General features: G+C 44.0%; 1 protein-coding gene across 5 annotated transcripts; it reads left to right on the top strand.

Annotated features, from left to right (window-relative positions):
* The first annotated feature begins 451,302 nt into the window (after positions 1-451,302).
* EPHB2 (EPH receptor B2) lies at positions 451,303-1,145,058 on the top strand. Of its 5 annotated transcripts, none has more exons than XM_069240325.1 (16): positions 451,303-451,675; positions 711,082-711,146; positions 759,629-760,313; positions 940,399-940,554; positions 972,045-972,380; positions 1,042,094-1,042,218; positions 1,066,350-1,066,512; positions 1,067,621-1,067,729; positions 1,069,233-1,069,300; positions 1,075,584-1,075,706; positions 1,078,867-1,079,114; positions 1,079,850-1,080,065; positions 1,082,414-1,082,563; positions 1,102,389-1,102,582; positions 1,111,705-1,111,860; positions 1,140,204-1,145,058. In XM_069240325.1, exons 1-16 carry the CDS (start codon positions 451,612-451,614, stop codon positions 1,140,310-1,140,312), a joined length of 2,967 nt encoding a protein of 988 aa, XP_069096426.1. In that variant the 5' UTR covers positions 451,303-451,611; the 3' UTR covers positions 1,140,313-1,145,058. The 5 variants fall into 5 exon arrangements, with proteins under 5 accessions (XP_069096426.1, XP_069096423.1, XP_069096427.1 ...); XM_069240322.1 differs by having other exon boundaries at positions 451,443-451,675; positions 1,069,233-1,069,348; XM_069240326.1 differs by having other exon boundaries at positions 451,474-451,675; positions 1,069,236-1,069,300.
* Positions 1,145,059-1,153,433: the final 8,375 nt, after the last annotated feature.

Raw genomic sequence — 1,153,433 nt, 5'->3', positions numbered from 1 at the left:
ATGTTGACGGCACCGCCAATGAACTAAAGAGCAATATTCTTTAACATATGTGGGCCATAAAGAATGGGGAAAGAGCTACCCTTGGCCTGCTATTGTGAGCAATTTCATAATCCGTCATAGGAGGGATTTACATTTTATGGCCATAAGCTTGTTAAGAATCACCCACGAGAGGGTGACAGAGAGAAGGAGAGAAGAAACAAGACTGATCATTATGATGTGCACAGAAACCCCATGGGACATAACACTGATGCTGAACTCCATGTACATCTATAATACCACTGTGAACAATGGAAGACTCATTTTTGTCACACAGGTTTATATATGGTCCTTGATTTTCCCTTCCACTTGTTGCCGCCTTTACTTATGATTGTATTAGAGGATGTCTTGAAGATGCTATTTTTAGAAGAAGCACACATCACTTGTTAGTGTGGGATGAATAAGGTGTGGATGAAAGTGAAATGCGTTTTTTTTTCATCTTCATGCTGCTAATCCTTTCCTCCTTCTTCCCTTTGTCTCTGGTCATCAATACTCCTAGATCTCCTGGGGGGAATTAATTCCTCACATGGGATGATCAGCTTGTATGCTGTAGATTACAAAGAGTAGTTGTGTATAGTATATTGACTGGTTCTCTCTAGGAAGAGGCATCATGCACTTTTTTAGCACGTGTACCTTTATAACAGCAGCCCTAGATGCATCTGTGGATATCTCCATCTACAGATGCATATATGCACTTTATAATAATGGCCCTAGATGTTTATTTGGACATACCCATCAATAAAATGCATGTATGGACTTTTTCTGTATGTGTCCCCCTGGAACAAGTATCATGCACCTTTTAATCATGTGTCGCTTTATTGATTAACAGTCTGAGATGTGTCACCAAACATGTAACAACAGCCCTAGATGCATCTGTGGACATATCCATCTATTTAAAACAATGGCCCTTGATGTACCTGGACATACCCATCTACAAATGCAGGTATGCACTTCTTCTGTATGGGTGTCCCAGGAATATGTATCCTGCATCCTTTAAGCATATGTCGCTTTATTGACAAACTGCCTGAGATGAGTCCCCAGAAATATCTACCTAGCAATGCACACTATGTAGTTTTTGAGAGAGGCTTACTGCAGACTGTTCCCTAAAGAACACGTGTCATGCACTTCTCAAGTACATGTTATATTATTAAAAGCCTGAGATGTATCCCCAGACATATCCATCTGGTAACATGCACTATGCACTTTCTAAGAAAGGCTGACTGCAGACTGTCTGACTAACATCTTCATCTATACACTTTCTCTAAGAATATGTATCATGCACTTTTTAAGCATGTGTCACTTTAATTATTAAGAGCCTGAGATGTGTTCCTAGACATACCCAATTGGCAATATGCACTATGCACTTTCTAAAAAAGGGTCAATGTAGACTGGGAGTACGTACGCTGTACTTTTCAAGTATGTGTCACTTTACCGACTGACCACCTGAGATGAGTCGGCAGACATTCATGTGTGACACAAAGCACTATGCACTTTCTAGGAATTCTGATTGCAGACTGTCCCTTTTTGGTAATAAGCACTATGGTTGTTCTAAGAAGGTTTACTGTCTTTATTTGACAGTATGCACTTTTTGAGAACCTGCTATGTTGTTAGTGGACAGCTATTATGATTTGAGGGAAAGTTGCACTATAAGTTACAGGTGAACATCATAAATGAAAGCTTTAGCTGTTATAAAGATTGAATTTTGTATGTGACAAATGAAAAGTATATAATTTACATGGGTTCAATACTGTGAATATATGTCTGTAGTTTGAATTTTGTATGTGATATTTGATTCATCGGCCCAAATTTAAAAAAAGTTAGCCATGCCTTTGCACCATTTTTTGTGACGCTAAACGGTGCTAACCAGTGCCATATTTAGAAAGTGTTGCTAGAGTAGTCTAGCACCACTTTTCAGGAGTTAGTGTCATTTGTTTAGGAGCGTTGTTTCATCTCGGGTCATTTAACAACAATTATTTGGAAATTTACAAGCCAACAGAAAAAAAGATGCACGCCTAGGATTGGCCTGAAAACATGGCACTAACTCTGATTGCATCGAAAATGTAATCCCTGGTCAGACCAGGTTTTAAAAAGAGGCGCAGCCACAACTACATAAGGTAAACACATAGAAGGAACCCTGCCAAACAACTGGGCAACATGGACCTGTTTCTGCTACAGTTTGGCAGCCGGAGAATACGACAGCGACGACATCAAGTGCCACCAGCACTACCGCAGCATCCTCAACCACCATCACGGCAGCCAAAAAGGCAGCGCAAAAGGAGGGAGAGAATATGTCACTAACGTGCACCCATCCCTGGCCTCGGGGAAGAAGAGGCCACCAGACTCTGTTGTTGCAGATAGGAGTCCATCGTACAGCTGCTCCACCACATTGCTAATGACATCACGCAAGAGTGGAAAGTCCTAAACCATACCACCAATGACCAAACTCCTGGCTGTCCTCCACATGCTGGCCTCTGGATCATTTCAGACCATTGCAGCACGAGTGGGTGGTATCTCACAATCATCCTTTTCTGCCGTCCTCCCTATGATCCAGGACGCCATCATCCGCCTCACACCCCACCACATCTGGTTCCCCAACACCCAGCATCTGCAGATTGAGACCAATCAAGGATTCTACCAATTTACTGGGTTCAGGCATGTACTGGGTGCATTGGACTGCGCATATGTCCATCTTGTTGGAATATTTACCAACATCCTTGGCACCATGCATGATGCCTACATCTTTGGACACTTAATAATAAATCAACATTTCCAGGACGGACAATATGGCAATGACCTACTTGTAGTTGAGCCAGCATACACTACATAACACAGACAACACACTAAACATGTGGGACAAACAATACATACACCACACTACACACAAATGGACAGAGAAGCACAGATGTTTGGAGAACAACACATATGCCACATGCATCACTCCACTGCATGCAATGCACATCAGCCTCACATATGTCCACATGAACAAGTTCCTTGCACCACCTGACTAATACTGTTAATGATGCTCTGGTGAAGCAATGTCCCCTCTGTATTCAAAAGCTGGAATCAAGCCACATGTGTCGACATGTTGTATTTTAAATATGGATCCTTCACAGATAACACTTAGCATGGAATAGGTCAGCAATGTGTATTCCATTGGCCAAGCCACCGTCAAACAACTCACCTATTGGCACTGCCTCATTTACCACCATGTAGAAACCTGAGGCTGCACAAACAATTAATGCCACCCTAGTGGTGGCTTCACCATTTACATAGCATCAAAAATACCTGGTACTCTCATACTGTTTGCTTTTACATTGTGTGATGATATTGAAGCACACATTGAAATAGGACTTCCCCATCATTCATAGATCATGTGTAGGAATGGACACCACACAGCACAGCAACAATCATACCCATAAATTCCACATCTCCCTACCATGGTACAAGGTGCCTACAGTGGATTGTGGCAGCTGAACTATTGCCAGCACACTGGTAGAGGTTAGAAACGCACAATATCAAGGAAACATGGCACTTTGCTGGGCTGAACTGGTGATGCAGGGCAGTGCAGAAAAGCACCTCATGCCCTGTCCCGTCCCACAGGTGTCTGTAAATGTGTTGCATAGATTGCAATCTGTAAATGTGTTGCATACATCGCAATAGATCCCATGCAACTGTGTCACACTGTGAACATGCAATCCATACAAATATGCATGCTAGCCAGCAATTTTCTACAACTCTTTGTGCAAGGGACGTATTCCAAATCCAAGGGGGTGGGATTCACATGCAACACACAGGGCGCAAGACCAGTCTCATGGCACACAACACACAAAATAAGTACACATTTAGCCAACATCACTCTTCTGCAGGTCTAAAGTAAGAGGACTAAGGGACAAATATACACAGCACCCCACATATTCTGCATGGGTGAACTGACTGTCATGCCTGAAAACATTCTATAATCACCAGGCGCCTGAGGCACAACCCATGACTAGAAAGTACACTACTACACACCAATACAACCATGCATTCAAACAGGAACATACACAATACCAAATGCAAGTCACATTCACCACTACACAAAACAGTGCCATGGCATTTAGCAGTAAACACAAATCCACGTCTGACACTGTTTATCACATTCTATTACAAAGGAGCTAGGTTGCGGCATCCAGGCATGGGTCATGATCCCATATGGAAACCCACATACTGATTTTGAGGGGGCTCACAATGAAGCACTCATGGGTACCAGGAATGTGGTGGAGAGGACATTTGGTATGCTGAAATCCATGTACCGGTACCTAGGTCTAACTGGAAGAAGTCTATTATATGCCCCAACCCTTGTGTGCAAAATAATACTAGAATGTGCTATTTTGCCCTACACCTGTGTTTGCACCAATGTGCCCTGGGAAGAACAGGTGGATGTCCCCAGTGAGGAGGATGAGGACAATGATGCACAACAGGAGGATGGGGAATAACAAAACTCTGCTGCTGGAGCACGCCGAAGAGACACCATTGAGCACAACTTCTTCGCTTAGAGACTTTACTTAAATAATCAATGAGGAAAATGTTGTCAATAAATCACATGAACTAAGATTTGTCATGGAGTACTTCTTTTCACCATCACATACCTAATCATCTCACCCACACCTCGGAGAGCATGACTAGACCATAAAAGATGTAAGTAAGCTAGGAACATAGTTAGCAACAAGAAACAACTACACACAATGTACTACTACATGAATGTGTGGGTGAAATGAAGGCATAGTCACTTGCACTGTCACACACATATCACACAAGTGTGTTGGGTTGGCATTTGCCAGCAGCAACCCAGGAAAAACCTGTGAAGACTGCTGTACAGATGTCTGACCTAGGTAGGAAAAGAGTAGTCAGTACCTACAACGTAGATTTGTGTCTGCCATGTAATCAAGCAATGTCTGAATGTCACAATAATAGGTGACAACTCAAAACATATTTGACCAAGAGAGAGTTAAATACAGAGATCAAAACACCTAAATGTCTAGGTCTGTCAGACACAATCCATTTTGTAATGTGCATGCATGTCAAGCAATGTCAAAACAAGTCACAAACCCTTGCCAAAATGTATGAGTGATGAAGGGCACAATCATGTTGAAATTTGCATGTCCTACTCATAGCTGTCTGGAGTAAGCACACACTCTAAATAACAGCCATAGTGCATGTGACAACAGTTGTAGAATGCAGATGTGCGTGAGTGCTCATGTCAAACAAAGAAATGGGGAAGGACAGTTGAGAGACTTCCTTACTTTACTTTGACATCCAATATGTGCATGTGACTCAGACACTACACTAGCCCTGTGGCTGGTGTTCAGTGATGTGTGGGGGTCAGTCATGTTATCTTGCAAACCCTAGAATTGCTAGGGCAAATATTCCTTAGCCTGTAGAAGAAGCCATGTCTATCAATAAAGTTGACAAGTATGACTTACTATGATGTGCATAAATGAAGGGACAGTGAGGACCGCGAAGATGTGTACCAAGAGTAATCTGTAGAAAGTGCGCCAGCAATGTGGAACTAGAAGCATACCTCACAAAATTTGCCTTCAGTGTGTGTGAAGGAACACATATTGACAAACACACAACAATTTTGCCATGTAACACCAGTCACATATTCACAGAGATTGTGTAGGGCAGTACATATTGCAGTCATATTGACAACAACTACAACAGTGTGCTTGGCCAGCACAAACAAGTGTAACAGAAGCAAGTGACAACTGTATCCTGTACCATGTATCTGTACCCTGGGTCAGCAGATTTGAGCTGGTTCCACAATTTATCAATGAGCTAACAATGCAACAGAGGAATAATCTCATTTATGCATGCTTAGTCATGTCAAACCGTAGCAATCATGAGGCATTTTCAACACAAACAAGCTGTAAGTCTCTAGTAAATAATAGGGCAAGCTTGACATCTACACCGTAAAAGTCACCAAAACATAGTTGGGCATGGGATCACAATTGTGCAATGCATGTCTGCAGTTGAGTGTGCATTGCAGTGCTGATGATAAACCTGAGGTTGCCACACCCCAATCTGCAGAGGGGGTTACATCCACCCTTGAGATAGTCAGGGGCCTAATGCTTGTGCACAGTGAAGTGTGCTGAGGGGACCACAGTCAACTTGTGCCAACACCAGTAACAATGGGGCTGTGTGGGCCTACAAAGTGCCACTGGAGCACTGATGAGTAGGCTGCCATCACAGTCTGAAAGCAGCCCTGTCATACATATTGTGTGCTAAAATGGAAGTCTGGCAAAACAAAAGGGAGAGTCATTGCTCAGTCAAAGTGTATGTGCTAACACAACATTGCATTCCAAATGTCCCACTTAATTGGACCAGGCTTGGTGTGGTGTATTTGCGTATGGACTAAAGCGGACATTCTACCTATGGCATGCTTGCTGTATAAAAAAAGATAAAATTTCAAACGTTTAACTACAGTACATAAGTTTCTACGTAGCGGAACATAGTGAACACAGATATGAGTACACAGCTTTGCTATAATGATGGACAAATATCCATTCTGGAATTGAGAATGAGTAGTTGTCATATCCCTAAATACACCGCTGTAGTATGCATTACTGAACAATTACATACATGAAAAAAACATTTGACACACTAACATGTCACATACATAATAACACATGTCAGCACACCATCATCATTAATTTCATGCATTGGGAAGTGTACATTACGTATGTTGCATTTCATCATGAAGTCTGGCCCTTAGAACACACCAGGGTGTCACACACTTGCACTCACATTGTTAAGGGTTACAAGATCATCAACCAGGCCAAATCATCACCATGCTTAGCTAAACATTTGTCAGGGTATCATGTGAGTGAGTATGTTTCTCACATGGGCCAGCTATCCTATGCTGTGTGGTGAAACAAACAGTGGAAATTCTAACATGACATTGTGTTAGACCAACAATATGAGTTCCTTCACATATGTACACTCACAGTTCACACATTGTACACGTGTGGAAACATGTTTGTGGAAAAGGGTGTCATACGTATGCACATTTGCAAACAATAACAGTCCAACCATGCATCCCACACACCTACATACATATGGAAACTCATTCCTGTGTTTGCAGTACAAAGTGTAACACACATGCAATTATACTTTCTCCTAGCATTAAAAAATAAAGATGCATTGCACCTGTTTGTGAAATATGATTCAGGGTGCCCTGGCAGCCTTCCCTCTACAATTCAAGCATGCCTGTCATGCATAAAAAAATATGACACATATGGTCATTTTTACTCACAAATATTCAAACTGACCCATCGCTCCTGCACGTCTAAACTAAATCCTTCAAAAACGGATGCATGGCTGTCATGCGTAAAAAAGAAATGACGCTTATCAGAAAACGTGGCACATATATGCCCAGGAAGTGATGTAATAGGACTTCCTTGCTGCACACATGGAAAAGTGTACGTACTTTCATTTTTACTTTACAGTCTCAGAGTCTATGCTTGGAACAGGTTCTGTGGTGCTTGTGCTGGTGTGAAGAGTGGTGAATTTGGAGTATTTTGTGCTGTGCAATGCTTTTTGTTCCCAAAGTCCATTTTGTCATTGTATTTGTCATTTTGTGCTGTTATGTGTAGGAGGCTGGCCTGGCTTGTAGTGGGTACCAAGGGGTACTTACACTCTGTACCAGGTCCAGTTATCCCTTATTAGTGTAGAAGAGGTGTTTCTAGCAGCTTAGGCTGATAGAAGGTAGCTATAGCAGAGCAGCTTAGGCTGAACTAGGAGACATGCAAAGATCCTACTATACCACTGGTGTCATATGCACAATATCATAAGAAAACACAATACACAGATATACTAAAAATAAAGGTACTTTATTTTTATGACAATATGCCAAAAGTATCTCAGTGAGTACCCTCAGTATGAGGATGCCAAATATACACGAGATATATGTACACAATACCAAAAATATGCAGTAATAGCAAAAGGAAGTAATGCAAGCAGTGTAAAGTTACAATAGATTGCAATAGGAGCACATAGGTATAGGGGCACCACAAACCATATACTCCAAAAGTGGAATGCGAACCACGAATGGACCCCAAACCTATGTGAGCTTGTAGAGGGTCGTTGGGACTGTAAGAAAACAGTGAGGGTTAGAAAAATAGCCCACCCCAAGACCCGGTAAGGTAGGTGTAAAGTGCACCTACAACCCCCAGAGAGCACAGAATTCGTGATAGGGGGATTCTGCAAGGAAAACAAACACCAGCAATGCAACAACAGTGGATTTCTGGACCTGAGTACCTGTAAGACAAGGGGACCAAGTCCAAGAGTTGCGACAGTGTCGAGAGTGGGCAGATGCCCAGGAAATGCCAGCTGAGGATGTAAAGAAGCTGCCACCGGATGGAAGAAGCTTGCTGTTCTGCAAGAACGAAGAGGACTAGGAACCTCCCCTTTGGAGGATGGATGTCCCACATCGTGAAGAAGCTCGCAGAGGTGTTCCCACGCAGAAAGACCGCAAACAAGCATTGCTAGCTGCAAGGGTTGTGGTTAGGGTTTTTGGATGCTGCTGTGGTCCAGGAGGGACCAGGATGTCGCCCCTTGGATGAGAAGACAGAGGGGGCACCCAGCAAGTCAGGGATCCCTCACAGAAGCAGGCAGCACCCGCAGAAGTACCGGAACAGGCACTTAGAAGAGGAGTGAACCGGAGTCCACCCGAAGTCAGAAAAGGGAGTCCCACGACGCCGGAAGACAACTCAGAAGGTTGTGCACTGCAGGTTAGAGTGTTGGGGACCCAGGCTTGGGTGTGCATGAAGGAAATCCTGTAAGAGTGCACAGGAGCCGGAGCAGCTGCAAATCACGTGGTACCCAGCAATGCAGTCTAGCGTGGGGAGGCAGGGACTTACCTCCACCAAACTTGGACTGAAGAGTCACTGGACTGTGGGAGTCACTTGGACAGAGTTGCTGAGTTCCAGGGACCACGCTCGTCGTGCTGAGAGGGGACCCAGAGAACCGGTGATGCAGTCTTTTGTTGCCTTCTGTTGCAGGGGGAAGATTCCGTCGACCCACGGGAGATTTCTTCAGAGCTCCTTGTGCAGAAAGGAGGCAGGCTACCCCCAGAGCATGCCCCACCAGGAAACAGTCGAGAAAGCCAGCAGCATGAAGCGATACAAGGTTGCAGTAGTCGTCTTTGCTACTTTGTTGCGGTTTTGCAGGCGTCCTGAGCAGTCAGCGGTCAATCCTTTGGCAGAAAGTGAAGAGGGAGATGCAGAGGAACTCTGATGAGCTCTTGCATTCGGTATCTGAAGAATTCCCCAAAGCAGAGACCCTAAATAGCCAGAAAAGGAGGATTGGCTACCTAGGAAGAAGGATAGGCTAGTAAGAAAGGTAAGAGCCTATCAGAAGGAGTCTCTGACGTCACCTGCTGGCACTGGCCACTCAGAGCAGTCCAGTGTGCCAGCAACACCTCTGTTTCCAAGATGGCAGAGGTCTGGGGCACACTGGAGGAGCTCTGGGCACCTCCCCTCGGAGGGGCAAGTCAGGGGAGTGGTCACTCCACTTTCCTTTGTCCAGTTTCACGCCAGAGCAGGGCTGGGGGATCCCTGAACCGGTGTAGACTGGCTTATGCAGAGATGGGCAGCATCTGTGCCCATCAAAGCATTTCCAGAGGCTGGGGGAGGCTACTCCTCCCCAGCCTTCACACCTATTTCCAAAGGGAGAGGGTGTCACACCCTCTCTCAGAGGAAATCCTTTGTTCTGCCTTCCTGGGCCAGGGCTGCCTGGACCCCAGGGGGGCAGAAACCTGTCTGAGAGGTTGGCAGCAGCAGCAGCTGCAGTGCAAACCCTGAAAAGGCAGTTTGGCAGTACCCGGGTTCTGTGCTAGAGACCCGGGGGATCATGGAATTGTCTCCCCAATGCCAGAATGGCATTAGGACGACAATTCCATGATCTTAGACATGTTACATGGCCATGTTCGGAGTTACCATTGTGACGCTATACATAGGTAGTGACCTATGTATAGTGCATGCGTGTAATGGTGTCCCCGCACTCACAAAGTCCGGGGAATTTGCCCTGAACGATGTGGGGGCACCTTGGCTAGTGCCAGGGTTCCCACACACTAAGTAACTTTGCACCTAACCTTCACCAGGTGAAGGTTAGACATATAGGTGACTTATAAGTTACTTAAGTGCAGTGGTAAGTGGCTGTGAAACAACGTGGACGTTATTTCACTCAGGCTGCACTGGCAGGCCTGTGTAAGATTTGTCAGATCTCCCTATGGGTGGCAAAAGAAATGCTGCAGCCCATAGGGATCTCCTGGAACCCCAATACCCTGGGTACCTCAGTACCATATACTAGGGAATTATAAGGGTGTTCTAGTATGCCAATGTGAATTGGTGAAATTGGTCACTAGCCTGTTAGTGACAATTTGGAAAGCAGAGAGAGCATAACCACTGAGGTTCTGGTTAGCAGAGCCTCAGTGAGACAGTTAGGCATAACACAGGGAACACATACATATAGGCCACAAACTTATGAGCACTGGGGTCCTGGCTAGCAGGGTCCCAGTGACACATAACAAACATACTGACAACATAGGGTTTTCACTATGAGCACTGGGCCCTGGCTAGCAGGATCCCGGTGAGACAGTGAAAACACCCTGACATATACTCACAAACAGGCCAAAAGTGGGGGTAACAAGGCTAGAAAGAGGCTACTTTCTCACATTATGGTCTTAGTATTGTCGGGTGTTTGTCTTTGGGGTAGATCATTTTTTCTAGGTTAGTTGGGGTTAGTTGGGGATTAGTATTTTATTTTATTGGGTTTTAAGTTTGCAGTGGAGGTTTTGTGGAACATGCCAGGGAAGGGAAGGGCCAAGAGGATGACTGGTGAGGAACTGGGAGGGTTTATATGGTTGGTCTGCCACTACCTCCAAAACATGGTGGCCATGGGTGGCTGTGTCATCATGGGCTACAGGACGAAGTCACTGAAGCTGTGCTGGGGCAAGGTGCTGTTCCAGCTTACCCAACCCTGTCGGCCATAGGGATTACGTCATCATGTCATGACAAAGGTGAGGATAGAAAGTAGTGTATCTCTGCCAACCTGCATTCATGAGAAGGTCAGCAATGCACTGGGAAGCTGACAATTAGCACATTCCTGTCTTTCTTCCTTGTGTATCGCATGTATATTTTGAGGTGCACAAAAGTAAACACACATATGTCATGGTGCAAGGGTACATGTTTTTCAGGCACAGCTGTCCATGTCCATCCGGGGCTTGACAACTGTGGTATTTTGCATAGTCATCTTTATGTGATGCCAAAAATGATTCAAGGATGTGTGTTCCTTGAGTAATGTATGTGCAGAGTGACACAACAAGGGACCAAATGTAAGAAGGGCCTAGCGGCTCCTAGTGCAACATTAAAGTCATTTTTTCTAACGCTAATGTCGCAGATGGAGGCAAGTATTGCAGCCCCATATTTACAAAGTAGCACAATGCAAGCACTGTGCCGATTTTTCAACCCTGTGCCAGTCGAAATTAAAGCAAGGGATGCGTTCTGGCAGTATGAGGCCCACAAAAATAGAGAGGTAAATCTATTAAATTTCACTGTGTCATTTTAAGTGTCATATTGAACCCCTGCCTAAGGCAGGCTGTAAAATGACACTCCCGTTATTTACAAAGTGCCTCAATTCACTTTGCATGTTTGCACCTTCATGTATGGTACAAATCATGCAAAGAACCACATACATTGGACATTGTAGCACAAGTAGCTCTGGACATGTTACAATTAATGACCATGTGAAGAGGTCTCCAAAGGGCTTCTCAATGAGCCACTTACACCGCCTGTGCTTTACTTCTCTTTGGTAAAAAAAGTGATGCACTGGCCACGCAAGGAGCTTTTTGAGAAGCCCCATAGTTAGTTGAGTCCACATAAAAATGTCAGCTTTTGTTCTGATGAGTGTGGAACATGTCTGTGGATTAAAGCAAATAGATGTGTGCAGACGGACCTACATGATCTACCCATCATGATGTGAGCGACCGAGCATGGTGATGTCACTGGTGTATGGGATATGCAATTGTGAGTGTTTATCTGGTACTCAGGAGATGTTACAAACTTGTGCACTGATATTGTGCAAGACTGGTTAGCCTTTATCTCTGCAACATGAATAATATATTGTAGATGTTTGGGATGCAGAATTATATTGATTTTGGCCTTGATGTTGTTTTGTGAGTTGTGGTGGACAACATGTGTTATCTGAAGATGCTGTTTCCACTGCATGCATGTTCTTCCTCTGCCCAATGCAGATTTTGACAACATGTTCCCTTCATGTTTTAGCGGCCACAATTACTCCAGCACAGAAGAGTGCTTTTGAAAAAAAGGCAGAACGATACAGGCACATCCGTGCTGTTGAGAAAGGGTACCAAGGGATATCCAGGAGATATAGAAAAAGCATTAAGGCCATGGTGACCATTTCCTCATGGAGGACCGACCAAACAGGCTGCAACCAGCACCCACACAAGTGCAAACTCAAAGCAGAGAGTCGGGGGTGGCTCTGCATGTTCCGCACCCTCAACATCTACAGGCCCTATCCCAGCACCATCACATTCCTGGCCAAAACCAGCATGGCTCAAAACTTTGAGGAAGAAATTTGGAAGGACATGGCAGACATAAAGTTGAGGTTGGCCAAATTGGAGGAACAGAAATATAAGAATTACAAAAATCTTAAGTACCTCAAGAAAAAGATGAAGAGGCGCTGACTTTGGACCATTTTCTCTTCCCAGTGCCTTCCCTTTCCCTAATTTTAATAGTTTATAGTTATAGTGGATTTTAGATAGGTAGGCATAGGTCAGTTAGCATGTTGTAAGTTAGTTTTAGGACATAGTTTGTATAGTTAGGGGGATTTTGTCTGTTTTGGGGGTGTTTGAGTGGGTGGGTTTGGTTTTTGGGTATATGTGAATAAAAAACAAAGACATTTGAAAAAAAATACCAGAAAGTATATATTTGTTTAGCCAATGGGTTTCTTTACTCAATGTTTAGCTTTAATGTTGTCCTTGTCGTCTGATGTCTTTTAAGGAGGTTGGGAGGTCAATGTTTATCGTGTGGCGTTACCTGTATAAGATAATTTTAGATTCAATCCGTTAGCTGTAGGAACAAATTAGGATTAGTCAATATCGGTTAGGTTAGTGCAGGTTAGTGTATAGTTTAGGTATTTGATGAGTAGAAATTTTATAGTCTCAATAAATCTTGTTAGTTTCCTACAATATGCTCTCCAGGATGATTAACTCTCTGGGTGTTGTCATGTCTACACAGGTCACGTTGGACAAATGCCTTTAGGTGTGTATTGAGTAGTGATTTACATATGTGACTATGTGTATCCCCTATGGCCAAGTACCTGTCTGATTGGCATCAGTATTACATCAGCTACTCAATACATTATTCAGCACTGTACCTGACACTATGACTGTTCATGGATACAAATTCCAAAACAGGCAATCAGACACCAACTCTTTGTGTTGGTAAGTAGTGTAACATTCACTGGTCAAATGTTTGGAACATTGCACTTCACCTCAATTGGGAAATAGATACTGGCACATCAATGACTTCCCCTCACAGTCTTACATATGTCTAATTTGGTTGTCACATCAGTGTAGTACGGGTGCAAACATCTGAAATATTTCCACACACTTGTGTTCAGTTTCACACAAGCCATAAGTAAACTTGCATCATACCTGTTTATTTCTTACTTGGAAGACTCAGAAATCTTGTGGCAGTCCACAATGCTATCAGTCACCTTTATCATGTTTGAGTCAATGTATGTGGCTTAGTGTCTGACAGAAAGCCACATATGTCCTTTTGTTCAGTATTTTGTGTAATAGCTTCACAAAATGCACAGAGTTCAAACAATTCAGCAGATCATTTGTTAATATAGTAATTTATTTACATGTGAAAGTTTGTTTCAGATGATGTAAAATGTACAGTATATTGTCTCAATAAGAGATCCCAAGCCATTGAATGTCCAAGGGGTAAGGACATGTCTTGAGACTGAGTGCATCAGTGAAGAGGTGTTTAAATTGACAATAGGTAGGAATTGAGACTATGACAGTCCATGCGTGATGAGTCAACATTGGTAGAGTAAAGAGGACACATTGCCAGCTGTTACTACACTGGCTTGATGTTAAGCACATAACTAGAGAGATACTATCCATGTGCCACAGATGTAGCTATTGGGTGCTTTTTCTGGTGAATTATGTTCCTTCCACATCTTCAGCTTCTGATATGTGTGGAGACTCCTGTGCCATGGGTGGTGCTGGTGTTGAAGCTGAGGGGGGGCACACACACACATCAGGGGATAGAGATGTGGAATCAGAGGTCCTGGCAGCTGTCCTTTGTGAGAAAATGTAAGGCTTCACTGCAGCAAGGAAGAACGGCTGGTTTCACAACACAGCAGCTACATCATGGTGGTAGACAGCCAGGTTTTCAATGAGGGAGGCCAGATTCCGCTGCATGGAGTCCAGGGAATATTGGATTACCTCCAGTATGTTGTCAATCATGCTGGAGCCACTTTAGGAGGGCAATTGATCCAGCCTCTGCCCCAGGACACCAGCTATGTCGGCCAGGGACTGCTGGAGTCCAGGTAGCAGAGAGTGGGTGCCTCTGATGGCAGAAGAGTTGTCCTTATTAGGACTGAGGCACCTCTGCATGCCATCTAGGCTAGCCACCATGGTTTCCATCCCCACCTGCACTTGCTGTGCCAGCTCCCGCTGGACTCCTACCACTGTATTCTGAAAGATAATGCCTGGGTCCTCAGAGTCCAGGTCTGTGGCTGTACTGGTCGGTGCTGTGTGTTGGTTGTTGGGTGGCTCATGTGGAGACCTCACAATGTTGTGTGTCCTCCCTGTGACTGGAGATGGTGTATGGAAGGAACCCAGAACACCCTGGAGAGAGTCAGCATTGATGGCCGGCAGCTGGTCATCCAAATCATCAGAAAAAGCCAGGACAGGTAGCTCCCCAGGAGGTAGGGCATCATCCTCTGTAAAGGGATAGTGAAATGTCAATCTTGGACTGTAGTGGCTGTTGACATAAGTCATCGTGTACTTGAGACTGGGGGCTTAGTGACATGGTACGGACCCACACATTAAGGCACACAGTTATGGGCCTCTAGTGTCACACTGTGCCACCTGAGCATTATTTCTATGGAGTCACCATTTGCACAATCTGCCAGTCCCCATTTCCCAGTGTGTTACACCCACCTTGAATGACTTATCATGGTCTTCTGCATATGTACCCCTTTGAATGATTTGACTGTATTACATATGCATGCCAAGGCTTTGTTAAGGATCAGCGCACACACCACAAATGGAGATATATACAGAATATGTTGCATTAAAATGTAGTGAATTTTGAGTAAGTGACTGATTCCTCTGCCACCCCAGGTGGGTTGTAAGAGTGATGTAAGGGTGTGAGCTGTCCACACGCACCCGCCTTGCCACTTTGAGTTAAATGTTCAGCATCCTGCACTACCCATTGTTAGATTCAACCACCTCGTGTGTATGTGTGCAAGCAGGAAGTTCTCCTTTCCTGCACAACAACACTCATTTGTGCATCACAGTGTTCCTTGTAGCATGGGTGTACGGATGCCTGCATTTCTAGACTGGGTATTGTTGTGCAGGAAGAGAGACCTTCCTGTTTGCACAGATACACACGAGGTGGTTGATCGTTACACTATGTGGTGCAGGATGCTGAACATGACTCATAATGGCAAGGAGGATGCAGGTGTAATGCCCACCCCCTTCCATCACTCTTACAACACACATGGGGTGGCCTGAGGACCCAGCACATTTTGAGGCTTATTGATCTGAGAATTAGTCAGGTTGGGACACCACTTCAAGGGTGGCATTGTAGTAGTGGTACTAAGGGCTGAAATTGTTGTAGTTCTAATGTTGTCTTCTTTAAATGTGTGTTGCAATCAACATCAGTCATTGGAAGTAGCAGACAGCATTCCTTTTAGTTGATGTAACAAGATGTGTCCCTTCCTGCACATGTGCATTTGGACAGGCAACGGGGGTACCTCTACACCATGCTGATTGTGTGGGGATGTTGGTAATGGCTGTCCTTATTTGGCCATCACCAAGGTTAATAGAAGGATGCATTGACAATCTGTGACATATCCCTGCACATTTCAAATGATGCAGCACAGCAAGCTGGGCTGATGCACTGCATCTTTCATCATAAATGGGTAAATATGTGCATAATACCCAGACACTAAAATCATAGTGCTCTACCAGTGCATATAGTATTACCTTCCACTCCAGTGGTGGAGAGTAGTAGCTCATAATTACAATGCCAAGGTAAGGCACCTTGCATTCCTCATCATGGCCTAGTACGTATGTGCCCCTCTCACACCTCACACTGCATGTAGTTGGCATTACATGTGTATTGTTGAGATCGTCCCATGCAACACATGCATGACCCTCCCAGCTTCTGATGCCTTCCCAATTTTTCACATCTGGGTTTGCTTCACTGTAGTCCACTAACTTAAGGGTGGTGTGGGCGTGACAAGTAGATGTGTGAAAACTTGGTCTTTCACGTGAATTTAGTTGTTCAATGTGTGTTGCATTGTGCATCACATATAGGGCAACCGTTATATATGCATATGGTGCATTGATCCCAAGGCACCACTTTCCTTCCAGCTCTCGTGCCCCAGCCAATGACACCATTGAAACAACTTATTTACATTACTGGTCACCTTGCTGGACATTTCCACAGTAGCCTCATGAGTTATGGCACTATTGTGGTGCTTTGCTGCCGTGGCCCCATAAATGGTGGGACTAGTGTCGCAAAGCACAGAGAGGTCCATTGATTACAATGGTTGTGCCACTTTCACATCTGCCTTTGGCAAGTCTCACAATTAAGAATAACAGATAGCACAGTGCAATCTGTTTGAATTGTCTGCCTCATTTGTTCTTCCCTCCCTGCGTAGGTATGTCCCCCTTGGATACATCATATCTGGCAAAGGCATATTGTGGTTCAGACTTACAAAGTAGATCTGTGCATGCATTGTGTAACTTTGTTACCATAGCAAAAAGGGACTGAGCAGATTGAGTCCACTTTGCCATCAATCGATATGAGGATAATGTTGCACTAAGGCCTTGTAAATATGGCTTTAGTGAGATGGTGAGACCACTTGTAGCTGATGTTATGCATGAAGGTGTCCCTTTGTGCATTACACCAACCATCCCCACTACAGAGGCAACCTTGCAGCATGGTGACATGGAAGATACTTGTACAACTGCATAGATGATAATCACAGACACACCCCTTATGTTGTGTATGCTCACTTTTGTGACGATTTCTAGTAGTACATAGAGGCGTAACCCAGTTCTTGCTGGCCCCCCCTATGCAACCCTGTGTAGTACATGTTGCCCAATGAGTGTTGCACATGGGCAGGTGGTTCAGTAGCAAGAGTGAAGGGAGTAATGTGAGATTTGAGAAATCTCTGTGCATATAGCACGGAAGGTGAGAGGCCATTATTGTGCACCCAAGCAACCATTTCACATGCATTCAGTGTGTCCCATGTGCCTCTCCCTTCTGCCATTTGTTAGTTACAAGATTGCCCCCCACTGCAACTTACCCTGCATTGGTGGTAGTTTTTGAAAGTCTGCACTGTCCTCTCCTGAGATTCCAGTGACTACCTCCTCCAGGATGACCACTGCCACCATCTCCTCCAGTTCATCTAGCTGCTCCTGGGATGCCAGACTTCCACCTGCAGTCTGCAGCGCTTTCTTTCGGGTCTTGGTTAGTTTCTCTTTTGTTCTGTGCTTGCACTCGTGCCAGCGCTTCTTACAGTCAGTGACAGTGCTCTTCACTTCTGCCACACTGTTGACTTTATTGACTATTCACTGCCATATGGCCTCCTTCCTATCTATTAGCAAGTTAGAGGTGACAAAGAGCTGGTATTGGTGCTCTGTCACCTCTCTGACCAAGATGATATTCTCCTCCTCACTGAAACAACACTTCCTCTTCCATTTCCCCTTCTCCTGTGAGTCTGCCTGTCTATCCTGGCTTGTACTGGGCTGATTGTGGTCTCTCTGGGGTCTTTCCTGTCCTACATTCTCCATCTGGGGTCCTCGTGGCTTGTTTTGGCGTTTTCACAGGTTTTTGTTTTTACGCTTTTAACGCAAAATGGTGCAAGCACGTTTAGCGTCAAATAACGTGCTGCAAATCACGCTAACAACACTTTTGCAGCATTAGCGTCATTTTCATTTATGACCTGTTGCAATGGTTAGCGCCATTTGTTTTTTATGCTAATCTTTCCTTAGCGCTGTGGTGTGCCGTTTTATAAATATGGCGCACGGATGGCGCAAAGGAATGTCGTTATGCGGCATTACATTTTTGATGCACAGCTGTGCTAGCATTAATGTGGCAGTATATGGAATTAGGCCTTCTTAACTCAGGGCCTAATTTTATGAAATGGGCCTGCCATAGTACTGAGTTAGGCCCAGGTGACGGTGTAGAGCCGAAATGTGTTGCCCGTGTTACTTTATTTGCACCGTATGCACTTGGTGAATACTAATGGCTTACAAATAAATTTGCTGTAAATGAGCATTGTTGTTTGCATGATGGAGCACTATAAGGAAACTTTGGGCCTCATTACAACATTGGCAGGCGGCACTCCCGCTGTGCCCATTATGACATCCCGCTAGGCCGGCCGGCGGAAACAGAGTTTCCGCCCGCCGGCCCAGCGGGGATGTGGGCCTCAACATGGGAGCCGGCTCCAAATGGAACCGGCGGTGTTGCGGCTGTGCGACGGGTGCAGCTGCACCTGTTGTGCTTTTGCAGACAGTGAAAAGCAGTGTGGGGCTGTGCCTGGGGGCCCCTGCACTGCCCATGCCAAGTGCATGGTTCCTATCGCCATGGAAAGGCTGGCGGGAAGGGGACTTGTAATCCCCTGGGCAGCGCTAGATTAAAACCGCCAGGACCACCGTGGTGAAAAACCGACGGTCCCGGCGGTGCGACCGCGGCAGAGGCAGAATTGCACCGCCAGCGTGTTCGCCGTGCAATTGCCAAAACAGCCCTGGCGGTCTTTGACCGCCAGGGTTGTAATGAGGGCCTTTGTCATTTTAGCAGATTCATTTTACATTTCCCATTGAATTTATTAAATAGTTAATTTCTCTAGAATTCAATTGTGTGCTTAATTTTCTTTAATAATATTTGAACCATTCATCTGGTATTCTTCAACTTTGTGGTATTTATTGAGTAACGTTTTACGTCCTTTCTTACTCTTTATTTTTTTGACTGCTTCACCAATCGATGTCTTGTTATACCACAGACCCACTCATAAATCTATGAATGCAGTCTTTGTGCTACCAGCCAACCGTGAGCCTAGGAATGACCCTGAAGCAAAAGCTAGTTTACCCTTCTGGATACCTCTAATCAGAGAGTTGAGCCCAATCACTGCTCAGATCAATACTGGATCTCTCACCTTGTAACATGCCTGATAGATTCCCTTAACTATGGCCCTCATTATGATTTTGGTGGTCTTTTTGAAAGACCACCAAAGCCGCAGGTGCCAGAAGATCGCCAGTGCTGGCACCAGTCTTCCACCCACTATATTACGAATACTGCAGGTTTTCTGTCACATTTTGGGTGGAAATCCTGCAATAGTCGTGCTGGTGGGTGGAGGCGCATGGGCGGTTTCACCGCCGGCCCCGCCCCACCAGAAGCACTCCACCAGCCATATGACGACCTGACATGCGGCCTGGTAGTGTCCTGATGGCGGGGTGCTGCCGGCGGTGGCAGCGCACTTTCCCTGCCGGACGACCTCCTCACCGGATAAGGTAAGTCGATCGTCCAACAGAGGAGTGGGTGGGAGGGTGTTGTAAGTGCATGTTTGAGTGGGTGTATGTCTCCGTGTGTGAATTGAAGTGTGTATGCATGTATGTATGGGTGTGTGTAGGCATGTCTGTATACGTGTGGGTGTGGGTGTGTATATGCATGTGTGCATGTGTGTGTGTATGTGTGTGTGCATGGGTGTGTGTATGCGTGGTTGAATGCGTGTATAAATGTTGAAGGGAATGCATGTATGAATGTTGAAGTGAATGTTTGTATGAATATTGAAGTGAATGCGTGTATGAATGTTGAAATGAATGCGTGTATGAATGTTGAAGTCAATGTGTGTATGGATGCATGTGAGTGAATGCATGTATGTCAGTGTTGGTGAATGGGTGTATGCTGGGTGCGTGTGAGTGTCTGTGTGCGTGTGCATGTATGCGGAGAGGGGGCGCTGTTCCAGAAGGGGGGGTGGAGGTTCTGGTATGGAGGGGGTCAGGGGTATTGTGCTTGCTGGGGCGGTGGGTGAGTCGTCTGCTGGTGACAGGGAAGAAATTCCCTGTCACTGGTAGCCTTTCTGCCATGGTTTTCATAGCAGTGTTACAGCTGTGAATTCTCTGGTAAAAGGCCGGCTCATAATACCACCAGCGGTCTTCATTGGACCGCCGGGTCGGAGATGCTCATCTCCAGTCCAGCGGGTCCAACCGCCCTGGCGGTCTGAGTGGCAAAGGCCACCCCGCCACACTCATTATGTGGCCGTCCTCACCGCCAGCCTGTCAGCGGTGAAACAGCCACTGTGGCCCAGTGGGGGGCCTCTGTCTCTCTTTGTTTTTATCAGTCCACTTTTATGCTATTGAATTGATACGCATTACATCTAGGGCTGGGCAATGTTTCATAGTTCTTCCTCTTCAAACAGTGATTTTTTTCACTTTTCATTAAGTTCAGCTAAGAGTGTGAAATTGTTTACAAAGAATACTGGAAAAATAATCAAAGGAACGTTCAACAGAAAAAAAAACATTAGCAAAACATTTGTATCGAACACTGCTTTGCAACAATTATTTTGTGGGGTCATTCTTCAACAAATTTGATTTTGCATTAATTTATGCCAGCAGCCAAAGTGTTGAAAAGTGCCTGACTTCGAAAGCATGAACCAGTCTTCAGTGGCGGCTGGCAGCTTTAGGAGGGAGGGGGGCGGCGGGATACACACACACACACACACACTCATTCTTTCACACACAGACACGCATGCACACACATCCATTAACAACACTTATACCATTCAAACGTGCACGCATGCACCAAACATTCATTTTAAAAGATCGCACACACTCATTCCTTCACACACACACATGCACGCATGCACGCACATCCATTAACAACACTCATAACACTCAAACATGCACTTGCGCACCAAACATTCAATTTAAAACATCACACACATACACACACACTTACCTTCACCCTCCAGGTCCCAGGAGGGTTGGGACTGCTGCCTTACCTCATTGGCTGACCTCAGGTCAGCCAATGAGGGAAGGCAGCAGTCCCAGCCTCGTCACAGAGTGGGATGGGGTCAGTGAGACTGCTCACCCCACCCCACTCTGTGATGAAGTGTCACTGATTGACACTCACCCTGGGCACTTCAGTGCTTAAACCTGAAGCGCCCAGGGAGAATATCACTTGGTGACACTTTCCTTGTCACCCAGGGGAGGGCCTCGAGGCACCTTTGCTGAGCCGAGGAGGTCACGCCCATAGGAGCTGTGACCTCCTCAGCCCAGCAAAGTTCAGCTCAGGCAGCCAGGAGTGTGCGCAAATCGCGCATGTCTCACTCCTGGCTGCCTGAGCTGAACATGGAGAGTGTCTGTCAGGCTGACCTTTGTTCAGCCTGACAGACACTCTTCATGAAGGGCAAAAGGTGGGGGGCGTGGCCCCTCCGCCCTAAATGATGGGCCACCACTGCCAGTCTTTCACTTAGATCTGCGAACAGATTCGAATTTGTCATCCCAAAGTATAAACTTGAAAAATGGAAGGGCAGAGCCATTTCCATCTCAGCCCCACAATTCTTGAGCTCTGCACCACTCCCTTTGAGAGCAGAAGCTAATCTTTCGAAATTTGGGAAAAAGTCAGCCTTGTTAGGGCCGGTTGTTGGAATCAACTGGAATGCGCCTAGAGACTCTACCCAATGAGTGATGGGCCACACTGTTGGCACTTAAAAATAAAAAAGATAAATACATAATTTTACAAAGCTGCAAAATCTGTCATCTGTGCAAAAGATTCCCAACGAAATTATGACTTTGTACACATATACTGCATATGAATGTGACATTAGGCAAAGCTATCTTGCTAATATTACAGAGTTCTGAATTAAAATGTGGTACAGGTTAAGGGGCAGTGTTATCATTGAGTTGCATCGTCCTTGCGCCACACCAGGAGGCCAAGGGAGGCGCAACTACTAAATATGATTTATCAAGCCATGCAAGGCCACCTTGCGTGGGCCTGCAGGACTTAATAAATTTAGAGTAACGCAGCACAAATCGCTGCATAGCATTAATCTGCCCCAGGGCTGCGTTCCATGGGTTGAGCTTAGGTGTTCCCACGCATACACCCATGGATTTTGGAGCCTTCCCAGATTTACCACTACTGGTAGACCTGGGATTGCATCAAAATGCTGCTCATTAATAAAAAATGCTGCTCTTTCCCAGCTGAGGGGAGGAGAACTATCTTTATTTCTTCATTCCTGCCATTTCCACAGCACAGCAAGGTGGCTTGCTGCAGTGCAAGAAAGTTTGATAAATATGGTCCTAAATTTTCTTCTAAAATATATTAGGCACGCTATGTTTTTTTAAAAAGGAATAAGAGCCAGCCTTTGTTGTTTAAGTTAGAAAACGTGCAGCTGAAAAGTATGTAACGCTTACATTTTTTTTTTTTTAAACATAAGTTCTGTTATCTATGCTCACATCAAACCAGAATATAAAAAGGCAATATCTAGTTCTCTTGTCTCATTTTCGTGGTCTCACCTTTTCAGTCCTGGCATTTCAGCGGGATGAAACTGCAGGCTACGAAGCAGAACAGATGGAGCAGAGGAGGCGCAGTATATTTCTGCTGCTCCAAAACTGATGCTGGCACTTGTTAAAATGTTAGTAGACTCATTTTGAAGTAAGGTGGGGGCAAAAAGGCCACCTCCTACTGTCCACCTCCCACCCGTGGCATTTTATAAATATCCTTTGTGTGGAGCGGGAAGGATGAGAAGGGATACCAGAGAAGGAGGAACTCCGAACGCGATCCATTCACTGTTAAATGGATGCGGTGCACAATACATTACAAAAATGGCACCCTTGGTACCACAAACTTCTCAAACGCTATTTAGCGGTACACATATATTTTTTTCTTTCGCCCTTCGCCAGGGTCTATGGAAAAGTTTGTAACTTTATGTAGTTTGCAAAGTTTGTGTTCTTTGGCTTGTATGTGCAAAGTGTATTTTCTTTGGGACTTCTGCGCGACCATCGTGTATTTTTGACTATATCATATGCATCGTTATTTAACAATAAACATTATTTCTGCAAAACAGTTAATTAACCCCTTCTCTGCCAGACCTTTTCCCTTCAGGTGGCAAGTCTTTTTTTCGCTATTTGGGTCAGTTCGCACTTAGGCCCTCATAACTTTTTGTCCACATAAGCTACCCACACCAAATTTGCATCATTTTTTCACAACATCCTAGGGATTCTAGAGGTACCCAGAGTTTGTGGTTTCCCCTGGAGGAGACCAAGAAATTAGCCAAAATACAGCTAAAATGTCATTTAAAAAAAAATGGGAAAAAAGGGCTGCAGAAGAAAACGAGTTTTTTTCCCTGAAAATGGCATCAACCAAGGGTTTGCAGTGCCAAAATCACCATCTTCCCAGCTTTTAGGAACGGGCAGACTTGAATCAGAAAACCATATTTTTCCACACCATTGTGGCATTTTACTTTGACATACCCCATTTTTACTATTTTGTGTGCTTTCATCCTCCTTCCAGTTAGTGACAGAAATGGGTGTGAAATCAATGCTGGATCCCAGACAACTAAACATTTCTGAAAAGTAGACAACATTCTGAATTCAGCAAGGGGTCATTTGTGCAGATCCTTCAAGGTTTTCCTACAGAAAGTAACAGCTAAGGGGGCGTGGCCGGGCCACGAAACAAGATGGCCGCTTAGAGCGCGACGATCCTGGAGGGGTGACGGGGGCGAGAAGACAGCCGAACAACACACCGGGTCCGGAGCCCCACCACCTCCATAACAGCGGCGACGCAGAACCATGCCCGGGGACTCCGAAACAGCGGGGCGTAAGGCAGAAAACCCGCGACTCGCCCCAGGCCGATACGGCCCGGCAAGAGGGGCGAAGTCGCGTCTTCGGAAGACTGAGATCGAAGCACCTGCAGCGGCAAGGAGTCAACTGAGCAGACCTCAGGGACTGCGGGAGCCGTGACGACCAGCTCCCACCTCCCGACACTGCTAACAAATACCCACGGACCTTCGTACCCTCAAAGGGAGACAGCGAAGGGGTGCGGTCTCTTCGACGACCCGGCCAGAGAGGTAGGATCGAACCTCTTCAAAACGGAACGGCAACACCGGAGGCAGAGGTTCGGCTCCCCCTCTCCCCTCTTTTCCACCACAGAGGGATTATAAAACCCTCCTACTGAGACATCATAATAAACCCTCGCCCCTCGGCTAATACTGAGGGGGGCGGAGGGGACAGGAGGAGAGGGGTACGACAGGAGGAATGGAGGGAGAGTAGAGAGACCCGAGGAGAACGGACACGCGGAGATGGAGAGGAACGGAGGGGGATCGACCGGAGGAATCGCAGAGATAAGGGAAGTCAGAGGGAGCTAAGGGAGCAGAGACACAGGAGAGGGGATTGGTGAGGAGAAGAGACAGATGTATCCCCCCCCTCCCTTCGGGTCATCCTGGCACCAGTGTAAGATACCAAAGCCCTCACCGCCCACCACACCTACTGGGGGATACTGGCGAGGATAGAAGAATCACGTATACCCCTGCCAGATCAGACGGACGGCACAAGACTCGGAGGAAGGTAAATCAGCCCCTTACCCCCCCCCCCTACTACTACTCAACGCAAACAATATCAACCACTGAAGAACCAACCTCAGCAGATACCGGAACTTGCTGAGGGAGATCAGGGCCTCACGAGGCCATACTCTGCAAACAGTTGAGGCGATGCCCGGCAACAAACCGAACCATAAACCCGTCAGCAAGCCTGCACGACAACTATTGTTCTCAGAAGCACTACAACACAAACGCCTAACCCCCACAAAGATCGTCACCTTTAAACGAGCCTACACAATGTCTGATAAAGACCAATCCACGACTATGGACAGGATACTACAGGAGATCACCGCTGTTAGTCGTCGCATAGAGGGGATGGACGCCTCTATAACTTCATTGACACTAGAAACTAAATCCATGTGATCTGACATTGCAGGCTTTCAATCTAGAGTGACAGGGCTAGAGCAACGCATGGGATCACTAGAGACACAGATCAACATGTCTCAGGAACGAGAACAAGACCTCCTCCACCTCAGGAGCAATTTAACGGACATGGAGGATAGGAGTCGGAGAGACAATATCCACGTACTTGGGATCCCGGAAAATTAAGAAGGCTCGGATATGCAGGCCTTTCTGACCTCCACCCTTCCAAAAATGACTTCGTTGGACTTTGACCCTCGCTGCTAGAATTCCAACAGGCACACAGGATAGGCCTGAGACGTTCTGACGATTCTTCAAAGCCCCGTCCAATCATCGCATGCTTGCTGCGGCATAATCAAACCCGTCAAATACTCCAAGCAGCACGCAACCACGGCCCTTTCCGAATAGATCAGCACGAGATCCGAATAACAGCTCCAAGGAAACTAATGAACGTAGAAAGGCTTTCCTAGCTCTACGACCTCGGCTCCGTAAACTAGAGATGAAATATGGCCTCTTTGACCCTGCAAGAATGTGGGTTACCAAAAATGGAGTATCCAAGGACTTCTATAACCCCGACAAACTGAGACTCTTCCTTGACTCTTTTCAATCCCAGCCTATGGACTCCCTCAGCACGGCCTGCGAGTAGGACATTGCAGGTGGCAGTGACAGGGCCAAAAAACCCCACTTAGGAATGGAAAAGACGAAGGCGGTTCTATACGATGCCGGAGCCAGTCACAGAGGCAGAGACATGGAGAGACTAACCAGATCATATGACGAGAGAGGTCAGATTTTACATGCTGTAGTAACCCACACTCAACTATCGGAGAGAGACAAATCCCGCTCCCCTTTAAAGCCAACAACTGGATCTCCTTGAGAAGGCAACGTGACAAGACGACATGTGGGACTATCGCTAGAGAGTCGGAAACAACAGCTGTAGACCCAGAGGACGGATGAGTACCTTTCCAGATCATTTGTGTATTACTATTGTAAGTGTCCAAGACTGTTAGTATCAATATTAACACTAGATGCTTGTAAAGTCCATGTTCTTCACGACTAGAGCCGAGGCCCTATAAGGGGAGACTAACAGTAAATGGCTATTTGTCCTCAGTACACGACAGGTGATGATTACTAGCATAGAGTCCAGAACCTATTGTCTCCCTGTACGTCGAATAAGGACCTAGTCCCGACCCTACAACCCTATAACAAGGTAACAGGGGCATTAAATAGATAACAAATAACAAACAATAATCATATATTACGGAACCTGCCCTGTATCTCACACACTATAAAATACCTTACAGCGATAAACAACATGGTATGCGAAACCTCCCTAATATACACCATACTCGACCAGCGTCGACAACAGAACCATCTAGCCCCCATTATCACCCCCAGGGATGGGACTAGACCACGTAAAGATAAATTAATCTCAACACAGGGATACACAATACGATATAACCTGAGACACATTAACGCCCCCATTACTTAACTTTACTTGACTTTACTTGGCTTTACTTAATTTTACTATAAGAAAACGGAAAACAAAAAACAGGACACAAGGACATAATACAACACAGCGCCGCATAACAAAGCGAAACAATATGATATCTTACACTGTCACACCACATCACATTATAACATCATAATGTAAATTATTAGCTATTCCCCCTCTCAAACGATCGTACTACTCCCCAACCTAATCATTGCTATTAGCCTAAATTACCATCTAAAACAGAACGACCATGATGGTAGCATTTGTCAAGTAAGACCTTAGCAGGTCAGTCAGTATTATGATGTAATAATACACGGCAAGAAATTTGTAACGGGGTGAGATACGCACTATCCTCGTGTAATCCGGGGTTTAGTAACACCCATTACCTATCCTATGATAAATAGCGAGACGCCTGGCATAATGGTTCTTAACATGATAACATGATAATGCGATAAGATACTAGGATGTACTATGTTGATCAACTCACAATATCACTGAAACGTTGTGTAGCGAGATGAAGCAGTGTTATAGTTGAAAAGAAATGTTCAGGACGTATTATTATTATATTGTATATTGGTATCTTCATGTACCTTTCCCTGCACGAGGACTGTAATACTCTGTCTGAGCTCCTCCCCCCCTTCTTCGCCCTGCTCCCCCCCCTCGCCCTTCTATCAGCCGCGTCTTTACCCCAATTTACTCCAATTTATGTCCCTATCTTAAGAGTCCACAACCACCCTACGATACCATACAACACCAACTATTCTAAATACCATTCCCTATCAACACTCCACACCTTCTCCCTCCTTTCCATTTCAAATGCCGCCCAGGTATCATAGTTATCAACCGATCATTATTTTCATTGATATACACTTTAGTCATATAAACACTATACTAGCCATTAACCATCGACGAACTGACCCGTTTCTCGTTACATATACATAAACATAAACACAGCTGTGTATTCCCCACCCCGCCTTACCACCGACATATTGATAACTGGCTGTCTGCTACCTCCCCCCTCGCCCCCCCAGACCGAGATTGCCCGACGGCACGTGAGCTCCGAGAGAAATCAGACCCGCCGTTTACAGACCTAACGAACGAAGGAGGTTGGGCTCCTAACCTCCCTCATCCCAGACCCCATCCATTCTCCCCCCCCCCAATTGCATGCCTTTTATCCTAGCATTTTCCCTTGTCTTCTTCCCCCCGTATCCCCCCTCCCCCTAGCTTTCACTCTACCTATATTGTCCCTCTTCATTCACCCCATCTTCTCTTTCCTCTTCCTTTTCCAGAGGACACCCTTGGCCCTCCACCAGCTGCTATCCTCCGTATAAAACACCGTACCATACCAAAGCACAACTCCAACTCTAACAACTAAGTCAATATCCCCCAGCATCCCTCCCTTCCCACCAACATCAACCCCGGAACGAGGGTGTTTACTCACAATTATCCAAGATGTCGAAGAAACACCCTCAAGCGACGCGACCACTACGGATACTCTCTTGGAATGTACACGGCATGACGAGCTATGTTAAATGGAAAAAGATACTGTCCTATCTCCAATCCAAAAAAACAGATATAGCTCTGATCCAAGAGACTCACCTTGACACTCTGGAATCCAGTAAACTCAAACGGGATTGGGTAGGGAGGGTTGCCTTCAGCTGCCGTCCAGCGGGCCAGGAGCCCGGAAGTAGCGGGTCCCGCAAATGTGGAGTGGCGATACTAGTGCGAAAATCACTTCTGGTCACTATCATTAAAACTTGGAATGACACGGAAGGAAGGTATATATTTGCTAAACTAAAACTAGGGGACACCTTTTTATGCGTGGGATCCATCTACGCACCAATCGGCCCAAAACGCCCATTCCTCCTACAGCTAAATCGCCTTCTGACAGAAATCGGAACAACTCGATACATAATTGGGGGAGACTGGAATCTCGTCCAAGATGCCATAATGGATAGGACAGGCCCTGTTGATATATGTAACAATCACGATAGAGCACTCCTGACGGACCTGACCACCGACGTCGGTCTAGTGGACTGCTGGAGAATACAACATCCGAAAGAGAAGGAATATACTTTCCTATCCACCGTCCATGGCACCCAATCGCGCCTGGATTATTTCCTAGTATCACATACTGTAATCCCTCATATGCAAGACACCTGCATCCTAGATAGCGGGCTCTCAGATCACTCCCCAATACTAATCCAGATCCAGGTGGGACTATCCTTCTCTGGTCGAAAACCATGGCGCCTGGCGGTACGTAGATACCGCTCTCCCCAAGGGAAGGAACAACTAAAAGCTCATATATCTACATACATGGCCGAGAATACAGGCACTGTGTCCTCAAAAAGGATCCTATGGGAGGTGGCAAAAGCGACCCTGAGGGGGAAAATGATGCGAGACGCAGCACTGGCCAATAAAGATAGAATAGCCCGCCAAACCACCTTAGAGACCACGATCCAGGACCTCACTAAACAATACATCGCCCAACCATCCCCCAGGCTGCGACACGCTTTAGAACAGGCCCGCATGGCACATAACGAACTCTACACATCTCAGGCGGAATACGCACTGCAAAAATTGCGAGACCGCCATTACGAACAAGGAGAAAAAGCAGGACACCTCCTAGCGGCACAGCTCCGACAAAGAGAGGCAGCCTCCGCCATTGCGGCCATAACATCTTCATCAGGAGCAGTGCTAACTCGTCCACAAGACATTGTAAACGAGATCGCCAAGTACTACCGACATCTGTAAACTCCTAAAACAATGACAGATCAAACACAAATGGAGACATTCCTCACCGCGGCCAATCTACCTCGCCTGTCTGAGGCAGGCAGGACCCTCTTGGACAGTAATATAAGCAAAGAAGAGATAACTCAAGTTATAACAAGCCTCCCCTACCATAAATCTCCAGGAGAAGACGGATTCCCTGCGGAGGCAACCACCGCAGTACATGAAGCACTGACGGAAGCATGTAAGGAAGGCTCCCTGGGCGCTCTATCCAATAAAGCCACGATTGTCGTCCTGCCTAAGCCAGGGAGGGACCCCCTTCTCTGCGGCAGTTACCGTCCTATCTCCCTTTTGAATGGGGATGTCAAACTCTTAGCCAGCGTCCTAGCAGCGCGGCTCCGTATGGTTATACCATCATTGATTCACAATACCCAAGTATGGTTCGTGCCGGGCCGTACCTCCAGAAATCATATGCAAACTCTCTGCCATACACTGTTAGAATCCCTACAATTACCTGACGAAGCCCTAGCCCTGTCCCTAGATGCGGAGAAAGCATTTGACCGCATCGAGTGGCCCTACCTATTCACAACCATGAAGCATTTTGGCCTGGGGGAACAATTTATCTCTAAAGTACGTTTATTATATGACCACCCCACAGCACAGGTTAACTGTGGGGGCATCTTGTCAGACCCATTCCCTATTGGAAGGGGCATACGCCAGGGATGCCCCCTGTCACCACTTCTCTTCCTATTGGCCATGGAACCCTTAGCTGCCACCATACGAAATTCTCACCAGATAAAAGGGATCCACATACCCGGGGGCATATCCAAAATCTATCTCTACGCAGACGACATTCTGCTAACAATGTCCGATCTAGAAACCTCCCTCCCAGCACTACTTTCCACTATAGAAGACTTTGCATCCCTATCCGGATATCGGGTAAACTGGGATAAAAGCGAAGCACTACCAATATCCCGCATAACGACGAGGGCAGCGATACATGGCCTCCAATTCAAATGGACCCCGACCCGCCTTAAATATTTAGGAACGTTCATTAACCTAGGTCTGGAACATATGGTCAGGGACAACATAGACCCCCTTATATCTAAAATGAAACAAGACTTTGCCAAATGGTCTCTACTAGGCCTATCCATGTGGGGTAGGACACAGGCAGTCAGAATGGTCACCGTACCACGTTTCACATACGTGCTAGGCATGCTCCCCCTACAGATACCTCTTTCCTCACTTATGATGCATCCATAAGGGCCTTTGTCTGTGGCTCCACACGCCCAAGACTGAAACCTGCAACAATACTGGCACGACGGCCCTACGGAGGATTAGGACTGCCTTCGGTAGAACAATACTCACCGGCCCTACAACTCTCACAGCTAATATACACACTTCCAGGTATACCCGATCCACCGCAATGGGTGACCCCAGAGAAACTCCTATATGGACAACACACGGAGATGGGAGGAATATACGCTGACCATGTTCCCCCAGCTAACCCCATCCTCAAGGCTACAAACACAGCGTGGTGCAGAGCCCATCGACTACTAGGAGTACACCCCTCCCTGCACACGCAGGCTCCCATAGTAGGGAACAAAAAGCATTAAAATAGGAGGAAATGGAGATAGCTTCCGCACCTTTGCCTCCCTCCAGGAAGAGTTCGGTATCCACAGTAACCAGGAGTGGCGATACCTACAGCTTAAACACTGTATGCGTAGAACATTAGGAACCCCCCCGGGGACGCTCAAAACCTCACCCATCGTCACCTATGTCCAGAAATGGGGCCGGCAAAAAGGCGTCATGGCTGGACTCTATGCTGAATTAACAAACCACCTCTACTCGCAGCCTCTTCTTGAACGACTATGCTTAAAATGGCAGGACAAACTAGAGATAACCTATACGGACGAAGAATGGCCAGACATACTAGAAGCCCTCGATAGGGGCGTACGTGAAGCACGCCTGAAATTTTGCCTGTTCAAAATCCTTCAGGATTGGTACTGGACCCCCGTTAAACTTCTCAGGGCAGGGTTGATACCGCATGCTAAAAGTTGGAGATGTACAGAGTCCTGTTGTGACCAACTCCATCTCCTATGCCATTGTCCAACGGTACAGCCCTTATGGGACGCGGTACACCTTGCCCTATCGGACTTCATACAGATACCAAAACCGACCCCGCCAGCACTTATCATTCTACAAGATACTCGCCCCTATCCCTCCCTATCACGGGCACACAAACGATTACTCCATACGGCGCTCGCCACGGCCAAAATATGCATACTCCGGCACTGGAGATCGAGTATTGCCCCCACACCGATAGAATGGATGACGGCCATGTATCAAACGGCCACCCATGAGCGGGTAATTTATAACCTACAGGACCAAGCAGAACTATTTGTGGAGGTCTGGCGCCCATTCCTGACGAGACCATGAAGCGGCTGGTGGATGTCCAACGGAGGAACAATGGCCAACAACCAATGATTAGGGAACATCAACTACCAATTACCCCCTGAGAATCCTAGACCTTGGAAATTTATCTAATCTCCTACTGTCCCATCGCTTTCTCTATAGCTACTCTCCCCTCCCCCCTCCTCCCTTTCTTCTTTCTTTACACCAACGTGTAGGCCTCTTATTTTGACATACGCCCGGGACCCTGAACTAATCAATATGATAAATACACGTCACCTCCTAACATAAACAATGACGGAGAAATCAACCCATATAAGACGTAGTCAGTCTTTAACCGACCCCACCATATCTAACATACATACTACCAACTCCCCAGATAGTAATTACAATAGACGGAGAACTACAGAACGATTAACTCTCTGGTCTGATAAAACTAGCTTTAGGATACAAAGATATCCTGCCCACCCCTAGTCTTTTCATCTTACATCCCCCTCTGATTACCCTTCCTCTCTTTACTTCTCCCCCGCCCTTATCCCTCACTTCATATGACACTTTCATTTCTCCCCTACCCCAAGATCAACACCCTCCCCACACTACCCTATCCTTGCTTCTCTCCCCTTTACCCTCCCCCACCTGTCTTCCTCTCTCCTTCAAGATAAGGGTAAAAAACTTTACTATGCAACTAGGAATTTTTTGATTACTTGACAATACATGTATATATGTACACAATGGAAATAATTGTGGTAAAAGAACGAAAACAATGTTCTGAAAGCTAAACAGTTTATTAATATACTGTATGTACCGCCTTATATAGATTCTTAATAAAACTTTTGAAATTAAAAAAAAGAAAAAAAAAAAGAAAGTAACAGCTAAAATAAAAGATATTGAAATTGAGTTGAAAAAAGAGCCATTTCTGTCCACCTTTTCTTCTATAACTTTTTCCACCTATGGCAGATTTTTGAAAGCAATATGCCATTACGTCTACTAGACTCTTCTGGTTGTGGGGATATGCAGGGCTTGTAGGTTCATCAAGAACCCAAGGTACCCAAAGCCTATAAAAGAGCTGCACCTTGCAATGGGTTTTCATTGTATACCGGGTATACAGCAATTCATTTGGTGAAATATAAAGAGTGAAAAATAGGTATCAAGAAAACCGTTGCATTTTCAAAATGGGCACAAAATAAGGTGTTGAGAAGCAGAGGTTATTTGCACATCTCTGAATTCTGGGGTCCCCATACCAGCATGTGAATTACAGGGCATTTCTCAAATAGACTTCTTTTTTACACACTGTCTTACATTTGGAAGGAACAAATTTAGAGAAAGACAAGGTGCAATAACACTTGTTCTTCTATTCTGTGTTCCCCCAAGTCTCTCAATAAAAATGGTACCTCACTTGTGCGGGTAGGCCAAATGCCCGCAACAGGAAACGCAACATGGACACATCACATTTTTACATTGAAATCTGACATGTTTTTTGGAAAGTGCCTCGCTGGGGATTTTGGCCTCTAGCTGAGCCGGCACCTAGGGAAAAATACCAAACCTGTGCATTTTTGAAAAAATAATTATTTATTTAAAAAAACCTCCCTGGTGTCTAGTGGGCATTTCTGCAGCCAGATCGCTTCACGATCGGGCTACAGAAATGCTCAGGAAGACATGAAAGGAAAGGAAAAGCCTTTCCTTTCCTTTCATGTCTCTCCGCTTGCCCCCACTTCCCGATCGGAAGAGAAATGAAAGCATTTTTCTTCCAATTGTGCTGGAAGCTGAGCTCAGGGGATGGGGGTGGGAGGACCCCATGAGCCAGGTGCAGGACGAGCTGGTCTCTCCCTCGGCACACGGCAACGATGGCCGAGCGTGAGACCGGCTCATCCGAGGCACCCAACAGGTTAAACGAAAACATTCAGGCCTCGATTACTTGTGGCCCGATGATGGATGCAATAATTAGAGTAACTGTCAAAGCCCGCGTGTTTTTAAATTTATCAGATACAACAACTATCACACATTCCAAGTAGTTCCTTCAAAATGGGCAAAACATCAGGATATTGTTTTTTACTACTCTGAAATCCGCACATCTTGGTATTTATCAGGCATTTTTCCTCTGGTAAACCGGTTTCACCTCCCATTTATTTGTAGTAGTGGATATTATTGTATCTTATCTCTATTGTGTGGAGTGGTAAAATCCACACAACATATTTTTCTGATCCATGTGCAAACTTGGGTTAGAGCAGGAATTGTAATTTAACACCCCACATGCAGTCAAGTCTGAGATCCTGATTGATAGTGAAGAGGTAATGGGACATCCTCCAACAATAGGCAGAAGTTCTATCTACACCACCCTCCATATTTAATGTAGTGTTCCTTATGCAAAAGCTGTTGAAGGCACTGCCATCAGGAATACCCTTCTACACTTATGGCATATGATGGGCAGACAAAATTAGAATTCATGTTTTCTGCTTGTCCTTTCTGTGCAGACCACCTTTGAAAGTATGATAGTATTACACATAAACACATAACATCAAGCATATTTGTTATGTAAGTCCTGGAAGATGTACCCAAAGCCACAAATATGGCCAGCAACTGCAAGCGCACGTGGTTATGGGAAAATTGATGAATGGTGACATGCTGTTTCAACAGCATTGGCCTTTTAATCAGTACAAGCCTGCCAACCATCTCTCTTTAAAATGTGCTTGGTCTGTAACCTAGTTACTTTACTTCCCATTGAATTCACAGGGTAAGCTGGACTGGAGTCCAACTTACCCTTGTACACATAGAGTAAATGATCTGTGTATCTCATGTTGGGTTCTGTACTGTGAAATTTAGACCATGAGCAGCATGAAATTCAGTGGATCTACTTGAAGCAATACATTTATGGATTTATTCATTATGCACTCACAGTGATCAACTCTTGAAGGCCACTCTTCTCTAATATTACTTCTACAAAATCAAAAAAAGATTTTGACAAGTAGTCAAAATGATGCAAAGCCACATAATCCCCAGTAGCAAAAAAGAGCTCATCCACTTTTTGTAGATCAAAAACTATTTCTGTGATTGTTTTATAGCATACGATGAAACTAATAAGACTATGCAGGGGCGGCTACTTCATTAGGGCCGAGGAGCATTGCCTGCCTGCCAACAGCGGCAGCTGCAAAACCATTATAAGGAAATGATAATGAATTGCGTTTATTATCATTTTCTTGTAAAGGGGCAGGGCCACAGGGGTGACGAGCAGCAAGGGGGAGTGCACAGTACTCCACGTCAGAACGTGTATGTGTTTGGCCGGCCGCCTTGAACCGGCCAAACACACATCATGTGCAGTAGGCTCTCTCCAGCCCAGCAACACAGTTGCCAGGCTGGAGAGAGCATGCACAGGCTCCCAGTCTGCCTGGGAGTGCCCTGGCTGTGCACTCAGCCAATCTTGGTACTGCTCTGAGCAGCATCAGAATGGGCCACAGGGCATGCTGGGAGCCTGCCCCTGCAGCGGTGAAGCAGAGGAGACGTTGGAACAGAGCAGCGCGGTGGGGTTCAGATAAGTGTTTTAAAAAAAATAATGTAATGTTTATTCCCCTCCCCCGTGCACCACTCTGCCTCTTCCGCGTCCCGCAAGCCGACACTGAATGGAAACGGTGTCTCAAAGTTTCTTCAAGGCTTCTTCAAGAGGCCACAGTACTGGTGTCATAAAATTTCTTGTCTTGTCCCTGTGGCACTGCTTCACGCTACCCCAAACCAAATCTCTGAAAATAAATCTCCAGTGGATAATACGTGGGATAGTTTTCTTGCACCACACTCAACAATAATATGCAAATTCAGTGCCACTCTGTTAATTGTAAATTCAGCTGAGGACCACACGGAGTTGGGCTCCGAGTCTGTGTCCAAACCGCACAGATGCCCATTCCCCCCACAGACACAAAAAACACATTTCATCTTTTATTTATTTTTTTGTAAAAATTTTATGGGTGGGCACAAGTTATAGTTACTTTAGGGAACGAGTTACAGATGCTTGAGATAAATGTACCTTGTGAAAATCTGTGTTTTTTTAGTTTAAAACATGGCACTGTCACTGAAATATCTACCTAACTATCCTGTTACTTTAACCTTTGTTTTTGCCAGTGGATTTCTAGCCTTTTGCCATGCATGGGGGTATTGAAGGCTGCCAGGCCTTGCTCCCAAATCTCAGAGGAAGCCAACCACTCCCTGCACATGGCCATGTGGGAGAGACAATGAGGCAGGCTGGAGAAAGAAAGCCACTCTTCTAGTGCAGGTGTGAATTTGGAGAGTTCACACCTGTGCTGGGGAGACTGAAACAGTGAAAAGTGAAGTGGCAAATTCAAACTGCTGCACCATCCCTCACTGCATGTGGACTGACCTCACTTTTGAGAGAAAGCAGCAACCTCCTTCACTACCATAGGAGAGTGCAGTCTTTGACTGCATTACCCAGAGAAGTGCCTGGGGCATACCTAGACACTATGGTGGTCATTATGACATTGGCAGTGAGTGATAAAGTGGCGGAAATACCGCCAACAGGCTGGCGGTAATTACTGCCAAATTATGACTTTGGAGGTGAGAACTCCCATAGACAGCCAATGTACCACACCATCCGCCAGGGCGTTAACACCACGCACGCCGGCGGTCACCATCAACAACCAGGCGGGAGCCATAGTACCGCCCACCATATCACAACACAGTACACCGCCACAATTTCCAGGGTGGAACCAACACCATCAAAAGCATGGCAGAAACACTGCACAGAAGATGAAAGACTCATCATCAGAGACACAGAGAAGGACAGAGCCGCCATGGAACTGGAACTGCAAGTCTTCCCGATGCTCTTCTATGTCATGCTCCACCTGGAACACCAACGCCGACGAAGACGACGACGGTGAGTACAGCTGCCTAGCACATAGGGAGGGAGGGAGGAAAAGAAGAGTGACACACACACGCACAATACACACCATTCACACACACAACCAGCTGCAGACAAAATACAATGGTACGTGACACATGGCATAATAATGCAACGTCAACAAGAAGGCAGGAATGAGAATGTATTGAATGGGAAGAGCCACCAAATGAACCAATTGTATAAAAAAGAGACATATACAAATGTCCACAAAGGGCTAATGCCCAGTCCAAAGTACAGAGGGCCCACATGGCCACAGGGCACAGTCCAAGGCCCAACTTGTTCCCTAACATCATCTGCACAGGACTCTACAGGGGCATCATTTTGCAAGTGGGCAGGCATCTCAGGAGTATGGGGGATGGGGGACACCTCAGCCAAAGTCGGGAACTTGCCTACTGGTTTTGGAGGGGTCTCCATGCCTATTTCTCTGTGCTGGGGAGTGCAAGGTCACAGTCTCTCAGGTGGGTGACTTGCCCACTGGTTCTGTAGGGGGCTCCATGCCCCTTTCTTTGTGCTGAGGAGTGCAAGGTCACAGTCTCTCAGGTGGGTGACTTGCTCACTGGTTCTGGAGGGGGCTCTTTGTACAGTGGTCCCAGGAGGGTGGCCTACATGCCCTCTGCTTGAGGTGAGGGCTGCATTGTCTCATCTGGAGGTGAGGGCTGCACTGTGTCAGCAGGTGAAGGTGCCTCCTGGGCAGCCTCTGCTGGAGGTGAGGGCTGCACTGTCTCAGCCGGTGAAGGTGCAGCCTTTGCAGGAGGAGTGGGCTGCAGTGCCTCAGCTGGACGTGAGGGCTCAGTGACCACTGGTGATGTTGGTGGTGGTGGGGTCCCCCTGCCAGCATCTGCTGGAGTCGAGGGCTCCTTCCCCTTCATGGCAGGAGTCGAGGGCTTCTTCACCTTCATGGCAGGAGGTTAGGGCTCCTTCCCCTTCATGACAGGAGTCGAGGGCTTCTTCCCCTTCATGACAGAAGGTGCGAGCTCCTTCCCCTTCATGGCAGGATTCGAGGGCTTCTTCCCCTTCATGGCAGGATGTGCGGGCTCCTTCCCCTTCATGGCAGGAGTCAAGGGCTTCTTCCCCATCATGGCAGGAGTTGAGGGCTTCTTCCCCTTCATAGCAGGGGGTGTGGGATCCTTACCCTTCCTGGCTGGTGGAGTGGGATCCATCACTGTCTTGCCTCCACGACTAGGAGGTGCCTCCACTGTCCGCGTGGACTGTTTTGCTGAGGTACTGGGCTGGGTCTTTGGGACCCTGCTCTTATGGGCAAGACTGGGGGAGGGGGCGGAAGAGGTCAAGTTGGGCAAGGAAAAGCTTCTTTGGGACAGTGGGACGGGAAGAGGGATGAGGGATGGGAGTGGAGGTTGAGGGAGTGGTTGTTGGAGGTGTATGTCTGCTGGCAGTCTAGTGTAGCTTGCTCCGCCACACCCGCCACGTCACCACTACACCGTCCGCCGTATTACAGCATTGTAAATGGCGTGGCAGTGTTGTGTTGGCGGGGTGCTGGAGGCAGAGCTAGCGCCATGAACCTTGTTCCCTCCCGGACGACCACCGTGAACACCAGATAAGGTGATCGTCCAACAGGGGATGTTTAGTGTTGTGTGTGTGAATGGGTGTGTGTGTGTGTGTGTGTATGAATGGAGGGAAGTGAGGGTGTTGTGTGTGTTTGTGTGTGTGTGTCTGTGTGTGTGTGCAAGAGTCTGTGTGCTTGTGTGAATGCAGGAATTGCAGGGGTGGGGGTATGTGTGAATGTATGTGTGGGTGCATGTGTGTGCGAGTGAGTGAGCGTAGATGTGAGTGTATATGTGTGGAAGTGTGGTGTGTTCGTGCGTGGCTCAGTGGGCAGGTGCCAGTACGGGGATTGGGGGAGGGGGGTGTCGCTGCTTGGGGGGAGGGGAGCTTCTGTTGGGGTCAGGGGGCCTCCTACATGGAGGGGGTGGCTGGGGAGTCCTGTTGTGGCAACAGGAATTAGCATTCCTGTCGCCAGTATCCTTACCGTCAGGGATTTCGTGGAAGAGCTGCTGCCACAGAATCCGTGGTAGTAAGGATACTCATTATACCGCAGACGGTGGACCACTGGTCCCACCCCCTAGCGGTACAGGTGGTGAATTGGCTGCGATGCTTCTCTGGACACATACTCTAGCTGGACTTTGGAGGCAATGCACGGTGTTGGGCCTGTTGTGGAGGTCTCAATCTGCAAATAACATGGCTCCGGTGCAGGCGGTGGCGCAGAGTCAGGGTACGTCTCAAGGCTTGAAGTCATTCTGGGCCTTGGTGTACTGGTTTCTTCTTTGTTTCACCAGAACTCACTCCCAAGGGCCCATGAATTGGGTTTGGCACCACTTGACAAGTCAGGACTCTCAGCAAGAGAGCCCAGGTAGTGGCAGATCAAATCTTTGATTTCCCTGAGACATCTCAGCGGGAGGCAAGCTAGGTCCAAGTCCTTCCAGCAGAGTCAGGGAGAAGAAGGGCAGCAAGCAGAAGAGCAGTCCTCCCAGAAAAGCAGTCCAGATGGGTCCTTTGGGGAGCACTGCAGAACCCAGCTTCAGGTCCAGAAATGTCTGATTTGATGGGGTCACAGACTGAGTATAGATACCCAAATGTGCCTCTGAAGTGGAGAAGACTTCAAAGAGTGTTTTTTTGAAGTACACCTGTTTCCCTTTCAACCAAGCCCCATCTCCCAGGAGATCTGTAGGGGGTTATCAGTCCTTTGTGTGGGGTCAGGCCATTAGCCTTTGCAGTGTAAGTGAGAGCCCCTCCACCCTTCCTGCCCAGGAAAACCCATCAGTATACAGATGAATGCAGGTGTAGCTGAGTGTCCTGTGTTTATGGCTTTCTGGATGGAATTCACAAGGGGATCTGTAAACCAGCACAGACCAGACGTGAATTGAAGACAGGCTGTACGTCAAAAAGAGCATTAAGTGCAGAGAAATACCTACTTCCTAAAAGTGGCATTTCTAAAATAGTAATGTTCACCACTAAGCAGGATTTCTCACTACCATTCCAAATATACCAAACATGACAATGTCACTCCTTTCAGATCAGAAATTACCACACAAAAGTATGTAAGGGAATTTTCAGTGTTGGCATATGAGAGGAGCAGGCTTCACAATAGTGAAAACCACTTAGGGAGTTTTTCACTGTCAGGACATAGAAAGCATACAAGTATATTTCCTGCTTTTTATTTACATAGCACCATGCCCTATTGGCTACCTAGGGAATATCTTGGGGGTGCTGTTTATGTAACCAAAGAGGAGTTTAAGACTTGGCAAGTTGTTTTAAATGGCAAGTCAAAGTGGCAGTGAAAAGGCACACACAGACCTTACGAAGACATGTCTTGGACATGGTTAAGGGCCTGCTTATGTGGGTGGCACAATCACTGCTGCAGGCCCACTAGTAGCATTTCATTTGCATGCCCTAGAAACATATAGTGCACTTCACTAGGGACTTATAGGTAAATTAAACATGCCATTTGGGTAGGAGCCAATGTTACCATGTTTAGGGGAGAGAGCAAACACACTTTAGCACTGGTCAGCAGTGGTAAAGTGTGCTGAGTCCTAAAACCAGCAAAAACAAGATCAGAAAAATGGAGGGAGGAAGGCAAGAAGTTGGGGGAAGACCACCCTAAGGCTGTTGGGTCTGACAACCACAGTCTACAAGATCTTTCAAAGGCGCCCCAGGTCAAACATTTAGGCAACTTCCATCCCACTGCATCCCTGAACCCGGTCAGATATTATATACAACCTGCTGTTCACTTGCACACTATCTCCTGTGTCTGTGTCAACACAGACACAGGTGTGAACCCAGGAGTCAATGAAAAACAGTTGGCAAACCATCCCGACAGTCCTTCTGCTGCTTAGATGTTAATCCAGGGGCTAGCTGATCCAATTCAACAATGCCATCCTTCGTGTCACTATGTAGCAAGTCAGGAAGAGGCTCACTGTCTACCTCTGCATAAGCCATGACCTTTACTATGTACTTTTTCTGAAGGCAAGGCTGCAGTCTGTTAACATGGTACCCCCTCTTGGGTTCTCTTGTGACACCTGTGCCCACAAAGTAGTTAACCCTCAGAATGTCTGAACTACCTTGTATGGCCTACACCATTTGTCCTCCAAAGCCGCAGGACAAATAGGCTTTTGCGCCAGCACCTGACCTTCCTGACTTATACCCATTCAGTTTAGCTTTCTGCACATATCACTCCTTCATGAGTGCTTCAGTGGCCTGGAGGTTTTCCTTTGACTGACTCATGTATTGCTCCATCAGCTTTCTGAGACCCCTCACATAGTCCACCTCATCCTTCTGTGGAGACTCTGAGGTACCTTCCCACCCTTCTCTGACCAAGGTTAGTGGATCCTGAAGAAGCTCAAAAAGACTGAACTGTACCCACATCTGTGGAATCTCATGGAAGGCAAACATAAGACATGGCAAGAGAAGATCCCACTTTCTCCTGAGATTCTCTATCAGAATTACCATGATGCTCTCTAGTGTCATGTTAAACTACTCCACCGAACCTTGTAGCATGATCCACCACGGCCAAGATATACTTGTTGCCTGACTATGAGGAGGAAGGTCAAACAGATAAATCATGTCTATTTCCACCTGCACAAGAGAAACACCTACAACTGGTAGAGGCACTAATGGTGCCTTTGTCCTCCCTTTTATCTTACTACTAATCTGGCAATCGGGCCAGATTCTACAGAACTTATGCTGTGTGTTTCTAATTCTCAAGTGTCCTTCTTAGGGCACTTCATGGGCAAGTGACAGAAGGAAATTCCTGTACACTAATGGAAGCACCAACCTCTTTGTTATTTCTTGGTTCAGAATTGAATGGCTCACTATAAAGCTTACCATCCTCCAAGCCAACATCATGTTTCCTGACCATTCCATTACTGACCTAGACTTCTTTCCAAAGTCCCTGAGGCATAGGGCACTCTTCCTGTGCATTGCAAAGATCTTCCTGGGTAGGCAATTAAGCAGCTAGCAAACCCTGCAGCACTGGAAGCCCCCCAGAGTCCAGCACCTGCTCTGTTTCAGGAACATCATCCTCCCTTCCTTCTAGAGCAGAAGCAATGACCTCCATGACCATTGCCTTTCCGAAGTCTACCATTTTCTGCAAACTACCTTGTCATTGTCCCTGAAAATCAGGAATGATGCTAGTCCTACTATATAACTGATGTGTATCCTGTGGTCTGGTCAATACAGATGTCATGGTCCAAGCCATAACATAATTGGTTCAGGCAGAAGCCAGGGGCAATCAACCAAGAGACATCCAGCACCTTGCTTTTACCTTTCCCCAACATCATTCATGGCCACCTCACCACTGAGCTCAATATCAACAGTAGCAAGTGGATGCTCCATGCCCTCTCTGCTGGCTGCCAAACCTATACCCTTGGACCCAGGAAGTATCTCCTCAGGTGTAAGGTACTTCCTGTCAGCCATAGTACAGAAGGCTCCAGTATCCTTTAAGGCAGACACTTTTCTCCCACTGATACTATCTTCCCGCACAAACTCCATCGAGTTAGGATGAATATACTTGAGAACTCCATAGCTACAAGGATGAGTGCAACCGGGCCCTCTCGGTAGGTCTGGGCAGAACTCGCAGAGTTTCACTCAGTGGGATTCTGTGGCGATACATAAAAACTCTGTGAGATTTTGCGGAGTTCCGAGAGCTGGCGGAATTCGGGCACATTGCACTGATTGCACTGAATGTAGCGCCAAAAGCTGGTTCCGCACTGTAAAATCAGCATGAACACCACTACACAGTGCGCTAAAGGGCGCTGCTCCTTTCTACCACTCAAGTAGATTTCCTACTCGAAAGGCACCATTCTGAATGCGAACTGTTGTGACCTGCCATGACTGCCCACGTTGAGAAATCTTGCCAGGAGGTGTTCTAGTTCCTGAAAATCAGGCAAGGGGATAAAAATTCTTACTCGCCAACCTAACGTTTGCAAGCCACACAAGAGAAAAAACTCCACCATGAGTTGTTTGGACTAGTTTTGCCAAATGTTGCTCTCCAAGAGGAGCACGGAGTGGGCAAAACTCTGCAAACTCGGTCAGTGGAGCAGAATTTTTCACCCACCCCTACTCTTGGGTCCTGCCACCTGTATGTAACATGCTTGCTATCACTGATGTTGCTAGGTCTGGTCTTTCACAATCCCCATGTGGTGGCATTTGTAGCACGTCACCCCCTTGAACTTGGAAAAACTTCCCCGTCCTCCCTTCTCATAATGCTTCTTCCCAAACACACCATTATCATTCGCGTTTTTCCTGGGTGCTCCTCGAGCCCAGAATTACCTTGGCCCTTACCCTTCAGTTTGGAACCAGCCTGTGGAGAGTTTATCTTCCCCTTTTCTTAGAACCATGCTGTTCTAGCCCCTTTTGAACTCTGTTAGCTAATCACGCCATCCAATGCTGCAAGGTTCTCTCTATCGCTCTCTGACAGATCAGACAGGAATTGCCAAAGTGGGTTTAGCACTCTTCCTTGGGTCGCTGAGTCATCATCAACTGGTTAAAGGACTGAAAGCCTTGGCCTCAAACCCTTTCACTCACTCAGTCAAACCACACAATATACCATGAGTCCAAGTTTCAAACAGAACACCATCAGCTCTCTTGCAGACCGAGAATCTCTGAAGGTAGTGACCTGGCTTCAGCCCAAACCATTTATTCAGAGCCTCCTTGTTAGAAATGGGGGTTTTGGTTGGCAGTCAGGTTACCCTCTGTCCAAGCAAGAACCCCACTCTAGTCAGGGTAAGTCACAGACAATTATCCTGTGCCCACCCTCTGGTAGCTTGGCACGAGCAGTCAGGCTTAACTTAGAAGGCAATGTGTAAAGTATTTGTGCAATAAATCATACAATAACACAATATAGCACCACAAAAATACACCACACAGTGTTTAGAAAAATATATAATATTTAACTGGATATTTGCAGGTCAAAACGAATAAAGATGCAATATGAAATTGTAGAGATATCACTGAAAAGTGATATAAAGGCCCTCATTACAACATTGGCGGTAAAAGCCGCTTACCACGCGCAGAAGACCGCCAACACACCGCCGCGGCCGCGGAATTCCGCCACAGCTATTATGACCCACATTTCGGAATCTGCCAAAAATCAGACACCCACACAAGTCCGCCACACCAAAGGTCAGTGATAAACTGGCAAAAACAAAACCTCCACCGTCACGCCAACAGAAATACGCCCACACTATCACGACACACGAATCCACGTGGCGGTCTTTCAACCGCCGTATTTCATTGGCGGTACACACCGCCCCGCTCAAAATACACACACTCTTACAAAACACAGCCACATTGGACAATTCGAAATACACACACCTGATACACATACACACACCACTCCAGAACACCCATTACAATATAAAACACACACCCATATCACCCACAAACCCCTACGACAAAAAATTCCAAAAGAAGGCCAGAGAGAGACAGCAGCAGCAAGAACAACAGCATCTACAGGCACACAACACCATCACCCACAGAACTTCCACGCACCTCACACAACACACCACTACATATCAGCACACTTATCACCACACACTCCACCCCACACATCACCTACACCACCCCATGGCACGGCAAAGACACCCCAGGTTCTCGGAGGAGGAGCTCAGGGTCATGGTGGAGGAAATCGTCCGGGTAGAGCCACAGCTATTCCGATCACCGGTGCAGCACACCTCAATAGCAAGGAAGATGGAGCTATGACGAAGAATAGTGGACAGGGTCAATGCAGTGGGACAGCACCCAAGAAATCGGGATGACATCAGGAAGAGGTGGAACGAACTACGGGGGAAGGTGCGTTCCGTGGTCTCAAGACACCACCTGGCGGTTCAGCGGACTGGCGGCGGACCCCCACCTCCTCCCCCACAACTAACAACATGGGAGGAGCAGGTCTTGGCAATTCTGCATCCTGAGGGCCTCGCAGGAGCAGCTGGAGGAATGGGCTCTGGTAAGACAAATCTTAATTATTACATCCCCCACCCTACCTGCATGCCAGCACATACCCCCACCATCACCCTCACCCCCAGCACCCCAACTCCTCACATATGTCCCAACATCACAAACCACCCATCCCAACATCAAGACCTGCATGCAACAACAAAGCATGGACACACATCACTAAAGCATGCCCACTGCACATACCCATACAACCCCCTAAACCATCATCACACAAGGTGCCACACAGGAATGCAAGCACTGGGGTACACTGTCACCCACCCATTGCACACCATGACACACACCGATGTAATAACCATCCTTTTATACCCCTGCAGGACCCCTACCCAATGTCACTGGACAGGAGGGTACACACATGTCCACACCACCAACAGAAGAGGCCCACAGTGATGACAGCAGCTCTGTTCAACTGGATCTAGATGACCAGCCCGGCCCATCGGGGACCTCGGGACAGTCGGTTCCCCTCAACCAGTCACAGGCTACCACAGACCTTCCCCCCTCTGGAAACACCAGCACAGCACCCACCCAGCGGGCCCATACCTCCGTCCCCAGGACACGATAATCAGCTGTGTGTCCACCACTACATGGAACCCAGGATAACCCACCACCCCAACAACAACAGGGACCTGGGGGCAGTGGCAGTGGACACACGGTCCAGGGGACGGAGGCCCAGGAACACAGGGGAACTGGGAGGGCTGCTGTGCGACAGGGGGCAGACAGGCCAAGGGAACCCACTCTCCACGAGGCCCTCTCCTCCATCATGGGAGCCTACCACCACTCCCAGGAGACGATGGCAATGGTACTGGCCAAGTTTCAGGAGACCAAGCGCCTGCAGGAGGAACAGTATATGGGCTTCAGGGAGAAACTCAGAACCATTAGCTCCACCCTGGGCACCATAGTAGGGGTGCTGAAGGAAGTATTCAACACCAGGAGGGACACTGTGGCACTACAAGGGGCCCCTGACACTAGCATGGACGATGAACTGCCCATCACCTCCGCCGGCGCTAGTGGACAGGACGCCCCGCCACATGACCACCACACCAGCACCCCACCCCCTGCAGAGGGAGAACCAACCCGCAAACGGTCCCTGAGATCCAGGACAAAGACAGAGCACGATGCCAAGACCCCCGCCAAGAAATGAGACCACCCTGATTGTCATCCTACTGTCCCACTTTGTCACCCTGTCCATACTTAAACTGCCCCAGCTCCACTTCCTATGCCCATATGGGCAATGCACCTGTGAGACTAATAGACTGGACTCTGCCATGGACATTCCTCCGCCATCACCCCCTCACCATTTCAGTACCCCCTCCAATATTGAGCACTTAAATAAACACCCTTGAAGAACAAAACAATCTGGAGTCTGTCTGTGATTTCGAAATAGTGTGTTAGCAATTACAGTGACAAAATGCACTTTCAATTGTAATGTCAACATACCTATGTCACACAGCTCTAGTCCATGAGGAATCTAAGCAGATGTCACACAGTGGGACCCACATCTGTGAAATTGTAAGGGAAAGTGACAACTCAGTGACCATACACTGGGTGAAAAGGACAGACAGTAGAGAGGTATTAGTGGTGAAGTACATGTAGTAGGCAGGTCTGTACTCTTACCTGTGTCTCACTGGAAATATTGCTGGATCACTGAGTCCCTTTTGTTCATGTCTTCTTCCTCTGCTTCCTCGTCTTCACTGTCCACAGGCTCCACAGCTGCCACAACACCGCTATCTGGACCATCCTCCTGCAGAAAAGGCACCTGTCGTCGCAAAGCCAAGTTGTGAAACATACAGAAGGCCACGATGACTGGCACACCTTCTTTGGTGAGTAGAATAGGGACCCACCTGTCATATGGAGGCACCTGAACCTGGCCTTTAGGAGGCCCAAGGTCCGCTCAATCACCCTCCTAGTTCGCCTATGGGCCTCATTGTAGCGTTCCTCTACCCTTGTCCTGGGATTCCTCACTGGGGTCAGTAGCCATGACAGGTTGGGGTAACCAGAGTCACCTGCAAATGGTGAGGGACAACTGTTAGACATGCACTAACCTGGAGGGATATCCCCAGACCCAGACAACCATTCCCACTGACTTGCTTCCAGGTGCTCACCTAATAGCCACACACAGTGTCTCTGGAGTTGACCCATCACATAAGGGATGCTGCTATTCCACAGGATGTAGGCGTCATGCACTGAGCCAGGGAACATGGCATTCACATGGGAGATGTACTGGTCTGCCAAACATACCATCTGTACATTAATCGAATGATAACTCTTCCGGTTTCTGTACACCTGTTCACTCCTGTGGGGGGGGAACCAAAGCCACATGGGTCCCATCAATGGCACCAATGATGTTGGGGATGTGTCCCAGGGCATAGAAATCACCTTTCACTGTAGGCAAATCCTCCACCTGAGGAAAAATGATGTAGCTCCGCATGTGTTTCAGAAGGGCAGACAGCACTCTGGACAATACGTTGGAAAACATAGGCTGGGACATCCCTGATGCTATGGCCACTGTTGTTTGAAAAAACCCACTTGCAAGGAAGTGGAGCACTGACAGCACCTGCACTTGATGGGGGATTCCTGTGGGATGGCGGATTGCTGACATCAGGTCTGGCTCCAACTGGGTACACAGTTCCTGGATTGTGGCACGGTCAAGCCTGTATGTGATAATCATATGTCGCTCCTCCATTGTCGACAGGTCCACCAACGGTCGATACACCGGAGGATGCCGCCATCTCCTCACATGTCCCAGCAGACGTTGCCTATGAAGGACAACAGCGAGCACAGAGTCAAACAACTCAGAGGTACGTACCCCCAGTTTACACAGAACACCATTCATACACAAAAGATGGCCTGTATGTGTGTAGAGTCTAGGCCTAGGTATGTGTGACGCAGCTGAAAATGAAGCCATGTGGGCCCCTGAAATGGCGGCTCCCTGACCTGTAAAGTGGGACAATGGGATGTGAGGTAACTGTGCTGGCGTTGTACACCGTTGCGGTAGGCGGTCGAAGACCGCGGCGCAATGCTGCATTGGTTAACATTGGACCCTATGGGTCCCAAGAGCCAATGACGATGTACGCCGGCGGTGACGGTACGCACCGCCACGGACGTGACCGCCATTTTCTATCTGTTCAATCACTCGATACCTGATCTTCGACAGGAGAGGACCTACATTGCAAGTGCTGCTGTGACCTCGGTCTGGAAGAGACAATGGCTCGAGTGTCTGGGGAAAGGGCCCCTGCCTTCAAATCGGAGGAGTTGGAGAAGCTTGTGGATGGGGTCCTCCCCCAGTACACGCTACTCTACGGTCCTCCAGACAAACAGGTAAGTACACAGGGAGCATGTTGTATGGGCTATGCCTGTGTGGAGAGGGCTGGATGTAAGAAGGAAGGGGGGAGAGTGCTGCGTGCATGAAAGACTGTGAATGCATGTGCCACATGGCAAGGGTAGGGGTGGGGGCCAATCACTTTGACGGTGCGGTTGGTAATCACTTCTCTTTTTCCCCTGTACATTTCATGTAGGTCAGCGCCCACCAGAAGAAAGATATTTGGCGTGCCATCGCCAAGGACGTCTGGACCCTGGGGGTCTACCACAGACGGAGCACCCACTGCCGGAAAAGAGATTGGCCGCTGGAGCAAGAAGACGGCGGAAGCTCAGTTGGTGATGGCCTCCCAACGTGGGAGGGGTGCCCGTCGCACCATGACCCCCCTGATGTTCAGGATCCTGGCGGTGGCCTACCCGGAGTTGGATGGGCGCTTGAGGGCATCACAGCAGCCACAAGGGGGTGAGTACACTCTCATTCTGCTGACTTAGCGCGCAGTGGAGGTGTCTGGGTGGGGGAGGTGGGCTGTGGGTTTCCCTAGGCCAGGGTGAGTTCTGTAGGCAAGGCCCCTCCGTAAGGCAGGCCATGTGGCACCCCACGCCACGTCTGTAGAGTGCCAAGTACACCTAGTCATGCCCCTGTGTCATCTATGTGTGCAGTTGTCGTCCATAGCCTTGTAGGCCATTACCCAGGAATCGAACAGTGGACCCCAAGAGCGCGGCGTAGTGCAGGGGGCTTCTGTGTCTGTCGTGTCCGCCAACGGTAGCGGTAATGCATGATCTCAACATGTCTTTCTTCGGTCTTCCCCCCCCCTTTTTGTGGTCTCCCTGCTCTTGTGTGCATTAGCATCATCAGGTGGAGGAGCAGTGGCACCGGAGCACAAGGGAGCTGCATCCCACATGGCCCTGGAGGGCGAGACTACAGACTCAGAGTTCACCAGTGGGACGGAGGGCGAGGGGAGCTCCACGGCGGGGACAGGAGCTGACACCAGCGACACGGACTCGTCCTCTGATGGGAGCTCCCTTGTGGTGGCGGCAACATCTGTGCCCCCCGCATCTACAGGTACAGTCGCCACCCCCCTACCAGCACCACCCTCCCAGCAGCCCTCAACCTTTGCCCCGTTCCCGCTCATCCAGGAGGGTGGCCATCACCTTCGCCCCAGGAACCTCAGGCCCTGTCTCAGTCACCCCTGCTGCCCTCAGTGAGGAGGTCATTGACCTCCTCAGGTCCCTCACTGTTGGGCAGTCTACCATTTTAAATGCCAGCCATGGTGTAGAGAGGCAGTTGCAACAAACAAATGCATTCCTGGAGGGCATTCATTCTGGTCAGGCTGCCCTTCAGCGAGCATTTCAGACTCTGGCCTCAGCACTGATGACAGCCATTGTCTCCGTCTCTAGCCTCCCCCTTCCAACTTCCTCCACCCAGACCCAATCCCCTGTACCTCAGCCTATCCCAAGCACACCTACAGACCAGCATGCAGACACGTCAACACACAAAGGAAGCTCTGGCAAACATAGGCACCACACATCCCACAGGCACTCACACAAGCATCACACACATGCAGACACACCAACATCCACTGCCTCCACTGTGTCCTCCTCCTCCTCGTCTCCCTCCTCCCTCCCAGTCTCGTCTACACTCACAGCTGCATGCACTACATCCTCAGCCACTACGTCCCTCTCCAGCACACCCACCACCATACCCCACTCACGTGCAGTCACCACCCCCACTACCATTCACACGTACCCTGTGTCCTCTCCCAGTGTGTCTGTGACGCCCCCTCCCAAGATACACAAACGCAGGCACACACCCACCCAACAACCATCCACCTCACGACAGCCTCCAGTGCATGCACCTTCACCCAAAGTCACCAAACGTACATCTCCTACAACCAACACCTCTTCCTCAACTCCCAAACCCCCTCCAGCTACCCGCCAACTCAAGCACCGGTAAACCGGGCACTGCCGTGTCAAGCACCGCTGCACAGGGCACCGCCATCTCAAGCACCGCTGAACAGGGCACCGCCGTCTCAAGCACCGCTGAACAGGGCACCGCCGTCTCAAGCACCGCTGAACAGGGCACCGCCGTCTCGGGCACCGCTGTCTCAAGCACCGCTGCACAGGGCCCCGCCAACTCAAGCACCGCTGAACAGGGCACCGGGCACCACTGTCTCAAGCACCGCTGAACAGGGCCCCGCCAACTCAAGCACCGCTGAACAGGGCACCGCCGTCTCAAGCACCGCTGCACAGGGCACCACCAACTCAAGCACCGCTGAACAGGGCACCGCCATCTCAAGCACCGCTGAACAGGGCACCGCCATCTCAAGCACCGCTGGCCCATGAGCGGCAAGGGCACTGACGCAACTGAGTCCTTCACGGGGTGAATGATGCACTCTGGGCACCATGCCCCCTCCAGAACCAGTGGAGACTGGCATCCATTACCTCTGTCTTTAGCAGGATGAAGCACTCTGGGCACCATGCCCCCTCCAGAACCAGTGGAGACTGTCATCCACCACCTCTGTCCTTAGCAGGATGAAGCACTCTGGGCACCATGCCCCCTCCTGAACCAGTGGAGACTGTCATCCACTACCTCTGTCCTTAGCAGGATGAAGCACTCTGGGTATCATGCCCCCTCCAGAACCAGTGGAGACTGTTATCCACTTGTGAGACTGTGGCTTTGCACTCCCCAGGATTGAACAGTGGGCAAACCACCCACTGTAGAGACTTGAGAGACTGTGGCTTTGCACTCCCCAGGATTGAACAGTGGGCAAGCCACCCACTGTAGAGACTTGAGAGACTGTGGCTTTGCACTCCCCAGGATTGAACAGTGGGCTAACCACCCACTGTAGACACTTGAGAGACTGTGGCTTTGCACTCCCCAGGATTGAACAGTGGGCAAACCACCCACTGTAGAGACTTGAGAGATTGTGGCTTTGCACTCCCCAGGATGGAACAGTGGGCATGTGGCCCCCTCGTGGATTTGGCGTCGTGCACTCAAGCGGCTGAGGTGCCCCTCCTTTCCTTCCCCCTGAGGTGCCTGTTTAGTTGCTCTCTGATGCCCCTGCAGTGTTCTCTCCGTCATGGTCGGGGATCTTGTGTGGGCCTCACCCATACCGTGTGGTCCCAGTGTTCCACAGACTTTCTTAGAGCACTACCTGGACTACTATGCTTGGTATATATTATGTACATGGTGTACATATATATTTCTGCCTACTTGCTTTTAATATATTACAATGGTTACACTCATTTTCTATTGTCTTTGCATTCTTCCGGGGGTTTAGGGGGTGTAACTGTGATGTATTGATATGCATTAGTGTGTGTGTTGTAGTGGGTGAGGGTGGGGGTATTGCGTGTGTGTGTCCCTGTTTTTTCCCTCCCCCTCCCCTGTGTCATAGGTGCAGTACTCACCGTGGTCTTCGCCGCCGAAGAGGCCCTGCTTTATACCCAAATGTGCCTTTGAAGTGGGGGAGACTTCAAAGAAGTGCACCAGGTCCCCTTTCAGTTCAATCCTGTCTGCCAGGGTCCCAGTAGGGGGTGTGGCAGTCCTTTGTGTGAGAGCAGGCCCTCCACCCTCCCAGCCCAGGAAGACCCATTCAAAATGCAGATGTATGCAAGTGAGGCTGAGTACCCTGTGTTTGGGGTGTGTCTGAGTGAATGCACAAGGAGCTGTCAACTAAACCCAGCCAGACGTGGATTGTAAGGCACAGAAAGATTTAAGTGCAAAGAAATGCTCACTTTCTAAAAGTGGCATTTCTAGAATAGTAATATTAAATCCAACTTCACCAGTCAGCAGGATTTTGTATTACCATTCTGGCCATACTAAATATGACCTTCCTACTCCTTTCAGATCAGCAGCTACCACTTCAATAATGTATGAGGGCAGCCCCAATGTTAGCCTATGAAGGGAGCAGGCCTCACAGTAGTATAAAAACAAATTTAGGAGTTTTACACTCCCACAACATGTAAACTACACAGGTACATGTCCTGCCTTTCACCAACACAGCACCCTGCTCTAGGGGTTACCTAGGGCACACATTAGAGGTGACTTATATGTAGAGAAACAGGAGGTTTCGGCTTGGCAAGTACTTTTAAGTGCCAAGTCGATATGACAGTGAAACTGCACACACAAGCCTTGCAATGGCAGGCCTGAGACAAGGTACATATAGTGCACATTACTAGGGACTTAGAAGTAAATTAAATAGTCCAATCAGGTATGATCCAAGGTTATCATGTTTAAAGGGAGAGAGCATATGCACTTTAGCACTGGTTAGCAGTGGTTAAGTGCGCAGAGTCTAAAAGCCAGGAAAAACAGTGTCCAAAAAGTGGAGGGAGGCAGGCAAAAATTTAGGGGTGACCACCCCAAGGCTGTCAGGTCTAACACTCCTTTATTCACTTGTCGACTATCTGGTCTTCCACAGTTATCCTTCCAATGATGGGTGTCCCTTCCAGTGGCATGCTCCCCATTAAAGCAGCAGCCTAAACACCGCACTCAAGCTTGTGCCTTACAAGGGACCTCGAAGCTCACAAACCATTCCAAGTTGTCCTGACATTCCAAATACTAAAGAACAAGATCTCTTCGAACCTTGTCCACAAATTGGCCTTAACTGTTTGTAGAGTCATGTATCCCAGATGGAGTTGTCCTTGCTGCCACCCTAGGTTTCTTCTCTAAAGGACTATCCTTTCCCTCATCAGCTCTCTTTCCTTTTTTGCCTGTTTCTCAGCCCACTCTCTCTGTTTCTCCTACCTTTCAATCTCTTTCTCTTCCCTCTCTGGCAATTTCTAAACCCAGACCCATTTCTCCTGCTTCTCCTGCCTCTTCTGCTCTTGTTTTTAATGAGAAAGTCTTAGTTTCCCTGTCTCATACTCTCTGGTCTTCTCTTCTTCCTCAGCCTTAGCTTTCTGAAGAGCCAGCTGCAAGCTCAGAGTCTCTGCTAGACTCAACACACCTAAGGAATTTACCCCTGGAATTGTTGACAGTGGTACCCTAGAATTTCGAGGTGGTATACACAACTGGGGTATTCTAGAAGCTAAAGATAGTGAGTGTCTTGGTGAAACTCTGGAAAATGTTTTAGGGAGAACACTCTGTGTTTGCCTAGGATATGCCTGTCCTGAGGAGATCCTAGAGCCTGAATCTACAATGCTGCATCCTAGGTTCCTACCATGGTTCTCTCCCCAGAGTCAACTACGACTTAGACTATAAACAGATTTAAAATGTGGTGGCTTCCTCCTTCCTTTGAAAACCCCTTTGTTCAATTTGTGTCGGTTACATCTTGGAAGTTCAATGAAAGATAGGCATGATGCTGCAAATCACCAATAGAGACGGTATCACGCAAAAGAAGCAACTTGCTTTAGGACGAACTGTGCATGGTTGCATCGAGGTGTGTAATATGTCGACATCTCAACCCTGCAGAAAACAGGGTTCAAGGTTCTATACCTGACTTCAATCCTTGATATATTAGTCTACTCTCTAATTGTGATGGCTAATAAAGTAATTTTTAGCACCAGCCTAGAGCGTGGATTTCATTTACAGAGTTGAATCAAGCATATTTACTGACATACATTATCCTTTGCTCATACGCCTTTCATTAATCCATTTTTAATCTATAAGTAATGTCCTAAATTATTTTTATTTATATGATTAAGGTTTTTAGAATGTGCTAAGTCAACAAAAGGGCGCAACATAGTGCAGGTACATCAACTAAGTAGGAGCATAGGCGATGAAATCATCTGTAAAGTATAATTATGGCAAGTTTGCCTGATGCTGAAAGTAATTATTGTTAGACTGCACACAGACAAAATAGTTGATAGAAAACTTTAGTTGCATTACTTTTTTAATCAAGGCTAGCTACCCTCCAGTACAAATATATTCATGCTGACTCGAATATCAACACGTAATACACAACAGTTTCCTTTGACTCTATCATTAGCCAAAGTACTGCTTCTTGCTGCCTTGACTTTGGTTGTTATGAGCTTGTGTTGAATCATTTCCATTGAATTTCTAAAGTTTTACCCTCCTATCAAGTTGAAACTCGCCTCCCTCCCAAATATCTATCTTTCCATGTTACCAGGTCTGGGCAGCTGTTAACTTGACTCGGCACCAATATTAAATCAATATTAAATAAACAGTCAAGTCTTTATTTAAAGGTTAATTGAAGTCAAAGGACATACCTAGCTTGTCCTGCGCCACTTAACTTTAGGAACACCTTTATTTTCAAAGCCATCTTGCAGAAAAAGTGTAAACATAGGATAAGATGTCTTCAAAGTTCAAAAAATGTATCTCATTAATATGCGGACCCATTTTATCTTAGTACATCAGATTATATCAGTTTATTTGTAAGTATTTTTTTTAAAAGCTTGTTTTTAGACATGGACTTAGATACATTCATTCTTCCCCACACACTGACGACATTACCAACAGTTAACTAAGAGGCAGGTCAGTTGTTATGTGCACTCTTAGGGTAGACTAGGTTCCTATTATACCTGAACAACATTTTAAGTTATTAAATCAAACTCATTAGAACATTTTGCACAGTTTGCTTCCTGAAGTCATGTATTTTCAAGGTCCTCTTATATGTGATAATAGAGGGGAAAAAAAGGGAAAGTGAAATAAAACAATCGCCTACGTTCACACAATTTAGTAAAGTGAGGAAGCTGGGACTGATCCCATGTGTTGTGGTTTCATATGGTGCAATTCACTCAGTAGCTGTGCATGCTTTTCTTCCCCTGTACCCACCTTACTGTTTTGCATAGCCCTCCCCCCCCTACACACGCCACCACCCTGATGGCATCTATGCAGCCCTCAGTCACATCACAGACCAAACTTTGTGGCTCCTGACAAAATGTTTGTGAGTACCCATGGTCTAATTTAACCGTTTCATCTACACACATGATGACTTTGCTGGGTATGGGTCTTAGTTTTGGTGGGAATGAGCCATCCTTACGTAAAGAATTTATGAGGCTACCAGTGCACATAGAATAGATATTATGGCAGCATACTTGCAGCACCTGGAGATTTACTTCCCTCAGGGAGTGCTGATACTAAGTTACTTTAGACTTTTGAAGAGTTGAAGGACTCAGAATCAGAAGAGACTGGACACATATTCTCTACTGTAATTTCACAGATAACCAGCCCTGACGAAGTCAGTGGGATATTACCTAGGACAAAGCATGTGTTGGCTGATCTGAGGCTGATTTGAAACTGATTAAAATCGACTGAACTGCACTGAGGGACTGGAGTTTCAATCTGTGATAGGCCGAATTGAATAAAGCCAATTGGAGTTTGGACCTGGAGCTTAAGTGTCATCTGATGAATGAGCATTACTTTGTATATGGACTATCAACAACATAAGTGAATAATGTCTTGGGATTGCTTATAGGTGTGTGCCTTAAATGTAGACTACCAGTGTACATATGTTTCTGTGTACAATGGAAGAATTATTCCATTATCAGTGACTGAGCATCTATTTCCCAGGAAGCAAGCTTAGCCCAAAGCAAGTTTAAGTCTACACGGTCATCTCTACTTCATCCTAACTGGCACTATGTCCGTACTCTATCGTTTCAAGCAAGATATTTTATGTTTGTATTTGTTTTTGGTTTAGTGCATATGACCATAGCTTTTAAACAATTTGTGTTTTATTCATGTGTAAAAATGTTACAGTTTTCATTAACCACGTCAAATAAAAATTGACCACTTCAGTTCAATCAGGTTTTCACTCTCATATCTGTCTCGAAGGGCAAAAAAGCACTGGCAATGCTGATGGATATGGCTTTGAGCCAATGGTGGATGGTAATGTGAATCATTACCAGGAAGTAGCATGGGAATGGATATGTATTTCTTGGTGTGGAAGCAAAGAACTGCAGAATAGTATTTGTATAGTTTAAAAGATTAAATGACAGTTGTGCTGCCAAATCAGACCTAAACATCCATGTAGGTCAATGACTGCCCTCCTCCTACCTGTGCTGCTGCCAGGGAAATCCAACTTGTCTGGGCGTTCCCTTAAAAGAAAAGTCTAAGACCTAATTCATTGCAGGGTAGGAGGGCAGTCCATATTTTACATTTCCTAATAATAGTCAAATAAAGTGTCTGTTGTGACCAGCCATAGAAAACAATATTTCATATACGGCGAAGGGTACTATACATCTGCTCAGCTATGTTTTTCAGTGTCAGGGAATTAGCTAAGGTGACCAGGTGTTCTGGGTTTGCCCGCACAGTCGTGGTTTTTCAAGGACTATCCCGACACATTTGTCAAAAATAAATATTTGTCCCAGTTTTGAGAGAAAGTCTGGTGAGCATTAATGTTTATTACCACTATGCTGTGAATAGTCATGTTAACATTGGCCAACTCACCACATCTGGAACAGAGCTCCCTTGAAAGGAGCTTCTTGCTGTGCTGCCGCAGCAGTATTTAATGAGGGGTGAATCAGTCCCGGTAGCGCCCATCACACAAGGCCCAGCACTACGGTGCCCATACCAGCCTGCAGCCCCAGATGCCGCCACCAGAGTATGGTCAGACAAAAGGTTAAAACAACTGTCCTGGCAAGGTGAATGCCTGGCAGGTAAGCAGTCATTTTTTCTAAAGTACCAATGTGTGTAAAATCAGTGTGTGGCCTAAATGGAGAAAGCATATTTGAAGGCCTGTCAAAAGTGTTCGCTGGGCGTGGGTCAAAAAGAAATTATGAAGGGGGGCCCTACAGAGTACTTCTTCCATTTATTCCAGGTATCCTGAGCACGTGGTTCAAAGTCTAAAAAAACATGAAACATCCATGACCTTGGAATAAAGCTTGAATGCTCCTTATGTGCCCTTGTGTAATGTAACTAGTGCTTATGTAAATGCTCCAACTGCCCCAAAACATATAAAGCTTCGAGAAGGTGGTGGGGGGTGGGGGGGTTCTGCGTGCGTACCCGCTGGTCGCAGCATTGCCAACGTTTAGTTCTATTTCTATGTCAATGGCCATCCTGTTTTCTTGGACTGAAAATCCGGTCACCCTAGTATTAGCACGTGACACCGCCAATTACGGAAAGATTACTAGAAATTATAAAATATCCATCTGAAAGGGTGTATGTACCCGCTTCGACTGATTTATATCCACAGCAACTATAGACAGAAGGCAGTAGTAGCGGTTCATAGTATGACCAGAAGATGGCAGCACAGAGTGGAACAGGAAACTCGTTGCCTTTTGAAGAGGCATCGACGCTCTAAATTAAACTGAGCCATTGTGTTTTACAGCGTTACATGTTGTGAGATCTCTAGTGACCAGACGCATGTCTGAATTGAGAATATATATTACCAATACTAGTCTGCCCTTTCTTATTAGCACGTTATCTCCCGGCTGTAGTGAAAGGCTTCCCATATGTGCTCCAAATCGCCATCTCGTGTTTCCACACTTTGGGGCTTGTATTATTTGAGGAAGGGCCAAAAATGTGTAACATGGCACATTTGTGAACTGGATAACAATATCACCAAAGCTTGCCTAACGACACTCGGGGAACTTTAGCAAGGATTTCAGGCAATGCTAAAGGAGTTTGCACCAGTGTGGGCGTTTATGAAGGACCACCTTAGCCTGTGTGCTTATTGAGGGTGGGTGCAGTAAAAACACTGCACCTTTAGGGATGAGGGTGCTACGGCATGAAAAGGCTCAAGCGCGGTACACTGCTAGCCCTGACATAATGGTGGTATTTCTTGCCATATTGTGGGAATCCATAGCTTGATGGTGCACATCCGTCATACAAATTTGGTCACGGCATAATGGAATCCACCCTTTCCTGGTGTCGCTTTTAGTGCAAAATATACCAAAATAAAGTCCCCTTATAATTATCCTTCATAGATTTAAAATCTGCATTTCAGCTACTGAGGAGAAGCAGACTATGTTTTGGACTAGACAACATGGGAATTCGCAAGGCACTGTGCTGCCAATGAAAGGCCTGCACACCTGGTTGTGTTCGTTTAGGTGCACTTGAGGAGGGCAACAACAGTTTTCCAATCCCATCAGGTGTAAGTCAAGAGTGCCTTCTAGCCCCTGCTCATAGTTAGACTTTTCCTGAAAGGCGTCAAACAGTATCTGGACAAAACCAACTCTGATGTAATTAATTTGCACAATAACAATATTTCTATACTATACTCCTTTTCGGAGATGGCGCCAGTTTTCACTCTATGACATAAACTGCTATGCATAAGCTGATGCAAGAATTCGAGAGAGATCAGATCATCAACACTGCTAAAACTGAGCTAATGGTACTAAGCCAGGTCTCAGTTTGAGAAGGCTTCCCATAGTAAGTGAGCTGCAACTGAAATGTGTAAACAAATTTTACTATCGTGGCCTATGCTTTAATCACAAATTAGTCTGGTATGCACACCTAGAAAAGCCTGTAATTACTCCTTAAAGATCAACGAATGTTGTACTGCGACTCAAACGTAAGACTAGAAGCCAACCTCTTCGTCTAATCTTGCAAGTATACAAGCAAAAAAGAGTGCCTGCAGCATTTTGTGGTGCTGAACTTTGGGGTTACGTCAGAACCAGGGATCTGTAAATAATCAAGAACGATTTCCTCAGAACGTTACCTAATCTGGGACATGGCACCCGGCACCCCTTTAATACCTTTGTTTATGGAGACTGGCACCAAAAGCATTTCCAATGTCAATGCTTTATCCCCTGTACAGTATTGGTTTCTTCTGAACAGAAAACCCTGGGCTGCACTTGTTATAAACACTCTCAGTTCTTGAGCAGGCGTTAAAAGTGCCAGAAAAAACGTCGCAAGGAAATCTTATAGATTTCCCTGCGCCATTTTTCTGGCTCCCCTAATGGGGGAATGGCCCCTTTACATACATTATACCTGGTGTAGGCATAATTTAGCGCAAAGGGTTACAGAGTGGCCCAATGTATGCATTGCGCCACTCTGTACATACAGAGCGGGGATTTCGGCCTTGTTGGGCCACATTGACATAAAAAATAATGACGTTAATGTGGCGCAAGGTGGCACTAGGGTATTATAAATATGCCCCAAAGTTACGCAAAGACAAACACAGGCACTACAAATCACATCACAAGCATGCACACAGTCAACACACAAAAGCAGACATGATATCAGCCACTATATCCGCAATCTCCCCCAGTACCTCCTCCATTGCTGTCACAACACCACTCACACCTGCCAGCACTGCATCCTCACTCCCAGTCCCTGTCACCACTTTGCCCTCAGTAGCCACAACAGCAGCCACTCATTCATGCACCCCATGCACCTCATCCGCACTCACCATAACCACCATTACTCACACATGCAGCACACCAACCTTACATGCAGACACCACCCCTAAAAACATCCACACACACTGTCTGTCCACTCCCACCCTCTCTTCCACCCCTCCTCAAAGGACACAAAAACACCTGCACTCAGACACTCAACATTCCTCCACCTCACACATACATACTCTGCATACATCTTCACCCATATCCAGCACACCTACGTCCTACGAACAGGACCACCCCCTCCCCACAGAACCTTTCCTTTGTGGGCTCTACCAGCAGTGCCTGTATACAGTTAGCTTTAAAGTACTCAGCCACATGCTTCAATTCTTATCTTCTTCTAGAAGTTTCATAGAATAGATTAGTGAAACCTTGAAAGAAAAATAATTGCCCACTTTTACAGATTTTAACTGGATGGCACTTTTAAGGACCTCGTCCTGAACTCTAAAGTCCCCAAAGTAAACCAGAATAGTCTGAGGCACTTCACCAGCTGTAGGAGTACTGAAAGGGACTCTATGAGCCTGGCAATAGAAAGATCTGATTGGGAACTTAACAAAACATGGTCAGACAAAAGCTTAGTGGTAGTAGTGATTAAATCTGGATTTTGACTGAAATTTTCTGGAATCCCCGTAAGCCTCATATTTGCATGCCTGGATCTACTCTTCAAGTCTTCAATTTTATTTTACATTTGTTGCATATCCTTAAAAAGCTGGGATGTAGTTTTCTAGTAGGTTTGCTGTTCATCATCCAAATCAGAAATCCTTTTTTCAGCTTCCACACATCTAGTGTTTAGCCTTTGCAGCCCATTGCCAATTAAATCTAAATTAATCTCTATTTTTTCTGCCATCTCTTTATGTTCCATTTTCATTTCTTGAATCTCCACCAGTAGCTGTTTAAGCAAAACATATAAAAAAGCATTAGACTCCTCCAATACACTCTGATGATCTTCTTTTTGGCTCTAGCTCAGATATGGTGACTTTGCTCTGTGGCTGCTTTGTGCTTATCTCTCCGCCAAAGGTCAGAGCTCTTTGCTGGCCTGTAATCAGAGCCATTGCGCATTTGGGACCATATTCCACTCCCATGAGTACTTGCAGCCATTACAGATCTGAAAGGTATAGTTGAGGTGGACTCAGGAGAATGAATAATAGTTATTCACATACTCTCACATTGTGAGTCTCTGAGGTAATGTGATTGGATGCTGTGGCAAATTTCTTAAGCTGCAATTTGGGAGAACACTGGGCACAACAGAGCTTACTTGAACACTAGAACAAGTTGGGGCCTTTGACATTGAATCACCAGTAACAACTTTGTGCACACTTTCTGAAGTTTTGCCCGGATTGTGGGGGGCGACCCCATCTACACCCAGATCCTCAAGATGCTCAGTGCACTCCGTTTGCAAGGTGTGTGGTATGCATAATATGAGTAATTTGGGGCTGTTCTTTCCGAGTTATTTTCAGCATATTGGGGGTGAGGTTCAAAGTCAAATAGCTCTTCATTTTGACATTTACTGTCCTTACAATGGCTTCCTTGCCCCATTTTTACTTTACTAGTGAGGAATTGGCTTCCTCCCAAACTGATCTAGTGAATAGGTCCATTGAGGATTTCAAGCCACGCAATCCTCTGGCTTTCCTCAAAAGATATAGCTTCATAATTATAAACAGTCTTTTTTCCAAAAGGTACAAAGTCCTCCGCTTTTATCAAATAGAGCACAAAGTGTAGAAAATAAATGGAATTCTATCAGAATCCGAGTTACATTTGACACAACCTGCGTTTTATGGCCAAATTCATTTGTGCACATGTTGTTATAACATCACTGGAAATACCAGGCTGTACTGGAAGTGGTAGCTGCTGCAAACCTATCCACCCTGTTGGCAGAATACCTCAGCACCAGCCTCCTGCTCACCTCATTCTCCTCAGCATCCGTTGTCTGGTAACAAGTTTCCGAATCACAAATTGGATTTGATACATACCAAAATGCAGCTTTTGCGACCACAGACGGCCCTGTTGGGCAAAACTGTTTGATACATCTGGCCCGTAGTCACTTAAGCCGTTTAGCGAATAATCCTGATGTGTTGCTTCCTTTTAGTGACCCCTTGGGATAAAAAGCTATGTTAGGATGGTTTCTTCCATGCCTTTCAACTGCTGACTACAGTTGAGGAATTATTACTCCAAAGGTTCTCTTTATATTGCTGCCATTGAGCCTTTTTATGTTTTCTAGATTGTGAGAATATTATTCCTCCAAGGGCTTGTTAGAAATGGGGTGTTTAGTTGGCTGTCAGGTTACCCCCTGTCCAAGCAAGGACCCTCGCTCTAGTCAGGGTAAAGAAGGATCATCCTCAGCTAATGCCCGCTAACCCCTTCGGTAGCTTGGCACATGCAGGCATGCTTAGCTTCAGAGTTCTAGGTGTAAAGTATTTCTACCAACACACACAGTAATTTAGTGAAAACACTACAAAATGACAACAACACATGTTTAGAAAAATAGAAAATATTTATCTAAACAAAACAAGACCAAAACGACAAAAATCCAACATACACAAGTCAAGTTATTAATTTTAAAAGCAAAAGAGTCTTAAATCCTTTTGTAAACAGGTAAAACACTGTTAGCATTGAAAAGTACCTCGGTAGCGTCAAAATAACACGCATGGGAGAGTGTGTCTCAAAAAAGATAAGCGGTGCGTCGACAATCAAGATCGTGTGTCATTTCTCCTTCTCCGGTTGGGTCAGCGTGTGCCGGTTTTCCTCTTCGCAGGAGAGCGATACGTTGATCAGGGCAGTACTCGGGTCCAGGCAGGCGTTGCATCGTTTTTCCACGCCCAGCAAGGTTTGGGCCGAAAATCCTGCCGCACGGTGATAGCAAAACCACGTGCAGTGGGTTGCAATGTACAGCCTCCCTTATCGATGCAGCGCATCGTTTCTCCAGCCACGAGCGTCGATCTTCCAGCCGCGCTGCAAGTAGTGCGTCAATTTCAATTGCGGAGCCTGCGGCGTATCCTTTCTTCAGCCGTGTCTTGGAGGTTGCAGCGGAAATTTCCCTGCACGGCGGTCTGTGCTTGGATTTTCAACCATGGTCTGCCAGCTTCACCTGTCAAGGCCCCAGGAACTGGATAGGGCACCACTTGGCAGGGCAGGAGTCTCAGCAAAGAGTCCAAGTGCTGGCAGGGGAAGTGTTGGAAGGCCCTGAGACTTCAACAACAGGAGGCAAGCTCAGGACAAGCCCTTGGAGATTTCCTCACAAGCAGGAATGCTCAACAAAGTCCAGTCCTTGTCCCCTTTCACCAGGTAGAAGCAGCAATTGCAAGATAGCTCCACAAAGCACAGTCACAGGCAGGGCAGCACTTCTCTTTGAGTCTTCAGCTCTTCTCCAGGCAGGGGTTACTCTTGGTGTCCAGAAGTGATCTAAAGTCAGTGGTTTTGGGTGCTCTTCTTATACCCATTTTGGCCTTTGAAGTTGGCTTACTTCAAAGGAAAGTCTTGCTGATTTGTGAAATCCTGCCTTGCCCAGGCCAGGCCCCAGACACACACCAGGGGGTTGGAGACTGTATTGTGTGAGAGCGGGCACAGCCCTTTCAGGTGTAAGTGACCATTACTCCCCTCCCTCCTAGCACATATGGCTCATCAGGATTTGCAGGCTACACCCCAGCTCCCTTTGTGTCACTGTCTGCAGAGAGGTGCAAACAGCCCAACTGTCAAACCGACCCAGACAGGGAATCCACAAACAGAGTCCCAGACTCTATGAGCCTGGCAATAGAAAGATCTGATTGGGAACTTAACAAAACATGGTCAGACAAAAGCTTAGTGGTAGTAGTGATTAAATCTGGATTTTGACTGAAATTTTCTGGAATCCCCGTAAGCCTCATATTTGCATGCCTGGATCTACTCTTCAAGTCTTCAATTTTATTTTACATTTGTTGCATATCCTTAAAAAGCTGGGATGTAGTTTTCTAGTAGGTTTGCTGTTCATCATCCAAATCAGAAATCCTTTTTTCAGCTTCCACACATCTAGTGTTTAGCCTTTGCAGCCCATTGCCAATTAAATCTAAATTAATCTCTATTTTTTCTGCCATCTCTTTATGTTCCATTTTCATTTCTTGAATCTCCACCAGTAGCTGTTTAAGCAAAACATATAAAAAAGCATTAGACTCCTCCAATACACTCTGATGATCTTCTTTTTGGCTCTAGCTCAGATATGGTGACTTTGCTCTGTGGCTGCTTTGTGCTTATCTCTCCGCCAAAGGTCAGAGCTCTTTGCTGGCCTGTAATCAGAGCCATTGCGCATTTGGGACCATATTCCACTCCCATGAGTACTTGCAGCCATTACAGATCTGAAAGGTATAGTTGAGGTGGACTCAGGAGAATGAATAATAGTTATTCACATACTCTCACATTGTGAGTCTCTGAGGTAATGTGATTGGATGCTGTGGCAAATTTCTTAAGCTGCAATTTGGGAGAACACTGGGCACAACAGAGCTTACTTGAACACTAGAACAAGTTGGGGCCTTTGACATTGAATCACCAGTAACAACTTTGTGCACACTTTCTGAAGTTTTGCCCGGATTGTGGGGGGCGACCCCATCTACACCCAGATCCTCAAGATGCTCAGTGCACTCCGTTTGCAAGGTGTGTGGTATGCATAATATGAGTAATTTGGGGCTGTTCTTTCCGAGTTATTTTCAGCATATTGGGGGTGAGGTTCAAAGTCAAATAGCTCTTCATTTTGACATTTACTGTCCTTACAATGGCTTCCTTGCCCCATTTTTACTTTACTAGTGAGGAATTGGCTTCCTCCCAAACTGATCTAGTGAATAGGTCCATTGAGGATTTCAAGCCACGCAATCCTCTGGCTTTCCTCAAAAGATATAGCTTCATAATTATAAACAGTCTTTTTTCCAAAAGGTACAAAGTCCTCCGCTTTTATCAAATAGAGCACAAAGTGTAGAAAATAAATGGAATTCTATCAGAATCCGAGTTACATTTGACACAACCTGCGTTTTATGGCCAAATTCATTTGTGCACATGTTGTTATAACATCACTGGAAATACCAGGCTGTACTGGAAGTGGTAGCTGCTGCAAACCTATCCACCCTGTTGGCAGAATACCTCAGCACCAGCCTCCTGCTCACCTCATTCTCCTCAGCATCCGTTGTCTGGTAACAAGTTTCCGAATCACAAATTGGATTTGATACATACCAAAATGCAGCTTTTGCGACCACAGACGGCCCTGTTGGGCAAAACTGTTTGATACATCTGGCCCGTAGTCACTTAAGCCGTTTAGCGAATAATCCTGATGTGTTGCTTCCTTTTAGTGACCCCTTGGGATAAAAAGCTATGTTAGGATGGTTTCTTCCATGCCTTTCAACTGCTGACTACAGTTGAGGAATTATTACTCCAAAGGTTCTCTTTATATTGCTGCCATTGAGCCTTTTTATGTTTTCTAGATTGTGAGAATATTATTCCTCCAAGGGCTTGTTAGAAATGGGGTGTTTAGTTGGCTGTCAGGTTACCCCCTGTCCAAGCAAGGACCCTCGCTCTAGTCAGGGTAAAGAAGGATCATCCTCAGCTAATGCCCGCTAACCCCTTCGGTAGCTTGGCACATGCAGGCATGCTTAGCTTCAGAGTTCTAGGTGTAAAGTATTTCTACCAACACACACAGTAATTTAGTGAAAACACTACAAAATGACAACAACACATGTTTAGAAAAATAGAAAATATTTATCTAAACAAAACAAGACCAAAACGACAAAAATCCAACATACACAAGTCAAGTTATTAATTTTAAAAGCAAAAGTGTCTTAAATCCTTTTGTAAACAGGTAAAACACTGTTAGCATTGAAAAGTACCTCGGTAGCGTCAAAATAACACGCATGGGAGAGTGTGTCTCAAAAAAGATAAGCGGTGCGTCGACAATCAAGATCGTGTGTCATTTCTCCTTCTCCGGTTGGGTCAGCGTGTGCCGGTTTTCCTCTTCGCAGGAGAGCGATACGTTGATCAGGGCAGTACTCGGGTCCAGGCAGGCGTTGCATCGTTTTTCCACGCCCAGCAAGGTTTGGGCCGAAAATCCTGCCGCACGGTGATAGCAAAACCACGTGCAGTGGGTTGCAATGTACAGCCTCCCTTATCGATGCAGCGCATCGTTTCTCCAGCCACGAGCGTCGATCTTCCAGCCGCGCTGCAAGTAGTGCGTCAATTTCAATTGCGGAGCCTGCGGCGTATCCTTTCTTCAGCCGTGTCTTGGAGGTTGCAGCGGAAATTTCCCTGCACGGCGGTCTGTGCTTGGATTTTCAACCATGGTCTGCCAGCTTCACCTGTCAAGGCCCCAGGAACTGGATAGGGCACCACTTGGCAGGGCAGGAGTCTCAGCAAAGAGTCCAAGTGCTGGCAGGGGAAGTGTTGGAAGGCCCTGAGACTTCAACAACAGGAGGCAAGCTCAGGACAAGCCCTTGGAGATTTCCTCACAAGCAGGAATGCTCAACAAAGTCCAGTCCTTGTCCCCTTTCACCAGGTAGAAGCAGCAATTGCAAGATAGCTCCACAAAGCACAGTCACAGGCAGGGCAGCACTTCTCTTTGAGTCTTCAGCTCTTCTCCAGGCAGGGGTTACTCTTGGTGTCCAGAAGTGATCTAAAGTCAGTGGTTTTGGGTGCTCTTCTTATACCCATTTTGGCCTTTGAAGTTGGCTTACTTCAAAGGAAAGTCTTGCTGATTTGTGAAATCCTGCCTTGCCCAGGCCAGGCCCCAGACACACACCAGGGGGTTGGAGACTGTATTGTGTGAGAGCGGGCACAGCCCTTTCAGGTGTAAGTGACCATTACTCCCCTCCCTCCTAGCACATATGGCTCATCAGGATTTGCAGGCTACACCCCAGCTCCCTTTGTGTCACTGTCTGCAGAGAGGTGCAAACAGCCCAACTGTCAAACCGACCCAGACAGGGAATCCACAAACAGAGTCCCAGACTCTATGAGCCTGGCAATAGAAAGATCTGATTGGGAACTTAACAAAACATGGTCAGACAAAAGCTTAGTGGTAGTAGTGATTAAATCTGGATTTTGACTGAAATTTTCTGGAATCCCCGTAAGCCTCATATTTGCATGCCTGGATCTACTCTTCAAGTCTTCAATTTTATTTTACATTTGTTGCATATCCTTAAAAAGCTGGGATGTAGTTTTCTGGTAGGTTTGCTGTTCATCATCCAAATCAGAATCCTTTTTTCAGCTTCCACACATCTAGTGTTTAGCCTTTGCAGCCCATTGCCAATGAAATCTAAATTATTCTCTATTTTTTCTGCCATCTATTTATGTGCCATTTTCATTTCTTGGATCTCCACCAGTAGCTGGTTAAGCAAAACATATAAAAAAGCATTAGACTCCTCCAATACACTCTGATGATCTTCTTTTTGGCTCTAGCTCAGATATGGTGACTTTGCTCTGTGGCTGCTTTGTGCTTATCTCTCCGCCAAAGGTCAGAGCTCTTTGCTGGCCTGTAATCAGAGCCATTGCGCATTTGGGACCATATTCCACTCCCATGAGTACTTGCAGCCATTACAGATCTAAAAGGTATAGTTGAGGTGGACTCAGGAGAATGAATAATAGTTATTCACATACTCTCACATTGTGAGTCTCTGAGGTAATGTGATTGGATGCTGTGGCAAATTTCTTAAGCTGCAATTTGGGAGAACACTGGGCACAACAGAGCTTACTTGAACACTAGAACAAGTTGGGGCCTTTGACATTGAATCACCAGTAACAACTTTATGCACACTTTCTGAAGTTTTGCCCAGATTGTGGGGGGCGACCCCATCTACACCCAGATCCTCAAGATGCTCAGTGCACTCCGTTTGCAAGGTGTGTGGTATGCATAATATGAGTAATTTGGGGCTGTTCTTTCTGAGTTATTTTCAGCATATTGGGGGTGAGGTTCAAAGTCAAATAGCTCTTCATTTTGACATTTACTGTCCTTACAATGGCATCCTTGCCCCATTTTTACTTTACTAGTGAGGAATTGGCTTCCTCCCAAACTGATCTAGTGAATAGGTCCATTGAGGATTTCGAGCCACGCAATCCTCTGGCTTTCCTCAAAAGATATAGCTTCATAATTATAAACAGTCTTTTTTCCAAAAGGTACAAAGTCCTCCGCTTTTATCAAATAGAGCACAAAGTGTAGAAAATAAATGTAATTCAATCAGAATCCGAGTTACATTTGACACAACCTGCGTTTTATGGCCAAATTCATTTGTGCACATGTTGTTATAACATCACTGGCAATACCAGGCTGTACTGGAAGTGGTAGCTGCTGCAAACCTATCCACCCTGTTGGCAGAATACCTCAGCACCAGCCTCCTGCTCACCTCATTCTCCTCAGTAGCCGTTGTCTGGTAACAAGTTACCGAATCACAAATTGGATTTGATACATACCAAAATGCAGCTTTTGCGACCACAGGCGGCCCTGTTGGGCAAAACTGTTTGATACATCTGGTCCGTAGTCACTTAAGCCGTTTAGCGAATAATCCTGATGTGTTGCTTCCTTTTAGTGACCCCTTGGGATAAAAAGCTATGTTAGGATGGTTTCTTCCATGCCTTTCAACTGCTGACTACAGTTGAGGAATTATTACTCCAAAGGTTCTCTTTATATTGCTGCCATTGAGCCTTTTTATGTTTTCTAGATTGTGAGAATATTAATCCTCCAAGGGCTTGTTAGAAATGGGGTCTTTAGTTGGCAGTCAGGTTACCCCCTGTCCAAGCAAGGACCCTCGCTCTAGTCAGGGTAAAGAAGGATCATCCTCAGCTAAGGCCCGCTAACCCCTTCGGTAGCTTGGCAAAAGCAGGCAGGCTTAGCTTCAGAGTTCTAGGTGTAAAGTATTTGTACCAACACACACAGTAACTTAGTGAAAACACTACAAAATGACAACAACACATGTTTAGAAAAATAGAAAATATTTATCTAAACAAAACAAGACCAAAACGACAAAAATCCAACATACACAAGTCAAGTTATTAATTTTAAAAGCAAAAGAGTCTTAAATCCTTTTGTAAACAGGTAAAACACTGTTAGCATTGAAAAGCACCTGGGTAGCGTCAAAATAACACGCATGGGAGAGTGTGTGTCGAAAAAGATAAGCGGTGCGTCGACAATCAAGATCGTGTGTCATTTCTCCTTCTCCGGTTGGGTCGGCGTGCGCCGGTTTTCCTCTTCGCAGGAGAGCGATACGTCGATCAGGGCAGTACTCGGGTCCAGGCAGGCGTTGCATCGTTTTTCCACGCCCAGCAAGGTTTGGGCCAAAAATCCTGCCGCACGGTGATAGCAAAACCACGTGCAGTGGGTTGCAATGTACAGCCTCCCTTATCGATGCAGCGCATCGTTTCTCCAGCCACGAGCGTCGATCTTCCAGCCGCGCTGCAAGCAGTGCGTCGATTTCAATTGCGGAGCCTGCGGCGTATCCTTTCTTCAGCCGTGTCTTGGAGGTTGCAGCGGAAATTTCCCTGCACGGCGGTCTGTGCTTGGATTTTCAACCATGGTCTGCCAGCTTCACATGTCAAGGCCCCAGGAACTGGATAGGGCACCACTTGGCAGGGCAGGAGTCTCAGCAAAGAGTCCAAGTGCTGGAGGGGAAGTGTTTGAAGGCCCTGAGACTTCAACAACAGGAGGCAAGCTCAGGACAAGCCCTTGGAGATTTCTTCACAAGCAGGAATGCTCAACAAAGTCCAGTCCTTGTCCCCTTTCACCAGGTAGAAGCAGCAATTGCAAGATAGCTCCACAAAGCACAGTCACAGGCAGGGCAGCACTTCTCTTCGAGTCTTCAGCTCTTCTCCAGGCAGAGGTTACTCTTGGTGTCCAGAAGTGATCTAAAGTCAGTGGTTTTGGGTGCTGTTCTTATACCAATTTTGGCCTTTGAAGTTGGCTTACTTTAAAGGAAAGTCTCGCTTATTTGTGAAATCCTGCCTTGCCCAGGCCAGGCCCCAGACACACACCAGGGGGTTGGAGACTGTATTGTGTGAGAGCGGGCACAGCCCTTTCAGGTGTAAGTGACCATTACTCCCCTCCCTCCTAGCACATATGGCTCATCAGGATTTGCAGGCTACACCCCAGCTCCCTTTGTGTCACTGTCTAGAGAGAGGTGCAAACAGCCCAACTGTCAAACCGACCCAGACAGGGAATCCACAAACAGAGTCCCAGAATGGTTTAAGCAAGAAAAATGCCCACTTTCTAAAAGTGACACTTTCAAACACACAATCTCAAAAACAACTTCACTAAAAGATGTATTTTTAAATTGTTAGTTCAGAGACCCCAAACTCCACATGTGTAAACGCTCCCAAAGGGAATCTACGGTTTAATCATACTTAAAGGCAGCCCCCCAGGTAATCGATGAGAGCGATAGGCCTTGCAACAGTGAAAACCGAATTTGGCAGTATTTCACTGTTAGGACATGTAAAACACATTAGTATATGTCCTACCTTAAACATACACTGCACCCTGCCCATGGGGCTACCTAGGGCCTATCACAGGGGTAAGAAAAAGGGAAGATTTAGGCCTGGCAAGTGGGTACACTTGCCAAGTCGAATTGACAGTTAGAATCTGCACACACAGATACTGCAGTGGAAGGTCTGAGTCATGTTTACAGGGCTACTAATGAGTGTGGCACAACCAGTGCTGCAGGCCCACTAGTAGCATTTGATTTACAGGCCCTGGCACCTCTAGTGTACTGTACTAGGGACTTACCAGTAAATCAAAAATGCCAATCATGGAAATCCAATTACACATACATTTTACATAGGAGCACTTGCACTTTAGCACTGGATAGCAGTGGTAAAGTGCCCAGAGTAATAGCAAAAACAGAGTCCAGCAGACATCAACAACCTGGGAAACAGAGGCAAAAAGTTAGGGGAGACCACGCCAAGGATGCCAAGTCTAACAGGGCTAATAACGTCCATTTTGCTTTATCCTGTTTTATTAAATGTACACTGGCTCTTTGCAATAAAGCAGGTTTGGGCCTTTAACTTATCATTTGTTTGCATTGTTTTGTAACCCTCTGACCCACTTGTGCACAACCTCAGCAGTGCTGATTGTAGAAAGAGTAAAAAAATGTCTAGCTTACGCGTCAAGAATTTTCAATTCTTTTAAGGACACATATGCGAGGATTATGCTATCTCTCTCTTTACTGTCCAAAACACTGCAGCCATTCAGTTAACAGTAAAAGAAAAAACTACACATCCCATGATGCTTGATACATAATAACATGGTCCAATCACCATCCACAATCTCTGTCCATAAATACCATGACTCCCAATGTCGCTTCCTCTTTCTTTGCAAAAGTCAGATAATTCTTAAAACTTCCGAACTGAAACTTCTTACATAGGTGTCGATTCATTGATTTTCCAACCAGACCAGGATACATTAAAGGAACTCAACAGGAGCCATAAGCAACAAACTTCCAAATGAATAGATCCCCCTGTAGGTGATGTAATCAACTGACAAACGTAAAGAAACTTCAAGTAGTCTTCTGTTCAGATCCTATGAAAATAATAAAAGGTAATATCTCATGCCAGTCAAAAAAGACCACAATACCTCTAACATATTTGAAAAGTGGGAGGGTAAAAAAAAAAAAAAATTCTCCAGATGACATAAATATATATCATATGCACATAACATAAGCATATATCAAAGGGAGGGATAATCCTCGCCTCTGTGTCCTTAATAGAATTGAAAATTCTTGACCCGTAAGCTAGACGTTTTTTAATTCTATTCCAGGACCGGAGACTAAGATTATGAATGTTTAAAGCTGTCCAATTACAAGTGAAGCAATGTCTACCACAGGTTTATGATAACATTTACGAAACGTTGATTCAGAAGACCAGTCAGCTGCCTTCATAATGTCCTCCAAACGAGAACTTAAAGCATAAGTTTTTGAGGCCATAGCCTCTCGAACAGAGTGAGCACCAAATTGACTGGTATCTATACCTCCTTCATTCATTAACCATTTCACGCATCTTGAAAGAGTGGCAGAAGATACAGGTTTAAAAGGTTTTTGTAAGGAAATTAGTAACTGACCGTTAGCAACTTGTCTAAATTCGTCAGTGGCCACTTCACAATCCTTCAAACATTGAACCACAAATAGTTTTGAATTATCCAGATACATTGGATAAGTTACTAACCTGCAATTAGTTTTTGTTCTTCGGGTAATAGTAAAGGTAACACCTTCAGGGGAATACACCCTACCAGCCAAGTCCAAAGCCTTAATATCCAAAACTCTCTTACAGGAAATCAGACACAATAACGTAGTCAGTTTTGCTGAGATCTGTTTACGAGATAAATATTTATTGGAAGGCCATGCATCTAAAAACCTCAAAACAAAGTTCACATCCCATAATACAGAATATCTGGTTTGAGGAGGATTAGATAATTGAATACCCCTCAATAATTTACAGAACTTACAGACCAGAGGATGTTCACCTACCGATTTACCATCCAGATGAACATGACCAGCGGAAATGGCTGACCTGAAATTAGTAACAGTACTATACGCCAAACCTGAACCAGCCAATTCTGCTAGGAAATTAACAATCAGCTCAATGTCTGACTCCACTGGATTAATACCCCTTCCATCACACCAACTATGCCATCTGCGCCATGCTGATGAATATCGCTTATGCGTGCCTGACGCCCAATCTTGTTTGATGTAATCTGCAGCCTGTGTCAAAAGACCTGGGGAATTCCATCTCGACCTGAAAACAACCAGGCCATCAACGTTAGTTTTCCTGAAATGATCAGAGGATGTTGATGACCTTCCGGGCTCAGGAGAAGATCCTGACAAGGAGGAATGAAAATCGGGCGAGCACATGCTAATTGCAGAACATTGGGGAACCAAGGTTGAGCCCTCCAAAATGGAGTCACCAATATAAGGTCTGCTTTCTGTCTCTGCACTTGAGACAGGACCCTGGAAATCATCAGAGAAGGAGGAAAGGCATAACCCCGAAACTGAGACCAATCCTGAAGGAAAGCATCCGTCGCCAGTGCCAGAGGGTCTGGGTGCCAGCTGAAGAATTTTGCTAACTGTGAGTTGAGGTGAGATGCAAATAGATCCACTTGGCAAGGACCCCACTCCCTGATTATCTGAAAGAAGATCATAGGATCCAGCTTCCAGTCGCTGTAATCTGTGGGAAACCTGGAGTTCCAGTCCGGCATTGTATTCTGATCTCCTGAGAGATATTCTGCTTTGACAATCAGACAGTGTTTGAGACAATAGTGCCAGAAATCCTTAGCAATCTCTGCCAGGATCCTGGACTTCGTACCCCCTAGCTTGTTGACATACCGAACCGCTGAGATGTTGTCCATCCTCAGCAGTATGCAACAGTCCGTCTTCTGAGGAGAAAGACTCTTTATGGCAAATGAGCCTGCCAGGAGTTCCAGACAATTGATGTGAAGAGTCTGTTCCCATTCTGACCAATGACCCCCGGTCACGAGGGGACCACAACGGGCTCCCCAACGGCTGGCATCAGACTCGATCACCACCTCTGGGTGAGAACCGAAAATTGCTCTGCCATTCCAGGCTTCCATGTGCTGGAGCCACCAAAGAATCTCCGATCTGACCCCTGCAGTTAAAGGAATCAGTTCTGAGTAACTCAGACCCTGTTGCAGATATCTGATTTTGAGTCTCTGTAAGGCACGGTAATGAAGTGGGGCTGGGAAGATTGCCAGAATAGATGAGGCCAGAAGTCCCACTATTCTGGCAATATTCCTCAGAGAAATTGTCGGGCAGACTAACGCAGACCTCAGCTCCCTCTTGAAATTGTGAACCTTCTGCGAGGGGAGAACTAGCTGAGCACGGACTGAGTCTATCTTGAAACCCAGAAACTCTATCACTTGGGTCGGAATCAATAACGACTTCTGCACATTGATAAGGAAACCCAAGTCCTGCAAAAGACTGATGGTCCAGTCTAAGTGAGTCAGAAGACATTGAGGGTCCTGCGCCATCAGTAAAATATCATCCAGGTAAATAATCAATCGAACTCCCTTGGTCCTCAACCATTCCATCACTGGTCTCAACAGTTTTGTGAAACACCGAGAGGATGACGACAGGCCGAACGGGAGTGCATTGAACTCCAGACATTGACCCTTCCGAAGGAATTGATGAACTCTCCTGTGGGGGGGAAGACAGGAATCGAAAGGTAAGCATCCTTTAGGTCCAAATGGACCAATGCAATCCCCTTACAAGAGAACGTCCTTTAACATGTGAATCCCCTCCATTTTGAAATGTCTGTACAAGATCCAGTAATTGAAATCCCTTAGATTCAATACTAAGCGATGACCCCCTCTGTGGCATTCTGTATGTAGAATCTTCACAGGAACCTAGTTACGGAACCTAGTGACAGAAACTAAGGGGATCTGACAGTTGGAAAGGAAGAGCGGAGAGAAGAGAGAAGACTTGTGTTGGCTGGGGTGTTTTCATATAACTCTTATCTTGAATAAACCTCAACGGATTTGATCTTAAAGAAGGTGTCACTCGCCATCATTTCATTGGCGACGAGGAAGAAGAACCCATCGAGATTTACTTCACAAGTGAAGTGTGAACACCCCAACACCACTACTAGATACTCTGTAAAAACTGACCTGGTTTCGATGAAACCTGGCAGCAAGCTTCGGTCGGGACGCCGCAAGTTGCGAGATTGAGGTTCGAGGCAAGGAGCACCGTCTTGCCACGGAGCCGATCCGGCTTGTTCGGGTGCTCCACTTTCAGAGCGGGGAGCACTGTCTGACTCAACGTGTCGGCAAGGACTAGAATCAGCTGCTCCGCACCTCCGAGGTGTAGCGGAGCCGTGGAGCAATAGTGTGTGGCGGCGTCAGCTTTCAGAGGCTGAGCTCCTCCGCAGTGCAGCGAAGCTGCGGAAAGCCGATTCAGCTGTCAGTGAGGTGGCGCGGAGCCGTGGAAGAGGCTGCGCTCCTCCGCAGTGCAGCAAAGCTGTGGAGAGCCGATTCAACCGTCAGTGAGCTGGCAATTTGGTTTTTCAGCCGCTCCGTTCCTCCGTGGTGCAGCGGAGCCGCGGAGCCACAGTGTCCGACGACGTCTCTTTCTTCAACTCTCCAGGAAGTTGTTCTGGGTGCCAGATGGTGGCGCTAGAGTGCAAAGGAAGATCTGGAGTCGTGGGAAAATGCTTCCTAGAGCTAGGGCTATAATTTTTAAAGCTGAAACTGTTCTGTACAAGCAGTAGTGTACTTTATGAATGAAACTGTCGTAAGCAAAGGAAGGCTTTTGAACTTGATATTTGAAAGTTTTAATGTTCTTCAATCTCACACTTTCCTATAGTATATATATGAGTTTTTTTTTTGTGTTGAAGGACGAAATTCTTTAGTTTTAGATTGCTGTATACTGCATTATTTTGAGTAGACATATGTATAAAAAGAGAGTAAAACAGTAGCTACGGATTCTATAATTAATGGTATTTTGCATGATATAGAGTGGTACAAATTTTAAAGGAGATATTAGTACCTTATTTAAAATTTTCATTCACCATGCAGAATGTAACCTGTCCCCCATTTTTCTTACCTTCTCCTGGAGATCCAAGGATTCCGTGGAAAAAATGGAAATGTGTATTTGCACATTATGCAAGGGTTTGTGGCACTTCGTTGAGTGCCGAGCGCAAGATGTCACTTTTATTACACTGCCTAGGGGCTGAAGGTCAGGAGGTTTTTGAAAATCTTCCTGAACTTTCTGTTGAAGATGCGAGTGAGCTCAATGATTTTGAGATTTGTATCAAAAAACTTGATTTGCATTATTTACCTAAAGTATCCACAGTTTTAGAAAGGTATCAGTTCGGGAAAAGGGTTCAACACCCAGGTGAATCTATAGAAAAATACATCACAGTCCTAAGGAAATTAGCCTCATCATGTAGTTTCGGGAGTAATAAAGAAGAAAGGTTAAGAGACCAGTTCATGTTGGGCTGTAGCATTGAGAAAGCAAGAGAATCCTTTTGGAACAAAGATAATCCTTCTCTTAGTGAAGTAATTGTAATTCCTAAAATGCATGAACATAGTTCAGCTTGTGTTGAAGAAATTAAGAAGACAAATTTTACTGAAAGAGAATGTGATGTACATCTTGTTAGTCATAGGAAGAACCCACAAGACAGGGTGAAACCTCAGAAAATAGTGAAGGAGAATTCGAAAGTCAATAAGGAGAAGGAACATTTCCAGGGAAGGTGTTATAGGTGTGGAGAGTTTGGTCATTATGCTAACTTCAAAGGCTGCATTGGATGGAAAGTGTCTTGCAAGAAGTGTGGTAAGAAAGGACATGTTACTTCTTGTTGCAGGAGTGCAGACATTAAAAAAAAAGGGTTCAGGAAATAAGTTTAGAGGATGAAGATTTTCCTGAAGAATTTATCTTACAGGTCAAAAATGGTAACGGTGGTCCAATAGAGACTGTACAGATTGAGGGAGTACATATTCCCATGATGTTTGATTCAGGAGCAAAAATTACACTTACCCCTAGGGTTCTATTTGAAAAACATCTCAGAACTTCTGTAAAACTTTTCAAACCAGACATTTCACCCAAAGGGTATGGTGGAAAACCAATTAAGTTATTAGGTTACTTTATTGGCTCAATTCAATTCAAAAATGGGTTTACAGCTGGTAAGGTCTATGTTTCTTTGAGAGGTGATTCCCTTATTAGCTGGTTTCACCAGAGAGATTTAAAAGTGTATCTTGACCCTAATGAATGTCCATCTGTAAGACTGAAAAATGATGTGTGTATTGATACTGTGAAAGATGATGAGTATGTCAATGTTAACATTCCGAGACCATCATATGAACAAGAATTTCCAAACCTTTTTCAAAACAAACTTGGATGTATGAAAGGTTATGTACATAAAATTAAGATGAAGAAAGATGTCACACCTGTGGCCAGCAAAGTAAGAAGTGTACCTTTAATGGTCAAAGAAAAAATGAAGGCAGAATTAGATAAACTAAAACTGAATGGCATTATCAAAGAAGTGGAAGCCACTGAATGGTTGGCCCCAGTGGTTATGGCTGTAAAGGCCAATGGCGAACTAAGGCTTTGCATTGACTTAAGAGAACTAAATAAGTGTATAGTAGTGGATCATTATCCCTTGCCCAACATTAATGAAATGCTATCTTTATTAGGAAATGCAAATTGTTTCTCTTCTATAGATTTAACATCTGCCTACCACCAGATTACTTTACATAAGGACTCTCAAGATTTAACAGCATTCATCACTCCTTTTGGCATCTACAAGTTTATTCGTATGCCCTTTGGCCTGGCTACAGCTGCAGCTGTATTTCAACGTGCCATGGAAAGACTGCTAGAAGGACTGCAAGGAATCAAGATATATCAAGATGATATTCTTGTATATGGTAGAGATGGGAAAGAACACAATGAAAGAGTACGTCAAGTCTTTCAAAGACTAGAAGAGAGCGGTTTGACGTTAAAAGCAGGAAAATGCAAATTTAATCTTCATGAAATTGACTATCTTGGTCACAAAATTTCTTCCAAGGGTATTGAACCCAAGAAAGAGTTGGTTGATACTATTGTAAATTTTTCCAGTCCTTCCTCAAAAGATGAGGTGGTAAAATTTCTTGGCATGGCAGAGTTTTACAGTAAATTCGTGGATCATTTTGCTGACAAAACTATATCTATGAGGGAATTAGTGAGGAAGGGTGTCACCTTTGACTGGAGTAATGAGTGTGAAAAGGAGTTTGTTTCAATGAAACAAAGTTTGAAATTTGCTTCTAGTTTACATAGTTTTGAACCTGGACATGATACAGTAATAATGTTGGATGCTAGCGCCAAGGGTCTTGGGGCTGTCTTAATACAAACACATAGGGGGTCATTACAACCCTGGCGGAAGGCGGAGAACCGGCGGCAAGACCGCCAACAGGCTGGCGGTCTCACTCTGTGGAATTATGACCATGGCGGTTACTGCCATGGTCATCCGCCGGTTCTCCGTTCTGCCCGCCAGGGCGGAGACGACGGCCGGGCTGGAGACCTGGGTCTCCAGCCCGGCGGCCGTCACTATACCGCCGGCGGTATTTGGACCCGGCTTACCTCTGTGGATTTCCAGCGGTTTGAACCGCCATGAAATCCATGGCGGTAAGCACTATCAGTGCCAGGGAATACCTTCCCTGGCACTGATAGGGGTCTCCCCTACCCCCACCCCCACCCTGACTCCCTCCCCTACACCCCCCCACCACCCCTGCCACCCCCCAAAGGTGGCAGGGCCCCCCTCTCCCCCGACCCCCAACATCACTTCACCCATACCCACACAACACGCACGCAGTCACCACCTACATACTTACATGCACACACGCCGACATACACGCCTACATCCACACACACAGTCATACACGCACACCCACATTCAAACATACACGTACACATCCATACAGACATACCCACAGACATACACGCACTCATTCCCATGCACACAACACCGCTGCAGGCATACACGCACTCACACACCCCCTCTACATACACACACGCACACCCCCACGCACCCACACAACACACAACACCCCCCCACCCTCCTCCCCTCACGGACGATCGACTTACCTGGTCCGACGATCCTCCGGGAGGGGACAGGAGCCATGGGGGCAGCTCCGCCGACACCACACTGCCAACAGAACACCGCCACGGCGAATCACAGGATGTGATTCGCTGGGTGGTGTTCTGTTGGCGTGGCGGTGGAGGTGGAGCAACCTCCACTTCCCCCGCCTCCCGCCAGTATGGCTGTTGGCAGCTCTCCATCCGTAAAAGGACGGTGAGCTGCCAACGGTCATAATAGGCCGAGTGGCAAACCGCCACCACTGGCGGTCTTCCGCATGGCGGTCCCTCGGCGGTCTTCAAAAAAGACCGCCGAGGTCAAAATGACCCCCTTAGTGGTGTTGAAAGAACAATACTCTTTTTATCGAGGTCCTTGAAGGGGGCAGAATTAAACTATTCTGTTATCGAAAAGGAAGCGTTGGCTGTGTTCTGGGCGGTGAATAAGCTAAGGAAGTTTTATGGGGTAGCAAATTCTTGGTAAGAACGGACCATAAACCGTTGAAAGAAATCTTTGAAAAAAAGGGTTTGGATGCTGTATCTGGTAGAATCAGAAAGTGGGTAGTAGCCTTGCAGGAATTCACATTTGGTGTTCAGTACATACCCGGAGTTGAAAACAACCTTGCAGACTGTTGTTCAAGGTTAGTAAATGACAATGTGGAGTCTGAAGATGTTTCCATGTATGGTAGTGACGATTTTGATGTGTGTATGATCAGGGATGGTATAATTAAGGAGAGTGAGTGGATGTTGGAGTTATTCGGTGACAAAGTTTTACAGAAAGTTCTTTAAAAAATCAGAGGTGGTTGGGATGGTACTGAGAAGAAGGATCAACAATTATGCGGATTCTGGAGAGTCAGAGATGAATTGTCAACTCATGGTGATTTCATATTGAGGGGAACTAGGGTTGTTCCTCCAGGGAAGTTGAGGGATGAGCTAATCTCTATAGCTCATGAGAGCCATACTGGCATTTCCTAAACAAAAGAAAGGTTGAGACTCATGTATTGGTAGCCAGGTATGGATGTGTTAATCGAAAGATGTGTTAGGGAGTGTGCAGAATGTTCCAAGGCTGACAAGACTTTAACTTGTAGAACCCAACCCATGAAAGTGAGGGAGCTACCAAAAGAACCTTGGCAAGAAATTTCGTTAGACATTTTGGGTCCGATTAGACATTCCGGCTATGATAAATATGTAATCGTGTTAATGGATATGTATTCAAGGTGGCCCGAATTCAAAATCACTACCTCCGTAGAAACACGTGATGTAATAGGTTTTCTCAATTATATTTTTGACAGAGAAGGATTTCCTTCCTCTATACTGACAGATAATGGTGTACAATTGGTCCCACAGGACATAGAACGCTTCTTGAGTGAAAGAGGCATTAAACACAAGAAAACGTCTCTTTACCATCCTGAGACCAATGGAATGGTGGAGAGGTTAAATAGAGTATTAAAAGAAACTATTCAAATGGCTTTAGCAAATAATAAATGTTGGAAGGAGGAAGTGTCATGTAAGATTAGGATTTATCGGTTGACCCCTCATTCTGTTATGGGTTTTTCACCTTTTGAGTTGTTCAGAAGGAGAAAACCTAACACGTTGGTGTGTCCTTCATGGGTAAATGACAAGGTTGGTTCAAAATCTGAAACTTTATGTAATGATAAGCAGAAATGTTTGAAAGGATTTAAAAAAGTTTCTGAAAGAAAGATCAGATTTGATAAGCGAAGAGCAGTCAAGAAAGTAGTGATTTGAGTAGGTGATTTTGTCAGGGTAAAGAATCCCCGCTTTGGTCTTTCAAAAGAACATTCAAAATTCTCTATGCCTCTCAGTTAAGAAAGTTCTGGGAAATGCTGTAAGAACTGAAGACCACAAAGTGTGGAATATTGGGAGAGTGGTCAAAGTGAAATCTCCTTGTGGGAAAAATAAATCTGTGGGAGATGATGTAGAGGGAAAACATGGTAACGTTGATGATCATACTTTACCAAGGAAGCCTTCAAGAATTATCAAACGCCCAAAACTTTTAGATGATTTTGTTTAGTATTTATGTCTTTTTATTCTATGTTTTCTCTTATTATAAGTTGTCATTTTACTTAGATACCCTTGACTGTTGTTAGAGTTACATTTCTTCTTTTGTTGATGAAGAGAGGGGGATGTGTGGCGTTCTGTAGGTAGAATCTTCACAGGAACCTGGTTACGGAAGCTGGTGACAGTAACTAAGGGGATCTGACAGTTGTTAAGGAAGAGCGGAGAGAAGAGAGAAGACTTGTGTTGGCTTGGGTGTTTTCACATAACTCTTATCTTGAATAAACCTTAACGGATTTGATCTTAAAGAAGGTGTCACTCGCCATCATTTCACCCTCCTTTTATGTCTACTACAAAAATGGGACTGAGAATTCCTGAGGGGTGATGGGCTGAAAAGCTTACTGCTCCTTTGGTTAGCAGGGCTTGAACCTCTGCATCTCTAAAAGTCTGATCTGCCAGGGAAAAAGTCATTTGAATAGGGGGGGTAATTTGCGTCGGAGAGCCAATAAACTCTAGATGAAACCCCAACACTGTCTGAAGAATCCAGGGATCTCCAGAAATCTTTTTCCAGTTTTCTATAAACAATCCCACTCTGCCCCCAAGAATCACCTGAGAATATGGAATAATGCTCACCTAAGTAACCAGCTTCTTGGATTGCTCCTTTTTGTTCTCTACGGGGTCCGCTACGGAATCTGGAGCGACCTCCTCTGGAGCGAGTGGGATAGAAGGTGGGGTTTGATTGGTCTCCATACCAACCCCCTCTCCCTCTGGGATAGTATTTCTGAGGACCTGAGAAGGTACCTCTGCCGGGCATTCGTCCTCCATAACGACCGCCCCTGACAAAAAGGCCTCGTCTGAAGGCCTTTTTAAAAGACATTTGTGCCTTATCCAGTGAAGAAAAGGTAGAACAAAACTTGGCCAGCTGCTTGATAAAAGCAGTGCCAAAAAGAAGTCCATCTGCTGCTGGGCCTGCCTCAGAAGAGGATAAGTCAGCTAACTTCGGGTCAATCCTCATGAGCAGATTTTCTGCACTCAGAGGAAATAGCGCAATTAGTATTGCCCAGTTGGCAAATGGCTCGCTGAGCCCATCCGATAAGAACGTCCGTGTCCAAGGGGGAATGGACTCCTTGGCCAGGAAGGCCATGTCCAGGATCTTAGTTAGGGACCCAACAGATCCAAAAGTTTATCTTGGCATAATCGCCAAGACCTGTCCAATCCCTTCTTAGGGTCTTTAGCAAATATTTTTCATAAAAGTGACCAATAAAGTGTGGAGGGAGCAGCCTTTTGGGTACTCTAGGCAAAGCCTTTTTAATTTATACAACCCACATGCTTAAAACGCTGTGGGCGTCAGGGAGCACCGAAGGAAGACGAAAAAACGGGGATTCCCTTCTAGCACGCAGCAATCACGAGCCGATCTCTTTCAAAAACGAAACTGAAAGGACCGGCTCGTAAAACAGCATGCGCACAAGGAGGACAAAGGGGCATAAAGAAAAGACTCTGCGGGATGTGCGTAGCACGCTCCACTCCACATAAAAGGGGCAATGAAAGATGGCACAAAGCCGATAATAAAACAAGCGCGCGAAGCGCTAAAACAAACAATAAAGTGAGCAAAATTGCATCGCTAGAGTCAATAAACAATCACCATATATCACAGTGAAAATATAAGCATAATAAGGAGAAGAAATAAAATAGTACTTATCTGCTGCAGAGCAGCAAAGAAAGAGGAAGTGACACTGGGGGTCATGGTATTTATGGACAGAGGTCGTGGATGGTGATTGGACCATGTGATCATGTATCACGCATCCTGGGATGTGTAGATTTATCTTTTACTGTTGACTGATTGCCTGATGTGTTTTGGACAGTAAAGAGAGAGATAGCATAATCTGAGCCTCCGGTCCTGAAATAGAATTCCTCTTGCCAGTTCAAGAACAAATCTGGGCTCTTAACGCCAGGGTACCTTCAAGGTTAAAACTTTTGTATTTTGTGAAACGTCACAACAAACTCGCTAAGTGAAAGCAGGTGCTTTTTCAAACAATGAACAAGCGAGATACACAACGGATTCCCCTGCATTGTAGCACTATGATTCCCATCAGATGGAAGAACGTTTTGTCCTCTAAGGACAGGGCTTCTGGCAGCTCCTGAATGGATGCTGAATATTTGTTGCCTCTTGAGCCTTAGGGGAGCTGCAGCTGGCTACATCTCCTCAGTGTGTGGCTCTGGTGACACATTGATTAATTTCCTGCCAGGCCTCGCTGAGCAGAAAGTCCAGTTGTGAAGACATTTCTGGTATATTTCTTTAAAAGCACACAAACTAAAACTGAAGCGGACTGGCTGTGGAAAATTCTTCTTGCAATGAACTCTGCCAAACTCAGGACACTTCACCTGCCTTGGTGAACGTTGTGGTGCTATGGGCCCTGTGGGACAGGCAATTACTGCACGGACTCTGTGCTGGTTTGGAACATACGGGCCCCAAACCTCAGAGTCCTGACCTGATCCATTCCCCTGTTCTTCACAAAGGTAACCTGGTCTCCACTGCTCTCATTGGTATTTCCTTGTGGGAGTTATAGTCAAATGCTACAAATATTAATGGTTCTTCCCTCTCCTAGCACAGTAAATATTTAACTCTTGCAAGAAAATTATGGGGCTGATGCAAACCCCGTAAAGACTAGTTCCCGCACCAAGGTATTTACTAAGTGTGCGAGTAGTTATTCTGAAATACTTTGTAATGTATCACCATATACAGAGTAGTGGCTGAGTTGCAGTACATCCTGAGGTCTACATGGACGAGGGTAGGTTGTCCACTATACAGTGAATACTTGTAACCCAGATGAAAAGAAAAGTGCAGGACTAGTTGAAGTCAAAAAAAGAATGTTTACTTATGATTTCTCATGATATACACATTTTAATAGTATCAACTTCACTTCTTCTACTTCTTGTTGAGAAAAATATCTCCTCAACATGGGATGGAGTATTGCCGAGCACTCAGAGCCAAAGTGATTATTGTACAGGGAGTAAAAAGTATTTTTTTGGTCAGTTATCAAAGTAATTTATGCCATTTCTTTATTGGGAGTTATTGCTCATTTTTCTTCACTGACAATTGGATTTTATAGGGTTAATTCCTAGTTGAGTTAATAGTCTTGCATCGCTGAGGTAGGTCTAGGCAAGAAATGACTGGATGAGAGAATTGGTCTTGAAAGATAAGGTTCTGGAACTGAAACAGAGAGGCATTAGGTGCAGAAGACGGGTACCCCTGTTGATTCTGACTTGTACATACTAAAGATGCTTGATGCAGCAGTATGGAATAGCCTGGTATGGAACATTAACTAAGTCTGCACAAATGATCATGTTTTTCAAGCTGACCTTTGGGGCCTCGCAGAATAAACATCAGCATAATCACATTTACATGCTGGGATTGTAAGAATTCAAGAATTATCTGGAAAACATCCAACATACATTTTAAATTTCAGCCTAGGTAACACCCATATGAGCTTGCCCATGCCCAATACCGGGCTTTTCACAATGAAAAAAGTTTACCAACCTACAGAAATGCAAAACTTAGAGCTCAAGGAAGAAAAGAACCCAGCATTGTGCTGCTAACTGCAGAGCCCTGGACGGAGCATATTCTAGTGCAGGAGTCACCACATCCCAGCGGCTAACCACGAACATAGTATAGCTCTCAGCCCAACTCCAAGCTCCTTACAGATCATCTACCGGAGCCTGTAAAAAACTTTGCACTTGTATAGCACACTACTCACCCGTTAGGGTATCAAGGCACTGTACACATACCGCTGTGGAACCCCTCCTGGCTTTTCCCTGTGAGACACCCACTCGTGGACAGCCAGGCATCCAAGTGCTGTGAGGGCTGTGATGGAGATTAAGCAAGCTATTGCCCAGAGTTACAGAGTGGGACCCATCAATTAGATTAGACACCAAGGCAAGAATTATCTGGTCCAAGGGAATTGAGCCCAAGACCCACTGAGGTGGGAATTTAACCCTTGTCCTGCACCAGATCTCTGCATTAGGGTCTGCCACTCTAACTACTGTGCCACACTTCTCCACCCTGGCCTTGGCCCACTCAGAGACATATCCAGCCCAGAGATCCCTTCAGAGTATATCAGTCGGTCCATGGTCCACCCCAGGACCCAGCTCTGCCTAAAGGCAAGCCATGAACCAAGCCCAGAACTTGAAAAAACTAGATAAAAAAGCATTGTTGCAGGTGGCCTGTTTGCCCCCCTCACGACAACTGCTCCTTTGGAGAGAATGCTACAGTAAAGGTAAGCAGTAGAGCTGGTATTATAGCTCTCAAATAGCATGACTTAGAGTGGGTTTATTTAATGTCAGGAACAGAGCTCAGACCCTGGGACTAATTTGGAGTTTAGTGGATACGGGACATCCGCCAAGAAATATCGGCTATTTATGCCCCATCACCTTCCGAGTTCAGCTGCTTTCCCTGTTTTCGTCATGCCATTCATGCCCTGCCAATTTGAAAGTTCACTAGACACCACTGGACATATTGTCCCTTGACCGCTACATGCCTCAGGGTATAACAGAGATATCTGCTCCAACAAAAGCCCACCAAAAGCCCTTCTTGCTGAGCGTGCACTGTGAGCAACCAGCACCTATCAAACGAGTCCACGATACACTGTTTAATGATTGCAGCCAAGCATGCCTGCCAATCATATTCCTATTTTCTTGTTTTCCCTATAGATGTCTTTTGTTCGGAATACCTGGATCTTGTGTCTACTTCTGTCATGGTCTTCCTTGGGGATATACACACTAGAACTTGGCCTGAGCTCAAGCTCTAGCGTTAACCCTGATGACGCAGAAATGAAGGTTTTACATTTATTAGCGCATAAACGTAGTACTGCAATAATCGAGTGTGACTTTAATCGAACTAAATAAAGATTGTACGGGGACAAATGTGCCCTTAGAGTAGTTTGCCAACATTTATAAGCGTGCTTCATATAACGGGTTGTATTAGAATTGTACTAGTTTGACATAATCGTAAACGTGTGCCATGATTTGCTTGTTAGAAATGCTTTAGCTTAGCATAACTTTAGTGGAGGCTTTGGCCTAGCTGCCATGTCTCACGATTTAGATGCTCGTATTTTTCCAATGTGCTAATGAAACGTGTATTCTTGCTTGAAGCTGTACTTTTCCAGTGAGACCGTTCACATGCTTATCTTAAGGTTTCGTGCCAGCCTGGCATCTTTTTTTCTTCACTCCAAGGTCAATCTGCAGGTGCAGACAATGGACGCTCTGAAAGTGAGTTAATTGGTAAAATATGTTGCAACTTACATTCCCGACTCCAAGGATAATGTATGCTTAAGTAAAAGCTTGAGAACTGTTGTTTTTGATTGGACAATTTGAAGCTAACCTATGAACCCTCCAATGGAAGACCCTACTGGATTTGAACTGTTGTCTATTTAAACCAGGTGCACAAGAAGAAAGCAGCCATTACCCGGACATTACCCATCGGACATTAGCCATTACCTATTGCACCCATTGAGACATTGCAGACGTTATGGCCCATCTTGCTGTGACGCCATTTTGAGAGACTTTGATGCTTTCTCTAATCGAGAGAAAGAGACTTTAAGTAATTCTCGCCCTAGAGACTTTAACTTTGATACGTCCCTTTGCATGAAGTATTAGTCTTATCTTGCCGCTGTGAGGCAATTGCCCCGTCCACCTTGCCCCTTTGCCCCCGTCCCATGCTGATCGAATCCGGTACCTGTGAGACGAAGACTTCTTTGAATGCTGATTGGATTTGGTAAATATGAAAGACAAATGTACAATTGCATTGTGTTTTCTTTTTAGGTAACCAACTGCTGATTTTTGATAAGAGCCCTAGTTAGGAGTTTTCCAAATTAATGTTGTTAAATTGTTTTGCATGAAGACCCACATGCTGATGCTAATTTGAGGTTAGATGAGGATTCATTTGATGCACGATGCAATTTGAGACCTTGTTATGCTGACTAAATGTATGTAATTAGCCCATTACAGATTGTAGTTTTAGTGGTTTGCGTTGCCATCATAGAAGGCATTGTTATTCAAATGCTGCATAGATTGCATCTGTTTCGCCGTTATGGACAGCTATTAATGTTCATTTACATATATCATTTGGTGTTGAGACACATCTACATTGTGCTAGCTTTGTTAATATAGGGAAATAAATTCATTAACTTTGCATAAACTGGTGTGGTTATTCATGATCGAAAGGTCATGGTTTCGCCGAAATGTATTCTGGATTAATTGTGAAGTGTTATGTTGATCAGGGCATTGCTTATGTTCGTTATTGATTATCGATTATTGATTTTGATTGATTGCTTCTGGGTAAAGAGGGTCCCACTTGGTCAAAAGATTCATCGACCCAAGAGCGTCCAACTACAGGTAAATTGTTAGGCTGGCAACGCTCTATCAGTAGATGGTAGCAGAGGACGGTTACGCCCTTTGGGACCCCGTACTTTAAAGTACATGGTGTTAAATTAACGGTTACGCCTTTTGAGACCCCACTCGAGAAGTTGAATTAGATTTTTCTTGGATAAAACAGATTGAGAGAATGATGATGGGCTAAGTCCCTCGCGACTTTCCCGGGATCTCGGAGCTTGCGAATGGAAAGAATGGAGGTGTGGAATCGGCGTTGGTGGTACTAGTGACGGTATGAGTGAAGTTAGGATTTTGCGCTTGCACAGCTTATTGCCGCAGATTGTGTGAAAAGGTTGCGAGGATTTTAGAGAATAGCGGAGGTGCGACTCCGAGTGTAGAAGTAGGGAAGTCGTCGAACTTCATAGAGAATAGCGGAGGTGCGACTCCGAGTGTGAGAGTAGGGAAGTCGTCGAACTTCACGTGTATGTGGCGCTTTGTGCAGAAAAAGGTCCACGTGGTTGTTGTTGTTGAGACGGGCCCTGCGAGGTCAAGAGACTCCGGAGTATGTTGAAAAGTGTATGAGACACTTGTTTTATGTTGTGGTCTGGTCGGTTTAGTAGGTTGATCGGGCGTGGTCAACAAGTCGGTACGTGTGTTAAGGGAGTGAAAGAAACTTCGACTTCGGGCTTTGACAAATTCTAAGTGCACTAGAATAGATCATTGACAAGTTGAGAGCAGAGTCTGCGGGTCAGATTTGCTTGCGAAAGTGGGGACCGAGAAAGATGGAATAACTGCTGAGGCTAGTGAAAAATCCCTAAGGTCCTGAAGCGATTGTGTTACCCTTCCTGTAGTAAACCGACAGATCTGTTTTATATTTTTGGTTGCTCACGATACATGCTAGAAGTTGTTACGAGAGGAGCTGAGTGAAGGAGGACGAGCCGCGAGGCTTTGTCAGCCGCAGTGTGTGTGAGTGTGACGTCACTAGGAGCCGCGCTGGGATAGGTTGGTTGCAGAGAAGGGTCGCGCACGGATTGGACGCAGTCCGTGGGGCTCGATTGGAAGGGGAAAGGCAAGCGAAGAGTATTCCGGGAATTAAAGTCACCTATTGATTACAAATTTTGCGAAATAAAAGACGAAAAAATGAAATTTTTTAAAGCATTAAAGAGTGCGATGAAGGGAGAGTCTTACATTAAAGCGAGCGTAGGAGAGGAGACGCCACCCGAAGGTACACCAGCTTACATTGTAATGGAGGAAAAAGGGGTAGCTCCGTGTCTTTGGCTGAAGCAATGGCACAAGCTGACAGAGAAACATGGGAGCGTAGCGTTCCCGATTCATGGGACATTCAATATAAGGATCCTAGAGAATTTGAGATTTGCGATGTACGACATGAAGGTACCTCCAAGACCAGCACAGTTTGAGGCTCTAGTGATTTGGGAACTAATGGCTAGACAGCAACAGCAAAAGAAGTTCGAGACCAGGATAAGAAAGGTAGAAAAGACACTAGCGGACGCTAGGTGGGATAATTCACAAAAAGTGTGGAGGTCAGATATATTGCAGGGGATAAAATTGTTTCCCGCAGTTACTAAGGAAGAAGAGGCGACAGGCAAGAAAGCTACCTGTAAGACAAACAGGAGGTGTTCCAAAGATAGAGAAGACGAGTCAGATGATGAGGAGTTCATCATGCAATTGCTGAACGACCGTCCACCACCTTATGCAGAGAGTGGACAAGGTCCAAGTACCAGTTCTGCCCCTCCGGCACCGGTACAGAATAATGAAATTCCGAATTCAGAAACGCCATCGGGATCTAAGGACCCGAGTTTACTGTTCACCCCGCAGATACCGCAGGTTAGGAGAATATATCCAGATGTGCCTATATTGAAACCAGCAGAAAATTATCAGCCGCAGGTCCCAAGGTACTACAGCAGTGACAACAGTGCAGGAATGATTCTAGATCCAACCGTAATGGGAGTACAGAATGGTCACAACCCAACATTGGTACAAGCTGAATCAACTCAGTTTTTGATGCCTCAAAAGCAGATGCAGGGGGGAACAGCACATGCTCAGATGACGGGGAGTCAGATGGGCATGCCGGCAATGATGACCCATGGTGTGGGAATGAACATGCCTCAGAACCTGGGGAATGGACAGAACCCAGATGCGATAACCCTACCCATTACTGTAGGTCCACCGGTACCTTTGTATACCCAGCCTAACTTAGGTATGAGCGGTCAAGGATCAATGCTGCAGAATGGGACGGAGAGGAGGTGCATAGAAAACACTCCAGAGGTAACTCCGATAGCGGCTCAGCCAACTGGATCTGGGTCCTTGATGGAGTTTAGTCCCATATGTGCTCAGTCAACAGTGGTGAGGTCGAGTCCCCCACTGATAATACCTCTAACATCGAACACTGAAAAGTTGCCGCAACCATCAATGGCAGTCGATGTGAATGCTACACTGATGGGGTTGAATGCGCAACAGCTAACACAGTGGTTCAACAGTCTGAATTCCACACAAAGCTCAACAAGTGGGAAGGGGGAAGACTACCTGAATAGGGTAAGGTTGAGCATGGAAGCAGAAGAGTTGGTGGAAGGGACTATGGGTGTGAATAGGCTAGAGTCCTACTCGGAAGAAGAGCTGAGGTATCTATGTCCCAGGATTACGAGAGAAGTGAACAAGGTACACAGAAGGTTGCAAGAAATAGCTGACAAAAACGGGATTGAGATAGACAAGACAAAACACTTGAGCAGGAGCTATAGATTGGATTTCGGGACCACAGACTTTGAGCACATGAGGTCAGCGGGCATGAAGACGCACCTTAGAGAATTGCTGCAGAGTGCACAAGTGTGGAGGTGCTTAGACAAATGGGAAAGCAGGTGGGCAAAGAAAAAGGAAAAGAAGAAAGACAGTGTCCCAGAGCACAAGGAGAAAAGACCACAGAGTAGTGATGCAGTAACCATGTTACCAATGAGGGAGACAGCAGGGGGGAAATTAATACATGTACCGTGGCACAGGAGTGACATTCAGTCTTTTACGGACGATTTTCCCAAACTGAGAGAGAAACCGATTGAATGGTATCAACAGACTGATAGGTTTGTGAAGCTTGCAAAATGTCTTTGGGAAGACCTGAACACCCTCTTTGAGATTGTGGTTCCGGCAGATTTGTGGGAGGAATGCAAAAGGGCTGTAGGTTGGCCGACAAGTGAACCAGAGAGAGACAGGGATACGGGTGCACCATCACCTATGGTGATGAGCTTGTACCACCAGGTGATCGAGCATTTGAAGACGAAGGTTGCCGCAAAAAATGTGGATTGGCAGAAGATTGATCGAACTGCCCAAGAGGCTAAAGAGTCGATTCATGGTTACTATGAGAGGTTGTTGAAGGCGTTCAAGAACTACAGTGGCACGGAAACAATAGAGGCGAAGGACATGCTTCATTTTGTGTTTAGATTTGTGGAAGGGCTGAGACCAGAGATAAGTCAGATGATAAAGACGCATTTGATTTGTTGGCAGTCGAAACCGATTGATGAAGTGTTGACTTATGCGAAATACTGTAGTGACGAGATTGAGGTGAATCAGAAAAGGTTGAAAGAGAAAGTGATGATGATGCAGCTTAAAGCAGCTCAGACAGGTTTGCAAGGGTTGCAAGGGTTCCAACAGCAGATACCGCAACTGCAGCCGCAGCCGCAGGGAAATATGGTGTTCCAGCCACAGGCGAGAGGCAGAGGCAGAGGAGGTTTTGTGAATAATGGTCCGGATTTGAATACTGTTGTGACTCCGAATGGTATGCAGGCAATGAAAAGGGTGATGCCGTGTCACGCGTGCGGAATCGTCGGACATTGGAAACGCGAGTGCCCAATGATGGTGCAGGAAGGTGCAGGTGCAGGTGTTGGTCAGCAAAACAATGATGTCAATGCATTTCCGACAATGAGGGGACCGAAAATGAGAGGTCCAAACCCAAATTTTCAGACCATAAATCAGCTGCAGGGATTACAGCCTATGCAGCCGCAGCAGATGCAGATGCCTCGTATGCAGATGACGCAAATGCAGCCGATGCAACAGCAGTTTCCCATGGTACCTAATCAGCAAATGCAAATACCTTTGGCACCAATGAATCAGCAGCAAGTGATGGTTCCTCCACAGGTCTCGAGTCAGGTGATGAATACAAATGGCACAGTACAACAGTTTCCATTACACAGTGAGAGTGGAATAAACAATGTATGGGAGAGTGAAAGTTCAGATGAGGAGGGAAATTGTGTGCTTGCAGCATCCTTGGAAGTTGATCAAAAGGGTCCATATGTAGAGGGAAAAGTTATGGGTCATCGTGTTTCATTCTTGGTGGACACAGGAGCCACACGTTCAACTGTTAGGAGCATTGAAGTCCCAAATTTGCCCCTCTCAGGGAGAACAGTTCAAGTGGTGGGAGTAGCAAACAGGTACCTGACAAACCCAATAACAGATCCAGTACCAATCAGCATTGGTAACTACCAAGGGTTACATAATTTTGTGGTATGTGACTCAAGCCCGATAGCACTGTTAGGGAGAGACCTATTATGCAAATTGGGATGTTCGATTATGTGTTCGTACGATGGAATAAGAATTCAGACGAGCAGTGATGGGGAAGAGGAGGACAGTGTAGAAGGGGACGAGATGGAAGTTGTCGATGAAAATTACCCTCTGATTACCCTTCTTCCGATGTTAACTGAAGAAGATATTCCAGCTGAATTACGGGAAACGGTCGGAAAAGAAGTGTGGGATATGACAGGAAAGGAGGTGGGATTGGTGAAAGGAGTGGAACCAGTGAAAGTGACAGTAAAACCCAATGTAACCTTTCCCCAGACCCCACAATACCACATGGCACAAGACACCCTCATGAAAGTTGCCCAACTCATTGACGAGTTTGTAAAACAGGGAGTACTGAAAGAAGTGCTAAGCAGTCCATGTAATTCACCAATCATGGGACTAATAAAGCCGAGTGGAAAGGTCCGAATAGTGCAGGACTTGAGGAAAATAAATGACATTATAGTCAAATGCTGCCCCGTAGTACCGAATCCAGCTGTGATAATGTTTCAAATCCCTTGCGATGCCGAGTGGTTCTCAGTCATCGATTTGTCACAAGCTTTCTTTTCGGTGCCTCTTCATGAGGACAGCCAATTTCTCTTTTGTTTCAAATTCTTAGACAGAGTCTACAGTTGGTGTCGAATTCCTAAAGGGTTTTCTGAGTCACCGTCAATTTTCAATCAGATTCTAAAGAAAGACTTGGAAGCGTTAGAATTGCCATTCGAGTCAGTCCTAGTACAGTACATTGATGACTTACTGATTGCAGCTAAGACAGAAAGTGGCTGCACAGCCGATACCATTGCCCTACTGAACCATTTGGGAAGGAATGGACACAAGGTGTCTCCTTCAAAGTTGCAGTTCTGTCAGAAGAAAGTGAAGTACTTGGGTCACCAGATAGAGAAAGGGTCACGGAGAATAATGAAGGAAAGAATAACAAGTGTACTTCAAATGAGTCCACCAAAGACAAGGAGGGAGGTGAGGAAGTTCTTGGGGATGGTGAGCTACTGTCGCCAGTGGATTCCCAACTTCTCGACTCTAGCAAAGCCTTTACTGAAACTGACCCAGAAGGATGCGTTGGATGAAATTGAGCTGAAAGGAGATGAAATGGATGCTTTTATTGAATTGAAAGAATGCATGTGCAGGGCTCCAGCTTTAGGTATGCCTGATTACACAAAGCCTTTCACATTGTTTTGTCATGAACGTGATGCATGTTCTTTGTCTGTCTTGACCCAAGCCCATGGTGGCGTAAACAGACCAGTAGCGTATTTTTCAGCTACTTTGGATCCGGTCGCAGCAGCACTTCCAGGGTGTTTGCGCGCTGTAGCAGCAGTTGGTATCAGCCTCCCTCAGAGTGAAGGAATAGTGATGGGACATCCATTAACAGTCATGGTCCCTCACTCAGTTGAGATACTTTTGACCCGCTCCCGAACTCAACACATGACTGGAGCAAGAGTCACAAGGTATGAAACAATAATTCTGGGCTCACCGAATGTGCAGCTGAAAAGGTGCACTACGTTGAATCCAGCAACCTTACTTCCCGGAGAAAATGTGGAAATTGAGAACGCTGAAGACGTCGAGCATGACTGCCTTCAGGTGACTGAATTTTGCACAAAACCCCGACCTGACATCAAGGATACTAAGCTTGATGAAAATGACCAAATTATTTTTGTTGATGGGTCATGTTTAAGAGATGCAATGGGAATTCTGAAAGCAGGATATGCTGTATGTACTGTAACAGGTGTCTTGGAAGCGTCCTGGCTTCAAGGGGTCTATTCTGCACAAGTAGCAGAGCTTGTAGCCCTTACAAGAGCATGTCAACTGTCCACATTGATGAAGGTTACCATTTACACTGATAGTCAGTACGGGTTTGGAATTGTGCACGACTTTGGGCAATTATGGTCACAGAGAGGTTTCCTGACTTCTTCAGGGTCCCCAGTGAAAAACGGGGAGAGAATAAGGGAATTGTTACACGCCATTCAAATGCCAGCCGAAATTGCAGTGGTAAAGTGTAGTGCTCATACAAAAGGACAGGACTATGTTTCTCTGGGAAATGCATATGCGGATCAAGTCGCAAGATTTTGTGCCTTGAACTGTATACTGCTCAGGGATGAATGGAATTCGATAAGTGAGCCAGAGCTTGAACCAGCTGAAGCATTTGCTTTGAAGGTCGTGGATACAATGGATGAACTAAAAGCATTACAGAATAGTGTCAGGGAGGATGAAAGAGTTTCCTGGATTAAATCACAATGTACACAGAGACCAGATGAGTTATGGGTTTCAAATGAGGGAAAATATGTTTTACCAAATTGTCTTTTATCGCAGCTAGCGCGGTTCTATCATGGGCAGGCTCACCTAGGGAGAGATGCCATGATAAGATTGTTCAAAACTGATTGGTTTAACCCCAGATTTCGTCAAGCTGCAGAAGCAGTTTGCCATCGTTGTGTCATTTGTCAGCAGATGAACCCAGGAAAGGGAACAGTTGTGAACGCGAGCCACATTGGCAGGGCCAGTGGCCCGTTCAGCAGAATGCAGATGGACTTTATTGAGATGCCTGTGCATGGAGGTCTGAAGTATGTGTTGGTGATTGTGTGCATTTTTAGTCACTGGATTGAGGCATACCCCACACGTAGAAATGACAGCCTTACAGTTGCAAAACTATTGTTGAGGGAGTTAATACCACGTTTCGGATTCCCGATCTCTTTAGAATCAGATAGGGGAAGTCACTTCAATAACGAGGTGATAAAGTTACTTTGCGCAGCGCTGAACATGAGCAAAAACTGCATTGTAGCTATCGCCCTGAAGCATCAGGACTGGTGGAGCAAATGAATGGTACACTGAAATCAAGAATGGCGAAAATATGTGCATCGACAAATTTGAAATGGCCTGACGCATTGCCTTTGGTGTTAATGTCAATGAGAAACACCCCCGACAGAAAGACTGGATTGTCTCCGCACGAAATTCTCATGGGCAGGGCCATGAGACTTCCTGCAGTTCCCGCAAACGCGCTTTTGAATATTACAGATGATATGGTGTTAGACTACTGCAAAGGTCTGGCTGACGTGGTTCGCTCTTTCTCTCACCAGGTGGAAGCAACCACCTTGCCACCGATCCAAGGTCCAGGACACACACTGAAAGCAGATGACTGGGTCGTGATAAAGAAGCACGTGAGGAAGTCGTGTCTGGAACCCCGTTGGAAAGGCCCTTTCCAAGTGATCCTGACAACAACTACCGCTGTGAAGTGTGCGGGGGTTCCCAACTGGATTCACGCCAGTCACACAAAGAAAGTGTTGTGTCCCACAGATGAGGAAGTTGAAGCGCTGAAACTGCCAGTAGCTGATAATAAAGTGTCGAGCGCTGAGACCGAGCAAAACAGAACTGGAAGCGAACCGGCAGACATAGAGGAGAGAGAAATATTCTCTGAGGACGAAGCAACAGACTCACTTGGGGAAGACCAAGGAGAAACCTCAGACAGCGACGAAGAAGCTGAGGGCGACAAAGAACCTGAAGCAGCTGAAGGTAACAAAGAACCTGAAGCAGCTGAAGGTAACAAAGAGCCTGAAGCAGCTGAAGGTAACAAAGAGCCTGAAGCAGCTGAAGGTGACAAAGAGCCTGAAGCAGCTGAAAGTGACACAGAGCCTGAAGAAAGTAACGGTGACAAAGGGCTCGAAAGAGGTGAAAGGGCAGGAGAGCCTGATCAGAGGAGGGCTTTCCCAGAAGCAGACGGTACAGAAAAAGAAAAGCAAAACCTGATTGTCTCCCCAGAAGGAGGGGACAAGGCAGAACAGAACGGAGCTGTTCAAACTTCTTCAGAAGAGATAGCAGGTCCATCAAATGGACATGGTGCAAAGAAAAGACAAAGTAGATCTCCAGTAAAAGTAGGAACTAGAGAAAAATTGAATGACGAAGGGCCGAAAGTGAAAGAGAAAAGAAAAGAAGTGTCTGTCGTGGTACCAACCTCAAGTGAAGGAAAAGACTTGACCAAAGAGGAAAGTACCAGTGAGGCAGAGTCAAAGAGAGATGCAAAATTGAAAAGGAAAAGGATACCGAACAGGAGATATTCCGGTCCTGAATGGGCATATGTAGTTCATGACGAATGGACTGACGAGTTTGTATCTCTTAGCCTCGAGAACGAAGAAGAAGAAATACCAATAGAAAAGAAAAGTTTTATGGACACTGTTGATTGAAAAGCTGATAAATGACATTGCTTGCTATAATATAACGTGATACAACCAGCTGAGACATTGCTAAACCGGATGAGGCATTTGCTAACCTGATAAGACTTTGAAAACTTGATTGACTCTTAAACACGATTTGAGACAACATTGCCAGCTGAAAAAAAAATAAAAAATAAAAAAATAAAGAGAGACAGTGAGTTATTGAACTTTGAAAAGAAAAAAAAAAAAAAAAAAAAAAAAACTGAGTTATTGCCGAATTGAGACTGAGTTATTGCCGAATTGAGACAAATGCTGCTAACCGATAAGTGACTTGGCTCCTGAAGAAAACTGTGTGAACATTGCGCTCGTTCAGCTTTGTAACTGAATTGCTAAATCGTTTCTTTTACAGGTGCTTCTAGCTCTCTGATTCTATACAGATCATGACGCAAAACAGTAGAAAGAAATATTGTAAATATGTGTGTATAGGCTTGGTAATTGCATGTGTACTAATAATAATAATGATAATGGTGCTTGCAATGCATGGTAAGAGTGAGAATGAGAAAATTGATGCTTCTACTTTTGCTCCTGTTACTGTCACTGAACTAACCACACTGAAAAGACTAGAATTAGATGAGAGACACTTGCATGATAAGAAAGAACTTTCTTCTAATGTTTTCTATCGCTTGCTAACAGAATATGTTGAGACTATGGATGCGAAAGATTGTTATGTGTGTACACAGATACCGACATCGGTAACGGAAGGGGTGACTTATCATCACATGCCTCTTACATATGGGATTACATGTAGTATAGTAACTTCTAGATTTTATGGTCAAACCAACATACAGTATTTTTACTCAAATTATGATGTTACCTTTGCATATGTTCCTATAATCACGCAGCTTAGCCAGATTGCTAAAGATTGGGATGCTAAAATAATGAGGGAATTTTTCGAGCCAATGCAACCTTTTGAAACAGCTCACGCTCATAGGGAGAATCTTACCTGCTCCCTCTCTGCAGTAGAAATAAGCTTTTTGGATCGCACAGATGATAGAAGGGCACAAATGAATGCGAAATTAGAAAAGGAACTACATAAGAGGACTTCAGTAGATAATTATGCTTTTGCTGCAATAAAGACACAAGGGAGAATAGCTTTAGATGCTTGGCATGTAGGGAAATTTTGTATATATCGAGGTGAATCTTATTATGACAACATTTTTGTAGGAGCGAGTGAGTGTAAACATACGTTTATCTTTAAGGCCAAATGGACATTCATGCTGAACGGACTTGACCCTGTCATACCAGGTGTATATTACATTTGTGGGCATAATGCCTATTATCGTCTTCCAAAAGGATGGTGGGGGAGATGTTATTTGGGTATAGTGTTCCCAAAGGTTTATCAACTGGATGACCTATCGATGATTCCAAAGACATCTGGATCCCATCGTATCCAGAAAAGAGAGACCGTAGCTGCTGTGGTAGGTGATATATTTGGAGCCATGATTCCTTCATTGGGAGTTGTGTTGAATTCCATCAAAATAAGAAAGTTGTCTACTATAGTGGATAACATGTTGACAAAGTTTTCAGGTGCTATAATCCTGATAGATGCTGAACTTGCAGCGGAAAGAGCTATGACTCTTCAAAACAGGCTTGCCTTAGACATTCTTTTAGCAAAGGATGGCGGCGTTTGCAAAATGCTTGGTGCACGACACTGTTGCACGTATATTCCAGATAATAGTGTGAAGATTAAAACAATGCTTGCTAATCTAACAAAAGAGAGTGCAGATTTGAAGGAACTGAAAGAACCAGGAGTGTGGGAGAAAGTTGGAAAGGGACTTGCTTCAGTGGGAAATTGGCTTGGTGGCATTTGGAATGGAATATTGCTAAAAATAATACAGGGAATTCTAATAGTTCTAATTTGCATCTTTGGAATTTGGGGAATAAAAAGAGGAATATTAATGATCATGGAAAGAATTAAGAGAAGGAAGGAAGAGAAAATGATGAAAAGAATGGCAGAAGAATACAAAGCAAGGACAAGGGGAACTAAAAGGCAGAGAGAACTGACAGAATTTTAATGGAATAAAATTTGTGGGAATAGTTTTGTGTGATGACAAGTAGTGATCAGAGGAGGGATTGATGACGCAGAAATGAAGGTTTTACATTTATTAGCGCATAAACGTAGTACTGCAATAATCAAGTGTGACTTTAATCGAACTAAATAAAGATTGTACGGGGACAAATGTGCCCTTAGAGTAGTTTGCCAACATTTATAAGCGTGCTTCATATAACGTGATGTATTAGAATTGTACTAGTTCGACATAATCGTAAACGTGTGCCATGATTTGCTTGTTAGAAATGCTTTAGCTTAGCATAACTTTAGTGGAGGCTTTGGCCTAGCTGCCATGTCTCACGATTTAGATGCTCGTATTTTTCCAATGTGCTAATGAAACGTGTATTCTTGCTTGAAGCTGTACTTTTCCAGTGAGACCGTTCACATGCTTATCTTAAGGTTTCGTGCCAGCCTGGCATCTTTTTTTCTTCACTCCAAGGTCAATCTGCAGGTGCAGACAATGGACGCTCTGAAAGTGAGTTAATTGGTAAAATATGTTGCAACTTACGTTCCCGACTCCAAGGATAATGTATGCTTAAGTAAAAGCTTGAGAACTGTTGTTTTTGATTGGACAATTTGAAGCTAACCTATGAACCCTCCAATGGAAGACCCTACTGGATTTGAACTGTTGTCTATTTAAACCAGGTGCACAAGAAGAAAGCAGCCATTACCCGGACATTACCCATCGGACATTAGCCATTACCTATTGCACCCATTGAGACATTGCAGACGTTATGGCCCATCTTGCTGTGACGCCATTTTGAGAGACTTTGATGCTTTCTCTAATCGAGAGAAAGAGACTTTAAGTAATTCTCGCCCTAGAGACTTTAACTTTGATACGTCCCTTTGCATGAAGTATTAGTCTTATCTTGCCGGTGTGAGGCAATTGCCCCGTCCACCTTGCCCCTTTGCCCCCGTCCCATGCTGATCGAATCCGGTACCTGTGAGACGAAGACTTCTTTGAATGCTGATTGAATTTGGTAAATATGAAAGACAAATGTACAATTGCATTGTGTTTTCTTTTTAGGTAACCAACTGCTGATTTTTGATAAGAGCCCTAGTTAGGAGTTTTCCAAATTAATGTTGTTAAATTGTTTTGCATGAAGACCCACATGCTGATGCTAATTTGAGGTTAGATGAGGATTCATTTGATGCACGATGCAATTTGAGACCTTGTTATGCTGACTAAATGTATGTAATTAGCCCATTACAGATTGTAGTTTTAGTGGTTTGCGTTGCCATCATAGAAGGCATTGTTATTCAAATGCTGCATAGATTGCATCTGTTTCGCCGTTATGGACAGCTATTAATGTTCATTTACATATATCATTTGGTGTTGAGACACATCTACATTGTGCTAGCTTTGTTAATATAGGGAAATAAATTCATTAACTTTGCATAAACTGGTGTGGTTATTCATGATCGAAAGGTCATGGTTTCGCTGAAATGTATTCTGGATTAATTGTGAAGTGTTATGTTGATCAGGGCATTGCTTATGTTCGTTATTGATTATCGATTATTGATTTTGATTGATTGCTTCTGGGTAAAGAGGGTCCCACTTGGTCAAAAGATTCATTGACCCAAGAGCGTCCAACTACAGGTAAATTGTTAGGCTGGCAACGCTCTATCAACCCTAACCTAATTACTTACCGTGAGTAAACAGAATATTAGCACTCTGAGCGTCCATATCTCTAATGAATGGGTAGTGTCCTCCACTGGCCCTCGTAAGTGTTTTTATCAATTTTGCCTTGAATGATTGTGACTATTGAACACAGTTGCACATTTGTATGATCTCACTGTCTAACAAAAGATTACCTTTTGTCTCAGCCGTGCTGACTTTAGGCAATTCACATTTGTAATGTGAGTATACCACTTTTTCCAGGGCAAGCCTCACGATAATAGGAATGAAATAATGTGGTGGCTTGTAAAAGCTCATAAGTTATCTAAAAGTGTGACTTTCATTTTTAGTGAATTTTGTTAATAAGTTCTTTTTTGAATGCTTGACACAATTTTGTCATATATCTGAGTAATAAATTATAAAATTAGAATTGTACAATGTAAAATGAAAATTAATTTCACCAACTTCCTCTACTTGCTTTTTTGATTTTACTTTAAATTATTCTTAAAACATCCATTTGCACTTTTCCAGCTTGACCAAGTTGGCAATTTCAACTTGCCACTATTTTTAAGATCATTTTTTGCTCCTAGATGAATTTTGTTCCCCTGTTCAGGCCCTGGTTATGTTCAGGCCAGACATAGCAATGATATGCTGCCCTTTATCATCCCTCCCAGGCTCCTCTCGAGGCCATTCTACGACGTCATGTGCTGCTGGCAGTCAGCCTTACATTTGCACAAACGTAGTAATCACTCTTATTAGTGCAGTGGATTCAGAGGCACCAGGACCCATGTGTGTGAGCGACGCAAGCACTAGCGTTATGGTGATCACTGAGTAGCCAATTTTGGTTTGGATGCCCCTGTAGAATTTGGATCAGTGTGCAAAGCCACTGCATGTTGGTGACCCCCAAGGAAGGAACTGCTCAAACCAGTCCCCATGATGAGGCCTATCTCCTGACTTAGACGAAGACACAAAGCGCTGTCTTTTATGTCAGGGATTGCTAGCAGCCGTGTCCTCTGTGACATCCATATCGCTAGCCTTGTTTTCATGGGCCCCCACACCCAATAGGCCAGCCCATGCAAGTCCTTTGGGTCAGACAGGACAAGGCCTGCCTCTCTGGAGGGCAGAGCTAGAACCATGGAGAGGCAACGATCTGTTCACATTCTGTTTTTAGGGTCGAGACAGCGAGTGCATGAGCTTACGCATGCGTCTCCTATGCGAAACACTTTTGTGTTCAGGAAAGGGCTTGGAGCCCGCATATCGCTCACCATTTGTTGGTTTGTGGGGCACACTTCTTTACAGCTTCATAATTCGTCAAGGCATGTCTAGCATGATTTCCGTTGCCCTGTGTGGAGCAGGAATCAAGCACTAATTGATTTCAACTTAATTAGCGCCTCTCCGCTGCTCGATGTGATTGAGGTACTATTTTGTTCTAACCTCCAGTGCCCCCAAACAAAAGGCTTGTGACTGGCAAAAAGGTGCCAGCAGGACAAACAAAAATGCAAAGTTATATTTTTTAAAGCTAACTTTATTTTATTTTGTTAAGTCGTCTTTTCTCAGTTTTCATTTTTTTCTGTTTTTGCTCGTGGGCGCTGTTGCCAAAAGATGACAACTTTTTCAAAATATGGGAGACGCATTTCATTGAAAATGCTTTTTTTGGATGGCGAGGCTGAGAGCAGAGGGGGTGTCTCTCATTTAATCATCCTGCAGGCGGCATGCTGGGTAGTCAGCGTGGACTGCAGAAGGAAAGAGCATTTTAGAGACAGGATGAAAGTGTCACGCTTTGTTGGTCAATTATTTTCATCCTCCCTCCATTTCCGTTTCAGTTATTGTTTTACAGGATCAAAGTGGACAATGATTGAATCAGGTAGAAGCGATCTCCAGACACGAAGGTTGTGCCTTACTGTCAGTCTCTTAATTTTAATTAACAGTTTATCTCTTTGCACTTGTTTGCACTTAAATTCAGCAAATGGGTCCCAGTTTCATTTGAAACACACGTTTTTTGACATTTAACCTGCTCTGAGTGAGGAAGGGAGGCAGACAAACACATTACACAACACTTAAGTGTGATTTCCACTTTTTAAACAGGAATGCAGCATAAGAAACGTAATGGGGTAGCGGCTCTGCTGCTGTTCTGTGTCACCAGAGGGACAGTGCTCCTCTCAGCCCTGAATCCGTACATTTTACATAATGTGCGAGATAACAAAGTTGTATAGACTCAAGGCCTTAAGTTGAGTCTCGGTTGCTGGAAAGTACTGCTACCTAAAGCCAATGTATGTGAGATTTATATAGCATGCGGGATATCATTGCTGTCCAAAGCCAGTCAGGTCAATCTCTGGCATAGGTCTGCTGTGTGAGGGGTGAGATTTATGTTCTGTCACCTGCGATGGATCACTACATACCATGATATGAAAATGTGACACATACGTCCACCAAGAGGTTTATTGGCATCTTATAACAGATGGTTATCAGTAAAGTCTTAGTAGGTCCCCTGGGGTTCAAGATTTTGCCTGTGGATGCCTTTGTCCACTGAACCAACAGACCCATCTCATCTGTGCTGTGTAAATAAAACTATGTGACTTGAGAAATAATTAAGTCTAATGATTACCGAACTGATAAACCCCATTGGCTATGCCCCAGCACTAGGTATTATTAACTAGTCACGGGACAGCACCCCAATTTTTATTTTGGAAGTGGACCACTTAGATGTTTTAATTTTGAAATTGATTCTTGACCTCTTAGATCCCAGCAGATAATTTACTCCATCAAAATGGTGATAAATACCCCATCTGACGAAATATAAATCCCATAGGATTTAATGGGATTTATATTTCGGCAGGAGAAAATTCCATCACCGCTGTGACGGAGTAACTCGTCTTCTGGGATCTAACTCAGGCCCTAAGTTTTATTCAGTTGGTGCATGATTCTTGAGAAAGAATGATTCGTTTTGGCTTTGGCTGCACCTCTGAGCCTCATCACATGCCCGAAAGATAACCATTTGTAGAAGTTAAGACTTTACGGGCAATAATAATGTTTGGGGTAAGATACCAAACTAGGAATGTGATAAAGATTTCTCCTTTTCATTGTATATTCAACTTTTGTATGTGGTATGTTTTGCTTGTGTGTATCAGATTCTTTCTATTTTTACAGCAAATAAATCTGAACACTGACCATATTGACTGTTACTATTTTGGAAACTGCATTCTCAGCATCTAAGCTCATATCTTCAAGCCTTGTCTGCCATGTGCGCATCAGGTATAGAGGAGGAGTACGTGGTCATACAGTTAGAGAACATTAGCATTGTGGGTGCAGTACCACAATTATCACAATAAATCTCACCTCTGACTCCCTGGACCCCAAGAAAAGGTCTTACAATAGGGATCTTTTCAAACCTTTATGTACTTGGTTCTATTTCCAGTTTGCCTTGGGAAAGCCATGTGGGTCAGTCGAGAGATATACACAGCCTTTGGTATATCTGATTCGGCTGACAACAAGAGTTATTTGCCAAATTAACATTACAAGATCCACGGTAACTCTGTGGATCTGTATGTTTCACTTGGAGACGCCACCTGCACATGCAGAGGAAATATTTGGATGAATTACTGGGATCATAATGAATTATTAGGGGAATTGGGACATGCATTTGATGACGCAGAAATGAAGGTTTTACATTTATTAGCGTATAAACGTAGTGCTGCAATAATCAAGTGTGACTTTAACCGAACTAATAAAGATTGTACGGGGACAAATGTGCCCTCAGAGTAGTTCGCCAACATTTATAAGCGTGCTTTATATAACGTGATGTATTAGAATTGTACTAATCTGACATAACCGTAAACGTGTGCCATGATTTGCTTGTTTGAAATGTTTTAACTTAGCATAACTTTAGTGGAGGCTTCGGCCTAGTTGCCTTGTCTCACGGTTTAGATGCTCGTGTTTTTCTAATGTGCTAATAAACGTGTATTCTTGCTTGAAGCTGTACTTTTCCAGTGAGATCGGTTCACATGCTTATCTTTAAGGTTTCGTGCCAGCCTGGCATCTTCTTCTTTGCTCCAAGGTCAATCTGCAGGTGCAGACAATGGAAGCTCTGAAAGTGAGTTAATTGGTAAAATATGTTGCAACTTACGTTCCCGACTCCAAGGATAATGTATGCCTAGGTAGAAGCTTGTGAATTGTTGTTTTTGATTGGACAATTTGAAGCCAACCTATGAACCCTCCAATGGAAGACCCTACTGGATTTGAACTGTTGACTATTTAAACCTGGTGCACAAGAAGAAAGCAGCCATTACCCATTAGTCAGTAGCCATTAGCCATTACCCGCCATTTGCAGGACATTGCAGCCATTATGGCCCATCTTGCAGACCTCGTCATTTTGCCATCTTCTACGATGCCAATTGATGTTCGACGCCATTTTGAATGAGACTTTGATGCTTTCTCTAATCGAGAGAAAGAGACTTTAAGTAATTCTCGCCCTAGAGACTTTAACTTTGATTCGTCCCTATGCATAAAGTAGTAGTTTTGTCCTTTTATCTTGCCGCTGTGAGGCAATTGCCCCGTCCACCTTGCCCCTTTGCCCCCGTCCCATGCTGATCGAAACCGGTACCTGTGAGACGAAGACTTCCTTGAATGCTGATTGAATTTGGTAAATATGAAAGGAAAATGTACAATTGCATTGTGTTTCTTTTTAGGTAACCAACTGCTGATTTTTTATAAGAGCCCTAGTTAGGAGTTTTCCAAATCAATGTTGCTAAATTGTTTTTGCATGAAGTCCCACATGCAGATGCTAATTTGAGGTTAGATGAGGATTCATTTGTTGCACAATGCAATTTGAGACCTTGTTATGCTGACTAATGTATGCAATTAGCCCATTACAGATTATAGTTTTAGTGGTTTGCGTTGCTATTATCGAATGCATTGTTATTCAAATGCTGCATAGATTGCATCTTTTCCGCCGTTATGGACAGCTATTAATGTTCATTTACATATATCATTTGGTGTTGAGACACATTTATATCGTGCTAGCTTTGTTAATATAGGGAAATAAATTCATTAACTTTGAATGAACTGGTGTGGTTATTCATGGCCGAAAGGTCATGGTTCGCCGAAATGTTTTCTGGATTAATTGTGAAGTGTTATGTTGATCAGGGCATTGCTTATGTTCGTTATTGATTATTGATTTGATTAAATTGACTAATCTCGGGTGAAGAGAGCCCCACTTGGTCAAAAGATTCATCGACCCAAGAGCGTCCAAATACAGGTAATTTATTAGGACGGAACGCTCTATCAGTAGATGGTAGCAGAGGACGGTTTCACCCTTTGGGACCCCGCTCGAGAGGTAACGGTTTCGCCCTTTGGGACCCCACTCGAGAGGTAACGGTTTCGCCCTTTGGGACCCCACTCGAGAGGTATATGGTGTTGAATTGAAGGTTACGCTCTTTGAGACCCCACTCGAGAAGTATATGGTGTTGAATTAGATTTTTCTTGGGCAAAACAGATTGAGAGAATGATGATGCCCTAAGTCCCCCGCGACTTTCCCGGGATCTCGGAGCTTGCGAATGGAGAGAATGGAGGTGTGAAATCGGCGTTGGCGGTACTAGTGACGGTATGAGTGAAGTCAGGATTTTGCGCTTGCACAGCTTATTGCCGCAGATTGTTTGAAAAGGTTGCGAGGATTTTAGAGAATAGCGGAGGTGCAACTCCGAGTGTGAGAGTAGGGAAGTCGTCGAACTTCATGTGCATGTGGCGCTTTGTGCAGAAAACGGTCCACGTGGTTTTTGTTGTTGAGACGGGCCCTGCGAGGTCAAGAGACTCCGGAGTATGTTGAAAAGTGTATGAGACACTTGTTTTATGTTGTGGTCTGGTCGGTTTAATAGGTTGACCGGGCGTGGTCAACGAGTCGGTACGTGTGTTAAGGGAGTGAAAGAAAACTTCGACTTCGGGCTTTGAGAAATTCTAAGTGCACTAGAATAGATCACTGACAAGTTGAGAGCAGAGTCTGCGGGTCAGAATTTGCTTGCGAAAGTGGGGACCGAGAAAGATGGAATAACTGCCGAGGCTAGTGAAAAATCCCTAAGGTCCTGAAGCGATTGTGTTACCCTTCCTGTAGTAAACCGACAGATCTGTTTTATTATTATTTGGTTGCTCGCGATACATGCCAGAAGTTGTTACGAGAGGAGCGGAGTGAAGGAGGACAAGCCGCGAGGCTTTGTCAGCCGCAGTGTGTGTGAGTGTGACGTCACTAGGAGCCGCGCTGGGATAGGTTGGTTGCAGAGAAGGGCCGCGCACGGATTGGACGCAGTCCGTGGGGCTCGATTGGAAGGGGAAAGGCAAGCGAAGAGTATTCCGGGAATTAAAGTCACTTATTGATTACAAACTTTGTGAAATAAAAGACGAGAAAATGAAATTTTTTAAAGCATTAAAGAGTGCGATGAAGGGGAGTCTTACATTAAAGCGAGCGTAGGAGAGGAGACGCCACCCGAAGGTACACCAGCTTCCATTGTAATGGAGGAAAGGGGGGTAGCTCCGTGCCTTTGGCTAAAGCAATGGCACAAGCTGACAGAGAGACATGGGAGCGTAGCGTTCCCAATCCATGGGACATTCAATATAAGGATCCTAGAGAATTTGAGATTCGCGATGTACGACATGAAGGTACCTCCAAGGCCAGCACAGTTTGAGGCTCTAGCGATTTGGGAACTAATGGCTAGACAGCAACAGCAAAAGAAGTTCGAGACCAGGATAAGGAAGGTAGAAAAAACACTAGCGGACGCTAGGTGGGATAATGCACAGAAGGTGTGGAGGTCAGATATATTGCAGGGGATAAAATTGTTTCCCGCAATTGCTAAGGAAGAAGAGGCGACAGGCAAGAAAGCTACCTGTAAGACAAACAGGAGGTGTTCCAAAGATAGAGAGGACGAGGAAAAGTTAAGGAGAGAAGAGGAGTCAGAGGATGAGGAGTTCATCATGCAATTGCTGAACGACCGTCCACCACCTTATGCAGAGAGTGAACAAGGTCCAAGTACCAGTTCTGCCCCTCCGGCACCGGTACAGAATAATGAAACTCCGAATTCAGAAACGCCATCGGGATCTAAGGACCCGAGTTTACTGTTCACCCCGCAGATACCGCAGGTTAGGAGAATATATCCAGATGTGCCTATATTGAAAGCAGCAGAAAATTATCAGCCGCAGGTCCCAAGGTACTACAGCAGTGACAACAGTACGGGAATGATTCTAGATCCAACCGTAATGGGAGTACAGAATGGTCGCAACCCAACATTGGCACAAGCTGAATCAACCCAGTTTTTGATGCCTCAAAAGCAGATGCAGGGGGGAACCGCACATGCTCAGATGACGGGGAGTCAGACGGGCATGCCGGCAATGATGACCCATAGTGTGGGAATGAACATGCCTCAGAACCTGGGGAATGGACAGAACCCAGATGCGATATCCCTACCCATTACTGTAGGTCCACCGGTACCTTTGTACATTCAGCCTAACTCAGGTATGAGCGGTCAAGGATCAGTGGTGCAGAGTGGGACGGAAAGGAGGTGCATAGAAAACACTCCAGAGACAACTCCGATAGCGGCTCTGCCAACTGGATCTGGGTCCTTGATGGAGTTTAGTCCCATATGTGCTCAGTCAACAGTGGTGAGGTCGAGTCCCCCACTGATGATACCGCTAGCATCGAACACTGAAAAGTTGCCGCAACCATCAATGGCAGTCGATGTGAATGCTACACTGATGGGGTTGAATGCGCAACAGCTGACACAATGGTTCAACAGTCTGAATTCCACACAAAGCTCAGCCAGTGGGAAGGGAGAAGACTATCTGAATAAGGTCAGGTTGAACATGGAAGCAGAAGAATTGGTGGAAGGGACTATGGGTTTGAATAGGTTAGAGTCCTACTCGGAAGAAGAGATGAGGTATCTATGTCCTAGGATTACGAGAGAAGTGAACAAGGTACATAGAAGGTTGCAAGAAATAGCTGACAAAAATGGGGTTGAGATAGACAAGACAAAACACTTGAGCAGGAGCTATAGATTGGATTTCGGGACCACAGACTTTGAACACATGAGGTCAGCAGGCATGAAAACGCACCTTAGAGAATTGCTGCAGAGTGCACAAGTGTGGAGGTGCTTAGACAAATGGGAAAGCAGATGGGCAAAGAAAAAGGAAAAGAGGAAAGACAGTGTCCCAGAGCACAACGAGAAAAGATCACAGAGTAGTGATGCAATAACTATGTTACCAATGAGGGAGACAGCAGGGGGGAAATTAATGCATGTACCGTGGCACAGAAGCGACATTCAGTCTTTTACGGATGATTTTCCCAAACTGAGAGAGAAACCGATTGAATGGTATCAACAGACTGATAGGTTTGTGAAGCTTGCAAAATGTCTTTGGGAAGACCTGAACACCCTCTTTGAGATTGTGGTTCCGGCAGATTTGTGGGAAGACTGCAGAAGGGCTGTAGGTTGGCCGACAAGTGAACCAGAGAGAGACAGGGATATGGGTGCACCATCACTTATGGTAATGAGCTTGTACTATAAGGTGATTGAGCATTTGAAGACGAAGGTTGCCGCAAAAAATGTGGATTGGCAGAAGATTGATCGAACTGCCCAAGAGGCTAAAGAGTCGATTCATGGTTACTATGAGAGGTTGTTGAAGGCGTTCAAGAACTACAGTGGCACGGAAACAATAGAGGCGAAGGACATGCTTCATTTTGTGTTTAGATTTGTGGAAGGGCTGAGACCAGAGATAAGTCAGATGATAAAGACGCATTTGATTTGTTGGCAGTCGAAACCTATTGATGAGGTGTTGAATTATGCGAAATACTGTAGCGACGAAATTGAAGTGAAACAGAAAAGGTTGAAAGAGAAAGTGATGGTGATGCAACTTAAAGCAGCTCAGACAGGTTTGCAAGGGTTGCAAGGGTTCCAACAGCAGATACCGCAGCCGCAGCCGCAGGGAAACATGGTGTTTCAGCCACAGGCGAGAGGCAGAGGCAGAGGAGGCTTTGGGAGTAATGGTCCGGATTTGAACACTGTTGCGATTCCGAATGGTGTGCAGGCAATGAAAAGGGTGATGCTGTGTCACGTGTGCGGAATCGTCGGGCATTGGAAACGCGAGTGCCCGATGGTGGTGCAGGAAGGTGCAGGTGTTGGTCAGCAAAACAATGATGTCAATGCATTCCAGACAATGAGGGGACCGAAAATGAGAGGTCCAAACCCAAATTTTCAGACCATAAATCAGCTGCAGGGATTACAGCCCATGCAGCCGCAGCAGATGCAGATGCCCCGTATGCAGATGACGCAAATGCAGCCAATGCAACAGCAGTTTCCCATGGTACCTAATCAGCAAATGCAAATACCTTTGGCACCAGTGAGTCAGCAGCAAGTGATGGTTCCTCCACAGGTCTCGGGTCAGGTGATGAATACAAATGGCACAGTACAACAGTTCCCATTACACAGTGAGAATGGAATAAACAATGTATGGGAGAGTGAAAGTTCAGATGAGGAGGGAAATTGTGTGCTTGCAGCATCCTTGGAAGTTGATCAAAAGGGTCCATATGTGGAGGGAAGAGTTATGGGTCATCGTGTTTCATTCTTGGTTGACACAGGAGCCACACGTTCAACTGTTAGGAGCATTGAAGTACCAAATTTGTCACTCTCAGGGAGAACAGTTCAAGTAGTGGGAGTAGCAAACAGGCACCTGACGAACCCAATCACAGATCCAGTACAAGTCAGAATTGGTAACTATCAAGGGTCACATAATTTTGTGGTATGTGACTCAAGCCCGATAGCACTGTTAGGGAGAGACCTATTGTGCAAATTGGGATGTTCGATTATGTGTTCGAACGATGGAATTAGAATTCAGACGAGCAGTGATGGGGAAGAAGAGGACAGTGTAGAAGGGGATGAGATGGAAACTGTCGATGAAGAATATCCTCTGATTAACCTTTTTCCGATGATAACTGAAGAAGATATTCCAGCTGAATTACGGGAAACAGTCGGAAAGGAAGTGTGGGATATGACAGGAAAAGAGGTGGGATTGGTGAAAGGAGTGGAACCAGTGAAAGTGACCGTAAAACCCAATGTAACATTTCCCCAGACCCCACAATACCACATGGCACAAGACACCCTCATGAAAGTCGCCCAACTCATTGACGAGTTTGTAAAGCAGGGAATACTGAAAGAAGTGTTAAGCAGTCCATGTAATTCACCAATCATGGGACTAATAAAGCCGAGTGGAAAGGTCCGAATCGTGCAGGACTTGAGGAAAATAAATGACATCATAATTAAATGCTGCCCTGTAGTACCGAATCCAGCTGTGATAATGTTTCAAGTCCCTTGCAATGCCGAGTGGTTCTCAGTCATCGACTTGTCACAAGCATTCTTTTCGGTGCCTCTTCATGAGGACAGCCAATTTCTCTTTTGTTTCAAATTCTTAGACAGAGTTTACAGTTGGTGTCGAATTCCTCAAGGGTTTTCTGAGTCACCGTCAATTTTCAATCAGATTCTAAAGAAATACTTGGAAGCGTTAGAATTGCCATTCAAGTCAACCCTAGTACAGTACATTGATGACTTACTGATTGCATCTAAGACAGAAAGTGGCTGCACAGCCGACACCATTGCTCTACTGAACCATTTGGGAAGGAATGGACACACGGTGTCTCCTTCAAAGTTGCAGTTCTGTCAGAAGAAAGTGAAATACTTGGGTCATCAAATAGAGAAAGGGTCACGGAGAATAATGAAGGAAAGAATAACAAGTGTACTTCAAATGAGTCCACCAAAGACAAGGAGGGAGGTGAGGAAGTTTTTGGGGATGGTGAGCTACTGTCGCCAGTGGATTCCCAACTTCTCAACTCTAGCAAAGCCTTTACTGAAACTGACCCAGAAGGATGCCTTGGATGAAATTGAGCTGAAAGGAGATGAGATGGATGCTTTTATTGAATTGAAAGAATGCATGTGCAGGGCTCCAGCTTTAGGTATGCCTGATTACACAAAGCCTTTCACATTGTTTTGTCATGAACGTGATGCATGTTCTTTGTCTGTCTTGACCCAAGCCCATGGTGGCATAAACAGACCAGTAGCGTATTTTTCAGCTACTTTGGATCCGGTCGCAGCAGCACTGCCAGGGTGTTTGCGCGCCGTAGCAGCAGTTGGTATCAGCCTCACTCAGAGTGAAGGAATAGTGATGGCACACCCATTAACAGTCATGGTCCCTCACTCAGTTGAGATACTTTTGACCCGCTCCCGAACACAACACATGACTGGAGCAAGACTCACAAGGTATGAAACAATAATTCTGGGCTCACCGAATGTGCAGCTGAAAAGGTGCACTACGTTGAATCCAGCAACCTTGCTTCCCAGTGAAAATGCTGAAATTGAGAACGCTGAAGACGTCGAGCACGACTGCCTTCAGGTGACTGAATTTTTCACAAAACCCCGACCTGATATTAGGGATACTAAGCTTGATGAAAATGACCATATTATTTTTGTTGATGGTTCATGTCTAAGAGATGCATTGGGAATATTGAAAGCAGGATATGCTGTATGTACTGTAACAGGTGTCTTGGAAGCGTCCTGGCTTCAAGGAGTCTATTCCGCACAAGTAGCAGAGCTTGTAGCCCTTACAAGAGCATGCCAATTGTCTACATTGATGAAGGTTACCATTTACACTGACAGTCAGTACGGGTTTGGAATTGTGCACGACTTTGGCAATTATGGTCACAGAGAGGTTTCCTGACCTCTTCAGGGTCCCCAGTGAAAAACGGGGAGAGAATAAGGGAATTGTTACACGCCATTCAGATGCCAGCCGAAATTGCAGTGGTAAAGTGTAGTGCTCATACAAAAGGACAGGACTATGTTTCCCTGGGAAATGCATATGCGGATCAGGTCGCAAGATTTTGTGCCTTGAACTGTATATTGCTCAGGGATGAATGGAATTTGATAAGTGAGCCAGAGCTCGAACCAGCTGAAGCATTTGCCTTGAAGGTCGTGGATACAATGGATGAACTAAAAGCATTACAGAATAGCGTCAGGGAGGATGAAAGAGCTTCCTGGATTAAGTCACAATGTACAAGGAGACCAGATGAGTTATGGGTTTCAAATGAAGGAAAATTTGTTTTACCAAATAGTCTCTTATCGCAGCTAGCGCGGTTCTATCATGGGCAGGCTCACCTGGGGAGAGATGCCATGATAAGATTGTTCAAAACTGATTGGTTTAACCCCAGATTCCGTCAAGTTGCAGAAGCAGTTTGCCATCGTTGTGTCATTTGTCAGCAGATGAACCCAGGAAAGGGAACGGTTGTGAACGTGAGCCACATTGGCAGGGCGGGTGGCCCGTTCAGCAGAATGCAGATGGACTTTATTGAGATGCCTGTGCATGGAGGTCTGAAGTATGTGTTGGTGATTGTGTGCATTTTTAGTCACTGGATTGAAGCATACCCCACACGTAGAAATGACAGCCTTACAGTTGCAAAACTATTGTTGAGGGAGTTGATACCACGTTTCGGATTCCCGATCTCTTTAGAATCAGATAGAGGAAGTCACTTCAATAACGAGGTGATAAAGTTACTTTGCGCAGCGCTGAACATTGAGCAAAAACTGCATTGTAGCTATCGCCCTGAAGCCTCAGGACTGGTGGAACAAATGAATGGTACACTGAAATCAAGAATGGCGAAAATATGTGCATCAACAAATTTGAAATGGCCTGACGCATTGCCTTTGGTGTTAATGTCAATGAGAAACACCCCTGACAGAAAGACTGGATTGTCCCCGCACGAAATTCTCATGGGCAGGGCCATGAGACTTCCTGCAGTTCCCGCAAACGCGCTTTTGAATATTACAGATGATATGGTGTTAGACTACTGCAAAGGTCTGGCTGACGTGGTTCGCTCTTTCTCTCACCAGGTGGAAGCAACCACCTTGCCACCGATCCAAGGTCCAGGACACACACTGAAAGCAGGTGACTGGGTCGTGATAAAGAAGCACGTGAGGAAGTCGTGTCTGGAACCCCGTTGGAAAGGCCCTTTCCAAGTGATCCTGACGACCACTCCCGCTGTGAAGTGTGCGGGAGTTCCCAACTGGATTCACGCCAGTCATACAAAGAAAGTGTTGTGTCCCACAGATGAGGAAGTTGAAGCGCTGAAACTGCCAGTACCTGATAACAAAGTGCCGAGCGCTGAGACAGAGCAAAACAGAACTAGAAGCGAACAGGCAGAAATAGAGGAGAGAGAAATATTCTCTGAGGACGAAACAACCGATTCACTTGGGGAAGACCAAGGAGAAACCTCAGACAGCGACGAAGCAGCTGAAGGTAACAAAGAGCCTGAAGCAGCTGAAAGTGACAAAGAGCCTGAAGGAAGTAACGGTGACAAAGGGCTCGAAAAAGGTGAAGAAGCAGGAGAGCCTGATCAGAGGAGGGCTTTCCCAGAAGCAGACGGTACAGAAAAAGAAAAGGAAAACCTGATTGACTCCCCAGAAGGAGGGGATAAGGCAGAACAGAACGAAACTGTTCAAACTTCCTCAGAAGAGATCGCAGGTCCATCAAGTGGACACAGTGCAAAGAGAAGACCAAGTATATCACCAGTAAAACTAAGAACTAGAGAAACGTTGAATGACAGTGAAGGGCCAAGAGTGAAAGAGAAAAGAAAGGAAGTGTCTGTCGTGGTACCAACATCAAGTGAAGAAAAAGACTTGGCCAAAGAGGAAAGTACCAGTGAGGCAGAATCAAAGAGAGATGCAAAATTGAAAAGGAAAAGGATACCAAACAGGAGATATTCCGGTCCAGAATGGGCATATGTAGTCAATGACGATTGGACCGACGAATTTGTATCTCTTAGCCTCGAGAACGAAGAAGAAGAGATACCAATAGAAAAGAAAAGTTTTATGGACACTATTGACAGAAAAAAACAAACTGATAAATGACATTGCTTGCTATAATCTAACGTGATACAACCAGCTGAGACATTGCTAAACCGGATGAGACATTTGCTAACTTGATAACACTTTGATAACCTGATTGACTCTTGAACCCGATTTGAGACAACGTTGCTAACTGATAAAAGACTGAGTTATTGCCGAATTGAGACAAATGCTGCTAATGGATAAGTGACTGGGCTCCTGAAGAAAACTGTGTGAACATTGCGCTCGTTCAGCTTTGTAACTAATTGCTAAATCGTTTCTTTATAAGTGCTTCTAGCTCTCTGATTCTATACAGATCATGACTAGGTACGCTACACAAAACAGTAGAGTGAAATATTGTAAATATGCGTGTATAGGCTTGATAACTGCATGTGTACTAATAATAATGGCAATAGTGCTTGCAACGCGTGGTAAGGGTGAGAATGAGAAAATTGATGCTTCTACTTCTGCTCCTGTTACTGTCACTGAACTAACCGCATTGAAAAGACTAGAATTAGATGAGAGACACTTGCATGATAAGAAGGAACTTTCGTATAATGTTTTCTATCGCCTACTAACAGAATATGTTGAGACTATGGATGCGAAAGATTGTTATGTGTGTACACAGATACCGACATCGGTAACGGAAGGGGTGACTTATCACCACATGCCTCTTACATATGGGATTACATGTAGTTTAGTAACTTCTAGATTTTATGGTCAAACTAACATACAGTATTTTTATTCAAATTATGATGTTACCTTTGCATATGTTCCTATAATAACGCAACTAAGCCAGATTGCTAAAGATTGGGATGCTAAAATAATGAGGGAATTTTTCGAGCCAATGCAACCTTTTGAAACAGCTCACGCTCATAGGGAAAACCTTACCTGCTCTCTCTCTGCAGTAGAAATAAGCTTTTTAGATCGCACAGATGATAGAAGGGCACAAATGAATGCGAAATTAGAAAAGGAGCTAAGTAAGAGGACTTCAGTAGATAATTATGCTTTTGCCGCAATAAAAACACAAGGAAAAATAGCTTTAGACGCTTGGCATGTATGGAAATTATGTATATATCGTGGTGAATATTATTATGATAACATTTTCTTGGGAGCGAGTGAATGTAAACATACGTTTATCTTTAAGGCCAAATGGACATTCATGCTGAACGGACTTGACCCTGTCATACCTGGTGTATATTACATTTGTGGGCATAATGCCTATTAACGTCTTCCAAAGGGATGGTGGGGGAGATGTTATTTGGGTATAGTGTTCCCAAAGGTTTATCAACTGGATGACCTATCGGTGATTCCAAAGACGTCTGGATCTCATCGTATCCAGAAAAGAGAGACCGCAGATGCTGTGGTACGAGATATATTTGGAGCCATGATTCCTTCATTGGGAGTTGTGTTGAATTCCATCAAAATAAGAAAGTTGTCTACTATAGTGGATAACATGTTGACAAAGTTTTCAGGTGCTATAATCCTGATGGATGCTGAACTTGCAGCAGAAAGAGCTATGACTCTTCAAAACAGGCTTGCCCTAGACATTCTTTTAGCAAAGGATGGCAGCGTTTGCAAAATGCTTGGTGCGCGTCACTGTTGCACGTATATACCAGACAACAGTGTGAAGATTAAAACAATGCTTGCAAATCTAACAAAAGAGAGTGCAGACTTGAAGGAATTGAAAGAACCAGGAGTTTGGGAGAAGGTTGGAAAGGGAGTTGCTTCAGTGGGAAATTGGCTTGGTGGCATTTGGAATGGAATATTACTAAAAATAATACAGGGAATACTAATAGTACTAATTTGCATCTTTGGGATTTGGGGAATAAAGAGGGGAATACTAATGATCATGGCAAGAATTAAGAGAAGGAAGGAAGAGAAAATGATGAAAAGAATGGCAGATGAATATAAGGCAAGAACAAGGGGAACTAAAAGGCAAAGAGAACTGACAGAATTTTAATGGAATAAAATTTGTGGGAATAGTTTTGTGTGATGACAAATAGTCATCAGAGGAGGGATTGATGACGCAGAAAGGAAGGTTTTACATTTATTAGCGTATAAACGTAGTGCTGCAATAATCAAGTGTGACTTTAACCGAACTAATAAAGATTGTACGGGGACAAATGTGCCCTCAGATTAGTTCGCCAACATTTATAAGCGTGCTTTATATAACGTGATGTATTAGAATTGTACTAATCTGACATAACCGTAAACGTGTGCCATGATTTGCTTGTTTGAAATGTTTTAACTTAGCATAACTTTAGTGGAGGCTTCGGCCTAGTTGCCTTGTCTCACGGTTTAGATGCTCGTGTTTTTCTAATGTGCTAATAAACGTGTATTCTTGCTTGAAGCTGTACTTTTCCAGTGAGATCGGTTCACATGCTTATCTTTAAGGTTTCGTGCCAGCCTGGCATCTTCTTCTTTGCTCCAAGGTCAATCTGCAGGTGCAGACAATGGAAGCTCTGAAAGTGAGTTAATTGGTAAAATATGTTGCAACTTACGTTCCCGACTCCAAGGATAATGTATGCCTAGGTAGAAGCTTGTGAATTGTTGTTTTTGATTGGACAATTTGAAGCCAACCTATGAACCCTCCAATGGAAGACCCTACTGGATTTGAACTGTTGACTATTTAAACCTGGTGCACAAGAAGAAAGCAGCCATTACCCATTAGTCAGTAGCCATTAGCCATTACCCGCCATTTGCAGGACATTGCAGCCATTATGGCCCATCTTGCAGACCTCGTCATTTTGCCATCTTCTACGATGCCAATTGATGTTCGACGCCATTTTGAATGAGACTTTGATGCTTTCTCTAATCGAGAGAAAGAGACTTTAAGTAATTCTCGCCCTAGAGACTTTAACTTTGATTCGTCCCTTTGCATAAAGTAGTAGTTTTGTCCTTTTATCTTGCCGCTGTGAGGCAATTGCCCCGTCCACCTTGCCCCTTTGCCCCCGTCCCATGCTGATCGAAACCGGTACCTGTGAGACGAAGACTTCCTTGAATGCTGATTGAATTTGGTAAATATGAAAGGAAAATGTACAATTGCATTGTGTTTCTTTTTAGGTAACCAACTGCTGATTTTTTATAAGAGCCCTAGTTACGAGTTTTCCAAATCAATGTTGCTAAATTGTTTTTGCATGAAGTCCCACATGCAGATGCTAATTTGAGGTTAGATGAGGATTCATTTGTTGCACGATGCAATTTGAGACCTTGTTATGCTGACTAATGTATGCAATTAGCCCATTACAGATTATAGTTTTAGTGGTTTGCGTTGCTATTATCGAATGCATTGTTATTCAAATGCTGCATAGATTGCATCTTTTCCGCCGTTATGGACAGCTATTAATGTTCATTTACATATATCATTTGGTGTTGAGACACATTTATATCGTGCTAGCTTTGTTAATATAGGGAAATAAATTCATTAACTTTGAATGAACTGGTGTGGTTATTCATGGCCGAAAGGTCATGGTTCGCCGAAATGTTTTCTGGATTAATTGTGAAGTGTTATGTTGATCAGGGCATTGCTTATGTTCGTTATTGATTATTGATTTGATTAAATTGACTAATCTCGGGTGAAGAGAGCCCCACTTGGTCAAAAGATTCATCGACCCAAGAGCGTCCAAATACAGGTAATTTATTAGGACGGAACGCTCTATCACATTGCAGGTTGTTAGACCTGACAGCCTTAGGGTGGTCACCCCTAACGTTTTGCCTGCCTCCCTCCACTTTGTAGATACTGTTTTTACTGGTTTTAAGACTCTGCAAACTTTACCACTGCTAACCAGTGCTAAAGTGCATATGCTCTCTCCCTTTTTAAACATGGTAACATTGGATCATCACAAAACAAAATAAAGTGATGATGGAGTGTTGAAACTTTTCAAACACTCACCCCCAGTCACAGATCTGGGTTTAATCCATCGTTATTTTGCTCACCATGTCACCCCAGTTTGTGTTGCTAAAGTAGTCCTAAGTGGGAAGGGTATGCCCAGACGTGGTCCCTTGCTCACTGAGCCACTGGATTCAAGCTATCCTGGCTGATGAAGGGTGATACCCTGAAACCAGTCCCAGGATGCTTGTTTCCAGTCCATGGAGGACCTGGCCTGGCAGTTTGGGCTGGACTTTTTCCATGAGGAACAGAGTCAAGACTGATTTTCATATGGCTGGTTCCAAACTGGGGTGACATGGTGAGCAAAAGAACGATGGATTAAACCCAGATCTGTGACTGGGGATGAGTGTTTGCATTGTTCAGCACTCCGTCCATCATCCTTTTGTGTTGCTAAAGTTGCCCTAAGTGGGAAGAGTATGCCCAGACGTGGGTCCCTTGCTCACTGTGCCACTGGATTCAAGCTAGCCCGGCTGATGAAGGGTGATACCCTGAAACCGGTCCCAGGATGCTTGTTTTCGTGCCAGGGAGGACCTGGTCTGGCAGTTTGGGCTGGACTGTTCCCATGTGGAACAGGGCCACGACTGATTTGCATATGGCTGGGTCCAAACTGGGATGGCATGGTGAGCAAAAGAACGATGGGTTAAACCCAGATCTGTGACTGGGGGTGAGTGTTTGCACTGTTCAGCACTCCGTCTATCATCCTTTTGTGTTGCTAACATTGGATCATACTCAATTGGACTATTTAATTTACTTATAAGTCCCTAGTAGAGTGCACTATGTGCCAAGGGCCTGTAGATTAAATGCTACTAGTGGGCCTGCAGCACTGATTGTGCCACCCACGTAAGTAGCTCCTTCACCTTTTCTCAGGCCTGCCATTGCAAGACCTGTGTGTGCGGTTCCACTGCCAAATTCGACTTGGCATTTAAAAGTACTTGCCAAGCCTAAAGCTCCCCTTTTTCTACATGTAAGTCACCCCTAATGTATGTCCTAGGTAACCCATAGGGCAGGGTGCTGTGTAGGCAAAAGGCAGGACATGTACCTGTGTAGTTTACATGTCCTGGTAATGTAAAACTCCTAAATTCGTTTTTACACTGCTGTGAGGCCTGCTCCCTTCATAGGCTAACATTGGGGCTACCCTCATATAATGTTTGAGTAGTAGCTGCTGATCTGAAAGGAGTAGGAAGGTCATATTTAGTATGGCCAGAATGGTGATATAAAATCGTGCTGACTGGTGACATTGGATTTAATATTACTAGTTTAGAAATGCCACTTTTAGAAAGTGAGCATTTCTCTGCACTTAAATCCTTCTGCGTCTTACAATCCACATCTGGCTGGGTTTAGTTGACAGCTCCCTTGTGCATTCACTCAGACACACCCAACACAGGATACTCAGCCTCACTTCCATTCATCTGCATTTTGAATGGGTCTTTCTGGGCTGGGAGGGTGGAGGGCCTGACACTTGCATGTCAAAGGACAGTAGCCTGCCCTCACACAAAGGACTGCCACACCCCCTACTGGGGCCCTGGCAGACAGGATTGAACTGAAAGGGGACCTTGTGCACTTCGAAGCCACTCTTTGAAGTCTCCCCCACTTCAAAGGCACATTTGGGAATTTAAACAGGGCCTCTGCCCCTACCAACTCAGACACTTTCTGGAGAAGAGAACCTGAACCAGAACTTGCATCCTGCCAAGAAGAACTGCCTGGCTGCCCAAAGGACTCACCTGACTGCTTTCTGTGAAGCACTGCTGACCTGCTGTTGCCCTGCTGCCTTGCTGCTCTCTGGCAGTGGTGAGAAGTGCTCTCCAAGGGCTTGGATAGAGCTTGCCTCCTGTTCCCTGAAGTCTCTGGACTAAATAGACTTCATCTCTACGAGAAGAACTCCTTGTGTGGCAAAAATCGACGCACAGCCTGCCAGAAACGATGCACAGCCTGCACCGCGGTGAAAAATTCAATGCATGCTGAACCGGAACAATGCAGCCCGACTTCGCAATGACAAGATCGACGCAGCGCCACCGTAGCAACTGGAAATTCGACGCATGGCCCACTGGATCGACGCACAGCAGAGCCAGAATGACGCAGCCCAACTTCCAGAGAGGAATCAACGCAGCGCCTGCCGTGCAGTAGAATTTTTCACACAACACCCACTGGATCGACGCAGCCCCTGTGACTTCGTCCTGTCCGCGCCGAAAATCCACGTAACCCCCCCCGGGGCATCTGAAAACCCTGCAACCCGAAGTGGATCCACGACCGAGCTCCGGAAATCGAACCGACACAGCTGTCCCTGTCCTGAAAACTAAACAACGCATTGCCGTGTGCGGCATGAGAAATCAACGCACACCCTCTTTGTTTCCACGCATCTCCTCCTCTGCGGTTCTTTGCGGAGATTTTGCACATGAACCAGGTACTTTGTGCTTGAAAGAGACGTTTATTGCTTTTTAAAGACTAAAGATACTTTATATCACTTTTACAGTGATATCTCAACATATACTTATTTCATTTTAATAGTTTTGCCCTGCACCTTATCAGATAAATATTATTTATTTTTCTAAACACTGTGTGGTGTATGTTTGTGTTGCTAAACTGTGTTATTGCATGATTTATTGCACAAATACTTTACACATTGCCTTCTAAGTAAAGCCTGAATGCTCAGTGCCAAGCTACCAGAGGGTAGGCATAGGATAATTTGGATTGTGTGTAACTTACCCTGACTAGAGTGCAGGTCCTTGCTAAAACAGGGGCTAACCTGACTGCCAACAAAATACTCCATTTCTAACACAGGTTCACTCTGTAATTCCTAATTTATCAAGGGATCCAGAGTCCCTGTTGTAATCTCTGTTAACTGTGCACTTTGGAGTGACTGAAGCCCTTAATAACAGTAAATCCACTGGGTGGAATTAACTGTGAGGTAATGGGGGCCTCATAAACATTAACAGAATATTGCACTTACCCAGTGACGTGTATTGAATTGAGGGGAAATTTGAGAGGAATAATGTAATAGAAAGTTGACTTTTTTTTAATTGAGGAACTCCTAGAGTTCCTTTTGATATATATGTCCTATAGACATGTGGGCTACAGTATATACTCAGACAATACTTTTCCATCCAGTGTTACAGTGCTTTAGGGGAGAGTGTATAAGGAGTCAAAAAATGATGACGGACAGGGCCAGTGTAAATTCAGATCCAGAGCTGTTGGTCTTATAAAGCTAATATTGCCAGTGTCTTTAAGATTATGTAAGCAATCACAAATTAAGGGATATGGGGCCTGATTTAGAACTCAGCGGATGGGTTACTTCATCACAACAGTGACGGATATTCCATCCGCCGCCGACATCTAAATCCCATTGTATTCTATGGGATTTAGATGTTGGTGGGTGGGATATCCGTCACCATTGTGACAGAGTAACCCGTCTGCCCAGTTCTAAATCAGGCTCATAGTTTTTCTGCAACAATGGAATTTCGAAAAACTAATTGAGGCACCGGTAAATAAAGGCTACTTTTAAATAATATCACATTTCAATAAGTGATAAGACACACTGCAAACTGGCTGGCTCTTCACTGAAAGTATATTTGCGGAGTGTAATACATCAGGATATTGCTTTTGGTGGTTGGAGGCATGCAGTGCAGTTTACAGTACAAGCCAGGAAATGTATCTGAGACTGCACGAGAGCAGGATATCATGCTGCTGCCTTTAAAGCAACTAGACAACCCATACTGAATATATCATAAACAATGTTGGATGAGTAATTTCACCACTACTGAAGAATCTACAGAGACCACTTTTAGAAGGAACTCAATTGCATACACTAAGTCCCTCGTTTTGAGTTACGCTATAGTTGCAATGGGACTGGTTACTAGCTCCATCAGAATTATAAGTTTCACAAAAACTATTTGGATACATTTTATTCTTCCTAAGACTATGGCTGCTGACAGCAGCTATCGTCTTCAGTTAAAAATCCAGAGAAAATGTGAGATAATCCACTGAACTGAGTGTAGATTTTCCAAGCTGTTTATTCCGCATTTCAGAAGTGGACCCTCAGGATCCACTTTGCAATCCCTTAGTGACCCCACCTCCCAGAGTTACCAAAAACCCCAATATCAGTAACTCCAGGTGTAGTCACCACATCTAAACACCTACACCTCTGGGCTTCCAAATGAGGCCTTAAAGCTGTAAAATTATAATATTAAATTGGGACACTGTACTATAGCTCTGAATCATAAGTGAATTGGTAATCCGCAACCAGAATTATTGCTACTGTGCAGTGTCACCCCGCCATTTTTGTGATCTTCCAATCCAAATGATCTTCTAATGTGTCACTCAAGATGATTTTATGTGTCTCTGCATGTTTTCAATATTCCTAGACATTTCCCATGCATTAATGTAACTGCCCAAGTTTTATCGCATCTGGGAATGGTGCTTTAAAATCTAGAATCTTGTAATCCCATTTTGCCAAGAGACAGGAGTTTACTGATAGGATGTGACTACCTTTCATTTGTGATTAGACCCTGGAGGTATTAATATGATGACTTCCTATGAAGGACAGGTTGAATTGGTTTTAACTGCTTTTCTCAGTAGAAGAAAATCCTGTGACTAGTGTAAAAGTGTTAAATCAGGAAGAAAACTCTCCAGCCCAATTTCCTGCTTTGCCAGAATGGTACAGTCGGCGGAAGACAACAAGCGAAATTAGGGCCTGATTTAAGGAATTGGCACTGCACCCACTTTCCTAGCGCCCCTCCTAATGCCACCATGTGTGCGCCGTATTTATTACACGGCGCACCATGGCAGTAGTTAGGGTAACTAGCGTCAACACTTTTGACGTTAGTTCAGAAAACAATGGCATGCCTCCTTTTAACACCTGCCTTGGGCAGGCATTAATAGTGCAGAAAAAAATTACCGGTCCCCCTAATGGGAGAACACCCCCTTTGCATACAATATGCCTGGTGCAGGCATACTGTAGTGCAAAGGGTTATAAAGTGGCGCACTGCATGTATTGTGCTACTTTGTAAATTTGGTGTGGTTATTTTGGCCTCGTTGGGCCACATTAGACAAAAAAATGCTGATGGGTTAGGGGCTCTTAAATCAGCCTCTTAGTGTTTACCCAGCAATTGGGGAACTCTTCATTGTCATATATACACATTAGGAGAGTCAGTGAGTTAAGCCAATGTATGTTCTCCCTAACACATAATTTCCCAAACTGTGGTCCGAGACCCACTGGTGGGTCATGAGCCTATTTCGGGTGGGTCGCAGAAGTCCAAGATATAAATAAAGATGCTTTATGTTCTTTGCGCGACACACTGGTGGGTCATGAGCCTATTTGTGGTAAGTCGCAAAAGTCCAAACAATAAATAAAAATGCATTTGAGTTCTGCTTTCATCTTGTCACATTTGAAGCACTTCAAAGACAGGGGACGAATGTCAGGCTCTGTCTTCTGACAAATTGTTGTTTATTTTTTTAACCTGGATTGGTGTTAACAAAGCCCTCTTTTTTGGTCAGGAAGAAAAGTAATGTGAATTATGTGACAATCTTGCCTGGGTTTTTTAAGGTAGCCACCCCTCCTCCAAATGAATTCACTTACCACACCATCTTTATCTGTATTGCTCAGCTATGGATAAACGTAAGAGGGATTAGATATATGGGAGCAAGGGGGAGGAAGAAAGGACAAAGGAAACAGAGCCAGCATAGAATGTTCTTGTTCTCTCTCCAGCAGACAAGATGTCTCATGAATATAAAATAGTGCAGCTAAGCACTACCAGCAATGACTATGCTGGATAATTTGTACTGGTACGCATCATCAAAATCTCAAAAGTGTTTCAATGTGACTTGTTGATTGGGGAGGCAAACAAATACAATAAATGTACCCAAAAGAGCATGCACCTGACATGCTCACCATCCAGAACTTTACATGTCATGTATTGATAAAAGAAAAAATAAGTACGTCATTTGCTTTCACAGGTTACGCATATCACCACATTTATTGTCGTAGTTCATCCACTTTATCTACTTTTTCTTACAAACTTCTTCGTTGACTCTTGGACCGGATTATATGTTGGTGGAGAGGTAACTCCCTCACAAGGGTGTAGGAGTTCCTTCCCTGCCAAAATATTAGTCCTCCTGCATGATTTAAATTCAGGCGGGCCAGAATCTGACGATGGTGGAGACTACTCCGTCTCCTCCGTGATCAAACTTGTCCGATGGAGGAAGTGTTGTCAGAGGTTTTGCCGTATGTCTGCCCACCTAATTTAGAAGGGCAAGTTAGAGCTGTTTTTTCAATGCCTGTCACTATAAGGAAAAACCTGGTGGCAAGGGGCACCTAACAGTCTGCAATGCCCTCCCTCACCATTCGAAGGAGATGTCTATCAAGTTTACAATGCATTGTGGTGGCAGTTTCTGTCAATGCTTGAAATGTCCGTTGTGCCAGCCGACATTTTCAATATTTGGCTAGCAGCACCTCTGTCAGGGTGACAGAATAATTTACATCGCCACCCTGGCAGAGGACGTGCTTTCTTTGATATATATATAAATCAGGCCCTCAGTCATCTATAACTAATGTACAGTTCACTTTCATTCTTTACTGATAACTAATAGTTACTTTTTCTTCCATTTTTCAATCCGCTGTCAGTTGAGAAACTCAACAATATTTGCAAGAAATAGTCAGTTGGGTGGCTTCTGCCAATATTTCCAGCTCTTGTGATCTATGAAGACCACAACAGGAAGAAGGACAGCAAATTAAAAAATCCACACCTGCTCAACCCTGACAGTGATTTTGCAAAGCAAAACGCGGACTCTTCAGAAAAACCATCTGCATTTCAAAGCACTGATTCAACAAATGTGAACCACACAATTGAAGGGTATGTCCCAAAATTTACAGAAGAGTGTAAAGTAGCACAACGAAGGTCATGTGTGGATTATGTCAAGAGAAAACATCTTCAAAATCTTCATAGCAATGGACAATAGGATTTTTATGTACCATTATGGCCAGTCAATGCAATAAACCTGATATCTGCTAACAAATGTGCCAAGCCACAAAACAGAAAACAATGATCAGAAATGTAAAAATATTATTGGAAAAATAATTAAAAATTATAAATGCAGCACAAACATGATAGAAGAAGTTTTGTTTGAGCTCATCAAAAGAATAATCACTGTTTTGGGACATTGGCCTTTTTCACTCCGTTATTTTGTTTCTGGTTATACGCATTTTTTTCAGTAATGCACCTTGCTCAAGAAATTAGAAATTGAATCATGTTAAAATCTTAAGCCATGATTTAAAATCAGAAATCATATGCATTGCATGAATAACTGGTAAAAATATTCTACAAAAAGTGTAGTCCTCGATGGTGTTAGAAATACAAGAGAAAACATTTGTTACAGGACCTCTTGAAAGTAATAGTGAACTACTTGTAAGTTAATCGTGCTACAGGGCAAATGTCTCTGCAGAATTGACTTGCCTCTCTTCCAGGGCAAAAATGTGCATGCAATTTCAGCAGCAGGGCAACTACTTCAACAGTTTCCTGGTAAATTCAAGGTGTTTGTAACCTCAGGTTTAGAACTAATAGCATCATCAAAGCCTAAGTAAACTGGCATCTCCAGGTAAGAATATGACGCTTCTGCCCTTCATACCAACATGTCTGAAAAAGAAGACCTATTATCATTTGGCATAAGCCAAGAACAAACAGGTTCCACTCCACCCGAGTAAGAAAAAATAGCATTCAAAATAAACAGCAGTAACCCTTTACTAGTTTTAACTAATTCTGTTTGAAGCAAAAAATTTAGAAAAAAACAGGTGTAACATAACTATGTTTCCATATTGGTTCTAGAGTTGTATTCACCATATGTGTTAAATCATACCTCAAGGTGATTGAGAGAGAACTCCAGACAGATTTTGATCCAGCACCAAAACCCCTTCAGCAAATGAAATAATTTGCTCCCTTTTAGAGGGCTTGCATTATGAAAACAGAAGTGGCTTGTGTTCTAAACAAAATTCGAAACCAATAGATCTGGTTAATTTATCCGGATTTAGGGGGTCCTTACAACATTGGTGGTAAAAGCCGCTTACTGTCGTGCAGAAGACCGCCAACACACCGCCGCGGCCGCGGTAAACCGCCAGGGTCATTATGACCCACAACTCGGAAACCGCCAAAATACAGACACCCACAGAAGTCCGCCACACCAAAGGCCAGCGATAAACTGGCGATAACCAAACCGACACCGTCACGCAAACAGAAATACACCCACACTATCACGACACACGAATCCACGCAGCGGTCTTTCAACCGCGGTATCCCATTGGCGGTACACACCGCTGCGCTCAAAATACACACACTCCTACAAAACACAGCCACATTGGACAAATCCAAATACACACACCTGATACATATACAAACACCACTCCCACACACCCAATACAATATAAAACACACACCCACATCACCCACAAACCCCCACCACAAAAAAATCGGGACGACGCACAGAGAGAGAGACCATATAGAAGAATCGAGCACCCAGATGCACATATTACCATCACCCACACAAATACCACGCACTTCACACAACACACCAATACACATCACCACACTTATCACCACACATTCCACCCCACACATCACCAACACCACCCCATGGCACCGCAAAGACACCCCAGGTTTTCGGAGGAGGAACTCAGGGTCATGGTGGAGGAAATCATCCGGGTAGAGCCACAGTCACCGCACAGGAGGGTCCACAAATGTCCACCCCCCCCCCAGAAGAGGCCCACAGTGATGACTGCAGCTCTGTCGACCTGGATCTAGATGACCAGCCCGGGCCCATCGGGGACCTCGGTACAGTCGGTTCCCCTCACACAGCCACAGGCCACTGCAGACCTACCCCCCTCTGGAAACACCAGCACAGCACCCACCCAGCGGGCCCACACCTCTGTCTCCAGGACACATCAAGCAGCAGTGTGTTCACCACTACAGGGCACCCAGGTTAACCCACCACCCCAACAACAACAGGGACCTGGGGGCAGTGGCAGTGGGCACACGGTCCAGGGGACAGAGGCCCAGGGAAACAGGGGAACTGGGAGGGCTGCTGTGCGACAGGGTGGGGACAGGCCCGGGGAACCCACTCTCCACGAGGCCCTCTCCTCCATCATGGGAGCATACCACCACTCCCAGGAGACGATGGCTAAAGTACTAGCCAAGTTTCAGGAGACCCAGCGTATGCAGGAGGAACAGTATTTGGGCTTCAGGGAGGAACTCAGAACCATCAGCAAAGCCCTGGGCACCATCATAGGGGTGCTGAATCTGGTAGTGACCACTTTGAGGGACACTGTGGCACCACAAAGGGCCCCTGACACTAGCATGGACCAAGAACTGCACACCACCTCCACCGGTGCTAGTGGACAGGAGGCACCGACACAGGACCAACAGGCCACCAGCACCCCACCCCCTGCAGAAGGAGAACTACCCCGCAAGCGGTCCCAGAGATCCAGGAAGAGGACAGAGTAAGATGCCAAGACCCCCGCCAAGAAAGGATACCACCTTGATAGTCATCCCACTGTCCCACTTTGTCACCCTGTCCATCCTTAAACTGCCCCAGCTCCACTTCCCAGGCCCATTTGGACAATGCACCTGTGAGACTAATAGACTGGACTCTGCCATGGACATTCCTCCACCATCACCCCTCACCAATTTACAACCCCCCTCCAATAATTTGCACCTTAATAAACACCGTTATTGCACAAAACAATCAGGAGTCTGTCTGTGAATGTGAATATAGTTATCTGTAATTACAGTGCCAAAATGCTTATTTACATTGTGATGCCAACATACCAATGTCACACAGCTGTAGTCCATGGGGAAACAAAGCAGATGTCACACTGTGGGACCCAGATCTCTGAAATCGTAAGGGAAAGTGACAACTCAGTTACCATACACTGGGTGAAAAGGACAGACAGTACAGAGGTAGTAGTGTTTAAGTACATGTAGTAGGCCGGTTTGTATTCTTACCTCTGTTCATTGGAAATATTGCAGTATCACCGTGATCCTGTTGTCTATGTCGTCTTCTTCGTCTTCCTCCTCTTCACTCTCCACAGGCTCCACAGCTGCTACAACACCACCATCTGGACCATCCTCCTGCAGAAAAGGCACCTGGTGACGCAAAGCCAGGTTGTGAAGCATACAGAAGGCAACGATGATCTGGCACACCTTCTTTGGTGAGTAGAATAGGGATCCACCTGTCATATGGAGGCACCTGAACCTGGCCTTCAGGAGGCCGAAGGTCCGCTCAATCACCCTCCTAGTTCGCCCATGGTCCTCATTGTAGCGTTCCTCTGCCCTAGTCCTGGGATTCCTCACTGGGGTCAGTAGCCATGACAGGTTGGGGTAACCAGAGTCACCAATTAGCCACACACAGTGCCTCTGGAGCTGACCCATCACATAAGGGATGCTGCTATTCCGCAGGATGTAGGCGTCATGCACTGAGCCAGGGAACATGGCATTCACATGGCAGATGTACTGGTCTGCCAAACATACCATCTGGACATTCATGGAATGATAATTTTTCCAGTTTCTGTACACCTGTTCACTCCTGTGGGGGGGGGGACCAGAGCCACATGGGTCCCATCAATGGCACCTATGATGTTCGGGATATGTCCAAGGGCATAGAAGTCACCTTTCACTGTAGCCAAATCCTCCACCTCAGGGAAAACGATGTAGCTCCGCATGTGTTTCAGCAGGGCAGACAACACTCTGGACAACACGTTGGAAAACATAGGCTGGGACATCCCTGATGCTATGGCCACTGTTGTTTGAAATGACCCACTTGCTAGGAAATGGAGTACTGACAGCACTTGCACTTGAGGGGGGATTCCTGTGGGATGGCGGATAGGTGACATCAGGTCTGGCTCCAGCTGGGCACACAGTTCCAGAATAGTGGCACGGTCAAGCCTGTATGTCAGGATGAGATGTCTCTCCTCCATTGTCGACAGGTCCACCAGCGGTCTGTACACCGGAGGATGCTGCCATCTCCTCACATGTCCCAGCGGACGGTGCCTATGAAGGACAACAGCGAGCACAGAGTCAAACATCCCAGAGGTACGTAACCCCAGCTTTAAAAAAACACGGATCTTAACCCATCGAATGGCTTGTATGAGTGTGGATGCAAGGCCCAGGTATGTGTGACGCAGTACAAAAAGTAAGGCATGTGGGCCCCTGAAATGGCTGCTGCCTGACCTGTAAAGTGTGACAATGGGATGTGAGGTAACTGCGCTGGCGTTGCACACCGTGGCGTAGGCGGCCGAAGACCGCGGCACAATGCTGCATTGGTTAACATTGGACCCTTTGGGTCTCAGGAGCCAATGACGATGTGCGCCGGCGGTCGCGGTACGCACCGCCGCGGACGTGACCGCCATTTTCTCTCTGTTAATTCACTCAATACCTGATCTTCGACAGGAGAGGACCTACACTGCAAGTTCTGCTGTGACCTCGGTTTGGAAGGGACAATGGCTCATGAGACTGGGGAAAGGGCCCCTGCCTTCACATCAGAGGAGTTGGAGAAGCTTGTGGATGGGGTCTTCTCCCAGTACGCGCTACTCTATGGTCCTCCAGACAAACAGGTAAATACTCTGGGAGCATGCTGTATGGGCTATGCCTGTGTTGAGTGGGGTGGATGAAAGATTGGGGGGGGGAGAGATTTAGGCATGCTTGAAACGAAAGTGAGTGCATGTGCCACATGGCAAGGGTAGGGATGGAGGGCCACTCACATTGATGGTGCAGAAGGTAATTACTTTTCTTCTCCCCCTGTACATTTCATATAGGTCAGCGCCCACCAGAAGACGGATATATGGCGTGCCATCGCCAAGAACGTCCGGACCCTGGGGGGTCCACCACAGATTGGGCACCCCCTGCCGGAAGAGATGGGAGGACATTTGCCGCTGGAGCAGGAAGACGGCGGAGGCTCAGCTGGGGATGGCCTCCCAACGTGGGAGGGGTGCCCGTCGGACATTGACCCCCCACCCCCCTACCCCGAGTTGGATGGGCGCGTGAGGGCATCACAGCAGACACAAGGGGGTGAGTACACTCACATTCTGCTAACTTTGCGCGCTGTGGAGGTGTCTGGGTGGGGGAGGAGGGCTGTGGGTATCCCTAGGCCAGGGCGAGTTCCGTAGGCTAGGCCCCTCCGTAAGGCACGGCCCTGTGCCCCCGCTCCCCACCTCTGTAGGGTGCCAAGTACAGCTATTTATGGGCCTGTGTCACCTATGTGTGCAGATGGGAATGCATGCACTCAACATGTCTTTCTTCTGTTTCCTCCCCCCCCCTTTTGTGGTATTCCTGTTCATGTGTGCATTAGCATCATCAGGCGGAGGAGCAGTGGCACCGGAGCACGAGGGAGCTCCATCCCACATGGCCATGGATGGCCACACTACCGACTATGAATTCGCCAGTGGGACGGAGGGCGAGGGGAGCTCCACGGCGGGGACACGAGCGGACATTAGTGGATCGGACTCGTCCTCTGATGGGAGCTCCCTTGTGGTGGCGGCAACATCTCTGCCCCCGCAACAACAGGTACAGCCGCCACCCCCGCACCAGCACCGCCCTCCCAGCAGCCCCTCAGCGTTTGCCCCGTGCCCGCTCACCCAGGAAGGTGGGCATCTCCTTTGCCCCAGGCACCTCAGGCCCTGCCCCAGTCACCCCTGCTGCCCTCAGTGAGGAGGTCATTGACCTCCTCAGGTCGCTCACTGTTGGGCAGTCTACCATTTTGAATGCCATCCAGGGTGTAGAAAGGGAAGTGCACCAAAGTAATGCATACCTGGAGGGCATTCATTCTGGTCAGGCTGCCCTTCATCGAACCCTGCAAGATCTGGCCTCAGCACTGATGGCAGCCATTGTCCCTGTGTCTAGCCTCCCCCCTCCAACTTCCTACACCCAGACCCAATCCCCTGTATATCTGCCTATCCCAAGCACACCATCAGACCAGCCTGCACACACCTCAACACCCAAGGGCAGCTCACGCGGACAAAAGCACCACACATCCCACAGGCAGTCACACAAGCAACATCCACATACAGACATACCAACATCCACTGCCTCCACTGTGTCCCCCTCCTCCACGTCTCCCTCCTCCCTGCCAGTCTTGTCTCCACTCGCACCTGCATGCACAGCATCTTCAGTCACTACGTCCCTCAGCAGCACACACACCAGAACACCCCGCACACGTGCACTCACCACCCCGACTGCCATTTACACGTCCCCTGTGTCCTCTCCCAGTGTGTCTTGCCGCCCCCTCCCAAGATACACAAACGCAGGCAGCCTCCCACCCAACAGCCATCCACCTCACGACAGCCTACAGCCCAGGCACCTGCACCCAAAGCCACCCCACTTACACCTCCTACAACCACAACCTCTTCCTCCACTCCCATACCACTACACCTACCCGTCCCACTGCTCCCAAAAAATGTTTCCTCTCCAAATGTTTCTCTCTCCCTCAACTCGGGCCCGGTGGTGCATGTCGTACATGGTCACTGGAGTGCACCGCCCACCAGGGCAGCCAGTCTGGTACGGAGCCACAGCACAGCCAGCCCCCCTCCCCCCCCTCCTCAGAAACATCCAAAAATTGACAGTGCACGGCGGCAGAGGGTCAAGACACCAGGGACAAAAACCCCTACCAGGGCTCCCGGCGGGAGTGCCGAGGCAGCTGGGACACCGGCCAAGGTGGGGAAGGGCCACAGGAGAGCAGGAAAGGCTGGGAAGGCAAGCACGCCCGACAACACCGCCATCAACCCAGCTGGCCAGGAGGGCCCCGCAAGCCCCATCCCAGCTGGCCAGGAGGCCACCAAAAGCCCCAGCACAGCTGCTCAGGAGGCCACCAAAAGCCCTAGCACAGCTGCCCAGGAGGGCCCCGGCACCCACAGGACAGGTGGGCAGGAGGGCCCGCCAGGCCCAGGCCAAATGGCACATGAGCACCCCAGCATGGGCAGCAACGCTGAACAGGGGACCGCCATCTGAAGCACCGCTGAACAGGGCACGGCTATCTCAAGCACCGCTGAATAGGGGACCGCCATCTGAAGCACCGCTGAACAGGGCACGGCTATCCCAAGCACCGCTGAACAGGGGACCGCCATCTGAAGCACCGCTGAACAGGGCACGGCTATCTCAAGCACCGCTGAACAGGGGACCGCCATCTGAAGCACCGCTGAACAGGGCACGACTATCCCAAGCACCGCTGAACAGGGGACCGCCATCTGAAGCACCGCTGAACAGGGCACGGCTATCTCAAGCACCGCTGAACAGGGGACCGCCATCTCACGCAGCGCTGGCCCACGAGCGGCAGGGGCAGTGCTGCATCAGTGTCGGACAGGGCTGCACGATACACTCTGGGCACCAGGCCCCCTCCAGAACCAGTGGAGACATGCATCCACTACCTCATTCCTGCACAGGAAGAAGCACTCTGGCCAACAGGCACCCTCCAGAACCAGTGGAGACTGTTATCCACTTGAGAGACTGTGGCTTTGCACTCCCCAGGATAGAACAGTGGGAAACCCACCCACTGTAGAGACTTGTGAGACTGTGGCTTTGGACTCCCCAGGATGGAACAGTGGGAAACCTACCCACTGTAGAGACTTGTGAGACTGTGGCTTTGCACTCCCCCAGGATGGAACAGTGGGAAACCCACCCACTGTAGAGACTTGTGAGACTGTAGCTTTGCAGTCCCCAGGATGGAACAGTGGGCAACCCACCCACTGTAGAGACTTGTGAGACTGTTGCTTTGCACTCCCCAGGATGGAACAGTGGGAAACCCACCCACTGTAGAGACTTGAGAGACTGTGGCTTTGCACTCCCCAGGATGGAACAGTGGGCATGGAGCCCCCTCGTGGATCTGGCGTCGTGCACTCATCCGGATGAGGTGCCCCCACTTCCCTTCCCCCTGAGGTGCCTGTAGTTTTGCTATCTGATGCCCCTGCAGTGTTCTCTCCGTTTTGGTCAGGTATCCGGTGTGGGCTTTGCCCATGTTTTTTGGGCCCAGTGGTCCACGGACAATGCCTGGTACAATGCCTGGACTTGTAAATTTGGTGTATATAATAGTTTTTAGTGTGTATATATTTTTGATTGCTGTATTTCAATATATTTCAATGGTTATAGCCATTTCCTTTTGTCTTTGCATTCTTCCAGGGGGTCTGGGTGGTGTAACTGTGATGTATAGATATGTATTAGTGTGTGTGTTGTAGTGGGTGAGGGTGGGGTGGGGGTGTTGCGTGTGTGTGTCACAGTTTTTTCCCTCCCCCCTTCCCTGTGTCGTAGGTGCAGTACTCACCGTTGTCTTCTGCGCCGGCGTACGTGCTCCTGGTAGAGGAGCAGGAAGACTGTGGCTGGGAAGATTTGGAGTTCCGGGTCCATGGTGTCCTCGTTCCTCGTGGGGTGTGTAGAGGTGAGCGTTTTCCCTTCGAAATGCCTGTTTCCGCCATGTTTTTATCAGTGGTGAATCCGCCCCGGAAAAGGTGGCGGATTGGACTGTTGTGATACTGTGGGCGGTACTTTGACTCCCGCCTGTCTGTTGGCGGTGACCTCAGGGCTGTTTGTTTGTACCGCCGTAGCGGTCGGAGTGTTAAAGTGGCTGTCTTTGTTGGCGGTTTCCACCACGGTCGTGATTCCATTTTTTTTCCCGCCGGCCTGTTGGCGGTTTTACCGCCGCTTTAGCACCGACCGCCAGGGTTGTAATGACCACCTTAATTCTTTATGTGCAACATTGAGTTCCCCAGCATCGAAAATGAAGACTTACACAAACGTACATCCCAAAAATCTGAAATTAGATAAGCTGAGTAATCCTTTTTTCACATAGACACACTGAGATATTCCAGCATTTATAAAGATTATTCAAGAGATGAACTGGATATTCATCACAAATCTGCAACCCTTTGGTCCAGTTGAAGTACTACAGCAGGGCATTCCCTTCTACAAAAAATACTGTGAATATTTGCAATGCCGATATAGAGTATACTACATGGGGAACTGACAACCTTATTGAAAGCAAAAAAGAAATCTTTGGTAAGTATTTTGAGTCAAAACCTGAAGTATTTTGTCAGAAGGCAGCTGATGATAAACAAATACCTATGAAAGCAATGACTCTAATAGAGTTGGTACATCTCAAACTATCAGTACACCTGGCATGGGAAACTAAATAAAAGATATCAATGAGAGAGAAGAAAAAACTATAATTCAGATGCCTTCTGAGGCAAGTAAGCATATGGAAGCCTGAGATGCATTAAGTATATGGAATAGAAGCTCAGGGGATACATCAACACTCGAACCAATGTTTGTTTTTTCAAAAGAAAACAGTATATGAAGTGTCTCATAAAAGACATCAATGGTAGAATTACATTGTTTAAAAAACACCAAAGTATGCACATCATTTCTAGCCATTATATTAGCCATCCAAGTACTTTTTCAAAGGACGAAAGTAGAGTGGTGGAAGCCATCACTGACTCCATACCGAGGGGCTTTGACCTTCCTCAGTGGACTGTAAAGCAGCAGACAGCACAAGCCTAAACATTTACATGGCTAATTAGTACAGATTTATAGAACATGCAGTAAATATGTTTGTGAACATTGTACATCACCATCCAGAGATTTCTGTTACTGATGAAATACTGAAGGAATTGAAAGAGAAACAGTACAAACAGGTCACTCAGAGAGAAACTGTTACAAATACTGAATATTCCCAGAGAAACATTTGCCCTATTCCTCCACATCTCTTACAAGAAAAATAAAAATGAATTAAAAGAGTTCAGCTTGTGTTCCTTGGCCAGTTCCTAAAAATTGGCCAACTTGGAATTAGCTACCAAACCGGTGCTACATTTCAAAGACTCAGTTGAAAGCCAATCTCCGAATACCTCTATGTCTAATGAGGGACCCTCTTTTAGCAATGTTATGAATTCAGTTTCTGATGAGAACGGCATTGATGGTTCCAAAAAACATTGCTAATGACTTGATTAGACAGAAATTTGACATTATGGGGGTTATTACAACTTTGGATGAGGTGTTAAACCGTCCCAAAAGTGACGGTAAAGTGACGGTAAAGTGACGAGGATATAATGGACTTGTAATACGGCTGGTGGTATATCCGTCACTTTACCGTCACTTTTGGGACGGATTACCACCTCGTCCAAAGTTGTAATAACCCCCTATGTCTGGAAATGTAGGTAGATCAGAAAATTATGTAATGTATTCAATGAAGCCTGAAAGATTGCCTGTGCACTGCAGTCCCACCACCTCATCTGAGTAAGAAACAGTGCCTCTAGGACTAACTTGCAATAATGCCTTAGGACATTATTTTGGACTATCTGTGTTCTCTAAGAATCTGGTAACTGAAGTTTCAAAATGTTTAGTAACATAACTTTAAGCGCAATTGCTATCAAACATAGGCAAGTTTCCTGAAAACATTTCCAGTCATGCAAGGCAGAGAAAGGATTACATAGACAAAGACCTCCTAAATAAAGACGTTTTTCATAATTCTGATTGCAAGCACATCAGCGTGTCACAAAAGAAATCACTAGAAGTGGAGTCTTCACTCACATCCTCTCCAACGCAGCCTATTCTAATCCATCGTAGAGTGCCAAATAAGAGATAATCCTTAATTGAAGACCTTCTAGGCTACTGATAACTTCAGTGGAGCATGTGATATGTATTTGCCCGGCATGAAAAGTGGACAAAACCAACTACATCTGCTTATATAAACAATTCTTTGGATTTAACATCCTTGGACAAATCAGTCCCGGAGTGTTTTGCTTCATCCATTTTGACAAATAAAATCAATACTAAGAAGAAACAGCATTTATGTAAACCACCAAGGAAACACTCATAGAACATCACTTGGCAGAAAGCAGCACACATGTGGAAATACAAAAGAGGAATGTTACAGCTTAACCTTAACAGGAAATAATATAGCATTAAAGCCCACCGTAGCGGGCTATACCGGCTATTAAAGGCCAGTGGGGACCATTAACAAGGGAGCGGGACTTTAATGCTGGTTTAGCCTAGCTACGGAGGGCTATAAGGCTATTAGAACATTCTGCCTCTAGAAAGCAGAATGGTCCAATAAATAAAACAAAGGTCTAACAGAGCCCGAGTGGATTGAAATCCCCTCGGGCTCTGTGAGGCCTTTGTTCACAGCAACAACTGTGAACAAAAACATTGGAATGTTTGCACACAAGGCTTCTACCGGCCAATAGAAGCCCGGAGCATTCCATTGTTTTTAATAGAGCTCCCAATATTCTAATGTTCTAATATAGGCTATATAAATTGGTGCCTCACTAAAACAAATAAGGGAAAAACGCCTGCCCCAATAGCAGCAATTAATTCTATCACCCACAATAACAATCAAGAGGCTTCTATTGATAGTGTCATAGTTGAGTCAAGCTGTGAGGCTGATACTACTAACAGATCAACTAGTAAGAAACAGACACCATTACTTGAATGTCTAATAAATGAAGGTGCAAATTCCATATTTCGTTCATCTCTTAACACTACTAAACATGAAGGTGGACTGATGATGAAGAGAAATGCAACGTTACTGGCAAAATTAGAAAAAAAAGAAAAAGAAATAAAAGAACAAATATGGGATGAAGTAGATAGCTTACATAAACCCTTACTAAATTTTAAAAATACAAATGTCCAGAAATCTGTGCTACCTTTTTACTGGAAATATATGTTTGACTTTGGAAATCTGGCTACCTTTCAGATTGGATGTAAGAAAAACAATTAAAGTAATGTGCGTAACCTTGCCAACTCCATTATATTACAAATGAGTTATATGCCACCAGAGTCCTATGATTGTTTATCCTCTGTGATGTTAGTCTAAAGTTTAAAGACTCTCCTGATGGAGAAATAGAACAGTAGGTACTTTTTAGAAATTATTCATCAAATAGGTTTTCCTTTGCTTTTTTATCATGAATGTTTCCTTGGTCCCTTCCTGATTTTCCTAATCCATTATAATTTGTATAATGTGATGTTTGATACAATTTTCCAGTCCTATTCTTTTGCTACATAAGGGCTTCAGACTGGTTAAAGGGCATGTTGCAACGAGGCTTGTTTCAGCATTCCCTTACGTGGCTGATCCAGACTCTTCACACCAGAAGATTTCCACTGTAGGATTCCTGATTCTTGGTTTGCGTCAATCTTTTAAAGTCTTTACCCAGCAAGCATGTTTTTATACCTTTGTCTTTTTCCTCCTGACAAGGTGGCAGCTTCTTTAGAGCAACTGGCTACTATATTCCCGTGTGTGCTGACCTCTGCCTAGGGAAATGTTCACCCTTATTTCGAACAGTAGAAGACCCAGATCTGGATCGCTGGTAAGCATCCTGCCAGAACAGGTTGTGATGCAAAAAGTACACATCTGTTTCCAATATAGATCTTGGTTCTGACTTGGTGACTGCAACAAACACAGGAGTTGGACCAGTTAAGGACAGAGCATGCTTCCCTTCATCAAGCAATCAACTTCAAGTCTTGCAACCTTCTTGTCATCGGTTCCTCAACACCTAAATATTCTGGAGATCCTTTTAGGTTAAAGGACTTGGATGGCTCTGTGGTTTCTTTTGCCTTTCAAACTGGTCTGTTTTACTTTGACAAATCCAAGCTGGGGTATATGATTGGTTCCCTGACTGGTGCAGCTCTGGCCTGGACAACACCTCTGGTTGTTGCTGAAGATCATTGTCTGGACAATTATGCCAATTTTTTGGCAAGCTTTAAGAAGATGTTTGGGAGACCTGATCGAGAAACTTCAGCAGAGGATGCCTTGTGTGAAATGTCTCAGGGAAATTCTGACATACTATCCTATTGAGCTCAGTTTTGTGACTTTGCTGCTGAAACCACATGGGTGGAATGCACCCAGACACACAAAATCTGACCCCTCCTCAAATAATGTCAAAAACATGGTGTGCCCATTAGTGATGAATTCAAGCCTCACTGAGAACAAGAGCACAGAACAGAGTTTGGACTTCTACAGGCTATATGAACAATGGTCACTTCTGTTGTACCGCCATTGTATAGTCTGGAGGAATTGCAACAAAGGTATTTTTCACATGCATTTACCCTAATGTATGGACCTTCTGAAGTATTAGATGAAGGTCACAAAATTGGAGAAGTGCCTCCACTGAGTTGGGTTGTGCTGCCCTGTGAGCTCCTTACAAGGCATAAACTTTAGAGAGTCCTTCTGGAGCTATTTCTTCTGAGAACAACCTCTGCTGTTAGGCCATGATGCCTCTACCTTCAATGTTCCCATGGGAGGTCCCCCGCCTAGATATTGTTTCTTCTACTACATACCCCTGCACCAACAATTCTCTGTCCACTTGATCAACCTTTTTGTGTAGGTTGTCACTTGTTTGTGTAAATGTGAGATGGAAAGCCATTCTTCCCCCAGCATTACCTTGCTCCAGTTGACTCTATCTGGTAGTTTTCATTGGTTCACCACAGGAGGCCTATATCTACTGTCACCATGTCAATTTAATTTTCAAGTGCTTCCCTGGATACATTAATGGTCCCCAGGATTTGGTCTACTTTGTTGCTAGCGCCCTCGTCATGTGGTAGAGTGGCAGGAGTCTTGGTCAGGGACTCAGTGTCCATTGATTGTGGGTGGGTGTCCGCTAGGCTTCACCTTTGACCCCAAGCCTGCCCTTTACCACTCTACTGCCGCCATGGTCTTGCTATCATCTTGCAATAGGCTGCATATTAGAAACATAATTTTGAGTACCCTACTAAAAAAAGGGGGGAGTAAACAAGTCCTTTGTCTTTGTTCAATCCCTACTTCCAATCAGAGGCAAAAGGGGAAAAGATGAGAAAAGGTCTGCCTATTAGAAAGAACAGTAGTTAGATATATTGTGCTCCAATTTTAGTTGATTACAGGAGTTGCTGCATTGTGTCCTCCTGCTATATTGACCAAGAGTAAAGTTTGTATCATACGTCTTGCTTCTCCCAGACAGTAATTTGTCATCGGCCTCCAGAGGATAGTCTCAGGCAAGGATGCGTTATTGCAGAGGGGTTCTTCACTGTAGTAGTGGACCCATGTGTCAATCTCCTGAGCCCCCTTAGTCCACGCCTGAGGCTCCTGACGTTCCATGTCTCAAAGCCTTATTATACTGCACAGTTCTATATCTTCTCTGTAATCGTTGCTGTGTGTGGCCCGGGGATAATAGTAGCCTTCATGGGCTCCCTGTGTACATAGTGCACAGGCTCAGCTGCACCTAGCCTCCTCTTCAACCCTCCTCAGGACTTCCGGTTTCCAACGCGTCCCCTCTGGTGCCGCAATCCCATCTCTCAATGGGGGCAGCATTCAGTGGAGTGGACCGATCCGTCACCAGAGTCCAAGAGCCTCAATTGTAGCCCCATGTTCTCACTCGATTAAAACTTCCCTGCAGCTGTCAATCAGGCCACCTTTATGATCCTGCCTTCTGCAGTCCAACACAAAGTTCAAAGGCGCAGGCTCTGGAGCGTCCATGTCTCTCACCACACTTGCCCACCTTTGCATGTGGCTTCACTAGTCCTCCACTCTGCAGTGGTCTTCCATTAAGTGGCCATGGCCTTTCTCGATCATGCCAGTCTGCTTAACCTCCTCCTCACCTTGGTGCAAGGCAAATTGTTCAGCGGGATAGACCAGACTCCTGCAGCATCAGCCTCCGGGACACTATTTCATTATCTAATAACAGCGGGCCATTTGCCAGGTAGCTGTTATCTTAGGTTGCCACTGCCTTCTCTGCTTTTCCTGTCTCAGTGCACCTTCCCTATGTGCCAGGTGGCTTGGACTGTGAATGATTTCCACTCCCCAAGCTTTAGGACGGCAGGGGGCCATTGCAGGGGCTGTAGAGCTGAAAATTCCAGAAGATAATCTGGGATAACGGGTCTGCAGTGCAGCAGCTCAGCACATTGTAGCCAATTCAGCGTACAGATCCCCTGACACATTTCCTCCTAAGTTACCTATAATGTGTCATGTATGGGTCCAGAGATGACCATGTGGCCAGATTGCAATTATCTACAATGGAAGCACCGTTAAATAAGTCCCATCAGGCTGCAGTCCCTCTTGACCCTGGGCGCACCTCCTCTACTAGCAATGCCTTATCCAGAAGGCATATGCAAAAAGAATTAAATGTTGTATACATTTACTCAATGTAGACTCTGAAGGTTTCAATCCCCGGCCTACCACACAGAAAGTGACAGAGTCTCCACCATCCTAAAAGGCCTTACTTTATTGAGGTGAATCATCAGTCTTCTTTTCACATCCAAATAACTAAACAAGCCTCTTCCACTGAAGTTAAACAAGGAATTTCTTATAACACCTTGGGAAAAAATTGTGTATCAAGGCACAAAACCAAATAATCCTGCTACACCTTATAAAATGCTTTGGTACTTTACGAAGCACCCAGCTCCCCTAGCCACCTGACGTAGAAGATGGTCACCAAAAAGATAACCATAATGGTCAAAGATGTAAGATCCACCTAATCTAGGGGCCTAAAGTGGTTCTTGTAAAGCCTGTAAGACCAGTGGTACATCAATGATAACTCCCAACTAGATGTAAAACAACTGATTGGCCTTTTTTAGAGAAAACATCTTAGGAATCTCAAGGCCAATAATTCCTCTACCTCATCTGCAGATTCCTCTATGCTCCTATTGTGGCCTATTAAGCCGTAGAGCAGATGTTACTAACCCATTCACAAAACGTTTTTTCTGCTGACATTTCAACAATAGTTTCCAGCTTACAATCAATCTGATTAGTCCATGAAAAGGTTTTTTTTTATTAAGAGACTTTTAGTGATTCATCAACTTTTCCTGACCTCAACCAGATTTGGCACTTTGCTGCTATTGAGGGACCAGCTACTGTTGGGGAACTCAGTATATCATAGGAGATATATGACAGTAAGTTCACCTGCTCCAGCATCAAAGCCAGGGTTGGAGTAAATTCTGCTCCATGATCCAACAGTTCTGTCAGCTGCTGAAAATCTTTGATCAGGGACTGGATAGTGTAGCTTGTAGAGGTTGTCACTGTAATAGGAAAATGTGCTGCAGCACAGACTTGTTTGATGTACCCACTTATCCACTGGATTAGATGGCACAGCGTATGATAGTTTCTGAACCAAAACAAAATTGAATATATGCCCCTTTTTCTCTGTTGCAATGGGACTGCGGTCATTACCTTTTAATCAGAGGTATTTGATACTCTCTTACAATACCTCTCTTTTCACTGGATGGACTGGGAAGGCTGGGAAGGAGTACTGCAAGAAATTCAAAGAGATGCATTTGAATATTATCAGATACGCCTGATGAATTATTTGCAAAACCAACTGATCTGATGGTGAATGCCAAAAGAAAAACATTGCACCTATCCTCCACGTTGCTCTAGAGGGCAAAATTGCCCAACTCAAGGGATCTAAAAATTCCCTCTTGAGGAAAATAGGTTTATCTTTGGAAACCCAAACATCTCCACCAATTGTTAGACTACCCCTTGCATCAATGATAGAGTTCATTGGAGGGAAATCCTGCTCAGATGATTCTTGTTTCAATGGAGATAAAAATTGCCTTCGAAGATTGCACATTCAACTCTGTCCACGCTTAAATCCCCTTCACTAGAAGATTTAGGGCCATATTTATACTTTTTCACGCAAACCAGCGCTGGCGCTGGTTTGCGTCAACAAATTTACTGCCGGCTAACGCCATTCCTATGCGCCAGGCGGGTGCCTTATTTATGGATTGATGATAGCCGGCGCTGCAGGCTGGTTAGTGTAAAAAAAATTACTCTAACCGGCCAGCGCAGGCGTAGGGAAGAATGGGGGTTATGCGTCAAAAAATGGTGCAAGCCAGGTTAGAGTAAAAAATCATGGCTCTAACCGGACTTGCACCATTTTTTGACACACAACTCCCATTTAAATGACTCCTGTCTTAGAAAAGACAGGAGACATGCCCCCCTGCCCAATGGGCATGGTCATTGGGCCCAGTGGCGTGTAGGGGGGCCCAAGCTAGGCCCCCCTATGCCACTTAAAAAAAAAAGAAATGACCTCAATTTACCTGTACTTACCTGTGATGGGTCTCCCCATCCCTGGGTGTCCTCCAGGGGTGGGCGAAGGTGGCAGGGGGTGTCCCTGGGGGCAGGGAAGGGCACCTGTGGACTGCTTCCATGGTCAGAGACCATGGAAATGATCCCACAGGTCCCTTAACGCCTGCCCTCACCCAGGCTTTAAAAAATGGCACAAATCAGGCTGTGAGCCAGTTTTTAAGGCCCTCCCCCTCCTGTGCGTCAAAATGACTCTGGAGTATAAATAAGGCGCACATACCTTAAAGTCATTTTTTGGACGGGAACGCCTACCTTGCATGTCATTAACGCAAGGCGGTTTCCCGCATCCAGAAAATGATGCACACTGCTGAATTTTGACGTTCGCGGGGTCAGGTGTCAAAGTATAAATATGGTGTTAGGTTTGCGGCAAATTTGCGTTAAAACATTTGACACAAATTTGGCGCAAACAGAATATAAATATGCCCCTTAGAGTTTGAGCATTGCAAACCCCCAACGATTCTGGTAACTCATAATCCCCTGGAAAGTCATGTTTACTCTTTCTTATATGCTGAATAACGTATTTTACCTCAGCACCTTGAAGAACCTTTCCCTTTACCCTTTCATTTATTACATTTGTCAATGTTTGTGGGCCACCACACTAGCTTAGGCAAGTTATCGTCTACTTGCTTTGGCCGCACATTTGTTGCTACCTTCCAGTGCCCTGTCCTGCATGTCCTCAGTCTTTTTAAATCGCTCTTCATTGAGAATAACAGGTAAGATTTTAGTAGATCCCAAAAGTTACTTGGTGTGGCAGCAGGGTGCAGTGTGCTTGAATACATCTCCATCTCATTGCGGTATATCAAGTCTTGAATCCACTCTACGCATGGCCAATGTACTCCTCAGCCAGTGCATGCCCACTTTTCTCTAAGCCAGTACGAAGAACATTAACAAATTGTTGGTACTTGTGCCACATAGACATTTAAGGTTAATAATGGCGTGTCTGGTAGATTCTCGCTGATTATCACTTTCAATATCCCCATAACCTGCTCCCAATAGCTATCCCCCAATAGCTATCCCCAAGCAATGTCACACCTGGTGGAAAAAAACTACTTCCTGTCTACTGCATGTGTGGCAGTCATTCAAGATTGTGTTATCATATTTAGCCATTAGTTATGGAGTAATATATGTTCTGTCTAGGTCTTTAAAGTGTATCAGTTTATGTTGGCTGGTAAATGGCATGTCTAACCTCTCTGAAGCAACATTTGCAGATCTTATCTGTTAAGTTGTGCTCAATATGGTATATCCACTATTGCGTAGCCTATGATACCTCGGTTTCGTGTGTGTGTCTTTAATGCAGTGTGGAATGTGATTGCATCGGGAAGTTCTCTCTTCCTGATGCAGTCCCGTTCCACATTCTGTTGGAATGTTTGCTTTTGTTTTCCTGGTGAGAGGCAGTTATTCTGAATATTCTGAACCTCTCATCGGGTGACTACTGTAGCCCTGGCTCTTGTTGTTTGCTCAACTTAAAAGGAAGAAATAAACCTCACTTTCAGTAACCGGCGCTTGGAGACGCTCATTTACTTATTGCGCCGGTACTACACTCTGTATTGCGCATATTGTTAATTATTGCAGACAAGTAATCTACTATTCACTTCAGAATTTCCCTTTCTATTACTTTAGTAAGGATTTGACATTCTGGTGGATGCCAAAGGGATGTTTCTTATCTCGCATGTACTCAATACCTTGGCCTGAATATATGTATTTTGGGAGTGGTGAGTTTCCACCTTTGGGCCTGATTTAGATTTCCATGGAGGGGTTATTCAGTCATAAAGGTGACAGATAGCCCGGCCACCAAACTCTAAATCCCATAGGAAATAATGGATGGAATTACTTCATTCTGACAGAGTAACCCCTCCACAGAAATCTAAATCAGGCCCTTTGTTCTCAAAGGCTTATAAAGTAATAAACATGCAACCCGGTTAACAGGTCTCCCGATTTAGTCAGGCTCAATACTCCCATTATAAGTTGTGCCCATGTTTCTTGCATCTTGCGTGAGGCATGGATTGTCGAGTGCTGAGATTAATAAGGAGCAGACTGGAGCTATTGTTAACAAGTGATTGATATTATCCTTGCCTCTATCCTGCAATTTACTGTGTGGATTTCTTCACGCTGCTGCTGAGGTCTGGTGCATACTACTGTTTCAATTCAACCTGAATCGATGAGCCACTGTTCTAGCATTACATGTTTAAAGTGCTGGGGTGGTACCCATAAAATGTAGGCCCATATTTATACTTTTTGCACCAAAACTGCGCTTATGCAGTTTTGCGGCGAAAAGGTTTGCGCTGGCTTGCGTCATTTCACAACGCCAGCCGGGTGCTGTATATATTGAATGGCGCAAGCAGGCGCTAAACTTGGGCTAGCGTCTTAATAAAAGATGATAGCCAGGTGGGGGTGGCAGTAGGGAAGGAGAGGGTTGTGCATCAGAAAATGACGCTAGCCTGGTTAGAGGCAAAAAAAATGCCTTTAACCAGACTAGCGCCATTTCCTGGCACACAACCACCAAAAACATGACTCCTGTCCTAGGAAAATAGGAGTCATGCCCACCACCCCAATGGCCAGCACAGGGGACAAGTGTCCTCTGGGCATGGCCACTGCACCCTGTGCCATGCAGGGGGCTCCAGGTTAGGGTCCCCGATGGCATGATGGCAAAAACATTTTTTTTTTAAATACTTACCTGGACTTACCTGGGATGTGGTCCCCCGTCCTCAGGTCTCATTCTGTTGGGGGTGTTCCTGTGGCTTGGGGAGGGCACTTGTGGACCCATTTCAATGGTGTTTAACCATGGCAATGGGTCCACAGGCCCCCTAAGCAAGCTTAGCACCATTATTTAACCTCTCCACCCACCCGTGCATCATTTTAGCATGGGGGATAAATATTGGGCTATGGAGATAGCACCATTTTTTGGATGGGAATGCCTACCTTGCATCTCATTGTCGCAAGGTAGGTTCACTTGTTCAAAAAATGGTGCAAACTCCTATATTTTGACATTAGATATGTCTAACGTCAAAATATAAATATGGCGTTAGGTTTGTGCCAAATTTGCATTAAAAAATAACATATATGCAGCGCACAAAATGTATATCTATGCCCTGTAGTGTGCTTGGGCCTCCAAGGAGTACATACTTTTTCCGATATCCAACAGTTCACCGTCCATTAATATGGTTAGAGTAATCCACGCTTCTACTTGTGTCTCCAGTTTGGAAACTGCTCTGCATTAGTTTAATTAGTTTTCCTCACCTTTTCACCAGGGTCTGGGCTTGGCTGTGTATACCCAGGTATCTGATGGATACGGATGGGGTAGTCAACTGCTAATTGGGTAGTGGCATTAGTGAAGAGCAGAAGCTTTCTCTTACCCCAGTTTACTTTTAAGCCTATAGAAACCACCAAAATGGATGATCTCTCGGGCTATGTGGTTGACATGGTCAACTAGGAGCTGAAGGAATGTCAGAACATCATTCACATAAAGAGAGACAATGACAGATCAACCTTTTATGCATTGCCCCAATCTGGTTGTAGCTCCCTTAGCATGCAAGCTACAGGCTCCACAATGAACGCGAATAGCAAGGGGTGTCATGGGGCACTTGTTCTTTGTGCCTCTGGCAATCACTATGATTCCTGAGGTCCATTCATATGTAGACAATTTAGTAACTTTGTTCTTGCAGAGCATTATAATTAGGTGTATCAAGTATTTCCCAGCACCATTCTGCTCATACTTTCAGCATAAATAGCGACTCCATGGCATCAAATCCACTTTTGGTGTCGAGAAACATCAGCCGCTAGAGGTTTCGGATCTATGTGATGTAGTATTGTCGTAAGTGTACATAGTTTTAGCAGTGTGGATCTGCCAGGTACATTGCCTGGCTGATCAGGGGGTACCAGGTAAGATATCAAGGAAAGCAGTCTATTTACTAGCAATTTAGCAGGTATTTATTAATGATGGGGTTCTATATGAAGAGCAATGTTCTGGAAGTCTGTTGGGTCTGAGTAGGGCTATGACTGGTGCCTCATACATCGTTAGGGGCAGCTTATCATTCCCTTTTCTTCCTCTAAACACACACAGGAATGTATGATGGAACAACACATGCGACAGCAACGCATGCCTGAAAAAAGCGGATAGAACAGCGACTGCGTTGTTTCCACAAATGCTTTTACCACACATGCCTTGACAACAATTTTTCTATGGAAAGGCATGCCTAGTAAAGGCATGTGTGGAACGGCATGCATGGTTTTCGCATGCCATCCCCCCATCTGCCCTAAAAATACAACTACCCTGATACCCTCCACCCACCCTGAGCCCTAAAACCTATCCCAACCCCCCAAACATCCTAAAACAACCAACCCCACCCCCAAAAATAAAACTACCCGCCCCTAAAATCAAAATTACCCCGACCCTCAACCCCCAAAAACCAACGACCCCCCACCCCCAGAAACCAAACTACCCCACCCCAAAATCAAACTTCCCCACCCCAAAAAACAAACTCCCCCGATCCCCCTACCCCCAAAAAACAAACTACCATGAACTCCCCACCCCCAAAAACACTAACTTCCCAACCCCCCACCCCAAAAACCAAACTACCCCGATCCCCCACCCCCAAAAACCAAACTACTCCGACTCCCCACCCCAAAAAACAAACTACCTGACCCCCACCCCCAAAAACAGTAACTACCCCACCCGTGCCCAAAACACTAACTATCCTGACCCCTCTACCCCCAAAAACGGAACTACCCTGATCCCCCTGCCCCAAAAACCCAACTACCTGATCCCCCACCCCCTAAAACCAAACTACTCTGCCCCAAACCCAAAACCAAACTACCCCGCCCCCACCCCACCCCCAAAAACCAACGAACCCCCACCCCCAAAAACCAAACTACCCCGACTCCCACTCCCAAAAACAAACTACCCCGATCCCCCACCCCTAAAAACAAAAGTACCCCGACCCCCCATCCCCAAAAACAAAACTACCCCAATCCCCCCACACAGCCCTTAAAAACTGAACTGCCCCGATCGCCACATCCCTAAAAACCAGAACTATCCCGATCCCCCCACCCGCCCCTAAAAACCAAACTACCCTGACCTCCCCCCTCCCCAAGGCCTTAATCCACCCCTCACCCCTAAAAACTACCCCAACCCTGCCCCAACCAAACTTACATGACCGCCTACTCTCCCGATGCACTGTCCCTTTTTCTCTGCCTTAACCACGCATGTGCGTTGTGCAGCACATGCGTGGTTAAGACAGGGGAAAAGGGAGTTGTTGTTAATGCAAGCGTGGTTCACCTTGCGTTAACAACGACATTGTGGTTTCGAAGTCGTTGTTCTGGGTGTTCCCTGACACACAGCAAATTGGGATGAGGAGCATCAGTAGAGACTTTGCAAGTGCTGCTGGTGAGTCCATCAGGGCCTAGGGTTTTATTTCTTGATGGACTGCCTCAGCACATTTATTTCTATCACCCTATTGATTAGCTCCTTTGTACTGCCTTCTCGCCACACTGTGGGATATTTATTAAGTGTTCTATGATAAGCTGTGGTGGTGGGGTACATCTCGATGTGTATAGTTTGGAATAATATGTCGCAAATATGCGCAGGATGTTTGTCTAAGGTGATCAGTCCTCCTGTGTTTGAATATGGGACATGTTATTGTGCTTGCATTGTCCTTGAATATTTGTGATAGCGATTTCCCAGGTCTATCCCCTTTTTCAAACATTCTTGCCTTAGCTGATCTTTGCCATATTTGCAACTCTAGCTCCACTTTTTTCTGAACTCACACAAGGTGACACTAATCTCTGCCAGCACCCTGTGTTTGCTTTTTGAAGTTCTCTGGCCCGATTTTGAGAAGGGCCTAGCTCCATATATCACCATATTAGTGTATTTTTTTACGCTAATGTGGCGATATTATGGCAAAAACGCAGCGCATATTTACAAAGTGGTACAATCCATGCATTGCGCCACTTTGTAACCCCTTGTGCCACATTATGCCTGCGCCAGGCATAATGTATACAAGGGGGGGGAGGGGGAAATGGTGCAATGAAATCTAAAAGATTTTTTTGTGCCATTTTAGCAGCATTTTTGATGCCTGCACAGAGTGGGCGTTGAAAGGAGGAATACATTTTTTTTTAATGGGGCACAAGGTGCTTTGCAGGATTAGCTTGAACGTCTTTGCCACTAATCCTGCATAGCGCCAAACTAGCGTCAAAAATGTTGATGCTAGTTCCCTAACTACTGCCATGGTGCGCACAAAATTTAGTGCACACATGGTGGCGTTAAGGGGGCACTAAGGGGCGCAAGAAAAGTGGCGCTGCATTGGATGCAGTGCCTATCTTCTTAACCCCTTGGGTGCGGGCGTCGGCCACTGGACGACGCCCGCACTACCTCCCTAGTGCAGGTCACGACCAGTGGGCGACACCAGGGAGGGGGTTAATAAATCCTTGTGTGCATCGCACCCGAGGATTTTTTTTTTTGTTGCTGTCCCCAGGAGACACAGAAGCTTTTCCGTGTCTCCCCCGCCCCCACGGCGTGCTGACGTAACCATGTTGATTTCGCTTCCTGCTCCAATGGGGAAAACGGCCTCAAACGGCCTTCCCCACGTTCGGGAAGGCCTCGTAAGAAAGGGGAGACTCTCCCCTTTCTCACAAGGCCTTCCAGAAAGTGTTTCCTGGCCCCCGATCGCAGCACAGCTGCGATCGGGGGCCAGGAAACACCATTAGACACCAGGGATTTCACTTGGGGGGGTAGGCCCCCTCGGAAAACGGGCCGGTCCCCCCCGGGGGCATATTTTTTTTAAAAAGGTAGGTGCCCCCGGGGGGGGGGGACGCGATCACTTTCGATTGCGCCCCCCCCCAGGGCTAAAGTTTATAAAAAAAAAGAATAGACAGGGGGTCACCCATGGGCAGGGTGACCCCCTGCGGGGGCAATATTTTCTTTTTAGTAGTTGTAGGGTTTCCCTGGGGACATTTTGGCCCCCAAGGAAACCACACAACTACTAAAAAAATATATAAATATATATATATAGATCTATATACTGTATAGATATATCTATGTAGATAGATTTCTATATAGAGATAGATCTATATATATGTATATATGTATATATATATATATATATATATATAGATCACTTTTGTCAATACATGTGTGGTTTCCCTGGGGGCTGCGATCGGCCCCCAGGAACACCAGACCACATATAAAAGTGATATATATATCTATATATATATATATATATATATATATATATATATATATATAGATATATATATAGATATATATATATATATATGCCACCAGTTGTCTTGCAGTTGCAGCTTGTGTCTTCAAAGCGATGCACATACTTCAACTGAAGCATTTCAACTGTAGCTTTTAGGCAGCAATAAAAAAGTCAAGTAAGTATTGTGATTATGTTTCTGCTACAAAAGGATCAGACTTTTGTCTAGTGGCAGTTTTAGTGCCATAAAGAAGCGCAGAAGGTTTATATGCCTACTTCAAAGAGCAAATCTGTATTTTATGTCAATAGCTGAGTACATTAGTAAAGTCAGCCATTACCTGCGCTATAATACAAATGAAATGTATGTGCGGGGCAGCTATGGATAGATGAAGGGCACTTTTGCTGGGTGGTAATGAGGGAATCCGAGGAGGAGGGAGTGGGAGCACCAATAATGATTGTTGGACTGGGCGCAGGAGGTGCTAAAGACTGTGACGAATGGTATGTACCAAGGTGTTTTTTGAGTGTCTTGAAAGAACGTGCTGATTGAGGGAAGAAGCGCAGGTAAGGTGGCCTCTACTGTTGCACGTATCTCACATACACCATCGATTTTGGGACTGTCTACGTAGGCTAGTGTTTTAGAGCAACAGTTTAGCCAATAGCAGAGATGGCATCTTGATGGATGACTGCTGCCGTCACTCGGGTTATAGAGGACAGCTCTGACATAGGATCAGAGACTGAGACATCAGATACTGAGACAGCATCTGAGGGATAGGAGAATGGCGCAGACTCTGGGAGTGATTTTTCAGTCGTAGGAGTCCCATTCGATAACTCCTCTTCCAGTAAATTATGAGGGAGGTGATGAGGACAGTCCTGCTGTCCCTTCGCAAGCACAGTCTGTGCAACGGGGTAATAGTGGGTTAGCCCAACCAAGAGCGCAGGTGAATGCGGCGGCAAGCAGAGAGAGAGAGTGCTCTCTTGGGAGCTCCCCAATTTAGTTCAGCCCCAAATTCCACTGCCCAAATCGTATTGTGGAGACATCAATATTATCTATCACAAAACAAACTGGTTTTGTAAGGCAGGCACCTGTGTTTTTGGTCCTGGGTTCGGCAGCCATATAGAGAAACATACTAAACCCAAACATTTCTGGAAACTAGACATTCGGGGGAGTCCACAGAGGTGTGACTTGTGTGGATTCCCCAAGGTTTTCTTACCGAGAATACCCTGCAAAACTGAAATGTTGAATAAAAACTCTATTTTTCTTGCATTTCTGTCACACAAACTACAGGAATATGCTGGGATCCACAAAATTCCTACCACCCAGTGATTCCTCACCTGTCCTGATAAAAACACTACCCCACTTGAGTGCCTATACCTAGTGCCTGCGTCAGGAATGGATCACCCCAGAGTCAACAGCTGCCTCATGTAAGGACCAACATTGACCGTTGTGTGATCTATTCCTGTCGTGGGCACCAGGCCTCCCCACACAAGTGAGGTACCATTTTTATCGGGAGACTTGGGGGAACGCTGGGTGGAAGGAAATTTGTGGCTCCTCTCAGATTCCAGAACTTTCTGTCACCAAAATGTGAGGAAAAAGTGTTTTTTGGGCCAACTTTTGAGGTTTGCAAAGGATTCTGGGTAACAGAACCTGGTCAGAGCCCCACAAGTCACCCCATCCTGAATTCCCCTAGATCTCTAGTTTTCAAAAATGCACAGGTTTGGTAGGTTTCCCTAGGTGCCGGCTGAGCTAGAGGCCAAAATCTACAGGTAGGCACTTTGCAAAAAACACCTCTGTTTTCTGTCAAAAAATGGGATGTGTCCACGTTGTGTTTTGGGGCATTTCCTGTCGCGGGCGCTAGGCCTACCCACACAAGTGAGGTATCAGTTTTATCGGGAGACTTGGAGGAACGCTGGGTGGAAGGAAATTTGTGGCTCCTCTCAGATTCCAGAGGTTTCTGTCACCGAAATGTGAGGAAAATGTCTTTTTTTAGCCAAATTTTGAGGTTTGCAAAGGATTCTGGGTAACAGAACTTGGTCAGAGCCCCACAAGTCACACCATCTTGGATTCCCCTAGGTCTCTAGTTTTCAAAAATGCCAAGGTTTGCTAGGTTTCCCTATGTGCCGGCTGAGCTAGAGGCCAAAATTCACAGCTAGGCACTTTGCAAAAAACAGGTCTGATTTCTTTGGGAAAATGTGATGTGTCCACGTTGTGTTTTGGGGCATAACCTGTTGCGGGCGCTAGGCCTCCCCACACAAGTGAGGTACCATTTTTATCGGGAGACTTGGGGGAACGCTGGGTGGAAGGAAATTTGTGGCTCCTCTCAGATTCCAGAACTTTCTGTCACCAAAATGTGAGGAAAAAGTGTTTTTTTGGCCAAATTTTGAGGTTTGCAAAGGATTCTGGGTAACAGAACCTGGTCAGAGCCCCACAAGTCACTCCATCCTGAATTTCCCTAGGTCTCTAGTTTTCAAAAATGCACAGGTTTGGTAGGTTTCCCTAGGTGCCGGCTGAGCTAGAGGCCAAAATCTACAGGTAGGCACTTTGCAAAAAACACCTCTGTTTTCTGTCAAAAAATGGGATGTGTCCACATTGTGTTTTGGGGCATTTCCTGTCGCGGGCGCTAGGCCTACCCACACAAGTGAGGTATCAGTTTTGTCGGGAGACTTGGAGGAACGCTGGGTGGAAGGAAATTTGTGGCTCCTCTCAGATTCCAGAGGTTTCTGTCACCGAAATGTGAGGAAAATGTGTTTTTTTAGCCAACTTTTGAGGTTTGCAAAGGATTCTGGGTAACAGAACTTGGTCAGAGCCCCACAAGTCACACCATCTTGTATTCCCCTAGGTCTCTAGTTTTAAAAAATGCCAAGGTTTGCTAGGTTTCCCTAGGTGCCGGCTGAGCTAGAGGCCAAAATCCACAGCTAGGCACTTTGCAAAAAACACGTCTGATTTCTTTGGGAAAATGTGATGTGTCCACGTTGTGTTTTGGGGCAAAACCTGTCACGGCCGCTAGGCCTCCCCACACAAGTGAGGTACCATTTTTATCGGGAGACTTGGGGGAACGCTGGGTGGAAGGAAATTCGTGGCTCCTCTCAGATTCCAGAACTTTCTGTCACCAAAATGTGAGGAAAAAGTGCTTTTTTGGCCAAATTTTGAGGTTTGCAAAGGATTCTGGGTAACAGAACCTTGTGAGAGCCCCACAAGTCACCCCATCCTGGATTCCCCTAGGTATCTAGTTTAAAAAAATGCACAGGATTGGTAGGCTTCCCTAGGTGCCGGCTGAGCTAGAGGCCAAAATCTACAGCTAGGCACTTTGCAAAAAACACGTCAGATTTCAATGTAAAAATGTGATGTGGCCATGTTGTGTGTCCTGTCGCGAGCATTAGGCCTACCCACGCAAGTGAGGTAACTTTTTTATCGGGAGACTTGAGGGAACACAGAATAGCAAAACAAGTGTTATTGTCCCTTGTCTTTCTCTACATTTTTTCCTTCCAAATGTAAGACAGTGTGTAAAAAAGACGTCTATTTGAGAAATGGCCTGTAATTCACATGTTAGTATGGGCACCCCGGAATTCAGAGATGTGCAAATAACCACTGCTTCTCAACACCTTATCTTATGCCCATTTCGGAAATACAAAGGTTTTCTTGATACCTATTTTTCACTCTTTATATTTCTGCAAATGAATAGCTGTATACCCGGTATAGAATGAAAACACATTGCAAGGTGCACCTCATTTATTGGCTCTAGGTACCTAGGGATGTTGATGAACCTACAACCCCTATATATCCTCGCATCCGGAAGAGTGCAGCACACGTAACGGTATATTGCTTTAAAAAATCTGACATTGCAGGAAAAAGTTACAGATTAAACCGTGGAGAAAAATGGCTGTTTTTTTCAGCTCACTTTCAATATCTTTTTATTTCAGCTGTTATTTTCTGTAGGAAAACCTTGTAGGATCTACACAAATGACCCCTTGCTGAATTGAGAATTTTGTCTACTTTTCAGAAATGTTTAGCTTTCCGGGATCCAGCATTGGTTTCACACCCATTCCTGTCACTAACTGGAAGGAGGCTGAAAGCACCAAAAATAGTAAAAATGGGGTATGTCCCAGTAAAATGCCAAAATTGTGTTGAAAAATGTGGTTTTCAGATTCAAGTCTGCCCCTTCCTGAAAGGTGGGAAGATGGTGATTTTTGCACCAGAAACCCTTTGTTAATGCCATTTTCAGGGAAAAAACCACAAGCCTTCTTCGGCCGCCCTTTTTTCCCATTTAAAAAAAAAAAAAAAAAAATGTCACTGTATTTTGGCGAATTTCTTTGTCTCCTCCAGGGAAAACCACAAACTCTGGGAACCGTTAGAATCCCTAGGATATTGGGAAAAAAAGGACGCAAATTTGGCATGGATAGCTTATGTGGACAAAAAGTTATGAAGGCCTAAGCGCGTACTACCCCAAATAGCCAAAAAAGGGCTCAGCACAGGGGGGAGAAGGGGGGGAGGGCCAACAGCTAAGAGGTTAAATTCGGCCCTCTGTCTCCAGCTGTGTGAGTTTGTCCTTGAGGTGGGTCAGGCGATCCACAGAGCACCAGCAAAGTTCCAGCTCCCTAGGCAATGGGGATGCCCCTGATGTACACTGTGAAGTTTTCATCGACACTGACCACATTGCGTCCACACTGAATTCAATGAACGTAGTTATGGCCCTGCGTATTTTTATTTTGAATGAAATCTCTTGTAGCAACTCCGATCTGAATCTCCATATTCTGCTGCGTTGGCTGGAAGTGGGATAACACATCTGTAGCGGTACCAGAGAATGGTCTAATGAGGTTCTGATGAGGATCTCGGTGTTCTCTACCCACGGGTTCGATTTTGTGAAATTGCACATCTTTGGGGGTTTTAAGGCTATGCACATTCCAGTTTAAAGACTTTGAACTGATGACTAGATTAGATATTATTAGTGGGTGTAATGTATCCATTGTCTTTCGCTGTTGTGCTATTTATCATGTGTGACGTCGTTCATAGTTTCATTTATATGAGCGTATTTGATTGCCAGATATGAGGTATAGTACTTGGTACAAAACTTCCACCTGCTCTTTATGAGCCCTAACATAACACTGGCACCCATTCTTCCTCCTAACTGGAAGGTTCAGAACTGATGCCACAATTAGTACTTTCCCATGGCTAGCCCCTTCTCAAACCTTTCTAGCCTTAGCTGATCTCTGCCATATTTTTCCTCTAGCTCCCATTTTTTTCTGAAGTCACACATGGTGTGGCTAATCTCTATCAGCATCCTTTGGTCCTGACTTACTGAAAAGTGGCGCAGCGCGGTGCTGCACCAAAAATAGCAGCACCTCGCTGTGCCACTTTTGAAACGCAGTGATGCGCTGTATTTACAGGAATATGACACCACACAGGCATCCTTGCACCATAGTGCAAGGGTGTCTGCGTTGAGTGGATAGATTGTTTATGTGCAGGAACGTGTCCCTTCCTGCACATAAACAATCTATAATGGCGATTTTGCACTTCTATGTATGCTGCAAAATGCAGCACACATAGAAGTACCAAAGTGTCATTTAGAATGATTGTTTGTGCACAGGAAGGAAAATCTTCCTGCACATAAACAATCACCCATGGCATTTTGTTCTTTCTATGTGTGCGTCAGAATGCAGCACACATGCAAAAAACAAAAAACGAGGAGGAATAAAGGCATTCCTCCTCATTTTGTCATGCTAACGCCACCCCTGAGGTGGCATTAGTTTTTGACACTGCCAAAGATTTACGCTTACTCGTAAATCTGGGGCAGCGTCAAAAGCAATGGGTGTTGCAGTGGAATGCCCACTGCAACACCCATTGCATGCCCCTCTGACGTAGAAAACGGCGTCGGAGGGGCCCATATTTACAAGGGGGCGTAACACCACAGAAAGTGGCATTACACCTCCTTGTAAATATGGAGCAGTGGTTAGCGCCACTGGAAAAGTGATGCTCTGATGGCGCCAGAGGCTCTTAAATCTGTCCCTTTGTTTGTTCTTTGGACTACTCTGTCTCCATGTGAATTCATGTAAGGTTGAGAACTGATGCCACAACTAATATTTTCCCATGGCTGTGCACTCCACACATGGGAACATGGGTAGGACAGAGGCGTGCAACAGCAGGTAAGTGCAGGGTACTTTCTGCTTATTACGATTTTGAGAGCTAAGGCAAAGTGATATGTACCTTGAAAAGAAGTTATGTACAACAAGAATATCTGCATGAATTGTGATTGGCTCAAGACCTGTATATCATGAATACACATGTTGCGGGCATATGCCTGACCGATCCAAGAAGTTTTCAAGGACTTCATCGTGCTTTCAGGGTTGACGAAGAAGTGAATTTTGCCTTTGTGCACTATGCACAATATTGCTGGGCAGAGTATCACATACTTGATTTCTGTTTTGCATAGGCACCTTTTTACCTCAGTGAAGGATTTCCTGTCTTCTTGAACAGCAATTGTGAAGTTTGGGTAAAAGGAGATGTTGGCCTTATCATAATGTCAAGTTCCTCTTTCTCTAGCAAGGTATGGGATAGACTCACTTGATAGTTCAACACTTGCTAATGCTGGTCTAGGTGCGTGACCAGGTATTGGTCTGGGAGCAGGAACGTAGGGAACCCACAACTTAGACAGCTTAAATTGGGTTTGCCACTGGGTACCATGGGCTGGTGAATTAGGTCCCACTAAACATTAATTAGTTGTTTACAGGCCTCCTATGCAGCCCTGGCAACAAAGTGTTACTAAATAATACAGTTAGGCAACAAATGAGAGAGAGAGGTGTGAGAGGTGGGCAGATATGCACATCAAAGAAAAGACAGAAAGAAAAAGGATACAACCATATAATAGGGGAATCCCAGAGGGACAACTAGAAAATGTGTGAAAGGCAAGAAAGTAAAAGTAATGAAGATGGGTGAACAGAAAGAGCAAAGTAAGAATGGGAGGGGAAATTAAGGATGAAAGGAAGGATAGATTAAAGTAAATAAGGAATACATTGTGAAAGGTAGGCTAGAAGGGTAAAAAGAAGGATAGATGGAATGATGAATAGATAGATGAGAGCTGAAGGATCGATATGTTACAGGGTGAATGAGTGAAGACGAGGAATGGGGTGAAGTTAAAGTATGAATGGTTGAAAGCATGAATGGATGGGTATGTGGACATATTAATGAGTGGATGCTTGAAACGATGGATGTATATACGTATGGATGGGTGATAAAAAGGGTAAAGGTAACTTCTTAAGGGTGGTATGGATTCCTTGCCTTGTGTGCTTGGTGTGAGTAGAGGTATGTTTCAAGTGTGGGGTATTTTTATGTCTGGATCCCAGCCTTTTTATCAAGTTAAGATTTATTAAGAACTCCCCTTTGCTCAAACATGCAAGACAGTCGAGTCCGCCCTAGTGGTACCAACCCTACCAAGGTGGGGGTAGAAGCCAAGGAGGAAGCATGACACTATGAGGTGAGTGAGGCTTCTATTTCCATAAGGAGAAATCACCTTAGTGAGGTCTTGTGAGTCCAGTAAATGACCCTAAGAGGTGCTAAGGAGTATGAGCAGTCATTTTGTTGTGTTTTGTGGTTTTGCTAATTGCACAGCTAACCTTTGAGTCCCGTGTAGAGCGCTCCCTTCCTTCATCAAACACTGGAACAATAAGGGGGTGAGAAGCTCTCAGTTTCCTGGTGAAAGCAGATAGGGGAAGTGTATTGTCTGTCTGCATGCATCTTTGGGGAAAGGGTGAATTCTTAGTGCTTTTCATGTGTGTTGTATGTATTTACCTGAGTCCGAGCATTTTTTGCACCTTTTGTCGTTTGGTGCACGGTTTGGCACTGATCAGCGCTACAGTGAGTGATGCAAGTTAAGTAGGGGTGTGTGTTAATGCCTTGTGGTGTTTGTGTTGTATACATCCCGTAATGTCCACTCATCAAGCATTATCAGGGACTTGGTGAAATACTGAGAAGCATTTCTTGACGTTAAACTCCTTTTGTGCCCAACAGTTAATGGTCGTTACGTTTATCATCTCTTTGCACTGCCCTAGCACAGACAGAACTGTTTGTGCCCTTTAATAAAAATGCATTTCAGTGGTTTTTATCTTGGCTATTAACGACTTTGATCATAGCCTGGGTGGCAACGATACTTTAATCTGTGCACTGTTTATCGGTGGCAATGAGTGCTCTGTATTATATAGAAATATTACAACCCACTTTCAGCACAACTTGCACCTTGAAACCTCAGGTAACCGACTGGTCTAAAGTCTCTGTTTCTTCGATTCTTTATTGAAGGACAAACACTTTGGCAGGGCGAAATGTCATCAATCACAGTGCTTAATTTGTAATTAAAAAGGTGCCGGTGCCCAAAGTCGTCCTCTTAAACATGCGGCTGCTGCAATTAAATGTGCGAGCATGGAATACTGAGGCAGCGTAATCCTGAAGCCATCTCGGACCTTTTCAATCCATTTAAAGCCATTTCCTGCCCCTTCTACTCACACCTGCAGCTTTCTCGCATTGTGACCTTTTTTGTTTTTCTCTTCCTCCGTCTTTCCCAAGCGTGTCTTTTGCTCACAGCAAATGCTTGAGGCAGAAGACTAAGCCCCGGCCCTCAAAAATAAGTCCCGGTGCTCAGCACTGGAAATTACAAGCACAAATTAAGCACTGATAAATCATCATGTCACAATTTGGTGTAATAAAGATAAAATACACTTGAATGTTCTACACCAAAGCACTAGACAATTCAGCAGGAAAAATACTCTCAATAGGTTTTACATAAGCCCTTTTACTCCGATGGGGAGCTCCTATTCTCTCCCAATTCTACTATTTTAATAAAAATGTTCCTACCACCGTACATATATCTGTTTTGGAGTACAACCTCTTTTTCAAAAAATGGCCTCTCCAAGCCTGCCTTGTCATGTGGGAGAAACACTAGAACACTGCAGTGTCCCAATTTGCTATGTCTGCCCCCAAATGTAACAAAGCCTTCAGGTAATGAATGGCATTCACTGTATATGAAGTAGAACCTATTTAGGGGAAAGTGTTAGCGTACAGCTCTTCAGTACTTTGGAAAAGGTTCTTGACACTCGCCACACAATCTAAATGCTTGGACAGCCTCAGATAGTGTGGGAAAAGGTGGTTACTTCTGAAAGACACCACAAACAGAGGGAGAGGAATCACATCCAACTTTCCACAACTGGTCATGTTTTATAGTAAATTGTGTGAAAGAATTTGAACTAAATCAGCGGGTACTGATGGGAGATGCCCACCTTTCGGGGAACTACAGACAGGGATTTGGAATTCTTATAGCCCAATGTCCAGGACATATTGTTTGTGGTCAAGGACAACAAGTTTTCATATTTAATTTGTCCTTGGGACATGTAGGCCCAACCCCCTGCAGCAGGTCAAGGACACAAGGTTTCATACTTATTTTGTCCTTGGGACAAGTAGGCCCAACCCCCTGCAGCACAAACGCTTTGGTTGCCAGTTTATAATACCACACTATGGATTAGGGAAGGGCATTGTCGACAGTAAAGGTAACATCTGTGTCCATATGTAAATGCTATTCAAACTTGTATTTATGGTTCATTAATGCAAAGCCTTTATTATTAGAGTGAGCAAGCGCTAACAAAATGTAAGCTCGGAAAGCACTACAGATAGTAGTTCTAGTATAAAAACGTGTACAAACATTTGCAAAGTTGAACAATATGAGGCTATGTATAATGCTCTCAGAATGCACTCTGATTAGATGCAAATATTTGCAGAAGCTTGAAAGCAATATTGAGGATTCTTTGAATTCAAAATCAACATGTCCATTAAAAATGCAATGAGGAAAAAAAACGTTTTGCTAAGCTGCTGTGAAATTTTAGATATAATTTCTTTGAAGCATCATTTAGTAAAATGTGTTTTTTGTATGCTAGTATTTCTTAAAAATATATCCATAATGGAAAAATCAGTGTAACCAGTTTCAACAAGAAAACATGGAAACATAAAAATAAACAAGCATTGTCAAAGTCAGTGGGTTCAACATTGGTCGTAAGCCTTTTGATTTTGTCCGTGCGTGTCTTGTTTTGACATGGTTTTTGTAAAACTTTATTGTGGAGCTGCAGGGTCCTCACTATTATAACAAACATTGGCAAAAGCAAAAATATGTTTTGGTCTCAAAAAGCACATATTGCCACAGTAGTTCCTGGAATTGAACAAAACTACTTTGCCTGCTGATATGCTCCTTGTAAAATAACACAATGCTGTCACTCATAGTGAAGCCAGCCAATAGACAGAGAGAGAGAGTGACAGAACTGTAATAAAAACAAAAGGTCTTGGTTAACACCAGACCTAATTAGAGGCCCAATTCATAAAGGAAGTCATAGAAGTGCACCCATGGTGTATGTCCTTGCATTGGTGCAGATTTACAATTCATGAATTACCGAGACATTAGAGAAGTAGGCCAGAAAATTGTATTATTAGAAAATATTGGTGAACTACATTTTAGCTCAAGCAAATATGTAAGTCTAGATTTGCTCATGCAAAAATCTATTGAGCATTTACAAGTTCACTTTTCCTCCAATTCAGTGGCAGCCGGCAGCTTTAGAAGGGAGGGGGGCGGGCGGGACACACACACACACACACACTCATTCTTTCACACACAGACACGCACGCACGCACATACATTAACAACACTCATACCATTCAAACATGCATGCACGCACCAAACATTCATTTTAAAAGATCGCACACACTCATTCTTTCACACACACATGCACGCACGCACGCACGCACATCCATAAACAACACTCATAACACTCAAACATGCACGCACACACCAAACATTCAATTTAAAACATCACACACATACACACACACACACTTACCTTCAGCCTCCAGGTCCCAGGAGGGTTGGGACTGCTGCCTTCCCTCATTGGCTGACCTTAGGTCAGCCAATGAGGGAAGGCAGCAGTCCCTGCCTCGTCACAGAGTGGGATGGGGTCAGTGAGACTGGTAACCCCACCGCACTCTGTGACGAAGTGTCACTGATTGACACTCGCCCTGGGCACTTCAGGACTTAAACTGAAGCGTCCAGGGAGAGTGTCAATTGGTGACGCTTTCCTCGTCACCCAGGGGAGGGCCTCGAGGTACCTTTGCTGAGCTAAGGAGGTCAAGCCCATAGGAGCTGTGACCTCCTCAGCCCAGCAAAGTTCAGCTCAGGCAGCCAGGAGTGTGCGCAAATCGCGCATGTCTGCTCCTGGCTGCCTGAGCTGAACATGGAGAGTGTCTGTCAGGCTGACCTTTGTTCAGCCTGACAGACGCTCTTCATGAGGGGCAAAAGGTGGGGGGGCGTGGCCCCTCCGCCCTAAAGGACGGGCCGCCACTGTTCCAATTACTTTTGTCCCTGATTGTCAGGAATACATTTTCAAGCTTTCTCAGTATGGAAAACAATTAGAGAAGTACTGGTAAAACCCCTAAACCATGCAGGTTTGCACAGACTGAAAAGGGCATTCCAAACCTGGATCTACTGATTACTGCTACCTACACCCTCAGTATGTACATTTGTATAAAGGTAGCATAATAAGGGATTTGCTAGTATTCAAACACTATTATAGTATGGGCCCTGTCATAATCAGACAGGCTATTATCAGAGTCCTTATATAATGAGATTGCAGCCATAATTTGTCACCGCATTATATGGCACCAAAGGGATGAGTCGATTCTGTTACAGGACAAATAGATTTATGAAGCAACCTGTCCCATGGACAAGTAGATATTTTATTAATTTCCACACCCCTGTGCAGGTATGTCCTATTGCTTTATGTTATCCATGTAATGACCTGGAGCACACATCTAGTCTTTCTGCCTCCATATGGGAGGACATGTGCCAGCTGCAAGTGCTTCAGCACTCTGGTCCAGGACTTGGAAGCAGTTGAAAAGGCCACCACCCGGAGTCTATGCTGGCGGGCATTTTCTGGCATCATGATGGGCTACGGCTGGATTCAGGGCTATTTCTGGGCTTTGGGGAATCTTAAAACCTACCGTGCCCTGTCCTAAAAAGTACCCTGACTCCCGCCCTAAACCCTAAAACCTACCCCACCCTATCCTAAAAACTACCTCAACCCTCCACCTCAACCTCCGCCCTGAACCCTAAAACCTACCCTGTACTAAAAACTACCCTGTGCTGTCCCAAAAACTACCCTGCCCCACCCTGAACCCCAAAACCTACCCCGACCGGTCCTAAAGACTACCATGATCCCCTGTCCTAACCACTAAAACCTACCCTGTCTTAAAACTAATACATCCTGTCCTAAAAACTACCCCTGCCCTATACCCTAAAACCTACCCAGACCTGTCCTAAAACCTATCCTGATGCCCCTGCCCATAAAACCTACCCACCCTGTCCTAAAAACTACCCAATCCTGTCCTAAAAACTACCCCAGCCACCGCCCCGCCCTGAACCCTAAAACCTACCCCACCCTGTCCTAAAAACTACCCCGCCCTCTGCCCTGAACTCTCAAATCTACCCCACCCTGTCCTTAAAAATTCCCCCACCCGCTCTAGCCCCATGTACCCAGTCTCTGGGTTCCTCTCCTTGCTGTTCCTGCTATGTGCCTGAACCACGCATATGCATGGTTGGTGTCTTAACCACGCATTTGCATGGTTCAGGCACATGTATGGTTCAGGCAAGCGTGGTAACGCTTCTGTGGCTACACTAGATGTAGAAAAGGCCTTTTCCCGTTTAGCCCATATGACATACAGTAGAATAGAATTCTGGGGATTGTGAAGATTCATAAAGTGAGTTTCGAAGCATGCATCTTCCCTCTTAAGCGTGTTCGTTATATATTCCCTACACACTTCTAAGTCTCGACTGATGGTACAGTGGCTGAAAATGTACACATCTTGTGTTTTCCCTTGGCTTTGTATAATATATTAGTAAAGTAGGAGTCAGCATCACGGACTGCCTTCACCTTATGGAGTGGATAGGATTCCTGTAAATGTATACTATTTCAACAGGTTGTACAAATGTGACGTGTACAGTACGACACATAGGAAGTATGGGAAGCTGGCAATTGCCTTGAACCTTTGTCTTCACTTCTTGATGTTGGCACCTGGTTTCGGGCACCCTGCATGCTGTGGTGAAATGGACAGTATTCCTCCGAAATACGTGCAGGAAGGACATTTCCAAGGACCCCTATGTATTGCTGCACGTTCTCTGAAAGGAGCCCGGTGCCAGGAAACGAGAGTGCGGCACTTAAATTTACAAGTGCTGACACTGCATACAACTGACAAGTTTTAGCTAAAAGAAGGGCACAGTTTTCTCTAAGATTTCAACAATCTATCACTGTTTAGTTTATAAGTTTGATCTATTTCTCAAGTTTTCCAAACAGTGTCACCCTCACTTTGAAGATATTGTCCCTGCATAGCCTTCTGACAAACTGTAGCAGTCCGTTTGGACGTGTTAAATGTTACAACTTACATTTAGCCTTTTTTTTAAGGAAGGGAGGATTTTGGGTGATTTTTATATGCAATGTACATTTTTTACCTGATTCTGAGCATTCTTTGCATCTGTTGTTGGTTGGTGCGCAGTTTGGCACCGATTAGCGCTAGATTGTGTGATGTAAGTTAAATAGGAGTTAATGTAATGCCTTTTGGGGTTCACGCTGTATACACCCTGTAATGGGCGTCACATAAGTTTTGACTTATAGCTACTTTTGATCCCAATGCTTAATTGTTCTCACCCTTTTCATCTCTTTGCACTGCCCTAGCACAGACAAACCCGTTTGTGTCCTTTAATAAATATGCACCACATTGGTTTTTATCTTGTCTATTATTGACATTGTCATAGCCTGAGTGCTAACGTTACTGTAATCTGTGCACTGGTGACTGTTGGTAATGAGTGCTTTGTATGATATTACAATATTACAACCCCTTTTCAGCATAATTTGCACCTAGAAACTTCAGGTAATCGACTGGTTTAAAGTCCTCTTTTTTTGTACAAAAAATGGTATCACCATTTTTCAGTTAAGTTCAAACACTTTTGAAAGGCAAAAAGTTATCAATCATCACGTGACAATTTGGTGTAATAAAGATAAAATACAATGACCATTCTGCACGAAAACACTATGCAATTCAGCAGGAAAAGAAATAAGACTCTCTCAGTAGGATTTCTTTAAGCCCTCTTTACACCATTGAGGATCTCCCATTCTCTCCAAAGTATACTATTTTGCTAATAGAAATGTTCCATCACAACACCCATATCTGTTGTGGACTGTAATCCCTTTCCTACATAAAGGCCTCTCCAAGCAGTCCCTGTAATGAGAAAGGATCACTAGTTTTCCAGTAACCTGCAATGTCCGTATCACCACTATTCCCAAACGTAAACAAGCAGTGGCAAAGCCAATGTGTCTCACCTATTCCAGAGCTATTGGCTTTGGCAATGTGGTTTTGCCATGTTGCACACCAGTGTGGTTGATTGGGTTGGAATTGGGTGGATTAGATTGGATTTGGGGTGGACTGGATTGGACTGGAGTGGGGTGCAGGGGTGGACTGGTATGGGGTGGAGTGGACCGGAGTGGAGTGGGGTTGATGCAATAGGAGTGGGTTGGTTTGGACTAAGTGGGGTGGACTTAAGTAGAGTGGATTGGGGTGGATTGGATGGGGTGGGTTGGATTGGGGTACAGGTGGGGGGATTGGAGTAGACTGGATTAGAGTGGAGTGGATTGGAGTGGAGTCGGTGGACAGGATTGGATGGGGTGAATTGGAGTGGGGTGGATTGAAATGGTGTGGGGTGGGGTGGGGTGGATTGGATTAGGGTGGGGTGGATTGGGTAGGTTGAGCTGGGGTGGGGTGGCTTGGATTGGTATGGGGTAGGATGGGTGCTGTATATGGGAGTGGCAGTGGATTGGAGTGGGGTAGACTGGAGTGGGGTCGATCGCATTGAGGTGGGGTGAATTGGAGGGGGTGAATTTGAGTGGGGTAGTTTTGAATGGATGAATGAGACTGAAGTGGGTATGACTGTAGTGGGATAGACTGGATTGGGGTGAAATGGAGGGGGTGAGGAGGACTGGAGTAAAGTGGGGTGAACTGGAGTGGGGTGGAATGGAATGGTGTGGGTTAGATTGTAGTGGGGTGGGGAGGACAGACATTTTGTGGATTGGATTGCAGCGGGTGGATTGAATTGGAGTGAAGTGGATTGGTTTGAATGGGGTGGATTGGATTGGGGTAGGGTGGGGTGGGATGGATTGGGGTGTGGTGATTCGATTGGATGGGGTGGACTGGTTTGAGTAGGGTGGGTGGTTATTTATCGAGGTGGATGGGATAGGAGTCAGGTGGATTGGATTGGATTGGATTGGAATGAGGTGGTTTTGATTGGTGTGAGGTGGACTGGATTGAGATGGATTAGATTGGAGTGGGGCATGGGTGATTGAAGTCAGTGGATTGGATTGAAGTGGGGTGGTTTTCTTAGAGTGGGTGGATTTGTTGGAGCGGGGTGGAAAGGGATGGATTGGAGTGAGGTGAAGTTGATTCGTGTGGATTGGAATGTAATGAAGTGCAAAGAATTTAAGTGAACTGGATTTGAGTGGGGTGGATTGTGATTGCTTGGACTGGAGTGGAGTGGTGTGGATTGGAGTATGTGAATTGGACTGGATGTGGGGTGGATTGGATTGGAGTGGGTGAATTGGTTCAGTGTGGGGTAGATTGGATTGGAGTGTGGTAGATTGGACTGGAGTAGATGGGATTGGAGTGGGGTGGATTAAGGTGGTTTGGAGTGTGGTGGATTGGACTGGACTGGAGTGGGGTGGGTTAAAGTGGACTAGATTGGGCTGGAATAGGATGGATTAAGGTGTATCAGATTGGCGTGGGATGGGTGGACTAGATTGGATATAGGGTGGGTTGGGTTGCTGCTGATTGGCTTGGAGTTGATTGGATTGGAGTGGGTGGGGTTGAATTGGATTGGGGTGGGTTGGATCGGAGTGGGGAGAATTAGACTGGACTGGGTTGGATTCAAGTAGGATGGATTGGATTGGGGTGAGATGGATTGTTGTGGATTTGAGTGGGGTGGTATGGACTGGACTTCAATTGGGTGGATTGGATTGGAGTGGTGTAGATTGGATTGTGGTGGATTAGAGTGGAGTGGATTGGAATGGGGTGAACTGGAAGGGAGTGGGGTGGATTGGATTTCATTGGGTGAGGTGAATTGGATTGTAGTGGGGTGAATTGGAGTGGGGTAGACTGATTTGGATTGGAGTGGGGCTGATTGGAATGGGGCAGATTGGAGTGGGGCAGATTGTTTTCAATTAGAGTTGGACAGATTGGATTGGGCAGATTGGTTTAGAACAGAGTGGGGCAGATTGTTTTGGATTAGAGTGAGACAGATTGGTCTGGATTGCAGCGGGACAGATTGGAGTGGGGTAGATTTTTTTGGATTGGAGCGGGCAGAGTTTTTGGGATTGGAGCATGGCAGATTTGTTTGGATTGGAGTGAGGCACAATGGAGTAGGGCAGATTGCTTTGGAGTGGGTGGAGAGTTCTGGATTGGAGTGGTTTCCTTTGAATTGGAGTGAGGCAAATTTGTTTGGATTGGAGTGGGTCAGATTCTTTTGTATTGAAGTGGGGCAGATTGGAATGGGGCAGATTGTTTTCGATTGGAGTGGGGCAGATTGTTTTCGATTGGAGTGTGGTAGACGGAGTGGGCCAAATTGTAGCAGGGCAGATTGTTTTGAAATGGATTGGGTGGATTGTGGTGGATTGGAGTCATGTGTACTGGATTGCAGTGGGGTGGATTGGATTGGAATGGGGTGGATTGTAGTGGACTGAGTTGGATTGGTGTGGAGTGAATTAGACTGGAGTGGGTTGGACTGGACTGCAGCGGGGTGGTTTGGAGGGCAGTAGATTGAATTGGGGTGGGTTGGATTGGTGTGAGGTAGGATGACTCAATTGGATTGGGATGGATTGTGGTGGATTGGAGTGGGTGGATTGGAGGGTGGTGGATTATAGTGTGGTTGATTGGAGTGGAGCAGATTGTTTTGTATTGGAGTGGAGCAGACTGGAGTGGGGATAATTGGAGTGAGGCAGATTGTTTTTGAATGGAGTGGAGCAGAATGGAGTGGGCAGACTTGTTGAGTGGGGAGGATTGTTTTTGATTGGAGTAGGGCAGATTCTTTTGGATTGGAGTGTGGTAGATGGAGTGGGACATATTGTAGCAGCAGGGCAGATTGTTTTGAATTGGATTGGCTGGATTGTGGTGAATTGGAGTTGTGTGTACTGGATTGCAGTGTATTGGATTGTAGTGGGGTGTATTGGATTGTAGTGGGCTGAGTTGGATTGGAATGGGGTGGATTGCAGTGGACAGAGCTGGATTGGTGTGGAGTGAATTGAACTGGTGGGGGTTGGACTGGGGTGGGGTGGGTTGGATTGGAGTGGGATAGATTGCGGTTGATTGGAGTGGAGTGGATTGGAGTGAGGTGGTTTGGATGGCAGTAGATTGAATTGGGATGGATTGGATTGGTGTGGAATATGGTGGACTGGATTGGAGTGGGGTGGATTGGATTGGCATTGGTGGATTGGATTGGGGGGATTATTGTGGGGTGGATTATAGTGGGATGGATTGGGGTGGGGCAGATTTGGATGGAGCAGATTGTTGTATATTGTAGTGGAGTAGACTGGAGTGGGGCTAATTGGATTGAGGCAGATTGTTTTGGAATGGAGTGAGGCATATTGGGTAGATTGTTTTGGATTGGATTGAGGCAGATTATTTTCGATTGGATTGGAGCAGATTGTTTTGGAATGGAGTTGAGCAGAATGGAGTGGGCAGACTGTTGTTGAGTGGGGAGGATTATTTTCAATTGGAGGAGGGTAGATTCTTTTTGATTGGAATGGGGCAGAATGTTTTGGATTGGAGTGGGGTGGTTAGGGTGGAGTAAGGTGATTGGATTGGGCTGAGGTGGATTGGAGTGTGATAGATTAGATTGCGCTGGAATTGACTTGAAAGGGATTGGTGTCAGTTGGATTGGATTGGTGTGTGGTGGATTGGATTGGAGTCGGGTTGATTGTGGTGGATTATAGTGAGCGAATTTGGATGGAGGGGGTGGATTGGAGTGAGGTGGACCAGAATGGAGTGAGGCTGATTGGAATGGGGCAGATCAAAGTGGGGCGAACTGGAGTGGGGCAGATTGGAGTGGGGCAGATTGGTTTGGAATGGAATGGGGCAGATTGGAGTGGCTGCAGATTGTTTTAGATTGAAGTGGGGCAGATTGGTTTGGATTGGTATGGGGGCAGATTGGAGTGAGGCAGTTTGTTTTGGATTGGAGTGGGGCAGATTGTTTTTGATTGATTTTGGGCAAGTTGGAGTGGGGCAGATTGTTTTGGATTGGAGTGGGTCCGATTTTGTTTGATTGAAATAGGACAAGTTGGAGTGAGGCAGATTGGTTTGGATTGGAGTGGGGCATATTGGAGTGGAGAAGATTATTTTGTATTTAAGTGGGGCAGATTGGTGTGAGGCAGACTGGAGTGGGTGAATTGTTTTGGACTGAAAAGGGGCAGAATGGAGTGTGGCAGATGGATAAGCAAGCCCCTATACCATGCTGCTCCCTGCTGATGACGGGCTAAACCGAGAAACACGTGTACAGGGATATACAGCATTTGCTGCCTCTACAGAGGTGAAAGACTTTATTACTTTCTGGACGGACTACGAATTCGACTGCATTTACCATGATGCATTGTAGTTGGACTTTGTTGCTGGAGTGTAGGCAGTGTGCTACCTTTCTTTGTAATTTTGACTTTAGACGGCTCCCTTGAGCCACGGCTGATGAGCCTTGGGAGGTACCTGTGCGCCATGAGTGGTACATAAACCTGAGAAGTCATTTGGCGGCATTTCAAACAAGCCCCTATACCATACTACTCCCTGCTGATGACGGGCTAAACCCAGAAACACATGTACAGGGATACACAGTACTTGCTGCGCCTGCGGAGGTGAAAGACGGTATTACTTTCTGAACGGACTACGAATTCGACTGCATTTACCATGATGCTTTGGGGTTGGACTTTGTTGCTGGAGTGTACGCAGTGTGCTCCCTTTCTTTGTAATTTTGCCTTTAAACGGTTCTCTTGAGCAACGGCTGACGAGTTTTGGGAGGCACCTGTGCGCCATGAGTAGTACATAAACCTGAGAAGACATTTGGCGGCATTTCAAGCAAGCCCCTATACCATACTACTCCCTGCTGATGACGGGCTAAACCCAGAAACACATGTACAGGGATATACAGCACTTTGTGCGCCTATGGAGGTGAAAGACTTTATTACTTTCTGAACGGACTACGAATTCAACTGCATTCACCATGATGCATTGTAGTTGGACTTTGTTGCTGGAGTGTAGGCAGTGTGCTCCCTTTCTTTGTAATTTTGTCTTTAGACGGCTCCCTTGAGCCACGGCTGACGAGCCTTGGGAGGCACCTATGCGCCATGAGTGGTACATAAACCAGAGAAGACATTTGGCGGCATTTCAAGCAAGCCCCAATACCATGCTGCTCTCTGATGATGACGGGCTAAACCCAGAAACACGTGTACAGGGATATACAGCACTTGCTGCACCTACGGAGGTGAAAGACTGTATTACTTTATGAATGGACTACGAATTCAAATGCATTTACCATGATGCATTGGGGTTGGACTTTGTTGCTGGAGTGTAGGCAGTGTGCTCCCTATCTTTGTAATTTCGTCTTTAGACAGCTCCTTTGAGCCACGTCTGACGAGCCTTGGGAGGCACCTGTGCGCATGAGTGGTACATAAACCTGAGAAGACATTTGACGGCATTTCAAGCAAGCCCCTATACCATGCTGCTACCTGCTGATGATGGGCCAAACCCAGAAACGCGTGTACAGGGATATACAGCAGTGGCTGCGCCTTGTTATGACATTAATTGTGTTTGACCAATGACTTTGTGTTTCACCACTGTGCATATTAGTTGTCCATTGTTTATCAGGAGCACATTACATTTGGTATTTAGGTTAGCTGCCTATTGGCTTTAACATGGCATTTGACATTACATTCTGTATTTAGATTAGCTGCCTATTGGCTTTAACATGGCATTAGGCATTACATTTGGTATTTAGGTTAGCTGCCTATTGGCTTTAACGTGGAGTTAGATATTGCAGTTGAGACAGTGCAGATGAGCTGTGTTTTTCCACATGGCAGACCAAGCTGTGTTTTTCAAATTGAATTCACACGAACCCTAACGTGATAAGAGAGCGTATATTTGGTGTTTTCCTTTCTGCTCAGCCTTGGGAAGAGGAGAGGCTTAGGAGATCTGGCCAATCTCCAATGGCTTGTTTTATTTCCCAGGTCTGAGAGGAAGGGGACAGGCTTTTTTACGGTGGCCCTGGGCGGCAGCGAGGGGAGATTCTCCAGGAATTCAGTCAGGAGCGGACGTCAGCTGCCTGGCCTCCCGTTTGGGTGGAAAATCTCCTTCTCGGAGTGGAACAGGAGTCATCAACTTGCAGGCATGAGAAGGATGACGAGCAGTGATAGGCCCTACAGTGATGCAATTTTGACTTTCATTCTTTGCTTTGAAGTTATGCTATAATATAATCACATGTATTTGCTGTGTACATTGCAATTGAGAAGTATTTTGATATATTTTGCTTCATTGATGTGACTACTTTTAAACGTGTGCTTCCAACCTACTAATCTCGTCTTTCAGGAACCTCGTGGTGAAGTAATGATAATAAAGGTCTTCTTAAGACGAAGAAGTGCATTCCAGAGAAGTTTTGCAAGCTCGGTCATAAGATAAGAGAAGGAAAGCAAAACACGCCTACAGAGGTGAAAGACTTTATTACTTTCTGAAGGGACTACGAATTCGACTGCATTTACCATGATGCATTGGGGTTGGACTTTGTTGCTGGAGTGTAGGAAGTGTGCTCCCTTTCTTTGTAATTTTGTCTTTAGACGGCTCCCTTGAGCCACGGCTGACGAGCCTTGGGAGGCAACTGTGCGCCATAAGTGGTGCATAAACCTGAGAAGAAATTTGGAGGCATTTCAAGCCAGCCCCTATACCATGCTGCTCCCTGCTGATGATGGGCTAAACCCAGAAATGCGTGTACAGGGATATACAGCACTTGCATCGCCTACAGAGGTGAAAGACTTTATTACTTTCAAAAATGGACTATGAATTCGACTGCATTTACCATGATGCATTGGGGTTGGACTTTGTTGCTGGAGTGTAGGCAGTGTGCTCCCTTTCTTTGTAATTTTGCCTTTAAACGGCTCCCTTGAGCCACGGCTGACTAGCCTTGGGAGGCACCTGTGCGCCATGAGTGGTACTTAAACCCGAGAAGACATTTGGCGGCATTTCAAGCAAGCCCCTATACCATGCTGCTCCCTGCTGAGGACGGGCTAAACCCAGAAACAGGGTGTGGCAGATTGTTTTGTATTGGAGTGGGGCGGATTGTTTAGGACTGGAGTGGACAGATTGGAGTGGGGCGGATTGGAGTGGGGCAAATTGGAGTTGGAGCAGATATGGGTGGATTAGAGTGGGACAGGTTGGAGTGGGGCAGCTTGGAGTGGGGCAGATTGGAGTAGAGCAGATTGTTTTGAATTGGAGTGAGGCAGATTTGAGTAGGGCAGATTGTTTTTTATTAGAGTGGGGAAAGACTGGAGTGACGCAGATTGTTTTGGATTGGAGTGGGACAGATTGTTTTGGATTGGAGTTAGGCAGATTGGTTTGGACTGTAGTGGGGCAGATTGTTTTGGACTAGAGTGGGTAGATTGGAGTGTGGTGGTTTGGAGTCAGGCAGCTTGAAGTGGGGCAGATCGGAGTGGGGCAGGTGGTTTTGAGTCGGAGTGGGCAGATTGTTTTTTATTGATGTTTGACAGATTGGAGTGAGGCACCCTATTTTGGTATGGAGTGGGGCAGGAATTGGGAAGATTGTTTTTGATTCAATTAGACATTTTGAATTGGATTGGAGTGGGACAGAAATGAATGGGGAAGTTTGGAGTGGGGCAGATTGTTGTGGATTGGTGTGGGGAAGATTGTTTTGGAATGCAGCTGATTGGAGAGGGGTGATTTGAGAGGCTTACCACAATCTACCAGGAGGGTAGTAGCACAGTGTTTAACAAACTCACATTTAGACTATGGCAACTTCCTTTCCTTAGGGAGTTCAAAATAAGTGAAAAAAAGACTCCAAGTCACAAAATACCCAACCATCAATCAGCCAGGCCTGCCCTGGCAGAGAAACACTGGCTTCCAGCTCAAAATGGAATCTACTTTGAGGTTCTGTCATGGAACAGGTCTTCCAAGGAAAAGGCACTCTTATCATCCAGAACCTACTTACTTTGTATGTCCCGAAGAGGTAACTTTGCTCAGACAGTCTAAAAATCCTATTAGTCCCCAAGGCCAAGAGAGCAAGACGAGGTGGTCACTCCTCTGCTTATCTGGTTCCTAAGCTATGGAATAGCTTTCCCCTCTCTCCCTCAGAAGTCACGAGTCAGAAGGATGTTTTAGAAACTTTATAAAACTCAACTTTTCTGAACTCTGGGCGGAACTTATAGGTTCACTAGGGAAGACGTAGAGGTTGTTACAGTAAGCGCTGGAAGTCCGGGTTGTGTAGCTAGGAGCTATATAAAATCTACTAAATAGAATAGAATAGAATAGAATAGAATAGAATAGAATAGAATAGGATAGAGGATTGGATTTGGTTGAGTGGTTTGGGCTGGAGTGATTTGGTTTGGAGGGGGTGGATTGGATTGGTCTGGGGTGATTGAATTGGTCTGGGGTGGATTGAATGGGTGGATTAGATTGAGTGGTGTGTATTAGTGTGGTGTGAGATGAAGTGGGTTGGATTCACATGGATTGGAGTGGGGCAAATTGCATTGAAGTGGGGTGGACTGGGGTGTACTGCATGATTGTGTGAAGAAAGAAACAAGGCTGCTCTGCAATATTTAGAACAAGATAATCGTCATCTTTTGAGAACAGCACCCACAATCAAATAAAGAAAACATGAGTCCACCATGAGAAAAGAACACTTGGCAAACTAAAAGAACGGAATTAACAAAAGAAAATATAATTTTCCAATTTTGTTTGTCCTGCTGTGCACGGTTTTGCGAGTCGCACGCCTTCTGTTGGCAGGGCACTCGAAGTTAAAAAGAACAAAATAGTACCCCAATAACGTCAGCAGTAGCAGACGGGCACTCATGACATTGAATCAATCAGTGCTTGGTCGGTGCTCCACAGAAACTAGTGGAAATTATGATATGCCCACTCACCAAAGACACAGATAGGTGGAAACAATGCACCAGGTCACTTTTCAAGGCTTCCAATGTGAGATGGAGGATTGGAGGAGGAACCCTGATGGCCCGGCATTGTGGTGGCGTTTGCGACCTGTTGTTCCACCGATATCAAAACCCAGACTGCTCAACCCGTAGCACAGGGGAATATTGTCACATTGTCACTTTGTTAGAACTCTCCTTTGGATGGACAATCCATTTAGTCCAATTAAGCCTCATGCCTGAAATCCTCCCAAAACTCTTGACAACCGCCATCACTCTGGGGTCAGAAGTGCTTGGTTGTCCTAAGAAGACAGTGCACACAGGGCCCTCTTTTCACTGACAACCGGCGGTCACAAACATTGCCTTCCTAGCTCGGCCATTGGCGAAGAGGCTCAGTACTCAAGAAGAAAAAGAGGAGATAAAATTACACTCTAAGGCCTGGGCAGAGTTCACAGAGTTCCACTCTGCAGAATTCCACTGAGTTGATTAAAACCTCAGTGGAATTCCACAGAGGCAGAGTTCCATGACCCACAGAGTCCTGAATGCACCCGATCTGGGAAGCGCTAAGCAGAGTCAGGTCTGGGTAGCCAGGCCCAACCCTTCTTAGCTCTTCTGAGATCAGACGCATTCAGGAGAGGGCTGTAGGCAGTAACAAAATAGAAAGTTGTGTGCACTGCGCACTGGGCGGTCCGGTACACAAGAGGCTTAAAAGGGCAGCTTTCTTTTGCTGCCTATGGCCTGGCATGAATTCAGGCCAGGGCCATAAGCAGTGAGAGCTGCCAGGCCTCTTGAGCACCGGCCTGCCCTGTGTGCACAGCACATGGGACAGGGTGGTGAACAAGATGCCTGAAACGGCAGCTTTCACTACCTGACGCCTTGGCCTGAATTCAGGCCAGGGCCATAGGCAGTGAAAGCTGCAGTTTCAGTCCTTGTTTGTGCACCAGTGTGCAAACACAAGGGAAAAAAAGAAAAGAGATGAGGACTTACCTGGGTCCTCGAAGAGGTCATCATCGTCCTTCCTAGCGGCCTGGCTCTCTGCCTCCCTCTGCCTACTGCTCCTGGGCTGCTGTCAGAGGGAGACCTGGCCCTGAGTCAGTCGCCGGTACGCACTGCAGCCCAGTTATAGACTACACAGCGCACACGCAAACTGTCTGCTCTTGGGCTGTGTAGCCCATAACTTAGCTGCAGTGCACACCGGGTGAGCTCCACTCCACTGAAGGGGCCAGTGGAGTTTTCGGTGAACTCCATGCTCCAAGTGGAGTGCAGAGTGCCAAAAACTCTGTTGGGTCCGCCAGCGAAGATGAGCTCCCTGCCCACTCATACTCTTAACAAGTCCTCTATTTGTCATATATAATGGATTCTCCAATTCCATAGGACTGCAAAAGAGAAAAGATGAATGTTTCCACACTTCATAGAGTCACACAATTCCCAATCTTCTACTGGAACTGTGTCAGAACTAAAGAGGGGAAAGGGATTTGTAAAAGAAAAGTTGAACCACTAGTGAGGCACTGGCTGTTAAAGCAAGTTTTTGATTAGCTCAAGCCCTATCACCTTTCCTTTCAGGTTGTCCCAGCGCAAAGAAACCCTTGGGTGTACAAGTTTTCCCAAAGTAACATAACTGATGCAAACTAGTCAGTGTGTGTGAAACTGCCTCTCAAGAGGATGAATTGTATCTTTTGGAAATAAACGAATGATATGATAACTATCGCAAAGACAAACACACGCACAATCTCACACACACATATTTATATAGAGATGGAAATAGAGAGAGATCAAATAGGTATCATATTCTATAATAAGGTGGTCTGTCTAAGTCAATTCCTCCCATTATGGGGTTCTGTTTTCAGTATCGGTCCTCAGCACTCCTTGTCTAGAACTATTCTCTGCAATGTAACTAAACAATAATTAATCGAATGATTGCTTGATTTGCATTTCAAACTATAAATCAAATGTACATTATTCAGCAATCCGAAACATAGTGTATTCTCCCAAAGGACAAGATTTTGTTGAACTCACAAGATTACAAGGAGGCTTGAAAAAGTATTTCACGAGTTCCCAATTTGAGTGAATGTTACTTCACACTATTTAATACAGTTTGTGAACTTGTATCTCTCAGTTACAAAGTGCACGGTCATACTTCACAATGGTTAACCCAAGTATCACATCCATCAAATAACAAATGAAAATCAAATTTCTAGACAAAGTCTCAACATGTGATTATCTGGCAAGAATGTTTTAGTAATACTCATCCTGCCACTGGATCCTTTCGCTAATGTCTGCACTGTCAGTAATTAAGATACATACCTCAGTAAAGATTCAGGCTCCATAATATCTCCAACCCAGGACTGGGAAGCTCTGTTTCATTCCTGGCATTTCCTTTCACTGTTCCCTGAATACAGTTTCTTTCCAATTATATTTTATCCTGGAAACTTCATGTTAAATTAAGTAATGTTATATTACTCTAATGGTGACAATCTCTTGACCGGGAACTTTGTGGGCAAGCATTCATTCACTCAGACTATTGCCACAGGCTGTATGCATTGTAAAGGGGCGTATTACCTAAAGTTAGGGCCAAATCCTAATTTAATGAGGACCTCAAATATGTAGGCTCACCCAACTGAATCAAAGGCATTTTTCAAGTCTTCCAATAAAATGGATCATGGCCCCTCCATTACTGGAGTCTACGAGAGAGCATCACGTGGTCGCCTGAGATTGTGTCTGGTGGTTCTGCCAAGCCTAAAGCCATTCTGATGTAGCTGCACAAGAGAATGCATGCACAGGAGCAATTAGTTAGCCATCACTTTTGCTACGACCTTCCTATAAACATTAATTACAGAGATAGGCCTATATGACATGAATTGGTTGTCTTGTGTGCCCAGATTCAGAAGGACAGAGATCACTGCATCCCTCAAGTCTTTTGGAAGTATGCCACCTTTGATAGACCACCATAACAGATTAGATTTGTACAGAGTTAACTTAGAAGAGAGTCAATAACACAACTTCACTGGTAGGGCATTGGGCCCTGGGGTTTTACCAGTTGATGTTTGAGAATCTTTGCTGTCATAATTCCTTGTTCAAGATCTCAAGATCCAATAGGTCTCTTTTTTATTTTAGATAAAGGAGGAAAGGAATGTCATTTAGAAACTCTATAGGGTCATTGCACTCAAAGATAGAACTGGGGCTATAAAGATCAGCATAAAAAGAAGGAAAAACATCAGCCACATCTTTTCGGTCTGTCCTAAGCTTTCTTATCAAGTCATTCGGCCTAGTAGGGTTTTCACTCTTAGTCAACCAGTGGAGCGACTTCCACACTTTATTGCACTGTTCATAAACCGTGCTCCAGGTCCATAGGAGGGTCCAAATTTAGAGTTTGGCAGACAGGGTACTCAAACACAACAGACTACTGCGTCTGTCAAACCCTCGGACTCCCACCCATATTTAGAGAGGGCAGACTTTAAGTTTTCTGTCAACAGAGCTCCCATTGGCTCAGTCGATGAAAAACTTCCTAGTTAGAGTGTAGGATGTAAATTCTTTTTTCTCTTTTCCTGTCCCTCACCATCAGGAAAAGCCTGGCAGGGAGGAACAGAAAAGAGTGCTCCCCACACCCTGGAAAAAGGCTTGAAGGTGTAGGGGTCATTAGTTTTTTGTTGTGTCTGAAACAAACTTCTGCTTGCAAAGTCTGGTGATCAGCCATCAAAACCAACAGCCGCTGTCCATCAAACATTTTCCACATTGAAAGTAACTACTGTGACATTGGTTCTTTTTAATGTAGAAAGATGACTGCGGGCTGGCAGTCATCTCAAGTTACATATGACAAAATACCAGAATGCCCTCTGAAGTTTATCAGTATTTGACAATACTTTCTTTAGATGCTCAAAGACAAAATTGTAGCGTGCACCCTCGGACGTGCGTTGCCTCAACAGCACAAATATTTACCAAAGCAGGCTGGTATGCAGACACCAAGGTGCACAGCTGAAATTGGAAAGAATCAATGAAAAATCCCACCAGGTAATACAAACTTTTGTTCTTTATTCAACGTTCACATATTAATGCGAAGGCGGAGTGTATCCAATTTTCAAGTATATATCAAAGCTTTTTTCCAAACATGTCAGAATCCACTTATCATTCCGCAAAACCCAGCTGATATGAACCCAATGTATTTCGGGCTGAAAGCCCTTCGTCTGGCTTAACTACAAAAAAGGCCATAAGCAACCAATAAACTCCCCATCTCATTGAAAGTGATATTACATTTAAATAATGTCGACTTGTACCGCATTAAAAACACAACATAAAATTGCACTCATATAATGCCTGCCCCTACTTATAAGTAAAAAAGTCACTTCCTGACGTGTAACTAAATATGTCTAAAACATAAACCAGGGCCTGAAGAAATCAATGTGAATAACCCATAAAGAGTAGAACAAACGTACACTAAGGGCCTCATTCGGACCCTGGCCGGCGGCGGTAGCCGCCGGCCTGGCGGGGCCCCCCAGAATACCGCTGCGCGGTCAAAAGACCGCCACGGGTATTCTGGGTTTCCCGCTGGGCTGGCGGGCGACCGCCAGAAGGCCGCCCGCCAGCCCAGCGGGAAACACCCTTCCATGAGGATGCCGGCTCCGAATGGAGCCGGCTGAGTGGAAGGGGTGCGACGGGTGCAGTTGCACCCGTCGCGATTTTCAGTGTCTGCATGGCAGACACTGAAAATCTTTGTGGGGCCCCCAGGGGCCCCATGACACCCCATACCGCCATTCTCTTCCTGGCGGCCAAAACCGCCAGGAACAGGATGGCGGTATGGGGCTCGGAATCCCCATGGCGGCGCAGCAAGCTGCGCCACCATGGAGGAATCCCCAGGGCAGCGGGAAACCGGCGGTACACCGCCGGTTTTCCGTTTCTGACCGCGGCTGTACCGCCGCGGTCAGAATGCCCATGGGAGCACCGCCAGCCTGTTGGCGGTGCTCCCGCGGTCGCTGGCCCTGGCGGTTTTTACCGCCAGGGTCAGAATGACCCTCTAAATGTTTCGAAAAAGACATAGGGGGTCATTTTGACCCTGGCGGTCACTGACCGCCAGGGCCAACGACCGCGGAAGCACCGCCAACAGGCTGGCGGTGCTTCCATGGGCATTCTGACCGCGGCGGTACAGCCGCGGTCAGAAACGGGAAACCGGCGGTGTCCCGCCGGTTTCCCGCTGCCCCAGGGAATCCTCCACGGTGGGGCTGCTTGCAGCGCCGCCATGGGGATTCCGACCCCCTTACCGCCATCCTGTTCCTGTCGGTTTTCACCGCCAGGAACAGGATGGTGGTAACGGGTGTCGTGGGGCCCCCTAACAGGGCCCCACATTGATTTTCAGTGTCTGCCAAGCAGACACTGAAAATCGCGACGGGTGCCACTGCACCCGTCGCACGCCTTCAACTCCGCCGGCTCCATTCGGAGCTGGCTTCCTCGTTGAAGGCGCTTTCCCGCTGGGCCGGCGGGGGGCCTTCTGGTGGTCGCCCGCCAGCCCAGCGGGAAAGCCAGAATGGCCGCTGCGGTCATTTGACCGCGGTGCGGTCATTCGGCGGCTCCCGCCGGGTGTGCGGTTACCTCCGCCGGCGGGAGTCGGAATGACCCCCATAGTGTACATCTGAAATAAAAGAGTAGTCTCTAGAAGTGGGGTGAAGGGGTCTGCCATTCAACAACCCAAGAGATATTACAGACAGGGTGGGGTGTTGCCCATGTGATTCAAATGCCTGGTCAAGTATCTATCAAGACCCAACTGAGCTTCCAGTAGCACCACGCCTTAGACCGAGGGTAAGGAGGCAATATTTAGCAGTGGATTGTATACATTTAAGCAAGCAATGACTGTCCCTCAACTGCGCCTGTCGCTATAATGTATCTGCAATAGGAGTGATGAAGAGGAAATTCTTATGAAACACGATGGCGTTCACAGGAACCCGAGTAAAAATCTGAGACTAGGGCATTAGAAAGCTAAACCTACAAAGGAACATGCCAGGTGATCCCAACGAATGGGTTTCTTGCAAGAGAAGTACGTCAGAAGAATGATGACTGGCAGTGTTAAGTATCTCCCCTTGAACATTCCCCCACCCTCACCATTCAACCAAAACTACATTCAACCAGTGAATCTGAGCTACCTACGATAGTTGTCCCTTTGCCCCCATTTTCTCTGACTCCTCAGGCACCAAGCAAGTAGAGCCCCCGAGGGTGGGCGATTTTGCCAATTTCTTTCTTTCTATCAGATGTCTTTTCTCTTTTCAGCCCACTCGCGGGCTCCTTCTGGTGCCTCGCCGAAACATAATATTGACTAGAAAAGAAATCTTAGTGTGTCTAGACGAAGCAACATATATCAAAAGCTCATAGAGCCTCCGATTGTCTTCTTCAAAGGATTTCCATTGGACTTGTATAAGCCTTGCATAAACCAGGAACGTTTTTACATATTGAGGTTTGCATTCAGAATTTCAGTTTTGTCTTTTGTAATTTACGATTTTCGCCATAAGTAGCCACGGTGGTGCACCTTGTAGCACTTGAAGGGCTTTGCTGCAATTCCCGATCTGCTCTGTATGGCTAAACAGGAGAGATGGCCAGCATGAATGCAACCTCTAAACCAACGTTGCAAGAATTCTTCAGGAGTAGTTACTTTGGCCCCCTATGGAAAGCCAACAAAATGCACATTTCTATATCTCATGAGGCCACCCAACTCTTTGACCTGATCTTCAAGCTTTCATGGATGAGAAATAGATGACTGTATCTGTTTTACTGTGTGTTCCAGTTCAGAGATATGGCCGTCTGCTTCGGTAATTCCGTCCACTGCGTTCCTGAGTCCTGTGACAGCAGAGTCATATATCGAGGCCTACTTTGCCAATCTTTATTCTAGGGCTCCACATGAAGACTGAATTGCTTAAAGATTAACATTTGTTAAGAAGGGGGACGTTTTTTGCACCACCCCATTCTCCACAGGGATCTGGATGTATTCTCTGATGGCGTGAGTCGTCACGTTGGTTCTCAGATGCTCATATAATTGTATAGCTTTCTTTGACTAGGAATGTGTTCAGATTTGTCCTTCTCTAAGATAATGACAATATTTCAGATGCAGGTGCAGCCCTGGCTCCTATGCTGCAATTGAGGTATTTTATCAGTCTTAGTACTTGATGGGAGCCAGGATGCGATGTTTGGATATTTTAGACTGGTCTCATCTTTATTTAGCAGATACATCCTCACAGCACAGCATCATTCAGCCTTTTAGAAGTTACATGTGTCAGGAAGTGAGGAGTAGGTGGTGGTGGCACACTATCTGACCAACCACCAAATCTGTTGGTCTCACATAAGAAGAGTCCTCCAAATGCAGTCACCAGGTACCGCTTGTGACAACACATCCTTGGACCAAAGGGCTTCTATCCCTAAACCAGGAGGATGTGTCCTGGCTCAGTGTCCTCAGGACAGCACACTTCAATTGCCAGTAGGAGTCAATAGCATGAGCCCATAAGCTCCTCACTAAAGCGTCTCTTTAGCCTCTTGAGGGTTAAGGGTATATCATATCCATTCATCTAAGCCATGGATCACATTGTATATTTCACAGGAGCCAATGATGCCCACTTCATGGTGCTGTCTAAAGGACAAACTGCAAAAAATAGGAGGTAAAAGACTGACAATGAGTAAATATCACTTCCTATTAGAAATTCCATAACAAGTTCTTTTCTTGCTTACTCCTCAGACTGTAGAACAAGAACATGGCAAATACACGAGAAACACATCAGTGGCTCCAGAAAACTCAATGAGCAATAGGGAGCAGGGCATCATAACCTCAAGGATTAAGTTGGAATTACCTAACCTGCTCCCTTCATGGCAAAACAGTGATTTGGGCACTAACTTGTGAGGAGGATAGGCTGCCTGTCGGAGTCTGCTCCTTCTTGCCTGATGAGCAACATGCTTCTCAAAGTGTGGGCACACCATCCACATTACAGGTCTTCTCATCAGCAGAGGTGCTCTGCTGTGGGCTCACCATCCAATGCTGTCATGCTGCCATCTCTGTCCACAATATTGCACCCGGAGCCATCACAATGCTCTCCACACTGTCCTGTCCTGCTGCTGCCCTTTGGCAGCTATGTGCAAGTGGGGGGAAGGCAGTGGCGGCTTATGGCAGGTAAAAGGGGTGGGGCGGCATGACACGGGGAGAAATAAAATAAAAAATTAAAATTTACCTTAATTCCGCGGCACTGCTCTGCTCCTCCGTCGTTGCTCTAGGCTGCAGGCACAGGCTCCCAGCCAGGGCACTCCCAGTCAGACTGGGAGCCTGTGCAGGCTCTCTCCAGCCTGGCTACACAGTGCTGGACTGGAGAGAGCCCTGTGCGTATGTGTGCGTATGTGCCCGAGACAGCCGGCCAAATATACATGCGCACTGAGGGGAGTGCTCTGTGCACCCCCCTGAGGGCTCATCATCCCCAATGCCCCACCACTTTTAATACAAACATTAATAAACTGAGTTTATTATCATTTTGTATTAAAAGGTTTGCAGCTGCCGCTGCTGGCGGAGGAGCAACGATCTTCCGCCCTAGCAGAGGAGCCGAACCTTGGAGAAGGGCGAGACAGCTCCATCTTCCAGCCTGCTCAATGCAGTGAAACCCAGTAACAACATCCTGCAGCAATTTCAATCTAAGAGCCTTCTCCATGTATGTCAGGCCTTGGGGGTTTAAAGTATTGATTCCTAACTCTTCCTGGTCCTCTTAAACCTCATCCCCGTGACCTGGATCTTCCAATCCTCCCCACCTTGTTCTTCTGATTTCCGCTACACCAGCTCCTAGTCCTGCTGGTCCCCTTGATCCACCTAGCCTATCCTCGCACAACTCTCTACTAATCTGGGCCCTCCTAATCATGATTTCTTTTGTTTGGGTCGCTCTTAGCCTGGTCATGTTGGTCCTGGTCCTTTGGGCCTCTCAAGTTTCCTTGGTCTTCCTGGCTCTGGCTAGTTTGGTCCTCCTAATCTTTCTCACTCTGGTCCTGATTGTTCTGTTCTACTTGGTACTCTGGTCTCCTGATTTTGATCCACGTATCCTTGGTACTGCCTGCTCATCTTCTTGTTTATTCTGGCCCTGTTGGGACGGCAAATATGTGCCCCAACTGTAGTACTCCAACTGTAGCAATGTCTGGATCCCAACTGCTAGTTTTTGTTGTCAGAGGCAACATAGTTCATGCATGTGTGCCATGATATAGCCCTGTCTTGTGGATTGCAGTCTTGTTGCAGTGAGGTACATTCAAAACGTTATCTTCATAATGGTGAAAAGACTTAAGCAGCACTAGTGTGGAGGTGGCAGCATACAGTGTAGTGATAAGGAGTGAACATACTTTTTTAACCTGTGCTGTTTGCTTAACTCACTCTTGGCCTATCTCGGTTTAGTGTGTAGTGCTGCGCAGTGCATGAGCTCTGTACCTGTGCTGGGTGTATGTGTGCCTGTGAATGGTACAATACAGGAATGATGGAGTACTTTGGAGTGCCTGCATGCAAATGCATGTGCAGGGTCTATGTGTGCCTGTGAGCACTACAATACACGAATGGTGTATTGCTATGCAGTGCTTGCATGTTGAAATGTTTGTGCTGGTTGTATCTGTGCCTATGAGCAGTACAATGCATGAAGGGTATAGTGCTGTACAGTACATGCAGGTTAACACATGTGCTGGGTGTATGTGTGTCTATGAGTGGTGCAGTACAGGGGTGGTGCAGTGCTGTGCTATGTGTGTTTGCTGTATACATGCACTGCATGTATTTGTGCCTGTGAATGGTACAGTACATGGAGGACCTGGGGGTTCAATTTGGAAGAGCCATTTCTGTTTGGTAAAACATGAGGAGAGGAGGCAGAGGTATCCCCCCAGACACTGACCCCAGGTAGTGTATTGCTGCCATCCTGTAAGCTGGGTGGGACACACTGGAGACGGGGAGAGCCAGGCTTCTTCTGTAAACTTCAAAGGGCGCTCTTTGACTCAGAGAGAGGTCATAAGAAAGGTGCCTGGGCTCATCTCAGAAAGAAGATAGGGCTGATGAGAGAAACATAAAGAGTAGGGCGGAGGTTCTGGGTTATCCTTTTGCACTTAACTGTGGCTGACATCCAGGTGTGAACTCTAGTCACCCCCATGGCCTGTGTTGTAGGGCTATCAGCTTTGGAGTCACTCGTGCTGTGACAGACTGCTTTCAAGAGAAAGGGATGGCAGAGGAGTGGGCACTTCAAAAGAAGCAGACCCCCAATATAAGCTTCAAAGACTCAAACTCTAAATCACATTTGGAAATTGACTATAAGAAGGAAATTGAGACCACAAAAATTGACATCTGCCAAGCAGTCAGATGGGCTGTGTGAGAAGAGGAAGCTCTGCAAGACATCTGTCTGTGAACAGGACTGCAGGCCAAGGCCTGCAAAGTCTCCCTGCTAGATGAGGGGACATTACCCAGGGAATCCAAGGCCACCTGTCCTGGAGCTTGGAGCACCAGCACCTGCCTGCTTGCTGAGACCATTGTGTCCTATGGAGAAGAGGAGAGATTTAGAGGGAGTGAGGTCCAGTGTGGAGCCCACTTGAGTATACTCCCTTTGTAAGGTATGAGGAAATGGTTGCTTCTCTGATTAGGTTGTTGCCAATATGCAGGTTAAAGTCAGCAACCTCATATGCCATAGGAGGGCCACCGTGAAGTAAGCCATGGCCATGCTGGACCAAACGGGTCATGGCTCTTGTGCACTATGAAGGCTGCAACCCTTGTATGCCAGAGGAAAGCCACTGTGAAGTGAGCCTGTGCATCACTATGCCGATCAGGCCAGAGACCGTGGTAGTAAGGAACCAGCCATTCCGTATGCTACAAGGGGCTGCAATTTCCATGTTGTAAGGGCAGTAGTCCTTGTGCAGTAGGAAGCCGCAACCCTCTACGCTGGAGGGGCGTCCGCCGAGGACTTGCAGTCAGAGCCTATGTACAGTAAGGAAGTGGTGACCTAGTATGCCAGAATGCCAGAGGGGGTTACTAGGACCAACAAGACATGTAACCTGGTTGAAGTCGTCGCTGTTGGAGGGAAGCCTCTGTGGGAGCCTGCACACTAGCCCCGAGATGAAGGATTCACACAAGGATCTTTGCATCACCACCCATCTTTTGTGAGATAAACCTGACACTTACCCTACAAGGAGGAGTTGCAGAGCACATCCTGTTGCAGCAGAGATGTGACAGCATGTGAGGAACTCTACAACCACTGGGTGGAGCCCACATGGGCTGCATGCAATAAAGTCTCCTGAATTAACTGCTGCCGCTTCGTCGCCCATGGAAGGGGCGCACTCAGGAACTTCAATCGCTCTGATCCTGCAAGACTGTTTTCAGTCCAGTCGGCTACATGGAATTGCATGCTAGATAGAACTGCAGCGCAGGAACACTGTTGACTTTAATATAGAGTCAGAGTGAACTACTGAGACATGACTACTAATGGGGCGTACACTTGATGTTGCCTATAGCAAGCAGGGAATAACCACTGTCGCTAGGAGTTAGTAGGGAGTAGGGACACAGGGAACCACCAAAAGAAATACTAGAGTTATGACCTCAGGGAGACTGTGTAGTTGTTTGCAAATGTTGTATTTTCCATTTGTGTAATAATAAGTAAAATCAAATATTTCTTCAATCACAAAAGTAAGTATTTGGCTGGACAGTTATTTAATGCTACTGCTGTGCACATGTTGAATTGTGAGCCCATGTGCACTCCCCACCCTCTCACTCCCTGCTCCCAATATCCCAGTTGATCAGGATTCATAGTAGAGTAGGCCCCTGGGTGTAAGGAGTAAAAGGTCTCAACCCTCATGGAAGTACCAGTAATCCCTGTATAACCTGTGACCGTTTGGGATACTGACATCTGACGGCACGTAATGGCGTGCCTAAAGTTTAGGAACCTGGATACAGGAGCGGCATTGGTCATTTCCAGTTTGTATCAGTGGTACGGTCAGTTCAGTTTCAAAGCTTTATTTCAGCACTATCAACATTGGCCATAAAAGCACATGATAGAACAGTAAAAACCATATTTTTAAAATGCTCATAAATAAAATAAATATATAATAGGTCCAACAATGTAGGAATCTAGATAGACACTGGTGCTCCAAAAAGACCCCACCAACCATGACTTCTTCAGGACAGCCCTCAAAGCATACCACCTTTGACTCAGCGAAACCAAGAAAAAAAGCACTCACCACCCACATCAAAGCCAGCACCGACCACTTCAGAGAACTCTTCACATCGTCAGGGAGTTCTCCTGCCCCTCTACCACAGCAAACACAATCCACCCCTCCCAAACCCTCTCCCACAAGCTTTTAGACCACTTCCATCACAATATCTCAGACATCTACAGCAACTTCGAGACTCAGCCCACCAGCCTCTACCCCCATGCACCTGAACCCAAAGGGCCATTCCCCAAATCTCCAAATTGAAGCAGCTAGCCACGAAAGATACAATAACCATCATGACCTCCATCCACTGGGGACCCCTGCTCACACCACCTCTACAATCTGGGAAAAGAAGTAATTGGAGCAGCCCTCATGGAAATAATCAACACCTCCATCACCACAGCCAACGCCTGCAATGTCTGGAAACACGCTGAGGTCAAACCACTAATGAAGAAAGCCTCAGCCGACCCCAATGAACTCAAGAATTACCGCCTGATCTCGCTCCTCACTTTTCTTGCCAAAGTCCTGGAAAAAGCCATCAACCGCCAACTCATGCACCACCTCAAGCACAGCAACCTACTCGACCCATCCCAATCTGGCTTCCGGCCCTGCCACAGTATTGAGACCACCCTGATCACAGCAACCGACAACATCAGAAGAATCCTTGACCTCAGTGGTACAGCGGCCCCCATCCTCCTTGACCTTTCCCCAGCTTTCGATACCGTCTCCCATCACACTCTGATCACCAGACTCCACACCTTCGACATCCAAGACAAAGCTCTCAACTGGATCTCCTCCTTCTTCTCTGGCCAAACACAGAAGATCCTCCACCCTCCCTCCATCTCTGTCCCCAAAGACATCATCTGCGGCATCCCCCAGGGCTCCTCCCTTAGCCCCACCCTCTTTAACTTCTATATGACTCTGCTAACAGAGGGACGGGTAGTCCCTAAGGTCAAAGCAGCACAGCAGCTCCCACCCTACGCTGCAGGGCACAGAATCCGCTTAAGTAGAGCTTTGCAGCCCAGGTGTTTCTCGTTGCAGGTCGCCTCCTCAGTCCTGATAGTTTCTGGCAAAGGTAGTCCCTCAGGTCAGCACAGCACAGCAGCTCCCCAAGTGGTACAGTCGGTGCAGTTTTGCAAAAACAATGGAAAACACAGGGTTTAGCACCGATCTCAGCCCCATTGTCATAGATCACATAAATGATTTATGTAGGGAGAGATGTGAAGGATTCCCATGAGTAGGGGCAGAGAGATTCTTGCTAATTTCATTTGGGACCAGTTTGAGACACTTGGAGAAAGAGATGAGGTTGTAGTTGTCTGGCGAGGAAACCATGGTAGGAATCGAGGAAGTGAGTGCTATTGATTCAGGCTCTAGGAACCCCTTAGGACAGATCTATCCCTGACACACATAGAGTTTGTCCCCTAATGCATTTTCCAGAGTTTCACCAAGACACTTAAGTTGATATATTACAAACCTTCATATGCCTGTGCATAGTTTGTCTTAAAGCAAGATGCTTCCTTTGCATGACACTGTGTCTATTGATGGTTTCCATGATCACTCCTATCTTTCATAGAACTTTCAAGGGCTAATTGACACCAATTCACCAAAGGGTTTTACAAAGGAAGAGAAAGTCACCACATTTTAATGTGTTTATTGTCTGTTTCTATAGCTCTGTAACTATAAAAGTATGAGGTATGGCCACCTCAGAGTGCGTTTGTACATGCTACATTAATATGAAAGTCCAAATCTTTAGGCATGTCTAATTTGGCTAGATGAATGAGATGGGCAATGGCAGGTAGATGTCGAGGGGGCAGAAATAGGAGGAGCAGCATGTTATGTGAGTGGTCTGTAGTTGGAGTCATCTTCTCCCCACATCACAAGATGAAGTTCAGTTGAGCATCTCTGTAAAACTTAGGTTTTCCGTAACTTCCAGATGTGTAGGCATTGGTTGCTTTATCAAGATTGTATGGAGGTAGTTCAATCTCTTTGGGCTCTATATTTCCAGTGTTCTCCTCCACTATATTTGGCTTGTGTGCTTGTGTTGGGGACAGACATCTTAATTCCAGTAACTAAATGTGAATTAGAAAGATCGAGAAACATAGATTTGTGCTTGGAAAGTTAACTGCATCAACCTATATGCAAACAATGTCACATTATGCAGAGCACTAGAGTGTAAACAGAACATCAAAGTTCACCCTCAACCGATTGGGCATTTATATTCTACTTATTTATTTATGGTATTTATAGGGCGGGACAGTAACCACAAGGGCAGTGAGGTGGTTTACACATAGAACGTCTTCATAAATTCATGTCATGTTCTGTTATTCAACATGACTGGGACCTATCTACAAGAGAGGAGAATATTACAGGAGAAAGAGCATAAAAAAGGTGTTTTTGAAGATTTGAAGATTTTATTGGAGGCTAAGGAGGTTTAGAATTGTTGTTAAAGGGTTCTGGCACCTGCTTCTATTGTCTGGGGGCCAAGCAAGAATAAACCTCTTCCCTCATTTGGTTTTCTTCATTTACAGGATCTCAAATATTAGTCCTGCTTCGTGTTTCTATCTCTCTGTGGTCTGGAATTTTTCTTGCAAGTAGCATGGAAACCCCAAATGAAAGGATCTTGCATGTGATACTGGCTCTATAAGTAGCCAGTGGAGTTGCTTTATGATTAGAGTTCTGTGATCTGACTTCCTTGTTTCTGCTACCAAAAGCATATAGGGGGTCATTCTGACCCTGGCGGTCACCGACCGCCAGGGCCAACGACCGCGGAAGCACCCCCAACAGGCTGGCGGTGCTTCCTGGGCCATTCTGACCGCGGCGGTAAAGCCGCGGTCAGAAAAGGGAAACCAGCGGTTTCCCGCCGGTTTTACCCTGTCCCAGGGAATCCGCCATGGTGGCGCTGCTTGCAGCGCCGCCATGGGGATTCCGACCCCCTTCCCGCCATCCCTTTCCTGGCGGTTTCTACCGCCAGGAACAGGATGGCGGGAACGGGTGTCGTGGGGCCCCTGGGGGCCCCTGCACTGCCCATGCCACTGGCATGGGCAGTGCAGGGGCCCCCTAACAGGCCCCCATAATGATTTTCAGTGTCTGCTTTGCAGACACTGAAAATTGCGACGGGTGCCACTGCACCCGTCGCACCCCAGCAACTCCGCCGGCTCCATTCGGAGCCGGATTCATCGTTGCTGGGTCTTTCCCGCTGGGCCGGCGGGCGGCCTTTTGGCGGTCGCCCGCCGGCCCAGCGGGAAAGTCAGAATGACCGCCGTGGTCATTTGACCGCGGTGCGGTCTTTTGGTGGTCTCCGCCCGGCGAGCGCCGCCCGCCGCCCGCCGGGGTCGGAATGACCCCCATAATGCGGTATAAAGGAAAACGTGGATTTAGGTATAGACGATAAAAGCAAGGTGCCCTCTGAACGGGATTCTTACAGTTGACAGCAAGAGATGGGGTGCTTAATGTTTTGGAATCCTGGATACAGGTGTATCATTAGCCATTTCCAATTTACACTACTAGTACAATATTTCAGTTTAAGCACAAAGGGCAGATTCACAAGGCCCTAGCACCTCCTTGTGCCACATTAGCATCATTTTTTTGCCACTAATGTGGCTCAACAAGGCAAAAGCACAGGGCCATATTTACAAAGTGGTGCAATGTATGCATCGTGTCACTTTGCGACCCTTTGCGCCACATTATACCTGTACCAGGCATAATGTATGCAAGGGGATGTTCCAGTGTTAGAAGGCCCGCAAAATGGCCCAATTAAATCTACAAGATTTCATTGCGCCATTTTTGGTGTCATTTTTACCGCATGCTCAAAGCAGGTGCTAAAAGGATGCACCCATTGAAATCAGTGGGCCTCCTTGCACTTTGCTCCACTAGCGTCAAAATTTTTTACGCTACTGGACAAAGCACTACAACAGTGTAAAAAATGTTGATGCTATTGGCCTAACGTGCGCCATGATGCAACGTATTGTAAATACGGCACACCCATGGTGTCATTAGATGGTGGTGGGGTGGGAGGGTGCAAGAAATCTGGCGCATCAGTACTGATAAGCCAGATTCTTGTAAATCTGGGCCAAAGTCTGCACACATAAATAATTGAAAACTCAGGGAGCCAGATTTACAAGAAGCAGGCGCAGTGCATTGCTATGCCAAAATCAGAAGCGCTGCACTACTACAGGTTTGAAACACAGTGCTGCACCGTATTCACAAGAATGTGGCGCAGCCCTGCGTTTCTCCCTGCGCTGGCGCTAAATTAAGCCACCTGCGCCAACGCAGGCATCCTTGCACCAAAGTGCAAGGGTCTGCATTGAGGGGAGTGATTGTTTATGTGCAGGAAGGTGTCCTTTACTGCACATATACAATCCACAATGGTGATTTGGCTCTTCTATGTTTCACTAATTACACACAACTCTAGATTTCTTACACTCTAATCCACCACACATATTACCTCTTCCAGTGATCAAATCTAACTCAGTCATAACTCTTCTTCATCCTATCTTACTCACAACATACACTCTTCTCCAAAACTCATTACCGCCCCCTATACTTTTCAAACACCACTCACCAGCAGTAACTCACATTCAAATCCTTCACAAAAAAACACTAGATCCATATCTCCTCTCACTACTTCGCAAAAGCAAAACAACACACACACTTGCACAAATTAAAAACACACACACTTTCTAAATCTTTCCATCACACCCACTCCCACCCTCCTGACTAAACAAATAATACAAATCCAAAACCAACTTTACTCCAAAATTCACATTCTTCACCAACATCTACCACAAATACCCCAGACAGCAACATTCATTTACCCGCCTCTCATCCATTGCACAATTTAGAGCCTTACAATATGACCCACATGCTCCACCACCACCCCAACCAATACTCCTTCCACCCTAAACAGACACAAGCAAAATTTACAACATGCCACTCTTCACAATTTTGCGTCCACAGGTCTATTGCACAGTAAGGCTATTCTACAAAAACAGCACAATTCCCCATATCACTCTCAACCCCCATCTCGACCACCAACACACACAACCCCAACAAAACACTTTCTAAGCTTGTTGGATGAGGAACACAATATAGAAAAACAACATTATTGTGACCCTCATACAGTTAATACCAACACTAATGACACATCTGCTACAACACAATCACACCACCACCAACATACATTCGCTAAACTGCCTACTCATAAATGCTTGATCACTCTCTAAAAACAATTACCACATCTACGACCTACTCACTGACACACAACCTGACTTACTCTTCATAATGGAATCATGGTTGGGAGATGACATGGCCCCATTGCTGCATGAAGCCATTCCTCCAGGCTATGAAACCATCACACAAAAACGTATAGGCAAAAACTGACAACATCTCCATACAAGGTTGTGAGGCCCTCCTCACCAGATGCAACCTTACAACAACTTCCTCCACACACCACCACTTAGCACATCCACATTCCCAGACACATTTCTAGATGCAGTTTCAAACCTTCTAACACTATACTCCAACCTATGCTTTCTAGAGGACCTGAACATTTTGTTTGACAAACTCAATATGCCCCATCTAAAAGCTACCATCACTTGCCTACTCACATTGAACCGACCTCAGATTGTACACAATCTGACACACCTTAGATATTGTTTTTGCAAACCCAGAACTATTTACCCTTCAAAGCATCACACCAATCACATGGTCAGACCATCATTTGGTAACTTTGCAACATAATCACTCCACATCAACACACCCAAGACCACCTTACATACAGTACATCCACCTATTTACAATGGAACAAACTCAATTTTTAACACTTAGAAACACAACTAACACCCAACATAGATCTAGAAACAATTAATTATGTTAATTTACAAGTGGCTACAGTGGCTACAAGTGGCTACAGGAAGCTTTCGATATCCTAATACCACTAAGAAAACCAAAACATGACAAAAGAAAACAAGCACCTTGGAGAAATACAGAATTAAAAAGATAAAACAACAATTCAGAAGGTTGCAACGAACCTTGCTCAAATCAAACAACATTCAAGACGAACTTCAGCTAGGCAAACTAAACAGAATATACAAATCAACAATCAAAAAAGCTAAAGAAAAGGTACGACAGAATTGAAAATGCTATATCTGCAAATAAAGAATTTAATAGAATTCGCAATGAATTTAAAAAAAAACTAAATGCATGGAAGGAACTCATCTAATTACTCAGGAATTCGCAGACAAACTGGCAAATCATTACACAATGAAGGCAGACACATTGGACTCCTATTTAAAACAAGGTATACCACCAGCACCAACCCGTTTCCCAAAATCCCCTCCAAGAGTAAGCCAACCCAACCCCTGCACTCCTTCAAACAAATATCACAAAGTGAATTTATGGGTCTTGTCAAAGCGAGCAGGCCTTCCGTCTGCCCTTCGGACCCATGCCCACCACACATCTTCAAGAATATTATTTTATCTACCTCTGCTGCCACATTAATAAGAAGAATCATCAATAATTCTTTAACTAGGGGAATCTTTCATGAAGATCTTAAAAAGGCATACATACGCCTGTTATTAAAGAAAACAAACCTGGACCCGCATGACCCCAACAACTACAGACCAGTTACAAATGGTCCTTTCCTTGGCAAACTGATAGAAAGAGCAGCTTTTGCACAGATGTTACAATTCATTGAAGATAACTTCATACTTTCAGACTACCAAACTGGATTCTGCCATGAAAGAGGTTCTGAATCTGCCCTCATTGCCATCTGGATGATCTTAAAAAACAATAGACCACAATGGAGTTGCTGCACTACTCCTGGACCTCTCAGTTGCCTTTGACACAGTTGACCATCACACTTTAATACAAAGACTGTTCGAAGCCAGCATAGAGGGGACTGCTCTCGACTGGATCACATCCTACCTTCAAAACAGATGTCATCCACACTCCCTGTTTCTCACACTTCACAAAAGAAGGGGTCCCTCAAGGCTCAATCATCTCACCCACGCTTTTCAACATCTACTTGATGTCATTACCAGCAATGATCAATGAATTCCAACTCACATGCTACAACTATGAAGATGACACACAAATACTCCTTAGACTGGAATGTCCCAAAGACATTGCAAACTCACAGATCTTATGTTGCCTCAGAGCTGTTGATCAGTGGATGACATGGAGTCATCTCAAACTGAATGCTTCCCAAACAGTAATACTCCCATGTGGCGAATGTAAAAATCATGAACCACTCTGCTGCCTGCCTGATGATCTGGGGCCACTACTAAGTTATCTAAGGAAGTAAGAAAGTTTGGAATTGTTATGGACTCCAAGTTAATAATGAATGCCTATTTGGACAAAGTAGCAAGATCAAGCGTCATAACCATGAAAACTCACCAATGCATCGTCCACCACCTCGGATTTCCTCACAAGGTGCAGGTTACTATCTCTCTTGTACGTTCTAAACTGGATTATGCCAATTGCCTCTACCATGGTTCATCTCTATCTACTATGACAAAACGACAACACATTCAGAACTCGGCTGCCAGACTACTCCTACATGTTAAGCCATTAGCCCACATCTCCCCTGCCTTGAGGGTCCTACATTGCTTACTGAGTGGCAGAAGATCCACCTTGAAGCTGCTTTGTATCATCCACAAAGCAATACATTGAACAGGACCGCTTTTCATTAGAAAAAAATCACAAAATACATTCAATAAAGAAACCTCCGCTCAACATTGGCACCTGGCCTCAAAATACCATCATACAAGAAAAAGACAATAAGTGGTACATGTTTCTCTGTTCATGCAAACAAACTATGGAATTCTTGACCCCCAAATATAAGATCCATGGATAACTATCTTATCTTCAGAAGACTACCCAAGAGTTGGCTTTTTCCTACATAGTCACTATACCCAAGCAGCAAAGACTGCATATCCCTGTATATGTAAACATGCTATAACTTGACTATGTGAATGAATCTAGATATGTGTATTTCTTTCCGCAAATACGTATGATAACTATTTTATCTTAAAATATATACATACTCTTTCAGCCTGTATAACAAATGTATATTGTACTTCAATTAAATGTGTACATGTATGTATTTGTATGTGTAGATGTATGTGTGTGTATATGTATTATGTATATGGGTGTGTTTCTATGTGTATATGTATATATATGTGTGTGCAAATTATTCTACCCTTGACATGTTCATAGGTCATTGCATAGTTTCTATATAAGTTGTCTTGATTAGATGCTTATGAGTCTCTGTAATCATGTATCTATATATTTACTACTCTAATCCTACTGTACAAGAGAAAAAAGAAGAACCCCAAATATGCTGTTACAAATAGTTGTCCCTCTATTTCATGTGCAGCTTAGCAGCTTAGGGAGTGAAGAGGTGAGTCTCCTGCGAGTAAACTATATTTGCTTTCCAACGGTCTAATTGCACCAGAACTCTATGCCATTAAAGAAGGGACCTCAGTCCCCTGGCATTCCAGGTCAGCATCTCGTAATGTTGTTTGGTTGTTGACATGGCACTATCAGATTAGAATCTGTAGCAATGTGGACACTCCCTGCATAGGAAAGGATATGTCAGGCATAGGGGCCTATCTGATGTGAAAAAAAACATTTCCTCAATACTCGGTCCAACAAGGAACAACGTTCGACCAAATTTGAAGAAACAAACAAAACCTAAGAATAAAATAAACCATTGTGCAATTCCTTGAGAAGGGGACAAAGTGTGGAATAGATTAAGACCTTCTCTTAAAAAGTGCCATACTGGCATTAGAGTTGGAGATCTCACTTGCTGAAGAGCTTGAGGGAGGAGTTGTTGATGTTGCTATCTGAGAGATGGCATTGTGTTCAACACTGCCACCCTGCCCTCTAAGGCCTGTTGCGGGAAAGGCACCACCTTCAAGACTGTCCATCCGGCAGCTGCAAGATGAGCCCACACTCTACCCTCTTTGTGCACTCTAATGGAGGTGGGCGACGTGTGTTCGGGTAATGAGCTCTAACCAGTCCCAGGTGACGTCAGCATAGTCAAAGAACAATGAACATTTGTCATGTATGACCTTCAAGTGGGCTGGAACCATTAAGGCATACATAAGTCCCTTGGAGCGCAGCTGCCGCTTGACTACCTAGAAGGATGGGCGGCATTTCTGTACTGCCAACTTATAGTCCTGGAAACAGGGCACCATGACATTATCTACTGTGACAGGGGATGCCTCTCTGGCCTTCTGGAGGAGATGATCATGATCTCTGTAAGTATCCGGGCTACCATAAGTTGAGGCAGAGTTATGGGGGGACCCTGTGTGCTTGTTCCACAGTAAACAGGGGCGGTAGGCCCTGGGCGTCAACTGGTTGACTTTGATGGGAAAGCCCAAAGCTCTTACGGATCAACAAACAAGCAGGCTGAGGGGCATTTTAACAATAAAGTGGCGCATCAGTCCCGATGCGCCACTTTTCTTGCATCACCCCTTCCCCACCTAACGACACCATGGTTGTGCTGTATTTTCAATCCTGTGCACCATGGCAGTCGTTAGGACAATAGCGTAATTGTTTTTTTACGCTATTATGGTTCTTTGCTGCACCAGAGTCACAAATGTTGACACTAGTGAAGTAAAGCACAGGGAGGCCCATTGATTAAAGTAGGTGTGTCATTTTAACGCCTGCTCTGAGCAAGTGTTAAAAATATCGGAAAAAATGGCGCAGTGAAATGTTGTAAATTTTTGCCTGGAATGTGGTTCACGGGTTTCTATTCCACACTTGCAAAGTGCAAATAATATGGCGCAGGAGAAAGGGCTCCTTAACGCCACCTTGGTGTAAAAAAAATGGCACTAGGGCAGAGCAAGGTTGCGCTAGGGGATTGTAAATATGCCCCTTAGTGTGCCCCATCGTAATGCCTTGATGAGTGATGTGGGTATCACCCTGCGGGGGAATAATGGAATAAGGCACAAGTTGCCCACTAAAAGTATGACAGAGGTCTCAGGACGTCGCAATGGTGCCAGTTTGTGTTGGATGTGCTCCCCCCAATTAAGCATCAGAGGTTTGGGCAGCCCACCATCAAAGTCCCACATAGATCCACAGGTGTGATGTGCCCTGGCCCAACAGTAGAGAACAGAAGATTCAAGAAAACAGGGCAAGCCACAGTACAATAACATGGGCGGCACTGTCCAGCCAACAGCACCTGCCAATGAGAAGATCTCGTACCACTAAGTCCAACAACAAAGACTCCCCAGGGGAACATGCATATTGAAGTATGTGAGGCCATGATCTGGGATGAGGCCTACTGCAGAGCACCCCGCATGCCACTCCAACTCACCAGAGCAGCGTCCACTCGGCATAGGACCCTATTGCTGCGTATGTTGCACATGACTGCCTGCTGGGGGCCCTAAGCAACCAGGCTCTAGCTGTTCCAACATCTTCCAATTTAGCAGTGGGATGAGAAAGGTGACTCAAGCAGTGTAAGTGTTCAGGGGGTTATACAGCATCTGCTTAGGCCTTGTGCCCCATTAACGAGGGGCTTGTCACACCCGGGTCTGTTCCCTCAATAACCCTGAGGCACGTGCCTCCCGCACATGGCTTTTGCTCCAACTCATTCCAGAAGCACATTCCCACCACTACCCACAAGGCCCAGGGTAAAAGGAGGTAGGCAGCTCATTCTGCTCCTACAGGCTGCCGACACTCACGGTTTAGGGCAATGAGGCTCAGTTCAGTCCAATTCATCAGGGCACACCGGACATATTCAATCTTTCAGGGCCCGTCCGCCCTGGACGTCCTCAGTGATTCGTCACCCTGAGTTTCAGAGTGTCGGGCAGAGGGGAGCAGAATCATACCACACCAGGCCCTGAGGAAGGTCACGTAGGTTAGCATCACCAGGGCAGCCGTGACAGAGCAGGAACAGCAACATCAAGCCTCCAGGGGTGTGGGACGGTGGAGGGTCCCCAACTGCTGGCTGCTCTCAAATGTGCCCTGTATCGCAGACAGGGCAGAGTAAATCAGAGCAGGCGATGGGGCAGGCGAGGTGCAGCTGAGCACTCCACACAGGGAATACCTCCGGGAAAGCAAACAGCACCTTGGGTGTCAGGTCAAGCAAGTTCCATTCTGAAGGTATCCGCAGGGACCCAGCTATCATGCAGCAAGGTGTGGTGTCTCGGGCTCTAAGGATGAGTGGCGAATAATAAGGCATTCCTGGGTGCTTGCCGGAAGCCCTAGGAAAACACATCCACCATCTCCAGGGGTTGGCCACGCCTCCCTCCTGAAGAAAGCAATAATGACCTAGTGGGCATTGAATTAGAATGGCTGAAACATGTAGACCCAGGATGTTGGAGAGCATCACTATCTCACAGCACATTCACCACTATTTTTAGAACTTGCCCAAGGTCACAATTATTAAAATACACCTTGAATGGCTGGTAACCTGGAGGCAATTATAAAATCACCTTTTCTGTATTTGAGATCCACAAACAAATCCTGCTCCATTGTAATTAGGCACTGTAGCACACTGGATACACTAGGGACCCCGATGATGAAGCATGCCACTAACTAGCATTAGTGGGAAAGGGTTCTCTTAAAACACCAAAAGGGTTTTCCCTACTCAGATGAGTGAAGGACGTTAGGTATTATATTGTGGTAGCAAGCTCGTTTTTCATTGTTTGCTGCATTAGAAAAGGGAAGATGATCGAACTCTAATCTCATTCTCTATTTTTTTTGTATTTCTGTGAATGGTACAGTACATGAAGGATATAGTGCTGTACAGTGCGTGAAGGTTAAATGTATGTGCTGTGTGCATGTGTGCCTTTGAGTGGTACAGTACATGGAGAATACAGTGCTATGCAGTATGTGTATGCTGTATGCATGCACTGGGTGTATGTGTGCCTGTGATTAGTACAGTGTATTGAGAACCGTGGTTTCCATTTTAAAACACCCAGTCGTCCACTGTGAAACATGGGGGAGAGGAGGTAAAAGAATCCCAGATTTGCTCATTGCTGCATACCTGTAAGCTGGGTGGAACCAATTGGAAAGGGCAGAGCCAAGCCACCCCAGTACACTTCAAGAGTGCTCTTTGGTTCAGAGAGAGGTCACAAGGAAGGGGCCTGGGCACATCTTAGGAAGAAGAAGGGGATGATAGGAGAACCATAAAAAGCATGGCTGAAGCCCTAACCTATTGATGCATATAACACTGTGGCTGAAACCAGGTGTGAACTCTAGTCACTCCTGTGGCCTGTGTTGTGGGGCTATCAGCTTTGAAGTCGCTCCTGCTGTGACAGACTGCATTCAAGAGCACAGAGGAGTTGGCTCTTAAAAACCACAGAACCTTTACAATACATTTCAAAGACCCAGACTCATAGGGCCAGATGTACAAGGATTAGGAATACCGATTTCAAAAGGTTTTATCTGAATCCTGCTATTTGGAAATCCCTATTCCTTATGTATGAAACTTTTTGTTTCATACTTATGATTCCTAGTAGGTCACCAATCGACCTACCACATGAATATTAATGAGGTAGGTCACAGTTTGTAACTATTAGGAATGTCTGGCTTCATGGGGATGGTGGCCTGCAAGGTCATCAGACCACCATGTCTGTGATTGCCTTTGAATAAAGGGTTTTTTTGGGGGGTGAAAGCAACCCATTTTCCTTAAAGGAAAACTGGAAACGTTTCAACAAAAAAAATAAACATTTTGTTTTCATTTTTTAAGAGCAGGCAGTAGTCCAACATTCACAAAGAGACCCCTTCAAATTTGCGAATGCATTACCACCAACTTTGAGTTGGTGGTAAAGCCTTAAGGTTCCGTGTTTTGGTTGCAAAAGCTTGACACGACACATAACATTGGAAAATGCTATTTGGAAAGGACACCCTGGACTCGCCCCTTCCAAGTAGCGATTTGTACACCCATACTGTAGTTCTGGAGTTTTGATTGTTTGTACATTTGAAAAGGCATTTTTGATATTGCAAACGGCCTGATACTGTGAATAAGGTTTCATTAAAAAACACAAGTATATCTTTAAGTTTTGTTTTTCAGCCTTCAAAGTGCAGCCATAAAAACAACCACAAGATGGCCCGGCACTCCAGCTGAACTGCATAAAGCTCCAGCTAGGAGTACTTTGAAAAAATGTGGTATGTTGTCCTGGGATCATGCATCTAATGATCCAGGTGGCTTACTGTTTTTTTAGTGTTATTTGGGTGGTTACTGCACTTTCACCCTCCATGATCAGCTTGCTGCCCTTGCTTCCCTCATTCTTGCCCTCTGTTCTCCATCTGCATACTCCTTTCCCCACCTGCTGCCGTCTGTGGTCAGCTTGCTGCCCTGCCTTCCATCCACATGCCCTCTGCTCTCCACCTGCATGGCATAGGCCCTTCCAGTGTACGCTTTGTGGGCATCTTGCTGCCTCTATTCTCAAACTGCCTGCCTTCTGTTCTCCACCCGTGTGCCCCTGGTCCCCCCCACCTTCCCTTCGTGGTCAGCTTGCTATCCCTGCCCCTTCCCTTCCCTCTGTTCTCCAGGTGCACACCCCTATTCTCCCTCCTGCCCTCCATGGTCTATTGTACTTGTCCTCTGTGTTTAGCTTGTTGCCCTTACTCTTCTTTCACATGTCCTTGATGTCCCTATGCATGACCCTGCCCCCTCCCTCTTGCCTCCCATGTGCTATTGGGCGGCCATTGCCCCTCCTCCGTACTCTGCATGGTCCGTTAGGTTGTCACGGCCCTCCCACTTACCCAGCATTTGGGCTGTTTTTTCTCTGTTGGCCATATTTCTCATAGTCTGACTCTTGCTCTAGGCAAGACTGCTGGTTGAAGGATGACAGTACTTATGCTTGTAGGTGACTAGGCCAATCCTACAACAAGTTGCAACTGTTGTCCCAACCCTCCCGACTCACAAGCAGTACCTCGCCAAAAGCCCAAACAGTAAAAAGTGATTTGTGGCAGCCTTTACGCATGGACCCAAGATTGCGACATCTCAGGGAGGCTGTGGTTAAACGGAGATTACCCCTTTCTCACATGAACAACATGTTTCAGTCAAACACAGGCAATGAAGGAGATGCAGTAATGTTTCAATAGGTTTTTATTACCAAGCCTGCAACCTACGGTAAGTTGAATGGGCTGCAATGATTAGGATAAAAAATAATGCAAGGAACAGGATTGTAAAACAAGAGTCATGAATACAAAGACCCCCACCATCTTGCAATAACATAAGATGTGAAATATAAGTGATATAGGCCTTACTATCCTAGCTTGATGAACCTAATCTCTAACTTAAAGAGAGCTAGGTATGTTAAACTTAATCTGCCAGTACCATGTCCATGAGAAGAGCCCCCAACTCTTGTTACCTTGGAATGGGGTTTCTAAATCAGACTCCGTGGGGACACAAAGACTTTATCAGCAGCAAGGCGACGTGTAGCATAGATAGCGTCAATGTCATCTGGTAGGAATCCCTATGATTAACTTGTCCGTGTGAGATGTATTTATACAGATCTGGTAAGTCCCCTGACGCAGGTATGTTCCCAAACAATAGATAAGAAAGCATGCTTGGGGTGGCAAATTTATAAACAATTCCCTGAAAAGGTACATTATGTTACTGGCACATGAAAGTGGTAAAGTACATAATGTGACAACCAATGTATCTCTTTTATCTTTGATGCTGATAGTGACGCCTTTACAAAATGATACTGATAACGTTAAACTAAAACATCTTCCTAACTATAAACATGGCAGCCATCTTGGAAGAATTAATTAAATAATTGGGCTATGTTAGACCAGACAGCCTTAGGGTCGTCACCCCTAACTTTTTGCCTGCCTGCCTCCCTCCACTTTTTGGACACTGTTTTTGCTGGCTTTTAGACTCTGCGCACTTTACCACTGCTAACCAGTGCTAAAGTGCATATGCTCTCTCTCTTAAAACATAGTAACCTTGAATCATACCTGATTGGACTATTTAATTTACTTATAAGTCCCTAGTAATGTGCACTCTATGTGCCTAGGGCCTGTAGATTAAATACTACTAGTGGGCCTGCAGCACTGGTTGTGCACCCACTTAAGTAGCCCCTTTACTTTGTCTCAGGCCTGCCATTGCAAGGCCTGTGTGTGCAGTTTCACTGTCACCTCGACTTGGCATTTAAAAGTACTTGCCAAGCCTAAACCTCCCCTTTCTCCACATATAAGTCACCTCTAATGTGTGCCCTAGGTAACCACTAGAGCGGGGTGCTGTGTGGGTGAAAGGCAGGACATGTACCTGTGTAGTTTGCATGTCCTGGTAGTGTAAAACTCCTAAATTTGTTTTTGCACTACTGTGAAGCCTGCTCCCTTCATAGGCTAACATTGGGGCTGCCCTCATACAGTATTGAAGTGGTAGCTGCTGATCTGAAAGGAGTAGGAAGGTAATATTTAGTATGGCCAGAATGGTAATATAAAATCCTGCTGACTGGTGAAGTTGGATTTAATATTACTATTCTAGAAATGCCACTTTTAGAAAGTGAGCATTTCTTTGCACTTAAATCTTTCTGTGCCTTACAATCCACGTCTGGCTGGGCTTAGTTGACAGCTCCTTGTGCATTCACTCAGACACACCCCAAACACAGGGTACTCAGCCTCACTTGCATACATCTGCCTTTTGAATGGGTCTTCCTGGGCTGGGAGGGTGGAGGGCCTGCTCTCACACAAAGGACTGCCACACCCCCTACTGGGACCCTGGCAGACAGGATTGAACTGAAAGGGGACTTGGGGCACTTCTTAGCCACTATTTGAAGTCCCCCCACTTCAAAGGCACATTTGGGTATAAAACAGGGCCTCTGCCCTACCTCATCAGACACTTGCTGGAGAAGAAACCTGAACCAGAAACTACATCCTGCTAAGAAGAACTGCCTGGCTGCTGAAAGGACTCACCTGTCTGCTTTCCACTAAGGACTGCTGCGTTGCTGTTGGCCTGCTGCCTTGCTGAACTCTTGTCTGGCTGTGAAAGTGCTCTCCAAGGGTTTGGATAGAGCTTGCCTCCTGTTCCCTGAAGTCTCAGGACCAAAAAGACTTCTCTTTTTCACTTGGACGCTCCTTGCGCCAAAATTTTCGACGCACAGCTTGTTCTGCGGCGAGAAAAACGCCGCACACCGACGCTGATTGACGTGACGCCTTCGGGACGACCGGAACTTCGACGCGCGGCCTCGCAAGGACAACGCCGCCTGACCTCCAGAGGAGAAATCGGCGCGACGCCTGCCGTGAGAGCGAAACTTCGACACGCAGCCCCGCAGAACGACGCGCAGCCGGAAAACAAGCAGGAGAATCCACGCACAGACCCGGGACATCTGGTAATCCCCGCGATCCACAGAAAGAGACTGTCTGCGCGCCGGAAAACGACGCACGACTTCCCCGTGTGAAAAATAACGACGCAATTCCATGTGTGCTGGGGAGAAATCGACGCACACACCATTTTTCCACGTATCGCATCTTCTGTGGCCCTCTGAGGAGATTTTCCACTCCAAACCAGGTACTTTGTGCTTGAAAGAGACTTTGTTTGCTTTTCAAAGACTTAAGACACTTTGGGCCTCATTATGACCCTGGCGGTAGAGAACCGCCAGGGCCAACGGGGGCGGGAGCACCGCCGACAGGCAGGCGGTGCTCCCTTGGGCATTCTGACCACGGCGCTTTGGCCGCGGTCAGAACGGGAAAACCGGCGGTCTCCCGCCGGTTTTCCACTGCCCCTAAGAATCCTCCAAGGCGGCGCAGCTCGCTGCGCCGCCGAGGGGATTCTGACAATCCTTACCGCCATCCTGTTCCTGGCGGCTCGCCCGCCAGGAACAGGATGGCGGTAAGGATTGTCGTGGGGCCCCTGGGGGCCCCTGCAGTGCCCATGCCAATGGCATGGGCACTGCAGGGGCCCCCGTAAGAGGGCCCCGCTAGTATTTCACTGTCTGCATAGCAGACAGTGAAATACGCGACGGGTGCAGTAGCACCCGTCGCACCTTCCCACTCCGCCGGCTCGATTACGAGCCGGCATTCTCGTGGGAAGGGAGTTTTTCCCTGGGCTGGCGGGCGGTCTTTTGGAGACCGCCCGCCAGCCCAGGGAAAAACTCATAATACCCTCCGCGGTCTTCTGACCGCGGAGCGGTATTATGGAGGGCGGCATCCTGGCGGGCGGCCTCCGCCGCCCGCCAGGGTCATAATGAGGTCCTTTATATCACTTTTCAGTGATATCTCTACAAATTCACATTGCAACTTTATTCGTTTTGACCTACAATTATCCTGATAAATATTATATATTTTTCTAAACACTGTGTGGGGTATTTTTGTGGTGCTATATGGTGGTATTGTATGATTTATTGCACAAATACTTTACACATTGCCTTCTAAGTTAAGCCTGACTGCTCGTGCCAAGCTACCAGAGGGTGGGCACAGGATAATCTTGGATTGTGTGTGACTTACCCTGAATAGAGTGAGGGTTTTTGCTTGGAGAGGGGGTAACCTGACTGCCAACCAAAAAACCCATTTCTAACAGGCTAAAACAGAGAAAGCTAAGTAGGTTAAAAGTTACTCGGTGAAGGGGGCACAGGCCTGCAAGCCAGAAGGCTAAGCTAACTCCTGATTTCCATTAAAACTAAATACGATCCACTGCATCTTTTAGTATTAAGCTCTCTCATTTCCTCATTTACTACAGTATCCTCTAAAGGAAATACTTTCAGTTTTACAACTTTGATTCCATTAAGATAGCATTCTGATATGCCTCAATTCTGTCATAAATTGAGAATGTTAGCACTGCAGTGGCTCATTTGAACACTGTGGCAAAGTTACAGTTGATTACCTGGGAGTTAACTGACAGGGTGGTGCTGGTGTTGAAAGTGCATGTTTCAGTCTGCATGTCAGAATGTTTTATTGAAATGAATAAGAAAGATAGTTGACAACTCATAGAAAATGTTTCTGAATTTTGCTTTCTACAAAACTAACAATAAATTTTGAGGCAAAATGAGCACTCTCATTGTATTCAATCATAAAGGAACGGCTTTAAGTTTTACAGCTTTAATTCAATCAAAATGTCTTTCGGTTTGCTACACTTTTGTCATAAGGAAAAAAGTTAGTGCTCTAGTTGTTCACCAGAACATTTCTGGGACACTGCAGCAGAACTTTGGGGAATTAACTGATAGGCTGCAACAGATGTTGGAAGTACATTTGTACTAAGTACAGAAAATATGCTCTCAATTTATATTCTGTCAGGGGTTGCTTTTCCTCCTTGCAGGTTGGCTTGGATGGTATTTTACCAATTCAAAGCTGTAATACTGTGCCTGCAGTACATAAAGGCTTTTGTCATTTACAGCTTGGCAAGGATAGCACTCTGCTAATCCTGTGCTTAAAGGCTTTGCTGTATAAATGGCAAAAGACTCTGTCATTTTCTAGCTTGACGTGGATGGCACTGTGCTAATCCTATGCCTAAAAACCTTGCTAGAAAAACAGACATTTGGGATGAGCAAATCTAGAGTGTCACTGGTGTTGCAGGGTGCTCTATACTGAACCTGCTTTCTACTTAAACATGGGTACTACCCAGAGTTCTCTCTTCTCTTTTGCATTATTAATGCATCACTCTAACTGAAAGGGATTTGTTTTGACTTTTACTGGGTGCTGCCTTGTGTCTGGACAAAGCTAAACCTCTCTGAAGAGATATAATGATCGTGAAACACGTGTCAGGGGTTGCTTTTGCTTTTTCCAGATTGGTTTGGGTGGTATTTTACCAATTCAAAGCTGTAACAGTGTGCCTCTTGTGGTGAAAGGCTTTTGTCATTTACAGCTCAGCAAGGACAGCACTCTGCTAATTCTATGCTCTAAGACTTTGCTGTTTAAATGGCAATAGAATTTAAAGCAGATTTACAAATCTTTCACCCAGCGTAGCAATGTAAAACGCTGTGCTGTGTTATGCTGCACAGCATGACAGGGAAGTGGAGAGGCCATTTCTACAAAGATATTGTGCTCTCCTCCCCTCTCTATAGCGCAGGTGATGATTTTATCTCTGGTGCCCTTTGCACACACCTTTGCTCGAAAGTGCAAGGGTGTGCGTGTGAGTCTAGCATAGGTTTTATATTGGAAGGGTATCCTTCCAGTACAAAATTCTATGCTGAGACACACTTTAAAACTTTTCCTACTTTGTATGCATGTTGCACAGTGCAAACCGCATGCAAAAACAGGAAAGATAGCAGAAATGAAAACATTTCTCCTTTTAACGCCTGCTTTCAAATAGCATTAACGTTTGGTGCAAAACCCTGTCTACTATTATTTGTAGATACTGTTTTGCATCAAAAGACATGGGTGGTTCATAAGAATGTCCATGTACTACCCATGTAATGCCCCCTCAGTGCAAAGTAATGCAAAGCAGTGCTTCGTGCTCCTTTGCAATACGTTTAGGGTACTTTCCAGAGCAAAACAAGCTTTGCGCTGGAAAGTAAATTAGGAAAATACCATATTGTGCTGGTCAGCGTCACTTTTGTGATGCTAACCCAGTGCAAACTTTTGTAAATCCCCACCTCCGTCATTTTCTAGCTCAGCATTGATGGCACTTTGCTCATCCCATGTTTAAAACCTTGCTAGAAAAACAGACATTTGAGGTGAGCAAATCTAGATTGTCGCTGGTGTTGTAGGGTGCTTTATACTGGAGCTGCTATCCACCTAAACTTGGGAACTACCTAGAGTTCTCTCTTCTCTTTTGCATAACTTATGAGTCACTCTAACTCTGAAAGGGTTTTGTTTTGACTTATACTGAGTGCTCCTTTGTCTGGACAAAGCTAGATCTCTCTGAAGAGCTATAATGATAGCGAAACACGTGTCAGGGGTTGCTTGGGGTTGCTATTACTCATTTCTGGGTGGCTTGGATGGTATTTTACCAATTCAAAGCTTTAAACTGTGCCTGGAGTGGTGAAAGGCTTTCGTCATTTATGGCTCTCCAAGGATAGCTGTCTGCTAATCCTATGCTTAACGACTTTGCTGTATAAATGGCAAAAGACTTTGGTGGTCATTATGACATTGGCGGTGAGTGATGAAGTGGTGGTAATTACAGCCAAATTATGACCATGGCGGTGAGAACTCCCGTAGACAGCCAATGTACCACACCAACTGCCAGGGCGTTAACACCACTCACCACAACAGTAGCCATCAACAGCCAGGCGGAAGACAAGGTACCGCCCACCATAATATGACCTTGTAATCCACCAGGATTTCTGGGGCAGAACCAACACCATCTAAAGCCTGGCGGAAACACTGCACAGAAGAGCAAAGACTCACCATCCGATACTCAGGGAAGAACAACGCCGCCATGAAACCGGAACTGCAAGTCTTCTCAATGCTTTTCTACGCCATGCTTCACCTGGAACACCAACGCTGACGAAGACGATGACAGTGAGTACAGCCGCCTAGCACACAAGTGAGGGAGGGAGGAAAAGGAGAGTGACACACACACGCACAACACACACCATTCACCCACACACCATACACACAACCAGCTGCAGATGTAAACCAATGGCACACGACATACGGCAGAATAAAACAAGGACTAGATCCCGGAAGTACTGAAAATGTATTAGCGAGGGAAAAGCCACCACATGAACCAGATATGTACAATTGTCCACAAAGGACCAATTCCCAGTCCAAAGTACTAAGGCCTGACATGACCATAGGTCACAGTCCAAGGCCCAACTCATTTCCCGATGACATCCTCTCAGAACTTTGCAGGGCATCATGATTGAAGTGGCAGGCACCTCAGGGGGGAGGGGGTGGGGGTCACCTCAGCCGAAGTCGGTAACTCATCCACTGGTTCTGTAGGGGGCTCCATGCCCATTTTCCTGTGCTGGGTAGTGCAAGGTCACAGTCTCTCAGGTGGGGACCTCACCCACTGCTTCTGGAGGGGTGTCCATGCCCACTTTCCTTTGCTGGGGAGTGCAAGGTCACAGCCTCTCAGGTGGGGAACTCGCCCACTGCACCTGGAGGGGGCTCCATGCCCATTTTCCTTTGCTGGTGAGTGCAAGGTCACAGTCTCTAAGGTGGGGTCTCGCCCACTGCTTCTGGGGGGGGCTCCATGCACAGCAGTCCCTGGAGGGTAGCCTACATGTCCGCTGTTGGTAGAGAGGGCTGCACCAACTCAGCTGGAGGAGAGGGCTCCGTCACCATTGGTGGTGGTGGTGATACCTTGCCAGCCTCTGCAGGAGGTGAGGGCTGCTGTGTCTCAGCTGTGGAAGGTACCTCCTGGGCAGCCTCCGTTGGATTTCATGGCAGGAGGTGAGGGCTTCTTTCCTGTCCTGGCTTTTGGAGTGGGATCCTTCCCCTTCCTGGCTGTTGGTGTGGGATCCTTCCCCTTCTTGGCTGTTGGAATGGGATCCTTCCCCTTCCTGGCTGTTGGTGTGGGATCCTTCCCCTTTCTGGCTGTTGGTGTGGGAACCTTCTCCTTCCTGGCTGTTGGTGTGGGTTCCTTTCCCTTCCTGGCTGTTGGAGTGGGATCCTTCACTGTCTTGCCTCCAGGGCTAGGATGTGCCTCCACTGTCCTCGTGGACTGTTTGGCTGGGTCGTTGGGACCCTGCTCTTACGGGCAGGATGGGGGAGGAGGGGCAAGGAAGAGGTCAAGTTGGGCAAGGAAAAGCTTCTTAGGGTTGGTGGGGCGGGATGAGGGAGGAGGGATGGGAGTAGAGGTTGACGAAGTGGTTGTTGGAGGAGTATGTCTGCTGGACTTGGGTGCCGGTGCATAAGGAGTGTGCTGATGTGAGGTGGATGGCTGTTTGTGTCCTTTAGGAGAGGACAGACAGGGTGGGAAAGGACACAGGGGACGTGTGGATGGATGTTGTGGAGGGGTCTGCTAGTGAGGTGTGTGTGCTGCTTGGTGTGGTGATGCTGGTGGTGGATGTTGAAGCAGTGCATGCAGGTGTGAGTGTGGACATGACTGTGAGGGAGGTGGATGAGGAGGAGGAGACAGTGGAGGCAGAAGGTGTGATTGTGTTTGCAACTGTCTGGTGTTTGCGTGAGTGCTTGTGGGCTGAAGTGTGGTGCCTGTGTTTGACTGTGCCACTCTTGTGTGATGTCTTGTGTGCATGCTCATCCGTATGTGTGCATGGGATGGGTTGGGGTTGAGGAGATTGGGACTGGGAAGTGGTAGTTGAAGGGGTACGGTAGGAACAGGGACAATGGCTGCCATCAGAGAGGAGGCCAGAGCCTGAATCGATCTCTGTTGGGCTGCCAATCCACAGTGGATACCCTCCAGGAATGCATTGCATTGCTGCATCTGGGATGACAGCCTCTGGATGGCATTCACAATGGTTGACTGCCCTACAAAGATGGATCTTGGGAGGCCAATAGCCTCCTCACTCAGGGCAGGAGGGCTCACTGTGGCAGGGCCTGAGGTGCCTGGGGCAAAGGATATGCCCACCCTCCTGGGTGAGCGAGTAAGGGCAACTCGCTGAGGGGATACTGGGAGGGTGGTGCTGGTACGGGGGCGGCTGTACCTGCAGCTTGGGTGGTCACAGAGGTGTACACCACCACCAGGTAGCTTCCATCGGAGGAGGTATCTGAGTCTGTGTTGTCACCTCCTGTCTCCCCTGTGGTGCTCCCCTCGCCCTCTGTCCCACTGGTTCCCTCGGCATCGGTGGACTCTGCCTCCTGGGTCCTGTGGGATGCAGCTCCCTCTGTCCCCGGTGCCACTGCTCCTCTGCCAGATGATGCTAATTCACTCATGGACAGGATGACAGAAGAAAAAAAATGAGGGGAGAGAGAAAGGGAACACTGAGTCAATTACAGCACCAACATCACAGTTGGCATACACAGCACCGGCACACACAGGGATCAGGATTGAGCACTATGCATTGCACTGCCATTGATTTGGCTAGATGCCACAGCAAGATGAGGGCCAAACACCGCAACCCTGCTGGAACCCACTAAGACCTGACTGACATGGAATGCAAACAAGCTAGGTTACTTGCATTTACCATACACCCATTACCCTTGAGCTGGATCACGCTGCAGTGTCTGGCCTGGCATTAAGGGGCACCCACTAACTCACACACACCACCTGGATCCCATGCCACCTACCAATTATTGTAGTAATGCCCACTGTACACACCCCCTTGTGGCTGCTGTGATGCCTTCAAGAGCCCATCTAGCTCTGGGTAGGCCACCGCCAGTATGCTGGCTATCAGGGGGGTCAGGTTCCGACGGGCACCCCTTCCTCATTGGGAGGCCATACCCAGCTGGGCCTACACAGTCTTCTGTGCCCAGAGTCTCAGGTCCTCCCACCGTTTCCTGCAAAAGGTGCTCCACCTGCTGTAGACCCCCAGGGTCCGCACGTCTTTGGTGATGGCATGCCACAATCCCTTCTTTTGATGGGCACTGACCTGCAGAGGAAACACAGACAGGCGAACACCATTACACATACAATCCAGCCTGTCACACATATGGCCCGCCAATCCCGTTTCCATCACCATTGGCACACACATCGCCCGTCACCCAACATGTACACTACCAAGAGACTTCCCCCCTGGTGATATAATGCTTGCACACACATTCTCATGCATCCTTCCCTCATGCATCGTGCCCATGGTGTACTCACCTGTTGGTCTGGAGGCCCATTCAGCAGTCCATACTGAGGTAGGACCCCGTCCACCAGTCACTCCAACTCATCGGAAGTGAAGGCAGGAGCCCTTTCCCCGGTCACACGGGCCATGGTAGGTTCCAGGCACAGGCCACAGCAGCACACGCAGTGTAGGTGTCGTCCTGTGAAAAGTCAGGAAACAAATGAGGATTTGGATATAAAATGGCAGTCACGTCCACTGCGGTGTATACAGTCACCGTCGGCGCAGCTCCCCATTGGCCACTGTACTCCATAGAGCCCCATATTATCCAATGGGGAATTGCACAGCAGTGCAAGACCGCCTTTTGCCATGACACCTAATGTCGGCAGAGTTACCTCACTTCAACCTGTCCCAAGATACAGGACAGGCGGTCACCATTTCATGGTGGTGGACAATAATCAGATTATCCATAACTGCGTCATTGCCTAAAATAGCACATACATTGCCATTCCCACTGTCCCATCACATTGATTCTGTATGTACACTGAGGTGGTGGTTCTATTGTTCAAATTGTGACAACCTACTCACTCTTGTGTTCCTTAGATAGCTATCGCTGCGGATGAATAGGAGGGGACAACCCCCGTGTACAGACCCCTTGTGGACTTGGCTAATCTGGAGGACAGGTACATTATACTCACCTATAGACTGAACAGGGCCACAATCACAGAGCTGTGTGCCTAATTGGAACCTGACCTGATGTCAGCTATCCATCATCCCACTGGGATGCCCCCTCTTGTGCAAGTGCTATCAGTGCTCCATTTCCTGGCAACTGGTTGTTTACAAGTGACAGTGGACTTGGCAGCAGGAATGTCACAGCCAATGTTCTCAATCGTGCTGGCAAGGGATCTGTCTGCCCTAGTGAAACACATGTGCAGCTACATTGTTTTCCCCCACGTGGAAGATTTGGCCACTGTGAAGGCAGGATTCTATGCAGAGGGCCATATCCCCAATATTATTGGGGGGATTGACTGTACACATATTGTGTTAGTCCCTCCTCCCCACCAGAATGATCAGGTGTTCAGGAATCAGAAGAGTTTCCACTCACTGAATGTGCAAATGGTGCGCCTGGCTGACCAGTACTTCTCCCGGTGCATGACGCCTTTGTCTTGAGGAATAGCAGCATCCCAAATGTGATGGGCCAACTACAGAGGAAGAGGGTGTGGCTAATACATGAGCCAGAGTCCCCACCCACTGTATGTCAGTGTATGCCATGAGGTGTTATCCCCCATAGGATTGTGTAAGGCTAAAGTTTGTCCCTCACTATTTGCAGGTGACTCTGGATACCCAAACCTTTTGTAGATCCTGACCCCTGTGAGGAATGCCCGGACAGGGGCTTTGAACCATTATAATGAGGCACATTGGTGAACCAGAAGAATAATTGAAAGGACCTTCGACCTCCTGAAGGCCTGGTTCAGGTGCCTCCATCTGGTGGATCCTTGTGCTACTCACCCGGGAAGGTCTGCCAGATAGCAGTGGCATGCTGCATGTTGCACAACCTAGCCCTCAGATGGCATGTGCCTTTGCTGCAGGAGGAGGAGACTGGAGATGCCCCTGTGGCAGCAGTGGACCATGAGGACAGTGAGGATGAGGAGGCAGAGGATGAGGATGTGGAGAACAGAACTTCAGTTATACATCAATACTTCCAATGACACACATTTGAGACAGTGGAAATGATCATTGCTCTAAATATTGATTTCATCTGTGTGACTGTGGCAGGATGGCATTCACTTCCTTTGCATTTAAACTTACTGTCACCTATGGTTTGTAATGTTACAGATATTGGTGATATGACAACAGTGTCCTGATGTGATTACCACAGACAGATACAGGTCATTAATTGTATGCTGTCACATTGTCCATATCATTTGCACCAGATGTGACTGTTCCCCTAAATGCACATTTTCAACACATAAAAGACAATCACTCAAGTTGTGTTCAAGGGTGTTTATTGTGGTGATAACATATTTGGGGTAAAGTGCAATGGAATGGGGTGATGGTAGAGGAAAGTCCAGGGTATTGTTCCAGCCTGATAGTAGCACAGGTGCAGTATCCAAGGGGCCATAGGAAGGGGAGCAATGGCAGTTCTAAATGGACAAGGTGCCAGGGTGGGACACAAGGGGGACAATCAGGAGAGTCTCATTTCCTGGTGGTGGTCGTGGTCTTCGCAAGTGTCTCTGGCTGCTGCCTAGGTTGCAGGAAATGTTTGCGGGGTGGTTCACCCTCTGCAGGGGGAGGGGTGATGGTGGCCTGTGGGTCCTGTGGCGGGGCCTCCTGCACACTAGCTGCAGCGCAGGTGGTGGGATGGTCAATAGACTGGCTAGTGGTACGTGCCCGTTGCTGTGCTGTCCATTCTCTCATGATGTTAGCCATGTCTGCCAGCACTCCTGCTATGGAGATCATGATGGTGATGAGAGTCTGCAAGTCCTCCCTGATCTTCTGATGGTGTTCCTCTTGCAGCCGCTTGTTCTCCTGCATGTTGTCAATGATCTGGCCCATCGTGTCCTGAGATTTTTGGTAGGCCCCCAGGATTTTGGTGAGTGCCTCCTGGAGAGTCGGTTCCCTGGGCCTGTCCTCCCCCTGGTGCGCAGCAGTCCTCCCAGTTTCCCTGTTGCCCTGTACCCCTGTCCCCTGAACGATGTGCCCACTGCCACTGACCCCAGGTCCCTGATTGTCTTGGGTGTGAGGTGTGGACTGGGGTCCCTGTACAGGTGGGCGCACTTCTGATTGACGTGTCCTGGGGACAGAGATGTGGGGACACTGGGTGGGTGCTGTGGTGTTGGATACTGATGGGGGAGGTTCTGTGGTGGACTGTGAGTGGGCTGGGGTGACCAACTGTCCTGTGGTTCCTGATGGGCCAGGTTGTTGATCCAGATCCTGAAGTCCAGAGTTACTGTCATCATTGGGGGGCATCTTCTGTTGGGGGACTGGTTCCTCATGGCACCTCCTCTCCGATGACATTGGCTGGGGCACCTGCGGCGATGTAAGTGATGTATTATACTTCATGGCTGTGAGATAATGTACATCCCGAGCTTCCCCTCTATCTTGCTGTTTCCCGGCCACCTTTGTTTGTGTATGGTGATGTATTGTGGGATTGTTTGTTCCCCTATGCTGTGCATGCTTTTGTGATGGGTGTCCATGCAGGGCTGGGAGGGCTGTCCATGCATTGGTATAGCATGCAGGGCTGGGCATTGTGGTTGGTCATATGTGTAGGTGCAGTGTGTGGGATGTAGTGGAGTGATGGGAGTGAGGGTGAGGGCGGTGTGATGGCTTGCAGGTATGGGGGATGATAAGTAGTAAATATTGACTCACCACTGTCCAGTCCTCCGGCAACTCCAGAGAGTCCCTTAGGATGCAGTAATGCCAAGAATTGCTCCTCCCATGCTGTGGGGGGGGAGGTGGGGGTCCACCGCGAGTCCTCTGTATGGTGAGCTGGTGCCTTGCTGCTATGTAACGTACCTTCCCCTGTAGGTCGTTCCAACTCTTCCTGATGTCGTCCCTTGTTCTTGGATGCTGTCCCACGGCATTCACCCTGTCCACGATTCTCCGCCATAGCTCCTGGCAATGGATATCTGCTGTACCTGTGCTCCAAAAAGCTCTGTCTCTACCCTGTCTATTTCCTCCACCATGACCCTCAACTCCTCATCTGTGAAACGGGGGTGCCTTTGTGGGGACATGGGTGTTGTGTGGTGTGTGTAAGTGTGTGGGTGTTGTGTAGTGTGGTTGGGTTGGGTGTGTGTAGTGGCGTGAGTGTTGGATTCCAGGGTGTATGTGGTGTGTGTCTAGTTGTCGCAGTGGTCTTGGGGTAAGTCTGGTGGCAATAATTTGTATTCATAAAGGGTTGTGGGTAATGTGGCTCTGTGTTTTATAGTGCTGTGGGTGGGCGTGGTATGTGTAGGGGTGTCAGGTGTGTGTTTTTGGTATTGACCAATGTTGTGCAGTTTAGTATTTGGGTGTCCATTCTAAGCACACCTGTGTGTAACACCAATGGTTTACTGCTGTTGAATGTCTGCCGTGATGATTTGTGGGTCATGATGTAGTGGGTGTTAGTGGGTGTTGTTTGGTTGGTGTAATCGTGTTGGTGTTGGTACCGACAGTTTACCACTGACCTTTGGGCTTGCAGATTTGTGTATTTGGCAGTATTCTGTCAGTTTGGTGTGTGTGTGTCATAATATGGTGAACGGATATTCGCCACCGTGGCGGTATGTTGGCATCAGTCACCGTGGTGGTAATCGGGATTTACCAACAATGTCATAATGAGGGCCGTTGTCATTTTATGCGCGACATGGATGGCACTGTACTAATCCTGTACTTAAAAACATTGCTAGAAAAACAGCATTTGAGGTGAGCAAATCTAGAGTGTTGCTGGTGTTGTAGTGTGCTCAATACTGGACCTGCTCTCCACCTAAACTTGGGAACTACCCAATCTTATATATATATATATGTATGTATATATATATATATATATATATATATATATATATATATATATATATATATATATATATATATATATTTATAATCACTGACATAATATCAGATTTGACAATATAGTGGAACAAAATATTGTGTCAAACATATTGAGTATAAAAATATTGTTTTCCTATACTTATGGTACATACAAAAATATTTTTTTAAATATCATTTTACACTAATATCACTGAAAACATACATAAATATATTTTTTTAAATACATATATTTTAAAATAGTAAATCTTAAATATTTTAATGTATAACATTCATATAATGTAAATTAAATAATATACAACATAATATACTTATATAAAGACACACACATATATGTGTCTGTGTGTGTGTAACTTTATATACACATATATGTGAAGTAACACTATCATTAAAACATATTTTACATGATATGAGCATTTTTAAGTTAGATTTTAAATGTACTATTATAAAAACACAGATATATATATATATGTGTGTGTATATATATATATATATATATATATATATATATATAATATAAAATATTAACAAATAAATTGCAAAACATCAAATAAATTATCAAAATAATGAAATATAAAGAATGTAAAATCCAGTAAAACATATATATATATCTATATATATATATATATATATATATATATATATATATATATATATTTTAAAATTTAAAAATAAACAAATAATAATAGATGCACTTAAACAGTATTAGGAAAAGTCTAACAATAATAGTTATACTATTCCCCCTCCACCCTAGGTAAAACGCTGACTTCGGAGGGGTAAATGTTATTATTCCCACTACAGCCTGTGCAGGATTAGGGAAAACGTTTACTATTCTCACTCTAGTGTGTACAAGTGTACAGAAAGCATTGGACTTCGGAGGTGTTAAGTTAACTATTCTCACTCCAGTTTGTGCAGCAGTAGAGAAAGCGCTGGACTTTGGTGGGATTGAATTTACTATTCCCACTGAAGTTTGTGCAATAGTAGGGAAAGCGTTGGACTTCAAAGGGATAAAATGTACTATTCCTACTCCAGTCTGTGCAACAATAGGGAAAGCACTGGATATCAGACAGGTTAAATTTACTATTCCCATTCCAGTCTGTGCAACAATAGGAAAAGGTTTGACTTCGGAGGGATTCGATTTACTATTTCTACTCCAGTCTATGCAACAGAAGGGAAAGTGCTGGGCTTTTCAGGGGTTAAATTTAGTAATCCCACTCCAGTTTATGCAAAAGTAGGGAAAGTACTTCACTTCACACACAAAGCATAACTAAAAAACTCTATTAATTTACAACACATAGAAAACTCTTAAAATAAACATTATTAATTAACCGAATACATATATATATATAAATAGATAAAAAAGAATTAAACTATTACATGATTACTAAGCACTTTAGTGTTTACTTAAAAAATTGTAAAAATAATTTCTTTATTACTTAACTTTGCACACTATACCCCAACAAACCTCACAGCCCACACTTAAAATATGACTAAAATAAATGAATACAAAACAATTAAAATAATTAATAATAAATTAAACAACTACAAATAAATGAATAATTCATTGTAAAATAATTATTAGTTAATTAACTTCCTACCTTGTACCCCCTACAAAACCCCACACCACACATAGCCATCCCCTTGCACCCAACTCCTTGCTGCGCATTGATGAAAGCTGTGCCTGGGAGGGAGTTTGGTATGGTAATAAGGTCTTACTTTATGTTAAAAAAAACTCCTACAAATTTACCGAAAAACAAATGTTAAAGTGACGTTGTAGTTAGGTATATTGTTTTAGAGTAAAAAGAAAAACTCATCAGTTCCCTCTAAACACCAAGGATTGAAGTGAAGTTACAGTTAGGTGAAAATATCAAGTAAAATGGAACATGTTAAACTAAAACAAACACTGAGGCCCATATTTGTACTCTGTTTGCGCTGAATTAGAGTCATTTTTTAATGCGAATTCAGCGCAAACTTAACTCCATATTTATATTTTGGCACTCAACACGTCTAGCACCAAAATTATGGAGTTAACATCATTTTCTGGACATGAAAACCTACCTTGCGTCACTGAGATGCATGGTATGCGTTCACGTCCAGAAAATGACAGTATGGCCATTGTGCCATATTTATCCCCCTGTGCTGAAATCTAGCATGGGGGGATGGGGGCCTTAAATAATGGCACTAAGCTTGCTTAGCGCCATTATTTAATGCCGGGGTTAGGGCAAGCGTTAGGGGACCTGTGGACCTTTTTCCATGGTCAGAGGCCAAGGAAAGAGCCCACAGGTGTCCTTCCCCGGCCCCAGGGACACCCTCATCCACCCCCACCCACACCATCGAAGACACCTAAGGATGGGGGGGGATCCCATCCCAGGTGGGTAGAGGTGAGTTATTTTATTTCCCAACTTGGGCCCCCCTACATGGCACTGTGCCCAATGGCCATACCCAGGGCATGGCCATTGGGCTGTAGGGCATGACTCCTGTCTTACCTGCACCCGGCTGCACCCGTCTTAACTCCACCCGGCTAGCGTCCTTTTCTATGACGCTAGCTGGATCTTACCGCCGGCTAGCGTCATACCAAATATATGACACCTGCCGGCATCTTGATATGGCGCTAGCCGGCGGTAAATGTTTTGACGCTGAACTGGCCTGAATATCACCAGTTACAGTTTATTGAGTCTCATCTGAAGCCAGCCCTGCTGTTTCTAAAGGGGGACTTTAGATTTCCTTGTGTATCACCAGAATGAAAAAATAGAGTACATAATATACGAATACAGCGCTCTGTTCCGAATAAACGGTATCATCATTTAATATTCTAACTACATAAGGAAAGTATATAGACATGCACTATAATAGCATCATTTCATGCTCATAGCCACTGCTCCGTCATTTGCAGCAATACTAAAATATTGGGAGTGATAGCACATAATCATTGCCGAACAGCAATCAGTAGCTCTTAAATTTTCTCTATATAAGAGAAACCTTACATACAAGACAAGTGTGTCATTTGCCTACAAATCATTTGCACTTAACAAAAAATACAAATGCTTCATTAAATTTTCACAACTCCCAAGCATTAAGAATATAAATCATCTACTTCATGTGAAGCAGCAATATTGGAGCAAATCAGAAAGACATGCCTTTGGTACTCAGTAGACTGAGACTCAATTATATTCTAATGAAAGTGTTTGAAGGCCATTTTCAAAATCATTTTCAGAGTTCCAGAAATATTGTGTTATGCAGGCCTCGTTCATTTTCAGATTGTGCTGTGGTGTCCGTGTGGTAACCAATTATAATCTTTATGATATGTAGGAGTATCTTTTTCTCCGACCAATGTGTATATTAGCTGTATAGCATTAACAAAGCACATTTAATCCATCAGGATACCATGGCAACAAAATGTCTAAGGCTGCAAATATTTACTGCATCAACACTGCATTTATTCTGAAAGTGTTTCATATACACATGCACTCTATTGTTCCTACTGTTCTAAATGGAGGCATGCAAAAATGTTTAGCCTCCTAGGGTCATCAGGAATGATTCATCCAATTTGTTCTCAGACACTGTGGGGCATTTTTTATTAGACATGTACGGGCCACAATAGTGACACAACTCTCAAATTAGATTTATAAAGCCATGCAAGGCCTTGCGTGACCTTGCCTGGCTTGGGTAAACCTAGAGTAATGCAATGCAGCGCAAATCGCTGCATTGCTTTTCTCTGCCCTGGGAAGGTGTTCCATGGGTGGATCGTGGGTGTTCCTATGCATGCACCCATTGATTTTGTTGCATTGCCAGATTTGGTATTACTGGTAGACCTGGGAATGCGTAAAAATGCTACGCCTCTCTAGGAGAATTACGCACCTGGGAATGCGTAATATCTTTATTTAGTCTAGTTGCTTCCTCTTCCTCTGTGTTCTATATGTCTGCAGCACACAGAATGCAGCACACAAAGAAAGAGGGAAATGCCTCTCAAGATTGTCTTTGTGCAGGAAGGTGTTCCCTTCCTGTACAAAAACAATCCTGCTTACTACAAACACTCCCTTGCTTTGGTGCTGGGCAGCATATTGTACACCGGCTCAGGGAAAAGCCAGGAATGCTCCATACCACATTAAATACAGCACATTCCCAACTTTTCCATATCATGCAGCGCAGTACAGCAAGGTTACTTGCTGAGCTGCTGATTTTTAAAAATAAATATGCCCCTCCATCTTATCGACTGGAAACAATTAAATGGTTTTGCCCAGTTTCCATTTCCCTCACTCAACCTGCTCTTTCCTACACTAACACCACATTCTACTCTGCTGCTCTCATGTATGTGGCTACTTCCCCATTTCCTATTTCTGAAAGTGTATCAGCCTCCCAGGATCTCCCGTCTCACTTACTTTTTTTATCACACGTGTAGCAGCCATCCAGCTCCTTCCAACCCCTACAGGGACACACCTCTCTGCTCTACTGCTGTCGCCTATGTGACGTCTTCCCCATTTCTTCTTTCTGACGTGTACTACCACCGTCTCTGCTCCATCCGTTTCCTCTTCAGACACTCTTGTCTGCTCCATTGTGTTCGCCTTTGTGGCATCTCCACTCTTCCCACTAATGCCCAGATTCTAATTCAAGTAGGATTTCATCACTAGCACATTTCTGGTTCAGTCCAGCAACACAAGGCCAAATAGTACATAAATATATAATGTGGGTTTTGATTTCTTAGTTTTTATTCAGCACTTCAAACCAACTTTGTTGCTCACAATTTCAGTAGGTTCTAAGCTGCCTACAGCCAGAGTTGTGATCTTGAGGGATCTAAATGCTTTCTTATTCTCTGATTTTTTTTCTTTCCTCCTCGTCTTTCTGTCAGACACTGGCCTAACCTCAGGGTTAGTTTAAAAAGATCTGTCAAGTTTTTGGCTGGTGAATGATTTGTGTTAACACATCCTTCATATCATGTCTTAATCCATGGTAATGCAGAGCTGGCCTCTTCTCCTCTGCCCAACACGTCTCTGCCACTAAACCTTTAAATTCCTTCGAACTGATGCTTGGGGACATATTTATGACCCCCTTGTGCTGCCGTTGCGTCTCTTTTTGTGATGCAACGGCAGTACATTCCTTGCATCCATATCTATGAGGCCACGCTAATCCCCTTTGATATGGAAAAAGGCAAGGTGCACAAATAGCTGGGTTTGGCGTAGTTGGGTCCTCAGAGAACCTTTCAGGAGCAGCAAGTGTAACTGCTTTTGGAATAATAATTGACATGTGAACTCTGCATATTTTTTTTTCTTCTCTGACGGACACTAATTGCTTGCACTGCAGCGCCTAATTAAACAGTGCTGCATTTGGATGTGGTGAAATGCCCGTGGGCAGAGTGGGAATAGCAGGTACGAGGGGCACAGCTCATTAAAAAAAAGCAATTATTGCAGGGCAAACACTAGCCACAAAAGTGGTCAGTTTTAGCTTTGTCATGAAAAGTCTGCAAATCAATGGTGTAGGGACCATACCAAAAACATTGAACTCTGTCTCCATGCCTAGATGTGAAAGGGTGAAGGCCGGACAATTGGTGAACCAGTACGAGATTGCCTATGATTGACTCAGCTAAACATAGCCACACTCTCTGTTTTAGAGCTGTGCTATATCTTGTTTTAACTCCATGATCATTTGACATAAATCGTCCACCTAACCCGTGCTGGCAGATACTGTTCAGGAAGATTTTTAATTTGTCGTCCTGTTAGTATTGTATTTCTGTTAGATTGGAGGAGCCTTGGGAACAGTAGCTCCAAGATTCCCGCCTTCTGGCAGCACCAACTCCGATTATTGCTTCCACAGAGTATTGGAGTGTTCAGATGAGGGAAAAGGGCTTTAGGAAGGGTACAGTGGGGAGGGAGACCTGACATAGACTGAGGGCACAGAAAAGTAATCTTAGTCCTGAATCACAATGGGTTATCCTAGCGGATTATGTTGTAACAAAACATTTAGGAATTGCTCAGCTTAATGTTAGAGCAAATGTTACCTGGGTAAATCCTTCCAGTGTCTTGCAGAAGCACTGTCCTTTTACGGTGCCTAAGAAAAGCTTTATTTGTTAGTAGGGTTACTTGCTACTTTCCTGTATATTACCCAGTTATCAGTTCGTCTATCACCATTCAGTCTTGGTCCCTTACTTTGGCAACTCAAGTCAACAAACTATTTCCACTTTCTGACGCCTTCCAATGTTTCACAATGATAACATACAGAGTTGCACACTCTCTGTTATTTCCACTTTTAACTCAGCTTCTCTGTCTTCTTCAAAACTTATGCCGTACAGATTCATCTCTCCTTCCTTTTTTGCGTTTTTTCAAAATCTTTCCTAGAGTTCGCTTGTCTGACTCTGTCAATGCCCGGAGGAGAATGGCCGGGCCACCCTTCTGCGTTCCAGCCTTTTTCTGGGTGTTCTTTTTCGCTGCCTTGTCATTTAACATGCACTGCAATTTAACATCATGTGTAAGAGGAAGCTACCACCACAACCTACAGTTTTAGACAGATGTTCTAAAGCCACATTTGCAAGCTACCTCTAGAATGTGATGGGCTTAATTAAGTCTGAAATTGAGAATGGGGAGGGGAGGTTAGCACTGACACTGTGGACATTGCAGTCTGCACTACAAGGTTCTAATGATACAATAATAGCGCTGATGCATTAACAAACCTGCTCTGGTGGTGAAACAACAAGTAACTCACCACATTTGAAAATGAAAAACGATCTATCTTGGCCCCCCTACTTAGAAAGGGGCAATCTCTATTTGGCATTGGTATTAACCCTATTTCGTATCAGTATAAAAGTGGAACTTATAAATATGTGTACTCAGAATGTAACCTCCTATCTGATTTCTGTAACGATCTTATAACAGCAGGGAAGATTATGTAAAACGAATGTTTATGGAGGTAAAGATCAAATTAGCAGCACTTGAAAGTTCCTTAAATGATATTACTAGGTCGGTTATCTCCCTGATACAAAATGATACAATCCTAATGTCACAGAAACAAACTAGAAACGAAAATGGAAGGGTCTCCTCACGGAGTCAAACAGACTCAAAGCAAATTAACTTAGTGAAAGAGGCCTGGTTACAAGTAAATCCTTTGCCGGGGGCATGCTAAATAAAGCTTCAGAGACATAGCAGTTAAAGGTTCTCCTTGCTCTGCATTTACCACCGGAAGCAGCACTGTAGGGCAGATTTACAAGAAAGTGGCACATCGGTCCCGGTGCGCCACTTTTCTTGCGTCCCCCCTACCTCCTCCTAACAACAGCATAGTTGCACCGTATTTATGATAAGGCGCTATTGTGGCTCTTTGCTGCACTAGTGTAAAACAATTGACTCTAGTGTAGCAAATTTCAGGGAGGCCCATAGGTCAATATGTGTGTGTAATTTTAACGTCTTCTCAGATGGAAAAAATGGCAGAGTGAAATGTTGTAAATTTCACTGCACCATTTTTTGGGGCCTCCCTGATGCCGGCATAACGTGTCGCAAGGGTTTACGAAGAGGCACAATGCAAGTATTACGCTACTCTGTAACTATGGGTCAGGAGAAAGGCCGCCTTAAAGCCCCTCTGGCGTGAAACAAATTACGCTAGGGCAGCACAAGGTGGTGCAAGAGGCTTGTAAATATGCCCCAGTATATTTTAGTCCTAAAGGATGTTCTGCTCCTTTTCTCCAAATTGAATCTGTTAATTCATTAAGAAATAATTCCATTCATTGGTTATAAAACAGAGTAGGCAATGTGTAACATTTAGCAGATAAAATCTTGATGATAAGAAGACTTTCATGGATAGAGAACTCAAAGAAATCGTGCAAAGTAGATAGTATTGTAATTCATTTTAAGAACCCTGAATTACTAGGATACATTTTTAGTGTTTTAAACCATTCATTTTTTTCTAGCATGAGAATAACATCAATTCCTCTAGGCCTTGTTTTCACAAGCCAGAGACTTTTTACCTAAGAAGAGTTTATCAACACATGAATCAAGGTTCTTTGATCTAAGATATACTGTTTCCGCTCAAAATCGATAAATGTGTTTATCAACACTAGATGAACAGATCTCACTCTGATGCAATACACATATAATTCCCGCTATGTCTCCTAGCTTCCCTGTCCAAATTATTGCCCTTCAAACGTCAAACATACCACCCCCTGTTTCAGCAGCGGATGCTGCCAGGAAAGGGTTTTGTTGGGGAGGGACGATAAAAAAAATAAACTTACCTGCCACCTCAGTGCTCCATTGCTCCCACCGCATTGATTCTTCTTCTTTTCCACCTCCCCATCAATCCTGACACTAAGCACTGGGATGGGCCTGAGCGGGCAGAAATGCCGCTTGCGGAGAGAGTGGGAACCTGCACTTGGTCTCTCCACTCAGCTGTGCAACACAGCCAGGTGGAGAGTTCTAAGTGTGCATATCAGTTTAGCCAGCCTCAGCGGTGGACCAAACTGACATGCGCACTTAGAAGTGCACATACCCCTCCTCCCTGGTGATGGTAGGGTGTCTGGCCCCGCCCCACTCTAACTGAAGCAGAAAAATAAAGTGATAATAAAATACTTTTATTATCACTATATTTTTCTGCTTTCAGAATCAGGGTGACGCTCCTCCGCAATAGCGGAGGGATCGCCCCAGCCATGCTTGAAAGAGGGTGTCCTTTAAATTGGCCAAACAAGACCAAATCCAGGAGTATTAACTGAGTGTAAAGTATCACCTGATTCTGATTCTACGCATATTATTGAATCGTAGTTTAATAGAAAAAGAAAATATATGCTTTGCAACTTGAAATGTGACGGGTATTGGGAATAAATAAAAAATCACTGAGGGGATGAACAAGCTATCCAAATATAAGATTATCCATGTACAAGAGACATGGGCAACAGATACATTTTTAGTAGATGGCTATAAAATAAATAGTACTTCAGTAACCCCATCAGTGTCTGGTAGGGCAAAGGGAGGGCTAGCAATTCACATTTCGGTCCTCCTTCCAACAAATGTTATATGGTTTAATGTAGAATCACCATATTTTCAATTATCACGTTTAAGTTTGAAATCAACACAGTAGTGAATTTTGATAATAATGTATTAATTCACAGCAGGTGGACCCAAATAAATCAGTGGAAGAACAGATAGAAAGCCATATTTATACGAATGAATAAGAACAGTATTTCATTTGGGCTGGGGATTTCAATGATCATTTATGTTTGAAATCTGGCAAGGAAATTTGTGGCTATGAAGATAATTGGGTGGAGGGTGGCAGTTAGACTTTGTGCACGTAGGGGTACGGTGATGGGCATCCAAACAAACAAAAGAAGAAACTGCAATGTTTACTCCAGTTTAAATTATACAGGAGCTTTATTTCTAGATCCATGACAGCCAACAGCTTCCTCTCAGGTCCAGAGTCAGTATTCAACTGTCTCCAAGCGAGACTCTAGAACCCAGACGATAGATGTCACAGAGTACACAGGGTTCTCAAAGGTAAACAAGACAAAGTAAAGGATAACAACATGAAGAAACATTACATTGAGAATGTGATATACTACAACAAAATGAGATACATGTTTTTAAAACAAAATCATTTAAATAACAAGCCACACATTACATAATTTCCCCCCTTCGAAACAAACAACAAAACAAAATACAATAACTCAAAATAAAAGCATTACATTTAGAAGGTATTCTAACAATCTTATTACTACACGTACACACAGATTTCTGTGAACTGCGATCCTCTGCTTCAGCATCACTTCCCTGTGTTTCTACCACATTGTGATTAGAACAGCATTCTGGTCTCCCTTCTTCTCTATCTACTAGTTTTGTAGGAACATCATTTAAAAACATGCTACTGGAATTGGAATCTCTCTCTCTGCCAGAATAAACTTTTCAAAAGATTTCCGCATGAGAAGATGAAATAGGAACAACTCTGTTCCTATTCCACCAACCTTTTCCTTCCAATAATACAGATGCTTTGATGATTGTAATCACCCTGACAGGCAAAGAAAACTTTGATTCCCCATTGGAGACTCTTTGTGGTTTCTTAATTAACACCCAATCATGTACATTAATATCTGTGTTCTTAACCTTATTCCTGTCATCATAATTACATTTCTGAATCAATTGTTTCTGCAAAACTTTGTGCTGTAAATCATCCAACTTCACATCAGACCTCTAAAATTTTCCAACTAGTGAATTAGCTAACCAAGCTGGTACAAGATTGGACCTGGACTCCCTTCCCCTAAGAAATGTGAAAGGCGAAATTCCTGTAGTCGAGTGTGGAGTATTGGAGTACGCCTAAATTTTCTCTTTAAGAAATTCGTACACATTAAGATTACTTGCCAAAGCTGTTTGGATCCCTTCCTTAAGAACACAATTGTCTCTCTCAACTAATCCATTGGAAGCTGGACTATATAAAGCCACTTGTGAGTGTTTAATGTTGAATCTTTCCATGAAACTTCCCTTTTTTTAGAAGTGAAATGTACCCCATTGTCAGTAACAACTACACATGGAGCACCCTCTAATAAGAGAAGATCTGATAGGAAAGAAATAACGGTGTCAGTGCTAGCATCCTCCACAAAGGAAAAATATATCCAAAATAATCTATAGCAACAATCAAATATCTCATGTTCCTAGGTAAAAGGTGGAAAGGCCCAGAGAAATCCATAGCAATCTTCTCCCACGCCTTATGCCGGAAAGAAACAGTATGCAAAGGTTTAGTATTGTATTTCCAATGTTTATCCGACACAATACAATACAGACACTTGTCCACAAAATCTGAAACTTGTTTATCTAAATTAGGCCACCAATATTTCTCCTTTAATCTTTTGCAAGTCGCAGACACTCCTAGATGACCCTCATGTGCAGTCTTAATTAATCTCAACCTTAAATCATTAGGTGGTACACAGACAGAACCCCTCATGCAAATACCATTAGCACATGACAATTCCATTGCTAACTGACTGCACGTATTCCTTTCACCACTGTATTTTTCCTTGTTTGGCCAACCATGTTTAATATGATGCAAAACTTGTGACAACATACCATCATTAGACAAAGCCAAATTCCAATCTTCCTCTGAAAAAAAACCATTGGATGTAGAAACAATGTCTAGTACCCCTACCACACATTCCGTGTCTTGATCATCACTAACATCGGAAGTGTATGATAGAGGAAGGTGAGATAAACAATCCACTCTGACATTTTTACCCACAGACACATGTTTCACTTCCAAATTATAATCCTGTAGTTTTAAGAGTAGACGCACTAGTCGTGCAGAAGCTTTTCCTAATCCATTGCCACTCAACAAAAATACCAAAGGTTTGTGATCGGTGTAAATTACACAGCAAGTTCCCCAAATATACATTCTAAACTTTTGGACGGCCCAAACACAGGCCAAAGACACCCTTTCAATTGTGCTATAATTACTCTCAGCAACAGAAAGAGTCCTAGATGCAAACGCAACCGTATTTTCTTGACCATCCACCCACTGACCAAAGACAACTCCAAGACCCTTGAGGCTAGCATCAACAGTTATAAACGACTTCACCGAGGGGATGTACGATTTCACGGTTGGAGCAGACAAGACAACCTGTTTTGTGAGTTCAAATGCATCAATAACCTGAGCATCCCAAACAAATGTACTGCCTTTCTTCAATAATGATCTAAGGGGTTGTACCATCAGAGCAAAACCATTGACAACCCTCGAGAAGTATTCTCACAGTCCAAGGAAAGAATGCAGCTCATCTTTATTGGCTGGAGGAGGTGCATTCCTGATAGCCTCAAGGTTGCACATTTTGTGTTTTATGCCATCTGCCGATATGGTGTGACCAAGATATTCTACATTTTCTACCATGAACTTACATTTCTCAGTCTTAATGGTCATACCACATCTTTGAGGTATACCAAATACCTTATCCAGGACTTCTTTATGTTTTCCTAGAGTCTCTGTCTGTACTAATATGTCATCCTGGAAAGCATAGACATTACCTAAGTGACCAAATAATGATTCCAGAAAGTTTTGGAACACACTTGCTGCCGAGGCCAGTCCAAAAGGTAATCTGAGATACTTAAAAGCACCATAAGGAGTAATGAAAGTAGTCAATTCTTGGGAGCTCTTACTAAGAGGAATTTGGTGATATGCCGAATGTAAATCTATAGTAGAAAAAAAAACTTAGAGGTACCTAGAGTGGTTATCAACTCTTGAATGTGTGGAAGTGGATGGCAATCCACTATAATGTTTTTATTGAGTGATCTCAGGTCAACACATAACCTGGGATCTCCATTCTTTTTCTTTGTGATAACAATCAGAGAAACCCACTCTGAGGAGTCAGTAGGAGTAATAATACCATCAGACACCAATTTATCAAGTAACACCTTCAATTGGTTTCTAATAGACATGGGAACATGTCTGACTTTGTGTGAAACCGGAACAGCACCTTCCTTAAGTCTAATGCAGTGCTCAAAACCTTTCACTGTCCCTACTTTGTCAGCAAAAACCTCTTGAAACTTTGAAGTGATGTGTACTGGCACAGAATTTTTGGGTGTTAAAGACAAAACAGAACTCTCCTCATTACATTGGGGCTTATCTCCTAAGATTATGGGCTCATCATGTCCTGGGCGTAAAACAATACCTACCAACCGAGATGTGGGTCATAATAGCTGTGGCGGAATTCCGCAGCCGCGGCGGTGTGTTGGCGGTCTTCTGCTCAGCGGTAAGTGCCTTTTACCGCCAATGTTGTAATGACCGCCAAAATGTCCTAAGTTTTTTGAAGGGTCTGTTTCTGAGGGAAGGCATACCTGAAACATTACTTACAGACAATGGGGTTCAGCTTGTTTCCAGAGAAATGGAGGCCTTTCTTCAGCTGTGTGGGATCAAACACAAAAAATGTGCATTGTATCATCCAGAGTCTAATGGTATGGATGAAAGATTTAATGGGGTCTTGAAAGAAAGTATAGCTTTGGCTAAGAAGGACAACAAGAACTGGAAATATGAAGTCATCAAGAGAGTTGGAGTGTATAGGTTTACGCCTCATACGACCACTGTTGTGTCTCCGTTTGGTTTGTTTCGTGGGAGGTGTCCCAACACTGTTCTTGAACCAGGTTGGGTAAATACATTTTTGGATTCTGATGGATGTCCTGATAAAAATATCCAAAGGAGAGAGAGAGAGAAATTTCCAGGATGAGGAAAAGCAAACTTTATTTTGATCGAGGTCATGCGGTCAAAGTGACTAAAGTGAATATTGGGGACTTGGTTTTGATAAAACGTCCTGGATTTTCAGCAGGTAGGAACAAACTGTCTAAACCCATGAGAGTCATCAAGATTTTTACCAATGCTGTCAAAACCTGTGATCATCGTGTGTGGAATCTTAATAGGGTTGTTGTGTATAAGGGTGGAGTGGTGCAGGATGATTCGTCCAAAGTTGGAAGCGACCCGGAAGAGATGGAAGATAGAAGCTATCCGAGGAAGTCTAATAGGAAATTGCACAGCCCTGCTTATTTGAGGGACTATGTTTAACTCTTTATTTTTCATTTTATTCCTTGTGTTTTTTTTGTTGTTGTTGTTGTTTTTGTGTTTGTATTGTAGATAGGGGGTGTGTAGTATTCTAAACTAGAACTATTCTAGAACTGGGGTTAGAACCTAGAGAGCGGGATTCGAGAGAAAACGGTGGAGGTCGGGGAGATGGACACAGTAGGACAAGGATCGTCCGTCAAGAGGTATTGCTGAGAGGCGCTTCGCGGATTGTTGGGACTTAAATTAACCATTGAAGTAATAAAGGAAGGCTCCATCTACAAACCCCTTGTGTGGACTTACTTCCTAACACCAACCTTCTATAGGCTGCACTAGGCACATACACCTGCTCAGCACCAGGATAATCTTGTGGGTAATAGTGTGTTTTACAAATGCACATAGCATAACACAGTGGATTGCACATATGTCCTCAGTTTTTCATGAGGAAGTCTACGTTTTTGACTTTGCACACCAAAGTGATTTAGAAACAGGACAAGTTACATTCAATATCATCAAAATCTACTCAGCTCTGAGACAGGGCCCTTTGGTAAAAGCATCTGGACCAGATGGGAAACCCCTTAACATATACAAAGAAAATAAAGAATTATGGGCCTCACTGTTAACAAATGTTTTAAATTAAATAGGACAGGGAATATGTCCACAGACGTGGTTTTAAAACAATCATAGCTCCAATTTTTAAGAAGGGGAGTAGGGTGGATCCCCAATATTACTGACTTTCATCGCTATTAAACTATTAACCAGAGTCCTACCAGAGAAACTGGAAGAGTGGGCTGAACAGAATTCAATCTGGTTTTACCTTCAATTTGACGTTAGGACTGGTCTGGACACAGTGGAGTAGTGTCTCAATTTAGATATTAATTGGTAAATATATAAAATACCAAGAAGGGTTTTTTAGATCTAGGATTTATGGACCTAAGCAGTGTATATGACTGTGTGAGTTCTGCCAGACCTTCGTGTATTATGGGATCCCTGTGAGTGGATAAATCTGTTGTTGACTTGCTCAGATATCCGTACCAGCAGGCAACTGCTCAAGACTATTTTGGCCCAATGGAGAATTTTCAAAACCCTTCAAGGTGAGGAGAAGAGTCAGACAATGGTGTGTTCTGCCACGTTTCCTTTTTACCATATACATCAGTGATCTGGCACATGCACCTCTCCAAATCCAGCTGATATGCCCGAACTAACCTTTGTAAAATCTTAGTTTCATTATGTGCTGATGACATGGTCCTTCTTGATAGAACTCTTGCAGACTAGCAGAACTTTATAGATGTTTTTCGGTTTATGGAGGATTAATGTAAGTAAAAACAAATTATGACATGTGGGAAGGGAGTATCCAAATTTCGTAACATTTTAATAAAACATATCAAGATACGCAGAATCAATACATTGTCTTACCTTGGGATGTTGTTCATTCATACTGGTAACTGGAAATGGCAGTAAGTTACCAAGGAACAATGACTGAAAAATGTTGAGGGAATATTCAGATTTGCCTCCAAATTAGAAAGTAAGCCTATTAAAGAAATGTACATGATTTATTATAGCAAATGTAGATCTGCAGCAACTTATAATTAAGAAATTTGGGGCTATGCAGGTTCTCTAAGTCTACAAAGAATTAAAAATTGTTTTTCAAAGAGATTATTGTCGGTGCCCAAAAGTACCTCACCCTACATAAGGAATTAGCTCTTCCTTTTTTTGAAACACATTATTAAAATGCACCCTTTACAACTCTGGCATTCTATTTGGTCCAAAGCAGAAACTGCTCTTAATAGAGCTCTTATTACAGACTTTTTTTAGCTTTGGATAATGCATTTAATATTCCATAGTTGGCAATAATAAGGAAAATGTATGAGAGCATGGGAGTAACCCTGGATATTGCAAATCCCCAAACTACCATGATGTTGTCAAAAGCAGAAATTAAATGTAAATCAAGATCCTTTTTGGAATGGGAAAGAGAGCGTAATGACAATGGCAACCCAACAGAAGCTAGACATGACTTGCTGCGAATGATTGAAGTCATGCAGTCTTTTCTTATGTGTGTATTTAATCCAGACTATCGATTTTTATTGACCAGGTTTCATCTTAAAATTATACATTTTTTCTGGTAGCCTTTCAAGAAATTGGTCATTGGTTTAGGGATCCAGGGTTTGTCCATGCAATGGCATTTCTCTGCAAAGCACTCCGCACTTTGGGGCTCATTTACAAGCCACTTTCGCCACCTCACCATCAGTTTTTGTGCTACAGAGGTGCCAAACAGACCCCACACCCCATCATATTTACAAACTGGCGCAATGTCACCATTGTGCCAGTTTGTAAACCCTTGCGCCACATCATACCTTTGCCAGGTATAATGTATGCAAAGGAGGCGTTTCCCCCAGGGAGGCCCAAAAAAGAACGCATTGAAATCTACAAGATTTCACTGCGCCATTCTAGCATCATTTTTTAACGGCTACCCATAGCAGGCATTAAACTGACACTAGGCTCTTTTCAATGGGCCTCTCCAAGCTTTTCTGGACTAGCATCAACATGTTTGACACTAGTCCAACAAAGCTCTACAATTGCATCAAAAATATTGATGTAGTTGTGCCATCAAGTGCCATGGTGCACTGTATTATAAATACAGTGCTACCATGGTGTTGTTAGGGGGGCGCAGGGCGACAGAAGAAAACTGGTGCATTGGAGCTAATGCAACAGTTCCTTGTAAATTAGGTCCTTCATTTTTAGGTGTACAATCAATAGAAATCCACGTAGTATTTTTATTGCAATTTGAGATCAATTTTAAAAGTAATTTTATGAAGTTTGTTCAGTCTTTTATGATTTTTTAACCGATTGATTGATTGATTGACATTCAGGGTACAGCGGTCAACAAAACCTTACCTTTTCATTCTCTCATTATTTACAAAGAGTATCTCATACTTTCCCACCTCAGTCTTTCACACTTAAAGCAAAAAGTGTTTATTTCCTACTTGGTGTGAGTTTCACCCAGTCCCCCAGATGTTGTCCTTGAGCACTTTCAAGGTACATCGAAGTCTTGGTATGTCCACATAGTTTCGCCAGCCATCAGAACAATTCAGGTGATACAGAGCACAGCAGCACCCCAAACGCTGACCAGGAACACTGTCAATAGGAGGCATGTGGATGAGGGTGTGGTTGTTTTTTGCCACAATGGCAAACAAGATTTGCCCAAGTCTTATTCATCATCTTGTTAAATTTAATATGGATATCCATTTTCTAGATTTTCGGCAACAAAACCACCTCCACCAACCTCCTCCCAAAAGGATCTGCTAACGCAGAGGTCACAGGCATGAGTGAAAGGCACGCCGCATCCCACTCCCAGGTCATCTCTGCACAGCCCTAATAGAGGTCATTGAGTAGGCTCCCATTCTTGCATGAGTGAGATGGGTGTGTCCTATGACAGGTATTTCCCAGATCTGATAAATACCGACGATATTCTGCACAACTTGTAATCAGCACCTCTGTCTAGGAAATCATAAGAGTCTCCTCAGTACCAGACAAACAGGTACCGCAAACCTTCAAATATCTTGATAGCATTACTTTGAATTATTTGCTTCTAATTTTGCGCTTCATTGAGTATAATTCTTTTTAACATGGTGTTTTTTCTCCTTAATTATAACTTTTGGGGTCATGCTTGAGGCAGCATATGTGCTGTAGCTTGCAAGACATTATGGCCCTCATTACAACCCTGGCGGTCGGTGTTAAAGCGGCGGTAATACCCCCAACAGGCCGGCGGTAAAAACAATGGGACCACGACCATGGCGGAAACCGCCAACACAGACAACCACTTTAACACTCCGACCGCCACGGCGGTAGCAAAAAACACCACAGCGGTAACCGCCAACAGACAGGCGGAAGACAATGTACCACCCACACTATTAGAAGGCACTAATCTGCCAGCTTTTCCGGGGTGGTACCAACGCCATCAAAAGCACAGCAGAAACAGGACTCAGAAGGGGAACCACTCACCTTTCGACACTCAACGAAGAACCAGGACGCCTTGGAGCCCGAATTGCAGATCCTAAACATGTTGCTGTATCTATTAATACACCACGAAGTGGAAAGAAGGCTGCGACGACAACGTGAGTACTGCACCTAGCACACAGGGGAGGGGAGGAGGGAAAAGAGAGTGACACACACGCGACAGGCAACACCCCCACCCACACCAACATACACACACACATATCCAATAACATCACAGATACACCCCGTCACCCCCTGGAAGAACGCAAGGACCAAACGAAATGAGTTTAACTACTGTAATATTCAAACAATTAGAAAGACCAAGAGAACAGCAAATAATCAGTATACACAAATATTTACAGCAAGTACACAAGTCCGTACACTGTGCCATTAAATGTCCGAGGACCAGTGGTCCAAAAAAGCATTGGTGAAGCCCACACATGACACTTGCCTCAAAACGGAGAGAACACTGCAGGGGCATCAGGTCGAAGAAAAAAAACAGGCACCTCAGGGGGAAGGGGAGGGGGGGCACCTCAGCCGGATGATGGTACGACGCACTGCTCCTTGAGGGGGCTCCATGCCTACTGCTTGGTCCTGGGCAATGCAAAGCCACAGTCTCTCAAGTGGGTTCGGTTGCCCACTGCTTGGGCCTGGAGAGTGCAAAGCCACATTCTCCAGTCTCTCAAGTGGGTGGGTTGCCCACTGCTTGGTCCTCCGGAGTGCAAAGCCACAGCCTCTCAAGTCTCTCAAGTGGGTGGGTTGCCCACTGCTTGGTCCTGGGGAGTCCAAAGCCACAGTCTCTCAAGTCTCTCAAGTGGGTGGGTTGCCCACTGCTTGGTCCTGGGGAGTGCAAAGCCACAGTCTCTCAAGTTTCTCAAGTGGGTGCACTGCCCAGTGATTGGTCCTGGGGGTTGCAAAGCCACAGTCTCCCAAATGGATGCCTTTCTCCACCGGTTCTGGAGGGGGCTTTGTGCCCAGAGTGCTTCATCCTGCCAAGGACTAGGTGAGTGGATGCCTTACTCCACTGGTTCTGGAGGGGGCTTTGCGCCCAGAATGCTTCATCCTGCCAAGGTCTGGGTGAGTGGATGTATCTCTCCACTGGTTCTGGGGGGGCTTTGTGCCCAGAGTGCTTCATCCTGTCAAGGACTGGGTGAGTGGATGCCTTACTCCACTGGTTCTGGAGGGGGCTTTGTGCCCAGAGTGCTTCATCCTGCCAAGGACTGGGTGAGTGGATGTATCTCTCCACTGGTATTGGAGGGGGCTTTGTGTCCAGAGTGCTTCATCCTGCCAAGGGCTGGGTGAGTGGATGTATCTCTCCACTGGTTCTGGAGGGGGCTTTGTGCCCAGAGTGCTTCATCCTTCCAAGGACTGGGTGAGTGGATGTATCTCTCCGCTGGTTCTGGAGGGGGATTTGTGGCCAGTCTGCTTCATCCTGCCAAGGAGGGGCTCAGTGGATGCCTTCTTCCACTGGTTCTGGTTCTGTGCCCAATGATGCTGCACCTGCGGTGTGGCAGTTGAATTCGTCTCACCTGGGTGTCTCAGCCACGTGATGTACCTGGAACAGGAAGCATAATACTCCATGGAGGCAGAGCCCCACTCCATCAAGCGGCGACTTAGGCTGCCAATTGCTGGTTCGTGTCAGTGCTGGAGGTGGTGTCTCAAGTGGCATGTCCAGGACGTCACCTGCAGACCCTGACGGCTGCACACTGGGGAGGAGGCTGACGTCCAACAGAGTGGCATTGGCTGTGCACGTGGCAGTGCTGATGGTGTTGCAGGTGGCGGTGTCTGCGGCGGAGATGCTGCCATTCCTGGCCATGGTGCAAGTGACTGTTGTGGTGGTTGGATACACCATACCATCTCTGGCAGCCTCGGATGGCTCATCCTTGGGGAGGATGCTGCAGACTGACGTTGCGGCAGCGGCAGTGCAGGTGGCGGTGCAGGTGGTGGTCGGAGCGGCATTGGTGGCTGTGGTGCATGTGGCTGCCATCCCTGATGATATGGTGGCCGCCAGCCCCTAACCAGGAGACATCATTCCCAGAGGTGATGTGCCCTTTGGCTTTTGACCCTTCCCCATCTTGACATTCGCTGCAGGGACCTTGGCACTGTCCTCTCGGTGTTTGGTTGAGGACTTGCTGGGTGGGTGCTCTGTCAGTGGCACACTGGCAGCTCTGACGGGTGCCCCCTTAGACCGTACTGGAGTAGCTGGGACAACAGCGGATGCAGATTTGGTGGCTGAGGTGCTGGGCTGGGATCTAGACATTCTGGCCCTAGGGGAAGGACGGGCGGGGAGGTGTAGGGAAGAGGTTAGTGTTTGCTAGGAAAAGTTTTTTTGACACACTGGGACGGGAAGATGGAGGGGGTGTGGGAGTGGAAGAAGAGGTAGTGGTTGTAGGAGGTGTACATCTGCTGGGTTTGGTGGAAGGTGCATGGGTTGGAGGCTGTTGTGAGGTGGATGGCTGTTGAGTGGGTGTGTGCCTGCATTTGTGTACTTTGAGAGGAGGGATTACAGACACACTGGGAGAGGACTCAGGGGATGTGTGAATGGTAGTGGAGGTGGTGATTGCACGTGAGTGGTATGTAGTGATGGGCGTACTGGTGATGGAGGCAGTGGCTGATGATAAAGTGCATGCAGGTGTGAGTGGAGACAAGACTGGGAGGGAGGTGGAGGACGTGAAGGAGGGGGACACAGTATAGGAAGTGGATGTTGGTATCTGTGCATGGGTATGGTGCTTGTGTGAGTGCCTGTGGGATGTGTGGTGCTTATGTTTGCCTGAGCCACTTTTGTGTGTTGATGTGTGTGCATGTTGGTCTGATGGTGTGCTTGGGATGGGCAGAGCTAGAGGGGATTTGGTCTGAGTAGTGGAAGCTGGAGGGGGGAGGCTGGACACAGGGGCAATGGCTGCCATCAGTGCTGAGGCCAGAGCCTGAAATGCTCTCTGTTGGGCCACCTCGCCAGAATGAATGCCCTTCAGGTATGCATTTGTTTGCTGCAAATTCCCCTCAACACCCTGGATGACATTCAGAATGGTTGAGTGCCCAACAGTGAGGGATCTCAGGAGGTCAATAGCCTCCTCACTGAGGGCAGCAGGGCTGACTGAGACAGGTGCAAAAAGAACAAGTGATGGACGGAATGCTGAACAATGTCAAACATTCACCCCCAGTACAGAGATCTGGGCCTAAATCCATCGTTTTTTTGCTGCCCATGCCATTCCAGTTTGGACCCAGCCATATGCAAATAAGTCTTGACCCTGTTCCCCATAGGAACAGTCCAGCCCGAACTGCCAGACCAGGTCTTCCCTGGACAGGAAACAAGCATCCTGGGACTCGTTTCGGGGTTTCACCCCTCATCAGCCAGGCTAGCTCGAATCCAGTGGCATGGGAAGCACGGGACCCACGTCTGGGCATACCCTTCCCACTTAGGGCGACAAAAGCAAAAAGAAAAAGTGACTGGGGGTGAGTTTTGCATTGTTCAGCACTCCACCCATCTTCCTTTTGTGTTGCTAAAGTTGCCCTAAGTGGGAAGGGTATGCCCAGACGTTGGTCCCAGGATGCTTGTTTCCGGTCCAGTGAGGACCTGGCTTGGCAGTTCGGGCTGGACTGTTCCCAGGAGGAACAGCGTCAAGACTGATTTGCATATGGCTGGGTTCAAACTGGGGTGGCATGGTGAGCAAAAGAACGATGGATTAAACCCAGATCTGTGATTGTTCAGCACTCCGTCCATCATCCTTTTGTGTTGCTGGCTGAGAGAGGGCCTGAGGTTCCTGGGGCAAAGGAGATGCCCACCCTCCTGGGTGAGCGGGCACGGGAAACACACTGAGGGGCTGCTGGGAGGGCGGTGTTCATAGGGGGGGTGGCAGCTGTACCTGTTGTTGGGGTGGGCACAGAGGTGTCCACCACCGCCAGGGAGCTTCCATCAGAGGAGGAGTCACTGTCGCTGGTATCCCCTCCTGTCCCCATTGTGGCGCTCCCCTCGCTCTCCGTCCCACTGGTGCCTTCACCCTCCGTAGATGCACCCTCCATGGCCATGTGGGATGCTGCTCCCTCCATCACGGTGCCTCTGCTCCTCCGCCAGATGCTGCTAATGCACATAAGGAAAAGGTCAATCAATCAATCAATCAATCATTAAATTTATAAAGCGCGCTATGTACCCGTTAGGATTTCAAGGCGCTGAGGGGGGGGTGGCAGCTGCTATTGGTCGAAGAGCCAGGTCTTGAGGAGTCTCCTGAAGGTGAGGAGGTCCTGGGTCTGGCGCAGGGGGGTCGGGAGGGAGTTCCAGGTCTTGGCGGCGAGGTAGGAGAAGGATCTATCCCCGGAGGTTTTGCGTTGGAATCGGGGAACGATGGCGAGGGCGAGGTTGGCAGAGCGGAGTTTGCGGGAGGGGATGTAGAAGTTGAGTCTGTTGTTCAGGTAGGCGGGTCCGGCATTGTGTAGTGCTTTGTGCGCGTGGGTGAGGAGTTTAAAGGTGATCCTCTTGTCCACGGGGAGCCAGTGGAGGTCCATCAGGTGGTGGGAGATGTGGCATCGGCGGGGTATGTCGAGGATCAGGCGGGCGGATGCGTTCTGGATGCGTTGGAGTCGTTGGATGTTTTTTGCTGGGATGCCTGTGTAGAGTGCGTTGCCGTAGTAAAGTCTGCTACTGACGAGGGCCTGGGTTACCGTTTTTCTGGTTTCCGTCGAGATCCACTTGTAGATTCTACGGAGCATGGGTGTTGAAGCAGGAGGAGGAGACTGCATTGACCTGTTTGGACATGGTGAGGGCGGAGTCGAGGATGAAGCCGAGGTTGCGTGCGTGGTTGGCTTGAGTAGGGGGGGGTCCCAGCACGGTGGGCCACCAGGAGTCGTCCCAGGCCGAGGGGGTGCGTCCGAGGATGATGACTTCCGTCTTGTCGGAGTTTAATTTCAGGCGGCTGTTTCTCATCCACTCGGCGATGGATTTCAATCCCTCATGGAGGTTGGCTTTGGCGGTGTGTGGGTCATTGGTGAGGGAGAGGATGAGCTGGGTGTCGTCGGCGTAGGAGAGGATGCTGAGGTTGTGCTGATGGGCCAGTTGTGCGAGGGGTGCCATGTAGACGTTGAACAGCGTTGGGCTTAGCGAGGAGCCTTGGGGGACGCCGCAGATGAGGTTGGTGGCTTCGGAGCGGAAGGGTGAGAGTCGGACTCTCTGGGTTCTGCCGGAGAGGAATGAGGAGATCCAGTTGAGGGCTTTGTCTTGTATTCCGGCTTCGTGGAGACGAGTTAGTAGGGTGCGGTGGCAGACCGTATCGAAGGCAGCGGAGAGGTCTAGGAGGATGAGGGCTGAAGTTTCGCCGTTGTCCATTTGCTGTCTGATGTCATCTGTGGCGGCAAGGAGCGCAGTCTCGGTGCTGTGATTGCGTCTGAATCCAGATTGGGAGGGGTCTAGGATGGAGTTGTCCTCGAGGTAGTGGGTGAGCTGGGCGTTGACGATCTTCTCGATGACCTTCGCTGGGAAGGGGAGGAAGGAGATCGGGCGGACGTTTTGGAGGTCGTTGAGGTCAGCCTTGGGTTTCTTGAGGAGGGCTTGGATGTCGGCGTGCTTCCAGCTGTCCGGGAAGGTCGCAGTATCGAAGGATAGGTTGATGATCTTACGAAGTTGGGGGGCGATGGTGGAGTCGGTTTTGTTGTAGACGTGGTGTGGGGAGGGGTCTGAGGGGGATCCTGAGTGGATGGAGTTCATGGTCTTTCGGGTTTCGGTGTCATCTACGTGGGTCCAGGTGGTGAGGCGGTCGGCGTAGGAGGAGTTGTCGGGGGTGGGGTCTGGCGGAGGTGTGGTGTTGAGGCTGTCGTGGATGGCGGCGATTTTCTGGTAAAAGAAGGTGGAGAGTGCATCGCAGAGTTTCTGGGATGGTGGGACGTCGTTGACGTTGGCGCTGGGGTTGGAGAGCTCCTTCACGATGCAGAAGAGCTCCTTGCTGTCGTGTGCGTTGTTGTTTAGGCGTTCTGTGAAGTGGGAGCGTTTGGCGAGTCAGATAAGTTGGTGGTGCTTGCGGGTGGCTTCCTTGTGGGTTGCCAGGCTGTCGGGTGTGCGCTCGAGAAGCCATTTTTTCTCAAGTTTCTGGCAGGTGCGTTTGGAGGTGATCAGTTTGTCTGTGAACCAGGCTGCTTTTTTCTTTTCTTGGTTGACGGTGGGCCTCTGGAGTGGTGCGAGGGTGTTGGCGCATTTGAGTATCCACTGTTGGAGGTTGATGGCGGCGGAGTCCGGGTCGGTAGGGTCGGTCGGCGGGTTCTTGGCGAGGGTGCTGGTTAGTTGGTCCTCGGTGACTTTGCCCCAGCGGCGGTGCGGCGGTAGTGGGGTGCGGTGGTGTTCGGTGTGTTTCTTGAATGTGAAGTGGACGCAGTGGTGGTCGGTCCAGTGGAGTTCGGTGGTGTGGCTGAAGGAGATGTGGTTGCTTGCAGTGAAGAGTGGGTCTAGAGTGTGACAGGCGATGTGGGTGGGTGTGTTGACCAGTTGTCTGAGTCCGAGGTTGGAGAGGTTGGTGGCCAGTGATGCGGTGTTGGCGTCGTTGTTGTTCTCCAGGTGGAAGTTGAGGTCTCCAAGGAGGATGTAGTCCATTGAGGCGAGGGCATGGGTGCTTGCGATGTCGGAAATGGTGTCACTGAAGGGGGCTCTTGGTCCTGGAGGTCGGTATATGAGAGTTCCTCTGAGGGTAGTGTTGGGGTCCGTGTGGATCTGGAAGTGAAGGTGTTCAGCTGTCTTGAGGGTGTCGTACGTGTGGGTGTGGATCTTGAGGGTAGATTTGTGGACGATGGCTATTCCTCCACCGATTCCGTTGGTGCGATCTCTTCTGGTGATCTTGTAGCCGTCAGGGATGGCGATGGCGATGTAGCTGCGCATGTGTTTCAGCAGGGCAGACAGCACTCTGGTCAACACGTTAGAAAACATTGGCTGAGACATCCCTGATGCCATTACCACTGTAGTTTGAAAGGAGCCACTTGCCAGGAAATGGAGCACTGACAGGACCTACACTAGAGGGGGTATTACTGTGGGATGGCAGACAGCTGACATCAGGTCTGGCTCCAATTGGGCACACAGGTCTTGGATTGTGGCACGATCAAGTCTGTAGGTGATAATGATATGTCTGTCTTCCATTGTCGACAGGTCCACCAGGCGTCTGTAAACCAGAGGATGACGTCATCTCATCATCTGCCCAAGTGAAAGTGCTCTATGGAGGAGAATGGTGAGCAGAGGGTCATGTACCACATTGGTTGCACCAGTGTGTTTGCAGTAATGTGAGTAAATCCGTGTGTGGCGTAGTTTGTCCGTATATCTGCCAAATTGTGCTGTGACGCAGTTAGGTGCCATGCCATGTTCCCCCCTGAAATGGCAGCTGCCTAACCTGTGAGGAGGGACAAGGGGAAATGAGGTAACTGCGCTGGCGTTATGCAGTGTCGCAATAGGCGGTCGAAAACCGGTGCGCAATTCAGCATTGGTTATCATTGGGCCCTATGGGTTCCAGGAGCCAATGACGATTTACGCCGGCGGTGACGGTATGCACTGCTACGGACGTGATTGCCATTTTCTATCTGTTCACTCACTTGATACCTGACCTTCAACAGGAGAGGACCTGCACTGCAAGTGCTGCTGTGACCTGAGTCTGGAAGCGACAATGGCTAGAGTGTCTGTGGAAAGGGTCCCTGCCTTCGCGGAGGAGTTGGACAAACTGGTGCTTGGGGACCTCCCCCAGTACACACTACTCCACGGTCCTCCAGACAAACAGATGAGTACACTGTGAGCATGCTGCGTGGGTAATGACTGTTTTGAGTCGTGTGGATGGAAGATACATGGGGGGGGAGGTGGCTGAGGCCTGCACGTGAGGATGGTGAGTGTATGCGCGTCAGGGCATCGGTGGGAACTGGTGGGCAATGAGTATGATGGTCCGGACGGGTGATTAATTTCCTTGCCTCCTGTCAGCACCCACCAGAAGAAGGGTATTTGGCGTGCCATCGCCAAGGAAGTGCGGATCCTGGGGTTCTATCATAGACGGAGCACCCATTGCCGCAAGAGATGGGAGGACCTGCGCCGCTGGAGCAAGAAGACGGCAGAGGCCCAATTGGAGCCAGACCTGATGTCATCTATCTGCCATCCCACAGTAATACCCCCTCTAGTGTAGGTCCTGTCAGTGCTCCATTTCCTGGCAAGTGGCTCCTTTCAAACTACGGTGGTAATGGCATCAGGGATGTCTCAGCCAATGTTTTCTAACGTGTTGACCAGAGTGCTGTCTGCCCTGCTGAAACACATGCGCAGCTACATCGTGTTTCCATAGGTGGAGGATTTGCCCACAGTGAAAGCTGACTTTTATGCCCTGGGACATATCCTCAACATCATTGGTGCCATTGATGGTAAACATGTTGCATTTGTCCCCCTCTCCTGCAGACATAAACAAGTGTACAGAAATCGAAAAAGCTACCATTGGATGAATGTGCAGATGGTGTGTTTGGTGGACCAGTACATCTCTCATGTGAATGCCAAGTATCCTGGCTCTGTGCATGACGCCTACATTTTGAGGAATAGCAGTATCCCTCATGTGATGGGCCAACTCCAGAGGCACTGTGTGTGGCTAATAGTTGAGCCCAAGGTCCCCACACAGTATGAGTAGGTGTCTGGGTATGGGGTAGTCCCTAAGCAATAGTGTGTTTCCAACAGGTATCCCTCGACATTTGCAGGTGACTCTGGTTACCCCAACCTCTCATGGCTACTGACCCCAGTGAGGAATGCCAGGACAAGGGCAGAGGACCGCTACAATGAGGCACATGGGTGAACTAGGTGTATTATTGAGAGGACGTTTGGCCTCCTGAAGGCCAGATTCCGGTGCCTCCATCTAACAGGTGGCTCCCTATACTACTCACCAAAGAAGGTGTGTCAGATAATCGTGGCATGCTGCATGTTGCACAACCTGGCATTGCGACGCCAGGTGCCTTTTCTGGAGGAGTATGGGCCTGATGATGGTCTTGTGGCAGCGGTGGAGCCTGTGGACAGTGAGGAAGAAGAGGCAGAGGAAGAAGATATTGACAACCGAACCAACATCATCATGCAGTAATTCCAGTGACACACAGGTAAGAGACTGTCACTAGACGTCACATTTCTGAATACTGTAGGACATTGTATAAGTCTGCCTCTTCACCTCTGTCTATGGACACTGACAGTTCACTTTGGCTTTCCTTTTTACAGATCTGGGTATCTCATTCTGCCTTCTGCTATATGTACTGCTGCCCAACAACTGTCATACATTGGTATGGGCAAATTAACATTTACATTGATATTTGTTGGTGATGTTGTAATAATACATTTGTGAAAGAACAGACTGACTCCAGATTGGTTTGTGATTCAAGGGTGTTTATTTAGAGGCTAATGTGTATAGGGGTATGTGGAAGGGGCTTGGGTGATGGTGGATGAAAGTCCATAGTAGAGTCCAGTCTCTTGGTATCACAGGTGCATTGTCCAATGGGGCATAGGAAGGGGAGTAATGGCGGTTCAAGGTGGACAAGGTGACTTAGTGGGACAGAAGGGTGAAAATCAAGAGGGTCCTATTTCCTGGCATGGGTCTTGGCAATGTTCTCTGTCTTCTGCCTAGATCGCAGGGACCGTTTGCGGGGTGGTTCTCCTGCAGGGGGTGGGGTGCGGGTGGACTGTTGATCCTGTGGCGGGGCCTTCTGTTCACTAACGCCGGTGGAGGTGGAGGGCTGTTCCTCGATTTGGCTAGTGTCAGTGGCCCTTTGTTGTGCCACTGCCTCCCTCATGGCTTGCCTATGTCAGCCAGAACCCCTGCAATGGTGACAAGGATGGTGTTTATGTTGGTGAGGTCCTCCCTGATCCCCATGTATTGTCCCTCCTGCAGCTGCTGGGTATCCTGAAACTTGTCCAGTACCGTGCCCATGATCTCCTGGGAGTGGTGCCTCATGGAGGGTCAGTTCCCTGGGCCTGTCCTCCCCCTGTCACACAGCAGTCCTCCCAGCTTCCCTGTTGTCCTGTGCCACTGTCCCCTGAACCGTGTGCCCACTGCCACTGACCCCAGGTCCTTGATCATCCTGGGTTTGTGGATTTGCATGGGGTCCCTGTAGTGGTGGACACACTGCTGATTGACATGTCCTGGGGACAGTGGCATGGCCGGCTGGGTGGGTGCTGTGGTGGTGTTTCCTGAGGGGGGAGGCTCTGTGGTGGCTTGGGACTGTGGCAGGGAAGCCGACTGTCCAGAAGTCCCAGATGGGCCAGGCTGGTCATCTTGATCCAGGCGTGCAGAGATGCTGTTGTCACTGTGGGCCTCTTCTGTGGGGGGGACTGGATATGGCTCGCATCTCCTGTCCGGTGATGTTGGGTAGGGGTCCTGTTGGGGTGTAAATGCATTGTTATTCTATCTGTGTGTGCCATCTTGTGCAATGGGTGTGTTTCCCCCGATTACCCCGATTACTGTGCTTGCACTATCGCCTTGACCCTTGTGTGAGTGGTGATTGTGTTCCCTGGGTGAGTTTCTCTATTGGACATGCTTTGGTGATGGGTGTCCATGCATTGTTGCATGCAGGTTTTGGTTGTGGGAGTGGTGGGGCTTGATGGTGGGGTGTGTGGGAGATGGTGAAGTCATGGGAGTGAGGGTGAGGGTGGGACTATGTGATGGCATGCAGGTAGGGTGGGGGGATATGATAGTAAAGATATGACTTACCAGAGTCCAGTCCTCCTGCTACTCCTGCGAGGCCCTCAGGATGCATGATCGCCAAGACTTGCCCCTCCCATGTTGTTAGTTGTGGGGGAGGGGGACCGCCAGTCCTCTGTACGGCTACCTGGTGTGTGGATACCACAGAACGCACCTTCCCCCGTGGGTCGTTCCACCTCTTCCTGATGTCATCCCTTGTTCTGGGGAGCTGTCCCACTGCGTTGACCCTGTCGACAATTCTCCGCCATAGCTCCATCTTCCCTGCAATGGATGTCTGCTGCACCTGTGATCCAAATAGCTGTGGCTCTACCCGGATGATTTCCTCCACCATGACCCTGAGCTCCTCCTCAGAATATCTGGAGTGTCTTTGAGGTGCCATGATGTGGTGTGAGTGATGTGTGAGGTGATGGTTGATGTGATGTGTGGGGTGATGTGTTGGGGTGTGTGGTGTGCTGTGCATGGATGGTGTATAAGTGATGGTGTTGTGTGACTCTGGATGTTGGTGTGGTCTTTGCTTTTCTCTCCCTCTCTCTGCTTCAAAAACATTTGGTGTAAGGGTTTGTGGGTATTGTGGGTGGGTGTTTTCTATTGGATTGGGTGTGTGGGTGTGGTGTGTGTATGTGTGTCAGGTGTGTGTGGTTTGAATTGTCCAACGTGGTTGTGTTTTGTAAGTGTGTGTGTATTTTGAGCGTGGCGGTGTGTACCGCTAATGGTTTACCGCGGTTGAATGACTGCCGTGTTGATTCGTGGGTTGTGATACTGTGGGCGTATTCCTGTTGGCGTAACGGTGTGGGTTTTGCTATCGCCAGTTTATCACTGACCTTTGGTCTGGCGGACTTGTCTGGGTGTCTGTATAGTAGCGGTATTATCAGTGTGGGTCATAATACCCGTTGCAGATTTCTGCCGCGGACACGGTATGTTGGCGGCCGTCGGCACGGTGGTCAGTGGGATTTACCGTCAGGGTTGTAATGAGGGCCTATGTTAGCTTATAGGGGGCTTAGTCCCCGCCTATTGCATACCACTAATTGGCCTCATCATCACTCTCATTTCTTTGCTTCTCTTTGGGCAGTGCGTGCTGTCAGAAACTGACTCATCATCAGTGTGATATACTTGATAAGCACTGTGTTGTTCCCTCCCCACTTTGGGTAATTTTCTTTTTTGTTACCCTTTCACTATCAGTAAAACAGAAAAAAAAAATGACACGGGCAGCCATGTTGAATGCTTTTTTTTAAACAACATCTAAAGCTATGCTACACAGCATCTGGGAATTTTCCCTTTTTTCTCCAATGTTTTCTTTTCTCCCTGTTTCCACTGTCTCATTTAGACTATTATCTTGATATCTCTTTTCTCTCTTTTTACGGTGTGTGTGTGAACATGTAAGCTCTTTTTTATGTCTTACCTAGCACAGTTTTTAGCTGTCGGTAGGCAAAATCATCTTATGAACCCTACCAAAATCTTATATTAGGTATAGAGTACATCCGTTGGTTGCCATTGGTTTTGCATTCTTGTCTCTTTAATTTGCTTACTACTTATTAAATGTTTTTCCTTTCTCTTATGTCCCTCCTATGGAGCATGGCATCTTTATCATAATTTTGATTGGATGACTTGTAGCCTTTCACTGCTCACATTCAATGAACTATTTGTTTATTTTTCATTTACCGCTCTTTGAGTGTTTTGTGTTTTCTGGCTCTGAGTGTGTATGTTTTTTCCTGCTCTCTGTGTTATGTGCTGTTTCCCTTTCCTCATGCCACACTGTGATATTGGTGATGCTCAGCACCCTTCTCTCATTGGCTGTAAAAGCACAGCAACAAGTACATTTTTGTCAGAGTATGACTGAAGAACATACATTAAAAGTTGTCCTTCATTTTACACATTGCATGAATGCATTCACCATTGGTAGACAAAGGTATATATGGTGCATGGGTATGGGCTAGCTGCTGCACTCACCTGACATTTGTGACAGAAAGTGTAAAAGATCCCATAGATTTCCTTTAGGTCCAAACATCTGCTCCCTGGCTACTGCACGGGACCATATGGTTGGAGCATGTTTCTGTTCTGAGTCCTGTACACAGTAAATTAGGCCTTGGTAAGCATTTTCCTATAAATTCTGAGACTTTGTTTTCTTTTTTAAAGTGTTGTGTAGCCATTTTAGCTATAGCTCCATGCACGTTATTTTAACACACTAGGCCAAGCCGCTGTGCATTCTACCCTAGATATATTTTATTCGGCTTTATTTTATTGTTGTTACAATAGCCACTTTTATGGTCTTGTTTAATTTTCTGTGTATCTCACTGTTTTTGCATAGGCCAGCACTCTTTTCTCAAACAAGACATTCTTGTTCACTATGTGCTTCTTCCAAGGCTACAGCAAGGTACATTGCCGGTGAACGTGGTAGAAGTTTAGTCTCCAGCATTCTTAGAAAATATACATCCTTACGTAGGGACATTTTCACAGAACATCAGCTGTTTTATTATAAAACACTTCCTTGTCCCTTACACGTTAAGAGGGAGATTCCAACCAGAGAACCATGACTGTATGCTGATTGTTGAATGCTTCACTACAGATGCTATCGCAGACTGCAGGCCTTTGCTTAGGTATGGGGGATGATGTCTTCCCAGTGGAACCTGAAAGGCAGAATTAGAGCTTAACATGCTGTGCTCTATTATAGCCTAGGTAGTAGTTAGTCTATTGACCATAGTGACAATACGATAGCGTTATTTCTATGCTTCACTCTGCTAGTCACAATTTTAATATTGTTATGCTGTGTTGGCCTGGTTATTGCAGCTTAAGCTTGGCTATCTAAGATGCAGTCGTTTTATTAAAGTCATTATTGAAACATATACTGCCTCTGTTTGTCGTTTATATATGAGACTAAGGTAACTGAGAGAAACGGATGAGACCTGAGTGACCACGGCTTCCGTGAGAAACCAATTATGTCATGCGCTCAGCAGCCCAGTCATCCCTGCCCTTGGGTAGAGATGAGGCACTGCTAGTTAGCCGGAGCAAAACCCGGATTGGAGCGACAGGTGTCACCCGCAGTGGGTCAGACTTAGGTGGTCATTCCAACCCTGGCGGTCCATGACCGCCGGGTTGGAGGACCGCGGGAGCACCGCCGACAGGCCGGCGGTGCTCCAATGGGCATTCCGACCGCGGCGGTAAAGCCGCGGTCGGACCGGCAACACTGGCTGTCTCCCGCCAGTGTACCGCCGCCCATTGGAATCCTCCAAGGCGGCGCAGCTAGCTGCGCCGCCGAGGGGATTCCGACCCCCCCTACCGCCATCCAGTTCCCGGCGGTCCGCCCGCCGGGAACCGGATGGCGGTAGGGGGGGTCGCGGGGCCCCTGGGGGCCCCTGCAGTGCCCATGCCACTGGCATGGGCACTGCAGGGGCCCCCGTAAGAGGGCCCCTAAATGTATTTCACTGTCTGCTGTGCAGACAGTGAAATACGCGACGGGTGCAACTGCACCCGTCGCACAGCTTCCACTCCGCCGGCTCGATTCCGAGCCGGCTTCATCGTGGAAGCCTCTTTCCCGCTGGGCTGGCGGGCGGCCTGAAGGCGGCCGCCCGCCAGCCCAGCGGGAATGTCAGAATTACCGCTGCGGTCTTTCGACCGCGGAACGGTAACCTGACGGCGGGACTGTGGCGGGCGGCCTCCGCCGTCCGCCAAGGTCAGAATGAGGGCCTTAGTCTCCCCCACTGCGGACGATTCTGCAGCTCAAAATCCAGTAGTCTCATTAGAATAATGAGAGCCTATGCGACATGGCGTAGCCAACGTTTGGTCAGGCTCAAATTTTCGGATCCTCCGGAGTATCTCTGTCTCATTATATACAATGATACCACAGTACAGTATACAGAGACGTCAGTGGTACTGAGGATTTCCACTCCAGCTACGTAGGCTATCCTATTTGAGGCTGGAGGTTGTTCAAGCTTGAACTTTAAAAGGAAAAACCCTATTTGGTGTGCCTTCTCTGAACATATCTTCTATCTAACATGGTGAATCCGCAGCAGGTAGCAATAGCAGTCAATATGAGACAACCTCTCACTGCACACTTACTAGCAAATGGCCTAACGGCCTAGGGGGGTCCAGTCACATTTGTGGTGGACACCCATACAGCTTATAGAACAGAACTCTTCTATTCTTGGGTCACATTTCCAGCAGTTGATGGGAACACAAACACATTTCATCATAACACACTTATAGACGTACCTGAACAATACAGGGCATATGCATATTTAGAAATACCGTTATCTGATCAAGAACATAATAATTGACTTGATGGGGCCCTACCCCACACAATATTATCAGCAAGGTTAGGTACTCTAAGTAATGATGGTCATACCTGGCCTTTATTGGCCACCTATACACCACATCCTGCAGTTAATAATTTAGCAGTAGCTGAGGTTCGTCGCTTATATACTAAATTAACAGCGACATATAGATGATTAGTACAGTTTGTGATGCAAACACTAAATACAAATCCAGCACGTCCTGCGCCAGCACAACCACATGCAGTGACGCCAGGCATAAACCCTGCGACTGTACATTCGATCTTGGGTAAAGTACCCGCCAAACGAGAGGAAACTCTGCTTTGGTTAGCACGAAAAATAAATGCGCTGAAAGCAGTGTTTCCCCATACGGGACCTCAGGATAAACATAGAATTCTAACAATGTGCTTGCCATTTGGGATGGTCCCTACGGTAGATAACTGTAATACGTGGGGCATTGTATTTGCCACGCTCTCTACAACCGCACACGGTACACCGACACTTGCCAATTTGCCGGAAGTGTTGAAACAAATCCAAGATGAATACGGGCCTGCCCTGGCCCTGGACTTAGGGATGCAATTAATGGGCAATTTTGTCACAGTATACTCAATTGTTTTAAGTAATCGTAAAGGGGAGGCCGTCGCACTAGCAGTGCGCATGCAGCTCCGTGACGTTCTTCAACAGGATCTGGAACGCGAGCTGCCTAAGATTATCGCAGAGACCTATTTTAGCCTTGGTCGAGATAGTTTAGGGGCCAGACCAACAAAACCACAATTTCAGGGCAAATCTAACAAAGATTTTTCCAGGAAAGCTCCTGAGGGTAATAAAAAATGCTGGGATAAAAAACAACAAACTCCTAAAAAAGAGAGGGGATAATCTCCACGAAGGGAGACCCCACAGAATAGATATAATCTCAGAAATAGAGATAATATAAAAATGCCTGATAGATATCAATATACTGATACACGCCTATTTCGTTCCTTTCAGGACTCATCGGAAAAACAAAATGAGAGAGGTGGGCAATCAGAGCGGAGATCAGTGTACGTGAAACCCAGACAGGAATCACAATGCTCATCAGAGGTTTCTGTCAACAAGGAAGAGAAACCTGCCCAACAAAAAACCCAATCCAAAAAGAAAAAAGTGGCAGCAGTCGCAGTTCGACATGCCACTCAGGAAGAGGGTCCTCTTGAAGAACAGGAAGTGGGCACTAGCACTGCTAGACAGCGCGGCAGAGGTCACAATAGTTTGCCGGAGTCTTCTAGAGCATCTGGAGGTGAAAGAAACGGATGACTTTATACAAGTAGAAACTGCGGACATGCATGTCTCCACGCCTGACAGGGTGTATAAAGTAACATTACAACTAGAAGGAGACATTGAGCACAAAATAGAGGCAATCTTTTGGGATTGCTTAGTAAACATATACAATGTTTTGTTGGCCGAACAAGATTGACCACCTGAAGTTGTCCATACCTGCCCATATGGAGAAGATGTTATTACACCTTCTGTCTCACCCCTTATTCCAGAGGATCTCGCTGAATCCTATCCCATTGATTGGGCTTTAGCACGGGCACCTGCGTTATATCGCAATCACGTAGGATGGGATAAAGAATCCCCCTACCATGTAATTCCTATTAAAAATCAACCCCCAACAACAACCTCAGTATCCTATAAAACATGATGTAAAAGCACCTGTGAGGGAAATACTCACACAATTAGAGTACCAGGGCACAATTGAACCCTGTGTCTCCCGAATTAATAATCCATTATTCCCAGTAGCTAAACCAGACCATTCATACAGAATAGTTTTAGACTACAGACACTTAAACAGTCACACATGCACAATGCTATACAAAACTCACATAGCACAGCACTGATGAACAATATAGGCCCTCATTATGAAAACGGCGGTAAACACCGCACCGCCGGCGGTGGCAGTAACAACCGCCAACAGACGTGCGGTCCGTACCACTAAATAATGAACCAACTGAAACAGGAGTGCCAACAATGATGGCAGTGCCCACCCACAGGCAGACGAAAAGGGCCTACCCGCCCACCAAATAATGAAGCACTAGACCGCCGTCAGTTCGGGAACCACTGCCACGCAAAGCCAGGCTGAAACAAACCAAATATAAGGAAACACTCACCGGAGGCTTACACAACACGCCGAAGCAGACATGGATAGAGAGCTGCAGATCATGCCAGCCCTGCTCCTAGCCATATACCTTCACGACTGAGACCGCCGAAGAAGACGACAACGGTAAGTACCGCAACCTACTAAACAAGCGAAGAAAGGGTACAGTTACATACCCACCCACTCCACCCACCCTGCAACGCTCCCACAGCCCTCCACATCAGCACAAGCCATACACCCCACACCAAGAGGTACTTACCGACACAATGGAAATCCAACCTGCCCAAAGTACATACATGTACCCCACACCCACAAACAATGAAACGAGAGACCAAGGCTTCAGAGTTTGCCTCCAACAACACAGGCCACACATTAACCTTTATTCTGCTCACTGAGCAACCGAAGTGCATATAAGGCCAATGGCCAGTCCTTCAGAAAACAAGTCCGATGGGCCTCAGTGGCCCTGACCTGACTCCCACAAGTGCCACGGTACGCCACCTCATAGGGGCAACAATGGGGCATCCAGGCACCTCAGGGAACAGGGGCAGGGGGTGGTGGGGCTGGGGATTTTTGACGGGCTAGGGGTTAGATTTTCGTTCGGAAGGTGGAGAGGGTTTGGGTTTGGCCTTGGAAGGTGGGGGAGTGTGCTTGGACCGGGTGGTTGCAGATGGAACAGGTTCAGCACGGGGCTTCTTCCACTCTGGGGAAGGGGCACAGGAATGTGAAGGGCGGACAGGGGTCGGGATGTGACGTGGAAGTAGTGGACAGGGCAAGGAGGTGAGCACGTTTAGGGATGAGACGGGGTGGGCCAGTGGGTTAGAATAGGTCAACACTGGAGAGGAAAAGTTTCTTAGGTGCAATTGGGGTGGACCTGGAGGAAGGCGTGGGAGTGGAGGTAGAGGGAGTGGTCGTAAATGGTGTAGGTGTGCGTGATGTGGGTGCAGGTGACTGGACCGTCTGCTGAGGTGTGGTCTATGTGTGATGGATTGGTGTTTTGGTGCGTTTGCATGTCTTGGGAGGAGGGGGTTGGACACAGTGGGGCAAGACTGGCTGCCAGTGTGAATGTATGTTGTCTGGGTGTCTGCAAGTCTGGTGAGTGTGCTGCATGTGTCAACTAAAGTAGTTGTGGTGAGTGCAGGTGTGGTGTCTGGGGTGCTTGAATGGATGTGTGCTATTGTGGTGACTGCAGAAATATGGTCAGCAACAGTGAATGAAGGTGCAGTGCCTGGGGGTGTGCATGTACTGGGGACAGACATGGAGGCGGAAGAGGTGGGCACACTGGGGTAAGTGGATGTTGGTGTGTGTGCATGTGTATGTTGGCTGTGTGTATGCTTGTGGTGGGAGGTTTGGTGCTTGTGTTTTGAAGTGTGCTTCTTGTGTGTTGAGGTGTGTGCCTGCGTTTCAGAATGTGTGCTTTGGACAGGTGAAGGGAGTGGGGTACTGGAAGGGGTAGAGGAGGTTGGAGGGGGGACGGAATGATGAGGGTAGCCCGCATTGTTGTCAGATTTCATCAATTTGGCTACAAATTCAACTTTTAAAAAACAAAAGTTACCTTCCTCAGTGTCCTGTTCCTGGGATATGAGCTATCAAGTGAAGGAAAGAGCCTAGCGCCACAATTCTTAGAAAAATGCGCACAACTATAACCTCCAAATACGATCAAAAACTCCAATCTCTATTGGGTTTCCTAAAATTTGGCAGAATTTACATTCCAGATTATGCTTCACGCATAAAACCTTTATATGATTTGATACGTCCTGATTTTTCAAGTAAATTTTGGACAATTGAACATACACCCATTCGCAGAGAACTGCAGACAGACATGCTTGCAGCACAACATCTACACACAAGGGATAACAAAACACATTTGGTCATCAGAGTAATTGCTGGTGCCATCGGTTTCACCTATGTGACATTTAATGAAGGTGAGATAGTCCCGATTGCATACAAATCACACTTGTACTCAGCAGCAGAACAACGCGTTGCTCCCACTGAGAAAATCCTCACTGCTGTACAGATGGCTGTCATTAAAGAACGACCTCTAGCCCAGGGCAAACGCATCATTGTTGTTTCTCCAATCCCAGCCCTAGAGGCTGTTACAAAAGCCAGCGTTCCAAACGCAAAAGCATTACACCCATGCTGGATACAATGGGCCACATCATTGACAGCCACTGATGTAGACTACATTTTTGACCCAAAATTACAAACTCAAGAATTTTTGCAGTATGAACTAGAATACCCAGTTCCAGCATACGCACTGCCTATCGAACAATATCATAGAGTCATGTATACCGATGGCTCTGCACAACCTGCAATTGGCAAGAAGCACCAATATTCTGCTGCTTGCGCAGCCATAATCGGGTATATGGAGGACAATACATTTTGTCCCCTACATACATTTACGCAAACTCTAGGGGATTACACAGTACAATTGGCAGAGCTGAAAGCTCTGTTGATGGCACTGGAACATACGGATCCTGCACAGCAAACGCTGATTGTTTGTGATTCCTACTATTGTGTCCATTCCTTCAATGAATACCTGCATTACTGGCACCAGAATGGGTTCAGAGTTTCTAAAGGCAACGCCATTAAACACAGAGGGAGTCATTCTGACCCTGGCGGCCGGTGGCCGCCAGAGCCACCGACCACGGGAGCACCGCCAACAGGCTGGCGGTGCCCCCACGAGCATTCTGTCCGCGGCGGTTCAGCCGCGGTCAGAAGCGGAAAGTCGGCGGTCTCCCGCCGACTTTCCGCTGCTCGGGGGAATCATCCATGGCTGCGGAGCGCGCTCCGTAGCCATGGGGATTCTGACATCCCCTACCGCCATCCTGTTCCTGGCGGGTCTCCTGGCAGGAACAGGATGGCGGTAGGGGGTGCCGCGGGGCCCCTGGGGGCCCCTGCAGTGCCATGCCCATGGCATGGGCACTGCAGGGGCCCCCGTAAGAGGGCCCCGCAAAGTATTTCAGTGTCTGCCATGCAGACACTGAAATACGCGACGGGTGCAAACTGCACCCGTCGCACCCCTGCAACTACGCCGGCTCAATTCTGAGCCGGCGTCCTCGTTGCAGGGGCATTTCCTCTTGGCCGGCGGGCGCTCTTTTGGAGAGCGCCCGCCGGCCCAGAGGAAATGTTAGAATGGCCGCCGCGGTCTTGTGACCGCGGTGCGGTCATTTGGCGGCGGAACCTTGGCGGACGGCCTCCGCCATCCGCCAAGGTTAAAATCAGGCCCAGAGTTCTGTGTGTGAAAGTAGCAGATCTAAAAGAAACGCTACCAAATGTCCATGTTGTACACACACTTGGACACCAGCGCGTTGGAATACACGCTGCTGGGAATACATAGGCTGATGAAGCCGCAAAGTCAAAGTCGGCAGTGGCTGTGGCTGCTGTTGCTGCAGTAACTCGTTTGAGTTCAAAACCGGATGCAGACGTATGGGCTACGGTGGAAGGTATGCCCTATCCAAAAGGATTTCCTGACAAATATTCCTACCAAATGGGAGCTATGCTGAACACTGAAGTTAAGATACCTGGCGTAGGGGTACTAGATATTCCCAACAGAGATATAAGATCACAATTGATTAAAGCAGCGCATGAAGTGGTGGCATCTGCCCATGCTGGTGTGGCTGCTGCAATCTCAATTTTACAAGCTGTTATTGGTGGCCAGGCCTCTACAAAGAGACCAAGCAGTATGCTCTTTGCTGTGACATCTGCCAACAAATTAAAGTTTCAACTGCCAAACGCCCGCCGCAGACACCCCTCTTGATTTCAAACAAACCCTTACAATGTGTGTACTTGGACCATTGCAGTCCCCTAACACCGGAGAGTGCATACAAGTATATATTAGTCGCTGTTGATTCTTGCTTTAGATTTTTATGGGTGTGGCCACAGCGCTCGGCTGACGCTCGGACTGTTATTAAAGATTTGCAAGTCTTTATCAGTACATGTGCGGTTGCGAAACACCTTTTGACATAAATGAATGTGCCACTGTCTTACAGGAATTGCAACAGTTCCGTGATGACAATTCTTCTATCAGTGCTGCCTCCACAGGAATCAAGGATGTACCTGTAATGCCTACCAGCTGGATTCCTAGAACCAGGGATCTAGTATGTGAAAAGGTTGCTGTGAAAAAGGAATTTGGTCCTTCTTATCGAGCACCAGTCCCAGTCTTGGGGATGCACGGTACAAGAACTTTAATTCTATCGCCGTTGGCTGGTGCCAAAGAAAATCGTTTTGTCTCCATCGACAATGCCAAACTACACCATATGGCCAATCCTGCACAGCAAGCCAAGAGAAACAACCAGTAGTTTCTGAACCCCTCTCACTACTGGTCAAGAAGTCCCTCTACAAGTTGTAAGCAGCAACACCAACACCTCTCCAAGCTTGGGGAGGGTGCAAAATTATCTTACATTGGTTCCAGTAACATCAAATAATACAGAAATGATTGCTTGATTTGATACAACTTCAACACAAAAGTATGGTGCTGTTTATTCTGTGCCACCACGAGAAACACCAACTCCACCAAAGAACACAGTTCCAGCTTTTGCACAAACTGCTTCTGGATATTTTGCTGACATCAACGACGACGTCTCAGACTCATTCGCCTCTTCAACACTTGAACTGCCAAAAATACGTAAGCTAATGAACTGGCTTAAAATAACATATTTTATTTTTCCATGGAACTATATATGGCTTTCCTTGACTGAACTAGCTTTCCTATTTTGGATTGGTTTTGTTATCACTTTCTTTTTATTAATACATGGTCATTTTCTTCCTGAAAAATCAACAGTTGAATTGGTGGATGAGGTCCTCAAACCACATATTTTCATCACACAAGGTCCGAAGAGACTTATCTTTTGTGAACATTTCAGCGATACCAATTCTTGATGGGATTGTTTGGGATAAAGTAATATTTGATATATACGGTCCCAAGGAGGTTATTCAAATACCATATGTGTTCAAACTATCAATGAATGATATAATAATACCAGGCATTTTTTCTGATGATTGGGATGTGAAAACAGTTGATTCTATGATTACTGAATTGCAGTATTACACTGTATTCGAAAACGAAGATGTTTATCAATCTAAAGAAAATGATGGTGATATGTTTTGCTATAATTACTATGGGCACCATTTCATACACAGAGCGAGCAGCCCGAAAACTATTTTTAATTATACACAATGGGAACATTGTCCGACTCCACCACAAGGGAGTTCCAAAACGTATTCTGAAAAATGTACTTATTTTTCTGGGCATGATGTAAAAACTGCTGAGTCTTATTATTTTAAATTGCCACATATTACTGACGAATATGAGATGTATATATATTCGGAATCCTTTGTTTCCCGGTTGACTATCGAAGGCTATGACTATTGGCTGAAGTCGATTGACTTAAAAAGTGTTAGGCGAACTAGACATTGACAAATAATAAGGGGGAAGGAAGCTTTATTCAGGGCATGCCTGATACCTGTACAAATGATATTCTTAAATGAAACAGTACAACAAACAAGTTGTTTAGGCTTAGCAAAGATTAAGGAATTAAACACGCCCAGTATACCTGCTCCTGCAAAGTTTTATAAATGGCAAAAATAAACAAATGCAAATGAAGATCAGCTCGACAAATGGGTCCAGAATGGTACATTTAATGTTTCACTGACACGTCCTGGCAGGTGGTTATTGTGGCCATTAGATACCAATGGGTGTCACCAACGTTTTATTAACTCCTCGGGGGTTTTTAGAATTAGTAGGCCGGACCCTCGCTGTATATAATCCAAACATGCGGGTATAGTTACAACATGCAGTGTAGGAAAACTATGCCAGCAATGGTTAAGAACTTCCTCACTAGATGTGGTTAGAGAACACCTCAGTCTCCTGTCTAATAATACTGATTTACAGGATTTCCTGTGAGGCCCCAGAAGACACCACAGAAGGCGTTTCGTTTATGAAGTATATAATGAAATTTGGAAGCTTTTCCAACAAGAAGCAGCTGCCCGGTTAAGGCAAATAGACCAGAAAAATCTAAAAAAAAAAGCATTAGCTGTAGTGGATAATGGGATTAATACCCTGCCCGACCGAATATACACATTAAATAACATCGTCTCTTCTGCTATAGATATTATACAAACAGATACGTCTTCTTTAAACCATGGACAAAGTCAGCTAAGGTCCATTATGCAGTTGGGTTGGACACTTCAAACGTTGAAGGTGGGTCGCGTTCCCTGGCAGCATGTCTGCGCAAGGGAAATATTTTCTTCCTTTAATGTAACGCAACAACAACTCATGGCTAAGAAAGAAGTGACTTATATCATGCTAAACATCGAGAAATTAGAAAAGTTGCATTTTACTGTGGCTGAAATACCATTTGCTGAGTGGCTAATGCCCGGGGTCATCAATCTGCCTATTTCTACACTTCAATTCACCTCCTGTTTAAAACACATTCCGGTAGGCAGATATGAAAGGCTGTGAGATAGTTACATTCATGAGGTGTGGGAGCTTCCCTTCTCATACAAATGTCTCAGTGGCATGAAAGAAGTCTTTCTTAGAGGTAGTGAATGCGAGACTTCAGTCAGCCATTCAATGGTTTGTAAACAGCTGTCCTTGCTTGGGGCGAGTAACGCTTCTGCAACAAACTTAGATTGTTATCTGAAGAGTTTTCCAGTCCCCTTGATTAGACCTAAGTTCCAGGTGCTTTCAAAGGGCAGCTATGTCCTCTTCAACGGTGAAGACTGTTGTGGGATGCAAGCCGTAATAGTTTATGTTGTTTTGGTCTCTAAGATCGTTACATGCCGCGGGAACTTACTTTTGCTCCCCACTAAGATAAAAGATGTAGCTGACATTTGGCCTCACATTGCTACTTCAAATGTGAATTTTGACAAGTTGAGCAGACTCAAGGCTTTATTGTTTCAAAAGCATGTGGCCCTTACATCTGCTCGTGAGACCTACGCACTTCAGGTGGCAAGGTCGTCAGCAGAAATACAGTCCCTTTTAAGTACAAACTTTCCGAGACACCTTGGTGAACTTGTGGGACGGATATTTAATGCGTCCTGTACTACTGGAATCGCACATATCTTTAAGGCTGTTGGTTCTGATTTCATTCACACCTTCTCCTCCATATTCGGTTTGATACCATTGTCCATCCACTCAATTTTCTCTAGTATATTCAGGGGATTAACAATAACTTTGGCTTTATTAGCTGGCATTTTGCTGTTGCTATTTTTTATGCACAATGGCTGTCCCGCCACAACAAGGAGGAATAAAAGTGCTCCCATCAGCGCAGCTGTGTCGTGAACGCATGATGCAGTATTTTGGAGCAACACTCCTCGAGCAATTGGAGTGTGGCTGGTCTCTTTCATTTAAACTGGTTTTGCATTGTGTGCGGCCCGTGTTTTGGTGCCTCTGGTGCTCTTTCGAACACATACTGGAAGTCTGTCTTTCTACGCATCGCTTGCTTTTATTGAACGCTGATCTGTTGATGTGCTCACTGAGGGCTCATTACCGGACATGCGCGTTGAGGTTGCGTTTGCTACGGGAAGCTACGTATGAGTTGCCCTTTCTGGAGGATGTGGCTCTTGACTCATCTTTGGGTACACCACGGAATGCCGCCTTGGCTGAGGCTGAGGCTATGGAACACGACTGCTCCTTGATCCTTCTTGGCGATGCCTTTCCAACTTCATAATCTGCCGAAGTGGAAGATTTCCTGTCCTCTATGGTCCCTGAATCGATTGGAACTTTTCAAAAATAACTTTGCCCTTTGAAATTTAGTCTTTTTCTGGCATATGTTCGCGTGTTAAATTGTCCTTTTATCATAATTGACATTAATTTTTACATATATATCTTAGGTTGAGCTGTTGGTAGAAATTGTATGTGTCTTTAGGCTTTAAACCACCTTCAACCGACAAGGGGAGGGTGTTGTGTAGCCATTTTAGCGATAGCTCTATGCACGTTATTTTAACACACTAGGCAAAGCCGCTGTGCACTCTAACCTAGATATATTTTATTCGGCTTTATTTTATTATTGTTACAATAGCCACTTTTATGGTCTTGTTTTATTTTCTGTTTATCTCACTGTTTTTGCCTAGGCCAGCACTCTGTTCTCAAACAAGACATTCTTGCTCACTCTGTGCTTCTTCCAAGGCTACAGCACGGTACATTGCTGGTGAACATGGTAGAAGTTTAGTCTCCAGCATTCTTAGAAAATACACATCCTTAAGTAGGGACATTTTCTCAGAACATCAGCTGTTTTATTATAAAACACTTCCTTGTCCCTCACACGTTAGGAGGGAGATTCCAGCCAGAGAACCACAAATGTGTGCTGATTGTCGAATGCTTCGCTACACATGCTAACGCAGACTGCAGGCCTTTGCTCAGGTATGGGGGATGATGTCTTCCCAGATGAACCTGAAGGGCAGAATTAAAGCTTAACATGCTGTGCTCTATTATAGCCTAGGTAGGAGTTAGTCTATTGACCATAGTGACAATATGATTGCGTTATTTCTATGCTTCACTCTCCTAGTCACAATTTTAATATTGTTATGCTGTGTCGTCCTGGTTATTGCAGCTCACACTTTGCTATCTAAGATGCAGTTGTTTTATTAAAGTCCTTATTGAAACATATACTGCCTCTGTTTGTCATTTATATATGAGACTAAGGTAACTGAGAGAAACGGATAAGACCTGAGTGACCACAGCTTCACTGAGAAACCAATTATGTCATGCGCTCGACTGCCCAGTGATGCCTGCCCTTGGGTAGAGATGAGGCACTGCTAGTTAGCCGAAGCAAAACCCGGATTGGAGCGACAGGTGCCACCTGCAGTGGGTCAGACTTAGCCTCCCACGCCGCGGGCTATTCTGCCGCTCAAAATCCAGTAGTCTCATTAGAATAATGAGAGCCTACGCGACAAAAGTATGGTCAGACTTTGCAGAGTAAAAGGTATTTGAAAAACGTTGCTGCCCATTTATTCAGTTGGAAAATATTGACTTCAATATACAGTTTTGAAATGCCTTAAGATACGTGTTTACTTTTCCTCCAGTGTTTTTTTTTTTTTATACTTTTTAAACAATGCCTTACAAATCTGCATTGGCAAAGACAGGGATGCACTTGTGATGTAAAGGTGAAACATATTGGCTTCACAAATGCTTGTTCCCCTTCCTTCGCATCATGTATTTCTCTGTTTTTTCAATTTTCCAGATCTTTTCCCATCCTATATTTCCTTATTTTTTTAAAACAATTGTTTGCACCAAATGTCTGAATAGCTTGATTTTTTGAGGAGCAAAATATTAAAATCTTAATTAAAAAACTGAAATCAAGTAAGAAGTAAAAAATTGAAGTGTTAAGCTTGAATCACTACGCTACACATTTTGTAGCTGTTCAACCTATTTCATATGTGCTTAATGTTTATTTTTCCACTTGCAATATTTGGTAAATTGCCAGAAGTCCCAGTTTTACCTGCTCTGATCCTGCAGACTTCATTACTAAGCAGGAACAACTGATAACATAAAGTTTTCTGTCTAAAAGCTTCGCAGCCATCTGCGGAGCATAATATGAGCAACATCTGTTTGTCTTTGTTGGCTCACCTGTTAAAATACAAACACAAAAAGTTGTCATAAATTCAAGATATCTTAACAGACTGTGATTAATAGTGAAATCCATTAACACCAAGAACGTGACACCAAGTACCACAGATGCCTCTATTATATAACTTTAAAAAAAACTAAGGGTCAAAGTTCTTGCTGGAAGTTACAACAATGAAGTTTCTGTTCATCTGGTTTCTGCAGAGAGATATGCGCTGAAACCCAGACTCATCCGCTCAGATCACACGACGGGGCCAGTAACCCCGTTTTAAGTGTCAGTCAACAATTATGTTTATTCAGACCTTTATCTCTAAACATTTTAAATATTAAAAAGAAACACAAAGTGTATGCATAAGAAGATAAAAGTAGCAACATTTGAAAACAGTTATAAAACTAACTACCCCACTAGTGCACAGAGCGGAACAATTTAACCATGTTATCATCCGTCAATGTACCTGCTTGTGTCTGTTCTAATACTCCATTTTTCATGAGTATTGGTTGCAGCAATTATTTCCGTGTCTTCAAAAACGAGAGACAGTCCAGTAAAATATGACTGATATTACATTTCATTTTCAAAAAGCAAGTGCACATAATATTACTGTCTGAAATAACTCTCTTGGCCACAGAGAAAGCAAAAACTGGGTGCACACGCATCCAGATCTTAAAGGTGCATGTCTTAGGGATTCATTTGGTATGGCGTTTAAATAAGGAAACACTTCACTAGTCGCCCTCGACTGTCTCAAAGTTTGAGTGGATATCTTTTCTTTCAAATATCTCGTATCGTTTTCTCTCGCTAAATTTTTAATTACTGGCAAGAGCTCACATTTGGAAATTCTTGCTAAGCGATTAGCGTTTGGCAATATTAAAGCCCTCTTTCATAATTCAGTGAACATTGTTCTAACCTTGTGAGCTCAGTTTAATTCACTACGCATGTTCTCATTTGGACATAATGTAGAGATTTTTATGCCGGTGCCATCCTCTACAGGTCTCCAAAATCTAAATACCGCAGGAAGGGATAGAAAACTCCATGCTGTTAGATCAGATTCCAAATTTATGGCTTGGATCATAGTGAAGGGAAGTAAGGACAGAAGTTCTGTTAGGCATCTACCCATCTCAGGATCCCAGTTTAGTGTGGCACAAAACAAAGTACCTCAACTTCATATTAAAAGCAAGGATTAACCATTGCTCTAAAAGCTGCTAAAACCGGTTCTACGGAGGTCTCTCATACTATTTACTAAATGTCTTGAACCTCTGCCTGTAGTGAATCATTGTGGCCTTTCAGTTGCAATTTCTTTCCTAACCACATCCCCAGATATTTGTACCTACTAATTACCTCAACTTCTACATTACCTAAGTGCCATTTGAATTTCATATTTCCTTTTCCAAATGGTAAAACCTTAGTCTTATCCAGATTTATTATCCGTTTTATTCTTTTTTACGGTATTTGGAAAACATGTCTAGGTTCTTTTGGAGGACTATTTCTGTGAAGTCCGTGATAACCAAGACTTCTTAATGTAGCAGACAAGTAATGTGGGTGCCATTCTTTACTTGGGCTAAATCTATTTGGTGTTCCTAAGAGTTTGGATACATTGGCTAAACATATAGAGAAGAAACCGGCCAGGACACATCGTTGCCTCGGACCATTCTTAATTTTTATTTTACATGTGAGTGCCCCATCAGTATCTACCTCCACTTGTGCTGAGGTGAAAGTCCACAAAGCAGCAGCATGAATTACCTCTTATCTCCAAGGATTTTCGGGCTATGGACCATGAGCTGAACCAGGGGTCAACGGTGGAATGCCCCTCCACAAACACCAGTTGCTCTATAGCGATTATACTTCTAAGTTCTGTCCACTCTTTCAGCATACAAAAATTATTTTTGAGATTATTTTTCCACCCGCGCATAAAAGGTTTATCTGCCAATAATTTTTGGGGGCTTTGTGGATTGGTTTAATAATTGCACCCTTCCAGCTGTCCATGAATGTTTCCATCTTTACAGTTCTTTTAAGTACCAAGTAAAACAACCTGGACCACCATTCCACATTGGTTTTAAACACAATTGCCAGTAAATAATTTGGGCAGGCCAGCAAAGTTATAATGTCTTTTATAGGCCCTAAGAAGAATTGGTCTATTATCTCCTCTTCTATCCTAGAAATGAATGGGTGTTGCATATCCTTTAACCTATTTGTTTACATTTCTTCCAAGTGTGTTACCCATGCTTCTTACCCAAACAAGCACCTCAACTTCACCAGCTCAATTCCTATCCCAAGTTGAACCAGGTTCCAAGACTATTTATATTTTTGGACTCAAATACTTGAAGCATAGTCTTCCAACATTTATGTTGCTGCGTCTTTTTATTACACTTTTATACTCGCTTCTTGATGCACAGAGTTGGACTTCAGTCACAGTATTCAGGGATTACTTTATATTTCTCTCCTATTGCCTTATCTGTCTTTTTAAACTTGTGCATTCTTCATCAAACCATGAATGTTTATTTCGCTTCTCAAAGGTTTTTCCTCCATTTGTGTTATTACTAGCTATAAGTCAATCATTAAGCATGAAGGCACCTGATTAATTATTCCTTCATATATCTGCAAAATTCAACTGGTACCTCATCTTCATGTTTTACATTACAGCTTTGCTGAATATTTTTTAACAAGGTTAAGCATTTTCTATAATCTTGGTTGTAAACAACTTCAGATAATCCTATCTTAGGGGGAAACCCTCTTTTTTATGTAATAGTCCCCTGTGTTTATCGCTAAATGTAATGGTCGAAGATCACATCGTTCAATTTTGCAGGACTTCAGATTGCTCAACACGATTAAGAACCCAGGTGTGCCAGAAGGCATAATCCATAGAGCAATCCTGATTACCAGCATGAAGGCACCTGATTAATTATTCCTTCATATATCTGCAAAATTGGACCAGTACCTCATCTTCATGCATTACATTACACCTTTGCTGAACATTTTTTAATAAAGTTAAGCAGTTCTCTGCAATCGTTGTTGTAAAACACTTCGGATACTGTTGGGGGAAAACTCTCTGTTTTGTGTAATGGTCCCCTGTGTTTATCGCTAAATGTAATGGTCAAAGATCACTTCCTTCAATTTGCAGGACTTCAGATTGCTCACCACGATTAAGAACCCAGGTGTGCATAATCTATAGGCAATCCTCATTACCATACATAAATGTTTATGTATCAATGTGGTATCTCTGGTAGTAACAATGCTTACTGGAGAGCTCCCAGGACTAATGTTACATGCAGACAGAATTCCTTTATGTAATGGGTCACAGTTACGCGGGTCTAATCTATGATTAATATCATCAAGCACTACTATCTGGTAATGTGAATACATAGTGAAAATGATTGTAAATTCTTTCATAAATATTTCCACTTTTGCAGCAGAATCATTTATACTAGGAACATGTGCATAAGCATTTACAACAGCTGCATGATCCAATTCCATTTTGGAATTGTACACAGCAATCTAAAATTCAATTACTCCTTGTAATAATCATCAACACATTTGTAGCCAACTTGGTAGTGATCACAATCTGAATACCCCCAGATGGACGCCTTGAGGAGTTTTTTTTTATTGCTGTATGAAATCACTGCAGGAACTGTCTATTGAGGGGTTCTACACACAGCCACGTTTCCTGGAAACAAAGGAACTCATAAATATAATTGCAAACTTTTGATTTACTAGATTATTTGAAGCACAAATATTACAGGAGAGCATTGCAATTCTGTGCGTAATGGCGCAGCCCTAGTCTACATCACTTAAATGATCAATAACATCATCAATTCTGTCATCAGAGCTCAGACAAGCAGAGAGATTCATACAATACACATCATACCTCTCTCTACTAAGATCTTCTCAAGGAATTGTCAAGCCACCCCTACCATTGTCCACGTCTCTTGTGCGTTTGTTTGTAAATTGTCTTGATAACACAACTTTACCTGATTTTTTGCTAGGCCAGCATGTTTTTTCAGTGGGTTCTGTACTCTAGATTTCTGATTCTGGGATGAATTTAATTCCTGGTTTCAGAATCTCTCTCTGCCTTCAGGAAAGCTTCTCTTATTAACACAGAAAACAGTAAAATCGTTGGGACCTCCATACTGGACTAATTCCCCACAAAACCCACTTGTTTAGAGGAAATCAATTGCAGAGTGGAGCATTTCAAGAAAACATGGCACAAGTGGGACTTGTTTTAACGGTTTAATTTTCTCACTATTTTTCCCTTCTTTCCCTTTTGAAGGGGCTTTATGAATATGCATATGTTCTTCTCATTCTGATGTCTTAAATCCATATTTTCTGTGAAGTCTTTTAATTATTTTAAATAGAACCATGCAGTCATTACATTTACCAACCCCCCAACCTCAATAAACTTATTAAATCTCAGGCTTACAAGGCAGGTAGTTATTGGTACAGGAGCTAGTCAAATGTATAAGGTACGGTAGAAAGAACTATAATTTTAAGTCCCCATAAGTACGCCCTACAGTTCCTTGGCCCGGCCCACAGCTATAGGCCTTTCGCTATCAGCTCTCTTCTTGTTCATTGCATTGGTAACAAAACCTGAGCCTCCCACCCTGCAAAGCACATGGACGGGGCTGGTTCCACTGTTCTGAAAATGCCCAATAATTGATTATTAGGAGGTTGGCCCCCCAATATTACAGCCGCACTTTTGAGATGGCGATGCCTCTCTCCCACGTCATCCTCATGAGTGTGGATAGTGCAAATGGGCTGCCCTCTCACCCCCTTCCACAGCAATAATCTGGATGTCTCATCCACAGGCTGAAAGAACCCCTGCGAGACTTCGAACATGGCATTCTGGAGGGCCATAGATTAACTTAGGCAGTAGATCATTTCATAGAGGGTGGCTCTACCCTTGAATGACAGAGTCTCCGTCACGGCCCACATCTTTCCAATACTTTTCTGGTACCCCGGTTAGGTTTCTGCGAAGGAATAACACCTGATCCATGGTGAAATATTTATACAACGACACTCCCAGTTCCCCTGAGGCCTCCACTCTGTGAGTGGGAATGCCACTGATTTGTAGAAGTTGACATGGAGGCCAGTGTACTGGCCAAAGATCTCCAGGATCTGCATGGCCCCTCAAGATGGTGCATTCTGCTAGGTATAGCAGAATGTCATCTGTATACAGAGACATGACCTCCTCCCAGTCTGGGTCACGTGAGGGTAGAGTGGACAACCCTGGCTAGAGCCCATGCCCAAACCTAATTCCAGATTTGAAATAGATTCCCTAATATCTAATACATATTTCTGAAACTCCCTGCAGTCTGTTTTATGTCAGAACAGTAAGTAGATCTTTCCTACGTGAATTATTCACATGAGGATCAAGGTATATATATATGAATAAAATAAGATACAAACAACACACATCCAATAAGCAACTTCCTCCTTGATACTGGACTTCAACCTATCTGACAACCGGTAAACTTTTTCTTCTCAGGGGGACTGTCTCCCCTGTTAACGTCATGGACACACAGATGTGTGAGTCCAAGAGTGAGGGAAAACAGTGAAGCAAACTGTCCCAGCAACTGGTAGCACTCACTCCTCTGCTCTAGGGTCAGGCAGTCAAAGAGGTTGACACCCTCCACTGACCAATCACTTTCCTGTTCAGAGAGGAGGTCAGGGAGAGGTTCACTCTCCTCTTCCACACCCTCATCTGTCACAAGGAGCATATTGACTTCAGACCTCTCAAAGTGAGGCTTGAGTCTGTTTACATGGACCACCCTTAGAGGGTTTTTACGGGTCTGGAGGTCCACTAAGTAAGTGGCCTCCCCTTATGCTCATTTATTTTATATGGGCCAGTCCAGCAATCCTCAAGAGCTCTAGGCTCTACTGGCTCCATGACCCATACTTTGTCGCCAGGATAAAACTCCAACAGCGTGACCTTCTGGTCATACCAGTGTTTCATTACCTCTTGACTGGCCTCAAGGTTGCTTTTGGCCTTTTCCCGAAGTACTTCATCTGGTTGCAGATGGCCAACATGTAGCTGACCACATCCTGGGGGGTTTCCTGGGACCCTCCTTAACAATGCATAGGGGCCCCCTAACAGGGTAGTCATAGAGAGGTTCAAAGAGATTCAACCCTACCCCTTTCTGGGGCACCTCTCTGTAAGCAAAGAGAAGGCATGGCAAGAGGACATCCACTTACGCTTCATGGCCTCAGGTAGGCCTGCAATCATGCCCTTCAAGGTCTTGTTGAATTTCTCAACTAGACCATTGGATTGAGGGTGATAGGATGGGGTGAACTTGTAAGTTACACCACACGCATACCACATGGACTTCTTGTATGCAGACATGAAGTTAGTGCCTCTGTCAGACACTATCTCTTTGCTGAACCCCTCAAGGGTAAAGATCTCCATCAAAGTTCTGACCACCATAGGTGCAGTCACCGTCCACAAAGGGATTGCCTCTGGGTAGCGTGTGGCATGGTCCACGAGACCAGGATGAACTTTTTACCTGGGCTGTCTTGGGGTCTAATGGACCAATTACATCAATGCCCACTCTTTCAAAGGGAATGCCAATGATGGAAAGTGGGATCAGGGGAGCCTTCAGCTTTTCCCTGACTTCCCACTGGCCTGGCAGGTGGGACAGGATCAGCAGAATGCATCTGAGGCTGTCTTCATTCAGGGCAAATAGAATTGGGTGACAAGCTTGGCAACGGTCTAGTCTTGCCCTAAATGTCCTGCCAGGAATATGTCATGAGCCAAACCCAGTAGGAAGGTCTGACAACACTGGAGGACCACCAGCACACGTGCTGCCCCAGTGCCCAGAGCCTTAGGCTCACTATATAGAAGATCATTGTCCCAGTAAATCAGGTGATCCTGTGAGGTGTCACCCCAAGAGTGGAACACTCTTTTTGTGCTTTGCAGAATTTCTGCCTGGTGGGCCCACCTCAACTTGCCAGTCAGCAAGCTCAGGTAGGTCACCTAGGGTGGCAATGTCCACCCCGTTTGGCTCATGGGCTTCCTCTTCAGGGACCCCGTCAACATCCACCATGGGAACTTCTTTGACTGGTTTAGAGAGCCTCTTGCTCCCTCCCCTGGCAGCAGTCTGGACCATTCTTCCAGGCTCCAGACAGCCTTGACTCTCCACCCGGGCTGCCATGGACTGTGCGGTCACACAGACCCACTCAGGCAATCCCATCATCTCCATTGAGACCAGAGCTCTACCTCCCTCCACGTAGTGTGCTCTAGGACATTGCTTAACAGACAATCTACAGGCATGGCAGGACTGACAGCTGCTTTCAGAGTACCAGAGAGCCCCCACTCAAAGGGAATCAGAGCAACCGGTAGATGACTCTCATAATTGTCAGTGACTATGACTTGGTGGAATGTGTTCGTAGGACCTGCTCTGTTGACACCAGCTTACAGTTGACAGTTGTCATGCTTGCTCCTGTGTCACGCAGGGCCTCCAGCCGTTGGCCATTAATGGTGACACCAAGCCTATAGTTAGAAGTATTGGTAGGCATGTGGGCTTTTGCCACCATATCTCCAACCCCCAGGGACACTAGGGTTACCCCTGTCTGTTCCCAAAACTATCTGGGACTACCTCCTCCCTGAGCGCTACCCTAGCCAACCCAGGTGTTTTCCCAGCAGTGAGGGGCTGCACCCTCTTTCGACATTTGGAGTCGCCCTTAATGTGACCATACTTGGAGCACTTTGTGCATTGGGGTACCAACCTCCCTGTCTTGGGATCAAAGAACCCTTTCTTCTTAGTCTCTGACTGGGACTGGTTACCACTATTCCCATGGAAATTATTTTGGGGACCTTTAGAGAAGTCCTTTTTTTAAAGTTTTTCTCCCCCCTCTTTCTTCTGTTGGAAACCCTGACCACCTTTTTGGGTGTCCCCTCCAGATACCTTTGTGGACATTCTGGTGATAGCCCAGAGGTCTGGCTCCCCTGCAAGCTTCCTGGGATCAGTCAGCTTTCTGTCAACTAGGTGCTGGCGCAACTCTACAAAACAAATACTGAGCATGCACTATCTCAGGATTAAATTGTACAACCCAACATAATCACTGACTTTCCTGCCCTGCACACAGGCATTCAGTGCCTAACTGGAGTAATCAATGAAGTCTACCAATGATTGGTTGTGGAGCTTGTTACTGTCCCTGAATCTTTGGCAAAACTTTTCATGGGTCAGTTCAAATTTGGCAATCAAAATGACTTTCATCGGAGTGTACGTGTTCTGGTCCCCAACCTCGAATCCCAGAAGCGTGTCCCTCCCAAGTGTAGGCATATGTTCCCACAGACCCCCTCCCCCCCAGTGCTCTTCAGGAACCCCATGTGCCCTCAAGAGCAACTTCATAACCAGAAAAACACTTGTCAATGTCATCTCCCACCACATAACTGGGCACCAAATCCTTGGGTATGCAAACCTTCTTGTCTCCAGCAGGTCCTGCATGAATTCTGCCACCATCACTGATGGATTCAGGCTGCCTAGCCTTGAGGTCCAGCTCTTTTAGACTCATTTCATGAGCCCGAAGTAATTTATTTTTTGCAAAAGCTCTTTCAGCCTCTCTTTCAGCTTTTATTTCAGCTCTTTCAGCTTCCGCTTTCCTCTCCTCTGCCTCCATTTTTAATTTTGCCAACTGCCGCCTGAATTCTCTCTCCTCTATCCTTTCCTCTGCTGTCAGAACGTGACTTGAGACACTGCTCCCTGGTCTTTCAGGGGGCACAAATCCAGGGGAGTCATCCCCCACTGCTGTTGGCAGCTCCTCGTCAGAGCCATTCTCTTGCTCCCCCAACTCATCATGCACTTGGGGCCGGGATTCTGCTGAGGCCCTCAGCGCCTTTTGGTACTCCTTCTTCTTGGAGGCTGCATGGGTAGGAACGCCCAACCCCTCACAAAATCTCTTCAGCTGGGTAACTGAGTATTCCTCCAGCTTAGCGAGGTCAAACTCCCCAGCTGCACTTGTGGACCAAGCCAGAGACATGATGTAGAGGATTTAAAAGATGCAAAGCAGGGAAAGTTTGCAGAAAAAGAAAAAAAATCAAATTGACCTTTGACTGTGGGTGGGTAGTGTACACGTAGCTATTGTATGGCACTGCACAAACACAAGTCCTATCCTCACCACTGATCACCAATGTTAGAAATTGGGTTTCTATTTGGCAGAGGTGTACACCCTTGTACAAGTAAGGACCACAATCCTAGTCAGGGTAAGTCACAACACAATCCAAATTATCCTGTGCTCACCGTCTGGTAGCTTGGCAAAGTCAGGCTTAACTTAGAAGGCAATGTGTAAAGTATTTGTACATTAACTCATACAGTAAAATAGTGAAAACACCACAAAAAATACACCATACAGGTTTAGAAAGTTTGATAATATTTATCTGAATAAAAGAAGACGACAAAAATCCAATATGCACAAGTTGAGAAATCACTTTTTAAAGGTTTAAAAGAGTCTCAGTTCTTAAGAATCAGTGATTGTATCTTTATAACACACAGTACCTGGGATGCATAAAAAATAATGATGCACGGGGGCCACAGAGGAGGAGATGCGTTGAAAAATAAGGTGCTGCATTGGGTATTCCTGCACGGCACAGATGATGCGTTGTTTCTTTCCACGATGCAAGGTGATGTGTCGATTTCCAGGAGCGCAGCCTTGGGTCCTCGCTGAGATGCAGGGATTTTTTGACACCCAGAGGAAATGTATTGAAAATCCTAGACCTCCTGGTAGAAAGCAGTAGGTGCTGCGTCGATCCAGTAGGCACTGCGGTTATTTTTCAGCCGTGAGGCAGGCACCTCATCAGATTTCCAGTTACGAGTCTGGCACTGCATCATTCCAGTCTGCAGTGCGGTAATTTTCCAGCCACAATGCAGTTGCTGCGTTGATTTCTGCAGGCGATTTTCCGATGCACAAGGATTTCCTGAAGGGGTGAAGCCTTTGTTGGCCTGAAAGTTCAGAAAAAGGAGGCAAGCTCAATCCAAGCCCTTGAACAGCACTTTAGGAGGAAGACAGAGTCAGGAGCACCAGACAGCAGGACAACAAGCAGTGAAGAAGTCCTTCAGCAAAGCAGTCCAGATGAGTCCTTTGGGGCAGCTAGGCAGTCTCCCTGACAGCGTCCAGGTGTAGGTCCAGGTGTAGGTCCAGAAGTGTCTCATTTGGCAGGGTCAGAGACACAGTATATATACCTAAAAGTGACTTTGAAGTGGGGGACACTTCAAAAAGTGGTGTTGAAGTGCACATGTTTCCCTTTAAGCCCAGTCCTGTCTGCCAGGATCCCTTTTGGGGGTTATCAGTCCTTTGTGTGAGGACAGGCCACTGGCCTTTGAAGTGTAAGAGAGAGTCCCTCCTCCCTTCCTGCTCAGGGAGACACATTCAGTGTGCAAATGAATGCAGACCAGACTGAGGCCCTCATTCTGTTCTTGGCGGTCCATGACCGCCATGGCGGAGGGCGGCGGAAGCACCGCCAACAGGCTGGCGGTGCTTCCTGGGCGATTCTGACCGCGGCGGTAAAGCCGTGGTCAGAAAAGGGGAGCCGGCGGTTTCCCGCCGGTTTCCCGCTGGCCCAGGAAATCCGCCATGGCGGCGCTGCTTGCAGCACCGCCATGGGGATTCCGAGCGCCTTCCCGCCAGCCTATTTCTGGCGGTGTCCACCGCCGGAACCAGGATGGCGGGAACGGCTGCCGTGGGGCCCCTGGTGGCCCCTGCACTGCCCATGCCACTGGCATGGGCAGTGCAGGGGCCCCCTAACAGGGCCGCACAAAGATTTTCACTGTCTGCTGTGCAGACAGTGAAAATCGCGACGGGTGCCACTGCACCCGTCGCACCCCTTCAACTCCGTCGGCTCCATTCCGAGCCGGCTTCATTGTTGAAGGGGCTGTCCCGCTGGGCCGGCCGGCAGTCTTCTGGCGGTCGCCCGCCGGCCCAGCGGGAAAGCCGGAATGGCTGCCGCGGTCTTTTGACCGCGGAGCGGTCTTTCAGCGGGAACCGCTTGGCGGGCGGTGACCGCCGACCGCTGCGGTCAGAATGACCGCCCGAGTGTCCTGTGTTTATGGCTGTCTGGGTGGAATGCATAAGGGGAGCTGTCAACCAGCACAGACCAGACTTGGATTGGAGACAGGCTTTAAGGCACATGTGGCAAGAAGTGCAGAGAAATGCCCACTTTCTAAAAGTGGCATTTCTAAAATAGTAATATTAAATTCAACTTCACCAGTAAGCAGGTTTTTCTATTAACATTCTGGCCATACTAAACATGACAGGGCTATACCTTTCAGATCAGAATCTGCCACTTAAAAAGTACACAAAGGCAGTTTTAATGCTAGTCTATGAGAGGAGCAGGCCTCATAGTAGTGGAAAATAAATGTGTGGGTTTTTCACTTCCAGGGCGTGTAAACCACATAAGCACATGTTTTGACTTTTACTTACAGAGCACCCTGCCCTATGGGTTACCTCGGGCCTTCCTTAGGTGTGATTTATATGAAGAAAAAGGGGAGTTTAAGGCTTGGCAGGTAATTTTAAATCCCAAGTCGGAGTGGCAGTGAAACTGCACACACAGGCCTTGCAATGGCAGGCCTGAGACATGGTTAAGGGGTTACTTATTTGGGTGGCACAAAGTAGCATTTGATTTGCAGGCCCTGGGCACATGTAGTGAACATTACTAGGGACTTATAGATAAATTAAATATGCCAATTGGGTAGGAACCAATGTTACCACGTTTAGGGGAGGGAGCACTTGCACTTTAGCACTGGTCAGCAGTGGTAGAGTGCGCAGAGTCCAAAAACCAGCAAAAACATGGTCAGAAAAATGGAGGGAGGCATGCAAAAAGTTGGGGGATAAACTTCCTAATGCTGTCAGGTCTAACATCCAGGTATTAATATTTTGTTGCAGTTCATAAACTATTGTCTGCGTGTTTTTTTTTATTTTTTAGGTGTCATTATTTAAAACCTCAGCTTGTAAAATGCCATGCAGTTTTTTTACATCAGCAACATTATATCCATCATTTATGATGTTGATGTGGGACATATCTCGATGTCGAAAGTGGAGTGAAGATCTTGTAATACTCAACTTTCTTTCTCTGGATTGCAAGTTTGAGAATCATTGTCTACTGAATCTTTTAACAACTGATTTTGGTTATAAATCTCTGGTGACATCGCCATTTCACACTTATTATCCCTCTGCAGAGTTCCTTCCTGAGGCATTGTGAGGATGCATGGAAATTATGACAGTCTCACTTCTAGCCTAGGAACATTGGTGTTAGGTATAGCTATTAACTCTATAATACCCTTTGGATTGAATGGAGAAAGATCTAGCATCGAACACAGCATCAATAGGTTAAAATGTTTCACCTCGAAATTACCCACTTTTAATTCAGCAGTTGGCAGGGCTGACTTTAGATCAGGGTAGGTTTCCCCTTAGTGGGTTTCCCGACGATGTTGTTTAGTTTTTTGAAGTGTTGGAGTTTTCAGACTCACCTTGCATGACCCTATGTCAATCTTAGGTAGCTTTGTCTTCAGCTCCTTTGCATTACCTGGGATAATACTTTCTTCGGATAGGCCCACACAACATTCATTACCCTTTCCCTTTTTATGTTTTACGAGTTGTTACTTTCCCATCTCTAAGCTTATTTAAGGACATTTTCAAAAGAGGCAAGGTACTTATTTGTCCTTAGTTATTCAGTAGAACATCTGACCTTCCTAATATCCTTCTCAATCTTTTTGACTTGTTGAAAGATAGATTGGTAGATAGATTATGTTACCTCTAGGTGTCTGGGTTAACATCAGGCAGTCTGTACTGCATTAATTTCCGCAATTCCCGATGCTAGGCATCACTCAGAGCTTCTAGGATTGCTGCATGTTTTAGGCTTTTTTGGCTGATCGAGGCCGCCACCACCACCCGCAGTTTTAGCTTGTTAAGGTTCTATTGTAGAAAACTGTGTATTGGATTATATCCATACAATGTCTGGGCGCTAATTAAATGTAGTCATAACTGCAGTCAGCGAATTATACACTATCCATTCAACATAAAAAGAACTTCCCAGGGTAATGCACCATCGTACTATAGGTGAGCAGGATACAATTGCCATTAATTTCCACTCCCTTTCACTCCACCATTGGCTGTCAATCCTCTACGGCTGTGGAAAACTATTGGAGCTGTGTTACTGCCCCCTAGTACATCCTGTTGTGCCTGTCTCCCTGGGTCAAATAGATGAAGTGATGGTAATCCAAAATCCCCATCTCGACTTCTCTCACTGCTTTTTTGGAAAGGGCAAGTGCACAAATAGGATTCTGGGGGACAGCAGACCAGAGGGTGGTCTGTCCCCGAGGGCATTGAGGGAACGAGGTGTAGTCTACTTGACTGGGCTTCGTGGGCTGCATCCGATAAAGGGACATATAGGTAGCTACTTTTGGGCTGTTGTCCACCATTTTGTTGTAGGTGCACCCAGTGGCAGCCCTCTTTAGTGTCAGGGAAAAGTTTTTCAGTAGTCTATTAAATTTCAGTTAAGTTTTGCCAGGCCTTAGGGAGCTTAATCCTTTTTAAGCTTAGCGCCCTTTGCTCACATTTTGTCTGTCAATCTTATCTTCATGTTAACCCATGGTGGTGTTGGTGGGTCCAGCTGGTAAGATGGCAGACAAAAATGTTTGCCACGCACTTCATCTCCTGGATGAAGTTGGGAACCTGGACTTACTGGTAACAAGTGGCGTGCTCAACCTGCCAACTGGACCGGCGAGGTGCGCATCGGGTGAGGTAGCCGCTGCTGCTTTGGTATGTTCCTCACCCTGTGCACAAGGGTTGGCCATGAAAACGCCCAGTCAAGTCTCAGGGGCCATGGAGCGGCTCCAGTCAAGAAAACAGGCTGGGGTGGGTTAAGGGAGGGGCCATAGGGCATGAGCAGCATTGATAGCCTGGGTGCAGCTAATCGCAAGACATGTTCCCCCAAGGCCTCCATCGCACGGCAGCAGGCACAGTACAGAAGGACGGGGAAATAAGGAGGAGGCAGCTGGCCCCGTATTGCCACCCAACGAGGAGGGACTGGGTATTGATGAGTATGTGAGCAGGGAACATGAGAGCAGCCGGGAGGCAGCGGAGCTGCATGTGGTGGGCCAGCCAAGTGGGTGAGGGTCCTATTGACATGCCCAGCCCCCTTGGTGCTGGACTGTCTGTATAAATGAGAGAATATGAAGAGTCAAGATGGAGTCAGAGTGAGCCCAGAGCCACATATCGCGGGGAGGCAGACCTGGATCCATTTGTCACCATAGAAGCAGGCTGGGCTTGGTCCGTATCCTGATGAAGACATGGAGAGTGGGACTGGCTGGAGCAAGCACACAAGGGCTTGCAAAAGCAGTGGCAGGGAGGTGTTTCCTGCATTTGGCAGTGAGGTCAGAGTATGGTGACCCCAGGGAGGACAGGACACCTCTTTAGCCCCAGAGATACCCCTTGCTCCAAAGAGGGGATCAGCATCAGCACTGGTGGTGGCCATGCTGGAGTGGAGGGATGACGAGAGTCCACGGGGCGCAACAGATCAGGCCACACAGGGTATACTCATTGGGTAGTGAGATGGTGCAGTAACAGACCTTTCAAAGTAAATAGCTGGAGTGTATGAGGCATCTCTTGACGCACCAGGGCAGCAATGAAAGTAAAGGCCAGGTGCAAATTGTAGGCGTTTTAGGGTGCTGCACACTGGACCTCTTTTCTTCTTTGCAAGTGTCAAGCCTAGCGTGTGCAGCAGAATCACAGTAGCACAGTGCGGCTCACCCACTCCAAGGTGAAGCGAAGGCATGGTATAGAGCAGGCAGCAAGACAGCGTCATGGAACGAGGACCAAAAAAGCACAAGAAGGTCCAGTGAGGCCTTGCCAGGGAGAAAAGAGATATCAGACAGAGCAACATTGGAATGAAAACATGAGTCACAAAGGCCCACACCACAGGAATTACTGAGAGAGTTTGGTACAGCTCCTCAGGGTGAGGTTGGTGGTACCCCCTTGGTAGGGCGACAAGTGCCACTTGGTGTGACTGTAATCATGTGGGGTGCAGAAGTGGCCGCATGGCCCAATTATATGGAACTGGATTATGAGGAGGACAGTCTTGAGGAAGGCAAGATTTTGGGCTGTGTGGTGCCAGGTGATATGGGCCATGGGTGTTGGAACTTGGCACACAGAAACGGGGTGCACCAGCAGGAGGAGTCCACTTAATCAATTTTCTATTAGTATCTTACAGGCTACTTGTGCAACACTGGCAAGACCCACGGACAACTGGGCAGAGAGGAAACTCCCACTAGTAAGGGGGCAGGCTTCGGAACATGCACCAAACTTAATGGCAGGTAGGAGAGAAATGAAGTCCGCAAGAGCGGGCCCGGTAATGTTGTCAACAGATGTCGATGCTGGGTCCCGGCATGACCAGGATGATGCGAGGTTGCAGAAGGGCAGGTATGTAAGGGACACAGGTGTGGGGACTTTAGATAGGGGGAATTAGATGTTGCCAATGGTACAGAAGAAAGAGGCTGAATGCGCAGAGGGTAAACAGGTACAGGATCATCTGACGGGGAGCATTCAGGTGCAAGGCAGAGCCAAGGGTGGTATTGCTGAGGACACAAAATGGGGAGAAGAGAGAGGCAGACAAGAAGGAAGGAAAAGAAAGTACAGAGTTAAAGATATGGAAGCTCCCTTATATGTGGGTAACTGAGCCATTGGGGGCTCATCTGATGCTGTCCACTAAAGAAAAGATTTGGAAAGCGGAGTATGTAGAAATGTTTAAGCTCCTACATAGGGAATTGATGGCCATGGAGGGGTTCAAGGAGGAGGAACATGAGCTGGTAAAATGCCCATGGGTGCCAATGACAATAGAAAACCAGACTGCTGAGTTTTTGATTTATGCCAGCATTTATTGTGGAAAATATCCTAAGCAAATGTAGCATTATTGAACTCTATGGATGTTATATGTAAGGCTCAAATCTCCTTGGTTGGCAATGCTTGGGTTCCATATGATGATGAATTCCGGGCACAGATGGTCGTAGATCCAGAGGCAAAATGGGGGAAATTGATTTAGACCTGTGGCAGCATACAATGAGTCTGGCAAACGTTTGTAAGACATTCTTCACTGTGAGCAGCTTGCTCATAGTCTACCAGCCCTTTCTAAAGTCAGTTAAGGCATGCCCACAGGTGGTGCGAATGAAATTGCAGAAAAAGATGCAGGAGGGTAGAGTGGCTGGTCCTTTTGACACATAGCCCATGGATAACTTGATTGTTTCCCTGAATGGGGTGGTGCCATAGAAGGAACAAGGTCAGTTCCAATATATACAGCATCTGTCATGGCCAGAGGGGCAGTCAGTGAATGACTTCATTGGTGAGGAGCTGTTGTTAGTGTCATATTCATCTGTTGATGTGGCAATGGTGGAGAAAGCAGTATTGGGAGCATATACTGCAAAACGCGACATAAAATCAGCTTTCCGCTCACCCCTAGACAATGTGGAAGATTTTCAGTTGCTGGGTATTCAATTTTGAGGGCAATGGTATGTGGATAAATCTCTCCTAATGGGATGTTCTATCTCAGGTGCTCTGTTTAATCTGTTTACTAATTTCTGCAATGGCTATTTACGTGGTGCACTGGGCACAAGAGGGTGACCCACTACTTGGATGATTTTTACTTTGTAAGGGACCTCAGATCTGCGGACTGCCAGCAACTGCTGGTAAGTTTTCAGGAGCTCATGGAGAACATTGATGTACCTTTAGCACCAGAGAAGACAGTGGGGCACTCAACCACCCTTTCATTCTTGGGGATTAGGTTGGATTCTGAGGCGATAGAGGCTCACCTTCCACAGGACAAAAAAGTGGGGATGAAATTACTACTGGACACAGTGTTGACAAAACAAAAAGTCATGGTCAGGGAGGTGCAGGTGCTCCTGGGTCATCTCAATTTTGCATGTTGAATTGTGCGGGCAGGAGGGACCTTCTGCAGGAGGCTGGGTTTGAAACTCTTCAGGTTATCTCTGGCACATCATCATGCGTGCTTGTCTGCAGGGGAGAAAGAAGATTTGCAAGTGTGGTGCTTCTTTTTGGATTATTTCAATAGAATCCCTATTTTGGCCCTGCAGGAGTTTGAAGGGGATGTTCAGATTTACTCAGATGTTTTAGGGGGCGTAGTTTTGCACCGAAGAATGGCCGAATGTTGGAAATAGGGGGGACGAAGTATAGCTTTTCTGCAATTGTTTCACATGGTGGTAGCAGTCACCTTAAAACACAGGAAGTTGCTTTTTCAGGTGGATAACATAGCTGTAGTTCAGGTGGTCAACAGGCAATCAGCAAAGGACACTAAGGTAATCACGTTGCTGCTGGTAAATGTGTTGGAATGCTTGCAGCATGACATTCAGTTTAGGGCGAGACATGTACCAGGTGTGGACAATTACATTGTGGATGCTTTGTCTCGTTCACATTGGTAGAGGTTCCATTGACTGGCCATGGCTGCAGACAGGAACATGACTTCCATACACAAAAGGATGATGGACAGAGTGCTGAAACTTTTCAAACACTCACCAGTCACAGATCTGGGTTTAATCCATTGTTCTTTTTGCTGACCATGCCACCCCAGTCTTCCACCCCACAGGAACTATCAAAAGTAGAAGACAGAGGATATGTCAGCTGGTGGTAGAGTCCCTGGCTGGGTCAAATCGCAAGGCATACAGTCAGGCATGGAAAGAATTTCTAAGTATAAGAGCTTGTCGCTGATCAGGGGAACGGGGAAGAGTCCACTCCAGATGTGGTGCAATTCCTTTTGTGGCTGACAGAGAAAAGCCTAGCTAGGGTTATGATTGAGAGGAAATTGGTGGGTATTCCCTGTATAGGGAAGATGCTCTGGGGTTAAGAGTCACTGGTGGGCAAACTAGATAAAAGAAAGTTAGAACGGTGAGCCTGGGAGCAAGGTCATGCAGGACAGAAGAGGAAGCCCCTTACATGGGAGGTTTTTTGCAGAGTAATAGGCATTTTATCAAAAGTCTGTATATCTGCCCGTGAAACTACTTTGTTGTCAACATTGAAGAAATAGTTGTTTTTTTATGCATTTCGAGTGTCTGAGATGTTGGAGGATGGGGTAGCAAAGGACTATTAAGGAAGGATGTAGGTTTTAGGCCATTTGGGGTTGAAATTTGCCTGCATAGGTCGAAAATGTTCAGAGGTCAAAGGGGACAACAGTCCTATTGCCCATGTATCAAATAGAAAGTCTTTGCCCAGTAGCATGGGGTAAAAAACTTAGGAAGCAAATACCTGAACAAAAGGGGGCAATGTTCACACACATGCTGGGTGATACAGTCACTGCGCTTCAACTCTTGTCTCGTTCTGAGAAAAGCTCTTGTAGGGCTGGGCTTGGTGGCTACAGAATTTGGCACACATTTTTTCCGCATCAGGCAGTGACAGAGGTGGGTATGTGGGGGTGATCAAGGGAACAAATAATGTGTTTGGGTAGATGATTTTGGAGGTATGTCAGGTCTCGAGAAGGAAAATTGTTGGATATTTAGCTTGTTTTGTTTCACTTACCTGCTTTTCTTTTTTCAGGTTTGGTTCCAGGCCTGTTGGCTGCTGTCTTGGTGGTTTGGATCGTTGGCCATTCCTTTGTGAGATGGTTGGACTAGGAAGCAGGGAAGAGTGTGTGGGGATGGAAAAACACCATTTCAGTACCATGGCATTTAAAAGGGGGGGTGAGGTGGAAGGAGCTTTTGCCCATGCTGGACAGTTTGCTTAAGGGGAAGGTTTGTCCGAACATTTTGCTAATACATCTGGGAAAAAATTACATGGCGGTGGAGAAGGGTTTGGCGTTACTGAGAGTCATTAAGCTGAACAGGAAGATTTTGGAGAGGTGCTGCCAAGCCAGTAGCCTTAGATAAGGTGAGGAGAAAGGTTAATAGGGAGATGAGGCGTTTTTGAACAGAGGAAGACATAGGCTCAATGGTGCATGCTGAGCAACACCATGATGCAGAGGAGTTTTATAGGCATGATGGAGTTCACTTTTCCAGGTATAGGATGGAATTATACTTATTAGAAATAAGGGAGTTTTATTTCAGATTTTGAGGATGCTGGTACAGCGTTGGGGGGGCAGAAAAAGCCAGGGTGGTGTATGTTTCTGGTGGCGGTTGGCTGACAACTTTTCAGGGCCATTCTTAAGGTTATTGTTGTTGACACAGGCTACCCAGGCTGAAAGGCAGGATGTGAACAAACCCAAACTGGAAACTGGCAGGAAGTTAAAAGTTATGTCATAGAAATGTTACTTTTAGTAGTTGTGAAAAGATTTACTGTTAAACAGGTGGGGAGTTAAGTGTTGCAATCAGAAGGTACAGTAGTTCATGACGTAGACAGTGGCTGGGTCATGTATACAGGGGGCAGGAATTTAGAGGTGGGCAGTAGGAAGAGTAGGTGACTCAAATGTATAGTGAGATTTTACTTTTATAAGGTGTAATGCCCAGCATGGTTTGTGAAACGCACCTGTTTCAATAAACCGGCCTTTTTCTCACATACAAACAGTCAGTGGTCTGTGCTGCGTCCCATTTCATTCCAGAAAGGAAGCGTAAACAAACAAGGCACCAACAGGTTCCTAGACCAAAACACCATGTCCAAGACCAACTCCAGTTGAGTTGAAATTCCTGACAATATTCTCTTTACTCTTCTCTGGCCTGTAATCCGTGGTCTGGTGAGCGGACTGCTCAACTAAAACACACTGTGCTCCAAGGGCTGTGGGAATGGCACAGATCAACAGGTACTGACGAGCGCACTGATGAGCACTGTGGATGGCACATTGGCAATGGATGCCACTGCCACTGTTTAACCAGGCTCAATAGTAAAAGACTCCTGTAGAAGTGCCAATCTGATTCTTCTGGCACACCAGCTCCACGTTCAGACAGTGACACCACCCTAACTTCAGACTCTCCAGGGGCCAAGGCTTGATACTCCCCCTTTTACTGGGGAGCTGCTCTGTTTAACCCAGGATCAGAGGTGGGTTGGTTCCCACCAGCACTTAGTAAATTAATACTAGCACTGATGACATCACAGGCTGGGAGAGACAACAACCATTTCAAGGGAAAAGTTGTTGGTTGAACACTTTGAGTTGGGAATAATGCGTGCTTTTGATGTATTATTCCCCATTCTGAGGTACGAAGCTCCAATTTGCTCAGTTTTACATCAAAAAGTATAGCGCCGGCTTGCGCTATTCCAGGATGAAAGCCGGCACCAAATTAATGGAATGGCGCAATCCAGCGCAAAGGGTGGGCTAACGCCATGGAAAATGAAGTTAGCCGGGTGGCAGTGGCGGTATGGGAGAATGGTGTTTTGCACCAAATAATTAAGCTAGGCTGGTTAGAGTAAAAAAAGATGACTCTAAACAGCCTAGCGTCATTTCATGATGCAAAACCATCCATACCACATGACTCCTGTCTTATAAACGACAGGAGTCATGCCCACCACCCCAATGGCCAGCACAGGGGCAAGTGTCCCCTGGGCATGACCACTGCACCCAGTGCCATGTAGGGGGGCCCAGTTCAGGGCCCTCAATGGCACTTAAAAAAAATTAAAATACTTACCTATACTTACCCTACTTACCTGGGATGAGGTCTCCCATCCTGTGGTGTCCCTCTAGTGTGGGTAGGGGTGTTCCTGGGGCTTGGGGGGGGAGCACCTGTGCGCTCCTTCCATGGTGTTTGGCAATGGAAATGGGTCAAAAGGTCTCCTAACGCCTGCCCAGACCCAGGCGTTAAATAATGGAGCTATGCAGGCTTAGCGCCATTATTTAGGCCCGCCTCCCTCTCGTGCACCAATTCGTGGGAGGATAAATAGGGCGCTAGGGCCTTAGAGTCATTTTTTTGGATGGGAGTGCCCACCTTGCGTCTCATTGAAGGAAGGTGGTTTCACACATCCAAAAAATGACTTTAACTCAAATATTTTGGTGCTAGACTAGTCTAGCGTCAAAATATAAATGTGTAACAAAACAATGAGAGAAAGCAAGGAAAGTGGAGATGCCTTTGTGCTCCTCCACTGATTTTTGCCCGCTCTGAGGCCAGGGGTCGCAAGGGGTAAGCAGGGAGTTATAGCTATGACCCCTAAATTACATCCATGGAATCAGCTTAATCATTACTGGAATCCAGGAACACCCACTGAGTCATTACTGGAAGCTAGGGACCCCCCTGAGTCATTACCGAAAGCATGGGACCCTAGCTTACGCACTTTTGATGACTCGAAACTCAAAACAATACACAAAATTCCAGACACAAGCATTAATCAAACAAATACTCAAATGATGAAATATTAGCTATAATCCACAAACAAAATATAAAAAAAATCAAAATGTTATTTTAATGGGAATGGTTGGGACTTTTCTAAATGTATCTGACTCCACCCATCATCCATACTATATTCTGTTTGATGCATTTGCACTGCTCCCATGCATCAATGTGAGGACAACAACTTAATTTTTAGCCTCCAATTTCAAATCTCTTCGCATTTAAAGACCACATTAAAAAAAAATTGGTCCAACCAATATGGATTTTTATTCCTTGCTCAAATGAAAATTCACTGCCTCAAAACTAAACCTCACTCATGACAAACGTGACAGATATCCTGTCCGCCATATTACAAGTGCTATTGGATATATTGTAATACAGCAGATTGGATATTGATCACATGTGTGATGGAGCAAGCAGCCTGTGAAACTCTAAATGAGGCCATTGGTGATGCATGGTACACCAGGTATTGGGGCAACAAGATGAAGTACCCCCTTTTTGATAGTGGGCTGCTTCCTAAAGAAGTTCAGCTCATTGGAGATGCTGCCTCTCGACCTCAGAGCTTAAGAACAACATGGAAGGCTCTTCGTAGGTTTCATTAAAAGAAGATGTGACTAGCACATCATGTCCTGATACTTATTTGGCATTCCTTGATCCAAACTTAAACAACAGGAACAGCCGCCTTTAAATGATTGCACAATTACTCATTGACTTTTAACATCCTTGTAATATCATTGCAATATACTTTGTCTGTGCAGTTTGGGAATATTATATTATATTATATTATAGTTTGTAATAACAAATATTTTTATTACGATTGGGTTCCAGCAAAACTCACACTTGACAAGAAAATAACTTGAGTTGTCACATGTAGTAAAATATTACCAGTGACATAAGAGCAACAGCAGCAATGTAAAGTAAAAGTCTGTGTTTCATCATTGTATTCTTCCGCAAGTAGGAGAGATGGTAAGCTGTATATTTGCTGCAGAGAGGGAGATATGTAGGTTCTTCCTAACAACAGACAAGCTACTCACTCACCAGTGCAGTATGGTCTCTCACCCAAAGTCTTCAGTTTAGTTACTTTCTTCACTTTTGATAAAGACCTCTACAGAAAACAATATGGTATACGTATTACAAATTGATATCCAGTAAAAACAGTATAGCCAATATTTTAGACCTCTATCTAACATCCAATAAAACACAAGCTAAAATAGCCAAATTGAAACAAGTTCTAAAACTTCTAAAATATTGGCAAGAAACTCCTAAAAAATCTGAACACCATAAAGGAAACTTTTTCATTTGGGAGATGCATGATAAGATAAATTAATTTACGGTAGGTTTTAATATTACATTTAAAATTAATGGATTGAGAAACCTGCTTCGGACATCCCACAAAGGGTGGGCAAAGATGTAACACATGAAACATGCTTTGAGGTCCGGCATGACAAAAATTTGAGGTAAAAAAATCCTGAGAGTGACTTTGTCATCTCCCGGTATAATTCTTAAGGGAAAGAATACCTATCCGAATAAGCATTCTGAGGCATCTTACATTAGTAGAAATTTGGTAGAGAAGGTAGAGTTGAACATAGCCAAACAGGATAGCAAAAGCTGGGATATGATACATGGTTAAATTAACAAAGTGCTCTATACCCCGAGAAAAATCACACAGGCAGTTGGAGTTTTTAAAAATAATTACTAGTGCCCAGGTCACCAATCCCTAAGAAATTCCATATTATAATTAAAGCTTTTTAGTGAACATTTTACTTTATTTAAGGGGCCATGTGATTACCCTATGCCTTAGCTAAAACCTCGCTCAGGAGGACTCGAAAAGATTTACGGGTGCATGAAGAAGCCTAGATCTCCAACAAATAATATTTCCCAATGCTTGAGCATAGGTGCTAGGGAGTCCAAGTACTATTCTAATCATTTGTACTGGGATAGCCGCGCTCAAGCTACACATTTTTTGTGATATGTTCTCCTCATATACATTTAAAAAGCACCAGCTGGAAATTAGTCTTTATTCTAACGGCAAAATTGTATTATATAAACTTGTAAATAAAATATCAAAGTGCCTTCTGCCCATGGATCTGTAAAAGTGGTGCAAGGCACCTGTGTGTACAACTGCTTTGTTCCCCAAGCTAGTGCACGTTTTAGGTTATTAATAGGGGTTATGTGATCAACAGATCCCCTCGCGAAATTCTTTCTTTTGAGCTCTCTTAAGGATGGTACCAGTGAATGCTTTATTCCCCAAACTGGTAAAATGCAACTTATGGCCTAAATTACTAGTGAAAGTTTTACCAAGATAAAATTTATCACAATCTCTTGTGATAATAGTTTTTCACAACCTCTAGTTTTCCAAGTCCCAAGTACCAATTATATGAAACCACTCTTTTCCTTCCACGAAAATGTGTAATCTTTATTTTTGAGATGTTGATCTTCCAAAAATACTTTTCAATATAATTGCTCAATTTTCTCCGATTTCTTTGAAGACTTAGAGGCGTTAATCTGAATAAAATAACATAATCAGCATACAGTTGAGAAAGGAAAAGATTTAGAATCCACTTTTGGTGCAAAATTATTCACACACGAAAAGTGTTGTGGAAACTCGTACATACAGAGGTAAAATAAAAGTGAAGACAACTAATACTTCTGTTTTAAGGCATTATGTTTATCAACACATGAATAAAGGCCTTTGTTTCCCACAGCAACATTGTACACCATGTTGACGAATAAAGATCAATAATTAAACATGATAAATGAATCAAAATCCTAAGAGATACTAAATTATGCCATAATTTAGACCTGTCGCACCAATCGAGCGCAGTTGAAAAATCAATAAAAGCAAATAAACAAAACTTGTTTTTTACTACATATTTATCTAAAATAGTCTGAAATACTGATATGGACCTGAGTGCTCTAAGGGAATACTATTTGCCTCATAAACCCAAGCCTGGCGATGATTCAAGGTGCTCCTGGCAAAAATCTTTCCAACGGCAGCCAGAGGAGCCATTTGTCAATAGTTTCAAGGTATTTTTTTACTTTCCTTTTGTGAAGTGGAATAGTAATGCCTCCCCTTCCACGATTCACGGATGCAGCCTGTATCGAAGCAATGAGAAAAGTGAGGCCTCAGTGTATTGCACACAACAGAGGTTTCTTTTTCAACACTAAAATCAGGATTTCATTGGACTCAATCACAACTGAAACCCTTGATCTAGTGATGTATCAATGAATTAGGTGGCAGGAGGGAGGCAAGATGAAATATTAAATTGGCTAATGAACTGTGACTCTATACCATAAATATATGCTTTATACAGGTTGTAAATGTAGTTAATCCAGATAAAAACGGGTATCACATTTGTGAAGATTTGCCTTTTGAACCACTTTTGAGAGCTTCAATGTGCCTAAAGGTTTTTACTTTGGGCAGCTCAATGAAGTTTATAGTAGCTCGGGTCCGTCTTTTCCAATGACCCATACAATATTTTTCATGTTTTTTTCTGAGTGAAGTAATTAATTTAGACCGAACGGAAGAAAAAACAGAAACTGTTCTTGACCTTGTTTCCTGAGTGCAATGCATAGTTGGACTCCAGCCTCATTCTTATTGAGCTTCTTGGAGCAAAGGTTAGACTAAGATTTCTAAGATTGTTTGGAGATCACTATATGTTGTGATACTCATTCTCTGAATCAGATCAAATACTGTATATGTTGCAATTATGTAATCGATACTTGAGGCCCCACAAGGACCTTTCCTCGCCATCTGGGCAGGAATTTCCGGGCCATTCTTCCATACACTATTATGACTCCTAAGGCCTGCAATCATGTTTTTTGTTTGAATCTGTTTTATTGATTGTTTAAATCGCAATGTTATTACAGAGACTGGCATTATATTACAGCATGCTTACTGGTATACAGGTCTGGTGTTTGAAGATAGTATACTTATCGGCACAGATGTCATATACTTACACAATGAGTAGTGGCTGTAGCATACACGCAATGTGTCAGCAAGACACGTTATCCCATGCATTAAAGTGTCATTCGAAAATGCTAGTTGTTGGTGCTGTTATACAGATGCAGTTTTTAAGCTGGACCAGAATAAACGTGTTCACATTTATAGTGGTGTCAACAGATTCTTATATGTGCATTAACAAAATATTTCAACCTTTTTGGTATAAAGCATTAACAGAGGTAAATATAATGGGGGTGAAACATTAAATGAAAGGAAAAATGAAAGAAAAATCTAAAGGGCGCTATTTGCAGTTAGTTATCAAGCATACTGGTATATCTGTGTAGAGGAATAACCAGGTACCCGGCAGGAATTGTGTCCTGTGTCTCAGTTAGGCAACTAACGGCCAGTCAGTGGCACTATGAGTTAGTTCACGGATTAAGTTTCGCTCTGGTTGGAATGGTGTCTGCAGCTAGGTAAGCGGTGATAAGTGCTCATCCGCATCTTCACCCTTTCCCCCTTCATAGTCCAGCCTCATGTGTAGGCGTAACGGATATAGGTGTATGTATGTAAGCCAAGGCCGAAGGAGTCATCCTGAGGAAGGGCAACGCTTTCCGCCTGTGCGCAGATCATCAATTGCAGCCAAATTTCCTATCTAGCCGGATCCGCTAATCTACATTTTCTGCAAATAGTAAGTCTTTTGGCTAGTATAAAAGCCAAGTCCAGAAACCATGCAGTACCACCGTTATTTTTGGTTCAATGGAAGAGTCCCAGTATGCAGATCTCCCACATAGAGGCCACACAGTGCTGTAATCATTGCCCCACCAGATTGCAGTGGCTCTGTAAGTTACGACAGGTCCACGTCATGTGTAACAGGTTCGCATCTACTAGGTGACAGCGTGGGCAGTCTGCCTTAGTTCGATGAAAGTATAGATTGATTTTAGCAGGCATTAAATAGGCACGTTGAGTAATGTAATGCTGAATAAGGCGAAACCTGGCATTGCGCGGCACCTTTGCTTGTTCGTGTACAGTGTGCCCAGGGCAGTATCCCAGGGATCAAGGAATGATGTAAGTGGTTGAGAAGTGTTGCCTTAGAAAATCTGCCAGCCAGTACACCAAGGGTGTCATTGCAACATTGGCGGTAAAAGCCGATTACCGCCGTGCAGAAGACCGCCAACACACCGCCGCAGCCGCGGAATTCCGCCACAGCTATTACGACCCACATCTCGAAATCCAACAAAATCCAGACACCCACACAAGTCCGCCACACCAAAGGTCAGTGATAGACTAGCGAAAACAAATCCTCCACCGTCACCCCAACACAAATACGCCCACACTATCAAGACACACGAATCCACGCTCAAAATACACACACACGTACAAAACACCGCCACATTGGACAATTCGAAATACACACACCTGATACACATACACATACCACTCCCACACACCCAATACACTATAAAACACACACCCACAAACCCCTACGACCACAATAACAGAGAGAAGGCCAGAGAGAGACACTACAAACCACTACCAAGCATCCACAGGCACACAAAACCATCACCCACACTACTTCCACGCACAAAACACCACACACCACTACATATCACCACACTTATCACCACATACACCACCCCACACATCACATACACCACCCCATGGCACGGCAAAGACACCCCAGGTTCTCGGAGGAGGAGCTCAGGGTCACGGTGGAGGAAATCCTCCGGGTAGAGCCACAGCTATTTGGAGCACAGGTGCAGCACACCTCAATTGCAAGGAAGATGGAACTATGGAGAAGAATAGTCGACAGGGTCAACGCAGTGGGACAGCACCCAAGAAATCGGGACGACATCAGGAAGAGGTGGAATGACCTACGGGGGAAGGTGCGTTCCGGGGTCTCAAGACACCACATCGCGGTACAGCGGACTGGCGGCGGACCCCCACCTCCTCCCCCACAACTAACAACATGGGAGGAGCAGGTCTTGGCAATTCTGCATCCTGAGGGCCTCGCAGGAGTCGGTGGATGAATGGACTCTGGTAAGTCAAATCTTAACTATTACATCCCCTACCCTACCTGCATGCTATCACAGACCCCCACCCTCGCCCCCTCCCCTATCACTCCAACTCCTCACTAATGTACTAATAACACAAACCACACATCCCAACACCAAGCCCTGCATGACACAACAAAGCATGGACACACATCACTAAAGCATGCCCACTGCACATACCCAAACACCCCCTCAACCATCATCACACAAGCCCCCACACAGGAATGCTAGCACTGGGGTACACGCTAACCCACCCATTGCACACCGTGACACACACAGATGCATTAATCATGCTTTTACACCCCTGCAGGACCACTACCCAACGTCACCAGACAGGAGGGTCCAGACATCTCCGCCCACCCACAGAAGAGGCCCACAGTGATGACAGCAGCTCTGTCCAACTGGATCCAGATGACCAGCCCGGACCATCGTGGGCCTCGGGACAGTCGGTTCCCCACACCCAGTCACAGGCCACCACAGAGCTTCCACCCTTTGGTAACACCAGCACAGCACCCACCCAGCGGGCCCATACCTCCGTCCCCAGGGCACGTCAATCAGCTGTATGTCCACCACTACAGGGAACCCAGAATAACCCACCACCCCAACAACAACAGGGACCTGGGGGCAGTGGTAGTGGGCACACGGTCCAGGGGACGGAGGCCCAGGAACACAGGGGAACTGGGAGGGCTGCTGTGCGACAGAGGGCGGACAGGCCTAGGGAACCCATTCTCCACGAGGCCCTCTCCTCCATCATGGGAGCATACCACTACTCCCAGGAGACGATGGCAACGGTCCTGGCCAAATTTCAGGAGACCCAGCGCATGCAGGAGGAACAGTATTTGGGGTTCAGGGAGGAACTCAGAACCATCAGCTCCGACCTGGGCACCATCGTAGGGGTGTTGAAGGAAATACTGAACACCAGGAGGGACACTGTGGCACTACAAGGGGCCCCCGACACTAGCATGGACGATGAACTGCCCACCACCTCCGCCGGCGCTAGTGGACAGGAGGCACCACCACACCAGCACCCCACCCCCTGCAGATGGAGAACCACCCCGCAAGCGGTCCCTGAAATCCAGGAACAAGACAGAGCACGATGCCAAGACCCCCGCCAAGAAATGAGACCACCCTGATTGTCATCCCACTGTCCCACTTTGTAACCCTGTCCAAATTTAAACTGCCCCAGCTCCACTTCCTATGCCCATATGGGCAATGCACCTGTGAGACTAATAGACTGGACTCCATGGACATTCCTCCACCATCACCCCAGCTCATTTAACAACCCCCCTCCAATATTTAGCACATCAATAAACACCCTTGAAGCACAAAACAATCTGGAGTCAGTCTGTGATTTCGAAAATGTGTATTAGCAATGACAGTGACAAAATACGTTTTCAAATGTAATGTCAACATACCTATGTCACACATCTCAAGTCCATGAGGAATCTGAGCAGATGACACACGTTGGAAACCACACCTGTGAAACCGTCAGGGGAATGTACAACTCAGTTACCATATACTGGTTGAAATCGACAGACAGGATAGAGGTAGAAGTGTGAAAGTACTCGTAGTAGGCAGGAATGTGTTCTCACCAGTGTGTTACTGGAAATATTGCTGGATAACTGAGTCCCTGTTGTCAATGTCTTCTTCCTCTGCTTCCTCCTCATCACTGTCCACAGCCTCCACAGCTGCCACAACAACGTCATCTGGACCATTCTTCTGCAGAAAAGGCACCTGTCGTCGCAAAGCCAAGTTGTGAAGCATACAGCAGGCCACGATGATCTGGCACACCTTCTTTGGTGAGTAGAATAGGGATCCACCTGTCAAATGCAGGCACCTGAACTTGGCCTTCAGGAGGCCGAAGGTGCGTTCGATCACCCTCCTAGTCCGCCCATGTGCCTTACTGTAGCTTTCCTCAGCCCTGGTCCTGGGATTCCTCACTGGGGTCAGTAGCCATGACAGGTTGGGGTAACCAGAGTCACCTAATAACCACACCCGGTGCCTCTGAAGTTGACCCATCACATAAGGGATGCTGCTATTCCGCAGGATGTAGGCGTCATGCACAGAGCCAGGGAACATAGCATTTACCTGGGAGATGTACTGGTCTGCCAAACATACCATCTGTACATTCATCGAATGATAACTCTTCCGGTTCCTGTACACCTGTTCACTCCTGTGGGGGGGACCAGAGCTACATGGGTCCCATCAATGGCACCTATGATGTTGGGAATATGTCCAAGGGCATAGAAGTCACCTTTAACTGTAGGCAAACCCTCCACCTGAGGGAAAACGATGTAGCTCTGCATGTGTTTCAGCAGGGCACACAACACTCTAGACAACACGTTGGAAAATATAGGCTGGGTCATCCCTGATGCCATGGCCACTGTTGTTTGAAATTACCCACTTGCTGGGAAATGGAGCACTGATAGCACCTGCACTTGAGGGGGGATCCCTGTGGGATGGCGGATTGCTGACATCAGGTCAGGCTCCAACTGGGCACACAGTTCCAGGATTGTGGCAAAGTCAAATCTGTAGGTTATGATCAAATGTCTTTCCTCCAATGTCGACAGGTCCACCAGCGGTCAGAACACCGGAGGATTCCGCCATCACCTCAAATGTCCCAGCAGACAGTGCCTAGGAATGAAAACAGCGACCACAGAGTCAAACAACTCAGAGGTATGTACCCACAGTCTACACAGAACACCATTCATACACAAAATGTGGCCTGTATTTGTGTTGTGCGACAAGGCCTAGGTCTGTATGACGCAGTTGGTAATTAGGGCATGTGGGCCCCTGAAATGGCGGCTGCCTGACCTCTAAAGTGGGACAATGGGATGTGAGGTAATTGCGCTGGCATTGTACACTGTCGCGGTAGGCGGTCGAAGACCGCAGCGCAATGCTGCATTGGTTAACATTGGACCCTATGGGTCCCAGGAGCCAATGACGATGTACGCCGGCGGTGATGGTACGCACCGCCGCGGACGTGACCACCGCGGACATGACCGCCATTTTCAATCTGTTCAATCACTCGATACCTGATCTTTGACAGGAGAGGACCTACACTGCAAGTGCTGCTGTGACCTCGGTCAGGAAGAGACAATTGCTCGTGCGTCTTGGGAAAGGGCCCCTGCCTTCACTGCAGAGGAGTTGGAGAAGCTTGTGGACGGGGTCCTCCCCAGTACACGCTACTCTACGGTCCTCCAGACCAACAGGTAAGTACACTGGGAGCATGCTGTATGGGCTATGCCTATGTGGAGAGGGCTGGTTGTAAGAATGAAGGGGGCACAGTTCTGCGTGCATGAAGGACTGTGAATGCATGTGCCACATGGCAAGGGTAGGGATGGGGGCCAATCACTTAGACGGTGCAGTTGTTAATGACTTCTCTTCTTCCCCTGTACATATCATGTAGATCAGCGCCCACCAGAAGAAGGATATTTGGCGTGCCATCGCCAAGGACGTCCGGACCCTGGGGGTCCACCACAGACGGAGCACCCACTGCCGTAACAGATGGGAGGACATTCGCCACTGGAGCAAGAAGACGGCAGTGGCTCAGCTGGGGATGGCCTCCCAACGTGGGAGGGGTGCCCGTCGAACCATGACCCCCCCTGATGTTCCGGATCCTGGCGGTGGCCTACCCTGAGTTGGATGGGCGCTTGAGGGCATCACAGCAGACACAAGGGGGTGAGTACACTATCATTCAGTGGACTTTGCACGCAGTGAAGGTGTCTGGGTGGGGGAGGAGGGCTGTGGGTTTCCCTAGGCCAGCGCGAGTTCCGTAGGCTAGGCCCCACCGTAATGCAGGCCATGTGGCACCCCAGCCCACCTCTGTAGAGTGCCAAGTACAGGTATTCATGCCCCTGTGTCATCTATGTGTGCAGATGTCGTCCATAGCCATGTAGGCCATATCGCAGGAATTGCATCTGTAGAGCCCAACAGCGCGACTTAGTGCAGGGGGCTGCTGTGTCTGTATTGTCCGCCAACTGTAGCGGTAAGCCATGCACTCAACCTGTCTTTCTTCTGTCGTCCCCCTGCTTTTTGTGGTCTCCCTGTTCTTGTGTGCATCAGCATCATCAGGCGGAGGTACAGTGGCACCGTAGCACGAGGGAGCTGCATCCCACATGGCCATGGAGGCCCACACCACAGACTCAGAATACACCAGTGGGACGGAGGGCGAGGGGAGCACCACAGCGGTCACAGGATCTGCAACGAGCGACACAGACTCGTCCCGATGTGAGCTCCCCTGTAGTGGCGGCAAAATCTGTGCCCCCCACTTCTACAGGTACAGCCGCCACCCCCTTACCAGCACCGCCCTCCCAGCAGCCCCTCAGCCTTTGCCCCGTGCCCGCTCACCCAGGAGGGTGGGTATCACCTTTGGCCCAGGCACCTCAGCCCCTGCCCCTGTCACCTCTGCTGCCCTCAGTGAGGAGGCCATTGACCTCCTCAGCTCCCTCACTGTTGGGCAGTCAACCATTCTGAATGCCATCCAGGGTGTAGAAAGGGAATTGCAACACACAAATGCATTCCTGGAGGGCATTTATTCTGGTCAGACTGCCCTTCATCGAACCCTGCAAACTCTGGCCTCAGCACAGATGGCAGCCATTGTCCCTGTGTCTAGCCTCCCCCCCCCCAACTTCCTCCACCCGACCCAATCTCCTGTACCTCAGCCTATCCCAAGATCACACTCACAGACCGGCTTGCACACACGTCAACACACAAGGGAAGCTCAGGCAAACATAAGCACCACACATCCCACAGGCACTCACGCAAGCATCACACACATACAGACACACCAACATCCACTGCTTCCACTGTGTCCCCCTCGTCGTCGTCTCCCTTCTCCCTCCCAGTCTCGTCTACACTCACACCTGCATGCACTACCACTACAGCCACTACGTCCCGCACCAGCACACCCACCACCACACCCCGCTCACGTGCACTCACCACCCCCACTCCCATTTACACGTCCCCTGTGTCCTCTCCCAGTGTGTCTGTGACGCCCCCTCCCAAGATACACAAACGCAGGCACACACCCACCCAACAGCCATCCACCTCACGACAGCCTCCAGCCTATGCACCTGCACCCAAATCCACAAAACGTACACCTCCTACAACCACCACCTCTTCCTCCACTCCCAAATCCCCTCCATCTACCGTCCCAGTGTCTCCCAAAAACTTTTCCTGGCCCCCCTTAACCTATTTCCCACCACACCCCCCCCGTCCAACTCAGAGGTCCCGTACTAGCACCTCAGCCCAAAAATCTCCAGGACCAGTGGTGCCTGTTGTTACAGGTATGTGGAGTGCACCGCCCACCAGGCCAGCCAGTGTGGCACGGAGCCACAGCACAGCCAGTCCCCCCCCTGTGAAGCACCAGAAGTTGGACAGTGCCCGGCGGGAGAGGGTAAGACTCCAGCCAGCAAAGCCGCTCACAATGATCCCGGGGAGAGTGTCGACTCAGCTGTGACTCCTCCCAAGGTGGGGAAGAAATCTCCAAAGTCTGGGAGGAGCAGCACGGCGGAGAGGACAGCCATCATCCCCGCTGCCCAGGAGGCCACCGCCAGAGTCACTGGCCAGGAGGCCAGCCCCATCCCCGCTGCCCAGGAGGCCACCGCCAGGGTCACTGGCCAGGAGGCCAGCCCCGTTGTCACTGGCCAGAAGGCCACTGCCAGAGTCACTGCCCAGGAGGCCAGCCCCGTCGTCACTGGCCAGGAGGCCACCGCCAGAGTCACTGCCCAGGAGGCCAGCCCCATCTTCACTGGCCAGGAGGCCACCGCCAGAGTCACTGGCCAGGAGGCCAGCCCCATCGTCATTGGCCAGGAGGCCACCGCCAGAGTCACTGGCCAGGAGGCCAGCCCCATCGTCACTGGCCAGGAGGCCACCTCCAGCCCCAGAGTCACTGGCCAGGAGGCCACTGCCAGCCCCAGAGTCACTGGCAAGGAGGCCACCGCCAGCCACAGACCAGCTGGCCAGGAGGGCCCCGCCAGCCACAGCCCAGCTGACCCATGAAGGACCGCCAGCCACAGCCCTCCTGGGCAATGAAGGACCTCCTTGGCAAGCACCGCTGAACAGGCCAGGGACCGCTGAACAGGGCAAAGACCGCCATGGAATGCACCGCTGAACAGGTCTGACACTGGCAACGCAAGCACCTCTGAACAGGCCAGGGACTGCTGAACAGGGCAAAGACCGCCATGGAATGCACCGCTGAACAGGTCTGACACTGGCAACGCAAGCACCGCTGAACGGGCCAGGGACCACTGAACAGGGCAAAGACCGCCATGGAATGCACCGCTAGCCCATTTGCGGCAGGGGCAGTGACGCAACTGGGACCGTCACGGGGTGTGTGCTGCACTCTGGGCACCAGTCCCCCTCCAGAACCAGCGGAGACTGTTATCACTTGAGAGACTGTGGCTTTGCACTCCCCAGGATGGTACAGTGGGCAAACCACCCACTGTAGAGACTTGAGAGACTGTGGCTTTACACTCCCCAGGATTGAACAGTGGGCAAACCACCCACTGTAGAGACTTGAGAGACTGTGGCTTTGCACTACCCAGGATTGAACAGTGGGCAAACCACCCACTGTAGAGACTTGAGAGACTGTGCCTTTGCACTTTGCAGGATGGTAGAGTGGGCAAACCACCCACTGTAGAGACTGTGGCTTTGCACTTCCCAGGATAAAGCAGTGGGCAAACCACCCACTGTAGAGACTTGAGAGACTGTGGCTTTGCACTTCCCAGGATACATCAATGGGCATGGAGCCCCCTCGTGGATCTGGCGTGGTGCACTCATCAGGCTGAGGTCGCCCACCTTCCCTTCCCCCTGAGGTGCCTGTTGTATTCCTATCTGATGCCCCAGCAGTGTTCTCTCCGTTTTGATCAGGTATCTTGTGTGGGCCTCGCCCATGCATTTTGGACCCAGTGGTCCACGGACAATGAATGGTGCATTACCTGCACTACTAATCGTGGTGTATATTTTGTTGATAGTGTATATATGTATATAATTGCTTACTGTATTTTGATATATTACAATGGTTCAACTAATTTCCTTTTGTGTTTGCATTCTTCCGGGGGGGGTAGAATGTAATGTATGGATATGCATTGGTGTGTGTGTTGTAGTGGGTGAGGGTCGGGGTGGGGGTTGGGATGTTGGTTGTGTGTGTCCCTGTTTTTTGCCTCTCCCTCCCCTATGTCGTAGGTGCAGTACTCACTGTGCTCTTCGCCGCCGGCGTTGGTGCTTCTGGTACAGGAGCAGGAAGACTATTGTTGCGTGGGCTCTCATTATCCTAAATGAGACTACTGGATTTCTAGGTAGCAGGATCGTTCACGGTGTGGGGGACTGAGTCTGACCCACTTGGAAGGACCTCTGTCACCCTAAATCCGGTTTTGCTCCGGCTAACTAGCAGTGCCTCATCTCTCCCAAGGGGAAGGGATGATTGGGCAGCTGAGCGCATGACATCTTTGGAACTTCTCAGGGAAGTCGTGGTCACTCAGATCCAAACCAGCTCTCTCATTTACAGTATGATCTCATATACAAATGACAAAGGCAGTTTGAGTTTTATAGATTGTTTTAATAAAACGACTACATTTTAGATATTAAGGCGTGAGCCGCAATAACCAGAACCATACAACACAGTAGGATTGAAATAGTCAAGAGGAGAGTGAAAAATAAGAATAACGCTATCATGGTGTTAATAATTTCTACTCTCTCTCAGCTAGTTCTATTTCGAGCACAGCATGTTAAGCTTCTAACTTGCCTTTCAGATTCCCTGGGAAGCCATAACCCCTCATACCTGAGCAAAGGCCTGTGTTCTGGTTCAGCATCTGCAACGAGGCAGTCAGCGTCTAGTTGTGGTTCCCTGGTCGGAATCTCCCTCTTCCGTGTATTGGGACAAGGAAGTGTTTTTATAACTAACATGTCAATGTGATCACAAAATGTCCCTACGCAAGAATGCCAAAGACTAAGGCCCGTATTTATACTTTTTTTGCGCCACATTTGCGTCATTTTTTGACGCAAAAATGGTGCAAACTTGCAAAATACCATTGTATTTTGTAGGTTTGCGCCGTTTTGCGTCAAAAAGCGGGAAATTGCGGCGCTAAAAAAAGTATAAATACGGGCCTAAACTCCTACCACGTCTATCGGCAATGTACCAGACTGTATCCTTGACTGAAGCACAGAGTGAACAAGAATGTGTTATTGAGAACTCCAGTGCTGAAGTAGGCTAAACAGTGTGATATAAAAAATAAAACAAGACCGTAGAACTGGTTATTTGAAAAATAACAGTACGAAGCCGAATAAAAAGCATTTAGAGCAAAGTGCACGGAGGCTCTAAGCTGCGAGCAAAGGAATAAAATACATCCAGGGCAAAGTGCACCAAGGCCTAAAGCCTGAAGCTAGCATGCAAAGAATACATAAAACTGACCACACTACACCCTCCCCTTGTCGGTAGCAAGTGATTCTAATAACATAAAAATATGCCCCTGATATATAAAAAAAAAATACATCAAATATATTTCGACAAGTCCAGAGGACAGCAAAGCAGAAAACTAATGTATATTGGAAAGCATGTGACGTTAAAGGCAAATTTAGATACAATGTCAATTTCAATAATAAAAAAAATCCAATTCTTAGACAGAAGCCACGGAAAGCAGGAGATCCTCCACTTCGACAGATGTCAATATCGGAAAATCCGCGCCAAAAACTATCATGGAGCAGGTATGTTCCAAAGCCCCAAAACCATCCAGGGCGGCACCCCGTGCAGGGCCTATGAACGAGACAATATCATATTCCTTCAGGAAGGGAATCTCATGAACTGCCTCACGAAGCAAACGCAACCGTAGTACACAAGTCTGGTAATGAGCCCTAATCGGAACATCAACAGATCCGTATTGACCACTGTGGGGCGCTGCAGTGAGAGACAGAGAGCCAGTGCATGTTCAAACGAGCACCAAAGGCACCGAAACAGAGGTTGCACACAATCCAAAACTGGTCGGAATGACAGAGACCAGTCACACTCCAATTGTCCCAGGAGTGTAGCTCCAAAATGCTGCATCATGCGTTCACGACACAGTTGCGCTGACGGGAGCGCCAAACATGGGATCTCGTCGCGGTGGGACAGCCATTGCGGAAGAACAGCAGCAACAGCAAAACACCAGCCAACAAAGCCAAAGTAATCGGAAATCCCCCAAAAATGCTTCCGAAAATAGAGTGAATAGCCGAAGGTATTAAACCGAATATGGAAGAGAAGGTATGAGTAAAACCAACACCAACGGCTTTGAAAAAATTTGCAATTCCAGCAGTGCTGGACGCATTAAATATACGTCCCACCAGTTCACCAAAGTGACTCGGAAAGTTAGGGGCATATTTATACTCTGTTTGCGCCGGAATTGCATCGTTTTGTTTTACGCAAATCTGACGCAAAACTAACTCCATATTTATACTTTGGCGTTAGACCCGTCTAGCGCCAAAGATCTTGGAGTTTGCATCATTTTTTTGCGTGGACACCTTCCTTGCGTTAATGATATGCAAGGTAGGCGTTCCCGTCTAAAAAATGACTCCGAGGCATGTGCGCCGTATTTATACTCCCGGGCGGGTCAAAAAAAATGACGTCCAGCCGCTTTAGCGTAATTTTTTAGCGCCTGGTCAGGGCAGGCGTTAAGGGACCTGTGGGCTCTGAAGGAGCCCAGAGGTGCCCTCCCATGCCCCCATGGACACCCCCTGCCACCCTTGCCCACCCCAGGAGGACGCCTAAGGATGGAGTGACCCATCCCAGGGAACTTAAGGTAAGTTCAGGTAAGTATATATATATTTTTTTTTGTGGCACAGGGGGGCCTGATTTGTGCCGCCCCTACATGCCACTATGCCCAATGACCATGCCCAGGGGACAGAAGTCCCCTGGGCAGGGCCATTGGGCAAGGGGGCATGACTCCTGTCTTTGCTAAGACAGGAGTCATGTCAATGGAGGATGGGAGTCAAAAAAAATGGCGCAAATCGGGTTGAGGCAGATTTTTTGCCTCAGACCGACTTGCCCCATTCTTTGACGCCCAAGCTCCATTTTCCCCTACGCCGGCGCTGCCTGGTGTGGGTCATTGTTTTTTACGCACACCAGTCAGCTCCGCCGGCTAACGTCATTCCATAAATAAGGCGCCCGCATGGCGCTTTGGAATGGCGTTAGTCGGCGTTAAATTGTTTGACGCACAACTGCGTTGGCGCAGTTGTGCGCCAAAAAGTATAAATACGGCAATTAGTATTTAAAAGGGACTGTATTTCCGCTGATGACCTTGCCACCTGAAGTGCGTAGGTCTCGCTAGCAGATGTAAGGGCCACATGCTTTTGAAACAATAGAGCTTTCAGTCGACTCAACTTGTCGAAATTCACCTTGGAAGTAGCAATATGAGGCCAGATGTCCGCTACCTCCTTAATTCGAGTGGGGGGAAACAACACATTCCCGCAGCACGTAACGGCCTTGGTGACAACGACTACGTAAACTATTCCGGCACGCATGCCACAACAGGGTTCACCGTTAAGAAGGACGTAGCTGTCGTTTGAAAGCACCTGGAAAGTGTTTTTAATTACCGGGACTGGAACTCCCTTAAGATAACAAGCTAAGTTAGCAATCGAGGCATTGCATGCCCCGTGTAAAGACAGCTGTTTACAAACCATCGAATGGCTGATAGAAGTTTTGCCGCTAAGAAAAACCTCCCTCATACCATTATCATTAGACAGTAACGTGAGATGTGTCAACTGCATCCAGCGTGGATGATTTCAACCATTGCTGACAAAGCTTCCCCACGCTGTATGTAGTAATGATGTCAGCAAGTTCTGGTGATATGTAGCGAGGGTCTGCCCTACTAGTCCTGTATCCCCCCGAAGAGGTGACAAAACGTTGATGACACCTATTAGTGTCTATGGGCCACAATAACCACCAGCCTGGACGTGTCAATGAAGTGTTAAGTGTACCATTCTGGACCCAGTCTGTAAGCTCACTAAACGTGGCATTAATATATTGCTGCCAATTTTTCATTTTGGAAGGGACAGGTATGCCAGGCAAATTTAATTGCCTAATCGTTGCTAAACCCAAACAGTTAGTCTGTTGTACAGTGTCATTTAAGAAAATCATCTGGACAGGAATAATACATGCCCTAAACAATGTATCCCTACCCTCCATTTGCCAATTTTTCGTTCCCCAAACACTTTTCAAATCAACAGTTTTGGACTAGTGTTCCTACCCCTCAACAGATAGTTTTGACAAAAACAAATTTGAATACAGTAATTTAGTATCAGTCAATAACATTTGCTTATCAGCATGCGGAGTAATTCTAAAATAATACGACTTAGCATTTTGTTGATGATGCCCAGAAAAATACGCAAATTTGTCAGAATAAGTTTTAGAACTCCCCTGTGGAGGAGTCGGGCAATGTTCCCATTGCATACACTCAAATATTGATTTAGGGCTACTGGCTTTATGAATAAAGTGGTGTCCATAATAATTGTAACAAAACATGTCACCATAATTATCTCTAAACTGGTAAGCATCTTCATTTTCATAGACAGTATAAAACTGTAATTCTGTCAACATTGAATCAACTGTCTTCACATCCCAATCATCAGAAACAATGCCTGGTATAACGATATCATTCATTGACAATTTGAGACCATACGGTATCTGAATCATCTCAGTGGGAGCATATATATCAAACATCACTCTATCCCACACAATCCCATCTGGAATTGGTACAGCAGAAATGTTCACAAAGGACAAGTCTCTTCGAACCATATGTGACGAAAAATGTGGTTTCAACACCGTCTCCACGTGTTCAATGTCAGATCGTTCAGGAAGAAAATTACCATGGATCACCAGAAAAAAGGTAACCACAAACCCCAGCCATAGGAAAAGAGTCATCACAGTCATGAAAAGCCACAGATAGTTCCAAGGAAAAACAAAATATGTATGTTTGAGCCAACACAGCAGCTTCGTGGACCCAGGGCTGTTGTTAAAGAGGACGAGGAGTCCGACACGGTATCATCAGTGGTATTGAAGCAGCCAGAGGCAGTTCTCGCAAAAGGTGCAATCGTAAACAAAGAAGCAGATGGTGGCTGTAGCCTTGGCACGCTGTAAACCACATTTTCAGCAACATCAGTAGAACGTACAGCAACTTGATCAAAGGATTCCAAATCATTCGCTGTCTGTGGAACAATCGCAAGATCAGTTTCCACCCTCCCCAAGCTCGGAGAGGAAATAGCGTCGGTGCAAATCACCTGCAGCGGAACTTCTTCCCCAGTAGTGAGAGGGATTCCGGAACTACTGGGTGTTCCTCTTGGTCTGCTGTGCAGAATCGGCCACATGTTGTAACTTGACATTGTCAATGGAAACAAAGCGATCTCCTTTGGCCCCTCGCAACGGAGGCAAAATCACAGTTCTTGTGTCGCTGATCCCTATCACAGGGACAGGCACCCGATAAGAAGGACCAAATTCTTTTTTCACTGCGACCTTTTCACCCACAAGATCCCCAATCTTGGGAATCCAACCAGTAGACATTACCGGTTCATCCTTAATTCCAGTGGAGGCAGCACTTGCAGAAGAGTTATCTTCACGGAATTGTTGTAAATCCTGCAAAACAGTGACACGATCATTTATGTCAAAGGGCGTATCCGCCGTCTCCACACCAGGACCATCTAGATCAGGAACATGCATTTGTGTTCCAAACAGGAACTCATATGAAGTACGACCCCCCAGGGACCTTCTAGGCAAGTTATTAAGTGCTCTCTGTACTCCATACAGGTGGGCTAGCCAACCACGACCCGTACCTATAACTCTGGCCGTTATTGATTGCTTTAAATCACGATTTAAACACTCCACGACAGAATTTCCCTCGGGAGGAAATGGAGACGAGAACTGGAGCTGGACCCCCAACGAAGCCATGGTGTCCCTCAATGCCTTAGAGGCAAAGGCAGGGCCCTGGTCCAAATGAAAAGCCGCAACTGCATATGTATCGACAAAGATGCGTAAATCTTTAATAACAGTTCGAGCGTCAGCCGAGCGCTGTGGCCAGACCCACACAAATCTGGAGCACGAATCTACAGCAACCAATATATATTTGTATGCACTATCTTGAGTCAGTGGACCACAATGGTCCAAGTACACACACTGTAAAGGTTTATTTGATATGAGGAGGGGCGTCTGCTGCGGGCGTTTAGCCGTGGAAACTTTAATTTGTTGACAGATGTCACAACAAAGGACATACTGCTTTGTCTTTTTATAGAGACCAGGCCACCAGTAACGGGCCTGTAAGAGTGAAATTGTGGCTGCCACGCCTGCATGGGCAGAAGCCACCACTCATGTGCTGCAGTTATTAATCGAGGGCTCTCAATTTTATTGGGCATTTCACGTACACCAACGCCTGGTATTTTAACTACAGCGTTTAGCATACCACCCATATAGTAACTATATTTAGAAGGGAATCTTTTAGGAAATGGCGTGCCATCGGCCGTAGCTTTTATAGCAGTCAAAATCTCTGTGTCTGGTTTGGAACTCGAACGAGTTACTGCGGCCGCAGTGGCAACTGCCACTGCCGATTTTGCGGCTTCATCAGCCAAAGTATTTCCAGCAACGTGTAAGCCAATGCGCTGGTGTCCAAGTGTATGCACAACATGGACCTTAGGAAGCGTTTCCTTCAGATCCGCAACCTTCCCCACAGCAATTTGTGTTTAATGGTGTTGCCTTTGGAATCTCTGAACCCATTCACCCTCCAGTAGTGCAAATATTCATTGAAAGACTGAACACAGTAATAGGAGTCACAAACCAGCAATGTAAATATCACCGGATCCGCGTGTTCCAAGGCTAACAATAGAGCTTTCAGCTCAGCCAACTGTGCCGTACAATCTCCCAAGGTCTGCGTATAAGTATGTCGGGGGCAGAACACTTCCCCCTCCATATAGCCGCTCACCACCGCACATGCAGCAGAATATTGTTGTTTAGTTCCAACCGCTGGTTGCGCAGAGCCATCGGTATACATGACCACCTGATATTGGTCAATAGGCAATGTACCAGTGGGTACTGGGTACTCCATTTCATATTGAAGAAATTCTTGAGTCTGCAGTTTAGGGTCAAATATGTAATCTACATCAGTGGCTGTCAAAGACGTTGCCCATTGTATCCATCGCGGGTGTAAAGCTATCGAATTAGGAACACTCGCTTTTGTAACAGCCTCTAAGGCTGGAATCGGGGAAACGACAATGATGCGTTGGCCCTGGGCAAGAGGTCTTTCTTTAATAACAGCCATTTGTACAGCAGTGAGAATTTTCTCAGTTTGTGCAAAACGTTGTTCTGCAGCCGAGTACAAGTGCGACTTGCATGCTATTGGGACTGTCTCACCCTCGTTAAAGGTGACATATGTAAATCCCACGGCACCAGGTATAATCCTGATAACCAGATTCGTTTTATTGTCCCGGGTGTGTAAATGTTTTACTGCTAAGAGATCAGTTTGCAAATCTCAAAGAATATTTGTATGCTCATTCGTCCATAATCTACATGAAAAATGTGGGCGAATCAACTCGTACAATGGTTTTATACGTGTCGCGTAATCAGGAATGTAAGTTCTGCCAAAATTTAGAAACCCCAATAACGACTGGAGTTTCGAACCGTATAAGGAGGCTGCAACTGAGCACATTTCTCCAAAAAGTGTGGCGCTAAGCTCTTGCCTTCATTCGACAACTCATATCCCAGGAAAATGACGCTGAGGAAGGCAATTCTTGATTTCTTAAAATTAAATTTGTAGCCGATATCAGCAAATCCCACAACAATGCGCGCTACGCGCCTTAAATGTTGCAGTAACTGCTTCAGGGTCCAACTCGTGCAGAATCTCTGTAATACGAGCCGAAAATAGTCCTGGGCTATTTTATACCCCTGAGGCAGACGACAAAACTTTTTCTGAGAGCCAAACGCACTAAAGCTCGTATAGTCCCTACTTTCGGGCGCTATATCTTGGCAGAAGAATGCATTCGAGATATCTAATGTTGTTTTGTATTTCTTACGCACAATATTATTCATGAGCGTTGCGCTGTGTGAATTTTGTATTGCATATGTGCGTGTATGTCCATTTAAATGTCTGTAATCCACCACTATCCTATATGAATGGTCCGGTTTAGCAACTGGAAACAAGGGATTATTCATCGGCGAGACACAGGATTCAATTACTCCCGGGTACTCCAATTGTGTAAGTATTTTCCATACCGATGCCCTTGCCTCAAATTTTATAGGATATTGCGGTTGCGGCTGAGGTTAGCCCTTTATCGGAATTACATGATAAGGTGAATTTCTATCCCACCCCACATTATTTCTATATAGTGCGGGAGCTTGTGCTAGGGCCCATGTTTTACTGTAGGACTCTGCTAGTTCTCCCGGAACAAGCGGTGAGAATGAAGGTGTAATAACCTCCTCCCCAACTGGACAGTCACGAACAAAGTCAGGAGGCCAATCCTGTTTGGCCGTCATACAATTTGACCACACGGTCCCAAAAGATGGCTTTTATAGTGCGCTCAATGTCCCCTTCTAATTGTAAAGTTACTGTATAAACTCTATCGGGATCAGAGACATGCATATCTGCTGTTTCGACTTGTATGAAGTCATCAGTTGCTTTCAGCTCCAGATGCTCTTGAAGATTCCCGCGAACTATTGTGACCTCTGCCGCGCAGTCTAACAGTGCCAACGCCCATGTCTTGTTCTTCAAGAGAACTCTCTTCTTGAGTGGCATGCCTAACTGAGACTGCTGCCACTTTCTTCTTTTTAATTTGTTGTTTCTGTTGGATCAGTTTCTCTTCTTGTTTGACAGAAACCTCTGTTGAGCGTTGTGACTCCTGTCTCGGTTTCACGTACTCTGTTCTCCGCTCCGATCGCCCACCTCTCTCATTTCTCTTTTCCGAGGAGTCCTGAAAGGAACGAGATTGGCGCGTATCAGTATATTGATATCTATCAGGCGTCTTCAAATTATCCCTATTCCTGAGATTATACCTATTCTGCGGGGTCTCCGGTTGCGGAGATTGCCCCCTATCCTTTTTAGGTGTCTGTTGTTTTTTCTCCCAGTGCTTTTTAGTACCCTCAGGTTGCTGTTGTTTAGTAGTATCCTTACTATTCTTACCCTGTAACTGGGGTTTCTGCGGTCTAGCCCCAAGGCTATCACGATCGATACTCGAATATGTTTCCGCTATTATACTCGGCAGTTCCCGCTCCTGGTTACCTTGCGGGACGTCTCAAAGACGCATACGCACCGCCAGTGCTACTGCCTCCCCTTTGAGATTACTCAAAATCATAGAAGAAACCGCGGAAAAATTGCCCATCAGCTGCATCCCTAAATCTAAGGCTGGGGCAGCTCCATATTCATCCTGAATTTGTTTCAGCACTTCCGGTAGATTAGCCAATGTTGGTGTACCGTATGCTGTAGTGTAGAGTGCGGCAAACACTGTGCCCCAAGTATTACAATGGTCCACAGTAGGAACCATTCCATACAGCAAACACATCGTCAATATTCTATGTTTATCCTGAGGTCCCGTATGGGGAAATACTGCTTCCAGCGTATTAATTTTTTGCACCAGCCAAAATGGAGTTTCCTCCCGTTTTGCTGGGACTTTACCCATAACTGAGTGTACAGTGGTCGGATTTACCCCCGGAACCACTGCATGTTGTTGCGCCGGAGCAGCACGCACTGGGTTTGTGTTAAGTGTCTGCATCACAAATTGAACCAAACGTCAATATGTAGCCGTTAATTCCGTATATAAGCGACAAACTTCAACCACCGCCAATTGAGCAACCACAGGATGTGGTGTATAGGTAGCCAATAAAGGCCAGGTAGGACCATCATTACTCAGTGGACCTAACCTAACAGGTGCTATAGTGTGCGGTAGGGCGCCATCAAGCCAATTATTATGTTCTTGATATGAAAGAGGTATCTCTAAATATGCATATGCCCTGTATTGACCAGGGACATTAGCAAGAGTGTATTCGTGAAAAGTGTTGGTACCCACATCAACTGCTGGAAATACAACCCAAGAATAAAAAAGCTCTGTTCTATAAGCTGCACGGGCGTCCACCACAAACGTGACCGGACCCCCTGGTTCGTGAGACCATGTGCTATCAGATGTCCTGTGAGCGGATGGCGCATATTAAGCGCTATGTTCACTACTTGAGGATTCGCCATTATAAAAACAGCACTAGGGCAGAGAAGGCACACCAATATCGGGGTTTTCCTTTCAAAGTTCAAGCTTGAACAACCGACCACTGAGTAATAGGAGGCACCTATGTCGTGGTGGCGGAAATCCTCAGCCCCACGGACGTCTCCGTTAACGGAGCCGAGGAGTCAATATATATATGAGACCGAGAGAGTCAGCCGGACCCGAAAATTAGAGCCAGACCAATCGTTGGAGGCGCCATGTCGCGTGGGCTCTCATTATCCTAAATTAGACTACTGGATTTCTAGGTAGTAGGATCGTCCACGGTGTGGGGGACTGAGTCTGACCCACTTGGAAGGACCTCTGTCACCATAAATACGGTTTTGCTCCGGCTAACTAGCAGTGCCTCATCTCTCCCAAGGGGAAGGGATGATTGGGCAGCCGAGCGCATGACATCTTTGGAACTTCTTAGGGAAGTCGTGGTCACTCAGATCCAAACCAGCTCTCTAATTTACAGTATGATCCCATATACAAATGACAAAGGCAGTTTGAGTTTTATAGATTGTTTTAATAAAACGACTGCATTTTAGATATTAAGGCGTGAGCCGCAATAACCAGAACCATACAACACAGTAGGATTGAAATAGTCACGAGGAGAGTGAAACATAAGAATAACGCTATCATGGTGTTAATAATCTCTACTCTCTCTCAGCTAGTTCTATTTCGAGCACAGCATGTTAAGCTTCTAACTTGCCTTTCAGATTCCCTGGGAAGCCATAACACCTCATACCTGAGCAAAGGCCTGTGTTCTGATTCAGCATCTGCAATGAGGCAGTCAGCGTCTAGTTGTGGTTCCCTGGTCGGAATCTCCCTCTTCCGTGTATTGGGACAAGGAAGTGTTTTTATAACTAACATGTCAGTGTGATTACAAAATGTCCCTACGCAAGAATGCCAAAGACTAAACTCCTACCACGTCTATCGGCAATGTACCAGACTGTATCCTTGACTGAAGCACAGAGTGAACAAGAATGTGTTATTGAGAACTCCAGTGCTGAAGTAGGCTAAACAGTGTGATATAAAAAATAAAACAAGACCGTAGAACTGGTTATTTGAAAAATAACAGTGCGAAGCCGAATAAAAAGCATTTAGAGCAAAGTGCACGGAGGCTCTAAGCTGCGAGCAAAGGAATAAAATACATCCAGGGCAAAGTGCACAAAGGCCTAAAGCCTGAAGCTAACGCGCAAAGGATGCATAAAACTGACCACACTACACTATCGCAGGGAGAATATGGAGTTCCGGCTCCATGGTGACCCTCTTCCTCGTGGGGTGTGTAGAGGTGAGCGTTTTCCCTTCGAAATGGCTGTTTCTGGCATGTTTTTATCCGTGGTGAATCCACCCCAGAAAAGGTAGCGGATTGGTAGGTTGTGATACTGTGGGCGGTACATTGTCCTCCGCCTGTCTGTTGGCGGTGACCGCCGCGCTGTTTGTCTGTACCGCCGTGGCGGTCGGAGTGTTAAAGTGGCTGTCTTTGTTGGCGGTTCCTGCCACGGTCATAATTGCAATTTTTTTACCACCGGCCTGTTGGCGGTTTTACCGCCGCTTTAACACCGTCGGCCAGGGTTGTAATGACCACCCAAGTACCTACCAGTGCCAAATCCATGAAGTGTGAGATGTGTGGGAGGCTCCTCAGTCATCTCCCCCATGTCTGTCCCAGTGCACTACTGATGGACTGATGTAGAAGGAAACATCAGTAAGGTAGACTATTCTCCTCCCTCAAAGTGTCATAAGTGAGGAGAGTATGGTTATCATGCAGCTCTCCTAGTGTGTGGATTCCAGCATCATGCCATGAGGTTAACTCAACGGATGAGGTTGTAATTGGACCATGTGGAGTCCCCAGTAAAGCAATACCCAGTGCATAGGGGGATCATTACTCTAGTGAGAAAAAGCCTCCTGTGGAACAGTGATACGCTACATATAGTAATGGGGCCTTGGGTGTGGGATGTTGAGCACACGGATGGAATAAGCGAAGTACGTCAGGGAGCTTCCATCTTCGGGATAGTGTGGCCGTATCAGGCAAATTTCAGGCAGCCAGCGAGATATCCACTGTAGATGAGCCACTAGATATAAGACTTCCAAATTCATGAGTGCCAGACCACCCTGATCCATGGCTCTTTAGAGTTTGGTTAGTGATACCCTGCAGCAAGAGTTGTGCCATGTAAACTCACAGATGGTGCGTTCGAAGGAACATACAGGAGTAGAGTCACATAAAAATAGAGCAGGCGAGACAGAGCAACCATCTTTAAGAGGGCCACTCAACCTGTCACCGACAGGGTCTTCTAAAAGGTAATCTGGGATTTCAGGAGTCACAGCGCGCATTAGATTTCCATCTTTCAGATCACTATCTGAATGATAAATCTGAATCGCAGGGTATCTAAAGGAGATTGACTGCCAGTGAAGGAAGGGAGCAGCCAGAAGCGGGCCAGAGTTAGGCATGTCAGACAGGAATGGGAATATACAGGATTTGGACCAATTTGCCCGAAGACCGGATACTGATGCAAATGTAAGAGTGGCAGTGATGGATATGGGGAGGTGAAAGATGTTGCACAGATAGATGAGAAGATCATCCATGTAAAGGGACATCACTTGTGTACCATCACCCATATATTTGCCCCACTCCTGTCCTGAAAGGTGATAGCTAGAGGCTCCACGGCCAGGGAAAAGAGGAGCGGGGACAGGGGGCACCCTTGTCTTGTGCCCTTCTCAATATTGATGGAGGTAGATATCAAAGGTCCCGTACACACTCTGGCCATTGATGAAGTGTATAGTAAGCAAATCTTGTTCGTGAAATGGGTGCCTAGTCCCATTCTTGTCAGAACCTGGAGTTGGAAGGGCCATTCAAGTGAATCAAACACCTTAGCCAGATCAAGCACCAGACAACCTGCCTGGGCCCACTGTGACAGACCTTGTTTTAGGAGTCAGAAGAAGCGTCATAAGTTGAGTGATGTAGTGCAAGACGGTAAAAACCCATTTTGATCCTCATGGACCAGGGTAGGGACCAATGGTGCCAGACGGTCTGCTATGACCTTGGCCAATATTTATCAACAGAATTCAAGAGAGCTAGTGGTCTATATGAGTTAAGGTCTGTCAAGTCTTTGTGGGGCTTTGGTAAGGAAATTTGAAAAGCATCACACAGTGAGGGGGAAGTTGTGCTGTGTTTAGTGCTTTCTCAGAGTCCAAGCAGGCGGGGCGCCAATAATGGGGCATATGCATTATAGAATTCGAAAGATAATCCATCGGGCCAGGGGTTTTGCCTTTAGAGAGGGCTTTAATGGCGTTCTGAATCTCCATTAATGTGAGGGGTTCATTAAGCTCCAATCGTTGTTCCAGTGTATAGTGAGGTATGGTAGCGCAGATAGAAAGGAGTCAATGACGTCTAAGGAGATTGTTGTATCAGAGCAATATAAGGTGAGATAGTGGTGGTATAATTTGTGGTGTATTTCAGTTTGTGTGTAGAGTAGCATACCTGTCCTGGCTCGCAATGCCTCTATCGGTCGCAGGGGCCTATCTTGTTTTATTAACCATGCTAGGAGGGAGTCAGCCCTATCAGCTGTGGTAAATCCTGGTTCAGTGCGTTTCATAGTTTAGACACCATAGTTTTTCTAGAAGTTCGCCCTGCTCTTTGTGAGCCACAGCAGGCACCAGATGTCTGTTTGGATTCTGCACTACCTCGTTCTGAAGGTACTGCAGTCGCTGCTCCACTGATGTTACCTCCCCATCTAGTTTCTTGCACATATTCCAAGTCAGTCCCATACAGTGGCCACAAAGGGTAATCCTAAATGCGTCCCACTCAGTGAAGGTTGTGGCTACAGATCCCTTGTTGAGGTCGAGGAGTTATTTATCATGTGCTTAACAGATTCCAGGAATTCTGGGTCCTCAAATACCACCGGTTTTAGCCTCCATGCGAGTACTGGTGGGAGTCAGTGTCCAAGTCTAACTGCAAGAATTGGGATTGGGATCTGAATGGCTATGGCCCAGATAATCAGTTTGCATTATGGAGTATGACATTTTAGCAGGGCCATAGCTACGGGGAGGCCTGGCTGGGCCAGGCCAGCCCTTATTAATGTATGGCCCCCTAAATGCACAGCAGGGCCCATGTGGTTAACACTGATTTTATATTCAGACATGCATCATGCACGATAAACTGGAAGACCTCACCTAAATAATGGAAAAAACACTTTCCATTTTTGTGCAGTATTTCTTTTTCTTAAACAAGAGGGAAAGATCGAGGTGGTTCATTATGACAAAATAAACATTTTTAATAACACTCCTTTTACTGTTTTGCATAAATATGCAAAAGTTTCTGAAAAGATCAGTAAAACAGGTGTGCTAGATTAGATGGAACATTAAGCTGAACCTAGCTGGTGGTATTTCTGATTCTGCTAAATGCTATTAATGCATTCTCAACTGCATGTATTTGACTGGTCAGCTCTCCATGCTTTAAGTGAGTGCTATTATTGTTTGAACAAAATTAAACTCCTATGGATGTTCACCCTTATACATTTTACCGTTACATTGACAAGTCTCTAATGTGACAGTGACATTGACTGTGACATTAACAGAGGACTGTGGCTACTAGGCAACAACCCTAGACACTAGGGCCCTCATTATGAGTTTGGCAGTCACCGGATCGCCACGCAGGCAGTGGCGGCCGCACCGCAGCCAGGCCAGCGGTGCAGACTGCCATATTACATCCACAGCAGTGATTCAACCGCAGCACAGCCAAGTCACCGCCAGTACCACCAGTCAGACCGCCGTCGACAGCAGTGGCCATATCTAGGCCAGCGGGGACCAATTCACAACCAACCACATTACGAGTCAGCAGACCACCAGGATTACCGGGGCGGTGTGACCACCACAAAAAACCTGGTGGAAACTGGCAGTATAAAATGGGACACTCACCTCTAGGTACACAGACGCGTCTGCGGCTGCCATGGAACCCGAACTGGAAGTCTTGCCACTGCTGTATCTCGCCATACACCACCAGGACCAGCGACGAAGACGACAACCGTAAGTACCCCCACCTAGCGCAAGTTGGAGAGAGGGGCAGTATTACATACCCACACACACCTGGCACGGACGATGACTGTCACACACACATGCAAACAAATGCATGTATCAATACACACATCTGCAGACACACACGCACACACTAACTACACAAATGCATACGCTAAATACACATACCACGGCCAACAGACATATGCTATTCACACAGCTCACCACACACCACCACCACTGTCAAACACATCCATACACAACACCTCACAATCACACAACAACAACATTACAAACACACAAAAGCATTGCCAGAAAGGCACAACTTCACCTGACAACACATACTGGCAGCAATATGTAGCAACAACACACAACCATGTAAATAGTTCAGACATCCAAACAAAGCCTCAGGTGACACGCCACGTCCAACCAACATACACCGGACATCACAGATGCATCACGATAAAAACAGACGCATACACCACTACCAAACAATGCCACACACAACCATAACAGCACATCACAACAAGCACATGGCACAAGTCATCAACCCAGCGCATGCAGCAATATAGATTCATTCCATACACGTACAACACAAACATCAAAGTATACAGATATAACACAACCATGTTGAAAGAAATCCAGGACAATTTCTCAAACTTGACATCTACATGTATGCGGGCAGATGTATTTAAAAGTATAATTAATATTAAAAACTATGTACAGGTAAGGCCTGCTGGCCAGTCCAAATGTCTTAACTGCCCCCGACACATTGGGCACAGTCACAACCCCCAACTTGACTCCTGACTGCAAATTGTCCTCCACATTGCAGGGGCTTCAATGGGGCAGGCAGCCACCATAGGGGTGAGAAGAGGGCAGTGATGGGGGCTTAGGCTTGGAAGTGCGGGGTCCTTGGGTTTAGGTTTGGGAGGGTTATGCTTAGATTTTGATTGTGGAGGTGGGGTGGAATTTGGGGTAGGACTAGGCTTTGGAGGGGCGGTTCCTTTTCAGGGGGAGGGTCATGGGCACTACTAGTGGGGCCATGGGAGGACTGGTAGGTGGATGGTCTGAGTTGAGGCAGGAAGACATGGTGCTTAGGGCCAGCATGGGCTGGGACAGGAGAAGGGAACATGTCAAGACTGGCAAGGAAAACCTTTTTAGTTACACGGGGCGGTCATGGGTAAGAGGTTTAGGAGTGGAGGTAGAGGGAGTGATTGTAGAGGTGTTGTGCTGGACGTGGATGCAGGTGTGTGCAATGTGTGCTTGTGTGTGGTGGGTGTATGTTGGGTGGGTGGGTGAGGATGTTTATGTTTTTTGGGAGGAGGAAGGAAGAGCTGCAGGGAGATGGTATGCAAGATGTGTGAGTGTATTTTGGGGTGATGGCTGCATGTAAGGTGGATGTGCTGCATGTGGATGTGATTGTTGTCGTGGTGAGTGTGGATGTGCTGTGTGGGGTGGATGTCTGCAGGTCTGCTCCTGTGGTGTCGGTGAGAGAGGACTGGTGATAAGATCAGGGAGTGTTGGTGTAGTTATTGCAGGTGTGAGTGGTGATGTGACTGTGATGGGGAAGGTGGTGGAGGAAACAGTGTAGGGAGTTAGGGAGTGGTTGTTGTAGTGTCTGTAGGTGTGTGTTGATTGTGTGCATGCTTGCAGTGTCTCCTATGGTGCCTGTGTTTGTCTTTGCGCACCTTGTCTGTTGAAGTGGGTGAATGCTGGTCTGTATGTGTGCTCTGGATGTGTGAGGGGAGAGGGGTGGTGGATTGGGCACACGTAGCTGTATGGGGGACAGAAGATGAAGGGACACTGGCTGCCGTCAAAGAGGAGGCCAAAGCCTGACATGATCTCTGCAGGCCAGCCCAGGTACAGTGAATGCCTTTCAGGTAGGCATTACTTTTTTGCATCTGGTATGCCAGTCCCTGGATAGCATTCACAATGGTTGACTGCCCCACAGAGATGGACCTCAGGAGGTCAATAGCCTCCTCACTGAGGGCAGCAGGGCTGGCGGGGGCAGAGGTGCCTGCGGCAAAGGAGACACCCACCTTCTTGGGAGAGCAGGCCCGGGCAACTGGGTGGAGAGCTACAGGGAGGGCAGAGCTGGTGAGGGGGGGTGGTGGACAAGGATGGTGCTGGGACGGACCCAGATGGACCCGCCACCGCCAGGGATCTTCCATCGAAGGAGGAATCCAAAGATGATGTTGCTGTACCAATCTCCCCCATGGTGCTCCGCTCGCCCTCCGTCCCCCTGGTCCCTATGGCGCAAGTGTACTCTGCCTTCTGGGACCCTTGGGCTGCAGCTTCCCCACTTTTCAGTGCCCCTTCTCTTTCATCTGATGATGCTGATGCACTCAAGGATATAAGAGGACAGGGAGAGAGGGCGAGAGAGAAAGAAAAGGAGGAAAGGGTCAATACCTACCCATTGGGTACACATACCAACAAGTAATCTACTCCTCCTCTGGCGTGGCAAGAAATGGCTATGAAACTTTGTCCCCAAATATTGGCCATGAAGACATAACCCAATATGCAAGCTGCTCCGTCCTAATTCCAACAAAATGACTAGTGTGGACATGCTGCAGTCTGCCATAATTCGTTCTACAATGGTAAAAACTACCAACTGCACACATATACTTACCATTCTGATACTTTTGACACATTGTTTTTCAAATGTCCTGGATAGGTACATTGCACACAACAAATAGGACAAGTTGGTAAAGGACTCATGATGTACAGAAGTCCATTGAGAATGCAATGATTTCACAGTAGACGTTCCCTACTCACAGGACATATTATCCAATATCAGTCCTAACGAGAAGACATAGGCTATCTAAAGCAGACTCAGAGATAGGGAAATAAGGTTTGAAAACCACTCAACATAGGAGTGTGTCTATACGTAACTGGACAAGGAGGTATAACACCAACATATTACTGCTTGCATGGTGTTTAAAAGCTACCTCACACCACTTCTAAACAGTGGAAGTAATAGCCAGGACTGTGATCTTATCTAATGTACGCACACCCTTTAGTACCTACGTAATCTAACTGACACAACAGAAGCCCATACAAGTGATATTAAACAGTCTGTACTCACCCCCTTGTGGCTGCTGTGCAGCCCTCAAGTGCCCATATATCTCCGGGTAGGCCACTGCCAATATGCAGGCCATTAAAGGTGTCAGGGTCCGACTGTCACCCCTCCCTTTTTTGGGAGGACATCCCCAGCTGGGCCTCCGCAGTCTTCCGTGCCCAGTATCTCAGGTCCTTCCACTGCTTTCTGCAGTGGGTGCTCCGCCCGGCTTTGGACCCCCAGGGTCTGCACTTGCTTGGCGATGGCTCTCCATAACCCCTTTTTGTGATGGGTGCTGACCTGCATGGGAGACACACACAAAAAGAGATGTTCATCTACAGTTACAGTACACCTACAGCAGTGGCCTACACACAGCATGCACAGCACATGCTCATACAGAGTCCACAATACGCCATTTTCAATAATACAACACAACCCTAGCAGTCAATCATGCCATGTCTATAGTCACACACTTTCACCGTCAAACACCACCCTAGCTGCTAAGTATCCCATATTGTACTGACCTGTTTATCTGGAGCTCCATACAACTGTCCATACAGGGGTAGGACCCCTTGTACCAGTTTCTCCAGTTCCTCCGGGGTGAAGGCTGGGGCCCTATCTCCTGCAGGACATGCCATTGTGGCTCCCAGATGTCTTGCCTGCTTGAGTGTCAGGAGTCAAGTGAGCTAGGCTAATGAAAATGGCGGTCACAACAGCTGAAGTGATGACTGTCACCGCCGGCGGTGGTCATCATTGGCCCCAGTTTCCCATAGACATCAACTTTAAACAATGAGGAGTTGCACAGCGGTTCCGAACGCCTCCCGTCATGACGACTAACGCTGCTGAATGAGGTCACTTCCATCTGTCCTCTGCATGCTGGACAGGCGGATGCCATTCTACGTACTTTTAAGATATATATGTCATCCTACTGCGTCATAGCGTGACGTTAATCACTAGTTGCTTGATGTACGATGTCAACTCATGTGAACTCAAGAGTGAAGTGAGTGTCACCTGCCAAAATGTCTGATGTATAATCTTTTCAATGTGTGGACGTTTGATAACCGTATCCGACTTAGGGAAGAGTTTACTATGTCTGACTTCCAGCTCTGTACAGACCCCTCGTGACAAGTAAAGTAATGTAATTGACAGCCAGGATGTCACAGTTTTGTAGTTTGTGAATAACTGTTTCCCTGGGTAAGGTTTCAAATACCTTACATGACTTGTCCTGTTTTCCACTTCTATGGTGTACTTTAGTAAGAACAGTGTAACAGATGTCCTGAAATGTGTTTTGTCCTATGCCTAGATTGCATCCAATGGGGTGTTTGAGAAATGAACTGGTCTACCAGCTCCTAGTCGACCTTGCTACCATGGAAGAAAGACAAATTATACAGATGTATTATATGAGCCGGAAGACCATCAAGGAACTGTGTACACAGATGGAGCCGGATCTCCTGCCAGCCACATGTAATCCACATGCCATCCCACCAACAGTTCAGGTGTTATCTGTCCTGCATTACCTCGCCTCAGGATCTTTTCAGGTGACAGTGCGACTGGCTGCAGGAATTTCACAGCTGATGTTCAGTTTTGTGTTACAGTATGTACTGGATGCCTTACTCAAGCACCTGCACAGCTACATGAGGTTTACACAAGGTGCTGATCTGTAAACTGTGAAGTCTGCCTTTTATGACATTGCACACATTCCACATGTAATAGGGGCCATTGATGGCACCCACATCACTTTAGTTCCTCCCAGGGCCAATGAGCAAGTCTACAGGAACAGGAAGAAACACTATTCAATCAATGTGCAGGTGGTGTGTCTTGCCGACCAATACATATCGCATGTGACAGCAAAGTATCCTGGATCTGGAGGAACAGCATTGTCCCACAAATGATGTCATAACTACAGAGAGAGAGGGCCTTGTGCCTTGGTAAGTGTACCACTGTCTATGTCTAACGTCTGTGCTACTTCACTTCACAGTCTGCTCTATGCCTCTCATAGTTCTCTAATGTTCGGACCTTTGTGCACACAGGTGACTCCGGCTACCCAACCTGCCCTGGATCCTGGCACCAGTGAGGTACCCTATAACAGATGGGGATGACAGCTACAATGAGGATCATGGCAGAACGAGGCATGTAATCGAGAGGACATTTGGGCTACTGAAAGCAAGATTCAAATGCCTACATGTGTCCGGTGGTGCCCTACAGTACAGACCACAGAAAGTCTGACAAATCACTGTAGCATGTTGCATGCTACATAATGTTGCCCTGAGAAGACACATTCCACTGTTGGATGTGGAGGAGGTGGCAGCTAGACCAGTAGCTCAGGCTGATGACTCTGGAACTGATGAGGAGGCAGGTGAGGAGGATGCAGCTGACTCTAGGACTGAGTTGATTCAGCAAATCTCCCAATGAATGTAAGGTATGTGTAGTCCAAAGTTAATGGGACCTCTAACCCTGTCTGCCTAGTGACATTGTCCCTCCGTGTGTTTTGCATCAGGGGATATGAGTGTACTACATCCATCCGTCTGTGTTAAGCATTTTGATGGGATGCTGACTTACCATAAGGGGAAGTGTAACTGCTATACTGCCAAAGCCATGTGGTACTTGCTGTTGCCATGGCATTACTTCAGCATAGGGTTCCCCATGTTGCATGGTTTAAAGACTGCAATCTGAATGTGTATGGTCTGACCTAATCCTATCACATGACAGTCCAGCTACCCATCCGAACTGTTCCTAGAACTGATGTTTGGCACCCACCTGTTTTAGACATTGTAAGATAGGTTTTCTGTTGGTGATTTTAGCTATGAGGAATGGTTATTTTACTCTGCATATGTGTGACCTACAGACCAGCCTTGGAGACATGTGGTGACCTCCCCACTGCAACATGATTCCTGTGGATTACATTATGTCCTGTATGTGTATTGGATGAGCAACATGGGAGACATCTTTGAAGCTTTACTCTATCTTGTTCTATCTGCAGGTCAGATGTATGGTTCCACTCTGCTTTCTGACATGACTGTTGGCAACATTGGCATAGGATTACAGTACAGGGAGGATGTCATGACCAACCTGCTGGACATTCCTGCCACATCTATCCATCTGTCAGACTTATTGACACATATATGTGCATTCAATTGATATCTTTCACTTTAAATGGTACTGGTGACAATGGTGACATTTATTCCATTACGGTGCTGAAATGTGCTTATTGTGATTCAAAATGCAATTGCTGAGGAGTGGGGTTATAGGGTTTGAAAACATCAGAGTAGGTGGCCTAGCTGTTGGTTTCACCGGTCCAGTCTCCAAGGGCAAAGGGGAAATTGAGTTTTGGCAGTGGACAGTCAACTGTATGTCTCAGTGGCACACAAGAGAGAATGTTCAGGAGAGAGATCACTTCCTGGCAGTGTTTTGGGTCTTGGCCTTAGGTCCTGCAGGATGCCTGGAATGATGAGCTGCATGGGGGATCCTCAGCTGCAGGGGCAGGGGTGCTCATAGCCTGTGGGTCCTCTGGCTGGGCCTCCACTACAGTAGCTGTGACAGATGTACATGGCACTTGTGTTGATTGGCTACTGATAGGGGCCTGTTGGTGGGTGGTGGATGCACGCAGGATGCTGAAAAGTTCAGTTTTCACCCAACAAATGTAGCCCATTGTCTACCTGCAATTTCTGCATGTCCTCCCAGTGATATTCCCTCTGCCGCCTCTGGTTCTCCTGCAAGGTTGTCAGTTTCTGACCCATCCTGTCCTGGAATTGCTGGTATGCTCCCAAGTCTCTGGAGATGGCCTCCTGGCCAGTCATGTCTTGTTATTCCCTAATCCTTTGACCCACAGTTGCCCTCCCACTGCCCCTTGCCCACTGTGCCTGTGACTCTGGCAAAGTGTGCCCACTCCCACTGACACCAGGACCTTCATTGTCTTGGATGTTAGGAGTCAACTCAGGTCCCTGTACTGTGGGGCACACTATAGATTGATCTGTCCTTGGGACACCGGTTTTGGGAGGAGGGGTTTCCTGTGCTGTAGTAGCCACAAAGTTGGGGGACTCAGATGTGGGCAGGGTGATGCTGGTGGTGGTGGACTGACCAGTCATCCCATATGGGCCAGGTGATGCGTCTCCTTCCAGACATCCAGAGTTGTAGTCCTCAATTGGGCCTACTTCCAGGGGCTGACTGTCTATCTCTGACATCCTCTGCTGGATGGCAGTAGTAGGGATATCTGCGGATGTAGACAAAGTGTGTTACCTTGTAGAAATGTTCTTGTTGTTCACACGGTTGTTTGCAATCATAGCCTTGACATGCTTTCCAGTGATGGCAATGACAGCTGCTTGACCACTGGCAATGTTTAAGGGCTGATGGATAGTGCTGTTGTGTGCTTGTAGTATAGCAGGTTGTGGTCATCGGTGCTGTCATTACCATCTACAAGTGAGCAGTCCAAGTATCCTATAGGTGAAGGGGGCGACATGGTTATACGTGCTGGTGTCCTAATGTGGAGTGGAATTAGCAGTTATACAATGGTGGGGAGTGTTACTTTGTGGTAGTTGTAGTAATTGCTACAGTGGGAGATATCTGTGCACTTGGTGGGCCTGTGTGGGATTAGTGGTGGTGGGGAGGTGTGACATGCAAGAGAGGGTATCAGGTTCAGGGTGGATTGGTGCAGATAAGGGTGCTGTGAGGGGGTGTAAGGGTGGTGGGGGAACATGCTGTGCAGGAGTACATGGCACCCGGGAAGTGTTGTTGACTTCCCATAGTCCAGTCCTCCTGGTATTCCAGTCAGGCCCTCTGGGTGCAGGATGGCCAAGACCTTTTCCCCTCAATTGATGTTAACTCTGGGGGAGGAGGTGGGGGTCCACCGCCAGTCTTGTTGATGGCTATCTGGTTTCTTGCCGCCATGGATCGGACCTTCCCCCGTAGGTCATTCCACCTCTTCCTGAGGTCCTCCCTTGTGCGTGGATGGTTTCCCACTGAGTTCACCGGCGATCCTCTGCCATAACTCAATTTTCCTGGCTGTGGATGTATGCTGGGCCTATGCTCCAAAGAGTTGCGGCTCCACTCTGACAAATTCATCTACCATGACCCTCAACTCCTTGTCTGTGAATCGTGGGTGTTTCTGCCATGACATGTTGGATGTGTTGTGGGTAGTGGGGTGTGTAATGTGCAGGGATGTGTGGTGTGCTGTTTGGTGAGGTTGGGTTGAGTGGTTTGGTGTGCTTGTGATATGTGGTAATTGTGTGCAGTGGGGATGTCTTTGTTGTGTGCAGGGGTGTAGTTGTGTAGTGTATTCTGCATGTTAGGTGCGGTGCCTATGGTATCTATGTGCAGTGTCTTCTATTTGTGCATTCTTCTGTTTCTCTGTGAAAAATTCCGGATGCAAGGGGTTGTCGGTATGTGTGGGGGGATGTTTTATAGTGCAGTGATCAGGTGTGTGTGATGTGTATATGTATGTCAGGTGTGGGGTATTCCTACTGTGCAATGTGATGTTGTGTTCTGGCGGAGTAGAGATTTTGACTGTGGCAGTTCGGACCGCCAATGGATCACGTCCGTGCAAAGGCCACTGATTTGTGGATTGTAATTCGGAGGGCGGAATGTTGCCGGCGTGGCGGTGCTGGTGGTGGAACTGCCTCTCTCCCGCCCTCAGTCAGGCCGACAGTGTTGGATTTTTTGCTGATTTTGACCGGTCTGCAGTTTGTGACTCGTAATACGGCAGTCATGAGACTGCCAACACTGGTGGTCTTTTGGTCCACGCACCAACAGCGTCTTCTGCTTAGACCGCCAAAGTCATAATGAGCACCTAGATCTTATATAGGGAGAGTTGGACACTGACTGCTTAAGTGACAGAGAAACAGACACATTGGAGCACTGGCAGAGAATTTGGGACTTTCCCATTGATACAGAGGCAATGCAGCAAGACTAATAAAAGTGCACAGATATAGAGACCAGGATATGGACCTGGCTACACTGTCATGGCAGCACTAACAACCGGGACAAAGAAACACTAGTATGTAAATAACTGGCATGACAGTAACATGAGGATCCTGGGTATAGGGACGCAATAATGTGGAAAAGCCCTAAAACTATAGAGGTAGTCCTCCACATGCATCCAGAGCATGTGCACCTATACCTGGTGAAATGAGCATCATTCTGCTCTTTTTTGCTAACTCTTTTCCCTAGCCCTGCAGCCATTCCTGAAAAAAAGGGATTGGGGGTAAGCAGCAGCTCTTGTCATGGATTCCATGATTTGCCCACCAGAGGGCCTCTGGAGTCCGTTCTTTAAATGAGAGGCCATGGCTTCTTTTAGCTTGGAATTCTGAGATGTGCTGAAGTACATGGGTGAGTTGGGACCATTACAATGAACTAACTGAGTCATGACACACAGTTTATGCCTTACAGGTTTTGGGCTTGAGCATGGTACAAATATTGGTGACCTTGTAGCAAACCTGGATTAAAATTGTCCCATATGACACAACTTCTGCAATTAATAGTCCTTTTTATTATTTATTATGTTTAATGTTCCCCAAGTACTAAAGTAATTTTAAGATCTCACTTAGTAATTTCACTGCATTCTTCTCTTATTGAAACATGTGGGAAGAACCAGAGATTCATGTGCACCCAGATGTTTTGCTCCATGGTGGTCCAGGTTGCCACTATACTTATATGTACCACTTGCTGCAGTACTTAAATTTAGTGGTTACGGAGTGCCCAGAGGGCTCTCTGACTGTCACTCCCAAGTTTTCCCCACTGGATCCTTAGCAGTGCAATGGCACAACATAGAAGAAAGACATCTCAAATGTTGATCATAAACAGGTCAGCCCCTCAACCTATCTACCAACACAGGATTACAGGTCAACGCTAACGACATTTGATACAAATCATTAAAACCAAGAGTACCTTTAATCTGATTAGGCTAATGACATTCCAATACCACTGGTACTCTGTGGTCAGATGTAGGTTCCTTTAGAGGCTACAGAATCTTTGGGGATATTAGTTTTTCACAAACTGTTCACATTGATGACTACAGCCATACTGATAGAAAATCCACAGATGTGACAAGTAAATATAAGATGGTGGAAGCTGGAATCATTATTTTGTTCAGGGGCCCAAAAAGGAAAGTGCAGGGAATATGAGGATTAGATGGATATTCCATAGGATCTTACAATGCAGAGAGTAAAGGGCTTTTTCACTTCAATTTTCAAGCAAACTAAGAATGTAGGCACTCATTGACAGGCATAGAAATGAAATAAACAAAAGAACGTGGGAACCTGAGCCTCTGCAACTGTAATGCTTGGTAACCAGTAAACAACTGGGAGGCGAGCATCAGTGTCTCTGCCAAATTGTGCTGAGAAGGTAACAGCAAAGAAGTCAAAAGTCAAGGGAACAAACACTTGCAAAGGGACATTGACACTGACGGTCACATGGAGGGGGATAGTGATGTGGTTGCTGAGATAAACATGTACCTTTTTAGGGAGCATGGCCGCATGTGCAAATGAAACAAACTGGAAGGTAAGCCCTTCTCATTCTTCTACTGAATCCTACATAAGAAGACTTTGTGGCCTTGACTGAACATCAGAAGAGGGAAACTGGCATGGTTCAAAAGAAGCTAAGAAAGAGATCGCCATACAATAACCCATTCCCAATTAATGCAATATGTACACCTTAGTCCAGATTACAGAGGGAGGTGAAAACCCCATTAAGGTAACTCATTCAGCGTTCTCCACAAATATTCTGGCAAATGAATAAGATGCCAACAAATGTAACAAGAAGCTCAAAGAGCTTGTTTCCAAGTTCAAACATAGTTCTCCTCACATTCCTAGTTTTTAAATGAATACTGGTCTGCACCTCAATCTCTACCACATAAATAAAAAAACAAGTGGGAGATGGTTCCAGAGAAAAACATCCCTGTTTGTTGTAACTTCTAGTCTGCCACAAGTGTAAACCGATAAAAGCAGTACGACTTACAGAAAGCAAATGGCAGCCAATAAAGATAAGGAGATTTCAAATCTGATACTTGTTATCATTGTAAGTATACCTAAAATTAATTAACTGGTTCATTGAGAGGCATTTTAAAATGAAGTGTATGATTGCCTCAGCAGCAAGGTATGGCCGTGACTGGTCTGACTCACAATGAGCTACAGAAATGAAAAAGACTATATAGTGTTTACTGTGAGTAGTTCAATAACTTTTTGTGGACACAAAACATACTGGAACCAATAAGGAGGACTAAAAAGTGTCACGCATAAGCTCAAACTTTAGGCTTGTTCGTGACTGGGACACAGGGCAGAACGTCTTTCCTCCCCATTCATCCTGGAAGTTATTCCTACCCAAACCTACGCCCACCCTTTAATTTGCACTTTAATTTCCCAGCAGACACATTTATGTAATAAGACATCACATAGAGGCCTCACAAGGTAACTAGGTAACTGTACTCCAGTGCTTTATTTCCAACAATCATTTAGAGCCATACGTCTAACCTATGGATTTTGTTTATGTACCCCATCCCAATTACACTTGGTTTGAACTCTCCTTCCGCTGGGTCTATTTTTATGAAAGGTTTGTGGATTAATTTTCCGGTGCCTGAAAGTCCTTTGACTGAAGAGTGTTTTATATAAACTTAATACATTGGCATGGGGACAAAAGCATAATAGGTAATCTAGAAGGCTACAGTGAAAATGTGATGGAGATACTGCGACACAAGAGCACTAACACCCGGAAACTAGCAAATAGATGTTTCTTTTAAGTGAGAATTTAATTGACCCAGATGAAAAACTAATTAAAATTGCAATTGTTGGCTGAATGCAAGACGGTGTCACTGAAAAGTGTAAGGCTGTTTTAATAGATTAATGGTTCTGAAAGAAATATACAGTTTAAAAATAGAAACAAATAGATATGAAGACCCCTGAAAGAAGTCCAAAGTCACGGGAACATACACTTGCCTGGCAAAGGGACATTGACACTGACGGTCACATGGAGGGGGATAGTGATGTGGTGACACTGATAATGGCAGACTAACAGTGAAACAAGTACCTGTGGATTTGTGGATAGCTGTATCCACCCTCTGCTAGCCAAAGGCCACATGCCATGGGTGTCAGCCACTACAATCTAGTGTTTATTGAACATAACTGACACACACCATAGCAGTGAAAATGCTGAAATTTATAGGCCCATGCTTACTGTGAAAAAAGTGAAGCTGCGCAGACCTAGAATCAAAAATGCTTGCTAAAAGTCAACAATGGCTAACAGTGACATTCAAGAAAGATAATAGTTAACAGCTCTATCAGCTCTATCTTCAGTGCTCCTAAGATCTATTGATGGTATTGTCAATGGAACATATAGCATTCCTGCTCAGAACTGTGTTTACTGTCCAGCAAATGTATGGCAGGAATCCTGAGAACGTTGAAACTGTCCAATAGAAACCTTAAAACCAGGTTGAGCTGTATTTGTAGTGTCCATGTGCACTAAAGAAACCCTAATGAGAAGCATTGCTACGGTTGGTGAAAAGAATATTATTTCCACTCAGATGTTCTGCCTTGCTGAGATGCCTCGGTAGGAGCCTGGAAGTCCAACTAAGATGTATCACTACTGTTCATAAAACATATGCCAACGCTGCTGCTAAGTGTCCACATTGACTCACTCTGAATCATTTCTATATTTCAGTGTATTGGAGCCCCCCTCACATGGGGATTTAACGACGCTGCATGTTACTGTTTTTATCAATAAAAAAATTAACACATTTGAAAAAAATATGGTAACTCTGAGGAAACGCAATAGTAATAATATTGTAGTTATATGATAGATTTCTGAATTAAATTTATTATAGAATCCCATCAGCTACCTGAAAGAAATAGGTCTCAGCTTATCCACAAGTAACTCTCTACCTGCTCTTACCATTATGTTCCCCTCCTTCTAGCGATGGTAAGCTATCAGAGTCGTGTGGTTCCTAGCAGTGGCTGCAAATGGAATGTGTCGAAAGAGTTGTTATTTATTTGCCACACATTTTAAAAAATCACCTTCATTTTCTATTTCAATTTTATCCTGTTTTAACTAGTGATGCTTTCCAAACATGACTTACAACTTATTGCTGATGCTCGCTTTGCAAACAATCATTAGGTGACATTTCCACTGATGTCAGTGACTTTAAACATTAGATTTTCAATAAATTTCCGAGACGTTTTATGGGGTGAGACTTTCCATTGCAGTGGTATTATGTTTTATTGTTTTAAACATTCTCCTCAACCCAATGTGTTTTAAAATACATCTACAGGAGTTAACTATATACTCTTTGGGGGTAGAATAATAAAAATATTTTAAAATGTGCAATGGAAAGTATATAATGTACTTTAATGTCTTGTAATAATGTATTTGAACATAATTCTGAAAAAATACCACCTCCAAAACAGCTCCTTTTACCCGTCTTTTCTGGGGGCCATGCCCCCCAAAAATTAAAACCCTGGCTACAAGCTTGAATGTTAGTAGTGCAAAGTAGCCTGTCTATGCACATGTGCAGTCCATGTGGGGCTGAGTAAAAGGAATAAACTCTGGTGGATGCATTGCAGGCACGCCAAATGTCGAGGAGGTTCCAGTTGTGTAGCCAGTTAACGAGGGTGCGAACGTTAGAGGTCGCTGTTGTGAGGGATATTGGTGGAAAGGAACGATTGAGAGTTACGTCTAACACACTATTGAAATCCCCCCTAGAAACCAGGGTGTTGAATTATGTGGTTTATTTCTATTTAATGCTCCTGGTAGCCAGGCTCAAGAGAGAACTTGATTTTACTGCTGGTAGACTGAACAATATACATGCTTTGTTATGGCTCTGCCAGGTGCATTAACATCCAGAGTAAGTCTATTTGCCAAGTTCTGTATGGCCAATGTATGTTCATATGAGTTGCTTATTTCTAAACCAAGAGTTTTGTGACCGAATACTGTGGTCTTCACATATCTAAACAAAGTATCTGCCAAATAACCATATATCAAAGAAATGCAATAAAGAAAAATACATTTACCCAGATAATACCAGTAACTAAATTTGAATGGAAGTCCAATCATGAGCATGATAAACAATTTCTCTGTCCGGGAAGTATATCATTCTTATTTCAGCTGGAGATAAGGACTTCAATGGGGGAAATTAATGTAATAAATTAAAACTTCTGGCTCATTTAAAGGGCCAGTACCCACTGAGAATAGAGCACTCAATTCAATCATACTAGTTGATCAAAGGAAAGACTCTGATTCTTTAGACTAGATTACCCCTAATAGCTGCTTTGCCCATTTGTAAATCATCCGCCACCAGGGGCAAGCGGTAGTCAACTGATTTTGAAGAGACAATGATTTCTGAGAGACCCTCATCCCTTGCTTCTGCCAGAAGTGACTTCTGACATATGTTGTCACCTGCCAAATACAGGGAATTGTCACTAGAAGTAGCCTCAGTTTTCTGTTGTCACACTATACACATTTCCCCTGGTGTATCTTAACTCTCAATTTTTTTTTCACCGTTCTCCATTTTTCTAATTTTGTTTTTTCATTTCTTGATTCATTGCCATTTTTGTAAATATTTCTTCTTCTATGGTCTCTGGGACTCATCACAGGCCATTGAATGTGGCACAGCCTTAGCTTCTGTTGTTTTTATTTTCTTTTTGAATATTGGATACATGGCAGATTGGTCCTCTTCTGCAGGGGCGTGCAGCAACTGCACTTTGTCATTCTGAATAGAGAAACTTCAGAGAGACGTTTATGAAGGAAAAACATTTTTATTTTCGTTTCATCTTCCCCTTAGCTTCATTTACCCCAAGAGGTTCACCCACTTGGACAGCCATGTTTTTCATCCTCTTGGGGGCACTTAGGCCCTCATTACAACTAGCCGCCCGCCAAGTTGTGTCCACTGCACGTCCGCCAATGCGGCCGCACTCCTGCGGTGGCCATTTGGAGATCCCCGCTGGGCCGGCGGGCGGAAACCTAGTTCCCGCCCACCGGCCCAGCGAGGATCTCGGCCGCAACACAGGAGCCTGCTCCAAATAGAGCCGGTGGTGTTGCGGTGGTGCGACGGGTGCAGTTGCACCCGTCGCACTTTTCACTGTCTGCTATACAGACAGTGAAAAACTCCATGGGGCCCCAAGGGGCCCGTGACTCCCCTTTCCGCCAGCCTTTTCATGGTGGTTCATACCGCCATGAAAAGGCTGGTGGGAGGGGGACTCCTAATCCCCTGGGTAGCGCTGCAAGCAGTGTTGCCCTGGGGGATTACAACCGCCGGGACCATAGTGGCGGGAAACCGGCGGTGCGACCGCGGAGCTTCCGCAGCGGTCGTAATTCCATGGGAAGCACCGCCAGCCTTTTGGCGGTGCTTCCGACGAAACAGCCCTGGCGGTCCTTGACCGCCAGGGTTGTAATGAGGGACTTAATGTGTGACTTGATTTGTAAAAGTCAGCAGTTATAAAGGGAGAGTTATGTGAAAGTGATTTTAAGTGGGCCACCTCTCTGTCTTGCAAGTGAGTGAGAAATGAATAGCATAGATTAAATCTAAGATTGATTAGAATTCAATACTGTTTTAATATAGAGCCCAAGATGCCTAATAAAAGACATGTAGGCCCTCAGAAATGTGAGCATAGTCATCAAGGAGATGGAAATTAGAGTTTATAGGAGTGTTTAAGAGGTCCTACAAGGGAAGTGGCCTACTTTCATTCATCGTGTCTCTTGTGGCATTGGACAATTGGTTGAAACTCTTGGAGATCTGTTTTTCCTTTTTACCCTTTCAGGGTGAGTTTTAAATTTTGGATCAATGTTTGGTAGGGTAAAATCCATCAATGTCATTTGAGGTAAATACATTACCTCCTCAATTTCATGATGGGCCTGAGGCTTGCCCTGTGTGCATTTTGTTTCAGTTGTGGATCCCACTGAGGTGACAATGATAATATATTTTGTGGAAATGTGCTTTGAATTATTATTGGCCACAACAGATGACTCAGATGCATTTGGAGCTAATTTTCCCTCTTCAATTTGAGGAAAGAAAGACGGAATTTGAAGCAAACCAACCAAAGCACTATTACGTGCTCATCTTTGTCGAACTCTAGCAGGGCCTTTTGGTTTGTTTGATGAGGAAGTTGATTTTATAACAATATTTCTATTTATTAGTTTAGTTTTTTAATGGTCGTCTTAGTCGCTTATTCATTAATTTGACTCAGCAAGAGGACAGACACCATATACTCAAACCTAATTTTCCTCTTCCCAAGAAAATGGAAATAAAACCACACAAACGATACCCAAGTGACCACAAACCTCCAGCCGCACTGGGAGCCGCCACCACCGTGTCGCCTCCGGCTGCTTAAAACAATGCCCACTCCATGCCACTAAAATAAAGTCACCTGGTTCTCTCTACTCCACTCCTCCTCCGAAACACATCCCTCCAACTATTTGGCCAGCTAGACAGAGTCTAAAGGATAGAATCTGCCTGTCGACCGACGAATCGAGTAACAAACCTGGCACAGAAAATAAGCTCACTGCCTCCAGGGTCCAAAGGGTCATTCTTCCGAGGGAGGTCGAGAAAGCAGGCTGTGCAAGTGGCTGAGTTCAAAACTGGCAAAGTCTCCAGCAGTGTCCCTGGGAGAGGACACAGGCACAAGCAAGCTCAGCCAGTTTCTCAGGTCAAGTAGGGCTACTGTGCTGCATAAGTCAGCTACAGCAACTAAACTGAAACCAAATGAGTATGATGAGACGCCTGTGGTTGCCACATCCAAGGGTCGAAGGAAGATACTCTGTGCTGAGGAACATGCGAGCACAATACAGAGAAAAGTGGAAAATAGATAAAAGGAGATACAAAGCATACCAGAGTGAGACAGCAACAAAAGATGGACAGACAAGGGGAAGGTTAAAAAAACAAATACACCATTTAAAAAAATGGGGTAAGAAAGATTTAAGTGAAACATTACTGAAACAGGTCAGTTTTCAAAACTGGATGCAAAAACAATATAGGTAAAACCATAAAACATGAACCTATTATGAAGAGGATGAGGAGGCAGACTATCATGAAGGGTAATAAAAAAAACACCTTCAACTGTTCATAACAAGCATTGGCAAAAGCCAACTGGTCTAGCTTTAATATGCCAATGTATGCAAACAAACAGTGGCATGCACGGATGTACAGGGACGATTTGTTTCATGTTTCTTTGCAGTCTGTCTCTTACTGTGCTTCCTATGCGTATGTCCTATATTTATTTCAACGTCTTTTGTTGCTGCAAAGCACCAGTCCCATATATATAGGACAGTAAAAACACAGCACTGCAAGCTTGGTGAATGAAAAACAGGGCACAAATATAGAATGGCAAAGAAGTAGACACACATATGCACAAAGAGTGTGTGCTCATTTGTGCATGTGCGTGTATGTGTTTGGCACATTTAAGACAGACCTATTACTTTTGACAATGATGGTGGCCTATGTGTTTAACTTTCTTTATAGATTACCATTTTTGTCTCCGGTTTAGGATATGGAGTGTTTTAAGGTGAGGGTTTTGAAAAGAATAAAGAAATGGTTTGACAAATCCAATTATAATATTTCAAAGTAATGTTTCTTTATAAAACACACGCTTAGGGTAGAGGCATTATGGTGCGTAAGGAGGGTTGGGGTACAAGATTGTGGTTTTACACGAAAAGTTTGAGGAGTGATGTTTGGGTGTTTTTGTCTTTTTGCAAGAAAAGGTTGACCTTTCACAGGAAAAGCGCACGAGGGATTTAATTAATCAGTTCTATAAACAACAAAACCTTCGAAAGAACTCTTCTTTGCTGTCAGGGGGATAGTTTAAGATGTTCAGTCTACGTAGATTCAGAGCTGTGGAATGAGGTGGATTTTACCAAGATGATGAGTTTTAATTTAGTGGACTCATCATGGATAAAGACAACCGACACACAATTTTTTAGGGTCGAGCCTGCGTTGCATGCGCTCGCGCATGCGTATCGCAGCGAGACGCTATTGTATTTAGAAAAGGGCTCGGAGCCCTGTCAACTTCACGTCAGTGTTTTTTATTGGTTCGTGGGCTTGCCTAATAAAATCTGCTTGCTTTCATTAGTCGAAGGCACGCATACATCATGCCTTTTCCGGTGGCTAGCCCTCCTCGAGTGCAGCGACCAAGTACAGAAAACATGCGAGGCTCACTGTTTTCCATCGGGCTCGTGGACTTCTTTTTCTCTAATTTACGAGCGCGATCTCGCTTGGCAGAAGTCGAGCGCTTTACATAGTTGATTTCACTTTCTCGGGTTATGTACATAAATGCACTTTTGCCCGATAGGTGAAAAGTCGGGTTAGGAGTTTACAACGCGATCAGCTCTAACATGAGTAAACGCGAGACCCGTTGCATTGTAAATGCTTGTTTGCTTTGTTCAGGAGAAGGATGCTGTTTTCCTGTGGTAAGTAGTGGGATTGATGATGAACGGAACCATGCTTCGGTGAGTGTCACAGCATCAAGGGCACCGTCTTGGATCACCGCAGATTTGAAGGTTGCATTAATGACCACTGATCTACTGAGTAGAAAGTCATATTTGATGTGATCGATAGGAGATGGGTCCCAGGCTACGAGATGATTCTCCTGAGACTGCCTGAGCAGCTGGATCATAGATTTTGTTTAGTATGTCTCACTGTGGATATTGTGATAAAAGAATGTGCTCTGGGATTTGTGATTGCACAGTATTTGTACGCGAGAGTCGTTAAAGGTACTGTGAACGAAGCAATACTCCTAAGTATTGAGGTTGATGTGCTTGTTGGACTCTTCAGTGGTAGATGTAATGAGTGAATCACAATGGAGGATAGGAGAACAATCCATGGGAGAACAGCGAATGTGGGGAGAGAGATTGAAAGTCAGATCTGCAGATTTTGTTATCATCTCCTGGAGACGATTTATCTTCAAATTGATGTCAAGCAGTATATCATATAGAGGATAAGGAATGTATGTTTTGGTCAGAAGTAAGTGGTTGTAATGAGATGTGAGGTGAGTAGTCACTCCTATCCAGAATCATGCCTACAGTTAGTTCTGTTTTGGTAGAGATGGGGTGCACTGGCTGGTTGTTTGAATGATGGAGGCTATATTGAAGGGCAACGCTAACTACTTAGGCCCAGATTTAAGAGGGCCTAGCGCCACTTTAGCGCTGCCTTAGCACCATTTTTTTTACACTAAGGTGACCTTTTCCCTGTGCCAGATTTACAAATTGGCACAATGCATGCATTGGGCCACCTTGTACCCCTTTGCGCTACATTATGCCTGAACCGGGCATAATGTATGCAAAGGGGATGTTCCTCGGTTAGGGGGGGTCACAAAAATGGTGCAAAGAAATCTCAGAGATGCCTGGTCACAGTAGGCATTAAAAAGAGGCTCCCATTTGTTTCCATGGGCCTCTGAATTCGTTGCAGGATTAGCGTCAAAGTTTTTGTTGCTAATCCTGCAAAGTGTCAAACTAGCGTCTAAAATTCTGACACTAGTTCCCTAACTACCCCCGTGGTGCGCTGTATATTAAATATGGTGCACACATAGTGGCGTTGGGGGGGCGCTAAGGGCAGCAAGAAAAGTAGTTTCATAAATCTGCCCCTTAGAGAGGTGGGGTTTAGTTCTCAGCAGCATTTTGGTCAGTGACAGTATAGAAGTAGCTCCGTTCCTGTTTCTAGTCCTGATTACCTTGATTTATGCTGACATTATGCTATCTGTTTTCATTCTCTGAGCAGGGTAGGGTGTAAATGGGGATATAGGAGGAGCTAGTAGTGTCGTTGTTAAGAGAAGTAACAGGCATGGTATCAGTGTAGACATCCATGGAAGAGGTAGCTTTTAAAGTCTTCAATTTATCAAACAATTTTTACAATTATAATGTATTGATGTTGATATCTGAGGTTTGGGTCATGCCCTCCTTGTGTAGGTCACATGTCTGGTTATGGGAACCTGAGCTAACAAGCTTTTTTCCCCTCAGGGTTTTCTCTGTTCTGGTGAAGATAAAGATTTGTTTTTTTCCGGAGTGTGTGTCCTTGGTGAAAAAAGCAGGGCAATTTTAACGGTGTTTAAACTGAGAAAATGGAGTTTGTCACTGATTGAGGTTTCGAGGGTGGTTGTCAGAGTTCAGTGTTTGTGGCTTTTAAAGGAATGTTCGGATAAGCAAGTGGGGAACAAGATCTCTAAGGTGGTGCTGCATGCATCTTAGAGGCTGACTACATAAGGAACGCTCTTTGTTTTAGGTTTGATAGTCATAAATAAGATGACACATAGACAATGATTTTAAGAAGCTGATTCAGCATGGCAAAACTGCACTACATGACGCCATGGTGTATCACTTAGTAGGTAAGAAAATGCAGTAAAAAAGCCCCCTCACAGCAATACCAGCATGAGTGTCAAACAATGCGAGGAGCATCAAATTTATATGCAAGATCACATTTAGGTCCCAAAACAAACTAAGCGACTATGTGGTAAAACGGTAGAATTAAAATAACAGTTAGAAATAAAAAGACATTTAGGTGCAAAATCACATTTAGGTGGAAACTCAGATTCTGGGCGACACTTACTGTTGCTTCAGCATCACCAGGAGTGTGAAAACACTTGAAGTATTAACAATCAATCAAATTTAATACGCAAATGTATTTAGATGGAATTAGTCCATCTAGGTGCAAAATCAAACGGGTGCAACGTGAACCAGGGCATGTAGACGCTTTTAGGTGCAAAAATCCCTTCACATGCATAAACACATTTCGCTGCGAAACTAGCCTTTGTTAGAAGATGGCAGAAGTGTGGTGGGAAATGGGCAGGCTAACGTAAAAATAAATGACCTTAGCCGGGTGGGTCTGGCGGCATGGAAGAAGGGGGGTTTGCACCAAAACATGACGCTAGACAGGTTTGACTAAAACAAAATGACTCTAACCTGCCTAGCGCATTTTCTGACGCAAAACCATCCATACCACATGACTCATGTCTTCAAAAAGGTCCCTTGGGCATGGCCATTGCACCCAGCCCCATGTAGGAAGGCCCATTTCAGCGACCCCAATGGCACTTTAAATAAAAAATAAAAAACGTACCTATACTTACCGGGGGTGGGGTCCTCCATCCTCTGCTGTACCTCTGGTGTGGGTGGGGCTGTCCCTGGAGCCTGGGGGGAGGGCACCTGTGGGATTATTCCAAGGTGTTCCACCATGGAAATAGGCCCATAGGTCCCCTAACGGCTACCCTGACCGAGGCGTTAAATAATGGTGCAAAGCAAGCTTTGCACCAATATTTGACCCCTCCTCCCCCATGTGTGATTTTAGTATGTGGAAAAAATATGCCGCTAAGGCCATAGAGTAATTTTTTGCACCAGAACGCCTAGTTTGCATCTCATTGACGCAAGGTAGGTTTCCACGTCCAAAAAATGACTTTAACTCCATAAATTTGGCGCTAGATGGGTCTAGCGCCAAAGTATAAATATGGAGTTAGTTTTGCACCAAATGACGCAAATTCAGCGTAAAACAAGTATAAATATGTCCCTACATTTGGTTGTCATGCAATCAATTGTAAAATCACCCTTGCTACCAGACCAGCAAGATATGCAAAAAATGTAGTAGCAAAATTCATATTTAGGTGCATAACATAATGGGGTGTAAAATCACGTCAGCAGGTGTGTGGTACCACATTTGCACCAAATCACTCAGTACAGGGAGCCAATCTGATGGTATTACGAATCATTTATAATAGGGGTGTAAACCGTATACAAGTATGGCAAAACATTTTGGATCACAGCACACTGGACTGCGAAACCAACCGTAGTTCAACATTAACGTAGATCACATTTAGGAGTAAATCCAGCTTGAGGAAAAATCACTTTAATGTGAAAATCATCCTTATTGTAACATAAACTGATTGTGGAGACACTATTAGGAGGACACATCACATATAGGAGCAACATCAACAAAGATGAACACAAATCATATTTAGGTGTAAAATCCAGATTAAGTGCAAAATCACATTAATGTCAAAAGTCACTCGGTGCAAAATAAGAAGACTGTGAAAACTCAATTAGGAACCTGGGATTTTGTCTGGATCACAATCTGACCAGGGAAACTTACATTAAAAATCTGTCTGCTGCTTTGGCTTTCTGAAGTGAATCGGGAACGTTCTGTGCGCTCTTCCACAGGAAAAAAAACATTATTTATGCAATTATCACCTCACACCTGGATTATGTAAATGTTCTATACCTAGGTATTTCTCAGGCCTCCCTGTCACTAAGCGGATCTAATTTAAAGGCCCTTGTTTCGCCTTCTGAGCTTTTGCTAATACTGGGCCCCTATGTCTACATCTTATTAAGCACTATATACCATCTAGGGTAGAAGTCTCCAACCTTTTACGTGATAAGAGCTACTTCTGTTCAATGTAAATCACCCCGAGCTACTTATAATACTAGTGCTGACTACACTGGTCAAGGATAAATTAGTGGTCAACATATGCAGGATTAGCAGAAATGACCACCTCAGTGCATAGTTGACAGCAGTGATGCAAAAAAGGCTGCGCAAATTTAAGATGCCCCTGCATGAGTAATAAAAAAAAGCAAAATCTGAAATGCCAGTGACACTAAGGTATTATTATTAATTAGTCCCAATGTTGAATATTCATTTCAAATATTAGATTTAAATATATTTAGGAAATTATGAGTTCTTAAAACACACACATTTTCTTCTCGAAAAACTCACTTTTCTATTTTGATATACATAAATATTAATTCAAACAAACAAAGGCTTCTAATTGAATAGGCTCGGCTGCATACAGGCAAGCTACTCACAGGTAGCCGGAGAGCTACCATGTTGTGGTCTCAATAAACGATGTCGCACAAGGTAGGAGCAAACTTCATGTTTATTTCAAGATGAAATAGGAGCCACCTCAATAGCGTGTAGCCGGCACCTCTCCAACCGCCTTCCACCCGCCGCACCTCCCGCATTCTCTCTCACGAGGTCCGCATTCCACTCCCCACATTCTACCCACGAGCCCCACATTCCACTCATCATCCCGCGAGCCCAGCACTAGATCAACCATACACAACATACCATCTCTCTCCTTTTTCTTTTTAGAGAATAAAACAAAACAAAACAGTAAATACAACAAAGAAAATAATGAGAACTCCAAAGGAGAAAAAGGAAGCTCTAAAACTAAAAGACATTATTGATCAGGTCTTAGTTTCCATGGCAAAAATCTTTCACGGGAAGATCTGCGTAGAGATCTTTCCTTACAATCTAAGGCAGACCTTTGAGTAATGAAGTTATGCGAATTTTGAACACGCATCATAGGACTTCCATCCTTGCAACCGTCATAGTCATCACAAGCCCTCAACGCAGAACCATCAGATAGCTTCACCACTTTGGATATGTTCCACCAGCGACCATCTTCAACCATAATTGCACTCCCACAAACTTTCTTCACCCTGACAGGCTTTCCAAAATTATCATCGCCTTTTTTAACAGACACACATTTTTTAATTCGCACCAAATCTCCAGGGCAGACCATACATAACTTGGTAGCTTTGACTGTATCATATCTCCTTTTCATGCGTTCCTGTCCTGACCTCACCTTTTCCCACTCAATTTCCCTTTTCCTTCCGCACAATCCTTTGCCATTCAATGAACTCGCTAACCATGAAGGGAAGAGAACGGTGGTTGGTTTACGACCTCTTAATGCCTCAGGTGACACATTAGTTAATGAATGGGGTGTGGAACGATAAACCCACAACATGGTGCTCACTGCTTCAAGGATGTTGTAATTATTGTGCCTAGCCCATTTTATGCAGTCCCCAACCATCCTATTCATTCTTTCGACCAAACCATTAGTCTGGGGGTGATATAATGAACTTTTCAAGTGCTTAATATCAGATTGTTTTAAAATGTCCTCCATTTCTGAATTCACAAATTGTACCCCATTATCTGAAATAATGATTTCCGGAAAACCCTCTTGCATAAAGACTTCTTTAAGGAAATTAACAGCATTGGACGCTGATGGAACAGCGTAAAAACGAACCTCAGGCCATCTACTGTGATAATCTATGAGAACAAATGCATATCGTAAATTGTGAGGGAGAGAATTAAATGGTCCAATCATGTCTATCCCCAGCTTAGACCATGGTCTGATAGGTCGAGGAGGATGAGGGCTGAGGTTTTGCCGTTGTCCATTTGTTGTCTGATGTCATCTGTGGCGGCGAGGAGTGCGGTCTCAGTGCTGTGGTTTCATCTGAATCCAGATTGTGAGGGGTCTAGGATGGAGTTGTCTTCTAGGAAGTGGGCGAGCTGTGCGTTGACGATCTTCTCGATGACCTTTGCTGGAAAAGGGAGGAGAGAGATCGGTCGGACGTTTTTGAGATCGTTGGGGTCAGCCTTGGGTTTCTTGAGGAGGGGTTGGATTTCTGCGTGCTTCCAGCTGTCCGGGAAGGTGGCGGTGTTGAAGGAGAGGTTGATGATCTTGCGGAGTTTGGGGGCGATGGTGGCGTCGGCTTTGTTGAATACGTGATGTGGGCACGGGTCCGTGGGAGAGCCTGAGTGGATGGAATTCATGGTTGTTAGGGTTTCGGCATCGTCTACTTGGGTCCAGGTGGTGAGGCGGCAAGAGTGGGAGGAGTCGTCGGGGTGGGGTCTTGCGGAGGTGCGGTGTTGAAGCTGTCGTGGATGGCTGCGATTTTCTGGTGGAAGAAGGTGGAGAGATCGTCGCAGAGTTTCTGGGAGGGAGGGACGTCGTTGACGTTGGCGTTAGGGTTGGAGAGTTCCTTCACGATGCAGAAGAGTTCTTTGCAGTCGTGGGCGTTGTTGTTGAGGCGTTCTGTGAAGTGGGCGCGCTTGGCGAGTCGGATCCGTTGGTGGTGTTCACGGTTGGCGTCCTTGAGGGTAGCAAGGTTGTCGGGTGTGCGCTCGAGGATCCATTTCTTCTTGAGTTTCTGGCAGGTGCGTTTGGAGGTGGTCAGTTCGTCTGTGAACCAGGCTGTTTTTATCTTTTCTTGGTTGGCGGTGGGTTTCTTGAGTGGGGCTAAGGTGTTGGCGCAGTTGAGGATCCATTGATGGAGGTTGATGGCGGCGGTGCGCGGGTCGGTGGGTTCGGGTGGTGGGTATTTGGCGAGTGTGCTGGTTAGTTGGTCTTCGGTGACTTTTCGCCAGCGGCGGTGAGGCGGTAGAGGGATGCGGTGGTGTTCGGTGTTTTTCTTGAAGGTGAAGTGGACGCAGTGATGGTTGGTCCAGTGGAGTTCGGACGTGTGGCTGAAAGAGATGTGGTTGCTTGAGGTGAAGAGTGGGTCAAGCGTGTGTCTGGCGATGTGGGTGGGGGTGTTGACCAGTTGACGGAGTACGAGGTTGAGGAGGTTGGTGGTCAGTGATGCGGTGTTGGCGTCGTTGTTGTTTTCCAGGTGGAAGTTTAGATCTCCCAGGAGGATGTAGTCTGGAGAGGCGAGGGCGTGGGTGCTTGCGAGGTCGGAGACGGTGTCGCTGAAGGGGGCTCTTGGTCCTGGAGGGCGGTATATGAGGGTTCCTCTGAGGGTAGTGTTGGGGTCCGTATGAATCTGGAAGTGGAGGTGTTCGGCTGTCTTGAGGGTGTCGTCCGTGTGGGTGTGGATCTTGAGGGTAGATTTGTGGGCGATGGCTATCCCTCCGCCGATTCCATTGGTGCAATCTCTTCTGGTGATCTTGTATCCGTCAGGTATGGCGATGGCGATGTCAGGGGCCGAAGAGTCGTTCCACCAGGTTTCGGTCAGGAAGGCCACGTCTGGGGCGGTGGTGTCGAGCAAGTCCCAGAGCTCGATGGCGTGTTTTCGTGCGGAGCGTGTGTTGAGGAGGATGCAGTGCAGGGGGTTTGTGTTGGTTGTTGCTGGCTTCGTTGTTCTGTTGCAGGAGAAGTTGAAGGTGCGGCAAGAAAAAGGTCCTTTGGTGTGCTTCGGGGTGGCCAGGAAGCACTCTGTGGAGGGGCCAGGGTTGAGGGCGAGGAGTTTGCGGGCCGAGTATCGGAGGCAGGAGTTGCGGGGGACGTGAGGACCAGGGGGGGGTGGCGCTGGGCGCGGTCCAGGCGCGGACGGGTGCAGACGGGCTTGCCTCTGGTGCGCCTCTGGCGCGCCAGCGGCGCGGACGCGCAGCGCCAGCCATTAAGAAGGGAGGGGGGAGGGAGGAGCAGCTGGGAGGCGGGAGGCGGGAGGCGGGAGGGAGCGGCGAATGGGGGCGCGAGGGGGGCGGGGCCGCAGGGAGGCAGCGGCAGGGAGCGGAGAGCAAGGGGGAGCGCACAAGGGGCGAAAACACGAAGGCACAAAAAGTCGAGCAAAATACAGTCACAATATGAAAACGATCAGAGAAATACATTAATGGCAAAGTATACAATCGGGGAAACAGCAATCAGAGGGGCACAACGGGGGCAGAAGCGCAGGAGGCGAGGCGCTTGAAAAACAGTAAAAACGAACTACAGGGCAGCGAAAAGTGGCACAATCAGAAGGGGCACGGCGGGGGCAGAAGCGCAAGAGGCAAGGGCATTGAGCTTCCCCGGCATGAACTTAACTTCCATATTATATTGCAATAATTTAGTGGTAAGGCGGGCAATACGTGGGGTAGTGTAGTTGGTTTTATCCCCACTAAGAATGTATAGTAAAGGTTTATGATCCGTCACAATGACAAACCTTCTGCCCCATATATAACTCCTAAATTTTTCACTTGCCCAGACACAAGCCAACAACTCTTTCTCTATTACAGAATAATTCACTTCAGCTTCCCTCAATACTCTAGAGGCATAACTGATTGTGGCTTCACCTTGTTCCGTTTCCTGGACAAGAATTGCACCCAATCCATACTTGCTAGCATCAACCATAATCTTACACATTAATGCAGGATCGTAAGAACGTAGTGCCTTAGCATCAATCATTTTGGTTTTTACCAACTCAAACGTGTCCTGACAGTCCTTGTCCCAATTAAATTCAACACTTTCCTTCAGCATATTAGACAAACATTTCATCTTGGAGGCATAATTTGGGATAAACCTAGAATAACATTCACACAATCCTGCAAAAGAACGCAGCTCATCCTTATTCTTAGGAGGAAGACAATGGTGAACAGCATCCACCAACCCAGGTCTCGGTTTGACTCCCTCCGATGAAACAACATGTCCCAAAAATTCAATCTCTTTTCTCCAAAATTCACACTTGTCCTCTTTAACAACCACCCCATTCTCCTCAAAAATTTGTAATACCATCTTAAGCACTGTGTTGTGATCTAGTAACTGTTTGGCAAAAAACAATACATCATCCTGAAACACCAGGACACATTCTACATCTTTCAGCAAATGTGACATGATACGTTGGAAAACTGAGGCAGCCGATGCAAAACCGAAAGGCATTCTACGAAATTGGAAAGTACCAAACGGTGTATTGAAAGCTGTTAAATGCCTAGAGTCCTCTTCAAGGACAACCTGGTGGTAAGCCGAAGCCAAGTCAATTTTTGAAAACCAGACCGCGCCACTAAGTTTCTCAAGCAGATCACTAATCCTAGGTAAGGGAAAGGAATCTACCCAAATCTCTTTGTTGAGACTCCTTAAGTCAACACATAAGCGGATCTCACCATTGCGTTTGCGAGCAACCACAATAGGAGACAACCATAAACTTGATTCAACTGGTTCAATAACACCAGAGGATTGTAATTTTTCCAACTCTGACTTAAGGTCCTCCCTCAAACTGAATGGGATCGCTCTTAACTTGTGCTTTATGGGTATAGCATTATTTTTAACTTTGATAGTATGCTTAAAACCTTTGATACATCCTAATTTTTTCTCAAATACACTAGGGAACATCAAATGGAGAGTTGACAAATTCATGTCTCTATGGTCTCTAACTACCATTACTTGCTCAGTGGTACCTGGTCTCAATACCATACCAAAGAGGCCTTGATGGAACCAACCTAAAATATTAAGACCCTTGACAGCCACATACACCTTTCCGCGGATCTTGCGCCCCTTGAACTCCAAAACATCTTCGATTAAACCCTCCAACTCAATCCTCCTTCCCTCATAGGAAACAGGAGCTCTGTCAGGTGGAAACAGTTTCCTAGGTCCCCACGTTCTCTTAAACAGGTCTAAAGTTATCATTGTAATGCGTGCACCAGAATCCACAAGCAAATGAAGTATTTTGCCCCCCACACGAATATCCACATACGGGTCCACACACTTCTCAAAATCGTTCGAAAGGGTTTGTTCATCTGTGACTACCACAATCATGTCACGGAATTCATTCTCCAAACATTGATTATCTCACTGGCATCAGCTCAGAAGCTACTGGTTTGAGAAGCCTGCTCTAGGGCACTGAGATCATCTGACCTTTCGGCTGGCCCAGGTTCCCAGAATCGAAAGACCCAGACCGGATGGATGCTTCTTCAAGTATTTAGCTCCTAAACTTTGGAATAATCTCCCACTTCATCTTTACCAGTGTCATAATGAGGTGCACTTTAAGAAACAACTCAAAACATGGTTGTTTTAGTAGGCCCTTGCTCCTGTTACTGAAAGTTGATACTGCTTTGGCTCTTTAGAGCTGGGATTGCCTATGTTGGGCAGCCATGCACGTTACAAATTGCTAAATTCAAATTCAGAAGGGAAAATCACATTTGGGAGCAAAAATAAATTTGAAGCAAAAATGCATTTAGGTGATAAATCCCTATGACTGCAGCATCATGGCTAGTGGAAACAACATAGGAGAAATGTACTTCCTTTGCAGTGCATGGACTCTTTTCTTCACAATCCATGCATTAATTTGGAGCCAGTTGTTAGGCAGATGGACTAACACACCTAAACGTCAGTAGCTGATGATGAGAGTGAAATACTCATCTGGTCGGTTCCAAAATGTCAATGATACTTTATTCAAATAATGTCTGAAAGGGCCTGAGCCAAACAAGCAATGGAAGAAGGAGAATGACACAAATGACTTTCTGTGTGTATTCTGGTGACACAAGCTTTTGAAGACAGCTAAAACTGTCATAACATAGATCAAATAGTCTATTGCAAGTCATCTTAGAGTTCAGAGGCCTAACAGATGTCTTGAACTGCCAGTGTGTGCACCTTTATGGTGACAGAACTCATCAGTGGTTTGTACAGATCTTTTGAATTACTGTTATTTACCTCAATTAAACTTTATAATATCACATCATGTTTTTTCATCACATAGAGTTGAGCTGTATTTGATGTATGCAGCATCAATTATCTGGTGTTTCTTTGGAATCAATATGTTATGGTGACCATTATCCTTTTTAAATTTTATTGCAGTTACTTACCTTTATTATACTTTTAACAAATTTGAGTTCAAGAAATACTTCTACTGGAGACGCGGTTGCTGGTGGAGAACTCTGGCCCAGATTTACTAAGATTTTGCATCAGTGCTGTGTCATTTATTTGCCATAGCTCAGACACAAAATGTATAGGATTTACAAAGCCAAGCAATACCCAACTTGAGTGGCCTTGTACAAAAACAATAATAAAGTAACAAAAGGAATAGCATACCCCTGCTCTGCATTACTTTGCAAGCGTTACATGGGTGGAGCAATGGAGTTTCCATGCATGTACTGTGTATTTTGATACAAACCTATATTTACTAAATTCAGAAAACACGTGTTTACACCAAAATGGTTCACCTACCCGAGGCTGGCTTGGCAAGGAGAAGTATCTTTAATTCTCCTTGTTACTTCCTCTGTGCATGTGTGCTGCTTTTTGCAGCATAAATATAAAGAGGGATCAGCTTCTATGAATCATTTTTGTGCAGGAAGGTATCCATTCCTGCACAAAAACTGTCTTGCCCAGGACCACAGTGGAGGTACTCATGTGTTGTATGGAACACAAGGGTACTTCATTGGCAGCTACAAGTGAGCCAGCGCGAGGAGAGAACAGAACTGCACCATATGTTTGTAAATATGGCACAGTTCTGCTTGCTTCTTTTCACTCAGCTCAAAACCTGAAATCTTAGAAAACATACCCCGGTGTTTGCATCCGTGGTTGGAGGCTCCTTGCTGGCTTACTGCAGAGGCCTGGGGCCATATCTAGTAAGAACTTCAGCATTTGAAAAAAAGCTAAAACGCGCATCACAAAATCATTTTTCCTCCTGACACGTTTGGTTCTTTTGAGCTCCACAGCCAGTGGTCGAGATTGAGGTAACAACCACCTATTCACAAATTTTAATAAATGAAATTGGCCTGAAAGGGCACCTTGCCATATTAGTAGTGCAGTCAAAGAAAAGGAAACAGTGATGAGCACCTCGTCGAGGAAGAAGACCACCTGGAGCTTGAAAGGGTCAGACTCCTGCAGCACAGGAAGACAAAGATTGATCCAGCAGACTTTAGTAACGTCAGAATTCACAATGAAGTCAGCATAATGTTCACGTGTAAGAAGGATGCGTCACAAAATAATAGTACAATAGTTCAGAAGCTTATGATTATGACGTGTTCAGAATGGGGATGGTGTTTACAACACCTGGTAAATACTCACACCTTAATAAAAAGGCATTTACTGGGAGAAGTAAATTCCTCTTATGCTATATTTCGGCATTGCCAAAGAATGAGAAGCATGACCTGCAGATTCACTATCTATCTTACCAAAATCAGCATTTTTTACGTATTTTCTGAGCCCTTTGCCTTATTATTTATGGCCAATTATACTTGGTGAAATCTATCAGGAGGAAGCAGTGGGGTAGCATAATTGTCACACATCTCGGAATTCCAAGCCCTGCAAACACTCATGCTTGCCCATGAATCACAATGTACCCACTTCAGCTTGATCAGATCCTGAACGCAGTTCTTCACCCAGTTCTACTGCCACGGATAAGTACTGACGGTGAGATACCACAGACTCTGCAGCCGAGAGTACTCACCACATTGCTGTTACCTGTGCTCCTTCCTACAGACAATAAATGGAGTTGTACATTTTAGCGACTCGCGCAGAGCGACATGCCCGTGCGGCGATCAGACCAAGCCTAACGAGACTCCATGTTCACCATATCAACTGCTTCACAGATAAGCTTGAATGATTCTGTTGCTTTCTTGATTAATCTCTAATGATGAATACTTTTGAAGTAATCAAACGGCAAGGCACAGCGCTTTAAGTCGGCTTAATAAATAAAGACAGCATGCAAGAGGTTGGAAATGCCCACAAAAAGCCTTGCTCTCGTGGTCACCCAATCAGCAAACAGTGAGAATGTTTATTTATTTATACATATATATGAATTCTTCGGGACTTCTTCGGATACTATTTCGTGAGATGCACCTTTGCGTTTGGTCAGTAAAAGCATAATCACATATTCACTCACCTCAGTTTCCCACTGCACAAACCCGGAAGGAGCATTTTATTAATTTCAATTATTCTATTGTTTCTATTTCTAATTTCTAAGGGGAAAGCAAAAAATGTATTCACTAGTATCTCTAGCCACTGGGTCAAATTATCAGTAAGTACACTGGGGAATATCCACAACAACATTTTAGAGTGTGTAAACAAGTACTTTTGTCAGGCTCTCTTACCTACTCTTACATGTCTTCCTGAATTAGCCCCAAAAAGCAAAAATTAGAGAAAGTGAGACTCTTCAGGGCATAGTCATCGACAATCAGCAAAATTAGAAAGGGTGTACCCTCTTTGCCCCTTTACTAATAGGGAGTTGAACGTTTCGGGGCCAATTCACAAAGGCATATAAGAGTGAGTACTACAATAGTACTACATCAATACTCATATATACTTTTGTGACTTGGTCCCATAGTTTCGTAATGGTCTCAGCTCAGTTATGTTTTTTCCAGTGCCCACACCACAATGGTCCTTTGAAGGTTTCTATTTCAGTTGCTGGATTCTTATCTTTACTTTAGAAGTTGCTGCAAGGAGCACCACTGCTTAAGGGCGTTGCACTGGTAACATCAGTATGCACGTATGGAGAGGTGGGTGGGTCCCTGCTATGTCACCAGTAGCAACTTCCACTTGTCCCAAAACGAATATCAGGACCAGATGTGTTCTGCAAGGGAAATGCATCCATGAGGCAAGCTTGATGCAGAGAGAGTCAAAGTGCTGTATTCCTTTAGCATATCATATAGAAGACCATATTAGTGATTAAATAGTCTTGGGTCACCTCATCAGTATAATTGACTTAGGTACAGGATGGGGGCTGATCTGGCAATATGAGCATCTGACAAGTGATCCTAGAAAGGGATAACAAGCTCATCTCTATCAACAATGCACAGATAGTGTCATAGCACCCCAAAAGACCCTTCAGTCACTGCAATTCCCATTGAAATGTCTATAAGAATCTGTTGAATTATCAGTTGTGCATCAGATAACAGCAGACCTAGTTTAGGACTACAGGGTTGTATGCAAGTTCCCTTTGAGACTCAGCCTACTCCTTTGGAAAAAAACGTTTTCAAATAATTGAGCTGTGGAACTTTACTGAGGACTGTGTTAAGTGGGGAAGCTGAACAGACCTGCTCCCCGGTTTGTATATCTCACTAATTGATCCCCAGTTTATATGCCACCTTAATTGACAAGATCTGTTTTCAACATGTCCAGGCTATTGCTAAATCAGTAGCGAAATCTTCAATTTGTTGCAAATACTCCAGTTCCCTTTCAACCAGGATCATCAATTTCCCCAATAATGGACTATAGGGTTGTGGATCAGCGTTGCACATTGGAGGTGGTTCACTATTGGAAATGGCTACTGTCCAGATTCGAAATAGCAGACCTCTGTATTACGGCAAAGTGGTGTTGGTGCGCTTCACAAGAATTCAATCCTGCCCATATATTCGGGCTTCATCCCAAACTCAAATGAAACTAGTCGCACAAATCTGGGAGTATCTAATAGGTGGCAATAGTCAATGAATTCTTGGGTTGAGAAGAGTCATAAGGGACCTATGTAAACAGATGGTGGCTGTTAAAAACAGGATTCTGATTTATTTTATTTCTGTGCCTAGCGTTCTGAGCCTTATGCATTAAAACAAAAATACTGCGCATTGTAAAACCACATTTTCCTGTACTTGAATAAACTAGGCCCGAACTAGGCCTAAACCCCACCTCGGATCTTAACGCAGCCATTATGTGTGTTTTCATGTCTCCCCTCATCACATGTAGCACAATGTACACTGTTTTGATGTTCTGTATAGACATGCTGTTCTGGAAGAACTCCGGAGCAAGCCTTGTACCACATTTAAGGCTCTTCCTGACTTTGCCACTATAGGTCTAATCATAATAAGAGACTGTCAGTTTTTGGGTGTAACCAGATTTATACACATCCAAAGACATCAGGTCAATAAAAGTTATGTGTATATCCATTTAGGGGATGGAGTTGAGATGGTGGTAGATGATGCTGTATTACAGTTGGTATTCTGATTTGCCAGTGCGTGAAATGACGCAATCACCTTTTGCTGACAATGCATTTTTCACTGTGTATTTGATTATATAAAGGATCCAATCCGGATTGCTCCAGCTTTAGACAGTGGACCTATGCTACTCTGTCTCTTCGTTCTGAATTAGAAATATTTTACTCTGAAACATGATTTTGTGTTATTCTATTTGCTGTAGTTGACTGAGTCTTATATACATTCTCTATACATTCTCTATACATTGATTTTGTCTTAAGTTTGCCTTCTGTATTGCACTTTAGGTATTTATTAAACCATTATGGTTTCTAAACATTACTTGTCTTGAGCTTTCTTATCTTAAGGGTTGTTTAATTGACTATGCTGATTCATTTTGCTGTCAAACTGTTATCTGTTGAGGCATATTGCCTCATACAACCTTGCGGTTAACACCGTTGGATCCTGCGTAGGCCCTTTATCTTAAATTATCATATAAGATAGTGGCAACAACTACAAGGATGATGAGCAGTGGAGGAATTCTGAGATAGTGGAACACTAGAATATGACACTTGGTTTTGCAGACTAGGATTTATTACTTGGTATTTGAGATATTGTAGACTTGGAAAATCATGAACACAGTTGTAATAGACCTAAAGATAAGGAGGTTGATGTACCTCGAAACCTTGGCCATGGATGGTCAGTACAGTTCCCCTGCATTAGCCCTGAGTAACCTACATTATGGCTATTAAGCTTCACCTCTCCTCACCAACTAATTTGTTTAGTGTTTAAGAATCGTATGGGAAAGATCTTCTTATTTACAATACTGACTACACCACTCTCAGTTCTGCCCTCCAAAAGCAGAACAACTACCTTCCCTGTGGTTGGCACTGAAGTTCTGGGGAGCTAAGGCAATCAAAGGTAACTCGAATGTCTGGCACTTTTTGGCACAACTCCTAACTTTCTGTGTTTTACCAGGCCTATAGGGGAACAGCTTTGGTGTATTGATAATCCTTCACTGAAGTATGTGCCTCAGTGTGTGGTTTCTAGATTTTGATTGTTTTGAAATACCTCATTTAAAAGAATGAACAAAAAGAGAGAGGGCACACCCCTGCTTTCACAATTACCCATCATAAACATGTATGAAAGGGAGATTAGAGTTTTAGAACACCATGGTTTTCTAGCAATATCCCCAATTTTTTATTTAACACAATGTTTCTAACAATGGTGTTTCACACACGCAAACAGTCGTATTCAAGTGTGCAGCCACGTAAGAAAAATAATGCGATACCATTGAACCGTCAAGTTAGGTCCACTGTGACGAGAACACACTATTCTCTGTAAGAAAATATTGGACATGCCAAACCTTTTGTCTTTTGCATGCTGAACAGATGAAGAGGGAGCAGTCGTGCACAGCTGTCAGTGTGAGAGGCGTACACTGCAGTCACCTGCCCTGCAATTCAACTTTGTGTTGGGGAAGCTTGCACTGCTGCAGCCCAACCCCTACCTTTGTTGATGGTCAGGTGAAGGTGGGTCAACACACTTTCACCATGAAAAAACCAAAGTGACTGCCACTGCCAAGAGGGCGGGAGAATGAGAGAGACAGAGCACAAGGAACAATGGCAACCTAAGAATATTTCTTGGAGGTATCTATTCTAATTTCCAATCATATAAAGGAATAGGCAGTTCTTTGTACAGTCCAAAGTCTCCATTTTCTACTGTGAGCATTACCTTAGCACAAGGACCATAGACAGGTACTGGTGTGCAGCACAGAAGTGAAAAGCCGGACTTCATGAAAAGCATACTGCTTGAGCTCTGAAGGGGGCTCTTTCAATGGGAATTTGCTGCTCGAAGGCAAGGACTGTGGAACAAGGAACAGATCCTAACGAGGTAGGATTGACTTGAGTCTTTCGGACTTTCCGCAATATGGGACGCAGCACTCTTTGACTGGAGAGATCGACACATAAACGGTCAGTAGTGAAACATAAGCAATCCAAGATATATATTGGCATCAATCGCTATTATCCATGAAGTGCAGCTCGATTGCTATGGCAGAATGAGCTGAGTCTCCAGCTTTGGACATTCCCCGCCTGCTTAACATTCACAGAGACCGGAAAAATTGATGGATGGAAAAGCTAAAGGCCAGGCTTCTCAGAATACTTACTTCCAAAAAGTTGTTGGTAATGTCCGGATCCCAAGTATTAGTGCTGCAGACCAATTTCTCCATGTGTGGCTGAAAGAACAATATGTTCGCTACTGCACTTTCAGCGCTAAGTGATTGCCTGGGCCAAAGAGGGATCAGATGCGAGGTGTTGACAGACCAGTGAACCATTAGCAACACTGTTTGAATTGATTAGGGGAAAGGGAGCATGCTTGTAATAAATCTGACCTTTTTCATGGTATCCACATTCTCTTTTGTATACCATTAAAGCTGGGAATGCTCTCTATGTCCCTTCTCCAGCTTGCTTTGGGATGTCACCTTAGGGTGCCCACAAGTGAGGTAAAACATCCAACCTTACACACTAGAGGCAGATTCAATTCTAAGAAATGCTAAGGGTTAGGGTTCAGCTTCCTGGCAGATACTGTGGATTTGTGATTTCGCAGAAGCGAGCATGATCTCATTTTTGCCTTCGCGCAGGCCAAGACAGCTGGCTGGCACCCCCGGAGAGTGGCCTTCAAGCAGTAATGAATGTGGACATGGCCAGGTTTGGGTTGGCAGGCGCAAGAGGGAATGTTGGTAATCGTGAACAGTGATGAAAGTTTGAACCACTTGAGTATCTGACCTCCTGCTGGGATGATCGTTAAATATTCAATGTAATCAGGGACACGGAAGACCCCAGGTGGGCTTGGCAGGAAACGGCTGAGGGTGGAGCAGCACATATGCCAAGACTTATTATAGTCCCTTTCCGACTACAATAGCCATGACAGAAGCATGTGTCAGAGAACACAAGAAGTATATGAAGGAAGCAGGAACTCCACTGGCCATTCCATACTTCTTCACTTTGAAGCATTACCCACTAGGTACACTGGTAAGACTGTGTATTCAGTGCACGCATGTTTGACTTTGTGCACATATTCCATGTATTGCACAGCATAGTGGTATATCCTTAAGACTGCCTCAGGCTCCTGCGTCACCATCCCAAAAACTATTGCAGTTTATGTCAGACAACAGGAAGAGTCCCACATCTATTTCTTAACACCTCTAGTTTGTTGGGGAGTTTGATGGTGCATAATAAACTTTATTGTCTGGTTATTTAGAACAGTAACAATAGTAAAAACACACTAACAAGGTAGACGCTCTTATAGCAGGGGTTACAGAAGAACACATTGTTTGTTCCCTACACAAAATATCTGAAAGTACAGTACTAATGGGATGAGCCAACTGTTCCTGGTTTATTTATTATTTGTAAAGGGCAAACAATGCCGGAGGCCTAGCTTGTAGGTGCAGGAAACAATAAGGCATGCGAATCAGAACCAAATGATTACCTGAAGAGTCAAAGAAACGAAAATAAACTGAAAATAACAGAAATAAGCAAAAAAGAATTCGTGAGTAATTACAAAACAGGAAAACTTATTTACACTGAAAACCAATTTACCCACACAATAGACAGTACACGTCGACATAATGAATGCCTGTTTTATACATCTCATTTCTGTGCCACTGACTAAATCCAATCTGTAATGTGTATAAATGAAGGCCATTTATAAACAGATTTTGCTTATTCCAATGATAAATATACTATCCTATACTGGCTGTACATCAAATCCTTAACAGTTCATATTCAGAAAACACATATTTTTAGAAAGGTTGCCACATTTTAACTGCTTTTTTTAACTGCTAAACATTGCCTTCCAACTGTACAACTACAGTATAAAACATGGTATCTTCTCTAAGATCTTTCTTTTAGAAAAATATCAATTTTCTTGCTATTCTTTTTGATTGGAACATATTCAGAACACTTCCATTCAACACAAAAATCTTTAAACAAATCAAGGCCCATATTTATACGGGTCAATTTTTTTGACGCTAATGCAGCGCAAACCTAATGCCATATTTATACTTTGGCGCTAGACACGTCTGCCACCAAAGTTATGGAGTTAACATCGTTTTCTGGACGTGAAAACCTACCTTGCGTCAATGACTTCCAAGGTAGGCGTTCCCGTCCAGAAAAGGACGATATGGCCTTAGCGCCATATTTATCCCCGTGCTAAAATCCAGCACAGGGGGATGGGAGGCTTAAATAATGGCGCTAAGCTTGTTTGCTTAGCGCCATTATTTAACGCCTGGGTATGGGCAGGCGTTAGGGACCTGTAGGCATATTTTCATGATCAGGGACCATGGAAAGAGTCCATAGGTGCCCTTCCCTGGCCCTAGGGACACCCCCACCCACACCAGAGGAACACCACAGGATGGGGGGATCCATCCCAGCTAAGTACATTTGTTATTTTATTTTTTAACACTCGGGGGCCCTGACTTGGGACCCCCTGCATGGCGTTGGCCCCAATGGCCATGCCAAGGGGGCATTCGTCCCCTTGGCATGGCCATTGGGTTGTGGGCATGGCTCCTGCCTTTACTAAGACAGGAGCCATGTCCATGGGGGTTGTGCGCCAGAACATGGCGCTACACTGCTTAGAGGCATCTTTTTGCCTCTAAACAGTGTAGTGCCATAATTCGGCGAACAGGCTCCGGTTTCCCCTATGCCTCCCCCACCCTGTTTGCGTTGTTTGCAAGGACACCAATAAGGCATTAGCACCGGCTAGCTCCATTCCATAAATATGGCGCCCGGCCGGCGTCTTGGAATGGCACTATACTTTTCACGCAAAGCTGCGCTAACGCAGTTTTGCGTGAAAATGTATAAATATGGGCCCAAGTGTTCAAAAAAAGAAACAATTTAAAATGCAAATGTGTCACTCACATATTTTCCCCTAAATATAACGTCTCCTTTACCTTCTAAAATTCTTCAACAGGTTTGTTTACAGCTGCAAAGACCATCCGAAGATTTTTTGTTTTACTTGTACTCAGCCACTACTTTAGTCAGTGGGATTCCCTCTAGTTAGCATTCCATTCCATTGTTTTAGACAAATGCGACAACAGAAGAAAATCAAGGATAAAAAACTCAGTTTGGGCTCCACTCTATTTCTATGCCATTTTTCCACTGGAACCCAAACAACAGCAGATGTATTTGGTGTAGCTGGGTACTAACAGAAAGGAACAGCTGTAATCTGAAATAACAAATGTGTGATAGATGCAAATGTTTTAGTGAATTCCTTATGACAATTTGATTTCCATTGTGCAAACGTCGGAAAAATATGTTGTGATCGTTTGTGCCATTATAGAAGAGGACCTGCCAGCAGTAAATGAGTCTAGAATCCAGGAGCGTCGCCCCACTGGCCGAGCTAGCAGCAGAAAAATAAAACAATATTTTAATATTGTTTATCTTACATTTGCTGGCTCATCAAGCATGTGCAGGGAGGGGTGGGGCTAGTCCATGGGAGTGGGGAGGAGAAGGAGTGGGGTTAGTGCACTAAAAGAGCATGTCAGTTTGTCCGGCTACCTTAGGACGGCCAAACTGACGTGCCCTTTTAGGTTTGTACAAACCGACTGTGCAACACAGCCGCGTTGGAGAAACTGCACAGACCCCTATGTACTGTCTGAGCGGCAGACCAAGCCACTCAGGCCAATCCTGACACCGCTCTCAAGCTAGCCATAGCATGAGAGCAGTGTTAAGATTGCGTGGGGAGCCTGTGCTGGTGTCTCAGGCACTGCTGGGACACCAACAGCATCGATGGACTGAGGTTTTTTAGATTATTTTCTATGGGACCCTCCTCGCATTGCTGGAGTAGTGTCTTTTTTGATGCTAGTCCAGCAATGCGTCACTTTAGCACCACAGATCAGTCAGAATTTCTAACGCATCTGTGGAAATGTGCACCATGAAGCGTTGTACCATAAATACACGCTACCATGGTATCGTTAGGAGGTGCAGCACAAGAAATCCGACGCATCAGAGCCGATGTTTCAGATTTTTGTAAATGAGATCCTTTGTTTCTAGAGCTCTTAACGAGGGTCTGTGCAGGTGGGCAGCTCCAGAACAAGTGATACACAGACTCCTCTGAGAAGCATGTTCTTCAGCAACACCCAGTTCCATTGCTTTAACCAGGCAAACTCTGGGACATGCTTGAAATGGCAAAACTAAGGAGCAGAAGAACTTCCTAGGTCATGTGACAGGAGCTAACCCATAAATTGCTTTGTTTGTGGTGGCAGCAGGATGAGGAGATTTGGGGGCGTCACCATGGGATTGGGTCTGTGTTGGTGTCTGTTAGACCCGACAGTCTTAGGGTGCTTACAGCCCTACATCCCTCCATTTTCTGACCTCATTTTTACTGGCTAACCAGTGCTTAAGTGCTCTCCCTAAGATATGGTAACATTGGCTCATACCCAATAGGCATATTTAATGTACTTGTAAGTTCCTAGTACAGTGCACTACATGGGCACAGAGCTTGTAAATTAAATGCTACTAGTGGGCCTGCAGCAGTGATTGTGCCACCCACTTACATAGCCCCTTAACCAGGTCTCATGCCTGTCTTTGTCTTTGGAACTGTGTGCGCAGTTTTACATATCCATTTTGATCTGGCAAGATAAACCTCTTGCCAGGTCTAAAACTTCCCTTTTTTATACATATGTCATTCCTAAGATAGGCCCTGTGTGACCGACAGGGCAGGTGCAATGTATTTAAAAGGCAGGATAAGTTCTTTAAAGTTTTAAATTTCCCAGTAGTGAAAAACTTCCAAATTTGTTTTTCGCTACTGCAAGGCCTTTCTCTCCCATAGGGCAATATTGAGATTACTGTAGTGCATCTTTTAAGTGTAATTCTCAATCTCAAAGAGATAAGGTTGTCAATTTGGTGCCTCTAAACACACAATTTAAAATCTCAACTTATGCTGAAGTCTTTTTTTAAATTGCAGTTTTTATAAATTGGGATTTTATTACTTTAGCCATTTGGTACCTACTGCCTGTCTCCAATACATGTCTCTGGTGGGTTGACAGCTGGGCTTGTGCATTTCCTCTAGACAGCCACATACAAAGGGAGCTTAGATGTGACAAGGGCTTTGCTGGCTTGCCTCCTATTCCAAAGTCAGGGATATTAAAATCTTTCCTTCCATCTTCAAACACACCTGGACTTTTCTTGCCGTAATTCTTGCTCGGCCAAGTGGTGCCAACCCAGTCCAGGGCCCTTGGAAGTGGGTGTAAAGTGCTGCATCTGCCAGAACCTGCATATCGCCGATGATCGGAACTGATGCATCTCCACATATCGGAACAAAATCCAAATATCACTGCTGCTGCAGTAACCGGATGTGCATTGCACTCAGAACCACTGCATCACCCTGGAACCCCCGCTTCAGAACCAACGTATCACCACCAATGCGTTGAGAAAGCTTGAAACATCATCCTCCAGCGTGGAATGACATGGCATATCGCATTTGGAACTGCCGCACCCAGAATCGGCACATCGTACTCGGACCCAGCGCATCACCACCATTGCCTGGAAAATTCTGCGAAGCATTCCAACTGCATGGGGATCATTGACACATCTTGAGCTGCAACAAGGATTAAAGTACTGTTGCTCAACGGGCCTGGTGTGGGTCCTGAAGCCAGGGTGCGCTCCATCATGGGCAGCTTGAACTCTTTACTTTGTCCTGGTTCAGTGTGACCTGATATCCCAATTAGCACTAATTGATTCTAAGAGCTACTTGCACGCTTATTCTTTAAAAATGAATATCCTGACTTCTATTTTACTCTTGTTTTGCTCATTAAACTATAATCTATTTTTCTAACCAGGAGTGGAGTCTTTTTTGGAATTGTCACTGTGTTACTGTTTGAAGTGTTGCACAAATACTTTACGCATTGCCTCTTAAATCTGACTGCTCCGTACCAAACTACCAGAGGGTCAGCTTTCAGTGTGTATCTGACTTATCCTTTATCCTAACTAGGCTTGTGGTTCCTGCTTCGACAGGGGGCACACCTCTGCCGACCAGAAACCCAATTTCTAACAGTGTCTGTGCCTGTCAACCTTGCATAGCCAAGCACAGAAGTCTCACTGTCTACAAAAGGGTAATAGGCAGGGCCTCGGGGTCAGAAGCATGCCATCTGTGTTCGACTTCTATGGCATGGGGGCATCACCACCAAGAAGGAGTTCTTGGGTGGAATCTTCCTGCATGAGCTTCCAGACACTTTCCTTGGGATTGGTAGGGCCAATTTGTAACTGAGGAGAGCCAGGTGAGGGTACAGGTGCTCTTCGTGATGTTGCTGCCAATCTTGCCATCAGCACATCACAGCTTTAAGCACCGTCTGATTCAAGCAGGATACAGGGGAGGACTCCAGCTACAGCCACTTGTCCTGCATGTTCTGCACAAGATTTGCTGTCCGAGGATATATATTTTCAAGCACATTGAAGTGTGGGAGAAGTCTGAGGTGGAAAGGTTTGTGTAAGTGAAATCGTTTTATTAACAAAATAAGCACATTTGTTTTTTTTTATATTTGGTATCTCATAATTGTTAAATGAGTTTGATCTCGAAAATATATTCACATCATTATAAAAGAGAATTTGCCGTGACATATTTTTATCAATTAAACAGGCACATGTAACCCCACAGAATGGTCTTTCATAACAAACCCTTACAATTGTACATCTCGACTCGTGGATTTTAATCAAAAACATATAAGTGAATTGCAATCTAACAGTTTTTCTTTGTGGAGAACCTACAAATACATATAGCTGAGCTATTATAACGAAGTGCACGCCGAAAAAAAATAAGACTGAGGACCAGAATGTAAAAATATAACTAAGCTGAAAGGCCTACCTATAAATATGAAAGCAGACTTAATTTTTCTTGTTCAGAACTAAGCAGTGAAATTTGCTGAAATAACTAATGTGAGAGAAAGGACTGCACACACGGAGGGAGATGGGGTCATGGGGCTGGTGGAGGGAGAGAATGATTCCCTGGCTGTGATTTAGTGTTTTGAGGGAGGCAGTTTTTTTTTTTTTGTCCTCATTCATCCCAGGCACCAGGTCTTTCTTCACTCTTGTGATCGACTTTCCTCCTTAACCGGGGAGGGGGCCTCCTTCTTTCTCTCTCAACATATCTATCACGCAATGAAGGGAGTTAGGAAAAAGGGCACATATGTTACCCTAATTGTATGGATTATGAGAGACACGAAAGAAGAAGAATCATCGGACAAAATTTCATATATTCACCAAATGTTCCTCCAACCAAACTTTAAAAGGTAACCAAAATTTCCTTGACTTGGTGATCCTCATTACCGTGTCCATTTTAAATACATATTTCACTTGATCCAACCACTCTTAATAGGAGGGAGTAACCTTACCTACCCATCTTCTACAAATTTCTCGTCTAGCTAATAATATAGCATAAAATAGTCACTTCTGCAAGTCCGCCCTTAGATTTACTATCTGATCCAATCTACCAAAAATGACTAATAGTAAGGTGATCTTGACCTCAACCCCCAATACCTTAGATATCGTATGACTCACTGCTTCCCAAAAAGGTTGAATCGCCGAACATTCGACAAACATGTGCACGTCAGTAACCTTTTCCATACCACAGTTTCCACATTTGACCACCTCTCCTTTCCCCATTTTTGAAAGTCTAGACGGTGACAAAAATGTAATACAAATATATGATTTCGTCTGAATGGGGCAGGTTTGACCACTTGGTATAGAGGCCTCCCAAACCTCACCAAGCTGTGTTTCCGGGAAAAAATTACCCCATAGATCTTTGGGCAAATTAAATTCCCCATCCCCTACCTCCACTATCTCCCAATACCAAGTCGTCACTACTTTTTCTGGGAGGGGATCTTCCATGATCTCATCTTCTATCTGAAACTGCCAACCACATCTCTTATTATCCTTCCCAATCCACCCTTTCAGTTGGAGGTACTTTAGCCTTGACAAGGCGCCACCTGTTTTTTGCCAAATTTCCTCCCAAGATAATAAGTCCCTTCCTTAACTAACTCACCCCTGTATTTAAAGCCTGCCTTCTTGATTGGAATAGCCAAAACATCCTTAAGACACTCAGGCGTGCCTGGTGAATCCCAAATAAGTGACCGAATACTGTAATAATCAGTCTTGAGCAGAGACCTGATATTAAACCACAATTTTGCAGCGTCCCTCTAGACTTTTAGCTTGATTTTTTTTTGAAAAATTTGGGATCTCCAAATTTAAACAGCTAATGGTTTATACCCTCCTTTTCTTCTGCTAGCATAGCCTTAAACATACACCCCATCTCTGTGGTGTATAAGGAAGAGCCCAGAATCCTAACATTTGAGGGAGGCAGGTTTTGCGAGAGGCGGAGTGTGGCAAAAGAAATGCCCATCAATGGGAAAGGGCCAGTGGATTAGTAGAGGCTATACATTGCTTGTTGATATATGTTTCTTTTCAATATTTTTAGGGATACAATACACATTTGTGAATAACTAATACTCAGGAAGTTAGACCAGAGCAACCAATTTCAGGAGGTGAATGAGCCAACAACATGGCTTAATTTAGAGTCTTGTGGGGCAGGAAGAGCTGTAATTCAGTGAATCCAATTCCACCAAACCTCCAATGCCCCTGCATTCTTTACAGGTTAGAGCTGGTTACTCCTTCCTAAAGCTTTGGCGAGAGACCGGTCACCACATGCCCACTGGTTAAGGAAGGCATTGCTTAGACTGATGAGGATCAATGAAAGTGGACAAAGGTTAGAGTTGTTCACCTTAGCCTTAAACATCATCACGCGTCAAACTGTGAAAGAGACCAAGATACCAATCCATGCACAATTGCTGGCTTTACTTAATAAATAATAACTTACAGAGGATTTGCATACAAATGTGTGGGAGGGTAAGTAAAGGCTCCATGGCTCCCGCGTGTTGGAGGCAAAATACGGTGTTAAAGTATCAGTTGTATTAAAGAATGTAAATAAATTGCTATAGAGGGCCATTGAGGGAGCCAACATGTTAGATGATGAGCTGGCACCAACGTCTTGTAGATGTGGAACAGCTCTTTGGCTGACTTCAAAAATTCAAAAATGTGAGTCTGGGTGTGTTTGTTCTATGCTATGGCACGTGCAGATTACAACCCTCTGAAGTGAACAGAAAAGCCCAAGCTGCAAGATGGTAATTTGATTTTGTTCCAGATAGCTCTGTATTAAGTGGTCTGTGATTAAGAAAGAGTGTCATCAAGTTTCGAAGTGGCGTTTTATAAAATAATGTTTAATTTAGGTCTGTAGTCTGTGGAAAATTGTCGTTCATTTTGTGAATGTTTGGGGTACTGGTTGAGGGTCACGAACCCCTACTAAAGTATCCACCATAATCCTTGCCAGGGTGAAGTCACAAGCAAACCTCAAATTAACCTATGATTAGCCCTCTTGTAGCTTAGCACAAAAGCAGTCAGGCTTAACTTAGAGGCAATGTGTAAAATATTTGTGCAGCACTCCAAACAGTAAAAAAGTGAAATACAACAAAATAAATATCCCACAACAATTTAGAAGAATAGAGTAAAATTTAATAAATAATTTAGGACAGCGCCAAACAGCACAAAGTGCCAACTGTGGCTATCTGGTTGCACCAGACCGGAACACGGTCACAAGTTTAGACCAACTGTGATGGAGTGCGGGCCCGCTACAGAGACCCAGTTAGGCCTGTTGAATAAGAGTACCTTAAATTCTGGTTGCAGGGCATTGCTGGGTCCTGCATCGAGGATGTGTTGCGCAGTCGAGGCGATGTAAGGTCCTGGTGAGGAGATGTGTCACACAGTGTAGGAGGCTGGACTGGCTTGTAGTGAGTACCAAAGGGTACTTGCACCTTGCACCAGGCCCAGTTATCCCTTATTAGTGTATAGGGTGTCTAGCAGCTTAGGCTGATAGATAATGGTAGCTTAGCAGAGCAGCTTAGGCTGAACTAGGAGACGTGTGAAGATACTACAGTACCACAAGTGTCACTTGCACAATATCATACGAAAACACAATACACAGTTATACTAAAAATAAAGGTACTTTATTTTTATGACAATATGCCAAAGTATCTTAGAGTGTACCCTCAGTGAGAGGATAGGAAATATACACAAGATATATGTACACAATACCAAAAATATGCAGTATAGTCTTAGAAAACAGTGCAAACAATGTATAGTTAAAATAGGATGCAATGGGGACACATAGGGATAGGGGCAACAAAAACCATATACTCCAAAAGTGGAATGCGAACCACGAATGGACCCCAAACCTATGTGACCTTGTAGAGGGTCGCTGGGACTATTAGAAAATAGTGAGAGTTAGAAAAATAACCCTCCCCAAGACCCTGAAAAGTGAGTGCAAAGTGCACTAAAGTTCCCCCAAGGACAAAGAAGTCGTGATAGAGGAATAATGCAGGAAAGACACAAACCAACAATGCAACAACGATGGATTTCCAATCTAGGGTACCTGTGGAACAAGGGGACCAAGTCCAAAAGTCACAAGCAAGTCGGAGATGGGCATATGCCCAGGAAATGCCAGCTGTGGGTGCAAAGAAGCTTCTACTGGACAGAAGAAGCTGAGGTTTCTGCAGGAACGAAAAGGGCTAGAGACTTCCCCTTTGGTGGACGGATCCCTCTCGCCACGGAGAATTGTGCAAAAGTGTTTTCCTGCCTAAAGAATGCCAACAAGCCTTGCTAGCTGCAAATCATGCGGTTAGCGTTTTTGGATGCTGCTGTGGTCCAGGAGGGACCAGGAGGTCGCAAATTGGACGAGGAGGTAGAGGGACGTCGAGCAAGACAAGGAGCCCTCTCAGCAGCAGGTAGCACCCGGAGAAGTGCCAGAAACAGGCACTACGAGGATGTGTGAAACGGTGCTCACCCGAAGTTACACAAAGGAGTCCCACGTCGCCGGAGACCAACTTAGAAAGTCGTGCTATGCAGGTTAGAGTGCCGTGGACCCAGGCTTGGCTGTGCATGAAGGATTTCCGCCGGAAGTGCACAGGGGCCAGAGTAGCTGCAAAAGTCGCGGTTCCCAGCAATGCAGTCTAGCGAGGTGAGGCAAGGACTTACCTCCACCAAACTTGGACTGAAGAGTCACTGTACTGTGGGAGTCACTTGGACAGAGTTGCTGGATTCGAGGGACCTCGCTCGTCGTGCTGAGAGGAGACCCAAGGGACTGGTAATGCAGCTTTTTGGTGCCTGCGGTTGCAGGGGGAAGATTCCGTCGACCCACGGGAGATTTCTTCGGAGCTTCTAGTGCAGAGAGGAGGCAGACTACCCCCACAGCATGCACCACCAGGAAAACAGTCGAGAAGGCGGCAGGATCAGCGTTACAGAGTTGCAGTAGTCGTCTTAGCTACTTTGTTGCAGTTTTGCAGGCTTCCAGCGCGGTCAGCAGTTGATTCCTTGGCAGAAGGTGAAGAGAGAGATGCAGAGGAACTCTGATGAGCTCTTGCATTCGTTATCTAAAGTTTCCCCAGAGACAGAGACCCTAAATAGCCAGAAAAGAGGGTTTGGCTACTTAGGAGAGAGGATAGGCTAGCAACACCTGAAGGAGCCTATCAGAAGGAGTCTCTGACGTCACCTGGTGGCACTGGCCACTCAGAGCAGTCCAGTGTGCCAGCAGCACCTCTGTTTCCAAGATGGCAGAGGTCTGGAGCACACTGGAGGAGCTCTGGACACCTCCCAGGGGAGGTGCAGGTCAGGGGAGTGGTCACTCCCCTTTCCTTTGTCCAGTTTCGCGCCAGAGCAGGGCTAAGGGGTCCCCTGAACCGGTGTAGACTGGCTTATGCAGAATTGGGCACATCTGTGCCCAAGAAAGCATTTCCAGAGGCTGGGGGAGGCTACTCCTCCCCTGCCTTCACACCATTTTCCAAAGGGAGAGGGTGTAACACCCTCTCTCAGAGGAAGTACTTTGATCTGCCATCCTGGGACAAGCCTGGCTTGACCCCAGGAGGGCAGAAACCTGCCTGAGGGGTTGGCAGCAGCAGCAGCTGCAGTGAAACCCCAGGAAAGGCAGTAGTTTGGCAGTACCAGGGTCTGTGCTACAGACCACTGGGATCATGGGATTGTGCCAACTATGCCAGGATGGCATAGAGGGGGCAATTCCATGATCTTAGACATGTTACATGGCCATATTCGGAGTTACCATTGTGAAGCTACATATAGGTAGTGACCTATATGTAGTGCACGCGTGTAATGGTGTTCCCGCACTCACAAAGTCCGGGGAATTGGCCCTGAACAATGTGGGGGCACCTTGGCTAGTGCCAGGGTGCCCTCACACTAAGTAACTTTGCACCTAACCTTTACCAGGTAAAGGTTAGACATATAGGTGACTTGTAAGTTACTTAAGTGCAGTGTAAAATGGCTGTGAAATAACGTGGACGTTATTTCACTCAGGCTGCAGTGGCGGGCCTGTGTAAGAATTGTCAGAGCTCCCGATGGGTGGCAAAAGAAATGCTGCAGCCCATATGGATCTCCTGGAACCCCAATACCCTGGGAACCTCAGTACCATATACTAGGGAATTATAAGGGTGTTCCAGTAAGCCAATGTAAATTGGTAAAATTGGTCACTAGCCTGTTAGTGACATTTTAGAAAGAAATGAGAGAGCATAACCACTGAGGTTCTGATTAGCAGAGCCTCAGTGAGACAGTTAGTCACTGCACAGGTAACACATTCAGGCACACTTATGAGCACTGGGGCCCTGGTGAACAGGGTCCAAGTGACACATACAACTAAAACAACATATATACAGTGAAAAAAATGGGGGTAACATGCCAGGCAAGATGGTACTTTCCTACACACAGCAGCAGCCCGAGGGCCTGGAAGGCTGTAATGAGAGGTCCTGAATCGTCCTCAGGGCTTCCATCAATGAGAGGTTTGCAATGAAAGGTTCTGCATCAAATATGCATTGTTCAATAGTTGGTTCCACAGATGCTGCAGGGCTTGCAATGCAGAGCCCTGCATTGTCATGGAGGCTGCTGTCAACGAGAGGTATGCAATGCGAAGACCTGCTTCGAGGATTCGTCACTCAGCAATGGTTCTGATGAGACTGTGAGCGCCGATGCAAAATCCAGCGGGATGCATCACATAGGGGCCCAGATGCGGAGTATGTTGAGGTGATGCACCGCTCAGCTGCTCTGATGCAGTTTTTCAGGGAGGCAATGGGTCATGATGCTTTGCTTCTGCTAGGGCCAAAGTTAGGCTGGCAGTGTCACTGCTTTGAGGTGGCACATGCAATATGTAAGAAGCCTGTTCTGTCACTGAGGCTTCTGATCTGGAGGACACCAAATAGCCCTTGGAGTCACTGTGATGATCCTGGGATCAAGATGCAGGTGTAGTCTGTTCAGTCAGGGAGCACTTTATTGTTGATGTATCATATTTTGTTGGAACATCTCCAGATGCATAGAGGGTGCTGAATAATTATTCATGTAGTGGGCTAGTGCTTATGTGTTAAAGCAGTACGATGTTTAATTTCCATATGCACTGATTTTCTGAAGAAATTATACATTTGCTCACACCATGATGAATCTATAGAAATGGTGATTTAATATGCAATAGTATTGTATAAAAATCTCTTGATTTAGGGGGTAAGCAAGAAGATTTTCCTGGAGATTTAGATGGCCCTAGGGATGCTGTCCATTTTTCTATTTATTTAGTTGCTCATTTAAGCCTTAGAATAACCTCTGAATTTTACATACTTTGTACAACTCTGCATTTGAGAGGCTTCTGGAATGGACTGTTTACCACTTTACCTTTTAATTTTGTAGTAAACCCTTTAACTTTTCATTGATCTAGAACTCAGTTGTTGAGTGACCCAAATTAATCTTAAATTCCATTTATTTAATACATTGCATTTCTCCATATTTTGAGGTTTTGGGAGGTGCCTTAAGGTGGTGACACCCTGTTTTGTGAACCTGAGGTTCTACACCATTTCCAATGCTGTAAATGTAGGATCACCGAGGTAAATTGTAAGGTCCACTGACTTTGGGGAACAGTGGTTTGCTCCACAATTATTTATTAACCTTTAAAGATGAAAGATAAAACCATCGCTTCCAGTTCATCACAACACTTTGAGGTGACCTGGAATCGTACCAAGATATCACACTTGTTTGAGTGTGATTGTTAGCTGGTAATTCTGGCGCTGGCAGTCAGCAGCAGGAGCTGTGAGTGGTGCCAAATGGAATGGCTACTGTGAAATATGTTGAGTCCTGGCAGTGAATTTGTTTACAAAGTAAGCACTGGCTCTAGAGACTGAGAGCACCCATTGAAAGCACAGCCTTTTCACTCCTAATTTTCACACGAAGCGACGGAGTGCATATTTTTTCTCTACATAATCATATTCCTACAAATGCTAGGCACCTCTTTAGTTCAGTAATTTATTTTTAGGGCTAATAAGCTGATTCTCTTCTTTTTTTAGCCATATGAGGGAACAGATTCCATGTCCCACACAACAATATTTTCACTTTAGTCATTTATTTCTCAATATGTTTGCAAAGAATCCAACTGTTTTTTAAGCAGTATGCCTATTCCAATAAGCACCAAATAATGTGTGTAAAGTTAAACACTGGCACGTAATGTGTTGAAGACAGCATGATTCTGAATAATTACTAAGAGATAACATATAGAATTCCAGATGAGTAACAGTGAATTTACGTGGATGTGTTTCACCCACTGAGTGACACCAAATAGAGAATAGGAACACAGTTCAAGTTGTCTTTGATGTCAATCAGAACCTGAGGTGAAAAACATCTCCATAATTCACTTTTTACCTATGTAAATTTTATGTTATGTATATTATGTATGGCCCCCAAAATCATCTGCCCCTGCATTCAGCTACCATGCAGGGGCAGAGAAGTTATGGGGGAGCCATACAAAACATGGCCTCTGTTCTATGTCTAACATGTAAAAATAAAATACCTGACCCCTGGCTTCCTGCCACCTGCCCTGACCCTTCCCTGTGACGTTTCTTCCAGAAACTGTGCTCCCCGGTTTCCATGGTTCCTCTGACAGGCTTTTAGAGAGACCACACCGAGTAGCCTATAACTCCTTTATGACTAGTAACAGTAGGTAACAGCTTTTGTTAACAACTATTGCTGATTCATAGTAGTGAGTTACTGGATTTGAATCCACTTATTCATGCTAGGGTCTCTCTACCAGACTACCAGACACACCAACATAGGGCCATGTGGTAATTGACTGCTACAGGAAAGATTATGCACACACTCCTGTTTCTGATTTGTGAAATGTTTATCCATATTTTTGTATGACATGCAGGAGAGACTGATTAATATGAACGTTTATTCATAGTTTCTTAGTTTTGTCTTATTAAGGTAACCGATGCTTAATTGGTAGAAATATAAGTGCCAGGGTCGAATGTATTCCAACGCAGCCAGCACCGCCCACACTTTGTGCTACTGCTACAGCACAGCAGTGCCAGCATTACCTACTAACCAATCACACTTAAATAAGTGTGACATTTTGGACTATTGCAGATTAACTTTTAGTATTTAGACCCTCAGGACTATTTTGTAATCAGACAAATCAAGGGATATGATGATAACTGATTGCTCCAAATAACTCTCACTAATTAGATGAACAGAAAGATTGTAGCAGAGCAGAATGGATATGTTCAAAACAATACACACAAACTGTTCATACATGAGAGAGAACTTACTGTTTGCCACGAAGTCACAAACTCAGCTTGTGTCTGTGTATATGCCTGACTTTGAGTGAGTGTGTGCACATGTGGGTGTGAGTGGAAGAATGAGGGTAGGTAAGCACAGTCAAAACTAGTAGTCACTCTAGTGCTCGACGGCGTTACATCACCCTGACCTCTATTTGGAGCATTGTTATCACTATGGACTTGGTCCCTACTTCATGCTCCCATTGAGACGCAGAGAGACTCAACGAGTGGATGACATGGGTCATGGTAAGGCAATGAATGTAACTGACATCGTTGGCTTTGTTACCTTTGCATGTTTATGCTTTCATTCCTTCTGCCTCATGTGCCTTTTTCTGTTCCCTTTGCCCGGCCAGGATGGGTGTGGCTGGAGTTATGGCCTCTCCTAGGTTGCTAAGGCAGAGTGTCTCCTGAGCCAGGTTAGAATGGCTTGTTCTTTGGAGAATGTCAAAGTTCATCACCACCTGCTAGGGTCAGATAGGAGTGTTGGGCTGCTTCCATGTGCAGCTTAAGCATTGCTAAAATGTGAGCAGTGACACAAAGAAGGAGGGGCAGAGAAGCATTTTTGGTGTATGTGTGTGTGTGTACAATTGTCTATGAGTTTGTGTGTGTGCTGTGAGTGTGTTTGCCTGTGTTTGTGCGTATGTGTAAGTGGGAGCATGTTTGCTGTCTCATTGTATCTATGTGTGTGTATACATGTGAACAGCAGAAGAGTGTCTGTTGAGGATGAGTAGGGAGCCTTGTACCTAAAGGGTACACCATTGCATTCTGGTGGCCATCTGAAGCATAGTAGTGTCCTTAATTTGCAGAGTGATGGCCATGACACAGTGTAGCTACAACTGTCATGTTGTGAGGATCCTTGAAATTTATGGTCGCAATCTCTGGCATAATTGTGTCCATCCCAGACTTAATTCCATCCGATGGCGATCTTTCACATATTGTAGGCGGCGTTTGTATTATTTTGACATCTTTGGCATAATGGTTGTTCTATTCCTAGCATGATTTCCGCAATGTAATCTTTTAGCATTTCTAAGGAAAAGGTAATGTCGGTATGCTTATTGATAATGGCATCTCAATGGTGCCAGAGAGCATCAACTGGTTTAACAGTTATTACATCAAAGAAGTGAGGGCATTTCATCATTTATATTGATAAAACGTATTTCGTTGATGTAGTGCTTTTACCCTGGTCTTCAAAGTAAAGCACTACTGATGAACTGGGCGCAGTGTTAATCCCCTAAATAGTTTGCTACTCCTCAACTGGACTTGGTCAACCTGTAAATTCAATATCAAATAACATTTCTGAATTAAATGTAAAACACATTTGGCTTCACAATAAATATTGACATATTATAATGAAAATCATAAAGCTTTATTGAAATATTAAAGTCATTACAGCAAGCAAATAAATGTAAAACGTAAGTCAGTAAGTCATTTCTGTAAATACAGACGATGCCCTCATTTATTTGTGTGATGCTGCTGCCTCACTTCCAGCCCTGATGGAGACCCTGAAAGAATTCGGAACCCCGTTGGGCCTATAGGTGAACTAGTCTAAATTATGCTTATTCCCCCCTTTCTGAGCCTGACAGGAGGGCCCTGCCAAGGTTTCGGCTTGAATGGAACCTTTATATACCCGGTTGTCCGGATCTACCACTCGGACGGGGATCTTGTGGAGGTTAATGTGGACAGAGCCCTAGGCTCGATCATTAGGTCTCTGCCTTTCTGTTTGCCCTTGCCGTTGTCCCCCCTGGGCGTGGGTGGCGATGTCCAAGATGCTTATCCTACCTTGGCTCCTGTACTTCTTTATTTGTGCTGCAGCTATTGCTCCTATGCACTTCTTTTGGGACCTCTATAGTCTCCTGCTGTAGATGATATGGGGCTCGGGCAGTAGGTGAATGGCCCTTTCAATACTACAGCATCTGCTACTTGGCGTGGTCTTGCACCTCCAAATATGAGTTGTACTAGGCGGCGACGCAGCTGCAGTGACCGATGTGCTGGTTGGGCATAGCCAAATGCCATGTGAGGATGATTATCCAGAGATTCCTTGGCAGGACACACATATATACATGGCTGTTGGACTCCAGAGTCCGCCTACCACATGAGGCACATCAGGTGAAGGTAACAAGGCATTGCTGGCAAACATATCTGCATGGCAAAGGCCCCCATCCATCATGTTCCCTACTGATCCCTGTGTGTCAGGAGGTGGCCTGAACCTGTGACGTAATGAGAGAGGTGCGTATTGACCAACTGCGGGACACTTTCCTGGAGGGTGTACTCATGTCCTTTCAGGACATTGTGGACACTTATGGCATTGCATTTTGATTTTTGCATGCTGTACAGCATGCAATCAATATGATATGCTGTAGGAGGCTGGACTGGCTTGTAGTGAGTACCAAGGGGTACTTGCACCTTGCACCAGGCCCAGTTATCCCTTATTAGTGTATAGGGTGTCTAGCAGCTTAGGCTGATAGATAATGGTAGCTTAGCAAAGCAGCTCAGGCTGAACTAGGAGACGTGTGAAGCTACTACAGTACCACTTAGTGTCATATGCACAATATCATAAGAAAACACAATACACAGTTATACTAAAAATAAAGGTACTTTATTTTTATGACAATATGCCAAAGTATCTTAGAGTGTACCCTCAGTAAGAGGATAGGAAATATACACAAGATATATATACACAATAGCAAAAATATGCAGTATAGTCTTAGAAAACAGTGCAAACAATGTATAATTACAATAGGATGCAATGGGGAAACATAGGGATAGGGGCAACACAAACCATATACTCCAAAAGTGGAATGGGAACCACGAATGGACCCCAAACCTATGTGACCTTGTAGAGGGTCGCTGGGACTATTAGAAAATAGTGAGAGTTAGAAAAATAACCCTCCCCAAGACCCTGAAAAGTGAGTGCAAAGTGCACCAAAGTTCCCCTAAGGACAAAATAGTCGTGTTAGAGGGAGAATGCAAGGAAAACACAAATCAGCAATGCAACAACGATGGATTCCTGTCTGAAGGTACCTGTGGAACAAGGGGACCAAGTCCAAAAGTCACAAGCAGCTCGGAGATGGGCAGATGCCCAAGAAATGCCAGCGGTTGGTGCAAAGAAGCTCTTACTAGGCTGAAGAACTGTGAATACTGCAGGAACGACAAGGGCTAGAGACTTCCCCTTTGGAGGATGGATCCCCCACGCCTTGGAGAGTCGTGCAGAAGTGTTTTCCCGCCGGATGGACGCCAACAAGCCTTGCTACACGCAAATCGTGCGTTTGGCGTTTTTGGACGCTGCTGGGGCCCAGGAGGGACCAGGAGGTCGCAAATTGGACCTGCAGAGAGAGGGGATGTCGAGCAAGACAAGGAGCCCTCACTGAAGCAGGTAGCACCCGGAGAAGTGCCAGAAACAGGCACTACGAGGATGCGTGAAACGGTGCTCGCCGAAGTTGCACAAAGGAGTCCCACGTCGCCGGAGACCAACTTAGAAAGTCGTGCAATGCAGGTTAGAGTGCCGTGGACCCCGGCTTGGCTGTGCACGAAGGATTTCCGCCGGAAGTGCACAGGGGCCGGAGAAGCTTGCAAAGTCGCGGTTCCCAGCAATGCAGCCCAGCGAGGTGAGGCAAGGACTTACCTCCACCAAACTTGGGCTGAAGAGTCACTGGACTGTGGGGGTCACTTGGACGGTGTCGCTGGATTCGAGGGACCTCGCTCGTCGTGCTGAGAGGAGACCCAAGGGACCGGAGATGCAGCTTTTTGGTGCCTGCGGTTGCAGGGGGAAGATTCCGTCGACCCACGGGAGATTTCTTCGGAGCTTCTGGTGCAGAGAGGAGGCAGACTACCCCCACAGCATGCACAAGCAGGAAAACAGTCGAGAAGGCGGCAGGATCAGCGTTACAGAGTTGCAGTAGTCGTCTTTGCTACTATGTTGCAGGTTTGCAGGCTTCCAGCGCGGTCAGCGGTCGATTCCTTATCAGAAGGTGAAGAGGGAGATGCAGAGGAACTCGGCTGAGCTCATGCATTCGTTATCTAAAGTTTCCCCAGAGACAGAGACCCTAAATAGCCAGAAAAGAGGGTTTGGCTACCTAGGAGAGAGGAAAGGCTACTAACACCTGAAGGAGCCTATCACAAGGAGTCTCTGACGTCACCTGGTGGCACTGGCCACTCAGAGCAGTCCAGTGTGCCAGCAGCACCTCTGTTTCCAAGATGGCAGAGGTCTGGAGCACACTGGAGGAGCTCTGGACACCTCCCAGGGGAGGTGCAGGTCAGGGGAGTGGTCACTCCCCTTTCCTTTGTCCAGTTTCGCGCCAGAGCCTGGGCTAAGGGGTCCCTGAACCGGTGTAGACTGGCTTATGCAGAATTGGGCACCTCTGTGCCCAACAAAGCATTTCCAGAGGCTGGGGGAGGCTACTCCTCCCCTGCCTTCACATCATTTTCCAAAGGGAGAGGGTGTCACACCCTCTCTCAGAGGAAGTTCTTTGTTCTGCCATCCTGGGCCAGGCCTGGCTGGACCCCAGGAGGGCAGATGCCTGTCTGAGGGGTTGGCAGCAGCAGCAGCTGCAGAGAAACCCCAGGAAGGGCAGTCTGGCAGTACCAGGGTCTGTGCTACAGACCACTGGGATTATGGAATTGTACCAACAATGCCAGGATGGCATAGAGGGGGCAATTCCATGATCATAGACATGTTACATGGCCATATTCGGAGTTACCATGGTGAAGCTACATATAGGTAGTGACCTATATGTAGTGCACGCGTGTAATGGTCTCCCCGCACTCACAAAGTTCAGTGAATTGGCTCTGAACAATGTGGGGGCACCTTGGCTAGTGCCAGGGTGCCCTCACACTAAGTAACTTTGCACCTAACCTTTACCAGGTAAAGGTTAGACATATAGGTGACTTATAAGTTACTTAAGTGCAGTGTAAAATGGCTGTGAAATAACGTGGACGTTATTTCACTCAGGCTGCAGTGGCAGACCTGTGTAAGAATTGTCAGAGCTCCCTATGGGTGGCAAAAGAAATGCTGCAGCCCATAGGGATCTCCTGGAACCCCAATACCCTGGGTACCTCAGTACCATATACTAGGGAATTATAAGGGTGTTCCAGTAAGCCAATGTAAATTGGTAAAATTGGTCACTAGCCTGTTAGTGACAATTTGAAAGTAATGAGAGAGCATAACCACTGAGGTTCTGGTTAGCAGAGCCTCAGTGAGACAGTTAGGCACCACACAGGGAACATATACATGCACACCTATGAGCACTGGGGCCCTGTGTGACAGGGTCCCAGTGACACATACATATAGGCCACAAACGTATGAGCACTGGGGTCCTGACTAGCAGGATCCCAGTGACACATAACAACCATACTGAAAACATGGTGTTTTCACTATGAGCACTGAGGCCTGGCTATCAGGATCCCAGTGAGACAGTGAAAACAGTGACAAACACCCTGACATACACTCACAAACAGGCCAAAAGTGGGGGTAACAAGGCTAGAAAGAGGCTACCTTCTCACATATGCGGGCTAGGGAGGGCTGAGCCACCCAAATCACCGACACTACAGGCAATCCTGCTGCATAGGAGCATACAGAAAATGATTGTGGCCCCTACATTGCACTGCGCTTGCTCCATTGTAGGAAAGATACCACTCACAGACAGTCTCTGGTACCAGATGCTCCAGCATGTCAAGGAGGTTTCACGTAACCCAAGGTTCTGGTACACACAATTCAACTATTTGCACCAGCCCTACATAACCTGAGGCAGGTTTCTACCATATGGTCTGAGAGTGCCTGCTAGTGCAGTTGGCCTAGGGGGAGGTCACAGAAATCACTGCTACGGTGGTGGAACGCTTGCTTTTTATACTCTTTAAGCAGCAGGTTGTGATATCCTGGAAGGCGCATACAGGTCCCAACATACCTTGCTGGCTCTTCACGTTGCTGCAGTGGGCAAAGACTGATCTCCACATCCTCACTGTGGAGGCACCTACAGCCACACCATGGAGGCAAAAAATTACACACGTTCACCCTGAACGCTACCCTAGGTCCTTAGGTCCATCCTGCAGCGCACACAATTGGATATTCTGGAGTGTAGGAAGGGGTCTATGCCTCGGTGTGGGCTCCATGACTAGTTTAGCTAACGCACTTACTTTGATGGGTCCCCCTGTGCCTGTGGGGGAGGGACCCATTGGGGATCTGAGGGACACCCTAGGATTGGTGCCCCTGCCCGGGGTGATCACTCAAACTGACCTGCTGGAATCTCCACTATTGTCACGGGATGCAAAGCAAAGAAGCAAAGCAGAGAGGAAGCTACCTCTCCAAAGGACTCAGCATCTCATCTTCAGGCAGGGTGGTCATCAATCTTGATCTCTGGGGGGGTCTCTGAGATCTGACATCTGAATCAAAGTCCAACTGGTCATCAGTATATTAAAGTTCATATGGCATTCTGATGTGTCAAGGGCTACAGTCTAGGTTATGTTGAAGGGGCATCACCCAATAGAATTTGATCACACAACTCCAAACTGCAACAGTTCAATATTTTCCGAAGTCTGTCATGGGAACATCTTCCAAGCATGAGTTTGAAACAATTCCATATAATATCAATCCACAATTCAGGATATTCTGCATTCAAGGACCCTGTTGCACTTCTCTCTATGTCTAAAACAACAGGGGTCTATTACCAAAGCTAGTCTTCTCATGGGAGTGAAATCTGAAAGAAAGGTCACATTAAAGAAATTAATCAGCATTCTCTGCACAGTCATGAAAAACAGGGCCTATCAGGCCTCACTTAGTCTAACACAAAGTGAATTAATACAATACATCAATACATCAAATAAAATACATTTAATACACAAAGTATGAATTCCTCATTAATAATACTTCGTTAGCATTTAGATTTCAGCAGCTTTAAATGGAATAACTCTTTTAATACATTTCAGTCAGTATAATGTAGAACTACATTTCTCTATTTTTGCACACATATTTGAATGATAAATGTTTAGAAATTCAAACTTGTTTCAGTACATACTATTAGTCTAGGGTCTAAATTACAACATAATATCAGTTTAACCCATCAAACATTTAGTTTTAGTTCAATACCATCAGGGTTGTAACATCAGTCTAAACAAATGCACATGTAAATTGACTACTCTGTGTATCTTTCTACATTCAAACCATTAGTGCTTTTGTTAACATAATGCATAGACTGTCACATATAGATGACTCCTGTGACATGTCACTAAAGTTTCAACTACATCAGTCCCCGCTTTGATGACAAATCCAGCCATAACAAAATATTCCAACTCTTATTTTCAATTAGACAGCTCAAAATGTAATAGGCTTATGCAGGTAAGGTCTTCTGAATTCCTGTAACAGCTTGATGTTAATATAATTCTCCTACTTGTCTCCATTTCGATCTCCTCTTTTCTCTGTCTACTTTTGGCTCGTCTCACCTCCGCTTCTTGAATACTTTGTTAAATCCAACTGCAACTAGAGCATACAAGATTATGATCAATGGGGCCTCAAAATGGTTCCCAAAATATCTTTAACTAGATTTCAAAGCCACTTTCCAGTGGCTGAATAGCCACTACCTACTGCTTCCCATCAACTTGTTGCTATTAATTCTTTCAGGGCCTGTTTCAAGACAGTCATGTTTGAAATGTACTTTCTTGTGACTTTACGATTGTCAAGTATGTAAATGCAACACTGTTGTGCATATAGTATCTTGCAAACTCCTCCTTCCTTTACAAGAAGAATGTTTACCGCAATGCAATTTAGCAAAACCATTGATCTCACAGCAACCATTTCTGTGTCCATTAACAATATGGCACCTGCTGTGTCTGTAGTTAGTTTATCTACTATTGTTGACAGTTTTCCAATCTTGAGATCATTCAAGATAACTCCTACTGATGGAATTACGGCACCAGAACTGTCTCCCACAAACTAGTTCCTCTTTTGACTCTGGTGTTTTATTTCTCACTCCAGCCTGGATCATTAAAATGGTCGACATGATAAATCTTTGGAAAAAACTACTCGTAGGTAACATGTACCATACCAGCCTTTCGGAAGCTTGTAATAGGCATTTTCTCACATATGAAATAAATACCTGATATGGCAGAGTCTTGACCATTTAACATAAAAGTCTAAACACTTTAAACAAAAACTCATGTTTGCATTCAATAGTGCCTGCAAAGTGTGTGTCAGTCTTTGATCTAGGTCTATAGATACATAACTTTCCTGCATGCTGCCAATCTATAGCCAGGCATCCTTGATTGAGCTACTGAATGTGTTGCATCCTTTTTATATCTTTGCTTTCAGTGCTCTTTTCCTTTCCTCAACTAGCCTAATGATTTCCTTTTCTATGGGGCTAAGAATGCAAATCAAATTGTTCTTGTGGGTATAAACTGTACCAAATGTCAATGTAGGTTCAAAGAAAGTTCCCACTGTGTCAGTTTCTTTGTCTTTCAAACACTGCCTAAAAGTTTCATGATGGGAACAATTGAAAACACCAGATCATAATTAGATGTATTGATAATACTCCTACTGATAGATAGTTAATAACAGACTACAGGAAATTCCACAGTATAAAAACAAATATGATATGTGTACAAATGTAGCAATCTCCAGCTTCCATGGTGTCAACATACTCATACAGCAGTCTGTAATACACGTTTGCTGATAAATTACCTCTGGAACCATCAGTGTGTAAATATTTCTCATCATTATAACGTAGGTTTTGATCTGCAATGGATTTTGCTGAATTCGGGGCACTTGTGGATGTAATCTTCTCTGAATCACTTGCTATGGGCAGACTCAGTCCAATAAGCAATAATATAATCACGAAAAATGTCACTCTTACTAAACTTATACATATATATTTACATTTACTACCTCTATTCCAGACTCATTGAGCCCTCTAACTTCAAACCAAAAGTTCGACTTCAAAAATCAAAATCAAAACATCAAAAATGCAGAGCAGCTTTAAAATATCACTGTCTCTTTTCAGTCCTTTTTATTTGTGAGTTAAGCAAAAATCTAAAATAATCTCCGTGAAATGCAAATTATTCAAAAATGTCCTTGATCTTTTAGAAAGCTCATAAAGAGTTTTTCTCTAGTTGCAAATGTTCAAAAAACTTCTACTAAAAGTTCAAATGTCTCCAATAAAGGCACAGTTCATAATCACTAATAAGCACTTCCAAAACGTAATGTCTTTGTTCATCAAGTGGCAATGAGTTTTCAAAGCTCAGTTTCAATTCAATTTCAAACTCAAGAATCGAATTGTTAAAACAAAACTCCTTCTCTCAGTCATTGGCAGTAACATATGTTCATTCAGGATCTTTCGAATTGGTACACTCTCTTTCACCTTCTGTTTACTCGACCCTCAGCATCACTGTCACTCTGACTCAACTCTTCAGTTTCTTCAGCAATAGTCCGAGGTACTTTTACAGTTCGCACAGTTCGTTCATTAGGCCAATTGTCTCCTGGTACAACTCTATTACTTACTGCAACTAGTCCTTCGTCACCATCTGAGCTAGCATGAGTCAACTGATTCTAACTTGATCCTTCTGTGCCATGCACTATTGTCGACTCACTCAGAACCCCATCAGATCATGCTGTAGCAGCCATTTGTCCAGCCCCAGCAGCTTGGCTAATAAGATCCCTCTCGCTCACTGTAACTGACCGGTCTGGAACAGATGTTGTTTCATCTAGGGGACCTGGAACTTTGTGAGTTTGGCTCGTGTGCACCCAGTTAGGGAGACCTGCACATTTCAGAGCTCGAGTGATTACCGAAACCACCTGGTGAAGGCCTTTCCAACACAGTTCAAAGCATGTTTTCCTTACATATTTCTTGATCATAAGCCAGTTGCCTGGACATAGGTCATGAAAAAACTTCTGCTGAGGTGGTGCTGTAGCTTCTCCAACCTGATGAGACAAAGAACTAACCACGTCAGCCAGTCCTTTCCAATAATCCAGCATTAAGTAATCTGTAATGTTCACAAGCGCATCTACAGGTACTACTGGCAATCTCACTGCTCTCCCCATGATAATCTAATGAGAGGACAATCCAGTCTTTCTGTCAGGTATACTGCATATACTCATCAAGACAAGAGGCAAAGTGTCTGGCCATTTCAATGTGGTGGATGCACATACTTTCAACAATCTGGATTTCAGAGCTCCATTAATTTGCTCTACAAGTCCTGAAGGTTCTGGTAGATAACTGAAATGCAATCTTTGCTCAGTTTGTAATGCTGCACACAACATTTTAGGACCTCAGTGTTGAAATGAGTTCCTCGGTCTGATTACAGAGAAGTTGGGAATCCAAATCGGGGTATTAAACCCCTAAGTAATAGCTTTGATGCTGTGAGATAATCATTTCTCCTAGTGGGGTAGGCTTCAACCCAGTGTGAGAAAATGCATACAATGACCAAGACATATCTCAGACCATTGCACACAGGTAGCTCAATAAAATCTACCTGCCTTCTGTTGACCGGTCCTCTTGATGTACTAATGTAACTCAGTGCAACAGCTATGCGGCTCCTATTTTCATCTGCTGACATGTGACACATCTGTGGCATACGGCTTCTGCAGTCACTCTGAATCTAGGGTTAAACCATGCTTGTCTAAAGGTTCTGATCATTGCATCTCTACCTATCTGTGCTTGTCCATGGTAATGTCTTCCCATAGGTGACAGCAAAATCTTTGGCAACACTGCTCTTCCATCACTTAAAACCCAAACATCATCTTCATTTCTCTTAACACAACCAGCTTTGACCCAACCTTGCAGTTCTTCTTCTGTCACTTCTTCCTGCAATCTCTTAACTTCCTCCCATGTATTAATAGCAGGTAATGGTAAATTGTGACTTGTCTCATCGGTTGTCTATCCATTCCATACTCCATTAATGGAGGTACAACTAAGGGTACAGTATCTGGTGACTTCATCCGCGTATTTTCTAAAGACACATGGTCAGTAGACGTTCTGTAAGCCACACACTTGATAAAAGCAATTTTGGCGGGCAACTGTAATGCATTCAACAGACTGTAAATCTTATCACAGTTTTGGATAGGGGACACATAAACCCTGTCTGGGACCACAACTGTCTGATATCATGAACAACACCAAAACCATACTATCAGTGAAAATTGTCACTTTAAGCTCTTCAGAAACACAGCATGCTCTGGTAAGTGAAACCACTTTGGCTACTTGGGAAAAAAGATTCCTCAAAGTCAGTAGGCTGCTATCACACCTGAGAATGTGAAAACCACATAACCAGCTCTCAGGGTATCATCTTTATGTCTCAAACATGAGCCATCAACAAATATGACATAGTAATCTTAATCTAAAGGGGCATCTTGAATGTCAGGTCTTGGTTTGGTGCACAATTCAGTCACATCGAGACAAACTTGCTCAACCTCTTCCTCGTGGTCACTTACATTTTCAACAGGGTTAGGCAATAACGTAGCAGGGTTTAAAACAGTACATCACTTATTGTTTATAATAGATGACATAGGTATAACTTGCTCATAATGGGTCAAATATGCACTTGTCAGGTACTGGGTTTTTGTCCTGGTTTAAAACACTACCACTGAATGTAGAATAGAAATATTCAGGGCACTGTTCAGTGCTAATGCTTACAACAGCAACTGCCTTCAAACAATCAGGCAGTGCTGAAGCCACGGGATCAAGTGTGGCAGAAAAATAAGCCACAGGCTTGTTCGCATTTTTGTGCAGCTGTGGCAAAAGTAAGAGAACACATCCATCCCTGTCACAGCAAAAAAAATAAAACCATTTGTTATAACCAGGCATTCCCAAAGCTGGGGCTTGGCATACGCTTTCTCTCAACTCTGTGAATGCATGTATACAGTTGTCATCTAATGGTATTGGATCAGACACATTCTTGTGTGTCAGCTTCTATAAAGGCTTGGCCAAAAGGGAAAAATTGGGTATCCACTGACAACAGTAGCCAACCATTCCCAGAAACATTTGGACTTCTTTCTGTGTGGCAGGCAGATTCATTTTTCATGATTGTTGAGATTCTTTCTTGTGACACTTTCTGCACACCTTTCTCAATGTGGTGACCTAAGAACGGGACTTCTTTCTTGCAATACTGTAATTTTGTGTCCATTTTCTCCTAAATGATTCAAGGGAAACAATTGTATCTCTTCTGAATGCTTCCCGGGTGTTTGATGCAGCTTACAAATCATCTATGTACTGAAATAAGACTGAATGAAAGGGCATTTTAAGGGACTCTAGGTTCTTCTTCAAATTCAAGTTGAAAATGGATGGTGACTCAGTATACCCTTGAGGAGTTAGGCACCATGCCAAAACACGACTGCCGAATTTGAATGTGAAGAAGAATTGGCTTTCTTCATGCAATGGTATGGAGAAGAACGCCAAGCAAAGATAAATCACTGAAAAACATTCTGTTTCAAAGGGAATTTAGAATAAAATCACTGCAGGATTCAGTACCACAGGACAACGTGGAACGACAAACTCAGGTCTTGGACTAGGAAGTAGTTTTCATTGAGCTTCCACAGTCCTAAAATGGGTCAATTGCTTTCTACTTCCCATTATCTCTTTCACAATTTCTTGATCAATCAAAAAAACAATTAATCAAATGGTAATTCCAGCAATTGTCTCTGGTGACTGATTTTGGATACAATGCTTTTGGCTTCACTTATATTTTAATAGACTCAACTCCTTTGATGAGTCCTATTTTTTCCCTGAAAAATCCTAAACCTCAGGTGTCACTGAGTCTTTTAATTCTTCAGGCAATCCATTACATGTCAGCATTGGATACAATCAGGGCTGATTTTACGGCAGTGCGAGCGGTACGGCTGCACTGGGTGCTGGCCTGGATGTGGGGCGCTGACCTCAGGGGGACACTGTGTTTAGCAATAACTTGCAAAACGTGCCATTTAAAAGCACCTGCTGAAATGTTCCTTCTGCCTTCAGCCTTCAGGAAGCAATTAAAATGGCAAGATACCTCTTGTGGTTAATGTTCCTGCGAGAGAAAGAGATTGGAGTTTTGTACAGCTGCAGTTTTGACTCACCATAAAGTATCACAGAGGGTTAAAATGCCTGCTGCAAAGAACAGAACTATATTTTATGTGGCTAGGTGAGTGGATTAGTAAAGCCAGCCTTCACAAGCGCTTTAAAACAAATTAATATATGTCAAAGGGGAGAGATGAGGGGCACATTTGCGGGGTGGTAATAAGGGAATCCGAGGAGGTGGTTATGGGGTGGGTGGCACCAAATAAGACTGTCCCACAGGGTGCCACCAGCGCTAAAGCTGACCCTGGATACAATATGACACTCGGGTACTGTTCTAAAGTTTTATAGGGCACATCTTCCTCATTCGGTTGAACTGCAATACCTTGAGGTTTTGCAACTAATTGAACAGTTAAGCTTACACAATAATTTGCGCCCAAGAAAGCTTACAGGGCTTCAATCACAGACCACAAAGTGGTGCTCATCTTTAAATGAACTTATTTTTAGGAGAACATACTCCATTACAGGGCAGGTCAATTGTGACTCCTACAATCTGGATTCTTTTTCCTGAAAGGGACAAGTTTGGCACTTCAGTTGTCCTAACTGTGGAATGTGTAGCTGCTGTGTCAACTAAGAGGGACACATCATGGTCCATAACGTTGACATTTACAAGGGACCACATTGATCTTCTAAGGATACACCAAGCATGCAATTCTCATTATCAGAGCTATCGGCTTGGAGAATTTCTGAAAATTCTTCATCACTCATGTCCATAAGGGGAAATTATGATGCTATCTGATTCACATTTCCATTTGCAATTTGATTCATGTTTTGTTGAGGAACAATCATTTGCTGTTGAGCCAGCAGGGCCTGCGGTACCTGCATAGGCTGTCCTGAGGACACATTTCATTTTGCACTTGGGGCCCTTGAACTCTTTGAATTTGAACTTTATTATTGCCTTGAATCTGAGCAACTCCAACGCTCTGTACTTGATTATTCACATTAATATATGGACATTCCCATCGCCATATGACCTAAAGTTCTGTACGAGTGACACAAATTAGTTATTTTCAAAGCCTAGACATCAAGAACACCTACACTTTGACGTACCTGAACACCACGTCCTCTACCTCTAGGCTGGTTAACTTCTTCAGCTTCAATTCCAACTTCTCACCGCAACACTTTGCGTATTGCAGGATGTCATCAATCGGGTTATTCTGATTACAAATCTGGTGCTGCTGAATCATTTCCCTTATGTCTGACTTCAGTCCTTGCACAAATCAAAACAATAAAAGATCCACATCTTTAGCTTCTGTAGTCTCAGTACCACTATGCTGTTTATAATCCTGCATCAGTCTTTCGTAATAAGCATTAAACTACTACTTTGACTCCTGACCTGACCTGTCAATTTGCTGACAATCAATATCTCTTTGTTTTTCAGAAATTCAATCACCGTATAATACTTTTCCATCACCTCTTCAGATGGCGCACCTGTTACTGGATTTCTTCAAGGTTCACTCTCAGGCCAATCAACACTGCCTTTGCATTCAGTCTACATATCAGTTGGAGCCACATAGTCAAACAACTTATTCAAATATTCCCAAGGGCATTTTGAAAGTTTCACAAATCTCTCTGTTTGCTTGTACCAGACCACAGGCTTTTCTCTCAATCTTGGGTAATCTTTTGTGAATGACAACTTGTCACACCTATTTCAGGGTACGTGGACATAACCTCCATCTAGAATTTCTCTCATGGGCATCATTTTCACATTATCCTTGGCTTGATTTGTTCCTGCTGGAGGCACACTTGGCTTTGCTTTCTTCTGATCTCTTTTCTTTGCTGATCTACCTTCCCACTTATCTACAGCTCCCAATTTCTGAATATATGTAATCAATTCCTTACTGTGCAATTTCATTCCAGGACTTCTCATGTTAACTATGACCTTTGTGTTTAACTCTAATCGGTAACTTCTCTGTAGGGGTTTTGATTTTTCTAAATCCACATCATATTTCTCAGCTACTTCAGGTACTTTCTGATGAGCATGTCCTGCACGTTGGGTAACATCTTTGCATGACTGTAATTCATCTTCTGTATAAGTTTCCAATTTGGCTGTGTCCAATGTTCCCAAAATCATTTTATTTAATTCCAACTTCAATCTGGGCACTTTCACTGACTTGTCTCTCTCTGGTGTCTCTTCTGTTCTGGCATTACAATTTGTCACATCTGTCACAGCTTGAAAACTCAGATTGTTTACCAATCAGGCAACCACTGCACAATGAAAACTCGCAGACCTATGTTATTATTCTGTGGTACTTTTGCTCTTAATGGTCCTACATTCTGCTGAGTCGAGATATTGATGTTTGACATATTCTCTGGTGTGTAAATGGGTACTCCGCCTTGCAGAGTGCTGCAATGTACATTCGGGATCTGATCAGGTCTGGGCATGAAATATGGTGGGGTTCCCAGAGGAAACCTTGCGTCAGGTGTAAATCCTGTTTTACTTGTAATCGGGTGTAGATCTACACTTCGAGTAGGGGTCAAGGCTCTAACCAGAGAAACTATTTCTCTATTTTTGAATTGTTGGAATACTGTGATCACACATGCCAGTTGGTGATATTCCAGCAGATGTAACTGGTATATCAGGAACAGTTGGGACATTCATTGAATGAGCATTACTTTCAGATGCAATTGAAGCATGCAAGGGAACAACTGGGACTATAGTCATGAGAACTGTTAATGCATCCGGACCCATAGGATTGGTCTGATTCTAAGGAATTGTCATTCCTGCATTCTGTTCTGTTAAGACAGTACTGAACTTTGTCCTGTTTGACACCCAGTAATATGTGGAATTGACTGTATTGGACTAAACATTGGCACAGATTGATTTGGGACAAAATTGTGTACAGGCATATTCACATCGAACGACTGCATCATTTGATTCACATTAGAATCTGGCACAACTTGGTTTACAAATGGACTTGGTACAGGCTGAATTGTGTTAAAACTGTGAACTGGTTGATTCGCTACAGGAACTCATGTCACTGAATTTGCAGTTGTACCTGGTACTGTCAGATTCGGGGTCTGTGCAACTGGAGCAGGTGACACATTTCAGGTTACATTTTGTTCTGCTTCACTTCTCGCTTCTACCTCAACTGAGTGATACGGAGGCAGATGATTCATCATAGTCTGATTTAGAAATTCATTATCTGAATCACTCTTATATGTTACTGTCTTTTTATGTTCAGCTTCCCTTGCCTGTTCTGCCTTTCCTGTCTTCTTTCTAGACATATGTGCTTTCACCTTTTTCCTCAGAAATAGCTGGAAACATTCTGAAAGTTATCAACCAGTAGCAATGTGGCACTGTCCACTAATACCAGCGCAACTTCACACCAACCAACCTATACCAGAGCGGCGCCAAATTATGTTACACTCACTCCTTTCAGCACTACAGTCACTTTGTTATTGTCTCTCACACAATGGCTCACATACACAAAATACAATATCTTGCATGCAGAAAACAACAACTTGTCTGCACACTACAGAGTGAGAACTTTAACACTTCAAGACTATACAGAAATATACTTTTGGGCTGTAGCTTTCACAATTACACAACAAGAGAAACTTGACCAGAAATTCTCACTCTGGTTTTAACAGATCCTCAATGTGCACTCAAGATTCCATAACAAGAAACTAATAATTCACAATCACTCAAGGAGTTCTATTGGCAATTTTCACTGTCAACAGCATCTCATGACAAGTACTTCACTGCAGAAAACAAATTAACCAAGTGTCTTCTACACATGGGCATTATCCTGGGCTCTTAGGCCACGACGGACCCATCACCAACAACAACTGCTGACATTTTTTAACTAAAAGCGCCACAATCAAATGAGTACAATGAGTCCGCAAAACATTTCACATCACACTTTACCACAATCTTATGGCCAAAAGCAATGCAAGTGTGAAACCCTATAAATAATTACACATTAGTCATTTGTAGGCATGACACTGCAAAGTCATTAGTCTTCAGAACAACCATGGGACAGAATTCGGGGTGGACAATGTTTGGGCTGGGCAATCACACGGGATTGGTCCCTAATTCCCTAACACTACACTTGAATGATTCTCACCCCTTGAGGGACTATACCATTCCTCTGCAACCAGATCTAATGGATCATTTTCATCCTTTACAGGAATCAATGGCCTTTGAGGTCAACTGCTCTTTGGACCAGCATAGGGTATGGTAGAACCACTAACAACATTTCAATACAGAGCCAATTAAGTTACACAGCATGACCAACGTGGTCATGGAAAGAAAACTCCAGTCAAAAATAAAGTTGAGGTATTTATTACAAACCCAACTGCAAAGCCATGTACACAACTCTCAAGCCAAAATTATAAAGATACAGGATAACCAAGGTTGCCCTAGGCAACAGAATATGTTCAGGCATACTAACATTAATGAAGCCAAGCATTCAATAAGTATAGTAAAAAACATTGGCAATATTATCTGAGGTCCATATATCATGCGTTGCTCAGGTTTAACAATCATCAGGTCAATTTCAATTTGGTAGGGTCATAATTTGTCTGGGCACAGGGGAAGCCCTACAGACTTTCAGATCAGTGAAACACATGTGTGGGGTGGAACATATGCAGGCAAAAGACAAACAGCACAAAAAAAGGGGCCAAAAGAATTTGGAAATAGATCATCTCTAGCAAAAGCGTACAAACTAAGGTAGGTAAAATGTAGGTGAAAAGAGAAATCATCAGCATGACAGAAGCTCGATCAAGAGTCTTCTGCAGGGGATAATAGAACATTTTTAAATATCAGTAACTCACAGCAAAGGGGCAGAGAGGAAGATACCTCTCCAAAGGCCTCAGCATCTCATCTTCATGCAGGGTGCTCACTAATCTCAATCTCTGGGGGATTTCTGAGCTCTGACATCTGAATCAAAGTCCAGCAGGTTATCAGTATATTAAAGCTCATACGGCATTCTGAATCATCAAGGGTAACAGTCCATGTTATGCTGAAGGAGCATCATCCAATAGAAATCAATCACATGACTCCAAACTGCAACAGTTCAATATTTTCCCAAGACTGTCATGGGAACACCTTCCATCCAGGTAGCTCCTTACGAGTTTGAAACAATTGTATATAATATCAGTCTACAATTCAGGATGCTCTACATTCAAGGACACTGTTGCACTTCTCACTGTGTCTGAACCAATAGGGGTCTATTACCAAAGCTAATCTTCTCATGGGACGGAAATCTGAAAGAAAGAAATGAAGCAGCATTCTCTGTACAGTCACAGAAAACAGGGGCTAGGGGGCATCACTTATACTAACACAAGTGAATTAATACAACACATTAATCTAGCAAATAAAACGCATTTAATATGCAAACTATTAATTCCTCATTAATAATTTTTACTTAGTATTTAGATTTCAGCAACTTTAAATGGAATAACTCTGTTAAAGCATTTCAGTCAGTATAACATAGAACTACGTTTCTTTATTTTTGCACAAGCATTTGAATCATTAATCATTAGAAATTCAATATAGTTTTAGTACATACTATGAGTCTGGAGTCTAAATTGCAACATATCACTTTAATCCATCAAACATTTAGTTTTATTTCAATACCACCAGGGTTTCTAACATCAGTGTAAACAAATGCACATCTACATTTCTCACGCCTAGACTTCTCAGTGCATCTTTCTACATTCAAACCATTAGTACTTTGGTTAGCATAATGCATAGACAGTCACATATAGATGGATTCTGTGACATGAGGGACAGCACTAAAGTTTTGACAAAATCAGTGGTAAAATGAAATGAAGGTGAAAGTGTTAGCTGACCATGTAGTGTTGAATAGCTTGATAACTTGAACTGCTTGTGCTTTAGGCCTCATTTAGAAGAGACCAATATTAAGACATCTGTGTAAGAGAGTGCAAATCAGATTCACTTTTCTTGTGGTTCCTACTCATAAAACAGGGATGTAGCTTAATCAGTTAGATTGGATGGGGGGTGGATCTCAAATTTCCCAACTAAAAAAAAACCAACATGCCACGAGGTAGAGGGGTGAGATGACCAGGGTTTGGGATGGACTGAACCCATGAAGGACAGGGTCAGTACTGATTTGAATTAGGTTAGCGTCTGTCTAGAGTGGTAGTGTGTGTGTGCAAAACAATATGTTGGAATGCTAACCCGAGCAACTGCCAGTGGTTAGACTATGTGCAAACATTTGTTTGTCCCATCACCTTTTGGATGTTCGATTGCCAGTATTATGACTGGAAACCAGAGAAGGGTGCATCTTTACAAGGCTACTACTTAAGTTTGTAAATTACACAAATTGGTAAATTTGCACCCATTCAAGCAGTACTTCTAAGGGTGTACATTTACTACTTCTTTGTTAAACCAGTCACATATATGTGTGTGTGTGTATTCGTCTATATGTGCGCACACACACATATATATATATATATATATATATATATATATATATATATATATATATGTATATATATATATATATATATATATATATATATATATATATATATATCTCAATAAACAAATGCTCGAAAACGGGCTCCAGGCAGCCCGCGAGGGGTGGTGCGTGATACCGGCAGAGCAAGACGGTTATAGAAATAAATCAAATCCAACAATAGCAAGTAGGTAACGCACTCTCAAGAGTCCAAAGAATCAAAAATATTTATTTAGCACAACGCGTTTCGGCTGTCTAGCAGCTTTGATCACGTGCATTAAAGATCCAATCCACACTGTTTAAATAACGTGTAATCAAAAACATAGAAATAGGACTGCTATACCAAAATAAATCTACAATTAAATAAACTAAAATGACTAACCTAACAAAATAAATCCATCTTATACAATAATATTCCTACACTGCTAAAAATTAGCACTAATGCAATGACAGCAAACCATAATTATATAGTTAATAGTATATATCTATATTCAGTGTATAACACTTTAATCAACATACTCCGAGGAAGGGAGAGAAAATGAAAATGAAAATGAAGTATGGTCGGTATGACTTCTGTAAATATTGAGTACATTAATTTTTCATTCTTTCATAAGCCAATACCCCCATATCTAGAACATTAATCAATCCCTCCCTCACCCCTGTCAACAAACATAAATCAATGTAGGAATTATATATGTAAAAATATCAATAGAAATCCATACGATTATAAGATACTAAGATTAACCAAAATAGTGATAAAAAACTAAATACAAAAACATTATAAACATAATATGTGCAAAGAAACATTCTTATCTCTATATCCAACACCCAATTAACCACGTGTGAAGAAAGACAGGCTATTAGAAGTCCAACTATGATCAATCCGGCCTCATTTGTTCTGAAAAGACATAATCAAATTCAATTAAATGTATTACGAATTATTATAAACTTATTATAAACTACAAATTCAAGATTTTATCCATTAAATGAAGTCTCTATTTACAAACTACACCCCCAAACAACTCAACACCCCAATATCTCCCAGTATTAGTTCTCAAATAAATGCGTATTAAGTTCCTCACCAGTATTTAAACATGTCGGTATCTTGGTTTCCAGATCCAGAATATATCTGGATTCTTTTTTGCGTAAAGTCAATTCTCTGTTGCCACCCCTATGGTGCGATGGCACATGTTCAATACCAAAGTATGTCAACAAAGAGTTGTCAGAGTTGTGTTTATCCTGAAAATGTCTAGCTACTGGGTAATGAGGATCCTTCAGGGTTATGGCACGGATATGTTCGAAAATGTGCTTCCTAACAATATGTTTAATTCTACCAATATACCATCGATGACATGGACATTTCAATATATAAATGGTAAATGGAGTACTACAAGTCAAAAATGTCTTAATCTGTCTCATTACCCCTGGTTTACACGTAGGGTACTCTTTCTGTATCACACTATTGCGGCAAGCTTTACCATGCCCACACAGTGCAAATCTTTATCAGTGTAGGAATATTATTGTATAAGATGAATTTATTTCGTTAGGTTAGTCATTTTAGTTTATTTAATTGTAGATTTATTTTGGTATAGCAGTCCTTTTTCTATGTTTTTGATTTCACGTTATTTAAACAGTGTGGACTGGATCTTTAACTCCTTCAATGCGGGCGACGGCCACTGGCCGACGCCCGCACTACCTCCCTGGTGCGGGTCACGACCAGTGGCCGACACCAGGGAGGGTATTAATAAATCCTCGGGTGCGTCGCACCCGAGGATTTATTTTTATTTATTTTCTTTCCCCGGGAGACACGGAAGCTTCCGTGTCTCCCCCCCACCCCCCACCCACCCCTTTGTGACATCAGCGCGCCGCGAGGCTCGCTGACGTTGCAAAGTTGTTTTCCCCGTCGAAGCAGGAAGCAGCCTTGCGGCCGCTTCCTGCTTCAATGGGGAAAACGGCCTTCCCCACGTTCAGGAAGGCCTCGTAAGAAAGGGGAGAGTCTCCCCTTTCTTACGAGGCCTTCCTGAAAGTGTTTCCTGGCCCCCAGTCGCAGCTGTGCTGGAATCGGGGGCCAGGAAACACTTCTAGGTTTCCTGGCCCCCCGATCGCAGCACAGCTGCGATCAGGGGGCCAGGAAAACTTTCAAAAGGCCTCGTAAGAAAGGGGAGACTCTCCCCTTTCTTACGAGGCCTTCTGAAACTTTTTCCTGGCCCCCGGTCGCAGCTGTGCTGCGATCGGGGGCCAGGAAACACCACTAGACGCCAGGGATTTCACTTGGGGGGGTCGGCCCCCTCGGAAAACAGGTGGCCCCCCTCCCCCGGGGGCCTTTTTTTTTTTTTGTTAAAGGTAGGTGCCCCCTGGGTGGGGCGCAATCGCGCCCCCCCCCCGGGGATTTGTTTTTTTTCAAAAAAATAAAATTAAATTAAAAATTAAAAAACAGGGGGTCGTCCGTGGGCAGGGCGACCCCCTGTGGGGGCAATATTTTTTGTAGATGTTGTAGGGTTTCCCTGGGGGCCATTTTGGCCCCCAAGGAAACCATACAACAACTAAAAAAAATAGATCTATATATAGATCTATATATATATATATCTATGTAGATATATCTATGTACATGGATATATCTATAGATATATCTATGAAGATAGATATATATATATAGATAGATCTATATATATCAATCAATCAAAGAGATTTATAAAGCGCGCTACTCACCCGTGAGGGTCTCAAGGCGCTGGGGGGGACGGGGGGAGGGAAAAGGGCTGGGAGGTTCACTGTTCGAAAAGCCAGGTTTCGAGGCCCTTCCTGAAAAGAAATAGGTTTCGGGTCTTGCGAAGGTGGGTTGGGAGGGCGTTCCATGTTTTGGGTGCAAGGTAGGAGAAGGATCTGCCCCCGGTGGTGGTGTGTTTGATGCGGGAGAGAGGTCAACTGAGCGGAGGTTTCGTGTGGGGGTGTGGAAGGTGACTCTCGTTGAGGTAGGCAGGGCCTATGTTGTGGAGTGATTTGTGTGCGAGGATGAGGATCTTGAAGGTGATCCTTTTGTCAATGGGGAGCCAGTGGAGGGATTTGCGGTGTGGAGAGATGTGTTCGTGTCCGGGGAGGTCGAGGATGAGTCGTGCTGCTGAGTTCTGGATGCGTGTAGTTTGCGCTTGAGTTTTAGAGTGGTGCCGGCGTAGAGGGCGTTTCCGTAATCAAGTCTGCTGCTGATGAGTGCGTGAGTGACAGTTTTTCTGGTCTCTGTGGGGATCCATTTGAATGTTTTTTTTAGTATACAGAGTGTGTTGAAGCATGAGGAGGTGAGAGCGTTGATTTGTTGGGTCATCGAGAGGGAGGAGTCTAGGATGATGCCGGGATTGCGTGCGTGGTTGGCGGGGTGGGTGCAGGGCCTAGCGTGGTGGGCCAGCATGAGGGGTCCCAGGTGTTTATGTGTGGGCCAAAGAGGATTATTTTGGTTTTGCTTGAGTTGAGTTTCAGGTGGTTGGCTGTCATATATATATATCACTTTTGTCAATATGTGTGTGGTTTCCCTGGGGGGAAAAGGGTCAGACTTGTCTAGTGGCAGTTTTAGTGCCATAAAGAAGCGCAGAAGGTTTATATGCCTACTGCAAAGAGCAAATCTGTATTTTATGTAAAAAGCTGAGTACATTAGTAAAGTCAGCCATTACCTGCGCTATAATACCAATGAAATGTATGTGCGGGGTGGAGGGCAGCTATGGAGAGATGAAGGGCACTTTTGCTGGGTGGTAATGAGGGAATCCGAGGAGGAGGGAGTGGGAGCACCAATAATGATTGTTGGACTGGGCGCAGGAGGTGCTAAAGACTGTGACGAATGGTATGTGACAAGGTGTTTTTTGAGTGTCTTGAAAGAACGTGCTGATTGAGGGAAGAAGCTCAGGTAAGGTGGCCTCTACTGTTGCACGTATCTCACACACACCATCGATTTTGTGACTGTCTACGTAGGCTAGTGTTTTAGAGCAACAGTTTAGCCAATAGCAGAGATGGCATCTTGATGGATGACTGCTGCCTGCACTCGGGTTATAGAGGACCGCTCTGACATAGGATCAGAGACTGAGACATCAGATACTGAGACAGCATCTGAGGGATAGGACAATGGCGCAGACTCTGGGAGTGATTTTTCAGTCGGAGGAGTCCCATTCGATAACTCCTCTTCCAGTACATTATGAGGGAGGTGATGAGGACAGTCCTGCTGTCCCTTCGCAAGCTGTTTGTGCAACTGGGTAATAGTGGGTTAGCCCAACCCAGAGAGCAGGTGAATGTGGCGGCAAGCAGAGAGAGAGAGAGTGCTCTCTTGGGAGCTCCCCAATTTAGTTCAGCCCCAAATTCCACCACCCAAATCGTATTGTGGAGACATCAAAATTATCTATGGCAAAACAAACTGGTTTTGTAAGGCAGGCACCTGTGCTTTTGGTCCTGGATTCGGCGGCCATATAGAGAAACACACTAAACCCAAACATTTCTGGAAACTAGACATTCGGGGGAGTCCACAGAGGTGTGACTTGTGTGGATTCCCCAAAGTTTTCTTACCCAGAATACCCTGCAAAGCTGAAATGTTGAATAAAAACTCTATTTTTCTTGCATTTCTGTCACACAAACTACAGGAATATGCTGGGATCCACAAAATTCCTACCACCCAGTGACTCCTCACCTGTCCTGATAAAAACACTACCCCACTTGAGTGCCTACACCTAGTGCCTGCGTCAGGAATGGATCACCCCAGGGTCAACAGCTGCTTCACGTAAGGACCAACATTAACCGTTGTGTGATCTATTACTGTCGCGGGCACCAGGCCTACCCACACAAGTGAGGTATCATATTTATCGGGAGACGTGGGGGAACGCTAGGTGGAAGGAAATTTGTGGCTCCTCTCAGATTCCAGAACTTTCTGTCACCGAAATGTGAGGAAAACGTGTTATTTTAGCCACATTTTGAGGTTTGCAAAGGATTCTGGGTAACAGAACCTGGTCAGAGCCCCACAAGTCACCTCATCTTGGATTCCCCTGGGTTTCTAGTTTTCAAAAATACGCTGGTTTGCTAGGTTTCCCCAGGTGCCGGCTGAGCTAGAGGCCAAAATCCACAGGGAGGCACTGTTTTCTATGAAAAAATGTGATGTGTCCACGTTGTGTTTTGGGGCATTTCCTGTCGCGGGCACTAGGCCTACCCACACAAGTGAGGTATCATTTTTATCGGGAGACATGGGGGAACGCTGGGTGGAAGGAAATTTGTGGCTACTCTCAGATTCCAGAACTTTCTGTCACCATTATGTGAGGAAAATGTGTTTCTTCAGCCAAATCTTGAGGTTTGCAAAGCATTCTGGGTAACAGAACCTGGTCAGAGCCCCACAAGTCACCCCATCTTGGATTCCCCTAGGTCTCTAGTTTTCAAAAATGCACTGGTTTGGTAGGTTTCCCTAGGTGCCGGTTGAGCTAGAGGCCAATATGTACAGGCAGGCACTTTAGAAAAAACAGCTGTATTTTCTGTCAAAAAATGGGATGTGTCCACGTTGTGTTTTGGGGCATTTCCTGTCGCGAGCACTAGGACTACCCACACAAGTGAGGTATAATTTTTATCGGGAGACTTGGGGGAACGCTGCGTGGAAGGAAATTTGTGGCTCCTCTCAGATTCCAGAAGTTTCTGTCACCGAAATGTGAGGAAAACTTTTTTTTTAGCCACTTTTTGAGGTTTGCAAAGGATTCTGGGTAACAGAACCTGGTCAGAGCCCCACAAGTCACCCCATCTTGGATTCCCCTATGTCTCTAGTTTTCAAAAATGTACAGGTTTGGTAGGTTTCCCTATATGCCGGCTGAGCTAGAGGCCAAAATCTACAGGTAGGCAACTTGGAAAAAACAGCTGTGTTTTCTGTCAAAAAATGGGATGTGTCCACGTTGTGTTTTGGGGCATTTCCTGTTGCGGGCACTAGGCCTACCCACACAAGTGAGGTATCATTTTTATCGGGAGACTTGGGGGAACGCTGGGTGGGAGGAAATTTGTGGCTGCTCTCAGATTCCAGAACTTTCTGTCACCGAAATGTGAGGAACACTTGTTTTTTTAGCCACTTTTTGAGGTTTGCAAAGGATTCTGGGTAACAGAACCTGGTCAGAGCCCCACAAGTCACCCCATCTTGGATTCCCCTAGGTCTCTAGTTTTCAGAAATGCACAGGTTTGGTAGGTTTCCCTGTGTGCCGGCTGAGCTAGAGGCCAAAATCTACAGGTAGGCACTTTGGAAAAAACAGCTGTGTTTTCTGTCAAAAAATGGGATGTGTCCACGTTGTGTTTTGGGGCATTTCCTGTCGCGGGCACTAGGCCTACCCACACAAGTGAGGTATCATTTTTATCGGGAGACTTGGGGGAACGCTGGGTGGAAGGAAATTTGTGGCTCCTCTCAGATTCCAGAACTTTCTGTCACCGAAATGTGAGGAAAACTTTTTTTTTTAGCCACTTTTTGAGGTTTGCAAAGGATTCTGGGTAACATAACCTGGTCAGAGCCCCAAAAGTCACCCCATCTTGGATTCCCCTAGGTCTCTAGTTTTCAAAAATGCACAGGTTTGGTAGGTTTCCCTATGTGCCGGCTGAGCTAGAGGCCAAAATCTACAGGTAGGCACTTTGCAAAAAACAGCTCTGTATTTTGTCAAAAAATGTGATGTGTCCACGTTGTGTTTTGGGGCATTTTCTGTCGCGGGCGCTAGGCCTACCCACACAAGTGAGGTATCATTTTTATCGGGAGACTTGGGGGGAACGCTGGATGGAAGGAAATTTGTGGCTCCTCTCAGATTCCAGAACTTTCTGTCACCGAAATGAGAGAAAAATGTGTTTTTTTAGCCACATTTTGAGGTTTGCAAAGGATTCTGGGTAACAGAACCTGGTCAGAGCCCCACAAGTCACTCCACCTTGGATTCCCCATGGTCTCTAGTTTTAAAAAATGCATAGGGTTGGTAGGTTTCCCTAGGTGCTGGCTGAGCTAGAGGCCAAAATCCACAGCTAGGCACTTTGCAAAAAACAGCTCTGTTTTCTGTCAAAAAAATGGGATGTGTCCACGTTGTGTTTTGGGGCATTTCCTGTCGCGGGCGCTAGGCCTACCCACACAAGTGAGGTATCATTTTTATCGGGAGACTTGGGGGAACATAGAATAGCAAAACAAGTGTTATTGCCCCTTATCTTTCTCTACATTTTTTCCTTCCAAATATAAGAGAGTGTGTAAAAAAGACGTCTATTTGAGAAATGCCCTGCAATTCACATGCTAGTATGGGCACCCCGGAATTCAGAGATGTGCAAATAACCACTGCTCCTCAAAACCTTATCTTGAGCCCATTTTGGAAATGCAAAGGTTTTCTTGATACCTATTTTTCACTCTTCATATTTCAGCAAATGAATTGCTGTATACCCAGTATAGAATGAAAACCAACTGCAGGGTGCAGCTCATTTATTGGCTCTGGGTACCTAGGGTTCTTGATGAACCTACAAGCTCTTTATATCCCCGCAACCAGAAGAGTCCAGCAGACAAAACGGTATATTGCTTTCAGAAATCTGACATCGCAGGAAAAAGTTACAGAGTAAAACATAAAGAAAAATGGCTGTTGTTTTCAGCTCAATTTCAATATTTTTTTATTTCAGCTGTTATTTTCTGTAGGAAAACCTTGTAGGATCTACACAAATGACCCCTTGCTGAATTCAGAATTTTGTCTAGTTTTCAGAAATGTTTAGCTTTCCGGGATCCAGCATTGGTTTCACACCCATTCCTGTCACTAACTGGAAGGAGGCTGAAAGCACAAAAAATAGTAAAAATGGGGTATGTCCCAGTAAAATGCCAAATTTGTGTTGAAAAATGTGGTTTTCTGATTCAAGTCTGTCCGTTCCTGAAAGGTGGGAACATAGTAATTTCAGCACCCGAAACCCTTTGTCGATGGCATTTTCAGGGAAAAAACCACAAGCCTTCTTCGGCAGCCCTTTTTTCCCATTTTTTTTTTTAAAACGAAATTTTGACTGTATTTTGGCTATTTTCTTGGTCTCCTCCAGGGGAAACCACAAACTCTGGGTACCACTAGAATCCCTAGGATGTTGGAAAAAAAGGACGCTAATTTGGGGTGGATAGCTTATGTGGACAAAAAGTTATGAAGGCCTAAGCGCGAACTACCCCAAATAGCCAAAAAAGGGCTCAGCACTTGGGGGGGGGGGAAGGCCCAGCTGCTAAGAGGTTAATGGACGTGATCAAGGCTGCTAGACAGCCGAAACACGTTGTGCTAAATAAATATTTTTGATTCTTTGGACTCCTGAGAGTGCGTTACCTACTTGCTATTGTTGGATTTGATATATATATATATATATATATATATATATATATATATATATATATATATATATATGTATATATATATGTATATATATATGTATATATCTATATATATACGTATATATATATATATATATATATACATATATAGATATATTTTTTTTCACTTAAGAAAACCAAAGGATACAGGGACGTTATAGTCAGGCTCACATATTAACCGTACCAAACCATAGAAATTCACCTGGTACAGTTAGAGTTATCTCAAGTAACTATAACTCCCCCCCTGCCATGAACAGTTTTTTCATCAAAAATGTTAATGCAAATATTACATTGATATGTTAGCAAAGATGTCATGAGTGCCTTAGTTTGTTTGGTGTATTAGCGGTGCGTGGCGATGGCCAGTAGGTAGTTATAGTTAGGACTAAGGGGCCTATTTACTACAAAGTGGAGCAGCGCATCACTTTAGAAATGCAGGGATGCGCCGTATTTAGAAACATATGGCACACACCGTTGTTTCCCCCAGTGCTGGCGCTATGTTTAGCTGCCTAGCACCAATGCAGACACCCTTGCACCATAGTGCAAGGGTGCCTGCATTGAAGGGAATAACTGTTTATTACAAGAAGGTGTTGCTTCCTGCTCATAAAAAGTCTACAATGGCAATTTGGCATTTTTGTGCAGAATGCTGCACACATAAAAGTAACAAATTGTCATTATTGAATGATTGCAAAAAGAAAAGCAAAAACAAGGTGAAATAAAAGTACTTGGTGCTGTCTCAGATTTACAATTAATTGCAAATCTGGGGCACCGTCAAAAGCAATGGGTGTTGAGGTGGAACAGTAACACCCATGGCACCCCCTCTGCCTCAGAAAACTGCGTCAGAGGGGCCCATATTTACAAGGTGGTGTTAAGCCACAAAAAATGGCTTAGTGCCGCCTTGTGAATATGGTGCAGGGCACAGCGCCACTGGAGCGTCACAAAAAGTGAAGCTTCGGTGGCGCTAGGGACTTGTAAATATGCCCCTTAGTTTCCATTGGAAAAGCTTTCTTTGTTTTGCCAAGAACTTTGGCACCGCTTGACAAATCTGCACAAAAATTTCAAAAGTTTATGACTCGCTTCAGCTGTTGTGTGGAACGTTTTAGTAGGATTTGTGAAGCAGGGGCTGAGAAAATAGGGGGTCCCAAAATTCTTTTCCCCTAGCAATTTCCCATATGGATTTTAAACATGACTACAGCCTGAACCACTGGACGGAATTCAAACAAATTTGGCAGAAAGGTAGTTCTTGGTCCAGGAAGAGCCCTTTTTGCTATTTACTTTAAATCCGTTCAGTAGTTTTGGAGATGTTAAGCTAAAAAGAAATATAGATATCTAAGGATGCTGATCCTCCATGGATTCGACAGTCCCTGTGCTGATTGGCTTCTTACACTTCAACCAGGGAGTGTTGGCAGCCATTTTGAGACTTGGACTCAGTCGAGTCCCCAAAAATTATATAAAGAGAAAGACAAGGGGACCGGGTAGAAATACCCTAACCTCCTATTCCAGGTGAATTTTTTTTCAATTTTGCCACAAAATCACAGAGGATCCGCAAATCTGTGGCAAAATTGAAAGAAATTGAAAAAATAAAACAAGCACGCTCTAGTGCGCTTGTTTTTCTTTAAGCCCCCAAGTTGGCCTGGTCCTGGAGCATGCAGGATATAAAAAAAGCATGGAGGGGTCACAAGTAGTCCCCCTCCTAAGTCTCTTTTGAGCTCTGAGGACCGCCATCACCCGGGGCTTTATTTACATTGGAAGGGGACCACACAGACCTTCCTCCACAGGCTCTTTACAGCCCCAGGGACCACCACCTCCCTCAGGTTTTATTTAAAAAAAATTGGAGGAGGGCTGTGCAGACCCTCCTCCTGTGGCTCTAAAGAGCCCCGAGGACCACAATCACCCTGGGACTTTACATGTAAATTGGAGAGAGGCTGCTCAGACACCCATCCCCCCTTCTTAGCCCTGTATGATCTAGTGCACCACTATCTCTTTTGGACCAGAAATACAAATAAATGGGGGGGGTGCGTGGCCCCACATCCCAGGCCATACATGGCCTCGTGGACTACCACCTCCCTGGGGCCAGCGGGTGCAAACGGAGAGGATGGGGGCTGCCTTAAATGGCCCTCGGGACCACCAACTCAAGGGCCCACTTCCTATCTCACGAAATGCTCACCCTTGGGAGATAGCAGTTTGCTTTCTCTTGGTAGGAACTTTGACAGCTCCAGCCAAGCGAGAGCAAACTGTAAGTCCACACCCTGCGAGAGGGAGCAGGAAAACTGCCCAGCTTGCTGGGAGCGGACTTTTCATCTGTTTACAGATGAACGGATTACTCCAGCATGCAGGGAGCAGCATTTTTTAACTTCTCTATGCGTGCATGAGCAATGTTGGCACCTTACTACATATAATTAAGCAGAAGTACCCTTGTTTGGTGGAGATTCAGCTCTTTGTAGTCTAACTGCCTTCTATACAAAAGGATTCATGTGATTGCATATTTCTGTATGAAGACGCTCACTAATCTAAAGACACTTGAGGGGTAAAGAAACTTGAGGGGGGCACCCTTGCAAATTGCATGAACAGGGCCCTCCCAGGCTGGGCCAGCTTTAGTGTGGGGGTGCCTGGTGTGACAGTCTTTTTTGTTACCCCTCAGCTCCTCCACCCCCATGACCTCCTTCTCCATGAATTCCTTCTCTATCACTATCCATCCTTCACCTCTACATAGTCACTCTCTGACACACCTTTTTTTTTTTTAAAGCGAAGCCCATAGTTTACTCAGAGTTTTGTGATCTGCATAGTGCACATTATTCCTCTGCACTACTTTATGATGAGTAAAAACTGCCACCAGAAAAAATGTGGATATCTCCCCAGCATTAACATTAATCACCAGAGTTATACTGACATTTTTATTGTTGCCCGAAAACTGCTGGATGCACAAGCAAGTTTAAGTGCTTCTAAACTCATAAGATATTTTTAAACAAAGTGCCCGCACCAAAGGCAGTGCACCTGTCACACTGCCCTAAAGTCAGCCCTGTTCTCGCGCTCCAGTCCCAGTCAGGAACTCTCAGGCCAGGTGCCTGTGCATAATGCTGGGGGTACCCAGGAAATAAGCAGGTCAGAATGCATTCTGCACCAATTCCCATTTGACAGAAATTAAACCTCAACGCCGCCCCTTAAGTTGCCAAGGTGTGGTTGGCCGCAGGGCCTGGCTGCAGACCAGGCCCCGTGGCAACCACTGCCACTCTGTTAAAAAAACATAGAAATTCAGTGAAACAACCAAAGGTTACAGGGGCGTTATAGTTGTGAATTAGCATTTAAAAAATCTTAGAAATTCACTGAAAGAAACAGAGGTTAGAGGGATGTGAATTTACACACACATACCAATAGAAATTCAGCTGTTAAAGTTAGAGTTATTTCAAGAACTCTAACGCGCGCCCTAAGATAATTATAACTCACGACCTCGCAATGCACAGCTAATTACCCCGCATATTACATCATTCAAGGCATCCTCTACGGCATCATTGATATTATCACTGCAACATTTGCAATAACATTATTGATGAGAAAACTGTGCATGGCAATGGTGCAAGTTATAGTTATCTTAGGGCACAAGCTATAGTTACTTGAAATAACTCTAACTATAGTAGTTGAATTTCTGTGGTTTTGTGAGTGTAAATTCAGAACCGAACAATAATGTATCTCTAACCTTTGGTTTTATATCTATATATATATATGTAAATATATATATATATATACACACACACACACACACATTACCTAGTGGAGGTTGGGGCCAGATGTATCAATGTTCCGGTTTGCCTTTCCTTAGGTAATCGCTATTTAGGAAAGTACTATGGAATGTAACAAAATAGCGATTCCTACAGAGTCGCAATCACTATTAGGGAATCGCTATTAAAAAATATGACTCCTTTCATTTTTATGGGCCTTCAGGCCCTTAGGTATGAATGGTTTTGCATTTCCTAATTTGCGATTTCTTATTAAGGAATCACAAATTACGAAATGCAAAACCAAAGGTGTCGAGGGCCTAAGGCCCCCTTTGATGCACTCCAAAAATTAATTGTGCACATGTGAAGTGCACACATGCTGTACATGGAATGTTTAAAAATGCATTTTAAATGCATTTTAAAAAATTTAACATGGTTACCATCAAATTGGAGTTGATGGTAATAGCATTTTCTAAATGCCCATTTCTTTATTTCAGGTAGCGCCACTTATCTTGTGGCCCCTTACCGCCACCATTATTCATCAGTACAGTATTCATAGATGACGTTTGCAAAATACAACTTGTACGATCACGCCCAACAGGGTAGTGGAAGCTGCATACAATACCGTGAGTAAAGTCCTGCCTATCATAAAAAAGATTTTTTTTATGATAGGCATGACTTTGATATAGTCTATGAATACTGTATTGATGAAAAATGACATGTGAGTTGTAAACAATTTGCCAACTTGACGAGTTTGTTTATGTTCATGCTGAATGCTGCCCTGTTTGTGCTGCCCATTTATTACATAGGTTTTAATATAATACTTTACAATGCTCTGACTTATTTGGATATGCATTAGGTGTTGGGAGATGGCATGGTTTCAACATTTAATAACAGTATTTTACTGTTCACAAACACTTTTGGATTGCACCCGTCTTTGTATATTTCCAAGTGATTAATTTATATTGTCCATCTTCGATGTTTATGAATAATTTGTGTGTGTCCCTCATCTGTGTTATTCACATATTTATGGTGGGGTGGGCGAGTCCTCATTCGACCCGTGATCAAGGCCCGGCTGGGGCGAAACACGTTGGCGAAAAGTCTCCATTACAGCACATGTGAGCAACCTCTGCTGTGTCCAGGTGTATCTGTAATTATCGGATATTGTGCGTTGGTAAAATATATATATATATATATATATATATATATATATATATATATATATATACATATACATAGATATATAGAGAGAGATGTAAATATATATTTAGTTATATACATGTGTTTGTTCCAGATCAAAAAATGTAACAAGGTAAAACCTCATAGCTAAACGAGGACAAAAGAAAAATCCAACAATGGCATAGCAGACCCGACTGAGGGCCCCAGACCCAACTTTCGAGTTAAGAATGCGTTTATTTGGGGGTGTCACACCCTAAACACCCCTCCAGAAGCTACGCCCTTGCATGTGAGCGGATTGTTAAGGTTTGCTGAAGGAGCCTCAGTCGCGTCTGCCATTGTAAACATCCTGTCGGTGGCCACCGCTGGAGACCATCAGACTAACAACATCACCCTTTTAGGGTGTTGCTTCCTACATCATATATTCCTGCTATAAAGGTTGCGGATTTGGAAAGAAAATAGAGCTCTGACGCACTGCGATAAAACTCGCAGCGTGTTATTGACATTTTTTTCTAAAGACCACCCCCTACCAATTCTTTGGGGTTCTTTTTGAAAAACTAAAAACTCCATAACACCTCTTCCATACTACCACGGCATGGGGACCGGGTTGGCACTGAGCATGTTCACTGAAAGCGCTACCCCTTGCGTCGACCGGATGCCTGCTGAGACATTCGGGATCTGTAAATATGACATGTGGTACTTAGCAACTTGGTCACAGGCCTGTAAGAATCTAAAATACTTGTATTCAGTTAGGATAATTCCAGATCTATCCCCAGTGTTTGGAACTGGCTTGTGAACACAACTCTTGCCACCACTCGAGCCCACCAGTGGGAAGTTTGCTTTGCTCGTTTTGCCCGCTAACCTAGTGTTATTCAGGGCAGCTATTTATTAGGAGCACCAACAAAATTCGGTAGGGGGCAGTGTTTCTACTTGCATTTGAAGCACACGTTCGGCATCCCTGAAGAGATTCAGATTTTGAGCATTAACTCTTTAGCAGAGACAGCTTTCAAAAGCAAGTCTTGCATCTACCAGCCTTGCCAGAATGAACAGTTTTACCAACCCTGCAATGTGTACGGAGCTTGTGGGAAACACTCTTTCCAAGCCACAAAATCCATGCCAGCAGTTACAACTTGTATAAACCACTCCTTCCAGTATACAGAAAATGCAGCAACCTTTCATGTTAGAGCTGGCAGTCAGACATGTAACCTTTCAGCAGGGGGAACACAATGACTCAGTAATTCCATGGTCCCTTTACCTTTCTGTGACAGCCTGATCCAGCTCTGCGGTGCTGCAGGCATGGGCGTAGCAGCCAGGGGAGGCGGTGGGGGGCTTGGGGGTGTGACACCCCACAAATAAATGCATTCTTGGCTTGGTAGTTGGGTCTGGGAGTCCTGAGCGTAATCTGCTATATCAGTGCTGAGTTTTCTCATTGTGCACAAATAATAAAAGACAAAACAGTGACAATTATTGTAAAACAGGAGAGAGACAAACAGAACTAAACATCTAGTGGCTGAATTTCAAAATGTGAAACCAGAAAACCTGTAATCAATACCAGCTCCCCAGCTGCCCAAAATGTGTTATCCTAGAAAAACGTTTTCTTTCACAGAGCCACTTTTATTATTATGACATATGAGAGCACCTTTATATACTTGAGATCAAGATGAACGCTGCACAAACCCGACATATTTGATAGACTATAAGGTGGCTCCATCTATTATAAGAATAGAGGCCACGTTTAGGGTTTACATGACTACTGACTTGCCTCTTAGGGCCAAATTTAAAAAGGGCCTAACAGCAAACTATTGCCACATTAGCGTCATTTGTTTTAAGCTAATGTGGCGATAGTGTGGCAAAAACGCTGTGCCATATTTACAAAGTGGTGCAATGCTTGCATTGTACCACTTTGTAAACCCTTGCGCCACATTATGCCTGCACCAGGCATAATGTATGCAACGGGCCGTTCCCCCGTTAGGAGGCCCACAAAAATGGCGCAGTGAAATCTATAAAATTCCACTGTCCCATTTGTAATACCTGCACAGAGCAGGTGTTAAGAGGAGGCACGTCATTATTTTTAATGGCCTCTATGTACTTTGCAGGATTCGCGTCAACATTTTTGCCGCAAATCCTGCAAAGTACAATAATTGCATAAAAAAATTATGAGGTTATTTTCCCTAAGATATGCCATGGTGTGGCTTATGTTAAATACGGCACACACATTGTGACTTTAGGGTGGGGCGATGGCTGCAAGAGAAGTAGCGCTTCATGTCATTAAGCGCCACTTTTCTTAAACCTCGGCCTTAGTTCTCTAATGGTATTGACTTTGAGGGGCAAGCCATTAATGTTTCCAAGTTCATGTTTAAAAGCTATCACTTTTAGTAAATGTCTATCTATTCAGTGATATCTTTGGATGTACTACGGTGAAACGAATCCCCATGTTAAAGAAATACACTGTTTTGAATTTTAAATATTTTATCATATTATTACATTATGTTTGTTGTACTATAAACATGCCAAACGTGTTTATGTCTTGGCTCCTGCATGGATTCTTACAGCCATGAAAGACCATTGCCTTTGATCTGGCTCAGCTTACCCCATTAATTTGCTGCCACGCTCATCTGTGTTTGTGACTATGGCTTAGTGCACGGGGCCAGCAGTCATTGATGAAATGGTTAGTTAAAGGTGAGGACTAGGAAGATGGAGCCCTGCCCATATACAACAATTTGACAACTCTACTTTGAAAGCTTTCGTAACACAGAGAAAGAAGAGTTTGTGCAGTGAAAATGCATTTAAAATTGGTGATCCCAAGCCATGAACTCCATGTTGTTGTGTTGTATGTTACCATAGTCATGAGTTCTTAAGGAGAAGTATGTGGCCCAAGTGGGAAAGGCAGGGACACAGCTGCGAAATGGTGTTTGGGGTGATAGAGCCCCCAAATGCATTCTTGATTGGTAATTGGGTCTGGAGGCCCTGAGTCAGGTGTAGCATGCCTGTGTCGTTTTTTCTCATTGTTCTAATTTCATTAAAAGCTTTCAATTTGTTGTTTTGGAGAGGAAACGTAAACACATATAGTGACAGGTTTACTAAAAATTAGTAAATCTGCACCGATAGAAGTACTCTTTGAATGGGTGTAAATTTACTACTTTTTGGAATTCAAAAACATTGGCAGTAGGAAGCCTGGGAAGCTGTGCTAGTCTCAGGTTTCCAGGCATACAACTGCCAACCATTCACTCAAGTGTTAATTACTCAGGGTAGCATTCCAACCCATTGTTGTTTGCCCACTGTGCCACTCTACACAGAGGCCCACCTAAGGCAAATCAGTACTGATCATGTTCATATGGAAAGAGTTAATTTGGAGCCACTGAGGATAGAATTGCTGGTGTCATCTGTTCGGGCACTCCAATTTGTGGCACTCAGGGCCCATGGAATGCCTAAGTCCAAGCATGAGGTGAGGAAGGAGCATTTAGACAACATGGGACCCTACTCCACCAGCCACCAGCTCAAGTCAGGGGTGAGGCAGGTTCACCGCAAACCAGGTCAGAGGAAAGAGACTCATTCCCCACTAGTAACCAGAATCTCACTGGTGTTGTGCTAACCTGAATGTAAGGTCGCTCCACCTCCTCAACCTTCGGAACGTCAAAGGGTCAGAGGGACAGATCATTTCCCATTGTACCCCTCTCCAGGATAGAACATGCCAAACATGTTGAACAACGCCTCACTTGGAATTCCTTGGGGAAAATGACCCATTGGTCTGCTAGAGAAGTATCCTGGTAGAGTTCCATTCTAATTTAGCTGTGGTGAACCCAGGCCAGGATAGGTTTTATTTTTACAGGGAAGGGAGGCAGGGAGCTAAAAAAGTATTACTTTCCGTTATAGTTGATCCACCTGTTATCAAGTGGGGTGGGTGGGTGGAGGTATCTTTGGTTTTCCATCACCAGTCGTCGGTCAAATGCCCTCAAATTCAAAACATATTGTGATTGCTAGCCTCCCCAAGAGCAGTCAAAGCTCCCTACCACACCCATCATTAGTGAAAATATTTACCCTGCATGCAGGGAAAATATCAGAACTAAACCATGAGCTTCCTTCTGCGGCATGTGGGCCTATTACAATATGAAGGCATCCATTTGAACAATTAGCTAAGTATTCAGGAAGAGCAATGCCTAATCGAGCCCCCCTATAAAATCTGGTGAAGAATAGCATTTTAATAGATACTTTGAACTTTGCTACAGACTTTGCTGCCCTACTTGTGAAGATCCCAGTTCGCATTGTATGCCAGTTGCCGAAATCAATACTGTCTTCAAGATATGGACACCTGCATTTAGTCTCGTTTTAATGCAATTCCATTTACTGGCTTAATATTCTTGATCTAGAATGATACTATTATACAAAAAGAGCAGTAGCAATATCCCAGCAACTAACATTCCATATATCAATATTCACGCCCTAACATCAATTTTCAGTAAAGTTTTGTCAAACTGACTAAAACCACAGGTAAACTGATTCTCTCTGCTGCTCATGTGAGGATTAGTTTTACTAGAGGCAGAGTCAAACAATGCGTGAGCATCTTATTAAGAAGAAGTATGTTAATCTTAAAAAAGGCTTTTGTTGGATGATCTGTGTCATCGTGTTATAACAACTGTGAACCTCAACGCCTATAGCTATTTTGCACTTAAAAGTACAAAGCAGCTATCGGAATAAATCCCAAGAATACTTTTTTCTATCATTCAACCCCTTATTTTCTTGACTGGGGACTAAAGCCAATACTAATATCTACATGACTCACATATATTTTTTGTCAGGCCCTTCTTTAAAAATTCATGAAGGTTATTGTTTCCGAATATCGAAGAGAGAAATATAGTCCAACAAAAATATGTTGGCCAAAATATCAAGAATAAAATACTGTGAAGTCTATGTAGATAACTATGTAAGTACTACTCTTACTTCCTTGTACCCTGTATTTGTGGAGTTGAGTAGAGTAAAACTATACTCAAGGCCGGCCTTAGCACTGTCGGAGTCCTGTGCGATAATGCTTGTTGGCACCCTCCAGTGACTACCTCCTCCATAGATTCCCTCACTACCGCCCCCTAACAGTGTCCTTCAAGTCTCCATAACCACTCCCTATCAGATGTATTTAACTAGTTTTGTAGCTCCACTCATTCCACTATAGGGTGTCAGAGCACTTTACATTGCACACACATTACGGAAATACAATCAATCATAAGTGTGTAAATCAGTGTATAAGAAATATTATATAAGACAAAGGACCACAAGCTGTAGGAGTTACATGTCATCCACACTGGTAGGCACTATAGTTTAAAAGTGCCTGCTCTGAAGAGGCACAAACTCAGAATTTAAAATGTAACATCATGGTTAAGGGTTCTCTTTAATAATAAGAATTGATTTGTACCCAATTGAATCCTTTTTGCAACGTTAGGATAATGAAAGAGTGGGAAAAAAAATAATGCTCTAATCTATACCTTGCAGAATGCATGGCTTTCTTTGATGACAGTTAATAGTTTACTGTTCTATATGAGGATTTTAACTTACAAACTGTAAGTAACAAAAGGAGCTCTCTTACAAAAGCAGTAACCCACTGACCTATTTGCGTTTTATGCACCTTGTGATCTGCATGGTAAACGTTCTTTGCAGCAGGCATATTAACCTCCTGCGCTACCTTAGAACTTTCACTAGAGAAAGCTCCAAACTCTCTCTAGACAGCACATTAATCACCAGAGCTATCTTGATATTTTTCTTGCTGCCTGAAAATTACTTAAGGCAAGGAACGCTCCACTAAGGGCTTTTCAAACCATAATATACTTGCAAACAGGTGCCCCTTCCCAAGTCAACCGCTGATGGGGTGGCTCTGGTCGCACCGTCCTAGAGCCGGCCCTGACTATACTTAGCTATATATACTTACCTTCACAATATTTTGTTACTCTATATTTTGGCCACAATGTTTTTAAAGGGTGATATTTCATCCACAGTATTCCAGTCTTATAAAACACACACATGCACACACACTTAAGAAAAATAAACAGTTTGCAGTAGCGCAGTCCCTGTGAAGAGCATAGTCCCGTAGGAGAACAATCACCGTGGTTGTCGCATCTGAGACCCATTGCCTTTGCCAATGCCTTTAGCGATGCTGTACAGCATCTCACGGTGCTGTGCTGCATGGCAAAATGGAAAAAAAGACACAAGGACGTAGCTTCATCAGTCCGTAGGTGTTCACATGCCATATTGCAAGCAAATGTTTGCCTACAAAATTCCCCTTTTTTAAAAATGTACTGATCAGAGATGGATCTGTAAACTACAGAAAGAAATAGAAGTGGATCAAAGGCACTTTTGATGTGGACAGCAATTTCCTGCTTAATCCTCCACAATAACAATCACAGAAGATAAGAGGGTTGAGTAACAAAGGCAGGCAGTGGAGGGGAAAGCAGGACTTGAGGGTGAAGTACACAAGAGAGAAAGCAATGCGAGTGAGAAGCATCGGAGAGCTAACAGAACATGGAGTGTGGGGTGGTTGGATGCACAAGGCCAGAGAGAGAGTAACACAGATTGTGGTAGAAGGAGGAAGAGAAGTACACATGGGAGACATATGGAAAGCACATACATTCTCAAGGAATTATAACCAAAAAGAAAAATGTAATTCTTTAAAATTAAGCAGTGGAAGAACACAGCTACAGAGGGTAGGCTCCAAAGGAGGAGCAAACACAGAAAAGGAATGCAAGCCCACACAGAGGAACGAATACAAAGAAAGTTAACAAGAGTAGCAATAAAGCCATCCAATTGAAAGCAATGAGCAGTCTCTAAGCCCACTGTAAGTTCACAATAGTCCAGTGGTAACCAGACAGCTTGCACTGTCTGGTACACAAGACCTATAAAAGATATATACTTTGAACACTGAATACTGGTTTGCTCAGAGATCTTTTTTTTTATTTTGAAAATGTATTTATTGGTGTGTTAACAAAAAACAGTTGGAAAATCAACATTCCAGTTAGCCAACCCCTCCCTTGTCCCCTTCTCCTCATATCAGACTCCATCTCCATATTACGATCAATGTTCAGGTAGTGCCTTTCTAGAGGTACATTAAAGTCAAAAGTAGCACTTTTCAATGCTTTACGGACTGGGAGCTTCATCACTGTCCAGTTCATCTGATGATGTGTTATGCTCTCAAGTTTGCTCAGAGATCTTGTTGTAAGATAACTTAAGGTCTCTTTTGTCTATGAACTTGTATATTGAGAATGTACTTGAATGTGTTTTATGTTTGTTTACCATGATTTTAGTGCATGAAAACATGTAATACCAATTGCAATGTTCCTATTACGCATACGTACTTCATTGCTTAGGCAAGTCACAGTGTTCTGTCACTCTTTACTCTTCAGTGTTCCATTGTATCACCTCCTTTAGTTCTTGAGGCAACAGTAGGCTGTGATACCGATGGCACTGTCTGAGGACGACACAGTCAGGCTTTGGCCACTATACAAATATAAAGAAATCATCACAAAAAATACAATAACCGCAAATCTAAAATGAAGTAGTGCTATGGTGGTGTACAACAAAAATGAAGAAACCATAAAGAAAAACAAACAACGTTAGATTTTTAAATATAAAACACGTTGTACATTAATTAAAAGGTGTCTGGGTTAAAGTTAGGGGAAATGGATGGGGCCTTCATAAAGCTTGGATTAGGGTTAGATATGGGTTTAGGAATACAGTGAAAATCTGTTGTAGGGTTTACTTGGAGAGTTAAAGTTAGTAATATCATTAGGGTTCTTATTAGAGAGGAGATTTGTAAGGGTTAGGCTAAGTGAAAGAGCAAAGGGTCAGGTTTAAGCAAGTGTTAGGTTAAGGGTCAGTATAAGGGCAAAGGTTAATTGAAAGGGGTATGCATTAGGGTTATGTTAAGGTTTAGGGTATGGGTTAAGCTATGGGTAATCAGTGCTTTATTTGAGCCGGTGCTCTGCACCAACACTTAATTCTCAAAACTGGCTCTTATGACAGTCTGCCCGCTATTAGGTGGCACTGTTTGTGTAATTCTGAGACGAGCACAACAACAGTTGCTTAATCATTCAATACACATAAAACATGACTAATACCTGCAGCCCATTACTTTTATATACCTCTGGGTGGCCTGGAATAGTCTGAATTGTCACACCTGTAGGAATGTGGTGGCTAATAGATGTGTTGGGACTGTCATTGGCAGTGTTGGTCGGGTCAATGGGTGGCAGAAGACATGCTAGAACAGAGGTTCAAAGGTACTTCAGGCCACCACTCAGAGCCTGGCCTACAATTCTCACCAGCAGTCGCAATATTGAAACCCACTCCTAACTGCAGGTATGGGTTTAACCAACCACGCTTTCCACCAGTCTGTGTGTCCACCATCCACCTGTTTCCACTAGTCAATTCTAACAGGAGTCAAGGGATTGATCAATCACTCTTGCTGTAATCACTGTTTCTGAGCAATCATCAGTTGGAACTTGTACCAGAAACTGCTACTACCAAACAGAACTTACTCCTTTCAATTGGTCAGGAGTTGTAGAGATTACTGTCAGCTCCAGCAAGTGTATCTCACACCCCAGAGATTACTGCCAAGAAACTCCTATATTACAAACAGCAGCTCACCTGTCAGTCAGCACTTGAGTCAACCAGCCCAGCTATCGAATTAAGCTTGGATCAGTCCAATGCAAAAGTATGTGAGTGCCCTTAGAAATCATTCCTACCTGTGAATACATCTAACATCATTATTAAACGTATGGCTGCAGGTGAAAAGGCTGGTACCTCAAACCTATGTTAAAGGCAATAAAGTGTTCATACAATAGAAGGAAGAGGTGCAATCAAGAAATTAATGTAAGTTCCGGTGCTGGGTTCTGAGGGTGGAATGCATTATTTATTGTTTCTCCAATGTTGTTTTCTTTAAAGAGGTGTGTCTTCAGAATTTTCTCAAAATGAAGATGGGTAGGTTCGGTCCAGATGGATTCATGAACCTTGTACTAGATCCTGAATGTGTAGGTAGAGAGCTGTGCTGCCTATATTCAAATTTCTTGCTGTTCTTCATCGTCAGTGTTGTAGGGTCTTGGATGCCGTAATGCCATACGGGAACTTATCTGCTAGATGGTCGTGGGTGATTCACCTGCCTTGAAGCTGGTGTGGGTCAGCCATCATGCCTAAAACCATATATGTCAGCATTCTTAACTTGCATCATATGTTCCTACTAACAACCACAGATTGTGATAATCACAGCTGCAGACTGTCTGGGCTTCAATGATATCTCCTGCCTGAAGTCAGCATTCCCCTCAGCCTCTCACATTAGTCAATGATTCATCCCATCATTCCTGCCAGACCGTCGAAACTTCCACTAACTAATTTGCCACCAGTTACAGCTATCAGCAGGTATTTCTAATCTGCATTTAGGAGGTAATCATAGAAGTGGCCAGCATTTTCACTAGATTCTCGTGCTAGCAGCCAGATCTTCCAGCAGCCAGTCTCATGAGCATTCAAAGCTCATGCTAGCCAATCTAAGAAGGAATCAGGCTTCGTACTAGCCAATCACAGAAACAGACAGGCCTTGCCGCCATCTACCCTAGAGCACTGCAGTCAGATGTTCCTCTGTGAAGTAACATCTGTTAACTCTCATTCAAGAGAGTAGTCGTCAATTGCACCAACCACCCCGTCAGATGTCAGAGCGCGCGCCAGACTCTCTTACAGCTGTCAGAAACTCATACGCCTTGACTCAGATTTATAGTGTTCATTTATTGTCATAATTGATAGTTCTTTGAACTGTTGTGAATTTGCATATTCAATCATTTACACTATCCTGACTGATGTGTGACAATTCTGAGATATGTGGTAATTGTAATTGTAAGCGTGCCTCCAAGTTAAACGCCTTTGGGAAAGAGACTGTGAAAAAAAATTGAGCATTGGCAGAATAGCATTCATTATCGCTCTGCTTAAATACATATTCACTTGCTGTTTCCATATATGTTAGTACACTACTTTCAGTGGCAGTATGTTTTAACGTAATTCGAATGTTACGACGTGCACTGTGCATATACTTTGAACAACAGAAAACCATTGTAGGGGTATTTAAACTGCTTTCATTTTGAAGAATTACAAACATGCTTATCTACGGATAAATTGAATACCATTTGCCTGCCAACCCTGACAGGAAAGTGACAGTGTGCCCTACAACACTGCCAGCAGCCAAAAGCTGCACTAGCCACCCGGTCTACAGCTTAATGCCACAACCAATTCTGTCACCAGAGGTAAGAGGTTATGCCAGCAACACTGATCATACTTTTTTCAGCAGCTATGGCTGCCAGCAGCTAGTGACATAACTTGCAGCATGAGTCATTTCATTTAAGAAAGATGAGATTATTGCAGAAATAGTTGATAACAGTGGGAGCAGGTACCAATGTTATGTTAAGTTATGTTATGTTGATTTGCATAGCGAACCAATCACCCAATAGGATATCCAGGCGCTTTGGCAAGGTGTGTAGATGTGTGGTCCCAAGGTGCTTATATGAAGAATCACTGCTTCGGCTTCTTGCAGATCTCTAGAAGTGAGGAGGGGGCTCTGATGTTTTGATGGAGGTTGTTCCATGTCTTGGGTACGATGCAGGAGAATGAGTGACCTCCAGTTTTGCTTTTGTGGATGCTGGGAATGTGTGTGAGTGAGAGCGAGGCAGAGTGCAGGTGTCTGGTGGGTTGGTGAAAGTGTGTGAGGCTGTTCAGGTGTTCTGGTCCTGTGTAGGGATTTGTATGTGTGCGTGAGAAGTTTGAATTGGCTGAGCTTGTGAATGGGAAGCCACTGAAGCTTCCTGAGGTGCAGTCTACGTCTTAAAACTGTTTGTGATTGTGTCTGACATTTATGTCAACAATCATAGTTGGCACCAGGGCATTGGAGTGGCACAAAATCTTAATTCCACTATACTTGGATTTTCAGAAAACTCTCCTAGAACCACTTAATTTTTGCTAGCAGTTGCAGGTGCTGGGCTCCAGCACAGAACCTTTGGAAATCAGGACTTATTTCTAATTACCAGACTTTCATAGTAAGGGAGAGCAAGGGAGCAAAGGGAGAAACAAAAGAACAGGAATATGAAAGATTGAGATAAACAGGAAGTGGTGGGTGGTGCAAGAAAGAAGCGTGAGATTGAATAAAAACCAAGTGGCTGGTATTCAGCAATCTCAGTATTTACCAGAGCTAACGCCTGCCTCCTTCCTGCACTTATTGTTTTACAAACTGACCACTATCTCTACCAGGCTCCTTGTAAGCTAGAAATATCCCATCTAGCACCTAGTGGGCCTTGCTTGTAGTTTGAGGCAACAGTAAAATTCATCAAAGCATGGGTGTGTGCAGGAGGAAGGAAATGAAAAGAGTATGTTTAAAAGTGGATATTTTTATTTTATTCAGAATCTTCCCTTGGCCTGAGCCTTTACCTGATCGCCACTTGCATGGTCTCCAGAATACATTTAGTAAAGGAATTTCAGGCTACAGAAGCTTCAAAGGTTCTTTGAAAGACTTAGTAGCCCACGTTAATTTTCTCCTTTCAGTAGTGTAGCCAGTGTGTCATGGGCCCTAGTGCAAGGAAGAAAATGGACTCCCTGGCCACTGTATAAACAGTGCAATACAGCAATATTCAGGGTTCAGTGGGCACCTCAAATCTCTGGGCCCTGGAGCCACTTCACCTGCTGCAACCATAGACGGTTTATCCCGGCTCCTTTCATTCTATACTTTGACGTTTTAGTCCTCTGTTGATTTGTGCTCTAGCGTTTGCCATTGATTGACAGCACATGGATTGCACATAGATTGCTGACTGGACTGCTAGTGGATTTGGTCACCATTTAGCTAGATGTTAGTGTGACCCAGTGTAACGTTACTCAGTGCAATAGGACTCAGTTCGATGTACTGCCCTCAGAACAATGGAAGCCTGGATTAACCCCGCCAAAGCTCTAACTATGCTATGTAGGGAAAAGGCAGGACATGTACATGTGTGTTTTATATGTACTTTTAGTGGAAAACTCCTAAATTCGTTTTCCACTGCTTTGAGGCCTGCTCCTTTCATAGGATAGCATTAGGGCTACCCTCATATACTACTTGAGTGGTAGATTCTGAGCAGAAAGGGATAACCAGGTCATATTTAGTATGGCCAGAATGGTAATAGAAAATCCTGCCTATTTAGTGAGGTTAGATTTTATATTACTATTTTAGAAATGCCACTTTTAGAAAGTGAGCATTTCTCTGTACTTAAAACCCATTGGTGCCTTACAACCTGTCTCCAGTCAACGATTAGGATGGGCTGGTTGACAGCTCCCTTGTGGATTTCACCCTGACAACTACAAACAGAGGATACCCAGTCACAGCTGCACTCATCTGAATACTAAATGGGTCTTCCTGGGCTGGGAGGGTGGAGGGCCTGACACTTACATTTTAAAGGTTAGTGGCCTGCCCTCACACAATGGACTGCCAAACCCCCTACTGGGACCCTGGCAGACAGACCTGTCCTTAAAGGGGACCTTGTGCACTTCAAAACCACTCTGAAGTTTCCCCCACTTCAAAGGTATTTTTGGGTATATAAAGTCAGTCCCTGACCCCACCAAATCAGACACTTCTGGACCTGAACCTGTAATCTGTAAAGAGGGTCTGCCTGTCTGCCCAGAGGACTCCTCTGGACTGCTTTGCTGAGAAGGACTGCTGCCCTTCTGCCCGCCCGCCCAGCGGGGATGTGGGTCGCAACATGGGAGCTGGCTCCAAATGGAGCCGGCGGTGTTGCCTCTGTGCGACGGGTGCAGCTGCACCCATCGTGCTTTTCACTGACTGAAAAGCAGTGTGGGGCTGTGCCAGAAGGCCCCTGCAATGCCCATAACAAGCAGCGCTGCCCTGGTGGTTTAAAACCGCCGGGACAACCATGGCGGTAAACTGCCGGTCCCGGCAGTGCGACCGCAGCGATTCCGCCGCGGTCGTAATCCACGAGTTTGTACCGCCAGCCTGTTGGCGGTACAACCTCCAAAACAGCCCTGGCGGTCTTTGACCACCAGGGTTGTAGTGAGGCCCTTAATCTCTTCAGGAAACTCCTAGTGTGCCGAAAACTGACGCACAGCCTAGCGGAAACAACGCACAGCCGTTTTGAGACCAAGAAATCACCCCACAGCTGAGCCAGAACGACGGAGCCTGACTTCCTGAGGGAAAAATCGATGCAGAGCCGACCTTGCTGTCAGAACTTCGACACACAACCTACCGGAGCGACGCACAGCTGAACCGGAACGATGCAGCCTGACTTCCTGAGTGAAGAATCGACACAGCACGTGCCGTACGACAGAAAATTAGACGCATCGCCTACTTGATCGAAACAACACTTGTGACTGCGTTCCGCACACCCATGATTTTCCCCGCATAGTCCGTGGGCATCAAAAAGATCTACGCATCGTAGTGAGTAACCAAGATTGTGTGCTGGAAATCGACACAAAGCCAATTGCAGCATGGAAAGAAACTATGCATCATCTGTGCCACGCCGGAAATTCCAACGCACACCCTATTTTTCCACGCATCTCCTCCTCTGCGGTCTCCATGCGTGTTTTTTTTTACGCAAACCAGGTACTTTATGCAAACAAGAGACAACTGTTGATTTCTAAGATTTAAGACTCTTTTTAATTTTGCAAAAGTGATATCTCACCTTGTACTTATTGAATCTTTATCATTTTGACCTTAATTTAACCAGATAAATATCCTTTATTTTTCTAAACTTGTATGGTGTATTTTTGTGGTGTTTTCACTATGATACTGTATGATGTATTACACAAATAGTTTATACATTGCCTTCTAAGTTAAGGCTGACTGCTCAGTGCCAAGCTACAAGATGGTGGTCACAGGATAATATAGATTTTGTATGGCTTACCCTGACTAGGATTGTGGTCCCTACTTGGCAAGGAAGTATACCTCTGCCAACTAGAGACCCCATTTCTAACACCAGGGCATGAAATACATTGCATCATGTGTTTCTACCACTTACCAGGCATAGCCACTGCATCCTAAGTCAGTGGGACACCTGCCCCTCCCTTAGTGCAGCACAGCAGTACCCACATGGCCCTGTCCTTTGGCATGCTGGGTTCAAGGGATCTGAGTGATACATGCAACACTCTTTTAACTGTTATGAAGTCAGCCTACCTATGTGGAAAATTGTAGATGATGTATTTGTAATAGTTATTAACAAAGATACGACAGGGAAAGGGTGCAAGGACTTTGCTTGGGTGTTCAATATCAAACCACTCATTACCTATTAAGGAAGCACCAGCACAGTGCAGACATTGGCATTTTTTATGTTCTGTTATGTAATGCTGCTAAAGGCATGTTATTCCAGTGCCTTGCAGCAACCACTGAAAAAGCTGGGTCTCTATAAGTGAAAGTGTGCACTCTGGGGTTTTTAAGAATCAAACTGTTATAAATGGCATCTCTGGTTGGCAGACAGTTTGCACTCTGTACAAGCAGGAACTCTCACTCTAGTCAGGGAAATGGAGATACACACTTAGATAATTCCTGATCATTCCCTTGGTAGATTGGCACAAGCAGTCAGGCTTATCTCAAAGACAATGTGTAAAGTCTTTGTACCAAAACACATGGTAATACAGTGAAAACACTACAAAATGGATACCACACCAGTAAATAGGCAATATTTATCTAAATGAAAAAAGACCAAAATGACAAAAATCCAATATACACAAGGCAAGTTATACATTTTTAAAATAAAAAGAGTCTTACTAAAACACTGGAAACATTATTGTTACACAAAGTTCCTGGTTTGCGTCCAAAGTAATGCTGCACGGGTGAGCGTACATTGGAAAAGTCAGAGATGCGTCGATTACTTACTCGCAAGTGAGGCTGTACGTAATTTCTTCGTTTTTCTCTTCAGCAAGAGAACGATGTGTCGATTTCTGGACAGGGCACCTCTGATCCGCTCAGGTTCTCATTTAATTTGATGCCCAGCATTGATGCGTGTGAAATCTGATCGCACGGTGAAGGAAAAACCATGCTGCAAGGGGTTGCGTTGTTTTTACTGCTGCGTTGCAGGTGGTGCGTCAAAACTTACCCCGCACAACATCCTGTGTGTGGATTTCAGCCTTTTTCTACCAGCTTCACCTTTTAAGGGCCCAGGCACTGGATAGGACACCACTTGGCAGGGCAGAAGTCTCAGCAGAGAGTCCAAGTGCTGGCAAAGGAAGTGTTTTATGGCCCTGAGACTGCAGAACAGGAGGCAAGCTCAGTCCAAGCCCTTTAAGGTTCTTCACAAGCAGGAATACATCACAAAGTCCAGTCCTTGTCCTCTTTCAGGGAGAAGCAGCAACTGCAGGCCAACCCAGCAAAGCACAGTCACAGGCAAAGGGGCAGTACTCCTTCTCCAGGCCTTCAGCTCTTCTCCTCTTGGTTCCTGAAACAATGTGAAAATCTGGGGTTTTGGGATTACTAGTTATACCCTTTTTTGCCTTTGAAGTAGACAAATGTCAAAGGAAAGTCTCTGTTGTTCGCAAGATACTGCGTTGCGCAGACCTGGCTCCAGACACACACAAGGGCGTTGCAGACTGCATTGTGTGAGGGCAGGTACATCCCATTCAGGTGTAAGTGACCACTCCTCCCTCCCCTCTAGCCCAGATGGCCCATCCGGATATGCAGGCTACACCATAGCTCCCCTTGTGTCACTGTCTAGAGGGAATTCACAAACAGCCCAACTGTCAGTCTGACCCAGGCAGGGAATACACAAGCAGGCAGAGTCACAGAATGGTCTAAGCAAGGAAATGCCCACTTTCTAAAAGTGACATTTTCAAACTGACAATTTATAAAACAACTTTACCAAAGCTATATTTTTAAATTGTGAGTTCGTAGACCCCAAACTCCACCTCTCTTTCTGATCCCAAAGGTAAACTGCACTTAAAAGATATTCAAATGCTGCCTCCATGTTAACCTATAAGGAAAAGTGGCCTTGAAACAGTGAAAACTGATATTGGCAGTATTTCACTGTTAGGATATGTAAAACACAACAGTACATGTACCACCTTTGACACGAACTGCACCCTACCCATTGGGCTACTTAGGGCCTATCTTGGGGGTGCCTTACATGTATAAAAAGGGAAGGTTTTGGCCTGGCAAGTGGGTACACTTGCCATGTTGAACTGGCAGTTTAAAACTGCACACCCAGACACTGCAGTAGCCGGTCTCAGCCATGTTTACAGGGCTACTCGTGTGGGTGGCATACCCTGTGCTGCAGGCCCACTAGTATCATTTGATTTACAGGCCGTGGGTACCTCTCGTTCACTTTACTAGAGAGTTACTAGTAAACCAAATATGCCAATCATGGTTAAACCAATCACCAGTACAATGTAGACAGATAGCATATGTCTTTAGCACTGATTAGCAGTGGTAAAGTGCCCAGAGTCCTAAAGCCAACAGAAACTGGTCAGAAAAATTAGGAGGAAGGAGACAAAAAGTTTAGGGATGACCCTGCAAAAAGGGCCAGGTTCAACACAAACACTTGGCTTAGCTGAGAGTGTGAGGGGCAGTGGGGCGAGTATGTCAAAGCCAGGGGTTTAGTATGAATAGACTACTCCACAATTGTCATGGTACAAAAGACTGCTTTTGAGTTAATTGCAGTCAGTGAAATGATCCTATCACAGTGTTAATCTGTGCTTTTCTAGCAGTGTCTGTTACTATACGGGCAGCCATACTTAGGATGAGCTGAAGCTGGTGCAGCAGTTTTTCAGGGGCCTCCAGATAAATGGAATTTGAGTAGTCGGTTCTTGATTAACTGAATGCATTTATCACAGCGACATGTTCATTTGCCTCAAAACATGAAATATTTCTTTAAGATCTTAAGTGGACTAAGCAAGTCTGGAAACTCTGAAGGCCAGGCTTTGAAAGACAGGATATCACTTAGGAATACCAAAAGATTGTGACCACTTGCTTGCTGTGGAAGTGAGGGGTGAAGGGCCCATAGCCGTGGGCCACCATCATACCTCTGAATTGATTTTGACTGTTGGGGCAAGCAAAACCTCAGTTGCACCTGGGCTCAGATACAAGAAATTAGTGGACACCCACCATTGCACAGTAGATAAACGTTTAGACAAGGAGCTGAGACCTTTCTTTGGAGAGGATTGTTTTAGTAGGCACATGAATCCGAGGTCATGCCAGATATTAGTTTCTCATTTAAAATTGAAATTGTAGATTGTTAAATATGGAATTCTGATCCTAACTGGTTGGTGCATTGTTTTGCAATGTTCTACATTTGCACTGAAAAGAAGATTGCTTTTACCATTCCCAGTATCATCCAACAGGTTGGGTTTGGAAATGTAGACTGAACTGTTCAAATCAAAACGACACACCGTGTTAGTAATACATTTTAGGCGCACATACAGCTTGTACTGTTTATTTCAGGGATTCTTTTGAGAGATTTTTAAAAGATATATTTGGGGGATGAAGAGGAACACCATGTACTGTAAAACCACTGCTACAATATTTTACGCACTTTTATCTAAGCAGTTACCACCAGTTACTACCAACCTTTGCTGTTGGCACAAGGTTTATAGGTCTCACCTACAGACAGCTTTGGATATCTGTTGGTGACAGACCTGTTGTATCCAATTTAGATAAGGGTGGGGCTTTGGGTCCAACTGTTGCTCATGATTCAATGGCTTTCTTGTCCATCTCAGTTCCCTGCTTTCCATTTGATGACTTTCCACCAAGTTCTTTTTAAGGTCGAGCGCGCAAAGCGCTCTGTCCCTGGTGTAATCTCTCTGTGGACTTTTAACCACGCCCATGTCACGCCCATCAGTTAGGTTGGTTTATGGGCTTGCCTTTTAAAATTCGCTTGATTTAATTAGTGAAAGGTATGCATACGTCATGCCTTTTCTGGTGGTTAGCCTGCCTCGACAGCACCGGCCAAATACTGAAAACATACCAGGCTCAATGCTTTCGGTATGCTTTCTGGACTACTTTTTCTCTTTATTTCATAGGCAGCGCGATCTCGCTGGGTTGAAGTCAAGAGCTTTGAATGACATTGACCCCGTTACATGGATATTTGCACTTTTGCCGGTTACATGGATAATTGCACTTTTGCCGGTTACATGGATAATTGCTCTTTTGCTGATACATTTCACTGCAAGCGACCTTCTGTTGCCTTTTGTGTGTCTGCTTTGAGCTCATGGCGGCCATCGGCTCGCTTATGTGAAACTGCTTTACTTTTCATTTTCAGACTCTGTGGCATGAAAAGTCCGGTTTCGAGTTTACAACGCTAATAGCTTTAACTCGAGCAAATGCGAGACCCGTTGCATTGCAAATGCTTGTTTTGTTCTGTTTTTGGTCAAGTAGAATTTCTTCTACATTGTGTTTTGATTTGGCGAGTTGTATACAGATAGCAAAAGTGCATATTTCTCTCAAACTCAAAGTGCTTGCAGAACAGGTGCTGCACTGATGCAAGCTTCTATCACATGCATAGAAGATTAATGGCCCAGGCACTACCAATGCACATTTCACAAACACAGAGTAAATGCAGCATGTGTAGCACACTACCTACACACGCAGACAGTAGCACGTTTGGCCATGCACTATATTAATTCTGTATCATGTTTGTCAAAGCTTTCGCTCTGTAGTGTGCCTCTGTGTTATCTTTCCTCTGCCAATCTAGCGCGCTCTCCATTACACTATTCTAAGCAAAGCTGGGGATTGTAAATCAGCGTCCCCACAGCCCCATGTTTGCTGAGTTTATAAACGACCAATTCAATCAGAGGCAATTCAGAGGCAAAATTAGATAAACCAAGCAAAATCCATCTACATTAAAGGAAGGCGATGACCCCTCGGCTGCTGCTGTGGGAGAGTGTGACAGCAATAAAGTCTTCAGCCGTCCAGGGCAGCACAAGAGCTTCTAAAGCACTTTTCATTGAACGCACACTTATTCTGGCAATATGTTTATGCTGTATCCCACGAGAAATTGAGGCTCAACAAAGTGGCAAAACTGGACGCAGTCTTATGGAAGGGGCAGCTCCGAATGGACTTGATCAACAGCTAAGAAATCAAGCACTGATAGTAGTAGATAATCCAATAATAATAAAAAAACATTGGATTACCCAATGACCTTGGGTTCCAGAGTAGGCGCTTATACACCGCAGTAAGCACTATATAAATGTAATCCCAACACAATACAATAAGACACAAAAGACAATGGTGAATGGAGCACCCTCAGTGGAGCCCAATCTATAGGTTTATTGAAATTGTGTTTTTATCCAATGCACTTCACATGGCACATTTTATATACAATTATTACCTTACAAATTCAATAGCCACGCATTTTATCAGAAGGCTGAGCAGTTGGGTACAGCATGCAAGGATAGGAACTATGTCCTGCAGACAACCCAGAGATCATAAAAACGAGCATTCAACTCAAAAGGTAATCAGTCTGCGGAGTACAAACACACTTGGATGCCCAGTCATCAATGTGCTGATAATTTCCCAAAGCCAGCTTCTCCAACAGAATGAAAAGTGTTCAGAATCTGCCCACATCCATGTAAATCTTCATATATCGTACGACTATTACACATTAGTTTGCAGCAGGACCACCCACCAGTTCACACTGAGCTACAAGGGGGAAAATGCATATATTTTGGTTTTGGGCAGGAAGTCTACTATCCATGTGTGTAGGCATGGCTTGTACTATATACCCTGGTAGGAGTTTTGTGGTAGCACTCACTCCTGTCAACAACCTGAGCGTTCCGTATCCACTTTGACCAACAGTCAAAATCACAACTATCAACTCTTTTCAGCAATCCTCTCTTCCATCACCATCTCTTTCCAGCGGTCATTGCATGTCAAAGTTACCCATGGAGGCAATCATACCGTCTATTCCCCATAGCAGTCAGCGCATGCACAACTCACATCAATAAGCCTGGTGCCCACCATCATATGCAGTTTAGGAAATCAGACACACATGCCGGCAGTTAGAGCTTCTTTTAGTCACTCATGCTGGCCAGCAACCCTCCCAAGGGCTTGCCTCTGTCAGTCATTCTAATATCCTACCTTCTAGAGACAGCGATTCAAGCAGAAATAATTTAAACCAGCTGCTTTAGTTTCAAACAAACATTTAGGCCCTCCTTACAACTTTGGCGGTCTTTGCCAAAGATCGCCAAAGCTGCGGGCGCCAGTATGCCACCAGTGCTGGCGGTATATCTGGCTCCCTATTTTGACTTTCCCGCTGGGCCGGCAGATGGAAACAGTGCTACCGTCCGCTGGCCCAGTGGAAGAGTCACATCAACATTGCAGCCGGCTCATAATAGAGCCGGCGGCAATGTTGATGTGCAGCGGGCGCAGTAGCATCCATCGCGCATTTCACTCCCCTAAATTCGGGCCGTGAAATGCACGATGGGGCTGTGCCTGGGGGCCCCGGCACTGCCCATGCCAAGTGCATGGGCAGTGCGGGGGCCCCCAGGGGCACCCGAGTCCCCCTTAATGCCAGCCTTTCCATGGCGGTGTTTACCGCCGTGGCCAGGCTGGCGGTCGGGGACTCATAATCCCCAGGGCAGCGGTGCTTGCACCGCTGCCCTGGGGATTATGACCACCAGGCGGAAGCCTGGCGGTATGTTGGAGGGGCCGGCAGTATGGCTGTGGCTATTGCACCACGGTCATAATAGCTGGTGGAACACCGCCTGCCTGTTGACGGTGTTACCGCTAGCTTACCGGCGGCCACCAGGGTCGTAATGAGGCCCTTAATGCCATTAATCCAAGCTTGCACCAGTATACACTGATCCAAAGTGAAGGAACTCAGTGCTTCATTATCTTTGTGGAAAATCCTACAGTGCTCTACCGTGGCAAATAACTCCATCTGGTGGGAAACTTAAACTACTCCACACTAAAGGGACTCTAAGGCAATTGTTTTGAGTTCTGTGGGCTACCCGCCAGTCCAGTGGTGCAGCAAAAGTCCCACATTTGCTCACATAGTGCAGAAACACCCATGAAATATAGAGATCCCTGGTACCTTGGTGAGTATGTTATTGCCAAAAGTCCTTATACCAACATGTAATGCTGGCCCGGCACAAAGTAATTGTAATTGTATTTGCATTTATATACGACTTACTACCCCTGACGAGGTGTTGAGATGCTTTATGTTGGTCAGCACGCTGCTCCAAACCCAAGGTCAGTGGTCAGTCTAGTGTAGTTGGTTACTATTAGTTAGTGGGTTTAGTCCTCTGCATTCAAAGCAAACCATCTCATGAAGTCATTTAAGTTTCTGTGATTTCATTAATAGGATTGAGGTGTGATTATTAGTTGAGGGGAATGTGAGTTCATGCACATTGTAGGAAGTTGGCTCTGTATATACTATTTCAAAGTAAGAAATAGTGTGCACAGAGTCCAAGGGTTCCCCACAGAGGTAAGATAGTGGCAAAAGGAGATAATTCTAATGCTCTATTTTGTGGTAGTGTGGTCGAGCAGTAGGCTTATCAGAGGGTAGTGTTAAGCATTTGTTGTACACACACAGGCAATAAATGAGGAACACACACTCAAAGACAAATTCCAGGCTAATAGGTTTTTATATGGAAAAATATATTTTCTTAGTTTATTTTAAGAACCACAGGTTCAAGATTTACAAGTAATACTTTAAATGAAAGGTGTTTTACTCAGGTATTCTAGGAACTTTGAATAATCACAATAGCATGTACAGTTTTGACAAAAATGGCAATAAGCTATTTTAAAAGTGGACACAGTGCAAAAATCAACAGTTCCTGGGGGAGGTAAGTAAATGTTAAGTTCACAGGTAAGTAAAACACTTACAGGGATCAAAGTTGGGTTCAAGGTAGCTCACCGTTGGGGGTTCAAGGCAACCCCAAAGTTACCACACCAGCAGCTCGGGGCCAGTCAGTTGCAGAGGTCAAATTGGTGCCCAAAACACATAGGCTTCAATGGAAATAGGGGTGACCCGGTTCCAGTCTGCCAGCAGGTAAGTACCCGCGTCTTCGGAGGACAGACCAGGGGGGTTTTGTAGGGCACCGGGGGGTGGACACAAGCAGGCACAGAAAGTACACCCTCAGCGGCACAGGGGCGGCCGGGTGCAGAGTGCAAACAGGCGTCGGGTTTCCTATGGGAATCAATGGGGAGACCCGGGGGTCTCTTCAACGATTCAGGCAGGCACAGGGGGGGCTCCTCGGGGTAGCCACCACCTGGGCTAGGCAGAGGGTCGCCTGGGGGTCACTCCTGTACTGGAGTTCGGTTACTTCAGATCCTGGGGGCTGCTGGTGCAGTGCTGGTTCCAGGCGTCGGGTTCCTTGAAGCAGGCAGTCGTGGTCAGGGGGAGCCTCTGGATTTCCTCTGTAGGCGTCGCTGTGGGGGCTCAGGGGGGTCAACTCTGGCTACTTACGGGCTTCAGAGGTCGCTGGACCCTGTTGGATGCGTTGCTGTTGCAGTTTTCTTCGAAGTAGGGAGACAGGCCGGTGGGGCTGGGGCCAAATCAGTTGTCGTCTCCGTCTTCACTGCAGGGCTTCAGGTCGGCAGGTCTTCTTCTTCTTTAGGTTGCAGGAATCTATCTACCTCATTCTGGGAGCCCCTAAATACTCAATTAAGGGGTGTGTTTAGGTCTGGGAGGGCAGTAGCCAATGGCTACTGGACCGGAGGGTGGCTACACCCTCTTTGTGCCTCCTCCCTGTGGGGAGGGGGGCACATCCCTAATCCTATTGGGGGAATCCTCCATCTGCAAGATGGAGGATTTCTAAAAGTAAGAGTCACCTCAGCTCAGGACACCTTAGGGGCTGTCCTGACTGGGGAGTGACTCCTCCTTGTTTTCCTCCAGCCTTGCCGCCAAAAGTGGGGGCAGTGGCCGGAGGGGCGGGCATCTCCATTAGCTGGGATGCCCTGTGGCGCTGTAACAAAGGGGGTGAGCCTTTGAGGCTCACCGCCAGGTGTTACAGTTCCTGCAGGGGGAGATGAGAAGCACCTCCATCCAGTACAGGCTTTGTTCCTGGCCACAGAGTGACAAAGGCACTCTCCCCATGTGGCCAGCAACATGGCTGGTGTGTGGCAGGCTGGCAAAAACTAATCAGCTCACACTGGAAGTCGGGCATGTTTTCAGGGGGCATCTCTAAGATGCCCTCTGGGTGTATTTTACAATACAGTGCACACTGGCACCAGTGTGCATTTATTGTGCTGAGAAGTTTGATACCAAACTTCCCAGTTTTCAGTGTAGCCATTATAGTGCTGTGGAGTTCGTGTTTGACAGACTCCCAGACCATATACTCGTATGGCTACCCTGCACTCACAATATCTAAGGTTTTGCTTAGATACTGTAGGGGCATAGTGCTCATGCACTTATGCTCTCACCTGTGGTATAGTGCACCCTGCCTTAGGGCTGTACGGCCTGCTAGAGGGGTGACTTACCTATGCCACAGGCAGTGTGAGGTTGGCATGGCACTCTGAGGGGAGTGCCATGTTGACTTAGTCATTTTCTCCCCACCAGCACACACAAGCTGGCAATCAGTATGTATGTGCTGCGTGAGGGGTCCCTAGGGTGGCACAAGACATGCTGCAGCCTTTTGAGACCTTCCCTGGCATCAGGGCCCTTGTGCCAGGGGTACCAGTTACAAGGGACTTACCCGAGTGCCAGGGTTGTGCCAATTGTGGAGACAAAGGTACAGTTGAGGAAAGAACACTGGTGCTGGAGCCTGGTTAGCAGGGTCCCAGCACACTTTCAAATCATAACTTGGCATCAGCAAAGGCAAAATGTCAAGGGGTAACCATGCCAAGGAAGCATTTCCTTACACACATGGTTGGTGGTGATAGTAGATTCGTTTGAAGACATTAAGGGGGTCATGCCAACCCTGGTGGTCGGTGTTAAAGCGGCGGCTAACCCGCCAACAGGCTTGCGGTGTAAAAAATGGAATTCTGACCTTGGCGGAAACCGCCAACAGAGACCACCACTTTAACACTCCGACCGCCATGGCGGGACAAACAAACAGTGCGGCGGTCACCGCCAACAGACAGGCAGGAGACAATGTACCGCCCACCCTATCACAACCCACCAATCCGCCACCTTTTCCGGGGCGGTAGCCCCGCCGATAAAAACACGGCAGAAACAGACATTTCAAACGGAAAACGCTCACCTACATACACCCCACGAGGAATCTGGACAGCATGGAACCCGAACTACACATCCTACCAGCCATTGTCTTCCTGCTCCTCTACCAGGAGCACGAACGCTGGTGCAGAAGACTACGGTGAGTACTGCACCTACGACACAGGGGAGGGGGGAGGAGAAAATATTACGGGCACACATACGCTACACACCCACCACCACCCTCACCCACTACAACACACACATCAATGCATAGCAATACATCACTGTTACAACCCCCAAACCCCCCGGAAGAATGCAAAGACAAAATGAAATGATCATAAACAGTCAAATATATTGTATTATCGGCATATAAAAATATCACACATTTAAAACTAATATATACATAAATATTAAAAGTCCGATAATTTTAGCTGTCATTGTCCGTGGACCACTGGGCCCAAATCACATGGGCAAGGCCCACACAGGATACCTGACACCAACGGAGAGAACACTGCAGGGGCATCAGATAGAAAAACTACAGGCACCTCAGGGGGAAGGGAAGGGGGGGCACCCCAGCCACATGAGTACACAACGCCAGATCCACGAGGGGCCTCCATGGCCACTGTCCCATCCTGGGGAGTGCAAAGCCACAGTCTCTCAAGTCCATACAGTGGGTGGCTTGCCCACTGTACCATCCTGGGGAGTGCAAAACCACAGTCTCTCAAGTCCATACAGTGGGTGGCTTGCCCACTGTACCATCCTGGGGAGTGCAAAGCCACAGTCTCTACAGTGGGTGGTTTTCCCACTGTACCATCCTGGGGAGTGCTAAGCCACAGTCTCTCAAGTCCATACAGTGGGTGGCTTGCCCACTGTACCATCCTGGGGAGTGCAAAGCCACAGTCTCTCAAGTGGATGACAGTGTCCACTGGTTCTGGAGGGGGACTGGTGCCCAGAGTGCTTCCTGCAGCCCTGCCCGACACAGATGCGGCACTGCCCCTTCCGCCAATGGGCCAGCGGTGCTTGAGATGAAGGGCCCAGTGCAGCGGTGCTTGAGATGAAGGGCCCAGCGCAGCGGTGCTTGAGATGAAGGGCCCAGTGCAGCGGTGCTTGAGACGGTGGTGCCCAGCGGAGCGGTGCTTGAGACGGCGGTGCCCAGCGAAGCGGTGCTTGAGATGAAGGGCCCAGCGGAGCGGTGCTTGAGATGAAGGGCCCAGTGCAGCGGTGCTTCAGATGAAGGGCCCAGTTCAGCGGTGCTTGAGATGAAGGGCCCAGTGCAGCGGTGCTTGAGACGGGGGTGCCCAGCGGAGCGGTGCTTGAGATGAAGGGCCCAGTTCAGCGGTGCTTGAGATGAAGGGCCCAGCGGAGCGGTGCTTGAGATGAAGGGCCCAGTGCAGCGGTGCTTGAGACGGGGGTGCCCAGAGGAGCGGTGCTTGAGATGAAGGGCCCAGTTCAGCGGTGCTTGAGACGGCGGTGCCCAGCGGAGCGGTGCTTGAGATGAAGGGCCCAGTTCAGCGGTGCTTGAGATGAAGGGCCCAGCGGAGCGGTGCTTGAGATGAAGGGCCCAGTGCAGCGGTGCTTGAGATGAAGGGCCCAGTTCAGCGGTGCTTGAGACGGCGGTGCCCAGCGGAGCGGTGCTTGAGATGAAGGGCCCAGTTCAGCGGTGCTTGAGATGAAGGGCCCAGCGGAGCGGTGCATGAGATGAAGGGCCCAGTGCAGCGGTGCTTGAGATGAAGGGCCCAGTTCAGCGGTGCTTGAGATGAAGGGCCCAGCGGAGCGGTGCTTGAGATGAAGGGCCCAGTTCAGCGGTGCTTGAGACGGCGGTGCCCAGCGCAGCGGTGCTTGAGATGAAGGGTCCAGTTCAGCGGTGCTTGAGATGAAGGGCCCAGTGCAACGGTGCTTGAGACGGCGGTGCCCAGCGGAGCGGTGCTTGAGATGAAGGGCCCAGCGGAGCGGTGCTTGAGATGAAGGGCCCAGTGCAGCGGTGCTGGAGATGAAGGGCCCAGTTCAGCAGTGCTTGAGATGAAGGGCCCAGTTCAGCGGTGCTTGCCTTGGCGGTCCTTGCCCTGTTCCGCGGTCCTTGCCCTGTTCAGCGGTGCTTGCCTTGGCGGTGCTTGCCCACTTCAGCGGTGCTTGCCTTGGCGGTCCTTGCCCTGTTCAGCGGTCCTTGCCCTGTTCAGCGGTGCTTGCCTTGGCGGTGCTTGCCCAGTTCAGCGGTGCTTGCCTTGGCAGTCCTTGCCCTGTTCAGCGGTCCTTGCCCTGTTCAGCGGTCCTTGCCCTGTTCAGCGGTGCTTGCCTTGGCGGTGCTTGCCCAGTTCAGCGGTGCTTGCCGTGGCGGTCCTTGCCCTGTTCAGCGGTCCTTGCCCTGTTCAGCGGTGCTTGCCTTGGCGGTCCTTGCCCTGTTCAGCGGTGCTTGAGTTGGCGCTCCTTCAGTGCCCAGCTGGGCTGTGGCTGGCGCTCCTTCTTTGCCCAGCTGGGCTGTGGCTGGCGCTCCTTCATTGCCCAGCTGGGCTGTGGCTGGCGGGGCCCTCCTGGGCAGCTGGGCTGTGGCTGGCGGGGCACTCCTGGGCAGCTGGGCTGTGGCTGGCGGGGCCCTCCTGGGCAGCTGGGCTGTGGCTGGCGGGGCCCTCCTGGGCAGCTGGGATGGGGCTGGTGGGGCCCTCCTGGGCAGCTGGCCTGCTGCCGGACTTGTCGGGCGTGCTGCCCTTCCCACCCTTCCCTGGTCGTCTGTGGCCCTTTCCCACCTTTGGCGGTGTGCCAGGTGGCACCCCACTTCCAGGCGGAGCCAGGGTAGGGATTTTGGTCCCTGATGTCCTTGGCCTCTCGCGCCGGGCACTGGTGATCTTTGGTTGTTTTTCCGGGGGTGGGCTGGCCATGCCTTGGCACCTACCAGAACTAGTTGCCCTTGAGGGTGGGGGACTCCATAGTCCTTGGACAACAGTCCTGATAGGTCCTGGTTTGGTGGTGGCTGAGGTGCTGATTGCAGTCTTATTCGATGGACGGGGTGGGGGAGTTGTTGGAAAGAGGTCAAGTTTGGAAAGGAAAATCAATTTGGAAAGAGAGGGACGGCTAGGTGTAGTGGGTATGGGAGTGGAGGAAGAGGATTTGGTTGTAGGAGTGTGAAGTCTGGTGTCTTTGGGTGCAGGTGCTTGGGCTGGAGGCTGTCGTGAGGTGGATGGCTGTTGGGTGGGTGTCTGCCTGCGTTTGTGTGGTTTGGAAGAGGGGGTGACAGACACACTGGGAGAGGACACAGGGGACGTGTAAATGGTAGTGGGGGTGGTGACTGCACGTGTGCGGAGTGTTCTGGTGGGTGTGCTGGTGATGGACGTAGTGGCTGAAGATGTTGTGCATGCAAGTGTGAGTGGAGACGTCACAGGGAGGGAGGAGGGAGACGAGGAGGAGGGGGACACAGTGGAGGCAGTGGGTGTTGGTGTGTCTGCATGTGGATGTTGCTTGTGTGAATGCTTGTGTGAAGTGTGGTGCTTATGTCTGGATGAGCTTCCCTTGGGTGTTGAGGTGTGTGCAGGCTGGTCTGTAGGTGTGTCTGGGATAGGCAGAGGTACAGGGGATTGGGTCTGGGTGGAGGAAGTTGGAGGGGGGAGGCTAGAGACAGGGACAATTGCTGCCGTCAGTGCTGAGGCCAGAGCGTTGAACGATCGCTGATGGGCAGCCTGACCCGAATGAATGCCCTCCAGGTATGCATTACTCCGGTGCACCTCCCTTTCTACACCCTGGATGGCATTCAAAAGGGTAGACTGCCCAACAATGATGGTCCTCAGGAGGTCAATGACCTCCTCACTGAGGGCAGCGGGGTGACAGGGGTAGGGCCTGAGGTGCCTGGGGCGAAGGAGATGCCCACCTTCCTGGGTGAGCGGGCACGGGGCAAACGCTGAGGGGCTGCTGGGAGGGCGGTGCTGGTGCGCTGGGTGGCGGCTGTACCGGTTGTTGTGGGGGGGCACGGATGTTGCCGCCACCACAAGGGAGCTCCCTTCAGAGGACGAGTCGCTGCCACTGACATCAGCACGAGTCCCCGCTGTGGAGCTCCCCTCGCCCTCCGTCTCACTGGTGAAATCCGAGTCAGTTGCATGGCCCGCCATGGCCATGTGAGATGCAGCTCCCTCGTGCTCCGATGCCACTTCTCCTCCGCCTGATGATGCTAATGCACACATGAACAGGAAGACCACAAAAAAGGGGGGGGTGAGAAATAAAGACATGTTGATTGCATGGATTACCGCTACCGTTGGCGGAGAGGACAGACACAGAAGCCCCCTGCACTACGCTGCACTCTTGGGGTCCACTACGCAATCCGTGGGACATGGCCTACAAGCCTATGGACGACGACTGCACACATAGATGACACAGGGCCATGAATAGCTGTACTTGGCACCCTACAGAGGTGCGGGGTGGGGGCACAGGGCCATGCCTTACGGAGGGGCCCAGCCTACAGAAATCGCCCTGGCCTAGAGATACCCACAGCCCACCTCCCCCACCCAGACACCTCCACTGCGCGCAAAGTCACCAGAATGAGAGTGTACTCACCCCCTTGTGTCTGCTGTGATGTCCTCATGCGCCCATCCAAATCGGGGTAGGCCACCGCCAGGATCCGGGACATCAGGGGGGTCAATTGACGACTGGCACCCCGCCTACGTTGGGAGGCCATCCCCAGGAGAGCCTCCGCCGTCTTCCTGCTCCTGCGTCGGATGTCCTCCCACCTCTACCGGCAGTGGGTGCCCCGTCTGTTGTGCACCCCCAGGGTCTGGACGTCCTTGGCGATGGCACGCCAAATAGTGATTTTCTGGTGGGCGCTGACCTATGTGACATGTACAGGGGGAGAAAAAAAATCATCACCTTCTGCATGCTTGATGTGAGTGGCCCCCCCATCCCCACCCTTGCCATGTGGCACATGCTCTCATCTGTCATCTGATGCATGCCTCAATCGCTCCCCTCCCCACCATCTTTCATCCACCCGACTCAACCCAGGCATTGCCCACAAAGCATGCTCCCAGTGTACTTACCTGTTGGTCTGGAGGACCGTAGAGTAGCGCATACTGGGGGAGCACCCCATCCACGAGTTTGTCCAATTCTTCAGAAGTGAAGGCAGGGGCCCTTTCCCCAGTCGCAGCAGCCATTGTCTCTTCCAGACCGAGGTCACAGCAGCACTTGCAGTGTAGGTCCTCTCCTGTGGAAGATCAGGTATCGAGTGATTAAGTAGATAGAAAATGGCGGTCACGCCCGCGGCGGTGCGTACCGCGACCGCCGGCGCACATCGTCATTGGCTCGTGTAACCCATAGGATTCTATGTTAACCAATGCGGCTTTGCGGTGCGGTCTTCGACCGCCTACCGCCACGGTGTGCCACGCCAGCGCATTGACCTCACATCCCATTGTCACACTTCACAGGTCAGGCAGCCGCCATTTCAAGGGCCCACATGGCTTAATTTCTACTGCTTCACACATACCTAGGCCTTTCCTCAACACTCATACAAACCATTCAATGCATAGTGAATCGTGTTGTGTGCAGGCTGTGGGAACGTACCTGTGGGTTGATTGACTCTGTGCTCGCTGTTGTCCTTCCTAGGCACCGTCCGCTGGGCAATGCGAGGAGATGGAGGAATCTTCCCGTGTACAGACCGCTGGTGGACCTGTCGACAATGGAGGAAAGACATGTCATACTGACATACAGGCTTGACCGAGCCACTATACAGGAACTGTGTGCACAGCTGGAGGCAGACCTGATGTCACCCATCCGCCAACCCACAGGGATCCCCACTAGTGCAGGTGCTGTCAGTGCTCCATTTCTTAGCAAGTGGGTCATTTCAAACAACAGTGCCCATATCATCAGGGATGTCTCAACCTATGTTTTCCAAGGTGTTGTCCAGAGTGTTGTCTGCCCTGCTGAAACACATGAGGAGCTACATCATTTTCCCTGAGGTGGGGGATTTGCCTACAGTGAAGGGTGATTTCTATGCCCTTGGACATATCCCCAACATCATAGGTGCCATTGATGGGACACATGTGGTTTTGGTACCCCCCAGCAGGAGTGAACAGGTGTACAGGAACAGGAAAAGTTATCATTCGATGAATGTACAGATGGTGTGTTTGGCTGACCAGTACATCTCCCATGTTAATGCCAAGTTCCCTGGGTCAGTGCATGACGCCTACATCCTGCGGAATAGCAGCATCCCGTTTGTGATGGGTCAACTCCAGAGGCACCGGGTGTGGCTATTAGGGGACTCTGGTTACCCTAACCTGTCCTGGCTACTGACCCCAGTGAGAAATCCCAGGACCAGGGCAGAGGAACGCTACAATGAGGCCCATGGGCGGACTAGGAGGGTGATCGAGTGAACCTTTGGCCTCCTGAAGGCCAGGTTCAGGTGCCTCCATATGACAGGTGGATCCCTAATGTACTCACCAAAGAAGGTGTGCCAGATCATCGTGGCATGCTGTATGTTGCACAACTTGGCTTTGCGACGACAGGTGCCTTTTCTGCAGGAGGATGGTCCAGATGGTGGTGTTGTAGCAGCTGTGGAGCCTCTGGAGAGTGAAGAAGAGGAAGCCGGAGAGGACGACATAGACAACAGGAACACAGTAATAGAGCAATATTTTCAGAGACACACAGGTAAGAGTACACACCGGCATATTACATTTACTTAAAAACTCCTACCTCTCTACTGTCTGACTTTTTCCCCCAGTGTATGGTAACTGTGTTGTGACTTTCCCTTCCGTTTTCAGAGCTGTGGGCCCCACTGCGTGACATCTGCTTTGTTACCCCATGGACTACAGCTGTGTGACAGCGGTTTGTTGGCATCACAATGTGAATAACAATTTTGGCACTGTCATGTCTAATACATTTGTTAAAATCACAGACAGACTCCAGGTTGTTTATGTGCAATAAGTGTGTATATTCAAGTGCTCTAATTTGGATGGGTGGTTGCAAATCGGTGAGGGGTGATGGTGGAGGATTGTCCATGGCAGAGTCCAGACTATCAGGTTCATAGGTGCATTGTCCAAATGCCTGTGGGAAGTGGATCAGGGGCAGTTTAAGGTTGGACAGGGTGACAATGTGGGACAGTAGGATGACAATCAGGGTGGTATCCTTTTGTGGCGGGGGTCATGACATGTTACTCTGTCTTCTTCCTGGATCTCAGGGCCCGCTTGCGGGGTGGTTCTCCTTCTGCAGGGGGTGGGGTTCTGGTGGCCTGTTGGTCTTCTGTCGGGGCCTCCTGTCCACTAGCGCCGGCGGAGGTGGTAGCCTGTTCTTGGTCCATGCTAGTGTCAGGGGCCCTTTGAGGTGCCACAGTGGTCCGCAATGTGGAGATTAACTCATTCAGGGCCACTACGATGGTACCCATGGCGGTACTGATGTTTCCCAGTTCCTCCTTGAACCCCATATACTGTTGTTCCTGCAGAAGCTGGATTTCCTGAAACCTGGCCAGGACCGTCGCCATCGTCTCCTGGGAGCGGTGGTATGCTCCCATGATGGAGGAGAGGGCCTCATGGAGAGTGGGTTCCCTTGGCCTGTCCCCCCCCGTCGCACAGCGGCCCTCCCAGTTCCCCTGTTTCCTTGGGCCTCCGTCCCCTGGACCGTGTGCCCACTACCACTGCCCCCAGGTCCCTGTTGTTGTTGGGGTGGTGGGTTAGCCTGGGTTCCCTGTAGTGGTGGACACACCGCTGATTGACGTGTCCTGGGGACAGAGGTATGGGCCCGCTGGGTGGGTGCTGTGCTGGTGTTCCCAGAGTGGGGAAGGTCTGCTGTGGCCTGTGCCTGTCTGAGGGGAACCGACTGTCCAGAGGTCCCCGATGGACCGGGCTGGTCATCTAGATCCAGGGAGACAGAGCTGCTGTCATCACTGTGGGCCTCTTCTGGGGGTGGAGGCGACATTTGTGGACCCTCCTGCGCGGTGACCTGGCGTTCGGGTCCTGCAGAGGTATAAAAGTATGGTTATTGCTTCTGTGTGTGTCAATGGCGTGCAATGGGTGGGTGCCCGTGTACCCCAGTGCTGGCATTCCTTTGTGGGGGCTGTTGTGACTGTATTTTTTTTGGGGGGGTGATTGGTATGTGCATTGGGCATGCCTTGGTGATGGGTGTCCATGCTTTGGAGCTAAGTGTTGGGATGGGTGGGTTGTGATGGTGAGACATTTGCAAGGGGTAGTTGTGATGGGGGTAAGGGTGAGGGTGGGGGTATGAGTTGGCATGCAGGTGGGGTGGGGGGATGAAGTAGTGAAGATGAGACTTACCAGAGTCCATTCCTCCACCGACTCCTGCGAGGCCCTCAGGATGCAGGATGTTCAAGACTTGCTCCTCCCATGTTGTAAAATCGGGGGGAGGAGGTGGGGGTCCGCCGCCAGTCCGCTGTACCGCGATGTTGTGCCTTGATACCATGGAACGCACCTTCCCCCGTAGGTCGTTCCACCGCTTCCTGATGTCGTCCCTATTTCTCGGGTGCTGTCCCACAGCGTTGACCCTGTCCAATATTCTGCTCCATAGCTCCATCTTCCTGGTAATGGTGGTGTGCTGCACCTGTTTCCCAAACAGCTGGGGCTCTACTCGTACGATTTCCTCCACCATGACCCTGAGTTCAGCATCTGAGAACCTGGGGTATCTTTGAGGTGCCATGGGGTGGTGTGGATGATGTGTGGGGTGGAGTGTGTAGTGATAGGTGGGGTGCTATTTAGTGGTGTGTTGTGTGAGGTGCGTGAAAGTTCTGTGGGTATTGGTATTGTGTGCCTGTGGATGCTTGGTAGTTGACTGTGGTGTCTCTCTCTCGCCTTCTCTCTGAATTTCTGGTCGTAGGGGTTTGTGGGTGATGTGGATGTGTGTTTTATATAGTATTGGGTGTGTGGGAGTGGTGTGTGTATGTGTATCAGGTGTGTGTATTTCGAATAGTCCAATGTGGTTGTGTTTTGTACGAGTATGTGTATTTCGACCGCGGCGGTGTGTACCGCCAATAGAATAACGCGGTTGAAAGACCGCCGCGTGGATTCGTGGGTCGTAATGGCATGGGCGTATTTCTGTTGGCGTGACGGTGGAGGTTTGGTCATCGCCAGTTTATCGCTGACCTTTGGTGTGGCGGACTTTTGTGGATGTCGGAATTTTGGTGGTTTGCCTGTTGTGGGTCAGAATGACCGTGGCGGTTTACCGCGGCGGTGTTATGGCGGTCTTCTGACTGGCGGTAAGCGGCTTTTACTGCCGAGGTTGGAATGGACGCCTAAGTATTGTTGGGTTTCAGGGGTATCACTTGCAATGAAGGAGAGGTTGTGATCTTTCATTTGAGTTGTGGGCAATTTTCATAAATAAATTCATACAGGTCGAGGCCAACATGCAAGTGACTTAGAAGGTTGTACTTAGAGAAAGGAGGCATGCAGAGGGTGAAAGAGAAGGGGAGGTACATTTCAAAGAGAAGAGGGGAGAGAGGCAACAATCAGAAATCTTATGTAAAGATCAATATTCATGCCAGATTCAGAAATATTGACCTTGATTTTGAGACAGCATGCAATTTGAGAAAGCAAGACTGTAGAAAGTATTTGTAAAATCGGTATGCAAAGACAGTGATATGTTATTTACTTCTGGTTCTAGAATCAGGTGAACAGTCTATCTACTGCATCCATGGCTCCCACTAGTCCTCTGCTCCAGGAAAGTCTGCTGATCAGTGCAGCGGTTGCAAAGCATAAAGTAATGGCTGGATGTACATACTTGGAAATATAACAAACTTTAGGCTGTGCTTGAAGGAAGCAGTAACCTTATGATTATAGCAATATGAGAAATTACATGGGTAAATAGTGCTAAAAAAAGAGGTTCTGCAAACGCTGGAGTGCGGTGGCCATTTGGAGCTCCCCGCTGGCCCAGCGGGAATCTCGGCTGCAACACGGGAGCCGGCTCCAAATGGAGCTGGTGGTGTTGCAGCGGTGCGACGGGTGCAGTTGCACCCGTCGTGCTTTTCACTTGTGCTTCTCTGTGATGCAGACAGTAAAAAGCTCCATGGGGCCGTGGCAGGGGGCCCCGCGACTCACCTTTCCGCCAACCTTATCATGGCGGTTCATACTGCCATGAAAAGGCTGGCGGGAGGGGGACTCGTAATCCCCTGGGCAGCGCTGCAAGCAGCGCTGCCCTGGGGGATTACAACCGCCGGGACCAAAGTGGCGGGAAACCGCCGGGACCAAAGTGGCGGGAAACCGCCGGGACCAAAGTGGCGGGAAACCGCCGGTCCCGGTGGTGCGACCGTGGCGCTTCCGCTGCGGTCGTAATTCCATGGGAAGCACCGCCAGACTGTTGGCGGTGCTTCCGACAGAACAGCCGTGGCAGTCTTTGACTGCGAGGGTTGTAATGAGGGCCATAGTTTGCCTTAACTTGAGGTGTATGCAGCTTGTTTGATTTGCAGTAAATAATTTATTTTCTCATAATTTCACTTACATACCAGCAGTGCTTAATTTGTAAATAAAAAGGTGTAGGTGCGCAAAGCCCTCCTCTTAAACACGTGGCTGCTGCAATTAAATGTGTGAACACGGAATACTGATGCGGCGTAATCCTAAAGCCATCTCAGGCCTCTTTGATCCATTTAAAGCCACCCCCTGCCCCTTCAGCTCACTCTAGCAGCTTTTACTTTCTCCCTTTGTGACGCTTTTTCATTTTTTCCTTCCTCCGTCTTTCCCATGTGTGTCTTTTGACCGTAGCAAATGCTCGAGGCAGAACAATAACCCCGGCCCTAAAAAATAAGTGCTGCTGCTCAGCACCGGAAACAAGAAGCACAAATTAAGCACTGCATACCAGCAATAAACAGAAAGAATAAAAAAAAAATTATAGGAGGTGCAACCGAGTTAATAAATCACATAATCTATTACAAACCTCATCTCTTCTACTTTTGGTTGGAAGGGAGCAGCAACATATTCTCTACACTCTACAACTGTAAATGCAAAACAAGAGCGCAGGGAAACACAAAATGTGAAACACAAAAGGTGAAGCAACAAAGAGGATGAGTGAAGGATCTCTCATCAACATACCAACGAGTGTCAAACCAAAGTAAGGAGAAGTAATTCAGAACAGAATTCAGCGAATCGTGACCAAATATTCAAAGGTTTAGCAAAAATATTTATACTGACTTATCTTCGAACCATCCAGTGAACGTCGGTAAATGATCTAGGGCCAGATGTACAAAGCGTTTTGCATGGCGCAAACTGCGAAATTCGCAGTTTGCGCCATTCAAAACGTGCATCGCGATGCACATTCCCATTTTGCAAGTCAGTACCGACTCGCAAAATGGGAATGAGACTCGCAAATAAGAAGGGGTGTTCCCCTTCCTATTTGCGATTTGCACCGCGATGCAGAATTGCTTTGTGACCGCGAATGCGGTCACAAAGCAATTCGTAGTTAGCACCCATGTGAAGTGGGTGCTAACTCATTCGCAAAAGGGAAGGGGTCCCCATGGGACCCCTTCCCCTTTGTGAATGGCGCCAAAAATATTTTTTCAGAGCAGGCAGTGGTCCAATGGAGCACTGTCTGCTCTGAAAAAATTAAACCAAATGGTTTCATTTTCCCGAGTGTATTGTAACTCGTTTTCCTTTAAGGAAAACGGGCTGCAATAAAAAAAAAAACTGATTTATTAAAAAAGCAGTCACAGGCATCGTGGTCTGCTGTCTCCAGCAGGCCACCATCCCTGTGAGTGCAGGGAATCGCAAGGGGGTCGCAAATTGCGACCCACCTCTTAATATTAATGAGGTGGGTCTTTGCGACCCCTTTGCGATTCGCAGATGGTGTCAGGGACACCATTCTGCATATGGTTTTGCGAGTATCAAATTGCGAGTCGTTCCAACTCGCAATTTGCGAGTCACAAAACCATTTCTACCTACATCTGGCCCTTAGTTATTAACTGTTGGACTTCTTGTATTTCTTTCACAATCTAAAAATATTCTGCCTTTGTTGCCAGCATTATCTCCCAATGCAGTACATGCTACAACAAACAAGTATATGCAATGTAATGGGTCTCACGTTTGCTCGAGTTAGAGCTATTAGTGATGTAAACTGCTAACTGGACTTTTCTTGCCACATAAATTGAAAATGAAAAGTAAAACAGTTGGCATAAGCAAGCCGATTCAAAGCGCCATGGCCGCAATGAGCTTGAGTGCGAAGGAGAGACACACAAGAAAAAAGAAGTTCCCTCACAGTCAAACGTATCGGCAAACGTGTAATTATCCCTGTAACAGGGTCGGTGTCCAAGGCAGTAACATAACCGCCCCAAGGAGGGACAAATGTAAAGCATTTACCAACAATGATAAAGGAGTTTTGAAAGGCAAGCCCACGAATGAGTGAAAGTGATGAACGTTCGGTGGGCATGGTTAAAAGCCCACAAGACTTAAAACAGGTCAAAATGCTTATGCACTTGACCTAAAAAGAGCAAAGTTATTCTTGACGTTATATGCCTTAATAATTATTTACTTGGAGCTCTCGATCTTTTCACACCTGCCAACAAAACATATCCATAAATAATAATCCTGAGCATTATGACCCCACCAAGACTTATGCATAACTTGAATAGTAGTGCACTTCGACAACTCACAGGCGCAGCATGAATAACCACCTTGAAAGCCAAGGACCTCATTTAAAGGGCGTTGGAGACAAAATTATGGCATAAGGTTGAGACTTGTAAGCAATATGTACTTGATCCAGCAAAGGGCATTTTCTCTCCAAGTTCTGAGACCCTTGACCTACTGGACTAAAGATTTGACAGAATAGTCTTTGACATATGAAATACATTCAAATTAAAAAATTAATAGGAGAGACGAAAGAGTTGACAGAACACCTAAAATACCTATCAGAAATGATAAATAAATTGGTCAAAAGCTTTGGGTAAAATGCTGTGTGATGCACAAAAAAAATTGCCTAAGCTGTCAAGACGGGAGAAAGACATCTCATGGGTGGTTTGAGTTTTGTTTCATTCAGAATTCCCCCTCCATCAGCGTTAAATTATCTGCCTGGCTTCAACGCAGCCACCCTTGCACCATGGTGCAAATTTAGCACTGACGCAGGGGGAAACACAGGGGTGCACCTTATTCTTTTTAATACAACACACCTCTGTGTTTCTAAAGTGACACAGCACGCCGCTGCCAATTTTGTACTGCCACTTTATTGTAAATGAGGCCCCGAGTTCTGAGACCCAACACTATTTTTTATATGCGACCCCTAAAACAGGAAGATTTCTATCCAAATTAATTAACATCAAAATACCTACAGGATCAATTATTATAGTCTTAGTATTTACTCAAAACAGGGCTCCTCTTTTCAACAAAACCTCTTTTAAATATCATAAATTGTGATGATCATAACCCGCCAACCAGTATCCCTCTTTTTAGAAATATAAATGTTAAACTTGCCTTCTTCCCCGAAGCCCATAGAATGTCCTACACACCTTTGCATGGTAAATCAAGAGGCGTATTTGGATAAATATGTAGAAAACGCTAACTTCATTTAGAAATCTGCATATAACATCAATTTTAATTGTATTAGCCTTTCCACATAATATAAACCGAAGAGTGGACCTTCTTATTCAATATTTCTTCACAGAGACAGAGGGCTTGTATAAGGTTGGATAAGTATTTTGAAATGTCATGTGGAAAAGATGTACTCAAGGGTATAACCCTATTTAAGACCATTTGACATCAGAGGTGTGAGTATATGATCTCTGATAAGTAATTAGATAATTTAGCTTACATTTTGTCAAAGCACTGCTATACCTGAATGGTACTGTGGGCTTAACAAATACCAATAAGTGATTACAATGCAAACTAATATTAGGAACAGACCTTATAAGAAGTGCGGATGTAGAGAACAACCAATAAAGTGAACAATACATTCGCTTGAAGTGGAGTCGGAAAAGGTGCATTTCAGTTGTTTTGTGAAAGACAGAAGATCTCTTTGAATTGGGAGTAGGGGCAGGATGTCCATAGATAGCATGCAGTCCTCACAGACAATGGTCTCAGTGTCAATTTTTTTAATTTCGACTTTTGCTATTAAAGTGCCCTTGCTCTGAAAGCTGCCCCCCAAACAGGTCCCAGGTGTGTTGCTCTGCAGATCCTGATGGGTGTGTATTTCAGCCCAGAAGACAGATAGGAGTTTCTCAAATCTGCAGATTCCAAAAGATGCTTGAAGGACGTGGAACATGTAATCACCATTTTAGGCTACCAGCACCATGTCCATAAACAGGGCACCATTCATAGCACAAATGGACTCCCAAGCACACCATGTTTAACACATAAACATCACACCCAAGAAGAGGCAAGCGAGAACTCAAGCACTCAATTCATTTTATACTTAGGGGCTCAGCTGGTTCCTTTCCCAGGGGTGTAGCTTCGGAGGGGGGGGAGGGGTTGGGTGCTAAACTCCTCTAATAAATATATTTTCTTGTAAATAGTTGGGGAGGTGCTTTCAGCCGGGTATTTTTACATACACTCGGACAGAAAATGCACTCACACTGTTTGAAAGTCCACAAAATACTGGTTATTTAAGAAATATTTTGTTTTCTCGCTTACTGATCCTACCAAACCTCATTCCTCTCCCTGTCCACTGCCCTTTAGGCCTCTCTGGTGTGACCTGCTTGTTGTATAATGTACCAGATTTAGTCAAAAGTGGCACAGTGCCGTGCTGCATCAAAATTTGCAGCACTGAGCTGCATCACTTTAGAAAGCAGGGATGCGCCATATTTACTAAAATATGCATCCCTATCTTTCCCCCTGCGCCGGCATTAAATTTAGCTACCAACCCAGGCACCCTTGCACAACAGTGCAAGGGGGCCTGCGTTCAGGGCATTGATTGTTTATGTGCAGAAAGGTGTCCTTTCCTGCACATAAAAAATCTACAGTTGTGATTTGGCACTTATATGTATGCTCCAGAATGCTGCACACATAGAAGTAAAAATAGCCATTTTTGAATGATTGTTTATGTACAAGAAGGGACATTTTCCTGCACATAAACATTCATTCATGTTCTTTTGCTCTTTCTATGTGTGCTGCAGAATTCAGCACACATAAAACAAGCAAAAACGAGGAGTTCGTTTTTGGAGCTGCAACAGATTTGCACTTTCTTGTAAATTGGGGGCAGTGACAAAAGCAATGGGTGTTGCGGTGGAACGCCCACAGCAACACCCATTGCACGCCCCTATGAGGCAGAAAACTGCGCCAGGAGCCCATATTTACATGGTGGTGTTAAGCCACAAAATGTGGCTTAGCGCCACCTTGTAAATGCCACCAGGGCGTCACAAAAAGTGACTCTTCGGTGGCACTAGGGTGTTGTAAATCTGTCCCAATGTATTTCAAAATCATATGCCAGACTGATTGTCGGAAATTCTGAAGTTCAACACCGCCCTCCCCCAACCGCGCAATCTTACTGACCAAGCTACGCCCTTGTCCTTTCCAGGAGATGCAATTAAACGGACTTGAACACCAAGAATACCTCCAATTACTGAAAAACATTACAAAGATCTAAATGTAAAATCACTAAGTGCTTTTCCTCTTTGCTTTCACACCAGTGGCGACTGCACGGCCTATTGGTTTATTCCTTTCTTATAAACTCTTGATTTCTCCTCTAAGGGTGCTTGAACCATATTTTTTATGTTTGTGCCATTATATCGGTCTGTTGAAACACGTATTCGGTTATATGATGACTAACATTATAGATACCATAAATACAGTAAACCTGTATGTCAAATATTACAGGGTTCGTTCAGTTCTGCAGGGGGGTTAATATACTTTATTTCCACTCATGCTTCATGCCAAAGCTGACTGTAGCGTGTCGGATCTATAGACAGTGTCGCAGCTGCACTGTCATTTCAGCTACCATAGTCATTGTGAATGGTTCTCGGGTCACTGAGTGAGTGGCCTTAACCATTCCAAAGAAGGTGCAGGGTTTTTTGTTAGATGTCACACTATACATTTCAAAAACACATGTGTGCAAAGAAGGTCTGAATTCAAATGTTCCTCAGCACTGGTGGGTACAAAATAATTATTTAATGAAAGACACACAAGCTCCTATAATGCAAATTCCCTTTTTCTGCACCCATCTAGCAGCAACATATCAGGAACGTTCTCAGAACATTTAACGTTCTAGAGTAACAATGAAACAGCACATTCTGACACCCTTTTTTAGGTCGAGCTCACAAGCGCTGGGACGTGTTATAATCTAACCACACCCACAGCACGCCCATCACTGTCACTCGTTCATGGGCTTCCCTTTAAAAAATCCTTTGTTTTCATTGGTAAATGCTTTAGATTTGTCCCTTCTTGGGGCAGTTTTGTTACTGTCTTGGCCATCGACCCTGTTACATGGATAATTGCACATTTGCAGATAGGTTTGACAGAGAGTGAACTTAATTTATCTCTTGTGTCTCTCCTTCGCGCTCAGGGCAGCCATGGCGATTTGAATTGGCTTGATCATGTCAACTGTTTTACTTTTCATTTTCAGTTTATGTGGTAAAAAAAGTCCAGCTAAGAATTTACAGCTCTAATAGCTCTAACTCGAACAAATGCGAGACCATTGCTTTGCATATGCTTGTTTTTTATTCTAGCTGAAAGAACACATAACATTCCAGTGTGGCCCCCTCTTAGAACTTTGTCCATCCCATTTTTCTTCCTGCATTCAGAAATTCACATAACACCACAAACCCGTCTCCCAGAAACCAAACACTGCTTAGCCCCCACCAACACCCCACAACCCATCTCTCCCCTCCCCCTTTGCCCACCCCCTACCACTTTATGACATTACACTGAAGACTAGTTTGCGACTATTGCTGTGTTATTGCATTGTTTTGCTATCCCTGTGCGCTCAAATTTTATGGACAGCTACAGAGTCTAACACATGGATACTCACAAACGTTTTCTCAAGGGCCAAAAAGTTTGGTCGGAAGTGTAATCCAGGCCCGCACTGGTGCCAGCAGGGGATGATCCGAGGGGTAAGATGGGTGTAGGAGAAGCAAAGCATGTACATCTACTGCCTAAACGGAATTGCCCCATGTGGAACCAGAAAATCTAAGATCAACCCCACTCTTTTACCAAATTGGTGATGCTAGACAATTATTTTATTAGCCTTTCTATCTTTTTCCATGAATATAACTTATAAGAGGGCCTTGGAATACATGACTTCAGGATTTGTGCTGTACAAATTTTTAATAAACTATTATGTTATTCTTGTATAGCAGCAACCCCGGCTACTCAAAGCGTGTTCATAACATCTGACTTGCCTCTTAGTTAACTATAGGCATTATTTCCAGGGTGGGTGAAAGCATGACATTTCTAAATTCATGTTTGAAAACTATCACTTTTGAAAAAATTCTTCTCAATATGCTGATTGTGAAGATACTTTATCATATTTTTACACATTTGCTGCACAATGTCTTTATAAATAAAGCTGTTCTTAAAGCTGATGGCAGTACACCCTTGTTACTTCGTCTCTTAAACTGCAATTAACCTTTAAATAAATGCTTGCCCTTTTATTTAATATATTTTAATGTTAGTGCTGTCTCAAGTAAACAGCAGCCCATTGCTGCTGTTGACCTGGGGGTTGCAACTAAAGGTTAAGAGGTTGCATGCGGCCACAGGGCCATACTTTGTGTATCAGTGGTCTAACATTTTGCTGTTTCAAAGCCTTGCCATAACATTTCAACAAGCACTTTCAATTGTCTGAAACAGAACCACTTGAAAAATGAATCACTTGACTAATCAGTGAATCTTAAAATGTCCCGCAAACCTCTGTCAACCATGAAAGCCTTAGATGTCATTGCAGCAAACACACAGTGTGCCTCATAAACATGAAGATTGATACAAACTTCTTTCGTAATCTCACAAACCCACCTAGCCTAAGTAAGAAACGACATCTGGTGTCTATGGCTTCCTGGGCAAAAATAAAAATTGTCTCACACATACACTTCTTAACCTCTACATTCTCCTTTAAACACTTAACAACACACACATTTGCATGGATTATAAACTCTGTATAATAATTTGTGCTAGAAAACGTTTTGGATTTACTAGACAAAAAGAAACAAACATATTCCAGCTGAAATCTTTTGTAACAAATATCCTAGGTTTTCACATCTGAAGCCCTCCTATAGGAAACCCAAAACAAGAACATAGTCATTTAGAATGTTGATGGAACATTTTTCCCTACAAAGAGGATTAACTAGGACATTAGGTAACATAATGTCAACATTAATTTCTAGTGTAACCAAATTGGCCACACAATGAAAACCCAAATCGGAAATAAAGTTAAAGGATTTTATTACAAATTAACACTCTGGTTAATGTAAACAAATCTCTAAAACACACTGTAAAGATACACAACAGCACTTGAGTAACCAATCCTTCTGAAGAAATTTAGACAAATTAGTATAAGATAAAACAGAAATTCCGTCACTGCAATACAAAATATTAAAAGCAGTATTTGATGCTCGGAAAACAATTATTGATCACCCTCTTACACATTATTGCAAGTTCAAACCATCTAACTAAGTTGAACTATAGGCAATTAGGTTAAATTTGTTTTGGGCCTAAACTATTTCAGAAAGAAAAATCGAACTGAAACATTATAAGGACAAAAAGTGAGGAACAGAATAATGGCAATAATTAATGGAAAAATAAATAGGAAGATGTCAGCATTTCAGAAGCTTGGATAAGAGTCTTCTTAGAGTTAAATGTAAGCCTAACCCACATTCAGCAAAGCATAGGGGCAAAAGGAAAGTCTGTACCTCTCAAAATCCAGGAGAAAGTGTCCTACAATCAATTTGTGAAAGCCCTAGTTAATACCATAAAATCCAATCAAGTAACACCTTCCTGATCACACCATTATGAGCTCCATTTTATACTCCTCTCCCCAATAAAACTCCTGTTCACGTAGTAGTCCTGAGAACACTGTTGTCCTTGGTCCTCTGGACATCATTTGCAACACATATAGATATGAGACAGTCATATCACTGTTGGTGTCTCCATGTACTGCCTTCAATGTTTTTCTCTCAGGCTCTCTATTAGTAGAATAACACATCTATTTTGAAACTAACATTTCGTGTGAATGCACCTGTGATGAAATGACATGGTAGCTGAAAATGAAAAACAGTTTCTCGAGTTCAGTAAATTCAGGCCTAGTTAAGTCAACTTTAAACATTATTCAGCAATGCACATTTAATTTCACATTATTCTGTGAAAATATAAACTTCTACAGTTATACACATATCAATTACATAGATTCAGTTAGAATTTCATGTTACAGTCAGAATAAATGCAATCTTTTACTAATACATGGACTTAGATATGACTAAGAAGTACGTTTCAACATTAAAATATAAAACATTGGTGCACACATTAACTAAAATGTGATTGTTTCTAGTGCAAATACATTCAAATAACACGAGGATGGTTATTAAATTACACTCAAGGATTATACTTCATTTAGTAAAATGAAGGCACACTAAATGCATTTTCCCTAACACTACAGTAAATGCACTTCATTATTGAAATCGAGCACACCAGTTAGTCAAATGTTAAAACACATAAGATAGAGGCCCTCATTCCGACCCTGGCGGTTTCAAACCGCCAGGGTGGAGGGCAGAGGAAGCACCGCCAACAGGCTGGCGGTGCTTCCCGGGCCATTCTGACCGCGGCAGTAAAGCCGCGGTCAGAAAAGGGGAACGGCGGTTTCCCGCCGGTTTTCCCCTGGCCCAGGGAATCCTCCATGGCGGCGCTTCTTGCAACGCCGCCATGGGGATTCCGACCCCCTTCCCGCCATCCTGTTCCTGGCGGTAAAACCCGCCAGGAACAGGATGGCGGGAACGGGTGTCGTGGGGCCCCTAGGGGCCCCTACACTGCCCATGCCACTGGCATGGGCAGTGCAGGGGCCCCCTAACAGGGCCCCACAAAGATTTTCAGTGTCTGCTTTGCAGACACTGAAAATTGCAACGGGTGCCACTGCACCCGTCGCACCCCTGCAAATCCGCCGGCTCCATTCGGAGCCGGCTTCCTCTTTGCAGGGGCTTTCCCGCTGGGCCGGCAGGCGATCTTTTGGAGTTCGCCCGCCGGCCCAGCGGGAAAGTTGTAATGACCCCCGCGGTCATTTGACCGCGGTGTGGTCTTTTGGAGGTTTCCGCCCGGCGGGGTCGGAATGACCCCCAGAGTGTTTTTCTCATATCTTCCCAAAACCCGAATCCCTTGCAAAACTATATTGAAATGCTTTATGGAGTTATACTTTGCCAAACCCTCACAATCATAACCAAATTCCAACCTAGCAAAGTTAGCCCAACATGAACTCCATAAATTAAATATTGTGCAGCCAAATTTGTCAATCTATATAAATAATAATATAATTGTTAGAAATGGGGTCTCTAGTTGGCAGTCGGTTTACACCCTGTCCAAGTCGGGACCCTCACTCTAGTCAGGATAAGGGAGACACCCGTTCAGATAACCCCTGCTCACCCCCTAGGTAGCTTGGCACGAGAAGTCAGGCTTGTCTCAAAAGCAATGTGTAAAGCATTTGCACATAACACACAGTAACACAGTGAAAACACTACACCAGTTTTAGAAAAATACCCAATATTTATCTATATAAAACAAGACCACATATGATAAAAATCCACCATACAGTAATAAATATATGAATTCTGCAAGATTTATTCAAAAATACAGTTCCTTGAGGCGAGAGCTCCAGCTGGGGCTATCACGGCGTCATGATAAACAAAACCATCAGTTCAGGCCGGCCGCAGCGTTTCGGGCCAGCTACTCTGTCGGGAAGACCCGCAAACAGTACCTTTGAAATTGCAAGGCATCTTGATCCTCACTGTGAGCTCCGGAGAGGAGCGTTGCTGGCGTTGCGGTGTCAGTTCCAGAGTCGGTGCAGGAGCTGTTGGGCCCTTGAGGTCACACGCCTCACAGATTGAACTCCAGCCTGATAAAGTCAGGAGCACTGGCGTGGATGGCGTCGGGCCTGCGGTGCGAAGAGGAACAATGCGACATGCGGTACCCACAGGTCACGGTGCAGGTAGCGACTCGGTGACGGCATCCAGTGGCTTTGGTGAGACCAGGGCTGTGGTGTAAAGCGGGGCGGTGTGACGTGTGGTGTCACCAGGTCACAGTGCAGGCAGCGGCGTCTTAGTTGCTGAAGCGCTGTCGTTGGTAGGCCCAAGCCAGTGGTGTGGGACGGGATGGTGCTTCGTGACCCTCATGAGCGGTGTCCACAGGCCACGGTGTGGGCAGGGGTGGCTGGTGACGACACTCGAGTCGAAGGTGCTGGCATCGGTAGACCGGGGCTGCGCTGCAGGACGGGATGGTGCTTCGTGTACCTCACGAGCAGTGTCCACAGGCCACGGTGCAGGCAGCGGTGCTGGTGTCAGCAGGAGTGGCGTCTTCAGGGATGCACAGGCTGTGGTGTGAGCAGGCGGTGCCGGAGTGCGGGGCCCACCGGTCACAGTGCGAGCAGTGGCTCGGTGAAGTCATCCGATGATGGCGTTGGGGAGACCAGGGTCACGGTGTGAAGCGGGGCAATGTGACTCCATTCGGCAGCAGGTCACAGTGCAGGCCAGCAGCTTCATTGGCTGCGGCACAGTGGTTTCTCCTCTTCAACAGCACAAAACACACAGTTCCCAGTGCTGCAGGTCGAGGCAACTGAAGTCTTTGGTGTCCCTGAGGCTTCCAACAGGAGGCAAGCTCTACTCCAAGCCCTTGGAGAACTTTCTGAAGCAGGACACACAGCAAAGTTCACCCTTTGCACTCTTTTCAGGCAGGAGCACCAAACTGCAGGCCAGTCCAGCAAAGCAACACAGCAAAGGAACAGTACTCCTCCTCCAGCTCTTCAGCTCTTCTTCTTGGCAGAGGTTCCTCTTGATTCCAGAAAGATTCAAAATGTCTGGGGTTTTTGGTCTTCTTTTGTACCCCGTTCTGCCTTTGAAGTTGGCAAACTTCAAAGAAAAATCTCAAGTGTTTGCAAGATCCTTCCTTGTCCAGGCCTTGCCCCAAACGCACAGCCGGGGGTTGGAGACTGCGTTATGCGAGGACAGGCACACTCCTTTCAGGTGTAAACCACCACTCCTCCCTCCACTCTAGCTCAGATGGCCCATCAGGATATGCAGGCTACACCCCCGCCCCCTTTGTGTCACTGTCTAGAGGGAATTCACAACAGCCCAACTGTCAAACTAACCCAGACAGAGAATCCACAAGCAGGCAAAGTCACAGAATGGTTTAAGCAAGAAAATACCTACTTTCTAAAAGTGGCATTTTCAAACTCACAATCAAAAAACCAACTTCACCAAAAGATGTATTTCTCCATTGTGAGTTCAGCGACCCCAAACACCATATTTCGATCTGCCCTCAAAGGGGAATCTGTGCTTTATAGTTATTTAAAGGCAGCCCCCATGTTAACCTATGAGGGAGATAGGCCTTGCAAAAGTGGAATCTGAGTTTGGCAGTATTTCACTGTTAGGACATGTATAACACACCAGTACATGTCCTACCTTTTAAATACACTGCACCCTGCCCATGAGGCTACCTAGGGTCTACCTTAAGGGTGCCTTACATGTACCAAAATAGGAGGTTTGGGCATAGCAAGTGGGTACCCTTGCCAGGTCGAATTGGCAGTTTAAAATTGCACACACAGACACTGTGGTAGCAGGGCTGAGCGATGTTTACCGGGCTACTTATGTGGGTGGCACAATCAGTGCTGCAGGCATTTGATTTACCGGCCCTAGGCACCCTTAGTGCACTTTACTGTAACCCTTAGTGCACTTTACTGTGAATTTACCAGTAAATCAAATATGCCAATCATGGATAATCCAATCAACGATACAATTTACACAGACAGCATATGCACTTTAGCACTGTTTGGCAGTGGTAAAGTCCCCAGAGCCGTAAAGCCAACAAAAACTGGTCAGAAGGAAGGAGGCAAAAAGATTGGGGATGACCCTGCAAAAAGGGCCGGGTGCAATATTAATTCAGCAAAATTGATCTGCATAGTTCAGAAAGAAAGTTTAACACATACTTAATCAGTTGAAATGTGATCCACACTTTGTTAAACACACTAACAAACCCATTTATTCCATTCCAACTTACGCTTTTGAATACCTAAAGCCTATGTTGGTTCATAAGACATGAAGCTTCTGAAGAAAACCCCTTCAACAGCCAGACTCACTTAAAGTCATCTAATCTATTAATTAGAGACAATTTTCCACTACCATACTGTGAAACTCCACTTGCAAATAGTTCTCTTGCGGACTGTCTTCTTATACCGCTGTTGTTTGGCGTGTATTGTCATCATAATGTAATTGAATTGTTTACAATGTATATGCTTAAAGCTGTAGACAGTTTCTAGTTGTTGAAGTATCTGTTTGCTTGTTAGTGGCATCTTTCTGAACGTTATCGTTTCAGGACAGAACACCTCAAATGACCTTGATGCACACACCACACTGGTAATGTCAAATGTGCATCCTGCATTTCTAACGAGTCAGCTAGCCTGCTTACCTTAGAAAATTAGGCAGAAGATGGATATCATCCATTTTAAAATGTCAATACGTCATACAATCATTTGTTTCACATTATGTATGATCTGTCTCATAGCTCCTTTGTCAGGAAATCTTGCGTTTCATGATTGATTAGCCTGCTTGCTAGAGAAGTTAATTTTAATTCTCCAGGCAACTTTTCCTGAGTAGGAACACCTACAACTTATTTCTAAAACCTCTATATCTCCTCCAAAGTGCAAGGGTCTTGAGTATTTTCTCCTGCTCTTTCTATGCACCGAGCAAGTCTGCCACAGTTTTATATGGATAAACATATAAGCATACCTGAAGGCGATATTGGACGTTGTTCACCTCTAGTACTCTGCCCACTCACTCTTTAACTTTGCGGAGAAAAAGGTTGAATTTCCTTGTTTATATGCAAAGGTTCTACACCCTGTATAAATGAAGCCTGGGTAAAACTTTAAGCTTGGCCAGGGAATCAACAGACCATCCATCTGTAACTTAGAAACTGTCTCTGGAAAAACATTTTAGTGTTATACTCTATATTCGGTATTGTATTAAAGGCACCCGCAAACCTGAAATCTCTTTCAAGAATACCTTTTCGAACAGCGTTCTCTGAGCTGAAGGCTCTATTTTACTGGAAGCTAATTCCACCAATTTAGAGTCAGTCCTAATCAATATACTTTTTATTTCCATAGGAAATTGCTTTATTTTTATTCCCTAACAAACAACATATAGCACTCTACACCCATTGGCTTAATTGTGAAAATTCAGTCCTACTATTCCAAAAAATAAAGCCCTCCTCATCCATGTAAATGTATCAGTCACCAGTACCTGTAACTCTCCAAAACACAATCTTGGCAATTATTGAATCCTTTATCCAGCATCTCACATTGGATCCTTCCCATACTCATTCATTAAAGGCAAGACCTTAGCATCCAAATCCAGGGCTGATGTCTTGTTTGACAAGAAGGGTCCTTTCTAATTATCACCCTCACTTCCTGTGAAATCTCTCATCTGATCTCGTGTTCAAATGAATCTGCTACGTGCTGAGTCTAGTACTCTAGTCCCACTCCTGTGGCTAGGAGTTGTGAGTCATATTAAATCCCCTCGAGATTCTGATCTTCATTTTCATTTTCACACTGATTATCCAACTTAACCTTCTTTCTTTCAACCCTTTCTTCTTCATCCGAATCCCAGCTTCATAATAACTCATCACTGGAAACAAATGAATCGGCATTCTTCCTTGGCTTTCTGGAGACCAAAGTAAATCTGTGTGTCCCCGACCCATTCTCCAGCTCAATTAAAACATAATTTGCTTCTTCACCAGTTGTCTGTTTCTGCTGGATTGGACCGTCATGTCCTGTCCTACGAGACTTAAACTTTCACAGCAAATGTTTTCTTTTTCTGTACTTTACTAGCTCTCTTGTTATTGCACTGAGTTTATAGTTTGGTGATGCCCACCGACCAATATTTTTCTTCCTCCTGACTATAATTCTCTCTTCTCTCACTTCTGTACTCCCCACATCAAGCCTGCCTACAGGACAAAAGACTATCCAGTCTTTTCTCCTGTTGCTCTCCCAGCAGTTTAATAGTACCTTGTTGACATTTCCAACAATCCTCTCATCTTAACCGAAACAAGAATTATCACAACATAAAACCACTGAATAAGTGTCACTTTCCCTCAGACAAAAGCATCACTCTGGCTCATAACGTAATCAAGTGGCATCCCAACGACGTAGTGCCTCTACTTTATCATGTTGCTAGATGCTGTATTTCCAAACTAAGGGGCATATTTATGAACTAGTCATGCAGTACAGCGCAGCGTTGCGCAGCAAGTCACCGTGCTGTATTCCACTGCGTGACAGGGAAAGGACAGGAATGTGCTGTATTTAAAACAATCCGGCAAGTTCTTGCCGGCGTACTTTTGCCTGCCCTGCACCAACTCTTGCGCCCTTGCACTATAGTGCAACGGTGCCTCCATTGCATGCAGGATTGTTTCTGAGCGTGAAGGGGCGCCTTCTTGCACAAAAACAATCCCTAAGGCTATTCCCTCTGTCTATGTGTGCTGCAGAAGGCAGCAGACGTACAAAGAGGAAATTAAAAGGAGAAATAAACATATTTCTCTTCATTACGCCTCTCATGGGGAGGTGTATTTTTTTGGCGCATTCCCAGGTTTACTAGTTGTGGTAAATCTGGGAATGTGTCAAACACCATGGGTGTCCATGGGAACACCCACTGCAATGCCCTTGGAATGCCTCCTGTGCGCAGTGTAAGGCTACGCTGCAATTTGTGCTGCCTTGCTTTACTCCATATCTATTAGGCCATTCAAAGCCATGCAGAGTGGCTTTGTGTGGCCTCATAAAAATGATTTCAAGCTTTGCGCCACCATTGCGACACAAACATTTATGCAGCGGCAGCACAAGGGGCTCGTAAATATACCATATAACATGGCTGCCTCATGTAACATGATGCTTCCTAAAATGGTGCACTGAAGAGTCAAAAAGACTGGTAACAAGTAAACAATGCACGTGTCTGACAATACCACGCTGCATTACTGTCATCAAACGTGCTGGAATAACCGTGTATTGAAACATCAGAAAGTAAGTGTTGTAGAAACCCACTGAGATTGCCTACATGAACCGGTAGCTATGCTGAATGTAAGCAGGTAGCCTGTAAACCACAGAGCAACTACATCCTAAAACTGAATCTCTTATATTCTTAATTGCTGATCAGCTTGATAAAATATTGAGTAAGGATGTAATCACCAACCAAACACCCATGTCCACACCGGATCATTAAAAGCCCAAACTACTTTTTCTAACAACAGAAAGACAAATACTTACTGGTTGATGAGCAACAATGAAAGAAGGGAGATGTCTGCATGTTCTGTTTTTTTATTGTAATTATCCAATGTTCAATGTTCTAAGAATGTCGCTCTGGCAAGTTGTTGCTGGCCGAGGACCAGAAAAGGGAGTGACATTATGTTAGTCTTCGAAGCATGCCATACCTTTTCATTTTAAGGACTGTCCTGTAAGGGGTTCGTGTTTCATTCTAACACTTCGTGATTCACAATATGATCCCAGACATATTATTTTTGTGCTTCAACCAAACCATTTATCTGCTGATCAGAAACATTTTGTGCCTAGTAGAAACACTGCATAAATATTGTGTCAAGAGCAATAATGTCCTTGCAAGGAGATTGGATGCACTTCTGAAATGTTGTACCGCCGATTAAATCCTCAAGCATACTGTGTCATAAAATAATGTCCCCTACATATTGTGTCTGGAGAATAATGCACGAAAGGTTGCACCCTAAAATGCTCTTAATGTACTGTGCAAGAGCAAACGTATTTCCCCAAGGTTATGCCAGAGAAAATTGCCCACGATATGATGTCATGATACCCACTGCACTCTGGCTGAGAAACTGTGGTGGAAACGGTCCATTCGATCACATACTCGTGGGTTGTGCAATGATACATAATATCCGGCTTGAGGCTGCTCTCCCAAAAGTTATGGCAACAGATTACCCTCCCTCATGTTTAATATTCATAGAACAGGCACACAAAGGAATAGCTGAACTTAAATCCTTTGTATTAAAAAAACGACTAAACCTGAAAGAGATGTCTAAACTATGATAATGAAACCACATATCCTTACTTGAAAGAGATTTTTTTTTCCATCACCAACCCACAAGGAGCAAACCCTCAATATCAAGGAAGATCGAAAAAAGGTTTATAACCTTTACTAAATCGTCTGATGCCAATAAGTAGTTTAAAATCTTTAATATTGAATTCCCCAGGATCAAAAATTGTACTTCTTTAACTTGTCACCACTGTTGCTGCTGCGGTGGAGAAAGTTCACTGCAGATGGCCTAGGGTTGTCTCCATGAAATTTAGTATGAGCAATTCATAAAATAGCTTGGATTAGAAGGAGAATGCTGTTTTATATTTTTCAGTGCTCAACATAAATAAACTTATTTGCAAGAAGATAAAAATGGTTGATGGATCAATAACCTGCCCTGCACTTAAACTCAATCATCGATATGAGTGCAACCAGGTCTGATGTCTTTTTCAAAACTGTACTGTTCTCTTACTCTCCAATAAGGCTGTACGGTGCGAGCTTTGGGTGTATTCAGTATTTATTACAAACTGTGGTCTTGCATGTATCACAGAAACTCATGGAGCCTTTTCCCTCATATTTTTCAGATACCCCTATGCTTAACCCAGTATCCTCTTGGAAATGACTAATTGCACCAATTGATTTTGTGACAACAACCCTGTATCCATTGAGAATGATTACTTGTACCAATTGTTTTAAGATAACAACAGCTACATATGAGCTGTTGGGAGTCAAGCTTGGCAAATTCAAGTCTTTTGTAATAGCAAATAGTGATATTTTTACTTCATCCGCTGTGAACCTTTTTATTGCATGCTTACTGGACTTTAATAGTCCGAGTCAGACTTGAAGTTAGAGAGTTTTCAAATAACAACTTCTTGTTCTGGACATTTGGCCTGATCCTAGTTTGTTATGCCCTGTGTCAGGCCTGGCCCTTTTTATAGGGTTAGCCCTAAACTTTTTGCCTTCATCCTCCTGTTTTTTCTAACCTGTTTTTGTTGGCAACACCGCAAAGTCAAAGCTGCGCATCTTGACCAGCTGGATTCATCAACCCTGCCAGATCATAAGGAACTGATGCCTCGCCACTGTCACGCATCATCTCCCCTGCAACCATAAGAAACCAGCGCCTCACCTCCCATGCCTAGCAGTAAGGAATTGATGCCTCACCTCCCCGACTCCATGCAACGTCTTGATGTCCTCATCGTTTTTAAAGGTACTCTGCCTGGGGTCCTTGAGACTCCATGACTGGCCCGCACTTCCTCGTGGGTGGCATCGGACTGTTGGAAACTACTCTGCTGAGACATTGTGATATCCCCAGCTGGAGCTATTGTGCTTCTAATCGCTTCATATTTACAAACTTGTATCTTTGCTTGTGTATGTTGGATTGTTGTTATTTTTTGTTTTGTTTTACTCAGACAATGTGTATGTATGCATATTTGTCCTGATGTGCAGACATTAGAGTATCCTATCAATAGAGACATGAATATTACAAGCTATGGTCATGAAAGTGATTATTGTCATATTGTTTAGACATCTTTTCTGTATACAACCTTGAACAGCAATTAATATTTTGTGCAATAAATATTTGTACATATATGTGTGCTTGGCATATGACTTTAAAATGGGGGAAAACTTACCATGTTAAAAGGAATGATTATGTAGGACCACAGGAATTATGCAATTGTGTGGCGGCAGTGACTTTCACATAATTATAGATTTGCTGGATTTGCCACATAATCCAATATCTGCCGCAGAATCTGAAGATTTTAACAAAACAAATGTTTCCAGCTCAAACGGTTCAAATGTTACTAGAAATGCACCAATATTTGTGACTGTGCAGTGGAAGACCCTTTACAAAGCTAGGCTGTTCACCTTTCAGTTGCTTATTGCTATATTTGGGTATCAAACTGGTACTAATAAGGTGCAACCAATGCCCAGACAGTGTTGACAAGTTTAAAAATGACGAAATAATGAAGTAATACTGTTACAAAAAGAGCTGCAATATGCAGCATAATTTGAATTTTCTTGCCACATAACTTACTCAACCTTGTCACATACTTCGGCCCTTTCCTGACGCATAATTCCAGTGGCCCTGAATATGACTAAGAACCTATGAAAGTACTGTAATAGGAGAACAATGACCAAGCAAGGATTGCCTTCACTTAAAATGTCTTGACTCCTCATTGGGAACAAACACATTTGTGAAGTTTTTATTTGTCCCCAGTTCCCATCAGGTAACAGCCCTACCCTTACATGGTTGTGTATCCTAATACAGATAGGGTACACTTTTCGTGTATGCACCATGGTGCACCTTTAAAAAGGTGTGCCCAGCGCAAACAGGAAAAGTGCACCGTATTATAGTGACTGCTCTGCTCCCAGAGCAGCCATGAGCTTCAAAGCCTCTCCATGTTTCACAGTGGAGGGCGGCAACCTGCCTGCACTTTAAAGAGTGATTAAAGATTCCTTAGCAGGTGGGTGCAGTGAGTGACTGCAACCACCTTCATGGGGATGTCTGGGGGATCCATGTGATCTCCTTTTCCACTCCAGAGGACTGCCATCAGTGTACTTACTAACAGCTTCTTTGCCATTGTGTCCACATCCATAATACAGAGCATGCACAGAGACTAAGAGATCTTCCCTTTAGCATGTGGCCATGCGCCCATGCAAATGAGGAAATGCCCTCTTGAGGTAGCGCTGGCGCTACATGTGCTCCAAGACTATAAGTATGACAGAAGGGACCACGCAAGTGTATGTGGCACCGTCTGTAACACAAAAGAGCCCTGGGAGAGCACAAAGCTGGGTGCCGTTAGACAAAACTCCCATTTCTCTCCCTAGCAGGAACATTAGTCACAAGAGGTATCTTGACATTGTAGTTGTTTTCTGAAGGCTGGACGCACACGGAACTAATCAGCAGGTGCTTTTAAATTGCAAGGTTTGTAAGTCATTGCTAAACATAGTGCCCTCCTGAGGTTAGCACCCCCCAATTCCGGTCCGCACCCAGTGCAGCTGCACCGCTCACACCGTTCTAAAGCCGGCCTTGCTGGTGGGTCCCACTTCCCGAGGTTTGCTTCTGGTAAGTCACCTCTGATGACAAGTAGACCTCTTTAATGCCAATCTTCTGCATAGAAGGGTTGCAAGTGTGCGGCCGACCTCAGACCTCCTTCGATTGTACTGCTGAATAACATCCTACAAAATGTGTGATACAAAAATAATGAGGACAGAAAATAGAGGGACAACGTATTGAAAGCTAAGTATATATAGGTAAGTAAAGATTTACTATTCCTAACCCCACATCTAAGTACCTTGAAGCTATAAGTACCACGTTGGTAAAATACAGATTAAGTATTGGTAACTTTAAAATTGCCTAGCAATCAATAAAGATAGTTTCAATTCTATTAAGGTCCCGGAGGCAAGGATAATGCATTTCTTTCTTCACTTTCTTAAATAGCAGTTGATTTAAAGATTGTTGTTTCATTTAAGCAAAACTGAACCAAACTACATTTCCTAGCAACCTCTGAAAATCAGTAACTATAATAAAATTCCACCAATCATCACACAGGGCATTTTATATATATAATCCCCTGAAGTCCTCTCTTGTTCCTCTTTCTTCGCCAGTTAAGTTGCTCTTCTTTCATAAACTGATGTATTCATAGTAACGTATGATTGTTAGTCACTGAGATTGCTGTGGCTATCACTGGGTGTTTTGTATACCCTACTTCGGCACAATAGGCAACTTGGCCCGAGCACATTCTTAGTCCTTCGTGACGGTTCTAGGTGGTGCTGTTTTGTGCTGTTGATCGATCCCTGTCAGGCACACTTCATCCTTGCAGGGAAGCCATGCACACTCCTACAGGCACATGGTGCGTGGCTGGGAACCCCCACTGAGGCTTCCCTTGAGGATTCCCTCTGGGGATTCCCTCCAGTCCTTGCATGATACAGTGCGGCGGCACGTCTCCTCACAAACGTCGACTTTTTTCAGATGCCAACTAGTAGTCAAGTGATATTTTCTTTGCAGATTTTACATACTGTTAATGATAGAGCGAGCACCAGCACAAAGAGAGTAATTTTGGTTGCCAGGTTGTTGACTGATGGTGTTCTCATCCTCTTGAAGGGAGTCCTCGAGGGACCAAAAGTACTCCCAGTATTATGAGGGAGAGGCAGAATGACCCACTGAGGAGCGATGCCTGCCTGCAGAGGTCGACAGAGTCCTTAGTCAGGCCATATCAAAGATTCTTTCCACATTACAGGAACAGATACTCAGGATAGCTGGCCAATTACACAAAGTCTTCAGGGAGACTAGCATAGCTGTGACAGGTCGCATTGGACACTCCACCTCATTAAGTAAAAAGGCTACCAATTGAGATACAGGGCATCTTGATGGCTTGGACAAACTTCATGAAGTTTGCCATAAGAGTGCACACACGCTCAAGAACACACCCTACCAGCAAAATGGTTTCCCCAGAGAAAACAGTGATGCAGTTGTTCCAAATTCAGACTCTGGCTCAGGGTTTCCCATATTGGGGAGGGTTATACTGATAATGATGCCTCCTCTGAGGAAGATTTGGGCTTCGGCAGGCTTCGGCGCCCTGATTTAAATGCATCAGGTTCACAGGATGGGAAACCAGCTCCATCTGGTATGTTCGAGCCTGAAGGTCTTTACCACACCCAGTCCTCAGAGTGGATCCTTGAACAGAAAGTGGCAGATTATGTTACCAGCAAGAAAAGAAAACCCATGGAGAAGGACGTGAGGGCTGGTGTGAGGGCAGAGTGCCTCAGACCTTCAATTGGGGAGAAAGGAGCACTTACTGCTGCGATCCACCCCAAAATAAGCACTTTCTTCAAACAGTACACGAGGGATCCCAATAATGGAATTTACAACCTGTGGAGGGCTTGCTAGGAGAAACTCATGATCATGGTGGGTCCACTCCCCAAGATCATTGAGCTAGCAGAGCAGTCCAAGACTTTGGAGTCCCCCATGTCCACTGACATAGTCGCAGGCTGAGCGCAGAGGGCAGTTTCCCTTTTTGGACAATGCAAATTGTGCCCTGTAGGCAGAAAGATGTTGATACCGCTCTGCTAAAATAGATCCCAGTGTGAGAGAACTGGCAATGTCGGAGTTAGGACCATAGCCCAAGAGAATCACTTTTGGGAGCCTTTTGTTAAGGAACTGGGAAAATGTATTGCCAGGTTTTCAGCATTTGATAAGGGTCAAATGTCCATTGAGAGAATTTCCACAGGGAAGGTATTTGCCGGGGCTGGGTGAGGCAAGGGCTGCTCCTCTGGCCGTTCCTACCAACAAGGCTCCTTTAAAGAACAGAGCAAAAGAAATAATGGGTGGCAGGATGGATGCCAGGCACTGACTTTTTTCCCCTATAGAGGCTCCAGCAGAGACAAAGGCAGCAGAGGAAGCAGAGGGGGAGCAAACACCCCAGGAGGGTTTTCTGGGGAGGACTATTCCTTCCTCCCCTCGAGACCTAGAGGGAATACTACACTGGTTTGTAAAGATATGGAAGAAGATTTCCTAGGCCCAAGGGTTATCGAAACAGTCCAGGGGTTCCATATAGAGTTCTATGGCTCCCCAGTGCATATCTTCAAACCAAGGTCCATTAATTTTTCAGTTCACAAAATTTGCCTGATAGACGACAAGGTCTATGAGTTCTTATCCAAAGGAGCAATTTACAGGTCAGTACTTCACTCAAGGAGGTTTTTGAGCAATATATTCTTGGAGGAAAAGAAGGACAAGGGCATCAGACCTATCATAAATATAAATTAATTAAACGAGTTGCTGACATATTATCATTTCAAACTGGAGGGTATTCACCTCTGGAGAGATGTCCTCTTGGTAGGGGCCTCGATGGTATGGTTGGACCCAAAGGATGAGTACTTGACCATTCACATTTATGGTCCTCACAGGAGTTTCAGCCAGTTTTCTTGGGGGGACAGATATAACAGTTCCTAGAATTCCTTTTCAGGTTATCCTCAAAACCTATGATAATTCACCAAACTCTTACACCCTCTGGTAGAGGTACTCAGGGTGGGAGGGATCAGAACAAACATATATCTGGACCATATCCTATTGATGGGCCAATGCCATTATTGGTCACAGTGCAATCTGAACATAATAATTCTGCTTCTGACGAACCTGGGATTCATAATCAACTAATGGAAACCAGAGTTGCTTATGAAATATATAATGTCCTTTCTGAGTTTGAGTATACTCAAGCCAGGCCACTCTGAGCCTTCCAGAGATGAAAATTGAAAAAATGTAGAAGCAGCTGAGGAAAATGCTGAGACAGGACAGGATATCACTCCGACAGTTGGCCAGGATTCTGGGACTGTTATATTGATCGATACAGGCAATATTTCCAGGCCCACTTCACTCCAGAGCATTGCAGAGACTCAAGGTGTATCACCACAGGAGAGGGTTGACATATTCGGAACTGATTCTGTTGTTGCCTGAAGCCAAGAAGGAAAACCAATGGTGGATAGATCACTTGGCTGCCTGAAATGGACAAGCGATGTTTGGAGCCTCCCCAGATTTGATAACGGAATCAGATGCTAGCCATCAGGGCTGGGGGCCAGATGTAGTGACATCTCGATAGGAGGTAGATGGTCGGAGGAAGAACTAGCCCTCCATATTAACAGCCTGGAAAATCTGGAAGGCTCTACTGCAATCAAGTCACTGACCAAGTTCAAGGTCCCCTGATGTATTCTCATGAAAATGGGTGATAGGTTGGCGGTGAGATCCATCAGTCACCTAGGGGGGTATGAGATTGAAGAGCCTGTCAGACCTAGCAAAAGACTTCTGCCACTATTGCCTGGAGAAGCAGATTTTTTTAATGGCAAAATATCTTCCACAAGTCCAAACAGGATGGTGACTGGAACTCCAGACACTTTATAGACAACAGCGACTGGCTGTTGGATCGCAGAATCTTCGAAGTCCTAATGGCATATGTGGACGAATCAACTTAGATCTGTTCGCATCCAGGCTGAACAAACAACTTCCAATCTTTGACATTTGGCAGGGGCCAGGAGACCCCGGGGAGAAAGTAGTGGGTGCTTTCCTCCAGGACTGATGGAACTGACAGTTGTATGCTTCTCCTTTTTTGTGATGATCCCAGAGTAATGTCTAAAGACAGACTTCAGCAGCCATTGATGGTTCTGGTGACTCTGATTTGGTGGTGGATGCCTGGTTTTCAATGCCGATGAAATTATCTTGGGACCTTTTCATTAGAATTACTGGCATTATCCAACATGTTGAAGGATTGCCAGGGCTGTCTGTACCCACTGGTTATGCAAGGACATGTCAGATTCATGGCTTGGAGGATTTCATGGGACGTTGTGAATACATCCAGCTTGAAAAAGTCACCACGAACTTCAGTACACAAGGCTGGGCCTTTGACACCATCAATAGATACTGCTCGGCTTGAAGACAATGGGCTCGTTGGTGTATGGAGAGACAGCTGGATCCCAGAGGGTCGACGTTAAGTATATTGTAAATTTTCTGGTGGATTTTGCCCAGTCGGGCTAACCTATTGCACGGTAATTTCTTTTATATCAGCTATATCTGCTGATCATTTTCCTATGAATGAAGTCCCGGTGTGGGAAAATCCTTGAATATGTATATTCATAAAAAGAATATAACTGACTTTTGAACTAGCAGGATAATCAGTACCTTGCCAGAAAAGAAATATTATCTAAACTGGCAGTGCTGTTATGTTTGAGATCATGCAAGAGAGTTTCTGATGCAAGAGCTTTTGGTGTGACTGCACAAGTATTCATACTGGGGGGTGTGACATTTATGGTCTCTAGGATAAAAACAAATAAGAGGTTGGTGTTGTTCCCAGCTTTTCATGATACTCCTAAGTTGTGTCGTTAGATGTTTCAAGGCGTATGAGGACATGACAGTAGTGGTAGGGCTGGTGGGAGAAAGACCACTCTTCATTTGGGTGGTGAAATCTTTCAAGGCAGATTCACCCTCTTCTATCAGCAGGTGGGTTAAGTGGATCACGGAGGATTCAGAAACAGATGTCAAAGAGTTTGGAGCCCAGTACACAAGAGGAGCTATGGCCTCTAAAGCAATTCAGGTAGGCTGTAGACTAAAGGACATTATGAATGCTGTAGACTGGTTGCCTGAGTCAACCTTTAAAAAATTCTACTTCAAACCCATTTCTGAGACAGCAGCTTTGGTGGTGAGTAAGCTTTAAATATGCATAATCTTCGCAACCGGTGCTGACATAGAAAGTAAACTTTCCTAGCTATTGAGAGGGAAAATTTCAATTCTATTTAGGACTCAGAGATGAGGATAACCTCATCCAGAGATTGTACCATGGAAGATCCTAACCCCAACCCGGGAACACTTAGGTTAAAAGTAAGTAAAGAATTTACTGACATTTCTGTTATTCTTCTCTGGGGAATGATGCTCCTGTACATAACGGATTGAAATTATGCCGTTTTTTTTTTCCATGCAGAGAAGATGAGATTAGAATATTGTGTGTTTTGTTTTCACAGTGTGTAGCTAACTAGTACTAGAATTTCAGGGAAGATCTGGATAAAGTTTTGCTTTAATCCTCAGGTAGTGATCAGAAGAATGAACAGTGAATGAAACAAGTGGTAACTTCTTCGTGTGAGAAAGAGGAACAGGATAGGACTTCATGTGACTATATATACAAGGACCTGTGTCCTTGTATATAGAATGCAGATTTTCCAATAAATTATAAAGGAAAGTTTGAATTATATTAAGACACCATGGCGAGGATTATGCTTTCTTTTCTTGTCAAAATTGAATAGCAGCAGTCAAGACGGGATAAAATGAATACAGTTCTTTCCTTAAAAATGTTATCTTCTAAGCTTACTATGTTGTTACGCCTTGTTTCTCAGATGTTAGAGCTCTTGATTTTACAGCTTGACAGTTTACTCCAACAGGTGTCTTATTTACAGTTCATAGACGTACAAAGACTAATTTATCAACTGTGTTTTACCCCTATTTTCCTGACCATCCCAAATTATGTGTTGGGCAAAACTTGAAAATGTATGAACAAAAGACAGTCAATCTGAGAACGTTCTCAGCATCCCAACTCCTTATTTCTTTCAGAACACCTTTCAAGCATGCATCCTCCCCAGCTCTTGCCCATTGGTTAAGTGGGTTATGTCTTTAGCGGGTATTGATACCTCCTCTTTTGTCACCATTCTTCCAAGGGAGCTATGGCTTCTAAAGCATTTTGAGTTGGATCCCGTCTCGAGGACATTCTCAGATCAGCTGATTGATCTAGTGATAACGTCTTTAAAGTGTTTTGTTGTAAACCTGTAGAACATGCCTCTTTAACTGTGATTAACCCACTTTAAACAAGCATAACCGGAGCCTCCAGTCTTTTTTATAAAATGTTGATTTTCCTAGTAAGTTATGAAGGAAAGTCTTAATTTTATTAAAAGCACAGAGGCGAGTATTATCCCGCCTCAACATTGTTACTTAACCTAATGTCTTCTCCCTCCCTAACAGCACCCTCGGCTCCTTCACAAACTCCATCCTAAAGATGCTCGTCAGTGCAGAATTATATGCTGGTTTCTTCAACCTTGGCAGATCTCCTCAGCACTTCAGCTTCAGACGCGTTGGGTTCCCTTCAGAACTTCCCAAGAGTTGTAAACTTTTTCCCATGAACTATGGTCTTTTATTTTGGCCTTTTGCATCATTTATTCTATTTTGCCAATGTTTAATACTATCTAATCCCTCGCACAAGAAAAGAGGGTTGTTCACAGTCAAGATGAGTACTATAGGGTCAGCTGACTTATGATTGGTGTACCTCTGTGGACTACCTTCTTTATCCCATTGGCTATTGTCTTTTGCCTACTGGGATTTGTAGTTTTTATCTTGTCTTGACTGCGGCTATTAAATTTTGACAAGACAAGAAAATATAACCAGGTCTTGTTATAATATGTACACTTACCTGTCAATATTTTTTTGATAGTTTGTCCTTGATATTGTGCTCCATCAATATTCTAAGTTCGCGCTTCAGGGTGCACACCCCCATTCCTCCCCAAGTACACTGACTTCTGAGTTTGGCTGCTGAGAGAGAGAAGGGACTGATAAATGTCTCTCAGACATTTATCTAGAGAGAGGAGACAGCATTGCAGGCAGGGGCGGCTTTTGGCATGGGCGAGCTGGGCCCTGGAAGCCAGTCTTCAGAGGGCGGAAAAGAACTGCCTGCATTAAGGGCATGAAAACGGTAACATCCTTGTCACTTGCTTCCAATGATTCTGTTTAAAATGGGATGCTTTAATCATCATTAAAAATGAGGCGTGTGATTTTGACCCTCTAGTAGCCCTTTTCCTTGCCCTCCCAACTTGCTCACGTCCCCTAAAGTAATACGGCCACAGACCACCGCCATCCCCCTTAACAACCTGGCATCAGAGTTATGGAGCTAAGTTGTGACTGTAGGGAGTGAGTTGTGGGAGTGAGTTGTGGGAGTTGTGCAGATGTTTGTGTTCAGAGGCAGTCACTGTTATGACGTAATCAGCCAGGGACTGGACTATGAACACAATAGAGCCCACCTTACTGTCTTATTTTAGTAACTAAATAGGCAAGGGTGCCACATTTCTTCCCGCCCAGGGCGCTATCTAATCAGGGCCCGGCTGATTTCAAGGAATGCAGATGGTAAGAGATGAAATATCGGAACTGCCGGGACGAACACATAAATAATTGTCTCCTATGGTATTAAAAGTCCATCCTCGAGCAGTGACGTGCGTGCCGATAGGTAAGTGTGGAAATGATTGCAATCGCCTCCTGCCTAGATACCTGCAGCCTCCCATGCAGTCCCTGTGTGTAACAGAGTGGATCCTGATAAACACTTGAGTATTATTGTGGTGATCGTGTTAATGATCCCAGGGTCCCTCGACCCTAAGCTGGCTGCCTGCATTCTGTCCATGCCTTAAATGTGAAGGGTTAAACGATGCAACACGCCCTGGGAATGAGAAAGGGGTATTAATATACAGGTCGCAAAAAGATGACAATCTCCTGGCATGTATGTGAGGTCTGTCAATAAACAATCATACCTAGACCCGGCGAAGGGGTGCGGGCGGCGGTCTGCAAGTGAAAAGACGAGGAATGCTGCCGGGGGGAAGGACACGACAGGCTGCCAGCACAGACCGCAGTGTCCATCGGAACAATGACACTTTGCAACACACCCCGTCTGGCTGTTGTCCCCTCTTGCGCCTTTTTTCATGAAGTGCTTTTTTTCAAAAAATGTTTGCTTTGCGAATATAAATAAATATATGATGCTTCCCATGCCGCCTTTTTATTCGTCGCACGCTTTATTAGCGTAACGACGACCCTGCATGTTGGGAGAGAATCTGTATATTGCCCCCCATCACTCGTGCGTGCAGAGTTGCTCTTTTGTGTGCGCTGATACAGGATCTATCCCTTTCTATGGGAGAACTGGATTAATAACTAAACGCAGCCTTGTGCGCGGCTGAGGTGCGGCGGAGGAGACAAGATGCTTCGCACCCGTCCTGTGCCCGACCCTCTCAGACCCGATGTACAGCCCCCGACAGCAGCGCCAGACCCTGCTCTGCAGCATTCTATAAACCTGGGCAGCATTTCTCCTGAAATCACGGCTTTCTTCTGCTTGACAGACAACTGGGCGAGACCATTCGCAGGACGGGGGGATCCGGTTACTCTTTGGTCAAACCATTCTCCTTTCTGGTCGTTTCTGGTATAGCATGTCTGCTAGGCCCATTTTACAGTTTCACGAGGGTCTAAAGTAGACCTCTGCTTGCTTGGGGTCACCGACCTGCTCCAGACTGACACTCTTGAACCTGCTTCCCTCCCTGTGCCGGGCTCCCGGGTGAGCTCGCCCTAGCCGGGGCTCCTTTCGGTCCCTCTTTCTCTTCATTCTGCATGGCTCGCTCGCCTGGAAGTGGTTGCCCTCGCTCGCCTTTCTTTGACTGCGCTCGGGTCTCCATGGATCTCTGGACGGCCCCCCTTTAGTGCCTGCTCTGGCCAGCCCCGCCGCACAATGGCCTTGCTGTGGATGGCGTGCCCGCTGCTGCTGCTGCTGCCGGCGGCGTGTGCAGTGGAAGGTGAGTGTGCACGCGGCTGCAACAGGGGTGCTGGGTGTCATATGTGTGCAAAGTTCGCCAACGATGTAGCCATCTGCCTAAGATAAGGTGGTTGCTGGTTAACTAGAGTGCGTGTCTCCCCCACATTACAACCCTGTGGATGGTCTTCTCACTTTAGCCCCTCTGGCATGGTAGTGTCTGCCACACTTTCCTTGTATTTTTGTGTCGGGGTGGGTGTGCTCACCAGTTCCTCTGTTTGGCAAGGCAGTGGTGATTCTCCTACCTTTCCTCCTCAGGGTGAGGAGGAGGGGGGGTCTGCCCCCACCACCCCTCCCCTCCTGGTCAGGGGTTGAGGTTCTGCTGTGGGGAAGGGGTTTTCATTGGAACCTGTGCATTTTGATAGATCACGCATGGCTGTTGTATTGAAAGGAAGGGCTGGGCATTCAGTGACTGACTCGTTGAGGCATGAAATGCCCCTCTGTAGCTTGGCTGGCTCGACGTGCATTTAGGCTACCGCGGCCTGTTCGGATTCAATTGCAAATATCTATGTTTTTAAATGACATTTAATACAAAGTCCTCTACCCCAGTCAGTATTATATTTGGGAGACTTACTCATAAGGATTGAAAGTGGATTTAATTCCTTCAGAAGTCAGGACTAAAGTTTGAAAAGGAAATTGTAGAGCTGTAATCAGGAAGCTTGGTTTGCGGTGACCTGATTTGTTTCTTGGGTGCATTACAATGACAGTCCTGCTTTACATACCCCCAGTGGGTCAGGGGCACATATGGGGCAGGGATCCCCTCGATGGTATGGGTATACCAATCTGCCCTCATTCAGATTTATATTGTGCAGTTTCGTCCCAAGTGTGCCATGGGTGGTGATTTGATGCTGTCATGACATTATTTCCACAGTTGATCCCGCAGTGCCCCAGTGCGCCCCCTCGCGGCTAGGAGCAGTGGTATGCAAGGGTGCTCCAGGGGACTTGATGGGGAGACCTTGCACCCATATTTATGCAGGCATATGACAGCGTCATGTCCGTCTGGACCTGTCACTCCGTGGCCACACTGAGGACCAGTTGAGGATGGGGGGGATTGGTGCCTGGTCAGGTGGTTGCTTTGTGTGTGTGTAGTGGTCGGGAGGGATAGATTATATTTTGATCAATGGTATTGCAATTTTTTACCAGCACTATTGTTACCCTTGGTTATGCAACGACCAGCGATGAATCAAGGGTCTTTCCATGCATATCACTCCTCGAGGCTGGTTCCCCAGCCCCCGGGGAGAGGGCGTTCTGTTTTGGAGTAATCCGGCGTCGGGTTGGACTCCTTCCAGTTGTGCGCCACTGGGGAGAAGGGGGAGGGGCTGTCGGTACATCCGACGAGGAACGAGCGACTTGGGGACTCCTCGACGGGAACCCCTAGGCGAGGGCCCTTCACAGACAGGGCTTGGGGTGAAGAAAGGCAGCACCCATGGGGCTGGGCGAGAGCCTTGCATGGGATGTAGAGGGGCTGTCCGTGGTTCAGCCGAGCCTTCTGGAGGTGCCCTGTTGATGCCCGGGGCGTGTGGAAGGGAGAGAGGCAGCCAGCGGTGGTACACATGCAGGTGTGGCACTGGAGGGGGCAGCTGGTTTTATAGCGAGATGCACAGCTGTGCGTCTGCAGTGTGCGTGTGCACTGTGCAGAACACTTGAATCACCAGCACCCATAACATTCAGGGCAATCCGTTAGTGATGGAGAGGACCGAGGCATCACCAGTCCAGGCGACATTACTGCTTCTGCTGGAGCTGCAGCCTCCGCATCCCAATGGGAGCAAACAGAGGCCTTTCTTCACATCATAGAACACGTATGTGTTTGTGTGCGCTTGTGAGTACACACACACACACACAGGCATATATACATACATATTAGATACACACACGTGTATAAATAAATACATATATACTATATATACATATCAAGATCTACACACGCACATTGTATGTATATTATGTGTGTGTTTGTGCGCGTGTATTAGAAACAACACCGTGTAGGATGCACAGTAGCTGCAGGGGTGGGGGGGGGGGGGGCTGTTGCTTTCGATGCAGACGTGTGTGCGCGGCGGCGGCGGTGCTAATGGGGACCCGGAGTACAAAGAGGCAGGGGGAGGGGCGGGGAATCCATGAATGATATAGCACCTTATGGCAAAGTAAGCGCCTCCCTCCCGTCTGGGAGCTGCTTTCCCCATTGACGGCGCAACCTGAAGACGGAAGCCCGTGGCAGGCAGAGAAAGAGTCGTGATTAAACGTGCATTTTACTTTACAAGGGAGGTCGGGGGCTGTGGATTCTTCCAGGCATCGTTTTTTTGGCAAGAGAGGGGCGATGGATTTGTGACTAATACATTTGCCTATAGTTCATACTTTTCCTGGTTACATATTTCATCTGAAGGCCGTAGAATACATTTGTATAGCGCTTACTACCCCTGACGATCGTCACCAGCAAAAATAGATTTTGTTTTTGAAGGTTCGCTTTCTATTTTACCTGTAAGGGGGTCCGTGAGACGACAAGTGTCTATGAGCCACAAACACACCCTCCCTCTGCTGTGGACATAAGGTAGCGCCCATTTTATGTCCCCACGGCCACCGCGGGTGTGCCTTTGACAAAGAGACAGTCGCAACCTAAACCTATCTCAACACTTCTAGGAAACTTTGTAACCAGGCTTTGGCACACTCCCTGCCTTCAAAACCTCATTATCTTACGATACCATGTATTTGGGGAAAGCGGCCCCAAAAAATAGCTGCTTTTGTTTTGCTCCAAAGTTTTCCGCCGAATACAAGATATTTTTTTCTTACACAGCAATAAGGACGTTTCCTTCAAACTCATGTCAATGTCTCTTTTACCTGGCTCGGTCTGTTATTTAATGGAAACCGTATTTTAGCGGGGAAGAAATAACACTGACGCCGATGTAGCTGGAGAGACAAGGACGCATTGTGGCGGTGCTTGGTGTATGAAAGCTGGCTCGCTTTTCATCCAGCTCTGATCAAAGTCAGGCAGTGAGTCAGGTGAACGGGACAGTCGGGCTGCTCTTTCGGTCCTTTGGGAGAAGCCGAAGGTGCTCCGGGGCTTTTAACTCGGGCCGGTAAATATTTGCACAGTGGCGATGGCCTGTCTCCTAAGTGCAGCTTGTAAGGGCGCGCGCGTTTCACACGAATACCCGGATAACAGGTCTTTGCTAAGCCACTTGTGGGCAGTGTTTGGAAAGAAAATAAGCAGGTACTCACTGCCCCTCCTTCCCGCCCAGTACAAACACGCTCTTGAGAAGTGCTGCTATCCGCCGGTTAAGTACTCGTGCTTAACAAACTGAGTAACTGAGGACCTTCAGTGCTCGCATGTTACCAGTATTACATCCCGGCGCGAGGTGCCGCTTCTCCTATATCCAGTGTTAAACCCGGCAGGATTGCTGCTGCGCGTCTATTACCGGTAGTCAAGCATCCTAGAAGTACTCTTGCTCACAAATTACCAGCAGTAAGCCCTTCGAGAAGTGCCAGGGCTCGTGTATTACCAGTTTTACAACCCAGCGATCTGTATTACTTCCCAGATGAAAAGTGCCGCAGCTCGCATATTACCAGTGTTTACGCCAGCCCAGGCGTGCTGCTTGTACTTGGAGTATTACAGCAGACTACAAGTGCCTGTACTCGCAATTTACTTACCAGTGTCCGACCCAGCCGAGAAGCACCGCTGATGGTACATTATCAGTACTGGCCACCACCTGGAAAGTGCTAGTGTACTGTTAGTACTGCCAACTAACTGAAAAGTGCCAGTGTACGTATATAATCCCACTGACAAATGATGCTTCCAGTATGTTACTAGCAGGAGTGTAACCCGGCAGAGATAATATATATATATATATATATATATATATATATATATATATATATATATATATATATATATATATATATATATATATACACACACACACACACACACACACACACACATATATATGGTAGCGCAATCTGTCCTTGGATTGCCAGTGCTTGTAAACCAGCAATGGTGGTACTCTCCTGAAGAGTGTCAGTGCCTAGACACAGACTTCTTGTTACAGACGCGCTGAATTGAAGAGCCTCTACTCTTGTCTAAAACTCATACACTTGTTGAGCGGGACCGGTATTTTCATATACATTTATTGCAACCCGGAGGAGAAGTTTCAGCCCTCGTATGCCGTGAGTGTTGCAGCCGGGATGAGACAAGCTTTTATAATTTACAAGCATCCGTACTCTCACCTAAAAGTATTACAAACGCAGGACATGGCCAACATTATTATATGAAAACCCTGCGTATTTTCATATAGAAGCCCCGCTCAAACGTGTCAGTGCTCAAATGTAATGCAGATTTTAGAAAGGTATGTTACTTGTCTGATAAGCGTGGGTGGGGGAGTCTCGTTCCAAAGCACTGCACGCCATCTCCAAAGCCTCTCTGTAGAAAAGTGCCAGCGGTCTCTACTAGGCGCTACGACGCCTGGCAGAAACACGTCCGCCTGTTAATGGAGACATTTATCCTTAATACGTAGTTCACTGATGCCTTCAAAATTATTTGTTTAGGACTGATCAGGGAGGGTTGCAGGTCGGTTGATGATGTTTTAATTTTTTCATAAAATTGTTCTATATAGTGCTTCTTTAATATTGCTTAACGTGAGTGAGTTATTCGGATTTTCTTTTGCCGTTTTATACAGGGAGAGCTTTGCACAGAGGGCTTTAGTGCGTTTTAGAGGACATCGTATACTTCTTTTTAAGGCTCGGATACGTTACACTTTTTTTAGACTAGGCACGGGAAGGTTAACTTATTTGCCGAGGATTAGAGGAGGTTGAGATAAAACCGAGATTTGAACCTGCAGCTCTAACCGTTACCCAAGTCGAATTTTAATTGTGAGCAAAGGGATCAAGCCTTTGGGGGGATTTCCGCGCTAGAACTGTTCCGGAGGTTGCCGGCTACAAGTGTCCGCTGCAGGGAGCGGTTTGAAGTTTGGCGGGGTCTCACTAATTGTATTTATATTGCGCTTCGTATTCTCCACACAAGGCCTGTAACGCTATATAGAGTATTGATTAATTATCCCTAACCTATGTCTAATTTATGTAGCGCTTCGTAACCCGCTGGGCCCCGGAGGCGCCCATTAATCCTCATGTTTCTATGCTACTTTAGTGTGTATGCTTTATGGTGCCGGTTGATAGTTGGCCTGTGTAGAAAATAAGTCAGCATTGACATTTGCTGGTGGTGTTTGCATGCCGAAAAAATAAAAACAATATATCAAATGTGCTGGGTGTAAGGTGTGTTAAATGACATTGCACAGTGTACCTGTTGAGGCCACTAGTATTTGCAGAATCGGCTCCGTGGGATATAGGAGGCTCAATGTTTCATCTGTCCCAGGGAATGTAAACAAACCCCCACCGCCGTCGCGTGGCTTCCATAATAAATAGGTCATGACCTTTCGAGGCACTTCGTGTTCTGAAACACCTGCAGTTCTCACAGGCCTGCAGTAGGGGGCGCACCGCCCACCTCGGAGCTTGACTGCAGAGCTCTTGCCCCAAAACACTCCCTCCCTGCCTCTCACCATATCCAGTCAGAAAACGTGCGATTCGAGGTCGCTCTCCGGCCGCCAAGATGTTATGGAGCGGGGTCCCCTCTCTTTCGCTCCAGTGACAAAATGGCCACCTCTCTTCAACAATCTGCTTGACCGCATTTCTGTATTTCTTCCCACATCTGGGTCGCTGCTAGGCTTTAAACCTCCGGCCACGCTAGCCTTTTCCCCAGACGGACTGGGTGGCGTGGCCGTTGGCCCTGCACAACCAGAACACAAAGGAACCGATTCACGTGAAAGTCTAAATCCGCATTTGTTTTGCATTACAAAGCGGCCGATTTGTGGCTTGCTGGATGTTGTGGTACAGAGCATAAAATGAGACAATATACCTAGAATTTGCTGTATTTTACATTGTTTTGTTCGCTTTTATTTTGATTATTAATAATGTCATATTTTTCAAAGTGCTATGACAGCGTTCAGTTGTACGGAAAGTTCACAAATACTTGTGGCCATGTACTGAACTTAAAATTATTGAGTGAATGTTTTAAGAAACAAAATGGTCTAGCATTACGCTGAAACCAGACATTGCTTCCCAACCCAGAGTACATTGAGTACATGTAAATTACGCCGGTGGAGAAAAAACATCGTGCGTTTTTGAGCGTAAGACTTTATTACTTTTATAGCGAACATTGTACGGCGATATTAGATAAAGTAGTGTATGGATTTAGAAATATTGGCAGGTTATGAATCTAATGCCAACGTCGCCAGGCAAGGAAAAACCTGTTTGAAGACATCACAATCCTGGCCTGTTTCCCCTCGTCCTTTAACTGTTCGGCAAAATGGTTAGTTTGCTTAATCGTACTTTCTTGAATTTTCAAAAATTGGCTCAAGGGTTAGAAGAAAGCTAGCGTCCTTTACTGATTCTACTATGACTACTAATGACATACTTATTGTAACCATAAATTAGATAACACAGGCATTATTATAATTACACTTGCGGTTCTTACCATTATTATTATTCATATCGCAATGCCTTTAGAATCTCAAAGGTAATATGTTACTTTACCCATATTACAAGGAGCTTGTGTTATCCTCATCTGAAGGACGAAACACACAGTAGGCCCGACCTTAATTCTTACCTGTTTCTTGCAAGCCCTGGTCCGTGTGCCTAACAATGTGAGCCCTTAATGGCTTTAACAGAGGCCATTAAAACAATCACTTATTTGTCATTCCAGGAAGAATACGTAGAGGTTCCACTCCGCAGGGATACATATGTGCGTCCGTTAAAATAACGTGGCTCCTGAAGAGCGCAGTTCCTCATTGTTGAGCACTTTGTTACCCACGGTTGAGTGTGGTTTATGCTCTAGTAAGAGCAATAAGTACACAAAATGTAGGTTAAGAGGCCTTTCAGTGCCAAGCTGTGTGAGGCCCCGTGACTTCCTAGAAATTAAAAAGTGCGCCGATTAAACAGAAGCTTGGTTGAGCAGGAATTGGACTTCTCTGTAGCTTGGTTTTGTAAGATAGCTCAGAGTATTTGGGCGCATGCTGCATAGATGTGAGTATAACATGCTTACCACAGACAGGTTTTTCAGCCGACGGGGTTCACTTAACCTTTCAAAGACAATATGTGCGTATCACTGATGTGTGTCATAATGGCGTATATTATTAAAGAGCCATATCATTAAGTGGCAAATACATTTCATTTTTAGAGAGTGCTAAATAAATTATAAAACATAAAGTTCAAAAACATCAACGGTAATAAAACCGATGTAGTCTGACAGAGATTAAGAAAATATACTCTAAGTTTATTATTTATGAACTGAAAAAATACAAGTGAAAACATAGTTGAGTACATGGGAAATGTTTGTTAAACATATGCAAAGTTTAAAAAAATAATAATTTGCTCTGTTCCTATCTGGAAAATGCACCATCATAATTTTGTTTGGGTAGAGTGTTTTTTAACTGTTGTTAAATTTGTCAATGGTTTTCTCCAAGTTTACTGAATGATATTGCCTGCAACCCAGCTGCTTAGCTTGAAGGGCAGTTGCAAAGCCATGTTCAGATGTTTATACCCTGAACACCAACATTAAAATGATCCAGCGGGCATTGATTCAGGGCTGAAGGCTCAGTGGAGTCTGCCGTAGGCATGGCTATGTAGAGGCATGAGTTTCAACATAACACATCACTCCGGGCTAGCCTGATTTTATATTGCGTTACACACTGTTTTGGATAGCTCCTAGTACTCTTGTTATTCTGGTTTAATGTAGCACGTAACAATGAAGATGAGCTGTTTTAATACAGTAATTAACACTGGCCGGCGACTTGTTTTTATATAAAACGTAATGTTACAAATTTCCAGATTTGATACAGCTCCTAAATCAGTATACATAGATACATACACATTTGCCAAGTGCAACATGTATGAGAGGTGGGGCTTTGAGTAGGCCACCAGGACTCTTCCCTCCCTCTACAGCACATCCTGTATTACTCTTAGTTAATAGCCTTATATTGTTTATGCCATGCTGTTTTTCACTTGGTACAGTTATAAATACCTAAATACCTACCTACAGTTAATACATGTTGAAGTGTTGTTTATAAGTACACCTATTGCAAATAACATGTTTCTTTGGGCCTAATTGCTATTTTTGCTGGTATTCTATCTATCTATCTATCTATCTATCTATCTATCTATCTATCTATCTATCTATCTATCTATCTATCTATCTATCCTCCACATTCTAATTCAACAACTGCTTCTATATATTTGAATCTGTGCAATTAACCATAACTGGCTGATTTTATTGTTTTTTTTAATTTATTTTACAACCGTGAGGTTCCTAAACATAAACGTTTTTCAGTGAATCTTTGGGGATTTGTTATTATATAATTTTTGTTTTCTGGTTAGTGGTAAATCTACAGCAATGGTGATTACTAAAATAGTGAACAAGATAATTAAGTTGTACTTTGATGGGCCCAATTATATTTAAGGTGGGTCCAGGAACCATCTAAGGTTTCAAAACACATTTTTGTGGAATTAATTCAAAATCAACACTTCTTGGGTGTGACTCATCTTCTTCAGGCTCATACTTGAAGAGGTTGGCCCACATTGCAGCAACCAACTTTCTTTCTTCTTTTTCATTTTTTTGCAACGGGGTATGCAAACCAGAAAACCATTCATGGTTACCGTAACAATAGCAAAACAAATGTCTCAGCGAGACCCACAGACAATCAGATTGGAACATGTTTGCAAACTTTCAATGTAGGTTTACGACCCTCAATCAGTGCCTTTCAGTAGTGATGTCCAAGAAGATTTCTGGTGGTACATATATAATTATGGAATCAGCATTCATATCTTATTAGTAACTCAAAAATTACTGAACAGATTTACATCAAACCACAAAAATGACCTACTCTGGTACATTATCTGTGAACTTGAGTATGGTGTTCGGTAACTCTGTCTTGTAGTCTAATATTTAGTTGGGAGCAACTCTTAAGCATGGGAGTTCTACCAATACAGATCTCCAAAACAGTTTCCTTAATACAGTTTCATCCCCTTTATCATCTGTGTCATTGGCGGTGGCAAGTGGGGCCCGCTGCACCCATTTTTAGAAACTACAGTTATTTTTCCTCATCAGACGTTGGCCCTGAACAAAAGAGGCAAGAAGGAGAAAGAGAACGATGAAAAACAGGCAAAGGCAGAAGTCGGGGGTTTAAAAAAAGCCTGTACAGTGAGAGAAAGAAGCAGGGAGTGTCTGGTGGTGGATTAAAAAGTGATGCCGTGGAACCAGCGCCATGCAGCCCTGGTATTCTGCACGCCAGACATTCAGTAGCATCTGAACCAAACTTTGGACACTTATTCTTTTACTTATCAAGCACTGCTATGCAGAAAAAAACATTGAAAACCAAATGAACTATGTGTTTGCCACATTAGGTGCAGAGTTACAAAAGAGATGCAAAATTATTCATAAAACAAAAATATATAGATTTTGAATGTAAAGGCAAGCTGAACCATATTCACAGAGCGGCTATGCTATTGTGCCACTGTACTATGTGTGTGTGTGTCTGCGAGTGTATGTGTGCTGCCAGAAACGTAAGTCTGGCCTGTGGGGTCCTAACTACCAACACAATGCCTGCGAACACAATACTACTTATACAGACGACAACAACAACAATAGTAATAAAACAGCTATAAAAATAATAAATATAATATTAATAATAAAAACGTACAAGTGAAGTTAATAAGAACAAGATCGATGATGATGATAGTAATAATATACATTCTACAAGGGAAGGTGATGATAGCAGCAGCGCTGATGATGACGGTACAGATGACGATGATGATGAGGATTCTCCTCCTGCTGCTAGTACTCGGAGTCTTAGGTGCCGCACGTCACAGAAGAGCTGCTAGCGGGGCAGCTGCTGGTGCTCCGCTACATTCCAGTCTGTGCCTCGCGCTGCCCTGAGTCTCGGGGCCTGTGCGGCTGCGCAGCCCCCGCCCCCTACCAGTGGGGGTAACAGACACACGCCTGCCTGCCCCGGAGCTCCCTCCAGGAGACTGGGGAGGGGCGAGAGACCGCGGTGGGGGCGCCTGCCCAGAGAGGAACACAAATGACATTTCCAGGGACAGCGGAGGGGGGGACTAATGAGGCGAATTCAGCGTTCGCACAATGTTGCACATTGAGAACAGTCCACGCGGGCTCACTAGGCCTGCGTTAGAATCAGTGCTGGATGTGGCAACTCTATTATTCCTCCAGAGTATGCAACTATCAATAGGGCGGCAAAGAGTTTCAACTCATGGCTGTCCGGCCGAAGTCTGGCCTCAGAGTTTCTCCTTCTCACGAATAATAATTTACTTTTTCGAAGCTGATAGAAAAAGAGAGTGACTGGCCATGTTGATTCAGCTAAAACACTTTACTATTAGTAGTTTACAAATTGAGACGAATTTGTTTTGTGCTGATCTCCTACATATTATCTGGCTTTAATATCTTAGTTGAAATATTGATCAGAGGGAAATAAAGGGATCATAGTCTTAATGGGAGCAGGCTCGCGAGCGTTTGTTAGTGCTTTTATAAAGTTTGCTTGAAATTTAAGTGAGTTTAACATGTTCAAACTGTGTTTCTCTCTGTCGGTGGTGTACTTGGCTACAATTATTCTTCCGCCGAAAGCTGAAATACACTCAACTGTGACTTTGAAAAAAAGTGTTTCAAAGCACCAATTTTATCAAATAGTTTTTTGCCGTAAACGTTAGCGAAAGCAAAATCTTGAAGGCTACAAATTTTTTAATATTTAATTCAGTGTACAGAAAAAAAACAATTCTTGTTACCAGTTATGCACCTTTAACAATCACCCCTGTGAGGCATTCCTGAATGTTCTTTTGTATCATGAAGCCTGCCTGGGATTTGAGATCTATTGAGGCATTATTCACCAGATGTCCCATTTAATATCTCACGTGTAGAGGGACTTTTGTAATTATTTATACTTTTTGTATAGTGTTAAAGAGCAAGTTTTTTCGGACCCTTGTCTTTAGAGAACAACAATTTGCTTTTATTTTTGTATTTTTGGTTGAGTTGACGTTTTGTTGTAAATTGAAGCTTTTTTTGTTGCTTATAGCTGGCAGCATAGTTTGTTTTTGCAAGTTGAAAATATATAGTGCGTTTGTTTTTGTTGCTAGTGAATATCAAGCGACAGGCTTTTATTTTTGGGTTCCAAATTAGAAATTTACTCCATTGACCACGCAGGCTTCACAGCATGCCCTGCAACCAGACATGAGATTTGTTTGTCCCCATTTTGCAAACTTATGATTTTTTATGCTGTCTGTCCACATTTCTACTGTAACGTCTTCACAACTACGCTACAGTGATGAGCTTGAACTTTCCGTTGTAATGTGAGCGATGTGAAAGTGGTCAGAGATGTAATATAGGGTGCTACATGATAACATGGGTTCAGAACACGATTTACCATTGGGTGGGTGTCGTTCTATTGAGATTTTCCCTTGAAGTTGTGACATCATCTTTATGAACTGGTGCAGAACTTAAGTGTCAAAAGAGTCGGACTTGGGCAAAAACTAGACCCTCCGCAAAGTAGAAGTAGTCCCCCTTAGCGAACTGGCCAGCTAAAAACTGGCCCACATTTGTAAATCAGTCCTGTTTTGAACTTGAAAGGACACACTGTATGGGTATTTTGCAAAGTATGGTATACTGAAAGAATTTGTGTTTGCAACAGGCAATGTTTGGGGTAATATCATGGAAATCAACAGTAAAAATCTGCCCACGTCACCACAAAATAGGCTCAAAAACTGCTAAAAATCATCCAACACACTGATATGTCAGTCTAGTCCACCGGGCACTGCCTGATTACCCTATAAGCCAGTCTGACACTGAATGTGTATAGCATTATGCAAATAAGGCATTTTTAGTGTGATGGTATATTCATTTTCAGACAAAGGTCAAGTGGTTTCTCAACACGTTTCTCAGAAGAAATGAAGGACAGCAGTCTTACAAGATGTAGAATAAGAAATCTAAAGCTCAAGAAAAATAAGGCTCTAGTGAACATATGTAATCAAATATTTTTTAAATAAACAATATAAACGTAAAATGCCACAACACAAATGCATTGGGGGCAAAGAACTGAACTGCCATCATGCACCCTTTGACTCTCTGTTGTCTTCACAGGAAGTGACATCAAATTAACTTTTACCCAGGGGTGGGAACAAGAAATGATATCACCGAACATTAGACACTGAGAAAGATACAAGACGAGGCTAAAACGGTCCGAATGTATGTCCAAAACTAATAGGTAACTTCAAAATCTCGCAAAGAAATATAAACAGTAGCCATGAGGTTACAACAAGAAGTTTGACAAAAGCTCCCCCGACTCAGGGGAGCCGTACATCTGGTGTTGAGCAGAGCCAGAGCTGGAGGTTGGGGCATAGTGCGGCCTTCCATGGAGGGTTGGATGTGATTGCCGGGCTGGGGGCATGGCCCCGGAAGCACGGTTAGGGTCACTCCCTTTCAGGGAACGGCAAGCCCCGCCCATAAAAGGGTCAGTGAGGCTGCTAGTGGATTTCTTTTTCCTGCTCGCCGCCTCGGACAGGGTTTATGCCGCTTCCCAGGACCCTGCCCAGCGCCAGCGGATTGTTTTTCTTTTTTTTTCCTTTCTACTGGCAGCGAGTTAAATGGAGGTTACAGGGGCACGGGGTTGGGAGCGATCGCTGGCATGCAGTCCTTACTGCCAACCATCCGCACAGGCACAATGGGTGCAAAGCTGGCACAGGCCCTTGGCGGGGAAATTATGGGTGTAGGGAGTGTCCGAGGTAGATATCCTAGTAGGCAGGTGGGCCCCTTGCACAGTTGTACCCAAGTAGGGGATGTATGTGGGTGGGGTCCTTCTAAGTGGACCCAACCTGGTCCTTTTGTGACTGGGCAAGGCAGGTTCGGAGCAAGGAACACTGGGACCAGTCATGATCTCACTCGAAGCAAATTTTTTGGGATGCACGGGACACGTTTTTAAATATGGTTAGGAAAAAATAATGTATATATATCGTCTCTGTTAAGGTTAGGCATCTGTACCTGGAAATAAAACTGTAAACATGAAGGGTTACTGTGCATAGTAATAGAATGTGTATTTTTGTATTTTGTGTCTGAATAAATACGGTTGGGGGTTGACAACCTCTAACAAAAAAGAAAATTGTTGTCTTACTAGTGACTTTGGTTGAGAGCGGCCGCGAGTGTTTTGGGGGGGTATATGGGTCAATATATCCTGAGGCATCGGTGATACCTGGCCATATAGTGTAGAGGTCACACTTTCAACCTTTGGCAAGTCATAAATGATGCCGCTAGCATCACTTGGTGTACCAGAAAATGCTCAGACATACGTTTCTTGCTGTTTCCAACAGTCATTACCACATAATTCCTACTCTGGTGAGTGTTAAACATCAAGTTGAGGACTCATCTAAAACCTGAGAGTCTGGATAAATTGTGGTCTTTAAATTAAACCATAGCATTTTCATCAACAAACCCTCCGCAATTTACATGGAAAAAAGCACACTTCTTAACATTATAGGTGCTCAACTAAATCCCCACAATACTTTATGTTAACCCGCTGATTTTATCATAGCAGGCCCATCAATGATTTCCAGAATTAGTCCATCTTTCTTGGTGCGCACAAAGTCCTCGAAGGAGCTCTTGTTTGAGGCTTTCCACAGATTTCATGTCATTGCATCTTTGGTCCTATAATTTACGTTTATCAGGGTTCTGTCATTCGGCGATTGGCTTTTACTAAAGTTTCTTGAGCTTAGTCCTAAACAGGTCTTGAGAATGACTTTTTTGTAAAGCAAGACTGAATTACTTTGCAGTTGTATGTAGTGGTTTTAATAAGGGGAGAGATAAATTGTGTATTTCTGTATTTTATTGTTTGGGAAACATTTGTTTGAAAAATAAATTCTGAAAATAGTTTAAAAACGATTTTGTATTAGTTGAAGAATATACACTTTATGATTAATCTATGTTAAAATCATCACACTAGTAATGGAGAGCTATAACATATTTCTGTCAATTACATTATAGTGAAACATATAGGCTCAAGGTCTAGGAAGCCAGTTTGCCCCAAAAACTCTTTTACAGGAGCAAGAACAGTTTTTTGTATTTAATTATTCAATTGTTGAGAATGGTTTACAAAATAATGAAAGCAACATACATAAAACATTAAGTGCAATATATCGGTACATATTGAAAGTTTTGCAATTTAATTTTATATTTAAAAAATGATATTATTTTCCTTTGTGATTCTACATCGTTCAAATTCCTCAAACACTAAACAACATCTTCCATTGACACCTTGTTCATAAACTGAATTAGAGTAAGGGTGTGAAGTTCTCCACTGTTGAACTGCTAAAAAACCCACATTTTTTTTGTCTGAGTTACAAACCTGCATAGATGGCTTTAAAGCCTGACCCTAAGAAGGCCTATACAAGTGTCCAAGATTTTATGAAAGGGTGCTGCTCCAGTCAAAGCAACATAACTGTTTTTTATTTTATAGTGGATACACCCTGTAATCATTACGTCGTGCTAGACCAAGAGAACGGTAGCATAAACCGTCAAGCAAATGGCAAAAATGACATCACTCTGACATATTAATCATTGCTGAGTTCATGTAAGAGACTTTTTTGGAGGCGCTACATTAAAAGTAAGCCGATTTTTGACTTCCACATTAAACATCTGCTTCAACATTTTTTATAATAGCCATATCATAGGTATAGCAAGGCTTCCCAGCAAAGTGCTTAGAGCATTGTGCTTGTTGTTTCCGGTGCGGAGCACCGACACTTATTTTTAAGGGGCGGCACTTGTTTTTTGCCTCAAGCATTTACTGCGAGCAAAAGACACATATGGGAAAGACGGAGGAAGAGAAAAACGAAAAAGCGCCACAATGGGAGAAAGCAGAAAGCTGCAAGAGTGAGCTGAGGGGGCAGGTAGTGGCTTTAAATGGATTGATGAGGGCCGAGATGGCTTCAGGATTACGCTGCCTCAGAATATTTAATTGCAGCAGCTGCGTGTTTCAGAGGAGCGGTTTGGGCACCGGCACGTTTTTATTTACAAATTAAGCACTGGTTTCGAGCTGTCTGCTGTTATCATACCAACATAGAATCGATGCTCGCAGTGTCATTGCATTTTCTCATAACAGTGATGAGTCCATTCTCATAACTTGCCCAGGAATAGATTTGTTCTGATTAGATCCTGATCACAAATTCCTGCCACTAACCAAATTGATGAACTATGACATTTTATTGTTTAGGCCAATAGGCTCTTTGAGGAAGGTAGTTGTTGGGTCTGACAATTTAAAATTAAGCCCATTAACACCACCCATTATATTTTTGAAACACAATGTTTTCTCAAACATGACTTCAGTTGTAAATAATCGTCACTCGTCCGTCCCAAGTCGTAATACTCATGCTCCAAATAAATCTGTTTGACCACCAACTACCTAACCATAAATGTATCCCGGGGAACGAGATGCATTTTGGTTCCAAATTATTTATCACTGAGTTGTAGCCATGCAGTCACTCCCTAGAAGTGCTAGACTATGCTGGTTTCCATTTAGAGTGTATTGTAAAAGTACATAGGGCCGTATTTAGAGTTTGAAGAATGCAGGATATCTGCGAAAAAGTGGTGAATTAACATTCTGCTCTATTTTGAGTGTATAGAAGCCCTGTGTGCTGTAAATAGGGCAGATAGGATATCCAGCACTTTTTGGTGAAAATCTGGAGTCTGCCAAAACCTCAGTGAGCCCCTAATTAAATCGCACAGAATAAAACTGGGACTGTAATTGTACCCAATTTAAGATCATGCTCATTCAGGGATTTTAGTTCTAAGGCCAAATCTTCCATAAAAACAGTTGAAAACGCAGTGGAGTCAACACACTTCCCTGTCTGACTCCTTTAGCTGCCACTCTTTCTGTTTGGCACATTGATTTTTTTGGGCAGATGAGGTAAAATGCAGTGTTCTGCACTTGTGTATGTAGACTTCCAGATGTACATATGTAGATATGTTTCAGAAATTCCACTGCTCAAAAGAATCATACCAGTGGAACCATAAGTACATAGAAGCAGAAAAATACTTCTACGCACCTACTGAGAAAGAGAAGCCATTTTGTTTTACGTGTTGTATTTTTAATGGAATACTGTTTTGGCAATTCGCCAAAATGGATCATTTTGATGATGAAACAGGAAGATAGCCAGGATTTGCGAAGAGCCAGAAGGGCTGTGAAGGAGAGTGTCATGAGTCAAGCACTTGAGAGTAGACTGATCACACATCTACTACCTACTGAATTTTCAGAGTTGTTGACCTACCCAGAAGTTCCAAGCTTTCTCTGTAGCTCAATCAAGCTCTTGACAAAAGCACGTGGCTTAATTATAAAACCCCTTTTAGTACCTGATCTTTCCGAGTCCCCCTTTGGCAGCTTGTTTTGTTTTTGTAGTAACTATGGGTGGCAGCTTGTTTTGCTTTTGCAACTACTATAGTCCCTAATCTTTTCTATCTAAATTTGCTAAAAAAAACAATAAAAGGTTATGGCAGTGAAGAGAACTATGAAATAAGGGCACAGTACTCAGAAACAAGCAAAACACCACAGTGTGTTTTTAAAAAATAATACAAGAAATATCCCACGTTTCAGAATATTTTTTTCTTCTCACTAAATCAGTCCCATAAGAGTGTAAAACTTATTTAGTGTTCTCAGCCCCACCACGTCAAATGCACGCTAAATGATGTCCCTTTTGAAAAACTGTCTTATCAAACATCTCCAATTCTCTTGCCTCAGATTGTCATAAGCCTACATTAATATTGAAAAAAATCAAAATGTTAGGTTCGAAAAAAGAACTAAAAATGTGGGGTTGGATAAGTTAGCCACGCTTTTTATGTTATAACATGAGATCTAAGCCTGAGCAAAATCCTTTCAGAGCATGAAATCATCAAACACTTCTGAAAAGTCCCCTTTGAATAGGAGATTCCATGGTTTTTGGAGGACGAGTGGTGTACACAGTGCTTTAAAAGGGCAAATACTCTCTGGTGCTGAGTCCCTGCACTTTAAATTGAAATGGAAAGTGCCTACACGTCTTGGCATTGCTGCAATACTTTTAATGGGAGAGTACCAGCACTTCTCAGGAACAAGCAGGGACTCTAAAGAGAACCTGCACTTCTTTATTTCCATTTAAAGCATTGGGTGTACTTATTTTTTTTGTTGTCAAAAATGACTAGAATTTTCGAGTCCACCTCAAAAAGAAATACAAAGGACATCCACTCCTGAGAGGATGACTACAGACAGAACCAATCTTCTTTTTGGAAGTTTCAATCCCTCTGTGCTGTCGTAGGCTTCTTAGAGGGAGAAAGCATCATGCTATTCGAAGGCGGGACTACTTTTGTGCCATTAGACTGGCATCTTAGAGAGGAGAATTAGCGTCTTCCTGGTTAGACGCTCTCTTTCCTGCGGGTTGTGCCAGGCTTTTCTTAGAAGAAGACATCATGATACCTAGAGGCAGGGCTGCTTGGTATCTGCTAATATTGGACTTGATCCTTTTCCTGCAGTCAGTGTTGGTCATGCTCAGCCTCTGCGTGAAACATACCAGGTGCCTGTTCCAGCTCATAAACAGCCAGCATTCGTAAAACACACAGAACCTTTGAATGCATGGACCAAAGAGAGCGCCTGGGGGTCAAGCCTATCTGTTGGCTGTTACATAATTTCTAGAACAGGAAGAAGAAAGTGTCCTGATTTCTGAAAGCAGGCCTGCTTGTGTGCTATAATTCAGGCCTCTGGAGTAGGGGTCTGAGTGAGGTACTGGTTATGGGCTGCGCTTCCCCCTGAGCTGTAATCTGCCTCTTAGACAAAGGACTGGGTGTCATGATATTTTGAGTCTGTACTTCCTTTGCATTATCTCCATTTGTTTTGAAGTGTGGCCCAATTTCCACGTCATTAAAGACAACTTACTTTCGGATCCGACATATTGCTAAGAAAAAGGTACTAGGTGTCAGTATGTTTAGAGGATGGCCCTCTCTAGGCTGCTTAGCGAGGATAATAGTCATCTTCAGGTCAGAGAGTGTATTATCTAGAAGATAAAACTAGCTGGTAAAGATTGATATTGGGATTCGTAATTCTTAGGGAGTAGGCTTTGCTTGTGACATGGCAGGCCCTGGCAGCTTCACATTTAGAGCCATGTGACGTGTCTAGCAGCTTATATGAAGAACTGGCTTATATTATTCTAGAAGCTGGACTTTTTCTGTGATTAACTTACGGGCCTAAATGGGGCTAGATGTCATCCTGAGTAGTTTCTTGACTTTCCTTGTGAGGTGACATGAAGATTAGGGGCTAGAACTGGTATTGGAGACCTTAAAGGCTGAGGTGACCCAGAGTGCTTGGAAAAGGAATTAATTGCCTATACACTAAAGGGACGAGGCTGAAACACAGAAATGTTCTCTTCTGAGTAGGAAGTCGTGCTTCTAAAGTTGCTCCTTTAAAGCCTTTAGTGGTTGCCATAGGCAGGCGCTAGCCAGACACCTGATAATGGATAAGAACACAGAAGAAGCCATTTTTGTGGAGCCAAACGTTTTGGAACTAACAAAGAAGATGATTTATTTATATTTTAGGTGACAAGTGGGACCCTCTCAGCCTTTTAAAATGTACCGCCTAACTTTTATAATTTGACAAATGGCATTTAAAAAATGAGCTGCCTCATTGGGGTGTAAATGATGCTCATGGCTCTTCTGAAGAAGTGAATTCTTGTAAAATGTTTTATAGCATTCTCTCAACAGAGAGAAAGTACTAAGCATCCCTCTGAAGAGAGCAGATGCTCTGATGTGCTATGACTAGTTCGGGCACTTTGCTTCGGTGTGGGTGGGTCATGCATTCTGCAGCTTTTATGATCTTGAAATGAGAAAATCAGATTTTGGGAGGCTGGACGCTTCATTGCGGAGGTATGCTTGCGGTCTGAAGTGCCTCGATGACCACAACATTCAGAGGGTGCCCTGATGCACTTTGGGATCCTCATTCGAGCACTCTTGCACAAGAACTTGGTGGGATTTCAGTGAATAATCACTCTTTCCATAAAGTGTGGTTTTACAGTTTAGAAATCTGCTGATATTAGACTGATCCCTTTGCCTGCGGTCAGTGTTGGTCATGCTCGGCCTCTGTGTGAAAAATGCCAGGTGCCTAGACCAGCTCATAAACAGCCAGCAGTTGTAAAACACACAGAACCTTTGAATGCATGGACCAAAGAGAGCGCCTGGGGGGCAGCCCCTCGAGACAAATGTCCATATTAAAAATGCCCCCAGCAGCTGCAGTTCACGGTGTTAAAACTTCTACAGGCACCCGGGGAAGTGCCTTTGCTTGGCACGAAAGGCCGTGAGCACCTGTGCAAGTTCACTTTTCTTTCTCAAGAGTGGATACAAATACATAGCAATAATGTTATGGTGACTTAACAAAGTTATAGCTCCAGCCATGCACTGCAAGAAAATAATTGTTCATTATGAAAATGCACACGATACACAGCCGTCTGCAGCGTTTTCTCAATTCTTTTTAATGTAGAATGAAGACGCAGGCAAATTTATGCAAATTTTCATAGAGGCATGCGTGCTGCTGGTGTTCAAGGACCTCAAGAACAAGACCAGATTGAGCTAATCTCCTTAATGCATTATTACTCTAAGTGGGACTAGCCTCAGCCCGAGACACACACCTTTCAAAGATGATCTTAGAACAGTGGTCTCCAAACATTTTAATGCTGCGCCCCCCCCCCAGTTGAAAAATAAAAATCATTGGGCCCCCCTTGAGAATTTTTCACAATTATTTTATAAAGATCGCAATGTTTAAATGTCTACACCTATGTAAACATTGCAGTTAAGTACTGTTACCTTTTTAAAAATGCCATAACATGCTTCTGCTTTTAAAACAAAGGCCTGTTATCTGTATAATGCTGCTTTTAGCCAGAGTGTGGCGCCCCCCCTGGGATCACTTGAGGCCCCCCTAGGGGGGCTCACCCCCAGTTTGAAGACCTTGGTCTTAGAATAACCAGGGCTGGCCATGTATGGAGATGCGATACTGTTGTGTAGCTATAAATAAATATTCGTAGACATGTGGTACAACTACACAGTACGGACGTGTAGACATGCATTGCAGGATTGTGGATATCACATTTAGATACATGTTTCTGTTACAGATTTATGTGGCATAGCTAAGCCAATATGTGACACTATTTCTCAGATATGCGATAGTGTTGAGTTAGAATGTTGTATTCCTTAATAATACTAATTGCTAAGTGATACTGCTACTCTGATATGCGGTCTACGTAAATGAATACATGATGCTTCCAAGCAGATATCAAATGCTCACGTAGATATATGATATTGTTAATTCGATTTATAATGATGCACTACTGCACTGTAGATATGCAGATACTTGAGACTGTTACAAAGGTGATGCTATGTGGACACGTGGGTTAAGTACAGCATTTCGACTATCTGACATCAATATTTTGTCCACAGTATTGTTTTCAAAAATATCACCACATTGGAATTATTGTAATTCTTATACCTAGACATTTGATAGTGCCAGGGAAGTTTCTGCTGTTGCTAATTTGACATGTAATACTGATTAATAGACGTTTGATACTGTTGTGTAGTTATATAGAAATGTTATTTAGATAGAGGGTTCTGATACATAGAGAATTGATGCTGCTATGTAGATCTGTGATGCTCGTATGTAGATAGTTTTTTTTGCTATCAATAAATGTTTACTAGATAGCAGTACTGGTTGCTAGGGCATTTACCAGATACTCTTAGTACATAGTTGATGTACCTCCATAAATATGTGATATTGCGGAAAACGGTAGATCTATAAAATATGTCTTGTAGAATCAAGGGTTAATTCACTATAATTTGTTTAAAATGTAGTAATTTACCCCATTAGTAATCATTCTCATGTCTGTGAGTAATGCACTCATTTTTGTTAGCTCCTTGAGATACTTGCAAACATTATTTAACCTGTAAGTGTTTCCAATGTGTGTACCTCACAGAAACAAACAGCATTCTACTCGGAAGCCCTGGTGCAACCCTTGATCCTATACGTTCAACAGGACGAGCAGAAAGTGAAAAATATTTTATGCTGCACATAAGAAATCTAAAAAAAATAAGTAAAGCAATATTACTCTTTTCGAAGAAGGAAATTAAAAATCTAAAATGAAGTCACAGCTGGCTTGATGAGAGCTAGAAGAACGGAGTGGTGGAGAGTATCATAGATTCGCGTGTGGCATCACAAAATAAGATATCCTGTGTCTGGTGCGAAGAGCATCGCGTGCCATTCAGGATGGTCATCTTGTTAGTCTGCCTTGGCAAAGTCTTCCTCTCCACCTCTCTCCCCCAGATCAGCCAACTCAGAGGGTACGACCATGTGTCACGTGATACATGCTCACATGGTCAGGAAGTGAGGCGCTGATGTCACAGTGTGAGACGGAGGGACCCGGAAACCCCTCTGAGTGTAGGTTCCCAAGGGTTTTCAGCTTGGATGAGGACCTTGCACAGATGAGGTCCAGTATGGGTGGTTGAACCTCCTCAATGCACCAGCAGCAGCCTCAGAAGCGTTTATGTCCTTTTTTTAGTGAGGCGCGTATCGGATTGGGGGGTAGGTTCTTTTTTAGGCAGCGCGTGCCGCAAAGTCTTGCCCCTTTCATGCCAAGCCCCCCTCCTTAAACGGTAGGTATTTTTGAGAAATGAAGAGGTCTGCTGCTACAAGATGTCACTCACTTGAGATGTCATTTAACATGTCATTAGTGATGTAATATGTGAGGTCACATGCTGTGAGCCCAAGCTATATTTAGCTCAGTGAACTTTAACTGGTGAATTCCAGACTTAGGGGGTGATTCTTACCTTGGCGGGCGGCGGAGGCCGCCCGCCAAAGTACCCCCGCCAGAACACCGTACCGCGGTCGTCAGACCGCTGCGGTGATTCTGGGATTTCCACTGGGCTGGCGGGCGACCGCCAAAAGGCCGCCCGCCAGCCCAGTCGAAATCAACCTTCCCACGAGGACGCCGGCTCTGAATGGAGCCGGCGGAGTGGGAAGGTGCGACGGGTGCTGTTGCACCCGTCGCGTATTTCAGTGTCTGCAAAGCAGACACTGAAATACAAAGTGGGGCCCTCTTACGGGGGCCACTGCAGTGCCCATGCCATTGGCATGGGCACTGCAGGGGCCCCCAGGGGCCCCAAGACACCCCATACCGCCATCCTGTTCCTGGCGGGAGAACCGCCAGGAACAGGATGGCGGTATGGGCTGTCAGATTCTCCAGCTGCGCCGCCATGGAGGATCCATTTGGGCAGCGGAAAACCGGCGGGAGACCGCCGGTTTTCCGCATCTGACCGCGGCCAAACCGCTGCGGTCAGAATGCCCTGCGGGGCACCGCCAGCCTGTTGGCGGTGCTCCCGCCAACCCTGGCCCTTGGACCGCCGGGGTCAGAATGACCCCCTTAGTGTTTTTAAACGTGTTTCTACCTTGTTTAAACACCTAACTATAACTTCACCGTAACAATGCATGTGCGTGTCTGTGTGTGATTATCACTATTTAGACCTCACGAGTTTGACAGTAAGTCGGAAACTTGTCCTGAAGGTCATTTTCTTCCGCCATGCTGTACAGTGGCGTACCGTGGGTTGTCAGCACCCAGGGCAAGGCAAGTAATTTGCGCCCCCTAACCCGGGGCAAGGCAAGTAATTTGCGCCCCCTAACCCGTGGATTTTAGCACTCGAGTCTCTTCCAAGATGTTGCGCCCGGTGCGGCCGGCCCCCCCTGCACTCCCCACGCTACGCCACTGATGCTGTTTATGTGGCGGATGTACAGATTTAATCTAGCTCTGCTTTGTTTAACACACTTCTGCTATTGGCATGGCCCATGGCTCTGATTGTGCCTATGTGTACTGATGTATAATACCCAATGCTCAGAGGATGCCAGGTTGTGATTACAGCGTTAACAGGGTCACCACTTGACCCCGAATACCTCCCGAGCCTTGGCTCACGGCCTGGGAGTGATCTCGGGCAGGACTCCCCTTGAGCTATCTTGTTGCACTGAGAGCTGCGCGTGTTTCCGGAAGTTGTGAAAGAATGGCTCATTTGTAACTGTCAGACACAGGAATCTTTGTCGTTATTGACAGCGGGATCGTTGTCGGTCACAATTTGGTCAGATTTCAAAGAGCAGGAGGATTAGTGCGAGAGAGCAGGTATTAGGAGCTCTGCCGGTCTTTGTCAGCATAGGAAGCCAGTAACCTCACCGCGGGTACCTTGGATCGAGCGTGGTGTGTGTGGGTGTGTGTGGGTGTGTGGGGGGAGTTGTGTGTGCGTGTGCCATAGGTTGACCAGGCGTCCCGGATTTGCCAGGACAGTCCCGGTTTTTCACCAGCTGTCCCGGCAGATTTAGGGAAATTTAGCTCATGTCCCCGTTTTTAAAGAGAGTCGCCTGAAAACTGTAAGAAGTGGTTTTTTTGTTTTCTAAAGCAGAAATACAAAGCAGGTGTTATTGGAAACCTATTCAACTAACAGGCATTATACTGGCTTTAAAAATGACATTTGATTTGTGTTCTTAGTGCCTCTTCTGTAACTCTGTGGTGATGAGCGCTGTCATTCTCAGCGCTCGGTTGAAGAAAACTTGTTGTCCTTCTTCTATTTTTGTGAAATGTCCCTGTTTTTGGCTTTAAAATTATGGTCACCCTAGTGTGCGATGATTTGTGGGAAGTGTGCGCAGTGGAATTATCCCAACATTGTGAACAAGGGGCTACCAATTTACTATTAATTGAATAACGTGTTTGAAAATGTCAAATTTGGGGGCATAAAAATTAAAGAGCATGTTTTTCAATATGCCACTGCACTTATCTTCTGGTGTGAGGGTTCTTCCTGCCCGAATCTGTTCAGCTGGCGACAAGTGAGTTTTGGTCACTCCATCCTCTTCGAGGAAACTCCCTATTTGAAGCAATCTTGTGTAATATTTGCACCTGGAATACCCAAAAAAACGCTTACTTTTATGCTGCATTTCTGCATCTATCATACCGACCGCAGTCATTTGATGGTCAGTCAGTGCCTCTCCTCTCCCGCCTTTCAGCACGCTCTGACCTTTGGGCACAGGGGGCTCCTTCTGTTTGGGGCTCTCTCCAGCAGACACCCCTGCTTCCCCCGCAGGCCGGAGACGAGCCCAGAGAGGTGTGACGCGGGTGTGAGCAGCAGGTGTGCCCACCATTGGTGAGCCAAGTGCACGGAACAGCCTGTCACTATATGAACCCGGGTTCAAACGCCCAGTATTCCTTGTACACGTCAGCCATTGTGAAAGCTCCCAAAATCACCTGCAAAAGTGCAACCCTGGTGTAAACGTCCGTCATCACCTACACCTGTCCAGCTCTCTGGTGTAAATACCATCATCACGCGCACAAACACTGCCCCGGTGCAAGTTTCCAAACTCACGTGTACACGTTCAGCCCTGGCGCAAGCACTTATTTACAGTCACCTGCCCAGATGCAAACCTTGCGCACCTGATTAGCTTGACGTGCATACTTGCAGCCCTGGTGCGAGTGCTCTTCTTCATGTGCATACATGCAGCTCTGATCCTGCACACATGCAGCTCCGGTGCGGTCGTCCAGCATCAACTGTACATGTACAGACAGGTGTAGGCACCCATCATCACCTCCACGTGCGCAATCATGGTCCAGCCACCCATAATCATTTAAGTGCAGTCATGATGCAAGCTCCCCTTGTCACCTGTGCAAGTGAAGCCCTGATGCAAGATCCTGTCACCCCCACGCACAAGTTCAGCCATGGACAAGCATCCATAGAGTTAATCATTCAGTGGTTTCTATGAGAGCCTAGCAGACACCTTGGAATATACACACATAACCAATGTTGTGTAGGGTGGCTTATTGAACACACTATACAGGAATATCTTGTAATTCAGCACACCAGTGTAAGTTCCTACGACGTGTGCATCACACACGCATTTGTGCGTCCCCAGATTTTCAGGATTAGTGTAAATACATTTTACGCAGGTCTCCTGGGATGTATCTGCTCCCACACCCACACTGTGCTCCGGACTGTGTGCCCGATCCTTGGATGAAAGCGCACGGGCTGCACCTCTGCTGAGAAGCCCTCTCTTGCTCCCACTTTCGACTCACTGGAAACAGTCCAGTTTTGTGTATCCATCGAGGTTTTCGCCCTTTGCCCATTCCCTCTGCCAGGTCCAACGGGGCTGAGGGTCATGGCGCAGGGGTTTGGGTTGCTTCTGCCTTACACAGCCACATGCTCCCTATATGCTCGTTTTTCATAAAGCCTGATTACAATCTTATTCACTGCTTCAGAGTACTGATTGCTCATGTGCCACCTCAGTCATAGGACTGGCACGATCATTAACTGACAGTGGAAGCAGTCCAGTTTGCAGTGAAGGGAATAAAATGATAACATCGTGACCGAGTTGCTTTGGCAGAGCTGCGCGCGGGGCTCAGTACAGACGCAGCCCAGGGTTGTAGACCAGGAAGGAAAGGGCCGTGGCAGAGCTGAGTGTAGGGGAGTACGGGAACCTCCACATGAACCCTTGGAGGCAATGCCCCACATTATCAGAAGCAAAATATAATCTGAGAAACTGTTGGGTCCTACACGTTGTTTACAAAAATAACTTCCCTTTGGAGTTAAATTTGAATGGGTCCGAGTACCAGAGTACACTGGGGAAACGGACCAAGATTGAGGTAAATTGATAGGAGCTGTGTGTGAGTCTCAGAATGGATTTAGTGTAGCGCCAGGTCGGGAGTGCGGAATTTCAAAGTGCACCTGTGTTAAATTTAGGACGGAGAATATCACTATTTAGACATGTGTGTGTGTATATATACAGATTTTTTCCCAACTTTGCTTCGTTTGACGCCCTTCTGGTATTGGTATGGCCTCATGGCACTTGTGTGATTATGCCTAGATGTATTTATTTATGACACTTTGCACTAGAACATTCTGTAGGCCGGCCTGGATTTGTGTGTTTCTATGTATAGGACAGCCGTGTAATGTCACCATTGGCAGTCCCAACAGAACACGGGACCAACCACCAATGAGGAGGCAGTGTTCAGCCCAAGGTTTTTACGTAAATAAAATGCCATATAGCAAGGCTAAGTGACATTTTAAGGACCCTTATAAGTTTTGCGAGGGCAGATCATGCTGCATTATGTAGCTCGAAGGAGACTAGCTCGAGTTTGCAAACCAGAACGCAGGTGCAATGACAGATATGTGCATGGGCCTCAGGAAGGGACCAGCAGTGGCAGATCTGTGCATGGGCCTCTGTAATGGGCCTCAGTAAGGGACCAGCAGTGACAGAACTGTGCATGGGCCTCAGTAAGGGACCAGCAGTGACAGATCTGTGCATGGGCCTCTGTAATGGACCTCAGTAAGGGACCAGCAGTGACAGATCTGCGCATGGGCCTCAGTAAGGGACCAGCAGTGACAGAACTGTGCATGGGCCTGGTCTGTGCATGGGCCTCAGTAAGGGACCAGCAGTGACAGATCTGTGCATGGGCCTCAGTAAGGGACCAGCAGTGACAGAACTGTGCATGGGCCTGGTCTGTGCATGGGCCTCAGTAAGGGACCAGCAGTGGCAGATCTGCGCATGGGCCTCAGTAAGGGACCAGCAGTGGCAGATCTGTGCATGGGCCTCAGTAAGGGACCAGCAGTGACAGAACTGTGCATGGGCCTCAGTAAGGGACCAGCAGTGACAGAACTGTGCATGGGCCTGGTCTGTGCATGGGCCTCAGTAAGGGACTAGCAGTGACAGAACTGTGCATGGGTCTGAGTAAGGGACCAGCAGTGACAGACCTGTGCACGGGCCTCAGTAAGGGACCAGCAGTGACAGATCTGTGCATGGGCCTCTGTAATGGGCCTCAGTAAGGGACCAGCAGTGACAGATCTGTGCATGGGCCTCAGTAAGAGACCAGCAGTGACAGATCTGTGCATGGGCCTCAGTAAGGGACCAGCAGTGACACAACTGTGCATGGGCCTCATTAAGGGACCAGCAGTGGCAGATCTGTGCATGGGCCTCAGTCAGGGACCAGCAGTGACAGATCTGCGCATGGGCCTCAGTAAGGGACCAGCAGTGACAGAACTGTGCATGGGTCTGAGTAAGGGACCAGCAGTGACAGATCTGCGCATGGGCCTCAGTAAGGGACCAGCAGTGACAGAACTGTCATGGGTCTGAGTAAGGGACCAGCAGTGACAGATCTGTGCATGGGCCTCAGTAAGGGACCAGCAGTGACAGATCTGTGCATGGGCCTCTGTAATGGGCCTCAGTAAGGGACCAGCAGTGACAGATCTGTGCATGGGCCTCTGTAATGGGCCTCAGTAAGGGACCAGCAGTGACAGATCTGTGCATGGGCCTCAGTAAGAGACCAGCAGTGACAGATCTGTGCATGGGCCTCAGTAAGGGACCAGCAGTGACAGATCTGTGCATGGGCCTCAGTAAGGGACCAGCAGTGACACAACTGTGCATGGGCCTCAGTAAGGGACCAGCAGTGGCAGATCTGTGCATAGGCCTCAGTAAGGGACCAGCAGTGGAAGATCTGTGCATGGGCCTCAGTAAGGGACCAGCAGTGATACAACTGTGCATGGGCCTCAGTAAGGGACCAGCCGTGACAGAACTGTGCATGGGCCTCAGTAAGGGACCAGCAGTGGCAGATCTGTGCATGGGCCTCAGTAAGGGACCAGCAGTGACACAACTGTGCATGGGCCTCAGTAAGGGACCAGCCATGACAGAACTGTGCATGGGCCTCAGTAAAGGACCAGCTGTGGCAGATCTGTGCATGGGCCTCATTAAGGGACCAGCAGTGGCAGATCTGTGCATGGGCCTCAGTAAGGGACCAGCAGTGGCAGATCTGTGCATGGGCCTCATTAAGGGACCAGCAGTGGCAGATCTGTGCATGGGCCTCTGTAATGGGCCTCAGTAAGGGACCAGCAGTGGCAGATCTGTGCATGGGCCTCAGTAAGGGACCAGCAGTGACAGATCTGTGCATGGGCCTCAGTAAGGGCCAGCAGTGGCAGATCTGTGCATGGGCCTCATTAAGGGACCAGCAGTGGCAGATCTGTGCATGGGCCTCAGTAAGGGACCAGCAGTGACAGATCTGTGCATGGGCCTAAGTAAGGGACCAGCAGTGGCAGATCTGTGCATGGGCCTCAGTAAGGGACCAGCAGTGACAGATCTGTGCATGGGCCTCAGTAAGGGACCAGCAGTGACACAACTGTGCATGGGCCTCAGTAAGGGACCAGCAGTGACAGATCTGTGCATGGGCCTCAGTAAGGGACCAGCAGTGACACAACTGTGCATGGGCCTCAGTAAGGGACCAGCAGTGGCAGATCTGTGCATGGGCCTCAGTAAGGGACCAGCAGTGGCAGATCTGTGCATGGGCCTCTGTAAGGGACCAGCAGTGGCAGATCTGTGCATGGGCCTCAGTAAGGGACCAGCAGTGACAGAACTGTGCATGGGCTCCGTAATGGGCCTCAGTAAGGGACCAGCAGTGACAGATCTGTGCATGGGCCTCAGTAAGAGACCAGCAGTGACAGATCTGTGCATGGGCCTCAGTAAGGGACCAGCAGTGACAGATCTGTGCATGGGCCTAAGTAAGGGACCAGCAGTGACAGATCTGCGCATGGGCCTCAGTAAGGGACCAGCAGTGACAGAACTGTGCATGGGTCTGAGTAAGGGACCAGCAGTTACAGATCTGCGCATGGGCCTCAGTAAGAGACCAGCAGTGACAGATCTGTGCATGGGCCTCAGTAAGGGACCAGCAGTGACAGATCTGTGCATGGGCCTCAGTAAGGGACCAGCAGTGACAGATCTGTGCATGGGCCTCAGTAAGGGACCAGCAGTGACAGATCTGTGCATGGGCCTCAGTAAGGGACCAGCAGTGACACAACTGTGCATGGGCCTCAGTAAGGGACCAGCAGTGCCAGATCTATGCATGGGCCTCAGTAAGGGACCAGCAGTGGCAGATCTGTGCATGGGCCTCAGTAAGGGACCAGCAGTGGCAGATCTGTGCATGGGCCTCAGTAAGAGACCAGCAGTGACAGATCTGTGCATGGGTCTGAGTAAAGGACCAGCAGTGACAGATCTGCGCATGGGCCTCAGTAAGAGACCAGCAGTGGCAGATCTGTGCATGGGCCTCAGTAAGGGACCAGCAGTGACAGATCTGCGCATGGGCCTCAGTAAGAGACCAGCAGTGGCAGATCTGTGCATGGGCCTCAGTAAGGGACCAGCAGTGACAGATCTGCGCATGGGCCTCAGTAAGGGACCAGCAGTGGCAGATCTGCGCATGGGCCTCAGTAAGGGACCAGCAGTGGCAGATCTGTGCATGGGCCTCAGTAAGAGACCAGCAGTGACAGATCTGCGCATGGGCCTCAGTACGAGACCAGCAGTGACAGATCTGCGCATGGGCCTCAGTAAGGGACCAGCAGTGACAGATCTGCGCATGGGCCTCAGTAAGGGACCAGCAGTGACAGATCTGCGCATGGGCCTCAGTAAGAGACCAGCAGTGACACAACTGTGCATGGGCCTCAGTAAGGGACCAGCAGTGACAGATCTGTGCATGGGCCTCAGTAAGGGACCAGCAGTGACACAACTGTGCATGGGCCTCAGTAAGGGACCAGCAGTGGCAGATTTGTGCATGGGCCTCAGTAAGGGACCAGCAGTGACAGATCTGTGCATTGGCCTCAGTAAGGGACCAGCAGTGGCAGATCTGTGCATGGGCCTCAGTAAGGGACCAGCAGTGGCAGATCTGTGCATGGGCCTCAGTAAGAGACCAGCAGTGACAGATCTGTGCATGGGTCTGAGTAAGGGACCAGCAGTGACAGATCTGCGCATGGGCCTCAGTAAGAGACCAGCAGTGACAGATCTGTGCATGGGCCTCAGTAAGGGACCAGCAGTGACAGATCTGCGCATAGGCCTCAGTAAGGGACCAGCAGTGGCAGATCTGTACATGGGCCTCAGTAAGGGACCAGCAGTGGCAGATCTGCGCATGGGCCTCAGTAAGGGACCAGCAGTGACAGATCTGTGCATGGGCCTAAGTAAGGGCCAGCAGTGGCAGATCTGTGCATGGGCCTCATTAAGGGACCAGCAGTGGCAGATCTGTGCATGGGCCTCAGTAAGGGACCAGCAGTGACAGATCTGTGCATGGGCCTAAGTAAGGGACCAGCAGTGGCAGATCTGTGCATGGGCCTCAGTAAGGGACCAGCAGTGGCAGATCTGTGCATGGGCCTCCGTAAGGGACCAGCAGTGACAGATCTGTGCATGGGCCTCAGTAAGGGACCAGCAGTGACACAACTGTGCATGGGCCTCAGTAAGGGACCAGCAGTGACAGATCTGTGCATGGGCCTCAGTAAGGGACCAGCAGTGACACAACTGTGCATGGGCCTCAGTAAGGGACCAGCAGTGGCAGATCTGTGCATGGGCCCCAGTAAGGGACCAGCAGTGGCAGATCTGTGCATGGGCCTCTGTAAGGGACCAGCAGTGGCAGATCTGTGCATGGGCCTCAGTAAGGGACCAGCAGTGACAGAACTGTGCATGGGCTCCGTAATGGGCCTCAGTAAGGGACCAGCAGTGACAGATCTGTGCATGGGCCTCAGTAAGAGACCAGCAGTGACAGATCTGTGCATGGGCCTCAGTAAGGGACCAGCAGTGACAGATCTGTGCATGGGCCTAAGTAAGGGACCAGCAGTGACAGATCTGCGTATGGGCCTCAGTAAGGGACCAGCAGTGACAGAACTGTGCATGGGTCTGAGTAAGGGACCAGCAGTTACAGATCTGCGCATGGGCCTCAGTAAGAGACCAGCAGTGACAGATCTGTGCATGGGCCTCAGTAAGGGACCAGCAGTGGCAGATCTGCGCATGGGCCTCAGTAAGAGACCAGCAGTGACAGATCTGTGCATGGGCCTCAGTAAGGGACCAGCAGTGACAGATCTGCACATGGGCCTCAGTAAGGGACCAGCAGTGGCAGATCTGTGCATGGGCCTCAGTAAGAGACCAGCAGTGACAGATCTGTGCATGGGCCTCAGTAAGGGACCAGCAGTGACAGATCTGCGCATGGGCCTCAGTAAGGGACCAGCAGTGACAGATCTATGCATGGGCCTCAGTAAGGGACCAGCAGTGACAGAACTGTGCATGGGCCTCCTTAATGGGCCTCAGTAAGGGACCAGCATTGACAGATCTGTGCATGTGCCTCAGTAAGAGACCAGCAGTGACAGATCTGTGCATGGGCCTCTGTAATGGGCCTCAGTAAGGGACCAGCAGTGACAGATCTGCGCATGGGCCTCAGTAAGGGACCAGCAGTGACAGAACTGTCATGGGTCTGAGTAAGGGACCAGCAGTGGCAGATCCGTTCATGGGCCTCAGTAAGGGACCAGCAGTGGGTTGTAAGCTTGGGTTGAGGTGCACTGGCAGAGCTGCATCACAGTAGGTGATTCGGTAAAATGTGTGCACTATCCAGGGAAGCGTGGGAGAGCAATCACTTCTACTTCTGTAACCTAATGCTTACACGGCCTGTAACTTCACACACTCATCCTGAGCATATCAGTCTCCTTGCGGGGGATGAGGGCTGCATGTTACGCTTCTGTCTTGTTTTGAAAGAAGAATTTCAGTGATATGAACATTATAAAGGGCATACACTAGTTTAATTAGCAATATCCTATCGTTTGGATTCAAGGAGAAACGTCATAATTCTATTAGTGCCCTATGGTAGGATTAATGTCTGAATACCTTCTATCTTGTAATCCTGTTGCTACAGGTTCACTAGTATTAACCTTTTCTAAATCTTACGGTTTATCCCATGCGCAGGGAGTTGATGTAAAGAACGGTTCTGAAAGTAACTAAAGAGAGGCCGAGAGGGAGCGCTCAGAGGAAGCAAGGAAGGGATGGAGGGCAGAACCTATCTGACAGGGTTGAAGAGGTTGATGCAAACTTAAAGATGTCACAACTAAATTCTAAAAGTATGTGTGGGTTAGTTGTACTGGTTGAATGGCTAGCACTGGGGATGACCCACATAAATCCATTCATCTTGGGTAGTCACATTATTGCCATTACTTGAGTTTTCAGGAATGAAATATACACATTTATGTTAGAGCGGGGTTGGAGTATTAGTCACTCACCCCTTCCAGGTTGCGGCAGAGGACCTGTTGGTGTAAGTTTTAAACTCCAGGGAGTGGGGATTGACCGATTGTTCGGTGGTCGAGAATTCCGGTACAGATGTCCAGGGAGGAAGAAGGGCCTGACTTGGAAGTAGTTCACGGCAGTTTGGGAGTGACCTAAAGATTTTTTTTATTGATCCTAGTTTCCTAGTAAGTGTGCTGTACAATGGCTGTTAAAATAGAAAACAACATAAAGGAGGGGGTGATTTCAGAAGTGTACTGTTGAATAGACAGCCGTTTGAGTGGAATTCAATGTTTTCCAGGACATACTCACAGGAAAATGTGCAAATGTACTATTTCAGGTGCACTGAGTACAAATTCCCTTTGAGTATGTGGAAGCAAAATTTCTGCTTCAAGCTCCAAATGAGTCTGAAAGTGTATTTATTTAAAAAAAAACCTGTGAGTCTCAGGATGACAGAGAGAGAGGGTTTTCACGAGCGTCAGCGGTGAAGTCAGGCTCCCCGAGATGAGACAGTGCACATATTTATCCATAATAATATATGGGCTTTTAGACTCTGTCACTTCCGTGGAGTGCAGGGGCGAGCTCAATGGAGCTCAGGGGAGGCCAGAAGAACACGCTCTGCAAAAAGTCTCAACCTGGGTGGAAGGTTGTACTGAATAAGCAGCATTTACAAAACCCTTGCCTCGGGTGCTGTGGCCGCATCTCATCTCAGCTCAGAGAACAGTTTTAGCCTGGTAGGAAGATATGTCATTTAATAGTTACTACAGTCAAGGCTTCAATAAGGATACATTTACTCTAACGATCACAATTCTGTTTCATTGGCTCTTACTGTAGCTTGACTTTGGTTATAGACAGGGCAATGGAATTATGCTGTAGGGGAGGGCCAAATTATGCGGCAGGTTTGAATAAATTATGCAGCATGAATAGGCAAATTATGCAGCATAATGTGGCACATTTTGTGGTAGTATTGCTTCAATATTTTGTCATTTTTATACTATCTGGGTATTGGTGGCTCCTCATTAGTACCAGTTTAACACCCAAATACAGCTCTCAGTAAGAGAAAGGTGACTAGTCAACTTTTGCAATGGGCCTGCCACTCCTCCGCATCACACATCGCTGGATTTTTAGTAACTTTTGAACTGTTTGAGCTAGGAACATTTTTTTTGTTAACATCTGCAGATTATGCAGCAGGTGAGGGATTAGAATTATGTAAAAAATGCTCCTGGGGTTTGTTGGAAATGGGCCATGGCCAACAGGTGAACAATTGGTTGGTTCCCGCAGAAGGTTGTACTACGGGTACCTACTTGTGTAACAGCGGGTGTTCAACATGTGGGGAACCGAAGGTGGGGCGATTGCCTGGGTTTAAGAGTATTTTAATGTGTCTAGATAAAAGATGATATGAATAGGCATCCGCTTTGGCATTTGAAGGGTAACTTTTGCTGTTTATTTTATATATATATATATATATATATTTTTTTTTTTTTTCTTCTTTTTTTCGCTTTTATTATTTTAATACGTTGTAATGATTTTAATTAATCAGGCAATAAAGGTTCATTCATTCATGTAAAAAATGCTGCAGCTGCATAAACGCATAATTCCAGTGGCCTGTTTATCGTACTTCTTGTATAGTTACAAACCCATAGCTATTTAGAGTCTGAGTATTTATTATGGATTTGTGAGGGAATGAGTGAAAGTTTTTGATGTTTTCACAACTTTGAGACTAGGTGTGATTTTGGCTTCTAGGGGTGTTTGGGATTCGAAGCAGACTCAGAGGAGGTAAGGAAGAGTGGAGAGGAGAAGCATGGAGCGAAAGATGGGATGGAAGAGATGGCGGGAGAGAGTGGGCAAATCACAGAGACTCTCCCAAGGCTAGAAGTGGTTTCATTTCTGTGGTTCCCCTGCTGGCATTTTTCTTTTTGTTTTTGTAAAATATACATCTTAATATAATCAACAGGACTCTTTTATCATTTGATTTTAAGTTTTGTACAATCAAGTGAAACATGTAGAAAATGTGGAAATATTGTACCTAACCATATCCCAAACTGTGTTTCCATGTGTTATTCTTGATATTATATTTCGATTAATGAATTGGATGCATAAACAAACCCCATACTCGGCACAAATGCAGTCTGGGCTGGGATGTTTTATGTATGGTTTTTGCTTACAGCAGTGATGTAAGTCGTGGCTTGTTTCTATTATAATAAATTGCATCAGCAAAATAAACTCATCAGAATTGTGTTGCATTTTTCAAATAAAAAGTTAGGGAGTACCACCTATAACAAATAACACACACAGTGTTCAGAAAACCTAGCTTCTGAATAACTTAAAAGAACCTTTCTATGTATTTCCCATTACTGGCAACGACGCAGTGTAACTATGGGCCAGATGTAGCACACGGTTTGCGACTCGCAAACAGCAAAAAACGCCGTTTGCGAGTCGCAAACCTGAGTTTGCTATGCAGAAATGCATTTTGCGAGTCGGGACCGACTCGCAAAATGCATTTCAGAGTCGCAAATAGGAAGGGGTGTTCCCTTCCTATTTGCGAGTCGGAGTAAATGGAGTCGCAGTTACCATCCACTTGAAGTGGATGGTAACCCCTCGCAAACGGGGAGGGGTCCCCATGGGACCCCTTCCCCTTTGTGACTGGACCCCATATTATTTTTTCAGGGCAGGTAGTGGTCCAAGGGACCACTACCTGCCCTGAAAAAATTCCGAAACAAAAGGTTTCGGATTTTTTTTTAAGTGCAGCTCGTTTTCCTTTAAGGAAAACGGGCTACACTTGAAAAAAAAAAACTGCTTTATTTACAAGCAGTCACGGACATGGAGGTCTGCTGACTACAGCAGGCCTCCATGTCAGTGAGTGCCCATAGTCGCTATGGGGCCTCTATTTGCGACCCACCTCATTAATATTAATGAGGTGGGTCTTTGCGACCCCATAGCGACTCGCAGACCTGAGACACCGTTCTGCATTGCAAATTGCGAGTTGCAATTTGCGAGTCGCTCGGACTCGCAAATTGCAAGTCGTAATTTGCAAAGTACCTACATCTGGCCCTATGTGATTTAACTTACTGTTTTCAACAAACTTTATTGTGCATTCAAAAATATTATTCTTTTTGAAAATAAGAAGCACATAATTTTTCTGTTAACTGTATTAAAATAAATATACAATGTAAACATAAATTATGATTTACAAGTGTATTATAGGCCAAAAAAGTGATCTTGGGATTCTGCTGACATTTACACACAATTCAGTCTTCTGTCCAAGAGTTTCGTATTTCACTAGAACCCGTTGGTGGCCCTATTAAACCACAGTATACCAGCTGCGGCCCGTCCTTTAGGGTGGGGAGGGCATGCCCCCTGCCTTTTGCCCCTCATGAAAAGTGTCTGTCAGGCTGAGCAAAGGTCAGCCTGACAGACACTCTTCATTTTCAGATCAGGCAGCCAGGAGCTAGGCATGCGCGATTTGCGCAGGCTCCTGGCTGCCTGAGCTGAACTTTGCTGGGCTGAAGAGGTCACAGCTCCTCTGGGAGTGACCTCCTCGGCTCAGCAAAGGTGCCTCGAGGCTCTCCCCTTCTACGACCTGGGCGCTTCTGGTTTAAGCCCTGAAGCGCCCAGGGCGAGTGTCAATCAGTGATACCTCCTCACAGAGTGGGGTGAGATCAGAAGTCATGGCGGACCTAAGGTCAGCCAGAGAGGGAAGACAGCAGTCCCAACCCTCCTGGGACCTCCAAGCTGAAGGTAAGTGTGTGTGTGTTTTTTAAATAAATGTTTGGTGCATGCATGTATGTTTGAATGTTGATGAGTGTTGTGAATGGATGTGTGAATGAATGAGTGTGCTTCCCACCCGCCCCCTACCTCCTAAAATTACCGCCCGCCACTGCAATATACTGCAAAGTTTACAAATTATGCGCCCTCCCTCCTATACGTGTGAGTGAGTGTGTGGTATAGTCTAAGCATATACACATATAAAATAATCATATATATATATTATTTACGAATATTGTATTTGCCAGAATGTCATTGGTACACTCAGGGGAGATACAAGCTGTCTTTGGCCTTCTGTGATGTGAGAATGATGATAGTTGACAGCAACTGCCACACATGGAGACACCCGACGATCAGGAATGATTGCATAGGAAACATGCAGATCTTCGAGACATGACGCAGGGTGGGGTGGTTGCAAAATAAGCTTCGTTAATGGTGTTGTGGAAAAGAGCTAAGAAACCCTATTATATAGGCTATATGCTAATACATTGTGGGAAGAAATGTTCTGTTCTAATTATTGTTTACAAAAATAGTGTCTCATTGGATGTAAATTTTCCATCATTAACTCCAGTGGGGGAAATGTGATATGATACAGTATTCTAACAACACTATTCTGGTACCATAACACAAAACAAAGAAATTCCTTCTTCAAATAGTTAAAGGAAAATCACATAAAATGTTTAAAAATCTTAATGATCAGATACAATAAAAAATACAATATGGATTCAAGGATATGCAAACAAGATCTCTGAAAGCAAATCATGCCACTAAAAATCCCATTGCTCACAAGTCTGCTTGGTTAGCACCCTTGATAGCTCAGAATCATAAAACACAGACAGCCTTATGGAATACAGTCTATTTGTCTCCCTATCTACCGGAAGTGTTTACAGGAATACATGTTTAGCTTTTGATTTGTACTAGAATTGTGTGAAACCATTGTCCCTGTCAATATTCGCTTTGATCTTGCTCAGCAATATATCTGACGGTATTGCACGATCGCATGATTCAGTTGGCAGCAAGTGAAAATATGTGCTCAGACACACAGTATCGACTTAGTGATGCATCACGTGTCATGCCTGCCCACCCTGGTGTAATATGTGGGCAGGGCAGAGGAGTGTGTATGGTGTTGCCCGGGTACTAGTTTAACACGCCAAGTTATTTAATCTGAACAGGACAGGCACATTTTCAGTTTGCGACCTCTTGAACAGTTCGAAGTCATGTGTTTCCAGAATTCAAGGGCGATCCTTGTCTGTAGAGCGGAAGAGAGTCTAAGATTTCGGGAGTAGTGGAGATGCTCCTGCCACTCCTTGTGGCTATCTTTTCTCTTCATTTCAAGTAGGTGGACACCTGATGAGGATAGACATCTCCGAGATGTTCTCATGCCCTCTCTGTATGAGGAACCGAATCATCCGTCAAATCCTAGCTAGGGCTGTGAGTTGGTAGCATTCTGTTCACTAAGGCCAAGGACTTGACATCCACTCTGCTGGGCTATTTGAACGGACTCCATCACCTGGAATGGCTAGACCTGGTCCAGAAATTTCACCTGGAGCGAGAAGGATGACTCAGCAGTAAGATTTAGCACGAATCAGAAAAAAGATGTCCGAGGTCATGGTTTCCACTTTATAGTCTATAAAGTTCTTTAATATTCCATATTTTATTTGATGTCCTTCATGAGGCTTCTCAGTAAGCCCGACAGGTTGTCTCTCATAGATTTTTGTATGCTGAGTGATGTCAGCCAACCAAGTCCTACACATGCAGTGCTAAATAAACATCTGCAACTGCATGTGAAACTAGCTGACATTGGTTCCCAGCAGGCAGTGTAATTTCATTCTCCGTTTTTGATTCCTTCACATCCTGTCCATCTCCACAGAGGATTATTTTGTTAAAGGAGCCTGGCCATGTTTTGGAAAACTGGTTAAGTAATAAAAAAGCATTCTTTTAAGGTTTGGCTTAGATACCGCTTTAGCTGTGTTGACTGCCACATGTAATCAAAGAAATTCATAATTAAAAAATGCATACAAAATAAATATATGGGGACATTCGGTCAGTCCTCTTCAGTTATCGGTCTTTTCAACCCTCATTCACAGTTTACATCTGCCCACCATAGCATGGGACAGTAGGTCAGCCCACTGCAGCCATTGCCTCTTTCACATTGTGAGCAACATTTTTTGACCACATGTGCACACTTCCTAATGTCTTATAATACATGCAGTGCTGGGTCCTGGATTAGGGAAAGGGGCCCTATGAGCCACGTTCATTGTGTTTTTCAGTTTTAAAAAATATTTTAAAACATTGTGCTGGAAATCAAACATAAGGGTTGTTCAGCTTTGCCTAGGCTACGACAGCTCATGTCCACAATTGATGGTCCATTTTCCAGTCTTTGAAAAATGTGTGTATCCTGTACTACTGCTGGTACCTAGAACGTGAGACCTCTCTGCCTTCGTAAAAGTCCTTGATCTGGTGTCTCGTTTATATTTTTATATGAATGTTTTCTATATTAGAAGTGGGCAGATTTCTCATGAATTACATTAGGTGTCAGCATCGCCGCTCCATCAGATCTTGTTGATGATCCGCATTCAGAACAAAGGCGCGTGTGGTTGTTGAACACGTTTCAAGGAATTTTGCCCTTTGCTGGCAGTGCTATGTTCGTGGTGAGACTGGGCCTTATGTTGTGAGGTTAATCTCAGCTTGGAACCTCGAAGCTGAAAGTATGCTTTATGCCTTCAGCTTCTGTAAATACCTGGACTTTGAGATGGATTTCATCAATATAGTTTTGGAAGAGCCTGTTTGGATTTAATGGGAAGAAGTCTGTACTTCAGTACCTTTAAATCTAGCAAATTCTTAATTTATTTCCAGCACCAGTTTTTAAATTACTTTTTAGGGTCGAGCGCACAAGCGCTCCTCTGTCCCTGTTGTAATCTCTCAGTGGGTTTTTAACCATGCCCATGTCACGTCAGTCACTTTCATTGGTTCCTGGGCTTGCCTTTTAGAATCCGCTTGCTTTCATTAGTGAAAGGCATGCATATGTCATGCCTTTTCTGGTGTTCAGCTCACCTACACAGCTACTGAAAACATGCGAGGCTCCATGTTTTCACCCTGGTTTCTGTACTACTTTATCTTTTTATTTTCCACCCAGCGCTTTTTTCTTTCAATTTATGTAGCAAGAAAAGTCCGGTTAGGAGTTTACAACGCTAATAGCTCTAATGCGAGACCTGTTGCATTGCAAATGCTTGTTTTAATATTGGAAACACACTAAACATGAGTCTTAGGGACCCTTTCCCCAATCTGCGACCCAGCAGTGCATGGTATATGACAACTTTTTAAAATACTTTTAAACTGATTGGTGACGAGCGATAGTCAAATTAACTGAATGCTATGATATCCTAAATTATGCAGAACCGCGTTTTTATATATTCATAAAAATTAAATTTTTAACAATTCTAGTCGAAGAAACCTATTGAACAATGTGTACTAATTGATACACAATTGACTTAACAATCACGCATCTAATAAGAGAATAAACTGATATTTAATTTCTGGGCTAATCGGAATTCTGCATTGAATATAAAAAGCCTTACGTATTAAGCCGGTGTTATTGTTTAGTGTGCTGAGCACCTACACAGATTCCAGCAGGTCACAGGCTTTCATCACCACAGGAAAGACTCAGCCTTTTATGATCTTAAGGTCAATGAAAATAATACAAAAGGGATCGGTAACAGTAAGCCTTATCCCTTATGTGCATTTAAATAATTCACTATGATATGTACCTAAAGACAGACATTATTCCAGGTAAAAAGGTGTAAACAGAGAGTATCTGCACGATATGCTTGAGTGTGACAGGTGTGGATGCAACTCTATAAATAATTCTCCTATAGAAAATTAGGCCCTTGGGAAATTTTAATTGCGAAATTTGATGAATTTTAAAAAAGTTGCCTATTGTGCAATTTTGCACAATGGTTTGCTCTCTGGAGACTGGATCGAGCAGAAACTATCTTACCAAGAGACATTTCTACTCATGGTGTCTTGCTAAACATTTTGTTACATGAAGAATGCCCTCACATAAAAAAGTCATGCAATATACAGGCAAACATTATTACACGATGAAAATATAATTTTGTGCATGTTGTTGACATTTTCATGAAATTTTATGAAAATATGTAATTTCGAACACCCCATAAAAATCCACACCACTAACTACTGAACACAATTGTATTTATTCCTTGAGGGTGTGGGCAATGTTGATCCAACGTATGTACGTGAAGCAAGTGATATTGATAACTACCATTAATTAGTGGTGCGTCAATTCAATATCACGTGTTTCTTTGAACCAATGATCATTAGCTGTGTCTTTACTGGACTCTAATGAAGACAGTCTATTTCAACCCAAGTGGCCAATTGAGCCATAGCAGTTGTGAGGCAATCAAAATCTGTCTGAGGGCTGCCTGGGAATGAGACTTAGATCTGGGTGTCACCAGTGTGTCAAATACCACATGATGTAATGCAGTGGCCTTATACTTACAATGAATTTAAAAGGCATAGGCCAAGGAGGCACCCACGATGGATCCCACCACCCTCCATCTCAGCTGAGTAAATGACTAAACCTGTCAACCTGATCTGGTACCATGCAGTACCAGCAGCGGTCGCCGATCACCTCTAAGGTGAGGTAAGGGATGGGGATGGGGACAGGGAATAAAATAATAAACTTACCTTACTGCTGCGTTGCTCCTCTTCCCTCGATGTGGCATCCCAGCATTCACTGGGACTCCAGCACAGGCTCCCTAGCAATCCTCATGCTGCTTTCATGCTAAACTTAGCATGAAAGCAGCTTCAGGATTGGTCTGAGCGGCTTGAACTGCCGCTCAGACATAACCCTGGGGTCTCTGCAGTTTCTCCAGCCCGGCTGTTCAACACAGTCAAGCTGGAGAAACCTAAGTGCACATGTGTGTTTGGCCGGCCTGAGACAGGCGACCAAACACACATGCCCACTTAGGTGCACTCTATCCTCCTGCCCTTCCCACCTCCCGTGGCCCAGCCCGGCCCTCCCTTCACATGATGCTGGCTGAGCCAGCAGCTGAAAGATGAAATGATAATGAAATATCATTTCATCTTTCAACTCCTGGCTTATCCAGGGGGCAATGCTTCTTCACAACTGCGAAGGAGTCACCCCTGTTTACTGCACGGGTCATGTTTATTTAAAACAGTAACAAAATCACACTATATATGAGGTCCATATTAATTCCATGCTTCCACACAGGCATCCTGAGGAGCGAGCACTTAACCCTACTTTAGCAGACACCTGTCATGCTCCCACTCTGTTCAATCAGATCCTAGGGGGGCTGTCCCTTGCCTTGTGACAGGGAGGTACAGTCTCATGCCATACACCTCTGCCCCATCATTTGACCAGCACCCCCAACTTTCAGTGTTAAACATGAAAAGGAAATGTCATCTGCCTTCCTCAGTACTATCTCAACTTTATTTTGGTGAGGACGGACTATACTTGCATTGTTTGCTGATCTGTCTGGCTTTATTGCTTTGCCAACCAACCCAAGTAAACCACCACAAGACTCCACAGGTAACCTACTGAACAGATGGGCTTCGGATATTGTGCCAAGTCAGATGCCAGGATGGCGCCGACCTAAATAGCCTGCTCCTTCCCTGGATACAAGCCTATGCGGTACTGCCACATTCCTTTTGCACAGACCCTGAACCCCGCTACTGGAGGATCAGGCACATTGTTGCATTGAGCAGTTGCAGGAAGCTGTCTGTAAGGGCTACTGCTTGATCCAACCTCCCTCCTAGAAATCCAAAAGCCTGCAAATGTGTGTGCCCTCTGCTTCAGTGATTAATATGGAAAATAATAAGTGCCAGGGACCAAAATATTTCAGTCGGCCACTGTAGTTTGCACCATTTACTGCCCCTGCAGTGATGCCATCTTCCATTACGAAAGGATACCAGCTTATCATTACAATTCTACAAATGAAAATTGGAAATGCCATCTTGTTATAGGCGTATTCGCATGGTTTGCGCAGTTTTCTGTATTTTATTACATTTTCATAGCCCACAGGTGTACTTTATAAATGTTATATTTTTCAAGGTAGATGAGTACCCAAGCCGGTGAAGTGTATTCGAGGCTGTGAAGCTGGATGTATACACTCTGAACTCACACTAGGGTTCAATCAATTTATGTACATAGGTGTGATATTTGCCAACAGCTGCCAAATTCCACCGTTTCATATAAAGGCTGTCTATGGAAATCATATACAAGATCAGAAGTGGGATCCCTTTACTTCAGTAATTGGCACGCAAGTCCTTTATTTAACTGAAATAGAATCTACCGCTCAAAAAGGATATGTCAGTGACCTCCAGTGGCCCTGAGCAGCCATGATGATCAGCGATCTGAGTCACAGGTGGTCCAATTCATCACAGTTGTGAGTGCAAGGAGAGCAGAGTGGAAAATGGGTTAAATTCCTCCAGGACTTGATTTGCCTCCTGGGTCACAGAAGCAGCCAAAGGACACGCAGCAAATAAATCAATAACTTCCAGCTCCCCCATTACAGAACCTTTTACAGAAGTGTGTTTGTCCTTGTAGTACAAGTCTTCGGTCATCCAGTATCTTGTTCACCTTACATGACTAGTCATGCATGTGGAACTTTAAAGTGGGTCCACAGGCTGTGGTGTTCCATGTAGACAATTTTATTAATACTTACATTTTTGAGTAAAAGATTAGGAATTTCTTCCCTGTCCTCTGGAGAACCACCTGGTATCTTTCTTTCTTTTTTTGCCGGAAGTGCACATGTGCACATCCGGGTTGGCAGCACACACTTACTTTGTCTTATAGTTCTTGGGATTAAGCCAATACCCCCAGTGCTCTTAGATGAACTCGGTAAACATCCAAGTTGAGGTAGACACACAGGCTGGAAACGGCGGAGTAGAGATGAAAGTGAGAAGTATGACAAGTCTTTGACTCAGGGCGGTGGGAGATGCTTTCTGTTGACTCCCTTTGAAGATGTTGCGGGAGGCGGGTCCCTGGTCTAGTTTCCAGGAATAATACTCCCAGGGCAGTCCCTGTAATAGAATAAACTGCTTATATAAGTGTCTCTGTGTCTTTTTAATCGTCGCCTGACATCTACCTGAATTTAATAAACACAGGGACATTTATGTGTTGGCTAGAATGCCACCAGTAGCGGTGGAACAAAACATTTTCAAAGCGCAAAGAACTAATTTTGCTCCACTATTAGGAAGCCATTTGCAACCATGGGTGACATTGAGTGGGCTTGCAGCATAGTGACGACCCTGCGGAACTCAGTCCCAGCAATACATTTATTCTATATCGTGAAAACAAAGCATTATAGTGACCATGGGTTCCATAACCAATCACATGAATGACACTCTTTTCAAGATCCTGTTATTCGCTGCTCTGGTGAAGTTAGGATGAAAGACGAATGCGGATTGTCACTGTTGTGATGTTGATAGCACCCCAAAGAAAGAAAGCATTTGCAGTGCAACGGGTCTCGCATTTCTCTGAATTAGAGCTATTTGCAGTTGTAAACTCCCAACCGGACTTTTCTTGGCTCATTAAATGAAAAAAAAACGAGTGTGATCGCGCTGCTAAACAAGTGAGATTGCGCTGAGAAAAAGTAGTCCACACACAAGATGGGAAACAGCAAGCCTAGTATGTTTTCAGTACTTGGTTCCTGTGCTCGAGGAGGGCTTACCACCAGAAAAGGCATGACATATGCATACCTTCCACTAAAGAAAGCAAGCGGATTTTAAAAGGTAAGCCCACGAACCAATGAAAGACAATGACGTGACATGGGCGGGGCTCCGAGCCATTTTCTAACTACTACAGAGTCTATCAAGCGATCCGCATGTGCAAGCGCATGCTACGCAGGCTCGACCCTAAAAACTTCTACATTCTGCATTTTAAAGCAAGGGAGCATGCTTCCACCTACATTGAAAGGTCCCAGCCGTCTAACGCACATCATTTTTTTCCAACTATGTTTCTAAAATAAGAAGCAAAGAATAATAACCGTTGATTATCATAAGAAATCTCAACCCTTTAAAAAATGAATTTATACTTCATAGTATTAATAATAATTATCAAAAATGTAATCAACAAAACAAGAAATATTTAACAATGGAAAGGTCGTAGTTTATAACAATTGTGCATATATTATTTACAGACATTAAGCATGCCTTGTGTTTGCATTTAAGGAAACAAATGAAAAGTGGGTGGTTCAGAATAACTGTCTACCATCCATTCATAACATAAAATTCAGAATGAATTGCTATCAACTAAGGGGTGGGGGCTCAATTTGTGGTTCCAAGTAACATCAGGGATAACTTGAGCGTCTCTCTCATTATATATGATGTTACTCGAAACCAGTCGCGGCTCCTCCATTAAGGCAGAGGAGCGTTGCCTCCGCCTGCCCGCCAGCAGCAGCCGCTGCAAATCCTTTAACAGGCGAAACAATAATAAATTATGTTAATAATTGTTTTGTTTGCTAAAGAGGCGGGGCATTGGGGATGACGAGATGAGGGGAGTGCACTGTGCACTCCCTCACTGCGCATGTATGTTTGGCCGGCCGCCTTGGGCCAGCCAAACATACATGCGCAATAGGCTCTCTCCAGTTGCCGGGCTGGAGAGAGCATGCACGTGCTCCCAGTCTGCCTGGGAGCACCCAGGCTGGCCGTGCGCCTGCCTGCAGTGTCGGGAGAGGAGTGGCAGAGAAGCAGGAAAGTTATATTTTTTACATTAATTTGCCCCCCGCACATCCCCCCACACCCCTGAGCCACCCTGCCCCAACAAAGCTGCTGAAGATGCTCCTTCTGGAAACCCCAAAAGGAAAATCCTTGTGACTGTCATCCACTTCACTTTAATTCTCTGTGTTAAGCGAGACTTCCTCGGAAAGCATCAGCGAGAACCCTGGTTTGTAAGCCTAGCCCTTCACTGCTCTGAGGTCAGATGCATGAAGGAGCTTCCATTGTTTCACCGCCCTGACATCGGAGCAGCGAAAAACCGGTGCTGAAATGTTCCAGTCTTTACAAGATGTTTTCTAATTGGTAAGAGTTAGATGGGACGTGTGAGGATCTGATAGGTGATCCTGCCACGCATTAACAAATTAATCGCTGGCAGTGTGTGTGCCAGTAGTGCAGTTTTTATGCACGATGGGACACAGTACACATCTTTGAAAATGTAGAAGTGAAGAAAAGTACAGTGAAAACTCATAGGAAGCGCCACTGGAATTATACAATTGTGCTGCTGTGGCATTTTCTGCGCAATTATGCATCATCTGCGGCCTAATTTGCATATTTTAGTTAAAAGCTCCGTATTTCAAACGGATCAATAGTTACTAAAGCGAGCTACAGCGCACAGTAGAAGTCCCATTGCAAAGGTTGACCAGCCGACTTTCAGTTGCTTATTGCTGTATCTGGGTGTTAATCTGCTACTAATTAGGTGAAACCTTTGCTGAGACGGTACTAATATGTGTAAAAATTACAAGGTGATGAAAAGATATTCTCAAAAAAAGGTCCCGTATTCTGTCCCATACTTTTCTTGTCTCATGATTTAGTTAAGGCTGAGGGAGGAAGAAAGGTCAGTGGGAGGATCCTTTGCAATGACTGGAGGAGGAGGAAAAATCAGTGGGAGAATCCTTTGCATCATTGAGGGAGGAGGAAAGATCAGTGGGAGGATTCTGTGCACTGACCTGGGTAGCAGTAAGGATCACAAACAATACTGAGTGAAGGAGGAGGAAAGATCAGTGGATAATCCTGTGTAGTGACTAAGGAAGAAGGAAATATCAGTGGGAGGATTCTGTGCACTGACTTAGGGAGGAGGAACAGCCAGTGGGATGATTCTGTGCACTGACTGAGAGGGGAGTAAAGGTGTGTGGGAAGATTATGCACATTGTCTTCGGTAGGGGGAAAGATCAGTGAGAGGAGTTTGTGCATTGGCTGAGGGAGGAGGAAAGACAAGTGTGAGTATTCTGTGAACTCACTGAGGGGTAAGGAAAGGTCATCAAGAGGAATCTGTGAAGTGTCTGAGGAAGGAACAAAGATTAGTGAAAGGTATCTGTGCACTGACTGAGGGAGGAGGAAAGATCAGGGAAGGATCCTGTCCTCTGACTGAGGGAGGAACAAAGGTCAGTGAAAGGTATCTGTGCACTGACTGAGGGAGGAGGAAAGGTGAGTGGGAAGATTATGCGCATTGTCTTCGGTAGGGGGAAAGATAAGTGAGAGGATTTTGTGCACTGACCGTGGAAGGAGGGTAGATCAGGGTAGGATCCTGTCCCTTGACTCAGGGAGGAAAAAAGGTCAGCGAAAGGTATCTGTGCACTGACCGTGGGAGGAGGAGAGATCAGGGAAGGATCCTGTCCCCTGACTAAGGAAGGAACAAAGATCAGCGAAAGGTTCCTGCGCAGTGGCTGAGGGAGTATGAAAGATGGTTCATGTAGGAAAGAGCGGTGCTGCTGGTACTGTGGGATGAGTTCGAATGGAGAGGAAGACTGGGAGCTACATAACGAGTCATGAATTTGGAAAGGGGTGAAAGGAGAGGCACTGTGTTTTGAATTGTTATGTTGAGGTCTAGCGCCCTGTAGACTTGTATTAATCTGGGTTTGAGCGGGTCTGCGTGCATTAGCAGCAACCATTCAGGAGTAGGTTAGACTGATTGTGTGCCTACGTAGGGGGGGCTGTAATTTGTGCAGCATTGTGTATGACTCTGTGGTCCAATATATGAGAGGGTAAGATATGTGTAACCTGAGTATCTCTGATCTCAAATTCTTTCCTAGTGGTGTTGAAGTGTTGGAGCCATGTATCTCTGTTGAAAGTGTCTCTGCTTGTGGTACTTTCCTTTAGAAGCCCTGCAACTTGAATGATTCCGTTACTAAGATGTGCAGGACCCATGTAACCCAATGGAACACATTGTTATTGATAGTGAGTACCTCCAGAAAACTATACAACCAGATAGATCATTCTTCCATTTAGGATCTGAGATCCAAACAGAGGATCTATTCAATCTGCTGGTTCAGTCTTTGACTTTTGGAGGTGTACACATGATCTGTGATCATTCTTCTATTGATGGAAGTGTATAGACTTGTTATGCAGGAGTGTTCAAAATAGGTCCAGGTGGCTTGTCTGCATTTCAGGTTTTCAGGATAACCACAGCCTATGTAAATGATTTCCATTGGAAATAACTGTGTGTGTATATATCTAATGTAGTGATCTAGAAATATGGCACGGATTGCCCCTTTTAGATCTGATTTGGAAACAGTGGCATAACAAAACCCGAGGGGGCCCTCCATTCCTGCAAAAAACATGAAAGGTGGGCCCCCCACTCTCTGGGTGCAGTGAGGAGCTCTTAGGCTAGGGGCCCGCTGCCCATGTACAGTGTCAAGGGGACCGACCCCTTGGAGCTTGGGTCCCCCTGCACTGCAGGGGCTAGTGACGCTACTGGTTGGAAATTACTGATCTAACCAGATGGATACTCAGGTCTCTAAGACACCGGTATGCAGAATTTTTGCAACCTGATAAATCGCACAAATGTCTATGGTCTGACTTTATAAGATCTATGTGCACCCAGTGTTCAACATGTGAACAGCAAGTAAAAGGAATTATTTTAAATTCATTTTTATTACAACTTTTAGATTGGCTATTCAGGATCCAATCAAGCCAACTCAATTAATGAATATCATTTAAATAGAAATAATCTTTTGAGGGCATAGAGAAAAGATAAGTAAATATTATGTGCTACCATATAAAAAAATCAATGGTTTTAATGATTACAGGAAAGCATATATTTACATTTTATACAAGACAAGGAAGTACAAACAAACAAATGAATGGTTACATATATACAAAAATCAACAAGATAAGACTTACAAGTGCCGAATATATTTGAATTCACAAAAGGGCCTATGTGGTGAACAATACAACTCAACCTAAAAAAAACAAAATCTTGAGCGTAAAAATACAAAGGGCTTTAATACAAATAGTTCTGCTTTACATGTGCTGATGTTTGTAAAAAGTCGACACTTTGTCCCAAAAAAGGAAACATCAATGAGTCCACCCTTAGGAGTATATTTGTTTAGAAGGGCCATGTAGTGAATATGGACTTCCATGTAGACAATCCCTTCAAGTCCATGCGAGGTTAATCTAATTTGGTAGTCTTGAATTTGTTTAGAGATACTGCAGCTAATATAAAAATTGAATGTGTGGTCAGTACCTAGCTTCAGGAATGATTCTTGGCAACAAACATCCCCAAAAGCACTGGTGTCACAGTCCACCGCCTGCGATTGTGGCAGTTCATGAAAACCCCTTTTCACTGGATGGTTCTTTTAAACATAAGCAAATGTGGTCTAAACCATGGTATTTAGTTCAACTGCATCCATAAACGCATATTCACACATTTACTACCACAGTGCAAAGGTCAAGATGTAGTTCATTGTCCCAGTACAACAAAATTCAAAAGGAAATTGAGAATAAAATCTATTTGTTATTGATTGAATTCAAAGTCTTTCTTGTGAATGAACTAGAAACCAGTAAATTAGTATAGTTTTATGAACTAGCCAATATAGAATAGCTAACATGGCAAAGTAGTTTAAGAGTTCAAAATTGAAAATGAAATTGCCCAGCATTAAGGAAGTTTAAAAACTTATGGCAATTTGACTTCACATATTATTATTTGAGGAAAGGTTGGGTGCTATTAAGATGTTTACATTCAGACTTATATGTGCAAAATGGTCCACTTTCCAGGGTAAAGGGGCTCTGGAAAACATCTCTTGATGCATATAGTGTGGATGAATAAGTTGATGGAAATGGCTTGTTCACTTCCTTGGAATGCTTCCAAAAGGAGTAGACTCACCAAATATCTAGAATTGTTTTGTGTATGTCAACTTTTATACAGAATTGAAAGCATATTGAAGGCCTCTTCCTAACCAAGTTGGAGTGATCATTGCTACCAAACCTTTAGATTCTTGCTTAGCAACATTTTCCTCATGTTATAATTTTCACCTTTTGATTTCTATGGACCCCTTTAATAATTGCTGGGATCTGGAGACCATCACTGCATTGTTACTGTAATCGAAGGGCGCCCCCAATGAGTCACTACTAGAAGCCGAAGACCCAGGAGTAAGCAATTTTGATGGTTTGAACCTCAAAATAAGGCAAAAAAATATGGCAAACAAATACAAAAATAATGAACTATTTTATTGAATTCATAAACAAATATAAAAACAAACAAAGTTTCCATTTCAATGGGAAGGCTGGGGCTATTCTAATTTCAGCGGAGGCCACCCATTGTCCATACTATATTCTCTTTGATGGATTTGCACTGCTCCCACGAGTCAATCTGGGGACACCAACTTCATTATTAGCCTCCAATTACAATTCCTTTGCAATTTTCAATTTACATTGTGAGTCTTCTTGATATACAGGTTATTAATCTGTTACTTTATTTCATTTTCAAAGCATGTGCGGACTCCACAAGTAGGCGCCATGGACAACAGGTTGAGAACTGCTGCCTTATGAGATAAGGGAGCAATGCTAGCCCTGATCATGTGTCATTATAAACAGTGGGATTCAGGCCAGAAGAGGGAAGGAGAAGCAATAGCTTTAATGCTTAAGTGGAAACTTTCATTTAACTCAGTTGTTTGTGAGTACATATATTACACAGTGTGTTAACACACCAGTCTGGCACTGAAACAAACTTATAGATTTCTATATTGTTATAGCCATGAATGGTAACTATGTAGAATTGTGCTACCAAAGGCAACTTCAGATTAGTAATGTACTTAGGGGACTCAAATTCGTTTGTTACATTTTCTGTGGAGAAAGTATAGGTTTAAAGAAGAGAGTTTAAAATATCTAAACAATATTTTGTGTTTGAGATGCTGTACCATTGTTATGTTCTTGCTATCATTTCCCATGCCTCTCATAATCTTTAAGATATGTATTGCAGTCTGCTACAAAACCTTTAGGGAAACTCCAGCGAATATTCTAATAAAAATGGGTGCAGCTTGATAGATATACATGGGCTAGATTTGGGGAGCAATAGCCTTGTTGGTGCAGCGTTCTGTTGCTATCTCATATGTGGGCATCTCATTTCTACTGTGTTATGATAAAAACAGCACATTCGTAAAGCACCAAAACCGAGTCAGTGCTCTTTGTCAGCCTGTCCTATGAAAATATGATGAAGCGTTTCAGTGAAATGCCAGCAGGAGGTCTGTATTTGTTTTTTGAACTTTAGTCAATTTGATTGGCGCTTCAGTCGTTGGGTGTTTACCTGTAGTTGTCTCTACTATGCTAATGTGTACCATTTCGGCAGTCCCCACTTTAAACGCACACTGATCGACAGAGAGGGTCTGTTACCTTTTTCATCCCCCCACCCCTCCCAAATGAACTGTCAGTATTAACTCAGCTTTCTGATAGAAATGAAACATTTGTGGTAATCTTTAGTTAGTCGCCTTGTGTCTAAAATGTACAGTCTTACAATGGTCCATGGGATAACTGTAAAGAAAACCGTTGAAGTTTGGGTAAAACGGTGTAAGGAATCTAAAATGGCAACACGTTAAAACAACAGACAAAGTTATTTCTGCTTTCTGGAGGTCAGCTGATGGGTGGAAAGCCCGAGTAGAAAATGTGTTCCATGTGTGACTAGAGCGCTCCATGAGTATTTTGGCAATGGAAGAAGCCCGTGCTCCTAACAGACGATTTGTACACATGGAGTGAACTAAAAGTAAGCATGGAGAGCCTTTACGTTGAGTTTGAAACAAGGGACCATAAAGGGGCCCCAAGGAGTTTCATTACAGGACATACATTTGGGTTGCTACTTTCCCACAGCTGTCAGAATCTGATTTTCCTATGGATATTAAATATGATATGTTTGGCTGCTAATGACATTTTTTATTTCTTATTTTTGTAGTTGAAAATGCATTATTGGGCATGATATCTGTGCAAGGTTTTCAGTATGGGTTACTTATAATTTGGTGTACTGGCCTCTCTTGACCACATTTTTGTGTAAAGTTTTTTTTTATATAACTGCATCTGCGCATATATGCTGACACACTTTTTGCATGTTTTGGATGGGTTAAATGAGAGTCTCACCGTTAATGCAGGGCTGATACTTAGACGAAGTATGACGATCCTACATAATTCATAGGTTTGAAAGCTTAAGGTGGGGAAATATTTGTGGAAACATGCAGATTTATTGTTTAGACATCAGTACTGCCAACAGTTATATGGATTTTTTAAAGATTGGATAAGTGGCCTCATTACTGTTCCTGAAGGATTATGTGAAAGACAGCTGAGCTATCCCTCTGATTTCATGAGAAGTTTCAGTCTGGTTCTCCTGGCAGCAGCTCACTCCTCCGCAGCCGGGCAGAGAGCTCGTCAACAGATATAGATGGGATTCGCTTCTCTAGCAACTGTTTGTCTCTAAGGTTATGTCACAAAGCACTTTCATGACAGTAAGTGGGGACCCTGATGAGCCATCTATTGGTAAATTTAAAACGAACCTCCAGGGTGCCACACCCCTTGTACATCAGGCGGCTCAGAGGGCTTTAGCCCCTGTCAGTGTCTGTCGGTGGGGCTGGCTGTCGGAAGGTCAGCTTTTAAAAATGACTTTTACAGGCTTAATCAAGCCCGCAGCCATTTTCTTTGTAATGCTTTCCGTGAAGTTGGTGAGTGTTGTCACCGATCAGTTGTTTTTGTTCAGTAACTTAGGTTAGGATGCAGGTGTAAAATCACAGCAGGGACCAAACCTGCTGTTGAGAAACAGCTCAACGTGTGGATAAAAACAACAGGGGTGCTCTGTAACACACATTCGCAGCAATAGGCAGATAAAAAGCTCCCATTAAAAGGCCAAAGGAGTCAGTGCTATCTAAAGCTGAATGTTTTTTGCTTTCCAAAGGCAAAAAATATGGAGATACAACTACTGCAGGAGTGGTTTGTGTTTGTCTTTAAATTATTATGATGTAATGCATAAAGCAGAGCGGAAACAATAGTTCATTCTCATCTACAAAATATAATAATATACTTGCTCTATTTAATATACGTTACACAACTCTCTTCAGGTAACTATACGTGCCAGTATGCTTCCTCTGCAAACCTTTCTGCGTGCTCTGGTTTTGATTCTCAGCAGGGTATATCTGCCGTCCCTGCTCCTGATATTGACATAGTAGCTATCACTGAGTTGACAACACTTGCTATTCACAGAACTGTAAAACTGCAAATTGTGCTGTGGCAAGTGATCTTAGAAAACAAAATGATACATTTATTACCTGAATAGTCAAAGGTACACACGAACTTCAAGGTTAAAAAGGCTACACAATACAGTACCAAATAAAGGTCTCAAAAGTACAAAAGCACATCAATTAAGGTAATTTTATTACAAGAATAAAATCAAAGCATTATAACTCTTTCTAAACGATGCAGAGTTGCACCGCGTGCTGTCAAGTACAAGAGGTGGTCAGTCAGAATGAAAGGTTTTGTATAGTAATAGGATGTGGTTTATTTAAAAGCACCTTAGCAGATGTATTTCAATACTTTGTAAAATATTGCTAGTGCTATACACTACAGCCAGTGGTCTTTTAACTCCTGTTCTGTTGTGGGCCATGCATCCACAGCATCTACACCTATGGCATTTGTTTCTCACCCATTACAGAGGCAACTACTTCCACACTACTTCTGAGGGTCCAAGATAATGTCATATCAGACTGCATGTATGATCTTTTGTGGGTTACTGACCTGAGGTCTGGATATTTATTTCCATTGTCAAATACAGTTCGGGTAGCCATAGGACAGGAGCAGGTTCAGGTGCAGATTACATTTACCACAGGTTTAAACACACAGGGGGTCATTCTGACTCCCGCCGGCCGCGGTAAGCGCAGGGCCGGCGGGAGCCGCCAGAATACCGCTGCGCGGTCAGAAGACCGCCGCGTTTATTCTGGGTTTCCCGCTGGGCTGGCGGGCGACCGCCAGAAGGCCGCCCGCCAGCCCAGCGGGAAACACCCTTCCATGAGGATGCCGGCTCCGAATGGAGCCGGCGGAGTGGAAGGGGTGCGACGGGTGCAGTTGCACCCGTCGCGATTTTCAGTGTCTGCATGGCAGACACTGAAAATCTTTGTGGGGCCCTGTTAGGGGGCCCCTGCAGTGCCCATGCCATTGGCATGGGCACTGCAGGGGCCCCCAGGGACCCCACGACACCCCATACCGCCATCCTGTTCCTGACGGCCAAAACCGCCAGGAACAGGATGGCGGTATGGGGGTCGGAATCCCCATGGTGGCGCAGCAAGCTGCGCCGCCATGGAGGATTCCCCAGGGCAGCGGAAAACCGGCGGTACACCGCCGGTTTTCCGTCACTGACCGCGGCTGTACCGCCGCGGTCAGAATGCCCATAGGAGCACCGCCAGCCTGTTGGCGGTGCTCCCGCGGTCCCCAGACCGCCAGGGTTGGAATGACCGCCACAGTCTGTTTGCTTTGTCCTTAATACTGTGATACCTGCAGGTAGAAACAGTCTTAGTCCTTGCTCTCTCATCAACACGTTGGAGTTCCTTTGTCTTTATCGCAAATGAAGGCCTACCTCACTTGCGTGTTGTCCTAAAGCCACCTCAGAGGAAGTCAGTGACAGCCCGCTTCTTCAGATTGCATGGCCTCCCTGGAACAGACGAGTGGAGCTCGATGGGGCCTTTTGCTCTGATCCGGGTTCTTGAGCGGTCACAGCCCATTTCTTGGTTGGCGTACTGTGTTCCACTGATGACAAGGCAGTTGCAGCCTACCAACAGGCTGGTGCAGGAGACTCCCATGGCTAGGTAGCTACAGCCCACCTCTGGGCCATTGCAGACGGATTTCAGAGGCAAGGCAGTTGCAGCCTACTTCCTAGCCACTGCAGATGGGGCCCAGAACAAGGTAGTTGCATCCCATCTCTAGGCAAATGCAGACATATGTGTATTCTTGGCTGTTGCAGCCTTTCTAGGCCTATCTGCTCTTCATTAGCTGCACAGCATCATCTTACACCATCAGTGATAGCACCAAATTGTGTACCAGAGAAGTAGTGGAAATGGAAACTTTAGTAATCTTTTGGTGCAGTTCTCAATGGGAACCACAGAGACAGACCAGGAGGCCAAATGCAGAAAGTTGCTCCTGGTTTTGCTCTCTCAGCCAGTCCACTTTCGCTGGGTCTTCCTTAGGCCAAGAACATTCTAGACTACTTTTCCTGCACAGGCGGTTCTCCTTCTGATTCAGGGATATTCTTGCTCTGTCTCAGGAGGCAGGCAGGCTTCTAGGCCCTCGACAGGCTCCCAGCACTTCCAGAAGAAAGTGCAGACTTTAGGTAATATCCTGCACATCTGGTAGACTGACTGTCAGACACCAGCCCTCATGACACAGCAGACCTGTGAGTACTCTGCAATGATTTCCCTTCCTTCGTCGTGAAGAACTTGGAACTGAAACAAGGTGGATTGGTTAGGTTCGCACTTTTATACACATCTTCCAGACAGAAGATGTGGATCCACTGACTCAACCTTCAGAACAGGGTGGCTTGGCTCTCTTTCAAGGTCATTCTCTTGCTGCTCTCAGACACAGGATTATTTATAAAGTGATGCTTCTGGAAGCAGGTGGCCATGGGGCTGTCTTTAAGTAGAAGCATCCACAACATAAACACAGTGACGTGAGGTGAGTGAGGTTTCTCATTTGTCTGTTACCAGACCTTTTGACCACTAGTCGGGGGAGGACAAAAAGGCAGGCCTAAACCTGAAATGTCTCAATCTAGCACAATGCAAAATGCAGTGCCGTCCTTCAATTCTACCATCAAACAAATGCCAGTGGTCAAGAAGAACTAATCAGCAGTCCGTTGCTTACTGAGGGTTTACTAAATTTCTATTGGCAGCCCTTTCTCCATCCTCCTCACGTAAGTGTTTAGATGTTCATTTTGCAGCTATAGGAATGCAGGCAAGTGACTTCCAGGGGAAGCTGACATCATCTTCCATCTTGTGCCATATCAAACGAGAGCCATTCAAACTGCTACTGTAGTAAGACAGACAGACAGACAGACTCACACTCACACTCACTACTGTGCATTACCATATTCTTACTGTGCACATAGACTTGACATGCATAATGGATGTCAGTGCAAGTTTCTGAATCTCCCATAAAAATGGAACTTTACTTCAGAGTGGACAGTAGACCACATTTTTCTGACATAGATACAAAGGTCTAGTCACACTACGGATTACAAAACACAGTCTACTGCCAGGAGCATCTGTCCACTCTCTCTATGAGGACATGATTGGAACATCTCTCAATGTTGGGGACAGGCCTAGGGCACTCCTTATATGAGAGATTTGTGTGACACCTGGGCCAATACAAGTTTAATAAGAAGTCAGGCGCTCAGGGCAGGGGAACACACTAGTACATGCAATTTTGGTTCCAACACCAATGCCATTTCCACTGTCTTCCTGTTGGCACTCATTTTCAGTTCTTTTGGGCTTGTGCCTGGGGATACTGCTGAATCTTTTTTTCTGAAGTTTGCTGAGGTGCCATCTGTGGCTGCATGGCACTTATTCTATAGATTTAATATTACTTTGTCTCTTTTGCATCGTTAGCAGCAATTATTTCGCTGGCTTTTAGATATTCTGACTTCTATGTCCATTCCTCCCACACTTTGAGGAACTTGGGATGATTGAAGAGTACTTACCACTTGCTAGTGCTTACTGCTTTCTTATTGCTGACTCTGAGCCTTTCTATCTTTAAACAGTGTCTGCCTTTTACATTTAGAAAATGTACCATGTAATCTGCTGACATCTTCCAATGTTTTCAGCTGTTAAGATTTGACCCTTCACCCCACCGTTCAATTGATGAAAAGAGAGGAGGCATAACCCCTCAAGGACTTCGTTTTTGTGATGGAGTAATTCCTATTTATAGTCAACGGGCTCATCACTCTCATTTTTTGTTTCTCTGTGGATATGTGCATCATTTCACTTGCCTTTGCTTTCCTTTTTTCTTCATTATGACATGTTATTTATCAATTCTGCACTAATTACTTGTATACTGCCTTCCTGTAATTTTGGAAAGTGGCATGGATAAAAGTGCTTTAACAAATACTCAAAAAAGGATAAACAAATGCATGCATGTGTAGTTTGCTTAAATTTGTTGAAAATATTTTTGAACAATTTGTGTTTTAATGAGTTCTACAAAGACATCTGTATCATAGTAGTGCTAAAAAATGAATAAAAATAACATATTTAAATTATGAAATCCTTCATCAATGTTCACTAAACTTGACATCTGTACACAAGGCCATTGCGTCTTTTAATGATTTTAATGGTGAATATTCCACTATGCTATATACTTGCTTGTATACCTGTGACTAGCTGTCCTCTAATGCCAGTGGGAGTTATGAAGGCCTGATTATCATTCATGAGTTTTGCCGTGTTACTAGAACATGAGATAGTAAGACAGAACAGACAACCCGATTGATGCAGGCGACTGCCCAGCAACTCCATTAGCATACTCCTAGCAGTTATATTTAGCTGTTTGCCCACTGCTAAAGAGGGAGGATGGAAAGAGGAGGTGGGATAATGACAGAAAAGAGGCCAAAAGAGTTACAAATGGTAGGGATTTAGCAACGGTTCAAGGTAGTGGGAAAGAGAGGGCTATGTTAGTTGGCTGGGGCAGTTACTGTCTTAGACTAATAGCTTCTTGTTCTGAAGAGACAATACCTCTGAAAATCAAACACGTATGGTGTTAGGCTGTAGCGCTCATCTATCAAACTCAAGTTTAAGCCTGATGCAACACATTGGACGGTAGTAGGTCTACAACTGAGTCCTTTTAGCACAGTAGTCCTGTTTGTCAAAAACTTTTTTCATCTTTGTTCAGATTCAGCCAATCATTCCTGTTAGAAACCAGTGAGTTTCTAAGCATTTACCATTGTTTTTGTAAGATCTTCGTTATGCTATTATCGAAGATTCCCTCAAGAAATTTTAGTACATTCTTCAAATAAGAATTCCACTAAAACATGCTAAAGACGTCATCTATGAAAATGCACATTTCAGACATAAGTTGTAGTAGGAATTTTTCATGAACAATTGATAAATATGTTCACAAAGGCTGTTTGTTTTGAACATTATTATTATGCTGCTAGTATTCACTGGCCCAGTGGAGGTTCGAGTATTGGTTCTGTTCTGTCATGGAATTCAAGTCATGAAAATACCAGGGGCAGTGGAGATGACATCACACACACTTTCACTACCAATAGTTTTAAATGGTTGATTCTTTGATTTACCCAAACTTCTTAACACCCTCCTCATTACTACTCAGTAAATAGCTAATGGCAAATGATGCTTGGAGCTACATTTAATAATTTTCATGCCTCTGCCTCCATTACCTCGGAGTTCAGGAGACGCCAGGCAGTATCAATGGTACCAACTGTCAGGCCTGCTCTAGCAGCTGCTAACACCGGGTACCACTAATTGTGGTTTGTTTGTACTGTGGGCACACCATGGATAATCACACTTTGTGCCCTGTTTCTGTGCGGTATGTGCCTTTTTAAACTCGGGTGGCACTTCAGGCTGTGGGAGTTCCCAATCATAATACAATTGTGGATATTTATTGGTAGCAGGAACTCCTGGCCATCATGTAATGCCATGGATGGAAGCTTCAACGTTCTATGTGCTATAGAGCCTGGACCTGATGCACCGTTCCCCACACAGAAAGACAGCTGTGTTGCTCTGCAAATACTGTAAGCATATCGTGCAGCAGGAACAGAATATTTACTAAAGATATGTTCCTGATCTGCACTATTTTCTATCAGTATTCTTAAACATAGTTTGAGGGAAGAATGCCCAAATATGATGTGAATTTTCCGAAGGTATAATTGGTTGAAACCAATGTAATTTGCACAGTGTCCACGAATACACCGTGAGACCTACTTTATTTGCTCAATGGGCTTAAAAATGGAGCAGTGGCCATCGTCCTAAAAAGTCTCCACAAGATATGCAGTTTACAACTAAACTACAATTAATACTGACTCGTTTTCAAGATGCCTCTGCCACCAGTTGTCGCCACCCCAAAGATTGAGTCTAGTTGCGCCCCTGATGTACACAAACATTCCATCTGGTTACTTCTGTGATGTATCTCTATAGGAGCTCGGAAACCTGGCACCCATGTCCTATTGAACCCTGTACATAAGAAGTTTTCCGTTTTACTCTGGTTTATTAAGTCATTGATTCACTGTTTTTAGTTGAACACTTACCTATTCATTCTTCAGCGTAAGACGTCTCCCTGGTTAATATGACCCACTGAGCAAAACACCCTCGTGCTTTGGACATTTTTAAATGCGGTGAGTTTAACAATGGCCCCAGTCAATGGATCAGACCAATGCCCCCCAAGAGAAGAGAAGCCACACAACTGAGGCCAGTAAAACGACTGGCTTTTCCCATTCCAGGGAAGCAGCTGCCGCCCAGCTGATTCCTTGGCTGCAGCGTACTTTGAACACTGCACGCCTGGCACCTGTTCCGAAGGGCACGGGTGCTCCTGGTCTATCTGCCAGTCTGTGACCCTGCTACCCTTTGACCTTGTGAACTGGCGGCCCCGGTCCCAATGGGCCAGTTGTCTTTTATGTCTGTGCCATGGCCAAGTGCGTGTGAGGAACCTGTTGACGGGGCTACGTGGGGCATGGTAAATGCTGTTGATGCTTTTTAAAAGAATAAAGTTATTTTTTACAGTCAGGATTATTCATAGTGCACGTTAATAATAGAAGGGGGGTCAGGCGCCTGGAATTATGGTTAGTATGCTAGTGAATGTTCAAATTCGCATTAATGGATTTTATTTTTCAGTTAATAAAGTTCTGCTTGTAGGACATTTTATTGCTTAATAGTTCTTCTTATTTTGTTATCAAATGGCGGGATGAGGTGCCTTCCAAACACGTGGCTTGAATTTACCGTTGGTGGTATTAGGTACGGGGTTCCCTGTTGCTGTCTCAGTGCCTGCAGATGTGCTAAATCTACAAGTGTAGTTCTTATAGTCGCCTATAGCATTATTTGGCACTTCTAATAGTGCAAATGTATTTTCCATTGCATACTCTAGTCATGACGCCAGGGAAGCACTCAGAGTAGATGTTTTAGAAATGCTTGCTGTTTTTTTTTTCTTGACGTTCTGAAGGGAGGTGAGATGTTTTCAATTGCTTATTTAGATCTCTGAAACTATCTGTTCCTCTTCTCTGTTGAGCATTCAGTCACAGTACATTTCCACTACATGGACCTTCATTGTCAGCCCACGCCTTCTTCTCAAGAGTCTGAAATTTGTTTACCTAGGCCCCTTCAGCCCCATTCAGAAACCTCTGCGGTTCATACTGTCAAGCAAATGTTTTGTAGCACACCGCAGTGCATGTTGGGATCTGACGCCTTTTTTCTCAAATATTGTGTTTCTGAGTTAAAAGTAATGAAGGACCAAAAAATCACACTTCAGATTGCTGTGCATCGCATTGGCTGTGAAGTGGTTCAATACTGGGCGCCTCGGTGTAGTCCAAACTATATAAAACAAGGAAATATAATAAGAAATAAATCTATAACTGAGCACACATCTCGGATTTATGGAGCAAGTGAGCATAAACACATCCCTGACTGTGTGCATAAGAAGTCTCGATTCTCACATATAAGGGTTATTCCTATTCTACTCTTGTTTTTCAAAGGAAATTTAGAGCATCACCTTCTGATTTGTCATTGTTGGTGTTGGTGTCTAAGGCCTAGAGATCCATTTTACAATTGGTGGTGTACAGATTTGCGATCCTCTGCAAGAGAACCAAACAAAAATATATTTGATTCAGTTATTAAAAGAATTCAGTGTCAAATCCTATGTAAGGCTAAAGAAGTCAGTGCACACATCAATGCACAGATTGCCTCAAAACTTGGAGCTTAGAAGACTCAGCCCACACCTGGCTTTGATAGTTAAAAGGTAAAGGAGAATGTGGGGGGAAAAGATAGCACACAAAAAATGTGGGTGAATTCTCCTCTGACTGAAAACATTGGAATAAGAAAAACTGCTTCCTCTAATTGTGCTTGATAAAACAGTGCTATATTTTCATTGCGCCATATTGGGTACCAGGTCCCCAGTAGGAGTTTGTTCCTCAACCAGTTATTTTGAGGAAAACAGAATCATGGCTTCACAGCTGGTACAGGCATAGAGATAAACAATTTTTCTCTGAGCACCAGCGCGTTCCACAGAGCGTTGCAGTGATCACACCTTAAAGGTGTTCTTGAAAGTAGCCAATGTGCTGATGGGAAAACATAAGAGAAGATATTATGGTGTGTGCTGGTGTATGAGACCAAGCCCGGTTTATTGCCGGATTTGGAAAGATGTCCTTTGAACCGATTTCCAAGATACTTCTCGGAACTTCGACACCTACATGTGAACTTCTCAAGATGAGACACAAATCTTCCTTACAGGGGGCCTAATAATAATTTGAATGTAAAACCTATGATTTACCTGCTCAAAATGTGATCCTCCATGATGACCTGTATGGCTGCAGAGCAGCCTTTAGTTGCCCGTCATGATACGAATAGCAGCCAATGGCTTTGGTCACTAGTGGCAGAAAGTATAATAAATACAAATTTAAGAAAAATTAGAATTAGGCCACAGTCATAATCTACTGTCATGTTAAAAATGACTGATGAAACAAGATGTTCAGGGTTGGTCTACGAGGGCCGGAGCCACTTAAGATTTTCTGGATGACCACTGGTTATGTAAATTATTTCCTTTTGGATGTGTAAATTTATCTTCTGGCGTTCCAGAAATTCTGACATGAATCTGTACCTTGTAGGTTAAGGATGGACACCACTGAAAATAACACGGTGTGATTCTAACTGCATGATGAATTAGCGAAATGTCACTGTATGAAGGACATCATGTGCCACAACTTTAATTAAAGTGGTGTGTCTTGCTGTGCTTTCAAAGTTGAGCACTATTTGGTTCTTTTAATGATGCGCATTGAAGTGACTTTGCCACCCCTTTGCCGATATTAACTTGCAGTCATTTTAGTGTAAGAAAACCAGCCCATCAATGCTATTTTTTGCTGCGGAACGATCTGAGTACTGCGAATGTAGGACAAGAGTGAGCTCAATGAGGCAAGAGTTATTTTTTGTAATTTTTTCACATCTATACACAATCACTTAATTTGAAGAAGATATTTTGATTTAAAACAGCTAACTTGAATAGCAAAGTAAAGTAAAGAGAGATGGATTTTTTACTTTAGGTGTTTGCTTGTCAAAGGAAAATACAAAGATTTGTAACACCTGGCACCATAATTTCCCATGTCCAAAGCTTAGGGTCAGATTTAAGATCCCCTTGACCATATATTGCCACATTAGTGTACATTTTGTTATGCTAATGTGGTGATAATATGGCATACACACTGCGCCATATTTAGAAAGTGGCACAATGCATGATTTGCAGAACTTTGTAACCCCTTGTGCCTCATTATGCCTGCGCCAGGCATAATGCATGCAAAGGGGCATTTCCCTGTTAGGGGGACCTGAAGAAATGGTATCAAAGAAATCTAAATAATATATTTGTGCCATTTGTTTTGTCATGTTTAATTCCTTCTCAGAGCATGTGTTAAAAGGGGCCACACCATTGGTTACAATTGGCCCATATGTACTGTTCAGGTTTAGCGCCAACATTTTGGTGCTAACCCTGAACAGTACATTATTAGTGTCATAAATTCTGACGCTATTGCTCCCTACCCTGCTTCATGGTGCGGCGTAATTTAAATTCGTTAATTTTAGGCCATTTCCACCAGCCCCAGTAGAAGGATGCTGGTGTTGCTACAATGCCCACTGCTGGCTCAAGTATCTAGTCCAGTTTGTAAGCTGAATAGACTGTAGACTTTCAAGTTGATCTCCCAAGGGATTATTGTCGTTTAAACAACAAGACCTATATATCTCTGTGCTGCTGGAAAATTAGTTAGGTATGTGGAAGGGACATACACATTCCTAAGACGTACAAACAGGGAACAAAAAGAGTAATGGGAGACTACTCCCAAAGGTGGCAATTTAAGATTGACAAAGAGAGCCTGATGAATAGCACTACAAAATATTGACTTGGGGAAGTTTATGACTGCTTAGGACAATATCCAATCAGATGTAAAAAGCAGGCAACGCTCTAAATGAAGACCAAAGACCTCATGTAGCAACAGAGGGACTAAGCCATAGACTAAGCAGGGATAAGTCTGGAGACTATGTAGGATATGTGTGGTAAGTGAGACATACTGGTCTTGTCTTGCTATACTTATCTACAAGTGAGTTTTGCAACTGTGAAGTAGAAGGAAACAGAGGATCTCTACCTGTAAAGTCAACAGTCTATTTTCAAACAGAATGCAAGGTATGCACTATTGAAGGATTGAATCATTCCAAAAGTAGAAACCCTAATACATGTCTTGACAGTAAGCTGCAAATACTGGAACCCTGCATTATGGTCAGTGTGGTTAATACACAGAAATTAATGCCAATTATAAAGTTGTGGCACTGAAAATTGAAATAGCTTCAAGATCCGAAGAGACCTGGGCTGCGCAGAAACCCATACAAAGGGATATGCAGGGGTATAACCAGGGACCAATCAGCACTGGAGGTTCGCAATGTTCCAAATGAACTGAAATAGCCGAGCAGTGCTTTTACGTCACATCCGCCTTTGTTGTAGGAATACAGGAGCAGGAGAGGACAAGGGAGAGGAAAGAGGTCTTTCTTTTATGTTTAGCATTTGACTGCAAGTGGAGGAGGCAGAATGAAGTTCCTGCACTGCCTGCCTCTACTTACGGTTTTCGTTCATCTGGGAGTGCGGAAGGCATGCTCCGCTTTACTCAGCTGGTGCTGACCTGCTGCGTGAGAGAGGCTGCAACAAATTACGTGAGAGCTTAGGATCTGCCCAATTAGAGCTTTTGCTCAAGGCTTTCTTCCAGGTGTGACTCCTACGAGAAACTGTCAGAGCCATTAGCAAGCCTGAGTGGGATTGAGCGATTTTTTGGCAGACGGAGTGCTGTTGGTAACATGTTAGTTCTGTGTGAGCGCAAGGGAGAGGTGAGGCATTTCTAAGAAAGCATCAAAGAAGAACAGGGAAAGAGAGATCCTTGAGGAAGGAACTGAGATGAAAGTCAACAGCTCTTGATGTTGTTATTTGGGTGATTAGTTACCTAAACTTACTGTTTTTCCTGTCATCTTACTTTGAATGTTTCCTGAAAGGCCAGTTTCTTGAAAGCTGGCCTTGCTGTACTACTGTGTATGTACAATACCACCAACTTTTCAGAGCTACCTGTTGTCAAAACAACTTCTCAGTTCTCTGTGGGCCAAGTAATTGCTGCCACTCACATTTTGCCTGTACAGAAAATTCACAATATTGCATTACACAAAAACTATTTATGTGTAAAGCGTTCGCTTCGATAATCTATTTCCAGTGGAGAACTCTAAGCTAGAATTCATAACGAGAACTATGCAGTTTAAGATATGGAACAGCACTCATGGATTGGCTGATACTGGGGTATTGTGCCAGACCTTAAAGTTGAGGGGGTCCGCTACTGCTTCCCCTCGCATCTGACATTGACAATCTCTGTCAAATGAGTATTTTATCCTCTAAGAGTGTGCTGTGGGGCCCAGCCTGAAAGAGCCTTTGAGGTTCATGTTCAATGCTCTGCTAGTATGACATAACAAAACTCGGCCTTGACTCGGTTTTCACCTATATTGTGTGACTATCCAGAACTGTATTACATTGCAGGCTGTAGTTACGCCACTGAATATTCATTGTAAAGTTATTTTACGTATAGCAGACTGCTTTGTTGATTGAGCTGCAAGTTTCACCAAACCAGACATTGCCAAATACAGAAAGCCTTCAGATGTACTGGGGAAGACATTAGGAGGTGTTGTGAGATGTCTACAATATTGGATACCCCCTGTCTAGTCCATCATTTAGATGTGTGTGTTTTTAATATAAGGATATTATCCTAGATGTAGAACAAATACAACAGTTCCGGGCCATGTAGTTATTCTGCTGAGGAGATCACCCCTGATCTGCTCGGAGCCGAGGTATAAATGCATACTCTCCAATGGACAGACAACATGCTTCCAGGCCCCCCAAAACTCTTCTTTATCCTCTGTTCCCAAGATGATTTCATGGTTCTGAACTCGAGTATTTTGAACAAGAGGAGTATTGTGTTAGAATGTGGCCCACACCTTTATTTATTTATTTATCTTGCAAACATCAAGGGGTAAACATGGCTGTGTCCCAACATTTGCCTTTCCCCTTTCTAGCTGGCCACTCGAAAACTACTGACAGCGACTTTCAGATTCATCCATATTAACAGCTGTGAGCAGTGGCCACCTCTATTTAGACTCAGAGATCAAATCAATACAGTGGGCCTTTAAGATTTATAACCAAAAATAAAAAAGGCCTTGAGGGTTTGGAGAACTATTTAGTAGGGTTTAAACTATCAGTTCCCATGTCTGCCAAAACTCCCAGTAAAGGAGTTGGTTTACTATCATGCATATATCTTTCATGTAGTCAGTGCCCAACTGAAATCAAGACAAACTAAATTTGGAATTGAAAAAGGCAAAATCTCCAGTGTTTATACGTGAGCTTAACATGACTAGTTAAGGCCTACACCACTTAGTAAACTACTAAAAATGCATTCTTTATATTTTGTTATGTTTTCAGATGTCAAAGGAAGTGTTGAAGATGTAATACAGTATTGTAATGTATTGTACTGTAATAGTATTTATATAGCGCTTACTACCCCTAACGAGGTGTCAAAGAACTTTTCAGGTGTTAATTGTAAGTTTATAGTAATATGATGAGGCTTGGGATGAGTAAACGAGAGATGGAGGAGGGAACAGTCTGTGGAAAGGGTTAGGGAGATCATATTAGCAGGAGGGGTTTTGAATGAGTCAAAGGTGAGATAGATGAGGGAGAATTTAGTAGGGTTGTTTGGGATATCATGGTGGTAAACTGAGGTTTGGGTGAGCTAGATGTGGAAGAAGAGGGAAGAGCTTAGGCAGGGTTATTTTGGAGATGAAAGTAGTAGAATGGATTTGGGATGAGTCAGAGTGGGGATGGAGGATAGATTGATAGAGACATGATATATGGTGATGGATAGACAAAGTAAAGCTTACAAGAGAGTACATTTATATTATTTTTATGTATTTATAATTGTATTTATATAAATATATTTTTAATTATTATTTTTATTTTTTTATGTATTTATTCATCATAATTATTTTTTTACTTTAATTTACTTATTTATAATTTGAATTTTATTTATAGATTTTATTTAATTTATTTTTATTTAATTTTTCTTTAGTGCAGTAGGACTAGAGTAATAAATAAATAGATATGTAAATACATAGTAAGGGAATATATGTTCAAGGAATATAATAATGGGTATAATATGAAAAGAAAAGTAGTACTGTATAAACACAGACTTTGAAGATTTGTAATATTTGAAGTTAATTTACAAGTGTACTTTTCTAACACATATTTATCTTTCCTCAATTTTTGGATAGCAAAATGCTTATGATAGTAAAACATTTGATCAGTGTGATATAAAACGATAGCAGGGATTCATAAGTATCTAATATAACAACTTATCAAGGAGCAATGCAATGACCTATGAACATGTTTAGCATAGAATAACATACACATATATATGTACATACACACACATACATACATACATACACACATGCATACACACACCTATACACACACATATATATACATATATATATATATATATATATATATATATATATATATATATATATATATATATATATACATATTTAACCGTGAGGAAATTCACATTTGTTAAACAGGTTTAAAGAGTATGTGTGTAATTTATTGTTATGACATAGTAGCAATACATATTTCCCAAAGAACTATACATATCTAGAATATACACATAATCAGATTAAAATTATTTATCAACACAGGCATATGCAGTCCATTGCTGTTTGAATATGGTGGTTATGAAGGAAAGAACCAACTCTTGAGCAGTCTTCTGGAGACAAGATCTTGGATCTTGGATCTTTGGGGGTAATGAATTCCATAGTTTGGCTGCTTGAACAGATAAAGATGTACCACCTATCGTCCTTTTCTTGTATGGTGGTGTTCTAAGGCAAGGTGCCAGTCTTGAGTGGATTTTTCTTTGTTGAATGTATTTGGTTATTTTGTTTCTGATAAAAAGGGCTCCTGTTCCGTGTATAGCTTTGTGGCTGATACAAAGCAGCTTGAAGGTAGATCTTCCGGCAACGGGTAACAAATATAATGCTCTCAAAACAGGGGAGATGGGGGCTTTACATGTATTAGTAGCCTGGCAGCGGAGTTCTGAATACGTTGTCGTTTTTTAATAATAGAAATGATCCATGGTAGAGGCCATTCGCATAATCCAGTTTGGATAATACAAGAAAGATAGTAGCCTGCACCTTCTGTGGAAATCCGAGGTGGGGGAAGATGCGTCGCAGAGTCTTCAAGGTGATGAAGCTTGTTCGGTCTAATTTGTCCACTTGGGCATTCATTGTTAACTTGGAGTCCATGAAAATTCCAAGGTTTTTAACTTCCTTGGATATTTGCGGAGGTGGTCCGAGATTATCAGGCCAGGTGCACAGTGGGTCATCATTTTTCCAGTCACCACATAGGAGTATTTCAGTTTTGGAGGCATTTAGTTTGAGATGGCTCCATGTCATCCACTGATCAACAGCTCTGAAGCAACTGAAGAGTTTTCAATGTCTTTGGAGCATTCCAATTTAAGTAGTATTTGTGTGTCATCTGCATAGTTGTAGCATGTGAGTTGAAAATCATTGATCAGTTCTGGTAATTATATCATGTAGATGTTGAAAAGCAAAGGTGAGATGATTGATCCTTGGGGGACCCCTGCTTTTGTGAGGTACGGTTTGGACGAGAAGGGGGGGGAGAATAGATGATATTTTGAAGGTAGGATGTAATCCAGTCGAGAACAGTCCCTTCTATGCTGGCTTCTTGGAGTCTTTGAATTAGGTTGTCATGGTCAACCGTATCCAAGGCAGCTGAGAGGTCCAAGCGAAGTAGTGCAGCATTAAGATCATCCCAGATTGCTATGAGTGCCGATTCAGTGCCTCTTCCTGGACGGAATCCAGTTTGGTAGCCTGAAAGTATGGAATTGTCTTCAATGAATAGGGACATCCGGGCAAATGCTGCCCTTTCTATCAGTTTGCCCAGGAAAGGTCCATTTGTGATAGGTCTGTAGTTGTTGGGGTCCTGTGGGTCTAGGTTTTTTGTTTTTTTTAATAACAGTCGGATGTATGCCTTTTTCAGGTCTTCGGGAAGAGTTCCTGTAGTTAAAGAGTTGTTGATGATTCTTCTTACAGGTGTGGCAGCAAAAGTAGATAAAAGAATGTTCTTGAAGATGTGTAGTGGATAAGGGTCAGAAGGGCAACCGGAAGGCCTGCTTGCTTTGAACAAATCCATAAATTCACCTTGTGATATCTGTTTGAAGGACTGTAGAGGCTGGGTTAGTTTATTCTTAGAGGGGATTTTAGGAAAGGGGTTGGCGCTGATGGTTTTCTTCTGTTTTAAACAGGAGTCTAATGTGTCTGCCTTGGTAAAAGTACTTAAAATTGCTCCCCTGCCTACTTGATAGAAAAATGTTGGGTGCCCTCTTAAGCCTATCTCTGACGTTTTGCTACTTTTTGGTCCTTTCCTACCGAGTGCACAAACATGTGTCTTCTTTGTTACGGAGACAAAGCTTGAGGAAAGGTACCTAACTCCTTGTTCAACATTATAGATACCGTAGCAAGGGCTCAGCCAGCAACAGTGGTGTTTGTAGACCACTGTTGGTGGTTGACATCTTGAAGGTGACTTGCCCAAGTGGTGCCAGGTTCTTGACCATTACCAGCATATGACCTCATGCAAATAGCTCAAGGGCAAGAGGGAAATGGTCTAACAGTCTTGTTTGTTTCAGCATCACCCAAGGGTTGATGGTAAGCTTGGGGGTGGAATGTTGGACTTTGGCTCTCTGGTTACAGAAGAGTGGTCATCTACGTCGCACTCATGAGCCTTCAAGATGACACATGTATGTGGTTTCTGTTCTCGTATGTGAAAAACAGACATTTTATGCCTGAGAGCCGTCAAAAGCAAAGGGTTGTGAAGTACCTTCGGCCAAATGCTCAGTGATGATGGTATACGGAATGAAAATCCACTAATAGCAACACAGTATATTGCATGGGAATGATGACTGGAAATGTCACATTTTACATTTTTTACGGAACAAACCAAAGTCTAATATACTTTGACATGACATGTATGCCATTAGAAAAAGAAACAAATTCACACCCCGCGGCTGTGCCCCTTCCTTCCTTTCAGAATGAAGAATTAAGTTATCTTTCCAAGCAAATAAAAAATACTTTTAACTATAGGTCTTATATTTCACTTCTGCCTTTGCTGAGGAGGTGAAAATTGTTTCCAGGCTCCTATTATTTGTGTTGTATGTGTCCTTCAGTTCTTTCATTTTTTTTTCTCAGTCTTAATCCAAACCGGCTTCTCTGGGATTCGCGCTGTCTCTGCTTTCTGCTGACGAAGCTCTTCCGAGCCCGGATAGGAGCTGAACGCCAGTGGAAATGTTGGTTGCTGACCACCCAGTTACTTCTGGTTTTAAGAGGAGATAGCCGTCCAGGGACCGTGTCTGTCAGATGTGTGCTCCGATAACTCGCTGCTAACGACTAAGCCCCTGAAACCTTTCACTGTTCAAATTTCACCATTCAAACAGAGCTTGTAAGATCGGTGCAAAACTGAGAGCCCGCTTCACCAAAATTATTCTATGAGTATATGTGATTTACTTTATGGCACCCCTGATTTACACATGATACCCAGGAGACAGACACAACTGCTCCTAACTTACTCCTGGTTTGCTCCTGGAATTCATGATTAAACAAGGGTTCGTACAAGTATAAGTCGCAGTTGAATGTTTGCAACTGGGACCCTTAGAGTAAACCAAAAGGCTTGGAAGATCTGTGCAAACTGTAGAGTTCATCATTCTGTGTTTAGGTTTGTATAGACCTGTGCAGAACCAGGAGGTTACCATTTGTATAAGTACCATACAGGAGACGAGAGCCTCTAAATATCACTAAAAACGGATAGTTTATCATTCTGGGTATCGATCTCTAGAGCTGTGCAGTCCTCAGGAATCACCATTCTGGACAGAAATGCCAGATCAAGACTTATGACCAGGGGCAGGGCCAGTGTGATTTGTGTTAACTAAAACGTTAAAGGTGACATTTGTCAATGTTGGAGTCTCTAAAGTTCTGTGCAGGACCAAGAGTTTAGCTTTCAGGGTCTCTGTCTCTTAATCAGTACACACGTTATCGGTCATCATGTGGGCCTACAGCTTGTAAATATTACTCCAAACTAGATAGTTCACCATCTAGAGCTTGAGCCTGTAAATTGCAAAACTGAGATTTCACCTTTTGGTTTCTATACCTCTCCATTTAAAGACAGGCCGCGTTCACCACCGTGGGCCATAGCATATTACAATCTCCGTAAATTTGAGACTTTACCATTTAGAGCTCGAGTCTCTGAAGATTTGTACAAATAAAGTTCACGATGAAGCCTTTCTGTTTCTATGTATACATACTGCTCAATTTTAACTTTCCCGAGTTATAAAAAACAGTTCCTCCTTCAAGGCCCGAAGCTGTAAACTTCTTTCCATACTAGAAATGTCACCATTTGGTGTCTGTGATTCCAGATCTATGTACAGATCACCGACCACCATTCTGAGCAGTAGTCAGAGGCAGCCATTCTGACACTTTGACATTTCTCCAGTAGGCAGCAGCCCAGCAGTCTGTTTCCAGACCAGGGTGGGCCTCAGCAGCACGGCCGTGAGAGCTTCATAAGAGGTGGGTGGAACATTTGTGCAAGGGCTGATTTTGGTGTCTGATCCTTCCCTTGCCTTTGCTGGTTACTGTCGCAGTACGATTAAAAGTTCACTAGTTGGGGGTCAGTCTGTTTATAGGTATAGCACATGGTTCACACCTCAGAGGTCGCTCATAATTGAAACTTCAATCAATCAATTAACGTTATTCCATTTTAAAAAACAGCCATAAAAGTGTGTGAAACACAATGCTAATAAGAGAAAGAACTACACATCTCAATAAAAAAAAAGTCATATCTTGTGTGCATAAGATTAAAAAGTCACGGACTTTGGATGTTAAATTGCAGCTTTAAAAGAATAACCCACCGGTGCTTAAACTTCCGATTCATAGCATTTGTAAATAACATAGGGCTGGTCTGCACTTGGCAAACCTATGATTCTTCAGCACGGAGATTAAGGATCGACGTACAAAATTTTTATTAACGTTTTTTTTTTTTTTTTAAAGGAAAATGTTACAAGGCTTAGGGGGAGGATTCGTCTCAAGAACAGATTCTAATCGAGTTTGCGTCAGACTGACTTAATAGGAAACAGAGGTGACTGTGGCTGATGCCCAATATAGGCCTGGTTTGGAGAGCTCTTCACCCGGGATGTACAGCAAAGGCTGCAAATGCAACTTCACCATTCAAGGGCACAGCTAGTAAAGAAATGAGCACTTTCATGGTGAGGTACTGTACAAGCCGCGCTAAACTGAAAGTCCACATCGAAGGAATGAACGTAAAAAAAGTTAATCTTTCAGGGCTGTCGATATCTCAACACTGCAAGTAATTCTCCTTTGAGGGCTCAAGTCTGCAAAGAACTGCAACACTAGGAGTTTGTCATTCATGGAAAGATACAGTAAGCTATACACAACTGATGGCTTACCATTTGGTTCATTTAAATTAAGATCTGAGCAAGCATGGGAGCTTGCCATCCAGGTTTTGATCCTGCAAGATCGTTTTAAAGTGAGCGTCGGTTTTCAGGGTCTGAACCTCTGGATCTTGGCAATGTCAGGGTTTACTATACTTTTCTGAGGCTCCATGTCTTCCCAAAACAGAGATCCATACACATGATTAAACATCCAGGGAAAGTTTTTAAAGTGTTTGGAAATTAAATCAGCACCTTTGAGACTTATACACATGTGGATATCTAAACATAGGCAGAGCCTCTGGGTCCATTCAAAGGTTTGGTTTCAGTGCACACAGTTTGGGTCTGCAAGATGTATGTAAACATAGAGGTTCTGAACTTAATGCTTGAGCTTGTGTCTGCAGAAGAGGACTGGCACGAGTAAAATACTTTGCAAAACTGAGGGGGCCTATCAAAGACTGATGCTTGAAGTATTTAAAAAACTGAGGTGCCATCAATGAAAGAATAAAATGGGAAGAGCGGAACAATCCTTCGGGTTCAACCCCTAACTTAGAGTGCATAGGTATGCTCAAATATGGGTGTTCTCCCTTCATAGTCGGAGATTGCCCCAGTGATGCAAACCTGGGAATTCATTGAACAGGACCCAGTCTGGTTCATTGCACAGTTGATTGATATGTTGTCATATGTAGCATGGAACATTGCAGACTCGGGGGTTCGCAGATGTTAAGCTCAAAAAAAGCCAGGCAGACCAAACCAATGCTCAAATATAGTCAGCTTGGGGGAACAGATCGGGCAGCAGCACGTTAATGTTTTACCTGTGAGTCAGTTACTGATTGCAAACCTTTACATCAGGGAAGCATTTAATAACTCACTCAGTACTTAATTTGTCAGGTGGTTACAGAAGGTGAAACGAGCACTCATTTGGTGGAGATGAACTTATTTAGCAATCTTCAGATTTTTACCCAGAGGAAGACAAAAGAAGGCAGAAAGGGGAGGAAAAAGTGGGAATAGAAAGATGGGTAACCAGGGACAAATGAGGGACTCAGGGATAAAAAAAAGAACCTGCTAGAGTGAGATACAGAGAAGGAAGTGAAGGATGGTGGAAGAAAAAGGAATGATGTGAAATTAAGACTAGGCAGCTTTGATATTCAGCAACCCGGGCATGCGTCAGCAGGTTCCTAGAAGGCTCCTACGAAAAACTTTGGTAACCTGCAGTTTTTATCTTTTTAGGTCTCACCTAAGACAGTGTCTGTTTTGTCACTTTCAAGACTTTTTTTTTACTAACAGGGGGCTTGGTCCCCATCCATTGCTTACCATTGGTTGGTTTCGTCATCACTCTCATTTTCTTGCTTCTCTTTTGTTGCGCATGATGGCTTGACTTCCTATTCTTGTATTTGTCCCTCCTCTGGAGCCCTCTTCCATCCTGTTGTTTGCCCCCTCCTTAGTTGTTACTTGCCCCGTAACTGGACAGTTGCTTGTTTGCCCTGTTCCACCTTCCCCCTGCTGCATTGTTGTCTTCTTGCCCCAATCCTCTCAACCCTTCTCACATTGTTGCTTGCTTGCCCCGTCCCTTCTGTCACCCTTCAGCATTGTTGCCTGTCCTATCCCTCTGCCCCCTCCTGTGTTGTCGCTTGCTTGCCCAGCCCTTCCTGCACCTTCCCCATTGTTGCTTGCTTATACCCTCCCATGTTGTTGCTGCTCACTCTATACTCTCCGTGTAGTTGTTGATTGCCGTGTAGTTGTTGATTGCCCTATCCCTTTGGCATTTTTGTTGCTTGCTCTGTCCCGCCCACTCCCCCTCCTGCACTGTTGATGCTTGCCCTGTTCCTCTCCTACATTCTAGTTGCGTGCCTTATCCTTCTAATGTGTTGTTGTTGCTTACCCCATCCTTCTGCATTGTTGCTGCTTGGCCCTATCACTCCCACTGCCCCTCTTGGGTTGTTGCTGTGTTACCATGGCCCAGCTTCCCTAGCCTGTTGTTGCTTGCCCCTCCTTCTCCCTCCTTGCTTGGCCCAATCCCTTCTTGCTGCTGTACAACATGGCTAAAAGACTGACAGAGCCAATAACGATTGTGTAGGTGAGACCTATTGGCTTTGCCACTGATTGTTTACTAAGTAAACATTACACTGACTGCATCCTTGAAAGAGGTTAAGGGCCTTGAGATGTCACAGGCAACATTATTCTCATTAACCTTGTGTTTTAGTTCATTATTTTCCTCAAAATGGATCTAGAAAAGTAGTTCTCTCATAGTTCTCTCATGAACTCTAAAGTTTCTCTTTAGCAGGTTTAGGCCTGTGTGACTGTCAGCCTGGTATATTAAGCCATATTTGTTGCTTTACGTTTTATCCCCCTGTCGATCAATGCGCCCACATTCCTTCCTCCATCAGTCTCTTTATTTGTGCCTGTCCTATAGGGGCGCTCCGCTCCGTTTAAGAGCTGTGTATTGATCTAGAGAGTCCCCTTTCTTCTAAACTCCCGAGGGCCTTGGCTTATGAGTTTCTTTAAATTCCGGCAAGGGCTACAGCTTTAAAAATATGTGTTCGCGGACTATCGGCTTCCGTGGATATTCAGTTGGCATTTTAAGGGCCGGATACCTCTTGCAAAATTGCCTTCTCTTGTTTCAAACTGCCAGCGGTTAATGAAAAGGAAGCTGTCCTGTTTTCTTTTCACAAAATATATGTTAAATGGATTTTCTCATATCTTATTTAAAAAACGACTCTGAAAAAGCTGTTCTGGCAGAACTCCCACAGAGGTACTCGAACAGCAGTGGAGGCTGCAGTTCACTTTTTGTAGAAGTCTCACAGCTTTGTGGCCACTGAATCACTGGTAGATGTGTTTCATTGTTTTTACTCTAGAGCTAACTACATAAGCACATGTGTAAGAATGAGGAAAAGTTTATTTTCAATAAACGCAGAATGTTTCCGGATGGAAATCCTACTTCATGGTTTGGTTGCTGTAAAGAGCTCTTTTCTAGGACTAGGGGTATCTGGCTCCACGTGGCTTTATGGGCTGTTGATGCTCAGTCAATTCCCCCCATCTGCGAAGGAAGGGATTGGCTATCTGGTTCCCCCTCGCACTGTCCTCGCGCTCCTCTCCCAATTAGTGACGGCAGAGCTGCCAAGAGCCAGCTGGGATAGATTTGGATCCGGTAAGGGTGCCTATTAGGCCACAGCTGAAATAATAAATGAATAATCAGGTATCCCTAACTGCTATAATGAGCCCGGAAAGGCTCGGTGAGCCTCTGGTGACATCATAAACCACAGGGCCAGAGGTCGAGGATGCCTTATGAATTCCGGTCATGCCTATGTGATACTGCTGAGGGTTTTCATGGCTCACTCTGCAATGATATGATCTGGACAACTAAATTTAGGGAGATTTAGGAGTGACCGTGACCTGTGGAATCATCTCACTGGGCTGCGTTCCAGGGAGAAAGATTTAACAAGGCAGAAGTATGTAGCGAGGGTTGAGTGATCCGTTTTAGATTGGCAAAAGAGAAAGTTTGTTTAATGTGCCAAATTTAGCTCACTGTAAACCCTTGGGGCGAAAAAGGGCTCAGATAGTTGCGACCTATAAGGTCATTGCAAGCTGTCATTGTTCTGAATTTGGGAAGAAAATATCACTTTTGTAATTGGGAAATCATTTCCAGAGAATGTTGCCATTTTATTGTTACGAATGGTAATCGCCCCCTCTCCAGTACTTACTCTCAAGCTAGTATTACTGACTGCACCACTTTTAGCTTCTTTTATGCAACCAGTATAATGTTGTAGATATAGCAATTCTAGAAAAGGTTAGGCTTCTTCCTAACTTCTCCTTACCAGGAATGGAGACCGTGCAACTATTAGCAGGTGCATTGTTTGTGTGGAGATTTGTTTCAAGATACTGTCTTAAATCGCTTCCACCTTCATGAACCTAGAGTGGACAACAGCTTTAAATGGCCAATCTGTAAGTGATGTGTTACAAATATTCTATTTCTTCTTGTAGCTTGTGCATGCGTTAGGTTTTCACTTTTCTTCTAATACTGTAGTCCTGTTAAGTGCCAAGACTTTCTCCTTATACTTTTCATTTGTTCTCGCCCTGTGCGTGACAATGACTATCAGGCTGCAAGTCAGTGGGGGCTAAGTTAAGCAGACTACAACACTTGGCCTTGTACTCTTGCTATTAGAGCAGTATGTGGTTGTCAGCATGAGGGCCTCACTAGGGGGCTGTTGGTCAGAATTGTCGTTTTCTTCGATGCTGTGTGTGTAAATGCTATATGGGTGCTTTTTGATCAGTTGCCAGCTTATTTTTGAGTGAATGCTGTTTTCAGTTTAAGTACATCTTTTGTGGTTTTAGCCATTTTAACAAGCTATGGCAGAGGGTAGCAATTTTAAACAGGCAAATCAGACGCAGTCAGAGGACAGCCTCAGGGAATACTCAGACAGTAAGAATGTTGCCCATGAGGGAATCGTAACCAGCCCACAACGTGAAGTTGGTTACTACCCTGAGTTTGTTTTTGTTAGGTAATGCGTTTTCCATTCATGTTGGCTTCTGTGTTCAGACCTCCTCTTTCATCTCTTGGACAATGGGCAGTGAATAATATCGCGCCTGGTTGTTGTATGTAGAATATTTTTCTATTGCTATGTCCACTTATGTTGTAGGTAACAAGGGATGAGGACTGTTGCATGATCCTGGGAACATTCATAGAATCGCTCCTGTTTTCTCTGTTGAACAGCATGGTTAATTTGGAAGGTTTGGGGTGGTATTAGTGTAGTCAAACTATGGAAAGCAGAAATAAGCAGTGTAGTTTATTGTGGAAGTGTGGTGTTTGTCCCATTATCAGAGTAAGCATCTCATGGCCCACAGTCAGTGCCTCTCTGTTTAATGGTGTTTCTGAATTTCCAGTGTTTGTGTGCAGTTCTGCTTTTATTTCAACTTTTGAGTGACGCTGTATCCCTGCGAGTGGGCATGTGAATTTTACTCCTGAGTGCCCGTCAGTGTTTCCCTGACACAGTATTTGTGTCAATGTGAACGAGGCATAATGTATCCATTGTGTGTAATGGTGTTAAACTGCCCCAGTGCGCATGTTGGCATTGCCGGTACTGCAGAGCATGCCAGTGTGTGTTTCCCTTTTCTTGTGTTTGAGTCAGTGCCTGTCTGTCTGTTCCGTTGTATTTTTCAGTGTCTCCCTCTGCCAATTATACATGTCAGTATCTCTAGTGTGCATATCACTTTCTCTGTGTGCTAGTGGGGATGTGTCTCCCAATCTCAAAGTCCACACCTCCCCGGGTCCAAGGGTCCTTCTCTTTCCTGTTCACTTCTACTCTTCCTTGCCTCTCCTAGTCCTAATGTACAAGTGCCTCCCTAAGTTCCATGTCTGTGTTTGGCTGTGCCGGACATTGTCTCTCTGCTCCAGTGTGCATGTCAGATTTTGCCTGTCACAGTGTACATGGCTGCAATTTTCTGAACCTTATATTCCACGCATACACATTTGTTTTCTTTTTTTGAACCTATTCTCCGGTTGATGTGAATGTCCCACCGATTAGCCTCACTCCAGCAATCCATTCTGTAGCCTTGCAAAGCCTCCAAATATATGATGAAATTAAGAGGAATTTACCTCAAAAAGTATTTCAGAAAGAATGGTAAAGTCTGTGCTTCAGGAGTATTTAGTATCTTATATATTTTCAACCTTATCATATTGGACGCTGTCACATCCCTTCATGTACCCACCTTTCCCAGACACTGGCTTCCCACGAAAGATACTTCCGATCACAACTGTCCCAGTTGTGATCCAAAGGGTTGTATGACACAACCATGCATGTTGGAACCACGCATGCCTTAACAAAGCTGTCAGAACCAAAACCGCGTCTTTTCCATGCATGTTTTGACCACGCATGCCTTCACAATGAATTTTGTTGTAAATGCATGCTTGGTAAAGGCAGATGTGGAAACGGCATGCGTGGTTGTGCCATACAACCCCCCCTTAGCCTAAAAAACGACCCCAACCCCCCCACCTGCCTTGCGGCTGAAAACTAACCCCACTCCGAACCTCCCCCCCAAAAACCCTGGCCCCTGTTTACGTAAGAAACCACCCCAACCACTCACCTGCCCTGATCCCTAAAACCTCCCCTACCCCAAAACAGTAAACAGGCCAACACCTCCCACCCGCCCTGAGCTCTAAAACCTTCCCCCCTCTAATAACTAAAGTACCCCGACCTCCTACCCAGCCTTAGCGCTAAAAAATAAACTACCCTGATCCATACCCCCTAAAAAATAAACTAGCATGACCCTCCCACCCACCTTAGACACTAAATCCACCCCTAAAAACTACCCCCAAACCTTGCCCAAGCCCCACCTACCTTACTGCGTCCTCTCCCGATCCCTTTTCCTCTCCGCCCTTCCCCTGCCCTTCCTTAAACCTTCTGTGACCCTAAAAAATAAACTACCCCGCACCCCCCTAAAAATTAAAGTATCCCGTCCCCCCAACCCGCCCCTAAAAAATTAAACTACCCCGACCCAACCTAAAAAATAAACTTCCCCAACCCCCCACCCTCCCCTAAACAATAAACTACCCTGACCCACCATCCTTAACCCTCAATCCGCCCCACCCCAAAAACTATCCCCACAAACCCTGCCCCAGCCCGACTTACCTCACCGCATCCTCTCCGACCCACTAGATCGTTCTCTGCCTTTTCTCAGTTTTAATCAAGCAGGCGTGGTTAACGCGGAGAAAAAAGCAGTAGTTGTTTAGGCAAACTTTGTTCTGCTTCTGTGAGAAACCCCTGTGTTTTTTAGGATGCATAGATTAGGACGTTTCCCGATCTGAAGTATCATTGGTGGGAAGCCAGTTTCTGATCAGGAAGTTTTCTGCCAAAAGATCTGTACTCCTGGGACAACTAGATCATTTAGGATCATCTTTCATAATTTCCTGCATTAAAAACGTGAGGGGAGAGGGGCTAAAACAGAAGCATACAAAAAATAAGTATCTCAAACGAACATCGCTTCCACAAGAATATGGTAGCTGTGAAGGGCCGGTCTGTGCTGTGCCCACATCTCCACTGCTGGTAACAGGTACATGTGGAGGGAATGTGGATTCAGCCATAAGCCAGATATACGCAAGCTGAAAACCAAGTCAGGTCATGCCAGACTAGAGTGCTTCTAATGGCAGGTATCGTATTCACAGGGTTGATGGTATTCTCCATTTTATGCTACTATGACTATGTCCTGGTGAAGGACATCACACATTATTATCATTGGTAGCACACATTACACACAGCTTGGGACGGGAAAGACCCCAGTTTTAAGGGGTCTAAACAGATTTAAACGTGGGAGCCAGGAGATATTTCTAACCAATGCTATATCCAAATACTGCTACCCAGTGCTTAATTTGTGCTTGTTGTTTCTGGTGCTGAGCACTGGCACTTATTTTTGAGGGCCGGGGCTTAATCTTCTGCCAAGCATTTGCTGCGAGCAAGACACATATGGGAAAGACAGAGGAAGGGAAAAACGAAAAAGCGTCACAAAGGGAGAAAGTAGAAAGCTGCAAGAGTGAGCTGAAGGGGCAGGGAATGGCTTTAAATGGATTGAAGAGGCTTGAGATGGCTTCAGGATTACACCCCCTCAGTATTCTGTATTCACACATTTAATTGCAGCAGCCGCGTGCTTAAGAGGAGGACTTTGGGCAACGCCACCTTGTTATTTAGAAATTAAACACTGCTGCTACCAATTGCCAGTCTCACCATAGCACTATTGTATCCACCATTTACTCGGGTGAGGATATACTCCAGGAGTACCGTCAATCAGGGAGCACCTCCAGTGGTCTAGAAGATGTCCAGAGCACTGCCAAAAAATAAACAGAGCATCAAAAAATCAAAAAGGAACAGGGTGGCATTGCTCTGCAAAAGGCAGTGATTTTCACTCTCAGAGCAAATATCTCCTGGAAACCCACTCTTCTGATCCAAACAAAACATCAATACAATAGTACATTCTATGCTTTCCTCGTTACATATGGCTCCTCCACCAACACCCCACAGTTCTCTCCTATGCGCTGACCAGTCTGCTCATTTCTGCAGACGCTCGCCTGCATCTGCTCCCCTTCCTTCATCTTGGGGAGGTGCTGAGGCCCAGAGGGGGTGTCTCCAGAGAGGACTACTCTTTCAGGATAACAAGGCTGTCAGAGAGCAGACGACAGACATGTAGGGCTCAGCTGTGTGACTGTGGCGCCCTCAGTCTTGGTGGTTTTCGCCTTGACTTTGTTATTGTGCTGTGCTCCCGCTCGGAATGAAGTACTCTGTCAGAGCCACTCAGAAAATGCCGCTGTCAAAACACTGAGGTGTCAGTTGCTTCCAGGTCCCTGCAGTGGGCGCTGGTTGCTGCGTGTCCCCCACAGACCAGGCCCCTCGCCAGCAGTTAAAGGTATCATTTATTTTTGAGAAAAACAGAATCCACTCTAAATTACACAGTGTCCCTTAAGGATGATGTCACTGTTCGTCTCAGGTGCCTCTACAGAGCTAATAACAGGGATTTGCCAAGGATTTAATGAGGGTGCGGCTTTCTTCATTTCTCGAAGGCACCACACCTGGATTTGTGGGGAAACACTTACGTTTTAAAGTGACTATCTTGTGAGTGCAAGCACAGCACATTCTCAGAACTGTTCTACATGCTGTCAGAGGGTCTTTATGAAATCTCACCTTTTAAGAATGTTGCTTTGTGTTGCCTCGGTGTTCTTTCACTTCTAGTTTGTTACACCTAAAAATATCACACCTTCTACAAATATCACCTTCGTGTCCTTAGATGTCCCAGCTATGCTGCATAGCCCTAGTTATCTTTTTCAGCATTTCCCACATCTTTTTCCCTGGCCTTCTCACCTTTCACACCACTCACATTGTCTTTCTCTTTATTTTCTCACCTTTTTCCTTATCTTTCTCATCTTTTTCTCAGCTTTTTATCCATATTTTTATTATTGTCCCCATCGTCTTTTGCCTCTTCTTCTTGTGATTGTATCTATTCTAAACTGGGACAAGGTAGGTATTCGTGGAAACCATGTGGAGGCCTCAGCTCCTCCTGGATAGTCCATGAACCCGACTTCGGGGGCGGGGTCTGTGTGCAGTAATGTCCAAGGAGCTTGGGCATGAGACCTTGGCTGCATCAGCTTAAACAGCACTAGTGCTCCCACACCCCCATATGTGTGTGCAAAGTAGTTTTTACTAAGTGTATGGTAAACACAAGTTGTGTGTCATAATTGTCAGTTGAGGCTTGTGCTCCTGGTTTTCTGTGCTTTGCTGTGACCGTACTATTGCTCACCAGCAGTGTGTGGTAAGTGGCACTATGTCTTGGTATGTTCCCCAGGGTCTAATAGAGAGGACAGTGTGTATTTGTGGATGTTTGAGTGTTTGCTAGGTATCCTTGGAGCTCACTTCAGCTTTTTTTCCAAGTAGGATTGAGGAATGTGTATGTGAGCATCTTGCACCCAGTGAAAGTCATTGCTAACTGGCCCAGCCAGTTCTTGGGAATATGATCGTTTTTTTTCTTAGAATTGTAGATTCCTTGTTGTTTTTAAAATGGGCTTTATTGCTACCCACTTCATTGCACAGATACATAGGGCACAGTACAGCTGCTTCACCCAATACACATTTGATATACGTGCCCTGGTCAGGGGAGGGTTCAAGTTGCAGAGGCACCATAAAATTGTGCAAGTTGCAAAACTGGTAGTAGGGGACCCGTGTAAGCTTAACTAACCCACTGAGCTCTGCAGAGGGGTGCCTGGAGGAAGTAGGATTGACACGAGTAATATTCTTGCCTACAGAAGTACTGAATAAGAGCATATTGGTGCAAAGAGGTAGTACTACTGGTCCTCTGCAATCCTAGAGCATACCAGTTCATGGGGGTGTGAGAGGTGCCCCAGATACTATCATCAGCCTACTAAATTAATGAATATTGCGGACTAGTGAATGAGGAATGGAAAAGATACTTAAGATACTATTACCAAAACGTATTATGTACTGAATACTGGAGATTGGTGCATGGGGAAATTTGAGGTAGTATTAATTGCTTAATGAAGTACTGAATAGTCATGAAATACTGTAATGGGTCAGAATGAATTCTACTATTGCTGCCAGTCCCCTAAAACATTTCTGCATACAGGTTTATGGGAAGTTGAGATTTGCTCCAGGTAGTATGACTGGCATACTGGAGTATGAAAAATGGTGGATGAGGGGTTAGCTGCCCTAGCTGAAGTATTTAGTACTATTAAGTGGCCTACCACGGAGAAGAGAGGCACTCCAGGTAGTCATTGAACACCTTAGAGTATGAAATACAGAAAAATATTATTCTTATCACGTTAGTGCAGGCTTGGCATCAGTGATTTGAGAGGTGCATTGGGAAGTATTAACTTTTTCCCGAAGTAGCCCTATTGGAGACTGCTGCATGGGGATGTGATGGGTGCTACATGTGACACCTTTTCCACATCTGAAGTATTGAATACCTGAGACTGATCGATGAGGGACTGGAGAAGTGCTCTTGGTGGGATGACACATGAGGGATGTGACGAGCTCCAGTCTGACTACAGACGTAGGAATATGGCTGACTCCTGCGGGAGAGGGCTGTGATCCAGGGTATGACTCCCCCTTCTGAGGTAGTGGGTACTGAAAACTTGTAGATGACATAGTTAAAAAGTGCTGAAGGTAGTAACAGTCTTCCATCGACAGTGAAGAGTACTGAAGACTAATGCTTCAGGGATCACACTGGTGCACTAATGGCAGCAGTTGTGAAATGAAGTAGGAATATGGGTGCATGCACCTGGTGGAGGGCTCCAGGTGATATCATTCACCTGTCTAAAGTATTGAATACTGGAGACTGCTGCTATGGGGATATAAAAAGGGCACTAGTTAATAGCACTTCTTCAAATGAAGTATTTAATTGAACCAGGTGGTGCAAAGATAAAGTGAGACTTGTTCACAGAGGTGGGAGCAGTGCTCCAGACAGTACCAGTCACCTTCTGAAGGTCTAAAAACTGCTGGTTGGTTCGTAGAGGTCTGACTTTTCGTCCCGGTAGTATTAACGCTTCCTCTCCTGTCCCCAGCTGTAGTATTAATGACTATAGGGAACCCAGTTAAAATGAGGGGTGTCACGGGTAGGAATGAATGCCATCTGAAGTAGAACTACTGCTGTGTGTTCTGTGGGGATGCAAGACACGTGGCACCAGTTCCCTCATCTGAAACACTGAAAAAGCTACACTGGTGCAGGGGTGTGTGAGAAGTGTAATACCCAGTACTATTTTTTATCTGTAGTATTGCACGTTGGTGCTACTGTCTCTCACCCGAGCTATTGAAATTTGGAGACTGGTGCGTGATGGATGCAAAAGGTGCAATGTGTGGTACCATTTCCCTCACCCAAAGTAGTGAAATGTGGAAAATGGTGCATGAGAGATGCAAGAGGTGCTTTTGGTGATATCATTTGTTTCACCAGGAGTATTGGAAACTCTATACTGGGTCATGAGGGGACCCAGAAGTATGACACATAATATCATATCTCTTCTCTGAAGTACTGAAACTGGAAACTGGTGCATGATGGTTGTGAGAGTTGCAACGTGTGGTATAATTTCCCTCATCTGACTACTGAAAACTGGAGACTGCAGCATGAGGAATGTGAAGGGTGCTACAGGTAAATTCATTACTCACATCCAAATAATTGATTAATATAGCTTCATTTATAGGGTGCTAAAGTGAGAAACTGCATGCCATCAAATTAAACAACCATTGGCAAAGCCAAAGGTCTGCGTTTGGCTACCGGACTTCTGGTTTTGCTCTGTCATGGTTTTTGCAAAGCTTCATTTTTGGTGAGATGCCTGACCCTCATCAATATTAAAATAAACAGTGGCTAGAAGCAGAAATTAATTTTCTTGGCCTCACGAAGTACACGTTGCCATAGCAGTCCCTGTTAGAGAAGGGAACTAAGAAAGTAAAAAAGGATAAAACTCAGAAAGTGCAAAGCAGTCATTTACAGGCACGGAGTCAACACTCTTGGAACTCTGTCCTGGTTGATTTGAGATGATGTTGAGAAACATTACTCCATTAAAACAAAAAAACCAACAACGTTCTTTTTAGTTTGTGCTCTCTAGCTAAGGGTTTTCTCTTTTCGCACTTCTATGCAGTATCCGCTCTTGTCCTCTTCTCTACTCCCCAATCTACAGTTTCTTTCCCACCTCGTGATTTCGTGTGTCCTGTTTCCCCTCCCTCGTGGTGTGTCATGATGAGGTTTTGATTCTAAGATATACATAATCACCCGAGTTTCAGTGGTGCTTGATATGGTTATTTGTTACAATGCTATGCATCCTGTCGGTCTGCTGTAAGCCGTGGTGATAACTGTTGAGGTCATTGTGCGCTATTAGGATGCATAAATACATACACTGCTTTGTGAGGGTGTGTTTGTTGTCAAAGGGCTGAGTACGATCATTGACAGTGAAGTTAGCCCCATGTTGTATGCTGTAGTGTGAGTGACACAACAGACCAATGGATGGAGAGGCTGGCTTAAAGTTTTAATAAAATTAAAAGGTATTGACTACCACCAGACCTTATAATGGGAATCTTGCAGTTTAGTGCTTTGGGCGGCTCGGGGTGCTGCTGTGTTAAATGCTACAGATCATGGCCTGGAGGCTTTGTGGTTAGAACAGTACAAGCAGCCCCTTAATGACGTATTGACAGCAGACCAGTGCTCAGGGGGCGAGGCTGTTACTGCCCCCCCCACCCCCTAACCCCCCTCCCGGGCAAGAGAGCCATCAATTTGTACCGGTTAGTGATGGATCATCAGGCAAGCTGCTTCGTTGACTGAATGAGCCCCAGAGGAGCCTGACTTAATTCCTCTATATTCGCTTTGCCCCTGCTCCCCTTGGGTGCGGACCGAGTCCAGTGTCAGTGCATGCCGTCCCGTCCTCCTCCCCCATGTGATTTCCCCCCAGACTCGGCTCGCCTGCATCGGCGCTGTTTTGTCCCCCCTGCTTCCGGTTGCAGGCGTCCCGCTCATTAGGGGCCGCGGCATTCCGATCCACGCTCCGCCGTACTGCGGGGCCGCACCGGGCCCGGGCGCTGACTGACAGCCTTAGAGATAAAGAACATAATTAGAAAGTGGGGGAGGTGCTGTCGAGGGTCTGCAGTGCCATGATTAACCCGGGTGGAACCGCGCTGCCTTCTGCACTCGAGGGACCCTCCGCAAGGGCCCGCCACGGCACCTCTGACGTGGGCCCAAAACGGCGCCGAGCATTTTCTGCTTATCGATTGAATGCCCCCCCCCCCCCCCCTATCAAAATGTTCCTGTGTGTCTGATGCAAAATTCTGCTTTGACGTGGAGTTGAAAATAACCCCTGCTCGAGTTTTTACCTTGGCTCTGGGGTGGGTGACGTATCTTCCTTTAGAGGCTGCGCACGTGGGTGGGGCGGGGACTGCGCGGTGAGTAAAATGTATACATGTTCCCATTAGTGCCTCAATTCTTCGTGGTCATTGCTTCGGAAAAAAGAGGGGATAACCACAAAACAGACACACCTGCAGACCCTTCCCTGCAGGACACTGGAGTGAGTGAATTTTGCACCAGAATTAGGGCCCAAACGGGGGCCGTGAGGTAGCCGGTTCTGCACATGTGAAAAGGGTGATCTGAAGCAAGCATTTTTAAATCTCTAATCTTTAGGAGCCGCATCACACGAAATAACCACAGGATGTGTTAATTTTAGGCCTCGCATCTGCCACAGGTACGGACTGGCAGGCGTCTTAAAAAGAGCTGGCGCAGCGCTATTTTACCACTGTAGGCCGGGGCGAAGGGTTGTCACTGAAACTATAAAGGAAAGCACAGTTTCTCGCTTGAAATGACAACATTACCTGGCATCTCGAACCTAAGCCCAACTACAACACAATAACATAACACAAAGCAAAATAACACATAAAAGGACAATACATAACAAAATAATCAAGACAGAATGCAACACAAAACATTACAATGCATCAACTTTATAATGGAAGTGTACAGCCAAAAAACAAAAAGAACACAGGGCATCACCACAACACCAAAATGCAACGCAACAAATATAAACCAATATTTTGCCACCTTTTACAGCCTACACAAATCTGCGTTCCTGATATGTTGGGAAAAGTTGTTTGTGTGAGGCATTATTGTATTCATCACCAAGGACAAGTAAATTAGACAAGCAAAAATGTTTTGTGACCGCTGCCCGAAGCGCTCATTTAAGACATGTCTGCCACAGGGTTGGATTTACCAGTGTTAAATAGCTGAAGTGCTGGAGCAGCAGTATTTTAGCACCTTATCAGGAGGTAAAAGTGTGTTTGTAACCAGATCTTTAAAATAATCTGCTGCTTTTGGTTGGAAACGTAGCAACATTTGTGTACACCCTTAAAGTGAACAACAGAACGCAAAGCAGTCATATAATATAAAGACAATAGCACACTAAAACGTAGCAGGCCACAAGACAGCAAAACAGTCACTACATAACGCAGCCCAGCAACCTCAGTACAACACAATTCAATTAAATATTACAGCACAGAAAGAGCACAGCACCCCAACAAAATGCTATAGAACAAACATGAACAAACAGTCTTGTCAAATCTCACCACTCCTGTTATTCTTCTTTCATACTAGAGTGGTAAAAGGTGTTTACAACAAGCACCATTATACCACCAAGGACATGTAGTAAAGCCAGTTAATCCGTCCCAAGATGTTCTTACAACACAGTCACCGTTTGCTCTGGAGTTATGTTCAATATGAAACAACCCACCAGCATACAGCAAGCACAAGAAAACAAAAGAAATCACCCATAGTAATTTATAGTTTTAAAGATGCAGTCACAAAGGATACTGCTTACTATTCTGTCCGTCATTGAGGGATTTCAACCCAGAATCTAGGGGCAGGCAAAAGCAGCAGTTATGTATGTTTCGCAGAGAAGCACAACACCTTTTTATGTATCAGCGATCACACGCAGTCTGCCTGTCCTGCCATTTTAAAGTAGTGTCATTTTAAATATCATTTTCAGTCAGCAACAGCACCTCTCAAGGATGCTCAAAAATCACAGACATGTTTCATCCTGTTAGATGCTCCTCACTGTGATTTAGTTAATATGCCTCCAAAGTTACAAAGATCGAGGCATGATAAGTAGCCAACAACCTCAACAATGTGATGAGTCTAAAAAAGTGGGAAAGCTAAGACCGAATTTTAGACCGTCGCAACCAAACATTCCCAATAGTCCATTGACAATCTACACACCAAGTCACCTGTAGCTGTTTAGTGAGTGGTTTCACCTCAGAGCATAGGCACTAGAAGAAAGGTGTGCCCAGTATTTCACGTAGAAACCAACATCCACATGAAAGCTTACTGTAAAAGGGAATTTGCCAGATAAAGATACACCTATTTCGGGAAGATGCACTTCTTCCTCTTTGCCACTTGTTGATGTGATATACCTGACATTCTTCTGACAATACTAAGTGGTTAGACGGAACAATTAGACTCCATTGTAATTTTATTTTGAGGAGGTCAACCTTGATGTGCAGATTCCTTACCACCACTTACCAGAGTTACCTTTTGCTAGCTGTGTCTGCCAGTCCAAAAAACAGCAAGGCATTGTACATTTTCAGAAGCCACTTAACTTTAACACATCAATGAGAGGATTATGTTAGCTAAAGAGACAATCCCTACCTATCAGCAGATTTATTAACCAGACGTACACATTTAGGAACAAAAAAGCAAAAGTGGGGATTAGAACTCACAGTGTCATCCACTTCAAGAAATAAGCAGTTCAACAAGTCTTGTGTTTTCTTGGGAGGTGTGTGTAGAAGTTCTCAAGCTGCTCCGTCTCCCTCGTGTCTTTGTGCTGCCTTGCTGCATATAGTTGTAGCTGTCTATTGCAGCAGTACAGTAACCAAGACGTTAACATAGACTTGGAGTGAGCCTTGGATAGGTCCCTTTGTCATGACAACATGGCTTTCTGTTCTCTTTGAATCCACTGCTCCTGATTTAAAAGCGTTATTCTTGTGTTTGTCCCACGACTGGATCATTTTGGTGTCACGCTGAATTTCTGATCGATTAAATGTATGTTTCCTTTGCTGTCTTCAAGGAACTATTTTTCTTTCTGGTTTCTCTGTAGGACACCTCTAATTCAGCAGTTTGTGGAAGTACACACAACTCTCTCTTCCGCATGCTCAGTCCACCTCTCCCTCCTTCCACACTTTCCTTCTCCCACCCTGCCTTTTTCACTCTCTCTCCTACCTACCTCACAGTCATCCTTGGCTGCCCTTTTCCCTCTTCCATACACTCGTGACACGGAGCTGTGCTGTGGCTTGGTGTTTTATTCCCCTTACCGGCTATCTCCTCCTGTTTCCTGACTACAACTATTAGCTTTCCCAGTGCCTTTAAAGTTGTCCTTGCATTGGCAAAGCTAAAAGCGGTGACTGGCCATCTTGGATTGGTGATGTGTAGGCGCAATGTGGCAGTCACCCTCGAAGTACAGAAAATAGCATTCCAAAATGGCAGGTCTCATCTGTTGTATTTGCCAATAACTGCACTAGCAAAGCCAGTAGCTGCAGCTGAAAATCTTGATAGGGTATTTTCTTTGCTTTCCAGATGGCCTTGCGGTCCAACATAGGACATCAAACAAGTATAAAAAATAGCTTTCCAAGGTGGCCTAACTTTATTTTCAATATTTACTGCAAGCCAGCTACATTACATCTAAATGCAGCACCTCAGCAATCTTGGAACCATAAAAAATAACATTCAAATAAGTCTGGCACATTAATTCGGGTTCCTGTGCTCGCTTCTTATTAGCAAAGGCGATACCAAAAAAATGCAAGCATTGGCAAAGTGAGCGTGGTCAGCTTTGCCACTGCTTGTTTTATTTTAACCCTGGATACCAAATATTCACAGATTTTAAAGGTTCAGACCATGAATCTAAACTTCAAGGTCATCTTCAAAGTGGAGCATACTATTGAGTTGCTAGGGCAGGAAGGCACATCTCGAGCTCAGCATCGGCCTGCTCCATCATCATTAGTCCACCACCTATGGTATAACCAAATGGGTGTGTGTGTGTGTGTGTGCGCGCGCTATTTTGTCCAGCAGTGGACATGCATAAAAAAGCATTGGAAATGTGATCAGAAATGAGGTGAAGTAAAACGCATTACTAAAGACAAAAGGTTTTGTGTAACTGTACTGCTGGACTTTGATCTAGAGGTAAGTGCATGTAGTATGTAAAAAACAAACGAAGGCGAATTAAACTAACCTTAACAGTGTAAGCGATCCCTTAATTTCCTTTCAACTGAAGCAACTCAAGGTTACCATTAACAATGCAGGGACGGTTATTCGTTAACAAAAAGTATCGGAACTGTTTTAGAGCGAAAAGCTTGGGGACCTGTTGCCAACAGATCCCTCCAACTTCAACCTCTGATTTTGGCACTGAAACGTCCTACAGGAAATCTCACCTTGGAGGTTATTGCAGTGGGTCTTTGAGATTTGTAGCGTTATGTTTTTCTTTCCCATACCCAAAATATACTTTCAAGAAAGACGACAATTACATATTAGTCAGTTATTTCTTATTTACCCTTTTTAATTTATCTGAAATTGTGTTCACTCCCCTTAGGAGTTGTTCTTCACCTGCTATGATAACACTCGAAAGACACTGGGTACTGGAGAGCCACTTTTCACCCATCAGTCCCTTAAGTTTCCACCTAGGCGTTCGGTTTTGTTTGTATCTCATTTACTATTACTTTCAGCATGTATTCGACATGGAAAGTAGCGTCGTCGCCACGAGGCGTTGCGCGTCGGAAGACATCACAGGCAGTAAGTGATATGTAAACAAACCGCAGTTTAGGGCACGTTTGTGTACTCCAGGTACACTCCTGGCTTTTTGTTCACAGGTACTGTCTTTGGATTAAGGCCATCTGTATCGGCAGTCTTACCTTTTATCATGAGCCAAGTGCACAATGTGTATAAAAAACGGGGAACCAGGTCTCTCTGTGTCTTGGCAGGCCCACAATGTTCAAGTGTAACTGTGTATTTTGGGAGGCGTATGAGATTGTAGTAAATGAGAGAACTTTGCAAGCTGGCAGCCTGTTAACTTAATCACCACTACCCTTGCTTGCCTTCTGTCTGGTTTAATATCTCTCAGCTTTCAGTATTTCCTGAGAAACATCTCCCCCCAGTGTACAGTGATGCCATGGACTAAATATTTCACTCTGTGTTCTTTAATAGCATGCACAGAACACACTGTGGGGGTTATTCTAACTTTGGAGGAGTGTTAATCCGTCCCAAAAGTGACAGTAAAGTGACGGATATACCACCAGCCGTATTACGAGTTCCATAGGATATAATGGACTCGTAATACGGCTGGTGGTAAATCCGTCACTTTTCCGTCACTTTTGGGACGGATTAACACCTCCTCCAAAGTTAGAATAACCCCCTGTATGTCTTTATATTCATTTGAAAGCCTTGTTGAATATTCTAGTTGTATTAAACTGTCAAGGAATACCCGAGGATGCTCCAGCAAACCAACGACTTCACCATTGTGATTCATTCTGTTCAACGCGTCATGTGCACATGGTGACAATCAATGGTATGCGGGCTCTTCCTCGGGCCTTCCATGGTAAGCTGCAAATTTGCCACCCAGACCATAAAAAATGGTTGCTGGTGAGGTGGGGCTTTCCAGTACGAAACGGAACGGTTTTTAAAACAGCGAAGAGCAAATGGTGGGAGTGTGGTGGTTGAGGTGGCCCGCCTTGTTGAGGAACGGTGAGGGATTTCGTCTCCCATTCCTTTTGTCAAGCCTGGAATAAAAAAAGACAGAAAGACTCCGGCGAGGTTGTGAATGGGCCAAGAATCCTATCAGCTCACGTGGAACGAAACGGCCACGTTCCCCCAGCAGCTTTCTAAACCTAAATAGGGGAACGAGCACAAAGCATTCAGGCGCATTCGGTCACTGGCCCAAGTGATTTGCATTTAATTAGCATAGGCAGGAGAAATCTTCCTGGGAGCCTCAAGGAAGAGGGGAGGGGAGACGGGGGAATGAAGGGGAGAAGGAAAGAGGTTGGCGGAGGGAGAAAAGGGGTTGGGAGAGTGAGGATTGGAACAGGAGAAGAGGGCTAATGAGTAAGCTAAAGTAACAAAGAGAGTAGAGGAAAAGATGGAATAAGAGAGAAGTGAGAGAAGTGATTGATAGGGAATTGTAATAATAGGCTCAGAGGGCCCTGTTGGTCCATTGGATCATGCCATATCCCATCCGTTTATCGGAAGTCAAATACAGTATAAACAGAGGGAGTCTAGAGGTTGATTGGCAGCCAAAGAGGATGACCAGCAGTACAAATCTGTACAGCGACCAGTGTCAGTGATGCAGGGCGCTTTGCCAAGCAGAGACAGGTGCTCTACATCTGCTACAGAGGGGGAAGTTCACCTGGAGTGTTGTGTTGATGTCTATAGGCCTTCTGTTCAGGTAAGAAGAGTCAGGTTAGAGAGGAGAGTTCAGTTTAGGACTGTCAAGATGGTGCTTGAGCTAACCTTGAAACTTAGGCAAACCCCTCCACTGCGCTCTTTAGGAAAATGCTAAAAACGTGGTTCTTCTCAAATAATACTGATAACTACACTGCAATCCGAAGCATCATATTGTATTTTTAGCATCTGGAAGCTCATGTTTTGAACAGCATCACTTTGTTTTAATAATGCATTCATTCATTGAGCTGCAGACAGTTTCAATGAGGAGAGTAAGAGATTTAACTCAGTGGTGTCAGAGTTAGAGGAAAGAGAAGAGAGGCATGCACAGGAAGTTAAAGTCCACATAAGCACTGTAGAACACTGTAGAACACTGCCCCATAAGATATGCTTTAATTGGCTGTAGCACGCAGACCTACAGGGCATGAGACACCTCGACTTAATTGAAACACCTGGGTATTGCTGATATCAAGGGATACATTTGGAGTCAAATGCAAGGGCTTTCCTGACAGACATTGTTTGAAGCCCCTGATACTTGTTGAAGTGGAAAGTTTGTGATGTGGGCCTTAGTGGCGTGGTTTTTATTAGGTTAAGCGTGCAAGCACTCTTGCCTGTTATAATCTATTTGTGGGCGTTTAACCATGCCCAGCGCACGCCCATCCCTATCACTCGTTCATGGGCTTGCCTTTCAAAAATCCTTTATTATAATTGGTAAATGCTTTAGGTTTGTCCCTCCTTGGTGCAGTTCTGTTACCGCCTTGGCCATCGACCCTGTTACATGGATAAATGCACATTTGCTGAAACGTTTGACTGCGAGCGAACGTCTGTTGCCTTTAGTGTCTCTCTTTCGTGGTCACGCTCATGGGAGCCGTGGCGCTTTGAATTGGCTTGCTTATGTCTAATGTTTTGCTTTTCATTTTAAACTTATGTGGCAAGAAAAGTCCAGTTAGGAATTTACAACGCTAATAGCTCTAACATGAGCAAACACGAGACCCGTTGCATTGCAAATGCTTGTTTCACATGCTTGGGCATTGCTGAAATGGACATTTTCTATTCTATCTGGAATTTTAAAACCCATAGCTCCCCAAAGGCGGCCCAGCGCTAGGTACAACACACAGCTGACAGTCTCTGCCCATCAAACACCCTAGACAGCCCAGGGGTTAGATAATAAGCTAAGGTTTCAAGTGATTCCTGAATGTGAGTTTGCTGTCCAGCACACGTAAAGGTTAGAAACAAGGTAGAACAACGAGGAATTTTGAGACCCTGGGCTAACCATGATAATACTGAAGATGTCTGGGTCTTGCTGAAATAGAAGAAGCTTGAAATGCTTATGCCTGCTAAAGTAGAAGGGGTCGTTTGCCCGATTCTTGCTGATTCAAAAAGCGTTTCAGAAGGCTCACAAAACTGTTATAGAGTTCAAGGTGCGTTGCTACGGAGATTAAAACGGGGTATGAAATGCCTGATATTCTGCTATAATCAGGGTTTGAGTTGTTAGACTAGCTATAAACTAGATTTGAGATGTGCCACTACTGTGATCTAAATAGTGTGAATTGTACACAGCTCATTTCAGAGGTCACAGCCTCTCCTTTTTGTCATAACCCTGCAATCCGTAATCTCCTCTACCTCATCTATCAACACCACCAAACATCTGAGAGAAGTCACAGACCCACCAAACTCCTAATAATTTAATCTACCCCAAAGAAACCGAAGCGAATGCGTGGAACGGTATGTTTAGGCACAGAAGACTAATCCCAGTAACGAATAAAGTGCAATATTACTGGACTAACCGCTAACCTTAGGTCACAGAGCAGCTTGCTACCTGGTGTAAAGCGCTTCAGCGTCTCACATGGGGTAATAAATGCTATATAAATACAACTATAAAACAATAGTATTTATAAACCTCACTTTGCTGACAAAATTAGTGTTTTGGTGCATCACTGTGCAGGTGTATAGTGGTTTGAGATGTCTCATTCTGCTATAAATGGCTTGATTCGCTTAATGTAAACTGGATTTGAGTTGCGTTACTATACTGATGTAAACATGGTCTGATACGCCTCACTCTGGTGATATAAGCACGGTGTGCTACGACTCTCATTACTGATGTAAAAAGGGGTTGAGATGCATCACTGTGCTGGTACAGAAGAGTGTTGAGATGAGTGAGTTGATTGAAACTGTTTGAGACGCCTCATTATTCTGTTTGCTACACCGCACTGTGGTGATGTAAAAAGGGTCCGAGGTGCCTCACTGTTTGTCACACACAGTGCTTGTTGATATGAGGTGCTTCTGTCGTGGCATTATTTGAGTTTCTTGGACTTTGCTGATATTAATGTTTCCAGCATTGCTAACAGAAACGTTATGAGAAGCCTGGCCTTTGCTCATATAGACAGGGTTTAAGATGCCTGGGATTTGCTGACAAAAACTTTTTTTTGCTTAGAATTCCCTTTCATGAAGCAGAGAAGGGTTGAAAGAGGGTGGCACCCAGGAACAAAGATCCCAGGGGCCACCCAGCTTCATTCTTGCCATGTTTGCCTCAACAGATTTAAGCAAAAATAATGGCAACCCAGACAGACAAAGGGGAGAATGAGGCTTTTTTCTAGCTGTGCAAAGGAGGCTTTTCGTGGAGCCATTCACGCCGGCCTGTGCGTTCTCCTTTCTGCGGGATAACTCATCATTCGGGGATTGCGTTTACTGTGGAGCGGTGCAGTAGGTTAAGTTTATGTAAAAGCGATGATGGGAAAAGACACTTTTATATCTATGCCTTCAGAACTCCCCTACATTTCTATCGTCAATATTTTCATTGGCTACGAGTTTCTACAGCTTTTGAAAAGCCATTATACCACCAGTTAACTGCCTTCTTGGCATGTGTGTGCGCGCACACACACACAACTCGCTCATTCACACACTCGTAAGTTTACACAAGCACATGATGTATCACAGGTAAACAACTCACCCCTCTGACAAACACATACTGTTGTCATGCATGCATACAAAGGACCACTGCAAGTAAACAGACACGGATTAGCACAACACATTCTGTCCAAGCAACACCATTCTTCGCTTCCACAGCGGCAAAAACACACACCATACATCTAATACAATTCTAAACACAAAAGCAGACACAAACATACGTGCGTAAAAACACACGTAGACAAATACAAAGCAATATATAAACCTCACCAAACACATGCACACATATAGAAGCATGCGCACATGTGCGCACACAAGCATAGATATGCACACAGCCAGAGACAGGCAAGTATACACATACAGGCACAAATACACAGCTGTGAAATGTGGTTTATTCTGGATATTCTTACAACACTGCATTATTGAGTTCTGATTCCAGGTCTACCCAGCTGGAGCGTACTGCTCCCCTTCCATAATGTTACTGTCCGACAGTCCTATCTGAGACTTTTCCAATTTTACCAGTTAACTTCTGGCCAGACTCTTTGCTCCCGCCTAGCACAGGCCATGCCCTCAGTTCTTGCTTCCCATCCCCATCTACCTTCTCCCATCACTACTGAATGTGTTTAAGATCAAAATACCATCCTCCTGACAACTTCAGCAATTCTGCTTCCATCCTCTGCCCCCTCCACAATTTGTACCTTCATGGTCTCAATGATAATGTGTCCACTCGTGCAGTATGGCCTCCTAAAATGGGCTTTATACAGCTTTCACAACCCTTTTCCATTCTCGCTCCTCCCAACAGGCACATAGGTCTTAGGCGCTAAGCCGAGCTCAAGCATGTGTGTGTTCAACGCATTAGCTGGTTCTGTGAGTTTCTCTTTGAAGCATGGCATCTCCTTCTCCTCCTCTCTCTCCACACCTTCTCGAATTAGGGTGCCCGCAGCTCACGGACTCAAAGACAAAAACAATCTCTTGCTTGTTTCTACTGATGTCACTCATGGTCTAGCCTGTTCTGTTTTCCCTCAAATCACCGTCCTCAAATTCTCACCTGCTTATAAAGACAAGGTCTGCCCCATCATGAATTCCATTCGTAGTCATCTTTCAATGATGTCAGCTTTTTTTTAAATTGACCTACAGCGAAAAGCAGTCTCCACCCCTCCTACCCTTTGACTGATTCATCTAACGCAACTGTAATAACAGAAGATTACAAAAATGAAAAAAGTAGATGATCATCACAAATTATGTTTGCCGGAACCTGCCTTATAGTTCTGGTATATAGACAGCTTTAGGAGTTTTACAAGCCTCACTTTTCCATAAAAATCACAGAAAAAAAATACACACTTGTATACAGGAGCTTTCAATCATCTCCCTTTATCGATTGGTCTGTTCAAGCGTCATTTACATTTTGCTTTCTCTCACCACAGTATTCGGCATGGGTAGCTGGTCTGCCCACTTTGGGTTTTGGCTGCTGTGCATTGTTAGTCAAAACATTTTGCTTGGTCATGAGGACAGCCAGCTGAGGAGGAGTGCCATTAAGTTTCTGGACTACAGGCCACTCCTTCACTTTAATATTTTTTTACATAATTTTGCCAATTTTGTTTTCCATAGTGAGTATGCTTGCTAAAATAAAGTAATAAAATACATACAAAATGTCAGGCTTTCGAAGACCAGACCTATTGGCCTTGCCACTGAATGTTTAACTTGGTCTGTCAACATAGTTTCTGAGAACCTCATAAATTGAACTAATGTCCTTTAAGGAGTTCATACTCTAGAAACCCAGAAACCCTCCTAAGTAAATAGATTCTTTGTGCTTTTAGAATAAGGTACAACTTTTCACAGTCTTGCATTCTTTGTCAAGAGTTTTATACACAGATTCTTGCTACAACTAATTGATATGCCTATGCACATTTTTAGAGAAACAAAGACTCTTTTTTAGGTATGGCGTTAGCTAAGACCTTTTGCCTTTAATTTCCTTTTAGTTTTAATTTAGGTCTTGTGTTAGCTAAGACCTTTTGTTTTTATTAAAACTACATACACAATGCATGCCTGTTTACAGAGTAATCCTTCAGTCAGCCCTCTTCATGCACTGATCTGCTGTAGTAGCATTCACATCTTGCTTTCTCCCACCACAGTTTGCAGCTTGGGACACACCGTCAGCCCACCATAGTCATTGGCTTACTAGTGAGCGATAGCATTCTTTTGTTGGGCAAGGTGCACAGACACACAGTTAGTAGCATCCTTCAGTGCCAGGGACTCCTAGTGCAATGTGTGCTCTTACATTAGCCTCTCTGTATATTATGTTTTTTAAACAATGCTTTTTTTCATGCAATGTGCGACCTTATACGAAAGTCATTCACAAACAAGCATTGACAAAGCAAAAAGGATTAGCCAATGCCAGACCTATTGGCTTTGTCAGTGCTTATTTTATCAACTTTCCAAGCTAAAGCTTAAGCATTTGTCGCTAGATTTTGGAGAAACATCAACCTTTCTGAATAAAAATGAGTCTCCGTACACTGCCTGTGCCATGATTCTGGTGTGGAGTTCTTGAAAGAAAACATTGGCAAAGCCAATAGGTCACACCTTTGGTACCTACTGGTGTTGCCAGTGCCTTTGGCATTGCTGGACAACATCAGCAAAAAGCATTTTTTGCCAATGCTTTGCAGCATGGCCAAAAGGAAAAAAAAGCACAATGACGCTGCCACTGGTGCCAATGTCATCTGATAGTTACACACATATAGGATGACTTCTCCACATACGTCATCAAGCAAGAAAATGTCTATGAACTGACATGATCAATAGTTGCTTTTGTAGTGTTCAAGTATGAGATGGATCAGTAAATAAAACCAACTGAAGTGGAGCAAAAGCACTTTTATCAAATAAAAAAAATATATAAAAAAATAACACTGCATGAGTTGGGGGCCAAACTTAGGAGCAGGCCTGGGCAGTGGGTGATGTATAGTTAAAGTTAAGAAAAAAAGTGGCGGGTTAGAGGACAAATGCAGCAAGGGCAGCAGCACATGAGGGAGAGTGCAACATGGAGTGTGTGGGTGGGGGAGATGCACATCAGTGTTGGAAAGCAACATTGAGCACAGAGTAAGGGAAGCACGTGAGGGTGAGAGTTGGAAAACACAGTACTTAACCAAAAGGAGCAAAACAAGTTCCATAAAATTGAACAGTTAAAGGTTAGAAGCCAGCGGGTCTCTTTATAAATACAGTAAATCTTATAGATTTTAATTCAGAATGTTCATTAAGTAGCCTTATCGTATCATCTTTTAAAAGGCCCGCCACTAAACCTAACCATATATAGGGCTCAATTAAAAGAACTTTTTTGTGCACCTAAGCAAGACTTAGGAGCCTTAAATGTTTTAACTGTGTCTGAAAATGATAGTTTCTTATACATAGAATTGGGGTCTAGGGACATTTAAAGTTACAGACAGAACACACAGCTTGGAAAATCCACCAGATGACTGGATTTTGCATAAGCTTGAGAAATGTGACAGAAAATGGGTGTTTGCTGGGAGGGACATTAAGAGAAGTTTGGACTCTGAGATTGGTGAGAAACTGTTGATGCATTTTTTCCACTCTCACTATAAGCACGTGTAAAATAGTTCAAGTGTGCACTTTCTGTGGGAAAGCTCCATCTTACACCGCTACATTTTCAGAGTGTAGAAGCAATACATTTCCAAACAGTGGAAATTGCTTTTCAAGTAAAGGAAAAATAATAGGAGGCAAGTTGCTGGAATATATTTACAGAAAGTGAGTGGGCACCTAGAAATCATAGGTGCCCACTCACCTATGGGTGGGCACCTAAATCATAGGTGCCCACTCACTTATGAGTGGGCACCTAGAAATCTATTTTTAGAATATTTCAAGGAGAAGAGATTTGTTTTAGTGTACGTTTTTAGATCCCTGGTATGTGTAAAATTATGAAAATCAAAATTATTTGCAAACTGTGTGGGTGTATTGGTTTTAGAAGAATCGTCGTAGTAGCTGTCAATAAAATTCAACATCAGTAAGGATTCCAAAATGTTGATTGCCTCTAATGGATGTCTGACAAGTTAAAGCCCTATTGTAATGTCGTAAGCTCCATGAATACAAGGAATTGTAGTTATCACACCTTTTAGGGGCCGTGCTTAGTGGGGATTGCAAATCTTTGGGCTCTTAAGAAAAATACATTTCTGCTCTTCCATGTGGCCTCAGAAGTGGGTAGAGTTTCCTTGTAGCGGTTCCAAAACATGAGTGCACCTGTGCACCCCTCTCGTTTTAGTATTCATCAATATTGAAAGCAGGTTCTTATAATGGCTTTGGGATTTATGATATACAGCGGCCTCTGGGCCATATTTATACTTTTTGGGCCGCATTTGTGTCGCTTTTTGAGTCAAAAAGTGACGCAAATGCGGCCCAAAATAGTATAAATATGGGCCTATGTGTCTATAGCCTGCCCTTTACCGTTCATTGTACCTGGTATGACTCGTCAATCCCAGTGCTTAATTTGTGTCAGTGGTGTGCATGGACACTCATTTTCTGGCACTTGTTTTTCATCATCAGACTTTGATGAAGAGCAAAAGAGAGAAAGGCAGAAAAAGAAGAAAGGAAACCTATGACAAGTGGAAAAGGCAAGGATGAAAAACAAAACTGCACGAGTGAAATAAAGGGGCATGAAGTGTAGTGTGGGAGACTGAAGGTACATTCAGGATTAGACAGCCTTGGTTAAGGAAACTATGGCGTAGGGCTCCCATGAAAACCTCTGCCCCGCTGCATTTATTCATTTTTTTCTTTGGAATAAGGCGCTGTGGATGCTCTATTCACTAAGACTTGTGTCTGCCCTCTGCACTTTCCCGCTGAAGGTACCTGGATGCTCCTCCTCAGACCATAGCCGGAGCCTGTTCGGCCCCAGGCCCTTCGCGGCACGTGTGATCTCACCGGTCCTCCGCCCACGAACACATGCTCTGCAATCACACGGCAGCGGAGGGGTCAGGGCGCGGGGCGGTGGTCTCTCGAGTAGGCGAGTAAAGCAGGCATCAGGCACTAACACCAGCGCACACATATGCCAAGAGGAAAGGTTGTGACACCGTGACCCCGGTGCACGCATCAGCTGGTTCAATCAAAAGGAGTCTTGCCCAGCTTGAGAAGTGCATGCATTATTCATTAGGCTATTATCGATGTGTTACCATGACGACCCTCCAGGAAGCAACCACAATGCCAAAATCCCTCCCAACTGTGCACCTTCGTTATTAGGCATAGGACACGTACCTTTCTGCTTCTGTAAGCGCCCAGTTACCTAAATAAGGCTTCTTACCAGTCTTTTATCCTTTCCTAAGTGCTCCACAATATTTAGCAGAAACTGTAATGAAGCACGGGTACATTCAATTATTTGCCCACGAACACACAATGCCAGTAAGTTTAGAAGTTATATTTAAAATGTATGTTTTCATTTTCTAAAGTCCACAACCCAAGCACTAACCGGCATAATTTCATTCCACAATCATTTTCGTACATTTTCGTACTCCACCTGTTCTTTGAGAATTTTAAAAGATACATTCAAGCGTTTTTAGCTATTTGAAGGATTTTTGTTGTGATTTCTGTTGACGCTAAAACACTTAACTCTGGAAATCATTTTTTGGATGAAAGGCACTGCCATCCAACATTTTGTGGTATAAAGGGGCACGAGATTAGAAGGAACATGTGAATTGAGTGTGGGGCGGAGGGGGGGGGGAGGGTATAACCATGCTGTTTTTTTCAAGATAGATTGGCTCAGATTTGCCCCTTTCTGTGGTTAAACGCAAAAGCCAGCGTCAGAAACATGGTGGCTGGATCAATGGCCATTTACTTAGATACTGGATTACTTCTCCTCCCACGAAGCGACGAGGTGATTTACAGCCAATCTGTGTTCATGAATGGTTACACACTTCTTCAGCTAGTAAGTCTTAGATACACATCTAGACTGCAACGTTTAGTGTACTGTTGTGTAGGTTCAGGAGTTGCCTCCCATCGGCCTGCAAGAGTGTCATTGTTGCATTTTTTGTTTTCACTGAATACCTAGGAAGTAATTTGTGTTATTCGCCTTTCTTTAATGCTTCTTTAACGCACCAATTAAGTTGCTCCAGGCTGCGCTCGTTTCAGCCGTCTGATATAGATTTTTGCAGCACACCACATGTGGCACGAAACAGGCTCAGGGCCCTTTGGATCCATACAGCCAGATGAGACAAGACGCAACAAAGAACCTGATGGCGGGTGTCAGCATTTGTAGAGACCTGGATCCTTCTTGCATCTGAAGTGGTGGTCTTCCTGTTGACGCTACAAATAGCATAGACAATATAGGTCACTGAATGACAGACACCACAAAAGAGATGTGCACCAGAATAGTTAATTGAGGAGTATATTATTTTGAAATATAGCACACGGTCTGTATCATCTAGAGTAAACATTTACCACACACCAAAAATATCTTGGAAGAGGTTTATTTATTTTCCCTGCCACAAGTTCTGGATTATTTGAGGTTAATAGTAGAGAGAGTCAATAGGAATTTCAACAGATCGATAACCACGCCAAAAGTAAAACATTCTTGATGTGAATAATTTAAGGATGCAAACTCTACCCCATGAATACCCTACTTGCGCTTTTTCATAGGTAAGAAATGTGTTATTTTTTGATAGTGGATTGTTTAGAAGTTAAGGTGTGAGTGAAATTGTGTTTTTTCTAGATTCTCTGGAACCAAACAACTTCACATACTGTAAATAACACCCACACGTGCCAGGTGCAAAGACAAGCAGCAACACAAACCTGGCATTTTGCACTGTAAAAATCAAAAATCCAGATAAAGTAATTGTTGCCTCTGATTACAAACTCTGCTGTCCACCAGGGTCATCAGGCTTTTCAATCTCTACAGGTAATGCTAATGAATTCTCAGTTTGCTGGAGATATCACTGTACTTTTTCAATGTTAGTCTGAATCATATGTACTGGGAGTAAATTCATGTGAGTATATGGATTCATCACCCATTTCAATTTATCCATTATTAGGTGTGAATACTTCATCAAGTTCTGTTTTTCTTTGCGTTCTGTCAATTATACTTTCAGTTTTCCCAATTCTAAGTGCAATAACACAAGTACAATACTCTAAGGCAGTGGTTCACAACCTGTGGTCCGGGGACGCCTGGGGGGCCGTGAAGCCTCTTCAGGGGGTCCGCGGTGGCTTAAAAAATGTAATAATATTAACAGATTAGGTCCCCAGCTTTCAGTATTAACTCAATGGGGGGTCCCCAGATTCCAATAATGATTCAGTTGGGGTCCCTGGGTTCCAGTACTGATAAAGTGGGGGTCCCCAGAAGTCAAAAGGTTGGGAACCACAGTTCTAAGGAAAGAAACCAGAGCCATATATACATGTCATCCAGCCACTAATGCTCACTAAAACGTATTAGTCTGTGACCACTTTCGGGCAACAGGATTATACTCAGAAGAAAAGGTGGAATCTGTTACGGTACGCAAAGATGCATACATTACTTGTGGGCAACGAATTTGACCAAAGGGAATTGCTTGGTTTGTGATCATAAAGCAGGAGAATATATATTGAAAAAACTGGGGTAGAAATCATAATCTAACCAGACTCTAAAGGGGGTAGTATTGCTCTAACAACACCCATGTCTGTTTTAAGAAACCCATACGGGTGTTACTCATGCACTAACTAGACAAGCTAAGCTTTCGAGCTCCTTTATCCAGACTTTTTCAGATATAAATTTTCAAATGCGCTTTCAGTGACTAGTCTGGCTACTTTTACCTGACTACATCATGTAGGTGGTACTGCTACTCTCACTGATCCCTTCGCGTAGCAGTGCTAAATTGTGCTGCCTTGACTGTGCTTTTGCTTGATACAGAACCTCACTGGTACTGTTTTTGGTTACCTAGTAGCAGTGCTGGTTTATTCTGACCCCTTCGAGTAGTAATGCTGTTTAACCAGGCCATCTGGGTAAAACAGCAGCAGTATCCACATCATTTCAATGGACATTTCTGATCTAACGAGACTAATTCCACTACATAAGAGGCTTCCATCTTAAACCCGTCACTACGTGTAGGGCAGCCATTTAAACAAACCTGTCCAGGCATTATAATTATGTTAATTAACCAACCAACGCAGTCCGTCAGTTTTTTAATTCTTTGTTACACAAGCAATTTATGGCGAGGCATCTTGGAGCTACTCTCACGGTGTTAGGACACTCAGATGGTGAGCTTGTGTCTGTGTGTGTTCTCAGAACTCCTCGGTGACTTACAACATCCTAATTACTTGTGGTTTACGTTATGTTATGTCTTGTACTTCAAGATTAATGGTTATATGCTGCCAATTTCCTTACTTTGCTTTATGCTTGTGTGTTAGTTTCTGAACCCTGTTATTAATAAGGCAAGACCGACCAACAAAACAAATTATATTATGTAACCTCAAGATGTGGTAATTATCCTTGTTGGCATTAGTCAATGTCCTCCCATCCATGTATCACATTTTTATTTCAATGTTCCCATCGCACACCCAAAACATAGACATCATGGTAAAGCACGCACGTGTTATGTCTAGCCATTTTGTTTCATTCATCTATGTGGTGGCTCTAGTAAAGGCTACTCAAATAAGAGTAAAAGAGTGGTTTGATTTGGGCAGGGGGCGCGCACCAAGGCATAGCGTGCCCCCAATACAGGTGCTAGCCGGATTGGACAGGTTTTGGCCAGCGGCCCAACTGTGGCCACTGCGAAAAAAATTACAAAATCACGCTCTCCCCGAGGGGTGAGCCGATTGGCTGAAAGAGGTGTGGTAGGGGCTCCCAGGTGATCGGCAGGGGTAGCCCGAGTTTGTTTAAAAGGGGGACTCAAGTCCCTCGAAGGTTAGGTTGTTTTTCCTGACCCTGGGCTGCCCCTGACAATCGACACACACCTCCAGAGGACTGGAGTAATTCTTTCCCGCCCGCCCATCCCCAAAGAATAGCAGGATTAGGAAGACCTTAGGAGGGAAGGAGTCATGTTTGGGCACAAAACAGGTGGATAACCTTGGCATCAAGAATACTAGTGCAGGCGAACTCAAGACGGTATCAGAAGCTTTTTGGCTCAAACCAGGGTGGCAGTGCTGTGGGTGTAGGAAAGGGGCTCGGGACGACCGCTACAGCGAATGTCCATAGCTCCCCCCACGGTACTCCACTACATGGCCCTGGAATTTTTTAATTTGGGGGGATGAGACTGCGCCAGGGGACCAAGGTATGGCCCGGTATCCCAGGACCATTCCCATTGTGTGCCGGGGGGATCCCTTGCTTAGGGTTGGCTCTGGCATGGTTGGATTGGGGACAATTTTCATGCTGGCTGCGCCCCCTCTATCTTGAGGGGGCAGGTGAGTCTCACCTTGTGAAGCGTAATTGGATTTGGGGGGAACACGGCCCCCAGTTTACAGATGAATCCACAGGTGCCTGGTGGGTGGACAGCCGTGACTCCTTTTAAAGAACATAAACTATTTGAGATGCATTTTGTAAATAAATATGGACATTTAAGGATGAAAAGAAATACTGTAAATATGATGATGTTTTTTATGTCCTGTTTATGTGGTTGTGAATAAATACGGCCTGAGAATTGTTATATTCTCTAACGCAGGAAGGTTTCAGTCTGCTTTGTTTACTGTGAATATTAAGTATACTCCTCCAAGCAGCGGATCATAGAGGGAAACCAGTGTGAACTATACTTTTCTGTAACTGTTCTCTTTCTTGATTTAATTTCCCTCTTGCTGTTTATATATGTTGTAAATACATATAACCCAATGATTGCTGCAGTTGTTGCTGCCCTTCCAGTTATATTCCAAATGAATAATATCTAAATTAGCCTACAAGCTGAAACAAACACATTTTACTGCTGTATCACTGGAAGTTGTTGAGCAAGGCCATTTAGCGTGAAAGAGGATATGCATGTCACTTCCACCAATCCTTCATCGCCACAGTCACCACTGATAAGGATCACAGACCACACATTTGGATAAAATGATCTGGTTTCATTTTTTAACCTAAGGTGACATCATTCACTGGACAGCCCTTTAGGAATGAAACAAAATGGGCGACTATAGGTGTTTGAAAGCAGATATGATGCTATTCACACCCTATTAAGCCATCAAGTGGAAAAAAGTTCCTCAGTGTGAAGAGATCATTTGTTGTCAATTTTAAGAATTATTTAAAAAATGACATACTAGAAAAAAAACAGGCCCCTTTAACTAATGTTCTTATTTAAAGATTTAAAATGTGTGAAGGTGTGAGTTTATTTAATTGCTTTAATTTTATTTCTCTGTATTTGTGATGTATAAACGTCAACATACACACATATTTTCATGGGCTGGAACCATAAGCAGGCAGTATTTGAACTAAAGAGCAGCTGTCGTTTTATTCTCATTGTTTTTATTTTTTTTCGAAGACATTGTTTATTCTTGGCTGTTTTATTACTGACTGGGCAATTTTAGAAATGAATGTTAAAAACAATGTATGAAAAAGTCGACTTCTGAAACAAAGCAGTAGGGCATCTCCTCAAAATAGGTGAACTGTAAGGATACTTCCTGCTGGTATTAGGCATTATAAAATACGACGAGTCGTTCTCAGATTATATGGTGCTTGGAAACAAGGATAAGATATCTTTTTTTCAGAAATGTACAGCTAATCAGAATGTTTTTGCTACTCATGACATCAACCTCCGTTTTGATATATACAATTTTAATTGTGCATTTCCGTACAAGGCGCTGACACTATTATATGTGAAAAATTGTGAAAAATGCCCTCTCACTAAGAACAGCTTACAACTCTCAAGGCTTTCTTCGGAATTTATGCAGCACATTCTCTGACAGTTTTACTTCCATCCACTGGAGCTAAAAACATTGATTGTGAATGCAGCATTTATACAAGTTATGTAGCCATGTCTTTGGCAAGTCTTTTAAATCCACGGTTATTTGGTAAGGTTTGCAGCCTTAGAATCTCGTGAATCCACTGGCCCTGGCCATTGTCTTTTGTTTTTATAATCAATGTATTCCTGAAATGTCAACAAAACATAAACTTTCTGATTTCGATCAGTGCCTGTTGTTAGTTGAACTTTGTAGAGGAAAACATTTAATTTGACAAATGTAATATAAAAATACCTAACAAATAATATTTGTAATATGGTCCTATATTGTGATTTTGGGGGTTCTTGTAGCATTCACAAGCCACTTGTCTTGTCTTTCGTTCCCATGGTTTATAATGTCACCAGAATCCCTTCTATATTCTTGCTCTCTCTTTGGCTCTATTTTTTAAATTTGAGTACAATGGGGATACATGCCCGACCTCTTATCTAGATATCTTTAGTTTTTTTAACCTTAATTTCTCAAAATCAGCATGCTTTTTGTATAAGGATGGCTTTCTGCGAAATTTGTTGTAATTCTGTTCAGCAATTTTTCCTGTAGTGCTGTCTAAAATTTCCAGTGGGAAATTTCATGAGGGAAAACACAATTTGGGAATGGCCTTTTTCTTTGCAGCTGCCAGACGGATCACCCTGAAATTTCCAGGAAGTATGTGAGGTGGATGAACATTTTTTTGGGAAAGTTTTGTGAAGATTCGTCAAATAGCACCAAATTAATAAGAAAAAAACCATCCTTCTAATGGAAAACCCAACCTAACTTTAACTAAGCATGTGTGCATGCGTTTTTTACTACTTTCTGTGGTTTCCAATCATTACTCTTCCGTTAGACTTTCACAAGCAAATGAGAGATTGTTGTGATGCAAAAGGTCCTAACAAGAGGTCAATCCTTTTTGATGTATTCATAGGTTAAAGAGTGAGTGCTGTCACACTTGCTACATTAGGCATTCAGAGAATCAGTGTACAAGAGGTGACCTAATTTTTTTTTTTAACTTGATCTCCGCTTTATCACTTTATCTATGCCTTAGAGGTATGGAGTTTGCGTAGCCCTATTAATAGACATAGCTCGCCCTTTACAGTGCTTTTGACTATTCTTCTGATCCCTAACATTTTGAGAAAAGCTGTGAATTTTTTTCAGAATATCTGTTTTTGATTTCCAATCGTTCCGCATAGCGATACATGGAATGCAGTCATCCGTTTCACATAGCTTTAGGTGATATCATAACTGGCAGTGGCAGAGACTGTTTTTTGATGTAGAAGGTATCTGTAGTCTTATCTAGACCTTTATGCACCCAATCAGAATGCTTGCACAACAGAAGGATTTTCAAAAAATAGTTATAGGATAAAAGGTCCACACAAAAGTTACCATAAAAGACTATCAATACATTATACAAATAAGAGTATCACTATAATAGACAAACTGCAGATAAAAAATAAACATAGCCCTTGTGTATGAAAATGTCATTATGTAGTATAGATTGTTAGACTTTGAAAACCAGCATCTTTATACAATATTGCCAGTAGTTTAAATATAATATAGAGATCTGTTTTGCAATGGCTATCAAATTGCCTAACTTATGTACTTTTATATATTTTCTATACACTATTATCAATGATGGACATCACCATCCTAAACAGATACAAGGAGAAGTAGAATGTACTTTTTGTCTTCTGGACAAGGCAAGCCGATCAGAGTCAGTGATGCTAAAACTATGAAAGTTGTAAGGTTTTAAGGAAGCTTTTTAAAAGCTACCTTCCTCCAGGATAGGTTGACTGCATCAGGTTTGTGCCCACATCTCCTTGGCTGGGTGAAAGTGCACTGCACGTATAGCAAATAAAATGCAAGAAAAAGCTATCCTATTTTCTGGTCCGGTACTCCAAAAATTCATGTGGTTGCCTCAGCTGAGGAGAACTGAGAAAACGAAAAATGTATTTGAAAATCTGTACCATGAGAGTGGAATGTTGGAGCATTTTAGGTCTTGGGTGTGCTGGAAGTCCTATGTGGATGACTATGTCACTATATACGCATGCTTTGGATAAGTGTTTGCTGATGACTAGTTTAATTGGCACATGCTCTGTGACATGTTAGTTGCGTCATTCTTGTTACCAATCCAAGGACAGCTCAGTTTCCCACCGCATTAATGATGCATCCACAAGTGAGAGTTGTATAACCTGGGGGGATTTCTGGTTTGAATCTCAGTAAAGTCTGTTCAGTTTTATAGACGATTGCTATTCTTCAAACGTAATTCTGCAGACACCTTTTTTTTAAACATTTTTTTATGCAGTAAAATATAAGCATATGGATTCTGCTTTTCTTCGAAAGAACCACATTTTGTAGATGTGTCTCACATCTCACCATTTCAGGTAGTTACAATGATATTTGGCATAATGTGTGGTTTTCCAATTGGGCATTGAATTTTCCACATGATTTATCTATTGTTCGGTGTAAATGAGGTCAGGGACTCAAAAATGGCACACTTATGCACTTTGATGTAACTTCCTTTTAATGGTGTTTTATTGGTTTAAAGGCACCTTTTGATGCAATAAAAGATAATGGAAGACTTTCCATATGTAACTTAGGTTTAGTCATCACTGGGGCGTAACAAGTACCTAGAGGAATCACAGAGAGGAAGGAGGAAGTACAGAGAGTAGCTAAGGATGGCTGTGAACTGTCAGTGGGATCTGCACTTACGCACAAGTGAAGGGATCATTTGCTTGTCTCCTCATTGCCATAACCTCTAAGTGGAACACATACCTATATATTTATTTCATCAGAGAAACCAAAGTTTGTTACAGTGACTGCCAAAATTTGTTTCATTCAACTTCAAACAAGATTCAAATTTGATTCAATATTCTCAATATCTGTTTACCAACAGGAGGTACTAGTCGTTTACACCACTTACACCAAAGACAGTAACTCCTTCGTAACAAACACATCATCATTTCAAAAGTTGTCTTCAAAATGAATTATAAAGGCCATTGAATATTAGTTTTATGTGCACCATTATGATTAGTCATTTGGTTTTCTATCTGAAATGACAACACTAGTGAGGTTCCTTAGCAAGATCAAGGGGACTGGTTGGACAAAAGCACCAAACTGTTTGTGGAATTTTGTTGGGTTGTATGATAATAGCTTTTAGTAGGATCCACGCAATCAATGCTCATGGATCCTGTCATGAGACATTTTTAAGAAATCGTGCCATGAAACAGGCACCCAGGAACAGGGTAAGCATTAATACTTCTGTCGTTGACTTCAGAAAAGGACATGAAGGAAAAGTAAAACAAGACCTCTTATCCATAGAACTCATTTAATTGCAGATTTCTACTGTGTTAAATGAACTTTTAAAAAAATCACAAGTAAAAACAGCACTTTGAAATCTGCAGATGTGTTCTGTGTTTAATAAACTTTCCTAAAAAATCTTTATGTGAGGTCAGTTTCTGATGCACTTGCAAAGTTCAGTGAGTGCAGGTCCACAGTGCCTTCTTGCATGCACACTTGACTGTGCCATCAGCTGCAGCTTCCAGTCACAATTGACAAATACACTACATGTCCTGGATGCCACCGGTAGTGCTGTCCACAACGGGGTCCATCATTGACTGTCTCTGTCCATTTTCCACCCCATCCCTACAGAGCTGCTGAGGTATGTCACATGTGGACCAGATCTATGCTTGGTGAACAGCACACTTTGTACGTTCAAGAAGAGCAGACTGTGTTGGTGGAATGGCTTACATTGTCTTGTTTTGCTAACAAAGCACTTCTCTGCGGGCTTCATTCACTCACTCCAGTTGGCTTGTTCTCTGTTACAAGATTATGGTGAAGCGTTCAAGAATTCGGATGCTTTCAATCTGAATGTCCAATGCTATGAATGGATTCCTCGCAACGTTGGTGAAGGCTGCTGTAACTTTTGGATAAGATTTCCACACCATCCATTCTGATTTCTTCCCTTTCCCAAGGAATGTGTTGCAGTGTCACAGCCAAAGAATGGCAAGATTGTACCACAGATGTTGTTGTCTTCTTGCAGTCGAACATGATTGTTTGAGAGATTGTAAGAGTTTCTTGGGATTTGTATGAGTCTTGGCTGTTGAGGCCAATGCCATTCAACAACACTGAACCAAGCATTTCCAATGTCGCTGGTACTGAGTTATTTTGACAGTTTGGTGGGAAGGTAGCATCAAAGTGTAATCCATCAGACCCCAAGATGTCTTCTTGAATGATATTGGCAGCTTTTGCCAATACAGCTGCATTGCCCTCATAATCTGTAAAATCATGTCTCAGCATTTGCTTCATGCCTGGGTCAAAAATAAACACAACATGCTGTTCATCATTCTGCACATGGCCCGTGCAAAGTAGCCAAGAACCTCTTTCTTGAAGAGAACTGTGTTGGCCTCCTTTTGAACTCCAAGTGCCACAAGATAATCTGCATACATTTGATGCAACCCAGAGAGATTGAAACAGAAAACATCTTCTTCTACTGAATTTTCTATGAAGTTGATAAATTCAACGAAAGCCCTTGTCTCTATCTTCTTTTCTTCCTTCTGACCTCCATCAGCATTTTTTATTTTTCTCATGAGCGATCAATGATGATTACGGAACACAGTGAGGCAATTCTGGTGGTTCATGCCATCCATTGCTCAACATCTTCAGCAGATCTTCTCACTACAACAGCAGTATCCTGAAAGTCAATGGCCATATGTCTGGTATTCTTATCAGCATAAAGTGTCATGAACTCATGAAGGTCACCCTTACTTGCTGTGCAGAAGATGCAGAACTTCTTTATCCTTGACAGGCGATCCCTTGGTTGTTTTGCTTCTGCACCTTTGTTGGATGGTCCTCCTTCTTCCATTTCTCTTTTTTTCTAAGGTCTTACCAACTTGCAATTCTAGAAATTTCCTTGACAGGATTTATGCCAGTGACCTTGATGTTTGATTAAATCTTCAATAGTTGTAGCTTCTTCGAAGTAGAGAGTCAGGGGAGTCTATTCAGTTTTCAAAATTCACTGACTGTGTTTATAAAGTTCTTATTTGGCTGAGATGTATCTCCATGTCCTACTGCCTTCAAGGAACACTTCATCTCTTCAGTAGTCCTTCGCTGGCAAATAACAAAGTCTTGCTAGTCCATGTCTTCATCTATGGAAGGTGAAATCTGAAACATATAGAAGGTAAAGATAACATTAGTTTTCTAGAAAACAACATGAAATTAAATATCAAGCAGAAGCAACAGTGACACATGTATACATATTATTGGCGACCACCACTATGTTTTATATATATATAATTTCAATTATATATATATATTTCAATTACAATGCGATTACATAAGAGTAGCGTTGCATATTGTGAAGCATGCGATTATTACACAAGAACATTTGCCCGCCACCTGAAGCTCGAAATCAAAACTGAGACCTGAATCTTCTGAAAATGTGACAGTGAATTGCCACTTCAGTGGTTCTCTTCTGATTTAGTAGCACAGGGTTTTTTCCTAATATTTTAGTACATGGAGGCCACGGGCCAGCACCCTCATTGTAAAAAATTATTATAGCATGACTGACACTGACCAGACACAGAACCACCAGCAGAGCTGCAAGGAGGCTGCTGTCCTTGGCCCCACTCACCCATGAGTGGCAGCAAGGGGGGAGTGGAAGAAGTTATCTGCAACCTGAGTAAAAAGAATACCTCCCCTTCTGCCTTCCCTGGTCTTGTTGTGCCTGCTGATAGGAAAGAGAAAAGTGCCCTGTGCATGCGAGTTTGGGTCCATTATTTCCTACAGATGGAGTAAACATGGGGAACTGAACCAGATCTACATGTTCTTCCGCCTTTCAGGGCATAGAAGTCGAAATCCCAGTTAACTCAAGGTGAGATACCAGCTGGCATTGTTTATTCTGGCCCTGGTATCTCCCTGCAGAGTTAACGGGGAACTCGGTTGAGGGCCTATGGTGCCAGATGTAGGAAACTTTTGCGCGTTGCAAACTGCGAAAAACGCAGTTTGCGACACGCAAAAGGCTTAACGCGATGCACAACCTCAAATTGCGAGTCGGATTTGAGGCTGCGACTCGCAAATAGGAAGGGGTGTTCCCTTCCTATTTGCGACCGCATCGCCATGCTGAGTTGGTTTGTGACCGCGAATGCGGTCGCAAACCAACTCGCAGTTACCATCCACTTGTAGTGGATGGTAACACATTCGCAAAAGGGAATGCCCCCAAAAATATTTTTTCAGAGCAGGCAGTGGTCCTAAGGACCACTGCCTGCTCTGAAAAAAACGAAACCAAATGGTTTCGGAAGTTTTTCGTTTTGCAGCTCGTTTTCCTTTAAGGAAAACGGGCTGCAAAAAGAAATAAAAAACTGCTTTATTCAAAAGCAGTCACAGACATGGTGGTCTGCTGTCTCCAGCAGGCCACCATCACTGTGAGTGCATGGACTCGCTATGGGGTCGCAAACTGCGACCCACATCATTAATATTCATGAGGTGGGTCTTTGCGACCCCATAGCGAGTCGCAGAAGGTGTCTGAGACACCTTTCTGCATAACATTGACTCGCAATTTGCAAGTCACAAAATGTTTTTTTGCTACATCTGGCCCTAAATCTCTATGGGGCATATGCAGCGCCACTTTTCTTGCGCCCTTTATCGCCCCCCTACCAACACCATGTGTGCGCCGTATATAAATTACGGCGCACCATGGCGCAGGGTAGGGGGCAATAGCATCATTTTTTTTTTATGCTATTGATATACTCTGTAGGAGTCAGTGCCAAAATATTGGTGCTACTCCTGCAGAGTACATAAGGGCCTAATGTAAACAATGGCATGCCCCCTTTTAACGCCTCCTCTGAGGCGTTAACATTTTCGAAAAAATATGACGCAAAGAAATCTGTTTTTTTGCTCTACCCTCCAACAGGGGAACGCCCCTTTGCATACATTACACCTGGCATAGGCATAATGTAGCGCAAAGGGTTTCAAAGTGGTGCAATGCAGGCATTGCGCCACTTTGTAAATATGGCGCAGCACTATTGGCCTTCTAACGCCACATTAGCATAAAAAAATGATTCTAATGTGGCGTTAGGATGGCGCTAGGGGCTCTTAAAAATGCTCCTATGTGTTTAAAAAAAAGTGCTACGTAATCTGGTTCCCTAATGACCTCGGGGTAAATTCGAACTCTATGAAACTGCTGTAAACCAAAAAAAAAGTGCCCACACTTACTTAAAGGGTGGACCACACACCGAATGGGGTGAAGAAAGTACCAGCATCCAAGAGCGGAAGATATAATTGGCAGCCTTTTCAGTGTGGTTTGTTTTAATACACTTTTTCCCGTCTCTGCTCCATTTCTGTCGTAAATATCACGGAGAACAGACAACAACAACAGGGGCCCCAGTTCGCAAACTAATGAGCAATTTAGCATTATCACCAGGCACAGCGGGGACATAAGGGGTTCACAGGACAGGCCTGATCTGCCTGATGTGCAATAATGACTCCAGGAGGAGGTGTTGCGCTGGATTAGGGAGAGAAGGTGTGCGGGGCTAGACTAATAGCAAGGCACGGAGTAATTGGGCAGGAAATGGTCTGGGTGTGCTGCTGGCAGTGCGGTGGGCGAACGGGTTATGTGTAATTGGGTCTGGGTAGAGTTGCTGGTGTACTGCAGAGCCTTTATAATTGGGTGCGAAGCGAGTGTGCCTCGTAAAGTAGCCGAGGGGCTACACAAAGGGCACAGACTGGCATTCGCGCTCTACTTACTTATAATGCGGGGAGCCAACCAAAGCATATTATTTGAAACAGTTTTCAGTTTTACTTCTTTGAGAGTTAGTTCTACTGAACGGATAATAGGCTTTTGTAATGATCATGTAATTATATTTTCTATTATTTCCAATGTATTTTCCTTCCCTCCCTTGTTTATAGTGTGACCATGATTCATGCTGCATGTTCCACAGAAACTGTGAGGGAAGTTGTCAGGGCCATCACACCATCAGAATTTTTTCGCTTAAAGCAAGTCCAAACTTAGAACTTTCCAAGGGTGCCTTTCACAGAAGGGTCACCTTCCTGCCTAGTATTTGTCCTAAATGGAAGAATTAATGAAATGTTTAGCTTGGTGAATATGAAGCACAGTTTCTGAGTGTTGGGCCCAGACCATTACAGTTCTGATATTGAAGACTCCATACTGTTCCCCTTCACAGATTCCAAAAATGATCACCTTGCGCCTAACTTTGAGAAGATGGGTTATACCCAACCTGCCAATAACCTGACTTTTCCGTCTCACTTTGAAGATAAGTCAACGTTAATATAACAGCAGATGCCTTCGTATGTTTTACAATACTTCTTTCATAAACTACATTTAGTAGTGATTCAAAATGGAGTTGAATTGTTGATTGTTTGGGAATACAGTCCCTAACCATTCATGTTTAGGGTCATTAGAAATCCTAATATCCCTGAAATGCTCACTGTCCCAATATTTAGATGACTGTGCATTGACTGCTCATGGCGCTTAGTGCTGATGTCTGAACGCTCTCCACAACGTCGATCATGGAAATCCCAGAAACGGACATGCGTGGGTTACTCTTGGACTGGTACCTGTTTGTCTGCCCTTTAATCATAAAATGAGTATTTTGATCCCTGAACAGATGCTCCTCGCATCTGATGGTCTAGTGACATTGAGGCCACTGGACCATCAGATATGGGTTGATTAATCCAGCCCCAGAGTAATGCTTGATAAAAATCAGTGAATAAGAACATGAGTGCCTGGCCACCACACACAACTGCTGGGTCTGTTTTTTTTTGTATAGAAACATGGAAGCGCATTGAAAAATCAGTTCCTGGTGATGCTGACATCTGAGGAACAACAAATACGAGCCCAAGTAGGGTTCGCTTCATGTAAAATCTATTTATTTTCCCTCTTCATTTGGCTGTCTTTATCCTCCACTCAGCTTGTTATATTAATCTCTCCAGGACCTGTATATTGTCTTCTAGCTGTTTGAGGCTTTTTTCCATCCCCTTCTCTCTTTTTGATACCAATCCAGACACCCTGACACTGATTTAGGTGTCTCACACCATTGTACTCCAGATGCCTTTATCTTCCCATCTTTTTAATCCTTCTCCCATGTCAAAAAATAGCCTGCCAGCATCTGCTTTTACGATTACCCATAGCTTTTTCTCCCGGTCTTGAATTTTACTATCCTTAGCCTCTCATGATACTGCTTTAAATTTGACGCTGAAGTTTGGGCTCCAGATTTTGCATTCTGCAGTTCAATGCTAGACCTAAAGAGAGAGATCTACTCTTCAAGGTGTAGCAACCTTACGTTACCTCTGTGGCCCTTTCTTTAGAATCCATTCTCAGTCTTTCATTGCTAATTGTCAAAAGCCCTGAATGCGAGTCCTTTCAGTTTAACAGGTTGTGATGTATGAGCTGGAGTATGTGTACCTGTGGTCTAGAGTGCAGTGTGCTAAATTTGATGAGAAGAACAGCTGTGGCAGTTTGGTCTATTAAACCGAGTAATGTTGATCAGGGGAGGAGAAGAAGCTCCCATGAGGTATGTGCAGCCTATAAAGATCTAGTTAATGACAAGGGAGAACCATCCTCTTTAGGATTTTTATGGTTTCTGAGACACATCTGGGCACCTCCAAGTAAACGACATTGCTGTGATGGTTTTTACAGATACCTGGCAGTTTATTGACTGCTGGTGTCCTTAAATGCCCACATGGGACCACAAGAGAGGGGCTGTGAATCTCCACTCACTCCTGTTGTTTTAAAGATATTCCGCTTTGATGACACACCTGTTGAAATAAGCTTGCCTTTGCTTCGGAAGGTCTCTCTATGTGGTCGGATTTGAGTGTCTCCTTCCATTTTGGTAGAACAGCACTGGCCCTGATGCTTGTGTGTGATTTTCTTGTTGAGTAGCTATTAATATACAAATGGCTCAATGTCCCGTGAAGTACTGCAGCAACAGTTTATTTAAGTTCTCCGGGAGCCCAGAGAAAGCACACTTCTTGGGGATCACATGGGTAGGCTATCCCAGGTGGTGGACACCTTCCCCCAGACCTGGTTCACAGAGGGGCGGAGGTGCTGTTTACATTGTCTTCACTGACGTAATTTGAAGATATTCTACGCCTATGACAAAAGGCATTGGTGTCCAAAATCGACATTTCTGCGTAACATTTCCTAGAGCATAAGTGCCAGAGGCCACTCATGGCACATACATTGTTTTTTTGTAGTCTAGGCATACAAGTGAGAAAATGTGTTGGGTGGTGATGCCTGGCTAAAAAAAGTTGATGCGTATCAATTGACAGTCCAACGCAGACCTCGAAGTAGGATAACAAATATATACTTGGATTATTGAATGTTTACCTAATGATATTTATGATAGTAATTGTACATGTTGGTAATATTTGTCTTCTTGCAATAAATACGGCCAGATTTTCTTTCCAAAAAACGTGGCATGAGTGTTGTTATTCAACAACAGTGCTTGTGGACCACGGAAATTGATTGTGTCCACAGTCTGAGTTCTGCTTATTGCTGCACAGAGTAATGTGTCACTTACGGGCTGTATGTTTAGTGGAACAGTGTGTTCCTGCAGCTATGACATGTTACCTCCGACTGATTTAGCCTGCGCCTGGGACTGGCAGTTAGATGTCTGTGATTAGCTGGGTGAAGAGATTTGTCTCTTATCATTTAGGGCCTAAAATAACCGATCAAATTCTGCTAGCGTAGGAGTTCAAAACAACTGAATGCAGAAAAATAGCACAAAATAAACAAGGGTTTGCTATACAATAGGTCTTGCATTTGCTTGATTTGGAGCTATTGGTGTTGTAAATGCATAACTGGACTTTTATGCCACACAAACTGGTCAACCCTGCGGCATACTTTGGTCCTATCTGCCACATAGTTCCAGTGGCCCTGCATATAACTAAAGCACTCTCATTTACCTTTTTCCTCTATCTGCAGCAAAAAAATGAAAATATTGCCAATATTCATTATATTCATTTATATTGTTATTTTGAGGTCCCCTCAACCTAGTGTGGTGAACCATAGATGACCTAAGCAGAAAGAGCACGTACTTCTGACCATTTTTATGGTGGTCCCATAGTGCCCCGCAAAGCATTATGGGGCGAGTTTCCGGGTGCAGCAAATATTGTATCTTGACTGTAATACTCGGAACAGCCCATAGAGAGCACCACAATAAAAATTGCATTTGTAAAAAACATGGCCATGTAACCATATAGTCAACCCCTAGAGAGCATAAGTACCTGAAAAGAGAATGGCAGAATGTAATACAATGTGACCATATATTTAGGCCCTAGAGATCATTGTACATTCCACATTTTTATGCCTACTAGAATAATATTACAAACAAGGCTCTTAAAACCACAAACTACTTCCAGCTGTAAAGCAAAACCCAGATATGACCTAGACAGAACAAGTGCGTTACGCTGAACAGTTTGGTGATGGTCCCATTGCGGTATGACCACCACAGGCTGAGTTATGAGCCAATTGTTTTTTAAAGAAATGCCCTGCAAAGTATTATGGGGCAAGGTTACTGAGTGCTGTGGATATTGTAGGATCACTCTCTTCCTTCAATCAAGTTTGTGCTCTATCAAAAGAACCAACTCCAGCTTGCACCCTTTGTGCGCAGACACCACAAAGAAACAGCGGCATTACTAAAAACAAAGAAGAGGAAGAAACAACATATAGACATGGGGCACGAAGCGGAGAGGCAAAAAACAAATGTAGTGTGCCACACCAAGCTATATGGGCGATCATGCAATAATCCATGTAACAGGGTCAGTCTCTAAGGCGGTAACAAAGCAACCTCAAGGCAGGACAAACATAAAACATTTACCTACAAAACCAAGGGAACGCTGGAAGGCAGGCCAAGGAACGAATAAAAGTGATGGGCATGAGATGGGCATGGTGAAAGCCCACAGAAGTCGATTACAGCATGTCGAGAGACAACGCATGAGCGCTGCCTAGGCTCGACCTCAAAACGACATCCACTGGAAAAGTCATGCTGAGCATTAGCAGACATCAATGCCGTTGCACTGGTTATCCCTTATTCGCTCAACTTCAGTTCAGCTCAACTTGTTTCTTATCAGCAAGTATTCTGCTTCCACTTCTATATACCAATATGTCTGTGACATGAGATTAGAAATGAACATTGCTTAGTTAGTTTTGGTCCATAAAACTTTCCTTAGGAGATGCTGTGAGCCAGCAGGGAGACAGATCTACGTGCAGTTAAAGCACCACTAGCACTGAAGCCTCAAACCACTTCTGTATGTAGGCTGAGAGAGAGAAAGAGAAATCCCTATTTTTATCTTCCATCGCGAGTCATAGAAATTGAAGGGCTTATAGTACACCAAAATTGTACTCTGACTGAAATGGTGTAAGATCACCATATTGGCTGTCCTTCTTCTAGTTCTAGGCCGCAGGATATAAAAGGTGGTCTAATCTGCGGGAAAGATCTGGAACAACGTGCCCGGAACCATTCCTGCGTTGTTCACGCAAGCGGAATGACACTTGCCTGACCAACACAGGTCTTTTCTCTGCCTTAACCACGCATGTGTTGAACAACGCACATGCATGGTTAAGGCAAAGAAAAAGGAAGATCCATCGGGAGAGGACACGGTCAGGTAAGTGGGGCTGGGGCAGGGTTGGGTGTAGTTTTTAGGAGTGGGGGCAGGGGTGAAGGGGTTGGAGGTGGTTAGCTTTTTTTTTTTTTTTTGAGGGGCGGGGTGGAGGGGTCGATACTATGGTATTTAGGGCAGGGGTGGTGGGTAAGGGTTATTTTGTTTTTAGGGGCAGGGGCGAGGGGTCGGGGTAATTTTGTATTTGGGGGGTGGAAGGGGTCAGGTTTTTAGGGGCAGGGGTTGGGGCAAATTTGTATTTAGGGCAGGTGGGGGGCCGGGATTTTAGGGGTGGTGTGTGGGGCCAGGGTAATTTTGTGTTGGGGGGTTGGTGTAGTTATGTTTTTAGGGCGGGTTTTTAGGGGTGGGTTGGGGTAATTTTGTATTTAGGGCAGGAGGGGGAGTCGGTGTTTAGGCGCAGGGTGGGGGGTTGAGGTAATTTTGTATTTAGGGCGGGTTATCAGGGGTGGGGGGTTGGGGTAATTTTGTATTTAGGACTGCGGCAGGTTTGTAGGAGTGCGTCGGGGTAATTTTGTATTTAAGGCAGGTTTTTAGGGGCGGGGTGGGGTAGGGGTAATTTCATATTCATGGCAGGTGGGGGGCTGGGTCTTTAGGGGCAGGGTGAGGGGTCGGGGTAATTTTGTATTTAGGGCGAGGGACGGGTTTTTAGGGGTGGGGGCTCGGGTAATTTTGTATTTATGGTGGGTGGAGGGTTGGGTTTTTAGGGGCGGTGGTTAGGGTAATTTTGTATTTAGGGCAGGCAGGCGGTCAGGGTTTTACGGGCGGGTGGGTTGCTCAGGGTAATTTTGTTTTTAGGGGTTGGGCAGTTTTATTTTTGGGGGTGGGGGTCAGTTTTAGGGCTCAGGGTGGGTGGGGGGTATCGGGGTAGTTTTTAAAGGCTGGGGCAGGGTACTTCTGGTTTAAGGGGCGGGGTGGGGGGTTGGGGTCATTTTGTTTTTAGGGGTTGGGTTGTCTTAATTTTTGTGGGTGGGGGTCAGTTTTAGGGCTCAGGGTGGGTGGGGGGTATCAGGTTAGTTTATAAATGTCGGGGTACTTCTGTTTTTATGGGCAGGAGTGGGGGGATCAGGGTAATTTTGTTTTTAGGGGTTGGGTTGTTTATTTTTGGGGGTGGGGGTCAGTTTTAAGGCTCATATCGGGGTAGTTTTCAAGGGTGGTGGATCGAGGCACTTCTGTTTTTTCATGCGACAACCATGCATGCTGTTTCCACACATGCCTTTACTAGGCATGCCTTTACAAAGAAAAATCGTTGTAAAAGAATGCATGGTAAAGGCATGCGTGGAAACAATGTGGTCGTTTTTCCGACCGCGTTGTTCAGGCATGCGTGGTTCCATCATACAACCCTAATATGCTGTTTTCTCTGCTCAGACTGAGAATGGGGCAGCCAGGGAGATGGTAAAGAGTCACGGCACTCCAGAAATAAGTGCCAGAGGGACTCACCAATAACCCATGGTACAAATTAATAATCTTTGGAAGGAAAGCAGCTCATTAAAAATGTCCTGGGCCATAGGCTCTGTGTAATCCACCAATGGGTATACCATCGCGCAGCTCACCTCAGAAAGCTTTTGTCCTTACAGTGTTTTAGTTTTTTTTTAGTTTTATACTGCGCAAACTTGACTCAAAGGTATTGGAGCTCTTTACATAAGCACCAGTTAAATTAGGCAAGGACACATTCATTAGGCCGAGCGCGCAAGTGCTTTGACCTGTTCTAAGTCTTGTCGGTTTTACCCATGCCCACCTCATGCCCATCACTTTCACTTATTCGTGGGCCTGCCTTTCAAAAATCCTTTGTAATCATTGGTAAATGCTTTACGTTTGTCCTTCATTGGGGGAGGTTTTGTTGCCGCCTCCCAGACTGATCCTGTTACATGGATAATAGCACAATTACCGATATGTTTGACTGTGTGAACTTTTTTTTCCTTTTGTGTGTCTCCTTCGTGCTGATGCTCATGGCGGTCATGGATCTATGAATCAGCCCACTTATGCCAACTGTTTTACTTTTCATTTTCAATTTATGTGGCAAGAAAAGTCCAGTTAGAAATTTACAATGCCGATAGCTCTAACATGAGCAAATGTGAGACCCATTGCATTGCAAATGCTTGTTTTTAGAAGGCACAGGAAGGTTAAGTGATTTGCCCAGAATCACAGGATGTTGAGCCAACTCCAAAACTGGAACCTGGTTCCCCGGCTCCAAAGTTGGCAGCTCTGGACGTTAATTCACTTCGCTTACTACCAGGTGTTCTTGCTAATGCGCTACATGCAGCTCTGTGTGTCATAGTTTTGATATATGGTTGCCGCCATTTGCATGCCTGTTGTACAGGACACTTTGCAGCAAATATGGGTGTTTTCACAGATACTTTTAGAAGAATTCAAGTCAGCAGAAATACAACTGAAACATTTTGCGAACAATGAAAGCTGGCCTCCCAGACATTAGGGCAGATGGAAGAACCAGCATCCTTTTTGCGGGAAGCCCGCAATTGGAGCGCAGCTTGAATTGCTCATGCACCACCTGCTCACAGCAGTGCTGTCCACCTCAGAAAAGAGGGCAGCAAGGAGGACAGGGATGCGGGAGTGCTATGATATGGGCTGCCCAGGATACTGGGGATGAAGCTGGCTGGATGGCGTGAGTTGGACGGGATAATAAATAGGGCTCACATGAGATGTATGGGTTGGTGGCAGGAATAAGATTGGCCTAAATGCTGGTATGGTTTGGTACATGAAAATTATGGAACACATCAAAGGAATGCAGATGAGGGGCCTGGGGTATGATCCCTCTAGTGCGTGGAAGCTAGACTAGCAGGGTGCTGCGCTGAGGCTCGATTGTGGATAGTACAGGCTGCTTTTGGAAAGAAGTGCCTCCAAGGGCAGTTAGAGTAGGCTAAGTCGTGCCCTAGGCAGTCACATCCTCCATTCTAAATTGTTGAATTTTTGAAGGTGCGATTTACCTATTTCATTAATTTATAGTGACCTGAGAGGGGGTTGACTGCTTGGTGAATATCAGTCAATCAAATCAGTGCTTGTATAGCGTAACTACTCACCTGTTAGGGACTCAAGGCGCTGGGGGGGAGGAAAGTGTAGCATTTACTGGTGAGGTGGTTCTTAAAAAAGCCATGACTTCAGTTCCTTCATGAAGCTGAGTTTACAACGATCCAGCAGTGCAGACAAGGGGTTAAGACTGTACAGTAAATCTTCTTGGCCTGTGAAAAAAATCCCTCCCTACACCCATTATAAAGAAACTGGCGCTACAATGAGCACTGACAGCTAGTGAGATACAAGCTGTGTTTTCGAATGGTGTTGCTTAGTCTGAAAGTGCCTCGTTTAGATTGCAAGGCCCACAAAACCAGTAGCCTAACTAGTGCGTGGTAGGCCCTAGTGCAAGAAGGGAAATAGCTTCCTGGTTGCTGTTTGAATTATAAATTACGACAATAATTTTGGTTCGGTTGGCCCCAATGGCCTCTGGGCCCTGGTGCACCAGCAAGTGCTACACCAATGGAAGCTGCGCAAAGAACTGTATCTGATGGTCCATAATGAAGACGTTTCACTTTAAACGTTATGTAGTTCGATTTCCTGGTCTCAGAGTGTGCTCTCCATTTCTTTGTATTTCCTCACTGGACGAGCTAAGGAAACAAAATCTGCTTTCATCTTCCCTACAGCGATATTACAGATTTAGATCTTCCAGTTTTTTTGCTAAGCTCTGTGACTTCTAACTCTTGTAACAGTTTTACGCATCTTATAGAAAGGCCTGCATATAGGTAGGCAGTGGCGTTTCCAGAGGGGGGGGGGGCGGCAGACAGGGCCCATGTTTCAGCTCTGTTTGTCCTGGACCCTCAATGTACCCCACCATCACAACTCCTGAATGAGCCAGGAGGAAACAAGAAAAAATGCACCTTGCCACATACATTAATATGTCCATCTACCTTTCGCGGCAAAACTGCTGTTTGCCTAATATGTTTACATCTGCTTTTGTATGTATGTGTGTATATATCTAAATATACAAATATAGGAATACGAACACATTCATACAGAGTCAGATGTAAACATTTTCAGCATGTGCGCACACACAAACACATATGTTTGTAGGTGGCCCAACCAGTTTTATTGGTAGCCCAAGATGCCCCCTCCCCCACCCTAAAATTGAATTCTGGAGACATCACTGTCTGTAGGAAACAACACAGTGAGGAGGTTATTGAAATGGTTTAAAAACCTATAATTAATATAGCAGAAATTCAGCAGGAGGAAGAAATATGCCAAAATCATATCTTTTTTAATTAATTTCAGTTTATTGTTCATTTATATGCTATCACAGTCCAACCTGCAAGTCCTTCTGAGTAGGACTGGTACTTAAGGTTTGTGATATGGCTTGATGGTGAAGATTTAAATTAAGCAGTAGCAGGTGCACGTTCTTCGGTGGGATCTTTGGCAAGTCTGAAGCATGCTGTGCCTCAGGTTCCCTTGACTGCAGACTAAGACTGCTGTTTAGCCTATTCATAAAGTGAGATTTTATTTTGTAATCATGATGAAAGTGACATTTCTCCTCAGGAAATGTTAGAAAGTGGAAATATCTAATCCAGGAACCCATAAACTGGGGTTCATAGTATGGAAGGCAAAAGCATGTGGAATCACAAGGGGGACAGCCATGAAAATCAGAGCTCGATTATTTTTAAAACCTTGGTACGAAGAAATTGACGACAGGGACAAGTGAGACTAAAGGCCTGATTTAGAGTTAGGCTGAGGGGGTTAGTCCATCACAAACGTGACAGATATCTCATCCACCTTATTACGATCTCCATAGGCTATAATGGTATCGTAGTACGGTGGACAGGATATCAGTCACGTCTGTGATGGAGTAACCCCTTCCAACAAACTCTAAATCAGGCCCTAAGTCTGTCCTGACTTGGCTATTGGGTCCTGAAAAGTTTGCACTTTGAAATGCATTTTAAAATACCTCATAGCCTTTATACAGTGCATGTATATCTCTATCCTAAAAAGGCTAAACAAAATGAAAAAACTGCTTCCAAATCATAGTTGATCTAGAGTACATGTGACGTAATAATCTGTGCGCCTTTGTTTCCCTCCATTGCATTGACGTCCAGGTATAAGGCTCAGGATTTCTCCCAAGCGGGATGATACCACTACAAAAGGAAGGCTATTGGACCTTTCAATCGGGCATTCCCAGTGAGAGCTTGAAATAATAAACACCCTCTCCCCGAGCAGGTTGATGCTCGGACATCAAAGCATACAACATGTGTGCCCTTTTGAATGTGTCCCATTGCCAGCAAATTGCACCTAGACAAATTCAGCATATTTCACTGATACCAGATGTATTCCAGATCCAGCTCAATATTGGCTGCCAGATTCTGGATTTGACTTGATCACCCTCATTTCCTGCAACATCCTCAGGATGAGGTTCGATTTACACAAATTGTAATGTGTATGGTTTGCCCACTTTTAAGAAACATTTGAAAAAAATATAAATATTACTTATTTTAGTCCACTTTTCAAATGTCAAAGATTTAACCTATGTTTGAGATGTATCCTTAAGTGGCAAATGGTAGAGTTAAAAAATATTGAGTTTCTAGTATCAACCTGCACATATTTGTACTCTACAGTACTGACTTGCACTATATTGTCCATGTTAGCAGATGTGGAGTTAGACAAGAAAAGAAAATCTAAATTCCCCTGTCTATGCTTACCTCCAGGGCCTTAATTGTGATGAAAAAAGTGGAGGGTCTTCAAGGGGTGTGCCCTATGTAATTAAGGGTGTGGCTTAAACACATAAAAAAATCTGTAACTCCATAGCGTACCAAGCGACCTAAGACCAGCCTGGACTGCAGGCTTTGTCAATGATTGTTAGCTGTTTACGATAAATGAGCAACAATAATTATTTCATTTTAAATAATATTGAAACTGTTTCAATTCCAAACCTGAGACTGTGAATTAAACATTACTGAGGCTTGTGGAAGATGCTGTTGTCTTCAGAGTGTCTCAATCACTCGAGTTATGTTCAATCTATCTTAGACATTTATTCTCTTTTTTCTACACATCTCCTCCAGCTGCAAATCTTATGCCTCATCTCTTTCCTCTTCAGCACCCTTGTTTCACCCTGACGTGAATGCAGTTCTTTGCATCTCCTTCTCTTCACCACCATCCAAATACACACTCATCTGTAAGCACTGCATTTCTTTTACTTTCACCTTGTCAATATTTTGACAACTGCGTTCCTTTGTTACACACATTTGTACAGCATCACAGTTACAACTGGAAGACATGACCCTTGCTCAGTGAGCACTGAAGAGAGGCCAAGGATTGGATGATAATGTATTCTGAATACTTTTTTTGACCCACTGACAGGCACTGTATGAAGGAAAGTGACACTGCCTTGTGCCTCAACTCCAGAGTAATTGTGGCATGTTATAAACAACTAGGGGCAGCCAAGTTCAAAGTATGCACTATAAAAGTGTAATATGCTACACTAAAAAATTCAGAAAAACAACAGCCTAAAGTAGTTTACTTAATCATGCATTCCATAAGAGTGTCAAAAGTGAAATACAATCAGAAACGAAATTGCTGAAATTGATTACCTTAACGTTTTTACTTTAAAAGTTAATAAATCCGTCCGTGTTTTGCCAGTAAGGTTAAGGGCATGAATATAGGGCTTGGTAGTGTCTCGTTTACTGGTCCGTTTTTAATTACTACTGGGTCTGAGATATGGGCAGACTCAACCCACTTAAAACCCTGCTTACCTTAATAGAGGTTGTCGATGTTTTGTATGTGTAGTCTGATATTTGTGTTCTCACTATTTTGACATACAAACCAGAAAACAAAGGACACAATGATTGTGCATTATTTTTGCCGCTGTCAAAATCACTGCGATAAGGCGTGCCAGCTCAATCAATTTTAGGCACGCCACCATGCAGACATGAAAGTTTCGACACCGTGTTGTACTAGGGGAAAATAGCCCATACGTTGGTAATGATACCTTGTATAGGAACAACATAATTAATTGTAGCAGTGTTTCCGGTTTCTTTACAGGTCTTCGAGACCTTGCAGTGCAGAATTATAAGGTGCAAACCCACCAAATATGGCGCGGCCAGTGTTGTCTGCATTATTACTTCCGCCTCGGTAATCTCTCTGACGGCGGACCCCTTCCGCCGCCCTCCTGTATGGATGTCTGACATACACAGGGTTCCCACACCTCTACCGCTGGCGTTTGTAGCCTGGCTGCTCTTCGCCACCCGCCCTCCCTCGATTTAACACACTCGCTGACAAATCCCTGCCCTGCATTAACCTCCTTTTTGTGGAGCTTTCAAGGAAAACTCTGATGGCTGTTGCTTGTTGGCACCGCTAACCCCGCTAACAGCCAATCAGATTTTAATCAAGCAGAAAATGTCTGAGGCGGCGGAATAATCGCCCTGACACGCTGAGCTTGGAAACGGGGCAGCTGGACAGACAGACCGGCCGGCAGCCCTTCCAAGGTGGGTGTGAGCCGGGTAGGCCCCTACGCCTCCGTCCCCCCTCCGCCTCCATTCACGGGCTGACCCACAAAGAAGCTGTGTAGGCCCTGAAACTAGGCCTTAATCCATGTGACAGGAGGAGGCGGGGCAGTCCTCGGGGGTGTTTCAGCAGTGAACAGCGCCCTGGGAAAACGGTCAGGGGGTCTCCTGCTGGCCCTTCTCCTTTGCTCTGCCTAGCCTCGTTTACTGTCATTAGCTGTGCAATTTAACGGCCATTACTCAGCCATAGCCGTTCCGAGGTAGATAATGTGCGGTACAGAATGCTCATTCGGAGTTGCAACAATCTCTTTTAGGATGATTTGTTGCAGGGTTGTAACTATACCTCTCTTTCAGCAATGCCAGCCAAAGCTATTTGGAACACTCGCTGTAAAACAAAATAATGTGCTGTGTCTACCAATTCCCAAACGTAAAATTCGAATCATGTTTACTAGCACATAAAGTGTGTATAGAAGGAAACTGGGCCTAACAAACAAGTGTCTTTGAAATGCCGATGTTTCTGGGGTCGTGTCATGTTTAACGTGTGTCTCCCTGTGCAAGAGCCTTTCCTGCCTTCAGGATTCCTTAGCTAGGTAGTAATTCTTCATTATTTTATTAGCAAATTCAGTAGCTGTCATGTTTGTCCGACTGGCCTATAGGGCAATAATCTGCCAGTACCCGAAGGGTTTGTCCCACAGATCAGTGTGGGGGCTTACTTTTGTCTGTGGTCTTGTTTTACGGTCTGGTTGGCTTGTTTTAAAGGTAGATTTCTCTGATATTAACACAGATATTGCCTGCAGCAAGCACACATGGAAGCAGTCTCCAATACCTTGCAAAAAACTTATATAGAGTGTCTTTGATTTGCAAAAATCTGGGCTTTTTTTTTTTTTTTTTTTTTAGGTACCTGAATTGTTCATGGTGGGCCACATATATTTTGACATCCTGGCTTATTCACTGTCCCAGTCTGACATTAACTTTAGTAGGATGAACGGGATGAGGTAGGCTTCACTGACTGACATACCCAGCTGTGTTTAAATAGAGAGCCTGCACCCTCAACTGGGAAGCTCTCTCATATGGTGGCTCCATGTCAGGCACACGTGTGTGGGTGGGGGTCGCAATGCTCCTCCAACCCTTCAGTATGAGGTGTACCGATTGGTTTAGTTGCCTGCACGGCCCCGGAAGCACTTCAAGTCGTGTGATCATAAGGCACATGTTTGCCCTGCCCATAAAAGAGGTCGCGGCCGACGAGCAGGTCTTTTGTCCCACTTGCCGACCACAAAGAGAAACCTCACTCCATTCGCCTGTACTCACCCAGCAAGCTTTGTTGTTCTTGTGTTTTTTTTTCTTCCTGCAGGAGCTTTCAGGGACGCTCCGCTTCCTTCTTTGCACATCGCACATCGAGGGACGAAATGCTTCAGAAGCCCAGTCGCACCTTTCCTGGGGGCCACATGGGTTTGAGCTCTGCACACCTGACCTTATTTTTTGACTTGGTGGTGGCTCAAGCAGGGCAGGGGGTGCAATTTTGGCACGGTATTTGGCAGATATCAGAGCATTTTTTGAGGGTTTGACCCCATAAAGCTGGGGTCTGAATGCCTTTCTTGTTTTAACATATGGGTTTAACAGCATTGGTTGGCAATAGCAGCATTGCAAACCTTTTGGCTTGGTTGATGTACTGCCCCCAGTAGGGGAGCGATGGTGGGAGTGGGGGCATATAGTAGGTTTACAATCCTGGCCTGGGTTGAGATCATGATTGGTGGGAAAATTCGGCTTACGTTTCCTACATGAGCATGTCACGAACGTCACAGACCCTTCAAGGGGTGCTAGGGTGGGAATCAAAGGCAACATTCAGGGGCGCGGGGTTGCCAGGGATCGTTGCCATCTGGTCCTTAGGGCTAACGATCTGTGCATGGGCAGTGGGCACAAAGCTAGCACTGGCCCTTGGGGAGAAGTCTGAGGGGTGGAGTGAGTGCCCCAGGTAAGTATCCTGGCAGGGAGGGGGGTCCCCTGCACATAGTTTGCACCTAGAGGGGCTGTGGGGGTTAAGGTCCTCTCATAGGAGGGATCCACCCCGGGTCACTTAGCCGCAGGGGTGGATCTGGGATCAGGAGTCATCACTGGGGCTAGTCATGATCTCATCCCCAGTCACTGATTTGAGATACACAGCCACAGAATTTAGATAGTGTTAAGATATCAAATGTATTAGCGACTCTGTTAATGCTAGTCATCTACACTTGTAAATTAAGCTGTAAATATTCTGGATTACAGTGTATAAATGTTTGAAGTGATGATTGACTTAAACTTGTTGTTGATGGTATAATTAAAATACGTCTGGGTGTTTTACAACGTCGTAACCCAAAAAGTGTGTCTTACTGACTAAATAGTTGAAATGTGTGATCGGACCTCTGGGTAGAATGATAAAAGTGTCTGACATGTCTTCATTGTAATCTTATATACCAATTTCTACGGCTGTTGCATGCAGCCCTATCTGACATATGTAAAGAGGTTGGAACAAAATTTTTATCTAACACGGCTCAGAACTAACCCAATTCATTTTTTGGATGCTTTTCCAGTTATGAGCTTATGGTTCCTATGTGACAGTATTTCTAAGCAGTCAACCATGCCCTTTATGATGTTTTGCACACCATATACAGCTTTTAGGATACAGTTTTTAGGCTCTATTTTTTTAGAGAAGCGCCATATAACACACTGGAAGGGTTTATAATTGTACAGTGTCTGGTATCCCCCACAAATAAGCTTTGCAGTCCTGGATTTCATTACCCAGGCTCCGAGAACATGGAAGAAGTATACTATATGATTTAGAATTTGGGGATTGGTGGCTTTACTGTTGTATTTATTAGAAAAAGTTTTATGTGCTTTTAAAACATTGTGCTTTTATAGTCATCTACAAGACTGAATAAAGTTTGATGAGGATGATGGCGATAACTCGGGGGTTGGAGGGAGGCCTCGACGATACCGGACCATGTGTCCCCAAATGGAAAACTCAGTAGCCTCTTACCCACAAAATGCCTATGGATGCTTGCACACACCAATATATAGGGCAGCAGAGGCCTTTCGCAGCCCACTAACAGGCGTCCCCTGCCAGTGACACGTAGAGGGCATTAGTTGGGGTAACACTCACTCCTGCTTTCTTAACTAAATATTCTGATCTAGGCCTATGTAGACATTTTTTCAGTTACAGAGTATGTGTTCCCAGTGCTTAATTTTGGAGCAGGTGGAAGCTAGCAAGTGGGGTACCAAGTAGCAGAGCAGTGGAAGGGAAGCCTTTGAAATTAAGAGCTTTCTTTCCTTCTTGCAAAAAAAAACATACTGAAACTTTTATACACATAGTTCTCTTAACTAATAAAAACGTGCCATTTATGTAAAACTTATGTACATGTTTCCAAGATGTTTTCTTGACCTGGTATGGCAGGACTCCTATTTAGTTTCTGAAGGCCTAGTCAATCCCTAATGGTATTCAAATAGGTTCCATCACGGGAATTTAGGAATAACATGATTGCGCCAACTGATGCTAAAAACTATGCAAATGAGTGACTGGTATATACTAAAACATGAGCATAGGGGATTAGGCTGGTGCAGAGAGATAAAGGCTTGGTGCACTAACATGAATGTAGGCATGTTAAAATAGGCAGAGGGTTCCACCAGTACTCTACGTAAGTCACAGTGACCCACTGAGCTATATTAGTGAGGTGTCTGACAGTCTTTATGGAGGCATGGAGATTTGACATTAGCTTAAACATTTTGAGCAGTGTGCCACTGTGAGTCTAATATTGGTGTTGACTTGCTCATTTGACACAGAAAACTGTGCAAGTGAATACAGCTTAAATTGTTATTTTAGTTCTCAGAATTTTCATGATGTTGCTGGAACATTAAGAAATGCACAATGTTGATATGCTTACAGCCATCACAAAAATTCAAAAATCATATTTGCAGCAAGTACCCTTAAGCCCTTTTCATGCGTCTTAACGTTGAATGCCAGCATGATTGTTGCAAACTCTGTAGCTCACACCCCACAATCTCACTGACCAAGCTATTGTAGGGTTCTGAACATGTATTCCACTGTGGGATTTTTTGCAAGCAATCATATTATTTGTACATCTCTTAATGCCAGTAGGTCACACTTCTTCTGTGGCACGTTTCACATTGGATGCTGGGATTACTGCACTGATACTGTGGGTACGTTATATTCTCAACTGTTAGCATTTGACAGTGGTCTTTGTTATTTTTTGAAAATTGTCTTTTGTCTGCTGTAAAAATACAGCCTCAACACTATCCATGATTAGCCACAGTTGATTTTACTATTGCTGATCTAATTTCGCTCATGCAGCCCCAGTTGCAAGAAGGTAGGCGTGAACAATGGAGGAAAGCGCACGGGGGGGGCACAGGACGAAGTTCATAGGCTTATCATAGAGTTGTCTTCTTGAAGCAGAATCGAGCCTTCTAAATCAGACACCTAACTCTGCAGGACCTAAAAAAAGCATGCATAAAATCTGACCTGGCACACCCAGTGTACTGTATATTATGCCTCAGTCACCCTTTTCTTTAATTTCCGAGTACTTATTTTATCTCCACTGTCTCAGGCATTATTAAGTTAATTTACGGGTTTGGACTTCAGCATTTCTGCAGGGAGATTGTTCTCTGCATTTCATATTTATGTATGAAAACGCACTTTCAAACATTGCTTCTTAGTCTTAATCTCTTCAGTCCATCCCAAAAGCGATAAACACGGCAAGTGACAGGATTTGGCCAACCCTTTACTTTTGTGTGGTCTTGCTGTACAATTAGTTGGATTTACAAATCCTCACAAATATGAAACCGCACCTGACATATGCTTTTTCTAACAGTGTTCAATGCTGTTGCTTTGAACCTCCATGTATTCAAGAGTTTCAGCAAAACACTTAAAGGTTTCCCATCTAGATACATTGAATGTCAATTTCTTTCATGTGGCTAGCAAGAAAATCTAGTACGTAGGTTATTTTACTCCATATCTATGTACCTTGACAATGTACTTAAATATATACACTTACCTTCACAATATTTTGGTACTCAATATTCTGAATATGACATTTTTGCAGGGCAGTATTTAAAACTTGATTTTCTTGTGGTACCTTCCTTTGCTTTTATTTTAAATGTAGATAATGGGAAAATGAAACCGTTTTTTTCCTTGTGCCATTAGTGTGTTGTCATTTTTGATACATTAGGGCTTTAGGCGAACACAGATATTTTCATCATGTCACGTGTTGTCATTGAGGTCGAACAAGAAAACACAGCTTGCCGACAGTTCGGGTTTCACTCAGAGTGTATGATCTGAGGCGCTTCTGAGCCAGTGCACAACGAAGGGGGGTCTTTGTAGCAGAAGAGTTCTGCTGCAGCACGTGCAGCTCCCTGTCTCCATTCAGTAGTAATGGGTGGTCATAGAGGACAGTTGTCTAAACAGGAGGGGGCTTGTTGGACTGAGAGAGGAGGGAGGCACAAAAAGTGGGTGTGTTCTAAAACAAATCAAGGTATTCTTTTCATAAGATGCATCAGACACTTCAGAGAAGCTTGGATGCAAGTGCCAGACCAAGAGGTTGTGATTGCACAGAGATGAAATTATCGAAAGAGACTTTCAAAATAAAGAATGAGGGGGTTGAGACGCTGTGTTTGTGAGACGTATTTGGGGAATCCCTTGAAGACATTTGGCATTGGTGTGGGGATTTGAAGCAGTACCGAAAGGGAGGGACGAAACAAGGCTACGTGTCAGGAAAGACCGTGTATAGAATAGATCGTCAAATGAGGGGGTAAGAGGGCATGCATGACAAACTCTATATAATCTGTCTCCAGAGACAGCCAATATTGAAACCATAGAAAACCTCATTCCAAAGGGGGTTCTCATTAGGATGCAGATGAGGGAGAGACTGACTTTAAACAATTTTGACCCCACCCTCGCTGCCCCTTCCATCCCTCTTCTGTCAGCTGCTTCTTGTAGCTATGGCAACCAAGTCCCTTTGTCAATTTTGGCCGATTGTCACTCTTAAACTGCCAACAATGACATTTCCATATGACCCTTTAAGTTATGGTACATCAGTCTTGATAAGTTATCCTTATGTTCAGAAAACTTAACCTGGACAAAAGTTCTTCAATTCTCCCAACAGAACTTACTGGGGAGAATGTTACTGTGCCCGCTTTAATTATACTGAAATATAGAGGGTAGGTATTTCAGAATTGATGCAACTTTCTCTTTAAAAATTCAAATGTTTTTAATTACCCTTTCAATCCTGAACGTATATTTCTGTAGATTCTACTGCCTTGCATGAACCATCAGAAACAATGTAACAGCCTGTTCAAAGGGTGCGGTTGTCTTGTGTTTTACGGTCTAGTCAATGCTACTGTAGACAATAGGTAAATAATGACAGAAGTTAGTATCATAGGTGTCTGGGAGTGGGTGGGGACACTGATAACCTATGTGGGTGCAGCATCTGAGTACTCATGAAAATTTACCTTTAGTCCTTTCTTGATAGCAACAAAGTGCATGTCCAATAGACGTGAAGAAATTTACTAACAGAAATCAATGAAAGTCTAATTTTATGGACGAGTGGAACAAGTGTAGAGTGAAAGTTGTATTCTTATAGGTCAGTCTATGTGACAGAAGCCACCTTAGATAACATCTCAATGTCTGTATTTACTAGTAATGAATGACATTACAGTGCTAAGTGCAGCTGAAACGTTTTGTGAGCTGTGGAGGACAATGTTTTTACCACCACAGCTCTGTCCCACTTCAAATACCCAGTCTTTTCTTTTTCCTAAGTCAACAACACAAAGATATGATGGGTCCTTTTTCCAAGACTTCTAAAGTACAGGGGATTTATGGGACAACCACCTCAGTTATACATTGGAACGTTATTACCAGTTACTGTGGAGTTCCAAGAACATAGAGTGTATCAAGGTCATAGGCTGAGTGCCTGAGGGTTTCCTCTTGCAGCTCCTCTTTTACTCTCATCCCTAATTTAATGGAGGTTAACAACAGTTGATGTGGCACACTGAAAACCATATGAAGACATTATATGCCAATCAAGATGCTGCATGTCTCTCAATATGGACATTCTAGAGGTTCCCGGTAGTTGGAGCCAATTGGTGGAAGGACCTTCCGAAAGCCTGTGAAATGGCCCGAGCTTAAACAAGTGAATGAGATGTTTGAAAATGCACTTGCTTTAAATTCTTTATTTTTTCCTGCCTCTGCTTGCTGTTGTGTGCCTATCTAATGATACCTATGGCTCTAAAACGACCATTGACTATACATTTTGACTTCTAAGTATTTGCTGTTGGAAACGTGATATTTTTTTATTTCTTTCCTGTCACTTTATTTTCTTCCTGGTTCTCTTTTTTACCTATTATTTTTCTGCGTTTGCTCAAACTTTTATATGTATTGATTGTTTAATATCATACTTTTATGATAAAGCTCTCGGCATGATGCACAATAGAATCCCCGGTTATAAACAAATGAGTAAATAAATATTTGATTCCTGGATTGATTGAGGACGTGTGGCAGAAATGTCCTGAATGCGGTGCAGGTGCTACAATGACACACAGGTAGCATGTTGTGGCCCAATGTCGTCTGTTTTCGGGAAGATGTTGGGATATGCCCATTTAGAAAGTGGAAGGTGTGATTTGTGAAAAGCTTGCCTGTGCTTAATAGGGAAGACGACAGACACAGTGGAAAACATCCTTGCACGACGGGACGATATGCCAAAAGCATGGGAACACGTAATGGTTTGAAGAGAGAAATAACTAAAATACATCTCTACGTTTCAACGTTTGACTCAGGCTTGTCCAACATAAGCACATACCAGATTTCTGGACATCCACAGAGTATAGAAATCACTGTGCATCCCCCCCGGGCAGACCACTCCTGGAATGCCCTTAGACACCTCAGATGTGAGTTTCCGCCAAGAACAATATGCCTAAGTGACTTACTTGCCTGCAGCAGACATCTCTCTGTACCCTGCCAAGGGATCCATACTTCCCAGTACCATAAAATGAGTAGCACTGACTTTGAAAATAAAAATACTATTGTGTTTATGTGGTTTGTAGTGTAGGCTAAATTAATGATGACTGTGGCTGTTTTTAGAGGAAGGAGAGGAAAATGACTTTAAACCTAATGGCACGCAGAATGAGTAGTGAGAGTAATGTTACTGATTACAAAACCACTGAGGGAAGTGAGAGATTGAGGGGCATATTTATACTCTGCTTGCGCCAGATTTGCGTCATTTTTTTTAATGCAAATTCGGCGCAAAACTAAGACAATATTCATACTTTGACGTTAGACCCCGCTAACAACAACATTTCTCAGTGTGCGTCATTTTGTGGATGCGCAAAACTGCCTTGCGTTAATGACATGCAAGGTAGGCGTTCCCGTCCAAAAAATGACTTAAATACCCGTGCGCAATATCTATCCAACCAGGCAAAAATGGCGCACGGCTGGGAGGCGGTGCCGGAAAATGACGTAAACCCCGATTTGCGTAAAAAATTAACGCCTGGGTCAGGGCAGACGTTAAGGGACCTGTGGGCTCTTTTCCATGGTGGGAGACCATGGAGGCGGTGCACAGGTGCCCTTCTCTGCACCCAGGGACACCCCCTGCCACCCTAGCCAACCCTGGAGGACACCTATGGATGGGGGGACCCATCCATGGTGAGTGCAGGTAAGTGCAGGTAACTATAATTTTTTTTGTTTAAGAGTGGCATGGGGGGCCTAACTTGGGTCCCCCTACATGCCACTGCCTGATGGCCATGCCCAGAGGGCAGAAGTCCCATAGGCATGGCCATTGGGCAGGGGGGCATGACTCCTGTCTTTGCTAAGACAGGAGTCATTCCCATGGGGGTTGTGTGTCCAAAAAATGGCGCAGGTCAGGTTTCGAGCCAATATTTGTGACTCTAACCTGACTTGCACCATTCTTTGACGCACAACCCCCAGTCTTCCCTTCACCTCCTTTGCCCGGTTTGAGTAATTTATTTTGACGCAAACCAGGCCGCAGCGCCGGCTAACATCATTCCATAAATAGGGCGCCCGGCTGGCGCGTTGGAATGGCGTTAGCCGGCGGTAAACTTTTTGACGCAAATCTGCCCTGGCGCTGTTTGTGTCAAAAAGTATAAATAAGGCCCTGAGTCTGCCTTGTCACGGAGACCTCGTGAAACTCTGGTTGGTGCAGTGTATAACGAACCGGGCTTAAGGTATAATACTTCTGAACCAGATAAATTAACTCACCTTATTTTGAGCGTTAATAAATCAGGAGCTGGTCAGAAAGTGCCTATACAAGGGACTAGTGTGGCCCTAGAAGCTAGCAGCCGAAAATACGTTAGTCTATTGAAGGCATGATCTTTGCATGATAACTTTTTTTATTTTTGCTTTCAACACATAAACATGTTCTTTATACCTCTGTGAGCAGTTTAAAATAATTTTGCAGACACACATGGGTATAAACGAGACAATTTCTTGTGAACTTGAACCCACGATAATCTAGCAAAGGGTTTGTGTACCCTGCATCTTTCAGAATGCACAGACAGCATAAATTCACCAAGGGGTGAGAGTTATGTGGTTTGCGTTTCCTCTTGCCTCTGATAAATCCCCTTTGACTTCTCAGTGAGGGCTGCAACCGCATGCTGGGTGTGGAGTTTTGCAATCCTACTGCACACTTTCTTTGTTTTGTCTACATGTCCCGGGCCAGATGCCCACTTAAGGGCAAGCCTAGCCTGGCTCGTGTTCAGCATTTTTGTTGTCTAACCAATGCTGCTGAAATCCATAGCTGTCATTGAGCGAGGAGTGGAATACCAACATGTGACAGCACGCAGCTGCTGTGGATAAGTTATATGGGACATGAAATATGTTCAGTGGAGTGCAACTTCCATCTCAGGCCTGTAGCGCCTCTTGTGGACTTTGGTGAAATGAGTTTTACATTTTTGCCTTGAATCCCTAACTGAACACCTTGTTGGGAGATTGGCATGTTTACTAAATACTGTATATATTACAGTATGTGTCAAGCTATTCGACGGAGAGGCTGAGTAGGAATTCTAAGGATTCACTCTCACTCCAGTGCACCCTCCCCTTAGATGTGCGTGTGTGTCTGTGTTTGTGTGTGTGTCTGCGTCTATGTGTGTTTCTGTGTATACTTATAGTCTGGTACTTAGACATGCAGCTGGGTATAACTGTAGATATCAGTTGTCACACGTCATAGTTCTGTACTTATAACATCTTCTGACCTACATTTCTACTGTAACCCTGTAAGTATTAGGCAGTCAGTAGGGCAAAATGTAACGTACTGGTTCAGTATCAAATTAGAAACACAGAAAGAGCAGATCACAAAAAAATAGTAGCGGGGGTTAGGGGAGCGGAATGCTTTGCCCTGAGCAAAACATCTAGTACCCACACGGAGAGTCTGCACTACCTAACTAAAACAACGTTTCTTGTTTGTCCACTGATCTTGGCCAGCAACATAATATTAGTCTTTCACAGCCTGTTTCATATTTGAAAGATGCTGCATTTGGAGAACAATTGATACATTAATTTATTTGAGGTTTTGATTGTTGATTATTGATAGGATTTCTTAAATGCCCTAAATTACTGTAAGTAATGTTAATGGCACATTTTCATTCTTGTCCATTTTTACGCATGCTATCCCATCAGAATTATATATACTGTGGTTCTCCCATATTTCCCCGTTTGCTGCTGCAGAGCACTTTAAATTAGCTGTCGAAAATTACTCTCATATGCATGTTATTAATCTGTGTCATTACCGAAGGTTAAAGAGGAAGGGACAGAAAGGCGAGCGTTCCATCGCTAATTGGATCATAAGTCTTTAGGGCCAGGAACCTGATCCTCCCCACCACTGGGCAACAAATGGGGTTCCCATGCCATGTGATGGGGAGCTACAACCCCACACTATCTACTGCAGACTGAACCTTAAGCCTACACCCCCAACCCGGTGTGAAAATGACCCTGCATAATGAAGGTTGCCTGACCACTTCAGTGCTGTCCTGGATGTAACACTGCAGAAGTGTTTTACCCTTAAAAGTTAGCCATTGGTGTGGCCTGCTATTCCTCCATCCCGTCTGCATACCAACTACCACACCCAACTTCCAAAGATCAGTGTATGGGTTGGTGGAAATTCACACCAGCGGTGCTAGTGTTTCTTGGTGAAGCGGGACCTGTTGTTGCAGAACAACAAGGGAAAGCCAAACATGGCATTGGTTTAAAAAGACTCCCAGCTCCTGCGACAGCAGGACTCGCGGTGACACAATGGCAGCCAACCTGGGGCCGCAAGTGTGAAGCACGGCTGCTTTTGTGACTGGAGGCCGATATAGCAGCGCTGCTGCAAAACCGGCCCACAGTGCTGCAAAACCGGCCCCTACATTTCCAGCCTCCCAGGGAAATCCTGGTGCCAGTTACGGCGAGTCCAGCCCTGCTCTGGGCTAAAGAGTCGCAAGAGCAGGAGAGGGATCCACAGTGGCCCTAGGCCTAGAGCTGCACCCTCACCCCAAACGGGTGAGCATTTTGATCAATGTTAAGCATTTCACAAACATAAAGTGTCAGACATTCAACTCCAGCCCAGAAACAGTACTGCATATGTTTCCAACGTGAACGGGTTCACCCTTCACGTTTGGAGGGTATTAGATTGGTTCACCTGGTAGAACCCCGCTCTGCGAGATAGATGACCTGGTTATCATCACTGGGCTCTGCCGAATATTATCATATGACTTGTACATCTTTATTTTTGCCAGCACCCCAAAGCATTTTGAAGTTACTGTTGGGTGGTAAGTTGCGTTTTGCAAAAAACCCTAATAAATACATTACAATAAATATATCTGTCGTTTAAAATCTTTTTTCCATCACATGCTGGCTAGACACAATAGAAAAGGAAATGTTGGCCCCTTTAAAGCTATCCACTCTGCGATGGCGAACAGGCCTCAATGTCGGAGACAGCGACAGTCGCCCCATGCCTAAATATGCTGCATGTGCAGTGTGTTCCTCAAAGAGACAGGCTCATGAATAAGTGAGGGGCTCAGACACCGTGGATGCTTCCAGAACTTTCTTCCCGCCATCCTGTGTCTGAATATTTCATGGCCAGTCTGCGTGCTGGAGCTCTCACTTTTTAAAATGCCTCTGCAGTCTTCACCGGCATTGCGGAGGAGCTCTGATACTCTGTGCAGAGAGTCAGCGCAGCTTTTCATTGAATACTTAGGCATGGCCTTGATCGGCCTGGGGAGATGGTGGGTGGATTGATTTCTATAAGCTAAAGCCCTGTAAGTGAAAAGAGGTGTATTCCCCTTTCTATTTTGTATTAACCCTTTTTGTTGTGAAGTTTTTGGATTGCAGCTGGCTGATCATTGATGCCTAGACACACTAAGACCAACAACAAAGGCGTATGTGAGCTTGTTGAAAGGATGTACATGAGAATATAGAGGACAGAGATATATATCCACCTGCCAAAATATCAACCACCATATCGGGAAAATATATATATAGGTAAGAGTAGAATTACTTTACTTAATTCTACATCCCTGTACCGCATAGTAACTCTAAACTTACACATGAACATTTTTACCTTCACAATGTATTCCATAATCACTATTTAAATGGCATTAAGCTTTCTGAAGCAGGTAGACCTCGTATTTCATTGTCTAGTTAGCAACCACGCGTGACGTGTGCCCGGGTTAACTCCCTCTGTTTGTCCAAATCTCATTCTGGTAGAAAATATTAGCTGTTGTCAAAAATGACCAATTCAGTTTCAATCCGTTTAGGATTTTTCTTTCTGATTGATGTGAATACTGAAATGTGCAGTGGCCTGGGATCTTACTGTACATGTAAGGATTACCAATAGTTATGAAGGTCTGGTGCCTGTTGTAGTCCCTGCCTTGTGTTTTATTGCTGGATTGTTCCTTGTGGATTGAGTTTGAAGTACTCATATGGCTTTTCCCCTCTATGAATCCTCGATAAATGTCTGGCTGAAGGGAACATGAATAGATTCTCCATAGAGGTAGTACATTTTAAGGATACTTGTTCCAATGCAAAGGAATCACCACACTGGACCTCTGTGGAACTCAGTGAATATCACAGATGGAGGTACAGTGTACTTTAACAAACACACACAACAATATGGTGGGGGCAGAAGCCCACTCTTACACCGGCTTAGGCCAAGTAGGAGTGCTGGGTGCAGGAATATGATCATTACAGAAAGAAGGTGTTGAACACAGTTGCTCCTAGGAACTCCTAGGGCCACAAGGTGCTGCCAGTTTTTTTTTATAAAGGGTTATACGTCAGATCAATTTTCCATCGGTCCTCTTCCCTTCATTTTTATGTAGTGTTGATGTTTTTTCACCGTGCCTCAGCTGGAAGGTCAGCAGTTCCACTGTGTCAAGGCTGGTAGACTGGCCCTGGTCTGGAGTCTCATGGCTCCTGTAGCGGGGTGATTCTCGGGCAGATGGCAGTTTGAGTAATAGTCCATTAGGGAACTGTGCCAATATATGTGCAAGCTGGGAGGGAAACGAGCAGCACGCAGCTTCTCGTTGAGGAAGGCCTTCGTCAGATGCACAAAGATACTCCTCCTAATTCAAAGTACTATTTTGATGATTTTTTATTGTCAACCTGCTTTTGGAAGTAGGTGGAGGGCAAAAGCATCTTTCTAGAGGACTGCACACATTTTACTCCACTTTCTAGAAGATCTTATCTTCAGAAAACAATAAATGGATCTGTGCCCCAAAAAGCTCCTAGATTGTAACCAGCTGTGCTGTGCCCCAACAAGCTCCTAGATTGTAACCAGCTAGGCAGACTTCCCATAAAAGGTGAAGGAAGACCATGCTTTGATGCCACATCAGTCATCAGAATAGAGCAGTGCTGGGAAACAGTAATGTTCGCAACTTGTTGCCTGCAAGATAAGAGGCTGAAAAATTCTAATAGTGGAACATTTAGGAAGATAAGAGCCTTTGTCCCCTAAACAGCTCCAACAAATGTACTTACAAGATGAACTTTATTGTTCTAACTTTCTTTCGTTTCCTTATTATTCCCACGCCGTTTGCCTCATTTAGAGCAGGATAGTAACTTTAAAATCATCAAAAGATTTGGATGTATGGCTGTTGGCTGGGTATATGCCGAGTTAGAATCTGGAAAATGGCAGATGTCACACTGGAGGTTATTCCTTTAGCTACAATATCCATTCTACCAGGTTGTGGCCATAGCTACCAACAATGGTGGTGAATCAGCCAACCTATCTAGTATGAGGAGAGGACATGTTAAATCTTTTGTGAGCTTGGTAGGAGGGGTAGGATCTTCCTCCTGAGCCGTAGATGGTAGTGCATCCTTTGGACCATTATATCACCTGTATTGTTTTAGGCAGCCGTGGTCCTTCAGAGACAATCATTGAAGGAACTCTAGTATTGCATATTGACCATTAGTAGATTGGTTATATCCACTTCAACTATGCTTTTTCCCTGATTATGTTCCTCCGAGTGTCTTGGGATTTAAGATATTTAGAAAATGTAGATGCAACCATATCCAGGATCTGCGTCAGCAAACAAAGAGCAATGCGGCTCTGTGTAAACCCACACACATGCTCCTTGAAAACAAATTATGCTTGTGGTTTGTTCTTTCACTGAAACTCAGATGCCTTAATGGCTTTTGAAGTTGATCTGTTTCTTCAAATTACCACCCCAGGGAGACAAAAGAGCAAAAGGCTGAAATGGTTTGAAGCACCAAAAAACATAATGCAATTAATAATTGTAACTTTCCCTTCCATATCGTTTACAGGCTTTTCAGATATTAAATAATAGCGGGTTTTATGCAACTCCTGTTTCAATAGCTGCTTGTTTTCTAATTAACCTGTTCCCAGGAGTTTAGTGCTTGAGACATAGATGGTGGTTTTGTGGCGCTGTGCGAGGAATTACAGGATAATAGTATTATCTTTCAAGGATCTGGCTCAAAGTATAACACGCCTTTCAGACAAAAGGGAGCATGTGTGCAGTCACCTCTTGGGGGCAGGATGAATTCAACAGCTATTTAGCATGGAGGAGAAGGCATAACTGAACCTGATGAAGGATATGGGACCATGAGAGGGAATATGACAACTGAAGAAACATGACCCAACTTAAGAGAACCTGAAAAGTTCAGAGAACATTGCACAGCATTGTGAGACCTGCCACTGCTGAGAAGGACATAGACATGGCATGATTTAGGAAGACTCAGCATAGCCGTAGTACATACCACAGCTCAAAGAAGAGGAAATAAATAACTGTACCAAATCTTACGTCATTCGATATTGAGATTGTTAACCAGGCATACAACACAATCTAGTCAGCAAGGCCTGTTAATATGTAGCACAGCCTACTCCACATTTACGCGTGCTAAATATCTTTTGAATTAATGATTTTTGCTATGTAACCCCAGTGTTACAGCTATGAATATTAGGTAAGCACTAAACAAAGCAATTGATATCGCAGAGAAAAAATGGAGTGTCTTCATATAGAGGACACTGAGATGCTAATATTAAAGGAAAATGTCAGACTGGACGTGTAGGCGGGAGAAAGTAAAATTCAGGCAATTATATTCTGATCAAAATACTTCCGGCATCAGAGCACTGCCTTTTCTTTGTTCAAAGAATTACAAGTTAAAGACCAGGTAAGTCCGTGAAATCTCCAGATCTGTGATTTGTGTTGGTTCACTAAAGGGGCTCAGCTTCGGGATGTGAGGTAAGTATTTCCAGTGTCCTTAGGTGCTTAGGAGAAAGCTCTACCACCAATCCCATAAGTGATGGTACTGCCCAGGAGCGCTACTAGTGGAGTGAGGTGGGAATTACTAGCAGACCCTATTTGAGGAGGTGATTATATATTAATGTTATATGGATGGGTAACAGCGATCACGTAGGGATCCTGGTCTGGAAAATAGTGCATACTTAACTTCCAAAGGTGAAGCGGACGCCAGTGTGGAAGAAAGCCCTTGAGATTTGTGATTCTGTTGCTTTAATTTACAACAAAGCCTGAGATTGGTGATTTTGCAGTTTTAATGCATGGTGCCGACTGGTATTGATAGTATTGGACACTTTAGGACACAGCTTTTTCTAAGATTGTCAGTTTTGATGCTTTAATATGCAGTATTGCCCGAAATGTACCTGAATGCTGTACCTGACAGTACTGTTTTGATAATTTTTTATTCAGTTGTTCTGGAGATTGATGGTTTTGATACAAGGTGCCTGAGACTATTGGGTTTGATCGTGACAGCAGGCTCCAGAAATTGGCAACTTTGGTGTTTGAATATAACAGTGGTACCTAAGATTGTTGTTTTTTATGCTTTAATATTGCAATAGTCACTGAGATTGTTGTTTTGATGTTCTTATATATTTGAGCCCGAGACAAGTCACTTGATGTTTTGGTATTAGCGGTTTTGTGCTTTAGTATAACAGTGGTGCCTAAGATTCATAGAATTGTTGCTCTAGCAAAATGATTCTTAACCTGTGGTCCGTGTACCCTTGGGTGTCCAAAACTGTTTGAAAAATAAAATAATACTTGCAGAATAATAAAGCAGATATACATAAAAAAGCAAAATATAAAAACAAAACATTGAGAAATGTGTACATGTGGAGGAATATGAAACTGGAGGCTAAAAATCAAGTTGATATCCTTAGCTTTTGATGTAGGTGCAACAAAAGTACAGCAACAAGATCTCTGATAGATGATTGGTGGCCTTAATTGAAGCACTAATACGTGCAGACAAAAAGAAAGCATGCATTAGTAGCTAAAAAGACGATTTAAATATACTAGAGTCTAGCATATCAATCTATCTTTTAAAAACACATTTTGAAATGTCCAATGTTCGCATCAAAACCAGAATTTTGATTTTTGTATAAAAGTGGAATGTAATATTTCATAATTTGTGTATTTGTTTGATGTATATTTACTTTTCTATTGTGTTTATTGTGCTGAGGTTCAAATCATAAAAATTGCCTAGGATGGGGTCCTCGGTTTTCAGTGTGGTCTATCCATCGAAGTCAAAAGATTAAAAAAAAGCTTTGCTAGTATAAATCAGTGCTTGGGATCAGTGGTGCCACTGCATTATTATGGTTAAGTAAAACACTGAGGCCCGAATTTAAGAAAAGAGGATGCAGCTCCACTTTTCTTACGCCCCTCACCGCCACCATGTGTGCACCGTATTTAAAATACGGCGCACCATGGCACAGGGTAGGGGCAATAGCGTCAATTTTATTACGCTATTGATGTACTGTGTAGGATTAGCACAAAATGTTGGCGCTAATCCTGCAAAGCACATAGGGGCCCATTGAAAACAATGGCATGCCCCCTTTTAACGCCTGCTCTGTGCAGGCATTGAAAATAGCCGCTGAAAAAGGTGCAATGGAATCGCTTAGATTCCACTGCGCCATTTTTGCGGTCCCCCTAATGTTGGAATGCTCCCCTTGCATGCATCATGCCTGAGGCAGGCATAATGTGCCCCAAGGGGTGCGCTACTTTGTAAATGTGGCGCAGTGAATTTGGCTCTGTTGGGCCACATTAGCATCATAAGGTGGCATAAGGAGGCGCTAGGCCCTTTTAAATCTGGGCCTGATTTTTATATTTGATGGTGTGATGAAAGAACACATATTATGTGAACTATATTGTGTCCTAAATATTGTTTACAGACATATTGCCTTGCTGGAGTTGGTAAGAGAAAATCTACAACCAAAGGAAAGATATTTTTGAAACGGTATTTAGGACTTAATATTTATGCCAGGCAGTATATCTCTTACCGCTGTTCCGACAGATAGACTATTTGGTAGTGTTGGTGCTTTAATAAATTCTTCATTACCTTACTTGGTTGAATTTATTGTTGCACACATCAACATTAGTTTTTCTATTTTTGTTTTTCCTACTCGTTGGCTTCTTCTTAATCCCATCTCTGAAAGCAGATCTCCTCATTATCCTGTTAAATAAGGTATTTTCCGGATCCAGATACAAGCTGTGTGGTAATGTAGAATCGAGGATTGCGAGAATCTACCAGCAGAATTTATTTCACCACCATCTGATAGGGATAATCCACCAGTGGGGTGTCCTCGTGTATAGCATTTCCCTCATAAATTGGAGGACTGCGTACTCATCTCTAAATCAGGTCCAACGAGCCCGCGCGAAAGAAAAACACAAACGTGAGCTTGAACGTAGTAGCTGTAGAAACCCTTGGGTGCCGACAGGGACTGTATTGACACAACAGAACAGAAGCCCTCTTCCTCCGGCCCACGCACCCTACCATGTGCCGCCCGCTTGCGCTGACCCGTGCTCCACGGGCAGGGCCCGACGGGAGTCGCGTTTGTTTGTGAAGCTGTTCAGGCTGAGCCGTGCACTCCATCGTATGTCACGACCGGTGAAAGATGACTCGCATGAACTTCTGCAAGTGGCAGGGGCATCTGCACATTCAGGAAGGCATCCAACTGTTTCATGGCCGCCCGCGGCGCGTGCGGCTCTGTTCAGCTTCACCTCAGCGAGCCGAGTCACGTGGGTTCGAAAAAAGGCTCATATCAGACCAGGTGCAAGTCTCTTAAAAAGCACGCATAACCGCATTATTAGTGGCACGCACATTCGTTCGTTTACATACAGTCACTCATAGCTCTGGGGTAGGCCGTAGACGTCGTAAGAGCAATTATATCTCTCTGCATCCCATTAGACAACGTAGTTAGGGTGCAGGTAGGAGTAACTTGAGGGTTTGAACACACATGGATAATGCTCTCTCGAGTTCCCAATGAACACTGCTGGGGTCCCACAAGGGTTGGTTTGCAAGGGAAGGAAAACCTGGCCGCCACCTTCCTCCAGTAGTCGCACTAGTAGTAGGGACGAAACGCCGCGCATGTTCTGTTAATTTTGTATAAGTAGTAGGTCGACCATTCAAACGGGGGAGGGGTCGCCACATGCATCTGTGCAGGACTGGCTAGCAAAACTCTTAAAACAGTAGCATTCGGTCTCTCAAAGTTATTTAATTATCCCAATGTGTCTGCTTTTAAGTTGGTGAGTGCTGCCAGGTCATTTTTGCCCCCACAGTTGCTTTAAAATTCGTAATTATACTATTGTGTTTTAAAAGTCTCGTCGCTGTAGCCGGTGGGCCCCATACCACTGCACCTGCTGCATAGTTGCAAGCAACTCCACTTTGTGCGTCTTCTCATGCTTACAGTCTCTGCTCGGATCCCCAAGGCGCACACGAGGGAACTTCTGTGTGTATGTAGCTGGGTGCAGATGGCCTCCTGCATGGTTTGCAAGGGTTACAGAGAGTGGAGTGCCATCTCTGTACCTCAGGACCTTTGGGACATATGCGCGCTGTTACCGTAGCACTCTGGATCTGTGAGTACCACACCACAGCAGCTCCAGGTTACAGGAGTATCCCTACTACATCTTACCTAAGTAACAAACTCCTCATCCCTGTCCCTCACCAGGATATGGCAAGACAGAGAGGCGTGGCTACCATTGGTGTTGCAGTGGCACCTGGACGTAGAGCCTTGAGGAGTTTATCAAACTGTGATGATTGCTGTATTTACTACCACATCAGCGGCAAAGAGCCATTTTCCTCGCTTGCACCAAGGCCCATTGCACCCTTGCATTTCATCTGAATGCAGCGTGCACATGGGTGTTGGTGAAGTTCCCTTTAAATTAAATATGGCGTAACCGAAAGACAGAACATTGGCGACTTCTTAATCTGCGTTTAAAGCAGTTTGGAGTTCTTCCCCGCAACTCAAATTACGCCATTTGCACAAACTATCTAATGTTTTTCTTGGCAACAGGGTGAAACGGTTTTCTCCAGGATCCTATCTTTGGTTACAGGGACAACTAGAACATTAACCATTAATCAAAAGTAACTTTTAATATTTGTTTCCTTGCCAGGCATGGCATTTTAATTAAACTGAGTTGACTCCTGCTACATCACTTAACAGGTTTCTGTCTGAGGGAAACATCGGGAAAAGTCTGCGTAGCCCGGGGATGGCTGGGAAGTGATTAATGGCGATCGGCCCATTGCTTAGATCTTATGAGGCCTCGAGAGAGGCAACTCTTTTCATGGTCTGGTGTCTGTCGTGGTCACAGGTTGTTGGACTGTCGGAGAGATGATATTCACAGGCGTGATTGAGCTATAGATGCTTTACAAATCAATGCAAAAATTAAGCACATTTTTACCATTGCTTCAAAATCGAAATTTTGAAAATGGACACGCAATTTTAATTGCAGGCAAGGAAAAATTAAGGGTAAAAGTGGAAAGTCAATGTATGAACAGAGTAAAGAACAGGTGGAAATCTGTGAATTTGGGTCGGGGGTGGATTTATATCTTCCCATCACTCCAGGGCCCTACTTGATGCCATGCAGAGGCCCCCTTATCTACTCACTTGGTTATGTATAGAGCAGGGGTCTTCAAACGGGGTGCCCCCTCCCACCCCAGAGGAAGCTCAAGTGATCCCGGGAGGGGCGTCGGGCTCTGGCCAAAATAAGTATTCCCAGATAAATGTGCTTTGTTTTAAGAAGAAAACAATTTCTTGCATTTTTAAAAAGGTAACATAACTTCACTGCAAAGCTTAAGGAAGTCTAGACATGTTTAAACATTGCCATTTTAATAGAATAAGTGTGAAAAATTCTGAGGGGCCCAGTGATATTTATTTTGTCTCTGGGGGTGCTGCATTAAACTTTTTGAAAATCACTGGAATACAGTCAGTAGGGGAATTCCCAGCGCTCAGAACCTGTGCAGAGGAAAAAAGGCCTAACCCTGGCTTGTGCAGAGGAACACACAGGGCTGGATCCCAGTACATAGTTTGTACAGGAGGTGGGTACTGGCACATATATTTAAAGACCATGATTTATTTTTCATCATCAGTCTGTGACCCAGAGTAAGACAGAGAGCAAGGCAGAAAATGGTGAAATGAGTAGTAAAATAAATAAGGAAAATAGTGAAGAAGGGAGAAAGCAGGGATGAAATACAGGCTCCAGGGGTGAGGTAAAGAGACGCGATGTGCAGGGTCGTAGATGAAAGAGGCATGAGGTGGAATCAAGGCCAGGTAGCCACCACGTTCAGCAATGCTGGTGGTAGGGTCTTGAGAAAAACTTTGGAACTCTGCACTTTTCGAATTTTTGCAAAGTAAATACCGGTCCACCTGTTATTGAGTACACTGCATTCATCTCAAGACTTTGCAGGATGGTGGGCCCTTATTAACTCATTGACTCTTTCAACACGTGTCCTTAACCTGCGGAGCAGCACTTGTTGGTTACAGATCTGTAGAGATCCCAAAAAGGGCCGTAATCGAGGTGTACTTCCCAGAAAGCAAGAGGTGTGGCACGGTACATGCTACACTCACTCCTGCAGTACAAGATGCTTGATGTGTGATGCCAAGCCTAGGTCGAGACTTTTTAAGCTTTCATCCAGGGCTGGACAGGAGCGCTCCATCATATCAGTGAGCTGTTATCTCTGAAGGCCTTTTCTCAAAAACTAAAGATGCACTTAACGTCCTCTTCCGCACATTTCTAATCAAAATCTGGTATTTCAGAATAGGTCTCGCCCTCCTGGAGTCAAGCAATGCCACGCCAGGGTGTTTTACAAATCCCTGCGGCTTTAGATCTTTATTTCCTGTGAGCATGTGATCCAAGCATCAAGTGGTTAAGGCTGAGATGCATTAACATGGCATGAGAGTCATGCTTGCTGGTTTCTACCATTGAACGATATAAATTAAATAGATGAGCAAACGAAAAGTTTAACAGGCAAGGATCTACTGGTGGAAGATTTTGACACCATATTTTCAGTCAAATGACTGAATAGTCACTGATTAACTATGCCCTACTGGTCCATTTTCTATTGTTTGTTTTTTGAAGCACCAGTATCTTTATGCCTGTAATCATTGCATATGGGCTACCCACTCATTTTCTCAGATGCCTCAAGGCCACAACAGTGGCAAAATGTTAGCTGTAAAAATACCAATAGCTAGGCACATGACCAGGACCACTAGAAGTATGCGATTCTGGTTCCTCTTTTTAGTCAACATACTTTTGGATTTACTCCAGTTTCTGAATAATACAGCATCTGCTGCAAGATTTGTAGATTTCAACAAAAATTGTTTTTAGCTCAGACATATTGAATAGTAATTTTAAAAGCATCCATGTGGAGAGACACAGTGGTAGAAACCCTATTCATCCTTTCGATTCTCGTTACTGTATTCAAGTTTTAAACTAGAATGATTTAGGTCAAACTTTTGTCCAGAGTATTAATGTTTCTCAGAATGACAATTGTGAATTAATACTGCTACAAAACGTCCTGCTCTATGCTATGTTATTTGCCCTTATTTGTCACATAATGTACTGGACGCTGCCACATAATTTGGTGTCCCATTGCCTCATAATTCCAGTGGCCATGCTTATGGCTCTAAGGAGGAAACACATGTTTTGCTTATTTTCTTGCCATATGGTTTGAGTGCTCATTTAGGGGCCCACAGTATCTGAGAGCTGCTTCTTGAAGTGGGCCTATCTGAACTGTGACATTCCTTGCAAACTCATTAATTAAATACCTTAGGATAATGGCAATGAAGATACAACTTTCACGATCCAATCACAAATTATAGGACAAGCATGAAGGACTGAAATTGATTGTGCTCAATGTTTAGTGTCTTAAGCTCTGTACTGTGGGTTCTTGGTTCTTCACTTTCTCTAGAAGTCCCAGACGCCAGTCCAGTCATTGTGTCTCGAGCCAGCTCCAGAAGGGTAATAGCTTGCCTCCTCAGGCTTAAGGACTCGGTGCTGGCTCCAGGACCTGGCAAGCTCACCTCTGGATATCACAGATTATTCTGTTTGGTTTTAGGGGGATTGGTGGCAGGGCTCCAAATATACGTGCTGCTAAAGAAAGCTTTCCTTATATGCCGAAGACATTTTATTAATACAATAAGAGCAAAATATGAAGCCTCTGTCAACTCCCATCACGCTAGGTTTTTATGTCCGTTGGATATGCCATTACTTTATATCAACTTGTCTCTCTGTCATCTAAAACATGTTTCTGTATTGTCCAAGTCTAATAAAGGGTCTTCCCTTCACTTTTCCTTACCATTTTGCAAAGGATTTTGGTAGTTAATGCTTTTGTTCAATCCCAAACTGACTTTGGTAACTTGATCGGTATTCCCAAAAAGAGCTTAGCCAAAAAAACTCTGCGTAAAGACTCCCCCTCCTTGGACGACATTAGGGCAGAAGGCGACGTAATCTACGTATGGAATTCTGCTCTGCCTGGTCAGGTGTGGGCCCATTTTACCAAACCTGTTACTCCCAAGTTTTGGAACACTGGACCAGACTTTACTTGGCAATAACTCCACGAAAGAAAAGGTAAAATTGCCTGAGGCTTTGGCTGCAGCAGAAGCCAAGCCTGGTGATCTCCCCAACAGACATTGTGTCTGACTCCTTCACTCCCTACTTCCCACCCCACCTCCCTCCCACTCCACCCCACACAGAGCCCCCTCAAGCAGATTTATCACGTGTTCACAGTAAGGGATACATGTATGTAAGGCCCACTGAATTGGGAACGCTGGTTCTGTAGCTGGTAAATCTGGTTATCTAGCATATAGAATGTAAGGCCGCTTGCTTAATGCATGGATTTTTTGTCTTCAAGAAATCCGGCCTCCTGAGTAGGAAATCCATCAAATACATGTCCAGAGAACCTCAAGATTTAGGCTGCATTATCCTTTTTTAAAACACCTATATTCAGATTAACTAAATATAGTGCAAAAGTCTAACTTTGGAGCACTGTTCCCAGGTGACCCGGATGGAATTTTTAATTCTATAGTTATGAAATAGATTAAAAACGTGGTTTTGTCAAGTTAAACGCCCACACAAAACCATGCTGCTTGTCTTGTGCTATGACCGTGGACGTCCCTAGAATCCTTCCACCATGCCAGGGAACTCATACAGGGTGAACATTTTAGCTTAATAATTACGACATATAATGGAATGTTTTTGTTCCCAGACGAGATAAAAAAGAGTGTCTGGTTTAGTCGTCGGCTTTAGGCAGAAAGTGATAAACGAGTTGGTTGCTCACCGAGAAAGTAACAAATGAAAGAAACTGGCCTGGGGTTTCATTTGCTGCTATTATTATTGGAACCCAAAGAGATTTGCAATAACCCTTTCAAAAAGGAAAGCTGCGTCCTGGCTCCAGGTCACCCGGGCCTCCATTTTCCAGCACAGGGCTACAGTTCTCAGAGCGCATTGAGTTGCCAAATAAATGCTGATATGAAGGTGCCTATGAGTGCAAGGAAGTGTTTGGTAACGTTATTCGTGAGGGCATGTACAAAAAATCTGAGCATGGGTATCTCCTAATTACAGACGTGCTCCTTGCCGATTTGTAGGTGCCCAAGAATATAAAAGGGGAATCTCAGGGGTCCAGTGAAATGTAGTATTTTATGTGGTGGGGGATATTCTGTAAATCATTTAAAATTGGTTTATCAGGTATCTGGAATTGGTCAAACGAATTACGTTGCATAATGACAGGGACATCGTGCACCCTTTGACATGGACTGAGTGATGAAGGACTTGTTGGTTCAAGCATACTCGGATATATCCAATTAGCAACCATCATCTGTCCACATCCATCTACTACAAGCTCATTCTAGTACTTGAGGCCTTTCCTTTTTTAAGAACTGAGCCATCTCAAGCTGCTAAAATGATATAATCTAATCCTTGGTGGATGTGCCTTCCTCGTCACTGCTCATATATACAACTGGCGAGATTGTATTCCTCTCCCCACTACTACTACTGGAAATTATGCAAGTACCACTACTAATTATACGTGAACTATGAACACTCTTGTTGTGTTAAATGCTCCTATATGACTAGTGCTGTTGTTACTACTACTAGGATTAGTACTCCAGCTACTAGTAGTGTGACTGCTTCTGCTAATGTCACTGCTACACCTCGTCCTCCTAAGTGTGGTAGTAAGGGTATTTCTACTCGATATAGTGATATACAGCTGTGATAATTACTACTACGGGAGCCAGAACTACTACTAATAATACATCTACTACTTCTATTGGCACCACAACTTGTATGGCTGCTAGCAATAGTTTCCATCCATGTAGTAAATGTAGGGAAACTACTTTAGTTATAGCAGTTGTATCAATAGTAGGAGTAGTAATAACTGTAGTAACAGTGGAAGTAGATGGAGGAGTAGGGGGGATGAGGGGAGGTAGTATCAGCTGTAAAACTAGAAGATCTAACAAACAGAATTGATACCAGTCATAGAAGTTATCAGGGTTATGACTGATTGTAGTAGTGACAGTAGTGTGTCCAGCAGTAGTCGTAGTGCTCAGAGTAGTACCTGGAGGAGTGGAAGTGTCAACTATAAAACTAGCAGTACTACCAAGTGGTATTGATACCAGTCATAGTAGCGATAAGGGTATTACTGGCTATAGTAGTCACAGTAGTGTGTCCAGTAGTGGTCGTCATACTCGGAGTAGTACCAGGAGGAGCGTTAGTGTCAGCTATAAAAAAATCAGGGCTACCAAGTTGTATTGTTACCATTCACAGTAGTCATAAGGGTGTTACTGGTTGTAATAGTCACAGTTGTATTTCCAGAAGTAGGCATAGTACTTAGAGTAGCACTTGGAGGAGTGGTAGTGTCAGCTATAAAAGTAGAAGGACTACCAAGTAGTATTGATACCAGTCATAGTAGTCATAAGGGTATTACCGCCTGTAGGAGTCACTGTAGTATGTCCAGCAGTAGTCATGGTGCTCGTAGTAGTACCAGGAGGAGTGGTACTGTCAGCTATAAAACTAGCAGGACTACCTAGTAGTACTAATACAAGTCATAGTAGTCTTGAGGATATATTTGGCTGTAGTAGTCACAGTCAACGTAGTATGTCCAGCAGGACTTGTAGTACTCATAGTAGTACCAAGAAGATTGGTAGTGTCAGCTGTAAAATTAGACATGACTACCAAATAGTATTGATACTAGTCATAATAGTCATAAAGATATTACCAGCTGTAATATTCTCAGTAGAATGTCAGACAGTAATCATAGTTCTCGGAGTAGTACCGGGATCCCCTCCGGTGGAGGCCGAACTGGATACACCATATTGTTCTGTATGGCAGAAAGACATGGTCCAGTGCTGCAACATTACATCTGACACAGTGCCTTTGTGTGAGTAGAATTCATTTGTGACCAAAACTAACATATGTAGAAGAAAATGTACAGGAAAACTCGTTATCATCAGTGCTTTAAATGGTCAGCTACTGTCCGGTACTGAGTTTCCATACTTCTTTAATTTGAAGGGGCGAGTCCCTCAGCACTCCTGCAATATATTTAGTGAGAGAGTGCAGGCACTTTTCAGGAGATTCTATATTTCTATTTAAAGAACGCAATAGCATCAAGAACACAATACTTTCTAAGAAGCGCCCTGTGAATAAATCATCTGTAACGTTGAGTCAGGGTGGCATATTTTAAACAGTATTTTTTATTATCATCTTTTATTCTATAATTTTGAAACAATCTTTCTATTCCTAGTGTTTCTGTCCTTTCTATTGTTAAGATGTAACTGTTTTTTTAATTAAAACTACATATTAAACTTGACCTCCATGTACGTTTACAGAAACACATCATTTCACTGGGGAATCATGTTCCTGTCTTAAGCATTCCTTTAGAAAAATGCATTCTGGGAGCTGACATTCTTGGTCTCATAAGTCGATCCAGTAAGACTTAAATTTTAGATCACAGTGGCTTGTAATTGGAAAACGTGGGCAGGAATATAGTGTGCCTGATAGAACCGAGGGTACTTGACAACCGTATCAACATATATAGCTTTTCACGCAGCGCTCTCACGTTTTCCCATCTCCGTGTGTGATTAGTTTACACAATCCAGTTTTTGTTTTGTGTCCTGGGATTTGTAGTCCTGGTTTTATAGTAGGATAAAATGGTCGACTTGTCCCTAAAATGGAAGCAAAAACCTGTAGTGGATGAGCTACTCAGGCATGGAGCTTGGAAACCTGAGATCTTCGTGGGGTGTATGTAAATGAAACATATTACAGGACTCTCTATACATGTAGAAGTCATTGTCTGAATAATGCCATTTTTGGTTTGTTAACGCTACTAGATGATACCATGGGATAAGGTACTCCATTCTCCAGGCATGTCATTTCCTTTAGCTTCCTGATGTATTCTGGGTTTTATGGTTCTGGTTCATTTTACATTAACTAATTGGACTAAAACACATGAAAAAAAGGACTACAACCTTCAGCCACTGCTGACACTGAGGGCCTGATTTTGAGCTTGACGGATGAGATACTGTGTCACAAATGTGACGGCTAACCCGTCTGCCATATTACAAGTATTATGGAAGTACTATGGAACTTATAAAATGGAGTGCAGGATATCTGTCAGGTTTGTGTTGGAGTATCCCATCCACCAAGTTGTAATAAGGGCTTTAGTCATCTGGTAATCTTATAGCTCCTAAGTTTCCCAGGTTAATAATGTGCTACTCCAGTCCAGTTTTTTTGTTTACTTCTGGGACTTGTAGTCCTCTATTATAATGGCGTAAACACGCCAAGCCCCAGAATTAAAAACAAAATGTGGGCCGGAAGACTACATCAGGCATAGACCTAGGAAACTTGGCAGGGCTGTAACCTTAATAGTTATGCCTGTGTACGTGGTGTCTGTCATTGTCACAAGCGAAGTTTTACACGCTGCATGTGGTACTAATTCCACCCGAACTATTAAAGAGACACACGTCTGGCGTGTTTTTCTGCCTCTCCTCCAGCTCTTTGCTTGCTGTCTACCATCTCCAGAGAGACATGAATAAATGATGATCTCTTGGACGGAACTCGTGTGAGCAATTACCTTGGAGTGGGCCTGATTTGCGCACCCTTCAATTGATATTAACATAAAATTGATGCAAGAGTGGTAGGATTTGCATTTTGGTTGGCTGGGCCTAAGAGAATGCAGAATTGGACTTTTTACCTCTTGCGGACGGACCTTCTCCCATTCACCTTCCCATTACCAGCACGCTTACGTGGTGCTGACATGTTCTGGCTCATATGAGATTCATTGAGGTCTGACTCAGGCCTCATGTGTGCGCTGTGTGCTCCAGCCAGGCATTCATGCATGAAACTCGATTACTGTCGGCTTAGATGGGTGAAGGGGCATATTTGAGATCCAAACACATCTGCTGGTCTAAACCCTCCCGCTCGAGCCTTTCATCCCCAAACCCGCTCTGTATCCCATTGAGAGACCTGGTGGCTGCAGAGCTCTCATGTTTCCCAGGCCAGGCTCATTCGGGTCCAAGTTGTTTTCATTCTGGAGCTTTTATTTCTCATTTCATCATTTGAAAAACAGGACTGCAGGTCCCACAATGCAAAAATGCAAGAAAAAAGAAAAAAACTGGATGACCTAGTCGCCCTTCGACATGGAACACTTCAGAACTTTGCAGCACTGTGACTGGGTGGGATAGGGGGAAATGTGGTGTGCACGGGATAGAAGGGGAGAGAGGGTGTGCGAATTCGCTTGTTTCTTCAAAGAACTGCCCACTGGGCGTGATCCAAAAACCCTCATCAGATGGGAGCGCTGGGATGCGTTCTTAGCACTACAGTCCTGGTTTATTTAAGCGCTAAGTGTGCTTCTCTTGTCAGATGGCTCCCCGTGGCCCCCTCAATCGTTTCCACATGAGGCGGTCTACGTCCTTGGCGTGTGGATTCAGCACCTTCAAAGGCTACGGCAACCGCTTAATTTTGAAAATAACGGAAACTTTTAAATTATTGCTGAAAAGTGTAACATGGAGCCTATTATTAGGGCGTTATTTCCCTCGTGTCATTTGAATTTGGAAAAATATGAACAAAAACTGTTTCTGTATTTGTTTGAAAGGGTCGTTTGCTTCGACACTGCTTTGATCAAAAATGCGGTGCTCCGCCTGTTTCCATTTCGCTATCGACTATCTTGAATTTCCATCTGTATTTCTGTCTATTGAGCAAAGTGTGAAAGCCCACGAAGCGCCTATCCGGTGAACTGTTCCCTTTAAGCAAAGTTCATTCAAAACCGTCCACCTGGGTGCCTCACAACTGTAAGCATTGCGCCACTTGTCTGAAAATGCCTCTTATTTTTATTTAGCATTTCTCTTTTAAGGGCTGGACTTGCACTCCGATGGGGACGTCTCATGTCGTTTTACATGGTAGTTTACAAGTCTTACCGTACATGCGTATTTGCCAACCAGTTTGCAAAGCAATACATCTTGCCTTCCAGACACACAGTTCTACCTGTTAATCAGACTTTAACAACGAATGCTAATGAAAGTATTTACTATCTTAATAAAGGTGGGGCCACTGTTAAAAACTTGAAAGGCCAGGATTTTTTTTTAGTAGATTTTCCTGGGTTGATTATTCCTCACCAATAGGTTTTACTTGTGTTTGAGAGTTATTAAGCTGCAAACCTACTGGAGGCACTCCAGCCCAATGCATAATACGATATGTGTACTATCACGCTCGTCCAGCCTCATCCCTACCTATACACACACTGTGATGTCTGCAGGTAAGCGTGTGCATGTCAATACAATGTCAGCAAAAATAAATATGACACAATGATCTAGAGGCAAGCAAAGTTCAGGAAATTATCCTAATCGACAAGCTAAAGGGGCTACTTGTCCTTTATGCAAAGTCACAACTAAGTTCTGACAGCAGAGTCTATTTAGAGAAGTGCCTGAGCTTGATGATGTGTTCTCAGGCCTACATGCAAGACAAGTTTGGCATGCCGAACCAGCATCTATGGCCTGTATACCTGACCCTGATCAAGGCGGCCAAGGAGGGAACTCTGAAAGACTGCCTGGCGTGCAGTGCTTAATTCAAGCCAGTGGTTTCCGGTATTTGGCACTTGGCACTCAACTTTCAACACAGGCACTTGTGACAGTCTGTTACAAGGTGGCACTGTCTAGCTAATTTAGAGATGATGATAACAAAGGTTAATTATTACTTCAATATACATTAAAATGACTATTACCTGCTGCCCAAGCCATTCTTACAGCTTTGGGACCTGGAATAGTCTGTATTTCCTCACTTGTAGGCTGTGATGGTTAGTAGTTGCAGACCTGCCAGCTTCACCAAAATCTCAGTGTGTGGAGGGGAAGGGGCCTTGGAAGGGTAGTGGCCTTGTGCCGAAAAGCACCTAAGCGGCACTTTTGCCGCCACCCCGGCCACAAACCCCCTCCATTTAAAAAAAAAAAAAAAAAGCTTGCTGAGTCTGCTGCCGATGTCCTTGTGTTGTCACACCCATTAATGGGCATCAGCAGTTAAACGCCTCTGAAAAGGTTTTACCCTGCCACCATGTGATATCGGCTCCCCGCCAGGTGACCATGTGATGGCGGCCAATATTGTGCATCATACGGTGGCACTGTGTGAGTTTGCAGGTCTGTAGTTCTGTTCCTGTCACGGGCAGCGCTGGCAGGCGCAATGTGTGGTGTGAGCTGCAGTGGCCTCCTGAGGACAGCCCTATTATATATTATTATTTTTTATTTTTACAAATAAAGTACTAGTGGTGCATTTACCACAGGTGTGCTAACACCAGCTCCCAACGATGAAGAACAGAGCAGCAAGGACAAAGTGACTGACGGTAGTAAAAACAAGCATTGGCAAAGAAAATAGGTGTGGCTTTTGGGACTTTTTTGCGATGCCAATAGTTTTTGGCCTTGTACCTCTATTCACCAACACACAGCTTGCTCTGTTTGTTACACGAGACCTAGCAGGAGCACCAGGGCAAAGGACCAATGGAAAAGATTAGCAGGACACAGGCAAGGGCCGGCTGTGATCAGCAGTTAAGAGAAAGTTTGACCGTTGTGTTTGAGCTTATAAAGGTGACCTTGGCCCACTGACGACTACCCCAGGCCAGCTCAACCCGCTCCACCCATTCACCTGTGTGAATTTTTGTGGGCGACCAAAGGCAGCCATGGTCACAGTTGCAGATCGTGGCAGTGCATGGGGAGGGGGGGAAGGGGAATAAACATTACATTTTTTTTTTAAAACCACTTACCTCGATCACCGCCGCTGACACCACCACGCCGCTCCTCTGCTGCAGGCACAGGCTCCCAGACTGCCCTGCGGCCAATCCTGATGCTGCTCAGAGCAGCGTCAGGATTGGCTGGGAGCGCCCTGGCCTGTGCATGCTCTCTCCAGCCCGGCAGCACAGTGCCGGGTTGGAGAGGGCCTACTGCGCTTGAGATGGATAGCCAAATGTTCATCCGCACTGAGGGAGAGTGCTGTGCACTCCTCCTCACTGCTCGTCACCCCTGTGGCCCTGCCCCTTTACAAAAAAACGATAATAAACAAAGTTTATTATCGTTTTCTTGTAAAGTTTTGCAGCTACTGCTGCTGGCGGGGGCAACACTCCTCCGCTTTAACGCAGGAGCCGCCCATGCATGTTCACCCTTGCTACCGGGCCTTCACTAAATTTCGGTATTTTTAAGAAATATAAAAGATTGAGGGCTGTCACTATGGTGCTGACAGAGGAATACTAAACTAAAGCTCACCCTCCCTGCTTGCTTGACTCTCTCCAATAAGAACTGCTGGAAAGAATGAACAAGCAACCATGAAATGAGATGCTTTTTTTATTTAAATCAAAGCCTGCACAGCAGAGGCTCGTGGGACGGCTGGGCTCCAGAGACCCTTCTTGCTCGGGCACCACTACTCTGTCGAAGTGGAAAGTAATGAGCTGTGCAGCCCTTAAAGAACGTCTGAAATGAAGGGAATATCAGAAAAGTACAGCAGCGATTGTCCCAGGGGCTTGCCTTGCCGAACCCACAACTCCTCTTGTAGAAGTATCTACCGCAACGTCATTTAATTCTTGAGGAGATTGGGGGGAATCAAGAAGGTGTCTTGCAAGGGCTGACAAAATTGTGTGCAAATGGAGATATCTGTTTCTCAATTGCTTTCATTCGGCACGGACAGGGTCTTGTAGAGTAAAGGGAGTCAAACCGAAGTGGTGCTGCTCGGATCTCTAATTAGCAGACAGTCTAAGCAATCGTCAAAACCACAAATTGGTCCCTATTTCATACTGGATTGATAAATGCCCTGAGGTTTGATGGTGAGTCTGTGACTGGTTTCAGTTTCCCTCGTACGTTATGGCTGAAAGTGAGTTATTTGGCAGAACTTGGCTACGAGGAAGTCACTCAGCATGCCATATTTAGAGGAATATTGTCAGAAACGGCAAATATGTCTTCTGGATGGAACAAAACCTACGTCTGCAAATGTAAAGCAAATGTGCTTTCATGCGTCACCCCATTTCTGGCCACGGAGCCCGATCATGTCCTAAATACCCTAAAATGTCTTAAATGTTTACACATGTTTTGTCCCATTGGGTTTAGATTTTCCTCTTACTCACTCCAACTGGGTAATATATTTTGGTAAACAATATTTAGGTCATGATATTTATGTCTGATCCTATCCTGACAGCGATATTTTTGACAGCGGGTTCGAGATATTCTGGGTTCCGTGCAGTCTTGGAATCATCATAACTTTCAAAATACTTTCATTACCTTTGTAAATTCAGTGAACCCCATAGGAGATATCCATTTGTAAACTCAGTTAAACCCATGGGAGATATCTATTTGTAAACTCAGTTAACCCCATAGGAGATATCCATTTGTAAACTCAATTAACCCCATAGGAGATATCCATTTGTTAACTCAGTTAACCACATAAGAGATATCCCACTTTGTCCTGTTACCTTCACCCGCTTGTGTAAAAGCTTTTCAGACAAGAGTCAGCAAAGCCAATAGGTCTTTGCCTTTTCACATATTTGCTTTGCTATTTTTAAAAAAGAAAATTGCTGATGCTGTATAGCATCAGCAAATAGCAAAATGCTTTGTGGAGAATGCAAAAAGAGGAAAGAAAGGATGCAATGATACGCCACACGTCATTGTGCAGTTGTGCGCATGCTATATGGCATGGAATGTCACAGCTGCCCAATTTCATTTTTTTAATATATACTGAAATGACATTGTGGATGCCACTTAGATCAGTAACAAAAAATATACATTTTTATTCGCTCAAAAGCGCTTTAGTTGGGGTGAACAGGCTGGCAGCAGATGGCAGCTGGACATAATACTCTTGTATGTTGCATAATTTGAGCTAAGTTTCCTCCATGTCTTTATAACGACCGCGATTGAGTAGCAACAGCCAGTAATTTTAGCAAGGGGGGGCACACAGACACGCATACTCTATCACCAATGCATTCACACGTGTGCGCGCACACACAAACACATACAGCCATTCAGAACACTCACTCACAAATACACTTGCAATCATAATACACGCACCAAACACCAGTTCAGCTCAGGCGGCCCGGAAGAGCCTGCGCTTTAGCCTTGACTAGCTCCTGGCTGCCTGACCTGAAGAAGAAGAGTGCCTGTCCGGCTGACACTCTTTGTTGAGGAAAACGGCGGGCGTGGCCAGGCCGCCTGCACGGAGGGGCACTGCTGCGATTGAGGGTTCTGAAGTTGAGGCTGAAGACAGCGAGTGCCGGTTTCCCATACTGCCTGTCAGAATGGTATTCAGAGTACACGGTCATCCAATCCTTAGCGTCTCTTTAGAGTGCAAAGAGCAATGATCACCTATTGTAGTTACACTTGTGATTCTGTGTAAACGAGCTTGAAGGAGGATAGGTACAATGTTGTCAAAATGTTGACAAGGGCTGGTGAAGGAGATGCAAGGAAGTTCATTCAGGAGTGAATGAAAAAAAAGGGTGCTGAAGAAAAAACACATGAGGTGTAAAATAAGCATATGGAGCAGATGGGCAGAGAAAAATGGTGCACATGTCTAACATAGAGTAAATGTAACAGTGGGGACTGAGACACTCTCAGGACCCCTACCCCTTCCACAGGCCTCAGTATTGTTTACTGTACAGTATCATCATTTCAGTATTAAACATTTTAAATATTATTCATAACAAAATCATTGTTGATACTTATCTTAAATAGCTATAACCATTGACAGCCAATAGTTCTGGACAGTTTTAGGTGTTTATCAGTTGTACATAGTATATCTGGGTGCAATAACATAAAAGATCAGCGAGGCGCACACTATAGAATTCACAGGAATTTAAGTCATGTGTTTAACCCACGCCTATTAAGTATGCAGTCACTTTCAGAGACCACCGCCCCCACCTTTTTCATCCCACTTAGAGCCGTGACCTTCCAATTCCTCACTTTCTGTAGTAAGGATTGCCCTCATATATCACCGTTTTCAGACATCCATTGTTCGTTTTGCCGTTTTCCTGTTTTGTCCTGGGTTTGAATGTTATTTTATGTTTCCGTATTTTCCCCACCCACCAAACGGTGCTTTTATAGTTCCATAGGTGCGTGTTAGGCTGAAGTGAATGAGGAGGCAGGTCGCCATCTGTTTTGAGCCTAATAAAAGAAAATTAAAATGTTGGAACATAAAAAGAGAAACAAATCGGGTTGAGTTTAAACTACGCCATGCCATACCCTGCTGTGCAAAATCAATTAATTTCAACAGAGGCCCACCTGCCCCACTGCAATGGAGGTAAAGCTAATGGTGATGATTACACACAGAACGTTTTGATGAGGTATAATGTATTGCAAGAGCGCTCGGAGTGTCGTGCTGACGTAAAGCAGCGTGCGTGTGTAGAGCTGCCGAGGGAGTATCGTGCTGCCGCAGACCGTCGGTGTTTCAAGGATTATTGTATTACAGTCTGAGAGAAGGGACTTTTACAGAGCCTGCTTAGTTTTCCCCTTCACCCTCACTCCCACGAACACTTATGAGTCACGCTAAACTCTGGTGCCACTAAGGTATCAACCAGCAAGCAAGCACCATAAGAGGCCAACATGCTGTACTTCGAAGGCACCCCCGGATCGTAGACTCCTAGAACCTTCCGTTCTCCCCTTCATCCCCACCCCCTGCATTTTATCACATCAGACTAGGGACCCGGAAGGGCAAAGCGTGCGCCGGAAGGTATCTGGTCTCACAGCAGAGATCTTGCTTAGATTCATTTGGGCATGTACCCCGCCCAGGCGTGTGCGAACAACCCCCCTTTATTTCAACATGGGCAAGAAACATGGATGTACCACCCGGTTATGCTAAAGCAGTAATACGAAGTTCATATGGGGAAGCTTTCTGTGTAACTAACTGATCAGGGCTTCTTTCTTTGAGTCTGGCCTGGTAGGATTTAGTCATTAGGGCACAATTCGAAACGGCAATAGCAAGACAGGTATTCTGCCAACAGGCAATGACGATGGTTGTCACTTAGCTTCTGCCACATAACATGAAGTAGACGTCGGCCTCACTTGTTTGTTATATCACATTAATCCTCCTAGGGATGAGCCATGGGAGCTATCTGCTTCTATCCTGGCAGGGCAGGACTGGGAACCAAAAGCAGCACCGGCACATTTTGTCAGACCAGCCCCCACAGGGTGCATAGCGAGCAAGCCGGACACCTCAATACGGCTCAGGGGGTTCTCCCCTCAATGAAAATTTTGGAACAAATGGCAAAACGATGCATTCTACAACACATTTTCCCTTATATATTCAATTGCGTTAGCTTTTAAAGCATAGTGAATGATGACCACACAGAGTACTGCAGTCTTTATTGGGGTTCTTTAATGATTCCCTCGCCATGATCCTCTATAACAGGGCCTCTCATGTCTCCATAGCCCGTTTGTCGCATGTATTTCATTTGTTTTTATATCGTCTCTTGCCAGCATAGGGTGGTGCAGCACTTTATATCACACATACACATATAGAGAGAAAAAGCATCACATGTGTGCAAATCAGTGTATAGAAAATGTTTGATAAGACAAAGGGTACTACAAGGTGTAGGATGCACATCATCCGTACTAGTAGGCATTTTTTAAGAGTACTTGGTCTGGTGACACATAACCTCTTCTTTCAGAACATAACTCAGTGGTTAGGGTTGACTTTACCAATAACAATGTATTTCTACCTAAACAAACAGGATGATCAATGACTGGGAAAACCATAACTTTCTAACGTGAACCTTGCAGTTTGCATGCAGGTCTTTGATGGCAGTTCATAGCTCATTGTGGTAGATTATGATTGCAATTTATGAACTGCATAGCAACAAAAGGATCTCTGTGACAAAAGCAGTATCCCACTGAGCATTGCACATAAAATACTGTTCTGTGACCTGCATAGTACATGTTCTTTGCAGCAGGTATATTCACCCCCTGCCTACCCCCTGCCTACATAAGATGAATAAAAATTGCCACTAGACAAAACTCCTTCTCTCTCCAGCAGGTACATTAATCACCAGAGTTACCTTGCACTTTTATTGTTGCCTGAAAACTGTTGGATATAGATGGAACTCTGCAGTGTTTTTAAAACTGATGCACTGCTACAAAAGCAGCCCCCCAATCACAAAAGCGGCCTCCCATCCTTCTAGCCTTCTGGGGAAACACCCGATGCCCAGTACAGTCAGTCTGGCCTTGTTCGTCAATATTGGGGAATAGGGGTGGCAGCACGGACCACTAACACGGTGTTTGGGTGAAACAGGTGCACATTACATACAATTACATACAATTAACCCTGGGCCTTTTGCCTTAGAAAACTAAACTTCACTATTCAAATGGGTTACCTACTTTAAACTACCCCAGCCCTAAAATGTCCCTCCCCCACACACACTGAAACCTGGAAGGCTCTACCTCCTCCAGGGCTAAACTTCCTCACTTGAGGCCTTTAACCTCCCATACAGTTTTAATGTAACTATTAACTTCTAACTAAGTCAACTTGTTAATGAACCTTAAACTTTTTGCCTCCTGCAGGTGTGCACTTGTCTACCTGTTCCCTTTCACCCTGGATTGTCGCTGTCAACAATATTAAACTATGCTAACCCATGCCATCTTCTCATCCAACAGCTACCTAGAAAAAGTCGCTGCCACAGCTTTTTCTGCCCACAGCCCCCCGACAGGTGTCCGGTGGTCTCTACAGCTTGTTCAACACCTTAGCCACTACCGCTCATACCTGTAACCAAATACAGTTCCATGTCAGAAAATGAAAGATGCACTCCATCGCCAATGAAAAATTCCAAAGCGCTAGACCTCAAGTCAAGTCTGCATGCTCAATTCTACTGATACTTCGCTCCCTCCAAAAATCCCTCATCTCTTTGTTAATTCTCTCATTTTTTCTCAATATCTGTTGGTTTGGAGGCCACTCATCAGACGCACCTTGGTATAAACTCTGTCCACATAATATGGCAACTTGACCACTGCCTTTCTATTTCCAATAAATCATCCTTCATCAATCACCAGAGAGCTACCCCCTTTTGTACCTCTAGGTCATTCTCACCTAAGGGTCTACCAATATGTCAGGGCATTTCACCCTACCATCAACCTATTCAAACAGGGTTATAGTTCCTTCCATCCCATACCCCCTTTGCCATGCCGTCACATTTCTAGTATGGAGGGGTCGAGACCCAAATTGGTGCTGTGGCTGCTTTGATGTGCCTGTCTTTCTGCCCCCTTTACGAGCGAACGTCCTAGTATCTACATCTACAGAGATCAGCCAGGTACTTCTGGGGCTGGAACAGAACCTGGAAAAAACAATAACAACAACTGGAAACGTAATCACGCTCTAACAATCCCCCTCCGCCCCACACATAAATCTGGTAGCAGCTAGAAGCCCATCTACCCAGTCATGATGTGCTGCGTACTCCAACCCCATTTACCCGCCTTTGCTGCCATCCCCATGCAAAACAAGTGTGTCCCATACCCCCCTCACATCTGCTCCTACGTGTGACAGCCCTTTGTGTAACACAGTCAGTCAGTAACTGAAAAGCTATCACTGGCTTCCTGTCAGGATACCAGAAAACTCTTCCTACCCCAGCTGGGGAACTTTCCTGCAGGGAGGCGGCCCATTTTACCGGGCAAAATCTGATTATTGGGTACCTGCTAAGTAGGACCGATCTACCCTGACCCCTCTGATCCTGTCTTAGATTTGTGTAGCCACTCCTGCAGACCCACCTCACACTGGCTCACTTCCGCCCAAAGGAACCCTCGACTCCCTCTTACCTCCAAGAGCTCAGAGACTCCAAAGGCCCCAAAAAATCTCCAGGTCATTAGTGTTGTGTCTCCTCGCTTGCACATACCATGTGGAGACTCTTGGCCACCTCACAATGTAGTGCCCAATTCAGACGCCTTCTCTTCAGCTCAGAACAACCTGCCTCTCTGGCCCTCCTCCTCCAATATCCGTTTTCCCAGCTCCTCAGCCAATGGAGTATAACCCCAGAGAGGCTTCCCCATGAAACCAATGTGTGCTAATTTACCTTGAATTGTAACCCTGGACTGTCCTTTCTCATTTAGTGACAAAAAGAACGGCACCACACCTTCTGCTCATGCCCAGACGTCCCCCCCTCCACTGCGCTCCACTATTCAAAAACTCTATCCAAGCCTGACTATAAGCCTGCCTCCGTGGTCAGCCCATGGAGTCTACCCCACTGTGAACAAGCCAAAGTATCCTCAGTGTCATTGTCCAAGCCTGGTACACGTCGTGCGGTAACATAATGTAAACTTTCAGAAATATCAACATGAAAACGTCTATTGCTGATTGATAGATCACTACTTGTCAATGCCATGTTGGAAATGTGAAAAAGAGCCTTCTTATGTGCCAACTGTTCTCCCCACAATGACACGGCTATACATAGGGAAGCTCTGGCTGGTTGCACTGCAGAGACCATTCTGGGCCTTCTTGAGGCAGTGATCTTACTGTTCACTGCTGCCTTCCAGCTGGCAGTACAGGGCCAAACCTTCTCTTCATCTCAGGGTATTGGAGCCATACAGAGCTCCTGTGAGTCTGCCCTACTGCTGTCCCTAACACCCTGCGAAAGAAAAGAAGGTCCCAGTGTACTGGAAGCTAACTCACATCCAGGCCCATTTTCCCAGACTATGTTAGTGTGGGGACGCCATTATAAGTGTGCACTACATATACATATATGTAGCTTCACAATTGTAACCCCGAATATGGCCATGTGAGGTGTCTAAGATTGAGAAATCGTACCCCCAATCTGATTCTGGTATTGGGGGCCAATTCCATGCACCCTGGGGGTTCCACCTGAGGTTTCCTCTGCAGCCCCAGCTGCTGCCACCTCACAGACTGCCTTCTGCTCTCCTGGGGCTTGAGCAGCTTAATCCCAGGAAGGCAGAACAATGCATTTCTTTTAGGAGAGGGGTGTTACACACTCTCCCATTGGAAATAGGTGTTACAGGCATGGGAGGGGTGTCCTCCCAGAGCCTCTGGAAATGCTTTGAAGGGCACAAACAGTGCAGAATCCAGTCTACACTGGTTCAGGGACCCCCCAGTCCCTGCTCTGGCAATAGGCAAAGGAAAGGGGGGTGACCATTCCCCTGTCCATCACAACCCCAGGGGTGGTGCCCAGAGCTCCTCCAGAGTCTCTCTGGGTTCTGCCATTTTCTTTTCAGGATGGTCAGGGAACTCTGGGTGCATCTGAGTGGCCAGTGGCAGCAGGTGACGTCAGAGACCCCTGCTGATAGGTCCATACCTGGTTAGGTGACCAATCCCCCTCTGAGGGCTATTTAGAGTCTCTCCTGTGGGTGTTTCCTAAGATTCGGATTGCAAGACTCCAGCAGGGATCCTCTGCATCCTTTACTTCATCTTCTATCGTTGGATCAACAGCAGAACTGCTCCAGGAACAACTGCAACAAAGTATCCAAGAAGACTACTGCAACTCTGTAACTTCAGCTCCTGCCAGCAACTGCAACAGTTTCCAGGTTGTGCATGCTCCGAGGACTGCCTGTCTTCATCCTGCACCAGAAGAACTGAATTAATCTCCCGTGGAGTGGCGGAGTCACTATCCTGCTTCAGCAGGCACCTCTCTTCAGTGACGACTGGTACTCTGGGTCCCCTCTCCTGACAAGGAGCATGGATCCTTGTACACAAGTGGTGGATTAAAGTGACCCTGACTGTTCAAAGGTCCAGCTGTCAAAATTTGGTGTAGGTAAGAGCCTGCCTGCCCGTGCCAGACAGTACCCCTGTGCACCAAGCGATTTGCAGCTCCTAGGGCTTCTTTGTGGTTTCCAAAAAATCCTTTGTGCACAGCGTAGCCCAGGTCCCCAGCACTCTATCCTGCGATGCTCAGCTCCCTAAGTTGTTCTCCGGCGACGTGGGATCCTTTTGTGTAATGCTGCAAAGACCGCCATTTGCAACTCGTCTGTGTCCCGTGGTGTGGGACTCCTGTGTGCGCTGCCTGGTCTTCTGAGGGCTCTCTGAGTTGCTGAGAGCCCCCTCTGTCTCCCCCCTCCTTGGTAGAGTCGACCTAGTCCTTCCTGGGCCCGGGCCACGCCATTTTTCATGAAATGCAAGTTTTGCGTTTACCAAGGCTTGTTGGTGGAATCCAGTGATGCAAACCAGATTCCATTCATCCATCTGGCGTGGAACATCTTCTGCACCAACCACGAACCCGCATCTATCTTCGTTGGTGCAATACTGACTTTGTCTTCTCACAGGTGGTTCTCTTTTTGCTCCTTCATTCGGGTTAGCAGGGGCTCCTGTTCTCCCTGGGCTCTTCAGTGCTTCTTGGACTTGGTCCCCTTCTTCCACAGGTCTTCAGGTCCAGGAATCCACCTTTGGTGTCTTGCAGTCTCTCCTGGTTCTTGCACTGTCTTCAACCACGACTTATAGTGTGTTTTAGGAAACTAGCTGTGTTTTACTCCTGCTTTCCTGGGCTCTGGGGTGGGGTATTTTACTTACTGTTGGTGTTTTCTTACACTCCTAGCACCCCTCTACACACTACACTTCCCTAGGTGGGAAACCGATTTTCACATTCCACAATTTTGGTGTATATTTTAGTGTATATATATATATATTTTTTTTTTGGAACAGTCTTTGTGTTATTGAATCCTCATTCCAGGCCCATAGGCCCATTGCAACCTATTGTGATTTTCACTATTTGCACTATTTTATGACTGTTTACTTACCTGTTTTTGGTTACTAGTGTATATATTATGTGATTTACTTACCTCCTAAGGGAGTATAGTCTCCAAGGTATTTTTGGCCTTGTGTCACTAAAATAAAGTACCTTTATTTTTGGTAACACTGAGTATTGTCTTTCACGTGTGTGAGTACTGTGTGACTACAGTGGTATTGCAAGAGCTTTGCATGTCTCCTAGTTCAGCCTTGGCTGCTCTGCCTACAGCTGCCTCTAGACAGCCTGTCTTCTAAAGACTGCTTACATCTCACTAATAAGGGATAATTGGACCTGATATAAGGTGTAAGTACCTGTGGTACCCACTACAAACCAGGCCAGCCTCCTACACCGATGACACTTGCATATTCATTGAGAGATATGTTTTTAGAGAGACATACACCTCCAGAGATTCTCTTCTTCGGTGGCTCTTAGATGCTGGTTGTTAGACATAGTGAACAGTGAAGCATCCTGTCAGGCACTACTCCTTTTGCTTTTCTCTAATGCCAATAAAGCAACAATTAACTGAGTGTCACTCATAATATCACAACCACCAGCTCTCACCACTCCCCAATGCCTTCTACCTCCATTAAAGCACCCCGAGTGTTCCTGTTACAGGCACCCTTTATGCCCAGCTACTCATAGACCATAGAATGGGACCTCTCAGCTCTAATTCACTTCTTGTGTAAGTTTGTATAACACGACTGAAACTTGGGGTTAAACAAGAGTGAACATAGGTGGGTAATAGTAATTTTTAGGACATGAACTTCTGTTTATCAGGTGTTTTCGGCCAGTTGTGCTGCTGGAATAAATTGCAGTTCGAAGTCTGTTTTCTCAAGGCCTATCTAGCCCTGGAGGAGGAATGATGAATCAGGGGTAACCTACAACAATCAACTGTATTTTATTAATAAAAAAATGTTTTGTAATGGAGAGAGCTGGAAGCAATTTTATCTGAGCCCTCAGAATTGGAAAGTAAAACCCATCTGGGAAACAAATTCACTTCCCACCTTATTTTTAATTAATTCTCTAAGCCCAGTGGTCTGCTGGGATCTGAGAGGTGCACCAGGAAGTGCCACGCCTGCCTCAAGAGTGGCTCCAGACCTATGACCGAAGTGATGTGACAGGGCTCCGGTTTCACCGTAAGGCCAGGTTTTTAGGTGTAGTCTCCACTCATTTAACTCATTGGCAGTGCTTTATTAATTAAATGGCCAAGCCTATCTAAGGTATTAGATATTTCCAAGTTAAGAAACAAAGAAGCTGTATTGTATGGAAGAAATACAAACTCCTAGTCAAGTGGCGCTCAAAATGTCCCAACATAAGAGCATCACCGATCCCACATACTTTAAGGGAAGAAAACAGAAATAAAACTAAAACAACTAACCAAAGCAGAAGTTTAAGGCCCTCGTGCGAAATGAAATTAAGTGGAAAAAAATATGTTCTGGTGTTTTTGTTTTGCTCTCATTCCAAAGTAACTTAGGAAACATTGTCCTGGTTTACACTGTTCTCATATAAGAAGCCATGAAACTCTAAAAACATGATTGAAAATAATAATAATAACTTTGAGCAAAAGTTCAAAACCCATTACTGCCTTAGTGTTAGCATTGCAATGGACTGCATTGCTCAGCTGTCCGTGGCATACCCTCTTACAAAATAAAATAACGTACACTGATAATGGGGCAACAGGTAAAGAATTGTAATCTTTGCTTAGGAATATTGCCTGTTTGAGTATTCCATTTTCATTTGATCTAAGGAAGGATTCATCGTGATACAATTTGAATACGCTGTGCAGGGGAAATTACCTATTAAATAGCTCACACTGGTTCATGGACACCCCAGAGTTTTAGGCAACACTTGATGTAAATTCACCACCCTTCTGGAAGTTTATTTCAATTTCCTTATGCCATGGGTGAAGAAAATCACCATATTTATTTGCTGTGAATATGGATACCAGCCATGTGTGAAGGGAACAATGACCTCCTTCATGTACAAATGACATTGGCCTAGTTCATTGGTAGAGCAGACCTAGGCTCCCATTGGAAACATATATTTGCAAGTATGTTTAATTTAGTACTTGGCTGAGAACTATGCATATCATTCAGAAGTTAGGTGTCTGTTTTTGGCATGATAAAAGAATCCACACATGGATCATTTATGGAAAGTGGTAGGGCTGAGGTGGAATGGAAGAGGAAAGATTTAGATAGGCACTTTGGAGTCAGCACCACACAGGTTAGTGATGTGCATTGTCTGAACTGCATGTGACTCTCAATTTTGAAAAATAAATTAATTTAGAATAGAGGAAAACTTGGAACCCCAATATTTGACTCAGCACCAGGAACAGATGTGATTGAGGCACATTGTCAGCGCTGTAGCTGGCTCAGTGTCAGGAAGGGCAGGGTGACCGAGGAGGTTATATGTGTAGGTGCATCAACCCAAATAGATGTAGATTTCGTAGGGAGCTTAAAATTGTTGATCAGGACAGAAGTGCACTGACAGAGCAGCTTGAGATGTTGCAGTGATAACAGGAGTGGGGTCGGTATGGTTTTAGCTGAACACAACACAACTGTCTGTGATCAGAAATAGAGCTGTTTAAAAGTCAGCACACATCAATTGAGCCTCTGGTCCAGTAGTGATGGAGAGCATTGGCAGAGCTGATAAGAAGGGACGCAGCCATGATTCAGAGATATTTTAAGGTAGGGGCGAAGTGGGCAATTGCCCAGGGCCTCACCCCCCCCCCCCCCACCCCGCTCCCCACCCTGGAAACTGAACGTTCTTTCTATTTGACCTCTATCCATTCTATTTTTGTATCAGAACCTCTCTCCTACTGTTACCCCTAGATTTGTCACTCATTACCAGTGTCATCTTAAGAATATTGAAATTGTTTCTGTGTGACTTCGTTAAAAAGTAACATTTAATTTAATATTGTTTGGCATAATGTGGACTATAAATAGGTAACACAATTCAAATTTGTTCGTACAGGTTCCCCCGAATTATGGCTTGCCCGGGGCCCCCAAGCTCTTTAAGATGACGCTGCCATGACTGTGATGTGTCAGTGGACATTTGTGCGGGGGCAAAGCAGTGGAAAAAAGAGGGGTGTATGTTTGGATGTATGGACAGTGTGAAGAGGTGTGTGTTTGTGAGAGTCTGTGTCTTTGAGTTCATGTGTTTCTGTTCGCACGTGGGTGTGCGCATGCATGTCCCAGCAGGTGTGTGTGAGAGAGCACAGCCGTGGGACCACTAGTGCTGCAGCTAAGGACTGTAGTAAAGTGGGAGAGTAGCGGAGGCAGCCAGTAAGGTACAGGTCTGGGTGAAGACCCGCCCCTGGTTTTCGCAGCAGATTAGGCCTTGGGGCGGACACAGCGCCTGTCTGCACTACAGGATGTCTGCCTTTCTCTAGGGCTATTAGTCCTTCGACTTCACGAGCACTTACGAATTACAAAGCACACTCAACTGAAAATAAATACAGAAATGCATTTTCCCGAGTTCTGTTTTTCATTATAAAGCACTAGGGAACGTTTAGCCAATTGGTTCGCTCAATTACCTCTTCAATACATCTTCCTCCACACCCATACGTCACGCGGCGCGCGGCGAGGAGCAGCCAAGGACGTGGCTATTCGAGCTGTGGTTGAAAAGAGCTTATGTTTATTGTTTATCATTTTTGACTGTGCAATTAGCTTCGCCAGGAGTGCCGCACCTTCTGATTTTGATGATGAGCCTAAGAGTGTGCTTAGCTAAGCACGGTTTCCTCTGCACCTGTACTGTACTTTGTTTTGTCTTTCCTTGCTGTCTACTGCTCTGTGAGTGATTTGGTTGGTTTCCTTCTTTGTCTCCCGTCGTCGGGGTTCCGGTCTGAATACTATATTCTTTGCGTATTGAAGATTTTTAGATCTATTGTATGGGTCAGTGGGTCATTTCTGGAAGTCGCTCTTCACTTTGTGTGTGTTGCTCATAAGCAGATGGGCCACCTCGGGTGCTGTCTTACGAAGATGAGCAATACGAAGTTTCCTTAAATGTGTGGGAGCATGTATTCCTATAACCGTGCGTCCATATGTCAATTCTCGACCTCAGAAGTGTCTAGAATAATTTATTGATCCACATATAGTTAATCCACTGCCTTTTCAACCAGAGTGCCCGCCTCTTCGCCACAGTGCTCAGGTGAGGTGACTGACAGGCATGACATCACAAATAATGTGAATTGCTAGATCTACTGTGCTTTCTGGGTGTTGGTCATTATATATGAGTATCAAATTGCCTCCAGTCTGTTTATATTGTCATAGTGTTACTGGTTATCCTTCAAAGATGTGCACCGTTAGATAATATATATGATATCACTGGCAGATTGTCTCAAATGTACCTAGTTTAGGTAACCCCAGAAGTGCCCCAAATGTGTTTCATGATTTCACCTTCATAGGATAGGCCAACAGAAAAAGGCCTGATGGAAATCAGAAGATGGTGTAGGAAATAGGTGCACTGAAGGGCGTCAGGCAGTTCACCACCTAAGTACGGTCCCAAAAGAGACTCTACTGATCCTGGAAGTGAGATGCAAGAAGTGGTTATATAACCTTCAGATAGCATAAAAGAAGGACATAAGGGGACCATTTTGTATAGTCTAGTGGGATTCTCTGTAGAAGCGAACAATAACAGACTTTCCAACATTCATCATTTTGTCACAATATTGGTACTTATTGGGGCAAATTGACATCAGCACTACACTTTATGCCTTGCAGATGATACATAATGATCTCACATCTTCACATCTTGGTAGTTTGAGCTCTGAATTGGAGTTTAACCCTTCACTAACCTCTGCAAGTCCCTTTATTTGGCTGAGTGAAGTAGACGTCATTCTTTTACTTGGATCCATTCTTCTTGAACCATGACTTGCAGAGGAGGAATGTGCCAAATCATTTGACATCGACGTTTCGAAGAGCCCACCAAGAGCCTGAGGTCTGTAGTAGAAGACAAGCTCCTGGTGGGCTACATAGATCTGAACCCAAGTTTTCAGAGCATCCCTGAGCCAAACTGCAGTGGCCCATGAGAGTGGTAGAGTGCATTCTCCCTGCCCCCTTACGTGAAACCCTAAGTGAGGAAGCCACACAAATGACGTCAGTGCCTCAAGAGGCTCATTGGAGACAGCATCAGGGGACTTGACATTTCCAGCGTTTAAGCACATTTAAAGTGCTTGCACCTGCGTTGTCCATTAAGAATAGACTGTCGAATTACAGCTTTAAAGCAATAAAGTGTAAGCTCGATTCTACACTTCGGTCATTCACATTCCTGTGACAATGCCTTCTATGGGTTTAGCGGCCACTAACTTCCTTGTCAAAGAAGAGTGAGGGATTGGTGCAAAGCCACTTATAGAGTGCTTTATAGATGGCTTTTGAAATCTCAATAGTGCTGGAAGAAATCAAGAACATAAGGTGTTTCAGGTAAAAACTGTCAATATTGTAAACAGCAGAAGCTCCCATTAAATGTTACAGTAGAAAATGATGACTTGCTAGAAAGTGTAGACATTAAGAATGACCAATGCGGATGGAGTGTAATTTAGCAATAGTTGGTGTTACAAATAGTACTTCTGCCTGCTATGCAACCCGCGTGATTTAATAAATCTGAAATCCTTGCTTTAGGGTCTGCTATTTTTAGAAATATGCAGCTGTGATTGTATCAAAGGTCGTGTGATGACACTCCCTGTGATATCATCAGTGGTTTAAACAGTGTGTGACATCTTCTGCTATCGCTATACTTTTGGTGTTTGGTAAAGTAAAACCACTGGGTGGGATGAGCTTAAAGGCTGAAATATCAACAAATTATTGAAAATGTGATTGATTACTACCTAATGTAGCCATAGGTATTAGAGGGACTTAAGAGCCAGTCACCTTTAAAAGTGGTCTGCAAAGGACCCTTAAAAGACTCTGAGCTAAATGTTTAAATGTTTTCTTCAGAGTTTGACTTGAACTTCCTGCTTACTTGGCTATTAGGATGCTCACTCTTGGTGTCTGAATCCTGAGGTTTAAGCGCCATGCAGTCAAAGCTGAATTTGTTACCGCACATTAAAAAAAAAAAAAGATTTTTCTGCATTGTTCAACGAAGAGCCAGATCACTAATGTTTTGTCTTTCTATTGGCTATATTCATTAGCCAACAAAAATATCCATATGAATGAGTGTATTCAAGATTTTTAAATTGGGATATCATTTATTGAATAAGGACACCCCAGACTTCTGCGAGGAACACTCAGGTTAAAGGGCGGAATGTTGGATGATCCCTTGGCTCGCACAATCATTTTATGTAAGTTTTGAGGTTTATTCATTCTTTTCAGTGCACTGCAAAGGCCTCCGTTGTTCTATTGGCCTTCCCTCTGACACCTTTTTAGGTCTAGTTTCTGATACTTTTAGCTGACGGGGTGACCTCATACCATATATTCTTCAAAAAGTACAATAAAAAGAACAGGGGGATTGGGGTCAGTCTGCCTTTGGTTTCAAGGGGTGCCTTTGCTTCTATAAGCTGTCTATCAAGGCCATGGCATTTCTTGGATGAGGGGTGTTGAATGTAATAAAATATCTACTTGTCCATGGACAGGCGGCTTCATAAATCTACTTGTCCTGTAACAAAATCCACTTGCCATTTGGTGCCATGTAATGTGGTGACAAATTATGGCAGCAATCACATTAAATAAGGACTCTGATAATAGCCTCCCTGCTCATCACAGGGCTCATACTGTAGTAGGGTTTGGATACTAGCAAAACCTGTATTTTGCCACCTTTCCACAGATGTACATACTGAGGATGTAGATAGCAGAAAGCAATAGTTCCAGGTTTGTAATTTAATTTTGAGTCTAAGAACTTGCATGTTTTAGAAGTTTTTACCAGCTCTTCTCTAATTGTTTTCCATACTGAGAACGCTTAGAAATGTATTCCCAACAGCTGGCAAAAAAGTAACTGGAGGGAAAGGGAACTTGTAAATTGTCATCAGATTTTAGCATGAGCAAATCTAGACATGCATATTTGCTTGAGCTAAAATGTAATTCTCAAATATTTTCTATGAGCACTATTTCCTGGAATACTTCTATAAATTCTTGGTAATACAGGAGTTGTAAATATGCACTAATGCAAGGGTATATACCATGGGTGCACTTTTGTGACTTCCTTCAGCTCCTAGTTAGGTCTGGTGCTAACCAAGACCTTTTGTTATTATTACAATATCCTATCTCTATCAATGACTGGTTTCCTTGTGAAAGAGCACAATGCTGTCACTCCTAAGTGACATGATTGTGCTCTTTCACAAGGAGCATATCAGCACACAAAGTAGTCTTGTTCAGTGCCAGGAACTACTGTGACATTGTGTGCTTTTTGAGATCAAAAAATGTTTTTCTTTGCCAATGTTTTTTATAAAAGTAAGGGCCTGGCAGTTCCCACAACAATAAAGTTTTACAAAAACCATGTTAAAACAAGACACCCATTGACAAAACCAAAAAGCTGACGACCAATTTTGAACCTACTCTGACTTTGACAATGCTTGTTTATTTTCATGTTTCCCATAATCGTATTTAAACGTGTTGGATTGATTTATTCCATTAGGGATATGTTTTGGAGAAATACTAGCGTGCATCAGCACATTTTACTGAAAGACTCTTCAAAGAAATGGTACTTAATGTTTCACAGCAGCTTAGCAAAACAATTTTTCCTCAATGCATTTTTAAATGAACCTTTTAATTCTGAAATCAAAAAATTCTCAATATCACTTTCAAGCTTCTGTAAGTATTTGCATCTAATTAGAGAGCATTCTGGGAGCATTATACGTAGCCTCATATTGTTCAACTTTGCAAACGTGCATACACATTTTTATACGGGATCGACCATCAGTATCGCTGTCAGAGATTACAATATTTACTTAGTGCATGCTCTCCCTAATAATAAAGGCTTTACATTAATGAACCATAAATACAAGTTTGAACAGCATTAACATATAGACACAAATGTTACCTTTACTGTAGACAATGTCCTTCCAATATTTGTAATGTGGTAGGGTAAACTGGCAGCCAAATGGTATGTGCTGCAGTGGGTTGGGGCTATTTGTCCCAAGGACAAAATACATATGAAAACTTGTTGTACTTGACCCCAAACAATATATTGTGGGTGTCGGGCTACAGGAATTCCACACTTCTGCTCGGATGGTTACATTATCTCGTTTGCGTCCCCATTAGGTTTTGGTGTCGGGGTATGAAGTGGTCCCTTTGATAGACTAAAGGCATTAAGTGATTTTGACATATTTATCTTGCTAATACAACAAGATGTTAATTGACTGTGATGTTTTTGGGTTTGGAAGGTTCTTGCTGTTTGGGTGACTCTATATGTCATATATATACCAGGTCTATTGCTAATCAGCCTGACCTGTTCATTTGCCTTACTTTGCTGTCATGATAGCAATTCCTTGGATTTTCAGTTTTTTGTTTTTTAGGTAAGTACAGTCTTGAACATAGATTTTCTTAAATCTATAACACAAATACCATATAAACAACTCCACAGCTGATGCTACTTGTAGCATCTGATATGGAGTGTTTTGGTCTTTAAACCTTTTACGTCAAATGATTGCACCACACATCATCTTCTGACACCATTTCACATTACTCTTCTTTGAGGACCTAACTTAATTCGGCCAATGTAATCTCTTTAGCAAAGCAACTACAACTCTAGAGTGTTCATTTTTGTAACCCAAGTTGTTCTTTCATTGTGATATTTAATTTTTAGGACATGTAAGGGCAACGCACTCACAGTGGCCAAGGTATTACAAAACACATCATTCAAAAAAGCCAGACCTGTCCGCTTTGCTGTGCTTTTTTCTATAAGTTATGCCGAGCTCTTGCTTGTATTTTGTTATCCTTGCCTTCTCTCTTTTTAAATGCTTTCTTATTTAAATTGTCCTCCTTCTTTTCCATGGTTTGCCTTTCTTTCTCTTACTCCCTGTCTAACATTGAAAAATACGTCCAGGTCACAAAAAATGAGTGACAGTGGCCGCCCGTTGTATCCACTGGCACAAATTAAGCACTGACCCACCCAGTCTCCCTTTCCACATGACCTCTTCTATTTCACCTGAAGTGTTTGGAAATGACTGTTTCAAAACAGTATTAATAATGTTGGCATTTCAGCTCTTAACTGTCTAGGGTAAGAATTTATTAAACTAATGGAGAAAACTCAGTTATAAACTATTTTTTAATAAACTAGCAGAGAGTTTTTAGCAGTAGCAAATTCATTTTTGTTGGTACCATTAACATGAGCTTAACACCTTACTGTGTTTATAGACTAGCTCAGTGAAGTCCACGTGGTCTAAGAAATGTTATGAGATGGTGCACATGATTTCAGAAATGTTTGGAATTAGTCTATTTTTTCAGAGTGCTGCATCCAGTACTAAAACTAAAAGTTTATTTAATATTACAACCCAACAAATTGGCTTTACTACCCTGTGAAAGATCGGATAAGCTCAGACTGATGAAGGCGTGGTGTTACATTGCTGAGAGTGAAATATTGTCCCACAAATATATGGAGACCATTGGCTACTGAAAAAATGCCAAGGGGGCGTTAGAGTTTTTAAGTCTACCCTTATCTTGATGTTTTGGAAGTTGATATGGTGGTCTTGATATATCTGTACGTTGATATTTAGAGGTATTGCTATTGTGACATATAGGCCCATGTTTATACTTTTTTAGTGCCGCCTTTGCACCATATTTTGGCGCAAAAGCGGCGCAAACTTACAAAATATAATTGTATTTTCTAAGCTTGTGCCGCTTTTGCGTCAAAAAATGACGCAAATGCGGCACTAAAAAAGTATAAATGTGGGCCATAGCCTAGTAGAATATTTTTTTGCGTACAACAAAACGTGACGGATAAAGACGTTCTGTACTTGCTCTCTCAAAAGCAACACTGAGCAAGAAGAGCCATGAGTTACAAAGGGAAGTGGGAGTAATTTTACTAAAGTTCATAGCTTCATAAAGATTAGGATTATTTCTGACTGCAAGGAGCTGTGTTGCTTCAGCAGCAAATCAACGTAAATCAATCTAAGCTGCCTTTATCCGGGGAACACTTAGCAGATGAAGATATTTAAAATACATTTAAGTATTTTCCTTGAAAGTTATATTTTTTCTATTTTTATTATCAAAATCTTATGCAGAAAGTACCAGTGCGAGTGGTTGAACATTTTGTGACAGACACATGCTCATGACGTGTATGACTTCCAACTGCAGCGTTTAGCTCGAGATCCTAAATAAGATGGTAAAATATAAAACCAACCATAATGGGCCTCACAGATACCAGTATTTTCTCATCAACTTGTGTTTTAAAACAGCTTTGGGAGCTGATGTGATTTTACTCCATAAAATTGTTGGGTTGCCCCTTGAAAAGTAATATGAAAAATAGCCAAAATTAATTAATTGCATGAGAGGCATAAATATGATACCATGTATCGAACTATATTGAATGAAATTTAAAATGTTAATTCAATAAACTTTATTTTCCTTACCCTTTATCTTTATACATGCCGCTTATATATAATGGAGCGTATGCACGGAAATACGACAGGAAATTCATCAAGGGGCGTGTTGAAATTTATAACCCGGCATGACCACATTAGTGCTCCTGCAGAGCCACTTATTTCTGCATGTGCATCTCTAATTGTGCAAGCTCAAAAAGCATTAGCACAATACAGAAATATGGGTGCAGAGGTCAGACTTGACTTGCACACCTGCAGTTGGTTAGTCATTTTGGCTCACGGCCACAAATTGATTGATGATTCTCAAAAATGTGGAGCCACTACAGAAGTCGCGGCCAGCAGGTGGAACCACTTTCAGTTTTCAAAGTAATTGTGAACCATCCAGACAGACATTGGGAACTGCAAACGGAGCTCCCCAAATACGCCACAACGCAAACGATTAATAGCAGGCCTTGTGGAACGTGCAGGACAGAAGGGAGCAGAATGACTTACAGCGACCCTCCAAGACATCCTCCATCTGTGGGTCAAACACCTCTATCCCAAAGCAACAGCTGCCTGAAGAAATAAAAATAGAACCCCCATAGGTTCTAGGTAATCGCCCGCTCTATGGAATGAATTGAGGATCTCACCATGACTTATCAAGTAGCAAGTCAGGGATTGGCTTCAGAGGGAAAAAAATGGGGCCAGTTCACCTTGAAGGATGCAAGAGCTCGCAAGAGTTATTCTTGGCAGTTTGGAGGTTCAGTGAGGTGACTTCAACAACACTGTAGTCCATGAAGGACATTTCAGCCCTGGGAGTGAGGAAGAGTGAAAGAGTAAGATGGAACACAGACAGTTAAGATAGCAATGTGGCTTTGACCAAGATTAGCTTACATAGACTAATAGGGGGCCACCGGATGGTAAAGTGTGGGACAGAGCATGGGGCTGCACAACTCTTTCACTGTCAACTTGCACACAATGCAAGCTTTCTGACATCTAGAAGGGCGGGAATGAGTATGACTGATTGAAGGACTGCCCCAGTGGCAATGTAAGCATGTTTGAGGAGTCCAGCCATACCACTGCAAGATCAATTTTTTTAGGCCTGTTGATGATATCAAATAAAATTATATATGTCACATGTATATAACTATATATATATAAATAAATATATAAATATATGTTATAGATATATATTTTCGATGAAAAAAAACAAAGGTCAAAGGGACTTTATAGTTAAATGAATACGTCTGTTAAAATGTCAGTTAAAACATTCTATTTTAAACCAACAAAACCACTGAAATTCACCAGTTGTAGTTATCTCAAGTAACAATAACTAAAGCCCTAAAGTACCTATAAGTTGCACCCCCCACCAGGCACAGTATTGTCATAAATGATGTAATTTAAGATGTTACAGTGATGTTATCAATGATGTCATGATGTCGTAGGACATGTCACAAGTTATATAACATGGAAGGTAATTAGCTGTTGCATGGTTGATTTTTACTTTATTTTTTGGGAGGCAGGCGTGGAGCCCTCATCCTGAGCCTTCGGAAGACCCCAAGGACCCCATCTCTCAAGATCGTTCTCATATTTTTTGTGGAGAGGAGGATGCTGCCACGCTTACCGAGCCCTGAGAAGGCCCGGGAATCCCATCCCCGGTGGCTTCTTTAAGATTTTTTGGTGAGGCGGGCCCCAACCAGGAGCAAACATTTGTTTTAGTTCCCTGCTTGAAAGCGTGAGCAGGCCAGAACGATTGCTCCCTCTGCAGGAATAGAGAGAAAATCTGCTCCTGCAGGGCAGGAGCACACTTGTGGCTGGCTCCAGCCAGAGGGGGCTGCGAGGGGCCCTGGGGCTCCCCTGAACCCCCCCTGGGCCCCAACAAATTATATAGATGTGGGTGCCCAAGGTGGTACCAGGGCACTACCAAAAGAGAAAGTGGCTGGCTCCGGCTAAGGGAGCTAGGAGGGACCTTGGGACTCCCCCGAGGAGACCAATAGATTAACTAGATATGGGTACCCAGGGTGAGCACCGGGACATTTACCAAAAGATAGAGTGGTCAGCTCCTGCTGACACCCACAATGGGTGCTGCCTTGGAATGGGCAGGGACTGTGGGGGCCTTGGGACTCTCTCCACGGCCCACAAAACAAAGCTGTGTGTGTCTCCTGGGTTAAAGCATTATGTGGCTTGAGGAGTGTAAAAGAAAGACTCTCATACTTGTTTGATACAGTTTTGATTTCAGATGCTTTATTTAAATGTTTATTGACAACATTGCAGTGACCCCTTATTAGAAACCAGGGGCCAGATGTAGGAAAGGAATTGCAACTCGCAAACGGCAAAAACTGCCGTTTGCGAGTTGCAAATCACATTTTCCTATGCAGAAATGCATTCTGCGAGTCGGACCGACTCGCAAAATGCATTTCAGAATCGCAAATAGGAAGGGGTGTTCCCTTCCTATTTGCGATTCCTAGTGGTATGCAACACCATTTGCGACCGCATATGCGGTCGCAAATGGTGTTGCAGTTACCATCCACTTCAAGTGGATGGTAACCCACTCGCAAATTGGAAGGGGTCCCCATGGGACCCCTTCCAGTTTGTGACTGGACCCAAAAAAATTTTTTCAGGGCAGGGAGTGGTCCAAGGGACCACTCCCTGCCCTGAAAAAATACCGAAACTAAAGGTTTCGTTTTTTTTTTTAAGTGCAGCTCGTTTTCCTTTAAGGAAAACGGGCTACACTTAAAAAAAAAAAAACGGCTTTATTTAAAGCAGTCACGAACACGGAGGTCTGCTGACTACAGCAGGCCTCCATGTTTGCGAGTGCCCATAGTCGGTATGGGGCTGCAATTTGCGACCCACCTCATGAATATTCATGAGGTGGGTCATTGCGACCCCATACCGACTTGCAGACGGTGTCTGAGACACGGTTCTGCATAACATTTTGCGACTTGCAAACAGCGAGTCGCAATGACTCGCTATTTGCAAGTCGCAAAATGTTATTTTGCTACATCTGGCCCCAGGTCTCTAGTTGGCAGAGGTATGAATCTTGTCCAAGTAGGGACCACAGTTCTAGTCAGGGCACGTTAATGACACATCATAAATGAGCCTGTGCTCACCCTCTGCTAGCTTGATGCAGAGCAGGGTGGCCTAACTTAAGATGCAATGTGTAAAGTACTTCTGCTACACAAAAACAATAATCATACGAGGTACACCACAGAAAGAGATTTCACATGGGAATATGGAAAAGTAAAGCTAATTTATCAAGATATTTTTAGTTTTGGTATGATACAGGAATATTTAGCTTTGACTGAAGGTAGTATGATGAAGATATAAGAAAAGAGTAAGTGGTCAAAAGGATGGTGCCGGGGACCCCTCGCACGAGTATCTAATGTCCGTGGTCGTGCTTCTACCTGGCATGGGATGCAGCTATGCAGGGCCAGAGCCGCCCAGGTTTGAAGTTAACAAGGTGTGAGCGGGGGGCTGTGCAGGGGCTGCTCGAGTGAAGCTGAAGAGACAAAAGCAGTGAAGCAGGGTAGAGTCGCTCAGGTGAGGTTGCTGCAATGAGAGCGGTGAGGCAAGGCAGGAGACGCTCAGGTGAAGTTAATGCGGTGCGAGAGAGCTGCAGTGCTGGACAGAGAAATGCTTTGGAGAGGTTGATGTGACAAGAGTGGCAAAGCAAGGCTGAGGCTGCTCAGGTGAGGTTGTTGTGATGCAAGCAGTAAAGCAGGTCAGAAGCCGCTTGGGTGAAATTGTTGCTATGAGAGCGGCGATGCAAGGCAGAAGCTGCCCGGTGGGTTGATGCGATAAGAGTGGCAAAGCAAGGCAGAGGCCGCTCAGGTGGAGTTGATGCAATGAGAGTGGCAAAGCAAGGCAGAAGCCGCTCAGGTGGAGGTGATGCGTTGAGAGCGGCAAAGCAAGGCAGAGGCCGCTTGGGTGGAGTTGATGCATTGAGAGCAGCAAAGCAAGGCAGAAGCCACTCTGGTAGAGTTGATGTGATGGAAGCGGCACTACAGGCCAGAAGCTGCTCGGTTGAAGTTGTTGCGATGCGAGCGGCAAAGCAAGGCAAAGGTCACCCAGTGGAGTTGGTGTGATGAGAGTGGCAAAGCATGGCAGAAGCCACTCAGTTGAAGGTGTTGTGATGTGAATGGCACAACAGGTCAGAAGCCACTCGGGTGGAAGTCAGAGAGTTGCAGGCCGAGTGGTGAGGGGAAAGCAGCACCATTTAAATTTATTCTGGCTTGGAGGTCAAGTCTTGTGTAGACGGGTAGAGATCAGCAGGCAGCACTGTGCCACAACCAAGCAGGGCAGCAGTTCCTAAGAGCAGTCCTGGCAGAGTGGCAATCCTCGCCCACAGCAGTGCTTAATCCAGGAGCGTGTCTGGAGTCCAGAAGTCACTGCCCAATGTTTATATCAAAATGTACCATTGATGTGTGGGGTGACTACAGAGTGTTCTTGTGAAGTGCACAGGCCCCCCTTTCAGGTCAGCCTTGGCTCCAGACTATCATTGGAAGGTAATCAGCCCCTTTGTGTGGACTCCAGACTCTACCACTCTGAGGTGTAAGTGTGAGTCCTTCCCAACCTCCTCCCTAGGAAGACCGATCCGTATGCAGATGCAGTTGAGTATCTTGTGTTGTGGGTGTAGGTAATGCACAAGTGTAGCTGTTTCCTAACCACAGCCAGACGTGTATTGGTGATGGGCTGTGGGCACACTGGGCAGAAAGTGCAGAGAAGTGCATTCTTTCTAAACGTGGCATTTTTAAAATAGTAACAAGAAATCTGACCTTACCAGGAGAGGATTTATTATTACCATTTCACTGGTACTAACCATTATGCAGCTACTCTTCTCCGATCAGGAACTTCAGCTTAAAGGTGATATAAAGAATTCCCAATGCTGACCTATGAGAGGGGCAGGCCTCACAGTAATGGAAAACCACTTTGGGGAGTTTTTTTATTAACAGGACATGAGAACTTAAGAAGTACATGTCCAGCCTTTTGCTTACATGCCCTGCCCTATAGGCTACCTAGGGGTTACCTTAGGGGTGACTTTAAAGTAAAAAAAGGGAAGATTAAGGCTTGGCACAGGTTTACTTCGCACACAGGCTCTGCAGTGGCAGGCCTGAAGCATGTTTACAGAACTTCTTGAGTGGGTGGCACAATCAGTGCTGCAGGCCCACTAGTAGCATTTAATTTACATGCCCTCAAAGTAGGGCATATCACTCTACAAGGGACTTACAGTAAACTAAATAAGCCAATTGTGGATACGCCAATGTTACCATGTTTTCAGGAGAGAAGCGCATGCACTTTAGCACTAATCAGCAGTGGTAAAGTGCTCAGAGACCTAAGGCAAAAAAAGATACAGTAACGAAACAGGAGGTAAAGGCAAAAAGTGAATGCCAGGTCGAACACCCCTTCACAAAACCAAAATGCTGCCTTTTCTGTATTGGCAGTAAATTACACTAAAAAACATAGAAATTCACAGAAAAAAAGATTAAAGTGACAGTTACAGTCCGGTATTCAAAAGAAAGCTTTTAGAAATTCACTGAAAAAAAACACAAAGGTTAAAGTGGCGTTATAGTTAGGTGATAGTGCCAGTTGCAACACTACATTTAAACTAAATGGCAGGGGCGCGAGTTATAGTTACTTCAGGTCTCAGTTATAGTTACTTCAGTTAAATATAACTGCTGAATTTCAGTGTTTTTTAGTTTAAAGTGTAATGTACCAACCGGCATTGTCATCTTACTACAACAACTGTTTTTTGTTGGTAAATATATAAATATACACATAGTCAGCACTCTTTGTCTATTAGTGTGTCAATGTGTCATTGACATTTTTGTTCCACCCTCAACAGCATACATCATGGGGCACATCATATAAATTGCACCAGCAGCTCAACAAAAGCCTTTATCAGTCTTCTACAGAAAGCAGGTGCATTTATTGATGATTGTGAATAATTCAATAATCCAACTACATATGTAAATTCTGAAGGCGGAACGCAGCCAATACATGTTTCATCTTTGACAACTTTTTCAAGACTGCAAAATCAATAATACATACATCAGTGTGGTCTGCAAATGTACAACAAAAACAAAACAATGTGACCTGCACCCATATATACATTATGGCCCATATTTATACTTCTTTAGTGCCGCATTTAAGTCATTTTTTACGTAAAAGTGGCACAAACTTACAAAATACAATTGTATTTTGTAAGTTTGCACCGCTTTTGCATCAAAAAGCAGTGCAAATGCGGCGCTAAAGAAGTATAAATATGGGCCTATATGTGATGCAGGGGACAAAAATATTGATACAAAGTAACCAAACACAAGCCAAAAACCATCAAACCAATATCAAGTGATGGCAGGGACACCGTGAGAGGGATGGGTAACACCCATGGTTAGATTAGGATCGACTCTTGAACACAGTCTATAAGTAAGAATGAGTCAATTACCCAAGAAAAAGCGATGCAGGAGAAAAATCGTTCACCCAGGACTTATCAAACAAACACGCAGCTTGTGTCTTTCCAAAGAGTGATGTGACTGGCGCCATTTTAAGATGCTGTGTTCCTAGAAATAGAAAAGGGTCTTGGCACTGTCAGTATGAGGTAGAGGATGGCAAAATACACACCAGCTTCATGTGCAGTTACTTACTGCTCCTGTTTTTATTTTGTTCTACATTTTCAAACCAAACAGAGGGGGTTATTCTAACTTTGGAGGAGGTGTTAATCCGTCCCAAAAGTGACGGAAAAGTGACGGATTTACCACCAGCCGTGTTACGAGTCCATTATATCCTATGGAACTCGTAATACGGCTGGTGGTATATCCGTCACTTTACCGTCACTTTTGGGATGGATTAACACTCCTCCAAAGTTAGAATAACCCCCAGAATCTTGTTAACTATTATTGATCTTGAAAAAGTAATCTAAGATGAAACACTGTCAACTGCTTTCTGCCTTCAGAGTTTATATTTGATGTTGGGTGACTGAATTCTTCACAGTCATCCATAAACGAACTTTCTTTCTATAACAGACTGATGAAAACGTTTGTTGTGCTTCCAGTGCAAATCATATGATTTTGCTCTGAGAATTCGTCCTGCACACATTGCTCACTATTTTGGTAGCGTAGTGTCTGTCACCTGATGAGCACACTTTATACTATTTAGACTTACCCTGTTCTGTGGGAAGTGCAGAATGTCCCTTTATACCACTGCTACCAAAATCTTTGTATTTCCTTATCACAGGGCACATGGTTACCCCACTTCAGCCATTGACTTACCTCTCTGTAGGTAACAGCATTCTGCTCTTGCACGATGTGAACTTGCCTTCAGAAATGAGTCCTGATGAACAGTTTTCCAAAAACAAATCACAGTTATTGGCAAAGCCAAAAGATGGCAGCCAACCATTGGTTTTCTAATACTTGCTTAGTAAGCATTGACTGAAAAGTGGGATTAGCCCTCTGTCATAGTCATGGTTTCTATTTTATGACTTTTCCAACTGTTTCAGCAGTTGCTGGTCATCAGCAGGATAGGGGAGGCTACTGGTGGGTTTGAGCTGCCCGCCACAAAGCAGAGTGCACTTTTCTTTGTGGAGTTCTGTCCTGTATACCGAGGGAGGGATGGTTGGTCTCTCTGGGGTCTGGGAAGGATAAGAAGGTTCCTCTGGAGGTGCTGTTTTTCAGATTTCTTTCAAATGATGCTATAGGCCAAATCCAAAGGTTGTGCAAGTGTCTTATGCGTAAATGTGTAAGTTAAGAAGCAATCATAGGCCTGGCACATTGCAGTTAGTAGCGAGAATAGACACAGCCCTAGGCGCAAAAAAGAAAGTATGTAAAAAAGGCAAAGAGAGAAGGGTAAAGAGTGGTTGATAAGTTAGCAGGGTGGCCCTATTCCATATACCCTGTGGATTATTTTCTGGCCCAGTAGAGGTTAAATGTGGGGTGACTCGAGCTTGTATCTGCAAAATAAGTTACAGACTGATCTTTTGGCAACAAGGAGAGATTCAGGCTTGGCCTGTAATGCAATCTGTGCCTGGGCCAGAGATGCTCTCTCTTTCTGCTCTGGACGTGGGGCTTCCCAGTCCCATCATTCCTGATTATGCGTGGGGATTTCAGTGGCATATGACGTTGTGAATCAAAGAGCAAGAGCCGGAGATGCAGAATTGCATATGTTTGGATCTTGGCTTGTACTGGAGCTCTGCACAGTCCATCTGCTCAGCAATCGGCACGTCCCATCTCACCAGCAGGCCATCATGCTTAGATCAAGATAATCTGCTAAGAATGTGGAAAGGTCACAGTCCTTCTGCATTCATGGTCAACACTAAAATACAGTGCGCCAAGGAAGTGCCTGTGGGCGCCAGCAGCAGGGGGAGCCAGATTGCATCCAGGATCAGCACATACGGGAGGGCCCCTTTTCCGGAAATTGTGGGATGCACGCACTCAGCAAAATGTAATTCTGCCTGTGGCACCAATTATCTTGAAGGGCCACATGGGAGTGTGATGAAGCAGCCAAAAACATGTCAGGTTAGTAACAAACAGAAAAGGTTTATATGATCATGAAATAGTCACAATTTCAAGGCAACTCAAGACTCAATTAATGGTCATCTCTTCAACTGCCCTACCACTGTAACCTTCGTTATCAATAACAACATACCTCTAAGCATTTGTTGAACACAGTCAGGCCATGACCTGAACTCCATGCTGTCTCCCTAGCTACCCTTGATACGAAGATCCATTGATGCGACTATGTTCTTGCATACCGCGTCCACACTTTTTGCTGCTCAGACTAGAAGCTGAAAGTGGGATTCACATTTCTGATAGTCTAACAAGTGCTAGACTTCACTGAACTTAATTACTTCCATTCATTCTCACTCTCGTTTGACATTACTAGCCTCAAACACTCTCTGAATGTCACTCATAGCTGACATCCCTAAACTACCACATTGCACCTAACCCGTTTTTGACAGATCTAACATCAAACAGAAGCTGTTCTTATTAGGTTCTGTAATCCTTAACATTAGTCTCTTCCAAGTAATTCTCATTGCTTCCTGATCTCTCTCTCTCTACTGGGTCATACTCATTTCTGGGATATCTAATTTTAAATATAAAGCGCCCCAAGTGCTGTAATACCTTGTGGGGCCACCATTCAGACTGTAATGAGGGGCTCCTTTGTCTCCCTTATCTGACAAATATTCATTGGCCTTGGGCTGAATGGAGGCCTCTTGAAGGGTTTAGCCTCCCCGCCACCTCCCGCCCTTTGGTACAGGTCTGCAGGGCCTGTGTTACACTCCTGCTGTCACCATAATTCTTAATATTATTATCCTTACTACCCTACCTCCCTTCAGATGTTCTGCATTCCCTTATGCCTTGCACTCACCCTCCGCCAAAGCTCAGCTATCACGTTGCAGCACCCCTGCTGCTAGGATATCCTGCCTGGTGACATGAACATTTGCATTTTAAGCTGTGCGGCTGCAGAGTTCATTTTTTCAGTCTAGCCAGGGTTGCGCGTATAGCAGCCCCTGCACAGATCATGTTCCTATTTCTTTTTTCATTAGCCATTATTGCAGCGTTAAGGTAAAAATATGAGATGGAAAATCAACTTTGACTCATAGGCAGCCATTTTGTAAACAGTGGACTCTCTTCAGAATTAAACCCAAGGGAATGCATTGAAAAACAAAGGGCCAGATTTAATAAGAGTGGCTCTGCACCCAGTGCAGGTCCACTTTTCTTGCGTCCCTTAGCGTCCCCCTAACGCCACCATGTGTGTGCTGTATCTAAGATACACGTACCATGGCGGTAGTTAGGAAACTAGTGTCAAAATCTTTGAAGCTAATTCGGAGCTTTGCAGGATTAGCATAAATTTTTTTGATGCTAATCCTGCAAAACCCATTGAGGCACATTGTAAACAATGGTGTGCCTCCTTTTAACGCCTGCTCTGAGCAGGCGTTAAAAGTGCTGAAAAAAATGACGCAAAGAAATCTCCTAGATTTCTTTGCGCTATTTTTTCACCCCCCCCCCAATGGGGAAAAGCCCCCTTTGCAATACATCATGCCTGGCGCAGGCATAATGTAGTGCAAAGGTTTACAAGGTGGCGCAGTGCTTGCATTGCGCCACTTTGTAAATTGGGCTTGGCGATTTTGGCCTCGAGCCACATTAGCAACAGAAAAAATGACGCAAATATGGCGCAAGAAGGCGCTAGGGGCTTTTAAATCTGCCCCAAAGCTTCCCCAGCCATGGCACTCGAAAGTATGACTACAGAGCACTTTGTGCTGGAATCCCCCATGATTTCTGGGTAGAACCTGGGGAGAGGTGGAGGATGATAGTGATCGAGGGGTGCTTATTGGGCCAGGTAAAGAGCTAGGCTACCATGGGATTTGAAGAAGTTTATTCAGAGTGTAGGCGTGGAAAGTTTTGTTGGCCGCTGTAATGTAAACCAGAGCAGCATTCCTAACAGGCAGTAGAAAGTTCCCTCTCAGAAACACATGAATCCTCCCACCAGGTGATCCCACCAGGCAGTGTTCAAGGTTTCGCGTTGGGGCTGCGTAGGTTGGGGTTACTCCTTGGGACACGACAGGGGAAAGATACGGGCTCCAAACACCGCCCTTGACAATCAGACTGTTCATGCTGGGAAGAAAAAGAGGGGCAGCGCCTCCAGAGCAAAGGTAAAGTTGTACGACATGGTTTATTGAAAATAAAAATAAGCTGTGCTGCATTCGCAGAGCTTTGGAGCAGGGAGATGAGGACTTAGCCCTCTTCTTGAGAATTAACACCAGCAGAAAAGATAATGGTCTCAAACTAGAAGAAAAATGTTCACGTCAAATATTCTGAAATCCGCCTCACCGCAAGCTTGTCCGCACAGCCCTCAGGCAGCTGATGTAACCTTGAAGAGGCAATGAGTCCATGAGTGGTTCACACCATGATCCATGCAGTCCCTCCAACAGTCCTATTGCTCAGCTACCTGGGCTGTCATGTACATGCGCAACTACATTATGTATGTGTGATCTGAGGAATAAAAAAGAATGATCTTGGTAGTAGGTCATTCATTGTGCCATGAAGCTAACGCTTGAGGCTCTTAACAGAGAGGGTGACAATATTCATCAAGATAGCACGTTATGAGTATAATACTTGTTTTCAGTGGCCTTCTTCCATGCTGAGTCAATAATGAGGTGGAGGGCACCAATACAGGGTTTACCGTGATGTCTGCAATGAATATGTGTGAAGAAGATGCCCACTTGCATTCCGTAGAATGCGGTATTTTCACACTGGTGATTGAATTGGGCCTTGCAAGAAAGATAGAAAAATAGATCAAGCTCCTTGGCTAAAGGTCTGATGAGAAGCTTCACATAAAAAACTACGGGCCATATTTACCAGAAAGTAGTGCATCCTTAGTGATGCACCACTTTTCCTGCAGCCTTCTTGCATCCCCTAACGCCACCATGGTAGCGCCGTATTTACAATACAGCGCACCATGTCGCATGTTAGGGGTAATAGAGTAATCTTTTTTTATGCTATTGTAATGATATACTGGATAAGCGTACAAAAATGACACCAATCCAGTATAGTGTTAAGAGGCCCATTAAAATCAATGGTAGCCTCATTTTAATGCCTGCTTCAAGTAGGCAATAAAAGTGACGCTCGAAATGGCACAGTGGAATCTTGTAGATTCCGTTGCTCCATTTTTAGCGATCCTCTAATGAGGGAATGCCCCCTTTACATACATCTTGCTTATATTATGCATGATGTTGCACAAAGGGTTTACAAGGTGGCGCAAACCTACTTGGCACCACCTTGTAAATATGGCGCTATGGTAGTGGCCCGTTAGCGTCACATTTGCAGCACAAATTATGCCGCAGATATGGCGTTAAGGGGTGCAAGGGCCTTGGAAATCTGGCCTTATGTTTCCATGTATTTTCTGCATATATTTTCTTTTGACCTCTACTCTGTTAGTAGTAGTAAGTGGTTTTAGTCATGATGTCAAAATCCTGCACATGCATGCCACGTGCATTGTTTCTGGGTGATCATTAACAGGGAAAACCTGAGCACATTAAATAACTTGAAGATGGTGAGAAGTAACCTTATTACTCAAACATGTCCGTGTGTGGTGGACACTAACATGAGTTTTGTGCTGGCACTTGCTCCCCTAGCAGAGAAGGAAGGAGGCATATTTTTTGTATCTTTGCTGGTGCATTTTTCAAGACACAGGATCCTTAGTACACTTGCAGGTAGTTCCTGCCAGTGTTACCCACCTGAGACAAAGGTGGCTGGATCCAGTATTGTGATACTACACTACATTACTAAATGTGTGTCCTGTCTTGCAGTTTGATTTGTATTCTTTCTACTACATTTTACTGGAATATTAGAGGCAAATACCTCAAGCAAATGGACCCAGAAATAATAAAAGAGTATGCTGAGGACAGCGAATGCATTTTCCAGAACATAGTAACCTCGATTTGTGAGGATACTTTACAAAAAGAAGGTATTCTGGACTGTCACATATCTAAATTGATAAACAGTAAATCCAAGTGAGTAGACAGACTAGTATGTCTCAGGAAATTCTAGCTTTAAAGTAAATTTAAGGAGTATGCATCACCCTAATTCTGCTTGTAAAGCCAAAGGGAATTCATGTGAAGGTCTGATAAATTCGTAGACCATTGACGCCTTCCTAAAGTTGATGAAATGCTTGTTTTATATGATATGTTGCTTATAAGTAGAAATCTTAACCATTGACTCTGTGGAAACTGGAAGGCTGGTCTCTACTGTGACGTCTGGGGGCATTCTCATCTACGACATTTGCATTTATTGATGAAAATGTTGATATCCTGACTGAGTAAAGTTCATTGAAAACCTATGGAACATGCACTGAGCAATTCAGTAACAAACAACCACCTTTAGGGGCCCAAAAATGTAGACCTTCAGCACAGGGCCATTTCTATGGTAAGGTAACGCTCAGTGACCAATTCCCCACCAAGAGTTCAAAAGCATCACAAATGGCAGCGTTGTCAATGGGGCAACCGCAGAATGACACCTTTTGGATTTTTTATGACCTATAATATTTACCTTTAAGTGAACCAAAATGTTGATGTAAGGAAATGCCTCTTTTTGCATGGTCACCCCCACATTTGTTGATGCTGCTGCTTGTTGTTCGACTATAAGAGTGCACTGAGGCCTGCTAACCAGACCCCAGTGCCAGTGCTTTAACCCCATACAAATCGATGTTGAATTGGATACACCCAATTGGCAAGGCTTGACTTACTTATATAGCCGTAGTATATGGAATTGAGGGTGCCCAGGGCATGTAAGCCAGAGTGTCCAGTCAACCTTACTATTTAAATCTATGGCAATGTCACCTTATTACCTAACATTATATGTAAGTCTCCCCTAAGGAAAGCCTATTGAGTCCTATGGCAGGGAACCATATTTTTTTAAGTAAGAGATATGCTTCACAATATGTCTTATCAGCAACAGTTCCAAATTGCAGTTTTGCTGCAGGTAAAGTTGGTAAGCCCCATTAGCTAAAATAGAGTTACAGTGTGGCATCCCCACCCAGCTAATTTTTGACTGGGACTACCAAACTGGGTCATGTGAGGTATCTAATTAAACATGTCATTAAATGTAACCTGATGGCTAGGTCAAAATTATTGTCACTGTTAATAGTGGGAATCTTTTTAAAGGTTGCCCCTCTCTTAATGTGCTTATCCAGTAGCCTTGCAAAGTCACACACACTCAGACAGGCTTCTGACCTCCTGGGGAGACATGTGAAAAACTCCCAGGCCCAAGAACACAGGGCAGTGTTGCAGCAGTGAGGTGTCACCTCCTCTGCCCGGGTGGTCACTTGGGTGGTTAGCCCAGAGGTGCGATTCAAAAGGGAAGCCGCCTTTTACATGCCACCCAGACCAACGCCCATGAGTAGGGTGCCTTGTGTTCCTGTAGACTGCTTGGAGATAAGGCCAGAGAGGGGAATCTCACACCAAAACCATTTTTACCATGGGCTTGTTGTCCTCAGGTAACCACACCTCTAGGATGGGCTACCTTTCTCCTCACGACCAATGCAGGGTTGTGCCATCTTGGAGGGGGCAAGATTGTGGCATTCTGGGATAGCCATATGCCACACACCACAGGAACTTCATCACTGGGTAGAAGTGGACCCAGTAGCAAATTGACTAGTGACTTTGTGGTCCCCTGTGGGGTAAAAATGGCACCCCTGAGATAGCCATATGCCACACATCACAGGAACTTCATCACTGAGTAGAAGTGGAACCAGTAGCCCATTGACTAGTGACTGTGTGACTGTGTGGTCCCCTGTGGGATAAATATGGCACCCCTGGCACGTTGACCTTCAGCACTTGCTGGACTTGGAAGGAGGACAGGAAGAAGACCAATTTGCACCCATTGGAAGTGCACAAAAAGAGGTCGCAATGTCAGAGCAACTGTACCTGCTGCACTTCGGGATAATGGAGTTTGAATTCCGTTCTGCGTTCCTGGCTTGGGGATACCCCAACCCCAATCTGAAACAGAGACTATAAGGGTCAGTTGGTTGCCCCTGAGAACGTCACTTGGAACATCAGAGCTGAAAGAGCCCAATACTCATCTATGGGAGCTACTGAGGAAACTTCACTGCCACTCGATGCCGGGCACCCCAAAGGACAATTGGGTGATAGCCAAAAAGTGCACCAGTGTCTGCTGGACTCACGCTTGTGACTGGATTCGTCAACCAAGGAGGGCGCCAGCCTCCACCAAAGATTTGCATGGTTGCAAAATCATGAGGTCTGCATCGGCAGCCCTTGAAACCCTGCAAAGAGGACTTCGTGGGACCTCTAGGTCTGTGGACAGAGTCGTCCCACTCACCTGTGGACCGAGGACTGGATCATACTACAACGCCGTGGACCGCACAGTATCAGGAGTATCTTTGAGCATCTTTTAACCTGTGTCCCTCAGCATCAGGACCATTCCATTATAGTCTGTGGCAATCATCCTGTAAAGTTTGGATTTTGCTTTAAAAACACTCTGGCAGCCAGGTAAATCTCCAAAGTTTCCTTTTTTGCCCGTTCACATTAGTCACCTAACTCGAGCCTGAGTGTCGAACTAAATTTTTCAAACTTTTCAAAAGTTTCCAAACTTTTTGTTGGCCAATGCTTGCTTGTGGTTAATTTAAAAGCTATTTATTGGTTCTAAAATCTGTATCTCCGGGAACCCTCCTGTGGATTTTAAGGATTAAGGGCTCTGCAAATTTATACAAATACGCTCTATTTTTAATAAATCAGTGTCTTGTTTCTTTCTTGTCATGTGACTTTCTTATTCTGTTGTTTGGTGTTGTTAAATGCTTTACACATTGTTCCTTTGCTAAGTCTTACAGCTCGCAGCCACAGCTACCCAGGGTGAGCTTAAGGTTGAGTAAACGTACCTGACTCGACCCAAGACGGTATTTGCGAGTGTACTGCACGATAGGGCTACGCAGCCTCATCATTTGATACCCCCAAATTTTCACAGTGGACAAACCACTTTATTGGGATTTAATTAGATGACAGCTACAAGTCCTCCAACCGCTCGAAAATCCAAAAAGATGTTTCTCAGTTTGAGCACCAGGTGTGATATATTGTGTGAAATTAAAACACAAGAATATAAAATGTAATTTGGATTGTTATGTATTTCCAAAGTAACACTACATTCTAAACAATCACACAGATCTATACCATTATTAGTAATAGCATAACTTGTTCTGCTTAGTTAATTGCAAATTAGGGAAATTGCAAAAACCGCCATTTGATGTTTTTTTCAAAGACATCACAGATATCTCAAGCCCTTCAAACGGCAGAGTCTCACTTTCTCGCTGTTCATCTTGTTCCTATCCACACATGCTAAATTTTTGCCGTTACTGGTACGAATTATGCAACATGGTATAATACCATAATTTCTGGAATTTCACATAACAGTTGTAACACGAAATTACCAAAATTACATCTTATAATGCAAGCGTAGCAGTAATTTCGCCCAGGCCTAATTATTAGTAGAATTCCATCCTGGCCAGATAACTGAAAGTACAGGAGAAACTGCAAAGGGTAGAAGCATTGTATGCAAAGACTGAGGCAGTTCTCTTGAAAGTCACGCCAATCAGAGAGAGCAAGTTCAAAAAATAAGTATTTTTATTGTTTAAAACGCAATCCAGACATTAAATGAATCAAATCACAGACTTCTGCTAAGAACTCGATTTCACTTGTTAATCATGCAGACTTAGTCACATGTTATGGGGGAATGTGTATAGAGTGAACAGAACTTCTGTTATGCATGAGCAGTCTAGAGATTGCAGTCTGGAATATGGAGGTTGTTAGCAGTGGCAGACCAGGCATTAATTAAGGCCCAAGCTGAACTGGCCTGTTAGTTATTACTTGCTCAATAATTCATGAAATCAGTTAGAGGGTGTATTGGATCCATGCCATGTTTTGATTTTCCTTGTGGAATGGATTATCCAGAATGGGAAAGGGGAGGCTATTTGCATAAAACAAAACTCATTTTTGTGGAAATAAAACAGGGAATGTTATTTTCTCAGGAGACTGATTTATGAAGAGAAAAAGGTGAAAATGTCTACTTTTATCATAATTGTAAAATAAGTATTTGTTAAATTACTAGCAGTCTTTAAATAAAATAGGAAGCAGCCCTGTTGTGCTCGCCCAGGACCTGCCTGATCTGACTTTTTAGGGTCGAGCCTGTGAGTGCATGCGAGACACTGTTGTGTTCTGGAAGGGCTTGGAGCCCGCCTGTCGCTCACCATTTGTTGGTTTGCGTGACACTCTTCCTAACTTCCTCGTAATTCGTCAAGGCATGCCTGGCATCATTTTCTTTCCTCTGTGTGGAGCAGGGTTCAAGCACTAATTGATTTCAGCGTAATTAGTGCCCATCCACTGTTCCCAATGTGATTGAGGTACTCTTTCGTTCTTAACTTCCAGTGCCCAATAACAGAAGGCTTGTCACTGGCAAAAACTTACCCAGCAGCAAACAAAATTGCAAAGTTTTATTTTTCAAAGCTAACTTTCTTTTATTTTGTTATGACGTGTTTTATCAGCTTCCACTCATGTTTTCTTTTGTTTTTGCCAGTAGGCGCTGTTGTGACATGAGGACAATTAACTTATTTGAAATATGCGAGACCCATTGCATTGCAAATGCTTGTTTAGGAAAGTTATGTGTTGCCTCATCTCAAGTGCATACCTCACCCAAACAAATGAAATGTATGCAGTTAAAACACTCCCTAAACCACGAGTCCTCAAACTGAGGGGCTGGCCCCCCAAGGGGGGCCTCAAGTGATCCCGGGGGGCACCAGGCTCTAGCCAAAAGAAGCATTACGCAGTTAACAGTGCTTTGTTTTAAGAAGAGACGTGATGCTACATTCTTAAAAAGGTAACAGTACTTAACTGCAATGTTTAAATAAGTCTAGGTATATTTAAACATTGCCATCTTTATAAAATAATTGTGAAAAATTCTGAGGGGGGTACAATGATTTTTATTTTTCAACTAGGGGGCGCGGTATTTAAATGTTTGAAGACGACTGCCCTGAACGGCCAGTAGTCTCTTGTTGCACACAGATTTTCACCTTGAAGCTCCTGGAGAGAGGTGCAGATGTTAAGACTAAGTGAAATGGCTGTAATGCTCAACGTAAGGCTAGTGTGAGGTTTTAATTATTTTGAACGCTGTAGGGTAGGAGTAAGATGCTAAAGTTACTCTCTGTAGCTTTCCCAGCAAATTTGTGGCTGCAAGCGTGTCTCTTGTATTCCATGTTGCACCCCCAATATGTTACTAAAGTAATGTCATATTTCCCAGCGTAGCCTTCTGTAATGGGATGCGAATTACATGCATATATACTACACCTTAGACCAGTGCATAGCAAGTATCTGTTATATTACTTAAGAATTAAGCTTCATCATGATCTCTATACCGATTTGGGAAGAAACAAGTTTTCCTCAAATCAGGATAATGAGACCTACGGTAGTGCTGCATGCAGTTTTGTTGCTTGTAGTTAATGGAAATAACTCCTCTGGGCCAAGCAGGGAAGAATCTGTCTCCAGAAACAGGACAAATATCCAGATGTCTCCAGAAAAAAAGACAAAATTCCAAATTAATATGTGAAAATTGGTGCGGTAACACTGATTTCTGCCTGTTATCCCCTTTCTCCATTAGTCATGAGAAGGGACTTTGTATTTTCAGAGTACCGTTGCCTCCTGACATCGCAATCATTCACTTTATTGGGCATATAGGTGCAGAATTATCCTACCTCAATCGCCTGGGGCCTTGTAATTGAGTTCCAACTGTCCAGTAGGCGCAACCACCACAGACGAGTGAAGATGTACCTGTATACCTGCTTAGTGCAGCAAAAACAATCATTTCTCTACTGACCACTGCAAGCTATTTAATTTGAATCAGTCACACCTCATGGCTTCTAGGACTCATTACAATGGTGGTTCTATACCCCTGCCCTAGTGACTCCACTCCCCAGAGTTAGAAGTACTGGTGGACACTAGGGAGAGAGAGAGAGGATAACTATCATCAAGGGTACAAGGAGTATCATTAATTCTGGTCTCTATTCTCCTCATAATTCCTCATATTTAGACAGTATTTTAGCTGGGGACTTCACCTACTTTCAGCATGTGGAATCTCAGTTTGAAACATGGCCGCTCCGGGGAATTTCTGTAGCTCATGTAGTCCTGAAGCCCTCTGTCTCCTGCCGTGTTGACTAATGTTCCACACTTCCATTTAAGAATAGGTGGATCAATTAGCTCTAGTGTACCCATCAGTGGTCATGTTCTTATGCTGACCTAAAAATGCGTCCTGAATCTCTGTTCTTTGCAGACGCTGATTGCCAGTGTTAAACGTATCTGGTCAGCACTCAGACAGAAATCCAATGGGTAAACTTGCTCTCCTCACTGACCAAGCACAATAGGAACATGAGGAACCTGGGCAGAGGCGTATGAACTTTATTTTTAGTCTTCCTAACGAGGATATCCTTTTTCCCTTGCTGAGATTTTTCTTAACTGTTTTTGAGTTGAGGGTTTCAGTGGAGCCCAGGATTTCAAGAAACTCTTTGCATAATATACTTTTATATAAGTCAAATGCAGGAGCATGATTGAATTCCCGTCAGGCAAGTGTTTGTCAGTAAACGAACACCTGCACTCAAAAAGAAACATGCATTGGGTTGTAGGTACAATCTTACTTACCCAAACAACAACTTCTGTTGTTGGCCGTTGGTGATTTGTTTTTGAAGATACAAATGTGTGCCCACTAGGTGGAATATTGGTTTAATTCATAAAGGTTTGAAGTATTTTTTCCACAAAACGTGTGTTTGATGCATGAAAAAAGTTGAAGTACTATTTTCTTACTAAGCAGGTTTAGGACTATAGCCATTTACATATTTAGGAATTTTGTGAAGATGGGCAATAGTCAGATATAACTTCTATGGCAATGCACTGGAAGTTGGGGTCTGTCACGTCATTGCTGGATTCCACATAGCAGTGTAATCCAAAGTATGTGTTACATATATCAATAAACTTTGTACTTGAAAACACCCGTCTGTGCTGTTCTTAATGTTTAAGGGCTTACTTGAAGTGCTATATGATATTGCAAGTTACACAGTTAAGTATGGTTGGCTGGTAGACACTTTGGGCCAGATGTAGCAAAGGTTTTTACCCATTCTGTGTCTGTGGGAAAAAGTGTTCATACACATGGCCCTTTGTTTGGTTGTTAATAACCATCATGACAGTATCTTTACATTCTTATGTGTAGGATTGCATTGTTCTATTCTTACCAATCTATCATGCATAATTCAAATTAATATCAAAGGCAGTGTGTCAAAGTATATTTGTCATGTTTGTATTGATTTCTTCTCTTACGTGATTGATTAAACAATCGCCAATCCAATGCCTTTTATATTGTTTCAAGCTCATAATTTCGGTTTAAGTCTCTCTGCTTATGTGCCAAAGAAAGGCAAACCTGTTAGTTACTAATAGACTTACTTTACTATTTTCAATTTGATATCAATATATGGAATCAGAATTCCCAACATTATAACTAAAATATATTCTGAATCAACCTGAAGATACATTCCACAAAATGTTTAACGTTCACTAATTTATATGTGCACAAAATTAGAAGTGGATTATGATTTATTTTAAATATACTTGATGGGATACAATAGTCCACATAATACCAAACTGATAGTAAACGGCCTCCCTTTGAAGCAGTTTAAGTGTCTTGAAGTTATGAATATATATGCATACTATGGACTGTTTAGAAGGACTTCTTTTTAGGTCAGGCGTTATTCAACACCTTTTGATTATACCAAAGATTATCTGTATAAAGTACTTAGAGGGGCTTTCAGCCAGCCTTCCTCATCCATTGGTCTGCTGTTCAGTCATTCACATTTTTCTTCCACCCAATAAAGCATGGGGCAGTAGGTCAGCCCACTCCAGACATGGCTAATGTCACTGTGAGTGACTGCAGTCTGTTCTTTCACAAGGAGCATAACCGTACACAGAGTATTTCCCTTTAGTGCCAGGGATCATTATGGTAATGCAAGATTTTTAAATGTTAAATAGGTTTGTATTTAATTTTGTTTTTTGTTATATTAGTGACAAAACAAGCATTGGCAGAGCCAAAATGATGGCTGCCGGCACTACACCAGACATATTGACTTTTCCAGTGCTTGTTCATTTTCTTTAAAGTGCAGTTATCTGTAAGTTAATTGGCTTGCAGTGACTGCGACATGTGGACCTAAATTATGCTATGCTTGAGTCGACAAGTCACGATCGCAACTAAAAGACTATCATGAGATTAGTTCCATTAAATTATTGATGTCATTGGTATTATATGTTAACGTAAGTATTTTATATGATACTTTTTAGATAAAACCATTCTTCTTATTGTAATTATTATTATTATTTCTCCTACAGAGAATCTTGTGTGTCGTTCATACTCCCATCATATCGGTTCAGTCTGTACACCGTAAATGGTATTAAACGTGCAATTCATTGACGTAGGTTACAGCGCATCTCTTATTTTGGCATTTCAAGACTTGGGTCACATCTGTAATGTAGAAGAGATCAGAGGCTGATTAAGTCAATAGCAAGTGTTCTTTTCAATTGGCTCTTCCATGTATTGACCAAAGGGTCTTCTTTTCAATTGGCTATTCCACGTATTGACCAAAGGGTCTTCTTTTCAAATGGCTATTTCACGTATTGACCAACCAAGGCAAGGACCTACATATTTACAAGCAAGGCCAAGAATGCAGCTCGTCTGCTTGTCCCATACATGTCCTGAGATGGACCACATGAGAGTGGAAGCCGTGTGTTGGCAGAAAGGCATTGACCGCACTGTGCTGGTTTATGCTGTTATGTTGAGCGTTCTGCTGCCTGGGTGCTCTGTAAGCCTTTGTGTTCGTGAGGTAGTTTTACGTTTTATAAACTTCTTTCTGTCTTCTCTGACAAACATCCTCTTCCACTCTACACTGAGGCAACGCGGTGTGGTGACAAGCTAAGCAGGCCTTCTGCCTTCAGTTGTTTATGATTCCCCCAGAAATAGATCCCCTTGTGGTGTATACTCCGCGTACTGCTCGTATCCCGTGACGGGCGCTCACCACATGAGGAAGGGCTCCTTGCTCCGGGCTTTATCCGGCCTTTTCCACACGGAGGTTATTTATCACCGCGGTGGGCCACCTAACGCTTACCACACACACAGCAGAGGGTGAAGTGCGCCCCTCCAGGCTCCTGATGCCCGGCGTCTCTAACACATACACAGCATGCACCGCCAGGGGGGCTTGTGATAAACGAGTTGCCATATATCACTGGTGCCTAATGGTGTTTGAGGTTTGAAGCAGAAATGTCTAAGTACACATGTTGAGGGGAAGCCGAGAGGCTGCTCCCTGCGAGCTCAGGTCCTGCTGCGTGGCAAGAGCGTTATTAATGATTTACTATAACTTTTTTTTACATGAGCTCTCATATAACCGTCCAGTCTCTCTGAGGTGTCTGGAAAAGGTAGTCACGAGAAATGCAGTGCGAGCAGATATACAGCTAAACAAAGCACTTGAAAATAACTGGAAATATATGTAGTATATTGCAGTAGCAGTAGGGGAATTCCAGTGAAGTATGTGTGTATCTTCCGCTCTGTTCTTCTCTTCCGTATTGCATCTACCGAGGTCTTTTAAATCCTCAGAATTTCTAAATCCCCAAATCAGTTGGGGCAATAGTGCAGCCTGTCTTTATGTGTGGTGGTGGGGTAGAGCCCCTCCTTTCTGGCACAGAGAACCCAGTGGTCCCCATTATACCCTCTCATGCCATGGATGCAACAGGGGTCATCGCATCAAGGACTCGGTCAGAATTGGTCCCGCACAGACCTAGTGCTGCATAGAAAACAGCAAAGTGAATCCAGCCTGTCGGAGTTTTGGTCTGGTCATCTGATTTCAGTCAAGGATCAGCCTCCAACAGATTTCAACTGTTCATCAACCCAACAAGTGCCTAAATTGTGTGGAATCCTTTAATGACCCAAGGAACAGTTGGTGTGGGCAGCCTGAAACTTGGTAGTGCCAGCATACAATGGAAACAGAATATCAGTTTTGATGTCACAGGCCACTTGAGGTCCATACAGTTTGCTGATGTTGACAACGCTGTGATGCCACTGGCTCATCCTCTCGAGGCACAGCATACTGCACAGCTTTATGGGGTCATTGTCACATTAGATGTCTAATTTCAGAGTAGCATTGATGACTAGCCCTTTGAGATGTGGCTCTCTTTTCATAGTTCCATTGTTGTGGAAAGTAGCCATGGGAGATCTTTATTTTCACTCCAAAGTTACTTGGGTTTGGATTTTAACAGAAGAGGAAATCTCAGAGTGAGTTAAGGACACCAAGGGGCATATTTACAAGCACCACCGGAGCATCACTTTTTGTGACGGTCTGGTGGCGCTGTACACTGCGCCGTATTTACAAGGCAGCGTTAAGCCACTTTTGGGGGCTTAACGCCACCTTGTAAATACGTCCCCTTAACATGCAGTACTTTGCCTGTTAGGGGCGTGCAGTTGGGGTTGCTGTGGGCATTCCACAGCAACACCCATTCCATTTTGACACTGTCCCACATTTACGAGATTTCATAAACCTGAGGCAGTGCCAAAATCTAACGAACCCCAGGGATGGCACTAGCATGGCGCAACAAGGAGAAATGCTTTCATTTCTCCTCGTTTTTTGCTCCTTCTATGTGTGCTGCATTTTGCAGCACACATGAAAGTAGCAAATCTCCATTAAACATTGTTTTTGTGCAGGAGGGTGTTCCTTCCGGAAGGTGTTCCTTCCTGTTCAAAAACAATCTCCCCCGCAACGCAGCCATCCTTGCACCATAGCACAAGGGTGGCTGGTTTGGCGCTCGCCAACTAATTTAGCGCCGGTGCAGGGGAAAGCACAGGGATGCTCTATATTCTTTTAAATACGGTGCATCCCTTCATTTTAGAAGTGAAGAAGTGTGGCACCACTTCTAGTAAATATTCCCCCAAGTATTTATTCTGACTAGTGCTTAAATTCTTTAAAATGGAGGAAGGAGCTCAACAACTAGCGGTAAGGTGTGGTTAAGCTTTCTGTTGTTCTCTTCTGTCCTTGCTTGGAAGCCATTTCTGGACCTTGAGATGTCATTTAATTATGCAAATTAGTCCCTACGTATGGATACACAAGCTTAAAGAAGTCTGAGTACCCTCAAACTTTGGTATCGAGGATTCAGTTACAGATTCTGATTTGGCTATTGGGGAATCATATGTGATATATTTGCGAATATTTCACTGTTTCCAGCAGGGGCAGCCCCTGCACGCGAGCGGTGGAGGGTTGCAAAAACTTTGTTTATTACCATTTTATTTTTCAGCGCCCTGTCGTTAACCGAGTGTCAGTGCGGGACGGGGCAATTTATGCTGAGTGGTAGCAGGGAGCTATGCCCTTGTTTAAAGTGCGCATGTCCCTTTGGCCGGCTGTCTTGCGATGGCCAGCCTGACATGCGCACTTTAAACTTCTCAAACCCAGCTTCCTAAACACAGCTGAGTTAGAGAAAGCAGAGGCCTCCAGCGCTCTTGTGAGCACTGAGCGAGGCCTGCTCCCACCAATCCTGACTCTGCTTTCATGCGGATTGCCAGCATGAAAGCAGCATCAGGATCGGTTAGTGGTGTTTCCTGGTCCAGCACGTTGGAGCTTCCAGGAGCAGGATGATGCCATGAGGAAGACACCTGCGGGTAAGTGGCTTTTGTTTTGTATTGTTATTAATATTATGATGACCCTCCTCCCATAAACATAAGCCAGCCGCCACTGGGTTCCAGTGAGTGGATATGAACTAAGCCTGGCAACTTTCATTCATTAGAGCATAATCTTATGTAAATCCGTATTCTTGAGTTTTACCTAGTTCACATAATTTGTATTTATTATGCTTTTGGTTTTTGAGTAATTTCTGATTGGAGACTGGTTCAAGAAGGAACTATCACACAGATGGCCGGACAGTGCGTTGAGCAGGTATCACACATTATTTCTGGACATAAGAGGATAACCAAGAGTACAGTTCTCAATGAGATGGCCGCACAATGCATTGAGAGAATATCTTGCTGTACTATTGTACACAAGGAATACTTTGCGCACAAGCATAATTTACGTGGTATGGATATTTTTAAGATAAATTTACTGTAGATTACATGTTAAGCCTAACTGCACACTAAGGGGGTCATTACAACCCTGGCGGTACAAGGCTGCCAGGGCTGTAATGACGGAAGCACCGCCAACAGGCTGGCGGTGCTTCCCAGGTCATTATGACCGCGGCGCTCCGGTCGCACCACCGGGGCTGGTGGTTTCCCGCCACAATGGCCCTGGCGGTAGTAATCCGCCAGGGCAGCGCTGCTAGCAGCGCTGCCCAGGGGATTACGGGTCCCCCTACCGCCAACCTTTTACTGGCGGTTGGCTGGCGGTACGGGGAGTCGCTGGCCCCCTGCCCACTGGCATGGGCAGTGCAGGGGCCCCCTGAGAGGGCCCCGTGCAGTTTTCACTGTCTGCATCGCAGACAGTGAAAAGCGTGACGGGTGCAACTGCACCCGTCGCACGGCCGCAACACCGCCTGCTCCATTTGGAGCCGGCTCCTGTGTTGCGGCCGAGATCCCTGCTGGGCCGGCGGGCAGAAACTAGCTTTCCGCCCGCCGGCCCAGCGGGGATCTCCAAATGGCCGCGGCGGTGATGTGGCTGCATTGGCGGCCGCCCGGCGGTCCGATCCGCCCACCAAGGTCGTAATGAGGGCCTAAGTATCTAGATTATAAATCTCTTGCACTGAACGCAGACCTTTGTTAAAAAGAAAGAACTCTAAAAACACAACAGTTCCAAAATAACAGATTTAATTTTGTTAAAGAAGAAGCAACATCTGCTACAAAGGCACGCAATGTTTGTGGATGGGAAAGTCTGTGGTGTCTCCCATGTCCTACTGTTAGCTGAATTCGTGCAGGCTGCGGCCAGACAATGGAGTCTGAGGAACTGGTCCATCTGCATGTTTTCGATTTCACTTACTACTTTCGAATAAATTGTTTCCTTTAAAGGCTGTAACTGAAATAATAACAGCTCTGTGACTGAAATACCATTCAAAGCCAAAGACCAATAAACCAGGTGAGGGACTTGACAGTTACACCAAAAATCACACAAAGTTCATCTGAGCTGAGCACTTCTGTACTGATACAGTACCGAAAGGTCATCTGTACTGAAAAACAGTGCTTCAGGACTACCCGCTGCCCATAAAAATGCAGGACTTCATTTCATCGTGTGAAAGATTCCACAACAACTGCTATAGTGTACACCCTTTCAAATGTGATGTTAGAATTAAATGTGTCTGGTTTAGTGGTTTGTGAGAGTTGTCCTAAAATGTTATACTGAGAGTCCCTGAGTAGAGGTCACAGCTATGGACTACTTTCGCCTCATACTGCAGCTGTCTAAAACAAGAATGGCAAAGGCAATAGGCCTTGCCTATTTGGGAGCTATTGGCTTTGCTAGTGTCTTTTATCCATTTTGGAGTGCTTAATTTGTAAACTAATGAATGCCAAGCTCTGCCCAGAAGCCCAGAACCCATGATAATAAATGTCAGCATGCTGTAAAGTCTTCTATCCACCCGCCTCTTCAGACCTCTGCGAGACAGCCCCTGAGCCTTTATCTCACTCTTGCAGGTTTGTGCAGGTCCCTTCCTGAAGTTTTTTCCATCTTTCTTTTTCTCTGTCTTTCTGCTTTGTGTGTTTTACTCTCTCCCACACTTGGTAAATGTTTAATGCAGAAAAATAAATACTGGCCCAACATATGAGTGCAACCACTGGCTCAAATTAAGCAATGCCATGTTGTCAGCAGCACAGTGGTGGCCTGGTCATAGTGCTTTCTTTTATTGCTGATGAGACGGGAAACAACACAGAGAGAGGGCGTGTTCTTTATTGACTACTGCTGGACTACCCTTTAGGTATAACATTAGCCAAGACCTTTTGATTTTACTAAAAGTACAAGTATAAAAATATACTTACTAATAGGGGCTTTCATCCATTGGTCTTTTTTTGCATAATTAAACATTTTCTTCCACCATCTTCTGTAAACATCATGGGACAGTAGATCAGCCCACTTCAGCCACTAACTAACATCACTGTGAATGGCACATTCTGCCCTTTCACAAGAAGAACAGCCACACTCAAATTGGTTCTCTTAATGGCTAAGGACTTCTCCTGCAAAAGCACATTTGTCCTTCAAGCCGTTTTTTTTAGATTGTTGAGGGCTGGGCAACTTCACCAACAATAAAGTTTTGCAGATACCATGATAAAACAAAAGAATTAACAAAGCAAAAGGCTTGGAATCCAGAGCGAGACCTGTTGACTTTGCCAGTGCCTATTTTGTCTCTTGTTACTACTTTTTGCACCCTATACAATAATTCTGTCTTGTGGTATATGTTTTTCTGTATTATGTGTATACTTGCTGGTCTGGCTCCTTGTAATGTGCCCTTCCCCCCATTGAGTTTCGGTAGCACTAAATAAAACAGCAAATAAACATCATATTTCGATCGCTAGCAGAAAGCTTTTCTATGCAGTCATGGAGGTTTGCCTTGAAAGGCATTTGTGAAAAATAATCTCTTAGTCTACATTTTCATCTGGAGAATTTCATCTGCTGAGAACTGTGGAAACGTGATAACTTTTACAATTAAGTATTTTTTTACAGCAAAGTGATAAAAAATATCAGAAATCTAATTATTTCTTGGAAAAAAAATGCACAAACATTAAAAAGCAGGCAGACAGTTTTTATTTCTTCATTCTATGGTACCCTTCCAAACATTTTATCTTCAGAATTTGTTTCATGGTCTCGTTGTTAAAAAAGAAAAATGAGCTACTTGCCTTTTTTTAATTACAAAATACAGTTTGTCTTAGCCCATGTTCTCAGACCAACACCCTGTGCATTGCTTTGGAAACCACACCGACCTGTTGCATGAAGGAACGTGTTAGGCATTCACGTGGGCCACCATATCGGGGCCTTCACACTTTTATGGTACAAGACATTGACACCAAACAGGCAGCATGGAACCTCTCTGTGTAGACCTTAGCTGCTGCATCTGAGGGATGTATAAATTAGGTCTCTGTACAGGGTCGATTTTCAGAGTTTGGCCGCTGAGGTAGGTAAGCAAATATTATGCTTGGAGCAGTTCTTAAAGCCAACTCAAACAAGGTGGTAGGAAACTGAAAGTGCACCACACTGAAACACACTGATGTGCCAAGACCCAACAACCTGTTTTTGAAAACTGGGCAGTTTGTATCCAGAATATCACTATTGCCAGCTGAATTGTATACCTTATGGTTGGTAATGTTTGATCAGAAAGCTTGATTATGTCTCTTCCATCAGTTTCATGGTGCCCGGTATGTGTATCATACACAGCTGCTCCTGGTGTGGCATTGTATCAATAGTAAATAGCTTGGCCTGTGAGGTTTCTGTTAGTAAGCAGCAAATAAACCCCCTTGCTTGGTGCCTGCATGCTTGTAAATGGTAGGTGGGGCTATCAGACAGAGCAAGAAGTCTGATTGCAAAAGACATTTTGTGCATTTACAATGGGTTTACAGCTCTGCCACTGATTTCCACTGGCTGAATGTATTGCCACTCTCATTTGCTTGCTTCTTTTTAAATTATTTGTCTTCCTCTTCTTATCTTTGTCTCTAGCTTCTTTACGATCCTTCTGATTGGCTGGCTTCTCTCATTCACCTGCTCACATTAACTTTTTTTAATCAGCACTTTATGACAGAGCAAGAGTTTTCTATCTTCCTACCTACTGGGCTGATTTCCCCCATATACACCCTTCCTTCCCTGTGTTGCTTCTCACTGCTTGCCCCTTGTTCTGTAAGGATGCATGTTTTTGCTGGAAAATGGCAGAAGAGCAGACTTTAAGCGTGGTTTGGTTTTATCTACTGGATTTCACTTAAAAGCACAAGCTTGGGTACACAAACTTTTATGGCATGAGGGAAGGCCCATCTTACCCAGTCACTTGGACGGAATATGAGGCAGAAAGTCTACTTAGCATGACTGTTCTGGAGACCCATACCTCCCTTCCCTGGGCTGGTGCAGAAGATCAATTAGATGAGTACTTTAGAAAGCAGATGAGGCCTTGCCAAGTGTTTCCTTAACATTCAGATCCTTCCTTAGGATTTTCAAATTCCATTCTGTTCCTTGAGTGAAAGGTGTTTAAAAATAAACCATGGCTTTGAAAGATTAAAAAAAATGAATTCATTGCACAGTTGTTAAATACTCTAAAATATGTATACTTTTCCTCACGTATTTTTAAATGTTTTTTTTCACTTACTTTTTTTAAAAACTTTGCTACACAGACACACATTGGCCAATGTGTCACTCACATCAGATAGGCACGAACCATTGGCTTAGCCAATGCTTGTTTTACAGAGGATGAAAATCTTAGGAGCTCTCTGAGGTCTGTCATGATTGACCAGTCCAGGAAGTTGAGCAAGAATATTAAATCGGTCCTTTTTACAGTGTTTCCCTAAACCTGCTGTTTCTCAGGCAACTGGGTTGTTTTTAATTTCCCACTTCACTGTTATGCCTGCGAGACGCCTTGTAAACCTGCCAATGGCAGCGCGGGAACACTAGATTAAAACGAAATAAATAAGGAAACAAAGAACGTCATTTGCCAAATTATGAATGTTTTAGAAAAGAAGGGGGTTGGAGCCCGGGTACTGGTGCGCGTGTTTTTTTGGAATGACTGCTGCGGCTGGTTTGCATTTTTATTTCCGTTCTCCAACTCTGGATTGTGGCCGCTACAGATGAGTCAGAGTTTGCGTCTGAGCCTCTTGTATGCTGCTTGTGCTGCGGCCGTTTTCACTGTTACATTGCTGTAAGAAATGTCTTCTCAGACCGAGAAACTGCTGTTTCGACAATTGATATTGCCGTCATTTTTTCTAACGCTGAAGGCAGAAAATGAACGGGCAACATTCCTGCAGAGAGCCTCGAAGCAGGCGTTTCCACCAGAGCCTCAAGCCACTGCAGCACCTGGCTGATTGCTTGACCGGAAGTTGACCAGGGCTGGCCAATCAATGGATGGTCGCAAAGTAGCTGCTACTGTGGGGCTCACGTGCCCTGCCTGACATCTTCATCAGCAGGCTCTGTGCTCAGCAGATGGCGGTTCCACGTGCCTCATTTGAGCAGCAGCTCCTCAGTGTCACCGAAAGAGCCATACACCTTTCTGGCGAGTCTCACCCTTTCAGATCAGGCATAGAGGAAGCCTTATTGGGCTCACCAAGGTCATGTTGTGCGACAACTTAGTTATAAAAATACACACGTATATAGAATCAAACATGGGGTTTCGATCAGCATGCTTCATATGTTGGTTTGCTCAAACTGTCTTCAGTTTTTACCACCACCCACCACAGTGTATGTGTGGATGGATGGTTAGATGGATGGATGGATAGATAGATAGCTAGCTAGCATGGGGCAATGGGTCAGCTCACTTAGGTCATTGACTCTCTTTACTGTGACTGATGGCATTTTACATGTGCATATCTGTTTAAAAAGTAGTCCAATTCATTGCCCGGTTTCGTGGACCAATTTCTACTTTTACTTTTTGTGAAAAGTAGTATTTTACTTATTTTATGCAAGCCTAAGCATGCCACCTCTAAAGAGTAGTGTTTTACTTGCTTACATTTAAACTTGTAATTCCTATTACATATATTTGCAAAAATACATAAAAAAAATTACAAGCCCACCAACTGACCTATTGGCTGAACAAAGGTGTGTGTAACAGTTGCTTTAAAAAAAAATGTGTTTCACCAGGGCAATCTCAAATGAAGATGGAGATTCCCAAAGCAGACCCAGAACAAGATCAGTCAGAGTGTGTCTCACGTAATTTAGTCCCACTACCCGGGTCACCAGCTGGCTAGTAATTTATCAACATGATGGTCATTTTTGTTCCAAGATGTGTAAAAAAACCTAGTAAAACCATCAAATCGCTTGTGCTTTTTCCATTTGAAATATAAACTTCATAATACAAAATCAGGAAGAAATTTCCTGAAACATGTTAGAGCTGTCTCAACAATTCATAAATTATTACAAAAGCAAATATAGACAGAATTACTACATTAAAGTGGAAGACAAAGGGTTTTACAGAAAACATAAATCTAGTATTTTGAAGTTTCATGCATGAGTAGATCACCCAGCATTTTTTTTAATTTTCTTATGCGTAACTGTCAAACTATAATGAGATCCCAGAATGAAGAGAAAAGCAGTGGTTGAGCTTCTCAGGTATGTGAAATTGATTGATACTTTGTGCTGTGCTAGTTCGAGGCCCCCTGTGCAGGGTGCAGGTACTTTTCACTACTTACAGAGTTCTTGTTTCTGGCATGCACACATGGATTGCTTGTGCAATTCAGTTGGTTTTTCTTTGTCTTCTTTATAATTCAACAACCTGGACTTAAAAATCCCAGAATTCAAAGAGAGTACTTGGACTAAATGAGGCATTAATGCCTGAAAATTTGAATTGTGGGATCTATGGACCTAACCTTCGGAGTAGTGAAAGACCAGTGTGTGGTAATGTTTGGCTTAAACTGCATCCATATGAAAATGAATTCCCCCTCAACCTTACAAAGTGTGAGGCAGTGAAGGAGGCAGTGAAGACAGAAGATTTCAGAACATTTGAGATGCAAGGTAACTGAACGCATGGAACGCTTAGTTTACACAAATATGTATTTCTTACTCTATAAAAACGTGAAAAGAAGTCACATTGGATACTCCCAAGCATCTCAAAAGAGAGGTTATATTCATTGAAAATAGAGAAAGCTTCCTTCCATTGGAATGCATTTTTTTCTTCTTGTAAAACCGGAAACATGATTGATGAAACAATTTGTACAATGATAATTAGCTGGAGTCTTGGTACAAGGAGCTGACATCAATTTGTGATGGCAACTTCCCCCGCCAGTCGGCTTAAGGCTGTGTGGTTCTGAAAAGCATATTTCTAGGTAGCAATTTTATTTGCATGGATGTGGTTGAAATTGAGCTGCCTCTGAGATGTGCACTAATGACTCGTTAATGACTCCTCCTTGCTCGACTGCATATGTAAATAGGTTTTTTAGAATGTGTTAATTAAAATAGTGTCAGGACAGGCTTAAAAGCAGAGCAGGATAAGTGCAAATGTAGTTAAGAGGTATTTTTGAAAGCCATCTGGGCTGTTTGTAGTGCCCGAAATTCCTTCTGATGATTTTTCCGAGCACTAGCGCTATATGCTTGAAGGGTACGTACCATCTGCTGAGCTATGAATTCTCTGAATTATTTACTGGGAAACTTCATTACTTAGATTCTTTCTTCCTCGGCTACTTACATTCCCCCGGAAGGTGGATCATCTCCATTGCTGCGTCATTGGGTTTGAAATGTTGGGGCCTTGTTTCCTGTCGACGCTCATATCAAGGCATAGGAAAAAGCTGTTGGAAAGAGATTGGTTAGAACTCTGTACAGGTTTCTGACCACCATTACTTGAATAAGACCCTCTCAATTAGAGAAAGAGTAACCACCAGAGAAGTTATGAGGTAATAAGTAGAGGGGGTTATGAAGGTGCATGCAAGACGTAATTTAGCAGTTTTTTTGGTGGTCTGCATATATCTTCTGATAACTTTGCAGCTCCCAAAACCATGTTCTTTCCTGGAATTCCTAAGATGTGGTAAAAGCGCTAGAGTAGTACACAAAGAACGACAAGTTACACAGAGTTATATAGTGCTGCATTCTCATTAGCATGACCTCGTAGTGCTGTTGGAGTTAGGATACACTACCATCCTGGGGTCAGGATTATGTCCTAGTGAAACCAGAGATGTGGCATTTTAGATGACGAATTTAGGTGATTTGAAATTCGAGGTAATGTTCTAATGACTTAGATAAAATTGCATACAGTGAAATGTAATTTAAGTGAAGTGTATGCAATGAAATTGTTTAGTTGTGAGTAGTCGAAGATGTGAGGATGTTAATGTATTAGAAAACTGAATCCAAATAGCGTGCCCGATTGGCACTGATTTGTTTTCACAAACGTTGCATGATTTTTTTTGTGTGTAAATATCTCATCATAAAATATGCTTGGACTTCACTACCCTCATGAGTTAGTCCGTGACCCTAAATGTCAGAGGGTATGGGGGTCACTGTCATGCTCCAACTAAACAGATTGCCCGTCTACAGCAGTTTCAATAAGACTGCCATAAACTCGCTTTGTTGCAGAACACTCACCAACTTCCAGCAGTGACACACAGCTGCCAAGGGCAACAGCCACAGTGGGCAAGCACAGAGCAAGGGGGAGTGAAACACGTGTCGGGAATTTATCATCTGTCCGCCCAGTCCCAAGAGTGGCCTCCTGCTAGTGTGTGTGTAGAAGGCGCGTGGGCACTGCCCCTGGCAACGTGCTGGCCTAGACTAATAAAGTCGATTTATGTTGGGCCTTCCTTACATGGGTTTAGTGTGTCTGTCTACCACGGAATGAGTATATTTATTGATGCGTTGATGTGCTTGGCTCTGCCCTTGTCAGACAGTCTCATGGAAGAGCTAGTGATGTCACCATTGTGAGTTTGTCCGGTTTTTAGCCGAGCTCGCTCATTTTCTGGGTTTCATCTCCTTGCTAATTCTCGTATTGGTCTTTTTAACAAGACCGCAAAAAAGTAGAGTATTTGCCTGGGTGTTTACTCTTGTTTATCAACACCCTCTAGTCCCCAGCCTGCAGAGACTTGTGTGACGAGACATCAAGTTCATTTCATTCAGGGCGCTTAGCAACGGTCAGATACTGCATGGAGTGTGCTGTTGCCCTTTCTCCATCGATGAGCAAATGGTTAAACAAATGCAAAACCAATTTCCCATCGTTATATGCGTATTCGAAAGCTCGCAGATTCTCGGTGTTCTTTAATTATTTTATTCTGAAACTTTCCTTGTGTTTGATCATATCACATGAAATCTTCACCCAGGACCCTGAAGCTATGCGCTTTGCTGGTCTGGCTCGCCAGTGCAGCGGTCTACAAGTTCTATTGTTACCAAATCTTTAAAATATATATAGAGGGGCTTTGACTCCGTACTTCTGTCGCTCCTCATGCTATTAGAATTTTGGGGCCTGATTTATGAAAAGTTTGAGCCGCCTTAACGTCATTTTTTGACATAAAATTTGCTCAAATTAAAAAAATATAATTGTATTTTGTATATTTGCGCCTCTTTTACATCAAAAAATGACGTTAAGGCGGCGCAAACTTTTCATAAATCAGACCGTTGGTGTGCCATTCCGCTTCCAATGTCGTGCTTACTCTGCGACGCATTAGAAAATATTTTACGTCCCAAAAGTACTCATTATACATTATAACATCCGTTGTCTACAGAAATCAATCTTTTTTTTTTGTTTTGCTTTCACACTGCAGCAGACTTAAAAAAAAAAAAAGTTTCAGTCAGGACTCAAAATGCAAGCCAGAGCTCTTGGCTTTGACAATACATGTTGGAGTATGTATTGACTACCACATTTTTCTAGATAGGTGAAAGAATTAGAGTATTTTGCCTGCAGCACAAATTGGACATAGTGCACCAACTAACCCAAACCATAGTCACATTTGTGGCGGTACAAAAGGACCACCAAGACCACCGTGAAGCCCCATTTGCCTGCCTGTGGTAACATTATATCCTCCACTTAGTGTCCTGTTGAGTCGTTGTTCCTACAATTGATTATTTTTTATGTGCTTTTCCAGATCTTTTTTAATTTCATTGCCTGTTTTACACCCCAGTCACCACTCAAACTCGGAAAGTTCTATGCATTGTGATCTCGACCCCAAACAAGGGCTATTTCAAGGAAATCTGTTTTAGAGCTTTACTTCTACCGAAATCTGCGGGTCCCCTCTACTGCACAACATCCATGTGGTATAAAAATGAATGTCTTACCTCTCACCCATTGCTCCGAGGTGCTACTATGGGACACCCATTTGGAAAGTCTGGGTGCGCCAAACACTATGGGAGTTGTGTGGCAGGGCAGGGCAGAGTAACGCAACGCAGGGATTTAGTGATTTATGCTGCTTTGAGTTACTTCAGATTTATTAAGCCAAGCAGGGCCATGCAAATTGGCCTTGCATGGCTTCATAAAACCGGCTTAGGGCTTGCGTCCCTTTTCCACCACGCAACACCATGTATTTATGAGCAATGGGGCTCCTAAATATGGCCCTTATTTTCTAGAATTGGGGCAAAGTGTTACCATGCATGATCTGAAGAGGAAGCACGATAAGATGAAGGTAATCATTCCCATTCTAAAAGACACTTGTTTTAATCAAAAACATGTAGTAAGCGGAAAAAACATATATGTAAAAAACCAGTTTAAAAGGTTTAATACCTGTGAATCTGCAGAATTCACAGTGAGATTTAACCCGTGAATCAAGCCAGGAGAACAGAGTTAATTTTCAGTAAGCATGACAGTTACATCAAATACTGAATTTTCATAATGAGTACCTTCTTTTAATTCATGATCTCCAGTTAAACCAAGAGTAAATTTGGAATTCACTGTTTCACATATTCCCATCAAAACGAGCTGCGCTAACGGTCATGCCAATGCTGTCAGAGGCATTGGAGCTCCTGGATTTACGTCAGTGGTAGTCCCAAAAATGTGCGCTTATGACTGTAATAATTACCATATTCTTTTGCTGCTAGTTTCTTTCTTCTGTTAGGGAATTCAAATTGAATATTGGTTAATGATGTTTTCAAGAATCGTTGTTTTGTAATATAAGCAAGCTCAAAACATTGCATTTAGGCACCACTGTTTATTTATGATATTAACTTTAGATCGAGAAGGTTTAGCATATAACTTGTGTTGTGGAGCCTCACAGAGGCAGGGATATTTTAACATTTATGAATATTTGGATTCAGTAATTTAGCAATGTTCGAAAAGTGTCTTGAGCTTCAGATTGCTGCAGCGCAACGTCCGCTCCAGACAGGAATTTTTTCTCGTCTTCATCCACCATTCCTACCCAATTTTCCTTCCCCACCATGGTAAGGAGATCCCCGGGCAGTGTGAACTCTACATCCTGCAACCTTGCGGTACACAAAGCCACAAGCTGTTGCCGCCCCACCAGGTCAGCTCAGACTGAAAGGTCTGAAGATCGCTCTACTGGACGTGATCCAGGTAAAGTGGAGTTGGTGGAACGAGAGAAGAGACAAGGATTTGTGTTTTTTCCCGGCTCCTCTCAGCTCTCCACTGTGAAAATATTATAATAGGATTTTTCACAAACCACAGAAGACAAGTCGGGGGCTTTGCAAGCGAGCAGGGAATCAATAGACCTGCAGTAAGCAGTTATCCGTTGTGGCAACAGAAGGATTTCTCATTATAGGGATTTCCTTTCCGCTCATGCCATATTACTGCACTCAAGCCCAAAGTGGAAAAAAATCTGAGTGCTCCTTATTTTTCCACATTTCTGTTCCAATAAAGCTTGATACATTGTTTTTATTACTACCCAAGTCACCCTGCATATCTATAGTAACACCACAGAATATTGATCGTTGCAGCATAAATGAACAGGCATCCTGTCTGTTCATTTTTCTGTGACTTGTTGGCTTGTGTATGTTGCAGTTCCTTAATGGGAATCTGTTTTAATTCCAAGTCGTGGACATAAAAATGAGGACATAAAATTATGGGTCCAATAAAATAACAAATGAAGTGTGCAAGTGTTCCATTACTAGGATGCCTTGCAACGCCCAGCCACTACTGCCTCCTCTGCATAATATGTCAATACATTTGAGCAATTACCGTGCTTGAATTAATTAGCATACATTTTCAGACTCGTATGAGTATCAATCATACACGTAGTCTTTGCTTATGTTGTAATTCTGTTCTTTTTCTTTATTTCTTTTGTTTTAGTTGACCTAGTCTGCTTTGCTTCATATATTTTGTTTCCCTTTTTGTTACATTCATTCATTTTATATTTCCTTTTTATATGCAGAACTTTTAATTTTTAACCTGTTTGTTTAATGTTCATTTTTAACGTATTTTATCTTTGTGCTTCCTACTTTCCTACTGTTGCTTACTTTTTTATTTCTTGTGTTACATGCAGCTCTGTCTGGCATCTTTTTTCATTCATTCATTCAAAGTTCTTTATTCGGATTGAAAAATCCATAAAAAAAGAAGCACAATATATACAGATACCGAACAAGTGTACAGAATATAACATCATACCAGGTTTAAAAAATGGTTATATGTACAAAGGTGCATAGTGGCCTATAGTGCTCGTAGAGTACAAACAAAAATCACACAAGACTTAGAAAACTTGAAATCATCATGTTGAGATTGTCGAGGCATAGCCACACAGTGTGTGATCACATACAAGTTTCTTCATCATCAACATTAAAACAAATAAAAGCTATGAATAAGATTATGATAAAATGCCTATGATAACACAAAATTGTACATATATTGTAAAATTAATAACACAGTACTTTCATTACCCATAAAATTAATAGAATGGTAAGGGCTCTTCATAAAGTTTGCTACCCCCAAAGAAGTTAGTCCCAAGGTTTGAGGCCAAGAATAATCTAGGGCGCAGCCATAATCAAATAATATAACAATCAGAGGGCTAACTTTTTATTCCTGAGAATCCACATGTCTTACATCACCAGATTGCTGTTCTAAGTCTTTAAACCCCAAACTGCAACAAAGTGGTATGGCCCACTTCCTTCTATGTCTAGCAGAATACGGGCAAAAAATTGCAATGTGGACAATGGTCTCAGATACCTCGAGACAAAAAGCTCAGTTTTAGCAACACAAAAGAATGATGGACGGAGTGCTGAAACTTTTCAAGCACTAGCCCCCAGTCACAGATCTAGGTAAATCCATTGTTCTTTTGCAAAAAGGGCAGTTCACATCTAATTTGTTGGATATGTGCGGCCACTTAACCGTTACTGATCGTAAAGGCAAGGTCCCAGACTGAAATTTCATGTACAAGGTATCTTTTTTCACTGTAATTCCTTGAGTTGTAATTTTATGTAATATATTTTTTTGATACTTATGTTGTTTCTATTTTTTTCTTTACTTCGTTTCATGTTTGTACCATTCTTATTTGTTACTCTTTTCCTTTTTTATTCTCTTAGTTTTTTCATGTACCTTTTATTTTCTGCCTAACTTGTTTCCAACATATATTGGTGTCGTACTTGCTCATTACCACTATCCTTTTATTGTTTCATTTGTTTTTCCATTCAATTTTCTTTGTTTTGGATTCGAGATCATTCTAGACATTTTTTTACCACTTTCCTTTTGTTTTTTAGTTTCATTGGTTAGGTTTAGTCCTTTTTTCTTTAACTTGTCAGATAATTTGTAATCCCTGGGATGCTCCTTAACCCCTTTTCTTTCTTTGCTTTTTTATTTTTAGTTTTTCGATACTTTGCTGTTATCTATAATTGTCTTTTGTTTCTGTTAAACAAATGTGCTCTTTCTTTTTCTTAATTTTCTAGTGGCCTTTCTTTCATTTTCTCAACTACGTTTTTATTGTGCCTCTCACCATTCGCCCCAAACACCTCACCGTTGATCTCACACTCTGTTTTAATTAATTTTCTTATCTAAATAGTTACAATACCAGAGTATTTTATTTTATCTCGGTATTTTCAGGCAACTACATCCAAAGTTTGATGTAAAAAATCTGTGGTACCAGCTAAAATAAATCTGTTGCTTGTTATAAAACTTTTGGTAAATGAAATGTTCGAGTTTCTTCCATATGCTTACTATTGACGTAGTGAATTAACAAGATGACATGTTGCTGGCTATATACTAATCACTTACTTTGATACCTGCCAAACACCTGTGTAAATAATTCTTAAAACTGTCCCTGAACCCAGCTTACCATTCCCTTGACAGTGTAACGTGAAATGAGCGCAGTCTATCATTTTCCCTCTGCCTCCCTGCTGGGTAGAGAGGCCTAACTTTTAGAGCTGTCAATTAATGCTGCCTAGCCAGAGTTGAAAGGTGCACTGGGAGCAGGTTTCATTTAAAAGCAAGCTGCAATTTACTGAAAGCTGTCAAGCTGCAAGCTTTCTCAAGTTTGCTACTTTGAACCCTCACACAGCTGAACAGTTCTCACTGTTCATGACCCGAGCAACCCAAGTCTCTGCTGGTTCGCGGAATGGGCAGGGCAACTCAGGCATGGCTAGGGATAGCAATGCTGTGTAACCCCTGCAGTTTAACCAATCTGGTTAGCATGTTTGTTTAAAGTCGTCAGATGTGTGAGTGAATGGTTGTGCCTGATCTCTTTACCCCTTTATTAACGCTGTAACTTCAAACAGGGCAAGGTTTGGGAGTCAAGAGCAGCCTTGGCAAAAATGTTCAGACTAGCCATGTCCCCTTCCTCTGCTCACTCATCTCTTGCTTTCCTGAAGCTTCCGTGCGCTTGCTGTGATTACCTGGGGGAGCTGGAGAAAGTGACCGAGGCACCAGCAGCACCACGGGGTCCTAAAACACATCCTCCAAAGCTTCCAGCCCACTGGTGAAATTCCCGGTGGAATAACAGGAAGTCCGGGCCTGGCCTCAAATGTACAAAAGAAAGATTGTTTAAAGAATTGCACAAAGGCCAATCATCATAACTAAAGGTCCTCTTATGCCACTTCTTGTGATAGCTTCAGCCATCAAAATGTATGTGATGTTAGTTCTGTTACCCCTACAATTTGGGTGAAATTATGCTATTAGTGGCCCCAGGAGAATAACTAATCTTCAGAGCAGCAGAGATTAAACTATAAGAAATTCTTTCATCGTAATACTCTTTAAAAACATCCTGTGATCCTAAAATGTATATGTCAAAAATAACAAACTAAACATGAGTGAATAAGACAGAAGGTTATAAGGAATGGATTAGGAATTAAAAGAGCCTGGAGCTGTTACATAGCGAAAGGGAGGGGTATTGTACAGAATAAAGTACCCACGACAAGTCCAGAAGGTCTCTGATGATCTCAACTCCAGAAGTCTTGTCTTTATGACTTTTGTTCACTGTGTTTTTTTAATCACTTTGAGTGTTTTATTGCACAGTGATATGAAAGAACCCCATACCAGCACCATGTGCACACGTCTGGAAGTTGATTTGGTGCTTACATTCAAATACAGTTCTAATAAATGCGATTTTCATTGGCCACTCAAACAATTACTAAGCTTTCCATGAGGTCTGAAGGCCTAGAGGAGCCACGGCCGGAAACAATTTTTATTGTTTGCCTTTGTGTGACCCGAAAACATCAGCAATGCTGATCTGTGCATCATCTGCCTGAATAATCGCATAATATAAATTTGAAGTTAAATTTGAATTCAAATTCAAATTCTACCTCCAATAAAGATCTGTCGGTTTTGCAGTCAGTTAGTTGGCCAGTGGTATGCGTACCTTGGCAAGAAGATTATTCTCAAAACTTAATGTGAATTGCAGAAATACCCTTTAAAATGGTGTCAAGAATAATTTGCTTCGTTGGGTTTTAAAAATAAGCTTCTAACGAGCCTAGTAATTTTACATTTTAGGATCCTGTGTCATTGCACAGTGTATAATGTTGGCGTTTTTTTTTTTTTTTCACATTGTGCAAGGAAATTACTTTTAAAAATGTTGTATTTTGGTCAGGATACATGACTATAAGGGGAAAAAAATCTAAATTCTATTTATGTAGAACTGGCATGTTCAGCATGGATCGAGTAAGGGCAGATTTTCCAAATCCATGTCAGATTTCCAGGGTAACAACTGATGGTGTAACTGAGTTCACCATAGACTCCCTTTATGCAGATTTGTACTATGTGAACATCATGAAAATCAGGCAAAGATCAAGCCCTCCTTGACCTACGGTGGACACCCCTGATTTTTCGGTGCTGAAATAAACAATTTAAAGTTCAGCATACTTGAAAAATACAAACAATGATTTTTAAAGTGTCCTACAACATTGATAAAACCACATATAAGGATGCTTACTCGAGTGGTGTAAATCTGACAATGGCATAACAGCCTTGCGGTTCACAGTTGTCTGTCTATAAATCTATCTAAGCTGTTTGCTATTGATTAACAAAATCCATACAACCCACAGTTCAAGCAAATGGGCTCTTTAATGTACTGCATTTTTCTCTGTGTGTTGCACATTGAATTACAGCCTACATTTGTACTGTAGACGCAGTATTGGCCAAGGCAACTCAGTCGTGTCCACATACACACGGGGCAGTCAGTGTACAGGAAGCAGCCGAGCAAACTCTGCCTTATACGATAAGGGGGACAATAGGACTGAGTCAACTATTTTAGCAACTCCCTGATAGAAATATCCAATACATCTTGCCTTCTGTACGTTTCACCCCTAACCCCCACTTCCTCAACCCTGAGTTGACCTTGCCAATTTGTAAATAAGAACGTCCATATGCCCTATCTCAGCAAATGTTAAAAGTCAAGCTACTTGCCATTTTGCCATTCTCAATTTCTACCCTTACCCAGGCCCACATCCTCAGCACTCCACCTACTTCTAGACAATTATAAACTCTACTTTCAAATATGCTCTATCTATGGCTATACCTTTTCCCTTCACTGTTCTGCATACACTATGACTACACTATGGCTTCCATAGTCTCTTAAATCATGAACACAGTTTTTCCCCATTAAAACTAGAAGCATCTAGTCTGCTGAACGGGTCCCTCCACCCTTTGGTCACCAGCTTTAAAACTGCTGCAGTCATTTAAATGTTGAAAAAGACAGTCACCCGGCCTCGTCTCTGCACCAGCCACCCTTCTGTGTCCTACTTCTGCGTGCCCCTCACATCCTTTACATCATGGATACTCGCAAACATTTTGTGACGGGCCAGAAAGTTTGGTCTGTGGTGTGACTTAGGTCCACTTTGAGCCTTGCAGCGTGGTGGTTTAGGTGGTGGGAGGAGGCTGTAGGGGAAGTGCAGCATGTACATCTAGTGGCTGAATTGCACATTGTGAAACCAGAAAACCTGCGATCAATCCCGGCTTTCCCACTTGACCAAATTGTGTGATCCTAGGAAATGATTTTATTTCACTTTCCCTCCATTTTCTTCATTATCACATATAAAAGGACCTCGAAATAGATGACTTCCGGATCTGTGCTGTACAAACACGTCTCCTGTGTTTGGTTCATTAGACTGTATTATTGTTCCGATATATTAGCAACCCAGCACCCCCAGAGGAGGTACCTAGCAACTGACTAGCCCCTTAGTTCATTATTAGCATGAATGTTTCTAAATTCATGTTTGAAAACTATCACTTTTTAAAAAGTGTTTCTCTGATATAATCCGATGTACTAAGGTGAAATGGTCCTGCATTGTAATAATATACACCTATTGAATTCTAAGAAGACAGTATATTTTTACAGGTTTGCTGCAAGATGTCTAAAAATGAAAGTGCCTGTAAAGTTAAGCGTGCAGGTTACCCTAGTTACTTCCATTCTTTACCTTCAACTAACCTTTGAATAACTAGTTACCTATTTACTGATCATCTTTTTAAATATTACTGCTGAGTCGACTAAACAGCAGGCCTGTACTTCTGTTCACTAGGGGGCCGCGTTTAAAGGTCAGGAGGATCACAGACAGCCGCTGAGCTGCACTTTGAGATTCAATGCTATAGACTGCTCAGACAGAAAATGAAGATTACAGGCAGTGCAGTTGCCTACTTGGTACCTATTTCATCTCTATAGCTTCCCAAAATAGAGCTAGGATGATGAGTTCAGCTCTCTCCGCTGACGTCTGTGCGATCTGGGAGTTTAAATCGTAGCACAACCAGCTCAGCCTTTCATTCTTCTAAGGGCGATAAATGTGTGCCTTGTCTCACTGGGCAGTTGTAAAAACCTCCATTATTTAAAGCATTTAGCAGCAAATTATTTATTCTATGAAAGAATGTGCAATGAACCAGGTTGTGCATTTTAGAGGCTTGTGTGACACAAACCTTTTCCACGAAGTGCCACAATCCTGTCTGAAATCATGTGTCGGTCATCATTTGACCATTCAACTTTGATGTGCAGGGTTCAAGACGTTTACATTAACTGTCAGAAAATATGGGTAATTTTGGGGCCCAAGGGCAAAATGAGCTGATCTTTTTCTCAAATATTGGTTGGGGTTTAAGAGATAAGAGCTGGGGGCTGAATGCGGCTGTGTTTTCACCTCAGATATATACAGGGGCCTAAGTTAGGAACCATTGCAGTTTAGTACCCTTGCTTTTGGGTGTTATATATATGTGTGTGTGTGATACAGTGAAAATTGGTTTGATCTGTTTCGAAGGCTCATTTACACAAGTGAAATTATTTAAAAGTTTAAAAAATGATTACTTGCCGAGATTTTTTACATGATTCATTGTCTCCATGTCTGCCCTTGTCAAAAAACCTTATCCAAAGAAGAAGGGAGCCACTTTTGTTTGCTCCATTTTATTTTACACCAGCACAGCAAAATTGTAAAAATGTGGATTTGTGTTTTTTTCTAGCATCAGTGCGTGGTTTCTCTAATATAGCCCCAAGTGTGTTCTGGGGATTAGTCCTTTTCCGAAACACTGCTTGCGTTTGAGAATGGAATAATTAAGTGGCCCGGTCTTCAGCACAAACATTGGTTGCATATTAGAGCTGGATGTGCATGCAGCGAGTTTTTCAACACACATTTATTGTGGGTAAGGCCGGGTAATGAGTAGGGCGGAATTGTTTTTTTCACTTTTCTGCCAGTGCAGTCAACCATATGCTGCAAATTCCAATATTTGTGGAATTTTCAGATGCAGTGCAAACCTTTGAGAGTATAACTGTGGTGCCAGGCAGGCCTGTGTTGAGCTGAACGTGCCTGCTATCATCTGGGTTACAGTTAGATTCTGAAACTCGCTGTTGGGGCTTAGTGGAGTCTATTGTCAAGTGTCGCCGCTCCGTTTTAGGTCTCACCTGCGAAAGGCGGCGGCGCATGCACTTGCTTGCCAGAGATATTGTGTACAAACAAAGGGCTTGGAGCGCGCTCTTTCCTTACCATTTGTTGGCATCATAGTCATTTTTATTTTCTGCCCCTATTGGAATGTGCATGCTGACTTCACTTCCTCTTCTTTCCTCGGGAGTCTGGACCAAACACAGATATCTTCCGCTAAATCAGGGTCTTTCTGCTGCCGCCCTGTGATTGAGGTACTATTTTGAGGTCGAACACAAAAGCGCTTTGACCTGTTGTAAGTGTTGTGGACTTTTAACCACGCCCACCGCACACCCATGACTATCCCTCGCTCGTGGGCTTGCCTTTCATAAATCCTTTGTCATGTTGGTAAATGCTTCCGTTTGTCCCTCCTTGGGGCATTTTATTTACAGCTGTGCAGACTGGCCCTGTTACATGGATAATTGCATGATTGCCGATCTGCTTGACTGCAAGCAAGTTTCTTTTTGTATCTCTCCTTCACGCTCATTCTCATGGCAACCATGGTGCTTTGAGTGGGCTTGCCTATGTCAACTGTTTAACTTTTCATTTTCAATTTATGTGGCAAGAAAAGTCCAGTTAGGAATTTACATTGCTAATAGTTCTAACCAGAGCAAATGCGAGACCCATCGCATTGCAAATGCTGGTTCGTATTACTTATTTTTTTTTATTTTGCTTTTTCCCCGTCATGTTACTTTGTGTTACTTCTTTCCTCCCACCACCACCCTCCCGTTGTCTGTGTTGTCTCTTCCCTCCCACCCTCACCTTCCTGTAGTGAACATTGCCTCTTCCCACCCGCCCGCAACCTCTATTGTCTTTGTTGCCAGCAACACCACCCACCATTAAAACAAAACAGTATGACACAGGCAGCACTAGCTGCATCATAGCACTTTTTTTGTCTTCCTGTGTCGCAGTGCTTTAAAAAAAAAACTTTATAGCACTTTTTTAATGACTTTTAGCCATGCTGCACAAGCGCCACGCTGCTGTACAACATGACTAAAAGACATTGATCTCTCACATAGGCGAGACCTATTGGCTGTTCAAGTTCTTGTTTCTTTGAATGACTCTCTCCTTACTTACCTTCCTCTGGCTGCCTACTCTCTCTGAGTACATCCTACTGTACATCATTCACGTGTTTGCCTTAGTCTCTATTACTGTATTCCTGCAAATTACCCTCACCTCAACTCATCTCAAAGACCACAACCTCTCCTTCTTTGTAAGTCATACCTGGCAACCCAGCAATACCTAATCCCCTCAAGCTTATCTACTAATCCTACCGACCATCTGCATGAACTCACTTACACCTCCAGTAATGATCACCCCTTGGTCCTATCAATTGAATCTACCACAAAGGCACTGGAGTAAATGTCTGGAAAGGTTGTCTTGAGAGCAATAATCACATTATCCAACAATATCAAATAACCAGTGAATTATCCACTAACCTTAGGTTCAGTAGCAGCATGCTGTCCACCATAAAGCACATCTGCGCCTTATCAGAGATTTTATGCACTATATATATATATAGTGAACATTACGCAACACAGCTGGGCCAATTACAGTCAATGGGAACAACACACTGTGGGCAAGGACATAGAAAATAGTGAGAAATCTCTGTTGATAAAGTTACAAATTCACCAGATTGGTAATAGAATACCATCATTTATCCTGCTCCATATGATACATAATGCGTACTAACTAGGACCGATAAACAGCCAGAATATGGAGCTGCCTGCAACAAAAAAGCATTGTCATTATTGAACAAGCAAGTGTGTGAAAATCTGACAATGCAAGACCCTAGAACGAAAATTCAGCATTGTTTCTGCAGCTTTTAGGATGAGAGATGATACACCCCGAATAACTCTCTTTGAAACAAAGGATACCTTAGGTGAAAGAAAGTAAACAAATAGGACCAGTATCAACATTTTGGTCTAACATAAAGTTGCGAAGTTCAGGTAGCTTGAAAGCATGAGGATTCAGAGGCCTGGGAGTCCTCCCTGCTTACCTAGGACACAGCAGGGGATTTGGTGCTTCCCACTGACTACAATGTTCTGAATAGGAGTCGGAACCACGAATGCTGGAACCACGCATGCCTAAACAACGCGGTCGGAACAACAACAGCATTGTTACCACGAATGACTTTACCACGAATGCCTTAACAACGATTATTCGTTGTAAAGGCATTCCTGGCAAAGGAATGCGTGGAATGGCATGTGTGGTTCCAGCATGCGACTCTCCCCACCCGACCCCCACCCCTAAAACAATCGTACCCCAACCCCCCACCCCACCCCTAACCCTAAAAACAATTCTACCACTACCCCGACTCCCACCCCAAAAACTTAAACTACCCCGCCCCTAAAACTACATCGACCCTACACCCCCCTAAAAATTAAAAATACCAAACCCCCCACCCTTGCCCCTAAAACAAAACTGCCCCAGCCCCTGCCCCATCAAACTAAAAATACTCCGAGCCCCCACCCCTAAAACTACCTTGACCCCTCTCCCCCTAAAACCTAAACTACCCCAACCCCAGCCCTTAAAAACGAAAAATACATCAATCCCCCACCCGTCCCTAATACTACAGAGACCCCCACCCCCTAAAACCTAAACTACCCGACCCCACACCCTGTCTTTAAAAACTAAAAATACCCCAACCCCCCACCCCGCCTCTAACACTACAGCGACCCCCCACCTCTAAAACTACTGTGACCCCCACCCCTTAAAACCTAAACTACCCGACCCCCCACCCGCCCCTAAAAACTAAAAATCCCCCAATCCGCCCCTAAAACTACAGCGACCCCCCCCCACGCTCGCCCCTAAAATTACATTGACCCCACACCCCCTAAAACCTAAAGTACCCCGACCCCCACCCGCCCCTAAAAACTAAAATACCCTGACACCCCCACCACCCCTGCCCCTAAAACTACCGGGACCCTCCAACTCCCCAAAATCTAAACTACCCCGATCCCCCACCCCTGCCCCCCAAAACAAAAAATACCCGACCCCACACCCCCGCCCCTAAAACGGCCCCAGTCCTACTTACCTGATTGCATCCTCTGACTAAGCCGACTCCCTTCTTCTGTGCCTTAACCACGCATATGCGTTGTTCCGCACATGCGTGGTTAAGGCACAGAACAACGAAGTTGTGGTTAGCGAAAGCAGTGTTCCGCTTTCATTGTTTACAACTTCGTTGTTCCGGAATCGTGGTTGGGGATGTTTCCCCAATGTTCTTGCAGTGGCAATGCCTTTCTTTTTTTTAGGACTGTGGCCTGCGACTGGCTCGAGTCTCACTCCGTCTAACCTGCCGGAGTGAGTCTAGAATCTTGCATGAGTAAAGATTGTCTCACTTTGTGGGCACCGGAGGTTCAAAATTGTCCCTTTGCCAGGGGGCTGCAAAAACATGTCCCTACTACACAGGGCCTGCATTGTACCCCTCTGCATGACTGTACCTATGTTCATTTCTCTCCTTTGATGACAATATTCAGTGGTTTGTTGATCTGGCAGGCTGGTCAATGCAGCCATAATATTTTATGAAGAAAATAATCGAATAGCCCTTTACCAAAACTCCAACGCTGTTGTTTGGTGTGGAAAAGAGCTGTGGGAAGGTTATATGTGTTCTCTAGTTGACAATTTATTAATGCTGATAAAGGTCTGTTTTCTCTACATTGATCAGAGAAGTTCTGTTGTCTGTATTTGAGCAGATGCGTGTGTCCAGCTTGTCTTCTGGTACCAGTTCTTACTAGTGTTGTACAATAGGTGCCTTAGGGCCAGAAACAAGGAAAACGGACCATTCTGCAAAATACAGCAACCAGGAGGGCTTAATGCGCCCATACTGCCTCTGGGGCTCCAGTGCCACTGCGCCAACTGGTGCGCCATTGATAGCAAAGCCCCTGTTTCCACAGAGGGTGCATGAGGCTACCCCCCTTTAGCTGGAAAGGTACAGCTCAGGTATTATTGCAGTCACAAAGAGCCTTTCTCATCCTGCGCTCGTGTGGCCATTTGATCTATTATTAATATGGAAGTTTGCTGACTAAGATGGCCTCAGGAGAGGCTTTGAGGAGGCCCAGCCCGTTCGATAAATCTAATAATCTTGAGGTTGTGTTAGTATTGATTGCCTTCAGAATGGGCTACAGTTGGAAAACGTTTCCTTTTAATTCTGTTGCTGATTAATTCACGTATCTGGCCAGCCGCACGCGAGCATTTTTCTTACGTCAACTTTTGAATACTCTTCATTGAATCAATTTTACTGGAGCTGGAGAAACCACTGAGGAGCTGGCAGTCCTGAGCGGCATGGAGGTGGAATCTGAGGATGGAATGTACCACTCAGTTGAAGTATGGGGGGGGGCAGATAGAGTGAATGAAGCAGGAATTAAAGTTAGTATTTGTAGAGTCGGACTTCTGGAACATATATTTGCGACATAGAGCGAATAACATTAATTAGGGGAGGCTTGGGAAAGAAAGGACTTTGAGGCCCAAAGAGGAGGGAGAGGAAGGTGCACGATGGAAGGAGACTGGGGAACGTGGAGAGACTTGTACAATGAAGCATTGAGGAAACACTGTGTGGAACTAGGAAAGAGTAGAGAGCAGCTGAGGAAGGTATGTAGGAAAAGCATAATGATAAAGCAGCCAGAAGCTATGAGGAGGTAGGAGTGAGGTAGTAGCAGCAGCGTAACGAAACTGGAGGGGGGGCCATTCAAGCTACATGAAGGGCCCCCCTCTGTGTTCCTTCAGGAGCTCTTGGGCCAAGGCACTTTCCTAGACGGGCCAGCTGGAGCTCAGCCCCCGAAACACCACAGGCTGCGGGGCCTGTGTTAAACCACTGGGTAGTAGAGAGGTGTGAGGGCAACCACTAGTAGGGTTGTGGAGAAGAATCTGGCTGGAGAGGTGAGGGAGAGGAAAACGGCTAGGCAAGAATGAGATGAAGAAGTTGAGGGACATGTTGGAGGTTGAAAGGAAGATTGACTAGAAGGTGAAGAAAAAAAAGACACGGGAGAAGAGGGTGGAGTGTCGTGGGAGAGGGAGGAAGGACATGTGGAGGTGACACATGAGGAAGTTAGGGGGAAATCAAGATATCTGTGACTTGTTAGGGGGTGAAGATAACTTACTTACAAATCAGAACGAGAATTTGCTGGAATAAGAAAGACATCTGCGTTGAAGAGATGAAGATAGTTTTGTCAGGGCAAAAGGAGAAATCTGAGGGAGGCGAGACAGGAGTTTGCACCGCAACATATGAGATACAAGGGGTAAGGAAGTAAGAGGAAGGAATGAGCTTTGAAGAAGAGTTATTAGGAGTGTTGCGGGGCACAGTATGTTATAGAGATAAAGGTGAGGGCCTGATTAGTAAGAAAAGGTAGTGACATTGAAATGACACCAACAGACAGAAAAGGGACAAGAAAATAAGACAAAGGCAAAGGAAGGGGAGAGAGAGATGAGATACTAAGGAGGAATTTTGTGGGAAGTGGGAAAGGAGAACGATTCTGTGTTTGGAAGTTGGAGAGCATTAAAAATGCTTGGGGGAGTCCGGGGAGGATAGATACTGATTTAGAGCTGGAGGTAAAGAAGGAATGTGCTAGAGGAGGCAGGTTGTAGAGGAAGGAATGACCACGTCTGGTGAGCAGCAGAAGTAAAGTTGCCTGTTGAGGATTGGGGGACATTGCTTTTTAGGTCGAGCCCGCAAGCACATTGACTTGTTGTAAGAATAGTGGGCTTTTAACCACGCCCACTGCACGCCCATCACTTTCGCTTGTTCTTATGCTTGCCTTTCAAAAATCCTTTGTTATCATTGGTAAATACTTAATGTTTGTCCCTCCTTAGGGCGGTTTTGTTATCGCCTTGCAGACTGCCCCTGTTCAATGGATAATTGCACGATTGCCGATATGTCCAGTTAGGACTTTAGAATGCTAATAGCTCTAACTCGAGCAAATGTGAGATCCGTTGCATTGCAAATTCTTGTTTTAACATTCTTTTCTTAGAGCCACTAGGTGCAAGTGGTGGAAACTACTCTTGTAGAATTAGCTGAATTTGCCTTTAAAAAAAGAGATTTTTTTTCTTGCTTTGATAAATTCTCAAGGCTCTAGAAATATAGAACATTTCACAATAGTCTGGGGCATATTGTGTTTTCGCACACTTCCTTTAATTTTCCATAGATCATTTTAATGTATTTGACAAAGGGAGATTTACATTCTGAGATGGCAGAACTTGCAGAACCGCCACTCATGACCACTTTAACATATCTCCTCTGTAAGAAGCTGGTGAACCGCTGCCTTGATCCACAGGGCCTTGCCTACTTCGGACAGTCTTACCTTGTGGGATGTTGTCACTGGATGAAAACGGACCAGCGGGACAAAGCCTGCATTGTCCACAATACTGCAAAGGGCGTGAAGTTAGGGGCTTATATTTTTTAATTAAACAATACCCCAGATTGGTCGATAATTGCGTTAAATTAACTTTTGAGAGTGTAAATAATTACTGAAAATAACTTCTGAGAGTGTATATTAAAATTACTATTACTTTCCATACATAATTGCTGTTTATGTTTACTGTTTTTTAAGTGTTGCTAAAGCAACGCAGAATTACTTGCAGAGGGTTACTCTATCACACTGAGCTGTTCCCAGATCACAGTGACGTTGCACAGACAAGGTGAAACACAGTGCTGAGGAGAGCGCAAGGGATGAAACCAGACATGGATGTTGAATGAACATAGACAAGTAGCTAAGACGAACGCACATGGGCGTACAGGGCTGAGTGGGCCATAGCAACTCAGAGAACGTGGCGAAGGGGCTGATGTTTGGTGGAGGCACTTGGAGAATAGGTTGGCGAGGGCTGGAGACTGAAACACAAGGATGGAGAGCGAGGGCATTGAGTCGAAATGTAAAAGTGACGAGCACAGTGACTTTGATGCAAGGTAGAAGGCGAGTTAAAATAAGAATACGTGGCCCGGAGGAAATAAAGTGAAAGAGAGAACAGAAATAAAGGATTAGATATGAAATTGGACTGATTGGGTTCTCCTTCCCAAGAGTGGTATGTGGCAGGCTTTTCTAAGCGGAATGACCCCCTGGACGACGCCTGCGCATCAGTTGTTGCAAATGTGCTTTGCACAGAACATTTCACTAATCTTGACCGAGACAGAAGAGACCAAACGAAGTTGAAACACATGTAATGTTTTTGCATATTTGTTAGCTTGCTCAATCCTTAATCACGCCTCAACGTTTGCTTGAAAATAGAATGCAAACTCGAAAATATGGCAATTAAAAAAGATGAAAAAGTCAGTATTTAATCTGTAAAAGAAAGCATGCCCGAAGCTCTGCTAAGAAGCCGCGTCCGACGCTATTAAATGTTGGCACGCTGAATGCCGTGCACTTTTATATCCTCCTCCTGCCTCTTAAATCCACTACTGGACACTCTTAACCCCTTTATCTATCTCTTGCCGGTCCCTGCTTTCTTCCTTTGTGATGGCTTTTCTGTCTTTATCTTCTTCAGTCTTTCTGCTTTGTGTGTTTTTCTATTTCTTTCTCATGTACATATCTGATGTGGAAAACTAAGTGCTGGTCCCCATATAAAAGTGCCGGTTTCCCCCACCTGCTCAAATTAGGCTGAGGAATAAGTGATTATCCAAAATTATTCACACACCACTATGCTTTCTTTGGTCCTTAATCCATGCAAATAACCACAAGAACGATGCACAGCCAAAGGTTGGTGGTAGTCAGTTTCTAACATACAAAACTATTTTTCATTATTTGTTTTATTGTCCTTTAAAGTGCCATCCGTGGAAAGACACTGAGTTGATCAGTTCCCTACTGGTTGATGTCAGAACCTTAGTAGCTGTAAATCGGAGATCTTTAGCTCCATGTTATCAGATATGGATCTAAATGTGTGTTTTTTAATTTCCAGATCTCCATTTCTAGCTTCAGACATCCCAGTCAAAATATGACAATAAGGGGATACTTTCGATGCAGAGGGGATGTTTCGCTGGTCTTTGCTTTTTCGCGCCCTTTGGAATGCTAATCAAAGATTATATCAGGCCCATAACGGGTTGTCAGCTAAGCGTGCCTAGGGATAGTCGCCATCTTTATTTGTTGTCTAATGTGTTTCAATTGCTTCCTGGTTAAAAGGCATACTTTGGCAGATGTCACAGCAATTCAGGACATAAGGAAATTCCATTCTATTCTTGCTGCTGTCTCATTTTTCCTAGCAATCCTTGCTTTCCTTCCAAACTTTCTAAATACTATGATTGGTTGTGGATTTACAACTTTCTGAAGCAGTATATCAAAGGTATAATTTATTACAAAATACGCGAGCAAGTACAGTGCAGATGTTGGCTTGTGTTTCTTCATAGTTTTAAGTATTTGGTTGGAAAAGATCCCTGTAACTGAACTTTCCTGCATGGGGCACAAACTCATTTGGGTAGAGATATACGAGCGCGGTGAGAAACAGAGGCATGAATTGCCTGTGCATGGGGAGATGGAGCGTGCAAGCTGCTGCGAACGCCAAGTATTGAGGGTAAAATCTCTTTTTAGAAGGCACTGATTTAAAAACAAAACAAAACTTGTGGGGATGAAACGTGTTCCAGCCAGTGGCACAACAATCCAAGTCTTAAGCACCATGCTCCCAGTTGACATTACTTCTGTACAGTTCTGGAAATTGATATTGCCTATTTAAAGGTAGAACTTAATTAGGGGTAGCACAGTGGCGGCTGGCAATTTTAGGAGGGAGGGGGCAGGCGGGAAGCACACTCACACTCATTCATTCACACATGCACGCACATCCATTCACAACACTCATCAACATTCAAACATACACGCAAACACCAAACATTCATTTAAAAAAAACACACACACACACTTACCTTCAGCTCGGAGGTCCCAGGAGGGTTGGGACTGCTGCCTTCCCTCATTGGCTGACCTTAAGTTCAGCTCAGGCAATCAGGAGTCGGCGCAAATCACGCATGTCTCGCTCCTGGCTGCCTGAGCTGAACATGAAGAGTGTCCTGTCAGCCTGATCTTTGCTCAGCCTCACAGCCCCTCTTCATGAGGGGCAAAATGTGGGGGTGTGGCCCCTCCACCCTGAATGACGGGGCCGTGCCTGGGGTAGCAACTGCAAAATCATGTTACTCGTGGACCTCGTGGAGCCCACTACTTAAAAAACAAAGATATAAAGATAAATCGAAAGCTAAAATACTGAGTGCATTGTCTTAATTTGTGTGGCAAAGCATTCCGGTTTCCGACATTAAGGTCTAATGGTATAGAGTCCCGCTTCTCTCTTGCTGCAATCTGATTGTTCTTACCAAATGTTTTACAAAAGTTTTACCTTCCAATCTCAATGATTAGACTTCAAAAATATGATTATTTTTTGGTTAGGTAACCACTCCCTTCCAGGGTTTGACTGAGACAGAAAATAAGCCGGGTTACCAAAATAAAAGTGTCCCCCATTACTGAATCAGGTAGCTAAACAAACGGCCCATATTTTTCAATATTGGCTGCGTTCAGCCTGTACAGCCACGCTGTATTGGGATTTTGTAAGGTGTGGGATACAGCGTGAGTCAATGCTTGCTGCAGACAATGTTTGTGGTAATATTAGGGACATCAACAACAAACACTGACCCACAAACAGCCAAACAATAGGCCCAGGCCCATAACCAGCCAAAAGGCAGGCCCACACCCTGACCCGCCAGGCAAACAATTATGGCACTGCCAGTTTGCTCTATTGGCTAGTCCGACACTGCAGCCTTTATCGGTGAGGGCCCAATGCGCCAGGCAGAGTATCTTGAATAAAATGCGATCCGTGTCCTTTAATGTATTTAGGAGCGACAACCACTTGGCGACAAGGTATCTTCTAGGGAGTCCTAGTGCTATCTTCACTCTGCTATTCTGTGTTATCTTTAGAGTATTCAGCAGGTGAGTTGGAATTCCAGTGGTATAGGCTAGTGTGAGTTAATTACTTGCTCCAGCAGTGTTGATGAATGTATAGAGGAAGAGAAACAAAGAGAGAGTGGTTTGACATTTGTAAAAGTTACAATGTTATTTTTTACTTTTAAATGCCAAAAAATAAGTAGAAGAAGCTATAATAGAGATGCTTCAAGCTTCAACCACTGTTTTACATTATTGGGTGGTATTTTACTGCTTAGTAAAATGCTCATGCATACAGAATTAGGTAAAAAAAGTGATCTTTATAAGTGATTTTCTGGTTGCTTCTTATTCATAAAAGTTACTTTGTATGTGAAGTCGTCGTGTAGTGTAGCTGACAAGGGCTAGAAATGTTTCACCATCAGCCAGTGCCTCATGAATTGATTTGGAACATGCTTTGATGCACCAGGGATTACATGTGGAGAGGCATGTTTTTTCAATACTGCTTTTGAAATCTCATCAGTGATGTCATAAATAATGTCATAGAATATGTCATGAGTAATGTCATATGTGAGGTCATAAGCTGTGCATGGGGGAGGCGCAAGTTACAGTTAGCACTGCTAACTATAGCTGATGAATTTCTGTATTTTTTTAGTTCAAAACGTTAATGTTGACAATGACAAATTCACCTAACTAGAATATTACTTTAACCAGTTTTTCAGTGATTTTTTTTTTTTTTTAAGGTCCTTTTGTCACACCTCACCCTAACGTTACTTTAACCTTTGTTTATTCACTGAATTTCTAGGGTTTTTCAACATAAAGTAATAATTACCATAAGTAAATGGAACCCTCTGCCGTGCACGGCCTATTGCCAGGCCCTGCACCCAACACCCCACCCCAACCCCTAGGGCAATTTTTACTGGGGGGGCACCAACCCCCCCACCCCTGGCTGACTTATGCTGCTGGACCCCAAGCCCCTGGCCACCTGCTCTTTTGATGGGGAGGGGACACGTGGCCCCACTTCCCAGGCCGATTTTGTCCCTGGGGACCCAATACCCTAGTGCCGGCACTATTTTGAAGTGGGCGGTGGGTTACACTGCCCCACTCCCTGGGCTAATTTCGGCCCAGGGCCACGCAATTTGGTCAAGGGGAGGAAAGCACTCTGTCCCCCTCGCCAGGATGATTTCGCCCCGGGGACCCTATCCCTCAGAGCCCGTTGCATTTTAAAGGGGAGGTAAGCAAGTGGCCCCGGCCCGGCCTGATTTCAGCCCCAGGAACCACATTCCCAAGGGCCCAGAGTGTGGTCAAGTGAGAGTGGTACACACAGCCTGGGGACCCAGGGAAAGAGATCCTAAGTCTGCCGCCAGCAGGCTGGAGTATTTTTGAGCCTCCTGCAAGGTGGGTTTGCTCCCACTTGACGGAAGATTTAAAATGCTTCTGCCAAGTTAGAACAAACAGAGGTTTCTCTGCCTGTGCTGCTCTGGGCAGGGAATCCACTATGTCCTGGGGATCGACACACTGGGACATAGCTGCTGAGTCAGCCCCATTAGGGGGATTCCAGGGGCGATTACTGTCTCAGAGAGGGGCAACGCGCAGCCCCCCTCCCTTAAAGGAATCGGTCCCGGGGGTGGGATCCCCGTGGCCTTTTCAAGCTTGGGGAGTGGGGCTTTGAGGCCCCAGGACCCATAAATAATAAGAGTGGTCCCTGGGGTAGGCTACCTGGGGCCTCGAGGGTCTGGGGTCTTCACCGCCCTGGAGTGGGCTCCACAGGGACTTTTGAAGCATGAGAATGGTATTGCATGACCCTTCCCCCATAAATAATAAGATCGGCTCTGGGATGGGCTCCACAGGGCCTCAAATGGCCCGGGGAGTGGAGCTGTGCGTACCCTTTCCCATAAAATTCATTTTTGGCCCCAGAGGTAGGCTCTCCAAGGCTAATAATAAAAAAATGTGGCCTGGGCACCATTTTTTTCATCTAGCAAGATTCTTGCAGAAGCGCAGCATTTAACTTTTTTGGCCCCAAAGTGAGCCCTCTTGCTCCCTTCCATGGGGACTAGGGTGGTCAGGGTATCCCTACCCTGACCCCATATATCTTTTTTTTTCAAAAGCTTCAGGACAAGGAACTAAGTCTATGAGGCCTTTGATTGCTGCCAGCACACACACTTCGCTTCCACTACAATGTCTGAGACTGCGGACTTCCAGCTGAAGCAGCTGAAGGGCCGGGGCGTGTGCTGCAGAGGTCCCAGTACTGCGCATATAAATCCAAACACACTTCCCTCACTCCTTCCACAGAACGGGAAAATAACGATGCACTTTGGAACGAGTTTTGTTGTAATTTGTTAAGTCTGTATATGTGCCATTGGCATTTAGGTGTGTAATACATCCTATCTAAGTCATTAAACTAAATCAGGTAGAGGAAATGTATGCTCTCAGCTCAAGTTCTTGGCATGAGTGGCAATATTTTGATGAGGCTTGTCGCAGTATATGACTCATCCATCAAATTAAGATAGTGTCTTCTTTAACTTCTTTAACACATGGTTATGTAGATTATGATTCTTCATAACTCGGTTGTTTTTATTGTTAAGTCAGTTTTATCAACCTCAGAATCGTGAAAGACTGAATTAGCCTGCTGGGAAATCGACCTGTAATCTACATGCGACTCATAGAGCCCTGCAGTAATTGGTTAGCTCCCCGAGAATGAATGCGTTTAATATGTACAGCTACTGTGCTGCACTAAAATTTCAAAAAAGCATACACTGTAGTGGGGGAATTGAAGACAAGAGTGCAGCGGGAGGTTTCTTCCCGCAGTCAGGAAATAATAGATCTTAAATTGTGGTTTGAAATTGAAGCGAATGCAGCAATTTCAGCAATGGGAGGGATGGAACAAGAAGAAACTGGGTGGCTGAGTGAACAGGACAGGAGGCGATATATTAAAGCTGAAAGGTGAGGCTGAAGCGAGGATCTCTGCGAGAATAAAAGCTGGAGGACGCCCATCTTTGGAATTAGAAGATAGGGCAGAAAAAATATGTGACAATGAAAAAAACATATTTCTTTTGTAGCTATGCATTGCCATCTCCTGACCACTGACTTGACTCGTAACACAGAAGCATTGCAATTCCTTACCCGTGGAGCTAGAGTATGGCTTTCTGGGTAGAGGTATATGTTCGTTGATGCAATTAATCACAAGACAAGGAGGAATCCCCAATGGGTTATGTCAGGCTATGTTAATATCCACCATTAAAATGACCTCAGAGTAGAAATCAGTTTAGTCAGAAGTAATGAAAAAGATTTGGCCAGATGCCACCTGTGGATTCACTACTTTTTTGCAAATTGAATACGTCAAATTAACTTGACTTAAGTGGATGCCCTCCAGCGATATATACAACATCCAAAAACCTATGTCACTGTCTCGCCAGCATCTGTGCATCTAATATATTTCTCTCTTTATGTATCTATCTGTCCATCTTTGTCTGTGTCCAGAATATTACTAGCAAGATCTCTCAAAGATGCCCTGTCAATCTTATGTTTCTATGTATCCAGTATTGAATTTGTGGAACTCTATCTGAAAGCATCTATTTAGTAAGTAGATATATGGTATCTAGTTATGTGTATCTGTGATGTATCTATTTGGCTTCAAGTCCAATTGTTTGAATATCTGCTTTTTCGGTATATGGTTATATGTATCTATTCTTTTTTTTTGTGTTGTGTATTGATGCTGTTGATCACTTAGTGTGTTCTACCTGGTCTACCTATCAAATATGTATCAGAAGAGTCTGTGTATCAGGTTTTGCACAGCTGGTATGTATGTATATGTTAGTTATGTAAGCTACTTTGTCAAATCTGCCATATATTAATCTTTATGCTGTGGTTATTTCTGTTTGGTTTTATATTTCATGTTCTAATTTGTCTTCACATACCTGATTGTTGACTTTGTCAACTTAGTGTCCGTGACTCCATTGTGTGAGTATGCGTGTTCTATTTGGGTCTATATTACTGATTCCGTCCGTTTCCATAAATCCAATGTATTTCTGTTTAATTGTGTGTGTTTTCTGTCAGTCTGATTCTGTCCGTGTTCTATAGGCCCGATATATTTCCGTCTCTTTCTAACTGCATAATTATAGCAATCTGACTTCATAGATTTAGGCATATACATTTAGTTCATTCTATTTCGTTCTCTCTAGTATCTTTGTACCTGCTAATGTCAGTTTAGTGCAGTGTGGTTCGAGGGAATTCTTTCTTTTTAACTGTCATCTTTATATTTCAGTCTGGTTTGTTGATTTACTTGCTATATCAGATCATCCATATATTTTGTTCTTTTGGGTTCTCTCTGTCTAGTGTCCATATGTGGGCCTGTTTATGTCGGACAGAACAATGAATTAGGATGCCTGGACTGTATTTGCCACTGGGTGCAACAATACTTCCTGTGACTTGAACCGAGCAAAAACTAAAATGCTAATACTTGAAAAGGCAGCGCAACATGATTCCATTCAATTTGCTCAAATGCCTGAGGTTACACAGAACTTTGCCACCAGAAGTAAGACATTTAGGGACAGATGTACTAAATGGTTTTTCCCATTCTGTGTCTGTGGGAACATATGTTCGTAGATATGACCCTTAGGGTCATATTTGACACAGATCAGTCCTTTGCACCCCAACGATTGATGTGATCTCTCTTCATAGGATGACTACTTTAACAAAAAATATACGTGGCTCTCAAAAGAACATGACAGATAAATTGCAGAGTTTAGAAAACTAAATCAGGTACCAAAAAAAGGTAACCTTCGGAATCTTGATCATGTGAAAACCAATTTAAAAGTTATTACAGTTCTATGACAATGCCCCATTAAAGGTTTGTGTGGCAGGATCGCACAGGGATCAAAGATAGGCCTGAGAAACCCAAACAAAGCAGCCCACACTTGAGGATCGCATCCTTTCACAAAACATGTTTTGGCTAGTCTCACAGAGCTAATTTTTGGAGAAATGTGTTTGCAACTGAAGGATTTATCTTTTAAAGTTTTTAGGACAGTTATATTGCTGGAGACTGGAAACACTGCAGCTCTGAAATCTAAAAGCCAATTTCAGTCTGAATGCCCTGCACAAGGTAGTGAGATACCCACTCCCTATCAAATATGAAACTGACACTCATTATCAAATAAATCACATAGTATAGAGTAAATCGAAATACATCACAGAACAACAAATGTTTATGCATAAAACAACTCAGACTTTTGGGATTATCCAGTGTTCGCTAGCACCGATTTTTACTCGAAATCACATAAATGAATAACAACTCCCATTCCTCCCTTCACTTTCCTCTGCAATCTCCCTCTCTGTGTTAGTCACTTACACTCTTTCTGCTCACGCCTCCTTCTGAAGGCCCTCCATCTACATGTCTTACACTTCCTCTCCTTCCCTTGATGTTCACTATCCCTTGCATATAATTTATTTTGTCTCCTCCGCTTCACCAGCCCCGGTCTCATAGAGACACACAAAAGCTGCATTTTCCTCTCCTTTGGGCTGTCCAGCTGGATGCGTTCTTCAGATGCTTTCACATAAAAATGGTAACTACAATTGTCACATTGCTCTTTGGTCTCTGCAGAGAAGTCAAGGACTGGATGAGCATGTATGCTGAGCACCAATTTATCATGGCGTGTCAAAAACACGCACTTTCTACACCCTCAACACCAGAGGCCTCAATTGTGGCCCATCATGAACACCCATCCGCATACCCTGAACTCAGGGAAACACATGGAGGCTGTATAGAAGACTTTTGAAAAAACAAACTGCAGGAACTCTTCTAAAAAAACAAAACCGCTTAGGAACTCTTAGGAACTAGATAAGTAAAGTGAAATGCAACAGGCTCTGCATGACTGAGCTGGATGATCGCATTAAGGGCTCTTGCAGACATTGTTGAGCAGTGTATTTACTGGTAATGTTTAGGACAAACATAGGGCAGAGATCCTTGTCAATGTCTGTTTTCAATTACTGATGGCGCTGAGCACTGCCAGGACCCACCCCTGCCCCACTTAAAGACTTAGAGCTGTGCTTAAACATAGGGATGTAATACAAAGTAAAATAATTACAAAATGGCAGAACCAATCACAAGTCTCCGTCCATAACTGAGAGCCTCACCGGCTAAGGTGCTGTAAAAAGTTGTAAAGATTTGCTTTCTCGACGCCTTAGTGGGAAAATTTATTGCAGACAACGAAGAAACCAGAAAGAAAACTGGAAAGCAGTCCTACTCAAGATTAGAACTCTATCCCTTCCACAAGGCTCTTGGATTGGTCTAGTCTTCTGCTTGGGCGAAGGAAAGTAAGAACGCAGTCTGGCCCCACACTCATCGCTTGGCCAGGCAATTAAATTCTCAGCCCACCACCCATTCCTCTGTGCCAGTGCTCCAGTTGGCCCTCTCCTACCTCCAAACTCACCCACCAGATCAAGAAACAGAGCAGACACACACAGTGGCCTCCACAGAGACACCAGGTTTGGCCTATGTTTCCCTGCTCCCCATAAGCTCTGTGTGTGCTCATTAGTGTGCTCACAATCTGCCCAAGTTGGTGTAGACAATAGGCTGGCCTAGCAGCAAAGTGCAAGGAGGCCCATAGGTTACTATGGGAGAGTCATTTTAACGCCTACTCTGAGCAGGTGTTAAAAATGACAGAAATATTTCACTGAGCCATTTTTGCGGCCCCCCTAGTGCCAGAACGCCTTCCAGGCACAGGCATAACATGGCGCAAGGGGGTTACAAAGTGGTGCAATGCATACTTTGCACCACTTTGTAAATATGGCACAACAGAAAAGCCACTTTAGCGTGCCTTAGCGTAAACAAATGATGCTATGTTGGCTAAGCTGGTGTTAAGGGCTCTTAAACATGTCCCTTAATCCACCAGCTGAGCCTTCCTATGACAACACAGAAAGTTACATTGGACAACCTTTAACGCACTGCCATTGCACCTATCTTATTTAACATTATAAAGCTTGAAATTGCAACATGTAAATAATTAAGGATTGGTAGTAGGTTTAAAGCTAGTAAAACTTAAAGTAGCCATACTTTTAGAGGATCGGTAGTCAGAGAGCTCTTATCTGAGAGATAGCAAAAAAGGGTTAACAATCCCTACCACTAGACAGTGCTTAATTTATGCTTGGTGTTTCTGGTACAGAGCACCAGCACTTATTTTTGAGGGCCGGAACTTATTTTTCTGCCTTAAGCATTTACTGTGATCAAAAGACCCATATGGGAAAGACAGAGGAAGAGAAAAACAAAAAAGCTTCACAATGGGAGAAAGCAGAAAGCTGCAAGAGTGAGCTGAAGGGGCAGGGAGTGGCTGTAAATGGATTGAAGAGGCCCGAGATGGCTTCAGGATTATGCTGCCTTAGTATTCCATGTTCACACATTTCATTGCAGCAGCCGCGTATTTAAGAGGAGGACTTTGTGCACCGGCACATTTTTATTTACAAATTAAGCACTGCCACTAGATATAACTAAATGACACTGTTTGAGAGAAACTAACCCTGCAATGTCAGTTTTGATTTGCTCTTAAAGCACAGCCTGTATTGCCTGGGAAAGTACGCTTTTTTTGGGTTTGGACCAGACCTAGACGTGCAGCGGGACTGCCTCATTGCCAGAAAAAATATTTCAAGATTAGCTGTTGTGTAGAAGACCAGTTGGGAAAAACAACCAATACAGACTATCTTTGTGTACTGTAGTGCAAGCTAAAGGATGAAAAGCATTTTACAACACATTGTGAAATAAATATCCTATAAAATAAATAAATGCAACATTGATTTCTTTAGTCAATGCCTTATTCACTTTATATTGAGGCGAACCGCTGTAGGGAGGGAAGAGATGTTGGGGGCAGCTTAGTTATTCGGCAGTTTATAGCAAACTGCAGGGTTTCCTGCTGTTAATGCCTATTATTAAAACGGCCCAATTCTTGGCAGAAAGTTGCTTACTAAGAGCATCCTCTAAGCCAAAAGAACAGGCACTTATCATTGAAAGCTCCTCTGGGACCAGGAGGTGTCTCTCAGGCAGGGGCCCAGCTCTGTGCGCTCGTGCACCAGCCAACTGCGGCAGAGCGTTGGCCAGGAACCTTGTCTTTTGATAAGGCCCCTCACGACGCAGCAAAGGCAAATTACTGCGATTAGCCATCCAAACCCCACGCTTATTGATTTATCTTATATACTGGATATGACAATCAACAGAGGGAATCCTCGCCGTCAGCGCTTTCAGAGACAAGTCGTTCACAAACAACCACTGGCGGCCATCTTTGAGAGAACCCAGTCTGCGGCGCGACAAAAGGCGGTCAGGAGAAAATAGCTTTCAAGAGATATGTGTCTCGCTTTGTAGCCCTGGTGCAAAGCAAACTGGTGCATTATAATCATGGCTTCAGTTTTTCCTGATTTTCACAGATACATATAGACAGAAAACTGTCTATTTTCCCGACTGGGTTTTGTTTTTAAATGTGGATAAAAAGCAGTAAATCGTTTGGTTTTTGAGTGATTGTAAATGCTTGGAGTCATGACTGCCAGGCCAATAACTGTGCAGACTGGCAGGTAAAGGGAGTTTAATAAAGAGCGAGAAAACGTTTTAATGAGGCTTAAACAGCTGTCGACACTAAAATCTAAAATAACGTTTATACAAGTCTGTTGGTTTGCTATTAATGGGTATTAATGTCTTTGAAATCTGTCAGATGTTCAAGTATCAGTGTAAATTTATTAGTTAAATACATGTGAAGATGTACTTGTTTCAGCTTATTTTTTAACAAAACCCAAAATAAATCTGGATAAATACAAATAAAATTATCAAAAAATATGGATAAGTACAGAGGGAAATGTAAAAAAATACCAGAATACCTAATTATAAAATAGGACATATATTGAACATGACAAATCACTTGCCACAAAGCAAACTGTCTTTTTCAAAACATGGATGGCCTCATATCCTGCTAATAGTATTTGTTATGTGCGGCCTAAAGATTAAGGCCAGAACCAGCCCTGCCAGAACATTCGGAAGCTGCTCAATTCTCTGAGGTCTTTTACAGGTTCGAAGAGAATGGCTCACTGAACAGTAAATTGGAGCTGCAAAAGTAAGATTCAAAATGCATTTTTCGTACAAGTGATTGACACATTTGCACCGGATACATGCCAATTGTCGAGGTAAGGGCTCTAGGGACAGAGGGCAGGTCTATATCAGATAATCTTCATGTGCAGACGCCTTCTTAAGTGTATTATTAGATAAGATGCAGGCCGTGTTTGTAGACTGACTGCATTTGTGAAGTGCTCAGTACCACAGTGGGTCTTTTGGTGCTACTATAGTTAGTAGTGAGCGCAGCGAGGACAGTTTATTCTGCAGTAGACAGCCATTGCTGCCAATGAAGGAGGGAGCAATAGGGGGACTTTACTCTAAAATGATCTGACTGTTGTTTAAAACCTTAGGGGCCATTGAAACAAAGCACAATTTTTCAGGACACCACCAAGTGTCAACAGAAAATCTGGAGTCTGTTTTGTTATTCCAATAGAAATGCTTGTCGTCACATTTTACCTGTTTTACACGAGTCTAGATTCTCTCAAAAACGGAGCTCTACTTGCATTTTCCATAAAATAAAATAGAAAGATCATAGTAATTAAACGTATAGTTAGAACACTTAACTATTATACTATCACTAAGAAGTGAAAGACAATAAATTAATCGTAAATTGAGTTGCAGATTTGGAAGAATGTGTGAAGGTCATTCCAAGTGGAATACCTGGTGATGGAACGGTTTAGAGACTATGCATAATATGAGACAAAATGGTGCATGAAATTAGAATGACAAAGCTCCCCAAAGCAAGAGGTATTTTCTGTTAGAAGATACAGGAATCCTACAAGGGGTTGATTGACAGCTTGGTTATTATTGGTTCAGCAGATGCCGTGGTACAGTGGCCTACTGCATTAGCAGTTGAAGCAGCAGGGGGCGAGTGGCACCGATCAGGTGTATCTTTAACTGTTGAGGGGAAGGGGCAGGGCATGGTTTTCCTTGTTTGTTTGCATTAGGGCCCAGGGCATCACTGTAACGCCAGTCACAGTGCCATCCCCTAGTACTTGTGCAGTGGAGGTGCTACCAGCAGACACATGGCTCCTGGGAGCCCCGTGGCAGGCTTCCCTCGGCTTCCCTGTCTCTTATGGACTGGCACTGACTACTTTATGGCATTCCCCGTGCAGGCACACGTTGAGCAGCTGACAGCCATGAAATCTTTGTTGTGGAGTGAAGGGAAGGTTCCCATAGCTCCAGTCCACAGGCTTGGTTGACTATCCCCACCCCCTACACTTTTAGGTCCAGCATAGCAGTGCGCAACCGCTCCTTCTCCGACATGTTGTTGTCTATTTGGGCTTTTAACCACGCCGACCACTATCACTCGTTCATGGGCTTGCCCTTCAAAAATCCTTTGTTATCGTTGGTAAACGCTTTGGTGGTTTGGTTACCGCCCTGAACATCGACCCTGTTACATGGCTAATTGCACTTCTGCCAATACGTTTGACTGCAAGCAAACTTCTTTTTCCTTTTGTGTGTCTCCTTCACGCTGATGCTAATGGCGGCAGTAGCGCTTTCAATCGTCTTGCTTATGTGAAACTTTTACTTTTCATTTTCAATTTATGTGGCTAGAAAAGTACGGGTAGGGGTTTACAACGCTATTATCTCTAACTTGAGCAAATGCGAAACCCATTGCATTGCAAATGCTTGCTTGTACTTGCTGTGAAAGAGTAGACTAGGTAGGACATGCTCCTTGGAAAAATACAGTTGCCTCAGTTTACTTTCATGCTACCGTATAAGGGACGTAGCTTTGTCAGTAGGAAGGGGTGGGGGTGAACTTCATATTTTCTAACAATCACGCTGAAATATTGTGAAAGCATTCAGATGAGAGGCAGGGTGTGAATAGGGGCTTAAGGGCAGTAAACATTGTCAGGAGTGCTTAAAGCACATTATTTTTCAAATGAACCAACATTTTTAATGCCTTCAAAACAGAGATGAGAGAGGGAGTGTGTGTGTGTTTTGACACTGTTTATGTAAACCTCGTAGTTGAAATACGACGGACACTTCGCCATACCCAACTGAAAGCACTTGTACTCAACTATTTACTACAAAATACAATTTTTAGGGAGGTTGGAACACCCAAAACATCTTCTGTGATCCTATGCCCTTGTATCTTATGCTAATAAATCCAGCTTTCAGTACTTAAACATTTAAGACATTGTTTGCCCAGAACCATCTCCCTGCTTCTAAAATGAAACATCAACCTATGACTTGCATGGACTGGCCAACAGGAAAACCAGGGACCTCAAGCTGGCCAGACAGGCACCTCGAAGGCCAGAGAAGGAGAGGGGCGGAGTCACTGGAGTCCAATATAACCCAATTCAGGAAGCTTTTCAAAAGTTGATTATGCACTAAATATTTCATTCTCAGTAGATAGCAGTGGACTGGCCTCCATGTGCTTGCAATAAAACATTAAAATTAAGAAACATCACAAATGTGGCCTTTTAGTGAGTTTTTAAATAACAAGCTTTTCAGCTATGTGCTTGCACTTTATTATTACTATTTGGGAAGCTGACAAGAACAAATCACTACTCCAAAAGTACTGATATCACATGCGGCTACAATGTTACATTGTCACCTAAACACTTTATGAAAACCTTTTTATGCATGTAAAATATGCATTATTTTATTGAAACAACAATAGGGTAGTGAGGCCATTCCTAGCAAGGAAAGTATCAAGTTCTTCACTGGCCTAGCCTGCCCACGGTACAAGGACCCTGGAACTTCCCAGTAGACTGGTTCCAGCTGTACAGTGTTGGCATACTGACAGTTCACCAGTGCTCCCTGTCACTCCATAGCCAATTGTTATTACCAGCAGTACATGTCTCTTTCTGCTGGAACATTGAACAGGGTCCTTTGATACACCATCTGTGTACTAGAAAATTATTTGCAGGCACTCGCCCCTCTTTGACCTCATCTTGGTGCAATATTGTGGTTCAGCAACCAGCAGCCCATGTGCTGAATCCACGAATCCTCACCATTCACTGCACCTCATTGAAATCCAAGCTGCCTCCCACTTGCAGTCCCCTCATCTGAATGGTCAGAGCCTCAGGCATAGAAGGTATCCTCAGGCAGAAAAAAATCTATCGAATCTGGTAGCTCCATTCATAGACATTTCGTGTCCTATGATGTTTTGAACCCTTAGCATGAAGTGTACAAAACGTGTGACAGTTTGGGGCATCAGTCATCATTTTACATTACTTAGCGTTCCCTGATCCGAGCATTGGCGAATAAGCAAAATGGACTTTTTGGCACACACTGCAGAACTAAATATCTCCAAAGCTTTATGAATCTTTGGCCTACAGATCAACACAGTCTTAATCATTCGATAGGCCATCCTTTTGTTTCTAGCACATTAGAGATACGGTCACTATAATTATGTGGCAGTGGAGGGCCACATTTGTGGCAGTGGATGCTTGACAAACTTGTGCAGCATGAAAAGGCAAATTGTGCTTCACGGTGCTGCATAATCTGTAGCAGCATTATTCATTATATTTTCATGTGAGTAGCTAACAGTACTGTTTCTGTAAATTTGCCACTCATTGGTACCGATTTAACATCTTTATTCAGCAGTTTGGAAGTGAAATTTGACCAGATAGCCTTTTCAAAGGGTTTGCTGTGTCTCCCACCTGATGCAGCTTTTGTTAAGTAACTTTTGATTCGTATGAGTTAGAAACAATTTCGTTTTGTGATGAAATCTGCCAAGTATGCAGCAAATGGGTTATATGGCTAATGGGGAAAAATAGGTAACTATATGGAAAATGCTGCAACTACAGAATGGCATAATCCCATTCGCTCTGGTTGTAAACTGTATTAAAGCAGTGTGAAGTCTTTAATGGAGAAATGTAAGAGCTGATGAATTATATATCAGTTTAACAGTTTTTGAATCTGTGTCTGCAAAATACGTTTTACGGTGTACTGGTCCAATCTTGCTTCTCAGCCTCCACTACTATTGTAAAGGCAAAAAAATTGTTTTACCATTATACTTGGTCATGGGCAGTTTCATCTCTTATAGTCCGAAGTGGGAAGCAAAATGTGACGCATGCCACTGCTAGTGCCCTATGAAACAGTTTGTCAAACAAAGGACAGACAGACCCTTGTTCGTCTTTATTGCACTTAAATTTTGGAGGTGCAGGACTTTGACGAGAACTGGTTTGTTTGTTAAATTGTCATTGAATCGACCCGTTTAAGGTGAACACTCCCCCTCCCCACCGACATGTTTCGCCCTCCATTATGCTGCTGGTGGTGTGGGGAGACGAACACGCGGCAACTACACGCTTTGGTGACTTCCGGTCGAGTAGGTCCATAAATCATACGCGTAATAGAAACAGAAACACAATACCTCTCAGCAGAGATGGGACATAAAGTGCTTTCGCAGGACTGAGCCGCAGCCGTTAGAAATCCGTTAGGTGAACTATATTCTGGCTGGCACCTTTCCCGTGGCTTTCTGTTCTTCCAGATGTTGCTAGCTGCCAAAATGAATCTAAGTTCCCATTACTTGCGACTATAGAATACCGACAAATCCAGTGGCTGTAGCCTGGCGGCGTCCGATATCCCGGAACACCAGGAAATGTCCTGTATAGTTACTTTGTGGGGATATATTTTGGTTTGGATTTTAGTGCTGGTGAAAGGTGTCGGCTTGACATGAGTGGCAACGGAAAGCCCGCATGTATCCGGGGAAGGTGTGCAGCGCGCAGGTCTGGAGGGTGGGGGGCGTTTGAGGAATGTTGCCCTTGCACAAAATAAACTGTAAAGCACGGGCAGAACGGAAAAGTTTTTGATATATTTCTTAGCTGCGGCCACCACGTTTGCTCGTTTGTCTTGTGAATGTGCTCCTCAGGTGGTTGGTAAACCATCAGCAGTTTCTCACAAGCAGGGCTTTAAGTGGGATGAAAAAACTGAGGGGTTGGAGGAGGTGGGTATCCCAAAGGGGCGTGGCCGACGTAATTAAGGGCATGGCTTAAAACAGGTAAACTAAAAACTTGTGCTTAGCATAGTGTGCTGCCCGACTGGTATTATGCTGCTTGCATCCAGATATTTAACACAACTAGTAACATTACAACTACAACAAGCCAGGACTATTAGCCTTGGCAGTGACTGTTAGGTCCATAAGATAAATAAACAACAGTTTCTGTGTATAAAATATTAAAAAAATCTTCAATTCTGAAATGAGATTATGAAAGAAGTGTAACAAGTCTCTTTAAAGTTACTTTTACATCACAGGCAGTGAAGGCCTTTGAGTATGCCGTCTAGTTAAGGTTTTTTTTTACCCCTAGGGTAGCCCTGCCAAGTACCACGCATCAGGGGTTAGACTAACGCATTGTAGTGCTGGTAGCCTCATCACCACACTATAATGCTTTAGTCAAGCTTCTTATAGCTCCTGGGACCAACATTATAAGCAGCACTGCATTCCTATAAGCCAATCAGCACACTCGCATGTCCACCCGCAATTATTAGCAGTCTGATGCGAAGGCCGAGAGCATCTGCCCTCAGCTACCACAGATTTTCCCTCCGAGCAGAGCTGATGTTAGTGTGACCATGGCTCCACTAGGGCCTGTCAGTAGTGCATGCTGCACTCAGGATAGTACATTTTTTAATGGCAGCATACAGTCTGAATTCAGAGCCTCTCAGCACGGTCCGGATCCAAGAAGTTCTCTGCTGCCTGAGTCTTAGCCTGTCCTACCAGCCACTTCTGAGTGGCACAGATAAGTTCAGCAGTAGAGCACTAAACTGAGACAGTGTTAGAGGTGGGTGAGGCAAAAACATGGACAACAGGGACGAAATAATTCAGCCTGTATTTTTGTTGGTCTTTCACTTTAAATGAGCTATCAAATAACAAACACTTTAAATGAACGATGTGAGTTCAATATATGGGTGGGGGTTGCATTGTTTTGCATTGTGGAAGTCAATAGGTTAATGCAATCTGTCTGCAGATGTCTTTATGTGTAACCAGCGAGAAACAGATAGAACCCTGGTTGGCGGAGTATAGAATAATAACTTGCCTACTTATACTGCTAGGAGATCCCACTCTGGAACTACTTAAGCACTTTGACTGTGCAAGTCGTTGATTGTATTACAAACAGTAAAAGATACACGTCACTTAAAATGTCACATATTTGCTGTAGAATGTCACTGCTAAGTTCATAGAAATCTTGGAAATAAGCACCCATAAGTACTCTGAAATCTTGGCAACTTATGGTAGGGTGAGGGCAAAAATGGAGATCCCGATTGGGACCTGTCTCAGCACCTGCTTTTTAGAACTTCCTGTGGTGAGTACCAGCAGGACTCATTCCACTTAAAGCCTTGTCTCAAGGCTCTCCTAGTCATATACGTCAACTGCAGTGCAGTTTAGAGGAAATCCATTTTCAACTATTTTCTATCATATAAATAGAATAATATTATAAAAGTCAATGGAAAAATGTCAGTCTACATAACCTTCTATATAGATGGGTTCAATATAACCAGGGTCAATGGAATTATGTGGCGGGGAGGGCAAAAATATTCAGCAGCATTGAGTAAGTGGTGCAGCATGAAGAGACAAATTATGCAGCAATGTGTGGCACATTTTGTGATAGTATTATTTCATTATTCTGACATTTTTACTCTTTTTAACACTGTCTGGGCATGAGTTTAACCTTTTTGCTACCAGTTTAATACCTAAATGTAGCAATAAGCAAGCAAAAGATGACCAGGAAGCCTTCGCAAAGTGGCTTTTACTAGGTGGCAACAAGCATTGCTGCGCTTTTAGTCACTTTTAAGCCATTTGGTAGAAATATTTTTTTGTTAAAATCTGCAGATCATGCAGTGGATGAGTATATGGCAGATTCAGCAAATCTATAACTATGCAAAAAGCGCAGTAGCCGCACAATTGCATAATTCTAGTGGACTTCAATATAACTTCAGGGTATTGCCAGAGCCACTTGAGTAACGTGATAGTGCAGGCCAAATTATGCAGTAGGCAAATTATATGGCAAGCAAAGGCACCTTATGCTACACGTTCTGTGGCATTATTATAACAATATTTGAATTTTAGCACAATATTTTAGACCATCCCATTTAAATTAGAAGCACTTTAATGCCGAATTTTAGCAACAGCAGCTAAAATGTGATGAGAGAAAGTTTTACAGTATCTGGTATGGTGTTGTAGCACTTGTCCAACAATTGTAATCCATTTTGATTTGTTTTGGACAGAAACATTAAGGGCCTGATTCAGACCTTGGCAAAGGGGATTACTCTGCCCCAAATGTGGCAGATATCCCGCCCGCCATATTACAAGTTCCATTGTATCCTATGAAACTTGTAACACGGCGGGCGGGATATCCGTCACATTTGGGACAGAGTAATCCCCTCCACCAAGGTCATAATCAGACCCTAATTGTCAAAATCGGCAAACTAACAGTGGATGTTGGATTGCATGGTGAGCATGGCAAATCGATATTTACACACAAAACACCACATCCTTGCCCTCTTGATTTTCCAGTACCCTTGAGTATTGATAACCTTGTTGCTGCCAGTTCCCTTCCAGTCTCTCACTTAAGACAGACAACCAGGGCTGACAGTCGGATCCTACAGTGCTTGTGTTCCACCTCTATCTGTTTTAAGTGTGTTGATTTGACGGGGTTATTTTCAGTGTCAAAAAACCCCAGACACACCAGTAAGCTAATACCAACCTATTATTTTAAGGGCTGTCATCTGTGGATGTCACTGATTTTGTGAAGAGATATCTCCGGGCCATGGAGTAATTTCTAGCTCTCGATCTCCTAAAATTCAGTCCCCCAAAAATGTTTAGGGCAGTGTTTGAATGAGTTGGCTATTGAAGGCATCCTCCAGACTTGGAGCCTAATGAAAAGTCACTGGACCTTTCCTTGGACTGTGAACGCAAAATCTAATATTAGGATCTATCTATCTATCTATCTATCTATCTATCTATCTATCTATCTATCTATCTATCTATCTATCTATCTATCTATCTATCTATCTATCTATCTATCTATCTATCTATCTATCTATCTATCTAGTTAACTTTAGATTTTACATCTCCACCCTAAATTAAAGAACTATTATCGAACACTGCTCTTGGTGTGCCTAGACACTGGATGGGCTACCCTACGGTACATATTAGTTTTCTCTCAAAAGCTTTTAAAATCTGTGCTGGTGTTTGGTAGCTGCAAATGTGACCATGTTACGCCTGTCCCTGGCAGAATTTGTGGGCTTCCTGTTTTTGCCAGAATATTATTTAAACTGGCCTGCTTAGCACACAAGGTAATGCTCCTTGGTGATTTAACTTGTCTGGCTCAAAACCTTTTGGTCTATGGGGGCAGCTGTACTCCCCCACAGCCAAGTCATATTCCGGCTTGAGGCCTCTTGTTTTCACAAAAAGAACCATTGGCTCATTCTTTAGCAGGAGTTGTATCCACAGTGGCGCAGTCCTTTCAAAGGAATCTATATGTGTCCGGCAATCATTGCCACTTTGGGAAACAATTGAAAGTCCACTTAATTTCTCTCCACTTACCTGACTGATGGATTATGTATTTCATTTCCATATTTCTTTCTCTGAAAAACTAAAGCAAATGCTTCCTAACACAAAACTTCAAGAACAAGGAAAACTGTTTGCTCTTGTTTAATATGTTTTCTCTAAACGTGTTAACTAAAACCTTACAATTACAGTACTGGTATGATCTTAATCTATGTGTGAAAACAGAATAACATTTTTGGGCTATCTTCCATAAAGTATCTTTGATGACATTTAAATATGCTTATGCAAAAATGCAATGTTTGTCTGAAACCTTTCGACCTGCAAAGAGCTACAAGTCACAAAATGATGAACCAGTTTGGATAGAAGTTGGAAACTATTTTCAACTGGATTTTCATCTGAAATGCAAACCATGCTTTTTTCATTGTGATCTGATTGTTCAGACAAAGTCTAATGCTTGCTACTTGGAGATATGTACTTCTTCTTTAGTGCCTTGTAATATATTGGTATGTTTATGTCATTCATCATTTGCATGTCATTTTTTATATTGTGTAGATTTGTTGTGGTTTGAGTTCTGGAAGATATGTCAGAAAGGAAACATTCCTCGGATACCCATGGCTTTCCAAATCAATAATTAGCTTATTGATAAAGATAAAGAGCAGTGGGTAGAAGATTTGTGCTACGATTTTGTTAGCGGCACGTGGGCGATACAAACAGTGTATTGCTTTTGTACAATACAGAGCTGAAGAAGTAGATATGATTAAAGGCGGAGCAGGTGAAAGGCGTAGGGTCAACTCTGAAAAATGTATGGGCATGTTTATACTATGTCAGTGAGAAAGACTTGGGGGCGAGTATTATGCTCCTTCCGCCAACTGAAGAACTGGGGAAATTGGGCACTGAGATGAGAAGTAAATAGATCTATCTGAAAAGGGCCCCATTTCCGATGAATAATGTTGAATATTTCAGGATGGAGCTTCCAATCGCCTGAATCTTGAAGATGGCGAGAATGCCAATCTGCTACGGAGTTTAGATTGCCTGGTAAGTAATCCGCATGAACTGAGATTCTGTTTTGGAGGCAAAAATCCCAAAACCTCTTCGCTAGTTCCGCTAAAGGTTTGTATTTTGTGTCCCCCAAATGATTGATATAGTGGACCGCTGAGATGTTGTCTATCCTGAGTAGGACAGAGCAAACTCTGTCTTTTGCTAAGCGTTTGAACGCAAAAGGAGCCGGCAAGCATCTCTAAACAATTGATATGCAAGTCTGACTCCTCAAGTGACATGTACCTTCAGTTGAGATTGGACCACACCAGGCTCCCCAGCCCGAATAACTTGCATCTGATTCTAATACAAGATCTGGGGCTGATGCAAAGAAGGTCCTGCCGTTCCAGGCGTCTAAATGGTCTATCCACCATTGCAGTTCTATGTGAGAGTCTTGATCTAGGGTAATAATGTCTGAATAAGCAAGACCCTTTTGAAGATGACGTATCTTTAGTCTTTGAAGGGCCCGTTAAAATGGCTTGAACTGAAGAAGACAGAAGCCCTACTACCCTTGTTAGGGATCTGATGTATATAAGAGAATTGTGTAAACTTTGAAGAGTTTCGGATTTTATGGACTTTACTTTTGCTGGGGGAAGATGTAGAGTAGCCAAGATGGAATCCACAAGAAAACCTAGAAATTCTATTTGCTGAACTGGAACTAGAGAGGACTTTTCGTGGTTGATGATAAAACCGAGGTCTGACAGAAGAGAACATGTTAATTGGGCTTGAGATTGAAGAGAAGAAAGATTCTGGTTCATAATCAGAATATCTTCTAAGTAAATGATCAATCTGACTCCTTGAGCCTGAGAAAAGCTACTACCGGTTTTGTGAGCGTTGTGAAGCCCCATGGAGCGGAAGAGAGGCCAAAAGGAAGAGAGTAGAAATGAAAAGTCTGGTTTAGCCATTGGAATTGTAAATACTTCCTGGAGTCCAGATGCATGAGGACGGTGAGATACGCATCCTGTAGATCCAAACGAACCATCCAGTCGCTTTGAAGGAGAACATTTCTGAGATGTAAGATGGTCTCCATTTTGAAATGGCAATAAACGACAAAGTGATTGCAATGTTTCAAATAGATGACTGGATGCATCTTTTTGTTTTTCTTTTGAACCAGGAATACTGAACTGATGAAACCTGAAAAATCAAGTTGACAAGGGTCAGTTGCCTGAATTTGGAGAAGAGTCTGGATTTCTGATAAAATTAGCTTTGTCATTTCCTTAGAAACCTAGGAAGGATTAGGAAGCACTGACTGAAAAAGCTCTCAGTAAAGCTCGGTGACATAACCTTGAACAGTGTTTAATACCCATGGATCCGCAGTAATCGACTGCCATTTTTGAAGAAAAAGTAAAAGTCGAGCTCCTACAGTAGGAAGGCCAGAAAGGCGACTTTATGGGTTGAGAGGAATATCTGGAACTCCTGTTGCCCTTGTTGCGGAATCCACGGTCTCTCTGTGGGTAGAACTGTGGTCGATACTCTTTGTAAGAGGTGTTGAATGTGCCACAGGAACCCTGGTGATTGTATGAGCGGTAAGCAAAGCGGTTCCTGCCTCTGCCGGCCCTGGTAAAAACCCGACTGGAGAACATCTTTTTAAGGGATTGTTGAGTTTTGTCCAGGGAAGCGAACGTTGCAACATATTGGAATGGCTAAGTTCCTTGATGAAGGTGTCCCCAAATAGGAGACCTTCCGCCTAGATGCCTGGATCAGTGAAGGCCAGATTCACCAGTTTGGGGTAAACTTTTAGCAGGAGTCCTTTTCAGCACTTATGTGTGATCGCTGAGTTGGCATTACCCAGTAAACATATGGCACGCTGAACCCATAACTAAGTCAACTGGGCTAATGAGGGAATTATCCAATCTGGCTGCCTTAGCCAGATCAAAAATGTGAGTTAACGGCTACACAAAGTCTAAAAGTTTGTCCTGGCATGTGGGCCACACCTTATCCACACCTTTGTGGCAATCTTTGCCAAACTTAGTAAAGAAGGTAAGAAGAGAAGGGTCAATGGAAGGAGTTACAGTTATTTTTGATTGCAGGGAAGGACAAAGGCATTCTGATCTTAATTTTGCTCTGGTCTGTTCATCCAGAGGTGTGCGCCGTGTTGAAGCTACATACTTTCCAACATGATCCACAGGAAACCATTTGGTGGAATGTGGGTGATGGATAGCATTTGGGTCAAACATAGGGACCTCTTCCGTATCAGTAATTATTCAAGGTTTGGAAGCCTCTGGAGCAGAATATTTGGCCTTCTTTGGAGGGGGAGGCGTAAACAGGTCACCGTTATCATTATTGGACTTTCCTGTGTCCGAGTCTGCATCTTGTATGTCCCCATCAGTATCAAGAATTTTTAAAATAATTATAGGAGAGGACCTATGTTTGGACTTTGAAGTACATTTGAGAGACAATTTTTTGTTGTTGTTATCCCCTCCCGTAAGGGAGGCCTGTGAGGAGCCACCTCCTCTGCCTTCTGTGAAGAACTCTCACCAAGCAATAGCACCACTTAGGGAACTTTTTCGGAAAAAAAGTTTTCCGGTATCCCCACAGACAGGGCTAAAATCGTATTGGAAACCAAATTAATTACTGAATTTTTCAAATTCTTTGATAATTTCTATAGAGGCAGACACTGCCTGCTCCACAGAGACTTGAATAAAGTCACTCAAATTGTCTTTAATAGCCTCCTCCTCCTCATTCAGTGCATGTGAAATAGGAGAACTATCAATCTCCATGCTGACAGTCTATCAAAACTCTATTTTCAATAGAGACCGGAGGAAAAAAGGCAAAATTCCTCAACTGAAGGAAAAAACAGCTCAACACCACCAATGGGCGGAGAAAAGAGAGGGCCCAGCATGGAAAAGGCAGAGAAAAACAAAAGGCAACCTTCTGGCAAATAGTAGTGTGGCCTTCAGTGCAGGGATAGAAGAATTGAAAAACGGAGGCGTCAGAAGCAGTTAAACTCGGAGCCACTTAAGAAGCTCTTCGTTTCCCTCAACCGTCGTCGAAAATGGGAACCGCAGACTGAGGTGAACAGCGAAGATTCAAGAAGCGATATCGCGTGAGGTAGGAGCTCTGGCACGGTGCGGCTACAAGCCGACTGGGGGAAACGAGTGTAATGAAATTGGCCAACAACAGAAACAGGCTTAAGCCAATAAACTTTAAAACGTCAGTATAAGCTATAATTGACAAAAGTATTCCAAAAATATACTTATATTTACTGAGTCCAGCAAGAAAAGAGGGCTGTTCACTGTCAAGATAAGTAATATGGGGTAATCTGGCTCGTGATTGGTGCTAACTATGAACTACGTGTTTCCTTCTGGCTACTATCGTTCGCCACTTGGGATTTTAGTTTTCTGTCTTGACTGCTGCTATTAAAATTTACCAAGAAAAGAAAGCATAATAGGAGCCTCTGGTCTTGTCATAAAATTGCTTTTATTAATTCACTTTAAACGAAAAACTCCCCAAAACAGCATGAGAGGCATGCAATATATAAAATGCAATACAAAGGATGTAAATGTTTTCATCTGTAGTTTGTAATTGGTAAAAAAAAATTAAGTTCAGGGTCCAAAAGAATCTCATAGGTGCCTGCTACTGGCAATGACGAAAGCCAGGGTTAACAAATACCAAGGCTGCCTATGCTTGATTCCACCTGAAGCCTCCGCTTCTACTACCGCAGTCCTATATCTTTATCTCGTCTTGCACGTTACATCCTTTGTCATTGTTTTCCTATTTCGTCCTCCTTCTTTAGCCCTTTTCTACCTTTCTCTACCTAGCTGTTGAACTGAGATGGAACATAAAATGAGTGTCAGTTTCAGCCACTTGCAATCATTAAAATAAATTAGGCACAAAATACATTCACTCATTTTGTAAGTCTTCAATTCCCCCTGAAAAATGATTTTATCTGATATGAAAATTAGAAATGTGCGAAATTCACACGTGAAATTTCAGCAAAATGACTTGAAATTACTCATAATTATTCAAAATAAAAACACTTCATTTCATTCTCTATTCTAGCTTGATATACTAGGACGTATTTTGAATTTTAAAAAAGTGCAAAAACATAAACAATTGCCATTCACATTATGTTGTTCCTGTGCATTTGTGGTAAAGTTTCACAACAATGGTGCGTTCCTATTGAATGGCATGTATTTAGACGCAGAGCCTTAATTGCTTAATTTTGGAAATTTTGCACAAGCGGAAAGCAAACTTTCCTAAAATTACACAAATTAAGAAGACATAATTTAATTTCGCCCAAAGCATAAACAAAATTACAACGTTCTGGCAACCAATATATGATTCTGCCCTGTAGTTTGCTGCCTGTGATATGTTTAATGCGCTTGTTGGTTTAACCAGCCAGGTTTACATGGCCTGGTGTACTCACAAAGAGCCCTGTCAGAAGAGAGCTGTCCTTAGCTTCAAAATAAAAATCAGTGTACCACCTCACATATATGCTTCCTTGATGCCTTGCCATGGCAATCCAAGAACAGTGAATGACAAAGGCCTGAAGTTCACAAAAAAACTTAAATGTCCAATCACACGTTTCCTACATTGCATGGGTGCAGACTGACAACTTTTCCAGGTTATGTTAGTCGGAGCTTTTCAGGTGGAATTTTGAAAAGTGTTTAACAATGACATTCTGTCAAGCGAGAATATATCCATGCGTGTATTTGCTAGTTGAAGAAAGTGGAAGTGAAAATTAACCGGCTGACTACTCCCAGTAACAGTATTTTCCTCCTCAAATCTACCAGTTTTTGAGAGTAGGTATGGTGTTGCCACCATGGAAAAAGATTTACCCTTGCCCTTGTCAGGAGTACATTTCAGACTGTTTTAAGGCTGGGAAGGACCCAGTGAGAAGTTTGCATTCACCCACAAATGTATACCTGCGTAGGTATTCGTGAACTTCCAGGGCACTGGAAATGCCCACTTACCTCCCATATGAGGAGATATTTATGTGGAATACTAGAAACAACATTAGGAGACGTAGATGGAAAAAAAGTGCAAAGGTGACTTTTGTGACCTGCAAAGTCCATTTGTTAGCACATCTCAGTCAAATTTACATGTGGAAATAGCTTTCTGAATCAGGTCAAAACGTTTAATTTAGTTACCTAGCCTTGATTGTTAGCAATTTACCACTCAAACCACATTTTCAGATATCTTCCAGCACACACCATCAAATGCTGCAAATATTATTTGCTCGTTAAGATGGCCCAGTCGCTCTAGCAACAAATCATACATTACTTTCGTAAAACCCATGTTCATCCTTTAGGTGTCTTGGCGCTATAGCACTGATAATTGTCTGCAGGACTCTCCTTTTTGTCCTTTCCTTTGACAACTTAATGCCTTTTGGCAACTGTACTTTTGGGCAAACAACCTTGCCAAGAAGAAAGCTCGGGCCTGGAAACATGTGGGGAAAGCCTGCTAACGAAAGAAAATTAAACTTAGGAACTTGGAGAGGACCTGGGGTGATGTGGCAGCAGAAGAGACGGTGAGTGGTTGTGAGAGGTGGTTGGTGATTGTTCAGCAGCCTTCTATGCCCCCCCCATCCCTTACAAACCTCAAGAATGTAAAAGGGCCTTCTAGCTCTCAGTGTTTATTTTGAGTTTCAAAGTGAGTGCGTTCCAAGGTTTGTGCTCATTGGCTGCATACCCCCAGACAAACTAACCAAAACACGCTGGGGAGTCTGGCAAACATCACTGCAGCCGGGGAGAAGCCGTGTGATGTATGCATGCCGTCAGTCTCCACTGTTACTGAGGGACCTGACACAAGGGTTTAGCAGGGCTCGTCGGGCTGCTGTAGCACTTCAAGGAGCGGCCATTGACACAGGCTTCTAAATGATGTACAGCATATGCGTAAAGAAGTGAAGGCAGCCAGAAGGCAGCCGGTGGTCCCTCAGAAGGCCTTAAAGAGGCCACAAAACACCCTTGCAACTTCAAATATCATTTTTGATCTATACGTTCCTGGTTTGTTTCTCAAAATCAAATGGATGTTTCCACCCTTTCATGGACCTCAGAAGTGGCACATTGGTAGCCACGGATAACTCCTTCAATCAGTTTTATTTCTTTGCATTCTGGCCCTTGTAATTGTGTTTTTCCATTTATGAACGCTGGACTTCAATTTGGAAAAAAATGGAAAGAAAACCAAAGACTGGGTATACTGCTCACACCTGATCTGGACAGTTCAGGGCAGTGCACGTGAGTGTGAGACTTGCAGTTAATGTCGTGTGGAGTTGACACCTGCTTGACACAAGCATAAGCACAGGACACAGTTCTATTATCTTTGCCTTGGTCTGGGTGTGTCTTCAAAGATGATTAAGTCTCATTTATGAGTGCATTTAACTGATGATTCAACCAGTATTTTTCTGTAGCAGTGTCTGGACACTGTGTAGAAACGCACACATGTTATGTATAAATATTCACAGAAAACACAAAGGTTAAAGTGACCTTATAGTTGGAAATAAAATGACGTTATAATTAGGTGAAAATTTCGGTACTATTGTAATGTTTTAAACAAAAAATAAATAAATTCAACGTAGTTACCTCTAGTAAGTATAACTCGTGTCCTAAGGTAACTATAATTCACACCCTCACCATGCACAGTATTACCAGAAATTATGTAATTTCATGTATTGCAATGATGTTATCAGTGATGTCATATAACACATCATGAGTTATGCAATATGCGGGGAAATTAGCAGTACAAATAGAGGGTGCAAGTTATAGTTATCTTGGGGCACAACAAATATTTTATACAGATAATATTGGCCCTGGGTCCCCATCCTTGTTAGCCAAAACATATACTATTTCGGTAGTGGGACACGCAGTCCCCCTCCACAAGCAGAAATGGCCCCCAGGGACCACCATAACCAACCCATACTTTAATTAAAGTAGAGAGAGGGCATGTAGCCCCACTACCTTAGCCCAAATAGGTCCCAAGGACACCATACCCCACAGCCATATTTTAGCTATAGGTGAATGTGGCTTGTGCTCCTCTTCCGAAACCTTGAGAGGTCCTGCCCAATACATTACTATTAGGGGAATAGGGCATATTACACTCCCTCCCAAAGCCGAGATACGCCTCGTGGACTCCATCTCCCTGGGCTAGATATAACGAAGGGGGTTGCAGGGGGTAGCCCAGTCCCACCCAACCACAGCCGGCACCCAAACTGGAGCCACAATTGCTGCCACCCAGTGGGAGCAGTTACTTGTTCCCACTTATTGAAAGTAATCACTGTTTTCCTATCCGCAAGAGCATATGCAGGGAAACAGAAGTGTGCTCCCACTCAGGGGGAGCATTTTCAAAGCTATAGTAGGGTAGTAGCACACTTCTTTCTCTACCTGTGGTCCTGTGGGCAATGAACAATACTATGTTTTGGGGGTGGAGTGTATGGGACAGGGTTCAAGAGCTGTACCGAAGGGATGGGGTACCCCGGGCTTGGCACCCCTTCTCTTAAGTTTTTGTAAAGTCCCAAGGTATTTGGCCCCCGGGGCAATTTAGGATAGGGGAATGGAGCCACACACCACCTCCCCTAAAACTACACACTTTTGTCCTGGGGGATGGGGCCCCTAAGGCTTGGATAGGAGCTGGGCATCCCCTCCTCTTTTTAATGAAATAGTACAAGATGTGGTCCCTGGGACCCACATGTGGCTCAGCGAGGGGGTTCGCATGCCGCCTCTCCAAATAGTTCTAACTAGAAAATGTCAATAGGTGTATTCTTTAAAAAAAAAACAATTTGCAATCCCACAGTAGTCCCGCAGGACTCCAGCAGAATCGCAACATTTTAAGAAATATATGTGTATTATGGTCCTGAGGGTGTCCTTCTGGGATAGCCCCACAGGGCCTTTGACCCTGTATCTGATTTTTTTTTTTATACAACTTATGACAGGGGACTAAGTCCCAGAGTCCTGTAATGGCTGACAGCAGCATTTTTCTTCATATTGCTGGCAGCCAAATAGAGCGCTTGTTCTTGCTGGAGAGTGACTCCCATGGGAGAGAGATGTCTGAAGTGAAAACAAGCCCCCCGGGCCAATCAGAAGACCCTATATTTAGGTTTCGCCTGCACATGCGGACTTGCAAAATCTTTTGTTGATAAAAAAAAAAAAATTAGAAACAGCCCCTTACCTGAACTTAACATTTGCTTGGTCCCGCATTGCTCTAATTAAGGTGCTACTGATTGACCAGCACGTTGTCTGCACATCCTCTTCTTAACTTCTTGCTATCTTCTTTGCCGTCCATGCCGTCGTGTCGCCTTGTGACACTGGCCAGTGTTCTTATTCTGGCTACGATGCTGAAGGTACTTCTTTTTTCTTTCTGCATGCTGTCTTCTTTCTTCGCTGCTGTCTTTTTTCTTTGCTGCTATCTTCTTTCTGCGTCACGGCATGCCGTCTTCTTTCGTTGCTGCATGCCATCTTCTTTCTTCACTGCATGTCGACTTCTGTTTTCGCTTCCTCGAGCTATGACTCTGAAAGTACTTATTTTTTTCTTTCTTCGCTGCCGTCTTCTTTCTTCGCCGTCTTCTTTCTTCACTGTGGGGCTCCTCTGTGGAATGTGCAGCACCTGGAGCAGCAAACAATGTCCTTCATGACCAATAGGCCAATAGGCATAGTGAGAAACTCGTAATAGAGGCTTGCTGTTTCAAATCTACATTGATGACACCCCAGTTGTAGTGTAGCTGAGGGCCTTCCGGGCGACACAGGGGCAGGCGGTAGTACTGCTGATGGTAGGTCAACCTGTCCATTCCCCGAGCAAACCTAAAATTTGGGGGCTGCCTTGGCGTCAACTCAGTACAAAAGCGGAGGTTTATAGTATAATCAGAAGTTGATTCTTTAATGTTGCTTCCTTCTTCAAACTCCTTCATGTAATCCTGATCTCTCCAAGAGGTGTGGTGAAAGCCTTGGTCAGCGCAAGGCTTGATTGCGCAAAATCCCTGTACTTAGGCATCAGCAAAGAGTTGTTGGAAACAGTGCAAGTGGTACAAAATGCTGCATTACGGTTATTATCAGGCTTTAGAGCAAACAAGCTCATGTTCCGGCTGAAAAAAAAAATCTGGTCCCAACAGCTCCGTCATAGTATGTGGGACAGGTTTTGTGACAGAAGGTGGATGTATTGTGCTGGTGAGGTGATCTGCGATTGGGGGAGGATCAGAGACAGGGGAAGGGCTAGACAGGGGGGCGAGCGAGGCAGGCATCTACCCCTAGGTCTGAACTACTTCGTTAGAACATTTTTGCTACTGGAAAGAGATAAAAGAGACAAGAAGAGTAGATGGCAGTGTGACATCACTACTTATTACAAGCAAGTAGTGATATGATTTTATTACAGGTACGTTCAGAGGTCAGTCTACAGCTGTAATAAGAAAAGAAAATATGGACATTTTTAGGGAACTAACAGTCTCCACTACCTATCCATCACCTTTCCCTATACACTGCAACTAAGCATCTTAGATCAAATAGGCATAATCTTCTAGTCACAAGAAGGTTCCCTGAGCCACCTTCAGAATTTGTAGGTATTAACATCAGGCATTGGCCCAAATCCATCCCTTCATGAATTCAAAAAGCATTATAACTGTCATCTGTGGATACTAAAGCACGATGCTTAGCCAAAACCACTAAGCCTATGTACATTCCATGCTTATATTTCTCACTAGATGTATTTGTGTATTTAAATGTATCTGTCTTTGCCAAAAACCCCAAACGTGAGAATATGTCCATGCTACAGTGTTCACTTTGGTTCAGTGTTATCCATATGTCCACAGTTCTACCAAATGCTGCTTTTCTTATGTAAGATGTTTCTCATTAAGATGTTGTTACTCTCTTAAGTAAGTATGTGCTTGTTTCAAAAGCTAAAAAGGGATGGAGTATTAAAAAAACATAGGCCCTCATTATGAGTTCAGTGGTGTATTCTGTAGACCACCGAACTCACGCCTGCCATATGGCCGCCAGTGTTGGCGGCCTGAAGACCGCCATATTATGAATGCTGGCTGCTAACTGCTACAGTTTGGGCGTAATGCCACCAGCAGCCGTACTGACAGTCGGCTGTCTAGTAGAGGTTGCTCCACCGCCACCGCCATGTCACCAGAACATCGCCCGCCGTATTACAATACTGTAAACGGCGTGGCGGTGTTGTGATGGCGGTGTGTTGGTAGCGGAGCAAGCCCCATGGACCCTGGTCCCTCCCGGAAGACTACTGTGACCACCAGGTAAGGTGATTGGCCGACAGGGGAGGTGGGGGTGTTGAGTGTTGTGTGCGTGAATGGGGTTGTGTGTGTGAATGGAAGGGGTTGGGGTGTTATGTATGTTTGTGTGTGCAAGGGTCTGTGTGCTTATGTGAATGCGTGCATGGGGGGAGTATGAATGCCTGTATGTGGGGGGGGGAAGTCGTGGCCATGTGTGCATGGATGTATGTAAGTATGATGTGTGCATGCGTGGATCGGGGGTCATCATTACGGGGGAGGGGGAGACTTCGCTGCTTGGGGGTTTGGGAGGCCTGTGATGGGGTTGGGGGGAGTCCTGTTGTGACGACAGGATTTTGAATTCCTGTCACCAGTATCCTTTCCACCAGGGATATTGTGGCGGGGTTGCCACCATGGAATCTCTGGTGGTAAGGATACTCGATATACCGCGGGCAGTGTTAAGTGGACCGCCGGGTCGAAGGTGGTCAACCTTCAGCCACGAAGTCCCACAGCCCTGGCGGTACAGGCGCAAACCGGTTGTGATACAGCCAGTTCACCGCCACAATCATAATTTGGCGGTCCTGCCTGCCACACTGTTGGCAGTCTGACCACCACCGTCGGCGCGGCAGGGCAGGACCGCCATAATGAGAGCCATAGTCTTTAGACTACTGCATGTCAAGGAAGAAATTTGGAACTATTAAGAACTGGGTGCCCTTATATGTAATTATGTTAAGTAGATTTGTGTCCCACATTCCCATCATTTGGATGGTATCAATGCACTTCAGAAACAGGGCACCCTTGTACAGTCCTAGGATTGTCACTGATTGGAGTCAAGGATGTCTGTTGTTATTTCGTTACTGTCATTTATAGTCTGAGTCTCCGAAGTCACTTGCCATTCATGTTTTACAGGATTGGCCTATTTTATTTCTCATAATACCATCTGTTGTGTTCCCCAGGTTACATGCTTGTAATCAATAAAGTAGCAATGGGGAAGCATTAGCACTTGACATCCTTAATTCTGATTTGTAAAGAAACGAGTGGAGTTTTTAGCTGAACTACTAGTTTAAAATTATCACTCTTATTGGAAAACATTGCTGTTGGAAAGGTGTTTTCGTGCAATTTTCTTATAGAACACGTAGCAGTCTGAGGTGTCTAAAACAATCTTCAGTATTGAATGTTTTTATGGTTCAGCATTTAAAAAATATATATACTATAAACATTAATATCCTGTATCACGAGTGTCTCCTCTTGAGTCTCAAAAGTGTCAGCACATTTATTATGCCTTCTACACCTCAAGAGGGAGGCCACGGGATGGGGCAGTACTTAATTCGGAAAAAATAAAGTAGTTCAAAGGGCTGAATGTTTTTCTTGGAAGCGAGCCACGGGTGCTTCCTGATGCTGGGATTGAGAAATATCTACCCTGCAACAGTCTCGATTCCATCTCCTGCCTTTTTCTTCCTCCACCCCACACTTTCTGTGCTTGTAGCTCCAATCCTTTTTTTATCTCTGCTTTTCCCTTTGTTACCGTTCTGCCATCATTTACTTCTCCTTCTCCCCTCCTTTGCTTTCTTCTCTCTTTGGATGAAAGTTTGATGAAAAATAAGTCCTGAGCATCCAAATGAGTGCCAGTGCACCCTACGAGAAAGCATCCACACAAACTGAGCACTGGATGGGGACCACACAATAGGCAAGGTGTGGTATTAAGGGCGAGAGGTGGTGATCCATGGAAGCTCTGCCTGAAGCAGCCACTAAAGAACCATTGCCATTGGGCTCTGTGGGGATAAGGATGTGCCTGGACCTGGTCATTTGCCTTTACCTGGTGCATTCAATTAACCATGTACTTTTTCATCTTGATTTGGAGATCAAGGGATGATAGTTGAGAAATAGACTGTTCAGACAACGCCCGCCTGACCCTACTGATATCATGACAAGGTCGACCTGACTCTGTAAGGAAACTAATGTCCTGTTTTGTGTATTTTCCTACAGAAACGTTGATGGACTCAACAACAGCAACAGCAGAACTGGGCTGGACGGTACATCCGCCGTCGGGGGTGAGTGATTTCTTCTGAGTATTTTTGCATCCACCCTTTTTCTTTACTGTACATTTGCCAAAGGCTGCACAGCAGGTTTTTTAGTGTCTATGATAGATCGAGACTGAACAGGCTCCAATTCTCAAATCCGCCTTAAAGAACTAATGTAGCCCAGATGTGTTGGGACCATCCACTGTCCCTCGATGGGGTTTGCGTTCAAACTTTATGTGCCAAAGTACTTAACCATCGAGTTTCACACAGATTGACAGGCTTGAAAGTAAAGGGGGCTTACACGTAAGGTTTCCACCTTTGTAAAAACAGCACTATCCATCCCAGTGGGTGAACTTGGGATGTGAGAGGAACTGGGCAGCAGTGTAGCAAGAACAATTTGCACAGCTTCCTCTCCCTCCCCACACCTATTCCCTAAATGATCATATTCTGTACTTCTAAAAATGGCATCAGCTAACATTTTGCTTTTCCTTCCTTCATAATGTATTGTTATTTATGGAGCACAAACCTAGTTTAGGAACAGCTGAGCACTAGACATGATGAGGAGTGTTGGGAGACAATATAAAATCGTGTACATCACTGGGGAATTTACTGCTTTGAATTAAACATCCATATTACAGTTTCCATATTTTCATTGACTTTTTAAGGGGCGGACAGATAATGTGATTTGTCCAGAAGCACACAATTTCTAGTCAAGTGCCTGGACCAGCACTTTGCCAGGTTTCACGGTTAGCAGTTTTGGTGCTAGACTACACCCCGTACCACCTGATTCATTCAAGAAACAGGACATGAAGGTCTTTCTGACCCTACAGTGGCATGATTGGAAAAGGTTGATCACATTGGCTAAGCATTCATGAAATGATTCCCTCCTCACCCTGTACAGATTAGCAGTACTGATCACGCTCAACCACTCATTAAGGGACATTGAGACATATTTGTTTTAGGACAACGGTAAGGCTTCCTGGATATCCTTCCCCCGGAAGCACTCTGAAACGTTTCTGACTGCAACCTGTGAAGGGGGTGCTCATGACTGATTAGTGCTTTGATTTTTCAATGGTTCCAGTAGACAGGACCACACCCAGTGGCTCCATCATAGGGGAAGTTTCAAAGGAGGTGTGAATTTAACATCCCTCTGCTGATCTATACCTTTCACAAAGATGTGTGTGACCCACTTGTTCAAATATTGGGAAAGACAACTCTGCCTTGAAGTGGGAGACTAGGCTGTGGGATTCTTTTTTGTTACAAATTGTGTAGCCTTCAAAATGATGAAACACTGGCTTTCCTACAAGAAATGCCTCTTGCTGCCTTTTGTTAAATGCAATTCTAATTAAAAAAGAACGGTGCGCAGGAAAAACTTTGGCTGCAAGCTAAGTACTCAAACCATTCATAATAAATACAGGAAGTAGTGTGATGGGATTACTGGCAAAGAAGAGCTTGGTGCAGTTATTTGGCAATTTACTGTAGCCTGGCTGTTTCAGCACTAGTGACGCCGGAGTCAGTATTTTATTCCGGGGAAGTTGGCAGTTGTGCAGTGAAGGCCAGTGGTGTTCAGGGAGGCGACTTGTACGCATGCAGTGACCTGATTGGTTGCTTTGCTACTTTGAGCTGGCAGCTAATGATAAAGTGACTGTCAATCAGACTCCCGCTCATTTGAATACCACTCCAGACTATCTGTAGGACCAGGCCCCTGCCCAAAGTGGAAAATGATAGACTCTGTACTAGCTCATGTGTCTGACCAAGAAAATTAGCAAAGCATCTTTCATTATTTTAAGTTGGAGCCTGAAGCGGCCATAAAAAGTGAAAAATGAAGATGTTTCTTTTAATTTTATACACGTTGGCCGAGAAGCCCAATTTCCCCCTCCCTAGTGTGTGCCTGGACTTGCGCCAACAACTCCTTACACACAAATCCTGAAACTTACTTGGCATGAGAATAGAATCAATCAAGAGAGGCCTCCATCTGAGAGATTAAAAACTCTGTCAGACAAAACACCCCCACCCCTGCGCTTGCTCCTTCATCAGAAAAAAAAAAAGCGCTCGACAGAGGCCCTCACTGACACAGGCAGGCATTTTCCCTTAGCCTGTGTTCGCTAGTGGATTATAGACTCCCAGAGGCCTCCTCTGTCTCGCTAGGCCCGACCTTTCGCGCTTTGATTGAAGAAGAGAGGTTGCCTAAAAAAAAAAAAAAAAGATCGCCCTTCAATAGGTGGGGTCAGGCTTTTCTTTTTTGGTATTCAGCAGCCTTTGAGTTGGAAATTCTCCATATGCAAACCATAAAAACTTCCCTTCCTCCCCTCCCTTACACCCTGCCTTCCCACTTTGCTAATGAGGCCCGGGGCCTGCTGTAGGCTGTCTGAATGTCTTATTTTGTTTTTCTTTTGAGTTCTTGGCATGTTAATTAGAAAGAATAGAGAAAGGGAGAGTGCTCTAATTAAGCTCCACGACGCGGGGGAAGACTGTGGCAAGGGGGTGACTTTCTTATGGTAGAAAAAAGGGCCTTTAAGTGGCAAATTTAAGGGATTAGTTCAACCAAGAGTCCTTCGGTTTTAGCAGCTCCCAAGCAAGGTCTGGCCAGAGAGCAAAGCTCTACCCTCTCGCTTCTACACTGCTGTGCCCCATACATCCTTGCTGTTTGAGGTCTCTGTACCCCATGACTTGCCCTGAAATTCAGAATGGGGAAGAAACCACGACTACAGCGTTTGAACATAAGTGGACCTATTCTGCCATGGCTTCGATGCCAGCATGGGAGTGCACATATATAATTTTGGGCCACAGGGTCCTGGGCCTGCTGAATTTCTCACAATGCCCCCAAGGGAATTTTTTTATGTGCTCTGCCAGTAGGGTAGAAAAGGTACTCTGAGCCTAAATCCAAGCAGTGAACTCGACCTCAAGGTCTTTTGGTTGAGTAATTATACACAGCAGTAACTGATGGGCTGTGACCCCCCCCAACACCCCAGTGCCGGGGGTCACCTTTCACCCTCACACCCTAATTCCTTGTCTTCTCCTTGCTGGTCACACTTCTATGTCCCTTTGAAGCCCATCATAGATGATTATTCATGTGGCCTGTCCCGCTAGAAACCCACATGTAATCATTCATACACGAAAATGTAGGTTACAAGAGTGGGCTGGCTGAACCATCTAGTCACGACTTCATTGCAAAATCTCTGTGATATCTCTTTACTTTTCTTTTTAATTAATTATGTGTACCACTTGTTAGTGTAGTACTTCAAAGGCCTGAATGAATTATGTGGAACGTGATATTCTGCACTTTTCCCTGAGAAATATGATGAGTCTTCTCCTAAACTGAAAATGCACAAGAATTGTGAGCACAAACAAAATCGTTGGCGTTCTTCTTCAGAATATGCCCTTTTAGTTAAGAAATATCTATGCACTCTCTGGCCAGTGAGATACTGTTGTTGGTGCAAAATTAAACACATTCAATAATTTTGTTCTTTACCAAATGGAAATAGATGTTCGTGATTCTTTACTCAGTCGGACAGGAGTAACATATTTTCAAATCCTGTAAAAGGAGATCATTCAAAGGACTGAGCAGAATCCAGAGGGAAAGTCAAAAAACCGTAATGAGGGTGTCTCTCATTTTTTTCGACAATTAAAGTTAGCCTGGGAAACAATAATTCACAGTAAAGGCATAATGTAATTATTTTTAAAGGGATAGATAGCTAGATAGATAAATGGATGGATGGATGGCTAATGGGAGATGGAAAAAAAGCTTGAACTGCAGCTGAGGTTTGATCATTCTTGTTTATTCCATCAGCAGTGCAGTGCACATGGCAGCTGCATCAGCACATTTTTGGCTGGGCTTGTTTGCCTTGATCACGACCAATGCAACGTGATCAAGGCAGAGTATCACGGTCGAAATGTATTGCCGTGGCTGCCATGTATGTTGCAGTACTTATGGTCTAAACACAATTAACCAAGTCTGCTGGAGTGTCCTCCTTTATCCGTCTGGGTTCAGTGCATACCAGAGGGTCTATTGTTCTCTGTTGGATGGAGGCACCCACAACCTGCTGAGTCTTTACCGTGCTGGAGAATACTCTCTCTCTCGCTCTCTGTCTCTTTCTCCCCATGTGGGTGTGTGTGCACGCTTGTGTGTGTGCACATGTGCGTGAGTGTGAATAAGTGTGTGTGTGTATATATATATATATATATATGTATTCACTGAGAAGCCAAAGGTGATAGGGATATTATGTACAGACTATACACGCACAAATCCACAGAAATTCAGCATTTAAGTTAATGTTATCTCAAGTAACTATAACCGCAGAGCCTTTGGTGTGGTCAGGCCCTACAGCCAATCCCCTGCATGCAGACAACACCACGGTGTGCTTCAAGGGGGTTGGCCACAAGGCCAGGCCCTGTGACCAACCCCCTGAAGGCATCCAACCCAAGGACCCCCTCTCCGGGTATATTCTCTGTAGTAGGGGGAACATAGCCCTCTGGTTCCTTTTGTTTTTTTAACACTTTTTTCTGGGACTTGGCTGAAGCCGAGTACCAACATGGCTTGCTAACACTTCCTTGTTCAAGTATTGGCAGCCAATCAGATCTCAGCACGACATCGGAAGGGGTCGCAAAATCTTTGCGTCCCTATATGAACAAATTTGGATTTGTGTTAATTTCTCTAAAACTACTGAACATATTAAAAAAAAAAACTTTATTTATGTTTTAACCAAAAACATACAGCTGTGTCGTACGGTAGCACATAGAGAAGGAGGCCGACAAACACTGTCAATTCCATTATACAATAGAAACCAACATCACATCAGTTTCATGTCCATGTCCACCCTCCCCTAGAACACCCTACGTCATTAGTAAAGACTTAATCATTCACCCGCCCCCCTCGACTGGTTGAGAGGACATCTCCAAATCCCCACATTCTATATCCCTGCATTTACCCCCGCAAGTACCCCCAAATCTTTATCCTTACTATCCAATGATGTTAGGGTCGAGTCCGGATCCGTGAATACTGCACAGATCTCTTGCCACTCAGCATGTCATCGGTGGCCTTGTCACCATGACTATTTTGTTTCATATGCATTTCTTCTGCTACTGCCCGTTCCATAGTATCCGCTCTCCAGCTGTTATAGTCAAGGCCTTTACGGTCCATCCACGTTATGGCAACCCTGCGTTTAGCTAACACCAGAGAGAGATGCAAAAACGTATATTCCATCTTCCTACGTTTTGGACCGGGTATATTACCAAGGAGACAGTTTTGGGGCGTCTGATCAAACTTCAAACCCACCACCCTTTGTATTTCTGTAGTCACTTGTGCCCAGAAGTCCCGTATTGATCTGTAGTGTCAAGCTAGATGCATAAAGTCTGCCGTCCCACCACCGCACCTTGGGCAAGCGTCAGATCGAGCAACAGAAGTCCTCCTTAACCCACTAGGAGTAACATATGTTTTATGAAGGAAATTATAATGGACTAATTTGAAGCGGGCATTATAAGAGACTGTTTGTGTGAGAGCATTTACTTGTGTCCACTCACTCTCTAACAGCGGGGCAGTGAAGTCTCGGTTCCATGCTGCTCGGGCCGGGCTCATGGCTTTATGCAGCAAGGAGATCAGGTGATTGCCTCCGCCACAGTTAAGGAGGACACCCAGTGTATGTGTTTCTCTGGGTGCATCAGGAAAAGTTACCCACGTTTCATGTGCGACACCAGCCAGGCCTTCATATTGGAGGAATTGACCCTGACCCAGCGAGAAGGCGTCCTGAGCCCCCTCGAAAGAAAGAAACCATTAATTTTGGTAAATTTCACCCAGCACCTCACAGCCACCTCAGCCATTGCTGAAAGGACATATTGTTCATCATATGACGGACTGGTTTAAGAATCCACGCCGGGAGCTCACTATGGAAGGAGGCACACTTAAGAGCAATGCGCACAAACCTATGCCAAAGAGTTTCCGTTTGTCACACTAAATATGGGGTCATTTGCTTGCTGTTCTGTCCCTCCATTAGTCATTCTGCCAGCTTTTCCACGTCCACCAAGCCAGTCAGAAGGCGTTTTTCCCAGTTCTCGACCTGGTCCAGCCAGCGTGCATTATGTTGAATGTGTGCCGCATACTAATACAAATCCAGCCTGGGGGCTTCCAATCCACCCGCATCATATATTGCCTTGTTAGGATTGACTGGGCAACCCTAGGACTTTTACCTGCCCATAATAATGAGACGAGAATAGAGTCTAATTGTCAGCAATACCTCTGTGGGATTATAGTCAGTGAGTTCTGTAGTGTGTATAGACACCTGGGAAGAAGGACCATCTTAGCGATCGCCAGCCGGCCCATTAGTGAAAGTGGCAACGTGTTCCAAAATGTGACTGATTGTTTTAGGCCCCCAATTACTTTTTCCAGGTTTAGTGCAATCTGCAATACAATGTGGTACATGCAATTCTGATTCCCAAGTAACGAAAATCCGAGGTCTCCCAATGAAGTCCTATTTCCGACAGCAGGCCAGAGAGAAGGAGGCCAAACTCGCAAGCGGGAACACCAGGGACTTAGATTTAGTCAAAAGCAATCCCAAAATGGCACCAAACTCTTCCAGGATGTGTAAGAGAGCCGGGACTGCATCCCTAGGGGAGGACAAAAAGAATAAAGCATTGTTTGCATACAAGGAAACTACATGACGAGTAGTCCTGTCTGTAACCCCCAGGGTTGCAGCCCATGCCTCGCTTTGAGTGCCATGGGTTCGATCGCAAGTGTGAATAGCAACGGCAAAAGCGGGCAGCCTTGTCGCGTACCCCTGCCCAACGACCATGCACCAGAGAGATGTCCCTCAACTCGTACATGGGCACGCGGGTCCTCATACAATAAGCACACCCAAGCACAAAAATAAGGGCCAAATCCCATGACACACAAAACCTCCAGCAGATAGCCCCAGTTTAGCGTGTCAAATGCCTTCTCCAAATCAATGGCCACCAGGGCCAATTCTTCCCATCGGTGTCGGACCTCATGCATCACATGTGTTAGGCTGCGCAAATTCAAACTAGTACTGCGGCCAGGAATAAAGGCATATTGGTCTTCATGTACCAGTGTGGGCATATGTTATGGAAGACGCATAGCAAGGGCCTTGTAAAGTATTGTGGTATTGGTATTAATCATTGTGAGGGGCCTATAAGCTGATGAATTAGTGGTATCTCCACCCAGCTTAAGTAACATACATATTTCCCCATCCCTCATAGACTAGGGCAACCTGCCCAGCCCAAACGCCTCCTGCAGAACTTCCAGTAGTTGTGGAGCCACGAGTTCAGCATAGGCTTTGCAATATTCAGGTGGGAAACCATCACCCCCTGGAGCCTTAGAACACGGCAGTGCCTGCAGTGCCTCCTGAATTTCTTCCAGAGTCAGTGGGCCATCTAATTGTTCATTCAGAACTGGAGACAGTCTTTGCAGTCCCGCAGTCGCCAAGTAAGGGGCATAATTAAGCTTACTGATACTTGAATCCGCCAGATAGACCTTTTGCAGATATTGTTGTAACTTACACATTATGCCCGACCTAGATGTGACCCTCTCGCCGTCTGGAATAACCAGGCAATTAATGGGCAGTAGGGATTGCTCTCTATGTAGAATACAGGCCAACAACTTGATGGATTTATCCCTCTCCCTATGTAGTCTTTGCCTAAATGTTCGCAGTGTATACTTATCTAATCAGTCCCAGAGGTCACCCAACCTTCTGCGACTTTGGATCTCCCACTCCTGAGAGTCCAGGGCATCTGTTAAAGCACTCTGCAACACTGCAAGGGCTGTCTCCTCCTTCTAAATATCAGAGTGCAGCTGTCATTGTACGCCACATGGCGGACCCATACATTCACCCCTCATAACTGCCTTTAAAGCTTCCCATTCTATGGAGCTAGTAGAGGCGTACCCCCAAATACCTTCCATGTATTCGCCAAGTACTTTGCCCGGGGTTACCCACCCCAACGTGTCACCCAGAATGTCTGAAGGCATCCTCCAGGTCTTCCCATAGCGTGAGTCATCTCCCCAGAACACCTTACAGACTACAGGGGAATGGTCAGACAAGTAGCGGGCCAACTTTGTGATTTCTAAATCCTCTAGTCTGTGTGGTCCACCTACCAGTATTCTATCTAGCCTGCTAAAAGTGTTGTGTGTAGGGGAGTGACAAGTGTATACCCTACTTTTGGGATGGGATATTGTCCACACATCCCTTAAATCCAGATTGTGCATCACCATGGTGAGGGCTTTAGACATAGCTGGTTTCGTTCCTGGCCTTGGAGGCATCCGATCAAGGCAGGGGTCCAGAACACTATTGTGATCCCCCAAACAAAATATAGTCGTATCGGTGGTGGGAGTGAGTAGATCCTGCATGGTATAAAAAACACTGAATCATGTGTATTGGGAGTGTAGGTATTCAGCAAAGATACCTCCCTTCCGTCTAGTGAGCCCGGCAGAAAAATATATCTCCCATTGATGTCAGCCTCCATAAAAGTGAGGGAAAATGGGACCCCTGGTGCAACCCAGACCAGTGTACCTCGCACATAGGTAGAGTATGAAGAATGGTGTATCTGTCCTTTCCATTTATGTGCTAGCTTAGATACCCCAGCATTAAGTAGGGACAGACTCTATACTGCTTTACATAGGTTTCCAGTCCACATACATTCCAGGTGAGTAACTTGTATTCCGTATGCCTCATCTAAGTGTTGTTTTTGATATCTATCACCTGTACCTCCTCTCCGTACAGTGCCCGTACCCAGCTGTGTTAATGAGAACAATAGAAACAATAGAAACAGAACTGTACCAAGCAATTACAAACCATACAACCTCCCACCCGCGGCAAACAATGTGTAATTCCAAGACTATTGTAGCCCAATCCCTGCATGCACCAGGAACGCAATTTCCCCCCCCCCACTGTCCAACAACAACCAACAAATACCTACTGTGCTCCGCCAGCCAGGCGATTCATACACTCTTTCAGCGTGTAGTAATTAAGTGAAAACTTCTACCCTCCCAGCATATTATCGTATCAACCGGCAGAAGTGAGCTGGGCTTCCTCGGACCCCGCCAAATTAGACATTGCTTTGGGGAGAATTTCCCTGACCATTTGGATAGGACATAATTAGGTTTTAGCTGCCCAACACCACTCACTCAATTGGGTGGCCCACAACTTTTCCGAATCAAGAACCCCCCTAGGTGCAGAGGAATAAGGTGACACCTCACAGTCTGCCAATGTATCTATTACCACGTCCACTTGTATACTGGAAGTTAGTGAAGGCGAGTCCTCCGTGATCACTTGCAGAGGGGAGGATCCCCTACCAGATTGCTGAGTCTCTGTGGTGAGCTCCATGGCTCCATCCTCCCCAATTTGCATTTGTTGAGTTCCAAGAGGAGTAAGATTTGCTTTCTTTGTACCTAAGCAGGGAGACCCCCCTGCAGTACGCATGCCCCAACCCTTCTTTGTGGGGCCAGCTGGGCCACTTGCAGTAGAAATGTCTCTTCCTCCGGTTTATCAATAAATGAGCCTTATCATGTAGGGTAACTTTCAACCGCGCCAGATACAGGAGCATATAGCGTAAATGCAGTGCTCTGAGCTTTTGTTTGAAAGTGAGAAAAGTCTTGTGGCATTTATGTACCTGCTTCGTGTAATCAGGATAAATGGCGATCTTGTAATTTTCATATTGGGGAATCTCTTGCTCCCTTGACACACGCAGGAGCCAGTCCCAGTAGTTCAATATTTTCATGATGATCGACCTAGGGGGTGCCCCGGGCGGGGGTGGGGGGATGGCACCAGCGCTCTGTGCTCCCTTTCCATTGCAAACACACTAGAAAGGCTTGGCGACCGGAGGACAGACCACAACCAATTTTCGACGAATGACTCCGCAGAGGACCCTTCCGCTGTTTCCGGGAAGCCTAGCAGCCGAACCGTATTTCGACAAGAGCAGGCCTCCACATCCGCTGCCGGCCTCTCCAGGTCTGCCGCCACTGTCTTCACCTCCACCATCTGGCGCTTCAGTGTGGAGACCTCGCCTTGTAAGTTTTCGATGTTTTTCTCCGCTGCTGTGACTTTCTCTGCCACCCTTCGAAGATCAGTGCGCAGAAGATTAACGTCAATTGCCACAGAGTCAATGCGTTGTTCCAAGGCAGTGAAGGTGCCATTTATCGCAGGTAATATCTCCACCATGGTAGGTTCCACTCCCCACTCATGCTGGTCATAGTCCTCGGGGGGCCCAACTTGCCTCATTATTCTCTGTGAAGGCTGGCGTGGCCTTGTATATTGTGTGATAGTGTTTGAGCCGTGCGAGCGTGCTGACTTATCCTTCCCCATAATGCCCATTAGATTGCAGCGAGCAAGCATTAGCAGGAAGTCACAGGGGCACTCCGAAGCCCGATAGTTTCCTCAAAATGTCAGCCAAGTACACCCAATGACTGTAGCTCCACTGGCAGGGCTGGGTTTTACTGTCCACGATAGATGACACTGATAGTAAGGAGATGAGGACTCTAGCGACAGCACACAGAAACATTAGCACTCAGTTCAGTGGCTCTCCTTCACCAGCCTGCTGTTCTGATAAGCTGGAACAAGCACCACTCCACTAGCAGAGCCCATGCAGCCGAGGACACAGCACCTGCACCTCCGATGCTTGTTCCGCACAGTCTATGTGAGAAGGTGTAGGCTCCACGCATATGGCCCCCGCGACAGTAGCCCCATAGGCAACAGGACCAGCAAGCGTTCAGCTCACCCACAGCTTCAAAGGTGAGCAGTATGAGTCTGCAAATGGTGGTGCCCCCACAGTGAATCCAGCGCTGGATCCCAGAGGCACCTCACCATGCCCCCTGGACTCTACATGCCTTCATCTCCGTTGCCCCCATGCGCAGTCACGCTCACCCCCGCTCAGACCAGGTCCCAGAGCCCAGGTGCTGCCGGTGAGCCGCTGGACATGGCACCAGCTCACTCCGGTGGTGGCCCCGCCTGCCGCACAGCTCCGTCTCTAGCCGCCCCTGGCTCCCGAGTGCTGCGCCCACTTGTGCTGGATCTGAGTGCGTCAGTCAGGGGGTCGTGGAAGCCGAGCACAGCTGAAGGAGACAGCGCACAGTCAGCCACCGGGTAGGGCCTCCCCAGATCCAAGTGGATCGGCTCCGCAGTGCGGCTCCTCCCTCCGAGTCACGTCAGCCCACTGCCGGACCGGGCCTCCCACTACGTGGGTCACTTCAGGCAGCAGGCTTTGCACTCGGTCCCCACGGCTTCCAGGGACCGGTTATCAGTCCATGGGTGCAGCGCCCTCCAATGTGCCCCTTTTAGGGTTGGTGCAACAGGATTCTCACAGGATTACTGCAGGATTATTATATATTTTACTGCCCAGCTGGCAGGAGCTCACATCCTGGAGGAAATGTTGTCAGGCCATGCCCCCCTACTGAACGTATTTACACCAAATAACAAAAAAGGCCACTTTCTGAACCAAGAGCTACCTTTCTGCCAAATTTGGTTTAATTCCGTCCAGTGGTTTTGGCACTATCGCTGTTCAAAATCCCTATAGAAAACCGTAATGCAACAGCATGTTAACAATGTTAACATCGATGTTATGTGTGTGGTCATGAGAAGTGCACATGGGGGATGAGGGGACAAGTTAGGATTTTATCAAGTTACCATAACAGCATATTTCTGCTGTTTTTAGGTTTTGCTTTGGAACCTTAAAATCGCTTAGCTGTTGTTTTGTTAAGGAGTTTCTGAGCTTTTTTCTAAACAAAGTGGTTTATTTTACACTGCCAAGAACCATTAAGTTCCACCTGCTGATAATTACCTTAGCAAACAACCAAAATAAGTTTAATATTTTTTTGAAAATGTGATCAAACTCCTTCTGCACATTATTCTCTATGTTAATTCCCAACCTGTAGATCGCAGGCTGGAGCCCCGTTGCAAATGCATTCATATCTGGATGTCTATGGCCCCTGATATGACCAATGTAATGTTAAAGAAGCTGTCTGATCTTAAAAATATATTGTTGCGTTTTTGTACCAATGATAAATTAGTAATCTCTTCTTATATGAAAGTCTGTTTCCACACACAAAATGCATTACTAGATTGTTAATGAATCTCTAATTATAAGCAAAGCTACACTTGTTAGAGAAATGACAGACACAAACGGCCAGAGAAACAACACTGATAATTATAGTGAGTACACCATAGGATGAGGGCTCTGGGTGACTAAAGTACTAGAGTGAATGTCTTCTGGGAACACCAGGCAGCAACATGAAAGCCTCGCCTTGCAGTGCTCCCATCCTCTAACTGTCTCTGCCGGTCCCTTGACTCTGCAAGCTCTGGTGTAAGAGGGAAGCCAGCCGCCGCATCTGCCGGGGCTAAGAAGCGCCAAATGTACTACTAACTCACTCCACTGGGAAATCCTCCAACTTAGGATGGGAAGACGGGGTCTTTGAAATTGCATTCCCCTGAGCACAAGCGACATCAAAACAAAGACATAATCAGTGCACCTGATGCAGACATATTAATAGCAAAATGCACCTAGCAAACTAAGTCAAAGTTCTATTAGAAATTGGGAATGTTGAGATGGAGTTACTTTCTGGGAGCAAAGAAATACATAGTAATAACTGTGCATTATATATTTGATTTCAATGGAAGAAACCACTTGTCCCATATTCAGTCGAAGTTGATAATTTTGTGGGCGCATTGTGACATATACATCTGTGTGGTGGGACCGCCACCTAAAAAAATAGAGCCAGACACACAAGACAGTCTAGATACGCGTTCAGCCTCACTACTGCCTCCCTTTCAGACCTTACACCTCCAAAGCATAACAGGATCTTATGTCCTGCAAGGAGACATATGGCTTCCGTATCAGAATCCCAACTGCATGGATATTAAACCACAACGTTTTCTTCTCCAAATCTCAACACTGCCAAAAATACTATATCAAGCCTGGATGGAACATTTGTTAAAAGACTTCTGTTTTCTACGAAGGTACCTTTATGGAACAATCCTTTGATTTAACGAAGTACCCTTGTCTGTTACTGGGAAAAGTGGATTCATGCTGGTATATTTTATATCTCAGAAATTTGCCTTAGTAATATATGTTTATCTTTTTCTGATTTACAATCTAAATATCAGATTCCTGATTTTGAATACCATAGATATGTTACATTGTGCAATGAGGTTCTCAGTGCAGTTCTACACGAGATGCTGTGTTCAGGTATGGAGTTGTTCTTTACTGATTATAAAGCATAGGAATAAATAACTTTTGCAAAAACTTGCAAATCTCAGAGATAAGTCAAGTATGGAATCCCGCATAACACCTCAACTATTCTCTGCAAACGTGGAAAAAATTGATTATGTATATTTTGAATTGGTTTCGTCTCGCAGATCAATGTTTTCATATTAAATAAGTAGTATTGGATTCTTGTTAAGCCGTATAATATACAATTAATTGATACATTGACAAACCTGATTGTTGGAACTGAAAAACTGATCAAGGTTCAATGAAACACAGTTTATTTGAATGCCCAGCTACATGCATCTTTTGGTCTGAAGCCTGATAAATAACCTCTAAACTTTTTAATATTGATCATCCTATTACAAATGAAATTATTATCAGCAAATCTTCACTAATTTTATTTCACTTTTGTATAAGTACGCTAAATTGTTTGCCTTACCAATTTCTACTGCCATCAGATCTATTACTATGAACTGGAAACCTTTAGTAACTATATCTTCTACTGCCCTGTGAGATAACATATAATATATAAGAACTGGAATTGAATTCTTGTTCTATAAGAATAAGCAGACGCGCTATAACACATCATCAATTTGGAATACTTTTGATATTTCTCTTATAATAGCCAGCTGTCTATATTAATTCGTTTTTAATAGATAGTATTTTATGTTTAGCCTATACTTTTTATTTTATTTTTGTTCTATGGATTATGTACTATGATAATATTGCTTGGCACTTTCTTCATTCTTATTTCAGATTTACACTCAGTTGCATGAATTTTTGCTGTTATTTTTTGTATGTCTTCATGTTCTTATACTACAAAGCTCAATAAAATTATTTTGAACAGAATCCCATCCTGATGATAAAACTCAAAGCATATGTTCTCATGGAAACTTCAGAACCAACCCAAAACAATATCATTGTCATGAAAATAAATCGTTGTCCACCTATGGCTGTCCCACGTGTCATGTATGGATTTGTGGCTAAAGTCACACAGGAGTCTGAGGCAATCATCATGTCCTGGATTTATGTGCTTTTCACTGATTGTAAGTAGACATTAAGGGCCCGAATCTGAGTTCGATGGTCAGAGGACAGCCAAACTTGCAGTGGCAGTAAGACCGCCGCACTCTTGGTGGTCCGACCGCCAGAATATGATCTTGGCGGTGAGACTGCTAGGAGGCGTCCGCCCAGATCAGGGAATTCGAAGGGTTGACTGCAGTCGGAGTCGTGGTCAGTCACGGTGGAACCGGGATCGGCACTGCCATGCTGATCACGAATTCCTTTTCCGCTCCCCAAGGCAGCCGAGGCCAATGTAGTGCACTGTTTCCACCAGGCTGACTAACTGAAACGTCGTAATACGGCATTTACGACTGTCAGCCCGGTGGAAACATTGTAATATGACAAGGGTGAGGCCACTGGCTTGATGTCAGCCTCACCCCTGCTGTATTGGCAATGCCACCAAGATCGTAATCAGGCCCTAAATGCTCCTGGGCTTCTCTGCATAACCTTGCCCAGTCTGCCAAAAGCTCTTGGCATATGACTTACACAAAAGCTGTGAGGTGTTAATTCTGCCACTGATTTAGAACTGAGCACATATAACACTAGCTTATGGTTTATGCCTTGCAGTTAAAATCATTTGTAGTGATAAGCGTGAACCCAAGGGAAATCATTTTTTTGCACTGATGTAGCGATAGGGGTGTGTGAAATTCATGTAATTCCCTTTTGTGCAATTGTATGAAATTTCATAACAAGTATGAAAATTATGTGAAATGCTTATCTTCCATTTTGTGCTATAAATTAGCACAAAAAAGTAAACAACAGCTGCATGCATTTTGTTTGTTCACATTGTTCTCATGCTCCCACAAATGCATGTTTACCCGAATGGACTTGAAATTACATGACATGCATAATAGTGTAATTTTGGGAATGTTGTGTAACAAGCGTAATGCAGCATGCAAGAAACTACACATGATTAGGCTGCGTAGTGAAAATTGTGCCAAGACCTTTAGAAAAGAGGGTGAAAACAGCTGCAGCAAGGTAAGCTACATAATCTTTATTTGGTATACAAAATTGTAACAATGAAAGATAAAAAAGATATGTTATAAGATACAGTCATGTAAAAAAATAAAAACATATTAAAATACAGAATATAAATTATCACATCACAATAAAGCTCTTCATAAACAACAGTTTGACAAACTGCATCAAACACCTACCTCTTCCTTATTCATATAACAACATTTACCAGGCATGCAAGAGACAGTATACACATACACAGTCGAGGCAGGGAAAAGGATTTTATCATTCTACAAATGTAAACAAATAGGGCTGGGACCGGCCCCTACTTCTCAAAAAAGTGCCATGTGCCGCTCAAAATCTACTTCTCTACTAACTTTCTCAAATGAACAGAAGTAGCTATAAATGTCTTGATTATCAAACAGATGTGCTCGGTTTCAAGAAGCTGCAAGTGGTGTAGGGTTGGCCTACATCTCCTGCTTCAATAATGGAATTGAAAAGTGCTTCTACGGAGCAGTGTACAGCTTGCAGAACAATAAGAAGGGCAGAAGAGATTGACTTGTTATGGGAGCACATAGACAAGGATACAAAAGGGAATCGGGATAAATCGGGATAAACATTACTCGGATATGAAACCAGAAAATGAGCAATACCAAATCTAAATCGAATTATATAAGGTATTTGAGTGTGGGTCAAAGAGAACGTAGGGTGTGGTTCCATGGTACTGGTTTTGACAAGAGGAAGATAGTCTTTTTCCCGCTTCTTTCTTGGCTTTGTCCCTTGCCGTAGTTGAGAACAAAGAGCTAGAAATTCTTAGTGGCTATTAAGAGAGGGTTATGGTAACAACCCTTTCTCCCCATCAAAGCAAGATGCTCCTTACCATACCGTAGCCAGGTAAGGTTCTGTGCTTTGTCTAAGGATTTTTTGTCATTAATTAAGGCCGTTAAGTAGAATTTCCTGTGTAGCCCAGACTGCTCTTCAAAGCACTAGAGGTGCCAGTTTGAAATGGTCCTCTGGCGGAACTATTACCACTTCTGCATGACAGGGATCTGCAGGAAAGCTCTTTGGGACGGACAAGAGTCTCCTTAAAAAATATTTTCCGTCACCTATAAAGCACCCACATCGCAATAACCCCACACCCCAGCTCCGTGTGACACCGCAGAGAGACAGCTCGGACAATAACAATGTTAATCATAGAGGCTAAGCGTTTATTGCCCAATTCTCTGGCAAATCTAGGTAAAGCCTCAGACGTTTGCTCGTTTGTTGGAGCCTCAATTTCCTAACTTTGCTCATGTGAGACCAGGAGCATCTTTGGTCAAACAGCTGCCTCAAATACTGTTTCGATGTTGGAGCTTTTGAACTTGTTCTTTTTCCTTGCCTTTAAATATTGCCCTCAGTAACCTATTAATTCGCTTTTGAACAGAACTGCTAAGAGAAGAATTTGCATTTAAAGAATTATATTTAATGAACAATTAAAATTACAATGTTCTTTTAAGCACATACAATTTTTATGGATGCATATCTGTTTGCATTATGTTTGTACCAGGATAAGATGTCACCTGCACAGTTTTAACAGATTAAATATGTCAAAAGACTAAATTAAACATGATTGTCAGGAGTCGTTTTATCATTAGTGAGAAAGGTAACAATGGTTTGTACAGGGCATACCAAGCTGAGCGTCTTCTAGGTGCTTGAATAGTCTATGGATCTAAAGTTAGAAAAAAAGAATATTAAAATGTGCACCTATACTATTTTAATGTTAATACTTCCTTAACTGATTTACAATTTCTTTTTTGTATTGGTTTATTTACTTAACCCTATAACTATTTCTGGCCCTTCCTGGACTAGTTTACTTTCATGACCCACATTCACAGTTCATGAGTGTTTTTGTTTAAAATTAGTTACCAATCAATCCTAATTCAGTCTCTGCTATGTCTCCCAGCTTTTATCATTCTTTCTCAAAGACCTACCCCCACACCCAGCCTGTTTTTAAACTCATACGGTCAAATTGAATCAAAGTTAGAAAAGAAATTTAGTTAGAAAAGCAATTTTCTGATGTTGTAGTATCCCTGGAATAATAAGCATTTTTATCACTCAATTCGGAGATGTGTGTGTACACACACACACACACATATATATTACCTACTGGTGGTCGTCAGTAGATAGTTATAGTTAGGATCTACTTATCATAGGAAAAGCATTTTTGTTTGCCAATAACTTTGGCGCCATTTGCTGAATCTTCACGAAACTTCAAAAACTAATGTGACAGTTGGTTCAGCTGCTGTTTTGAAAGTTTTGAGGTGATTCATCAAGCGGGCGCTGAGAAAAAGGGGGAGGGGTTGCCAAAATGCTTTTTCTACATTCATTTTTCCATAGGGTCTTTAGACAGGCCTACAACCCAAACTGCTGAACAGAATTATATCAAATTTGGCAGGAAGCTAGATCTTGGTGTGCAGATTGTGCTTTTTGTGATTTGGTGTAAATCTGTTCAGTAGTTTTTGAGATATTAAAGGTTAACAAATGTAGATATTTAGGGATACAGAGACTCCATGGAACATGTAGATTTCAGGCTGAGATCTCCTTGGCTGCCAACACTTCAACGAGGAAGTGTTGGCAGCCATTTTGGGACTCAGCTTCAGCTGAGTTGCAAAAAAACCTAAAAACAAAAAAAAGAAAAAGGGCAGGGTACGAATATCCTATCCCCATAGCCTTGGTCCTGGGGTACCCCTGGGAACCCATCAGGGAAAATACATATTTTTTTCTTACATTTTCAGAAAAATCCACAGAGGATCCACCAAAAATCCAAAAAAAAAACTAGTCCAGTCTTCTACACTTGTAGCTGTATTAGCCCTTGGGTCGGCCATCCTGGGGCCATTGTGGCTATAAAAAATAAATGGAAGGGGCACATGATGCCCTTCCCCTCCTAGACCCACACATGTCCCTGGGGACAGCCACCCCCTAAGGCCGGCTCCTGCTACCTCCTAAGGTGCCCACTGTTGGGAGTCAGCTGTTTGCTTTTGCTTGGCGGGAGCTATGACAGCTTCACCCACAGTTCCCAACGTGTATAAAGAAAAAAATAATCCTGGCTTTCCTGTTTATACCAGAAAAATACACAGGGCAAGATTCACTGTGGCACAATGCTCATTTCACAAAAAGGAAAACCTGAACAGACAGCACTTACAGATATAAACAAAGTAGGAGTCCATGTTGAAGATTCACTTTTGTGGAGTACTAATCATCCTAATAACATGCGCATGGTCAAGGCAAACCAAGTGTGTTTTCTATTCATTTCCACCAAGTTATCTGTAATCCTTGATGGAGGTGTCTGCATCCTTGCTTTTTTCAAGCATGTAGTGACTGTCATGAGTGGGTTCTTTCTTGTCAGGTGCTGCTGAGACCAGAGAATGTGTTATCCCTTTGAAAACTGCAAGTATGTAAAATGGCATAGAATTCCTTCCCTTTTAGCCTTCCCCATATGCATTAAGATATGCAACGTCTGCCTCCCATTTTCCCAGTAAGAAAGACAGATTACTAAATAGGAGCCCCCGAGCGGGGTTCCTGCCTATTTTGGACATGCGTTCATAATGCATAGAAATGTGACCACATCTCCACCAAACAAGAAAGCACTTCATGAGTGCTGTGGGATAGGTAAAACCCTGCTGTGCACAGCCAAAGGCCGTACATGGCGTGGTGTTGGGTGCTTATAGGGAATTGGACGCAGGGCCTTGCAGCAGGCCAGGCCCTGCAGCCAATCCCCGCCTTGGACGGCGGAAGGCTCTGCGTGGCTTGGGGTTAGGTGTTTGTACGGGGTTGGCCAAAGGGCCTGGCAGCATGCCAGGCCCAGCGGCTAACCCACACCGTGCAGGACCATGCGTAACAAGGGGTTGGGTGGTTATAGGGGAATGGCCGCAGGGCGGTGGTTGGATTAACATAAAGTAATTAAAATTACTTTACATTAAAAATACCATTGAAATTCATTTAAAAAAACAAAGATTATAGGGACGTTGTAGTTGGGTTCTGAATTTAGTTGCACAAAACTATAGAAATTCAGCAGTTATATTTATGGTTATCTCAAGTAACTATTACTGACGCCCTAACGTAACTATAACTCGCATCTTTGCCATGCACTGCTAATTAACCCAGATAACAGAGCACTCATGACTTGTTTTATAACATTATTAATGATATCACTGTAACATTTGCGCAACATTATTAATGAGAAAACTGTTGTTAGAGAGGGGGTCTCTAGTTGGCAGTTTCTTTCCTCGCAGGTGAGGCAGTGCGTCAGTTCCTTACTGACAAGAGAGGTGATGCATCAATTCTTTCCTCGCAAGAAAAGCAATGGGTTGTTTTCCAGACACACAGCCTCACACACAGCCTTTGTGTCTTACTGCGGTCCGGAGATGATGAGATATTGGCACCCAGGGACGATGAGTGGAAAATCCTGACATGCTGTGATGATGGAACTGTGCTGGAACAGGCGCTGCGTTGATTCTGCAGGTGTTGCGTCAATTTTTCAACCGCAAGACAGTCACTGCATCAATTCTGCAGACTTATTAAAAGGAGGCAAGCTCAGTTCAAGCCCTTGGAGAATCTTGTAAAGCAGGATGTAGAAAGCAAAGTCCAATTCTTCCACTCCCAGGACAGAAGCAGCAAGTAACAGGTCAGCACAACAAAGCAACAGGCAGAGTGGCAGTCCTCCCACAGCATCCAGCTCTTCTTCCTGGCAGAATGTCCTCAGTCCAGAAGTGTTCTAACTTTGTGGTGTCAGAAATCCAGTAGATATACCTATTTTTGTCTTTGAAGTTAGCAAACTTCAAAGAGAAGTCTTTGTACTGCACAAGACCTTGCCTTTTCCTGCCCTAGCCCCAGACATGCTCCAAGGGGGGTTGGCGGGTGGGGGGTTGGGGACTGGTTTGTGTGAGGACAGGCGCAGCCCTATTCAGGTGCAAATGTCAGCTCCACCCACCACTCTAGCTTAGGAAGACCATCAGAAAATGCAGTGCGCACATCAACTTTCTTTGTGTGACTGTCTAGAGTGAATACACAAACAGCCCAACTGTCATCCTGACCCAGGCGTGTATCCTGCAGACAGGCAGAGGCACAGAATGGTTAATAAAGAAAATGTGCACTTTCTAAAAGTGCCACTTTCAAACTTACAGTTCAAAAACCAACCTCACCAAAAGCTATATGTTTTATATTGTTAGTTCTGAGACCTCAAGCTCCTTATCTGTATCTGTTCCCAATGGGAAATTACACTTACAAGATATTTCAAGGCAAGCCCCATGTTATCCTATGGGAGAGATAGTCCTTGCAATAGTAGAAACATAATTTAGCAGTATTTCACTATCAGGACATGTAAAACACACCAGTGCATGTCCTACCTTTTAAATACACTACATCCTGCCCATGGGGCTGCCTTGGGCCTACTTAAGGGGTGACTCACATGTAGTAAAAAGGAAGGTTTGGGCCTGGCAAGTGAGTACATTGCCAGGTCGAAGTGGCAGTTTTAAACTGTCCACACAGGTCTGAGACATGTTTACAGGACCACTCAAGTGGGTGGCACAATCAGTGCTGCAGGCCCACTGGTAGCATTTGATTTACAGGCCCTGGGCACACATAGTGCACTTTATTAGGTCTTACCAGTAAATCAAATATGCCAGTCGTGGATAAACCAATCACTAATACAATTTAGACAGGGAGCACTTGCACTTTAGCACTGGTCAGCAGTGGTAAAGTGACCAGAGTCCTAAAGCCAGCAAAAACTAAATTCAGCACAGGATTTAAAACAGAAGCAAAAGGACAGGGGAAACAAGATCTGACAGGTCTAACAACTGTGCATGGCGAGGCACAAGTTTTAGTTACCTTAGGGTGCGAGTTGAGATAAAATAACTATAACTGCTGAATTTCTATGGTTTTGGGGGAGTAACTTCAGAACCTAACTATAACATCCCTGTAACCTTTGTTTTTTAAGTGGATTTCTATGTTTTCTTTAAATTCAATTTCCTAACTATAACGTCCCTGCAACCTTTGTATTTTAAAAAAAATTACATATTTGTGTATGATATACACATGCATATGTGTATATAAAGATATATATCTATATATATATCTATGTGTATATATATATATATATATACACATATATATATGCATACATACACTATGTAAAAAAATTGTGATTCAATGATAAAATATACATATATTTATGAATTTTTATTAACTACCAAAACAACTACATTTTTCTCTAAGCCACACCTTAGAAGGCTAGTTTTGCATAAGAAAATGTTCTCTAGCTGTGTGGTTAACCAGGGTGCCATGTTTTGCTATAGATTTTGTGTGTGTAAATCTGTTACTTAGGAATTTTACACCAGTGGCTTTCTGGGATAGTGGCAAAAGAAAAAAATAAAAGTTTCACTTATTTCCAATTTTTTCCCAGTTTATAATCTCAACCTAAGGTGGGGAGTGTGTATGGAAAAACATTGAATTTTGGTTAAAGAGGCGGATGCTGGTTGCTTTTATCTCTTTGTTCCTTGCATACGTGTAAATGTTTATGTTCTGGTGCTGGTAATACTCACAGTTCTTGTAGCCTGTAGTAAATCAATACACAGTCAACCTGACAAAAAGAAATATTCCTCACACAATAAATAGCATGCATGATGGAATCATTATACACCGAATGGGGACTATTTTATATCTCAAAATTACTCAGAATAATCATACATTCATTTGTTTTATCTCATCGAAGCATTGTAAATTCAAGTAAGCATTTGTTTTTACCGCAGCTGGATTTCGTTAGATTAAAATGTTTAGTAAGAAAGGGAAAGCCGGACCTATTGGCTTTGCCAATGCTTGTGCTTAGCTGGAAGTGTGAGTTCTTAGCTTGAAATCTTTCAGCAGACAGACGCTGTAAGTGCTCCCCTCCCAGAGGGACTTTCAGTGGTGGACAGCTACTTTCGGTGCAATAAGCCTGAGTCCGGGAAGCAGGTGGTTCTCCTATTGCATTTCTGTCATTCCCCAGCGGCCCTATCCGGGGAAGGTCAGTTGAAGTTGTTGACTGGTTGACAGTTTTCAGTTGCATATGCTGCTACTCTGGTTGAAAGAATGCGTCAGTTCCATGCTTTACACATTTCGATGACCGCCTGGGCTTGGAGAAACAAAGTTGTGACTTAGAGCGACCAGGCTTATGTACTTAAAGGAAAATATCAAGTTATTATAATAGGAACCGAGACTTTGTTTTAACTTATTTTTGGTGGTAGAATACCAAAAATGTGCCTAAAACGTGCCCTGTATTGTTAAAATCAGTATCTATACGAGAAACGCAAATAATGTAATTGCACTAGGCGGCCAAGCAGTATTTGTATATCAGCAGGGTCACCGTCGAACTCACTTCCAATATATAAAACACTTGAATTCTAAATCCGGTTTAACATTCACAAGATCCTAGTGGTGAAGAAGCCCCGCCTGCCACCAGATCCACGCCCCTGCTACGAGCCCATCAAGAATTTAATATTAAGGCACTCCACCCTGATCGGTCAATGAAAGGTGAGGCAGAAGATACATTGACTAAGAACCACAAAGGATTAAAGTGCATAAGTCTTGAACAATATGCGCAAAACAATCATCAATATCCAAACTGTCTTGGAGTTAGGAGGGATTTAAAAACCTTGTTTCGAAGACAAGCTTTCATCTGCTGACACAGTACTTCTAGTAGCCCATCACACCCTTTCAATAGCCACATTGACGTTGACGTACATTCAGATTCCATTCAGTGGCTATCAAAACCAAGGACATCATTTGTGGTCATTCAGAATCACCCAGTTCTTGGTGCTTGGTCATAGATATGTTATTGTTCCTAAGACCGGATTCAAGACAGTTGCTAAACTCTAGCTAACGTTTTGAGTTGGCTGTTGGGTAGTGTTTCACGACTGCAGAAATTTATGGATGAAGCACATAGTGGTTAATAGGAGCTAGTTTTTTATGGCTTTGGTAATGGAGCAAATGGGATAGCCCTACCACCACTGGATCTAGATTTAGACACAAATTCAGGCTCGAGTGGACCCTTTCATCTTCACTAGAGGAGAGTCGACCTTTAGTGAGGTGAACTTGCAATAACAACTACATATGTTTCCTGTGGCACGCCTGGAAGGGGAATATATGCAGGGCCTGTCTTGTTAAGCTTTCAGTACCTCACCGTTCATGAAACACAAAGCTTTAGCTATTCTTAAATGAGAATTTGTGTCAATAATATCACTCCAGCCTGTTTATCCACTTAACCCACGTTTACCCTCAGTTATGAAGCCAGTGCAATGCTTTCTACTCGCTCTGCTGTCCCTCCAAGTTTTCCTGCGCTTTGATGTGGTTGCATTAAGGATGGAAAACCAAGGACAACGGTAAAAACAGCAGCACAAAGTCTACTAATTTGCAGTCCTTATAGTGCAGCCAAGGGTTGCATTAGCTTGGAAATCAGCCGATGAATACAGGAATGAGCAAGTCAGTGCCAAGTGTTCTCCTGGGTGCTTGTACTTGCTAGCACTTCTCGCCTAGTCCATATGCTGAATTATATGACCTCTAGAAGAGCCGTAGCTTTAAATAATGCAGAGATGAACTAATGGGCAGTGTTTACGTTGTCGTTTTAGCATCACCGTGCCCAGCAATGGGTGTGAGTCTTAAAAAATGTGCCTCACCTAAGCAGTTGTATAAAATCGAAATCTGCATTCATAAATGACTGATGTTATTTCACCCAAGCAAGAGCTATGCGCAGCGTATCATGAAGAGCTGCGTTCTCTCAGCGCACAGCAGAGCACCTGTTTAATGCACCTGCAGTGTGTAAAGTAAATTAATTTAACCAGATATTTCTCCTTCTTAGGCCTTGATTTTCAGACAGTACTGCTAGCAACCAGTGAGGAGGGTTTAACTCTTTCTTTTTGCGAAGTGTGTTGTCGGGTGCGTAGCTTCAGTGTTACACCCACTAATAAATGTATTTTTTGATAAATAGTGGGTGCAGGTGCTTTCAGTCGATATGGTGAGGTGTCTGTCAGATTTCACTAGGAATTTTTACATAGACAAAAACGAACACACACTCTCTCCCTCTCTGTTGGGAAAGACTTAAAAAATGTTTTTTTTTCCACAAAATAACGTGGTTTCTCTCACTTAGTACACCTACCAGTGCACATTCGTTTCCGTTTCCACTGCCTCTTGAGCCCTTCTCGGTGCCTTGCTGCTCGTATAATGCATTTTAACATCATGTGCCAGTGTGATTGTCGGGAAATCTGAAGCTCACCTTCTCACCAATCATACTGACCAAGCCACGCCCCTTTGTGTTGTCCAAAGTAATGCAATTTACTTGTCACAGTGGCAGCGCATAAAGACAAGCGCTGGGCTCCGTGATGAGCCAGCGCAGACCATCCGATTCCTCCAACTTCTCTGGCAAATCTGCCACTTGACTGAGCTTCCCGCTGATTTAAGTGACTCCTCAGCATGGAGGTGTCAGTGTTCTAGCCTTTGTAAATATTGGAACACCCACAAAGTTGTACCTTTGTTGATATTCTGGAACACCTGTTCTGCCTTTTCCATGGTAAATGCACTTCAAACATACATATAAAAGATAGGTGTAGATGGTGCTGTTAGTGTGGAAAGTTGTCAAAAATGTTTCCATGTGGAAACCATATCAGGAGAAAATGTGAGGCGACTGTATAGTAACTCGGTGAACATAGATTGTCAACAAAGCCGAAAATATGAAGATGAGTCGGCAGGGAGGGAGATGTGTACCTGTATTTCATAGGCTGTCATCGATTCGCTGTGTGCTACATGCCAGGGATTTGAGAATTGAAAAAAGCATGAAAAATATAACAAATAAAAATCCTAATTTTAGTCTTTCTGAGTCAAGTCCCATATCCCAGAGTCCACCTTAGAGGAGAGCAGAGGAGCAAGTACATAGGCCAGGACACAGACCTTCCCCACCCACTGCACTGGATCTCAGAGTCAAATAAAACAAATTCTGACGTGGTTGTGAGAATTATTCTAATTAGTTCAAAGTACTTAGTTTGAATCAAAACTAGTTTGAATGGGCATTTTATAAAAAATCATTTGGTTCCAATTTAAACATTTTTCCACAAAAAACTGCATGTTTATGGAGTGGTACAACTCCATAATTCCCGATGTGCCTGCTCTTTGCCTCCAATTCCCTTATACCTTTGTACTACGTATTATCGGCCCCCAGAATATTGTGATTCAAGTATATCGAGGGCAGAATATTGAGAGACAAAATATAGAAAGGTAAGTGCATGTAGGGAAGTGTAGGTTTACTATTCGAGACTCCACATCTATGTACGTGAAGATATATGTAACACGTTGGTACATGTATGTGGTTAGGTATCGAAAATATAGCATTACCTGTCAATATTTTTTATGATATTTTGTCCATGTTTGTTTTTCGATATTTTGTTCTCAATATTGTGTCCTATGGATATTTATAGTCGATATTCAGGGTGCACCCCACCTTGTACAACACTTGTACAATGTTAGCGCTCATTTATGTGAAGCCTTATAAAAAAAGACCAGCATACATACTCCTCCATCAACGCCATCCCTCACAGGTTAAAAGAGCCAGAAAGAAAACCTCTGATGATTAGACCATGTGGGGTGTTGGCCTGAGGAGCTGGTGGTCGGGTTAGTGGCTGGATTGTGGGCGCAGCATACTACCTTCCCTCACCCAAGTGCACTTTTTTGTGTTTGCTCCTCTGTAGTTCCAGGAGTGGTTAGACGGCCTGGAAAAAGAATGACCCAAAATGCCAATTTTCTACCCCCTAGAGAGTTCACATCTATCTATCTATTTAATGTACAAATATGTGGATTTAAGGATAATACGCGTATTCTTACTTCTAAATATGTACCTTCTCAAAATTGTGGTAGTCGATGTTTTAGTTACGAATTGTTTGTACGACAATACTTAAAACTCAATATTTGGGGAGAGCACCAACCACCTCTTTTCACCAAAGCCTTTTTCATGGGTTTAAACATGAGTGTAGTAAAGCCTTTTTAGGGTCGAGCCTGCGTTGCATGCGCTTGCGCATGCGTTTCGCTAAGCGAGGCGCTTTAGTAATTAAAAAGGGCTCGGAGCCCTGTCCACGTCACGTCAGTGTCTGTCATTGGCTTGTGGGTTTGCCTGTTAGAATCTGCTTGATTTCATTAGTGGAAGGCATGCACATGTCATGCCTTTTCCGGTGGCTAGCCCTCCTCGAGCACAACGACCAAGTACAGAAAACATGCGAGGCTCGCTGTTTTCTGTCCGGCTCGTGGAATACTTTTTCTCTATTTTCCCAGCGCGATCTCGCTTGCCAGAAGTCAAGCGCTTTACACAGTTAATTGCACTTTTTCGGGTTACGTACATAAATGCACTTTTTCCGATAGGTGAAAAGTCGGGTTAGGAGTTTACAACGCGATCAGCTCTAACACGAGCAAACGCGAGACCCATTGCATTGCAAATGCTTGTTTTCTGATGCAGTCTAGTCCAAGATATTCTTGATATAAGTAGAATGTAACCGTATGGAATGGCTAGGGGGCACGGGCTAGGTGATCCATGTATTCCCGAGACATGTAATTGTGTGGTGTACCATTCTTCTTAGCGCCACTAAACTTACTTTGATAAAACATAATTTCCCACTGCATGAAGTTTCGCTCAGTCTGTTTGGGGACAATAACTGTCTCTGACGCCCGTCTCTCTTCTCTCTACGCTTGTGCGTTGCTGTTTTATTTTTGAGAGCGAATGAGCTAATCCCGAGTCTCTGGGTGCTTGATCCTGCAAAGCTTGCCTGCGAGGTCTCACATATGATTTCACAGGGGAAACATGTTGCGTTTTCAACCATTTTTCACCATTTGTGTTGCTCTGGGCATTAACAGGCTGTCTGGCTAACTCCCCACAGGCGCGGCGCCTCACTGTTGGTTGGACAGTTCGAGTCTCACCGTTGTCCTGCAAGACGCAGCTGTCCTTTCGTTGCCTGTCAGTAACCAGGCTACGTTTCTGTTTTATCTTCCGCAGTAAATGCCTGCGGCCTGTCTGGGGACTGAAGCTCAAATGGAAGTGCTTTGGTGACCTTTCTGAGATCTGATGTGGCAGTGTGTGGCCTGTCCTGAGAGTCCCAGGCAGAAGCTGTGACCGAACAAGTGCACATGACTCTTCAGTAGGTCAGACAGTGGCTAGCTACAAGGCCTGGTAGTTGTATCTGCACCATAAAGCATAAGTAATATCTCATTATGCCTTTCAGCTGTCATCTAACAAGTTTATTTTGGAGCTATGTAGAGTGCCACACACCCCTTACTGGCAACTTCAAAGTGGTGATCGAACAACAGATTACAATAAAAGATAAAGGCTGGGAAATATTTAGAATCAAGCCTGTTGTTGCCAGCTGACCCTTAGCCAACATTTCTCAGTCGTTCCCCTCAACATAGCAAGCATTGTCAAAGCCAGTAGGTATTGCCTACATGAGAGATATTGGCTTTGCATTAAGCTATTTTGTACAGTACTGTGGCTGCTGTTCCTCACAGCTAAAAGTTAGTGCTGTGCGGTACAGTAAAATGCTATAGAGTAAAGTGGGGTAGAGGAGAGTGTAGTAGAAATGCATGGCACAGAGTGGTGTGGAGTGGAGTGACGCAGAATTAAGTTGCATGGAGTGCAGTGGGGTATATAGAGTAGAGTGACATAGAGTGGCATGGTGTGGCTTAGAGTGAAGTGGCATGGCGTAGAGAGGCAGAGTGACTGCACTGGCATAGAGTGGCATAGATGGAGTGGTGTGGTGTGGAGTGGAGGGGCATGGAGAAGAGTAGCATGGAGTGGAGTAGAGTGGTGTGGAGTGGCATAGAGTGGAGTGGTGCTGGGTGGATTTGCATAGAGCAGATTGCGTAGAGTGGCTTAGAGTGGAGTAACAGAGAAGATTGGTGTGGAGGGTAGAGTAGAGTGGGATGGCGTAGAATGATGTAGCGTAGATTGATGTGGAGTGGCTTAGGGTGGAATGGAGTGTTGTATAGTGGAGTGGAGTGGTGTAGAATTAAGTGACAGAATGGAGTGGTGTAGAGTGGCATAGAGTAAAGTGGAGTGGCTTAGAGAAGAGTGGCATTGAGTAGAGTGGTGAAGAGTGGAGTGGTGTAGAGTTGAGTGGTATATTGTTGAGTGGTATAGAGTAGTGTGACGTAGAATGGCATGGAGTGGCATGGAATGGCATAGAGTAGAGTGACCTGGAGTGGCATAGCGGCATAGAGTATTTTAGAGTAGAATGGAGATAGTGTGGCGAGAGGTAACGTGGAGTGGCATAGAGTAGAGTGGAGTACAGTAGTGTGGCATGGTTTGGAGTAAAGTAAAGTGACCTAGGGTGGTGTGGAGTGATGTAGAGTAGAGTATGTAAAGTAGAGTTTGGTGGCACAGAGTGGAGTGGCGTAGAGTACAGTGGCGTAGAGTGCCGTTGAGTGGCATATAGTAAAGTGTTGTAAGTAGAGTGGCATAAAGTGGTGTGGAGTGGTGTAGATTAGAGTAAAATGACAGAGTGGCGTAGAATGGCATGGATTGATGGACAGTTGAGAGGAGTGGTATAGTGTAGAGTGGGGTAGAGCAGAGTGGCATAGAGTACAGTAGCATAGAGTAGGGTTGCGTACAGCTGAGTGGGGAATAGTGGAGTGGCTATGAGTGATGCTGTATATAGAGGAGTAACATAGGTTGGAGTAGAGTGGCATAGAGTTGAGTGGCTTAGAGTGGTTTGGAGTGGCACAGAGAGACATAGAATGGAGTGGTGTGGAGTGGAGTGGAATTTTGTGGTGTGGAGTGACATTGTGTGGTGTAGGCTTGCACTGTGAGGCGTGAAGTGCAGTGGAGTGCTATTGTGTGGTGTGGAGAGGAGTGCCCTTGAGCTGTATGGAAAGTTGCTTGATTTGCCACTGAATGGCCCTATAGTGCTTCAAAGCCTGGTCAGGATTAGCAAGTGCTATATATATATGCAATTAGAATGCAATACAATAGGTTATCAACTATCACAATCTGTGCAAACATCTGATGCCTTTGATCCGATGCAGAAGCTTGGTAGTACGCATAAGCTTCTGCTAGAAAATGTTTGTTTTCATATAAATGCACTTTAGACCGAGATGGGCTCGTGGGTGAGGAAGCAACATATGTCATATGAGTTGGGGATAAAGAAGACGGAGCCAGGTGGCAGCAGTGAAAGAAATAGTATCTGAATTAGAGCTCGATCAGTGGATGGACACTAATTGAGTTGAATCAATCCGTGCTTGGTCTATGCCCCACAGAAAGAAAAGGAAGTAACACCTGGCATGTGCAGGACAATTAGGAGGCAGCATAAAAGACTGACGATGAAACCAACAAATGGTATGCGATGGGCAGACTCCAAGGTCTTTATTGTAAATAATACCCCTCTCAAGCACAGCACAAGCGCTGTGCAGACAAGGCCTAACAAATACTCAGTCAAAGGCTAATTTGAACAGCTAAGTTCTCGAAAAATTGCAAAAGTAAATATACTTGTATTGTGCCAGCTAGTGAGCTCTTAACATTTTAGAGTCTTGGACCCCTGTAACCCCCATGATCTATTTTCCATAATGTTGTCACTTAAAGGCTTGGTGGTGGATCACATGAAAGGAAGTGCCACATGGGCACAAAGATTTCTGACCAACTAGTAACGTAGCAACGGATGTACTTTATTTTCATTACACTACAACTAAAATCATATCTATCAGAACAGTAAGCATAGTTAAAACACTCATATTAGTGTACAGACCCTAGTTGACCGTGGTTGTAGGTTCAGGCTTCAAAAACATATTTATTATTTTAAAAAATAGCTTATCTCCCAGATCTCGTTTGAGATGATTCATTCCAGACCCAATCAAATTTAAAAAGACCATAAATCAGCCACCAGAAATCTTTGAATTTTTGCAAAAAAAAGACAACTATGTCTTGCTCCTGTTGATGTTTAAAAACGTACTTTACAAGCAAAAGTATAAACAGAAGTAATTGTGTACTCTGTAGCGTCAAGCGGATAGCTTCTAGCCAAGAAATCCAATACAGGATAAACAGTACTTTAAGTGCAATCCCTACACGATGATGATAACAGAGCAAAGATAACTCAACCCAGGAGCAAAGACCAACTCATGTCTCTGAACATGGGATAAAAAAGATCAGGAATCATAGTACGGATACTAAAGTCAACAGATATAAGGATCGAACCGGTACGGGCCACTAGATATTCACAATGTGTGCAGACAGGGGCAGAGTCACTCTCTGCTTGTTTTTACGCAACACCTTTGTGGTGCAGCCGACGACAGCCCCCTATTTTCTCTGATTCCTTGTTTCATGGCTCTCTGACCCCAACCTTGTCAAAAGGCTATTGTGTCAAGTCAACTGGACACAAAGTTGGCAATTGCAATCTCCCTACTGTGGCTCGAGCATTTTGGAGCTGGCATTCCTTTTCACAAGGCCCCTCCTTTATTGCCTCTCCCTTGTGCCCTCATAGGATGGCATCATGTTCTCTACCAGAAACTAACATAACATTACTTGCCCAAAAATGTCTTCGAAGCTAGAAGGTCTGTTCTTCCTCTCCACTGCTCTTCTTATGATGTCTTGGACAGGAAGAGCTCTAGAGCACGTGTAGCGCTACGACAACTTTTCTGAACGAAAACCACAGGTAGCAAACGAAAGGCAACTCAACCAGCTGGCACTTTCATTTAATTTACCTTCCTCCTGCATATGTCCAGAGCACACTGCACACCCCCTGTGCACTTATTAGGCCTTTAACACCAATCTGGTGGCAACCTTGCTACAGTCCTAAAAATCAATTTTCAGAAAAAGACAAGACTTGCCCAGTATAAGGGGTCTCCAGCCCCTGAATTATGCAGTCTCTCTTGATCCCTTCTGTAGGCCTGGCACAACTCTGCACAGCACCACGCGAGGCAACTACTACACCAGCTAGCTGCATAACCATTCCACCCGATGTAACCAGAAGTAACAACAAGCATTTTCAATGCAACGGGTCTCGCATTTGTTCAAGTTAGAGCTATTAGCGTTGTAAAGCAAAAAAAAAACGCAGCGAGGTCGCGCTATGTAACAGCGCGATCGCGCTGCGTGGAAAATAAACAGATAAAATAGTCCAGGCTTAAAACATCGAGCCTCGTACGTTTTTGGTACTTAATCGGTGCTGTGTAGGTGGACTAAACACCGGAAAAGGCATGACGGATGCATGCCTTTCACAAATGAAAGCAAGCAGATTTTAAAAGGCAAGCCCACGAAACAATGTAAGTGACTGACGTGGCATGGGCGTGGTTTCAAGCCCAAAGAGAGATTACAGAATGGACGGAGCACTTTGTGCTCGCCCATAAAAAAGGGGTTCCTTGAATTCTCATCTTCATTTAAAATATATAAGCACTCCCGATTTATTATCCTCCGCTGGAGTTTGTTTTTGGCTGTGCTCAATGGGCCATCCATTCAAACTCACCAGCAAACATGTGGCGATAATTAGTTTCTACTTCCTCAAGGAAAAATAATACCTGTGTGTACAGTGTTGCAGCATTCAGCGTATATGGATAACACTCAACTTGCTCCATTTCAGCAATGCCCCAGTGTCCTTAAAGTGTGTCCCTCACATCCTGGAGAGGCGCGGGACAGAAATTCCACCAGAGGGGCTCCCGAAGCAGCCATCAAATTGACTTTGCTCCAGCTGTTTCCACCATGTTTGGCAGCGATGTCGCAAGGAAAGCCTGTACACTAATATATGCAAAATGGGCCGCTGCCTAGCAGTTAGGTAGTAAAAAGCAGCAAGGTTACTATTTCTCAGTTTTATGTGCTGAATTCTTTGACCTGGGAAAGATGGAAGATGGTGGCAAATTAGAACAGATGTCAGCGGTGAGCATTTAAGCCACCTTGAATGCATGCTAAAAATATAAATGGTCACATGAGTTCCAAATAAAGTGGGCCTCCGTCTTCCCGAAAGGTCAGCAACCAAATGTAAAAGTTTTGTGGAGAACCATTTGGCTACCCTGCCAAAGAGGCACTGAAGTGCAGGGGCACAAGGGACCTCCAGCACCCCTCTAATTGTTGCATCTGACCGACCACTGCTCCACAGACCAACAAGACTTTAACAAGCATTTGCAATGCAATAGGTCTTGCATGTTCTTGGGTTAGAGCTTTTGGCGTTGTAAATGCATAACTGGACTTTCCCTAACACATAAATTGGTCAACCTTGCCGCATAATTTGGTCCTCTCTGCCACATAATTCCAGTGGCCCTGCTTATAACTAAAGCACTTCCATTTACCATCTTCCTCTGTCTTCAGCAAAAAATGGAAATATTGCCATTATTTAATATATTTAATAGTGCGTCACACTAAGGTATATGACCGATCATGCACTAATCCATGTAAGGGACCAGTCTCTACGGCAGTAGCAAAGCAGCCTCAAGGTGGGGCAAAAGTAAAGCATTTACCTATGAAATCAAGGGAATTTAGAAAGGCAGGCCAAGGAATGAATGAAACTGATGGGCTTACTGCAGGCTACAGATGTAGATTACAACATGTTGAAAGAAAGTGCATGTGCGCTGTCTAGGCTTAACCTAAAAATCGACAATCTAGGTGGGGCTTTCTAGAACAAAAAGATGGAAGGAAAATCCTTTAGGATGCACAGGAAAATCCATATGTAAATTGCGGAGTTTATAACAGCACTGGTTAATATAGCCTGAGTGCACTCTATCTCTCACATATATTGTATTGTATTGTAATAGTATTTATATAGCGCTTACTACCCCTGACGAGGCGTCAAAGCGGTTTTCGGCGAGTACTCAATATATTATCTGTCTCTCATATGTACTCAATACATATGCAAGCGCTCCCTGGCCCTAGATGAGATGTGAGCACCACTTTGGTCTCTCGCACCCTACTCAGAAACGCTTTCCTATAGGCTGACAGCAAAAACAACACCGTTGCAACCAAGCACAAGTTCTCTCACCACCTCACATGTGAGAAGGCCGTTTGAATGCCTTGTACAGTTGTGAGCCCCAATAAATTTAAGCTGATTTTACCTTAAACAACGTATCCAGCTGCTAGGTGCTGTACTAGAGTTTTACTAAAGTTGATCGAGAAGTTTACAAAATCATGTACAACTTCTTAATCTGACCGCCTCTGTAGATTAATGTGTTGGACAACGAAAGCCAAATCGCTTAAAACGTTTTAGGGCTATGGCCAACATTCCGTCGGCTGTGAGATAAATGACAAGTCTGGAGGGAGAACAGAGCTGTAGTATGCAAAAAGAAAAATGCTTTCCTACAATTGAAGATATGTGCTTGAGAGTTTTGATGCTTTAGAAAATATTAAGAACAAATGCTGGCAAAGCTAGAAGCTCTCACTTTTTACCTGATGTTGTAGAACAAAAAAATGTGTGCTGCACAAAGGCACGGTTGGGCTGAGGTTGTGGGGTGGAGGGAGCAACACATAAATCCAAGGAGGTGGGCTGGACCCAGTGTTTGGAAGGAAAGCAGCACACAAGGTAGAGGCTAAGAAAACACGTGCACTTTCCTGGAGTGCTGAAAGTAAAAGAAAAAAGTAGTTCACTTAATGTGAGCAGTGGAAGAATGCAGGTCATCAAATAAAAACAATGAAAAGGTGGTAAATTATTCTACAGAGGATGAACCAAACATATGAAGAGGGGAGAAAGCCACTGAATAAGATGCAAGCAAATGAGACTGCCAGTCAAGCAGCCAGTGGTAAGCAATGGCTTGGATCTAATTCCCTGTGAGCTTTTGGTATGATTCACAATAAGTTTTTTGACAACAGTCAGCTGACCTAAAATGGAATGGAGATTTATGCAGCAGCATAGCATCATAACTTCCATCTCAAATAAATTAGAGGGTGTAATCTGCAGCTAGAATTAACTCATAGAGGGGAATCCTAGTGCTATACCCACACCTAAAACAGCATATCTCCTTCGTCTCCCAGTACTGTATTCAAGATATGGCCTATATTTGTTTTTATTCTTTTCAAACATCACTTAATGGCTGTAGGTTTGTTTACATCCACTTCACAGTGCATCATGAGAAGGAAGTTGTAAGATGCAAAGGCCACATATTTTCGATAATGTTCACAACTACAGTTGATTGTTGGTATTTCGAGTTCCTTGTGGAAGCAATCTCCAATTAAGAAATGGTGATCAGCGCTATTCAGATATGATTAATATAACATATGGGTGAGTGTTTTCTCAGCTTATGTGCTTTCAGTCTTTCGGAGCAATGTTTGGAGTAAGAGACTCATGAACCAGTCTTTTCTCAAAGGGATCAAGTATGAGAGTCAAAAATAGTTTTGATTTCCTGCTACTGGGGGCAACTGTGTGAGCGAGGGAGGTGGAGTTCCTACTGATCTGTTATGTGTCATTAAAAGCCTTAAATAATTTTAAGAATGAAGGTTGGAACCCCTTGTAGTGAAACAAAGGACATTTATTAATCTAGTAAAATTCATCCTAAATGCTGAAGTTGCTGCCCACTTCATATAATCATGCAGTATGGAAGCAAGATCTTACATTTACTTGAGTCCTAAACACATTTCTTTTTCAGTGTGGCATTTTTGTCCTTGGCTCTGTATTGAAATCGATCTCCTATCATAAATACCTACTGTACGTTTTTTCTCTCCAAATCAAAACACTCAATTTGACAAGCATTTGTGCTAATGGGCAGAAGGCTGCAAAACTCTTGCCCAGCCGATAAAGATGGTATTGGGCTTCAGAACAGAATGCAAATAACACCTGCCCAGAAATTCGGAAGAAATAGCAGTGGAAAGAAGAAAGAATTGCAGCTGCCTTATTAACAAGTGGAATACCTATGTTATTTTGCCAACGTCCTCTCCTGCACAGATGACACACAACTCATTCTCTACCTCACGGACGAGACGCCTAGTACCCTGATGGAGTTCACTTCCTACATGACTGTAACAACCCACTGGAATGAAGACCAGCTGTTTAAAGCTAAATGTCTCAAAGACTGAAATCAGGGTTTTCAGGAAGAGCACATCACCAAGGCATTCCACCAGGGGACAATAGAGCAAGGACCGACATAACCTCCACCACCCATGCCAAGAACCTTGGCATCATCATCAACAGCAAACTCAACATGACCACACAACTCAATACTGTCACCTCCTAATGCTTCCATACCCTAAAGATGATGTGGAAGATTTTCAAATAACTCCCAATCAGCACCTGTTAAACCGTCATGCACACCGTGTTCACAAGCAAGCTGGAATACAGAAACACCCTCTATTCCGGGATCAACAACAAACTCACCAGAAGGCTGCAGACCATTCAGAACTCAGTAGCCAGAATCACTCAACCTCACACGCTGCACTTACATTACACCACACAAGAAGGAGCTCCACTGGCACTACATTCACAAATGAGCACAGCTCATACTCCTCACCCACACTTTCAAAGCTCTACATAACACTGGCCCAGCATACCTCAACAATCGCACTTCCTCTCGCAGATCTTCCAGGTACCTCTGCTCCTCCGTACTCCTACTTGCACAGATCTCATGCATAAGCTAAACCAGATCTGGCAGTCGACTGTTCTCCTACATCACTCCTAAAGGGTGGAAACAACTACTTCAACACATAGGAGCCTCCTCTTCACTTCTTGAATTTTGCTAGAAGCTGAAGACCTGGCTTTTCAAGTAGTCCCACTAGGCCTTAGGTGTGACTAGACTCACACCTGCTCAGTGCCAGGATACGCTATTGTTTGAAAGTGCGCGCTACAAATCTGCATAACATATCAGTGTTAGAATTTTTAAATATGTACTCCACTCTTCTACACAGGACACCTAGGCTTACAAAAGTAAAAATAGGACATGCTAGGGCATGCTAACATTACATTTTTACATGTACTACTTTGAAATGCTATGCACTGTGCTTTGCGAATGATAATTCCTACATAGGGGTGACTTATTAATATGTAAAAAGCGGGTTTTGAACTATCAAAAAAGGTTTATTTTGACGGGTTGAATGGCAGTCTTTACACTATTACAGTCAGGCCTCAATGGTAGGCCTTAATCCATATGTGACACTGTCACTGTAGTAGATGGCAAAATCGGTGCCCTTGTCACATTAGTGACATTTAACATATAGGCCTTGGGTAAGTTTGTTACTGTTTATTAGGAATGTATATGTAAATTAAATATACCAATTAGGTATATGCCAATTTGACAATGTTTAAAGTGGGAGCACAGGCATTCTACTGCTGGTTAGCATGTGTAAAGTGTACAGTGTTCTAAAACCAGCAAAAATATAGGGTTGTCAAAAGGTGAAAAATACAGAGTGACCATGCAGGCCAGGCAGATTTCCTACAGGCTGGATGTGAGAGCTGAAGGAATAGAAGCGTTGGCTTGTGCATTTGCACAACCTGTTGTGCTATCTGTTGGGTTTCCTTGAGTGTCCTAGGCATTCCTAAACGTTCCTCCTTTCATCATAGTGAAACTTCTCATGTATATTGCACAGACGACCTAAATGAATATGGCATCCAGTGGCGGCTGCTGCAAATATCAAGGGGAGAGGCGGGGAGAGGGACAGAGGGGGGATAAATGACAAAATATATATATTTTTTTAACGTACCTTTTCCCCCCACCGCTGCCTCCTGCCGCATTGCTCTGGGCCAGCAATCCTGGCACTGCTTACATGTTAAACAAGGCATGTATGCAGTGTCAGGATTGGTCTGAGCAGCTCAGAGTGCCGCTCAGACACAAGCAGTCTGTGCTGTTTCTGGTTGGAGAAACCTAAGTGCACAAGCGTGTTTGGCCGGCCTGAGACGGCTGGACAAACACACATGCGCACTTAATGCACTCTTCCCTCCTCCCCCCTCTCACAGCCCCGCCCCACCCTGAACTTGCTGCTGGTTGAGCCAGCATATGAAAGATAAAACTATAATTAAATATTGTTTTATCTTTCATCTCCTGGCTTAGCCGGGGGGGTGACGCTCCTTCGCCATTTTGAAGAAGCCACCCCTGATGGTATCCACAGTGATAAAGAAGCCTTAGCTTAAGTTCTCTGCGTCACGTTGTTCTGTCTCTATTGAATCTCTGTGATTGAAAGCAAGAGAGAGGGAATGTGAGTACGAAAACAGAATGAAGTAGGATAATTGTGAGAGAGAGGGCGAGCAAGCTTATATGGCAGAAAGAAGGCAAGGGAAGTGAGACATCAAAGTGGGAGAAGATGGTGAGCAAGGATAAAAACATAGAAAAGAAGATGAAAAAAGTGTGAAACTGATAGAAGGCGAGAGGGGTCTTAGAGCTGGAGTGATGGTGAATATTATCTAATAAGTAATGGATTTTTAAGCTGCATCTAAGAACTATGGTCCTGTGCTTTGTGAGAAACCACTTCTAAAACAAGAAATACCCCCAAAGTTTAAAGTGCATTAACACTACTTCTGCAGAAGAAACAACCCACCTGTACTAACTAGCATATCGGGAGGTAATAAGGCTAATATTGCATAAATATTTGCCACCGCTAGTGTGCTCCACTTAATGAGTAATATTTAAATTGATATAAATTAGGTTTCCTCCTATCCATATAGCGTGGAAGGTCGCTTCCCTTTTTACTGCTCTAGATGAGTCCCACTAGGAGGACACATTGTAGTTTTTACTACACATTCATTTTTCAACTGCCATTGAGATAAAAAGATAACTAGACCGGTAAAATAGAAGAACAATATTTTGCTTCCCATGTAAAATTCGTGTTTCCCAACTGCAAATATATTACTCAACCAATAAAAGGACATCTCCTACATTGAGGTTGCATTGCTAAGAAGAGACCCACGCCATATGTACAACAGTTTTGTGCAAAATACCAGGTGTTGCAATCTCAAAACGGTCACTGCCCTTGAGAAGGCCATTTTGTGATGAACAAGCAGTTGCAAATGGAGCAGGCCGAGGGCTCCTCAATCAGTAACGTGGTGTCATTAAATCACCAGGTTTCATCGGGTCCTGCCCACCAGCGGGTAACCACTCAAAACGGGGCCTGGCCCTAGTTTGGTGACTTCCACTTTGTTGAATGCCACAAGCCAAGGTTCATGGTAGTCTTGACTCCTTTATGGCAGCCTTCAAACTGAATCTACGAGTTGCTGGTGCGACCTGGCACACATTGATTTGTGTAGTTAGAAGGTTATTGACCTCTGCTTATTGTAGCGCATCCAACCTGTGACCATGAGTTTATATTGAGAAGCCACAACAGTCTGACCATCGAGAATTCCTGTTGACTGACTCAAGTCCTGAAGGCTGAAGGTTTTTTGGAAGCCGTGTTGGCCTGATACAAAATAATGATCGGTTACATTCAGTGACTGGAATGAGAGCGAGGCTGTCTGCCAGGGAAGAGCAGGGTGTCCTAAAAACAGCTTCATACCATGACTACTGAGCCAAACTAGACTCTCACCATGATATAGTGTTGGAGAATAGTTCTCGTCTTCCTGTAGGACTAGACCTGTTTTAGGTGACCCTGAGATATCTAGACTCAGCAAAAGTCAGAGGGGATTGTCTTGCGTTGAATGACCAGGCAGTCTGTCAGTCATGTAAAGAGCACAGAGCTGTGGAACGGACCTCGGATGTCATGTATGGCCTGAGGAGCTGCAGTGATTAGTGGGGATCAGCCGCTGCCTGGCACACCATGCGTTCTGCGTCCTTGTGCAGTACCTTAAACCTTAAGGTTGCCTGAAAAGCGCAATGTGAGTGGAAGCTGACTTCATCAACGACCCTTGCAGACCCCACCTCCGTTATTGGTGTCTCTTCAAAATTATACGAGCATTATAGATCTACTTCGCAAACTCCGCCAATACGTGGACGACTTTATTTTGCCTTTTCCTACATGGGAAGAAGGTGTGACGTTGTGGTAAAAGCTACCAACCAGGAAACGTGGGGGTGTAGGGTCACATCCCAGCCTCTGCACTTGACTAAATAATGCGTGATATTGGACAAATAACGTAAACTCCATGTGACTTATAAGTAAAAAAACGTGGAATGTAAATGTGTGAATTGTAATAAATTCCCACTCATTGTAGACAATCTTGTGCACCTCTCCACCCCCTCCCCCTAATAATGTTTGGCGCCCCATTGACCCTTGGACACGTACACGCAATAGAAATACGAATACTTGTCGGACCATAAGACCAATAATGAGAGTGGTTTATAGAAAAATAGACTGACGTCCGTACAGCTATCACGGTTTCGCAGCCCCGACACCCCCGCCCGCCTCTAGCCTGGCTTTGCAGTCATTATGGCATGTTTCCATGCCCATTTTCCGTCTCCAGGCACGGCTGGCAGTTGCAAGCCCTTTGCCGTTCATTAGGTTTTGTTTTCAGATTCTCTTTTTATTGCCGTAATTCATGTTCGTTATTAACTTGATGCACCGCCTCTCGCTTCTCTCTCCGTGTTTGTTTTGGCCAGGACACATTTAGTACCTCATAAACAGCGCGCACCTTTCATTTCTCGTTTCCCTCGCATTACCTCATCTCCCCCCGTTCTAGCTGCCTCCCGCAGCCATTCTCAGCCGTGGTCCCGTCCGCAGCGCTCATTATGTTATTTGCTTCACTTGAATGGCCTTGGCAGGTAACAAACACCATATGTTCCCTGCCCTTTGGAAAGCAGAACCTCCCAGTAGTACAGAATGGTATGCTCCGAAGCTGCTTTCCATCATAGATTCACATCTGTAAGGAATCCTAGCTGTTTCTATAGGCTATCTCCAGCCAGCACACTAACCTGGCCCTCCTTGTACAATGCTGCATCTGCTGCCCTGTGGCGGGGTGGACTTTCCTCTACCAAAATATTCTTGTGTGCTCGTTGGACAGGATCCATCACCGGTCGTATGGAGCTTCGATTGTCAACTGAAACGTATGAAAGGAGCTAGTATCAGCAATATATTTCAATAAGAGTGAAATCAATTCGACGCCCCAATAACAACAGAGAATAGTGTCAAAACAATGAAGGTTTATTATCAAAATGTAGTCAGGTTACAAACAACCATCTTATACTAAAAGCAGTGTATCCAGAAGCTGCACATTTCCATATAATTGTGCAGTCTGAATTTGTACATTATAAAGAAGACGATTCAAAATAAAACAAGGTACAAACAGAATCAGAAGTAGTAGGTTCCATAAAGGAACTTCCCTAATCTGAATACAGCTTTGAAAGCGGCAAGGAGAAATTCAGAGAGGAAGGTGTTGGTATCACAAAGCCAAATTAAGGTTCTGGGGGAACAAACTGGCATTTAAGCAAAAAGCTCAACATCCTGGGCAGGGGGAATCTGCAGAGTTGAGAAGGTCTTCTCTTATTGAAGTCAGGACAGGATCTGTTAAAGTGTTCTGAGAAACACACAATCAGTACACAATAGAAGGTTCTGGAAGCTCCATCCCACCAACTCTCTCTGGACAGTCCAATCAGAAGGGAAAGCTCTCTGGGAGCAGGTAGACTCCGTAGGTTTCCAGCGTTGAACAAAGAATGAACATCTTTGCGGCCTTGACGTTAGCAACTGTGGGGTCTTCCTGGTACAGGAGAATCTGTCCCATCCCTACATGCAACATGTCCATGGCCAAAATTGAGTTAGGAAAGCTAAATCTCTCAGTTATCAACTCTAAGCAATGACTATATTCTTACTAACAAGCTCTCCTTGATAAGGTACATACAGAGGGAAGAAAAATATTACAATTGCAATGTATCTATTAAAGAAAAAAACTCAAAATTACTGAGGCCTAGGCCAGAGTCATGTCATTCATGAGAAAAAAGATTACAACCTACGAATACAGTTAGCATTAGAGAATACATTATTACAATATGGTTATATAAGGGGCTCTTAATCTGTGTAAATGCAACCACCTAATGATAATTGATAAAAACGATGCACACAGATTAACATTGTCATTGAAAAACATGTAAATATGATGCATAATAAAATTGCAGTGCACCAATGTGTCTCTTGTCATACCTGCTGTGGCACATGTGATTGCCATAAAATTCAAACTGATTCTTTGGATCTTGGCATTACTGTTGTGCATGAGATGAGCCACCATACCAATTTCCAATCACAATGGTCCAACTGGTGTTAAAGAGGGACCGTAGAATTCATAATATTTAGGTGCAAAGGAACAATCATTGACAAAGCCACTAGACCTGGCTTGCCTATGAATCCTGACTAAAACATTAACAAAGCCTGCTACAGTGAGAGAAACAAGTAAAAAATATAGTTTTTTGCATGTTACGTATTTATGAAATAAACATTTAATACATGACTGTATGCTGTACTTTGAGATGTAAGAGTCTCACCTGCATTACAATACAAGCACTCAGTTGTGGTAGAATGGTAGGCCAGGTAACCAGTTCATGACGTGACAGTCAAATACTCCGGTAGGCGGACCAACATTACCCCAAACGTCTTTTTTAAAGAACTGGTTACAAAAGATCTAACAAACTGCTTTGCTGTCTAGTTACACCTGCCAGTTCCTTTACAGGTTTTAGTTTTTTGCAGACTCGAGCAAAATTACATGCACACATAGGTGATAATTACATCCTTGTCATGGATAGATGTGTTCTTGCAGCCATCCGGTTATTCTCATATCAACCTTACCTTAAATTACAGCAGCAGTCTCTGCAGTATGAAGCTGGCATCGGGTCCTGAGATGCTGTGTCTCTTTTCCTCGTGAATTTGGGTACTTTGTGGTTTATGTCTGGATTTAGACAATGTTAATGCAACTGACGACAACAGTATTTGCTCACCACAGGGAGGATTTGTGTGGGCTATGCTAGGTGGCCATCGGTGTGTTGACTGAATCATTTCTTTGGGTTTAGGTTATTTACTATTGTCATCTCGGTGATCCTGGGTCGCTGATGCCTTGAACCTTTAAATGTCCCCTTGCACTCCGTTCCCGATGAGCAAGGATGGAACCGTGATGCCTAAGAGTCTCGCTCGCTGCAAGGAAGCCCAGTTAAGCAGGAACCTTCTGGGGCAGGGAGCCAGAGCTGGCCTTATTTGAAGCCATGTTCCTCTGGAAGCAGCACAGAGAGGCCAACCTGGACTTGATTGCACAGGGAAGCAGCATGATCCCTATCTGATCCCATCTCCTAGGTTTGAATCCTGTTGGCCTTCCCAGCCTTGCATCCTCCGGAGATTGATAAAAATGAGCCCAGTGAGCTGGGTAACAATACGCATCTGTTAAACAGCACCAGGCTCCCCTCAGGGTGAATGTGTGTTTTATAAAAAACATATGTTATTTGTTACATGGGGGATGAATGAGGGAGACTAAACCATTCAGAAATCACCCACGGTGAAGGTACTGTGCATCTTTTTTAGCAAAACCTTTGGCAGAACCGATCGGTCTGGCTTCAGTGTGCTAATGCATGCAAACACACCATGTATGCATGCCTGTGTGTGGACAGTTAGCACAGTAAAGCCAGACTTTTTCGATTTGCCAATGCTTGCGCCTGCATTCGTCTGCCTGGAGCACAGCTGAAGGGTTGTTTTCTGAGTTAGTTGTACCGAGTTGCGAGTTTACATGAACAATCAGAGCTACACGTTCCGGTTGTTTCTGCAATTCTGCGGTACACAGTTCAGTTTTAAAATGTGGCCGTATCTCAGCGTTCAACGACAAAAGAACCACACATCTGCCCGTGCAGGAAACCTTTTATTTTGTTTTCACCCAACCTGACAGCCATTCAGGTGCACATGGACGTACAGAGCGAGTCACTGTAACCTGTTATCTGAATACACTTTCTGGGCAGCCAACCAACTTCCCCGTTGCTTTTGTTTGCAAGCCAAAACATCATATTAAATCACAGGGCGCTGGTAAAAGATATCTTTGTTGGGGGATGAGGCTTTTAGCCACTTCACCTCTGGCCTGATGATTCGAGGCGCGGTGATCTCCCCGTTGGGAAGCCTTACACTGATGGGTGTCCGCCTCGAGCATTCCCGCGGCTTTAAGTAATGCAAAGTGTGCCTGAGTTGCTCGGATGCCCCAAAGCTTAATCTTAGTCCATTACGTGATGTTGCCTGACTGGTAAAGATGGCGCGCGCGCTGGGAGGGTCAATTTTAATTATGTCATTTTTTTATCGGGGACTCCCATTAAGACTCCATTAATATTTAACAGTTAAGGGCTTTGTTTCAGGGCATCATTCTCTAAAAACGTTTTGTAAAAAGTTTTACAGGTGAGTCAGGGTTTTAAATGCTGAGGTGATGTAACTTGTCACGCCTACACTCTACCCCACTGAACATGCTGCCAGTTCAGTGAATGTTATGTTTGTAAGGTCGTGCAACGGGAAGAATATAACATGATTAAGGTGCACGTGAATGAGTTCACCCCTGCGTTGTAGCACATTTCTAGGTTTGGCTCTAGATAAGCAAAGCATTGGATATTTCACAAATCCTCCAGGGCCACGGCCAAGTCTTACTCAGCTTGTTTGGTGCAGACAGGTACTTATCTCTAGGGGACAGGGAGGTGACTTACTCATCTCTTTCAGAAGGTTCACTCCAGTCCATTTCAAGGATGTAGCTACATTGTTCAAACATTCTTTGCGTGCTCCCTTCACTCTTTGCAATTGTCCCAGACACTATGGACATCTACGGTGGTGTGATCACAGCATCAGAGGGAGGGTGACTTTGGAATGCCAGTACGTGCGTGATCTTGATTTGAAGAGGTCAGCTCGCAGGAGTCTAGTTGCTGCATGACATCTACTGCAGATGATGGAGGTCACTGCATCATGGAGGACCTCAGGCACTGTCGGGGTCCAAGGTCACTGACCGGGCTGCAGCACGGTGCTGCTGTACAATATCAAGTTGTGAGAAGATCACAAGCATACAGCTCCAACAGCACTTCTCTCACTGCACCAGTTCCATTCACAGACTCTGGGTTGTAGCTTCACTCAGAAGTTTGCATCCCTTTGTACGTGAAATCTTGTCTTCAGACTTGGAGTTAACACTAGCCTCCGATCTCAAGAGGTAATACCCAAGGCTTGAATGAGCCAGTGTGTTCACACGCTAAGACAGTTTCACTTTTCACTTCAGACTGTAGCAGGTCTCCCGGTGGCATGGTCCTTATCCTTCAGAGGGTTGTACTCATGAAGATTGCACCCTGTGGTTTCAGCCTTCCCCTTTTCAGGTGTGTGGAGCTATTTCCAGTGAAAAGCTGAGCACGAGATGCCCAGGAGGTCAGCTGTTATCTAGTCTTGGGGAATATTTACTTGAAAACAGTTGTCCAGTCAGATTCAAAATTAGCCCCAGACGTTGGTGGGGAACCAATGCAAGCAACGCGCATTTTCTTTTCAGATGTTCAACAACTGGAAGGTGCCACTCGTGGGTGATCACTCATATGTGTGCGTTTGCTGTCAGACATCTCTAATAGCAATCAAGTGCTAGGGTTTTAGGGTTTTCTCTCTCCAACAAGGCAGAATACAGGGTGTGAGAGTTCAGCCATTAGCCCATTTTCTTTGCATTAGGGGTGCACACTTGACCATAACTTTTGGCCACTTCATTTTTCAGGTGTCCTTGTTAGGCCACAGGCTGCACTGCTGAAATTGTCTCGATCTGGGCTCACTGAGCAACAAAGGACCCTTGCTGTTTTATTTATTGGATGTGCATTCAAGCCAAGATACCCGCATGGGCCTCCCAATCAATTCCTCTGGATGGGTGAATCAGGGGAAGAGTGTGAGGGTCGTGCATGGAGAAGATGGGACAGCAATACCAGCTACCGCTAACCACTGTGGTGTACAATAAGACCTTCGGGGTGAAAGATGTTCAGGAGGGAGCCCTTACATAAACATCTCACCTGTCAAGTACCCAAGCACTCTCAGGCACATGTTACATACCAGTAGGTGCCTGGGGCCAGTCTTGGCATATCCTATGAATGTACCAGGGAAAGCTAGAAAGCAGTCTCCAAACAGGGGTTAATCTAAAAGGTACTTGATATACACAACTTCTGTATTCAGCTTCCACCAAGCATAGAAAGGCCACAGCCTGGTCAGACATACTTGACCCTGGCAGAATGGTAACATGAAAAGCAGATTGTCACCTGAATGCTAGGCAGATCTGAACATACTTACACTTGTTTTGTGAGCCATAGTGAGGACTGAGCCTTGAATCAATGCGAAAGAGGATGTCTTTGAAGCTCTTAAACATGATTAAGTCTTGAGTCAGTGCTTGTGAAGAAGTAGTTACACTAACTTAGAGTTAAGTAGGCTGTTGATTAATGTTTGAGAAGAATAGGGTCTTGAGTTCTAGGTTAGGATTGGGCCCGGGCCTTTAATGAGGATTGGGTCTTGATTGGTAATGGAGTATTGGATACTAGTTTCCAGGTCAGGATTGACAGGTTTTTAGAAGGCCTTGATTAGTTTCGTTTGAGTTATCAAGAGTTGCGCCTTCATCCGAATGAGTGAATTAGATTTTGAGTTGGTTGTTGGTTTTGATTTGTTGAGGAACATTGGGCCTTTGGCTTCTGAGCTCCAACTTCGGGTTCCTATCAGGAATTTAACAATATTGTGTTTTTGTAGTATATTGGGCTTGACCTCACAAAAATAATGAATATTCTCGAGTTTGCATGGAAAGGATTCGCATAATTTTTAAGGTGCAAAACCGTTTTTTTTCATTTTGAGCAAGGACTTTTCAGATTTGAGATTGAAAATGTGGGGCTAGAAATTCAGCCAATGTTTGAAGCTGACAACATCATCTCCCGTTTACTGGTAAATGGTAACACATTAATTGATCCACTGTTTGCTGACATCCATTCGCCACTCGGTGTAGTTGCATAAGCTAATTTGTATGTGAAGATTTAAGCTATTCCTTCTACAAGCAACCTTTGTAATAGGCAAAGGGGCAGTCTTACGTGCAGAGCGTTACACTGGAACGGTACTTTCACATTTATGATGCAATTAATAATGTTTTTTCATTAGGTTCAACATTCAGTTCCTATTGTTGTGTACATTATTCTTAAAAACGTATGTTCACTGAAAAAAACATCGTTGAAGGTTAGGTATGGTTCAGCAAATTGAAACCAAGAAAATCCCAGAATATTGCCACATAAAGTGCATAACACACACCACATATCATGCTTCCCAACATGTTTTGCCATTGCAGGTCCGATCTTTTCGTGTGCCACTAGCGAAGTAGTGTATTGACCATAGCTTTCCATGTGAGTTATGGTGTGTGTTCAGTAGAATTACTGGCACATTTCTGGGGTATTCCAGGGTTGCATTTTTACCGTTCTGTAACTAACCTTAGATGTGCTTATTCACTGGATGTCTCTATCTTATGTTGCACTTCATTCGTGCCACATTCTAATTTTGTGCTGTATACGGCCTTCAGCCTTTGGTCATGCATAGCGGGGAATGGTGGTGTGTTTAACCCACCCCAGACGGTTGGTTGCAAATCCTGATGCACGGACAAGCCAATGCACCCAATCCAAGGGGGCGGCTGAGCCGCACTGCATGCCGCCTTTGGCCCTGAACCAATAGACTTGGCTGTTGTGCCTGACCTTTGACCCAGTGCCTAATTTGTAAATAAAAACGTGCGGGTGCTCAAAGCCCTCCTCTTAAAAACGTGGCTGCTGTAATTAGATGTGCGAACATGGAATACTAAAGCAGCGTAATCCTGAAGCCATCTCGGGCCTCTTCAATCCATTTACAGCTACTCCCTTCCCCTTCAGCTCACTCTTGCGGCTTTCTGCTTTCTCCCATTATGACGCTTTTTCGTTTTTCTCTTCCTCTATCTTTCCCATATGTGTCTTTTGCCTACAGTAAAATGCTTGTGGCAGAAGAATAAGCCCCGGCCTTCAAAAATAAGTACCGGTGCTCCACACCCGAAACAACAAGCACAAATTAAGCACTGCTTTGACCAGACCTAGGGCACATGCCTGCTCATCCTACCAGGATCTTTTCTCAGCCTTTGTTTTTTAAAATTTCATTTCCGATTTTGATGAAATTTTTTTTTTTTTTAAACACGTTGCCTTTTTTGCATATAGAAAACGGCTGTCTTTTAATAGCAGTTTTCATGAAAATCGCAAGTTCACTAAAACAATCTAATTTTTTCTGTCTTCTTTTCCAATTGCCTATGCCTGTAAGTCCCCACTAGCACTACCCTGAAATCAGTCACCTTTCAAAGTGCCCCCTTTATTATGGAAAAATTTTTCCTGATCGCAAAAAATACTCTTCTGTACAAAATAGTGACTTTTTTAATCCTCTTTATCTGCCAGTCACACCTGTCAAAAAGTATAACCGCGATTTGTAAAGGTCAAGATATGTAAACGTGTTAATCCTTTGGTGTGTGAATTATAGTTTCCGTGGCCGTAGGACTCATGTACCCATGTGTACCTTGAGTATGATTGGTGGTCCAAACCATAATTTGGGAATAACAGTGTGTTTTTTGGATTTAAGTCTTAACTATAATTGCACTCTAAATGTATTTTACAGCTATTAAAGCCTACTATGCTGTTTATTAACATTATGTTTAGATGTTGGAACGGGTCATGAATCATGATATGGCTCCCCTACTGTCTCACAAAAGTTGTATTAATTAGCTTATTACTTTGCGTATATGCATGTGTGGTTTATGCTGTTTTTTCATGTGCATTAGTATAGGCATAGGTATTCAGGGAGACTCTGAGCACCGTCTCATTATTGTGAATCAGTGATGGTTTAGACATGATCCAGGCCCAGAGACCACGAAAATGGTCAGTATGGCAAAACATGGAATTTATGCTTTGCACTGAGGCAATACATGTATGAATTGGTGAAGGTAGCAACACTTGGCCCAAATAATGTGTTTTATTAAGCCACTCTTTTTCCACTGTTGTAGCATAACTACAAACACACACACACATATATATAGAAATACATTAAACATATTGGTCATAATTTACACATTGACACATTGGACCTCTTTTACATCATCACATAGCCATTGGATCTCTTTCACAAGAACTCACATGCATGACATGATATCTCTCTCTCTCTCTCTAAATATATGTATATATATATATATATATATATATATATATATATATATATATATATATATATATATATTTATATATATATATATATATATATATATATATATATATTTATATATATATATATATATTTTTATATATATATATATATATATATATATATATATATATATATATATATATATATATATACATATATATATATATATGTATATATATATACATCATGGAAATTTATATATTCATATTACAGCTGATGGAGTGCCACCTCTTTAAAGTGACTTTCTGTTTTCCTTCTGCAGTGGGAAGAAGTAAGTGGATATGATGAAAACATGAACACCATCCGGACATACCAAGTATGCAATGTCTTTGCTTCTAGTCAAAACAACTGGCTTCGGACCAAGTACATCCGGAGGAGAGGGGCTCACCGTGTACATGTGGAGATGAAGTTTTCTGTGCGCGACTGTAGCAGCATACCCAACGTCCCTGGATCTTGCAAGGAGACTTTTAACCTGTATTACTATGAGTCCGACATTGACTCAGCCACCAAGACATTCCCAAACTGGATGGAGAACCCCTGGGTAAAGGTGGATACAATAGCAGCTGATGAAAGCTTTTCCCAGGTGGATCTTGGTGGTCGGGTGATGAAGATCAACACAGAAGTACGCAGCTTTGGTCCTGTTTCCAAAAATGGCTTCTACCTGGCATTCCAAGATTATGGCGGATGTATGTCTCTCATCGCTGTCAGGGTATTCTACCGCAAGTGCCCTCGAGTGATCCAGAATGGGGCTGTATTTCAAGAGACCCTATCTGGAGCAGAGAGTACGTCTTTAGTGGCTGCGAGGGGGAGTTGCATCCCAAATGCAGAGGAGGTGGATGTTCCTATTAAGCTGTACTGCAATGGTGATGGGGAATGGTTGGTACCTATCGGGCGCTGCATGTGTCGAGCAGGTCATGAAGCTGTGGAGAATGGCACTGTCTGTCGAGGTAAGGATTTCAAAGTTTGATTAAGCATGAGAACATCCAATGGAATTTATGGCCTACTGCTGGTATTTAGCGTTCCATTTATTTATTGTATTTAACCGCGTGGTCCCTTATGATGAACCTATTTGTTTCAGTTGCCATGATATTTAAGGTTGTTAAATGCATCTGGAGCCAAAGGACTTTTTTTGATCCTCCCATTGGAAAGCTGATAGGATCGGTGATTGTATCTATATATTTCACTGATTATCTGCGCAAATACGTTTTCCATCAGAGCTCTCATTAGGATATTTTACATTCATAATTTAAAGAGACACTGGAAAATTGTGAAGAAGTACCATTATTGCTAAGTCTCTAATTTAGCTGGGCAATTAGGTTTCTTTCATTTGATACCATAATTCTGTTGAACAGATGGAGATGGTGCGAGCATCTCATTTCTAAAAGATGCATATGGCAGTGAGTATCTTATTCTTGTGTGTACAGTGGTAGGGCCCAGCCAAGTTAGTTGCTCATGCCCTTGTCAGCAGTACATCTCTGTTAACTAAGCAGAGTTTCAAAAGCTTCATTTAATCTGAGGAAATTAACATTTCAAAGTGATGATTTGAGATCAAACCTCAGTCACGTGCAGTCCAAGGCTCTCTTTTCATACTCAAGGCTTGTAATCATTTCTTTGTAGGCTTCCCAGTAGGGCTTGCGTGTAAAACACTGCAATAAATAAAAGCAAACAGTTTTTTTAAACACCCTAAATTATTTTGTTGCTCCAAAGTACCTCTAACAAAATCATCTTACATTAGTTAACCTAGAACTCATGAATACTATTCTGAGTTACATAGATACCATCGGTGTATATCTCCCCTAACAGGCCTTCTCCTTATATGTAAATGTAAAGAAACTATTTAAAATTTGATAAGAACATTTCTATTAAATGTAATTACTGCAACTCATATTCATTTCTCAGTGTAACTGTTAATCCTGTCAGGCTTCATCTTTTGCATTTATAACAGTTTTCTACATCTGATTTAAATATCTCATTAGCAACAACAGTTAACCTCAACTTTCATGATCAGCTTATTTTGGTTCTTGCTAATTAGCTCTACTTAAATCCAATTGCAATAGTATGGTATATATACTCTCTGTAAAACTCGAGTCATTGTCAAGAAGGAATGTTTTTGTTATTTTCCCAAGAGTCACCAGATTATAAATGTGTGTGTTTCAGTTTAAAGTATCTCAGTAGTTCTGTTTTGCAAATTCTCCATTAGCATTTGGAAGTTTGCGTACCACATCACCATCGTACACCACCTTGCTAGAAATGTGAAAGTTCTGCTATTTAAATTGAGGGAGCACCTATAACTGATTGCGTGAGCAGACATTTTGATGTTCACAAAATGTTGATGTTCAGGTCAGTTTCCAGTCTTTTAGTTATTTGATCTGATACCCAAGATCACTGTTTATGTCCATGGCACATGACCAAAGTTTGAAAATAAAGATTTAAGGCAGCTTTTTTTTAAGAGAGGCAGGCAGTTTTATAATATGTCTACTGTCTCAGTCCAAATACGTTTTTCTGTCCCTATTCAAAAGATGGGATGTCACTTTAAAGAAGAAATCTCCTACTTGATTGCATATGTTGGACTGGATAAGGACTATTTTTGGGTGTTTTCTGTGCTCATGGAATCATGAGGTAAGAAACACCATATGTCTCCTTGCTGCCAGGATTGTACTAAGTATCTGAATATCCATCCCTGACTGTTACGCTAGTAATGTGTCTGCTTGCTCCTAGTGAGCCACTTACTGTAATGGTACCACTTTTCGCAATCGAAAAAAAAAATGCATAAATATCTCTGCCACAAATTTCTTGTCCGTAAGACTAGATTTCCTACACATTCATTAACAAAGCCTCCCAGGCCGTCAGAGAGAGGTCCTACCTAATCTCCTTCCAGAACGTATTGAAGGCTTTTTAGTCGCTGCTCCTAAAGTCCCTGTCTGCAATGTAATTAGCCAAAATCACTTCATATCCTTCATACCACGATTTTCCAGGGGTAAGATCTGTGAGTTTGAAGCTTCGGTGCAATGCTGAGAAAAGATTTGAATATAGAATTAAATGAGACAAGACCAAGACCCCCTCACTCATCCCTGCCACCCCACTAATAGTTTTGGAACATTGACTCAGCCTCCTACAATTTGGCACTCCAGTCTCTCATTCAGAATCTAAATAAATCAACCAAGGGACTGGCTCCTCGTCCCTATGAAAAACACTTAACCTTATGCTGCATAGACTCCGCCTGCCCGATTCAGTGGATCAGTCATGCATTAACTACTCTGCTTTGTCCTTCACCTGTGTAGCATACAGATTTTTATGGGGAGCCTATAGATTGTACTGTACACCCTACAGGTCTTTTGAGTGCACATCTTATTTCAACCTTGTGTGCAGAGTGAACCTCCCTCTCAAAGTCAACTGCATCATAACATTGATATACAAACAGTAGAAAGGTGTGGAACATAGTGGATACAAAGCCTTGACAGAATACATCACATCAAATGTACACTGGCTAATGTGCATGCGAGCACTCAGTTTTTATTTGGATTCTCTAGAGTTGAGATGTAGCAATGGCTAATTAAAATGTATATATCCATAATATCCGATTTTACTGACAGAGGGCTGTGTTTTTAACAGTTTCCTAGTGAATGTAAGTTTCTCCTGCACAATATAGTGGGTATTTTTCTCCAATCTTTGTTTCTTGCCTTATCTGTGACATGTAGGGCGACTGGGCCCTAAAACCTTTCTCCAGATGACTTCTACAACTTTTGGCAGTTGGCTTTAGAGAGTCTCAATTAACCCCCTCATTTCCATCACTCCGCAGACATAGAGGCAAATAGGATTTAGTATTTGGTCTGGGCTTTCCTGGCAAGAAGAAAATCAAGGTGCCCTGTGATTTAAGCAAGGCAATAGGAAATGTGAATACTGCCCTCCCGATGGAGATGCTTTTGGTGATACAGGGCTGGGTTCGGGCTTGTAGGGATGTGACACATGAAAGAATAAAGACAAACGGTATGTTTTTTTAGGATTAGTACACGATTCCACATTTAGAAAACCCTTGTTTGCATGGAACTCCAGTCGAGAGCTAGACAAAAAACGTAAAAAAGTAAAACATTTGAAAGCAAAGGCTGGCAAGTACCCAGGCTCTTGTTAAATTAAGCACCTTGATAGATGGTGTTCTACTAAGTTGCTGTAAAACAAAATAGCAATCAACTCTGGTATTTTTAAATGTCTCTTAAATATTGATGCGCTAATACTTGTAGAATTCAATTTGTATCTTTCTGGTGTGTAACCATTCTTGAGGTGGCAGGCGCTAGACAACATTAGTAGATATTTGATTTCTTTCCTGAGAGGGTCTGTGGCTTCTCTTTCCAACTTGTTAATGGAAAAGAGTTGTTAGAACATGTCAGGAGTGATTTAAAATGTGCAGCCATTAGTAGTGCATGGCAAGGTCGCAAGTTATAGTTAGATCTGTTAACCGTAACTGGTGACTTTCTAATAACGTTAATGTTGACATTGACAAGTACACCTAACTATAACGTTACATTAAACTTTGGGTTTTCAGTGGATTTTTAGAGTTATTTTAAAGTAAAGTAATATTTTATTACCATAGGTAAAGCCAACCCCCTGCTGAGCATGGCCTTCGACCTTATATTTTTTAAAGGGGAGAGGGGCTGTGTGCCCCTCTTCCCCAAGCCTAATTAAGTCTATTAGGTCCTGGGTCCACAAGACCTTATGTTTTTTAAAGGTAAGGGGGACCAAGTGGCTCCCTCCCTGAGTCTTCTTAGGCCCTGGGGATCATCCCCAGGGGCCTTTCTTTATATATGGCCCCCCCTCCCTGAGCCCTATTGGGCCCGGGGGACACCATCCCCAGGGCCTTTCTTTTTTTAAAGGTGTAGGCGCCCCCACTCTCAGAGCCTTATTTGGCCCTTGGGACATCATCCCCCAGTGCCTTTTTAAATGAATGTCCTCCTCTCTGAGTGGATTTTTTGTAATTGAAGGAGAGGGCAACCGCGTGGCCTCCTCCCAAAGCCCTATTAGGCAGAGTGGGCCATATCGCCCAGGGCTACTACTAAAATTAAATTGGAAGGGGCTGCATGGCCCCCTCCCTGAGGCTTGTTAGGCCCTAGGGACCCCATCCCCCAGGGCCATTAGTAAATATAAATGGGAGGTGGGCTGTGCGTCTACCCCCGCCTGCCATTATAAGGCCAGTATTTCTAAAAGGTGGGTGTCCTGGTACCATTCAGGACACCCATCGTACATTTGTTGGGGCTGGAGGGTGAGCCCCAAGGCACAGTGGCCCCAGTCAGCTAACTGCACGTGTCAGGAGCTGGCATTGCTCCTGCTCGGAGGCCACCCCCTCTGAATGGGAGCAGTATTTTGATTGGTTTCCCTCCCCAGATCACTGTGGGCAGGTACACAGATCAGAAATCTGCTTCCAGTTGGCGGGAGCGTTTTCAAAGCTTCTGCCAGCTGAGAGCGGACTTGGTGTTTGCTTCCGATTGGTGGGAGTTTTGAATATGTTCAGCCAAGCGAGAACCAGCACAGGTTTCTCTCCCACTGCCGGAAACGCTGTGGCTCGGGGGTGGAGGACCTTCTCTTAAAGTAATTGACCCTGGGGTGGAATCTGGGACTAATTTGTAAAGTTTTGGCCCTGCGGGCCGGATCCTCGGGCCTTTAGAAGCTCAAGTAGGGGGGCCACGTCACCCTTTTCCCCATATAAACTAATTTCAACCCTGCATGTGTGGTGGGCCAAGCAGCCCACCACATCTATATGAATACAGGCCGGGGGTAGGCTCCCCGGGAGAACATAAGCTTAACAAATGTATCCATTAAAAAAAAAAAAATCTACCTGGCGGGTGTCCCATGAGATCGCTTCAAATTTTTCTGATTTTGTTTTTGTATTTTCCCCCAGGGGGTTTCTCTGGGGTCCTCACATTGGGCCTCCTGGGTTAGCGTATCTGTACCCTGCCCCTCATATTATTATTTTTGTTTAACTTCAGGACATTTTACTAAGTCCCTGAGTCCTTTAATGGCAGCCAGCAACATTTTTCTCATGTTGCTGGAAACCAATCAGAGTGCTCGCTCCCACAGGATTCTGACTCCCATGGGAGCGAGATGACCTAAGGGAAATAAAGCTCCCTGGGCTTATTAGAACGCCCCATTTTTAAACTGGTTCCCCTGCAAGAGTCTCTCAGGACTCTTAAGTAGCCAACCGTACAGATTTACAATTATATTTTAACCTAAATTTCGCTTCAAATTTTTCTGATTTTGTTTTTGTATTTTCCCCCAGGGGGTTTCTCTGGGGTCCTCACATTGGGCCTCCTGGGTTAGCGTATCTGTACCCTGCCCCTCATATTATTATTTTTGTTTAACTTCAGGACATTTTACTAAGTCCCTGAGTCCTTTAATGGCAGCCAGCAAAATTTTTCTCATGTTGCTGGAAACCAATCAGAGTGCTCGCTCCCACAGGATTCTGACTCCCATGGGAGCGAGATGACCTAAGGGAAATAAAGCTCCCTGGGCTTATTAGAACGCCCCATTTTTAAACTGGTTCCCCTGCAAGAGTCTCTCAGGACTCTTAAGTAGCCAACCGTACAGATTTACAATTATATTTTAACCTAAATTTCACAAAAACTACTGAACGGATTTACACCAAATCACAAAAAGCACAATTTGGTGTAATTCCATTCAGCAGTATTTGCCATAGCCCATCTTTAAGAAGTCTTTAGAAAATGCATGGTACTTTGCGTTTTGGGAGCCCCCTTTTTTTCTCCCCTGCTTGACAGATCACCCTGAAACGTTCCATAAAGAAACTAGGCAAAAAAGAGGACTTTTTTGGAATGTTTTGTGAAGATTCATGAAATGGTGCCAACAAAAGGCATTTCCTAAGGAAACACTGACTTAACAGTCGCCACTGGGTAAAGTGTATATGTGTGTATATATATATGTGTGTGTGTGTGTGTGTGTACTCCTAACTTATATACTTGTGTGCATGTGTGTGTACTCTTAACTTATATACTGACTACATGTTGGGCTCCCTTGCAGAAAGTGATGACGAGATGAGAGCCCACTGAGTCGGCCTTATCTCTCACTATTTCATTGGCCTTGGTTTGAATTGGGCCCGCTGAAGTGTTGGGAGCCCCATGCACCTCAGGGACTGAAAGGGCCTGTGTTACGCCCGGTGCTTTAAATGGGCCGGTACTCTCCGATACTGAGTACCGGCACTTTTTTATTTCGAGAGGGAGAGTACCGGCATATCTCAGGAAAAACGTAATACTTTTAATTGGAGAGTACCGGCACTTCTCAGAAACAAACAGGTACTCTGGTACAGAGTACCTGCACTTCTATTTTTCCATTTAAAGCACTGGTTACGCCCCTTGATAAGCTCCATATATAGTTCTGATGTTGTCTCTAGATTTCAGTGATGCTCTTTCCTCCCACTTAAAATGATGTGATTGTGTTTCATCGCCTTAAATATTTATCAGGAAAGATTGTATAAATGTAAATATCATCATTTGCCAGTGCTTGTCGATACGATGCTGCTTACTTTAATGATAAAAAACTTTTTAAAACTTAAACTACAATAGATGTTCAAACATTGGTAGTTTTTACATTTTTTATGAGAGATTATTTCCATACTTGTGAACATCCCAAGGTTGTCTTCATCACTGTTCATTACTGAAAGTAGATTTTGTCTTACATTTCCAGAGCACTCTTCTCCAATTATGAAAATGCAAATTATAAATCTCTGTCCGTAAAGGCTAATTTCAAAGAGAATTACATTTCGAAGCAGCATTAGAATAATTCGCTCCAAAACATGTATTCAGGACGTCTGGTGCTTGCTGTAATTCGAGAGTGTACACATCTTGTTTTTTTGCCTCTAGTATATCATGGCCTATGTGATTTTTGCATATTGATACCTAGAAAAAGGTACTTTTATAAGCAGTCATGTTTTACTGGTTGCAACTAAGCATTGTGGGCTGTGTGATCTGATGACAGTGCATTATTTGTGATTGTGTCAATAAACTTAAGAACTGATTTAAGAGCCCCTGGCGCCACATAAACGTATTTTTTTTTACGCTAATGTAGCCCAACAAGGCGAAATTCACTGCGCCAGATTTACAAAGAGGAGCACTTCATGCATTGCACTACTATTGTAGCCCTTTGCACTACATTATGCCTGTGCTGGGGGAGGGGAAAGGAGGTGGTGAATCTAAGAGAAATCTAAGCGATTTCTTTGCGTCATTTTTTTGGCACTCCTAATGCCTGCTCAGAGCTGGCAGTAAAAGGAGGCACACCATTGTTTTCAATAGGCCTCAATGGGCTTGGCAGGACTAGCATCAAATTTTTTACGCTAGTCCAGTAAAGCTCAGAACTACCGTAATAAATGTTGCCGCTAGTTTCCCTGACTACCACCATGGGGCGCTGTATCTTAGATACGGTGCATACAAGGTGGCATTAGGGGGGCACTAAGGGGCGCAAGAAAAGTAGTGCTGAACTAGGTGCAGCACCACTTTTTAAAAATCAGACCCTTAGAGAGTATATAACATCAATTGACACTTTTACAGTCTGGTGTTCTTTCTAACGGCCAGATAGGTTGTAAATGATCACTGGACCATGAATTTGGTACACTTCACTTATTTGTGGCAAACAAAAGCAATATGTGTCAGCCCTTTCTGGCATTGTAATGTGATACTTAACAGGGCGGCCTAGTTTAACACTAGCTTTGTTTCACTGATACTTTATTCCTATTACCCATCATTTGTGGTGGTGCTGCTAATGCATCACTGTGCTCTTTCCCTAAACTGAACTTCATAAGATACAGAAGGATAAATGGACAAAATGGAGCTAAGAATGGGCACAAAATGCCTTTTGAAATGGACATTGGCTCTCAAATATTAGCATGGAAGTGACCGGGTTTATGCTGTGATCCGTTTTAAAAACATACCTTCTGATGTTGCCTTGAGAGAACATGGAGACTTCCACCACATTTTTAAGTTGAGCTTGCAAGTGCTTTGTCCTGTTATAAGTATTGTGGGCTTTTAACCACGCCTACCTCACACCCATGGCTTTAACTTGTTCATTGGCTTGCCTCTCAAAAATCACTTGATGTCATTGGTAATTGCTTTATGTTTGTCCCTCCCTGAGGCTGTTTTTGTCACGCCCTGCAGACTGCCCCTCTTAAATAGATTATTGCATGATTGCCAATATACTTCAGTGTGGGAAAACTATTTATTTTGCTTCTCCCCTTTGTGCTGCATTGCAGCCATAGTGCTTAGAGCGTGAACAGGCACAACACCGTGAACTCGATCAGCGGTATTGAAGCGCTGGTCATATTGTTCACAGTTACCTAATCAGAGTAATTTCATTTGGCTCTCCCCTTAAAACACTTGAAATTGGTGAATGCTTTACTAAAACATAAATCCTCAAAGCGAAAGTGGCTCTCCCGGCACAGCAGGAGAACCGATATTACAATATTCACTGCACTCTGAAACTCGTCCCATAATGCTTTGCAAACATTCTTTTTCAAAATAGCTTTACTTATAACTCAGCCTGTGGGGGTCCTAGGACACTGGGACCACCACCAAAATGTTCACAACAATGTGCTCGTTCTATCTACATCATCTTTTTGTTCTCACACTTGGTTAGTGGGGACCCCAAAATATTAACCCCTCCCACCATGCAGTATCTGCTTAACGTTTCTCACGGGCAGAACTTTTGTTTTAAAGCTGAGAGTAGGTTGTGTTTTAAGGACTTTCTTTGTAATATTATTGCTATAGGTCTTTTATTCCTTAATATGTTTAATGTACTATGTCCCGTAAGGGTTAAATATGTGGTTACACTGTATTACTTTCTGCCATTTTTTGTGTGGTTGCGCTCTCTAGGGGCTAACTATGCAGTTACATGACCATGTTTCTTACAAATGCTATTTTCATTGTGGGGTCCTCTAGGGGCTGTTCTACGCATTACAGTCATATCAACATATTAAAATATTTGTGGCACGGAACTTTGTCCCACAGGTGGTGTTAATGTCTAGATTCCCTCAACATACCCTAAAATTGTCCACTTTTCATGCTAATACATTGATGGAGTGATCTTTAATATCTTTTGCAGAGCCCAAATGTTTCATGGACAGCTTTATTCTAAACCACGAGGCATGGATAGTCAATACATCCTGCCTTGCCTTTGATAGTACCAACAAAATAAAGAGTTTCTGTTAGCCTCAGCAAAGTTGGCTTTCTTAAATTCCATATGACTTCTCTGGGGTGGATAAATGCCCCTTTCCTTAACTTCTAAGAGTAAAGAATAGACACACCATTCTCTAGTGATTTTATGAAAATAACTGTTATTTAAGACATGAGAAGGACGGTTGGACTGAACAGTAAGTGACGTAGCCCTAAACCAAATAATTGAAGGATTGAAGAGGCAACCAACAAAGTGGGCGGGTAGGCAAAATAGTAACATATAAGGGAAACATTGATTTAGTATCTAACAAATACAGGATCCACTACAGCACTGATTATTTGACGGCGGTCATGCCTGATTTTGAGATGCTGTGTGACTAGAATCTTTTCTGGTGAAATAGAAACTGATGTAGCCTATTGGATGTCTGTTGGGTTGTAGCACTGTTTGTTGAAGGGAGTTCCAATTCCGGGTGCGGAATGTGGAATGTGGGGAAAATGTGGAACGCTGTGGGGTCGGTTGGACTGTTACTGCCAGACATAAAGGAGTAGGAAATAAATAAGAGAACTCCTACCCGGTGTCGTCTCCTTTTCAGTGGCGACGAGGATGGGATATGAACCCACGTGTGTCAGCTTACGAATGAGAGTGTTAGAGTTGGCACACGAACGGCATCTTGGGAGTCATGCTATGAAGCGTAGGGGGGAGGGGATTTATTGTGGCCCGAGGTGGGTAGAGCAATTGAGTGTTATGTGCGCGGCTGTTGCATGTGTGTGTTGAGTGACAAATCTCAGGTAATGTAGACCCAATTGAGGTTGAAAATGTACCTTGGTCCAATTTGGCATTTGACATCTCAGGTCCATTTGGAATAATTGAAGTTGCACCAAAGTATGCTTTGGTGATGATGGACTACATGACCAAATGTCCAGAAGTGAAGTTTGTGGATCATGTGAATACCGATATAGTCAAAAAATTCTTCAAAGAATTGTTTTTGAGAGAAGGTTTTCCTGAAGAGATTGTCACTGATAATGGGACACAACTTGTTTCTAAGGAGATGGCAAGTTTTCTAGCTAGATTGGGAATAAAGCACACTCTAACATCCCTGTATCATCCTCCTAGCAACTGATTGGTGGAGAGATTTAACTGTGTTATAAAGGAGAATTTGCAGTTGGCATTGGTCAAGGGGCTACCATGGAAGGAAACTGTTGAAGACTTGCTGTGGGGGTTCAGGACAACACCCCATATCAGTACAGGGATATCCTCATTCACATTGTTAAGAGGTAGAATAGCTGGCTCAAAGTTGAATAAGGAGTGGATGGCTAGGAAGAATGTTGATGTGGACTAGTTGGAAAAAGTGGCGGATGTGAGATCTGTTGTACAGGAAAGATATAGAATGAGGAGCACACAATCTAAGCTTCTTGTTGGTTAAGAAGGAGATTGATTGAGAATTAAGAAACTGGGATGTGTGCGGAAGGGTTTATCTAGGTGTTCTGCTCCTGCCAAGGTGAGGAAAGTCCTGGATCATGTGGTAGTGTTGGAGAATGGAAGCAGATGGAATAAATCTTTCCTTTCTGTTGTGCCAGAATCTAAGAGGGATTATGTCATTGGGAGATTGGGCATGGAAGCGAGTGAGAATTGCATGGAGGAGAGTATGAATAAGGGAGTGTCAGGGAGGATGAGGTCATATCCTATGAAATTCAAAGATTACATTGTACATCAGATCATATAGTCAATCACATACCTAGGTATATGTATGCTAGTTATCACATGTGCAGTTATGTATATGTTAGTCTTAGCTAATTTGTTGTTGTTTATTTGTTATTGTGAAGGAAGTGGGGTATGTTGGGTTGGAGCACTGTATGTTGAAGGGAGTTCCAATTCTGGGTGCGGAATGTGTTACGCGGGGGGAATGTGGAACGCTGTGGGGTCGGTTGGGCAGTTACTAATGGGACGTAAAGGGAGTAGGAAATAAATGAGTGAACTCCTACCCGGTGTCGTCTCCTTTTCAATGTCATAAGACCTTTGAGCAGGCCCTCATCTGGGTTCCCCAGGTAGTGAAACGACTTAATGACTGAAGGCAAAGGATGCTAGTAAATGGAGTTTGATCTTGGGGACACACAGTGAGCTGTCAAGGGCAACAGAACCACAGACTGGCTTTGTTAACATCTTTATTATGGATGTTTCAGAATTCAGCAGCAATGTGAAAGGCAATGCAGCGATGTAAGGGAATATTGGAGTGCTTTGGGAGCGGACAACGTCACAAGGGAGTGGAATTTGCCCCAGTGCTGTATGAGGCATTGGAAAAGCATAGCTTGCAGCATGGACTAGAGTTCTAGAGGTTGTAGTGTCAGAACGATGTTGAGATTGGAGACAGGCCACTGTTCAGTTTACATACACAGTGGCCGAAGTTCTGCATCAGAAATCACAAAAACAGAGATGAAAAGTCTTAAATTGACACAGTACAGAAGGGAGGAAGGCAGTAAGGAATTTTTTATTTAGATCTAATGTTACAAAATAGCTGAAATGTGGGATTCTAAAATACAGGTTCTTTACATCCTCGTAATTGGTCATGGCTGGCATATCATCATTTCCATTTCTGTCCATGGAGCAGGGACCAAACACTGGTTATTTCAATGTAATCAGTGCCCGTCCGCTGCTCACAACGTGATTGAGGTACTATTTTCTTCTTTTAACTTCTGGTGTCTTGCAAACAGAAGCCATGTGGCTGGTAAAAATTTGCCCAGTAGGACAACTAAAATAGCAAAGATGTATTTTCTATAGCTAACTTTTCTTTTTTTGCCACGTCTTCTTTTCTCACTTTGCACTCATGTTTTGTTTTTGCCTGTGGGCACTGTTCTCAAATTATGACGATTATCTTGCTCTAAATATTGCAAATCAACATTGTTTCTTTCTTATGTGTAATTTTCGAAATTATGCTTTAACACATAGTAGTGCAGTACGCCTCAATCCACTCCACTCCGGTCCACCACACTCCAATCCTCCCAACTCACCATACTGCAATATGTCCCAATCCAGTCCAAAACAATCAGCCCCACTCCAATCCAAAACTATCTCCCCCAATCCAATGCAAAACAATCTGCCCGCTCCAATCCAAAGCCATCTGCCCCACTCCAATCGTAAACAATCTGCCCAACTCCAATCCAAAACAATCTGCCCTACTCCAATCCATCTTAATCTGCCCCATTCCAGTCTGCCACACTTCGGTCCAAAACAATCTGTCCCAAACCAATCTTCCCCACTCCAGTCCATAAAAATCTGCCTCTCTTCAGTCTGCCCCACTTCAGATCACCCAGCTCCAATCTAGTCCACCTCGCGGCAATCCAATCCACCCCACTCCATCCCAGTTCACCCCACTGCATCCCACTTCGCCCCATTCCAATCCACAACAAACCACTGCACACCATTTCAGTCCACCCTAATCCAGACCAATCCAATCCAACCCAATACAGTCCAATCCACCCCGCTCAAATACACCACAATCCAATGCAATCCAGTCCAACCTGCCCCACTACCATCCAACCCATTCTGCTCCAGTCCAACCCACTGTACCCCACTCCAATCCAACCCATCCTACTCCAAACCACCACATTCCAATCCAACCCACCCCACTCTAATCCAATCCAACCCATTTCAGTCCAACCCACTCCAATCAAACCCACCCCAGTCTAACCCAATCCACCCAACTCTAATCTACCCTCCTCACCCCAGTCCATCCCACTTCAATCCAAACCACCTTAATCCACCCCAGCCCAATACAGTTCACCCTAATCCACCCCAATCCAACCCACCCCACCCCACCCATTCCAATCCAATCCACACCACTCCACACCAATCCAATCCACCACACTCCACACCAGTATAATCCACTCCACTCTAATCCAATTCATCCCACTCCAGTTCAGTCCACCCCACTCCAGTCCAATCAACCGTCAATCTGATCCATCTCACCCCAATCCAGTCAACTCCACAATTCAATCCACCTCACTCCATTCCTACCCCCACTCCAACAAAATTCTCCCCACTCAATCCAACTCACCCCACACCAATCTCACTCCAATCCACCCTACCATATCCCAATCCAGTCCAACCCCCGCCCCAGTCCAACCTACCCCATCCAGTCGACCCCACCCTATTTCAATCCATCCCACATCAATCTACCCCATCAACTCCTCCCACTCAAATCCACCACACCCCCACTGCACTCCAGTCCACCCCACTCTAATCCAATTCTACCCACTCTACTTCTGTCCACCTACTCTACTCAACCCTCCTCACTCTACCCCAATCCACACCACCCTAGTTCAGTCCACCCCACTCCAGGCAACTCCACTCAAATCCATCCCACTTCAAATCACCTTACCCCACCACACTCCAGTCCAGTACAGTCCACTTTAATCCGTCCACTCCTGCCCAATCCACCCTACTCCAAACCACCTTAATACAAGCCACCCAACCTACACAACAATCACATCCACCCCACACCAACCAGACCCACCCCAATCCAGTTCACCCCAGTAAATCCAACCAAGCCAACTCCAACCCCCCACTCCAGTCCAATCCAACCCACTCCAGTCCACCACTCCCTACTCAAATCCAGTACACTCCAGTCCAATCCACCCCACTCCCAAAAAATCTATTCCACTCTAATTCATCCACCCAACCCCGCTCCAATTCACCCCACTCCAGTCCAGTCTACCTCAATCCAGCCAGTCCCACCCCAATCCACCAAATCCAGTCAATACCAGTCCAGTCCATAGCACTCAATCCAGTCCAGCACATTGCATTCCACCCCACTCCAGGCCAGTCCACCCAACTCCACTACAGTCCAGCCAACTCCCCTCCAGTCCAATTCACCCCACTCTAATCGTCCCCACCTCTGTACAATTAATCCCACCCCACTCCAATCCAACCCACTCCAATCCAGCACACCCGCCCCACCCCAAATCCACTCCACTCCAATCCACCCACTCCACTCTAGTCCAGTATACCTCACTGTAGTCCAGTCGACCACACTTTTCCACAATCCAACCCACCCCACCCCAGTCCATCCAGCCTGCTCCAATCTACCCCACTCCACCCCAGTCCAGTCTAGTCCAGTCCACCCCATTTCAGTCAACTCTGATCCAATGAATTCAGTTCACCCCACTCCAGTCCACTCCATTCCTCCTCGTTCCCTTCCAGTCTAACCCATCCCACTCTAATTCACCCTTCCCAAAACCACCCCAGTCCAATCCACCCACCCACCCAATTCAGTCCACCCCATCCTAGTCCTATCACTTCAGTCCAAGCCACCCATCCCAATCCAATAACCCCTCCAAACTACGCCACTCCAATCCACTTCACTCATTTTCAATCCACCCCACTCTGTCCAATCCTCCCCACTTTACTCTAATCAATCCACCCCACTCTACTGCATTCCACACCACTACCTCAATCCAATCCACTCCACCCTATTACACCCCACGCCAAAGCACTCTATGACACTCCACTCCACAACACTCTCTGCCGCTGAACCATTGAACTCTACTCACCTCATCTCAACTCTACAACACTCTGTTCCCCCACTTAACTCTATGACACTCTACTTCTACCTCACTCTAGAACACTCTACTCCCCCACTCCACCCTACAACACTCTACGCCACTTACTTTTATCCATGCTGAACAGCAGCCGTACTGATGTACAACATGTACAACATGGCAAAAAAGCATAGCCAAAGTCAACAGCCCACTATATAGGTGCAACCTATTGGCTTTGCTAATGCTTGTTTTAATTAGCTTCTTTCACCAAGAGTAGATGGTCAGGTCCGGATTTAGCGCTAGTGGCTCCTCATGCAACAATGTTTGTAGGAGTCCCCCTAAAAGTCCCTTTCTTCACAGATTCCCTCTTTACCTAACTTCACCAGTGCCCTTATCTCATGATAGCCCCTCTCTAACATGCATTTAATTTCTTTTATAGCTCTACTTATACCACTGTAGGGTGTCAGAGCACATTATATCACACACACATTATACAGAGCCAATGAATCATATGTGTTCATATGTGTTTAAATCAGTCTATCTGAAATATTACATAAAACAATGAGGATTGCAAGGTTTAGGAGTTGCATGTGACCAATCCTAGTAGGCAGTATATTTTAGGAATGTTTAGTCTGGAGAAGCACAAACTCAGCATTTAAAATGTACCACAGTGGTTGGCTTTAGCCTATACATCTTGTTCCTATCTTGTCACGTTTGCTGTGCATTCAAAAACTGAGGTCAAATGTCACACCACTCTGGGCCACTCCACTCTACTCTGCACCACTCCACACCACTGCATTCTACCCTGCACCACTTCATTTTACACTACTCCATGCCATTGCACTCTGCACCACTCCACTTTATACCACTGCACTCTATGCTACTTCATGCTACACCTCCTTACTCTACCCTGTACCACTCTATGTCAGTGTTTTTTTCGCCACTCTACACTGCAGTCTAGGCCTCACCAATCTACTCTGCACAACTCCACTCTACGCCACTGTACTCTATACCACTCTGCAACACTGCATTCTGTGCCACTGCACTCTACTCCAGTACACTCAATGCCAATGCAATTTACTCTTTAACACTCAACTCCATGCCCCTGCTCTCTATGCCAACCCACTGTACGCCATTCTAATCTATTCTGCACCACTGCCCTCTATGCCACAGCACTCTGCTCCACTTTACTCTAGGCAATTACACTCTGTGCCATTCTTCGCAACTGCACTCTACCCTGCACCATTCCACTCTACGTCACTTCACTCTGAAACATTTTATGTCATTGGACTCTATGCTTCTGTACTCTTATCACTGCACTCTACGCCAGTGCACTCTGTCACTGCACTCTACACCACTGCACTCTACTCTGCATCTCTGTACTCTACGCCACTGTTCTCTGCACCCTTCTGATCCACTCTGCATCACTGCACTCTGACACTGTACTCTGCACACACCCTCTCTACACCACTTCACTCTATGCCACTGCACTGTATGGCACTATACTCTACTCAGCATCACTCAGTGCTACTCTACTCTGTGCCACCGCATTGTTTGCCACTCAACTCTACTTTTCACTCTACGCCGCTGCACTCTATGCCATCCGACTCTCATTATTCAGTTCTACTCCACTCTGCACCTCTCCATGTCCCTGTACTCTACGCTGCTGCACTCTACTCTGGGAACCCTACTCTGCGCCGCTCTACTCTGCGCCACTTCCCTCTACTATGCAGGGCTGGCTTTAAGGTGGTGCAAGCAGTGCGGCCGCAATCGGTGCTGAACTGGATTGGGGGGCGCTGACCTCAGGGAGGTGCTGTGTTTAGCAATTTTTGAGGAAACTTGCAATTTAAAGCACCTGCTGAAAGGTTCCTTGTGCGTCCAGCCTTCAGGAAGCAATTAAAATGTCAAGATACCTCTTGTGATTAATGTACCTACTAGGGAGAAAGATGGGAGTTGTGTTATGACTCGTCATAAAGTAGCATAGATGAGGTTGGTAGTGAGAGAATCCGATGAGGTGGTCATGGGGTGGGGGCGGGGCACCAGAAAGACTGTTGCACAGGGCGCCACCAGTGCTAAAGCCGGCCCTGCTAGTATGCACTACTCTAATCTACGCCACTGCATTCTGCAATGCTGCATTGTTTTCCCCTGAATTCAATGCCGCTGCACTCAGCGCTACTCCACTCTACGCCAATGTTCTGTACACTAGTCCACTCTATTTTATGCCACTGCACTGTATGCGACTCTACTCGACCACACACTATGCCACTTCAATACACGACACTTTCTGCCACTACACAACACTATACTCCACTCTTCGCCATTCCACTCTATGACATTCCACGCCACTCTCCTCTGTGCCATTAAGTTTTAGCCAAGTTGATGAACAGCATGGCTAAAGCACAGTGACAGAGCCAGTAGCTCTTGCATAGGCGCAATCTGTTGGTTTTGCCTGTACTTGTTTAATCTGCAGATTATGGAGCAGATGATGGATTGTGTGGAATATGCGGCAAAGGTATAATTATTCGGACTACGCAGGGGCCGCAGAATTGCAGAATACCAGAGGCACTAAGTATACGTAATGCGACATTGGGCGACTCCGTCAAGTTCCTAGGTCCCAATCCCATTCCTGCAGTAACGTGTACAGTTAGCTCGCATCAAACGTGGCCCCGGGTGGAAGGCGGTTGCAGGCAGAGGGCACGCCGGGAGTGCGGCATGTTGGCAGCGCTGCGCACGGAGCTTGGCGCCCTGCCCTCGCTAGGCCTGGCTCCTGCCAGTGCAGCCTGCCCGCTACTTTAATTGTACTATAAATCACCAGGGGGATAAAACCGAGAACGTGAACGTGTTTATGTGCTAGAAACGTGCGTAGGAAACAACGAAATGTGTCTGCCAAGGCAGTTGTGCGATTTCTGAGGGGATTTCAATCCTCCATGTTTGTATGCGCGGCTCTCCATCTGTTAGCCTTACTCATGGGTTTCGGCTCTTCACAGTGGAAACTCTTTGCTTCCTCCCCGCCACCCATCTGCTGCCTGCTGCAGAAGGGCAGAATCTATCGCTTCCCTCAGATTCATCCACAGCCTGCAAGGCACCCCTCTATCTTGCAGAGTACCAGCTTTGCCAAGCCGTTTTGCAAGCCTCAGTTGCTTAAAAAAATAGAATATTCGAGAACAGAGTGAGTACGTCAGTAACGAGGGTGAGTATTCGACTTACCAGATGATTGGGTGGCGCATGGAGAAGAAGCAGTGGACATAGCAGTATAACACTAAAATGTTTTTCTTTATATGACCCTTGGGCTTGCTTCTAAAGTTATTTAATAGTTGACAACTGATGGGCCACTGGGAACTTTGATAGTAAAAGCTGAGCTCACATGTGCCACCGTTCAAGAATATTTTACCCATTTTCTACTTCTTGCCTCTTTTACTTCCACCAAATATTGGAAGCAGTGATTAACAAATCCTTCAAGCATTGCAATATGAGAAAAGCATAGCACCAGGTAGGTGTTTATTAGATACACGAATAAGCAGTGTGTTGAAACAAGAAATGAGTCATATTATGTGTAACTTGATGGATTTAGAAATGTAATATTGACTATTATTTCGATTTAGAAATATGGGCATCATTTAAGAGAAGTGGCGCTGCACCCAATATAGCGCCACTTTAATTGCGCCCCTTAGCTCCCTCCTGTGTGCTGTATTTAATTTGGGATGCATCATAGCGCAGCGTAGGGGCAGTAGTGTCAAAAATGTTGATGCTATTGATGTACTGTGCGGGATTGGTGCCAACATTTTGGCACTAATCCTGCAGAGTACATAGGTGCCCATTGTAAACTATAATATGCCCCTTTTTAACACCTGCTCTGTGCAGGTGTTAAAAATAGCCGCTAAAAATCCCAGTGTAAACTATAGTATGCCCATAAGGTGCCTATTGTAAACTATAGTATGCCCCCTTTTAACACCTGTTCTGTGCAGGTGTTAAAAATAGCCGCTAAAAATCTCTTAGATTCCACTGCGCCATTTTTGCAGTCCCCCTAATGGGGTAGTGCCCCCATTGCATGCATTATGCCTGTTGCAAGCATAATGTGGTGCAAGGGGTCCCATTGTAAATATGGCGCAGCGAATTTGGCCTTGTTTGGCCACATTAGCGTCCTAAAAAATTACGCTAATGTGGCTCTAGGCCCTCTTAAGTCTGGGCCTTGGTCACGTGGTAAGAGTATGACAGGTCATTGCCATGCAGCCTCTTGTGTAGGAGCATAGGGTTTTGAATTCAATCCTCTGCTTAGGTTTTTTTGGTAAGCATGTTTTATTGTGTTTCACATTAGCACAGTACATGGACAATAAATCAGCTTTGTAGACTTTGGGTAATGCATATCCTCCCTATTCTAATTTCCACCCTATTCTTAGTTTTCAGTCAGTCAAATGTCACAAGTGCAGGAGAGATGTGATTGGCTCTTCCCAAGCACTGGATCTGAAGGGCAGCGTCGTTTATTGCTCTTTGGAGCTTGCACATCATTTTAGTGAAACGTGATAAGGTCACAGCAAGGATGACAGCAATTCTGAGGTGTGTCATCAGTTATTTATGGATTTTTTAGAGTTATAGAGGATTAAAAATACATGTTTGGTCACATTATTTTTCAGATGAGTCAGGTGCTTGGGAGGTAGATAACCTCTAAATTTCACAGATCTAGTAGCTATTGCCTAGTACCTTCAAAAAGCCAAGCAAATGGGAGCACAGGAAGTCTCTCACATTTTGTAACAGTTAATTGTTGAATTTTATTTCACTTACATGTTTAAACGGCATGCAAAGATCACACCTACGGATACCCAGAAGGCACAAGATCCCAATAAATGTTCTTAATAATTATAATCAGGGCTTCCAGTTTTATGGTATTTTTACGATATCATCAGTATTTATTCATTAGCCATCTCTAGGTATTTATCCATATTTATTTTGTGTTTTCAGAATGAATAGAGTTGTAAAATGGCATATTTCCACATTTAGACAACTTATAGACATGCATGTATACTTTGATACCTGCCACGTTTTAGAAAATTAAGCAGACAACTATAACAAAACACTACACCTGCAGGTAAATATTAGCATACTATACAAATACATGTCAATATATAGCTTTATTTAAGGACATCTCATCCTGTTTTTTAACTCCCCATACTGTCTGCTCAGCCGTCGGCCTGGAATTCACAAAGGACAGCATGGAGAGTCACTCACAAAAAGCACAATTTTCTGATCTTAAAAATAAATGCAGACAGGAAACAAATTGGTGTCTCTCTATATCTGTAAAAATCTGTAAAAACAGATAACTGGGAGCGTTACTTATAACAGATCCCAGATTTCCAGTGCTTGGAGCCAGGAAGATCCCATAGGGATCATGGAAGTTCCTGCAGGGAAAGCTGAAGCCCCGGGATCAAACCATTTTGCAACTGACACCCAATCACATCAAATCATAAATCAGATATGCGACCTAAAATGCACTTTGTGTTCCTTGATAGGTCTTTTTTTCTCTCTCTCTCTCTCTCTCTCTCTCTCTCTCTCTCTCTCTGTCTCTCTCTCTCACTCTCTCTCTCATTTCCCCCTCCAGCTCAACCTCTCCCTCTTATCTCTCTTTTCTCTCCTGGTCAGTGTATTCGGGAGCCTACACTTCCAAAAAGTAAAGGGATACATTTATGGGATAAACATATAACTGCAGTGAATGCTCCTCAACTTATGCCTGTAGTAAGTATGCTCTTGACTCCTTAGGTAAATCACGATTCTACTTAGGCAACTTGTCTACAAGTTAAACCAATGTTTCAAGTACATTGGGGAGAATTTTCTGATAAGGCTTAAATTAATTTTTCATCACTGTCCATAATTACTAATTCCATTCTATCACTAATCACGGCGCAACAAGAAATTCCTCTATTCGACAATATCTTATAAATACAAAATGCATCACAAACAGCATTAAAGATGCACACAAATTAGATGGTTTTCCTCCTCAAACATTAAACAAATGCACTGCTCATATCACCTGGAGTCATATATAGGTAGCTCGTAGGACAAATTATATACTTATTTCTGATACCATGTTTGTAGTTTGCATTCAATGACCCCGATTTTCCGTACTAGCACGATGTCAAAGAGCTTTAGCTTTTTCTGCTTACATACGTCACTACACTCCTTCTCCGTATGACAAAGAGAATGTGCTCTGTCAGCACAAACAAAATATGAGGTTACAAGGGTTTCAGCATGGGATTTATGCAGAGATAGAGCTGGTATGTCTGTGGTGCGTGGGAGAAATGGGTTTGACTGTGACGAGTGCACATCACCTACGCGGTAGGACCGTAAAGAGGTAACTAGCAGACTTGTAGTGAGAGTGTACTTTAGTGCTTCAAAGCTCTTCAGGGTTTTCTGAGGCCTTCTACCCATAAGATTGCAATGCATGATGTCAGTGCTGGTCGCCCCGGTTGCGGCATTAGTTGGAAGGTAATTATTCTAGCCAGGAAAGATCCATCATATTTCTTCCATCAAACGCTCATTGGGCTCTCATGGTAGTTGCCTCCATAATATCAGGGTTAGAAACCGGCAAAGATCTGAATTTCCATCGTATTTGAAAAAGCTTCTTAGACTTCAGAGTGCCAAAAGTGTGGTGTAAGGCTTTCACTGGAATGTCAGAGGATATTATGATTTAGCCACCAGGATATCGCTTCAGTGGCCTCCAGTAGCCAAGAGTATTCAGTAGAATGCCTTACGTACCAATGCTTATACCATCAGACTCCTCATTACCTTAGTTCCAGTTTTGTCTTACGTGCAATGAGCCTTCACAGTTCAAACCAGTCCCTTCTAAAATGTCCCTGAAATAATCTTGGGACTGTGATTGGCTGGTCTTTGTTTATTCAGGGACCAGATAATCAGTCAGAATTCTCTTTGACTCACAGTTAGAGGCTCCAGTACAATTCTCGAATTCAGGAGAACATTGAAGATCATCCTGCTTGGCTATGGTTCCATTTTAGATCACGGTCAAGAGCCTCCTTTGGTTATCGGTACTATATAACTGTAGTAATTATAGTAGTCAGTGAGTCTAAAGTACCCTCTGACAGGTATCATAAATCCACTCCAGTGTTAAAGAAATAAACAAGCTATAATTTCCGAGCACTTGCTTTACTTAACATCCATGCTGCACAGCATAACATAATGTTTTAATCAATGATATCCCAGGCCAAGAGACTGGAACTCACACTCACAAGTGATGACACAAAATAGAAAACCAATGATGACTCATGTCTTTTAATAGTGACTAAGGAGCTGCCCCTGTGTGCTGTTTTTTTGTTTTCTCCTTTTTAGGTCGAGCTCGCAAGTGCTCTGGCCTGTTGTAATCTATCTGTGGGCTTTTAACCACACCCTTCACCATCACTCGTTCAGGGTTTGCCTTTCAAAAGTCCTTTATTATTATTGGTAAATGCTTTTCGTTTGTCCTTCCTTGGGGCGGTTTTGTTACCGCCTTGGCTATCGACCCTGTTACATGGATAATTGCACGTTTTGCCAAAACATTTGACTGCGAGCAAACTTCTTTTTTCCTTTTGTGTCTCTCCTTCGCGCTCATGCTCATGGGGGCCGTGGCGCTTTGAATCAGCTTGCTTTTGTCAACTGTTTTACTTTTCATTTTCATTTTATGTGGCAAGAAAAGTCCAGTTAGGAACTTACAACGCTAATATCTTTAACCTGAGCAAACGCGAGACCCATTCCATTGCACTTGCTTGTTAGGTCTTGCATGTGAGAGATATTGTATACAACAAGGTGCTTGGAGCCAACCCATTGCTTAGCATTTGTTGGCTTCATTGTCACTCTTATTTGCTGTCTTCTAATTGGCATAAGCGTGCTGATTTCACATTCTTTGCTTTAAGCTGGAGAATGGGCCAAGTACGGATGGCTTCAGCTCGATGCCCTTCCACTGATTGCCCCTTATTGAGGCACTACTTTTATTTTTTCTTTGCACCTGTTGTAATTGTCCTCTGGACACTTGCAACTATGTTTTACTATGTCTCATACACTTCAAAGAAGCCCTTTTCTCATTTGAAAAGGATGGTTATTGTGACAATAGGTGGTGTACGCTATATTTGTGACAACAGATGTTATCTGCTTCCAAATGTATTTTCACAACCTGGGCGCAATTGCTTTCTGTATGTTATAGAGGTTTTTGCCAATTATCATAGGTGGTTTTTTCACACTTAGCTGGTTTGCTCAGAACCGCATGGAAGTTGAGCTGAGTCTTAACAAGCATTGGCAAAGACAACAGGCCTCTTTTTTCAGACTACTCACTCTGCCATTGTCTTTTGTTCATGTCGTATAGCATGGGCATTGCCGACTTTGAAAATGATTTGTGTTTTTTTTGTAAATGCAGCCCATTTTCCTTAAAGGAAAACGAGATGCACTAAAAAAGAAAAATGAAAAGTTTTATTTTTATTTTTGAAGAGTAGGCTCCTAAAAAAAGGTTTCCCATGCATTCACAAAGGGGAAGGTGGGAGGTGTGGCACATATAATTGGGGGCCAAAACTCACAACCAATACATGTTGATAAACAATCAGAACATTTAATATAGTCAAATACAGTAGCATATAAAATGTGGTATTTTTTTGAGTCAGGTAGATATTTTTACATTTTAATCATGGCCGCATATAACAGTATCTGTTAGCCTACTTAATATATGTAACATGAGAGGCTGAATTACAAGAATACTGGTCCACGTTTGAATGAAAATCTGGAGGTGGGTAGCTCTAAATCTTAAAATTCACTTGCAGACTTCTTCTCAAAAGCACAATATTTATCCGTGTACAGCTGATATCAGAACTTTCACCGAGGGCATTTGTAAGTTAAGAGCCTCACCTGTGGACAGCCGTGAATGACAATATCCATCTATGGGTATTCTAAATCTGAACATCCTATGTTCAACGACTATAATTTATACCACTGAATCACATGAAGTTGTGTTGTGTTGCTTTGTGTTGTGTTATGTTTGGATTGGGCTATCTTAAACACATTTGTTTGACCAGAACTCAGTTCTTAATCACATTAACCGAATCGGGGTAACTCTAAATCACAATGTCTGAATGTGGAAAGCCTTAAAAAAGAAATATTGGTTCCTGGTTGGCTGTTTGTGTCGGTGACTCCAAACCGCAATATCTTGAGTGCGGACAACGGCAGGTCCTATGTGTGCAGCTAAAAAACACAACATTTAAAGGGCGATCGCTGTAAATCGCAATAATAGCTCTGTGGACCTCAAGACTCAGTAGCTAATTGAAACGTAATTGAAAACCCCTATTCCTGGTTTAATCATAGGAATTAACAAAAATATTGATCACTTTGTGCGATATGGAGTAACAAGCTATTTGTGACACGTTTTTACTACGATCCCTTTTTACTGTGTGCATACGTTTTGTAGTTACAAACTCGGAATCGACACCCCCTTTTGTTATGCCAGATTGCTCCCTACTCCTCCCATGCCTCACTGCTAACCTTTCAGCCTCCACCAAGGTTTTATACGAACAATGTAGGACTAAAGTGAAATTTACTTGTCCCAGAGTAAAATGCGTAGGTCAATTTGCAAACATTCAACACATCTACTTTGTTCACCTCATTCATGCCGCAAATAACATCTGTGAAGACCAAACAGGGTCACACCAGGTACATGAGGAGAGATAAGACGTAGAGGGCCTGTCCAGAATGGAACATATTTAGCACAGCAGAAATACACAGCTAGCCGAAGAGCACATGTCCAGCTCAAATTAGGCCACTCCTCAAGTTACTAAAATATCTTACTTAAGGGAAGGTGTGGTTTCTCAGAACACTACTAGGCATTACACACCCCAGTTTGAGAAAGTGTTGCACTGTTTGACTGTAAACATAATTAAATAAAACTACCATGTTTATTCAGGATAACTAGTAAGGGAAATTAGTTTGAAACCCCTTCCTTCTGTTTACTGGCCATCAAAATACTGCTTATGGCTGACAATATAACAAATGGCCAACGCCAACCTCTGGGAAAGCGTGCTTAAATATAGATATATTCCTATAGAAAGAGTCGGGTAGAGGAAGAGGAAATAATACTTTGTGGGTGAAGGTAAAGAGCAAATGGATGTTCTGGGAGGGTATGAGAGAAGACAGTAGCAAATGAATATGAAGAAGATGAGGCAAAGGGCTAGATCTTCATGCGATTGGTTGCATCTTTGTTAGCCATCAGCCAGTAGAGGTTGCCTTCATATAAAGGAAAAATATTTTTAAATAATCTTTCACTGTGCGAGGGAGAGGTGAAACTCACTTTACCTAGACTGGCAAATAGTTCCACCCGCTCAGTGAAGGTACACAAAGAAGACCAAAAAAAGTGGTAGAGAGGGTCAAGACATGGTGCATTCTGTGCGGATGTTTCACATATATAAGCTTCAATAGCTCACTGTCTTCAGAAATGAAGGGAAAATGAAAGTGAAAGTATAGGTGAGGTGTGTACTGGTGATGGGATACAGGCCCAGCACTTCTTGCATTTGGACCGTTGTCTAACATGGACACACCGCCCTATACAAATCATTTTATCCCTGTGTGCTTCGTTTTCCAACTGGCATTCAGTAGATCTTAGCACTGGTTCTATGTGTGGAGAGCCCTGCAACCCCATCCACCCTACTACATCACTCCTTTCAAGGCCAGGATATGATGAATGAGTGGAGTTGATGGCTGATTGGTGAAGGAAGAAGCCAATGTCACTCGGAGCAAGAGACAAGGAGGAAGTGGTGAATAGGAAGCCGCGAACAAGCTTTAAAAGGCGACAGACAGCACTGAATAACATGCAGCCACCAATCGTTAGCTCATGAATACATTGTATGGGTTTTTGTTTGGGGCGGCCATTTTTCGCACACCCTCCCGCTTTTTTGCTTTTGTCCAAACAAAATGTAGAAATCCTATTACTGGACTGATATGATCAAACTATTGGACTCCAGGCAGCTTTTCTCACAGATCAATTATAGATATTGTTGAGAAGCCTGCTCTCTGCGGGGGTATCAGTTGGTGGGGGGGGGGGTGGCTGATGGTCTTTGCGGTGAAAAAACACAGCCTCTCGGAAAAGAGCCACAGCGAGGAAGTGTTGAACAGAGGCAAGAAAGCGGATTAGGATCGGCTTTTGTCCAGAATTCCCACTGTGCCAAGTGATAGGTATTTAAGGCACAGATAGGCGAGCAGGCGGCCCCATTTCCATTCACTGCATTGATATCTAAATGTGAAAGTGACAAAGGAAAGAAAGCAAGCGGGAAGCGTATGCCCAGCAGTACAGCAGAACAGCAGAGGAGAAAGCAGAGCCCATGCACGAATCATTCCGCCATTTCTTTTTCTTGCCCAATTGGTATTCAGCTCGTTCTGCCTATCGAGTGCAGATTTTCATTTGGCGATCTGCATGGGATTTAAAATCCAGAGGTAATACAATGGCCGTCCTATGTGGCTCATGTAACCATTTTTTATTTTTGTAGAGTGTGCTAGTCAGCTCCTTAAAATCCCCTCTTCAGAAATCGTGATGTTTCCCAAACAAGTCTGTACAAAAGAACTGATGCGGGTAGATACAGCTTCTCGGTCCTGGCTGCTACCCACTAGAATAAACTGATGGTGACTACATCTAATCACCTAGCATTTTGTACAAAAAATGAAACGAGTTCTCTCTGGCTTATAGCATTATAGACAAATATTTTCTAGCATTAAATTGTATTGTTGTAACATGTTGCTGGCAGCACATGTAGGCGAACATTGGATCTGTTTGAGGGACCCTGGGCCATTTCACACCATATTATCGTCAGACAAGCTATGAAATGCATATTTTCATATTCTCTGAATTTTAGGAAAATTCACCGACGTAATTATCAAGTCCGATCGTATACTTTTATTGGGAAGTCTGTTTACCCAAATGTAGATTTGTCAGTCAGGATGCGCCACCAAGCGTGTGAATCGGGCACAGTTACGGCCACGGTTTAACCTGCGCTCCCTGCTTAACTGGGCAGTGGGCCAAACCACTCATGGAAGGGTAATATTCTGTAATCAGCGTTGATTAAGCACTTCAAAGTGATGTCACCACGGCAACTGTCAATCAGAATGTCGATGCAGGGTACAGAGTGGCAGGTGGTTCTACTGGAGTTACATTGTGTGGGGCAACAAGAAAGGAACATGCGTTTTCGGCCTTCTAGATACAGAATAAGTTAAAACATTGGTATTTGAGAAAGTCAAACCCACCTTGCGTTATGTTCTGGACTCTGCCTAGGTTACGTACCTTCGTATAAAAGATTGTGCGATTTACGGTGGCACAGGGAACTAATAATACGCAACGGTGAGGTTCCGTTGCCAAATCCACGTAGAGCGTCAGTGCAGTCCAACATAGGGTGACCAGATTTTGAAAAGAAAAAACCGGGACAGGTCAGACATAAAAGTAGGACTAAAGCCCGTAGTCTCACTTTCATATCTGATGCTCTGCAAATGTGGCCCACGGCCCTCGGCACCGCACCGACCCCCGCAGACCACGCCCGCAACCTCGGCTTCATCTTGGACCCTCTTCTCACCATGACCAAGCAAGTCAACGCCGTGTCCTCCGCCTGCTTCCTCACTCTCCGCATGCTCCGTAAGATCTTCCGCTGGATCCCCGCCGACACCAGAAAAACCGTGACCCACGCCCTCGTCACGAGCCGCCTGGACTACGGCAACACCCTCTACGCCGGGACCACAGCCAAACTCCAAAACCGCCTGCAACGCATCCAAAACGCCTCGGCCCGCCTCATCCTCGACGTACCCCGCAACAGCCACATCTCCGCCCACCTGAGACACCTGCATTGGCTCCCAGTCAGCAAAAGGATCACCTTCCGTCTTCTCACCCACGCACACAAAGCCCTCCACAACAAGGGACCGGAATACCTCAACAGACGCCTCAGCTTCTACGTCCCCACCCGCCCCCTCCGCTCCGCTGGCCTCGCACTTGCTGCCGTCCCTCGCACCCGCCGCTCCACGGCGGGTGGGAGATCTTTCTCCTTCCTGGCGGCCAAGACCTGGAACTCCCTCCCCACCAGCCTCAGGACCACCCAGGACCACTCCGCTTTCCGGAGACTCCTAAAGACTTGGCTGTTCGAGCAGCGATAACCCCCCCTTTCCCCCCTAGCGCCTTGAGACCCGCACGGGTGAGTAGCGCGCTTTATAAATGTTAATGATTTGATTTGATGTGTGTGCATATGTGTACACATACACACACACACACACACAGGAGCAGGCAGCTCCAGAGAGGCAGAAACCAATACATTACTTCTCAATTATTTAAGGCTCTAGAGCTGCATGTGAAAGGAGAGCACACCTTTCACTTCTGCTTTGCAGGTTTGCCCCAAAAACCGGGACATTTATTGAAAATGAACAAAAGCGTCAGGACACCAGGACAGTCCTCTGAAAACCGGGAATGTTTGGGCAAATCCAGGATGTCTGGTCACCCTAGTCCAACATGACCCTTTGACCATCCTTCCCGGTGCAAAATACACTGTCAACTTCGTTCCAGTCTAACACATACCTGTCAGTCAGGGCAGGAAAAGAGCCACACCAACATAACATGGGGTCTCCCTCACCAAATCCCAGCACACCCCCAGGGTTTCTGTAGGATGAGAAGACCGGGGGTGGTCCTCTCAAATGGCGTGGCTCAAATATGTAAGCTAAAAATCTGTGCTTAGCATAGTTTGCTACCAGACTGGTATTTAGTGCATCTTTCTGACATTACACCTAAAACAAGCGAGGCTTTGTCAATGACTGTTGCATAAGATAAATAAATAACAACAATGGCTTTGTTGTATACAATATTGAAAATGCTTCAATTATAAAATGATGAGTCTGTGAAATAACGATAATGAGTCTCCTTGTTAAAGTCAAAGGCCAATAAAGTGTAGTACACCTGCTGAGTTAAGGCTAAGGCCTGTGAAGTTCTTTTTTACTCTTTATACTTTATTACGTAATTCATTGAAATCATTGCAATTACCATAAAAATGAAACCGTTAGAATCCCATAAAACATTCAATACATTCATATTTTCCTTATTGTTAATAGACCAACTAAGCCCTACTCACTTGTTGATCACCTTAAGGAGCACAGTCAAACATACCAAATCAACACTGAGCCACTGACTGGTGTAGTGTACCTGCTCAATAGGGCTCTAGGGGATAAACATCAGGAAACATTGCTGGGTTAATTATTCATTCAGAGTTTTTAGAACTATTAAAATTTAATTTGTCCAGTCTGACCATTGGTAATTTGTCCAATCCAAGGATAGGGTATAAAAGTGCAGTTGGTGGAAATGCGGTGTCAATTGCTCATATGCCCGGAGCTGACAGTGTTAATTTCTGATGTGAGCTGGTGGCTTGGTCAACCGTCTTGGTTTTTTGTAGTATGTTTTAAGAGGTGTTAATTTTTTTTAATAAATTTGGCCAAACAGGCCACGTCTTGTGGAATCAACCCCTTCAGACTAAACAGGATAGCCTGCCGGCACGATCGGATACCAATGGCATTGAAGATATTTTTAAGATATAGCTTCTGCCAGGGTAGCAGAGCAGGGCATATACAAAGGATATGTAGGAAGTCTTCCCGGTGATGTGCGCAAAGTCTGCATCTTCCGCTGATTGCGGTTTTAAGCCATTTTGGCGCAGCATCCAATGAATTTAGTCTGAGTCTTGTGTGGAGCACCTTTATTTTTAGAGACGTTTTCAATATTTCTGCAATGTAAGGCTGTGCTGTGGGAGCCTTATACGTGCTAATTGTCATCCATGAATGTGATCGATTTCTGAACTTGTCTTTGTCCTTGCCTCATGAGAGCAGCTTGATTTGTTTGTTTACTAATTGCTTGAAGTTTTTGTGGGGTAGAGACATTTGCCACAGCTCTTCTGCCTGCAGATGCTTTATGGCTGAAGCAGTTCTCTTTGGCCATGGATTTGAGAGCCAAGTTTGTGCCAATTTCCTCCCAAATCAGTGCCTTTAGTGTGTTTGCTTGAGCCTGTCTTAGCATGGAGGCATATTTAAACAAAGCCCCGTCTTGTGCTAATGCGTGGTCTTGTAACCCGGATTCCAATCTAATCTGCGCTGGAGAGGAGCTGTATGGAAGAGAAAGCTAAATACTTTGCGATGGGCAATGCTCATGAAGTCCTTTAGCTTACCAGGAAATATTTCCATACCATATGCTAGGGCCGGCAAGAATTTTGCCTTAACCACTGTAAGGAGTGGACACTAGGTTGGACTTTGTAGTATAGAAGCTAGGGATACAACTGATGCAAGTAGAGGTGCCATGCTAGCTTTCAAGGTGTTCAGGTGCAGGCGATGCGACCAGTGCTTCCGTAGGCTGTCGTCAAGATATTTATAGATTCTGCTTCTTTCCACAGATTGATTCCCACAGAGCCATTTCTTTTTCTTGATTACCTGCTTGACAAAAATGACTACCTTGGTTTTCTCTGAGTTTACCACCAGCTAATTAGTCATGCAATACTGATTTAAGGTGTTTAGCACTTTTTGGAGTCCTGTACCTGAAGGATTCAGAAGGACAATGTCATCTACGTTGGGTAATGCTGTTAGAAGGTGGTTGCCCAGTTTGGGGGGATGGGAGCTGGTGGTGTTCAGTTGTGTGCACATGTCTGCCAAGTAAAGGCTGAAGATCATCGGAGCCAGAACACAGCCCTGTTTGACACCGCCGTCTATCTGAATTTTGGCAGACACTCTTGCATTATTGCTTACTTTCACCCTTGCCCAGTTTTCTGAGTACAGAAGCTGTATTCCTTTTAGTAGTTCTGGCGGGATTTTGAGGTTTTCTAGCCTACCCACAGCCTGTTCCAGTCCACTGAGTCAAAGGCTTTGGATAAGTCCACAAAGCAGGTGTATAGGGCATTTTCTTGTTTGTGTATTTTTCTGCAAGCATGGGTAGAGCTATCAAGTTGTCAGAAGTGCTCGCCCAAGGCCGGAAGCTGGTTTGATTTAGGGGTAATAGATTAAGCTTGTTAGCCCATTCTTTGAGTTCTTCCAGCAGGAGACCCGCAAATATTTTTGCGTCAGTGTCGAGCAGTGATATTAGTCGATAGCTGTCTGGGTTCCTGTAGGGGCCCTTCTTTTAAATTGGGCAAAAAATTGCCCCTTTCCAGGAATCTGGAATTTTGTTTTCCATGCTGCTGGCATTAAACAGGTTGCAGAGTAGGCCTGCCTAGAGGGCGGAGTCATGTTTTAGTATTCCTGCAGGGAGGCCGTTTGGCCCAGGAGCCCCGCTCTGTCTGCAACATTGCAGTTGTTCCTCAATCTTTTTTACTTCAAAGGATAAAGGTATTAACTCGCAGCTGGAGGTAGGAAATGGTTTCGCTGTGTTCGGGCCGCGATAGAGGTTTGAGATGTGTTCAATACACTTTCTCTCCGGCACTGTGTTACTTTGGATCCCAATGGTCCGGCACTCCATTTGATTGATAATGGACCACAGCGGCTGACTGTTATTTTCGTTACTAGCTTCCACAATTCTGATCCATTCCTGATCTATGGATGCCTGCTTTACTTCCCATACTGCCTTCTTGTATTTGTTTCTTAGTTCATGAAAAGTGCACAGGTGTCTGTTACCTGGCGGTTGCTTCTTTAGGAATCTGGCTGTTTTGTTATGCTGTTGTCTTTGTTGCCTTAAGACCTGCATGAATCATCATTTTCTGCTCGGCAGCAGGCCGACCTTTAGCAGTTGATTGGGCTCTAGCTGTTTCCTTAGCGATGTCAACGTTGCCTCCCATTTTGTGATTATGTCCACCTGTTCCGTTTGATCAGATGGTAAGCTAGCATTCCATGCCTCATGTTTCTCCATACGCATGTTGGAGCATCTTATGCGATGCAAGTGGCTTCATGGATCTTGTGCGCCCATCCTCTGTAGTGGAGCCAGGTGAAGGTTATTGTTTGCTATTTTCATTATTTGTGGATGGTCATCGCTTTCGCATCTCACCTCTATGCTGAAATCCTAGAAGTACTTGAAGATGTCCATTGTAATGAAAGTGTAGTCTAGGGTAGAAGCAGAATTCTTAGAGCTGTGACTCGGGTTCATTTGGGTGTCTTTGGGTAATCTGCCATTCAGGGCCCTCAGCCCTAGTGCCTCTAGGAGTCTAACCAGGGGGTGGTCACATTTGTCCATGTCCCGTAAAAGCGATTCTTGTGGTGGAATACCCAGACACTGATCTAGGGGGCCTTCTCTGGAGCTTCTTTTACCATGGTTGGCCATGTTTAGTTTGAAGTCCCTAGTAATGATCCTGGGAGTTTCCGTATGCCGCTCTGAGGGATAACAATTATTTTTCAGTTGTGTCTAGCAGGTGGCTGATTACACGTCATGCTAGGGTTGATGTAAATGTTTATTATTACGAGGGGCCTGGATGTTTGTTCCAGCAACCAATTTTCAATGATGATAGCTAACATGTGAGCTGATTGAAGGTCAACAATCTTAGCATTGAATGCTTTGCATGTGGTTATGTAGGTTGAGGGGCCACCTTTTAGGTGCCCTTTGGGCTTAGCTTTTGTAGTCAGCCTTAGAAATTCTTCAAACCCAGCCAACAGATTTTCAACTAATTTCCAGGTTTCCTGTAGGCAGATGATGTTGAAGTCGTTCAAAAAGGATTCCAAATTGGGGTCTTGAGCGATTTTACTGCCCACTGGAACATTCTAGGATATTCCAGTATATTATGTTTGTAACTCCCAACTTGTTTTTAAACAGAATTAGTCTAATTGGGATTATTTTGCAGAGCAGATTCCAGATCTATTCTTGTGCCGTAGGATTCTGTTAGGATCGAAAAGTGGGTGTGTTCCTGCTGACTTCCTCATCTTGCAGTCCCCCTTCCTGGCAGTGCCTTATCCGTGAGACGGCCTGAGTGATGGATATTGTGAGCTCTCTTGGCCTCATAGAGAAGGAGGGGGATGCCCCCTTAGCATGTTGCAGAAAAGATTGCTGGTTGCCTGCTCGGGGGTTTGTTGTCAAAAGGTTGTCCCTTTTATTGTTTTCTTTTTGCGGGATTAAAAAGGAGGGGTATTTTGCTCTACCTGCATCCTTTAGCTCTATACCCCAGTCTTCGAGTAACTCTGATTTGGACACAGTTAACTGTGCTATCTCTTTGCTGTTGAAGCAAACTTCGGTGCGCTTGCTTATGTTGCCCTTTTTTGGTGCTAAGAAGACTATGGGGGTTATTCTAACTTTGGAGGAGTGTTAATCCGTCCCAAAAGTGACGGTAAAGTGACGGATATACCACCAGCCGTATTACGAGTTCCATAGGATATAATGGACTCGTAATACGGCTGGTGGTAAATCCGTCACTTTTCCGTCACTTTTGGGACGGATTAACACCTCCTCCAAAGTTAGAATAACTCCCTATATATTGTAGATCTTTACAACTTACTAGTTCCAAGCCTTGGATAGTGCTGCAGATTCTCATAAGGTTTCCTCGATTAAGGATGTCCCAAGGGCCCTAAAATTTGTAAGTCAGAGGAAAAATAAGGGCGTGGGCGCCCCCGACTTTTGGGGGCTATGAATGCTTAATTATTGATGTTTCACCTTTAGTGGTGTTTAGGGCAGACGTAATCGCGGCGCCTGTGGTTAACTTTTGTTCTGCCACGGTGGTCACTTGATTCGTGGTATATGTACAATGCGGATGTTTTGGAGGGCTTGCATAGGACCACATTGGTCTTGGGGTCCAGGTTAAAGACCCCTCCTAGGTGAAATCACCAATCTGCTTGCTTGTGCCCTCAGGGGCCCTTCCGGGGAAGGTTCCTGTGAAGTTCCTTCCTCCTCGACTGAGCTTCCTTTCCGTTCACCACGGCTTGCGTACTTTCTTCCTGGTCCAGCACTATTGTTTTTTTTTTTTCAAGTGCATCACCCACATGGCCTTCTCCTAAACAAACAAGTGATTGCCATGTGCGGGTCCTTCCTCCCTTTCTAATAAACCAGCCTCGCCAAAGTTCGCCCTGCTTCAGTAATGCTGATGTACACAGTCCAAACTAGGTGAGACCAATAAACTCAGCCTCATGTAATCATCAATTTAAAAATCCAGCTAGTAAGTCTTCGAATCTTTAAACTCCAGTGCCTTCGCTCTTAGTCTTTAATTTAAAGTTTAGCACGAGTGCGTAGTGGTGGCAAACGAATATTAATTCTGCCATTTCCATAAAGTTAATTATTGCTGCTTAACATTCACATGGCACTTTATTTCCCCCTTGCACTTGGTTGCACTTCGACAGGAAAAACAGAGCGCGCGAGGTACGAAAGCTCCATTAATGCAGCAGCATGGCCCGCTTATTACAGAGTGACTTATTTAACCAGATGGATGGTTACTCTAACCTGCCTCCACGTCTCAAATTAGCATTTAAAATGATTTAAAAACACGAGCCCGGTTAGTTGGCTCCCGGGTGCCAACCCCTGCCAATGAATCATGTGTGGGAAGATCACGCCTGGGACGGCTGGTGGGTTAATGTTCATGTCCAGAGCCCTGAACCCTCCTTCTTTCCCCTAAACCACACGCCTTATAAGGAAATAAAGAGGCAGCTTATTGGACTCTGTTGTTTCCGCATGAGCTTACTGGAAGTAACAATAAAAATGTCACTTCTCAATAGTCCAGACTCGCTGACACGCAGGAATGAGTAAGGCATTACACACTTACTCGAGTCACAACTGCATAACATGTCCGGAAAACAGGCAGTCTGTCCACTTTTTTCGTTTTATGTTAAACTGTGATCAGGAAGGACTGGCCTTTTGGGAAAACACTTTCTTCCACATTACCACAGGATGCTTGTCTTTCAAGAGCACTGACTGACCTTTTACTCACCCTTAGATCTGACCACTAGGGGGATGAGACGTAAGAAAGTTCCCACTATAACTGTAACTGACAGGTAATGTGCTCCCAAACCAACCTCACTGGGCGAAAGCAAGCAGCCTCCTCCTAAGCATCTTGGCAAATCATATATAAGTCATCAAATTATCAAAAATGATAAAATCGACTGTGAACAATAACCGAACCAGAAACATATTGATACTCACAACAAAATCGTAGTTAGGTCTATGAAGGATCATCAAAACCAGGATATACCAGGCGCTTTGGACCTTGCAAGACCAATCTAATGGCAGAATGCACAACACACAAATGCGCGTACCGTAACTAAAATGATAGAACATGTCAAGACATCACCATTGCCTACTTTGACTCACCGGGCATCATTTTAGTGAAAAGTTTCACTAAAGAGATGAACCATTGTCAGAGAGGCAGTCTTGTTGTTCAATGTTGTAATGTTGTCGGGTTTTCCAGGACTGAATCACAAGGTTTTATTAATTACAGAATTATATATAAATGTGTGTGTGTGTATATATATATATATATATATATATATATATATATATACATACATATACAGATATATAACTATCTATATATATATATATATATATACATACATATACAGATATATAACTATCTATATATAAATATATATATATACATACATACATATTTGCGCGGTCAATCAATAGAGGTATTCAAACTGTGATGGTTCACAAAGTCTGGTGTTAATTTTCAAATGTGAGCCTGTTATTTTCAATATAATGAGGCTTAATGAAATTAAGAGGCTTTGTCTTGGCTAGAATAGTACTGATGAAGAGAGGCAGTGCCTCATATTGTGATAAAGAATGAAAGATGCCATATGTATGCACATGGTATTTCTATAGCGTGAACCTAGCCAGAAGGCAGACGAGGGATGTTCATGGTCAAAGACAAGCATACAGTCAGCAATTGGAGAAGAAGCTGGGGTGCGGGCTGTTAATGCATTTGTGATGTAGTGTTCTTTAAAAGAGGTGACTCTTCCACTCTTTCCTAATTTGGAGTTGTGCTCTGTTGGACTAGATGGATACGGGGATGTTGTTGCAGATCCTGGGTGCGTAGACACAAAAGCCCTAATGCACTTATCTGTGACTAGGTCACCAAGCACTCCATTGAAAAGTTGAGGATGACATGTGACAGTATGGAATCCTGGGGGACTCCATAGGTGACATGGATCTTTTATGACCCGGAGGCACCTATGTGAAGACACCAGTGTTGGTTGGGAACATCATACATCACATCAGACATAGGGATGCTAGAGAGATACTCTTGCAACCACAGATGGACAAAGGATCCTTTTTCACAGAGAGCTATGTCTAGCCAAGCTGTAGCATACCTAAGATTTGAGAGAGATGTGGTTTCACTTATAGGGATGTGGAGAATGTGTACTTCTTGATATGGTGTTGGGAAGAGACACTCTCACAAATAGGCCTAGAGAGAAATACATGGTCTCTCACCTAGGAGTAGTACAGTGCTGCCTCACAGCTGGCATGGCAGGAGATGCTGGCTTTGTGCATAAGAACGGATTGATGCTGGCTTGTAGGTGGAAATGGAGAGAAATAAGACCATATTTATAGTGAGGTAGGAGGTACTGCTTCAGATAGCATTCTGGTAAGAGAACCATGCTGTGTATCTTATGGAGTGTTTCTTTAAAGTGTTCTAACTTTAAAAGCTAACTGGTTTTCCTCTTCTGTGTGGTCTAGAGCCATGGTTCTTAACCTTTTCACATCAGTGGGCCCCCATTGAATCACTATTGGAAACCTGGGGCACCATCCTAAGCATTTTGTTTACGACATGAAGCTTAAAAAATACACAAAACCACAGAAACAAGTGTACATCATACAAATACACACATGATAAAACAGTTAATTTAGTTCACAATCAGAAAATTTACAAAACAATGATTTTAATGTTTAGTTTGGAGCTTTTAAAAGTTTCTTTTTTCTAAGAGACAAAGAGATATGCTAGACTCTGGCATATCACTTTATATTTTATGCTCCTAATGTGTGCTTTTTGTTGGCTTCCACTACTGCTTTAATTGAGGACTCCACATGTTCATTATAGATTCTGTTTGCTGTCCGTGCACTGCTCCCACAAATCAAGCGGAGAATATCAATTTAATTTTTAGCCTTTCTTATCAAATCTCTTAACATTTACAGAGCCTTTTATAAATTAGTCATTCAGCATTTTGTTTTTTAAGTGTATATACTTTAATAATCTGCTAATATTACTTAACTTTTCTAAACAGTTGTACACCCCTGAGTAGGTGTTGTGGACCTCCAGAGGTCCATGGACAACATGTTAAGAACTATTGGTCTAGGGCAAACGCGGGCATCTTGACATTTTACTGAAGCTATGGTAGATGATCTAATTAGAGTCACGCCTTCAGGTAAATCAGGACAACCTTGAGTTCTTTGACCCACTTGTGTTCTTCTAATCTTCTGGCCGTCCCCAAGCTCAAGACGTAGGAATTTTAAAGGAGGTATCTATGGAAGCAGAAAAAATTGTCCTTGAGTAACAGATGCCATAACAATCTTTACCAGTCTACAGAGACTGGATTGGGTTTTTAGTCCTGTGGTGTTTTACTTCTCCCTCAATCCACCCAAATCAGTGATTTCATCAAACACGACAAATCAGACAGATTTGCAATGCAAGTCAATTTCTGGTAAGGTGGGGTGCAAGCCTCGATATCAGAAAGTGTGTCCACAGGAATATTCTGTCCAGTGAAAAGAGAAACGATAAAGGATGAGCTAAGATCTAGGAGATTTGAACAGACAGCCATTAAACGCAAACACATTTTTATTCGTAATAATGTGATGTGAACTGTTTTAATTTCTTTCTTATTCAGATTTACAGATTGAGGCATTACACAGTAGACCTCATTCAACTATGGCGGTCAAAGACATTTATTCTCCATTGTTTTTATGCACAAAGGAGTAACCAGCACGGATGCTGTGCTCTTCTCCTACTTTCAGCTATGGTGATGGAACAGTTTTCCATAAAAGTTGGGAAAAAGTGAGTATAGTTACAACATTTAGCAGTACGGAGTAGTTCATTAGAATGCCCTATTTGCTGCTGTTTTCTGCTGGCTTGAGGCATTAATTAAAACAATATGGACTGACATGAGAACTGTGACAAGTGCTGGATTATAGATAGTGTTGGGAAATCATAGCTGTGTCAGTTAGGGTGACTATCTCAATCTAGGTCTCTATAGACACTGTCTCTAGGTCTCTAGTCCAGAATGTTTCACCTACAAATCATTATTTTAATGCTTCTTAGTCTTATTACATAAGTGAAAGCAAAGAAAGACTACAACTCCCAGAATGCTTTTAGATGACAGAGGAGAAGCAGAAATAAGTAGTAAAGGTATAATTCCATACATGGAAACTATTTCCCACCCCTGTTGCACACAATGAAAGAAGTATGGATGCAGCATGTTGTTAGGTGAGGCCTCTTGGCACTAGATGAAAGTTTCAAAGCCAGCCTTCATTGTAGATGCGCTTCTAGGGACATGATTGCATCTAATATGGCAGCAGATCAGCAGTGGCAGACGTATTACGGGTGCATTTCCTTGTGGGGATTCATCAATTGTGCATATGCTTCTTGTCCTAGAGATTATTTGCAATGAACCCCCTACATAGGACTTTGAGACCCTCTGTGTGCCTGACACTTGCTTTAGTCTTAGACTTAGGGCCTCATTACAAGATTGGTGGGTGATGGAGGCTGCCCGCCAAACTTATTAGGTTGGAAGATCGCCAGTTCGGTCTTCCGCCTGCTGGCCCTATTATGAGTTTCCTGCTGGCCCAGCAGGAAACTACCCACAACATTGACGCCGGCTCGTAATCTATTAAGACCGCCAGCACCACGAGGCCGTCAGCCAGTAAAAAGTGACAGTGCCGGCAGTCATACCGTGGCACTTTCGCCATGGTCATAATGTGGCTGTCGGAAAGCTGCATTGGCGGCGGTCCGACCGCCACCGCGAGTCTGGCGGTCCTAGGACCGTCAGTCTCGTAATGAGGACCTTAGTCTGGTTCTATTTATATCAATTTTTCTGTCTGTCCAGATACTGGTTCTTCCAATCCCGACAAAAGTACACAGTGTTCTGAAAGCGGTATACACTGGCTTGTGCATTCTCTGGTCATGCACCTGACATGGCTCAGCTAGCTGTTCATACCTATTGTGGTTTGGCACCAGTCCACATAGCAGTCCTTTTAGAAATAGAGGTGCTTAGTTTCTCCTACTCTTGATATGATGAAACGAAGATGGAAAACATTGATATTCTAATATTGCGACAGAACTGCAATGGTATCCAGAGGAAATTTTATGTGTTATGTTATCAACAGTTATATAGCACACCATAGGCCATTATTTTGGCCTCAGAGCATCTTTCTACATAGTTGTGGTGCCCTCTGATAATATGTTTCAGGCACGAATTGGGGCCAGTCTGTAAGGTCGGATGACCATGTCTTGTCTTTTGAGTTGTGTTCAAGTCTACAATAATATTAAAATCTTTTGTCATATACAATGCATGTAATTATAAAGTTTCTGCTTGGAAACCTTTGGCCTGATTTAGATTTTGTCAGACAGTTTACTCTGTCATAAAGGTGATGGTTATTCATGTTACAATTTCCATAGGATATAATGGAACCGTAATACCACAGACGAGATATCTGTCACGTTGTGACAGAGTAATCCTGTCCTCCAAAATCTAACTCAGGCCCTTAGTTTATTCAGATGAATACAATGCTTAGTTGTTTTTGTACCTTTTGTTGGCGAGTTGCACATAGATTCAAGTAGTTGGCAATCATTCATTGAGCTAACCTGTTTTGTGTCTGGCTAGAGTGACGTGTATTGTCTAATCAACCTGTACAAAGCTAGCCCTCTTCCAAACCTCACTTATTCAGAATACCAGAATAACCATAGGTTATTCAAACGTCACAATTGCAAAGCAAGATTTATGTCACATTTAGAAATGCATTAACATTAATAGTCTGATTCATAATGCGAGCTAATGCATATGGACGGCCAGCAGAATCTATATTTAGAAACGCACACGGACAATGTATAACATTTACAATTGTGCTGCACCGTTTTGTTAACACCTTTTTGATTTACCTATAAATATAAGATCCAGCACAGCTGATTCAGCAGAGATTGTTTTGCTACAGATGAATTGTGATATTGACACATTTCTTAATCAGCTTTTATTCATCTCCCCATAATTAATTGGCACTTATTCACTCTCATGCATGTGAAAAGCTCCACATTGGTGTCAGCATGCATAGATCCTTTCTGCACAGACTCATGTCATGCTGCACGGCTAAATATTTTGTTTTCAAGTGTTTCAAGCCAGGTTAGTGCAAATCGAGCCCGCAAATGAGGAAGACAGTAGTGGGCTCACTACTTCTCCAGGGAAGAACTACTCTGATTGGGTAAAGAGAAACTACTCATTGGAGACACTCCTGCATGAAAGTCTGTCCAGTTTGGACTTTTGCCTCTGATTTATCAACAAAGTAACATTTACAGTAAGTGTGCTAAGAAGACGGGGCTGAAAGAGCCAAATATTGCCCAAAAAGGCCCTAGCAGTGATTACGACCTTGGCGGATGGGAAACTATCTGATATCCTGCCCGCTGTTTTAAAAGTTCCATAGGATATAATGAAATTTGTAAAATGGCGGACGGGATGTCAGTCACATTTGTGATGGAGTAACCAATCCGCCAAGGTTGTAATCAGGCCCATAGAGTAAGCTCTTGTTACCCTCATTCATTGACCTATTGGTGACCTCGAGTCTGTGACTCATTTGTGAATTAAAAATGTTAAACACAATAAACAAATCAAAGCACCATTGTAGGTATAAACAGTTCAAACCCTGAGTCTTGAGCTGGACAGTTTACTATTGGCGCATCCTTCTTCGGCTTCCTGTCCGATAACACATTTTAAATATATGCCAGTAGCAGCTGTCAGTGCTCACTGCACACATTATGAACAAATAGGTTATGAAGGAAAGTAGCAATGAATGAACAAGATTAGCAAACTCTTTGTGCTGATGAGCATTATGGTTGCTTTCATACAACAAGATGCTGCTCAATACACACGAATGTCGATTCACTAGAATGCCAGTCGTCGTGGAAGTGATATCACAGACCCTCTGACCTTAATGGCATTATAGGAAGTAACTTTATATGACCTTTGACCCTGAATATCAGGAAGTGATGCCACATGACTTTGATCCTAATGACATCACAACAACTTGTGTCACTGAAGCCTGGTATACAACTTAAAGAACAAAACAAATAGATAAAACCAGAGAGAGATTTATGAAAAGAGATATAAAAACAGTAGTGGTGAAACCGTGATAATGTACATGAACCTTATATTGATATGAACTATACTATTGGTCTGATTTACTCCTTATCATTTTTAATTCGTTTTTATTTATGACCATTTGTTAGGAACTAATACACTTGCAAAGCATAGAAGTGACTGTTTCATAATAATGAAACATGGCAACTAGTCCAAATAAATGCATGTTTTATCATTTGTTTCATTTTTTATGCTGTATGCTAAAGTGTTCTGCATTGCTGACTGTATTTTTTTGCTGAACTGGAAGTGTAGCGTCCTAGTGGGAGCTGCAAAAATTAAATAGTGCTTTTGTGGGCTCTGTTTATCTTCTGCTCTTGGTACTGTTTTTGCTAACTCTGAGGCTAAGGGGCACAACGGCAGTGCAAGGGGCACGGGAGTGAGCCAATGGTAGACATCCATGCATACACATTCTCTTATGTTATTTGTAATGTGGATATCATTTGAATCATGGGAGGGTTCTGAAACAGCTCGCTACCACAGGTTAAAGTTTACAGAAGGTCATTTCCACTAGCTCATCTACCTCATCGGGTTTTCTGGACCCTGGTGTTTCTTGATAGGCTTTGCCCCTACGGTGCCTTAATATAGGCCGGGATCTGGCAAAGATAATATGTTTTCCACCTCGCTCACCCTACTTCGAAAAGTAGAGGCATGATAAGATGTCAGCAATTTGTTGGAGAGAACATGGGTATTTCCGTGATGACGTAGATCCCATGGGCATCTGCAAGATCTGATGGCTTTTGGATCTCATGAATATCTGCCTGATGCCAGTGGTACGTTGTCGAAGGCACGGCTATCTGCATGACTTCAGTAGAATGTGTTGGACCCAATGTTGACCGTCAGATTTCATTGTCAGGTTGTAAATTCAATGGACATCTTTACAATGTCACTGGTTATTATAGATCCCACAACTATATACAAGATCTCAGTGGCATGTTGATGTCATGCCCATCAGTATGACCTCTGTGACATGGTGTGGACTCCATGGCCATTTGTGATGCCCTTGGCATGTTGTGGATTCCATATCCATCTGTATGACTTCAGCGGCTTGTTGTAGATTTCACAGCCTTCATTTGATGTTCATGGCAAGTTATTAATTTCAAGGTCATTATGTCATTAAAGTGGCATATTGTAGATACTGTGGTGATCTAAATGTCCTCAGTGGCTTGTGGTACATGCCAGTGTCCAGCTTTATGACCTCAGCTACATGGTACATGACCCATAAATATCCCCTTTTTGTCAGTGGCGTTCTGTAGGTCCCATGGACCATCTACGACACCATCCTGTTCATACATCATGATTATGAAAGGCCAAGTGGTCTGAAAAGGCGATTTAAATCAGAAGCTTTTGTCTGCCTGCCTTGTATTTTCCCAGTACCTCTTGTTTAATTGAACAACAAAGCAGCATCTTCGGGCAGATGATGTTCCCAAATCTAAGCCTTGCCTGCGGAAAGCCATTCATCTGCATAACTTAGCAGCAGAGAGGCGGCTTATGCCAGCCACTGGAATGGACAGTGCAAAGCGAAACTGGGAGATGGAGGGGGGCCAAGCATATATGCAAAAGCAGGGCTTCGCAGAGTGCCTTTTGGTGTCATACCCACAGGGTTTCTGGCCCTAGTTTTCCTCATTTGAAGTGAAATAAAAATAAAAAGCAGTGACCACTCGGTCATGGGATCAGAGAACGTTGACGAAATTAAGACAGAGTTACCTCTTGGAAAGAATAGCACCATAATGCTACTTTTTAGAAAATATATGGTGTCCCTTAAATATATCTGAAAGCAAAGGCACGGAGATATATGTTCCTTCGAGTTTATCAACTGTGCTAAATCCAGTATTCAGTCCAGCAGAAACACATTTAAAAGCCCCTCCTAGAGGTGCGGGATGGATTTCTGATGTTTGGTAACATAACAGAATTCTTAGTTTCATAGCAAAGAATGAACCTTCGGAAATGTTTCATATGTACTTTTCGGCACATCTAACTTCCCAGTACTTGCCGGGAGTAAAATGCAAGTTAAATTTTGCTACAGAGGAACTAGGTGCCTCACTCTGCACGCTTCAGTTGGATACTTGGAAGAGGAGTATTAACCAAGTGTAGTAAATAAAATACCTCATTAGGGGTTATCAATAATTCCTGGATGTGTTAAACACCCCAACCCTTTCTGAAGCACACATTATCGTGGCATAGTGATACATTTCTTCCAAGCCAGCCGAATGGCTCAGTGAGTTACGTGCTATTAGCTGCAGGGGACGAGTTCAAATCCTGACAACTGTGGCTCATCCTTCTGAGGTCGATACATTATTTACCTGTTGTGGAAGTGCTGTACGAAAATACGTTTCTATTATCAGAATACGACCCCTTTCGTCCTCTGATTCACCTATGAGATTGTGGGAGATTTGCATGCATGCCTCAGTCAGTGCAATATAGGACATCTGTCTGCTCTGTGACAGTAGGCGAGTCCTCACTCAGTCTCCACCAGTACATTATGAGAGCTCTTTATCTCAGTCAGTAGATGAGGGAGGGGAAAGGAGCGCTTTCTGTCTCAGTCAATAAATTATGGGGACTTCTGTATTTGTAAACAGGCTCGCGGGCTCTCTTTCTCAATCAGTGTATAACAAGAGCTCTCTCAGAGTTGGTCAGTACACAACGAGAGTTCTCACTGTCTCAGACAGTGCATTGTGGGACTTCTGCTTCTAAGTAAATGCAGTGGAGGTCTCTCTCTGCACTAGACAGTACCTTCGAGGACTTGCCGCTTTTTATAAACACAACCACTGTTTAGTGACCATGCGTTAAGAATGCGCACCCTCTCCAGGCAGCAAGCACCCAGGCTGCTTCTTCCATAAGGCAAGGTAAGGCACCAGCCTTATGACGCTACCTAATACTGCTGTCAAGTTACTAAATAAACAAGCAAAACGAAAACCAATAGGTCTGGCCCTGACTAGTTGGTGCGACAGATCTTTAAAACATTTTTTATTGCAAGCATACACCAGTATAAAGAAAAAGAAATCAAGAGGCAGCTTAAATTAAGCAGCGGTATGCTTACAAAAAAAATTGAAAAATCGAAAAAAAAGTTAACCGTTGCACATATTTTCAACAGCATGGTAATGATACCTCCTGGGCAGTAGGTGTACTTAGAACAGGGATAGAAACCTGTTTTTAGGTCGAGCGCGTAAGCGCTCTGGCCTATTGTAATCTATCTGTGGGCTTTTAACCACGCCCACTGCACGTCCATCACTATCACTTGTTCATCAGGTTGCCTTTCAAAAATCCTTTGTTATCATTGGTAAATGCTTTACGTTTGTCCCTCCTTAAGGCAGTTTTGTTACCGCCTTGGCCTTCGACCCTTTTACATGGATAATTGAATGATTGCTGATGCGTTTGACTGCAAGCAAACTTCTTTTTCTTTTTGTGTCTCTCCTTCACGCTCATGGTGGCCGCAGCGCTTTGAATCGGCTTGCTTATGTCAACTGTTTTCCTTTTCATTTTTTATTTATGTGGCAAGAAAAGTACGGTCAGGGGTTTACAACGCTAATAGCTCCAACTCGAGCAAACGCAAGACACATTGCATTGCAAATGCTTGTTGTTTTAATACACATGAGAGGAATACTAGAGTCTTTTTGGTGTAAAATAAAGTTACTGTTGACTCTGAATTTCTCTAACATGAATAAATAGTTTAAACAGACAAGGATCACTAAAAGGTTAAAACTGCAAATGTGCGCAAGTGATCAGGCAAAAACCTGCCATTCACAGTGCAAAAGAGCCACCAGCTGAAGTGGGTTGGAGTGGGCGGCTCATTGTCCCATGATGCATGTTGTGGCAGGTAGAAGCAAATTATGAATGACCACTTGAGTAGACCAATGGATAAGGGAGGCTGACCCAGACCCCTAAAAGTATGTATATATATGTGTTTCAGTTTCACTTACCACTTTTTTTTATTACATATGGATGTCGAAACAGTTAAAGCCATGTAGCCCAACTCTAAAAATGACCCAAAACTGTTTTTGCTCACTGTGTGTAGAGACCTTGAGCTGCTGAAATTCTACCACCATTCCTGGCAGGCGCATACATTTCCTTGGTCTTCAGGACGGAGTACCTATCTTAAGTATTAGAATTTGATTACAAATTCTTAGACTTTTTGCACATGGTCTTTGAACACACGTGTTGTATATCCATTCCCTAATCGCAAATGCAGATTTGTGGGGATGGAAAGGACACTACTGCAGAGAATGTGGTATATGCAGTCAGACGTGTGGATTGTAGAGGCTAAACTGATCCTCACCTTTGGGAGTCCCAGGGCAGGTGGCCTGGCACTTGAGGTTGGATTGCCCCTATTGGAGTAGGACCAAGGCAGATTTGTATAAAGGTACTTTTCATTTGGATTGGCAAAGTATGCAAAAAACAAAGTAGTGGAATATGGCCCAAAGTAATTACCATGGGTTGAAATTAAATTGATTTTATCATCAGTACTGGACACAATATGATTTGAGGCTTGCAGTTAGTTCTTATGTTCAATAATAAAGGCATATGGGAGAAATTTAATTCAAACCCAACTATATCTCATAGTAGTGAATTGTCGCAGAGTTTGGGGTACAACCCTTTCTTATTTTGTGTCTCAAACTTCTTTCTTTGGACGTGTCATCTACTTGCAGTGAATGTGTAATTCACGTTCAGAAGATATGCCACAACGTTTTCCTATAAGATGCATTTCATACAATAATTGTTTGTAAAATTGTGTTTCAACACCTGGAACTAGGCTAGAGTAGTTGATGCCATAAGCAAAAGTGCATTTTGCCTGTGGCACTCACATTCGCTCACACCAAACTTAAGTCCACAGACAACCAGTGAACTTCTGGCAATGTTACTAGTGACAAGCTCTTTGCTGCCCCATGCAGGAGACGCTGTATGGTGGCTGTGTTACTTTACCATATGATTTCAACGAACCGGCTTCAGTGGCATATCACAAAATAATGGCCCACCCTTCAGAATGTGATAAGGGGTCCTGAATCTCCAGTAGCTCACGAATGTTCATAGGCTTTGGTCACCATGGGACCCCCATGAAGGGTTGGTGGCCTGCGGAGGTGTTGAGGGCACCCACTGCGCCACAAGAGCTGCAAGGACCTGTCTTACCCCCCTGCATGACTTAGCTGTCTGATAAAGTGATGATTGTCAAATAGTCATCTTTTTGGCATCTGTGGGCTTAAGTTTTTCCGTCAAGAGTAGCAAATTATGTGATGTAAGAGAAAGGATGTTCTTGGTAGGAAAATACAGTTTTGCATTATTTCCTAAAGGGAATCTATAATCGTGCTGGCCATTTGGTAGGTGCAGGGTAGAATCACCTGAGGGTTCCTGAATTTACATGGTAATAATGCCCGACATTGGGAAGTTGCAGGGTGGATTTACCTGCGGGTCCCTGAAGGGACACTGTAATTATGCCCACCATTGGGTAGGCGCAGTGTGGATTTACCTGAGGGTCCCTGAAGGGACAGTGTAATCATGCCCGCCATTGGGTATGTACAGGGTGGAATCACCTGAGGGTCCCTGAAGAGACACTGTATGTAATCATGCCTGCCACTTGGCAGATGCAGGGTGGAATTACCTGAGGGATCCTGAGGGCCACCTGCAAAATACCTCTGGCTGTCTCTTCTGCCCACCTCGTTGACTTCATTCCCTTCCATCATCTGCCTATGTTGCAGTACGTTAGTGCTGTTCATGATGGTGGTAGTTTTGAGCTTTATGGCTTGTGTTCGGTTCCCTTGTGGACCCCTGCTCTTCCTATTGTCCACTGGTCTCCATGGCTTTCCTTTGATCACAAACGGGGGTCTGTAGCTGTGTTGACAGCCCTCAGCCTGAAGATAATACTTTCTGTGGTGCTCATGCACCTTGACCTGGAAGAACTGTGAAGTGGTTTGAGCTAAAGCCACTCTCTGCAGAGCTACTTTCGTTCCCCTTCGCCGAGAGGAAGAAAAGAACATTCTAGGACTGTTAGCCACGAATTGTGTGACCCTTAGTGACCAAAACTTGAGTCCTGGTGATTATCATATCAGCGTGTAGATATTCTGGGCAACTATGTCCACTGCTGCCATGAATGACAATGACAATGAATGACACTATTGTCACTTGGTCTAAAAAAATACTTTGTTACTGCATCCTAAACATGCCTCTGAAGGAGAAGTGGCACCCTGTTACCATGTAGTACTCAGTTTCTATGACTTTCAGTGTTGCAATGTTCTTTTGTCCAAAAGGAACATAAAATGTTCAAACCATACAAATAAAAAAGAAACTTCCAGGGGATGTGGCAAGTCTGTCTTGCAGCAGCTGCTTCCGTAGCCTGCGCCGCGGTGCTTAGAAGGTCTGGACCCTCCGAAGTCATTAATCATCTGAAGGTCTGCAGTCCACACTTCTTTGAGCTAGTCCCGCCTCAAGCCAAGACTAGCAGGTCCTCAGAGCTCCAGAGAAGGCTTATGTAATGGGATGGATGCATATCAAAGGAGGAACGTGGCCATTACTAAGGTAACCGCCAAGCCAAGCGATATTTCCCATAAGCACAAAAGATGACTTCCAGAACATCATCGATAAAGCTCCGGCCTTTTCTCGAGCCCTTAACAAAAGCTCTGATTTCATCAAAGGGGCAGATTTTTCAAGAATTTACTGCACCCTTCCATTTGTTAGATGCACTCTAAAAGTTGATTGTTTAAAGGGTTGGTGGTGCCAAGCCTCAGATGTTAAAAAAACAAAGGATGGATGTTTGAATAGCCACTGCTTGACCGAATGCAGTAAGTGCACTATTCACTAATAAGCGAATGAGCACTAGTGCACCCCCATTCCGAGAATTCGCAAGTTGCAGCTCCTGGAAGCAGTGAGCGAACTGCACAAGGAGTAAGGGTCACTACTGACCCCTGTGACCTGACAGTCTATCTTGATTCATATTCCTATGGTCACCATGACCCCAGTGCCGTAAAGGACAACTTTATACTCACCAAAAGGGATCATAGAAACATTTGCAATTTGAAAATAATCAGGATGGTTGCCAATTAAAAGCCTGCGCTAATTCCTTCCCTCTCTGCACAGAATGTTCACTTGGCTTCTACTTGCCACTCTGGGTCCTCCATATGGTCCGTCGCGCCGAGTGTTGAGGAGCCTGAAATCTGCTCGGCTGATGCATGTTAATTAGGGCGCTGAAAGCAGAAAGATGCCTCCAGAGCTTGGTTCTTTGCAATTGTGTGAGACCCGCCGATGAATGAGGAAACTGTCAATTACTTCAAATGTGCGCAAACATATTCAGTGTAGTTGGTATTTTCACTTTTAAGTAAGGCTCTGTTTAGCGTGAGGAATGATTCCTTTATTGACAAATGAAAAAAAACATTCAGAAGTCATTGAAGAACAACAGAAAATCAGATTTGTAGGGCCAGGCGGGTCTTTGTATACAACTGTGAACACCATTTCCTGTCATGCCGCTGCCAGGTGTAGGCGCTGTAAATTGCATCCACTGTAAGCTTATTTGATGTACGCACCCCGGAAGGACGGGCTAGTCCTGCCAGAATTCAAACTCACACCTTGCAGAACGCAGCCTGGCCACATGGTATTCATTTTTGCATGGCACCGGTGTGACCGTTTTAAGGATTGTCAGTCGTGGGCTTAGATCATAATTGGGTCCGCGTGAGGTAGGTGCGACCTAAGTAAATGGTGCACGGGAGCGCATGGGAATCGCGCTTTTTCCAGGCTTGGCGCCTTTGCACAATAGCCTATGGAAGTGGAAGCGGCTAGCAGTGAGTGAAGCTTGGCAGAACTGCTGTCAGTCGTCGCCGGCGTGGGCCTAGGCGTAAGGCGAATCTAAGTGAAACATAGCTGGGTAGCCGCCGCAGACGTTCAGTCACTCGCGAAGGAGATTTTTTTTTGTGTGTATTTTGGATATGAGTGGGGGAATGTAGAAGCCTCTAATGAAGGAAGTCAGTAAGGGGCGCTTCCTCCACTGCATGTCACCAGCGCCCAAAAGGGCCACCGCTCCGCCCGCATACTGACGGCTCTGGCAGGTTTAGGCGCGCTTTTTCAGCCCGAGGTAGGTACCAGACTGGGATCACTTCCAAGGTCTTTGGTTTGAAGTATTATCAGGCGGCTGGTCTGACCGTCTCTTGTCTGGAAGTTTGTTTCAGCCCAATAAGAATGGCCGCAGTGTGCTCTGTTCAGTTTGAGTGTTAAAGAATCCTTTTTTCTTGCATCTTTTGTCTCAACGTAAAACTGTTAGCGAAGCATCAGAAGTGATTAAAAACCGTGATGCTGGGTTTCGACTAGCCGGGGAAACGGGCGCTAATCTTCCCGTACCCAGTAGCGGGGCGAAGCTGGCCTGCTCGAAGTGCACTGAAGGGTTATTTATGACGGGGCTTCATATGTCTAACAGTTTAAGCTCTTGTAAGCTAGCAGCCCTTGGCGCTGACGGATTTGCATGCAGTTAACAATTGCTTGTGGTTGAGACATTTCAGAGTTCTGGGTCCTGCTGTCCTGGCTATCAGCAGCTCTGTGCTTACAAGTTCCATTTTACTCAGCTCTATTAATTTCCCTGCTAAGATTCTTGGTTCCTTCAGGGGAACTCGTTGAATGGCCTAGACCTCGATTTAAGATCTCAAGTGAACGACCACCTTGAAGAAGGATGTGAAAGGCACCTGTGATGGGCTAGTGGTAACTGGATAACTGCAGGCCCCAGCTAGCGATAGGGAGGTGGCTTCAGGGCTGCAAGTGCGGGACTGGCTACCGGCGTACACAGCATGAGTGTGCGGTAAACCAGGTGAATGGAGAAAGCTGTGGTCTTCTTGGGTAAGAATGGTCGGGATTGATGAGCAATCTTTAAAGAGTTTGGAGAGAATCAGGTCAACACATCGCTCCACTTTCCTGGTGGTGTAGTCCATGGCATGCCCCCAAATGAGGGGAAAGTCTTTTTTGGGGGGTTTGAAAGTAGAAAAAGGGAATAGTGTTAGCCTCATGTTCCTCTTGGTGAGCTTGGTCACCACTACCAGCCTGAAGAGTGGAGTAGGCCACAACCACTGGCAACACATTGGCAAAGATTGTGGGAGAAGGGCAGTAAGAGAGCAAGCTTGCTTGGTCACCACTTTAGGACTAGCACCCCTGTGAGTGGGTCTTGACATGAGACAACCCCATATCAGATCCTGGTTGGTTCTGACCAGTTTAGCAGCAGATAATAGATCTGGAAGAGGAGCCTTCCAGTGTTGTTCTCATATTCGTCTTCCTGGTGTAAGAAAAGGGAGGCTTTCTCTACAGCGAGGCCGATATTGCCCTTCCCAGAAGGATGGTCTTTATTTTTCCTGTTTGCACTATCCCAAGCTCATTCAAAGTGTATCTGCCCCCAGGGATGTGTGAGTGAGTTTCCTGGATGACTGAATGTGCGGTATGACTAAAAACAGTTTCTGGAACTTCTGGATGTTAATCTCCCAGGGTCGGACTTGCCAGTAGGGCATGAGGCAGTGCCGAAAGGGCTGGTCTGAAAGGTCAGGATGTGGGGCCAGTTTTTTGGCTGTTTGCAGGCCTGTTTTCAGTGGCGGCTGGCAGTTTTAGGAGGGAGGGGGGCAGGCAGCACACTTGCACTCATTCTTTCACACACACGCATGCGCACGCACATCCATTAACACTCATCAACATTCAAACATGCACGCACGCACCAAACATTCATTCAAGAAGTTAACACACACAAACACACACTTACCTTCAGCCTCGGTCCCAAGAGGGTTGGGGCTGCTGCCTTCCCTCGCTGGTTGACCTTAGGTCAGCCAATGAGGGAAAGCAGCTGTCCTTACTTCGTCACAGAGTAGGATGGGGTCAGTGAGACTGATGACCCTACCCCACTCTGTGAGGAGGTGTCGCTGATTGACACTCGCCCTAGGCGCTTCAGGGCTTAAACCTGAAGTGCCCAGGTCGAAGTCATTGGGTCACGCTTCCCTCGTCACCCGGGAGAGGGCCTCGATGCACCTTTACTGAGCCGAGGAGGTCACGCCCACAGGAGCTGTGACCTCTTCCGCCCAGCAAAGTTCAGCTCAAGCAGCCAGGAGTCTGCACAAATCACACATGTCTGCTCCTGGCTGCCTGACCTGAACATGAAGAGTGTCTGTCAGGCTGACGTTTGTTCAGCCTGACAGACACTCTTCAGGTGAGCAAAAGGTGGGGGGATGTGGCCCCTCCGCCCTAAAGGACGGGCCGCACCTGGCTGTTTGTGGGCCTGTTTTAATGTCTGCTGGGACAGTTTTCCTGTTGAGTTCCCTGATTTTAAAATATCCATCGCCTGCAGCAAACTCAGACCCATATGATCTTCCATACCTTGCAAAACACTTACACAACATGTGTCTACAAGTTCTAAATGGCCTAATTTGCAAACATGGGCTACTTTTTAGCTGTCTAATTCACTAATGGGCAGCCCTTTTATTTTGATGCCCGGGTCTATTTTCTGTCCCAGTCCAACCTTGTTCTCCCCCTACTCACATTACAACTTTCAGACTAAATGTTTTTTTAACACCTGTATTTGGTGCCTGTGCTTCATAAGGGGAATGGTGATGGCAGTTATATGCAAGTCTGGAATAGTGACGTCACCAAGTGGCTTAGAGGTCTTTTATGTGCTCTGGCATTGCAAGACCAGCCCTGTATAACATCATAGGTTTTTCTTTATTCAGCCATTTATTTGTATTTATTCACTTATTCATTTATTTGGGTTTTTGAGGAGTTCAAATACCCGTTACGGTGTCCTAGCACCAAGAGTGGGCGCGAGCTGCATTAGAGAAGTAAAGAACAAGATCACTGAAGAAAAAGCCATGTTTTGAGTAGTTTCCTGAAATGAACGTGATAGGAATCAGAATTTAAAGAGTGAAGGTGTTTTACCGTTTAGCAGTGGTAACAACAAAGGAAGATCTCCTTAGCAGAATCATTGTTATGAGGAACAGGCGAATTCGTGATCAAAAAGACATCCAAGTTTATGTACAGCAGAAACTGGCTTGGAATATCGTCCATTAATGGCAGACCACCACACTGATGTTCAGAGGGGGGGCTGCTGACAATCAGAACCTCAGTTTTGTCTGAATTGAACTTTAGGTGCAGGGTATTTGTCCAGCTGGTGACTACATTTAGGTAGGTGCAGTAATTGGATTTAGCAGACGGATATGTCTGATGGACCCTTATGATAATTTGAGTCTCATCACCATACGCAATGAAGTTGAAGCCAAATGATGTAATGTGTTTACCGAGGTGAGCTTCATCGATGCTGAACGGTGTTGAGTTCAGGGAAGAGAGAAGAGAGGCACCACACATAAGTTATTTTAGGGAAGCTAGGAAAGGAGGCACAATGACATTTTGGGCCTAAAGTGTTAATGAATTGAACCATCCTAAAGCGTTGGCTGGGACAAATGCCACACAGAATTGGAACACTACTGATAGCTACACCTCTGGTATCTCCTTGTTCCAGCACTGCTGATAATGAAACTCTCATGAAACTTAAGGACATCTTAAAAACATATGCTGCTCTGTTATTTATTTTTATTTTTCCAAGGGTAGACGCATTATTGATTTTTACTATGTAATTATTGTATTTTCCGTTTTAGATCGTGATCAAAAGGTTGTATGATGGAACCACGCATGCCAGAACAACACATGCCTTAATAACGCAGTCGGAACCATGGCCACGTTGTTTCTACTCATACCTTTACGAATTTCTTTGTCAAAGCATGCCTAGTAAATCAGGTGTGGAAACGGCATGCAAAACTGCATGTGTGGTTCTCTCACCTGCCCTAAGGTCCAAAACTACCATTGTCCATAATACCTAAACTATCTTGACCCCCCCACCCATCCTGAGCCCTAAAAAAAACCTATCCCAATGCCACCACCCGCCCTGAACCCTAAATAAAACTATCCTGACCCCCAACCCCTGCCCCATAAAACTAAACTACCCAACATCCCCACCCGCTCTGAGCCCTAAAAAAAACTATCCCAACCCTACCACCCACCCTGAACCCTCAAAAAACAACTATACCAACCCCCATCCCTGCCCCATAAAACTAAACTACACTGACACTCCCCACCCGCCCTGAACCCTAAAAAAAAACTATTGTGTCCTCCTACCCCCACCCCTATAAACTAAAGTACCCCGCCACCCCATCCACCTTAAGCCCTAAATCCACCCCACCACTAATAACTACCATCCAACCCTGCCCCAACCCCACTTACCTCACCGCGTCCCCTCCCAATCTTTCCTGCTCTTCCCTGTCCTCTTCCCGCCCTTCATTAAACCTTCCTCACCCCTTTAAAAATAAACTACCCCGCCCCAAGCCCTAAATAAAAGAAATACCTAACCCCCCACTCCTGCCCTAAAAAAAAAAACAGCCTGAACCGCTACCCTAAGCCCTAAAAAAAAATTGCCAAACCGCCCCACCCCGCCCCTCAAACAAAAAATTGCCCGCCCCAAACCCTCCATCGACTTCCAACCCCTGCCCCAGATCCACTTACCGCACTGCATCCTCTCCCGAACAACGAATGACTCTTTCTGTGCCTCACCCATGCTTATGCATAGTTTAGCACATACGTGGTTAAGGCACAGAAAAAGCCATGTGTTGGCCAGCAAGCGTGGTTATGCTTGCAAGGGAAACATTCGCGTCCTTAAGGGCGCGTTGTTAAGGACGTTTCCCTGATCAAACATTTGGAATTTGTATAGATATTACTACCCTCCTTTTGTTGTGGATGACTTCAGTTTTTTTTCCAAGCTGCTATGGCTTTACCCCTGGCTTTTTGATATAGGACCGAAGAGAATTGTTTGATGTATTCCTCAGCCCATAAGCTGATACATGAAAATCACCCCTCAAAAGACAGAAGATGCCATTTTTATTCTGTTCTTTATGTGGTACAGAAACTTCTCGTCTCCACTGTACGGCTTCGGAGAGCTTTGGAAGTAGCTTCACAGGATCTCTTAATTTGCAAATACCACCTTTTGTGATGCCTTTAAAGTACACAATTTAATTTAATGATAGATTGTATGGAAAATGTGATTTGCAAAATATGGCATGACTGTGGATCAGAGTCACTTAATCAGGGTTCTGCAGAATAGGTTTGGTATTTATCGCTCCTAGTATAGACAGATAACTGTAGAGTCAGTAATGATCTGCATAAGACGGACCTTTATATTGCCAAAGTGGGTGAAAAACTAGAGGTTGGAATGCTACCTCGAGCGATTACCAGTGGTTAGACTTTTTGCAAATATTCCTTCCTTCACCTTTTGTGTGACTGGTATACTAATAACCTCCTAGTCCAGTTTTTTGTAGGGAAATAGGACATAGCATGTGCAATGTGTATTTACTACACCAAACTGCCTGCTTTGTCTTTTCCAGGCATTTTCGTTCTGTACATTAGATTGGAGTTTTTGCTGGCATAATATGTCAGGGTAAAATGGAGGAGTGGGATGATAATTGCATTTCTTGTATTTTCAGTCCGAGCAAACTTACATATGCACAGGTATATGAATTTTTCCCACAACTCAGAATTGGAGCTTAAGTGTTTACTGTACATTCTTCGGTCCACTTTTTGAAGCTATTTCTGTAAAGGGCAAGAATCTCGATCTCATAATAAAGTAATGCCAAGTAATCCATAAACTACCCCTGAAGAAGAGCCATTGGCCACTGATTTGGGAATGGGCAGTGGGCATTTGCTTTATGAAAATGTTGGTACACATTCAACGGTTTGTGAATTTGCAGTTTTGTGCTTATGGACATATATGTTGAGCTCCATTTTAGCTGTGGCGTGGTGGGCAACATACAATAGCAATGAACTGGAGAGAACAGCAGAGTCCAACCGGCGATTGTGTCTGTGGCATTTTCACCCTGTGAACTACAGACTAAATGGCTCTTTTAGAGCTGGGGGGGGGGGGGGGGGGGGCTACCAATACCCCCATTCTAGTTGCTGTCTTCTTATCAGTTATACACGTTTGCAAAGGCTGATTTTGGTTTCAAGTTCAGCCCAGGGGAACAGCAATCATAGAATGCTTGGAGCCATATCTCGCGCTTTATGGTGGTGAGGATGATGGCGAGTGTTTAAAACGCAGCTTGTGTACTTGTCTTTAATTCCTTCCTTCCAGCTCCTCCGAGTTGACCTCTGCGTGCTGCGAATCCGATTAGAGGAGCAGAGAGCGACGCAACAGCTCCGAATCAGTGCCGTTAACTACACAGCACCCTCCCGGCAGCTCGGCGAGCAGCAGGGATCAGCCCATCGCTCTGCTTGTAATGCTGGGCCTGCCTCGGGCCTTGTGCGAGGCGGCGGGAGGCGGGGCGCGGGGCGGAGAGGGGACGGATGGAGGAGAAAAGAAGAGCCCCCACAGGCGTCGCCTCCATGTTGGTGCATGTGCAGGGCGGCATTCAACAGGCGGGCGCCGATGTTAGGGCTCATTGGTCACCTATAATGTTCTACGAGGGAGTCGCCATTTTGTTAAGGTTTAGGGAGCGAAGGATTCGCTTTTTGCTACGCGATGGTGGTGTTATGGTTCAAATTTTGTAAACGCGGCAGTTTCACAAAAAGGCCTTAGCGGCTTTAGCTTTGTGGCGGTGCGAGGACCGTGCCACCCTTCACGTGCTAGGTTTCCACAAGCCACTATACAGGAATTAAGCAAACGTCTCATGAAATGACTGACCCAATCGAGCCTTGATGTTATGTATTTATTTGTTTATTTATTTATTTATTTACATATGCATTTTTGTATAGTCCAAAAATTGCCCGAAGGTGTTACAGCACTTTACGTTAGACACAGAACACAAGAAATGCAAATTACAGCAGTCGTAAATATTGAGTCAGAGGAGGTAGATAGAAGGCTCAATACATTACTATACAATATCGAGGTCGATAGAGCCTGACGACAAGTGTCACTTAAAACTAGGTCCACGACACATTGTAGGAAGCAGAGGATTTATCTAAAATGTTTTTTTACTAGACAACGTTTTAACCAGTTTGATGAGTGCACGAGGGCCACCCGTTGAGGGTTAATGGTTAAACCATTTGCGGTATGATGGTGTAAATTTTACATTAGTACCCAGTGACAGTGTAGTTGTTAAACCAAAATCCAGTTGGTGGTAGTCCGAAAAAGCTGAATAAGGTAACTCAGTGATGCTAGTGAAATAATTCAGTGAGTTAAAGCGCACACGGCAGAGAACAGCGTGTTCCCTAAAGGTGACAGGTTTACATTTTGTGTGTCCACTTTACCCTTCACCCGTCCAAGTTCAATAAAGTGACTACTGGAAAATGCATTAGTCCTTGTTTGCACTAAAATGAGTGGTGGACTCATTGACAAATATTTAGAGTATCCACTCCAAGACAACAAATATCAGAACCGTTTTAGCATCAAAAGGTTTGCTGAACCGGAACCCATCATCTTTGAGAGTAACAAAGGGCCAACTACACCAGTTTTGCCACTTCTGTTAGTAGTCGTTCACACTTGTGACTGGGGCGAATAGATCAACCACTCAGTGTTCTTGTGTAAGTGAATAGGATAAGTCTTACACAATAACAAACATTGATGTGCAATCTATTGTCATATCCAGCAGTTGATGTAGCGTGAGGTGTCTCCAACTAGTTGATCTCGAGCTACCAGTAGCTCCCAGACCCTTTCAGAGAGGTTTGCAGCCTGGAGTTCTCTTTTACATAAGTACAGGGTCATATCTTTCATTTAAAGTTAAGGGAAGGTTGTTTCAATTTTAGATTAATATCACCAGGCTGCAGAATGCAGGGCCTGATAAGGAGCAGCAGGGATCAGATTTATGACCCAGGTCACAGAGGTGAAGAATTGAAGCACTAAGGTATTTAACTCTTAAATAACATCCTTGTCAACTCAGTATTGAAAGTAAGAACAACATGAAGTTTCTCAATGCTTTTAAATCTGAGAAAATGAAAATGGAAAGTTACCTTATAATTAAGTTAACTTTTCATTTAACATTTTTCATTTTTTTTTTCTAAATGTTGCATTCACAAACAGCAGGCCTTCGCTCCCAGTGGCAATTAGAACACTGTAGAATATTTATAACTGAAAAATACAATCATTTTTTTAAATTGGAGAAATTTAAAGTGCAGACAAATGTTCCACATTATGAAAATTTTTTACTTTAAAGTTTTCCCATTTAAAAGCATGGTTGTATGTTTGTGTTATACTTGTGACAGAGTCACATATGGTGAAAGGTATGCCCTGTGCCACAAGTCAAGTACATATGACAGCAGCTCTCACTTACCCATACACAACAAGCTTATTCATATGCACACATATTCATGCATCCCTAAAGATCACGCTCTCACTGACACACGTGGCAGCCCTGTCATAGTGCCCCTAGTCAAAGTATTTTGTTCAAACCATAGTACCTGGCTCTATGAACAGTAGGCTTAAAGTCAAGGAAGTTTGTCGTGGGGGTGTCCTGTAATAATGTATGAGATGTTTAGCCTTCGATAGCTCACAATGATTTTCAATGGTCAGAAGTAGCTCTTGCTACAGAAAAGGTTGGAGACCCCTCGATTAGGAGAATGTGACCTCCAAAAATAATCTCTCACTGCTGGTTATTCCAGATAAAATACAAAAAGTGGGTCTACCATTCTTCATAGCTTCAAAAGACTACTGTAACGATTTTTGAAGCATCACACCTCAGAAATATAGAGCACCCTTCTCCGAGTAACAATAGGCTCAGAAATGATCCATAGAAATGCTTTACTTGGAAAGACTACTCAAAAACAGTCCACCCTTTTTGGGTTACAAGGAACACAACAGAGGTGGGCAATCTGCCATCCTAGGTTAACCACAAAAGTAACTACTGACTTTCAATCTGCAATCACTAATATGCAAGACTTCCTATGGTAATGCTCCCAGGCACTTTAAACTAGCGTTGGCAAAGCCAGCATACCCGGCTTTTGCAAACGGATACAGTAGTTATTCATTTTTTATTACAATCATATGCCACACAATAAAGAAGAAAAAAGTGGCAACCAGTTACTTACAATAAAAATGTTCAATTAAAAAAAATGCATTTAATTTTGAATAGAAAAATATGGGTACTTCCAAACAGCCGGGTGTACTTAGAACAGCTGCAGAAACCCTTTTTATTTTTAATGCACATCACAGGAAAATATGATTCTCACTGGTGCAATGAAAATGTACTATTGGCCTTGAATTACTGTAACCTGAGGACATTGTTAAAACCCACAAGGATAGGAAAAAGCTTGGCACTAGAGTATTGTCCCATTAGCCCTCATACTGAATATACTTAATTTTAGGTGGATGTGCAAATATGTCCCTTTACTCACAGCGCAAGACCGCCATTTACTGAAGGTGGTTGACCAGCTACCCCATATAATATATTATGATGGGTGGAAACAAATATGAAGGACATTTGGACAAACCAATGGATAAAGAATGCTGATCTAAAGCCTTTCAAATGATGTATATATTTCTTGTTATTTCTTTTGTAACTTGCGTTTGAGGTAATAGCTAATGTGGCCTTTATGCCAGACATAAAAGTACATGCTCTAGTCCATCATCTGTCAAGCGCCATGTGCTCTTATAAAAACATAACCCTTTCTATGCCAAATGCCATTCATAAATGAGCAGGTACACAGCCCATTCTCTACAATGCTTTGACATTGTAATGCCCCTAGTTGATTGGCAGAGACAAGCAAACTGGCCACTTGGTCTTCTGAATGCTCTTTTAAACTTTAAGAATCTAACAGAAATGAGATTGTGTGTATCGACCAAAGCATCAACGTGAGGGAAAGTGGTGACTGTGCACATATGGAAGCGTCCAAGAAAACTGGTAAAACGATTTAATAACTTCAACGTTTGACTTCTCTTCAGAGAGTTTGTTTCATGGTTAGTAGCAAGAACTGTGGTTTGAAATATACATGGTTTGGGTACTGGGCTTTTGTAGCCAGCAGATTCTGAATTACTCCGTCCTAATTATCTGGTTTTAATGTTTATCGAGAAATTAACACAGTTTAACTTTTTTCTACAAGATGACTGATTTTAACTTTGTTAACGGCGGCAGAGGACATATCACACACCATACCACAAGTGTTGTGTAAAATAAATCTCCTTATATTGTAGTGTGTTTTCATATTATTTGGAATGCATGGATAAAGGCTAGGGACATAGATTTAGTTGCAGAATTAAAAAAAAAATCACCTTTAGTGGTTAAATACGATAAATGTTTGGGTGGGGCTGTGAGTATAGAAAACACGCTTTTGTGATGTAGCATTCCTTTGAAACTTATGATCGACTAATTCTTCTTTTCGGGAGATGATGTCCATGAATGGATACGCACAGATTCCAACCCAGAATTCTCCTTCTCAGCCTGTAGTTAAATCCGCTATAGATCAAATCGAATTCCTGTTGAAGAACAGGTAGTGCAGGTGCACTATTTCTGACGGTCTTCTTGATGCGACTAAGCTGGCGGGCAAAATAAGGGCGGTATAAATTCAAGCAGGTCACATCTTGTTGAGGCGAGTAAGTCTGCTCACAAGTATGAACAAGATCATTAGTGCATTACTGATTGTGCCTCAGTAATGCTGACTTCATAGTTGAGTTAGGGATACACACTGGGTAATGCTCTATCACTAGTCATTGAAAATGCCAATAACTATAAACTTCATTCCAAAAAATGTTTTTCCTAAAATTGCCACCTGCTAATACATTTTTCCATCAGGAGAGTTCTGTTTTGAAAAATGCATCTTCCTGTCTGCATCAGGTATGCCAAAGGGCACATGGTCACAATTTTCCTGAAACACTTTTACTGGATACCTGCTATCTACAACAGCACCTTCCTCTAAGAGTAACACTAAGCTGGAACTGTCAAAGTGTGTTCCAAGTTACAAGGAGAGGTGTTTAGCTTATGGGGTCATTATGACCCCGGCGGTGAGTGTTTATGTGGCGGTATGACCACCGACAGGCTGGCTATACATACCCGCCACATTATGAGATTGGCGGGTTGGCTGCAGCCAACCTGCCACTTCTCCACTCATACCGCCATGGCAGTATGAGCCGCTGGGCCGGAGATGTCTATGTTCAGCCTGGCGGCCGGCATAGTATTGCCGGCAGCATAATGAGCCTACCTATCACCATGGTTTTCGTGGCGTTAGTAATGCCACGAAAACCATGGCAGTAGGCCCTACCAGTGACAGGGAATTCCTTCCCTGTCACTGGTAGGCAGCTCCCCTTCCCCCCCAACACTCACCTGACACCCCTCCACCCCCTCTCCATCCAAACACCCCCGACCACCTCCGATCCTCACACACACACCCCCACCTCCCTCCATCCAAACACCACCCCACCCCCTTCGATCCTCACACACACACACCCCGTTATCGAATAAGCGTGCCTCCTACATTGGGAGAATCTGCACATTGTACAGCTTGATAGTATTTTTTTGGAGGAAGCTGTAGATTAAATAAATGCGCTTGAAGCAGGTAATTCTACAATCACCTGTGTTGAGTGAGGTACTCACTGTACAGATAGTCTGAGCGTTGATTTAAACCTTTGAGTTACAAACCTTATTGTGAACACAGGCTATGAACCACTCCCTTGCATCATATTAGACACTGATTCTCATTACCTCCCTCTCGCCTCTTTTTTCCGTCTCTATTTCAATCTTCTAAGCAATTGTAGCTCTCGGCTGGGATCCCACTTTGCGGCGTGGGGGATTTTTCATTACATTGCCTTCCCCGGTCCCCGCAGTTGGCAGCAAATCCAGAGGTGGAATGACTGTGGTTTATCTAGGTTAGGCCGACCTTCCGAAGCGGCCAGTTTTAAGAGCAAAACATTGCAGGTAATTGCCTTGTCATTTGGCTTTTAAGGCTTGAGACGTGCGTGGGATTTGTATAAGAAACCTCAGTGGGTACGAAGACCCGCTGAGGGTCATTTCCATTCATTTTGCTTTCACCACCAGGCTACTGCGTACACCGAACACAAGAAAGCCAAAAGTGACAGCAGTGCCTGAGATCAATCTTCATGTGTAGATTGTATTGAAGGATTATCACCGCAGAGGAAATCGATTTGGTAATATAACATGATTCCTGGGACTAATAATTTGCTATTCCTCCCGCAATGGTGGTTGTTGTTGCCCTTTTTATACATGAACACATAAGCCATGAGTATTTTTCCAATGTTTTGGACAAGATTCCTATATCTGGTTGGATAATTGTGTCATTATCACATTACCTTGGTGAGCACACTTAAGTATGAATTCTTGATATGATTCACAATTTTCTGTACAGTTTATGCAGTTAGACCTGGCTTACTACCTGGAAGGTTAAAGTATATAAAAATCTCAGGGTCTAAATTTAGCAGACCTGTGCATGTCCACTCCTCATAAAGAAGCTTGAAATTGAGATTTTTCTCAATTCTGGGTAAACTGTGCTTTGATGTGATCCTCCACACGTTTTAAGTTATAGTATATTGTTGTTAATTCCCCATTACTATAGAATCATACACTTTTTCATCTTGTCAGTCATCATACTAAGGTAAACAATTTCTAGTAAGTCAATAGTTGAGCAATTAAAATGGAAGCACAAACACCTCTGTACAGAAAGTGCTCTTCTAGGAAACTGTGACTGGGCCAAGCCGTTGCCTTGTTGGTTAGGCTGAAGTAATGCGTTTGAGCCTGGAGAAGATCTGGTGAGGTCACCTCCAAAGGGATTAAATGTTGATTGTGCTACTAAGAAGACCTACAGAGACCCTATTCCTTTGCAGTTCTCTGGGACTCATTGCTGAGACGAGAGTCCTCACACCCACAATTGCCTGTAAAAGGACAGCAAGCATGGTGAGATAAGGACCACCTAGCCTGCACGGTTCTTTGTGTCCTTGTTGCACAGTGACAACTTGCAAACTCCACATTTACCTTAACTTCCTCCTTGTGTACTGCCACAGGCAGTACTATGTCTGATATGTGGAGGCAGTCGAAGTATTACTTCAGTTGCTCCCAAGCACTATGCACAGGACCACATATACTAGCAATAAGGAAGCAAAAAGCTAAACCATACTCACAGTTCCAGGTCATATGGTTTAATAATCGGTCAAAAAAGAAAACAAATCCCAGCTTCTGTAAAAGCAAATGGGAGAGATCAGCAGTTCTTAACCTCTTGACTTCTTTAAACCTCACTGAATCATTACTAAAATCTGGGGTCCCCACAGAGTCATTCTTAAGCTGGGGACCCCTGGCCTAAGCAGGTTCTATGATTTGCCCCTCAAAACGGTACCTCAAAATACGAAAGCATGTATACACCAAGGAAAATGGTCAACTATTAAAATATTTTGGGTAGTTCACAATCAAATATGGAAAAGTTGTCAGATTTTAAATTATGCCTATTTTTAAATATATACTTTATTAATTCTAATGAATTTATTTTAATAATATTTAATTTTGTAAAACAGTTGCGAACCCCTGAGTAGGCCTTGTGGACCTTCACAGCCTAGATGATAAGTATGTTTGTAACATGGTTTTCAGCAGGCACTGTGGGAAGTATTGAGCTCATCACTTACAAGCGGATGAGGGAATAAGTGTGTGCTAATATATATGCACATGTGGGGGATCTTGTTATGAGGAGGAGACGGAGGACTGTGTGTGTTTATGTGTGTGTGTTTGAGCTTGAATTAGCACCTATCATCATCCATCTTTAGTTTTTTTAATCATACAAAACCGTTACATGCATAAAGAACAGGACATTAAGGACCTCCCTGACCCGGCATCTTTGCTCCGCTGACCTCGCCCTCGCAACTGTCCCGCGTGTCCGCAGAACTACAACCGGCGGTAGATCATTCTCGCACCTCGCTGCCAAAATGTGGAACACTCTTCCCACCCACCTGTGCGAGACCAAAGACCTCCTTACCTTCGGGAAACTTCTCAAGACCTGGCTGTTCGAGCAGTAGCAGCACCTCCCCCGCCTCCACTTCTCCCCCTCCCAATCCTCAGTGCCTTGAGTTCCTCACGGGTGAGTAGTGCGCTTTACAAATTCCTGATTGATTGATTGATTGACCTTCTCATTAGCCATTGTCAAATAAATATTTAAATAATTGCTACTGCTTTGGGTGGGGGGTGTTGCATTACTACCTACCTTACAGTGCTTGAAGGTTATTATTGCAGATTTACATGTTGTGGCTTGTAGTCTTTATTTCAACACCAATGAAAAAAATGGGTCCAATAACACTACCTTAAGAAGACTACTTTACAATGATGATAAAATGGACACCCGCACAGTCCTAGTGACTCATTTTTAAGATAAAGCATTCATAAATGCAGGTGATGCTGCTGGCTGTGTGCATGCTTTGGTAATAGGCTTTAAAATGAATAACCAGTAATTTGTTTTTCACAAGAGAATGAAGGCTCTGCTAAAAGACACTTACATTAAAGAGAAATTCCATATTCTTGAATCAGGACTTTCTTTTGTGATGCACTATAGTAACATTAAAGCGGGTCAGCACATCTTGCGCATGACCTATGTGAATTGGCAGCCTGACCTCCCCAGCATTGCTTCAAAATATCACAGTACTAGGTCATCCTCAGTTAAAAAGACAGCAGCAGGAAAGGAGACCGAGTGATCTTCTAGGGGTCTTCTAATGGTCTTCTTTCAAGGCTGTTGGAGAGAATGTCCCTGCAAGGTTACATGCTAGAGTGCAGGTCCAGTGCAAACAACGCCACAGCGGATCACTTCCTGTTGATATGGAAAGCACCTGAAACTATTGAAGAGCATCATGGTGGACCTTGAGATAAGGCCGCTCCCGACGAGACACATATTCTAAATTAAATGGCTGCCACGCTAGTGTGAGAAAAAATACAAACGAGAGCGCACTGTGAGACACACAGAGGTCACCAAAGGGGCCTCCATCACAAAGTCGAAGGACCGAAGGTTTCTGGGCATAAGACACAATTAATGCTAATGCGTCCAAGAAGAGCTGTGATGCGATGCTTGGCTGATATGCAAATAAGTCCCAAACAGCCCTGGGATTGCAAGCTCAGATGCATTGGCCTTTAGCTAAAGGAAAGCATTTCTCTAAACTGTGGTTTTGCATTTAGTTTGCTCTGTAGGAAGGAGATGATTGTGGTCAAGTTTTGGTCTGACCAGAGTTAATGAAAATAGGTATATAAATCGATCTTTTGGAACGGTGGTGTTAGATGCTGCAGCACTGTAAAATGCTTTCACATGGAATGTAATGCCAATACAAGAGATCAGGTACTTAGAGGGCATCTACATTTAATGATTATCACTCAGTCGAGCATGAGAATCACGAAGTTACTAACGAGGTCAGATTGTGGAGACACCATTTATGGTTTTAGGTTTCAATAGAATCCCTCACAGTGGAGGTTTTAATCGTTTGAAGTTGATCTTTTGGTAATTTATTTTGTTTGTATTTACTAGGTACATACTCTCCACTCTAGTCCTGATTAGGCCCGTACCCAAAGTGGGCCGAAACACGTCGACCTTTTGTATTTGAAGAGACGCTGCGAGGAAACTAAATACTCCCCATAAGGATTTTTTAACACATCTTTCTTCAAACATGTATGAAAATAAGGATTATATAGAGATGTGTAGATGATGCAACCGTCTCTTTGCTGTGGATTTATATTGAAAATATTGGTGATAACCACACTGCTTTGATATGATGAGATGATTGAAGGACTACATGTTTTATGGAATTCATTATTTGTTTGTATTTTGATTTATGTGTATTATATGTCTTATACAGTCTATAGGATATTCTTATGTTTGAGCAAAATATAATGAATTAAGAATATGTAAATAAATTGCAGTTTTAATAATTGATTTACAGTTTCATTTTTTGATATTAAGAATTGTATTCTTCCCTACTATTTTACGAGTTATGATTTTGTACATTACTCTACCCAGGTATAGTGGGGTTAATTGGGTAGACCCCTTTCATTGTCTAATATGCAGAGTCATTCACATCAGGCCTTGCAGAGACAAGTTTTAGCTGCCATTCGGTCTCCAGCTGTGTGTGATACAGGTGATGTATTTCAATGAAGTAATGTGGCCATATTGGCTTAAGCCAACTTCTGAATGCTTGAATGAGACTCCCAAGGGACAGATTGTTATGAAGGGTAAAGAAAGGGAATAGCACATTACTCGATTATTGGTAGTGTCACTGGGATGCAGAAGAAATGGTCTGTCACCTTCACAGAAGCCTACTAGTGCCCAGCACTGAACTAGGCCTAATTAGCGTTCTGCTTCAGTTTCCTGGGACTGGGCAGATGAGGCTGCTGGTCTGGAACAGCCAGTGGTCGGCGGAGACTGTTGGTCTCTGCTGACATTACAGGGAGTGCAGAATTATTAGGCAAATGAGTATTTTGACCACATCATCCTCTTTATGCATGTTGTCTTACTCCAAGCTGTATAGGCTCGAAAGCCTACTACCAATTAAGCATATTAGGTGATGTGCATCTCTGTAATGAGAAGGGGTGTGGTCTAATGACATCAATACCCTATATCAGGTGTGCATAATTATTAGGCAACTTCCTTTCCTTTGGCAAAATGGGTCAAAAGAAGGACTTGACAGGCTCAGAAAAGTCAAAAATAGTGAGATATCTTGCAGAGGGATGCAGCACTCTTAAAATTGCAAAGCTTCTGAAGCGTGATCATCGAACAATCAAGCGTTTCATTCAAAATAGTCAACAGGGTCGCAAGAAGCGTGTGGAAAAACCAAGGCGCAAAAAATCTGCCCATGAACTGAGAAAAGTCAAGCGTGCAGCTGCCACGATGCCACTTGCCACCAGTTTGGCCATATTTCAGAGCTGCAACATCACTGGAGTGCCCAAAAGCACAAGGTGTGCAATACTCAGAGACATGGCCAAGGTAGGAAAGGCTGAAAGACGACCACCACTGAACAAGACACACAAGCTGAAACGTCAAGACTGGGCCAAGAAATATCTCAAGACTGATTTTTCTAAGGTTTTATGGACTGATGAAATGAGAGTGAGTCTTGATGGGCCAGATGGATGGGCCCGTGGCTGGATTGGTAAAGGGCAGAGAGCTCCAGTCCGACTCAGACGCCAGCAAGGTGGAGGTGGAGTACTGGTTTGGGCTGGTATCATCAAAGATGAGCTTGTGGGGCCTTTTCGGGTTGAGGATGGAGTCAAGCTCAACTCCCAGTCCTACTGCCAGTTCCTGGAAGACACCTTCTTCAAGCAGTGGTACAGGAAGAAGTCTGCATCCTTCAAGAAAAACATGGTTTTCATGCAGGACAATGCTCCATCACACGCGTCCAAGTACTCCACAGCGTGGCTGGCAAGAAAGGGTATAAAAGAAGGAAATCTAATGACATGGCCTCCTTGTTCACCTGATCTGAACCCCATTGAGAACCTGTGGTCCATCATCAAATGTGAGATTTACAAGGAGGGAAAACAGTACACCTCTCTGAACAGTGTCTGGGAGGCTGTGGTTGCTGCTGCACGCAATGTTGATGGTGAACAGATCAAAACACTGACAGAATCCATGGATGGCAGGCTTTTGAGTGTCCTTGCAAAGAAAGGTGGCTATATTGGTCACTGATTTGTTTTTGTTTTGTTTTTGAATGTCAGAAATGTATATTTGTGAATGTTGAGATGTTATATTGGTTTCACTGGTAATAATAAATAATTGAAATGGGTATATATTTTTTTTTGTTAAGTTGCCTAATAATTATGCACAGTAATAGTCACCTGCACACACAGATATCCCCCTAACATAGCTAAAACTAAAACAAACTAAAAACTACTTCCAAAAATATTCAGCTTTGATATTAATGAGTTTTTTGGGTTCATTGAGAACATGGTTGTTGTTCAATAATAAAATTAATCCTCAAAAATACAACTTGCCTAATAATTCTGCACTCCCTGTAGAAGAGCTGGACCCCTTCAAGCAGAGATGTGATTAAATTCTCTGTGATACTACAGCCACATAGCCTGCTTTCATCTCTGTCTCACACTGTGGAGGTACTGCTTCCTTCAAGCTTGATGTACTTTCACAGGCCTTTCAAGTCCTGCCCTTGACCCTTGGTAAGTTTCCACCAGCAACTACTTTTTATATCAGAGACAGTTGCTTCTGAAAGATAAAACATGCTGTGTTTAATTGCATGTTGTTTTCGCTTTATTTCATCTCCTGTGAAGAAATGAAAGCCATCCTCACCTACACTACCTTGTGTTTTCCTTTGTGGTTAAATACATTTGTGCTTGGTGGGAGGAAGGGTCGAAAATGGGAATAACAGAATGGTAAAAATTATGAATAATTCACTTTATATTTGGAACTGAGAGCCTAGCTGCTTTTTAATTTACACCAGACCAGCGTAGCCTTCTCCTAAATTAAAATGATTTCTGTAGATTCTCCTGCAAGCCCAGTAGATAGGTCACCGCTTGATTACTTACCAGTAATCTTAGTTACTCCTGATCTGATTCTTAGTCAACATAGCCCTAAATATGCGTGTAGGTCTTCATGGAAAATAGGATACAATATTGTGTTACACAATGTAGATAACCATAGGGTCCACCAAATACTCGTTTTAAGTCCTTTGATTCTTTCTAATAAAATAAATGCACTACCCCTTCTCACGTACTCAGTTCCAGATGGGACTTGTGATGGGAAAAAAGATTTTGACAACTTATAAAGGAAATCATTTCATGGGAGGGTGGCACCTAGTTTAGCAGTTCAGAGAATGTAGGTTAACTCCATATAGGCAGATTGGGATGCTAAGTGAGGGGCAGACACATAGTGGAATTCTGGGAGATACATATGTACATAGGCGATGACCACTCAACAATGATGCTTGTTATTGATTTATAGTGAGCCATTTGGCCAGGATTCAAATTATGCTGAAAATGGGAAGTAGTACTTCCAACCTGCTTGAAATCTCTGGGCTTTATGTTTATTGATAATGGTGGTCTCAATGGTGCTGATGAGTTTTGACCTTGACTACTGCTCCTGCTGTACCCATTGCTAAATTGTTAGAGTGAGGGCACACAACTTTCACACAGCTGGGCTGTGATTCCCATGCATGCTTTCAGTGAGGTGTGTGTTGGTGAAGTGCCTTCACTTCAGTGTGTCACACCAGACTAGAGAGTTTGATGGACAGGCATCTCAATACATACTGTGTCCACACTGTGGTATTGAAGCGTCTGTTGGCGGGCTGCAGGACGCTTTTTGTCAAAGCTTTGAGATGCCTCCAACCTCCTTTAATTAAAGACAATTACTGCTTTCAACCGCTCTTCGCAGCTCAACTCCACTGTTTGCAAACACAGCTGCGGCTTTAGCCCCCCCTTTCACCCTCCCACCCTCTCCCTTGAGTCTCGCATCCCTGGAGACGTACAAGCTTGCCTTTTAATACAGGAATTTGTGTCGAAGCAAGACCAGAACAGAACAAAAACAGCTCTGAATGCTTCCCTACCAAGGCGAATGGCAGCATTGGAAGAGGTCCCCTTGTTCCAGCAGAGCAGCGGGCGATTGGGGGAGCAGGGTGGGACTGCCGCACCTGCTGTGTTAATTGCACCCAGCATGGGGTTGTTCTTGAAGAGACAAGAAGGAAATCTTGGTCAATTTCCTTGCGTCAGCACCTATTGGGGGAGGGGGGGGGAGATTCTTCCTAACACTACAAAGCCGAACAATTGTTGCAAGAGCAACATTCTGGAATGATGCCTGATTCTTGCATGCACCGGTACTCCATCCCACCCCTAATTTATATCAATCCATGCGCAGTTTCATTTGCCCTTCTCCATGCGTCAGTCATGAAAGCAGTAGGTTTCCAAAACAGAGAGAGTATTGTAGTGTGCCAAACAATTTAGCATCTGCATTTTCTGCAGGTCTCTCTTGTTATCCCCTCTGCTTCGTCCATTCTTCTTCTCGTTGCTTCCAGAAACAAGTCTGCATGGTTTACGATGTGGTGTGTGTGCATAGAGGTCCAATTGGCACAATGTGCACCAATGCAGTTTGCTGCCTAATGCACCAATCACAAGCCGACTTACTTGCTAGGTCACCTTGGGTGGAATGGAGAGACAATGACAGCTGCTTAATCCCCGATGAATGAGCTCACCACTCTGCGCTTGTCTTTGTTTAAACAATAATCGTAGTTGATGGTGTACATGCATGCAAAATCTAAATAATGTACAACCAGAGTGTAACATTTCACTGTAGTGTTTCCAGTTTGTTTATTGTTTTCCAGCACATAGTTGATATCATTTTTTGGTGAAAATACCCGTTACTTTATCTCCTGAAATCCCTCATATTCCAATCTTTCCCACACACCACATCATTTTTGACTCACCATGCGCCGGTTCTAGATACTTAACACACTTGATCTGACACTGTGTAGCTCTATATCTCAGCTAATTAGTCATTCCGTGCAGCCATTGAGTCATCCCTCGCACCAAAGTCACAGATGATATTATAGTCCAACATTCCAGGACTAGCAGTCTTGCCAGTTCCTTTGACCATGTTACCGCAAGTCTGATTACATGTTGAGAGAAAAGAAAACAAACAGAGTAACACAGCATTAGAAGCCCTGTAGTAACCCCACCCAGGAAACCTGGATCATTACGAAGAGTCAGTCAGCCTCATCTGCAATCCGTTCTCCGTTATTGCCCAAGACACCTCAACACATAGGGCGAAAACAGAAGTCACAGCTTTCCCTTGGCAGGTCCAGCAACAGAGGAGAGAACACAACAAGTGGGTGTGTACTGTTTGGGAGCACGGTTGTCGTTTTAAAGACCTGGTAAGGTTGCGTCCATAACTCAATTCACGGGGTTCCACACTCTGGGTGGCCTCAACTAGAACGCTTGTTTTAGCAGAATAAAGCAAAATGATTGGGGTCTCCAAGGGAAAATGTTGAAGGACATCTGATATTCCGGCTAGCAATGTCAAAATTGTTCATCCCTAAATGTGGCTCCTCAAAAAATCCATAATTTTTAGGGGCAGTGTAGTTTAGTTTTACTGTCAATGTGTGGGTCCACAATTTTAAAGATATTGTGGTCCAGCGTCTGGTACCATGTGTTGAGATTGTCCAGTGGGTCCATCGAGGAGAAAGGCCTTTGTACTGTTGGGACTTCAGGACTGTGTGCTTTGCCCTTGACCTGTCTCCTTAGGAAGGGGCAGCTTTCAAAGGTTCTTTCCTGATCACCCCAATAAATTGGGCAGATGTTTCATTTTTCCAACTGGAGGAAGGGTTATGCTCCCACCCCTTGCAAACGCAGAAAACTGTAAGAATGCTCTGCTTCTTGTGACCTTCTTCGTGTGTTTGTGTTTGTGTGTTTGAGAGAGAAGGAGAGTCTTAGTTACAATCGTGACTCCATTTATTTTAACTTACTATTACTGTAAAGTTAAATAACATTTGCCTGGGTACACAGTAACATCAGCAAATCTTATCTACCATAAACCTTTCGCCACACTTAAACAAGGTATCTTCTCATCGCATCGACCGCGATGTGTAGTCTATTTAATGGACTCACCGAGATTTTAAATTGGTTACATTTCCACAGGTGAGACTTACTGCATGCTAGGCTTCCACAAAACTTTAAATGGTGGTGCAAAAAAATGTACAAAAGAAGGTACAAGATGGTAAAATGATGCAAATGTACAGCTAGCTTGCAGATTCTAGTTGAAGCTTGTCAACGAGTCTGTTGCAGCTTACAAATCACTTGTACCGATTTACTCACTATATAGGTGTAATGTCGCCAATCTAAGTTACGGCACGTTTGCACAGTACCTTATGTTTCAATACATGCTTATGGTTTAACCCCCCCATTCTAACCAGAGAACAAAATCTTCAATATCTGACACGGTTTCAACATCATTATAGTAGCTCATGTGGAATCATGTATGGTATGTCTAGAACAGTGCATACTTCGTATTGTCAAGGTAAGTGGAGCAAATAACATTAAATATATACGTCCCTTGAAGATATAGTGGTAGGCGATGTAGTGGAGGCAGTGTTTTTGTAGGGATTATGGACCTTGATATAGTGACCTGTAACTGTTGTATTGAGACTTGGACTGTTAAATATGCTACAACAGAGCATGGTTGGACACAACCTAAATCACGAGTTGAATACTTATGGTGGTGTAAACGATCATCGAAATGAAATAGTATAAATATTTTGTCCAAAAATTGGCATGAATATTGCAATAACATTAAGGATGAATTTCGGCAGATTTTTTTTGGTTCTCTTTATTTATATAAGTTTGGCACATAGCTCAGGGTTGGATGTAACGATTCATGGATAATCCTGCAGGATGGTGGGTTTAACCCAGGGGCTCACTGTGGTCGTAAAGACACCAAGCTATAATATAACATTTTCTTTAGCTATCTTCAGAGAACTAAGTAGAATAAAATATGGTTTTACATCTCTTTAGTTTTATAGATATACAATATGATAAAATAAACTTATCGAACATATATTTTGACTGTTTTTTTTTCCTTTGTCATATAAAATTTACATGTAGGGTAAGTTAGTCATGTAGGCAATGCACATGTCAGCCCGTGTAACGTGAACTGTGACAGTCCAGAGATGGACAATCTAGGAACTAATGGACGTTTGCCAACCTGTGTACAGCATAGTGTGCAGCCTCTGGTAATTTACCGTCACAACCAAATTGTGGCTTGACCCTACGCCCTGGAATGACAACACACAATTTGTCGATACATAAATGAAAATAGGTTCTGGTGACATAGAATGTAAATTATATGAGCCTTGAATTCGGATGCAGGTTATAAAGTTATGCAGAAAGACTTAAGTATATAGAGGCTGGTAACATATACCAGCAGAGTATATAGTGGCTGATATATTTAATGTTCAAGAAAATCTGAATATTTAGGGCTAGGTTTTATAACTTCCCATATTGAACGTAGACAAGGCATGATGATACTCAAAAGCGCTCCATGAATCAGAAAAGCAAAGTATACACGGATGGATCGGAACCTGAGAAAATCAAAGGGTGCCAGGATTAGTCGCTTCCGAAATGGGAATTGCACATTTTTGGCAACGACAAAATGTCTTTCCAGACATTGTTGCATTTTATTTCAAGACACTTACGCACTCTGCATACGTAAAATAAACAATGCATGGCGTTATATTTTTTCTGGTAATAAATTAACTTCTTTGCCTCAAAATGTCTGCCAAAAGGTTGGTCATATTCTGAGTGCTCTTCAGAAGCCCTCGGTGTGGGCAGCTGGCCCATCTCCGCGGAAACGACTTTGCGCGGTTGGGCTCTCTCTTCCTCCCTGGCACCTGTGCCAGTTTCTGAGGAATCCCACTTTCCCTGGCTGCTGGGACTGAACCTCACTATCCTTGTAGGATGGTATGCAAGGTCCATGATCATACGCAAAATTGTTTGAACCAGCATGAAAGGTATCATGAGGAGGGGGGTGTCAATGATGAATTATGTGCTGGCAAAAGGTTAAAGGTTAGCAAGGCAGATCATTGAAACACTCTTCCGTTATCTTGCACTGATACATTGCAGACCAAGTCCAAGTCAAGTAACCTTGGATTTGCTCAGGCCTGTTGAGTAATTGAGGTGCTGCTTGCTTGCAAGTTTGCTTTCATTCCCGTAGTAAATGATGTGTTGTTGTAAGGTCATATTTGTTACATTTAAGCACAATGGATAGTTAGTGCTGAGTTGAACATTAAGGAAGTCTAACACGTGTTCTTAGAAGTGAAGCTTTATATGCTCATTCTAATAGATTTTAAATTGATTATCTGCATTTTTGGCAGTGGAACAGTATTTAGTATCATAGACACTCAAAAGAATAAGCATGATCCTTCTCTTTCGTGGAAAACCGGAGATCATCTGTGTGGAGAATTTAGAAGTCATTCTCTGGGCAGAATAGAAGAATTTCTTGTGATGAAGCAAGCCTTCCTTAGTGGAAATCCTTCAGACTCGAAGAAAGACTAGTTTAGAAACCTGTTTTCTAGTTGAGAGATTCAACCAGGACCTATTTGATATTGTCTATGGTTTATAACTTAGCCTTCAGTCTAAATTCTGGACATCATAATGATATTTTTTAGTTAAAGCGAAAAATCCGAACAGTCGGTCTGTTGAGTCAAATAGGTTCCTGGACAGAATAAAAAGAAGCAAAAATAATTGAAAAAAAAAATGATAAATGCTTGTCAGTGCAAATACAGCTACTTGTTACATCAAGGGAAAATGATGAAATAAGTATAAGCACTGTGGAAATATCACTAATCGAAACATATTTGTGATATGTGTAGCATGTGTATATGTTGGCATATATTTTTGGTCATAGGCAAACTATAAGCTTGCGAACTAGTGACTGAAACTCTATGACACGTAAAGATTGCGAGACTCTTGCATAAAGGCATTGCTAAAACCTCTCTGTTGGAGTGAGGGTTGTGCTTAAAGCAACTCATCAATTATTTATTTTAAATATTGATAATGTCATTACATGTACTTGCTGTCATTCCTTGTTATCCGCAGTGTGTTTCTTTACACAGAGTAGTGAAGAAGGCTTAATTTAATTAATTTTTAAGCTTCATTTTTTAAGACATTATCAGAGAATGTTTTTATAGTTCAAATGCAATTATTGACAGTTCCTTAGCCTTAGTACTTGCTTTAATTTTGTTGTTGCACAGTACTGAACCTCACTTAAGCCCAAAGTAGATACCCCATTTTAAGCTCTAACGTCAGTGTAGTTGGCCATGAATGTAGGCAATAGATGCGAAGGATGTAGCAGCAAAAAAATCCGCAAATGAAGTGGTCAGAATTTAAAGAGCGATAGAGCTACAGGGTAACACTAGTAGCGGTGGATGGAAATGAGTATCAGAGCTGGAAGCCACTCTCCGCAAAAAGATTATGGGCCTGATTCTAACTTTGGAGGACGGTGTTAAACCGTCCCAAAAGTGGCGGATATACCACCTACCGTATTACGAGTTCCATAGGATATAATGGACTCGTAATACGGTAGGTGGTATATCCGCCACTTTTGGGACGGTTTAACACCGTCCTCCAAAGTTAGAATCAGGCCCTATATCTGATATCCGTGTAAGGGTGTAACACAGGGATACATCTGATTGATGGTCAACCAGGAGCACTGTGGCAGGGTGGTGACCATTACTGCCCTGTGGTGTTACACTGGGCAAAGTGGTGACCATTACTGCCCTGTGGTGTTACACTGGGCAAAGTGGTGACCATTACTGCCCTGTGGTGTTACACTGGGCAAAGTGGTGACCATTACTAACCTGTGGTGCTGCAGTGAAGCTCAAATGCTGCAACTGTGTATAGTCACATGCTGGCAGAGGTGGGGTGACAAGGACACCTCGTAGCGCAGATCTTGAGAATAAACTACATTTGCCAACAGAACACAGACATTATCCAGGTACAAGACAAGTGTACAAGGCAAACACATGCATGTCATCAAATGCAGAGACTTGGAGGGGAAGGGAGTGAAAGAATACACATCTGACGGAGTAGCGCAGTTTGGCCGCCCGCTCAGCAGCTGTTAGCATTTGGTGTTCGAGGACACGGTGCCACCCTGTTACCAAACTGAAACATCTTGCATGGCAAGAGAGTTCCACCAGCTCCCAAATCAGTGTGGTAGCGAAGGTGCATGGGCATTACAGCAAAAAGGGAAATAAGTGCCCTGCGTCTGAGTCGGTAAGAATATGCTTCATTTTCTAGGCTTATGTGTGCTTAAATGCATTAAAGTATTATATTAAAGTGTGTGCCAAAATATTCCATGTTGTTACTCTTGATACACTATTACAGAGGTTAGGTAGCATTGAAATCGACATCTTCTTTGCAACAAACCAAAACCACTTTATGAAACACAAAAAAAAATTGCAGGCACATAGCACTCACCTTCATTTGATGGCCTTTGATGAGTTGGCTTGTTTAAATCCAGCCGCTGTGCATGTGCCAGTTCTGCATATGTCTATGAATGTGACCCTTAGTGAGCAACATAAAGTGAGGACAATGCACATGTCGTGTCAGCTATTACATTTATTCTAAATGATTGTGAATATTTAGAAGTTTTGAGCGCGACTGAGCTAGCACTTTAAAAAACAAACCATGCCCTGACTTTGAGGTCCCACTGTCACACTTACAACACAAACATGCCTGCAATAGATTATCTTGGGTGCCAACATAAGAAATTCGGCTGGGCGAAGTAATCTCTCTGGAATGTCCACTTGTCGTGCCTACCTCTCGCATGTAAGCCACAACTCATATTGGGTGCAAACATCAGACATATTCCAGGGTTCACAAACAGCAACCTACAGCCATAAAAAAAACGAGTCTTGACTCAAGCCCTTGTCAAGCATGGGATAACTGTCACACCTCCCATACATGTATTTAGGCCACAAGTTGTGTCAGGCCGTAAACTCAACAAACAACAAGATGCAGGAAAGAATGCTTGGATTAGTCTCAGCTACTGGCAATTGAATGGGCCATATTCTAGTTTATCATTTTCCCCCACTATGCCTCTTAAGAAAGAAACCAGCCATAATCAAATCAGTCTTGGTCCTGCTTTAGTAGGAAAAGTCCATCCTGGGTTACTAGACCAGATCCACCCCTTATGGGAAAACAAACAATCCCATCCTGGGTTTGGCCTACTTAGGCCTCGTCAGTGACCTATAGCTTCAGTCCTGAAGCACAGTGTGCACAAGACCCAGTCGTCAAGTGCTGTCACGTCTCTGCTCATCATTCTCACTTATCCCGCCCACCTTGCCTTGGGATAATCTGTCCTAAAACAGTGAGGCATGCAAGCGCACTTAGTTAAACTCCTCGTTTGCAAACTCGGGCCACATAACCCTGTCTGGAGTAAAGTACCAACAGTGGGCACCGAGAGTACCAAAGTCATTACCAGGTCATTGCAGCAACATCAACTACATGGTAGATATATGATAATGAGTACTTGATTTAGCAAAATCCAATCATGCACATATAACCCATAGTGTTCTGACTGGGTCCTTCTTTTTTGTCACTCCTTAGCTGATCTCCGGAAAAACCCTATTGTTCCGCTCAATCATAGTGCGAGAATATATTAGTAATGAGATTACAGCAAGCACTGACACTTGTGACATGTCATTATTTATGTCACAGTAGTGGAGTGGCAACTTGCTTAGCACATCACCTTAAGAAGGAAGCCTTAAGACAGCTCCATATTCATATCACACCAAGTCAACACCGTACTTCACATTTCACAAAGCACTGATCCAACAGAAGTCAATTCTTAACATCACACCAGCTACTGAGACCTTTGATGCGTTAGGGCGCCCATTTTGCCAAACACTGAACCATATGAGTCCATGCTACTCAAACGATATCTCTACCAGCGCCGTGAAAACTCTGTTGACTCATTAAACAAATGCCAGGCGTTGTGCTACACCCTCTGTGACCACAACTACCGTCGATGACACAAAGCCAGAAGATACCATTGCAATTAGAGGGATCCGTTTCAGGTTAGTCTATGACGGTCCTGCGGATCTCTGAAACCACCAATGGACAATACTATTAGAGGGAATACGGGATTGTTAATGTGGAATTCTTGTGTAGAGTACTGGCCCGGCTGCTGTAATTTGACTAGGTCTGTAGAAGAGGTGGCGTACAGCTGTTATTGGCATTAGGTTCATTATAATACCATAAGTGTTTTAATATGACTTGACTGTGTTGAAGGGAACGCTTCCCTTTGACTAGCTGCGTTAATCCCTTGCTATGTGTCTGACGTTCCATAAAACTATTTGCTAGCTGGTGAACTTTCTTCCATTGCTAAAGTAAGACTCCCACCTTCTACTGTGGTGCCAGGAAACCCGGCTGATGCTGTAGAACACCTTAAGATGCGTCCCTCACCAGCCTGCCGAACTGCAGTAAACTCCCCTCATCAGAAACTAAGCACACTAAAAAACACCTACATTGGGGTAGTGGAAATGCAAGCGCACTACATTGGTTTGCATGAAACAGTGATATTTTAGCATTCACATATTAAGAACTTAATTTTGTAAAATTGATGCCATGGAATGGTAAAAAAAGGGGACATTTCCGTTTCATTTGGGAACTTAAGGCATTTTTTTATACCTTGAGATTTCTTTCTCTTGTGTACTCTCCAGTGCATTTATAATTTTTGCCTCAGCTAATAGGGGTAGAGGTGTGGCATGTATCTTTGAACAAGCTCTCTGCATGTGTACCTGTAAACAAACTCCAAGTACGCATGTGACACAACACGCCTTACGCCGCTTCCACATCTCAGTTAGGACTTCTGAGGGTGCTTGGTCATTCCATATCCCAGTCCTTTGATTGGAAGTGTTGTGAGGTTTGAGTCTGAGCAAGCCTGCACCCATCTGCTGTTCCCAGAACTCTGCAATCCCACACAGTGATTTCGAGGATTCAGGAGAATCTCTGCATGATAAGTTCATCTTTCAACACTGTTCTAGGTTGTTTGTATCATATGAGTCACATTCAGTTGTTAAGCTATACTAAAATCTTATGTATTGGAAATCAGAAAAAAACGTGATATTAGTATATCATAGCAAACAATGTTAAATAGAACATTAATTCAATTGTATCAATAAGGCTTTTTCAGCCGTGATTATGAGGTGTCCTTGAAACACGTACCAACTTATGTTCATCCAGAGTTAGTGATTAAAAATTTGATTAAAATAAATATTCACAATAAAAAAAGACAAGACTGTACTTTTGTATTTAGGAATTTTTAATATCTTGTGGGATGCCTCCACATTCTCATTCTCACGATAAATATATAATATAAATCCACACATTTTCAAAATGGTGGTTGTGCTGTGCTCTAAACGTTTACTCCTAAGAAGCCATTGCGGTTTCTTTAGGCTTAGCAGATGCAGCCCGTCCTTTAGGATGGAGGGGCCACCCCCACCCACCTTTTGCCCCCTCATGAAGAGTGTCTGTCAGGCTGAACGAAGGTCAGCCTGACAGACACTCTTCATGTTCAGCTCAGGCAGCCAGGAGTAGATATGCGCGATTTGCGCAGACTCCTGGCTGCCTGAGCTGAACTTTGCTGGGCTGAGGACGTCACAGCTCCTATGGGCGTGACCTCCTCGGCTCAGCAAAGGTGCCTCGAGGCCCTCCCCTGGGTGACGAGGAAAGCGTCACCCATTGACTTCGACCTGGGCGCTTCAGGTTTAAGCCCTGAAGCGCTCAGGGCGAGTGTCAATCAGTGAGTGACACTTCGTCACAGAGTGTGGTGGGTTCAGCAGTCTCAATGACCTCCATCCCACTCTGTGACGAGGCTGGAACTACTGCCTTCCCTCATTGGCTGACCTTAGGGCAGCCAATATGGGAAGGCAGCAGTCCCAACCCTCCTGGGACCTCCGAGGCTGAAGGTAAGTTTGTGTGTGTGATGTTTTAAAATGAATGTTTGGTGCGTGCGTGCATTTTTTAATGTAATGAGTGGTAATGGATGTCCGTGCGTGCGTGAAAGAATGAGTGTGTGTGATGTTTTAAAATGAATGTTTGGTGCCTGCGTGCATGTTTGAATGTTATGAGTGTTGTTAATGGATGTGCGTGCATGCGTGTGTGAAAGAATGAGTGTTTGCGATGTTTTAAAATGAGTATTTGGTGCGTGTGTGCATGTTTGAATGTTATGAGTGTTGTTAATGGGTGTGCGTGCGTGCATGTGTGAAAGAATGAGTGTGTGATCTTTTAAAGTGAATGTTTGGTGCGTGAGTGCATGTTTGACTGTTATGAGTGTTGTTAATGGATGTGCGTGCGTGCATGTGTGAAAGAATGAGTGTGTGTGTGTGTGTGTGTGTGTGTGTGTGAGCTTCCCGCCCGCCCCCTTCCCTCCTAAAGCTGCCGGCCGCCACTGAGGCTTAGTGTGACATTCTGTGACAGGGAGAGAGGGAGGGTTCTTTAGGCTCAGGGGGTCTAGCTGTGTTAGTCTTCAACCTTCCTGTAGCATCTGTAGGGTGATCAGAGCACACTAGCATATGTCGAAGACAAAGTGGATTACTTTTTAAATATCTTACTTTAAGATATCTATAAAATTGGAAGTTCAGGAGCCACTCTATAACCCTTCCCATGTCATAATTGTCATGGTGTCATGGTTGAAATCTTTGCTGCTTTTCATCAATAAGTGCTTGACTGTTTCCCATGCCATAGCAGAACTTTCATTGCTTGGATGTTTGGTGGGAAATTGCATTTCTCCTTTAACTTCATTCTCCTTCTGTTTGCACCGCAATGTATGCTACAGGGCTAGTCACAGATCGAAGCCATCAATATTTTCTGTTTACTTGGAGAACAACAAGGAATGTACAAAGAGAACTATGGCAAGTGCCCTAAAATATAGGGAAGCTGTGTTTGAAGATTGCATTAATAGTATGAACTGAGTTGACACAAATTACCTTATCAAAGCGGTGTATTCGGAATCAGAGAATCAACTGAAGTTAGGTTGACTCCCTCTTCTGAAAGAGTTTTTTGCTAGCATAGCCTGTTTCAATCTATTGCTCTAACAGCTGCCAAACAAAAAATGATTTATCGATGCACCAGCATATGGGACTTTTTTAAACATGTCTGTGTCAAGAGCATTTCTGAGACACAATAGTTGTCCCTGTTTGTGTTGTTTCGTCTGACTTTAACATGTTGGGTAAATTTTGCGTATGGGATGCCTGATGACTGCAGTTAAGTTCTTTGCAGATCTGTCAATGGAAGAATAAGATTCATTATATCAAAGTGAACATAGGTTCAAATAAATCATAATTAATCCGCTTTAGACATTGAGGGCCTTATTTTGGGTTTGGCGGATGGGAAACCCGTCCGCCAAGCTCCCGACAGGGTAGCCGCCGCCTACACGTTGACCTCCTTGCAGGAGTCATTATGAGTTTCCCACTAAGTTTCAACCCCCTGGCCTAGAAGGAAACAGGCTACAGCATTGTCTCCAGATCATAATCTAGTCAGCGGCAATGCTGTAGTCCGCAAGGTGCACCAGCACCCTCGCAGACAGTGAATATTGCGAGGGTGCTGGGCAGGGGCGGCCTGCACTGCCCATGCCAAGTGCATGGCAGTGCAGGGGTCCCCCTGGGTCCCCTGCTCCTGTTCTCTGCCAGGCTTTTCATGACCGTATTAACGCCATGAATAAGGTTGGTGGAGAACAAGGTTGTAGTTCGCAGGGCAGCGCTGTTTGCAGCGCAGCCCTGGCAGATTATGGTTTCCACCACCACCAGGCCGTCGGGATCCATTATACTGTTGGAGCTGGCAGTTCCCTGGTGGTCTAACTGCTAAGGTTGTAATGTGACAGTCAGACCACCAAATCCGCAGCAGTCCTGACCTCCACCACGAGTGTGGCGGTCTTGAGACCACCACACTCGTAATTACCACCTGAATGCCACATTTAGTACAAAGCTGATTGGCTTCTGGAAGACTGGGGTGGCAGAAGTCTGCCTCCACTACCCCCAGCCTAATCCAGTCCTTCGCATTTAAGGATGGACACCACGTTGCTGTCTTTCCCCATGAAGCAGAATTCACTGCAGAGCGAAAAAAAATAACAACACATCTGACAGGCCTATTTGGAACCCCAAACACTGACATGTATTGGGGACAAAGATGTTTAATACGTTTAATACCCCCTATATTCTTATAAGTTTCTTTCAATGCTTGGGGGCACATTGTGGACTTTTCCTCTCTGGGTTCATAGTGAATTACATCCCAGATCTGGGCAGGATAAACTTCAGTAGGGATAGCATGAGAAGGGCCGCCATACTTGGGACAGACCCTCTTAAGTCATTCTTTCTGGTGCTGATTCCTCTGCTAGTTTAGTCCACCAGCAGAGGGGGCAGATGATCCACTGTTGGAGAAAAACACTCTCCTCCAGATTGTAAATGGGGCAGGAGATTCAAGAGGAGGGTGAATTTGATAGCTGCCAATTTTTCACAGCTGTCACTTACACACTCTTGGGGCAGGAGATTCAAGGGGAGGGTGAATTTGATAGCTGCCAATTTTTCACAGCTGTCACTTACACACTCTTGGGCATACTCTGTTTGTTGGACACCACTTTTTCTCGGATTGTTTTTGTTTGTTGTTGCTGTATGGCCTTTCATATTCATGGTATTAGCTTCACTATACAAAGCCAAAACTATCATTTTAAAACAATGTAAAGAAGAGGCATCTAATTTGGCCTGAACGGCGCACAAGAGGTTTGGCCATTTGAAGTTGTTCTATTGGGACATTCCTAACAATCATATGCTGAAGTGAGATTGGTGCTAAGTTATTCTGTGTAGTGCTTGTTGACATTGCTATATTTTTACTTAGGCCATTATATATAAATTACCCTAAAGAGCAGAGCTCCTTGTATGTATATTATCCTACAGTAAGAGACACAGACAATCTTGAATATTGCCCTCAATTTGGTGACAGTGAGGTATGTTGAATCATTGAACATGCTGCTTCCTGACATGACTGGGTAGGAATCCCTGTCATGATTTTTATTTTGATGAACTAACCTAAGTTGTTCATGTTTGATGGCGTGTGGTGACATGAAATAAACATCTCAAAGTGATCCAACCACAAGAAGAACCTAGGGATTATGGTAGGTACACATTCTGGGGTGCTTTCGGAAATCGGTTGATTGACAAAGAGATTTCCGCAGACTTTACTAGCTTGATCAAGTATCATCTCCCGGTTTCAAATCGGTCAGAGCTCTGAACAATTCTGTGAGACAGATAAATAATAAGATTCCCAAGCTGTTTAGACCTCCCAGGCTGGCTGTCGTTCCACACGGTTAAATAAAAGGTGGACGCTTCTTCTTGCAGGATAGGGTGCACCTGTCAAGGTCTGGCAATGAGATGTTTTTGGAGAACTTCTCGGCTTGGTTGATGCACTGCCCTCAGTAGTGGAGTGACTACGGGGGACGGGAGAGATAGTAGGTCTACTATGCTGGCCTGTGGAAGGATGACATCATGATTGGTGGGGCAATTCAGCTGACCTTTTGTTACTTGAGCATAACACCAATGTCACAGGACCCTACAAGGGGTGCTGGCAGGGAATCTAAGGCAACATCTGGAGGCGCATGTGGCTGCAAATGATCACTGGCATCTGGCCCCTAGGGCCAATCACCTGCTCATGTGCAGTGGGCACAAAGCTAGCACTGGTACTTGAAGGTGAGGTCTGAGGGATAGAGGTGGCACCTGAGATAAGAATCCTGGTGGGCAGGGGAACCCCCTGCACAAAGTTAGCACCCGTAGGAGTTGCAGGATGGAGTTCTCCCATATGGAAGGACCTACCCCGGGTCACTTAGCCAGAGGGGTCAATCCAGGACTGGGAATCACCATCAGGGCCAGTCATGATCTAATCCGCAGGCTCTGATTTGGATAAACAGCAACAGAACTTAGATAGTGTTAGGAAACCATATGTATTAGTATCTCTGTTAAGGCTAGACATCTACACATGTAAATTATGCTGTAAATATAATGGATGGGTTACTGCATATAAATGTTTGAATTGATGATTAACTTTAAAAATTGTTGTTTGCAAAATAAAAACACGGCCAGTGGTTTACAACCACTAACCCAAGAAGTGCTTCTTACTGACTAAATGTGTGACGGAACCTGTGGGAGGGTAACTCTGGAGTTGGAGGGAGGCCTCTGTGGTACCTGGCCATATGAAATAATCATCTCAAAGTGTTCTAACCACGAGAAGAACCTAGGGATCATGGTGTGGGGCACAGTGTAGGAAGGCAACCTAACTAGGGTTCTCCGAGTGAAATCTTTTTACAGCACCCTGAGTGCATATGCAAGATGGGCTCTTGCCCTTTAGTGATTAAATGATGACTGAAAGTGGAACTCTTAGCATAGTGAGCTGGCTCATTATATCATCGTAGCATACCACCTCATTTTTTGGGTCTGTCTATGGGAATAGGGAACTCAGACCTATATTATTCTTTAGTTTTTATTCTGGAAGTACCATCTCCTGCTCTTTTTAGGTAAAATACCCAAGCTGCCCCACTCGAATCCAAAACAATCTTCCCTACTCCAATCTGCCCACTCCAATCCAAAGCGATCTGTTCCACTTCCATCCGCCCCACTCCAATCTGCCCCATTCCAATCCAAAACAATCTGCCTGGCTCCAATCTGCCCCACTCCAATCCAAAACAATCTGCCCTACTCCAATCCAAAACAATCTACCCCACTCCAATTAATTTCGTTCTGACCCACTTCAATCTGCCCCAATTTAATTAAAAATAACCTGCCCGTCTACAACATGCACCACTCTACCCTGCCCCACTACAAACCCAAACATCCCACTCCAGACCAAAACAGTCTGCCCCACCTCAATACAATCCACCTCACCTCTCCCCAAAATCCAATCCACCACACTCAAATCCAATTCATCCCACTCCAATCCACCACAATCCACCCCACGCCAGCACAGTCCACCCCACTCCATTACAATCCTCACCATTCCAGCTCTGTCCAATCTATCCCACTTCAATCCAATACACCTCAATTCACCTCAATCCAATCCACCCCAACCCACTACAATCCAAACCACTCCAATCCAGTCCAGTCCAAAACACTCTAGTTCAACCCACCCTATGTTCTCTGTGGTGTATGTACAATCAGTATTTAAACAGTTGTAGATGCTGGCTCTCTAAAATTACGTCTCTGAAACTGATTCAAAGGTTCTCACCTCCAGTAAGGAGGATGGTGCGGTGGCCTCACTATGTGGGGATTGCGCCCTGGAAAGAGAAGGGATTGGGTGTAAACTCAGATTGGCAATTATGTATTGTGCAGTCTGTATTGTACTGTGGTGAGAGAGCTTTAATCAATACAGTTTGAGTGTAGATCACCATATAAAGGGTTTGTTTCCTCTCTGGGGTGACCAAGGTGTTTTAAGTTTAGGCTGATGGGTGTGACCTGGATAAAACACATAGGCCCTCATTATGACCCTGGTGGACGGTGGTAATATGGTGGAAAGCACTGCCAACAGGCTGGCGGTACTTTCAACCATATTATAACATTGGTGGTTTGGCTGAAGCCAAACCGTCAATGTACCATACCGACCGCCACGGCAGTAACAGCCGCCGGGCTGGAGATAACAATCTCCAGCCCGGCGGCTGTCACTCTACCACCTGCAGGATAATGACCACGCCTACCGCCATGGTTTCCATGGCTTCCTTACCGCCACGAAAACCATGGCAGTAGGCACTATCAGTGACAGGGAATCCCTTCCCTGTCACTGATAGAGGCCTTGCCCACACCCCTCTCCAGATACCCACTATCCCTATTCTCTCCAAACCGCCCCCTACATTCACACTCCCCTTCACACAAACACACGCATACACACACTCATACCCACATGCATCCACGTATGCATACATCCATTCACACACACATCCTCACACACATACATATACACAGACATGCATTCACAGAACACAATATACACGCACTCACACCTAGATACATGCACGCACATTCAACACGGAACACACACCCGCATACACAAACATTCACACACACACCCACACACAACACCCACCATCCCCCCTCCCCTGTCAGAGCACCCACTTACCTGTGTTCAGGCGATCCTCTGGCAGGAGACAGGACAGGGCGCTGCTGCCAGCAGCAGTGTCCGCCAGCAGAACACTGCCAGGCCGTATCATGGGTCATACTACGGCTGGCGGCGGTCTACTGGTGTGGCTCTGCTGCTGGCAGCAGCGCCACCTTACCGCCATCCGTCGGCATGGCCACAGCCGGATTTCCTCCATTCTTCTGGCGGAAATCTGGCTGTGGTCATATTATGGCAGGCGGCTGGTAGCCGCGGCTACAGTCTTTTGGCAGCCGTTGCCGCGGCGGTATGCGTATTTTACCGCCAATATCATAATGAGGGCCATATTCTTCTGGGACCTATGTTGAGTTTGCATCTGGATGCATAAGTGCTCTTGCACGCTTGTGTATGGCGTTAGTGAAATTGTCCTTTTTTGCGCATAGACAGAAGCATGCAGTTTAGATGTCGCGTCGGAGGATGCATGCGTACTATGTGGAAGGCAAGTGAAGGTTTTGAAATCAGTACTGGGTGTTGTGGGAATTCTTATGTTGTGTGTTGGAGGGTATTTGAATGCAGACTCACTGTAGTACCCATTAACTAATTTTCTGCTGCAGAATAAACCCTGGTGCATTAACACTAAGTCATTGTCATCTGCCAGGTGCTGCCTCAACATTTTGTGGCGGGGACTGATGTACGTGGTCCTCCTTTGCTGCTGCACCTTTGTTGTGGTCACAAACAACTCTCAAGTTTGTGACTATGCTGTGTATAGGAGCTTGATTCAGCATTTTTAAACCCTTTCTTGAATAAAGGCGGGTCAACCCAACCTGTAAGTGCAGACAACCTGGCTTTTGAACCCGAGTGTTAAGAAGAGAAAACCATGTGCACTAACTCACGGAGTTACATGCCCCAAGGATATCTATTAGTTCACTTAAACAATCAAACTCTATGATTGATCCATAAGACGTCCTCCCCCCACCACTACACAGAGGTGAGTGTCTCAGTTAATTAATATTCATTTGTCCCCCGAGAGCACTCAAAGAGGTGCACTGGACCCCCCCATCCTTCAGAGCATGATGAGACCTTCTGTTCTGGAAAAGCTCATAATACAGGGGGGTGAAAGGTCAGCGTAATATCTGTTCTGTTGCCAAGGCAACCGAGACCTAAGTCTGTCTATGCAACATCGTTCTCAGCCAGCATCCCCCTCATCGGAAGGGGGCATTTAGCTTAACATTGACCCTGCTGCCCTCCTGGAACTAGAAATCACACTAATTCAGACAGATTTGCTTTCATTAACTAGATTAGGTATTTTAATCTGCTGCATCTCAGCGCCGGCCAACATGTCGGGAAGCTCTTGAAATGGGCAATGAAAGACAAAGGAGGGACCCTCATCATCATTTGTTTTGTGCTCTACCATACTAGTCAGTGTGTATATCAAAGTAAAGTAAGTACTTTGTCCAATTTAGAACTGGCTTTTCGTGCAGAGGACAGGGTTTGTCCAGGGAAGGGATGCTTAACTGAAACTTCCAAACCACAGACCTCAAATTATGTTCATTTTATGCTACTGTGAAAAAAGAGAGAAATACATTTTGCACTTTCTTATTGCTTTCAGAATAGGGATTGACACAAGGCAGCAAATCGATTTTGACTTTTTTCCTCTGTCTCTGCTAAGAAATGGAATAGACTAAGAATGCCTCAGCCATAGTACAATCGTTCACATTTGGAAGTGAATACAAATGTTGGAAGTTATTTCTTTCATTGGAAAGAAGTATAACATGCAGTATTGGGAAGTGGTGTCTGTTGAACATTAAGGACCTATTTGTGACCAACGTGCCCCAATGGATTATGGGGTTGCAGTAAAGTCTTATAGGAAATCCACCATCATCTTTTTACATATTTGGAGTAATTCTGCATTAATAATCCAACCAACACTGTTATAGTAGGCTGCAGCTCTTGCTAAACTTTTTAGAGCCTTTGCCCACTTTTTAGAGCTACAAAGTTTTAGGACCCACCTAGCTTTTATGGACATGAGCCGGGTGATTTTTTAATGTAACCAAAGCATCATGTGGTATCGCACTGTCATTTACAAACACCAAGTTTTCCATAGAAATGGCCACTAAATTTGAACAGACGTACAGTTTTACTGATAAAACTACATTACATTCAAATGATAATGTGTGGAAATTTGGTTGAAGTGCGTATTTCACTCACCAAGTGAAGTGTCTTGATTTGTTTTGATCCTATTAAAAATTTAGCTCCCTGCAGATTTTAGAATTACAACAAAGGGTACTTCATTTTGCTCTCCTAAATACTGTCTACAGTTCATTTACAGATATTTACATTTTGTTGTGTGTTACAAGCCAATGACATCTTACAGCCTTTCCTATGCAAGATTGTCACATAATTCAATGTACTTTTCTTTCTCTGGCTGCAAAGTTAGAGGAATTTGTAAACACCAATCCACCTGTTAAAAAACATAAGCAGCAATTTGTCAGAAGACATAGCCAGGCATCTGACCTCTGACTTTGAAGTGGTAAATGTGACAATATAAATACTGAATTTAAAGGCATCTTTATTTATTGCTTGGACTTACATAACCCACTAAAAATCGTGACCCACAGGTTGGGAAACACCTTTTGTAATACGGAATTAACAAAGCACTTCATTCCCCATTGCAGGCCAGAAAATATGAATTTTTTGAGTGTTGCATACTATAGTAAGGGGCAGTGCCTGGTTGGCAGTTTTGCATTTGTTGTGATCCTCTGGTGGAAGCATTTTGGTGTTGTTGATGAGGGACCACAGAGGTGTTCTTATCTTGTCTTAGGACGCAGCATTTAACAGTGTAATGAAGGAGAAGGTGTGAGAAAAAGGCTTGCAAACTATCATAATTAGGTGGCAGATGTAATATACTCTGCAGGTCCTGTGGTATGTTACATCTTTTAAGCTAGAGGCTGGGCAAAGAGGGTAGTGTTTACTTAGATGATCTGTATTGGTGGGGCGGGGAAAATAAATAGATACATCTAGGCAGCAACACAGGCCCAAAATAAACAGAAGGGCTTCTGTTTGCTCTGTAGGTAAACTCCGAGAAGTGGGGGAATTAGAGAAACCTCAGTAAATCCATATGGCAACTTGTGCAAGGAAGATATGCTGTTGTATAAGTGACATGGTCCCAAATGGGCAATTATGGGTGTTGGAGCAATAGCCATGCACTTGTTCGAAAACCAGGAATACAGCCTACTGTGTACAATGGCTACTCATAAGCAAGAAAAGAGATGCAAGAAAAATCAAGAGTGGCACCACTAGGAGACGAGACACATTTTTAGGTCGAGCCTGCAAGTGCTTTGACCGGTTGTAAGTATTGTGGGCTTTTACCCATGCCCAGCACATGCCCATCACTTCCACTCAGACATGGGCTTGCCTTTCAAAAATCCTTTGTTATCATTCGTAAATGCTTTATGTTTGTCCCTACTTGGGGCGGTTTTGTTACCACCTTTCAGACTGACCGTGTTACATGGGTAATTGCACAATTGCTGATACGTTTGACTGCAAGCAAGCTTCTTTTTCTTTTCGTGTCTCTCCTCCGCGCTCATGCTCATGGCAGCCATGGCGCATTGAATCAGCTCACTTATGTCGACTGTTTTACTTTTCGTTTTCAAGTCAAGTGGCAAGAAAAGTTCATTTAGGAATTTACAACGCTAATAGCTCTAAGTAGAGCAAATGCAATACCCATTACATTGCAAATGTTTGTTTTAAAAAGCCTAGAATTTGCATACTCCTATACTGCTGCCAGGCTGAAAAAATCCAAAAGTTTGAGTGGGAATTGATGCCTCAAGTTCCTGTCATGCTCCCAAAGGTCCCCATAGGCTCCCAAGGGAGGGTAGCATTAGTCATCATACCTACTTTTTGACTCATGGCCACTGTTGAGCAACGGTCCTTCCCCTGCTTAAAAGTGAATTACACGTGATGTTATGGGCCTTGGTTCAGGCATTCTCCTGAATTTTGGAGTGGGCACACTCCAGAAAGTTGTGCAAAAACATAGGAAAAAAGCAATTACAGCTGTGCAAAGTAGGGAATAGAAACAGTGCCAGGTAGTGAGAAGGGGGCACTTATTAAAGGAGGGTGGGTGCTGCATTGTTGGCACAGTGCATGTACTGTTACATTAAAGGATGGAGAAAGTGCTACATTTGTTCACATGGTCACAAGTTGTAGGCAGAAGTACTCATTTTTGGGAACCGAGGTTTATTTTTTATTACCATACTTTCACCAAGCGTGAGAGAAAAACTAGAAAGGGAGAAAGAAGGGGGAAGAGAAACATCGAAAAAAGCAGTGCTAAAAATGAAGAAGCAGGAATGAAACAGCCCACAAGAGTGAGATGAAGAGACAGAAAGTGGAGGCTGAGGGAAGAAAGATGCAGAGGGTGGAATCAAGACGTCTTGGTATCTGGCAACCCCGGCATTCTGTGTGTCCATGGCGGGCGCCTAATTAAAATTATGGGCCCTGCGCTTTTTTTCACAATGTAAGCACCGGATAGAACTGAAATAGAGAAAAGGCGACTCAGCAGCTTGGGGGCATTGAGAGGCAGGACATGAAAACTCACAGCCTCATCTCCAGCAGATGAAATAGGTCTGCCGTGGCTGGCTCTCTCTGCCCTTTGCTGAACTTAACATAATGCCGTCGTTGTCACTCTGGTGATGCTTTTACGTGCGGAATTGGGGGTAATGTAAATGAATTGCTCTCAGAGGACTTTGCAGGCGGTGGTTAAGAAAGCGGATTCCGCCTTCTCAGCAGTTATAACTCAATGACGGGATCAGTAAGCAGCGAGACGGCTATGTCTCTACCCAGAGTGCCGCAGGAAGGCAGCAGATGCTGACATTCGGTCCCAATACAGGAGACAGCATTCCAAACCCCTGCGGACCTTTTGTTTACAGAAGGAAGTGCAGGGAATCATTAATCCATCTTTCCAGCTCGGTCAGTGGCCATGTTGAATCCTAAGGGAATAAACCATTGTGCGGGGGTGTCCGACGAAGGTCCAGGAGAGGTTTATCTGTTGCCCCATTTTCAGGTTTAATACTGATTATATTAATGATTATATTAATAAGATTCATGTACATTAATTGAGTGTAAATTTATGATAGGTGACCTCCCTGAAAATTTGACATTGGTCCGGACACACTGGACCAATGTTGTACACCCATTCCTCAATGAGTTTTGATTTTCCTTGTCATAACTTGGCCCTGGTGCCACATAAAAATGCCTCACGTAGCTGTACACCGCCTTCACATGAAGGTGTCTGTGGCTTCAGTCATCCATACATATTAAAACTTCTGTATTCAATAAGTGGTGGTTTGAACGAGGACTTCTCTTCTCTATTGTGCAGGTACATGAGGAGTCACACTCGCTGTCAGAAATAGTTTCAGAAAGCCATGGGACAAGCAGGAACTACTGGGCTCAACTGTGGTGGTTGAGACCTTTCACTCCTGATGTCTGGCCTACTACGGGCTCTAAGCACCACGGCCAAGTACCCCTTCAGCACCTGACTATCAGTGTGAGTGCAGGTTGAGCAGGCCAAGGCTTCCCAGTAAGGAGGTAGGTGTATGAGGAGCACAGACACACAACTCAAAATATTCCTAGCAATCCCAATAAATGATTGTCCAGTCAAGTATGTGCTTGTATGTAAAAAGGAGTATTTATTAACTAAGACAAAGTACAATATAACACACTACAAATAATAAACACAGACTACTTAAGGCAGGCCCGTAAGTGGAACCGGGTCAGTTTTCCACTCCCGCTTCCCCATCCATGCATGATGGTTATTTCCCATTTACATATAGCAACATCCAAGCTAGGTCCTGCTGGTAGGTTCATGTCCCAGAAGTTCCACAAGGGCTTTTAGCAAAGGTCCACACGTCCCAATGATTGACTGTATAATTTGGAGTAAGTACCCCAAGCGCACCGGTAATAAGTCTTACCCACACTCACTGGGATGGTCAACAAACCTGCGTTCCAGACAGGCGGTGATCTGAACTTTGGAATCGAGGGCTGTGGCAGTAGTCATCTACGGTGCTCCTTCGATTCGGTGTTTGCCTTCTTCTTCACCTTGAGTTGGGTTTTGGGTGCTTCTGGACTCAGATATGTGAAACTTGGTTCTAATGCCACAGGTCATACCTGGTAGGCAACTGACCTTTTTTGGACTGTGGCCCTTTCTGATATGCAGTCAGTCTTCATAGCACAAAGAGGGAACGGCCCTTATCTTCTCCATAATTTCCTCCTGGCATACGAAGATCGATTAGCAGCATTGATGAGACAGTGACACCCTTTGGATCCCAGCTCTACCGAAGGCACTTATCTAAAAATGTTTTCCCCTTTTTGCTTCCCTCCCTTTTCTCCGTTTCCCCGTGGTTGTTTCCCTCTTCTGTGATGATGTAATGCAACTGTTGCTCATATAAAGTGCTCCAGTACCTTCAGATTGAGTTTGCGCTATTTAAACCTGGAAAAAAAACACCCTAGGTACACAGTCCCCTCCTACAAGCACAGTGAATCTTAGTTGTGCATGCCCTTAGCAAAGACTCAAGCCTTGGATTTTTGCAAGGCATTGCGTAGCTCGATCACTGTGCCACCAGGCCCATGTGTTGTTGATTTGAGGCCGCAGTGGTGGGGGAACTGGCACCATGCTCGGGTTGTTGCTCGACTCTTTTTTGCTCTAATGCGCTACCATATGCCGAGGAGCCATCAAATTGCCCTGCATCCTAGAACTTGGCTGTGCAGGGCTGGGATCTGAGTTAATTTGCAGCGCGAGACTGCGATTGCCGTCACTGGCTGCAGATTTACAGCGCGAGACTGCCGATTGCTGTCACCGAAAGGCGGACTCACGCAACTGCGTAGTGCGCACTATGTGCCAGGGCCATTCTGTGGCTTTGGTATGTAGGCCATGTAGGCCTTGTAATATAATGGACCCCTGTGCTGGCCTAGGTTCGCGGCAGGAAATCATCACTACGCAGCACTGATAGGAGCCTGACATGATGAGTTTAATTTAGATTAATGTTTGAATTGGTTCGCGTGTACTGTGAATTAAATCAGCATTGCCATCTGCTGCCTGATTCTGAGGGTCGTCGCGAGCGGCGTGCCTTTGCTCTGCACTATCCCTGCTGCCCCCACCCCTAGGGGGAGCAGGGGAAAGGGGAGACGGGGCGCGTTTTGGACGAGTGCCTGCACAAATGTCAGCTTGGCTTACCGTGGAGCTGTGTGATTCATATATTATGACAGTGAGCGAGAAAACCGAGAGGAATGAAAATTAACATTTGCTCTATTCAGGCCAGATTATTATATGGCGCAGCATCCACGCCCACCTGGCACAGGCGACGCAGCCAGGCTTTTCAGAGCAGTTGATGGACTCTCCCGCTTGGACTAGCGCCAGCAGTGCTTGGCAGGGCCCCCTTTAGGAATTTCGTGGCGTTGCATTCAGTACCTTTAGGGAAAGGGCTAATCCCAAGGAAAGTGTGATATAGGTTCCAAGACAAACGTGATAATTAATTGGTCTGAAGTTATGGGCCACGTATGTGGTTCTGGCTGCGGACCCTCGAGGCCTGTGTTGCCGATGGTATGTACATGTTGGTCTTACAATGACTGGGGTTAGCTCTCGGAGGAAATGGAATGTGCGTTTGTCAGACCCAGTTGATGAGAGTATTGAGGTTGGGCAGTGGTTGCAATAACAAGAGCAAGGCGTGGACTTTTCTGCTTGACTCATGTCTTTGCCTCCTCGCAATCAGGAGCCTCCAGCCTGCTCCTGTGTGGGTGCTGATGCCAGTCTGTGGGCCAGCATAGAGGCAGATAACTCCAGCCGGTAGATCTCTATCTCAACCCATTTGGAACCTAGAACCATACAATGTGCAATTGGGGCCTTGACACGTTTCCCACCATTTGCTTAGATAGGAGGTCAATGCAGCAAAGCTTCATTGTCTGGAGGAACCACCTCTACACCTTCTGCAGTAGCAGAAACTTATAACTTGAGTGGATTGGAGAGCAGAATGGGCATTTTCCGCTTGTGTGCTTCGTTACTTTGTGTGTTAGTTTTGTGTGTGTTGTCTGACCATGTTTGAGTGTGTATATCTATCTGTCTGTTGGAGGCATTCCTGGAATAATTGTGGTTCCTGCATATTTTGGCCCTAATGTTCATTATGATGGTCAATCCAGACCTAATGGTAGTTATGGAATATTACAACATTCCTTGGCATTTTGCCTCCCTTCCTTAACATAGGCGTCCCTAGCATTTTGTGAGGCTCCTTGGCTTATACAGCCTCATCTTTTCATTACGATGGCCCCATATCATAAAAGTGTCTGGCATATTGTTGATATTCTTCTCATTAGGGTGACACTTCGTAGGACAGTGTTGACCATACAAGCATAGTGGTGGTTTCCTGTCATAGAAATAGCCCTGCATGTGGTGAACAGTTTTACCATAATGCTGGCATGCTTATTATTGTCATGGACTCCCAGGGTTTTGGTCACTATCCCTGGCATTCAATGCTTCTGGTATCATGCAGTCACCCGTACCAATTAGTGGTCATCCTATACTTCTGATGTGGTGTCTGGTCTAGGGTGAACAACCCTGACAGTTGATTGCCTTGGTTTGTAAGGTGCATTTCTAGCATGTAATGATGGTGCATAGCTATGCGTGGCAGAATCTCAGCAAATGGTGCAGAAGTACACTTGCGTAATTCATGAAAATGACAAGCAGTTTTTTGGTCCAACTACATATATTTTCTAAAAATATAAAGTGTTTGTAGACAATATGTGCCAGCTGAGTTTATTCACTCACAATGAATAGCTGTTATGGCAAATGTAAAAAGTGGCATGGTAATATTTGAAGAAAATTTTGGTTACCAATACAAAAATCTTAAATTGGAGACTTAAATTTGTGTAATTTAAGAAAATGGGAAATTGCAGTTTATGGGTAAAATGATTGCATTTCCATGTTATACTTAGCATTGACTGTTGATGTATTGTTCATTGCTAAGTTAGATACACCTATTACAGATGCAGTTTCCTTGGTGCCATAGGACACTTGCTTGTATTTCTTGGCTAATGGGGATGAGTTAATCATCCACCTCTCACAGTTTTTATGACATTACACCTGCTGCTATTTTCTAATTCTTTAACCTTTAAGAGTGGTGCTATCTATTGTATGTGTCTGCTATCTCAACATGCACCACAGCTAACAGTTGCTGTAGTGCCCGCGAAGTCTCTGAGTTAAATCTTGCGGTTTGAGTGAAGTGAATGATGAAAACTCTGAGATTTTGAGATCTGTGTGAATTTACATTTCCAACACTGAAGCTTCCAAGTAGAGTTTTCGGTCATATTGTAGAACCGAGAATGCCCTTCGAGGGGGCATGATTAAACTAATCATAGGGTAAAACTGAGAAAAGGAGCTACGTAAATATATGTCTTGAAAAAAAATGCTAGGATGCCATTGAAGTGGGTATTTCATGGTTACCTCTATTCAGAACAACCTGTAAAACATGTGGCTTTTAAGATAACTTCCAAGACCGACCAAAATAAGAATCCACACAGACAGGAAGGCCTTTCTTGATAAGTCACTTACATGTCAGCACCAAAGGTTAAAGTATTATGGAAACACACGCCAAGGCCCATCTGGGGAGCCTGTTGCGCACTCAGTGCAGCGCCTAGTTAGAATCATTGAGAATCTCTTCGCTCCATGCAAACGTCCCTAATGTCCGCCAGCAATGACAGACATGCGGTAAAAACGTGCTCTTCACACGCCTCAAGTACAAGACATACGTGTATTGTTTCTGGACTTTCCGATCTCTCTTTATGATTTTGAATATTCAGTAAACTTCAGCAGTGGGGCCCATGGCTTGTATTGTGAAGAAGGATCAGTCATATAAATGATTAACTAAGCATTGCATAACAGAAACCTCATTTGAACTGTCCGTATTACCAAGTCCTTGAGACAGATAATTCAAACGCAGTGTGTGCTGCAAACCAGTATCGCAGGGTTAAATGCTTAAAAACACACCAAACTAAACAGAGCAATCTAAGCAACCATGCCTGAATTTAACCAGTGTCCGAAAAGGTGCTGGAATGTTGCATTTTTGAGCATATTTTCAAAAAAGTTATCATAAAAAAATGTCGACAAAATCTGTGAGTGGATCTGCGGATTTTGCTAAGAATGAAAAAAAAGAGTGGTCTGCCGCGCTTGTACGTTATTTTGCCACAGGTGGGCCAGGTCCCGGGAGCATTTCCAATGTAACATAAAGGAGGAGGCCCCCTCCTAGGGCTTTTAGGGCAGAGATGCGAGCTATAGTTACCCTAGAACATGAGTTATAGTTGTGTTTTTTTATGTTTAAAAGGTGAGCCTAACAATAACGTCCCTGTAACCTTTGTCTTTTTAATTATATATGTGTATATATATATATATATATATATATATATATATATATATATATATATATATAACCAGTAGGTAGTTATAGTAAGGACCATGTCTCCATGGATATAGAGTTTTTTTACTTGTCTATATGTTTGGCACCGTTTGATGAATCTTCAGAATTTTTTTTACAAAAAAGTGTGTCAGTGATTCTTGTTGCACATGGAAAGTTTCGGGGTTATCCTTCAAGTGAGGGCCAAGAAAAAGGGGTGGGGGGTCAACAAAAATGTTGCGTTTCTCATGTTAATTCCCATATGACCTTTGAATACAACTACAGCCCAAACCACTGGAGGAAATTTCACCAAATTTTCCAGAAAGGTAGCTTTCGATACACAGATTGTGCTTTTGGTTATTTGGTGTAAATCCGTTAAGTAGTTTTTGAGATATTAAAGGGGAAATATGTTTGTGTATCGCAACACTTTCAAGATTATCGCAGGAGCAGGAATGCTGTGATTGGCTGCCTGCAATCTGACCAGAAAGGCCCTGTTGCCATTTTGAGTAACGGGACAGTCGCGGGGCGAAAAATAAAATTAAAAATAACATAATGGGTCAGGGCGGCAGTACCCTGACCCAGGGATGTGATATAGGGGTGTTTGAGAGTCAAATTATGGGTTTAAAATGATTTGCCTTCACTAAGTGCAATATTTGCGAATATTCAAAAATATCCTTGAATATTCGAGGATGTTCGAGAGTATGCACAAAAAAGCATTCACAGACTCATTCCTACATTAATTCATTCACTCATACATGCACTCATAGACTCATGCGCCCACTCACACACCCACACAGACACCAATGTACCCACTCATAGACTCACACACCCACTTCCATACCAACTCAGACACGCAACGCACCCACTCACAAATCCACTGACAGAGACAGGCCATGTAGCCAACCCCCGCTGGCGAAGCCAAAGGCTGTGAGCGGCGAGGGTTGGGTGGTTATAACGGCTTGGCTGCAAGGCCTGGCTGTAGGGCAGGCCCTGCAGCCAACCCCTGCTGCGCATGGTTGAAGGCTGTGTGTGGCGGTGGTTGGATTAAGAATAGTAATTTAAAGTACTTTATGTTAAAAAAACATAAAATTCACTGAAAATAAACAAAGGTTACAGGGACGTTATAGTTAGGTTCTAAATTTACTGGTACAAAACCACAAAAATTCATCAGTTATAGTTAGAGTTATTTCAAGTAACTATAACTCGCGCCCTTTGGTAACTATAACTTGTGCCGTTGCCATGCACAGCTACACATATTATATAAATGATGACGTCTTTGATATTATCACTGCAACATTTGTAATAAAATTATTGATAAGAAAACTGTGCGCGGCAAGGGCGCGAGTTATATTTACCTTAGGACACTCTGGGTCCCTGCACTTATTTATTTATTCATTTATCTTACACAAATTAAGCACTGCCCTTGAAGCTGTTTATAACTCTATTATGCCTGTTTTGGTAAGGGTGTCGGAAAGAGATTTCATTTTGCTGATTTACATTGCTTGTTGTTTACTTTCATGTGCAGTTCCTGTCTTTGTATCTTATAAAACAACCCTACCCCAGGGTAGTCTGCTTATCTGGCCGATTAACTAGGTGCGCTTATAGTGTTAGTACATTCCATGGCAAGTTACTAATATGCATAGATATCCCCAAATCCAGACATATTAGTGTTATGAAACTATGTACATTGAACTACTGCATTGCTCCTAATCCATTGTCTTTTCTCAAAATATGGAAAACATATATATGCAGCTTTTTCAAATGAATTTATTTGTTCATTTTCTCCTTTTCCTATGAATGCAATTTTCACACTTTATAATTTTTTTCTTTTGAAGTTGTACATTTAGTGTGCACCAACAGCAACAGGTTCAAACTGCTTCAGGTTATAAAAATGCATTAATTTTTTATAGTTTAATATTTTTCTGTGTTGGTTGGGATCCTCAAGTATGATAAACTAAAGTAAACTGCTTCCACGTTTACAAGAGCTATCAATGTACGAACTGATTCTTCTGGATAGAAACAGCGAGTGCTTCCTTGAAGACCTTTACGAGGAAAGGAAATGTTTGTTCAACGATTGCAAGATGTCTTAAGCCATCATTATACGGATAGGTAGTCAGTATTGAGGGTAAGTGACTTTCTGAAAATGGGGATTTAAGTAGATTGCTATGTTAGGAATGGGTCGGGTACACCATGCATGTTCTAGTCCAGAGAGAAATGAAAAGAGTGATGCAAAGGGTCTAATATATCAGTTCAAAATCTTGTAAGAAGTAGTTCCAGTAAGTAGAAGGGATTACAATTGCCTGAAAAAAATTGTACACCTGAGACTGTGCTGACATACAAAGATATAAGATACTGGTCTACAAGGCAGTGATATCACGTTGCAAGAAGCAGCGATTTCATGAAGTGATTTCAAGAAGTGATAAAATAAATGCGGTCTGTGTTTACCTAGTTGGGTAAAATGAATTTGGCAGGAGTAACCTACCCTTGTTTGGAAAGGTTTCATCTCATTAAGGACATGCTAATAAGGGGTGAGTTAGTGAGCATTAACAATTACATAACACACACTGCATGCTTCTGCAATTTAGGGGTCTCCAATTGTTAGAATTTGTCCTTCAGGTTTATTCAATTGTGATGGTTTAATATATATATATATATATATATATATATATATATATATATATATATATATATATCTTTTCGGTCACATGTTAATGCAAACTGTGTGTACGAGGTGGCACTGCTTAATCTGTAAAAGAAAGATTGCTGGTGTCCTAACCTGGCTCAGAAGCTGGGGGCTGGTGCAATTAAATATCGGAGTGCCGAATACCAAGGCTTGTAGACCTTAATCCATTACCAGACACTTCCTGGCCCATTTTCTCGCTCTTGCAGCTTCCTGCTTTCTCCCTTTGTGACTGTTTTACTGTCTTTCTCTTTCTCCATCTTTCCAATGTGTATTTTTTCCTCTCTTGCACTCGGTAAATATGTGAGGCGGATAAATAAGTGTAGGTCCCCAAAACTAATTGCTAGTGGCCCCCACCATCGATAACCAGCTCAACTTAAACCCTGCAAGGTGGGAGAATTTTTTCTTTCCCCCACCTCTTTGTAGAAATGAGCTTATGTGGTTTTGTGCTATTTCTGATATCTAACAAAAATATCTTACAGTGAACTTGAGAGTAAATTGCCAATACTTTGTTGGGGCTTACTGATAAGTGGAGTTCTATCAGAGCGTCAAATATTACCATAATTGTGGAGAGGTAGAACTATGGCCGTTTGCATGACTTATAATTATGAAAGTGGTAGGACAGTCCATCCTTCACCACACTGAAACAACACCTTACTGACTCTCGAACTCTGCCATTATCCGCAAATTGTGTTGGATGCTTTGTTGCACAGTCCAATAGCTTTCGATTCTTCGCCATTTGAGGTCCCACCTAACAATCCTTGTATTTGATATCTGGGAAGGCCTTAATCTACCCCATCTATCTGTTAGAAAATGACTCAGAATTTAACTTTTACTCTTCTTAGTGCTTAATTTGAGCCTGAGTTTGGCACTCATTTTTGGGGACTGGCTGTTATTTTTCTTCATCAGGCCTTGACTGAGAGCAAGAGATGGAAAAACAAACACACGCAAAAAAAAAGAGGAAGAGGAAGACATGAAAACTGTCACAAATGGAGAAAGGCGGAACTTACTAGAGAAAGATAAAGGGGCAGGAGGTTTTGGGAAGTGGATTAAATAGTTATGAGATGGATTTAAGATTAGGCGTTGGGTGTGCCCACATTAAATAGCACCGTCCATGGGGATGTGAACAGAGATTTGGGCACCAGCACTCATCTGCTTACAAATTCACCGCCTCTTCTACTTGGGTTCACCTCACACCAGAAACAGGTTGGATTGTAGGGTGCATGATGTAAAACGCACAGAAATGTTGGACTGGTGCAAGGTATTTCAAACCCTTCACACTAATAAATCTGACAATGAGCAATCCTTTTCAGTGATATTACATATCAGAAAATGTGTCTACGAATGAAAAGACATGATCTTTTGAAGTGGCCACTGGTATCTAAGAATATTACATTGAAACATAGAAAGTCGAATGGAAGACCTCAGAGCGGACATAGATTTTGTATAGCACCAACACGGCTCATATTGAGAATATGATCTACAAACTCAAAATATAAATGTTTGTCTTGAGTGGATTACTGACGGAATTTCTGGAATAATATTGTTGCTGAATTTACCAGTGCAGCCTTCATTAATGTACATTGCGAGATTGTAGTGACAGTACTCAGTTCTTCTTGTAGTGTGCACCATCATGTGAGTGAAATATATATGTTATAAAATTTGTATTTTAAACTGATTGTTCATAAATGTCCAAATGTTTTAACAAAATACCTCTATAAAGTGACTTTGTCTAAAATTATGTTAATGACTGGTGTTATTTGTTACTGTGGTTGCTGATTATTACTATGTTTATGTCTTGTTTTATAAGGTTTTCTGAAGTCAAAGAAGGCACAAAATGAATGTTTGCTTAATGGCACACTTTTCTTAGCCATTAAGGGCAATAAATTGCTGTACCCTACAGAAAGTATTGTCGAGGCAGGAGTCAGCCAGCTATGCTGAAACAGACACTTCATTGACCATCTAATACGAAATCCTGACATGTTTGGATGTTTTTTCTCTTTATCAAGCTAAACTAATAAGGAGACTGAATACCAAAAATGTTTACTACTCAGGGCTAGTTCACTTTGGGACACAGAGACAAAATGGCAGCTCAGGCCAAGAAATGCTCCATCAGTCGAGATCTTTGGTCCTTGCAGAATAAGTATTAACCAACGTTGTAGTTGATAAATTGGAGGTAGTCATGTTTTTTCTTAACGCCAAAGCCTTTGTTTTGAAAGCCTGCTGCCAGAGCCTCTGAATTGCGCAATCTGAACAGGGATTTGTTTTATGATTCGCAGTAACTCTTTCTTCTATTTAATCCTACGGCAGTCAAGCCAAGCACCTCGAATGCTCCTTGACCTGTCCGCAAAAAACAAATCTTTCAAACTGCATATGTGCATGAAACTGAGTCGAAAAACCCTCTCTATTTTCTTGCATTGATGCCTTCATGGATTTCCTTGTCCTGCTGCCGTGGTGCTTTCCCCCCTGTTAGTCTGCATTGTTTGCCTGGCATATCAAACTAGTAAACCTTTGTTGGAGGGCAGGATTGTGGCCTGGTGTGTGTTGACTGATACAAGTTTTTTTGTCGGCCATCTTGGTGACAGGAGGACAGGACCTCCTGTGTTTCTCGTTTCTGTTTGTTTTCCAGTGCGTTTTTGTGACATTCCAAATATATTCACATTGGTGGATGGTAAATAAAAGAGTGACTGGCAGATCTGCATGGGGCAGGAAGTCTCTCTTTGGTTCAGGCCGCGGGGCATGCTGCTGGACCTGTTTTTTTATGCTCGTTGGCAGAATGGACACCCGGGAACTGGACTGCTCACATTCTTATTCTGGAGGAGGGCGGCAACATTAATGAACAGCTCATTAACAACACTGAGTTTGATGGTTCCAGTGTCAGTGTTCCTAATTAGTCTCACACTAATCTGCGTTAATTAACTGTCCCTGTCGCGGTTTTAATTTAATTTCTGTCTCTTCAACCAGAAGCAGTTACCCTCTGAGCACACCAGTCCCAACGCAGTTGTCGCCCTTGACTTGAAGGAGCCACACTGTTGATCGCCCAGTGGTGTATTAGAGTAGTCACTGAAGGCGTTGATGGGATTTGTTGACAGAGTTGATTGACATGTGAACTGCTGCATACCCTGGCAGATCTGAGAGAGGACAGACAGGTTGACATCTTGCTGCTATAGTGTTGAAGAGTCTTTGTAGTGTAACTGCAGTTATATAGCACATTTTACCGTTGACGAGGCACCAACTGTCATTAATGGCTATGTGGGGGAATGTTTGACTAGAAGAATATTGAGTTGTGGTGTTGCCTATGTGGAGGCATTTTGGTGTCATGCTGAGTGACTAGAGTGATTTGTACATCTTGTCTTAGGTCACTATTCCTAGTCATGTGAGAACTGGAAGAGAAGTGAGATAGGACTTCTGCACTTTGCTACAACTCATGGTTTTGAATGATTGAGCATGTCCCTGTAGAATCCACGCACAAGTAACTGGGGAGACGTCCGCAGTATGCACTTGATAGAGGCAGCCATGGCACGTGCGCTCTATGTTCCCTCTCTGCCTGTGGAACCATAGATGAGCGCCTCAAGGGCACTGCATACAGCCAGCCTTGGGAGATCAGGTGAGTCCCTACAGGTACAATGAGGACTAACCAATGGGAGCAATCAGCCACTGTAACGCTCCTTAGGGACGCCTGGACGTGAGAAGAAAACACAAGACGGCACTAGTTGCAGGATGCCAAGATAAAGGCTCTTATAGGGTTCACCCAGGAGTGACCGAAGTCCGTCGCGTCCACATTAGTGCATCAAATGTAACTTCATTTTGCACTGCAACCAAACAGCCGACTGACAGGCGACTCATTCCAGTGAGTCACTCACCCTAGCAGTGCTGGACTCAAAGTATGTAGTCTAATTCTTTTGCAGCGCAATGGGTAGTCAAGAAAACCAGGTGGAGGCCTCTTGCAGGAGCAGCTAAAGTGGGAGCACCTGGTTCTCTTCTTGCCCAGAGAACTCTGATCTTCCGGGTGGCAGCCTCCAGGGCGAGGCCGCTTGATCCCGCCATTTGCAGCGTCCTAATCCTTGCATTCCAGTGAGCTCAGCGGCTAACTGGACGGGGCAGCACAATAGGCCGCCCTCTCGCGCCCGCGGCCAGGGCCAGCGCCGCTTACAACTGCAGCCGGCGGGTTTTCATTCTTCTAACACCACCAGGCCTCCGGAAGGCTCGCAAGAGACGTTTCCAGAACACCGATCGCCTGCAGCTGAAACAGCTGACCCCTCGGGCCTCAATGCGAATAGCTAACGCAGAAATTGGCCTATAGTCATCCGACTGAGTTCTCGCTTATGGTCCAAAACGCAGAGAGCAGTGTGCTTCCGCCTTCTGAAAGCGCATTGGCGTCTTTTAAGGGGGTTGCAGCACTGTGTAATGCAATTGCAGATAAATGTAACGCAAACACCGCTTTGCAGAAAACACAAAGCACCTTGCTTATTGCAGAGGAGCTCATTGTGGATTTGCAGGAAATTGTTGGGCCAATTTGCATTCATGGCTTTTTCACTCACAAAAGACCCCATTCTGCTACAACAAAATGGTTACCTTGCTGTTGTCCACAGAGGCTGTGGGCGCAGCGCAGGCGCCTGCAGCCCTGGGGGCAGAAGGTGGCCCCTCTCCTTCAGCCCACCCCCAACCCTGTAGAGGCCACTGACTGTCTGTGAGGTTTGGGAGACTCGGGGGCTCCTCGTCACAATCTAAAGGTGAGGGGGGGGGGCAACATTTTGTGTTACGACACTGCACAGAGGATTGAACCACAACAGCAGCGTTCATCACAGACGGGCCTATATTGCCGCATCTAAATAGTGATCAAATAGTGACGAGAAATGTGAGGCTGAAAATCTGGTTTCAGATTTATTTTGTACCCCAGGGCAGTAAAGTGTCTCGGGATGTGAGATATTTCGTGTTGGCAGCTACTTGGGAAGCAGTTATTTAAGCTAGTGCACGATGAGGAGTATTCATCTGTCGTTTGAGCAAGCTGATACATGTTGGTTGACTGGTCCTGTCGTATGCATGTGCCTAGAAGTCCTAGGATGCTTAGCTTTGTTGGTTGAACAGCCCGAGTAGCTTTGCAGTGTTACGACTTATCTTCTCTGGAGCCCTCCCTTGGCAGCCGATCCACAGGCACTCTGACCCTGGAAACAAATCCCAAACCAGATGTTATACCGATCGGGAAGCTTTTAATTCACAAAATGATAGCTGCCTAGAATTGACACCTTTCCTAGGGAAAAATACCGGTCGTTTATTCACTTTTTACTACTCTGCAAGGGTGTGCACGTGATATTTGAATCAAACTTATTTTAAATACATTTATAATCATTTTAACATGTTTTTCTGTTTGTGTTTACTTTAGTCATCAGTCATGGATCATTAAGGTAGCTGTAGCACACATTTTATATTTTGTGTTCAAAACAAGTACTTATAAGGGCAAGAAATACCAGCTTTAAGTGGATTTCCTAATTGTTGTACTGGCCGACTTGCTTATTTTATGTAAGTAATTTTCTGTTAATAAATATTCAAAGTGTGCAGTAGAACACAGCCATCCCTGATATCGACTATTCAAGATTAAAGAAAAAAAACACGCTACGTAATCAACGGTAAATGTTAATATTTTTTCATTTATTGGTTGGGTGGACGAAATCAAAGTTGAAGCGGGGACGCTTTACTTTTTGCTTGTATGTAAAGTATCGTTGTAACAACGCTACTCAACTCTTAATACACAATTGCGTAATTCATACCCACAAAATGATCTGTTTTGCCTGTATGAGATCAGGTGTAAGAAGAACGGTCTTTTTAACGTTAAAATGTGGCACTTTCGATTCATCCATACATCACTAAAGTGCGTCTCCGCGGGTCCCTTATGTTCTCCATTTATTGGTATTTGTGGCTATAGTGTCAGATCTGTGATAATTTGGAGCAGCAACGTGGCCTGGTTGCTTAAAATCCAAACACGCCCCCGCCTTTCCCCAGTTAAAACAAATTGAATATTAGTGAAGCAGCTTTAATATTGTACAAAGATGAATTAAAAAAGTAATCGGGGAAACAAAATATGGGACGTTGAAGTTGCTTGTCAGGCAAGGAAACTGATTGAATATTTTGACTCGAATAACCTCATGTTATAAAATGTAGGCCGCCTCCGACATAATATGCAAAATAAGTGCTCGTGCCGGTTTGAGAGGATGAATGTGCAAATCTCCACATATTGTTTAAACCAGCACCGTGCACTGGCTTATGACAAAAACGTTTGCTTTCTCAACGGACGTACCTAGTGCACGCATGCACAGGAGAGAGTGCATCAGCATGGTAGATTTGCATGCCTTTCAACCAGTGTGTGGTTTACGGATCTTACGGCGAAGGCATAAAGCGCCGGTTCAAACTTCAGTGTGCATTATGAACATGCTCAAGTCTTGTTACTGAAGTCCTGGGCCTCAGTGGTGGCTGGAGTTGGAGCAAAGGGGCGAGCTGCTCTGCTTGGGCCCTTGCTGAAAGGCACAGGTTCCCAGACTGCCCTGCGGTGAATCCTAAAGCCGCTCTCATGCTGCTGGCAGCATGAGAACAGCGTCAGGATTGGCCTGAGCACTCCCAGGCAGACTGGGAGCCTGTGACTGCTCTCTCCAACCGGCAACACAGTGCCGGGTTGGATATAGCTCAGTGTGCATGTGTGTTTGACTGTCCTGAGATGGCTGGCCAAACACAAAAATGCGCACCGAGGGGAGTGCACTTACCACTCATCCTCGTGCCTGTCATCCCCATGACCCTGCCCCGGAAAAATAAAAAGATAAATAGTTTATTAACTTTTTATTTTTCAAGTTTGCAGCTGCTTTCTGCTCGTGGGGGACTGGGGAGGGGCCATGCTCTTCTGCCATAGCAAAGGAGCCGCGCTGGCCTACTAACAATAAGTTGGACTGTGCACCCCATTACTCGATTCATATTCTCATGTACATAGTAAAGTTATTATGTCACACAACAGAAGTAACTTTGACAGTGCTTAATTTGTAAATAAGAACATGCCGGTGCCCAAAGCCCTCCTCGTAAACAGGCAGATGCTGCAATTAAATGTTCAGACACAGAAAACTGAGGCAGCATAATCTTGAAGCCATCTCGGGCCTCTTCAATGTATTTAAAGCCACTCCCTACCCTTCAGCACGCTCTTGCAGCTTTCTGCTTTCTACCAGTGTAACGCTTTTTCGTTTTTCTCTTCCTCCGTCTTTCCCATTGTGTATTTTGCTCGCAGTAAATGCTTGAGGCAGAAAAATAAGTGTCGGCCCTCAAAATAAGTGCAAGTGCTCTGCACCAGAAATAACAAGCACAAATTAATCACTGAGACTTGGAAGGGAATCTGAGTTAGATATAAAAGAACAAATTGCTCCGAGAAGCAGCGCACTGTGAAACACTGGGTAACTGTGCTCTGTGCATTAAGCGTGATTTGCCAGTTTCATGGGAGGAGAGAAAACCGAAGACAGCATGCAAACGTTTTGCGAATGTGTGCTTACCAGAACTAAATAAAGGTGCTGAGGAATGCAAAGCATAAACTCTTAAACCAGAATTAAATAAGCATGCTGAGGAGTGTGAGGAGTATACGTAGTCATGGCCACAGGAATTAAGCGATTCTGTGGTCGCGGCATTTTGTGTATAACTATGGGTTTGCAGCATTTGTTACATTATTCATCATCTGCTGCATAATTTGCAGATTTTAACCAAAAAAGTTGTTTCTAGCTCAGATGGATCAAAAGTTACCTCAAACGCAACAACATGTGTTGCTGAGCAGTGGAAGGCCCTTTTAAAAGGTTGACTGGTACATTTTATAGTAGTTTATTGCTGCATTTGAATGTTCAGAGTGGTACTAATGAGGCAAAACAATACTTACAATATGAAAGGGTAACATGGCAATATAATTAAGTAATACCGTCACAAAATGTGCCACGTTTAGCCACATAGTTGACCTTTTCTTGTTGCATAATTTAGCAAACTCTGATAATTTGGTGTTCTCCTGCTGCATAATTCAAGGGATTTGGAGTATATTTCAAAAGCGAAATTAAATAAGTGGGCTGAGGTGTGATAGGATTATACTGCTTAACAAAAAGTAAATCTGAGCACTGAGGATTCCAAGGAGAATAATACTTAAGCTGAATTAGACAAGCTGGGTGAGGAGTGCAAGGAGTATACTACCAAACCAGAATTGAATAAGCTTGCTGGGGAGTTTGAGGAGTAGAGGAATAAACAAGAAGTAAATACGTGTGCTGGAGAGCGCGAGAAGTATACAACTAAACCAGAATTACATAAGTATGCTGGGGAAGCCAAGAGATACTATTAAACCAGAAGTAAATACGCATAATGAGGATTGTGAGGTGTATACGATTAAAGCAGAAGTAAATATGCTTGCTGAGGAGTGTGACGAGTACTTTACTAAACCAGAATTAAGTAACTGTGCTGAGGAGGACGAGGAGTATACCGTTAGACCAGAATTAAATAAGCGTACTGGGGATCGCGAGGAGTATATTACTAAACCAGAAGTAACTAAGCGAGCTGAGGAGCATGAGGAGTACACTACTAAACCAGAAGTAAATAACTGTCCTGAGGAGTGAGAGGAGTATACTGTTAGACAATAAGTAAAGAAGCATACTGAGGACTGTGAGGAGTATGTTACTCAACCAGAAGTAACTAAGCAAGCTGAGGAGCGTGAGGAGTGCACTAATAAACCAGAAGTAAATAAGCAATCTGCGGACTGCAAGGAGTATACTTATAAACCAGAAGTAAATAAGCAATCTGAGGACTGCAAGAAGTATACATATAAACCAGAAGTAAATAAGCAATCTGAGGACTGCAAGGAGTATACTTATAAACCAGAAGTAAATAAGCAATCTGAGGACTGCAAGGAGTATACTTATAAACCAGAAGTAAATAAGCAATCTGAGGACTGCAAGGAGTATACTTATAAACCAGAAGTAAATAAGCAATCTGAGGACTGCAAGGAGTATACTTATAAACCAGAAGTAAATAAGCAATCTGAGGACTGCAAGGAGTATACTTATAAACCAGAAGTAAATAAGCAATCTGAGGACTGCAAGGAGTATACTTATAAACCAGAAGTAAATAAGCAATCTGAGGACTGCAAGGAGTATACTTATAAACCAGAAGTAAATAAGCAATCTGAAGACTGCAAGGAGTATACTTATAAACCAGAAGTAAATAAGAGATCAGAGTACATTCTGAATCACACTAGAGGTTGTTTCCCTATTTCTGTAAGAGAAAAAAAAAACTGTCAGAATGCGCATTGAGTGCCATTTGGCGCTGGTGGGCACGCCTTTGGTAATATGGCCCATAAAGTTTGCCTGTTCCACCCATGCACAAAGTTAACCCGGAGCATCCGCTTCTACTCATGATATGGTAGCTGATGACTGATGTCGGCTGCTCCCTCCACTCCTCGCCCCCTGGAATACCATATAAGTGGATTTTAAAAAATCACTTTCAAATATATTGGCACAAAAAAACAATATTACTACATAAAATACAGCCCAGTATAGAAATAACACTCGCACATTGCAATGTAGCAAAAGCCTAGAGCAGCATAAAACATACAAACTTGCATATTTAAATTGCTATTTACAATGCAAACCGAACAAATATATTTCATAAAAACACACATGGATAAAAATGACCCAAGAACTCATCATTTAATAATATCCACAAATACAAATTTGTCTTCAATATATTGTTTTGTAAAATAAAAACCACGCAAAACGCAATGAAGCATTAACAAAAATCCAGTATGAATTACAAACAGACACAATGCATCTCAGCATAAAATGATACAATGATTTAAAAAAAATGTAAGTATGAACCACAGCTGTCATCAAAACTATTTCTACAGAAATAAAGCGGGGGACGAAAACATCTCGGATAAACACATCCTAACAAGTAAATGCCTGTTCAACACATGATTCTGGTGCAATCCTCCTTTGTAGTGTACCTGCTAGAGGGTTTCACTGCACTGTCAAGACTTCTTGGCCGCAGTGCAAACCTTTTGCTCTCTCTATCTGTCTCTCTAAATGTACAAGCTCTTTATTCTCCTGCTATAGAGAACTCACTAAAATACAGGAGTGTGATCAAAAAATCCCATGCTCGTGTAGTAAATTATCCCAGGTGAGGTCTTCTCTGAACCAAACCCAGATGCTGAAAATGGTTGTTCAGTTTGAGCACCTTAATATCCACGTCCTACTTATTCAAATCAGAGACACTGTTAACCCACCTAGGAATGATACCTTTTGGAGAACAGTGATGTCTTGCGAATGCCACAGCAGATAGGGAAGGGGACCGACCGGAAAGTCTGAGGTAGCCTTTTCTGCACCCAGATGTTACAATAAAAAGTTTAATAACGAAATATATATTTTGAGCAAGCATGCACGTATTGTCTATGGAGATATAGGTAGAGAATATTCTTTAAAGATATGTTTATACGCCCTTTTCTGTGAGATTTTCAAAGGAGTCTGCCTCACAAAAACTGACATTGACTGTATCCCAACTGCCTTAGGACAGTGTGCATGGGCCCACCCGCGTTGAAAGGTGACTGACTCTACCCCAGCTCTAGTTCCCTTTCAAGTGCATCAATACTGATGAGTAATTAGCCCTGTTCTAGCCCTACAAACCTTTTTCGTGTGAAGCAGATGTTGACTCTGCTGCAGACATAGCAGCCTTTTAAGGTGGATCGACATGGCTATCTTTGCGGTAGCCAATGTGGACTTCCAAACACAATGGCCTGACATAAATCTGATCGTCCACTTCTCTTATTGGCGTTATTTCCACACAGTCTGTATGTCAGAAGGCTTCCGCGTTTACAGAGTAGATACAGAACAGTGGTTCCTAACCTGTTCACTTCTGTGGCCCAAATAAATCAGTATTGAAAGTTAGGGACCCCAGCCTTAGCATTTTAAACGACTTGAAAATCAAAACAATGTACAGAAATCCAGAAACAAGTATACATCAAACAAATACAAAAACTGCATAATATTTGATTTATAGTCGCAATCAAAATGTGTACAATAAAAAAATGTAATTTTATTAGGAACGTTGGAGCTTTCAAAAGGTGGTTTTATTTTTACAAGATGAAGCAATTTGCAAGGCTATAGCACAACACTTTGGGCCTGATTTAGGGGCTACTCTGTCACAAACATGACGAATATCCTGCCCGCTATATCACAACTTCCATGGGCTATTATGGCATTGTAATATGTGGACAGGATATCTCTCACATATGTGACGGATCAACCCCCCTCTGCCAAACTCTAAACCAGTATTTTTGTCTTTTTTTGTCCGTGTAAACAAATGCTTTGATTAAGGTACTAATCATCTATACTAAATTGTTTGCTGTACTTGTACTGCTTTCAGGAATTAAGCTTAATTTCTAGCCTTCAATTTCAAATTCATATACACATCGTTTGAAATGTCTCAGTTTGACATTTTATGCATATCTACTTTATTAATCTCCTAATATTATTTAATTTTTCTAAACGGTCATAGATCTCCTTAGTATGTGTCGGGAACCCCCAGGGGTTCCTGTACCACAGGTCAAGAACCTCCTGCTCTAGTGTGTTTACTCATTTGCTACTGAGAATTAAAAACTGTGAGGGAAAAAAGGCCACATATCTTCCCCATGGAGTCTATCAGATGCAATTCACTGTGTCAAAGAATAGACGCTGTGAGCACACCAGACAACTATTGTGTGTACAAATTAACATGTTTATAGATGTTTTATTATGAAATGTTTAAAAAAAACTGTGTAGTTTCAAAGATGTGTAGGTCACGGATATAGCAAATTATATTGACAATTTATTTTTTAAGGGAAGTGGGGTGGTGCTCGTGCAGGCACTGAGGGTGGTGAGATGTGGGATCGATGGGGTGGGACAGAGACGAGATACTATAGGATGGGGAGGAGATGGCGCACCATCACATTTTTTGCCACAGGCCCCATAAATCCTGTGACATCCCACAATGTTGGCACAAATGTCATTGCTGAGGCTGCATCCGTGGCTCAGACCACACATCATACCACTGGGTGTTTTAGGATGGAAACCTCCTTTGGGTGTCATAGGACACCTTGAGTGAGGACTGATGTTTCACGTTTTGGACATTAACGCATTATTTGTGCCCTAAAGCAGAATATCTCACAAGAGAATGGTGTCTGAGTTTTGCCACTAAGTGGTTTATATTCCAGGAACAAAAATCTCCAGGAAATCATTGATGATTATGTTCTTTAAGATAAGTACACAGTGGCATATTTATGGCCCCAGTTGCGTTGCGCTTGCACCAGGCAACATGGTGCATGTATGACAGAACTCTAAAGTCAGATTTATGAAACCACGCAAGGCCACCATAAGATGGCCTTTCATGGTTCATAAATCTGAAGTAACGCAACATAGCACAAATCATTGAGCTGCATTTCTCTGCCCTGGGAGGGTGCTCCATGGGCGTTGCATGGATGTTCCCATGCAACTCTCGTGGATTTTGATGCATTTCCAGATTTACCTGAACTGGTGAACCTATGAATGCGCTGAAATGCTATGCCTTCCCAGGGGAACCAGGAGGAATATCTTTATTTTGCCTCATTACTTCTTATTTCTATGTGTGCTGCATTCTGCAGCACACATAGGTAGAGGGCTGTGCTTCAGGAGATTGTTTTTGTGCAGGAAAGTGCCCTTTCCTGCACAAAAACAATCCTGCATGCAACAGAGAAACCCTTGCACCATGGTGCAAGGGTGCCTGTGTTGGCACTAGGCAACCAAAAGGGTGGCCAGCGCAAGGAAAAACACAGGAATGCATCACATTGCTTTAAATATGGTGCGTTCCTACCCTTTCCCTGTCACGCAGTGCAATGCAGCACAGCACGGTGACTTGCTGTGCTACACTGTGTGACCTGGCTATAAATATGACCCATAGTACAAAGTGGGCATTCTGTTAGTTGTTTTGTGCTGCTTTATGTATGTTATCCAGTCACTAATGCTTCTGCTGCATAAATAAATTTGTGACAGGCATTATTACACAAGTTTAAAGCCCAGGTAGTCAACTCAGTGTGAATATCCTTGCAGGCTGCATATAATAAACTATACAAATGATGTGCATTGCCTTGCAGGATTAGCAACATACCCAGACAAGTGAGAAGGAGTATTGTTGCTTTACATCGTACATCTCTTATTATTGCCTCTCAACACTCTGTTCCTGCGTCAACCAGTAGTGCTTCCTGAGATGTATGGTAAAATTTAACACCTTTTTATATAGAAAAAATGTAGGAATGTGTGACTGGGTGTCTGGGTGACTGTGAGGCACTTAATTTATCAGCATAATCTGGTGCAAGGAACCTCACCACCTCCTTACTCTGAGCACAGGTCACGGCCCTGCGTATTCCCAGAGCTTGTCAATGATTGCATTTTGAAACCTATCCAATGTGTTAAGCCTACTGACTTCACTCTTGAGCTCATTCCATTTTGGTTTCTTAAGCAATTGGCTCAGATTTCGCTCCAGCTCTGGGAGACGTTGATTGTAACTCCCTAACCTGAAGGCTCAACTCCTTCCAATCTCAAACAAGAACTAGTAAAGCCAATAGGCCTGGCTTTGGCTGTCACTTTTTGGCTTTGTCAATGCTTCTTATGTCATGTTTTTTGCAAAACATTTAGGGTACAAATTGGCTACAGGCAAAAATATTTTGTGGATCTCAAAAAGCACACGTTTACTTACGGTCCCTGCTCCAAAGGGAACTACTTTGTGTGTGGATGTGCTCTTTGTAAATGGGCAGGATGCATCAGTCACAGTAGAGTTGTTAGTGAATTGCTGACCCTTTGCACCATGTTGTATGTGGGTGGAAAAATCATATGAATGAATTGTTACCAGACCAAAGGATGAGCAGTGCTGGATGGAAGCCCTTATAAGTAATTATATTGAACATATAATTTTGGCAAAATTAAAATGTCTTGGCTAACACCAGACTTGAAAAGGACTAGGGAAAAATCAATTCTATGTACAATCATACTGCCTTTTCCCTTTCAAATGTTGTACCGCATCACCACTATCAATAGAAAATGTTAATAGAACATTGACAGGAAAAGATAGAAGCCAGTGTGGTTTTTGACAAAGCCATAGAATATGCAAAAACAGCAAAGTGCAGGATGGACCCTTGAATTAATCTTAGCCACTGGCAATCGCTTGGGCTGCACCCCAATCCATTGTTTATTGCCCACCATACCACTTCAGTCTTGACTCTGCTCCTCATGGGAATAGTCTAGCCCAAACTGCTGGACCAGATCCTCCAGGAACACAAACAACCTCGGTGTGGATTCTTCTTCAGCCAAGTTGGTTCCAGTGGCATAGTGAGTCCGGGACCCACGTCTGGGCGCAGCCAGTGCACCAAGAGCAGCAAATGTAAAAACAGCAAAGTGATGGATATAATGCTTGAATTTTCTCAGCCACTGGCAGTTGCTTGGAGCCGCATCCCAGTCCATCTTTTTTTTGCCCACCTTTCCATCTCAGTTTGGACTCAGCCATATGCACATCACTCTTGACCCTGCTCCTCACGGGAACAGACCAGACTGAATTGCCACTGGAACTAAGCTGCCCCAGCCAATAAGCTCATAACTAGAGTGAAACCGGTCCTGGATTGCTTGTTTTCCTGTTTCTGGGAGGAACTGGGTTGGCAGGTCGGGCTGGACTGTTCTAGTTGGATCAACGTCAAGACGATTTGTATATAGCTGGGTCCAAACTGAGGTGACCAGGTGCGCAAAATAACAATGTTTTGGGATTCGACCTTGAGTAATTACCAGTGGCTGAAATTACTTTGAGCATTTCATCCTTCACTTATTCTATACTTTAGTGTGTCACCCTAAGTGGGACGGGTATGACCAGGCGTGGGTGTCGTGCACAGTGTGTCACTGGAACCAAGCTGTACCCAGCTGATGAGCCCATACCTACGGCAAAACCAGTACTGAGGTGCTTGTGTTCCGGTTCAGGAAGGACCTGGCTTGGCAGTTCGGGCTTCACTGTTCCAATTGGACAGAGGAAGACTGATTTGCATATTGCTGGGTCCAAACTAAGGTAGTATAATGAGCAATATAACAATGGATCTCCACAGTTTGGAAAGCAACAGTCAATACAAAAGTTAAAATCCTGTATTTTTTCTTGTGCTGCACAGAAAAGTGAACCATCCCTGAATATCTTTGCCTGGCCTTTGCACTCATAGTCTCCCACCAAACTCCAAGTGTAATCCATTCTCCAAGCGTTTCACCACTCCTGACCTGTATCTCGTCTCCCATCGACTGCCCTGAAGAACCCTCTCTTATTCAGTGGCGTAACACAAAATTATGGGGTATCCCTGAAGAATGTGATGATGGGTCCCTCAGTTTCCCACAGTTTACAGGTATTCATAGACCTTGGGCTGAATGGGGACCCCCAAAAGGCGCCTCTGGTCTTCCTGTGCATTTAAATTGTACGAATGTTTGCCTGTTGCTTTATGAAGTAGCGCTCCATCTGTTGGCAAACAGGAGTACTGCATCTGTGCTACTGCATTGTTGTCAAAAGAGAGCGACAACCGAATGCCATAGACAACAAAGCCACGGCTAAGTGCCCGTCCAATTACACTTGTTGTTTCCTATTATCTAGCGGACTTCAATGCCCTTTTCATTCTCATGCTGTGGCTGGAAGAGCAACAGCTGCAAAGAAAACATTCAAAGAAATAGCCTTAAGGAACAGCCTCATGTTCGGCTCTCCAATGCTATACTGCTACTCTGTGATATTAGCCTGCAAAATAAAAAAAATATTTAAGAAAGGGGTGTTTAGATCCTTCGGTTATCACCCCCTGCTGTTCCGCACACAACACCTTGCTTCAAGCTGTAACTTGTGCTTTTCCCTTGAAGAGTGTTAACAGAAATCTTTTTTGTGTGCTTCGAGCCTTGTCAGTGTGTAGGAAATATTGCGCTTGTGAATGTAAATAGTTTGACTGCCTCGAGGGAGGCTAGGAAGATGCGTGATGGCAACAGATGCCTCCACTGAGTAGAGTAGGCGGCAGTGACAGTCGGGGATGCATGTGGACACAGCTGCACGACTACTGCAGTTCAGCATACATGTGGGGCATGTCCTCCGCCTAGAGGGGCCATGGGGCGCCTAGCTCCCATGCAGTTAAATGCTCTCACAGTTTATAATTGAAGCAGGCTTTGCTAATCACAGCTCTCCCAGCCTACACTCTGTTTTTGTCTCTGTTTTTAGTCCGTTGTAATATCCTTTTGAAGGACGTTTTGATGATGAGTATATATGGGATGACAAAATACCCCCTCCCATGTATCATGAGGATATTGCAGGTCATCAAGTAGTTCTGTAAATGCATAGAGGAAGGAGGTTGAAGGCCAAGTTCCTTTTAAGGTCACGGAACTCAGGTGCGATTTTCAATACCCTTTTAATGTATGGCAGAAGACATTTTATTCTTTATTATACATGGCCAGGCCATCACACTGCCTAGAAACCACTTAAGTCGTTGGTGTGCTGCTCTTTAATTGGTTCTTGCAGATCAGAAGTATACAAAGCAGAATCTGTATTGTGAAGTTAAACACACCAAAAGAAGTTAGTAATTTTTGCAAAAAAATGTTAGAATCAGTTTTATAAAAGTTGGGTTAAAATACTGTGGCTCAGATTGTGTACAAACATGCACAGATTCTATCATTTCTGTAAATGCTTATAGTGTGGGGGGGAAATAAACATGTTGCCATCAACATCTTCTTGCTGCTGATCACTTTTTCTATTCAGAAAAAATATTTGTAGGAAGAAAAGCCAGTTTGCATTTTCCTTGTTTAAACTGCAACTGGAATTATATTATTATCTGTGACCTCCCTATCTCTCTAGCTGTCAGGTTTCAACCTAGGTATTATGCCATCAGAATTCAACTGTAATAATCTATTAAAGTTGAACAGCTACATAATTTCTTTATTACAGGTGACTAGAGACTTTACCGATCCACTGTAATTAGGAAATTAGAGTCAGGCTTTTATATAGGGACCGCAGGCTTTGAGATGTATCATAGAACTATAATAACGTTCTCACCGAGCTGAACTGGAAAAGAAATCAGCATTGACAAAACTCTTTAGAGTACTCCCACGTTGTTCCATGTGAGGGAGTGCACCAAGCAAGCCTGACTGTGTATTGTGTATGTAGGAGAGTTCTCGTAAGAACATTTTGAGAACAAATGGATGGAAATGAAAGCACACTTTTTTAAATATATTGAATGAGCCATTTCAGGGCATGGTAATGGCGACCTGTCCAGCCCTGAAAGCAACCCCCTACCTTCCAACCCACTGAGGAAGTGCCAGAGTGCCTGAATGGCCAGTCTAACCCCAGATTCTCACTGTCACAGTTGCCAGCCATCAGCATTCCTCTGACCGATGGCTATTTCTCTCTCTGGTGTGTGGTTTGTTACTTTGCCAGAAACATGTCCTTGTTTACAGTGAAAGCTTTAACCACTTGGGCACCATGGACAAGCTGCTTATGTCCTCGGCTACAGCGCTCGTGTGCCGAGGATGTAACCAGCTCGTCCTGCACCTGGCCCACGGGGGAGCACTACTGCTCCCACCTTGGACAACTAACCTCACTCCCCTGGGCAGGGATGGCAGGTGAAGCGCTTCCCCTGACACCCCTGACCCCCACTGAACACCCCCCCCAAGTGACGTCTGATTACGTCAGCTTGCAAAATCGCACACTGACCTCATCAGAGGTCACCCCAATCACCCTGGAAGCTCGGCTTCCAGCGCGATCGGAAGAGAAACAATTTTATTTTGCTTCCGATCGGGGAGTGGGGGAGATTGGAGAGGCATGAAAGGTAAGGAAAGGCTTTTCCTTTTTTTTCATGTCTCACTGAGCGTTTCTGCAGCACGATCTCATCGCGATCGTGCTGCAGAAATCCCCACTAGACACCAGGGATTTTGTTTACATGTAGAAAACAAAAAAGTGGAGTGGCCCCTTGGGCAAGGGTCACTGCCCTGGGGGGCATTTTTTAAATGCCTTTTCTGTCTCCCCCCTTGGGGCAGATCGGCCTATTTTAATTAGGCCGATCTGCCCTGAAGGGGGCAGAAACCCCTAGGCATCAGGGATCTTTAAAACATTTTTTTTTACAGATGGGGAGGGACCCTTTAGGCAAGGGTCGCTCCCGTGGGGGGGCTATTTTATTTTAGGCCATTTATGTCCACCTTGGGGACAGATCATCCTATTTTTATTAGGCCCATCTGCCCCTAAGGAGGGCAGAAACCACTAGACACCAGGGATTTTTTTTTAGCCAATTTCACGCAAGGGGAGCGACCCCTTAGACAAGGGTTCTCCCCTGGGAGGCAATTTTAGTTTAGGTCATTTCTGCCCCTGGCATACCTTTATTAGGTCAATTCGCCCCCAAAGGGGGCAGAAACCACTAGACACCAGGGATTTTTTTTCTTTTCTATTTTTCATAAGGGGAGCGCCCCCCTTGGCAAGGGCCGCTCCAAATTGGGACAAATTATTTTAGGCCATGTGCTTGTCTTTCTCTACATTTTTTCCTTCCAAATGTAAGTAGTGTGTAAGAAGTGTATTTGAGAACTGCCCTCTCATTCACATGCTGGTATGGGGACCCCCAAATTCAGAGATTTGCAAATAACCACTGCATCCTAACAGCTTATCTTGTGCCCATTTTGAAAATAGAAACGTTTCCTTGATTCCTATTTTTCACTCTTTATATTTTACCAAATGAATTGCTGTATGCCCGGTATACAATGAAAACCCATTGCAAGGTGCAGCTCATGTATTGGCTCTGGGTACCTAGGGTTCTTGATGAACCTACAAGCTCTATATATCCTCGCAACCATAAGAGTCAAGCAGGTGTAACGGTATATTGCTTTGAAAAATCTGCCATAGCAGGAAAAAGTTACAGAAGAAAACGTGGACAGAAATGGCTGTTTTTTTCAGCTCAATTTCAACATTTTTTTTATTTCAGCTTTTATTTTCTGTAGGAAAACCTTGCAGGATCTACCTAAATGACCTCTGTCTGAATTTCAGAAATATTTAGCTGTCTGGGATGTACCAATGGTTTTATACCCATTTCTGTCACTAACTGGAAGCAGACTGAAAGCACAAGAAATAGTAACAATGGGGTATTCCCAGTAATATGCCAAAATTGTGTTGAAAAATGTGTTTTTCTGAATCAAGTCTTCCTGTTCCTGAAAGCTGGGAAGATGGTGATTTTAGTACCACAAACCCTTTGTTGATGCCATTTGCAGGGAAATAACACACGCTTTCTTCTGCAGCACTTTTTTCAAATTTTTCTGAAAACCCCCCAAATTTTAGCTGTATTTTGGCTCATTTCTTTGTCTTCTCCGGGGGAACCCACAAACTCTGGGCACCTTTAGAATCCCTAGGATGTTGGAAAAAAAGGACACAAATTTGGCTAGGATAGCTTATGTGGACAAAACGTTATGAGGGCCTAAGCACGAACAACCCCATCCAGCCAAAAGAAGGCTCGGCACAGGAGGGGGAAAAGGCCTGGCAGGGAAAGGGTTAAAAGAGAAAATTATAAATAAATGGCACATATGCTGATTTTTAAATAGTATGTAGTAAAATCCAGTTCATACTACAGATGATTTCCTCACTTCCTGTAATGTTTGAAATGAAAAAGTTGTATATTGTGCTTTACAGTTAAATAAGCTTCGACTGCAGATGATACCAACTAGACCTGAAAATTCTGGCAATTTCTCTACCCGATTTTGGGTTAATTTACTTACAAGCGGGTATCCTTAGCTGGTACGTGAGTAATTTTAATAATGCATCTTCTTTCCTCGCCATTTGGTCTTGAAGATGCTTCTTTTGGGTTGGCCAGTTGTTAGTTTGCTGCTGTGTGCCAACAAGGGAGCCTGACTTGCTGAAGAATAAACGTGTTTGTCATGAAGACAGTGGTTTAAAGAGTTTGCAAGAACATAGGGCCTTCCTTAATTAGTCTTCTTGGGATGTCGAGAAATATTTGTAGCCTCCCTGTAGCTCCAGAGGTCAGACAGGAGGTAGCTAGTTTGGGGCAAACCTTGTTTGACTGCAGCATAATGGGTCAGTATGGTGGGGCTAGGGGCTTTAGTTGTTCTAGACTTATAGATGACACCTTTTATGTTTTTTGTTAGCCAGTGCTTAATTTGAGTCAGGGGTATCAGATGCTCAACACCGGTACTTAACTGTCAACACCGGTGTCACTGTGCGGCTAATTTAGAGATGACTACAACAACAGTTAATTATTAATTTGATATACATTAAAAATTGCTATTACCTGCTGCCAAAGCCAGTCATAGTTTTGGTGGCTGGAAAATGTTGTATTGTCCTACTTGTAGGCTATGGTAATTGTGTTATTACTATCATTAGGTGCATTGACAGGTGAGATGTGTGGTGCAAGCTGCAGTGGCCCCCAGACGACAGCCTTGTCGCTTATTTATTTTTTACAAACTAAGCACTGGTGTTAGCCTTCCTTAAGTGCATTGGCCAGAGACAAAACAGTACAAGTGGAACCATCAGGATTGGTCATCTTTAAATCTTGCATGAAGATGCCTGTAATATTTATTTTTGGAACTTCTGTAGAGTAGTTTTAGTAATAAACAAATAAAGCCTATAGTATAAATCACTGGGTCATTGTGCATTTCGTGCAGGGCTGTTTACCTTTCGTGGTCCATGATCGGTCTTCGTGACAGGGCCTTCTATGCCGTTCATCCGTCTGAGGTCTACAGAGTAAAGACGTTGAGTTGTATAATTGTAATGGGAGTTACCACATCTTTGCTTTCACACACAGGAACTAGGTTCTCTGAATTATTTAAAAAGTGCTTGCAAGCATCGGCTGTGTTCACTTGACAAGCAACAAATAGGTTTCATCTAGACAGCTGTTACACTGAGCAGCCTCCTCCCCTGTTGCTTTCACATCATTCTATAAAACAAACCACCATAAACCCAAGCTGTTTCTATCTGTTAAATATAGACACCAAATCCCAACCTGCCCGGATTATGAAAGTCGTCTGCAGGCCTGCTTCCTAAAACTTTCACTGGGGAAGAGATTTAAAACAAAAAACTGTCTGAGACTGTACAGATAAGCTAGTTCGGGTTTGTTATGTTTTTTTTTTAAAAGATGCCTGCTGTTCTACAACTTGTGCGTCCCACTCCAGAAAATGTAACCCAGCAAGAGACGGAAGAGACAAACAAGGCTGTTAGACGGAGTGCGACAGCATCTGTAGGGAAACTGTTTTTTTTGCAAAAAGCAACGCTTTAAATGGGCCGGTTCTGTCCGGTACTCAAGACTTGCACTTCTGTTTTTGAAAGGGAGAGTACCTGCACGTCTAGCCACTGCTGCACTCAATTTAATGGGAGAGGAGCAAACATGTACTCTAGATGCACTTCTAAATTTCCTTTTAAAGCACTGCCAAAAAGCCTTATAGACCAGGAGAAGTGCCTTAAATGTAAGTGACCCGTCCCGCAGCCTTGAGGAGGCACCAGCTTGTTGGCAATTCACTGCTTTTCTGTAGTCCTTGTTCCCGGGTCAGTAGCATGCTACACCACGAGAGATTTCTTGGTTGGAGGGATGCTGGAATTTACAGTGTGACCTATGAAGGTAGCATTTTGGTGCTACAACTGAGTAACAAGCATGGTGCTCTTATCCTGTCTGTTTGCTCGGGTTAGAGCTATTAGCGTTGTAAATTCCTAACTGGACATTTCTTGCCACATAAATTGAAAATGAAAAGTAAAACTGTTTACATAGGTGCGGGGATTCAAAGCACCACGGCTGCCATGAGCATGAGCGCGAAGGAGAGACACAAAAGGAAAAAGAAGTTCTCTTGCAGTCAAACGTATCGGCAAACATGCAATTCTCCATGTAACAGGGTTGATGGCCAAGGCTGTAAAAAAACTGTCCGAGGAGGGAAAAAATTTAAAGCATTTACCAATGATAGCAAAGGATTTTTCAAAGGCAAGCCCATGAACGAGTGATAGTGATGGTGATGGGAGAGCGGTGGGCATGGTTAAAAGCCGACAGATAGATTACACCAGGTTAGAGCGCTTGACCTAAACATTGGTGATAGGAAAGGAGTGTAAAATGGAGCACACGCAGTTTACGTTAGTTGGCTGCCATAAGTTACTCTGCAGGACCATTATGATTTTTTTGTGGGTGACTTCTCCACCTTCAACCCTTGGAGATAGCCATGGTGAATGGTCTTACCAAGATGGTCTGCAGCAAGCTCTTGGGCTACTGGAATTCAAAGGGCTTTACTGTGTCGAGTTTCGAAGTTTGGTGGATGTGACTGATTGTGACCTGCCGGACAGGATTAAATTCAGATCATCCAAGATGCCAGTCAATGATGTTCAAATTATAGAATCATTGGTGGCCAGAGTTATTGAATTGTATTGCCCTTGTGTCATGCAGGGTGGTAAAAGCCAGCACAGTTCCTTAATTCAGATTTACAAGCCACTCAAGGGATTATTTGTGCCCTCTTGGGTGTCTTTGTAAAGAAATGCAATGCAACACAATTGCTTGCGCTGTGTTACATACATTTTGAGCTGGGAGGAGCTCCATGTTTGGAGAATGGGCGTTCCCATGCATTAACACATGGATTTGATGCATCTGAGCTTATGTAATCATCACATCTCACACATGATGGTGTAAGAAGGGGAAAATCTTTTTTCTCCTTGTTATTTCCTCTTTCTATGTGTGACACATTCTCCGTCACACATAGAATAAGGAAATTGGCTCCTTGGATTGTTTTTGTGCAGCCGGGTGTTCCTTCTGCACAAAAAAAAACCTGCCTGTAACACAAACACACATAATCTGACTGGCTTGTAATACAGGCACCCTTGCACGTCTGGGAAAGGGTGACTGTGTGGGTGCTAGGCAGCACACAGTGCACTAGATCAAGAAGAGACCAGAAATACTCCTTATATTTGTAAATATGGAGCATTTGAGCTCTTCCCTTTTCACGCATCGCTGTGTGGCATTGAGTGAAATAATAGTGAGTGTCACTCAAGTCTTCATTTTGTTTTTGAACTTTAGAAGACCTAGTATACTTGATATCCTAACTGTCAAGGAGCTAAAGAGCCTGTAATACTTGTGGCCCAGTTGTAGCACTGTACACGCATGGGGGTCTGCAGACATTTTTTCAGGGGGACGGTCCATGGCGTCCCAGACTGTTTTTGGAGGTGGCCGCTCCCGTGTTAGTGCAGGGAGCGTAACACTAGGGCGGCTGTAGTGTTATGCTGCACTGTGAGCCTGCACACCAGGAACACCTAAATCAAGGGGGTGCAAGCAGTTCCCCTCTTGCCCCCCCTGCTGATTTCCATGAGTCCACATGCCATGATCTCTGTTTTGAAGGATTTTATCTTAGGTGGTGTTTCATTATCCACAACACTCCATGGCAATCCATTTTTTAGATATTTTCATTGAGCAAAGATAGTATACATTATATAATACACAGAATAAGAATAGCTTTAAACAATCCGGAACTCTAGTCAGACTTTACCATTAACAAACTTCATCAGTGCAGCATAGTTTTAACAATATAAAACATATATCTCGCAGCAAAATTTTCCAGCAAAATTCTAGTATACAGTAACTCCAAATGCGTGGATAGCGCACTAAAACCCCTGGCCCCAAATCCCAAAATTGAATAAAAGTGAGCATGTACTAAAGTGAACATGTGCTTATGTAAACAAGTGCAAGTGCGTGATAAGCTAATAGTAACATGCTAGTGTACTGAAAAGGCATAGACCTGATGCCACCTTAGAGACAAAGGCACGCGAGATAGGGCGGTAATATGCGATCCCTAGCTTGACATACCAGAGCCCAGGCAGAAAGAGCATCCGAGAAGAGAATACTTTCCGAACATACCGAGTTGCTAAATAATTACGTAAACCGGAAAAAGAGGATCCCCTACAAGACCCGATAATGCTTGGCACTGTACTACTAAAGTCAACCTGTGCAGAAGTGTCAACAAGATAGGGAAGAATAACGCCATAATACCACTGGCATTACTATTCCCATACCGCTCCAGTAGCCCAGATAATAAAGCACCGCCCCCACAAGTTATAAAAGATTGAAGTAGCGCCCTGATGACAGGAATCTCTTTAGGACCCTCGCCCTTTTAGCTTAGGCCTTCTCGAACCTTCTTCTTCTGGACATTTTTTTTAACCAGTCTTCATATAGTGGGACCTGTTCTGTACACCAAAATTGTAGAATCAGTGAACGGTCTATAGAGAGTGCAGTTGACAAAAATATTTGTGCGGGTTTTCTCACTCAATTGCCCTGTGATGATGAAATAAAACCAAAAAGAACCAGCCATGGTTCCCACTCTAGGCATATTCCCAGAGCCCGGCTCAAGGCCGAAGAAAGTGCAAAAATGGAGCCAGTCTTGGGCAGGACTAAAAAATATTAAGTCAGTCCCCAGCGCCCACATGCTTACTCCGAAAACACCGATCCTTTAGAGAGAGGAACATTCTGTGGTGGGCCGCAGGTGTCAAATATGGCATCCACCTAGATAGGAACAACATTCTCTTAAAATTAGGCTTAATGGCCTAAAAAAAGAAGTAACTTGCCAGTCATCCTCAGAGAACCGACATTGCGTAGGTTCTCTGATCTTCTCTGGGAAAGCTGTCAGGCATGTCTGTGCTCCTTGGTTGCGTAGCAGCCTATACCAATTCCCAGTACCCAAAAGACTGGACCTAAAAAGCGCCCGCAGCACAGCATGAATTTCTGAATAAGGATCCGGATAGTGGGACTTCAAGAAATGAGCAATCTTCTGATAACTGAAAAATAATTGCTTACATGAATCACCACACCTTATATTACTCTACTGCCAAGTCATACATTTACCATTTGAGCAGAAACTGTCCTAGTTCCTTAAACCCAGAGTGGTACCATTATCTAATGTGAGAAGGGGAAAGCCACGTACTTGGCCTCATAAGTATTCACGAGCATAAAAACCTGATAAGATTTAATTAAAATGGTAAAATACCGACAAACGGACACTCCAACCCAGTATTAGCTTATATCTGGTTTTAATTAGTAGGGGTAGGTGATGTGAGAGGATTTAAGAACAGAGTTGTAAATTGCATGAGCAAACATCAGTGCAAAGTCCCTTTTAAAAGGCAGGATGTTGTTTGTAATGACGTAACTTTGTGGGAATGTTAAGCAGGTTAGGGGCTTTCTGCCCAGATGTTATATTCCTGCCGGAAACTCATTAAAGACCAGCTGCCCAAAAATTAATATTCCCAAAAAGTATGCGCAAACTTTTTTTTACCTCTTTGGTTTCTTGCTGTAAGGAGGGTGGCAATCCTCTTGGGGAGGGGGCTTGATTGGCAGGTCTGTGATGTGATTAGAGACCCTCAGGGGGGTGGCTGTGCTTGAAGGTTAAAGCTAATGTTGCCTCGATAAACTTGGTTAATTATTATGCACCAGTGTCTGATGACCCGGACACATTGTCACAGATTTGTAAGATTGCCATGGGAGCTGTTGGGCCCTTGTTTTTGAGGGGAGACTTTACTTTTATTCAGGATTTAGCCTTGAACACCTTGATTAAATCGAAAAAACGACTTAAACCAAACACTAAAAAGGTCTTAGATATAATTAAGTATGATTTTGCTTTACTGGATCCGTGGAGACATGATCAACCCAATATCACTCAATGTACTTGTTTTTCCCGACGATAACATACTGCTTTCTGCGTCAATTTTTTTTTTTTGCTGCTATATTGAGAGGCACAATTCCGGCATCTAGGCCAATTCTTCTTCCGACCACTCAGTGGTCTCAATCACGATTAAGGTTGAGGCATCAAGGAACAGGACTTTTTTTCTGTCAAATAGGGGCACTGCTTCAATTTTTTCTGTGTAGGAGACTTTCAAAGCTGCAGTAAGGGACCATATAATTGCCCATCAGGCTTGGCACTATATGAATCATAAAAAACGAATTTCCTTGCTCCAAGCAGCTGTAGACATGGCTTCACAGGCCAACACTGGAATTCGCCATCCCCTCTCTACAGATGAGAATCTTGAAAAAATTAAGCATAAACTGCAGGATTATTTTAATCTAGAGGAAATTGAGACCTCAAGGGCATACCAGCAGAGATTGTATGAAGAGAGTCAACAAATTGGTAGATTCTTGGCCTGTTCCACTTGGGTCAGGCAAGAAGCCTCATTGGTTAGGAAATTAATTTTGACTTTGGGTGAAATAGTTTATGTTAAAGGTAAAGGACTCTGAACTGTTCTTGCAGCTCTACAAAGCTCTGTATGAGTCTAGCTATCAGACTACACAGCTCCAGATATCAGATTATTTTCAATCAATCAGCCTCCCACGAAGGACAAGCTCCCAGGCTGAAAAGGCTTTTGCCACTATATCCATTAGGGAAGTACAGGAGTCTCTCACCGCTATGCCAAATTGGAAGGCAGCTGACCACTCTGTCTTTCCAACTAAATTTTATAACATTTTTGCCAAGGATCTCTTACCATTTTTGACTGACTTGTTTAATTCGATTAAAAAAGGAAGTGAGATAGCCCCTTGCTTTGAAGAATCCATCACAGTAGTTAGTTTCTTAAAGAAAGGAAAGAACCGTTGTGACGTAAATTCATACCACCCATTAGTCTACTTAACAAGGATTATAACTTATTTATGAAGATATGTGCTACTCGTACTACCCCCCCTTGCTCAAACTCTAATCCATAGGGACCAGACTGGCGTGTGGCTGGCCTGTTGATGGCTGCTAATACTATTTTTAAAATACAAGCATTAGACTATTTTTTCAGCTAATTATACTAGTGTGACAGGAATAATAGTTAATGCTGAGAAAGCTTTTGATCAGGTTAACTGGCATGCCCTCTTTTTCTTTCTTGAAAAATTTGGTTTTCCTCTTCAGTGTGTTAACATGCTCCAAAGTTATATCAAGGTGCCCAAACTAAAGTAATGGTCAATTCTCAGTGGGATTAGTTGACATTAATAGGGGGACTAGCAGGGATGCCCCCTTTCTCCTCTTGTTCACTTTTTTTCTAGAGCCCCTCACTGACCAGGGCTAATTTGGCTATTGAGGCAGCTATAGGTGGAATGCCCCAATTAAAGATGTTTGCTGATGAGTTCATTCTTTATTTGAAACCTGATAGTGAGAATGTTCAGAGAGCTTTGGTGGAGTATTCACAGTTTCAACAGCTCTTGCATAGGTGAGACCTGTTGCTTTGCCAATGCTTTTTTTTTATGTTTTCTTTTAACATCAGCGCTGTGACGCCTGTTCTCTGCTATTATCACAGACAAGCAGCTCTTCACTTGGACTGATTCAAAAGGCTGCAGCCGAGTTTCAGGCCTCAAAGCTCCAGAGTCTCCCTGGTGCCCCACAGACAGCTGCACTGTATTATCTAAAAAGCGGTACATCAGTGGGAAATAATCAGTGCTTGGTCCTTTTCTTGTCTGTAGGGGGTACATTAATGACTGGCTGGCTGACCCTGTGACTGAGTTAGCTTCGGAACCGTGAAAAGGCAACTCTTGGTAATAACAAAAAGAAACAATCCATAGTTACTTTGGTAGGGTTGTGAAACATAAAAAATAAGCTATTCCTAAATTGGCCTCTGCTTCTAGACGCCATGACAAATATATTCTTTCAGTAGAAGATTATGCCACACCCCTTGTTCCTGTGTGTTCACACTGCAAGGTGATATAGCAGCCTTGAAAGAAAGGTACTGAGTTTGGAATCATGTGTCAGAGGTGCAAGTCTGAGCTTCCCCGTTGACACACGGTGTGGTCTTGAGCACGCGGATGTGTATCCCAGCCTCAGGCGTTTGTGCGTAATGTTGATTTTTGTCATTCATCCTTCATTGCCTTTGTTTCCCCGCTGTAAATGCTAAATCTTGGTCAGAAAGTCATTGAATTTGGGAATAAACACACAGAATCGTGTCTGGGCGAGTGTCCAGGACGGGTCTGCCCCCACCAAGAGACGATAGAGCGAAGCTTCCCGCATCTGGCATCAATCGAGCAAGACAAAAGGCAGACATTGCGCCAAATATTTCCCAGCTAATTCGGGGAATGTTAGTAATGAATATCTGGGGAAACGCAAGATGAGCAATAGAGTCACAAGAATTGATTTGTGTTTATATGAAATTAATATTGTGCTGGTTTTGATTTTAGACTTCACTTTGTATCCCCGTTATGGCTTTGTCTGTGAAATCGTGTGTGTGTGTCAGGGCAGCGAGCCCGTGCACTGAAAGAGGCCTGTTTCTGTTTCACTGACCTTGATATACGCGAAATAATACATTGTGGATGGTGAAAGTGACAGGAGAGTATTGTTGGATGCCAAGAATTCACAATGATTGGATCAGGTGAGAGACGGAAGCCCCCACCTCCCTTCACTAGACTAATGTGGAGCCCATGAACAATGCCCAAGTCTTCTATAACGTGCATTTAAGACATATCCGGTTTGAAGATTTTGCCTTCCTTATCCCTACCTGGAAGTATAATGATCTGTACAGACACCCCAAGAATAAATGCCTGGGCCACGACCGGATGACCTGTGCAGAGACCAGCGGTGGCAAGAATTGGCAGCATCTCCATGCTTGGCCCAAGGATTGCGAGGTAAACTCAAAGCTGGCCTGCAAGATGTCCAGACGGCAGACTTGTGTAATCCGACCAAGGACTCAAAGGGTGACAATACATACCAGGTGTGGATGATAAGCCCGGAGATCTCACAGTGGTGCACTAGTCCAGGCCTAGACGATTTACTCAGACACACTGAGGAGGAATGCATGGTCTAGGACTACTTGAGCGTGGAGCGGGCCTGTACGAGTGATGCAATCAGAAACCTGAAGTGGCGAATTATGAACCAGGTTTGAATGATGGAATCGGAGTGCTGAAGTGATTAGCATGATCCAAGTCTGAATGGTGTGGGCAGGCACTTGAGGAGGAGAGTTGGCAAAGGTCTGAATAGTGCAATTAGAGGCCCACTGTGGTAAGTGTGACAAAGCTTTAAAAGAAACGAACAGCTACTACAGATGAAGAGCATTGCCCGAGTGTTCATGTTGCAGTTAGAGACCCAAGCAAGTGTACTTGGCTTAGTTGTGAAAGATGCAAAGACATGTAATGGCAAACATGGTATGTGCTTGAAAAATGCAACTAGAGACCCACAATGGTAAGCATGACCTCTACTGAATTATGGGATTGGAGACCTGGGGTAACAAGTAAGGCCCAGTTCAGAATGAATAGCTGTGTTCTGCATACTAAATGCAGCAATCATAAGGGTGCACTGTGGACCAGAGCTCAGTGATGTACCGAGTAAATAATAAAAAACCAAGGCCAGTTTTCTGCACATAAACCCAGAGAAGTCCAACTAAAGAACAGTCTATCCAAGATGTCATCTTAAGTGGTAGAGTTGACTTCGGATTAGCAAAAAGAGAGTTTACACAATCTTATTAATGGACAGTAAGTCATTTTTCATATACTTTTTTAAAAGTTGTCCATTATATAGTGATAAGAGGCATGGGTGAGGAGAATAATCTGTTGTAGCGCCCCCCCCCAACCACCACTCAAATAGATATAATAGAGATGAATTCACTAACCCAACCCACCTTTTGTGTTGAATCACTAAAGATGGTCTCCATCAGGACAAGTGTCAAAGTCTTGTTGTACAGGCAAGGAAAAATCCCCTAAAGGCATAAAGGTGCCTGAGAACAAGCAGAGGTGAAGGCACCACAAATGTCGACGGTAATGAACTTTCTTAAATAAAACGTAAGCAGGAATTCTGCCAGTTTTTAATTGTCAAGGGCTTTATCAAAGCCTACATGTTTACTTTCTGCATGGTTATCAGTGAACCCTCATGTGACACAAGGAAGAGCATGTTAGAAAAGGCTGTCACCGCAATTTATTAAAAGAAGAAGAAAATCCTAGCGTTTGTTCTCTAACGTGGGTAGAATATGAAGTGTAAATTCAATAGAGAATGAGAGGCGTGGCAACTCAAACACTGAGCAGAATGAATTTCTCTCAAAGCACATATGCATTCGATATGGTCGCAATGATAGAGAACTCTGCCAAAGCCCCCATCCTTGACAAGTCCTTTGGCGCTTATCTTCAGACAAGTAATGTTACACCTAGGCAGAGATTATGGTCAATATTGCACCTTCGTCCATTGATGGTGGGATTATAAATAGATTCAAACCTACCCAAAGGAGGTGGCCAACTGGATCAAAGAGATGTTCAAACTAGCCATTGACCTAACCACAGTAATAATGACTTGCTACAGTGATATAATGTTTAGCTTTGTCCTGGAAGGCTTTTAAGAACACAATGGTGATTCACCTATCTTCCGGATTTAGTTTTTGTGAAGCAATGAAGACATTTTGTGGTTTACAGAAGGAAAAGGATTAAGTATTTAGTTCTAAATAATATCAACACAGAAATCTATTAAAAAAAAAACAACCACTTAATATGTTCACTCCTTCATCAGAGGTGCTTATAGATGGATGGCAGGATTAGTCATCTGTCAATCTAACCCCTACCTCCCTTTGAATCATCTCACATTCATTGCCTAGGTCTAGTCCTTTTTAGGCCTTGCCTGAAACAGCACATGCACTTTTGCTTGCTAGACATTTGGTTAGCTTCAAGAGTGCTTAGATCCAGCTTATTGCTTTCCATTGGTTAACTTCATCAACACTCTCATTTTGTTGCTTCCGTTTGGTTAGCCAGCTTCCTCTTCGCATGTTTGTTCTTCCTTTTGAGCATGGTCCAAGCATGACTGCTTCTGTGCCCATCCAGTGTCCTTCCACTGCTCACACTCTTGGTTGCAACCTATTTGTTTTCTTATTCTTCTCTGACTCCATAATAGCCCCTATGCTTGATAGTCCTCTCCACCTCCATCTCTTCCTTCTTCCCTTCCTCACCCTTCTCCCGCTGTCTGTTGTGTCCCTTACCACCTTCCACCCTCCTCCACCTATCCCTTATATTGCTTGCCCCCTCCCGCTCTACATGGTTGTTTGTCCCATCCCCTCTCTGCTTCTTCATTGTTGTCCCGGTGTCATTGCTTGCCTTGTCCTATCACTCCTCCTATATTGTTGCTTCACCTGTTACCTCTTCCTTCTCCGCAAACCCCATTGTTGCTTCCCTCACCCCCCCTGTTTGCTTGCCCGGTCCCCATCCTACTTCCTAGATTGCTTCCCCATCATTGTTGCTTGCCCTCGTCCGCTTCCTGTGCTGTTGCTCTGCCCATTTCCCACTGTTGTTGCTTTGCCCCACCGTCCTCCTGCATTGTTGCTCTACCCATTCCCACTGCAACCACCCTCGTCCCCCGTCATTGCTTCCCCGGTCCCCTACACCCACGCCCCGTTGTTGCTTGCCCTGTCCCACTGACTACCCCCCCCCCCCATTGTTACGTAGCCCCACACCTGCCCCTCTGCCTGAAAAAAAGTGCTATTACGTGTTATAGGGCTTTTTTTCCTAACTTTAAGCCAAGCTGCACAGCAGTCACACTGCTGAACAACATGGCTAAAACACATTCACAAAACCAGTAGCTCTCACATAGGCGAGCCCTGTTGGCTTTTCCAATGCTTGTTATGTCCTGATACTGTGGCTCTCTGACTCAACTTAGAAAACTGAGATTCCAAGTCAGTTGGAAGTCCTTATCTTGATTAATGTCCTTCCGCTGCTCACACTGTGATTGAGGTACTCTTTTTATTTCTTCTTCACCAATCGTCCTTGTCCATATAAATGTTTCCCTCCCACCCCGCTGCCCATGTTGCTTCTTTATCCTCCCATTACCAGTTGTCCGTGCTGCTTCTTCCATTCCCACCGCCGCCTTGACCGCGTTGCTTCTTCCGCTCTCACCTCTCCTGTGAGTGTTTCGCTTCCCTCTCACACCCCTTTGCCTGTGTTGCTACTTCCCCTCTCACCTCCTACCATCCTCCTGTCTGTGTTGCTTCTTCCCTTCCACCCCCACCCTCCCATTATCTGTGTTGCTCCCGACACCCGCCATAAGTAAAAAAAGCGATATAATGCCTCCAGTACTAGCTGAGTCATAGCGCTTTCTTTACCACCCCGTTGCGTGTTTCCTCTCACCCTCCCTCCTGATGTTGGTGTTACCTGTCCCTACCACCTCGTATGTCCTTGTTGTCCTTACCCTCCCACCTTCCCTCCTGTTGTCCATGCACTTCACCCCCACCCGCCATAAGAAAAAAAATCGGTATGACACAGCTGCGTCATAGTGCTTTTTTCTAACGTTTAGGCACTCTGCACGGTAGCCCCATCGCTCTCCAAAATAGCTTTAAGACATTGGAAAGCTAATAGCTCTTGCATAAGCGAGAGCTGTTGGCTTTACCAATGCTTGTTGGAAATCCAGTCTCAAACAGATCCCACATGCTGTATCATTCCTTGGTATAAAGGTGCATTTGTGGATATTCGTGCTGCAATAGAATGTGCACGCCGTATAAAAAATAGGTATTTTGGTAGGACGCCTGTTCTCGCCCCCTCTTACTTGTTGTTAACCCTTCATTCCTCCATCCTAGTTTCCTCTGCCGAATTTATTTCATGCCTGATTGTTTTTGGCAACACATCCTTTACCATCGGCCCTGCCGTCTATATCAGTTACTGTGTAACTCACACGTGATAGCCTTTATACGCCCTGAGAAGGCTTTACCAAATCTCATACCACTTACTTGTAAATTTGGAAACCCAGTTGTGCCATCGCTGGTGAAAACATGAGCCCGGAAATATTAATTTCATGTTAGAGCACATCACCCAGCACTGTCAACCGGCTGAGCGCTGTCTTCCTGAGTGACACGTTCTTTGTTACCTCTCGGTGTGTTTCTCAAACAGCAATGTCAGTCAACCCATTATCTTTTTATTTCCAGCTAAATTAATCACACCCAGTGAAAACCGTGGTGTACTGGCAGCTTTTCAATGATATAAGACGTGCCAACTAAACCTGTTTATTTAGACAGAGCTTTGGGCGTATCATATAAAGTGCTAAAACTCACCAGTAGGCAGGCTTCGGGCGTGATGCTCTTTGGAGAAGGCATTGCCTCATGTTGGCAGGGACTGCCAAAGAAAGTGATTTGATGTGGAGCGGTGTCTTTACAAGTACCTACATCATGCATTAAACATCCTGGTGACCCAGCAATGGCCATGACCTGATGTGTAAGGACATCCTTGCTAGAGTAGGGCACTTTATTGGCTAGGCCCTTTAAAGATAACATTTATGAATAGGTTGACCAATGCACTTGCGCGTTCTGCACACCATTGTGCTGTGCCTGGAGGCGTATATAATGGTAAGTAAATCGACGCAAGGCATCACGGGATGCCAGCACTAGTGCAAAACCTCAGTCAATAACCACATAATCTCGTCTTGTGAGTACAGTTAGTGCCTGCCTCCTTCAATTCATTGGGCTCTCAGGTCAGCAGGAGCTGCTGTCATTGACGCCCTTCTCTAATTTGAGTCAGACAGTTCCAGCCACACTATACTAGAGCACGCGGGGTACAACAGAAATCAACAGGAGCCAATCAGAACCTCTGAAATGGAGTCAGTAACTGTCGCCTATGAACGGCGGCTGGCAAGGATAATGGCACCTTGGTTCAGTAGATTACGAGTAGTGCAAAATGAAAGAAATTGAGGACAGCGGGGACAGCAGAACAGAGCAAAGGTGGCAGAGGGCGGGGAGGTAGAAGAATGCATTAAGTAGTAGCAAGGCCTTCAGAAAAGAGCAGTGTGAGGCAGACAGAACATCAGAAGACAGCATTTCTCTTATCTGTACTTCTTTCATGTTCTTTTACTATCGTTACCCCTTCCAGTTTGCTTTTCTTCTCTACTTGATCTCTCACACCTTGTCTCTTTCTTTCTTGCGTTGTGATTTTCCCTTGTTTCTTGACCTATATTTCTTACTCATCTTCTCTTGTTTTTGTCCTCGTCTACTTACTTTTCTTGTCTCTCTATTTTTCTCTTGCACTCTCTCTTTCCGTGCTCTTTAACTCTCTCCCTCAGTCTTTTTATCTCTCCCACCTCCCATTTCTAGTTGTCTTTATCTCTCTCACACTATCCTCCAGTATCTCACATCACTTTCCCCCATTCCTCATTGCGCTCACACATTTACCACAGCTTTCTCCCTCCCTGACGTTCTACCTCCCTTTTTTCTTTCTCTTTCCCTCCCCTCTTTAACTGTTTCACAAAATGTTTGCCTGCCTGTTGATTGCTCCCTGTGATAAGCTCCTGTGTGTTTATTTTACATTTTTCTTTATCACCACTCCGCCAGACAGCTGTCAGTGTCCTTTACATCGAAACAAGCTATGAATACAGTTGTTTGAAAACTAAAAGACATAATGGAACATCCTGGTTTGTTTTGTCCAAAAATTGTAAACTCTTGTGGTTGTTGTATGAGAAGGTCAATATTAACCAGGGCACACCAAAGAGTAGTCCGATATAGTTACATCCAAGTGGAAAGCAAATGAAAGTCCAAAACCAAGTAGTTGGTGATGATATAGTTTTATTCTTGTTATTAGGAAATAGGTCCAAAGTACAGCTTACAGCCGACACGTGCTTAGACACATTGACTTGTCAAGGCTAATGTAGATTAGGTCATCAGAAAACAGTCCAGTAGTACAGGACAGAGTACGCGGCGTAAGAATCGGTGTTCAAACCATCTGGGGCAGAGGAAGTCAGTAAAAAGCTAATGATGTCAATGGTGATTATAGGTTTATATATCGTAAAAGGTGGCCTTTGTAAGCCTTATTGTTAGCCGTGCTAGAAAGCGTACGGTTCACATCGTATCTAGAAGGTGACTGTGCTTCTCGATACCTTGAAGAGACAGTTCTCTAAGAGGAGCCTCTCTAGCCTACTCTGAGTGGCTGTCTGTTTTCTGATAAACTGTAGCCTTTGTAGCTAGGGTGTGGCAAAGTAGCTATCACAATACCTTATGTGAGCAACTGAAACCTAAATGTAAGAAGCTCTACTTAGAGAGGGGCTTTGGCTTTCTCCAAATGCTTTCTGGCGTGTGAATAGATTCGGATTGGACAGAAGTTATATGCTTGTTTTGGAAAGAGTCTTTCATAGTGCACATTTTGTCTTATACTCAACACAGCAGGACTAAGTATGTTTTCCATCGTCTGACTGTGCCAGAGGAATGCCTTATGGGAAAGCTTATGTGGAGTTCTCTAGGACCGAGTGTGTTATGGTGACAAGCCAGTGATACAGGCTTAAGGCCTGATCTGTTTATTATTTAAAATTATGACAAAACCCATAGACCTTGCTTATTTATTGCAAAAAGTATATATTAAAGTAAATATTCCTTCAATGATGGGTTCACTGAATCGCCCAAATCTCACAGATATTCAGAGACCCTGGTCTAATTGAGGGCTCTGAAGGGTTGAGGGGCCACCCTGTGGTGCAGATGCTGTAGGGGGTGTTATGTTACACCACTGCCTACAAGGCTGTTTGCTATCCTCTCATTTCACCTGCACTGTGCCTCATTCTACGCTTCCTCTATTTCTAAACGGTACTGCCATCTTGGAATGATATGATCCATTTTTATCATTTTTTTACTGTTCCAAAATGACCACCATGTTTAGAAGCACAATGGTGGTCACCTTAAGCCAGTACATCAGTGGTACACTTATGCTTAGCATTTAAAGGTAGCAGCCCAGTTCAGTTTTTACTGAGCAGCCATCGTAGAATGGTATTGGGCTTAGTGTATCATTTTTTATGACTCCAGGATGGCCAGCACATTTCTTCTAAATGAAGCTGTGTCAACATTTTAAAACAATGATACTCTAGATATAATACCTTTGCAAGGCTGCCTTCAACTGCTTTGTTTGCTTTTATTTTTATATTTCTAACACAGTTCTTTGAATCAATCTTTCATATGCTTGTTTAATTTGCATGTTTGTTTTATCATGAATGGGTAAGTGGGTGAATACAAGAACGAGTTATTAGAAAAATTTACGTTTGAGTGAAATAACGAGTGACCGAGGGCACATAAGATATACTCATCAGTGAATAAAGTAGTAATTTCAGTTATAATCCAGGCCTAGTTGCTTTGCAAATTCTTTGATTGGTATTCAAGTGTGCCATCTGTGTGCAGAGTTTCCAGTGGCATGGCACTTAGGATACACATGCTTCTACAGGACAGGGCACTACACAAGTACACCTGAGTCCATCAGTAAGTTGGTACAATAGATGTTTTTTTCGGCTCCTTCAAGCATTCTTTTCACTTTTTTGTTTTATGTGGCTCGGTCATTAATTCTTCCTTGAGTTCAGTTTTAGGGGATGTTTGTCAAGTTTATTACTGCACTTGGAAAGGCTTTTAGAGGCCTTTCAGTGCCCTCTTTTATGGGGGTCGAAGTAAGCTGAGATGCAATCGATTAGGTTATCTTTGTTTTTAGCCCAATTAAAACAGGAGAATCTTTATGGCATCTTGGGGTGATGGGGGTCCCCACTAGGTCAGCTTTCATCTCTGGATTGCATGCCATCCAAAGTATGTTAAATGATCACATCAGCGACTTTACAGCAGGATCTGATATAGTTCACAGGAGGCTTCGAGGTTGAAGATTGTAACTTTGCTACAGAATGCTGTGGGTGTGGTACAGTTAATCATTTGTGTGTACTATTCTTGTAGTCACTGGTTTTAGATATTATCACCTTTCAAAAGTGAGTGAATGAAGAAACCTTCCGCACTGAGGAATTTTCTAGAGACACTTGAAAAATGTGTCCATGCAGGTATTGCGGAATCTACCAAAGCAGTCAAAACACATCTGTGACTGTGATTTCAGGAAAATGGCTGTAAAAATATCTATTTTTGTAACTTACATGTTAGAGTCTTCAAAGAGCACTATTGGCATTAAGAATATCCACAACCCTTTCAGGAAGATGGCTGATATTCGAATCATGTTGTGCTTAAAAAACTAAAATAAAGTAAAATGGGTGTCAACTGCATGGCTCCTTCAAGGTCAGGGTCCCTGGTGCTGCCTGGAATTGTTCATATAGGGCAGAGAGGGCTGTGTAACGAAGAGATCCCTTTTCCCAGGTTACTCTTTCTTTTCCAGAGGTATTCTGATTGAGAGCAACAGTACTGCCTATCATTAGTGAAGTGGGACCCAGGGGCTGGGGGATCAGGTGGCTTGAGCGAACCCCATATATGGCACTCTTGTACTACTGCGAATAGTTATATTCTCGCTTGTGTTACATTCCATTGTATCGATGCGACTGCAGTGGGTAAATAGAGCTCAAATTGCCATCCTAGAGGGGATCACCAGGGTAAAAGGACAAGGATATGAAAGAGGTTTATCAGTCTGGATAAAATGAAGAAGAAAATGATTAAGAGATTGGGGATGGTACATCATATCCTTTGGTACCTCTTCATTCTCAGGTGTTCCATTTGTCTAAACCACAATCTGATCATGCGCAATAGCTCCTCTGCTAAAGTAACCGTAAACATGCTCCTCTTTGTCGGACCTCTCAATCAGCGCTGAGAGCAATGGATGCCACAAAAGTGTGTCTGAATCTACTAAAGCCATTTTTTGGTACCAGAAAGAATACGTTATCTTTCATGTGGGGCATCAGAGTTTCTTACGATGCTCAGCGTTAAGATAAGTTCAGCTGTGCCAATCCATAAGAGCTCATAGTGTAGCCTTGTGACCCATCCACCAAAGGGGACATACGCATTAAGGGGGCAGATTTACGAAAAGTGGCATTGCCCCTAGTGCAGCACCACTTTTCTTGCGCTCCTTAGCACACCCCTAACACCACCATGGTAGCGCCATATTTAAAATATGGCCCATCATGGCGGTAGTTAGGGTGACTAGAGTCATAATTTTTTACACTAGTCCAGCGTTTTGCAGGATTAGCGTAAAAAATGATTACGCTATTTCTGCAAAGCACCCAAGGCCCATTGAAATCAATGGGAGCCTCTGCTTAACACCTGCACTTAGCATGCGTTAAAAAATGCCTATATAAAATGGTGCAAAGGAATCTCATAGATTCTTTTGCTGCATTTTTAAGGCCCCCTTAGCGCCGGAACGCTCCCCTTGCATACATTATACCTGGTGCAGGCATAATGTGGCGCAAGGGGTTACAAAGCGGCGCAATGCAAGCATTGCACCACTTTGGAAATATGGCGCAGCGTCTTTTCCCCTCCAGCGCCACATTAGCGTCAATAATATGATGCTAATGTGGCGTTGGAAGGGCGGAGGCCAGCATAAATCTGGCCCTAGGATTTTTAGCAGGAGCAAGATTGGGAGTCTCCCATCGAGAGGAACTAACACTCAGATGGGATAGTCTGTCTTCCAGACCTGAGGTATTATAACCCAGCACCATTTACACTATGCAAAACATATATAAAGTTCTGTGTTTGTACTGAGGGGAGTTAAAAGCTGCACTGTCGGATAAACCTGATCGGCTGCGTGAAAATCCCTTTTTTGCCAAAACACCTCTCATATCTTTTTTTGCAAACAATTTTTCGACAAAACATTCATGTTGCTGACATGTATTTTTTGGGGTGTTTCTTTTAGGATGGGAAGCTTTGCAGTACACTGTGCACTTCTCCCTGTGTTTTATGTTCTCCACCCTCCCCCTCACGCCCCTCTGCCTGTATAAATGACTTACAACTCACTGGCCCCTCTCGATAACGCCTTTGTCATTCTTCCCTCTCGATGCCATCGAGTGTGTTCTTCTTAATTCTGATGCCATTGAATAAACGTCCTCTTCCTGCCGGGGTACAGGCTTGCCTTTAACCTTTGGAGGCTAATGTCCACTCAGCCAACTACTTTAAAGGTAGGCAAACTCAGGATTTAATCTTAGCCCCACTCTCAAAGTACCCGGTGCCAATAACAGATGCAGAGGCTGATCCCAGGCCCAGATTTGTTTACAAGGGTAGGTTGTTGGTCCCTCCCCTTCCTCCACTTCTAATTGAGCCCCCGTCCTGGACTTTCAAAAACAGATATGACTATGTAGATATCTTCTGTGAGGGCTGTGTTAGTGACAACAAGTAACTGACTAGAGACCATCACATAGTGCACTGTAATGGAGTCAGCCATTCCAATGCACTGAGTAGTGAGATGGGATTTCACAGTGGAATCACCCTCTTTTCTACACATGCAGCAGTTCTCCATAGACACAACTACTTTGTGTGTATACAGCAAACTCGAACATTGGTAATTCAGCACCTTGGAAGACTTTAGAGAAGCAGTTATCCTAGGTACAGTGATGGCATGGCTTTGACTAGATCAAATGTCGATCCCGTTTATGTAGTACCAGATCTTTCTGGGGAGAGCCCGTCATGTTTCAGCACATTACAGTTTTGGCAAGCCTTCCCTCAAACTTAGTATCCGTGACTTCAGGCATAAAACAAAGCTGCCTTCTTGAGATGTTACTTGTCAAGAAGTAGTCAGTGCACCCTTTCTGCGGAATAGTTTGCAGTGACAGTTCAGCGTACGCGGTTGATAAATTTCACCATTTTTCAACAGAAAAGGACTACCGTGATTAACTGAGGACTACATATGGCCTTTTCATTGCTGAATGATACAAGAGCACTAAATGATGTCATGCCTTGGGGTTATTGAAGTGTCACTGGGTAAACTGCATGTGCTCATCCACTCCTATCTCCAGTGCCCTATCAGAAAGTGTTGCTGGATTGTGTGACAGTGGAAGTGACATATAACAACGAGTTTGACCTTTTGTGACCTTTGGGTCTCTCCAAGATCCTTCTCCCAGCTCATATTTGTACTCAAGCACTGTCTGTCTTAGCCTCTCATGTGATTTGCCTTCTCCTCCCATCTCGTCAGGTCTCAGCCTCCAGCCTTATCTGTGGCTGTCTTCACTCTTCACACACCTCACTCCTGAGGGGACTCCAGTCCTGCGTCATCAATCCACATCTTCCAAATGACCCTCCTAAAAGGCACAGGCCCAAGTTTGAAAACTACAACTAAGCATTTTTCCATTCCGAAATTTCTCGCTTTTCAGTCAGCATCAGGAATTTGCAATTCTATGTTCCTATATTTGTGTTTGGTGCGATTTCTTTCTACTTTTTTTATTATTCTCCTTTTCAAAATACAACTGTTTAGATGTCCCACATTTAAAGCTAATATACTGTATAAGTTCCTTACATGAGTTAAAAGAAGTTCCTAACAGGCCTACGTTTCAGCATTGCATCATGGATCCAGATATGGTGCATTGCTTCCTGAATGGAGTAAAAATACAAGAAAGTTTCCTGCCACTTTCATTGGTATTTTTCATTTCTACACTCCAAACAAAAAAGGTTCTCTCAATTAAACATGTTTTCCATCCTACCAATGTGTTGACACAGGCAATCCTGCAATGAGGTCCCTCCTGCCGCCACTTAAGTACTAGACCCTGCATTGCTTCGTTGTTCTCTCATTTATCATCAGTCCACATATAGCCACCCTAAGTACCTTCTGATAATAAGTTTATTTATTAAAAATGCTCGGTACAGTGCCCTTGGGTTGCTTTGCAGCGCTGCATTAACCAATTGAGAGGTACTCCACAGAATCACCTGTTGTTCTGACCTCTTAATCTACCACTGGTGGCTTAAGCATTTGTACTCAACAGCGGAGGATAATGAGAATTGAAAGTGAAATGCTGGGACCAAGCATTTTAGTATGCTGACTGAGAATGGGATTTGGTCACACCTAATAGATGTCGTCCTTATTGAAGTACCTGGTTTCAGGTCCTTTTTGAGGGTGTGGAAACGTGATCGTTCTCAAAGGTCACTTCTGAAATGGCGACTGTTCTACCTCGGGGTCTGACCTCCCTGATTTTCCACCAAAATCTGGCTTAACAGACTGACCTTGTGTTACTTGAAATGGGCGACACAAGTTCAACACATGTAACTTGATCTGTTACCGGGTGCAATGTTCAACTAGGAAGCCTCCTAACTGACTTAGCTCAGGACCATGACAATAGTTTATAGCTGGTCTATCCATGATTATTTATTTTATTTATTTGGGTTCTTGAAGCAACACATAGGGACCCTTGCCGCTCGGGGTGTCAGAGCACTTCGTAGCAAATGGTGGAGAAAGTACACTGAACAATTTATACCAGGTCTTAAAAGCAAGTGTTCACAATTTTTACAATGTATGGTATCTTGGAAGCCCATGTTTGGGGAGCCTAGAAACAATATATGAGTTTGTTACAAGTGATGTTTTTGAGAAGTGCTGATTTAGTCCCTTCTAAAAGCAGAGACTGACATGGCCTGTCTGATACATGTTGTAATAGCATTCCAGAAATGGTGCATTTCTACAGTATGACGTCTATTTAAGAATGTATGGTTTTCTAAACTTAGAGGAGTCTAACTCGAGGGTGGCTTAGCGCTTATATTTGTGCTTCTGCAGAAAAATAGGGCCAGATGTATCAAATGGTTTTAATCCATTCTATGTCTATGGGAAAATGCATTTATACATTTGGCCCCTAGTTTTTTTGAAACACAATCTTTGGTTTGTTCAGTTGAATTGCCTCGTAGATGGTTCTTGCAGTCCTAAATCTAAGGCGAAGGTCGTTGGTAAGCCAACCTTGTGATGACAGTTCTGGGGTGACACACTGAGATCTTTTTGTATTGGAGACCATGTATGTTGCTAAAGGAATGATGTTCTTAGGGAAAGCTAAATAAGATTCAGGAAGTCTGGGCAGTTTTGATTGGGGCACACTAACATCCAGAAATGCAAAGATCCCCATGGGATTATCTTACTTCTAACTCATCTCAACCTTATCTTTCATTGTGATCACTAGTAAATATGTGATTCTATTGGGTCGGTCCTGCTACGTTTGGCGTCTAGTGAATTGACCACCATGGTCGACATTGTTTTCATCTGTTCTGTAGCAAATGTAAAATTAAGGTATAAACAGCACAGTAATGAGGATGCTCATTGTCTTACACTGCTCGCACACGAATGACTGATTGTGGCTTTGGTCTATCAAGGTATATCCTGATGATTATATCAAAGTAACTGAAATCATGGGTTTTGAAGGGACTTATAGAATTTGATGTAGAGAAATAGGGATAACTAGAGTCTGGAGGAGTGGCAGAACACAAAGGTAAATCGGTTGTTCTCTCTCTGTGATAAACCAACAGTTCTCTTGTCCCACTCAGAGATGGAGGAACACAAAGTTTGCACTGAAGGAGCCTTAGTTGGTTCCATCAGCACAAACCTTTGACTTGGCAGGCAATCCTCTGCTAATCTGCCACAAGTCATAGTGACTGTCACTTGATTTCCATGCAAGGCAAGGTGATTGCAGGCAAGGAAATCAATCAATATCGCCATGCACACCAAGCCCATCATTTATTTGTTTTTTATCAAAAAAACATTATTTTTTGGTTTGTATATGCTCTAGCTTAGAGGTGTTGTTTATGGAAAACAAAAAACTTGGCAGAGAATTTTACAATATTAGCAATTCTTCATCTGCGTATTACAGGCACTGATGAAGAAACGATTTGAATGATGCTGAGGTGAGTCAAAATAATGAGGATGCAAGTATTTTTGACAGTAAGACAACGGTGCTTAAATATACCAACAGCACTACAGTAAGGGAGGGAAGAGGACCTCCCAGTACTCGCCTAACCAAATCAGACCCTCCAAAGGCACCACAGAATGGCAGCTAAGTGACCCCAGGCTACTTGGGTGAATGAAGCTTTTATAATTGTAATTCCAGACATTTACCTATTTAGAGTTTGCTGTTTTAACAGAAGTGCACGGCTCAGAGTATCAGAATACCCCATGAAAAGGGATTATCAGCTAACTGGCCTCTAATTACACAGGTCACCAGAGGTCATACAGAAAAAGCCTTAAAAAAAGGCAGTGGGGGTTAGCATTTAAATAATGTTCTTGTCTTCGGTTTTATTTTATTTTTTAATATATTACATTTCACTGATTGGCTTAAAATGTTTCACTCGCTAAACCATGGTCAAGACATCCTGTTTGCTGAAAAGGCTAGGCAGAAGGTGGCTTTTCATGCTGCACATCATGTAAGTTTATAGGTCAAGTTTTTTGGTCTCATTGGAGTGACTGTGCAAATCACATCGATAGGTGATTTGTTTAATTGATTATAAATACTCGTGCAAGAAACAAATTGTTAAAACGCTTCATTTTTCGTCTGTAAGAAAGGCTGTCCCTTCTAAAATCAGAATGCTTTACTTGTCTTTTTCTACTGAAAAGTACTTGTTGCTGCTCGTAGAATTCAAAATATTTTACCGCTCCATCCTCTAGGTAAGGTTCCCATCATCACCAGACCAGGAGTCCAAATTGAAACCTTGCGCCCCACAGCAGTATTAACACAAACCACAGCATCAGCTAACAGAGAGAAACTGCAGCCCAGCTCTTAGAGAACGCCACCATAGAAAAATGTGACTGGGTGTTAGAGGAAATGTAATGTTGGCTGTGATAGGCAGGCGCTCGTTCATATCCCCTTTGCAGTCTTCCCTTCCAAAATGTGGCCTCCTAGGAGCAAAGTAGAAGAGGTGAGGACAGTTCCAACATGAGGCCGGAGGCTGAGGGACAGGAGCCAGGACGTAAGTACCATTAGTTCAAAATTTGATACGCCAACCAACCTCCATCCATTCCTACCCACCCCTCCTCTAAATTTGTAACAGTTGTATCACCCGCGTTGGAAATTAAAAAAAGGGAGAGTAGGGTAGAAGTGTTTCAGGGAAGTTGGCAGCCAAATCAACTTTTGGCAGGTCAACTTACCACTGCATGCTGAGAGGCGATAACCACCTATGACCAGGTTTATTTCATACCCATCTGAACTTTTTCATTCACAAAGAGAGCTGTGGACATATAGTATTAGGGACTGGGATGGCAGAAACACTCAGGCAGAATTTCAGGAGAAAAAAAGAGAAATAGATTAAGGGATGTATAACAAACACTGAATGATATGTTAGGCTAGACAGATATACAAAGAAGCAAATAAAGAGGCAGAGCATAGTGTGACAGGTTCAGAATGAATATTAGTTTATCACTTGTCGCCCCAGCAAGCGTTGATAGCTCTTTTCATATCATGACAACACTGTTTCCATTACACAATAGTTTTGCTTCATTGAAACAGTAGCTAATTAATACACCTCATAATAATGACTAGCTGTAGAAAATGTAACAACAGAAAATCCCAACAGTGGCATCATGGTGTCCTGTTGACAGGGGGCGGGGTGCTATTAAGGAGATCTGCATTGTACCACTTACAGTGTTTATATCATGCAAGGGAACCGTGTTCATAGGACAAAGTGTTTTGCAAGGGGCTAGAGGAACTTCTAAGTATGGACTCCATAACGATTAGCTGAAGGGACATCCCTGGGAGGGATATTGCTCCCGACAAATTCCCAGGGGCCCCCTATCTCCACACCCGCTATTGCCAAGTGTGGGAACCCTGGGTCGGGTTAACCAGCTTGAGATCTGTCCCCACTACCGCCCATGCCCTTGGCCTCTACCATTGCTCCAATTTACCACCTGTTCAGAGCAGGTGGTAAATGGTTGTGTTAAGTTCCTGGGAATGGGGCAAAGCGTGTTTGAAAGTGCCCTAGTAATTCCACTGTTTATTCCACATTAAATCAAACAATGATACTTGCTGGAATCGTTAACTTCAACCCCAGCAGCTCCACACAGAGGTAAAGGGAACTCAAATAGGGCCTTACGTGTTGCTCTAGACTTCAGTAATGTACATGGTGACAGTGTAGAGTGGCTAAATGTCTAGTAAAAAGGTTGCCACTTTTTTTGCTGCTTCGAAAAATGGGGTGATAATTATTTCTTGCCCGAGAAATCTAGGACTGCAAGGTCCAGCAAAAAGTTGGCACCAAGTCTGCACTTATAAGGGTAGAATTAAATGCGAAACAAAGTTTGCGGTAACACGTTCGCGGGGACCCAAAACCAGTTGTGTAACATAAAATGAAGGGGCCTCCCTGTAGCATGTGGTGAGGGGTTCCTGAGACTCTCATACCCCACAGATATTCTCAGACATCGAGCTGAGGGGCAGAGTCACGTCATTTGCCAAATGACCCAGCATTGTTTTTGTGAAAGCCTAAGTATTTATGTCAAGATCAAAAGCTTTACATTTTTGCGGAGACTCCGCCACAACCTTGTAATACAAATTGTAGATCACACCTTGAAGAACGCACAATACTTCGAAGAACAAGAGTTCTTATAATGAGGAGGGGTTCCGTGTGGTAGAATGGAAAACACATATTCGGCGAGCTCCAGTGAATGGGTGTGGGGCGAGAGACGGGCTGCAGGCGTGTCTCTGCCTCGTAAATGTTGGACCAGTTCTTAAAAAACAATTAGTCTGAGTTTGCCACTTTGGGCCAGACAGCGGAAGCTTTGTTTTCTTGAGCAGGTAAGATTCCTGACATGTTTCCCCAGTGACAAGCTAATCGCCTGGGATTATTAATCACTGTTTTCCCGCCATCGCTGGGGAGCATGCAGGTGTCTTTTTCCCACAGGTGTTGTGTCTAGCAGGCGCGCGGGCCTCGACTCACTGTTGCAAATTGTTGTCACCTGTGGATAATCACAGGGAAGTTCTTGTTTTAGGAAGGGCAGTTGGGAGGTTGTGTGAGGAATCCCCGACCGTGACCTGCAAAAACACCGCTTGGCGCCGTCCACCGCGCCACTGTGATTTTTAAATCACCCGGACACCGATTCACAGCGCCCTTCGCTGCTTCATACGTAGCCTGGTCGACAGAATCGTTTACAGTTACTCACCGGCCAGCACTTGAGCCAACGTCGTGTTTAGATTTCTGGGCTGATTTTTTGGTGATCCCTTCACACCCCTGATCATTACAACACTTCAGTTAATCGTGTGTTCACGTATAAGTGTTGTCTCAGGAATGTAAAATGGACATTTTTGAAATAATGTATTTCTGTCACTTTGTGACATCATTTTTGAAGGTCTTTGGTACCTGTGAAATTATTCGCAGAAGTCCCTTAGGTTACGCTATTATACTGTTATACTGAATAATACGGTCCAATGACTGCATGATACTATGACACTTCACAGAGTTAGGAATTCTGGAACCCCAGAGACTGCCTTTCTGGTAGGGCCCAAGATCGTACCTGGTCTTTGTTTTTCACTGGATAGGGTGACTTCTCTGTAGAATAAGCCAGTAGAGCTGCCACACAACTCATTGTTATTGGATGTGCTAGTCCAGTTGGTTCAAATTAAGCAAAGAGTACAAGTCCCAGAATAGCCAAATTTGACAAATTGAAGTCAAACACTGGATACATTGTGTTCTTCCTGAGAAGGAATAATTTCATATGCCGACCCTGTATTCCAGTTATCCCTTGTATTCTAATGTTGTGCCCTGAAACAAATTTCCACTGGTGCACTTAAAATTTCACCTTTAGTCTCACAGACCCAGCCCTCCATCCCAGTTTATCGGTTTTCTAAAATTGTTACTTTGTTCAAAGTGTCTAATAGAGGTCATATTTCGCTTCCCAGTCAAATTCGGTGCTCAATTCACCAAGATTTTAGAAGTTGTAAAGATTACATTTCTTCCCAGAGCCGAAGGTAATCTGCTGCTTTGATGATACTCCCTGAGGCTCATTCTCTGACAACACTTCACAGCAATGCAGAATTACAATGTCCACCAGACCATATGCTGCACCGAGAATTCCAATTAAGGCAAACAAGCATTAGCAAAGCCACTGTGTCTCACCTGTGAGATCTATTGGATTTGCCAGTGTTTTTACGTTGTGCTGTACAGCACCAGCTAAAAAGATAGAACCTGATGATTGCAGCATAGCTAAAAAAAAGAACAGACCCAATTATGCGGTAGCCACCATGTCATTTTGTAGACATGTGCAATAACCAAGCAAGTGTGTGCCCACAAAAGGACAAAGGTTTTTTTTGTATCTAGAGATCCAAGATGATCAGTAAATAAAAAAAGTAGTGCAAAAGAACTGTTTCCCAATTTTTTTTAATTAAAACTGATGAGTGGTTTGCGAGTTGGAGAGGTGATGAGGGGTGATGCAACTAGGGGAGCGAGGGTGAAGCAACAGAGTGGGCAGTGAGAGACAACTCAAGGGAGAGAAAACGATTGCAGAGGCAGAAACTGTAACATGAAAGGAGAGAGTAAGAAATGCACACAGGGGGAACAGCTGGAAAACCAATGCGGTTGCACCGAGTGCTTAATCAAAAAGAAAAAAATTAGTTCCCTAAAAGTGAGCATAAGAAACAGAGAAATCAGCCCATCAAAAAGATGGCAGATAGGCTAAGTTCCATAAGAGGGACAAACAGAAATGTAAAACCACCCAGTGGTATACGATGGACAGGTTGCAGGCCCCTGTGTGTTCTTGGTAAACCACAATATGCAGGGCCACTTGAATTATGCAATTTTGTGGTCGAGGCAAATTTTTGCGTAACTTTGGATCTGCCACATTTGCCATGCAATCCGTTGACCGATGTACAATCTACAGATTTTAACAAAAAAATTGTTTCTAACTCAAATCGTTCAAAAGTTACAAAAATCGCAGCAACACCTATTGCAGTGCAGTGGAAGGTCCTTTGCCAAGGGTAACTTCTTATATTTCTATTGCTTTCTGCCACGTTTCAATGTTTAAGGGAGGTGCAACCTATGGCGAGACAGTGTTAACAAGTGTAAAAAAAAAAGACAAAATGATGAGGTAATGCTATTTGAAAATCTGGTGCACTATGCTGCATAATTTGCTATTCTAGCTGCTTAATTTAGTCAAAACTGCCACATAATTTGTCCCTCTCCTGCCACATAATTCCAGTGGCCTTGAACATATATAATTTGCAACCAGATAGCTTGCGCTGTTTGATAGGCTCAACCTAGAAACTTAAAACTGTTTCAGCAATCATTTTCGTGCCATCAGGAGCTCACTGACAGTTTTTTTATATTCCATAACCAAAGTTATAAGGATCATTACAGCAATATGAACATTTAGAGTGCCTTGAAATCGTCAGACAGGCGCTACATAAATTAAAGGCTATCCGTTTTTTTGTTGTTGCACGTTGCCTTCCTGCTTACATTGGCGGGAAAAGATAGGGATAAGAGAGAGAGGTGTCGACCACCAGAGAGATGATAGCCTAATAGATCGTAGAAGTTAGTGTGAGTGACGCCAATGCACGTCACAGAGCTGCTCTGCTACAGGCCTCAAAGGAACCCGAGTAGAAAGGCCTCATAAACCGCACAGCCACAAGCTTCATGTAGAAATTTCGTGCCGCAAAAATAACAAATGCCATACCCTGATCATCCATCACCTCCTAAGTCAGATCTGAAGCCAAGGGCTCTTCATCAGGGCTCTTTGAGATGAAAGGCCAGTGACCCAAAACTTGGCTATTTAGGGTGATGTATGGCTCCAGCGTAAACACACTCATGCTCCGGGAAACCTCCTTGGCCCTTTTCGGTCTCTTTGTAGAATTGTGTGGCTTGAGGTCTCTGTTCTTTAATCACTGGTGCTTATTCTGGCCTGGATAGGTAGAAATGTCCACCCGCGGCAGCTGCTACACGCCTCCGATGGCGCAGGAGAAGTAATGCAGGAGGCAGGTTGACATTGGTGGTCCTGTGAAAGGTGGAGGGGGTTTAACTGAGCTTTTGCAAGCAGCAGCCTCAGTACCTCAGAGGGGGAACCTAGTAAGCAGACAGACACCCAAGAGCCAGTCCGTAGGTGATATTAGGGGTCCCATTTGAGTGCATCGGATCTGTGTTATGATCAGCTATTTCAAATTTTTTCCACGGTTTAAAGTAATATATCACCACATTCGACACCGAAGCAAGGGGAAGCCAGGTATTAGTTCTAACTCAGAACTAAAGTGAGAAGATAATGGAGACGTTGTTTCCACATGTTAATCTCCGTTAAAGGATACATTTAAGGGGATATCTCACATACTGGATAATTTACAGTGTTACCACAAATTTACCAAGCACCCAGTATAGAGAAAAAAGATGTTTTTAGTCAGACTTGCATCACCACGGGGCATATTTATACTCTGTTTGCACCGGATTTGCATAATTTGTTTTTGGCGCAAATCCGGCGCAAACCTAACCCCATATTTATACTTTGGCGCTAGACCCTTCTAGCCCCAAAATAATGGAGTTAGAGTCATTTTTTTACAGTGGAAACTTACCTTGCGTTAATGAGATGCAAGGTAGGCGTTCCCGGGCAAATAATGACTCTAAGGCAGGGGTCTTCAAACTGGGGGGCTAGCCCCCCGAGGGGGGCCTCAAGTGATCCCAGGGGGGGGCGCCAGGTTCTGGCCAAAAGAAGCATTTCACAGATAACAGTGTTTTGTTTTAAGCAAAAACATGTTATTTCATTTTTAAAATGGCAACAGTACTTATCTGCAATGTTTAAATATATCTAGACATATTTAAACATTGCCATCTTTATAAAAATATTTGTGAAACATTCTGAAGGGGGGCCCAGTGATTTTTATTTTTCAACTGGGGGGGCGCGGCATTAAAACGTTTAGAGACCTCTGCTCTAAGGCTTTTTTGCCTTATTTATACTCCCGTGCAAAAATGACGCCCGGGAGGAGGAGGGCCTTAAAACATGGCTCTAAGCCTGTTTAGAGTACATTTTTAACCCCTTGGTCAGGGCAGGCGTGGACCTGTGGGCTCATTTCCATGGTCTCGACCATGGAAGCAGTCCACAGGTGCCCTTCCCTGCACCCAGTATAAAAAAGTATAAATATGGGCCTAAGTGTCAACAACAACAGGCACCCTAGAATATTCCTGTCTGCCTGTATTTTGAGGCTTATTGTGATATCTTTCACCAAATGATCCCTTAAAATGAGCCCTGATTATATTAGTCATAGAGACTGAGAAGTGGGTCAGTGCAAATGAAAATTACAGATGGGCATATCGATAAAGCTCTATTGTAGACGAAATGAGACTGATATACTGTGACATTATGACATTTACCAGGAAACTAATGCTTCTAAAAGACCGGGAGAGCTTTGGCATAGACAGTCACATGATAACCTTCTTGTGCATGTGGCAAGAGGCACACTTCAACATCCCCCAAAGGGTCCAGGCCACTAAAATGCCAGAGGTATTTTAACAGAGAGAATACCATTGTAGCACTCCTGGTCAGGGAGAGTAATACCGTGGGTCAGTTACTAATTATAGGGCCTTTTTATTCCTCTTTAATCAAGAGATGTCAGTGGTCTCGCTAAGTTACCTTATCTGAGGCCCTCTTACTCCTGTCTGGTCAAGGGATGCTTGTGATCTTGTGCCAGTTAAAATTTTGAAAGCCCTTTTGTCACAACCGATTCAAGTGATCTCATGCCAGTTACCCTATCTAACTCTTCATGCCCCTTTCTAATCAGAGCATGTTGGTGGTCTGCTCCCATGTCCCCTATCGAACACTCACTTGTGATGCTTGAATGGCCAGGCAGCGTCTAAAGCAGACTTCTCTCCCGAATAGCTCGTGAGCTGCTGGTAGCTGTCCAGCTATCCCTAAGTAGCTCTCCTTTGAGCAGCCCAGCCTAATAATTGAGACACTTTTGCAATAGTTGAATTGCTATATGTATACCAAATTTGAAAAGCGTATACTCGAGCTGAAAATGTGTTTATTTTCAGAACCCATAAGCTGATGTTGGAAAAATGGTTGAATTTCTGAAATATATGTCAAGTTGGTAATGAGAGATAACTGAAGTGGCATTGGGGCGACTTATTATATTATTATCTGGGTACCACAGGCATTGCAGCTGTGGCTGTCATGTGTTTCCCATGTGGAAGCATTCAATTTTAATAAAGGTCTCTCTTCTTTACTGCTGGTAACCTTAACTGATGCACTGAACTGATCACTGCTAGTAATCTTGTATGGGCCGGCCTCCAGTGTAATCTTCTCTGATGTGGTCACTATTACAAGAGTAATAATATTAATAACCCTTGTTACAGAAAAGGTTGGAGACATCTGATCTAATGCGAAGCTCTGGGCCTTTTCTTCTCATTCCTGCAGTATTAGTGTGTGACACTTACAATATCTGCATGATCGCCGCCTGTGCATAGTTTTAAATATTTATTTGTGCCTGCTATGTTCAAAATATTTACATACACCTTTCACTTAGAGTTGAGGAGTGCATGTGGTTGCCCTGCCAAAACATAGCCAAGCTGAAAAATTGGAAAACTGGACGAGGTCAGGTATAATGATAAATAGGAACGAAAAATCCTGGCTACCCAGGAGAGAGGAGTGTTAACCGATTTAAACATGATTTCCGGATGTATAATAATTGAGTATAGTTCAATGATTGTTTGTGCTCCCCTGTTCATTGGAGATTATTATTTGCTTTGAAGGAAATTTCAGATGTTGATCAGCTATTTTCAAACAATTTATATTTGTGTCATGGTGTGATCTTTTTCTGGTATTTGTAAAGAAATTGGCATGTGTGTTCACAGTGATGAGCATTGCCATGCTACTGAGCCCTGTATGGCATTTGCATTATTGCAGTGTCTGAGCTATAGGGGCGACAGTGGCTCATTGGGATTATTGTGCATTTCTCCATGTGTGTCGGAGGTTCGGGGCAAACGATGGGGCGCAGCATTAGGTGAGCACGTGCACATGAGACTGCAAGGCATGCTGTTCCAACCATGTCTGCTGGTGGTTATGAACGGCATGCTCATTTTAGAGAAAGGCAAGGTGAGGCATCAGGGTCTATGTGTGTGGTAAGAGAACCTCAATAATAGTAGTTGACCTACAGCACCATGTTTGGGCCTTACATGCACAGGGTGTCTGTGGGAGGGAAATATGAGCTATGTAAGGCATGTGATGTGTTTCTTGAAGTTATTGGGGTTACACCTGTTAGCTTTCCTGAACCACAAAATGAAAATACAACCTATTCAGAGGGGTACAGAGAGAGGAGTTGAAAGGCTTTGCTATCCTATGTTGAGCTGTGGAAGCTCTCTGGACTTTGTAAATCTAACCATGCTATGCCTTCTCAATCCTTGTTTCCAGGGCAGGGGTGAATATTCTATTAGACTTCTTCAGAAGAGCAATTGACCTTTAGGATGTGATCTTCTGTTTTTTTGTCCCTTCAACATAAGAATGGTTACACATGTCTGATTGGATATTTTTGTAGTCATGGTCGGACTGGGACACAAAATATGCCTGGGAACCAAAATAAAAGAAAGTGGCCCCCATTAGTGAATTAGAAGACTAAACAACTGGCCCAGTGTTTACAAATTGGGGCAGTTCAAGAGTAAAAACCAGAGCAACAGACCCACACGCAGCCAAAAAACGACCTACACACTGATCTTTCAGACCAGCCTATCAGGCACTCACTACTTGATTGCCCTATAGGCCAGTCAGACCCTGGCTGTAGTATACAGGCTATGGATTTTCTGGCAGCCTTAAGGATGTGGCACAGCCCTTGTCTAATGCTAGCACTTTTACCAGATGGAGACCTAATTGGTAGACGTTGCATTCCCAGCTGAATTCCCCCAGGAATGTCCTCTCTTTCGGGATCTCTCAATATCATTTGAGACTTGCATCATGGATAGGTATTGGACTGCAGGAGTAATTTCTTAACCTCACATTGACATTAATTGGTGGACTTAAGTTTGTTTTGGGAAATTGATATAAAATTATAGCATTTTAAAGAAAAAGTTGAATAAAATGTGGAAGAATCCCATAAGAAGTGTGAGAATTGGTAGAAGTCAAAAAGTCAACTATCGAACCACACAAACGTATTTATAATACCAGCTTTTCATGTTTCAACATATTAGGTCAAGCAGCTTTATATCCATGGGTCTCTGTTGGCTTATCTCTTAACATTAAAATAAATAAGTATTGGCAGAGCCAGTAGGGCCCAGTTTAATGTTTTAACACATGCAGAGTTAGCTCATTAGAGTGAGACACACAGGAAGAGTTGGCAGGAGCGAACATATACGGTTATTGTTGTATAGTAGTCCCACGTGCAGCACACTACAAACACTCACGTTTAGGCGGAATGAGACTTTCAAACCACTAATCAGGTGAGAGACAAATACTCCACTGGGCTAATCTAAGATGTGATTGACAAAATCTTAAGCCAGTGGCTGAAAGAGGCTAGTCGAAGAAAACCAATTGTTGAAATTGAAAGACACTACACCCATCTCCTTTCACAGTGCTAGCAGTACCAGTTCATTAGACTGGTGCAATACCAAAACACTGACCTAAAAAATGGCCAAAATGGCTATTAGTAGTGCGCACTGGTATTAGGAATTGTGTGAAACACTGGACACATACATTGCAACATTAGTAGTTATATATTTTTTATTTTTCTCTAATAAATGCCTGTCGCTACACTGATGCCACTGTCATGGTGGTAGGAAGGAAGGAAAGTACTCCTCTGGTGGGAACAGAAACAGAGGCTGTAATTCTGGAAATGTTTCCCTTGAAGCAGCAAGAAGATATAGAGTAACTTATCTCGTTCTTGGATCGCCATTTTGGTGCAGGAGGCGTGCAGAAATAAACCTAAATGCCAAAAGGGAAGATTTGCTTTCCATTGTTAAGTCAAGGACCAATCCTTTCTGCCAAACTTTGCAGGGTGGGCTCTTCCTTAAGGCAAGCTAAAGCGGCGCCAAATATCAAACAAAAACGTAAAATGCACCATTTCTCAGTGTATGTAGGGGGTACCCAAAAGCCAATATAATGTCCACAGAGGAGCAAATAAAGCACGCCACCAGCTTGCACAACTATCCATAAAACGTGTTTTACTGCATTAAATTAAAAACTATTTCTCCCAATAACTATATAAGTAAAAGAATGATGTTTATAGACAAACCTCTCAGGCTATTAATACACCCACATTAAGTCATGACGCAGCCCCCAGTGCTATCAGTTGCACATACAACAACATAACTGTGCTGGAGAAGCCCTTAAAATACCTGACCTAAGAGGGCCTTAGAGTGCAGCAGTGAAGTGGGAACAAGGGCACTCATCGGAAAGGCTTGTTTTTTTTCTTCTTTTTCTCTTGATAGCCTAGAAAAAGTAATACAAGGCCCCTCTTCTGGGCGGTTCTGTGTCAGGCCAGTAAAAACAGAAATGCTTTTGTTCACTCTGAGAGGGTCAGGCCTAGATAAACATGTCCGTGGCAAACATGGAGGGATGGGAAGGGGGCCGCCAAGTATATTAAAACCATTAATGAGCTTTGCACACTGCAGTGTTTTGATGTTCTTCTAGCTTCTTGTCGGTGAATGTTTGTAGGAGAGGGGGTGTAAGGCCAGGCCTTCCAGTCTGACATTTGACAAGGGCATCTTAGAATTCTTGGGAGATGTTATCACACCACTTAGCCCAGGGTCCCCTCCCCCAGCGCACAGCCCCCTGACAGGATTATCTGTGGGAGAGGAGTTGTGGACGCTGCTTTGTATCAGCAGGGCCCGTTCTCCATGAATGTCAGTGGGCAGGGCCACCTACGTTTATTTGTGTTGCCCTTGAAGTGATGATATTCACCTTTAACCTCAGTTTATTTTTGTTCTCCAAGTGCACGCAGTGGGAAAGTTGCAATAAAAGACAAATAGTCGTAAAACCTGTAGTAACGATACAGGTTATCAGCTGCATGTGTCTCTAAACCTACTCGGGAATGTTTGACCACTTTTGAATCCTTCGATAGAGGGCTTCATGTCCACTGCCCTCGCTCCAAATATTGGGACAGGCCCATATGTCACTCTTACAAGGATGGCTGGAATAAGGGGCTAGAGATGCTATCGCAAAAGGTTAAACCTGGGCCTGTTAGTTGCCTTAAATGAAACTTTTGCCCGACTGAGTGAGATCCTCTGATATAGCAATGTATTATGGTGGTTATTTGTCAGATGCTGCAAAATGGAGTTTGGGGATAGGGTTGCAAAGCAGGAAGATGTGGAACTCAGAAAGGAATGGTGGTTGGATAAGAGGCAATATAGTATCACAGAATACATTCTTCATAGAAAATGAGAGTCCTAAGAAGTAATTCGATGATTCGCTACCACTGCTCCATAAGGTGCCTTTTTAAAACCGTGTATAGCTTGTTCAGTTCAAATGTATTGTTCTTTAATTCAAATCACCACAAAAGTCCAATCACAGGTGTAACAAAAAAAAAAAACGTACCAACATTGTGTGACGTTTAGTGTACCATTAAACACATGATTAAATATTCTAAAAGCCTTTAAGATTGAAATTGATAAAACGTAAACTTGGCACTCTATATTTGTAATATTCATCCAACCAAAAGTGATGGACTTTAATGAGAATAAATCACAACTATCCATTCGACCTTTCTCCTTTTGCCCTCTGGATAAATTGCATGTAGCAGGATGACAACCTCTTTTACGGTCTGAATTGTGTTGTTAATCAATTTGGTTAAACAACTTTCTTTGATCTTCAAACCCTTCAGTGCAAAAGGGCATTGCTTGTTTTGTTGTGGTGTTTTGCAGTGCGGGAAAGTTGGGTCTCACTATCTTTTTGGAAAGATTTGTAGCCAAGAATGGATGCACATCATATCGGAGCTAAATTCTGGTTTGCTGCGGCACACCAGCATAGTAACATTTTTAGTTAACCTCCAGTTGCTCCTTTAATATGGTGGCAATAGTTCAGAAAGAGCATATCAATGTTATAATGTTACACAGAAAGGGTGTGGAGGGACAGGTTGATTTATATGGGCTCTATCACTTTGATTGTAACCCAAAGCTCACCTGCAAACCCTTATGGAGTGCGGTGTTAATTAGCCAAATGGGGATTCCTCCTCATGGAAGAAGTGCTCTCCCACACTTAGACATGTCATGCTTCGTCATTGACCACCTCTACCCACCCTGGTAGGACGGTGCACCAGGGCGGACTCAACCTCTTGATTGAAATACACCAGAGGGAGTTCTTAAATAATGGTTTCTTGTGGTGTTTAAGCAGGCCCATATACCATAAGTTGACCAACGGTGGAACTAGCACATACCCCTCTTATAGGCCATGGTTGGTAATTATGTTATGGGTAACCCTTAATCCATCACCCACCTTAACACATAGCCATTCGTAGCTGTTGTTTGTGCCACTGCTTTTCCACTTCTGGCACCGGCTCAGGGATATGCTGCAACTTGAAGTAGGAGATTTTTGCAAAACAAACAGTTGGGTTGTATTTTAAGCTTATACAAAGATTGCATATTTTGAGAAGCACATTTTAAAAACATAGGCACGTGAATATAAGTGCTTTTTGTTAGCAATCTGCTGGGAGTTTTTAATTCAGTCCTGATTAGGGTTGTGCTTTTCAACCCACAAAATTGAGTCCAGTTTTTAGAATGACAAACAGCTATGTAAAGATTGTCGAATGAAATTCATTCTGTGTACTTTTTACCAATACATATTAATTGTGAATAGTCTGAAAACCTGATGGATTAACTATTAGATGGGCCAATGAGCCCAGCTCTAGTCTGATCAAGTGTAGCAGAATCCACAAAGTAGACTATTTTTAGTCGATTATGCATATGAATCAATTTAAACTGGGAAAACAGCTACCAAAAGACACATCGTTTTCCAAGTCTTTCAATTGCTCGTTTCCTGCAGATAAAACCTGGCTTCGATGGCGGGTCTACAATATGGGGAGTAAAAATAGCATAATACTGTTTCTTAAAAAACACACTAAATACCAATGTAAAAAATGATCACATTGACTAAAATCCGATTCGACGAAAAGATAAGAAGAAGCACAGCTGCAAGTGGACAGCGAATGTAAGAATGCAAGCTTAAGGAGGAAGAAGAAATGAGCCACATCAAGCTCCTAAAAAAACAACAGGAAAACAAAAAAAGAAGCAAGGTTTTGGAAGCATGGGCATAAGTGGCAGAAAAAAGACATGAACCAGCAGCAGGATGTTGAAAAACATGAAAAAAAATACTTTATCAGGATGGGCTTTCAGATTTTTTGGGTTACTAAGCCTGGTAATTCTCGTTAAAGTTAAATATTGATTAAACAGGCCAGATAAAAAGGCCGAGTGGGAACAGGTTTATCAGGTTTGCCTTTCGCCCAAATCACATACCTCCAAAATGGTATAGTCTTGTAACTCACCTCTTGCCACCAGACAGCTCTGGTGCTCGTATTTTCCGAGCACCAGGCAAAATTAATATAACATTTTTTGAAGGCATTTGGTGCAATTTAGCACCATAGAAGAAAGTCTTGGGATTTGAACCAATATGTAGTGCATCTGTAGATGCTTTGTTTTTTACAACCAAAACCGTGACACACACCTTATAAGGGTGTCACTAGTTTGACCGTGGTTGCCGTGCGTGTGATGGCCCTTGTGAACCTACCTCATTGCCATCCATAATAAAGATGATACATATTTATGTTTTGTTGGCAAACAGCTCTTTGAAAAGTGCAATTATTGAATCTATTTTTGTAAATCTTTGTGTTATATTTTGCCACCTGGAATGGTCAAATAGTCGTTTCCTACATTGTACCCTGTCTTTTTTATTTGAGTCGTCCTCATTCCATATCCCTCTATATAGGAACCCCAAACATGACACCACATCCTTCCAGGTACTCTTATCAGCAACATATAGGTCTATATTACTGAGACAGTAATTAATGGGTATTGCCCCAGCCCTCCTTTATAAAGATGTGTGCTGCACCAAGGAGGACGAGCCCCAAAATGGTCTGAACATGCAACCACCCTCCACAGTCCTTAAAACCCGAATGGTCCATTCCCTACAAACAAATCATTTCTTAGTTCCCGATCTCACATGCGCTCCCAACCTTTTACTTTTGATGAGACTGTATCACCCTACAGTCCTTTGCAATTTTATCAGATGACTCTATGCCTTGAGGGGACCATGAGCCAAAGCTTTTAAGGAAATATTGGGCCTGATATAGAGTTTCATGAACTGGTTACACCATCACAAAGCGGAAGAATATCCCATCCACTTTATTACAAGAGAATAATATCCCATGGCACTTGTAATAAGGTAAGCAGAATATGTATCATGTTTGCTACTCTGACAACATCCACCAAACTTTAAATCAGGCCCATATTTGTGGTCAGGTTTGGAATTTTCGCAGACTTCGAAGGCCACTACTAGATTGCACCAAGCTACAAGAAAGGGCAAGAAAAATGCAAATTTATAGAGGACGTACAGAGATTCAGAGACAAAATGCTATTTAGCTGTAAGTTTCCATTGTGCACAGTAGGCGGCTAAAGTTCCACCGGACTGGCATTATGGAATTGCTTTCACTGAGTTTTTTTCTCTAAAGTGGCACCACCCATGTCTGCCGGAGCCATGTAGCGAAAAAAGACCTGTCGCCTTTGTTAGATGATTTTAATGTGGTGAGCTTGTGGTAGACATGTTTACTGTGTCAGCACTGTGAGCAATCAGGCCAAGTGCCAAATCTTAATTCATGAATGCCAAAAAGAGATGACAAGTATTTTCAGGTATTTACCACATATAGACATTTTTAAAATTCACGGAAAGGACAAATAGTCGAAAATGATACACATAGACCTTTTAAGATGACATGCTAACCGGCTACGAATATAAAAGCTTTCATAAATCCAGGTTGAGGAGTTATTTGAGCTTGCCTTTCTTATTCTTTTGCAAACTTCTTGCTTGTCATCTCACATAGTTTACAATTCCTAATTGTTGGGAGGAGTGGCATAAGGCAGTGAAAGTGAGCTGTAAGGATCTCAACCTGCACTTGAAGAGAAAAAAAATCAAACCAGCTTTTAGACTAGATTTTGAATCTGACAAAATGCATCTTGATGAACACACGGCCTGAAGCCAGTCAAAATCACCTGACAATTCAATCAGCCAGACTACAATTCTTGTCAGGTGGGCATTAAGGAAACAGTTGGGGGTCATGCTTTTTTCTTTTGCCAGACAGCCCAAACTGTCCAGTTGCGAAAGACCTCTGTAGCACATCCATTGCTTAACATTGGTTGGCTTTATTGTCACTCAAATTTGCATGCTTCTTTTTCAATTTCTTAGTTTTCTCTTCTTGTGTTTGTGCCTTCCCTGAAGCAGATCCACTTTGGGATACTTTTAGTTTATGTGAGTTGTATCCCACCACCGCTCACATGTAGGGAACTATTTTTTTCCTATTTTATTTTGCACTCCTTGAGAGTGCATGTGATTTTTAGCTCTCTTCTTAGCTCTCGCTCGCTCGTGTGCTGCCCCCTCAAATAACTTCCCCTGTGCTGTATTACTCCCCACCACTCCCAGCTTGTCTGTAAAACCCCAGCAACTGGGATATTTTTTTCTGGGGTATGGGTGAAGAGAAGATTTTGAGGTCTGTTTTTGTTTCATGCTCTCCATTCCACACTTTGCATGCATGCACAAGCTTTGGCACAGAAAGGCTTTTATGGCACTATGGCACTGTAGAAAGGGACATCATCGGCACTCACTCAGCCGGCGTCTGATGCAGAAGGTGTACTCAGCATTACACTTCTTCTGGAGGCCCATACATATGCTCCCTAGGTTGTCGTAGAGACCAAATGGCTGAATGCTGTGGGAAGTAAATTAGGTCTTGACTAGTCTTTCCCTTTACATTACTCACACTCTTTTTAGTACTTCCTGAACGAAAAGTATTTGAAAAATTATCTATGGTCTTATAAATGTTGAAAACATTGAATTTAGTGTTCCGTTTTGGGAAGCCATAGGATATGTTTGTTTTTCATTCAGTATTTTTAAATCTTTTAAAAAAAAAACTTTTTTAAATAATACTTTATAGACAAACAATAGCAAAGCCACCAGCTCGGAACTTATGTTATAAAGGCAAGACCTATTGGTTTTGCCATAGTTTGTTCCCTACTTGTTGCAGCTGTGGAACATAATAAAATCTCTTGTTTTTAGGTACACTTTAAAAACATAAGTTTTTCCTAGCACCTCTTCTGTTCTACCATACATTGTGTTGTGCTGCAGACCTGTCTTTAACACTAAGGCGCCACCTAGTGATGAAAGGACCTCTTTACAAATACCCCAACAAAAGCCCTGACCTATCTTTTTATGTGTATTATTCTCTGTCCCAACTACAGTTGTTAGCCTATTATTAACTCCTAGTTTGTGAATACCAAAATAAAATGTAAACCTACACAAAAGTAAGTTTACCTTTGTGAATCAGTCTTACTATCTTTTATATTGGCAATAAAAAACTTCCACTTTCCATCCTTTTCGCCATATGTAATCAGTTAGACTTGATTTCTCAACTGTGATTTTTTTGAAAGTTTTTACTAAAATCTTTATTTAGCAGTCACACAGCATAACTGATAAAGTCCACAAGCATATTGAGGCAGATAATACCCCTGGTGAATCACGAAATTAATGCTATAAAACAGTGGTTCCCAACCTTTTGACTTCTGTGGACCCCCATTTTATCAATACTGGAGCCCGGGGACCCCCACTGAATCATTATTGGAACACGGGGACCCCTGAGGAGTCATTACTGATAGCTGGGACCTAATATTATTAAATGTTTTAAGCAGCCGCGGACCCCCTGAGGAAACTTCGCGGACCCCCAGGGGTCCCCAGCCCACAGGTTGGGAACCACTGCTATAAAATAACAAGAGTAGATATCAACAGATAAAACAGCTAAAGTATAGTGCATCTCTTGATTTCCGCTTTACCACCCCCACCTGATTATCTTTTTATTCTCTCAGGGTACCCGCTTAAGAACCCCATCTGTAATTGATTAGATGTGTATATTATGAGAAAATAACATAGCAATAAATTGCATCTTTTGTATTGCAGTAATCACAACGATTAAAAGGGTTTCTACTTTGCTACATGATTACATTAAAGCATATTTTCATTGTAACCTATACAAATTGTTGTGCTTCCTCATATCTGACAACACTGAAACAAAGCCACTAAGCAATATAAAGATCTTTTCCTTGTTCCTCCTTTTCTCTCTCATAAAATGGACATCAAAGCTACAAAACTACTTTAGCATTGCATTTCAAGCTTTTGTTCAATAGACATGTGTTGTACATACATGGATCCTAAATTCGTCATTGATTCAAGAATATGAATCAAAACTTTACAGGATGTGATGCTTTGAGAAATGTTATATATCAAAGAGGTTAACATGCTTAGTAACATTGGGCCTGATTGAGAAAGAAATCTAAATATATGTATATGTTATTTCTTTTTCTGTTCTGCACAGAATTCTTTTTCATCAAATGTCCTTCCTTCCCACAGTTTTCCTGTGAAAAGAGGATGAGTAGAATGTTGGCCTGCTTTCCCAAATTTACTGCATTCCATACCTTTAGGTCACCCAAAGACAAATTTAGAAGTACTTGGAAGTGTGTGCCAATTATGTAGTTTGTAAAGACACACACTGTAACACCTCAATGGGTAATACTTAATTTAAGGTGGTGTTTGCGGGTGTTGGACATCAGCACTCATTTTTGTGGGCCGGGACTTATTTTTCATCACTACACGTTGATGTAGAGCCAAAGATAGACAGACAGAAAATGGAAAAAGAAGGAGAAAATGAAAGAGAGGAAATTAGTGACAAAGTGGAAAAAGCAGGTATGAAAAGCAACCTGCAAGAGTGAAATAAAGAGACAGGAAATATTGGGTGGTTCAAAATAAAGGCATAGGTTGCAGCCATCCTTGGTAAAATTGATATTTAGCACCCCAGCAATTCGGCAGCACAGACTGTGGGCTAATTAAAAAAAAAAACTTTGGGTTCTGGTGATTTATATAAAATAAATTAAATACTGTCCATTTGTGTTTACGGCATGTGCTTAGAACCCCTCCCCTGAAGCTTTCGCGGGAAGACACTCTAGATAGCATTCATGACTGCAGAATTTCTATAAGACCAGTGGGCAAGATCCAAGATGGAAAAATATACTTACTGAGACATAAAACTTCCAGTTTCGATCTCAGATGTCCTGCCATTAGAATTTAATCAGTTTTAGTTGTTTTATCATTAGTATTTGTGATGGTTTCTACATATACAGTGATCAATGAAAATAGCTAGTGTTCTCTTGTACGAGGCACAAACTCCCAAGAGATGATTGCAGAGATGCATGGTGTATTGCCCAACAGTGAGGCTGATGTTATTGTGTAGTATTTGATTGTAGATGGTTACAAACTGAAGATAGATGCACTGTGGCTGTTTTTTCTCACTCCCATGCTCCTCCCTCACACCACTGGGAATATCCCTCAAAACCTTGACTCCAAAGACCTAGATTGGTAGAAGTACCGGTAATAGTCTCACTGCAGATGGCATGCGTCAGACACAATGACTGTACCTAACTGCAAACAAGGATGGGTAGACTGACCATGAATGTGAAACATGACACTAGAGCTGGCTATAGAACCATGACAACTATTGTTTAATAGCTAACCTAAATAAAATTTCGCTCTTTATTGACCTGCCCGACAAATGCTGTATAAATCCCAAAAGAGTAATGCACCACCAATTGGAAAAAAACATGTTGAAATTATCTGTTATATAAAACAAAATAAAATATAAAAAATCATTAGCATTTACATGTGAAGCTGAGAATGAGCAGCATGTTGACGTGGGAATATTTGAAGGTTTGGTTCCATGATTATTAATAAATCCAAATTATCTGGCAATATTAGAGGAATTGAAAAATATTTCCGATTACTCTATGGAAGAACTAAATGCATAAAATATGTCATTGAGCGAAGCATCTTAATTTGGCTGAAGTCCACAACTTTGCTTTTAAGCAAAACGTAGTAGATACAAAAATTAAAGTTCCCTTTTATGGAGATAAAACTGCATTTCCATACTTTGATAATTTTCTTGTCCCCTTTTTTACCAAGCCTACCTGAAAGTTCACGTTGACAATGTGTTTTCGATTCTCAGCAAACTCTTCGTACTCAGTGAACTGCTAGTGCTGGTTTCTAAAACACAGTTCACTTGAAGATTCAGTTTTCAGCAGTTGCTTCCTGTCCTTGGAAGTGAAGTGTTTGGTTGTCTTGTAATTGCTACCCACAAAGTTTGGTTGATGATGGGTGGTCACTTTCGTCAGTCAACCTCACAGATGATATTCTGGCCTTTCTTTTTTTTTGGCAGTGTTTGGCACTGAAGCAGAGTGTCAAGTATTTTGATTTTTCCCTAAATATTGATAAATTCAGACTTTTTGGGTTCTCAAGTGTTTGCTCTAGCACATAGGGAATCGAAAGCATCAATATTCTTTAGCTGCAATATTGATGGTTGTTTATGGTTGTCAGTCGAATCCCTACAGATTCCTTTACGTTTTCTCCTCGAACATGAAACCTGTCTTATGCACTGCAAGCTGGGAAAAACAATTGAGGGGGAGGTAATATTTCTATTGTGAAATATTATCTGCAAGGGTCACAGTGAGGCTGAAATCTGCCGTGTGGACGGGCGAGTTGATGAATGTTACGGGGGGGAACACTTTGGCATCGGACATCGCACATAATTGGCCTCTGCAGTAGTTCTTACCTCAGTTTCCACTGTGAATGTGCTGCATGAAACAAACGATGGGGAAAGTGAAAAGATGCTTACATCTGAAAACACTAAATCACGTTCTTTCAAAATTAAGAATTCGTTTTTAGTATTTGTTTCTAGTCACAACCTTGGAAGCCAAGTAAGCAATCCCTCTTGTGATTTCATGTCAACTATGGCTTAATTCTAAATATTTTACTAATGGAGCCCACAGTCCTTTTGCTTCCAAGACCCAATATTTTTGTTCGGAGCTAAGAGCACTTATTAAAATCTTTTAAGAGTGAGATTTTACCCAGATGTCATAAACTGGACGATACTGCTACTGCCATGGTTCTACAATAGTCCATAGCACGGTGTTTACCAGTGAGGTAAGCACTTGCCTTTGGCAACTATTGCTCAAATCCTGGCCTGCAGTTCATCAGAGGCGGACTGGACTGGTCTATCAGCAAAACGGGGAAAGTCGCTCTGTTGTGCGACACCCGACGGTCTGCTGGAGATGGGCTCGGCGGCTTGGCTCAGAGCTCCTTGCGTGAGCCCTGCTGACACGGCCTACAGAAACCACTTACAACTGACAGGTGAGTCAGCACTTGTGTAAAGATGTGGAAAGGCCATTTGGATGGCTGGTGGGTGGGTGACTGCAGTATTAAAATGCCCGTTCTAAGCACTGCAGCTTAAATAATGCTGGGAATACAACATCATATAAAGGCTCAATCAAAAACCAAGTATTTAAAACATTAAAGTGTCGATTTTGGTTAAGCTGTTTGAAATACACGATATCTTCCTGAAAAAGAAAAAAAAGAGCATGTTTGGACTCCGATATGCATAGTATCACCTATATTATAAACGATAACAGAGAAATAACAACTAAAACAAATATAAAAATGTAAGCATAACCCACTGAGTTCGGTGTACAATCAAATATGCTTGAATGTGTGAATGTCACATACACACGTGCGCACGCGCACACACAGTATCAAGAGTGGTTCTCAGAAAAACTTGAGAACTTCATGAAAAAGTATCTAAGTTTAGTGAACAACCTGTGTGGCTTTCTGTAAGAATGTCCACATCACCGGCCAGAACCCTTGGCTGTTGATGTGTTACTGTCTATAAAGATCGCCAGTGGGTTCTGCTTCATCTCGTGTCTTTAATGCCCAGCAGCCCATAATCATCCTGGACCTCGTATGCTAAAATGTTCTAACATGTCTGCCTTGACTTAGGTATATATAAATGCTTGCAGGATCCCAGCAAAGGACTATTGTCCTTGTGAGTTCTCTGGCAGTTCGCAACAGATACCATAAATCTACAGAGAAGTCCTTTGTGATGAACACATATTTGCCTGATATATGTATAAAATGCATAGTCCTCATTTAGTAAACTGATTATCTGTTTTGAGTGATTCCTTTGTATACTTATTCTTCCCATAAATATCAATTGGCAGAGAATGTGACCTGTCGGAAGGCAAAAGGTGCACAAAAGTGCAGGCAGTTGCATTGGTGAGCGCCCGAATTTTGCGTTGTGGACCGGGCCATTTGAGCCAGCTTTTACACTAATAGTTGACTAATGAGCTCGAAGGGGCCTAGACAGCTGGCTGACTTCTGGTTCCATCTTGTCCTCTTTTTCTCACCTGATTAATAGCTTTTCCCTTGTCTTGCCTGGGGTCTCAGCAGACTTTTCTTGGTAACTGATCCTTCCCAAAACGCTGTGTACCTTACGGCGTGCAGATGTTCTTTCTCAGGTTCAAGGGTTTGCCTTGTGCAAATTAGTGTTCCATCCATGAAGCGTGGGTTTACTGCCTATTGGCTGACACATACTCATGATAGATGGTTCTAGAATTCCCTTTGTTCCTGTCGTGAGGCCACTGATCCTATTGTCTTGAACCAATTTAACCCCTCAAGTTGGGGAACTGGTGGCTGTTAAATAAATGGTACGTTTCTCATATCCATGCATTCATTGCTAAGGATACTCAATTATTACATAAATGAATTATCATTTTACTATCCATAGCAGATGTCTTCAAGGCTTGCACTCTTCAAAATCATGATATAAGTAGCTCTCACCAGAATGTCAGTCGAGCACAAATACACAGCTGAATGAATAACAACACCGATCTTTGTTCCATTTTCTGAACAGTAATGATAACTGAGACTGACTCTACTACTCGCACAACACTTTCATTGGACCCAGCGGACCATCACCCTGTTGTACCAGCTTTGAACATTTGCCGCAAAGCAGTAACAGTGGGATCGGAGCCCAGGAGCAGCTTGAAATTGTATACAGAGACCCTGTGAATTATTTGGTGTATGTTGGGTGATATAGAACGGTCAGTAGGCGATGCCGGCTTAATGCCCCCAGTTCCATTTCTGCTCCATTGTGTGCACACACCCCACCCAGCTTGCTTCAGCTATACCTTGGCTGTTGAAATATCCGTGAAATATAAAGTAGAAATAATGCACTCGTTCAGTTATGCCTCCAGCCTCCCTCCATCTTGAAATCCAGCTCACTGCATATACTTTAACCTTGGGGTTTTGTTACTATACTTGAGGCCTTAGGCGTGCCAAGTTGGTAAAATAAAGTAGCAAGGACTAGATGTCAGACCAACTGTACTGAAGCATCAGGGGAAGCAGAGTTTGCTTTATCACCAAAGCTAGATTATTTCCAACCGGCCAACGTAGGTGGATTTTTTAATTTTGGCCTATATTGTGAAATAGTCTCCTTGAATTGTTCAAAAGATAAGATTTGCAACAGTATGCTTCAAGATGCACCACCAGCTACATACTACATCCTTACCACTCTCCTGCCTAGTGCATGTGCTGCACATGTTTTTTGTGTGACGGTTCGATTTTTCTGAATCCCTGTGACTTAAGGATTTAACATTGATAGAGAGCATCCTGAGTCTGAAAATTGTTACAGCACGACTTTGTGCCTTTGAAGTGCCTTTCCTGCATTCTCACGGATCTTATCACTGAAGAGAATAAACATTTAATGACACCAACACTGTAGTAATTTAGTTTAAGGGCAAAAAGTACATTTATTACAGATTAGTCAAAATGGGGTACAGTAAAAAATGCAATAAATTTGCATGAAAGCTCAATTGCAAAAGTACAGATGAATGCAAAGTGATAAAACTTTATAATTCCTATTTAGGCAGAATCTAAGTAAAAATTCTAAGTGTCATACTCATAAAGAGTGCTGATAGCATCTCTATACAAAGTTAAAAAAACATTTTTTATTTGAATTTATTATTAAACAGTAACGGCAAATAAATGTTGCACTGATAAAATCACAGGACGTCTCTTCTACGTTTTACTCCAATTCCAACATTAACCACACTCCACCACCCTCACTCCACTCACCTGTTCATGCTACAATCACAGATGCAGCTCCTGTTCCCAAGTGACCAGATCTAGATCCCACATGCCCCAAATCTTTTCAAATGGATTCTCACAGCCCTTGCCTTTATAGACCTCACATTCCCTATTTTGCATTGATTTATCACTTCATCCTACTGATGGAAAGATGGGTGCCATCTTTCTTCCCCACTTCTGGGAAATATCTTTTTTGGCCCAGGTTTGCCAGTATTTTTTGATTTGAGGGTGGCCATACACCCAGGAGGGCCAGCCCTGTGTCAACTCTATGGTACCTCCCACCACATCTTCCAGCAATCCAACCACTCAGTCCCAGAAATTGTGTATATGTGGACAGTGCCACCATGTGTGGATGAATGTGCCTCCCACCCCACAGTGTCAAAGGCAGACAGCATCTTCTATTTCCACAGTCTTTGGTAGTAGTGATCTAGTGTAGTGTGCCCTCTATAAGAGTTTTAGTTCAATAAGTTTATAGCTGGTCTTTATTGCCCCCATGACTGGAAAGCTCACTCCTCTTCCTCCTTTTCTCCAGTGTCTTTCTACCATCTATCTTTGAGGTATATTAATTCCACCTAGGTACTCTGCATCAGTGTTCCATACGCCAGAGAAATCAGTTTATGTTTAATCCATCCATCTAGCAGTCTGTTCTCTAATGGGGATTTTTCTTGAGGCTGCTCATCTTTGGCGATATTGTGTGTAGGTGCCTGTCTTAAATGTCTGTAATTTAACGATTGTGTAGAAGGCATTTGATACTCCTCTTGCAGATAGGAAAAGGGGATACACCATTGGAGTCCCATGCATCTACTGGCATGGTTATGCCTATCCTGTCACCCTGCTGAGCAGCTACCTTTCGTATCCGTGTGCTGTCTCAGAGGGGAGTCTTGGGTATAAGTCGTGTGTCCTAGCTCATCTCTCTAAATAGTTTCCGCCAGACTGCGAGGACCACACCCATTGCCAGACATGCTTTATTATTTATTATTTAGCCTGCCTCCATACAGGATGTGCATGCAACTGTGATTGCTCATCCCCATCTGTATACGCTGATTGCCGGGTTGTCTGTTTCTGCATATACCCAGTAATTTACCACTCCAACCTGCGCAGCCTCATAGTATTTCCTGATATTGAGGAGCAGAATGCCACCTTCAAATTTAGAGCAATTGATAGTTTTCAGCACTATCCAGGGCTGTTTCCCGTCCATTTCAACATTCTTAACAGGTAATCTACTCGGGCAAAATATGTTCTTGTTTATGTGTACGAAGTGTTTTATAAGACATATAGTAGCCGGGGAAGAGCTATCATTTTAAACAAAAGCTGCTCTGCCAAATAAGGATAATGGCAGTGTTGAAAAGTGTTTTACATCTTTCTCCAGTCTCTGCAGCAAAGGGGTCAGGCCTGCTTGTACGTACAAGTCTATATCTCTAGTTATCCAGATACTGAGGTTTTTAAGTTTGCAAGGTTCCACTCACAGGGCAACGGCAGTGGGCTACTCTGGCCCATCCTCCCATTGAGAAGAGGAACGAATTTTCCCAATTGATTGAAAATACAGAAATTTCATCAAAGATGTGGCTTATTTCTCAGATACGGATCAGGGATTCTTCCATTCTGGTCAGGTAAAGAAGTATATCATCAGCATACAGTGAGATTCGCTCCTCCCAGCACAAAGCTCCCGCCCAGCCACACACTCTGGCATCGACCCCCACTAACACCACTAAAGGTTCCACTGCCTGTGCAAATAAGATTGGCAAGAGTGGGCAGCACTCTCGCGTGACCCCTGCCGATGAGGAATTCCTACGATCAACAGCCACTAACTTTTACTCTGGTGGAAGGCCCTCCCTACAGTAATGTGATCCAGCTGGGATAACGTGGCCCAAATCCCATTCTTTCGAGGATTTGGAATAAGAATGGCCACTCGACCAAATCAAGCCCTTTAATTGCATCAAGTGATATGATTTCCCTGGGATTATCCTCTGTGCCCGCCTGCATCATAATATTGTGGAGGCGTTGCACATTCAATTTGGTCGACCAGTAGGGCATGAAGCCCATCTGGTCCGCCCCAACTAACTCTGATATCACCACACGCAGCCTGTTGGCTAGCACTTTAGCAAGGATCTTTTCATTGTTATTCAGCAGGGAAATCAGCCTGTAGGAGTTGTACCTATGGCTAGGCAGTCTGGCCTTAGGTATCAGGACAACGGTTGCTGCACATAAATCTGGAGGTACAGTTCAGGGCATCATTGTACAACTATAGCAGTGGCTTTGCACATGCTTAGCCAGTTTGTGAAAGAACTCTGCAGGGCGGCCTGGTAATGCGAGAAAGCTTTAGCTATTCATCTACTGCCTCTTATGTCTTTCCTGCTTCTCACTGGATCTCCCTAATGTGCATAGATTCTCTGTCTCTACTATCGATCCACACCACTAGTTTTCCAGCTTTGTCGCTGGCTTCGTATATTCGCTTTTGCTTATCAAAGAAATAAGTTTTGACCTCATGGTGCATCACTTCCTGATACTCTATACATTCCAAACTCTGTCTAAGAGGCTCTGTGGGTCTAGTAACCAGGTCTCTTTCCAGAGCCTCTTTATCCTGCTCTAGTTCATGTAAGCGTTTACGTTGAGTTTTCCTATCACTCAGCTCCCCTGTTATGATCACCCCTTTAAATGTTTCTTTGTAAGCTTCCCATAGTGTACTGGCACTGATTACTGTGCCCTCGCTTTCCTTAAAGAAAAGTTCAGTTTAGGGAATCCAAGATGGAGGCCGGATTTCCCGGCTGATCGCCACTACCGCTCTAGCCCACCTCCAGATCACACGCGGCTCCCATTCACCCGCGAAAGCCGCGGATGCCGCGGACGCTGTGCGCCTGCAGCACGGACTGCTGCGGGCGCTTCACGGCTTACTGGCGGCCCCCGCTAGGATCGGGGCCGCGTCGGCAAGCACCGGAGGGCCCCGCAAGAAGATGCGAGCGCGGCGCTCGCCCTAGACCCACGCTCCTGTTCCTCTCGACCGAGCGCGACCCCCGCAGTTTCTTGGCAACTTTGGCTGGCTTGTGGGGTGTGTGGGATGCCGTGATGGCGCCGAAGTTAAACAGGACCCCTCGCTCCTTACGGGCACGGCAGAACCAAGATCCAGGAGGAACCAGAAAGGACAAAAAGCTACCGTCCCCGGATTGAAGGAGCACAGCAATCCTCAAGTGAAAGGGGCCCTGCATAAAACAACCGACATGGAAAAAGACACCAGGTACTTTGTTCCAACAATGTTTACTAGCGTGACGCGGCTTAAGCAAAGGTCCACGGAAAAGGCAGTATGGGATTCGCAATCTAACGTGCTAGGAGTCAATGAGGAGCAGGTACCTGTTGCATCTACATTTCTTGAAGTACGCACTCCTCTATGTAATGCAGGGGGGAGGGAGCCACCCAGTCGAGAGACTGATAGTACAAGTCCAGGAAAGAGCGGGGAGGTGGTGGCCCCCCCCCAATGGGTGTTATCTGAGCAGGAACCCAAAGATTCAAATCAGGGGCCTCAGGAATCTAATTCAGAGAAATGTGAAATACAACCTTGTACGTTAAGCTGCAAGTTAAACTCGCAACAAGCTGAGGGTATGGCCAAGTCCCCAACGACATATGAGACTACCCCCCCAGCTCCAGTCCAGAGGGGGAAAGAGGCGAAACTAGTAAACATGGATCAGGGGTCATTAGATACAGCAGAAAACTTGTTTTCTCTCTCCGATCAGTCTAGAGACTCAGACTTGGACGAAGAAATCCCTTTAACATACTCAGATATTGAGAGTAGCTCTGCAGCAAGTATCTGGGTATCCAACTACTCAACATGTAGAAGAAAATCAGTTGAGCAAACTGATGTTAGGGGTAGTTCAGGGGCCAAGCTTAGGAGAGACCCGCTTAAGCCTCAAGAGGAGGATGGTGAAATGCAGTGGGATTATACGGCCACCCAACAGGCCTTTTCGAAAAGTGATTCGGCCTGCAGTACTCTAGTGCCCCCTTCCATAGGTGGCCCTGCAGAGCCTCCCTCGTTGGATCTTATTTACAGGACAATGGTTCAGAATCATGAACAGGCACAGAGGGAGAGCAGGAAAATGAAAGCAGCAAACAGACAGTTACAATTATCCATTAAAAAAGTGGGCAAATCTTGCCAGGACATTGGTGCATGCATCGCCACCATGGAGACTCGAACAGAGGAGGTGGAAATCGAAGTTTAAGAAGCAACAGCACAGACGACGACACAAGGACAGCAGATCTCGGATATTCAATGGAAACTGGAAGATGCGGAAAACCGCCAGCGGCGGAATAACTTGAGGATTTTGGGTATAGCAGAGGATCTTGAGGGGCAGGATACTAGGGCCTACATAGCTTTACTTTTTAAGAAAGCATTCCCAGACCTGATTGGGTGGGATTGGGAAAAGGAGATTCAGAGAGCACACCGTTTTCCGTTAATGAGGAAAAAACAAGCCTTGACCTCTGCCGGTAGAGACCAGTGCTATCCACGGGCTATTATAGTGTATTTTGGTAATTTTTTATTGAGACAGGCTGTGTTTGAAAAAGCTCGCCCCAATTCAAAGGTGATGGTGGAAGGTGTATCATTCTTTAGTAGGCCAGACTTTGCACACGCCACGGTAGAGAGACGGTGGCGACTCAGGCAGATGATTGCTCAATTCCAAGAGTTGGGGGCGGAAGCCTACTTGTTAAGCCCTGCACGTCTAAAAGTTGTCTATAAAACAACTATAAGATTTTTTTTCTCAGAAATTAAGGCAGGGGAATATGTACAGCAACTGAAAACTGGTCAAGTGCAGGGGGTACGGGAGAAGGGGGGGGAAGGGCTTGCCGTAAATAGCCGTTTATATGTAAATGTATGTGATATTGATTGGGGGTAGGTAAACTCCCCCCTCACTCCGCTCTTTACCCTCCCATTTTTTTTTAATCTTTTTTTTTTATTTTGGCCTTTTTTTCTTTTTTGAATTGTGTATTGGTCAAGGGTTTCGATCGGGAGGGTGAAGAAGAGGGGCCGCGGGCAAGGATTGGTAATAGATGTGTGAAGGTGTTTATTTAACGTATGGGTGGGCTAACGGGAGCGGGACTGGCTAATACCATCTTACAGGCTCAGCAGCCTGGCGATTCCATTTGTAGGGGTAAGGGTTGGGGGGTGGGTTAAAGGAGGGTGGGGGGTCACAGGGACAAAAAGGAAAATGGGACACACAGCGGGGGGAGTGGGGATGGCTCTCATCAGTGGAAAAAGGGACAGGGTGTGAAAGCAGCAAATTTGAATGGGGCATACAGGGGAGCCAGAAGGACCAACATCCATGAAAATGGGACAGTTAAGTGAAATACGTATTGCCACAGTGAATGTTTGTGGGCTCAATAATAACAAAAAACGGCAGCTTGTAGGAGAGGTTTTCAAGTCATGGAATGTCGATATTATTTGTATGCAGGAAACACATATCCCAGTTACACAAAAGCAACTAATGGAGCTTTATGGCTGGAAACTAGCGGTTTTTACACAACAACACCCAACCACTAGAGGGGTCGCGATATTAACTCGGATCAGTACTTTGGTTATACATAAACAATTTGCTGATAAACTCGGCAGGCTGGTTCTGTTGGAATGTTCGGTTAAGGGGCTAAGGTTCACTCTATGTTCTATTTATGGATCCAACACAGATGATCCAGAGATACTGGATTGGCTTAATTTAGAACTTGCGACCTGGGCAACACCTATCATAATGTGTGGAGATTTCAATATACATTTAGATAATAAAGAACCCATTCAGGAACTAACACTCTACCTGGGTAGAAAGAATAAAGTTTTTAGGGCACTTCAATCATTGGCCATTAATCATGGCTTGATTGACATCTGGCAGCTGTGTTGCCCGCAGGATTCAGGGTTCACCTTTTTTTCTGCTCCGCATAAGAAATTAGTCAGGCTAGACTACTTTTTTGTGACAGCCTTTCTACAAAACCAAATAAGGATCAACAGACTTCCTAGAATCATATCAGACCACAACCCATTGGTTTTGGCTTTAGAGATTGGGAGAAAGGGCACGCAGCCTAGATCTTGGACATTTGATAGGGCACTATTAGCCGATCCAGGGTATATCCAAAAAATGAAGGAATGGATCCCGGAATTCTTTAAGATAAATCAGGACTCTGCCTCTTGCCAGACAGTTTGGGATACATTCAAAGCTGCTGTAAGAGGAGAAACCCTGAGCTATGGGTTAAGAAAGGAGAAAATACGCATGGATCAGTTAAAATTAGTTCAGTCAAAGCTGGTTAAAGCAGAGCAGCGACTAGGGGAAGTGATCCGCAGTGGAGTAGAGATCGCAGACATTCTGTGTGAGGTGAATATCATTAAGGCAGAAGCCACTAAGATTTTTATGGATAAGGCTGCTGCAAAATTTTTAGTATATCGCCAGAAATGCTATGAGTATAGCGGGAAAGTGGGCCAACAGCTGGCCTTAAGAATAAGACAAAAGCGGGTATTTGGGAGCATTAAAAGTTTAGTGAATGAAGAGGGGCGGATGGTACACAAAGGTCCAGAGATTATGGAAGTTTTTAGACGATTCTATCAAAAACTATATACCCAGGAAGAACAGCCCCAAGAAGAGGAAGGGATTGATGCTACGGGCAATGAGATATCAGATCAGTTAAGAGAGGAAGATAAGGCAGCTTTAGAAGCACCTATGACATTGGAAGAATTGGAGATAGCAACTCGAGCCTTGGCAATCGGGAAGGCGGCAGGGGGGATTTAATCCCACTGGAATTCTACAAAGTTTTTTTTGTGGAGATATGTAAACAGTTGCTTAATTTATTTATTGAAGTACAAGCAGGGGCTCCTCAACCGGCCTCCTGGGGGGAGGCTAAAATAGTAGTCTTTTTGAAAAAGGACAAGGAACCCACGCAGCCTGGTTCATATCGCCCAATTTCTCTAATTAACAGTGATGCCAAACTTTATGCTAAAATACTTGCCAGTCGCCTGAGTTTGGTAATCTCAGTTTTAGTATCTCCATGGCAGCATGGCTTCATCCCGGGGAAGAGCACGGCAGATCATATAAGACGAGTCATCACGTTACTTGATGTTAGTGCAATAGCCAAGCTTCCCATGGCAGTAATCTTGCTAGATGCGGAAAAAGCTTTCGATCGGGTTCACTGCCACTTTTTATGGTCTGTCTTGCGTAAAAATAACATCGGTCCCGGGTTTGTTAAAGCAATTCAACAGCTTTACCACAAACCAACGGCCACGATACAAGTTGCCGGGCTAAAGTCGACCTCAATCAGCATCCAGAGAGGTACGCGACAAGGGTGCCCGTGTTCACCACTGCTTTTTGCGCTATATATTGACCCCTTGATCAGGAGAATGATCAGGAATGATCGGATCATTCCAGTCTCATTGAAAGGAGGGTGTACTAAGATTTTAGCATATGCAGATGATATTGCGGTGGTGACCACGGACCCCAGGACTGCTATATTGGAAATAGAGCAGGAAGCCCTGCAGTTTGGGAAAAAATCTGGCTATTTGCTGAACAAAAGTAAATGCCAAATGTTGGTGAACGACTCAATAGATTTTAAGGATGAGCGGGCGCTGACACAGGTACAATATTTAGGTGTTAAACTCACAGTAAACCTTGACGAAGTTGTGAAAATAAACATGGGCCCGATTTTAACAAAGACTAGGAAAGATCTTGCTCGCATTAACAATCTACATTTGTCACTTGTGGGACGTTGCAACGTGATAAAAATGGTCTTTCTACCCAAAATACTCTATCTCTTTAGAACAATCCCCCTAGAGATTGGGCAAGACTGGTTCAAACTAATAGAGGGATTGGTTAATAGTTTTATTTGGTCCTATACAAAGCCGCGCCGGGCTTTCCACTATATGACTCTTCCTAGAGAGAAAGGGGGGTGGGCACTTCCCAACTTTATTATCTGGCAGCAGTGCTTCAGTATGCACAGACACTTTATGTCACAGATAGATCTGGGCAAGATGCTCTCCCTTCGATATATACCCTGCTTTTGGGCAAAGAAGCAGATGCAGTCTTTCTGCGGATTCTGGAACCCAGCTAATACAAAAAGGTTAAATTTAAGGTAATTTATGCTGCATTTTAGGCATGGACCCAGGTTAAGCGCAAGATAGGTATAGGACGAATTTGCTACTACACTCCCTTGTGGATTACTCCCACGTTTCCGGCGATATTTAAAGACCATTATTGTTTGAGGTGGAGTAACCGGGGCATTCATAAAGTCGGGGACCTTTTTCATTCTGGCAGCCACTTCAAATCATTTGAGGAACTGAGTGTGGAATTTGCGCTGGAAAAAACAGACTTCTTTAAATTTTTACAGATTAGAGCTTTTCTACTAACTAGTATGACCCAAGGTTGGCATATAGACAAGATTAAATTAATGGAAGTTTCACGACACCCCACTAGCTGCGGCATTAAAAACCTGTATCCGTTGCTTCTAAATGCTATATTGGACGACCGGGTTTTACTTGTTAAAAAATGGGAAGGACGGGTTGGAGCTAAAGAGATAGAGGTTTGTGAATCTATGGAAATGGCACAGACTGTTTTATTGTCTGCGAGCCCGCAAGCTCAACATTTTATGGTATTGTATAATTTATATTATACACCTGCTAAGATTGCGAGCTGTGGTAAAACGATGGGAATCATGTGTCCACGATGTGGTTGCCCGAATGCAGATCTCTGTCATATGTTTTTTCAATGCGTAAAGCTGGATAGCCTGATTACCGGGATATCCAATATATTGAAGAAAATCTTGAAACAGACTATCTATCTGACACCTCAAATGGTTTTGCTGGGAGTAGATCATGCAGTCTGTAATAGTCGAGATAGATATTTCCTGTTCATAGCAATGTCGGTATTTCGCAGCTGCATAGCATCTCTGTGGCGTGATGTAGATCCCCCACGATTTAATCAATGGTTTTCACGACTTTTATCTATGTATCACTTGGAGAATAGCCTGTATGAACTAAAAGGAGCAGCGGCCGGTAAAAGACTCACTAGAGTTTGGGCACCCTTTTCTGCATGGCTCTCGGGGCCTCGAGAATATGTTAATTAAATAAGTAATCTTATATGAGATCTTTAAAAGCAGAAACTATGACTATTGATTTAGAATAGAATGCATGGTTCCCCTGTATGTATGACAACATTGATGTACTTATTACTTTTTCTTTATTTTTGTTTCTCTTCTTTTATGTTGCAAACATGTAACCCGCTCTGTGTTCTTTTAATGAAAAAAAAGAAATAAAAAAAAAAAAGAAAAGTTCAGTGGCTTTATCTAAAGCCTTCACTACCTTTTTATTCGCCAGTCTCCATGAACGCTGCAGTAAACTTAAATGTCAAAAACATGAGTACTCATGCACACCTGTACCATCACCGAAATCTTTAAATATTGATAATGTGTTAAGAACAAAATGTACCTTCTATGCAGCTCCAAAAAGAAGTATTCAAATCGTTTTTTTGAATGAAATGAAAATGTAATTCAGGACCACTCCAAGCAGACAAAGATAGAGATAAGTACTTATTTTCTAATTTGTTTTTTTAGAGCTCTGCGTGTTGCCCTTTAGTTACTTAAAAACGGTATGTATTTTGATAAAAGACTGATTTAAGAAGCGATGGAAAAGTCAGAATCAGGTTGTGTAAGTTAGTAGCAATTGTTCTTTGGTTTCTGATCATTTTGTTGCTTCAACTTAAAATTCAGTCAAAAGTGAGTGGAATCGGAATAGATACGAGGTGCATCCTGGTCCACGTGATGGTTGGTTTCCTGTGCGCTCTTATTCAATGTATTGCACAGCTTCAGTTGGAGTAAGAAGGATCTGCCACCATGATCCGTCCACATGAAGACTCGATGGTTGATCAGATGTGTTGCCACTGAGTGCGTGTTCCTGATTGGCACAGTATACGGTGTCTGTTTGATAGTATCCTGAAGTGTTGCCACAGTAGGCATCATGCTGCAGAGCTTCAAGAACATTTTGGCCATTTAATTGTGTAGCCTTTGCTACCCATTGATGAGCTTCTGTGGGAGCCCTGGATAGGTAATGTGGCAGTGGTAAGAATATCCTAACCATGGCTCTTGTCAGACCTACCGAGTGGTCTGGGAAAGTGGACATATTTTCCAGTGTAAGGAGAGAACCTTATCCACTCCTTTCATCCCTGTTTTGATTTGGGGAATGAATGAGAGTTCTAAATCAAAGAGCAGCCCTCAGTTCCTTAATTTCAGTTAAGTGATCCTAGAGGTGTTCAAAGGCTTTGGGGTCAGATACAGGGCGAGATTTGTTTGCGCTATGGTTGACCGGAATTTAGCTCTGGTCATGCCAAGAATTTCTCTTTCTTCCATGAAAACATGTTTCCCAGTCATAAGGCACTGGTGAAGTGGATGTCTACCTGATTCACTCTCAGAAATGAGTGATTTTCATTGACATCCCTTTGTAAGTTCAATGGATGCTACTATAGAAGATGCTAGAAGTGGATGCAGTTATTGAGCAGTAGGCAGAATGCCGATGAATCTTGGTGTACAGCTCAATCTATCATTCGTGAGGATGCCTCCATTCTCACTATCCATATTTTTAAGGTGCGGTTGGAGTTAAAAGATTGGAACCTCTTCATGTTTGGTCACCCATTCATTTTTTATCCTTCGCAGAAATTAGTTTTGCTCCGCTGTGTTACAGGCAGCAACAAGCTGTTCATTTTTAGGACTGTCTTTGCCAGTAGAGAAGATGATTCTAAGAGTGGGATATGTTGCGTCTAGTGCCTGGCTGTTGACTGTGGAAAGGACTGGTTAGTTCCAAGTATTTTATTTAGTGTCTCATAACTCTTTTCCTCTGATTTTACTGGGATAGTGTAGGTTAGAGATCAGCTGTTTGTTAGCCAGAATATTCATATGACAGGCCATTATTAATTTAGTTTCACTAGCAAGCCCAGGAAATAAATACCAGCATCATTTTCACTTATCTTGACTTTTTCAAGCCGCTTCAGATCCTAGAGTATGATGTATAAGCCGAAAAAAGGACCCCATGACAGCACTGAATAAGCAGGGGCTTAACTTCAATGGGGGTGTTTGGGGTGTTACATCCCCTATTAAATGCATTTTCTGATAAATAGTTCAGGTACAGGTGCTTTCAGTTGAGTATAGTTGGATGTCAGTCGGATTTCACCAGACTTTTTATATACACCCCGAAAAAAACCCACACACTTTCTCCCTCTCTGTTTTGAAAGTCCTCAAAAATGTTGGTTATTGTGCCAAGTATTGTGCTTTCTCTCTTGGTACACCTACCAACCCACAGTCCTTTCCCTTTCCACTGCCCTTGGGCCTATCTCATTCACCCTGCTTGTTGTCTAATGTATTTGAATATTATATGCTAACCTGATTATTGGTAAATCTGAAGCTCACACCTTCCCACTAATCTTACTGACCTAGCTACTCCCCTGTGAATAAGGATAGTGGATGTTGGTCCACACAACTCAGTACTGAAGAGGGTAGTGGAAAAGTGGAGGAACAACTCATGAAGCTCCTGTTCCACAGTAATGTGACATGGTGGGAGTTACCTTAGTGTCCAGCTGGTTGATCCACTTGGAGTCTTTCCTTAAAAAAATCAGCCAAGCTTGGCTTTAGGTGGTTCGCAGGTCCACAGGACGTAGACCAGCCGTGCCTGAAATATGTCCTGTTATTTAATTGATTTTAGTAGAGGCACTCCATGATCCAAAGGGCCCAGTATGGTCTTATTTGGGGCTGCTAACTGTTAGGGACATATGCCACAATATTACGGTCTCAACTTAGACTTGCAAAATTATTACATCCCCTTATATTACCATTATACTCTTAACTCTGCATCGACTTTCTTTGCTAATATCATGCTGGTCAATATTGCACTTGCGCTTTTTTTCAGGTCAATATTTTAAATGCAAAATTATGATGCCCTCAATCACATATAGTGATCACCAAGTCACTTACCTGCTACCTTCTTCCGGATGCAAGCATACCATGAGCCATCCCTGGGGGTGCTGGATTCTTTTGTATGGAAAGAGCAATCGGGGGCTTGCTTTACTATTATGGCAGCGTTGACTGATTACCAGCAGTAATCTTAGTCCAACGACCCTGGCCATAGACTGTACCATTTTGCCTGGGTAGAGCCATATATTCTGACTCGAGGCTCAGACATTTGCAATGTTTAGACGTATCCTTAGGTTTTGATACAATGCAGGCATACAGGGATGTGTTGAACTAACCTCTAAAATATTAAAGCACTGCGACTAAATGAAAGGTCCATGGAGGGGGCGAAAGGGGGAGGGAGGAGACAAAATATGCAGTGAAATATTTCACGGTTGCAGCCAGCTCTTGGAGACCCATCAGTCGCCATGATATTAAGGCTCCTCTGATGGAATCTGTCTACAGGTTTTCATTCAAAGGTTTATTTTCCAGTAACATCTCTTCAGGCTGTCATGAAGGGAAGGAATGTTTTAATCTTTTAAGGCCCTCTACATATTTCTCATGCTTTGAATCCTCCCTTTTGAAAGTTACTTCAACAACCTTTCTGTAACATGTGAAGAGCTAAACCTGCTGGCCTGTCCTTGTATCATGCACAATGCAGATCAAGACGATATAACTTCAAAATATAGCTCAGAATTTGCACCCAAGAGAAGAAAATCAGAATTTGGGGATGGTCTCAATGAGAAATTGACTTTTTGTTCAGGAAACTTTAGCAGTGTAGATATTTGAAGTTTAACTGGCCTGCCAATGTGACTGATGAATCCTTTTTTTTTCTAAATAAATTTTTTTCGACACACTTTGCATTCCTTTCTTCTTTGTTTTCATATTAGGTTTTCATAAAGTAAACATGTTGCGAGCGGAATTTTTGTGCTCTATGTGCGTGTTTGTATGTGTGCACGCGTGCATGTGTTAACACCTTTTACCACCTTACTATAAAAGTAGTTTTCAGTACTAGCAATTTTGACTGGAATGTTTGTGTATATTTGTTGAGCGGCATTTTGTTGTGGTGGTGATGTGTTCTGTTTTTTTTGTGCTATTGTGTATTTGTACTGCCTTTTGCAGTGAAGTAATCTTGTTATGTGGTTGTTGTGAGCATGTTGTGTTATGTCCTATTGTTGACTTCAGATATTCAACTAATGTTGATACATTTCCAATCATATGTAGCACATGCCTTCAGCATTCCTTTACCAAGCAATCGTACAACACAGTCTAAGGTGGAAAAGAAGCACAGCCTCAGCTCTCTGGCTAATTAAGCAGTGCTCAGTCAAAAAGTGTGGAAGAGATTTCATGCACTGCTCACTTTATGTGATACTGACAAAGTGACCCAGAGAAACACTGGGCCCTTAAGGTAGCACTCAAAGGGTCATATTTACAGGGCCCTAGTGCCATTGGAGTGTCACCTTTAGTTACGCTCCGGTAGCACTTTTCACTGCACTGCACTTTTTGTGACTTAAAGCCTCCTTTTAAATATGGGCAGCATCAACGCAGTTTTCGGCGGCAGAGGGGCCTGTAGTGGGTGTTGCTTTGGGTGTTCCACCGCAACACCCATTGCTTTTGACGCTGCCCCAGATTTACGGGAAATCGTATATCTGTGGCAGCGCCAAAAAAGAACACCACCTTAGGGGTGGCATTAGCCTTGTGCAACAAGGAGGAATAATTGTATTCCTCCTCGTGTTTGCTTTTTTCTATGTGTGCTGTATTCTGCAGCACACATAGAAAGAGCAAAAGGCCATGAATGATTGTTTATGTGCAGGAATGTACCAATCACTCAAAAATAACAATTCAGTACTTCTATTTGTGCTGCATCCTGCAGCAGACATAGAAGTGCCAAATTGCCATTGTTGATTGTTTATGTGCAGGAAGAAACACCTTCCTGCACATAAACAATCACACCTCTCAATGCAGACACCCTTGCACTATGGTGCAAGGGTACCTGCGTTGGTAGCTAAATTTAACGCCAGCGCAGGGGGGAACGCAGGGGTGCGATGTATTTTTGTAAATACGGCACATCACTGCGTTTCAAAACAGCTGCTCTACACTTTTTTTTTTTTTTTTAATCTGGGCCTTAAAGGGTAGAGACAACAATCACTTACGATTATCAAAGGCGATGCTTAATTTTACCTTGTGGCTGATGCTGAGAACCCCAGCACTTATTTTTCCTCATCAGACATTTCCTGAGGGCAAAAGAGGGCTTAACTCACAAACAGGAAACAAGGAAAAAGACTAAAAAAACATCACCAAGGGAGAAAGCAGAAGCCTCCGAAAGTGAGATAAAGGCACAGGGAGTGTGCGGTAGTGGATTAAAAAGACATCAGGTGGATACGGGACTACTTCAGCCTTGGTATTCACACACTGACATTTTAATAATGGCGACAGGGCACATGAACTGTTCTTTGGGCACAGGGACTCAATCTTGTACAAATTAAGCACTGGTCAAAGGACTTAAGCAAGATGAAAATAAAACTCAGAAGCCCGACCCAGTAGGCAGAAATTTTTCAGCAGTGCACAATAAAAATATTTATTTCTATTTTTTAAGAAAGTATCTACGATCTAAACCGCGTTTTAATGAATTGCACATAGTAGGTGTAAAAGACAAGAAATAAAAGTTGATCATGCAGATGGTATGAAAAGGTTTCAGCTTAACACCGAAATGGTCACAATATTTGCAGAAGTAAGTAGAGTTGCAACATACATCGAGTAGAAAAAATGTGGGTGAGGAATGCATGTCATTGTCACGATCTTATAAAGCAATAATATAAAACTTAACATCTTCACAATAGAGATTATGTATTCATAGGGTGGAGGCTGAACCAAAAAGTTAACCTGAAAGAAAGAGAGAGGGAGTTGGGTGAGTGCAAGTGGAGGGAAACATATGATTGGCTAGGAGCGCATTAGCGGGGGTACATATTTGGGCATGGAGAAATGGCACAGGAAGGGTTACTGGTGTGTTAACTAGAACATCAGGAAGCTGAGGAAGAGTAATAAAAAAACAGACTAAACCGGAATATTCACTAGCTAGGAACACGAGTTGAGTAGCACTTTACACATGACAGCGGCTCCTTCTTTTACACATTTCTTTTTATTCTCTCCATGCGGCGTTATTTCTCGGTTTTCTCTTTTCTCATTTCTCTTTATGTATTACCTAGTTTCTTTTACACTTTCACCATCCTCCTATATTTGCCAGGGTTAGCACATACAGTTTTACTGAATGCCCTATGAATTGAAGCAAAACGATCACTCATTAGTTCTGAAACTTTTAGATTCTCCCATAACTAAAAGCTGGCATCTCTCTGATTGACGAACGATCTCTCTCATGGTGAATTTGGTGGGGAATGTCAAAGAAAAAAAAGCTGGCAGTTGGGAGCATATCTTAAGAAAAGAATCCCTTAGGACCTTTGTGTGGCTTATACATGCTCTGTTGTCTGCACCATTCAGACTGTAAGTTCCCCTTTGCAGCATGCTACTCCGCCTGTCCCCAACCCCGCTAAAAGAGGGATTATAATAATCTTTTTAGATCACATATATTATTTTATTGCAAACTTTCATGCTCACTCGCTGTAAAGTGTCTTGATTTGTATTCAAAGAAACCATAAATATCAATTATATTAATAATAAATAAATTAGTTGAGGCAATTATCAGAGTAATTGTTGTCATGTGATATTCCAATGAGTGTTAAAAGTTAATACTCGATGGAAGATATGTTTCATTTTTATAGGTTTCACTCACATCTACATCTTTCTTTTTTCCTTTTAGGGTGCCCGTCGGGGACCTTCAAAGCCAATCAGGGGGACGATGGCTGCATGCATTGTCCAATCAACAGCCGAACCACATCTGAGGGAGCCACAAACTGCGTGTGTCGGAACGGATACTACCGATCTGACTCCGATCCGCTAGAGATGCCATGCACAAGTAGGTCCCTTTATTTGTGTTACTGCCCCAGTAGTAGAATTACATCTGTGACTTAATGGTAACAATAATGAGATACATCCTAGTTTTTTTTTGCTAGCCCAAGAATAAAAATACATAACAGGTGGGCGATCCCAGCATCCAGGCGAGTAGGAACATTAGGTAGATTTTCAAATACTTTCTTGCAACTTTTGAATTTAGAAGATGTGCTTGGTGTTAAATATAGTCTGTAAATGTGTATATCTAACAGCTATGGCTCATAAGTATGGGATTTCATATATCAAGAAAATGCTAGAATTTTCAGACATAGGGCCTCATTTCGACTTTGGGGGTCCCAGCACGAGATCACCAAAGCGCAGTGGCTTCCCCCCTATTACAATGTTTCCGCCGGTCTGACCGGTAGGAACAGTACTACGAAATAGCACTTAGCTCCCTTATCTCATCGCACAGAGGGGCCCAAACCAGCACCCACCAAATGCACACTGTCTGCAAAGCAGACATTGCGCATTCCAAGGGTGCTGGGCAGGGAACCCCCTGTGGTCCCCACCACACGCTCCCCACCAGTCTTTCTATGTCAATGAAACCGCCATGGAAAGGTTGGTGGTTAGGGGAATTGTAATCATCCAGGTGGCCCTGAGTTCAGCGTGGTCCTGGCTGAGTACAACTGTGACTGCTGTCATGCCGTTGGGGACCATGTTCCCGGTAGGGACGGTGTCCCCTGGTGGGTCGGGCCGCAATGGTTGTAATTGGGCAGTCGGACCGCCCGGAGTGCGGCAGTCCGACCATCAACGTGGGTGTGACAGTCTTCGGACCTCCACACCCGCAATGAGGCCCATAGTTTTTGTGCTGTCCCTTAAGTCTGTAGGGGTGCTGCCCCTAAACATCAAATGAAGTACCTACCCTGGGAAACTGATATTATATGCAGATCAAAAAGTAACATTTCTATCTACACATAGATATGTAGAGAAAAAGACTAGATTGTCCTTATGTAAAGATGGTGGTACGATGACAACTCTGGCGTTTAAACCGCACATGATAAGCAGAGCATGGAACAATGTTTTTGTTACTTATGACATAGACAGCATAGTGCTTCTTGTGTCAGATCTACAGAAAACATGTATAGGCATATTGGAAGATGTCACAGACAGCAACACTGTCCAAGACAGAAGGACTGCCCGTGTGGACAACTTCCTCCAGCAACTCCAGTCTGAAATCAGCTCCCTTGAAACAAACTTCAAGTCCTGCAGTCAGGACATCAGATGTGACAACAATGAGCTGGGAGGCCGTATTGCTGACTTAGTGAAAACAGTTGACATGCGCTCAGAAGATCAAGAACCACTATGGTGCTGGATCGCGGCCCAGGAGGAACGGCAGATCGAACTCAGATGAAACAGGAGGACTTTGAAAACGGAGGGAGGAGGAACAGCATTCGGATCAGGGGGATACCTAGAGGTACTGAGGACACTGACATAATGGCCTTCACTGCTGAGTTGCTCCGTGCAATATGTGGGTCATCCAGATGCCTACCCTCCCACTTTGGACAGGCCTCATGGAGCGGCACCTTCATTGGGACGCCCAGACTCTGCTCCAGACATATTAACTCAAGTACATTTTTTCACTGAAAAGGAAAACATTCTAAGGACCACACGGAGCAAAGTTGATTTAATCTTTTGGGCCATAGGGTCCAAATCTTCCAAGAATTCTCGCCAGTTACTCAGCACAGCCAGAGAGACTTCAAGCCCATTACTGACAAACTGCACATACTCGACAGCTGGTACCAATGGGACCATCCTTTTGCCATCAGCTTTTCATGGGAGAGCAGGCCTCCTCCTTATGTGCATCTTATCTGCCAATTGCTATTTTAAATATGGACACTAAAATATTCACCAAAGTCCTGGCATTTAGGTTTGAGCAGTACCTTCCGGGCCTTATAGAACTGAAACAAGTGGGTTTAATTCGCCATCGTCAGATAGCAGACAACATCCGTCGCATTGCCCATCTCATAGAGAAATCACACCATAACAATATGCCCTCCTGCCTTCTCTAGTTTGACACGGAAAAGGCAATTGATAGGGTTTGGTTGTCCTTTTCTCCACACATTTTCTCCGGGCCTTGAAAAGATTGGCCTTGGACCGGGCATAGCTGCCCGCATCATGGCCTCCTATGTCTCTCCTACAGCCACGATTAGGGTTAATGGCCAGCAAATTGACCCAATCTGACTGGCAAGAGGGGTGCCCACTTTCATCCTGCTATCAAACCCCTGGCCATTACTATATGAAAGACTGAGGCCATTGCAGGCATTCCATTTGGCAGACGCCCACATAAGCTTTGTCTCTTTGAATACGACCTCCTTCTACCCTTACTCAACTGGCTAATTTACTTTCTGCATTGGTTCAAGCCCTATCAGCCTTTTGTGTGTCTCTGCCTTTAAGGTTAATACGTCCAAGTCATATGCTTTGAACCTCACAATACCCAAGACAGACCTTCCTGCGGTTCAATCCCTGGCCCCATTTCAGTGGGCCTCAAAGTCCATCCAATATATCAGCCTAAATCTTGCTCCATCTCTCAGGGTAAATGGTCCAGGCTCCACAAGTCCTTCTTGATGTCTTTTGCCTGTTAAAACCACTACATGTGTCCTGGCTAGGCAGTCTAAATGTTATCAAAATAACCATCCTTCTGAAAATTATTTATTTCTTCCAGTCATTGTCCACTTCCATCCCCTAGGAAGACATTGTGCATCTCCAGCGTGACATTCGTACATTCATGTGGGCGGCAAACACCATCAGTTTTCAACGCCATACTTATGCTACTGAGAGACCAATAGGGGTTTGGCCTGTCCTGACCTTCTTGACTACTATTCGGCGGCACATCTCTTTTTCCTTTCCGAATGGACAGTATGCAAGAGTGATAAGCACTAGTTCCTAATGGACAGGACTGTGGATATCCGCCCTAAGTGGGACATTGCCTGGCTAAATATGCTAGACCACGCAGGGCCTACAATTCTTCCCCCACTAGGATGTCCTACAGATCTGGGACAAGATTGTGATAAAAAAGGACCTCACCACCTTTCTATCCCCAAACTCCCTAATCTCTTGCATTCTGGACTTTAGGTCTGCCCTTGAATCACAATTGTTTGCTAGTTGGGTAGAGGGGGAATGTTGCACCGTGCATGACCTCTTTGAAGGAGACTCCATCAAGGTGTTTGAGCATTGCCAGATCTCTTAAGCAGCCTGGTTACGAAACTGCCAACTACACCACTGGGCCCTCCACCGCTCCAACGTTCAGGGAGCTACCAGATCTTTTGCCCCCTTTGAATCACTGGTCTGGGCCTACAATGGCACCAAGGGACTGGTCTCCCACACCAGGTACTGCAACACTGCACACAAAGTAAAGGTCACAAAGATCAATCCCAGTGGCAAAAAGGCGCTGCTGAGTGCATCTCTTAGAAACAACAGGAAACACTATGAAAGGACATATATCGAAGTATACCACAGCATGAGACGGCATACAAATTGATGACTAGTGGTATTACACACCAACCCACCTCCGCCCATTCTATCCTGTCACCTCCGACCTCTGTTGGTGGTGCGGCAGAGCCCCCAGACGTTTTCTACAAATTTGGTGGTCGTGCTCCCTTATCACAACCTACTAGAAGAAGATCCTTGGCTAGGCTTTCCCCTCCCAGTCTCACATAACACAGTCATACTAGGCATACGTCATAAAGAGTTAGAAGCAATGACACACATTGATAGGCACCTTATCAGCCTCATGCTAGGCTCTGCTAGACAGTTGGTCACACTCCACTGGAAAAAAAACTCTCCACCCCTCCCATGGCCCAGTGGTTTCAACAGCTGTGGCATGTTATGGCCATGGAGTTCCTATCCCACAAGATAGCACATACTGATGCTAAATTTGCCTGCATCTGGCAGCCATTATTAGACTATTTCACCTGGTTGGAGCACTCCTGCTTCGCACCTCCTAGGCTTAAAGCTGTCCAACATTTTACTTAACTGGTCACCTATAAGATACCTCCGTTTCTACATCAGTGCCCCCTTTATCCCTTGGGCCCTGCCTGCTTCCTCTTACTTTCCCTTTTGCTCATCGAAACCCTAGAATTTCCCACAATACTTAGCCCGGGGGAACCGTCACGTGCGAGATACCCTGCACAGTGCTCTCCTGACCTTCATTACTTTGTTGTTTGTGATCATTTGTTTGCACCTGTGTATGCCATTTACAGAGACCAACTGCACGATTACTGCGCATGTGACACCCTCTAATTCCCTCTGTTGCGCATGACTATTGTTGTAAATACTATATTACTGGTGTTATGTCGTTTTCCTCCTTGTAGAATGCCTAACTGTCATGACTTGTCGGTCATGTGTTATACTTATTTTGTGGAACTTCCGTTTTTTTCTGTAATCACTATTGCTTCACAGTAAATGACTGCAATGTTTCTGCACCACATCACTTTACCAGTATTTTATGTTATTCAGTTCTAATACATTATCATGTTCACATTTCGAAAATGTGTAGACAGGAAATGTGATAAACCGTTATTTTTAAATCTAAATTCTATCCTTTTATCACTTTTCTACTTCCATGAGTGCTGGTCAGTTTCTGTCTCTGATCAATGTTTTTTACTGGTACCCGCAACACCATTGTGCCCAACGGCTCACAGATTTAAATATATGTGGAGGCCACTGTGGTGATCTGTATATACTCTAAAGGGTGAGGTATTTAACCTTGAGCTAACCAAACTGTGAAAAGAATTGAAAAGTAAGATTAAGAAATGTCATGGAATTCTGGTTGGGATTTTGCAGTAAAAGAACTGGTGTAGAATAACCTGGAACACTTGAGTCGCCACGAAGGAGACTTCTGGGTTACGCTTATTATTCAGCATTACAGTGGATCATGATATTTGACTGGGAAGCTTTTCATCGCCACTAATCTTGCTTCAATAATCAGTTTGACACAAGTACAAGGATAATGGAGTTCTGAGGCTCCTACTCCCGTCGGCCCTCACAAACTTGCTTGGATTCTGTTTCCCAACACTTCCAAGGTGGTGGGAAGGGTCATATTTCACACTGTTACTGTGATACCCGTTAGCAAAGCCTGGATCAGCATCCTTGCTAACTCGGAAGGTTCACGCAACTTGAGACTGTTTCCAAAGGAAAGTGTGAATTTAAGGCTTAAGTGTGCCAAAGCTGAGTTAGATGTGTCACCAGACTTAATCCGACTTCAACAGGTGAGTTTAATGACAGAGCGCAGGGTGGAATTACCAGCAAACCACCTGCCATCCGAACCCAGTAATCTCTTTTACAGTTACCACTCACCTGTACCATGTCACACTTGCAGTAATGTCTTCAAGTGCATAGATCATCTGTTTTTATACCATGTGTCGCCCTCAGTAAGAACATTGTGAGCACCTTATTTACTTCAGTGTAGAGGGACCCTTCAGTGAACTCCCTAACTCCACTTATCTAGCTGCCGTCATACATTTTTTTTTTTATTCATCACGTAATTATTTAATTCTCCTATTAGCTGGCTGTCACACCCACTCTGGTTTATCTCTAAAGAAAGAGACTACTAGACGTGAGGTAAACTCCCTGATATCTGCCATCCCAAACAAAATAGTTATGCATAAAGACATGAAATTACTCATAAAGTTTAAGTGTTTTTTTTTCCACAACTTCTGTTTGGGGGAGGGACAGTGAATTACCAGCATATCGTGGAAAACTTTTCATGTTACTAGAATGAAGTCAAAAATATTGTCATCTCATAAATATTTTGGGTGAGAACGCGTAAGGTAAGAATATAATTTTACTCTGTGTATATAATATATTTTTTTGAAATATAGTTGTATATGATAATGTTTATGTTAGTTTTATTAATATCATTTTTTATCTATGTTATTATATTATTTTTAGGTATTAGTATTAATATAATATGTTTTATTTATTTGTTATTATTTAATTGATTGTTCATTCGTAGAACAGTGTATTTAGTTGTAACATTTTGAAAAAGGTTTTCCATCTTTGTTATTTATTTTAGTTGTATTTACATTATGTAATAATTTAATATTAGTGATGTTTTATTTAAAACGTCTTTTACGAAAAAATGTTTTTAAGTTTTTTGGTATTAGGGAGGGTTTTGTATTCATTGCACATACTTTTAATATATTTTTTTTTAATTATTTTTTGTAATATGAAACATGTTATTGCATTAGATTTAAATGTAGTTATCTACAATTTATATATTTTTTATTTTAAAATATTTCTATTTTTTTATTTAAATGATTCTTAAAAATCTTTAGGCAAAGGTATATCTAGCCATCCAAACTGCAATATTTCCCCTACTGTTGCTAGGAGTGGAGTACTAATAGTAGATTTAGGCTATCAAATCCAAACTCTTTTCCTGCTTTTGATCATTTATGAGTAGGAATAGTAAAATCAAGCCCTCCAAAGTCCAACACATTCCCTACTGTTGCTAACAGTTTAGTGAGAATAGTAAATGTAACCCCTCTAAGGTCCATTCCTTTCCCTGATTTTGCTTATTTTTGAGTGGGAATAGTAAATGTAATCCCTCAAAATTCTAACTCTTTCCCTGCTTTTGGCTCTGTGTGAAAATTAAAATCCATCCCCCACAGTCCAATTGTTTCCGTCTTGTTGCTAAGATCAGAGATTGAGCAATGAATGTAACCCCTCCAAAGTCCAATAATTTCCCCGCTATTGCTTAGACAGGAGTGGCAGTAGTAATTTTAACCTATAGAAAGTCCTTTCTTTTGCTTATGCCGGAGTCGGAATCACCCTTCCTATGTCCAACAGATTTCCTCCTGTTGCTAAGATTGGAGTGAGAAAAGTAGGTCTAAACCTTCCAAAGTCTAACCTTTTCCATGCTTTGCTGATGTTTGCGTAGCAATAGTAAATCTGACCTTTCTGAAGTCTGGCACTTTCTCTGCTGTTGCATAGATTGGAGTGGCAATAGTAAATCTTACCTCTCCAAAGACCAGCACATTCCCCGGTTTGGCTTACATTAGAATCCAATAGTTTCCCTAAACAGCAAATGTATCCCCTCCAAAGCCCAACACTTGCCATGCTTTTGCTTACTTTGGAGTTGCAGTAGTAATTCTAACCCCTCCAAAGTTCCACACTTTTTATACTGTTACTTTAATTGGAGTGGGAATAGTAAATCTAATTCCACCAAAATCTAACACTTATCTACCTTTACTTATGCTGAAATAGGAGTTTTAAAATTCCACCCTCCAAAGTCCAACAGTTTTCCTCATGTTGTTTTATTTAAATATTGTTTACAAAGAAATGTGTTTTGCTTTTTTGGTTAATAGGAAAGAAAGTGTATTTATGATAAATATTGGTAATTTTATGTAATGTTTGTAATATGAAATATGTGTTTTCTGTTATAATTAAATTTAGTTATCTACATTGAATATATATTTTATTCCATATATCCTTAAAATTTTTGTTTTGTTAAGTATTCAAATGATTTAAAAAAAAAAAACTTTAGGAACAGGAATGGCATAACAACCCCCTCCAAACTCCAACAGTTTCCCTACTGTTGCGTAGATCCGAGTGGCAATAGCAAATCTCTTCCCTTCAAAGACCAGCACTTTCCTTGCTGCTGCTTATGTGGGAGTGAAAATAATAAAATTCACCACTCTAAATTCCATTAGTTTCCTTACTGTTGCTAAGATTGGAATGGGAACAGTAAATGTAACCACTCAAAAGTCCAACACTTTCCCTTCTGTTGCGTAGATTGGTGTGGCAGTAGTAATTCTACCTTTTCCAAAGGCCGACACTTACCATGCTTTTGCTTACATTGAAGTGGCAATAATAAATCTTCAACATTTTCTATACTGTTGGTTGAATTGGATTGGGAATAGTATAACTAATCACTCCAAAGTCTAACGCTTTCCCCACCTTTGCTTACATTGGAGTAGGAATTTAAAATCTCACCCCTCCAAAGTCCAACAGTTTCCCTCTTGTTGTTATGATTGGAGTTGGAAAAATAAATCTAACCCTTCTAAAGCCCAACCTTTTTCTTGCCCTTGCTTACATTGGAGTGGGATTAGTAAATCTAACCCATCCAAAGCCCAACATTTCCCTAATGTTACTTTGGGCTTGATTACGAGTTTGGCAGTCGGACCTCAGAGGAAGCTGCCAAACCAGTGGCCTCCCGACAACAGTATAATGGCACTGCCGCCAGGCTGTCGGTAGTGTCTGCGGCAGTGTCACTATTGCGGCATTCTTCGGCTCAGAAAATGAGCCTTAATCACATGCCGCCGCAGTGCAGCGCTAGATGCACCTCGGGCGCATTGTTGCCATGCACAGTGTTGTACATGGCAACAGTGTGCACCGACAGTGCAGGCATGGAGGGCACAACATGTGCCCCCAGCCACACTGCCCAATGGGCAAAATCACCCCAGGGCCCTATTTAGGGCCCCTTCCCTGCCTTTCCACCAAGTCTTTCATGGCGAGGTCCCTGCAATGAAAAGCTCGGCTGAAAGGCAGATCGTGAACAGCATTGCACTGCCGTGATTAATCACGCTTTCCCCACCGCTGCAAGATCGAAGGTGCTGGCAGTTGCGGTGGTCTTGTGGCAGTCCGACACCCATCCTTGTAATCTGACTCTGAATTTGTGGCGGTTGGACCGCCACTGCGGGTCCGGTGGTCCCAGGACTGCCATACTCTTAATCAGGCCCTTAGATTTCAGTGGGAATAGTAAATCACCCATCAAAAGTCCAACCCTTTCCCTCCTTTTACTTATGTGGGAATGGAAAGAGAAAATGAAACCCCTCCAAAGTCCAACATTTTCCATACTGTAGCTCAACTTAGATTGGAAATAGTTGAATAGTGGAAACCACCTGTATGGTTTTGTTGGAGTGTAAATAGTAAACAGTCCTCCAATGTTCAACACTTTCTCTAATTTTGCTTACATTGGAGCTGGAATAGTACATTTGACTCCTTCAAAATCCAACACTTACTCTAGTGGTGTTTATTTTAAAATGGCACAATTTTTAATGTATTTCTGTGTTGTACTTAATGTTAAATTATTTATTTGTGTATTTATACTTACATTTTTGCTGTTTATTGATTTATTTTTAAATTAAGTTTGATATATGTTTGTGTTATACATATATTTGCACATTTCAACTTTAATATTTGTAATGTAATTTTATATTTTTATTATGTAATTACAGCTTTAAGATATACATAACTATATATATATATATATATGCAAACTCAATATTTTTGTTGATATTTCTGATACAATATTCCTGTGTCACAATATTTTAGTCCCAATATTTTGTCAGACAAGCATGGGTTTTCCTCTTGTCCAAACGTTTCCCAACAGAATGGTGGGAGACTGGTTAAAGCAGAAAATGTTGCTTTGCACTGTTATTTTTTGTTCAAGTGAGGCATTTTCTGCTTGAACCAGTCCCTTACAATTGAAAGTTACAGATTATTGTTTTAGCTTCTCAGCATTTCCTCAGCACAGTTAACATTTTGACTCGGCCTGGAGGGTCACCAATAGAAGGCAGCGTAACTGATATCTTGTCAATTTAGGCACAGTTCTGCAGTCCTCAGCTTTCAAAGAATATTATAGTACCTTATGGGAACAAGTGTCTTGGTCTTCATCAGTTGAACTATTTATAGTCTGAAGAAAATAGGACTTTATTTATATTATCTTTGGGATACAGGTAACCAACTTGCACACAGACAGGGACTCTGCAGCCACACTGTTTTTATTTCCTTTTTTATTAAGAAACATGTTTCAATAGTGCTCCCACATATTTAATTGGTCGCTGCATGTCCCATTCCACAGCGGAACGGGAAGAAACCCAGTGATGAAGCATGCCACCTAAGGGGTAACCCTGGTGGGTGTGGGTTTTCCTCTTCCATCTTGTGGGAGTTCCTTTCTGCTGGGCCTTTTTTGGTAATGTTACATGGGCCAGAAGAAGGATAGACCCAGCTAGATAACCTCTTTCTCCCTCTTTGTTTTTCATAGTTAAAATGTTGTCATTACTAGATCAGTGGTTATGTGACGGTGAGTAAAACAATAGGGTCAGATTGTTCATTGATCATAATATTTGTGTTAGTAATTTGTGTAGCTCTTTTTTGTATTTTATTCATCTTACTAAGTGACAGTAGGTGGAGTTTGGGATGGGACAAAGGGTCCTGGTTCTAACTTTTCACTGAGGTATTGTTCAAGGGCTCCCATTACAGAGGGATGAATGCTATGGAAAGTTGATACATCATTTCTGCAGATATGAACCTAATAGCTAACCTTTCCAAAGTGATAAGGCTGGCTCATGAATCCTTGAATTAGCATTTCTATGAGGTTGTGCCACATGTCCACAGCAGGATTTAAGTATGAAAGGTGCATGTCAGGCATAGAACTAGCATTTTTGTAAATTAGTGGAGTCCATCATAGGTACACAAAGGCCGGATCAATGCCAGAATTGCAGGATGCCCTCTCAAGATGAAAATTCATTCCACTGACTTGCCTCATAGGAAAATACACTTTATATGGAATATCCCAAAAATAAGACCTGTATCTGGCTCTCCTGAAACTAGCTTGATATAGAGCCTTAGGCTGTGGTTAGAGCAAATCGCTGCCCAGAAGGGACACCACTTTAATCGAAATAGCTGTGGAGCCTGTTCAAAGCAAAGGGAAGAAACCCAATGATGAATCATGCCAGCAAGGGGTAACCCCGGTGGGAGAGGGTTTTTCTAAAAGGAAAATCCTTTTTTCCTCATCCATCCTGCGGGAGTTCCTCTCGGCTGGACCTTTTTTGGTAATGTAACATTATGACTACACCCTAACCACAATGTGCCTCTTCCAGTTTTCAGTTCAGAGCCGCCCTGGCTGATTCTAACCTGCACTGCCATCAGCCCGTCGGGAACATTGTTCCCGGCGGAGACGATGGTGGTTTGAAACTCTTAATTTGGCAGTGGGACCGCCAAACAGGTGGCAGTCATGACCGCCACTACGAGTCTGGCTTTCTGTTGACCGCCAAACTCATAATGAGGCCCATAGACACTATTATGTTTCATTATGCTGACAAAGGCAAAGCCACAAAAGTAAACAGGCCAATTTTTAATAAATAGAAAATTCATGCCTTTCTCCCCGCTCGAACAGTAGGTTGAATTCATCTTTTTCACAATATACAGACACAAGAGGGAGAAAATGGAAAACACAAAGACAATGCATCCCAACATACTCACAACCACTGATTCTGCATTCATAGTCAACATGCACACATCGCACATGAAGTACAGCAATTAAGGCAAATGTTTGTCTTTGCTTAAGTGTACCTTAAGTTAAATAGAGTCATATAATTCATACTTGCACCGTTTTGATAAAATATTTTTTTTTTTAAACAAATACAAGGGCTAAAATGCCACCGCACCACCCATAGATGCAGATGTGCTAAGTATCATATGACATTTATTACCATGATTGAGGATGAGGCGTCGTGACTCACTCCAGGCTTCACTTCTCGTGTGTCATGCCTGCCACTAACACTCAACAATGGTAGAAAACAACACTTTGCACACATATACATGCACACACATACACAGGCACGCCATGTGGCTCCGCTGGCATAAACCATGAGGCTGAAGTCTTACTGCACCCTCTTGTTCCGGGTTTAGTGTAATGCTCCCAGTGAACGGCTAGCCCACGGTTCAACTCGAGCATCCCCACTGCTCATCAGGAGTTTCTGGGCTCTACCAAATCGATCTTTTCTTTTGAAATGGTGGATCCTGTAGTAACTTTTTAACCTGAATTTCAGATGCAGATGTAAATAGATTCCTTGAGGCAGATATTCCCATTTCCGGTGTATACATTCGTCCACACACAGGCTCCTTCAGCTGCCCGTAGTTTGCACCATGCTGCTGCTTCATTGATTCTGGGTTATCTCATACATGCCAAAGATGGCCACTCTAACGTCATATGTTTCAGGGCAAGTCCATAGCATGTATGGTAAATCGGATCAGTTTCCGGTCCTTTGGTGGGTTCCACACTCCCTTCCAAGAGTGTGCCCGGATAACAATTTCCCTGTCCATCGCGGCAATAACTGCATGTGTTCCATAATCATTTTTATTTATATTGGACAGTCTAAGATTCATGTTGTGATATATTTCAGTGACCGGTGCCTTACATTTGACCTCTTGGCAAAGTTAATTATTTCCCCCCAACGCCCCTTGTTCTGTTCTAATTCCCACCTCTCGTGGAATTGGCTTGAATATCTTCTATCCTTTTCTGCCTTGAAGCTGCCAGATCCAGTAATTTATGTCAAATCCTAATCCCAGCTGGACTAGTCTTTAACCCCCAGTAATAAAACAAGGCTGCGTGTCCGGCCCTTCCGTGTTCATGCACAGCTGCATGCCTGCTGGCTGTTACACCTCAGGTCACCTTTCATGCACTTTCAGTGTTGTGGGTTGTAGGCAGTGGAGATTTAACACAAGATATTACGTTTCGATTTCAGTTAATGTCAGTGAGCAGGTCCCTCTAGTGTTGGAATACTAGTTGATGTTTTTGTTCGGCAATGAGCTGATTTCCAAATTATTTGTTTGTAGCAAGTATGTTTTACTCTTCATAATTCGAGACTAGATAAAATCCACAGACAACAATGTTGTGACTTTGAACCAGTTGTATGTCAGAATATTATTTACCAATATATTCTTCAACTGGACGTATATTTTCTCTTATTAACTTCAATGGACAATATTTTGGTAAACAATATGTAAGGCATAATATTTATTTTATCAGGCAATATTTACGTTACGTTATTTTGGTATCATAACCTTAGACCTTTATTGCCTCTTTCTGAGTATTCCATTAACGTTCAATTTGTGAGGATTTGTGTTTTTTTTCTGACGTTATTATGCAGCTTTTTGCCCACCCAGATTCGTCACGGTAATACTTGGGGGCATTTGTACGGCCAAAACAGGAGAAGACCATGTGCTAATTGTGGTTGCTAAGACTATTACTGAATTTAATTCCGCATTGCGACAAGAAAACCTCTGAAACTGCGTAAAAACCCCACCTGATGCAGTCAACCCCCCTCGTACCATATTTTAAAGAGTAACATGACAGGGGACGTTAGTGCTTTATTTGACAGACTCCTTCAGTACCAATGGAAAATAATGAATTGCAATATTTTACACAAGTATTTTGCCTAACTTGGCCAACCGGGAGGAGAGACATTTTAGGTTCACTTAAAAGACCAAGGGCCTTCTTACAAGATGGGGTGTTATTTATTGCCCCGGATAACTAACGATACCATGGGATACATTATTTATCTGGTGCAATAACTAACACCAATTATGAAACATGCAGATTTTTTTGTGTAACACACCAAATTCTGCATGATATGGTAAATACTGTATATTTTCACCTGATACATTTCTACAGGTTTCACCTGCGGACATTTAACAAATGTGTGCGTCTAATAATTATCAGATATGCCAAATAAAACCAAACTCGTCATTCTGCCCCAGGCTTAAACAAGGGCTTACACACAGGATGCAATTAACCGCCCATCCTGTAATCAGGACCTAAATGTTCATGATCTTCCTAGGTAGACAAGAGTCCTTGTTTTCAGCTGTCACCATACACCCCTCTTCTAAATCTGACCCTTTGCTCTCTTGCAGAGTCGAATTGGCCATTTATCCTATCTGGCATTTTCCAATGGAGGAGGGGAGATTGGGGCCTGGGGCTATTGGAGGATGGTCTTATGGCCGGGACCACTGCACACGTCTCTCTCTGCAGCCTGACTAGGGTTTATGGCATTGGGCACAGCAGGGATGGGAAGCAAGAAAGAGGAGAGGTGGAGAGAGATAGAGAGAAAAAGAAAAAAAATCAAAAGTGGGTAGGCTTAAAATATTTTTTCAAAATCTGCTTTTGTTCCAGGCAATTGTTTCCGCCACAAAATCATACACAAAATGTCATTCATCAGAAGTATACAAGTAATGGAAGAGAAATAGCTAATTCACCTTAACCCCAGTGACTCTTTAGGAAATTACATCAATCAAACTTTAACTCCTGAAAGCAGGCCATCATTATTTTAAGCAATCTCTTTAGAAAACTCAGTCCTACAACATTTTAACCAAAAGTATTTACCTGTAGAGAACTATTGAGCTACTACAACTACCTAAGGTTGAAGGCATATTTACTTATTGCTTAGAAGTCCTGTGAACAGGCTAGATATATCCTAGTGACTTCAGAGCAGTCCATAGGCTTTGTAAGTAGTAATAAGAGCGCAGCATTTGTTATCTGCTATTATTCCTAAATGAGTCCACTGTTTTGATGTGTAATATGGAGTATCACAACTAGAAGTTTTTTTTCCATACCTATACTCTAACATCGTCTGTCATAAGGTATATTTATCTCATTTACAATTGTCCTTTGAATAAAACCTGCTATTAGAGTTCTTTTTCCTGCTAATTCACTTTTGCTGTTCGTTTGTAATTTGCTGTCCATATCTCCATATCATACATATATTTCAGCAAGTTGCATGACTTTGCCCTAGAATCAGCATCCTAGCTTCTCTAGTTATCTTGGTAGACCTATTGCATAACTGCATGAGTTAGTATCTTTCCCAAAATGTCTGTGTGTATGCATGGATTGTGCACATAATGCACATAATGCACGTAATTTTCCTCCCCCCAGTCCTTAAGCATTTGAGTCATCTATATCACCTCAGTAAAGAGGCACTTATTTACCTTCTTTAACTCAGGCGTTCTTAATCTGTGGTCTGATGACCCCTGGCACTCAGGAGGCCTGCGATTGTGTATAAAACTTTAATAATAGTAACATTAACACATTACAATTATAAAGTATATAAAAATAAAGACGCAAACTTGGAAATGTAAAAAAAAAAATCTATATTTGATTGTGAATTAAACAAATGATTTCAATATCTGAGCATCTCTTTGGTGTATACCTGTTTATGTATTTTTGTCTATTATTTTGAGGTTCAAATCATAGAAATTGCTTAGACCGGGGTCCCCAGCTTCCAATAGTGTCTCAGTGGGGGGGTCCCCTGAATCCAGTAAAGATTCATTGGGGAACCACAGAAGTCAAATAGTTAAGAACTGCTACTTTAACTAATTAAACATCTAGCAAGCCCCTTCTCCTCACTGGTTGACATTTAAATGGGTTACCAATCCACCTATTCCCATTTTTGTCTCACTCAGACACAATCCCAACGCACACTGAGGAGAGTAGCTTCATTAGTCTTTTTCTTTATTTGACCTGGAGCTTGTCGCAGGCATGCAGGCACTGGGAAGAGGTGGTTGTCACATCAGGACCTCTGTTTGCTCTCGTAATCTAGGCAGGACCATTGTCAAGAGTGTCTCAGTATGGAAGGTATCTGCCTAAGCCCATTCACCACCCACTGTAGATGATAGTGGAATACACAGGGCACATCAATGATAGCACTCTACTGCAGTTGGTCTTTCCATGAGCTTTTCAACATGCCAAACTCTAAAGGAATTGATTTTTACAGGCTGAACTATGGACTTAGGGGGTGATTCTGACCCCGGCGGTACAAGACCGCCGGGGCCAGGGTCGGCGGGAGCACCGCCGACAGGCCGGCGGTGCCCCGCAGGGCATTCTGACCGCGGCGGTTCGGCCGCGGTCAGAAGAGGCAAACCGGCGGTCTCCCGCCGGTTTACCGCTGCCCTTAGCTGCGCCGCCATGGGGGATTCTGACACCCCCTACCGCCATCCTGTTCCTGGCGGTTCGCCCGCCAGGAACAGGATGGTGGTAGGGGGTGCCGCGGGGCCCCTGGGGGCCCCTGCCGTGCCCATGCCAATGGCATGGGCACGGCAGGGGCCCCCGTAAGAGGGCCCCGCAAAGTATTTCAGTGTCTGCTAAGCAGACACTGAAATACGCGACGGGTGCAACTGCACCCGTCGCACCCCTGCAACTCCGCCGGCTCAATTCTGAGCCGGCGTCTTCGTTGCAGGGGCATTTCCTCTGGGCCGGCGGGCGCTCTTTTGGAGAGCGCCCGCCGGCCCAGAGGAAATGTCTAAATGGCCGCCGCGGTCTTTTGACCGCGGTGCGGTCATTCAGCGGCGGTACCTTGGCGGACGGCCTCCGCCGTCCGCCAGGGTCATAATCAGGCCCTTAGTGTTTGACAGTCTGTTATATAAAAAAAATACAACTGACATCCTCCAATGATTTGTGTATAATACTGTCAACAAATTATATTTTAACAGCGGCTAGAATTAGCTTAATGGTGGATAAAGTGAGCAGTAGTCAGACTGCGCACTCTCGGTTTCCCCAAACTTCCCATCTTTCCAGTTTATCAGTGCCAACTACATGACACAAGTGACCCAAGAAATAGTCACATTCTCTAGTTACCTGCTCCTGGCAGAGCCATTAAGTCTTCACTGAAAAGATTATCCCTGAAAGTGCCTCAAACCACTGAGGAGCTATAGTTTCTCTGGCAAACACACTTAGGGGGTTATTCTAACTTTGGAGGAGGTGTTAATCCGTCCCAAAAGTGACGGAAAAGTGACGGATTTACCACCAGCCGTATTACGAGTCCATTATATCCTATGGAACTCGTAATACGGCTGGTGGTATATCCGTCACTTTACCGTCACTTTTGGGACGGATTAACACTCCTCCAAAGTTAGAATAACCCCCTTAGTTTCCATGCTAAAAACGCGGGCCAATGAATATTCAAAGGCGTCACAAAAAATGGATAAGGAAGCAAACAACGCCTGAAATCATTGATACATGGAAGAAAGTGAAGTAACTATTGGCATGAACACTGTTTAACTTTATTTTACTACATTAATAAAACTTCCGCTTGATATACCCAGCTTCCAGGATTTGAAGAGTTGATGGTTTCCTTCTACCTTAATGTCCTGGATCACTGCTTCTGGGCTCTAGGGTCAGTTTGTCACAGCACTTGAGTCATCCCCACCGACGTGGATCTGCAGGCCAAATAAATATTTCTACTTTTTTTTTTTCTTGGCATGCAAGAATATTCCGTGACCCTTGTTTTTTTTAATGAACTTCAAACATAGGGAGTACTTTAGGAGAAACACTGGGGACTCTATTAGTCCTGGGCCATGTCAAGGGCAAGATGTAATGTTTGTTTTTCCTGAGTTGTTAGTAAATTAGGATACTGAGTCCTCACCCACCCTAGGGTTTAATGATTCCTCTTCCGTCCCACCCCTCACCTGTGGTTGAGGTGGAATGACACAGCTGGACTCACCTTAACAGTAAAGGAGTCCTTGGTGTTTTTGTTTTACTTAACCTAATCATTTAAAATGTTACTTTTAAGGTAGGCATATTTATCATTTTCGAAAGACCCTTTGGGTTTGTTAAAATGTTGGAAAAGCCGACAGGTGTATGCCTACGCCTTAGAGTGATTACCATCGTTTCCTCACTTGTGTAAAAACCCTCGTGCAAACACAAGGGCAAACTGAAGTTTTGCATGCATTTGCTGAAAATCTGCGCATTTTGGGCCAGAGTTTGTGTTCATTTTTACAATGAAAAAATATGTTTCTATGTGCAAACCTACATTCCTCTACTCTTACTTTAACAATGGGGTGTTGAATGCACTTTTCCACATTTAATGCAACACTTACGACTGACAAACCTAGGTGAGAGTTTACAAGTGACAAAAACTGTAAGAAAAGCTTTGGAAGTATATCAGTGAGGAATTCTGTGATGTAGAAATATGATTGCAAGCAAGTAATCTTTCCTTCAGCATCATAGGATCCGCGCCGATAGCTGTCCAATTAGAAACTCCCCTTCTCCACCCCACAGGGCTTAATGCAAGGAATCAATATGCACACTTCGCATATTGTCGGTAGTTGTGACTCCAACCCATGTGGAAATCTGCACGTACTTTGCCATTGAATTAGGATCTAGATTGTCTAAGAAGGTGACACTGTTCTATATGTGACACACATGTGGCAGAAGGGGGCAGTTATTTGAAGTCAGCCCAATGTTGTTTAACAACCACAGGCACGTTTCTGAAGTGCCTAGAGGTGGACGAGCCACTGAATGCTCCAAACAAGCTCGAGCCTGATGCTTGGCTCCAGCTCTGCTTGAGGGTCTCTTGACCACTCGACTCCAAAACGAGCCGCGCTTCCATGTAGCTGCCGCTTGTGGCTCAGGCTGTCACCTCGTGCGTCGAAAAATAAAAACAGGCCTTTGATGACAATCCTTTGATGTAAAATGAACATGATAAACACCAGATACTCATCTAGTGGCCGCATTGCAGAGCTTAAAACAAGAAATCCCGGCTACCCAGCTTGAAGAAATTATGTGATGCTAGGTAAGTATATTTTCACCACAACTCCTATTTTTTCACGATCACATTCAAGCAATCATGCGTGGGTCAGGATGTCTGCTATACACAAAGCATAATGTTGCTCTATCTGTAATAAAAACCTGCACTAAATATATAGAGTACACATGACAGCTGACTTGCCTCTTTGTTCACTAATGGATTCAGGAGTGCAGGGGTGGAGTGTAGGAATGCTTCTATGCTAATATTTAAACTAGTATTTTTATTAAATACTCCTCAGTGCAATGAAATAAGCTGAAGTACTGAAATGCATCTGCTTATTAAAAAAGGCACTTTTTTAAAATTTTGAAGTAACTTCATCAAATGTTTTCTTGATGTGTGTTGTAAGATTTACTTGCCAAATATGTTCAAGACTCGGCTAATGCACTGGGTCTTACAGCCGACCCAAACCCTTGCCTCGGCTCTGTCTCTGCTTTTCCTGTTGATTTGTTGTTTCACCCGCCGCCGGTAGTGGCTTAAAAATCTGATGTTAAGTATGGCTCTTGGCACCTAGCAGTAGGCCTCAATGGCCACCAGAGTGGATGTTCAATGTGTACCTGTAACTGTGTAGAGAAATACTTCCAGCCCTCTCCCAACAGAAGAAAAGTATTTTTATGTCTGGTGTTAGCCAACGCGGTTTGAATTTACTAAAATAATATGTATAATATAGTTAATTATAGGGTCCTCCAACCAGCTCTCTACACCCAATTGGTGTGTTATTGTGTCATTGATATTTTTCGTTTTTCACTTCTTATACTGTATTATAGGCAATGAGTCTGCCCATTGGCTAACACTGAATGACATCATTCTGCTGTTTCACAAGGAGACCATCCACACATACAGATTAATTAGCTCCTTTCAATGTCAGATACTACTACTGTAATGTGTTCTTTTGTGAACAAAAGCATGTTTTCAGTTAGGCCAATTTTTTATTACATTGGCGAGGGCCCAGCAGCTTCCCCAACAATAACATTTTGCAAAAACTATGACAAAATAAAATGGGGATTGACAAAGCAAAGGACTTGCAGCCAACACTACACGGTTGGATTTTCCAGTGCTTGTCTACAGGTTGAGCATCAGTTGTGCATGCTTACAAAAGGCGTCTTTGGTTACAAAACATAAGTTAGCAGCTGGAACTTCGGATCATATCTGGGGAAAATACAGTCAAAACAGACTTGCTTGTCCACTGCTCAAATTAATTCCCATTTCCCTAAACTAACCCACCACTAATCTTTTTGGGGTTTCCAGGGTAGTGTGCTACTCACTGAAAAGTGCTTTGACGCCTCATCAGAGGTAATAAGCGCTATATAAATACAATTAACAGTTATAATCATTGGAACAATAAGATGTTAAAAGGAGATATTTCTATGATTATGTGTCTCCACTCTGACTTTCCACCTGCATGGGACTCAACCCAAAATAGCCTCACTTTGCCTAAATGTGATCTATTGTTATCATGCTATTTTTCACTTTCCTGATCTTTTGACTCATTTTGCTGCATACTAAAGGCTTGTTTTCATGTATGATTTACATATTTTCGAGACGTTGCAAACATCATGTCCTGGCTGATGTCATCTCTCATGCTTGGGCAAAGAATTACCTGGTGAAGAATGACTTGCTCTACCCGTAAGCAGCAACAGGGAACTAGTCCTACAGAGAACTTGACTCGACATATTTTTACATCTTTTACTAATATTTGCCCCATTGGAATAAATAATGAAAAATCTACATATAACGGAGCAATGTTTTGAAATGATATTTAGAACCTAGCAGTTTTTAGAGTCAATATTTTTGCTACCCATATTCTGACAGTCAATCAGAACACATTTAGGGCTGGGTAAGTCAGTGACACGGCACAACTGACTATGTGACTAACTCATGTACACAATCCTCCGTGTCATTCGGAAATGGCAACTTTCACCAATTCTTGAGTCTTCCTCCTCACTCGCACCATAATCCCAATCTTTTGTTCCTTATTTAGAGCCGTGAGAATGGAATTGCAGCAGGGATCAATATGTTATTATTTCACAATTGTCCTTCTCTCATTTTTAAATTACATGAAATAGCTTGTTTATCTTTGATCCCATTTAATTACAGGCACGTGGAGAACTGCGCCCTGGACATTTTTGGGCTTGTTTTCTTTGCAAATGGTGGGCTGTGGTTGCCAGAGCATAAGTGTTCACAGCTGTGTTATGAGTTCCGTAAAGGAACCCTGCTCGTTACATTTCTGGGGCGTTTTCCTGGAAACAGTTTCGTCCTTCACACTTTCAGTGAGTCCGCTTGCTCATTCACTTGGTTATTCACTTGCTCACCTACTCATTTATTCACTTGGTGACTTCTACATGTGTTCAGTCATTTACTCGGTGACTTGCCAACTCAGATCTCCCTTTCACTTATCTCACTTTTCACACTCAGTTATTTTCTTGCACATTCACACACGTTGTCATCCAGTGGGAGTATGCTTTGTTCATGTTTTACTCACATACCGCACACTCACTCTCACTCGTTTGCCTGCTCATCGCCAATTTACCCACCCACTGCCTCACTCATTAACCATGTGACCCATTCACTCTCAGGCAACATTCTACTTACTCACTCTGATTAGGTCTGGTTGGTCTCAGCATCGCTTGGTTGCTTTGCGCATGAATCTAAATTATAGATGTATAAGATCATTGTTGCGACCTGATGCTTTAACAAAAAGTTGAGGTACTTTTTTCCATAAAGAAAGTCTTGCAGAAACTCAGCCACCTTTCTCAGCACAGTCACCTAGCAGAAGCCTGCCAAATACGTTGGGGTGGCCTAGACTGTAGTTATAAAAAAAGGGTACTTGCTTCTGCATTATTTTTTTTTAAATAGTATTTTATTGTTTTTTTTTCAGAAAAGCCATCAAAAGAACAGACAGAAAAAATGAATGTATGACTAGGTACATGCAGTAATCCAGACTCGTATTGTCCTTGTTATCAATCACAAAAGAGGTCAACAATTCTTGTAGAGGAATCCATAAACATACCAATATCTGTGTCTAGAGTCATCAATCTAGATCATGCCATGTAATTGTTGTCATGCCCCCTAAATGTTACAGGATATATGGGGACAGGCCCACTACTGTAGACCATCCCATCTGCTATAATACACTCGTCCATATTTTTCTCCCGTGCCTTGATCTCCAGTGCAATCTGCCCTCCCCATCATCTACGTACAGCCCTTCCAGCAACTATCAGCCGAAACTTATTAAGATGTTTTCATATACCTTTGGGGTGAGCGAGTCACCCCTCATATCCAAAAATGCTGTCTTCAGGAAACATTCAAGGAAGTCCCCGGGAACCCTTGCCAGAGATCACATCACTGCGCTGAAGAAACTCCCCACCATATGACATTGCCAAATTATGTGGAAGAATGTCCCCTCATGCCCACTTCCCCTCAGTCATAAAGTGTCATGCCACGTTTATGTTTGTGCAATTCAGTATATTATAATGCTGGAAGAACTTTTGCTTCACCAGTCTGAACCTGTTATGTATGGCCACCATTACAGCATAACGAAAAGCCACCTCCAACTTCACCTCACAGATCACTCTCCCATTCATCTTTCAATCTGCTGAGCATATTGGGTGTATTACCAAGTAACAGCTTGCAGACCAGAGAGATTGTCTTCTTATGAAGGGAAGTGAACATGTGCCTGTTTTCCAAGTAAGAGATGTCCTAGAGGTCCACCATATCCTTGATGTGGCAAGATGGGGTGTACCTAAACTGGGCATATTTATGTATCTGCGATTCTCCTAGTTTGTATTATTCCTTAATCATATCAACTGCGTTGAGACCATCGCTCACACAGATATCCACCCACCACCGAGATGACAAAATCCAGACATACCTCTCAGTTGCTTAAGGATCACATTCATCCATAACGTGTTTCACAGGTTACTTTCCCATTCCTTCCAATGGATCCCAGCACCACTTTCCACGCTTTCAAAACTCCCTCAGTGGGTCTCGGCAGATCATCCCCCTACTCACTGTTGTAAGGATATCCTTCCTTGTTCATCACATGTCAGTGGTTACTGCAGAGATGCAAATGTCCAGTAATTGCTAATATCATATGGGGTGCTTAGTAATGACATCGTTACTTACCAGTAATCTTCATTACCCCAATTAAATGGCCACCTTGACCCATTCCTTACAACTGAGAGGTATGCCCCGCTTGTGACAGCCATAACACCCTAGTCCTATTTTTTATTTATTTAAGCTCCTCCCCCCACCTTCTCCTATTTTGTTACTAAGCAAAAAGGCACAAGGTGTAACCAGGGAGGGAGGAAAGAGGACTGGGATGAGGAGGACACCTAGTCGGGGTAATGAAGATTACTGCTCAATAACAAAGTGGTGCCGTCCTCAGCCCAGTCCTTGCAAGTGAGGATGTAACAAGATCAGAAAAGACCACAGAGCACCCATGATGCAAATGCAGAAACGTGTTTATTTAAACCTAAACAACACCACTTTGCAGCAGTAGCCAAACTTGAGCCACAAAACTGCAGAAAGGTTGTAATGATGAAGAAAAATATGTGGGGAAGACCAAGTGGCCACTGAGAAGATCTTCAAGAAAGGCACACCACCAGCCACTGCCCTAGTGGACCTGCCCTGGACCTCAGAAGGAAGAGCCCCACCTACAACCTCATAAGCATGGGCAATGGTCTGGCGGACCCACTGACTAAGAGTCTGAGTGGAAATGGGCCTGTAAGCAATGAACAAAGAGTTGGACACCCTAAACGATCATTTACGCTCCAGAGAAATCAAAAAGGGCCCTCCAGACATCTAGAGTAGAAGTGAGCATAGAGGAAGAAGAATCCATAAAAACTGGAAAAAGGACCTCCTGAGCCAGGTGAAAGGAAGAAGTCACCTTAGGTATTAACTTAGGATCCAGGCGAAGCACCGCACAGTCAGGAACAAATTGCCATGAGAGCCCCAATCTCACCAATATGCATAGCAGAGGTAATGGCCACCAAGAAGAACACCTTAGTTGACAACCACACCAACTCCACATCCTCCAAAGGCTCAAAAGGAACACCCTGCAAACCCTTGAAAACATAAGCCAAGTCCCAGGAAGGGAGCACCCTTTTAACAGAAGGACGCTGCAGTCTGAAACTGCTAAGTAACCAGAAAACCAAAATGAAATGGTAGAAAATAATCAGAAAAGGACCAGCAAGCCTTAATTGCAGCCCACTGAGCAGATAGGATAATAGGTGTAAGGCCATTGAGGGACCCATCATGCAGAAAGCCAAGAATTTAAAAGAGTCAATGACTATAGGAACCTCAGACCAAGCCAAACACAATTTAGAAAAAGAGACCCAGTGTTTCTTGTATGATTTAAAGGACAGACTGTTTACGGGATGATTGAATTTCCACAGACATGTGAGAGGAACAACCCAAAGATTCAAACCCGATGTGCCCAAGTGCCAAGCTGTCAGATGCAACTTCAGAAGCATCTGGAAACTGAAGAGGAGATGGCGTTCAAGGGAGATGGAGGACCCGACCCTGGGATAGAGCAAGAAGGAGAGGAAACCAATGTCACCTGGGCCAATAAGGGGCAATAAGGATCACCTGATCCTTCTTCCCTTCTGACTTTCTGGAGAACCTGTGGGAGGAGCAGAATCAGAGGGAAGGTATACAGCAACCCCTGATGACACGTAATGGGCAGGGCGTCGCCGGTCCACTCCAGAGGAGACGGACTGTCTGAAAAGCAAGCCGGGGACTGAGCATTTGCTGGGAAGGCAAAGAGGTCCAACCAAGATTCATCAAACTCCTGGCAAAGAAGATGGAAGAGACCGTTGATATGTCACTTAGTATGGGATGTTCCTGCTGAGGCTGTCTGACGAACAATTCAACTCCCCGCGAATTTAAACAGCAGACAGACTCAGAACATTCTCTTCTGCCCTAAGAAATATTAGGGACACAACCCCCCTGCCTGTTCAAGTATGCCCTTTTCACTTGATTGTCCATCCTTGACCACCACATTCTTGCCTCACAAGGTGTCCTGAAAACCCACCAAGGCTCTCTGGACAGCCATCAGTTCCCTCCAGTAATAGGACTGCCGTCTCTCCCATGGAGACCAAGGAGCACTCTTCTCCTTGAGATCCTACACCTCCTCCCAACCCCACATGCTGGCATCTGTCATCACTAGAATAGGAGTTAGCAGCTGGAAAGGAACCTACTTCAACAGATTGGCTCCATCTAACCATCAATTCAGACTCTACACAGTCTGATCTGACATGGGGATCAGCACATCAAGGTTCTGAGAGGCGGGATCTCAATAGCAAAGGATGTGGTTCATCAGTGTTTTTAAATGAAAACGTGCTCACTGGATCACTGTTGTTGAGGCTGCCAAGAGACTTTGCACTCTCAACCGGCACCTTGCGGAACTGTGTGAACATGTCAACAAAGTCCTCACACCTGACTGGAGGAAGAGCAGTCAGTCGGTAGAAAAGCTGCTCTCACTCAAGTGTCCAGGTGAGCACCGATGAAAGTCTTTTTTTGAGAAGGCGTGAGGTTCAATTTGGACACATTCACCAGAAGACCAAAGTCCTGCAGGTGGAGATGACCATAACCATATCTTGACTTGCCTTGGAAAAAGAAGGAGCAGACAGCAATCAGTCTTCAAGATAATGATACAAGACAATACCCTGTAAATGCAGAAAATAAATCAGTGATGCCAATACCTTGGTCATGACACGGGGAGACATGGCTAGACCTAATGCCAGTACTTGAAACTAGTTATGCAGACTCTCGACTACAAACCTTAGGAACTGCTGGCTCTCCACATGAATGGGAACGTGAAAATATGCATCCAGAGTCACCAAGAAGTCCCCTTGTGTGAGCAGAAGAATGATGGCCTGGAGAGACAGCATCCTGAGGTGTTCCAACAGGACAAAGGTGTTCAGGTCTTTGAGGTTGAGAATGGAGTGAAAAGACCTGTCCGGTTTTGGAACCAAAAACAGAGTGGAGTAAAACCCTAAACCCTCCTGGTCGAACAAAACACCAACAATCACCTTCTTCTGAAGAAGTGACTGGACCCCCAACCAGAGCTACTGAAGCTTTACTGGGTCTTTTGCATTAAGAGAGAGTCTGAAGCGAGGCTGAGAAGCTAGTCCTTTGAATGGAATCCAATAACCATGTTTGACTATCATAAGGACCTAGGAGTCCTTCACTTCCTTTCTCGACTGAGGCAGAAACAGCCCAAATACTGTCAAACACAGAATCACACAAGAACTGGAACAGCATTTCCTTATTAGAATAGAGCATAGCGGGATCATCTGGGCCTGAAGACAGTCAAAGAGTTAATGGAAGTCTTTAAGGAGCGCATTATTTGTTTGAATGCCACTATTGTACGCAACATACCCCCTTTTTTAAGGCAGACTCAATCCTCTTTTTCACTGAATCAGAGAGAACCGTATCCTCAGATGCCAAGGAGGAAGAAGACATGGAGGCCAGATTTTTATCGACATTCAGCACCTAAGGGGAACTGTTTCTCAAATTCCTCCAACAAGTAGCATTTAGCAACGAAATGAGGAACGGTAGGCGTATCAATGTTCCTCTGTTCCTTCTGCAGCATGGACTATATCACATAATCAAGAGGTAAAATATCTTTTGAAATCGTACTTTATTGCACCAAAAAGCCCTCCTCATCCACATCTGGTGGAGCAAACCCAAAGATGTCTCTAGTGTGGGCCAAAACCTCATTGAGCTGGCGCCCTTGACTATATCTGCCCCTGATTTCCTCAGGCTCCTTAGCATCCTCCAAATGTCGGTGTTTAGTAGGGATGTCTTTCTCCTTGATAACTGTATACAACAGCCTCCTTAATCAGGGCTTGAAAGTCCTCATGGGAACCTGGAGGAGCTCCTTGGCATCCCACTGAGTCTGAGGAGTACAGTCCTTCCTCAAAGGCTTTGCCATTATTATAACCACCAGGAAGCAGCAATGCTATAGAGCAGCGTTCTGCTTCCTGTTTTATACTAGGCAATCAGATCTCATCATGCGAGATCCAGCAGCCTAGAAACTGTGCGCCAACCCCTGTACACCCACGTATGGACATACACCAACAGGGGCTCGGAAAGTCTTGAAGACGGCCCCTAAACGACCCAGACGGTAGAAACTGCTCCCTGCACCAGCCCAACACATGGGGAGGGAGCGCGAACAACAACTGGTGCATAATGCGCTTTCACCCGCTGAAAGCAAAGTGGAAAGGAGAGGCACATCAAAATGAGGCAAAAATGGCTCCATCAGCATCAAAGTCACGTACGCAAACCACAAAATTAACAGCATAACAAAGTGCAAATTATTATAAATGTATCCGTACATGGACAGGCCCCGATCTCAGCCTGCATGCAGCTTTCAGCAGGAACTGAAATAGGAAGAGGTGAGGACCTTAAATAACATAAATGATAAGATTAAAATAGGACTAGCGTGTTATGCCTTTCGCGAGAAGTGCATTCCCCTCAGTTCTAAGGACTGGGGCGAGGAGGACACCATGAAGGGGTAATATTTTATTATATCCGACAACTCAGTGACTTAATAATACCCCTGTCAATGCAGAGGCACCCCTCTGTCCTAGAGCAGCATATAAAGATTTTCATCCAGCTTCACAAAGCTGCTCTATGTTTGTGTTCTGCCGCACGTAGAGGAACTAAGATAGGGAATCATGGCTGCTCAGCCTGTAAGTCATAGAAGCAATTTCCGACATTGAACCATTTTTTAGGTTTGCTAATATAGGCCACACATTTGCTCCCTTAAAGTGTTTCCTGGAATGGGTATCATCACTGCCTAAATATCTGAATGGGTTGATAACTGTAGTGTGCACTCTAATGAGGCTGATGGCTCCCATCTTGTCAACTGCAAGATCGTAGATTTCCACCAGTTTCTTTTAAAACCAGGGTGCTTAAAATGCATCAAATGCAGAAGGCACCCCATGGAAGGAACCAGATCTCTCACATATAAAAGCAGGTCATCTGCATAGAAACAAATCCGGATTTCACTGTTTCCTCACAACCTAGGGCCCCTAATAAATGGGTCGGCCCTAAACCAGACTGGCAATGAGGGGATGTCCTTGTCTGATGTACCCTCGCCAGTAGTACTCTTACCTTGCTGTTAGAGCAGCGTACTGGAGTATCACCCATTCACAGAAGGCTGGTCATAAACCAGTCTTGCGGAGTACTGTATATGGAGTTGGTCATCATACAGAATCAAATACCTTATTGGGGTCAAATGAGAGAGCCACTACAGACTACGCCACTGTTCTTTGAACTCCATACAGCAATGCAAATGGCAAGGTTTGATCCAGGTTGTTCTACGTGACAAGAATTTTGACTTGTTTATTAGGACACCAGTCACCCTGTACAGCGTTTTCCTAAGGCCCTTCACAAGTATATTATTTCCACACTTAAAAGTGAATGAGGCCAATATCGTGGTTACACATCAGATTTATCTGGCTTGAGTATCATCAATCCTAAAGTGTCTGTGGATGTCTGGTGGTAGGGAAGGTTCGTGTCGAACAGCATTAATCATTTGCAACATCTGCTCTACTAAGTTACTGGCATGCCTCTTAAACAGTTCCACTGGAAATCCATTTAGTCCCGGACCTGCCACTGTTCAACTCGAATACAGCATTTGCAACATCCTCATATTTGATGTTTGCCTCTAGTATGTTGCTTTCTGCCATTATGGAGTTGGGGAAAATCCTCGGTAAAGCTTTTTATGGGGTGTGGAGAGAAGCCCAAACATAATGTGTACTGAGATTGAAGATAATCTGAGAATCTCTCCCCAATCTGGGTATTTTCCCCAGTTTATCTTTTGCCTCATGTATACATCTGGATTCCTCTTCTCTTTGATTAAGCCATGCCAGGAGTTTACCAATCCTACTTCCTACAACCTAAAGTCATCTCTGCTATCTGCTCTGCTAACTGTACTGTCCAGAATTTGGGCCTGATGTAGAATGTGGCAGATGGGTTCATTCATCACAACAGTGATGGATATCCCGTCTGCTGAAATCAAACTCACGTGAGACATAATGGAACTTAGATTTCGGCAGATGGGATACCCATCGCCGTTGTGACAGAGTAACCTGTCCGCAGAGTTCTAAATCTGCCCCTTTGTCTTTTAGAAATGTATCTCTTTTGACTGACAGGCAGTGTTCATTCCCTCTTGGTACAGTTTGTATGTATTGATACTCAACTCCTATCAGAGCCCTCTCTATAATCCTTATTTCAAGGGATGTATTCTTTTTTCCCACCACCTGATAAACAATATGACCTCTGGCCACCGTTTTTAATGCCTCTCATAGTGTGACCTTGGCATTCACCATACCATCGTTCTCGTCAAAACAGGGTTGGATCATGACTGTGAGAGAGGACATAATGACGCTATCTTGAAGTTCCCAGAGGATTAATACCCACTCCTCACCTTTTTGGGAAGAGGTGAGAGAGAAGCATTGTCTTCATCGAGGAGTTATCAGAGATCCCCTAGCCACAAATGTTATCTTTCAATACCTGTTCACACAGATTCTGGGCATGAAAATGCAATACAAACTTACAAATGTGTAGTGTGAACATAAATAAAAAGAACTTTGATTGATCTCCCCGACGGGGGTCGTTCATCCCTAAAGTAGAAGCAAAGCTGTCTAGTTTTTTTATTGCTTCTCCCACATCAGCATCATTAATGGAGCTATTCATGTCTTCATCACCAGATTAAAATCTCCTCCTGTTGTAAGGGTTGTAAGGGTTTGTAAGCCTTTGAAGGTGTAAAGATGGCATCTCCTTGAACGTGAAGCCGTGTGAAATAATCACCCTCAGTGGTGCCCTGTGTTCAGAAGGCCAGCCCGGGGCCAAGTATGCCCTCTCGACGGAGAGGAAGGGTGACATCCCTTTCAGTTTTAGTTCATGTAAAATCAAGTTCAGCACAACAAGGTCCATGCATTGCATTTTTTCGTGTTCCTGTTATGCCTATATTATGTTTTAGATATCTCTCAGCTTCTTCAACTTTGTCTGCTAGTTGTGAGGAGAAAGCCTGAAGTTTGAGCACCGAGCCCTTGAGGGAGTAGATATAGTCCATTGTTGTTCTTGATGCATCTGCCTTTCTTGACCAGTGGGGAACAATGGTGACTCAGTATTCCACACTTTAAGGTTAAAGATTGAGAGGTGAGATTGCAGGGAAAACATCTGAGGGGCTTGTGTGGTGGGTAATTAACACACTTGTTTACGGTATTGAATGTGTCTATCTTCGTAGCTAAGGGAAAATTAAGGGCTGTCAGTGCAAGTTTTAGGAATTAACCATGCCTCTTCACTGTTGTACTGTGGAAACTAAACAAGACAATACTGACATTTTGATTGTGTGAGTCAACAATTTCTTCTGTTCAGTGATTTGCTGCCAAGTGGTTTTGGCTCATCTTTTGGCAGTCTCTGCTGCAGGGAATCTGGTTTTACATTCATCCAGAACCTCTGCCTGGCACACCAAACAAACAAAATTACCTTGTCTGACTGAAGTTGCTGTCCAAAAATCTGCCATTTAATTTCCCTCGCTTGCCATAAATCGATCATCCAAGCAGTCATTGTGACACAAGTGAATTACAGCAGTTGCCTTTATTTAACAATCCCATCATGTCTAAGGATCTGACTGTAGATGGTTGAAAATGCAGCAGCACTTATGTTTCCCAGGCTACCTTTCCAAAGCAGCAGTACTCTGGCTTCCCAGAACCAAGAAAATGATCTTCAAGTATCTACCTTACTGACTGTGTCATCTCTCACACTGGGCCAGTGTATGTTCAAATCAAAATAATTGACATGCAAGGACCCTATGAGCAACTTTGGTATTTCAGCTTACAATCCATTGGATCAGAAAGAACAAAGAAATGGTTGTGCCTTTGCCTAGCTGACAAAGATTGGATTTCACCCTCACTGAATTTCTGTCTTTACAGAAACCACTTATCTTACATAAATCACCAAAAACATGGCTTTTGTGGCCTAAAATAAAGGGAGTAGTTCACGCTACAAATACTTTTGGGGTTACAGCACTTTCTACAAATGTGCTAATGTAACATAACAGAAGCACTGTGAAGAGTGACCATAAACCAAGAGCATTATTATCTGAGCCTGAAGCGTAGTAAATATGGAGAGTCTATGGAAACAGGCCAAACGATGGGCATAATTGTTAGAATTTGTCCAAGATTACCTATCGAGAAATCCAGAGCATTTTAGGGTGAACTTTACAAAAAATATCATTCAGTATTCTAAAGAGTGTGTACATCTTCTATTGAAAGCTGGACATATTAGTCCTCCCTTTTTATCAATTGTACCATCCTATATCACACCAACAAACTCGACCCCCCTTAGCACACTATACAGTCCACACTGACCATCACGTTTCATGGTCACCCCTCTTTCGTTCTTAACAAGTTGCTATAAAAGGCAAGGTACTTGCTACAAAGCCGATATTTCCTGACGTCTAAAAAAAATCTGCAGTCCGACTTTGTTTTTTTGTTTTTTGCTGTCTCAAAAAATGACACTCCAATTCAATTTTTTTATCATTTGAATACAGAATTCAGCTCGTGGATTTCATCTCGTATGTATGCACTTCCATCTGCTACAGGTAGCTTTTTTAAACTAATCTAATTACACAAAAACAGAAAGGATGTCCTCTTGAGCACAGAAATAAGTTCCAACTGTAGATTTTATTTAGTGCACCATCAACCAGGCTTTTGGATTCTACTTATATGCTGAAAAAAACACATAAGCCACATTTACAAAAATATACCATCACCCCAGGGGGAGGTGATTACTGGCCGGTAGCGGTAAATACCCCCTAATCCGATGTTGCCTAAAAAAAATGGTGCGGAATACCTGCATTCTGGAAAATTCCATGTGTATTGGAAAAATAGAACGTTTCAGCTGTCGCAATTTACCTAGAAACAAAACTGTGTGGAACGTAGTGTTTGCACTCAATTTATAATTTCAATACCTGTGCATACAAGTGTATGAGCCGAGCTTGGATTTAGCAATATACTCAGAAATGGTATAATGTACGCAGTTGCTTGCTGCACTGTCTTCTCACTCTTTCAGTATACATTCTGTATTGTTGTCTCTCCCTTTGTATAATATATATATTTTTTTTTTCACCCAGCGATACCTTCGTCCCCTCAAAATGTGATCTCCAGTGTGAACGAGACATCGCTGATGCTCGAGTGGAACCCGCCTCGGGATTCAGGTGGTCGGGAGGACCTTGTCTACAACATTATCTGTAAGAGCTGTGGTTCTGGCCGGGGCGCCTGCACCCGCTGTGGCGACAACGTTCAGTTTGCTCCCCGGCAGCTGGGTCTGACGGAACCCCGAGTCTACATCAGTGACCTCCTGGCCCACACACAATACACCTTTGAGATTCAAGCGGTCAATGGAGTCACCGATCAAAGCCCACACTCACCACAGTTTTCATCAGTTAACATCACCACAAACCAGGCTGGTAAGACCATTTCAATTGTGACAATAGCATATAAAAATGTGTGGTGTATAGTTATGGATTATGTGCTTATGAGATGCACATGCTGGTCCTGGTCAGACCTCACAGCACAATGGGTTTGGGTACATTCTCAATCTGGTTTTGAGGATTACATCACAGACCAGAGTCTGTTGGTGTTTTTGAGTGCTAATGTGTAGGCTGGAGTGCGAAAAGACTTGGGCCCATATTTATACTTTTTTAGCGCCACATTTGCGTCATTTTTTGACGCAAAATGGGCGCAAACTTACAAAAATATAAATATGGGCCTTGATGTTTTGCTGTGGATAAGTGGGTGTGAGGAAGGCTTGCTGGGTCGGGCCCAGTGTCTAGCCAAGGTGCTTACCTGCTGGCAGTGTTGCTGTTGATAAGTGGGTGTGAGGAAGGTTTGCTGGGTCCGGCCAAGTGTCTAGCTAAGGTGCTTACCTGCTGACAGTGTTGCTGTTGATAAGTGGGTGTGAGTAAGGCTTGCTGGGTGAGGCTCAGTGTCTAGCCAAGGTGCTTACCTGCTGACAGTGTTATTTGATGTATGCTGTGCCCTGCAAGTCTGTGTGTGTACTGCTTGAAAACGTGAATTGACAGCAGCTAAAACGTAAATGCGCTGCATTCATACTTTCTGGTCTATTATTAACAGCTAGGCTGTAAGGTTCCCAATCTTCTCTAAACACCTAAGTCAAGACTTCTCAAGAGTCCTCTGCTTCGACACCCAGGTGGCGGTGCAGATGTGACCCACCATTAGAGACAAGAGAAGTGCCTCCAAGAAATCAAAGCTCATATATAATCAAACTATACATGAGACTAGGTCAAGATCTGTGACACCCTGTGATGTATGAAGTCCATTACATTAACTGCTGTCACATTCATTCATCCATCAAGCCTCACCCTCTCATTCATGTAAGGCAAGATAAAGGCACTCCTCTTACCATCTATGAATCAGTGTGGCTCGCTGTTGTAGACATTCGCTTCATGCTCCCCTGCTATACCGTTTCTGCACTAAGAAGCCATATAGGTGTACATTCACTGTGCCAATTACTATTATTTTAACTTATATTAATTACCTTCCCAGAGATTCAGATCCACTGTTTCTGTCAATTTTGATGCAGGGTGATATTGACATGGTCTTTGAATCCCACACACCATGGGCCGTGACATAGCCATCAAATTACAATGGGATTCTCACAGAGGGTTGCACTTGCCCCAAAGTCTAAAGGTGGAAATTATAGCATTATTGAGATTTATACCAACAGGTACCTTGCATGTGTGGTGCTGACCACACTCGTAGAACCCATTAGTGAGTTTGTTCAGGACATCCAGAAAAAGGTAAAGAATTTCACACATAAAATTTTATTCATCTTTATCAAAAAAATGCTTAGGGGCAATTGAGTTTTACAAATGCGGATATTGCCAACACACTGCACTGGAGTTTCAGACAGTCCGGTGACAGTTAACATTGTTGTCCTAACCAGAAAGAACAGTCCACAAACAGTGGGGCCTGTGTTTACTGACAAGTAGCCGAGTAGTGTTGCCAGGTAAGCTCAGTGGATGCCGCGTTAGGGGACAGATGTGTGTGGCATTCAGCCCACCGATTTCATGGCTTTTAGCAATGGAGACTCTTTTATATTTTTTAAATAGCGAATTATGGAAGGTTAATATTCCTGATTCTGAATCAGGAGGAACGAAACGAATGCATGGAATATTGCTCCATTTGGGTCTGAAGGGTAGGTTTTTCCACGTGCTTTTTCCGGGTGTGGGAGAATCATACACATTTTTTCCTTCTTTTAAATCCCGGCTGAAATATCGCTTGAGGCTTTGTCTGCGGCAGACACCAATCATTATTCTCTCTTTAAAAAAAAAAATGTGTTGTCTTTCCCTCCCTTGCCTTCGCTCACACGTTCCTCCCCTCACCACACGTGTTCGGTTAAGGTGGTAAATGTCTGCATTAAAATCCCATTGAACTGAGGATATCTGAAAAATCTGTTCTAGCTGTAGTTCTCCATTCCATCAGGTTTTATTCTAATTGCATGGTGCTCGTGTCGATTGACCATTCAGTAATAGTAAAAGCATAGCCAATTGTATCATTCATCCAGTAAAGTGGCGTAACAAGGGCCCCCGCAATCCCCATGGTGCGTGGGGGTCCCGAGCTCCAGGAGGCCCTCTCAGCACAGTGTTCTGGACCGAGAGATCCCGCATGAGTCCGGAGGAGTGGCCCCTCTATGTACTGTACAGGGGAGCCCTCTCAAGTTTCGTTATACCACTGATCAAGTACCGTGCAATTTGTAATCAGGCCCATGTAAAGCCCGGTGACTGAGCAGCTGAAAACCTAGCCCCATCGCTGCCGTCCTCTTTGGTTCTGCCGTCCCCTTCAGTGTCTTTGGTGACCTTGAAGTTTATTGCCCAAGGTAAAAGGTTTGGCCGCACAGTGGCAGAATTGTTTTATTTCAGTGTGTCGTTGGCCCATGGGGCTTTGTAGGAGTAGCTGAAATTGAAAGTCAACAGTGAGGTCATTCTGTTTCATGAAGCCTGCTGGTTTCAGCTCTTTTTGCTCTTGATTCACACCGCAGGGTGGTTTTCAGTTCGGGAGCAAAACGAAAGGTCTTGCCTATGACTGGGAACTGCATCTTTCTTTAAGAGTTATTTACACAGTGGGATGATTTGATTTTATGTTATTATTTGTACTTTTTTGTAAATAATTATGGTCTACCATTGCCTCAGGCTTGTTGCTTTGCTTGGTGTCTTCAGAAACACCTTTGTCCAGTCCTGGATTTATTACCAGCGCAGCCTGCTACTAGAACATGTAGTTTCACTATCAGTTATAAATGTGTATCTACAAATCACCAATTAGAAAGTGCTGATATTTGTAAAGCAACAAATGCATATTATCCCTTTTGATGAGGTATTAGACCTGTAAATGCGAGAAATCCATACATTACAAAGCACAACCTTATTCTTGTTAATTAAAACACAGTATATTTCTTATTCCAGTAAATACCATTCTAACAACATGGGCCAGTTGGCTTCTTGGTAGCTGATAACAGTCCTGATTCTGGTTTTAAAATACATGGGGATTCTTTTGAGAGAGGACTTGAGAATTGATTCAGGATAGTGAAAAAAACACCCCACTGTGCATGTATTTAATATCTCAGTGTTCCCCAAGATTGGCTTGATCAGGTGATGAAATGCTGTTTTTCTATTTCCTTCTAGTATTAGTAGTTTCACTTTTCCGATTTTAAAACCAGGATTCCAGAGTACAAAGTTGGTAACTCGAAGTACCCAAAGGTCACTAAGAATAGTATATCTCGGCACGAGGGGCATCCCTGACATGTAGCAAAGGCTAACTTCGCACCTTCACCTTATGTTGTTGGTATGTTTTGGGGGCTCGAGAAGCAGAGCCACGCAGAGACCACGTATTTACATATCTCTTTAAGGACTGATGTCTCCAGTCTTGTCACAAATTAAATGTTCAACATACGCACTGCGCAGCAGGGCTGTTTCTTGTTAGAAGCTTCACTTCAAGGAGCTCCCTTTTATGAGCTAAGGGTGAACTCGACACTGATCACCGTGGAATAGCTTTTGAAAACTCACTGGGATATGCTGAGTGAACGAGGTGCGCCAATTATTTCTGTGCCCTTGTCTGTTTGGCACCACTGACATTAATTGTGTGTATGTTTTACACAGGCTAATGTACTCTAGGGTGTGAGGTAAAAGCAGTGGCGTAGCGTGGGTTGTCAGCACCCGGGGCAAGGCAAGTAATTTGTGCCCCCTAACCGGTGGATTTTAGCACTCGCTAGTGCGAGCGCGCCCCCCCCCCAGATGTTACGCCCGGTGCGGCCGGCACCCCCTGCACCCCCCACGCTACGCCACTGGGTAAAAGGGATACAATTGACAAGATGATATTCTTTTGCTTCCATGGGGGAAAAAGCTATTATTGTTGGCAGTGACGCTGGACCAATTTCAGAGTGGAGGCTCCAGGTGTGGCTCCTCCGTTAGGGCGGAGGAGCGTCGCCTCCTGCTAGCAGCAGCCGTTCCAAATCACCTTTAACAAACAAAACGATAAAAAACAGGTTTATTATCGTTTTGTTTGCTTGTTTTAAAAAAAATATTTTTATTGGCATGTTGAGTATTTTCAGTAGTCAGTGTTACACATTCCTTTGTTGCATGTATGTCATGAGCTTTATATAACATTCTGTTTTTATAACTACTCTTTACAAACATATATGACTCATATGCTTAAACGCTAATATACTGTACAGCAATATGCGAAACCTCTACCAGGGTTCCTAAGTACTCAATGTCATGCCCTCGGATGGGAGCCGCCTACTATCCAGAGCACACCCATGCCATTTCTAACCATACAGGAAAAAATGTCTATGTTACTAAGGTATAACTCTTCAACATGAGTAACCATGTCCTCATAGTGTGCGATCTCCAGTGATTTCCTGGTAATACATGAGCAACAACAGCTCGACTGTCCCCGCTGAGCTGGCAGACATAAGTTCTATTATGCAAGCACGAGTGTCTTCCGGGGGGATGCCCCAGCCATAATGTTAGAGTCCTACCCAGGTCCCTCCTCAATTGTGGTCTCTGCATCGGTGTCGCCTGTGAGGTCAATAGCCTCCCACTCAGCTGTGATTTCAGCCCAGAAGTGTGCTGTAGGCTGGCGTCAGAGCCCTTGGGATTCTTCTCGCCTCAAAGTCCTCTCATCCACCCTTGCCCAGCGTGTGACTTCGTGTATCCATGTAGTTAGCCGGGGTCCCTAAGGTGTTTTCCAGGCCATCGCTATCCCATGCCGCGCCAAAACTAGAGCTGCATCTATGAATCTGTTCCCTACCTTTTTAGGGGGTGTCCTGACCAACAGGCCCAATAAGCAGACCGGTAGGGTAACAGGCAAGGACCTATTTAGGGTGAGGTTAAGGCGCGCAATTACTTCAGCCTAGTAAGCTCCCAGGGTAGGCCATCCCCAAACCATGTGCCTAAAATCTGCATCCTAGGCTTGGCATCTTGGGCAGGCCTGGGCTCCCCTCCGTATATGGACTGAAGTCTATGAGGGGTACGATACGTCCTGTGTGTGAGAGTGAACTGAATCAGTTTAAGGTAGCATATGCAACTACCCGTTCCCACTCAATCTCCGTCAGCGCCCTGCCCATATCTGCCTCCCATCGAGCCTTCAGAGAATGCAGTGGCCTACCTGTCATTCCATTCAATTCCTTGTATAGTCATGTCACTAAGTGGGATCCTCCACCCATTTGGTGAACTGTCTGGAGCACAGCATGGGCGGAGGTTTCTCCGTTTCCTCCCCCCACAAGTCTCGCACAGGTCGGGCTACTGCTATGTACCTCAAAAACTGACCCCGTGGGAGGTCCGTCCGGTCCAAGAGCTCTGCAAAAGAGGACAACTCCGTGGGTATAACAGTCGCCTACGTAAGTCAACCCCGCCACCATCCAGGGAAGCATTCGTGTTTTTGTAAAGCAGTGAGGGGGTTCACCAAGTGGGAGTGCCACCAATGTAATCTCAGGGGCATAACGGGTCAGGGTCCCAGTGCACTTAAGTGCTGTACACCGGGCCTTGTAGGCCGCACCCATGAGAACCCCATCTCCCAGGCATAAAAGTCTTGCCCGAAACAATCCAGCCACCAACTTGTCCGTGTGCTGTTCGGAACCATCCCAGTGAAGTTCTGCCAACCCATGATTATTTAGCCACCGCACCAGCTATTGCAGCTGTGCTGCTATATTATAGTGCTCGAAGTCTGGGGCCCCCAGCCCACCCCACCTCCGGACATAGACGGAGAGCGGCCAGTGCAACCATGTGGCACCCGCCGTTCCATATTAAGTCTCTGAGAAGGGTATCCAAGGATCTGAACCAGTGTACCAGAACAGTTACTTGCAGGTTAACGAAGAAATATAGAAGTCGGGGGAGCATAATCATCTTGGACAGTGAGATTCGTGCCATAAAGGGCAAGTTAAGGGAGCCCCAAAAAATTACACCAGTCCAAAGGGATCGGAAAGTTTTGCCCAGGTTGCCCTCCTGAAGGTGGACTACGTCATGGTAAATTTGAATCCCAATATATTGGAATGTACTAGGAGCCCATTTAACATCTGGGCAGGTGGAGGACGGCCATCATCGCAGAAGTGATAGGATTGTGAAAAATCTAAACATCACAAAAAGAAAAAGTGGAACAGGTATGCCATGCCAATTCAGCAGGTGAGTGGTAAGGGTATGGTATGTAGCCGGTGGAGCATTTTGGGACACACCATTGCAAATATATTTCTCCAGCTTGATGCGACAGTACCCTGTTATTTACAGACAGAACATTTTTTTTTATTGAAATTGCCACTAACTTTGCACAGATTTGCAATTTCTGTGATAAAGCTATATAGTACACAAAGGATAAATATAGAAATTGTGTTTCAGTGAATTGTTGTAATTTGCACTTCTTCAAGTAGTTTCTTCAATTGTTTTGATCCTATTAAAATCTTTGTTCCCATCACACTTAAGAATCACAAAAATTGCCCCATTCGTGCTTTCCTAAATGCTGATATTTAGTGAAATATTTGTAAAGTTTATTTACATGTATTTATATTTCGTCGTGTAAAAACAAAATGTAAAGGCATTTTTATTGTGCGTTCACCTTATGACCTCCAGCATGGTTCTTATGGAGGTGCCTCAGCACCTGTTACACCCTTAATTCCTGCAACTGTGATTGTTGGTGAAATCTATTTTGAGTACTGCAGAATGTGTATGTTCTTCTTTAGGAAGTGTCTTATATTTCGCATTGGATTGCATTTTTTAATCAAACCTTATTAGCTAAAAAGTCAAATTAGCTATATAACAATGCCACATAATCGGTCTCAGAATTTGCCTTTAATTGCATAATGTCTAGCAGAAATGCCTCTTACTAGTTCACTCAACTCTGCTGCAAAATGTTGCCCTTCTCCTCCTATTGCCACATACTTCCAGAAATAGCTCTAGATTAGCCAATAACCTATAACATAATATAATGTTACATACCTGAAAGCTTCACTTAAGTATTTAAGGCCAGATTTAAGAAAAGTATTGCTGCACCCAGTGCTGCGTCACTTTTCTTACGCCCCTTAGCGGCCACCTAACGCCACCATGTGCGCGCGTATCTAAAATAGGGCGCACCATGGCGGTAGTTAGGGGAACTAGTGTCAAAATTGTTGACGCTAGTTTGGAGCTTGCAGGATTAGTGGGAAAATGTTTGACACTAATCCTACAAAGCACATTGTAAACAATGGTGTGCCTCCTTTTAATGCCTGCTCTGAGCTGTTGTTAAAAGAGCCAAAGAAAATGATGCAAAGAAATCTCTTAGATTTCCCCTTGCCCCCTTTGCATACATTATGCCTGGCACATGCATAAAGTAGCGCAAAGGGTTACAAAGCCACTTTTTTAAATTTGGCGTGGTGATTCTGGCCTCATTGGGCCACATTAGCATAAAAAGAATGACACTAATGTGGCACAAAGAGGCGCTAGGGGCTCTTAAATCTGGCCCTTCATCTTACAGCAGGAAACTATTTGTGACCCTGTCTCTAGGGTGAGTCACTTCACTTAAAGCATCTGTGAGAGTAGGTTTAATATTCATAACACATGGTTTGCCTGGACAGATTACAATCCCCTGCCCATGGTTTTAACCATAAAAGTAGCATCTGACGCTATGGACTCTCAACATTACCCTTTACATAGAAAGTGAAGCTTTACTACTTTGCTCTGAAACAAAATCCAGTGGGACACGTTTTGAATGTTGAGAGAAACTGGGTTGTTGGTTGAAGTGGGTGACCCTTTCTCAAGCAACAGCCACAGTCCCCATCAGGGTGAACCACTAAAGTAATAAAATTAACCTGTGCTTAACCATCTATTAGCTTGGCACAAAAACAGTCAGGCTTAACTTAGAGGCAACATGTAAAGTGTTTACACAGCAAACAAACAGTAATCAAGTGAAATCACAACACAAGAAAAATAGTAAACCAAAGTAAATTTTAATAAACTATTTGATACCAAATGACAAAAATCCAATGTGTAGAAGCAGAGATATACAAAGGTTTTGCATAAATCAAGCCCTAAGAAGCAGAAATCGCCAACTGCGGTTATGTGATAGCGGTAGACTGGGTACAGGTCACAAACTTCAGGCCGACCACGATGGAGTGCGGGTCGGATAAAGTGCTGAGTTCAGTCCGCTGACAAAGTACTGTGTGACCTGGGCATCAAGATGTGAAATCCTTGTGTCGAGCTGCTTTGGCCGGCGTCGAAGAGTTGTTGAAGGAGGAGCTGCAATGCAAGGTCCGCCCTCTATGTCGAGTGAGCCGCTGGGGCTATGAAGACTTGCATTGTGATTTGTCAGTGAAGGGGATGAGATGTGTTGTGCTGGGCCAGCTTCAATGTCGAGCCGCATCACTGTGGCTTAAAGAGGGGGCCAACCAACTAACCTTTGGAGGTTTCCGAAAAGTTCTAGGTCCACACAGGCAGGATTCAGCTGAACAGTCAAGAGCATTGAAAGAGTCCTTAGCCTGCCCAGCAGACCTTAAGCAGTAGGGCAGACTTCACATCTGGGCTGTCCTTCTGAATGGCAAAGTCAGCAGGTCCAGAAGTGATCTGAAGAGTTAGGTCTGGGGGTCCAATATTTATACATGGTGTCTTCTTTGAAGTGGGAAAAGTTTCTGGATTTTCTCCCTATAGAAGTGCCTGTCCCTGTGCCCTGTCCCAGTCTTTCAGGGGACAAAATAGCTTAGTGTGAAGTCCTTTGTTGGCAATCTGTGCTAGTACCTTTGAAGCGCAAGTGTGGTAGGTGATAGCTCTGCCCATTTTACCAACACTCAGACTATTCTTTATGATACTGTCTAAGAGAAATACACAAAGACCAAGTTCCAACTACACCTAGTCATGTGAACCCATCCCCCTTGTCAGAGAAGAAGGTTGGGTGGGAATGGGACAGAGGCTTGGCTCTGTTGCAAACAAAGCATCAATCAGTTTTGTCAGCTGGAGGTTCAGAGCAGTAAAATCGAGTTAAAGTTTCTGCACCAGGGATAACCATGTGCGAAAAAAACAATAGGCCTTTTGCGATCGGTAGAGTGAAATTCCATACTTAAATGCCTCTTTGCCTGAGACCGGATCAGGCCATATTGGCCTATTAGATATTGATCTCAGACATGACTAATCTAGTAATCATCAATGTGAACAAAAATTGGCCTAGTGTTTATTGGTACCAGGAGTGGCCTAAGAACGCGTTGGATGCAAGCGCCTTGGAGTTGGCAAGAGCAGCGACATGACTAAGGGCCTCATTATGACCCTGGCGGGCGGTGGAGGCCGCCCGCCAGGATCCCGCCCTCCAAATTACCGCGCCGCGGTCAAAAGACCGCGGCGGGTATTACGAGTTTTCCCCTGGGCTGCTCAGGGGAAAACGACCTTCCCACGAGGATGCCGGCTCGTAATCGAGCCGGCGGAGTGGGAAGGTGCGACGGGTGCTACTGCACCCGTCGCGTATTTCACTGTCTGCAAGGCAGACAGTGAAATACATTTTGGGGCCCTCTTACGGGGGGCCCTGCCGTGCCCATGCCATTGGCATGGGCACGGCAGGGGCCCCCAGGGGCCCCGCGACCCCCCTACCGCCATCCTGTTCATAGCGGCTTTCCCGCCATGAACTGGATGGCGGTAGGGGGGGTCAGAATCCTCATGGCTGCGGAGCGCGCTCCGCAGCCATGGAGGATTCCAATGAGCAGCGGAAAGTCAGCGGGAGACCGCTGACTTTCCGCTTCTGACCGCGGCTGAACCGCCGCGGTCAGAATGCTCATTGGAGCACCGCCAGCCTGTCGGCGGTGCTCCCGTGGTCGGTGGCCCTGGCGGCCACCGGCCGCCAGGGTCAGAATGACCCTCTAAATGTTTAATTCTGATTGTGCTTACCTTGGTGGTGCTTGCAGATATTCCAGTAGGATGCTATGACTCAGCCAACTAGGCAGTGAATTCAAGTCTGCAATGTGATACTGGCTTAGGACTGATTTGTGACTGCTTATTATGGATAGCATAAAACATTTTAAGCAAGTTTGCCATATCTAGGATGTAGTTTAACACAATTTTGCAACTTGTTGCAGGCTTAATTATTCCTATTGAAACCTAGTTATACAAAATGGTTCAGCAGCAACGAAGTAGTTCCATAGAGGTATCACATTTCTACAACAGTTCAGGTAGCTCATTACCACTTGCATGTGAAGACTGAAAGACAGGAAAGCCTTCTCACTGGCTAAGGTCTTTCTGGCTCTCAGTGCATTGGGTACTATTTGAAATAGGAATGCAAAGCGTCTCACAAGATTCTACTGATGTATTTCCTGTGCCTACCAAATGCCCCCTCTGCTACCTAATAGCTATCCCATCTACTAAGATTTATTTTATTCCTGTCACTGTTGATCTTGTTTTTTATTTGGTGATTCATGTCACATTTCTGCTGTTTCTAAGCTCTGTACATAACAGGTGTTACTGTTATCCAGTACTCGTTTCACTGACCTCGAAAGTAAAGAAAGGCCAAGTCAGCCTTAACGAGATTTGAATTCACAACATGTCCAATTGTATACTTATAAGGTGTAGCATGTACACCAAAAAGAGTCTCTTGAAGCTATAGTGAGGAATTAAGACAGAAGAACTGACTGAAAGACAGGAAAGCATAGACTTTAAGCTATTCAAATATTTTGAAACTAGTAGTTTCGATTTTTGTTCTTTTAGGCAAAGGGTCAGAGTTCCATGCTTTTGCAACTTGCAGCCTTACAAATGTTACCCCATCTCAGATGCTTGATTATGGGGAGCTTAAGCTAATCTCTGGCTGATGCACGAAGATCACTTACAGGCAAATATTAGAAAACATTACTGGATATTTATGAACATGCAGAATAAAACATCTTTTACATAAGGCAGGGAGATTTTTAAAAATCCCTTTTTTACTGGGAACCAGTTAAGATTCCACATTTTGGCAGAGATGTGGTTGATTTTTTTCCACTAAAAATAATGTGGTCTCCTTTAATTTTTTATATATTGCAAACAGTTACTTGCATTGATTGGGAATCCCAAATAGACAGAGGGCCTGATTTAGTTTGGTGGAGGGGGTTACTCCACTGCAAACATGATGGATATCCCATCCACCATATTACAATCCCATTATAACCTATGGATATCATCATACAGCGGACTGGACATCCATCACATTTGTGATGGTGTAACCCGTCTGCCAAACTCTAAATCTAAATCTAAATCAGGCACAGAGTTGCAGGATTGTAGTTGTGAATTAAGAAGGCATTTGTGGTCATTGTAGTGTCTTGCATGATTTAAACAAAACCTTTCTGGCTCCCTGAGGACTCTGTATCATTGTGACATAATCTCTAGAATATAATGTAATCAAAACTTGGTTTAGATTGTAGGAGTTCACAGGTACACATACAGAAAAGAAGAAGTGTGATGTACATCTCTGTGTGTGGCCTTGTCATTCAGCAGGTACCAGGCTGGGAGGTACTCTACAACTGGTGACGAGATAGGGGATAAGTAATCAGACGAAGAAGGTGCTCTTATGGAAAGTTTGCCGTGGTCGATGCAAACTGCTTGTGTGTGCCACAAGTGCCTTTGTTGAAGTGCTGAGTCGACAGTAGGTGTATGTGGAGTCAAAATGCCACTCCCGCTGGCGTGAAGTGTGTGAAAGGAAAGAAAGCTTCACAGAAAAGTCAGTGCATCGTTGGTCAATAAACTATGAACAAGGTCCTACAAAATGGTACTGTGCTGTCATGCAAAACAAAGTTTATAAAGTATACAGAGTGCTAACGCTGAAGGCAGATTCAACCAGGTTTACAAAGCACAGCTAAAGCCATTTATAATTTATCAAATAATGCTGAGAAAGAAGCACTGCCAAGCGGATATCAACCAGGTGTTAGAAATACAAACGGAAGTGTAAAAAGAATAAAGTAGGTGACTTACCAAACCAGTAAATGGAATCAGCCTACCCCTTTTGACGGTGGCCCCAATAGAAGTGCCCAGGGTTGTGCTAAAGGAGCGGTCCATGTTTACAGCAGCCAGAAACATGGCAGAAAGCCATTCGGCTTCTGGAGACCATCAAGTACGACCCTGAGGCTGGCCCATTGCAAGGCCAGGACATGAGTGGAACTGATTCTTGTTTCTAGTCAGAGGCCGGGAATAGCTCAGATCCTGACATTAATAAGTTCCACACTGGTCTACAATGCTGCTGCATTCCTGAAACCACAACCACTATTCGAGACTGCCAAAAAGCAAAATATTGGCGATAGATGGACTGCCTGGATAGAGACATTTGAATAATTCATTGATGCACTTGAAGAGACTGATAACAGGAAGATTATTAAATATCTCAAAAGTCTTGCTGGTGATAGTGTGACATAAAGCAAATGCCAAGAACTGAAGAAGAAGTCACGTACCATCAGATTAATAATGTGTTGAATCTCAAGTTCAATCCAGTACCAAACATTGAATATGAATAATACGTTATCAGTCAAGAACATCAAAAAGTTGGTGAAACAATCAATGAATTTCTGGAAAGACTTGACACACTCATCAAACACTGTAAGTTCAGTGAATTTAATGATGAGGAAGCCATGCAGCTTAGAGTGATTGAAGGATGCTTGTCTGATTCATTCAGATGCTGAATGCTGAGACAAACTCCTATGGCCTCATTACGAGCCTGATGGTCTTTAAACGACCAGAGTCACAGTGGACCCCCGCATCGCTGGCAGTCTGACTGCCGCATTACGACCCTGGCAGTCAAACCGCCAGAGGACCGCCGTCACCTCCAGGAACATGGTTCCCAGTAGGGTGGCGGCCGTCGGGGTCATGGTCAGCCACTGCAACGCTGAGTTCAGTGCCTCTGTGCTGATCACAAGTCCAGTTTCCACCAGACATTTCATGGCGGGAACCCCACCATGAAAAGGCTAGTGGAAAGCCAGTGCTGGGAGCCCCCCTGCCAGCACCCTCAGAATGCACACTGTGTGCTACGGCAGACAGTGTGTATTCTGAGGGGGCTGAGAGCACCCACTGAGCGATGGCATTAGTCTTGCCTCTATGAGGGATCGAGGCTAATGCCACTGCATGGTTTCCAATGGGCTGACCAGAAGAAACCTCAGATTTCTGAGGTTTCTGCCAGTCAGCCCTTTGAAAACCTTGTAATTGGCCTGAGGGAGGAAACCGGCAGCTCCGCAGCGGTCTCCTCTCCACTGGGCTGGCAGGCCAACGGCTGGCCCACCAACCCTGTTAGGAGGCCCTCAGTCTGGAGCGAGGTTTGATGGCTGCAAGAGCTGAGGAATGTGCTAAAACACAAGCTGCCAACATGGAGGCCAGAGGTGTCCAGAACAAGTCAGTCATGAGTGTAAAAAGTAATTTGAAACAAAAGACTGAGGGACACAAAGCGATTTCTACATAGAAAAGAAAGTTGTATTTCAGATGTGGATTTGCATTCCCACATGAAGGAAAGTGTCCTGCACTGGTTGGAAATGCAAAGGATGTGGTAAAGAGAACTATTTTGTGACAATGTGCAAAGCAAGTAAGTGTGTCATGGAGCAAAGTCATGGCTGCCAGAACGACCCAGAAGCAACATTTGATGCATGCCCACAAGGCTAAGTGGCGACATCAGTTGGGGCCAATGAATACTAAACAAAGCTCATCATCATCTAAATCATTGTCAAACAGTTCTTGCGCCTCAATACTAAGCAAAAGGGAAGAAAGTGATTGTGCCATGTGAATGTGTACCTCAGAAAAATGGACATGTCGGACTGGTCCCATGTGAAGAAAAAGGTCAGTCAAAAAAAATGTCACATGTCAAAGCCACACAATCATACAAACACTGTCCAAAGATTACATTGAAAATATTGGATGTTCAGTACTTTTCCTTATCGATAGCAGCGCATCGATAAATGTAATGCCTAAATCAATCAATCAATCAACCAGTAATTTGTTAAGCGCGCTACTCACCCAGTAGGGTCTCATGGTGCTTGGAGGGGGGGGGGTGCTACTTCTCGAAGAGCCAGGACTTGAGGCGATTCCTGAAGGTCAGGAGGTCCTTGGTTAAACGTAGGTTGACAGGGAGGGAGTTCCAGATTTTGGCGGCAAGGTCGGAGAAGGATCTGCCACCGGCTCTGGTGCGGTGGACACGAGGGACCGTGGCGAGGGCGAGGTTGGCAGAGCGGAGCTGACGAGTCAGGGTGTGGAAGTTAAGAAGAAAGTACAATGAACTGTCTCTGTTACCATAACTTACACCGTCATCGTCCAAAGTGTACACTTAGGCTGTATGCCCATGCCCATGATGCCCATGAAGTGTTGCGATTTGTTTATGGAGACAGTGCAACATAAGAAAACAAAAGTACAAGCACCCATCCATGTGGTTCAAGGTACAGTGGCAAGTACCCACTTGCTCATTTTCAACACAGCTGCTGACATGGGGCGGATTTTGGTGAATTACAACATGAATGTCCATCATGAAATAGTAAGTCAATACCCTTCCCAGTTTCATGGTTTAGGAAAATTAAAGGCTATGAAAGTAAAGCTGCATATTAATAAGGATGTCCATTCTGCTGGTCAAAGACATAAACAAGTTGCTTTTCATTTAAAAGAAGCTGTTAAAAAAGAACTTGAATCCTGGCTTAATCAAGACATTTTGAACGTTCCACTGGTCGATGGGTTTCCCCCATAGTAGTGGTGCCTAAAAAGGACTGTGACGGAGCTGTGCGCAAATGCATTGATGCGCGCCAGGCGAACAAAGCAAATAAACAAGAACGACATCCAGGACCGCACCTTAATGACATGATAACCCGATTGAAAGGTGCCAAAGTCCTTTAACTGGATTTGAATAAGGGTTATCATCAGTTAGAACTTATGAAAGTTGCAGATATATTACAACCTTTTCTACACATATTGATTTGTTTAAATACAATACACTTTTTTCTGGTGTATCTTCGGCTGCAGAACTTTTCCAAGACATCATACGATGCATCATACAACCTGTTGTGAACGCATTCAATTAGAGTGATGACATTCGTTTTTGGAGCTACAGAGAAAGACCACGATAGAGCCCTCACGCAAGTATGTCAGTTTCTCAATGATGCAGGTTTAACCTTAAATGGTGACCGATATGAGTTCAACAAGACAAAACTGAATTTCTTTGGCCATATCTTTTCTGCTGGAGGTATGACATCTTATCCTGCAAAAGTACAAACTTAAACAAATGCTGAACCCCACAAAAGATGTTTCTATGGTACGTTCTTGTCTTCAAATAGCTGGTTACTGTTCAAGATCAAGAGTTAACAAAGAAAAATATTTACTTTATGTGGTCACAAAAATGTGAAAAGAAAGTTTCAAGAGAGCCAAACACTCCATCGGAAGTGCTACGAAAATAGTGTACTTCAATCCAAAGCATCATACGGAGATGGTGGTTGATCCTAGCCTAATTGCACAGCAAAGTGGATGCCCAAATGCTAGATGGCATGTTGTGGTCTATGCTAGTAGAAGTTTGCCTCAAACAGAACGTGCTTACTCACAGCCTTAGCAGGAAACATGTGACTGTGGTATGGGCGCGTGAGCATTTCCATGTGTTCCTGTACGGAAAGCCTCTTATGCTGGTGACTGATCATCAAGCTTTGCTGACCATCTTTGGCAATCCAAAAGCCCAGATGCCTCCTGGGATTGAACGATGGGGACTACAATTGCAAGTGTACATATATGCAATTGTGCTTCAACCAGGAAAGGATCAAAATCCTTCTAACTACTTTTTGAGGGTGCCTATCCAGGGTCATAGTACTCCATCCAAGACGACTGAGGCTTACATAAATTTCATTGTCAGGTCAAGTACACCAGCTGCTAGCCTAGATTGTCATTGCCCCGAGTCATGATAGTGACCTGCTGCAGTTAAAAGACATAATTACACATCAGTTGTGTAATAAACACATCCGACCTCTTGATAATAATGGTGAATATCAAAAATACAAAAACGTTAAAGAGGAACTGTCCATAACACAGGAAGGAGTTATACTGCGAGGATCGAGGAAAAAGTGATTGAGGTGATCATGAAGGACATCGTGGTATTGTTGCTATATAGGGATCTCTCTGAGACCGAGTTTGGTTTCCATACTTAGATGAAAGGGTTGAAAAGGAACTGAAGGCCTGTCACACATTCGATTGCCTGTCAACCAGAGTTACTCAACAAAGTCTGAACATGTCATAACTCCCTAAACATGCCTGGGAGAGAATACTAATTGATAATGGACAGCATGTAATGGTGATTATGGGTGAATATTCACATTTTGCTTTTGTTGTAGATTTTTCATCCATGAAACATGAGCAAGTAATCGAAAAACTTGATGGCATCTTTGCAACATTGGGCATATCAACCATAGTAAAGTCTGACAATAGTCCACTCTTCAGCAATAAAGAATTTAGAGAACTTATGGACCATCTGAACATAAAGATTCAAAAGATCACACCATTATGGCCGCAGGCCAATGGACTTGTTGAGCATTTGTATGAGTACTCTAAAGAAACCAGTAAAGTGTTTAACTCTTGAGAATCTCAGTTTAAAGACAGAATTAAATTCTACTTTACAAGGCTATCGTTCGACACCCCACTCGACCACAGGTGAAAGTCCTGCGACTTTGATGTACGGGTGAGCAGTGGCAACCAAGTTTCCTCAGTGGACCACAGAAAGATAATAGTGAAAACATGATTCATACAAGGAATTTGGTTCACAAACAGAAAATTAAAGTTTATGCAGGCAAGAAGTGACATGCAAAGACCTCTCATACAGAAATGGAGATTTAGTGATCACTCAACAGTTATGCAAAGGAAAATCTGATGCTCCTTACGTTGCTGAACCTTTCCAAATAGAGTCTGCTAAAGGGACACTTGGGGACTGTACAGTGCCCTGGGAAGTCTCTTACTAGATACTCTTCTCACTTCAGGTCTGTACTTCATTGGTCTTCAACTCGAGATGGTGACAGAAATACAGATTCTGAAAACTCAGTGACTATTCCCAATCCCTTACCATCTTTAGCAATCTCGGATATTGAAGATGACGGTTTACAGATTCCAGTAATCAGATCGGGTCGACTGATCAAAGCGGCAAGAAGATTAATCGAAGAGATAGTTCTGTATGTCCAATTATTCTCTACAATTTTAAATTTTAAATTTAACAGAGGGGGACATGCAGTGTCTTGCATGATTTAGAATAGAACTTTTCTGGCTCCCCTAGACTCCGTATCAGTGTGATGTAATTGCTAGAACAGAATTTAATGAAAGCTTGCTAATTGCTAGAATAGAAGGTAATGAAAGCTTGGTTTAGAATGTGTGAGTGCACAGGTACACGCAGAAGAATAAAAACATGTGGTTTACAGCGCCGTGTGTGGCTTAGTCATTCAGCTGGTACCAGTCTGTGGAGGACGCTACAGTCATTATTCACAATGAAAGATTGAGAAACGGCAGCACATGGCATAAAACTCTCAGATGGTAGAAGTATAATTTAAAGATCCTTAGAAACAAGCATTTAACTCACTGAGCCATCATGTTGGCTTATATAGTCCTGTTGCCTTTACCATTGAAATAGATTTATGTTTTATGATTTGTGATTTTCTGAAACTTTAGTTTTACTGTACATTTTCCCACTGTTAAGAAAAAACTACACGAGGTTTTTACACTGGGTAAGAAGCATGAATAAAATAAAAGTAGTGCTACAATGGGATATTAATCATAATTCCCAGAGGCAGGGAGACCAAAGAAGATAAAACGTTTAGAAGCATAGGTTGTTCCTTCATCACTGCCACGGTCAAAATATCAACCAACAGATATATCATGACCATACCAGTGAATACCAAAATATCATCAAGGGAAGTGTACCTATGCTATTATTAACTACACTGTGCTGATATTTTAGGAATCGATCTATGGTCATGATATAACTGCACATCAGTATATATTTTAACTGTGATTCAAATCATTTCTGAGATATGACAACCTTCTTAAAGGAGAGTTTTTTATTATGGTTGACTTGAAAAGTTCAAATCAGAATTTGTTTGCTTACCTGTGCTTCTCCTTCTATATTGAAATATTATTGGTAAGCCTACTGGAAGTGATATGTCAATAATATTGTTAAGGTAAGCATATTTAGGAAAGTACAGATGTACTATTCTTACCCCCTAATCTGCTTTCTGTGATGTTACTGGTAGCTGATATTATGGAGGTGGTATACGTGAAGATCGATATTCAAATTTCGATGTTGTAGTAGAAAACCCTTCCCTTCTTTAATTAAATATTATCATTGAGCCTACTAGAGGTGAAATGTTAATAATACCGACCTGCTCGTATTTCACTCAAACATAAGGCCAAGGTAAGCATCTTGTTAAATACATGTGTGCTATTCTTATCCCAAATATGCTTACCCTTATGTTATTGGTGATTGATACTGTGGAGTTAAAATAGGTGGACATTAATATTCAAACTTTAATATTGTGGTACAACGTCCTCCTAAAAGGCTCATGTAGGTGGTGGCAGGACATTTTGAGCTGTTTATGATACAGTAAGCTTTAAAAGTAAAGTTTCTGTGGTTTGATTGGAATGAAAGCTTTGAGAGGACTTGACTTCTTCGTGCAAGGTTGAAGGCAAGCAGAAAGGTCTTAGCACTACAGACAGTGACTGTGGCCTTGAGGTAAGACCAGATAAAGTCAGGAGCAGCCCAGGCAGTGGGAAGGATGTATCTAAAATGACTCTTCGTTTCGACAAAACTGTAAGAGCTGAAGGCCTGAGAGATGACAACATGATAAGCAATTAGAGACTTTGAAATACTTTACTCAAGCGTTATGGAGGCGATTCACAAAGGCATTTTGGAGTATATAACCTAGTGCTACTGTATGTGCTCTTACTCTTTGCACCACAAAACGTATAAGGTGGGAAGAAAATGGGAATATTCAGAGAATATTCGTTTGCAAATCGTACTAATAGAAAGACTGTGACCTCGTTGCATGCTTACATGTACGGAGTTGCTTATTTCGAGCCAATTCACAAAGCCGTGTAAGAGTACGTATAGTGGTATTGCTGTAGTCCAATTTCCGGTTTGGTGAACCGACCCCACAGTGTCTGCCCTTTAGAGTGCAGAGGCTGCCATTTCAGTGTGGCTCACCATTGATGTGTGGCACGTTCTGGTTCGGTGCAAGGTTTTCAGCAGGCAGACACTCCCTGCAGCGGTAATCAATTGTCTTTTTGATTTGTATTCCAGGGACAGCTTTGATTTCAGGCCCTTGGAAGCTGCTGCGGAAGTGTTTTTCCTTGGTTGACACTCATTTATTATTGGCGCACACATTTCTTCGACGTCTTCTTTAGTGTTTCTATTTACTGGTAGTTAACAGTGGCCGCCTGCTCACTAATTCGTTTGTAATTAGTGGCGTTAACATTCAGCGAAGCTTGGAAGCCTTGATGTCCCTCGTTAAGCGTCGGTAAGAAGAGCTGCAGCGACAAGGACACAGGAAGGGTCCTGGAGGGGCTGGAGAGCTGACATTGAAATAGGAGGAGTGTTGACGTAGAAGTAGAGTGATGATGGTTAATGTAGTTCTGCCAATGTGCTGTTGGGTGTGGTCCTGCTCTGGGGCACTCGATGAATTGTGGAATACATATAGCATCACTCGAGATTAAACTTTTCTTGAGGCGAGTCAGTCCTAGTGTATGGGCAGGGGCAAATAAAGTAAGTAAATTGTACACGATTACTTAATGTACCACTTGAGAGGTGGAAACATAGGTTAATGAGTAAATGGGATTTGCACCTAATGAAAGCATATCCCCTGCTCTCCACTCAGATAGCTGCAAAATCTAAACAACTTTGTTTTTTATATGCCAAGCTGAAAGAGGTTCCCATGTTACATTTCTTCGCTCACATATCTTTTCTAATTTCTTCCCTCAGCCAGCACCGTCATATTTACTTGTTAAAAACGCATTTTATGCTTCTTTCAGACACACAGAATTGCAGACATTCCCCTCTACTTCACCTCCAAGCAGTCTTGAAAATAAGGCAGACTCCAGTTGGCTTCTGTTACTTAGGTCGGCTCACCACTTGTGAATCTGGCTTTCACAAGAACATAATAGTGCCACTTTCATTATTTGACCAACATGCCAGCACTACGTAAAAATATGGAGTTTGATGAAAGTCAGACTAAAGATGCAGTTTCTAGATTTGCCTTTTCCGATTAGTCATTACTGATAAACAAAATCGTACTACATCAAGAGCTGCACCTGGCTGAACTATGCCCCTAAAGCATGATGTGATAATAAGTACGTTGTAATTAATCCAAATTAAAATCGCTTTACACGTTTTGAGAAAAGCACTAACAAATGCATATGACTTGCTATCCTCTGTTTCTCATCATTATCTCCTCTGGGTCTTAATTCGCCTCAGCCTTGAAGCTGTTGGCCATAGTTGACCAACGAGTGGCAGGACATTCCTGAATCAGATTTGAGTTTCCTCAAGATGGGACTATGGACGTCATCAGCATCAGCAGCTACTTCATCGTCTCTGGATATAAATGAAGTCTGTGTTAGGGATATATTCTCATTCTCTCACTTCCACATCTTACACCTTCTTCATCAAAGTGGCTTCAGCAATGAATTACTGAGTAGGTGCTGTCGATATCTCTGTGACAATCAGCTAAAATACCTGTGTACAGCTGGATGTTAGTGTGCAGTGGTGTAAAGCAGTTCTTCTCAAGTGGCCACTGGGGAGACATTTAAGTGAAGTGCTGCAGGGTCAAAAAAGGTACTCTGGAGGGCACCACGTGGTCTGCCAAAGTTGTCAACAAAACCTTTTGAAATCTTGCCAAACTAACCCCCCGACCTTGGGGACCTCCCCGATTAGCCTTTATAAGTTCCCCCATGCCTCCACTGGTAGCAAGTGCACTTTCCTCTCAAAGTATCAGCGTTCACCTTCGGCTCAGCATCTGTTGTTTCACTTACTTGGAAGGACGTTGTTGCTGTTTGTTGGGGAGCTGTATCTCCCTCCATTCTTGGACAGAGCACAGAACGTGCCTACAGATATGTTTACATTCCAGTGTGCGTGGTCCAGGCAGACCGAGGGAGATCTGAATGTTAATCCATTGCCTTTCTGCATGTAAGACCTGGCAGAGCTGTACAAGCCGCTGAGCAAACAGAGAATGAATGCCAATTCTGAGAGCAGCCCTTTAGCCCTGCAGTGCAAGCCATTCCTTGGCGGGCAGGTAGGGAGGCAGAGATGGATTTTTCATTCTTTTCATTTGAAGCACATTTTCAGCCTTTTGAGATAAAATACCTTCTCTCCCTTGAAGCTGGGGGAGACAAAAACATAAAGGTGTTCCTTTTCTGTTTTTTTTTTAATTTTTAACTATCCATTACGCATTTTTGAAGAAGTGAAAAGAATTCCATCCACTCCCTTTGCATCTCTAATACCTGTATACAATTGGAATTACTTGCAAAGCCTCTTTCTTGCAGTCCTACTCTCCATCAAGTGGGTCATTCTTTTTCCTTTTTATTATTTGAAATCACTCAAGGGCTAGTTCTTAAAGTGAGACTTCCATGAGGTCGATCTTCGGCAAAGATACGATTAAGGGACTACTATGGTACAAAAGGCAAAGGAGCAGTACTTAATTTGTCCCGGTGCGTGACCATTCTAAACTTCTCTTCAACCCAAAATATGAATTTGCAGTTCACCATTGAGAAATCTATATATGGCCAAATGGCAAGCTTATTTTCATGGCTCCCTTTCAGTGCACTGTTGCTTAAATTCTGCTGCACTAGGAGAAAGCAGCTGTCTATGCAACGTTTCTTTCTTAAAACATCCACAGAGTTCTACAGGAAGAGGTGAAACTTCAAAAAATTGTAGCTTTACACTTTCCCAAATGTGTGTGAGTATTGTGACTTTGTGTGATATTTTATGCAGCGAAAGCTACATTTGCATAGAGAAATCGCTGCTGTTGCACAGGGAACAAATCTTAAAATGATAAACTTGCAGTGCAAAGGACTGCCTCCTTTTTGCCATGTTAGCTGGGTTTGATTAGAGTTACAATCATCTGACAATGTGGTAAAAAAAAAGTCTTGCTCTGCTCTGCTGATGCAGTTTTTTCCTTTCCTGCAAGAGAGGAACGGCAAGGTTCCATTCCCAAAGATTTTCAGTTGTAAAACACGGGCCTCGCTTAGAGTGGGGTCTAAAGACTATTGCCAGTAAAATGCTTGCTTCAAATTCTCATGTGTGTCCGGGACAGGGCAGTCCCTTGAGACCTCTGGAATTCAAATGTGTGTTGAGTCAGGAAGGCAGAACATGCACTGATCAGTTTCAGCCTGATAATGATAATGTGGCTCCCTACTGTCTAGGAGAAGTATCTCGAAAATTCTCACATGGTCTGAACTTGTAGACAAATCTTGTCCCTCTAGCTTGGTGTGTGCTAGGTAGCCACTTCTATGCTTTACTCTCTCTATCCCCACACACACCAGGACTACCTATAACCTCGTTCTTTAACTGTTTCTCCAATGGGTGGTGCTGCGGTTGCTCCGGGTGTACTGCGTGTTGTAAATCGCCACACACTTGCTTCTAGGTGTGTTCCGTATGACACACTCCTTGGTGGACACCACCTAACCATATGCTGCGCACTCTACGACTCTCTTAACCTTTGGAAACTGAGCACTCATAAAATGGTCAGTATGCATGGCTGTATCGTATCTCACCCTCCATAACAGCTCGTTTTTAATTGCACAGCTTTACTCACCGCACCTTGTTTTAAGTGCAGCTTTAAACCCGACCCACCTTAGCTGACACACCCCAAGGAGGCCAGGCTGCTTCCAACAACTTAGCCACGGTGCAGTCAGATGGTGCCAGGAGCCTGATCGGAATCAAAGTGTATCACAGCCTTGTCATGGGTATGAAGGGCAATATACACAATACAATATAATAGAATCCATCAAGCCTATGGCTTGCCTGTTGTGGGGCTGGCTTATGTTTTTTATGCGCTCCCCTGCCGGTTGCCAACGATCCGGTGTAACCACGAACCTCATGATTTGACCATTTTGGCTGTCTGGTGTCTGCTGTTCTTTGGAGCCCTCATGGTTTATACAAGGAATCCACTGAAGACTGATTGTACTTACACGCCAATAGACCGGATTCAGGAGGGAAATTTACAATTTTTAAAGAAAAAAATGGCTTAATTTTGGCTGTATCACTCCTGAAATGTCCACTGCTTCAATACAAATCAATGAGGTAAATACATTCTCCTGATCATTTTTTTTTAAATTCCTACTTTCCTCTTCTAAAATGTTGGCATGTATGGTGCCCGTAGCTTGTGCCTGGAGTGTTCGACCAATAGTCCCACTAGAATACTGAGCTGAGGTGAAGGACCATCACCAGATCCTGTGCCATCAGTGCTTAATTTGAGCCAGTGGTTTCCGGTGGGGGGGCACCAGAACTTATGTTTGTGGGCCGGCACTTATTTTTTGGCATCAGGCATTGACTGCAAGCAAAAGACACATATGGAAAAGACGGAGGAAGAGAAAAAAGAAAAAGCGTCATAAAGGGAGAAAGCAGAAAGCTACAGGAGTGAGCTGAAGGGGCAGGGAGTGGCTGTAAATGGATTAAAGAGAGCCGAGATGGTTTTAGGAATAAGCTACCTCAGTATTCTCAGCTCGCAAATTTAATAGCTACAGCCGCGTGTTTCGAAAGAGAGCTTTGGGCTCCAGCACGTTTTTATTTACAAATTAACCACTGTATGCTATATACATCAGTTTTATCATAGAGGATAGACTTAAGCATATTTTTAGTAGCAAAAAATAATCATAGCGAACACTGTGTTCAGAGTAGAGGTGGGTAGGCCACTGAAAGCTCAAGCTAGGCTCGATCCTGAAGCCTGGTGCTGGCTCAGCTCAAGGTCCCGCTGGAACCTCAATCCAATAACAAGTTCAGCTTTCGTTTGGCTTCTGCTTTCCCCCTCCCTCACTCTATCCAGGCTGCGCATCCCCCCACTCACCCTGATACCCAGGTTATGGCATTAGGTGCGAAATTTAAAATGGGGGAACCAGGTTCAACTCAGCAGTGGCACAAAGCTGTGATTGTGGGCAAATCTCTTAATCTCCTCATGACTGTAAGCAATGAGTGTAACCTTGTTTAATGTATCTGGTGCTCATAAAAAACACTCCAATTTGGAGCTTGGGTCGAGTTCACGGTATCTAAAAAGTGCAACAACAAAAAATGCACAAAGAGGTAAAAACGAATCTTTAACATGAGGAAAGATAATAATTTCCTGGCTGATTTGTAAAAAGTAAAAACACAAAACCTGGATAAATTGTTTCTTCATTGCTTAAATTGTGTGATCTTGGGAAAATATTTTATTTCACCAAAACTGATTTTTCTTCATTATTGTGTATGAAAGCGCTTTCAAATATGTGAGTCCAGAATACCAGGTGTCCAAAAAACACTTGTGCTTGATGTAATAGACTATAGTGTTGCTCTAGTATAATCTGAGCAACGTACAGAGTTTACATGACAATTGTCTTGCCTCATAGTGCACTAATCGTTTGTTCGAAAACTATTACTTTTAGTAAATACTACTCCGTGCATTGCAATGAATGTGACTTATTAATGTCAAAACTTCACGTTACAGAAATGCAGATTTTTTTTATTTTGAATGGTCTTTATTTTGTTTACGTGATGCTTGTTGTGTGAATGACACAGCAAACGTTATCAGGGATCGGCTTTTCGAAACGAGGACATTTCGCGCCTGACACCACCTCCACCAACCCACCCCACTCCTCGAAAAAAGCCTCTTCGACGCTGACCATATTTACTGATTTAAAAAATCAAAAAATGAAATGCAGCCAAAAGGCAGAAAAAAGTCTCTCTGCACTCAGGAGCCAAGATATCAGCTTTGTGGGTATGAGAAAACAACAGTTCGAACGCTGTAAATCGCGCCCAGTCGAGCCCCGGGTCTTTAACCTGAGAGCTGCGGGCTCAGATCAGTTCCTGTCTTGTACAGACTGAAGAGCGAGTCTGGTAAGACATTTTCCAGGGCAGATCCGCGACGAAACAATGAAAGGCTCAAGCTGTAGGCAGCGGACTAATAGCTTAAAGGTCCGCGCGCAGCTCGGAAACGAACCAGGCAGCTCCGAGGAAAGCAGGCCGGGAAACAATAAAAATGTCATGGTAACGAAACTGGGAGGTAAAATAATTGTGGCCTCGGGCGATGCGAGTTACAAGGTGCTGCTTGCTTGAGTGGGCCTTGGACTGTAGGGGCTTGGAGGGCTCCTTTCATCTCCCTCCTAGGTCTCCCAGATTCAAATGTGAGCCTTCACCAGCAGGCCCACGCTGGGCATCTGAAAGTAGACATGCGCATAGCTGGCAAGTTTCAGATTGGGTACGTGTGACATTACCATTGTTTATGTGTGTGAGACCATGTTAAACTTCATTGCGTAAGACCATGACATACAACGTGGGTACAGTCAGGTGGACGGCTGGGTTTACTGCTACACAATACCTAAAAAACAAAAGAGTCAGAATTCTCAGTTCGGTTTTGTTTTAAAGATCCTTAAGTTTAGTTAAGATGTTCACTTTGAAAATGAAAAGGCCTACAGTATAGAGATTTTTATTTCAGACGCTGTTGCTTTGGGTGGGTGGGTTGGTGGGATCCAGCTGTCACAGGTTCCCGATTACCCGCACCACCGCGCCCAGTCCTGAGACCGACGAGGCCTGGTGAAGCGCTGATCTCAAGGCGTTCACAGACACACCCGCCCACCGAACTGGTGGGGCTCGGGGTCCCTGAAGCAGGGCTCAGTCAGGTGCGTCCCACAATACAGAAAGCCAAGCAGTGGGCAGAACTGTAACAGGCTCAGCAATGATGATGACGCTCTGAAATTAAACATTTTAGGATCTAAATTACCTGGGACTAGTGACAGTCTGGCAGAGAGAGCCACAGGGTACGGGGCAGGTTCATCAGAGGCTGCCGGCACTCTAACTCTCCGGCCGCGGTCCGGTCCGGGCTCGTCTGGAAACTCGATGAGAGGGGGCAGGCATGCACTAAATGCTACCCGGCGGCACAATAGCAGTGCGAGCAGTGGCGGCCTCCACTCTAGCCAAACTTTAAGAAATATATAAATGATAACTCCCCCCCCCCCAAAAACAAAAACTCGCGTCGCACCCGTGGGGTGGTCCTATCTGATCTGGGTCACGTGAATGCCGAATGGAGCCAGCGAGCGCGACTGAGCCAGCCCACCAGCAGTCTGTGAGAGCAGTGCAAACCGTGCTCTGCTTTGCTCAATATAACGCTCCGGCTTGACAGCTTCAGGAGGGGCTATAAATGCGTGACTGAGCATTTTAGTGCGGTGATGCGGAGCCCCACACTGAAATACATTAGTCTCACCCCTGATGCGTGCTACTTGGGAGGGCTGCTTACGACCCTTCCCCTCCTTCTGTCAAATCCCAATTCTTTGAATGCCTTTCGGATGCACAGCTCCACATTTTATAATTCAGTGGCAGCTTTTCTTTCCCATGATACTCCTCTATCGAACTAGTCTCTAATATACTGCAATTGTGGGCCGATGCAGGCCTAATTATAAGGTTATTGCTTTTTTGAGGCATGGACAGTGGGCGGGGTTTGTACCAACTGATCCCCAACCCACCAAACTTCAAAACAAAAGCTTCTGAGGTCACAGCTAATGTGCTGGGAAGTTTGCAAACCCCCCATGAATATCAGCAGCACCGACCAGGGCCTGACTGGGAACTCAAAGCAGCCTTGCTAAATTTTGTCAGACCAGCTCCCATAGGGTGCATAGCGAGCAAGCCTGACCACTACAATAGGGTTTGGAGGAATCCCACCCCCCCCCCAAAAGAAAATTTGGGAAAAAATGGCAAAAACTGTTCATTCTACAAACACATTTTTCTTTATATAGTCAATTGTGTTCGTTTTTAAAGAATATTAAATGATGACCATACAGAGCACCAGGATATGGTAATCTTTGTTGCGGTTCTTCAATGATTCCCTCACCATCACCCTCTAACAGTGGCTCTCATCTCTCTATAGCCCCTCTCTCACATTTATTTTTATAGTGCCTCTCATACCAGCGTAGGGTGTTTGTGTACTTTACATCACACACATACAGAGACAATGAATCATACATGTGTAATTGGGTGTATATACAATGTTATATAAAACAAAGGGGACTACAAGGTGTATGATTCACATGTCATCCATTCTGGTAGACATATTTTAAGAGTGCTTGGTCTGGGGAAGCATAAACTCAGGATTCAGAACGGAACACAGTGGTTACGGTTGACTTTACTACTAACAGTTTATTTCTACCCAAACAAACCCTTTTTAGCAACATTAAGATAAACTAAGACGGGGGGGGACATAATTTTACAACCTGTACCAGGCAGTTTGCACACAGCTCTTTGATGGCAGTTCATAGCTCACTGTGCTAGATTATGATTCTTATTTACGAACTGCACGGTAGCAAAAGGATCTCTGTGGCAAAAGCAATATCCCAATGAACTTTGCACATAACATACTGTTCTGTGTTCTGCATAGTACACGTTGTTTGCAGCAGGCATATTAACCCTCTGTGCTACCTTAGATGAGCATGTACATTATTCACCAGAGATATCTTGGCACTTTTATTGTTGCCTGAAAACTGTTTGATCTGCAGAGAACTCTGTAGTGGTTTTAAAACTGCTTCACTGCTACAAAACCTCCGGTAATAAAAGCACCCACCTTTCCAGTCCACCGGGGAAATGCCCATTGCCCAGTATGGCCAGTATGGCTTTGACGATGACCCTCGAGATATGAGCTGAAAACCCTCACTGCATAGGAGTGTCCAGCACATATTATCTCCCACTGTGTGATATTGGCTCCTCATGGGGACACTGTATGATCAGCTCCGATATTGTGTGACACCCATGGGACCATGTGTGTTGGGAGGTCTGCAGGTCGCTGGTCCAGCCATGGAAGAAAGAATTAATAATAGCCCCTATGGAAAACAGTGGAGGCCTTGCCTAATATTTTTAAAACTATCCACCCGCACATAATAGTCAACTTCTTTGGATGCAAATTTACTCCTAAATCGAGGAAAGTTCAGTGTCTTTCAGTGCATGCATTGCTTAAAAAATGCAAAAAATAGCCCCCTTAAAATTAGGGCCTGGGGATTTTCTTAGGATCCCAATAAAGGTGGTGCTGAACGCCGGGATTTCTGAATATCGTTGCAGGTTTTAGAGCAAGACTACCTAAATCCTACAGACCTCAATCAGTGCGAGAGTGTACACTTACCAGTTACATGCATCTGGAAATCCACTTGTTGAAACTTTCCAACAGCTTAAAAACAGCTTAAAAAATAAATAAGCATACAGGACTATAAGATGAGTAAAAAAATAAATATGTATGAGACAGAAATGTAAAAAAAAATAATATAAGAATGATTTGACAAATATCTAACTTTTTCGACATATTTTTAAAGTCATCCTTCATTGTTACCATTCACTCTGGAGCATCTCCTGTAAGGCAGACCTTCATGTTATCTACAACAGGCACACCTTTTAATTTATTAATGGGGTCTGAGATCAAATTCGTAAAGCACTACTCTTGGCATTTCCTTTTCCTCAAAAAGACGTTTCTTTATTACCAAGCTGTTTGCATGTACTGATGATGACTATTTCACAAAAATGACCCAAAGGGAAGACTTCCTTAAATGCCTTATGCAACCTCGGAGGCTCAGTTTTCCAGGGATCCGCCAATTCATTTTTTAGGTGTGAGGTGCACCATTACAGCAATGAAATCCAAAAACGAATGTGCATATTTCTTAATTTCGAGGCAGGACCACCTTCTATGCAGGCATCTGCATTTCCCCGATGAGTCCCGTCAGTATTCTTTTAGTTGTTTGAGATATCTTTTGTTCCATTGTGATTAATATGACTAAATATTATGAACCTAGATCGTGAATGACATTTGTAGTCATTCACCCAAACTGCTCCTCTTCCGAATGAGGTGTCCTCTTCAGACCTTTACCCTGAGTTGATCCAATATTAGAGGTGAGGATCCTTTGTTTCATGATTTACTGTGCTGCAAGGCTTGGTGGCTCAAAGTTAGTCACATGCAGAGATAATCTGTTTAGATCCCACTCTCTGCAAGCAGTAGTCTGCAGAACAGCCCTCAGTTGTGCAGTCAGGTTAACAACATAGTAGTTTGCATGGCTGATTCTATACCTTGAGCCTATAATGCATGATATTTTTCTTGTATATTTTTAATATTAAAATTGTATTTGTTTAAGTTGGTAACAACACAGAACAAACGTACCCTGCCTTCCTTCCACATACAATGCGACAAGAAAGGCTATCTTATCAACCACAGAGAAATTAGTTACTAAGCCTATAGCAGGTCCACCATTGTCCCCAAATCTCAGCATGTTGCGTTGGCCGCCACTAGCCAGATAAATGGGCAATTTTCCTTGTATTTGTGGGACATTTCCTCTATTAGAACTATATCGCTAACTCTCAATTTCTAAACTTGTACAAATATTGCATAGGGGCAGAAAATGTCAATGTTTAGTATATTTGTTTGTACAAGCAAATGTTCGGTCTGCGTAAGTGCGTTTCTTCCATTATCTAAATTTAACATCCATGTGGTATTCTAAATAGCCATATCTCTGTTGCATAGTCTCTTTTATTCACCCCGTGTCATGCAGCAGAACACCGGTCCCTGATCTAAGGAGGCTCATGACTGAAAAGTGCAGTTCACTCATGGCTTTTTTTCGATGTAAGATTGTACTCCTAAATTTGTGGAAACTCCTGGTGGAAGGGACGTTCCTCTAAAACGGAGGGTGTTGGCTAGTGAGAAAAGGGGGTGCACGCAGCTGCGTAGATCTTTGTTCATTACCGTGCAGATGTGCGCTGGTGAGGAAGAGGAGTTGGGCCATTCGAGGGCTAGGGAGCTATTCTGTCTTGGTTCTTTCTCGGTGAAGCACATTAGGAGTCTTGAAATTGGCGCATGTTCCTAAAGGCTCAGAGCCCTGCCTGAGGAGACTTTTAGGCGGTGCATAACCCCGAACAAGTGGGTAATTCCAGGGACGGGCGTGGAGCCACTGAGATTAGATCTGGGCATTAGCGGTATTCTGCCCCGTGGAGAGCAGGCACGTAAGGAAGGGCTTTAGGACAACATGACCAGGCAGCTGAGAGGCGGGAATAGGAATCCAACATAGAATGAAAACATTTTAACGGCCCGATTTCCGGTCTAGATAGAGCTAATCTGGGAGATATGCGGAAAAAATTGCACCCGCGGGATGGTGAAGCAGTACTGCATCCTATTGAAACACACCTCGTTTCTTCGAGCCTATTGTCTTGAAAATTCAGGAATTTATTAAAGAACTCGACTACAAAGCTAAGGGAACTGTTTTTCTACAGTGCTTATGAATGTTCATATGCTTTCACTACGCCATACAGTATTCCTCATACACTAGTTATCTGTGCTCCCAGAAACCTCTAGAAATAGAAGTGATGCTTTAGTTCAAAGCATCCAGTATTCTATCATTCTGTACCCCGTGTACCTGGGGATCTGCTGTTATCCCCCTTTCTTTAAATGTTAGTTCTCATTTTGAAACAACTACTTTGCTATGTGGAGAGATAAAAAATGTTGCACAGCAGCCCTTCCAAATCCTTCAGCAAGCAAACAAATTTTATGTAAACCCTGTGGTGCATTCAAGGGGAAACTAAGTTGATATCGTTTTACAACATTCCTTCCATCAATGTTAACAGTTTCTATTAATATTAGTGTTATTTTAATATATTTCTGCTTGATTGAAATTTCAAATCCATGTTAAAAATCTAAATTAGAATATTATTTTTACCTAACTGAATGGTACTCATTTAGAAACTTCTGAAGGGTAAACAGGTCATAATGCCCACTGTGGTTGCCACCTGAGACACACTGGGAATGTACTGCCAGCCTAGGGCAACAACGAACAGGGGACTCCATTCTAAAATGTAGCTTTCCTCTGTCAACATTTTACTTCATTTTTATTCACATAAGCTTTGCAGACACTTTTATTCACATAAGCTTTGCAGACACAGATCTGAAACACTTTGCAACCTGTTAGAAATGGGGTCTCTGGTTGGCAGTCAGTTTGCACTCTGTCCAAGCAAGGACCCTTACTCTAGTCAGGGTAATGGAGATACACACTTGGATAACCCCTGCTCACCCCGTTGGTAGCTTGGCACACACAGTCAGGCTTATCCCAAGGTAATGTGTAAAGTACCAACACACACAATAATACAGTGAAAACACTACAAAATGGACACCTCACCAGTTAAGAAAAATAGCCAATATTTATCTAAATCAAACAAGACCAAAAAAAAAATACGACATACACAAGTAACATTATTCATTTTGCAAGATTAAACACAAAAATACTGCCAAGAAGTACAAATGCTGCAATTTGGTGTTATCACGGCATCATGATGGAGTCGTTTCCCACAAAGCAACAATACTGGCGCCGGTCACAGAGTCACACTGACCCCCAGGTACAGTACCTTAGGCAAAAGTGAAGAAACAGCCAGTGCACGGAGTCGGGGAGTGAGGTGTTGCTGAATCTAAGGCAACGTTGGTCCTGGTGGTGCAGGGCGAAGGAGCAGAGGCGTTGGTGAGAGCTATCGGGACCTTGCTGCGGAGCAGTGGAGGTGAGGCAGCGTTGGTGCGAGATGTCGGTCCAGCACGCTGTGGAGCGACCTCACGGGGTCTCAATCACGCCACAGGGTCGCAATCTCTGTGACGGAGTCAGGTGTCCTGAACATCGGTGGTATGACACTTCGATCTCACAAGATTTTGGGACATCAGCAGCTGCGGTGACATTGGGCCTGCATTGTCGGTGGGGTCATGGTGCTTCAGCGAGGTCCACAGTTTCAGGTGCAGGCGGCATCGCAGGTTTTGTGCAGCTGTGTCCTTGCCAAGTTGCACGGAGTCGTCTGAAGTTCTTTCACAAGGAATTTCATCAGATTTCACTTCCAGGGGCCCAGGAACTGGAGTGGCACCACCTGGCAAGCTAGAGTCTACTGCAGGTGAACTCAGAGACTGGTTGGTGAAGTCTTTGGTGTCCCTGGGACTTCAAAACAGGAGACAAGCTCAGTCCAAGCCCTTGGAGATACCTCTTAAGCAGGGATATACCACAAAGTCCAGTCTTTGTCCTCTTTCAGGCAGAAGCAGCAACTGCAGGCTAACCCAGCAAAGCACAATCACAGGCAAAGGGGCAGTAATTCTCCTTCAGCTCTTATCCTTGGCAGAGGTTCCTCTTGAATCTTGAAGCAATGTAAAAACCTGGGGTTTTGGGTCCCTACACCTTTCTGCCTTTTAAGTAGGCAAACTTCAAAGGAAAGTCTCTGTTGTTGACAAGATCCTGACTCCACCATGCCTGGCCCCAGACACACAGTCAAAAACACAGGAAGCAGAGGCAAAATGACAAGGGAGACTACACCAAGGATGCCAGGTCTACCACAACCCCACATGGGATCTGTTAGCAACGAGAGTCTGAGTCACTAAAGAGTTTGACTCACGCGACAACCAGGCTCAGAACTGTCACTTGATCCCAGAAACTCATTATCGATGCCCGAGTGGGTGAAAGGTAGAGAAGATTATTGCTTGATCTAGGACCGCTGATCTAAACGTCACAAACCCAATGTTTCTATATAACAAATACTCCAACTGGTCCCAATAAGAAACCCAGTATCTCTAATACAGTTTTCTTTTGCTAGCTGTGCCTTATGAGTATAACTTTTTAGTTCCATAATACAAAATTATACCACCATTCCAAATGTTATTACTTGCTTGCTGCCTCCATTTCGTGGCATTCAGAAAGGTATTGCTTTTTAATAGACACATCATATACTGCAGTAAAATAATGCAGGTTGCCTCAGTTCTGCTGGTGCTTGAAAAATGTGACTTACTTTGCTTCTTTCAAACGTTCTATGTTTTTTTAGGCTATTACAATTGGCCATCATTTCCTCCAATCTGATTGTGCAAACCGGAATTAACCTATCCTGTGGCAGATGGGGCTTGACCAAATATCACATACAATTTGTTGTGAATTGCAGTTGTGAGCCAATTGGGAGGGGTTTCCAGAAGGAGTGGGATCTCTGAAACTCTTTGGATTTCATTTTCGGGCAAATATTTTGCCAACCCAATTTGTGAACACAAATAATAGTCATTGTGATGTATTACAGTACATTAGAAGTGTCTCATCTACTTGGTTCGCATTATAGAAAAATACAAATAATTAATTAATTCAGTATTATAGCAATAATGTCTCCCAGCATTATTTCGTCTCGGAGACAGGCACGGCAAAATCACTTCATAGCACGCATTTCGCTCAGCAAATTAAATTAGCAGGATTGAAAAAATTCTTATGAATTTTGTTTGGTAACTACAAATGCACAGACAGTTGTCACCTAGATACTTTCTACGTATACTCAAAAGTCCACAGATCTGTCTATATAACGAGTAAATACGCAAAGCCAGTATGTATGTTTTTAAACGGCATTCTGAGCTAAATACTTTGATAATTGAACGACTAACAGTAATGTGAAGTTGTGCTTGGATAGTACCCTGGGGGTTTAAACCTGTGACCACCCTCAGGGTTACACATTGATATCTGCAAGCGGTGCAGAAATGCACTCAGTTTGCACAGCATAGCACAACATAGTTCATGCAGTCATCCAAAAAACAGCAAGAAGAAAACCAAGTTAGGGCTTCCGACCTGGAGTCTATGCCACCCGACCTCGTAACTACACGCAGGCTCCGTTTTAATGTACAGTCTTTCTCCAAATGGTTACTGCGTCATAACACCACAAGCTTTCCAGAAACCAGGAAATGCAGAGGGTGACCTTGTAGAAACTACAGCAGGGACAGCCGACCACTCAGCATTCATGCATTGGCGTCTGTTGCCAGCAGCACAGGGCCTGAGACAACTTGAGATACAAGTTTCCCCTCTCACAGTGCCAGGGGTGCAGATCAGAGCCTGTTTATTGACTCCAAGCTGTGAATCTCTGGTCCCGGCCCATTAAAAGTATTGGCGCGATAGTTACAAATACTAGTGTTAAGCTATTAAAAGTGTTAGGTTTAATGAGAAGTGCTGAGATGTCACACCAAATGTATTTTCTGCACAGTGCTGGGACTCTCTTGTGGGACGTATCATCAGTGCTTGTATTTGCAAGCAGTGTACTTCTGGCGCTGCTTAAAGTTGGGCTGCTGAATATCGTGCCTGCTTTAGTTTTGGTTCCACTCAATGCCAATTTCTTCAACATTCCTACACTTCCTGTTCCTTCAACTCGCTATTGTGGGTTCTTTTTCATCCCTACTTTCTCCCTTTGTCACTATTCCAATATTTCTTTCTGCCTTTCTTGGTCTTGCTCTGGCTCAAATTCTGATGATGAAAAATAAATCCTAGTCCCTAAAATGAGTTCTGCTGGCCTCACCAGCAACCACTGACTCAAATAAAGTACTGGGTATCGCTGCCATACTTAGATGTCTGGTGTCTCATCAAAATATTGTTTTCATACTAATAAGTATGTGACCTTTTTAGGGCCACACCTGCGAGTGCATGCACCTTCGCTTGAGTCTCGTATGCGAGACGCTGTTGTGTTCAGTAAAGGGCTTGGAGCCGCCTGTCGTTCACCATTTGTTGGTTTGGGTGACACTCTTCTTTACAGCCTCTTAATTCGTCAAGGCATGCCTGGCATCACTTCCGTTTCTCTGTGTGGAGCAGGGATGAAGTACTAATTGATGCAACTTAATTTGTGCCCATCTGCTGCTCCCGTCGTGATCGAGGCACTACGTGTTGTTTTTAACTTCGAGTGCCCTGCAAACAGAAGGCTTGTGACTGGCCAAAACGTGCCCAGCAGGCACAACATTTCGAAGTTTTATTTTTTAGAGTTAACTTTATTTTATTGTGTTAAGTTGTCTTTTCTCAGTTTCCTCTCATGTTTCTTTTTGCTTTTGCTCCTGCACAATGTTGTCAAAAGATGACAATTAACTTGTTCGAAATATGCAAGACTTATTGCATTGCAAATACTTGTTAAAATATTGGCACCATGCTAAGAAGTGCTGGTGCTGTCTTGTTGAATGAATAGACCACGTACCTTAAAGTGCTTATAATGGTCCTGGTAAAGTCGAGTTACAATTTATTGAAAGTCGAACAATGCCCCATTTAATGAAATCAGGGCCCCTGTAATTATGGGATTCTGCGGCGACTGTTTTTTCACAAGCTTATGAATTTGCCGCAGTCGCCACATAATCAATCATCTTCAGCAGCATTTGCAGATTTTGTCAAAAAACAATTTGTCTCTAGCTGAAACAGATCAAAAGTTACTAAAAAGATGCCACGCGTGTTAGACCTTTTATTGGAGAGTGGCACAACACCTTTCGTGTCTGCAGAATTTAGGCGATTTAATGAGATGCAACCTCTGCACAGGTAGTGTGACTGCAAAAATGACTAAATAATGGAGTAATACTACAATAAAATGTGCCACATTCCGCTGCATAATTTGCTTTTTCTTGCCGCTTAATTTACATAACCCTGCCGCATAATTTGTTCCCTCTCTGTCACATATTTCCAGTGGTCTTGCATATAATGTATTTCCACCATACCGAAAAGTGTAGTTTTATTTGGAGGACGAATGCCAACCTGCACAGACAATGGGAGAGCCAATTCGTCCTTTTGTATTTTGCCAATGTTATACAGTATCAGCAAAGGATAAGTAGTAAAGAGAAAATAAAGAATAAAGAGAGTAAAGAGAAAATATGTGATGACACAATGGGTGCACGAGCACGCATGCGTCATGTGGGCTCGACATTGACTTGAAATGCTCCTATTGAGGGAGGTGAGGAAGCTGTTGTCGGGTCCAACAATATAGAATAACCTCTGTGCTTAGCTAATAACAGAGCGGGTTCTATGCTGTTTCATGACACTGGATTCTTTACTACTGCAAAGGATTGTTTTTCACTCAAAGGGATGGTGTACCTGTGTAAGGTGTGATTCAGAAATATCAAGAGCTTCGGAACAACAGACAACAAATTAATTTATGCTCGAGCACATGAAGCCTAGTCATTTTCAGACACATATAATCCCTTGTATTATTTGTGTTAATTACACAGGGCAAACGTTGTTCACCCAAATGTTTGTAAGTCAAAGAAATTACATGATTTTTCTCCACAGACTTTTTCACAAGTCTTGTGGAGGGAACTTCATATGACCGTTTTATATGTGTACAATAAACGAGGAACTCTTACCTATTACAGAAGCCCAGCTTCATAAAAGCACAGGGTATGACTGTTATAATGACATTTTTCCAGGTTGGAAAGGAAGGAAAGTCATGTTTTCACTGACCTACCAAAAATGGACTTTGAAATTAACCATTGTTGCAGGCTCCTTGCATCATGCTTAAATTGGAGAAAAGGGGGCATAACTGAGACTGACACCAGGCTGTGTGAAAAATACCGCTTTATTGAAAACAAGTGCACCAAACAATCAAAATTCCCTGGCCTTTGCCTCACCAAACTAACAACCTCACTATACAAATCATTTAATTATACTGCTCCCCCCTCTTCTACCCTGCCCTATGCCTTCCCCCTCTCCCCTTGTAGTATATGACCGGTGCTTAGTAAGGAGCCCCAAGTAGCCCAAATGCCGCCCAATCAGTGTAGGACTGCTCTATTTCCCCAATAATTTCGGGGCGGGGGGGACCTCTCCGTGTTGGCCACCCCCCCCAAAACCCCATTGCACATGCGTATATTGCAGCTTTCCCAAGTGCAAATCTGACAGAAGCTTGTAAAAAGGTTATGAAATCAGCAACTGAGTCCTTTGACAAGGTACATGGAAAGGCATGAGCTAAGGCATTACTTAAAGTACGCTTTGATCGCACAGACATTTCACATAAATTGAACCTACATTCACAGCAGAGCAATGACGGAAGTACTACAGAACTAAACATGACAAAAGTTAGTGATGCATTTCATGAAAGACGGATTTGTACTTGTATTCTAAAGTGCAGAGCATTGTCACATGCTATTGTGCTGGCTCATGGGCAATTCAAAAATGTCTGTCTCTCGTGAGCAACATTGACTTGTATGAGAAATGCATCACATTTTGAATGGAGTAAAGGTTGTTAATATCAAAGGCAGAATATCAACGGGGCAGACTATTGTGGCTATAAGTGCAAGGGACAGAATATGTAAAGGTTCCTTCCTGTAGATATTCACTACATAGCTCCAATTATACCTTTGTGATAAAAAGATATAGGTAAGTAAAAAATGCTTTTTAACTACATAGTGGCTACCACCACTAAGTCATATATATATATATATATATATTGAAATTCACCTGTTATAGTTGGAGTTATGCCAAGTAACTATAACTCGTGCCCTAAGGTAACTATAACTTGCGCCCCCACCATGCACAGTTTTTCTCCGTAAAATATTTTACTGCAGATATTACATTGATATTATCAGTGATGTTATCAAAGATGTCATAAGTGTTGTAATTTGTAGGGTAAGTATCAGTGCATGACGAGGGCATGAGTTATAGTTATCTTAGGACACAAGTTACATTTACTGTATCATAGAAATTCACTTAAAAAACAAATGTTACAGGGATTTTATAATTGGCTCACATTTTAAATGTACCAAACGGTAGATATTCACCTGTTATAGTTAGATTTACCTCAAGTAACTATAACTCATGCCCTAAGGTAACTATAACTCGCAGCCTCGCTATGCGCTGATAATTACACCACTAATTATGACACTCAGGGTATCTTTGATAACATAATTGCTAATATCAATGTTATAATTGCAGTAACAATTTTGACGAAAACTGTGCATGACGGGCTCAATATATAGTTACCTTAAGGCATGAGTTATAGCTACTTGAGATACCTTCCATGTAACCTTTGTGTTTTTTAAAGTTATATAGCAGCCTGTCAGTTGATTCCCTAGAGTTTTACTGCAGCCTCCCTGAGTGTTCTAAAGAACAACTAGAGCACTGACTGTCTTAGTTATGACACAAGTGTGACACAAATGAAGCCATCTTGATTGAGTCATGGTAAAACCTTAAAAAAATTTTTTTTAGAAAGGAACAAAATGAGGGGATTCATTTTGTTTTAGAAATTATGATTAGTTCTGTAGGGGAAACACCCTTTGCAACAAAGGCTGAACCCCGCATGCCATTACCACTCAGGCTTAACCATTCATGCAACATTACCACGCATGCGTTTACAATGAATATGCCTTTACCAGGCATGCCATTATAATGAATTTTGTTGTGAAGGAATGAATGGTAAACGCATATTTGTTGTAAAGGTTTTACACATCTCAAAACAAAACCCTTTCAGGGTTAGTGTGACACATAAATTATGCAAAAAAGAAGAGAGAACTCTGGGTAGTTCCCAAGTTTAAGTGAAGAGCAGCTCCAGTAAGAAGCACCCTGCAACACCAACAACACTCTATATTTGCTCACCTCAAATGTCTGTATATCTAGAAACGTTTTTAAACATAGGACTAGCACAGTGTTATGCATGCTGTCCTAAATAGGGCCAAAGTCTTTTGCTATTTGAACAGCAAAGTCTTTAAGCATAGGATTGACACAGTGCCATCCTCGCTGAGCTGTAAAATGACAAAAAAACATTCTCCACTCCAGGTACAGTATTACAGCTTTGGAGTGGTAAAATACCATTGAAGCCAACTTAGAATGAGTAAATCAACCCCTAACACGTGTTTTGCTATCATTATAGCTCTTCAGAGGGGTTTGGTTTTATATATATATATATATATATGCGGCAGGACAAGTCATTTTTTAGAGTTTAGGGTGGGTATGGGTTTTTGCATGGTAAGTGTTTTGGGGGTATAACCTTGTTCCTAAAAACAATGTTTATATATTGGACTGCATTTGCAATGCAATGGGTCTTGCATTACGCCGAGTTAGAGCTATTACCGTTGTAAACTCCTAATCGGACTTTTCTTGCCACATTCAATGGAAAAAAAATAATGAGCGCCATCTAGTAAAATTCGGATCACGTAATCCCAGACTTGAAGAGGTATTGTGTACAGTGCCCCATAGTTCAATTTTTGCCCCTATTTTGTTTGTTCTTTATGTGGAACCCTTAAGTCAAGCATTATAAAAGTCCGTCATCAAACTTCATCAATACATGTGTGATATGCAAAATTATTTCATACTCTGCTCCTTTGATGACATCCCAACTCTCAAAAGAGGCATGGGAAGGATTTTCTCCTGGGTACCTGAAAACTCCTTAAAACCTAACCAAAAAAATCTGCTTTGCTATACGTATCCCAAATCATTCTGTAATTAAAGCAGGATCAGTCCTGCTTTAATTACAGAATTGACAGACTACGGGTGTGAAGCAACCACTCAGTGACAGCAAAGTCATCATTAATAGAACCAATCATTTCTCCCATAGGTCAACAAGCTTCCTCCCCTTGCAAATTTCCAGCTACATCAATTAAAAAGCATAAAGCATCTTGTTTCCAATGATCAACTAAAGGTGGTATCTCACGAACTCCGAATTTCCAGATTAGAGAGAGGCACTGCTAGCTAGTCCGGCTTTCTGGTGAAATAACGTGGTCCAACGTAAAACAGTCCTGCACTCAACATTCTGTCTGATATCAGAGAAAAGAACATTTGACCGCCTCTCTCCTATCTTGAGGGATCTCCGTTGGCTACCACTTAAAGCGGAAATCATCTTCAAAATGTTCTACATTACTTTAAAAACTATCCATACTGGTGGGCCTATCTATCTAACCAAATTGATCAAAGGTTTTTGGTGGTTGTGGAATTACAGTCAGCAAAGAACCTCTCACTGTCAAGGCACCGAAGTTCAGAACCTTCCTGGTCCAAGACAATCTTTTTCTGGCTCTGCACTGGCAAGTTGGAAATCCCTCTTCACCCAATTAAGAATGGCGTCAGACATCTTCAGAAAGAGACTCAAAACCGCTTGTTTATAAGTACCTTAAATATTATCCTGATTGGATGACTACACTCACATAGGTACTGAGCACTCTAGTAACTTCCCTTTTTATTCTTACTTCACATGTTCTTCTTACCTTACAACTTTTATTCTCAAAAGACTTTATCATGTCAGTTTACCACCTTGTGTTTCCTAAATTCTGCCCTCGCCCTACATCAATAGCTCCCTTACCCTCATTTGGGTTATGCCTTAGTTTGATTTCAATGTTATTGTGTAAACTTATGCTGAATATATGGTTCTTCATAAAGTGCTCTAATATCACTTGCTGAAGTGGTGCTATAGAAACACAGAGAAAATAAATTATATAAATAAAGTTGCTCCAATGAAGAAATTCCCCTTCATTGCTCTTCAGAAGCCTCCATCCTGAAGTGACATTGTGGAGCAAGAAGAAATACTCTGCGGTTCGTAATGTTAATACACTATGAGAGATTGGGATGGAGGTCTGCTCGTAGATTAGGGAGTCATTGCATGTGCATCTGAACCAGGTTAAGGAGCACATTTGCTTGGCTTTTGTTAGATTTACATTATCTGTGTTCCTGGGTGATGTGGATTATTCCACTGCATTTTTTAACTCTGCGTTCAGGCCTTATTATGCAGCAGGCCGTCGGGTTCCATGGAAATCATCAACTCATTTCATATCTGTAATTGATTTGCAGGGAAAAATTTGCAAAGTTTCCAACTATGAACTCAAGGTACCTTGGAAGGAGGAGAGGCTGTCATATTGTAGATATGATTTTAGGGACAAGCAGCAAAACACACCCATGTCTAAAGAGTAGCAGCTCTGAGCAAGACAACGGAGACCCCGGTGCAAGGAAAGCAGCCATCGCGGATTAGAAGGACTATGACTGGTCTTTTGTTGCTGGCCTTGAATAAGCACAATAGCTACACACCTAGAGTCCAAACTCTCAGGTCCAAACTGTGAGATTATTGAACTTCCGTGTTTGTACTCTGTGCTCGTTAGTACTAATTCATTGCATTTAATTTCACTCAATGTTGTCTGCTTTCGGATATGAAAATTAAGAAGAAAGCGCCAATGCAATAATTACCGCCGTTGGAATTTAATCTAGGTCTATTTGATCTAGATTTTGCACTGGACCATGGATTGTTCATTTTTTGTTTATGCTTTTTCATCAGGGATACATTCCTAACCTCGATATCTGCTTTGTCAGAATCCAAACTTTAATTCCTTCACCACATAGGGGTTCTTTCAAATCCATAGACTCAGTTAGCATCTGTATTCTTGTAAGTCTCTTTTTTTGTCACTAACATTTTTCACACTAGGCAACCTTTAGAAGCGCAAAAGCCTTTGGGCGAAAGCATTGTGCATAAATAAATAAAAATGTCCGCTAAGAAGTTGAACATTGGATAAAAACGTGATTGTAAATATCTTGCAGATCTCGCAATAGAATCCAAATAGTGGTAGCAGATGTGGGCATTCTCATGTTCATTGACAAATGTTCAGACCACTACTTCAGTCAGCACTTCGTAATTTCTTTAGCGAGAGACACATGTCTCTCAAAGAAGTTAACAATTACGGACACATTTTATCATTTAGATCTAGTCATTGTGATGCAGTTGACCTGGAGTGGAAGGATTGGCATTACCTTAAATATACATGCAATACCCCTGAATGACTGGACAAAAGCAATAAACAAAGATCAGGCCATTGCTACCATTGTTGAGACATTTATTCTTGGGACAGACGTCTATGTGGTACTTTTGTTTGTTTTTTGGAATTCTGCGGCCATTGATGCTAGGTCTATGCCATAGGTTCCTAAGTTCAACGCTTTGGTGTAACAAAATCCTATTACCAGTTGAAGCTATTGGAGAGGCGTAACTCAGGCCTCTGCAGCCCCTGTAGTAGGTGGTGGTGGGCTCCAACCCTTCAGGGGCCCCCTGTTCAGTCCAGAGCCTATGGATAGTAGCAGTGCTTCATTTGTAAAAGACGTACCTGCTAACTTACAAATATTTTTGAGTGTGTGAGGAGTGAGCAGAACTACCTAAGGGGCACTCGGCCCTCCACCAGTCCCCCTACACCTGTCCCCAATAAAATCCACAATTAGTTGCTAAGACTGTCGATGGTTTCACGACCCTTAATGGATATTGGCTGCTTACTTCCTTCAAAAGACAGATGGGAAGCCACTTTGTGCTGTGGTTTACAGCTTGTCATCCCTGCCATTGTGTCATTTCGGCTTCCTACATGGTGACTCTGTGAAGGGCGACAAAAATTGTGTGACACACAACGGCACTGTTTGAATTGCCAAATAATAAGGCTGCATAGTATGAAATCCACTTTGTGCTTCTTTAATCCACTACCTTCCCTTTTATCTTACTCTTCCAAGTTCCTGCTTGAGCACTTTGTGATGTTTTTTTTAGGTAGCGCTCAAGTGCTTTCACCTGTTGCAAGTGTTGTGGGCTTTTAACCAGGCCCACCACACACGCATCACTTACACTCGTTCATGGGCTTGCCTTTCAAAAATCCTTTATCATCATTGGTAGATGCCTTACGCTTGTCCCTCCTTGTGGCGGTTAATATTTAAAGTGAATATTAAAGTGAATATTTAAAGAACGAATATGGGCATACAGTTGTATTTTAGAAGCTTTGGTCAGCACTCACAGAATTTCAATTGTGTTCGACTCGTCAGAAGCAGTAAGGGCTTTGGAACAGTCAGGGTACTAGCATGTGTATGTGTGTACTGTGGTGCATTGTAAAATGTTTATAGCATTTCATATCACTGGTGTGGCCCCGTGACGCTGCATAGGTGAGCAAACATTGCACATGATACAACAAGCTAGGCAGAAAGGTAGTGGGCCGAAGGCGTCCTTAAATGAATTTCGATAGGTATACATATTTACTGAAATGGGCAGTAGGAAAGCATAATAATAATAATAATAATAATAACAACAATAATAATGATAATAACCAGCAGTCATCATCATCACAATAAAAATAGTGTTAATTATTAATAACATAACAGGGTTGATTAGCATAATAAATAGAGAAAAAGAACTATAACTGTAGTAATAACCATAAACTACTGCTGCGACTGGTATTTATAGTAATAATCATGAAGATTAAAAGAAAAAACAGTAATGTTTTAATCAAGTAGAGTCCTCCCGTGCAGCGCCTTAGCTCGGGCTGACTGTCAGTGACCCGTCTTCTGAATGTGAAGCATTTCTAGAGTCAGCTTACCTCCTTAAACAATTGATATTTAAACAATGCTAATATTTTTCATGGCACGTCCACTTAAGTTTAAATGAACCATCAATCCCTTAATCTTTGGAGTAATTAAAAAGGCTTCAGTCACTATTCAAACAGCAATATTTCACAAAGTATAGGGGGACGAGTCACTGAAAACATGCGCCAAGCTCAAGCCTGAGCCCTGGTTCTGGATCAGCTCGACGTTCTGGGGGCCCGCCATCCCATAACGGGCCGAGCCTTGATGTGGCTTCTGCCTACCACCTTCCCTCTCTCCTGAAGCCATAAAACGGCATAAATTGTACCTTCCCGCTTTAATTGTGTGGTTTTAGGCATAATATTTTACTTCTCCTAGCTCCTTTTCTTCCTTATCGCATAGGAAAACATTTTCAAATATGTGAGTTTAGAATACTAGTTGTAAAGAAACCCATTGTGTTTGATTTAATAGACTCTAATGTTGCTCCATAATAATCTATGTCAAGTACAGGGTTTACGTGACAATTGTCTTCCCTCATAGTTCACTAACCTTTCCTGTTCACAAACTATCAGTTTTAATAAGTACTTCTATAGTGTACAAAGTGCTATAATGTGACATATTATTGCCAAGGTTTTTGCATATTGAAGAAATACACTTTTTGTTAAATTTGAAGAGACCCTATTATATTTTACATGGTGTTTGCTGTGGTGGTGTTCGTCTGTCGTTGTCAACGATGACCAAGTACATCACGTTGAGGAGGTTGACTGGGTAAGTTGTGTCTGACTGTGGCTGATCTGTCCAAAGCGGGCTCAGAAAGCTCTGCCGCATGTTGGCACAAGTGGTCTGCGGGTTGGTTGGCAAAGAGTTGGCTATGAATTTTTGCAGCTCACGCTTCTGCTGCGCCTCTGCAATCATGCTCAGCTCATAGGAGGTAGCGCCTTCGCTGATACAGCTCCGCCAGGCAGGGCGGTCTTGCGCTAGGATTTCCCAGGAGTCTGGGTCAATGCCAAAGCCCTTCAGAGAGACTTTCAGTGTGTCCTTGAAGCCCTTTTTATGCCCTCCTTGTGTGTGTTTGCCTTCTGCCATTTTGCCATAGAACAGTCTCTTGGGGAGGCGTATATCTGGGATACGTATAGGGTGTAGATACTTGGCAGACCAGCTTTAGCGAGAACATCTGTGTCTGGAACTTTGTCCTGCCAGGTCATTATCAGCAGTCTTCTTAAGCCGTTCATGTGGAAGCGATTCAGCTTTTTAGAATGGCGCTCGTACACAGTCCATGTCTCTCAGGCATACAGTAGTGTGGGCAGTATGACTGCCTTATACATCTTCAGCTTTGTGGACAGTTTGACGCCTCTCCTCTCCCACACTAATTCCCGCAACCGTCCAAATGCAGAGCTTGCCTTGGCGATGCGCATGTCTACCTCATCGTCAGTGTTCACAGATCTGGAGAGTGTGCTGAAAAGGTATGTAAACTTGTCAACAGCCTTCAGAATCTCTCCTTCAGCAATGATAGTTGGCTCCGTATACATCTTCTGCGGTGCGGGCTGATGCAAGACCTCAGTCTTCTTGTGACCCTATTACTTTTTACATGGTGTTTGCTGTATGACTTACATAGCAAGCCAAGCCAGACCCAGGGCTGTCTGTCTCTTTTAATTTGTTAGCTTGCCCACCTCTATTGTAAAGTAAAAAAATGTCTGACCAGGAGCACTATAATCAAGGGGTAAATCAGGGCGCTATTGCTGTTAACAAATGCTCAGTTAGTCACAGCCATGTTTTGAAGATGTAGACACCGAGAATAGGTTTGCAAGTAATAGGGCGGGCTCACCATTGGTATGACACCCTTCAGTATCACCTGTTCCGACCTACCAGTCCAAACAACAAATTATGGGGGACATCTCATGCCTGCACTGACTGGTCAGTTTGGAAGTTTTTGTGTCACTTGTTTAGATGAAACATTTGACTGTCCAATAGCACATTGCCCTTACACAAAGTTTGTGTAATCTGGCCACAGTTAGCAGTACAAAGAGCAGCTCCTACAACAGAAGCTTAGTGCAAGGGCACAAGGGTCAGGAGGGTGTGGATTCTCACATTAGTTCTGGAAAGACATTGAGGGGATGGTTTAGGAGGACAGAGTGGGGCCAGGAAGGACTCCTTGGTACAGTGTCTTTTGGCAGGACCCAGGTCTTTGAGGCTAATCACAAGGATCTCCAGCTTCTTTTCCCACCCTAATCGGACACCTAAATGTAATTATGGTAAAAGCACATGCAATATGCAAGTTGCAATGCAGGTGCTAATATATAACACAGCGCCTGAGAAGTTCAGGGGAGGGGTATTTTCGCTTGGACTAATGTTCACCATCTGGTGAAAAAAGTCGGAAAAATATATGCAGACACGTTCTCCTAAACCAAAATCCTCCTGTTTGGCTATATGGCACCACCCTGACAATCACACTGGAACGACCAATTAATTACCTCTACATGAACATTACATCAGTTAGACCATTACATTGGCTTGATCACTAAATCGACATGACCACTACATTCTGATTTTTCCCATCACTGCAAAGCCAAACGTTTTGGGATTTGAAACATTTATGCATGCAACACAGGCAAACCACATTGGTGAATGTTAGTGTATACATGTGCTAAGCATTGAAGTTAGACCTGTTGCCTTTGCTAACCGTTTTTGTTGTCCAGATGGCAATCACGTATAACATGATCAGTAGAAACAGGAGTATGCTTGAAAATATGTGACTTTCATTGGTTACTGGAGTTAGCCTTTGTAATTTAGTGAATCACAAAAGATTCTATGTTCATCATTGACATTGAATGCATAGATTTAAATTTTTGGCTGAATCAGGCCGTGTAATCTTTCTGCTGTTATGTGCTCCGGGGACGGGCTGGCTTATAGTGTAATATTGCAGTGCCAGAAGGGCTGGTCTGACAGGGCGGTGTGTGTAGGATGTTTTCATGGTTTGACTTGACAGCGCAGCTGACGCCAGACAATTATGCAAGCATCACTAGAAAGGGCCTTTGGCACCGCCCCTACGTTGGGAGCCAGGAGTTGATGTTTTGATTGGACAGACATAGTGTGCTTCCACAAAAAGTGCTTAACCTCTACACACCTGAGATCATTTGATATATCTAGCTGTTTGCGTTTGCAGGAGCACACACCTGAAATGGTAATGGTTTTAAACTATCTTGGATAAGTGTTTAATTTATGGTGTTTTTTGGCAGCACCACAGATGGGTAGGGCAGTCATAACCTACACTGATGTTTAGGTCTGGCTTGAGAAGGCAAATGTCACCTGAACTTCTAGCCTAAGTCAATATTAATCCACAGTTCTCTGCTTCCAGTCAAATATATATCCATTCCCATGCTAACTAGCTGTAATGCTTCACATTACAGTACACCATTCCTTTAAAGCCAAACCTATCGGCATTGCCAATGCTTGTCTGGCTGTTTGTGGGCCTGTTTATGGTCTGTTGGGCCTATTTTTATTGTTAATTTCCCAGATATTACCGCAGTCGACCTGCAACAAGATCAAATCCATGCATTCTCCCATACTTTGCACAACACCTATACAGCATGTCTTTACAGTGCCAAATCTGCCCTGATTTGCAGATGCGGGCCATTTTTAGCTCTATGGTTTGCTGTTGGGGGGGCCACTTTTATTTTGATGCCTGTGCCTATTTTCTGTGCCATTCCGACCCTGATGTACGCCGTTGTTATTGCTGCAGTGTGGATTCCTTCAGCTTCCCCCTAGTGCTTCGCCAAGAAAGCCAAGCAGTGAGGCAAAACCTACCCCGCTGACTTTGTTTGCGTCTAGGAACCGATGGATGACATTAGCTTGCATCGCTGTCAGTTTGGCGCTGACAGGGCTTCAAGCTAATGTCAATGAACACCAGGAAACAAAAACAGCAATAGGATCTGAAATCTTAGCTTTGTTGTGATTTGAAAATGTTGTAAAAACACTTGCAATGTTTACTTACACTGAGAGGGTGTTGCTTGATTCGCGTTGGTTTTATTATCATAATTAATTGTTCCCTGACAGGAAAAGACGCCAGCCCATTAATTATAACAAGAGGAGAGTTTAATTGTTCTGTTTTGGATGCCAGATATTTTGCTTGCAATTTTTTAATTACTTATGTTACATAAATGAAAGACGAATTAACAAAAGCCTAGGGGAAGACTGAAAAGGGCATATAATAATTCCTATAGCCTGCTTACAGGAATGCAGTCAGTAATATCAGCACATGGAAACCTGTCGGTCACTGTACATTGCTGGTAAATCAGGAGCCCCCGGTTATTATTAGAATGCAGTGATGCTGACACAGAGGTGTATTGCCTCGAAATTGATTTCAACATCAGGTAAGCTACTCATTGTACAAGTGGGGAATCCTGCAAGGGGTACATCCTAACCCCATAAACCTCACAGGTATGGAGGTTGAAATTTACTGATACCGATGCACAGATACAGAATCACATTACACTAATATGGGATAGAATACATTCATACAGCCTTAGAATCCAACAGTGTGGAGTACAGTCCACTTATCCAGGATTTGAATACACAGTTTACGAGATTACATTTATATAGCCTTAGAATACAACGATTTGGAATACAGTACGCTTATCCAGGATTTGAATACACAGTTTACAAGATTACATTTATATAGCCTTAGAATCCAATGATGTGGAATACAGTACGCTTATCCAGGATCGCAACACACCGGTTTAGGATAGAATACATATCTATATGCTTAGAATCCAAATATGTGGGGCACAGTACACTTGTCCAGGATGGGAATACACTGATGTACAGAATACATTTATGTAGGTTTATAATCCAATGAAATAGATTACAATCCATGTATAGAGAATCAAAATCCACTTGTGTAGGACAGAATAAATAGAAAAAATAAAAAGTGATATCTGGTACCACAACTGTGCAGAAGCTGTTAGGTGAGAGGAGGAGCAGACCGTACAAACGGGTGGTGTGCACGAGGACGTACATATTGCTCATCCTTTTTGCTCAGTCCATCCAGACAAAAGCCCCTGAAGAGCTACAAGAGATGCCATTCCCAGCAGTTTAAATCCCCACAGACAATAAATATTTCTCTAAAATCCTCTTCATTGGCCCAAGAGATGTAACATGGATGTAGGGCAGTAATCCCATGATAATGCTCTTTGTTAATATAAAAGAGGACAGTATTTGCATTCACTAGGAAGTCAGGTCTGTTGCATGTCAGATTATCAGATCTGCCAAAATATGGAGACCAAGTATTGCCTAACTGTAGGAGGCTGGACTGGCTTGTAGTGAGTACCAAGGGGTACTTGCACCTTGCACCAGGCCCAGTTATCCCTTATTAGTGTATAGGGTGTCTAGCAGCTTAGGCTGATAGATAATGGTAGCTTAGCAGAGCAGCTTAGGCTGAACTAGGAGACGTGTGAAGCTACTACAGTACCACTTAGTGTCATATGCACAATATCATAAGAAAACACAATACACAGTTATACTAAAAATAAAGGTACTTTATTTTTATGACAATATGCCAAAGTATCTTAGAGTGTACCCTCAGTGAGAGGATAGGAAATATACACAAGATATATATACACAATAGCAAAAATATGCAGTATAGTCTTAGAAAACAGTGCAAACAATGTATAGTTACAATAGGATGCAATGGGGAAACATAGGGATAGGGGCAACACAAACCATATACTCCAAAAGTGGAATGCGAACCACGAATGGACCCCAAACCTATGTGACCTTGTAGAGGGTCGCTGGGACTATCAGAAAATAGTGAGAGTTAGAAAAATAACCCTCCCCAAGACCCTGAAAAGTGAGTGCAAAGTGCACTAAAGTTCCCCTAAGGACAAAATAGTCGTGTTAGAGGAATAATGCAGGAAAGACACAAACCAGCAATGCAACAACTGTGGATTTCCAATCTAGGGTACCTGTGGAACAAGGGGACCAAGTCCAAAAGTCACAAGCAAGTCGGAGATGGGCAGATGCCCAGGAAATGCCAGCTGCGGGTGCAAAGAAGCTTCGACTGGACAGAAGAAGCTGAGGTTTCTGCAGGAACGAAAAGGGCTAGAGACTTCCCCTTTGGTGGACGGATCCCTCTCGCCTTGGAGAGTCGTGCAGAAGTGTTTTCCCGCCGGAAGGACGCCAACAAGCCTTGCTACACGCAAATCGTGCGTTTGGCGTTTTTGGACGCTGCTGGGGCCCAGGAGGGACCAGGAGGTCGCAAATTGGACCTGAAGAGAGAGGGGACGTCGAGCAAGACAAAGAGCCCTCACTGAAGCAGGTAGCACCCGGAGAAGTGCCAGAAACAGGCACTACGAGGATGCGTGAAACGGTGCTCGCCGAAGTTGCACAAAGGAGTCCCACGTCGCCGGAGACCAACTTAGAAAGTCGTGCAATGCAGGTTAGAGTGCCGTGGACCCAGGCTTGGCTGTGCACGAAGGATTTCCGCCGGAAGTGCACAGGGGCCGGAGTAGCTGCAAAGTCGCGGTTCCCAGCAATGCAGCCCAGCGAGGTGAGGCACGGACTTACCTCCACCAAACTTGGGCTGAAGAGTCACTGGACTGTGGGGGTCACTGGGACAGCGTCGCTGGATTCGAGGGACCTCGCTCGTCGTGCTGAGAGGAGACCCAAGGGACCGGTAATGCAGCTTTTTGGTGCCTGCGGTTGCAGGGGGAAGATTCCGTCGACCCACGGGAGATTTCTTCGGAGCTTCTGGTGCAGAGAGGAGGCAGGCTACCCCCACAGCATGCACAAGCAGGAAAACAGTCGAGAAGGCGGCAGGATCAGCGTTACAGAGTTGCAGTAGTCGTCTTAGCTACTATGTTGCAGGTTTGCAGGCTTCCAGCGCGGTCAGCGGTCGTTTCCTTATCAGAAGGTGAAGAGAGAGATGCAGAGGAACTCGGCTGAGCTCATGCATTCGTTATCTAAAGTTTCCCCAGAGACAGAGACCCTAAATAGCAAGAAAAGAGGGTTTGGCTACCTAGGAGAGAGGATAGGCTACTAACACCTGAAGGAGCCTATCAGCAGGAGTCTCTGACGTCACCTGGTGGCACTGGCCACTCAGAGCAGTCCAGTGTGCCAGCAGCACCTCTGTTTCCAAGATGGCAGAGGTCTGGAGCACACTGGAGGAGCTCTGGACACCTCCAAGGGGAGGTGCAGGTCAGGGGAGTGGTCACTCCCCTTTCCTTTGTCCAGTTTCGCGCCAGAGCAGGGGCTAAGGGGTCCCTGAACCGGTGTAGACTGGCTTATGCAGAATTGGGCACATCTGTGCCCAACAAAGCATTTCCAGAGGCTGGGGGAGGCTACTCCTCCCCTGCCTTCACACCATTTTCCAAAGGGAGAGGGTGTCACACCCTCTCTCAGAGGAAGTTCTTTGTTCTGCCATCCTGGGCCAGGCCTGTCTGGACCCCAGGAGGGCAGATGCCTGTCTGAGGGGTTGGCAGCAGCAGCAGCTGCAGTGAAACCTCAGGAAGGGCAGTTTGGCAGTACCAGGGTCTGTGCTACAGACCACTGGGATCATGGAATTGTACCAACAATGCCAGGATGGCATAGAGGGGGCAATTCCATGATCATAGACATGTTACATGGCCATATTCGGAGTTACCATTGTGAAGCTACATATAGGTAGTGACCTATATGTAGTGCACGCGTGTAATGGTGTCCCCGCACTCACAAAGTTCAGGGAATTGGCTCTGAACAATGTGGGGGCACCTTGGCTAGTGCCAGGGTGCCCTCACACTAAGTAACTTTGCACCTAACCTTTACCAGGTAAAGGTTAGACATATAGGTGACTTATAAGTTACTTAAGTGCAGTGTAAAATGGCTGTGAAATAACGTGGACGTTATTTCACTCAGGCTGCAGTGGCAGGCCTGTGTAAGAATTGTCAGAGCTCCCTATGGGTGGCAAAAGAAATGCTGCAGCCCATAGGGATCTCCTGGAACCCCAATACCCTGGGTACCTCAGTACCATATACTAGGGAATTATAAGGGTGTTCCAGTAAGCCAATGTGAATTGGTAAAATTGGTCACTAGCCTGTTAGTGACAATTTAAAAGTAATGAGAGAGCATAACCACTGAGGTTCTGGTTAGCAGAGCCTCAGTGAGACAGTTAGGCACCACACAGGGAACATGTACATGCACACCTATGAGCACTGGGGCCCTGTGTGACAGGGTCCCAGTGACACATACATATAGGCCACAAACCTATGAGCACTGGGGTCCTGACCACCAGGATCCCAGTGACACATAACAACCATACTGAAAACATAGTGTTTTCACTATGAGCACTGAGGCCTGGCTATCAGGATCCCAGTGAGACAGTGAAAACAGTGACAAACACCCTGACATACACTCACAAACAGGCCAAAAGTGGGGGTAACAAGGCTAGAAAGAGGCTACCTTCTCACACAACCCCCCCCCAAACGAAGGACAATAAGGCTAACCTTGGCCAGTTGAGACTTTATTGTCTAAGTGGTGATAAGTAGAGAGTAGCTCTGCAATAGACTGGTTACTCCCTTTATCATCCACTATATGGTTACTTCCCTGTGGGGATGTAAACCACCCTGTTTGAAGTTTTTTAGCTAAGCAACAATGTGAAGATGTATTTTCAGAGTTTCTATCAGTAAGTTTTAGTTTAGAACAGTGGGAATTGTCCACTGAACCTATTTGTAGTGATGGATATGCCAGACAGGGATGCTGTCTCAGAAAAGCCATAGCTGGGCAAAAACTTTGTCCATTTGGCTGGAAGAGAGAACAGGGATGCTGTTTCTCTTGAGTTGGAGCAGGGCAGGGATGCTGTCCTATGAGCTCCACACTAGGGCAGGGATGCTGTCCTAAGTGTTGTGAGGCAGTACAGGGTTTCTGCACTAAAGTTTCTCTGGGAGGGTTGGAGGGATGCTCCATGTTAACTAAAATGGTGCTCTTTTTGTCACCAATGTTAGTTATCCCACAGAGAGGTACTTCTACCTCAGGGAGTCCAGCTATGCCAGCTGATGATTCCCTTGGAACAGGTGCCACCCCAGGAGAGGTTTCTCCCACCACAGGAATGGTATCCTGAATGGTAGGGTGGTTAGGGGATACTGTGATACCCTTTTTACCTGTTGATGGAGAGGGATCCTGAGTTTTCAGGCCTTCTCTCCTTTGCTTTTTCATTTCACTTGAAATGAGAGGGAACAATTCCTCAGGGATGCCCAGCATGGCTGCATGGGCATAAAACTCTACATCAGCCCAACCTGAGGCCTCTAGGTCATTACCTAAGAGACAGTCTACAGGTAAGCTAGGTGATACCACCACCTGCTTAGGGCCAGTAACTCCACCCCAACTAAACTGAATAATAGCTAAGGGAAGAAACTTAGTGGAGTTATGGACATCAATAATTTTATACTGTTGTCCAATGATGTGTTGATCAGGGTGCACTAGGTTTTCAGTCACCAAAGTGAAACTGGCACCTGTGTCCCTGTAGGCCAAGGCCTCAACACCATTTATTGAAACTGTCTGCCTGTACTTATCCATTGTATGGGGACAAGCAGCCAGTGTGGCAAGACCAATGCCACTAGGTGTGACAGAAACTGTCTTGGGACTGACTACATCAGTTTCCACTATGGACCCATAAGTGAACCCAACTACACCCTTTGCTTGACTGTTGCCAGCAGTCCCACCACTAGTACCACTACTGCTAGGGGCACTAGAGCTTGATGTATTAGTGGTGGTAGGCTCAGGGGGTTTACCTGGACAGGACTTATCCCCTGGCCTATGGCCTCTATTTTTACACACAAAGCACCAAGGCTTTTTAATGTGTGCAGGTTGGGAAGAAGAGGAAGAATTTGTTTTATCCCCACCCTCTGAAGAGTGTTTAAGATTTGAAGTGGGATCTTTGGTTTTACCCTTATCCCCATGCTTATCTTGAGATTTTTCACCATCTTTCTTCTTATTGCCATCTTTGTCACCCCCTGTATGAACTTTTCTGTTCACCCTTGTTCTGACCCATTTGTCTGCCTTCTTTCCCAATTCTTGGGGAGAGGTCAGATCAGAGTCTACCAGGCACTGGTGCAACAAATCAGACACACAATTATTAAGTATATGCTCTCTCAGGATTGTGTTATACAGGCTTTCATAATCAGTAACTTTACTGCCATGTAACCACCCCTCCAAGGCCTTCACTGAATGGTCAATGAAATCAACCCAGTCTTGTGAAGACTCCTTTTTGGTCTCTCTGAACTTTATCCTGTACTGTTCAGTGGTTAAGCCATAACCATCCAGGAGTGCATTCTTAAGAACTGTAAAATTATTGGCATCATTTTCTTTCACAGTAAGGAGCCTATCCCTACCTTTTCCACTAAATGATAGCCATAGGATAGCAGCCCACTGCCTTTGAGGGACATCCTGTACAACACAGGCCCTCTCAAGTGCAGCAAACCACTTGTTAATGTCATCCCCCTCCTTATAAGGGGGAACTATCTTGTGCAGATTCCTGGAATCATGCTCTTTTGCAGGATGACTATGGGGAATACTGCTGCTGCCACCATGGGTATCTAAACCCAACTTCTGTCTTTCCTTCTCTAATTCAAAAGACTGTCTATCCAAATCCAGCTGTTGCTTTTTAAGCTTCAGTCTGGTTTGTTCCACCCTCAACTTATTGAGTTCACTCTCTAACATTCTGTCATCAGGGTTGGTGGGAGGGACATTTCTAGAAACAGAGCTATGATGGGAATGAACAGAAGGAGACCTGTCCCTTACAGAAGCCAACTTAACAGCTTGGTTTACAGAAACATTACTACCAGTATGGTGAGAATATATGCTTTTGCTATGATGTGAGACAACACTATTTCTTTGGTGTGGCTCATCATCATTACCATCTATGCTAGATTGTCTAGTAATGGGCAGGCTAGGAAGTTTCTTTCCTGAATCTTTTCCTGGGGGAGTCCCTGAATCAGATTGGGAACTATTAGGTACTTTTTCAACAGATGGGGCACCTATGGCCTTATCCTGTTCTCTAAGCATGTTAATTAACAGTTCCAAGGCAGGATTCTTCCCTACACTCAAACCTCTCTCTATACAGAGACTCCTTGCTCTTTTCCAGCTAAGGTTGTCATATGCAAGTTTGGACAGATCAACACCTTGGCCTGTGCCAGACATTTTTTAGAGAGAGTTAAAGTGATAGAGAAAGAGACAAAAGTTTTCAGAACTTTTTGGAAAGACAGAAAAAAACTGTTTAAACTTTTAAGAACTTTTTGAAAGTTTAGGAGTACTTTTCAGCACTTAGAAAAGAGTGAAAAGAGGAAATGCAAAACTTTTTGGCTATGTGTATATACACTGACGTTGTTTTGTATATTTTTCTCTTATGAAAAGTACAATGACAAGAGTGGTAAGCAGTCTCAAGCACTTATCCCACCACTGCACAACCAATGTAGGAGGCTGGACTGGCTTGTAGTGAGTACCACGGGGTACTTGCACCTTGCACCAGGCCCAGTTATCCCTTATTAGTGTATAGGGTGTCTAGCAGCTTAGGCTGATAGATAATGGTAGCTTAGCAGAGCAGCTTAGGCTGAACTAGGAGACGTGTGAAGCTACTACAGTACCACTTAGTGTCATATGCACAATATCATAAGAAAACACAATACACAGTTATACTAAAAATAAAGGTACTTTATTTTTATGACAATATGCCAAAGTATCTTAGAGTGTACCCTCAGTGAGAGGATAGGAAATATACACAAGATATATATACACAATAGCAAAAATATGCAGTATAGTCTTAGAAAACAGTGCAAACAATGTATAGTTACAATAGGATGCAATGGGGAAACATAGGGATAGGGGCAACACAAACCATATACTCCAAAAGTGGAATGCGAACCACGAATGGACCCCAAACCTATGTGACATTGTAGAGGGTCGCTGGGACTATTAGAAAATAGTGAGAGTTAGAAAAATAACCCTCCCCAAGACCCTGAAAAGTGAGTGCAAAGTGCACTAAAGTTCCCCTAAGGACAAAATAGTCGTGTTAGAGGAATAATGCAGGAAAGACACAAACCAGCAATGCAACAACTGTGGATTTCCAATCTAGGGTACCTGTGAAACAAGGGGACCAAGTCCAAAAGTCATAAGCAAGTCGGAGATGGGCAGATGCCCAGGAAATGCCAGCTGCGGGTGCAAAGAAGCTTCGACTGGACAGAAGAAGCTGAGGTTTCTGCAGGAACAAAAAGGGCTAGAGACTTCCCCTTTGGTGGACGGATCCCTCTCTCCTTGGAGAGTCGTGCAGAAGTGTTTTCCCGCCGGAAGGACGCCAACAAGCCTTGCTACACGCAAATCGTGCGTTTGGCGTTTTTGGACGCTGCTGGGGCCCAGGAGGGACCAGGAGGTCGCAAATTGGACCTGAAGAGAGAGGGGACGTCGAGCAAGACAAAGAGCCCTCACTGAAGCAGGTAGCACCCGGAGAAGTGCCAGAAACAGGCACTACGAGGATGCGTGAAACGGTGCTTGCCGAAGTTGCACAAAGGAGTCCCACGTCGCCGGAGACCAACTTAGAAAGTCGTGCAATGCAGGTTAGAGTGCCGTGGACCCAGGCTTGGCTGTGCACGAAGGATTTCCGCCGGAAGTGCACAGGGGCCGGAGTAGCTGCAAAGTCGCGGTTCCCAGCAATGCAGCCCAGCGAGGTGAGGCACGGACTTACCTCCACCAAACTTGGGCTGAAGAGTCACTGGACTGTGGGGGTCACTTGGACAGCGTCGCTGGATTCGAGGGACCTCGCTCGTCGTGCTGAGAGGAGACCCAAGGGACCGGTAATGCAGCTTTTTGGTGCCTGCGGTTGCAGGGGGAAGATTCCGTCGACCCACGGGAGATTTCTTCGGAGCTTCTGGTGCAGAGAGGAGGCAGGCTACCCCCACAGCATGCACAAGCAGGAAAACAGTCGAGAAGGCAGCAGGATCAGCGTTACAGAGTTGCAGTAGTCGTCTTAGCTACTATGTTGCAGGTTTGCAGGCTTCCAGCGCGGTCAGCGGTCGTTTTCTTATCAGAAGGTGAAGAGGGAGATGCAGAGGAACTCGGCTGAGCTCATGCATTCGTTATCTAAAGTTTCCCCAGAGACAGAGACCCTAAATAGCCAGAAAAGAGGGTTTGGCTACCTAGGAGAGAGGATAGGCTACTGACACCTGAAGGAGCCTATCAGCAGGAGTCTCTGACGTCACCTGGTGGCACTGGCCACTCAGAGCAGTCCAGTGTGCCAGCAGCACCTCTGTTTCCAAGATGGCAGAGGTCTGGAGCACACTGGAGGAGCTCTGGACACCTCCCAGGGGAGGTGCAGGTCAGGGGAGTGGTCACTCCACTTTCCTTTGTCCAGTTTCACGCCAGAGCAGGGGCTAAGGGGTCCCTGAACCGGTGTAGACTGGCTTATGCAGAATTGGGCACATCTGTGCCCAACAAAGCATTTCCAGAGGCTGGGGGAGGCTACTCCTCCCCTGCCTTCACACCATTTTCCAAAGGGAGAGGGTGTCACACCCTCTCTCAGAGGAAGTTCTTTGTTCTGCCATCCTGGGCCAGGCCTGGCTGGACCCCAGGAGGGCAGATGCCTGTCTGAGGGGTTGGCAGCAGCAGCAGCTGCAGTGAAACCTCAGGAAGGGCAGTTTGGCAGTACCAGGGTCTGTGCTACAGACCACTGGGATCATGGAATTGTACCAACAATGCCAGGATGGCATAGAGGGGGCAATTCCATGATCATAGACATGTTACATGGCCATATTCGGAGTTACCATTGTGAAGCTACATATAGGTAGTGACATATATGTAGTGCACGCGTGTAATGGTGTCCCCGCACTCACAAAGTTCAGGGAATTGGCTCTGAACAATGTGGGGGCACCTTGGCTAGTGCCAGGGTGCCCTCACACTAAGTAACTTTGCACCTAACCTTTACCAGGTAAAGGTTAGACATATAGGTGACTTATAAGTTACTTAAGTGCAGTGTAAAATGGCTGTGAAATAACGTGGACGTTATTTCACTCAGGCTGCAGTGGCAGGCCTGTGTAAGAATTGTCAGAGCTCCCTATGGGTGGCAAAAGAAATGCTGCAGCCCATAGGGATCTCCTGGAACCCCAATACCCTGGGTACCTCAGTACCATATACTAGGGAATTATAAGGGTGTTCCAGTAAGCCAATGTGAATTGGTAAAATTGGTCACTAGCCTGTTAGTGACAATTTAAAAGTAATGAGAGAGCATAACCACTGAGGTTCTGGTTAGCAGAGCCTCAGTGAGACAGTTAGGCACCACACAGGGAACATGTACATGCACACCTATGAGCACTGGGGCCCTGTGTGACAGGGTCCCAGTGACACATACATATAGGCCACAAACCTATGAGCACTGGGGTCCTGACCAGCAGGATCCCAGTGACACATAACAACCATACTGAAAACATAGTGTTTTCACTATGAGCACTGAGGCCTGGCTATCAGGATCCCAGTGAAACAGTGAAAACAGTGACAAACACCCTGACATACACTCACAAACAGGCCAAAAGTGGGGGTAACAAGGCTAGAAAGAGGCTACCTTCTCACACTAACACAATATCATGCGGGAAAGAATATATAAAGAATTATAGACCTACTATTCTTAAATCCACATCTACCTTGACAACATATATTGTCATGGTACGTAGATGTGGAGTAAAGAATAGTACATCTGTACTTTTCCTTGATGAGACATGCACATATATTTTCATTATATTCTAGTAGCCAAAAATTGTGGCCACAATATTTTGACAGATCCATGTTAAAATCTCAGTATTCTGGTAAAATATCCATCAGATCAGGTGTCATGCTATCTCAGCTGTATAATACGGACAGGTCAACATTTAATGTTTGGAACTACAAACATCCATTGATCATTTCGGATTAACATTATTTGATTTTTACTTTGCTATTTTGTAGGTCTGGCTTTAGCCAAGAACTTCTGATTGTACTAAAATTATGTATATGTCTGTAATTAGCCACGACCCTTTGATCTTAGTAAAATTCTTTAAATGTTGTATGTTAATTTAAGGGGCTTTCAGCCAGGCCTCTTTCTAATTATTGTGGTTGTTCTATTTACATTTTTTCTGCCCACTCCAACAACAGCATGGAATAATGGGTCAGATCCCTTAACTCATTGGCTAAGTTCACTGTGAGAATTGGCATTCTGCTACTTTACATGTACCACCTCCCCACAATGTAGTTCCCATCATTGCCACGAACCTATAAGGCAAAGTGAACTTTCTGAAACTAATAACATTAAATGTAAACTTTTTTTTATATTGTTAAAGTTCATGTAGCTCTTCCAATAATAACGTTTTACAAAACCATGGCAAAACAAAATAAGCATTAACAAAGCCAAAGACATTGCAGCTAATGCTTGTCCGTTTTGCAGAACAGCATTGAAGGCAAACTATAGAAAAGAAAGAGGACATGAACATGGCCCTCGTTCAAACGAAGCTGAAAAATATCTTGGATGAATCAAGGCGCCTTGCGTTCACAAATAGTGCACAAGGGGAAAACTTGCTAAACTAGTGCAATGGACCACTTGAAAATAGTGATGGCTGTTGTGAGATGCAACCACAAAGGTTAGGCCAGAATCACAAGTATGACGGAAGATCGGAGCAAGAGTATTGGGAGTGATGTAATCGATATATTTTTTAAAAGCCATAACATTTTAAACAGAAATGTTGTACAAAAACAGTAGTGGTACCTAGCATAGTAGGCGAATAGGGCAGAGAAAAAAAGCAGATCGTGAGTCACTGGTAAGGATGATCTTTGGCAGAGGTTGGTGACTATAAACAATCTTTATGATAAAAATGTATGTTAGGTGTTCTTCACGCGATGATGCTAGTCCATAAAAAAGAACTTATCCTCTGTAAAAAATTATCTGTATTGTGAAGCATATGTTCCGCTTGGGATTGGGTGCATTCCTCTGCAGTACAATGTCTTCAGTGGTTGAATCTCACTTGAGGGGAACTCTCCAGCAGTGACATCCCCCACATGGGCAGTTGTCTGAGATGCCCTGCCCCACAAGGCACACAGTTAAATACAGTGCACGTCACGGCGCCTGGGGATTATCCTGATTATACGGGTTTGATTCCCAGGATATGAGTGATGTGATTGCAAATCCAGAACCAAGATATTCTTATCCGCTAAGGTCTCTTATATGCGGGTTCCATCCTGGGGATGAGCGCCAGCGGAAACTACGACAGACACACTTGTGATGCTGTTCTGATGTCAATGCTTTGAGAAGTTGGACACGTGTGTGTGTACCGATCGCTCTTAAAAACACTGACCCCGTGGCTGCTGTTGAAATGGAAAAATGTTCTTGCATAAGAGCATGTGCCCCTGCCTCGAGTTCTCCTTAGCAAGTTCTGTAGGTTTTGGCTTTTTGCCCAAGCACACATGACAATCTTGCAGGGACGATGACAACTAACACGGATTGCAGCCCAGTGAAAGGGTCTGTGGGCTAGCGGGTCCACACATGTGCACCCACCTTTTGCTGAGATGGCTACTGTCAGCTTATTGGGCTCCTGAAGACTTACACGGGTGGTGGCAGCAGACTATAGTAGCAGGACACGCCGTTACCCCAATCATATGCCACGGAGAGTCACCTACTGTAGGTAAATTGTTCTGCCTGTTCCCTCCAACTGGGTCATTAGCTATGTTGGACATCGATGTCAGGTGTGTGATACTTCCTTGTTCAGGAGCTGTGTGGTGAGTGCGTCTGTAACATGTAACTGTGGGTTCTTAGGAATGCTCATGCTGAATGTCAGGGTTGGCAAAGCCAAGGGTGACTGGTTTTTATTCTCCTTCAAGCCTCTTCCATTCACCCCCTTACACTTTCTTACAATTTATCTTACTCTTCCAGGATTGATCTCATCTCTTTTTTCCCTTTTGTCACTGTTTTCCTATCTTTCTCTTCATCCTGTATTCGCTTTTCCCTGCCTTCCTCTCCCTTGCTCTATATCCAAGTGTTGTAGGAATAAATCATTTCCTGCACACAAAATGAGTGCTGGTGCCCAGCATGTGCAGCCACAACTCAATTAAGCACTGCTTTCGGCACCAGCATTAGTAAACTATTCAGTATGAGTGTAACTAGGGGGATCTATCAGGCCCCGATGTCAAAATATACCTCTTGCTTGCAGCAGTATTGCTAGTCAAACTTCCCAGAATTTCCGCTTGCGTTTGTACAGATTATCTTTATTTTTTGTGTTTTTTTCTTTCACAAAAGGCTCAGATAACTTTGAAGAGGTGTGTGATGGACAATTCGGAAGAGTTCGGATATGTTTGGTTATTTTGGTTGTTGAGTAGCATTGTCAGAATCTTACCAATAACCTATCACAGGTGATGCCTTTTTTAAACAATACTTAATAATTCAAAGCTTTTAACATTGTGGAAGTGGTGCAGTGTTGATGCAGAATACTAACTCACTCACTCTTATAATTACAATTATAATTACACTTACCTTACCTCCTATAAGCGTAATACATCACCACTTGAAAGTGGAGGAAATTCACTTTCTTCAGAACACAAAGCTAACCCAATAACATACAATAATTGATAACCACTGGATTAACCACTAACCTTGGGCTACGGAGTAACATGCTACCTCCCATAGAGCTCTTCCGTATCTCGTAAGAGGTAGTATTCGTATATAAGTGCAATTACATCACAGAGTAATATTTAAGTTGCCTTTTTCATCCAGATATTAGCAGTGAAATACTGGTGTGCCTCCGGTTGTTAACGTGGTCAACGGATAGATCTTCTGTATATTGATGTGAAATGTGAGATTAAGTAGCATTGTTCACATCAACCCTTAGCCAATGTATGCATTTATTAAATGAGTACGTCTTCCCCCAAAGCCATCTCTTGAAAGTTATTTAAGTTAAACCCTCTCAACAGCATTCTATAGCTTCCTAGCTAGCTAGCATGGCTTTCTTCCACCATGGCTGTAGGTTAAACAAGTCTATCGCCTCCATGTTCTTACTTCCATAAACCTCAAACACTCTTTTCAAAGCATTTATTTCATAGACACTTCCCCAGGCATCTTAGCACTTAATGAAATGTCAAAATATGCTTAATATTGAGCCTATCTAATGTCTTTTGTTACCTAACTGAAATTTGTGCAATTTTGTGCTACGTAAACTATGCCAAGTTAAAAAACATAAGTGCATAATTTCTCACACTTTTTTGCTTCCTGGACTTGTTCTAATAGCAAAGGTCTTGCAAAAGTCATCCCTACAGAAAATGTGTTATGTGTGAATTTTTGTCCTTGATTCAAGCCTCTTCCCAGTCTTTAGAGTGACTTTTGAATGAAAGATAAGCATTTGGTTCAATTTTGATTCAATGTACCCTAGAGTGTATTTCAAAATGTATTCATAATTTCTTTTAATTTCTCCAAAATGTAATTCATTTTTTAAAAATATGCGATTGTGCATACTGCTGCTCAATATTTTCTGATGGAAGATGAGGAAGCTATATCTGTTCAGAGTGTCCTGAGAGTAGCAGCATTTGCAAGTGGATATTGCTGCAAACTAATGACCTACCCATCTGACTCCTTCATTGATCCCCATTGGAAGAGATTCTCTTATGACCAGTTTATATGCATGAAACGGTCATGCATGACCACTTGAGATGATCTTCTTGTGTTCATCTTCACTCTTGGTCCTAACATGCTTTGGTACTTGTGGAACAGTGAGATAGTGAGCTTTTGAATCTGTGAGGCATAATCATCAAGAGGGGTAGGCCTACTTCCCAATTTATAGAGAAAGCTCACTTAATTTTGCGATACTGACGATGCAGTAATGGATCGCTTTAATAATGCAAAATTGTATCAATTTTGCGTATGCCAGCAGAAACTCTGTTAACGAACAATAAAGATGGTCTCTTTTTTCCCTGTACTTCAGCATAATTTTATGCAAAAAAACCCTATCAATTCTTTAGCCCTGTTAAAGCACAGTAATCAAGTGTTTCAGTATTAGCCTCTAATTGGTGGGTGCGTTGTTGTCATACATGCTCAGATGGGTTGACATGAGTAAGATTTGCTGTCCAGCCATTGATCGGATATCTCGTGATGCAGAGGCCTGCCTTTTTGAGAGACATAACAATCAACCTTATTGATGATTGCTAATGACATGGATCCGAGTCCTTGGTGGTCTGGCCAGAGACTGCACCTGGAGCTACACAATATGCGCAGTAATTATTGAAAGGGGGTTGCACACCGTGCTACAGCTCCATAAAGAGAGAGGGGATTTATTGGGAGAAATGGCTCACTATCGTTCATAACAGGCAACACATTTCCGTTCATGGTTTCAAGACGGTGGAATTCCTTTTTTCAACAGGAGCATGAAAGTCTTTCTCCCTCGTGTCCTCCTCCATCTGCACTTTCTCTGCAGCCAATTCTAAATATATTTAAATTAGAGATTACAAGATTTGATGCCAGTTGAACTATGGCCTCTAGATCATTCCTAATGGACAGTAGACCCTTGCTGATGCTAAGCCGTGTTATTGCCTTTATGCCTCTAGCGCTTCTCAGGAGGGCACGGTAATTAGATAAAGATTATTGGTTTGTGATGCTAAAATGGATTACAGCGTCTGAGGACAACAGTATTAGCAATTTCTGTGGCTGCGTGAAGAGCCTAAACTCGAATACTGGTGTCAGCAGCACGCCCGAGCACAGCAAGTGTCATCTAATAACAATTGTCAATAGTAAAGTGGTGCCAAGGGTACAGACGCAAGCAATGTATTTAATTGGATGCTGTCTTGACAAATGCAGCTCATCTTTGCATGTAACAGGTTTCATAAAGAGGACAATGACTTCCACCTCATTTGTAAGTTCGTTCTGTATACTACCCTTTTTTTAGATTGTACAGTGAAGATTGAGAAGTATCTCTGCTCTGAACCATTTTCAAACAATTGCCAAGTAAATAGTAGATGCTGTACAGCAGACTTTTCAGAAGCTTGAGAATGCTGTAGTCACTGTTGCCAGCCACCATTTGAAGACCTTTGACTTGATATAGTCACTAAGGGCCAGATGTAGTAAGCCGTTTGCATGTCGCAAACTGCAAAAATCGCAGTTTGCGGCATGCAAACGGCCGAACGCGATGCTCATTCCCAAATTGCGGGTCAGTACCGACTCGCAATTTGAGAATGCGACTCGCAAATAGGAAGGGGTGTTCCCTTCCTATTTGTGACCGCATCGCAATTCAGAGTTGCTTTGAGACCACGAATGCGGTCGCAAACCAACTTGCAGTTACCACCAGTGACACTGGTGGTAACTCATTCGCAAAAGGGAAGGGGTCCCCATGGGACTCCTTCCCCTTTGTGAATGTCGAAAAAAATATTTTTTCAGAGCAGGCCCTATGGACCAGTGCCTACTCTGAAAAAAACGAAACCAAATGGTTTCGGTTTACTTTTCATTTTGCAACTCGTTTTCCTTTAAGGAAAACGGGCTGCAAAATGAAAAAAAAATCACTGCTTTATTTATAAAGCAGTCACAGACATGGAGGTCTGCTGACTACAGCAGGCCACCATCCCTGTGAGTGCAGGGACTCGCTACGGGGTCGCAAAAAGCGACCCACCTCATAAATATTGATGAGGTGGGTCTTTGCGACCCCATAACGAGTCGCAGACGGTGTCTGAGACACCGTTCTGCATCCTGAATTGCGACTCGCAATTTGCGAGTCTCACTGACTCGCAATTTGCGAGTCGCAATTCATGGATTTCGTACATCTGGCCCTATATTCTGACACAATGTTCAGAGCATTGAGAAGTACATAGTCACTATTATTGTCCGCCATTTTCAAAGAATTCAGATAGGCACAGTCACTGTAGTCTCTCTTACCACTTTTAGAAGAATTAGAAAGATATAGTCACAGGTCTGGTACAAATTTCAAAATGAAGAAGGTCATAGTCACTATTGTTCTGCATTTTCCAGTACAGCGAGAAGGTCATAGCCACTATAGTTCAGCACGGTTTTTAAAAGATTAGGAAGGACATAAACACATTATTAATGTTGTCTGTCACAATTTTCAGAAGCTTGAGAAGGACATAGTCATTGCAGCCTGGCACCATTTTTAGACAATTGGCAAGGGCATAGTAGCTTCTGACATGATTTTCAGAATATTGAGAAAGACGTAGTCACTATTCCCTCAAACCATTTTTAAAATATCAAGATGGACATAGTCAATGTTTCCAGCACCATTTTCAGAAGCTTGAGAAGGACATAGTCACAGCAGCGGCTCACGTGAAGCAGAAGGGGTGGGGCGTCGCTCGGGTGGGGGTAACTAAATTAAAAATATTTTTTTTTAAAGTACACTTACCTTACCCCCGCCCACCCCTCCACTCCTCTCCTCCGTCGCTACAGGCACAGGCTCCCAGCCTGCCCTGCGCCAGTCCTGATGCTAGTTAGAGCAGTGTTAGGATTGGCTGGGAGCACCCAGGCAGGGAGCTCCCAGGCAGGCTGGGAGCCTGTGCAGACGCTCACCGGCGCAGCAACTGTGTTGCTGGGCTGGAGAGAGCCCTGTGTGCCTGTGTGTTTGGCCGGCCCCAGACGGCCAGACAAACACACATGCACTCTGAGGGGGAGTACTGAGCACTCTCCCTCACTCCTCATCACCCCTGTGGGCCGCCCCTTTTCCCAAAAAACGATAATAAACACAGTTCAACACTCCTCCACCCTTATGGAGGAGCCGCCCATGCGTAGTCATTATAGCCTGGGACCCTTTTCAGACAATTGGATGATGGGGTATTCCTTCACAAATGTGGAATATGTCTTGTCTGCTGTAATACAAGTACTTTACAACAGGTAGTACTTGTAATACAGTGGACAGTATATCTGTAATGTTTTTATGGAGTATCTTGTCTGCCAAACTCTAAATAATGTCCTTAGTCACTGCATTCTGAGATGTTGATCAGAAAATTGAGAAAGACATAGTCACTTTCATCAGAGCTGGAATGGGAGACCAAAGCAACTGGGGCAATTTTTTCAGACCAGCCCCCGGGTTGAGGCGGAGGGGTGCACGTGTGAAGCACTGCTGATTTTATTACTGGGGGCTGATATTGCAGCACAGCAGCAAAACTGGTCCCAGTAACAAAACCTACGCCCACCGCCGCAAAACCAGCCCTCACCCTTCCAGCCTCCTGGGGAAATGCCAATACCAATCACGGCTAGCTCACCCCTGTCTCTAATCCATGGTCATTTTCAGAAGATTGAGATGGATGTGGTCATAAGTGTCCAGCACAATTTGCTGACCCCCAATGTTGTTTTGGGTGACTTCTCCTTCAAAGAGTGAAACACTCAATGAGTCTTTTGGCAATGCCTTATTGGGTGTGATGCATTTGAATTCCATGACATGCTCAGTTTTATGAGTGACATAAAAGACACCTTCTGTTTTACCTTGCTCTAGAATGGGAATATTCAATGTATATTAAGTGCCGTTCTGGACCTTCTTGGGACAACCCTTGGTCAGCAACATTGATTTTCTTTTCCAGTCACATGCATTCTGCCGCCCCGAACACAGGCAGGCTTTCTTTGTGGCTGCTTTTGAAACTAGTCACTTACAGTGTGAACCAGCAGGGGAAGGGGCTGTGGAGGGCACTGCCTGGAACACCACTTGAAATGTCTGGTTCACTGATACTGCATAGCATGTGAGTCTATTCTCACTTTCACTTGCTGACTTTCCATTTCACTCTTGTTTGACTCAGACAGAAATCATCACATTTACGTAGAGCCTTATATCCTCCTCCTCCATTGCCTCAATGCCTTTCCACTAGTCATGGCTGGCAGCGGGGCAAAGTAGCAGGGCAGAGGGAGGGTAAACAAAACAAAATTTATTTAAAAAACGTACCTTGCACCGACTGCACCACCGTTCTACGTGTCTCAGCCAGACTGCAGGCTTCCAGGTACAGACTCCCAGCCTGCCCTGCGGGTCAATCCTACACTGCTCTCATGCATGAGAGCAGTGTTAGGATCGGCCTGAGTGCTCGTTGCAGACTGGGAGCCTGGGCCGCCAACACAGAGCCAGGTTGCAGAAAGCTCTGTGCGCATGTGTGTTTGCCTGTTGCGAGACAGCCGGCCCAACACACGTGTACTGAGGGAAGTGCACACCATCCCCCCAGTGCCTGTCATCCCCCAGGGCTCTGCCCCTTTAAAAATAAAACAATTGTTTATTATCGCTTTATTTTTTTAGTTTTGCAGCTTCTGCTGCTGGCGGACGGCGACGCTCTTCCACCATAGCAGAGGAGCTGCCGCTGCTTTCCACCAGTCTTGAGTATATCACTGCCTCATTTCCTCACCTCTGACTCTCACAAAATGTCTTATATGCCTCAAAGTAGAATTTCCTCTTTTCCACTACATCCCTATCTCGCTTTGCAGTATGCGATTTTAACACGTAAAATGCACTGCCTACTTGAGATATATAGTATTCTGGTATCTGAATGAAAATAGCAAGGGGTGCAGATTATATTTTTTGTGGCTGTAACTATGTCACAGTAGATTGTGTACCTGGAGGGAAAAGCGGTGCCTAAATTTACATCACTCTAAGTCTCCACATATTTAAAAGAGGTATGTCGGAGAGGAGGCTAGAATAGTCATTATGGGGCCTATCATATTTGTATAAAACGAGTTATTTCTGGGTGGATATCGCTACATAAAGTGACCACAATCTGCTCATTTTGTGTTTAGGGATTGGTCAGCTTCATTGTTAGCCCTGAATAAACTTTAGATGCCTTTAGGTTGTCAAAAAAGATGTAGAATTTAGTAGGATCAGAGGATAAAGCCCTTGAAATAAACTTTAATAAAGTGGCTAAGTGGCTAAGGAACTCATTTGCTCACCTATGTAAGAGGGAAGGGTGAAAGCGTTTGTTTGATAACGTTTGCCACGAAACTAAAGGGAAGCTCTAAATTGTGATCGAGAATGAGCTAGCTGTTAGATTAAAGCGTTTACAAACTCCAAGGGTAGAGTACAGAAACATCTGTAACTAGGAGCATCTCTAATAGACAGTAAACAGAAAGAACTATAAAAGGTTTGTCCTTGGTGGAAAGAGAACTGTGAGGATGTGACACAAATCCAGAGTGACACATTCCGGCTGATGTCTGATTTTCCCTGACTTTCATGCCTTTACCGGTTTCCCTGACATAATCTATCTTCTTTCAGTGTGGTGTAGGCAAACAGCTCTCAAGTTTTTGGCAAAGAAACTTGTACCTTTTCTTTAGAAAGAAAAAACGTCTTGCAATTCCGAGCACGTATGGTCAGGTTTAAGCGGCACTAAAATTTGGTGGAGGCCACCAGCAGACACTTCAGAACTCTATGGAGCTGGAGTGCTATGCAGAGCTGAACCATGGGGACGGTCGAATGTTGATTCACTGTTACTATTCCAAAATTACGTCCTGAGGAAATTGGTACTTCCTCCAAATCGACTCTTTTGATGTTGCTTAGTATGGAGTTAGATTTACACAATGGTAAACACCTGGTTCACTACTAAACCAGTGATAATGTGGGTAATGATAGGGGCCCGTAAAGGGGACAAATACTAGAACATGCTGACTTTTTTAAAGTGAACCTGTTTTAGATCTTCTGTGAGTGGCCCATGTAAAGGATAGTTAATCATATAAGGGGTGCGTGATCTGTGAGTAGAAGATGTCCTGTACCAGTATCTACACTTGAAATGAAAGATCAGTACCGGAAAAATCGAGATGCTGTGTAATCAACTTTACGCTGAACAGCTTACTTGGTACTGATTATCTGCAATATAAAATATTTCTATTCCTGGCTGTTTAGCTAGTCCAAATAACATGTAGGTGGAAGAGATCTCTATAAACATGTTTAGGCTAGGATGTTTAGAGCTAAATGCAGCAAATTGCCTCAGAGCTGTTGCCATTGTTCCCCATCAATGGAAGAGGATGAAATGTACTTCCTATTTCTATGCCCCTTGTATGTCTTGGCGCTAGCTGTAAGACATTAATGGACTCAAGGGAAAGAGCTAGGATCAAAGAGAGTTAAAAAGCCAGGTCTTCAGCAGTTTACGGAAAGCTAGAAGGTTAGGGGCATTCTTGATATATAGTGGAAGTGCGTTCCAAGCTTTTGAGGCACCCAGTAAGAAGGTCCTGCCTCCTCCAAGCTGACTGCTTAAACTATCGTAAGGTCCTGCCTGGGGAGTACCATTTGAGATTGTGTTGTAGAAATTCAGGGCCAGGCCAGAGCCCTGTAGGGCTTTGCAAACAATGCAAAGTGATTCAAAAGTAATCCTCTGCTTAATAGGAAGCCAATGGAGTTTCCTAATTGAAATATACAGAGTGTAGTATTTCGGGATCTTTAGCAGGAGCTACTGCATTTTGCAGAGTTCGTAAATTGTTTAAAATGTAAATGTGCTGGGGGGCCCCAAGGGGTGGGGCTCAGTACATCGCAGCTGCTGCAGGAGATTGTGTAATGCCCCTTTACAGAATGTTGTGAGGGGGCTCTGGCTGTCCATTATCTTACAGATATTCATAGGCCTGTTGTCAGTCCCTTTAAGAATGCCCCCCCCCCTTCACCGCAGCGGCCCCACACACAGACTGCTCTCTCTCTCTCTCCTTAGTACGCACATACATGCACACAGTTAGTCTGCTCTTGTTTTCTAAACTGTGCTAGTGTAAATATGCTTCCTCAACAAAAAAGGTTCAATCTATAAATGCCTCACTTACACAAATGGACAAAAATTGCAGTTGAAAAAGCCGCCAGGTACGCTCAGTGGCAACAACACTGTAAAGACAGTGTACACAAAATGGTGCTGCTGCCGGACATGTTGCCACGCGCTCAGTAGGGCTGATGCTAAAGTCTAAATGAGCTTGTGTTTTCTGAATGATGCCTACGTACATGATTGCGGTGACAGCCTGACATGTCTTTCCTGATTCTGTGGGCGGTGGTGCGTGGCTGTTTAGTTAGTGGAGGGATTTGCCTGGTTAATTCCGATGCCTGTAAGAAATGTCATACATGGGAAGACTGTGTAAAGCTCTGGCAGCGGGAAACTCGGTTGACTCATGTAATGCCGTATCAGTGTTTTCTTTTGCATTGTAACGTCAATGTTTTAAAGGCATTGCTGTTCTCAAAATAGTTTTGAAAAGTGAAAGTCTCCCTTATCTTTCTTACTTCCTTTTTTTGCCTCTTTCTTGTGAATCGTCCTTTGAGCTATTACCTCACTTTCGCGCATGATAAAGTCCTATCATTCGTCCTGTTTTTTTTGTTGTTATTGTTTTGTTTATTTATTTCACTATTTTGCTCTTTCATCGTATAATGTTTCTCGGTTTTCCTCTTTCTTTCACTCTGATTTCTCAATTTGTTGTTCACCATGGCCTCCCTTTCTCTGCTGAACATTCTTAACTTTGATGTTTTTCTTTTTTCCCTCCTTCCCCTTGCCTATGTTCGTCTTCACCCCAGCTCCTTCTAGTGTATCCATCATGCATCAGGTCAGTCGGACACCGGACACCATCACCCTTACCTGGTCGCAACCTGACCAGCCCAATGGAGTCATCCTTGACTATGAACTGCAGTATTACGAGAAGGTACGTTTGCCACAGTCTTCAGGGGAGCTTTGTTAGTGTATCGTGTTTTGTTGTGTATGTAACGCAACGTCCTCAATTTCCAGTGGCACCTTGGCTTTGCTTGGAGTTTAAAATCACGCTGATGGGTGATCTGAAACCCAGGGAGGTCCTGGGGAAAACACTCGCCCTCATCATGTGTTAATGGGCTCCTACCTTTCATTTAAATGTTGATTCTAAACTGGAAAACATTGCCGTTAAGACTTCCGCACAGGCCATTGCCTTTCAACCTCGGATAGGCCGACGTTTGTCACCAGTCAAGCACCCCTGACACGTGACTGGCTTCATCTCTGTCCTTACATTCCTTTAATAGCACAAGCCAAGGGAGAAATATTTGCGCTCTTTATTGGTAACGCCGATTTTATACCACCACAAACGCCTGTGCAGTCAGATTTGCTTCCAATACTTTCGAAGATTCATAAAAACGGTTGGAAGGCACTCTCAGAAAATGACTGATCCTCTTGGTACTGAGGTCAGCAGAAGAGCATCATGGGAAAACGTCTTATTCATTAAAATAAAAGCAGCAACTGTCCGTCGCTCTTCCACTCTGTGGTAAATTGTTATACGCAGCTTCTGATAATAAAGTTAAGTAATTGAAAAGCTTTATGAATGATTGAAACTAAACATATTTTTCTCAGCAGATGCCAGTAGACATCACTAATCCACTGCTCTGAGTCTGACCTATTTTATTAGTCTGGGCAGTTTTATTTTGTTGGTGTGGAAAGCTGATGAACAGGTTCTGACCTCATATTATTTTGCAGAGGTACGTCCCTGCACCGTGAAATTGCCATGTTTCCATGGTACTCTCAACAGATGAATCTATGCCGTCATGCACATACCAGAATATCGAGTATTGAATGTCTTGCTACAGAAATATCGTTGCAAAAGTATTGGCAACCAAAATATCGAACTCTTAAGTATGTATAGCTAAGCATCAGATTACTATACTGAACTCCAAGCATATGTATCGTATTAATATTTATAGCTGCAAGGTACGTAAATGTTTATTTAAGAACAGGAAACCTATACTTACCCCTGTACACTTACCCTTCCAATATTTTGTTCATGGATATTTTTGCTATGATATTTTTCTAGCACACAATGCTTGTAGTTTGATATTCTGCTGGATACATTTTAATTGTAGAGTGCTCATCTTTAGACTATTTCTCAAATGTCAGACTGGAACCTGAAACGTTTCACAGCAGTGCTCCGGCCTGCCCCTAGGTGGACCAGTGCATCTCCGCGTAGGCTTCGTTATGGCCCAGAAGTGACAGAAGCAGAGCTTCATATGAGTGTCGCGTTTGTCCCAACGCCAGTTATTTTCTTTTTGCCCCTTTTTGCCCCTTCAAACGCTCCCACTTTCATTGTTTTTTGACGACTCCTAAATAAAATATGGTGCACAAGGGAATGATGTCCTGCCCTAAAAGTACAGGCTTCAGATCATACTGTGACTGCAGAAAACATAAATCATCTTCCTTCCCTGTTGGTCCTTCCTTCATTGATGCTGGTGACGACATTGCCAGAAGAGAATCGACTACTAACTCCGATGTCTGACCTTGAGCTGGTGTCGGTTCAAACCTGAGCAGGGTCACAATCTGAATCTGCTAGAGTGCACCCGAACCCAAAACAGCCTGAGTGTGATCCTATGTTAACGCTACCACAGAGGGGCCCTCAGAGGCTCTACTGTCTTTTTGGCTCCAACTCTGACCAGAGCTTGTCACCAATTATAAATGATGACTAGGGGGCGGTGATGATTTACCTCTGAAATCTACTGGGATGGCAGCCTTTTGTATGGACTTACAGGAGGCTAGTGGGCTTGACGCTTCCCAGATACAGTTGATAATTAGCCCTTCGAAATGCTTCCCTTGCTGTACTAATTAGACAAGCAGCTTGGGTCCTGGACCTACAACTGCTTTTACTTGAAGTAAAAACAAATATCCTTAATGAGGTTTAAACCTAGGTGAGCCTCATCTGAGCATGTACTTTTGTTCAATGAAGCTCAGATACCATTATCTACACTTGGTCAAAACCCACTTTGTGCTCACCAGTGAGTTGGCCAGGTCCTGGAGACCCTCCTTTACATACTTAGCATCCTATTCCAGAGAGTCTAGTGGTCCAGGCTTCCACCAGCAAGATGAATGTCATCTCACCCTGCCCAGACAGAGTCTAAGGCGATTAAGGCTTTTGGAAAAAAAATCTCTGCCAGCCTAGCATTAAGGTTAGTCAATGCGGTTTGTTTATCGAGCCAGTATATGCCAGCGAGAGCATGCTGGTCATCAAGGAAAAACTTAGGGTCTCTGGCTCAGATCATTCAAGATGGATAGGATGCACCCAAATATGTGATTCGAGCTAGCCCTAATACTGCTGATTGTGTAGGACATGGGTCCTCACAAAACATTTTCCAGGGGGCAACATGTTTTGTCTATGATGTGCCAGCAGTGTGGCACTCAGAAGTAGAAAGTTCAGGGGATGGTGCAAGTAAGGTGGGTGTGCTGGAAGTGAAACATATACAGCTGCAACCTAGAATTAGTACCAGTTTCCCCACTTTACCAAATTGTATGATCCTAGTCATTTGTTTTGTTCCACTTCTTTTTTTTCTTCATTATCACATATGAATGGATGTCGAACTACATGACTTCAGGATGTGCGATGTGCAAAACCTTCTCCTGTGGTTGATTTAATAAACTATGAAGTTGTTTGTGTGTAACAGGAACGCAGCCCAAGGAGTGCACTTAACCGTTGACATGCACTTAGCTCACTATTGACACTGTTGTCATGGTGGGGGAAAAACGAATATAAGTTAATGTTTGAAAACGATCGCTTAAAAAAAATAGTTCTCAATGCACTGATATACTGTGAGTTACGAAGGTGAAACGGTTCTATATGTTAATGAAATGCACTTTCTGAAGTTTGAATAGATTTTATCATATTTTTACAATTTTGCTGCAAGAGGTCTTTAAAAATAAAGGTGTTTCTAAAGTTACACAGTGTAGGATAACCTAGTTACTTCCTTTCTTTAACTTCAGTTAACCTTTACACAAAGGCTTGTTCGTTTTTTTTTCTTTTTTTCTCAATGATAGTGCTGATTCAAGATAACAGCAGCCCACTGCTTCTTTTGACCATGGGGCCGCATGTAAACGTCAGGGGGGCCACATGTGCCCCCGGCCTTACTTTGAGTATCAATGGCATAAGGAGGAGTGTTGGGCACCAGTGTGTTGCCCTAATCGCATGCGTGGTGATGATTTTTGTGTTTCTCAGGAGATGTTCAGGCTTCGTTTATTGGTATGCCTTTCCTTTTGTTCGGCAACAAAGCTGATTCAGCGCTAGAATGCTTTGAGGGGTGAAGGGCCACAGCATACTCTTTGGGTCTTTAGGCCTTTGCCAGTTTCTTCACCAGTTCAGGAAATACCAAAACGTTTTGATGCTGTTTGGCCTACAGGCAAAATCAGTCTCCCCAGATCCATCTGTAGTCATCACCGTCTTTACATGTCTGTGGACATGGACCTGACAGGCAGCTTGCACTCATCTAGGGCCTCAGTGCTTGTAGACTCATTCTCATGAGGCAATAGCCTTTAAGCTGCTGCAGCTTACCTTTAGCAGTGCACAACCACCCTGTCCGGGGCAGAATCCAGTACTTTCTCCCAAGGTGGCAATCCATCACATTTCACAGATTTGTCCTCCTGACTGTTCAGCACTGTTATGCTTTACCATTTCTTTCTGCTCCATTACTCCTTCCTCCCACACCAGAGAAACACCTGTCCATTCTAATGCTAGAGTACCAGTTATACATTCCATTAATGAATTCTGGTTACGAAAATAGGGAGGGGTTGTTGATATTGTGGTTTCGTCACAACAAAGAAGGATGAAGCACTTTGGCCCATCTTAAATCTTCGCCCTCCGAATGTCTTCCTATGGAAGGACAATTTCACAATGCTCAGGCTGGCCAAGGGTTTTTCTCCCCTAGAGCCAGACAACTGGATGGTGGGCTTGGACCTGGATTGTCCACCGCCTTTGTTTTGATATACCTGTCCGGAAGTCCCACAAATGTTACCTGCTTTTCAAGGCAGGACAGGAGCATTTTTAGCTTACTGTGCTACATTTCAGCCTCACCAGTGCCCCTTTGGTTTTCAGGAAAGTGATGGCAGTGGTAGCCACACTTTTTCAGAGGTTGAGGTTAGCAGGTCTTCCTTATCTTGGTGAATGTCTGTTAAACGCAGGCTGGCCACAGTCAGCAGTAGACCACTTTCAGAGGACGGTGAACCTCATGATGTCATTGGGGTGCACAATCAATAACTGATGTAGCACCTGATTCTTTTGCAGAGGCATCCTTTTATAGCAGGTATTATGGGCACAGATCAATTCTAGGCCCTACCTCTGTTGCAAAAAGTCCAGGACATTTGGGCTATGATCTCAATGCCTCAGTCCAGGATCTCAGTGAGAGGAGCTCTGAGGCTTCTTGGCCTGTTAGCCACCTGCATCATGCTTATCAAATATGCCAGGTGCCATATACTGACTCTGCTATAGAATCTGAAGTCTCAATGGGCCCTGCACAAAGGCAACCTATCAGATACCATTCTGGTTTTGGGGGTAACTGCACACAATTTGCTCAACTGCAACAGTACCATCTGCAGGACCCTCACTCCGTCTTCACCATCCAGAACTGATGTTGCTAACACAAGCATCAGTGTTGATTTGAGGAGGTAATCTGGGGGAGGTAGAGATCAGAGGAATCTGGTCTCTAGCGGAAGTCTGTGTCCATAGCAGTCTTTTGGAATTGCTGGATAGTCATCTGGTGGTGAAGGAATTCTTGCCTTCCATCAAGGAGAGGCTGGTACAGATTCTCATGGACAATACTACTGCCATGAGGTACTGCAACAAACAGGGAGGAATAGGGCCCTGCATCCAGTACCACAAGGCTTTATGCTGCTGGAGTTGGCTTGAGTGTCAGGACATATCCCAGATCGAGAACCACCTAGCAGGAAATTTGAATACCAGGATGGACAAGCTCAGCAGGCAGTGCCTGACAGGTCAGAATTGGTGGCCTTATCCAGAGGAGGCACATGGCATTTTCTGACAGAATGGGAAATGCCTCGAAATTTTCACCACAATTGAGAACATGCAGTGTCAAATCTATTGCATGCTGAAATTTCTGCAAACACTGTGGTTAGGAGAAGCATTCTGGCTAGAGTAGAATATGAGCTATTGTATGCCTTCCTGCCATTGCTTCTAATTCTCTGAGTTTTGAAGAAAATGAGGAACAACCAGGCCCAAGCCATCCTAGTGGCTTTGGATTTTGCCATGATAGTGTAGCACTGGAACTTCTGGACATGTGTGTCTGTCCCTCGAACAGGTTCCCACTCAAGGAGGATCTTCTATTACATCTGCAGGCCAGGATTCTGCACCAGAAACTGAGCAATCTACTCCTTCATGCTTGGAGATTGAGCAGAAGCAGTTGACTGAGTTTGATCTACCACCTGTGGCTGAGGATGTCATCCTTGCTGCCAGATGTCCGTCTACAAAGTCATTTATGCGTGGAACTGGGACAAATATGTGGGTGGTCTGATGAGGAGTGCACAAAACAGACTCTTGGCAAGCTCAACTGTTGGATGTTTTTCTGTTTGTTTTTTTCTTTGGCCCGGCAAGACCTTGCAGTGGGCTATATTAAAGGTTATTTGCCACCCATTTGGGCACTTTTGCATTTGCTGGATGAACCTTCCATGTTTAAATCATCTGTTATGATGTGGTTTCTTAAAGGTTAGCACACTTGTTTACTGTCAAACCATTTCTGATGCCACAGTGGGACCTTAACTCAGGCCCCATTTGTAAAACTGCCCTTCTCCATGTTTTTGCTGACAAACTGGTCCTGAGGACTCGGGCTTCCCCCTAGCTGAAAGCTGTGACTCCTTTTCATATTGGACCATCAGGGGGACGGTCAGCTTTTTGGGGGTTCTCCGGGGCGAAGAAGGGGAACGCTGTGCTGTGCAGAAGAGGACTGTGTCAAAGTGAATAGTCCTCTGCTTTATGATCTACTATGTTTTGGCTAAAAAGAAGCCTCTTGCAAGTCTGATCACCCATTCCACCACGATTAAGACTGCTACTACTGAGTTGGTTTGTGGTTTGTGGAGTGCCTGTTCTTGACATTTGCCAGCCTGTGGCATGGGTGTCGGTCCACATAATCATGAAAAACTGCTGCCTTGACAGTCAGGCCAGGCAAGAAGGGGATTTCTCCCACTCAGTCCGTCAATATTTTTGGCCAAAGTCCACGCCACAGAACAGAAAATGCTGTACTCTATCTAACCACAGGTTTCTCTCTGCCCTTCCACCTCCAGTGCTAAGGGTGGCCTCATTCTGCCATCCTAAAAGATTGTAAATTATAGTTCTGCATCCCAGTATGACATTTGTTCTTGCTACGCTACCGAGAGTGAGGAAAGAGTAAAGCAAGAAACTGACCCTCATTGGAGGCACTTGTATGACGCTCTTCTCGGTTACTTCTGCAGCAGATAGGGTGACCAAATGTTCAGAAGGAAAAACCAGGATGGGCACAGACACAGAAATAGGACTAAATGATGTTCGATGCCTGTGTAGCTGCAGACACACATGCTATGCATTATTCCGCCATCTAGTGTTGCGCTCGGAGTGTTACAAGTTGTTTTTCTTCAAAGAAGTCTTTTTGGAGTCACAGGATCGAGTGACTCCTCCTCTCGGTCATACTGCGCATGGGCATCGACTCTGTATGTAGATTGTTTTCTTTCCGCTGTTGGGTTCAGCCGTGTTTCCTCTCTCTCCGAAATTTTGAATCGGGAACTTTAGATAACTTTCTTTGACCATCGGTATTGTTTCGAATGCGATTCCACCCAGAGTTGAACCGACAGTACCGTCGAAAACTAAATTTCGCACTTCTGGGTCGGGCCTGTTCGGGCCTACCATGTTGAAGTCTGATGGATCGGACTCCATTTAGATTTTGTCCCCGATGCCACGCAAAATTTCCATACACAGACCAACACCTTGTATGTAATCTGTGTCTTTCTCCCGATCACAGTGAAGAGGATTGTGAGGCCTGTCGATCGTTTCGATCCAAAAAGACCCTGCATGATTGGAGAGCCAGGAGACTGGAAATGGTGTCAAAGAGTACAGAGCATATTGACACCATGGAAGAAGAACAGACGCAGACTGCAGTTTCCATCAGAGACACTGACCCCGAAGAAGTTTCAGAGGAAGATAGACTCATTACTGCCGGTCAGCACGTGAGTACGACTGCCCCTACGCCCACTCATAAAAAGTAGTCGAAGGCCTTGGGTGCACCCCTGCCAGAGAACCATGGTTCCACCCGAAAGAAGATTCTCGTCGACCGACCTTCGGGTTCGGCGCCGAAAAAGGCCACACCTCCGTCGATACCGGAGTTGAGCAAGTCCACCAAAAGCTCAACTTACGCACTGAGTCGGCACCCCAACTTTTCGGAGCCGAAGCCTCGACGTCCTGCCTCGGAGCCGAAACAACTGGCTGTACTTTAGGGCCAGAAAAAAGTATCATCTTCGGAGCCGAAAAAGTCTTCTTATTTGGAAGAACAGAGACTTTTGAGCCATCTTAAGCAGAGCTCTAAACCGCTTGACGAACATTCCTATAAACCATTTGATGATGTTTCTGAGGACACAGAGATTCAACCCATCCTTGAAATCATGGATGAGAGACAATTAAGGATTTTTAATACCTTATCCTCCATACACTCACAATATCAGTGCCTCCCAATGCTACCTGGCATGATTAAGCATGCGGATGAGATATTCAGTGAGCCAGTTAAAGCTTGGGTTCTAACACCATGCATTGACAAAAAATATAAGCCTGCACCCACAGACCCTGATTACATTACCCACCAAGTACCTCCAGACTCAGTGATTGTGAGTGCCGCTAGAAAAGAGCCAATAGCCAGTCGTCAGGGAATGCTCCTCCCTCTGACAAAGAGAGTAGGAAATTCGATGCTGCTGGCAAGAGTGTAGCGACACAAGCAGCTAACCAATGGCGAATTGCAAACTCGCAAGCCTTGCTAGCAAGGTATGATAGAGCCCACTGGGACGAGATGTAGGAAACCCTACAACACCTGCCAAAAGAGCACCAAAAAAGAGCTCAACAGATTGTTGAGGAGGGTCAGGCCATAAGTAATAACCAAATACGGTCTGCCCTTGATGCTGCAGGTACAGTAGCTAGAAGAGTGAATACTGCTGTCATCATATGCAGACACGCATGGCTACGTTCCTCTTGGTTCAAGCCAGAAATACAGAAGGCAATGAATATGCCTTTCAATAAAAAACATCTGTTTGGTCCTGAGGCGGCCACTATCAAAGAAAAACTCAAGAAGGACTCAGACACTGCCAAAGCAATGGGAGCCTTATATACAACACCTTACAGGGGCGCCTTTCATAGGCAAAAATTTAGAGGAGGATTCAAGCCACAATCCACAGAGGCTTCTACCTCCCAGCCTAAACAAGGGCAACAACAGCAGTACCAGAGAGGGGGATTTAGAGGTTCCTATAGAGGCCAGCACTTTAGAGCCAGAGGCAAAATCCAGGCCTCAAAACAAGCCTCTACCTCATCTAAACAGTGATGTATTAACCATCCCTCAACCCCACACATCTCCTGTGGGAGGCAGACTGCAGCAATTCCACTCGCAATGGCAAAATATCACCACAGACCAATGGGTACTGTCAATTATCCGCAATGGCTATTGCCTATTACAACAAGAGGTACAATCGCTACTATTAAAACAGGCAATAGAATTGGTCCCACATTCACAACAAGGAACAGGAGTATACTCACTATACTTCCTCATTCCCAAAAAGGATGGCACTCTCAGACCCATCCTAGATCCCTAAATCTATATATCCTGTCAGAACACTTTCACATGGTAACTCTGCAGGACGTCATTCCACTACTACAAAAACAAGATTACATGACTGCATTAGATCTCAAGGATGCATATTTCCATATATCCAGCTCACAGAAAATATCTCAGATTTGTAATAGCAGGAAAACATTACCAATTTAAAGTGCTGACATTCGGCATAACAACAGAGTATTTACAAAATGTCTAGCGGTAGTAGCAGCTTACCTAAGAAGACAACACATACACGTCTTCCCTTATGTAGACGATTGGCTAACAAAATCAAGCAAATTTATACAATGCGAACAACACACTCAATGCACAATAGAAACCCTACATACATTAGGGTTCACTCTCAACTACCAAAAATCCCATATTCAGCCAGCACAAATACAACCTTGCCTAGGTGCTATTCTCAATACACATAAAGCTTTGGCCTATCCAAATACACAAAGGATACAAGCTTTCCAAAATCTCATACCACAAATGCAGCCAAATCAACAATACACTGTAAGATGTATCATGAAACTATTGGAAATAATGGCATTCTGCATAGCAATAGTATACCGCATGCAAGACTAACATGAGGGCACTACAGCAGTGCCTCTCACAGCAGTGGTCTCAAGCACAGGGTCCAGTTGCAAGATCTAGTGTTGTTAGACCGCCAAACACACAGGTCCCTTCAATGGTGGAATCTCAGCAATTTAATGAAGGGGCGGTCATTTCAATCCCTGTGCCTCAGACCACATTAACAACAGATGCATCCATGATAGGTTTGGGGGCTCATCTCCACAACCTTACCATTGAAGGGGAATAGGATCCAAAGCAGCTAAATTATCACATAAACCATTTAGAATTATTAGCTGTGTTCCTTGCCCTAAAAGCGTTTCAACCACTTCTCAAACACAAGACTGTCTTGATAAAGGCAGACAATATGACGACCATGTATTACCTAAAGAAACAAGGCGGGACACATTCATCTCAACTGTCCATTCTGGCCCAAACAATATGGAAATGGGCAATTCGCAATCACATTTATCTACTAGCAGAATACATCCCAGGAATACACAATCTCCTGAGCAAAATACACACCAACAGATACACGAATGGGAGATTCATTCTCAGGTACTTCATCAGTACTTTCAAAAGTGGGGAACACCACAAATAGACCTATTTGCAACAAGCGAAAACGCAAAATGCCATAACTTCTGATCCAGACACCCACACCCTCTGTGAAAGGGCAATGCTCTATGGATCAACTGGTCAGGGATATTTGCTTATGCTTTTCCCCCTCTCCCACTACTTCCATTTCTGGTCAACAAACTACATCAGACCTCTCTCACCATTATACTCATAGCCCCCACGTGGGCACAACAACATTGATACACAAAACTCCTAGATCTCTCAGTAGTACCTCACTACAAACTTCCAAACAGACCGGATTTGTTAACACAAAACAAAGGACAAATCAGACACACAAATCCCAGTGCTCTCAACTTAGCGATTTGGCTCCTGAAGTCATAGAATTTGGATACTTGCAACTTCCACTAGAATGCATGAAAGTTCTCAAGCAAGCATTCAAGCCTACAACTAGACAAGGCTATGTTAACAAATGGAAACGATTTGTTTATTATTGTCATTCAAAACATACTGACCCACTTACAGCATCGATACAGGATATTGTATGCTACCTACTTCATTTACAAAAATCTAATTTAGCTTTCTCATCTATTAAAATTCATCTTACTGCAATATCAGCATACTTGCAAACTATACATCATACCTCTCTCTTTGGAGTCCCAGTTATCAAAGCCTTCATGGAAGGACTAAAACATATTATCCCACCTAGAACACCACCTGTTCCTGCCTGGAATCTCAATATTGTACTCACAAGACTATTAGGCCCACCTTTTGAACCCATGCATTCCTGTGAGATTCAATTTTCAACCTGGAAAGTTGCTTTCCTAGTAGCGATTACATCATTACGAAGAGTTAGTGAAATACAAGCATTCACTCTTGAGGAATCTTTTTTCTAAGTACACAAACATAAAGTTGTACTTAGAACTAATCCACAATTTCTGGCAATAGTTGTATCACCTTTTCACATAAACCAAACAGTGGAATTGCCAGTCTTCTTCCCACAGCCAGATTCAACTGCAGAAAGAGCCCTTCACACTCCTGGCCTTAAAAAAAGCTCTAATATATTATGTGGATAGAACAAAAGATTTCAGAAAAGCTTAACAACTTTTCGTTGCCTTTCAACAACCACATAAAGGTAATCCTATCACTAAATAAGGATTAGCTAGATGGATTGTTAAATGTATTCAAACATGTTACATTAAGGCAAAAAAACAACTTTTAATCTCACCTAAAGCTGATTACACTAGGAAAAAGGTGCATCTATGGCATTTTTAGGGAGCATACCAATGGCAGCCATATGTAAAGCTGCCACATGGTCTACACAACATACATTTACAAAGCATTACTGTGTAGATGTATTTTCAAAGCAACAGGCCAATGTTGGTCAAGCTGTCTTAAAAACATTATTTCAAACAACTCCAACTCCTACAGGCTAGCCACCGCATTTTTTGGGAGAGTAACTGCTTTGTAGTCTATGTATAGCATGTGTATCTGCAGCTACACATTGCATTGAACGGAAAATGTAATTTACCCAGTGTACATCTGTTCATGGCATGTAGTGCTGCAGATTCACATGCACCCTCCCTCCTCCCCGGAAGCCTGTGGTCGTTGCAGTTTTTCTAATTTGTACATATGTATATACATTTACATTTGCATGGACATCTATTTTTTACTTACTATTTCTATACAAATTTATATTATTAGACTCTATCACTCCTTCCTACACCCTTTTGCTGGAAAACAATCTAACAACAGAGTTGATGCCCATGCGCAGTATGACCTAGAGCAGGAGTCACTCGATCCTGTGACACCGAAAAGACTTCTTTGAAGAAAAACAATTTGTAACACTCCGAGCCCAACACTAGATGGTGGAATAATGCATAGCATGTGAATCTGCAGCACTACATGAGGTACAGATGTACACTGGGTAAGTGACATTTTCCATATATTTCTTTTTTTTCACATTCCCTCCCGTTTCTGTGAAGAGCTCCAGGGTCAGGCTGCTGGTTGGCCTAGCCTTGAATTACGGTTTCTGCAGCCCTGATTCACACCTCATTAAATCCTGCTGTGCTGCTTGAATGAGGTGAGGCAGCACACCAGGAGAGTCTAAAAAAGTGAACTTCTTTCCCTGGTTTCTGAGCCGGCCAGTTGAAATGTAAGCATGCACAACACTGTGATTAATGTGCAAGTTCACCGGACCCTCCTGTAAAAATCTGAACTTTTTTAATTTTAGGAAAAACTGTCTGGACAGTCCTTCAAAAAACTGGGACAACCCAGGCAGATCTGGGACATCTGGTCTCCCTAACAGCAGAGCAAGTCTGTGCTAAGCTGCATGGTGCCATCTACAAGCGAGTGAGAGATCTGCTGTGAAAAGTTTCTAGATCCAGTATGGAGCCAGGAGAATATTGTAAAGATGAAAAATGTGCAGTTAGATAGAGTATCTATCATAAAAGAGCTTTATCTTGTTCTTCTGCCGTACAGCTGGACCACCAAAGTACCAGGATAAAAGAATGGATATCACACATCTTTTGACATCTGGTGACATCCTCGACTTAGTCAACTCTCGCACCTGAATACTATATATAGCTTTTAATTGGCAGCTGATGGATTATGTTCAGGGCACTTCATAGAAGATAAATATGATTGTTTCTTTGTCTGTGCTCTTAGAAGTAACCCTTCAGGGGTAGCAAGGGTAGTTTTATCCATACCAATGGACAAGATGTGTTTTCCTGTATGCCAGTTCACTCTAGCAGTGTAGCTCTCCCCCATGTAATACATGTATAGGAAGCAACACCATAAGGTTCGAGTGTGGCACAAGTTTTTGGTATCAAACACCAAAGCAAGGAGGGTTGTAAGGGAAGTTAGGTTCTCATCACTTCAGTTCATCTAAAGTGCTTCTTGGTAATAGAATATGGTGACCAGAATAACATGGATGCCATGTCAAAAAATAGGTATGAAGATACACATACCAGAAGGCTGTGGAGGAGGGGACTGTAAATGATGTTTCAAGTTCAGTCTGGCACTCGGAGAAGACCCTCTTAAAACCTTTGTCATTGTTATAGTTGAGTGTGTCAATGTGACTTTTTGGATGGGGTGCCGTTTTTCTTTTCAGTGAATCGGGAGGGCCTTAAGATATAGATCTCTGATGGTTGGTGATATGTCTGACAAGCAACTCCTAAGGGACATCAAAGTTTTGGCGTGTGCCTAGTAGTTATCACATCAAGCCACTTGAGAGTACCCAAGAGTGATTAAGCCCATGTACCAGCTATGCCACGTGCTTTTGTGTGACGAGAATATTGGCCTTAAAATATTTTCTGTTATAATGAGTATGGAGTATTTGAGAAATGCGATCCAATCATTTTTTTTAAATCACCAAATAGTTATTTGACTTTTATTTCTATGCATGGATCGCATCTGTCCAGGGACATAGTTTGAGATTGCAGCAGAGTGTGTATCTGGGCCTTGTTTCAAGTAGATTTTTCCATAAAGGTTTACTGTCTTAAGATGTTCTTATGTTCTTCCACAAAAAGGATAGTTCCTCACAACTGAGTCTCTAATACCCATTCTGAGCCGAATAAAACAAAAATATGGATGTTTCGTGATGGGTAGCAGGGAGACTGTAAATCAAATATTTCTTTATTTTTTATTTGGGTATAGAATTGTAGCCCTTTTGTGTTCCCCCTAATTGTAGAAGATCGAATTATGATTGCTGTATTATTGCATAGCAGACAAGGGTGATTATAGGTCTTTGGCAAGTCTAGGAACCTCTTTAGAAATCACCAGCAGTGGATTGTAGTCGCCAGTAAAAGAAGCAAATAATTCCCCTAAGATCCATCGATGTTTTCAACTTGTCAGGTGCCCCCCTCCAACCCACGTCTCTTGGTTTCGGCCCACCTCTTATTTCCGTTTTGCTCCAACTTTCAAATTCAAGTCACTGGATTGGCTGCTGTGATATGTTTGCTGTTCAGTCATCTCCTAATGCTGAGTGACTTCACTGGCATTGGAAAAGCCTCTTTTGCTGTCTGGTGACCATGGTGGCCTACAGCTGGAAGCGCTGTGGACTGCCCAGCCCTTCTATTGGGCAGGATGGAGTATTTGTGGCCCCCACTGAAGCCTGTTACTGAGGTGGAACTGTGGTTGACCTAATTGCCATTTGTATAGTACCTAGTCTGCTTTGGTTTGGCATTGCAGTGCTTTCAGTTGCCTCCGAATGACTTTGCTAATGGTTCTGATATTTCCTTTGCAGGCCGCAGACTCAGTGAGTTGGTGGATATGTACTGTTAGTAGGCATGGCAGTTTTAATGTGTTAAAGGTGAAAGTTCTTGGTCTTTTGTGAATGAAACCAGAGAGAGGTACCAAATGGTTTGTGTATCTTCTCAGTCGATATGCGTTTACATTGAACAGAGTATGTGCATGTGTGAACGATAAGTCCTGCATGCAGTCATAAGTTGGTCATTACATATTTGTTCTACTTTGGATGTATGTTCAGTGTTTGTTTATAAGTCAAGATTCTGCTCACAAATGTTCATGATTCCCTTCAAAATAAAACTGTGTGGGCTGCAGCAAACCATTCAATTATTGGTTTCAGGCAGTGAAGAACTTGTGTCTGAGCCCTAGTTATAGGTAGAGTCACAGGTGAGGGCCTATAACATGGGAGAGGGTCTTTAACAACCAGTATAGCCCAAGGCAGAAGGACTATAAGGCTATTTCCCCGGGTGAGGATATAATGTTCTAAATTTAAAAATGGAAAAACAGAAGGACAAGTATTGGAATGTTGGAGCAGAAGGTTTATACCATCCATTTTTAGCCCTGAGCCACATCATTGTCTTCAATGGAGCTCAAACCATTCCTGCGTTCTAGTAAATCCTTAGGCTAAGTTGCACAAGAGGGCCTGTAACCATGGAGAGGGCCTTTAACAACCGGTATAGCCGGAGGCAAGAGGGCTCTAAGGTAATTGGAACATTCCCCCCACTAAGGGAAAAATGTGAAGAGAAAAATTGGAATGTTGAAGTTCCAGGCATGTACTAGTCATTATAAACCCAAAGCCATTCCTTTGCTTTCAATAGAATAGAGCTCTCAACATTCCAATGTTCTAATACAATATACTGTGTTTGTTCTTTAGTTATTATATAAATGTTTTGTATTTTGTCAATAATGAATTGTCTGACAGTAGAAAGTCAAAAACATGTTTGTGTTTCCATTTTCGGCTCACACGTGAGGTCCATTGTCACATTTGAAGTCTGTTGTCCCAGTTGTCTGCTTATACTGTTTTTGGAGTCTGATCCATATCAGATCCATGTCTGGTAGTCTGTTTGTTCATACATTTATGGCTGCAATATATAGTCAGTGTCCCGGGTGTCTGTTCAGACTTCCTTTGATGACAGCTGCATGTGACATCCGGTCAGTATCACAATGTTTTTTCACTTCTCCATTGACTGCGCATGCTTGAGGAGCCATGCAACACGCTGGTTTAACTTAACTGGAAGTAGTGGCGGCTCAGAGCTGCAGGGAGGCCATGTCTCAGCTTGTTTGAAAGGCTGAACACGAGATACAAATTTTCTTGGCAGCAAGAGTCGTGTCAGGGATTTCAAGCGATAATTCTATTGTCATAATTAATGTTTGTTGAAGGCGTTACCCTGGCTTACCAATCTATAGACCAATTACTGTAGCTTCTTTTACAGAGCTCTTACGATTTTTTAAAATAATTTCTTGAGATTTTGTGTAGCCTTTCTTTGCACCCATTTAAATTTAGAGGCCGCCGAGCAACACATGGTCATGGGATGCTTTGATCTCACATTCATTGACACAGTTCAGAGCATAACTCCTAGCTGTTTTTATCTTAGAGAGTGAATAAGATATTTATAGATATTTTACATGTGTGAAGAACAATTGATAGTGCTAAGCAAGAACAGTTCAAATGCAGGTTTGGAACAACAGAAATGTCTCTTCATTCAGTTGTTCAAGTGCAACTAGGACTCTGGCTATGATCTCTTAACAGAGAAGACCAGCCGGTACTTTTACGTACGGTATGGTATGTTCCAGGATTTTTGCATAGAGCACTTTTCACATATAACTTTTCCTCTTGGTGGTACAGGTGTACAGCCTTGCGTCTGTGGTTACTTAATTGTCACTCTTCATGGGCGTTCATGCCAGGGAGACCTTCCCCAGCACCCTGAGTGTGTATGATCTACTCTGACAAATGCATTAAGCAAATAACAGAAATGCACTTCTAGTAGTTCCAGTGTGAGTCAGTAGGCCATCTCTTTTGCATGGAGGCTTCCTCTGTATCCCCTCTTCCCTCTGGGTTTCCATATTTTCCTTTTGCCGTATGACGCAGAGCTACATGACCAGGATGTGAACCTCAACAGTGGACAGACAGTGGGTAGGTGAACCTGTGCCTTCCTGGGGACATGCTCTTTGTCTCACGATCCCCCCAAGAATGGCAGTGCACCAGGCCTTCTAGCTTTTCCTAGGGGTTGCCCATAGTTTTATGTTTCAAGTGGGCAAGGTACTGGTTAGATGGAGGGCTGACCCCCACGTAGTCCATGTCTTCTAGTCCTACTTCTAGGTCTCCAGTGATTTTGGTTTCATTCGATTTGACCAGTTTATTCTCAGGTGCCCCGATCAGGGTTGGTGTGTTAGTCAGATCATTGGATTCTGTTTTTGTAAATATGGAATTCATCCTTCAGCCTTTAATCTAGATAATAGAAATAGATCTGCTTATTAGAGGCCAGATTTATTAATATTTGAGACAGCACAACGCAGCAAGACAACTTGCTGCGCTGCTCTGCTTCAAATAGAGAGGGCAGGAATGCCATATATTTACTAACATATGGCACATTCCTGCTCTCACCGCCCTGGGGCACTAGGTTGCAGGCAGAATTGTTTTTTGTGGAGGAGGGGGCACCTTTCTGCATAAAAGTAACCCTTAGAGGCTTTTCCCTCTTTTTAAGTGTGCTGCAGAATGCAGCACACTTAAAAAGACGAAACAACGAGGATAAATAAGAATATTACTCCTCATAGCGCCTTTGTCAGGAAGGCGTCCAATTTTGACACATTGTCAGGTTTATCACTGTTGGTAAATCTGGGAAGGTGGCAAAATGCATGGGTGGATGCTTGGGCACACCCACTCTCCACCCATGTACCGCCTTCCCAGCGCATTGAAACGCACTGCCTTGCATTACTTCAAATTTTCCAGCTATACAAGGCCATGTGTGGTGGTTTTGCATGGCTTGGTAAATCTGACTTATGGATTGCATTGCCCCTGCATCTCACTACGTGATGCAACACAATCACTTGATCAATCTAGGCCTGGGTGTTTATCCACTGATTTTTATGACAGGCATAGAACCTGTGATCCGTAGGCTGTAGTTGGCAGATTCACCCTTTGAACTATATCAAAAGGATTGGAACCAATGGCATGCAGTTTACACACAGGCCAGTGTGGGAGGCACAGATATCCCCCAAGGAATCTCACACTTTATCTTGTACAAAAGGGCATTCTTCACAAAAGTATTTTAGACGAGGTGTCCGACTATAGCTGAAAATACGATATTTATAACTGTCAGGAAATCACAAAGGGAATATTGTCAGGTGTAAACCATTTACTACTGTAGACCTCTCTGCAACGAGTGTAGAGAAATCTGAAATACTAAATCCAACTCCTTCCTTCCAGGATGGGAAGAGGATCGAGCACCACTAATTATGAGCTTAGAGGAAAATCTTTCTCCACGAGGAAAATGTTTTCCTCATTGAGGAAAAAGCGCATCAAAGCGCATTTGCACAGGTTGCTCAATAGTTCCTGTGCCGATTACTACTCGTACGCACGTGAATATGTGTATGATATTCCCTGTAGGACACCTGTTAACCGGCACCCGTTGCTGCTTTTAAGTGTACCACAGAAAATATTGGTGAATACCAACAAAAAGTAAAAGTACCTTCAGGCTGAGATCTAAATCTAAATCTCCTGTACTTTTGTTCTTTTTCTGGTGGCTAGGGCCCAAATGGTATATGCTGCTACTGCTTTCTTTCATTTTGATTGTGTTCTCTTTTCTATCCTTTCCTGTTCCTCCTTTAAAGCTCATGTGGTCTCTCATTTCAACACTTTTCTTCTTTTTTTTGCATTTTTTCCTCTCTTCTTCCTGTGTAATTCTACTCCGCTTGTCATAGTCTTGCAGCTGTGCTTGGCATTCAATAGTTCCTTTCATCTCGCAACCTTCGTGTGTTTTCAGCTGCTTACTTTAACTTTGAGTTTTCTTTCTCTTTTACCTGGTCCTTTTTCTGAAGTTCTTTTAATTCTTGTGTTCTCTCCATTCAGTTTCTCTGCCATTGCTTGCTTTTCTGATTCTCTACTTCTCGCCTATATCCCCTTGATGTTCTAGCCATTTTCAACTTTGGTTCCTTTCCATTCCTCTTTGCCCTTCGCTTTTCTATTCACTCCTTGTATTGATCGGTGCTGGTGAAGTGAAAAGTGCAGAAGAGTGATGTTTATGTAACATCTTATTTGAAATTTCCAGGAAAGAGCTCTGTAGTACACACCAGCTTGAATCAGTGAGAGGTTTGACCCTCTAAACCCACTTTTGACCTGGTACTAATGATTTTCCCGAATGATTGCATACCTGCCAACTTACAAATTATTTTCACTGCGAGAGGAGGGGGTGAGGCCTTTGAGGAGGCAGGGCCTCATGCCGAGAGCTACCTAAGAGTAACTCTGCCCCTCACCAATCCCACCCACCCCTTCCGTTAAAAAAAAACAAGGGGTTGTTGAGTCTGTCACGATATCCTGGGGTATTTTCACACCTCTTAATGAACATTGACTGCTTTCTACTTCCAATGTTTTCAGTGGCTTTCAGCTTTTTTTCCCAGCTACCATGTGATTTCGGCTCCCCACTGTGTGCCCTTGATAAGGGAGACGAAATAGGAGGCACATGGTGGCACCAGTGAGTTGGCAGGTCTGCAATTGCAATGCTTTATTAAATAAACTCTTGGTGTGTTAAATTGGTTTTGGAGAAGTGTACTTTGAGAATTTACTAACTGCATATACATCTCAGGTCAGGTACAGGTCTGTTGCCAGGCAGCTAAACATAGTCTGAGAGAGGCATTGCTGATTCTGTGGCATTATTGAGCTGTGTTGAACACGTGTATGATCTGTCTTATATGATATACTGATAAGTAATTAGTGGTTATGAATGTTAGGGTTTCTAGGTTATGTAGTGGATAAACAACAAAGCTCAATGCAGCCTCACTCCAATAACACTGGAGCTCAATGCATCTTCCCTTCAATAACAATGATTTTCAATGGAGCTCATTGCATCCTCTCTTCTCAATGCAGGCTTCCTCCAGTAACAACAAAAGGGCAATGGAGGATGGTGCACTCTCACTTCAGTAACACTAGGCGATCATGGGAGCTAATGGCAGACCGCCCAGACTTCCCTCAGTAAGAGTAGCTTTGTGAAGGTCACTTCCATGACACTAGGATATCAGTGGAGCTCAAAGCTGGTTCCCTTCAGTAACTCTACCCCATTTGATGGAGCTCAATGCAGGCCCCCTTCAGTATCACTAGGTTATCAATGGAAATTAGGGCAGCCTATCTCTAATAACAGTAGGCTCAATGGAGGCTCCCTTGTGGATTAATTACTTTCTTCTGGGGTTGGGGTTGGGGAGTTGCAGGTAATTAAATGTGGGGCTGTCAGTCTGAATGAATGTGGGAAACAACTCATAGGTTCACATCAGTTTTGTTCTTCTTCGCCGATATTTCTCACCCTAGCCTTTAGGTCATCAAAAAATCCACCCTATTCCGCACAAGCATCGATTTTGTACAGGTTGTCTAGATAACATCTTGAAAGGCACTGTTCTTGAGTTCCAGCTGTTATCTCATAGTGATGCTACATGAAGAAACGAGCTGAAATCTGCCACCACACACTCTGAAGATAACCTGAGGATTTCAGCCATTTTATTGAAAGTAATAGCATTGGAGCAAACAATCTGTGTTGGCGGCTCATCTAAGATTTCCCCTCATGTTAAGTGATTTAATATTTTGTCCATCTTTGCAATTTTGAGGGCAGTTCCGGGCATATTACATCCTGTGCAGCTACCTATGTTCGACGTACTGTAGAAGTGGGCATGTTTGTGCATGTTTGTACTATATCTAACACAAATTATATATATATACTCTATCAATATAGAATATAAGGCAGCAGGTGTTGCTCCTCATTTAGTATTTTAAATTCCCACGCTAAAGGATACGAATAAACTAAGTCCAAAAATTGCAGCTTCGGTGTTAGTGAGTGCAATTGATGACGCCATGCTCTTGTGCTAAAATCACATACTAGGGCTTTCCTAGACCTTAACTTGAAGTCATTATATGAATGGGAAGAACTGTAAATGATTAATATAATGCCTGATTCGAAACTAGTGTTTTCAAGTTCCAACGTTACAGCAGGCGGAACGTTTGCAGAGGCCATGATGACCCAACCACTTGTCCCAAAATGATTCAGAAGCCACCTGCCTTGAGGGCACTGAGTTGATTGGTTACCCGATTACTCATGGGAGAGATTAACCTTGCACTAATGATTATTATTATATCACCTTCAACAAGCAATATCCCACTAACCATGGGCGACTTCAGGCGGGCACCATTTATTGTTGCAGAATGTAGGTTTGAAAGCTATTTTAGTGGTACCATAATGCATGCAAACCTTCACAGGTGCTTATGTGTGCATTGCACAATTTACATCAATGCTAAAGTTTTGAGAGACTGTCTGCAAGCCGGGCATTACGCAGTGTGCATTTACTGGCTGCATGGAATGGCTTAGAAGCTAATCCCTGCAATGGCCGACCACTCCAGTCCACCCCCAGCCAAATAAGAAAAAATTGCAGCTCACCCAAGCTGGTGAAGCATGTTTACCTTCACGCTCATAGGAGCTAGGTTGAATGCTCTTCACTTAATAAAGCGCTTTGTTTAACCTGGTACTTCTTAAATATGTACTTTTCCGTTTAACAGCATTGTAACTGAATCAGCAACAATGCTTCCTGCCTTCATCCGAGAGAGCACAACATATTAGATGTGGGTAGTTTCCTCAACTGATTTGTTGTTCTTTTAATTTTTATAAAGTATTTTGAGGACCGAATGAAGACTGTGGCTCAGTTTGAGAAGGCTATGATGGAGTTGTTAATGTTCTTCTGCCCCTCCCCCCCCCCCGCAAAAATACTTGAATACCTGGCAATTTCCATTGATCATGTGTTGATGCCCAGTGTTAAAACTTTGGGGTAATTTTAGATTATTTTTTGTTCGATGTGGCCCAAGTGAATTTAATGATGAGAACTATATTGTATAAGCACAATATTTCACTGTGCAGGAAGACTTTTTTTCCTCACGATGAATCAGCTGTTATTGAGTTGTGCCATTGTTTGTTTGTTGGTGGATTGAATTATAGTAATCCCCGGTGTGCTGATATCTCTCAGTACCGTTAGCAGTGTTGAACATTTATAGGCACGTGCACTCTGACCACCTCACTAAAGCTTGTGCATTTGATAGTTGTGTTTTGGAAGCCAGCCTTTCTGACAATGCAGGTCGGAATCAAGTTCAAAATCCCCACCATTATTGTTTGGTCTCTTTCTGCCCATCCATGGCAAAAATCCACAGTGCTTTTGATGGAATATCACACCTTACAATATCAGGCTCAATCTTTGATGTTCTGTTATAAGCATTCTGACCGTCACCAAGTTTGAACATTTCAAACCTTTGGTAGGACCCTTTTTCATCAGATATCAACCAATGGAATGTGCTTCCTCAATGTATTGGAAAATGTAATGATTGTGTGGCCTATACAATACACTGGAAGAACTCTATTCCACCTGACTCATCTCATGCACTTCATTTTCCTGTTAAACTTAAGGATGCCTATGAAAGATTCTCTAGCATCACAGAAATGTATTTGGAATTGAATTTTTAGAAACAAAATTGTTTGATTGAGGCGTTTAGAAAAACAAAAAATCTGAGTTGGGTAATGATTGCCCACATTGGCTATTTTTGTGAGTATTGGAGACGAGAAGGGTGTGTTTTGTTGACTACACACTCCAAATGTACTTGTAAAGTGTAGGTTTTGTCCCTGAGCTCCCGAGGTGCAGGTGGGCCTAGATCAGTGTTGAGGGTTTCCCATTAGAGAAAATCTGCACATTCATCTATAAAGGTTCTTCTTGCCAATAGGCTTTCAATTGGTCTTAATTGATATTCTCATCCTTCCCTCTTTTTTTCTTATCTGCTAACGTGTCCCTTCTCACTGCATGAATCTTTTTTGTCCCAGGCTTTTATTGCATTTTGTTGCTCTCCCTCCACTTTGGTGGCATTTCCTCTGCAGACTTCACTGTGGTGGCATCTGCTCTTCGGACACAATCAGTGCAAACAAAAAGCCTAAAAGTGAAAGGAACATGTGATGTTTTAACAATGTACATTCAATAGCTTAGAATACTCCAACTGTTTACTTCATTTAATCAACAAGTCAGAATTAGGCATGGGTGTGCGTTGATGGTCCACAATGGTCACATCCATACCAGAAGTTTAGTAAATAAACATGGGTTAAATTTGCATACAGGATATCTGAGTTAGAATTTTTCACAAAGTATGTGGATATCATGTAAACCTGATATAATACCAGCACTTTGTGTCCAGCACTGAAATCCATTACTTTACAGGGTGGCTTCCTGATTAGTGGGCAAACATGCAACTAGGTGCTTGAAAAATCTATTGTCTATCATCGGGTGTCCCGGGTTTGTATTACAGAAACTTTGCGCTGGTGCATAAAGCAAGGCAAATAGGTTTGCACCGTTTTTCCTGCTTTTCCTATGCATACTGGTCAAAATATATATTTCTCTAGTAATTTTTACATAAATATTTTGACACCAGGGCAGAAATTCTTCTGCATTTTTGCTTTCTTGCATTTTTCGTGGTTTTCCATTGCTTGAATTGGCTGCTTATTACTGTCATGGCATTTCAACGATGGTAATATTGTCCCATTTGTGTTCCCTTTGGGTTTGGGGCATCAAGTATTCTTTTGTGAGATTCCAGATGTGACATGATGTATAACTTGTAATAACTCAACATCAGGGCTTTTTGGTTCATTTATTTACTTGCTTTGTTTATGATGCGTTTGCTGTTCGGATTTTGCAGCTTTTGAGAAAGACACAGCGCTATTCTCTCATTGGTCTTGGCCATTATTTTCACTTTGCTAAAAGTAAAACAATGAACATGCACATATGCGTTCTTAAAGATGCCGCATCGGTACTAGACCTTTACCAAGAGTTTCTACTAATCAATATTTTGCTTTCTATGCCTTTAAACGTCCCCTCTTACAATACGAACCTCGTCTTCTGACTCCTTGTCTTAATACTGTTTGAGGGTACATCTTAACTCTGTTAGCTTAGTCTGCCCAGCAAAGGGACCCTCCTCCCAGCTTGCATATTAATGTAGCTGTAGATATTGTTCCAACTGTGGGATTTTGTTTTAGGATATCCGGGGGATGTCGTGGGGAGAGTAAACATACAGGAAGTCCACCGTCTCTTAAAAATATCCCCAATGATGAAAGGCCAGATCATTTGGCTTTGCCATTGCTTGTTTATGTTTGAAAGTGGTGAAATGTATTTTCTCACCTTTTGTTATGGGAATGCAGCAAAGTAAGTATCTAATTAGTTTATAGTTTTGTTCCACGGCAAAAACCTCCTTCTCTGTTGCACAGCAGTAAAAATGTTGCAATATTAAATTGACGCTTTTTTCACATCGTGTAAAATTTCAGTAACATAGTCCCGGTCGTTTGCCAACTATCAAGAAGCATGATTGTGCAACATACAGATAATGACCTCACCCGCTCTATGCCTCCTGAGACCAATGGTGGACATCTCTCATATCTCAGAAAGTGCTTTACATTACAAAGGGGAAGGTAATAAGTTGGCAGAATCAAAAAACGGGCACGTAGATGAAGAGAGCGGATAGTGAACTCATTCATTAGTCAAAGATATACAAGTAGGTGCCCCACCACCAAACAGAACGGTCCAGTTATTGTTTTTTTATTTATAATTTCAACAGGAGCTGACTGAGCATAATTCTACCATGGTGAAAAGTCGCACCAACACAGTGACAGTGCCGAACCTGAAAGCTGGGGCCATCTATGTGTTCCAGGTGCGGGCGCGCACGGTAGCTGGGTATGGGAGATACAGTGGCAAGATGTACTTCCAAACCATGACTGAAGGTGAGACACCATCTGCTAGAAGTTTGACAACCTCTGTTAAGCTATGACCATGGCATCAGTCAGGGTCTTTAAGGGTCACTCTTCACTAAGGCATCATCCTTGCACAGTCACCAGGGTGAAGCTGTCCATCCAATTCATTATAGTCCAGTTTGAATCCGTATTAGTTTCTACTAAATCTGTTTTTATCTCACTCATGCAAGTCCCTTCCCATCCCACCCTTCTCCCTTTGTCACTAATTTCCTAGCTTTCTCTGCCTCTTTTCTCATTGTCTGTCTTTCTCATTCTCTTGCTCTGGGTCAAAGTCTGTTTATGAAAACTAAGTCCCAGTCCTCCCAAAAAAGAGGCCGGTACCATGCGTCTGCACACATGGCCTTGCACAAAAAGCCTTACTCTCATCTCATGTCAGCAACACCCTACCAGTCTCTTACCCCTCCTACCACCATACCTTGATTTATTCAATATTAAGAAGGGACACAAAGCACCGGCATTATTGTCATTTGTGCTGCTTACTGATGGGGCGATCAAGTCCATGTCCCTCGTGAGCCATCACCCTTGTAGTACATTCCTTCATTAGGCATTAGAAGAAATAGAGTACACCCGATATTGGGCTAAAAGAGCATCACATACATCAAATAGCACTCATAAACGTTACTTTAAATACGTTTAAATGATTTCGTCGTATTCTGACCATTTTTGTCTCTTCGCTTAAGGCATTGGGGAGGTAAAGTGAGGAAGCCTTTTGACTCCTCCATTATCATGGGACTTAATTAAAAGCTGCAAATGCGTAGTAAGGACTTTAGGGTGATGGTGGATTTGGATAAAGAAAACAAATTTCAGCCTCGCACATGTCTGCTTTGGAATGAGGGGTTGTTGGGTTGAAGAACCTGCAGCATTGTAATATTCGTGACTAAAAGAAGGCGGTGTGGCTACAAAATATTTAGCACCTCTTCTAAGTGAGGAAAAATGGCGCCCGAAGATTCGACGAAAACATAGAATATCACCAAATCAAAACACAAGAAAAAAGATGTTTTATAGATCTTGAATGCTTTCTCTCTAATGATTTAAAATCGAGGCACCTAACTTCTCTAACATTGTGTTTTTTATCCAGCTGAATACCAGACCAGCTTCCAAGAAAAACTGCCCCTCATTATAGGCTCCACTGCAGCAGGGATTGTGTTCCTCATTGCCCTGGTCGTCATCATCATAGTGTGCAACAGGTAAACGCTTCCTTTCTTACCCGTTCAGTTTGTACTAGACATACCTCGTTGAAGAACATCTGGGCGTCTGCACAAGTAGGGACCCTGTGTCTGACAAGAGCATGGTGAAGAGGAGCTGTGAAGTGTAAGTCTGAGACATGCCGGTCACTCACTCTAGTTTTGCAAGGTATACATTGCAGGGTGTCCAGATTAAGTCCAGGAAGGTCAGACATGTGCCAGATTTAGAAAATAGCTAATGACCTAGTATAACAGTTTCATTTAGATATGCTGCATCATATTATTATTCAAGTTTATGTTTGTGGATATCTGGAAAATCTAGCAAAGATCCAGGGTTGCACACCTTTAGCAAGGAAGGATAAAAAACGTCAAGATACAGTTTTTATTGGGTCCAGGTATGTTCAGTACCTCTATACTAAGGTCCAACGTCCTTGTGTTTATGTATTGCTAATGAAAACAGATGTGAATTGAAGAGTGTTTTTATGCATGCTATTTAGATGCTTAGTGTTTTGAATTGGGGAGTTCTTGCATTCTTTGGCTTTATGACTGCGTCTGGAGAAGGTCTCTTAAACTATCTTAATGAACATTCCCTGTTTCACTAATCTGTTGGAAGGAATCTTGCATGGCATGGGTGCCATGAAAGGTAACTATGCAGCTCTGTTGTTCGGTTGGTTTGCGGTTGAGTTTACCTCTGTTATGGTGGTTTTGTAGTAAGCCTCAATTGGCTGTTTTGCTGGGCGTTTGGCCTCCATGTATTTCCACAGCAATGCAAAAATGCAGTTTTTCAATCCACAAAAGGTGGTTTTACACTTGTAAAAAGATTTACTCACACACATATGTTTATGTTTATGTTGGTAAATTGTACTCCCAAGGATGGGATCCAGAGCAGAAAAGGCCTCAAGTCTTGTTCTATTCCCCGAAAGAACCTTAAACATGCTTGTTTTCAGTCACCAACATTTTTTCTGAGCCATTTTTACCCTGGAAATTGTTGGACTTGTCTAGGGCATGAGTAAAACCCTTTCCAGAGTTGGAATGGGAAGATAATATCTAAATATTGGTGAGGATGTATGGGACTATGTTTTTTATGGAGAAAGATATTTTCCAGGGAATAAGAAAGAGAGAAGAGAAAATGGGTTATTGCGTTCATGCAAAGGCATCTCGCTGTGTACAGTTTTACACTATGTACTAATGTACATGCCTAAATGGCTTTACATGGTTGAATACTGGATTTACTAGCGTTTTACAGGAGTAAGCCTGGACACCAGTGGCTGTTGCAGGTAAGCAGGCATGGCCTAAGAAACTTTTGTTAATTACCAAAGTTCTGAAACCAGCCCTGGGGTGGATTCTGTTGTTTACATTTTAGTAATAACAGAGCCCTTGAATGTGTTTTGGACAAAAGGAGAAGTAGAGTTATGGCTGTAGTGGAGCCGTTGTTGAGTCCAATCCAAGATGATTTTGTTATTCATGTTTTTTGCTTCCAATCCCCTTCCGTTCTTCTCGTTCCAGAAGGAGGGGCTTTGAGAGAGCAGACTCAGAGTACACCGATAAGCTGCAGCATTATACCAGTGGCCACAGTACGTACAGACTGCCTTCACCTGGGCCGGGTGCTCGTTCACTCGTTGGTTCGTTGGTTCGTTTGTTCCCTCTTTCACTCTTTCCATCCACCATCTGAACAGCTTTGGATGCAGAAGGACTCACATGGGAGGGCCATTGACACCCTGATGTGCTAACTTCTAACACTCTCAATATGCAGCAAGAATGAACAAATACCAACCTCTGCATGTTCTGCCTGACTTATTTGACTCCTTAAAATGCATGTCTTTATTTAACCCCTACACAAAGCTGCATACTCTCTGGCTAATTTACTACAACTACTTGAGTAAAATGGCTACATTTTGGATCATAGCCATTTTCTTTAAATACAGGCAATCCCCTGCCTGCTCTTTACAAATAATTTAATTGTCTTCTACACTGTTCACCCCACCAATGTTTCACATGAATAACCATCCATCCACATCCCTAAATCTAATGTTTATGTTCTGTGGTAATGCATGGAAGTGTTTCTTTTTAAGACTAAACTATCTAACAAAAGCGTTACAAAGGTCCCCGAGCAGCATGCTCCTCACCATAAAAGAACTTCAGTGTCTTGTCAGAAGTAAATAAATGCAATTACAATACAACATGGTACAAACTCATAGCACGGCAAGGCTGTCCATGCTCCTGCATGTATGGGGTTTGGGTTCCTTTTGTACTCAATCAGAAGCTCCTGATGTGTTATTGTAATCCAGCAGCATGTTACTGTCGTTAATGGAGTGCAGATGATGTATTTCTAAAGAAGAATGACTTGAAACTGTGTGTTTAATCACCAGTGGACAAGGACAACTAGTGCTTAATTTGAGCTGGTAGTTGCAGTTGGGTGACATTATTTTTCTGCATCAGATATTTACCAAGCAGAAGAGCAGGAAAAAACACAAATAAGAAAGATGGAGGAAAAAAAGGACACCAAACCCGTCTCTGAGGAAGAATGCAGGAGCCTGCAAGAGTGAGATAAGGGGGCTGAGGTGTCTGGCAGTTAGTTAAAAAAGCACAAGGTAGTTTTAAGACTACCAGCAGTGGTGTTCGGCTCCTCAAAAGCTTTTGAGCAGAGCTCTGGGCACCGGCAATCTTTCTTTAGTAAATTAAGCACTGCTTATGTTTACTATTTCCCAGGACACAGCATATTTTTCTTGAACACGTATCCGCGCTGGGTGTCTCTGTGAGTCCCTCCTGACATTCTCAGCGTTGTACAAGCGTCAGGGTGTCTGTGAATCCCCCCAAGATATTGTCAGCATTGTACAAGTGCTGGGTGTCTCTGTAAGTCCTTCCTGGACATTGTCAGTGCTGTACACGTGTCTCTGTGAGTCCCTCCTGGACATTGTCAGCGTAGAACAAGCTCTAGTTGTCTCTGTGAATCCCTCCTGGACATTGTCAGCGTTGAACAAGCGCTGGTTGTCTCTGTGAGCCCCTCCTGGACATTGTCAGCGTTGAACAAGTGCTGGTTGTCTCTGTGAGTCTCTCCTTGACATTGTCATTGTTGTACAAGTGTCTTAGAATCCCTCCTGGCTATTGTCAGCATTGAACAAGCGATCAGTGTCTCTGTGAGTCCCTCCTGGACATTGTCAGCGTTGAACAAGTGCTGGGTGTCTCTGTGAGTCCCTCCTGAACATTGTCAGCGTTGAACAAGCGCTGGGTGTCTCTGTGAATCCCTCCTGGACATTGTCAGTGTTGAACAAGCGCTGGTTGTCTCTGTGAGCCCCTCCTGGACATTGCCAGCGTTGAACAATCGCTGGTTGTCTCTGTGAGTCTCTCCTTGACATTGTCAGTGTTGTACAAGTGTCTTAGAGTCCCTCCTGTCTATTGTCAGCATTGAACAAGCGATCAGTGTCTCTGTGAGTCCCTCCTGGACATTGTCAGCATTGAACAAGCGCTGGGTGTCTCTGTGAGTCCCTCCTGGACATTGTCAGCGTTGATCAAGCGCTGGGTGTCTCTGTGAGTCCCTCCTGGACATTGTCAGCATTGAACAAGCGCTTGGTGCCTCTGTAAGTCCCTTCTGGACATTGTCAGCATTGAACAAGCGCTGGGTGTCTGTGAGTCTCTCCTGGATATTGTCAGCATTGAACAAGCGCTTGGTTTCTCTGTGAGTACCTCTGGCCATTGGCAGCATTGAACAAGCGCTGGGTGTCTCTGTGAGTCCCTCCTGGCAATTTTCAGCATTGAACAAGCGCTCCCTGTCTCTGTGAGTCCCTCCTGGACATTGTCTGCATTGAACAAGCGCTGGGTGTCTCTGTGAGTCCCTCCTGGACATTGTCAGCGTTGAACAAGCACTGGTTGTCTCTGTGAATCCCTCCTGGCCATTGTCAGCATTGAACAAGCGCTGGGTGTCTCTGTGAGTCCCTCCTGGACATTGTCAGCATTGAATAGGTGCTTGGTGTCTCTGTGAGTACCTCCTGGCCATTGTCAGCATTGAATAAGCGCTGGGTGTCTGTGAGTCTCTCCTGGACATTGTCAGCATTGAATAAGCGCTTGGTGTCTCTGTGAGTACCTCCTGGCCATTGTCAGAATTGAACAAGCGCTGGGTATCTCTGTGAGTCCCTCTTGGACATTGTCTGCATTGAACAAGCGCTGGGTGTCTCTGTGAGTCCCTCCTGGACATTGTCAGTATTGAACAAGCGCTGGGTGTCTCTGTGAGTCCCTCCTGGACATTGTCAGCATTTAACAAGCGCTCCCTGTCTCTGTGAGTCCCTCCTGGACATTGTCAGCATTGAACAAGCGCTGGGTGTCTCTGTGAGCCCCTCCTGCACATTCTCAGCGTTGTACAAGTTGTACATCCCCTCGTCTTAAGAGTAGAGCTTCACAAGCCTGCGGACATCTGGAAGAAGTCATATCTGTCCATATCTCCTGTGTTAACAGACCGGCCCAGCAGCTGTATCCAAAGCAGACTGCGATGATTAATATTAGCCGACTGTAGGGCGAGGGTTGAGCTCCGAGTCTTGGCAGGGGTTTAGAGATGAGCCGTCTCTTCTAGGCTGCGGGCCGACTCCAGCCCAGGCCGGCCCTGGTGGAAGGCTGATCTGGCGCCAGACTGTGCGTGTTTCCACCTGCCATCCCAGACCAGGTATGCGGGGGAGACACCGTCTTCCCTTTGAAGGATGCACGGTGCAAGGGCGGCTTCTTTGCATTATCATCCAGATACAATCCCGTCGTCCTCTTATCAAAACATTAAAATGATAATTCAAGGTTGAGGAATTTCTCATTCGAGAATTTTTTTGCTAACAGTAACACACTACGGAATGCAGAGACCGGTAATCGCTGAGTTAAAAGATGTCCCTTACTGCCAGCAGAACCAAACAGGACAATAGGGAATTGGGCATCCTCCTCAGACGGAGGCTAGAGTGGAATGTCCGTTACGATGACGTAATCACGCTCAGTTTAATAATTTCGCGTTGTGCTTGTTATGTGAAATTGCACTATTATGCCAAGTCTCTAATTATACATGTTTGTGGAAAAAATTAGCATAAGCGTCCAGGAGCCGTGTGAAGAACTAGAATGTGGGCAGTTGCTGTCTACGGTACTTCTGTGTTTTTTGTGCCATTTTTGACATTAAATGTATCTTTGCGTCCAAAAGGGGAACGAGAATACATTTCCCTCTAAAATAAAGCTGATTTGAATTTCACATAATTACTTGTTATTTTGACTAATTTTTCAGAAATTTTGCTTAACGACTCAAAGGAAATTATGCAAGTTATGCAGATCCTACTCAAGAGTCAGGTGCCACTGCAAAGGCCAGTAGGGTTGGCTCGGTGTCAGTAGCACGACAGGTTATGCCAGAGGTGGACTGAAATGTGACTGACTCTTACTATTAGCCTTTCATGGGCAATAGACGTGTGAAATCTGCCAATTTCCCTATAGGCTGCTAGCATACCCTAAATCTTGAAGTCTCAGCAGAATTGTTTACGGAAGGGGAGTGAGTCTGGGGGAAATTTAACCTTAAACATCCTTATTTTAAAGTCAGTACTCAAAGAATGAGTTACTTTCTCAGATATTACTCAAATTGCGTTAGTGTTCAGAACAGTTTCCTGACTGGTCTGCCCTAGTGGCTTTTCAAGTTGAATCTTTTTTGGTTTCCCCCTACTGAACTTACTGGTCTTCTGGGAGAGAAAACAGCTTCTTTGGATATATACACTCCTTCCACCATAGACTTTGTGCACCAAGCTTAAATGTTTACATTTCATTCTTTTGTTTGTTTGCTGCCTTTTCCTCAGTTATGTGCTTTGATTTTTTTTTAGTTACAAGGAGTTAGGCGTTTACTTTCTTATTTCAAGTCCTGGTGCTCATCATATTACAATAAGCACACCAGGATAGGACCGGGTGCCTGTTAAGTTGAATTTGGCCCTTTGACCCTAAAGGTTAAGAGGTAGGTCTTGGGAACCAGTTTGTTTGTCAGCATTCCAAGGAGCTTCCACCACTTCCTAGTAGAGAGTGGTAAGGTTGTCACTGGATGCTCTTTCCTAGGGCCTAACCTATGCACCTTTCAGCCCACTATCCCTCCTTGAGGTGGGAAAGCATCAGAGGGTCAACCGGACAGCAGGGGTGGTAAAGGGGGAGCAAGCACACAGGGAAGAGAGTAAAAAAACACACACTCCTTTGGAGCACATACAGTGACAGAAAATGTAGTTCCAAACTGCAAGCAATATCAGCAGTGGAAGAATGCAAGTTAACCACTCAGAACTTTAAGACCAAATGCTTCTGGGAGGACAGTCACATTAACAGGGAGGACAGCTACCGAATCAAGAGGCGACAACTGAGATAGACGGCAAAGCCATCCAATCATGAGCAGCAAGGTGCTGATGCAACAAAACACTCAGCCCCGTATTTATACTTTTTTAACGCCGGATTTACGTCATTTTTTGATGCAAAAGCGGCGCAAACTTACAAAATACAACTGCATTTTGTAAGTTTGCGCCGCTTTTGCGTCAAAAAGTGACGTAAAAGCGGCGCAAGGAAAGTATAAATATGGGCCTTTGTATGGGGAAAAATAGATCCTGCCATTATCTTTAGCCGAGGCCAGAAAAAAGATCTACACACTAAATGATCCTCCACTCCACAAACAGGTAGAATTTCAACAAGTTCAGATGTTTTGCAGACACCAGATAACATAAACTCGAGAGTGGAGAATGCAGGGGAAACACATTGAACGATCATGATATGGTATACAGACCTAGTTTGTTTCCAGAATATACACGAAATAGTTCAGAGATTATATCACATTACAACGAGTTTGTATGCCTGCGCGCGCCGGCGACACCTGACACAACAGTTGTCTGGTTTGTAGGTTGGTGTGTGGCTCGTGCTTTCCTTCTTGATGTCTTTCTGTAACTCTCGCACCTTCTGCCTAATCTCTTTATCGCATAAACCTCGATAACACTCGTTCTCACTCGGTGTTAATTAGCAGCTTGTGTTCAGAGCAGCAATTGATGGCACCATATTTCAGCTCTAATGTTCTCTGGTGTCAACATTTAACTGTACATTTTTGGTAGCAGACTACTTTAAACATTTACCTTTAACGCCTTATCTCTGTGACATCAACCTTTGCCAATCACTTTCTCGCTCCCACACTTTATATCCCTCTGGCCTCTTACACTCTCTTACTCTGCTGCAGTCTGTCTCCCCCGTCACTCCTTCCTGTCACCGTCTCACTCCCTCTCCGTCTCTTTCTTTCTCGCGGCTCTGTTTCTCCGTTTTTCTTTCACCTTTTCCCTCCCCGTGTACTGTTTTCAGTCTCTCTCACAGGAATCTTCTTTTATTTGCTTCTATCTCACGTGTTTCCTCCTAACTCGCGGTCTCTTTTGTTTTCTTTCTGTTTTTATCTCTAAGGATTTTCTTTCCTCACCCTTTACCTCTCTCTCCGTGGTATGCCGTTATTTCTGTTGCTCCCCCCTTCTCTCGGTTGTCTCTCTCTCCTCCTCTCTTTTCCATTGTTTCTCCATGATATACCGCTCATTCCCTCTCTCACACGATTGGAGTTTCAAGCCTCTCTTTTCCACCCTTCTTTGTCTGTCTCTCTCCATGGTCTCCTTTTTTGAATCGCTCTTAGATTTCCCTTTATTTATCTATCTCGTTCTGCACACTCTCTCTCCGCCATCTGACCTCTGTCACATCCTCATCTTCTCTCCTTGGACACATCCTCTCTTTCACCCCTCTGTTCCCCCTCTTTGTGACCTCCTTCTTCTATTTCCTCGATAGTTCCCTCTTAGCTCCACCTCATTCTGTCTCTTCCAGTCTAATTCTTCCAACACTGACAGTTTTGCCTTCTCATAGTGACCCCGGGGATGAAGATTTACATTGACCCCTTCACTTACGAGGATCCCAACGAGGCGGTCCGTGAATTTGCGAAGGAAATTGATATCTCGTGTGTCAAAATAGAGCAAGTGATTGGTGCAGGTAGGTAGTTGATGGCGCACATCACTTCCAAGTCAAGAGTTAGGTAGATGAGTGACTGGCCAACATTTGTGCAATTTTGTAAACAAAGTTTTAAAAATTCTCCCAGAGGGCTATTTGTAAAATATTTCTCCTTAACAAGTGTTTAAATGGTTAGATCTGTTTAAGGCATGAGCAATTCCCATGATTCTTCAACCTGTGCTATATGTAGTACACCTTCCGGATACCTTGCACAGTGTGCTGGAAAGCACATCCCTCCTGTCCATCACCATATGTTTATTAAAGGTGTAAGCCTCCAGTAGGCAAGCTTAAAGAGCTTTCTTGCTCAGTATATATCCCATTGCATTCTGATAATTGTAGGCTTACACCTGCCATCTTTTTGTTATGTAAGCTACAAAACAAGCCTCTTGGAACCTTACAGCTTCAAATATGTCATTCAGTGCTGATGAGGATGATTGAGGCCATCACTCTAATTTCTTTGCATACAAATATTCCGTAAATTACGGCCTAAACAGTAAAGCACTCTACGAGTTATTCCTTTTCCCAGTATGTGCTTCTACGAACAAAAGGTGGTTTCTCACCCATAATCAGCAGCATGTAATGATGTTTGTGTCTTTACAACTGAAATATGAGGAACTGAATGCAACTCAACATTTTGCATTGCTGTGCTCTTCCAAAGTCTTCTAAGATGATCGAAACATGTGTCAGAAGTTGTGTAAGTTATTATTTGCAAGTACTGTAGTGCAAGTGTTTGAAGCTAAATAATTCTTTTGATCAAATGCAATGGATACGTATTGAAAATTAAGACTAATACAGTGTGTCTGCTTGGTCTTAGACCTCCTGCACATATGTCCAAGAATACAGTTAATGCAATCTGATAGAATATTTACCACTGGAAAAACGTCATTCACTGTTGAGGAGCATGAAGGAAGCTATCATATGCCTTTGTCTTTTTTCTATTTCTTGAAAAAAAATGCATCTCTGTATCTGATGATTATTTATTCTATTTGGGTGGCAGGAAGGAAGATGCCCTGTTACCTCACTTCCTTGGGCAATTTTCAGGAAGTCTCTGTTCCGCACAGTGCTAAGGCCGAGCGGTTATTTTGTTCTCTGCCTTTGAATTGGTGGATGAGAGAGCCGTGTGCCCCCTCTTTCGAAGAAGTCTCTTGGACTACAGCACATGCACTAATTTGGAGGGTCTGGGACATAGTGCTCCGGTCATCGCAGTTCAGTAACATGAACTGGAAACCACTGCTCAGCATGCACTGTAGAAAGAGAATTAGATTCACAAATGTATGTATGGCTCTGTTAATACCTGAGTGTAGGTGCAGAACAGCAGGATCTGGAGACAGCCACTGATGAGCTGAATGATACCTCTCAAGGAGGAGCTGGAGTGTAGCATCTGCATTCCATCCGAGCCCTGCAGGTTAGTCTTCATCGGGCACAGGCAGCAAGGAACTATTTAAATTCCATATTCATTTAAACGTGTCAATTATTTATGAAGCTTTGGGCGCTCTAAATTCAGATGAGCAAACATTAACAGCTTTGTGTAATCAATACACTCTCCAAAGTAAATACCTCCTGTAGTTTAGGTGTAGGCTATAACTGATGTCACGTAATATTTTAAAACAAAAAAATTGAATTGATTTATTTAAATCCCATCATTTATATATAAGTGACAAAAGTATGCTGATCAGAATTTCCTCCAAACGGACTGTGCAGAGGAGGAAATATTAAGATCACACAATATCATGACCTTATCGAGGGTAAGAGTACGGAAGGAGGTATAGATTTACTATTCCTAATTCCAAATCCATGTGGCTTGAAGATATATATTTCTGTTCAATTTATGTGGATGTGGAGTTAGGTATAGAAAACAGGTACATACTTACCTCTTTGATATTTTGGTCCTCGATGTTCTGGTTACAATATTTTGTCACCTCAATATTCCAACCTCGATATTCCAAAAAGCAACCTTTAAACTCATAAAGGTACCAGTGCAGCCTGTGAGGTGTGGAAAGCAAATGAAAACATCCTACATAGTTTAAATCATCACCGGAAAATAACTGATCCATCGTGGGGGCAAAATGTCTCTCATTTCACCAAAGTTTAAGAATAATTGTAAGAAAAGGCATAGGGTCCTTTGGCCACCCAAAGGCACAAGCAAATAAAGTGCCTTCAAAGACAAAAGTGAATATAATTAGAGTTCATAGTCATTTTCCCATGACCAAGTACAAACCTGAGTGATGGCGCAGTAGAGGAACAGTTTACACTGGTGTGGGCCATCTAGGTTCCTGATCTGCTCCTTCCTGAGCTAAGATGTTGCTGCCAAGTCAATTGTAATAATGTTCCGGCCATTATTAAAGGAAACATAGCACTAGGAGTAAGCGCTGTCCATCCCAGAACCTGAAAACACCACCATGCATCGAAACCCACTGTGCTAGTTTACTACTGACAGTAAAAGTTCCATCTGTCATAGATGCTAAATAGCCGGAAATTATGGTTTTGCTAAGTGTTATATTTATAGTCAGCACTAATAAATATCAGTGGCATATACCACCAGTTGTGATGTCATAACACCAGGCATAATACAGAATGTCAATAAGACTCAATGTAATACCCGTCAGAGTGTTAAATATCAATGCAGTTATAATTCACCACTGGCAGTATTTGTTCCAGAATAAGGCCAAACAAGTATTTTTAATCTGTGACCTGTCTTGTTACTAGAAACAGCTTCATTTTGTCCTACACAGTAAAGGATATTAGGGAAACATTATCTTTCACTGCCTGTGTGTACCTTGTTACCTGTAGCATTGCTTCCAATGTCTTACCTGTGACATGGCAGATGTATATACATATAAAATTACTAAACCAGCTCAGTCAGGCTGATTCCTCACGGCTCCAAAATGAACACTGTGAAGTAAAAAAAACTGTATTTCCATTTATTGACTTTTCTAGAGTTTGTATACTCACTAGTGCGCTGGACACAAGAGGGCTGTTGCAGCACACTCGTCCCAATGCATCATGCTTCCTTTGTGCTTTCAAATGTTATTTACATATAATTTCTGTGTACAGTCTTACTGTTACTGTGGAAAAGGACAATGTCATGTTTGGTGCTTGTGGTGGAGAAACATGCAGTGTGGGCTGTCTCTGTCATCCCCAGGAGAGTTTGGAGAGGTCTGCAGTGGTCACCTCAAACTACCCGGCAAGAGGGAGATATTTGTGGCCATCAAGACATTGAAGTCAGGCTACACAGAGAAGCAGCGACGTGACTTCTTGAGTGAGGCGAGCATCATGGGGCAGTTCGACCATCCGAACGTCATCCACCTCGAGGGCGTGGTCACCAAGAGTGCCCCAGTAATGATCATCACTGAGTTCATGGAGAATGGGTCACTCGACTCCTTCTTGAGGGTAGGACACCCTGAGCTAAATGTTGTTTGTTGGGGACATGAATGTGAGGCAGATGTGTCACTGTTTGATGATGGATGTGTGGGACTAGGGTTGGCATTTGCTTGTTATGTTGAAACGCGCGGTCAGTTTTTGAAAACTGATGTGTCGATTGTTGTTATTGATTCTTGTTCCTCTATTGGAAAACGCATATTGCTCTGTGGAGGAGTAATCTTTCTGTTAATGTTGGTTAGTACTTGTACGGGGCACACTTCTATGGGTGGGTTGTATGGAATTGTAACTTTCAAAGAGATTTATTTCTTTTCTGAAGCCATAATAAACGATTTGAAATCCATCCAATACCGATTTTGATTTTAAAAGTAGTTGTTTTCTTTGGAATTCTAGCTCCTCCTAAAGTTCGCCACATAAAATATAGACACCGTATTGAAGAAAAACATAATGTTGTGTTGGACTCACTCATGTGCCTTCCAGTGTTCACCTGATCATCGCAAACTATGGCATTCCAATGAGTGCCCAGGGCAGACATGTAATGTACCTGCAACAGGGTAGACTTCTAAATTCAGATTTTTGTCTTATGGTAATAACCGGTATAAGAAACAACATTCTGCTGATATATTTGTAAATCGAAGTGCTAATGGGTGAAGTTCATCAGAATCCTAATCAGATTTTACCTTGCTCTCAATTTGTTTCCTGTTTCTATAAGCATGTGGTTTATATTTTTACATATGCTTTTTATAGCAAAACGATGGGCAGTTCACTGTCATTCAGCTAGTGGGTATGCTGAGGGGCATTGCTGCAGGCATGAAGTACCTGGCGGATATGAACTATGTACACCGAGACCTGGCAGCCCGCAACATCCTGGTTAACAGTAACCTGGTCTGCAAAGTGTCCGACTTCGGCCTCTCGCGCTTCTTGGAGGATGACACGTCAGACCCCACATACACCAGTGCACTGGTAGGAAAGCTTTAGCACTTAAATCAATGTGTGTGATGATGTGTGGATGTATATAGATGAACAGCAATGCATTCAAGTGCAGTTTTTTCTGGTCATGAATACCGGGTGCTTATTACCACAAAATATAACCAAACCATATCAAAGATATTTGTGCTATGGAGTGCACAAAGTTAGTATTGGGGAGCGGGGAATGTGCCCCCGCAGCTCGGCATCCACGTGTGTCAGACCTTCTTTTGTAGGCATTCAACTTTGATGGTGAGAAGGCCATTTTGTTGTCATTTCAAATAACCTCTAGTTTCTTGCAAAGGAGTGCCAACCAGGCAAGATGGATCTTGAAGCAAGAGTTATATTTACTGACGTGGGCACCTGTAACTGACTTTCATCATCAATTTAAGTATGTATGTGTGTATGTATTTATTTGTAGATTTATGTATTTATTTATTTGTGAGTTTAACAAATTGCTAGACGTTTCCATTTTGTTCATAGGTCATTGCACTTCAGGTGGGTGGTACATTTGGTAAGCGCATGATTTAAATACTATCCCGGGAATGGTCTGAACCAATCATGCAAATGAAAGTAGTTTTGTGAACCTACTGGACTCATGTCTTTGAAGAACCTTCAACTGCAAAGTGGAGTGGATAAAAACATGCCGTAGAAATCGATATTTAAACTGTGTTAGTCCCCAGGTCAGATATATACATATGTTCCTCAAGCCAGTAAAATGTAATCAGGCTATAATATATATTGAAGTACTGTAAATTACAATGTTACCAATGTCTTTATTGCTTGGTGACGTGCTGTTGCAGAAGTGCAGTTTTCTCTGCTGATGAAATTCTGCTTTTATGGAAAATGGGTATGTTTGCAGTAAAGCAGAATGGATCTACTGGATAGTTAATATTATAGACAAACACAAAGGTGCATAACAGGGAGTTAAGGTCATCTGTAGCTTAGATTGTAATTAGGTACAATGACACCCTAGGATGACGTAAAGATACAATTTAAACGAGATACTATATCAAACAATGAGTATGCAAGCTCAGTGAGTTAAGTGATCAATGCTTAGAGCTAGGTGAAACTTGAAGACCAGAGATTCAAATTATAGTGGATCTGACTCGGCCCTTTGAAGGTCAATAAGATGAATACAGTTGATTTCTTATCAGGAAAGTCCGTTATCTAAAGCTTGGCAAAATCCTGTTAGCAAGTTTTATACAAGAAACAATTATACATTGAGCAGTGGAAAGATAAAAATAAATATTTAACATGAAAATTGGAACAGTGTAATATAAAAGATAAATTCTAGGTAACATGACGTACAAAGTGATCGGAAAATGAAAGACTAGATCTCAAAATCGGGGACATGGCTGTTTGCATAAGGACCCAGGACTGTATTCTTGATACCACAACTTAGGGCTACAGTAGTAAGGATGTAAAGTAGAAAGAACACGTGGAGAAACGCACACAAACACACACAGGCCTCTCATACACAAGGCACATTATATACCACAACCAACTGACTCTTAAATCCAGTTAATTAAGATTTCTGTCAGCATGATCAAATCTGTTATTTAATTACTACAGCAGTGTTCACCTGAACCTGAGTCATACATTAATTGCCTGGCCTGAGAATAAGAAGCTTTCCCTCTCTCTGTGAAAAGACAAAAAGTGTAAAGATGTAAAATTCACAATGGGAAACTAACACTAGTTAGTAAATTACTGGAAAATGGTCTAAAACGTATTCTGTGAAGGAAAACAAATCTCACTTCTCCCAATCTTTTCACTTATTTAATTGCCAGTGTGTCTCAATTTTTCACCTACCTTTTTTTTTATTTATTTCACTTTTTCATTGTCAGAGACTATGAAATTTGAGTTGTTTCACATTCTTCAGGTTCTTCCAATTGCAGCTTCATTATTGCAGCTTTAGTTTCCAATAAGCCATTCGTTTCCTGTTGCATTGTATTTATCATTGTGTGCCATTTATCTTATTTCGTTGCATTTTTAGTGGTCTTTTCACGTCCTTTTTGACTTTTTTTTATTTCTTTAGAGCCACCCATCTCTCTTTCACCAGACACAAATTCTCTCCTTTGTTCCCTAAATCTGCCTTTGTATTTTTCCCTCAAAGCGTCAACCAGTGGTCCTCCCCTTAACTGCCTTTCTCTTCTTGTACTGAAGGGTGATAACGCCCCATTGGACTGCTTCCTTTCCTTAGAGCTGTGTCAACCGCCTCCCTAGAGAGTTCCCTCTGCTACCTCCTCTTCTACATACCTGCCCCATAGAGGCTGCGGTATAAATCCACTTGCTCTCAAACTGATGGTAATTACTATAAATACCCTTTCTTTTTTTTCCTCTAGGGTGGAAAGATCCCAATTCGATGGACAGCACCTGAAGCAATCCAGTACAGAAAGTTCACCTCAGCTAGTGATGTATGGAGCTACGGCATAGTCATGTGGGAGGTGATGTCCTATGGGGAGCGGCCATACTGGGATATGACCAATCAAGACGTAAGTTAAATAACAGAGCAGCAACCTGGATTAATTTGATAAACTGCTATCAGGTGTGAACAAGTATGGCTTTCTGTTACGTCAGGAGCCACAAAAAAGGCCCAGAGTTGTGAAGTGCTCCATTGCACCTGGTGTTTCTGCAGAGCTGTACACATTATGGGGAGCCTCCCTCTGTCCTCATGTCCTAGGATTTCTGTTCTCTCCTAGGGCCAGAAAAGGCTGGAGGGAGATGGTGGGTGCCTTCCTCTAAGTTTATGTAAATATTTAAAAAGTCATCTGTGGTAAGGGCGTTCAGGTCTTTTGACTCTTTCCTGGCCCCGTAGAGAGGTAGGCAGCAATACAGCGCATGGTCTGTGCTGCTACATCCATTCTGTGCTCAAAGACAGTCTTCTAATGTACAGTAGCTGTGTTTGGCTGTCTTCCCAGCCTTCCTTTTCTGTGCCAGTTGTCAAAGGGCAGGCAGCAGTGCCCAAGTTCACCTGTCACTGTCCAGTAGGTGCAATGGTTCTGCAGCCTAAGGGCATAAAGGACTTCTTTACCACACTTATGGATGTCTTTTACTACACAACCCATGGCATTCTTATCACACCACTGATCACATCTATTTGGCTCATGGATGGGCCGTGGGTGCTGATGGACAATCCAGGTGAGTGGTGTGCTTCTTACTGGAAGGCTACCATGATAATACATAGCTATGGTAGATGTGGCTTTAGATTCTGGGTGACAGTGTGTGAAGACCTCCCTTCTAGCTTTTCCTTTTTGTGGATGTTGTCACTCCTAGTTTGGTCCTAAAACATTTTGTTATGATGACCTCCACCTGATAGAGTTACTCAGTTTTTTCAGGTTGCAAGGGAGGAGGACTGGAGAACCACCCACCCAGCCCACAATGTGGAAGAGTGGTGACCATTATCTCAGTTTTGCAGAGAGGTCTGGATTTTCCAACAGGTGAATGCAGTTTGTCTGCTCTTAGGTGTTAATTGTTAATGCTTTTTCTACTATCCTCGTTTGAGTTTCAGGTAAGGTGTTAGTATGGTGTTGAGCATGTTGAAAAGGAGTGTACGTACTTCTTTTGTGATAGATTTCATGATAGTCGAGGGGAGGATGCTCCATACTTTCCTTGAGAGTGGTGAAGATGGTCTTGAGCAGTGCCATAAACATGGGCCACTTGCATATGTTGTGCGGTGATAAAGGGGGTATGGCATAGTTTGTGTTGTCTATCAATTTTTGTGTGGTGGTGTCAGTCAGTTGCCTAATTTTGTCTGTTGTAGAAAGTATTTGCTGATGTCTTTGCATTAAAAAGCTATTTATGGTGTAGGGGTGAGGTAAGCAGAAGGTTGGTGCAGTGTTTCATGGCTTTGAAGGGGATTTTATTGTATCGGAGGCTTCTGTGATGGTAAATATTTAGTACTTTTTTTGGCTGCAGTTAAGGCGTGAAGTATGGCTGTTTCTGCTGTGTAAGACTATGATAATGTAAGGTAAAGCAATACTGTCTTATGCAGTAGTCTTCAAAATCAGTTGATAAAACATAACTCTGCTGTTGTGGTCATTAATCTATAAGAAAAGGGTAAAGGAAATGGAAAGATTTGCTCTCTCATGCCAAATCATGTAAAATAATTGCGGCACTGCTAAGGCTTTTCTCTCTTAGGCAAGACATGAACCTGTATGGTCAGTGTTAATTAGGAATACTTATCCTTTCAAAGGCATGAGCCTCAAGGATGGTGACACACAAGGGACATATCTAACGCTCTTTTTGTTCCCCCTGAGGTCAGTGTCCTTGGCCAACACCTTTTTAGCACTGGTATAAGCCAAGACCTTTTGATTATGCTAAAATTAAATGTAAAATATACTTAACTGGGCTTTTGGCCAGCCTTCTTCACCAGCAGGACTGTTCTTGGATCATTCACTTTTTTGTTGCACCCACAACAGCATGGCGCAGCCATTGGCTAATGTCACTGTGTGTGATGTTTCACGAGGAGTACATTCACACACAAACGTAGTTCTGTTCATTGCCTGGCAGTGTGTGCTTTTTGAGAGCAAAGTCATATATTGTTTTCAGGAAATGCTGTTTTTAAGATCTAAGAGGGTCTGGCATTACCTCATCGTCCTTTTCCTTGCTTCTATTCATTACAACATTGAGGCAATCCTGCCTCACCAGACACTCATACCACGTGATCCTTCATGAAATAAAATGTCCCTATCCCCCTCCAGTCCTCCTGTTTTTCATTTGTCTTACCAGGTGTGCATTCCCGCTCCAGTTGGGTGCGGTGGTGCAACTGTTTTCTTGTTCTTTGATTCAGGTCATACATCCTGACCTGTGGATGCGCTGCTCGGGCACTGTGGAGCTGGCCTGATCAGCTTTTCAGTCGTGATATGCTGTGGCAGGGGGAGACGTGATGCGGTCCTTGCTGGAATATCTGGAGGAAGCTGGAAGATGGTTTTTCCTGGCTTACAATGGTTGGGGCTGTGTTTCTGGTTAATGAGAGGAAAAGTGGAAGCTGCCGGTTAACAGTTGTAATATGCAGTGATGGAGGACTTGAAGCTTCTCTCCTGTCTGATTCTTCGCAACTATAGTAATGGCCTTGTATGAGGTCATTTATCCTTGGTTTTCCAGATGCGGCATACCTTGGTGATTGGTTGTTTGGCATACAGGCAGTAGCATTGGTGACTCTAGCACTGTTATATTTTACGGTCTTTGAGATTGGTTCCTAATTGTTTTATCTCCCTATTTAAAGGGGACCGTCTGTTCCTTTTCCATTGATGCAATAATGGAGGGGAAGCGAGCATCTAAGAGCAGGCATGTCTTGTCTTCCTGTGAGGAGGATGAACCAACTCCAGCTAGGTGGAGCAGGTCTGGGGATTTGACTGAACCTCCGGCTTTGATCTCAGCAGCAGAGGTCCGAGCTATGATTGAGGTGTCAGTGGCGGCGTTGCTGGATGACACAAGCCAGACATTCTTCTGGGGGAGTTGCAGTTTCTACATCTGGGGATTCAGAGGCTGACTTCCCCTACACCTGTACAGGGAAGTATGTGCGTAGAGAAGATGCTCCTGATATGCAGCACATTGAGGAGAGTTTTGATTTTTCTCCTTTTCCATCTCAGGAAGCAGCAAAGGGCCAGTTTCCACAATATATCAAGCCTCCAATTTTTGCAATGCCTTTTCATGGCAGAATTAAACTATTGATTACTGGGTATGGCAGAGTCTGGCCCGCTCCTTGGTTCCCAGGTTTTTGCAGAAGCAGTATTCACTGGTGGAAGGCAAGGACTTGCTTCCGCATAATGTTAAGGTAGATGCAATGCTGACCACTCTGATTGGTTGTACGGCCATAAATCCATACGATTGTTCTCCATCCTATGCTACAGACAAGAAGGTGAAAGGGGTACTTAAGAAGGCTTTTTCTGCTGCAAACCTGCCTCTGAAAGCTGGGATGTATTCTGCGTATGCTGCACAGTCTTTTGTCTCAGACTTTGAGAAGTTAGAAATGGGAATTCAGGAAGAAACTGACTGCTCAGAATTGCTTTTGCATAAAGAACAAGAAGCCTTATTTTTGGGAGATGTCTTCTGATATCTAAAAAACTTGGGCCATGCTACAGGTTTAATGGTTTTGCAAAGATGGAATTTGTGGATGAGGGATTTAAAGAGAGACTATTCTGAAAAATCTTCACTGCTGAGTATTCCGTTTGAGGGAAACATTTTGTTCTGTGATCAATTGGATTCTATGATTACCAAGGCGTTCAAGGATCTGGAGCATGCTATGCTGTACAAAGGGAAGCCATATTCCTGTAAATGCTTCTGGGATAAGCCTCCTACTTCTTCTTCTTTTTGATCCTTCAGGAAAGATTCACAGCCATTTTCAGATCACAGGAGAAAGTTCCAGCCCAAGAAGTCATCTGTCTCCGCAGGAGAAAAAGGGCAGCAAGGTCCTTGAAGCGGAAGTCCTGACAACTATGGTACAGGGTGTTAGAAATGGGGTCTCTAGTTGGCAGAGGTATACATTCTTGCCCAAGTAGGGACCACAATCCTACTCAGGATAAGTCACACACAATCCAAATTGTCCTGCGCCCACCCTCTGGTATCTTGGCACTGAGCAGTAAGGCTTAACTTAGAAGGCAATGTGTAAAGTATTTGTGCAATAAATCATGCAAAAACACAGTGAGGACACCACAAAAAACACCACACAGTTTTAGGAAAATATGGGATATTTATCTGAATAGATTGAGGTCAAAGCTGTCAAGATATGATAATCACAAATTGAAATATCACTTTGGTAATAATAAGAAGCGTCTTAAGTTCCTAAAAGCAACAATGATCTCTTGCAAGCACAAAGTACCTGGTATGTGTCAAAATTACACGCACAGGACTGCAGAGGAGGAGATGCGTGAAAAACAAAGGGTGTGCGTTGGAATTCCGGGTGCACACAGACAATGCGTCGCTTCTTTTCCACGCGGCAAGGTCTTTGTGTTGAATTCCGGCATGCAGCCTGGAATCCCCTTTGCGATGCAGGGTCTTTTGACACCCAGGGACGATGCGTGGAAATCCTGTGCGTCCAGGACGAAGTCACAGGTGTTGTGTTGATCCGGTGGGTGATGCATGAGAGTTTCTGTCGCACGGCAGGCACTGCGTCAATTCCTCCCGCAGGAAGTCAGGCAGCGGCATTCCAGCTCGGCGATGCGTCGATCCAGTAGGCTGTGTGCCGAAGTTCTGGTCGTAACACTGGCCATGCGTCGATCTCCACTCTAGGAGCAGGGCTGCATCGTTCCGGTTCGGTGTTGCAGTGATTCCTTCACCCCTAGGCAGGCTGTGTTTGAATTCCGACTGGCTGTGCGTCGATTTTCGCCGCACAAGGAGTTCCTTTGCAGAGATGAAGTCTTTTTGGCCCTGAGATTTCATGCAAAAGGAGGCAAGCTCAATCAAAGCCCTTGGAGAGCACTTCTCTACTGGGCCAGAGGCCAGCAAGGCAGCAGGGCAACAGCAAGGCAGCAGTCCTTCACAGCAAAGCAGTCCAGTTGAGTCCTTTGGGCAGTCTGCCAGCTCCTCTTGGCAGGTTGCAGGATCTGGTTCTAAGTGTCTGTCCCAGGAAGTGTCTAAGTTGGTAGGGTCAGGGACCCAGTTTATGTACCCAAAAGTGTCTTTGAAGTTGGGGAGACTTCAAAGAGTGGTTTTAAAGTGCTCAAGGTCCCCTTTCAGTACAACTCTGTCTGCCAGGATCCCAGTAGGGGGTTTGGCAGTCAATTGTGTGAGGGCAGGCCACTGTCCTCTGAAATCTTCCAGCCCAGGAAGTCCCATTCAGTATGCAGATACGTGCAGGTGTGACTGAGCTTCCTGTGTTTGTGGTTGTCTGGCTGAAATGCCCAAGGGAGCTGTCAACCAGCCCAGCTGTGGATTGGAGACAGGCTGTAAGGCACAGAAGGATTTTAAGTGCATAGAAATGCTCACTTTCTGAAAGTGGCATTTCTAAAATAGTAATATAAAATCCAAGTCACCAGTCAGCAGGATTTTGTATTACCATTCTGGCTATACTAAATATGACCCGTCTACCCCTTACTGATCAGAGCCTACCATCCAATACAGTATATGAGGGTAGCCCTAATGCTAGCCTCTGAAAGGAGCAGGCCTCACAGCAGTGGAAAACAAATTTAAGAGTTTTCCACTACCAGGACATCTAAAACACACAGGTATATGTCCTGCTTTTTACCTACATAGCACCCTGCCCTGTGGGTAATCCAGGGCCTGCCTTAGGGGTGACTTATATGTAGAAAAAGGGGAGTTTCAGGCTTGACAAGTACTTTTAAATTCCAAGTTGAAGTGGCAGTGAAACTGCACAGACAGACCTTGTAATGGCAGTCCTGAGACATGGTTAATGGGCTACTTATGTGGGTGGCGCAATCAGTGCTGCAGGCCCACTAGTAGCATTTAATTTACAGACCCTGGGCACATGCACTGCACTTTACTAGGGACTTACAAGTAAATTAAATATGCCTATTGGGTATGAGCCAATGTCACCATTTTTTAAGGGAGAGAGCGTATGCACTTTAGCACTAGTTAGCAGTGGTGAACTGTGCAGAGTCCTAAAACCAGCAAAAAACTGTGTCACAAAGTGGAGGGAGGCAAGCAAAAAAGTTGGGGGTGACCAACGGGTCTAACACAGAGGAGTCTATTCCAGTAGAGGGCAGGCTTTTGTTTTTTTCGGAGTCCTGGAAAAAAGGATGTGAAGGTTCAATGGGCCTTGAATATTGTAAGGATCAACTATCTTATAGACTTCGACAGTCAGCCTCTGAATGAGGCACCATCCATACTCCTGTCCCCAAGGACCCAGAAAAGAGACAAGCTCTTTTGGGAGGGGTTCAAGCCCTTCTGGTTAAAAGGGAAATAGTTCTGGTACTCATGGAGTGTGGAAGAGGAACTTATTCAGTTTTCTTTCTCGTACAGACCAGTTCTGGATCTAAAAAAGGGTGAATACGTGGATCAGGATGGTTCATTTTAAGATGGTCTCCTTGCAGTCCATAATTCTCTTAGTAAGCGTCAAAGACTTTATGACTTCCATAAATCTTTAGGACGCTGACATATATGTTCCAGTGGCACAGGCACATCAAAGGTTTCTGCGATTTGAGATAGGGGAAGATGACTTTCAGTTTGCAGTATTGCCATTCAGGCTGAAGTCTGCCCCAAGGGTGTTTACAAAGATTTTGCCCCCCTTGATGGCATTGGTTCATCATCAAGAAATCTTCCTACATCCCTACCTGGACGATTGGCTGGTTCACGCCCCCACTAAGCTATTGGCCCTTAGGCACACAGGTGTGATTCTTTCCATTTAACGGGGGCACGGTTTTCTTGCAGGGAAATTCCTACCTTGTGCCAGACCAAGACGGTCAGTTTATTAGGGTAAGATTTCATACAGATTTGGGTTTGGTCACCTTGCTAGACGTAAGAGTAGCTAAAATCAGAGCCCACGTTTTGAGTCTTTTGGACAAATCCCATTCAGGAGGTGGCTTTTTGCCTGCAGGTTCAGGGACTTTGGCAGCAACGGTCTTTATGGTTCCCTTGGCTCGCTACCATTGCAGAAGCTGATGGCTCAAATCCTGGCTTATTGGTCTCCCAATTTTCAACCTCTGTGCTTTCAGATTCTGCTCTCCCCCCAGATTAGGAAGGACCTGGTTTGGTGGTTGTAAAATAAGCATATCCTGAAGGGAATCCCCCTCTCCCTCACCCCCTCCCAGTCTCAGGCCAGGAGGTCGTCGAACAGGAGGGAAATGGAAACTGTCAAATTGTCTCTGATGGTTTCTCTCAGTATCTGAAAGGGGCAGTTGTTCTGATGTAGACAGACTGTGTTACAGCAATGTCTTATTTGAACAGGCAGGGGAGGACCATGTCTCTTTCTTTGGCAAAGATTGCAGGCAATGTAATTCATTGGGTGGAATTCTGTCTGTTGGCACAGTCTGCAATTCACATTCACATTCAGATCCAACACTCTGGCGGACAATCTCAGCAGGGCGATTCTGTCATCTGTGAATTTTTCTCTCTGACAGGAGATGTTTGTGGAGATTACAGCTCAGTGGGAAGTCCTTGTGAGAGATCTTTTAGAAAAATCTCTCAATGCCAAGGTTCTGATCTTTTGCTCAAGGGCATGGGAGTGTCTGGCTTAGGGGGTGGATGCTCTATCTTGCAGGTGACCTTGGGGTTTTCTTTACACCTTCCCTCCCTTTCTGATGATCTGTGGTTCCTTCTCCGGGTAAGGAAGGAGAGGACATTGGTTATTCTGATTGCCCCAGCTTGGCCCTGCTCCTCTTCTTATCCTCTTTTAGTAGAGATGAGGCGAGAGAAGGAATGGATATTGCTACTAAATCCTTCTCTCCTGCTGTTCCCAGTGTTGCAGAAGGAGGTTCTGCCCAGAATGAGGTTAGCAGCATTAAGGTTGAAAGACTAGGCTTGCTGCATAAAGGGTTTCCAGCTAGTTTTACTCTGACTCTGCAGGCTGCGAGATTCTCATCTACTAATAAGTCTTACTTACGGAACTGGCCTTCCTTCATTAAGCGGTGTCAGCGGAAAGGTTGGGACTTTACTTCCTCTGCTTATTTGATGTGATAATGTTTCTGCAGGATGGGACTTCTTTGGGTTTGAAGGTAGCCACCCTTAAGCTCAATGGGTGGCTATTAAAACTTTTTAAAGTTCTTTGAACAATCTGTCAGATACAGAAGGTTTGGTGGGCCAGCTGTTCAAGGGTTTGAAGAATGTTCTTTCTTCTAGAAGACATTTTCCTTCTTGGGATTTATCTTTGGTTTTGGAGGAACTGATGGATCTGTCTTTTGAGCCCCTGGGCTCTGTTGATGCCAGGATTGTGCCCCTTAAAACGTTCTTTTTGTTGACTGTTTCTTCATCTGGGCTTTTGGGTGAGCTGGGGGGCTTTATCTTTCAAGCATCCTTTTTGTCCTATTTTTGATGATAGAATTGTTTGGACGCCTCTTCTCTCCTTTCGTCCTAAAGTTGATTCCCAGTTTCATACGGACCAGGAGTTGATTTTGCACTCCTTTTTCGAGTCTCCTTCTGAAGAACGACAGCTGCATTGTCTGGATGTCAGGAAGACTCTTTTGGAGTATTTTGATAGGGTAGCTCCTATCTGGCTTTGGGATTCCCTGTTTGTGAATTTTGGTCCTGTAAATCAGGGGTTGAAGCAGTAGCAGTTCAAGGGCCGTGGAAGGGGCGGGGCAGGAAGGCATGGGAGGTTGGGAAGGCGAGAGGGAATAAATATTATTATTATTATTTTTTTTTAAACACCTCCTCCGCTGCGTCTCTGTCCCTCGACTCTCCTCTGTCTCTGCAGGCACAGGCTCCCAGCCTGCCCTGAGCCATTTCTGACGCTTCTCAGAGCAGCGTCAGGATTGGCTGGGAGCGCCCAGCCAGGGTGCTCCCAGGCAGAGTGGAAGCCCGTGCAGGCTCTTTCCAGCCAGTTGCTGGGCTGGAGAGAGCCTACAGCACATGTGTGTTTGGCCAGCCCGAGACAGCCGGCCAAACACACATGCTCTGTGAAGTGGGAGTGCTGAGCACTCCCCCTCAGTGCACGTCACCCCTGTGGCCCAGCCCCTTTTAAAGAAAACGGCAATAAACATAGTTTATTAGCATTTTCTTTAAAAGGTTTTTCAGCTGCCGCTGCTGGCGTGGGGCAACGCTCCCCTGCCCAAACCCAAGAGCTACCACTGGGTTGAAGCCTTCCACTTCCTCTTTGAGTCAGATGGTTCGGACTGTGATTTATCTGGCCTACAAGACTTCTGGTGTGGTTTCTTCTTTAGGGGTTCAGGGTCATTCTATGAGATCTATGTATATCTCCTGAGCTGAGATTCAGGTGGCTTCCATTGCTGAGATCTGCAGGACGGCCACCTGGTCCTCGCCACTGACTTTTGTCTCTCATTATAGGATTGTTCAGGAGATTGAACTCTCTGAGGTGTTTGGGTCTAAGGTGTTAGCCACTATGCTGTCTAATTAATGGCTCATTACTGTGTCTTTTGTGTTTAATAAACATGAGTTTGTGCAGTACCGTTTTGATTGTACTGTTTGGCTTTGTACATATCAGTGTTGTAGTGAAGGGCAGCGAGGGAAGGGACGATGAGGTAATGCTTCAATTACTTACTGGTAATTGCATTACTCTGAGTCCTCTTTTGTGCTGTGTCGGGTTACATGGTCTTTATACAGGAGGACTGTGGAGGGGGTTCTTTTTATTTTATGAAGGATCAGGTGTTATGGGTGTCTGGTGAGGTGGGTCTGCCTCAATGTTGTAATGAATAGAAGCGAGAGAAGAGGACTTCAATTACCGGTAAGTAAGTGAAGCATTTTCCAACATTAAAGTTCAGCAAAAACTGTGACAATCAAGAATTGACAAAGCCAAAAGGCTGGCGGTCAACACCAGACCTATTGGCTTTGCTAATACTTGTTAGATATTGCTTGCAGGGCGCTCATGCCTTCGCCTTGCTAATCTTTGGTAAAGATCTTTTACTGAAATTCTCGCCGCGTGAGGTAGCTCAGACTTGGAAGTGGAGTCAATTGCCATCTCTTCGCTCCATTCATCCTCTTCAGCCTGTTATTGTGTTTCTTAGTTTTTAGCACATTTGCGTTTCAAGGGGCAGCTGAGAATATTCCTCTGCAACAGAGTGGAAGCAAACCTGCCAACCCTTGTGGCGGCATTACCTGGGGCCCGCGTGCAGCTCAGCAGTTTAATAATTTAGGCGGGAGAGTCGTGGACGCTGGCGGTTCTCCTGTGTGGGTGTGTGGCGACAGCACGCCAGGAATAGCAATCTTCCCCAAAACGTCAGAACGGACTTTTGGGGGCAGGGATATTCGTGATAATAATTATTCCTGCCTGTGAATAAAAGTATCCGGGCCCTGGGGTGAGGCGACTGTTTCCTTAGCCGTCTCTCCGCGCTTTGAATCTGAACAGGTGGTAGCCCCCTCCCTCACCTCTGCAGTCAGCCAATCGTCTCTCACTTCTCCCAAGGGATCCTCGCTGCATATTTCTGGTGCGCCAAAGATTTAGTGCATTAAAATTCCTCCTCGCTCTTTGCCTTTTCCTCCCCCCTCCCCCTCGGCACTCAATTAAAATGTTAACCTCTGTCCCACAGCATAGGGCTCTGTCATCTGTGATTTTGTAAGTGAAGAGGAGCGAAGACAGAGTGGAAAGAAATGAGAGAGAGGCAGTGGCTGTTCCATAGGCCTCTGAAAGTTGTGCTCAATGTGCAGAAAGAAGTAAGGAACCATTTGTTTTCGCAAACACTATATTGGATTCCTCGTAGCACATGCGCAAAGTTGATCCTTCTAGTCTCCCCTTAGCAGCACAGGCACCGGTAGGATTACACAATTCCTTCACAATTTATCTCATTCTCGCCTCCCTCCCCATAGTGTACAATTTGAGTGTCACTATGTCCTTTTCCTTTTCTTCAACGTGCTTTACTTGCAACTTTCGACCTTTCCGTGCCCTCTTTCTTATACATGATAATGTTTACTTTGGTAATCGTTTTCCCCACTCCAGAAGGGTGAGTGGCAGAGACCGACTCCACTGGTATTCCACATGTTGATTTTAAGGTTGCGGACATTTCTGTACAAAAAAGACATAATAACCCTAAGCTTTCTATCAGCAAACAAAATGGCACGTAGTTCACACTAACCCACATTAGGTGCACTCTCTGGGCATGATTCTGATTATGTTCTTACTTTGTCCAATGAGAGAACCTTACAGTCAATATTTCAAGTGGGATGAAAAAGTTTGGAGGCCTCTGAAAAGGTGTGTGGTCAAATAAGTTTCAGTAAGACTCCTTTAAAAGAGATGTGGCCTAAAACTTGTGAACTAGAATACTGTGCTTGAGACAGGATGCCATCTGACCAATAAGTGGGTAGCGCTGTGTTGTTGGTCTGAGTGCAAATATCCCTAAAACAAGCAAGACCTATTGCCTATGCCAGTTCTTGTTAGCACTAATTGTTATTCAGTGTCAGATCAAGAAGGTACAACGATATTGTTGTAGGGGAACAGAACTGAAAATGTTTGATTTCTGAAAATGAGTCTGAAAATATGAGATTGTAAGATAAACATTAGAAAGGTCTCTGAAACCGGAGACAGTCATTCTGAATCTCTCAATAGGCCATTTCCCCTTTCATTTGACTTTGTTTTGACATTTCACCTTCTTCGTTGGTTAGTTATTCACCTTGTCTCCCCAGAGCTCATCCATAGGTTCTCCATATGCATTTCTCCTTCCTCTTCATCATAGTCTTTCACATTTTTTTCACCCAGTGACAGACATTGTGAAAAACCTGCATTGCACTCAAGAGTTCTAAATGGTGCCCCCTCCTGAACGCATCACACCATGAAGTTACATCGGCATCGAGGGGCGACTCTGTTTGCAGTATGTGCTTCACCAGTGTCCCATGTTAAACGTGAAACTCAAAACCATAGAAAGAACATGATGGGTGTGTAAATATTCCTTAGGAATGGGGACACATATCCCGTGCATGAAGAAGTTAAACGTGTGAAAACTAAACTAGGATCGCTTCCTGACTTGAATTACCTTAAGGGTTTTTGCATTGGTTGAGAAAGAAATCAGTATATACGATGTGAAGATAAGGGCTTGAATATAGGCCGGATAAAGAGCCATTTAAATGTATTTTTCTTTTAATTACTTCCGAGACCGAATACTGGCAGAATGCGTCCCATGTCTTGCTTGGAACTGTTGTTACTCTCATTTGAAAGAGTTGAGGTTACGGAAAGGTTTGCTGAACCCATAGGCATGAAGGCGCAACAGCATGCTGGTATACGAAATACAAGTCTAGTATCACGTCAGAACCAGTGAAATGATGGTACCCTCTGGTGTCTTTTCAGAGAAAATGATTCAGAGAAACTGAATTGTCATAGCTTCTGTCCTCTTAAATATCCCCATTTCGGGGAGTTGTAGGTCACAATATTGAGATTAATAAAATTTGCTTGTGAGTATATTGAATTCACATCATCTCCCAACATATTGCCATGATAAGCAGGTATATGGAAGTGATTTAGTCCCCTCATCATCTCTGTTCACATTGACAAATCTATCTATCTATCTATCTATCTATCTATCTATCTATCTATCTATCTATCTATCTATCTATCTATCTATCTATCTATCTATCTGTCTGTCTATCTATCTATCTAGCTGTGTGTGTGTGCCAGTGTATATAGAGCATCTTTAGAGAGATGATCCAACAGAGGGTTATTAGCATATGATGAAAAACAGCCCATTCATCATCGCCATGTTGTGTAGAAGTGTCACATAGAACTGCACTGGTGACTGTGGGGATTTTTGTGCAACTCTAAACGGAATGTTCCTGTGTTAACTTGTTACCTCTTTGCTGCTCATCTTCCACTGCCTGAATACAGAAACTGCAAGTTGCCGGGCGCTGCTATCATTGGTGCTGCAGATAATGGCACCTGCTCCCAGGGGTGTGAGGTGACTGCTTTGCCCCAGTTATGTCTATCTTTTAGCTCCCAGCCAAGACAGGGTCCCAGTTTCCTTGCTAGGGTTAGGACCAATGGCAGTCTTGTTATGCCACTGCCAAGACCTTGGATGCAGTCCCAGCTATACTGTGACTCATGTTATCATGGCAACATGTATGGCACTGTTCACTAGCTCCACGCCTCGGGGGTTAGGCATGTACTTAGCAGGGGATATCTAACATAGGTGCAGCAAGTGCAGTGGCACTGGGGCCCACAGCCCTGAGGGGGTAATTGAACCGTGCTAAGTGTTGTATTTTACCACCGTAGCAGCAGTCAAAGGGGCCATTTCCTTGCTTGCACCCGGGCCCACTGCATCCTTGCTACACTACTGGTGCTCAGAATATGATTTCCTTCCACTGGAGTAGGGCTGTTCCATGAGGCGCGCACTTTCTTCCTCATATATGAAGCTTCCTTTCAGTGGCCCCTGAGCGATGAGAGAGGCTGCTTCCAAGTGACTTAGGCGACCTCTGCGTGGTGGAAACCCAGGGGGCCAGAGAGATGGAAGATGAGATTTACAGAGCTCTGCATATGTCTTCTCTGGAGCCCGACACCCCCTTGCGATTAGATAAACTGTTTTTTGTGATTCCAAATTGGAGCTGGTGGTCGCTTGTAATTATACTGCCCAGACGGTACAACATGATCCGCAACCTCCCCGGTAGAATGTACCGACCATAGGAAGGAGGGGCGCGGTAAGCAGCGTGCAGCTGTCAGGAATGGTGCAGGCTCTTTCCTGTAAAATGACCCTGCTTGTCAGACTGCAGGCTCCATCCTGGCTGCACGAGCACTGCGTCCCTCAAAGCCCTGTCAGAGGTACTTTCAGTATTCCCTGCTGTGGATGTTGGCAGAGGTGCCTTCACCTGCTGGGAGGTGGGGGGGTGAGGGGCTCCGAGAGGCGTATGACGTGATCCCCGCTGAATGCAGTGAACCACGATTCGGCAAACTTCCCTGTCATTTTTCAGTGCGCGTGACAGGCCTGGATTGGATGAAGCAGGTGGGTTGGAGGAGAGGAATGACGTGGAAGATGTACTGATTTCTGTATGTATGTTGTGGTACCCAGGGCACAAGTCCTAAAAAAAGAAGTGGGGGGACTAACCAAGTTAGGCAGTATGCAGGTGATATCATGGCCCATGTCATCACAGCGCATGACATTGCACATGGCGTCACAGGAAGTGACATCACAGAAAGTGGCATCATAAGCCATGCCTTTATAATAAGTGACATCACAAGAAGTGACATCAGAGCTTAAGACCTCACACATATGTTTAATGGGTCTATCGTGAGTACATTGAATGCATTACGAATATACACACTAACACTCCTCATTTAGGCAGAAAACTCATGCTTTTGTAAGCTACACATAAAACAATGCTGCCAATTGTCAGCTTAAAGCTCACTTTAACCAAGTATTGAATAAACTTGGGGCCTGATTTAGAACTCGCCGGATGGGTTACTACGTCACAACGGTGACGGATATCCCGTTCGCCGAAATATAAATCACGTTATGTCCTATGAGATTTAGATTTCAGCGGACGGGATATCCGTCACCAATGTGATGGAGTAACTCGTCCGCCGATTTCTAAATCAGGCCCTAAGTTTGTTGCTAGCCTACTCCACCAGGCATAATAATCCATATTCAGCATATTTCCATGCAGATGCATGCGTTAGCTGCCTGTGCTCTCCAGAGGTGAGACGCTTTCTTATGCAAAGTGTGCTTACTCAGCCTTACCCACCACTTAAGGTGTCTGTGGTGGGCACCTGCACTCATTTTAGGAGATTGAGGCTCATTTTTCACCAACAGCCCAGGACCCAAGGCAAGATAAAAAGGGAAGAAAGGAAAAAGAGGGAGAGGAAAACAATGCTGAAGACAAAAAAATAGGATAAAAACCGAACCAGCAAGAATAAGAAAGTGTAGAGTAGTGAAAGGAAAAAAAGGTTATGGCAACCTTGGCACTCAGCAATAGGAACCTAACAAAAAGTCTCAGGCTCTGCATTTATGTTTTTACAAATTACACTCTGCCTCACCACAAATGTCAGCTCCATATTTAGCAACAGTCATCTCTCATGTTCCTTGTGGTTGGCATAACTATATCTAAACCAACCTCACATTCCACAACGGAATCTGATAGTTCACCCTGGAATCAATAGAACCAGAACACCCACACAAATATTGGACCATAAATTCCACACTAAAAGGTATCAACACCACATTGAATTAAGTGTAAACTGCACCGTATCCAAAGATGAGCAGAGAATGGTGACAAAGGTAACTGATAAGAAAAAGGCACATGCAATTCTAGTCCCAACTGGCGCTTTTAAGAAAATATTGGCCTTCACAAGGAAACATTGCTAGTTTGTAGAGATAAACTACCCAAGTTGGGAGATGTAGTAACAGTGAGAGACACCACAAACTACGGCCAGTAATCAGAATGTACACTAGACTACGCTCGCTAATAAGAACTTGGCATATCCTAGACATGTTATACTGCCAAAATGGTGGCCTGGAGACAGCCTACTTGACCTACTTATTTACAGTAACATTAACATTGACATGTGGGCTTGCCTATACACTGTACACTCATCATGCAGGAGCCAGCCCTATATAAGCAAACGTGCTTTTTCATTTCATACATAGCATCAGGTTTCCAGACCTAAAAGCATCAAAACAAGCTATCCAGTGTTACTGTGTTATAATACAGTACATTGCAAACTTTGCAGTATTGCTGCAGTAGGTAGGTGTGAAAAGGGCAAAAAACAATACCTTGGCAAAATGTAACACAGCCCTATCCAGTGCTCCAGAATTTATTAGCTACAAAAAAAACATCTTTACTTCCTTTTAAGGAAAACAGCTCTTAAACATTTTCAGATAAGAATTGGTAAATAAAGCACATAATTTAATTTCTTTGAAAATCATGTTTTTGTTGTGGTGTGACAGATTTAGATACTTCTGGAGGAGCAAGGAGGACTATGCAAGGCAGTCCTTATTTGAAGTTAAGAATGCAGTTTCGGGATCTATCTGCCACCCACGCTCTAACCTCATGTTCCAAGATGTAAAAATAAAGCATTAACCTTTAAAGTAAAACAGGAAAAATGAATAGATATCTGTCTACTGAATGAAATGAACAATTTGAAAGCAGAAAACCTGTGATCGGTCCAGGCTTCCCAACTTGTCCCAATTGTGTGATCCTAGGCAAATCGCTTTCTTCTATTTAATTTATTACGCTATTCTGTTGACCATATTTAATAATAATCTAGGCCACATATAGGATGCACTTGACTTTTAACTTTCATGTGGCCAGCCACACTCTAACCTCATGTACCAAGAATTTAATTTAAAACATTAACCTTTGTTGTGAAATAGGAGAAGTAGAGATGTCCATTTTGTATCTGAATTGTACAAAGTGAATGCAGAACACATGTGTGCTGCCCTTGACCACTGTATCCCAGATGGGGACCGTGGTGATGAATGAGGATTGTCACCCTGGAGCACTGCTCTATCGAGAAGAGGGCTGTATCCCTGTGCAATGTGGTGTCCTGAAGGTGGCGTTTCTCTGTGTGCTGTTACGAACCCCATAATGCCGTGCTGAAGTGAGAGGGCTGTCGCCCAGGAGCAGCATGCAGCTGTGATGGAGAAGCAAGCCATTAGCAGTGGAGAAATATCAATGATTCAACTACCCAGCAATTCAGGAGGACCTAAGACCTGCCGCCAGATTCATTGAGGTTTACCGTGTAGGCAGAAGAGCGCCTCTACTGTAGCATCAAGACTTCTGCTCACCGCTGGGCCATAAATGTGTGTAAGGGCACTCCAAATCTCCACTCCCGAAAACATTGGATTCTGGTCCACCAGGACTTGGAGGCAACTTGCTCTGATTGACACGCTACAGGTAGGGGCACATTGACTTATTAGGGCTTCTTCTTTCTAAGACTAGAACTCACTAGCCCACACATGGTAATACAAGGCAGCGCAATGCACTGCTTTGTGTTAGTTTGTGGTTCGTTCTTTCTTAAGAAAGCCACACAAAAACTACCCTACAAGGCTTTTTCCTCTTTGCATGTCTGCTGCAGCGTACATGCAAAGAGGAAATAATGAGGAGAAATAAAGACATTTTCCTTGTTAAGATAGCCTCAGGTAGAGGCACCAGTTTGGTGCAAAGATATGTTTGCACATTTTTGTAAAAATGGGTTTGCATCAAAATATACGAGTGGATGCACAGGAATGCCCAAGCACCACCCATGTAATGCCTATATAAAGCAAGCTAACGCAAGGCAGGGCGATGTGCTGCCTTGTGCTAGTTTTTTTATTTTTCCAAAGCCACACAAACAGCATTTGTGTAGCACTGTAGATCCCAAAATAGATTTTGTGTCAGCATTGTGCCAGAAAAGTGACACAACCCTGACGCAAAATCTGGACCTCAACTTATACATTTATTTTTGAAAACTCTGCCACAAAGTAATCAGGATATGTTCTGCTTAATTGGTTACAAAGTCTGAATTTTAAAATCTTATGAGGTAAGGCACCTGCAGCACAGATCTTTGTGTTCCATATAAATCTGAGGGAATAGTAGTAATGGGAAGATAACTCTGGTGGTTAACACTTTTTCTGGAAAGATCTGTGTTTTGTCGAGTCCCAGGTTCGACTCAAAGTATCAAACAAGAATAATGTGTCTTCTGCAAAGCATATCATGTAACATGCAGATAATAGATTTTATTTTCTTGTAGATAGGTAAGTAGGCTACTGCTTTTACCACAAAGACCCTTTTGTTATTTGCAGTTGCACTTTAATCCTTTCTATTTAGCACAGTGAGCTATGAATGATGATATGTGACTACTACACTTTGTAACCCTCGCTGACTTATGTACATATCCTGTACATTGATTTACGGATATATGTATGTTTTATTGTCAAAATAATGTGAATAGCATCATAAAAGAAAAAAAAAAGGTATTTAAATTGCTATTTTGTACTGGAACAGAGTAACACATCTGATATTCTTACAGTGCGTGTATATCTATTGTGTAGGAGGTCCAAACACAGTCAAATTGTGCCTCTCTACCTGTAAATTGATCATAAGTTGTGTGCTTGTGTTTCCCTTCCACTGCCTTTACATCTAGGTGTGAGGCTACAGGCCGGTCCCAGCCTGGATACTCGAATGAAAGGAAGCCAAATGGCCACTTAAATTCGGGCTTGGTTATGGCCCAGCTTGGGTCTGAAATAACATAGCCCCCTCCCCGCCTGCATGTACTGCTCGGAATAGAAGCCAACAACAAGCAGGTGCTGCTGAATGTGTTCTGATGTTTGAAAATTACAGAGGAATGAGTTCAGTGTACTGTACAGTAGGGCCCACCTTCTGGGCAGGGTGTACTGCTTCCACCCAGTGAAAATACTGGGTGGATGCCGTCTACCCGCCTGTACCCCCGACTTGTGCACTGGTGGTACCCATTAGAGTTCATGGGAGCAGCTGGGAAAGGGGGAGTTGGACACAGAAGTGACCCACTGGAACGCATATACCAGACAATACGGCACATAGAACAGGTACTGCCTTTTTGGGATGCTTGGCCTGGCAGCGATGCTCATGATGTGACAGTGCAATTTATTACGTTTTAATCAGTGCCTAACGGTGACCTGCGTAAGAGGCTTGATGCAGGTCCTGCCTTTATATTTTTTATTCTGAGGCAGTTCACTGCACTTGACCATAGACACCGGAGGCTCACGTTTGCTGATGAGGTATTTCACCGTGATATTAGTGCGATGTTTTTAAGTAGGGCATTGCCAGTAAGTACGGCATTGGCTGTCAGCCTTTTGGCTATTGTTGGGGAAGCTGCGGAGTTATCGTCCATCTAAAAAAATAAACCATTGGATGAAAGCAAAAATATTTTTGGTCCCAAAAAGGACTCGTTGCTTGAAATCTCTGGCACTGAAAGAAACTACTGTTTGTGTGGATGTGCTCCTTGTGAAATTGCAGAATGCTGCTACGTACACTGAAATCAGCCAGTGGCTGAACTGGGCTACCCAGTGCCCATTCGTTAGGCTATAGTGGGCGGAAAACACGTGTTCACAATAACAGACAATAGATGAAGAGTGTTGGCTGAAAGCCCCTATGAGTAACTATATTATTTCTATAGTTTTAGTAAAATCAAAAGATTGTGGCTGACTCTGGACCAAAAAAAAACTGTTCAGCTGGATAACATAACTGATTGCTGATTGCTCTTGCTATTCCTCCATTTTTATAGTGCACTATATAAATGTTGTAATTATTATTTACCTTCTGAGTTTCATTTTTTTCTGATTGCTGTCCCAAAAGCACACACTAATATATGACCATGGTACCGCACAGTTCTTGTGTGTGCACAGCTACTGTCCTCATTACGAGTGGCCCATCGTTTGGTTTGATATTTCTCGCTCCCGTTTAAATCTGACACCCATTGGTCAGAATTCATTGGGTGCAATAAACAACCTTTTATGAGTTGTCGCCGATAACGAGGCTTAACATGCAGGTTTTGGCGCTTACCACACCAAAATCTGCATATCCCGCTCATCACCCCACATTTTTCCCCTGATAAAATTAGTCAGGTTTTACCTGCCGGGATTTATCAATCAAAAACTGTGGGAGTGTGGTGTTAGCCACCAACACATAATTCTGGTATGTACAGTAACAGTACTTACTACACATACCAGACTTTTTCCGCCACCCATAATGAGGGCCTATGCGTTACATATTTCTGGTGATACAGTTCATTTTAGATGCGTAGGGATGTATGTACTGCAGGAATAGCTGTAACGCCGTTTTCTGGTGATTAAATGTATAAACATTCTTCTTTTTCAGGTAATAAATGCCATTGAACAGGATTATCGCCTTCCACCGCCCATGGACTGCCCCAACGCCCTCCACCAGTTGATGCTGGACTGCTGGCAGAAGGACCGCAACCACCGGCCCAAGTTCGCACAGATTGTCAACACGCTGGACAAAATGATTCGAAACCCAAATAGCCTCAAAGCAATGGCTCCGCTCTCGTCCGGGTATGTGGGAAGGGGACAACATGGTTATTGAAATGAGGGGAATGTCATTAGTCAGCAGCTTGTATGAGAGAAGTATGTCTTAATTCAGCTCTGCTCCAACAGCGAAAATGTGTCAGCACTTGAAAATTGTGAGGTGGTGGTTCCCTGGTTCCTTTATAGATTTTAAAGATGTCTCACCCTTCCCCACTTTACAAAGTCCATCACTAGCAATGCATTCTTGCAGTTAAATTGATGACTGCGGAGTGTGGATACCTCCTTTTAAACTTAACTTCACCACTTGACCAAAGATGTGAATGACTGCGGGAAAATCCCTTGGGGTATGATTTAGGTGATGGGAGTAATGGATGATCACTCAAAAGGTAGCAGCTCTTGTTCTCCATAGCATTCCAAGTTTGTACCTTATTTACAGAGTGTATAACTACCACGTGCGTCCTCTGAACTCTGTACTCCTTAACTACCATATTATTGCAGTCTATACTGAGAATGAGTAGCTGTCCTAACTTACAGGGGAATGAAGGTTCACCACTAGCAAAGTTGTAGAAGACAGAGTTTAAAGATTGGGTGGGTACATAGAGGCTAAATTATAGTATTAGAAAAATACATTGATGGCGTGTGTAAGAATCTGGGCAATGCAGTGTTTTATGTCACCTCCCACCACTGTGCCTCATGTTTAATGTATTGTAGATTATATTCTCCACTTCACCCTACACAGCTCAGTGCAGTCGGCGAGGATCACTCATATGGATGTTAGAACCAAGTGATGTTTTCTTTACTGACGAGTCCAGTCTCCCATGTAGGACAAAAGTAGAGCTTCGTTTTTAGAGTGCGCTTGATTTTTTGCTGATTGAGCCACCACATATAGTGACCATCCTTCTGCAAATCAGTCTTATTCCTGCTCTTATAGGAGCAGTCAGGCCAAAGTTCCAGGCCTGGTCCCCTCTGCACAGAAATAAACCCCAGACTGATTTATGCATTATAGGCCCTCATCGGGGAGAAGCAGCTTCAGTTCTGCTTCACAGTGAGCACTGACCCACATCTGGGTAGAAATACTCAGTGAATCTCAGCCACTGAGAAGTCATTAGTGTTCAAACAGGAACTACAGCAACGTACAGCCAGTCAGTCCTTAAATACGGATTCTTCTATTATGTGTGTGAAATAGTTCTACCTTTAGGACAGAGAAAGAAGGAAGCCATATCTGTCACTGCTACTGAGGATGCATCTCACTCAGGGAGCAAATGGATTTACAGGCCACATCGCATTTCAAGATCTTCCAGGCAAACCGAGCGACCTAGCCTAAACCCGAAGGTGCTTCAGTGGATGAGGAATGTCTCATAGTTGTGCTGTTGAAGGCCATCTGTCATGCCTGCCAGAGATGCCTTTTCATTTCCTGTGACATCTGTTTGCAGACAGAGCTGAACTTTTTGTACGATGGTTGTTCACTTTAACTACCTATTAATTGCGAATGTTTCCAGACCCCTGCAAGTTATTAAAATATGACGTTTACCAAAAGGGCCCATCCTTGTCTAGGCAGGAGGAGTAGAAAGGTCCATAGACGTAACAGCTGTGCAGACATCTTGCTCACTCTCTTATGTATATTATGAATAAGTACATTGTTTGGGGTGGAATCAATTGGTCTGAGGTGGAGCCAGGCTGCTACTCCACCCAGTCATTGTCTACTTGGGATTACCCTTCCCTAGCATAATGTCGCTGTTGTAAATCAGACCATTTCAAATGGGGTGAAATACACAGAAGTATTTGTTTTATGGTATGTTTTTGCTGGAACTACATTGAATCATACTAGCTGGATGCTGCCATTTTATTAATCAAATGCATTGTAGTAAAAAAGGAACTTATAAAGAGGACGATGGCAGATTTTAGTCGCAATAGAAATCATATATTTTGTGTAATGTGATTTTAGGAATTGATGTGTGATTTAGGGTGAGTTCCCTCTCTGAAAAATAACAATCCTCTGCCGGGATTTCATAAATCATATTGAAAAGAAAACAATTTTCTATCATGATTTTTTCAAGGAAAATGCTGGAACGACTAAATGAGGACCTCTTTTCAGTGCATTCACCAATATTTTCCTCATCCCTGTGACAAAAGAGTCTGGCATTCTCAGTTAAACATAATTCAACAGCAGCATTATATCAACAGGCTGTTTGCTTTCCACTGAGGTTTTTTTACTTCCCTGCACTTCTTTTTGCCAGTGGTTGCATCTCCCAGCAATAACCTGCACTGGCTTCAAAATAACTGAAGCACCAGCCTGAACGCTACACATTCTCGATATTTGGTGGGTAACTCCAGCAAACCTCAGACTCCAGGTCCCAGGTCCTGATTGTTTCTCTTTGAAAGTGATGCAAACATCTACAAGTCAGTAATACTAGTTAAAATGCTGATTAGCTTTGGTCCTCCGGGCTGGAATGAGAACTTAGTGGCCTGAAGGTGTATATTGTAAGTGATGTGTTGGAACTGAAGTCGGCAGTCTGTAAGACAGCATCAAAATAGTTACTGGCCTGAAGAGGACTGTAAGAAAACCCCAGTTACAGAAATGCAGTGTCACTGGAATAAGAGTTAGAAAAGAATCAATAATACTGGTATTTCAGCCATCAGTTCACCCTGTAATAACCCTTCCAGTTAGACCACATTCCGATGGCCTCCTAGCTTTCTTGTGTATCGTTTCATAGGACTTTAAATTCAAACGCTGCTGTGTTAATACTAGAGAAAGGGTGATTGATATCGGAGTCTCTGCAGTTGGAGCCTAAATTGTGCAAGTGGTTTTAGGTGTTGGGCGCCAGCACTGGTTTTTAGGGACCAGGACTTACTGTTCATCACCAGCCTTTGATCCTGAGCAATAACAAGCAAGGCTGAAGAAGTAGAAAGAAGTAGGCAAACAATTGTTGGAAAACAAAGACAAAGGGAGAACGCAATGATTAAAAAGAACCTTAAACCGTGAGAATAATTAGAAAGGAAAAATAAGGTGGTAGGAAAATAGGAGCTTGGTGGAATCGGAACTAGGCAGTCTGGCATCCCTCAGAAAAGGTCAGACCATGAGCTTATTTTTTAACGTATTTCTATTTATGTATTTATATATTTATTAATTTTATAAAGTAAGCTCTTTCTTATCTTAGTTTTGATCTGGTGCCCTGAAACTGAACTCATGAGCAAGGTACTCTAGTGATCCTCCTCCTCTTATCAGAGATTACCTGTAGTGGCTTACAGGTGGTCATTAATCCCACATAGTTTACTGTTAAGGCAACAGAACTTCATCCTAGCTGGGCGATCCCCTCATCTTCCCATCGTTTTCAGGTTTACAAATGCAATGGCATGTTGGCAGCAATAGAAGGAAAGCGTGCAGTTTAAACACATTACCCTGCTGAGTAGGGAAATCTGTAGTTAATGTCCTCGAGCTACTCCCATATACTAAACCCAATTTTAAAATGTAATGTGACTCGGTTAGAAACACCTTGGTATTTTTGTAATTGATTAGACACGTGATTCTTGCAGGAGGAGAGGGTGATGCTTGTGGAATGTGATACAGCAGCCTATGGTTTTGGTACATTTTCCCAGTACAGCCCATAAGGTGGCTTCACTCCCATACCTTGCGAGCGGATGCAGTATAATAAAACTTTTCTCTCTCTTCCAGGGTCTGCCTGATCTACCAAGCACTGTCTCTGTGGAAAGGCAGGCTCTGAGTAATATGTAGTGTGCACTGTAATAATATAGAAGGGGATTTGGATTCTATGTAAGCAGACTAGTTTTTAATTTGGAATCGATTCCAGTTGTTGATAAAGCTGCATAGTTCCTTATACAGTACATGGCCTGGCTGAGACACACATAACTGTTTAGAAAAAAATGCAGGGTCTAGCTGATTTCTCATCCGATCTGGCATACATTTGAAACACACCTAATTTATACCTGTTCTGTATTGATCATATTTAGGTAGGTGACGGGCCAGGATCGCAATCCCACTGCTCCCATCAAATAATTTTGTGCCTTCCTGGGCAAATCTATATTACTCCAAGTGCCCATTTCCATTAATTGCAAAAAATACAGGGGCACTTAGATACAGGCTATTGTCAGGGCCACTGGAATTATGCAACAACGGGTGACCTAATTATGTGGCATGGTTGACTAAATTATGTGGCAAACCAAAGCAAATTATTCAGCAGGTTCTGTGGTAGTATTACTTGACTTAGTTGTCAAATTAAACACCTCTGGGCACATGTTTCCTCTTATCCAGTACCAGTTGCACACCTGAATACAGCATTAGTAATTGAAACATGACAATATAGCTTTATAAGTGGTCTGCCACAGAATTGCAACACATGTGGCAAATTTGTTTCTAATTTTTAATCCCCTCTTTGACCTAGAAACAATTGTTGTTAAAATCTGCAAAGTATGCAAATGGTTGATTATGTATCAAGTGTGGTAAATCAGTAATTATGTGGAGTTTGAATATGTCTGCTCTGTCTTGACCTTAATTTCCTAATATAGCATTATAATAGTTAACAGGCATTTGCACTGTTAGTAGTGAAGAATTAGATCCTGATTCGAAACAGCAAAGTCCAGTGTGGCACCAGGATATTGTTGTCACAATTTCATCAGACATATTGTGCCCTTAATATAATTCACTAAAATAGTGCTCCATAAGATTTAATAGTAGAACCTCGACATGACACGGAATGGGAAAATATGTTTGTAAATGATGCTTAGGATACAATATTCATGCCAGACAATATTTCTGTATATAATTTTCTAACATACAGCCCCTTGTCCAGCTGGACTGTACACTTCATTTCTCAGAGTTTTACTAAAATACGAATGCACTGTTCAATAAAGGTTCAACCTTGATGTGGTCAAAAGAGAGCTAGGGTAGGGGGTTTACTCATCTTCAACCTATGTTATCCTTTAAAGAGCAGGACCTTTCTCTAACGTCCAACATGGCAAAGGAAAGTGGGCCATTCGCTGGGAACAGAAGAAAGATGGCTGGTTCCGGAGAAGTCCCCATTTAGGGCCATCTAATAGATTTACATTTTTTAAGCTATAATTAGTTGAAATTAGATTTGTGTCCCAAAATGTGAAGTTAAAAATCATTGTGAAAGATGAAATTCTAGGTTGCATTTTGAGTCCTCAATTTAACATAAAAAGCCTTAGTAAAAAAATGTTCTAACAATTCATTGCTTTTGATTTCTGCATAAAATGCATCTGTGAGATAAAAAAATCAAGATATGATTCAATATACTTTTGAAACGTAAAATAGTCTCTGATGCATTGCAAAGCAAACTTCTAAGTAGGTGGAACGAAACCAGAAAACCAATAGCATGCGGTGAGAGGGCGGTACTTGTCTGGGTATAACCAAATCCCACTCAGTGTATATGTTAAATAATTGGTAACAAAAGGTCCAACACACAGCTGCGCCGTCAAGCCAGGCCTAAAAAGGGGTAAAGGGAAGCAGGTTAGCATCAGCTCCTAACAGATGGGGAAACACAACAGCCTGCTTTTCCAGAGACGAGACTCCCAGGATGCCGCTGCAGGATCTTGGCGAGCAAAATAAAATGAATGATTCGTGCCAGGCTCTGAATGGTGGCCACGCTGGGCGGGAAAAGGAGCAGGAGAAACTTCTAGCGGGTAACTGTGCTGCATCCATCTTAAGCTCCCTGGTGCTTTTGCCGCCTTCTGCAACAATTTCGTTTGTCAGCTACAATATAACTTTACAAGCCACTGCAAAACACACTTTCTTTCCATGCCCGTGAAATGGAAGAATTAGAGTCAGAACAAACGACAGCCCTTAACGCGACAGCAACATCTTCAACAACAGTGGCAAATTAGCGGCGTGTCCCAGAGGGGAGCACGTGTAATGTCGCCTCACAGTGAGAATGAGTGAACGGCGGGAGATCTGTCCGACTCCAGTGTGGGCTGCCGGGCCTGCGCAGGCCGGGCCTGTGAGACAGTACAAGACGTTCCGGCGGGAGATCTGTCTGACTTCAGTGGGGGCTGCCGGGCCTGTGAGACAGTACAAGACATTCCACTTGCACAAAGCAGGCCTGGAGCGGGCTCCACAGGGTGGTATCTTGAACTGGGAAGTTACAAGGTGTGCACTGAACAGAAAACAGGGCCGCGGGTGCTTCCAGGCCGGATTACCAAAATACTGGCATACTTGTGGGCAGGTACTGTCAGATGCTTAGTAGCGTTGAGTAGTGGCATGACGTTTTCACAGGTCGTGGAGCGCAAAAACAACTCGAGCGCAAAAACGTTTGCAGTGATTGTTGCAGACATTGCATTTTGCTTTTTTTTTTTTTAAGGTTTACACGTTTTTGCTGTCCTCGGTCTGTGCACGTCAGTGCAAAATTGCAGTACCACAGTTCAGTTCATGCATACGGAATCTCGGCCCAAGTCTTTGGAAAGGAGGGTGTCAGCATATTTGTTAGGTCAGCTGCACAAATTACAGGAGAACAGCGCCTGCGCCTCTCTGTGTGGGGTAAGCACTGCGCCACAGAATACTTGATGTTTTTTGCCATACTGGCCCCAGTAACGCATGCAATGCATAGGTGGGTCTCTCCCCCGAGTTCTATGCACCCGCTGTGCAGCGCATGTAATACACTCACCTGCTCAATGGAAATGTTGCAATGGAGGTAAACAGTGGCCTGCCCTAAGCCCGAAACGTTTTTCCTCTTTAATTTTCTGTACCTTCCCAGAGGTCATTTTGTAGCAGAGAAGAGATCACAGTAGATTTCTACTCACAGACCAACTGCAGGGCCAATTCTTATAAAGTTCAGACGTCTTGCAAAAGCAATACAAAGTTTGTTGTGATGTAATCAATGCAAAGATGGATGCGATGTAACTATGGTCGTGTAAGTCCCAGTCAGACATTTTTTTATTAGAATATGTAAGTAACATATGAAATCGGCTTCTGCACCTTGTATGTATAGTGTGATTTGTGCAGCTCAAACGTGTGTCTTAAAAATAACAAGGATGTGCTTCAGACCCGGTGTTTACGTTCTGTCCGTCGTATATACATTCCAGTTGCTTCCCGAGACTCTTCATCTTTTACCCATAATGCCTTTCAAACATGCACTTGAGTAATATTTCCTCTCTGCAAGGCATTGCATGCACATCTTCCCTTTTTCAGATGCGTCTCTCTAAAGGAGTATTGAGTAGGAAGGATATCTTCCTTACATTCGCCTAGCCTACTTGGGGAGTTCACTATATAAATACAGGACTTCAGAAACGAATTCATTATATATCTTCATTCTGTAAGCAAGAAGAGATTACAGGGTTCAGTTGCTCTATAGAGCATGAGCATGGTGCATGAACTGTGCCACCCGTGCAGTATTTTGTTTGGGAAAGACATTTAACTTGCATGTAAGACTTCTTGCGGACAGTCCCGTAAGTGTACACAGGTGCTCCACCGGACACAGAAGACTCCTCCTGCTCATTCCTGTATCTGTATTGTTCCTTGATCCTGGCCGAAAGACTTTGCCAATCAGTTCCCATCTTCCTATGTTGAGTCACCCTCATGTTTATGGCTCCTCTGTTGAGTGCTTTCTTTTAGCCCATCACACCAATCTTCAAGGCCTCTGACCTGAAGCACACAAACTTCTGTGGTCACATATTTCTTTTATAAATCTCCCAACCCTACCATCTGCAGAGCTGCCTTACTCCTGAACTTTGCATATCACCCCGTCACTCACAGGTAGTTCATTCTTAGCAGAATTTCATGCTCTTTCCCATAAAAGAGGTTGTAGAGAAAAAAAGGCTAGGTAAGCTCTTGTAGGAAAATATAGTGTCTCACTGCGCACTCATTTAGGATTCTATTTTCAGAGTATTCACAAGAAAGTCAGTATCACAAAACACTAACACTATATGTGGTTCTAAAAGAAAGAAAAAAACTAGCCCACCATGAGATATTTTAATGGAATCAATAAAAATAGTGCAGGAAACAATAACATTGGTGCTCCTAGTCCCCAGTGAAAAAGCTAATAACTGTGAGTATAGGAGTGTATGTGCAAACAGATGACAAGGGCCATAGTAGCTCAGCTGGGTATATAATTCTGACTTACACAACTCCAGCCTTCAGTAAATGAACAGGGATTCAATCTGCCTATTATGGTGTTGATGATGTTTCGATTTTATGGGCCACTATCAGGGTGATCATCAGCACAATGACATTAAGAGATACAGCTGACTTCCAAGAACAAATCCGGTAATTTAAAGCTGAACCAAGGCACAGTAATAATGAAGTTGTCAGTCACCTTGTAAACAAAGTACAGGAAGTAGTACTAATTGGCATGAAACTGGGCACTATAACTTACCCAGAAAGGTCCCATAAAATAGCCTTAACATTTTTTACCTTGATACCAGCCCTGGGCTGACATGTTATACCATGTGGTGCTAGAGTGCACCACATGGTGGTGACGGGCGCGAAACAGGAGCCAGCTGAATCAATCCACCAAAGCCAGCAAGAGCTTTTCTTAACTGGTGCTTACCAAAAGTGTAAATATGCAATTTTGAAAAATATAGAAAGCCAATAAGGACTCTTTGAAGCTTGCCACCCCATTCAAGCCTCCCACCACACAGTGATTCGGTATACAATGTTAGTGAATTATGAAACACCTGTACGACCTAGTCTGGTTCCCCAACTCCAGCTGCATGAAGAAAAAGTTGAGAAGCCATGAGACGGAAATGTAGTAGGACATGATCATCTGGATACAAAGGGTGAGTTCAGTGCTTAATTGGAGCGCCAGAACTATTTTTTTCCAAATTAAGCACAAGATATAAATGTTCGGTGCTTAAATATAGGCCTAGGTATAAGAGTGCAGACATTATGGTGGGTGGCCCAAGCAGCGGTATCTTGTAATACCACAGTGGGAATCCATGACCCACCACTGCAATTATTGGTTTTGAAATTATTGAATTCAGAGCCTGATACTCAGTAGCATAGTAGTAAGGAACATCATAGTAAAATGAACATACATGTTTTGGCAAGGCTTCACGGTACCGTCACCTTTGCACAGAAATATTTCTTTGTACTGTGGTTGAGAATGCTGTAGAGTTTTACTTTCCATTACCTCTATAGACTTACATTGGTTTTGCATTGTGCATGGTTGTGTCTCATTTAGTGTGAACCTCCCACTGCTGGACCGCACTGTCCCTGACTACACCAGCTTCAACACAGTGGACGAGTGGTTGGATGCCATCAAGATGGGCCAATACAAGGAAAGCTTCACCAACGCGGGCTTTACCTCCTTCGACGTAGTGTCACAGATGACAATGGAGTAAGTTGGAGCACTATTCAAATGTCACACCATCATACAGACAGTAGCAACAGCACTGATTGGTACTTAATCAAAGGGCAGCAGTAAATCTTTTTTGAGGCTAGCTTAGTTTTAAATGTTTATTTCATAATGTGTGTATACTATCATTGTTTGCCTTTTATGTATTCATTTTTTATCAGTGTGGGGATCCAAAAAAGATAGCATGCACTCATTTAAGAATAAAAAAAGTGGTGCCCTGGATCCATTCCCATATCTTCTTCTCACCATCCCTATTATGGGAATTACCATCAGAATTACAAGTTGTATTATAGCATTGCACTTCTGATCTTTTCCCCATGTGCATGGCGCTAGAAAAAAATCTAGGGGGCTGATTTAGAGCCTGGGTGAGGGGAATACTCTGTCACAAACGTGACGGATATCCTGTCTGCCGTATAATGATCCTATGATATCCTATGGAAATCGCAATAAGGCATATGAGATATCCACAATGTTTGAGACAGAGTATTCCCTTCGCCAAGGTCTAAATGAGGCCCTAAGTGTGGAATATGGCTTAGAACTGTGGAAAACATGTGGAAACACTTAATCGCATTATTTAGGATCAAACTTGGTAGTCGCCGACCTAGATATTACTACACCCTGTATTTAGATTTTGGTTGTACCATTGAAACATTAGGAGTCCAGTGAACCTCGAAGTGAGACCAAAGTAGCCTAGATCATGCTTGTCCTGACACTGATTTTGTTGCTTCTCTCTCTATTTTCATTTTGTGTTTTCTTGATGTTAGTCAAGATTCCCCAAAGTGATAAAAAGACTAATCCGACTCCACCAGGAATAGCGTGGGTAGAGGTGCAGGTGGTATATTCTACTACCTTTTCCGTTTACCTGTTACGTAGTGCCAGGGCTGAGGCTGATATCCTTTGTACAAGTGTGGATTAAAGCACTTCCCTCCTTCAGAAGAAGCCAGGGGTGAAATAAGGGCGCTTGTTAAAGAAAACAGAATTGGGAACAGTAGAATTTTTATTCACAGTGACAAGGTAAAATTGGCAGGAAAAAAAAGAGCTGTACTTGTAAACAAAAAAATACAACAATTTTACAATACTTGAATGTCTTGCGCTCCGTTGAAGGCAGTGGAGTGGCTCAGGGCCATTATTGGCTGGTACTTACCAGATGTGCCTACCTTTCAATGCTTGTATTTCTGTCTCTCCCTGTTTATTTTAGAACCTTGAGCCCTCCATGGGTGGGGTGTTTTAATAGCATTATAGCCCTGCTGTGAAATACCCGCTTCCTTGCTATAACTCCTCGCTTTCTGCTCAGGCCTATAACTCAAGAAGATGGTCTTTCACGACGGTTAGAGTCCTCAGCAGCAGGCTATAATGCTATAGTAGGGAGATACTTAAGAAACAAGCATTTACAATGCAACGGGTCTCGCGTTTGCTCATGTTAGAGCTGATCGCGTTGTAAACTCCTAACCCGACTTTTCACCTATTGGGCAAAAGTGCATTTATGTACATAACCCGAAAAAAGTGAAATTAACTATGTAAAGCGCTCGACTTCTGCCAAGCGAGATCGCGCTCGTAAATTAGAGAAAAAGAAGTCCACCAGCCCAATGGAAAACAGCGAGCCTCGCATGTTTTCTGTACTTGGTCGCTGTGCTCGAGGAGGGCTAGCCACCGGAAAAGGAATGAGTTATACCTGCCTTCGACTAATGAAAGCAAGCAGATTTTATTAGGCAAGCCCACGAATCAATAAAAAACACTGACGTAAAGTTGACAGGGCTCCGAGCCCTTTTCTAAATACAAAAGAGTCTCACTGCGTTACGCATGCGCGAGTGCAAGCAACACAGGCTCGACCCTAAAAAGAACCGATTGCCTCTTTGGACCGAGGTAAAAGCAGATGAATAAGCGCAGTATCTCAACGGGTGCTGAGGTCGGACTTTTATATCTTGTCTCATGCTTCCCTTATGAACCCGAATTCCAGTGCTTAATTTGTAAATAAAAACGTGCTGGTCCCCAAAGCGCTCCTCTTAAACAGGTGGCGGCTGCAATTAAATGTGCGAACACAGGATACCGAGGGAGCGTAATCCTGAAGCCAGTTCGGCCTATTAAATAAATGTAAAGCTGCTCCCTGCCCCTTCAGCTCTCTCTTGCAGCTTTCTGCTTCCCCTTTGTGACGCATTTTCGTTTTTCTCTTCCTCTATCTTCCCCATATGTGTCTTTTGCTCGCAGTCAAAGCTTGAGGCAGAAAAATAAGTGCCAGCCCTAAAAAATAAGTGCTTGTGCCCCGCACCGGAAACAATAATCACAAATTAAGCACTGATGAATTCTAATATCGGCTTCCGCACTTAAATGCATTATGTTATCACGGGCAAACAGCTGAAGCTCTATTCTAGTCCTACAAGTGAGAAGGGAGCATTCTCAGAAACTGATAAGGTGTAATGTCACATTCTACTTGAATAGCTCAATATTTTTGTTCAGCGGAAGCGCGGGTCTCAAGCTCGACATCGATGGTCTTCTCATATCAATAGCTCTGATCCAGAAAACCGAGTATTTTCAGAAATGTCCTTGAAACAAATACAATCTCGCTGATAGGGATAAATAAATTAATAAAGGGACGTGATGATAGCACAGGAACTTTGTTTACGAGCCTCAGGTATGCAGCGAATAGTCTTGGGGCCAGATGTAGCAAAGGGTTTTTCCCATTCTGTGTCAATGGTAAAATGTGTTCGTACATATGGTCCTTAGTAACTCTGAAGGTGCCGTTCAACTTAAAGAACGGCAAGATGGGGCGCTTAACATTCTGCGCGTGCCAGTATGGCTCCAGTTTTGCTTTCTTCTCTCTTAAAGGCCTTCTCTGCAATCAGGATGCCCCTATACACAACACCAGCTGAGGAAAAAAGAGGCACGTAATGCAGTTAAAAATCTATGCAGGTTGTTTTCCAGGAGGACCAGATACTTTTAACATTGTTATTGTGATCTTATTTTACCGTATCCCCGCCCTCCAGAGAGATATTTATTTATTTTGAGTTTTTATAAAGTAGTACATGTCTCTTTTGGAAACAAATAATCAAGGGCAAATTAAGCAATGCAGTGCTAATCCAGCTGCGGAAGCCATCTTGACACGTTGTTTGGGGTAGAGGGCGGTGTACTGCTTACACTGACCAGCACTGCAGGAACTCCCGAATAAGATGAGGCAAGGGCAGGAAGCAGAGCTTAAAAGGAACCTACTTGAGTGACATATTGGGGCAGAGAGAGCATACTGGTGGGTGAAAGCAGGGGCATAACAGAGGCTCTCACAGCCCCCTCAGCACCCACTGATGCGAGTGTGTGGGGGGCCCTTCAGCATATCTTCTACGAGGGCCTCCTCACGTTTTCGCCACTGGGTGAACGAGGCATGAAGTGAAACAAAGACTAGACCAGCGTTTCTCAAACTGTAGGTCGCAACGAACTGGTGGGTCATGAAAGTCCTAGCAATAAAAAAATCCTTTAAATTCTCCATTTAACTTGTCACATTTGCTTCTCCTCAAAGCAGAGGTCAAGTGTCAGGATATAGTAATTGGCCTTTACACACTCCTCTCATCTTGCAGTCACAGAAAGAAAAGTAAAGTGTTATGTCAATATGTTGATGGGATACAGAAATTACGAAAGGAAAGGCTGTACTTTGTCATTTCACAACAAAATGTAAATACCTGTAATAGAACTTCACACATTCAGCAGTTAGGAAATCAAACATGGAGCTCATTTTTTCTTAATTCTGATGTGTGATGGGATCAAAATAAATCAATAAACTTTACCTGGTGATACACAAATGGTAAATATTCACAGAAGCCCGATTTCCACACATTATCATTTGTGTGCAGTACAGTTTTATCGTTTTATTAGTAAAACTGTATATCTGTGCATATTTATTGGCCCTTTAATGAAAAATGTTCTGACTGTAAATGACAGTTGGCTACCACACATTGCTGTAGTTACATAAAAAAAAAAAATCCCACCTCATGTCCATTAAAAGCTAGATCTGACCGGAAACTTTGTTGTTCTAAAAATTGGGCCTTGACTCTAAAAAGTTTGTGAAACACTGGAGCAGTCAGTCTTGGTATTTGAAAACCCCAATATTCTGCAGTGGGCTTTTTAGAACAATTTGGGCTCTGGCACTTACTCTTACAAATTAAGCCCTGGGGTCAAAGTTGTGTGCTTTACAAGGTCATGCTTCCCTATAGGGTGTTCTGGCTATGCTAGAAAGGCTGTTCTGGTAGGTCAGTTTCGAGATTCTGTTGTATACAGTAAAGTGCTTGGAGTCACCTTGCTCTCGACGTGATTGAGGTACCATTTTGCTCTTTTTAACTTCTAGTGCCAGGCAAATAGAAGGATTATGAACGACAATAATGTCCCCAGCAGGACAAACAAAATAGCGAAGTTCTCTTCTTAATTGCTAAGTGTTCTTTTCTCACTTTCCACTCATGTTTTCTTTTGTGTTTGCTTATGGACGGGCTTCTAAAAAGATTATCTTGTTCGAAATTTTGCAATGCAGCGTTTCTTTATTATGTGTAATTTATGAAATGATGATTTAACACATAATCGTGCAATACACCCCCATCCAACCCACTACAGTTCGCCCCACTACAATCCACCCCACTTTACTCCATATCAGTCCACCCCACTCCAGTTCATACCACTCACCTCAATCCAGTCCAACCCACCCCACTCCAATCCTTCCCATCCACTCCGATCTAATCAACCCCACTCCAATTCACCCAACTCAAATCCGAAACAATATGCACCACTCTAAAGCAATTGCCCCCACTCCATTTCAAAACAATCTGCCCCACTCCTGTCCAAAAAAATATGCCCCACTCCAGTCGAAAACAATATGCATGCCCCACTCCGGTCGAAAACAATATGCCCCCTCCAATCAACCCCACTCCAATACAAAACAATCTGCCCCACGCCAATGCAAAACAATTTGCTCCACTCCAATCTGCTCCAATCCAGAACAGTCTGTGCCACTGCAATCTGCTGCACTCCAATCCAAAATAATCTTCCCCACTCCAGTCTGCCCCACTACAATCCAAAGCAATCTGTCCCACTCTAATCCAAAACAGTCTGCCCCACTCCAGTTCACCTCACTCCAATCTGCCCCACTTTAATCCAAAACAATCTTCCCCACTCCAGTCCCCCCTTATCCCAACTGTCCCACTCCAATCCAAAACAACCGGTCCCAATTGAATCTGCCCCATTCCAATATGCCCCACTCCCACCCAAAACAATATGCTCCACTGCAATCCAAGTCACCCCAATCCACCCCACTCCATCCCAATTCACCCCACTCCAATCCACCCCTCTCATTCAATCCATTCCATACCCATACAATCCACCCCATGCCAACCAAATCCACTCTAATACAATCTGCCCCACTCCAATCTGCCTGCTCCAATTCAAAGCAATCTGTCACACTCCAATCCACCCCACTCCAGTACAAAACAATTTATCCCATTCCAATCCAAAACAATCGGCCCCAGTTCAATCCAAAACAACATACCCCACTCTACTCCATTTCAATCTGCCCCACTTTAAGGCAAAACAACCTGCCCCACTCTAAACTGCACCATTCCACCCTGCCCCACTCCAGTCTCAATAAAGCCACTCTAATCCAAAACAATATGCCCCAATCCAATCCACCTCACCACAATCCAATCCAGCCCACTCAAACCCAACTCACCCCACTACAATCCACCACAATCCACCCAACTACAATCCAGTCCACCCCACACCAGTCCACTTAAATCCAGCCCAGTCCAATCTATCCCACACCAATCCACTACACCTCTCCCCCAACCAATCCAATCCATCCCAGTCCAGTCCAATCCACCCCACTCCAGTCCAATCCACCCTACTCCAGCTCACCAGCCCATCCCACCCCACTCCAGACCATCCCACCCCACCCCACTCCAGTCCATCCCACCCAACTTCAGTCCAACCAATCCCAATACAACCTTTCCTACTCCTATCTGTCCCACCCTACTCCAATCGATCCCACTCTAGTCCACCCTACCACTCCTCAGCCCAATCCACCTCACTCCAGTCCATTCCACCCACACCATCCCAGTCAATCCCACTCTAATGCAGTCCACATTAATCCACCCTACTCCAGTCCAATCCACCCACTCCAAACCACTGTAACTTATCCCACTTCAATCCAGTCCAACCCTCTCCAATCAATCCACTCCACAACAATCCAGTCCACCTCAAACCAATCCAATGCATCCCACTCCATTCTGATTCAATCAAATTTACCCGACTCCAATCAAATTTACCCCACTCTAGTCCTATCAACCACAATCTACTCCACTCCAATCCACCCCAATCCAATCAATATATTCCACCCTAAATCAATCCACCCCATCCAATCTGCCCACATTCAATCTACCCCACCCAATCCACCCACTCAACCCAGTCCACCCCACTCAATCCAATCCACATTACTCCAATCCACTCCACACTGCCCCAGTCAGGTACACCTCACTCCAGTCCACCCTACTCCAGACTACCCCACTCCAATCCACCCCATGCCAATCCAATCAAACTCACTTCAATGCAATCCAGCCCAGTCCAGTCCACCCCACCCACATCCAACCCATTCCAGTCCAATCCACCCCACCCCAATACAGTCCACCCCTCCAGTTCACCCCTTGTCAATCCAATCCACCCCACTCCAACTACTTCACTCTAATCGAACCAACTCCAATCCAATCCACCCATTTTACCCTAATCTAGCCCAACCCATTCCATTTCAGTCAACTGCACTCCAATCCAGCCGGCCTACCCAACTCCAATCCATTCCACTCCAGTCCAATTCCATCAACCCCACTCTAATCCAATCCATCCACCCCACTGCATTCCAATCCTCCCCACCTCAATGCAATCATACCCACTCCAAACCACCCCAATCCAATACACCCCACCCCATTTCAACCCAATCCTCCCCACTCCACCCTACTCTATTCCAGTCTACCCCACTCATTCCAAACTGCAAAACTCTACTCCAATCAATCCACTCAATCCCTATCCAATCCACCCCACTCCAATCCATCCAGCCTCCCCCACTCCAATCCATTTAGCCCACCCCACTTTAATCCACCCTACTCCTAAACACCTCACCCAGTCCAATCCATTGCACTCTAGTCCACTGGATCCAATCCAACCCACTCCAATCCAGTCCATCCCGCTCCTGTCAAATCTAATCCACCTCACTCCAATCCACCCCACCCCAGTCCTATCACTCCAGTCCAAACCACCCAAAACTGATATTAGTTAAGTGGCTAACACCATTTACATGGTAGCAGACAATTAATGAATGAATGATCATTGTTATAATTTTGACTGTTATTAATATTATTATTATTATTATAAACAGCAATAATTTAAACATAATAATAATTATATTATGGGTAGTAGTAGAGCATTGTTAATGATAATAATAATAAAAATAACAACAACAACAATAATAATAATAATAATAATAATAATAATAATAATAATAATACCACACATTTCAAGATCATTAGAAACTTCACTCTTGAATTAAGCACTGGGGCTTAGGATCAAACTCCAGATCTCTCCACCATGTCTATGACTGCTCAGGACATAAATATTAAACTGAAAATCTCAGAATGAACAACCCAGAGCAGTAAGTAACCAGCCAAAATACTAAGATCATAAGAACTGCCATCAAGGGACCTGCAGAACTGTTCAAAGCTGCCAGCTGGCTGAAAACCATAAACTTGTGAGGCTCTCTCACACATCTTCATCCTTCAATTGACTAAGTGTTGTGTCCTGTAGCATGATAACCACCCCTCAAATGAATAAATGAATTATTGAAAGTTATTTTATTATTTGATTCCTTAAAAATCTTACAGTATACACAAAACTCATGCAAACATCTTAAATTTTTTACTATGAACAATGCAATCATGAAACTCATACATAAAAATTATTTAATATCAATTATCAACTGTGACAAATCAGCATGAGAAAATAGAAAAAAAAGAAAAAAAGAATTGGTGAACTACTAGAATGAAAACAAGGCCAGGGATGGATGACTCCTCAGTAAAATCAGGAAAGCTTGTATGACTTATGTAATTCCCAGAGTGCATGTGCAAGGTAATTCAAGTAATTTCACACCTCAGTGGTCCTCACGCGCAACATGGAAACACTTTCCACATAGGATCAAAGCAAATATAACGCATTGCCAACCCCAATGCCTATGAGTAAGGTACCCATGTAACAAAGTGCCTCAGCCCCTCACACAGGAATAGGAGATGCTCCATAAATGTCCAACACCATACATCAGTGGATTTTTGGAAAATGGACATCAACTAAGACATGCTTAACATGCCCTCTGACACATCAGATTTTGAGCCTTTTGGAACATACCTATAGGTTGTGTGGTATCCTACACTCCTTGCTGATCATTTCTGGCAAAATAGCTCAGCAAGTTGAGCGCTTGCTACTGAATATATCAAGTATTCAAATGGAAAGGGGACCTTCTCTGTTACGGGATGTGTTAATGTGGACTCTAAGAGTACAGGGAACTGCAGGGCGTACAGTTAAAGTACCACAATCATGTGGATTGTGGCTGGTTATGTCGGGTCCACATAAGCCTGCCTTTTTGCTGCAGCTGTCAAGAACTTGGTATCACACTAGTGCATAGTCACCTGAGCAGTCTGAAGAGAAGTGCGACCAGCCGTGCAACAATGCTGCAGCCTGAGAAGAAGAACACCACCAGTGCTAACAGAGGGCACCACATATTGTAAGTGGTGTTTTAGTACCCACTAAGTACTATGATAGTGCCGAAAGGCAGCAACATCTTTAAAAGGCACAGTGGTATTTCCATTTGTGTAACCTGATTTATTATTTGTATTTGCTCTTAGTTGTATTTATGTAGTTTTCTATATCGAGAACAAGGCTTCCTGGCTCTTTGAGCTACACAAAAGATGTTCTAAAAACTGTAATTTGCTGATTGACATAATGTAGCCATGTGTTGATTCCCAGAGCAAGGCAACACGAAACAAAACATCAATTAGAATATGAATGAGAAAAATCAACACAATATGGAAATATGCACCTTACAGGGTTCTTAGAAAGTTAAATACGTTCTTGCATGGGGAATCACGATGAGAGCATGATCAGACATAGGGGGTCATTCTGACCCCCGCGGGCGGCGGGAGCCGCCCGCCTGGAGGGAGCCGCCATATGGCCGCTCCGCGGTCGAAAGACCGCGGAGGCCATTCTGGCTTTCCCGCTGGGCTGGCGGGCGACCGCCAGAAGGCTGCCCGCCAGCCCAGCGGGAAACCCCTCCCCACGAGGAAGCCGGCTCCGAATGGAGCCGGCGGAGTGGGTATGTGCGACGGGTGCAGTGGCACCCGTCGCGTATTTCAGTGTCTGCAAAGCAGACACTGAAATACAAAGTGGGGCCCTCTTACGGGGCCCCTGCAGTGCCCATGCCATTGGCATGGGCACTGCAGGGGCCCCCAGGGGCCCCACGACACCCCTCACGGCCATCCTGTTCCTGGCGGTCGGAGCCGCCAGGAACAGGATGGCCGTGAGGGGGTCGGAATCCCCCATGGCGGCGCAGCAAGCTGCGCCGCCATGGTGGATTCCCAGGGCAGCGGAAAACCGGCGGGAGACCGCCGGTTTTCCTGGTCTGACCGCGGCCAAACCGCCGCGGTCAGAATGCCCTGCGGGGCACCGCCAGCCTGTTGGCGGTGCTCCCGCATCCCTGGCCCCGGCGGTCCTTGACCGCCGGGGTCGGAATGACCCCCATAGTGTCATAGCAGGCAAAAGAGTGTGAGGTGTGCCAGACGCTGTACCAGGATTTTTCGAATGCAAAGTGGTGTTTTCAATTCACATCTCCTGCTGAGATCACCAGTTTCCGATGGACTCACTCTGCCTAGTGGTACTTTAGTCTACTGGCGATGTCACAACAGAACTGTGTCCCTAATATTTCTAACTGAAATGGTTTATGGGAGATGTTCTTCACACTTAGTGAACAGATACATTTTAAGGCATGAGCAAAGTGAGCTGTAGCCAAGGCCCCCGCCATTCTAGGGGCCCCATCATTAAACTTTCAGGACTGCCCCAGACAGTGGCATAAGACAACAAGCATTGGCAAAGCCAATAGGTCTCGCCTTCAGGGCCTATTAGCTTTGACAATTATTTTTTGCGGAACCGTACGGCACCGGGGAGGGGGGATACGTGGACAGGGCATGAGGAGCAGCAGCGGTCCTCATTCTGACAGCGTTGTGACAATCTGCGGATCCGATGAGGCAGATGGGAGAGCCTGGAGCAAAGTCCCACTAGGTCTGCGCATAGGTTGTTCAGACTGGAGTGGGACTGTTTCCACTGCGGGCGAGAGGCTGGACTCTGGTCAGAAAATAAAAACAAGGGGGAGGGTTGGGCAGTGATCGCAGAGGTAACAGGGAAGGGTGGGTGGATGAATGTGAAAGCAAAGCAACAGGGAGTTGGGTGTGGGGATGGATTAGAAAGCAATACTGGCGAGGAGCACGGCTGCTTCCAAATTTCTACGGACTGCAATTAAATGTAGCACCATGGTGCTCGAATGTTAACTATTCAAGATGGCATAGCCCAGATGTGGAATGCTAATAAGTTGTACTGGATGTCAGGCTCCGGGTCTGGCACCGGCATGGCTGCTGCAGCTGATAAGCTGCAGAACGGGTGAGGCAGATAGGAGAGCCTCGAGCAAAGCCTCAAGAGACCTGTGCGGAGTATGAATAAAGGTGGGGTTTTGAAAGCGGAGATTGCAGATGTGAGAGCCTGGGGCAAAGTCCCATGAGGCTTGCGCAGAGCATGTTCAAACCAGAGTAGGACTGTTTCTGCAGTGGCCGAGAGGCTAGACTCTGGGATGAGAATAAAAAAAACAAGGGAGAAGGTTGGGTAGTGAGCGCAAATGCAACACAGGGAAGGGTTGGGGGATGGATGTGAAAGAAACATTGAGTTTGGTGGGGGAATGGATACAAAAGCAACATGGGGAGGAGCGGGCTTCTTCCATATTCCTACGGACTGCGATTAAATGTAGCACTGTGGACGCTCGATTACTAACTAAACAAGATGGCATAGCCCAGATGTGGAATGCCAATAAGTTGTACTGGATATCAGCCTTCGAATTTGGCACAAGGATGGCTGCTGCAGCCGAAAAGCTGGGGTAGATGGGAGAGCCTTCAGCAGGGTGCCAGGAGACCTGTGCGAAGCATGGATATAGCTAGGTATTTTGAAAGCAGTGATTAAAAGTTGCTAACGAGCCAGTCGGCAACCTCAATGAGCAGTGTCGGGTAAGAGCAGAAGCCGGCACAGACTAGTTGGGGATGCGGGAAGAAAGGGACCAGTGAGAGCTAGTCAAAACATGAACACTCCTCTGAGGTGCAGTTTCCCAATTAAAAAAAGAGTTCCTTACACAAAAGCAGGATAACTGTAAGGCGACAAGTTTTGGGTGCAGCTCCATAGGCGTGAAAGAAAAACAAAAGGGAGGGACAAAAAAACAAACATTAACCACTCCGAAAGAATTATGTTTAAAGGACACATAAACAAACAAATAGCAAGCAAGATGTGGGCTGTAAGCCCACAGAGTAGATGCTACACGTCTCGAGAAGGCGCAAAGCGCCGAGCGCCGTCTAGGCTCAAACTAAAAATGATGGCCTCCTCTACAATAAGAAAAGGGCGCCCAGGTATCCAATATCTAATAAATATTCAAGGAATGTGCACTGAATGGGTGCCCCCTGAAAGTCTGGGTGCCCTTTAACTGTTTGTGCCAATAAAGAGGGTTGTCAGTGAGAACACCATAGTTACTGAGGGCTTAATCGGGGAAAAAATCAGAGTTGTTCTGAGTAGGGGGCTCCAAATTATGTTTGGCCCGAGGCCCCTGAAATCCTTAAGACATCCCAGTTTGTGGTACTGCCTCTGTGTCAGCTTTAGTGAGCAGTTCTTGTGAATGAATCTTCCAGGTCAGTTGATGCTCCATATGATACTTCCTGTGACATATGCAACAAGACAGGGAGTGTAATGGTAATAAATAATGCAGCAAGGAGCTACTGGCTGCCCGTTCCGTGTGAAGATGTTGTCACATGTTAAGTGAAAAAAAGGGTGCTTTTCTGAAACGTGAGAAAATATCAACGTTTAAATGTTCAAGTCTGCAGCAGGTAGCAAGATGAATAATGTCAGCTGGCAGTATAGTTTATAACTGCCCTGATTTTTACAGTGTACTCCCTCGCTTTTTAACAGTTTCTCTCTGTTTATATTTGCTGCCCGGATTTGTCCCTGTAGTTTCAATCGTTTTACTGCCATGTGTAAACCATCTGCTAACTTTTAATCAATTGGTTCAAGAGATCCTTAGAAAATGTGTTCGATGTTTATGATACCTGACACAGCCCAGCAAGTCACCATATTTTTTTATTTGCAGTGGTAGGGGCGTAGCTTCTATTGGTGCAACAGGTGCAGTTGTCCGGCCCGGGCTCGAGGAGCCCACTAAACCCTGATTATTTCTGTATTTTGTAATGCAAACAGCAGCCAAGAGGGCCCAATTCTTCCCTTGCACTCAGGGGTGGCACCTCCATAAGGGCAAAGGAGTGTTGCCCGCCCGCCAGCAGCAGCAGCTGCTGCAAACCTTTTGCTAAAAACGATAATAAACTATGTTTATTATCGTTTTTAAAAAAAGGGGTAGGGCCACAGGCTCTGATGAGCACTCCCCTTCAATGGGCATGTTTGCTTGGCCGGCCGTCTCGGGCGGCCAAACACACATGCGCAGTAGGGTCTCTGGCTGGAGAGAGCCTGCACAGGCTCGCAGTCTGCCTGAAAGCGTCCTGGCTGGGCACTCCCATCCAATCCTGACGCTGCTCTGAGCAGCATCAGGACAGGCAGCAGGGCAGGCTGGGACCCTGCGCCTGATGCGAGGAGAAGCGCAGTGGTTACAGAGGCGGCCGCAATGATTCAGTTAAGTTTTACCCCTCCGCGCCACCCCACCCCCTTGTACCACCGCGAGACGCTCCTGCTTGCACTGGGCCCCATGACTCTTTGGCTACGCTACTATCTGGATGAGACAGTCTATTTTTGTGCTGGAGACCCAGATATCTAGTAATTTTTGAAAGAAATAGAAGGATTTTTATCATGAAAGGAAATTAGTTATGGACGTAATTTAGGACCAGGGGTTGCAGTTACTACCCCTGTCTCGCCACTTGCAACCAATGGCACTGCATTTGCGACCCTTGGCCTCACCCTTATGGACATCGTTTGGGGCTCCAATTCCCTTATTATTTAAAATGTTTTTATCACAATAATAGTGAATAATAATATTCACTATTATTATATTACAAATGTAGTCCAGTTATCTGGAATGTGAACATTTCTAACAGCTGAGGCAACTAACAAATGCTTTTGAATGTATGTTGTGTGCATGTGCGCACATGAGAGCGCATTTATGTGAGAGTGTTTGTATGTGTAATCGTGTACCTACGTGTAAGCATGTGTGTGTGAGTTAACTTAAAGGTCAAATGGCGTGTGATGTCACTTCCGCTACCCCCTGCCTTTTGGTGAATTGACGTTCATGAACTTAGTCCTTTTTGTTATAGATTTAATTACAAATATTATCGCCCCGTGTAACAGAATACATGGGACATTCCCCATCGTACTGCGAGCTCCGCACACCCACAGACAGGACGCGTGCAGTGACGGATTTCATACAGAGCTGGAGAGGCCGTGTTTTGATTGACTGCTGAAGTTAGAGTGATTTATGACGAAGGGTGGCGGGTCACTTCGCAAGCAAGGCTTTAAAATTGCTGCCAGGCCGCTTGCATAGTGAACCATCTCTGGCAAGGAAATGAACGGTACAGATGTCACATTCATTCCCATAAGGAGTTCACGCTCACGCCGTTGCCTTAATGTAAGAAAAAGGAGAGTGCTCCTTCTGCAAAAACTGTCCAGACACCTTTACAAATCCCCACAACCTGAGACCCAACGACCAGCTGTCAGCTCAGTGCACTCAGTCTGGCCACCTCACATAAATATACGGCCTTGCACCGACCATCCCGTCCCTCAATGTTGGAGTGTTCCTGCACCACGGAGGTGGCTAGGGCCGGCTTTGCACCTCCGAAGTTAAAAAAAGACCTTGCGTTGATCCATCTTAGACCACTTACTGCATAACTTGCAGTGGTCGAGTTCTTGGTCACACCGGGCAACTGATAAGCACCTCATATTTCCGCTCTTCTCTCTCACCAACCCTAAGGCGGGACGATGGTGGGCGGGGCATGTTCCTGCCTCATTCTTAAAATCACTAACTACATCTCATCTGTGCCATGGGTCCAAGATGGATAATGGCATGCATGCCCTCCTCCAGGACAGATGGGACTCAATTTGGTATAAGAAACAGGATCAGTTTGGCTGACAGGAAACTCCTTGACAGCCAACTTTTCGAGTGACCCGTGAACTTCTTACACGTTAGTTCTGCATACAAAGTCAGCGGCGTAGGCAGCGCGTCATGGACCCTAGTGCAAGGAAAACGAGATTGCGCTGCCTAGGAAATAAAGAGAAAAAATAGTGCAGAAACCATATGGAAAAAATGGAGCCTCGTATTTTTTTAGTAGTTGGCCGGTGCGCTCGAGGCGGGCTAAACACCAGAAGAGGCATGATGTAAGCATGCTTTCCACTAATGAAATCAAGCTAATTTTAAAAGGCAAGCCTATGAACCAACCAAACGGATGGGCTTGATATGGGGGTGGTTAAAAGCCCACAGAGAGATTACACCAGGGACGGCGCTCTTTGCGCTTGACCCTAAAAATTGACTCCCTGGCTGCTATTTGAATTGTGAAATACAGCAATCATCTGAGTGCAGTGACCTCTCAGCTCGCTGGGCCTTGGTGCCAGTGCACTTACCACACCATTGGAAGCTACACCCCTGTAGAAAGAACGTTTAAAGGTTTGTGTATTCATTTTCAGTCATCAAATCCCTTAGCTGATGATTGCATTTTGGGAGTATGTGCTCACTTGAATGCAGAGTATGATAAAAGCTGAAACAACTGGGAGCCCCAAAATATAATCCCACGATTTGCATCGATTTTCATAATTTAGGTTATGCCTACCCCCCAGGGATACTACATACAGAGTAGTACTATCACATTTCACCTAGTGTAAACCAGTCAGCCCTCACCCTATGCTTGCAGACTATACAGCCCCCAGTTGTAGGGTTAGGACTTTTACTTCAACCAGAAATCATTTGGGGGTATTTGTGGCTCTTTCACACACTTCTGACACCATTTATGCGCAAAAAGGTGTACAACTGATGATCATTGAAACATTGAATGCTACTATTTGTACTTAGTAGTCAATAGTGGATATTTGAACATTTCAAATTCCAACTCCCACAGGACACCAATTCTCCAGTCTCTGTGTTACAGGTGTTCTATTCTCTCATCGAATATATATTTCATAGTAATATTTTCCAGCTGCAAACAAAACATTCTCTGGATTTGGGCTGCAGTTTGTGGTCATTGCTGACACTTTCTGCCCCCATGCTCCTGGCTCACAACTGTATCCATGGTTATCATCTATGATCTCATTTTGAAGATGCGTGGTCATGGAAAACTCTCTGGTTGAAGGAGGAAATGCTAAATCCACAATAAAATGTGCAAGGGGAAGGCCCTCCAGTGCCGACATAGACTAGCGGAGAAACTCCACTGGTAAAATCTCCCCGATTCAGATTTATTTTTCCAGAAAGTTAAGTATTCTCTTTTATCACCCATAGTAGCTAAATCGGGCAAGTCCGGCAGGCAGGCCAAAAGTTGTTGCGGGACCTAGGACAAAAAAAATGCCGAGCATTCATGGCAATCTCTGGCGCCATCTAGTGTCTCAAGCAGATGTTAATTTCTAAGAATTAAGAGGACAGACTTGCTTCAGAATCTATACATTGGTTTAGGTCCATGGACCCGGAAAAGTCCAGGCCTGGGGAGAAATTACCACTCCGAATCCCCATCCTGAAAGGCTTTCCGCTGATTTTAAAATGGTCAGCAGTGCTGGTAACCAAAAGACAGTTTTCTTACTTTGATCCTACACTTTGCACTTTCCATTTGTCTTGATTGTGGGAGAAATCTATCAATAAACTGTTTTCTCGAAAGATTTGTGGTGTGTGCATTCCATGTTGGAGGGATCGTCTCCTCTACCTCTCGCCAGATTATAGTTGACGTTTTGGTTCACTTTATTTTTCTTCCCATGTCATAAAGGTTAGTCAGTTGTAACTATTTATAAGATAACGCTTTGATGAATTTGAAGGCTAGCACAACACCTCTGGCGATTGTACGGTTTGTTTTAATCACAGAAAGCTCTCGAATTTCCACTAACTATTTATTTGCACAAACAGTTGAAAGTGACTGCCGGGCTTCAAGAACTTCCCCAAATTATGTACAGTTAACATATTGCGTCATTGTGTTTCAAGGCATAAGTGCAGTGACCCCTTTTCCTTTGATCTTGCGGTTAGGCTGTGCAAATGCCAAGTGACATAAAATACCTCTTGTGGCAGCTGAAATTATTTGTCCCATGCAGGGCGATGTTAAACGAGTTTTACTGCAATGGGCTGCAGCAAAACACTATTTTGAAAGTTATGACAATCAGCATGCATGCCATATTTCAACATGACGCTTAAATGCAAATTTTAGTTTTTTGCTTTTGGACAAATATTGTTTTAAAAAATACATGCTTTTCTTTAATACCTTTGTATTGACTCCTGTTGAATTTCACAACCAAAATATGTTTACATTTACTTCTAATAACTATTTTGCGAGCATATTTCTCAGTGGGGCAGTCCTCCTTTTTATAAACTCCTTCCATAAAATTGAGGACATTCATGTGTGATGCATATGGTAGCACTTTGGTGTGTGATTCATCAGGCATGGGAAATCTGGATCTAATAGTCTAAGGCCCTGATTTCTGCCAAAGTGGCGCAGTGCGGGGCTGTACCAAAAATATCAGTGCCGCTCCGCTTTTGAAACACAGGGATGCACCGTATTTACAGGAATAAGGCACACCCCTGCATTTCCCCCTGCACCGGCGCTGAATTAAGCTGCCTGTGCCAATGCAGGCATCCTTACACCATAGTGCAATGGTGTCTGATTGAGGGGATAGATTGTTTATGTGCAAGAAGTTTTTCCTTCCTCCACATAAATAATATATAATGGTGATTTGACACTTCTATGTGTGCTGCAAAATGCAGCACACATAAAAGTATCAAAGTGTCATTTTGGAATGATTGTTTATGTGCAGGAAGGGACACCTTCTTGCACATAAACAATCATCCATGGCATGTTGTTTCTTCTATGTGTGCTGCAGAATGCAGCACACATAGAAAAATCAAAAAAGGAATAAAAGCATTCCTCTGGGGTGGTGTTAGTTTTTGGCACTGCCACAGATTTACAATAACTCGTAAATCTGGGGCAGACTGAAAAGCAATGGGTGTTGTTGTGGAACGCTCACTGCAACACCAATTGCTCCCCCTCTGCTGCAGAAAACTGCGTCAGTGGCCCATATTTACAAGGAGGCATAACGCCACAAAAAGTGGTGTTATACCTCCTTGTAAATATCGAGCAGTGGTTAGTGCCACCGGAGCGTCACAACAAGAGACGATCCGGTGGTACTAGGGGCTTCTAAATCTGCCCCTAAATTTTGTTGTTGAACAACACCATGAGATTGACGTATGGGTGTCAAATAGTTTTTGGCTGAAGATGGCAAAGTGGTGATTGTGATGGCATAGACAATTCCTGCTAGATCTGAATCACTTCCTTAGAAAAGTATCCTTCTTCTGAGATTCTCGATTATTAACTGTCTGTTTTTCATTCTGAGCAAGGAACACCTATTTGGTGAAGATGGCAAGTAGTCCAGTCAGATGAGAGCTCGGAGTTTAAGCCTGAGTCTTTTTGTTTACCCTCCCTTCAGCTTCAGTTGGTGATGAAAATTTGAGTACTATTAACAGGCTACTGGAACTGTGTGGCAGGAGAGGGCCAAAATACGTGCCAGGGTTGAGTAAATTACGCAGCATGAAAAGACAAATTGTGTCGCGATGCAGATCATTTCTGATAGTTTTACTTTATTATTTTGTCAATTTTACACTTATTAACTCTGTCATTGCAGTATCTACCCCTCATTAGTAATATTTTAACACCTAAATAGAGCAATAGACAGCATAGACGAGTCAGGCTTTGCAACGCGCATTCTACTGTGTGGCAACAGGTGTTGCTGAGTTTTTAGTAACTTTTGAACCATCTGAGCTTGAAACAAACTTTTTTGTGGAATTCTACAGATTGTGCATCAGAAAATAGATTATGATGCAAACGTGACAAGTCCCCACTAAAATTAATTCTCCAAACTTCATAATGAACAGGCCTATGCTGCATGCCCTCACTTTCTCCTGAAATGTTAGGCTCGTCTCACACCTCTTGTGAAGTCTCTCCACTGTCTCATAATAAAGTAAAGAGTAGTTTCCTAATCCTACTGACTCATACAGAAAGCTCAGAATTGTGACCCACGGGGATTATCTTGCCAAGTTGTCCATTAGTTTCCTTCGAGCTAGAAGCTGATGGTATTGCAATCACAACGTAGAGTCCCTCTCGCAGACATGCAAAGAATTATTGGAAGGACCCTATGCAAGGCTCAGCGGGTGGACCTTTTTATCACTGAATGTCAAACAGCAAACTGACTGCTTCAAATTTAAGAGATTGCTGAAACCTTCCTCTTCAAGAACATATGTTGTTCATCAGATACATATACTAGTATTCTATCTACTCAGGATAGACCAGGTCTAACCTATAGCCTAAAAGTGGTTATAAGCCTACCTTCCTGAACAATATTTTGACTCTATTTATTTTCTTGGGTCTTCTCAAAGGCTATACTACTTCAACTATCATACACAGAAGTGGTCTTCTCTAAGTTAATCTATCCAAAATGATGATACATTGCACTTTTTTTTGTGTAAGATCTCAAAGAATTCTATTAGGCTGGTTATGATCCATTAGAAAAAAATAAAACTATAAAAAAATCATCAGCAAATCACTTATTTGCAGAAGATTTAATTGACAAAGAGGTGGAGCAGTTGAGTTGCTCAAAGAAGGTATTCATTGACAATGGAATCAATACTGTTGATTTCATTATCGATTATATGTGACTGACACACAGCAGCAGTACTTAAACATGGTATCCTTTTCAGATAATGTCTGCCCCTGAAGTGATTATTGGTATTATAAATTAACAAAACAGTGATACAAAACACTTAAGAGATTAGAAAGTATGTCACAGAACAAATCACAGATAGGGTAGAGATTCCGGCCGACAGATATTTTCTTCGACCCATAGATCAGTATGTGCCATGAAGATAGTGTGTGTGTGAGAGGGATAAGTACAGTTATTTGGAGGTTTTTTTTTTAGAAATTCTTTGAACATTAGGGATGGGGATGCATTAAGGAGATGTACTTGTTTTTGGTCACCAGTCTTTTCTCCGCTAAGTACAAGGTCAGAGCACGCCATCTGCACACTATTAGTCATGTGAACGGACCATCAAGTTGAAATTAATATATCGATTTCAGAATAGTTTATCTTAGCATTTATTCATTTTTTTAGCAGCCCAGCAAGAAAACAAAGTGGATAGTTCAGTGCAACCAGTTGCTGGCAAACAACAAGGAACTATTGTAAAGGCATTGCAAGGTACACATTATATGATGATGCAGCATTACAGGACGGTAGACGGCTAGAATGTATGAAAGATAGGTGGACTAAATGTCCCCCAGCATGGTAGATATTGCTTAAATGGATTTGGCATAAGTCCTGCACAATGAGCCTGTTTACTTAAAGGAGGGGCCCTCAAATGATCTATAGAATTAATCTAATGAAGCAGCTGCCCCTATGTCCTAAGATAGAATGTTCCAAGCAGGCCAACAGAGAAAAGGCATTCTATGCGATTCTCTGTTGAAAACCAACAAGATGAATACCAAATTGATTAAATTAGGCTGAAGAAAGTCAGATTTAAATTTTAAAGAAAACTTGGTAAAACACCAAACTGAAAGGTTACAAATGAATGACCAAGCATCGAATAGCAGGTCTGGACATTAAAGTGAAAATGGGCTAAATAGCACAGAACCTTCTAACAATTACTGTAGAAATACAAATTGGAGGTTGGTACATGAGGGATAATATACCCCTGCCATACATTAAAGTGTTTTGCAAGTCACCTGAGGAGTTCCTTTATAAGGTTATGGAACTCCCAAGGTGATTTGCAATATCCTTGTCATGTAAGCCAGAGGGTAACTTATCCCATATAAGACATGGTCACATGAATGTCGCTCCCACAAACCACTTAAAATATTGGTGCATAGCCCTTTCACATGAAAGAGCGAACATGTTTGCAGACATGAAGAATGAAAATAAAACCTCCTGTGCAAAAACCTGTTAGATGAACAGTTCAAAAGAAGTCACTTAAAAAAAAGCTACCGTAGCTCGTAATGTGTAGAAAGATGCAGAAAGGTTCTAACTTTTCTCTTTCGAAGGATATACATATTAAAGTGTGAGGAGGGAGTTCAAAGGTATCCCCAAAATCGAAATGGGCAAATTGGATCTTTGAGATAAATGGAAAAACAACACGAAGACACATTTTCTAAATTACATTTATCAATTTTGAATGGTCAGCCTTTTGAATGCCATTCATTTTAAACTTCAGAAAATGTATCTTTATGCATTTTTCGCCATAAACCATATAGATGCTGAATTTTAAGGTGGTTAGGTAGTGATGGTCTGAAACTTGAGAGGGTAGATGTGGGTGTAGGGTACATGGTTTGAGTGAGATGAAGGGTCAAATATACTTGAAGGATCAGAAGAACATAGACCTTGCTGACTGATAATGATTACGGAAGGGTTGGGACAAAACTCGGTGGGTGAGTACAGTATGGGTGGCAAATCTGAAGTGCTTAACTAGAGTGAGGTGCAATGAGAAGGCTGCCCAATTCATAGAAGCAAAATTAATGAGAGTTATTGATGGTCAAAGATTCAACAGAAGTCAAACATAAGGATGGTAAGGTGGGTGTGGCCAGTAGAAGCCACAATTGAACTAAAAACCACATTCATCTGTCAAAGTAGACATTTGGGTTCCCACATGAAGAACATGTTCTGATGACTTGGCAAAGGTGGTAAGCAAAGACATGGTCGAGGGTGCAAGGGATGATGAGACTAGGAGAACACTGCATTCCTGGTCATTACAGACACTGCTGTCCTCAACTTTCCACCTACATAGGTGTGTTAGTCTCATTACTGCTACGAAAGCAAAACAAGACAAAACCACCCAGAATACATTAGGCCAGGGTTCTGCAAAGTCGGTCCTGGAGAGCCGGGTCCATGCCAGGTTTTTTAGCATATCCACATTCAGAAAAAAGATGTTTCAGAAATCTACATTTTTCTAAATGTGGATGTGCTAAAAATCTGTCATGGATCCGGCTCTCCAGAACCGAATTTGCAGAACCCAACATTAAAGTCCAAGACTCGAAGGAGTATCCACCATTACCTGGACAGAGGTGCTCACCCTAAACTAGAAGTAGCAGCAGTTATGACCTATTTATTATCAGCAGGGTCATGCATTGCAGAGACCAGGCAGAGAGTCAGTTATTTTGGCTTGGAGGCTGGGGTGTGATGGAGGGGAACTAAAACTAGTGGATGGTTAGCACTTTACACCATAGGGGAGTGCTTGTTTGGAAGTGTTGAATTATTTGGGTTGAGTAATCTGTTCACTGCAACTTTCCCTTGGTAGATATTCCCTGTTGCAAGTTTGGGTGATGGAGGGAAGAGGGCGGGAGCTCGTCGTGTTTTTTCCCGCCCAGAGCACACTATGAGAGATTTGTGGCCTGCCCTGATGAAGTCTCACGAGTGTATTCTGGGGGAGCGGAATTAATGGGCCGAGTGTTCCTGCGCCCTGTTAAGTGCCTGTGGCTGCGATTTCTTTTGTAGCCAGTTAAACCAATATTTGCTCGCTCTTTGTGTTGCGTAAGGCGGCACAGTGCAGCCTCGCAGGCAAACACGCTCTGTGCAGCTGCCTTGTCCCCACTTATTCCGACAACACTGAAATCTCTTCTTTTTTTGTGTTCTGTCGTCCTTGTAAGCAGGCAGCCCGGGCCCCGAACATGTGAGTGTGCCTTTACCAGCCATCGAGCAGTGTGTGAACCGTGGGAAACTGGGAGGAAAGGGAGGTTGGACTTCATTCATGAATTCATCTGTCAGGGACACATTTCCATTAAAAAAGTAGCAAAATATATACCCATTTGTTCTTTATCGTCGTCAGTTCTGTCATTTTGCAACAGAATTCTGTCAAATTTAATTCAAAATATACAGATTTTAAAGCAGCAGTACTGTCAAATCTACTTATTTTAAGTATGTTCAAAGTTCCATGTCGCTTGAAGTAGCCATTGTCACCGCGTGAGGCTTTCATTTTAGCGCCCCTGTGAGGGAAGAAAATGTTGCTTCCGAAGTTGCCCTAACGGGAGTCACAATAACTGTTTGGCTCTATCGGTTGATACAAATGGTAGAAAAAGGCTACACAAATGCATTTAACGTTAGCTTTTCAGGTGAGGATCCTGTCTAAAACACAGGCCTCTAGGATGGTGATGGGCTTTGCACTCCAAAACCTAAAGTAGAGATTTTCTAATTTCAATTTGCATAGATATGACTGCAGGGGCGTAGCTTCAACTGATGCAGCAGGTGCAGTGGCACCGGGGTCCGCAGGCCTTGCCTACTGAACTCTGTTTATTGCTGTATATTACAATGCCAACAACAGCAGTGTGAGGGATGCATTTCCTTCTTTGCACTAGGGCCCATGACACACTGCCTACATTACTCTAGGATTGTAGTCCAGTGGTTCCCAACCTTTTGACTTAGGGGGACCCCGGGAGCCCCCACTAAATCATTATTGGAATCTGCGACCCCCCAATGAGTCATTACTGGAAGCCAGGGATCCAGGCCTAAACACTGTCGATAAATGGAACTGCAGAACAATACACAAAAAATATAGAAACAAGCACTCCATCAAACACATACACAAATGACAACACATTTGATTTAATTTGCAAACTAATACAATAAAAAATAGACATTTTAATAGGAAAGTTGGAGCTTTTCTAAATTCAATTGAAGCTACACATCGTCCATAGTATGTACTGCTTTATGTACCTGCACTGCTCCCACAAATCAATCTGAGGATACTAATTTAATTTTTAGCCTCCAATTTCAAATTCCCTAACATTTACAGTATATTTTCAAATTTTCATTTGTACATTTATCTACTTAATTTCTATACACTTACGGACCCACTGAGGAGGCTTTGCGGATGCCCGGGGGTCCCGGACCATAGGTTGGGAAGCACTGCTGAGACTATATATGCCAACAGACCTGATTCAGGCGGTGTCTCTCTATTTGTTTTTTAGCGCAAAATGGCTTTATTTTAGATGTTTCCCACCTAAATTCTCTGCTCTTTATTGTAAGTCATTTGAAATCTCCCTCTTACCGTATTCAAAATGTTGCCATGTATTTTAGTCTTACTTCGTGAAGACGTAATTAAGCAGGGGCGATAGAGTCAAACATGGCGATTGCATTGTGAAAGGCTTGTCAGAAACAAGGGAGCAGTAGTCGTGGGGAAATTATAGATCAGTTCAATCTTATACTGCTATTGTATGCTGCAGCAGTGTGCAAGGGCATTGGACTAGCTGGGCTTTGCACGCTTATGAATCCAGTATGTTGTTAGGCATTTATTAGTGACGGTCCGATGTTTTCCAAAGGATCCCACTGACAAATACCCAGGTTGCCACATACCAAGGCTGAGTAGGCTGGATTGCGGCTCATGCCTCTCCCACAAACCCTACACTTACTGGCTTTTTTATTTCAATTGTGCATCTTCCTTTTCATCCTTCCTTTACCACTACGTTATGGTTTTCCCATATTTTTTGTATCCTCCTTCTTTCTCCCTTTTCTGCCTTTCTCTTTCTTGCTGCCAGTCAGTCTGTTAATATGAATGAGTCCTGGTCCCCATCAATGAATGCTGATCCCCACCATCCACACCTATCAACTTACCTCGGGCACTGGCCTTGAGCTAATTCTCCTTGCAAAGTTCGGCATGCTCAAGACTCAGCCGCAGTCTGACTCTGCAATAAATACTGAACAATCTCAGGAGACTTTTTGTTTTACCTCTCTTTTCAAAACCGGGTGAAGACATACTAAAAGGTGTTCTCGTTTTAATTCAAACCGTTCACCCATGTTTGAGCTGGATTGGCATTTATAGAAACTGGAAAGCAAAACTCACACCATGACCAATCAAAGGGTAGAAAAAGAGAGATTGTTTGGATAGTATTGCTGCTTTAATATGCAAAGTGTTTCACACTCCCATGGGAAAATCCTAAGCATGTTTGGTAAGTGAATCACACATTATGTCACCATTATCCCAAACCTATCAGTTTCTATTCAGTGACATAATGCAAATTCTTGTGCAAATAGCAAGCAATAATAGCCCATCTCAGTGTCTCTGTATGATAATCCACTGTCTGCAGTGCAAAGTAGAATTTCAGGTTTTCACAGTTATGCGCACAAAGAAACAAAGCCATGAGGAATTTTAAAGTCTGAAGAATGTAGGTTCTTCTTAGAGCGTGCACCCTTCCTGCAAGACAGGCCGATGCCTCAGTTGAAAGACTGGGATTGGTCTGCACTTAAGCTCTTATGATAGTCAAAAAAGGGAATTTGTTTGTATAAAAGATCATGTATGAGTAGCAATGAAGCGAAAATTGAACCATATACGCCTGTCCTCAAAAACCCAAGCTGTGCGTTGCAATATTATAACTTCTGGTCCTTGATGAGTTACCTTTATCTGAGCTAGTTGTTTTTTGACTCCATGATCATACATAAAAGACTAGAACCCTGAGTCTAATTTACAGGAAGAAACCTACTAAAGGTGCATGACATAATCACTACATCAGTAATATATTCTCATGAGATCTGAATGATTTATTGTAGAAGAAAATATTTCTACCATTGATCTCATGACACTGATTTACAATGTTGTTGAAGTCTTTACATTCTTGACTCCCCACTCTGCAAAGTGCCCAGTCAAACATGCATTTAGGAGAGCTGCTTGGAACAGACAAGATGATCATGTGTTCACTCTAACATGTCTAGTGATGCAAATTGTTCAAAATTAAGAAATGAAATTGTGTGGATTCCCACGTTTCAATGCACTATCTTCACACATACCTTTGCTTTATTTGTTAACAATGCATCTGAACTAATAAGTCTTAGCTCTTGAAGCACACTTGCCAGCTGTTACATACATTTAGAAACACATCAGTAAATAAATACTGTTAGTACATTGCTGGTTGCTGCATTAGGTGGTGGTGCAGGATCAATGTTAGAACTTGATAAAAGTAAACTAGTTTGCATGATAGTAAACCGGGTGTCAGCATATAATTCACCACATTATTTCTCACCTTTTATTTTTCTTTCGATCCAGCCATTTTTACAAGTATTCAATGGGGGAATTTTCAAAGTAGTCTTAGATAGTAGCAAAAGGGTTTAATGAGTAGATTCTCAATACAGTGTTAGATACTATTAAAATGGTTCAATTAGTAGATTCTTAATGGGTGTTAGATACTATTACGAAGATTCAAATACATATTTGAAATCACGTGTTAAACAAAAGTGAGAGACTTCAATTAATGGTTTCATAACTGAGTGTTAGATACTAGCAAGGAGATTAAATGAGTTAAAAAACCACAAGAGGATTCGAAATTAAGATTTCCATTTGCCCATTGTTTTCTTTATGGTTTTACTTAGGAGGCAAGTAAAAGCTACCAAGGAGGGCATATTTAAATCTGTTTAACCCATATTGAAGTTTCCTTAAATTGTCTTAGTTTACACTTCTTTATTGTATTTTCTACTCTTGTTCCATCTTGTCCACAGCTAAGCATTTCGTTTCCGTTTGAATACTGTAGGCTGTGTTTGGTTTCATTATATCAGCAGTTTCAAATCATAGTTTGGCAATCAGTTTAATATCTTTCTGAATTTGTGGAAACTGTAGCACACAGGGCACCTTTCTCAATATAATCACAATATTTATTGCTGAAGTCATATCTCATAGAGCAGTGTATTTGAACATATCAAACAACAGTGGTGGATATACAACATGACTGTACATTCTTGGGTCCAGAATAAAAATCACCAGTAAACCTTTTGCAACTGATCTCAATAGTTCTGCCTTGGAGTGGCATGCGCACAGCTGTCTTTATGCCTATCACTGACTTACATTGAATGATTCTATATTCTGTTGTTAGTGTCTGCTAAGAAACAAAACAGTAACTTAGAAGTTATGAGTGATTTGCTTTACTCAGCTTAACAAAACACACCAAACTAGATAGAGAATCACCACCGCATTCATACACTTCATACAGTGAATTTACTGTGCACTTTTTTGAGTATTACATAAAACGATAGAGGATTATGTAGGTATACATTTGCAGTGGTTCAAACTATCAATTTCTTTTTTATTGAGGTTTCCTTATGAATGATTATTCTGTCCATGAATTTAGATTCCTTTTCTGTTCCAGCTATATGTTTCCTGGTTAGCCCAATGTTTAATGTTTTCTCATAGATCCGTAGATGATGATATGATTTGATTCCCATAATCAATTTCTTAATAATGTATGTTTTCCACATTTAGATGTGGGTGCTGAAATTGACATATATGTTAGTTTCAGCTGTGCATCACCCATGCATGGTATCAACTCCATGGACCTACTGCAGTTGGGTAGAATGAAAAGTGGTTATGTGTGTATTATTCTATATGTTCGGACAGATGGTGTGGTATTTTCCTGCAGAATGACATATTGCCTCTTTCAGCAGACAAGTATAGCAAAGTAGACTTCGAGGATGTGCAGCTGTCACCATTGGTTTCCTTTTACCCTTCGATAAACAGTGCCATAAAGCTTCTGGCTTTCTTCTCAGGGGGCTAAATATGTGTGTGGTATGTCTGTCGTAGCTCTTTTTTCAGGTCCTTACTTGAAAACATTTTTTTGCAAACTTCTGGAGTAGCTGACATTTTAACCACGTTGTCTGCTTCTTTGGTACTTCACAAGCTCATGTTTAGTAAAGTTGATTTTAATTTAATTAATTTCTGTATAGTTGCCTCTCTATCCAGTTTGCACTACATTCTTACTGGAATTTGACCGCAGGCACACACATTTATTTGACTGCATGTTGTCCTGATTTATTCCTCCAAATGAGGGATCTTCCTTTTGGGAAGGTGGCCTCTTGAAGTCTTGGAAGGCCTGAGGAAACAATGGCAACCTATTATTGTCAGTATCGAGCTTGTCGAGCTGAGGGATACTTTAGCCTGTATCGTATTTTCTTAGTAGCCCATATGTTTTATGCGAGTTTTGCCTGCGCTTAGTGCCTAATTAACTCTGTTGTGAAGAAACATATTTTACTCTTTGTCTTTTATCCACACTTCTCATAAACAATTTTGCTTTACTCTGCTTTTCTTTCAACTTTACAATTTTTTTGGTATTTGTGTTTGTTACTTGCTGGTTCCCCTATATCTGATAATAAGAAGCCATCACAGTTGTTCCATATTCCCAAATACCATGCTGATACAGTGGTATAACTCTGCACTGACCATACACCAAAATAGGAAAGTCCCCTAAATATAATTGTAGGATACTTCAGTCCCATTCATTCTCACCCCTGGAGATTATTAGGCAGACCTACTTAAGCCTACTTAAGCAGACGGAGCACTTTGCTTATTGGTTGGTGGAGATCCACAGAACATATACCATGCCAGTGCACTTCCATTTCCACATACATGCTTATTCTGGTGTTGTGCTTTGTATTTGTATTTCATATGTGAGTATTTTAAGTGCCGTTTGTTCTCATTCGTGCTTTGTTGATGCCTCCCAACAGGGATCAGTTCTGGATGTGGAAATGGTGCCAATTTAACCTGGAGTGGTTAATTAATCATGGAGTCAGGACTCTAAACTCATTAATGAACAGTACCAATGAGTCCTGGTAGCACTAATTAAACTGTAGTTATTTTTTCCTTATAGTATCTTTTTGTGCTTATCAGTGCATGCTAACACTCATATTTAGTAAGCCGTACTTCCGTCTTCAGTCCCATACGAGTAACCCATTATCTCATTTTAAATCTGACTTAATTGGTGTGTTAAAAATTGGTAAACTAACCTAAAAGCTAAGGGACCAAATTAATGTGTTTCTGGGGCTTTTTTCTCTTTTTGCAGGGACATTTTACGAGTTGGTGTCACTTTAGCAGGTCATCAGAAGAAAATTCTCAACAGTATCCAAGTGATGCGAGCACAGATGAATCAAATCCAGTCTGTAGAGGTTTGATGGCAGTCAGCCTTTCTGCTCCTCTTCTGAAGGCTATGCCTGTGTCACTTTCCTCTTTGATAAGTCCACTCTTCCATGCCAACAGCCTTCCCTTTCCCACAGAGACAGGATAGGATGCTGCTGTGAGGGTCCACCAAAGGAAGAAACCAAGCTTCACCACTGTACTGAGATGTCTTCTGGACCTTCTTAATTGAAACATTATTAGTAAAAGAGTAAAAAAAAGTAAAGAATAAAGGGAAGTGACAAAGAATTGCAAATATCCAGGAGGAAAACTGTGATGAAAATTTTGAAAACTAAAAAAAGGCAATGGCATTCTAGAAAAGGGCTCTGTGATATCAATATGGGAGATTGAGAATTTTAACTTTCTTCTCCTTCTGCACAAAATGATTAAATTGCCCAGGCGTGTGGGGCACTTTGGCCTCGCAGAAAAAGGACACCTTTCCAAGAAGAAGAAAGCAAAAAGGAAAGGAATGTGAGATACACTTGCAGAACTCTCAGTTAGATGCCAGACATATCTGCAAATTGCACCTGGTCCTTGGTTCAATCCAGAACCCGTTTGGGCTCATTTGAGTGGCAGAAGGGAGGGAGTGAGAGCTGTTGACTTTTTTTTCCATAAAATGGACCTGTTGCATCTCTGACTCAGACTCTTCCCCAGAAGGTGTTGAACCTTGGACATCTAAACAATGAACAGGTGATTTCTGCGGAGAGAAGGAGCCTTGTAGACCCTTTTTAGGGGATAAACAGACACTTCCTTTTTAGCTCTTACTGTCTTTCTGACTTAAACAGTTTTGTGAGTTTTACAAGGTTCCACCTATGCCACACCTCTAATGGCATCATCTCATACATATCATGTGCACAAGACCTTTGGTGATGTCATCAATAGTTGCCAATAACTTGTTTCTCAGAAGCCTTCCCAAGTACAGTATAGTAGATTCTAATTACAAAATGCTATAGTGTAAATTCCTTTTTGGTCGTGTTGTTGAAGGTTTGTTCTCACCCTATATGTTTACAATCTTTCTGTGTTCCATTTTTTTTATCTTGAAATATTTGGTACAACAAATATTTGCACCAGTGAAGAACCGAATACTCTGCCTAACGTGAACGTTCCAACTATTTGTTTTCACCTAGAGAGAGAGTGCCAGGGAAAGATTCTTAATACGCGTCGGCTTAGTTTCCTTTGGTCGGTAGAAAGTTGATCCCCATCAGATGCTAGGCACCATCTGCCACAGCCTATACTAATGACTGTTTAGTTGTTGGGGCATGCTCACTACAAAGATAGGGACTCCCCATTTCTGGTATTTGTGCAGCTTATTATATAAGCTCTTCAGAAATGTATTGCAGCCTTTATATGTGAGGAACTGAGATTTGATTTGGCCTCGTGGGTACAGTTGAAGCGCAGTCAACATGGAGCACACATTCCCCTCCCAGACCGATGCTCCTAAAGCCTTGGGGAAGATGGTAGTCAAGGGCTCATATTTTACCAAATTTACAGAGGAATGTGAAATGTGCCGGAGAGCTTTACGGTTCAGAATGTTGTTGATGGAAATGAACACAAGTTAGGGTAGGCTAATTCGTCCTCACTTTCTGATGCTAAATGGTGCTGTGGTAGCATCTGTTACAGTACAGCCACAGACCCACAGTATTTCTGTTACTTAATGCAATATTTTCATGGCGGTCCAAGAACTTGAGTCAGTAGAGCTTGAACGAAGAATCTAGTGTGAGCCTCAGTCTAAGTAATATGAAATTAATGTTAATTTTAACATGTTAAATGTGATAATAATTTGCATGTGGATAAAGCAAAAAAATAAAAATCCAGCTGCGGGCTACAGACATGAAATGCATCCAATCACCTTGAGTGTAGATAGCTTATTGTCTACAGCTGACCTCCATGATTTGACATAGAAAGGGAAAGGAAAGTATTTTTTGGTATCCAATTTGACAGTTTGAGTTTGAAAAAGAGTTGGTTGGTGGGGAATGGGGGGATCAGTAAATTGGTGCTCTTGTTATAAGTTCCTATATAACTAAATTAGGCAGCACACCATGCCATATAGACCACAAAATACAGAGTGACGTTTAGGTACTTCTTGGTGCAAGACTGTTATAGCTAAATACTGGCCAGATACACCCAATCGTTTAGATTAAGACTGTTGCCATCAAAGTTTACCCAGTTCAGAATTTGTCACATGTTGCAACCCAATAACAGATAAAAGGTGAGAGAAAGTTATTATGGTCCTGAAAAATTTCATTTCTATTGTAACAAATCAAGATTGTCCTTCCTCCGATTATTCCCGTTAATATTGTTCTTCTGTATTTTGTGCAGGTTTGAGTTCTTTCATTATTTACCATGAGGTGTTCAGGATATTTATTTTCAGTATTGTCATGTTCTTCAGGTTTTCTGTGAATGCCCTGGACAGGTTTATGAAAATCTTGTTGAAGCCCCAGCTACTGTAGTGATTGAGCCTCACAATCATGGCTCCAGTCCTGTGACTGAGCCTCACAATCATGGCTTCAGTCCTGTGATTGAACCTCACAATCATGGCTCCAGTCCTGTTATTTTTACATATAATTTGCACAGCTGCATTTTGTGAGGCAAACATATTTTGAAGCATGCCACAGGCTGAAAATATCCCTTACCTGGAGGTGTTCCTGTTGCCACAAGCTGGCTCCACCGCTGTCATGTCAGGCTTCATTGTGAAAGCCCATGCCCTCTTCCAGCTCGTAGGCAGTGATGTGCTCAAGGACGGAGGCGAAATACTAGATTATTCAGTTAGCAGAAAGGATTTGATGAAATTTGTTATCCATTTTGTTCCCAGAGCATTCATCTTCGTCGAAGAATCTGTTCACATGTGGAAGAAAGACAGTTCCTTAAAAAGGCTGATTTCAGGTTCACTATGACTGGTTTACAGATGTTCCAGGAGTTTCCAAGGTGCTTAAAAAGTGACTCCAGATATTGCATACTTGGGTTGCCACTATAGTTAAGTGATTTAGGAGGAGATAATCTGTGAAATCTTTCCTGGAGCCTTCTAAATGAAACTAATGACCGACATTACAGTGCTGTGTCATTCTCATACAGTGCTAATAATTGCATGTCAATGAACGGCTGCAGTAATATGTTTTTGCTTGCCAACCTCCAACAGAAGAAGCACTGCTGTATCTCTGGCCAGAAAGCAGTGTCATGTCAAAAGTGTGAATTTTGAGCAGGGTGGTTAATGTCTGTGTTTGCTACAATAATAATTCAATTGTGAAACGTATTCCACCAGACACTGAAATGCGTCCCACACATTAGCCATTAATACAAGGCCCGGACATTTGTTATTAGATTGTCAGATTTAGCAGGCAGCCATTTTGACTTCTGAGCCCTTTTAAAACCACTGAAACCAATACTTACAAATAGTTGATGTCTAGTGGGCCATTCTCGCTATAGCATACACTCATATAGTGTCATTGTAATGCTGTAATCATTATCAAACTGACAGTAAACGGTTCAGTGAGTTAAATACTCACCACTGGCTTTTATTTTGATCTGCATGTCAGAGGTTCAAATTCTGAAATGGTCCACTCAATCTTCCATCCTTCTAAAGTCTGTAAATTGAGTATCATCCATCGTCTAAAAGACTGTGCAACATCAAACACTATTATGTAAAAAACAAAATAAAGCAAGGCAGTGTTTCTTAGCTTCGATTACACCAGTTTTTCTCATTAAAATTGGCGGAAAGAGAATTATAAATACAATGAGCCCTCTAAAAGTTGAAGTTTAAAGTATACAGGAAAGAAAAACAAAATGTATATCTACCTAGAGGTCATGGGAGATGTATTGAGGTTTTTGTGTAGTGGATGGGAATCGAAAGTAACAGGTCGTTGCCCGTCCACTTGAGTGAGGTTGTGTTCGATCCAGGAAAGCAGCCCCAAGTACCTGAAGATAATGAAAGGGCTGTACCTCGCAATGCAGAGGACTATAACATTGAAGACTTGACGTCTCCATTCAGGTGCTACTGGAAGAACACAGCTTTTTGCAAAACCTTAATTTCTGGAGTGGATTCAGGTAGCTTCAAGCGTGCAAGTGTATTTAAGAAAAAGTAGCAGTTATCGAGATAATTTCATATGTATGGACTTTGTTAAACCAAAATTGAAAAAGATATCGAAAAGGAAATTAAATTATGCGAGAAGGTACATTAGTCTACATTTATTTTCTTTCCAGCACACTTATGTGAACCTACCCAGTTCTCAAATTAGCTGTGCAATACAAATGTGAAAAATATATATGACTTTATTTCATATGGAAAATGTTCTGCGATTGTAGTTCCTTTGCTTTACATGGAAATTTCTCTTACCTGCAACACCAAGAACGTGTATTTATACATCATTTTTGTAACTCTTTCCTTGAGGAAAAAAAGATGGTCGCCTCTGTGTTTGTCTACATCCTTCAACTCCCAGCATGCTCCACAATCAGAAGCAACAGTCCTTGTCAGTTCACCCGTTTGAAAAGAAATGTAGGAAAAAACTCTTGATTTCTATGATTTTGCAGTACATTTTCAGGAATCTCAAATGCAGACTGTACCGGAGGAGTGGGGAATAGAGCATTTTATTTTGAAAATGTGAAAACCCATTGATTTCCGAGAAGTGTGACTGTGCCACTGATTTTTAACAATTGTTTTCCATTTTGGTGAAATTACACCATGGGTACAGTCAGCATTAAACTTTGAAGTGTATTAGTTGGTTATTCATTAAACAGTAACATTTGTCTAATACTGGTGGTTGTGGATGAATGTGTTGCTTTTTAAACCATGGGGTCGTGGACTTAGAAGCTGCTTACAACCTGTCTCGTTTTCATTACCAAAGCCTTTAAGAATGGTGTCAAAATCTTTAATAACGAACAATCACGTTTGAAATAGTTATTACGACCAATATTTGAAATTTACATATTTTGGTTACATTCGATTTTTAGTAAATTACTAAATATGTATTCTACTGAATAATGGTTTATGCAGCTGCTATGAAACAATGGGATACATTTAAGTCCTAAATAATGCGCTTACAGTAGCTTCATGAAATGGGAAGTTTAAGGTGCTTAAGGAGGGTAATTTCAGATCTTGACTCTCTGAATTTTATATTTTCTTTGTAGGTGTTTATAAATATTGATTTTATATTGGAGCATTCCATCCAGCAATTTGCAGTGTTAAAAGTATGCAACATAAATAGGACATTTTTTACAGCTTTTTAGCCCGCTACTAGGGCTATGCAGTTTCATGAAGGCCCTCAGTATGAATTGTCTTCAAAGGAGCTGTCAGCATTCTATGATCTAATATAGCCTTATAGCCTGCTGTAGCGGGCTATACCGGCCATTAAAGGCCCGCTCCAGCGTTAACCAAGAGAGTGGGACTTTAATGCCAGTATCTTGAAGGCCCTGAGCATCAACTGTCTTCAATGGAGCTCCCTACATTCTATGTTCTAATATAGCCTGCCATAGCAGGCTATTCCAGCCATTAAAGGCCCGCTCCAAAGTTAAACAAGGGAACAGGATTTTAATGCCAGAATAGCCCATCTATGGAGGACTATGAAGCTATTAGAACATTCTGCCATTTGAGGGCACAATGTTCTAATAAATAAAGCAAAGCCCTCATGGAGCCCGAGGGGATTAAAAAACCCTCAGGCTCAGTGAGGCCTTTGTTAACAGCAACAGCTGTGACCAACATTGGAATGTTGGAGCTCCGGGCTTTTACCAGCCAGTAGAACCCCAAAGCACTTTATTGTTTTCAATGGAGCGTCCAACATTCCAGTGTTCTAATGAGATTTACAATGTTTTTCAGACAGCCTTTGCTTCTCAAAGTATTTTTTTTAACCAGGATTTTATTCCACCATCTCATCGCATGATCTTGCATTGTCCAAAATTCCTTGCTGAAAAAAAGAGACAACTTTCCTATTATCGAAGACTTCAGTAGACCTGGTCTTGATTTGAAAGGTGGCAGACAACGATGTCCTGAAGCAATGATTGCCACCTTAGCTTTATTTCCACCTCTTTTGTCTCAGTTGTACATGTGTATGTCCTTGTTCCCACTGCTTTGACAGTAAGGGGTTCCTTGCTTGATGTATGCAGTCTAGACCTTTCCCATTTGTAAGGGTGCATTTTCGTTTTACAGGTTCATTCCTTGCATCTGTTTTACTTTCCTTCATTCCACGCTTGATTTCTCCCAGGCGACTTAGCTCTTTTGGTTGCCAAAGAGACTGTGCTAGTGTCTCTTCTATTCTCTCCCATGATCATGCATTCAGTGCATGGTCAGTGAGCACAATGTTTGGTATGTCTGTCTACAGTTTCCCACCTTTCACCCTCTAGTTGTTTGATATGGTGATTTTATGTGTGTCTTTCCCATCCGGGTCTTCTGTCCCCTTGTATAGCATATGTGTATGTCCCAAAACTGAGTCTTGCTATCCACTGCATGGCTTCACAGACGTTTGTCACTGACCTTGTTATGATTTTATATAAAGGGTCATTTTATGGTGAATCATGCCAGTCTACGGTCTATTGGAGGTGGAAACAGGAGTGATAGAAAAGAGTGTTTAGGAATGAAGAAAGATAGAGGCAAGATGGAGGAAATGTGGAAAGTCCTGTTGGTATAGTACCCCACAAAATGCTACTATCTCACTAAGAGTTATAGTACATTGTGGGCTTCTAAGATTTACGTATCTAACCGGCAGGTAAGTAGGGAAGAAACAGATGAGTTAAGGAGGTGGAGAAGGACAGGAGGCAACAATAGACGCCTCTGTAGAAATACTGAACACATGGCCAGCACCATCGTTAGGAGCCATGACCATCTGTGGTGCTGCATGACAAATTACAGTGGTTCCAGCATGCAGATGAAGAGACATCAGTCTTGCATTTGGTAGTCATTGAGTTAATGGATCTTATATTATTAATTTGGGCGCACATCCAATTCTTCTTACATGAATGTAGTCTAGTACGATTAAACAGAATCTTACACTATTTATGTAATCGCTATCATGCTACATAAAAAAGGGAAGTTGTGCTATTTTACACACAACTTTTTCTTATTATCTGAATTTACTTTCGAGGGAGAGAGAAAGTAACATGTGTGCACCCTCACCCCCACCCCACAGTTATAAAGCTGGTGACCAAAGTGAGCGATAATAAGATGCAGTCTCTCCAGGGTCAAGGCAGAGAAACGGAAACAAAGAAATAACAACTGGATTCACAACTCAATCCAGGCAAAATATTCATAATTGTGCAAAATACTATAAAGTTATAGGGATAAATGCTGATTTTCATAGGCCTCTTGAAACTGAGGTTAATGATGAGGGTTGGCCATGTTCGATCAAATTTCCACATCATGCCTCTGGCTGTCATTTGTACCCGGAAGCTAAATTTGTAAATATATGTTCGATGGCATGTGTAGCTGCAGATACACATGCTGTGCACAGTCCGCCGTCTGGTGTTGGGCTCGGAGTGTTACAAGTTGTTTTTCTTCGAAGAAGTCTTTTCGAGTCACGAGACCGAGGGACTCCTCCCCTTTCGGTTCCATTGTGCATGGGCATCGACTCCATCTTAGATTGTTTTTTTTCCGCCATCGGGTTCGGACGTGTTCCTTTTCGCTCCGTGTTTCGGGTCGGAAAGTTAGTTAGAATCTCGGAAAAAATCGTCGATATTGTTTCGAGTCACCGGCTCCGAGGCAATTCGGCGCACAGACAGCGGTACCGAAGATGTTCGGCACCGAGATACCACGCCGAAATCAAAGAAATCTTCTTCGGAGCCTAAAAAGCCTACCGAAAAGGTTTCGGTACCGAAAAAAGCATCGGAACCGAAAATTAGTTCCTATACAGAGGAACAAGGACTAAACACCCAATTGCATAGATTTGGTGAAGATCTTCAAACTGTAGAAACTGACTACACTCAAAGGAGGCTTCACATCCAGGAAGACAGAGGGAAGATAACCACTCTTCCCCCAATCCGGATGAAAAGGAAACTTGTTTTCCAACAAGGGGACAAGCAACCACAAGCAAAGGTGGTAAAGAAAGTAACACCACCACCTTCCTCCTCACAATCAACACATGCATCACCGGCGCAAACTCCACCACTAACGCACTCACCAGCTCATACCACAATGAGCCAGGATGATCCCGATGCATGGGACCTCTACGACGCCCCAGTGTCTGACAATAGTCCAGACTCATATCCAACTAAACCGTCACCACCTGAGGACAGTACATCATATGCACAGGTGGTCGCAAGGGCAGCCGAATTCCACAATGTCTCACTACATTCGGAACCTATTGAGGATGACTTTCTCTTTAACACCCTGTCCTCCACCCATAGCCAGTATCAAAGCCTTCCCATGCTCCCAGGAATGCTAAGGCACTCAAAACAAATATTTCAGGAGCCAGTTAAAGGCAGAGCCATAACTCCAAGGGTGGAGAAAAAATATAAGGCACCTCCCACAGACCCAATATTTATTACAACACAACTAACACCGGACTCAGTAGTTGTGGGGGCAGCTCGTAAAAAAGCCAACTCTCAGACATCAGGCGACGCACCTCCTCCAGACAAGGAGAGCCCAAATTTGATGCAGCGGGAAAAAGAGTTGCAGCACAAGCAGCAAATCAGTGGCGTATCGCCAACTCGCAAGCACTCTTGGCAAGATACGACAGGGCTCATTGTTATGAAATGCAACATCTCATAGAACACCTTCCCAAGGAGTTCCAAAAAAGAGCACAACAAGTGGTGGAAGAGGGACAAAGTATCTCGAACAATCAGATACGGTCTTCCATGGATGCAGCTGATACAGCTGCAAGGACAATAAACACTGCAGTCACAATACGAAGGCACGCTTGGCTGCGCACTTCTGGGTTCAAACCCGAAATCCAACAGGCTGTGCTCAATATGCCGTTTAATGAACAGCAATTGTTTGGGCCGGAGGTAGACACTGCCATTGAAAAACTAAAAAAGGACACCGATACAGCCAAAGCCATGGGCGCACTCTACTCCCCGCAGAGCAGAGGCACATTTCGAAAGACACCCTTTAGGGGAGGGTTTCGGGGTCAACCCACAGAAACCAACACTTCACAGACAAGACCACCTACCTACCAGGGTCAATATCAAAGGGGAGGTTTTCGGGGACAATATAGAGGAGGCCAATTCCCAAAAAGTCAGGGAAAATTTCAAGGTCCCAAAACGCCTCAAAATAAACAGTGACTCACAAGTCACACAACCCCACCACACAACACCAGTGGGAGGAAGACTAAGCCAATTCTACGAATCTTGGGAAGAAATAACAACAGACACTTGGGTCTTAGCAATTATCCAACATGGCTATTGCATAGAATTTCACAAATTCCCTCCAAACGTCCCACCGAAAACACACAATATGTCAAAACAACATATAGATCTTCTAGGACTAGAAGTTCAAGCATTACTACAAAAGGACGCAATAGAATTAGTACCAAGCCTACAAAAAAACACAGGGGTTTACTCACTGTATTTTCTAACACCAAAGAAGGACAAAACTCTGAGACCAATACTAGATCTCAGAACCCTAAATACCTACATCAAATCAGACCACTTTCACATGGTCACATTACAAGACGTTATCCCACTGCTCAAACAGCAAGACTACATGACAACATTAGACCTAAAGGATGCGTATTTCCACATACCGATACATCCTTCCCACAGGAAATACCTAAGGTTCGTATTCAAAGGAATACATTACCAATTCAAAGTGTTGCCATTCGGAATAACAACTGCGCCAAGAGTCTTTACAAAATGCCTGGCAGTAGTAGCTGCACATATCAGAAGGCAGCAAATACACGTGTTCCCTTACTTACACGACTGGTTAATCAAGACCAACACGCTAACAAGGTGTTCACGTCACACAAAGTATGTGATACAGACCCTTCACAAGCTGGGTTTCTCCATCAACTATGCAAAGTCACACCTTTTGCCGTGTCAAACACAGCAATACTTAGGAGCGACAATCAACACAACAGAAGGGATAGCCACTCCAAGTCCACAAAGGGTCCAAACATTTCACAAGGTGATACAGGCCATGTATCCAACACAAAAGATACAAGCAAAAATGGTATTAAAACTCCTAGGCATGATGTCTTCATGCATAGCCATTGTCCCAAACGCAAGATTGCACATGCGGCCCTTACAACAATGCCTAGCATCACAATGGTCACATGCACAGGGTCAACTTCTAGATCTGGTGTTGATAGACCGCCAAACATACATCTCGCTTCTATGGTGGAACAGTACAAATTTAAACAAAGGGCGGCCTTTCCAAGACCCAGTGCCACAATACGTCATAACAACGGATGCTTCCATGACAGGGTGGGGTGCACACCTCAATCAACACAGCATTCAAGGACAATGGGACATACATCAAAAGAAGTTTCACATAAATCACTTAGAACTGTTAGCAGTATTTCTAGCGTTGAAAGCATTTCAACCCATGATAACCCACAAATACATTCTTGTCAAAACAGACAACATGACAACAATGTATTATTTAAACAAACAGGGGGGGACACACTCAACACAGTTGTGTCTCCTAACACAAAAAATATGGCATTGGGCAATTCACAACCACATTTGCCTAATAGCACAATTTATTCCAGGGATCCAGAACCAGCTAGCAGACAATCTCTCTCGGGATCACCAACAAGTCCACGAATGGGAAATTCACCCACAAATACTGAACACTTACTTTCAAATTTGGGGAACACCTCAAATAGATCTATTTGCAACAAAAGAAAACGCAAAATGCCAAAACTTCGCATCCAGGTTCCCACACCATCAATCCCAAGGCAATGCTCTATGGATGAATTGGTCAGGGATATTTGCGTACGCTTTTCCCCCTCTCCCTCTCCTTCCATATCTAGTAAACAGATGGAGTCAAAACAAACTCAAACTCATACTAATAGCACCAACATGGGCAAGACAACCTTGGTATACAACACTACTAGACCTGTCAGTAGTACCTCATACCAAGCTACCCAACAGACCAGATCTGTTAACACAACACAAACAACAGATCAGGCATCCCAGCATCGCTGAATCTAGCAATATGGCTCCTGAAATCCTAGAATTTGGACACTTAGACCTCACACAAGAGTGTATGGAGGTCATAAAACAAGCTACAAAACCTTCCACTAGACACTGCTATGCAAATAAATGGAAAAGATTTGATTGTTACTGCCATAATAATCAAATTCAACCATTGCACGCATCTCCAAAAGATGTAGTAGGATATTTACTACATTTGCAAAAATCAAATCTAGCTTTCTCTTCCATAAAGATACATCTCACCGCAATATCTGCTTACCTGCAGATTACTCATTCAACTTCCCTATTTAGAATACCTGTCATTAAAGCGTTTATGGAAGGCCTAAAGAGAATAATACCACCAAGGACACCACCTGTTCCTTCATGGAACCTCAACATTGTCTTAACAAGGCTCATGGGTCCACCTTTCGAACCCATGCATTCTTGTGAAATGCAATACTTAACGTGGAAAGTTGCATTTCTCGTTGCCATCACATCTCTAAGAAGAGTGAGTGAGATTCAGGCATTTACCATACAAGAACCATTTATTCAAATACACAAGAATAAGGTAGTTCTAAGAACAAATCCAAATTTCTTACCAAAGGTTATCTCACCGTTCCACTTAAATCAAACAGTAGAATTACCAGTGTTCTTCCCACAGCCAGATTCCGTAGCTGAAAGAGCACTACATACATTAGACATCAAGAGAGCACTAATGTACTACATTGGCAGAACAAAACAAATTATGAAGACAAAACAACTATTTATTGCCTTTCAAAAACCTCATACAGGAAATCCAATTTCAAAACAAGGCATTGCCAGGTGGATAGTTAAGTGTATTCAAACCTGCTATCTTAAAGCAAAGAGAGAGCTGCCTATTACACCAAAGGCACACTCCACCAGAAAGAAAGGGGCTACCATGGCCTTTCTAGGAAATATTCCAATGAACGAAATATGTAAGGCAGCAACATGGTCTACGCCTCATACATTTACCAAGCACTACTGTGTAGATGTGTTAGCTGCACAACAAGCCACAGTAGGTCAGGCTGTACTAAGAACATTATTTCAAACTACTTCAACTCCTACAGGCTGAACCACCGCTTTTGGGGAGATAACTGCTTACTAGTCTATGCACAGCATGTGTATCTGCAGCTACACATGCCATCGAACGGAAAATGTCACTTACCCAGTGTACATCTGTTCGTGGCATGAGTCGCTGCAGATTCACATGCGCCCACCCGCCTCCCCGGGAGCCTGTAGCCGTTTAGAAGTAGATCTTAAACAATTGTACATTTGTAAATATATTACTTTAACCTTTATTATGTACATACGTATTCATTCCATTGCATGGGCACTATGACTAACATACACCTCACCCTCTGCGGGGAAAACAATCTAAGATGGAGTCGACGCCCATGCGCAATGGAACCGAAAGGGGAGGAGTCCCTCGGTCTCGTGACTCGAAAAGACTTCTTCGAAGAAAAACAACTTGTAACACTCCGAGCCCAATACCAGACGGCGGACTGTGCACAGCATGTGAATCTGCAGCGACTCATGCCACGAACAGATGTACACTGGGTAAGTGACATTTTCCTTCCCAAATACATTAATTAAACTGCATGGTGACTACTCCATTACAACTATAATTTCAGTTTAAATCAAATGGAATTAATTTCCCTAAGCCTAAACACACAATAGCAGATAACCTTTTAAGTATCTACTTAAGTGGTGATATCTGCAGAATGTATTAATGCTGTTTACTTCATATTCCGTGCGTCTGAAACTAATTTTATACATGGCCCAGCTAATGGAATGATCAAGAGTGTGGTCAACAGTGTTCTCGTAATCATGTATCCATTAGTTATTGTGAGAAATTGGGTTGCTGGTTGACTGCTTGTAAGCCCGGGTCAAGCAGCAACCGCAATCCTCATCAGGTTGAGGCACAAGCCAACACCAAATTAACCTGTGATCAACCCTCTGGTAGCTTGGCACAGAGCAGTCAGGCTTAACTTAGAGGCAATGTGTAAAGTATTTGTACAGCACTTCAAACAATAATAAAGTGAAA

This window comes from Pleurodeles waltl, chromosome 6 (genome assembly GCF_031143425.1).
Source record: "Pleurodeles waltl isolate 20211129_DDA chromosome 6, aPleWal1.hap1.20221129, whole genome shotgun sequence".
In the NCBI taxonomy this organism is placed as follows: Eukaryota; Metazoa; Chordata; class Amphibia; order Caudata; family Salamandridae; genus Pleurodeles; species Pleurodeles waltl.
Note: the sequence above shows the minus strand (reverse complement) of the source record. Positions and strands in the feature narration are given on the sequence as shown.

Bases quoted from the DNA above. Each gene is read 5' to 3' on its own strand.
- EPHB2 (XM_069240322.1), top strand. From the start codon at position 451,612: ATGGCCTTGCTGTGGATGGCGTGCCCGCTGCTGCTGCTGCTGCCGGCG. The intron at 972,381-1,042,093 runs GTAAGACCATTT...TCTTCACCCCAG, and splicing joins CATCACCACAAACCAGGCTG to CTCCTTCTAGTGTATCCATC. The intron at 1,075,707-1,078,866 runs GTAGGTAGTTGA...TGTCATCCCCAG, and splicing joins AGAGCAAGTGATTGGTGCAG to GAGAGTTTGGAGAGGTCTGC.